The 1023237-nt window shown below is 31.9% G+C and overlaps 8 protein-coding genes and 1 non-coding gene across 16 annotated transcripts in view; 2 read left to right on the top strand and 7 right to left on the bottom strand.

The window, feature by feature from the left end:
- Positions 1-13491, top strand: part of Oseg2 (intraflagellar transport protein Oseg2) — a 118371-nt gene extending 104880 nt beyond the window's left edge. Inside the window, exons 29-30 of the mRNA XM_075369696.1 lie at positions 9649-9873; positions 13174-13491. Coding sequence (XP_075225811.1) covers positions 9649-9873; positions 13174-13467 — 519 coding nt within the window. The 3' untranslated portion in view covers positions 13468-13491. The remainder of the gene's footprint in view (positions 1-9648; positions 9874-13173) is intronic.
- Positions 13492-55648: 42157 nt separating this feature from the next.
- On the bottom strand, positions 55649-385923 carry Syn1 (Syntrophin-like 1). Of its 2 annotated transcripts, none has more exons than XM_075369801.1 (7): positions 384846-385923; positions 174996-175211; positions 86200-86414; positions 67605-67765; positions 64748-64926; positions 60830-61020; positions 55649-55858 (listed from the first exon to the last, which is right to left on the bottom strand). In XM_075369801.1, the coding sequence occupies exons 1-7, from the start codon at positions 385330-385332 to the stop codon at positions 55766-55768; spliced, it is 1542 nt and encodes a 513-aa protein (XP_075225916.1). In that variant the 5' UTR covers positions 385333-385923; the 3' UTR covers positions 55649-55765. The 2 variants fall into 2 exon arrangements, with proteins under 2 accessions (XP_075225916.1, XP_075225917.1); XM_075369802.1 differs by having other exon boundaries at positions 174996-175187.
- An 8689-nt stretch (positions 385924-394612) lies between these two features.
- On the bottom strand, positions 394613-523773 carry Sec71 (ADP ribosylation factor guanine nucleotide exchange factor Sec71). Its single transcript, XM_075368854.1, has 30 exons — positions 523460-523773; positions 499449-499624; positions 497894-498040; positions 495646-495825; positions 494841-495006; positions 491551-491678; positions 488920-489062; positions 486576-486810; positions 483299-483468; positions 466894-467072; positions 460135-460330; positions 453545-453704; positions 451040-451197; positions 445198-445436; positions 443366-443517; positions 440859-440987; positions 440547-440676; positions 437740-437916; positions 432906-433033; positions 431207-431502; positions 430018-430190; positions 425381-425541; positions 424184-424444; positions 423911-424046; positions 417206-417384; positions 416734-416817; positions 413643-413774; positions 409520-409700; positions 404318-404574; positions 394613-401432 (listed from the first exon to the last, which is right to left on the bottom strand). The coding sequence occupies exons 1-30, from the start codon at positions 523581-523583 to the stop codon at positions 401268-401270; spliced, it is 5142 nt and encodes a 1713-aa protein (XP_075224969.1). The 5' UTR covers positions 523584-523773; the 3' UTR covers positions 394613-401267.
- Positions 523774-524838: 1065 nt separating this feature from the next.
- LOC142326383 (E3 ubiquitin-protein ligase MARCHF6) lies at positions 524839-552780 on the top strand. Of its 7 annotated transcripts, none has more exons than XM_075368850.1 (8): positions 524839-524990; positions 530431-530831; positions 538916-539161; positions 541956-542271; positions 542438-542565; positions 545299-545574; positions 546708-547052; positions 548806-552780. In XM_075368850.1, exons 2-8 carry the CDS (start codon positions 530442-530444, stop codon positions 549784-549786), a joined length of 2682 nt encoding a protein of 893 aa, XP_075224965.1. In that variant the 5' UTR covers positions 524839-524990; positions 530431-530441; the 3' UTR covers positions 549787-552780. The 7 variants fall into 7 exon arrangements, with proteins under 7 accessions (XP_075224965.1, XP_075224968.1, XP_075224962.1 ...); XM_075368853.1 differs by lacking the exon at positions 524839-524990 and adding an exon at positions 525136-525470 and having other exon boundaries at positions 530431-530822; XM_075368847.1 differs by lacking the exon at positions 524839-524990 and adding an exon at positions 525136-525470.
- A 7985-nt stretch (positions 552781-560765) lies between these two features.
- On the bottom strand, positions 560766-666463 carry LOC142326962 (DIS3-like exonuclease 2). Its single transcript, XM_075369695.1, has 15 exons — positions 666376-666463; positions 632886-633108; positions 628614-628713; positions 622848-622898; positions 618970-619080; positions 617280-617330; positions 614852-615063; positions 602198-602371; positions 599120-599312; positions 593176-593349; positions 584359-584606; positions 580298-580556; positions 577173-577351; positions 571244-571436; positions 560766-566301 (listed from the first exon to the last, which is right to left on the bottom strand). Exons 1-15 carry the CDS (start codon positions 666461-666463, stop codon positions 566122-566124), a joined length of 2436 nt encoding a protein of 811 aa, XP_075225810.1. The 3' UTR covers positions 560766-566121.
- Positions 666464-682099: 15636 nt separating this feature from the next.
- LOC142327035 (uncharacterized) lies at positions 682100-685528 on the bottom strand. The gene is made up of 2 exons (XM_075369800.1): positions 685353-685528; positions 682100-683620 (listed from the first exon to the last, which is right to left on the bottom strand). Exons 1-2 carry the CDS (start codon positions 685432-685434, stop codon positions 682311-682313), a joined length of 1392 nt encoding a protein of 463 aa, XP_075225915.1. The 5' UTR covers positions 685435-685528; the 3' UTR covers positions 682100-682310.
- Positions 685529-698904: 13376 nt separating this feature from the next.
- ND-B14.5B (NADH dehydrogenase (ubiquinone) B14.5 B subunit) lies at positions 698905-706489 on the bottom strand. The gene is made up of 3 exons (XM_075368846.1): positions 706093-706489; positions 704233-704376; positions 698905-699075 (listed from the first exon to the last, which is right to left on the bottom strand). The coding sequence occupies exons 1-3, from the start codon at positions 706247-706249 to the stop codon at positions 699026-699028; spliced, it is 351 nt and encodes a 116-aa protein (XP_075224961.1). The 5' UTR covers positions 706250-706489; the 3' UTR covers positions 698905-699025.
- Positions 706490-713692: 7203 nt separating this feature from the next.
- LOC142326381 (ATP-binding cassette sub-family G member 1-like) lies at positions 713693-852189 on the bottom strand. Its single transcript, XM_075368845.1, has 11 exons — positions 852053-852189; positions 751579-751702; positions 745251-745440; positions 736043-736188; positions 732548-732786; positions 731499-731660; positions 729944-730119; positions 725015-725183; positions 722665-722765; positions 717904-718059; positions 713693-716819 (listed from the first exon to the last, which is right to left on the bottom strand). Exons 1-11 carry the CDS (start codon positions 852120-852122, stop codon positions 716466-716468), a joined length of 1887 nt encoding a protein of 628 aa, XP_075224960.1. The 5' UTR covers positions 852123-852189; the 3' UTR covers positions 713693-716465.
- Positions 852190-866357: 14168 nt separating this feature from the next.
- Positions 866358-866438, bottom strand: LOC142327155 (small nucleolar RNA R12). Its single transcript, XR_012756941.1, has one exon. It is a non-coding gene; the product is annotated as a small nucleolar RNA R12 (small nucleolar RNA).
- Between the last annotated feature and the right edge of the window lie 156799 nt (positions 866439-1023237).

Below are 1023237 nucleotides of genomic sequence, written 5' to 3'. Positions count from 1 at the left end.
AACCTCATCTTTGGACATACCCCTATATCTAAATGTTCTTCCTTTAATTTATAAATCAATGGGTATAACCTTCGTTAATATACACAACGCGTCGTATGACACTGTTCTGTATCCTGCGGCTACACGCAGTAAAGCAAGCCTGTGTACTCTTTTTAATTTTGTTTTGTTTCTCTGAATATTCATTGTATCTCCCCATATCGGGGCCGCATATAAAATTGCTGACGTGGTAGCCGCAGTTATCAGTCTCCTTATTACCATTTTCGGTGTACCATGGTTCTGGAAAAGAGTCCTCAATGCCTTAATCAAAGGAGTGACCTTCTTACAAATCATCTCTACGTGTTTGCTAAATCTTAGGCTTTTATCCAAAAGAACCCCTAAATACTTTGCTTCTTTGACCTCCTTAATTCTCTCTCCTCTAATGTTTATATTGAGGTTTCTAATAGGTCTTCTACCTGAAAACATCAAACAACAGGATTTGTTAGGGGATGTCTGTAGCATGCTTTCTACCAGCCATTCATCAATTATTCGTAACGCCTGATTTCCTTTATCCTCTAGTTATTAACTTCTCTGTCTTCCACTAGGATAACAATGTCATCAGCATATCCAACAACAAAAACCCCCTTGGGATAATCCAATCTAAAAATTTTGTCATAAAAAATATTCCACAGTATAGGCCCAAGGACTGATCCTTGTGGAACTCCTCCAAATATCTCAAATGTGGATTTTCCTTCTAACGTTTTAACCTCAATGAATCTATGGTAAAGGTATTGATTAATCTGGTTGACTAGATAATCACTTATATTCATGGCTTGTAATGCTGCGATAATGGCTTTCCAAGGAACAGATCCAAAAGCATTTTTTATATCCCAACATTATAATAAGTGGGATTTTCCTAGTTCTCCACGTGTCGTTTCTACTATTTAATGCCCAGGTCTTAACTTTGTCGATCGCGTTTATCGTAGACCGGCCTTTTCTAAAACCATATTGCTCCTCATGTAAACAATCTTTTTCCTCGATTTCTTCTCTGAGTCGGGTTTCTAGTAGTCTTTCGACTACCTTACCCATGTTATTTATTAGTGTGATTGGTCTGTATCCTACATGTTCTTGATTTGGTCCTATTTTAGGAATGAAAACAGTTCTGGTTTCTTTCCAACTATTGGGAAAGTTACGGTTTTGTAAGCCATAACTTGCAACATCCACTAATTCCCAGGGTATGGTCCTGGCAAGGTCTTTAATGATGGCGGCAGGTATGCCATCCGGTCCTGGACTTTTTTATTTTTTAATTTCATGATGGCTTCCAAAACCTCCTTTTGAGTGAACCTGCCAACCTGACACTCAATTACCTCTCTATTGAGATCTTCTATTCTGAGAAATAGCAATTTAACCTGTCGTGCCAACATTTCAGCACTCAATGTCGGCACGTATCTTCCCAGGCGTTTGGTCACTATCCTAAATGCCTTTCCCCAGGGATCTACGTTAAGCTCTTCACACAACTCCAGCCATTTCTTTTTTTTAGCTTGTTTGATAAGGAAGTTGAGTATTTTCCTAGCTTGTCTGTATTGCTCTATCGCAAGACGACCTTCTTCTTCCATTCTATTTCTAGCGCGTAATCTCCGAGCTACTCTTTTGTATCGTTGCATGATTTTTCTCTGCTCTTCTATCTCTGCGGACCACCAATAAACCGGGTGATATTTATTGTTACTCGGCGGTATTTTAGCTATCTCCTCTTTAATTATATCCTGGAACGCCTCAGGAGTAATTTGTGGACAATTTTTGATTCTGTTTGCTGCGTTGTTGGTAACGCGGTGAATCTGTTGTTCTGTCATTCTACTGAAGATGTTTAACTGTCTTCTTCCTGGTGGGTACTCTCTAAGGGTGACTAAAATGGCCCTATGGTCACTAGCAGTTTCTTCGTTAAGGACCTCAAAGTCAATTGAGTCAGTACGGATCCTACTGTCGATTATAACCAAATCAATGTTCGAATTATGTCCTCTTGCGCTATAAGTGGCAGTCCCGTCGTTAACACAATTCGCGCCATTAGCTTCAAGCAGTTCCTCTAGTATTCTTCCTCTAATATTCATGTAGGCCGCACCAGCTAGCGCTGTCTTACAATTGAAATCGCCTAGGACAAGCGTTCTCTTACAGGAGCGCGTCATGACTTGCTGTAAGTCAAAAAGTCTATTTTTAAAGGCTTCCGTAGTACAATTAGGACTAATGTAAATTCCTATTATTATTATATTGCTTAACTCTACGGCTACAATATCATCACCCCTATGATACAGGTCGTAGTCCACATTGCCTGCAATCCTCCTGATGGCCACATCCCCATTCCTGTCAGTCACCCATTGTCCCCTGGCCGCTAAGTACACATTTGGTTCCGTGGCCACCAAGAAGTCGGCATGGTACCTTGTTGCAATTTCTTCAGACAGATCACAAGACAAGCGACTTCTATTATTATTAATTAGGATCACTCTATTCATGACTTTTATCACAACTCGTACTGCCAGTCCTGTGCAACTTACTATTACATTCCAGGCATCGTGTTGCCTCCTTACAGTCTCTGATTTCATGGCCAGGTTTCCCACAGTTAAAGCATAGGTCCGAGCGGTCTGGACCTCGACATTCTCTTCTACTATGCCCGGTACCCCAGCAGCGGTAACACCTCTCGATTTCTGTCCGGGTGTATCTCCGGCAACACACCCATCCTACTCTTAGCCTTGATGCAATAAGTTTTACTGCATTCTTTTGTGTGGTAACCACCGTTCATTGTGTTTCCATACGCTTCCCTGAGGTCTGTAATCTGAAAACTTTCCCCCGTACGCAATACTTTTTCTACCGCCTCCTTGACCTCACATTCCTTGGTGTCGCACAGCATATCCTTTACATGAACCACCGTTCTGTGGTCCCCCTTTGTTCTAATATTAACTTGTAGGTCCTCTGCTCTATTTTTTAGTAGGGAGGAAAATTCCCCCGCTTTCTGCAATCCATTTATTCTGACTTCAAGCTGCTGATCTCTACCCTTCTTGATAGACAATATTTCACCAGCTTCCTCCGCCTTGACCTTCTCTTTCATTGTCTTCAGGAGGTCAGCATAAGATTTTCCCAGAGCCTTAACTATCACTGTTTTACTTTCTATAACCGGTGGGGTTCCCCTTCTCGCTGAAGCAGACCTCGACCTCGCTCTACTGTGATCTCCCAGATTAGGGAGTATCATTCTAGGTAGTGTCTTACTTTTCCTCATAAGGTATATAACAATTTTTCTAACCAGAATACCCTTATGAAGAAGAGCTTTTATGATGTGAGAGGCCATAGCCTTACCCTCGCTGGAGTCGTAAATCACCACATATTTTGTAGCATTAGTAGTAATTTTCTCTTCCTCAAGGATCGTAGATTCTTGTAACACCATTGCTCCCGGTGTAGTCCCAGCATACTGGCTGTTCGGTCTCAGTCCACTCAAGTCTACGAAGATGCAGTTATCATCTCCCGGTTTCAATGTATTTTCTTGGGTGAGTCGATTCATCACCCAAGTTGACCATCGAGTGGGCAGTCTTTCGTCTGACAAATCAACGTCCAACATATCCGACATCTCATTCCTATGATAGCCCTCAGTTTGTGTACTCTGGGAATTCGTGTCAGGTGCTTCCTCACTTATCCTTTGTAGTTCCTTGTAAATCTCTGTAAGTTCTCTCTCATGGGTCTTTATCGCTGTGGCACTTGCCTTGCCGGTCAAATGTCTTAGTTGCAACAGTGCATTTCCCAATCTATTTTTTTTTTTTGTCTTCAGTCATTTGACTGGTTTGATGCAGCTCTCCAAGATTCCCTATCTAGTGCTAGTCGTTTCATTTCAGTATACCCTCTACATCCTACATCCCCAACAATTTGTTTTACATACTCCAAACGTGGCCTGCCTACACAATTTTTCCCTTCTACCTGTCCTTCCAATATTAAAGCGACTATTCCAGGATGCCTTAGTATGTGGCCTATAAGTCTGTCTCTTCTTTTAACTATATTTTTCCAAATGCTACTTTCTTCATCTATTTGCCGCAATACCTCTTCATTTGTCACTTTATCCACCCATCTGATTTTTAACATTCTCCTATAGCACCGCATTTCAAAAGCTTCTAATCTTTTCTTCTCAGATACTCCGATTGTCCAATTTCACTTCCATATAAAGCGACACTCCAAACATACACTTTCAAAAATCTTTTCCTGACATTTAAATTCATTTTTGATGTAAACAAATTATATTTCTTACTGAAGGCTCGTTTAGCTTGTGCTATTCGGCATTTTATATCGCTCCTGCTTCGTCCATCTTTAGTAATTTTACTCCCAAATAACAAAATTCGTCTACCTCCATAATCTTTTCTCCTCCTATTTTCACATTCAGTGGTCCATCTTTGTTATTTCTACTACATTTCATTACTTTTGTTTTGTTCTTGTTTATTTTCATGCGATAGTTTTTGCGTAGGACTTCATCTATGCCGTTCATTGTTTCTTCTAAATCCTTTTTACTCTCGGCTAGAATTACTATATCATCAGCAAATCGTAGCATCTTTATCTTTTCACCTTGTACTGTTACTCCGAATCTAAATTGTTCTTTAACATCATTAACTGCTAGTTCCATGTAAAGATTAAAAAGTAACGGGATAGGGAAAAGTAAAGCGATAGGGAACATCCTTGTCGGACTCCCTTTCTTATTAGGGCTTCTTTCTTATGTTCTTCAATTGTTATTGTTGCTGTTTGGTTCCTGTACATGTTAGCAATTGTTCTTCTATCTCTCTATTTGAACCCTAATTTTTTTAAAATGCTGAACATTTTATTCCAGTCTACGTTATTGAAAGCCTTTTCTAGGTCTATAAACGCCAAGTATGTTGGTTTGTTTTTCTTTAATCTTCCTTCTACTATTAATCTGAGGCCTAAAATTGCTTCCCTTGTCCCTATACTTTTCCTGAAACCAAATTGGTCTTCTCCTAACACTTCTTCCACTCTCCTCTCAATTCTTCTGTATAAAATTCTAGTTAAGATTTTTGATGCATGACTAGTTAAACTAATTGTTCTATATTCTTACATTTATCTGCCCCTGCTTTCTTTGGTATCATAACTATAACACTTTTTTTGAAGTCTGACGGAAATTCCCCTTTTTCATAAATATTACACACCAGTTTGTATAATCTATCAATCGCTTCCTCACCTGCACTGCGCAGTAATTCTACAGGTATTCCATCTATTCCAGGAGCCTTTCTGCCATTTAAATCTTTTAATGCTCTCTTAAATTCAGATCTCAGTATTGTTTCTCCCATTTCATCCTCCTCAACTTCCTCTTCTTCCTCTATAACACCATTTTCTAATTCATTTCCTCCGTATAACTCTTCAATATATTCCACCCATCTATCGACTTTACCTTTCGTATTATATATTGGTGTACCATCTTTGTTTAACACATTATTACATTTTAATTTATGTACCCCAAAATTTTCCTTAACTTACCTGTATGCTCCGTCTATTTTACCAATGTTCATTTCTCTTTCCACTTCTGAACACTTTTCTTTAATCCACTCTTCTTTCACCAGTTTGCACTTCCTGTTTATAGCATTTCTTAATTGCCGATAGTTCCTTTTACTTTCTTCATCACTAGCATTCTTATATTTTCTACGTTCATCCATCAGCTGCAATATATCGTCTGAAACCCAAGGTTTTCTACCGGTTCTCTTTATTCCGCCTAAGTTTGCTTCTGCTGATTTAAGAATTTCCTTTTTAACATTCTCCCATTCTTCTTCTACATTTTCTACCTTATCTTTTTTACTCAGACCTCTTGCGATGTCCTCCTCAAAAATCTTCTTTACCTCCTCTTCCTCAAGCTTCTCTAAATTCCACCGATTCATCTGACACCTTTTCTTCAGGTTTTTAAACCCCAATCTACATTTCATTATCACCAAATTATGGTCGCTATCAATGTCTGCTCCAGGGTAAGTTTTGCAGTCAACGAGTTGATTTCTAAATCTTTGCTTAACCATGATATAATCTATCTGATACCTTGCAGTATCGCCTGGCTTTTTCCAAGTGTATATTCTTCTATTATGATTTTTAAATTGGGTGATGGCAATTACTAAATTATACTTCGTGCAAAACTCTATAAGTCGGTCCCCTCTTTCATTCCTTTTGCCCAGCTCGTATTCACCCACTATATTTCCTTCCTTGCCTTCTACAATGCTTGCATTCCAATTTCCAACTATTATTAAATTTTCATCTCCTTTTACGTGTTTAATTGCTTCATCAATCTCTTCGTATACACACTCTACCTCATCATCATCATGGGCGCTTGTAGGCATATAGACGTTAACAATCGTGTTGTCGGTTTAGGTTTTGATTTTATCCTTATTACAATGATTCTATCGCTATGCGTTTTGAAATACTCCACTCTCCTCCCTATCTTCTTGTTCATCACGAAACCTACTCCTGCCTGCCCATTATTTGACGCTGAGTTAATTACTCTAAAATCACCTGACCAAAAGTCGCCTTCCTCTTCCCACCGAACCTCACTAATTCCTACTATACCCCAATCTATAGGTGACGTCTTTTAGATTAGGAGGGGCCTCCTCTTCTTCAGACGATCCCGCTCTTGCTCTCTTGGCACCTCTACCCTCTATTGTCTTCCATTTGGCCTTGTCTTGGCTGAGTGTTGTGGTCTCCATGTCTTCTGTACCCTCAGTAACGCTCTGCCTCCTTCCAGAACTTCCCCGCGAGTGCCCAGCGACTTGGGAGTCTGTATCTTCCACGGGAAGTGAGCTACGTCTCCTCATTGTATGGATTCGGAATCAGGGGACGGTTCCGAATCCAACGACAACCCACACGGGCAGGTGCCCCCCAAATCTTTTTTTTTTGTGGGGGAGCCTCGGGGGATAAGTAAAATGTATCTGTCGAAATCTGAGGTCAAAAAATTTGGGAATCTGAGGTCAAAAAATCTTTGGGTTCGGAAAGAAGTTAAGGAATTTTTCTTCTATTGTATAAACTGTAGGAGATATAGAGGAAAAGGAATTGCCCGTATAAAGTGCTTCCAAACACCTAGAAAAATTCTGACAGTATACTATAAAGTTTGTGAAAATTCTCCAAGTCCTTGTTTACTAGCTTGCCAATGACATAACGAGCAAGACAAAGCTTGTCGTTCAACTTATAAAATTTTCACTCTATATAAGCTAATATGTAGACTAAAATATGTAGACTGTAAAATATATAGACTTGAAACACTAAAAAACACTTATTTAGAATATTTTTTAACTCACTCTACAAGTATGAATTGACTTTTTATTACTCTTACCAGCAATTCCACGGTCCTTCGCTGTTATCCAAAAATTCGACAGCACTGTAAAATCACTTCACTACTCTCAAAACTTTGTTTTTTAGGTAAAAAGTCTAATAACTTAATTAATCCGTGACCAAAACTCAAAATATTTCACACATATGTCCATACCACTAAAGCCATATAACCATACCACTAAAGATTCCAATGTCCAAATCCAATAAAATATCCAAAAATACCAGTCAAAAAGCATAAAAATGCAGAGCTAAGAACACACGTCTGTACTCAGTGCCGTCTAGAACTCGACTAAAGTAGACATACTGCTATCATATATTTATTTGATGTTGAGAATAATCTGTTGTTAATAATTAAGATCATATTTGTTCTATAATCACATCAGTAGGTAAAGAGATATACTGTACATAGAAATATGGAATAAAAAAAAAGACAATATAAATGGGAAAGTATTATACAAAGAGGAAAAGATACTTAGAAGATGGAAGAAGTATGGAGGAATAATACCACTCCAACATAAAGTGAAACAATCTCTTTATAGAAGATCAGGTTGAAATAAAAAATAAATATGACAAAGAACGTCCTAAAATCAGAAGTTCATAAGGAATAAAAGAGTTAAGAATGGAAAATCTGTGGGATTGGGAGAGATTCTGATGAAACTGTTGCATCTTAATGAAGAAGGAATAGGATTACAGGTTGTAAAGCTGTGGAATGTGATCTACAGCAGGTGGATATAGCCAGAAGAGTCTCTTAAAAATGATTGAAATTCCAATCACCATAAAGCATGTGGAATAAAATGTTAAGATTACAGAAAAGTTTAATTTCACATTCATCAAAGATTCCTCTGAGAATTTTGAAGACTAAGAAAAAAGGAGCAAATTTTTACAGAAGGATAATACAGATTTAGGAAGGGGAAAGGCACAAGGGATGCAATTGGGCTGAGAGCTATCTGAGAGAAGTATATGGAAAAAGGTAAGGAATAAGTGTGTGCACTTGTGCATGCACATGCACATGTGTGTTTGTGTGTGTTATGGACATCCAAGAAAGCATTCATTTGTGTCAAATAGGATAAACTAATGAGAATACTAAAAAGTTTGATAGAGGACTGGAAAGTAGATTATTAATTACATAATTCTACCAGTCAGAAACAAGTTACAAAAGTACAGGATGCAAACGAGTGTGTTTTGAGTTAGGAAAGCGAGTAGTCTGAGGATGCTGCTTATCCTCGACATTGTTTAGTATTAATAAACCTAAGAAAATAAGGGATCAGAATAGAAGGAAAGAAAATAAATTCCTGTACTTTACATGATTAAGCACACTTTATTCAATAATTATTCCAAAATTAGAAGACATTGTGGCACAGGGTGAGAACACAGAATGGAAAGGAGTGCTGAAAAGAAAAATAATGAGAATATATCTACAGAAGATATCTTCACGAGAAGGAAAAATTAAACATGTAAAACAGTAAAGGGATGATCAGATTGCAAAAAATGAAAATGAAATGAAATTTAGAATAGCAACAGCTAAGGAAGCATTTATTCATACAATTATATGCAAGATAAAATTACTCTTGGAGGAAGATTGTAGTGAAGTAATGTATTTGAAATCTTTTTTTATAAGAATGTGAAAAAAGATATATTAAAAATGCAAAAAAGAAAGTCTGATGGGATTTGAAATGTAGATAATATGTTTTTAAGATTTATAAACAAACTGGAGAAGATTAAATGGGCAGAGACAGAGGAAAAAATGATGTAATGAGGAAAATGAACAAGAATGGAGAAAAACCCAGAATAGTAAAGCCATTCAGTTGGAATAAACATGAAAGAAAAGGGATATACCAAAACAGACACAGAAGGATCAGTAGATGAAGAAGGAAAAGGGGCTAGAATAGATTAAAAATTATAGTTGTTTTAAAAGGAAATTAGAGCTATCAAGAATAACTTAAATGTTCGCCAGGAATTAGAGCAGAATGGACTTGGTGCAAGGGACTGCCTCTAGCAGATCTTATGATAAACAAATGAAATATCTGATTTAAGATGTTATTGTTGTCAGTTAAATGAGGTTTAGTGAGCTTCTCAAGATTGTTCCTTGTGGTAGAGTAACATTTTACCTGTGTCAAAACCATAAGAAAAATTGGAACCAGTAATGTGAAGCAACAAATTGTACTTCTTTCTGTTATGAAATAATGTATTATATTCACTATCTCTGTTTAGTAGAGGAAGTTCACACAACTAGTAGAAAATAAATTTACTTTGATTGTTAATAAACCAAACATAAGGTATCAATGTCTACTAAAGTATTACTTTAATTACTTTTTTTGATAATTCTAATTTCAGAATGTTGGCCGGGAAAGTGAAGCATTTGTATTCCTTAATCATTATTTAGATATAGTAGAAGCAATGGAAGAAGACAGTCCTGATTTATTAGATCATGCTGATTTCACTGCAACAGATTTTCCATCTGATGTACCACTACCACCTTCACCATACCTTGAGTCAAAAGAACATGAAGAGGTTAAAGAATGGGTATTAGCAGTATCAATGGATCAAAATATTGAGCAGGTGAAGATTAAATTTAATAATTGTAATTAAGCCTTATTAATTAAATTCTTTTTCACTTTATATCCTACAACAGAGATGTTTATCAATATGTAATGATATTATGTATAAATTTGATATTTTATAAACAGATATAAATTTACCTGAAGTATAAATCAAGACTAATAATTGAACAGCAAGTAGAGAAATTAAATAAAACTTATTAACCGAGAAACATCTTTTGATCTTGTGTTAATGAGTAGTAATAATCTAACATTAATCTAATAATAATAATAATAATAACAGCAATGAAAAATTTTATTCACCAAAATCTACTGGTGACAAACTGAATTTTTCTATATTGATTTCCCTCAAGAAAAACATAATATTTTGAAACAATTTAAGTCACAAGGGAGGAACTGAATCAAGTACTTATGAAGTATATGAAATGAATGACACAAGCCAAAAATTGCATTCTTTTTGAAGTGTAAGGCAAATGCATTGTAACTGAACCTGCTCCATACATGCACCATAACTGCATTTATGCAACTTCAATATTTTATTTTATAATTCCCATCTAATAAAATTTTTCATTATAAAGCTCAATATAGATTACCTTCTCTAAATATGGAAGCAGAGCTTGAAATTTACCAGTTGATCAGAAGAAATGAATTTACAGACAAAAAAATTTCAATGTGTCATGCTATCAGCAGTCATGTCTGTTTTGTATTATTCTATAAAACCTACTTTTGATGTCTGTTATAATGAAGGAAGTGAAAATAAGTTGCCAAATGGTTTCTTTGAGCTACGGCACTTATCAAGGTCCTGCTTCTGATTTTAAGTACATGGCTGTATAATGCACAAAACATATAAAGTTTTAAATGCTACGTAAGATACATTTAAACATCTGATAAGATATCAAAACGATGGTGAAACAGTCATAATATGGAGTAATGTATGACAATGCTGGATTTGAGTATATTGTACAGCGTGTATCACAAAGTTCTTTCAGGACTTTCATAAAATATTCAACTCGTGAAAATAATGGAAAAAGTTCATATAAACATACTTCCTAAAATGCTTCATTTGCAAGTTATGACTAGTGAAAGATTTCACTCAAGATTTCAGCTTCCCTGGTGAAATGAGGTAGTACTGAAAATAATGATTTCTTATGGTTTTTGACCTGAAAGATCTAATAAGGTAGGTCCCAGGACCGTAGCTGCTGATTTTTTGAGAAATCTGGGGTGAAAACCAATAAATTGGGGATAAAAACCCCTATTTATTATGTTATACATAAAATAACATCCTTTGTTAAAAGGATAATAAACTCATAAAACTTTAGACAAAACTTGTAGAGAATTTAAATCTGAACAAAATGTTGTAAGTTGAATAAAACAAAGAAAAGTTAGAAAAATTCAAATTTTATTTAGAAACAGTACACTAGATCAAAGTACATTATGTGTACCAGTTTATAATAAATGTTTCAAAAATCAGCTCGCCATTTTCAACACATTTTTTGGCATGCTTCTGTACTGATTTTCTAACTCTTTTTAGTTCTTCAGGGCAGTCCTTAAGTTGCTCAGCTGTATCCATAGTGCACACAATTAATTCCTCATGAGAATATATGTTTGTTTTGTATATAATATTTTTCATCTATTTCCAGACCAAAAATCTAAAGGTGTTAGATCAGGCGATCTTGGTAGCCAGGAATGTATGTGAACCTCCACGACTGATCTAATTCTCAGGGAAATGGCACAAAATAAGTTGGGAGGCACACCATCCTGCTGGAAGTATACTTTGCATCTTGGCGCTAGAGGAACATCTTCAAGCAGGCCATTCTTCTTAAAGAAACTGCAAGTAGACCTTAGCATTTAAGTGACCAGGTAATATGAATGGTCCAAACAGCTGACTGTGAAGAAGGCCGCACCATACATTGACACTAAAACGGTGTTGAAAATTGCCTTCCACCAAATCATGAGGATTTATGTCTGCCCATGTATGCTATTGCGTAAGTTGTTGATGCCATCTTGAGTGAAATTTGCCTCATCGTTAAACAAAACATACTTGTAGAGTTGTCGATTTGTATTGCATCAGTCACAGAACTCCAAGCGAAGCGGACTGTCTCATGAGTATAGATGTTGAACTGGCTGTTTATGATAAGAATAAAACTTGTTTTAAGTGTCTTACTAATCATTGAATGTGAAACTCCGATCTGCTTACAAAAATGTCATGCACTGACAATTTTTGTAAAATTGAGCAGCAGCTTGTTGTACAGATCATTCGCATTCTTCTACTGCAGCAGCTGTAGAATTACCATTATGCACCACAAAATGAATACTGTATCAGCATATTCCTCTGTTGTAAATAAATACAGCATTACTTCAGTGGCAAACCGATCATGTTCAAACAAAAAATCACAGAAAATCTTCACTAACAACAGCACAGTACCCAATATACTTAATGTACCTTACAGAATGATTTAAATATTAATACAATATTGTGCATTGTTGATCAGCTGTTGTTATTTTATTGCTAACTTTGAAATAATAATTATTAAACATTTATTATATTTCTGTCATTGATAAACAAATTATCTAGATAATTGCATTTATTTATTTTTATTTTACAATTGAATAATTTTCAGTTTAAAAAAAAAAATGTTTAACAGTAGATTTTGTTTTTACAAATTTTTCACATCACCAAAAATGAATTTGATTTTTGGTTACATAAAATAAGTAATTTTCAGACAAATGTAGTAATTTACTATATGTAGATAAAATTTGAATTTTTATAACTTTTCTTCATTTCATTCAATTAATCTTAAACCAATTTGTTCAAAATTGTATTCTCTAGAAGTTTTGTTTAACAGTTTTATGTATTATTTTATTATTTTGTAGTAACTGTTTTATGTGTTTATTACCCGTTTAACAAAGTTATTATACATCAAACATAAAAAAAAGTTTTTTACTCCAATTTATTGGTTTTCACTCCAGATTTCTCAAAAACTACTGCAGATACGGTTCTGGAACCTTTCTTATTAGTTTTCTGAGGTCAAAAACCTTAAGAAATCACTAATTCTGCCCCTTAATTAACATCCTAAAGATTTCAGTATGACCTCATCTAACAGGGGCAGCTGAAATACGAGCGAAACCTTTCACTAGCAATCAAAGCATTTTAGGAGATATGTTATATGAACTTTTTCCATTATTTTAAGAAGTAGAATAAGTTATGAAAGTAGTGGAAGACTTTGTGATACTCTGTATATTACATTAAAATTAAAATAAACATTCACAAAATAATAAATATATTTAACTTTGTTTTTAGGTCTTGCCACTGGATGACAGGAATTTATATGAGTCATCATTAAACAATTTAGAAAGTGCTGCATCTGGTGCCCCAGCATGTGTAGTAACGGGATATCCAGTGTTAGGAGTTTTACCAGGAGGAAGCAGTTCTACTATTGTACAGTTTAAAAGACCAGGATGTTATGCAAATAAGGAAGATTGGAACAAACTTACAATGGCTGCAAAAATGGCACCAACAAATACTGCATTAACAAATGTAATAAAATTTATTGGAGAATGGTGTGGTAGTGCTCCAAATTTTTCTTTTCTTTAAAATTTTGAATTTGGATAATAAATAAATATTATAATACACTGAATCCTCAATCGTTTTCAGAACGCTACTTTAATTTATCAGCATTTATTATTTTTACTAAAAGATTGTAATAATAAAAAAATAAATCCATACGACAATAAAATAAAATTTGCTATTTTAAACAGAATTAATAAATATTGAAGATGATGGAAATGCCATCTGTAATATAAAAACAAATGTATTACTGAATACAAGATTAGTAAAAAATTATAAAAAACCTGAACTTTAAATTATTAAAATATAACTTTGAATTATAAAAAATTCTCTTTTGAGGATAAGTTATTTTATATATAAAAAGTTTTTTATATATGTAGAGCTTTTTTATTGCTAGAATTGATGCGGATACACAGACTGAGTAAAATATCTTTGTAAGAGAATTCTGAAGGAATGACAACTGATGATCTGAAGACACTGAGAGAGATTTTGGAAACTACTAGCAGCATGAATTGTCAATAATACATAATTAAAAAGCAGGTTAAGATCAAAATAAAAAAACCCCAACAGAAAATCTTAACAGATTACACTATAGAGACAGAGAATTAATTATACTGGATAACAAAAGGTGGAAGAAAAACTTTTGGAAAAATTTCAGATCAAAGAAGAATTATTTTGAATTATGGCGAATGTCAGAACCAAAATAAAAATATAATTGGAAGTTGACTTCATATGCTCGAGTTTAAATTAGGTGTAATAAATTCTAGTTTTTAAAGATTAATTTATATTTTATTAATTGTTATAATTTATTAAAAATTAATTGTTCATTAATTGTCTTAATTATTAAAATAAAATAAAACATTTTATTATATATTGCATGTACATTGCTTTGGGTTTCCATAGCCTACTCTGAATAAAATGGATTCCATATCTAATCATCACTGTTTTACATCATCATCATCATAATCTTCTCTTACTCAGAGATTATCTTCCAGTGAATCTAGGGAGGGAAATGATATATATTTTTAATATAATTTTAACAATCTCTCTACTTTCACTTTGTTGCAAGTTTGGTCAGTGTGGGTATTAGTTTAAACTAATGAATTATGCCTAAAGAATTAGGCACAAATGACATCTATTAAAAGTTTTTCTCCCACATAGAAGGCATATAAACTCAGAGAGAAAAATGTAACCTCAGCATTTAAAGAGCACCTTTCTAACCTGCATTACAAACATATTAATATATTACAGTAACTGGAGTTTTACATTAAAATTGACTAAACACACTTTTTACCACGTCATTACATCATTTATTTCAAATTTTAATACCATACTCATATTTCTAACTGTTTTACTATAAGTGCACCAACATTTTATGGAAATACTATTAAGTTATTTTTGCACATAAGTAATAACCATAGGTATTCATTTCTGTTTGTCTGCCATTCAGAAAAGAGTTGAATTGAGCTATTAGTAAATGAATGAAATGTGCTACCAGTAAATTTACTTCTTTAAACTACAATTCAGATTGTAATGAAATTGTAGGGCTATGAATATGGTACATTTAAAAAAAAAATTATACTTAAAAGTAGCTTTGTTAGTAGAATTTATGATGGTACATTGAAAGAAAGTTATTAGAAATGGTGAAAACAAATAATACCAGGTGTGTAAATATGAAACCGGAATTTTTGTATAGAAAATACACATTTGTTGTATGAAAATGATAAAAAATATTTTATTAGAAATATTGTCCATCGTAGCTATACATTTTTTCCATCTCTCTGACAATTTATGAATGCCACGCCAAAAAAAACTGTTGCTCTTTTGAGACAAACCAGTCATAGAGCCATTTTCATAAGAAGTGAAGCGCTGCTCGGCCAGTGCATGTCCCATCGATGCAAAAGGTGGATGGAGCCAAGTCTGGTGAGTAAGCTGCTGCATTCATTTCCCGACTGAATGCCTCAATCGTTTTGTTGTGTGTGATTGTGCATTATCATGAAGCAAAATCACTTTGTGTTGCCTTATTTGAATTCTGGTTGTTTTTCATGCAATGCTTGATTCTAATCAATCATTTGCTGTCAGTAGCACTCAGTCACCAGGTTTTAACAGCTCATAATAGATCACCTATCTGATCCCACCTAACTCAGAGCCTTCTTTCTATAGCGATTTGGCCTTGAAATCAATGTTGATGGTTCGCCTGGAGTTACTCATGATCTTTTACAGGATTCTCAAAATATATCCACTTTTCATCACCTGTCACAATTCAATGAAGAAGTGACTTTCTTTTGTACCTGGTGAGCAACAAGTGGTGTTTCGGTTTTCTTGCTGTCTTTCATTCAATTCATGTGGAACTCATTTCCCACCTTCTGGATCTTTCCCATAGCTTTCAAATGTATGGAGACGGCTTCAACATTTAATTGATCCGTTAGTTGTTGTGTTTGAGCATCACCTTATCCAACAATGCTTGCAATTTGCTGTCTTTTTCGGTGGTCTTCCCCATTCTTCATTTCTCACATCAAAATCACAACTTTTGAATTTTGTAAACCACTCAAAGCACTGTGATTTACCAAGAGCATAGTCACTGTAAGATTCAACAAGCATTCGATGTGTTTCTGCAGCAGTTTTCTTTAAATGGTAACAGAAAATCAATGCTGTCCGCAAATCTTAGTTTGTTGGTACAAAATTCGACATGTTCAACGCTAACTAAAACTATGCTGTTGTATGAAACTTGTATTGTTGTGAGTTGAAAATCTTTGTCAGCTGTCAAAGGAAGAAAATGGAATTAATGATGCAGTTTGACAGTAACTACATTGACAGCTAGAGCCATCTATGGGCAGATTCCGGTTTCATATTTACACACCTGGTAATTTAAAACAAAATTAAATATTTTGAAATCTAGAAGATTCTGATCTTCCAGAAAAGGCTGATCTGTTTTTTTTTAGTATTTTTACATTTTCTCACAAAATAAATTTGTACAAAATTATTTTAGGACCAAACTTTCATTTGATAAATATGTAAATCTTAATGCAATTATAAATTTTCCTATTTTTGCTATATAAATTAACTGAAAGCTAAATTTGGCTAAAAGTAGTATAGACTTATGTCTAACAGCAGGATTGTGCAATAAGTTGACTGTTTTTTAAACTGAAAAAAATGAGTTCAGTTGAGCATAGACCCCAAAATGTTAACATTAATGCACTGCATGGCAGCTCGATTAAAATATTGGTTCAGACTGAGATAAACCACTGCTAATGCCATTAAATGAACTAAAGCACTGAAAATTCTCTGGTTACATAAGCAATCTTAAGTATATTGAATCAAGTACCAGAGCTTCAGTAAAAAGAAGTGATGTAACAACCAATCAAGGCATTGAACAAAAATCTTTGAAGTGTTTTAGATAGAATCATTAAAGTGAATATACATGTCAGGGTGATGGAAAAATTGATATAGAAGAAGGCTGATTGAAGTAAGATTGACTAGGTCAAATCACTTCATTCCTATTAGCTGCTTACCATCTTCTACAAAAAATAAAAATGGTTAAAAGCATTTATTTCCAGCAGGGCCTTGGAGAGAAATCCCAGGCCCTGGGGACAAAACAATACGGGCCCTACCACCACTAGTGTAGGTTTTGTAATTAAATTTGAACCTTCATAATATTTTAATGACAGACTTATTTGGTAAATGATTCAAAAACAAAAAATGAAAAACACAAATAACTTTATAATAATCAAATTTTAATTAAATTAATTCTCACATCACTACAATATTTTTATCTCCAAAATCTCAAAGACCATTATCAGTATTTAAGTAAAATGTTCTTAGAACATTTACGTTAATTTTCTTGCGTTTTCTTGGCAAACGTGTCAAAAGTTCATTAAAGTTAAGTTACCTGGCTAGAAAAGGTTCCATGACAAGTCCCCAAACTCTATAATTTATCTTGAGTTGAATGTGGAAGTTGTTCACTTTTGAAACCTTGCTGAAGGACCTTTCTGGCAATGTGCATAACAGCCTAAAAGCAACAATACATATGTTTAGAAAAATGCTTCTGACTTTCTGTTTTTCCAAGTGTTTAAAACATTTGTAGGAGAAAAATCATTTTTTAAGTTAGCAGGCTGAATCAATTTCAAGTGGATAAGTTCATCTATCATAACAAAGTATTCATGATTTTGTTTGTTTTTGAATCAATTCTTCTTTTGAGAGAGTTGGAAATTTCCATAAAAAACTGAAGATTTTGTTAATATTTCAGGTAGCTGTATCACATGTTATATTTGCAGTCACACTGTCTAGCAAAACATAAAACTAAAACACCCTCTGTTTGAAACATTCTTTAGGACTGGAGTAATCTACTTCAGTTGACACATCAGATAGTTTTTCCTGATGTTACATTTTTCAGGACAGATTGTTGCCATGTTGATACTAATCATTCTTGTAAAATTCTTGTTGCATTTTTTATAAAATATTTTCCTAGCTGCTTCTTAAATGTTACAGATCATCCGATAAGTTGCCTTTATTTATATAATCAACTTATACCAAATTGATGCCATAACCACACACTGGCTAGAAAATGGCTTTATACATTCAATTCTCAAAAACCATCTTGTGTAGGATATGTTATGGAGTGTGCAACCTATGTGTTTTTGCAGGACTTCACATCACTGAGGGCTGGAACTAAATATATTGTAGCATTTTTTAACATTTCAAATAAAAAATTGCCTGAGGACAGCAATCCTCAGCTTGTACACCACACAGATTCAAACTATGGCAAGCGCAAGCTGAAAAAAGAGACAGAGGACTGTCCAAAAGTTGACTTTGTACTCCTTTATACTGTCTACTCATATTACTGTCATTGTCATAGCTTTGACCATGGCAATCACTTAATGGAATATGATCTTTGGCAGATTATATTAAATCAGTACTGCTATTGCTTCTTCAGTCTTTTTGCAGTTAACAAAGGCAAGAAATTGTTCAAGAATTTCAAAGACACTACTTTTATCCTTAGCAAATAAATTGAGGTATTGCAAAATAAAACCTGTCTGTTTTATGTGTAACGAGTCTGGTGTTGCACACACAATGATAGAGTAATATTTACCATTTTCTCTTTCTTTTAGAATAGCTTGTATGATATGGTCAGAACAACATTGAATAAACTCATTTTGGCCATCAGACAGATAATGTACTTGAAGTTGGTTGTGAGCTGATTGAGACTTTTGACTTAGGTAGGTGATCCTTTAGCAATGGATTGTAACTATTTAACTCCAAAATTCCCAGAAAGTTACCATTTCATGGGTTTGAAGTTGCTATCTCCTATAAACATCAGACCTTGTCTTCCTAAGAACGTCATAACATCTAATATCGGGTGTAAAATTAGCTTCACCCATAATATTTTCACACATGTCTACAGTTGTTTAAATGTGAAGGCGTACCTCAAAGCTATGCTATTTCAGATAACACATTTTATGGTTAGCACCATTCTCATAAGGTGTTATTCTATCATACAGTTTTTTCCACTTATTAACTACATACCTCCAAGGAGCAAGTACCTCCAGTACTTGCCAACATTGTTGTGCTTGATAATGAAAGTTTACTAAACAACCTATAAGGAGAACAAAACAGATTATTTTTATGCTGGCTCCATGCAAGCCAATCCCAGTTTATTGTTTCATTATTTTTAAGTGCACAATGCCAGCACTGAATAAGGAAAAGCATGACCGTCTTCATTTGAAGGAAAGTTAGATGGGTAAGGAGATGCACCGCAGAGTACTGCTTGATTTATTTCATCGTGATTTACAGTTAGTTTTTCAAATTGGCCTATATCAAAATCACAAAATTTAAATTGATCTGGTTTTATGCCTGCAAAATTTGTCCTGAGCTTACTTCACTTAAAACTATCTCTCCATTGTTAGGGTCAGTAAAGGTTTCACTACTTGTAAACATAAAACAACTAGATCCTAATTTATTTTGGATGTTTGATTGCAATTGGGTCTGGTCTGGCTGTGCTTTTCCAGATGTTGAATTTGGATTAAAATTAACATCAGTGTTTTGAGTTCTTGTATAACTGAGATTACAAACTTTCATAATCTTTGTAAAAAACCCTACATTTTCAAATACAATCTGTCCCTTTTTTGTCTGAATTTATATGCAGCAATATGAAATATTCAAATTAGCATAAGCAACCTATCAAATTGAAAAAAAATGCTGTGGGTGGAGTGGAAAATTTTGGCAACAAGTGATCAGTACATACAGTAGTGCAGAACCTACCGTCAGCACCTCAAGTGGTATATTACTCTTATCACACATTAGTGTCGTATGCTTCAAGGCTAAGGGAATGTTTCTCAAGTGTTAAGAATAAAAAAATTAGAGGCCAACATCTGAGTCCTCAAATTAGTAATACTTATGCGTTAACTCAGTATTGTTATTAAATTCTCGTAATTGAGTAAATCTTTCCCTCTTTGGATGAATCTTCACAAATTTTATTTTTTTGAAGATGACATCTTGCAGGTGAGCTCCATCTCTACATAGACATTCCTGCATTTTATTGTGAAAATACACAGTTAGACTCAACATTTCAAAAGAATTTCTGCAATTACTGTTTGGATATTGGCTTTTAGTTCTTTTGTCGACCTGCTAAGCAAAGTGTATAGTAGTCAACCGGCTACTAAACTACTAAAGTGTATAATAGCAGACTGGGTGCTACACACTTTGCTTCTCAGACGATTCCATAAGAAGAAATTGGACATCAGGAGACCTGGGAGGCCATGGAATGTCACAATTTTTCAAAATTGTATGGTTGCCAAACATTTGGAATACAACAGCCATCTACGTTCATGCTATGTATGATTTTGATACATCTTGCTCAAATCAAGTGATGTCTTAATAATTTGTGGAAATGTCTGTAGTTTTTGTGTAAAAAAGTTTTTCGGCATGGTGATGTATTGATCTGATTACGGAGGCCATACTCATTTTCAAAAAAATAAGGGCCTATTATGCCATATGATGACATGCACACCATCAGTAGCAGTTCATGGTACAGGCTGTGTAGACTTATCTTATGCCCAAAAATGAGAATTTTATTTAACAAATCTATTACAGTGGAAATTCTAAATCCAAAATCCACAGTTTGTTAACAAAGTCAGTGCCCTTGTTTATTTTTACAACCATTTGTTCACACAACTGATGGTAAAGTCCTGCAAAAGTATTCTTTGAACACTGGAACTATGCGACTGCATGACAATGAATTGAACAGTGTGGTCTACTTCAGACAGCAGTTTGAATGGTCTTGTTATTGTCTGCCATGCAAAGAGTCAGCACACACCCTGGAGGTTTCTTTTTCATTGCTGAAGCTGTTTCCTGAAAATTACATATCCAGGTGTTAATTGCATGTGCTGATGGTACATGATCATGGTGTCCCAAATTAAGTCATTAAGTGCCATGCAGTGTTTTTTTGTCTTCCATATGAATGCCATTTACATCGACTGCATATACATCCATTATCTGTTCATTATTTTGTTAAAATTTTAATATTTAAGTAATTTTTAACTAAAATTATTAAAAAATTAAATTTTTAGTATAGGTATGATGTGTTGCAGAATAGCATCATTGGTCCGATTATTATTTTCTGCTTTTACCACATTCATTCTTTGCGTTAGAGCTAATGAAAGATTACACTAACTCTGGTACTACCTTGTTTACAGACAATTATTACATGTCACTGGTACTGGCCACAATAATGCTGCAAAAACAAACTCATTTGGTCGGAACACTGCAAAAACAGAAAGGGACTTTCAGCAGACCTTTCCAAAAAAATTCAAAAAAGGTGAAATGGTCGCACTTGAAAATGAAGATGGAATCAATGTTTGAAAGTAGTTGGACAAATGGGAAGTGTACATGATTTGTACAAAGCATACTTTATTGCTTCAAAAAGCAGGTGGGACCAGAATGTATTAAAACCTCTGGTAGTAAGTGAATACAATAAAATGAAAATGGGCATCGATGTTGTAGATCAGATGATTTCTTATAATTGTGCGGTATGAAAAAATATCAGTTGGTACTACAAAATCGCTGAAGACTTTCTTCTTGGCACTGCAATAATAAACGCTTGACTAACCTACAAAAACAACCAAGGAACTAATTAATGTATGTCAAGCACATCTTTTAAGGAAAAACTTGTTCATGATCTAGAAATATCAGAAGAACCAGTAGTAAGAGTACTGAAGAGAAAATCACAACATATTTTAATGGAAACTGAAGAATTTATGGGCGCTGTAAAAAACAAAAGACGTATAAGGAAAAATTGTAAGATCTGCTACAGTAAGGCCAAAAAAGAAAGTTATACAAAGCTAACAATTCTAAAAAAAATTTCAACTTTCTGCACACAATGTCCAAATAAGCCATGGCTATTAAAAGCGTGTTTAAAAGGAAAAACATGAGTGATATTAGAAAATCATAATTTTTTATAATTTCAACGTCTGTATTTAAATTATTTTTTTTTTTAACCATAACAATTACTAAAATTTTATGAGTACTAAATTTTTTAAATGTGTAGTTTATTTCTTTTAAGTTTTTTCTGTAATAACAATTTTTTTAAATTATAATAATTGTTTATTATTGTTAATTTATTAATATAAAAATTAATTTACATCTTTTTATGTATACATTTGAAATAAGTAAATTAAAAAACTTATTTTATAAAAAAAAATGATGAAAACATTAACAACAGATCAAACAGATTGGTAAAAATAAGATAAAAATAATATCAAATATCTCAAGAAACACGAGTCATGGAATGAATTGGTAACTGTAGTACATAGCTGTTCATTCTCTTCTGCTAGATATTCTCTACCAAAATGTATCAAAAGATTGCTTCGGAAGCAATACCAATCGTTGCTATGGAAACCGGTAATTTTGGAAGTATTGGTCCAACAGGTTACTTTATTAAACTTTCCACACAATGGTCTGATCGGTCCGAAAAGGCAGTTAATGTGTTAAACTGACAATGAAATTCTCTAAGCAAAGCCTCCACAATCATTACTTTTATAAAAAAACTTTGATGGCAAAAGCACATTGCTCACTCTCTCGACATAATAAATAAATGGCAAGATGGCATGAGCTGGAGTCTGTAAGTTATTCTATGCTGACTTGCCCAGGGCTAACAACACAAATTTAAAAATTTACGGTTTCCCTGAATCATCTGTATAAATTCCTCATGAATAATTTCTCTTCAACCACCATTCTAATTTACCCTTTCTGTGTGAACCTTTTTCTTAGAGCTGAAAATAATTATTAAACTGAGATAACAGAAAGCACAAAACATAACAAAAAAAAGAATTTTCTTAATGTTAAAGAATAATCAAAATAAACAATAAAATAACAGAAGAAAAATTATGAACAATTTTAATGTGTTAGTTGCTTTATTAAAAACATTTGTTTTTATTCATTTTACACTTTATTGCTGTGACAGAAGTCTTAACACAATGGCTAGGATTCATTTTCTTAATTCTACATAAAGTTTTTTTTTAAATTTATCTGCAATTATTCAATAATGTAAAGCCCTGAATGAAAATTACATTTTTTGAATACCACACAATCCCTAAACCAGATTCTTAAAAATATACCATCGAAATTGTTATAATTAATATAATAAATATATATTTTTATACATTCTATACAGATATATATCCATATAATAATATATAGATATACTCTATGTATTATATAATACATTAATAGCGCATCTGTGATAACAAACGAGCAACAGTAAAATATTGAGCCTTCTTGGTAACTATAATAATGATACATAATTACATATTCAATCATTCTTAGATATTAGTATTATTACAACTATTAAAAAATATAACATAAACAACCGGAAGAGGTAAAAAATGTCCTGATTATGTAATACATAAGCATCACGGTCATAATATTTGCCTACATACAATTGGCATCACAGTCTACTACGAGTGAGAATAATTACTAATTTCATACATATTATAATTAAATTGAATGTTTGAATAAATGTGTAAAAACTTGAATTATTCAGATTAACAATAATCTAAATGTGAAACGTTCATAAACATTCACTAATATGCTGCTGATGAGGCAATGTTATTTGAAAAATATTATACAAGCACTAACTAAACATTAGCATCAACTGGAAACACATTAATTTAATTTTTAATAAATTTTTTTTCGTAAAACAAGATAGTGTAAATTGTATTAATTTCCATACTTTAACATCATTACCGACAAGTTTTTTTCTTATAAAACTGTATACTTTATAAAATTAAGCAGCATGTTAACATGTGTACTTTATAAAAGTATGAGTATTATTTTATTGTTTTACCACTGATGTTAATTGTAACAGATGAGATAAAAAGATAAGAAAATAAAATAAAAAACAACATTTTGCAATTATTGACCTTATGAAAAACTGACCGATTCTGATACTAATCTGTGAAGTAATGTACAAATTTTTTTTTAGTCAACAAAAATTGTTGGGTTGATTTCTTACACCACTGATACATTTAGATGTAGATTTCTAATTTCTAATTTACTAAGACCAAATTTTGAAAAATTGAAATGTTAATCAACTTTTTTTCAAAGAAGTTGCTTAATAATTAAATACAAATTTGAATGGTTTTTACATAAAACACTGATTTTATATTAGTATAAATAACAAGCATACTTCCCAAAGAACAATTACACTTGTACTTTCCAGTTATGATAGGTTTTGACTTGTATAACATTTTTATAACTATTTGTTCATTAGGTCTATTTTGTTGGTTTAAATCTTTAAATCTGTTTTCATACAGAACACTGTATCTCACTTAATTCATTATAAGAAGACAGCTTTTAGCTTATACTGTTTAAACAATATAAAGGTGATTGTTAAATGAAAGAAAAAAGTTGTAGGATAAAATGCAGAGATTATATCCTAAAAACAGATCACTGAAATATTCGTATCTGTGATTCTACAGATGTTACCTTGCATTTCTCAGAATAGTTCAATGATGATAAACACACTAAAAGTGTTAAAGCATTCTTTAAGTTTACACTGATTAATACCAGTAAAATAACTACACAATTTTTATAAAAATAATTTAAATAATAAATTTAAATCTAATACTGAGTCGGTAACTTATATCTACTAAAGAAGAAATTTCAAGTTTGAGGTAATAAAAAATTAATTTAGGTAACAAAGATTGAGTTGTAATAAAGTTATATGATGTTATTTGCAGTAGAAGAGATTTTGAACCTGCCCTTAATCAATAACCACTTTAGCATACAGACTTACTATGTAGCACTGCAAAGGAAACAAAAGTACCTGTGACCAGAGGCCAATCCACATGGAACTCCCCCATCAGATTACATCAAGGATGTATTCGGTCAACAGATCCCAACATCACATGTACCTAAAGGTCTTCAGTATGATCTGACAGTAGATTCAACATCTCACCTACATCCACAGAATCAAAGATTGTGAATAAGGAATCCAAGGATAAAAAAACAGGATGAGGGGTGAGGATCAATGATCTATTCACAAGAACTGCAATACAAAGCAAACACCCCTGTAAAAGTCCTGTATCAGATGGATGCGGCCATCCTGCTCACAATCTTTTGAGAATCTTGCAATTATACCCAAATTATAGCAGCATGTTAATTATTAACAATTTTGCATCAATGGGCTTAAATTCGTGCTATAACAAAATTTTTTTTCTGAAGTTAAAAAGAGACCTTTTTTTCAGAAATATGGTACACTGAACTATAAACTATTTAGTCAGACCAAATGCAGACAGCTTCCTGAAAATGCATTAAATGTTGCAATCTACATCATAAATTAAAAAGAATTACAATATTTGATAGAAAAATCACAAGACAAACGGCAAATTATTATTTCAGTAGAAGGAATTGTTAACAACATGAACTCAGTTGCAATGTATTCATAGAGATCAGAATCAACAGTATAGACATAAAAAGAAAACATACGTTATGAAAGGACAAAAGGAGACAGATCATGCAGTGCAAGTAGTAGATGATGACACATAATATGAGAGCAAGTCAAAAATTATCTACACTCTCACTATAATTCACTTTCAAGGTTGTCATACCATTTTCTGTATATGCATGCTTAGAGTTCAACTGTGGTCACTTGTGCGAAATTTGAACTGGATCGCGTCATTTGCCTTCTGGCTAATATAGTGAAATACTTCTGCCTGGTAGCAATTTGCACCAAGGAGAAACAAAGAGCAGCGAGTCAATTTCTCTGTTCAGAGGGTGTGAAAGTGGTTGAAATTCATTGTAGTCTTTTACCACAATACAGGGATAGTACTTTATTATATAAAATGTTTTTTCATGGATCAAAGAGTGGCCAGACAAGTGTGAAGCATGAAGAGGGAACAGAACGTCTGTCAAGCTCCTACAGACGACAAGATTCAGCAAACTCGAGAAATGATTCTGGAGAATTAAAGCCATCAATAAGAATTACCATCGACGGGGTAGTGTAGTCTTTGTACATCAGTCATGGTTCTTTCCATCAAATCATCCTCAACACACTTTGCTTCTGTAAAGTTCTGTCAAAGAAAGTGTTGTTGCATGTCAAAACATGTTGCACACAGCTCACCTCATCATTCAAACCATCAAGTTGAATTTTGAGGTATTGGAAAACCTCCGTAACTAGAAGTTGGATCTTGCTCCCTTTGACTTTCATTTGTTTGGACCACTCAAGGATGCTTTGAGAGGTCATTGATTTTCCATAGACATGGCGTGTAGAAGCAGTAGAAAAGTGGTCTTACAACAACCAAAAACCTCCTTCTTTGAAGGAATACGCAAGTTTGTGGACCACTGGACCAAGTGCATTGACAAGGGTGGTGAATTTGTAAAAAATTAATCTACATGTTCAACCACTAACTTTGTGTAAATACATTTAACAATGAAAAGAGTAAATAATTTTTGACTCGCTCTCATACATAAAAATTACATGATGTGTTTAATAAACCAACTGTGTTTTGTATTGTGCAGTAAGTAAATAAGACAAGTTTTTATTGTATGATCATAAAAATAATAAATAAAAAACTACATAATTTACAGAATTAATATTTTCTTACTAATAATATCTCTAACTTGAACTGTTCAAATTATTATTACAAATCATCATTCGCTTAGATATAAGGTAAGTCTTCTTTAGGTAAACTGAAAAGCGTAACCAGTTTCATTAATTAATTAAACCAGGACATTATTACCACTCAGAGAACATGCAAAGAGATGTAAATTACAAGATACATATGTAAAAATAGTTAATATTAATAATAACATAAAGTAAATTTATCACCCTTTACGGTAAATTAAATATCAACAAACAAAAATAATTATTTTGCAATTGTTTCTACATTTAATACTGATTAGATTGAAATTGCATTAACACATATACTTTAAAACAGTAATAGAGATGAAATACAGCAAACATAATTCGATTATGAAAATACAGGAATAAAAATTTCTACGATATTCAATTATAATTTAAATAAACTGAATTAAAAACAACTTAAAGTGAACATTTTTAATATGAAATATAACAATTAATAATATCACTTAATTATTTGCTTAATTAAAATTTTTTTATTTTCAAAATTTCATTCAAAGATTAATTTTTGTCATACAAGAAAGTGCAATAAATGAATTATCATGATTTCATAATTCTTGGCTTAATAACTTAGTACTGTCTCGGGTTTATACAACAGCTGTAATTCTAAAAAGATTTACTCCAAGTCACTGCATTACAGTATATAATTTAAACTAAACAATGGAAACTTAATTTTAGCAATTACTCATAAAAGTATTTTCAGTAGTGATTAATAAACAGGTTGGAGCAGAGGAAATGCATGTTTTTTAAACCGCTAGTACTCAGTGGTGAGTGGGGGTATTGACTTTCAGTAACCTTTAGCAGGCAGCTTAGCTACGCAGTTTCAGTCGCTATGGAGCGTAGAACATCGTGTGTTTGCTGTTGAGCTCTTTTTTATAAACAATGAATCTGAGGTCACAGTTCAATGTCTTTTTCATCAACAAAATTTTAATGTCGAACATCGAGATGCAGTTTCAGATTGAAATACCATACTCTGATGGGTTGAGGCATTTAGAAGTAATCTGTGATGAAGAAAAAACCACCTGGTCTTTCCTGTTCAGTCTGAACTTCAGAAAAGTAGACAGAATGGGAAGAGCAGTTCTTGCTAGTTCAGAACGATCTGCTATGCAACAGGCTGTAGTGCTGGGTATGTCGTGCATTTTAATAATGGCTTATCACATCTTACATGGTGATCTCAAATTTGACCCGTACAAAATAATGATGGTTCAACAGCTAACTGAAAGGGATTTTGTGCAACACAAAGAATTTTGCGGTATAATTAATGCCATTATCATGGAAGATGCAAATGCCCTAATAATTAATTATGAGTGACAAAGCTCATTCCCATCTGGATGGCTATGTTAATGTACAGAACTGTCTGTACTGGTGCCAGAGAACCCATGTGAACTACACCAAAAACTTCTCCACAGTTCAGAAATAACAGTGTGGTGTGGTATCTCCAAGATAGGAATTATTGGTCCTTACTTTTTTGAAGAGGGAGAACTGCAGTTATAGTGATATCAGCGCAATGCATCGACATGTTAAACAACTTCCTCTACGTCCAGAACTGGAAAGGCATCGAGTTAACACAAGAGAAATGTGATACCAGCAGGATGCTGCCACAGCTCACATGGCTAGAGCATTGATTGAAGCGGTTCAACAAGCATGTCTTGCACTTGTCATTTCACAATTTGGTGATGTTTCTTAGCCCCCCATACTCTCCCGATCTATTGATTGATGACTTCTTTTTGTGGGGCTACTTGAAATTAAGGGTGTACATGAACAGGCCACACACAATCGAAGACCTAAAACTTTCCATTCATCAAGAAAGAAATTGAAGCTGTGTTGAATGAGATGTTGGAGAAAGCCGTGCACAGCATTGAGGAGAGGCTCCAAATATGCAACAAAGAACATCATTTTACTGACATTATTTTCTGAACCTAATTAAGCTATGTTGATTTCAAAAAATAAAAATAATTATTATTTAATGTAAAATTTTTTTTCTATAAAAGAAAAACAACCAAAGTTATTTAGTAGTGAAAAACATGCATTTCCTCTGCTCCATCCTTTATTACAGAGAAAGATCCATTTAATAAACATTTTGTTTATCATATTTATAAATTTTAATTTAAAAAAATTGCATTATTAAAAATATAATTATTATGTTACTGATGTAATAATAGATCAAATTTATAAAATTCTTCATCAAAAATAGTAAAATTGTATTTATACATTTTATCGATGTTAACTATGGGTACATTTATAAAATAAATTTCTAATGTGTAATTCTTCATTTGCAAAGAAATATTTTATTTTATTTCTAAGATCCTTGAATCAATTTAAAACTAACTGAAAGTTGGTAAAGTCATTCCATGTGAATTCTTTGCTTCAAATTTTTCAGTTTGTAGCAATTGCCAAGTACAGAGTTTCTGTTTTAGAAAAGTACTTCTTTCCTTAACATTTAAACTTTTCAAGACAAACCAACATGTAATGATTTTGTTCAGTGAACTAACTCTGAAATTAAGTGGTCTTGCTTTAGTTTTTTAATTAAGAATAGAATAAAAAATTAAAAAATATTTATACATTTTAAAAATCTGAATTTTTAAAAAAATTTTCAACTGTTTTTTTGTTTAATATAAGTTTACATAGTTTTCATTTTAGTTTTATTTAAATCTATAAAAATATTTAATAAATTAACTTTTTCTATTATTTCTGAATGCTGCCCAGGTGTTTCTTTAATTTTGTTTTCAATTAATTTGTTTTTTCAATATATTTCTCTTTTAATTAAAAATTCAACTATTTTAAAACAATTTTTTTTAAATTGTACATTAGCTACAGAAAATTACTTTGTTTCAATTATTACCAACGTAAGGTGATTATTTATAAATTTCTACAGAGAATCTTAAATAATAATATCTTAAACCCCTACCAACATGTTAGATGAAGTGCAATTTTACAACCACTCCCTCCATTTTATCCAGTAATTAATGGAAGGTCCCCAAAATCCATTAACCATTTTTTTTTTTTAATTTTCCATTAAAGTCAGGGCTTTTCAAAACTCTCTATGTAATTTATACTGGATCTATAACTCAATTGCAATAAAGTATACCTTGTACAAGCCAAACTGGCACTCAGAAATATGGGACTCTACTTTTCATCAACAGATTTATGACATTTCATCAACAGATTCTAAAAGACATTATTTTAAATTATACAAACAACATATGACATTTGACACAACAAATACACATTGTGAAACAACATATGAACAGACATTAAAAGAACAAATGCTTTTACTTCAACTTGCAAAAGAATAAAACCCAAAAAACATTATGATCCCAGACAGTTTTGATTGTGACACAAGGTATTAAATTTTTACTTAACTGAAGCCTGTTCGCCTTCTCAACGAAATATACAACTAAATTACACACACGATGGTGTGTTTAATGCAGGAAAGTACAGCTTAAAGGTATTTCTATTATATAAGGACTTCAAATTGAAGACAATTAGAAATAAAAAGTAAATTCTTATTGAAAGACCATTATAAGCAATTTGTTTATTTAAAGTAGCAAATTATCAGAATGAACATTAATTTGTCTATGTATATGAGACATATATCTCTCACTGTTAACAGAAAAGTTGGTAACCTTCAAATGTGCTCTTGTTAAAAGTTTTGCTACTCCAGTTTCCAAAGAAATTGAAGAAAAAATGCTGTTGGTGAGATGGATTTCAATCCTAACTGTCTCAAAGTACGGAAAGAAAATTCTACTTCTTCAAGTGATTATCATTCATAAATGATAATTACAATATGATTTCGAGATCTGTATGATGACCTATATTTTACATCGATAGAAATCTATAGACCCTGTGTATTTGAGATAAAATATATTTTGCTTGTATCAGTATATATTTTATTTTGAACTGTGTGTACTTGTATGTGTGGACCTGTGCCAGTTCAGCCTTTAGTACAAAGAACATAATTCACTTTGTGAAAGTGAACATTTTTCACCTTTAACTCAGGTTTCTTTTATTACCATGAATAAGGGAAAACATTTTCCATCAAAATAAGCATTACGGAAATTAAATTCCAAAAACAGAATCAATGAATGATTGGGGTTCTCATCGGAGAACCCATTCAATGAATATGGATTTGTCCATTGGCATTTCAACTTTCTTTAAACCGTCTCATTTCCAGGAGATGTTATCACAAGAGATGCCTTACCCTTGACCAACAAAAAGTTTTACATGAACAGTGAAATAAAAAACAATATTCATAAATGGTATAAATTTCTAATATAGCATTTAATTAAGTCACTGATATGTTAAACGGTTATTCATAGCACAATCATAACTACGGTAAATGAATTGTAGGATAAGATTGGAATTAAATGGTTTTTGTTAATACAATTTTATTTTTAACTTATATAAAACAATATCAATTTTTATTTTTTAATAACAAACAGATTATTTTTAAGGAAATGAATCCGACAATTTTTAAGCAATTAATTAATCATAAATTATTTAAGTATACAGTAATTATAATAATGATTTTAGATTAGGAAAAATAAATAAATTATATAAAAACATAGCATATTAAAAAATAATACTGCAGCTTGAAACTTGAAATTAGCCAAATAATATCTTAAATTGTATTTAATACTTTCAAGTACAAAATATATGTTAAAAAAAATTTTATCATGTAAAATTATAAACAGATATTATTACCTAATGATTTTATGGAATTACGTATCATACAATTTAAGTAAATAGGAAAATAACATTCTTTACTTAACAATTCATATATTAGAAAAAAATTAATTATATTATTATACTATCACAAATGTTATAACTATTATATATGTAATTACTAATGGAATGCTTAGAAGGAAAATACAAAAAATATAATTTATGTAATACTGATAAATAATTAGAAACATTAAATAAACATAAATGGATACTAAAAGATCAATGAGAAGAAAATCTGCTGTAATCTGCATAATCTTGATTCTATTGAAACCTTTTAAATAACAGATAAATTACCAACTTAATTCTTTTTAATTATATTAAGACATTTTCTAGAAACATAAAAATAATTCAATTATACCTCATTAATGTTCTAGAAAATACAATTTTTCAAAAACTCACTACAGTACATATCAAATGAGTTGGCAGAAAATTGTTGATTTACCATGAATTTGGTACATAGACTAAATTAATATAAAACCATCCCAATTACACTTTTCTGTAATATTTATAAGTACCTTAACATGACCACTTAAAAAAAAAACACAATCTTTATTTGTGAACATTGGCGTACTATGTTCTTAGATATTCTCAGCAACTGGTTCTAAAGAAACTTGATAATTCCTAGAGATTCATTTTAAATTCATCATACTTAAAATATTAAAAGTAATGATCAACTGATCAATGATTTTTACGATGAATTGACTGTAATTTTTGAATACTGATTCTCTGACTATTCAAAAAATATATTACTACCTGAATTCCAGAGATTAGTATTATTAATTGCCACATGTGTTTTAAAGCATTACAACCAGCATGCAAATAAACTTTTTATTAAGTGGTAGACTTCAACTACGTTTCATAAACTGACTGACCTTGCCTCTTGTGTGTGCGTTCCATTCATAAAGAATATTCCTAAAACATTTTTACCTTAATTAAAGCCCCTGTCCAACACTATACCATACATAACATCACTTTTAAACAATAAAGATGACCATGAATTTATCTTCTTATAAAACAAATTTATCGCTTGATTTGAATAAAACAAAAAATGTACCATATCAATCAGGCATGTGATTTCACATTTCATAATAATAAAAACTAAATTTTACAGAATAATAAGTCTGAAACTTATGGGTGGATCTATTTAAATCTAAAAAAAATGTCTGCTTTAGTTAAAAGAAACCTGATTAAAACTACTCAAAATTACAGAGATATTATGAATTGGAAACAATTAAAACAAATAAATTAAAAGTAATTAGTTTATAAAATTAACAATTAAATCAATTATAAAATACAGTAGGGTCAAGATAATGCAAATATAAGTACTTAGTTTTCCACTGTGGCACATAATGTATAAGGTTGTAAACATTTTATACTTTACACGTAATACAACATAATGTTATTATTTATGGAAGACTAAATAATTAAAAAAAAAAATAAAATAGTGTTTAGTAGATCATTAATCAGAAACATTTTACTCAGAAGAAAGCCGAAATTCAAATTCTATCCTTCTATAGTGAAAGACCGAATTAGTCTTCTGATGTAGAATTAATAATTCTAATTAAAAAAAACTTAAATCTGAGGCTTTTACTGCTGTTATTTTATTTGTAACTATAAACATATGAACTCAACTGATAAATTACATTCCAGAACCAGCTACTTTTTACTTTTACTTTCAAAATAATAATTTCTTCACTACTAACTTATAAATGACACAACAGATAGTTATATAATTATTAAAAAAAAAAAAATCTAATTTAACTGGTGTTATGTAATCAATAAAAATTGAATCAAGATTGAAAATAAATTATTAAAATTTATATATATATACATGGATGTAATGGAATATTATGCATATTTAAATAATGTTAATGTTTCTATTTACTTTACAATGTTCAGTTCCTAGTGATTAAATATTATGTGTTAAAAAGATTTTTCCTTATTTGCTCTGTTAAGCCATAATTTTATTTAAAAAAATAAGTGATAAATAAATATGAGGTGTACTAAGTACATAGTAATTAATTACGATAGAAATAACCATTTAGGCCGCGTAAGCATTTGGTAACATAATTACATCAAAAAGATAAACTAACTCACAGTTAATAAGTGTGCCTATAACGTTTTAATAAAACATAGCATTATAAATCCTGCACTTTATTTTTTAAATTTGGGTTAATTAATTTCTACCTAAAGTGAAGATCTAAACAAATTGTTTATATAATTCAATTCCGGTTCTGCATGTCAAGTAATGAGAGAAAGGTGATTGTTTTCTTTAAGTAAACCTAGCCCACTCTTGGATCGCTCTCTAATTTCCAGAAAAAAATTTTTTGCAGCTTACATAAGCTGTTAACACAATATAGTTGATCAGTTACAAACTGCCATCATCCTAAGCAAAAATACTCATCTCTTGGGGAGTTGTGGATGGAAAATATGCTTTCCAGCAAGGTAGAGGCTTTAACTATCATCAGGTTCATTGACTAATACTGTGATTCCTTTGAGAGTAAGGATGTCTAAATTATTTTATTAAGAAGAAATGTTTATATAATTTTCATTAATCGAAATCAATTTGTTATCCGATTTTTTTATCTACAGAATCCAGTAGAAGGTAAATAAGAATAGATGAAGTAATTAAATATTACTGATTTTTTTATAATCTAAACACTTTTTGTAAATTTAACCTTTTCAATTTAGATAGGGGAATCTTACAGTAACAAAAATTTATTTTTTCTTTAAAAGTAATAGAGAAAACTACAAAAGATATCAATGGGTCACACTAGCCCACATGTTCAAGTCCCATCTTCTTATATAAATAGTAATAAGTTTCAAAAGCATTACCGCATTGATCATAATTCTGTAAATAAAAAACGATATTGGCATTAGGAGTACTTTAACCCTAGTAGTATAGAACAGGAACTCAAGAGCAAGAGTTTAGGTGAGATTCATAATTTGCATGTAATATATATATATACACACCCTATTTACTCAATTCTAAGACACATTATTTTTTCGATATGATCGTTCATAGAAGTGGGCTGGATAGGTTAAATTTGAAGTAATACCCAAGGTAGTGGGTAATAATCTACTTCAATGTATGGATAGGATATCAAAAAGTAAAATATCAATATTGATATTAAAAATTACCACAATATCAACACTGGGCTAATATATCGACAGTGCCAATATTTGTTGTTATACTGTGTTATGTGGTCTTTCCTTGTAAACTTGTTATTTTACTTTCTACTCTCTTAGTCTAGCACAGTTCGTTGTGGAGTGAAGTTTAGTTTTCCATTAATTCAATTGTTAATACGGCAACAAAAAGGTTGCATTAAAACGGAAAGTTATTGTATTTGTGGAAAATAATAACAATAGAGCTGCCAGCTGTCATTTTGATATTAATAAAGCTAATATATGGCATTGGAGAAAAGACCGTCAAGCAATATTTTCATGCAAAGCATCGACCAAGTGTTTTACTGGACCTAAAGGAGGAAGATTTCCCCAAATTGATGATGCTGAAATTGATTTCATAAAAGAAAAGCATGCAAAAGGACTACTAATAACCAGCCAGATGATGCAATTAAAATCTTTGGATATCGCCAAGGCCACTGGTGTGGAATTTAATGTAAGTCGAGGCTGGTGTGAGAGGTTAATGCGTCACAATGGATATTCATTATGACATCAGGATTATTTAAGAAAATAATATTAATCTGGTTAATGAGTTAAAACCTCCCACTAACACCATTGGGGAAAATTAAAAAGGTTAGTCCAGCAACAGTGCCAAAGTGGGCATGAACACCATGGAAATAAGTCCCAGAAAAGTTAGTCCAACATTCGTTTAAAAAATGTTGTATTTCAAATACCGTTTGATGAGTCAGAGGATGACATATTTTGGGAAGATGATGCAAATAAAAATTGCACTGATTCAGATTCAAAGAGCAGAAATAAAAGTGAATACGAAAGTGACTGTTCAGATACAGATAGTTATATAGGTACTTAATAAATATAGGTTTTTTTCTACTCTAATAAACTTAATTTCAAATATATTGTTATAAAATTATGTAGTTTATATTTTTTCTTTTAATTAGAGATCTTTTTACTTTCTTACTTACTTAGCTTATTGCTATAGCAGAGCTGTAGCTAGGTAAGTTATGATAATCAGTCCAATTTGGGCATATGCAGTTTTCACCAGATCTTTATGTTTTGACACCTAAGGAACCCAAAAAACCAGATGGAAATTCTCTGGATCTTCGTATATACATGCGTTTGTGTTCGGAGTGTTGGCCTCTAAATCACTTTATATCTCTAGAACTACTAGACTGATTTTGACCAAACTTGGTCAGATTACTTTAATACATGGGGCACTAAGTAAATTAAATTAAATTTACATAAATTTTCAACTTAAAAGGGTGAGGCTGTAGAGCACGATCACCCTCAGTATCTCAAGATTTGGCCTAAGTAAGATTTTATTTTTTTGGCACTTTTGTTAACAATTAAAAATAATAATATTTCCAAAAGAACAATTTTTGTAAAATCACACCCTCACCCCAAACAATGCTGTAAATAAACTAGTAGTACTGATGTACAGCTGCTGTAGTCGTCTTTTTTCTTTTTCTGTTCAGCCTTCAGCAGCACCTGTGTTGTAATGTCACAGGTGAGCAGTAGAATTAAATAAATGAATAATGCTTGAAGTTTTAAAAGTATTTAAAGTGGCTGCTAGTACCGCCACACTAGTGCAAATGAAATATGGTATGCGTACATGCTTTGGTTAGAATTATTGAACTAGACAAAAAAATAAGTAAAATTATAAATATTTTAAATTAAGTTGTGTGTGTATGTGTGTAAGCCGTGCATCAAAAGAGAGCCGCATGGCAGGAAAGTCCTATAACTGTTTTTGGCAGTGCACCCTAGAATCAAGTAAATATGGTGTATTATAAGAGTGGTTAAAATATAAACGAGTTTGTGTATCCCACTTCTTTGGAAAAAAATAACACCAACAAAAGTTTAGTTTCCATTATCATAACAAATTCAAAGTACTCACAATAGCCCTGTTATTCTCAGTAAGGTCTATTTTTAGAAATAATACCAATATACGGTCAAACAGTAAATGTAGAGTGTCAACTAACAAGGAAAAAGTGAAATTATATCAACTGCGCTTTCAATTGACTAAAGCGACTTAATTTAGTAATGTATTTACAAAAATTAGCTGTTTATATTTAAAAAAAATATTTTTATATAAATGAACAGCATATGCATAACTGCTATTTACAAACAAAGAGAGAAAGAACACAATGATTCCCCCCTCCAACTAGAGGCTTATAGAGAAAAGAATGTTTATTGAATTTTTTTTTTTTTGAGAATCTAACTGTTTATAACATTTTATGGAATGTATATTTATTATCTTACATCTACTGCTTCACAATATTTTTTTAATATTTCAAATAGAAATTAAATAAAATGATGATATAGGTTTCTTAATCTATCACAAAAACCTATAATAACAAATTAATTATGTAAATAACACCCTGAAAATTATCTAAGTATCGCACAAAGACCCTGATAGATCATTCAAAAGCTACATTCACAATCTGCAGCCGAAACATATTGCTTTGTTAATAAATAAAACAAACAATTTTTTTATTTTTTTTATAATAAATAATGTAAGGAAGTTATACATATCTAAACAGCAACATAAAAAAAAGTTGATATGGTCTACTAAAAAAATGAAAAACAACAGAATCAAAAAACTCACAATCATTCTGACATAGTTAACTCTCTATAATATACCATTAATCTAGTCATATACACCAAAATCTTGTATAACTACATTTCATTACACGTATAAAAAATATACAGATATTAAGACAAATATAAATAGATAAATAAAGCATAAGTAGGCATTAAATCATAAGAATAAAAGTACAACTCATAAAATTTTTCACACTCAGCCCAGTTAGCACGTTATGAACTGATAAAACTCATAAAAATTATGAACTTTCTCTAAAATTGTGCTTTTCAAAGGTTTTTACCCCTTAACTATTTAAATATAATATTATGTATGTTTTTTTATTGAACATAAATAAACATTTTCAAAATAGAATTACAAGATATTTAAAACAAATTTACATTTCGTAATATTTTCTTTTAAATTTTCAAATGTAAGAAAGATATTCAAAAAAAAATATTTTCATCCCATAAAAATCCATTTAAATAACTTTGTTTACATAAAAATATTTTTACAACATACAGTGAATAAAAAATTAGCTTTTCTCTAACTTCATTCGATTATGAATCACATATTTTATAAAATACAGAAATTTAAAATAGTATTTAGCAAAAATTCTTTAAATGTAATGTTTCATTAGTGTTTCCCTGGTTATAAAATTATACGATAAACACACCATCATAAAAATTGAAATGATCAGTGATACTTTAAATGATTCTTTGCTCTAGGTTGGCATTAACTTAGCTTAAAAAAGAAAAGTCTGACATTTAACACATATTGTTCCTAAATCCAGAAAGGCTCAATGTAGTATCGTGAGAAAAGATCTAAAAACAATGGTTCAACAAACCAGATAAATAGATCATTTTGATATGAAAAGAAGAAAAGAAGAGCAAATAAAATTCACACAGAAAGAAATATGGGTATCTGGGATTATCCATGAATGAAGCTGTGGTAAAAGAGAATATTGAAGAAGCGTAAGTCACATTTACAAGGATGACTGAACCATTATGTGTAGCATTAATTACAAATATGCTGCACTGCAGTTCAGAGAACTTTCACAAACTGTTGCAACTGCATCATGCACTATCTAAATTGTGCAATCATACTAAATGAACTCCAATGATATCGAAAGAAAGATAAATTCAATATATTTATACAGAGGTTATATATTCTGACATAATGATGAAGACAGTCATTTAAGCAAGTTGCTTTTTAGATGACACAATATTTCATATTGGTGCTTAGGTGAACTGAAATTTTTATACAGGGACCAGAGAATCCCACAATTGTGTTTGAGAGCAAGAAGGTCATCTCAAACATTTGCTGCAATTAAATGTATGATACAGCCATTTTTTTTATCAAATATAACATCAGAAGTAGTGATATTGACTATTTAGATATAATCCAGTTGTTTATTATACATCAATCAGATGATGAGTAATTTTTCAACATGTAACTTACACACTGGCAACTGGATCTTTTTTAGTCTATAATACGTTAGATGGAATATTACTCCAACAAAAAACAGTTTTAGTAGATAATTTAATCAGGAAGAGGTACCAATAATCTAATTCTATTAAAAATATAAAAAAACGTTCATTTACTGTTCACAAAACTGGCATAAAACCTACTGAAGTTAAATTGATTATCTTAGTTAAATATTTTCAAATTAAAATGGAAGCCTCACTGGAAGTATATGAGGAAACATCTTTGCTTGCAAGATTTTCTTGGGAAGTACACCTGCAAGTACAGCAGGCAGGATGAATAAGCAGTTGTGCACTTTAATGTGTAGTTTTCTTGAAGACGAGAGTGTAAAATGTTCAACGATCAGATAAACCACCTTAATGGACATTCGACAAATTGAGAATTACTAACAAAATGAAGAAGAGAAATCTCTAGGAAGGTGAATTGCAGTCGAACATCACAAATTTGAAGAGTCTCTATAAATTATACTGATCAGCAAATTATCTAATTTAAAAAAAGAGTGTTTGTGGGAATATATTAAAATAATGCATTTTAAAATTAAATAAATTTATAACAATTCGTGCACAACAATAAAAAACATAGAAGATTATTTCGTACACAGATGAAGATAAATTTCATATAAAATTAAAGAATTTTAAATAGAGATAACTTAAATTATTGATATGAATAATTTTAATAATTACAGATAACAACAAATAAATCCACACTAGCAAAAAATATTCACAAACTATTTACCATTACATGTCAGTAATTTTGATGAAACAGGCCTATCAATATCTAATCTCTTATAAAACGTTAAATTTTAATAGTTAATGAAAGCTTTTCGTATTAAATGGATTATAGTAAATTTGGAACTTCTGTACCAATACAGGAAAATATTTACAACTAGTAATATAATATTTATTCTAAAACAATTTTTGTCTTGCTGACCTAACTAATTAAAACTTCAGAAGCATTTTATTTACTGCTGTAGTCATCGTCTGTTTGTAAAAGAAAACATACAGGCTTTATTTAGGTTTTTTACACGCTTTAATTGCTTGAAATGCATTAAAATTGCATTTCAGTTGAATTAATTGAAAACTTACTTTTTGGCTGACTACTCAGCAATTTCATTATTTAGTAACTTAATTTAACTGAATTATTTTGAAAAATTAAACTTCATGTAGGTAAATCTTCAGTTTTTTTAATTATGTTACAAGTTATCCATTAGTAATTTTTCTTGGTTATTCCCAAAAGATTTTTAGCATCAGTATATTCTATAAACAGGATTTTGATGTTAAAATAAGGTTTATTCATTAATTTTTTAAAATCTACTATGTTCAGTTATACTTATAGTATTGGATAAAACTCCTATAAGCACTAATTTACTGTATATCTGAGTATGTTTTTAGCAATTGCACATTAAAAACACTAGGAATGTTGAACTCACTTGAGGGGTAATGGTGGCTTGTTATAACTATAACCAATGCCTGAGTAAGCTAGGAACCATCCCAAATTACAAATTTTTGAAATTGCTTAATGACAGTAACAATGAATGTGTTTATTGCACACTATGTTCTGGAGAATTTTCTATTGCACATAAAGGAAAGGGTGATATTGAAGAACATGTGAAAACGGCTAAACATAGGAGTGCTATTAATGCTACTGTTTCAGCAAACATAAGAGATATTTTTAAAGCTAAAGATGGGAATAACAATAACAGTGATCTGAAGTGTGCTGCTAAAGAAGCAACATTTTCATATACACTGCTAAACACAAACTCAGTTTCAAAACATCAAACTGCACATCTAAACTGGTTAAAAAGTTATATGACCCAAAATTTTCATCTGCTAGAACCAAAACAAAGGCAATTATTGTAAACGTTATTTCACCATTTATATTTGATAATGTGTTGCGTTCTTTGGAAAACATTAATTATGTAACAATAATGACGAATAGCTCAAACAGAAGTGAAGTAAAACTTGTTTCGATTGTTGTAAGATATTTCAGTCAGGAGGAAGTAATTCAAATTAAACTTTTAAATTTTGATGAAGTGTACGGTGAAACTGCTCAAATTTTGACTCTGTATCTTTTGCAGTGTGTGAAAAAATACATGACTGTATCTTTTGCAGTATGTGAAAAAAATACATGACTGTATCTTTTGTAGTATGTGAAAAAATACAAACTTGAAAACAAACTAGTTTGTTATACGGCTGATAACACTAACAGAATTTTGGTGGTGTGAAGGGAAAAAGGAATGAAATGTGTTCAGAAAGGTCCAAGTGATTTAGACAGACCTATTTAGGAATTGGTTGTTCAGCCCACATTGTGCACAATTCACTACAACCAGCATCTCATTCTCTACCCCAGGACATAAAAGTTACTGTTACAAAAATTGATAAATATTTTCACATATATACAGTAAGAGTAAGGAAACTTAGAGTGCTGTGAATTTGTAGAAACATATTACAAAAAAGTACTATCTCATAGCAGCACAAGGTTCCTTAATTTGTTACCTCCAATAAAAAGAATCCTTTCCATTTTGATGGCCTAAAATCATACTTCTTATGTTGTGACAAATGCCCAAAATTATTATTCGTTTTTTTTGTTGAAAATCTAGAAAGTGAACTGTTTTTGAAATTTTTACATGGTACTCTACAGTTGTTTAATACTGTTTATGTAGATGGAAGCTAATTCTATCACAGCAACAACAGCATTTCAGACATATTCTGAATTAATTTGTCAATTTCAGGAAAGAAAAGCCCACACATTTATACCATCTTCTGTTAAAGAATTGCTGTGCACTCTAAAAGAAAATAATGATGTTCAGGAACAAAAATTCTTCTCAAGCATGGGCAATTTTTATAATTCTAGTATCCAATACTTAAGTTGTGGAGAACCAGTTTTGATAAAGTTAGTAAGTTTCAGTGGATAAATTTACAAACTGAAATTGCCTGGTCTGATTTAGAAGAGAGTGTACAAGTTGTTAATGAAATTATAAAAGATTCCATAAATACTGATTACTGATGACCTATTTGATGAACGTACATTGTTGAACCAGGTAATTCAAAACCAAAGGCTAGGTGTGGTTCAAGTTCTGAAAAAGTACCATGTGCTATTGAAGGAAGAGAAGTGGAAAGAAATTTTTAAGGTGTTTCAAAAGACTGATATTTCATGTTGCAATATTTCTAAAATGGTTGAGTTTGTAATGTCTTTGTCTGGGACATCTGCTCCAGTTGACAGAGTTTTTTCAATTACGAGGAACATCTGATCTGCAGAAGGGGTAAACTTTCAGTACTTACTGTTAAACATCTGCTAAATGTTAAAATTAATTAAGAACTTTCTTATTGTGAATTTTATGATGTAATTAAAACAAACAAACCATTTCAGAAAAAAGTCATGTCTAGTGAAAAATACAGTTGAATAAATAAAGTTTAATATTTCAGTAAACTGTTAAGGGGCCTATTTCATTCCTTAATGTCCAGCTGTTTGGGGTTGTGAATGACACATGATTGATTTAACAGTGATTATTTGACAGTTGTCTTCATTTAAAAGTTATCATTAATAAAAAAAAAGTGGCTAAAGTTTTTTAACATGTTTGAATTCTTTCATGTTCACATTTATAACTTTTAATTCTGTATTATTTTTAAAGGTTGTAGTTTTGCATACTGCATTCTATATACAATAAATAAGGTACAAGACCATATTTAGAATAAAATTAGATTGTATTTCAAAGGGCCTATTTTTAGATGATCAGTGATAGATGTTAATACTTCCTAGGTGAATTCTACACAAAATCTAATGGTACATATACTTTGGGAAAACAATATCAATAGCGTATATAGACAGTGAAAAGAAATAAATAAATTAAAAATTTGTATAAAAGATAAAATACTAACAAAAGTATCTAGTTACAAATTCTTTACTTAGGTTCCGTTAATGAGTTTGAATAAATAATGAATTTTTTTAAATTTGATATTTTTATAACAAAACAATTAATAGGTTATTTATTACAAATAGAGGGTTTAATTTAGCTCTGCCTATTAATCCATACAATAAAACATAGTTGCCATATCTTTGGTAACATGAATTACGTACATCAATGTCATCTTGATCTGGTTAAAGTGTGAATATATCCTTCTTCTTAAATTTTTTTTCCTTTTATATTTATGAATTTAAAAAAGGGCTTTCTCTTTATATTTTATATTTATGGAGGCAACATTTATTGAATAAATGAATATTTAAACTAAAAATAATAGTGAACACATAATAAATCATTTAAACAATCTTTTAAGTTATAAACAGATAATAACTTTGTGTTGTTATTAATTTGTAAAAAATAAACATAAAATGAAGAAATTTTTGCTTCAATTTAAAAATATTACCAAATCTATCATTACAAAGTTACAATTACATTAATTTTAAATATCTATTTTTTTTTTTTTTGTTCCTGATGTTTCTCTTAAATCAACCTTTAACGTAAAAGACTCATTAGAAAAGAAGCAGTGACTCTCCATTAACTTTTTATAATTTTCAAATCCAGCAAGCCTTTTAAACAAAATGGCTTATAAATGTGAATTTCAGCCCTTTTTAATTTAATATTAAAAGCTCCATAAATCAAATATAAAATCAACATTCTTCATTTTTGCAAATGGGTTGTAACTCTAAATATCATCTAATCTCAACTTGTGTAGTTGATTTTAGGTTATTTATTTTCTGATTTATCATTCTAATAGCAAAAATTAATTGAAGGAAGATAAATCTTTGTAGGCAACCCTGGAATGAGATATAAAGGGAGCCAACAATGGTAAGATGAGATAAGCATCTAAATGATGCAAAACATCACCAGGTCACAAAAACAGAATATCAAAAAGGTTAGGATGTTTTCAGTCAAAATTTGATAGAGATCTAGAATATGAATCTGTAGATCTTCTGGAAATTTTTTATCTGGAATGGCTTTCTATCTGAAAGTGTTCACAGGGTAGAAGTAGGTTTCTGTCTTTACAAAATGTAATCCAGGCAACTGAAGGTATGTCTACCTGAAAACCTGAATCTATGTCTACAGGAGGGCAAGGGAGTTTTAATTGATCCATGGTTAATATATTTTTTCAACATATGAAGAAGTACTGAAAATTTTAAATACATTTCCCACAAAACATTTAAATATTGATGAATCAGGATCAGCAATGTCTAAAAAATTGCAAAAGTATTTCTTTACATAGGTAAAGAAAATGTATTACACAGGTAATACATTTACCTGTTATTTATTTATTTTGTGTATGGCACTTATACATAACAACAATTACAGTCAATATTATAAACAAAGATTTAACAAACTAATACATGCTATCGATTCTGGAGTCGCCATCAGGAAATCTTCAGGATTCCCTTCATAAGCTGTCCTAGGGCAAACTTCTGTGATGCGTCTGATAGTTTGATTTTCACCACACTTACAAAGGGGTGTCGGTGTTTTACCCCATTTATACAGGAAATAGGCGCATTTACCTGTATTGTACAGGTATAAATGAAGTATGCAGGTATTGCAAATGTATTTCTTTACATTTTGTTTTTAAAAAACAAAATGGATTATTCATGTTTTTCAAAAGTTAATGATTAACTAGCACAGAAATAGATGTTACAATAGTTATTATATAAACTCCAGAAAACTGGAAAAAAGAACTCATTGATGGGTCACCTGTAGAGATTTTTGGTGTGGCTCAAGATAAAGGATGACTACGAAGATTTATTTGCAATGGCTGAAACACTTTGTTAGTCTTCTAAACTCATCACCAGAAAATAAGATTTTGCTTATTTCAGACAGGTACTCATGCCACAAGAATGTTGAATTTAGTGTCTGATTCTTTCAATGATTAATCAATGATATACACAACAGGCTTAGCAAATTTGAGAAAAAGATTGGGAAATTGGCCCTCTTCCTTCTATTTAAATCACAGATAAAACAAAAAATAAAAGAAAAGAAGACAATGACCAATCGTATTAAATACCGCTTCTTATTTGAAAGAACCAAAACAAAAATGTAAAAGGAAAACTTTTTGAGAAAAGTGAAGAGCACCCATAAAACCCAGGGAAATTTTCTTGAAAAAAAAAACACCTGTATATGAAAGAACATTTTCTTGACAATGCTCCAGAGTAGTTAACATTACCTGTGCTTGTATTGAAGTAGTAAATGAGGATTAAACACCTATGAAAACTGGTTAATGTCATTAATGTGTAAAATGTAGATGCATAAAGAATATGCTAGGATCTCAGTTATAATTAAATTTGCACTTACATTTTACTACAACTGGGTTTATTTTATATGATAATAGATTGTTTTAATGAAATTTTAAGGACATATGCATTTTTATAATCTTAAAGACTTTTTGGATTCTGATATACAGCCAATATTTTTAATGATAATTTTAGTAGTTAACTTTGTTGATAATGCAATTAGTATTTTTTAAGTTTTTCAAATGTTTCTTTTCAATTTAAAACATCTATAAATTTTTTAATAGTAGAATTGACATATAATAAATTTGTTAATATAATTTTAAAATAAATGGCAACATTTATCTTTAAATAATAATTAGCTTTTAAAATGTTCTAAATGCCTATGGAATTTTACATTGATTTAATACACAAGTGTAAAATATAGTAGGACAAAAAAAAAAAAAAAATATGCAATACTGAAAAGAAATTTTGAAACTTTAAATTGAATAAAATTATACGTAAATACAAAGCCATACATCAAAATCCATGTGAGGATAAAAATGGTATGCCATTTAAAACAACTACCCTACTTTATTAGACTAATAAATAAAAATTAATAAAATAATAATAGTAATATGTTCAACAAACTATATATATATATTTTTTTTTTTTTGAAAATTCAAAAAATTCATTAACATATTGACCATTGTGATAATATAATTTAATATTAAATGAAATTTAAACTACCAAAACACATTAAATAAATAAGTTAAATGATAGAACAAAGGAAAATAGCAGGGCTGTTTTTTTTTCAATATCCGATTGTGGATCAAGTAAACAAGAGATAGGCGGGGAGTCAGGTCTGCACGTTGTGCAATTGTGCTGCCCTCTCCCCACCACAATCTCTGCCATTGCCGGCTCCATTGCATCAGTCTGAGCCAAGCTATGGGCAATTGAGCATGGTTGCTATGATCAATGCTCCCCCCAAGTGTGAATTGTGAAGTGTGACATGTTTTCTGCAAGCAGAAGGATGTAGTGCTGCTGAAATCCATCGCAGAATGCGCCTAGTGTACGGTGAAAACTTTATGAGTGATGGTAGTATATGGGAATGGTGTAGGAGATTAGTGATGGTAGTGTACAGGAATGGTGTAGTAGGGCAAATGGATGTCCATGATGAAGGTGGGCAAAGACATAAGTCTGTTTCTACTGTACATCTGGTTGAGCGTGTTGATATTTTGCCTGGTGACAAACAGAAGTTTACAATAAGTGAACTTTCTGTAGAAATTTCCAGGTCTTCTCTGTACACAACTGTGACTAAAGACCTAGTATACCAGAAACTATATGCACGGTAAAATGTTGAGCGACAATCACAAAACATAGCAGCATCAGCCTTAATGTTTCTCACATGTTGTTATAACGAGGGGAAAGAATTTTTAGTCTATTGTTACTAGCAATGAGACTTGAATCCGGACAATCCAGAAACCAAAGAACAGTCTAAGCAATAAATACACACTTCTTCTCCAAACAAGCTGAAAAAATTCAAACAGACACTGAGAAATAGGACAGTAAGGCTACAATTTTTTGGGACTATAAAGGTGTCTTGTTGGTGGACTTTGTGAAACAGAGGACAACAATAACAAAGGAAGTTTATTGTGAATCTTTACATTACCTCCACAGAGCGACCCAGAACAAACAGAGGACAACAATAACAAAGGAAGTTTATTGTGAATCTTTACATTACCTCCACAGAGCGACCCAGAACAAACAGGCATGCTCGTCCGGCATGGTTTTGATCCACGACAGTGCATGAACACACTGTGCCGACATGATGCAAGACCTTCTCGAACAATTCAAGCGGGAAGTTTTCGGCCAACCACTATATAGTCCAGACCTAGCACCTAGTGATTTTCACCTCTTTCAAAAATTGAAGGCAAGATTGGGCGAACAACACTTCGCCACCAACGAAGAACTTCAGGAGGCTGTCAAGACGTACCTTACCTCACTGGGGGTAAACTTCTTTGAAGAAGGCATCGGCGGAAAGCTGGTGTCATAATACAAGTGCCTCAATAGTTGGTGATTATATAGAAAAATAAGTTAGATATTACTACTACTACTCAACTTTTAGTAATAAACTCATTTTATTATGTCAATGTATCTTTTTTTATAGCCCATAGAAGGTTAAAAAAAACAGCCCTCTGTATGATGTTTTAAATATTGTATCAATCCAGTTCTGGACAACAGAATTTGTATAGTCATCCATAATAAATAACAAAATTTTCAAAAATAATTCTGATAAATTAACAAATCATATATAAATATGTTGTAATATAATTATAGAATTTGATAGCAACTGAAAGTGTGGGATCCTGCAAAAGTCGATTCTTGGAATTAATATGGTAAATTTAACTTACCTAATTACTGTTTTGGTGGTTTATATTTCATTAAAAAAGATTAAATTAGTATTTTACAGTTTCTACTTCTCATATGCACAAGCTTAACTCTATCATGGCTACAGTTGCTTTGTATGAAAAATTTTCATAATGTGACTTGTTTCACATAAATATTTCATTTGTTCATCTGTGTTATTAGTACAATATCTGCATGCAATATCTGAAAATTTCATTAGTTACATCATTAAAATACTAATTGATTACAAATACATACAGTTTATTTTACTTTATTTTGAAAATAAATAATTTTTATCTTATAGTAAAATTAACTATTTTTTTTTGCAATAATTTTTTTAATAAAATATATTTCACTTTATACAGCTTTATGTTTCTTATTAATTTAAATACAAACTCTAATGCTCCTTATCTAAAAAAAACATATATAAATAAATCTTGAAAACTAATTCTTTTATGATTATAAAATATAATTAGAAATTTCTGTAACGGTTTCTAAGAAAATATGAAATACTGTATGTTATATTTATTTATATGATGAGCATATACTTTTATTAAATTTCTATCAAGAGGCCACTGATGTGATAACTGATAAATAGCAATCAGTAGGTGTTACACTAGACAGGTTATGAGGATTCTGCTAATCTTTTCACACAATATAATTAAAAAGGTTATTAAATAGAAAAAAAAGGTTGTTAAGATAGAAAGACCTAGGTACCAGGGACCTTACAGTGGTTCTGGAGGCTACATAGAAGAAAAAAAGGTACCAGGGACATCTCTCAAATGTATTTTTCCAATTATATTAATTTACATAAAATGATAATTATTTTACTGAACTTAATCATTTTAAGATTCATATTATTCCTCTTATTGTTAAATTATATTAATATAAATCATGTAGTACAGAATATTGAGATTAGATATACCTTACCTTAATTTTACCATAAAGTACTTTTGGAGGATTCCACATCCTCAGTCATGATTGAAATAATCTAGTTAAACTGTATAATAACTAAAAAAATAAAAACTAAAACAATGAAAACTGCATATTAATTAATTGTACGAGTGCTATCTATTGTAGTTTTTATAAGTCAATCTCTCTCAAACAATGTCTGATGGTTTATCAAATTGAAAACTTGTTTGAATTTATAACTGTAATATTTTTCTAATATATTTAATTTTATATCATCTTTATTAATTTCTAAATTAATAAGAAATTACAATAAAATAAATGTCACTATCTTTATTAATATATATGATATAAAATTAAATGCATTAGAAGAATATTACAGTTATAAATACAGACAAGTTTTCAATTTGATAAACCATCAGACATTGTTTAAGAGAGATAGACTTATAATAACTGCAACAGATAGCAGCACTCGTTAGTAAATTAATATACAATTTACATTCTTTTAGGTATTTTTATTTTTAATTTTTATTATGCAGTTTAACTAAATTATTTTAATCCTGACTAAGGTGAAGGATCCAATGAAAATACTTTCTTGGTAAATTTAAGGTAATATATGTCTTATCTCAATATTCTGTACTACATGGTTTATATTAATAAAATTAAAAATACAAAATGATAATATATTTTTTAAATAATAATTATATACAAAAAATATTAATTTATATTAATTTACATATTTTATACATAATCAATTATTAGGTTATTTCCTCAGTATCATAATTAAAAATTAAATGTATATATATAAATATAATTTAAGCACTAATAAAATAATATGATATGCGCTAATCTCTTTAAATCAAAATAAATAAATATAAACAAAGACCTTTTGAGTTAAAATAGTTTATCAAACACACTAATGCTACAGATATAACAAAATGGAATGTATCCAACACATAAATATATATTTAAAATAAGTATTAAGGTTAATTTAGTAAAATATTTTATAAGAAATTTGATATATATGTTTACTTACTTTCCTTAGCATGTGTTAGCAGTAATAGAAGTAGTGGTAACATTTACTGTATTTTATAATAATATTAAATGAAATATTTAAATAGTAAAAAATATTATTCTAAATTTAACTGTGTTTCACAATAATTATAATATTTTACGATACAATAATAATTAATTAATTGACAATTTTATTAAAATACTAATATTACTGAATTATAGCTTATTTATTAATTGTAGATGGTATTTTATTATTCTGTATGAAGTAACAAAACAATTGAATAAATTTATACAGATTAATCACCGAATAAAAATTTAAGTAAAAAAAAGGGTTAATACCAATGAATCAAAAACAACTAAGGATTAATCAAAATATATGTATGAAAATAATGTTTTCAAAATATTAACTGCATATATATAATCGAAAATCACAAAATTTATCATGAATAATCTCATAGTCATTATAAAAAATTTCTGTTAAGAGACAGTCATATAAAAGGTTGATTATGATTAAAATCATAAAACTTAGCTGCCATAACCAACATCAGAAAATATACAAAGTAATTACTATTTTTTATACATATATAAACAATAGGTTAATAGAAAACTACTGTAGTTTAATCCTTCCATTATATATTTATATTCTTGTTTCTCTCCCTAAAATTCAGATTAAAAAAAAATCACCAGTCTCTTTCATCGTTTTAAGTTATTACCTAAGTGAACCTTTTGGGAGCGGGATCAAACATTTGTTGTCAGAGGTAAAAGTTCTTGTTGATTATAAACTGCTTCCAATAGACTTGTATCTGTCTATATTTCACGTTTCCTTTATTTTCATCAAAAAATTATAAACAGAGCGTGTTTTAATATCTAATAAAATTAGCTTTTCAAATATACAAAAGACAAAAATAAAATAGTAAACATAATCAGTTAGACCTTGATGAAAAATAAATGTACGGAAAGACCAAAATGTTCCATGCATTCTATATAAAATATAAACATACTTTACATCATCCCTTTACATCTATAGCATCTTCCTTTTAATAATTATGCATTATAATCTAAAAGCTGCATTCTTTTTAAATATATATGCGAATCAAAAAGAAAATACACTTTTTTGACGTTCAAAATATTCTGGAATAGTTGTGATTTAATTAGATAATCCAAAAAGTAAAACTACACTTGGTTAGTCTATATTAAACTATAAAACCAATTTTATTAACCCTTTGCCAGTCAAATATGCGTTCTCTGGGCTGCACTTTTTATAAGTATTAAAGTTTCAAATAATCTGATGGCGATATCTTCTAGGCAAGCTAGGTATTCTCATTTGAGTGTATTTGCAACAAGTTTGGCTTTTATCTTGTAAGTAGATATGTACTCCAAGAGAGAGAGTGTTGAATATGTCACTTCTTTGTACTGTGGACCTAATACTGCCATGCATCTTATAATGTAAGCAAATTTATTCATCCTTAATTTATTTAAAAACTTAAAGTGTTTTTGCAGTATTACACTAATAGTATTCTTTCAAAAATTTTCAACTAATATTGCTTTAGAAAATTCAAATTTCTTCATTTTCTATTTCATTTGTTCTTTCTGTTACAGGAAGAGAAATTACAGATCCAGAGGACATTTATTCCTCCTGAGAGAACTTTCAGATGAATAAAACACTACCAACATTTCAGATTGTGATATTGACGATCAAAATGATGTAGATTTCAAAATTGAAGCTATTGAATTGGAAAACCACTAAAGTGATTCAGAGCAATCCCAGGATGAAAATGAGAAAAACGATGAGTATATAGACATTGAAGGAACAGATTGTAGATTCTATCTTGGAAAAGACTTAGAAACATTACGGATGAAATTATTAATTAATAATCCTCTATCATTACCGGCTAAAAAAAAATCCAAAAATATTATCAAAGCATTTCCTCACCCAAAAAGAAATGCATGAATTACTCCTACAGAATTAGATGCTTTCTTACATTTTATCACTCCAAATACGATTGATAATATTGTTGTAAACACAAACAAGTATACTGATAAAAAATAAACTGACTGATAATTATTTAGGACTAGAGACTAAATATACATCTCTATCAGAAATTATAGCATTATTTGGTAGACTTTTTCTAATCGCAGTGAAGAAAGGTAATCAAACAGATGCTACAGAGCTTTGACACTGGAATGACACATTTTGGAAATAATTTTAGCTATAAGAGATTTATTTTTCTACACAGATGCATAAGATTTAATGACATAACGACAAGGCAAGAATATGAGAAGGTAGACAAACCTGCAGTAATAAGAGACTTTCATAGATCGTTTGTTTCTAATTACAAAAATAATTATAATCCCATAAATTCATTACAATAAACAAAATGCTTGTCGCATTTCATGGTAGGTGTGGCTTTATTCCGTACATATCTAACAGGCCAGCAAAATATGGTCTGAAATTATAGGCCATGTATGACAGCAGAACCTTTTATATTTGTAACATAGAAATATATCGTGGAAAATATGTAGACGGTTCATTTTTTAACATCAAATAAGCCAGTTGATATAACTAAGAGAATGGTTGAACCAATTCCTTCATCCAACAGAAATTTAACCACAGACAATCGGTATAGTAGATATGCTGCAGCTTGCTATTTATTTGAAAATAAGTTAACCTTTCTTGGTAGATTAAGAAAGAATAAAGTGTAAATACCCCCAGAATTTCAAGTAGATGAATCTAGACCAATATGATCTAGTTTGGCTCCCAATATGACATAACTCTTATTTCTTATATAACTAAGAAAAAGACGACAATTATATTATTATCCACACTGCATGACAAGATCAACGGTGATTGATGAAATCAAACAAACCTTTAATTATTATGGATTATAAATGAACAAAGGGGGGGTCAATACGGTTGACAGATGTGTTCAATCTACAGTACATCAAGGAGAACTAGGTGCTGGCCTATGATTATTTTTTTCCGGGAACTAGATATATGTGGAATTAATGCCCAAAGAATTTTTTCCTGCAATAACCCACAGCAGATTTGCAGATGAAATAAATATTTAACTAATATATCAATGCAAATGATGGCAGAAAACCTAAAAGTCAGAGGTCAAATTTTGATTCTTCCGAAGGATATTTTAATTTTTTGCCAAAATTCAAAGCTCTACCGAAAGCAGAAACAGAAACTGTGCAAATGAATTTTTTACTTCTGTAAGAAAAATAAAAATAAAAAAAACAAGTATAACATGCCACAACTGCAAAAGTAATGTCTGCTGGAATCATAGCCTCCATGAAGTGACTTGTAATCCATTCCATCACAGCAAGAAACAAATGAAGATGGAATGAATTTTTAAATTTATATGTGTAACTTATTTGTCAGAAAATTGAACATTAAAAATTTTCCAATCTGCACCAGAAAGAATCAGGTAGTAGCATTCTAAACACTAAAATAAGGAGAAATGCAAATGGCTCAAGCCATATTTAATAAATTGGTTCATGTAGGTCATAAAAATTAACAAAGACAAGTGTAATTTCCTATTGAATGTGTAATTGAACGCCAATAGCCTTAAACAGTAGTAATATTCTTACCGATCAACACTACCTGAAATAAGGAACAAATAATTAATGCTAGAAGTGATAGGAGTTGATTTTAATAGTTTTGACTAGTTACTAAAACAATTTTTTAAATTTTTTCATGATTTAACTTTACCACCATAAAATTTTTCTCACGCATAAGTGCAGTTTTATCACTTCAGAATAGATTGCAAGAACAATTAAAATATGTAGGTACATCTTTATCTTCACAATCTTATTTTTATTGTTTTCCATCAGCTTATGCTTTCATAGATTACTTACTGTTTTGCTCACTGATTAGTTATTTAAAATATATTTAAGAGTTTACCCATATTTTTATAATTTACTTACAAGACATCCTTATAATAATATAGATAGATTACAATACTTCTGATTCGTAAGGTAAAAAGCTTTTTGATTACTTTACTTTGAGTATTATTATTCTTAATTTAATGTGGGTTCAAAGTAATATAAAAATTCAAGAAAACAATACTTATAGAGAAAGATATAGCTGAACGAATGATTTTTTCTAAATCTTCTTTCACATGTAACTTCAGGAAATGAATTACCAGTTTATTGTTTGATTTTATGGAAGGATCCAAACACCGGCTAAACTTTACAGATGAATGAAATGGTATACCAATACTACCTAAAATAAGTTTTCTCAGGGCTATTTGAAGGCTTAAGAATCAAAAACCAGCTTAGCCTCCTGAAGAAAGGTTATCTCAAAATAAGTTTAACTCTAATTTTAATAATAAAATGGATACATAACAGTTAGTAAGGTTTGGTTAAACAGATTGCAGGTCTATGCCCAGTGACCCAGTGTGGAGGTGACAGAAGAAGCAGTAGTTAGTCAATAAATTAATAAAAATCTTTCTACTTTAGACATTTTGCGTTAATAAAGAGCAAAAAAGAAAGAAAATAGATTTAAATTACACCACAGTAAAGAGCAGAGCATTTTTACACAAAAGGGTGACAAAATTTTTATAAAAATCATCCATTTTAAATGTTATACTATATATAAACCAGTAATTGACAGGTAAATCTTCAAAAACTAAACTTTATGAAAATGAGTTGTAAGACCAAGATAAAAACATCCAAATGATATTAATATCTTTATTCTTTATAATATTTCAGAAATTCCTTATCCGATAAAATATATAGTAGAAAAATAAGAAAATTCTTGGACATTTTTAATGCATATACTTAGCACTACTATGAAAAGAAAAAAAATTGCCACCCTTCAATCCTCTTAAAAGAGGCTAGGGATATAATCTTATCAAATCTATTAAGCGAGCAGGTTATGATGTATTATCAACAAAAAACTGTTGTTTTAATATTTTTAAAAAACAATTACTTGAGGGATAGAGTAAAAACTTATGAAAAAATTGCATCAGTATAAAATTCATATCATATAAAGAAAACAAGCAGGAGTATGTTGTTTTCAAGAGATAGGTCTTCAGTTGTACTTATGTTTTAATAGGAAAAAATAATATAATACTGTACTGTATAAGATTTCCTCGAGATTTCAAAAACAATTTGCATACTCCAATTTTATACCAGGAGGTAAGCTTTACGTAAAATTCTTTTTTCTAAATTATAAGTGACAACTTTAAATTCAGTTTGATTTAGTTACAATTAATCGTTTAAAATCTACAATCAATAATATACTTGAAAAATGATTTTGATATGTTTGTAATCAATAAATTTATAAAACTGACGATAATATAAACAAAAAATGTACTCGACAGTATATTTTGGTTATGTTACAATTATATTATTTTCCAATTAATTATATACAAAACAATTTTAAATTGTATTTGATGTAATCAATTTCTTAAAATATAAATTTATTTATAAAATGTACTGCAAATTAACCCTTTTGGGTCGTGGTTTGTTTTATTCAATTTTTGATAATCACGTCTATAACCGTGTTTAATTTATAGGTTTGCTACAAATTGAATATTTTTAATACCTTATAACATTTAACATGGTTTATACCACTAATTTTTTCTTCTTATTTTGCTTTTTTTACAATATGGCACAAAACAACATTAGGCTTTTTTAACATAAACTGTTTCATTCTAAAAGTTTCATCACTTTTTATTAAATTTTCTGTTTTGTTTCTTTTAACCTTGTATGACAAACAAAACTTTTAACTTTAATGCTCAGCGAGCTTTAATTTATTTATAACATTAACGGTTTAAACATTTTACATAATTAGATTTTATGTTCATTTTCTTTAAAATATTCTCAGTTTCTTGAATATAGATGGACAATAGAAAGACAATAATAAAAATTAATTTTTTTAATTTAATTGAAATTTTACAGTTACATATTTTTGTTTAAAACGTAATCAATCATCAATCAACATTAATCCAAAACAAAAACATTTAATACAAAAATGTAATTATTTTTGGAGTTAACAAAAATTATTACAAAGTTTGTGCCAGAATTATAAAACGCAAAAGTTTCATCGTCCCAAAAAAGTTAAAAAGAAACATAATAAATTGGTTTGGTTAAATGTACAAAAGTTTTTGAGTGAGTTAATTACATTTTTACAAATTATAACAACAAACACCAATCATTGTTGTTAATAAATATTAATAATATATATGAATAATTAGTTATAGGAATTTTATATTTTAAAGGCTGACATACTGCACAACATAATTATTCCAAAATTGTACATGAAAAGTACTAACGAGAAATATATAATTTATTAAATATAAAATGTTTATAATAGTAGATTATCCTAAGTCAAAAATTAAACATAGATGGAAATCTTCTTTTTAAATAACACAATAATAATATATTCTTAACATTTAGTAAGAAAACCTTTTAAAAATTCTGAGATAAAAAAAGGGTAAGCAGCAGCAAATAGATAATATGTATATGAAATATTAAAAAGAATTACCATACCATTCACATACATGAATAAAAAAACCATTTTTTAAACATTAAAGAAGGAAGCTCAGATAAAAATAAACTATATTGTTTTCTTTTAATCTTAAATTTGAAAGAAAATAATTATTATAATACCAGGCATTCACTCAATTTAATCAAACAATAATTTATTATAATAAAAATTCATAAATTTGTGCTAAGTTTATTGATTTTTCATTTACAAGTCACAAAAATTGTTCGTGTAAAAATTGAATAACCTATGCAAATAATCCCAGTCGATGAATTTTAGCAGATAGGAAATTATGAAGAATAAATACCAACGGTTTTGGACAGCATTCCAAGTCTAACTCCTGTAAGGAAGAAAAATAAATTAACGACAAATGATTATCAAACAATTTCTTACTTATAATAATTATTTAAAACACATCCACTGAATCTTACATTTATAATGGTAACTGAATAATCTAATATATATTAACAGCGATTCTATAATTACATGAAAACTTTCAGTTCTTGTAAACGGTTTAATAATAAATTTTGTACATTAAATGACATAACAAAACGGTTGTAGATGGCTTGACACGAGATAAAAGTAACCCTAAAGCTGGAATACAACCTCCAAGAATAACAACATCTGATGCCGACCTTACTTGAAAGATTACACTTTCTTTTGCTAAATAGACTGATATACATCACAATTACCCGTTCCGTCCGGTTTCTCTAGTTTACACAGAGATCCAATGCCGACTCAAGAAGATCAAGCTGACTGATGGTCTCCGTGCACATCAACTCGTACTTTGAGCGATCATAAAGAACACGGTAAGCATCATCCAGTTGTCCGCACTGAGGATACATCCAAGAATCAACCAGGCTGAATATCTGCAGTCTGTCCCTGAAAGCACCGTGGCCAAAAAGAAATTCCATCACATATTTATTAGGGTGTACCCAAGAGGTGTGTAGCAAATTTGGAAAGAGATCGTGCGTAAAACGCCCACCCTTCGTCTCATCCCATTTAGCCTGCCACAAGGCATTGCCATATTGTTCAATCTCTCAAATTTTATCTGAAGTCAACTCACCAAACTTCTTAGCAACATAATGCAGTTGCTTCTCAGATGCGATCAAATCTATCTGCTTCACATCTGCGATCACCAAGATTGCCTCCTCAGAAATAGTACAGTAACCACCCGTTACCGTTAACAAAGTAAAGCGTTGAACCCTCAATAATATGTCCTGATAGCTTTTATATTTTAGCCTATTCATCCAAACAGGTGCCGCATATAGCATAATAGCCTTGCAGACTAAAACCTTAAGCCATACCCACGGGTGGTATGCGGTCTCTCCAGCTTCATTATCATCAAGCAGTAAATCATCAAGTAATTGTGTAGAATTTCAGACTTGTCTGAAACTACAAACCTGGTCGAGAGAGTAGACAGAAAGCACTTCGTCTTTTGTGTCCCAAGACCCTATATACCGTGGCCCAGGGATCCTTGTTTGCCTGCTCATGAATAAAGGAAAACCAGGAATCCCTCTTTGCAGTCTGAACTGTATGATAATGAGATATCTATATTCAGCTCAAGGACTGCTCACCATTCCAGATCACCCTCATGCTGAGACACTCTTTGTAAACGGTAGACAGCTCTATTTAAGGCTGACAACTCCTTACTCCACCACGATGCAAACCTCTCTCGACCTGAACTACAGGGAATTGAACACTCAGAAGCACCAATAAAAGCCGCTGATACAAACCCTCTACCAGGTCCTTCAGATGCAAAACAACCATATTCCAATCCAAAAGGAAAATTAAGATTCTGGTTGAAAGAAAGTTAACAGATTTCCTCCAGTCAGTATACCTGTACAAGAAATGACTCTGCTGAACCGGAATGTTACATCGGTAGCACTCTCTTAAGCCACCAACAATCTCACAGACAATCAATCGATGAACACTTGAGGAATCATCAACTACCTTCCATTTACAAACATTGGCAGGAATAGATCTATCAACGGTAACATCGATATTCATTCCACCAAACAACTGACGCCCATCTACCATACCTGCGTAGGTGGGCAACTCACCGGTACATTATATACCTGTAGACCATACTGGGCTAAAAAGCCCTTTATTAATTCACTGGCATTATCAGTGGAACTGTTGTGCCACATTTGTGACTTAGCATTAACATCTGCACCAATAAGGATTGGACTAGAACCAGAGAATCGTAGGATTTTATCTCAGACCTCAAGATGACGATCAGCAGGATCTCTATACTGGAAATATGAGCTAGCAACATACAGATGCAATTTCTGAACATCCACATGTACAACAACATGATGAATATTTGAGAGCTGCCGAATGAAAACACAATCAAGTTCCTTTCTGCACATAACAGCGGACATGCTATTTGAACCGCAATAGAATTTTCTTACAAAAAAAAACTGGCAGATCACTGGACAAAAACAACATCTAACCTTTTACATAACACAATCTCACCAAGCTCAATATGAACTACGTAAGCACCCTGTACATTTAATTGACCAACTCTAACCATTTAACGATAGATAATTGTAATAAATATTGAGAATTCTCAGATAACACCCACGATCTTTGCTGTTTACAGTGAGTGCCTGTGATCCTTCCACAGACATTTACAATTAACACAAGTTGGACCCTCTGACTTCTTTGGACACTCCTCACGGTTGTGTCTCTTTTCTCTATAATGAGCACAGAGTACAGGATGATTGTAGAACTTAGTCCTCTGACCATTTCTGTAGCACTTAAAACATCATTGTACATCTAAATCAGAGGTTCCCAAACTTATTTTTCTCATAGACCACTTTCAAAATTCTGCTGGTTACGGTGGACCCCCTGCAGTTACATTTCTACCATATTTCCTCCAATTTCGCTTACGAATTGTGAACCCCCATTATTTTGTCACGCCAACATAGACCCCGTCTCCCGTGGACCCCTGGGGGTCCACCTGGACCACTTTGGGAATCAATGATCTAAATACTCCTTGACCTTACAAGAAGAGAAGTCGACAAACAATCTGCCGTCTGCAGTGAAGATGACAAAAAGTTTAGAACTTACCTCAAAAATACCGTGGTAGCACTCTGTCTTGTGACTACCTATTTAAACAGTAATTGACATTCGGAATTTAATGTAGCCTTGTCCATCAGAGTATTTTGCTCCCTAATGAGAGCCATCAACTCTTCCTCAGACAACCATCGATCTATGTCATCAACTATTACTTTTGGATACCTCTTGCCTTTAGGGTCGACTTTCATGTCAAATTTTCTGATTCTGAGGTTGTCTGAGATGACCTGTCCTTGTCATTAGCACTGATGACTAACCCCTTTTTCGTTTCTGTAATGCTCTGAATTTTCAGGTTCTGCCTCTTTTGTCTAAGGATGATATGAAACTTGTCCTTCATCTCTTTGCTTGTTTTTGAAGCTGACCCCTCCTTTAGGTTGACAAACACAACCTCTGGCTGTTTCTGGGGCAGACTGGTCTCCTGCTTTTCTTTTAGCACCTCAGCATACTGTTTACACTGAAGCAATCCCTGCTGCAAGTCTGAAGTAGGGGCAGGAACCATCTCTCGTACCACTACTTCTTTTGCCAGCCAACATATACAGGGATATATTCATATCCCTTCACCAAGGCTTCAACTACAGGTTTTAGTTCCTTAATGTTGGGAATAACCTTACTCTGCAAAGAGGCCGATGAATTTTTAGAGTCGCTGAAAAATTGGAGAAGAATGTCACACTTTTCCTGAAAGGCCCGCGTAAGCAGGACCAAATCTCCAACACTTCCATCCAACACCTTTACTAAACTCTTCAATGATTAATTGATCCCTGTCTTTAATGCCCCACGAGGTACCTGAAGTACCCACTCATGACTCTTCCTCCCCAGAAGAACAAGATTTGTAATGCCTAACCTCAATCGCTTCCAACGCCGTTTGATCTGCTTGGACTTGCCCCTTCTTCCCATAGTTTCAAACATTTCTGAAATCTCTGAAATTGAATTATCTGAAATGGATGAACCCACAAATACACACTAATGTTATAAAAAAATAACAATCAATGGAGAAAAACAAAGTATGTTAACAAAATAAAGTCGGCCAATAACAAACAAGTAAGCACAAAAAGCACCCGATGGGAAACAGTGTAAATGAAGTCGTTGCCTAGTGGTTCCTAATAAACAAAACAAGAAAACAAAATAAATTAATAACTTAAATACAACTAAAAAATAAACTATCTTAGTCATTCCAAGTCACCACATATAAATAGATAAATATATCACTTATCTAGCACAAAGTCTAGATAGCCATAAGGTTACCTAAACAACTAAAATTACACAAATAAATATTATATTACCTTAAACACTTAAAATCAAAACAAAAACAAAAAAAAAAAAATTAATCCATTATGAAAGTATCAAATAAAGATACTTTTGAATTCAACTGAAAAAAAACGTAATTGTAAATAAATTTGTCAGAGCCTACACAATCCAATCATCCTAGCCTACGTTGCATGTTGAAGTACCCCCCGCAGTGTCAGGTCGGCATTGGTTGTCTCTGCCAGTGCGGTCAAGGCAATTCTCCCTGAGTAATCTGATGCTGGACCTGTTGATCAGCCTGGCGGCCACGGTGCTTGGAGCCTGGCAAGCTGGGGAAGATAGCACCTGCGCCTACTCAGCGGTTCACAGGTTACCTCAGCAGCCCGGCAAGGCCTGGTGCTCCGTTGGGAATGTTGGCATCTGCCAGGAGGTCCTATGTTGAGCCAGCCAGGGAAATTCTTCCATCTTCTTCTCCAGGTGGTGGTCAGCGACAAATTAATTTTCACAGTAATGACACTGTCTTATATAAATGGCAAAGCGTGATGGGGGTTGAGCCAATGTGGTGGGGTATTATGTTGCACGATCAGCTGGCTTGGTGGAGAATGGTGCTTGTGCAGGTGCATAAATATACTGTACTCCCATTGACATTTGAATGGCCAGCATTGTGCTCGCCAATATGAAGCTCAGTGTGTATGCGGCAACAAAATACAAAAAAATTATAGTTTCAAAATAAATAGATAAATAGACAAACAACCATCTGGGTAGGTTTGTTTACAAACTGTTAGACAATACAGGATTGTGTTTCTTTTTTTGTACTCTTATTATGGGAGCTAAAAGCAGCAAATATATTTTCTAACAGTTAAATGGTTGTAATTCTTGTGTTTTTTCATAAAGAAAGTTTTTACTTTCTGTAAAAGTTTCTTGAACATAATCTTAATGATGTAAAAAACTAAATTTCATACAAAAACAAATTTATACCATCACTTACTATCTCTCCTTCATCTCCACCAAAATCCAACCAAAGGATTCTGGTACCATCATCGGCTGATGTTCTCAATCGTTCAAACGGAAAACTCCACAGGGTCTTTGGTTCTCTATTTGTGCCAGGTGCTTCTAAAAGACTAAATCCATCTTCAAAATGTAGAATAAGCTGACAGGGTTGACCTTGCCATATACATCCTATTAAATAAAATCAGATTGGATTAGAATTCAATACAAAAATTTCATAGTTTTTTTTTTAAATTCAAATCAGGTGAAAACATTTTTAATGATGAATTTCAACAAATAGCATAATGCTTTTGTTGATAAATGAATGCAGTCTGAAAATGCAACAACAGGCTTACCATTCTAGAATTTCAGAAAACAAAGCATATAAATTGAACTTGAATCCTTCTAACAAAAAATTCAATATTTAACTAACGCTCAATGTATAGTGAACTTAAATTGTGGTTTTACTATGCAATTTTTAAAAATATGCTTTACAATAGCCGTAAAATATAATTTTGAACTATCCTGATCCACCCATATCAGAGGCAGACTTTTTGAGAGTTGATCTTGCAGAACCCTTCATTTCGTTTTTCTTGGAGAGCTACCATGGCAGTTGAATAAGCTGCTGTCCTGTCAATCTGTGGCTCATACTCCACAACTTCTAATAGACAATAGGACAGCAGATTATTCTAGGCCCCTGGTAAAGTTTTGTAACATATAAATATCATATAACATAACAAACAAGCATACTTCTAATATTAAATGTTAGTATATAACAGAGCATACAAACTCTTTATGTACATTTTATAAGTAAAATGCAAAAAAAAAACTAGTATGCAAGTGTTTGTGTGTTTGAAAGCTTACATACATGATGCACGTTATATAGTTCACCATACGATCCTCTCATCTGATGCCCAACTTACAACAAACATAAGATGTGAGACTCAATAAATTATGATAAGATGTCCATTATTATAGTTTAAGAATTGAAATTTTAAAATGATGAATTATGATTTAGAATAGAATTAAATTTTTATTTTCACTAATTTTTAGTTTCTTACTATTTATATTATAATTAAGACTGTGTTATTTTCAAAAATGTGTTATGTGTTGTATTTAAAGATTCCAGATATGTATATCACTTTAATCTGAGTGATGTTAGGTTCAATTATAAATTAATTAAAAAATTACTGAAAAAGATTACAGAATCAATTACAAATTACTGAAAAAAGCTATTAAGTTTATCTTAAAGACTAGGAATTAAGAATTTATTTTCAATACAATTAAATTATTTAATATTTAAAATTCAACATCTTTTTTGAATATGTGAGTTTTGCTTCATCTAAAAGTTGGCAGTAATACGCATAATTCACTGTACGACATTCATGGAGAAAATCAACATGCAGAACTCCTTTTAAAATCAAAAAATACTGTGGCCAGAACCTTTCCGGCTGAGAGTTGAGTTCCACATTTCATCACAGGTCATATAATTCGATGTAAAAAAAATTCTCCTTCAGCTTGGTAACAACTCAACAACCGTTGGCACAACTCTAGCCGATAGAGCTTCTGACCTTCGATGAGAAGATGAGGGACCCATTGTGCTGCTGCTTTTTTAAATTCAAGCTTGCCAGTAATGATTACCTGAGCACTACCACAGCTTATTCCGATCTCAGAAGTAACTTCTGCAATTGGTAATTGACGGTCATCCTCGATAAAGCAACAAACCACGAGAACATTTTCAGCAGTAGCACTTGTCCATGGATGATATTGGTGACCTTCATTTTCAACTAGTTCCCATCCTTCCGAAAACTGCTTATTTTAATCATACACTTAAGCATTTTTTAGTGTTGTTCCCGAACAGTGCCTGAAGTGTTATCAAAATTTTGGATGATTTCACACCCTCTGTCATGAGAAATTTAATAATAATACTTTGTGCAATGCGCATTGATATCTCCTGCTTTGACATTGTGATACTGACTAGAAAAAAGTAGTGAGCTGGCTTTCTATGAATGAGATCCTCTCCACGCATCCCTACGTACAATACTGAGAAGCCATGACTCTCTCCATTAGTGGTGCATCAACGACAACAAAAATTCTGGTTTATATTTGATTCATCCTTGTAGAATGCATATAAAGTAAAAATTGCTTAAATAATTATATTTAAAAATTCTTCTTTTACAGTCTTTTTTATTAATTTAGTCTTTATAAATGATAAGACAACTTTATGATAATACTGGAATGTAATGTAATATTGCAACAAATGCATGGAATAAATCCATCACATACAGTAGTAATCTATCCTCACTCTTTACAGGAAAATCTTTCACTAATCTACCCATATAAAGGACTTAAATCTTTTGCTCAACTGACAATTCATTTCCTCAAGAGATTTTCTTAAACTATTGAACACAGTATTTTTAGTTCAAATTGATTTTAATATATACTTTAAAAATATAAAGTATAGAAACTAAAAGCATGTTTGATTTGATCCTTTACAATTTTTTTTTTTGTCAGAACTATATTATACAATTAACCTTAAAAATAGGCTTGAGAAGAGCATGCTTAGAGTTGCAAATTACAAAGAACACTTTACTTGAATGAGAATAATTACAGAAATTTATTAATAGAGAATTTTATAAATGGTTCTAAAAATCACAAAAGTCATTGGTGAATAACAGAATAGGACATAATACCGATCTATCACTGAATTAATGAGTCAAAAAAAGAAATCAAAGTTGTTCTGTGATAATTATATACACTAGTTAAGGACAACAACACAAACATTTTCAGATGAAAGCAGTTCAACATGTAGCTCATTTTATAAAATCAATATGAAACAGAATTATTACAGTATTTTTTTGTTTATTTATTTTACTTTAATGATAATTTGTAAATTTATCACAACGGAACTTAAAAATGGTTCATTTTATCTAAAGTAATGTAAGGCGTGATACAAAAAAATTCTCTCAAAGTAATAGTGATCTTTGAAAGTCAGTATGACTACAGTCTCATTCTGTACATCGGGTCCTGTACTTAATTATTGTTCATGCATATGAGTATATTTACAATTTCACTACACACCACAAATAAGAGATACCCTTGAAATCTCTGTTAATCTTGGGAAATCTGTGTTGGACACCTTGAAATTATAAAAAAAGGCCAACGAAATGAAATAATGAGCAAACAAAGATCTTTTGAGTGGTACTCATGTTGGTAAGATGGACAGAACATTACTAGAAGATGAAGAGAGGTCAGTCAGGACTGTCTTAAGCATACAATTCCCCAAAAAATGAAAAAAATTAAGCAGGTAATGTGTAAGGATTGTTGGATCTTCATAAAAGAACTTTACTATAATATTCTGAGGCATCTCAATGTGATAATTTGAGATAAACAATTTGATCTATAGTGTGAGTGCTATCAGATGTAACAAAAAGACTGTTATTACACAAGAGATTCAGTGCTGATTCACAAAAGGTGTTTGATATATTTAAAGAAAAGTACGTCGTTAAGGAAGATCTGATAATTCTAAGAGTAGGAAAAGGACTAGGAGCAATGTACAACTGCACAAGTATATTAATTCAAAGTGATGGTAACCAAATTTAAAGTAAGGTTTTTTAAAAACCTTTCAAAACTTTATGATCACATCTCATAAATAGTATGAACAACAGTGGCATCGAATGTTAGCAAAGAAATTTTTAATATGTAGCGTGTATGTAAATACAGAGACAGACTATCAGTTTGAAGACATATATGTTTATTATTTTCCATATTTTGGTTAGTTTATGTTAACTGATCACCTTAAAAACATTTATCCACTCATAAATTATTTTGGTTTTGTACATATTGCAATACTTGATTTAAAATTATAATACTTGCATTAAAATTTATAATTTTTTAAATTGTAATAATAATTACTTACTGCATGCCAGCTCTCTCTGTTGTTGAACACTATTATGACAACCCTGTACTAACATGCGAGCCCAATTTGCCAAATCTCTATGTGTTTCTGCACGTAAATGATGTGTAATAACACCTTCTGATGTACCACAACGTACACTGAACACTATAACATCCGTCTGTCGGCTTGAACTTACTAATCTGATAAACAAAGAAAATTTAAATACTTATTTACCATTACCGATTAAAAAAAGCAATGAAATTCAATACTTACAAACAATGTTACAAATTTATTCTACTCTATCACTGGTTAAGCTAAGAATAAAACTTCTACAAAATAATCTCAAAAGTACAAAAAAAAAGCTCTTATCAACAGTTTCATGCAGAAAGATTAGGTAATAAGATTGACTTATTACCTATCTTTTTTCTTTCCTTTACTTTCAAGGAAGAATTTACAAACCATTTAGAAATAACAAAAGCAATTAAAATAAGATGAAATCACATCAATCTAAAATAAGATTATTTTCTTACAAAAAAAAATCTTATAAACTCTTCTTGATTTGGAGGGGCATTGTTATAATATTTTAAATAAAGTTTCTTATGTAAAAAATATCTCGAATAAATAAAAGTTCAAAACATTTTATTCAGATGAAGTATTCATTATAAAATTGTTCTATAATGTACATCTTTCTTAATTACATCAAAACAAAATTTTGACATATAATCACAAGCATTTGATTAAATATTACATAAAAATAAAAATTTTATTACATAAAATATTTTAAAATACATCTAAAATTCTTAAATAAAAACAAACAACCTTGTGTAGTTCTTTTTTATTAAGTGCAATTCTTAAATTCCACTTCAACTGCTTTTACATACCCAATTCAACTCTATATTCTACTGAATACATGATTAAATGAAAAAAATTAAGCAACAGATCTCCAAAAAAATTACATAAAAAACAGCAAAGTAAAGGAAAAAACTATTATTCTTTTGGAGCAATTTTTATGGGAAAGTTGCTGCTCTTTAAGATTCCAAATTGCCATTTATTCCATTTATACTCTACGTAATTCCCCACCGAGTAGAAACGATGTATCGAATGTATTTATTCATTACAGAAGGCTTAAATTAATTAGTTGTTTTACACTATCTTCTCAGTATTTTTATGGCTGTGACCTGTGTAAAGTACTTAAGGAACAAAACTCAAAGCTGCTTTCACTGAGGATAGTAATGTAGCTACACAGTGGTAAAAAGAGTAAAAGTGTAATTTGTAAAGCTGAATACTCCTGCATTTTCTGAGAGTTATGTATAGTGATTTGCAGTGTTTGGCTTATACGAGGCATGTTTCTAAAGTAAGATCCGTTCTGAAATAAAAAGCATAACTGAAAAAATGAACAAACTTTATTAATCATGCATTAAAGCTATATTTATTTATTTACTCTTTCTTACATAGCTGCCTTTAACTTCAACATATTTTTCATAGTGTTTCACTAGCTTCTTAATTCCCTCTTCAAGAAATTCCACCACCAGTGAATTAAACCCATTTACTAGTGATGATGTTTTTCAATTCATCATCATTACCAAATTTTTGTGATCCAACCCACTGTTTAAGAGGAAAAAAGGAAATAAATGCTGGGAGCTAAGTCAGGGCTACAGGATGGAACCCTATGAGTATATCAGGTCACTTACAACTTTTTGGTTAATTTACATACGCTCTTTAAGTAGGTTAAAATGTGGGCATACCACCAATAAATTAAGGTTTTTTTATGTAATTGAAAAAAATTTATTAAAAGAAGTATAAGAAGGTACATTCAAAGGCATATAAAAAAAACCTGTATATTTGTATTCTAGTCTTATGATGAAAATTGGCCGAGGTAAAATTTTTTAGCAAGCGCTAATTTTGTGATCTATATATATAAAACATATAGTGAGCTCAACTTGGAAATTTTCTGTTGTAGTAGTTCAATGAATCCAGATGCATTTTGCAGGAAGTTAATTCTCTTTTTATTTTTTATATAACAAATTACTCTGTACTGTGAAAACCAATCGAGATGTGACCTGAGACCCAAATAAATCCATCCATGTTGATGAAAATTAAAAAAATATTTTAATAAAAGTTATAATTAAAAATAATAATTATTTAGATTGTGTGATAAAAGTAAAAGACTTTTTTACCAGTAATGAATTATGAATGGGATAATGAATTTAACAATGTAAATATCATTTTTATGAAACATTCCCCTCTCCACTGAAGAAAAGCAATTATATATACGCTTATTTCTTCACAGAAAGAGGTACATTAATTTGTCACATTACATCATTTATCCTAGTCTTTTTTTGAAATTATTATGCATGTAAAAAAGTATCTATAATATAAGAGACACTGATCACAGTTGCTTTCTGATTAAATAATATTGTTCACTTATCAGAAAAGCCTTGTAGCAAACGGAGTGAAGTTATCAGTTTAGAACTAAATATTACCCATATTTTGGTAGGCTTGGAGTGTGAATAAGTAACAGTATATTTGGCTTCATGAATAAAGTAACAAGAACAATTTCATTTCTCAATTTCAATTTCATTTGTGAGTAAGACTTGTGTGGACTTTAAAATGGTAGTGTCTTCAGGAATGTTATATTCTGTCAGACAGCCTATTACTGTAAGGTTACAGCATGCAGTACATACATTAAAAATTAATCACTTGCAAAATTTTCTATGAAAAATATATTATTTTACACTAAAAAAGTACCTGTTTAAATCTAATTTTTTAAATAAATTAAAAAAATAAATATTACCTAAAACTGAATATAAAAAAAAGTATGAAAATGAAATTCTTTCAACGATTAAAATAAAATTGACATATATGCTAATTTCCAGACCTAGTAGAAATTAAAGGACAAGTTTCCAAAGGTGTACTCCAAGCTTCTGGACTCCATGGAGCTGATTCATAAAGCCTTAACTCACGTTGGGTAACAACACCAAAAACAGGTTGCCATCTTTCTAATTCTTCACTACTTTCAGAACTAGCCCTTCCATTTAGCTGTAAGCAAATAAAAAAAAGAAGAAAACCAAAATTATTAATACAGTGATAGTGCATTACAAAAACAAATTCCCTCTACATGTGTGTATGTGTGTGTTCTGTTCATACGTGTATACATACATATTCATGTAACTAGCAGATAAAAGTGTAATTGTTATTTTACAATCATTCTATCATTTAATTCGTTTTATTTTTGAGATATCATTGATAAACCATCAATTTAAACATACTTTTAAAACAATTAAAACAGACTAAAAAAAATATTAAAAAATAAAAAATATTGTTCAATTCTTATTTAAATTTTTACGTTTCCAATTCAGCACCAAATTAAACAAACTACTACCAACAACTTATTAACTTTTAATTTGATGTTGGTTTTAATATATGGAAATGTAAACAAAAACTAAAAATACTATCTTTTTCATCGTTTACATTCTAAAAACTAATTTTACTTTTTTAAATTTTATTTTATTTAAAATAATTTATAACAATTATTTATTTAATAAATGGGTATGTGAGTAAGGCTAAAAAAAACTCTTTACATATGAGAATAGTTGTTCAGAAGAGCCTAAAAGGCAATAACCCTGCATATGATAAAAATATAGATAGAATGCAGGGAAAACCATGAATAGATGTGTAATGAGCGGAAGCTAAGGCTCCCTCAAATACAGGAATATATATTATTTTTTACCTTGGATCATACTTGTTCTTTTACATAAAACAAAAACTCAAGTTTTTTTTTCCAAACCCCTTTTTAAATTATTTAATCTAGGATATGATAACACAAATTATTCCAATTAATTGCCTCAAAGTTTTGCAAGAAAATATTTTGAATACCAGAATGATAGCAAGTTAAATATTATTACAATAAAATAATTCCAATATTAAGTAATGGTGACAACAAAAAAAATTCAAATCATTTACATGGATTGTATAATTTTTTGTTTAAAAAATTATTTTAAGTAAACTAAAAGAAAGTAACTAAAAAACCACAAGAAATATTTCATTTAAAAAAATCATCAAAATTGGTGTACTTAATAATAGGAAGTAAAGATTGATCCCAACAAATTACACACAAAAAAATATTTAAAAAAATTTATTTGGGTTAAATTAAGTCAGCGTTTTTAAAAACATTGAAATAAAAATTCTTCCTTTGTAATCCCTTCTACAAATATGTTTTATTTATATGTAGCATTACCTGCTCTGGTCGTTAGCTAAGAATAAATTATTAAACTACATACATACAAAAATAAAACTGTAGCATCATTTAACAACAGCAATCCCAGTTTTAATGCGGCAACTTTGATGATTAAGATTTTATTTTTATTTCACACATTTCAGTTTCCAGGATATTACTTCTTACAATTTTCCAGGTTTTTTTTTTAGAATTAGATCTTACATAATCAGTTCATACCCTTATCAGGACTACAAATATATTCTGCCAAACTTTTCCATACGTGGAAACAAATAAGTTTAATTCAAACTAACACATGATTTTTGGAGAACCTCTAAAAGTAGAACAATTATTTCAAACAAAATAACAATATTCTATATATATATATATATATATATATATATATATATATATATATATAGATCAAATTAAATTATTCATCTAATAACAAACAATGAACTGATTTGGTTATCTCTTGATGTTTTAATGGAATATTAATTTACTTTCAACAAAGTAGAATTATATTTCATCAATAAGAAAAATATTTCAGTAGATGTAAATTTGCTCACACTGTTACTTAATAAATACACTTGAATATTGCAGTAAAAAATTAAAAAAAAAACATTTATCATGGTTATTTAGGAAATAATAGAAAAAAAATTACTCACAATAACAGAAATGCAGTGCTTTTATATGAGTTGTCCACCGGGCAACTTAAGTATAACAAATTAAACCGATATACATTATCTTTATGTGCCAAGAAGAGTAATCTCTGCTGGGGCTGCTTACAAAGGGAGGAGGAGGTTACAGTGTCTGTAAACGAGACAGGGTAGTGAGGTTTACAGGGAATGGTGACAGGGGGTGGAAAAGGGGAAGACAGAGGGGTAGAAACAATTACACTAATCCTCTTAGCTATGTTGCAAAACTCTCTTATGTAATTTACTCTTTCCGAGGTTATCCTTCGTATTACTTCATTCCATCCTGTTCATCACGTTACTCATTCCTGTTTTTAACGGTTCATTCTCCCCGATTTTACTTTCTTATCCTACTCTTTTAATAACACATCATATCGTATCTCATATTACCACAAAAACAGTGTCTACACTTAATTAAATAACTCCACTGAAAACAAATTTTGTCAAATAAATTAATTATTATAAATTAACATCAATATCCTCTAATGCAGAAATCCTATTATAACATAGATATTGTATTGTACATAAATATTGTATTCTTAAACAATTTAAATCTTAAATTTATGTTATAAGACTTTTCAATCGCTAATTATTGTTTTATTCAAATAATGCCTAATATAAAAAAAGGATGTTAATCTTATTTTATTTCGATAATTTTTACAATCACGCTTATGTTGATTGGTTTAACTGACTCAAACTTTAACCCTGACATCAACAGCTGTAAAACAACACTAATTTGTAAATTCAAATTCTATTAGACTTAAAAAAATACTAGATAATAAAAAAACAATACTAATTAAACTTCATCATATTTTAACTTTTTGAAAAAGGTACTTATTAAAAGAAACAACTAACCATACATTCAAACATTGTATAAATATATTGATATAAATTTGTCATAGAACTAATTTATTTGTGTCTTATGACATGTTTTACAAAGTTCTTATCAACAGGTGTAATTTTTATTAGTTCATTGTTGTAGATTTTGCTGATAAATTAAAAATAATGAAATAAATGAAAAAATCACAAATTTACACACTTTACAAATACTATCCAAAAAAATTCTTAAAGTAAGAGCTACTTGGTGGACTGTTTCATGGTTATTTATAGACTGCCAGTCAAAATTTATTTCAGGAGGGGTTAAATTTTTGTCTATTTATAGATTGTAATTGGAAATAAAAGAACAATGTTATATTTTCCGGATGTTAATGTTTGTATGTGCATGTATGTATGTTTGGTGTTGGCCTCTAAATCACCTAATATCTCCAGAACTACCAGACGGATTTTGACCAAACTTGGTCAGATTAATTCTATATGGGCAATGATGCCATTAAATTTTCAACTAAAAGTCAAGGGGGTAAAGCTATAGAGCTGGGTCACCCTCAGTATCTTGGGATTTCACCTAATTAAGGTCATATTTTTCTGCTGCAGCAGAAAATATCACCTTCCACTACAAAATGAAAAATATTTTTCATATGCTATGTTAAAATATTTTAGCAGTCATCTGCTATGTTGCAATGTCGACAGGTGAGCAGTAGAATTAAACAAATAAATAATATTTAACGTTTAAAAAGTAATTCGATCTGGCTGGATCTCAAAGTCAATCAGCCAGATGATTTGGTTGGTACCTTGTGCGTTAAGGCTACACCACTCTGCCTTCATACAAATGAAATTTGTTCTATGTACGTTGTGAAATTACATTAGCTTAATTAGTGCTCTATCTTGCTAGTACCCCCACACCTGCGCGAATTAAATACAGTATGCACTCGCACGTGCATTAGTAAGAATCACATGAAAAAAACATCTCTTCCACTACAAAAACAATTATAACCGAGATGACAATTAACCATATCACATGGAAAAAGCCAGGCGATACTGCAAGGTATCAGATAGATTATATCATGGTTAAGCAAAGATTTAGAAATCAACTCGTTGACTGCAAAACTTACCCTGGAGCAGACATTGATAGCGACCATAATTTGGTGATAATGAAATGTAGATTGGGGTTTAAAAACCTGAAGAAAAGTTGTCAGATGAATCGGTGGAATTTAGAGAAGCTTGAGGAAGAGGAGGTAAAGAAGATTTTTGAGGAGGACATCGCAAGAGGTCTGAGTAAAAAAGATAAGGTAGAAAATGTAGAAGAAGAATGGGAGAATGTTAAAAAGGAAATTCTTAAATCAGCAGAAGCAAACTTAGGTGGAATAAAGATAACTGGTAGAAAACCTTGGGTTTCAGACGATATATTGCAGCTGATGGATGAACGTAGAAAATATAAGAATGCTAATGATGAAGAAAGTAAAAGGAACTATCGGCAATTAAGAAATGCTATAAACAGGAAGTGCAAACTGGCGAAAGAAGAGTGGATTAAAGAAAAGTGTTCAGAAGTGGAAAGAGAAATGAACATCGGTAAAATAGACGGAGCATACAGGAAAGTTGAGGAAAATTTTGGGGTACATAAATTAAAATCTAATAATGTGTTAAATAAAGATGGTACACCAATATATAATACGAAAGGTAAAGTCGATAGATGGGTGGAATATATTGAAGAGTTATACAGAGGAAATGAATTAGAAAATGGTGTTATAGAAGAAGAAGAGGAGGATGAAATGGGAGAAACAATACTGAGATCTGAATTTAAGAGAGCATTAAAAGATTTAAATGGCAGAAAGGCTCCTGCAATAGACGGAATACCTGTAGAATTACTGCGCAGTGCAGGTGAGGAAGCGATTGGTAGATTATACAAACTGGTGTGTAATATTTATGAAAAAGGGGAATTTCCGTCAGACTTCAAAAAAAGTGTTATAGTTATGATACCAAAGAAAGCAGGGGCAGATAAATGTAAGAATATAGAACAATTAGTTTAACTAGTCATGCATCAAAAATCTTAACTAGAATTTTATACAGAAGAATTGAGAGGAGAGTGGAAGAAGTGTTAGGAGAAGACCAATTTGGTTTCAGGAAAAGTATAGGGACAAGGGAAGCAATTTTAGGCCTCAGATTAATAGTAGAAGGAAGATTAAAAAAAAACAAACCGACATACTTGGCGTTTATAGACCTAGAAAAGGCTTTCGATAACGTAGACTGGAATAAAATGTTCAGCATTTTAAAAAAATTAGGGTTCAAATACAGAGATAGAAGAACAATTGCTAACATGTACAGGAACCAAACAGCAACAATAACAATTGAAGAACATAAGAAAGAAGCCCTAATAAGAAAGGGAGTCCGACAAGGATGTTCACTATCTCCGTTACTTTTTAATCTTTACATGGAACCAGCAGTTAATGATGTTAAAGAACAATTTAGATTCCGAGTAACAGTACAAGGTGAAAAGATAAAGATGCTACGATTTGCTGATGATATAGTAATTCTAGCCGAGAGTAAAAAGGATTTAGAAGAAACAATGAACGGCATAGATGAAGTCCTACGCAAGAACTATCGCATGAAAATAAACAAGAACAAAACAAAAGTAATGAAATGTAGTAGAAATAACAAAGATGGACCACTGAATGTGAAAATAGGAGGAGAAAAGATTATGGTGGTAGAAGAATTTTGTTATTTGGGAAGTAAAATTACTAAAGATGGACGAAGCAGGAGCGATATAAAATGTCGAATAGCACAAGCTAAACGAGCCTTCAGTAAGAAATATAATTTGTTTACATCAAAAATTAATTTAAATGTCAGGAAAAGATTTTTGAAAGTGTATGTTTGGAGTGTCGCTTTATATGGAAGTGAAACTTGGACAATCGGAGTATCTGAGAAGAAAAGATTAGAAGCTTTTGAAATGTGGTGCTATAGGAGAATGTTAAAAATCAGATGGGTGGATAAAGTGACAAATGAAGAGGTATTGCGGCAAATAGAAGAAGAAAGAAGCATTTGGAAAAATATAGTTAAAAGAAGAGACAGACTTATAGGCCACATACTAAGGCATCCTGGAATAGTCGCTTTAATATTGGAAGGACAGGTAGAAGGGAAAAATTGTGTAGGCAGGCCACGTTTGGAGTATGTAAAACAAATTGTTGGGGATGTAGGATGTAGAGGGTATACTGAAATGAAACGACTAGCACTAGATAGGGAATCTTGGAGAGCTGCATCAAACCAGTCAAATGACTGAAGACAAAAAAAAAAAAAAAAGTAACATCATTGTAAAAAGTATAAGATCGGTCTTGCACTAACCTGTTATGTGAATTCATCTTTTAGAATTATACGTTTAGTCATAAGCGTTACAAAAAAACTATTTAAAATGAATGTGTGGGTGGGGTGAAGTAAAATTGTTTTTTTTTATTTATGATCTTTAATATTATAATTGTGTCAATTTATATCTAGACATTAACGTAAAACCAAACAAATTATTTGAAAAAATATATGGCTTTATAAGAGGAGTAAATAAAGGATAAAAACTAAAAATTTTGTAATATTTTTACCTTCATAATGTTCTTTCTACAAGAAGAAATCTTTCATGATACAAAATTTTCTATTTGCGGCCAGTTTTGCAAGGATCTTTTCATTGATTTCAACTTGTTACATTTGATTTCCTCTGGTAGCATGCAGTACAACTTGCAATCATTATAATATGTAATATTTCCTCATATAGACAGACAAAAGTTCCCACACTGTATTTTGTATAGTTCAAGAATATATGTATGGACCTTTTCAACAGACCTTAAAAAAGCTAGAGTGGTATTTTCACATCACATGATTATCAATTATTTGGTCTAATATTTTGTTTAGTCTACTGGTTGAAGAAGAAATACAGAGTAAGACAGAGATAAGAGAGTGAGGAAGGTAAAGTTATGCAGTTCTGTTTTTTTTTTTAAATAATACAATCACAAAGTCAAAGTAACGCAAATACTGCTACTTTTTAACCAGACAGCAAAGCCTTCAAAGAAACAAAGGATGAAAAAATTCATGGCACTCAACAATTAGAATCAGCAAAGTTTATAAAGAAACATACACATTCAAACTAAAATTCACAGAAACCCTTTGCTAATGACAGCAGAGTTTACAGTACCCGATAAACTTAATGTACCTTACAGAATGATTTAAACACAGTAATTTAGATTTAAATGCAGTATTGCGCATTGTTGAACAGCTGTTGTTATTTTATTGCCCGATTTGAGATAACAATCTTCCGAATATTTTACTATATTTGTCATTAATAAAAAAATTATTATCTAAGTAATTATTATTTTACAAATTTTATATAATTTCCACTTTTTTTTTTAATTTTTTAACAGTAAATTTTGTTTTTACAAATTTTTATAAAACCAAAAAAGAAATTGGTGTTTGTTTACATTAAGTACTTTTCTGACAAATGTACTGTTTCTAGAAATAATTCATATTTTTCTAACTTTTTTAAATTTTATTCACCTTATCTTACACTGTTTTGTTCAAATTAAATTTAAAAGTTTATGTGTTTATTATCCGTTTAACAAAGTTATTGTAATCAAATACAAAAACAGGGATTTTTACTCCAATTTATTGGTTTTCAACCCAGATTTCTCAAAAACTACTGCAGAAACAGTTCTGGTACTTATTTTATTCAGTTTTTCAGTCAAAAACCATAAGAAATCTCTAATTCTGCCTCTCAGTCACTAGCTGTATATGTATTGTCACTAGCTGTATATATAGATTATGAAAGTCCTAAGAGAACTTTGTGACACACATCATATATAAACATCATAATAAATATCGTTATCAACAGCGGTTTATAAGTTTATATATAATATAATAATAAAAGGAAATTTGTAAAATAAAAATAAGAAACATTTTGGAATACATGAGCATGTATTTGAATATAGAAACATTAAAAAAAAAATTTAATTAAAGAAAGTTAGAAAACAGTGAAATGACAAAGGATTTTATGGTGAAATTACCAAAGGGATCAAATATTGAATGATTTATTATTTTGCTACATGGTAATTCGTATCCGACAAATATAAGACAAAGGTTTACTGTGGTGACAACAACATAACGGAACAATATAAAGTGTTGACAACAATATAACATAAAATGAACTAGATTTTAAAGGTGTTATTCTATACACAAAGTTATTAAAATTATTATTATAATATTTTATTGTACATTTTGAATGGTGTAGACTACTACAGCCCTTAACCACTAATAAACGGTAACAGTATGTAGTAAACTGCACCTGCTACTGAAAACTTAGGTGACGTACAAAAACCAGTTCATTAAACATGGCTTTCACCATTTCACCTTATTTTACAGCCTTCTACTTCAAACAAGATAATTCAGGACGATTTAGATTTCTAATTCTCGACATTTCAACGGCCAATCCAGATGTTGAGGAAAGATTCTGCTTACGATTGTTAAAATGAGTAATTTGAATTTTTGAGGGAATTTATAAATCTTATTTTCAAAGTTTTCAACAGTAATTTTATAAAAGCATTTTTTAGTAAATATTTTTTAAATCAACAAACTCATGTATGTAGTAAAATAAAAGGAAGATATCCACTCATTCTTAGTTTTGATGACTAATGCATTTTGGAGTACCTCTCTCATCATTTTTTACTTTCCCAACTGTAGTGATATATGCTGCTACACCTATAATGGGAAAATATATAGATTGGTAAAAAAAAAATCTTAAAAAATTGAACATTTTAAGTTTCATACCTGTAAAATATTTTTGTCCATCCTATTGCATTTAAAATTTAAAAATATTAATTTTTTAATAGTCCTTACTCTTCAGTACGTCTTGAAAAAAAAATCAGCCAAAAAGTTTTACCCTTTCCTAGAAAATTACAAACTTTGTTTATTTATAATTATGGCAGTATCTTTGAATTTTTAGACGATTTTAAAAAGTTACTTTTTTAAATTTATTACGACAACATTGTGGACTATTTTCATGGGAATATTACATGGGACTATTTTCTTAAAAATTCATCTTACTTGAATGCCTAGGTTTTCCCCTTGAGTATAATATTTTTGAGAGCCCCAAAAATAATTGAATTAAAAGCAGCAATTCTATTATAAAGATACAAGTAGGGCTTAATGTAATTAAGGTTTTGTAAAAAATGAATTGAATATACTTGACCAGCGTAATTGAGAAAATATACAATTCATTCACGGATTTTTTTTTTAATAAAAGCATGGTATTATATCATATAAAATGTTTAAAAAACTTTTTTTGAAGCCCATTTTTAAAAATCTTTGCTTATTATCTTCATATGTAATTTAATTTATATAAGATTATAACAAAAAGGTTGAGTAAAATATTAAGATAAATGAATCCAATATAACTTGAGTTAACAGAATTTTGTTTTTTAGGTAGCAAAATTAAGAAGGACAGATGAAATAAAAAAGACATCAAATGCAGAGTTAGAAGTCTAGGAAAGCTTTTATTATGAAAAAGTTTTGTGCCAAATTTTATTTCAATTTCTTGTTTGAAATTGAAGTTAGATTCATTTGGGTCAAACACAATAAATTTGTAGATTATAAAAATAATTCTTTCAAATATTTAACTAAAGGAAGCATTTACAATATTAAACATAAACATTCAGGAAGCTAAGAAAACAAATACTAGTAGGATTTGAAAACTGATATAACAGAAGATGTTAAAATTAGAAGGACTGTACAAAATTAGATTGCAGAGGAAGGAGAAAGAGTGAAAAAGAGAAGACAATACCAGTGTCAATGTATTAAGGCATCTACAATTATTGTAAATTTGTTTACAGAAGGAAATGTAGAGTTAAAAAAAAAATAGTAATAAATGAAAACTAGTATAATACATAAAACAAATAACTAAGGAAATAGCTATCAAGCCAAGTGATTGGCACAGAATAGAAAGCAATAGAATTGCACATTAATCCAGTCAAAAAACTGAAGACAAAAACCAAGCCAGAACCATCTGAATAGAAAATAGGGCAATTAATAATTTTCAAAACATTGCATTAATTTTAATAAAAAAAAAAAATCTTTTAGATAATAATAATAAAAATTCATGATCCCAGTTGACTTAACATGAAAGTATTAAAAATCAAGATTTTTCTCCAACACTATTGAAAAATGTAATTAATGATGATGAAATAATTAAAATATTAATTTCAGTAAGTACACAGTGAGCAAAATCATTATGAAAAGAAATTTCATGCAACAGAAGGCCAAAGGTAAAGATGATGATAATGAAGCTGTAAAAGAATAGAGTTTGGGGGGATGAAATCATGTATTACAGTTGTTATTAATGGAGTGGCTAAAATTTACATCTATGAGGTTTTTTAATGTACTGTGTGAAACAGAATCAGAGGAAGCGGGGAAGCGACTGAGTCAGAGAATATGGAAGTGGGCTCTTCTCATTATTTTAAACACACACAAATGAAAATGCTGTGATATCCAAACTATACAAGCCACACCATTTTTGAAATTGAAATTCTACACAAACGGGTATTGTGTAGGATTTCAATTTATAGTATAATGTAAAATATGTAATAATATATGTTTAAAAATTCACACAAAAAATTTCAAAAATTAATAAAAACAAACTTCTACTGCCTGAACTTGAGGAAAAATTACCTTTATTTAAATTAATTTTTGACTAGTTAATAAAAATTTATTCAAGATTTCTAATATCATATTGTAACAAATATTTAGCTCCTACCCCAAAATAAAGATACAAAAATCTAAGAAAAATAAATAAGTTTAGATTTTAGATTGTAAATAATTTCAATAATATCCTTAACATTTTATTAATTTTTAGTGCGGTAGTACGCACTGCCGGAGATTTTTATCCTCTTTTTAAATGAATCTGATCAGTTGATTAAGGTTTCAGGAGGTAACAAACACTCTGACAGCATTTTCTAGTACACAATGACTTAAGGAGGATGAGGAGGCTAGTTTAATCTGACAATACTTCGGCTACTAGCTTGGCTCTTAATACACACCTTTATACAGATGACAGGTACCTAGAAGGTCTGACATCTCAATCCTCATAGGGGAAGACACCCGCCTTGTGATGATTCTGGTCGCCACACCATCCATCCCATTCCTAGCCCTGATGGGCTTTAATGGGAGTCGTCATCAGACCCTCTAACTGATTACACCTCACAGTAATAAGCCAGGCCTTGGTTGGGAAGCCACCGATGTAAATGCCTTCATAGATATTTATATTAATGATTTTTTAATTCAGCTTTTGCCTTTGCTGCAGGCCTCTTCCAGACATCTTGACTGTGCTACATTGTTGCCCTTTGAACTAGCTAATCAAGTTCGCGGACGCACAAACCATGCGCCTAGTTCTACATTTTAGTTAGCTACTCGTGATTGTAAATGTCTTATATTATATGAGTCTATTTGGTAGATATAATGCATACCACCAGCAATGTTGATCGCAACAATGGAATTCACTCCTATTTCCCTTAATGTTGTCAGCTCTTTCTGATCTAAGCCTTCAATTAGATTAGAAGGTCTGACAGGCAACGTTATCATTCTATTAAGAAGCGACTACTTTGTACGCTGCTAGAAGGTGCCAGTATAGTACCGTACAAGGAACTGGGACAGCAGCTGGTATGATTCCCACAGTACCTATCTGAGGAATTAGAAGGGAAAAGTACAGAAAAAAAAAAATTAACTCGAAGAGGGATATCTCTGGTCAAAGTGGTTTCCATATGTATATATATAATGGATAAACACTTTCTCCTTTTAGCCTTTTCATATAATCTTTATAATAAGTTAAACAACTTATTTTTAACTGGTCACACTATTTAGAATTCTGCGCCTACCAAAATTAGTTCAAACTGTCAACCAAGAATTCAACAGGATTTCCATTTTTGTACATACATATGCACGTATGCGATCAGTTAGTCAGCTGTATTCGTTTAAATTAAGAGAAGTTGCAAAATCATTCCAAATTATGCAATAACATTTGGTCATATTATCCGATCGCAATACAAAATTAGAAAGAATTACTGTTGTATTGATTTTAACATTTCAATGTTTATATATTAGATAATACACGACCAAAAAAATTCTTAACACAAGCAATCACCGATGTAATCGCCTCACATAAAAATCGTATATAAAAATAATTTTTTACAGAAGACTTTTATTTAAAACGGACAAAAAGATAGAAAATCATTTTTTTCAGCCATCAAAATAATGCTGATTATGGGATTAAAAATAAAAGAATTATGAACAGCGGAAAAAGCTTTAACATTTGTTGAATCATTAGGGCCAAGCATAATGATGAATGCTCAATGCATTTACGTTTAGTCACTGAAGACAAACATTATTTTGAAGGCTTAAATAAAATTATTTTTTACTTTTTATTACAACAAAGCATTATTAAAAAACTATCTGGACTCTATAAAACCTATTTTACTACAATTTCAATTATTACTGATTGCCACACCAATATCAGTAATGAATTCATAAACAAAATTTTAAGTCAGTTAGATAAAGGGAAACAGTTAAACAATTTATTCCAGAAGGACATCCTGACCACGCAGGGGAAGACACCCACCATGTGACAGTTGTAGTCACCACAACACCCCCTCCGTGTCTTTACAGGAGGTCATCTTCAAAACATCAGCACAAGGCATCTCTCAGTCTTGTTCTTGCCTTAGTCAAAAAAAAATTTCACGTTAGTCTCAAACTAGACTGAGTAAACAAAATATGGAAAGAAACTGAAATCCACTACCTACCCAAAGGCAAAAGAGTGAGTTCAACATGCAATTACAAAAAACAAACCAAGAACTTAAAACTTACCAATTATAAAACAAACAAAAGAACACGGGAAGGCCCAAGTGGCATCCCAAATGCCCTCAGCAAGCCTTTTTTTTTTGCTAAATAGTGTATAAAATTCTCAACTATTATCCGATAATGTGAGTTTGATTAAATGTTTAATATATATATATATATATTAAACATATATCTCTCTTTTTTTTCTTAATGTTGTAGCATTTTTCCCTGAATATTTTAATGTTTAAAGTTTATTTTATTTCATTTTGTATTAGAAATAACTCCTAATGCAAAAAATAACTGCCTGACAGTTTCTGCGCGGAATGTAGACTCTAGGATGCATCAGTCAAATTTCAAAATGCAAAATGAAACTAGCAAATAAAGTCTAAAACACAATAAGTTTAATATGAATAATTAAATATACTCAGTATACCTCCATAAATAAATGGAGTGCATATCCTTAATCATTTATTTCTATAGTTTTTTCTTATCAGTTTAACTGATAACAATACATGACCAAAAAACAACATAAAGTTTAATAAACTTTGGGAACATGTTTTTAGTATCAGAACAGATATAAAGAAATATAAAAATTCACGTTTGATATTAATTATTATTTTATGATTAATACAGATTAAATAAAGTATGGGATTAAAGATTAGAGCAACTTAAAATTAAAAAAAAATCCTAAGAATTACTTTTTTTTTTAGTTTTGTATAAAATAAAAATCTGATGTGGACACGACATGACTTCCTTGTACGCCTATTAAATTACATATATACATTTTCAAAAGTACATAAAACTTTATTTCACTAATAAATTATGATTTTTTTTTTCATTTTTTTTTTTATTTTTATTATTACTGAATTATTATTTATTGTAAAATTTTTTTTACAATCAGAGGTTAATAATTATTAATAAATCAATATATTTAAATTTAAAAAAAAAGAAATGCAATCTGATTCAAACCAATGTGCCTTCCCCTTGTAAGATCCAAATTTATCATTAAATATTTCATATTAATTAAAATATTTCATTAATTAAAATTTTATTTGGCTATAACTCTAGAACCAATGAAAATAAGTACCACTATGATATATTGTTGAAAAGCTCACAATGAGGGCTTATTACTGCATTTAATAAAAAATATAATCATATCAGAAGCTACAAAAGATGTCATCAAAAAGAAGTGGGTATTCAGATAATATTTTAATAAAAGATGGATAAGCGAGTTAAACTGGTTCTAATCTTGACTTACCTAACTACACATTTATCTACCATCTACCTGATTTTATTTATTTACCCATTACAAATTTTTTTTTCATCAGTTTATTTAATAAAATCTTTTTCAGTAATTATAAAGTGGTTACAGTTATCAATGACCCTGATACAGTCATGTAATTTACAACTGGTGCAAGAGATCTGATTATAGAATGAAATTACATAATAAAAGCCCCAAATAACCACAGATTCTTTAAATATAAAGGCTACTATATTGACTGCTCGGCATAGTAAAATTAAACACGCTTACATCTGTGGTTCAATGTTACTAATTATTTTATTTTCAAGGATAAAGATATTAACAAAATAAGGGTAGTAAAGTTAAACTATGCTGAACAACTTGCAAACTTCTTGATATAATAGAACATTACTTTTTCTGAAAAATAAAAAGTATTTATATAGTTTTCATCGACTCCAGAAGTCTACTATTGAAACTTATAAAAATCACTGCTAACTTTATAATTAGTTACAGGATGCAGGAGAATTAAAGTAGTTTGTTGTGCATCGCAGAAATAAAGTGCCATTACTATAAATCAACGATCTATTTGTTTTATTTTCATCATAGAATACTATAAAAATGTATACATCTAAATGCTTACATTTCCATAATATTCAAGGTCATATATTATTCATAATTAAATTTTATCTTTTTGTCTGTGTTACTTCTGCTTATAATGAATACAAAGATAGCTTAAATGATCTGGCCAAAGTCATCATATGTAATTAGAAGGTCCAGCACAAATAAAATGTGCAAATACATTTACAAATTCAAGCGCATGAAGGCACACACACACACACACACATATACACATACACATACACACACACAATACCTGTTTGTTAAAAAACATATAAACATGTAAGTATGTATATGTGTTTGTAGATAAAAAGCACGTAATGAAACAATTACTACCAACAACTTAAGAACAACTAGGAAAAGAAAAATGAGGGGAAAGGAGCACGAGGGGGAAGTAGTGAGGGCATCTGTAGCAGTGATGGTATGTTGTAGCGAGAACTAGTGTAATTCAGAGGACTTGAGCAATTTTCATTAAACAGAGAACAACAGTATTCAACTTAAGTTCCCATTCTATAAGTGGCAAACTTGAAAGTTGTGTGTGTTTGTGAGTACATTATAATAGTTACTTCAGCTTTTGCTAGCCATTTTCAGACACAATATAGAATTTTTCCACCCAGACAAATGAAAAACAAATAAAAATGATATTTTTTTCATTAATGTCTAAAGACAAGGTGAATAAATCTAAAATTATATAAAGGTTTTATTTTTACTCATATAAATGTTTGCATTAAAACAGCACTGATTTACATCAGTGCTGTTATTGATGTTGTCATTAAACAACATACAGCTGTTATTAGGCAGTTATACTACAAAAAAATATTAAAATTACAGTGTTACTGCCAGTGGGATGATGAGTAATAAAAATAACTTTTTACTTGTCAATAATCAGATTTTGTTTGTCATGATTTAGTTACTTCTCTTATTATTCTTTTACTTGATTTAAAAATTAATTTTTTTTTTCTAAAAATACAGACTTCTCCATTTATAATATGATGGATCAGTATTCAAAATAAATTACATATTTATTTTGAATAAATATGTAATTTATTAATGTAATTTGTTAATAAGACATAAAAAAAGATTTTATAATTCACAAAACAAATTATAACTACCCCACCATATTTTTGCATTATAAATCAGTTCTGGTTTTATCAATAATTTAAATAAAAGATTTTATGAGACTGTGAAATATTTACCTTTCTCATATTGCTGCACTATAAGGGAGAATTTGAACATCCAGCTAATCACTCAATCAAACTGTATTTAGCTTTACTAATTTTTCTGTATCTAATTGATAATGACTTTTCACCAATTGCAAGCACACTCAAATTTCAATTTTTGTAATTTTAAAAAATATTTTTTAACATTTTCAACTTATAGATTTATTTCTATAATTATGTAGCAGAGTTCTTTGTAAATGTTTTTATTATACACAAACTCTATTATACATGAAGTTTAAATAGAATTAAAATAACTGATCGTAGAATTATCTAGTCACAAAGAATCTTTAATGACAATTATGTTTTCCTTTGCAATGATGTCTCTTACTGATAGTCCCACAGCCATCAAATTAATACGATACACACACCACTTCCAGGCAATATCTTATGTGGACACAACTGTCGTCAAATATACAGGTTGGGCGGGAAATTTCTTTACTCTAGTGATTAAATTATTAGGGTAGGTGCAGCTTACCTTCTATGGATCTAAAACATCTGTGTGGGTTCTACCATGTTCAAAGCACAGCTGTATGTGCCTCCATGTCTGATTGTTCATCCACAACAGCATATCAGGGATGATCATTTAATATGCTGACTGAACAGCTCCTTGGAGCTGCTCGTTGATGTAATTACGTTTTCAGATCTCTTCTTTTACAAAGCTCCAGAGTACATTATCAGGTGTGGTGAGGTCAGGGGTTATTGCTCACTAAGGTGATGGAGCCGTTAACTCTTCTGACCCACATCTAATCCAGCAATTCAGAAAAACTTCATCGAGTGTTTGTGGACATTTAAAGCAAAATGCGCTGGAGCACTGTCTTGGAGAAACATAATGATGTCAGTCATCCACTTTGCCATTAACTCTGGAAGTTAATTCATTGATCATTCTCAGACAACTTTGTTGATTAACTGCACCGTCAAGAAAATATGATTCAAGGAAATGTTCAGCTGTCATCTCAGTGCAACTCATAACATGAAGTGGATGGTGTCTGATCTAAAAAAAGTGAGGATTGTCTTTCACCCAGAAAAAACATTTTGGTCACAAGAGCTTCAATAAACCACACATTTGTCTGAAAACATAACATTTGTTTTATCATTTGCTCTCGGAAAACGTTCAAGCAATAACTGTCATGCATAAACACATCAATCAGAGTCACTGTCACTCAACTCATTAACTGTGGCTAGATGAAAACATTTAACTTTCAAGTCCTTTTGCATATGTCAGTATGCAAAATATCTACCTTGTATTATTGATCTTGGAACGCCTTATTCTGCAGAACATTTGCGTGTTGATTTCATCAGTGATTGTTGAATCAATGCCTCCAGAGTAGCATACTCTCAACTTGAGAGCTCAGTATCCCACTGCGTGGCACATCAAGAACACTTCTTGTTGCAAAGGCCTTCTTTCTTCTCCTATGTCAGTAAAGTTTGCCGTGATGGTGACGATTTTCCAAAACGCACTAAGAAGCTATTCATAACGTTTTTCCATGTTTTACCAGTGTATGTATGTTCGTCGAACTGCACACAAACTCTTTGACAAACATTCCTCAACAGTAAACGCACTTGTATCCACCATCATTCCACACTCGACTATACTAAGGTCATCCCACCATGAAGGAACAAACCAGATGATCCCCACCATGGCTTATTCTCTCCACTTTTCCAGCAGCAGTGAGTGAATCAGCTGCAGTAGAGCCTCATTAAGCTGGATTTATTACACTGTAAAGGGACTTCCTGGCCACATAGTACTACTACCCCACCTTACTTGATACTGAGATTTACCAAAATATCAAGTTTATCAGACTCTACTGTATTTCAAACAGGAAATACGAAAGAAACTATGAGAATGCTGGCAATAATCATCACATAAAGTTTTTTTATAAAATTAATTCTTAATTAGGAAAATATTACGCTTGCCTTAGTTAACAGTAAACTCTCATTAAACAAATTTCACTGTATACCTCTTAGTAATTAGTGGAATGAATTCTTGTAACGACTTACAAATTCTTGAAAATAAACATTTTTGTGTACTGTTAATCTTAATGTAACAAATATGACATGATTAAAATTTTAAGCTAAAAAACTTTTCTAAGCAATTACAAGAACACAGAGACTGAAAACATATTTATTTTGCTGACCTCCGTGGTGGTCTCAGCCTTTTATCCGGGATCCCAGATTTGAATCCCAATCAGGTATGGCATTTTTCACATGCTATAAAACATCCATTTCATATACCCACTCCAAGCTTTGAAATTATACAGTGAATTATTGATCGAAAAAGCAAAACAAAAAAATTAATCGTATAAATCCATTTCATTAGTGCCCCCCTCCCACACACACACACAGAGAGTGTGAGAGTGAGTGAGAGATGGGGGGGGGCAAAGTCATGTAAAGTAAAAGATAAATAAAAACATTTTTACATAAAATAAATTGCTTATTTAAAAATAACAATTAGTTCACAAAAATGAAATTAGTACTTAAAAAAACTAGTACAAACAATCAAATGTAATTTACTACAACTGATAAAACCTGATACTCCAATTAGGACTATTAAAAAAATTTAAACTTGCTGCTTAATCATTACTGAACTATGTAATAGAAGCTCAGAGACATTGATTATATATACAAGCCGTCTTTTAAGATGGCTTGCCTATAAAATGAATATGAACATTTTTTTTGAATTTTGGATTATAAATTTCAGTTTTTACTTAGCTAGATAGCCAATTTGTTTTTTTTTATTTTGCCTGGAAAATAAAAAAATATAAAATTTACAAAATAACAAAAATTCAGGTTTCTTTTACCTCGACATGTGGCCTTCGAGCTAACCACCCAATATGATGTAACTGTCCTATTAGATTTGCCAATAAACGGTTTGCTTCGTGAAGCGCTTTCATTGTTAATACATGCAGTGCTGAATGTAATGTATTAAACCAAACACCTGCTTCTGTTGAATCGCTCGCTCTTAAAATACAACTATGAACACCATCTGGAGAATGAAGTTCTATGGTGCGATTTTCTGTAATCAGAATATAAATAACTATCACCAAAAAGATTAAATAAAAAAAAAAAAACCTAGATTCTTAAAATACAAACAACATGTAATGTAACCCCCATGTTGCAAACCATATTTACTATGTTATATATAATTTGGTAAAAATTACAATGAAAAAATAAGTTGTTTATTCTGAAAGAAAAGAAAGACTATATGATTTCTGGTAATTATTTATAGATCAGAAATGATATAGAGGCTTGTGATCAGTGTTCCCTCTAATTTTTAGTGACCTGAGTACATATTTTTTTTTTTGTGTGTGCAGTTTATCAAAAATAAAAAATATTTGTGTAGCAATTAAAAGGATTTAAAAAAAAATTATAAGAGTAATCTAATATTACTGCACAACAAATATCTTGCCTTAAGTGGTAATTGCCTTAAAAAAGTAAGATAAGTTATCTTGATAAGTGGTAATCAACCACTTATCGCACAGCTCTGTAACATTCACAGGTAAATTAAATATAATTTAAAATTACAATTATATTTAAAAACAGCATTAGGTAAGTGGTTATGAAATTCAAATAAAAAAATTTCTAAATTTTACTGACTTACCTTATACAAACATAATCTGGTTCTAACTTTTTTCGACTGCAGGTAATTAACTCACAATTGTTTATTATTAATATTATTCTACATTTTTAAAAAATAATAAAAACATAAATAATTAGATAATTAAAAATATATTATTTTTCGGAAATCTTTCTTCTAAATTTTTGCATAGTAAATTAATAAATTTCAACATATCGCTTGTATTTACTACAATATTCTGGTCAGTAACTTTATGAAGAAGTGTGCTCATTTACTGCTCCAGACAATGTTGCCAATAAGATATTGTTCTTTTATTTCACTTATTTTTGCACAAGCAAATTGAAAAATATCGAGTGGTGTTAGCTCTTGGCGCTGAAATTTTGACATAATGCACCAAAATCTTGTAAAATTGTATTTAAAATTTCTAAATTACTTTGAAATTCAATATTTTGTAATTTCTTAAAACAGAATTTTGAAATTACATCATCATTATCTTCATTAAAGTAGTCGATTGATGCTTCATAATTTCTACTTATTGCCTTTACAGCAAAATGGTTTGATAACCACCTCACCTTGTTGAAAGCTACAGTTCATTTTCAGAAGCATCAATAATATTTTTAAATTTACTTCTCTTCGTTGTATATCTTGAGAATAGAGTATAAATAGTTCTTACCAGAGTTTCAATATCTTTTGTCACTAACTTCTATCCAAGTGTCAGAAAATTACAAATCTTCATGACCTCACACACAATATTATTGAACCAAATGCGGTACACTGTTCTAATTTAGCTGCTACACTGATTCTTTTCCCAACATCACGAAAGCTCCATCATATGTAAACATAACAAGTTTTTGTAAATCAATCTGGTTGTCTACATAAAATTGTAAAATTGCAGAACAACTGAAGAGGAATCGCAGGTCTGTAACTGGGTTAGTCCACCAAAAACAGTTTTATATAGATTTTCTAAATTTAAAATATAAAATTTAACATTTCATTGTAGAAATATCTGTACTTATCAATAATTAAGATATTATAATTATAATTTAAGATATTAAAAAGCGTCATTTTAATATCATTTATTGCCTCTTTTTTATTACTGTATTAACTACTAAAAATGAAAAGGTATAACTTTTACTCTGCCAACTTTCTGGTATTATGACGTATTTTGCCATGTGGTTATTTATCTCTTGAACCAAAAGCAAAGAAATATTCATTTTTATTGCTAATAGTAAATTATCAATTAAAATTTTTACTTCTTAAGGATTTGATATCTTTTTCATGTAGTCTTCTGGTGTTTCATTTAATAAATTTACTAAATCAATTGCTGATAATAAGACATTTTTACTTCTTAATTTTTGTCCCCTTTCTAAGTGGAATTTATTAATTAAACTGTGTTTTAAAAAATCCAATTTCCAAATACTGTCCCACATTTTTCCAGTTACAAAATCCACCTTATAATAATATAAAGGTGGATGTGCTTGCCCACATCCACCTTGTCCATCACGACAATAAAAATAAATTATACCATTTTATTGATGAAACGTAAATATTTCTTTTAACTTAATTGATATTTTATTATGACTTTTCGGAAAATCATTTTCCACAAATTCACTAGGCCATTCAACTTTAAATTCATTAACGGTTGTTTTTCTTTTTAAACTTCTTTCCATTATTAATGTGATATTTAGGGTTTTGGTAATTTAATTTATTAACAGACTTAGACTTAAACTTTGAACCCACAGGTTATTATTAAATAAACATTCAATATTATAAAACAACTCATTTATTGCATCAGTTATTTTAATGAAATTATTTCACCAAAACACTGATAAAATTAATATTTAATAAAAAAAGTCGATATCCCATAATTATAATTTTAACACAAATAAGACGTTGGCTTAAACAGTGATACAATCTTATCCACACATGATGCCATAAGCGTGACAGAGACTCCCAGAACTAGCAGCGCAGCTGTCAAATGAGCATCTCTATTCCACGGCCTCACCAGTCACCAATTATTGCAATCTACACATACTTTATAGCTGGTGATTAATTTGAACTTAAAATCAACACATCAATTTTTAATTTTTGAAGCACGTGCATGCAAAACGTTTTTGTGCGTGCAAATATATTTATGTGTACTATGTTTAAAATCTATATATGCGCACACACGGTCACAACTAAGAGGGAACAATGCTTGTGATAAATTTTATTCAAATTGGCATACATTAATTGTTACTTACAAGATGAAAAAACTACTTTGATACTCATGAAAATTTAATTACATAAAAAATTTTGACTCAAAACTTGTTCAATAATTACTTCTCTTTAAACGTTGAATGACTTAAGTAAAATGAAGTTTTTAATTCTACCAGTAAGTATTTGTTCATCCGTATTTAAGTCTTATTTTTCATTTAACAGATGGATTCTGATGTTCTGTTTTTTTTTTTTTACTGTTTATAGGGTGTTATACTGTGGAAGTCAAGTTTTTCCCATATGGTGTAAGTGAAAGATTTTTTTTTCCAAAAGATAAAAAAATAAATCTACTCAAACGATAAAATTAGATAAAATTAATCTACCCAAACGATTCACGATATTTTACTTTTTTTATCACATGCTTAATGAACGATTACTGTACCACAATTATTATTGGTATCCAATGTCAATAAATTATTTAAATTACTTTCGCATAACAATTTTTTTAAAAATGATTTTGAAAACACAAGGTAATAAATAGCGTTATATGTATTCCTATACTCACAGCGGCCGAACTTAAATTTGAAGAACTTTTATTACACAAACGATGTTTTGTATATGCCTATTAAAATGTTAAATAAAATTTAACCTAAAGATTATAGAATGAAATAAACATTTCTAAACAATAAAACATGAAATAATTTTTACCTTTGTATAAATAAAAATTGGGGTGACTAATTGTTTGTAAATGTGTAGTTTCCAGGAGTTAAATGAATACCCAAATTAATTTTCTATCCATTAAATTTTAATTTATTTTAAATAATGTTTTCATATTTAACTTCTATACCGTAAATTAAAATCCAAGAATAAGATTAGAATGCCGACAAAAGTGTCTAAATAAAATTGAAAATATAAATACCTAAAAAGTAACCGATTCTGAATATAGGTTCTGCAGGATCATAGAAAATTTATTACAACAACTGGTTAAAAAATTACGAAGAAATAATCCAATCGTTTTTATATCGATTACACGAGCCTGCAAAATTTGGATGTGGAATGTTTTTTAACTTTTGATAATTGATTTCTGTGCATTTTTTAGCACTGGATCCGAAAATAACCTTCATTTTTTCCATCACCTCAGTAGTTTTTGCAAATCGCAAATTTAAAAATTTGTAAAAAGTTGAAAAATTGAGAAAATTTGATCTATAAAATATACATAAAATGTTTTTTTTTTAAATATATAAATATAACATATTCCTTTTTTGGCTTATACTATGCATTCTTATAGCTAAACAATTGAATGGTCTGAAGAGGACGATTGGGGGGGGGGGATTGAAGTGACGAGTCAGTGGGGGAATTGGCCGACAAGTTATGACAAGACTTAACAAAAAGTAACATGTTTATTGGCAGCTATCTGCGCCATTCATGCACCGTGCAACTTCTATCAGTTTCCGGGCAATGATAACGCGCAGGCGTTTTACGCCCCCCCAAAAAAAACCAAAAAAAAAACATACTATCAGTGCTGTTTCAACCATCAGCAGCGTGTGTAAGTCGAGTTTTTCCGTCCTCTGTGATCAAACGTGATTTATTCGGTGGAAAATATATTTTCAGGCGTAAAGCAAACTTTCCGTTTTTAAAATGACTGCGAGAGGCTGCAAAAATTGTACAGATTCTTTTTGTTACATTTGTGGTGAGTTAATGGCGAAAAGGCAAAAAAGAAATATAACAAGTTTCGTTTGAACACATGTGTTGAAAATTCTTTCAACACATGTGTTGACTTAGACGGTGCTCGATGGATAAACAAGAAGTATTCAAATTTGGAGTTAAAATGGTGCGGCGAGAGCCACGAAATCACACCAATGATTAATACTTTTGTTCGACTACTGTTCACGTTTTCAATTTAAAGAATAAAAAGAGAAACGTACATTCAAATATGCAATCCACTTTACGCCCGACTTCTCATAGTCCAGACGTACCAGTGCCAATTTCACCAAAACGTTTACCTGAAATAGACGGTTCCACAAGTAAAAAAAGATAACATCGAGCAGTACGAACGCGGAAGTAGCTGCGCACCAGAGCTTTATTTAGTCTGAACTAAACGATTTGATTCAAAACTTACAAGTGACCACAGAAAATTCAGAACTGCTTGGTTTGAACCTTAAAGAGAAGAATCTGCTAGCAGCAGGCATCTCATTTTTCTGGTTCAGGTACAGAAAAAAGGATTTTCTTCCATATTTTTCGGAAGAAGAAGAATTATTCTTCTGCACTGATGCACGTGGACTTTTAACTCGATTTAACATTCCGTACGAAAGTAACGATTGGAGACTCTTCATAGATTCGTCCAAAAGAAGCCTCAAAGTTGTCCTTCTTCACAATGGGAATACGTATCCGTCGGACATTCCCGTCCATTCAAAAGAGGGTTACGATAATTTGGAATTCATTCTCGATAAAATTAAATACGATAACCGTAAGTCATAAGCTAATCGTAAGATTACATACGGCGATCTCAAAATAATATCGATGCTTCTACGACAGCAAGGAGGATACATAAAGTTTCCTTGTTTTTTGTGTGAATGGGATAGCAGGGACAGAGAAAACCATTGGATACGGAAAGATTTCCCAAAGAAAGCTTCATTAGAATCCGGAACCAAAAATGTGCTCCGAAAAGCTCTCATAGATCCGAATAAACTTCTCTTTCCTCCTCTGCATATCAAGTTAGGCTCGATGAAGCAATCTGTCAAAGCCTTACCGATAGAAGGTAAATGTTTTAAATACATCTGTCTTTAATAGTCCTGGCATTAAAAAAACAAATGAAAGTTGCAGAAAGAGAAGCCTGGGGAGCCTTTAAAGACATAGTAACCAAGTTTCCGTGCGATAAGAAGAATCCGAACTTCAAATAAATCGTCGAGAACATGCCGCAGAAGTATAAAAATTTAGGCTGTTCCACGAGCTTGAAGGTTCATTTCTTAAATTCACATGCGGATTATTTTCCTGAAAATCTGGTTGCCGTTAACGAAGAGATGGGCGAGTGATATCATCAGTATATGAAAGAAATGGTGAAGAGGTATCAAGGAAAATAAACAAATAGATGATGGCAGACGACTATTGCTGGATGTTACACCGAGATGAACCCTATACATAACAAAGAAGAATAGAGTATAAGCCGTCCAAAGAAACTTAGATACACGGAATAAAATTTTAAGTATTTTACATACTTCGTCATTAAGGGTTGGTAAAGAGGGGGAGTGGTTTCCAAAGGAATGAGTACCTCGTAAAAATTAATTAAATAAATAAAAATAAATTAATTTAAAAGTGCACTACAATAGAAATCAGACTTATTTTGTGGCAATTTTCGTTAGAAAAGGGGGTCAATATCCCCCCTCATGCCATCCTCTCCAGACCACTCAATTTTTTAACTATAAGAATACTTAGTATAAGCCAAAAAAGCGAATACATTATATTATTAAAAAAATACATCATAAAAAAACGTTTTATATCTATATTATTGTATCACATTTTCACAATTTTTCAACTTTTTACAAATTTTGAAATTCGCGATTTGAGAAAACTCCTGTCGTGATGGGGGAAAAATGAAGGTTATTTTCGGATTCAGCGTTAAAAAATACATAAGAATCAATTATAAAAAACTAAAAAACACAACCGTCGCAGGCTTGTATTATCGATGACGGTTATATTAATTTTAATCAAAACGTGGCTAGGTGTGCCGGCCACGTTTTACATCCTTTTATACCTGATGGTGATGACAATAAAATAAATAAATCTCATTGTGACCTACGTTACAATCTAATAATCAAACGGCAATTTTAATAAGTACGTTATCACGATAGAAACGGATTATATTAGAATTTCAGAACACGTGTCTTAATTAATTTTTAAAACGCCATCGAGTAGAATATTGTTATAATCGCATTAGGTTAATGTCTCTGAACAAGAAGATCTATTTTATCATAAAATGTTTAGATCGCTACAAATTACAAATCAAAAGAGAGAAAGAACGATGAAGAGAGATCTCAAACACGATATTTGATGAGATTAAAGCCGACTTTGCGTAACAAATTGTAATATACCTATAATTTATTTACTAAAGTAAAATAATTGTAACCGAGTTTATTATCTTAGCAAAACCGAACTAATTATACTTTTCTATAAAATGATGAATACTTTGCGTAAAATACTATAACGATAAAACAATTCAACTCTCGGTCTACGTACGATAGACAATCAGAAAACATAACACAGAAAAATTAGAAGCATTATTGCATATTGTTAATGTAAAACCTTTTGTGATTTTAGGGCGTGGAAGGAAATGTGATTACTTTTCTTTTTCTCTTTTTTTTCTTTTTAGCCTCCGGAACCACCTACGGTGGTTATACATAAAATATACATAAGTACGTTGAGATGGAACCTATAAAATTAGAGTATGATTTAACCGATCTCTATCTACTTTTTTTTAGATTTTTCAATTAATATAGTACAAAACAGTTTGTTTTTGTAATCTTCTGAAACTAATCGGTTAATCATAAAAAGCTCGCTGAACTCTGTAGTAAAATACCATTTAATCATATCTACACATCCAACGACCCGATCTTGCTAAAAACGTTTTAATAAACTCAAGCGATGAAATTATAACCGTCAGAATAAAAAGCAAAAGTAAACCTAGGAAGTTTTGGGCAAGCAAAAATCTTATTCGTTCAAGAAAAATTGTATACAAAATGGAAAAATAAGCTTAATAATAATAAACTGAGAGATGAATACCGACATGTATAAAATTAAACTATATTAAACTACTTAGAATTACTAGATTTAATTATGAAAAAAATAAATTAAGATACTAAATAAATCTCATAAATATAGATCCAGGAATTAGAAACTCATAAAAATATTTGTTTAGAGTGTAGTATTTATAGTAGTGAATCGAGGACAATAGAAAAATAATGGCAATAGAAAAGGAAAATATTAAACGGATCTTTAGAATGCGGTGTTAACATAAACACGGTGAAAATTAAACGAGTCAATTAAATACAAAACGAAGAGATCTTAAGACGAATAAGAGAGGAGAGAAACCGTGGCAGAATCTTATAAAAACAAATTAGTTTGTCGCTTCATATTATTAAGACATCCAGATTTGTTAATCTGTTGGGTAACGTAGTACAATCGTTAACGTGTAGAAGGAAAAACCGTACAGGAAAACAAAGATTGTAATTATAAAGAAGATAACTAAGGAGTAAGTAGGATGTTGTAATTATGTTGAAGATGTTCAGGAACAAATAAAATAATAGAAAATAATGAATAATAACAAACACGACTGAAAAAAAAAGACGATCGTATTTCTTTTTATTATACGACTACAGAATAATATATAGGAATCGCTAAATTTTAAAGGAATGAAAAAGGTATAAAAGAGTAGTATATAAACACGCAGTAAAAGCTATTACTAATATCTGCTAACAGGCATTTATATCTGAGAGCAAACGCTCTGATAATAGAAAATGTTTACTACAAGAAAAGAATATGTAAACGTTTTATTCGGTTATAGAATTACGGATTGGAAATAGATACATGCGCAAAGTGAGAATGCGAGAGAGAAAGTCAAATGAGAGGAGAGAAAATACCGTATGGACTTGTTAACAGCTGCCAAGCAAAATACAATGCGCTGTACCTACTAAGCGATGACCGTAAAACAAACAGATACGGTTAGCTAACTATCACTGATAACATTATTGTTGGAAGTTACTTTTAGTAATGAATTATTGTTTTAATTAAAGAGCGACGGTTAGATTTTAAAAACACATCCAAAATCAAGAGAAAGATTGCAGAATTAAAACCAACTCCATACATTTTTCACATCCATGGAGTATCAAGCAGGCTGATGTTTAAAAAACTTTTATTTTTTTTAAAATAAACAATACTCATGATTTTACCTCTGGAAAGCTTTTTCAAATCTGTTTTCACTTTGATAAATACCTCACCTCTACGTGTAAACGTCTGTTTATATTACTATTCGGTACGAAATTAAAACCCCACACTTTATACATACGATATTATATTTTGAATACAAAACTACACTTGTTATCCTAATTATTCCAAGCTTATCAGTAACGTTGGTCGCACCGTCTGTAACTTCACAAAATAATAATTTTCATAAGAATAAGGTAACAAACAATTCAGACAACAGGTCTTAATCGTACAAGTGAAGCTGATGTACCGATACAAAATGACATTTTTACGATAGATCCGGTCATTTCACATATACACAAGTCTACTTCGATTCTGAGCAACCCTCAATACTTGACGCTATCTCTTAGGTTCCTAGTCGTTTATTAATCTAAGGAAATGATAGAACCAACAACATTACGAAAGCTTGCTTGTAACCGAACTTCGCAAAGTTCGGTTACAACAAAGTTCGGTTTCGCAAAGTGTGCGATTTGATTTTTTGATTTGCACGCTAGCTGAGACGTCGGTTGAGAACAGCATACCAGAGAAAGTTTTTTTTTTAAAGGGGTGAAAAACTGCTTTCGCGTTATCATTGCCTGGCTGCCCCAGCAAGTGACTGGCGCAGCTGGCTGTTGTGGAAAATAAGCTGCATCGCATTAAAAATACCAGAAATTGTCAGGGTGAGAAAGGTGTCGAAGTAATTTTTTGCTCCTTGCATTTAAGAGATAAGAGAATGCATAGATTTGTGACGCACCAATATGTCGCCCAGATAACTGCCACATAATATTTTGGCATATTTTTCTTAAATATTTATGCTGAAATATTATGAAAAAAATAAAACTAAAATGCAGAATAAGCTGTGGTCAAAGACGCAATCAAAATAGAGCGATCGCTTATTTTTTTTTAGACTTAAACTCTGATCTGAAATTCAGTTTATTTCAGCTGTATGTTTTTTTTTTTGAAATGGAAGGAAGCCTAAACATAGATATTACTTTCAGTTTTTATACTTACATTATTGCTCTTTTTTTTGTTTCAGCCACTTTGGACTACGTTATTTCAATCGATTCATTTTCAGTGCATTTTTTATCCACATATCCATCATTTTCTGGTGTTCTTCTTTTTCTTTCTTCTGTCCAGATGTACTTCTTCCTCCGTTGTTCTTGTTTATGCTAGAAGCCTATGATGTTCTGCAATTTCTGTCTTAGTGGTGAACGTTCTTTAATGTCTTGTCAAAGAAAAAACGTATTTTCAGATTTTTTAAATATAAAGTAAATAGCCTGTTGTGTTTAATTCTTGTAGGTGACTGTAGAAGAAACCCACCGGGTTGGTCTAGTGGTTAACGCGTCTTCCCAAATCAGCTGATTTGGAAGTCGAGGGTTCCAGCGTTCAAGTCCTAGTAAAGCCAGTTATTTTTACACGGATTTGAATACTAGATCGTGGATACCGGTGTTCTTTGGCGGTTGGGTTTCAATTAACCACACATCTCAGGAACGGTCGAACTGAGAATGTACAAGACTACACTTCATTTACACTCATACATATCATCCTCATTCATCCAATGAAGAATTATCTAAACGGTAGTTACCGGAGGCTAAACAGGAAAAAGAAAGAAGAAAGCGACTGTAGAAGGCAATTTTTCTTTTTCTGATTACATATGATATTTTTCCGATATTCATGTATAATTCATAATTGTCTCTTCTTCTAAATCTTCGACTGGTTCTAGGACCTTTCTGTGTATTCTTCATTCTTTTGTTTGTAGTTCATAAATTAGAAGTTTCTAATTATACGTCAAGACACTCGGCCGCATATACAGCTTCTGTACAAATGACTATAGCGTAGTGTCTTAAGTTTAATGTTAATCGATATTGAATCTTTACAGTAAGTATTCTTAGTTAATCGATAGGCTAGTTCTATTTTATTTATTCTTGACGCGACAGCTTCATTTTCAGAGATGTGGTCTTCAACTATCTCCCCTAGGTATTTGAATTCTTTGGTTATGTATTTATTTTAACGGTTTTTTTACACCTCTTAGAATTTCTTTCTTCACTGGATTTTCCAAGTGAAGGATCTTTTATCACTCTTGTTACTATTTTTTGATTAGGAAGGTTCCTTTACATTTATTCAGTGTTGTTTCTTTTGCGATCTGGTTGCTCGTTACAATATGTTTTTTTGTATTAAACTGCAGTTTCCTTTTAGGTGTTTCTTCAAAATCTACGCTATTATATAAATAGGAAGAGGAGTTTTGTTTGTTCGGGATAAATAAAAAAATACTCGATCAATCGCAACCAAATTTTTACCCGTGTTTGTTGACATAACCGAGTAAGTTTTTAGGATATATTTCATCTCGAAAAATCTTCATGTAATAATTATTATATTCTACAATATTATCTTTATATCCTAAAACGTGCCAAGTTCAACTGAAATTTGAACTTGCATACAGAAATTCGCCCCGGCCAAAAAAAGTGAAAACATCCCCACATGTTCGAAAGGTTACGCCGAGTCTGTTATTTTCGAGTCTGAGGGAGTTGTTTACAGTGAATTTACGCTCCGAGCAACAACAATCGATGCCGAATCTTAATGTGAGACTTTCAAAAAATTTCGTAAAACCATTAAAGATCGAAGACCCGTAAGAATGAGCGACGGGGTCGTTTTTCTTCACAACGCTACTCCTCGTTCAGTTTATGTGACAAAGGAGTAACTGCAAAGACTCAAGCGGAAAGTACGGTCTCATCCGCCTTACAGCCCTGACCTAGCACCCCACAACTACCACCTGTTTTGTCCTCTCAACCGAGACCTGGGAGGGGAGCGTTTAGCTAACGATGAACTGAAGGAAACGGTCGTTAAACGGTTGAAAAATCGGACGAAATTTTTATGAGAATGAAATTGAAAAACTTGTCGCAAGGTATGAAAAGCGTTTAGAAAAACTCGGTAATTATGTGAAAAATAGATATAAGTAGTTTTTTGTTCGATAAAAAAAATTGTCTTATAAATATGTGTTCGTTTCTTAGAGGGGAGTAACTAACTTTCTGATCGTTCCTCGTAAAATGAAATTGAAGAAATTCGTATGACTAAATTTATAAATTTGTATGTGTATATGTCTTCTGTGTGTGTGAGTCCATCCCCCTTAGTTTACAGGCACCCGAATGTACCGATCACTAGTGAAAAATCCCGATTCGTTAGTGTTTCACCACACGACTCGAGGTGGTCAGGTGTATACTTGTTAATAATAAATAAGACCGCTCGAGTACGGTCAAAGTCCCGTGTGTTTACGATTGAAAATAAATCGATTAACGAAGTGGGTTGCTAGGTCGATTCCTTTTTTTCTAAAGGGATCCCACTTTAATACGAGATATATTGTTTTTATCCTACAACGAATTCTACAGAATGAATTCAGTAAGATACGAAACGCTATTAAGAATATTATATAAAAATAAATTGCGATACATTTTGTTCATCACATCTCTTTCGTTGATACCTAATATATAAACGGTTTACAAAAAAATATTAGCTCAGCGTAAATATGTTCAGGCATAGAGTTGTATGTAGAAAATAATGTCTTATATTGAAATATAAAAAAAACTTAATGTAGTAGGAAAATGATCGAACGAAACTTAAACTTTAACAGAATGCGTTTTGATTTCATTTTTTTGCCCAGAGCTGAAGATAGAATTGTCCATAGAGTTCCACGTGGATAAAGTCACACTTACTCCTAAATAATCTTTTTTGTAAAAAAAAAAAAAATAGAACGATCACTAATCTACATATATAAAAAAGGAGTTGATATATTTGAAAAGCAAGATTAAGAACCCCATAGGTATACAAAAAAATCCAATTCGGCAAAAACTTAGTATTTATTGCAAGGGTCGTTTTTATGTTTTTCTTTTACACTCTCTAATATCCGGTTGCCCGGTGATCCGGACATTATCTTATTCCGAAATTCAGTTATAACTACGAGACGGTATGACAGATTTTAAAAATTCAAACGGCGTATTTTTACCATGTTGGGTGCTAATGTTCGCATAAAAAGTATGTACGTTGGATCATCCTGTTATCCAGTTATTCGGTTGTCCGTTATTTTTCTGAACTTTACTTATACCTTCGGAACGGTACGACCAATTTTAAAAATTTAAACAGCGAATTTCATAGCGGTACCAAGGCGATTATGAGATAGAAATAAGAAATCGAGGTGAATAATTAAAGTACCGGAAAAACAAATAGTATAAATTTTTAATTACAGTAATTTTTCGTAATACGAAGTTAATGTGAGGTACGCAAAAATGAGTCGTCTGGAAAAAATTTTCTAGACTATTAAAAAAAACAAAAAAACGCACATTTGGTTGTACCTCATGGGTTTTGTGGAAAACATTACAATTACTTTGTAAAATTTTAGTGACTTTTATAACTAAAGTTGAAGTTAAGTATTTTTACACGATTACGATGAATAAATCAGTTTAAAAAACTAAACCTCATTTTACGCCCCAAAGAGCAGAGCGAAGCGATGCCTGGCTGAGCAGCTAGTAATATAAATAAAAGCACGCATCAAAACAATAATTTTTACATAAAAAAAAATTGTAAACAGTATATATTATCTGGAGTGTTATATCATATAACACAATGAAGTATGTCATTTCATAATTTGCAAATTTGGCAGAGTATATCGTCAATTGATAGCATTAATATAAATGTTTATTACTTAATAATTTACAACGTGAATTAATACACCGATTATTAATCGGTGAGTAGCGTGCATGATACAGTCAAATATATAATAAAAGACCTAGAACAAATACGATACTGATAATTAAATTTAATTAACATGACAGTCCACTATTCTTCTCTAGAGTAAATCAATGAAATAACTTGTTTTAATAAATAATGTAAACGCTTTAAAATCTATTTTACTAAAATTATCAATCTGTAACTACTGATAAACCATTAATAAATTAAATTTTTAAAAAATCAATAAAATTATCACATTATACTAAAAGAGAAGCACCGTCACGTCATTGTTATAGTTTTTACTTGTATCATACCAGGGCTATAAATCCCGTTTCAGTAAAACAGTTTGCATAATCTGACTTCAACGTATCCGTTTTTAAAACACTGCTGCTCAGGTAATCCCGACAGTCAACATGAACATATTAAGAGCGGTGAAAAGCTTAAATTCTAACCGGATTCAGACTTAGGCCTAACAGCAACACAGAACTATCATAGTACAAAACAGTTGACAATGTTAAACCTTCAATGCCAATCCTAAACGATACCAACCGTAACCGATGGGATGAACGACTGACACGCATAGTAATCAATAATCTCAAAAAACTAAAAAATTATTTATAATATTTGAAAATTTAAATAAGGATTATTTAATATATATATATATATATATATATATATATATATATATATATCCTACTTTCAATTTTTATTATAATATAGAAATCCTTTCCAGTAATCGAACCCGATTGCAGCCAATATGCTAACTACAATGCCGATTAACCAGCCGGTTGAGAAATGGAGCCGGCCATTTACAGGGAAATTGAAAAAGAAAAAGCTATATAATGAAAATCACAAAATAATTCGGTTATACGGCTTAAGAAAATACCTAAATGTAAATGAAGAAATTGGGCAAATTTCTGGGCAAGAAAATACCTAGTGTAAGCACCTAACTATTCCCTATCTACCTAGTGTAGCAGAGAGAACTGACAAGGTTAAGATCAGGGGGTGTGTCTTTTTTAGGACTTTGTTGTACTGTAACCGACAACTAGTTGCACGATTAACTATCGACACAAAGTTTAGCTGAACTGTTAAATCAGACACTGTAAACAAAGAATAATAGTGGATTTATGCCTTTTACTTCCTTGTATAAAGTAACACAAATATTGTGATAGCGAAAAATTTCGGTTTTCAGATTTCGACGGAAATATCCATTTTGACCATTCCTGAATCCATTTTGCCTAGTTTCGGCGTGACGTCTGTAGGCACTTTATGTAAGTATGTACGTATCTCGCATAATTCAAAAACGATTAGCCGTAGAATGTTGAAATTTTGAATTAAGGACTGTTTTAACATCTAGTTGTGCACATCCCCCTTTTGATTGCAAAAGTGTACAACTAAGCCCAAAACCCCAAAAAATTTGATTCTGGACTTTTTCTTAACTTCAGTAATAAGCCCTGATTGAGAGCTTTTCAAGATTTCATCTCCTTTTTTATTTTTTTAAAATTAAATATATTGATTTATTAACCCGTGATTGTAAAAAGATTTTTACAATAAATAAATATTCAATAATAACAATAAAAAAAAGAGAAGTTATTAGTGAAATAAAATTTTATGTACTTTTAAATATGTATATATGTAATTTAATAGGCATTATTTACGCCATTGCGTAAAGTTGCGTTTATTCCAATAAATTCAAGGTTATGGTCGAGTCTTGTAGTTAACATGCTTGGTAAATTTATTTTGCATTTTTGTAAGGCTTATCATACGTATATTTTTAAAGTAGGTTGTTTGGGTTTGTTTTCGATTTAGGGATATTTCTCTCAGGCTCCAGCTTGACTGGCATCATCATATTGGTGTCAGCTTATTTCTATCACGCATTATTTCATTGCTGTTTAGTCTTAAGTGTTTTTTATTCTCAACCAATTTCAATATTGTCATAGTTCCTAGAAGTCTATTTCTCTTTGTCTGCCCTGATGTCATTTCTTCAACTTGTGCGTATTCAGAAATTTATTTTATCAGCCTTACGTAATTCTTTAGTGGTCTGCTTGCTTGTAAATTATTTTGTTATGAATTCCCGAATTCCGCACGTTTTCTCTAATCGTTCTCATACTAACACTAAGACACTACTCTTGTTGTCAACACACACACACACTCTTCTGTCCATTGCTTTGTTCGCTTCCCCTACTTCTCACCACGCCAGCTTTATTCATTCCAGTTCAGTTTTTCATGTTGTTTGGATGTACCGGCTGGTCCCCGGCACCCAGTTGCAGTTCTCTCTCGTATAATGTGTTAAGTACTTTCATCGCATTCATACTCACATAAACGTTGTGGTATTTCTCTGTCGAAATATTCTCTAGTTCTACTCGTCAGTGGTTCGTGACTTCACCGATCTCTATGTTTTGTTTTGTCTCGTTTCTTTGTTAAGTTAATCTTCAAATTCAGTATATTACGTCTCTCTTGAAAGTGTTTCAATCGCTACAAACTGCCGATTCTATCGACGCCGAATCTTCTCCAGCTGCTGATTACATTTTTCATCGATGCAATTTCTCTCCAAACTCGTTGCTACATATCTGAGGTGGTACGTAATTATTCAACTTCTAATCACAAATTGTTACCTCTGTTATTTTTGATTCGCCATTACAGACTACACCAAGGATAAACAGTATGTATATGTGCACTTTAATTTCACGAGTTCCTTTTTACCAATATTCGTGTGTTATTAAGGGATGTTCAAATCCTTCATTATTATTTACAGTAAACAGTTACGCTATTAGTAAAATTTGTGAAACGTTCAGTTAATCGTACATTATGCTTTTCAATTTCAAGTTTGTTTAAAAAAACATTTATTCACTTAAGTGCAGTCACGACAGGTGGCTTATATAAGGTTATGTTATTGTTCATGTGCAACATATTTTACGTGCTTACTTTGTTACAATTTGTTATTATTGTAATTAACTCTATCATTTAATCTTGTAACTTGTTAATCGCCGAGATTAATTCTTATATATTCATGAAACGAATTCATATTACTTCTTCTTATATTAATCTAAAGAAAATTACTCCTGATGTGAATTTACGTTTTTGGACTTTGTAATTTCATGTTTTCAAGAAAACTTATTTTCTAAAATGAACTTATTTATGTTCACTTATTTCAATTTGATTATTGTAATTAACTTTTTTTATACTGGAATATTATCGTGGCCTTTTTTCTATACTAAACTAGAATTACATGTTTTAATTATTTAATGCTAAGTATGATGATGTTCATAATTCAGAAAAGGCCAGTGCCAATGATACGTACGAATTACTGTAGTTTATTTTTCTAGGTTAATGACATTTGTTCATTGCTGATTTTTATTATTACAGAATATGTCAGTAATGCAATAGTTTTCCAGTCATACTATGTTTATTGATGTTACGTTTTTTTAAGTATATAATTGTAAATAAGGTGTTTTATGTTCTCTTGTTTTCAGGCTTTGTTAAATTGTAATTTTCAAAATGTGTATTTGAAAAATGTATATTCATGTATTTTCTCATTTAATATCATTATTCATATGTTGATTCAGCTGACATTTCTTATATAGAATTAAGTTATGTTTATTTCATAATTTCTTTTAATTTTTTAAGGTTATGATTTAACATAAGTTCTTTTGTTTTTTTCTAATTAAAGTCCAATTTCTTTTGGCAAATAAATACGAGCTGTGTGTTCTTTTATTTTTGTTAACTTTACCCAACAGGCATTATTACATATGTTTTTATGTAACAGTTGGTGAAACGTCTGATTATTTAATAATTGCTGAAAATTATAATTTAGAATCGTATTATTTTTGGATTTTCTTAGCAAATTCTTATAAAAATTGTGTATTTATTTTTAAAAAAATATTTTATTTAATTATTTGACTGACAGAAAAATAAAATACATTTCTGAAACGTATTCAATTTAAAGTGATCGTTGAAAATATTTTTTCACTTGTGCGTAGTATGCACAAGATTTCTGGTGTATCGTATAAATAAAAGTTATAATAATTAAACTACTCCGTTTAGTGAACTCCTGTATACCGGTTACAAAGATTAATTTTGACCTTGCGGTGCAAAATAATCAGTTTTTATTATTGTATTATTTGGCAAACGATTTATTTAAAGAGTAATCAAGGGACTTGTACTCTAACCTAATATTTCAGATAAGATTGCCGAATTAATAATCGTATAAATATTTGATGTTAATAAAAACCAATATTTTAGCAATTATATAAGTCTCACAAAATTTATTAATCAAACGCAATATTGTCGACTTATTAGGAACTGAAAAATTGGAAAATTTCATCCGAAACTCGTCTTTCACTCGTTTGTAAGAATTACATGCGCAATAAGTTTCAATAACAAACACACGTTCGTCCTTGAAAAACGATATAGTTAACGCAATAGAAACGAATTTATACTGGTATAGCGCGCTAGCGCATAAGAAGGGCATTTCAACTGTTGCAAACTGCTAATCTTGAGTACAGTATCATCAACTGACACGTAGGAAAAAATAAAATTGACCTATGCGTGACTTCTAACTTCTTAATCTTAAGGTTGCGTCCTTTTTGAAACATCCGTTAGTCTATTTTGCAGCTAATTTAAAAATTACACACATGGGCGCACATACACACAAGATGTGCGTGTTTTCTCAAACAAATTAACGATTAATTTTATAAAATCTTGGGAATTGTTTACAAAAAAATTCATACGAATATTTACATGAAAAGAAAGATCGGAACATAATATAAAGTAATAAAGCTATACTGTAACATTTTTAGTATACAGACGTAAACTTTTAATATATATAAATAAAAAAAAACCTAAGTTACAGCAATATAACAATTTATTAAAGATACATATAAAATCAGCCAAAGTTGCAAAACGTCAAAAAATTAAAAATTGTACTGAGAAGAAATATCCCATATAAAGAGAAAGCAAAAAGATTATTCATTAAGAGAGATTCAAAAAGGAGAACTAACACAATCCGATAAACATACCCTCGTAATATATTCTCGTAATAAAAAAGTTATTTTATTTAAGAACTAAAACAGTATTAAAGAGAAAACCAACAAAAATTAAATATAGTTATTAAAGTATTCAATATTAAAATAATGAAAACAAAGCGATGTAACTAGACATAGTACGAAATCGTTTTTGTTCATTATGGCTTTCTTAAAACTTTAATAAAATGCAAATCTTGCTCATTCATTTTCTTTCTTCTAACCCTTAGTCAACACACTCTTTCTGTATCGCTCTGTTTCTAACTCCCTCCCCATTACTTTTCCTGCACAACATTTTCTACCTAGAAAAATTTATTAGTTAAAAAATATATCGAATCGCAGTCGTTCTACGCGTTGCCTTTAAAACCTTTTTTTTATTTTTAACGATAAAATTATTTAACAAAAAATCTTTAAGACGTACAGCATATTAATATCATTGAAATTAATAACAAAAGAAAATAAATAAAATATAACCAACTTTTTAAAAAAAAATCAATCGCTCTTTACCAGAGTTGAAAAATAATTAAAAAAAAAATAGAAGGAGGTAAGGAGAGTATCCTCTATTCAACCAGGCGCAACGTACTAACAACAGTATATTGTAAATATTTCAATAAACATTTTAATTCGGTTTGTTATTTTTTTACGAATTATATCGCTGTTCAAAATCTATTTGTTTTTTAAACATTTAGACAGATTGAAAACATTCAACAGAGTTAAACGGCGTTTTCTGAAGAATTTATGAGGGCTAATAGGTATCCGCTTCATCAGTACCACCGATGACACAACTGAATAAGAAGCTGGATAATTAGTTTCGAAAAGAGCTGTATTCTGGTGAGGGGTTAATATTTTAAGAATAAAAGTTATTTGAAGAGTTATCACACTTAGTTATGTATCAAAGGTTTTCATTTTTAAAATATTAATTCGTACGAATAGTCAATAAAGCCTCCTCTATGAATCATGAGACCTTGCCGTTGGTGAGGGGGCTTGAGTGCTCAGGGATACAGAGTAGCTGGACCGAAGGTGCAACCATATCGGAGAGGTATCTGTTGAGAGCCAGACTAAGGAATGATTCCTGAAAGAGGGCAGCAGCTCTTTCAGTAGTTGTTAGGGGCGTGAGTCAGGACGATTTAAACAGCCGTATCAACATCACTCAGTCCTCTGAGTACTGCGCAGCTGAAAGCAATGGAAAACTACAGCTGCTTTTTTTCCAAGAAAATGTGGCTCTCTGCATTTTCACATAGCAATAATGGAGGCGCCTTCCTTGGTAAAATATTCCGGAGGTAAAATAGTCCCCCGTTCGGATCTCCGGGTGGGGACTACTAAGGAAGGGGTCACCAGAAAATTAAAAAATAACATTCTACGAGTCGGAGCGTGGAATGTTAGAAGCTTAAAAAAGGTTGGTAGGCTAGAAAATCTAAAAAGGGAAATGGGTAGGACAAATGTGGATATAGTAGGAATTAGTGAGGTGAGGTGGGAAGAGGAAGGCGACTTTTGGTCAGGTGATTTTAGAGTAATTAACTCAGCGTCAAATAATGGGCAGGCAGGAGTAGGTTACGTGATGAACAAGAAGATAGGGAGGAGAGTGGAGTATTTCAAAACGCATAGCGATAGAATCATTGTAATAAGGATAAAATCAAAACCTAAACCGACAACGATTGTTAACGTCTATATGCCTACAAGCGCCCATGATGATGATGAGGTAGAGTGTGTATACGAAGAGATTGATGAAGCAATTAAACACGTAAAAGGAGATGAAAATTTAATAATAGTTGGAGATTGGAATGCAAGCATTGGAGAAAGCAAGGAAGGAAATATAGTGGGTGAATACGGGCTGGGCAAAAGGAATGAAAGAGGGGACCGACTTATAGAGTTTTGCACGAAGTATAATTTAGTAATTGCCAACATCCAATTTAAAAATCATAATAGAAGAATATACACTTGGAAAAAGCCAGGCGATACTGCAAGGTATCAGATAGATTATATCATGGTTAAGCAAAGATTTAGAAATCAACTCGTTGACTGCAAAACTTACCCTGGAGCAGACATTGATAGCGACCATAATTTGGTGATAATGAAATGTAGATTGGAGTTTAAAAACCTGAAGAAAAGGTGTCAGATGAATCGGTGGAATTTAGAGAAGCTTGAGGAAGAGGAGGTAAAGAAGATTTTTGAGAAGGACATCGCAAGAGGTCTGAGTAAAAAAGATAAGGTAGAAAATGTAGAAGAAGAATGGGAGAATGTTAAAAAGGAAATTCTTAAATCAGCAGAAGCAAACTTAGGCGGAATAAAGAGAACCGGTAGAAAACCTTGGGTTTCAGACGCTATATTGCAGCTGATGGATGAACGTAGAAAATATAAGAATGCTAGTGATGAAGAAAGTAAAAGGAACTATCGGCAATTAAGAAATGCTATAAACAGGAAGTGCAAACTGGTGAAAGAAGAGTGGATTAAAGAAAAGTGTTCAGAAGTGGAAAGAGAAATGAACATTGGTAAAATAGACGGAGCATACAGGAAAGTTAAGGAAAATTTTGGGGTACATAAATTAAAATGTAATAATGTGTTAAACAAAGATGGTACACCAATATATAATACGAAAGGTAAAGTCGATAGATGGGTGGAATATATTGAAGAGTTATACGGAGGAAATGAATTAGAAAATGGTGTTATAGAGGAGGAAGTTGAGGAGGATGAAATGGGAGAAACAATACTGAGATCTGAATTTAAGAGAGCATTAAAAGATTTAAATGGCAGAAAGGCTCCTGGAATAGACGGAATACCTGTAGAATTACTGCGCAGTGCAGGTGAGGAAGCGATTAATAGATTATACAAACTGGTGTGTAATATTTATGAAAATGGGGAATTTCCATCAGACTTCAAAAAAAGTGTTATAGTTATGATACCAAAGAAAGCAGGGGCAGATAAATGTGAAGAATACAGAACCATTAGTTTAACTAGTCATGCATCAAAAATCTTAACTAGAATTTTATACAGAAGAATTGAGAGGAGAGTGGAAGAAGTGTTAGGAGAAGACCAATTTGGTTTCAGGAAAAGTATAGGGACAAGAGAAGCAATTTTAGGCCTCAGATTAATAGTAGAAGGAAGATTAAAGAAAAACAAACCAACATACTTGGCGTTTATAGACCTAGAAAAGGCTTTCGATAACGTAGACTGGAATAAAATGTTAAGCATTTTAAAAAAATTAGGGTTCAAATGCAGAGATAGAAGAACAATTGCTAACATGTACAGGAACCAAACAGCAACAATAACAATTGAAGAACATAAGAAAGAAGCCCTAATAAGAAAGGGAGTCCGACAAGGATGTTCCCTATCTCCGTTACTTTTTAATCTTTACATGGAACTAGCAGTTAATGATGTTAAAGAACAATTTAGATTCGGAGTAACAGTACAAGGTGAAAAGATAAAGATGCTACGATTTGCTGATGATATAGTAATTCTAGCCGAGAGTAAAAAGGATTTAGAAGAAACAATGAACGGCATAGATGAAGTCCTACGCAAAAACTATGGCATGAAAATAAACAAGAACAAAACAAAAGTAATGAAATGTAGTAGAAATAACAAAGATGGACCACTGAATGTGAAAATAGGAGGAGAAAAGATTATGGAGGTAGAAGAATTTTGTTATTTGGGAAGTAAAATTACTAAAGATGGACGAAGCAGGAGCGATATAAAATGCCGAATAGCACAAGCTAAACGAGCCTTCAGTAAGAAATATAATTTGTTTACATCAAAAATGAATTTAAATGTCAGGAAAAGATTTTTGAAAGTGTATGTTTGGAGTGTCGCTTTATATGGAAGTGAAACTTGGACAATCGGAGTAAGTGAGAAGAAAAGATTAGAAGCTTTTGAAATATGGTGCTATAGGAGAATGTTAAAAATCTAATTGGTGGATAAAGTGACAAATGAAGAGGTATTGCGGCAAATAGATGAAGAAAGAAGCATTTGGAAAAATATAGTTAAAAGAAGAGACAGACTTATAGGCCACATACTAAGGCATCCTGGAATAGTCGCTTTAATATTGGAAGGACAGGTAGAAGGGAAAAATTGTGTAGGCAGGCCACGTTTGGAGTATGTAAAACAAATTGTTGGGGATGTAGGATGTAGAGGGTATAATGAAATGAAACGACTAGCACTAGATACGGAATCTTGGAGAGCTGCATCAAACCAGTCAAATGACTGAAGACAAAAAAAAAAAATGTCAATAAAGTAACAATGATAGTGTTCAGCATACATTGATCAGTGTTAAAAATTAGTTGCAGTTTATATATATATATATATATATATATAAATACACCGTATATATGTACACACAACACACATACAAACATCTGTGTGTGTTTTAAGTACAAATAGATATTTAATAGCTCTCTACTGCATGTTACTAATGAACCATATGAAACGAATTAGAAAGCCGATCTACGTGCGAAGTGGTAGCGTCTCGACCTTTCATCCGGAGTTCTGGGTTCGAATCCCGGTCAAGCATGGCGTTTTTCAAACGCTAAAAAATGTCACTTCCATATCCCGAGGATAAGCGTTAAGCTTATGCGGCTTAATCATCGAACAACAAAAAGGATCGGCTAACGATAATTTTTATATAGGCTTCGATGCTGAAAGTTCTGGAAAATTCGAGCGAACAATATCCTAAACGTTTTAGAACAATCAGCTAGTACACCGATCGGCTTTACGATCTACGAGAGGGTACTGTTGTTTAATCAACGAGCTCCTGGTGTGTCTGCGCAGTATGCGGCCGCAACCGTTCATTAAAACCCGTGTCATAATACTGTTAATGAAAATCAGCGAAATTCTTACAACAGCTAGTGACCGTGGCGCCCTGGCCATTTTAACGGCACTAGTTATAGATGCGGGTGCTGCATTTCTTCTCTTCAAACAAAATACCTCCAAAATAACCCTGATCTACACTTAAAAACACCATAAATTGACCGGGAATTGAACCCGAGACTTCAATTTACTAGTCCGTTATGTTGCCGAATGAACCGTAGATACGATCGAAGACACGACCCGACCCGAAGTGAAGTTTTAATAACTACACAAAGAAATCGCCTATTTTTGTTTTTTTGTTTTTTTTATTCCTTTTATCAAACAACATCGACTATGATTTTCAGCGATACCACCGATAGAAGCTATTAGAACCCTCCATTCAAGCGTAAAGCGTACCGAACCAAGATATATAAGCGACGAATTCCTTTCTCCTTCAATTAAAACACACACAAAGTATGAAACTAAAAATACACATATATAGTATAAATATATATATAAAATGTATTATATATTTAATTATCTAATATACGAAAATATAAACACAATTATATAGAGCTCCTTAAAAATATATGCGCTCTAAAACATAAAAAAATAAATTGGAATACAAATTGAGAAACGTATGCAGTAATTTGAGAGAACAATCGAAACACTCACAGTACAGCAATTAAATCGCTCTCGGCTCGTTTTTTCTACAACATAGTTTGTTCTACAACAAATTTACTTTAAGTATAAGATAGTATAAAAAATACTACGCATTATCGTAAAAAAAAAACCTAAGTAACCGTTCAACAAGTTTTAAAACCATCGCTCGATTACTAGTCGAATGAATAAAACTAGTAGGCTGTAATAAACGAGACCAGAGTCTATAAAATATTTGCAGTTACTCGATTTAAATTTAATTCACACGGTACACGGAAACGAAATAAAAATATTCAATTTACGACACATTTTATATTTCATATGAATCCGATCGGAATCATAAAAGAGAAAATTCTCTATTTCTTTATCACTTCTTTTTTTATTTTCCCATATACGCATACATTTTTCGTACATATAAATAGCGATACGTGAAAGCGAGTAGCTTATATTTATTACTATTAAACCGTAAATTTAAATCTCTTTCTAATTAATAAAAAAAAGAAAAATACATTTATTTTAACTTTACAATAAATAATTTAATGAAATAACATACGTTTCAATATTAAAAATGATATAAATTAAACTCTTATGTACTTTGTAAAAAGTCAGAATAACAACATAAAACAGTATAAAATACAGTACACATATTCAAACGAGGATTAAAAGCGAATAATTTATACCACGGATTTAAATTACTCTATACGACGGAAATGAATCTTGTGCAAATATTGCACGAACGGATTCCGCTGAAGATATTTGTATCGCTATAGTATGCGTCACGAAAGAAAAACCTGGTCTTTAAATCATTATAGCCGTTTACTTTAAAAAAGAAGTGTTTTATTCGTTTCTGCGTTGTTATTACTAAGAGTTATTTATTTGAAGAAAATCTGAAGGATGATAAAGCATATTTTCGCATGTTATCCATTTTAACTTTCTTTAACAGCGATAACAGACGTAAAGTATACTTAAGAACCGATTTTTACGTATCATTATATATGTATTTTTTAACGTTCCGTCGATTTCATAAAGGTTATAAAAAACTATACAGTTGGCTCTCGATCCGCTATTCTTTAGTCCGACACCTCCAGTAATCCGGTAATTTTTTTTTTCACCCCATCACAACTGATAAAACAGAGAGACGCCACGGCCGAGCGGAGAATATGATGTTTCAAGTGAGTAGGCCGTGGTTAGTCTCTAATAAACTACATTACAGCACTTCTGATTGTCACCGACGTCATTAGCTGTGTCTGCAGTTGAGCGCGTGACGCCGCCGGTGGCGACATGCACAGTACCGGTTCTACAGACGGCATTAAACTTCTTACAGTATCTTACTCCACGTTTCAGAACCGCACGATCGTGTGCCGCGTTTAGTTATCGTATTCGTTTTAACGCGTCTAGTCTTCCGTATCTTTAAAAGCATCCGAACTTCGTTGTGTTTAGTTTTGATTTATGACTTGTAAAAAAATTCGGGTCAAAGTAGAAGAATTTGTAAAAGATAATGTAAGCGGTAAAAGTAATCGGAAAACATTAAAATCTAGAACGATCCCGTAAATGGAAGACGCTTGGTTTACCCAGTAACGTTCCAAACGTACTCCTCTTTCTGGTGAAATCATCAAAGAAAATGCTAAGCTTTCCTATAAAGAAATGATGAGGAAAGAAGATTTCCGCGCAAGTGACATGCGATTCGACGAATTCAAGAAGCGTTACGGAATCCGCTTACTAACCACCGCAGGTGAAAACCTTTCTTGCGGTTTTACGTTTTCTTGTAATTTTACTTCTTAGGGCTCTTAAAAACGTAAGACTTCCTGTAAAATACAGAAATCAAAGCGAGCGTGGATGACAAGGAAAGTATTTTCCGTACGGTTTAATGAGCAGTTCGTGTCACCGGTAAAAAAATTCCTTAACAAAAGATAGGTACCAGAAAAAATAACTTTTAGACAACCGTACGGGGCGCTCCGATGAGGAAGACTTCGAAAGTAAAGAAGGGTTAATCCTTGTCTTTCTTCTTCCGCCAAATGTTACGGCTATCATTCTGCGGATAGATCAAAATGTAAAAGGTAACAGATTAGAAAAAGAGTCTAATGTATAGTGTAACGAGTAAATCAGAAAATACGCGTATTTTACAACGTTTAAAAGAAATAAATCTTAAAGACTTCGTGTTTGATCTCGCACAAGCCCGGAAAAAGTTTACTGCCAAAGCAATACTGTTTTCTTGTTAAGATATGTGGCCAACAACGTCTACATTTACATGAAAAATGCATACATATTTATAGGAAAAACGGAAAAACAGTGAAAAATGAACACTTACCAACGACAATCGAAAGCAGTGATTTCAGTCCTGATGCTGAAATAAACGACATTAGGGAATCGGTAGCCCGACTGTGCAGTTAGGACGACTCAGAAGATATGACATAAGACGACGTAAACGAATGGCTGATCGGAATCGAAGATGAAAATTATCAATTGATGACCGATCGGGAGATAATTGAAGATGTGCTGGACCAGGACGAAGACGATAATGACTGCGAAAACGTGATACCTACGCCATCGATTATTACCGTAGGTCACGAAAGTGCTTTGAGTGCGTTTAACGTTTATATCAAGTGGACCGAAGAAAATTAAGTGGCAGCTGCCGATAATTTAACATAAAAAGGTTTGCGATAAAATAATTTTAAACTCTCCGTTATAGCAAATAAGAGGTTATCGGGCAGTATTTTTATGTTATGTAGTTAATTGTATTATTGATATTTTCTTAATTAATTATATCAGTCATTCAAATTAATAAATGCGTATGAAAGTACGTAACGTTTTCTGTCGGTTGTTACATTGAAATTACGGTAATTCCAGTAATCCGACACCAGGACTCCCCAATATGTGTCGTATCCAGAGCCTACTGTAAAACTATTAAAAAACTCTCACTTCAATTCCCTATAAAGAAAAGAAATATGTTTTATTTGCGCTGAAACACAGTGTGTTTTAACACGCATAAAATTCAACGATTACAGTACAACACGGACACGTAAAATATAATTAAGGAGTCGTACATAAGAGAGTAACCAAGATTTCTTGGAAGCACTGTGAAGCGCCTGTATTCATTTTTTAACCGGCTGACAAAATTCTTACCCGTTTTAATGGAAATTTTTCTTTTTTTCCGTACTTTTTCCACGTAACTGTCACTCAAACTTACGAAACTATTTAATATCAACCGATAACCCGATAGCGAAGAAGTCGACGTTTCCTCGCTATTAAACATCCCACGGACTATCGATCGACAGTCTATAACCACCCGCCTTTTAGATAATCTCTGAAAAACGGATGGTTAGAGGAACGAAAAACTTACCGACATCGACAATTTTTCTTTAAATAAATTGCAAATCACAACAACAATGTTGTAAAGAGAAATGTAATAAGGTGTAAAACTGGAACTATTTCTATAGATTCGACGGGCAAAATTGATATGCCGAGCGTAATATGTTGATACGTAATTCAGTTTCATATCCGCACAATTTCCGATTAAACAAATAAAAAGGGCGAACGAAACCGCTTATCGCACGTCGTGAGATCGTGTAATAATAAAAATACCGTCGATAAAAATTGGAAAACGATTATATTTCACAAAAAAAAAGAATCTATAAATAAAATTCAGCGGTATGTCAGTAATAAATACACGTACCGAATAAATAACAAACGGTCAGAAATAATAACTTTGTTTAAAACGACGCCGTTAAGTCGTAATAAAGCTTTTACAGTGAGTATTATTACCAGAAAAAGATTCTTATTCCGTTACAAAAGCAAATCCTCGGCGCGAGTATTACGTGTACTATAAAAAAGGTACACGACGTTTTATCCTAAGAATTTTATGCACCTCGAGCATAAAAATAAAAATAAAATATAATAACGTTATATACAATCGTGTCGTATCCCTTATACGGCTCATTAAATTTTTACTCGGCTCGAGTCGCGACTAAAATATTTTTGTACGACTACTTGAAATTTTAAATCTATTACACGGTAGATGAAAAGAGCACCTATTAAATGTTCTTCGTCTGTTAATTCTTTAACGCATGAGAGCGAACCCGAGCGACGATAAATGAAGGAAAGAAAACGTAACAGCACGATTACTTGGCACCAGGCAAACCGAGATAAATACAGAATGTATAATATATAATAAAACGGTTGGAATATACTAACAAAAACCACCGTACGTATTTTATTTACCCATTATTTTAGATAAATGATTTAATTAATGTTTTAAATAGATCGTTAACTTTATACTTAATAAACTAAGAATAATCATTTTTTTACCGATCTAATCGAAATTGGAGGAAATTAAAAAACTAAGATGAATTAAACGTATAGAAGTACGGAGAATCGTGTACGCTAAGCGAATGCAAAAGGGAAAAAATGAGGAAAGGGGAAAAAAAAGAATAAGAACACGAAAACCCAAACCGAAACGATAAAAAAAATTCAATCGATAAAAATAAGACTCTTTAGGTAACCTTTTGTTGTATTTGTTTAAACGAAGAAATCTTCCGCTTTATCACTTGTAACGTTGAACACATTTCTAGATTTGTAGATTTCTACTAAAAAAAAAAAAAAAATATTTCGAACTATATCACTCAACTTTTTAAGGAGTTTACCTCCTCTCCCAGCGGTTGCCGACCGACTTAATTTATCTATAGTCTGCTTTTATCAAAAACTATTCGAGTTACGAAATTTTAATTTGCTATTATTCTACGTACTGAATACGTTAAAAAAGGGGTTTTCTAATAACCCTTCGAATATAAAAAAAATTCTTATCAAATATTTTTAGAGGCTTCTTTTTTAATTTAAAAAACCTTTTTTCCCTATTAATACCAAATTCATTTGAAAAAAAAATGAAAACACAGTTGTAGGACTTTCCCGACTTTCACAGTCGTAAGACTTACTGCGAAACAACTGCGGTTGTTTCTGACGCACGGATTTCATATACGTACACGCAGAACTTAATTTAAATTATTTATCATTTTATTTAAATATAATATTTTTTCGCTTATTTAATTCAATAGTTCTAACTAAAGCGCGCGCGCGCATACCGTATTTAATTTACGGGGGTGTGACGGTGCTAACGGCGACAGCCGACACTAACTAAACTACTGTAATTTCACAACTTACATAGGAAAGATTTCGCTTGTACGGTCGGCAGACTGCTGTAGCCCCTAGGCAAAACGTACCAGTTACCGAGTCGACCGAACGATCGAGTTTGAGACCCAGCCAGACCGAGATACTTTCTTACACTTTAAATATTACGCATTTATTTTATTATACCGCTCACCTGTGACGTCACAACATAGCAGACGACTACAAAAGCATCATTTTTTAGGGTGGGGATGCGATTTTGTAAAATATTTTTGCAAATATTATTTTTTAATCGTTAACAAATATGCCTAAGAAAAATATGACCTTAATTAGACGAAATATGGAGAAACTGAGAGCGACCTTGATTTAAACCCTCAACCGCTTGACCTTTTAAGCTGAAAATATAACGGATCACTACCCCATATATATATATATATATATATATATAAATAATCCGACCGAGTTTGGTCAAAATCGGCCCAGTAGTTCTGGAGATATAAGGTAATTTAAAGGCCAACACCGAACACGTACACATATATATGAACATTAACATCCGGAAAATTTCCATCCGATTTTTTTGGTTCCTTAAGTATGATGAAAACGAGAAGGTCGGGTGAAATTCGCATACCCCCAACCCTATTACAATACTTTCCTTTCTAGAGTTATAGCGCTATCTAGACGGGAAAATAAAAATATATAATTGGCTAGAAGACTAATTCTCTTCAAATTTTTCAAGTTAACAATAATTTAAAAAAAAAATCCCTCCCATTTATCATAATAAAAAACGTATACCAAATTACGTCGATAATCGTGAAAAATAAAAATTAATGATAATAATTGTAATAAATAAATAGAACAACAAAATCCAAATTTTTATAGCGTTTTTAGCGTACCGAACAAAAATAAAAGCGGATATCAAAAAGGTATTTAAAAAAACGTTTATCAAACTTTTTTTAATATACTTTTTGTAATTTAACATTTTTTATACCGGTACGTATATATTTCAGCAACCTGCATGCAATTTATATAAAATTATTTTTAAATAATAATTTCTTTCGGCTTAGATATTTAAAAACCGCTACACGAATGAATACATACACTCGCACAAACGGCCTCTCGACGTAATACCCGAGGGAGGTTCCGGATATCACAGAACTGTTTTTGTTTAATAACCGCTTCAAAGAAAGATCTATTTTTAATGAACCCGATATAAAAGAGGTATTCCTCTTACATTTTACGAGTTACACTTCAAAAAAATTGTTTTTCTCTAATTCTACACAGAAATTTAAAACCGAGACGAAACTTTCCCGCTCTTTCGTGAACGTTAACATCACGCGGTACATAAAGGTACGAAAATGTAATAAACAAATCGAACTATTTTTAAAAATTCGAACGCGTAAATATTTATAAAAGTTACAACTTTTTAAGTAGAAAAACGAATAGCGATGATTACAGAAAAGATTAAATTACTAGTCGTAGTTAAAGATAAAAAGAGAATAATAACAACGATAAAACAAAGGAGATAAATTATCAAAGGATAATAATCAGGAAGCGATAAAGTGAAACGAAGGGAGAAAAGAGAAGGTCGACGTAGAAAGAAAGTGTCGGTTACTATTGAACAGCATGCGATGCTAAGAGCGATGCTGATTTCATGCAGCAGAATATAAACCGGATTTAATTCGTGGAATGCTCAGCATTTTTATTGTTTAATCACTGTAACGGTTGATGCTCTGCTCCGCACTCTACGTTTCACGCACCCCGCACCCGCACATGAAACACTTGGCACGGCTTTGACCCGCACTCCCCCTTAACAAAAAAAGCCTCTAACCTTACCCTTTTCAAACTCATAACAGCACCTCTTGAAAATCACCCTTCCTCGTTACAGTACCGACCGCTCTCCACGGTCGTACCCGTACTTCACAAACGGCGATACCGCATCCGACCAAGAAATGACATAAATTCAAAGAATTTCATTCGCTTACACGCACTGAACATTTTTCAACGAGAGGTCTAAAATTTTACAATAATAATTATTATTATTACTTCGTTTATTTATGTAATTTAACCCGCAGAGTATTATATTAATGAATACGATATAATCCCGGTCTACGCGATTTCAACTTTTACAACCAAGAAGTAAAATTAACGCCAAAATTCTACACGATTAACTAAAAAAATAACATTATATAATCGATCGTTTTTTCTAAAAAGAAGTTATACATTTATCCAAAAAAATCATAATGAAATTGTAAACCGTACGGTAAGTCTCGCAGATATTTCTTCCACCAAAAAAACAAAACTTTCTGTAATATAAATAAAACTTATTAACAAAACGATATTGATATCAAAAAAGATAAGATACTACACATTTCTATTATCAAAATCTGTTATTAATTTAGAATTATCTTTAAAAAAAATACAGGTTAAATACATTTAACAGAGAATAGATATACAATAATATAAAGTAAAAAATGTTTAAGGCGTTCCATATAATAAGCAAAAACAATAAAAACTTGTTACAAAACTCTTACCGGCCCGACTTCATTTATATGTAATATATATTACATTTACAGAAATAATACAATTCTTATGATTATTCGTCGTTTATTAATGAAATTAAGCTGGTAAGAGTTTGACACAAAATGTTATTATTATTTTTTTGCTTATTCTATGGAACGTTTAAACATCTCTATTATTGTATATCTATTACTTATATTTATCATGTATTTTTTTTTTTAACAAAATTCTACATTAATAACAGATTTTGATAATAAAAATGTAGTGTCCTACATTTTTGATATCAGTATCGTTTAGCTAAAAACAGTTTTATTTATATTACAGAAATTTTTGATTTTTGAGCGAAAGAAATGATATTTGCGAGACTCTTACCGTACGGTTTACAATTTCGTTGTAATTTTTCTTTAATATTACTGCGTTTTGTTACATTATCCTTTTATTTTTTTATGAATTACTGATTGTTATCATATGGATTTATTATTAAAAATTATTGTCTTAGAACAAACAAATTCAATTTCACGGCCAATTTTTTGTCGATAGTCATATCATTCACTTCATACCATATTTTTCTTTTTTTAATAAAACTAGTAAACCTTTACGAATCGAAAATCCGTAAAGTAATATTACACTTATTACTTATTACACTTATTACGAAGTGTAACCGATTATCGATTTTTATCGTTAAATTCGAATTTAGCAAACGAGTTTATTTCTGTTTTATTTATTCCTTTTTTAATAAAACTAGTATAATCTCTTGTAAACTAATACTTTTATTTGTTTTTTTAAAGAACTGATAGGAATTAAAAAAATTGTTTCATCTTCGGTACTTTCATTTACCATTAAAACAAGCTGTAGTATATTTTCTATTAAATTTTATTATTTCAAGTTTTTGTACGCTACCTAGTACTATCAAGTACTGCTATCTAGCGGCGCCATTCGTAAAGGTACATTAAAAAATGAGTAAAATGACATATTCGAGACCCGCAATTCTTCAAATGGAAAAAAGACGTTGTCTAACAAAATTCGAGCTATTTTTTGAAAGTATTCTTTATTACTAATCTAATCGAACTAAAATATTATGTTTTCAAGCTTATTTTTTTCCCCATTTTTATTTCACTGTTAAGTTAGGTCATGTTCAGAACTCCGTCGCCTCTTACCGACGGAGTTCTAACGAACTCGGTGACTAAAAGAAAACGGTCTACTGAACGATCACTGAACGGTATTACGTAGTCGTTTAAGAAACTACAGCACATCTCTAAATTATGACCGCTCATTACAACCGATTTTTTAATTTATTAAAAACAAGAGATCGAAGGCGCAAAAATAAGGGATATTTATCGTCATATATCTACCGTTACTTAACAATAGTAATACAAAACGTCGTTTTAATCATCTCCCTTCGATTAAAACTCGCCTCTTCCTTTTAACTATTTCACCTGCACCACAATTTATGCCCCTTCACGGTACTTTTTTAACATGAATACACTATTTCAAAGAGCACTTAAGATATTTTTAAATATTCCACTTTCTTATGTCGCCTGACCGACCCGCTCGGCGAACCTTTTTCTTACACTATTTATTAGTAGAAAATACCTTGACAAGCTGCTGAATCGTGTTGTATAGCGAATAGTTGTTATTTATTTATTTTTAATTACTTTACGTTTCTCGTTGTTATTAACTTTTGTTGAATATTTATCGACATCGTTAAATTAATTTATACGACTTCGTTCAGGCACATTAATTAGTAGCGATGAAATGCTAAAAAAATGCATCTTTTTACGAAAATCCAATAAAGGGACCTTGGAAAAAAGCATTAATTAAAAAAAAGATCAGATACAAAATGAAATGAAGTAACCTCCAAACGACCCAGAGACCAACCCCGCTTTTGTAATTAATCTCACCCTTTCCTTATCCTTTATTCCGCCTTCCTTGAAGAAGCGACATGGTAATCGGATCGACCGCCCTGATTCTATCTGTCTCGCCGTGTTTAAAAACTTTCTGCTACCCGCTAATAAGCCACTTTTTCACCGGGGTTCGGTAGAGTGACGACTGTAGAGCCGTCCAAGGATTCTGTTTTCGTACGACTGACAGTAGCACAGAAACCAAACTGATGACTAAAGCGTCTACCCGGTAAAGCTGTACGTGTGATGTTATTAACCGATCTATTAAAATTACAGAAACAAAGTAAACAATGTAAAACAAATAAGAAGTGACGGCTATATCGATAAGAACGCGTGAAAATCGTACATCTAAAGTTAAAAAAAGAATTTAATAAAACAGATAAAATCTCTCTCTTTTTTTCCTGTTTAGCCTCCGGTAACTACCGTTCAGATAATTCTTCAGAGAATGAATGAGGATGATATGTATGAGTGTAAATGAAGTGTAGTCTTGTACATTCTCAGTTCGACCGTTCCTGAGATGTGTGGTTAAGTGAAACCCAATCACCAAAGAACACCGGTATACACGATCTAATATTCAAATCCTTGTAAAAATAACTGGCTTTACTAGGACTTGAACGCTGTAACTCTCGACTTCAAAATCAGCTGATTTGGGAAGACGCGGTAACCACTAGACCAACCCGGCGGGTTGAAACAGATAAACTGCCGAACGCAATCGGCTCGTATGTCATTTGTTTACGTACTATGTTTACGTTTTTGGATGTTTTTTGCACGGGTTGGATTTGCGTTTTGTGCTAATAATTTAGGATGTGACGTCACAAAATAGCAGACGATTACAATTTTTTGGAGTACGGGTGCAATTTTGAAAATATTGTTATCTTTTAATCGTTGATAAATGCGCCTAAGAAAAATATGACCTTAATTAGGCGTAATATCGAGATACTGAGAATGACCTTGCTCTACAGCCTCATCTCCTACCTTTTTAAATTTAAACTTTAATGACATCAATGCTCCATATATAGAAGTAATCTGACGAAGTTTGGTAAAAATCTGCCCGGCAGTTCTGACAATATAAGGTGATTTAGTGGATAACACCGAACACACACATACATACGAATATTAACATCCGGAAAATTTCCATCCGGTTTATTGGGTTCTATTGGTGACAAAATGTCAAGATCCGGTGAAAACCGCAAACGTTCAAATTGTACAGATTACTTTCCTGTTCTAGAGATAGAGCCCTGCTATAACGCTATCATTGGGAAAATAAAAACTAGAAATGTCTGCATCCCGTTCAAGGTATACGAAAGTACGCCCTTAAATAATTTTCTTTGAATTACTATTTAATTTGTCGTTATTAGTTTACTTCACGTGCTTATATTTTAGAAAATTAATGAACTTTAATAGCATTTTTATTTTATAAACGAATGTGTATTTTGTGATGTTACTCCGATCAAGATTTTACCACAGCTTCCCACGAGAAATTTCGGTACAGTTCCTTTATCCTTATTCCGTGAGGTAGCGCCGCTCTTAACAGTGTATTAAGATATACTGCTCAAAATACGAGTAAAAGATTTATTTATTTATTTATTTGCATTTATATGGTTTCCACGTCAGAATTCAGCAAACCGTAAAAGAAGCACAGCGCCATATATCAACGAAACGAAAAAAATATAGTATAAATTCAGCCGAGACATAAATTAACACGCCCGAGTCGATCGATATCATAATAATTTGTCTTCCTCGGCTCCAGCTTCTCAGTAAATACATCATATGTGATCTCCTATTATATTACATTTTATCATTAGTTACCGAGTATCTAGGCGTTTTTTTAATTTTAAAAACTTTTATAAATAATCGTAAAAAAATGTAAAATGCCGTAATTCTAAATTTCAAGTTCCGATCAGAATACCTCGGCTTCCGAGATACATACGAAGGGGACAAGGGCGTAAATTTCAAGAATAACAGATATCATACGATTTGTGATATTACGTCAAAAAATGCATTTGTAAATTTACAAGGTGACGGTTTGATACGCACCGATTACGAGTATAAATCCTGCCTGAACGAAGGCGAAAACGATTCTAAATCCTTCGTCAAACGGAAGATTATAGAAAAGGCTATAAAACTATAACAGGAGGGAAACAAAATCGGAGTCTGTTTCACTGTTTATAGCTAAACAAATCTCGTCTTGTGCAAAACGCAAGACATCTTATCATCTTGTCTTGTGTTCTGCTAAAAAAATCTTGTGCAAATTAATGTGAACAATAATATATTTTTAAAATAATTAAATTTACTACATATAAAGCATGTACAGTGTTTATTACAGTATTTTTTAATATTTAATATGTCTTCCTAGCTTTTTAATAACCGTTTCAATTCTTTTAGGCATTGAATCTATAAGATTTTTACATATTTCTTTAATTTCTTGATCGGGAAACCACATATTTATCACAGCACAAATCATCTTCTCTTTGGTAGTGCATCCATTTTACTCAGTATTTTCTTCACAATTCCCACAAACTTTCAGTCGGGTTCAGATCTGGTGAATTTCCAGGCCGGTGCAAACAATGAATCCGTTTTTGAAACGCGAAAAGCTTAACGTTCTTTGATGAGTGTCAAACTTGATGAAAAACAGTGTTTTCAACTTTAAGTAAATCTGCAAGTTTTTGAAGTTCGGTACATCACATTATTTTCCCATAAAGAGATGTACTTTTCATTGTTTATCGTCGAAGTTTTAAATCCAAAGTAGTCGAAGCATCCCAGAAACATGTTCTTTAAAGGTCGCTTTACAACTTGTTTGATTTGTTTTGGCAAAACCCGCTCATCATCGCCCCTTCACACATGTATAACGCTTACGCCCTCAACTAGAAAACGACTATCGTCAGAGAAAAGGACTTTTCTCCGAGTCTCAGCACTCCGGTTTTTGTATTTTTTTACAAGCCGTTTTTTTACAAGCCTTTTCTTGTTCATGGCGTCAGTAAGTCATTGTTTTCTTATAGGCCTTGATGCCTTGCGACCGCTTTCCACAAGTCTTCTGCGTACAGTAGAATCCTGAATTTTCCCACCGGCTGATTCTAAGTCTTTTCGTAACTCATAACTACTTTTCTGAGGATTAATTTTACATATTCTAAGTAACATAGCATCTTCTTTTCAGATGGTTTTACATTTTCTTCCACAGCGACCTTTTCGTAGGGGTAAAACCCGTCTCAAGATTTTGTCAAGCTACTACTAGACAAACCTTACACTCTGCTGCTATCTATCTTTGAGTCATATATGAGTATGCCTTCTTCGAGTGTTATTACCTCACTTGTTTTCTTAGGAGTTAAATCCACATTGATAATTTACTAAATTTGTTAACGAAATCACAAGAAGTACAGTTGCACTAGAAGAAACCAAAATAAAATAAGTAAGCGATACACAAAATATCTCCAAAGATATTTTTAGGCAATACTTGAAATGGAGAAAACAGCTGAACTACATCAGGAATCAGTCACACAACATAACAGCTAACTAAAAATTACCCCTTGTTCACATTAATTTATTATCGTTCTGCTGGAACAAGAAGAGCGATACTTTTTGAGGCCGGAACAAGCGAATCGCCTCTTCTACGAAGGACAACAACGATTATAACGTAACGTTTTCGTTAACGGAGTTATAAAATTGTTAAAATTACTACAGTCTATTTAAATAAATTGAATAGAAAATAATTTCAAATATTCAAATATTTTTTGTTACCGATCATTTATAGATGTTATACCTTCCTTTCTTTGGTCGTTAACCGTTCAATAAATGAACGCAGCGAAGAGATCCAAACCGGGCGAAGATGTTTAATAAAGTTATAGTTTCCCGCGCATTACAATTATTATTATGTTTATCTCTCTTCTAAACAGTAAGATATTTGATTACTAATTTCACGACGTAGCGGACACTTACTAAATGTATTCGACCAAAAATTTCATATTCCACTGTATTTTATTACAGACTGTATTGAGTTATTATTTCTTGCTAAGTCGGCTACGACTTCCCAACGTAAATTAAAAGCGTAAAATAATACAATTAACAATGGAAGTGAAGTATTTGTACGTAAATAAGGTAAGAGTTAAAACAGTATTTAAGTAAATTAATACAATAACTACCCGAAGGGTTTAGAATTATTAATAGATACCTTAATGCGTAATAATACAGACTTAAGAACTGTAAAATAAATTACGGTACGTATTACCATATGAAAAAATGTCTACGAAGAACCGTGTATCTTACCAAATCCTAGATACAAAATATTGAGATTTATTTAACATTAAAATTATTTCATCTCTTATTTGTATTTATTACTTAGAATAAAACAATTTTTTTGAGGAAAATATAAATTACAAGCAAACGTATACCCTTTTTTGCAATTTCTTCCGAAGTTCAATTTTAAAGGTAACATCGTTAAGAAATTAAGTAGAAAATTATCGTTTAATTATATTCAGCAGGAAAAATTAATCTGTTAAAATAGATTAATTTTAACCCGCACCCCAAACAATGATGCTTTTGTAGTCGTCTGTTATGTTGTGACGTCACAGGTGAGCGGTGGAATCAAATGAGTTTAAAAAACGTAACTCGGTCTGGCCGGGTCTCGAACTCGATCGCCCGGTCGACTCGGTACCTGGTGCATTAAGCCTCACGACTACACCAGTCTGCACCGTCAAACCAAATATGTTCTATGTAAGTTGTGAAATTATATCAGTTTAATTAATGCCGACCGTCGCCGCTAATACCACCATAAACACGGTATGCGCGTGCGCTTTAGTTAGAATCATTGAATTAAATTACGAATTTAGCTGCGTTCCGGGAAAGTCCTGCAGCTGTTCGTCAGCTTCTTTATTTATATATTTTTGTTTTACAAATGTTTCTGAAGTGATATCTTTGGTTTTATATTCTTATTAATTTTCTTCAAAAAGTGTTAAGATATTTTTATAGTGTAATAAATATATAAATTCATTTTGTTTTTTATTAATGTGTAGGCTTATAAATCTTTCTTGTTTTATATTATCTAGCGACAAAGATATGAATCTTAAAATTACGTTAACGGAAAAACGTGAATATAATTGATTACTTATTTATGCTAATTCTTTGTTTTTATTCAAATAAATGTTAACGACGATAATAATTCAGAATTTTTAATAACATAAATATATTATTAACCGTCAGATGTGTCTTCTTCTTGATTTTTTTTTTTGAAAAAGCGACTAGCAGAAGCCAGGCTCGTGCGGTAGTGGCGTAGTTCAGCAGAATGAATTAGAAAAAAAATTGTAAAAACACTAAAACAAGAAAGTCGGAACGTAGACAGAAGAGAAAAAGAAAAAAAGAAAGAAATCCAAAAATCCTAAAGTCTTCGTACTTAAACAAAATTTACTAGGTAAAATAATCCAATTTAAAGTAAAAGTCTTTTTTAATCCCCTCCTAAATAGTCTTTATTTCGTTAACCGATTATTGAAAAAATTACTAGGGATTAAATTTATTAATTTACTAACGAAGTAAACTATTTAAAAAAAAAAGAAAAACGATCAGAATTTTGTTTAACACGTACATTATATTCAATAATAAAATAATTTTTTCCCCGAGTGAAGCTGAAATTGAAAGTAAATTTGTAATATTTTATCGATTACGTTTCTCGGGAGACAAACACCACAGGAGGGTAGAGAGAGGTAAGCAGAAAGAGAGAGAAAATCTACAGGTTGCCGGTACTAAATTTGCAATTAATGATAGAAACGTGTTTCGAACTCCATTAGTAACGCTTCTATAAAAATCCTATTAAATTATCCGTTTAATAGAAGTTTCTGCCGTTAGAAACTGCTAGAAGCGCATCCCTCAAATTAAGTTCAACTACGATAAAATTCGTAATTTTTTGAAACTATTTATTTAAATTAAATATTGGTTCACGAATAAAAAAATATCAATTAGCAGAAAAATAAATACGTTGCCAAAAGTGAAGATGTTAAAATTTGGTAAATATTAATTATTAATTTGCGTCGTAAAATATTTCAACCGACTTAACACACGCAAACGTACGCTTATAACACGACAAGTTTGATCACGTGTAAATGATTTTAAAAACGAGCAAGAAACTGAAAATATATTTTTAAAAATGCAACAAGTTTTAAGGACTTTTATTTGAAAGTCCTTTTTAATTAAAACGGCACACGGGGAGATACGCGCAGGAAAAAATCGGATACGAATCACAGCCCGAGAACAATACAAGCGATAATATTATCCGCATAAGTTCTGAAGACTACAAAAATAAAACGGAGCGTAAAGTAACGTTATTTTTTCTAAAACAAAAAATTGAACCCCCAAAAAAAAAATACGTAATTTAACTAATAAATAAGATGTTGTTAAATATACACGAAGAGTCTCCCTAAACACGAATTCAAATTTTTTTAATTAAACTTTTTTATTTTTAACGCTTAAAATTCCCGCAATAATAACTAAAAATAATAAATAGTAAATAAATAAAAGATATAGAAGACAAGAGATTAACATAACTGCCGAAGAAAAAACATTGCCGACAAACATTTTGTTCTGGTTACGTTCCATCGCTATTTTGTATTACACTAGCAAATACGCCGTTTCAGTTTTGAAAATCGGAAGATCGGTTGCGAAGATAAAACGTTTCCGAATAATCGTGACTAGTAGTTAGACCGAGAGAGTACCTGATGCGTGCAAAAGTTAGCCTTCAACTTACTAACAAATATCCCGTTTGAAATGTGAAAATCGGACGATTGTTTGCAGAGATACTATAAAAGCACCTCATTGCACCTTCCAAATTAGCACCCCAGAGGCGACCCGTTTGGTACCAGTTGAAGGCGATGATCGGTTTAGCCTCGCACGAGGTGCTCGCATCCCCTCACCACTCTAGCCTCACACACAGTGGCCATAGGAAGCCCATTATTATTAAAAAGATATCATTTAAATTTATTTAATATTTTATTTTAACGTAAATTTAATTCATTCTATTATTTTTGTAATAGTATTCATTCATTCTATTGATTTTAAACATACTGTTCAAACCCAGCTCACGCAGTGATGGAGGTTCAAAGTTCATTAATTCAATTCATTAAAGTACATTAAATCCCCACTACTACATATTTTATATATATATATATATATATATATATATATACACACACACGCGAGGTGTAAAACCTACGACACTCCCGAAAATGTAAGGAAGGATTCCAACGCAGGTGACTGATCTAAATCGGTTCGGTCGTTGAGCCGCTGCAGTTGAACACACACAAATCCATACATAAACCCTAAAAACTTTGCACACCCTTTCGGACAGTCGTGTAAATAATAAAGAAAATGATAAAAATCAAACAAAAGAAAGGGATTATTAATATTTGGCAATAAAATTGTGGCGCAGAGCGGATCAATGGTGGTGCGCTGGACGGCTGCACACAGCTCCCCCCACGAGTCTCTACCGCTAGAAGCAGTCCGTTGTCAATTAATTTACTGATTATTTAATTTATATAATTTCTAATTGTAGATTATTTTAATTAATATTTTATAACTGTATTTTTATTTACTATTATTTATTAATAAAAGAAAGAGATAATTACTTAATGTTCAGCAGTAATAAGATGAAGCAACACCGACAAATAAGAGCAAGAATAAAGAAAATGCTTACATGATCGAACATACTACCCTTCAAAAAATCATAAAATAGTTTCTTAAATGTTTATAAACAATAAATAACAACAGTGATAATAATTATAAAATACATTTTTAAATTTTATTGCAGTAATTCATTCGTTCAATATCGTAGCAGATCTTTAAACGCAACTATTTTAAACATAATTAAATCGTTACTGAAAATAGTATCGATTATCCATTTATAATCGTATATATGATTTTTTGTGGCCTTTTAGTTACAATAAATTGTTATAGTTACAGTAAAACATAACAGTAACGTAAGGATTCCAAAGTGAGATCATACATCTAAATCGGTTCGGCCGCTGAGCTGCTACATGTAAAAAAACACACATCCACCCTAAAAACATTACACTCCTTTTTGGGTAGTCGTTTAATTAATATAGTAGTCAAGATATCTTTATAGCGTATGACAGTAAAGTAGCCCATCAAAATCTTTATCAGGAGATCCCTACAAAGAAAACAAAAGAAGGGGAAGTCAAGAGAGTAAACAAATAGCGTAAGGGGTAATTTTGAACAAGCAGTTAACAGAATGAGATATACATCCGAGAAATTTTAATACTGCAATCATAAGCGGTTCAAACCTTTTATCGCTTCTAACATAAATTAGAAAAACAACAAATAAAATAAACTTCAAAAAAAATCGTACGTTTCATATGTCCTCTCCATATTTCGAATTTTAGATGACGAAGCCAAATTAAAAAAAAAAATCAACTACTTAATAATCCTTAATTTAGCATCAACTTCTTAAAACGTTTTTACTTCCTTATACGACGTAAAGAAAGTATTGTGATCGCGAAAAATTTAGGTTTTCAGATTTCAACGGAAATAATCATTTTGACCATCCCTGAATTCATTTTGACTAGTTTCGGCGTGACATCTGTACGTACGAGATACAGGGTGTATCTCGCATAACTCAAAAACGATTAGCCGTAGGATACTGAAATTTTGGATTTAGGACTGTTGTAAAATCTATTTGTGTACCTCCCCTTTTGATTGCGATCGACTAGGTCAAAAGCGTCCAAAAAAAGCCCAAAATCCAAAAAAAATTGTTTTTTGATTTTTCTTAACTGCGCTAATAAATAAGCCCTCATTGAGAGCTTTTCAACAATATAATAAGTGGTACTTATTTCCATCGGTTCCAGAGTAATAGCTAAAAAAAATGTAATTAATGAAATATTTGGATCTTACAAGGGGAAGATACGTCGGTACGAATCCGACTTCATATGTATATATATATTTTATTTTAACTTTTTTCCTAATTTAAATATTTTGATTTATTAATAATTATTAACCTCTGATTGTAAAAAAAATACAATAAATAATAATTCAATAATAACAATACAAAAACAAAATGAAAAAATGTCAGAAGTTATTAATGAAATACAATTTTATGTACTTTTCATTAAAAAAAATTATGAATGTGTAATTTAATAGGCGTGCAAGGAAGTCATGTGGCGTCCACTTCAAATTTTTTACTATTTTATTTTTATTTTTTTGTTTGCCAAAGCAACTCAACACACTCATTAACTTTATTTATATACAATCGTTTACGTTTTGCATTTTGTTCAATACTAGTTACAGATTTTATTTATAAATATTTAATTATTTTTAATAAAATGCATATTTTTTATAACCGTTTTTATATATAATATCCTTCCGGAATTTGACAACATACGAGCATATATAGAGTGTCTTACGAAGAAACAGAAAATATTTTCTAATACAGCATTTTTCTGACACGTTTCGGACTTTTGTTTTCGGTAGAGTCAAATTTCTTAAACTCTTCGCGTTGAATTGACGTTATTCTCATAATTAAATTCTCTACAAATTTTATTTATTTACCGGGCGTTTATCGAAGTTATTCTGAGCCGAACGTGAAAAATTGTGTTTTGCGGCAAAACGTTTTAGCATTTTATAATAATTTCCTAAAAGTAATTTACTAGAAAAACGATCCTCGTACCTGTGTTTTTTTTTCAAATTTTCAGTCAAAAACCAGGCGAAATTATTATATTTATACTTAATTTAAGTTCCTAGAATTTCAGAACCTCTTTATTTTACTCTTGGAACAGAAATAAGGTCGAAATTTTGCGCTAGGTACAACTGGAAAACGAAGCGTTACGAAATTTTTTTTCATATTTATAACATTTTTCCCCGTTTTTTCCTGAGACTCGCCACATAAAATTTTGGTTTTTAAATTTCAATAAAGTAGCGTCTATCGTCTGCCGAACTGTTAAATTCAGATCACTGAAGACAAGCGTAACTCATAATTTCTGGCGATTTGATAAATCGTACCGTATTTCACAAAACTGACTACAAAAAAAATACATAGGATCACGGGGTCACAAACACGATACTCTCCGAGCGCATTCGGGTAAAAAGAATCATTAAAATGGAAATTTTCTTAAGAATAACAAAAAATAAATAAATAAATGAAATTTTTTTTTAAACGCATAATTATTATGAATGATAATTTAGTACGGTTTAAATTTCAATGTAAGAATAATACAATACCGGATTACAATCAAGGCAAACGGGCGATGAAGAACAATAAAGAAAGATTCTAATTTTTCAAAACCGAAATGAGGTTAATGAACGTTAATAAATGTTTAAAACACGAATAACACCGATTAGTGTTTTGTACAATAGAATAAAACGAGAAAAGTAACAGCAAAGGATTATAAGTTTGGATTAAAAGGGAGGTAGTTTAGTTTGTTTTGTTTTTTGTTCGGCATCGCGTTGTATTGTTGTACTCGTAGTCAGTTGTCTATGTTACTCAATCGATACGCATTATTCTGAACTCGCGTGCCAACAGATGCTTACCCGGTTACCTGAACTCTGCTCGTTAAAGCATACCGATATATTCTCTTTTTTTACCCCGTTTCAACCTTTCCGTAAACAAAATCACCCGATAAACCGTCCGCTTCTTAGACTCCCCTAACAGTTCAACCCCTTCACGACCATCTTCCAGATAATAATCCTACAAAATATTAATCTTCTATAATAATGCCTTCTTAATTTACTGAAGAATTTAAAAAACAGAAACGATAAACGCAGTACCTAAAATTGTTATACGCTACATGTCATACACCGGATATATTTTACTAATAAACCAGAAATAAAGTACGTCACACGGAAAAAAAAAACGGGCTCCAAAAGACTGTCGGAAATTATTTTCACTAAAATACAAAATGCCGAAGCGTTCGCACGCGTATTCCTTTTTGCAAATTTCTACTTTCATTTTTTAACGACTGCTTTAAAAATCAGTCTCGTACACGTTAAAAGATTACTTACGTAGATTAAAAAAAAAGAAAAGGATTTTATTTATCCGTATTCTACAGCGGAAGTAAATTTCGACATTCGACAATTCGTGACGGAGCGGTATCGTCTCGGTCTTTCATCCGAAGAGTTCGAATCCCTGTCAGGCACGTCATTTTTCATATTCCACAAAATTTCCCCCACTCGTTTCAAGCTTAGATCATACGCGGCGAATCGATCGTTAAAAAACCGCAGCACAACTTTATTCTCAGCTAGCACCGGTCAGGCTGATATATAAACTTCTGCTGAAATGGATTTACGCGGAAAGTAATAGAAACAATACGAAGGGAATTTAATTTTATAAGTAGAAACAGGAAAGCTTCGACCGTTACCGGCTCAAGACACACTATGCCCTGTTGACCCCTGCGATAAACCCTATGAATAAACTTTACCCTGCGATAAACTTTACGATTTTTATGTTTGACACAAAAATGACTACTTTTCTGGGTTAGCAAATCGATTAAAAAAAATCCCCCGACTCGATATATTCAGCGGTTAAAGATTTAAGTAAGGCTTCCCGGTCGTTCGGTAAGTTAAGAAAACTTCTGAAATATACTTAAGAAAAGGTCTCGAACAGTACAAAGACCCGTAGAACTACTACTTTAATCTTCTTTTTTTTACTCGTGTAATTTTAAGATACGGAATATTAATTCAAACATTAAATGTAAAGAAATAATTAACCGAACACGAAAAACCAAACACATTAGCGATACGGAGAATGTATTTTTCTAAAATTCATAGAATCATCCAGTCACTTCATATAGAATTGATCAGCCGTAAAAAATAATCGCTGTTAAATATTTCGTATTTTATTCTACTTAATAATTGCCTGTAATCTTTATTTACATCTTACTTCTAATAAATCTGTCTTTAATTTACACAAAACTGAGAAGTTTGGGTGTTAATTTTTATTACGATATTTCATTCGTTAAATCGAATTAGAACATTATTTGACATAATGATTTACGTTATTTATATATTTATCAACGGCACACCCCGATTCACAAAATATGTATTATAACAATACAAAGCAACAATAATAGCAATAAGAAAAGCAAACGCACAAAAAAACACGGATGAGATATAGTAAATAAATCAGAAAAAATAATAAATTCACAAAGACAAGACATAGTAAGACATTACAAGGATTTAATTTTTTTAGGTGATAGACACTGTTATAAAAGACATCATGGAGCGGAAATACCAAGCTTGTGAGGTCGCGAAATAGTATTATGCAGCTCGTAACTGGTAGAACATACAAGACGGCTGAAACTCGTGTGTGATGATCGAATCCGGTACGGAATTATGAAATCAAGAAGCTTCAATAGTTCAGGACAGTCCACATCGCCGCCAAGAACTTTACGGAGAAATATAATATCATGCAACTGTCCTCTCCTAAGCAACGGTTCAAACCCCAAGATCTCCTCCACGACAATCAACGCCATAGAACGGTAATCAAAGCAAAACCTGACTTAAGTGACCAAATCACTTAATTCAAATCATAAATGATTATCTATACTATTATATAAAGACGAGAGGGGTTTTTGTTTGTTCGGGATAAACAAAAAAACTACTCGATCAATCGCAACCAAATTTTTACCCTTTTTTTTCTTAGCATAACTGAGAAGGTTTTTAGATATATTTCATCTCGAATATATATATATAATTTTATATATATAGTAGTGGTGATTTTCCTGTTAAAACAAAAACTTTAATGAACTGAATTATAGGCTAAGCAATAGAGCAGAAAAAACGCATTCTGTGACAAAATTGTTAGGAGTATACAGACAGTGCCATCACATGGAAGGGGATTCGTTGTTTATTTTTATGATCCTACCCGAAAATATTGTGTTTTTTTGTTTACTAACAATTTTTGTGAAAAAAAATGGCGTTTTTTTTAGTCTTTGCTTGTATAAGCGAAACTAATGAAGCAATCTGAATGTTGTAAAAGGGTGAATTGTAGAGAATAAAAATGCGCACAAAATGCGACGGGAGCGCATATGTGTTGTAATAGAAGCCGTGCAGTCTGTTTTCTGAAACAGAAAGCGGAGCAACCATAGGTTTTGCCAAAACAAATCAAACAAGTTGTAAAGCGACCTTTAAAGAACATGTTTCTGGGATGCTTCGACTACTTTGGATTTAAAACTTCAGTAACCTTCGACGATAAACAATGAAAAGTACAACTCGTTATGGGAAAATAATGTGATGTATCGAACTTCAAAAACTTGTAGATTTACTTAAAGTCGAAAACACTGTTTTCGACTTTCATCAAGTTTGACACTCATCAAAGAACGTTAAGCTTTTCGCGTCTCAAAAACGGATTCAGTGTTTTGACCGGCCTGGAAATTCACCAGATCTGAACCCGATTGAGAGTTTGTGGGCAACTGTGAAGAAAATACTGAGAAAAATAGGCTGGACTACCAAAGAGAAGATGATTTGTGCTGTGATAAAGGTGTGGTTTCCCGATCAAGAAATTAAAGAAATGTGTAAAACATTTATAGATTCAATGCCTAAAAGAATTGAAATGGTTATTAAAGAGCGAGGAAGGGAAATTAAATAGTAAAAAATACTATAATAAACACTGTACATCCTTCATATGTAATAAATCTTATTACTTTTGAAAATATACTCTCGTTCACACTAGTGTGCAGTCTTGTGTACATCGATTATGCACGGTCGAGAAATTGCGAACTACATTTGCGTCCGACTAACTTCCGGGAGTCGATAGTTATAGCCGCTAAGTCACAACATAAAGGAAAGAGATTTTCGCTGCACGGGTGAACGTAAAAGATATTTTTAAAATTAAAAGACAATTTTGTGGAAAAATTGCACTTATACGTGGATTGTGAAACCGATCCTAACAAAATATTTTTATAGAATTATATAGATATAAATGTACGATTACAAACCGTATAAAAAATTAATGTAATAGCACGCTAAAGTAACTAGAGAAACTGTAAATTTAAATATTACACTATACACTCTAACCGGGAACTCGTAAATTTTCACTATTAATTACGAACATATACATCCGAAATGCATACGAAAAAAATTTACAGCCACATATAAAATATATACAAATAATAGGTCACATCGGAGATTTAAAAAATACAAGCAAACTTCAGTTAACATCGGTTATTAAATAATAAACAAATAAAGCGAACGAACAGATACACACTCGTACGTAAACCAAAAACACATAAATACTACCGATAGGGGAAAAAATGAGACGACAAACCTTAAAAACATTTATTTCTACGCACAGAGATATTCTACAAAATCTAAAGCCGGCTGGAATCCTTTTAAAAAGGAAATAGCTGTATAAAATATATATTTATATGAAATCGACAAACAATGCATCCAGTGGAACCGAATTGGAAACGCATAATCAAAGCTTGTACCAGGGAAAACGAAATCGATGTACTCGTATATTTCCAATAAAATGAGATTATAAACCGAAAGTATTTTACGTACAAAACAATGAAAATAAAATAAAATAAACTCCGCATTAAATTCCGAATTAGTATAAAATTCTTGACAAATACTAAACGAGTAATTAAACTAACACAGACCTCTAGCGATAAAAAAACAAAAACACCTAAATAGTATAATAATATAATTTATCGAATCAAAGTACAGATGGGACCAATTAATAATTTCTTTCAAAATAAATAAAAATTTATACAAATTTTCATAAGATCTTATTACATCGTTTCCAATTGTTTTAAACTTTAATAACTCGCTTCAATTACAAAAAACTTAATACTTTTTTGAATACTTTTAATCCGACAAAAAAAAATGTCTGACAATATATCTTACCGACTAATAACTAATAATGACTCGTTCAACTCGCCTAATTTTCGAGCGTTTTCCGTAAACTTTTTGTCGGCAGCCAACAATTTTTTAAGTAATTATTTCGGTCAGAAAAATTCAATTTTAAACCGGTATGGTTGTGTTGATAAAATAAAACTGAAAATTTACATAGTAATTTAAACGAAGGGGTTACTACTACACGATGAGAACAAAAAAAGTATTTGACATAGAAAACTGTTTATAAATAACTGCTGAACGGTGAAAAAGTACTGTAACGATCGCTGAATAAACCGGCAACATATCTGCTACCGTGAATTGTTTGCTAACCGTGACTCGGAACGTAGCTTTAGCTGCGTTCCGAGAAAGACCTACAACTGTGATTTGTTTCTGATGCACGGCTTATACACACAATTTAAACTATTTATCGTGTGGTGATACTAGCGGCGACGGTCTGCACTAACTAAACTAATATAATTTCACAACTTACATACAACAAATTCCTCCCGTACGGTCGGCAAACTGGTGTAGCCGCGAGGCTTAGCGCACCAGGTACCGAGTCAATCGATCGAATTCGAGATCCGGCCAGACCGAGTTAATTTTTACACTTAAGTATTATTCCTTTAATTCTACCGCTCATCTGTGACGTTAAAACATAGCAGACAACTACAACAGCCCGACTGGCAGTTCTAGTGGTTAACTCGACATCGCAAATCAGCTGATTTCGAAGTCGAGAGTTCTAAGATCCAAATCCTAGTAAAGGTGGTTATTTTTAAACGCATTTGAATACTAGATCGTGGATACCGGTGTTCTTTGGCGATTGGGTTTCAATTATCCACGCTCCTCAGGAGTAGTCGAACTGAGACCGTACAAGATTACACTTCATTCACATTCATACATATCACCCTCATTCATCATTTGAAGTAATACCTTAAGGTTATTCCGAAGGCTAAACAGAAGAAGATGGTAGACGATTACAACAACATTTCTTGGGATGGGGGTGCGTTGCAAAAACGTTTTTTTGCAAATACAGCTATTTTTTAATACAGTTATTTTATTTTTTATGTTGAAAATATAATGGCATCAATGCCCATATATAGAGGTAATCTGACCGAGTTTCGTCAAACTCCGTCCAGTAACTCTGGATATATAAGGTGATTTAGAGGCCAACACCGGACACACACGAACATTAACATCCGGTAAATTTCCATCCTGTTTTTTGGTACCTTCGGTGTTAAAACGTCAAGATCCGGGAAAACTATATGTGCCCAAATCGGACCGAATACAATACTTTACCTTCTAGAGGTACAGCGCCGTCTAGACGGGAAAGCAAAAATTATTTTTAAAATATCACTTTTTGAATTTTCACATTATCGGTTACCGTTTAAAAAATAATAATCGGAGGAATAGAATAATGATCATATCGTATCGACTCTTCTTTCTTCGACAGTCCGTAAAATGGACGTACACAATTACAAAATCTATTTATTAAATCTCTTCTCAAGAACTTTTAAATGTACTCCCGTTTCATGAGTTTTTGATTCTTCGGTTTTTTATTTTTATAAATTGAATTCTTGTATCGAGTACATCTCAATATAAATCGCGCCACTGAAACGACGGATAAATAAAGTTAAATACGTATTTCACGATAATTCCAACCGTTCCAAAATAAATGGAGGCTACACAAAATAAATATTATGTCTAAGCAGTTTCCTTATTTGTATAAAAAATTGTAATTTCTTCATTACATAAGTAAGATTAACCGTTCATATTTTAAATAAAGTATCATAAAATGCATTTCTTTACAATTTTACAGAAATAAATAAAAATCTTTTTAAAAAACTATCGTCGCGTAAGCGGGAAGATGCTTGAAAAGTCTATCCTTCCGGGGATCCTCTAATCAAAGCTCGCATCGATCGGCAAAATAACGCCGAGTCCGAAGAAAAAAATAACTAAAAAGATAAAGTTGACAAACAAAACTAGTTATACAAATATGAATTCTTTCAAGTAATTAAGTACTAAGCGACTTTCAAAATACGAAATATTTTACTCCTAAGGGCCTTTCCGAGTTAATTATAGCACCTCTTCAAGGGATTTGCCGGATGCGTTGGTTTTAATGGCTTCCTTCTTACGAAGATAGGAAAAAATCTTACATATTTTTTAGAAGAAAAATATATTCGGTCTCTGCTGCTTTCGGTTATTTACTATAAACTTTTGTCAAAATTTGTGCCTTTGTAAATTTAACATCGCTCAAATATTTTGAGATCATGATTTTTACGTGCTATTTCAAAAATTTGATTCGCATGTTACGATTAATGTCTGTCAACTGCGTCCTAATACTATGAGATTATATGTAAAATTAGATGCTACTACCAAAACGCCTAATGCGTAATGCGTATCTGTACGCGAAAGTTCGTCTATAAGCCCGACGTAGTATTCACTACGATCACTAAGATTTTAATTTGTATACTCTCGGGTCGACATGCTTATTAATGTATGTGTATTTTTTAATATTCTGTGCGTTCCTGGGGTTTTTTTTTGTGAAAGCGGCACAAAAATCTTCTGAAATTTTTTAGGTAACTTTGTATAACTATCGGCTAATATATGTTAATATTAAGTATTTTCTGGAATTAGATGTCCTTTTTCAAATTGTTTTTCTTGTATTATAAGTAGTGCGGGTAACGAAGGAGCTGCTAATTAGCTACGAAAGGTAGTTAATTCGGAAACGGACCGTGTTATTAAGTTTCGTCGTACTGTTCAACAAATAGTATTGTTGGCACAAGGAAACGGAAAATTTAAAAGTCTCTCACAAAAAAAAATTAATTTATAAGTTTTATTTTCGAAAACAACAAAAAGTAAATTACACACAATGAAGTGTCCCGACACAAAAAAAATCTCAACTTCTAAAAACAGTGTCCATTCGAACGTATGCGTTCCTAAAAGCGAGTGCTGAGATTTTGCACGGGACTTTCCGCGGGAATACTCTGACGGTTTCAGTATCTGTACGTTATTAATCCTAAAAGGATTATAAAAAATATACAAGTCACCGCCCACTAGATTCAAACGCTGTTGCGTAAGAAATAAGTGTAAAAAGTTATCAATCTTTAAACATCACGGACTAATAATATTTTAGCAGTAAGAACTCCCAAAAATTCACTTGTAACTCCCGTAAGTTCCAATACGAACTTACATAATTTCCCCTAAGTTCAATCGGCAGTTTACAATAACTAATTCTTAATTAAGGTGAAAATTGCACACAATAGATGATATTAGTATGTTACTTTATTTATATAACATAATTTGTTTTAAGTTACGTATCTTTTTCTTTTCTAAACACGCGGTTTATATTTTATTTCCTCAACGGAAAAGATCCAAAAAGAGAAGAATAAATGCTTAAATGCAACGGACAGACAGCGTACAAAACGAAGACTTACGTACAAAGAAAAAATTATATGAAAAAAATCTTTTAACCTCCGGGTCCGCAGTCAAGCAATTCTTTCCGCAGATGAGATGAGTGTTTTGTAGCGTGTGAAAAATGCCAGGACTGACCGGAATTCGAACCCAGGACCTCCGGGTGAAAGGCCGAGACGCTACCACTCGCGCCACGGAGGCCGGCATATGAAAAAAGTCTACAAGAAACTAGTATACCACAAAAATAAGAGAAAAACACCGTAAACTAAACCTAAAAACTAATTTATAATGTATTACTAAAATAAATAAAAAGTAGTCGACCTTCTTTGGAAACAAAAATGTAAAAAAAAAAGATTGTATAGTAACTCGTAGTAACTTTACTTATTCAGCATACCGAGAACGTACACGTTCAGTCAGTCAAACATATATATACATAGCCGCGTGCACACATTCATTTCTTTTATCTTAAAAGAAATACGTTTTTTTTTTGTTTAACTACTGTAAAGGTGATATTACAAAATGAGGAACAGAACCGTACAACCTGCTTATATTCAAACCGTTATTATATCTAAAGTATCATCGGCTGATATAAGGGGTGTCGAGGGTGAAGTGGCTTATTTCAAAATGTTGCCGGCAGCGGATGCGCTATTGAGGCGGTTGGGACGTGCAGCGGAGAAATCTACGTAAAGGGTCTCTCTCACTCTCACTCTCTCTCTCACTCTCTCTCTCTCTCTCTCTCTCACTCTCTCTCTCTCTCTCTCTCTCTCTCTCTCTCTCTCTCTCTCTCTCTCTCTCTCTCTCTCTCTCTCTCCATCTGTGTGTGTATAAGTGTGAGAGAGATAATGAAACAGAGGGAGAGAATTCGGTCGGGAGAACGAATTAAAACAAAACGATCCGAGCAACGGTACAACCGGTGAACGACAAACGATGAGCTGCTGCTATGATAGGTAGCGCGAGTAGAAGGAAGGTACAGCGGGGTAGGTAAGGTAAGATAGAATGAATCGGTAGCGGGAGGGAGGGAAGATGAATGAATGGATGAGATGGCAGCAAACGGGATGCTTCGGGGGAGGTCGCAGGTTGTAAGCACGAGTGCGAGAGCGAGTAGCATACTTTGCTTGCATTCTAATTTCTTTAGTACTGCAACTACACTCTGTATAATCCTTGACTGAGCGCGGTTAAGGTTATATGAAACACCTATATGGAAATTCTTCGTATTTTTTTGAAAAAAAAAAAAATATATATATTAATTGCATTAAAATAGTTTACAATAAATAATGAGATCGATTTATCTAACACAATATATTTAAAAAAATTTCAGATACTTCTATTCTACATAAAGAGTCCTATATTTTATCTAAACTAAAAAGGACGATTTACTGGCTGAAAAATTAGATTAATGCTTTTTTTTAATTATAGAAATATGTAGCGATTACAATCGAAATCACAGCACTCAAAATCACGCACGCATTATCATTATTTTTTATCGAACGTTATGAAATCACACGTAGCAACGATCCCATCTGTTCTTGTTATTGATTGATTAGAGCTACGCGAATGACTTATGACCTTACTGCATATCAATTAACCGAATAACTTTGCTTCAAAAGCGGTAAAAAATTACAGATCAAAATGTCGCATCGATTTGTTAGGCTCATATGATACGGCAAAAACACGAAATTAATAAAATGAAACCTTTGAATTTTTTGAATTCGACATTAACTTTCGGTACGAGATAAGATTTGCCGTCAACAGTAGTTCTGTATTTTAAGGGGAAAACCCCTTTTTTCTATAACCGCTCAAACTAAAACTGACGAAGCGATCGATGAAAAAACAAGGGCGATTAGAATTTTCGGTCACATTTACATAGTTTCGACTTTGTCTTCTTTTCGCAAAAGGCTTTCGTAATTTTGTTCTATTATCGCCTTTCTTCCGTTAATTTATTCAGGTTTATACCCTTCTTTTTCTTTTTCTCTGGAAACTTAGAATCTCCAATCACTTTTCTAAATTTATCCTAAGAAATGTTTAATGTTTTTAGATCTGTTTCCATTTATTTAAATCTGTCGGTGTTGATGGCTCTGTTTATGTAGAAATTAAATATTTGTTTTGTCAATCTTTCGTTGTTCGTTCTGAATCTTACCGAGACCGTAAAAATGTAACCTTCTTTTCCGGATTAAGTCTCTTATTTTTTCAGTATGTTGATAGATTTCTGTTCACTTTTCATCTTGTAAATTCATCATCATATAATGGTCCATAAATTTTTCTTGCTATCCTTTTTGTTATTTCTCGTTTTGAAAAAACTGCAGAAATTCTGCCTCATACAGTGCTTCTGGTAAGACTGCAGTTTTGTAGCGCCTCAATTTGGAATTATATGACAGGGATTTTCTACTGTAATTATTATTCGTGAGATAATACGTGTTTTCTATTTTTTGTACTCAACTGTTGATCCCGTTTTTTTTTCTCAGTTATATACGATTTTATGATTTCTCCCAAATATTTAAATTTTTGAACTCTACTTATTTGTTTGTCGTCAAAAATGTGACGGGTTCCAGTTTTGTTCTCTTCGTCATCGGAAGACCGAGTTTTTTCATAAGAAATTTGAAGATCAATTTTGCTTGCGCATTCGCTTAGTTTTTGAATTTTGATTTTAGCCTCGTCTATATCTCTTGCGAAAATTGCAATATCGTCTGCGAAGGCCAGAATGTTTGTATTTATGAATTCAGTTTTATCGCCCGCTTTTATGTTTTCGTGCACGTTTAACTTCTTAAGTTCTTCCTCACTCTCTTACAACCTTTTCAAGGGTACAATTAAATAGGATCGGAAACAGTTCATCGTCATACCTTACTCCAGTTTTAATTTCGAACGGTTCTGTTAGTTCTACGAATTTCACTTTTAATTTTATATTTGGTAATGTTTCTTGAATTATGTTGTCTTGGGATCTATTTTAAATTCTGCGGATGAAGTCATAGGCTTTCTTAAAATCCATACAAATTGTAACTAAGTTTGAGTTTTTAATTTTCTAGTACAGCATATTTATTATACTAACTCGATATCGCCGATATCAACAATATCAAGTTATAGATTTCTGAATGTTTAACGCGATATACTTTATAAACAAATTATAAAATAATTAATTAATAGGTCGGTAATATTTCATTAAATATTACATCTATTTCAAAACGGTCGCAAACATCTTACGAACATGACGTTACGGTCTTATTGACGTAAAATTTTATTTTATTCTTGACGACCGACTATTATGAACGTAACAATTTTAATTTAAATACAATATACATTTGAATTTGAATTAACATCTTTTGAGAAATCCCTGATGATGGAGTAACGGCTCCAAAAGTACTCGGATATATACTTTTAAAATTGTTGGCGAGTGGAACTTTAAACTTTAATTTATACAATTAAAGCATATTTGTTTTAAATTAAAGATCTGTTCTGCACAACTTCTTCCAGGTCTAAGTCCAACTTGATATTCTCGGATTTTTTTTTCTATTATCGGTTGTATTTTACTTGACTATATTACGGGCAAAACTTTGTATAGGACTGACAACAGTGAAATTCCTCTATAGTTGTTGATGTTTGTTTAATTTCCTTTTTTGTGGAGGGGATGTATTAAAACGTTTCTGGAAAAAATATATTAAATCTTCTGGAATTCTTTCTGTTTCCCAGATCTCTTTAAAGGTTCTTTCCGATTTTTCGGTCGGTTCATCGCCGGGATATTTCGGCGTTCCTGCAACTATACTGTCTTCTGCATCTATATTGTCTTATTATTTTTAAGTGATTTTATTATTTCTTTTATTTCCTCTGCGTTTGGTGGCTGTGAAATTTGGGAGTTTCGATTATTTTTCTGGATGTTAAAGGTTTCGTTAAAATCCGGGTAATTAAGCAGGCTTTCAAAATTGTATCAGAATATTTTGACTGTTCATTATTAGGTCCCCTTTTTACGTGCTTTTCTTTAACTCGCCTTAGTTCTACGGTTCACGCTTCCACGGTTTCGATATGTTTCGGTATATTTTAGATATTAACTTTTTTTTTACATTATACAACAGTATATTCAATATAAATAGATTCTATAACAATCATACTAAAAACATTGTATTATATAATATGTAACATTTAAATATAATTAATTAATTAAATAAACTTTTAAAAACCAAACACCAGAGACAATCGCAATTTTACGCCACCATAATGTATTTATGTTTATACAATTTATACATTATACCTCGTATACATTTTACATTTATACATTCAGAAGACCAGGGTCAATTTTAGAGTGCAGTTTTTAGTGCAATGCGATATGAATTAAAATTAAGCTACTCAAATGTGATTTTAATTACCTGATATTTAAGTATATAAATGAAATTTACTGCGACAAAAAAAAAAATTAATTTTTTTTTTTAAACATGCTTTTCTGTATTGCTAAAATATAATATTTTGAAAAGTAAATGGCTACTGAAAAATTAAGTTTAACATACGAAATAGTTCAATTCAATTCGAGGAAAAAATTATCCAAACAACGGATAACCCGGTAAACATAAATAGAAGATAATTTTGATTTCAACAAAATACTTAAATTCTTTAAATACGACAAAGGTTTTGATATAAACTAATATAATTTCGTAACTGACATACGACAAATTTTGCTCGTTCGGTCGGCAGACTGGTGAAGCCAGTCGACCAGGCGATCGAGTACGAAACCCGGCCAGACCGAGTTGCTTTATTCCACTTTAAATATTATTAATTTAATTAATTCTACCGCTCACCTGTGACGTCAAAACACAGCAGAAGACTACAATAGCATTTTTTGGGGGTGGAGGTACGATTTTTTAAAAATCTTTTTTTGTAAATATCGTTACTTTTAAGTGTTAATATCCGGTGAAAACCGCAACCGCCCAAATTGGACCGATTACAATACTTTCCCTTGTAGAGATATAGCCTTACTGTGGCGCTATTTAAACGGAAAAGTAAAAACAGGAACCGAATGAAAGATCCTTTAGCTCTACCCGTCGAATAAGCGACGATCTACCATTAAAAGCTTAAAAAATTAGTAACCAATTTTGAGAAAAATGTCACCGGTAACAAAGAAACTGCTCCAGTGGCGTTCTGTTAAGAAAAACATGCAAAATTATAATCTAAACCACATCTACGTGCAATATATTATTAAAATTTTGACCGCTTCTTAATAAAAGATAATCATTTGACAATCGACTGATTTTTTTTTGTCTTTGACTTTAAAGATTGGATTGCAAAATACAGATTACGATATATTTAACCGATTTATTCCTTATACTATTTTAGTGAAGATGATTACGACGCCGTTGAGCAGGAGGTAGGGTGAGTAGGAACGGGTGAAGACTTGTAAAACCGTTAAGTTAAAATACTTCAGTTAAAAACTAAGCTGTTCTAAATAAATTATTCTGGCGGTTAATAAATAAATAATTTTACTAAAATATTCAATATTACATAAAATATTATTAACGAGAATAAATAACGATTTAAACAACAAAACGGTGCTACGTCGATATAATTTAATATACGGCGACGAATACACCGTAGCAATTTATAAATTAACGCGCACAAAAACCTTATTTCGGTTATAAATAACAATATGTCGTCGAAGCATTCATCCGTAAACAGGTACATCGTGCTTCATTTAAATTTAATTTTCCGTACTAACACCATCCAAAAGTAATCAGATTAATATAGATAAGCCGATCCGGTAAAAGTTCATTAAAGTTACTAAAAATCGCTACAAAAACGGTATATAATTTGTTAATTATACATTTAATATTTTCAATAATACAGTATTTATTTATTTTTTTTTTGTCTTCAGTCGTTTGACTGGTTTGATGCAGCTCTCCAAGATTCCTTATCTAGTGCTAGTCGTTTCATTTCGGTATACCCGCTACATCCTACATCCCTAACAATTTGTTTTACATATTCCAAACGTGGCCTGCCTACACAATTTTTCCCTTCTACCTGTCCTTCCAACATAAAAGCGACTATTCCAGGATGCCTTAGTATGTGGCCTATAAGTCTGTCTCTTCTTTTAAATATATTTTTCCAAATGCTTCTTTCTTCATCTATTTGCCGCAATACCTCTCTTCATTTGCCACTTTATCCACACATCTGATTTTTAACATTCTCCTATAGCACCACATTTCAAAAGCTTCTAATCTTTTCTTCTCAGATACTCCGATCGTCCAAGTTTCACTTCCATATAAAGCGACACTCCAAACATACACTTTCAATGTATGTATAAATAAATAAATAAATATTTATTTATTGTTAATAAAATACCACTTATCGCCATACAAAGAAATAAACATTAGATCCTCCACAACCATTTGAACACAAAAAAGAGAAAAATATATAAATTTAAAAATTCAACTAATATTATAAATCCGACCGATTGATTATTTCTACAAAAAACATCACTAAAAAAAAAACAAACAAAATTGTACTTCAAGTAGAAGGCATTTAGTATTCTTTTAAAACGTACACTGTTATTACAAATATTCTATTTTAAAATAAGTGGTAGGGGCAGATAAAGCTTAACTCGATGCGCATTTTGATTTTTAAACAGTCATCACCAGTAGACGAAGGAAAAATAGTAAAATACAAAAACAAAATTTGAAATAAATTAAAATTTAAAATTAACTACAATTATTTTTTTCTTTTAAGTACCGGTAATTTTGTACTATTTAATGTAGCCGATCGATTTTTTTTCTGGGCAAAAACGCTTTCGCGTCATCATCGCCCGGACATATATTTCTTGTAATAAAAAAAGGATATATCGCATTATATATCTAAATTAAAAAAATACAATTAGCATCTGTTTTACGGCAAGCGGCAATAACTGAAACACACGCTAAAGAAATTCAAATATTCGAACATAAACCGACGGCCCGAAGAAGTCGTAAAACATAACATAGCAACATTTCATTATACCTGAGAAAAGTTGGCATGTTAGCCCCTAGGCTAAATTTGCGACGCGACGCCGCATAACAGATATAAACCACAAGGATGTGGTTAGTCGGCAGTCGCAGCGAGCACAAACCGGTGCATCTGTTTGAGTCATCAGATATCCGCGAGTGATCTTAGCGTGCCCTAACGGCAAATAATAACCTCCTCTCGACGGTTATTTCTGCACGAGGAGCTCCACGGTAATACAGTGTTCTCGACTGGATGAAGTTTATCGTTCACGGTAGCATTCCATTCGCTTTGCCGCTCATCATGAACTGTCCCTCTTCAGGAAACAGACAAGATCGTTTGAAGCTATGCGATTGGTGAAATAGTAATATACGGCAAAGGAGGCTCGTTCCGAGCCTCCTTTGCCGTACTATCAGCGCGCTTATTGGCTGAAATCCCAGTAAAGCTGGGGATCCAGGAGAGGCTTACTGTCGCATTACGGTGGTTGATTGACGAAATAAAACGTTGAATCTCACAGACGACAGGGTGTCTAATATTATATTTATATATTATATATAAGGCCTTATTAATAACAAAGAGCTCGGCGATGATAATGCTGACGATGCTGGGGAGACCAAACATTGGTGTTCTGTTGCCGACCACAAAAGTACAACCTACAGAATTAACGTTTTTAGAGTCGTCCTTATAAACTGTAGCATCAGGATTCACTATTTATAATATTATAAAATTTGTTTCGCAATATACTCGGAATTGTGTTCGGTTTACTGACCAAGATCAAAGCATCAATTAACGAGAGAAGGCCGCCAAGGGGGTAGGGCACATGCAGCAACACTAAGGACTGCAGGTAGTTGTAAAACAGCTGAGAAAAGGCGGTGAGCTCTGAGGCCTAGCGAAGCAACAGATCTCGGCTGTTCTTGTTATCGAATCAGATATCGGTTAGAGAACACCGCATCAAAGGTCGGATTATTTCGTTGTGCTTTAATACGAGCTACGCAAGTGCAGTTCATTTGATTCAGTCTACTTGAAAGTGATGGCTCACCGTTTTCGACCAGTACACTTACCGCAGGGCTTGAACTGAATGCATCTGTAGCAAGAACGATGGACTCCATCTAGCAATCTAAGAGCGGTGGACCGAGCGGAAAAATAAGCCACAGAGCCGTAGTCCAAGCGTTAACGGACTACAGCTCGGTAGAAGCGCAACTTGGATACTCGATCGGCTCCCGATAGAGCATCAGATAAAACTGGCGACATATCCGATATTTTTAAAACGTTTACCTTCAGCTCATTTGAACGTGTTACTCACGTTAGTCGTCGATCAAACCACATTCCTAAAAATCTAACCCGTGTGCATGCTTCAACCGGTTGACCGTGTAAAAACACTTGAGGGTCGATGTCAGTAATCCATTTTTAAAGATAATAACGTCGAGCTAGACGGAAGAGAGATAACATCTCAGCCTTTCGTCTTGAAAGTCCCGGTTTAGAATACCGGTCAGGCATCGCATTTTCCGTACGCTACAAAATTTCCATCCGTTTTTTCACGCATAAGCTTAGACTTTATACGAAGAATTATTCGTTAAAAAATATGTAATCCGGTGGGTACTGATGACGACCGTTTAACGATAAAAATCCGCATTTGATTTTAGATATTTATTTAGTACATTTCGATTGTAAATTGCCGAAGAATTTTCCTTTAAACACAGGCAACAGACCCAACTTTACCGCATAAGTTAATGATTTAAACGAAGGGGTTATAATTTTTATCGACGGCTCTCGATAAAATTAACATTATATAGCGATTCATGCGACGTAAACCGTTCATGAAGTTCACTGAATGCAGCATTTTCGTAAATGAAAAGACGGCACACGTTATCCTTGAATAACTTATAGGTTACAGGTTAAATATGGGACGTAGAGTTGGTCGCTGTCGTTGTTAATTAAACGGTACGGAGTAACCCGTCCGAAATCATTAAATCGTCCGGTTCTACAGGCCTCAGATTCGATTCGATGTCGACTTATACTGTGCGGTCGATATGCAAACTTATCGCGGAAGAAATTTATATTAGTTTACGCACCGATGACTCTTTTTTAAGATAATTATAATAAAAAAGTTAAATCGAAAAATAATAGGTCACAACGTTAAGTAAAAACCGTTAAAAAATTTAATTAATCGATACCATTAAAGGTTAACAGGAAGGTAAAACGTGATTGCAGGAAGTAAACGCTGTACTGAACGACTAGATGATGAACATCCTGTTTTTAGCGATACGTGACAAACCGATTTAAATTAACAACCGACCACAAAGCTGTTTATGGTAGAACAGATTTAATTAACCGTATAAATAAATAATGTACGACTGAGTCACCAGCAGCTCCGTATGAAATAAACGCGGCATCATTGTTGTCTTCTGATTTATAAGTTATTACTAGTACAATATAAGATATCGATAGTATTATATTAAATTTAACAGATTGAGCGCTAAAATGAATTTGAATAAGGTGAATTTGGTTCTGAAGGCAAATAAATAGGAATGTAGCTAATAAAATTTTAAATGATTGTTATGAGCCGACACTCATCTGATTCTTTAGAAGAATCAGATGCCTGATCGTTACCTTTGATTAGTCAAAAGTAACGAAAACGAGTAACAAGCAAAGATAGTGTTTAAAATTTATGGAAACGAACGGGATTATTTTCCAAATACAGTATATAATATTTTTATCGCTTACATATTCAAAATACGTTCTAACGGAGAAAATAAAGAAAAACTCTCACATAATATAGGTCGGGAAACCTTCTATTAATGAATAATTTCGACCTGATTTACGTTCCTTCCTACAGTAAAATGAGACTACACTGAAATTCTTGGAAAACAAATTACGGAGCAAAATTAGCGATTTTTTTTTATGTTCCTCGGACTGTTTTTTTTTTGTGGGCGCAAAACGAAGTGTCGTCATCAACGTTCGGACACATAATGTATTAATATTATATTAATAAACTACACTCACAATAAAATTACCGTCTGAAATTCGGCAAACGGCATAATCAGCTGAAACATACCGTATTAAAATTCAAATATTTGAACGTAAACAGGTGCCCTAAGAAATCGTAAAACACAAGATAACATCATTTCATTATCCCCAGGCACATTTCGCATGTTAGCCCTTAATTTAAACTTGCAACGGGATGTCACATAAAAGACATGATCTACAAGTTACAGTTATTCGGCAATCTCAGCGAGTACAAACGGGTGCATCTGTTTCAGTCATCGGATATCCACGAACGAGTCTAGTTCCTATTCGCAAACGTCAAATAATACCCTCCTCCCGACGGTTATTCATGGAAGAGAAGATCCACGGTGACACAGTTTTCTTACATGGACGAAGTTTATTGTCGACGGTAGCATTCCATTCGCTTTGCCGCTCATCATAAACCTCCCCTCTTGAGAAAACAGACAAAATCGTTCGTAACAACGCGATTAGCGAAAAAAGGCTGAAAACAAGCCTCTTTTGACGCTCTATCAGCGCGCTCATCGCCTGAAATTGCAATACGGTTGGGGATCCAGCTGAAGCTCACAGTTGTATTACGTCGAGTCATTCAAGAAATAACACTCTAGATCTCACAGACATAGGGTGTCATGGGGTACATGTCACCGATCGCCTGTAAGGCAGTCGTAGAATCTGAACAGACAAGTACGTGTCGAAATGTTGGACTAATAATGTGTTCCTCGGACTGAGAATTATAGCTCCCACGACTGTATCTCAAGTAGTTTCTGAGAAAACAGTTGTAAATCCCCCAAAATTTTTCGTTTTCGTCTTCAGTCTGATTTGTTTTAAATCGATCGAATTCACTTTTCGATTTAATTTTTTTAATTTTTACAACAAGCACACAAAATTACCAATTTTGCCGTGTGTATTGAAAGACTTTTATCATAATATCGGACCGAAATCATAATAAGCCGTAATCGAAAAAAAAACTTTCTCGTTTAAACGACCTTTTTTTTTAAATTTAATCGGTAGAAGTTATCCGAAATTAATCTCCATAACTTCTCGCGCTATCCGAACATCGGTTGAACTAAATAAAAGTCTATCTGATATCCCGATATCCCGTACAATACGGGATCGGCATGAGACAGACTCGAATTACTTCGATAAACCTGACATGTTTATACGTGAAATTTTGATCGGCAAAAAATAATCTTTTGTCGAACAGACTGCCGTTAACCGTTTAATAATAATTTATCGCAAAGGAAAAGTTGAAAATAGTAGTCCGCCGTTATACAAATGGAAGTAACCGATTATACCGAAGATAGATGGGATTTTTCAAATCGGCAAATAAGCGGTAAGACGCTTAATCGCTATTAACCGACACGAAAACGGTTTTGAGATCGATCAAAAATACGTAGGAATCAAATCTAATAATTCCTTAATAGAAATGGATTAAGAAGGCGACCTTTGTGGCAATACGTTCGTTTACGAATACCTTCCGAATATTCGATCAGGAAAACCTCTGCGATGATATTCTCATTTTGGCTGCTCTGCAGACAGCGGTTCGCGGCGAGTCAGAGGTATCTTTATTTCAAAAACACGTTCGAATTACGAATGCGGTATAATTAGCCCTTTTGTTCTATTAACGCACCAAAAATATGTAGCGCTCCGCACCATAACGTCACACATAGCGGCCGACGATCAAATATCGTCTACGAGTTGTCGATTTCTTCAAAGATCTTCACGCCCTCCTAGGGAAACTAAACGCTAAAGAGATATCGCCTAATAATTATTTTAAGTAGAATTTGTTCCGTATTCGGTAAGTTAAGTCTGACAAAAAGTTTAGTTACTTCTTTCTTTCGTTTGTCGGTAATAAAATGTTATATTTATCAGGATCGCCCAAAAAACTTCCTTTACAGTAAAAAGTCGCATTATACATTGTTTTATGTAGATCAGATCTGTATTATTCTAAGTAACTATCCCCATAACAATAGAAAGTCCCAATTTATATCTGTATAATAATACTATTAATAATCTATAAAAATGCAAAATATATTAAACTAAATATACGCGTTTATATTGAAACGGTATCATTATAAAATAATACCTCGGTTATTTTAATAAATTGTACATAAAATATGGAACTGTCACGAAACGCTCTGAAAACCGCTCATATTTAACCGTACAGAATAGTGTTAGCACAAAAACGTACCGACTATCGCTTACAAACATATATTGTAATTGATGCCGACTAAAATATGCATTCTGCCATCGGCACTGACACTTAATCCGTTTAAAACAAGTAAACACATCCAAACGTTATCGTACAAAAAAAGAAGATATATTAACTTGTCTTATTAAAAGTAAAACGATAAAATAAAATAAAATTACTTAACACAAAAAAAAAAGAAATAAGCTATTAAAATAAACGTTTCAGTCTACGCCGTGCTTCGTAAGATACCTTTCTTTTAAACATATATTATTATTTAAACATATAACATTATTTTTTTATTATTAACTGTATTTTATTGTAATCATTTACCGTTTCGTTCAGAAAAATAATCTCTATTTCTCAGGCGGTAAAGGTAACGGCTGAAAAATATGAGGTTTCTGTTTGTAATCCCGATACCGATTCGGTAACTCGTTACACGTACGTTTATTTAACTTACGTTTCATCGATCGACTGAAAGTATTCTTCAATAATTAACGAGACAAATTGATGTAGAGAAAAAATGTTCATTCCATGACAAAGGAACTTTTTGAGGGTCAAGTCGGCAACCTTGGGAACACATTTAATCAGCTGTTCGATCATAATTAATCTAAACATACCCTCTTTCGTTGAATTCAGAATGTCAGCTTCGCTTGAAATATGCTTGCCGGAAGAGCAACGCTCAGCGATAAGATTTTTGCTATCAGAAGGTGTGAAACCGGCAGAAATTTATTCAAGAATGTTGAAACGGTACGGTGAAAAGCGTTTAAACACTAACGTGTATAAGCGGTCGGAACTTTTTAGTTCGGACAGAACAAGTGTGAACGATCTCCACGGTTCTGAAAGACCGGTTGAAGTTTCGACTACCGCGCTGTAAAATCGCATAAATGATCTTATTCGCGAAGACAGGCGAGTCAAAATTTTACAAATCGCGAGTTTATGTACTATTAGCGTTGGAAACGCGCATTCAATCGTTCATGACGTGAATTATCGCAAAAAGTGTTCGAGATGGCTTCCAAGACGGTCGACTCGATCTCATAAAGACCCCCGAATTTGCAATTGTTGTGAGCTCAAAGAACGGTTTGAAGCGGAAGCTAATAACTTTCTAGATCGTAAACCTATGACGAACCGTGGAAACGCCGTTTCGAGCCCGAATCCAAACGGCAAAGTCTGTAATGGAAACATCAGGATTCGCCACCAAAAAAAATTCAAAACTCACGCGTTAGTCGGTAAAGTGATGTTGACGGTCTTCTGGAACTCGCAAGAACCAATTTTTAGCGACTATTTAGAAGAACAACGTACCGTGAACAGCGAGTACTACTCTAACACGCTCCGACAGGAAGTGAAACCCGCGATAAATCGAAAACGTCAGGGCGCTCTTTCAAAAGGTATGATTTTCTTGCTTGACAACGCGCGCGCCCACATCGCTCAGAGAACGGAAGAAATGCTCGAGAAGTCCGGTCGGGAGGTGTTGCCATATCCTCCTTACAGCCCAGACCTCGCTCCGTTTTATTTTAACTTGTTCGGCCCGCTCAAAGACTTTTTACGCGGCAAGAAGTTCGGCGACAATGAAGCGGTAAATGAATGTTTCAAACAGCAAGGTAAAAGACTTCTACGCTGCAATAATCAGATAGCTCACAGAACGTTGGGACAAGTGTGTAAATGTTGCTGCAGACTATGTTAGTTTTTATGTAAGTTTATGTTAGTATTTATGTTGCTATTAGTATGTAGGTTTCATTGTCATTGAATAAATCGTTTTTTCTCTACATCACAAAGGTAGAGATCACACTACAAGATGTTACACTACATGCAGATGTTGCGTAACGCATCGTGTTATACCCAGCGTTCGTATAACACTTCATATAAGCGTTATACAAAATATATAACATATATTTTGTAATAAAGACTTATTACTATTATAAAAATTAGCCCCGTGAAACATTTTGCGTTTGTCGATCGTTTGTAAGCCTAAGAGCTGCAAAATCCTAGCGATAAATCACAAGGTTAAAATTATTCGTCGAACCGACGCCACCAACCCGATTGCGGTGTAAACATTGCACAGCGCTTAAACTGCTCGATGAAGTGCGCGTACTAGACAAACGATCAGTATCGGTGAGATGGCCACGTATTCGTACCGTCAGCAGCGGCTAACGACGAACATTTCTCCTGATAAGATTAACCTCGGTCTTCAGATTACGCTACCTACAAAAAGGTGTATCAGTACCGTTTCCGACTTCACCGGTTACTCGTTATTCGTGAAAAGGATAACAAAGTTATCGCTTTAGCAATTTTGTAGAACATTAAAAATTATCTAGATGGCAGGCGCAATTCAAAATTAGACCGGATTACTCGTCAATTCGTCTAATAGTAAGGAAGCTTACTATTAGACGTTGTAAAATCTTTAAAAAATCGGAAAACTCGTTTCGCTCGGTCGATTACAACAACACTAACTTTAACAAAAGACAATAGAGACAAAACTAATTACAAACAAAGATTTTTATTAAATGAAATTTTTTAAACGGGAAAGTCGTGTACAAAGCGCGATCGTTTTTCATCAGAACAAGTCAAGAATCCCAAAGGGGACTTTTATATTTATAGAGAATATCGAAAGAAAAGAGTAATCTACAATTGCGTGAAAGTAAAAAAAAAGAAAAAAAAACAATAAAAATGACATTTCCCCACACCAGACAAAACAAAGACACACACGCGCGCGCGCAGAAAGACTAGCGATAGAGATGCTATTTGCTACCGAAAATTTATTAGTCACAACAAGTAACGCAACCCTCCCGCTCGCTAAATTACACATGCTGGAAAAAAGCGATCGGACAAGCAGAAGAGAAACCGCAAATACTCCAGGGATTACAAACGATATGTTCTCGGTACTAAAACAGGGCCAGGCTAGTAACGGCTTTTGTTTTACAGGACAAATACTGTTCGCAAGGCGCACAGGAAAACAATAGCTTAGCGCGACATCGAAGCTGTAAATAGTCTAACGTAATGACGTAAAACGATACTTTCTTAAAAGGAATAACAGATAATTATTTGACCGGAAAACAAAGAGTATAAATTTTAAAATAAATCGATGACGATAATAATAGGTTATAACAAGCGATCCGTAAACATCGGTTTATAACCGAAAAAATAAAAACGAACTACGAATTAAAATTAGAGAAAAAATATTAAAGACGTAATAACATCTTACGCGCAGGGAAAAGAACATTCTTTGAAGCAAATAGGACGCCGAACATTAACTAAAACAAGCCGACTACAGAATCCCGCATTACAGAAATCTTTACTTCGTTTAGGTCAACTTATCTGTTGAAGGAAAAAAATAATTATTCAAATAATGAAACAAGAAAATCGTATGACTTCTGACGGTAGAATACACAGAGGTTAGACGCAATGTTTTGATGCACTTTTCAGGAAGATTCATCTTTTTTTTAAATTTAATAATCTCAATATTCAAACCGAATAAACGATTAATTAATTTATAATTAGCGTCACCAGAGAAACATAAGGCTCATGTTGAATATTTAACGATATTTTAAACGACTCAAAAGGAGCCCATTTGTAAAGCCGGTTACCTGCGACCCGGTAAAAGGCAAGTCGGCTCTATATCTGTTAAGCTCCCAAAGCAGACAACAGCGACGGCCGAACGATCGTGGAGCCTGAAAGCCGACGAGGTCGGCTTCAAACTGTTCTTTTCAGAACCGTCTGGTTGGTCGCTTTTCGGCGGCCGACGTCCTGCGGGTCGAGCTTCTTCAAAAATTTCGTCCTTCCACCATGTCGACCGGACCTTTCTGTCGATGACACTACGACGCAGACGTGCGTGAAACGATGAAGATTCTTAATCGGCCGAGTCGAAGAACGATAGTTGACGCGATGCCGCGGCGCGAATCGTCACACACCATCCCAATATATTCCTTTAATTTCTAGCTTTTTCCAGCGCCGTTTTAAAATTATTTATAACTTTATTTTCTAGTAAATGAATTAAAATCTATTACCTGCCCGATGAAAAACGAGCACATTAATAAGTTAAAAGACGGACGATCCGGTAATTCAGTACTTAATCCGGTAAACTATTTTCATTTTCAAACGAATCAAAAAGATACGTCTCGTTAAAACTACTAGGAATATAATATTATTCTATTTGTTATATAAAAAAGCGGAAGAAAAAAGTCATTATTCGTATATCATGAATCGTCGGTTGTTTTTGGTAATCCTCGTCACCGCTACACACCTTTAACAGCACTCACGATGCAATATTACCGGTTAATGGCCGGTTTTAATACCTTTTCCCTAATAGAAGCGTAAATTATTAGCTTACTGTAAAATTAACAATCGGTGGATTAGCCGGAAATAAAATACGCATTACATATATCTGAACTGCGTTGATATACAAGAATTATATCGTGTAAATTGATTACGTTTTTTATGTAGCTTGTATGAAAAATCAATACTGTAATTACTTCTTTTTTTTTTTAAATCTGTGAACGAAAAACTATCTCTCTGTTTCATCTGATTGTAAAAATGTTTTTATTGTAACACATTTGTGAAGAGTTACAACGAATTTATCAAGCGATATCGAATTAATATTTAACAAAAAAGGTTTCCTAAATAAATAAATCGTAATCGAAATAACATTTATTACGCTTTAAAAAGATCAGAGAGGAATTGTGGCACTGAAAAGTACGTTTAAACAAACATAAACTAATATTACGTTTGACATTAACGCTTGAAAAATTGTATAAAATTGTTTCTAAGAATTGGAAGTTTTGTAAAATAACCGAAAATTATTTTTAATAAAAATTAATTAAACGACTTACGAAATCATGAAGTATCACAGAATAACAAAAATATACTTGAACGATATAAGCTAAGCGTCCAAACAAAAAACACGTTAAAAAATTTACGAATTTTTATTACGTATGTAGTAACTCGCCGGTAACGTTATATATAACGAAACGAAAATATTTCATCTCTATCATTTACAACAAACGTGATGTTTATTTCAGTATATTATAGCGGTATGAAGTAGGAGAAAATAGGAAATGTTACTTTTCTTTTCAAAACAAAAACGGCATTCCTTTTCTGAAGGAAAAAAGTCCCTATTAATCAGATTTAACTCGTACCGATCCTCGAGTAAAACGTCAACTCGGTTTTTTCTCTCTCTAAAACACGCGCGTGCTCACGTCAGCATTAAGAAAAGTAGGTCCGCTTGATGTAATAATACATACTTAGCTCGATATGAGTACCGTGTTATAAAAAAAAATCGATATATATGATGAGAAACTTAACCTACGAAAATAATTCCAATTTGCTCTTACCGCGTTTAACGCAGCCTAATATATTTCAATTTTTCATTACAAATAAATCATACTGTGACGTAATAAGCTTAAGTAATGTTAGTTTTTACATATAATGTATTTTTTTATTAATTTAAATAAATAATAAGAACGTAAATTTAATTTCGATTGTATTTTAAAAAGGAAAAATCGATAAAAATTATAAATCGATATGATTAACCTTAGGTCCATTCCAGTTACTTGGAAATAGTGTAATAAACGCTCTCTCGTTGGACCGTTGTGTCTTTGAGCTAACTGAAAAATAATTAAGTATATTATGGATTATGGAGTGAAGAATAAAAAAAAAGTTGCGTTTGTGTTCGTGAATCCTGCAGCGGATTCTCCCTTGCATCGGAGCCGATTCAAAACGCGGCCACATCTATATACAAAACTATAATCATTACTCATCGTATAATTAAATTAATTTGTCATACATATAGTATTCATGTCATCAAATGTTTACGTAATGTTACGTCTTCCAGTACTATTAAAACCTTTGATCTTTTCATACGATCACTTTTTTGCTCTCGTGTTCAAGTTTTGTATTTCTGTTATATATTTACTCTAAAATTATTTACAGGTAATATAATGCAGTTTTTTAAGTTTACTGGAAAGTGAGTGTAGCGTAGTCTGTACAACATGAGTTTTGACACCACGTCTGATACCGATTCATCTGATAATAGTGCACGATTACAGATATCCCCTACGAGAAACTGGCCGCGAAAAAAGTCCGTATGTCGTGCGGAAAAACAGCATCATTTCAAATTCTACCAAAAGCGATCTTTTGGTATCTAACGGCGTTTATTTTGGAAGTCTTTAATAAACCGCTAACGTAAATGGAAGTAGCACTGCTTCAGTGTACAACGTGATTACTAATAGGTGAATATACTAACGAAATACGCTTTCCTAAAAAAAAAAACAAAACCCCGCAGACCAATCGAAGAAAAAGTAGAAAGTTTCGATAAAAACGCGATTCGCAAATAGTACACGAACTTTATTTATTGAGGAACGGTTTAACGATGCGTTACCTCCTCAGGAAAATAATTCGATTATCGTTTTAGACAACGTCCGTTATCGATCGTGTAAAATAGAAAGAATTCCAGCCGCTTCTTGGAAAAAGAATGATATCAAAATGAAGCTTAGTTCAAAAGGAGTGACTTTTAAAGCGGATGAACTTAAGGTTTGATTATTCCAAAGGGTCTTGCGCGTTAAAAGTAATTTTAATGTGCGTAAAATCGACGAGTTAACAAGATCCCGTGGCGAAACCGTGTTTCTATTACCTCCCTATCGTTGGGCACTCGACTCGATCGAGATAATTTGGGAGCAAATCAGAAGTTACGTAGCTTCAGAGAATACCGCTTTTAAAATATCTGATGTTAAAAATTTATGCTTAAAAACCAACGATAAAACATGCCAGCAGGAATGGAAAAACGTATAAAACATGTAATGGATACTGTTAACAAATTATTGGGAATCGGATAATAGAATAAGAAACAAAATTGAGCCTCCCGTTGTATCTCTTAATACCGACAGTAGTACAGATTTCTCGCAATCGCATGACTAAAACCGAATTGAAATTATTTGTTTATTATCGTAGAAATTTAATCTACGATTTAGTGAAATTTTACCGTTTGTGGACAATTGACCGTTTCATAACAAAAAACTGAAATAAAATGTCTTAATTTATTTAAATTTAAAATATATATAATAATTTAAAACATAATAGCCGTGATTACTGAATTATTAACGTCGCGTAGTTTCTTTTATACACATCAGGATTTACAGGAGATGCTTATGAATCGGCCGCCTGAACACAACACTCGTACGCGCGGTTTGTTTACTTGAACTCCAAGCTAACTGAATACAATGTAGTTAAAACTTCGTTATAATTAAACAGTTGTACATTTTCTCTTAACGGTAACGTTTCTTAGCAGATATCAGAGTACTAAACAACTGTCGAGAACAGCACACTAAATAAAATTTCACATATTACACCGCAATATACTACTGTGTATATATATATATATATAAAGAATATATACATTTTTTCTTTCATGAAGTTGCGAATAAAAAAGCTATTTATACTTGACGTTTTATTTATTTTAAACAAGGTTAAGGATTAAATTAAAAATAATCGCAAAAGGAAGAAATTTAAAATACGCTTTACGAATGTCTAGGAGATAATATAAAAAATGTTTGCTCTCCGACTCGGAAAGAAGTAAGAAAGAGAAAATGAATACGGAAAATTGCGAGAAGCAATTGCGAACAAAATTCCTAGAAACCGGTAGATTACACGACTATCAGTCGTGTAAAATTAAAGATTATTTAAATGTCAGTCGATGTTTTCTATGTCAGGGCCTTGTTCATTAAGCCGGGGTTTGCAAGGAGAAGGACCTTTGTTCCTTCTGCGGCAAGGACGGGAATCTGGCGAAGAACTGTCAGGTTAGAAAAAAACGGTAGTCTGGTAGTCTCTCTACTTGCATAAACTGTACTCGAGCCAGGAAGCCGGCGAATCACGATTGCCGTTCCAAACAATGTCCCGCGCACAAAAGTGCGAGGGAACTTTTGAGCGGCAGAATAGATATTTAGGCGGTTAGTAGTAGGGTTAACTGTTTTCCTGGCTTCCGGATGACATATGTAATGTGGCCATAAAGATGACCTCTGGTATAGCTCCTAAGGACTAGGTACAAAGGAGATGACGTCACGGTCGGACCCGTCACATGGTGGGTGTCTTCTCCTCGGAGTCAAGATAATTAACGCTAGCAACCGTCGGCTCGGCGAAGAAGAATAGTCCGATCGCTTCTTAAGCAATCGACGTATAACAAATTAATTTTCGAGCTGTAACGTTGTGTTTATCGAAAGGAATGAGAGTTCTCGCTACCCCAAATCCGACAATTATGACGGTTAACGCGATCACAGACACGAAAGGTAGTTTCGGCAGCGAAGATTACGTTTTATAAAAACGCATTATCTTCGTTCACTTTATCGAGAATGTCCACGGCAAAATTGTGTAGGCGAGGTTTACCGTCATATTCGATCGCACGCACCGACTGAATTCTGTACTTGTGAGGTTTTAGGCGCCCGGGTAAAACCAACACAACCCACCGGGTTGGTCTAGTGGTGAACGCGTCTTCCCAAATCAGCTGATCTGGAAGTCAAGAGTTACAGCGTTCAAGTCCTAGTAAAGCCAGTTATTTTTACATTGATTTGAATACTAGATCGTGGATACCGGTGTTCTTTGGTGGTTGGGTTTCAATTAATCACACATCTCAGGTATGGTCAAACTGAGAATGTACAAGATTACACTTCATTCACAACATCCTCATTCATCCTCTGAAGTATTAACTAAACGGTAGTTACCGGAGGCTAAACAGGAAAAAGAAAAGGGTAAAAACTTCACAATCGTCGATCGCGGTATTCCCGATTCTAAACTCGCATGACGAATCTATTTACCCGGGTACCTACACTGATGTTTGAAAATAATGAACGAGTGATGTAACACTTTCTTTATTTTTTATTAATCCCTAAAATGGGCTAAATAATTTACGTTCACCTCTATTATTATTATTTACGATCAGCGGAAAGGCCTGTCGTTAGAAACTATTTTTTAATTTATAATTTACATAACTTTTGACAACATTTAATAAGGGATCAAAAATACTGACAATAAGAAAAATAAATTGATATTTTAAGACAATATATATATATGGCTTAGATTAGATCTTTCAAGTAAACGGAGAAAAATCTGTAACTAAGTATAACAATTTGCTAATTTGAAAGCCGTTATAACAAAACACCAAAACTCAGCGCAAACAAGCGGTAATAAATAAAGTCATTACACTTAGTAATTTTTCTTTTTACACAACTTAACTCCCAAAGATTTTTCAATTTAAAAAGGAAAATAATGTATAGGATAAATAAAAGGAGGGTGGTTTGCAATTAGTGTTAAGTAATAGCTTTTACTTTTAAATAATTGTTGCTTTGTTTTTTATCCCTTTGAAGGTTTTATCCGCCTTTTAATTCTATTAGTAATATATAGATACATTACAGAATACCGACCGAAAAAGATTCTTTTTTAATGCGTGTAGATACTTTTTTCGACCCAGATGGACAAAATAAAAGGACAAAGGCAGTGTACATTTAAAAAAGGAGAAAAAAGAATATTAGGGCGTTGTTATTCAAACGTAGCCGGGCAGCCGGTAGTGTACTCTTTTCGGTCGGTCCGTACGCTTAAACCGGGTTCATTAAGTAGGTTGAAAACATACTCCCACATTCTATTACCTTTATTTTCTCTTCTTTCTCCGGTACGTTTTATCGCCTTTTTACTTTAATTTACCTTGAGCCGTATACATACAGATAACAACTGTTCGCTAATGGAGGCCGAATTCTTATTTTAAATAATCCTTTGATAAACGGTCGTACATTAATCAAATGTAACGACTCAGATTTACTTTATGCAGTACAAAATGCATTAATGTAAACTAAGATTCTGACAATTTTTTCTAAAAATAGACATGTACTTTAAAAATTACCGTTTCTTAAAACTGAGAAATTAAAAAATAAAATATGTAACGGTACCGAGATAAAAATATAATAAAAAATACAATATAAATAACGATACAAATATATAAAGTTTAGTAAATCTCAAACCGAGAAAATTTTTAACCGATTAAAAAGATAATTTCTCAAAAATTACTGATGAAAAAAGCTTATAACTACGTTGTTTCTGAGGCACAGCTCACACAATCAACTTAATTTAAAAATATTTTATCGTTTATTTAAATCAATGATTCTAAATAAAGCGCGCGTACATTACCGTATTTAATTCGCGCGGATGTGGCGATACTTACGGCGACGGTCAGCACTAACTAAAATAATGTAATTTCACAACTTACATACAACCCATTTCGCTCGTAAGGTCGGAAAACTGGTGTAACCGCGAAAATTTAATGGCATCAATGCCCCAAAATATATAGAATATAACCAAGTTTGGTCAAACTCGGTCCGGTAGTTCTAGAGATATAAGGTGATTTAAAGGCCGAACCCGAACACACACACACACACACACACACACACACACACACACGTCAATACGAACATTAACATCCGGAAAATTTCAATCCGCTTTTTTGGGTTCCTTAGGTGTCAAAACGTCAACATCAGGTGAAAACCGTATACGCCGAAACTTTACCGATTACAATCCTTTCCCTTCTAGAGTATAGCGCTAACGAGACGGGAAAGTAAAAAGCTGTTAATACTAACTAATCTTAAAAAAACATTTTTCATTATTACTAATAATACAATTTTCATTAATTGATACAATTTACAGGTAAGCGGTATTACAACAAAACACAGGATAAACATTTATAATATTTACCGGTATACACCTGTACCGATAAAAACACGCAGGTATAACACGCTGGAATTTGTGAATACCTCGCGTAGCGTACTCCTCCGGAATCGATTCGTTAAAGTAATATTTACGCCATCATTCCACCCTCAGTAATTTGAAAGCGGGTAGCAACCGTATACAAATACAGAACCGAGAAATTTATTTCAACGACACTTATACAAAAAATAAAATAATCAGGATTAAAACCGTTACGTATATATTTTTTGAATCGCTGAATTAACTAAAATCATGCTTAGAATAAACTATTCTATATGATGTACTGAATTCACTATAATCTGTTAACACTTACTAATTTATACATCGCGTATCAGTCAAGATAAAAGAAATAGTCTTTTTTCCTTTCAATCATTCGGTGCGGTAAAAATAAATTACTTGATCGTTACTCTAATCGCGGCAAGAACTTTATTTAGAAATCAAAAGATATCGTATTTAAATTGTACAGTTGTTTCTGATAGGACTGTTATTAATGGCACCCGCATTTAAGAAGTTAAAAAACTATCGACTTCAGTATGCGGTCGAATTAAGTACATCTGGTCTATATAATGTTCATTAAATGTCTGTTGTTTTGTCAAATTCAGTGAGTTCGTAAAATTCTCTTAAATAAAATTGGCTTTCATCGGATAATTGTAAAATTTGCGCGTATAGAGATAAATATCTACTACGCGTCATGTTTATTTGTCATCCTTTATTGCGATTATATTTCTTCTTTTTAACGGTGAATGAATGCGGATTCGGGTAAACCGCTAGAGCATTTAATGTTATCACAGCAGTATTCCTGGATATGTATTCCAGAATAGTAGTGTTTGTAAATGTAGATTTTGTTAATCGGAAGTACGGTTTTTGTTAATGATTTTTTAAAACGGAAGGTAATGTTGTTTCCTGTCGGTTGAAACGCGTAACCTTTGTATATGTTTATGAGCATTTCTGAGATTTTGTTCTATTTTTAATGTAAAACGCATTTTATAAGCGCGGTTAGGGATAGACCTCAACACTTAATTACGAGGAGTTTTGCAAGAGTTATTAAACGAAAATAATATACAAACAAATGGAGAAATATATCCGTTAAAAAGAAAAAGAAATTCTAAAGGTTAAATTTGCTACGTTGAAAAATTCTAATACGATATACTGTAACAGAAAAGCGATAGCAGGAACCTCGAATATAGCCGACCGTGAAAAATGCCGATCGATAAGTCGCCTGGCGGGACGGCAGAGACCAGGCCGATCTATCCTAATAGATCGACTCTGGAAAAAGTAGTTTTATCTGCGAATTCCTAGAGGCGAAAACAACGATAACCGGATCGACGAAAGGATCTTAACCCCGAGCCGATTCTTAAAGAATCTGTATCGATTAGCCATCAAGCGTTTTGGCTCCGAGTCCGCCAGAATGTTGGACCTAGGCCTATAAGCGATAAATTCGCGTTCTTGTGCGTCGAACGCCTTCTACATTTTCTTCTTCTTCCCGTGAAGTCATCGGAAATCTGCGACTTTGGCGGAGAATTCCAAAGGCGGAACGCTTTGGCATTCAAGTACTGCTCATTATATTTACCATAATGTACCGATTAACAAGGCCGAGTGGACGTACGGTTCAGACTACCGTGCCCCGCTTACGTTCATTCTGATCGGTTGCCGTGGCTCGATTCAAAACAGACATCGATCGAAGTAATGAATATTCCGACTGATTGCTACGTACCGGCGGGTAGCGCAAAAATTTAACGATATCGAAGCCTTCATAATGTTCTTAAGGAACTACGAAAAACCCGCCTTAATCTTTTGCCGCGCGAATTATACCCGTTCTAATAATAAATTTGCACATTTTAATTTTTTCAGCAAATATTTTGGTTGTTCCTCAAATTCCAAATCGATTCTCCTCAAATTTATTCTCGCCCTTTTTACCATGTTTAAATCTGGTTCGGTATTATCCAAACAGCCCGACTGACTCCTAATGTATACTATTACTGGTGGTACGACGGTTAAAAAAGAAATATAGTTCTTTTTTTTTTACGTCAACACCGAACTCAATTTTTTAAAGATATATTCGTAAATAGATTTTCACCTAATAAACAAAAATAAATATAATAATAATAATAGGTGCACGACGTCTTTAGAGCTACAGGCCGTTAAAAACTCCTCTAATTCAAATTCTCCATCTGAGTCTAAAGGGGAAAATAATTTCCTATACTGAAAACGTAAACCCGCCACTCGAACTCTTTTTATAAATTTAAAAAAAAATAATTTTTATTACTTATATTTATTGTTTTGGTTCCTATTATTTACATTTATACCGACAATAGAAGAAATCGAAAACGATCGACTAAATCTGCGGTGCAATCGGAAATCATATTTGTACCAATAATTACATTACACAGTCGATCGGTCAAGCGACCGCAACATTTGCTTCTCTGCAGTGGTGCAGGCGGAAACAAAGGGACATGTCGCTGAAAATCCGAGTTCGTATTTTCCGAACCCTGATCCTGCCGATTTTATTGTACGAACCAGAAACGTGATCACTACTAAAGACAGACCTCAGCAAACAAGTCTTCCATACGCGATGCCTACCCCGGATCATCGGGTCTCGCTTCGCGATCGCATCCGAAATATGGATATCCGCCACGTTAACTATCCACGTTAGGATATCCGTTACGTAACTCCTCTGGCATGAACGATTCTCCCGTTGGAAAATCCAACGAACAGTTCCAAACAAAACGTGGATCAAGCGGATCGAAGATAACATAAAAAACCGCAGGCAAAACCTTAATGAAGCAAGGATAACGACCACGGATCCACGTGCGTGGAAGCGTCTTGTTAATGAAATCAGATGACCGCTGGCACCCACAGCAGCGTACGGCTTAGGAGCCGATCCAATCCAAACGCCAGCTAGGGATCAAATAATAATTCCGCTACTACAAATTTTCAATACAACCGACAGAATAGAGTGAGGATAATATCATATTATTTTAGAAAAATAAAAAAATTTTTTTCATCATCATTTAACATCTTAAAGAAAGTAATTTCATCCTATTATAAATACTACTTACAACTACATTTAAACGATCAAAACTTAATTATATTAATTTATTATTAAAAAGTGACTCGAGATCTTTCGAATTATTTGAAAACCATCATCAGGAGATAAAATATTATGATTAAGTTAAAGAATTAAAAAATGTCAAAGGTTAAAATACTTTTACAGGCATGATGTTTATCATTCTAAGAGTATACTTCTACTGAGTATTCTCTTAGAAAGCATACAGTCATGACTATATGTATTTTACCCTTTGATATTATTTTAATTTTTTAACTTAATTATAATATTTTATCTCCTGATGACGGATTTCAAATAAACCGAAAGATCTCGGGTCACACTTAATTTGCTGGTAGGGTGGATTTTCATTTTTTACTAATTTATTAAATACATCAGCGGTAATCATGTTTCAGAAATATATTAATTTAATTACACAATTAAAGAGCAATAATAATAATAAGCGAACTAGAAAAATAATCTTTATTTAATGTTTCTGTATTGACTGAAGGCTTCTATTAAACGGCTGCAGTTACTTTATAACTTGATTTACGAACTTTATCACAGAAAGTTTAAATAGCTAGTAGCGGAGCGCTCCTTTTACGCAACTTTTCTGACAATTATACTGCTATGTAACTTAACCTAAGTGCAACAGTACGAGGACTCGCTGTAAGCTACATACGCCGCAGAAGAATACCATTCCCGTCTATTGTACAATTCTATTGGTCGGTGTGGAAAATCTCACTCAGTTTCTAACTTCTCTTGTACAGTTAACTCTTTAAAAGCATTTCTACAAATTTCATCTTCTACGCACACCCGCGCACACACTCACAAAGAGATACGAGAGTTTTTTCTTTTAAATTTTAATTATATCTAACATTTAATTAGCATTTCACCGAGAAGACAAATTATAATTAATAATAATTTCTTTAACTGTTAATTCATTTTAACTGACTAGCTCGTTATACGCGGTTCCCACCGAATTTTAAAATTCGTTTTTCCCGACTTTTACAGATTTTTCCTGACCAGTTTAGTAAAACTTTCCTCACTCTCATAATGTTACGCAACTGCCGTTTACTCTGTAAAATATATACAATTTTATTTTTTTGCAGCCTCTACCATCCCCATAGCAGTCCAACACACGGCTTTTTTAAAATTATTTATTACATTCATTTTAAAGTTTATATTTTAATGATTTTTTTTACTAAATTTAAAATTTGACTATTTTTTTGTGATAAATTGTTTCAATAAATTTACATTGCACGGTATAAAAAAGTAAAATATTTAAAAAGTTTCTTGCGTATAAATTAACATCACGGTAAATAAAGTAACCCAGATAAGAAATAAGAACTAACGAAAGCAATTTTTAAAGATAATTGGCTCGCACCTACGATTGCTTAAAGATTTTTCAAAAAAAGTAGCCTACAATATTTTGCAAAGTAAATAAAAAACTATATTTAATAACTTGGTTTCCATAAAAATGCCAATAAACACAGATTTCGATTTAACAAAGAATATAAGTACGATAATAAATTAAAGTAAACTAAAAACACTGCGATTAAAAGTAATATGAAGATAAGAAAACCGGAACACAACATCGTTTTTTGTACAAAAAAATAAACATTACTAACATTTATTTGAAAAATATTTTGTCATTATTATTCTAAGGTATACCAAAAAAAAAAAATAATAAAAATCCCTTTCGGCACGCCGGAAGGCGGAGGTAGATTACACCAGTGCTAAGTAGTAGATAAAAAATATTTCAATCTTAAAATTAAGAAAACCTTCAAATTTACTCAATACGACAATGGTTGTATGGAAAAATAGTTTCATATGTTTAGCATACGACAATCCCATCTTCATACAATTCCAGAAAACTTTTGGTCATCCCTTGCCGTAAGAGTTGGTCATATCAAAAATTATTTCAGGCAAAGGTTTTAGGCAATGTTTATAGGACTAACGACCACTTTAAACCGATTCGATACTGAGCCTATTAAGGGAGGGGTATGATCGTTTTGTCTTCAAATCCCATTTTTTCCAACCCCTGGGCCAATGGTTGGTGATATCAAAAAGCATTACGTTTATAAATTTTAGGTCCTTATCTAAAGAATAGTAGGAACTTTAAACGAACTCGATATTTTACTTAACAAGAAAGTTATAGCGAAACTTTGTTTTTTCTAAAAACCCCCACGGTCCGATTTTGCCCATTAACGAACTCGCACGAGATTTTGGGTCGATATATTTTATGTATCGATTTGAAAGTGATTGGCGGAAAATTACGGCAGTTATCGTATGTCCACAAGAAAGTAAAATATAAATGTATATATAAACTTTATATAAATTTATATAAATAAATTACTCGAAGAAGAATCATGTGGTACCCATTACAATAGATAGCTTTCTTATGAAATCTACCTAAAACATTAGCTTGCCCAAAAATATAATGAAATAAACTATTTTGCAATTTGGGGGTTTTACCCATTTATAACCCCTTAAAATTTGATAATTCCCTCTGTTTGAAAATAGATTTTTTACATAAAAATAAAAACAATAATTTATTTTTAATTATTAAACATCTTTACTAATTTTGGATAAAAGTCCATTTTCAAGTCATTTAAATAAAAAGTGATGCGTTGATATTAAAGTGTAAGCTGCCCTATCATATTCATATTGTATTATAATATAATATAATATTAAATCTAAACTTGTTTTCATATTATAATTTATTATAAGCATGTATTACACGTATATTATATGTATTTCTTTTATAAATTTTATTTTTATAAGATAGGCATTTTTAATATTAATACGTTCTATTAAATGAAGTGTTTTATCTCTTTAATTTTTAAATAGCAAACATAATAATATTTATTATTACTTTAGACCGGAACACAAGTTTATAATTCTATTTTGTAATATGTCGATAGAATATAAACAACAACAAATATATATATATATATATATATATATATATATATGTGTGTGTGTGTGTGTGTGTGTGTGTAACCGTTTGTTTCAGGGTTATTTTTTTTTCTGTTTAGCCTCCGGAACTACCGTAAGGTATTACATCAAAGGATCAATGAGAATGATATGTATGCATGTAAACGAAGTGTATTCTTGTACACTCTAAGGTCGACAATTCCTGACATGTGCGGTTAATTGAATCCCAACCACCAACGAACACTGGTATACACTATTTAGTATTCAAATCCGTAAAAATGTTATTTTAGTCTTTGCTAGGATCTGAACCTTAGAACTCTCGACTTCGAAATCAGCTGATTTGCGTTGACGACTTAACAACTAGACAAACCCGGTGGGTTTAAAATTAAGTCTGCTAATCTTCAAGATCTTCGAAATCGAATTGTTACAGTAGTGAATTCAATAACCAGGGACCAGGTACCAACCCACCGGCTTGGTCTAGTGGTGAACGCGTCTTCCCAAATCAGCTGATTTGGAAGCCGAGAGTTCCAGCGTTGACGTCCTAGTAAAGCCGGTTATTTTCACACGGATTTGAATACTAGATCGTGGATACCGGTGTTCTTTGGTGATTGGGTTTCAATTAACCGCACATCTCAGGAACGGTCGAACTGAGAATGTACAAGACTACACTTCATTTACACTCATACATATCATCCTCATTCATCCTCTGAAGTATTATCTAAACGGTAGTTACCGGAGGCTAAACAGGAAAAAGAGAGGGACCAGTTACCAATAAAAATAATTTGGGGCCAATTAAAATAATTAATTGTTATCTGTAAATCTTGATTTTTACATCCTTGTACGAAAAGTAAAGGAAATATTGTGATCGCGAGAATTTCGGTTTTCAGATTTCAGCAGAATTTTCCATTTGACCATCCCTGAATCCATTTTGACTATTTTCGGCGTCTGTGTGTACGTATGTATCTCGCATAACTCAAAACCAATTAGGCGCAGAATGTTGAAATTTTGGATTTACAACTGGTGTAACATCTAATTGAGCACTTCCCGTTTTGATTGCAATCGACTCGACCAAAATGTCCAAAAATCCCCAAAATCCAAAACATTTGGATTTTGGAGTTTTTCTTAACTGCAGTAATAAGCCCGCACTGAGAGCTTTTAAACGATATATCATAAAGTGGTACTTATTTTTACTGGTTCCAGATTTAGAGCCAAAGAAAATTTTAATTAATAAAATAACTGGCTCTTACAAGAGGAAGGTACATCGGTTTGAGTCCGACTTCATTTCCATTTTTTTTTTTTTAAATGAAAAACAAAATTTTATTTCACTAATAACTTCTGATTTTTTCCATGCTTTTATTTATTGTAGTATTGTAGAGACCACAGCAAACAAGCCCTGTCATCTGGTCCCCGGAGACCGATCCAACGGTCAGGGAGAATTTCATTCAACCTATCGCGTACGGCGTTGCCAAGTAAAGTCCTGTGGTTCGTATTGCAGTCGAGAAAAGAGCCGCAGTTGTAACATACGAAGATAGTTCATTCCAGACACAAAATGAACGACCCGTAAACTTGCCGTCGGGATACGACACAAGAAATATTCTGTTCTGTGGAGTCTCGTTCAGACTGCAATATTTCGAGAGGATTTTGTGATCCTCAGATACGCACATTTACTTTTGATTACTTAAGTGATATTTCTTTCCATTAACGAAATGAGTTTACTTTTCCATTAACACGAAATGTTGATTCGACACGATAAGGAAAGTCTTCATCGTCACGGTGCATCATTTCGTTTTCGAAGCTAGCACGCAAACCATAATGTGCAGGCTTTAGAGCTTATGCACAGTTAAAACTGTTGCTAAAACCATTTTTTTTTTGGGGGGGCGAAAAACATTTTTACGTTATCATCGCCAGAAAAACAAAAACATTAATATAGAAACAAAATTAAAAAAATACACTAGAAATTTAAAAACAAAATTAAAACTTAAATCAAAATACAAAGACAAAATAAAAAACTTAAAACTAAAACAAAACAGGAATAACAAAAAAAAATGTAAAATGAAATTCATAACGGTATAAAAATAAAATATAAAAATAAAGCCCCACTACTAAACAGTATCTAAAATACAAACACTTCAAAGAAATAAAAACAACCGGCCCAAAAAGTCTTTGTCATTGTCCAAGATTCGACGAATGTTCCTGGGCAATTTAAATTTGCGACGTAAGGCCGCATAACGCACGCAATCCACAAAGATGTGGCGCACAGTCAAGCGGCAGTCGCATCGTATGCATACTGGTACGTTTACTGCTAACATCAGATACCCGTGAGTAGCTCTCGTATGACCTATCCGGAATCGGCAGAGGACGACTTCCTCGCGACAAATTTCGTGTATGAAGAATCCCATGGCAACACAGAACCTTCAATGTGCCGGAGTTTGGTATCTACTGCAGCCGTCCAGTCATCCCGCCACTTGGCGCGAAGACGAGTTTCACATAGCCAATAAAGTCGGATGCAGTAACACGAATAGTGAAGGGCGGTTGACTACTTGCGTCTTTAGCAGACGGTAGGATGTCTGGAAAAATTTTTTAAGGCTTGGAGAATACTATAAGAGTCGCTACAAATAAGAATACGACGGTACTGATATTGAAAGCCTTATTTATAGCGTATACTTCAGCAGTAAAAACACTGGTAACACCAGGTAGACCAAACATATAGATTCAAATCAGTTGCTAAAACTGATTTGCTCTTTCATTTCGTGTATAATTAATCAATGTAAGTGAAACTTGAGAAATATTACATAACTTTAAAACCCCGATATTCATTTTGAAACGCACGGTGTAATAAATTTCAATCGTATTAGGGCTTTTTAGGTTTTTATGATTTTGCAGTCGGATTCCAATCGTTCGGGGGAAGGGCCAAATCTAAAAGTATATACTCTAAAATAGAGTTTCCCTTGCGGTCGGATATAAATTTTAAAACGAGTGAAAAATTTTGGTTTCTTACTTTGTGTTAATCGGCACAGTAACTGTTAAAGCCGAGTGGCAGAGCCGCTGTCGGCGTGGAAGTGACCGCTACCGAAGACATGGTAGTCCATGCAACCGTGAGGTGTGGCACTGTCTTGTCGAGAGCGGTCTTCGCGTGTAACAAAGTAAATGTCACGCGGGATTCTGAGATGGAGATGGGTAGGAGTAAGAGGTCTGTCCTCTACACCCTTGTGGAACAGATTGGAGTCCATTTTTCTTAAATCGGTTAATTGGCGGATTTTGTACAGGGTGATGGAATGTAGGTCTGAATTTCGTCGTTACGTATAACAACATTTTGAACGGTGCGAGTTTGGCATTGCATTTGATTCGTTACTTAGTCGATATTTGAGGCAATAACGGTTACAAGCGTTTATAATGTAATCGGGCTAGGCGCGGGGTTCGTGCTTCCGCGAACTCGGTTAGCTAGCTCAAAGGGTGATGATCTGATTGGAAATACGAAGATATCCGAAAAAAGCCTAAAGGGAAGGCGTTGGCCGAATTATTTGTTTTTACTGATGTAAATGTCTACCGAGACGTTGGCATCGTGGCATTCCGACTGAGGCCTGGCTGGTGACTGTACGATTTAATCAAGTAGAAAGTCAGAAGACGACCTCCGGTAAAGCCCTTCAGAGATAGGAACGAAGAGGGTGGTGTGGCGAACGGAATCGCCACAAGGTGGGTGTCTTCCCCTACGGGTTGGCATGATATAGTTTTTATTCGATCGTCGTTTCGGTAATTTTTTGTGTATGCATCAAAAATAATGTCGTTCATAGAAAATATAAATGAATTTTGCCAAACGACAGAGAAGAATAATAGGCATACCACTGCAGTCTATGATTTATTCCGCGTGAAATTTTCTATTTTTCCGCTACCCCCCAAATCTGAAAATACTGTAAGCGTTATAGATGTTTCGCAATCGCATAAGCGTTAAACTAGTCGTACTTTAAAAGACGAACCACTTGTTGCGAAGATATCAGTAGAGCACTGAAACGCCGAATAGGCTGAAAATACCCGAAACAAGTTTACAAGAGAAAAAACAAGAAAATGAAACTTATATGTAATCGGCCGCTACTTTATGAAAATAATGAAGATTACCGTAACAGAAATGTGAAATTAAAATTAAAAAAAAAATCGTTGCGAAGCAAATTTCTCCGTCTCAGCGATTCGGTCCGATGAATGCTTCAAATTGTACGGCATCATAAACCGTCCGAAGTTGTATTTGTTGTCCGATGAAAATCTTCGCCGTAACTAAGGAGAAGAAATTTAATCTACTTTGAGATCGATGTTTGATTCAAATGCTCGGAAGGAAGATCAATGCGGAAGATTTCTTCTGATCGGATAGACCGTCAAGCGGACACCGCGTTCGTGTTATTGGACGCCTTGAAAATTTTACCGTTCTGGAGAGTGGTTAAACACACGGTATTTTCTTAAAATTTAAACGCAAACCGTACCGCCTAGAGCTGTCGACTGAAACTCGGCTAATTTTATAAATCGGTACAAATATTTACGGGACAAGATATATAATTTAGCGGGGTAAACCCGATACCGATACCGATAAACAATGGCATAAGGATGGCAGATTGAACACTTCAATAAATCCCATAGTAATTAGTTATTGAAAAAACTGACTTTTAGCCCGCCGGTTTATTTTTGTTAGCTTTAAAAGAAAATTAATTATTTATATTTAAATAATATAAATGAAGAAATTATGAATGGAATCTCAGTATTTATGTTTAATTTATTTTGATTTTTAAATGATAGTGTGGTTTTAAACTTTTATTTCGTTTCTACTCTTAATATACATTCAAGAGTAATCGTTTAACTGAAGTAATGTTTCATTTCATATGCAAGTTGTTCACTCTTTATTAGTAAAAATGCTTTATTTTATTAAAAAATGTACTTTATATCTTATTTGAGAAACAAAGGAAGAATGATCGGTAAAGACTCCCTTCAGTTAACCGATTTTCAATCGTTTTTTTTTTTTTTTAATTTTCAGCTTCTCTATTTTTTCTTTTTTTTTTAAATGTGAATTTATTTAGCTCTATTTACGATTTATTTGTATTTAATTATAATTGTATATTTATATTCGCCTTTATATTTTACAACTTTCTTTGCTTTTGCAAATTTAATTTTATGCTCCTTTAAACAAGTCAATATTAGCTTCAACGAGGCGACCAGAAGTAAGTGCATACAATTTAAGAAAATCCTGCCCTACGAAACGACACTTGTATATGTGTTTGTGTGTGCGTCCTCCTTAGCTTAGCACCGGAATGAACCGATCAATCGCGGAAAAACCCGATTCGTTAGTATATATCTCGTGGTGGCCAGGTGTATTATTGTTACATTACTATAAATCAATATAATGTATAAATATCTACATATATATATATATATATTGAAGTTTTGGGGAAATTAAGAATTTTTTAACCGAATCCGAATTTTTGGTCGAAAATCGCAAATATCTCGAAACGGTCGGTCCTAGCGCTCTGAAAAAATTTGTTTGACACCCCATAGACAATGACCCCGACCGTATCAGTGGTACCCGTCAAATGATAATATTTTCAAGTGCCCCCTGGGCACCGTTCTTAAATTAGGGAGGGGATGCGAAGGGATGCTACCGTAATATCTCAGCGACAGCTCGTCCGATTTTCACGGTTCAAAAGGCGTATGTATCAGTAGGTCGAGCGGTAACGTTTAACGCATCGGGTACACTCTTGATCGATACTCTTTAGGCCATTCATCACGCATATGAAAAAATCGGCAAAAATGTTTAATCTGAAGCCATGACTGTAAATTTGATGTAACTTTCATTACATCAATTTTCATCATTCAAAAAAAATATTTTTAGACAAGAGGTAATCGATTTTGGACACCTAATAATCCCACTCCGAGATTCCGCCTACCAGGGCGACCCGCCCCAAGAGCCTAGTACATAAAATAAAAAATAAAAAACAATATATTATCGTTACAATCGGTTGAGGAATGACTATTTGAACGTGAAATCGACCTTTTCGGTCTTAGTTTCTCGGTGCTATTTTCGTCGACGATTAGACACGTCGATGAAATGTCACCCTATTATTAAATAATGTCACCCCAATCTATAATCTCAGCAAACCTTTATTTATTTCAGATCACTTAAATATAAGTTACAAAAAGAACTGAGTCTTCAAAAAAAGTTTAAAGCCGAAAAAATTGAATTTTTAAGTACTTCATAAAGAGCAAAATTTACGACAACACAGGAAGAAAAGTACGTGAGAGATAAATAAATAAAAATTTTCGTAACTATCACGATTTTGAACCATACGTTCTATCAGAATGTCGAGTTTAATAACCAAAGTGTTGGTTGCGATCTAGTTTACTGACGGTCCGAAATATTACGTAAGATCCGTCTTAATGTCTAAAAATAGGCTAAGGATATTTTTTTTAATATTACTTTTCAGTTAAAACGTGGGTATTGCTTATTTTTTAATAAAATGTATACTTTTTTCTGTAAATCAGTTTTATCTTACCGAAGTTTAAAATTAAAAACTTGGAAAATCTCTTTTTCATTAATTATCACTTGTAATCTTTCCTTTCGATCGATTTGTTTTTGATCTCCACAATACGAGGTCTGTTCAGAAAATAAACGAACTTTATTTTTTAAATCTTTATTATTAATTTTACAGATTATCGGTCCTTGACCCCTTCAAAGTACTCCCCTTCCCTAATCACACAGTTTTCCCAGCGGCGCTTCCACTTCGCGAAGCAGTCCTGGATAGTTTCACTTGAAATGGCCTTTAAGGTCCGGGACGAGTTTGCTTTAATGTCATCAATAGTCTTAAAACGGCGTCCTTACATCATCGATTTTAATTTCAGAAATAAAAAAAAATCGCATGGAGACAGGTCTGGGGAGCAGCGAGGCTGAGGGAACACAGTCATCTGAGTTTTGGCACAAAACTGACGAATTGGCTAAGCTGAAAGTGCAGGCGCATCGTCGTGATGAAAAAACCATTAATTGTGTCTCGACACAATTCTGGTCTCATTTTGCGCATTTTTTCACCCGTAACTGTTAAAAAACCCTGGACAGTACGCACGGCTCACTGTTTCTCCTTAAGACAAGAATTCAAAATGCACAATTTCATTAAAATCTAAAAATCACACAGTATCACTTTGATATCGGATCGAGACTGTCGCGCTTTCTTGGGGCGCGGAGATCCACTGTGATCATTGAACTTTTGTCGCGATGTTGTAGCCGTAAACTCATATTTCGTCTCCCGTTACGATCCTTTGCACGAATGTTTTATCGTCATCGCCTTGTTCAAGAAGTTGCCGACAAACGTCCACTCGATGTTCTTTCTGCTATTCGGTTATCGAACCAGGAAAAAACTTTGCTGCGACTCGACGCGTTCAATTTTTCGGTCAAAATGTCACGGCATGATCCGATTAAGAAGTTAACCTCTTCTGCATGTTCTCAGTCAATCGGGGATTGTTGATCCGCACCAGATTGATTTTCTGAACGCGGGTGTCATCAGTTGAAGTCGAACGCCTTCCTGGTCGAGGGTCATCTCCGATTGACTGACGACCATTTTAAAGTTTTGAAAACCATTCGTAACATTGCATACAACCCAAAGCATCGTCTCCGTGAGCCTGTCTCAGAAGTTGAAACGTTTCTGTGAAAGTTTTCCCCGGTTTCACGCAAAACTTTACATTGTTTGTATCGTTGCTCACGAAAATCATACGTTACAAAAATCGTTACTAACGCTTAAACACGTAGCAGTCAAATAACAATAACACGAAAACTAAACGAGATATCAACAATCCAAGAACATGCGGTTACAGAAGAGGTTATGCGGAACACAATGCTGCCGACCGCATATCACTAAATATCTCCGTTGGCGCGAAATTAAAAACCTTCGGTTATTTTCTGAACAGACCTCGTACTCCGCCCTCTTAAAGGAAATCCGTAAAACTATATATTTTTATATAGTTATAGTTATAATTAAACGGTATAAAATACCTAAATACAAAATATCTAAAATAACAAATAGATAAACTAAGACGTACTCTTACCGGGATCGAGATGAGCCAAATTTCTTGCGAGATGACAGAGTTGGAGGGGCAGGTATCTGGTGTCGGCACGGGGCGGGCTGGGTCCAGGACTCGGGGGCGAAGGCGATAGGAATCCTCGTTGCAATTCCCAGCCCACCTCCGAAATGATGCTCGCCTTCCTGAAGTAGGGCCGTACCTCGCGCAGGTATTTGACTGTAACATACAAGGAGGTCACCACTAGGCCCGGCGGCACAGCGACACATGCAACAGACAACAACAGCGCAGGCCAGCGATAACAACACCGACTGACAACAGCCAACATAATTTGCTGCTGTCACCCGCTAGCTCGTATAGCTCAGCCCATCTGCATGCAACAGTAACAATTAACATATATATATATATATAGGCGCTACAAACAATTTACGCTAGTAAGAAAAGACTAAGTAATAAACAAACTAAGAATCCAATAACAGATAAAAATAAAAAAAGAAGATAACTTTAAATAAAATGAAAAAAAAAACAACACACATATCGAAGTAATTTACCGGAAGGAGAGGCTACGTGCCGAAGTTAAAGTACTAATCCGAAAGTAAAAAGATAAAGAAGCAAAAGAACAGAATACGTAATTACGGTTAGAAATACATTCATTCAAAAGGGATGAACGCTAAAAAATGTCAAACATCTACGTTAATAAATAAACCGTTAACAAATTATATTCGATCTAATAAATTCGCGTAAGCGTTGCCTTAAGAGTTTATACGGCAGGGATCTTAAGCTGAAAATGAAAATCGTTTCAATTTTTAAAACAAAAAACAAACCACGAATTTTTCAGCAAACGTTATACATTTAAACCGTCCGGACAGTTACGAACTGAACTAGTCAGACTATATCTATCGATAAGTTATGTAATTTTAATAACACCTTTCATAATAATTATAAAGAATTTAAATTAGTTTCATTTTATTCCTCGATAGCTTTTATATTTATTTATAAAATTTGTCTTTTAAAAACTAAAAGAAAAGTAAAATTACTTAAAGAGCTGTCCTTTTTTTTGAGTAATTTTTAACCGAATACAATTTTATGCCGTCCTTGTAAAACGTGCAAAAGTAATTAGAAAAAAAAAACTTGCTGACTAATTAACAGCTAACTTTTTTTTTAAAGAGACTATCTTTTTGACAATTTGTTTTCAAGATGTTGGGTATAAGTAATATCTGTTTCAGATAGGGATGGTTATGTTTAAACATTAAAAGTGAAACACTCAAAAACAGTTTACAAGAAATCTTACGTAAATTAAAAATTAGATCTCCATTACGATTATTAAATTAATCGATCACATTCTGAGGAAAAGTACACAACAAAAAAAAAAATGATCGCATTAAATAAAAGCTTATGAGGTGAATTAATCACTTACAAAATAAACACTTTAAAAATTCAGTAAAAAAACGCAGTTTGAAAAATTAATATTTATTCTTCTTCTTTTTTTAGAGGTTTTTTTCATTTATGGATTTTATTTTAATAAGTTCTTTATTGAGTTTTCTATTTACACTTCCTGATGATATTGTTTAATAATCGAAAAGAAAATTTCGTTTTAAAAAAAGTAAAATTTTTTTCGAGTAAACCGTTTTTGTTGATTTCCAAATTATTTTAATAATCGTTTAGCATAGTTCTTTCTTCATACTGAAACAAGTTTTAAATCTGTTAAAAATTTAAAAAAACTACTCCCCAAAAAAGAAACTAAAATAGAGTTTGCTACCTACCGGTCAAAATCGGAAACTTCTGGGCACGGTTTTCGAAATTCGCATTTGATCTTGAAATGAGGGCATTTTGAGCGTTAGCCGGGCCGGTGACAAACAATCCTTTTCAGTATAGAACAATTACTAAGGTAGGGAAATTAAACAGCATGAGGATGACAATTTTGTGTATAGTATAACTTCAGTACCGCAAACTATGTGCGAGATGGGTTCCCAAGATGCTGTCTGACCATCACAAAACAATGAGAATGGACGCCTCCCTAACGTTTCTCCAGCGTTACCAGAATGAGGAGAAGATTTTTTGAACAAAATTGTCACAGGGGACGAGACATGGGTCCATTAAGAAACTGAAGAAACAAAGAACAATCCAAGCAGTGGATGCATTCTCATTCTCCCAGTAAACCAAAGAAGTTCAAGCGAACCTTCTCCAACAGAAAGCGTATGGCTACTGTGTTCTGGGACCGGAATGGAGTTCTATTGGTGGAATTCATGGAACGTGGCACGACCATCACTGCAGCCTCATACTGCGTGACTCTTCAACGTCTACGAAGGGTGAATAAGAATAAGCGGAGAGGAATGTTGTCATCAAGCATTGTCTTTCTCCATGACAATGCTCGACCGCACACGGCAGCTGTAACAAAAAAAAAGCTCATGCAGCGTTTTCGTTGGGAAGTGTTTTATCACCCACCATACAGACCGGACTTGGCTCCACCCGATTTTCACCTCTTTGCTCACATGAAACGCCGGGTAGGAGGACAACATTTTGGCACAGACATCGAGCTGTAGACCGGCGTACAAACATGGCTGAAAACCCAGGCGGCTCCGTTCTATGACGAGGGTATTGGAAAGTTAGTATCACGCTACGACAAATGTCTAAATCGGAGTGGCGACTATGTAAAGAAATAACGTAACTATGTAAGTACTTGTTACAAATAAAAAATGTTTTATTTTCACTGTGGTTTTAATCCCATCGGACCTTGAAAAAAAATAACCCTCGTATATATAGACTATGACAATTCTGATAATGTAAGGATTCCAACGCGGGGTCATACATCTAAATCAGTTCAGACGTTGACATGCTACGGTGGAACAAACAAACATAGATACACAAACACCCTAAATACATTACACTCCTTTTCGAACAGTCGTGTAAAAACAGATTTACAAGTAAATTTTTTCATCTTTACGACTAAAATTAAACCGGTTTTAAGATATGTTCTGGGTACACAAAAACCCATAACCTTTATAGAACACATAAAGATAGGTTCTAGGTAATAAGGTAAATCACATCCCTTATTCTAAATAAAACGGTTCCCGTAGATCGTTGAACGTGAACGAAACCGGGTGCAGTTTGTTCACCGCATGCTGTCGACAAATATTACTATCTAATGAACTTTGGCGTTAAAAAAATACACCAGACAATTAACTTAATAAATAAACGTTCTTTATTTCAATTATTATTAGTATTATTTATTATTAAACAATAGTATAAGAAATTTTTATAAACATTTATAACAGCGTGTAAAACACATCAACCTTGCGAATATAAAAGCAAAGATGTATTTAATGGAAAAAATGTTTTTATTTAAAAATATAATTACATTTTTTTAAATTACTATTTAAAAAAAAAAAAGAAGTAATTACGAAAAGATGAACGAGTAGAAAATAAAATTTTAAACGAAATGCCATTAAATAACAGAAAAGAGGAAAAGCACTCAACATTCATTATAATACAATTAACGTAAAAATGCTTAATTATAACACATTTTAAGATTTTGTTATTTATAACGGCTTTCAAACAAAAATAAACTAAAAAAAGAAGATAAACGACAAAAGAAAAACAAGTAATCACTCTAAAATGTTTTTTAACATTATGAAACCAGAAGTCTGAACGATATTAATCAAAAAAATTATCTGAAAAAAATGTTTATTTATTTAAAAAAAAATAAAACTGTAAAAATATGTAATTTCGTTAGAAATTAATCTATCATTAAAATACAATGATCAAAGCACACTTTAAAAATATACATATATATATATATATATATATATATATATATATATATATATATATATATATATATAAATAATTCAATAAACAAACGATTGAGAACGAATAAACTGTTCTTTTGTTACGGATGATTTATATTTTATAATTTTTTTTTTTAAATAAAAAAAGAAGATTCATTTAAGCAGTTTTAAATGAGCATATAATAATAAAATAAAAAAATACTATTTTCTCTCTTTTTAAATTGTATTTTTTTTTTTAATTTTCTTTTTCAATCAGAACTTTTTTTTCTAAATGACTTCATTTAATTCTATTTCATAGGATACTCTTTTAGTCTAAATGAAAAAAATATATAAAAAATATAAAAATCGATACTACAAATCTAATTTCAGTAACACCGTTAAAATGAAGAAAAAGAATTCAATCTCTACTATTCCTAAGAGGTAAATCAAATTATTTAATCTTACTCTAAGAGCTGAACTAAATTCGGTAACTCAATCGGTAAATAAACTGACCGAAACAAAGAAAGAACCGGGTTTAATTCCTAGGTTGAGCTTCGTATTTTTTTTTTTATTAATTAATTCAAATTTAACTTCATTAACTAAGCGAAGAAAAGCAATCATCTATTAATGTGCAGTAATATATATATATAGGTTTACTAAAAAAAAGGAGGAATACGCGATGCAAGTGAAAATAATTCCTCGTACCTTCTACAAAGGAAGAGCGACTCGATTCAACCCTACAAAAATTTTTACAAATAGACACCATCTTGTGAAATTAATGTGAACAAGAGGTCAATTTTAGTTAGTTATGTGGTATCACTGATTTCAGATGTTTGTTTTGAGAGACTATGTTTATCGCTTACCTATTTTATTTTAGTTTCTTCTAGTGTAAGTGATCTTGTGATTTCATTAATTTTAGAAAAGTAGCGGTATGGATTTTTAACGCCTAAGAAAGTAAGTGAGATACTAACATTCCATGAGCAACTCAGAGATAGCGGCACAGTTTAAGGTTATTTTAGGTGTAGTTGATAAGATAATTAGACAAAATCTTGAGAAAGGTACAATTTGTGAAATAAAACGTAAAACCACCTTCAAAGATGTTGTACGTTCTTTGTTACGTAGAATAAGTAAAATTAATTCTCAGAAAAATAGTTTTTAGTTACAAAAAAAATCCCTTTCGGCACGCCGGAAGGCGAGGTAGATTTCACCGGTGCTAAGTAGGGCATAAAAACATTTCCACCTTACAGTTAAAATACTTCAAATTTACTCAATACAATGGTTGCACGTGAAAAAAAGTTTCACATGTTTAGCATACGACCAGCCCTTTAGTACCCAGCTTTAGTACCCATTTCTGGGACGATGAACAGTGAAAAGAACATCCTGTTATTGGAAAATAGGGCTATACCAGAACTTCAGACGCTTGCAAATTTATTTGAGTCGAAAACTCTGTTTTTCAACAAGTTTTGGCCCCCTGCCACTCATCAAAGTTAAGCGTTTCACGTCACAAAAATGGATTCGGTGTTTGGACCGCCTGAAAATTCACCAGACCTGAACCCGGTTAAAAATTTTTGGGCAATCGTGAAGAAAATATGAGAAAAATGTGCTGTACTACCAAAGAGAAGATGATTTGTGTTGTAAAAAGGTTGAGGTTTCACGATTTAAAAAATTATAGATTTAATGCCTAAAAGAACTGAAATTATTAAAGAGCAAGGAGGACATATTAAATACTGTAATAAACATTGTACATTCTTTATATGTAATAAATTTGATTACTTTTGAAAATATACTCTCGTTCACATTCATTTGTACAAGCTGCAACGTACTTATATTCGAGACTTGCTTGGGGGATCAAATGGACCGATTTAATGGATTCTTCTTCAATTTTGTAGAGGAAGTCCTCTTTCTTGTGATTTCGGTGTAAATTTTTACCAAATAATGTAAATGTTAAGACGGAATAAAATATTAAGTTGTCTAAATAGAACGTTTAAAGCTAGTTTTTATTTACTTATAATTAACCTTTATCTTTATTTCAGTCTAATATTCAAAATATTTTCACGGGAAAGTAAAATGTAGAAAAAAGTAATAATAATAATTTAAAAAACAACTTCAACAACTAATATACCCGTAATTCTATCGCACCGTTAGTAATTCTCTTTAGGTTATTTCTCTGCATTGATTTTGTTATTTTTTTTTTTAAATGTAAGTTTTTCGTCATTCGGGTTCCTTGCTAGCGGCTCTTTTCATATACGAATAATTTTTTTGTTGAACTAATCATAATTAAAATAAAAATAACAAATTCTAATTAATATAAACACCTGAAATGTACAATTGTAAACAAAATTATAAAAAATCTGAACTTTGGAAACCCTACATATTTCGGTGCAGTTCTTAAGAAAAAGACAGTATTTTATTTTTAAAAAGAACACACCGTTACCAAATTTATAATTAATTTCTATTAACTATAAGCACGAGATTGTAGTACAAAGTCGTTACATAAGATTACTTGAATCGTCAGTATTTAATACATATAAGGAAGTCCAAAATACTTTCAGTGACCTAACCTAAATCCGTACGCTTTTTCTTTCGGGTTGGAAATTAACTTTTGAAAACAACCGCATTCCATAAAAATAACGGTTGTTTACATCGATCTATTTAATTTTGTTGTAAAACGCAATAAAACATTTTTTTAAATATGTTAAAAAGGGCGCTTAAAAAGATTAATATTATATAACAAAATACCAACCATTTTTTTTTTTAATAAAATAAACCTTTTTTACAATTGGACACTAATTTTTTGACTTTATAATTTTTTTTTTACACGTTATACATGTTAAATACTACAACTATAACCGTTGTAGGTTAGCTCGCCTAAGTCATAAAGCGTTCACAAAAATTTCATTAAAAATAAATAACCAAGCATCTCGAGAGATTGCTTTTTTTTTCGTCTTCAGTCATTTGACTGGTTTGATGCAGCACTCCAAGATTCCCTTTCTAGTGCTAGTCGTTTCATTTCAGTATACCCTCTACATCCTACATCCCTAACAATTTGTTTTGCATATTCCAAACGTGGCCTGCCTCACAATTTTTTCGTTCTACCTGTCCTTCCAATATTAAAGCGACTATTCCAGGATGCCTTAGAACGTGGCCTATAAGTCTGTCTCTTCTTTTAACTATATTTTTCCAAATGCTTCTTTCTTCATCTATTTGCCGCAATACCTCTTCATTTGTCACTTTATCGAGCGATTGCTATAAGCAAAAATAGCGATTTGTATAGAGATCGTTTATTTATAGTGTTTGTCGTAATTAGTGTTGCTTATTCCCGTAATAATCTTGTTAAGTGTTTGATACTGTTTTCACCTACGTTCTTCCGCATTTCGGTCACGATTGAATCTTCTCGAAAGCTTTATTATTTTTCACATCATTAATAATTTGCTTAATTTCTTCTCGATCCGGTGACATCGAGTTTGAGTGTCCGTTCTGGTAATATTTCTGAGAATCTCTCCTTCGGTTCCTCACGATTAAGTCGCCAAGTATTTGGCCAAAATCTGGCAATTTTCCCAATCGTTGATCGCAAGTTCACCATTCTTCCTGGTGGTATCAAAGACTTAGGGGTATATATTTTGTAAAATTTTTCTTAAATAATTTTAGTATTCTTTAACGTTATTCTTTTGAAACTTTATTTATCTCGCCTAAAAGTTCCATCTAAAACTCCTTTTTCGCTTTTCTTATCGTTCAGAAAGTCGCTTTCCTTTGTTGCTAGAATTTCATGAGGTTTACTTCAGTTTTCTTTGCGGACCAATTTTTCAACATAATCTATCTGCTACAGCATCACACAGCTTATTCCACCAAATATGTTTCTTCTTCTTCTTCTACTCCGATGAATATGCTACAGCTTGTGCTTCTTCAACAAGTTTTAGATCGACTTTTCGCCACTTTTATGTTTTAAGGTCCTTAAGTTTCGCTTGAATTCCTGTTTCTTATCATATAATTTCTGATTATCTATTCTTTGGATTTTGTCTCAGTCACCATTCTTCTGTTTTTGATTAAAAGTCTCATTTTGATTTCGGTGAAATAACGATCAGAATCAAAACAGAGTCTTTTTATCTCTTTAACTTTGATCATTTTCCTTAAACTCCTTTTCGAAACGGCTACGTAATCTACTTGGAATTTACAAATTCTTTCGCAGACAGACCTGCATGTTTTCATCTTCCAAGGGAATCGTTTAAAATACGTTCACATAATTTTGAGATCTTCACACTAGTATAAGAATATTATTTCTGTTGAATTTTCGTAAAATTAAACTGAACGAGAACAAATAAGCTGTTTAAAAATTGAGAACGAAAATGATGATATGTACAGATTAAATAAAATATGCTTTTAAAATCTTTATCAGATATAAAAAAAAAAATAATGGAAATAAAACAAGAACTCCACATTTTTAATTAATAAAATAAAATGAAATGCCAAAAAAAAACTACATAATAGAAAGAGAAACATAAAAAGTCAGCAATCTTGATAAACGTTACAAAGTTGTAAATTTTAAAACAAAACATTAATTAAAACACAAAAACTTTATATGTATTTCATTTACCAAAAATACACGGACCTATAAAACAATATTTCATAATTACTTACATTTCATTTACTTAAAATTAATTTTATATTCAAAAATTTTTTTTTTATTAATCGTATAAAAAAGGCACGGCTAAATTCTATATATATATATATATATATATATATATATATTTATAAGTAAATTATAATTCTTGAACTCCCGATATGAATCTTAAAATAAGCACAGTTGCTTCTTTTCCATTATTCAGCTCAATACTCAGCAGCAGTAGCATTAGGTAATACACAAACAGCGAACTCTGCATTAGCTTTTACATACAAATTTTATGAATTTCTCATTCTATCCGGATAAGTATTACCTACTACTCTTCCTTAGTCCTTACTCATTTTATAACACATACGCGCGCACAAAAGGAGGAAAAAGGAAAATAAAATATCATCTTCCGTAAATTCGTAACAGAAAATTAATTATTAATTAAATAATAATTTACTTCCTAGCATTTATAATTCGTAACTTCGAATTTATTCTGTTTTTTGACTGTCGTGTCCTGTCATCCGGTTCTAAAACATTCATACTTTTGTTTAATAAATTTTATTCGTGTTATTTTAGAACGTCTCGGCTTCTCTCTACGAGTCTAGACGTTAAACGTCCTTAAGTTTTATCAGAAACTGAGCTGCCCTATTAGGGAAAGAATATACGAACGGTTTATATACAGGTTGCCAAAACTATATCGATGACTTTTTATTATCGCAGCTAAAAACATTTTCTTTCCAAAATAATTACATGAGGTTATAAGAAGGAGGTCCTGGGTTCGAGTCCCGGTCGGGCGTGGCATTTTTCATACGCAACAAAAATTTCATATTCCGTACACAAGTACAGGCTGCTGTGTAATTCATAAAAAAAGGAAATTACGTTGTTTTAATCACTAATGATAAGTAAATACGGTTTTGTTTTCTGTTTCCAAATAAATGTATGGATGTGAAAAAGCCGACTAACAAAACAGCTGTTAAGTAAATTAAACTTATTTATAGAGTTGACGGTAGTAGTAAAATACCATCTTAAATTAAATAACCGTTGGAGAACCTTTTTACAAGATGTCTTTCAAATCTACTCAGATATTTTTATTTAATTACTTATTACTAGATGTTTTCTTACATAAACCCCTTATATTTACGTAATTAAAACTTCTAGTCTATTTATGAATGTATTAAATTTGTATTAAAAACTCGATTAGATATAACGTCTAATGTTACTACCGTGTACTTCAAAATGAACATCGGGGTTTTAAACGTACGTAATATTTCTCAAGTTTCACGTACATCGATTAATTATACGTGAAATGAAAGAGGCAACTCATTTTTAACCGTGCACAAGCTCTAAAGCCTACAGATTATGTTTGCGGGCAAGCTTCACAAATGAAACGATACACCGCGAGGATGAAAACTTTCTTTATCGTATCGTATTCAGAGACGAATTAACACTTCATGTTAATGAAAAAGGAAGCACTCATAATGTGCGTATCCGGAGATCACAAAATCCTCACGAAATATTACAGCGTGAACGTGACTCCCCAATTATGAATGTATTTTTGTTCCGTATCCCGACGGAAGTTTACGGGTCGTTCTTTTTCACGGAAACAAGTGTGACTGGAATGAACTACACCTTGATATGCTAAAACTATGGTTCTTTCCTCGACCGTAATACGAACCGTACAACTTTATTTGATAATAAATTATGTTGGTGCGCTTCCTCACTGGCCTAACGCGGTACCCAATCGGTTGAATGAATTTCTCCCCGACCGCTGGATCGGACGCCGGGAGCCAGATGACAGGACCCCACGTTCGCCCCATCTGACCGTGTGCGATTTTTTTCTTTGGGGGTTTATAAAGGATCAAGTATATGTGCTACCGTTACCTGCTGACTTATCCGACACGAGACAGAGGATTGAAGCAGCGGTCGCATCAATTACTCCAGACTTGCTGATTAAAGTACGGGATGTGTGTGCAGTGTGACGAATGGTGATCGCATCGAATATCTACAGGAAAAATCAGTTTAAGTAAAACTTATTAGATATTACATAACTTTAAAGCCCTGATATTCATTTTGAAATACACGGTATTATGAAGTAATAGCAAGTTGATATTCACTAATCGGCATATCAATTAAATAAAATATAAAAATGTTACACGGTATAAAGGGATCTTTAATGAAACACGAAGATATTATTTATTAAACCGATTGCATTATGATGTGTAATGTCGATTAAGAATTGAAGTAAAATCCGCTCTGCATTTCCATTTGTTTTCTCAAAAAAATCAAACGAACAAGTGCTGCCCCTGAATACCCATACGTTTTCAGAACTAGAATATCAATAGAAATTTCGTTCATACAAGTTGTGAACGACGGAAGAATACTCCTCGTTTTTCATTTCATTCGGTCGCATTCAATGGCATCGACCGTTTGACATAACCGCTAAGTGTATTCTGTTATTGATGCTATTGCAAAAGGTCATAGTTTTTACCAACAATATCAAATCATTTTCACACCGTTTCTTCATTCAAAGCAAACTTTTTTCTTTATTAGCAAACAGTACCTTGATCTGAAAAGTACTGAATTTTTACAGCGATTTTGTAAATATTCCGTTTAAATTTTATAGGCATTTTCATATCGCACACCACACCAAATAAGAATCCTCCATTTTAAACCGGCCGGTCGCGATTATATCGTTTTTCGTTTCTTTCGGTTGTAACCCGTGTAAAGTTCCATCGAACAAGAGTCACTGATTAAGAGTTTTTTTCTCCGAGAATGATAATCATTATTCCGATACTCGAAACGGAGTGAAACCATCACTTGTAGAGTTGAATATCCCATGTACGAGTATTTCAATGGGATTGCCGTACTGAATTTCAACAATATATTCAGCCCAGTCAAAACAAGGAACCATCTGATTGCTCATTTTCCTTAATAAGCACGGCATAGCATGCTTATTATTCTTAAAAATCTCTATGAATCGTCTCTATGATCGTCTATAAAGCACTGGTTTTTAACACAGGTAAAAACATTTCACGGTCACTAAACTGACTCTGATCAATCACTATTAGTAATAATAATACTTCGACTACAAAAAAATCATTACGGAGAGTATACTGAATAAATTTCACGTGTCAAAACGTTTCGTTTCTTTTTCTTCATCATCATCATTATCATTATTATTATTATTATTATTATTATTATTATTATTGTTATTATTTTTATCGAAAATCTGAGTCATATGAAACATTAAAATGAGATATAAATATAGAAACAAACTTTGGAACTGTTGCTAGACATTTTACATACCTGAACAGAGGATGTACGCATACATTTACATAAAAAAAAATTATTTCTCTCTCACTTCTATAACCAGACCTCTCTCGACATCAACCTCTATTTTCTCTCGCGACTACTAACAACAACAAAAAAAAAATACGCAATATTTATATTTATGTTGTAGCAATTAACAGCTTTTAAGCAAAAAGGCTATTAAAAATTCTTGTTTTAAAAAGCTTCGAATGAAATACTGCATTTCGATTGTTTATGTCTGCCATTAATGCTGTGCGGTACACGTAAAAAAAAAATAATTTTTGTTATTTATTTTTTTAAATTTATAATGATAAACAAAAAATCAAATAAAAGTAAAATATAGTCCAGCCCGGTATAAAACGGAAAACTCTATAAACGGTTTCCAAATCTTAAATTTATTCTAATAAAATTTCTAAATTCAAGAAAAAGTATCAAAATTTTTCATTTTGGATTTGCGTCAATTATGCAAATTTTTCATGCAACTTTTAGAACGGGTCTATAACTGAATATATCGTGTAAAACGTTTACCCTGAAATTAATACAAAACAAGCGATTTTTTAACAACTCCCACCATATTCAAAGACAAACACCGACAAATTCATTGGTTAGATAAATTTTTAAAAGAATTCATAAATAAATAGAATCCTGTTCTGTTCAAGAGGTATTTTATTTCAAAAATTGAATAAATGGAGCCGTAGACATAAAACCAAAATATGTATTTATGTTTTAAAGGAGACAGAACAAGAATCAGTTCTTATTTTAATTTCAAAAAAGTAAAATTTAACGAAAAAAGACAAAATATCAACAAATTTGAATCGTCGTTATAATGATCAAATAAAACTAAAACTCTACGAATTACTCTACGGATATCGACTAGATTTATTGTATTATTATTTTCATTTTTACCGAGTAAGTGAAGTAAAAATACGTCTCTTTTACAAATTAATCCAACGATCAGATAAATCTCGTTTAACAATTATTTTTTCATAAAATCAATTAGGTGCGTATATACAAGTTACTTAAAAAAAGTTAATTATTACCGCTTAATGTTATATAACAGAACTTCACGAATCAAAGAAAAACTAGAATATTTAAAATAAAATTAAAAATGAACAAGCAAATAGGTAAAACCCGACTGAAAGTGTTTTAAAATAAAAAGTACAATTTTTCAATTCATTAAATTTTAAAAGTTTTGAAACCGACGCTAAATTATTTATTAATCTTCTTAGAGATAAAATATTATCGATACTATTACATAAAAAGGAAGAGGGTTTTTGTTTGTTCGGGATAAACAAAAAAACTACTCGATCAATCGCAACCAAATTTTTACCCATGTTTCTTGGCATAACTGAAAAGGTTTTTAGATATTTTAACTCGAAAAAAAGGTATATATATATATATATATATATATATATATATATAGATACCTTATATATGTATATTTTGTGCAGATTTTCCGGTTGAAGCACAAACTCTAATGAACTGAATTAATGAACTGTGAGTCTCTTATCACTGTATGAGCTAATTTACCGAGGGCTTAAAGAATGGGCTTCCAGTGGGGACTGCGTGTGAGGCTAGATCAGTAAGGTGATGCGAGCATCTCGAGGGAGGCTGGAACAATCATCATCATCAACCGGTAACAAACGGGGAGCCCCTGGGACGATATTTTGCGAGGTGCAATCGGGTGCTCTTATAATATCTGCGCAAACAATCGTCCGATTTTCAAAATTCGAACGGGGTATTTGTAAGTTGGTTGAAGGCTAACTTTTACACGCATCAGGTACAATCTCCATCAAACAGATCACGGTTATTAGGAGACGTGTGTATATATATATATATATGATGTTTATTATCGCATCACATGAGAAACGGTCGACCAATTATTTTCAGGAACATTCGTGCCCAAGGGAATTTTTTAAGCCATCGACTGTGGCCCTAGCTCCCTTAAAGGTCAAGATATTAAAAATATTCATTATTTATTCGCCCCTGAGGAGGATGAAGTCGAGAATTAAAGACACTCATTAAGGAAGAAATAGATTAATCCTTTTACATCATTGCTATATTTCTGCCGCCGTGGAAAAGAACAAAGTTATGAATTTTTCGTCGTCAAAGTTGTGTGTACTTTAGTTATCACAGCTACCACTATTCTATATTTTGTAATTTAGTTTCTTTTTCGGTTTTCTATAAAGCCTGAATACTCTAACTGTTATTTATCAGTATTATTCTCACAACCGTGAGAATAACGCACAGTGCGGGGATCTATTGGGTGGAAGCCTCTGGGTAGATGAGAATGGCGACCAAAACGAGCTCTGCGGGTGTTCAGGGCACCGGCCCCCCGGGAAAATTGAGATCGGCAAGAGAATCATGTCTGCCATCACGGAGTAGACCCCGAAAAGCCCCTGAGTTGGCTCCGGGATTCGCTTGGGCTACCTGAGCCCAAGGGTCCAGGTTCTGGATAGACGAGCCGGTTAGTTATTAATAAAATTACTAGATTATTTTTCCTAATTTCTGTAATCCTTTTTAAAATGATGCCAACTGAAAAATAAAATATAAAAATGGTTTTTTAGTCAGTTTTATTTTTTTATGTAAAAAATTAAAAATAATTTATTTTAAAAGAAACATTAGAAATCGTCTAAATGTTTGCGAAACAAAACGTAAAAAAACACAAGGGTTTAAGTCTATCTACAACTTACACGTTCTCCTTTCATTTTAAATCGGTTAAAAACTTATTTTACGGACCAAACGTAAGGATAAACTTACATAAATTTACTTTTTTTTAAAAGGGCATAATTAAAATTAAATAAAGTATCGTTTTCACATATTAGATGCTTAAAATTTAGATTTACCGACTCAAAACTAAGAAATTAAATAATCGTTTGAATTTTTTAGAATTAAGAAAGTAATATACGATTTACCACGCACTAACTTAAAATCTGAAGCGATGTAATCACCAGTACCAGTGTTAATTCCGATAAAATTTTATATACCGACCCTACGGGTAAAACATACAATATTGACTAACAAGAATTCACACAAAATCTAATTCAAATCTGATGGAAATTGGTTAACCATTTATCTTAAGATTATTAATATTTATTAAAAAAGAAAAAAAAACTGCGTATAAAAAAAAGTAAAATGACGTAAGTATATAGCGATGATAACTTAGATTGAAAAGGGAACTTCTTACACAATCATTTACGAAAAGAAGCTATCAATAAATTCTATTTTGTCAAAGGTTTTATTGTTATCAACAATAGGAAAAGCACTTAAGAAAGGAAGGGACCGTCCGAAACTATCGATCGCATTTAGGAACGCTTTTCAATTTCATTGTACTTTACCCTTCTTAATCCGATTGCATTTCTCCGTTTTCATTTCATTTTGTTAAATCGGGGAACTTCAAAAAGCAAAATAGTTAGCCGAAGAGGCGCTTTCTCGTACACTGAACTTACGTTAACAGCGGGAAAAAATACTTCCAATAAGCATGCATTTCAAAAATTGAATTTAAAAAAATAATACAGCAAATTTTTCATTTTGTAAAAAATAATATATAGATGCGACAAACAATTAAGCGCTAACGTTCACCGACACGTGTTTTTTCTCCTTTCACACCCCGGTTATCGTATTTAGGGATCCAACTGGAAAACAATTTTTAATTAAAAACTGACGTTTTTCATATTTTATCAAAGATTTTGATAATTTTAATAAGATTTTTGTAAAGTAAATTACAAAAATCGTTCGATACAATTACGAAACGAGATATCGAATACGTAACGATACTGTGTCTTTTATAAAAGTTAATTGTTCATAAATTTTACAGCAAATTTACTTCATATTTAAAAAATATTACGTTTAAGCATCTTATAAGATTCAACAGTATTTATTAATAAACATTCAGTGACCTCAGTTTTGCTGAGGCCTGACGATAGCGGCTCACGCGCTACGGATGATGTGCAAATTGAACAAGTGCAAGAATTCAAATATTTGGACTCACCGGTCCAGCAGAACAAAGTAGCGACTACGGCGGAAATCCACAGTCGAATCGGTCAAGCGACCGATTCTTCCGTCTGATTCAAAGAATCTTACGTACCGGCGGGTAAAACAAAAATTTGACGATGTCGAACCCTTAATAATATTTTTACGAAAAACCCGCCTTAATCTTTCGCAGCGCGAATTATATCCTTTTTAATAATAAGCATGCACATTCTAATTTCCCACTCAAATATTTAGGTTATTTCTCAAATTCCAAATCGATTTACTCTCACCTTTTAACGATGTACTCTTTAAATCTCGGTTCAGTGTTATCCAAACAGGCCGACCGATATCTTCTGTATACTAATACTGGTGGTACGTCGGCTCAAAAAGAAATACATTTTACTTTTTCATACGTCAACACCGATCTAATTTCTTTAAAAATATATTCGTAAATACATTTTCACAATATAATTAAACAAAAATAAATGTATAATAATAACAATACGTGTACATTTTTAGAGCTAGAGGCCGTAAAAATATCGTTTTATTAAAAGAATGAACAAAATATTTACAATCTGCAAATAAATGTAAATAAAAGGAATAAAAACCCGCTTGCGGTAATCGTTATATTTCCCGCAAATTATTAAAATTAAGTATATAATTTTACTCGCTCTCCATCTGAGTCTAAAGGGGAAAAGAATTTCCTACACTGAAATCGTAAACACTCCACTCCACTCAACAGTTTTCGTAAATTAAAAAAAAATAATTTTTATTATTTATATTTATTGTCTTGGTTGCTATTATTTACATTTACATCGATAATAGAAGAAATTTAAAACAATCGACTAAATCTGCGGTGCAATCGAAAACCATCTTTGTACAATTAATTCCATTAGACAGTCAAATCGGTCAAGCGACCGCAGCATTTGCTTCCCTGAAGTGGTGCTTGTGAAAACAAAGAGACATCTCTCTGAAGACCCGAGTTTGTCTTTTCCGAACCCTGATCATGCCGATTTTATTGTACGGAGCAGAAACGTGGACACTACTTAAGCCACATCTGAGCAAACAAGTGTTCCAAATGCGATATTACGCCCAGATCATCCTGGTCTCGTTGCGCTATCGCATCCGAAATGAGGATATCCGTCATCGCTGCGAACAACAGCCAACAATCAAGGAACAAATTCAAAAACGAAGACCGCGATGGTTCGGCCGTGTCGTGGAACGAGTGGAAACCGACTACCATACAAACTCCTCTGACACGAACGATCCGCCCGTTGGAGATTCCAACGAACAGCTCCAAACAAAACTTGGATCAAGCAGATCGAAGATGACATAAAAAACCGTAGGCTAAACTTTAATGAGGCCGGGACAACGGCCATGGAACGCCGTGCATGGTAGCGTCTTGTTAATGAAATCTGACAACCACTGACACCCACAGCAATGTACTGGCTTAGGAGTCGACCAAACTCAAACGTCAACTAGGGATCAAAAAGAAGAAGAAAAAAAGAATTTACAGTAAAAAATTTTGCGTATTATCGATCGTTAAATAAATTTGACATCTTTGCTTACGAATTACAATGTAAATAATTCATCGTAAAATAAAAAATCTTATTATTACATATAATATGTAATAACAAGCCGAGAGGTAATTTCCAAATTAAAAATCTCTACTTGAAAATATGTGGCTTTACTTCTGCTTTCCAAATGTTTATCGGTATAAGAGATAAAGAATATAAATAAGTAGTTATCATTTTTTTATAAATGTTACGTTAATAACGCAGTATGCAATAATACATCGTTTATTTTTATACTGTATTTTTAATATTATACTAAAGGTACTGAAGAGTGCGGGTCCAGGAATATGTAGACATTTACTAACTAGTCTACATGTGTCTGCGCGCACGGGCAGATCCTACAAGAATTCAATCATGCATGAAACAGATACCTATTACACAAGTATCAAAATTATCTACGTAACCCCTTATGAGCAATACAATGTAACTGATACTGCATCGTGATTTCCTATCGATCTATGGCGTAGCTATTATTTTAAATACATATTTTTTCTTAAATTTCAGGAAAGATTATTTAAATAAATAATTAAAACAGAATATATTAAAAATGTCATCATTTATTCGGATAAATGTTTTACGATTTTTTGTTTTGTCATTCATTGTTTATAGATCGTATTAATTATCACCTCCAACACCGATATGATTTATTCAAAACAAAAACTAAGGTGTTCCAGCCGTATATCAGCTTAATAAAAAGTAAATACAAGTTACGTATTGATAGTTTTCAGTAAATGATGAAACAAATTTTATATACGAATAAGAAGAAAGTTCTGCGATAAAAATCATTTCAATTCTTTGGAAACGCGGAAGCAAACTCAGAATAAATAAGCGGTAAATTAACGTTAACAAAATGAAAAATGTATTAAAGTTATCTATTTTAATTAAAAATTCCAATATATTTTTTTATTAGTAGTACAAGGAAATAAAATAAAATAAAATTTTACGGATTTTTATAGCTGATGATGCGAAAAATGAAGCGGGAGATGTAATTTGTCTAAATTATTTTTAGATTTAGTAGTAGAGAAATTGCAAATGACTGCAAAACACAGGGGTGTATTCTATTGTGCCGACTAAGCAGCTTCTACATACGTATTTACGTACTTTCACTTGACACCAATTTTCTTTTTTCAAAACATAAGTAGCGTAATTAATTATTTTTGTATTTTTTAAAACGCGGAAGATTTGAAATTATAAATTCTGAAATGTGTAATATTCATGTGTACTAAACCCTTGTCAAGGCAGATAAATTTATTATTAATAATTATTTTCCGTAGTAATAATTAATTATTGTTACACAAATAATTTAATTATTTTTCGTTTAATAATTATTTACAGTTTAACGATATCGTTAATTTTTAGAGTACGTAATTATGTTTTTTTTAACAGCTGAACCTCCTAAATTACTCGTTACCGCAAAGTAGAATTTTTTGCGTTTAAATATCTTCGTTACCACAAAGATATTTTTGCATTTAAATGTATACTATTGGAACGGGAATAATATTTTACACAAATTTTAGAAATTGCAATCTATACGAGTTTTTAAAGACAACCCGTACGAAAAGTGAACTAGTAACGCAACAACTTATTTTTTTCTAAAAACTCTGAAATTCCCAAGCGATACTCGTAAAGCAATTGTGAACATGAATATATTAAAAAGAAATCTGACAACACAGTCGCGGGTAGCTTCTGATGCACGGCTTACACACACATACAAACAAAAAACTTATTTTAAATATTTATCGATTTATTTAAATATAATATTTTTCGTTTATTTAAGTTAATGATAATAACTAAAGCGCGTGCACGTACCGTATTTAATTCACGCGGATGTGGCGGTACTAGCGGCGACGGTCGGCACTAACTAATATAATTTCACAACTTACATACAAAACAAATTTCACTTATACAGTCGGCAAACTGGTGTAGCCGCGAGGCTTAAAGCAGTAGGTACCGTGTCAAGCGGGCGATGAAATTCGATACCCGGCCAAACAGAGTTTCTATTTTACACTTTAAATAGTATTCATTTATTTAATTCTACCGCTCACTTGTGACGTCACAACACAACATGTGTTTCGCCCAGAAATAAAACAACATAGCAGACGACTTCAACTGCATTTTTTGGGATGGGGGTGCGATTTTGCAAGTTTGTTTTGCAAATATCGCTATTTCTTAATTATTAACAAATGCGCCTAAGAAAAATATGACCTCAATTAGGGGAAATCTCGAGATGCTGACGGTGATCTTGCTCTTCAGCGAGAAGAGCAAGATCCCCCTTCACCTTTTAAGTTGAAAATTTAACGGCGTCAATGCTCCATATATACAATTAATGTGACCGAGCTTGGATAAATCGGTGCAGTAGTTCTACAGATGTAAAGTCATTTAAAGGCCGAAACCGATAACACACGCGTACATACAAACATTAACATCCGGAAAATTTCCCACCGGTTTTATGGGTTACTTAGGTACCTAATCGTCAAGATCCGATTTTGAAAACCGCATATATCAAAACTGGACCGATTACAATCCTTTTCCTTCTAGAGGTACAGCGTTATCTACACGGGAAAGTGACAATTAAGGTTTAAAAACGAATTTATTTGTTCATTAAACGTCCGCAAGTTTTTGTATTTTTCCTATAAAAGGCGGAACGGAAATTGTAGTTTGATCGTATACGTTCTTTCCTTTTAAAAGACAATTATATAATTCGGTTTAAACTTTACGCCGTGTAACTTATAATCAATAAATACAAAGTTCACAAACTACAACTATCCTTCCCCTGATCTGATAATACGATAACACAAGTAAAACGAAATCTAGTAAAACAAAATAAAACAGTTAAAGCGTAAATAACGCGAGGTAAAAAATAAATAAATGAATTTTTTGTAAACAGCACCTTTTATTCACGATACTGATAAAATCTGTAATCTACTTTTTTATCTAAATTTTATTTAAATTACTGTATGTACATAAAAAGAATATAACATCTAAAGTAATGTTAATTTTTATTGTACGATTTAAACAAAAAACTATAAAAAAATCATTCTATTATTTTTATTTATGCAAAAACATGCAGATGGACGATGCAGGTACAGCTAAACGGTTTTATAAAAAAAAAAAAAAATAGGCAGAAATAAAAGAAAAACAGGTAAAACAAGAAAGCAAATAGATTAATTAATTACATACAATAACCAAAAATTACTAACTAATAATAACATTAATAGAATCTAAAATTACCAAGCATACTAAATACATAATAATATGTACACATACAAATACGTGCAATATCTTAACGCACATTAACGGTAACATTACAATGAAGTCGATCGACTTGACCGTAAAACTTAGCAAAATAAAAAACTGAATTTTGTGGATTTACTTAGTAACAGAATTAGAGAAAATTTCATCTACTCAAGAACTATTATCAGTTTTTACGGACGGGATTTGTAATCTCGTATGTATCAATTTTACGAAATATTAGATATTATAAATACAGGGGGGGGGGAGAATGAATGGAGATTCAAATTGCAGATCTATTAAGTATAAAAGGGTGACAAAATAAATACGTTTGTGAAGAATAGATTTTAATTATCATATTTAATATTTTTTAGAAAAACATTTTTTTTTTCACAAAAACGTTTTTTTCGTTTTTTTGGCGTATAAAATGAAAACGATAAATGACAATAAATTCAATACAAAAGTAGTCGAAAATTCAAAAATCTATAAAATGAGACCTTATGGGTCTCATTGATGCATTTCCCGCCGAAAAAATTCGAAAAAACTGTTAATTTTGCGAAAATTTCCAACTCGGTTGTTTCTGCGTTTGAAGCATCGGCCTTCGGTGAAAGTATAGGTAATGTCTTATAGAATACGCGTACAGAAGCCGGATTCTATTGGAGGCATACTTTGCGCACAATAAACATTCTAAATATTCATGCCTTTTCTAGCAGCACGATGTCGTTTAACCTCGTACGATCGCTTAAATAAAAACTTAAAGACGGATTCTAAAACTAGAAAAGATAAACGACAATTCATTAATCTCACTTCCGTTCGTTTAAATGCCGTTGAATTGTTTACGTTTAAGATACACCCAAAGCTCGAGTGTTATATGCGTGCGCGCCGCGCGGCCATGCGAGGCGGTGTTAGCGGGGTACACGGCAGGGGTATACATAACGCTGCCGTATTATTACTTGTTGTCAATAATATTATTTTCAAAAATCATTACAGCAGTGCAGCAACATCCTCCCTTTCTTAAGTCAAACCGGAAATCCGCCCTTCTGGCGACAGAGTGTTTTACTCATAAACTACCCGATTATTGACCTACATATAATCTTGAACATTTATATTACGTTTTAAATTAATAAATGATTTTTAAAGCGTTAAAATAAAAAAGGAAAAGAACTCAGTAGATCTACTAAAAATCGTAAAATGTAGCCGGCTAACCTTCACAACGGTTAACGTATTTCAAACACGTCGCGTTTATTTTGACTTTATAATGACAATCGTCAAATGTAAGCGAACAATACTGGATCCGAGACTTTTTTCTCGTAGTTTGGGTTTGATTCCCGAAACCAAATTCACGTAATTTCGACATTTAATACGGCCCCTAACGTTATCCACTGAATCCGCCACAATTATTTTTGTTTATTCATTATTTTTCATCGGGTCAGAAATTAACAACAAAATTTCAATTTATTCAAAATTTCAAACAGAACAGAGTATTTTTTAAAAAAAAAAAAGAAACTGAATGATTAATTTAACGATAAATCTTAATTTCACTAAAATTGAAACATCAAACCTCATCAATTTAACCGTAAGAGATGTGAATAAATAACTAGGGAATATCTGGGCAACATAAAAGAAGTCCAGTAATTAAGAACAAAATATTTCTCAAAATTAACTGAATAATAATGATAGGAAACATTTTACTTATAAAAAATGCTGTGTCCCCGTGCCAAGTCGATTTAACTTCAGTAATAAACGAGATGATTTTTGATATAATAAATAATAGCACTACAGCAACCGTATAACTACTTATCTAACCTAGATAGAACTGAAGGAATAAACAACACGCTTTATTATATAATTACATAAATGTTTTCAACAATTACAATATTAAGTAATTTTAAACTACTAATGTAAACTACGCTATTTTTTAACAATATTAATTTTATAATAGTACAACAAAGTGAATTTTACAAAAACATTACGTTACAATGGTTTTTCAATTAATTAATTAAAATAATTTAAAAAAGTATACATAATTATAATTTTCTTGTTTTTCCCACAAAAAAAGTACGGTGCGTGGGTTTGTTTGTTGTACGCGCTCACATTTTTATTCTAGTTGTTATTGGCGCAGAGCGGACCAACGGTGATGATCCGGGCGGGTGCGTGCTGCGCACGAAAGATTCATTCGCTCCAACGATTTAATTAAAATTACATTTGGTTTTGGGGATACAAAAGGGATAAGAGGGTCTTAAAAAATCACAACTAAAAATGTTCAGGAATTTGAAGCTGTTCGTTGTAAACGTTTTTGTTGGTTAGTACGCTAAATTCAAGGGGGCGTTATTTAGTTACAGTTAGCAAAAACATTTAACAACGCATGTTTAATGAAACGTAAACCACGTTACGCATTCGCGGCAGGCTGTTGGGTCATTTTTTTCCCTAGTTTTAAGATAAATCATGGTGCGTGATTTTGTTTGCTGTATTTGCTCACTTTTTTATTTTGAATAAAACACAAATTTTAACGAATTGATTTAAGGAACTGTAAGCGGTTTTCTGTATCACTGTGCAAGCCGGATTTGAACCGAACGATTAGAACCGATCAAACGAATAATAATACAAAAGTAACGGAAATAAATTTACTTTAAATAAAATAAAATTAAATAAAAATCTGTTTAATAATAAAGGGTTTCCCGTGGGGACTGCGTATGAGGCTACAGCGGTGAGGTGATGCGAGCACATCGTGCGAGGCTAGACCGATCATCACCATCGACCGGTAACACAGTGCCCCTGGGGCGCTGTTTTGGTAGATGCAATGGGGTGCTCTAATAATATCTCTATAAACGATCGTCCAATTTTCATAATTAAAACGGATTATTTGTTAGTAGGTTGAACGCTAACCTTTGCACGCATCAGGTACACTCTCGACCTAACGGTTATTAATCACAATTATTCGGAAATCTTATTACACCTCCGCAATTGATCTTCCGATTTTAATTTATTAAGTTATCTGTATATTTTCATTTTTGTTAATGACATTAAAAAAATCGCACGTGTTGTTGACATATTTTTTGATCAAAGCCGCGCTATATAATTTTGAAATATTGTAATACCCTGCAGTAATATTTTTAGAATGTATGAATGTATATGTTTGTTCCACGGTAGCAGGTCAAACACTATATACAAAATTGTCATCCGCACGGTCTTTAATTATGCTATATTAAAGTGCAATTATTTTTTTTGGCAGTCATGTTTTTTTAATTTTATCTCTTGTAGCAAAAATGTTTCAAAAAATAAAAATTGTAGCGCAAACAGAGACTTATATGATTCTGTTTGAAATTTTAAAGCGATTCTTTTCCTCTCTCGATTGAGATTTTAACACGATAATCTCATCGTCATGTAATTAGAATTTTTCGCATTTTATTATTATAATTTTTTTTCTTGAACATTTAAAAATGTAGAGGTTTTTGAAACTTTTCGTTGTAAATGTTTATGTTTTTTTTTTGGTACGCTAAATTCATCAACGTTATTTAGTTACAGTTGGCAAAAACATTTAACAAAATCACGTGTAATGAAACATAACCGCGTAACATTTACACGGCGGGCTACGTTTTTTTGTCTAGTTAAAATATTAAAAATGTCGACGTATATAAACTGTTGACATATTTAAAACATCCTATACTTACCGTGCTAAGAGATAAAGATACAATTGTATTTTTTATCCCACCGCGGTGGATATAGGATGTTTTTAAAAATTTGACAACGGTTTATGCACGCTGACATTTTAACATTTTTTGACTACATATAATTTTAAAAGTAATATTTTTTATTTTCATATTTTAATTATGTGCGTTTTATAAATTAAGTATGCTGATGATAGATCTGATGCTCTGACAGTACTTCAGAAAAACAGGTAACCTTTTATGAACTTTCTATGGTGGTATATATGTTTACGAACATATTGCTGAAATTCCATTAATAATTCTAAATTTTATTTAAACTAAACTCTATGTAATTTAAATAACAGGCAATTAGATAGCGGTTGGATACAGTAAGATAGTAAATAGGAAATACCTAGTACAAAATACAAAAAAAAAAAATTTATATTATTAAGATTACTATTAAAGAAGCGTTAAAATTAATACGGCGACTGAAATAGTATAAATAATGTAGTTCAACACAATATAAAATTATTTACTTTACATAATCCGATGCGTTGTTTAGAACTTTCGATATGGATGAAAACATATCAAATTTACAGGATTATAACAGCGATATAACACGGGATACAGAACGATTCATATAAATGCGGCCCACCTCCCAACTAGTTTTGTAGGCGTTGATACAACGGAAGAATAATAATGCACCACATTGAAATATAATCTTTTAATCTCATTTATTTACACATCAATTGATACACGATTATCATTAAAAAAAAACTGGGCATGTAAAAAAAATATTTAATTCTCCATCCGAAGTGGTTTTCTTATATAATCAATAAATTTCAATATACGAGACCTTCGTCGATCAGCAAATGTTCGACCTATATTCAATTTCTGCGCATACATGATGTAAAAATATCTTCTTACGGTTGTAATCGCTTTTTTAATTCTTCCCTTTAAGCGATTAAAATAATTTAGTAAGTTTTGCGAGTAAACTACGTTCTTTTAATGCATCTCAAAAAAGATGGCCAGATTATATAACCTTCAAGGTGTATCTATCTAGCTGCAAATCTATCATTCGAAACCGACCGACGTACACGTAAAAGTGTCGGTGCATCAAGTTGTACAAAATCAGTTCGACATACATTTTCGAGTCCATCCGACTTAGGAAAGCGACAGTCATTTAACATATAAAGATAAAGATTCCCGTTAAGTCTTTTCAAAAAAGAAAAAAGGCCCGATTACACGATTTTTCATTAACTACACCAAACGTTAACTTTATATTTGTCGTAACTTCCCAAAATATTACAAGTTTTTCAGAACCCTATATTCGTGAACGTTAACGCATCCATTAAGCAGAAAAGTAACCTCAATATTAAAATTACATCGTTTAAAACCGATTTTCTTTTACTTATTGCGTGTAGAATAGCGAATCGGAAACTTTTTTTGGATCAGATGTTTTTATTTTTTGTATTAGATGAATTCTGTATGGATTGCATCGTATCCATCTGTATGGATACGATGCAAACTTCATAAATTTTTGATTTTTGAATTTTTAACTCAAGGCGTCGACGAACGGTAGATTTACTAGGACTTCTGACGGCAGATCATCGAATTCGTTTGACAATTTATTCTGATACCGGTGATCTTCCAGGAGATTTCTGTTTGAGAACAAACCGTGTTTCTTTGAACCCGTCGAACCGGTTTCGAATGTCGTTTTAATGCCACGGCTTCTTTTCATATTTACGTCGAGCTAATATTATTGACTATCAATTCGGCACGCCAAAAAATATGCCGTTCTTTTTCTACAAAAGAAAACGGATCTGCTAGCATATTACGTAAAGAAACACACCTCAGCAACAATTCACAGACCGATGCGACGGTTAAAATTTTTCGGGTGGAGGCTTTCATTGCTACCGACATAATTTCTCAAAATGCCTCGATCTGATCTAATGAAACATCACCTTTCTTTCACGATGACCCTATGTGATTTATCTCTTAATTATTAAAACCGACATTTAAAGGGAGTTTCTTGAGTCTCCATATCTCTGCCGCACGATCTATCGAACTGAAATATACGAAACGCAGTTAGGAATAATCTAAAAAACCTACTTAGCACATGAAATTTTGTTTTTTGTTTGTCTAAAAACGCGAGTACTATTATGGCTTTTTCCTGTTTAGCCTCCGGGAATTACCGTTCAGGTATTACTTCAGAGGATGATACGTACGAGTGTAAATGAAGTGCAGGCTTGTACAGTCTCAGTTCGACCGTTCCTGAGATGTGTGGTCAGTTGAATCCCAGCCATCAAAGAACACCGGTATCCACGATCTAGTATTCACATTCGTGTAAAAGCAACTGCCTTTAGTAGGACTTGAACGCTGGAACTTTCGACTTCCAAATCAGCCGATCTGGGAAGACGCGTTCACCACTAGACCAACCCGGTGAGAACATATTATGTACTGCGACTTTTAATTATCTGTATAGATAAAAATCATTTTTAAACTACAAATTTTCGATAAAAGAAAAGCTATGTGATTTTTGTACCCAACGATATCTACATGATACACGATAATTAAAGTTTTGCATATAAATTGGTAACAGGTGTTTTATTTTCTTATTATCAGCGCCTCATACAAAAACGGTGTTAAAGGTATGGTTTCCGTCCGTCCCTATCACAATATCAGCCCGATATATCTATTTGTGATCGTACAGGAAACGCATAAACTGCTAAATCGGTTTGATAAAACTTTCAGAATAAGATATGTAACTAGACAAAAAGATGTAGTAACTGTACGACTGAAATTCAGCTTTCTGACTTTTCTTCACTTGAAGTCACCGACAGTAGATCGGATCCTTAATCAAGATAAAAGATTATTTTTAGTTAATTCAGGATATATACCAAAGAAAAAAAATATTATTTTTTTAACCGTTTTACTCGCACACGGTGAATTTTAACAAAAGAGTTTATAAAGAAAAAAATAATATTCGAAACAATATCCTAGTTTTCTTTTTCATTTCTATTTCAACAGGGAGGGTAATTCCAACATCCTTTTGGAAAACCTTTTTTTGTATGTACAAGAATTAAAGATGGAATTTTTTTTTAATTTCAAGCGATACAATTAAAGTAAATAGAGAATTTTTCAAATATTTTTTTAAATTTTCAAACGGATTTTCTTTCCCTGTCTTTGCGAGAAGACTTTTACTTCGTTGTGCAAAGTAAAGGTGGTACTGTGATCGCGAAAAATTTCGGTTTACAGATTTCAACGGAAATAATCATTTTAACCATGCCTGAATCTATTTTGACTAGTTTCGGGGTGACGTGACGTCTGTATGAACGTATGTATATCCCATAACTAAAAAACGATTAGCCGTAGAATGTTAAAAATTTTGGATTAAGGACTATTGTAACATCCAGTTATGCACATTCCCTTTTGAATGCAATCGACTGGACCAAAAGTGTCAAAAAAAAAGTCCAATTCAACGATATATCATAAGTGATACTTATTTTCATTGGTTCCACAGTTATAGCCAAATAGAATTTTAATTAATGAAATATTTGGATCGTACAAGGGAAAGGCATATCGGTTCGAATCCGACATTTCCTTTTTTTAAATTTAAATATATTGATTTATTAAATTACCTCTGTAAAAAATGTGTACATGTACTTTAATAGGTGTACAAGGAAGTTATGTGGTATCCACATCATTTCTTTTTGTCATTTAATCGCTGGAATGTGAATTTGTTTAAATAATAAAACTTTTTAATAAAATTTAAAATAATATAATTTTAAACAATTTTCGTACGAAACATTTTACGTTTTAAACTGATAATTTAGGATCCCTTAATGAATAAAAGATAAAATCTGGTAACCGGAAAACCCGAGATAATTCAATATTTTATACCGTAAAAAGTCAGAAAAAGATATAAACTCGTTCAAAAGAAAAATAATTTACATTTAAGACAGGGTTCCCTAAATTTAAATCTCGTCAAAAAACCTTTAAATTATATTAATTAAACAATAGCAACTCAGTTAAAACCCATCACACATCCGACCGACACAAAAACGCGAAGCAGTACACCGTTTTCTGTTCACAACTACCGGATTTATCTATCGAACGTTATTTATGCATCGTGGACAGCATCCGTGTATATTATCGCATAAGTAACGATATTACAAGGCATTAGCCTCAAATCTTCTTAATGTGCTAGTGTACGGCGTGCCTACATCGTAAAATTCACACTTCTGGACAAGTTTATATAGTAAAATTAAGTGTAGTACCTTTAAAATATTGTTAAAATCTATAAAATATAATACGTAAATCCGCTTGATTATTATTATTATTTACAATTAATAATCGAATATAATCTTTCCGGAATATTTAATAGAAAATTAGTTAAATCCTAGATATAAAACGTAATTTATCTATCCTTATAGAGACTATTTAAAAAAAACTGATATTACGACACAACAAATAAAATTAAAACCGGTACAATAAAACTATCAAGCGTAAGACAAAATACACGAATGAAAATTACACGACCGACTGCATTTATTAAAATAAAAAACCGGCCCGCAAAACTTCAAGTACATATATAAATTATTAAATATTAGGCTCGACCGCTAGGCTTATCCGTAGAAAAGGAGCGACTCGTAACCTTGGGATCGAAAAAGTGAAATTATCCGGAAAGAAAGTAATAAAAAAATAATTCAGAACCTTCCTCGCCGAAGGTACTCTATGACGATTCAGAGAACTGTATTTCGATAACGATACTAGAATTTTCTTCGGAGTGTCCGTTCCTGTCCTTATCTGTAACCGTAAAGTTCGTCAAATTTATCCCGGCACAACTGCCGAGCGAACAGGGAAGGAACACGATCGGTGACGTAATCGATGACGTAATACGATTATACTTAAGAGCTTTAACTGAAGGGGATTTATGCAATCTCTCGTCCGCCTTACCGCACTTCAGTTCCCGCCTTTCTCCTGGACGGTATTATCTGATCGTACCCTTTACATTGTCGCAACGCTATCCGCTAGACATTAACAAGATCTACAGTACGATCGTAATTCGATTTAGTTTTTGACGTAATTATTTCGTTTTACCTGCGTATATTATTGAATACACGCAGTTAAAATATCGTTTTATGAATTTTGTTTTTTTTTTAAATTATTTCAGCAGTTAGCGTTTTTGTTTTTAAAACGAATGTTTAATAGGTACAGAAAGAATAATCTGTCTGTTTTTCATCTGTTTTGCATCAATAAAAACCGATTTTTAAAAGTTATTTTTTTCTTTTTATCGGGTGTATTTAAATAAATTTTCACAAAATTAAATTCTCTACAAGTTTTTTCCTTAAATATTTTGCATTTATTAGTACAGACCTAATAAAAACTTGTTTTTCGAAACTGAATTTTGCGTTTTACGTCGGATATCTTAAAACTATTGAAGTTACAGTACCGGGACCTGTTATATCCTATTTCCCAGAGTTCAAATTATATAAGAAACCAACAGCTATACTCCTTAATTTGGGTCCCATAAATGACAGTAGGGCTTCTTTTTATAAGAAGGGCTGAAATCCGAGCGAAAGTATTCGCTAGCGGTAACTCGAAAACAAAGCGTTTCCAGAGTTACTTTTATTTGAACTTTTATCATTAGTTTCACCAGTAGAACATGTCCTGAAGGTTTCTCCGTGGGACGTGTGTGGGTATATAATTCCGGTTTTCATCTTAAAATATCTTATTATTAAAGTATTATTTCCACCTCAAAAATAAATAAAAAATTATATATAATTTTATGTATATATATATATATATATATATATATATACAGGGTGTCCCATATAAAACGCAACCCATCAATCACTCATCCATGAAATTTCAAAAGTCAAGCTTACTCCCTAACTCGTTACTGAAATGGACTCGTCCAACATCTGAACATCGCGGCGACGCAGTAGAACACTACCGATAGTAACAACAATGCAATCATAACGTTCAGTGTATTGCTAGAGACAAGATGGTGTTTTCGCTAGATGAACGTGTTTTCATTGGCGATTCGTACTTCAGTATGAAATCAGCGGTTGCAATGCAATATCTGTTTCGCCATAAGTACCCAGATAAACCGGCTCCTAACAAAACATCAGTATTAAGGTTAGTCGCAAAATTTAGAGAGACCGGTTCTGTTAATAACAAGGAACACAAAAGATCTGCGTCAGTGTTGAATACAGATATAGTCGCTGAAATCAAATACCTATTACGCCTCGCCAAATAAATCAATCAGACGTTTGTCTGCTGAAATTAATTTGTCTAAATCGACTGTTCATCGGGCGACCAAACGATTACAATTACGACCTTATCGCAGTTTATCGACTTCTTGAGCCCGACAAAGTAAAACGGCTACAATATTGTCAACGGTTCCTTCGATTTCTACGCGAGGGAATTAATGTTATGGATTCGTTATTTTTCACAGATGAAGCACGGTTTCATTCCGATGGCTCGTAAACAGCCAAAACAGTAGAATTTGGAGCGCTGAAAATCCCCACGTTTATCACGAAAAACAATTACACCCGCAGAAGTCGGACGTGTGGTGCGCGATATCGCGGAAGAAAATAATAGGTCCTATTTTTTTCGAGTACACCATTAATGCAGAACGATATCAGGATATTTTATTACGGTTTTCGCACTCTTGGAAGAGGAAGGCTGCCGGCTACAACATGACGGTGCGACATCGCACTACGCGGGTTCAACTTCTGATTTCGTCGAGGAATTCTTTGGTAATCGTGTTATCGATCGAGGCTTGTGGCCACCAAGATCTCCAGATCTGACTGCGGCGGATTTTTTTCTACGGGGTTACCTCAAAGAAAAAGCCTACAGCGACAAACCACGAACACTTGAACGATTGAAAGTCGATATCGAACAAGCTGTATTAAATATCCGGCCACAAACTTTGAAAAAAGTTGCAAGAAACGCTGTAAAAAGAATTGAAGCTTGTATTCAAGACGATGGCGGTCACTTCCAACATTTACTCTAAATGTAAGATAATGGATGGTAATAATAAAAATTACATTTACATTTACACATGCCTTTTTATTATTTCAATACCTACCAATATGAGGTTGGGTTGCGTTTTATATGGGACACTCTGTATATATATATATATATATGATTAACCATCGAAACTTCAAATACATGGTTGTTTTTATAAGAATAAGACTTATTTTCGCTCCTTTCAAATTCCAGTGAAGAAAAAAAAATACCGGTAACTAACAGTGGATTTAATGCACAAAGAAAAACAAACGACACGACCGAAGATAGATAGAGAGGAGGGTAATGTAACTACAAGTATCAGAAGTAAATGTAATGTTTTTACAGTAACTGTAATCCGATCGATTTTAAAATCAATAACGGCATTCTCAACTCGTGTATTCTACTGATCTCAGTTAAACGACTTTTTATCGATACAAACACGTTTCTTATGCGAATGTGTACGTGTGCTACAAGTACGTAAGCTAACAAAGTTTTTAACGGAAAGTTTTCTTAGCAAAAGACGGCACGAAAAGAAAAGAAAGATGAAAAGCGGAAACATCTTCGATATCTTCTTTAAAATCACTACGGCCTGTACTGCAGCTACGATTTAATCGAACGGTTCAACAGATAAGCTTGTTGATGTACGACAAACCGAGAAGAAACTTTCCTTTTTCTCAAAAGATTACCCTTTTAGGCAACAAACAACGCTATTTCTCTTTCGGCTACGATTTAAGAATTTAGAAAATTAAAGTACATTTTAGTTCCCTCGACGGCTTTTAAGACTAACCCGCCTTTTAAATTCATTTGCCGTCTACATTCTCACCCGATCTCTTTAATAATAATAATTTTAAAAATCGACTAGTAGGAAGTATGAAATCACTTAAAATGTACTTTTAAAAATAGTCATTCTAATCGTTTTCTGAAATTAATAACAACAAACGATACTGTGTAAAGCTACTTTGATCTTTTGTCGCGTAATAGGATCGCTTTTTTAAGTCGGCAGTAAAATCTTAACTATTGAAATATATCAAAACAATAAGACACAGTAATAAAAATAAAAGAATTAAAAATAAGCGAAACGTTAAACGACAGATGTACTGCCTATTTTTAAAGCCGAATAAATAAAGAAAAACGTAATACCGTAGATTCAAAAGACAAGCTAACTACAGTACGAATACTGCCGGTACTATAAGACTGCACAGACAGACACGCTATCAGTCTGTTCTATTACTGTAATCAGACCGTATTAGTAGATTCGGTGGAGAAAAAGACAGTTTGAAGCTGTTTAAAAGAAAAAAACCGTTAAGAATAATATTTGGGAATTCTAAAGGAGGTTCAAAAAATGATGAAATGAACATTCTAAATGGCGATAAGCGTATATTTAATCTTTAAAGAAGGTAAGAGATATACCGGGGAAAAATCTAACACTTTTGTAGGACTTTCCCGTCACACAGCTAAAGCCGCGTTCCAGAAAAGTCCTACAACTGTGGGTTGCTTCTGATGCAAGGGTTACACGCACAACTTAATTTAAAATACTTACCGTTTTATTTAAATATAGTATTTTTATGTTTATTTAATTCAACGATTCTACTAATTAAGCGCGCGCGCATACCGTATTTAATTCAAGCAGATGTAGCGGTACTAACGGCGACGGTCGCACTGGCTTTTTTTTTCTCCTGTTTAGCCTCCGGCAACTACCGTTTACATAATTCTTCAGAGGATGAATGAGGATGATATGTATGAGTGTAAATAAAGTGTTAGTCTTGTACATTCTCAGTTCGGCCGTTCCTGAGATGTGTGGTTAATTGAAACCCGACCACCAAAGAACACCGGTATTCACGATCTAATGTTCAAATCTGTATAAAAATAACTGGCTTTACAAGGACTTGAACGCTGAAACTCTAAACTTCCAAATCAGCTGATTTGGGAAGAGGCGTTCACCACTAGACCAACCCGGTGGGCTGACGGTCGCACTTACTAAACTAATATAATTTCACAGCTAGAACAAATTTCGCTTGTACGGTCGGAAAACTTGTGTAGCCGCGAGGATTAACGCACCAGACACCGAATCGACCGAGCGATCGAGTTCAACAAACGGTAAGAACGAGTTAATTTTTTACACATTAAATATTATTCGTTTATTTAATTATACCGCTCACCTGTGACGTTACAACATAGCAGACGATTGCAACAACATTTTTTTTGGGTGGAGGGCAAGTTTGCAAAAATTTTGTTTTGCAATATTGTTATTTTTTAATCGTTAACAAATGTTCCTAAGAAAAATATGACCTTAATTAAGGGAAATCTCGATATACTGCGGGCGATTTTGCTCTACACCCTCTCTCCGTTGACCTTTTATGTCGAAAATATAATGACATGCATTAGCCATATATATAGAAGTAATCTGACGGAGTTTAGTAGGATTTAACGCTTTTTTACAGCGTAAAAAAAAGGCGGTCAAAATCGGTCCAGCGGTTCTGGATATTTAGAGGCCGACACCGAACGCACACAGTGCATACGAACATTAAAATTCGGAATAATTTTACCTTGTTTTTGGGTTCCTTAGTGTCAAAACGTCAAGATCCGGTGAGAAACACTATGCCCAAATTGGACCGATTGCAATACTTTTCCAGTTACAGCTGTAGCGCTATCTAGACAAGAAAGTAAAATAAACGGCTATGATGCGATATAATTAATATTTAAAGTAGGTAGGTCGGTCCACTGCGAAAAAGTACATGAATATTTGTAAAGTATTCTTTAAAAATAAAGTAATAAACACAACTGGAACATAAATGATGGAGCTGCTTATGGAGTTGTGTTTATGCAAGCGTTGTACAAATTAGTCGAACTATGATCGAACGATGAGAGGAAAGGAACAAGAGAATTGCGGGACGCCACCTCCCGTCCTCCCTACAAGAATGTTTTGTTCCACGTTGCAAGGTTTCCGCCCGTAACAAACAGCGTTGGATTAATTACCCTGCTCGAGTAAATCGTGTATTTCGTAACTACATTTATCATACACAGACTGTACGTAAAACAAACACTAGTCTACAATGAAAAATAGTTTGGCCGTGTAATTTATCCGACTCTTCTATTAAATTACTTTATACTTTGTACAGTTTGTAGAACGAATCTGATTATAATCTGTTTATTATTTTTTCATGACCTTTAACGGTTTTTTATTTCACAGTTTTTACAGTTTCCATCTAACGAATCGGATTTTACTTATATATATATATATATATATATATAAAAGATATAATATTTAAGGTATGGAAACAGATTTATAATGCATATCTGACAGATATTTGGAGGCAGAAAGAAATGGGGTTTTACGTAGTTAAAACAAATCTGCATTGTGGTGGGTTATTAATTTTTTTCCGTCATATTGAACAAAACTTAATTTTTTTAAATAGTAAGGTGGACGTATAACAGATGATTTCGGTTTACAATTTTACAACAAAAACAATGATGAAACCCGTTTTTCTGTTAATGCCTTCGTTGTCGAGTTACAAGCATTCAAAGTTGAATGACGGAAAAATCGTGTCAACAATAAAACGATGTAAGACGCGCTGCATGAACAATTTTATTGCATTTTACAATCATAATGCACACAATAACGAACTTTGAACAGCGCTAAAATATTGATGATAATAATAACCGATAACTAATAATTAACAACAAATTAAACGGCTGTGTAAACTGATATCATTTTCTAAATAAAAATTAACTTCCAGTGTTAATATCAGGTGATATTTGTTACTTAACGTAAATCAAACAAATACTTAGTTATAATAATTACTTAAAAAAATATATTACAAATTTAGTTAGCATACCTGATGCAAGAACTTTCGGAAGATGATTTCGACCACCGTGTTGAGGATTCTGATATTATAATTCAAAAATTAGACGTATCGAATGTTTCTAATTCAATAATATTTACCGGCAAAACGACGTTTATGTTAAATGGCCACGTGAATAAGCAAAACTGTCGACATTGGAGCGATAACAATCCAAGTTAGATGTTGGAAGCTCATACACAGAAAGCGAACGTTTGGCGCGAATCGTCGATCATTGTACTGAACGGCCTTATATTCTAAACGATAATCTTACAAAAGTTGCTTACTGCTACTCGTTAGCCCGTAGAAGTTTACCAAATATCCGGGAAAATATTGGACAAGAATTAAATAATAACGTATGATTTCAGCAAGACGGGACACCACCTCATTATTATCTAAGGGCACGGCAAATTTTAAATAACATTTTCCAAATCACTGGATAGGTCATAGAGGAGCCGTAGAATGACCTGCCAGGTCTCCAGACCTGTCACCTATGGATTACTTTTTTAGGAGTTCCCTGAAACATAATGTTTAAAAAACAAAACATCCAGACGTTGAGAAGAAAAAAGAATTCACGAATCTGCTCGTGTACCGCCGTACATGATACAAGTTACAAACGGATATTACATGAGGTTAACGCACTGCCAAGCTGTAGAGAGAAAGCAATTTGAATATTTATTGTAGAACAGTATGCTTTCAAAATTTATTTCGTAAGTAATTTATGATGGAAAACATTTATTTAAAAGTAAATAATATCGGCTCATATAGTCAATGAAATTGTTCATGCAGCGCCTTTTACCTCATTTTATTGATAACACTATTTTTACGTCAATGGAATTTTGAATGCTTATAACTCTATAACGAAGGCATTAACAAACAAACGGGTTTCAACATCGTTTTTCTTGTAAAAATTTAAATCGATATTACGTGTCACATGTCACTTATATGGCGAATCCAAGATGACAGGCAAAAATTAAAACCTACCATATCGTAATGCAGGTTTTTTAATTTTATTTATGTAGAACCCCATTTCTTTCTGCCTATAAACACCTCTCGATATGCAGTATAAAGCTGTTTCCATACTTAAATATCACCCGGTATAATGAAAAATAATAATTTGCGTAAATTTACTCTGAGGTCAAAGCTTCACTGCTACAAAAGTTAACGGTTAATTTTTGTATTTCCTCAGATAGGCGATTTTACTGTAACAAATGACTTAAGTCTGCGATGCGATCGATCAAGAATTTCACGGAAATAACACATAAAATCGGCAATACTTTTCAAAAAATTAAGCAGAAATAACATCCCTTTCGTTTAAAAATAAGGTTTTTCAAAATTTTCTCGTACACGATGGATTCGAACAAAGAGGTTCGTGTTTAAGTGTTTCTTTTTAATTTTTAACTAGTGCAAACCGAAAAAAATTACGTATACAGATCTTCATGTCATCTTCCTTATAGTGTTTTTCTACCCTCGTTACTTTCAGAGAAAGCAAAATTATATGAATCTCCTCTTGTATCAGATCGTTGACACGTATAACAGCCGTTAGAAAGATATAAATATTGTAATATATTGTATTATTGTAAATAATAACAGTTGACGTAGCCGTTTAATTTGTTGTCGTCTTCTTAATTATTAGTTATCGTTTATTATCAATATTATAACGGTGTTTAAAGTTCTTTACTATATCCATTATGAATGTAAAATGCGATAAAATTGTACATGCGGTGCATTTCACCTCGTTTTATTGGTAACACGATTTTTCCGTCACTGCAATTTCGAATGCTTATTACTTGATAACAAAGGCATTAACAGAAAAACAGGTTTCACCACTGTTTTTCTTGTAAAATTTTAAATCGAAAGCACGTGTCATATGTCCACCTTCCTATTTAAAAAAAAATGTTTGATTCAATATGGCGGACTAAAATTTAATCCCCGACATAATGCAAATATTTTTTTTAACTATGTAGTACCCTATTTCTTTCAACCTTCAAATACCTCTCAGATATACAGTATAAAGCTGTTAAGTACTTAAATATCATAGGGTATATTACAAAATCTTTACTAAAGGGTTTTTACTTTAAACTTTTACTTTTTTTTCCCCCTACATCCCTGGGCCGGACATCCAATTAAGTATACTCGACCCAGGGACGTGTCTTTTGACTCTAAGGAGGTCTTCCCGCCCACCGGTTTTTCACCCGGCTCGGCAGGTCAACCTGCCGAGCGGTACTAGATCTTTTCATGCCTGCCTCTAATTCCCGCCGACGAGGGCAGAGCCCGGCTATGCCGTTCCCCACCCCCGCCGACAGAAACCGGGTCTCGGTCTTTATGCTATTTGCCTCTAACCGGCGCGACCAGCACAAGGGGCGCACGCACCCCCAGAACCAGCCGCACCGGCCGGGTCTAGGTCTTTTAATTTTATCACCGCGAGATCTTCCCGGAGTCCCCGTCCCCTCACCGAAACCTGCACGCCAGGGCATACAGGCTCTCAGAGACGGAGCTGTCCACCTGTCCCTATTTACGATTGAACCTAACGATTCCTTCGTCGCACCTCCTCTTCCTTAGTGCGAAGAACCGTACCGGCGAAATTGTTTAAAACGTTCCAGTTCTGCTCGCTTCTTAGCGACCACTCTACAAACTTAACCAGACCACTCTTAAACTTTTACTTACTAATCTTTAGGTTAACCCTATTATTAGTTATTGTTATTTTTTTATTAAGAGAAAGTACGAACTTACGTAACTTTTTTTAATAATGCTCGATTAACCAAAATCGTACGGATATGTTACACGTTTTAGATCTTCGGATATTAAATTTTATTACAACAAATTCCAGAGCCAGATAATTAAAGTAACATTGTAAATGATAAAATATAAAGAAGTCTCTAGAATAAAGTTTCAACATCAACACTAAAAAAATTAAATATATCAAAACTTATTTCTCATATTTATTCTTCAATAAGTATTTTGAAAGAATGTAAAAAATTTATTACCAAAGGCATTTTTTTTTTAAATCAATATGCGGTTTACCTTACCTACCTCTAATAAGACTAACAAGCAAAATAACTTTGTTATAAAAGACCGTTAAAATCCACCGTCGTATCCGTGAATCGGATAAAATCAAATCAAGGAAAATATATTCTTGTGTAGGGATCGAGGCGAACGGTTTTTATTTCCCTCGGACACTTCTCCGCTTCTAACAATTCCGGTGAATGAACGAGGATGATTTTCTTTACGGAAATCTTTAGGTAAATTTGAGGGAATTTATTTGTCCAAATCAACGAAAATTCCTTGACCGTTAAACAATCTACTTCCAGCCTGGAAAAATACGAGTAATATATACCGACCTCCGGAAAAACGTCGGCCGCAGTACTAAGCCCGACGAATACAAAAGTGAAAGTCGAAATAGGCCTCAGCGAATTAGAAAAACGAGCTGAAGAATTTTGCTAGAAAAGTACATATTCAAAACAAAATGAATCTCAAAACCGGTACTGGAGTCATTTAAACCAGAAAAGAGAAAAAAAATTGCGTGGAATTTATCGACTTGATAGTTGTAGACGCTTATAAAACCAGAACGTTGCCCTTTTATAAAATCAGAGTGAATACGGAACCGGTCAAGAACCGGCTAGAGTCAGGGTAAAACTAAAGCGAATTGGAAAAAAGTTAAAAAAACTGTTCAAGACGATAAAAAATTAAAAGCTGAAACGATGAGACAGTAATACAACGATTTCCTAAATAACAACCTTAAAGGAAACTAAGCCAGAGGAACGTAATTCCGTAGTTAGTTATTCGACAAATATTTTAGACAAAAGCAAAAGGATAATCGTATAATTATTATTTCGAACTGAATATCACGAGACAGATTTATTACCTTTAATCGTTGAAGCGAATGAAGCAAGTCGAACTAAAATTACAATCTACGAAAAAGAATTATCGGAAAACATACAACGGAACTATAATATCATCCGCCTAAAATTATACGTTGTACGCACATTTATTATTTTATTCCTAGCATGTACGTCACGATCTGTACAACTACACTATATTCAATTAACTTGTAGAGTGAAAAATAAATAAACGTTTCGTTTGTGCGAGTTTTTCATGATTCTGCCAAGTCACGTCCCTTGCATCAATGTCGATTCACAACGCGGCCTTATCTTCATACAACATCAGTGACCGTAAAACTATAATCATATAGTCGTCATATATTCAAATGTTTATATAATGTTATGTCTTCTCAGGTACGATCTTTTCATACGATCACTATTTTGTTCTCGTGCTCGATTTTCCTGTTTCTCTTACTTTTACTCTAACGTTATTTAAAGTTAACGTAATACAATTTTTTTTAAGTTGAACCTGAGTGTAGCGTATTCCTAGATTTGTGTCAGTACGACTTGAGTTATACTGTTATTTTGACACTGTGCTGATACCGACTCGGCTGATAATCGTGCACGGTTATTGATATGCCCTCTGAAAAAAAGGCCGCGAAAAGAGCCCTTAAGTCGTGCGGTAAAACACATAATTTTAAACGGTTACAAAAGCGAGTTACAAAGTAATCCAACGGCGTTGATTTCGGATGTCGTTAATAAAATTACTAACGTAAGTGGAAGTTGTGCTGTTTCAGCGTGCAAAATGATTTGAGGGTATTAATCTACTACGAATTACGGTTTCCTAAGAAAAATATCCCGCAGGTCGACTACAAAAAAGTTAAGGATTTCGATAAAAATGCGATTCGTAAAGAAGTACAAGAATCTTATTTTCGAAACCGATTATTTACAACAGACAAAATGTTACGAGTTATAAACGACGATAACGATCTACCGGATTTCCGATTCCGAAAAATAACTTTGTATAAATCCTCAAAAAGTATGAATTTTAAATACGAAAAACGGAGCCGGAAAAGTACTTTAACTGACAGGGATGATATCATTAAACGGCGAAGACAATATCTCACTGAAATAAAATGAGGCAAGAAGGCCGTAGAATATAATACGGATGAAACTTGGGTCTACAAAGACCGCACGAAAAGTTTCGTTTGGAAAGATAAAGCTCTGAACTCGTCAAAGCAAGCCTTTCTGTGTGGCTTACCAACCGTTAATAACTCTGTATCGAGTAAAGATAGGCGTCCCATAATTACGCATATCGGAAGTGATAGCGGGGGGGGGGGTTGTCGATGATGATCTCTGGATTTCTTCATCTAAATCTTCAGGAGACTTCAAAACGCGATGAACTCTTTTGAGAAACGATTTAGCGACACGTTATCTCTTCTGAAAAATAATTCGATTATTGTCTTAGACAACGCCCCTTATCATTCATGTAAAAAGGAAAACTTCCAGCCGCGTCTTGGAAAAATAACGACAGCAAAATGCGGCTTAATTCAAAAGATGTAATTTTTGAAGCGGATGAACTTAAAGTCCGATTATTGCAAACGGTTTCGCGTATTAAAAGTAATTTTAAAGCGTATAAAATCGACGAGTCAGCAAGATCCAGCGGTAAAACCGTGCTTCGATTACCTCCCTTTCATTGTGTACTACACCCAAATGTGTTAATTTTGGACAAATTAAAACGTATGTAGCGTCACAAAATACTACTTTTAAAATATTTGATGTCAATAATTTCTGCTTAAAAGCCGATCGATAAAACGGGCCAGCAGGAATGGAAAACTGTATAAAACATGTAACGGATACTGCTGAACCAAATTAATGTGAACTGAATAACAATAGAATACAAAATTCAGCCTCTGATTTTACCTCTTAATACTGTTAGCATTACGAATTTCTCGTGATCAGATGATGTAAACCGAATTAAATTTTTTATTTATTTATTATTTTAAAAATTTAATCTAAAATATTACCAAACTTTACTGTTAGTGTACAATAGACAATTTCCTAACTATAAAAAAAACCAAGGAAACTACGTAACAACAATAAACAATTTTATTGATCGTTTAACATGTCTTAATTTATTTAAATTTAAAATACACGTATAATTTTTGTAAAATATAATATCGCGTGGTTACTGAATATTAACTTCGAATAGTTTCTTTTATGTGCGTCAGGATTTACAGGAGATGCTAGTGAATCGTCCGCCTGAAAACTCGTACGCGCAGTTTGTTTATTTCAACTCTATAAGCTAACTGAATTATATATGATGAACAATAAGCATCCCCCATGGCCCAATTAGACGAGGATGTTATGACCTGTAAGTGAGGTGTAATCTAATACAGACTCAGACCGACCATTGAGGTGCGGTTAATACATTAAGAGTAAATTAATTTCTTTTTTCTTCTTAATAATAAAGGATATTGATTATAGCCTTTCGTATTAAAATTAACTGCGGATGAATTTGACTTCCGTTCGAACCGTTATTTGTCGGAAACACCAACGTTACGGGGTCCTGTAACCCTGAAAAAATCTTGAAGTATTTCTTGGGATAAATTTGTTTTTTATTCTGACGTCTCTCACCGAGTACACAGTCGCGTATTCACTTCACACGATTTCCTTATCCTTAATTCTTTTTCCACAGAGTTTCTAAATGGATTTTAGTAAGATGAATATGTAAAGCCGAGCTAAGAACGTACACGTCCTGGGTCTACCGATGGAACCTGCTGAGGGGAAAAAATCTGAGGAAAAGACTGCGGTGCTACTCGGGTAAAACCGGACCTCCTATTCTTCGTAATAAAACATTTAATTAACAATATATACAAGAAAAGGACGGCTGAACAAGTTACACTAGGCAACAAATTGATGTCCTTGACGGAATAAATTTTAATTTATTGACAAGTCATATATTTTAGTGTGTGGACGGGGTGCGCCTACCCATTTCAGTAATGTATGACAAGTGAACGGTGGAACACGCAAGCGAGTGGTGTAGGGCAGCACGCTTATTCCGCTCACGCAGTTAGGTAAGCTCTAGGAGCTAATTAGGATATTGGTCGCTAAACCCTGTTGAGGCACAGTAGCCGTTTGCGGTACGGACATTCGATCTTATGCTTTAGGGCGACCGAATGGGGTGGTGATGGGAGAAATACCAGACAAACCGAGTTACACTAGGATAAGACGACAAAGGGATGTAGCGATGGAGAAGAACGGCTCGGCGGAGAGCGACGATGTAGAAAGACCTACGCTATTAACAGCTATATCGTTAATCAGATATACAATAGCGTTCCAGGAAGTCTACGAAACAAGGGGGTTAACGAGAGAAATTACAGTAAAAACACAGACCTCAACAAAAAATGTACGAATGTCGTTTAATTTTCAGCGGGTAAAAGCTCGCCCACGAAGTCACGTACATTTTTTTAAACGGTATCCTATGTATTTTAGCGAATTAATCCCCTTTTACACAAACAATTAGTAATGTAAAGGAGAGAAGCGAATCGGATTTAAAAGAGGTTTACGACTAAAAGGGGGTAAAGGGAACGAAACGACCGGAATAAAACTCTGAAATTTACGATAAAATTAGGATATTTTAATAGATTAATTAAAGTTTTATCGCTTCATAAATGGTAAAAGCACGAAAGATACTCGTTTATTAAAACGATCATATAAGCCGGCGAGTAAGTTTACACGTTTTCATAAAATAGGATGAAGTTAATAATTGAATTGTAAAGTTCAAGAACGGAGAGTAGTAAAATTAATTAAAAAAAAGGGGGGAAGGTAAAATGTGAATATAAGTCGACTAAAAGTAAAACGCATAATTAAAGCGACACATTAAATTTGTTTTTAAACAGACTGTACGATAAAGTTTCACTGAAGTTAGAAATTTCACAAATATAATATTATTAACATTATGTTTGAAAAATTTAGCGAAACGGAATAAAAATGTTATTACCGTCTTAATAAAAGCGAACAATTTTGTTTAATTATAACTCCAAAAAGAAACCGTTTTAAAGCGTGAGAATTAAGCTAGAAATATATCCATTATACTATCGAGGGGCAAGTGAAGCGTTTAGTAACAGCGTTTGTACTTTTAATAAATTACGAGAATTAACGTTAAACGGAAAAAATAAAATTGAAACCTGAAATAAAATACGTCAGGATTCTTCGAATCAAAGCCTGCATTAAAAAAAAAAATCGTGATTCTTAAAAACTGAATCCTTACAATAACAAGATTTTCCTTCAAGATGAAAAAAACAATTTAAAGTATAAAAGTTTTTCAGTAGCTTACAAACATTTAAATGAAATAAACAAAATTACTACCGAAAACAGAATTGAACCTATCGTTCTATCTCTTAATACTGACAGCACTACGGGTTTCACGCAATCAGATTACGAAAACTGAATTGAATTTATTATTTATTAATTATCATAGAAATTTAATCTAAGATATTGAACTTTTATTGTTTGTGGATAATTGACGATTTTATAACACTAAAAAGTAACTCAAACAATTAAAAATTTTAATTTAAAATATATGTATAATTTTTGTAAAATATAACATCGCGTAGTTTCTTTTATATCCATCAAGATTTACAGGAGATTGTGAATCGGCCGGCTGAACACTCGTACGTCTATTTATTTGAACTCTATAAGCTAACCGAATAAGATGACGAGTTATATATTTAGGTATACGTTATTTTGTTTATTTTTACTCCTCGGACCTCCAAAATCACCGATTTTCAAGAAATTCAATTCCGACTAGATTCGACTAAAACAAGATGGCATACGATAGACCGCCGTTTCGATTCTTCAAATCGAAACCAAAACACGATTAAGTCGATAATGTTTAATCGATGACAAAGAAAATTATGGTAACTTTTTAATTCTTTTCCTATATCATTACTACAAGATAAATCTCGGTCAAATTACAACCAAAGATTTTTAAAAAAGATCATGTTTACGAGGGAAAAAATGAATCGTACCCGTAAGAAATATAAAGACGGATAGATAAGTAAAGCAAAAAATGAATGTACCCCTTCCGCGGGAGAAAAATCCAGTAATTACGCAATCCTCCAGTCACAAGAAAGAAGCCTGAACTATATCCAGATCTGTTACCTTAAGATAAAAGGATGAACGTAGAACCTGCACTATAACAACCGGTTAAAAAACAGTACTCTACCTCTTACGTTTAGTTCGTTCATCGATAAACCGTATTTATATTTGCCTTATGACAATTTGTAAACTCAACTGGTAACGATCGAGCCTCTAAATATTTCTAGATACTTATCAATACTACAGATTAGACGTTTGTATATTTTTATGGTTTTAGAGTTTTTCTGCTAATAAACAGACGAATAAAATTATAGAACGGACCAGAACTAACTTCGACAAAATTATTTTACCTCTCTCAAAATAGGAAAATACTTCCTAAAAGATCTTTCGAGTAAAATGGAAGCTAAAATAAATTGGGGTTTTTTTTTTGATGCGGTCATAAAAAATAAGTATTAATGATATGAAAGGAAAGAATCAATTAAAAAGAATATTTGCAACCGATGAATCGATTCGAAGAATATTTTAGTTTTCAATATATTAGTTACCACAATTTGTTGCGATGAGTTTGTCTGAAACATTGAATTGTAATGATATAATTTCATGAGAATTATTATTAACTAAATGTAATTCTAGCCGAGAGTAAAAAAAATTTAGAAAAAACAATGAACGGCATGGATGAAGTCCTAGGCAAGAACTATCGCATCAAAATAAACAAGAACAAAACGAAAGTAATGAAATATAGCAGAAATAAAAAAGATGGACCACTGCATGTGAAAATAGGAGGAGAAAAGATTATGGAGGTAGAAGAATTTTGTTTCCTGGGAAGTAGAATTACTAAAGATGGACGAAGCAGGAGCGATATAAAATGCCGAACAGCACAAGCAAAACGAACTTTCAGTCAGAAATATAATTTTTTTACATCAAAAATTAATTTAAACGTCAGGAAAACATTTTTGAAAGTATATTTATCGAGAGTATTTTATATGGAAGTGAAACTTGGACGATCGGAATACCTAAGAAAAAAAGATTAGAAGCTTTTGAAATACGGTGTTGCAAGAGAATGTTAAAAATCAGACGGGTGGATAAAATGACAAATGAAGAGGTGTTACGGCAAATCGATGAAGAAAGCAGCATTTGGAATAATATAGTTAAAAGAAGAGACAGACTTATAGGCCGCATATTAAGGCATCCTGGAATAGTCGCTTTAATATTGGAAGGACAGGTAGAAGTAAAAAATTGTGTAGACAAGCAACGTTTGGAATATGTAAAACAAATTGTTAGGGATGTAGGATGTAGGGGGTATAGAGAAATAAAACGAGTAGCACTAGATAGCGAATCTTGGAGAGTTGCATCAAACCACTCAAATGACTGAAGACAAAAAAAAATAATTAACTATATAAAATTAAGTGATTATTATTCGGTGTTATAATTATTAGATATTGCTAATATTAATTATTTAGAGAAAAAAAAGATTAATTCTTTTTAAACAGATGGTTTTTTATGGTTGTTAAAGAAACTTATTTTGTATGATATTTACATTTTTTTTTTTTTTTTTTTATAAACAGAACGTACATACGTACACCCACGCGTGTGTAAATTATGAATATATAATGGATAATAATATAATGAATATTACTTACTCATATTACACTTACATGTAAACATAACCTTATTTTACTTTCTCTCTAGATTACAGATGTTAAATTTACCTGTAGTAAATTTATGCAGGCATAATTAGTTGTTAATCGCATGCGACTTGAGTTTTTTTCCCCCCAAGTTTTTCTTCTTTTCTTAATAATTTTATAAGTAAAGAACTGTTTTTCTGACAGCAATCTCAAACGTACATTTTCCTATGGAGAAACCTAACTTTTCTTTAAATAATTGTTCGCAGATTGCATTATCTTATGTTGTAAATATGTTTTTTTTTTGTTTTTTTTTTTTATGGTTTTATCGATAATAAATTATTGTTATTATTAATTACGGTACAGTAATCTATTTTTTTCCACTTCGAAGTCGATCATTCTTAAGATATAAGTAAAATAAAATCATAAATTTTAAGTACCATATTGTACCGGAAAATGTACATTTAAACTTATCAAAACAAATAAAACTTTTACATCAATTTAAAACCTCGTTCTGTGTACAATGGACCTCGTTTGTTTTGTACCAAATTTAACAAAGTGAGCTCAACAACAATCTCGTAGTTGAGTGTCGTTGAATGAATTTTAATTAAACGAAAGTTATGATAAACAGAAAAATAAAATTATCGATTCAAATCGATCGCAAAGGTTCAGCTAGTGTCTCAAATAGCCATACCTTGATAATATATTAACATTTCTTTCCAAAACAAGAACGTACCGACCGACGACTATCGAGAACGTTCTGGACTGAATTCCCATCTCTCGCTGTACTTTCTTTTTATAGAATTTTTCAATTTTTAATAACAATAAATGCGATCAATCTATATGAAATTTAACGTTTATTATTTAGTATGTACAAAGGACTCCCGTCAAGCGGTTACTTAATGAAAGACGACTTAACCGTTAGCGCACTTGCCAAAACCTGGTTGCCGTTTTGAAACGGAAAACGTTTCGTCTAATAGCAAAGAACCTTAGTGCAAATTTTCATAAAAATCGGGAAAACCGTCGGGCCGTAACCGTATCACAAACGCACAACCGAAACTACAAAACGTCGAGTTCTATAAAACACGACTTCACTTCCTTTTATATATTAAAAATTAAAAAAAGGATATTTTTGAGGAAAAATATTTTCTCATCGATTGTAAAGAGCACCGCCGGTGTTATAAAATTTCATATGTACAAGTATTAACTTTCAGATCAAACGATCAAAAGAACAAAGATTAACGGATTTAAAGAATAAGACGAAAGAATCGTATTAAAAGATACAACGAGAGCGGATAAAAATAATAATAGAAAAAGGAAAAAAAAAAGTGGGAAACTAGCAGATGAGATAGGAATAGAATGGAATAAGTATCGATCGAATGAGCCGAGCGAGTTTGGAAAGCATCGCAGGTGTCGTCGCATTTGTATTCAAGACGCATCATTTAAACTTCACCAGGAGCAGAAGCAGCAAGTCTTATCGCATCTTGTACAGCCGGCTATCTCATTAACTAGAACTTGATATCTCGACAACAGATCATGCTCTCACCTGTTGACCCTTTTTGACCTGTAATTCAAAATTCTTTCTCCCCCTTGTCCGAAGAAACGAACCGGGTATAAAATTTCTTCGCTCTAAACTTCATTCTGATATTCTTATCGTCGAGCTTACATGACTGTTTTAGCGTTACCGAATCGGGTACCGGTAATACGATTTCAGTTAAAACGACGTAATATATGTCTACTAAATAAAGAAGAAATAACCTATTTTCAGTTTATTTTTTCCTTATTTCGTATCACAGGTCGAGCAGATGATAATAGAATTCCATAAAGACCATCCTATTTCGCTTAGTACTAAAATCGGTTTTATTCTATTATCATTTCTATACGAATACATATCCTGTTAAATCCTTTTTAACCTTCCCCGTCCACAATTTTTTGAACCTACCTCAAATAACAGGAACCCTCAACGGTAACCTCTGATACTTCTACATTCCTCGCGGGATATTTCGTTTTCTTTCTTAAAGAATTCAAGAACCGGAGTTTTTAAGTAACTATTTTAAATCCCGTAATAATATCCTTCGTTTTTTCTATCTTAAAGAGAAACCTTTTTGTAACCGTATCTGTTATCATTTCAAGGCTTTTTCTGCCATTTTTGAAGTACAAACCGGTTCGGTTCGCTAATTTTTTTTGTGGAAAAGGGGCTCTTTCTTGGTAGTCGTCTTTTGTGTTTCTTTACTATTTTTAGGAATTCCCTTAAGGTGTTATTTAGGAAATCTTAATACGTTTTAACAAACACTACGGTATCGGTTTAATCTTTCATTTCTCTATCGAGATGAACGGTGATCTTTTTTCCACGCGCTTCAGCCACCATCGGTTTTCCAGTCGATCCAGAGCTTTTGTTATCCATCTCGATATCTAATCTCTAAATCTATTACTTTCGACCTTTCCGAGGCACCTAAAATCACTCCCTATATCTACATAACTCCACCTAAACGTTCCACAATTTTTTTCGTAGTTTCGATACTCATGTTAGTCAGTAAATATATTTATTTTGTTTTGGATCGCTCGATTAACCGATGAACTTTTCTTAAAATTCTATTTTCCCGCCTAGCAGAGCTACAGCTCAAGATGGGATAGTATTGTGTTCGGTCCGATTTAGGCGTATACGGTTTTCACAGGATCTTGACGTTCTCATACCTAAGGAACCGAAAACACCGGATGTTAATGTTCGTATATACGAGTGTGTGTTAAGTGTTGGATTCTAAATCACGTTATATTTCCGGTTCTACTGGATCGATTTCGACAAAATTCCGTCAAATTACTTCAATATATGGGGCAATGATGTCATTAAATTTTTCAACTTGAAAGGTCAAAAGGGTGAGGCTGTAGAGCAAGGTCACCCTGATTATCTCGAAATTTCGTCTAATTAAGGTGATATTTTTCTTAGGCACATTTTTCTTAACGATTAAAAAATAACAATATTTGCAAAAAAAGGTTTCCAAAATCACACCCTCAACCCAAAAAACGATGTTGTAATGCTGTCTGCTATGTTGTGACGTCACAGATGAGGGTAGAATTAAATAACATTAATAATATTTAAAGTGTAAAAAAGTAACTCGGTCTGGCCGAGTCTCGAACGCGATCACCCGGTCGACTCGGTACCTCGTGCGTTACGCCTTCCGGCTACACCAGTCTGCCGAACGTACAAGCGAATTTATTGTTTGTAAGTTGTAAAATTACATTGATTTCGTTGGTGCCGACCGTCGCTGCTACTACCGCCACACCCGCGCTAATTAAATACGGATGCGTGCGGGCACTTTAGTTAGAATTATTGAATTAAATAAATGAAAAAATATTACATTTAAACAAAACTATAAATATTTTTAATTAAGTTGTGAATGTAAGCCGTGCATCAGAAACAATTGTGTTGTCGGCTACATGTTGTTGTTATTATATTAACAAAGCGTTCATTTAACGCACAATAAAAGTACCATCAGCGAAATACTTATTAACATACCCGAGAAAATTTACCACTACTCACACGTACATTGAAATTAGATAACGTAAAAAACGATTAGTAAATAAACGTACAAGTTAGTTAGGTTAAAATTTTATCACGGTTTTCTTGGCATAAGAACACAGCAAATCAGCAAAGGATCCCGAGCAGTAACGATTTCAACAAATCTATAAATAAAATTACAAAATTAACTGAAGATCAAACACAGGAGGGTTTATCAGAATTAGCTTTTTTAATAGTTATACTCGTACGTTAAAGTATACAATTTTGAAGGCAGGAATAATGATTTAGTTTAATGATATTATACTAAAGGTAGAAAATTGAACACGATTGTTAACAAAACACAGTTGCTTTAATTTTTTGTTCTTGTAAAAAACAAAAAATAAGTTTACTTATAAATATGAAATAAATCATAAAAACATAAGAAATTATTAAAATACATGTACGAATATAAAATCTGGTGGTCAATAAACAAGCTAACTAAGAATGCCGGTGATTTTATTATGTAATGAAAGCTTAATTCACAGTATAATAAAACTAAAGAAAAACAAGATTTACTACTGAAAGAACCGTTTTAATTACAATGTAAATCAAAATAAGTCGTAAACGCTGATAAACAAGAAAAAAGTTTCAGTAAAACACATTTTGTAAACGTCTGCCAGTCACGCATCCCGCTTGTTGGAGATACTAAAGCGTGACAGGCACGATCAACATGTGTCAACATTTATCTGACGACTTTTTTCCGCGACTATGTTTTCCCTCTCTACAAAATACACTGCAGCTTTAGGTTTTTTCTCGACCTACGAACATACCGCCGATTTTTATAAAAGTTAAAAATAAAAAAATTTTAAGATTTCTATTCCGAAAAAAAAAACCACCCGCCACGGCTATAAAACCACAAAAAAGACTGCTGAATCTATCAAATTTTTTGATGCATCAAAGAACCGCCGTATATATTAAAAACATACTGAAAAAATTACTTCGTAAAAAAATTAACTTACGAATTTATAATGAAACTTTAGGCGTCCAAAAATGTTATTTTGTAAGGAATACTGCGAACAATATCACCCCTCTATTGCGAATAATATGACTGCGGTTAATATTTCATATTTTGTCATTAATTCATTATCAAAAGTAATTATTTTTGTATTATTATTACATTTACGCATTCTGGACCTTAATATGAAAAACACAAATACTTTTCTACTTACCGAATGTAGAAAATAATAATAAACATCTAGCTGCACGATTCGAATGTTAAACTATCGCGTGTATGAAGGTAATTAACGGAAATAAATACGACAAAATTAAAACAAATAATAAATATAGGCCGGCAAAGGTCGCATATCTCGCCCGACTTCGACCTTGACAACCTTTATTTCAAATACACCGTTGGATTTTTAAATATTGGTTTTATTATTTTTATTTAAATTCGATCAAATAAATTACTAAATAGAAATAGGAAACAATTTTGGAAAAACATTTACTACTAATTTTAGAATTCGCTTTCTTCAGTCTTCCTAAAAACGGTCGAATGTACCATGTTATCTTTTGTAATAATTAGCAATCTGTTGTACGTTTCCCTTATAAGGAAACGCTTAAATTAATTGTCGCTCGTTTTATATAGAAAATATCTTTAATGATCCGCATACCGCCTTCCCCGCTTGTTTGTAGGGTGCAGACTGAAAATTATGTGAAATTATTGATACCGCAAAATCTACAGGTAAATCTATAAGTATTCTTCACGGCTAAGTCATAATATTATAACAATAACTGAAACTTTAGGAACAAAAAGTAAAGTAACTTTATAAAATACGAAACGGCCGTCGTTCAAGTACAGAGATTTAAGTTACGCAAAAAAAAGTCTTTAATGTTAAACCGATCAATTTATCATTACTGTGTACTACTATTTTTCAGTTCTCGTTAAGAAAATACAAATGAAATATAATAACGTCGTAAAAACCAGCGAAAAAATTTTCAAACACCAAAAAGAAAATATCTAAGAAAAAATGGAGGCTGAAACTTTATATCGCTAAAGTTTACAAGCTTTTTACAAAATGAAAAAATTACCAGATAAAGTTTTGTTATTTATATTTCTTCCCTCGAATAGAGGTTACACCGATGTTATAATGGTTTAACTTTATTTGAAAAAAGATACAACGTACAACTTACGAATACTGAATAATTTAAAAAGAGAAAAATACATAGAACAAACGTACTTTTAAAAACTATTGAATTCTAAATAACACTGATTAACAGTTATATGTATATATTTATTATATATATATGTCATACACACATAGAACTAACAGTATATATGCGATAAATATCGATCAACCGTCATTCGAGTAATTGTTTCTGTCGACCATTAGATGCAGAAGTTATATAAACTCACGCACGCAACAGTAAATAGCCAGCCATTCTGTATTTTTTAATACTGATCAAACAAAGCGTACCCAGCATGAAAAAAGTTAAAAAAAAGAACATAAACATCCAATTTTCCAATAAAAATTATTTTTAAAAAACGACAAAAAATCCAGAATTGAGCCCAGATAAACAAATTCCTGGTCGTTAAAATATTTAAACGGAAGGCAAAATCGATGATTATATTTTTGGTGAAAAAAACATACATCGGATGGCGAAACTACAGGATCATCGAAAAAGATTACAGCAATTTAAAAAAATCTTATCTCAGAAACTACTAGAGATAATCAAAACAATTTTTTAATACTTTCGAATGTTTCATTCAATATGAGCTCGGTCGGTCGTTCTGCAAACATCCAGCCGATAATAGGCTTCTGCCCAGGTCTGCTGGATCATCGCAAGCGTAACTACGGTAATAGCAGCGGTGATCAGTTGTCTTAATTGAGGTACGTTCCTGATTTTTTTTACTGTAGACAATGTTTTTATCGTATGCCCAAACAAATACGTCTACGGGCATCAAATCTGGGCTTCTGGAGACCAAAGCACAGGACCGGCCCTATCCAACGATTAGGGAATCTTTCACTGAGAGCGCGTCGAACGCCTACACTTAAGTGTGGGACGGGACCATTTTTTTTTTTCTATACTATAGAGATGGAGAAATTCCATTTACGGACGCCTAAGTAGCGTCAGGCTCGCTAACAGGTGCCCAAGATGTTATGAAAATGCGTATGTAAACCTGCACACTACCGACTAAACCTCCACCTCTGGCTACCGCTAGTGAAGCATATCTTCAGGATGGGAGGGGGCAGCCCCATCTTGTTGAAACATTACACCGACGTCATTTTCTTGTTCAATTTCGTCAAAACGTACACTTTTAGCACGTCTAATTAAATATTCCCAATGATAGGGGGTTTATCAAAAAAAGAATGAGCCGATCACAAGATCGGATATCAAATAGCAAAACATGTTTATTTCTGGGGAATCTCTGACATACTTAATAATTTCGTCGGGTTTCTGAGAACCCCAATTTTGCTAAACATTTAATACAACGAATCACTGCAGCTACTTCCACGGTTTTCCCTGCGATGATCCAGCGGACCTGGGCAGAAGCCGATTATCGGCTGGATGTTACGGAGCTCGTATTGAAAGATTCTAAGGCATGTAAAAAAACGTTTTGAGTTTGTAAATTAAAAAAAAATACTCGTTTGATTGTCTCTAGTAATTTCTAGATTTTTTTAACTGCTACAACCTTTTACGATGACTTTGTATAACGAAAACAAACTCAAAAGAAAATAACCGTAAAATTTATTATAAATACGGAGGTCAAAATAAAGGAAAGAGGTTATCGCCAGCAGAATTACAAATATTTTTCATCAAAGCGAATCTGAAAATAATGTTGCAAAAGGTCGACGATTAATGAGGTGAACGAGATAAAGCAAACATCATCAAAGTATTATATTACGATTACATACGATATATTCGTAAATATTTTTTTAATTACATCGACACTAAAAAAAAAATAACCTAATTAAAAATATTTTCGTATACCATTTGAACGTAACGTATAATTGAGTACGGCGAAAATCAGGTCGTGTAACTAAAAGCTTGTAACTACTAAAAGCAATAAAAACACACAGGTAGACTTACTCTAAACTAGAATCAAATGTTCAAACCCACCGGGTTGGTCTAGTGGTTAACGCGTCTTCCCAAATCAGCTGATTTGGAAGTCGAGAGTTACAGCGTTCAAGTCCTAGTAAATCCAGTTATTTTTACACGGATTTGAATACTAGATCGTGGATACCGGTGTTCTTTGGCGGTTGGGTTTTCAATTAACCACACATCTCAGGAACGGTCGAACTGAGAATGTACAAGACTACACTTCATTTACACTCATACATAACATCCTCTGAAGAATTATCTAAACGGTAGTTACCGGAGGCTAAACAGGAAAAAGAAAGAATTAAATGTTCAAAAATTAATAATCATTTCTACGTTATAGTTATAATAGAAGAAAATCTTTTAATAATAATACCGTTTAAAAAATCTAAACTTTCATAAAAATAATCAAAGTATACGCGGAATCCAATTAGAAACACATGCTCGGTATAATTAAAATTTTTGTTAAATGATAAATGTGTAAAACGTACGCGATGCTATTTTAAATCCTCTATTTTATCGACCGTTTGGCGGTTTGAACCTTACCTCGATGAATTATTACTGAACACACACGTTTGCAAATTCACAAATGCAGAGGACCGCACGTACGCCTGGACACGGACATGTGTAAAACTGCTTTTCATTTTCCTTTTTATCCTTTCTCTCTCGAGCGTTTATCTTCATATTTTATCACCGGATGAAAAACACGACGTCGGTCGGGTTATCAATTCTTAACTACTGTTAACTATAAGTTTTTTCAAGAGATAGAATACGCTCAACATCTAATTTTTACAGTTTCCTTATACAAACATTTGTACGTAACGTTTTTAAAATAAAATCATCATCCAAAAAAAAAATTGATTTCAAAAATGAATTTAAAATAGAATTGAATATTTTTATTTTTCCTTTTTTACTGCTAATACTGATTTTAAAAATCGATGCCGCAGTAAAAACAATACCACCAGCAACTTATAATCTTTATTCTTACATCGACTTCAAAAATCGAACTTTATAGAACTGTAAACGATTATTTTTAACGTATTATTTATTTAAAATGTTTAGTTCGTTTCTTTTTAATCTAAAACATAAATATGTTTACATAAAAACAACACGAATAAAGGTGAAAACCTACAGATTTAAAAATAAAATAAAGAGTGCAGATAAACGATTACCGAACGCAACTTATCAGCGATCGGAAAAAGTGTATATTTCGGTTATTATCTTTACCTTCCAGTTTTCAAACTAATTCACTTGAATTTTACGAGAAAATACTACACTTGTTTAGCTGAATATCGATTCCGATTCCGCACCGAATTATGTATTTATCACGACCGAATAACAGCAAATCGCTTCGCTTTTCATTAGCCCCAATAATTTTTGTAAGGAATGCTTGACATTCCCGAGTATTTTATGCGATTTTCACGAAAGACTGATATCGCATATCGCGTACCATAATATCGCTAACGTTCCTTATAGAATAAAAATCGTTATTTTAGGGCGGTGGTGCATTTTTATTCGGAAAATTATTTTTTAATTTATATCTAAATATCATTATTAAATGGCTACAAAAAAGGATGTTCTCAATTTGAATCGATATTTTTATCTTCAGTTTTATTATTCACCGAACAAACAGATTTCGATTTCGATTTTGTGGAAACGTTTTACAACGAGAAGTAACCGTTTCTACATCAAAGATTTGAAGGTATTTTTAGTAGTTTTGTTATACTTACCGATCGGTATCTCTCTTTTTCTGCTTAGCCTCCAGAACCACCGTAAGGTATCACTTCAAATAATAAATGAAAATGACATGTATGAATGTAAATGAAGTGTAGCCTTGAACAGTCTCAGGTCGACCGTTTCTAGTAGACAGTTACTTTTATGAAGATTTGAATACTAGATCGTGGATACCGATGTTCTTTGGTGGTTGGGTTACAAATTACCCAGACATCTCAGAAATTGTCGAACTGAGACTGTCCAAGACTAAACTTGTACATTTACACTTACACATATCATCCTCATTCAACCTCTGAAGTAATACCTTACAGTAATTCCGGAGGCTGAACAGAAAAAAGAAAGGTCGACCGTTCCTGACATGTGTCGTTAATTGAAACCTAACCACCAAAGAACATCGGTGTCCATGATCTAGTATTAACCGTAAAAAGGCCTTTACTAGGATTTGAACCTTAGAACTCTCGACTTCGACCGGATAGTTGTAAAGTAATGATATATACCGTAATGTCGTTCTTCTGATATTCCAAATACGTTAAAAATAAAATTCAAGAAAATTAATTGGAAAACTTAAGGTGCTTTTTTTTATTATTTGAGCGGTCCAGGGAAATTACAACGGTCTTAAATCGCGTTCAGTAGCAGACACTACGTTGTTCCTCAGCTACACTTTTCTAATTTCACAAACTGCACGTTTCTCGCAGTCCTATCAACAATATTGTAACGTTTATAAAATCGTAATAAAAATCAGAAAATGATTGTTCAATTATTCATCTAACTTCGAATATTTAAGTCGGTGCTCTGACGAAATTAAGGGTTAGAAAATCAAGGAAGGTACGTTTTAATTCGGCGCCGATTTAAAATAGAATAACTGAAAAAGTATTATTTTCTGAGTCGTGTTGATTTTTACAAGTCGGTTTTTGAAGAACAATTTATCTCGGCTTCCGTATAAGTATTATTTCTTTTTGTAAATTTTATTTTCTTTTTGTAAACATTTTTCTCCCCGATACAAAAGTAAGGTTCGTTGGTTTGTTTGCTATTTGCGCCCACATTTTTATTTTGAATGAAGCGTAACCATCTAGCGGAAAAAATTGAACTAACTGTTTTGTGTACTCTAAACAGTAAGTTGTTTATATTAACGTTTATTATACTTATTATATTTTTACATTTTGATAAAATAAATTATTGTAGACATAAGTTTTTGAAATACTATATAAAAATAAGTAGGTACAGAAGTAAATATATAAGTTTAATGAATATTAAATAAAACGTCAAGGGTCCTGGATCCGAGCCCCCTGCCTAGACGGTCGAGCGAGCGAAGCGAGTCCTGACCGGCTAGTATCAACTAAAACTAACGCCGGAAATAAAATCTCTGTTTAGAAGTTTAAAACGCCTTCTATAATTTGCGGCACAAATTTCATTCGTTTGTTTAAGAGCAAATCGATTGTTTAACAGTAGCAAATAGGTTGCCAACATCTGAACTTCTAAGGTTCTGAAGTTCAAATCCTAATAAAAGTTAGTTGTTGTTATACGGATTTGAATACTAGTCAGTGGATACTGGTGTACTGAATCTGTATATGACTATACCTCATTTACACCTTACACGCATCATCCTCATCTCATTGGGTCGTGGGGTGGGGGTTGCTTATTGTTCACTAGTTGAACAGATTGCAACGTACACATCAGGGGGAAAAACAAATTTTTATGAATATTTTCAAAGTACAACAGCGTTTGAAAAAGTAAATAAAATAAAACCGGTTAATTTAATATTAGAAAAATAAGCGGATTTTATTATCGAACTAAGAAAAAATAAATAAAAGAAAAGCGAATCGTTTATAACAGAATACGTCTACCGTTTAGAAAGTACAACTCAAGCGATTCCGACCGATACTAAAAATTATAAAGAAATAAGAAACCGTTAGAGAAATATTTTTTAAACCCTTATCGATTTAAATTAACAACTATAACTCGCATCTTGAGTATACTTTTTCTTAAATACCCCGCACGAACGCATACATTCACAAAATCAACGAATAGTTTGTAACATTAGCATAAAAACGTGAGCAGACGGCTAATAGAAGACTCAAATAACGACAACTTCATAACTATAATACCACCATTACAAATTAACCACATCAAAATTGGTTTAAAATTGTACAGTTGAGTGCGCGTTTTAAATGTGTGTGTGTATGTTTTAGTGAGCGCGCGTCTGAGTGAGAGTATGAAAAAGATAAAAACGTCGGTGTATGCTACCGACGTTTACGACTAGTGCTTTTTATACAGAGCAGGAAGAGCATTTTAAAAGGTTATCACGACCCCTGTAAGCTAACAACGCAGTAAAATATATTTCTTTGAAAGGCTATTTTTACTGCAGAATTACAAAAAAAATAAAAAATAAAATAAAGGACATTTATAAGTTCTCTTTCATATAAAAGAGCATATTTCGAACTTGAATGTGCCATTTTACTAGTGAAAAAAAATTTCACGAAAATAAAATGAACTAATGACGCCCGACATGAAAGCTTAATTATAATAATATACTTTTTTAATAGTTGTAATTTTTATTAATTAAAGCTATAATATTAAAATCAGATAAATTGTTATAACGCACAGTATTTCAAGAACCAACACGCATTCGGGTGCTAAAATATCATAAAACTGTGAAATTAAAAACAAACCCTTGATCTATTTTACTGAAATATTTTATTTACTATTACTAAACTTTTCACAAACATACAATATACATATATCTTTTTCTTTATGTGCGTATTGTAAATACCTGAATAATAAATAAACATATATTAATTTATCTTTATTATAAAAAAAAGCATGGTGCGTTGGTTTGTTTGATTTATGTCGCTCATATTTTAATTTTGAAAACCAACCACTACATCGTATACAGTAAATAGAAGAGGCATGACACTATTTGCAGGAGTTTACTTATCTTTTTTTTTTAACTACTAATTGTATTTTTTACATTTTGTTAAAAAAACTATTTTAGAAATAAGTTTTTAAAATTTTATAAAAATAAATAAGTATAGAAACACTATGCTTCTTGATACGAACGATATATATAATATACACATACAATATGTAAACGTATTAATCCTTTTACTTCATTATATTTCTGTCACCATGGCAACAGAAATATAATTAATTAAAATTACTAATCTTTTTTCTTTAATGAATATCTGTAATTCTTTATGTTCTCACATACTTGAGGATAAAAACACGTCGAGGGTTCAGGGGGCTCCGTCCCCTGGCTAGACAATCGGGCGAACGAAGCGAGCCCTGACCGGATAGTTAAGTTAAAAAAATCAAAATAAAATAACACGATTTTCAATGATGGAAATCTATTCTGTCAAGATTTGTTTTCGAGTACCACGAATCCAAGAATTAACATCGTACTTAACCGTTTAAATGATTTCATAAATTTGAATCCACCATTTTTACATCAAGAAATTCGATTTTTTAGATCTTACGACCAACGTATAAACAAATCACAACTGACATTCAGTTACTTACCGAATAATTAATCAGCTGATGACGCCGACCACCGCTATCGCTGTTTTGTGCAAACTGAAGCCCGAGAAGTTCGATGGAATAATCTATCCTTATCGAGGATATTTTCTTAACTATGCGTACGACTAAAATTCTATCCGGCGATCTATTCCCGACAGTTTTTTCTTTCAAAACAAGCTAAAAAAAAGCGGTAATTTTTTTTTATAAAGGCGCTAATATTTCAGATATTGCGATTCCTTTGACCTATAATAATAATAATTCACGATATCCTGCTCTTTACGCGTTCTATTCACCACGATAGTGTCGGGTCCCAGCTAATTGTCCTATATAAATACTCCGGTAAGCCCGCGTCTCGAGCCGGTATACTTTTACGAAAATCGTAACTCGAATTCGACGTTTCTATTGCATAAAAGCGTACCGGGAACCGTAAAGGCTTAGTATACAAATTTTTCGCTCGAGAATTAAATTTTGGAGTCGGCTAACACGATATCGTGGCGCTATAAGGCTTCCCGGGCTCTAGAAATACTTCACGTCCGTTGGATATTTACCGCTCTTGTTTTACGAAAAACTAAGAATACATTAACCGTTTTCGCATAAGAACCGTACGATAAAAAATAAGGGATACTTCAAGATTTAATAGAGTAAATATTACAAATCGAAGTTGAGTGAACGTATCGTCATTAAATTACGCGATCACCGTATCAATTTCTATAAAAGAAAAAACCTCGGGAAAACCATAAAAGACCTAACGGTAGCCGATGTACGTATAGATAAGGTGTAGCCATATTTACAATCTAACCTCGAGGTAAACGCACATATATCGAACACATTAGCGACAGACTGTAATATCGCTCCAATCGTACGGTTTGAATTACAATAGAGTTTATATTTGAACTATTTTAATTTTTAAACGGCACGGAACGTACAGAAGTTTTAATTTTTTAGTACGGTTAAACCTATTACACCGTTATGTTACAAACAAGTTACACAGATGTAATGATTTCGGCGACTCTGATCGTTTAAGAGGAGCTTCTGGTGATGTTTTTCTGTTTACATTAGTGAAGTTTAAATTTTTTCGATAAAAACAATAAAAAAAAATTATCCTTTTTAGAAAAAAGTAATAATTGAAAAACAACGTACGTAAAATGCAAATATGTGTTTTTCTAAATAAAATATCGAGAATAAAACAATAGAAGTAATAAAATGAAAGAGGAATTTAAATATCAAAACAACCAAGACTAACTTAAAATTTATGAACAATAACACAGTAAAGTTGAGTACGATAATAATTATGATGGCATTAATTAAGATCCGATAAGGAATTTAACCGCCATGTAATGTTAAACAACAACTGCGATTACGTATTTTTTATTATCATCATGTCGTTTTCGTCTAACATTCGTACATCAGTAATAAAGATAAGTACTCGTTTGTAATACCGACTGATCATTAATTACACAGCGTTTAAATAACTGAAATACACTAGTTTAAAGCAGTTACGAATAAATAACGTGTAATTTTCAAGTAGAAAATTACATCGTACATTATAAATTTAGAACTTTACACTGTGCGTAAAAAAATTATTTATCGAAATAAAAGTCAAAACGTTTGACGATTAATGCTATTACGTTATTCGATATTTCTAACGATTAGCTTATTTTGAACGATCGATAATGCAAAGGTAAAAAAAAATTGTTATTACACAGGTAGCGTTACATCTTTTTGCCGACGAGTAAAAAGTTTAACGATTCACTTTTCAGCAAGGATAAAAATCTACGATCGTCTTATTTTGTTCAATCATTTTCTGTTAATCTACACGATTTTATTTCAGTACTGTACTCTCTTAAAAAAATGAAGGGCGACTAAAGAAACGCACGCTTTTTTCATTAATTTTTATACCGTGTGAATTAAGAAATAAAAAATCTAAAAATACTACCTTTAACCGTCAAACGTACATTGTCATTTATAATTTTTCACCAGCAATTCGAGCGTGAGCATTTTCAGGTTATTAGTAATTTCTCAAAGAATAGCTAATTAATTCAATATCGGTAATAAAAAACGGAATTTGTTTCGATATGCTGAATAAGGAAAATAGTTATAAAAATTAATAATATTAATACGAAGGGAATAAAGAGATACTGAAAAAAAAAAATTAATAACGGTTAACAACATTAACCGGTACAGATAGGAAAAGAATAATCCGTATATGAATTATATAGACTGAATTACAAAATACGGCGCTTAAAAAAATGTCCAAGACCTAAATAATACTCTTGCGAGAGTTATTGGAAATATCTTCGTAATCTAACGAAATTGTGATTCACATTTTTCTCTACAATAAAAAAGGATGGCGCGTTATTTGTTTGTTCCGTGCGCTCACATTTTTATTTTAGCTGCTACTGGCGCAGAGTGGACACGTGGTGCGCCGGGTGGCTGCGCACAGATCACTGTCTCCCGCTCCCTTTTGAACAAAACCGCTTCGTGTATTAAAAAATCATTACTCAAGAAAGAGCAAAATGTGACAGGCTACAAGCAGTCCGTTGTCAATTAATTTACAGATTATTTCATTTCTAAATTTGTATTATTTTTATTTATATTTGTATTTTTATTTATGTATTATTTTTAATTTTATTTATGTAATTTTGTATAATTTATTATTTTATTTATAAAGTATGAATTAGAATTTATTACGTAATTGTTATTTATTTATTTATAATTTTTAAATTTCAATCAAAGGTTAACAATTCTTATTAATATTTAAATTAATTATTTATATAATTATTATTCAATCTTATTAATAAAAGAAAAGGGTTATTTGTTAATATTTAGCAGTAAAAAAGGTTTGTAAAAGCAGTAAAAAAGTGGCACCTCTTCAAGAGATGCCACTTAAAAAAGAAGAAGAAGAAAAAACAGTAAAAAAGAATTCTTTATTTAATGAACTATTTAAAAATACGTTAACAACGAACTGTGGGAAAGAAAGACTAAAAGAGCACAGTGAGCGGGAGAGAGTCGAGGATCCAGGGGGCGGAGCCCTAACCGGCTAGTATTCATAAATATTAATTTTTCCGCTACGTGATTAAATTTATTTTCTTTAACAGAAATTCGTCGAGCAAAATTATATTAGCAACTATAAAAATTACCCCGTTAATCTGCTTTCATGAAAACGCACAAGCGTATCAATATTACAATTATATTACAAAATTAAGAAAAGTTTTTCGCCAAAATCATTTTCTAACCGCAAAATTTTCTAATTTTTTTTTATTATTATTTTAAGTTTAAAGAAAAGATTTCAGAAATATATCGGTTTCCTAATACACATCTGTGTAATAGGACGCATGAAGTACTTTTTATAAATACACTATTATATTTTTGTGAGATTAAGGCTAAAGAAAGGGACAGAAATAAAATACTGCAAATACGGAAACAGTCGATGTCATTGAAGATCAAGCGGGATGGATGAAAATTACGGACGTTCTAAAATAAAAAAAAAAGATGTGGAAGTCGCAAAATTAGATTAACACGGAGGCGAGCAGGAAAAGTAACCGGTAACGATCATCGAGGAAGGAATGTTTATTAAGTTCTAAATTAGAAGAAAAATATAAGCGAAACAAAACGGATCAATTTTACGAACTATATGAAAAGATAATGAAGACGCGAGGTAAAATATCACGACGGCAAAAAAGATGAACAAAATAGTTAAAGAAATTTACAAAAAGAAATATCGATTTCATAAAGCGAATTCGGATATAATAGAAAAAAGGAACTTTCTTAACTGAATCTTTTCAGGGTTTTGAAAATCACTAATCGGAATACCTTACAAGAATAATTTAACGTAACGAAAGGAAATATTGAGCACGAAAGACGGGTATAGAGAGTTAACAAGCGATCTACCGGGTCAAGTTAACGCGAAGGTGAGGAGCGGAGTGGAAATTATAGGTGTGAACGGTAAGCGAGGTGGATGAGGGAAGTGCGAGGTTCTTCTAATATTGCAGCAAGAAACGAACGATAGGTGGCGGCTACCGGTCGTCAGAACTCACATATTCCCTCTTCACGTTCACTCTCTCGCTCTCGCGCTATACGTGCGCGCGCACGAGTTTCGGTATGAGGCTGCATCATCGTTTTGCACGGGGCCTTATAATAACGACGGCGCGGAATAACTTTTTCCATTACACACCGATGCAGCTTCACGGTACGGAGTAAAATAGATAAGATATCAAGAAAGACGGGCGGTGAGAAAAGGGATATACCCTAACGTTCCGGTAGAAGGGTAACCTGTTGTGACATAATACCCTCTCTCTCTCCGCCTTACCGCACGTACACGTAACATGAACGTACCGAATATTGTACACACAAGTACGTATTACCATAATATAGTATAGTACTATACTATACTAGAGTATACTACACGTACTGTGTTTGCATCTTTCGATATATAACAGGTGTATTGATTCGCAGATAACAACCCGTATAACTCAGAAACGGTATTAGTAGAGGTTTACCGGTTACAATGTAATATTTTCGGTAAACTAGTAAAATAATAATAATAATAGCAATAGTTTCAGATAAAATTTAGCGATAGTAAGATAAATATTTCAGCGATCTTACTTCGAGATCGAAAAATAATGCCGTACAATGGAAAAATAGTTTTTTAGGAGTAGCCGTACTTAAAAATAGCGAAACAGAATCTTTAAAACTTATTGACGATGATGTTATAAGAGACAGACGCTTAATTGCAGAAAAATGTAATAATTGCATTTTAAATATAGCGGATTAGATTAAGAAAGAAATAGAAACAAGAGGCGTGCAATCTGATAACAAATTTAAAAAGTATTTTTTTTCTCTGAGGAATTAAACAAGTCATTTTATAGGAACCCTACAAGTAAATAGGAATTAATTAGTTTCATTAAAAGCACAAAATATAAGAAGTCAACGGGAGTAGATGGAATAGGGATTAATATAATAAAAGAAATTATGATACTGTTATTAATATTTTAATTCGCTTGTCTGATTTGATTATGAGCAAAAGTAAATCTTCCTCTACATTTAAAAAATGTGTTGTGCCTAATTTAAGAGCGGCGATAAACAAAATATTAATAATTAATATCATTATTACCTGTAGCCTCAAAAATTCTAGAAAAAATTATAAAATTTAGGTTAATTTTTATATCGGGTTAATTTTTTTCAGAAAAAATACTGAAGATGCCCTTTTGAATTTTATTACTGAAATAGTAAAAGATAAAAACAAAAGTCATAAAGTAGCGAGTTTTTTTTTGAATTTGATAAAAGCGTTCGACGTTGTCGATCGCAATATTTTGCCTGACAAACTACGGAAAATCGGAATTAGTGGTCGATGCAATAAACGGTTTGAGACGTATTTCAACGGAAGATGTCAGCGGGTCAAATCAGGAAAAGAAATGAGTTCTAAAGGTAATATTATGTACGGGATCCAGCAGGGTTCTGTACTCGGAACTATTTTATTTATTATATACAAAAATGATTTACGTAGTGAAAAATTTAACGGTAGAGCGACAATATCTGCAGATGACACAACATTAGAATACGAAGAAAAAAGATATACGAAATAAGGAAAAGTATTGAAGAAAACCTTATCAGAATTAGGTGGTGGTTAATAAAAAACGGCTTAAGTTTAAATGTGACAAAGACAAATTAAATAATTTTTCAATTAAAATATCTGCTAGAAATGTTATACTGCAATACAAATATAAATTGTACTTGCCAAACTATACCGTTTTAAGTATCTAGGAGTAATTTTAGATGTGTATCTGTCTAGGAAATAACATAAAAATAAAATAAAAAAAGAAATCGGATTAAGTACATAGGAAATTTTATTTCTTAAAGAACTTTTGTACAACAAGGTTACGGAAGATGTTGATCATTCCAGGATAGAATCTACATTAATGTAGAGTATAACTTGTCGGGGAGGTAAATTGCCCTTAAGATATTTGTATATTTTTAGTCCTACAATTTTTTTTAATAAAAGGTGTAATATATATAGAGTAACGCACAATTATATCAAGAGTAATTTAAATAGGAACGATAACTTTTGTGTTAGATATGCCGAAATTAGCACACCGGGTCGATCTAGTGGTTAACTCGTCATCGCAAATCGGCTGTATCGAAGCCGAGAATTCTAAGCTTCAAAATCCTAGTTACTTTTATACGATTTGAATACTAGATCGTGGATACCGGTGTTTTTTGGCGGTCGGGTTTCAATTAACCACACGTACAAGACTACACTTCGTTTACATTCATTCATATCATCCTCACTCATCCTCTGAAGTAATTAATACCTTACGGTAGTTCCGGAGGCTAAAAAGAAAAAAAGAGAGAGCCTTGCCAAAATTGGATCTGTAATGATATTTTTATTCATTTGTGCTCAGTAGACGTACAATTTGTTACCTAATAATTAAAATAAACGAATCAAGAAACTTTAGACAATAAAATAATCTTTTATTAACGGTTCAATAGATGAAATTGAAAAATTATTCTAATCTAATTACTGGAAGAAATGTTAAAAGAAATTACTATTTTACGGTTACAATGTTTATAGATTGTTGTTTTAAATTGCTGGCGGTGTACTTCAGAATTTTTGTATCAATTTATAAAATGTTATTGATACGGTAACCTTCGACACTGATTTGTGTATAAAGGGTACCTAAATTTTCATACAAGTTAGTAATATGTAATTATAGTGTTATTGTTTGTAATTGTGTATGAAAATAATAAATAAAATAAAATAAATTATTATTATTATTACTAAACTAAACCTAGTAAATTTAATCTTACAAGTATAAGTTAAATTTAAAAATTCTCCTTCAGTGGTTTATATATCGAGTGGTTAAAACTATTCTATTGTTTTCGTAAATTATATAAAAAAATTATACTTTAATTAAACACCCGGTCGATTAAGATCCTCTATTAATATAGACAAGAGATTAAAAATTAACAGACATCAAATACCAAGACCCTTTTCAGAGGTTTTAAACAAATAAAGACAAAATCTTAATTATCCAACCCCTAAATTATTCCTTAATTTAGGGGTTCCTAAATTCCTAAATTATGGAATAATTTACCATCAGATGAAATAAACTATAATATCTAATTTTCAAACGTAACTAAGGAAACTATATTTTTAAATCAAGGGTAATTTAAGGTCTGATGTACACGATAAGAAATTTATTTTATACGTGAAAAAGTATACCGATTAGTTTGTACCGTCTGTCAAAAAATACAAGATAATTTTAATTCCTAATACATAACACGTCGGTTCAAACAATTCGAAGAAACTGGATCGGTTAAGAAACAGAAATCAACCGGACGAAACGGTTGAACTAATTAGACGATCGGCAATTAGAAGTCCTGGGAAGTCCACGCCCCGTCGAAGCGTCGAATTAGGTATTCCAAAATCAACAGTTCACAAAGTTTTTCATAAAAAAACTGAAATTACGCGCTTATAAAATCCAGATACTGCAGGAATTGAAACCCGATGATGGTGTAAAACGTTACAATTTCGCTGTTGAAATGTCGGACATAATAAGTGAAAACGAATCATTTTTAGACGATATAACTTTTACAGACGAAGCTACATTCCATATGAATGGATGTGTTAACAGACACCATTCACGAATATGGGGCTCTGAAAACCCACACGCAATTATTGTGGAGCAACGCGATTCGCCTAGTTAATATTTGGTGTGGTGTGACGAAAAATCGTGTAATCGTGCCTTTCTTCTTTGCTGAATAAACAATTAATGGAGTCGTGTATCTTGACGTGTTAACCGATTATTGCTTTCCTCAGCCGGATGAACTCGAAAACATTCATCGACTTCATTTCTAACAAGATGGTGTTCCCCCGCACTTCAATGCATCGGTCACGGGCGCTTTGAACGAAAAATTTGGAGATCGATGGATAGGCCGGCAAGGACCCGTACTTTGGCCTCCAAGGAGTCCAGACCTTGCGATTTTTTCTTGTGGGGGTATATCAAAAGCGTTGTTTATACACAAACAATTCGCGACCTAAACCGCTTATAAAACAGGATTAATGAAGCGATGACAACCATTAACGAAGAAATGTTAACTAATGTTTGGAGAGAAATTGAGTATCGTTTGGACATTTGTCGACCGACTATGGGCGCACATAACATATACTGTAAGTAATTCTGTTTTAATTTAAAACATGTTCAAAACCGCACCATTATTTTATGATAACCCGGTATATAAGCATTCTGCCTTCTCGATACAGACGTAATCTATTCTTGCGTTGTGTAATACATATCTTAAATATGTTTTTTTTCTCCCACCTCCTCTCCCAGGCCGGATCTACGTAAAGCATAAACACAATCCTGGGGGAGTGTTCATTACTGTAACGAGTCTACCCGCCTACAGGGTAAGTCCGGCACGACAGGGAGGCCCGCCGGTAGGATCTTAATTTCCTTGCCGTGTCTCTAACCCCCAGTGCAAAGCCACCAGGTCCGACAAAGTCCGTGGCCGGCGACCCCGCTCTGGGAGCCGGGACTCGGTATTAAATATGTTTCTTTAATTAGATTTAACGGGATAGACGACCCGACTTTTGACTAAAAAAAAAAGTTCATATACCGATTCTTTAAAATCCGCTTTTTAATGGGATATATTTATTTTTTTTATTTTTTAACTGTAAATATTAAACGAAAAAATAATTTTTTAGGTCTTTGCTACGTGAAATTTCTTCTTTTTAAACAAAAAATTTGTCGATTTCTAAAAATTTATTTCTCGAGTTTCAAAAGCGGTAAGCATTTAGGATAAATTTTAAAACTTATTTTGTCTTCTTTTAGTACAACCTTTTCCACCTAATAGTAACAGTACACTTTGGGAATAAAGTTATTTGTTAGTGCCGTGCACTTTTGTTTATCGTGTAATATTTTGATAAATACTTGTAGATTTTTCGATTTTTTGGATCTGTGTAGTTAATTATTTACATTGTATCATTAATTAATGTTTTTTTTTTATTTCACTTTTTGTAGTTATTTGGGATAAAACACTGTTAAATTGTGAACGTAGTATTTAGGCTAAGTATTGGTAATAGGTACACACATAGGCTTTTCTGTTTTTTTTTTGTTTTTTTTATTAGTTTATTAGGGTATAAAGTAAATTATAATAAGGGACCGACAAAACGACTTGTGTCACAAAAAAATAATGTAAAAAGATGAAAATAAAAAATTCAAATTATCATTTGCGAAGCTGAAATTTGAACCTACTCCCCCACCCGCAATATTCACCAGATTTGGCGCTGAGTTTTTCAATTCTTCCCGTAATTAAAGAGAGATATTACGGGTATTACACCACGGATGATGTACTGAAGGACGTAATAAAGTCGTGAATCAAGATAAATCTGCCGGCACTCCTCGTTAACCGAATGATAAAACCGGTTCACCGTCGGCAGAAATTTGTAGCTGTAGATGGGAAATGTACGGAAAAATAAATGTAAGCTTTTGCAACAAATAAAATATTCTTTTACGTCATATTTGTTTCGTCTGATTATCTCTTTTCATTTGCGAGTTACCAGCAATTATGCGTTAAATTTTAGCTACCCTTCCCCGTATAATTTCGTAGAAAATTGAGCTTTAGTACGATGAAAATATATATTAACCTACTTACAATTTTAATGTTTTAAGTTGATCGGATTGCGGGGTGAGATACTCAACATTATTTCTCAAAAATTTCGTCTTATCTCGAAAATCCATTGAACTGAAACTTGGCAAATATTTAATTTTATTATATATAAATGTATATAAGCAGGAATATATATATACATATCCCAGCGTCTGATTTTCAACGTCATCGGACATCATGGGATCCGTACTGTTACTTTCCCGTCCAGATAACTCCATATAGCAGAGCAATAGAGCTCTTAGATAGAGCTAAAAGCAGAAAGTATTGTAATCGGTCCGATTTGGGCATATACAGTTTTCACCGGATCTTGACGTTTTGACACTAAAGGAAACCAACCGGACTGAACTTTTCCGGATGCTAATGTTTGTATGTACGTGTGCGAGTTCGGTGTCGGCCTCTAAATCACAGTATATCTCCAGAACTATTGGACCGATTTTGACCAAATTTCGTCAGATTACTTCTTTATACGGATGCCGTGAAAATTTTCAACTTAAAAGGTCACGGAGGTGAGTCTGTAGAGCAAGGTCACCATCAGTATCTCGAGATTTCGCCTAAGTAAGGTCGTATTTTTCTTAGGCACATTTGTTAACGATTAAAAAATAACAATATTTGCAAAAAAAACTTCTGCAAAATCGCACCCCTACCCCAATAAATGCTGTTGTCATAAGCTGCTATGTTCTGACGTCACAGGTGAGCGGTAGAACTAAATAAATGAATAATATTTAAAGTGTAAAAAAGTAACTCGGTCCGGCTGGGTCTCGAACTCGGTACCTGATGCGTTAAGCATCGCAACTACACCAGTCTGCGGTCCATACAAACGAAATTTGTTCTATGTAGGTTGTGAAATTACGTTAATTTAGTTAGCTCCGATCGTCACCGCTGGTACCGCCACAACCGCGCCAATTAAAAACGGTATGCGCGCGCGCTTTAGTTAGAATCACTGAATCAAATAAAGGAAAACATATTATACAGTCTCTAATTCTCTATCTCTAATAGAAGAATTAGAGAGTATCTTTATACTCTCTAATTCGAATCTCAAGGGACCAAAATTTTTTTCGATTTAGGCAGTTTTCTATTTAGAGAGGTAAAAAAATGAAACTCAAAAATCGTACCGAAAAATTTCACAACTTAATAAAAATTTATGTTATCTATAATATAATGTACTACAGTATTAAATTAAATTACGTTAGAAAAGAAAAAAATGTGTATAGGGTTATGTAAAAATTTAAAAAAAAATTAATACAAAACGATACCTTTAATTATTTCATGAAAAAAGAAACACTAGCACTTTCACCGCTAACTTTATAGCACGTAATACCGCGCCTTTTTTTGGAATTTTCTTAACTATCCGTAGCTCGCTTTAAATTCTTTATGCCCCAACGCATCTGCAAACATCTGTGCTTTTTTTTTGATGATCGGACCCCCTAAACTGACAGTATTATCTCTACATTGTTTAAACCCCGTTCATCAATATCGGCGAATTCTACCCCCAATAAAAATTTATCTTAAGTTATAGATAAAAATAAAACTTCATAAAACTATAATAAAAGTTATTTTCATATTGAATAATAATAATAAAAACTTTCCAAATAAGACATGCGAGTAAACTTATGATTTATAGATAGATAAAATTATTATTATTATTATTATTATTGCTACTAACTATTACTATTACTAACATTATAATTCATAACTGCTTAGTTTATTACGTTTGCTCTTCACGATTTATATTCATTCATTTTTCACGTAATACTATTTTCCAATAGCTTTTCCAACTTTATCGATTTGCAAAAGAATATAAAGAAAAAGTGTTATAAAAGACGACCAAACTTTTCTCAACAAAAAGTTGGCTAAACTTTTTTTTATACATAGTACTGGTTTTCAATATAAAATGAACTAATATATATACGCGCTTACACACATACACACACACGCGCGTCCAGTTTTATTTTTATTAAATCTCATCGTGAAGGGAAAGAGTATCTTTAGTAAAATAAAAAATTAATAATTTTTTTAAAATAATAATAATTAAAATAATAAAATAACAAATAATTTTTGTTTGTTTTCAAAAGTTAATTATAATGGAAAAAAATTATAGTTTTTTCCATAATATTTCTTATAATAGAAATATTTTTGTAACATAATTATTAGACGATAAAATTCATCATACAGTCGAGAAAATAAAGAAACTACCAGACAATTGCCGGGGAAAAAATTACTGCAAATCGTAATATGTTAATAATTTATACTAGGATAATCACGTCATTTAGTTAATAGTACAGTATTAATAAATACAATTTAAGTTAATTATTGTTTACTTTTAATTTATTACAAAATAATTAAAATATAGTATTAGATAACGTACAAGGCCAAACTACGTTTCCATTAATTACCGTTCTAGATGTCATATGTTCAACAACAACAAAAAATGGTTCAAGTAAGAAAAAAGAAAAGCATTTTATTCTAGAACTACTATTCCGCATTCGCATCAAATATTAAAAAAAGAAAGTCATCCAAACCAAATTTTACTTTGCCGCAGTCAGTGAAATTCCGACAGCGATAAGTTTTTAAAACGTAATACCAGTTGTAATTCTGAGAGCTCGGAGGAACCCGTCGATCAACACAAACCGCTAGACGAAGCGCATAAATGAAACGACAGTAAAAATGAATGTTAATCGCTATCTCAGATTCGTTATTCTGGATACGGCTATAGAATATCTCTTGTTAAAACGTATACAAAAATTTAAGTCGCGATAATATTTGTGCATATTGCGTAGCGCGAATGTTAACTGAAGATCACACAAACAAAAGGGAAATGGGGTCAAGGTTGGAATTTTTGACGCGTTTTACAAAAGGTAACTTTCTCGTTTTGATTGTGACCGATGATGAAAAATTAATATCGTACTATACCATTACAGAGACGAAACCTGTTACAAAGAAAAAAAAAGAGAAAAAACTCCTGAAGGCTCCTGCAGTATTTTGGGATGATTTGATTCCATGACTTCGTGCTACAAAAAAAAAAAGATTACAGGCGACTGTAAAACATTCTTGCTGAGCCATACTATTAAAAAAAAAAATTGGCAACGGAAACGGCTGACAAAGAGCATTGTATTGTTGCAATTATTATTCGCTTTCGTACAGATGTGTGCCGCTTCGGTTTTTAAAGATTCGGATAGAAAGTTTTACTACTTTTTCCTGCTATATAATCCGGACTTCAGTACGTGCAAAACGGTAAAGGAATTCTCGGATGGTAAACGATTAGAGAGTAACGACAAACAGAAAGAAATTGCTTCGCTTTGGCCGAATAAGAGATCTGACTACTCGCATCGTCTAGAGACGTGACTCGCATAGTTAAATGACACGTTGAAGAAAACATCTAGACGATCGCATTGACATCGGCAACGTCAAGCGACAGGTTGCTGAATTTTATGAACTGCTGACACGCGAACGGTAATCGACGTTAAAGAGAGCGATGAAGACTTCAGAGAAGAAATAAGTGAACTGTAGTGTAATATATAATGGAAGAACTTCGGTGGGCCTTTCTCCGATAATGAATATTGAATAACGGTTCCCTAGGAGTCGAGGCAACCAAAGATGCTGTTTTATTCGGTGTAAATTCACCGTTACTTAAAACTATGGAACCAGAGTCTGAATGATTTTCCATCTAATTATGAGAAAAGAAAAGATATGACGACGATATTATGAAACCGTCGGATCGCTATGAGAAACACCTCGATATTGGCCGGATTTCGTAGAGAAAAAGTCTACATATTCAGATTTACAAAAAGATGTTTAATTTTAATATTTTCATATTAAAAGTTTCTACATAGTCGATACGGTTTAGGGGGGTATAGCTCAGTGGTAGAACATTCGACTGCAGTCGATAGGACTTTTAAGAAGATAGAATTAATTTTTGCAAATCCTGATCACCACAGGAAAAAAATTAACTGGATAAAATTTCGACATAAAACATGTTCCCCAGAATTTCCCTTACGACTATTAATAAAGAACATATAGTAAAATTGATTTTAAAATCGACAACAGCTACACGAAAAAAATTAAAGCTTTCAACTCCAGCATTAGTGACCGCGAAACATGAAAAAGCAACACATCTCTAGTTATATTTTTAAAATAAACAGACTAACGTAATCTAAATTGAATAGCTATATTTTAACATCGCTTGATTCTGAACACTACTTTTTATTAACTGGATTTTTAATTTTGAAAGATATCCTACGAGTAGTATTTTCTCGTGCGCGCGCGCTGAAAAGGGAGAAAGTAGTGCATCTTATGCGAGATAATGCAGTCAGTATTTTTCTTTATTATTTCAAAGTATTTATTTTCTGTAGTCAAATTAAAGAGTAGCTTATTAATAAAATTTTATTAAAACGTTATTAAAAAAACACGTTTCACCTATTAAATTCAAATTACGTACACTTATTTGATGCATTAAGAAATCTTTCTGCGGGAATTCGCGAATAATTATAGCTAAATTACAGAAACTGAAGAGCGAATTTTAAACGTGGTAAAACAAGTGATTCCTAATAAGGCATCTATTTGATATATCTTTCCCCCACTCCTTCTCGATTTTTCTCCTGATAGTATTATTTAGGTTTAGCATAGTGGCTCAACGTCAAAAAAAAAACGTTTTTTTTAATCTTTAGAAACTACTTTGTCATTTGTACTTTTTAATTATCGGTTTTTAATTAATTGAGAATATTACAATTCAATCATACACCTATTTATATAATTTAGATGATAATTTTCCCGTAGGTTCACAAAAAAAAAAAAAAATTCTAATAATAATAAAACTGCAGTTTAAACATAATTATAAGTACACCGACTCGACCGAATCCAACTGCCGTTATCATGAATACCTTCTAACTTTGCAACTAAAGTCTTTAGACCTTAACTCCGCTACGTAACAGTACGAAAAAAGAAGAAAAATAGACAAAAAGTTTCCCGAGTTCCTCAGTTACTGCACATCTCTCCGGTAATTATTTCTAAGATGGAGAAAAAAAGAAAGAACGATCATGCGAGAAAAAGAGAAGAGAAGAATGTAGCGAAGAAAAAGCAAAAGGAAAGATTTAATGAACTGAAGAAACGGGAGTCGGTGGTTTTTCCCTCTCCTCCGCACTCATTCGTTCCATCTATTCTCCGACTCGCTCTTAAGCTTACTAACAGAGCTACTATTAAATTAATGGCCACTTCATCTCGTCTAGACAAGACTTAGTCTCTATTCGCCATCCCATCGTAATCTGAGCTGCCGAATTTATTTATGGTTATAAAACTCGATGAGGTAATTCAAAACGAAATAGATATCTTTTAACTTTTAAATGTCTTCCTTCACGAGAAAAATACTAGATACTTCTTCAAATAACGTATAAAAAACGAGCGCTTCGAGTATTAAATAACATTAAAACGTTACTTTTCGTACGATTGTTTATCGTTGAAAAAAGCTTCATTAAAAGCCTGCCGATGAAAGAAGACGATAAAAAATATTTAACTAAATAATTCTTACTCTAGTGTACTTTAGCCGTATCGAAAAATTATATGAAATGCGTTAAATGAATCACGCTTAAAACACTGACCGATAGGAAAATGACTCTCTAAACACCAAACAAAATCTGGTTTTTATGACGTAAGCATGTCATAAATAGATAAATGTGAAATTTTAAGCAGTTTTTTTTAATCGCCAACGGCATTCGCCAAAAATAATGCGTAACAATAAAGCGTAGGATTTCTTACCGAATACCAGGATAGTTTTAACCGGTCTATTGGTAAAATGAGATATTTTTCGGGGAAAAAATCCTTTTTTTTATTTTCAATAGGAAATTTTCGGATGATCTTTTAAGTTAGAGGTTTTACCTATACCCTGGAACTTAAAATGAAGGCAAATTATAATAATTCCAAAAGCCGTGCATTTTATCAAATCTTTTGACTAAGAGCGTTTAAAAACTTACGAAAAACCCGCGATGACGGTATCGTGGAGTCACTGCACGAATAAAATCTGCCAAGATAGAATTATGTTTAGGGACTGTCTATTTTCATTTTTTCTTTCGGGATCTGTATATGAAATACCTATTTTTAACCTTAACCCACCTTAAACCGATTCGATGCTGTGCCTATTAAGGTAGGTATGGTTTTTTGTCTTCGAAAACCAATTTTTCCACCCCCTGGGCCAATGGTTGTTATATCAAAAAACTTTACTTAGATGAATTTTAGGCCCTTATCATAAGAATAGTAGGAACTTTAAACGAATTCGATATTTTACTTAAAAAGATTATATAATTTTTTTTCGAAAAAACCGCCCCATTTCCACCCACATGGTCCGATTTTGGCTGTTAACGAACTCGACCGAGATTTTTAGTCGAGTTATTTTTAGGGAACAATTTGAAAGGTACTGACGCAAAATTACGGTAGTTGTGCCTACAACAAAGTTAAATATAACGATATATACGTAAATGTATATATAAACCGAGCTGACGGTGGTTTTGGGGTCTGGTGGTGTGAAACGCGAAGATATGCCGAAATTTTTCGGAAGTCGAATCATAATAACCATTACAATAGGTGGTAGTAGCTTTCTTATAAAATCTATCTAAAATATACTCGAAGTCATTTTCTTCTTTTATTACTATGTAGTATAATCTTGCTAGTGTACCACATACGTTTTTCATTTTTTGAAAAAAATGTTAAAATTGTAAACAATTTTAAAGAGTTTAAAATAGTGTTTGGATACTTCTTAATTATCGTAAGATTTTGGCACGCATTTTTTTTTTTTATTATAATGAGGAAAAGAGGTCGCTAGTATCAAAAATACGAAATTAACAATTAAAAAGTAATTTTTTTTTAATTTGTACGGATTATAGCGCTTTATTTAACCTAAACATCATCGTTGAGAATTCTCAGTATGAGTGTTGAGTAACATAAATAAATATTGTTATTTTAGAAATATTTTAATATTAATATAAATATATTGTTGTAATATAACAGAAATTATATTTTAACAACTGCTACGTCAGAGAATAAATAAATACATATTTACTTATATATATTTTTTTTTTGTCTTCAGTCATTTGACTGGTTTGATGCAGCTCTCCAAGATTCCCTATCTAGTGCTAGTCGTTTCATTTCGGTATACCCCCTACATCCTACATCCCTAACAATTTGTTTTACATATTCCAAACGTGGCCTGCCTACACAATTTTTTCTTTCTACCTGTCCTTCCAATATTAAAGCGACTATTCCAGGATGCCTTAGTATGTGGCCTATAAGTCTGTCTCTTCTTTTAACTATATTTTTCCAAATGCTTCTTTCTTCATCTATTTGCCGCAATACCTCTTCATTTGTCACTTTATCCACCGTCTGATTGTTAACATTCTCCTATAGCACCGCATTTCAAAAGCTTCTAATCTTTTCTTCTCAGATACTCCGATCGTCCAAGTTTCACTTCCATATAAAGAGACACTCCAAACATACACTTTCAAAAATCTTTTCCTGACATTTAAATTAATTTTTGATATATATATATATATATACACACACACAAATTTAAAGTTCCCTTTACATTTTTTCGGAGCTGCGTGCACAAAATTCACTTGTAACCAAACAAATTTATTTAAAATCAATTTGTGCAGTACATTTTATCGTTATCACATGCAATTATACAATGTATTTACGTACGTTTACATAATTATTTAAACGAAAACGATTAGGTAACTTATTTTATATCGGATTAATATTTTTCTTAACTTTTTGTCTACTGTCTTTCATAGAAATTCATTATTTGTAAACGTCATTTGTATTTACTTCTTGACCGTTCGCTAAACGTAATTTAATTCTCATAAGGTCACCCAAGAGTTCATTTTCGAGTCTGTTTCGGTAACAGAGTAGAATGTTTTTATTGTGAATAGTAGTTAGAAACTCCCGTAAGAAAGTCACGGTGTAAGCTACTCCGTAGTCTCAACTAAACGTGCCATCGAGTATACTTTACAGATTTACAATAGTCGATTGTAGATGCGCGGGAAACAAATTTCTCTGCAATTTTTATTGCAATACCTCTAAAATCATAGCGCGGCCGCGGTACCGCGTCGCTTAGAGGGAACTACGGTCAGAGATCGATGTAAATAAATAAATACGGTATCGAAACGTATGAAAAAAGAAGAAAAGATTAGATTTTTAAAAAAGGTATCATCAAAGGATGCTGGATTTTAGGTAGAACGACTTAATGAAACTATATTAAGGCACAAAAAACGAGAGAGAAATCTGTGTCCGAAATCGTGAAAAGAGATAAATTACTACAGCAGATAATCATATTAATATTAGTATAATATTAATTAGTATTAGTATAGTGGACAAATTATCTATTAATTAAGACATCCAGTTTTAGTTAATTAAATAGTTATGGACTGTGTGAATATAAACACGGCAAAAGGACAGAAATAAAAATCTGTAAATTGATTGATGACAAAAGAAAAAGAACATAATCGTTAAACGATTCATAAATTTACGTATTTATTAAACGAATAACAAGTAAAATTTACGTGAATACATTCGATTTGAAATCCAAACTAACACATCGATAGAAAATAAAAAATGTAATTTTTCCCGTTAAAATAGAATTTCTTTAGCGACGGTTTTCACTAATGTCATAACTACACGACAGTTTGGAAAAGAACTAATCACCTCGATAAAAGAGATTACATCGATCGAAAATAAAATTATAATTTTACCTTTATAAAGACTTAAGATACTTCGATAATTGAAAATCGATACCTAATTTTGAATACCTTTCCGATACGTCAAACTACCCTTTCCAGTCTTACTTACGGGTAGCATACCTTACACGTACTGTAGCTTCGTATAATTTAAATCACGAATCGAAACTAGATACTGCACGTAGAAGCAGATTCAGTAAGAATAAATTATTTAAATCGCGGTATTACAAAATCTATCGACAGTAAAAGGTTTTTAATACATAATCTGTCCTGGTACTGCAGGATAAAAAATTATTTTTTCAGTTTTTAGCGACAAGCACATACTAGAGGATACCGGTTTAAATCCGTTGAAAATATAATTTTTTTCTTTAAATTTAACGAATTTTTACACAAAATATTTATAAAAAGCAGAACGAAAAATTCCATATCCAAGACGTCTATAACTGAAATAAATCATCCGACAAGGATTAGAAGAAGGAAAAAAAGAAATTAAAAATGTACATACAGAATATAAAATATAATTAAAAAACATAAATATAAAATAAAAGTAATACCACCACTTATCTTGCAGAAATTCCGAATTGGCAAATGCACAAAAGGGGCTAGGCAATAAATTCAAACGGCCTACCTATACAGTAGCAGGTACAGGTAACGGAAAACTTAACCGAAGATCTATCTACGCGCTCGCCTCCGGCAATAAACTTCCCAAAAGATAATTCAACACTAATAAAAATAAAATTGGCTTCAACGTGACAGTATATTACATTTAAAGTTCGAACGATGAAATAAGAACACTCATATTTAATTAATTTTAAGGAACAAAGGGTGTGCGCGCGTACGCACATACAAACTACTACAATTCTGCGCTCGACAAATTCTGTTAGAAAAATTTGAATCACAAAAACGTGTTTGCGAAATACAAATCTGCAAAATTAAAATCCTATCTGCCATTTTCAATTCATGTTCTGCGTAAACGATTTGAAAATATTTCAAATAGTTTTGACGTTATAATCGATCATAATATTAAACAGTAGTATCGTAATTAAATACAGCCGGACCCCACCCTCATATTTAATCTTGTACGCCTATTAAATTACATTACACATTTTTAAAAGTACATAAAATTTTATTTCACCAATAACTTCTGATCTTTTTCATATTTTTTTTTTTTAATTGCTATTATTGAATTACTATTTATTATATTTTTTTTTTACAATCAGAGGATAATAATTATTAATAAATCAATATATTTAAATTAAAAAAGGAGCTAAATCTAAATTCGAACCGATGTGCCTTCCCCTTCTAAGATCCAAACATTTTATTAATTAAACTTTCATTTGGCTATATCTCTGGAACCAATGAAAATAATTACCACTTACACATCGTTGAAAAGCTGTCAATGAGGGCTTATTACTGCAGTTAAGAAGAAAAAGTCCAAAATTCAAATTGTTTTTGATTTTGGGCTTTTTTGATCCAGTCAGTTGCAATCAGAAGGGGAAGTGCACAACTAGATGTTATAACAGCAGTCCTAAATCCAAAATTTCAAAATCCTACGGCCAATCTTCTTTGAGTTTTGCGAGATACATACATACGTACGTACGTAACTACAGTCGTCACGCCGAAAGTAGTCAAGAGGATTCACGGATGGTAAAAATGGATATTTCCGTTAAAATCTTACAACCGAAATTTTTTGCGATCACAATATTTCCTTTACTTCGTACAAGGAAGTAAAAAACAAGTATTTTAAAAAAAATATCTCTTTTTTTTTAGATGCACTCATGTTTTTTAAGTAACGGCCTTTTTGATATAAAAATTGAAAAAATTATTATAACAAAAACTTACATATATGTATATGTATTATATACTTTTTTTTCTGCGTATTCGTCATTCACTGCAGTACACTTCTGTTATCGGCTTATCGGTTTCATTATTCTGTTAGTGATGATTTGTCCCACCTTTGATTTCCTCATCGTCTTCCAACATCTGCGATGCAAGCCATCATTTTAAATGGAGAAAAAGGTAATAATGAATCGGTGAAAGATCCGGACTGTAAGACCGATGTACGAAGATTTCTCAACGAATAGTCGCAGCCGTTCAGCCCTTTCGTTTGCCGTTAGGTTGGTTAGCTTCCCGCGCCTTTTGTTTTGAATCGAACGTGTAAGCGTTCCACAGTACGTATCGGCATTAACAGTTATTTCCAATTCAAGAAATTCAATCGACAATATCCCTTCGCCGTCTCAAAAAACAGCAGCCGTAAGCTTTTTTATTGAACTTTATCGCTTAAACGTTTCGGGATCGGGGATGATGAATGCCGCCATCGCATCGATTGCCGCTTTGTCTCGACATTTGAATAAGATATCCGCGTTTCATCACCGGTCGCAATAAGTTTCCATAAATTAACACCTTCCGTTTTCGTAGCGTCTCAAAAATGTGTCAGTTGCCGCAAGGCGTTTTTCTTCGTACGTTTCTTCAACATTTTTGTTACCTGTCTGTAACACAATTTTCTGTAACCCAGTTTTTCAGGGAAAATGTCGTAAATTACCGATCCCGAAACAAGATGAAATTCGATCGATAACTGAGAAGCCTTCTGTTTCCACGGATTTTTGCATTCACGGTTTCAGTCGATTCATCTGTGGTAACGGTCGGGCGACCGCTACGTTCTTCGTCGTGAACGTTCGTTCTTCCGCCGCGAAACAAACGACACCGTCGACTACTTTGCCTTCGCACGTAACACGGGATCTGTTAAGTCGACAATTCCTCTATGAATATTAACAGCAGATTGTTTTCGCCAATACATAACGAATTACCGATCGCATTTCACAACTCGCGGGATTGTTTATTGTAGCACTCATTTCATCCAGGGTATACGCAGCGACTAACGCGAATAACGTTAACCTATTGTTGCAAACAGATGATGATTGATATAAATAAACGTCCTACATTAGCGCCATCAATTCCCACCGCATATAATGGCGGCAAATTCAAACGGTCCTTATTTTTAAAAAAACACGCGTTATATATATATACTACAATTTAATTCTTTTTGCATAGTAGAAAAGCGTTTGTACCGATTTCAGGTCTGAAGAATTCTGCATAATACATGTGGGCTTTTCTTTATGTGATTGCGTATTAATTTTCTCTTCCGATAGATATATTCTTGTAATTCGTAAAATTACTTAATTTAAAAAAAAATTAAAATTTTTGCATTAGTGATGTTTTGTTCACTTATTCCTTCAATATCCATCTTAATGTTGAATCTTTGACTACGTCTATTAGTTTTCGGTATTTGTTAGCGAAAACTAATACCTGTTTCGTTTTTGTTTTCATTTTGTTGATGGTTACATCATAATAATTTATAAAAGATACTATTAGATACATGTAACACTTAACATTTATTTAAAGAGTAATAAAGGGACTTTTACTCTAACTTAATGTTTCAGGTAAGACTGTTGAATTAATAATTGTGTAAATATTTGATGTTAATAAAAGTAATATTTTAGCGATTGTGTAACTGTCCACTTTTATTAAAGAACTGGAGGATCGTATCTCACTTTCAAACGACACAAGTTTAAATGAAGGGAAGCAGAAATGTGAATATGTAATTTAATAGGCATACAAGGAAGTCATGTGGGGTCGTCAGATTTTTTTTGTCTTCAGTCATTTGACTGGTTTGATGCAGCTCTCCAAGATCCCCTATCTAGTGCCAGTCGTTCCATTTCGGTACTCCCTACCACCTACATATACATCCCCCTACATCCTATATCCCTAAAAATTTGTTTTACATATTCCAAACGTCGCCTGCCTGCAAAAGTTTTCCCAATTTTTGTATACAAGTATATAAAAATATTCTGTACAGCTACCAATCACAACACATACAACCTATTAATATGTTTAAAAAATGTTGTTTGTTCATTTCGTAACACGTTTAAGTAAGCTTTTTTTATCGAATTTAACATTTCAGTATATTCTATTATATCGTACAAACGCGCTAACATGAATTTTTTTATCGTTATATGTATAATTTAAATCTTCCACTTTACGTTCTGTTTTTATTTCTGAGCGAATGCAGGCAGGCTTTCGTTTATCGAACGATCTCGTTTACGCGGTTTTAATATTATTAATTTATTTTTGTCTAATTTCATCGAAAACAATAACGGAAAGAAACAAAACGTAGAAAAATAATTTTTGCTGTAAGTCTACAAACAAGAAATTAAATTTTACAACGTAAAGGAGATGGCAACAAAACACACATTTAATTTGAAAAAAAAAATTAATTTGAAAAATATTACAATTTATTTGTTTAAAAAAATAATATTCTCTAGGTTACTCGTAATAATTTTAAAGAATACAAATGTATTAAAAGAATAAAACGATTTTTTATGCGATTCCAGAAATTTATATAGCAGATATAAAATCAATATTTAATCTGTCGGTTTCAATAAAACATAGCACGAATACATTTATGCGATACAATTTTGCAAACGGTGTTTATTTAGCCCGTTCATCCTTTAAAAGAAATAACTCCAAAATGTAATTAAGTAAATAAATATTGTATCTGCAAAGTAACGTTTATATCGGAGAAAATATATTTATTTATTTTCAATAGCGATCCAGACGGTCTGAAAAGAAAAATAATAAAATTAAATCAAATCAGAGAAACAGCGAAGATAAAAAGATATCTGAATCGTCTTTTGAAATAAATCTATACCCTCGCTCGGACGATAAAATTCAAAATCGTTAACGTAACAATAATATGACGGTAACATAAAAATTGTACATGAAAAACAACCTTTTTTTATATTTCAAAATTAAAGTTCCAGTTTTTGAACTCGAGAAAAACTAAACAAAAAAGAATGATTACTAGGTATTACATAACTTATATATTACATAAACTTTTCAACAGTAAATCCAAAAACGCATTATTTAGCTCCTATGTATATCAGTCCGAACGTTGAGTTATTTACGCAACTATACTTTGTAATTTTTCAGGCAGGCAAACTTCTGCAGGCAGGCAACGTTTGGAATATGAAAACAAATTTTTAAGGATATAGGATGTACGGGGATTTATATGTAGTTGGTAGGGGGTATCGAAATGGAACGACTGGCACTAGATAGGGGATCTTGGAGAGGTGCATCAAACCAGTCAAATGACTGAAGACAAAAAAAATCTGACGACCCCACATGACTTCCTTGTATGCCTATTAAATTACATAAACGCGTCTTTGCTGCGCTTCATTTAAACTTATTTCATTTGAAAGTGAGATACGATCCTCCAGTTCTTTAATAAAAGTGGACAGTTACACAATCGCTAAAATATTACTTTTATTAACATCAAATATTTACACAATTATTAATTCAACAGTCTTACCTGAAACATTAAGTTAGAGTAAAAGTCCCTTTATTACTCTTTAAATAAATGTGTTATATGTATCTAATAGTATCTTTTATAAATTATTATGAAGTAGTAACCATCAACAAAATGAAAACAAAAACGAAACAGGAGTAATTTATATATATTTTTTTTTTTTTACTGGTTATTATACAACATAATAATGCAGTAATTAATTTTTGATACTAGTAATATCTGCATAAAAAAACCCGTAATTAATTCTTAAATATTTCAAATATACAAATTTCAATCGTTGCTGTGGTTTTTATTAATTTCATACTTACAGAAGAGTTGTACTCTTCTGAAGATGCTGAACTGTCATTTTGACAAACATCATGATAAATTTGGTACTGTGTCTTCTTTATATGAGAGACATTAAAAGGACACAAAATATTGAATTCAAAAATAAATTTTTTGGAGTCAATAGCCCTTTCACATTTTCATGAGATGCATTGGGAAAAACTAGTGACTCGTAGCCGCATTACACACACACACACGCGCGCGCGCGAGTATACAACATTCTCAAATGACTTTTACGAAGAATTATTTTTTAGATATATTTTCTTCTGTTTAAAAAAAAAATGTCTTAAACAGTAATTTAATTAAGCAAAAGATTTTATTTACTAGTATGAAAACAAAATTATATTTGCATATGTAGCTATTTCATATGTAGCCGCTTATTCTCGTATTAGCAATTAAAAAAAAAAAAATCACTAACCATTTTTTATTTGTATCGTAATCTTCGTATTTTTTAAAGACTGTCTCAATAAACGGTTTTAACATTTTTTTCTAAGTAATAACATCTTTTTATCGCCAAAACGGAAATAAAAACAATTTCTTATTGATATTACTAAAACCGTATATAACTAAAATCAATAGCGTTCAAGGTCCCAGGGCTCATAAAATACAATAATTTCTAAGGAAATGAAAACCGTTCCCTTTTTATACCGCACTGATATCGAGCCGAGTAAAAGTCAAACTAAAATATTATTCTTTTTAATTTTGACAATTATCGGGAATGAACGGTAATCTACGATCACAATCCTCTATAAAAAAATATATATATAAACTACACAGAGATAAAAGAAAATTACTGTTAAAAATTACAAGTAATAATAATGAATGTAATGATATTAAACGGATTTCCCGGAAAATTATGAGAGAAAGAAGCTGGACACAGCGCCAATAGAATTCCCTTCGATTGCAAGATACTTTTTAAATTTAATAACAAATCAATCGGTCGACGACGAGGACCCGTCTAATGGTCGCTCGGTTTTTCGCGTCTCATACTTATGTTTTTTTTCCTACGGGATCAAACCTGTGGTTTACCGAGACGCGTAAAAGAACAACGAAACGCAATAATATTTCTAAGGAAATGCTTTAACGTGTTCGGTAAGTGTTGCACGTTTCGGTTCAAACGTTTCCAAATCGAATAAATTGAAAAGTGTTATTCGCTTTAAGGCGAACACTTTTAACGTACGACGTAAAATAATAATTAATATTTTTCTGTGTAAAACATTTTATAATAAAATATACGTCTTTACGGTCTTCGGGATTATCTATTATCTCGATATGTAGCGTGACTTTCGGTTCACTGTATGAACAAATTGAAAAGGTAAACGTTAAAAACCGTTCTAAACGTTAAGCCCTAGTTTTTCTTCGGCCCGACGGTTAACGATATAAACCTAGACGGTTTCATTTTTGCGAAATAACACCACGTTATAAGTAAATTCCCTATTTTGTACACCACTCTTTATACAATAAAAAATCGATCCGGTGAACGGTACCCCTCTTTTCTAATATTCCACTTTAATAAGAAACCGCTTAACGTCAACGAATAACAGCAGCTAGCCGTTATTTTCTTTTCGCAAAATAATTTTTTAAAAAGACGTTAAATAATTCGTATCCTGTTCTTTAACTCGACTGGAATTTTAACATATTTTTTGAACAACAAATTTACTATAAGTACGTAGTTTATTAATCGGCGTCAAGTAAACTAATACGTGACTCTATAGTTTTGACACCTTTTTTTCAGTTCTAAATACTTTTAAATAAAATACAAAATTTCATTATCTGAAAACCGCATTAAACATTTCTCGTTTCGAATTTAATGCGGCACCTAATTTTCAACATATCTCCGATTAACATACGACTCGATAAGTTCTACTTCTTGCTTTGTGCAAAATAAATTCGCCGATTAATAATAATACTATTTCGTAAATTAATATCCGTAGGTAAAATATAAATTAATAAAATTCTAATACGTTCCTCTGTACAATAGCGGTACGACTAAAGCCCGAGTCGGCCGGTTTTTCAGGCTTAAATTTAATAATTTTTTCCAAGAATTATTAGAAAAAAAAATTTCACCACGAACCGCGAAAAAATACTTAATGAACAAAAGCCGCCTATTTATATATTCGGAAAGAAGATTTCAACAACGTGAAGGTCTAGGGTGCAAACCGATTCGTATGTAATATGTATGTGTCTTTCTAGAAATAGAAATAATGAGAAAATAAGGAAACAGATAAACAGAGAAAGAAAACACCTTGCGAGTGCAAGGCGTTTTACTTTTCATTTTAAGAGAATTTTATTTTTTCTCTGGAATTCAACAACACCATTTTATATACGCATATAAAACCCTTTCGGTTTTCAACAACACGAAAAGAAAGGTAATTCCTTTTCGTAGCACCACTGCATATGATGTGTTGAATTTACGTGCGCTATGCTGAAACGGGATTGATTTTCAGTTCGTAGATGTTATGTTATACCTACAGAATTAAATCAAAACTATATGAAAAAATTGGAAAATTTTCTGCAGACTTATAAACTTAAAAAGTTTTTTTTTTAATTACAATCATACTACTTCGGTTTATTTAAAACTTAGCTGTATAAAAAATAATAACGTTATTAACTTATTTTTCGACGAAATATCGATATCAAATAGAATATTTAAATAATAGTTGTCGATACAAGTAATTATAAATCGGCTTAAAAATAGCTTTCCTTATAGAAGGAAAAAAGCAAAACAAAATAAGCGTAAAAATAAGTCTAAAACGTTTTTTATTTTCTTTACGGAAAGAAGTCCAAATAATAACCGATAATTAATAATAAGTTTTTAAATACAAAAAGAATTAAAGAATTCACACTTAAATTTACAGTTTAGTAATAATAAAAAGAAACCGCAAAGTACAGGCATTAAGGACGCTAAAATTATTAAAAAAATATATTTTCTTTGCTGTCTGACAACAGAAATCAGTAGCTCAACAAATATGGTTATTTACACATTGTTTTGTCCTGCCGAGCGAAACATTCTCTTTTCTTACGATAATCAACTTTCATTTTTTCTTAAAAAACAAAAACTTACCCGATTTTTACGCGTGAAAAGAAAAAAAGGTAATTCTGAGTAATTATTTATTTCACAAACTTCAATTTTTTTCTTTCTTTAATATATCATAGTAGATACGCTTAGGATCGGGAAAACACAAGATCTAAATGCCGGAAAGCAGGTTTGAATCGCGTGCAAGGTGCAATGTTTGGGTGACAAGTCTGCACCCCGTTATCAGTACTCCAGTCGATTAGATATCAGTTTTGTGAGTTATGGCGACCTGTTCAGATGCTAATCCGTTATGTCGAAAAAAGTTAGGCGAAAATCAGAATTAGGGTTAAAGCTAAGGTTAATTTTTTGTGGAGAGGGGAATTTAAACGTTTTTTAAATTAACCTTAATGATCGTCAGAGCCGAACTCCGAGTCGGCCGTTGAAGATGGCCTTACTGACGGCCGCTCTTCGTAAGGTGATTATCCGTCGTACACACGACTAATATCACGGAACGTGTGGAGTAATCTATCACTGTAATGACTACATTTCCGTTTAGACATAAATTCAGACTAGCGTCCTACTAGACGGTGTTAAGTATTTCCTAACCTCACTCTAAATGTAATCTTCACCTAACCACCCTCCACAGTACGGATTAGGATCTGAACAGGTCGAACTCACAAAACTGATATCTAGAGACCGGATTAAATGCAACAAAAAGTTTGGAATATGCATGAAAAATGCTTAAAACATGCACAAAAAATGTCTAAATATAAAACTTTAATAATAAAAAAAAGTAATTTTTACTTTTTTTTATTTCAAAATCAGCAAACAATTAGTAAGTAGTCGAATAAAATATCGATAAATTCGATAATTAAAAATTAGTTAACATTTTGTTACTTTCGAAACGTAAACAATCATGTACCGATCCAAAGAGTGGATTTCAAAAATTCTTAATAGTGTAAGGCTGAGAACACCAACACACACAGCTGTTTTGACCGAAGCGTTCATCGAATTGATAACAAAAGTCGAGGCATCATTCACTTGTTCTCTATCACAATGAAACTGTGGACGTGTTTACCAATACATATACGTACAGCGATGAGCGCCGTCTAGCGGTTTTCTAACAGATCGTCGAGTGGGTGGAGAAGATGCTTCCCCAAGTCTGTTGTTAGTACTTTTTAACCGATTACTGTCTGCATAGTCGTCGTACAGTGTTTAGTTATAAACAACTACCAACTGTTCTAAGGCTATTTTTATTATTTCGGTCTTTCTTTGTATTATATTTTTACACCTTTTATTGTTTTGTGTTATTTCTTTTGTTGATATTTTTTACCTAAAATGGAGAAAATGTTTTGTTAATTTAATTAAATTACAATAATGAAAATCGATGAAATAACAGAAAAAGATTAAAAAATAAATTTACAATAATGTTAACAAAAGTATAGTCGCTTCTGCATTGTCGCACATTTTTAATAATGTTTCCCGAAGTTCAGCACACTTCTTTCCTTCCACAATTAGACCGGCATAGTAACGCGACACAAATCCTAATTTTAAAGGATAAATTTGCCATTACTGTTAAAGAAAGACTCGAAAAACGTTTCGGGCAAACAGCTGGCTGTGTGTTTATCCTTTAAAGATAATAATGAAATCAAAAGTTTTTTTTAAAAACGTTATTCATTACTTTTCTTTACAAACTTTTTTTTTATAACGTATCAGAATTCTATGTATATCAGAAATGCATCGAGGAGTATAACTAAAATATAACAATACGATACTAAGAAACGATGACAAAAAATTAAATACCTTCAAATCGTTTACTAAGAAAAAGCAATATTTCGTTTAAACAATAATTTTTTCCTAAAATTATGTTGAAAAATTTACAACGGGACCACCGGACAAAATTAATTTAAAAAAAATTGAATTTGGTCTTTTTCATTAATTGTATTTATTTATTAACATCGATCAAAATAGCAAATGAAAAACACTACACGTTGTATTAATCATCTGAATATAACTAAATACGAGTATATTGAAATCTCTGCAATATCTTTACTTATCTTCCTACTAAGGCAGTATAACACTAAAATCGTCTTGTACTTTTATCGTAAAAAAAAAATCAATAATTCAAAAACTGCCCTCAAGTATGATTAAACATAAAACCAATTCAACATTCATTCTGGGTTTATATTTTAAAATGCAAAGTGTAAAAATTAGTTATTCGGAAGTAATAATTTTCTGTTCCGTTAGAGCGGAGAGAAAACGCGCGAGTAGAATCGGCAAACTCTAGACGTCGGTGTCGCTTGATCTTCGATTGTGTCGTTCAAACGTAAGATTCGTAGCATGCACTTTCATTCGTAGAGTCGGCTGTCGACACTCGATGCCTCGCATATTCTCTACCTTGTACTTTAGTTACAAACTTGCCGAGTCGATACCGATTATGCCGATACGGTAAATACGAAATTATGCCTGACGTCACGGCGTATTAGAAGAAAACCGAAACCCACCGGGTTGGTCTAGTGGTGAACGCGTCTTCCCAAATCAGCTGATTTGGAAAGTCGAGAGTTCCAGCGTTGAAGTCCTAGTAAAGCCAGTTATTTTTACACGGATTTGAATACTAGATCGTGGATAGCGGTGTTCTTTGGCGGTTGGGTTTCAATTAACCACACATCTCAGGAACGGTCGAACTGAGAATGTACAAGACTACACTTCATTTACACTCATTACATATCATCCTCTGAAGAATTATCTAAACGGTAGTTACCGGAGGCTAAACAGGAAAAAAAGAGTTAAGAAAACCGAGTAAAGTTGGATTTCAAAAAATTAATAAAGGAATTAATTTCTCAATCTTTTTCAACGAATCGACTGATCAATACGAGTCACGTATACTAACAATAAGACATATAGAACGGGCCAGAAGTTGCTACCCATTGTAAACATTACGACAAATTGTTTGTGATCTTCCCATCGATTTTAAATTACCACCTTTTGTTCTCATCAGACAGTTACTGACACAAACACCAGAGTTCACTGCTATTCGATCAAATATCAGTCGTATATAACTGTTAACTTCGATGGACATTGTTGATTCTAACCTGTTGTGAAGATGTTTACTGATGAAGAGAGAATTTCTGCTTTAAAAACCCGGTACGAAAATAGTTATAATTTAAAAATAAACGAGTAAATGATCATTTCAACACCGTTCTACCGACACGGAAGGATGTCTGGAATTTATAAAAATTTTTTGAGAGAAATGCATCTGCAGCGGAATAACCTAGGTCAGGTAGACCATCGTTAAGCGTTCAAAAAGTTTAAAAGTTTTACAAGCGGTTATCCAGAGTCCTAAAAAGTATACTCGTAGGTTGATCTCTCGAACAGAATATTTTTCTGTTTGGAGAATTTTACATAAAGCTAAATTCAAACATTACATACCTGGTCTCATACATGGCCTACTGGACGACGATCCCGATCGTAGGCTTCAATTTTGGGAGACAATGTAAAATGAAGGAAGAGAGGATGATAACGAGTTGTTTTCTACGGTAATTTGGAGTGGTGATGGAATTTTCAAATTAACAGACCACGGCAACGGCAACACACAATACCTATAGGTATTCAGGGAACTGTAGAATTATTTTTGAGGGGCAGCTAAATCGACCTGGTTTTACAGTTTGTGGTGGTACACTCGTGTCGTGGAGTAATTCGGCCTTAGGTTTTTGATGGAATAGCACTGGACAGAAGTACCTGGCAATGTTGGCAACCTATCCCGTTCCGGGGCTATAAATGAACTACGACGACTTCAATTTACATCGCTTTGAAAGTGATGGAGTTCCAATCCGTTACGCAACACCTGTGCGAAACTACGCGTTACGTTCCACTTTACCGTCGGGTGCTGCTACCTAGCGAGGTCTAGAGTCTCCACGGCAAGCTTGTTTAGGCGATCTGATCACGCCATGTCCTTCGTCATAATGCCGCAGAGAGTGGTAATTATGAGGTAGCGACTTACTTTTTCGGCGCTCGAATCTGATCCAAGGCGGTCATACTCTTAGTCCGGATGGATTCCGTTCTTTGTTCGGATGAACGTTAGCTTTAATGTTCTATTTAATTTTATATTTTTTTATTTTTATATGTCAAGTTATACGTTATGTTACAATTCATTTCATTAACCGTCAAGACGACAATTCATTAAACCATTATTCAACAAGCAACAAGGCTCTTCATTCATCACCTATGAACAGTCCAACCTCGCTCTATAATCTACCACAAAGTGTTAACGGTCTTCAAATGAGATCGTTCATAACACTACGTTATGAACGATCGCAAAGGCAAAAGTTATGAACGATCAACGTGGCAAAGTTATTGGACGGCGAGGGACAATAGAAATACCAACCAGATCTCCAGACCTTACACACAAGGATTTTAGGTAGATTTCATAAGAATCATGAGTACCACGATTCGACTTGCGGAAAATTTCGACATATCTTTGCGTTTCACATCCCCCAGACTCCAAAACCACCGTCAGCTCAAAAGTTTGTGTATATATAATTCACGTTCTTGTGGACGTGGCAACTACTGTAATTTTGCGCCAGCCACTTTCAAATTGTTCCTTAAAAATAACTCGTCCCAAAATCTCGGTCGAGTTCGTTAACGGCCAAAATCAGACATGGGGGTTGAAATGGTATGTGGCTTTTTCGAAAGAAAAAACAAAATATCACTATATCTTTCAAATTAAATTCTACTATTCTTTGTATAACGCTTAAAACTTATCTAAGTAAAGTTTATTATACAACCAATCATTGGCCCAGGGGGTAGAAAAAAGGGGTTTCGAAGACAAAAAATCAAACCTCCCTTATTAGGCACAGTATGGGTTTAAAGTGGTCGTTAGTGCTCTAAACATTACCTAAAACGTTTTTAGGTAAAACATTTACCTAAAACAATTTTTGATATGACCAACCCTTACGGCAAGGGATGACCAAAATGTTGCTAGAATTCTAAGAAGATGGGGCTTGTATGCTAAACACGAAAACTTTTATTTCACATACAACCATTGTCGTATTGAGTAAATTTGAAGTTTTTCTTAACTTAAAGGTGAAAATATTTTTTATCTCCTACTTAGCATCGGTGAAATCTACCTCCGCCTTCCGGCGTGCCGAAAGGGATTTTTTCTTTTTGGGAAATTGTTAAAGGTAACGTCTACGGTACAAAACCATAAACAATCGAGGACTCGAAAGATGCTATTCAGAACGCTTTTGAAGAAATAGATTACAATGCAAGACTGTACAAACAAATACGCTTAAGCGTCTCAGGTCGTCTGTACAAATGTATCGACAAAGATCTAAAACAATTCGAGAAATAGTGTTATAAATAATCATGCAGCTTCGATAAAATGTTACTTATGAATTCAATCTGTTTTTATTTTGTATTCACCTTTACGGTCGGTAGTGACTTTTGGCCCACCGGGTATGTATGTAAATACAGCGTAGAAAAAGAGAAAACGAGATAAATTACATTTACGAATACTTACTTTTCTGAAAATTGAAACGGTAAAAATAAAAATGGCCTGAAACCGATAATAATTAGTACTTTTTATAACGGATACTGCCCAGCTAGCGATCTATTTCCCTTAACAATGAAATTAGTATAGTATAGAACATAATATGCATGGATAAAATAAAAGTAAACGTAAAATTTAACAAAACGGGGTTAAATTTACTACTTCTTTTATCGTTAATTAATAAACCAGTCGTTTAGATTGCGATCTTAAATTTAACGAACGGAATACAAAAGGAGCAATGATAATAAACAAAATTAGAATTCTTCTAGAAAATACTAATAAAGAAGTGTTCGTATGAAGCTAAGTATTTTCTATCAGATCATCAAAATTCTAATATTACTCGTCTAACCCGTAAGCGATTTGCTTAGAAACGGTTATAGCAGTAGACGGAGAAAGATACGAAATAATAATAACACAATAACAGGAAGAAAGTAGAAAAGGAATGAAAAGAAAGGCCGGAGATAAGACGATGACGACAGGGAAGAAATAAAAGAACTAAGAAAAGGGAACAAGAGGTTGTTTAAGAGGTCGTCAAGTGCGGTTTAGATACCTACTCGGATAAAGTAAAAAAAAAAACTGAAGAACGACGAACAAATCCCGGTCCTCGATTTTTTCTCCTCCTTCCGCCGTATTTAATTATACTATTAACTTACAGTTTTTAAACATCCTTATCAGTATTAATAAAATAATACGAAAGAAACCCTAAAACAAAGAAGAAGGAATTAAGCGGATTTAAATCGATACAAGGAAAAACGTTTTAGTCGTTAAAAAACTTATAACCGAAGAAAAGAATATTAACACGACAAAAAACAGATTATAAATAGATTACACTTAAATTCAAATCGACATTATTCATCCATACCGAAATCACATATTCAAAAATTCCGAAACCTAAAGACTTTTTTTATTAGAAAATATTAAAAGCTTTAATACAATAAGTTTTCTTTACGGGCACTGATGGGAAACGGAATTCTTCTGAATAGTCGTCAGTCGCATAGCCAAATCCGTTGCCACTAAACTGTAGAAATACCGAGTTCACAGTAAATCTAAAAGCCCCGACGACTACCCCGCTAGTATCCTTGAGTACGGGATTAATGATCGTCCCGTTCAGGCCGTGGGTATCATCATCCCGCGTACAATGGCCGAGTAGATCCGGATATTACTAACCAGAAAGGAAGCGACATGTTACCGATTGATAAAGCTGTATTCACTAGATCAACATCAACCCAATAAATTGTTTTTCAACCGGATTCTAAGAATAACCTTAGGCATTTTATTGATATTTTTTTTTTTTGGGAATGGATTATATTATTTCCTTTTCCTACATATACAATTATTCATAACTCCATGAAAACTGAAATAGTAACCGCCAACAAATTATGAAACAAAAATTAAACTGTAGTAAATTAGACGACGGTAAACTCTTACAATCGCTGTTAAGGAAAGCAAAGCGATGCGGTCGCCATGATATCTGCTAGTAGTCGTTAATAGCCAAAAATGAAGTTGAATTGAGGTAATAAAAGATTTAGTGATTTATAATATGCAAAACCCGGTTCTGTTATGGTAACGCGGCGACAATTTCGAACAGAATTCCAGAAAGATTAACCAACGTAAAACGTCAAGTACGAGTAGTATGCAACATTTTAGGATGAAATTACTTTTTTATCGCTCCTCGCCGGGACGTCCAAACGGATTAATCTTGTTACAGACAAACCGGTACACGTATACCCTGCGAGTCTATTACACGTACAAGCTTACAACTCGGCATCGAATAGGCGAATTTTTCGCGAATGAATAAATGTTAAAGTTTCGAATAGAGCAGGCTCAAAGTGTTGATAATAAGCAAGTGTTTCTCTTTGGTTTTATCAAAATTCTGGAATAGTCTAGGGTTAACGTTTTAGCACGAAGCAACTTTTTACGCGTATGGAGATATGAACCGCCAGAATGTGGAAATACGGGAGACCAGAAATCCAGGCGCGATTGCCGTGTGTAACTCGCACAGTCGAACGTGTTTTGTTTCCAAAGACGGGCCACCTCTCAACTACGTCAAAGGGATAACTTATTTGAACAAATGCGAAAACCGGCTTAATAAAGAAAGGGATGATTACTTCTAACGACGATGCAGCTATCCGTCAAAATCGAAACGAAATGCGTTACTCGATGAAAGCTTGGACTTGAGATGTTAAAACGATAGAAGCCTCTATCACCCGCTATTGTTTCTTGGGAGGATTACTGTAACGGTTAATACTGTTGTTCTTCTCCTCTTTGAAACCGAATCACCTCTCCTTTAACACTAATCCACCGTCATATTTTGACGAGCGTGAAGAAGTAAAAAACTGAGAACTTACCTTTATTGTAATATAGGGTCTACGTAAAAGAATGGTGGAGTTTCTGTAATCCAGATCAAAGCAGTAGACCCACCACGTTGGCGTAGTGGTGAACGCGTCTTCGCAGATCAACTGATTTCGAAGTAGAGAGTTCCAACGTAAAAATCCTAGTAAATGTTGTTACTTTTATACGGATTTGAATACTAGATACCGGTGTTCTTTGGTGGTTGGGTTTCAATTAACCACACATCTCAGATATGGTCGGCCTGAGAACGTACAAGACTACACTTCATTTACACTCGTACATATTTTCATTCATTCTCTGAAGCAATATCTGACGGCGATTCCTGAAGGTTAAATCAAAAAAAGTCAAGGCAGTAGGGAAAATTTGAGAAGTTATTTTGGTAGCCCTGATAGCCTCCAACACAAAAGTTTGTGTAACAGCAGTTCAAACCACCACAACAGTATTAGTATTGCTGCTGAAGTGTGTTTACTTCGTTACTATGTTCACTGATCAAGAAAAAGCAAAGAGTGTTTTCTAGCAGGCCGAGTTAATTCCGTAATTTTAGTTCAACGTGCATTTAGAAGTGAATATGGAAAAGAGCCATCACATTAAATTAATATACGACATTCATTCAAACAAAGAATGAAGTTCGAAGAAAATGGACATGTTCTTAAGGAAAAATCAAGCGGCAGACCACGAGTATCAGACGAAACTATCGAACGAATTAGACTATCTGCGATCTGAAGTCCTAACAAATCCATTTCTCGTCGAAGCTTCGAGTTAAATATTCCGAAAACAATTCAGAAGTTTTACACAAAAGACTGAAATTACACGCATATAAAATCCAGCTACTGCAGGAATAAAAACCTGATGATGGAGAAAAGACGTTTTAATTTCGCCGTTGAAAGTTTTAAAAAAATTAATGAAAAAGAATCATTTTTAGACGATATAATTTTTACGGATGAAGCTACATTCCGTATTAATGGATGGTGTTAAAATACACGATTCACGAATATGGGGATCTGAAAACCCACATGTCATTTTTGAGAGCGACACGCCTAAATGTTGGTTTGAAAAATGTATAATCGGAAAGACTACTAATGGAAATGTTTATCTCGATGTGGTGTTATAAAATAACCGCTTTCCTCGACCGGATGAACTCGAAAACCCTACAACAAATTCATTTCCAACAAGATGGCGTACCCCTGCACTTTAAACATTCGTCAGCCGGGCTTTGAACGGAAAATTTGGACATCGATGGATAGTCCGGCAAGGGCCTATGGCCTATAATATACGACCTATATATAGGAAAAATGAAGCGATTGTAATCCAAACAGAAGATATGTTAATTCAGGAGCGGGCAGAAACCGAGTACCGATTGGACATTTGCCGAGCGATTAATGGTGCATATATAAAATTTATTAGTTATATTAAAAAAAACTCTTTGAGATGAAAAATTGGATAAATAAACAACTATATTCTTGTTTTCAATTAATCCATATTCAAATCCCCACCATTCTTTTATGAAGATCCTGTATAACGCAATCTAGAATCTGTTGCATAATTTGATAATAGTAAATATTTTTTTATTTTCCAAATACTTAATCCAGTTTTACTGTATTTTCAACGATCTATTTTCATTCAAAGTCCAAAAACTGATTTAGTTTTATTTTTTTATTCATTTTTTTATTAAAAGGCAGACAATCGGTTTCGGTTATTACTCTAGTGGTGAAGATTTGCTATTAATAATCTACAGTAAGATCTAAGGATTTACGCTACCAGATTTACGGTACGGGGACACAAGTCTTGGCATCGGAACTCGAAAGAACGGTTTGATTCTAGGTCGAGGCGAAAACTAAAAAATGAATCAAAAGTAGTATCGTCTTTGTAATCGTCGATCTTCTTTACGAAGAAGGTAAAAGGAAAGATAACAATAAATAGTAATGAATAATCACTTTCTACTGCTACATAAATCTTTTAACTTTACGTTGAAATTACACATAAGAATCCCTAAAAGTTATTAACTACTCGTGAACTTAAAAAAAAGGTAAACGTCATTAAAAATATATTTTTTTTTAGCATAGGTGCAGAAAAACTGATGCTTCTAAACGAAAAAAGAAAAATCGTATTAATTTTCCTATTGTCACGAGCTTTGCTGATTTCATTATAAGGTCGGGACGACGAATTCCGAGATAGAATTAATTGTTTATCGATTAACATTAAAAGGACATCCGTAGATTTGGTTAAATTTCAATCAAATAATACTTTCCGATCGAATCCTAATAAAACAGTGAATTTATTTATTTATACATCCTGCTTTTCATTAAGGGCGCTTGGGAATTTCCAATAACAAAATAGGAATAGCAAAAATATCAATAGCTTATATATAGTTTAAAACTAATACAAACAGAATTTTGCCGATTAAATACATTTTTATAACACGATTTTTTAACGACAGAATTTAATTCATGAATCAAATGAATTAATTAATATATTAAAACTGTTTTTAATTAAGTTTCGACTTCAAAGACTACAAATTTAGAAACATCAGAAAAAAACATTATTATTTTTTTTAAAATCTTTTTAAGCGTGTTCAACTCGTTAACGTCGACAAACCGAAGGAGATGTTAAGATTTTATTAATAATACATACCCACTAATCTCGCTTTTCTTCGACGAAATGAAAAGCTAAAGAATAAAAATCTTAACCGATCTATGAAATTACTTTTCTGAATTTCCAATTAATCAAGATAACCATTCTTTCGTCAAAAATATAGAATTACGCTGATATTGTTAAAAAAATATTTACCTACGTATAAGCCAAACCCAAATATTATTTTAATTATCTTAGACGGGTTACTGACTTCGGAATGTAATTACCGATATTAAAATAATTTTAAAATAAAATTAATTTAAAAAAATTTAACTAATTAATTTAAAAAATCTGAAAACGCTTGGTTTTCGTCTACCTGCTTTTTATGTATTATTAGCAAAAATGTATAATCCAATAAGGGACTGATTCCGATTAAAATTCTATATACAAATTTAAATCGACATTTATACTGAAATAAATAAATATATCTTATACGTTTAAGTTTTTAGAATTTAAAACGCCTTCTATTTACCACGGTAACTAAATCAAATTATATTTATTCCGTAAAAAAAAATCTGATGTACTGCATTTTTAACACAACGATAATTCGGTTATTTAAACTGATCGAGTTAAAGCGAAAGAATCTATAAATTGTCGATCTTCTGATCGCAATTAATTATTCCAAACGATTAGGAAGCCCGTCTTTAACGGATTATCACCGCAGCAACGTATCGTTTTGTACGGTCTACGGTCGTCTTGAGTATACGTCTAATATAACCCACGTGAAACCACTTTGACGTTAAATTATGATGTTTAATGTTTATCGATACACTCGCCTTCAACAAATCGTATATGTACAGATGACGGGGTAACCGAATCCCCGTAAAAAACTATCGTGAAAATATTATAATAGCGGGAAACGATCTAGTTTCAAAACGAATGAAAACGAAAAAAATTTAAACCGGTTTTTGTTTCCTATACGACGAAAAATAAAAAATCTAATTTATTAATAAACGAACGAAAAACGTTTCGAGCCGTAATAAAAACCCGTATTTATTACGGTCGTAAGTACATAAGAGTACATTCAACAAACCGTGACGAATAAATAGGGAACAAACTTTTCAGAATACATCCGATACCGTTTTCAAAAATACGTTTATAAAAAACTTTATTTTATTTTAACGCTCTAAATCGCTTTTTGAAATCATATTTTTTATCGTGTTATTACACTGTATATTACGCATTTAAAAGCGCAATTATTACGGTAATAATAACGACAATAAAAATAAAAGTAAAACAATTATATATATATATATAGAGAGAGAGAGAGAGAGAGAGAGAGGTATTCCATGGCGAGATATTAAAAAAATATGAGTAAAAAGAAACCGTCAGATAAAAAAAAAGTTCTGGGAAAATGTAGGGCCTGGTGAAACCGTTAAAAAAGGGAAGGAAGAAAATATTACACCGATTAAATGAGAATATTAGAATATCAAAAAATAGGTCAACGAGTGCTAGATTTTAAAGCGAATGAGTAAACGTGTTTGTAAGCACGACAAAGAGAGAAAGATGTACCGAATCGACCCTAAGGGGGCTACCAGATATGAATAAGCCCTTATCCCATTGTTCTCCGACAAGCTGTTGAGAGAGAGTAAAGTTATTATTAAATTTTACCTCGATATAGGCAGGAGAACACCAACGTCGACGACACGCAGATGATATCGTAAAAATGTTAAAAAAATTAATTCCCTATACGACGACCGACTCTGTTCAACAATGCAATATTAATATTTTTAAACTGCGGCGGAGCCGTACAACCGACCCGAATAATCCCCTACATTATTTTTAAAAAATGCGATTTTTTTTTTAACAAGTATTCATTTTCTTTAACTAGTAAATCATCGTACGGTACAATAAAGGGAATACTTATTAATAGGTGTATAAAATTATACGGCTTTTAATTGATAATTTATCGCTGCAAAAAGAACAATTAAAAACTTTAGAAAAATTGGTAGATTCAGGCATTTTTATGCGATGATATTAACGGTTTTTTTTATAACAAATATATATATATATTACGAACAACTTTTAAAAGCTAATATTATTTTATTATCTGCTTTTGAAACGGGTAATGTAATACTGCTAATAATAGCCGTCCCAAGACTGTAGTAAACTTTAAAATCCATTATTACTGAAAAGTAAACTTTATTATACATCAAGTCACTTACAAAAATAGTATTCTCACCTAACTTGTTAAGTGCCATTTTTTAAAAGCGTATAATGATTAAAAAAAAGAATAAAAATATTTTCACTAGCTTAAGTTAAAAAAAAAGTTTATAACTGAAATAGGGTCTCTGGTAAATAAAGAAAGAAACAAAATTAAAAAACCGTACAAAAAAGTAGAAAGACCGACTCAATTTTTTTTAGAATTTAAAATTAGAGTGAAGAAAAACATAAAGAGATTTAAAAAAACGTGTAAAGCGGGGATGAATAGGCTTAAAGTCCTTTCCTAAAGGAAAAGATGTCAATTTGTCAAATACTATAACATTCTTAACAGGAAAACCGTCTGTAAAATAAATTAAAAAAATAAGAAAAAATACTGTTCGATTCTCTAAATTTCGGATTTTTTAAGTTGACGATAAAAACAACGATCGACAACTTACTGATCCTTAATTTTGTACAGCAAAAAAGGGGCGAAATTTTAAGAAGAAATAAGAAATTCATGAAAATAACAATCACGAAGAAATCCGTTTTTAAGAGACGTAAAAGGGGAAAAACTTTCACTTTGATTACAAAAGAAAAAAGACTGCAGAGAAACAACGTTAAATAATTAATTATCGACTTAGGATAAGGCCGTTTGGAATTTGGGAATATTTTCGCGTATTCGCGGCTCGACCAGCATATTGAGAGACTAACAATTGAAAATGTTTATATAAATACAATTTATTAGTTTAAGGATATAGAAAATAAGACGATTCAATAATAATAAATTACATACAAAATAGTATTTTTAATAAGGACTGGTTTTATTTAAAGATAAAAACCAGCATACAGTCAAACTGACTAAAGATATTATAACGAACGCTAATATTACATTAAAAAGATAAGACTATCTTGTTGAATAACTAAAGTTATTCGATTCCATTCTCTACATATACCTTTTCTGTTTATAAGTAAAACTACCGTCATTTTATGAATGAATTTAATACTGTCATTTTCACAATTGTCTAACAATAACAAACCGGACAACTTCCTGTACTCTATCCATTATTTATACTGGAATGCTTGTGGCGTCACCTTATTCGTTGTTACCACACGCCGTCTCACAATCGCTGCGAACACGACCTGCAATACTATCTTATATTCGCTTCTTACTCATCGTCCCACCGGTCTAAGAAGTGTTTATATACCCTGTTCAAGCGTGAGAATTCTCACCGTCCCTTACATTTTCCAATGAATTCTTATTACGATCCGGTAACCCTTCTCGTCGAATAACAGCTGTTGGAAGTGTACCATCGACGGTATTACAAAGAACTATTGTTAAACGGACCTGTTAGCCTGAGAAAAGGATCGCTTTTAGTACCTTCTAGATTTTTTTAATAAATATTTTCTCATCCTTTCTTCTTAATCGGAAGGAATCCGTTTCTCAGATCCGTTATACTAGTCTTGTTGCAACATATCTACATATATTATGTTATATTTTATTCAATGTTTTATTACTAATCTTCTTTAAGTTTTCTCGTAATACAAGAACCGTACATCGGAATACGGCAGGCTATATCCAGATCGGTTACGATCCTACAAGTTTATTCCTTCCTCCATCCTTTCCAGTCCTACATCCTTTACTTCTGCGGGCTCGGATAAGTATTACGGGAATCGTCTCAGCCGCACCCTAACTCCAATAATATTACTGCGGTTCCTTTTACCGACCGATTAAATAAAAAGACTCATTAAATGACGATACTGCATGTAGAATTTCCGTAGGAAGGTTTCTTATTCGACGGTTAGAAATAAAACGACAAACCGAAGGTCGAATTCCCTATCGGGAAAATCTGGGCCCTTTTACGTTTCCTAAAATCTTCAATATTTAGGGCGAATGAGCGCCAAAGACGTAACGTTTTCAAATGTTTATCTAAACTAGACGGTATTAAGAGCTATGAATGCTACCCGTCAATAACTATGCCGGCGAACAAAATGATTATATAGCGTCATTATAAACCGATCAGTTCATACATAGATGAATTAACAAACGGCGAATTATTCCGCTCACGACATTCGGCGAATGAAAACAAGTTCATTAAACGACTACGAAACGCGTAAACGACTATATCATGTAATAAAGTTGTAAGTTACAGTAGAAAAAGACCGATTGTTTTGCCTATAATTTTACTAAAATTAAAAATTACTAAAAAACTAAATTTTATCGCAAGGATATGCGATAATAATGAACACAAAAACTCACAATTGTATTCTGTTTGCGCAGCTACTTGAATAGTTTTTATTGCAAAAAGTAAATGTAATTCAATACTATTAACAAACTACTTTTTTTCTAACAGCGTAGCTTCAGCGATTAACGAACCACTACTGGCGTAACAGTATTAAATGGTATGAAATTAAGAAATACTATAAAGACAATAAAAAGTTGACGCTAGAAACTGACACCATGTAAAACTATTAGAATATATAACTTTTAGACTTACACTCTTAATATATATATACAAACATATTAATTAAATACTCAAATTATCCTGTAGATTAAAGGAATTTTCTTTATTATAGTTGTTGTGAACAAAAAAGGAAGAGTACTGTAATTTAATAGCAGGAAACTATTTACCAACATTTAAGTTATAAAGCAAAGTTTATGTAATTTATGAAAAGTTATACTGTACTGTTAAGTTATGCAATTTTGCATCGCACTGTTTAAGGTTAAAACAGCGCTTCAAATTTTTGTAGAACGCACAAGTAATTAACAGCGTTCAATCGTCCCATGGATTCAAGGAAATATAATACGACGAAGTAAATTGTACATTTGAAAGCTATTAATGCAATAGGGGAGCCGACTTTTAAAAAAAGAAATGAAAAATTAAGATTTCAGCAGATCATTTTAAATGCACTAACCTAAATAAAAATTAAAAACAATATCAAAACTGAACATCCGTCCGTAGATCAGATGAGAAACAGATATTTAAGAATAAAAAAAAAATTATTACGTAAATCTCATCGAAACCTTTATACAATATACTGGTATTACAGAGGAAAACAAGACGCCAAGAAAACTACTTCCATGACAATGAAAGAACCGATTCTTTGATTTCAGAGTTATAAATGTACAGCTTCAAAAAACAAGCAAGTCCAAAACCTAAAACCTACTTAGACATTTACTTGAAACAAGAATCATTACAACAAATGCAAAATTAAAAAACGCCGACTAACACAGCTGTAGGACTTGTCACGCAGCTAAAGCTGCTTTCCAGCAAAGTACTACAACTGCGGGTTGTTTCTGATGCACGGCTTACAACACACACGCGCGAGCGCGCGCACACACACACAACTTAATATTTATCATTTTACTTAAATATAATATTTTTTCGTTTATTTAATTCAACGATTGTAATTAAAGTGCGCGCGGATACCGTATTTAATTCGCCCGGGTGTGGCGATACTAGCGGCGACGGTCGGCACTAACTGAGTTAATGCAATTTCACAATTTACATACAACAAATTTCGCTTGTACGGTCGGCAGACCGGTGTAACCACGAGGCTTAATGCATCAGATACAGAGTCAAACGGGCGATCGGTTTCGAGATGCAGCCATACCGGGTTACTTTTTACACTTCAATATTATTTACTTATTTAAGTCTACCGTTCACCTGTTACATCACAACATAGCAGACGAATACAACAGCTGCACGTCAGTGCAATCAACCTTTGAAACATTAACTAAAAGGAATAATTAACTAAAGGAATAATTTGTTTGGCAAACTCGTAGAATTTCAAATTTCCCGGTCCAAGAGGGAAAAGAAAGTTTTCCACAGAAAAAAAGGGAAATTACAATACAGCGGCTGCGACACTAGCGCTCCTTGTGGTGACATGGGGTAACATTCACCGCAGTATGCCCACTTAGTCACTTGTTTAGAGCATTTTTGGGGGGATGGGGTGCGGCGATTTTGCAAAAACCTTTTTTTCAATTATTGTTATCTTTTAATTGGTAATAAATACGCCCAAGAAAAATATGACCTTAATTAGGAGAAATCTTGATATACTGAGGGTGACCTTGCTCTACAGACTCACCCCCATGACGTTTTAAGTTGAAAATTCAATGGCATCAATGTCTCATATAAAGAAGTAATCTGACCAAGTTTGATCAAAATCGGTTCAGTAGTTCTGCAGATATAAGGTGATTTTGAGGTCAATACCGGACATACATATACGAACATTAACATCCGAAAAATTTCCATCCGGTTTTTGAGTTTTTTGTGTTCCTTAGGAGTGAAAACGTCAAGATCCGGTGAAAAGCGCATATGCCCATACCGGACCGATTACAATACTTTTCCTAAAAGAACTATAGCGTTATCTAGACGAGAAAGTAAAAATTAATTCAAGCAAAACAAATGAAAAGTGAAAAAACAAAATTATTTTAAATTGGTAACGAAAAAACTTCTGATGATAATTTTAATCCGTAAATGACAGTCAATATTTACCCATAAAAAGGGTAAATAAGAGTTCGGGACATATTTAACAACATACTTTATTTGAATTAATAAATAATACGTTTGCTGTGCCACTATATAATAATAAAAGTTGTTTCATGTAAACGGTAAAAATTTGTACGGTAGTTTAGCTTACTTACTTTAAATCGAAATAGAAATATAATAATAAAAAAGGCCCTTGGTCACAGTAGAATGCAATTTACGGTACATGTGGTCTAAGCCGTATCGTGTAGTCGATGTTACGTGTCGACAGGAGAAATAGTTTCCTATTGCCGGTAATAACAGTGATTTCCGCTATCGGCTGGTTTTTTTTTCACTTTATATCCCCATATAATAAAGAAATAATAATAAATCTATAAAATTATAAAACTAAACGTGCAAATTTACCGATTCATTTTGCAATAATCAGTTAACCGTAAAATAAACGGTAAAAATAAAATTAAAAAGATAAATTGTAAATTACATATCGACTGTTTAAGTAGACGTTAAATCGTTTTCGAAAACTTTATTGCAGTATAAAGTTAAAAAAAAGTTCAGACGCATAAAAAAATGTCAACTTTAAAATTCAACTTTTTGAAGATGACGCTAAGTTAAAAATAACTTCCGAATGCGGTGCCGACTTAAAAAGAATCGAAAGATTATTTTTAAAGAAGGTTTCATCTTTTACTTAAAGCACGACTAGGGTTACAAATAATGTTGCCCGTACAACAAACTTCGTTCGAAGAACCGCAATGAGAGAGCAATGCATTGATAAAAATACGAAAATTAATTTCATATTTTCTATACAGAACTGTCGTAAAGACAGTATTGTAAAGTACAAACTAAGTTTCTGGAGAGTGGAATTTTTTTCTTTAATTATGCAGTCACCTACGTTGCCATTACCGTCACAAGTTCTTCAAATTTATTTTAGATCTACTTTTTACATTTACGACAGGTTAATAAAAATGTTCAAAATCATTTTCTTGAACTCTTACCCGAAAATAGTAGTTTTAATATAAGAACGACATCGCTCAGGTTAGTATAAGGAATGATAACGTAAAAGAGATTCAAAAAGATTCTGTATTATACATACTTTATGTAAAATATCCGGAGTGATTCAAAATTACACGGAAATCTCTCGGTAGCTGATTCTGTAGCTAAAAATAGGAAAAACTCTTGATATAAACGTAGGCCCGAAAACGCTTCGTAAGCGAGTTGAGGCTAGCAAAAGATTTTGCCCGGATTTCCATTCTTCCGCGGAAATGAAGACTGCCTGAAATTCTCGGAAGTTAAATCAAGCGGCCAATTTAGTTGTTTCTTACGGTTTTTGACCTAAAAATATTTTAAAAAATGAGTCCCAGAACTGTACCTTTATTATTTTTAGATACTTGACGTAAAACAAAAAATGGTAGTAAAAAATTAACACGTTTTTGAGTTTAACGTAAGTGTTAAATGTTTAATTAATCTGTATATATTTTTTTCAGTTAGAAATGTAGAAAAATTAAATTCTGAAAAGATTACTGTAAATTACTTAAAAAAACTGAATACAGGATATTGAAATTTATTAAAAAACAAAACAGATAAATACGTCTGTTACGAAAATTTACTATTCGATTTCTTGTAAAGCACGATTCATCAGTTACCAGAATACGATGAAGGAAATTGTATCTTCGTACCCGTTTTCTAGTTAACCGTGGGCAGAATATCTTCCGTTTATTATGATCTTGCGATAATGTCTCGTAGCCGTGTTACACGGAACGGGTACAACTGTGCTTCATGAAGTACCCGCCAAACGCTTGATTGAGAAATATTTATATGCCGATACCAGTCTGGTGTTTGCAGTCGTCGACAATTGTACAGAATTTATTATTGCTTTTTTATTATTATAGTTTCTCGCGCTTTGTTTACGACAAGTTTCTACTCGTTTTAGTTTAAAACTGGCCGGTTTCTCTAAGTCATCTCTCCACAGCTTCAAACGTTTAACGATTAGGTGTGCTCTTCGATGCAGATAAGTATCACGATATTCACGATGAATTGCAGCCAAACCATTCTTGTTCACGTTACGGTAAATATCACGTACTCTCTTCAAATGAATACATGTTTGTATTGTCTTCAGTTACGTATTAAAGAAAATCTCACTAAATTTTGTAAATACTATTTTCTGAATCGTACACAGAATCTCACAGAAACCTCAATACAATACAAAAACCACTATCAAGATCATTCAAACACAGTTTCAAGAAGTTAATTGTTGACGGCTGATATCGCCAACTACGAAAACAAATTAATTCATTCTGATAAAAAGGAATAAATAAATGATCAACTGTTACTTCCAACCTATGGACAAAATTAGTTTAATTTTTTCTCTCAGTTCAGTCTGTTTTGTTTTTTAATAAAGTTAAATTTCAATATCCTGTTTCAATTTTTCGTTTAAGTAATTTACTTGAATCTTTTCAGAATTAAATTTTCTACATTTCTAATCGAAAAAAAAAAGTACAACTTAATTAACCATTTAACAAAGTTTACTTACGTTAAACCCAAAAACGGGTTATTTTTTACCTACAATTTTTATGTTTTAACAACATAATCAGATATCTATAAAACTAATGGAGGTACAGTTCTAGAACCCATTTTCTAACATTTTCAGGTCAAAAACCATAAGAAACAACTAAATTCGCCGCTTAATTTACCTTCCCAGAATTTCAGGAAGTCTTCATTTTCCCGGAGGAATGGAAATCCGGACAAAATATTTTGCTAGCCGCAACTCACTAACGAAGCGTTTTCGGGCCTACGTTTATATCAACGTTTTTTCTTATTTTTAGCTATAAAAATCACTCAAGCTATCAGACACTCAAATAATCAATTGAAACTCAGAGAATTAGCTCCCGAGAGATTGCCGTATGGAACCTGTATACAAAGAAAGAACGGAAATTTAAAAAAAAAACCTCTATTTAATTCACCTGACATAATTATCTAATAGGTACTTATTTAGACATTAGATCTACGTAATTTTTAATTACTTAACAGTACAATGAATCCGTACTTACTGCAGGAACTCTCTATGTTAAACAAAAAAAAGAATCATCTTTATACATCTAAATCGGATCATTTTCGTAAAGAATAATTCTTGAACGTACGCTACGGATGAAAATGTATAGTTTTATATGAAGTTCAGACCTTCTTCATCACAATATTTTTTTTGTTTTACAGATTTAACTATTCAGAAAACTTACGATTTAATACTTAAGATTTTTTCGCCTTTTTTAAATTATAATTACGTTGAATTTTTGCTGGGGAAAAAAATTTTAAAAAAAGAAGCGTAATATTGTTGCACACGACTCTTCTAAATTATTCAGTTATTGATATAAAATATTAACAGAAGCCTCGTAATATGGCGCAATGGGAAACGTACAACGTTGAAAATGTGGGAAAAAGTTTTTGTTAACCGGAGGACTAAGAAAGCAATCCGTTACTCACAAGTTGCTGAATCAAACTTGCACTACAAAATGAGGGAAATATAAACATACACATCTCCCTCTAACATGAATACAGTGCTTATTTTTGCTTGCTTTTTCATAAAATAAATCAAGTCAGACGTAATGGACCAATGTGTTTGTGTTTATTTATAAACATTAAAAAATTAAAGCACTTAAAAGACCGAAAAAATAAAAAAATTTATTTGAACTTTGTGAAGTAACACACACACAAATAAATTTTTTTTTATGAAGACTTCAAAAATCGAAATTTAAAGAAGAAAAAATAATAAATACATACAAATTAAACGTTAAAATGGGTTTTAATGCGTTTTTTATTATTATACAGTGATTTACCAGGATGTGCAGATATACTTTGCCAACTCATCCTACATGTAAAAATAAAGAAAAAAGTACATAAATATCGTCCAAAAACTCTTCGTTAACGAGTTACGGCTTCTGAAAATTTTCAGTTCCTCAGCGAACGAGTTCGAGAACTGCAATTTCAGTAGTTTTTTAGAAAACCGCCGAAAAACACCCATTTTTTAGTATGACTTATAATAACTTTGTTAAATTGCCAATAAACAGATACAACTCTTTTAGTGAAACTTGTAGGAGATTTAATTCTAAACAGAATAGTATAAAGTAAACGGAAAGCGAGCGATCGACTTTTATTTATAACCGTACGAAACCAAATTTAACTGGAAAATGACTTATGACGTCTTGTATTGATACCGGGACTACACTAACAGCAACAGTAACGCTTTTATCGACATTAACATCATACTGGAGAGGACTGTCATAAGGGATACGATTACTGCTAGAAAGAGATCCTGTTTTCCGTATTATACGGAATGCCGCACTAATAGTTCTTAGATTTAGTATCCTGTTATCCTGTTTTAAGATAATGTTGTCGATATTCTTCAACAGCGGCCGTAGCACTGCCTTCACACACACACACCATAAATAAATACCGTATCGACATATTCTTCATTCGAAAATAAGTACGGCATCATTACTTCAATAACAGACCACATTCAAGACGTATTATGCAGTACAGCTGTCTACTTGTACTAATAGAAAAATTACACTAATGAATTGAAAATCGACTGTAATCTAACAAAACAACACAATTACAATTCAAAAAAAAACTAGATCGTTGGACAGCTGTTACTGTTTTACCAAGTTATGAAATAAAGATTTCTCTTAAAAAAATTATACCTCATTTTAATTTGATTAAACCAAAAATCATAGTTTTTTAATAGAACTTAAATACGCCGCACGATCGTTGATACAGTACTATCCTGTATAAAAACATTTATTTTAAAACTTCTTTTATTAATTTCAAGTACCAAAAATCTGTTTTTTTATCATTTTTCCTCTTTTTAAAAATAAATCGGTTATCGGAAAAAATAATGGTACAGTTAAATTTAGCTTTGTATTTCTCTAAATAAAAATACATTTTATTTAACTGTTATGTGCTTTCCGTTTACTTTATTTATACTATTCTGTTTCCGCTTGAATTTCCTACAAGTTTTATTAAAACGTTTTAACTAGGTAAAAAAGTGCGTTTTCGCCGGTTTTCAAAAAAAACTACCGAAGTTAAAGTTGTCGGACTCATTTTTTTCAATCTGTCGCATCGAATTTCATACAAAACCGTCAAATTAGATTACATTTTTGCGTCCCAAGAATTTCTGTACGGCTTCACTTCACTGGAGAAACTGAAATCTGGGCGAAATTTTTCGCCAGACGTAACTCATTAACGAAGCGTTTCCGGACCTATGTTTATGCACTTTTTTCTTTATTTTTATACGTAGAATGAGCTGCCAAAGTATCTGCATATCCTAATAAATCGCTGCATATCTATCATCTCATTTTTTTTCACCTTCATATAAAAATGATCCACGTGTTAAAAATAAGCAATTCCCAAGAAATTCATAAGACAAGAAACCACGTCTTATTAAAAAAACAAAACGTAGTAGCAGTTAAAAAACATGACGAGACTACTACCAAATGGGAGATCTATGGAACGCAAAAATATAACGGATAATATTTTTTCATTTCTTTTTAATCTGAACTTTTTTAAAATCATCCAAAAATGAAAGATACTACAGAGTAATTCAAGGGAACCGGATGTTTTTGAAGTGGGTTGAACTCTGGCGTTCGTGGTGGGAGGGGCACGTGGCTGGTGTCTGACGTTTCCTTTGTTCATAGCATTTACATTTTAGTCGTTAAGATGCGAGTCGTGGACGCTAGACCAACGCCTGTACGCATATGACATTTTGGTGCGAAATGACGAATCCGTAACTGCTGTTCAGCGAGATTTCCGCCGTCAGTTTAATATCCATCGTAATGCAAGTGTCCCTTCTCGTAACACAATATTGCGACGGGTAAACAACCTTCGAACAAGCGGTTCAATATTGAAGAAAAAACCACCGGGTCCCCGACGAACTGCTAGCGCACTCCGGAGAACATCGAACGACTAAGGGAAGCCATCGTCAGAAGCCCACGCCGCTCTATTCAGAGGCATTCAGCAGCGCTTCAAATGAGCACAAGTACGGTAAGAAAAATTCTGCATACAGACCTGCATTTCCATCCTTACAAGATAGCCGTCGTGCAGCAGTTAAACGAGCAAGATTTCACGCAGCGATTACAATTTTGTCGACAAATGCTTACCGTTTTTCAAGAAAATGAAAATTTGTTATTGTTAATGAGTGACGAAGCCCATTTTCATCCGAATGGCTTCGTCAACAAACAGAATTGCCGATATTGGGCAGAAAGAAACCCGCATCAGCTTCACGAGAGACCACTTCATAGGCCAAAGGTGACTGTCTGGTGTGCAATAGGAAAGGTCGGTGTAATTGGACCGTACTTTTTTGAAGAAAATGACGCTGCCGTAATTGTAACAGCTGATCGTTACATTGCGATGTTGAATACGTATTTCATCCCTGAGTTACGAAACAGGGAATCGATTTTCAAAATGCGTTATTCCAGCAGGATGGAGCTACAGCGCACACAGCGAGGGCAACGATGGCTGTTCTCCGTAACTTGTTTCCGGGACGGATCGTTTCCAGATTCGGCGACATTCCTCGGCCCCCCGACTTGAGTAGTTGTGATTTTTTTCTGTGGGGGTTTCTGAAATCGCGTGTGTACGGCAATAAACCGCGTAAATTGGAGGACCTAAAGATCGCAATTCGTCATCACGTCACCCAGATTGATGTAGACAAGCTGCAAAGAATTGAGGCCGGTTACCGTGAAAGGCTACAACAATGTATTGCCAAAATGGACATCACTTGCCGGACATAATTTTTCGTTCATCAGTAAGTAACAAATGCTTTGATTTAACAAGTGTTTCAGTACCTATAAAACTTTTTTAAAGTAAATATTCAATTTTTTATGATTATTTTAAAAACATCCTGTTCCCATGAATGACCCTGTAGATAGTTGTTTGTTTTTAATCTGTTATTTAATTTCAATAAAAATGTCTAAATTTAAAGAATAAAATATAATTTTTCAGTAAAATCCAGTTTTTAAGGCTATTTTTATTGTTTATTTTATTTCAAAGTCGATTGAAAAAAAAAACACAAGGTATCCTCAATGACAGTGTACTAAATTTGTTTTTATGCAAGCAATGTACAGAAAGTAAAATGGGGGAAAAGAATAAATCATTAACGGACAGGAAAACTAATAAAAATAAAAGTTTATGAAAGCTTTAATGTCAAAGATAACATTAAATAAAACAGAGAAACACATACGATGAAAAATGTAAAAGTATCACAGATTTTTTTTTTTAGAACAAAGTTCAGACGTCCCTACCGGTTTGGGACATCCGCGAAAGGTTCGGCAAGAAAATCGATCGCAAATAATCGTCGAATAAAAAATATTTATTTCTATTTTTGTCTTTTATTTCGAAACCGAACAATTTAAAAGAACAAATTAATTCAAAATACGTTATTACGTAACACTACCCGAAAATCCGATATTCGCCTGTAGAACATCACGTTAAAGTTTTGTTCTAATTCAATATTACAATGTACAGAAAGATATTTCAAAGAGATGACAAAACCAGACGATAAAACAAACAAGTCTCAGGCGAGCAGCATTACCGATATACCTATCTATTTAAAACAAGAATCTACCGATAACGACCTACCAAACGATTCTAATATTTATACGATACATTGCAAGCACAGGAAAACAAACAAAAAAAATAATACAATAATTTGCGAGTTAGCTCCTTTTAAAAACCATTCGATATTAATATTATTTTACGATATATATCTTCATATATTTTATTGTTTGTTTAAACAAAAATTAACGAAATATAATCCACCAAGTCTTCAGTTGGAAGATGCGAACGATAAGAAAGTACACAACACAGGTAACAGTAAAATCTTAGTGAAATATTTACAAAATTTATTAAATTGTGAAAAACTAAAACAAACTTTTAATTTCAAAATTACCAACTTAATATGGAAAATTCCACACCTCCGGATTCGGATAAAATTCAAAGCTTAATTAAAGAATTTAATAATAATAAAGTTTCCGAGGAAAGTTTAATTATAGCAGAAATCAATGCAAGTCAAAATTTTAGCGAAATGAGAAATAACGATAAAATTCCCGAAGATTGGAAGACTCCGCTCATCAATCCGCTTCATAAAAAAGGATCCAAAACAGATCCGAATAACTGTAGGGCAATTTCGCTTTTGTTAGTTACGCGCAAAGTTTTATTTAAAGAAGCTCTTCTTAATCGTGCCGTGTCCAGGATCGGGTGAATTTAGGAAAAACAGATCTTGCGCAAAGCATATTTTTAATCTCAAAAATATTGTGGAATATTGTAAATGTCAATATAGCACGTACAACTTTTATCGATTTTCAAAACGCATACGATTCGGTAGACAGAACATCACTTTTTTCAACATTTAACAGAATAAGGTTTAGATAACAAAACGGAAAAAATTAAAGCAACATTAACTAACAACACGTACTCTAAAATAGAATTTCTGGGAGAATAATCTGATAGAAACCGGTGTAAGACGAGACTTTCTGCACTGGTTTTTAACTGTGCTCTTGAAAAGGTAGTAATAGAAAGGAACAAAAATTTAGACAAAAATATTGGAATAAGACTGAGAACTAAAGGACCAAATATTAACTGTTTAGCTTTCGCATTATTAACTAAAAACTGGAATGAAGCAGAACAAGAAGTTAAAGAATCAGAAAAACAAAAGCTGCTTAAACGGGATTAAATATAGCGTTTGAGGAAACTAATATTTTGACTAATTATAAGAACCGCCCGAATTTCCTTAGTGTAATAAAAAAAATAGAGAAAACGGATAATTTCAAATATCTAGGAGAACGGATCGGTTGGAACTTTTTAGAGAGAAAAGCGTTAACAGTTACAGCTAATAAAACAGAATTAGCTTTCTAACGAAAAACATACCTACCAAACAGTCTTTATCATGGAACTCAAAATTTCTACACAATAAAACTGTAATAAAGCCGTAAGAACTCTATGCGGCAGAAACCGTAAGACTGTGCAATAGAAGTCTACTAGAAAATCTAGAAAAAAAGAAAGTAAGATTATTATAAGAAAAATTTGAGGTCATTATTTTCAAAATAATCAGGTAAAAATAATTCCAAATAAGAAACTTTATAATTAAATTGAAAAACTGTCAGATACGATAAGGAACAGACTCCCGATTATTTAGAATGAATAACAGTAGATCGACTAAATAAATTTTTGTTTCTTCAAAATAAAAAAAAAGAAGGCGTACGGTTCACCCAAGTCCAAGAAGACCTAAAAGAACTTAAGAAATTATAAGAAAAAGAGAAATTTTAAAGAGCATATTAAAAGGATGAGAATAAAAGATTACAAGAAGCGCCAAAACGCAAGAACAGACCTGAACTTTCTGAAGAACAAATAAAAGAGATATCAGAAAGTGGTACCGGACACACAAAAAATAGAAAGAAAGGAAACAACCGCAAATAAATAAATGATTTAACGTGGTTCAAGGATGAACTATTCAGAAAAAACTTCACATTAGAAAACATATCGATTAAATTTTTAATATACAGAGTAAAAGTGTGAGAACCGAATAAACACTTTAATCCTACTGGATTTTACAGATTTAACTTTCCAACCGTTAAAACCGTCTGCCGTAAATAAATTATAACACATCTCTCAATAAATATTCCAATTATAACGAAAACGTAAAAATTCATTCGTATGTTTTTTATCCGAATATCGCAAATGTTATCCGTTATTAATTAAATCGAATACCAACGATAAAAACTTCCATTCGTTACAATAGTCTTGTTCTATCCAGCGAATAAAAATTATCGACAACGAGAAGGATTTAAGCCTGAGAACGATTAATAAAAACAACCTACTGCATAAAACATAATATTTTGTCCAGGATAGCCAAAACTGTTCCTATCGAAACTTACTCGATCTTTGCGTTTGCGCACGTCTGTTTATAACCCTAAATTTCAATAAATGGTAATTCGAAAACCATCAAAATGTTTGATTTCGACAACGATTAGTAATTATTTTATCCTCGCTTTTTTCCTTAAAACAAATCAGCGACACGCTTTTCCCGCAAAGTTTTTCTGTTTAAATCTAACCGCATTCCAGACTGCTGATTGTCTTATCCGCTACTTATACCTCCTCGTACCGTACCACAATTAGGAGTTCAATTCCCAATTTACCGCTTACTCCTTAATATCACTCTCTCTCTCTCTCTCTCTCTCTCCCTCTCTCTTTCTCTCTAATATATAAGAAAGACGAAGTTTTTTTTTAGAAGGATCTCTGATATAAAGAAACAGATTAGTGTAAAGAAAGAAAGACAAAATTTGTTTTTTATCAATAGTTAAATTCTTTCCAAATAATTCTTTATTCACATATCGTATAGAACCGAAGTTTTTCTTAAATAACCGGTTAGCTTTCTAGGTTCTTCAAGAGAAAAAGTATTATTTTTATTAAAAAGACATGTTTATCATTTATATAGTTTCCGTAAACCACAAAACAATCTCTACGAAAAACGTTAGAAGAGGCACGGTTTCTGATAAGGTACCGTTCAGTGTACCTGTAAATAAATCATTCCGATGATTGCTAATTACCTTAGAAGAGTACGAAGTCTATTCAGAAAATAACCGAACGTTTTTAATTAAGCGCCAACGGAGATATTGAGTAACGTGCTATTGGCAGCATTATGTTCCGCACAACCTCCTCTGTAACGACATGTTCTTGGATTATTAATATCTCGTTTAGTTTTCGTGTTATTGTTATTTGAGTGCAACTCGTGTTAATAGCGATTGTTGTACTGTGCGATTTTCGAGAGCAACGATACAACGTAAATTTTTGCGTGAAATCGGGGAAAACTTTCAACGTTTCAACTTTTGAAACAAGTTTACGAAGATTATGCTCTGGTGGTAAGCAATGTTACGACAGTTTTTCACGATTTAAAAGCGGTCGTCAGTCAATCGAAGATGATCCTCGACCAGGAAGACCTTCGACTTCAACCGACGACACCCGCGTTCAGAAAATTAACGATCTGGTGCGTGCAAATCGCCCCGTAGACTGTCAGGAAACTTGAAGAAGAGGTTAGCATCTCGATCGGATCGTGCTGTGACATTTTGATTGAAAAATTGAACGTGCATCGAGTTGCAGCAAAGTATGTTCCTCGTTTGATGACCGAACAGCAGGAAGAACATCGAATGGACGTACAACTTCTTGAAATATCCGATGACGATGAAACATTTACGCAAAAGAATCATAACGAAAGAAGAAGCCGGATTTATACGGCTACGACATCGAAACAAAAGTTCAATCTTCACAATGGATCGGCAAAGGATCTCCGCGCCCCAAGAAAGCACGTCAGTCATGATCCGATGTCAAAGTGATGTTTTCTGTTTTTTCTACTGTAACGGAATTTTGCATTTTGAATTCTACCTCGAGGTGAAACAGTAATTTAAAGAGGAAAACGATTTTTGGTCAAGTGATTTTAAAATAATTAGCTCAGCGTCAAATATAAGGCAAGCAGGAGTAGGTTTCGTAACGAACAAGACGACAGGGAAAGGAGTATTTCAAAAAGCTTAACGATAGAACCATTGTAATACGGATAAAATCAAAACTTAAACCGACAATGATTGTTAACATCTATATGCCTATGCGCCCATGATGAAGATGAGGTAGTGTGTGTATATGAAGAAATTAACGAAGCAATTAAACACATCAAAGGGGATGGAAATGTAATAATAGGTGGAGATTGGAATGCAAGCATGGAAAAGGCAAGGAAGGAAATATAATGGGTGAATACGAGCTGGGAAAAAGGGATGAAAGAGGGGACTTAAAGAGTTATAGAGTTTTGCACGAAGTATAATTTAGTAATTGCCAACAATGAGTTTAAAAATCATAGAAGAATATACACATGGAAAAACTCAGGTGATAATGGAATGATCAGAGAGATTATATTATGGTTAAACAAAGATTTAGAAATCAACTCGTCAACTGCCAAGCATATCCTGGAGCAGACATCGATAGCGACCATAATTTAGTGATAGTGAAATGTAGATTGGGGTTTAAAAACTTGAAGAAAAGGTATCAGATGAATCGGTGGAATTTAGAGAAACTTGAGGAAGGAAGTAAAAGATTTTTGAAGAGGACATCACACGAGATCTGAGTAAAAACGATAAGGTAGAAAATATAGAAGAATAATGGAAGTGTTAAAAAGGAAATTCTTAAATCAGCAGAAGCGAACTTAGGCGGAACAAAGAGAAGTGGTAGAAAACCTTGGGTTTCAGACGATATACTGCAGCTGATGGATGAACGTAGAAAATATAAGAATGCTAGTGATGAAGAAAGTAAAAGGAACTATCGGCAATTAAGAAATGCTATAAACAGGAAGTGCAAATTAGCGAAAGAAGACCAGATTAAAGAAGTGTTCAGAAGTGCAAAGAGAAATGATCATTGCTAAAGTAGACGGAGCAGACAGGAAATTTAAGGAGAATTTTTGTGGTGCATAAATTAAAATCCAATAATGTGTTAAATAAAGATGGTAAACCAATTTATAATACGAAAGAAAACGTCTGTAGGTGGGTTGAATATATTAAAGAGTTATACTGAGGAGATGAATTAAAAACTGGTGTTATAGAGGAAAAAGTGGGAGTCGAAGAGGATGAAAAGGGAGAAATAATAGTGAGATCAGAATTTAATAGAACATTAAAAGATTTTAATAGCATAAAAGCTCCTGGGATAGACGGGATACCTGCAGAATTACTGCGCAGTGCAGGTGAGGAAGCTATAGATAGATCATACAAACTGGTATGTAATATTTACGTAAAAGGGGAGGTTCCGTCAAACTTCAAAAAGAGTGTTATTGTCTTGATACCAAAGAAAGCAGGAAGAAGTAACGGAAAGGAAGAAAACAGCAGAAATAATTAGATGGGCCATTGAACATAAAAATAGGAAGATAATGGAGGCAGAAGAATTCTTTTATTTGGGACGTAGAATTAATAGAGATGGACGAAGCAGGAGCGATATAAAATGCCGAATAGCACAAGCGAAACGAACTTTCAGTCAGAAATATAATATGTTTACATCAAATATTAATTTAAACGTCAGGAAAATATTTTTTAAAGTATATGTTTGGATCGTGGCTTATATGGAAGTTAAACTTGGACGATAGGAGTACCTGAGGAAAACAAATTAGAAACTTTTGAAATGTGGTGCTGTAGGAGAATGTTAAAAATCAGACGGGTGGATAAAGTGACAAATGAAGAGGTATTGCGGCAAATAGATGAAGAAAGAAGCATTTGGAAAAATATAGTTAAAAGAAGAGACAGACTTATAGGCCACATACTAAGGCATCCTGGAACAGTCCCTTTAATATTGGAAGAACAGGTAGATGGAAAAAATTGTGCAGGCAGGCAACGTTTGGAATATGTAAAACAAATTGTTACGGATGTAGGCTGTAGGAGGTATACCGAAATGAAACGACTGACACTAGATAGGGAGTCTTGGAGAGATGCTTCAAACCAGTCAAATGATTGAAGACAAAAAAAATCTGAAAAGTAATGAAATAATAAATAAATAGAAATTCCAGAATTAATAAAGTAAACGAGAAATATGAGTTTAAAAAAATAACTAAACTAAAAACAAATAAATGACAGACAAACGTACACTTGACAAAGTAAAATCATGAACCCGATAACACGATGAAAAAATAATAGCGACAAGTAGAAAACTTCTGAGTGCGTTCTACGAGTAGCGATGATAGATATGAAAGTAGGTGGACGGATAGAAGATGCGAGGAATGAATTGCAACCGTGCGTGCGCGTGAATGTATGCGACCAGAATATGAAATACGATGGGGTGTGAAGGGCGGTACAATGATAATATTTACAATCCGTGACGAGCACTTATATAATCTATCGTCATCCAACGTTAATGTTTATCTTACAGTTCCGTTAACACCGATTAAGAAAACATCACTAATGGACCGACATACCCTACGTTTATTGTAAATTTTAAATCAATTTACCGATAGTTTATAGTAGCAGATTACTCCATTAGTACAATGTTGTACAAGTATTAATAAAATTTAACGCGTCCGTATGCTAGCGATCGTACATTTTTGTAATCGAATTATATCGCCATTAATTACAGACGAACCTAAAAAACGATGAATATAGATTTTAATTCAAATTAAAAATTATTTTATTATACATAATATAAACCGCTTACCAATATATTATTCGTTTCCTTCAAGCGCTTTCGGCTATTCTGCCATCTTCAGGAGGGATTATAATTTATAATTGAAATATATAAAAGTTTAAAACTCGCATATTTACATAACAATCGATCGTCATTTTGTAAAAGTTAAGTCTTAAGTCGAAGTAACTACGTCCGTATTGTAATAGTATCGCAACTGTTATATATGTAAGGAACAATTGTGAGGAACAGTCCATGAAATTATGCGATCCCCAAACAAAGATCACACAGTTGTCACAGACTGTCGGGCAGTGTGTGAGGAGGCTGCGACCTGTTGAAAACAGGTTTGCTGACGATCAAAATTTGGAAGAGAATGGAGCTTAGCAGCAAAAAATATCTCTAGCGTATCGACATAACGTTGAGATGTTGAGACGACAGCAGAGCCCCCTTCATCTTCAAAGTAAGGGCCTACTCCGCGACACGAAACCGCTCACCATACAGTAAGTTTAGCGCTGCGTAACGGACCGACATTGAATTCAAAATTTCCCGTTTCTATGCGCCACGCCGGTATATCGGATTCAGGTAGGTTACAGATGCAATGGAAGGAGATCAACTTAACAGCCGGGTAGATGTTCGGCATTACCGTTCCGTTAAAGTATTTGTTAAAAACAGTTCGTCGTTTCTCAGCTACTCGTAACTGAGAAATTAAAATTAAGTGTATATTATTTTCGTAAATTTGATTTCAATGTTTTTACAAATATAATTAATAAATTTAACCGTTGAGCTTTTTTTCATAATTTTAATTAAATTTGACGGTGTGATTTTTTTCGTGGAATGAAGTAATTTTGGGTCTGATGAACAATCGCGTTTCACAAAATGTATATACGCCTAATTTTCAAAAATTACACTCTGTTTTTCTATTAAAATTGAATCCTACGTTATTGTAATATCGGTGGTTTGGCGACATTCAAAATTAGCGACTAATGTTTTTCAAATAATATACATTAAAATTTACATTAAGCGGTTTGTAAATATTCTACTCGTAATTAATATTTTATTGTAAACGTATTAAGAAGGGTTTCTCATCGGGATCAGTTATAAATTTATTTAATACTATAAACGTTTATCTCTTATGGATATCGACATATTTAAAAAAAAAAGAAAGAAAAAAGGCAACAAAAAACACCAATATTCACATGGAAATAATGGTAAGAGTCATAAGCCAATAATATTAATAAACACCAGGCAGCTTACGTATTTAATTAACGGATTAGTGGAGTCCGCTCTGCTAATTCGCCTGCTTTATTTCAGCCTTTTCTTTAAATACGGCGATATTCTTAATGAGGGTAAACATTTTACGATTTAACTTTTTATAAGTTATAACTAAACGAGCATGAAGTACGCGTTTGAAATAAATTTAAAATAAAAAAAAAATTTATCTTAACTACAGAATATATATTTAAATAAATTTTTTGTATCTCTAAAAATGAGATTCGGCAGTAAATGCTGCAGACAACGCGATAATCTGCTGCGCTCTGTACCGTATTCAGTTCTACACTTACTAGAAAAAAGCGGGGTTTTGGCGATGCCGGAATGTGCGCTCTCTTAAGAAACTTTTTTTAACCTAGTACTCGTACGTGTTCAAAGTTCAGATTGAGGATTTTTTTTAATGAATAGGGGATTTTTTTCTTTTTTTAATACGCTTCTACCGTATTACGATACGATACTCGAGTGAAATGCTCGAGTAAAATTGCTACGCCGGTATTATTCTTTGTTCTGTTACAGAAACGGCTTGGAGCGCTTATATAACTTGAATCGACTTAGCGAAGGAAGGAAGGGAGGTCGCATTCAGGCCGTCTTGAAGTTTTCTGATGGTCTTTTTATCCTTACCGTACTCTATGTTCTCATATACTATTCGCTATAAAATCTCGCAACGATTTAATGAATCGACTTTTCATCGCTACACTCGTTAAAGAATTATTTAAAAAAAATAATTATACGGTTTTCAACTCGTTTATATTTACCGACGCGTTACTTTTGCTAGCAACTAGTTATTTATTCGTTTAAAATCAATAAGGACATTACGTTTAATTTTACTAAAGCAGATAACAGAACTGTTTTTCGCCCGACACAGTTCAGTACTTGGACTTAGATAAAGAGGGTTAGCGTGCTTCCTTTACCTAAAAGACCTTCCGATCGATTTACTTAAAATTAAACTAAAAGAATTCGCTTTGTAGACGAGTTTTTAATTAATCGGTGTTTGAATGAACGTTACACTGGTGTTGTTTTATCTTCGCCGATGAGTTTGAAGATTAGTAACTCGCATCATAATTCCGGTAATAAATCCAGAGTTCCTATTTAAATTTCCTTATATATTTTTTCGTAGTAACTGTAGATTCTTAGGAAATTAAAATAAGAAGATTTACCCCCGTACGATTACGTAAATAAGTTTATCCTACACAATTAGGTAGAAGAGGTTTACAGTTGCAGAGTAGGTTTTTTAAAAAAAAAAAAAAAGTTAAATAATCCTACTTTTTTATTGTCTAATGTAATGTATTCTTCGAAATTACGTCTGTGTGAAACTTGCAAAATTTTTATTTAAAAAATATAACCTTTTTACAATCTGTAACTGCCTAATAAATAATAATCTCATTGTTTTCACCGTATTTGGATGTTTCAGAACCAATGTTTTTCCAATTATAGACAGATTTCCAAGCAGTAGCTATTTTATTTAAATTTAAGTGTACAGGCTGATATGTAAATATAATTTCAATATAGAAAAACAGATAACACTTTTACCTCGTGAAAAATATGGAACTTGTCGGGATTCAAACGCGAGTGCTACTCGGACACGCTACCGTTGATCCACGAAGTTCTGATAAATCGAGTCGATAAACGCGCATAATAATGAAAAACAAGTGTTATTACGTTATGGATGTTCCAAAATTAATATGTGATTAAATATTTCCCGCCTAGTAACTTAAGTTCTACAGTAACTTTCAAGGAAAATTATTTTATTTTAGGCTTTGTTTCCTGAGCGGTGTTCTATAATAACCTTGTAGTCTCGGTTATTATTATTGTTATTACTATTATTATTATTATTATTATTATTATTATTATTATTATTATTATTACTATTACTTTTTCCTCTCCGCAAAAGTTAAGTTATTAAACAATTTTTTTTTTTCAGGTACTAGGCCGTCTTTGTAGTAACGGTTAATATTAATTCATTTTTCGGTAAATTATAAAGCTGACGTTTCTGATGCACAGCTTACACACACAACTTAATTAAAACAATTTTATTTAAATGTAATATTTTTTTTCCTTCACATAATTCACTGATACTAACTAAAGCGCGCGCGTAAACCGTATTTAATTCGCTCAGGTGTAACGGTACTATCGACGAAAGTCAGCATAACTAAACAAATGTAATTTCACATCTTACATATTACAAATTTCGCTTGAAATTTCAAGTCGATTCCATTAGTCCAGATAAGACGGTTTAGTACGGGACGAATTCTACGGTTGGATATGTGCCGCGTGATAAAAGGTGTTCACACTTGTAGGGAAAAAATTAAAGTTATGCTTTGATTTTATTTTTGGATTCATTACTGTTCAAAGTTAACAGATATTAAATAGCTTTAAAATGCCGTAACTCTTTTTTGTACGTACGGGCGCGCGCGCACTTACAATTTCTGAAAATTCAGATATTTCATTAGCATACTTACCAGTATGGCAATATATGTCAAAATAATAATTGTAAAAACAAACACCAAACACAGTAATAGAGAAAAAAATTACAAATACTAACTTTCGCGGAATCCCGCATCACCAGTTGGTAAATAATTCTATAATTATATGAAAAAATAAAAACGAAGATATTTATGAATAAAATAGAAATGTAGATTTTAAATCTTCATTTAATTTTTTTCTCTATATCTGTATGGTGTTTATTTTTTACATTATATAAATATATATATATATTAAAACATAAAAATAGTCGGCAATTGGTTTTTGACTTTTTCAATTCAATCACTTTAAACTTTATTAGTATTTTTATGATGAAATAATTCCTTTTTACTGAAAAACAATAACCAAAATTGTTTATTCTTTTTTTCCACTTTTCAAACTTTCTGACATATAGCGTTATAATATAACACTATATACCAGGGAAGTAATAAATATACTTCTATCCTAATCTATATATATATATAGATTAGGTTAGATATATATATATATATATATATATATATATATATATATATATATATATATATACTAATATTCTATCCATATACATTAGCAACCACATAGCGGTTAGGGTATGTTTAACGGGTCAGGACAAGCGATGCGAGCCCTTCCCGTCTAGCCAAAGATCTGCCCCTTGCACGCCGCCGCTGTGTTCATTTAACTCATCTTGTGAAAATAATAATGATAAAGAAAAATTAAAGCTTGTTCGATCTATAAAAACTATCACTGTATTGTAATTTCACAAGAGCAACAGTTTGTTCGGTACAGGACCGAAACATTTAGTGATCAAATCTCGATTTGAAAACAGTCGGCCTCCATCTTAAAAATATTAGTTATAACTGTTTACTCGTACTTTGTACAGGTAGAAGGATATTTTTTCCGATTCTTAGCGTTACCCGACCAACACCACTTAGATGTGACCCTACTTCCCGTTTTCATTTTTTTTATTTTATCTTTTTTAGTCAAGTAATAAGTGGCAGGTGTAACCAATCGCGTCGCACATACAGTAAAAGTCGCAGAGGCTGTGTTGGTTGAGCCGCCGCGCCGTACACCGTTGCACCCCTTAAAAAAATCGAAATTCAAAAAACCCGAAAACGGTTTTTACATATTCGTCTAAAGAGTATTTGCAAGCCCCAATCTAGTGAATAACTCGTTTAGTATAGACCGGGGGAAATGGGGAAAATTTGCAACCATCGTTCAATTTTTTTTTTACTTTTTTTCACCTCTTTCGAGGTAAAATTTTCAAGGAAAAATCTAGAAACTGATTTTTAGATATTCAGATGAAAATTACACGCACAAAAAAATCAAGTTGACATCATTTGTTGACCAGAAATTATGAAAAATAGACGGGTTTAAAAAAAATGCAAAATCCATTTTAAACCTTTAAACTCGGAATTTCAAAAAATCTAGAAATTAGTTTTTATATATTCACATGAAGATTACACACACCAAAAATGAAGTTGATATCATCATCTGTTACCGAGAAATTAAAAAAAAACTAGTAAACTTCATTGTTACTCCATTTTAACCGTTTAAAGTCGGAATTACACCGTCAGAACGTGTATAAAATTGTCATTAATTTATCTTCAGTAGTTTTTGCCGGACGTTGATAAATCGGTCAGAGCAAGATATTTTATAGGTACAGATATAAAGAAGGATGTTTGCGTGTCCGTTTGTCTTTTATACGGATCTACAGTTTTATTCCGATCGTGATAAAATTTTTTACACTTCCAAACAAGTCAAAAATTGTTATTTATTCACTTCATTTTGAAAAAAAAACTATCCCTCCTTTTTTTAACTCGTTCAGTGTAACCCCCTAACCGGCTTTAAATTTTGCGATTAAGTTTACAAAAATACGGTAAGAAAGTAAAGTCGTTACTATGGAAATCGATGATAGTTGAAAAAATTATATTCGAATATTAAGACAACTAACTAGAAGTGGAACAACAGTAATATCGGGAAAACAATTACGTCGGAAAACGGGCATAGGAGAAGAGCGAGCCGCCGCACAAGCTGATATTAAAAAAATGATCGCCTATCGTTCTATTACGTAACAACGATCCGCCTCAACTTTGCAACGGAACAAGACTCGTCGTAAAGAATCTGTTCCCTACGTAATAGAAGCGATCATCACGGAGAATGCCGCAGGAGAAGAATTTATTTATCTCTCGCATTCCGTCGACACCCGGTGACACAAATACGCCTTTCGAGTTTAAACAATCGCATTTCCCATCCGGCTTGCATTCGCAATGAATATCGACTAGGGACAGTGGCGATCGCTTTGCGCGGCAAGGGTTAATCCATGATTTTCGCAAGAACAATTACACGTAGCTTGCTCAAAAGTCTGCACGCCCAATAATTTTATTTGTCTGTACTCCGGACGGATAAACGAAAAACACAGTGTACCACCAAGCTTTACAGTAAAATCTTTCAAGTAGAAAAATAATACTTTTTAAAATCGGTTCACGGTTTATGTAATTACCATTTTTTCCTAAGAACGATGTAGAGTATCCTAATTAATATACTCCCTATTGCTGACGTTAAAAATTTAGCTAAATTTAACACGAGAACTGCTAAGAAAATTTAATTCGCTTTGTTTAAAATTACACGATCTAAATTCAAAGTAATTTACGTTATCTTAAAGTAACAATATACATAATGAGTTTTACGTTTAAAAAGTAATAAATTTAATTAATTTGATTCCGTTAAGGGTAAAGAGAGAAGCGAGTGATAAAAGAACGAGTGCATAGAGCGGTGCGGCAGAGAAACCAATCAGGTCGTCTCTTCCATTTAACCTCAGTTAAGATTAATCGAATATGGCAGTAGGCCATATATATAAGCAACGCAGAGAAGCAAGCCAGATTCTCACATCGTTAATGAAACATAATAAATCAAAACAGATAAATTAACAAAGTTACTGGTTGCACATCGGTTATTCTGGATAAAAAATCCATAAATTATTACAGCTACTCCATTTTATCCATCAAAATTAAACGTTAAAATGAAATGAAATAAACCCTTATCGGTAAGCTAAATTTAAAGAACACGCTCGATACAAACAGTAAAGTACAAAGTCAGTTAAAATTCATTCCGATACCCGTGAGGGCAATAAATTCACGTAATTTTCAAACGGATAATATTCCGAGTAAACTTTTAGGCGATGAGACCTGACTTAATTTTATATTTTTAAAAAAAATTTAGAACAACATATAACAAAAATTAGATTTAATCTACATATTAAAAACAAATTTTTATCTTCTACATTAAAATTCAAACCCGGTTACGAATAACGGACGATTAATGACCGGAAAAAAGAACCCGATTATAGGAGATTTTACGAGAAAATTTGAAAAAACTCGATTACAATACCAGTAACCGTTTGTTCAGGGAAAAAAGCTTACTTCACAGTTGTAAAAGTTTCCCGTCACGCGGCTGAAGCCGGATTCCTGGGAAGTCCTATGACTACGGGTTGTTTCTGATCCTCGATTTACACAACAACTTAATTTACAATATTTGTTATTTTATTTAAATATAATTATTTTTCCGTTTATTTAATTCAATGACTAACTAAAGCGCGCGCGTAAACCGTATTTAATTCACGCAGGTGCAGTGGTACTAGCGCTGACGGGAGGCGCTACGAAAACTAATGTAATTTTACAACTTTCATGTAATAAATTTCGCTTGTACGGTCAGCAGACTGGTTAGTCGCGAGGCTTAAGGCACCAGGTACCGAGTCGACCGAGATCGATCGAGTTCGAGACCCGGCCATACCGAGATACTTTTTAGCGCTTAAATATTACTCATTTATTTAATTCTACCGCTCACCTGTAACATCACAACATAGCAGTAGTTTTAACCATTTTTTCGGGTGGGGGTGCGATTTTGTAAAAAATATTTTTTGCAAATATTGGTTGTTATTTTCTAATTAACAAATGTACCTAAGAAAAATATGACCTTAATTAGGCGAAATCTGGAGGTAATGAGATTAACCTTGCTCTACAGCCTCACCCTCTTTTGACCTGTTAAGTTGAAAATTTAATGTCATCAACGCTCCTACGTAGAAGTAATCTAACCGACTTCGGTCCAGCACTTCTGGAGGTATAATGAGTGATTTAGAGGCCAACACCGAACGCACACACGTTCATACGAACATTACCAACCGGTTTTTTTGGTTTTTTGGATTCGTTAGCTGTCAATATCCGGTGAAAACCGCATATGCCAAAATTAGATCGATTACAATACTTCCCCTTCTATCTAGGCGGGAAAGTAAAACTAAGATACGGTTTTACTTCGACCCGTAAATCCGGGTCGTTATGGAACAACGAAAATGGTTTAAACGATACCGATTATCAAAAATAATTTCAAAGAGAATTTGAAATTCTTTTTAATGAACTTAACCCCTTCAACCGACTTTAAAACAAACATTACCTTTTCGTTTGACTCTGAAACCGATTCACCTCCGCTTTCTCTTTTGCGGTGATATATTAAATGTTTTCCAAGTACTTTCGTCATATAACTTGTCAAGAAGTTGGTGTTCATCGTCAGACCGATAAAGAATCCGCGGTAGTAAGTGAGGGTCGATATCTTTTAATAGAAATCTAAAAGGCGGTCAAAATAAGTTTCGACAAGGGTTTTAGCGACTTTATAAAAACTAAGTTCTTAATTCCCTCCGTATATTCTACGCTTATCTTTAGTTCATTTATTCCTTTTTATCAAATGAACCGATTTCGGCGATTCTATTTTTATATTTTACAGGGAGTACCCCTCTAATAAATAAGAATGGCGGTCTCGTTGTAAAATTTATTTAGATATCTAAAGCGGGAGACTTTTGATACTAAACATTACGTAGCTTCTAAGGACGGTTTGATATATTTTATGATTTGCCGTTATTGTTTGGCATCGCTTTGTCTTATAAAGAAATAATGCACAACAGAATTTAATTATCATACTCAAAGCGGTTTCGCGAGAGAACTCAAGAGAAACGGTTAAAGCAATTATATACATAAACGGAAAATAAGAATAATTTAAAAATAACAATAATAAGACTTTACAATTACTTTTTATTGGAAGAGAAATAAAATAAGATCTTTTTATCTTCTTTGTTGAAGAAACGCTTTTATATTTACCAACCGAGAAGACGTCTTATGTCACGACTTAAAGTGTGGAAGATGATTATTTAATTACTTTTATTTTTTATAGTACAGTGTTATAATTTTGTTTAACATTATTAAGGAGAAATATATTTTTGGTTATTGATTTTTTAATTTAATATATTTCGTTTACCTTAACCGGTAAATATATTTTTATTATCGCTATTATACGCAATTGTCCGCGAAGAAACAGAGAAACTTTCAGGGCATGTTCTACTGGTGAAAATAATGAAAAACGTTTATAAGACAAAGGTCTTTAAACGCTTTGTTTTCGAGTTACGGCTAGCGAAATATTTCGCCAGGATTTCAGCTCTTCTAATAAAAAGAAGCCCTACTGTAATTTTTGGGATCCAAATTAAAGAGTAGAGTTGGTGGTTTCTTATGCAATTTAAGCTGGAAAATCCCAGAAATGTAACTCCAGTAGTTTTTAAGATATCCGACGTTAAACACAAAATTCGGTATCGAAAAACAAGGTTTTTTTAGGTTTGCAGTACAATAGCATAAGTTTAAGTAACAAAACTTGTAGAGAATTAAATTCTGAAAAGATCTGTAAATTCAGCTAATAAAAACTTTTAAAGATCTATTTTTTATCGAAGCAAAACAGACGAAAAGTAGACAGAAAATCGGCAGCCTCTTTTAAAAACAGGACCTTTTTCTTTAAAAAGAAAAACTATTTGGAAAATGTTGAAATATATAACATTTTTTTTGTTCTATTCGAATCAATTTTCACCTCAATGCTTTGAGCATCAGAATGACGGTTTTTTATTTTTTATTACTTTTACGACCATAATGGAACACTTAAGTTCATTTTTTTTGCAAGTTCTTTCTTTTCTTGCTGATTTGTTGTTTTTCAGCTTTTCTTTTTTGCCAGTAATTTCTAAGGATTTCAGATCTTCTTGCCCTTTCTTGTTCAGAGTACACCCGGCTTATTGTTTTCTTGGGTTTTGATAGGAATCTTATTTCTTTATTTGTTAATTACTCCGGTTTTCGTTTTTAGGTTTTCACGGGTTACGTCTAATTCCTCCATGTCTTTCTGTACTTCGTATAACCGGTTCGGTCTGCTTTTCTTGTTCCAGAAAAGTTCGATTATCCGTCTGATAAGTCTGGTCTCTTCCATTCTGAAAATATGTCCTAGAAAGGAAATTCTCTTCTTTCTAAATTTATTAGTTATCGGGATGATCGTTTTGTAAATCTCTTCGTTTGGAATAATTCTCCAGAATATATGTGTATATATATGAATATATGTGTAATATATGTGTGTATATATATATATATATATATATATATATATATCGGAGAGGCGAGGAGATTTGTCAGGGATTCAACGTTTTGTGTTTCACTCACTTTTATTATTACAAGTGGAGAATATATAAGACTATAATAAAGCTCAACCAATAAAAATGAGTAGACAACTCGTACAATGAAACAATTTCAAATGATAACTATCACCCATCAATAACTCAGCAGTACACGAATCATAATGTAAGATTAATTTAATTTAGAACTCAAACAATACTAAAACAACTTGCGATAGACCGAGGCTCAGGGAAATAACTAATTCGCGACCACCAGGACGTCCGTTCGATCTGGGTTCCAAAGCAAGACTACCCTTTCACCATATTCTCAAATAATATACCTACTGCATATTTCCTTTTCCTTATTAATTTTATGATACCCCTATCGTCCTGGGATCCCGACTACGTTGACAACCATGTGCCTACCTAGGCCTAAGCCTACCGCAATAAAACAATTTAAACCTTATTTTACAAAACATTACAAGTAATAGTACATTTCTTAAAACTACTAAAAATACAGATATTCTAAAGAATATTCTCATCGTTTTGTCGGAAGATACTCCACTGTACTTTATTCTCCGACATATATATATATATATATATATATATATATATATATATATACTTTTTTTTTCATTGACATGACTTTGTATTGAATTTTTATATTGTAATATATATAAAATAAAATACCTTCAAAAAAATATCTTTAAGTCTGTGTACCCGAATTTTTTTTAAATTGCAACTTTTTTTTGTTACAACTAGGAAAATATACAGAGAAACTAGTATTGAATTCCTTACTCCACGATGTAAAAAAAAATTTATAAATCATTAAAATCATTCCCCATTGCAATTCATCGACTGTAACTCGATAAGATATCTATTAAAAAAAATAAATATTTAACGAACACGATAATCGCTCGATTTAAACTCTTCATAAAAATAGACTGACCTTTGAAATTTATTTGAAATCCGCTTAATTTATAGGAGATCTTTACAACCTAGTAGTTTGTCAGCAAAACAGTTTAAATACCGTTAACAAATACAAAGTTACCCGAACTGTTTTCACAATAGAACAGACAGAAATACTCTAAAACTATACGCTCCCACTTCCTATTAACAAATTCAGTAACCGTGTAACTTTACATAAAAACAGAAGATGTTTTTCAACAGAACAGCCTGAACGCTTATTATTCAAGTGATAAGCGTGCATTATTTGAATTATATTTTTGTAATAGAAAGTAATTTACGTGTACCCTAAAGTATTATGCGTATAAAATTAAAATTAACAACCACACAAAAGAGGAAAAAAACACTAATCAAACAGCCGATAAAGGATGAAAAGCGCACCACAAAAAATTTTTACGCAACTCGAACCGAATTTGCAGATAATAAGTACGAAACCAAATTAATTGAGATTCAAAAAAATACGGTCGATCATCAATAATCATTACTTTAAATTCTACTATTAATACCGATAAATAATAGCGCTGTAGGTTTAACGAAAATCCTCTTTTATTGAAATAACATTACAATGAAACATGTTTAAATTGAAATGATAGGGACAGATACATACATTTCTCTTTTTAATAAAAAAAACTATAAGTTACAGAGCGTAGCGTAAATTAAAAATTTACTATTACACGAATGATTTATTTATACTTCTAGGATTTACTTTGTTCATTTTGCGATTCGTTTTTATTTATAAGTATTTTTTTTTTGCACGGTTACACATAGTTTTATTAAAAAAAAAAAATTATTCTCGTTAATTTATCTTCGCGGTCGAACGTTTCATTTACCGAGTTACCGTTTAAATACCGACGAGCATGGATCAACAACATCCATACGGATAGGGATCAAAATCTGAAACGGTATGTTTAATACACACCGTATAAAAAAAAAATAACCGTTCCATTACTAATGGAAATATCAAGGAAGGAATACCTTGGAGTTGGAAAAAACTAAGATCGTAAGAACACCACAAAATGTAAAAATATAAACAAAAGAAGAGATCTTTACATTCCATAGTAATGCATAAAAATAATTATTTTATGAAATAAATATTGATCTAATTACGCAAAAAAAAAAACTAGATAAAATAGATACAGTAAAATAACAATTTAAATGGTGTTAATAATAAATACGGTTCTTCATAAAAGAACGGTGGGGGTTTCTGCAACGATTATTATTGGCGTCGGCCTCCGTTGTACTAGTAGTAGCGTCTCGGTCTTTCAACCAGAGGTCCCGGGTTCGAATCCCTGTTAGGCATGGCATTTTCACACTCGCTACAAATCATTCCATCTCATCCTCTGAAGCAATACCTAACACGGTGGACCCGTAGGTTAAACAAAAAAAAACAAATTATTATTGGTACTTCGCAAATCAGCTGATTCAAGTCGAGAGTTCCAGCGTTCAAGTCCTAGTAAAGGCAGTTACTTTTATACGGATTTGAATACTAGATCGTGGATACCGGTGTTCTATGGTGGTTGGGTTTCAACTAATCATCACACCTCAGGAATAGTCGAACAGAGACTGTACAAGAATATACTTAATTTAAACTCATATATATTAGCCTAAACGCTAAATATTAAGAGAAAAAAAAACAGAAAAACGATCCTTCCGGTAAGAATCGGGAACAAAATAACTGATCTTTATGTATTTATACGAAGTACATATCTAATAATCCGTAAGTAAGTTACAACGCATGTCCGACTGGAAAAGAAGTAATAAATAGGTAAAAGAATTACTCGGTGCGAAAAACCTAATTATAATAAAACAGATACGAAGAATTTAAAAGCGTATCACAATGAAAACGTTAAAAACTTTCGTTACACATCTCTGCTTCATAGCTATCGACAAAGTTTCATTATCGAACAAAGGAAAACGAAGGCCGCATCACAATTCAATAGATCCAGCCGAGCTTAACGGTTAAAAATTTCAGGTCAAAGCCTCTTTACAGTAATAGTTTAGATAAATTAAATCGCATTGTAGAAATAGAATCTGTAATTTAAGTTCCTTAAACCTTTAAGGTTTAATTTGTCTAGCGAAACGAAGGCTCCACCCGTGCTCTTGAGAGAATCAAATGTAAGGTAGGTTAATTTTAGAGTAGCTTATAATGGCATTCAAGAGGAAGTAAGATATGTATTACGCCTGAATTTTTTTTAACCTAATTTTTTTTCTAACTACATCTCTGTCTGGGCACTCGTAGCCTACAAAAAATAAACAATTTTTATAACATTTATTGATAGAAATGTAACAAAATATCGACCTCCCTCTCACTCACTCTCTCTCCCTCTGGATATATATATATATATATATATATATATATATATATATATATATATGCGTGTGTGAGTGTGTGTGTGTGTGTGTATTTGTGTTTGTGTATGTGTATGTGTGAAGAGAATAAACAAAATGGAAAAATAATATAAAGTATCAGCTGAATTATTTAAAACGTACATCGATCAAAAGTCAGTACAAAGGTTCCCGTCATTAAATATGACATTCAAATGACTCTCCCTATATTGCTTTGAAAAAAATAAAAACCACAAAAGGGAATAAAATATTAACGAAACGTTCTCTGATTAGAACATTCGTAGTAATAAACCATACATGCAACCGTTCGACCGATCTAACAGAAGAAAAAAAATAAATGGTACTGCAGTATTAGTTTCATCGACAAATGTAAACGAAACGAATCTTATCGGCTCTTGGTCGCGAATAAATCCTACATTCCCTGGAAATCTACAAAGAAGAAGTTGACGGTTATTTAAGGCAGTAAAAAAGTCTTTAAAGTTTAAAAAAAGTCACTGAAAGTTATCTTAATTAAATAGTAGTAAAGATTAATTTAAAAATCGGTTGAAAAAAGATACCCAGAAGCGTGAAACCTGGCGTGTAAGTTCCTCTTAGGTGTACGCTACCGGTAAAAACTTATTTTACCACGGTCATCCCTAAGGTAAGAAAAGGAGGTAAGGCATGAAAACCGTGCCTTGAAGAATAATGAGATGTTTTAAGAGACATTAATGTCCCTTAAAAACCACCCGTAACACGGGTTAAACGGTTTTAAAATTGAATTTTCGCATCGATGAATTTCACACCTGTTGCGATAGAAGCTTGCAATAGATCAAAGATCGCAACCCCGACGACTCCTTTCATTCAGTGAAATACACTAGGATTTCTCTCAAAATAATCACTAAAACGAAGAAACCGAATTTAAGGTGGATATAATGATTTCCATACATTTTGCTATAGAACTGCGCGATCGCGCTCACACACACACACACACACACACACACACACACACACACACACACACACACACACACAGAGAGAGAGAGAGAGAGAGAGAGAGAGAGAGAGAGAGAGAGATATATCTGTGTGTGTGTGTGTGTGTGTGTGTGTGTGTGTGTGTGTGTGTGTGTGTGTGTGTGTGTGTGTGTGTGTGTGTGTGTGTGTGTAATATATTCGAAATCCAAAGTACAACTTCGGAAACTGATTCTTTAGATTATTCACCTCGATTTCTGCTCCACTAGTGATCTTATATAATGTTTAACCTGGAAATTAGAAAAAAGTCCCCCTATGACTAGATTCAATAGTTTGTGAGAAACCGGAGAGAAACACTATTATTTAAATTTATTTTTAAAAGAAAATGCATAACTGAAAATCCAATTAAAATTACGATCGACTACTGTCAATCGTTTATACAAAGGTTACAGTAACCTTCAAGATAATTAGTTATAGAATATACGTATTTAAGAAACGTAGTACTGTAGTAGTTAGTAATATAATTGTATAAATAAACAAGACCAATTCGAATAATATTTATCTATGAGGCAATAGATTCAAATTTTTAGTACATAAATTTACTTTCCCGTCTAGATAGCGTTATAGCTCTAAAAGGGAAAGTGTTGTAATTTGGGTATATGCGGTTTTCAATGGATCTTCTCGCGGTTGAAAGAGGTGAGACAGCTGCAAAAATAATATATGAAGTTATGAATTTGCCATCGCCGCTAACCCTATTTTCTTTGCCCGAATCCAATGTTTTTTTTTTTTGCACGAACTAATGGCGACGTGTCGATTTCATCTGTGGACATTGGTTAACTGTTAAATGTTAATGCTCTTACCAAATTCTGTAAGTATCCAAATAGAACTAAAAATGACTGACATCTGAATGACTGTCAGGCTAGTTACATCGGTTCCAGTGGATGTATCGAAACGGGTAATCTCAGATATAAATGGTACTTGGGAGATGATGATACCAGAGCGATCCATTAATTAATAAAGGCAAAACCGTATGAAGATGAGATAAACATGAATAGTTTGGACATGCTCACAAGCGAATGGAGACAGGTTTCGGAAACTCAAACAGGACAAAACTAAACTCTCAAACGGTAAATCTATATCTCGTAAAGACTGTTTGACACGTGCCGGAATACAGAAATTAGTTATTCTGCGGGTTAGTTATTAAGCGAAATTTGATCGATGAAGCTGCAACGAGGAAAGCAATTTTGGCACTTTTTATCTTGTTGTATCAATAATCACCCGATGCATCTGTATCGCCCTGCAGTTGAAGACGCGGTGTTATTTACAGACAGTTCCAATTATAGTTAAGAAAAAATACGACCGCAAGGATAATTTTCAATTTTCTGTTGTTGTTACGCACAAAACGAAACCGATTCTTGAAGATCTTTGTGCTCCCGAATCGCTCAAAATTTTCTCAAGGGAAAGACAAAATTTAAACAAGTTGTTTAATAACATCATACGGTTGCGATCGCCAGAGATATTGTGCAAAAGAACACTTTATGTTACGGTTTATACGATGCGGCGATAGATTTAACGATAGCAATAAAATTGAGGAAACTGGGACTAAAACCGGGAAAAAATATTGTACTTGCCATGAAACGGTTATTAAGGTAGAAAAGGCATTTCTGATTTATAAAAATTCTGATTTATAAAAATATTCTGATTTATAAAAACAAAATTCAACACGCCCGTGCACTAAGAGAAGGTTGAAGGATTTATACAATGAAGCAGAATATTAAAATACATCGACATTATTTAAGTACTATTCCAACAATCTTACACTAATACTGTATTTATTATACCCAAAAATGAAAATAGAATTCCCGTAAATTGAATTATTTTCATTTTGATGTCGCGTAGCTTAGCAACCGTTCAAGACAATAACTTGAAATTTTCAGTGTATTCATCTTACTACTAGTTTCCTTCAAGGGTATTTTGCAAAAATTTTTAATTATTTTTATGCATTTTTTCTAGGTTAAAAAAACAACATTGAAAAAAATTATATAAATTAAATACAAACATACAGAATTTAAAAAGACATGTAGAGCACTAAAGAAGGAATGAATCTTTCAAAAAAAAAAAATCAAAGCTGCACCTTTATAGTTGTAGAGTAATATGAAAAACTTAACATTATATAACATAGAGAATGGGACAGTTTTTAATTAAGAGTGACAGAAATTTTATAACTTTTTATACGCAAAAAGAGTACACCTATAGGCTTTTAAAATTTAATAACAGCCGTCTACGGGAAAAAATATTTCAGCGTATCTTTATTAAATTATGTCGATAACGCTGTAAAATGAGTAAATAAAATATTTATTACGAAATAACAGGATGATATTTTACGGTGTAATTAGCATGACAGGAAATGAACACAGAAGCTTCAAGAATACTTAATTTTTTTTTCTTAAAAATATCACGTACCCGGTGAGTTTATTTACAGGACTAAGATGAAGAATTTCACGCAATTTTGAAGTAACAAGGAAAAATTACATGTTGTCCTTATCGCGTAAATTTTACTTAACTCTATTAAGTAAAAGAAATATTTTAGAAAGTCGAGGAAAAATTTTCAAATTATGTCAAAAGAAGGGAAAGAAAAGTGAAAACAATATTCTCGTGAAGTTTTATAATGAATCCATCAAAATGACAGCTTCAAAACCGTTGTCAATTCATCAAGAAATTAGCCGTCGCTGATAACCGACAGAAGACTATTATGATCACGCAGATAGAATGTCGGAAAAATAAAAGGATTTGATCGACAGGTAAAAAAAAAATTATTCGTCGGTCGAATTCTAGTTGTATATTTCAATTCACGATAAGAATTTTAAGAAAAATTTATCGTAAGTTTTTAAAAATAATAACAATAACGCACGCGTAAGAAATTCGTGAAACCGCAACAGGCCGAAAGTCGAATGATTATAAAAAGAATTATTCGTACTTCACCGAAGCAGCCGCGATAGAGACTCGATGTGTAACGCTAATATAAAAGCACCTCGACTGCGTAAAGAAGGATAAGAATTTTTATGAATCTAACGGGCGTTTCAGAAAGGACGCAGCAACCCCTTTGTTTGACGACGTGAATTTATTACAAAAATATTAATGTTAATAAAATACATAAACAACAATATTCAAATTACCTTTAATAACTTTACAACTGATGTTCAAAAAGACTTCCTATTATCCCGATGCAGGTTTCTTCACGTTTCTCATTTGCACCCGCTTTTCGTAACGTTTCAAATCTCACTTTCAATGTTAGCCTTCAAATTCGTCAAGTGTATGAGGATTGTCTTAAAAAAATACCGCCGAAGGAAAAAAGTCTGCTGGCGTAAGATCTCGGGATCTAGAAGGCCACAATCCTTTTGATATCAAACGATGACCAAAAATTACTGTAACATATCCACCGTTTCATTAGCAGTACGGCGCATTGCGTTATTCTGCTGGAATCGACATTCTCGTTCGTGAAAATCTAACATGGCGATAACTGTTCGATTAAGTTGCAATAAACCACAGCATCTAAAGATTTGCCAAAAAATAAAGTCCCTATTGCACGACGCCGCGAGATCGCATACTAAACACCAATTTTACGTGCGTGTAATGGTCGTTCACGAAACACGTGAGGATTTTCAGTGCTTCATATTCGGCAGTTTTGGCTGTTAATGTAGCCGAGTGAAACCGAGCCTCGTCGCTGAAATAAACACGATCCAAAATTTCAATACCGTTGTCATCAACAAGAGAACGAAACCGACGACATGTAAACGTTTTTCGCTGTCTACATATTTCAGTTCTTGAACTACATCGATTCGGTAAGCATGCGATTGTAATTTTTTAATAGCCCTGGAAGCTGTAGATAATGAAAGCCCGGCCTGTGAAGACAACTTTCTCAGCGATTTTCTGAGTGAGCGAGTCAAACGATCTTTCATATCTTCCAGAACTTCTATCGCTAACGGTGACGGTCGACCTGGGCTTTTCCGATTATGTACACTCCCAGTCTCACAAAATGTATTAATCAAACGCGATATTGTCGCCGATTAGGAACTGAAGAATCGGGAAATTTTATCCGAAACTCGTCTTTCTCTCTTCGTAAGATTTATACGCGCAATAAGTCTCAATAATAAACACGGGTTCGTCCTTGGTAAACGACATAGTTAACACAATAGAGACGAATTTACACCGGTATAGCACTAGCGCATAAGGACATTGTAACTGTTACAAGCTGCTAACCTTGAGTACAGTGTTGCCGACTGACATAAAGGAAAAATAAGATTTACCTATGCGTGACTTCTACCTTCTTAATCTTAGGGTTGCGTCCTTTTTGAAACACCCGTTAGAAAAATGATATTCCACAAACCATCTCATGACCATCTGTGTATTACTTTTACTTATTTATGCGCATACAAATAACGTGTGTAAACTATTAAATTAGGAAGAGAATAGAGTAGAATTTGTAGGAGAGGAGAGTAAGGAAAGAAACTATTTTCTTAAACTACGTTAAGTAAATACCTCTTGAGGTAAAAACATTATGAAAGAAGTTTCGAATTAGTACCGTATGAAGGGAAAAACTGTATTTTATCTGAAGAGGGTGAGAAGGGGTCCTGCTTTGCAGAAGAAAGCCTCGCCGTCAGTTTGTAGAATCCAAAATAATAAAATTGTTACAGTAATAGAATGCCGTTACGTTAGCGGCACACGGAGACTCGAGTTTTCCGATAAAAGTTTTGATCGTACACCACCGGTGTACGCAGCGATGTGCGGGACAAGATGCGGAATAACTACGAGAAATAAGAGTACGAGATAGAAATCACGGGGTGAAAATAGGAAAAAAAGAAGAATCCATGCCTACCGTACGGTTCCGTTGCCAATAAAGGGAAGCGAGAGGGGAATACCGGATGTTGTGTGCTTGCGTGCGTGTTTACGCACGGAGTGAGGGAACGGATCGTATATTAAAGGACATTTTTAAGGAGTTGACATTTTAGGATGCTCTTGCCGAATGAAATGGAGCGACTTTAACGTTGTTAGTACTCGAAGTCGGTGAAGCTAAACAATAGAATCGACTCCTCTTTCTCGTTCAATCCCTCCTCCGCTCGCTAACCTTAGTTTCCCCTATTTTCTAGCTCGTGACTACTGCCTTCCTGTTTTCGGTTTGTTTGCCTATTTGTCCGGGTGCATGCATTCAACGTCGGTTTACGCTCGTTTGTTTGTTTCAACAAACATCAGCGAGACAAATTTATTTGTTTTAAAAACTTAACGTATCGGAGGAAACGTGTACGAAAAACAGGGAGAAGAGAAAAAAAGCGAAACGTTTTAAAAGACAGGATCCGTACTTTCTCCACAAATATTACACAATAGTATATACAATGAGAGCACAACAATGAAGAATGTTTAAAAGTAAAAACTGAAAAATACATAACAAAATTTGTTTAGTGTTACTATTTCAGTCGCTATGAAATCCGGCAGCACCGTGATTCAAACCCGTTTTGTTGATTACAATTTTTTTACTGGATTTCACTTTCTGCGATAACAATAGGTTAAGACGTAAGGTTCATAAAAAAAAAAAAAAAAATATTACTGAACATACTTAATATATATTTATTTATAACTTTTTATCGTATAATTTCCATTTTTACTACTTGTAAATTAAATCGACAACATTGAACAACACTTCAAAAATTGTTTTCAGAAAATACAATTAAAAAAATAAAATCTGCGCTTAAAATATTATTTTTGGGTTGACAATGAAAGAAAAAATAGTAATATTTTTTTTCATTTACCGATTCTTTAAAATATGATTTTTAATGGTATATTTTTTTTCTGTATCTTAACTCAAAATATTAATAAAAAAAATATTTTACAAATACAAAGTTGTCGATTTTTAAAACTTTATTTCTCGAGTTTCAATAATGATAAGCAGTTTATTTGGAACTCAGTTTAAAGCTTATTTTGTCTTCTTTTGATACAATTTTTTTCGCTTGATAGTAACACTACACTTTGAGCAAGTTATTTGCGTCGCGCGCTTTTGTTTACTGTATAATATTTTGACAAATACTTTTTTGATTTTTCGATTATTTGGATTTGTGACGTAAATTATTTACATTGTATCATTAATTATTGTTTTTATTTCGCTTTGTGGTTATTTGAGATAATAAAATATTGCTCACATGTGATTGTAGTATTTAGGATATGTTATAGGTACAGACATCGTATGAGATCGACAAAACAACGTGAAATTGTAAGAGTACGAAAATCAAAAATTCAAATTATCAACGAAAACATCCGGCCAAAAATCTAGTTGCCCTGATAGCTCCTCAGATTCAAGATAATGAATCGAAGGTTGGCCCTTCTTATGTAAGAACAGGTGACATTAGCGTAAAAAATGTTAGTTAACGGATGTCTAATTTTCAAAAGTCAGAATTTCAGTAATTCATGCTGACCAGACCTGAATTTATCAATTAATTACGTACTAAAAGTTATTTTTACATTTTCCAGAATTTTAAAACTCAAACATTGTAACTAAAATTGATGGATATGATATTTTGATGCATCTTTTTTAAATTGCACATAAATTCTTGATCTGTGATGAGTAGAGAGATTATCTTAAAATAATTCATATGAAATTAAAATAAAAAAATTAAATATTAGGAAAAGTTATCTTTTTGCAATTTTTCGCAAAAACGTTTTTTCTGGTATAGTGAAAACTGACAAACAAACACTGTCTCTACAAATCACAGAGCAAAACTTTCTATTCATTTTGGTTAAAGAATTGGTTTCTAGGATAAATCATATCTGAGATAAAGCTTTTTTCGTAAATGACGATTACTTACCCCCACCATCAATTTTAGGTGTTATAAATCAAATACGGATATGATATTTTTTAGCGTAATTTCCATTTTGATACTAGTTCACTTTCATACTAGAACAGCAAAATAATCCCAAAAACTAAAAAAAAAAAAAATTTGGGTTGACTACCCCGTTAATCTATTTTAAATATTAAAATAAAAATTAATAATGATTGAAAATAGTAATAATAAACGACCATAAACGTTCCACAATTGCAACACATAATTCATGTGAAGTCTGAAACGATTACGATGATAGAAATTGGGTTTTTTTTCATAATTTTATAAAATTACGTTACAACGTATACAAAGAAAAGTAAAGAAAATTTTGGATGCCGCAGACAGACCGATGAAATCAGGTTAACTGGCACCGGCATCCAGTATATGAGACGACGCGACGCTCCGGCCGGCGCCGCCTATTGACCCGTGCAAATTGCACCTAACATAGCTTTGATCAAGGCGTCTCTATTCCCCCACCCGTTCGACTACATTTTTCCTCTCTTCCTTTAATAATACGACAAAAAATAATACGTAAAGTAAATTAAATCTTTAGCAGTACGGATTTATCGATCAAACGACAAGAAGATAAACAGCATCTCTCTGAAATATAATAATAAAATTTGACGATAAAAATGATACCCTTTAATTAGACAACCGTCTGATGATAAGACAGAATAAACAGCTTAATTGATCTTTGCAAAATCTTCCAACGCACAAATAATAATAATAATAATAATAAAATATCTTATAAATATATTTAATTTTAAAATTCTTAGTACTAAAAAAATACTGGTCTCGTTCGTAAAAAAACCTTTAAGCGTGGCGGTTTCCGGTTCAAATTTTCCACAAAAAAAATCGTATCAAATTATATAAATAATAAAATAAATACCCAAACAAACGAGTAAGTTACTCGCGAAAATGAAAATCGAGAAACTAATATACGGTGTCGGTTTATCAAACTGTAAACGAAGAAAAAACTTTTCCTTACAACTCCAACGGCAACTACCTTATATGAACGAAAGTAATTAAACTACGAAATTTTCCAACATTTATTTATTAACTTTGGAGCTTGCAACCTGGAATCCGAATTACAGCTACCCGTTTTTTAATCATCGATAACAAAACGAATTTTTATTTTATACATAAATCGCCAACTCCTCTGGGATTCAAATCGAAGACTTTCAAAACAGCGTTTATTTCAGAGTTAAGCGTTGAATAAAAAAATATTACAAGATCTCTACCGCGAAAAATTGTTACGGTTCCATCCTTATACATTCAGGCGTTATTGCTAAAATGTTTTTTACTACGCATTAAAGCAGCGAGAAAAGAAAAGTCGATTTTTATGTATCGTGAAACTGGCGACAACGTTTTCTATAGAAATCTCCTTAACTCTAGAATATGAAATGACATGTAAACCGAACCGATCGATAAGATTGTGACCCTATTTTAATATTTAAGAATGACAGATTCAGAAAAAAAAATACTGTACCGACATGATAAAAGATGTTTCAAAGATACAAAATAATCAAACCTAAGAGAAATTGTACTTTTAAAACTAAGAAAAAAAGTTCAAGATAAATAAGATGTACAAGTATTCCGATATTATAAAGAATTAAATTACTACGTCACTTTTCGAAGACTTCATGAGAGCAAGAGAATCATCATTTGAACTTCGACTTTCAAATTAATATTTTTACTTTCCCGTCTTGATAGCGCTATAGCTTTGATTTGTGGATATGCGGTTTCACCGAATCTTGACATTTTAACATCTAAGAAACCGAAAAAACCGGATTGAAATATTCCGGATGTTAATGTTCGAATGTACGTGCGTGTGTTCGGTGTCGGCCACTAAATAACCTTATATCTCCAGAACTGCTGGACCGATTTTTACCAAACTTGGTCAGACTACTTCTACATATGAGGCACTAATACTATTAAATTTTCAATTTAAAAGGTCAAGGAGATGAGGCTGTAGAACAAGGTCACCCTCAGTATCTCGAAATTTCGTCTAATTAAAATCATATATTTTTCTTATCCGCATTTGTAAACAACATTTGCAAATCGCACCCTAACCCCAAAAAATTCTGTTGTAATCGTCTATGTTGTAACGTCACAGGTGACGGGAGAATTGAATAAATGAATAACATTTAAGTGTAAAAAGGAACTCGGTCTGCCGGGATCGCGAACTCGATCGCCCGGTCAATTCGGTATCTGGTGCGTTAAGCCACACGGCTACACCGGTCTGCCGACCGTACAAGCGAAATTTGTTCTACGTAAGTTATGAAATTACATTAGTTTAGTTAGTGCCGACCGTTGCCGCTAGTACCGCCACAACTGAGCGAATTAAATACGGTATGCGCGCGCGCGCTTTAGTTAGAATCGTTGAATTAAATAAACAAAAAAATATTATATTTAAATAAAATTATAAATATCTTAAAGAAAGTTGTGTGTGACGGAAAGTCCTACTTTTTTTTCCTTTCACGTAACTATTATATATTTTTTCCTTTCACGATATATTCTGAATATGAGCCAAATCGGTCCATAAATACAGCTTTTCTAAATATCTCAACCCCAGTGCCACCTAGCGGGCCCACTTCTCGCAAAAACAATTATTTTCACGTAACTAATATATATTCTGAATAAGAGCCAATCGGAACATAAATGCATTTTTTTCAAATATCTCAACCCCCAAGCGCCATCTAGCGGGTCAATTTTTTGCAGAAGTATTTTTTTCCATGAAGTAACACATATTCTGAATATGAGTTTCATCGTAATCGGATGAATGATAGAGGAACGCATACGGGACAAACAAACATTCGTTTATACATATATAAATATAAGCTTAAAGGATGGAATAATTTTACGACTTTACTACTGTACAAATTAATGTGAATAAAAAAGGTACGAAAAAATCCCTACCCGTTCAAAATAATAAATCAAGAATTGAAATAAGACCACAAAAAAATTTACTAATGAGCTATCTGAATCGGTATTTACAATAAAAGAATAGTTTGCTAGTTACACCGTATTAATATTGAACATTATTACTACTACCGTTCGCTTTTTTATATTCGTATAAAAACAGAACGGCGTAGTTTAAATACAGCTAAAATAAAAGCAACTGTGGAATAACTGACCCGAAATTTATACAAACATGGACGTTCACTGCACGTGAACCAGTAGAATATAAAAAAGAAAAAAAAATTACGTTTTAAAATTGTCATTTTCGAGTAAGTAATGGAAAGGTATATTTAAGTAACAGTAATTCAAATAACGAATATGAAATTCTCGTATAAAATATTATCAAATACAGGTGTCCTGTAAAGTTTGTAGTTACTCAAGGACGGCAGATCAATAAAGCGATACAAAATAACCGAGACTAACAGCTATCATAAGAATCAATCGATCGCTTATGAATTTTACACAAAAAAAGTGTATTTTATCTTGTACGAATTTGTGAAATTGAAATTTCATAAATAGTTCTTTCCAAAAGAAATCTGCAGCCCTTTCTTCTTTCGTTACGGAAAGACTAAGGATGACGTAACGATTTCATTTTCTTCACTTTGTTGTTTCTTTATCTTTATCCTTTCGCTACGCCTCCGGACCACTTTGTTCTGTTCCCTTATTATTCCTATATTGGAATCCTTCTATTTTTCACACGTTCCTACGAAAAATATCTTTTTTTATTATTTCATCCTTTTTTATGGCGTGTATCTAGATCTTTTTTGATTTCTTGGATCCGGCTTATTGCTAGGTAATTTCTTTCCCCGAAGGTACTTGAGGGAGGATCTATTTCGTTAACGTATTATCATTCATTCTGTATAAGTACTCGAAGAAAATCAATCTTCTTTTTCTCCGATATTTTTATATGCTTCACCGTTACTTCTTATTTTCCAGCATTCATTGGTTTTTAGTGGACATTGGGTTCACAGACAATACCTTTTAGTTTTACTTGTAACCCTTTTATTGTTATTACTACTATTCTATCCATCTGTTACCGCTACCAATAAATGCTAAACCGATAGAAAATAAAAATTAAAGCGCTCTTGAATATTAAAAAATTAGCTTTGGAAAGAGTGGATTATAACGATTTTTTTAGGTCTAACATTAAGAAATATTCAAACGACAAAATATTTTCAAAGAATTAAAAAATTAGCGAGAAAAAGTAAGTGATCATTAAATTCAATATTCTTTGCGAAATCAACCAAGATATAAATATATGTATACTTTTTTTTTGTGTAGCTAACGGATAGAAAACAAATTCCTAAAAGAAGAAAACCAGAAATAGCAAAAAATATTTTAATCCTATAAGTATTAATAGCAAGAATCTACCGGACAACATAACATCACCGGAAAAAAGACGGAAAGAAAAAGGAAAGAGCCGATCTATCGACAAAGAGGAACCGCGTAAGGAGACAAAACCATCCAAAACAGGTAAATGGGTGTTCATCCCGTTCGCAATTACTCGGAAAAAGCGACGGTTTATCTGTGCCCAGAAAGGGAACGGAACCGAAGTTTTTCCACGAAGAAAGAAAATCCTCGCCCGTTCGCAAAACTGTAATTACCCAAATTACTTTAAAGAAACCGGTAAAATTTCCCGGCCGCCTACTAAATTATCGGTTTTAGCGTGAAGAAAAAATGTTAAATACAGCGGTTGAAGTACAGTTAACTGCTAAATTTTAAACGTTTAAAATTATGTAATACATTATATACAATCAAGTTACGATAGACGAAACTAATTTTTATAAGAGAATGGTCTCCTTTAAGCTATATAATAAATTTCTGAAAAACAATCGCAGCGTTTGACGTTTTGTTACTTATTATTTGATTCGAAGAAATTTATATGTATGTACATTTATAAAGCGGACAATAATACATTTCCCCCGTTATACCTTCCAAAAGTTTCCGTGCAACCGTTTGTTTATTCGTATAACTCGGCCGTAAAGAGGTTTTTCTGTTCACATTTACGTTCACCGAATCGATTTCTGTGAGATCGTAGCAGTGTTGTAAGCAAACGAACGCTAAACAAGCTGTCTTAATCGTTCCAACGAACGTTAAAGTAGAACTTATGAAACTTTTTTTTTTTGAAAATATTTCTAAACTCCAGACCAAAGGATGGGGACTCCATGGCCAAAGGTGGTCCATCCTGTTTATACGCAGCCTGACTATATTCATCGGTTTTCGGGAAAGAAAGCATCTGAAGCCTATTCGGGAAGTCTACAACCGCGATGGTTTTTTCCAGAAAAAAATGATAATAACCGACTTTACATGTGATGGAATCAACCGACTTTATTTACAGAAATTTTTAACGATGGCTACGAAATTATAAAATAAAGGGTAATATCCCTAATGAATATCAGAATCGACACGATGAATAAACATATAAATCGCAAACCAAAATTATTTTTAACCGTAAAAAATATACGAGACAGATAAAGAAAGAAAATAGAAAACGTGTAATATAACGTGGAAAAATTAATAAATAATAAAACCTATTTGTTATCGACAACGATCAACTTAATAAAAAAATTTAAGCATCAATAGGAATCAATTATGTTAAAAACAAACTTCAAAATATGAAACGATGAATTACGATGTTGTTCATAAAGTCTATCAAAGCACCTTAATAGTACAGGCAATTTGTCATCAAAATAGGCTGTATTTGAAAATCCTTACCTACCGGATTGATCTTTTGTCCATGCGTTAGGGGTGATGAGGGAAGCTTAACTCCAGATTTTTAACATCCCCCTCCCATAGATTTTTGAAAAACTCGAAATACTCAAAAAGTTTTTGAAATGCTTTTTTCTCTGAATCTATGCATTTTAAAGAAACGTTTTTCAAACAAAAAATGAAGAGGACATTCTCCTCTACAACTAATGTGTTTGAAGTTATGCAGTACAATTTGAAATTGAAATACTAGGTGGTGCTGAAGTTGTAAAAAACCTTGTAAACGATTAGACCGCTTTCGAACACGTGCCCAATTCACAACATTTTCACACGTTCACAAGCTACAGCTCCAAAACGGTAAGTCGAACAAGAAAATTGTGTAAATAAAAGTCGTCTGTTTTTTTGAGATTAACAACTTTTCCAAAAGCAATACAGACGAAAAACAATTTTTTTCCGGTGAAAACCCCGAAAAAACTCGTTTTTTACAACTTCAGCGCCACCTAATATTTCAATTTCAAATTGTACGGCATAACTTCAAACACATTAATTGTAGAGGAGAATGTCCTCTACATTTTTTGTTTGAAAAACGTTTCTTTAAAATGCATAGATTCAGAGAAAAAAGCATTTCAAAAACTTTTTGAGTTTTTCAAAAATCTATGGGAGGGGGATGTTAAAAATCTGGAGTTAAGTTTTGCTCATCACCCCTAACATATGGAAAAAACATCAATCAGTAGGTAAGGATTTTCAAATAAAAATACAAATTGATAGTACTATAAAATATCAATTATCTAAACTAAACAACATAAAATACCACAAATAATATACATAAATATATAAAATATATATGTATTACATAAATAAAATAACATGTCCTGACTGATTCATCAACGCCCAGCAAAAACTACTGAAAATAAACTCATGAAAATTTATATACACGTTCTTCTTACGGTGTAAGTGCATACTAAGAAAGGAGTTTTTGAAATACCGAGTATACGAAGTTAAAATGAATTTTGAATTTTTTCGAAACCCGGCTACTTTTTTGAATTTCTTGGTAGCAAATGAAAAGATCAACTTGAATTTTGGGTGTGTAATTTTCATTTAAATCTCTAAAAACAAATTTCTAGATTTTTCGAAATTCGATCTTGAAAGAGGTGAAGAAAGGTAAAAAAAAATGCTGAAAAATTATCGCAAATTTTCCTAATTTTCGACTATACTAAACGAGATATGGATATATTAAACATGACTACAAATACTCTTCAGATAAATATCTAAAAACCGTTTTCAAGTGGTTTTGAATTTCGATTTTTTAAGGGGTGCGATGGTGAACGTCGCGACGGCTCAACCAACATAGCACTGTTACTGTAAGTGCGACGCGTCTGGCTGCACCTGCTTCCGGTTACTCGAATAAAAACATAAAATAAAAATAATTAATAAATGAGAAACGAAGTACGGTCACCTCCTAGCGGTGTTTGTCGGGTAACGCTAAGAACCGGACAAAATACACTTTAATCTGTACAAAGTACGGGTAACCAGTTAAAACTAATATTTTTAAAATTCAGGACGACAGTCTTGAAACCCGCATTCTTAGATCACTCGAAGTTTCGGATGCTGTACTGACAAAACTGTTGCTCTGAAGAAATTTCAATACACTAATATTTTTTATAGATTGAACAGGCTTTAATTTTTATTATTATTATTCTCACAAACATGAGTTTGATGAACACAGGGGGGCCAGAAGGCCCCCCTGTGTGCTAGCCCCATCTGGGGCTGCCCATCTGGGGGGCTGCCATCTAGCCCCCCTGGCTAGATAGGAAGGGCGAGTGAAGCGAGTCCTGATCGGCTAAATATACCCTGACCGAGACCGAAACCGCATAACGCGGGCGAATTCGCGACAGGTCCGCTCATATGTTTATGTATAACAAAAAAAAAAAGATATATATAAAATATATGTATATTAGGTACTCAATAAATATATATACATATATGTATACTGAGCACCCGAAGTTACCAATTAACACACTAAACAACAATATAAAATTCCACACAAAAAAAGAATTATATATATAAAAGAAACTGTTATCGCACTACTGATGTAGTGTGTGACCCATCAAAAATTGTTGTAAAAAATTTAATTAAGAATTGGGCAGTAGTAGAAGTAATAATAAAAAACTACCACTATTATGAGTAAAACTATCAAAAGTTTGCTAATCAACTTATGTTTTGCTATTGAATAATTAGTTTCATAATAACGGTAAATAATCTAGGACGGTCACATTTCAATCGGTTTTCTATTAACAGTTTAATTTCATTAGTAAAATTTTCTTTAAAGATTGAAGAAAAACGTAAGAAATGTGCCTTTAGGTATCTTTATTTATACTCGACTGGACGCCACGAGAAACATTTTTAAAAAATTCTTAAGTTCAGTTAAATCTCAAATTATTATTCTTTCTCATCGTCCCACCACGACCGGATGTTTCTCGATGAAAGGTTTCCAAGTTTTCGATCATTTTTTGAAATAATTTGATGAATATTTTTCAAAACTAAAAAGAAACTGGATATTCGTTTTGAAAATGATGAGAACACGATCGACCGTCATACGGTAAAATAGAAATCCACAACAGCAGCTGCGCTAATCTACAAGACGTTGCCGTTACACATTATTTTGTCGTCCTTTTCGTAGCTGCTAAAGTAGCGGTAATTTAAAAATTATTCAATAAGGATTCATAGCAGTCTTAAAAGTAGGTACTTTTAATCTAATCAGTCCGACTTATAAAACGGGTTTTTTTTATATTTATATTAATTTAAGCACTAAAAGGAATATTTTTCTTTAATTTTTTGAAGAAAAACTCTAATAAAATGAAATTCAACAAGTTAATACAAAAATGACAAGCAATAAAACCACAATCGATATATTAACGATGTTATAGAAGGATTATTATTAAAATATAATTAAGAATAAAATATAGGCCAAAAAACAACACCATTATAGGATACGCTAACTATCAAACTCGACAGATGTAAACAACGCTTCAATATATCTCTAATATAATATGAGGCAGCTAGAGTTAATTATAGTGCGTACATTATATTTAAATTAGCGTAGAGTACACATTTGACATTTAACGGAATTACAATCATCGACACCCCGACAGGATCATCGTAACACCAGATTAAACTCAAGGTAAAAGCTTCGTATGTATGCATTATTACCGTAAAGATTTAGTCAAACTGAAAGCTGAATTTTTCAAAAATCGTTCCTATCAATTCTTTAAAAAAAATGTTATTACATGCATTGTATCGAATATTAAAATTTTTACAGATTTTTAGCACAAGCAAGTAGTTTTTAAAAAGTTATCTTTAAAGCGTATAAAGGTAGGCTAAAATTCAGTTTACCCAATAGGTAATTAAAAAAAAATAACAAAGTAAGATAAAAGAGGCAGTTTATTACATGAAGTAATGAAAGCGTCTTTTACATGCATTATTCCATAAGAGTTTTATCCCTATTTATAAAATCAAATGCGTTTCTGATCGACAGTCATAGGCGTTTTAGGTAGTTTGGGAAAATATAAACTTTGACGATCCCCGAAAGTAAAATCGGCACATGAACGCGGTTGCCCTTTGTTTCTCAGCGTTCTATCGTTCGGAAAAAATTTGTCGAGGGAATATTTATATTGAGGAACACGACGAACAGATCGTAACTTTGGTCTCGGATCAGCACACCTCGGTGCCAAACATAGAATAAAGTCAACCGACGTCAAACGCAGGGTCGTTTAGTATCTCGAGGTACGAATCGCACGTTTTACTTCCCCGAAGAAATAAGGTCAGATGTACTTTTTTACGATTCCTCGCCGAATATTAACTCCGAGTACGTTAAATTCTTTTTCCGCAATTACACAAGGATTTTCTTCTAACCGATACATACAATTACGAAGGATTACTAGCCCGTTCGATTTGAAGCACCGTTCATCAGATCGTATCGTTTCTGATGAGGATCTTTATGACGATTAGTAAATTCCTCAAAAAATTCCGCCATTTCGTTTATCTATCGCAAAGTAATCGAAATATACGAATAATGTCAGGAAATAATATTTCCAATTAATTCCTAAAAAATGTTTCGTAAACCTGATTCTGGGTATTTCCAGCTTAACCCACCGGGTTGGTCTAGTGGTTAACGCGTCTTCCCAAATTAGCTGATTTGGAAGTCGAGAGTTCCAGCGTTCAAGTCCTAGTAAAGCCAGTTATTTTTACACGGATTTGAATACTAGATCGTGGATACCGGTGTTCTTTGGTTGTCGGGTTTCAATTAACCACACATCTCAGGAACGGTCGAACTGAGAACGTACAAGACTACACTTCATTTACACTCATACATATCATCCTCATTCATCCTCTGAAGAATTATCTAAACGGTAGTTACCGGAGGCTAAACAGGAAAAAGAAAGAAAAGGGTATTTCCAGCTTAACGAAAGGCTTTACGAATGTCTCCGCAGCAAGTCGTTTGTTTCCTCAACTTGAACAAGTTCTCGCCCAACTCGATCGCAGAGCACCATCTCCACGCTTCTAAAATTTTCAAATTTTACGCCGGTCTTAAAAATGTGGGGTCGGGTCGAGAGTAAAGAACTATGAAATTTCGTATGAAATCCTTCACAGAAGCAAGGAGTTAACTCATTATTACTCCGCCTACACTGAAGCCCAGGAAAACGTTTTTTTTTTATACTTAAACGCCACTGTTCTTAACACGTATGCAAAAACGATACGCGTACGGACGTCTCGCTGAAAACTTCAGTATTCAGACGAAGGTACGGTCAGAATAATCCGAAACCCTTTTAGCTTTTAGAAAATTTACCGTTTAAAGGAAAATTAAATTTTTTATACGACGATTTAAGATTTACTTAGAGCGGTCAAACCTTAATCCAAACTAATGCATACGGAACGATAGATATACAAATATCTTTATAGACAAAATTTAAGCGAACTGATATAATCTAGCACCGTTTTCACTTAAATTACGAAAGCTTAGCAAACCCTCGCCCACAAAAAATTACTGAAAACGTTAATTTAATTAGAAACATAGTATAACATATTTTTATACTATAAACAAATAAATTAAAAAATCATCAATAATTATTACTATTATTACATGTAAAAACCGACTGCAAATACTTTTAAAAAATGCATAAATACGATATTTTTCATTTCCACACATCAGAAACCAGTAAATACTAAGCAACGATTTTAATCCTCGGTTACGTAAAGAAAGGCATATTCCGCGTAAAGAACGTATCATACCGTATTTTATACGGTTCTAGAGAAACATACGGCATTACTCAGCTAATTATTTTATTAACATCATATTTCTCGACAAAAAATTAAAATCATCCGATGTGCTTATCACGTATAACATAAAAATACACACTGTGCATAAAACTTTCACCGTTTTAAAACAAGTAAAATAAAATAATATTTAAAAAGATAGTCGTATATCGCAATAATTTGTTTCACTGGAGAAAAGGGAATTTAACCTAGTCGATAAAAAAATAAAAAAAATAATGAAAAACGATCATGACTAGATACTAAAATTTTTCAATACGACTTTTAAAAAACAGAAAATATTCTAACTTCTTTTTTTTAATTAACAAAACTGTATCTTTTCTCCAGGGATGGTAGAAAGAAAACATTTACGATAAATAGAAATTTGCATTCAAAAGAACCGTTATCCTTTTTCAAACGGCTATGTTCGTAACTCCCTCTTCGTCGATAACGTACGTAGTGTTTTTTACCCGTTCTTTTTACTCCTAATTTATTAAAAGACGAGTTACATTCCAATTTTACCGAGGAATTATTTTACGATACATCAATGAGAGAATAAAGTATATTTAAAATTAACAAAAAAAAAAATTCAAGTTAGGGATAATTCAAAGGTGAAAAGTTTTGAATCGCTAAGAAATTGAACCGACAGGAGAATCGGGAGAAAAAGCAAGTACTTCTTACCCGATTCTATTACGAAGATTAGAAAATAATTATTATTGGTATTTTAAGAGGGTTACTGGCTTCGGCAAATTTTTTAATTACTTTTAATCACAATTAATATTTTTTAGTTATCGTTCACCGTTAATAAATCGATTCCGTAACAGATTTAAACAAAACGTAAAAATTACATTTTTTTTTACGAAGAAACAGATATTTTTTCTGTTTAGTCTCCGGAACCACCGTAAGGTATTACTTCAGACGATGAATGAATGATATGTACACATGTATATGAAGTGTAGTCTTGTATACTCTTAGGTCGACCGTTTCTGAGATGTGCGGTTAATTGAAAACCCCACCGCCAAGGAACACCGGTACCCACGATCTAGTATTCAAATCCGTATAAAAGTTCATTCAAAAGCCTTTACTAGGATTTGAACCTTAGAACTCTCGACTTCGAAATCAGCGATTTGCGATGACGATTTCACTACTACACCGACCCGGTGGGTTAGAAACAGATTATTAGCGCATCAAAAGCAAACACGGACAACTGAAAACCTAAATTCTCTATAAAACCAGTTTTAACCGACAATTAAAGGTGTAATTTTAACTGAAATATATTTTATTAAAAAATACAGGAGGCAAATGAAGATCGCCTTTACTAGGATTTGAACCTAAGATCACTATCCGGTAAAAGAATAAAAATTAAAATTTTTAATAGATTTTAAAAAGTTATAATTTATTTCTTACAGCACAATATTATCACTTTTCGCCGTAATTTTGCGTAAAGAACACGATAGACTAGCATTTAATGAAATTTTACACGGAAATTACACAACAGGGGCATCATCGCAATCAACAGGGGCGTTATCGGGGCGTCATCGTATAGCACAAGCAAGTCGTGGGCTAATAGGATGCGCTCCTTATACAAACGACAAACGATGACTGCTTGACGGTAGTACAGAATATTTTACAACTATATCGGCATATCATCGAGAACATATCAGCAAAACAAGTTATTAAAATCGATTACGATCGGTAACTTACGAACGAATCACATCGTTTGTCAAATGTTTATCTTACGTTACAAGCTATTTGAAAACTTAAGTCGATTTATCGCTCGGAATAACGACATAGATAGAAATTTAGCAACGAAACTCGTTTCTTCCGATGCATGTTAACTATTAATACGGTGAGTAATTACATTCAAATTTATAGTTTTGAATAGTAAACAGTGCTTTGAAACGGATCGAATAAATCGCGATACACGACGATGGAATACGTACGTATAAAAATAATGAATAATAATGTATCTACAAAAAGAATACGTATCTATAACGGAAGACAGAACCGTAACGACGGCTTAATATATCGTGAATTTAAAAAGAAAAATAACTGAAACATTTCCATCAAACTGAAAGTTCGCTCTTAAATATTTGTATTACTCTTAACTGATTATGATATTCGTGTAAAAAACATGACGAGCACAATCGTAACGCAGATCAATAGTTTGGTGCGCAAAGCTTAGTTAACAGAATTAAGTTATACCACACTGTATTTATGACTGCTGTAAAGGTTAATCTATCCTTTTCATTCTCACAAAGCCGTTTCTCTATTCGTCAGTCACCCGCATAGCTCAGGCGGTAATGTAACGCATCGTACTTGCGAAATACCTCTGTTGCTGATTTCGGTTATAACAGCGCACGCAACAGAGGCAGGATTGCGTGCAGAGACGGAACGCAATGATAGCGGGTGATTTATCGTATCCCCTATTAATCGCACAGCCTGGACAACGGTCCCTTCCTGCCGGGTCTTTCTTATTATCGTATCGGTTATACGACGGTTTCGTTTACGGACGGAATTGCGGACGGCGTTCCGATCCTTTCAAACCGAAGTAAAAAACTTTATTTGGGCTGACCTCGGGAGATTAGCGACGTACGTGCTCCCGGTACGATTCCCCTTCAGAATGCGCCTGACGGGGCCCTAATCGTCGGAGGATGCGATACGCATCCTTCGATTATTTTGTCTCGGCCGGATCAAGGGTGGGCCGTGTTGTAATTCTCAGCCGCTTCTTCTTCCGTTTTCGTCGTTATCTTCCAGCGCGGCGGTCTTCCTCGTGCTCTCGAAAAAGTAAAAGGATGTTAGGCGGCTTACGCGTTCGCAAGGGGAAAGCGATCGCCTTATGTCGTTTATGAAGAAAAGTAAGAACAACAACAGTCCATTTCTTCAAGACGTACGAGCGTCACGGAAAGGTTTCTGAATATCAAGAAACCACCGTAGATTTTAAAATTGTAAATAATAGTATAAAATATTTTATTAATAATCCAAAAACTTTTTCTGTAAAATAAAAAATAAAATTTTAGTATCGCGTGTTGGATTTAACATCGTATTCAGCGTCTAAATGATTCAGCAATTTAATAAAGTATATCGATAAATAAGCACTTTTTACGTCGTTAAATATAATTATTATATTAATTTTACGGTATTCTGCTCGTATATCACACCGACCTTCAAACTATATACCATACCACACCAAACTTCAAACGATCCCTCCTTTAGGTTCACGCTTGCATAATTTAACATTACTGTAACACATCTGGCAACATTGTTATTCGTAAAAGCAACCTTTTTTGTTAAGTTTTTTACATATTAAATGAACCCGTAATGATATTTACATTATTTTATGTAACGGCATAAGATTAACACGGTCTTTATTACAAAAATCCTAGTTAAAAAATGTTGTATCGACGCATACATAAAACGTAGTTAAGACTTTGTACAAAATAAATCGGCGGATTTTACATCGAATGAGTTTCTGCAATTACTAGCGGATTTGACGTATCCTTTATTTCTTCTTCTTTTATTTTAAACGGGTAAAAACAAAGCAGGCGATAATGATAATTACAAAGAATAGTATATAGAGTGAAAAATCACAGTTCATTAATACAAATCGAACATTTTTTCGAATGAAAAATAAATATATAGACGAAAAGGAAAATCTAAATATCGTTCGGTGAAAAGGAGAACAATATACCGTCGTTATACAAGCGTATAATCGAATTAAGGACGCTTATTACAGATTTAAAAACGACTCGAATCGACTAGAAATTTGTTAATTAAATTAAAAAATAAACCTCTACTCGATAAACGGAATATCACATCGTTCATACCGATGTAATCAAACCTTCGATGTTTAAAATCGCAAACATTTACAAGAGTAAAAATATTCTATTTAATAAATAAAAAAACACTCGGAAAAAAAAAGCAGAAAAACAGTAAACCGAGAACCTACTATGAACGAATAAACCTTGTAAATAACCATTAAAAAATAAACGAACTCGTTTAAGCGGTTTGACATGTCAAGTAAACAAAAACATAACGTAAACATAAACATAACGTCGGACATTATAAATAACACTTTCTGCCCGTATAATAAAAAAATGACAGTATTTTAAAATACAGTAATTTCCTTCTTACATTCATCGTTTTAGTTCTACCTTAAACAACCGTTCGGTCTATATAAATTACAAAACGCATACGAATTAGCTAACTATATCGAACTGAAACGTTTGTCTAAGTAAATATTTTAAATTCAAAGGTCGGTATCGCTTTATTTATCGATCAAACGACAACACTGAAAGGCGTAATTAAATAATTCGTACTTTCTACTACAACTGTAACGAAGTAAATAAAAATATCGCATATAGTAAGCTAATACAAAAAGTCGAGCGGTATATATTCGTTAGCATCGTTTCAATGCGACTGTATAACTTCAAAAAGCGAAATAATTATTATTTATTCAAAATAATTTCTCGTAAAAAGAAATACAAACATCATATTCTAGAGAACGACTGAAATCACGAATACATTAGAATTAAATAAAGAGTAATCGATAGCATTAGTTCTCCCTAACCCTATTCTTAGTTTCATTTGTACGTAGGTATCTGACGTGCCGTGTCGTAGCGAGCCGCTTCTATCAAACGGGCGACATTTATTTTTGATCTTAGTAAACTTTAAATAAATTAAGAAAAAAGATTTAATAAAATACTTCGAAACAATAAATTAATATTATAAACCACTCTAGAGAGCTAAAAATAATTCATTTTTTAATTCTACAGCTCACCGGTAACGTCAAAACGCAGCAGTAGTTTAGATAATTTTTGGGATAGAGGTGCGATTTTGCAAAAACATTTTTTGCAAATATTGTTATTTTTTTTAATTTTTAACAATTATGCCTAAGAAAAATATATCCTTAATTAGGCGAAATCTCAAGATACTGAGGGTGACCTTACTCTACCCCTTGACCTTTTAAGTTGAAAATGTAATGGCATCATTGCCTCATATTTAGAAGTAATCTGACCAATTTGGTAAAAATCGGTCCAGTAGTTACGGAAATAAGGCGATTTAGAGGCCAACACCGAACACACACACTTGCATACGAAGATTAACATCCGGAAAATTTACATCCGGTGTTTTGGGTTCCTTAGGTGTGAAAACGTCAAGATCCGGTGAAATCCGCATATGCCCAAATTGGATCGATTACAATACTTTCACTTCTAGAGCTGTAGCTCTGTTATAGCGCTATCTAGACGGGAAAGTAAAATGAATCCTAAATCTGCAATCGGGTTCTTCATTAATTCCAGAAAGAAAAATCAATTATTATATTATATATTTCAGTATCGGACGATGTTGCATCGATCGGTTAATTGAACGGATCCAGGAACTATAAGAAAGCCTAACCTACTCTGATGAAAATTTTTAGTTTCTGCACGGAAATCAAGGGTTACGAGCACTAAAATCAAGAGAACATCACCGATGACTAAATGTGCTACCACCCCGGGTTAAAATCCCCTGACAGTAATGTGGACATAATAAGCGAGCACTTCATAGCGGTGGTCGAGAAGTTCGACTCTAACCCAGCGAAGCTGTCAGTCTCGTACAGCTTTCCTTCTTTAATACAATTCTCGTAGAATACATCTATTCCTTCTCGTTTAAACCGTCTTTCCGCCGGCTGAAGTTCTAAACATCTGGCCCAGATTTATAAGCGATCTGATCTGCGAAGCACGATCGGCACGTGTGGCCGATTATTCCGGTCCGTCCGATTTCCATAACTACTCGATACGCGCTCATCTTATCGTTGTTTACAATATTAACAAAATAAGTAAAACTTTATAAATCGCGCTAGCCAAATTTTATATAAATACGATCGATGGAATACGATATTTCAAAAGCTTTCGGATATCTTGTGTAAATTTATCGCATTGAAATATACAGTTTGACGCGTCCCTTACTTGTGTGATCGGTGAAATTAACTTCATACGATTCCGAACGTGTAAACCAAGATACATCGTTTACCTGATAAACGATACCGAGAAGCCGATGGAGTTACGTAACTGTTCCGGCTTGACCTCAAAACCGTCGTCGACGTGCTCCTATTACGAACGGGCGAGCGTAGCCATCATACTTTCTCGACAAAAATTATAAAACGATGAAATTTTAGTAAACGGCTTATATTTTAAACCCGACAACATTTTTTTAAAACTAGAATTAGTTTAAAACAAAATTAAGAAAGTAATAAAGGATTAATCGAGACCTAATGCGACGAACGTAAATCTTAACTAGCGTTAATCTTCTATAGATATATTAATAATTTACGTTATTTAAACACGCTTCTTTATTTGTACAAAACTAAGCGATATTTATTTTTATATCAAGATGTGTAATTATTAAAAATGAAAATCGTACGGTTATTTATAGCCAAACTATCTAAACAGTTTGAGGCGGGCGCAAAGTAAGATCAACCGGCGAGCCGAGAAGCGGAGACCCGTTAGAGTAAAGGACACTGCCATGGGCTGTGTAATACTTAACTGCAGGATCCGGCCCAGGGGAGAAGGTAAAAAAAAAAATTATCTAAATAACCAACCGGCTTGGTCTCGTGGTGAACACGTCTTCGCAAATCAGTTGAGTTCTAAGTCGAGAGTTCCAACGTCCAAATCCTAGTTACTTTTATACAGATTTGAACACTAGATCCTAGATATCGGTGTTCTTTGGCGGTTGGGTTTCAATTAACCACACATCTCAGAAACGGTCGACCTGAGACTGTACAAGACTACACTGCACTTACGCTCACACATATCACCTTTTGAAGTAATACGTAAGGGTGATTTCCGGAGGCTAAACAGGAAAAACATTATCTAAATATCTGCCTCCGTGACGCACACGCTACATAACTGTCCTTTAATCTCATCCTCTGAAGAGATACCTTACGGTGGTCTAGGAGCCCAAAAAAATAGTCCGCAGTCTTTTGAAAGATTTTACATAATTTTTTTATTATTTTTATGTAATTTACTTATTTGATATAGCGTAACGTTGATAAGACATAGTTTGAACGACACATCGTGGTTTTTAATTCGAAAAGCCTCCGGGTATCGAACTCGTGGGACAACTGAGAAGATAGTACACCGTTTTATAACATCGATTAACGAATCGCGTTAATGTAAGCGTGAACGATCATCTTCCTGGTAACTGATTTTTCGACGGTAATGTTACCAAAAATATAATGCGATACAAGGCGACACCTGTAGACGTAAACTTGGAAAAATACACGTTAAATCAGAAAATTTAAAAGGTAACCGCTAGGAAGATTGTTTTTAAGAGCACAAATTAAAGTTACCGACAGGATCGATATAAAAACGGTAAAAAATGAACACATAAAGCGAGAAAAAAAATAATAAAATAGAGAAATTTTACGCGGAGACATTTAACTATGAATTTAGTAACCGTACGCGCATCAGTGGCGGTGTATTAAAAAAAAAATTACGATTTGAAACAGCTCAATCGGCCCGTTGAACGAAGACACACAAATTACATCATGTATAAAAAGAGGGTGTGGCAGATATTTTACCGATCTGAAGCGTTTGTGTGTGTGCGTGCGTTTATATGCGGATAAAAAAACCATTCCTTCCCCTAAAAGGTGAATCACTGACAAGACCGAACACGATTGGACTTCCGTATTTTTTTTCCTTTTTTTACACGAGAAAGCTTGACCCCGAGGGAAAATTTCCTTCACGGTTCGTGATTTTATTATTCTTTACTCAAGAAGATTGTATAAAGGGAGAAGGTAGCGGAAGACTATCGTGTTCAACGATTGGTCGAATAAAATGCTACTTTATAGATTTCCATATCCGACGTATCGTGAGCGCAAAATAAAATACCGAAGGTCACCGACACCCCGTATACATTTTTAGTATTTATAAAAAGAAAGTATCGACTCTATTCTCTACCAAATCCGTAAAAATAAATCAACACAGAAATTCTATGCATTCCTTGTCTGTGCTTCTTCACACATATTTTATATATAAAAAAAAATATATTAATAATAATAAGAAAGTAAAACCTACTTCAAACACCCGTACAAAAATTTTAAAACATTTTCCTTTTTGACTTTTTGAAGAACAGGCCCAAATTAAAAATCGGTTGGTATCGGCTGTTAGCGATTCGGTTAAAAACTATGAACTACCACTTAATTTTGTCCTATAAACAGCAGTACCATTTTAATGAACTATAGCTAATGCGACAGTTGCACGCTTCAGAGTCCCATCTTTTAGCTACGATGCGACAATCGCAGCGGCATCCGGATCGCGTAACCGATCGGCGTACGCCTTAATCGTTAAAAACATTCCGGCTCTAATACGTTTCGAATTATTCAGAAAATTTAGTCGCTACGTTAAACCCTTAGCACATTATCTTATATACGTACCTAATAGAGATTATAAACTATGTATTCCATAGATTACTATCTATTCTAGAGATATTAAATTATACCTATTATATTCGTTCAAAGACTATCTATTCTATAGACATTCAACATTATTTCTGAAAAACATTTGCCTCGTATCTCTAGAAATCAATTAAAAAATTGTTGAAATTTGGTCACAAATGTTTTGGTATATATATACAATATACCAAGCTTCTGCCTGATTTTCGACACTGTCGGACAAGAGGGAATCACAGTGACATTATTTTTAAGTAAACTATAATTCGCTAGATCTTGTTGAGAATAACAGTGCACCAAATCGGACCGAGTAATTGAATTACTCCAATAAATAAAATTTTAAGTCCCAAAAACAAGCCGGCTGAACGGGTTGTTAACTTAAAATACACTCGTATATTCTTTAGAACAATAATTTTCCAAATCGAAAATCCAAATATATCTAACATCAATGTAAAATTTAAAAGAAATGGATCTAACGAGACCCGAATTATTAAGAATTTAAACGTTTACTTTCCCGTCTAGATAGCGCAACAGCAGAGCTATATCTCTGGAAAGGAAAGTATTGTAATCGGTCCGATTTGGACATATGCGATTTTCACCAGATCTTGACGTTTTCACACCAAAAGGAACCCAAAAAACCGGATGAAAATTTTCCGGATATTAATGTTGGTATGTATGTATGTATGTATGTGTGTTCGGTATCAGCTTCTAAATCACCTTATATCTCCAGAACTACTGGACTGATATTGACAAAACTCTGATTACTTCTATGTATGGGGCATTGATGCCATTAAATTTTCAACTTAAAAGATCAAGGAGGTGAGGCTGTAGAACAAGGTCACCATCGTATCTCGAGATTTCGCCTTATTAGTCATATTTTTATTAGGGACATTTGTTAAAAATTAAAAAATAACAATATCTGCAAAAAGTAATTTTTGTAAAATTGCACCTTCACCCTGAAAAATGCACTAAACTATTGCTATGTTGTGACGTCACAGGTGAGCGGTAGAATTAAATAAATGATTTAATATTTAAAGTGTAAAAGATGGCTCGTCTGGCTGGGTCTCGAATTCCATCGCCCGGTTAACTCGGTACCATGTGCGTTAAGTCTCTCGGCTACACCAGCCTACCGACCGTACAAGCGAAATTTGTTCTACGTAAGCTGTGAAAATCCTTTGGCCTCTTTAAAACAAAGATCCGACAAAATGACCGGGGAAAATTATGAAATCAATCCGCCGACTTTTTTTATATATATATATAACTTGAGTGGCATATGTAAAATTAACAGCACAGACTGCGATGCCATATAAATAGGAAAGACTGACAGATTCAAGGTGAGATTCTCAGAACATGTAAAGGCTTTAAGAGTAATGAGAAATCTTTTTCAAATACGACGGATCATTTGATCGCGAATGGGCACAAATTACAAACTTCCAATAATTGGAAGTTTTTAACTTTAAAAACAAGCTGAAGTATTTGGAAAGAATTACATTTATAGACAAGGATTTTACCTTGGTGAACCACTAAGTACATTTCGAACATAATGATCTATTAAGTTTCAACATCTGATTGACAGTTTTAATTGATCTTAGCCTTAGTAACCAAATATTTCGTTATTTTATTGATTATAGTGTCTTATTGACTGATGATGGACCTGAGTAGTCTGAAAAGGCCTAATTGAGTGAAAGAAAAGGATTTTTTTACACTCCACTTGAATGTGTTCTTTCTTATAAATGTGCGTGCGTATCTGTGTGTGTGTGTGTGTGTATATATATATATATATACGGAGTTTACGGAAAGTAATAATATTTTCCAATTTATTTAACACAGCTCTTAATTCTGTAGTTAATAATACAAATATATAAAAATGTATTATGGTAATGATATGGAGTATAATAAGGAAAATTTGTATATAATGATAATTTCCCTGATTTTCGATAACGTTGAGCCAAACCTATGTACCTTTGGGCTTTTGATTTTCTACAAAAAAAAAACACGACTAATTTTTTTGCTTATAAAACCGAGCAAATAAGTGTACAGAAACAAAAAGATGAATAACTTTAACGACTCTGGATAGGATGGTTTTCGTAAAATTTTATTCAAAGGAAAAAGTGGTTAAATCGCTCGGAATACTCGTCGTCGCAAATCGCTTGTTTAAAAGCTGATTTTCGATGCCGAAAATTGTTAGGTTCAAATCCTAGTAAAGTTAGTCGCTTTTATACGGATTTGAATACTAAACAGTGGATGCCGGTGTAATTTAGCGTCGCGGTTCAATTAACCACACGACTCAGGAACGGTTGGCCTGAGTCTACATTCACGTGTCAAACGTATCATCCTCATCTCATCGGTTATGGTTCACTAGTGGAACAGATTGTAACGTATACATTAGGAAAATGGAATTCTTATTGATGGGGTTCATTTCACAGCTTAATTGTGTCACAGTCGCAAAAGTAAAACTATAAATTTATATACGGCAAAATTAAAAAAAAAAAACAAAAAAATTAAAACTGTTAATCTTTTATTTTATTTATTAGATTCTGTAAAAAATAAAAACAACAGAAAATCAGATACTTACGTATTACCGCCACCGCAGCTACAGCTTTATTTAAAACAAAGTAGTCAATCGGATTTCGGTGGAAAATGGCCCGATATAGAGCTTAACATAGATTCAAAACAGTCTCTTTATTAATTTTAATAAATGGTTATTTTATAAAAATAATTTAACCAAACTTAACCTACGCTCGCTAACCTTGACTAATTAACAGGACGGTTTTGATTATTTAAATAATAAATAATTGCAATAATTACTGAATTTATTAAATAAATACTCAAAAGATTACGGTGTTAATTATTCAAGGTTAGCGAGCGTACGTTAAGATTGGTTAAAATATATTTATAAAATAAATAAATATAAATAACCATTTATTAAAATTAATACAGAGACTGTTCATTTTCCACCGAAATCCGATTGACTACTTTGTTTTTAAATAAAGCTGTAGCTGCGGTGGCGGTAATACATAAGTACCGAAAATCATTTTCAAGGCGTAAAGCTGAACAAAGGTGTAACGCTGAATATGTAAGAGATGAGCTGTTAATCACGAAATCTTATCATCGTCAGTACTATTTCTCGTTATCTTGTATTTCAGCAAGAACAAATGGTTAGTAAGCAACTCATCGGTAGACATTTCATTATTCGCAAAATACTTACTAAGCTTTGAATTACAAGCTTACCGTTTTAATGTTTCCCAGAAGAAAATGTATTAGGTACAAAATTTTTTTTCCTTTTAAATTCAGTGTTGTACATGAAAAAATAGTTAAAAAGATACACTTATAAGATAGTTTATAGAATTTATTTGTACGCCAACGTGTAAGGTACAACACGGTGCAATAATCTACATTGTAATACGCGAACGAATTATTTGAATAGAAAATTCTTGTTCTAGATTGAAGTCCTAATTCTTGTTTATTTAATAGAATTATACAATATAAATTCTATATTTTGTCAAAACGTGTTTTGATTGTCTATTTGTATGCTAAAATCGGTCGATGGGAAATAGAAAGGCACTACACATGACATTAATATTAATATTTATGATACGTTGAAAATAAATTACAAGCTAATTCGTTGCTTTCAAAATCAAACGCGAATGACAAATAATCAGCGTTTATATACAAAACCTATCTCAAAGGATACATACGCGTAAGCGGTTTGTCCTTCAGTTTTCCCGGTTAAAAAACAGGATAACATTTAAGAGAGAACTGAACAAGTGTAGCGAGCATTCCCGATTTGTCGACAGGATTTATTTTTCAAACCCTCCCTACACTTAAAAAAAAAAAAAATAAATAAAAAAAATTGAAACAATCTGGTAACTATTACATTTTAACAACGTCAGTAAAATTAATGAAAATAGATGACATATTATTCCGATCCAGTAAACACAAAAGAAAAAACCATAAAAATCGGCTCGAAACTGCCTATGCGTTGATCTTCCCTAAACCTGTGAGCGGGGATTTATTTCATCACCCGTTAAAAATACTACAAATATAAAAAAAAACACGATTTTTGTTAACGATTCCTTTTTGACGTGTTATTTAACGGATCGATAAGTATAAAGAAACTATTGTTGTTTATTTTCATAAATAAACAGAAAAAAAGATTTTAATATCGATGAATAGACGAAAAATAAATGTCATTTACTTAAATTTTCTCAGAATTAAATTCCCTACAAGGTTGAATAGAAACTTTTATTTATCGGTAAATTAACAAAATTATTTTATTCCAAACCTAAATAAGTGTATTTGCTGACAAAACGTTTTCGTGTTTTACCCCGTTTTGCTTAAAACCTCAGCGAAATAGAAGTCTGGAACCGCTTTTATTCAATTTCTTAGATCAAAAACCACGCGGAAGCAGCAAATTTACCCCTCGACACGATCTGTACCCAAGAATTTAAGTACGGTATAATTTCACAGAGGGAGCAGAAAGCAGGGCTAAATGTTTCGCGAGCAGAAGCTCGCTAATGAACCGTTTTCTGACCTACATTTACGAGGGTAAGTCGATTATTATCCCCAATGTAGTTAAACATTTTATTGCAATACAAATAGGAAACTTATGCGTACATCATTTTTCAACATTTTTCAACACAAAGTGCATTTCAACGCACTTCATCCATCTTTGCGCAACCTTCCTGCTGCCCTCATAAAAGAAGGCTTTCGGTTGATCTGCGAGCCAGGGAATGCACCGCTTCTTTCACTGTTTCGTCCGAGGTAAACCGACGGCCCCTAAATGCCTCTTTGAGTGGACCAAACAAGCGGTAGTCAGAAGGGGCAAGATCAGAACTATACGGAGGACGAGCCGGTACTTCAAAGTTGAATTTCTGGAGCGTTTCAGCAGTGTGGGCAGGAGTATGTGGACGGCCATTGTCGTGCAATAACACAACACCTTTCGACAGCAGTCCTCGGCGTTTGCTTCGAATTGCAGGCTTCAGCTTGGCGGTAAGCATCTCACTGCAACGCACACTGTTACTGTCGTGTCCCTTTCCTTATAATGTTCCAGTACCGGGTCTTGTGAGCCCCAAAAAACCGTAAGTATCAGTTTCGCTGCGGACGGTTGGGTCTTGAATTTTTTTTTGCAGGGCGAATTTGGATGTTTCCATTCCATACTCTGCCGTTTACTCTCCGGCTCGTAATGATGGATCCGTGTTTCATCACCAGTGATGATTCTGTCTATTTATCCCGTTCGTTACCATAGCGATGCAAATGATTTTGGCAGATGTCCAAACGCGTTTGTTTATAGGACTGTGTGAGTCGTTTTGGGACCCATCTTGCACAGACTTTATGAAACCCAAGTCGGTTGTGAATGATTTCGTAGGCAGAACCGTGACTAACTTGCAGACGATGTGCTGCTTCATCGATAGTTACTCGTCTGTCTAAGAAAACTATGTCACGTGCACGCTCAATGTTTTCCTCGCTTGTGGCGGTAAACGGTCGTCCGGCTCCTTCATCGTGCCTAACACTTGTGCGACCGTTTTTGAATTTTTCAATCCGTTCGTAGACACTCCGTTGCGGCAACACAACGTTCCTGTACTGTACCGGAAGTCTTCGATGAATTTCGGCCCCTGATACATCTTCCGACCACAAAAAACGGATCGCTGAACGTTGCTCTTCTTTGGTGCAAACAGAAAGCAGAGCAGTTACGGTTAACAGCAGGGCAGCGATAATCGAACTAACGTAGCAGCATCAAACCTGCACAGACATAACAACAATTAAACCACGTATGCGTCATCTACGCAACACGACAGTTCTACCAACATAAACAAAAATATAACTAAATTGCGGATAATAATTGACTTACCCTCGTATATGAACGTTTTTTCTTATTTTTGGCTATAGAATGATCTCTTTCGGAGATCATTCCATCGCCATCCAATTTGGAATAAGTGTACTTAAAATGGCGGTCTAGATATAAATTTTCTCATTCAGCGTATCAAAATGAACAAAGAATATCCTATGAAAAAATGTCGATTTCCCCTTCATTTACTCCTGTCCGCCATTTTATGTTTATTAATGAAACATTTATTACTCAAGATCGGAATGAAGGATAACAATAACAACTGATACACATATTTATACCGACGTTGTCTAATAAACAGAGTTATAGTATAAACAAGTTCACAAATTTCAAAATGGCGGCCATGTCAATTTTTCAACCTTTATAACTCGGTAATCCTATCGTTTATCATACTACGTTTTAATGAAAAAATGATAGCCATTTTATCGTAAATAAAATGACACTTTAATTCTGAAAATCTGTCGAAAAATAACCAACTTATGATATAAAATGGATGCCATCATTTTCTGGCAGATTTCATATCCTCCTCTATAAATCAGATATACTTGATTTATTAGGCTATTAATTTATTTAATATTAATCCTGTTACTAATTATTTTTCATAAAGAGAATTTTATTACAAAGTGAACGATAACTCACCTTTTAATATACGATCAATAATAACTAAGATACGACCGATTTTTCTACAAAATTGTAAATTACCCCGGTTCTCAATATCGAATTCCTAAACCTGAATATCCAGAACGAATTTAATCAAATAAATAATATTCCAGGAATTTTTGAGCGAGTATAACTGTCTCTCAGAAGAGCAGAGATTTGTGTAATTTCTAACGGTGGTCACTGAACATCTACTCCGATCGGCATTAAAACGCTATTTTAAATATAAAAGGGTGTTCCAAAACGAACTGATATAAATTTGCGCTATTTTTTCGCGGTAAAACCAGAATAGACTTTTATATGCTGTTATCGGTAAACACTGAAGTTCTTTCTTTTTCCTGTTTAGCCTCCGGTAACTACCGTTTAGATAATACTTCAGAGGATGATATGTATGATTGTAAATGAAGTGTAGTCTTGTACATTCTCAGTTCGACCGTTCCTGAGATGTGTGGTTAATTGAAACCCAACCGCCAAAGAACACCGGTATCCACGATCTAGCATTCAAATCCGTGTAAAAATAACCGGCTTTACTAGGACTTGAACGCTGGTACTCTCGACTTCCAAATCAGCTGATTTGGGAAGACGCGTTAACCACTAGACCAACCCGGTGAGTTAAACACTGAAGTTAAATTATAGAAAAGTACACGCCTGAACAACGCGTAGAAATTGTAAATAAAACAATATAACGAGTCGTTAACGGTCAGCCGATAAGCACTACTGAACGGACGTGAAAAATGCACAAAAGAAAGACTAGATGCGTTTGAAGTACGGAGATCGCAAAGATTAAGCGGACAGACAGAATGAAAAATAACGAAATAACGGGGAAACTTATACAGAACGAAAAATTAATCAGAAGAATTCAGAATAAGAAAGTAAAAGGCTAAAATGTATTATGAGCGGACAAAGAACGATTAAGACTGCGGTAGAAGATACAAAATAAAGGTGCAACAAAATAAATATTACAAATCCTAAGGAAAATGCGACCTATTAATTACTATTAAATTCTTAAATGTATCGGTAAAAATAGAAAAGAACGGAGACAATCACGGTTCAAAGGACCTACCTGACGATGATGAAAACAGACAAAGCCCAGATTCGCCTGATGATCTCAATACAAAAGTCAAAAGTTATCTTTTGACTTTTACTGTATAAAGCGAAATTTTTAAACGTTTCTTTAAGGATTGTAAACAACTCGTATGAATCCTTAGGAACGTATCGTTTTATTTTTCTTTGGATATAATGTAAACGATAGGAGTCTTTAATACGCATCAGGATTATTGCAATAATAAATGAAATAGCGCCGAAAAAATCTAATACGTAATAACAGTAATAAAAATAAATATATAATTGAAATACTACGGTTTCGAATCGTTTGTATTTTAAATTCTGTTACAGAACATTTTTAGTTATTAGTTTGAATTGTAAATAGTATTCTTAAAAGTTTTTAAATAGGGTTTTATACTTGGATCGCTTACAAAATGAATGATTTGTTTAAAGTAACAAAAATGATCGACATTCTCTATGGAAATAGTTACAAATATCTTGGCAGATTGTATTACACTATCTGAAATAAATTTAACCGACATGCCAAGTTCTTAACACTTATTACTATAATAATAATAACAACACTAATATAAATATATATATTTCGACCTTGTACCTTTACCGTAACGTAGTTTCAGCGTTCAAATTCTTGTATAGAAAATAACAAAATACATAGTTAAGGAAATTTATTTACTAATAACTAATTTAAAAATTTTAACAAACCGATGTAGCGTTTCTTTTTATTTTTTCTTTCTTGTAACCTTAACGGTTTTAATCTATTAGTTCCGGGTCTTTTGTACGACATTATTTTTACTTGCGGGGGATGAAAGGTCACGTTCTGTTGTAGACAGACGGTTCTTAGATTGATGATGCTATTTAGGCATTCCTTTGAGGCAGGAATCTGGAGAAACTTATTTAATATTAGCCGGGTGCAAATATTGATTTTCAAGCGGCTAAAATGTTAGCGGGATATACTACTTAGTAAAACAACGGTGTGAAAATTTAATGCGCGTTAGAAATATTTTTTTTTACATTTCAGATATTTTTCCGTTATTTTAACAATAAATGCGTATCAATTCTCACATATATCAGTCTTATTTTATTTATAGCGCATTAATTAAAAAAGTATTCGTCTCTTCCACCGTCCTTAGTATTAGAATAAAAGTTTTTGTATTAATAAAAAGTACCCGCGATAAAATATTTATTTCTTAAAACGCGATACACCAAAATATTATTTATATAAACGAATAAAAATATATTAAAAAAAGATGACATTATCAAGTCAGATCTAACATTGTAAAAACATTTATACTATTAGCAGCGATTTATTGGTGATTTCACATCATACGACGTTATTACATCAAATTATTCGTGAAATAATATTAGTTTTATTCATAAAAAATGTACATACTTAAAAGATTCTACTAATTTAATTACACGAAATTTCCACGAAAGCGATATGTTGAACGTATTAACCGTGTTCTATCTATAGTTGTTTAACCTTTCGTTATATATATATATATATATATATATATATCCTACTTTGTATCAGCGTACGCTGCTTCGCAATAGACAATTTCGTGCCTTACAATATCTATTACATTTTTATTAAACACAGTGAAGCATGTAGAACATCTCAGTTGTACACACGTTGAGATCCGTGTTATATTTCAGTCTAAACAAAATATAACAGAGTTACATTCGCTAATATTAATGATGTTTAATATAATCAATTTCTGTGATAAAAAATTGAAGGAGTACGTTTTAAAAACCAATATCTACTGGATTCTACTGCGTAATGAACATGATGAATTTAAACAATATAATCGGCAACGGGGACATAACACGAGTAAATATTTCATCCCTTACTTTGCTCAATAGGCCTGGCATGGAATCCGGTTATATTTGATAAAACAATATTAATTTGATACCGATTTGCGACTCATATAAAGTCGTCTCAAATCGTGACTATTACTGGATCTAACCAACACTCACTCTCTCTCTCTCTCTCACACACCCACACACACAAAATATGTAAATTTAACTTCAAAATTTTATTATTAAAACAAAAAATATTTAACCGTTTAAGTAATAAAGTTTGGACTGTTAATACTGACTTACACTTTAAGTTCCATAGTTACTTATTTATTGCCACAGATTTGAAATCTTAGCAATAAAAGATATTTTATTGTATAATACTACCCCATCTAGCCAGAACCTGGACACTCTGGGCTCACGTCAACCCACCCAAATCCCGGAGCCGTCGAAGGGGCTTCTCAGGGCCTCCCGGTGCCTAACCAGTGGCCGCAGAGCTCGCTTCGCTCGCAATTCCCAATCGTCAGGGGGACCGGCGCTCTGGACAACCGCAATGCTCGTTTCAGTCCCCATTCCCGTCTACACAGAAAGCTCCACCCCTGGAACCCCACATTGTACATTATCTTCACGGTTGTAAAAATAATATTGATAAATAATATAGTATTCGGGCTTTAAAGAAACCTGAAAAAGAAACTAAATTACGAAAACCAGAATAGCGCTAACTAAAGTACAGAGATCTATTTTTTCAAAGACGGCAGAAATATAATGATGAAGTAAAAGGATTAATCTACTTTTTCCTTAATGAATCTCTTTAATTCATAACTTCACCCCCAAGTTGGCTAGGGCCTCGGTCAACGGCTTAAAACTTTCCCTGGAATATAACGAATGTATCCTGCAAATTTAAAAGTAATCGGTCGGTTGGTTGTTGCGTGAAGCGGTAATAAACAGACAAACTACATAAATATACATTTCCCAATAACCGTAATCTGTTAGTTCGAGGTGTATCTGATGTATGCAAAAGTTAACTTCAACCTATAAACAACAAATAACCCGTTTAAATTTTGAAAATCGGACGATTGTTCACAGAGATATTACAAGAGCACCCGTTTGTTACCATTAGATACTGATGATCGGTGTAAACTCCCACGAGGTGCTCGCATTCCTCACCGCTCCAGGCTCACCCACAGTCCCAAAGGGAAGCCCTTTATTGTTAAAAAGGAATTTTTTTTAATTTATTCAACGTAATGCAAATATAATTCTATTATTTTTGAAATATTATTCATTCCGTTGATTCGAATCATTCACTTCAAACCCAGTTAACAGTTCATTAATACAATATATTAGATAGCGCTTCACCCGGCAAATCTCCACTACTAGATACATATTTTTAGAAATTTTTCGAAATGAAATACATCCAAAAACCTTCTCGGCTATGCCAAGAAATATGGGTAAAAATTTGGTTGCGATCGATCGAGTAGTTATTTTTTATCCCGAACAAGCATAACCCCTACTTTCTCTTTAATAGTATAGATAGAAAAAAGAGAAAAGCCCCGCTAGAAAAGCAAAAAGCTTGAGCTCTAGTACCGAGTTCGAATGTGTGGTATTAAATCAACATAAAAAACAAAATTTAGGAGACTGCGAGAACGGGCGAAAATGTGGCGCAGGCGCTCAACAAAATCATAAGGAATAAGGGCGGTCGTCAGACGGTGAAGAGGAAACTATTGGCCAGTGTGCACTCTTCGGTGGTTTATGTGGAGTTCCTGGATGGCCGGGAGCGTTGTCGAACGCCAGGAACGTGAGAGTCGTTTGGTTATGCGACAACGTAGACTAAACATACGCATCATCGCTGGGTATCGTACGATCAGCGCCGAGATGGCAACGGTTATAGCTGGAGTGCCGCCCGTAGACTTACAAGCGCAAATGAGAGCTTCAACAGCGGCCGGACGGGACAGAAAGGAAGCAAGTGACGGTCTGTACATGGCTTGGCGTGACAGGTGGCGGGATTCGGACAAAGGACTATGGGCTCATCAGCGACGTCAAGAATCGGGTGAAACAAAAGCACGGTAACACAGGCTACGAATTCACCCGGTTCTTGTCTGAATATGGATGTTTCCGGGACTCTCTGTAAGGACGGGCAGATGCCGTACAAGTCGCAGTCATGATTGCGGCGGACTGGATACAGCAGAACATCTGGTGTTCTTTCGTCCTAGATGGCGCGAATTAAGAGTAGCGCTCGAGGATCAAGGTGTGAAGGGGCCAACAATACAATCGAGGTGATGCTCAGCAACAGCGACAAATGGGAATATATCTCGACTACGATCACATCAATGATAGAAGAGAAGGCCGATGAAGAGAGGCTGAGCAGATGCGGATCGATAGAGACATGGAGTTCGATGACGGGTGATCAAGGGGGACCAGCTTCTGGGGCTGGGTGGCGCGGGCTCCTCGGAGTCATCGCTCGTCGATCGCCCCTTGGGGACGCCTTCAGGTCATCCGGATTCGGATAGAAGAGTGCCTGAGTGATCATGCAGGTGCTGTACATACCATATGGCTTAGATCCAGCCCCTGCATGATAAAAGGGGAGGTTTTTTAGCGGGTGAGAGCCCCGCACTGCCGTCAGTGCGGGCCTGATAGCGGCTGGCAGATCTTTTTCCTCCCCCTACGGAAAAAAAAAAACATAAAAATAACAAACGTTAGTAGAAAAACCAAAAAAAAACCCAATAAAGTAATAGAAATAACTACCCGGTAAGTTAGGATTAACAGAAAAATTATAACGTGAAAAAAATTTGTTTTTCAGTCAAATCTTTTATTATGGTATTTTTTTTAAGTACCATATTAACAGAGGATTCAAAAAGCGAAAAAGAAATAAAAACAAGAACAACGGTTAAGGTTCCATGCAACAAAAAGAAACAGTTGTTTTATACCAAAACTTGAAGAAGCGGCTTGTGATATGTTACGTTTGGAATGCAGTACAGAATGGATGTGAAAAAAGAAACAAAAGAAAAAGACAATGAAACGCACAAAAAGAAAACGTACAAAAGAAAGACTAGATAAAATATCTAGTCCCCCGTTTATTGTTGTTATTAATATTAATTTTACATTAAAGGGCATTTTAAATACGGAGATCGCAAAGATTAGACGGACAGAAAAACTGAAATATAACGAAATAGTGGGGAAACTTATTGAGAATAAAAAATTTTGCTTTTTAATAACGTATTAGCGCTGCGGTATATAAATCATAAAATAAGAATTTTTAAGGTTTCAAAATTAGAACAAATTTTTTATCTCTACATCGTTAGGGCACATACGAAAAAATTACCATTACGTCGTTCAAAAAATATGTATATCGGTTTTTAAAATCCATTTCTGGAAACAAAAAAGACAAAACTTTTAACAGAAAAATCATCGCAATTCTTTCTTTTAATTTTAAGAGAAGAAGATTTACGATAAGAGCGATAACTGTTTTTGTTTAGTCATCGGGGATGGCAGTAAATCCATCTGCCGATATTTTCTGTTTTTGAACTCCGATTTCTTTACTTCAAAAGGTTTAATTTATTTGGAGGGGAGGCTACGCCTTAATCGTTTTAAATTACTTCTGAATAAATATAATTTTTATTTAAAAATCGTACTCAAAATTATTTTATTTATTTTTATCAATATTTCTAGGCGTTTTAATGAAATTAAAGAATTTTTTAAACTTATAGCTTAAACTTAACAATTTTTTACGCTTAGTTTTACGGAACCGAACGTTCTAATTTAATACTCGAAATTATTAGTTTCAAAAAATGTCACTTTTTGTAAAGAAAAATACCATCGAATGTTATGAAATCGTAATATCGATGTACTCGCACAATTTTGACAACAGTTGGATAATAATAATTACACGGTGGAAATTAGTACTGTAATTATGGGAATTTACAGGATTACAAACATACCTACATAGCACCCAAAACATACGATACTCCTTTATGTGCAGTCGGGTTAAAGATTAAATATACTAATATAAATATATAATAATCATACTAAGTATAATAAATATTTATATACTAACGTACTAAATAGATATATTTCAATAAGTTTCTAAACACCCTGACTCAAACGATTGCATATTCCAAACGGTTAAAAATAATTAGCTACAGAACGCACTTCGTTTATTCAAAAAATATACGGCACAAACGTTTTTATAACGATTATTTACTTTTTAATTCGCTTAGAAATTAAGGTCGACGCCTAATTGCAGTCCTTTTTTGTTTTTACTATAAGCGTAACGAATGTATTTTTTTTAATATGACGTTAAAAATTACGGCAATATTAATTCAATATAGATATAACCATTCTATACGGTTAAAAGAACGGTACGAGATTCTGATTTTACTCGACGATTGTTCGACGCTTCATCTGCTCGTTACGTAATTACCGACCGAAAGTGTCTTCGGATTATTATGAAATTTTATTATTAGACGAAACGTCGTTATATATAAAAAATTTCCCGTTTCAAAATGGAGGTCGGTACGGCTTTGCGCTGACTGTTAGCCCTCATTTACCGAGTCGCCGGTCGATCTTTGTACCTACTACTTTGTAAATATTAGCGTCGTTTGTATTTATTAAAGAAATAAAAAATTTGTAATTAAAACGATTCAGAAGAAAAGACACTGGGATAAAGTAGAATTACTCCACGGTCGGGTGAATGATGTCCGTTGTCCCTGGGAACGCTTAACGATATCGCCGAACACAATAAGATTGCATTTCTATATATTCGTGGTAGATTAAGGTCGAAGATTCCGATTGTACTTTATTTATTCGGTTTCGACATAGAGTAGATTAGTTTAATCCGGTGCAAAACGATCGAAGTCTACCGTTCACAAAACCACTCGGGTTATGAAAAAACGTTCCACCAGAATGAATTTTGCATAGTGCCTCGACGATCAGATATGAAAAATGTTTTGAAAATACAATATATCGATTAAACCGTCTATTTAATGGCATATTATAATCGATATTTTATTTTAAGTACTAACAAAAAATTATTATTATTTACGAAAATTAAAACCAAATATTTTAAGAGAATCGGAATAATTTTCTAAATAAACCCCGATATATTAATATGACAGTGGGAAATTAAAACCCTAGAGGAATTGCTACAAGTCGGTTCAATTACTTACGTATCGAAATTTTTTGGGTACGCCATAAAGAATTAAGAATGAAATCTCCTAATTATTATTTTCAATAAATATTACACGAAAAACATAAAATAATGGCCCGGCCCGTTCGTCGGTCGTCTTACCTTTTTGGAAGTATTCGTGTTTAAAAAAAAATACACGAGTAATTTAAAAAGTATTTATTTATTTTCAGACCGCAAAATTAATTAAACCGTTATTAACATTTGTATAGTTTTAGTACGCAAAAAGGCTAACGTACAACATCTTTGTCCCTTCTCGTATATAACAACTACAAGGGGAATTAGTCCGTACAGAAATTTGTTAAGAGACAACAATAAAAACATAGGTGAAGGAGAGAGATACTAACAAATACCGCAAATACCCGCATAACTATAATATACTACCTCGACGGCGCAAAGGAAGGAAAGCGTGCGAAAGAGAGAGATCAGGAGATGTCCTTTACCGCCCTCCCGCGACTCGAACTACCGGTCGACAGACGCACACCGAGGTTTCGTAACGGTAAAAAACGTATTAGGAAGGTTATAAATTGTCAAGGCTTTGTATCCCCTGGAAATAAGCCGCAGCTTTTTATAGCCGGGATCTCTCTCCGCGGACGGACCAGGAAGTTCATAATCGGCGTCCGGAGGGGCGATACACAATTCCTCCCTGTATTCCACAACAACCCGTTTCCTATTCTCTCCGTAAAACCACCCCTTCGTATCTCTGATTTAGGTCTTCGGAACGCCGACCGGTACTACGCGTACGAAATCGAAATACACAAAACACGCTCTTACGTCGTGTACACGTGCACGCGAATATATAATTGCTAAATGTAAATACTATATAACGCATTCGTTCGTTTCCTGGGGCTTTAGCCGAGCAAACGTTCACTCCCCTAACTCGTACCGATATTTCACACGCGAATATACGCTTCAAAGCGATAAAATTTCGGTTTAATCAAACACGTTTTGTTTTCTCTATTCGCCGGCAATATGTAAAGTAAATTTTTCCTCCGTTTAATCTGACAAACTTCCAAGAAAATAACGAGAAAGAAAGACTTTTTAAAGGTAAATCATAAGCTCGTAAAAATTTACTAAGTTATGTGTACATAAAAAGAACGTTAAATAAATAATTCGTAATAAACAACACTACATAATACAGTATTGATTTTTTTTTAAATACTAATTTAAAATTAAAATTTCTTTAAACACGACAAATCTGTTTAATAATACCCAAATATTTAAGAAGGGATATTATTTATATATGAATTCGGTACTGTTTATTACACAACTCGATCTTTAAGTAATAAAAAAATCTGATGTGGACACACTACATTACTTCCTTGTACGCCTATTAAATTACATATACACATTTTTAAAAGTAGATAAAATTTTATTTCACTAATAACTTCTGATTTTTTTTACTTGCTTTATTTTAAACTCGCATGTTTTTTTTCAATTTTCATTTTTTTCAGTAATTTTGTTTTCCATATTTTTTTCTCAAATCTTGCATCTTTAATTTAACATACTTCCTGACATTGCCCCGCTGATGAAATTTTGCACAGTTACTAAGGTCGGGTGACAATACGATATTCTACCGTTACATTTGCAAACGTTGCCCCGTACGGATGGTAAATTAAGGGTGGGAATTAAGAGTGCGGATGTAAAGAATCTTTTGAAATCCAAATTAACCTGCAAATTATCATGATAATTTGATTATCATGATAATTTGATTAAAGTACGACTAAACAGCATAAAGCAAGTTTTTAAATATTTTTATATTACTTCATTTTTTTATTGTTAATACTGAATTCTTATTTATTGTATTTTTTTTTTACAATCAGAAGTTAATAATTATTAATAAATCAATATATTTAAAATAAAATAAAAAAATCGGATTTGAACCGATGTGCCTTCCCGTTGTAAGATCCAAAAATTTCATTAATTAAAAATTTTATTTGGTTATAACTCTGGAACCGATGAAAATAAGTTTTATTTTCATACTTGTGATATATCGTTGAAAAACTCTCGATTAGGGCTTATTACTGCAGTTAAGAAAAAGTCCAAAATCCAAATTGTTTTGGATTTTGGGCTTTTTTGGACGCTTTTAGTTTAGCCGATTGCAATCAAAAGGGGAGGTCCACAACTAGATGTTACAATGGATTTAAAATCTAAAATTGCAACCTTCTTCGGCTAATCGTTTTTGAGTTATGCAAAGTAGATACGTACATACGTCACGCCGAAACTAGTCAAAATGGATTTACGGATAGTTAAAACGGGTACTTCCGTTGAAATCTGAAAACCGAAATTTTTCGCGATTACATTACTTCCTTGTACAAAAAAGTAAAAAATTGTACGTGTAATGTTCGAGTCCCGTAACAATATTTGCGCATTTTTTTTAACCAGGAAGAAGATATTCAATTCGATACGGAGTATTCTTTTATTTACGTTCGAAGTATTAACTCTCCCTAAAGACTATCTCCATTACTTATTTATTTTTTACTTGTAGATAGCAAGTTCCTCTGGCGATCCACTTATAAAATTGCTCCGCATAATTCAACTAGAAAAATGTGTTTAGTTTTATTACAAACATTTACTTCGTTGGATATTTGAAGCTATTTTTCATTCGTTTATTCTCAGTATTATATCGTTGCAGCGTAACGATATAACTACGGTATAATATATAACAATACATAATGTCTAGCATATCCTGACCTCGTAGGGGAAGACACCCGCCACATGACGGATCCAATCGCCACACACCCCCTCCGTATCTAGCCATTAGGGGCTTTACCGGAGGTCATCTTTAAGGCCTCACGACGTATTTCATCTTGCCTTTGTCAGGATGCCGCATGCGACATTCCCATCGGTGTATTGCGCTTAAAGGATCCTACAAACACTATAAAAGTATTAAACAAGACCGTCCTATTGAGCTGATACTATCTACCCGAACGGCAGAATGACTTCCAACAGCTGACGCTGAGCAAACAAAACAAAACAAACCAGCAAACGACTATTAATAAAAAAAACAAAACGCTAACCGAAACCTATAATAATTCAAAACGTAAATGAGAAACTGTAAACAAATATACAAAACCAGAATATAACCAAAAATTTAACCGTCTCATCAGAAAACTCAAGAAAACAGTAAGAGAAAAGAATCTAAAGAGACAACACCGAATGAAACCCGCTAAACCAAAATTAAATAGGAAGTAAACAAACAAAACAAAACGCTAACCTAAAACCTGTAACAAATTCTAACGTGAAAATAAAACTATTAACAAAACCGAAATATAACAAAAAACTTAGCCAACGACATCAAACCACTAAAGGGACAACAAAACTATAACGTTACCTAAAACAAATTAAAACCTACAAAACCAAAGCGAAATATAAACCTAAGCAAACAACACAACTTGCAACTAAATTCAAATAATGTATTTGTAGATCTGACTGATCAATATATCCCGCGCTCGCTTGTAGACAGGACAATACTACCATCATGTCCAGTCGACTTCCTAAATTTGGAGCAGTTTGCACACATAGGAGACCATCCTAGTTTCTTACTGAAAAAATACCTTGCATGCAACAATGCGAACAAATTTACTTTTCTTTAAAACATTTTAAAATCGTTATTTTTACACTTTAAATAATACTATTCATTTATTTAATGCAACCGCTCGCCTGTGACGACACAACATACCAAAATACTACATAGATATACGTCAGTGCTACCGACCCTTGAAATATTAACTAAATAAAATAAAATAAAATAAAATATTTAAAGTGTAGAAAAGAATTTGTCGGCAACCTGTGGAATTTCAAAAGTTCCGGTCCTAAAGGACGAGGGAAACGGGAATTTTCCACAGGGAGAAAGGGAAATTCAAATATGGCGGACTGGGACACTAGCGCTCCTTATGTTGACACGGGGGTACTATTGATGCAGTATGCCAACTTAGCCGCTATTTTAAAGCATTTTTTGGCGGTAGGAGTGCGATTTTGCAAAAAAAACCTTTTTGCAAATTTTGTTTTTTTTTTTACTTGCTACCAAATGTACCTACGAAAATACGACCTTAATTAGGCGAAATCTCGAGATACTGAATTATACCACGCTCTACAGCCTCACCCCCTTGACCTTTTAAATTGAAAATTTAACGGCATATATGCCCAATATATAGATATAGAAGTAATCTGAAAGAGTTTGGTCAAAATCGGTTCAGTGGTTCTGGAGATATGAGGTGATTTAGAGGCCAAGACCGAACACATACACGTATATACGAACATTAACATCCGGAAAATTTCCATCCGGTTTTTTGGGTTCCTTAGGTGTCAAAACGTCAAGATTCGGTAAAATCCGCATATGCTCAAACCGCATATGATTACAATACTTTCCCTTCTAGGACTGTAGCGCTATCTACACGGGAAAGTCTCAACCTCGTGAATATAAATGTTTAACGGGTGCTTCTTTCAAAAACCCATAACGTTACTACTATTACTACTACATCTTTTTCTAACAAAAAATATTTTTAAAAGAAAAGGTAAAAAATAATATTTTATTTTTTTTATTAAGAAACTAGCGCGTACACAATCCAACATAATTATTGTGAATTATTCCATTAAGTAAAAAAAACATGGTGAACGTAACTGTAGAACGATCCGAAAAAATTATTTACAATTAAATATAAGAAAGTGCTACTCCATTATAAGACATTTACATAGTAATAAAAAACCTTAAGTTAACATCAGCAAACTATTATATTAACAATTACTTCAGCAAATTTCACTCGTTTGTAATTAAAAATGATTAATTAAAATATAATCGAAACGTTAATTTTTAGCGACCTAAGTAAAAATTAAAAAAAAAGCGCTTAATAAGGTACGAGAAACAATAAATTATTAAATTTAATAACCGACGCTAAAATAACAAATAGGTAATTTTCAATAAATTCACGACACTAACAATAAGTCGGTTTGTAATGATCGACTTCCAACTCGCCAGTCGACAACTAAAATAGACAACTTTCTTGTCGGTTCGTCTAATTGTGGTACGTTGAACGGTACAGCATTCTCCTAATTCTAGGCTATGTTTATTCACATCCGGTTCCGCTAACAGTTAACAAGTATCGATATTGTTACCGTTACAGTAGTAATGTAATTCGATATTAAATCTGCAGCTTTACAAATTTATCGAGAAAGTAATCAACAGCTTATAAAGTTTTAATGCATGTTTTACCGTTTTAGCTACAAGCCGACATTGTACGGTATTCTTTGATTATTTAAAAACTCTCATATTAATCTAAACCGGGGCTTTTATCGGTCTGACCTCTTTTAAATAAAATTGTCGCATTCCATAAGTAAATAATAATAAAATATATATTTTAGTAATAAAATGTCCGACCGTGTAAAAGTTACAAGCGCATACAATTAATGTATAAAATTTTAAACGGTGAAACAACTGACGATCGAGGAATCTCAAACCGTCCTCAAATTAAAATTAGAAATCTGAATTACGGTTCGACCGGTATTTCTTTAACATTTTTGAAAAAATACGATATTCTTTCCCGAGATATAAGAATTTTTTTTTAATTTTAGAATAATTATTTCTAAAAAAAGGAATACACTTAAAAATCGATTTAAAAAAACCACTCGTATGACAGTGATAAGATGTAAAAATGGATTTTTACTTTCCCGTCTAGATAGCGCTCGCTGTAGCTCTAGAAGGGAAAGTATTGTTAATCGGTTCAATTTGGGCAAACGCGGTAATCATCGAATCTTGACGTTTTCACACCCGAGGAACCCAAAAACACCGGACGGAAATTTTCCGGATGTTAATGTTCGTATGTGTTCGGTGTTGGCCTCTAAATCACCTTATATCTCCGGAATTACCGGACCGATTTTGACCAAACTTGGTTAGATTACTTCTATATAAGGGGTACTGATGTCATTAAATTTTCAAACGTAAAATTTCCAGCGAAGTTTGTACTATGTAAGTTGTGAAATTACATTAGTTTAGTTGGCGCCGACAGTCACCGCTAGTACCGCCACACCGACGCGAATTAAATCCGGTATGCGCGCGCGCTTTAGTTAGAATCGTTGTATTAAATAAAAGAAAAACTATTACGTTTAAATAAAATGATAAATATTTTAAATTAAGTTGTGTGTGTAAGCCGTGCATCAGAAACAAACCACAGTTGCATATAGGACTGCATACAGCCGTCACGCGGTTCTAGCCGCGTGATGGGAAAGTTCTACAACTGTATTGTCAGCTAATATTTTGTAGCTCTTAACCGCGATAATTTTTAAAAACTTCGGCAATAGAGGGGAAAAATTTATCGATTTAAACGGTTGAAGTCTTCGGCTTTTACAAAAATAAATCAAGAATCAATAACTTAGTTATTTCATATCAAAAAATTAATTAAATAACCGAACTAAAAGGTAAAATTTGGAAATTTATTTAATTATTTTTTTTATTTCGACTTTTTAAAATAGATGCGCCATAATTAAAATTAGTGAACTGTTCGTAGCGGTGGGTTAACTTAACGCCTACTTCAAAAAGTGGAAATGTTTTTTCCAAAAATGACGAATTTAAATATAATTGTTTTTCTTATATTTTCATAAAGTGTGTTTTGATACATTTGTAAGTTCATTTTCCATTTTTTTTTTTTTAAATATGATCAGGCTTACAAAAATAAAACAATAGTAATGCCGTTTGAAAAAGGTTCGTAATAAATCTGCGTTTGATAAAATTAATAAATGGAATCGCAGTGAGAAGATGTAAAAAAATTCGTCGTTGAGTACGATGTAAGGATCTCTTGATAAGGAAAAATGAATCGCTTTTATTCCAAAATTTTCAACATTTTTTGGCATAAAAAATGTTAGAACAATCAGAACGTCATCAGACTACATATCATTACGCTATAAATTCGATGACGATAAACAAATTTTAAAAAAATTCCAAATCGTTTACGCAGATATTTTTCATTAAATAAATTAAGCCGTCTGAAAGATTCTGCTTACGCGGAAATACCAAAAAAACCATCGTTATCTTCCGTTTGGGAAAGAGAAATCGTAAAATGAAAGAAAATATTACAGATCAATATAAAAAAACGTAAACATTTTTTTTTTTATCTTTATAAATTTTTTTTTGAAACGTACAAATTTTACAAACTATAATAAAAAGACGAAACTCATTACAACAGAGTTATAAAACAAACTGTTATTTGGTAACATTTGCGGGATGTAAATGAAAATTACAGAGTACCTGGACCGGAAATAAGAAAAGGAGCTCGCAGTTAAAGCTAGATTAATTAAACATTAACCGTCTGTTGAATCTTGTACGATTATGCTGCTTAACACTCGAGCCTAAGCAGATTCAACTACAGCTTGCACATTGTCATACCCGCGTTCTTAATTAACGTCAAAATAATAAACCGTACAAATTACAAATACGTTATACGTACGAACAGAAAAATAAGACGACTGTACACAATTTCCGTTCTTTAGAATAATATATTTAAGCGGATTTCAACAGACAAAACAAGAACAACTCTGAAAATCTCCCGCGGGTAAACTAAATCTAGTCTACCCTAATTTTCAATTATTTTTTTTAAGAAATCAAATCGGAACAGGATATTTTTAACGTTTCTCAAATTTGACGTTTTAACATTTACTAAATTTTCAGAAGGAACTATTTTCGCATAAGACGAAAAAAGGGGTGAAAAGAATAGTAAATGGAGCGAGACGATTCTACATCGATTTTGTAGAAGTGACTGGAACAGAAAAAAGGTCCGGTTTTCCAAATTACAAGGAATATCAGCAGGTTCATAAGAATTTCCTTATGACAAGTAATGAGGACTGCTACACGCGCAGTGTTTATTTATTTGTCTAAATTATTAAATTTAGAATTAGCTTACCTTTCAATGAAAATCACGTCGCTGCCACCGAAACCGATACGACGGCTGAAAACAAATCCGCAATAACCGATGTTATAAAATAATGACACCGGCTATATAGGCGACTAATCAAATTCCTACGGGTTGAAATTTATATTCTTATATAGGCTTACGACAATGACTTGGAAAAATAGATTTAAATTTCCAGTAACAAACCGTGCAGAATTAATGTTTATCGTACCGTAATTTCATATAACAAAAAATAGTCCAGAAAAAGTTACTGTGGAAGGTAAAGAACGCACGACCACGGTAAATATAACCGCATTTAAAATGACCGGTTCCCGTAGATCGTCGCAGCCTTTTTACAGGCAAAATTCACATATTTCGCACTCTTTCGCGAACGTCATTAATGATTCTTTATTGTATATACCTTCAGATTTGCAAGATGTGGCAAAATACATTAAATTTATAGATCAAGCAGCTGGCTTGGTGATAAATGTATCTATATGTACGTCATTCATAAGAATAAAAAGTAAACAATCTACAACCTTTATCACCTATCATCCCGCTTTCGATGAAAATACTGATGCCCGATTTTTTTTTCAAAATATTGTAAAAAATGTAAGTGATCAAAACTGTTAACCTAGTGGTTACAAGATAATAAAAACATGTTTGTATTTTATTTCAACATCAAATACAAAAATATTGTGAGAAAAGGACGTATCCCGAGAACGGTTGGATTATTACAATTACTAATTCAACAATCTTTTATGAAATATTAGTAAAGAGAAAAAGTCCCTTTATTACTCGTATTACTAGATCAGTATATTCGTATCTTCGTGAGTTGCTGATTAACAATTTCAGATTTCTAGTATGTCGTATAAATAAAAGTTAGTAACAATTAAACTATTACGTTTACTGTATACCGGTTACAAATGTTAACTTCGACCTTACAGTGTAATATATTCAGCTTTTATTATTGGATTATTTGGTGAATAATCAAAAATGAAAAAGAAACAATAATACAGGAAAAAGAAAGATAACACAAAGAAATATTTCTCAAAAAAAACGACAAGATTAATATGAAGTGGAAGAAAATGTTAAAACCAAAGAAAGAATAAAAAAAATTAAGAGAAGATGATAAATATAAAGAGGAAGAAAACGTTAAGACCAAGAAAAAAAAAAGATTAACAGAGGATGATGAATATAAACAGAGAAAAAATTTTAAAACTAGAGAACGTGTACAGAAATTAAGGTCAGAAGAATTATATCCAGCCAAAGAGCGATTAAATTATTGGCTACAAAAAGCAAATTAACGAAATTGTGATTAACTCAGACTTAGAGAGAATATTGTCGGACAATATTAGAGGAGTAATGAACTAAAGGAAGAGAATTTTTTGCAATTTATTAAAGATCGGGCATGCATGTCCCAGTGTATATGTTGTTCTTGTGACGGTGTATTTTTCAGTCACTCAGCAGCTAACTTTAATGTAGATAAAATTAAACAAAAATTCCAAAAATAATACGATTCTAAATTATAATTTTCAATTAATATTAAATAATCAGATGTTTCACCAAATCTATTACATCTACACATGTAGTAATGCCTATTAAATTAAATATACACAATTTTAAAAGGACATAAAATTTTGTTTTACAAATAACTTCTGATTTTTTACATTCTTTTTATTATTTTTATTGAATAATTACTATTTATTGTAAAACTTTTTTTTACAATCACGGGTTCATAATTATTAATAAATCAACATATTTAAATTAAAAAAAAAAAGTAAAAAAATAAATTAAAAAAGTAGATGAAGTCTGATTCGAACCGATGTTGTGCCTTCCCTTGTAAGATCCAAATACTTCATTAATAAAAATTTTATTAGGTTAAAACTCTGGAACCAAAGAACATAAGTACCACTTATGATACATCGTTGAAAAGCCCTCAATGAGGACTTATTACCGCAGTTAAGAAAAAGTCCAAAATCCAAATTTGTTTAATTTTGGGCTTTTTTGGATACTTTTGATTCAATCGATTGCAATCCAAAAGAGTGGTGCACAATTAGATGTTACAACAGTCCTAAATCCAAAATTTCAACATCCTACGGCTAATCGTTTTTTAGTTATGCGAGGTACATACGTACCTCTAGAACCTCTTCTATACGTACGTATAGAAGTCACGCCGCAACTAGTCAAAATGGACTTAGGGATGGTCAAAATGGATATTTCTATTGAAATCTGAAAACCGAAATTTAATTTTTTTCTGTTATTTTTTATAACGTTGGTTTAGATTTCGGATAATAATACAAATAACTCCACCTAAAACTTCTTTATATTAACACGGTACAGGAAAACACGCACATGCAAAAGAACCTGGAAAATGATAAAATATTATTTCGTTAAAATAATAATAATTCAACGGTATAACAAGTACAAGACTAATTTCATTAATTTATTATTTCTTTTTTTTTACATAGTAATGCAACGTAATAAATGTTCAAAGAAAAAATTAAGTAAAAATGAACGACAGGAAAATATTACCGTCAAATTAAGTTTATTCCACGTTAATCTCGCTTCACAAGAATAGCTAAATTACACGGAAGAAAAAGGTTTTTATGAAAAAAAAATAATAATAAAGAAAAGAGGAAAAGAGAAAGAAAGTAAAATAACGACGAGCTGTAACTGCAAGAGAAGAAACCGAGCGGTTTAATCAGTAAAGAAATACATACAGTAATATTTTACGCGAATGAAATAAATAAATAACCAAAAATACGTCTGCGATGTGCAATAATTTCTTGTAGTAAAAGTGGCAGAAGCCAATACACCGACAGTTCTCTAAGTATTAAGTTTTACATACTCCAAACTTTTACCACTTTTTAAAGAAAAAAAGGACTTTACTACCTAATAAAAAGAAATATTAACAAAAAATGTTGAGAAAGAAAAAAGAAAAAGAACCAATTAATTAATAATAAAAACAATTATAAAAATTAAAAAAACACGATTGCCAAAAAATAAAAAAAATAAATAAACCGAACAAAAAAAAAAGAAAAAAGGTAATGTAAGGTATGTAAATAAAGGACTTAACATTCTTATGCAGTATTTAATGAAATAAAATAATGGGTGACCGATCAACTTTCATACAGTTTTAATTTGTTTAAATATATTTTTCATGTTGTAAAAACAGCAGGCATTTACGGTCGTCTAAGTTCTCACCAGAATATTTTTGTCCTTCAACGAAAATATTTAAATGCAGTCGGGGGGCTCTTAAATATAAAATAATTACTATTCAGAGCTCTTTAATATAGGACAATTACTAATCGGAGCCCCCCGACTTTATTTTTATATCTTGTTTTATTATTTTTTTTTTTATTTCGATTTATTGTCGTTTTTTTGTTCAATTTATTTTTACCTTTTTTATTTATTTTTTAGCAGTCATGTATTTTTAATTTTTATAATTATTTTTATTATTTAATTCTTTTTAGTGATAATCCGGAAAAATTCACGATTCGAAAACTTATGGATATAACGTATTTAACGTACCGAACCAAATGAGGAAACCGTAAACATTTCAACTTATTTATTTAATCGGCGTATACCGATCTAAACTTACAGAATTCTCAAACGATTCAGTTCCTTAAGACTTTTTATCGTGCGGATCATACAGCAATTTTCTGGGATCCAACATCTAACGGAAAAACTTTCCGACCGTCACGCACGACTCAGTACTACGTAGGCCTGGCCCTTGGCAAAAATATGAGCGCTCAGATCTACGGAAGCTCTGTCCAGGGTATTCCCTTGTAATTTATGCACCGTCACTGCCCATTACAATATTAGTGAAGGCATACGCCGTTCCACTTTGCAGTTTGAACAGGGCATCCCCCTCAAATTTGACGACAGCGAGTTAAACCCTAAATCCGATGCCAACAGCATTACCTCAAATCGTCCTGTAATGAAACTCTACAAAGACCGATTGTGGAAGCTCGTCGGGCTCAAGCTGGTCTCGGCGTAGCACAGGTCACTCGATTTTTTGAGTAAATCCTTAATTTTTGTTCCGGTTTGGTTCAATTGTATTCTGTATTATAACGGCAAATACCTCGGTTCAATTTTAAAAATCGAAGATATAACAACAAGTCCGAATAACCGTGACCTGTTAGAACGAGAGTGTACGTGATGCCTGCAAAACTTAGTCTTCAATCTACTAACAAATACCTCGTTAGAATTTGAACATCGAACGATGGTTTGCAGAGATATTATAAAAGCACCTAATTGCAACTCCCAAAACAGCGCCCCAGGGGCATCCCGTTTGTTACAGTTGGTGATGCTTGCTCTAGCCTTGTTGGAGGTGCTCACATCACCTCACCACTCTAGCCCCAAACGCAGTCACCACGGGAAGCACATTATTATTAAACAAATATTTTTAAATTTATTTATTATTTTGTTTTATTTAACGTAAATTTAATTCTATTATTTTTGTAATATTATTTATTCGATTCACTCAGTTCAAACCCAGTTCACAGTTCATTAATTCAATTCATTAAAGTTCTTTCTTCAACCGGCAAATCTCCACTACTACATTTACATATATATATATAATTTATAAAGCCTATGACACTGGGAGTGATACAGGCTTTATAAGGGGGGGGGGTATAACCCCGTGTTGATTCCAACGCGGGGTCACACATCAAAATCGGTTTAGTCGTTGAGCTGCTACGGTGGAACAAACAAACAAACATACATACATACGTTCTATATCTCGTACATACTTACACCCTAAATACATTACACTCCTTTTTGGGCAGTCGTGTAAAAATAAAAACAATAACATTTTAGAAAAAAAGGGAGAAATAATACAAAAAAAAAAATAAAACACTAAAATGTAAAATCAATGATAACACCCCATAATATACAGTGGTGGGTCAAATTATTTTAAAAAACTATGTTATTCCGATTAATGAAATAGTTTTTTGTATCGCATGCAGATTAAAAATACAAAGACGATACAAAGAATATCGATAGAGAAAAATATTTTATAAAGGTAAAGAAAAAATCAAAATTATGTAGTCGGTTACTAAAAATCATATCTCGGTTTCGAATCCTAGTCAGGGCTTAACATTTTCTTCATATCCCATAAAAATTTCCACATCGTATTCCCACGCACATCCTTCAAATTTATATAACAAATTAATCCGTTCCAAAAATTTAAGTCAATTTTCAAAAAGATATGGCAATAAAAAAACGTTCTAAAAACTGATTAAAACGTGGAAAATCATGTGAAATTTACGTATAAAATTAAAAAAATGGCCAATTTAATAAGCCCGATAAAAAAATCAAATCGCTGAGTCTCTTAAAAACGCAAACCGTTTAAAAAGATAACTAGATCAAATAATTTCGATTAATGATTATTTTAAATACAACTGCTAAGCTAGTTTTGAATATAACAGAACTGATCGACGGTCCAAAATTCCTATCCTGCCGATTACATATAGATTTCTAGTTTCCGTTTACATGTTTACGAAAAGAATCTTAAACGTTCATTATAATATCGGACGCAAAGAAATCAAAAAAAGTTTCTGCAAAATTAAACATTTTTAACAGGATGCATTAATAAAAAAACAAAATTCTATTTAATTTTCTTTTCTAATCGCGTAAATCATTATAATCGGCACTTTTAGGTGTAACATCTCCACGCCGTATAATCGCATTAATTTACAGATACGAACGTGAAGATTACAGTATTAAACGGAATAGATACCAAATTTAACATAAAATGCATGTATCAAAAGTCATAAGTAATAGAATTATACTGCGTTAATTGCCAAAATCAAACGCTTTAAACGATATGAAAAAGTACGAGTCGCTACCGATAACGGAAGTCATTCTTAAGGTAAAAAAAGATAGATAAATTAAAATGAAATTTTTAAAACAAAGGTTTTCTTTTAAAACGATATTGCTCTAAAAAGCAGAAAATAATTTTTCAGCGATTATAAGATAATCAAAATAATTTTCAACATTTGTAAAAAGAAACCCACTGTGCGCTCATAAAATATTACATAAACCATTTTAATTTACGATCACATTTTTACCTTTATTAATTCTCCCAGAACACTTATTCGAATTCTTCAGTAATATTTTATGAGCGCACAATGGTTTTCTTTTTACAAATGTTGAAAATTATTTTGGTTATCTTATAATCACTGAAAAATTATTTTCTACTGTTTAGTAGAATTTCGTTTTAAAAGAAAACCATTGTTTTAAAACCTCTTCTTAAATCCATTTATTTATTACTTTTTAGTCTCCCGCCCGCACTTGATCGTTCACATGCCATCAATTCATTACACTGGTTTATAATTTTTTCTCATGCTATCTAACTCTTTTACTTTACTTTTAGCGCTGCGTAAAAAATAAAGTAAAAATCAACTCTCGCCCGCTTCGCCTTTGCACTTTCATTCGTTCAATTTCGTGGAATTTTTGATGCGCTTTCTCCAACCCTTTTACGTTAGATAAGTTACAGTAACAAATCGTTAACGATAGATTATAGTAACACATCCATTTTGTTATCGTAACAAAATCGTTCCGCTGACACAACAAACCTTCGTTACCGAAACCATATGATTTGTTATCCGTAAGTAAACAAAAAAATATGTTTTCACAATGTCCGCCATATTGGATTTAGAACGATATTAAATACTCTGTATTATATTTTCATCTGAACCAAAGCTGTGTGCAAAATTTCAGTTTGATTGGATAACGGGAAGCGTGTCAAATTTCAATTACTAAAATTGATCTAAACAGGATTTCGAAAGTAAGAATTCAAAAAGCATCTTCCTTTTAAGCGGTGGCAGGCTTATTAGAAAACCCACCGGGTCGGTCTAGTGGTGAACTCGTCATCGCAAATCAGCCGATTTTGAAGTCGACAGTTCTAAGGTTCAAATTTTAGTAAAGGTTTATACGTATCTGAATATCAGATCGTAGATACCGCTGCTCTTTGGTGGTTGGGTTTCAATTAACCACACGTATCGGGAATAGCTGATCTGAGACTGTTCAAGACTACACTACATTTACATTCATACATATCATCCTCATTCACCCTCTGAAATAATACCTTACGGTGGTTCCTGAAGCTAAAAAAAAGGAGCGAAAGACTTTTTAAGAAAAAAAGAAGTGAATTAGTTTCCCTTTACCCTCTTCGCCGATCTGAATAAGGTGGCGCATATCATATCGCGCCAATTCATTCTGTTCGACACAAGGAACGACTGTGTAATTAATACAATTACTCTAAAAGAAAGTAACTGGATTAGTAATCGATTCACTTCAGCTACTTTGCGAGCATAATAACGGTAAGAAAGACACTATACATCGACGAATTAATGTACCCCTTTGTAAGAAACGATGCGATTAAAAACTGTCTGCTCGATTAGGGTAAATAATAATTAAATGAATTCATATTTATAACGCGAATTAACTAACAAACGGAGTTTTAAAATAGACCGTTTTTTAAAACTACGTTAAAAACCAGACGTTAAGATTTTTGAAGTAAACTAACACTGACTTCAAGGTCCAAAAGTTAATCGTGATATCATTTATTTATAGTAGCAATTTGTACAGATTTAAAACTCGAGTTTAATGTTTCTATAACAAATAGGTTAAGAAATATACATCAAACTAATGAGGTTATTAAAAGAAAACACATTTTCTGTTAATTTAAAGTTTTAAGTTTTCTCTCGTTCTTTTTTTTTTAATTTAATACATCGAAAAAAGTCTTTTTTGTTTATCGCTTTCAAGAATATAATATTCCCTGAAAATCTTTCAGTTAAAATTTTTCCCGAAATCAATTTTCTGTTCTAAAAGCGGTAGATCCCCTCGAGCACCGTCGATGTAAAAAGTTCGTTTAGATTAAAATTTTAGATTTAATCTAATATTATTTACACTACTCGAGTAAAGTAACGGATGCTGCTATTTAAGCCCTACTCGATTATCGATATCAGAATATCACGCTCAAAAAAATATTGCAAATAGTATATTTTTATTTTAAACGACGCAATATTTTTTTCTATATCGTCAAGCAATTTTTATAGTAGATAACATTATTTCTGATCTCAAAAAGAATAGTTTTGGAATAAAACATGCATTAGTCTAATTTCACGAAACACAAACGTGTTTTCAACGTATTCAACGATAAAAACGTATTCTCATCTTCACCGTTATTAAATTATTTAGAAAGAAAGTAGCTTTTTACAGCCGTTTACAAATTCGGTAGCCGTAATATTATATGTATCTCAACAGGTTTTGTTGAGTCTTTGTTATCTGAAAAGAAAAGATTAGAAGCTTTTGAAACGCGGTGCTATAGGAGAATGTTAAAAATCAGACGGGTGGATAAAGTGACAAATGAAGAGGTATTGCGGCAAATAGATGAAGAAAGAAGCATTTGGAAAAATATAGTTAAAAGAAGAGACAGACTTATAGGCCACACACTAAGGCATCCTGGAATAGTCGCTTTAATATTGGAAGGACAGGTAGAAGTAAAAAATTGTGTAGGCAGGCCACGTTTGGAATATGTAAAACAAATTGTTAGGGATGTAGGATGTAGAGGGTATACTAAAATGAAACGACTAGCACTAGATAGGGAATCTTGGAGAGCTGCATCAAACCAGTCAAATGACTGAAGACAAAAAAAAAACAATCGATCTTATCGCCGTTTCCTTTAAACAGGAAACGACGGGAAAGGAAAGGTCAACCGAAGGCCGACAAAAAGAATCGGATGTTACATTCAAAATTTTTAAAAAATCCGAAAACTAATTTAAAGAAAAACTTACAAACAGTAAAGCCAAAGATCGGGATAAACTGAAAGTTAAACTAACAGAAACAACGAAAAAGGAACAGAAAACACAGATGGTGGAACGACACGTATGAAGAAGCTATAAGTGAAAAGTTAGAAAAGATCGTACTCTTGAAAAAATAACGAAAACCGTCTAAGATTTAGTTCAAACCGCAAGCAACGATCCAAAATTATCGGAACAATTAAAAGAATATACGAGAAGAATCGACTTGAACAAATGGAGATGATGTCATGAAAAACAACACAATGGATTTCTACAAAGCGATCGAGGAAAAATTTACCGAATATACACTTCCCGGTCTTTCCTACGCAGATGAAATATTAGCCGTAACGACGAAGAAGATTACAAAGTTCTAGCAAGAAGATTCGAAAAATTATTAAACTGCCAAAAATCCGAGGAAAGTTCCGATTTCAAAATCTAAAATCATGAATCGAAAACTCCCGACTACCTAATGAAACGGAATAGACATCATCCAGAAATTAAAAAAAAAAAAACGCAGCAGTTGAATTGATCGCAGCAGAATTATGGAAAGAATAAGGAAATTGTTATTAAACAACGAGAAGGACGTATTAAGTATTACAAAATATTGTACTTTGTTTATATGTAATAAATTTGATTATTTTTGAAAATATACTCTCGATCACATTAATTTGCATAAAAATAAACAATAAAGTTAAATTATTTTACACAAACGGCCGGCTGTTCTACAGATATCTCTTTTCATAATTAAACGTCATTAAAATTAATTCTAGTACTTATAGAAGATTTTAAAGGAAGTAAAAACGTTGAAAATAGTGACACGGCTTTAAAAGTATACGCAAAATAATTTACCAAATATAAACAAATAATTTAAAGTAACGGATAAAATCAAAAGAATAAATGCGGTTAAAATACCACAGAATATCAAAATGTAATAAAATATAAATAAGCGGATCTGATAATTCATTCGCATTTTAACTGTCGTTTTTACACAGCTCAACAATGCGACGAACCCTCCCCCCTTACCAATTCTTTCGGTTATTTATGCGCTTACTGTATTGCAGTACGTGAAAATTGAATGATGAAAATCCGATAAAACAGAACGGGCTTAAAAAATTAAAAACAAAAAAAAGCGATAACCATTTAACTTATACAAATAAAATAGGCTATACCGATACAAAACCTCTCGTTAATAATAACAATAATTCTAACAAATATTTTTAACAAAAAAAATTGTTCAACAGAAGTAAGAACTAAAACGATAATAATTATTGCCGAGTATTATAACATCCGATTAAAAAACACACCATATTAATATAAAATACTCCTTTTAATCAAAATAAAATTATTCAAAAGAAAAGTAAATAAATCTATAACAAAAACCATACATTTAATTCAATTTAAATTGGGTTCATAAAAATCTATTAAATTCGATTATTGTTCATTAAAAAAATAAAATTTGGTTAAGCTACATTCTTAAGGTCGTTACACTGTACGAATGCGTTAAAATAAAAATTTCTCATCGATTAATTTTACAGGAATAATGAATATAAAATTTCAATCGTTCTGACTTCCACATAGAAAAACAAGAAAAAAAGGAAATTTACTACCGCTAAAACTGAAAGTTTTTTCTTCTTTTATTTCACAAGCAAATCGACTTGTTGCACATTAAGATCACAGGACCGTATATTAAAGAGATTCATTTTCTCGTTTAAATTTAGAGAGATCTTTTTAACAACGAATCTGTTATCTCAACGCAGAACCTTATTTTATTCTTTTTACGAATACACCGGACTAGGAAAGAGCGCGATAAGAAATAACAAATAAATAAAATTAACTGAAATTTTCCAAAAAAAAAAAAATATATGTTCATTAAACAGATTTTATTACGTTAATTTTCTGTGAAAAAATGAAATTATGGTAAATCAAAAAGAAATTTTGAATCGGTTTCGCTTTTTACTTAACTCGATATAGGTTATCCGACCGAAACCATAACTTTTTCAGCGAAGTTCAGAACGTTTACAGTTTTTATTAATTGCGGTTATTAGGATATTTCCGACAAGAAAATGTATATTTTATTTCTTTAAATATCTCCATAATAGTTGTAGCTATGAAAAAATGACCGGGTAATAGAATTAGTATAATATTAGCTGCAGGGCGTGCCTATGACACGCCTCCGCAGCTAGATTCTCCGGGCGGGTAGCGTCTCGGAATGCTATTATTCGATGTCAAAAATTGATTACCTTTTGTGTAAATATGTTTTTTTTTTTTTTTAAATGATGACGATTGATCAAGGAAAAGCGAAAAAATATCAGCAAATCTTTCCAATTAAATTTGGTTTAGATCGGTTTAGGCATCATTTAAATATATTCCATACTCTCAACATTTTCATCAAGATCCGTAATATCCATACGCAGATTCACTCAATACGACAGCTGAAAGCTTAAATATAAATTAAATTAATTTATATATTATATTTAATTACGAAACAAATTTTCATAATAAGAAACTATCCTTCCGACAAAATATCAATTGATTCTGATGACCAAAAATGTCGAATAATGTGGCGCCTTGGTTCAAAACCTCGGTTAGATTTAATCGTTCTAAATATTTTATTATTCGCTGGTTGATTGAAATAAATAAAAGTCTTTATTTCGTTTATAATATAAATTATTTTTATTATGATCTTTGAACGTGTAACATCATTGCATTAATTAATTAATTAAACTCGTACATTCGTAATAAACACACGGTGTGTCTTTGAAGGATGGAACAAGACTGACCAAAAATACGGCATTAAATAAATTCATTTAATAAGAGTAACAAAAAAAGTGAAAATTTACAGAGTAAAAAATAATGAAAATTTTTATTTTCACAAATAAAAAAAGAGGAAATGAAGCCCGAGTCTTAACATATTTATGTTAAGAAATATATATTATTAACATATGTTTCGCTTATATTTCGATATAAAACATAAGTATACACTTGCGTCGGGATTTTACGCTAGTGATCGATATTTTCCGTTGCTAACCTAAGGGGGACACAGACACATACGAATGCTTTAGTAGTATAGGATAATAAGAAAAATTAGTTATCAAGTAATAAACAATTCTCTTTTTATTAGTCGACCGTTAAAAAATAAGATTCTAAACCTGCATTTTCACACAAGCTACAAATCATTCATCTCATCCACTGAAGCAATTCCTAACGGTGGCCCCGGAGGTTAAAAAAAACGTAAATATTAGATCGGTCGGTTTTAATTTCATTTCTAGATTTACATTTACTTATTCTTTCTCCGGCAGCTAGGCCTACTGCCCGATTACATCAGTAGTACACAAATGTCTGTTTCACCACAACACTGACCTTTGATATCGTGACGTCACAGAGGACAACCTCACTCCCGAACCCTCCATGCACCAACAAAATTGAAGTGTTTGTCACGTGACGCTGCGCCGCCCTTCAAGTCATCTTTTTCTCGCCCCCACCTTCTTGAATTATGCTTAGTAAGTGTTTGCGCGCGCGCGCGCGCGTGTGGATCGATGGTCAAGGAAGAAGGAATTGCTTCTTACTAGTTTCTTATCGGCTGATGAATTTTCTAGACTAAACGGTTTTATATAAATACCTGCCGATTCCCACAGCCTTTATACCTCATTCCAAGTAGTCAGTATCGCTACAGGAATCCGTACTGCCACTCTTTCCGACGCAATATTTACGTTATCAATCAAATGGGTGATAATACTTACGCAATTTAAAATCGCGCAATAACGTACTCGCTTATAAGATATCGATTAAATTAGTCGCCACACAAATTAAGTCTATAATTACGCAATTTAAATAATAATTCACTCGCCTAATATATTTACAAAACAAGTTATCGATTGTGAATTGGGAATAAAATTAATATTCCGTAGTTAGAATTAAAATCGACTGTTTAAATAACATCGCTATCATGAAAATGAACTTTTTTGTTTAAGTTCTGTTTCCGTCTAGTTTTGTTGGTTCAATGATGTTACGGTGACTGCCAGAATAGCCGCATCGCCGACAATACGTACTGACGATGGAGAGGATATTTACCCCGAATAATTTATTTTAAACTGGTGAAAATTGTTATAGTGACGGTCAGTCTTATTTTGTTCTTTGATGAAGATGGCGGCAAAACGTGAAACTCTATTTCAAGACCTGCTAGAGTATTTGGAATACATTTCAACTAAATCAATCAGTACATTTCTGTCAGAAGATGAGAAGGAAATTCATATAAGAGATTGTATGACGTGCACGGTTAATGATGATTCAGACGAGTGACCCTGCCAAACCGTTTAGCATTTGAATATTATCAGATACAATCATGCGGGAATTGAGGTTTTCTCGAATGCTGATTAGGCGGAGGCGATTTCTGAAAAAGTAGTACAGTAAATCAAAATCACTGACGGACTATGAGAGACTGAGCCAGTCGTGAAGTTGAGATTCTAAGAAATGTATATGTCTATTTGGATCACTTATGTCTTACCGGGTGTTCAATCTCTTCAACAGAAGAATTTTCGTCCATTTTACCTTCTACTTTCTAAAGCGGAATAACTGAGTAGTTTGATGCGATAACGGAAACATTTATTTTAGCATTACCGTTCCGAACGCACGCGCAACACTTTGATCGAATGCTTGAAATGTTTAAGAACTGGATAGTTTCCGATCACGATCTTAAGTCTTTTTAACAGAAAATTAAAAATCTCAATATTAGAATAAAAGAAGCGAAAGAAACGTTCCTTTAATATCGGGAATTTCCTTTTTTAAAAGGTTTACAAAACTGTAACTCAATAATCATAGAGCAGACTCCGTTCACTAGTCGTTAACTAACGTGTAGTTTCACTTCTCAGTTATGACTCTTTCATCGCGCTACTGAATAAGGAATTCACCTCTAACGTTCCACAATGGCATACACGTTTGATACGTGCGATGACAATCGCGTATACAAATTTATTAGAGGTTACATCAAGATATGACTCCGTATACGTAAAAATGGAATCGAACTGATGTAGGAAGAATACCAAAACTGTCTAACGCTGACGAATTGGAAAGTTTGTTTCAAGAACGTGACCAATTGCAAGATTAATTCCAAGAAATACGACGCTTATCATATCCGGCTGTGGTAAGTGGAGGGAAATCGTTTTCAAATACTACGAATGTGGTAAATTTTATCATTCTGTTGAGTAGCATCAATCAGATCTTCCAGCGCGGTTCTATGGACCCGTAGAAAAATGACCGCTTTTCCGAGTACTGACAAAGGATGGAAAATAGAAAGAGATCAAAAGACTGGAGAAGGAAGTGGTGGTGGAGGTGGTGGTGATGGATGGTCGTAGAAGTATTACTCGCGCATGATGTACGTACGAGGGGCAAGGAATTCCCTGTCCCGAAAACCTCGTACTCTCCATAAAAAAGATAGATTACATCATTCTGATCATACCGCACTTTGCCATATCGCGCTACTGTTACCGAGATAAAGCGTTTTGAAATTTCGTTTTTTTAAATGGTGGAGAAGTGGAACAAAAATGGTGGTAATAGCGGGGACAAGATGGCGGAGGGGCGGAGCCACCGCCACGTGACATACTGCATTCTTATTGGTTTGTGATTGTAATAAGGGGTTACTTTAACCTAAAGGAATGACCTTGACCTCTGTGACGTCACGAGTTCAAAGGTCAAGGTTTTGCTGAAACAGAAATTTCTATATTACTTATGTTTACTTAATCTTTTTAATAAAAAAATTTTGATGTAATTAAAATAAATTTAAATTGAAACAAATAGTATTTAAACTGAAAAAAAAATCTAAATACATAACGTAACATAACAAACATATACTACATATGTATATATGCGGATTTGAGGAAAAATTGAAAAATAATCAAATTATTCAGCATTTTCGTGATACTCCCATAGTATTACGGTCAAAAAATCCTTCATACAAATATAACTGCCGAAGTCGGCCGACGTAATCAGAAAATCAATAACCGAAAAAATATTAAACTTCTGAAAAACACTATCCAAATTTTATCAGCCTTACGAATTCATCATTTTGAATTTTATAATTCAAAACAGGATAGGGATATTGCTTTACCCTAAATTTAAAAATATTTCATCGTGAATTTTATAACGTACTTTCGAATTTTTCTGAAGATTTTCGTATGATTGAAAATAACCCCCTTTTATATTTCTGTCATAATCAAAAAAAGGTCGCTAAAAGTTTTTAACAAATTCACAAAAACGGAAATGTCTGAAATTATGGATTTTTTTATGTTTAATAAAGGTGGCAACAAACTGTAAGGGACCCCCTGGTCCCTTACAGTTTTGGGAGTACGGGGGGGGGGGTTAAAAATGTAACTTTTAAGCGTTTAAAAAACGCCTATAACCTTTCTTCCACTTATCTTCCATTAGTTTTATCACAATAATACAGTAAAAACCTGTAAAACTTTATGGAGCTGGATTAAATGTAGGTAATTTATTATTTATAAAAATAACATTTTTTTCCTAAGACAGCTGTTATGCCTGAGGGATTCTGGGAATGTCGACAGGCGAACACGCTCATAAATCTTATATAAAATCTATAATACAACCCCTCGTCTCCTGTTCCGGAAAGAAAATGTAACATTTTTTAAATCCACATCTCCCTTAAATCAACAACAAAGGCGTGTCAAACCCAATTCTGTCGCAAAGCCAATTTGATGTCACAGCAACAATGAGGTGTCGCTTATATTTCAGATGTATTGAATTCAACGCCAAACGCAGGTAAGTAATATAAAAAAAAAAACCTTTAGGAGTATAATATCTCTGATATAGAATATTTCTTTTTACTATTCAGACTTATAGCGACAAAAATATTAAGGTTACCGTATCATATGATTACACAGACACAAATTTGTATACATATATATACTGGCTGATGATACAGCTCATCAGCTGCTTACTTATTTCTAATAGTTTATCGAATTTTTATCCTAAAACACGTTAATTTTGAATTTTTTTTATTGCAGTATATTGTTTTATTATCAACGATGCAATTACGTTCGGTCACGCCCTACCTATAGCTCCGCTTCTCTTCAAGGAGATACTGACCGGTTTCAAAACGCTGCAAACAGAAGCGAACAGAGAAAAGTAAGATGACAAATCACTGTTCTGTTATACGCAGGCCACCGATCAAAAGATAGAGTACACGATTTTACTTTTTACGAGCCGTCAGCATTACGAATAAGTCCGATAGTAGACGAAAATTTATATTAAGATTTAAAATATTACCTGCCGTATTACTTACCGCATTTAAACACATGAAAATAAGAAAACGCTACTGTTTAAAGTAATCTCATTACTGTTTTTCATTATCGGGAAAATATACGGGAAAAAATGTTTTTGAAATAAAAGTGTTTGACAAACCCGACCTCGAGTATTAAACAGAGCCAAGAAGAATAAAATAAGTTTCGTAATTAATAATAAGAAAGTTAATCACCCTCGTCTATATTAATTAACAACGTGCTGTTCGTAACTCACAACAGACACAAACTACCGGTAAATTATTATCGCTCGTAGTTTTAATACCGTACTATTATTAACATTATTCTCCGAATAGAATGCGGCACCGTCCTACAACAACGATAACGCTAGCAAGAAAGCTAGAACTATATTCCCATCTCAAAATACGAAGAAAGGATCATGCAACGTAGAGGTTCCGGGTTCCTCACATCCCTACGGATCTATACGATATCATACATCATCCCTTATCTCGACTCATACGTGTCAAAACACAACAAAACGTAACCGTACACACGTGAACGAGTACACGTGCACAAAATTCTTGCATCCTCTCTATTATTTATGGATGAATCATACACTGCTGTCAACATTTTTCTCTTATTCTTTTTTTTTCATTTTTTACGTATAAAATATTGCCAACACTAACATAATAATAGTTTATCTGAGATATAACAGAGATAATTTCATTTTGATGTACATATTTTTTCACTAATGTACAGAAAAAAGTATCAGTGTTTCTTGCAAATATCGAGACTTTTCATACCAAGATTTAAAATAAGATTTGATATAAAGATATTTTTCATACCTTATTACAATAAAATAATTATTTGACATGCGAATACTGAAAACGATCAGCGGTATTATAGTAATAATAAATGATCAGCAAAAAACTAATATCAGATAGAATCGAATTCGATATTAGCAGACGATTAATTTGTAAATATATACGGTGAGATACTCAACATAGGTTGCGTTGTCATTTTTGCTGTCGAATTTAAAGCAAAAACCAGTTTCAAAATAACGAAAAAAAATTTTGTTCTTATTTTATTTTCCTAATAATTTAAGTAATTATATATCTCCAATAAAATTTTACTTTAAAAATCCAACCATTTTTCAAACGTTTAGCGTACGTTTTACACTTTAACTAGCACAGCCATAACGAAAGCGCAGCTATTAATTTCAAAACTACCTAAAAACCACTCTTTTTTACATTCTTATCATCAAAATCGGGCGTTTTTCAAGCAACAAGTATTGAAAAACAGTTTCTTCAAGTGACAGTTATTCCAGAAAAGATTTTTTTTAATTAAAAAAAATCGGTACCTTCGTACTTTGTAACAAGAAAATGTGAACGGTGAAAAAAATCATTATAACAACGGGAACGAAGTTTTAATCGGAAAAATCTTTAAAAAAATCGTTATATCTAACACAGCAACGGAGAGGAAACGATAACAATCAAATAATATTACATCCTACAAGTTATTATCGCGAGCTGGTGCTTATAAAGCAAAGCTCCGACTATACATTTTCTTACACAAGTTAATCTGCTTCAATTGCACTGGCGCAAGATGTTACACAAGATTTTGATTTACAAAATAAAATAGTCCACGACGTTTTTCCTTTATTAATGACAACGAAAATCAGCCAAGCCGAATCGAAGTATTAATTTTATATACACGAATAATTTAACGACAGAAAATTTAAAAGTATTTTTTTTTTTTAATTTTATAAAATTTTAATACGTTTACAACGAAGCGTGTACACAGGGTGAGCAACGTACAACCTTAACCGTAATGAAACCGCCACCCAAAACTATTTATTAAAGACTCTCACACAACTAGCGCGACTAGTGGATATATATGTTTTACTATTGATGCTGCTGCCGTTTGTCAAGCGATTACGTGTCAGTGCATTATACGTTTTGTTGCAGTGCACTATTGCTAGTGCAGATGTGTTTGTGTAAAACGCCTTATTCAATCCAGGACAGAATATTATAGTCGAGGCCTATATTCGTCCTAGATCGATTGAAGAATCGCGTCAAATATTCGTAGAAAAATCTTCGAATGCCTGTATCCCAGCGAAGAGTAGCACAAACGATTTAATTAAAAAATGATGTACAATAGGTTTGGTTCCGGATGCAAAACGAAATAGGCAACCTTCCGTTAGGACTCCAGAGGCCGTTGCCAATACTGAAAGAATTACTGCCAGTCCAAAAAAATCACTACGCAAGTTATCGATTCTGCAGCGGTTACGATAAGGGGTTTGGTTTTATGCTGATCACCCAGTATTTTCTCCCCTAGTTTTTGTTTCTCCAATCGATTTTCACCAAATTATTTCTTTATATTTTTAAAAATTCCAAAATTTCAAATCAAATTCTAAAGAACGGCTCGTAGAAAACGTATTATAATGAAAACGATTAATTTTTGCACAAATTTTTAGTATAACGGTCAGTACTTTATTTACACATCAGAATAACCAAACGAGTAATTCTCATGCGCGTCAATAAACTACTGATACCTGTACTAAAAATTTATAAAATTTTAACATATAAAATTTATTCATTTATAATGTTTTAAGTTTTCGGCTACATTTTTAAAAACGCCGAATTTTTACTACAATTTTTAAAAAAATTCACGTAAATATATATTTTTATTTATTTGTAAATATATATTATATTAAATGTGCAAATTATTAAACACTAAATTAATATTACATATACATTTTTGTGTGTGTGTGTGTGCGCGCGCGCTGCGTGTGGTATTTTTCAGGGGTGAATTATAATTTGTCAGTCAGTCTATTTAGGCAATTAATTTAAAAAAAGAGCTCTTAAAAAGGAAAATATAAATCAATCCTAAGACATGTTAGTCTTCATTCTTAACTATTAGTAATACTATTTTGATTACAATTAATCCAATGATGATGATAATAATAATAATGGTTAATTTACAAGATAAATTTATCTTTAAAAGAAAAAATGTTCCACCTTCTCGAGACTTCTTTTCTATTTAAATGTAAAAGTAAAATTATTTTTTTTTTAACTATTTTTTATAATAACAAGGAATGGAATTTGATAAAGAGTCAACAGGGGTGTTCTTACGGTCAGTCCTAATTTATTGTTCTGTTTAAGTGGTTAATATATATATATACACACACACAAGGGATGTTTAAACGTCAGTATCTCCATGTAAATTCAAATTTTCTAATACAGGACATTCTTTTTGTAGTTGGTAATAATCAGCTGATATATTTAGAGTTCATTTCATTTTTTCTATTGTAATCAGGATAATTGATGTTTTAATTCGTAAAACAAGAACCTGTGTTTAAGCAAGCTGCCGTCCATCGATCAAGAAGATTTACAGTAATTAGTTATATTTCAGAAAACGAATAACTTGTGATGGAGATATTAATAATAATAATAATAATAAAACAATTATAAAAATTAAAAAATACGACTGCCATAAAATTAAAAACATAAAAAGAAAACAAGGTATGGAAATAAAAGATTAAACATGGTCGTGCAATATTTAATTAAATAAAATAACAGGTGACCGATCAAATTTCAAACAGTTTTAATTTGTTCAAATATAAATATTTATTCAATGTTGTAGAAACAACAGACATTTACGGTTGTCTAATGATTAAGTTCTCACCAGGACATAACATCGATAAAAAAATTTTGTCTTTCAATGAAAATATTTCAATGCAGTCGGCGGGCTCTGAATTGTAATCGTCCTACATTAACGAGCTCTGTATAGTAATTATTCTACATTAAAGGTTATATATACAGCCTATGACACTTCCGTTAACTTAAGAAATCCAAACCGGGGTTATACACCTAAATCGGTTCGGTCGTTGAGCTGCTACGATGGAACAAACACGCATACATTTACACACCCTAAATACATTGTGTAATAAAGAGACCTCAAACGTCAATCGCAAACATTTCCGTCCAACAGAAAATACAAAGAACAAGTTTACCGAAGATTCTAAAGAAACTTAAGTTTAAGTGCTAGACCAAGATTTCTCGCGATTTGTGAAGATGATTTTGACAGAAGGTGAAATTTTGTAAGTAATTTAATACTCGCTGAGAAGCAGTTATTAATTTTTCTAGCTCGTCGGTAGGGTCCGATGAAGCAAAGCACGCTTCAAATATTTTAAGCGGCGTAATAAACCGTCAAAATAATGTTTATCGGTCTGATGAAAATCGTCGCGTAACTATGGAGAAGGAACTTAAACGTACCTGGATTTCATGTTTGTCGCACGATCATAAAAAAGGGTAAATTTCGGGACCTTATTTCTTCGACTAAAGAGTAAAATCCTGTATCGTTATTACGTTAATAACGTTATTTCGCGTTAAATATAGGCCGTCCCTATGTTCGGAAGAAAAACATTCCGTAATGATCTTCAAATCAGAGACAATCGATTAAACTCAGAACTGTCCGAGCAACGATCGAACGTCCACCGCAGCGATGCGATTTGACGCCTTGCCGATACACGGTATTTTCTTTAAGTTCAAACGATCTTAAATACCCGAAAACACAATCGATTTTTATAAATCGGAAAGATGTGCGATACAGAAGTTGAACCCCTCCCACGGACACGTTAAAGCGGAAAGACGACACTCGGGATCTTTTTATGGTGCGTATTATAAATATATTTATATATATTTTACGTGTAGATTTATAAATATATTTTATTAAATAAATATAATAATTAAAAAATAGCCGTCTTTTACAGACGAGCAAGGGCTTTCAAAAAAAAAAAACACCTTAGAAGACTTTTTTTTAACTAGCCATTTTTAAGAAAGGTTTACCTTCGATTATCCGGAAAGGATAAGGTGTTATCTTAACCTGGTGTTAACCTTAGAAAGAGGTGTTAATCTTAGAAAAACCCTCTACGAGCGATGTGTAATTTTCACGATTCTCGTTCCATAAATCAAGCTAAATACAGCCTAAAGTATACTATAAATTTCCAAATTAATAACCGAAAACAGATATTTAACGCTTCGCGTAATGACAACCGAATGAATAAATCGTTATTTTTCAGTACAAGGAAAATCTTTCGCCTAAACGCGAACGATATTATAGTATAAGTAGCGAATATAAAACAATTATCGGTGATATTAATGAAAACCTTTTACCCTAAGGGCAGGAAAACTCTTATAAATTCTAGCACATTATCTTCAACGAAAGAATCATTTATTTACGAAATTGAAGTTTTTTAACGTCGTGAAACACAGTATTAATTTTTTTTTAAATCGTGAAGATGGTCTACCGTTACTTCGTAAATCCGTTAAAAAAGAATACAAATATCACAAAAAAATAATTCAAATTTAATAATTCGATTCGGTAATGTTATTTTTATTAGAACGAAGATATATATATATATGCAGTAAAACTTACCAAAATCATCGAGGAAAGTAACAAACGGACACCACACAAAACTTTCTAAGTTACACGTTTTTACGTACAAACTGTATTGATTAAATTTAAAAATCATTCAAATCTTTTTTTTCTTCATTCCATCAGAATACGTCAAAACTTAATTGCGCATGCAAACTAATTAGCCTTAAAATAATCGTTTAATTTTGTTTAATTCTTGCACCTGTAATCGTCAAAACGGTTTTGTACTTTTATTAAAGTACTCCACAAATTCATCATTTACATTATTAGTCTCGCTTAACTTCGTTAATTTTTTGGCATTTTTTTTACATTCTTTGGCGTCAATCATCGATACGACTGGGAGAATAGCAGATTCATCTTCGTTTTCAGTTACAGCTTCGCTATCGCCTGCACGACTACTAGTTCCTCGTTACCTCAGTAATAATGTCTTCATCAGTCGGAATTTCTGCAGAATGTACGTCATCTGCTGTTGCGTATTCATCTATTGAGTATTCTCGAAAGGCTGATTTTTTTTTTGTCGAGTTAAGAGTTTGAATCCAATCTGAGAGCGGTATATCGTCTTCATCGTGGTAATGATTTCCGTCGAAATATTGCGAGGAATAAGACCGAATTTTTTAAAACCGTTTCGAATTGTAGCTTGTGAAACGTTACACCAAGCTCGCTTCGTAAATCCAACAGCGACTAAAACCGTCATTTGGAAGTGGAGTTTATGGAGTACGTTTTTTTAAAAGTACACCGTACAGTTTTTTTTAGCAAGAAACACTAAAATGAAAACGCATTCAATGACACGACTACAGTATTACTGTACTGTATTTGGCTACCGGGTATCCGATCGATCACTTTAACGCAATACTGTTTGTTTAACCGAATCTACGGTACAGTATTGAATTTTTACACTGAAAATTTTGACTACTGAATTTACCAGCGGTGGTACGACATGTAAAAGTTTTCTTAAAACAAGCCCCTCTTCAGACTTTCACTTAAATCGTTAAAAATGTGTTACAGAGTTTGATGAACCTATTTGGGTAGTTTTGACGGATCGTTGTTTGGCCCCGGTCTTTCCTGGAACTTCGCAAACAAAAAAACCCGAGTGATTAAAATAACTACCGGCCTTTGTAATACCGCACTGGGTCTTGTATTGCACGTGCTGTACAACGTCCTGTTACAAATCTTTCGTTCATCCTTCAGACTCGACCTGAACAAGCCTAAGATGAAATGTCACAATCTTTACGTATAAATCGTAAATGAAGAATGCAATTTCCCTTACGTCGAGATTATTTGGTTGTTATTATCTTTTTTTGAATTACAGTATTTTAAAAAATGAAAATGCGCGTAATAACCAACTTTATGATACGTCGATGCCTCGCTAAAAGCACGTTAATTTATCATTAATTAGAAAGAAAACCTAACAAATCCCGGAATTTTTCTCGTTACAACCAAGCGAAATTTGCTCGTTCTAGTTACAAGCGACCTCGTTATTCGCGGTTTCCACTGTATGTATTTATATATATATATATATATATATATATATATATACAAATATATTTGTATATATATATATATATATATATATATATACAAATATATTTGTATATATATATATATATATATACAAATATATTTGTATATTTCGTACTTATATTTTTGTATTTTTCTTAATTGTTCGACCTTAAAATTACATAACGTTACGTAAATACAATGCATTATTACGTAGATTTAATTAAGCAAAATTAAAGCATTTCAACAGCGCATAACAAAGCCGAGGGAATAAAGTAAAAAGAAATACCCGAAGGGACTTGTTTAATTTTAAATGAAAAAAATTAATAAAAATAAAATAAAAACCATTTTAACAGCTATCTCCTTCATTGCTGCATTTTTACCGTAATGCAAATTAAATATTTTACAATTATTATTCGAATATGTAACATGATCTAAGTAATCTCGTGAAAACCATTGTAACGATTGCACTTATTTTATTAAATATTAAAATGTAATGATTAATGATTATTATGTAAAATAATATAATTGTTAGAGAGAATAAATAATAGCATTAAGAACATCAAATAAATTACAAACGAAATATAGAGTGTAAAACTATATTAAAATACATAACTACTTAATATACGGCACGTTAATAATACTGAACGAAGATAAACTACAGAGATTTTAATACAAAAAAATCATGCTCAATTCTAGTTTATTTCTAATATCAAGACACAACTAAATCTAAAGCGTTGGCACACACCACAAAAAAACTATTTATTTACAAAGATAAGGGGAGAAAAAGGTCATCAAAAAATTGCATTATCTTCTTATTAAAACTTTATTATCGTAAAAAATTTTATCTTTACGTCAGACTAAAAAAATATAACGTTTCTTATACAGAAATACATTTAGATAAATTTTTAATTACCTCGTCGTTCATTCCACGGAATCAAAAATATTTTTGTTTTCTTTTCATAGTCTCCCATTAAAAGATCGCGTGACTGTTAATTCTGGCACTTATCAAAGTACGATATAGAACCAAAATTAATATTCAAGAGGCCTACTGATAATACGACAGATTTATAAGGTATCATATAAAACGAATGAAATCCTTTGATCGTAATTTTTTTCAGAATCGATAAGAAAAAAGGTATCAGATATAATAGGATATAATAAAAATAAATTAATTTAAAAAATCTGTTCTATTCATACGGTATTCTGGAAGTCTCCAGATATCTCGTGGTCTAGTGGTGAACTCGATTCGATCAATGAAACAATCAGTTGATTTTGAAGTCGAGAGTTCTAAGACTCAATCCTGGTAAAGGCAGTTACTTCTATACGGATTTGAATAGTAGATCGTGGATACCGGTGTTCTTTCGGGCTTCAATTAACCACACGTCTCAGGAACGGTTGACCTGAGACTAGGTTGACAAGACTACACTTCATTTACGTTCATCCTCTGAATTAATACCTTACGGTGGTTTCGGAGGCTAAAAAGAAAAGAGATATCTCCTACAGCTTCATCCGTTTACAATCCGTAGGCGACTGTGTTCCTGGTTCGTGTAACTCGTTACATCCACCGACACTGGATGTGACTGTGCAACGTGTTTAACTGTTAGTGGCGATTCTTTTAATGCGCTATTTTCGAGAGCAACGATACAACGTAAACTTTTGCGTGAAACCGGGCAAAACTTTTAACGTTTCAATTTTTGAAACTAGCTTACGAAGATGATGCTCTGGATCGTACGCAATGTTACGAATGGTTTTTACGATTTAAAAGCGGTCGTCAGTCGATCGAAGATGACCCTCGACCAGGAAAGCCTTAGACTTCAACTGATGACACCCGCGTTCAGGAAATCAACGAACTGGTGCGTGCAAATCGCCCCCGTTGACTGTCAAGGAACTTGCAGAAGTTAGTATCTGGATCGGATCGTGCCGTGACATTTTGAGTGATACACCGAAAGTGCAACGAGTTGCGGCAAAGTTTATTCCCCGTTTGATGACCGAACAGCAAAAAGAACGAGTGGACGTTTGTCGGCGACTTCTTGAACACGCCGATGACGATGAAACATTCACGCAAGGATCGTAACGGGAGACGAAAGTCGAGTTTACGGCTAAGATATCGAGACAAAAGTCAATCGTCACAACGGATCGGCAAAGGATCTCCACGCCCCATGAAAGCGCTTCAGTCTCGATCCGATATCAAGATGATGTTCTCTGTGTTTTTTTCGATTTTAAAAGGAATCTTACATGTTGAATTCTTGCCTCGAGGAAAAACGGTGAACCGTACGTACTGTCGAGGAGTTTCTCAACGGTTACGTGAAAAATCCGGATAAAGAGACCGGAGTTATGGCGAGACAACTTATGGTTCCTCCACCACGACAGTGCGCCGCACACTCGGTCAACTCGTCGGATTTGAGCCAAAAAGCAGATGAGTGTCCTCCCTCAGCCTCCCTACTCGCCAGACTTGGGTCCTTACGAATTTTTTTCGAAATTAAAATCGCTAATGAAAGGACGCCGTTTTGAGACTATTGATGACTGAATAAAGATTAAAAAAGTAGAGTTCGGTTATATTCTGAACAGACCTCATAAGTTGAAAATATTTTAAATTCATAAAGTTAGCTACTGCAACTTAAACCGGATCGACTATCGTTAAATTTTCAAGATTAGCTTCGCGAATTATCAATAAGTATGAACGGATAGTTTGTAAAAAACTGTATAATAGCTGAAATACTGCCAAAATGTCTTGCAGTACTGAAGAGGAAGACTACGCGAAGGAACATATAATCACTTACATCTTTCAACAAGCGCCTTTTTTTTCTTTTTTTTAATACAGAAAGAGAAAGATTTCGTGGATCGACCAACAGATACCGTGGTATTATAATACAATTTATTTTGTCGGAAAATTCATTTTAAATTGAAAAATAAATGTGACTTACAGGTAATATTTTTTTAAACAAATAAATAAAGAAATTTAGATGACCTTCTCCTCCCTCACACCTAGATAGCATTTCAAACATTAAAAGTACAGAAGAGGCTAATACATTAACGGTGTTGAACTATACAATAAGGTTTTCATAATTAAAAATATTAAAAAATCTTGCGATTAAGTCGTGTAATTCAAGTTATTACATACGACACTTTATGTTGTAAAAATGTGTATATTAATACCAACGCTAGAGCGTGAAGTTAATAACATATAATTACACGTAGATAGCAGAACTTGTTAAGTATTAAGAAAAAAAATACATCCGACCTTGAAAATACTTATAAAATTAACTATCGAATTGAATAAATAAGTAAGACGCGAATTAATAAGGAAAAACTTTTTAAAAGATGCAACCTTTGAAGCATTCTGTGACAAAAAACTTATTACACGATAAAAATTCTCAATATAAAATTATAATTATAAACAATTACAACCCAGAACTTGTTCGTTTGAAATATATGAATGACATTTTACTAAAATATTATTTTAAAAAAGCTAAAAACAAAAAATTCACTTAACGACCAAATAAATTAAACGATCAAAATTATTTGATGCGATCAGCACTCTCTTATGTTACCAAATAAAAGTCAAGAAAAAAATTCAGTACTGACGAATTTGAATTCAGTTGGAAAAAGAATTGCAATATATTAGTGCTTATACAATTTTGTCTTCCGAGCCCATATAAAAAAAAATTTTGAAACGAAAACCTAAAAAATTCTAAAATAATTGTACGCATAATTTTAGTACTTAGTGTCATACTACGTTCATTCTTTATTTATTCAACAAAATATTAATAATAATAAAATAAAAAACCTATACTTTTTTATATAATTAACTCTGCAAAAAAATGAAAATTAAAATCAACCAAACAGTTTTACGGTTCTGGAAATCAGAAATGAAGCGCTAACCATCAAGTCTAACCTCAGGGGATAAATGACAAAACACAAAGAAGCGCTGATGTAAAAAAAATAATTATTTAATGTTCAGTAATCGAAGATAATTTAATTTTACATAAAATAAAAATTGTCTTTTTAAAATGAAAAAATGCGAATGAAAATTCCATATATTTAAAATCAAATTGATATTTTCTAACTAAATACATACTGGGGCAAAGGAATTTTATAAAAATTAATTAGACAGAAACTCGATAAAGAAATTATTTAGCATTCTTAAAATGAGAAACATCGTAAATGAAATAAAACTACATCAATGTAGTTTTATTTCATATATATATGGCTTCTTATTCAAAGGATTTATACTATAATCAGACTGCAAAAGAGGGTGATTAAACATATCAGAGCATTATTACTGAAGAATAAGGCAAAAATTGTATAACAAATACATTCATTTTTAAATGATCACCAATATTTTTTATTTATGTAAATTACAGGCAGAAAAAACAAGTTCATTCGTATAAGACCATGAAGAATCATCGATCGATAGAGCTGTATTAACTAACATAAAATGCAAAGGATTAAGTAACAGCTTCCATACTGATCTCCAGATTACACGGAGGAACAATATGCTTCTTATCCAAGATGTTCTAGGTTCAGATACCGATCGTGATTAACATTTTACACGTGTTATGAAATTCATTATTTAAATTACTATTAGAAAAAAGTGAACTTTAGTAGACTATTATTGCTAATTTGAATAAATAAGTTTGTAACTATAATTTTTTTTTTAATTATAAAATAGAACCAAACTTTTCAGCCTGTAACCTTTCTTATTAAGAGATCAATATTTTCTTAACTCAAAAAATGTACAATCAACTTCCTTGAACTCACTACCCGCGTGATAAATAAAAGTCTACGGTTCTAGAAATTAAATGAAAAAGAAAATGATTGCAATCATATCAAACTTAACGAAACCCTATTTAAAAATTCATTCGATTCTCTCAAAAACTTCAGGGGTGTAAATATCACAAGTCCACTCTGATTCTCGACATGACAAAGGATATTAAATTACACCTACAACATTACTAAACAGTTTAAGGTTAAAATGCAAGTTTTAAGCTAGCTTACAACATACATATATACTATATGTATCATACATATATTACTATGAATGAAATCAATAGCTGTGGAATGAGATCTATTATGCTCGCAAACAATTACAAATCGATACAAATGAGGAAACATCCGATTTAAATGTCACCCAAAGAAGAAAATATGATGAATTCATAAAACTAACAATAAAATTTGTAAGAATTTGATGAAAACCAACCTACAGAGCAATAAAGTACAGCACATACATTAATATGACATCTGCTGCAACAAGAACAGCTACTTATAGTTTTTAACAGAGCCCGATATAATTCACTATGAAACAACAAAAACTTAAAATACTCAGACTAATTTATCTCAAAAATTTAATTCAACAGATCAGTTATGCAAAAAAAAAATTAATAGTTAAAACATACGTAACATTGAGCAAAGGATAACAACAATAAATCAATCTAATGACTGTGCAAAGAAAACAAGAAAAATTAAAAGAAATAAATGAAAAAATCTCCACTCAAATACATAAATATCTAATCCTAGTGTAAACAGACTGATTCTACTTTTTAAAGATCCAAACCGATGATAGTTATTCATTAAAACGGTAAATTGTCAAATCAATGATCCTATTAATAAATAATTCAAAACATTATTTTTAATCCTAATTTTGATAATAGTGAGCGATTACTTGATCAACACAAATTTTTTTCATACTGACATACGATTACGTTATCGATAGAAAACATGAAGAATAATATAAATTAAATACCGAAAATGCAAAACAAACCATAAACTAACCTTACTTGTCATCAGAGTCAACCGCTGAAAATGACTGGATGGCACTCACCGTAAGATTATTCTTCATTGTACACGTGACTAATAGCACAGTATATATGGTATATTGTTCTATCAGTCTCTCTGTAGTAACTATATTTCCGTTTAAATATAAATTTGGCCAAATATCCAATAAAATGGTGTTAAGTTACACCATACCTACACGGTGTGAAGAATAGGTGGTGCAGACTCTCTCCGTAGTGACTGTATTTTCATTTAAATATATATTTGCTTAAATATCCTATAAAATGGAGTTTAGTACTGCCAAATCTTATGAGATTTACCCCTAACCTCTCTTCACAGTGCTCTAATCATATCCTTAACCCTACCTCTCTCCACCAAACTGGTTAGCATTTGAACAGACCACAATAACTCACAAAACTGATTGCTAATTGACTACAGTACTGCTAACACGGTGCGAGCTTTGACTTGCACAGGTCATCCACTCTCCAAAATTTACATCTTTTATTTTCTCCTGATCCTAAGCATATTTACTATGGTACACTATATTATAGTAGGATAAAAATTGAGATTGATCAAATAATTGCTCCGAATTACCCTTATCTTTTATTTCAAATTAACTTAAATTATTTTGTTTCTGAAGTAAGACTAATAATATTACTGACATAATGTACTTGGATGTGTAACATACATCATAAATAAAAGGTTTTTGTGGTTTATTAAACTAGCTTCTCAAACACTGATATTCTTTCAAAGCGTCAAACCATATCAAAGTCCACCAGGATAGGTTTACAAAAAGATTTCTTACAAAATTTCTATAAAGATTTAACAAACAAGTTTCTGGATAAAGTAATTGACGTAATAAATTTTATCTAGTAAGATTAAAACAATTGACAATCTGGAATAATTTTCATATCTATACCAGAGTATTGTATTTGGGTAAAGGGGAGAACCTTAACGTTATGATACATTTTATCTAACAGAGTCAAATAAAATCAGTTTAATAGTTTTAATAGTCTTGTCTTATTCAAAACTACAAACACTAGTACACAGTTCTGCTATCTATGAGCAAGACAGAATATAAAATTGAAGAGAAGAAAAATGAAATTCAAATTTAAAACTTCTCTAATAAAATTTCTAATTTCCTCTAGATTTAGGATGACTTACCTTCTAATTCAACCACTTTTCCTGCACGTTTAAGTGCTTTAACTGCTTCGTCATGAGTGGCATCCCGAAGATCTTCTCCATTAACTGACAATATTGCATCACCAACATATAATTGTTCTGTCTGATCAGCAGCCATACCTTTAAATATTTTAGATATGAGTATTGGCATTTTATTTTCTTTACCACCTTTAATTGATATACCTAGACCATTATTATCAGATTTAACTACACGAACCAATCTCTTCTGATTAGCAACCGATTCTGGAACATCAGCACTGTCCATCAAACCTCCAGATGAATCAACTGTGTTGTTATTATTGTTATTATTAAGTGTACCATTAAGTGCAGTAGAATTTTCATAGCTCTCATCCAGACTTATGCTTAAGTAATCATCTTCTAATGTAACAAAAACTCTATACCACTGACCCCGAACATGAGTTTCTAACAAACCGGACCGTCCGTAACCTACACCTGCAATTTCAACCATGATTTAAATATTTTTATTGCAATATACCGGTAATTTAATTGAAAAAATAGATTTTTCACTAATTCAATAATATATTAATTTAATTCACATTAAAAAATAACAGCAATATGTTCATCAAGATACTTTAACTTTATAACATCTTGCATCAAACATACAATAATCTTTCGTCATAATTTGGAAGTTAATAGTTCTCAAATTGTGACCTGTTGCATTCAATTTTACGATTCAAAATTTTTAATTCACAATTACGACACGCATTTTATCTCTAACTTAGGCGATACGGTCTTACAAATATCGATTACAGAAGTATATAAAGTAAACAACTACGGTGATACACATTTGAATGAACGGACGGTGTTTTGACAGCTAGCCTACAGATGTACAAGAAACTTTCTCTTAAAACACAACAGTTAATAAAAGTTGATTCCAATTGACAACATTCACACTGAATAACATAACATTTACACTAGACTTATGAAGAGGTAAAAAATTAATAAATAACGTATTTTTTTAAATTATTTATAACGTCACAAGCGTACACGACTGAAAACATCAGACGAAGCATCACAACAAAACATACGCAACGCCATTTGCAAACTACATCCAGCGGCAGACTGTCACTGCCTTCCTATGCTTTCTGTATTTATAGTTCGTGACTCTTTCGAAAGACTCCCTAAAATAAAAATAAAAGACCAGATAAAACGAACAGAGAAACAAACAGTGCACATAATAAGTGCAAAAAAACTATGTTAAACGTCTCTTCTAAATTATTAAACTAACAAAACTCGGTAAATAATACAACAAACTTGAGCTTGCAAAGCCTACTGAACGTTAATTACAACAGTTTACATTCATACGAAATCTATTTCAGTATTTGATACTTTTATTTCGAATTTATCTGATGAATGACAATCAATTTTTATGAAATTCTGTGTTTTGACGATTCCTTTCTTTATCAGTACCCGAAGGTACAAAACACCCGCCCCTTTCAATTGTCTTTTTAACAGGTAATTTTATTAATATTGATTTAGAAATGATAAAATTTTATTTTATTTTTTATTACCTTAATTAGTGATACATTTCCAATTGAAAATAATTTTATTAATTGTATTTAACCCAAAGAAAGAGTAATGAAATAAAGATTTAATTTATAAAGTTCTGAGTACAAATAATAAATAGCCAAACTTGGCATTTTTTATACATTACTAAATTCATCTCGTCACAAAAAAATAATTTATCAATTGAGGCTGATGTTCAGTTATAGTCCTTGTAGTTAATAAAATACTGAATATTGATGTACTATGATTATTAATTTCTGAATGACCTACAAAATTAATATAGGTATTCAGTACAATGTGTAAATATAGTTCCAATTATTCACATTAAAATATTTTTTTGTATATATATATATATATATATATATATATGTGTGTGTGTGTGTGTGTGTGTATGTTAATGTATAAAAGTAAAGCAAACTTGTTATGTACAGCGCACTTCAGAACTTTAAATTTATTTTATAAATAGGAAATGTGTTACCAATTTATCCACACTTATATTACTGGTTTCTGAGTCAAATAATGACATAGCTGTTTCATCTGTTCTCATTATAAAAAAATTATCTCTCTTCAATGTAGAGTGGCAAGTTTCATTAATTCAACATGATTTTAACCTCCTTTATTAGTTGCAAACTAATTCAGATGAAAAAGGCTTGCATTGTAACTTTAAATTCATTTACATGTATTATGTAAATCTTTCTTTGTAACATTTGTCAATACCTATTGCTGTTTGTACATTACATCGTTCAGTGTCATAAGTTACAGTAAATGTTTTACTGAATAGATTATTATTTATATGGACTACTGTTAATATTTATGGTAATTAATTTACACAGTATTGCTGATATGTTATAAACAATTAATATAATCCACCTTTTACCAGCACACAATAACTTATATTTTAAAAATAGTTATATTTCCCTTATACCTTTAAAGGATACTTATATTTTTTTTTAAATTTTACTGGATTTAAATAACTCGTATAAAGTAATCTCATGTATGTCAATGTCCTCATATAAATCATTGTAAAAAAATGTAGAACCCTTGAATTTAAGCTTAATATTTACGCAACTCCAAGAAGAAAAAAATTGACATTAGATTTTTAATGAAACTGGAAATTATTCAAAGTTAAAATAGTAGATTAATAAATTTAAAGTTATTATACAGGTTCTATAGAAAAAAAGAATCAATTAAAAAACACCAGTTTACAAAAAGTAAAATATTTAGACATTAGAAAAAATTGGAACTATAACCCAGGTGTATCAAATAAGTCCATAATCACTCGGTCAATTGCAGCATTTAGTAAAAATTGTTTAGCCTAGAGAGAAAAATATTTTATATTTATATTAGTAGGGCTGTGCTCCCTAGCCGTCTGCGGTCTCAGACATCTGGTTTGCAAGCAAAAATAACAGTAATGTAAGGAAATAACTTTATATAATTATTTACAAGAAAAAAAACTATTTTTAATTACAATACGGACTGTTTCTGTTTTTTTTTTAAATTTGTAGCCCATTTTTAACTAGTGTTTAATGTAAATGAGTGTAATGCATCTTCTTTATTCTGAAATTTAAACACGAGATTTATCTATCAGCATTCTGTGGTATTCATTTGCTTCAGGTAGATATTTCATTGCATGACTATCAGGATGAACTGCATAGTTCATCCTGGTAGCATTTTTGGTTATAAATTTGATAACTCATCTAGTTCTACATCGCCTAACCACTAAATTTTAATTTGCAGATTGATAAACTAAAGCATAGTATTTCATTGTTTTCTAAGAAAGGATGAATATAACTAAATCATTGACGAATGATTAAACACTTTATTTAATTTACAAGATAATTACACATTATATAAATCATTTCAAGAATCATTGATATGCTAATTTTTAAATAAAAATGTAATTGGTTGTATTCGTGTGGATCAAGAAAAACCTTCAATAAAAGCAGCATTACAAACTATATAACTAATAACCACTTGGCTGCTCGCAAAGACTTGTTACAAGCCGAGGCCATTGCATGTGTTATCCAGTGTCTGGTGCGGGTTAGGTGGTCGAGACCACAGTGTAACATCTGTGGCGACTTACCGGGCGTTCCTGGATGCTCTGTTTCCAGATGCTCCGTAGGGTGAAGCGGAAATCGGCGTTAGGGCGGGTGAAACACCATTCCCTGGTGTTCGGACCGTGAAACCCGATGATATAGACCGAGTGGTTTCTCGAATGGCACTGAAGAAGGCACCGGGGATTGACCAACTTGACCCGGATATTTTTCACCATCTATTGCCTGTCATAAGAGAGCCGCTTGGCAGACTGTTCACGGAATGCCTAAGCTGGGGCTGCTTTCCCGCTTGCTGGAACATGCCTTTGGTGAAGGTACTCCTGAAACCTGGAAAGGATCCTGGTGAAGTCGGCAGTTATCGACCCATCAGCCTCTTGCCAGTTCTCGGCAAGTTGCTTGAAAGGCTGGTTGTGGAACGGCTCGAGAAAAGCATCGATATGAGCTGTATTCTAAATCGAGGCCAATATAGCTTCATGAAAGGGGTTGGCACCGAGGATTGCATCTTAAATGCTCTAACCGAGGTGGAAAGCGCCGACTGCAAATATGTTTTGGCTATTTTTATTGATATAGAGGGGCAGGATTTCCTTCCTTGTGTTGGAGTTCTGTCCTCTATGCTTTGGAGCGCCGCAATGTTCCCGGAGCCCTGCAGGCCGTGGTACGAGACTACTTGTCTAACCGTACGGCGCTGTTTAAAGATGCACACCTAGTTGTGGAAAAATCCGTCACCAGGGGAAGTCCGCAGGGTTCCATTCTCGGTCCCCTGCTGTTCAATGGATTTCTGGGTTTGACATTCCCAGAAGGGGTCACGGGCCAGGCTTTCGCCGATGACTGTGTCCTTTTAGTTCGTGGCAATTCACGACCACAGCTAGAAAGTAGAGCGCAGGCGGCTTTGTCAACCACCGAGGGCTGGATGGACATGCAAAATTTAAAGATTTCTGTGCCCAAGATGAAGTTTATGCTTCTGAAGGGCGCAGACAAATTATCATGCAGTCGAAACCCCCACATTAAATATAAAGGCTGTGTAATCAGCCGAGTAAGGGTTCATAACCCTTACTTACCCTTTGTGAATGTGCTCACAAAACACCTAGGTGTTTTGTTTGATGATAAGTTGCTTTTTAGCAACCACATAAGGCAAGTTGCGGTGGACGCTGTCTCTGTGATGCACAAACTCAGAAGGATCGCTTGGAAAGATTACAGGCTGTCAGGTCACCAAATGTACTTGGTGTACCGAGGTGTCTTCGAGAGTATGATCGCATATGCGGCGCCAGTCTGGGCGCACAGGTTGTATAGAAACAGAGCACTGCCTCAAAATTTAAGGAGTGCTCAGTGCAGAGCCTTAATAGTATGCACTGGCGTTTTTTAAAACAACCTCCTACGAGGCTACCACCATATTGGGAAAGGCTCTCCCAATCGATTTAGTGGTGAAAGTTCAAGCAGCCATGTGGAAGTTGCGAAGAGGTCGGGAAACCGAGGCATTTGGGATGCGGTTTTGAGCCAGGCTAGAATCGGAGCGGAAGGGCTATCACAATGCACCGGGTCCAAATTTCGTACAGTTGCCCATTTCCCGCCTGCAGAAGAGGCTATGGAGCCTCACGATGGAGGCATGGCAGCATGAATGGCACACCACGAATAAGGGAAGATCTCTGTATAGATTTATACAGGATCTGGGGGGATGGTATGCCTCGAATTCATTTTTAAGGGCGGCGGGTGCACAAGTGCTCACAAACCATGTGAATTTGATGCAATATCTGTTCAGGTTTCGCCTAGCGACTGATGAGTTGTGTGTCTGCGGGGAGTTCCAGTCGAACGAACATCTGTTCGACTGCCCTGCTCTTGGGGGGCCACCCTGGAACTTAGAGGTCAGGGGGAAAACTGGCCGCTCATAAACGGCAAGTCAATGTGGCTAGTGCCGCATTGTCGGACCGTGTGGGAGATCCTTGATGAGGTTGCGATGTTCAATCGCCATCATTAGATTGTTTAATTTAAATTGGATTTTACTGATTCTTAATAGCTGGCTTTGATTCTTTACAAGTCTTTGTAAGAAGACTTACAAAGACTTCTCTGTAAGTCTTTCTCTTACAGAGAAAGACTTCCCACAGTCTTTCTCTGTAAGACTGTGGGAAGTCTTACAGAGAAAGACTTCCCACAGTAGCTGTGGGAAGTCTTTCTCTGAAATAATCGCTGGCCACCAGCCAGTAAAAGCTCAAAGCGCTTTAAATGGTGGACAGGCACTAGCTGGCTGACAGCGACCGAGGCGTGGCGGTTTAAATTGCCGTCTTTTAATAAATAACTAGATAGTTTTAATTTGTAACAAGGGGTGCGCCTCTCCGATTTAGTTTTAATGTGGACAAGTGAGCGGTAGGGACACTTAAGCGGGTGCTGTACGGCACCCTGCTTAATCCGCTCACGCAAGTTAGGAGCATATAGGAAAACGAGATCGCAAATCTGTTTCAGAGGCACAGTAGCCGTTTTTTTGTACGGACATTTAGTCTATGCTCTAGGGTGACCGAATGGGGTGGGGTGGCGGGAGAGATGCCAGCTAACCAACTAATAACCACAGAGAACTGATAATAAGCCATATGTTTGTAATAATTCTGTGAAATGATTCAAATGTGATAATAAATTGGTGCAGAACATAATTTTTAACATGTTAATTGGTAAATATATTTGTCATTTAAATGCACATTATACAAAGTATGCAATATGAAAATTTAATTTATTAATAGGCAATTATTTAAAAATTCAACAAAATTATACTTTGTAAAAGGAAATTTTTAATTTATCAATCATTTTAAATTAATTTGACATTATACTTTATATATGGTTGGTTTAATTAAAAATAAAACTTAATTCAAGATTCTATTCTTCATAGGCTTCAGCTTACAAGAAAGAGGAGCTGACGACATTATGCTGCATAACACAGCACAATGTTCTATACTAGGGGTTTTAGTAGAGACAGCATTTGTAAATATAAACAAAAGGAAATTTTAGAATATTTAATTTACTATTTGAACTATATTTATTTACCAGTACCAGTCAGCACACTATTTTATTCTGAATAATCAAGACTGTTTGAAATACCTATTTCATTCATGATATGCTTGATTTAATTGTGTTTATTTAAAATGTTTTTATGGACATTTGTTGGGCTAAAGTTTGTAATCCTGTCATTTACAGGCAAGGTTTGCTTTTTGATTTGTTTTAATGAGATGATTAGCAAAAGTGATTCAGCACTTGAGTGAAATGTTTTTGTGCATTTTGAATTATGTGAAAACTTGTATCCTCTTACTTGTATTCCTATATGTAGTTTGACAGTCTGAGCAGCCAAGTTTGTAAAAACCAAATAAGTCAAAATTTGTTGGACTAATTTTGTCTAAAATGTCCATTTTGTTTTATTTGCGATTCTTTATCAACAATACAGTCTGTTTTTTTAATGTGTATCCTATTTTTCACTACAATGTTTAATGTAAATGATTGTAATGAATCTAGATCTTGTTTTGTTCGTTAATTTAACCACAACTATTTGTCAGCATTCTGTGGTAATCATTTACTTTAAGCACATATTTTATTTTGCAGTTCATCCTGTTAGTCTTTTTGGAAAGTGTTTGTAAGTATGGCTTTTAGACTGGTTACAAATTAAATCATTCTATGAAAACAAATAAGCTTTCAAACGTTTTATGTAACGAGCAACAAAAATGCTATTATTTTCAAACGAGATACTACTCATGTGACTAGCAATAACAAAGAAGCAGATTGTAGTGATTTTATCCATATTTAAAGTTAGATATTAACCAAATTCATTCAGTGTTTCAAAAACTTAATTTCCTGATCTGACATGAAGAGACCTTTAGCAAAGAGGTGCTCTAAATATCGCAACAGTGTTGTTATTTTCACATTAAAAAAAAACCCAATACAATTTTGAGACACAATGCCTGTGCTGCTAAATACAACCAGTAAGTCTCTGTTATATGTTGTTATCAACAATCTTCTGATACTGATAATCATAATTTTTATTATTAAGTTCCTCAAACCAAGTTGGTAAATAAATATGATAGGTTAAAATAAATGAAAATAATATTAATGTAAAAATAAACTATGCATATTTGTTTATACTGTGTAGTGGATGTTGGCATCATAATTTTTTTATTAAGCTGACTGGACAACGAATAAGACATAGACCATCAAGAACTTGCATTTATCCTTACACACCTTCCCAACTCACCGATTTTCCTTCCTATGTAATTTATCAAAATAGCCATCCACACAATCCATAATTAAAAGGAAAAAGCTGATGACAACACAGTTGTAGAACTTTCCCGTCATGCGGCTAAAGCTGCATTGCAGGAAACTCCTACAACTGTAGGTTGTTTCTGTGGCACAGCTTACACACATAACTTAAAATATTTATCATTTTATTTAAAAATATTATTTTTTCATTCATTTAATTCAATAATTCTAACTAAAGTGTGCGTCCACATATAGTATTTAATTTGCACAGGTGGCAGTGGTTGGCACTAACTAAACTAATGTAATTTCGCAACTTATATTGAACAAATTTTGCTTGTACAGTCGGTAGATTGGTGTAGATGCAAGGCTTAATGCACCAGCTATTGAGTTGACTAGGCGATTGAGTTTGAGATCTAACCAGGCCGAGTTACTTTTTTACACTTTAATTAATTTATTTAATTCTGACATTCACCCATGACATCACAACATAGAAGATGACTGCAAAAGCTGTACATCAGTGCTACCAACCTCTGAAATATTAACTAAATAAAATAATTAATATTTAAAGTGTAAAAAATAATTTGGTTGGCAACCCAGTGGAATTTAAAATTTCTTGGTCTAAGAGGATGAGGGATAGGGAAAAAGCAAAGGGAGAGGATGAGGGAATTCTCACAGGGAAATTCCACAATGGCAAACTGTGACACTGGCACTCCTTGTGGTGTCAGGGGGTACACTATTGATTCAGTATGCCCACTTAGCCACTAGCTTGGAGCATTTGTTGCAATGGGGGTGCGATTTTGGAAAGGTTTTTGCAGATATTTTTTATAGCTAACAAATGTGCTTAAGAAAAATATGACCTTAACTAGGCAAAGTTTCGAGATACTGAAAGTGACCTTGCTCTACAACCTCGCCCCTTTGACCTTTTAAATTGAAAATTTAATGCCATCAATGCCCCATATAAAGAAAAAATCTGGCCAATTTTGGTGAAAATCGGTCCAGGAGTTCTGGAGGTATAAGGTGATTTAGATGCCAACACTGAACACACACTTTCATATGCATGTACATATGAATGTTAACATCCGGAAAATTTCCATCTGGTTTTTTGGGTTCCTTTTCACATCAAAAATCAAAATCTAGTGAAAACAGCATATGCCCAAATTGGACCAATTACAATACTTTCCCTTCTAAAACTATAGTGATATCCAACAGGAAAGTAAAAGTCTTATTAGATCCACTTCATGGTCTTCGACTCTTTTACTTTGTACTCTGTATCATTCATCTATAGTTTGTCTGTTTGAGATTCCCAAATGAGTGCAAAATACTTTGGTCTATTTTCTTTGCCAGGATTTCATTTTAGTCTCCTTTTGTTTCTTGAAAGATTCAATCTTTATCTTCTTATAACATTTAATTTCCGCTGCTTGTGATTCATTAAATTACACATAAAACTTGGGCACGGTAGATTAAAAACTTTATAAAAAATGAATAATCTGTCAGGAATTTAACAAGGTTTTTATGTGATTTTGAAAGTTGGACTTAAATAATAAAATTAAAAAATACCTTATATAACTTTTACTTTTTTAAAATTTTATTTATAGGTCTCAGTAATACTATCTAAATATATGTCACAATATCAATCGATATAAATGTAAAATAATAATCACATGGAATAATTTTTACTGCATGTAAGTACTTTATCAATATTCTATTAACGCATCAGTTAAAAATACAAACATAATGGCACTTATAATGTTTGCATTAAAATAGTAATAATAGTTAACCTCAGTTTTTAAACTGTAACTAATTATAATATGATGATACTCGCTTATTAATAAACATTTACAATAAATTGTAACAAAAAAAAAAAACTGAATATTTGCTTTTTATATTATATTTAATAACATAACCACTATATATATATATATATATATATATATATATATATATATATTTTTTTTTTACGTCCTTTAACCTGTATATATATATATATTAACTACATGCTAAATGATAACAATATCTCAGAAATTTAAATAAATGAATAATCATAAATATAATACCTATCAGATAAATCACTAATGAGCAGTTACAACAAAATAATTTACTTACTACAAAAAAAACAAAAAACAACCATTTACTAAATATAATTATATATATTACACTTGAAATATTACATTGACTACAAAAATAGTAATTACACAATTTTTTATAACAATAAAAATATAATATAAATTAAAACTAATACTATAAAATTAATTAAACATACAATTAAAAGAAAAAAAATAATACTCTGAAATTGCAAGTTAACAATAATTCAATACAGTGTTTGTTTCCAGTGCACAATAAAACACCTTCACCTTGATTTGTTAAAAAAAAAATCCCTATTGTATGTGTATGAGAAAAAATACATTTCTCTATGTCAAAATTACTCTGTAAAATTGTACGTAACCCTTTTCTTGAACATAGAACATTTGTCTACTCAAAATTAGACAAGTTTTCCCTATATAGTTTTACATATTATTTTACTATTTTTATGGAAAATCTTAACAGTAAATGAGGTAAAAATTAAAATTAGAAGCTCAATTAAACACACCTCCACAGGTCTATGTAAATATATAATTTTGGGCCAAGTATTTAACATAATTTATATATTTAATTTTTTAAAGTATTCTTTAGTAAAAAATACACTTGAGATGTATTTGCTTTTGGAGACCACTGTTAGAAATTGTACAGGCAACAATGAACTTATGTAAAATATATTTTAGAATAAAAGTAGACATAAAATTGGCTGATGTTAAAAGCAATAGACTAATTTGAAAGACATAATGAATACTGGAATTATTCAAATATAAAATGGAAACATAATTAACGGCTTGTAATTTAGAAAAAAAAAATTTTCAAGTATAACAAGTTCTACTCTATTTACTCTTTTACATTACTTTCTTATAACAATTACAATAACGTTTTCTTTGTTTTTTTAAAAAATTAATCATTCTTATAAAAAAAATTAGATATTTATAAAAGAGAAGGTTTAATTAATAGAAACTTCTGTGATGTAATGACAGTCAGCCATTTATTTAGTCAGTATTGGGTTCAATCTTACAGGGGTTGTATGCATCCGATGCTAAAACAATTTCATATTAACAAAAAAAAAATTTTTTTTAATTAAAAAAAAAAGTTTATGTATGAATTATAACATAACAGAAAAGTACAAGGCTGTTCCTGGTTTTAATATTAACATTAAACACTATTAACAAACCTAAGAACAGAAATTAATTAATTTCATAATACACGCAGACTTAAGTCTAGTTATAACACTTCAATAACATTTTTAACTTTATTCACCATTTTAACCCCAGAACCAACAGTTGAAAAATTGACTCTTTGTTCACATGTATTGATAGCAGTTATCAGAAAATCTTAGTGTAGAAATTTACTAAATCTTATTACTTATAATTCTGGTTACATATTTTCAAATCTAATTAATATTAGTTTTTTATTTATGACATTTTAATTCACGATATAAAAATAATTCAAAGAAACAGTTTTTTAAAAATATCTGTTGATGAATTTTTTCTTTCTTTACATACAGTATTCATTTTTGTTGAAAATTTATTATATTTTTCTGATGAATTATTTTGAAATAGAAGAATCGTTCAATGATTCAGAATAAATAAATTTCTTTTTCTTTATGTACAAATTATGTATATGTTAAGTGTATTTTTAAGCGATTGTGCCTTGTTAGGGGAAAATTAGTTTAATTAAAATATATATATGGTGTGTGGTGGTAAAGGAAAATTGTGCCAAATCATTTCAGAGAGCATATTTCTACTTTTACACATTTAATATTCGGATTTTTTCCTTTTCTTTATGAAATTTTAGAAAACAAATATCTGTAAATACTTGATCTCTATAGAAAAAATGTTTCGCCTAAAAAGACTTTCTTTGACAAATAACAGGTTATTAATTTCTGAGTAAATTGGCACATATTTGTGAAATATTTTAGTACCTGCCAGTTTTAGGGATAAGCTAAGTCGGTTCATAATAAATAAGAGTTTATACTTATCTGAGATTAATAGATTACGCTACTCTTTTGAATACACACTCAAATAAAAAAAATATATACAGAGTCAATAAATATTATTTCTACTTTGTTCATGTATGAATCAATGGAGGCCTGCTTAATAATTATGTTTGGATTAAAAACATTCAATTAAATGAATGTTGTAAATTTTGATATGTAAAAAACAAAAATTAAACTATTTTCCAAATTTCATCAGGGGTCTATAAATACCTTTCTCTTAAGGAGGCTACCTTGTCAACGGATAGAAAATTATAAAATATAGAATGTTATAAACCTTTTCCTATTTCCTATTAATTTGGGATCCAAATTGGGACGAGTGAAATAAAATTTCTTAATCCTTTTTATTACAGTTATAGGGGAACTGGATCCAAATAAGCCAATAAGTGAAAAATTAATGCATTTACATTTAAAAATAATACCTCTGATTACACAATAAAAAACAGAAAACTAATGATGAAATCTGTTTGATTGAAGGAAAAATAGTTTTTTTTTTTTACTTTGAAGAAGTAATCCTATTTACTACGTGACAAAACAGTATTTTCTTAAACTAAATTTAAATACAAATGCAAGTAGATAAAAACGGAGTTTGGAAGTATACAAAAAAAAAAAAAAAAATATAATAATAACAATTATTAATAAAATAATATTAATAACACAAAAGTAACTTCAATGTAAATAGTTAAAAACTGATGGTAAAACAATATTTCAACAATAAATCCATAACAATATAAAATCTAAATAAAACTACAAATAGCTACGCAAGAGTACATCCATTATCCAAACAATAATACTTTAAACAATATTATATTTTTAATAATTATGCAACAATTATATATTTATAAAAATTTCTATAATAACAATGCTAATCAAAAAAAAAGAAAGTAATTAACAGAATTTACTAACAAAAAATAAAATAAAAATTATTTTATTTAACACTATTTTATTCAAAACTTTTCTAAGTAAATTTAATTTGCTATGATCATATTTATAACTAATATGTTTTTGAATTAAATTTCAGATGTTGTATTTATTATCTGGGATATCTACATTAAGATTAGGAACCTACAACTAATAGGTTCATAAACTATCATTAGTCACTGTTCCAAATCACTGCATACATACTGGACAGATAGATTAACAACTGATTGGGCATCTTCTGTGAGACTGATCTTTCTCTTCCTTCATATCCTTCACACTTTCTAATTAGAAGTAAAATTTCAATTCTGTTAGCTGCCACCCTGTCTCTATTTGTGATGTAATTTTGACATCTTCTAATAACTGTTGAGGCAATTGCTCACCAGTTATGGTTACAAAGGGGGTGGTGACTACCTATAGGCCTGTTAGGAAACACTGTATTTCCTGTCTAGAAGAGCACATAAAACCAAACTAGCAGTTAGATACTTATCAGCAAAGCTAGGTCTCCTACTATTTTTAAAATGTAAATTTAAACACAAATCATTACATAAGGATACATATGGACATACTTTTAATTTTTTTTCAGATAAAATAGAAAGTTTATTAATTAAATCTTCTAAAACTAAAAAATGACCAAGAAAAAATGTTTTGAGAAAAATATATACTCTCTAATACTGTATAATAATAATTATTTTTATTCCATTTCATTTGCAAAAAATAAAATTACCTTTAATATTTTCTTAATTGTTTCTTGTGTCATATTTTTATAATTAACATGGGGTTCAGTAATGCAGTGTTGTATGGCAGAAATAATACCGATGCCATGATAACAAAATATTATTTTTTAGCCCGTACGTGGGGAGGGGGGTTTAAACAAGATAGTGTAAGAAATAAATTGGATTATAAAACTCACAACTATTCATAGTTACATATGATTAATCTCATGTTGATGTCTTTTTTTAGTATTAAATATTTTAAGTGTACAGGAAAATGAAATTTCAGTTTTGTCTAAAAAAAAAAAAAATTTGACAAAATTATTTTCCTGGTCATTCTAGACACATCAACCATTGATGGACACCAAATAGTATGCTTACTACAACCTAAACTGTTTGATGGTACAAGAAGGAAATTTTTTTTGTTTTTTTTTATGTTAATTTAAAAAGTTTTAATGTTCAGTAGTAAGCTCTATAACAAGAAAATTAACATGTTTTGTAACCTCATTTACATAAAAATTTAGTTCCATGAAAATGTTATTTTTTTAAACCTGTATATAAAACCTGTGTTGCGTGGAACTATAATTGAAAGGTTTGATACATTAAATAAAATTATTCTTTAAACTTTCATGAATTAGATTATATATTTTTTTCATGAATTAAATATATTGATTTTAATATCAATATATTTAATTCATGAAACTTACTTATTATTGGTAGGTAACCAGTTGTGGCCGGTAATTGGTGAAAGTGGTCGGGGTTATTGGTGATTTTGTAACTTTTCAAAAAAAAAAAAAAAAATCAATAACCCAATTTCAAGCAATAATAAACTATATAAAAATAAAATTTTCAAATTATATTATGAAATTTCTTTATAATTGAACAGTTGATTTACTGCAAAATTTAAAAAATTTTAACTGGTCAGAAATTCATACATTCACCCTACAGAAAAAAATTCAACGAGTGAATTACAAAAACCATAAAAAATTTGCAATAAGTTTATCTGAACATAAAATTTGTGTATAATACATTAAACAACAATTGCAATTATTCATCTGAACATGTTTGCAATTGATTAATCGGTATTACCTGATCGAGGTTTTAATAATAGAGAACATTTTTTACTAGACTAGTGTGTACTGGTAACACGTATGTGGAAAAGGTAAAAAAGGACTGTCTACAAGAATATTCTTAATACAGTAAAATCATGAAAGCTGCTTCAGGTTTGTAGAACAGCTGACAGTGTTAATAGGATTAACTGTAAAAGAAATTGGTACAAAACATATTATTAATACATAGAGGTACAAGACTTTCAACCATGAGTTAATGTAATTTATAAAATGTAAAATAATAATCGTTACAAATGTCTTTTGATTGATACAATATGCGAGAACCTCAAGTATTATTTTGGCTTTTATTATCAGTGATTTTTAAGTATTTGTAACATTATTTTAGGATAAAAAAAATCTATTTTGGTAACGTACATTATCTTTTACGATAAAATGGAAAATATAATGAATATACAAAGGTAGTTAAGACAAACTTAATTTATAAAAGATGTATGAAATTAATTACATAGGGTACCTATTGATAATGTCAATGATAAAAAAAATCCAATAATAATTAATGAGTACAAAAACGATATAAGTATTCTTTCTATTCTAGTTTGATGTACCTAATTTTCGTTCTTACTCAGCCCAAAGTCAATAATTCACTATTTAATTTGCTTAATAATAATGATTTTAGCTAGGACTGCTAAACTCACTTTTCAAAATATGTGTAAGTGGTAAACACAAACACGTTAGTCGATGACTAACATATTTATGGGAAAATGTGAAATTCATCATACATCACTGCGCAATGAAAAATGAATTACGGCTTATAGGTACAAGCGGATTCTGAGCTATCATTAACTATTAACTACAGATCTATCTTAAGGAATCTTGCCCCTCCAGTTTTTAAATTTATATAGACAGATGCTTATTATTAAATATTTTGTCTATATTTAATTCTTTCAAAGGATAGATTTTCAATATTCAAAGGATAGATTTTCAATACAGAGTTGTAAATAAAATAGTAAAGAATATTTCTACTAATTTAAAATGTCCTGTTAGTAAAACAAAATTAAATCACTATTAAGGATTTTTAATACTGTATTTGACTTAAAGTATAACAAATTATACAATTTAAACAAAAAAAAACTTTAATACATAAATACATATTTATAGATTTTTTTTCATAAAACTTCTTTAAGAGATCAATTGAAATATTAAAAAGTAAATCTGTAAAACCAAAATTAATTAATGAAGTATCGTGTAAATAAATTTAATTTTTCTAGATAAGGATTTCAAATAAATGATATACAATAACAAAAAGCAAAATAATTGTAAATTACAGTATGTATAATTGTATTTTTGTTGAAAAAAAAAATTACTAAATATGATTCTCAAAAATTAAGCTACAATTAATATTTATGACGTTATGTAACCTTATACTGCTGATTAAAGTTAACTGGTGTTCTTTTATAAATAGAAGAATTATAGTGTACTTATTAATGAATCGATTAACTAATTATCATAATCGTGTACTAATTAGAAGGCTACTATAATTATTAATTCAGGGATAAACAATTATTAATGACAAATAAATCAATAAAACAAATTTCTCTTAAAAACTACAAATTCATCATATGTCATACCATCTCTACTGATTAAAATAATTCTTATAAATATTCTTCAAATATAAAATAATAATTATTATCATCATAATTATAAGTATGACTAACGTGTAAAAATAAATTCTTTTTTTTAACCTATTTTTATTCCATCCTTCACTTACATCCTTCCATTTTTATGTTTTTTAAAAATATTATTCTTTTTTCCATATATGACTAGTGTACAGTAGTAGATACTTGCTGCTGCAACGGTTTAGAAATATTAAAAACTGGTCCGATCCTCAAGAAAAATCTTCTAAGTACAGATCTTAATTCAGGTTTTAAATCAAAACACATTAATTCACATAATAAAGGATAATAACTGGCTGCATGCGCTGCAAACTGAAAAAGAAAAACTCATTATCATTAAAATAAAACCAAATTATGTTCATAAATTAATTACAACGAAAATAAAAAAACCACCTTTTTAACTATATAATATACTTTCACTTTAAGGAAGTATGCAACATATTTATTAGTATTCTGAAATTTACTGTAACAGTTTAAATGTAAAATTGTAACATAAATTACTGTTACTGCTATATTCTAAATGTATAAAGTTAAATAGACGATAAACAAACTGAGGATTGCTGAAAATTATGTAAGTAGTTTCTAACTGTAATATTGGTGGTAGCAAGATCAGACTTCAGTCTTAGTTGGCATTAGGTAGCCGATGCATAGTGTACAGCTTAAAAATAGTGTTCATAGAGTTCAGTTTAAAATTGATGATCATACTTGAAAAGTGTAAATTAGAAGGTTGACAGACATGCAGTTATTCTTTAGCAGAAGAAAGAACAGTATATTGTAGGCAAGCAGGCATAAGGATTTCGTGTAAAGAATATCTGTATGAAAATGTTTCCTGCTAGTGGTAGGATGTAGTTGTAAAGTGATACACAATGGGGGTCAACTAATTTTATCGAGGATGTTTGTAAAACAGTCAATAAAGAACAACGTAGTTGTTCTGTTCAAACTGTGACAGAGCCAATAGTGCGGCAGGTAAAGATGATTTGAGCTGAGAGGTGAGTAATGGTAATGATAAGACGGCATAGCGGCTTCAAAAAAGTGTTTTCATAATTTCAACAACATAAAGCATAATTATTTGAATTTCTGATGTCAGTACGCAGTGGGTGTCTGGATAACAGATTAGGAATACAGACAAATTTGAGACTGCACTTGAAACATCTTTCTCGGTATGCTGATGAAAAAGAAGAAATTAACAGGATTATTACTGGGGAACAGAGGCATCCTATCCCCGTAGGGGAAGACTAGTGACGTCCCGGTCGCCACCCCCCCATTCCTAGCCCTGTTGGGCTTTAACAGGAGGGGGAACAGATGACAGTGCATATCTACCATTCCAAAGTAAATATTTAACAAAATTATAACATCTTTTGTCACTAGAAAAAAATTTAAGGGGACACTCACAGCCGGTAAAGCTGTAGTTGATGTTTTGATATTCCCGATGAGTGCTGCTAGTCTGCTTCCTAGGAATAAAAAGATAATGTTGCCTCATTATTAGAAAGAAAATTAGAATGCAAAACTTTATCTAATATTCACTTCATCTATGACTCATTTTTAGACCACAGACAGCTCACACACTAGATACTGGAAGAATCATCTCATCTTGGTGTCCTCAGCATAGAAAAGCTATTAAAATCTGACTTGCACTGAAAAATAATTAATGGTGATGGGGGATCAAGGAAAAGGAAAAAAGTACGATCTAGCTGTTGGAATAGATTTAGGTATTTACTGTTCTACTTGTAACCCGTGCTGTATCCTATTGTGAAATTCTATTGATGGTTTAGACAATTTGAAGAAAATGAAAAGGTTTACTGAGTAGAGGAGGATTACTTCATTGTGTCAGCCATAGACACAACTGATTAACTCAGGAGAATATTGATGAATTAATGATGAGAAAATGATATCAATGTCAGTGGAAGTTAAATTGAAAAAAAAAAAAAATGGTTTTCAACAAAATATCTCACAGAGTATTTGTTTTTAATCATCATATATATGCATTTACTGACTTTCCTTGTATGCTGAACAGCAACCGAACAGATCAAGCAAGATCAAACTGTATCCTTGTAACAAAATATAAGTCCTTATAATTAACAAATATAAGCTGTTATAAACAAGGCTTTAGCACGGCCATATTAATTTGGTCAGATATGCATTTAAACCTTGTCAACATGTACACTCTACTGAATAACTTCAACTACGACAAGGCATTTTCAACATATTTAGAAAAAGAAGTCAATCTAATCATTCTTAAATCTAACTTGTTTAAATAAAACAAATTATGAGATATTAGGTGTAATGGTAAAATTTACATGATAATTTCAAACCATTTTGTTTTAATTATAAATTTTTTAAAAAATATTCTGCTGAAAAGAATACAAGAAATCTTGACATTATTTCTTTTAAAGTTCACATAAAAGCTACTCATTAAAGTTTTAATTACAAGTTTATATAAACTTTTAATTGTGCATTATAACTGACAACGTATAATAATGGATTTCTTAGCTAAATTATATTAAATTTGGTATGCTGCATTTAACAGAGAATATTTTTGCAAAATATTATTTTAAATGATGATACTATGGAAGTTGTAGCTATTAGAAACTGAGTAATGTATATACTTGTGGATGAAACTGCATCCAAGTGTATTGTCTACACTACTAACTAATTTAGTATGTAAATTTCAAGAAAATTCTTTTTAATTGTAAAAACGTAACTATTTAATAAAAAAACAAGATATGTATTTTTGATGGAAAATAAGTGATATGTAGGTATTAAAAGCATTACTTTAGAACCTGCTTCAATCGTTTTGTATGTCATTAACATTAATAATATTTTTTTCAATCAATGACTTTATTCAATATGTGTACATTATTTTAAATACTTGTAAAAATAAATCTATCGACCAAATTATTAATAATTATAAAAAAAAAAATTACATCGACAGGAATAAAAAATTCAAATAAACGTTAGCTATACCAAACATTACACTGTTTAACACTGTGTGAGAATTCAATATTTAATTTTTTCCAAAATATAATTTTTTAACTTCACTTCATATACTAAACATAGATGACCTAACTTTTTCCTTCCCTCAAAAAACTGAATTACTTCACTATAGCGATATTTTAATTGTTTTAGATTCTTAAAAAAAATACAGACATAAAACTTATTAACATACAAGTATCAAAGTTAGAATGCAAAAAGTATACCTTGTCATCAGGCATTTTAAGTATACGTGTCAATACAAGCAGCAACAAGCATGTCCAAGCTTCACGATGAGCTTCAGACTGAAGATTAAGAAAATAGCTTAGAGCTTCACGACAGATATCCAAAAGTCGAGATTGGACTGTTGGCCATGAATTACTGTGCGATTCATCACTTGCCATTTTAAAAAGTATTCTTAATACACAAGCAAGACTCTGTGTTTCTTGTTGTAAGAGATTTGGCTTCGCTGATCCTTTGAAACCTAGAATAGAATAAAATATTTAAAAACTGAAATGTATTTAAAAACTACATTTCATTAAACACAATGAGAAATGTATTAAAATATAATATTTGTATATTTTTTCAAGATGTAATACAATTTCAACCGAATAAATGATACCAGTTATATAACTCTTATTTTAAAAGAATTTAAAAATTTCAGAAAAAAGACATGGAACCAGGAAACTAAGTATAATAATTTTCCATATAACAATTTTTTTTATTAAAATACCAAAATTATTTCAACAAGTTTAGTAAAGAATAACAAGTAATCTTATTTGAACAAAACTGTTATTAGGATAATCATTGTTATTATATTTTCTATGTTGCGACTATTTTCTATGTTGGGTATTTTCTATAATGTAACACCATTATAATTTCTATGTTGTGTACAGTTTATCTTTCTTAGCTTCATTCTTTTATTACATGTTGATGCGTTTCAGAATACCTCCATAGTCAAAACTAATTGTACTTGTACTTTTAAATTTCTGTTAGTCTTTATGTAACATTTAGTCAATGCCCCTCCCTATATTTGATGTCATGCTTTTCTGGCTTCTTCTTGTTTGATATTAACGGTTGGTTATACTTATCTCTTAATTTTATTTAATTTAAATTTAATTTTATTTCTTGCTTTCAGTAAATTAAGGTTCTTGATAAGGACATCCACTTGATTGTTGATCTATTCATTTATGATTGTTTTATTGTTACTTTTTAACTTCCACTTTTATTCTATATTTTTCCCTCTATGAATCATGAGACCTTGCCGATTGTAAGGTGCAACCACATTGGAGAGGTACCTGTTGAGAGCCAGACTAAGGAATGATTCCTGAAAGAGGGCAGCAGCTCTTTCAGTAGTTGTTAAGGGCATAGGTTAGAACAACTTAAATGGTCATATCAACATCACTCAATCCTCTGAGTACTGCACAGCTGAAAGCCATAGCAAAACTATTTTTTCCAAGAAAATGTAGCTCTCTGCATTTTTCATATAACAAAGCTGGAGGCGCCTTCATTGATAAAATATTCGAGGTAAACTAGTCCACCGTTTAGATCTCCAGTGGGGACTACTAAGGAAGGGGTCATCAGAAAATTAAAATGAGATGGAGTGTGGAATGTTAGAACTCTAAAAAAGGTTGGTAGGTTAGAAAATTTAAAGAGGGAAATAGATAGGTTAATTGTAGATGTAGTAGGAATTAGTGAGGTTCGGTGGGAATAGGAAAATTGACTTTTGGTCAGATGATTTTAGAATAATTAACTCAGCTTCAAATAATGAGCAGGCAGGAGTAGATTTTGTAATGAACAAGAAAATAGGGAAGAGTATACAGTATTTCAAAATACATAGCGATAGAATCACTGTAATAAGGATAAAATTGAAACCTAAACCGACAATGATTGTTAACTTCTATAAGCCTACAAGCGCCCATGATGATGATGAAGTAGTGTGTATACGAAGAAATTGATGAAGCAATTAAACACATAAAAGGGGATGAAAATTTAATAATAGTTGGAGATTGGAACACAAGCATTGGAGAAGGCAAGGAAGGAAATATAGTGGGTGAATATGGGCTGGGCAAAAGGAATGAAAGAGGAGACCAACTAACAGAGTTTTGCATGAAGTATAATTTAGTAATTGCTAATACCCAGTTTAAAAATCATAACAGAAGAATATACATATGGAAAAAGCCAGGTAATACTGCAAGGTATTAGATTTACATCATGGTTAAGCAAAGATTTAGACATCAACTCATTGACTGCAAAACTTACCCTGGAACAGATATTGATAACCACCATAATTTAATGATAATGAAATGTAGATTGGGATTTAAAAACCTGAAACAAAGGTGTTAGATGATATGATGGAATTTAGAGAAGCTTAAGGAAGAGAAGGTAAAAAAGATTTTTGAGGAGGACATCGCAAGAGGTCCGAGTAAAAAAAGATAAGGTAGAAAATGTAGAAGAATGAGAGAATGTTAAAAAGGAAATTCTTAAATCAGCAGAAACGAACTTAGGCGGAATAAAGAGAACTGATAGAAAACCTTGGATATTAGAAGATACATTGCAGCTGATGGATGAGCGTAGAAAATATAAGAATGCTAGTGATGAAGAAGGTAAAAGGAACTATTGACAATTAAGAAATACTATAAACAGGAAGTGCAAACTAGCGAAAGAAGAGTAGATTAAAGAAAAGTGTTCAGAAGTGGAAAGAGAAGTGAAGATTGGTAAAATAGACAAAGTATATAGGAAAGTTAAGGAAAATTTTGTGGAAGATAAATTAAAATCTAATAATGTGTTAAACAAAGATGGTACGCTGATTTATAATATGAAAGGAAGTCGATAGGTGGGTGGAATATATTGAAGAGTTATGCGGAGGAAATTATTTAGAAAATGGTGTTATATAGGAAGAAGAAGTTGAAGAGGATGAAAGGGGAGAAACAATACTGAGATCTGAATTTAAGAAAGCATTAAATGATTTGAATGGCAGTAAGGCTCCTGAAATAGACAGAATACTTGTAGAATTACTGTGCAGTGCAGGTGAGGAAGTGATTGATACATTGAACAAACTGGTGTGTAATATTTATGAAAAAGGGGAAGTTCCATCAGACATCAAAAAGAATATTATAGTAATGATACCAAAGAAAGCAGGAGCAGATAAATATGAAGAATACAGAACAATTAGCTTAACTAGCCATGCATCAAAAATCTTAACTAGAATTCTCTACAGAAGAATTGAGAGAAAAGTGGAAGAGAAGTGTTAGGAGAAGACCAATTTGCTTTCAGGAAAAATATAGGGACAAGAGAAGCAATTTTAGGGCTCAGATTAATAGCAGAAGAAAGATTAAAGAAAAACAAACCAACATACTTGGCATTTATAGACCTAGAAAAGGCATTCAATAACGTAGACTGGAATAAAATGTTCAGATTTTAACAAAATTAGGGTTCAAATACAGAGATAGAAGAACAATTGCTAATATTTACAGGAACTAAATAGCAACAGTAATAATTGAAGAACATAAGAAAGAAGCCGTAATAAGAAAGGGAGTCCGACAAGGATGTTCCTTATCGCCGTTACGTTTTAATCTTTACATAGAACTAGCAGTTAATGATGTTAAAGAACAATTTAGATCCGGAGTAACAGAACAAGGTGAAAAGATAAAGATGCTATGATTTGCTGATGATATAGTAATTCTAGCTGAGAGTAAAAAGGATTTAGAAGGAAGAATGAACGACATGGATGAAGTCCTACGCAAGAACTACCACATGAAAATAAACAAGAACAAAACGAAAGTAATGAAATATATTAGAAATAACCAAGATGAACCACTGAATGTAATAATAGGAAGAGAAAAGATTATAGAGGTAGAAGAATTTTGTTATTTGTAGAATTACTAAAGATGGACGAGGCAGGAGCAATATAAAATGCCGAATAGCACAAGCTAAACGAGCCTTCAGTCAGAAATATAATTTGTTCATATCAAAAATTAATTTAAATGTCAGGAAAAGATTTTTGAAAGTATATGTTTGGCGCGTCGCTTTATATGGAAGTGAAACTTGGACGATCGGAGTATCTGCGAAGAAAAGATTAGAAGCTTTTGAAATGCGGTGCTATAGGAGAATGTTAAAAATCAGACGGGTGGATAAAGTGACAAATGAAGAGGTATTGCGGCAAATAGATGAAGAAAGAAGCATTTGGAAAAATATAGTTAAAAGAAGAGACAGACTTATAGGCCAGATACTTAGGCATCCTGGAATAGTCGCTTTAATATTGGAAGGACAGGTAGAAGGAAAAAATTGTGCAGGCAGACAACATTTGGAATATGTAAAAAAATTGTTAAAGTATAGGATGTAAGAGGTATACCGAAATGAAATGACTAGGCACTAGATAGGGAATCTTGAATGGCTGCATCAAACCAGTCAAACGACTGAAGAAAAAAAAATACACTATATTTAATAAAGAATTGTTTTATCAGGTAAGTTTCCTTCCCAGTAAATGTTAATTTACTTCTTTTAAAGTTTCTTTACTGTTTGTTGCTTTAATTTTGTTTGTTTTAAAGGAAAAAAAATAAATGAAAATTTACTGGAATTAGATTTTTTTTTTTATTAATAAGTACTAGTTATTTTGGTTTGACTAGAAAATTATAACCATTTAAAAAACGATTTAAATGATAACTGAACTGTTTTCTATGTAAGGGTGAAGGTCTCACAAATTGAAAAATAACTACATAAAACTTCTTTTGATTTATTTTAACAATAAATCAAAATTACACATAAGACTTTAAATGAAATTAACATAATGTTAAATACCTTCAACAACTGCCATTTAGATTGAATTCATATAAAACTAATTGTAACAAGAAGGTAACTCTCTCTGGTTTAACATAATTTTTAACTAAACTTAATCTTAACTGAGTCAATTGTACCTGAACTTTAGGAGAATCTTCATGATTTTATAACGAAAAAATCATTTATATTAAGGACAGTCAACACATAATGTCTACTGAATTAAATACAGCTTATATACACTATCCAAATATAAAGTAAAAGGCAAACAGAGGATGTAATTAATTCACGTAGTAAATAAGAACACCAGTAGGTTGAATTCTCAACAGCAGCAATAAGCGACAAAAGAAACTGTATGTTCATCCTTCCTGCCAGATTCAAGTTGCAGAGACTGGTAAAATGCTACACAAATTTTAAGTTGACTTTGTTAACCTAATAAAATATAACTAATGTAAAGAACAGAGATATCAGAGGCAAAATCTTACAAAAAAACCTGAATTTTGATTTAGCTACAAAACCATGATAGACACAAAAAAATGTTGCAAAGCAAGTAAAAAAACATCCTGTTAAAAAATGTGTACATAATACAATTGCAATACTTAAATTAAATGGCAGTTAATTTTAATGCAATTATATCATACTAAATACAATACCTGCTTTCCAAAGAAGATTTCTACGTTCATGATTAGAATTAAAGGCTTTAGCAAATCGATGTGACTGTAATAAACAATCAGTAAGTAAAAGAAGATGTTTACAGCTTAGATTTCTATACATTCCCTGTTCTTCACGCTGTTGTTCAGACAAACTCTTATCTTCTCTGTGCAATAGATCAGCCTGAATAAACGGAAGAAAAGGCAAATTTATAAAATATTGTTATTGGAAATGATACCAGTCCAACCAAATTACACTTGGAGAAAAAAAAAATTGTTACCTGGACTTTTATAAGTGGAAATGGTAAAAGGGTGAAAAAAATTTTCCAGTACAAAAGTTGTAGATCACGCAAAAATCTACAATTTTTGTAGAGGTCATTTTTTAATATAACCTCAAAATTTCGAAGAAAAATGCAAAAAATCTTTTTTTTCTCATTTTTTATTTTTCATTTCCACAAAAAATAATTTAATTTTGACGAACTTGGTGGAAGTATAACTTTCTGTGTCGTAAATAACCACAAATTATTTTGACGTCAGCTTTTGCCGGAAATCGCAATAATACCATTTTTCATGTAATTATTTTCAAACTGATTTTCTTGGAATAAAAAAATAATTTAGCTACCCTACTGCTATACTTTGAATAACATCATATTAAAACAAAACAATTATCAACAAAGCCAAAAGATTAGAATGAGCCATATAAACAGAAATATCTTTCAAATATACTGAAACAGAAAAGTAAGAGATCGGTGTAACAACAATTAAGAAATTCAAATTATCACTAATTATTGGAATCTATCGAGATTACATTTCAAGTATAATAAATGATCAGTAGGAGGCTTGTCATATCAGATGTATTATGTTATTCAATTGAGCACATTGCAGTATTAGTTTTGAATAAACATATTTTATTTCATAATATACTAGCTGACCAAGCAAAGCTTCGCTGTTGCTGGATTTGTATATATATATATATATATATATATATATATATACACATATAGATTAAATTATCACAATTGAAAGTTTGATAAAACATTAAAAAACTGAACATTACAGGACTTCACACAATTTAACCTTCAACTTTTATCCTATTTCTTTCTCCCTTTTCCAATTTTCCACTTCCCTTCTTTCCCCTTTCCCATTTTCCCTGTGCATAAATTGGTCCAGTAGTTTTTTAGTCTACAGCTGACACACATACAAACATTATAAATTATATATATATATATACACAGAAGAAGAAAGTCTGTATGTATATCTGTTTATTTGTTTTGTAAATACCTTGACACTGACGCCACCTAGCGGTTATAGTTTTTGCAAAAATGTTTCTTTTCATGTAACTGATATATATTCTAAATATGATCCAAATTGGACCACAAATACAATTTTTCAAAATATCTCAACCCCAGTGTCACCTAGCGGGTTCAAACTAATTGAGAAATTTCACAGGCATCCTCACAACTCAACAAAGTTTCATCACAATCAGATGAATGGCATAGGAATGCATACAGTACAAACAAACATTCATTTTTATATATATAAGATTTCTAGAATGTTACATAATTATTTTATGAATGTAGTTAATTCAATTTTATGTTTCTTTAATTGCTTCAATTACTTATTGCGAATAAAATGTTATTACTTAAGAAACAAGTAAAACAGAAATAAACACACAATAAATTATGATGAAAGTATTATTTAAAAGATGTTCCTTCAAGTTTTACAGAGAATGTTCATGCAACAGGACAAAGTCTTTTTTATGAAGCTACTAAAAATTATAACACAGATTGGACAAAATGTATCGCAGTAGGTAGTTATGGTGTAAAGGTGATAACAGAAAATAACAGTAGATTTCTGAAAAATTAAAAGATTGTATTATACCAAAGACAGAATGGATGCACTGCTCCTTCACAGATCTGCTCTTGCCACAAAAAATATGCTGCAAAATCTCAAATTCTTTGAAAAATGGTTAATTTTATTAAAAGTCAGCCATTACAGAATAGGCTCTTTGCTAAACCATGCAATGAAATGGGTGAAAAGAAAAAAATCTCTTTTATCCATAAAGAAGTCACATGGGAAAGTGTTAACCCAGTTATTAGAATTGTGAGATAAATTAATAATATTTTTCCAGAATAAATTAATGCCATTCTCAATGTTTTTTACATAATGAGTATATGTTGCTGATGGCTTACTTAGCCGATGTATTTTTGCACTTAGTATGACTTGAATGATAATTTACAAGGACATGATAAAAACATTGTATTAATATAGAGAAAGTTCACGCTTTCATTAAGAAGCTTGATATCTGCATTATCCACCTTTAAATTAAAAATTTTGATGTTTCCATTCACTTCTGATTATATTGAGAAAAATTTGGATGAAGAAGACGCTATTATTCACCAGTTCAGAGAGTATGAAAATGAAATTTGCTTGAGGTAAAAATTTAGTTGGCAGAGTATCCTGGAAGATAAAAATGATTTCTCAAAGAGATGGGTACTAAATCCAGCTGCATAGTTACCAGTTGAGATTTATGACCAGCTCATCGAAATGTCTATAGATAAAATGTTACAATTACAATTCACATCTGAAAATTTAGATACGTTTTGGCTTGCTCATCAAAGTGAATATGAAAATTTGGTCAGAAACATTGAAAATATTAATCCCTTTTGCCACATCCTACCTCTGTGAAAAGGGTTTTTCATCTATGTTTGCGATAAAATCTAAATATAGGATTCATCTTTTATCAGCATGAAAACAATTGGCTTTTGTGTGTGCTTTTAGTATAGATTTACATATGGAGAAACTTTTAAATGAAAAACAAATGGAACCATTAATTTATTTTCTTAAATAAATTAAATACATTCTTAAATTTAATAAATGTAAGTAAAATGTTTATAATAAAAGATTTTTTATCATAAAATGATTTCACTAGAACCTTAGAACTCTCGATTTTGAAATCAGCGATGATAAGTTGATTTTGAATTGCAATGATAAGTTCAGCACTAGACCAACCTGGTGAGGTATTTCTCAACTCCTGTTATAACTTGCTCAGAAAATTCTCAACTTGATCAACCAGATGATGAGGTCTCCTGCAAATGCACGCGAGCTTTCTTTCTGATCTGCAGACATTTTTGGAACAATGTGTCAACAAATGTAATGCATATTCAAATCAGAGAAAATTATGCATGGAAAAATTATGACAACTTTTTACTATAACCAAACTATCAAGGAAATGGTGTCAGTACACCATTTCCTTGATAGTTTTTCTTCTAGAACTCACAACATTTTCAACAAGCTCAATATTTTCTTTATTTGTTCTTGTGTGAAACCGTAAGTGTTACAGGAAGGCGTGGGGATCATGCTTACTCAAATCGGTTAATCTGATAGTTGAGGATATTAAATTATGGTAGGTGGTTTTGGTTGGAAGAGGCCATACAAAGGCAATAGAAAGTTGTGTAAATACACTGATGGAAATGTCTGCCGAGGTATTTGCATCGGTGGCATCCTGATAGAGGCCAAACTGATGACTGTAATGTGTTATCAGGTTTAGAGGGTCTAAAAGACAACCTCTGGTAAAGCCCATTAGGGGTGGGACAGAGGGGTGGTATGGTGACTGTGATCATCACAAGATGGGTGCCTTCCCCTATGGGGGTACGGATGCTCAACTACTGGCATTTTTCACTGCAACAAACATGATACAAATCAAACAGCTTTAGTATTGCTGTAAGTGAAACAGGAAACATGTGGTTCGGCTGTGTTGTGAAATCAAGAATGCTGCCAGTATAAAAAAAACCACAAATTCCCTTATTATGATTGCTATTTTAAAATGTATAAAACTATTCTGGAAACCTTTTGAACTTAACTTTTTTTAATTATTAGCCTCATATAAATTTACAACATGCAGTGAAACTGCGCCTTCAATTTTATTTAATTTTAGTGATCAACAGAAAGTGGTTCATTAAATATAACCTTGGAAATTAGCATTTTACTCCTTACTTTGCACTCTTTAATTTCCAAGACTTACTTCCCAAGATGTTTCAGGGGCTGGAGAATCATGAGGTTATAGGGGATGCAGTTTACAAACTTATTAGTCAGTTGTAGATTTTAAGTAATTTCCTATTGTTACCTGTGCTAATGCTAAGTTCTCCTGATCTTCTTTCCTTGATGTTGCAGGATAGAAAACAATATTGTCAATCGTTTGTATTAACTCTAATTGTACAACACACTTGATCAATAAACCAGAAAATACTGAACTTATCTGAAAAACAAAAAAAATACAATGAAAATATACGAAACTATAAATGTAATTTTCATGCTGCTAATTTATCTAATTTAATAAAAAAACAGAAGTTTACAACTGACATTAAATAATTAGTCCTTTATAACAATTAAAACAGAAAATCTGATCTGGTACAAACAAAATATAGACTTAAATTTTTGGTTAATCTCTCTCATTCTATATATTTTTTCATCTCTGTAAATTAATACTTAATGAGTTGCATTTTTTAAATAATGACATCCATCCATCTAATACGAAGAGTATTTCAAGTATAAACAAACATGTACCTCAGATCTTACAGCTCCATGAATGTAGTAAAAAGTGTACTTTTCTCTTTGCGATTTACAGTTATTTTATTTTGTTAATGCAAAATTGTTAAATATTTGTTTAAAAATAAACAAATATTCTTTACTACTATTAAAGAATTATTATAAAGGACATATTATTTCCTGTATGAATTCAAACAGAAACAGAATTCATTGATTTATTATAGTAATGTTACCATTCTGAATTTCTGAATTGATTTTTATTTTTGAACATGTAGTTTCTATAAAGCAGTTTTATTGTTTGTCATAAATAATAAATACTAAGGAATACTAAACATAATTTGAAGTACACATTGAAGGATGAACTCTTTCTATTTTGAAGTATCTTTAATTTTTTACCATTAATGTGTTTTATGCAAATTAATTACTTACACAAGTATTTCACTTGTGTAAAAACTCATGTTACAATTAATAAGGAATTTTAAATGTAATAACACATTCAGGATCACCATTCACTAATATTCTAATCACATTTTTTTTTCTAATACAAATGAGACTATCATCAATTAACATTCATGAAATTGATCTTGCTCAGATACTTCTGTACTTATATATTTGGCAAGGAAAGGTACCAAACAATATTCACACATCACTTTATCTGATGTGCATCAAATGAACCAAGATGTATTTTCTTAGTAAATTCTTTCTCATAGAAAACAAACATCTCTAGACATTAAAGGGTTGTAGAACCAGAAAAAAAAACAAATAAAAATTTCAGCACAGGAGGTAGAGAGGATACATATATTAAAAATGCTAAGCAATGTGTGTGTTAGTTAATGCAGTGGTACCCAAAATTTACACCTTGGACTTCCTCATATAGGCAAAATATTACACTATTTTCTTCAATTTCAATTCAATGTCATAGGATGCTACACAGTTGGTGTAAACCACTTTATTGTGGGTTGTGAAGTTTGATTCTTTGCCTGGTGGCTGTTGCATTGTCACTTATGCCAATGACGGGCTGCTGCTGGTCGAAAGATGTTCATGGAATGAGATTGAAATCTGCACCTCTTGGGCGTGCAGGATACTTGAGCTGTGGGGCCATAAACATAAGATGGCATTCAGCCTGGATAAAATCAAGATGATGCCGTTGAAGGGCCATTTGGGTACGATGCAGTAGGTCCATGTTTCAACATCAGGCTATCGAATTTGATATGTTCAGGTTCAGAAGTACCTTGGGGTGCTCTTTGACAAAGAGGAGTAAATGCTACTTTGTTTTAAGGAGCGGTTACAGTACCTTCTTTGGTATTCAATGTGTGGTTAATATTGGGTCTGAATTTTAAGACTATGACTATCATCTATAAGGGTGTGTGTGAGGCATTGTGTTGTATGCCACACCTGTTTGGGCGGATAGGCTAAAATTTAAAACTTTTATGGACATTTTATAAAGGGCTCAGCATCTTTTGTTGTTAACAGTGACAGGTAGTTACCATACAATTTCTTGTGAGGCTGTCCTGGTGATTGCTGGAGTAAAGCCTACTGATGTTCTTGCGCTTGAGCATCAACGCTATTTTGCAAAGAAGTTGGGTCAACTAATTTCTGCTAGAATTAGGATTGAGAATGATGGATTTCAACTATGGTAAACAAGGTGGGATGAGATGGCTGTCACATGCATGGTCTTTTTCCTGATGTGAGAAGTATGCAAGGCACCTCATGGGTGTTTTCTAAAGAGTATATAACTCAAGTTTCTTTTGAGTCATGGTGCTTTTAGGGATAGGTTGGCTCATTTCAGCCTGGCTGACTCGGATCTGTGTCTGTGGTGTGGCATATTAAGACGATGCGTTTCATGTTTTATAAGTCTGTCATTGGTATGATGAAACACGATTAGAGGTAGTGAAGTAGCTCTGGGATACTGGGTCCACTTTAGATTTAAATGTTAAATGGAAAAGCTGGGTCGAATAGTCAATTGTGGAGAACATCATGAAATATTTGGTTCTTCAATGAGTTACAAAGGGCATATAGGATGGGGAGTTCAGGTTACCCGGGTGGTTAGGGACTGCTTGGGCGTTCTCTTGTTGCCAAGATAGGTGCTCTGTAGTAGTTTGTTTTTGCGGTTATTTCGTGGGTAGGGCTATAGCTCAAAATTTAAATATTTTCTACTCAGTTCTGTTCATTTGAGCAGTTTTTTTAATTTAGTTTTGTGTTTATTGACAGTACGTTCTTACACCAATGGAAATGCCATTCGTGACACTTACATTGGTGACATCCTGACGGAAGTCAAGCTGTTAACTGAGAGATGTTATTCAATCTGTGGGTTAAGAAGATGATCTCCGGTAAAGCCTATCAGAGCTAAGAATGGAGGGGGTGGCATGGCGACCGGAATTGTCACGTAGCAGGATCTTCCCCTTCGGGGTGAGGATGATACCTCAAGTGATTTATGCTGTTCCAACAAAATATCTTAAATTACACATTAAATTCACCCCGTCTGAACCTACATGATTTTCAATGTCTATTTAAAGATTTTGGTGCTAATATTACAGCAATACATTCAACTTAGGATTTAAGAGCTATACACAAGATTTATAAATATGTACACGTATTGAAATATGAAGTAATGGTTTTATTGTAAAATAAATATTACAAAAAGACACAAAATAAAGCTATAAGAATACCTTTGTATTTGAAACATCATCATTTGAATTAACACTGAAGGAACTACTTGATCTCTTCAGTATTCCCGGTCTAGTCCCATCAACCTAAAATAATAGATTTTTATCAACTGCTTTGAATTTTTATTTATCAAAAGTGACAAATAATAAATAAATATAAAAACATAGATTACAAAACCATTCACATATATATTAAATCTGGTATAGGCGAATAAAGCAACTTTTACTCTTTTTCATAATTAATAACTATTATCTGTTGTCATTCTTCATCCAAAAAAGTTACATCAAAACAAAGGAAGTTTATAGATTGAACAATTTTTTAAGTTTTACAATAACAATATGTCTAGAAAAATAATACAGAGTAAACCAACAAAGCTAGCATTTATAGTTAGTTTTTAATTACTGCATTGACAACCTTTTATAATTATAATAAATTTAAAATACTTATAGAGTTACACTAATCCACATATCTGACCTCGGGCTGTGTTGAATTTTGCAATGATCCGCTGAGAAGTTCACAAGGTATTGTACATCTAAACATGTCTAACATACATTGGCACGTCTTATCCCAAGTATCTTCATCAAATTTATGTCCATTACTTATAACTAAATTTTCTAAACAATTTGTTCCAGATCTGGCTAACTGTTCGTTCGCTGAAAATATATAATAACTTAAATTAATACAATAATATTAAGATTTTTACAGGAATAACAAAGTAATGATTACCATAAAAACTATTACCACTGATATTAATGAACTAGTAGGAGTAAACACCGGTTGACACATCAAAGTTTGAAATTTTTTTTAATGCGCAAATTTTAATTTCTTTATCTACTCAAAAAGAGAATTTTACTCATATTTTTAACATAGTGTACATTCTGTTTTATCAGTTATCAATATCAATAAAGGAACTTCAAAATGGTACTTTTTAAAACAGAATTTATCAGGCGAGAGAAGTCATTTTAACTTCAGTGATGAATTTACATGATATACATGTAGTTACACAAACAAATAGGTGCTTTGACACAATATCTTGAATTATACTGTGATTGTTTTAAAATATTTAAAATACATATCCGAGATACAGTTAGAATATTTGGAAAATAAGATACATTTCTAACAATTATAAATAATTAAAAAAATCAACATTATTGCTAATCTAAGGATAGAGTGACATTTTTCAATCGGTAAGTTCTGTTAATCTCCTGTTTAGTGGTTAGTTTATTACTTATGATAAATATGAAAATGTAAGTATTTGTATTGTGATAAAATAGAAAAGAACTTGATTCAAATTATTAAAAACAATTATTTTTATTCTATCATGTAAAAATATTCTACAACAATCAAAATTTTGTGATCCACATGATTTGTATAATTAAAGACTATTTGTTGTCTATATCAACCATAAAAAATGTTACAGATATAAAAAAAAATTGATGAAAGAAACAAAAATAAAACATGAAAGAAGCATATTTGAATGTTTTGACTGTGAATTGAAAATTTACCTGAATGTCATCATATAATCCTAGTGTAATTCTTCTATGTTTAGTATTTCAGCACATATATAATCAATCTTTTATGTTACAATTTACAAAGATTAAATTAAATGATTATGTATATTATCAACTGTTTACTCCAGAAATACAAACCCCGGAACCCTACTATTAAAGAATGAAAATAAACTGGCCCATATCAAGAAAGACAATGCAGAAATCCTAAACCTCAACACCAACACTCACATCAACCCTCCTACAATAAAAGAAGTCTACCAAGCACTGGATGAGATGAAAAATTACAAAAGTAGCAGGAAAAGATCAGACTTTTGTAAAGATCTGGAAACATGCAGGAAGATCAGCAAAATTGTTGTTTATCAACAGCTCATCAACATCTGGATCGCAGAACTACCACAACATTGGACAGCCCTCATCCATCCACTACACAAGCAGACAAAACAGACCCTAACAATTACAGGAGAATCTCACTCCTACACACAACATAGAAAATTCTTTGAAGAATCCTCAACAGGATCGGTTCACAACTTGAGAAAGAACTGGGAGAATACCAGGGAGGTTACGGAGGAGCTGTCCAGACCAGATCATGATACCGGATCGTGGATACCGGTGTTCTTTGGTGGTTGGGTTTCAATTAACCACACATCTCAGGTACGGTCGAACTGAGAATGTACAAGAGTACACTTCATTTACACTCATACATATCATCCTCATTCATCCTCTGAAGAATTATCTAAACGGTAGTTACCGGAGGCTAAACAGGAAAAAGAAAGAAAAGACCAGATCATGAGTTTCAAGCTAAAAATGGATTACAACAGGAAAAGAAACAGAGGCCTAGTGATAACATTTGCACATTTCAAGAAAGCTTATGACTGCACCCACAGAGACTCCCTACTAAAAACATAACATAACATGGACTATATAACAAATTAATAAACATGATAAAACTGACCCTCACAAATACAAGTTAAAGGTAAAATTCAGAGGTGAGCTCTCGGAACCATTTGAGGCCAAAACAGGACTATGCCAAGGCGATGGGCTCTCACTATTGATCTGTGCTCTGGAAATGGTAATGAGGGAATGGTTCAAAAAATACCCCAAAATTAAAAATAGGCTGAAAAATAAAAAAAACTGTCTTTGTTTTGCCGAATAGGCACTGCTACCAAATGACATCAACAAAGCTAAATCACATATATTAGAGCTTCAAAACATTGTGAATAAAATTGGCCTCAAAATATCATTTGAAAAATCAGAAATTATGTTCCAAAAACCAACACGATTAAAAACAGTAATAAAATCAAAATAGGAACCTGATTTAAATACCTTGAAGAAATAATAAAAAAACCCTCAATCCAACTAAGAAAAAACCGAACTAGCTAAAGCTCAAAAATTAACCTGGACACTTAAAATAAATATGTCTATCAATAAACGCAAAAATAAGACATTTCAACATTCTTATGAAACCATAAGCCACTTTTGCAGCAGAAACCTTCTTTGACCTGAATGAACAATCAAGGACAAACTCCAGAAAATCAAAAGAAGAATTGGAAGAACCTGCATCAATAAAAAGCACAAGAAAGACGGGCAGTGGTGGATTATGCCCAACAAAGTCATGTACAAAGTGTTGAAACCCATCACTGATACCATGTTTAAGAGGAGACTAGGATTCTTCTGACATATCATGAGGATGCAAGATTCAAGACTCTGAAATGACACTAGTTTATTTTATTTTATTTTTTTTTGTCTTCAGTCATTTGACTGGTTTGATGCAGCTCTCCAAGATTCCCTATCTAGTGCTAGTTGTTTCATTTCAGTATACACTCTACATCCTACATCCCTAACAATTTGTTTTACATATTCCAAACGTTGCCTGCCTGCACAATTTTTTCCATCTACCTGTCCTTCCAATATTAAAGCGACTATTCCAGGATGCCTTAGTATGTGGCCTATAAGTCTGTCTCTTCTTTTAACTATATTTTTCCAAATGCTTCTTTCTTCATCTATTTGCCGCAATACCTCTTCATTTGTCACTTTATCCACCCGTCTGATTTTTAACATTCTCCTACAGCACCACATTTCAAAAGTTTCTAATTTTTTTTCTCAGGTACTCCTATCGTCCAAGTTTAACTTTCATATAAGCCACGATCCAAACATATACTTTAAAAAATATTTTCCTGACGTTTAAATTAATATTTGATGTAAACATATTATATTTCTGACTGAAAGTTCGTTTCGCTTGTGCTATTCGGCATTTTATATCGCTCCTGCTTCTTCCATCTTTAGTAATTCTACTTCCCAAATAACAAAATTCTTCTACCTCCATAATCTTTTCTCCTCCTATTTTCACATTCAGTGGTCCATCTTTGTTATTTCTACTACATTTCATTACTTTTGTTTTGTTCTTGTTTATTTTCATGCGATAGTTCTTGCGTAGGACTTCATCTATGCCGTTCATTGTTTCTTCTAAATCCTTTTTACTCTCGGCTAGAATTACTATATCATCAGCAAATCGTAGCATCTTTATCTTTTCACCTTGTACTGTTACTCTGAATCTAAATTGTTCTTTAACATCATTAACTGCTAGTTCCATGTAAAGATTAAAAAGTAACGGAGATAGGGAACATCCTTGTCGGACTCCCTTTCTTATTACGGCTTCTTTCTTATGTTCTTCAATTGTTACTGTTGCTGTTTGGTTCCTGTACATGTTAGCAATTGTTCTTCTATCTCTGTATTTGAACCGTAATTTTTTTAAAATGCTGAACATTTTATTCCAGTCTACGTTATCGAATGCCTTTTCTAGGTCTATAAACGCCAAGTATGTTGGTTTGTTTTTCTTTAATCTTCCTTCTACTATTAATCTGAGGCCTAAAATTGCTTCCCTTGTCCCTATACTTTTCCTGAAACCAAATTGGTCTTCTCCTAACACTTCCTCCACTCTCCTCTCAATTCTTCTGTATAGAATTCTAGTTAAGATTTTTGATGCACGACTAGTTAAACTAATTGTTCTGTATTCTTCACATTTATCTGCCCCTGCTTTTTTTGGTATCATTACTATAACACTTTTTTTGAAGTCTGATGGAAATTCCCCTTTTTCATAAATATTACACACCAGTTTGTATAATCTATCAATCGCTTCCTCACCTGCGCTGCGCAGTAATTCTACAGGTATTCCGTCTATTGCAGGAGCCTTTCTGCCATTTAAATCTTTTAATGCTCTCTTAAATTCAGATCTCAGTATTGTTTCTCCCATTTCAACCTCCTCTTCTTCTTCTATAACACCATTTTCTAATTCATTTCCTCCGTATAACTCTTCAATATATTCCACCCATCTATCGACTTTACCTTTCGTATTATCATCTTTGTTTAACACATTATTAGATTTTAATTTATGTACCCCAAAATTTTTCTTAACTTTCCTGTATGCTCCGTCTATTTTACCAATGTTCATTTCTCTTTCCACTTCTGAACACTTTTCTTTAATCCACTCTTTTTTCGCCAGTTTGCACTTCCTGTTTATAGCATTTCTTAATTGCCGATAGTTCCTTTTACTTTCTTCATCACTAGCATTCTTATATTTTCTACGTTCATCCATCAGCTGCAAAATATCGTCTGAAACCCTTTAACATTTAACATTAATAATAAAAGTAACGGAGACAGGGAACATCCTTGTCGGATTCCCTCTCTTATTACGGCTTCTTTCTTATGTTCTTCAATTATTACTGTTGCTGTTTGGTTCCTGTACATGTTAGCAATTGTTCTTCTATCTCTGTATTTGAACCCTAATTTTTTTAAAATGCTGAACATTTTATTCCAGTCTACGTTATCGAATGCCTTTTCTAGGTCTATAAACGCTAAGTATGTCGGTTTGTTTTTCTTTAATCTTCCTTCTACTATTAATCTGAGGCCTAAAATTGCTTCCCTTGTCCCTATACTTTTCCTAAAACCAAATTGGTCTTCTCGTAACACTTCTTCCACTCTCCTCTCAATTCTTCTGTATAGAATTCTAGTTAAGATTTTTGATGCATGACTAGTTAAACTAATTGTTCTGTATTCTTCACATTTATCTGCCCCTGCTTTCTTTGGTATCATGACTATAACACATTTTTTTGAAGTCTGACAGAAATTCCCCTTTTTCATAAATATTACACACCAGTTAGTATAATCTATCAATCGCTTCTTCACCTGCACTGTGCAGTAATTCTACAGGTATTCCGTCTATTCCAGGAGCCTTTCTGCCATTTAAATCTTTTAATGCTCTCTTAAATTCAGATTATTGTTTCTCCCATTTCATCCTCCTCAACTTCCTCTTTTTCCTCTGACTAGTACAGCACAATATTGACTTGGAAAATACCAAGAGAGGATGCAGATGGATCAGAGAAATAAGATTGAAGAAAATTGGCCTTACACCAGAAGACATTCCACATAATATAATATTAAACAAGAAAATAAAGAACAAAAACACTTGCTTCACATTGGAAAAAACCCACAAAACAAACATTTTCAACACTAGAAAGGACACAAAAATTGAAATGTATGAAAATGTAGTGGGAGGACCGCAAGGCCCGAACAGTCCCATTGAAGACGCTTGGATAATGGACTGACTAAAGTGATCCTATGCGGTAATAAAATATAACAACAATTTAGTTTGATTTTTTACATATAAAAACAATTGTTAAAAAACTTGTTTTCAACTACACTCTTATAACATAGACCAATTTAATAAAACTTTTTTTTGAACTTAATCATTATTTTACTTTCAGACGACAAACCGAAACAAACCTTATTAAAATCTTTTTAAAAACCTACTTCAAAATGTTTTCAGTCTCTTTGTTATCACCCTAAGCAACTGATGCTGTTGTTACTACTAGAGAAATAGGAAAAACTTGGTAGATATCTATTAACAATATGGATGAAAAATGCATGGGCTTTATAAAATGTTCACCTAATGTATTAATATGATTTTAATATATTTCATAATATTCAAGAACATCTTGTTTTGGAATATATAAACATACAAAATATATAATTATATGCTAAATGAATGGATACAATTAAAATCCAACATGCTTTCTGACTGCATTAAAAATGTGTCAGCCTATTTAAAAAAAAAAAAAAAATCACTGGCAGAATTAACTGATGCTAGTGTGAAAACAGCAGTATCAATACTTGAGGATGCTCATAAATAAGACTGAAAATGTTCTGAATTAAATCCTTAATCATATATTTACAGAAATTTATACACTTAAATTAATGCCTTCACTGACCAGTGTAGGCAATTAATAAATAAATTATAGAAAAAAATTATACAATTATAATAACAAGCATTGAAAACAATGATGATTGTTCTGAAATTATATATTATAATGTATTACTAACATTTTATGGAAAAATCTGTGAAAAAAATTAAGAACTGAAGTCATCTGGAGGTGGATTTAATACAGAATAAAAAGAAATGTATTAATAGTTTTGATATCGTTATAAAAGATATTCAACAAATTAAAATATACCTGCATCCACAGATAGACAAGAATTTATTATGCGGTTAAAAAAGCCTAAGCATTCAAGCCAAGGTAAATAGGTTAATAGTAAATGTAATAGCAGTAACTAGGTAGGTAACAATTTCCTAAATAAATCCAAATAGAGGGTAAAATAATATAGTAAAGCTTACCCTGCTGGACACACCACTGTAACTGTGTATATAATTCTTGGAGAAGAAGTGGACCCAAAACATCAAAATACTGACTGAAAACATCAACTATTGCGTAAAGAGCGTGATTACATGTTGTAGTCATCCATTCGGCTTTCTGTTAAAATAATTAATAAAAAAGTACATTTTATGAAAGTTACAAGATAGAAGGCTGAAAAACAAAACAATTTATCGCTCAGTACATGTAATAAGTAAATATTTTAATTTTAACAAAATTATAAAAACATAAAATACCTCTGTGTAATGCTCTGGTAACTTCATATTGTCAAAGATACGGAAAAGTACTTGGAAAAGATCACGCCACCAATGTTGTTTAAAGGCATCTCCATGTGTTTTAACTATTTCAAATAAAACCGTGAGTGCTCTTGTTCTAACATCTAACTTGCATCGACTGACAATACATGATAACTCAAACAATAAAGGAAACCAACCACGAACCCAAGACCTGTCTTCTTCATTTATGTTAGCATCTTCCATACAATGTTCATTGAACAACTGTAAAAAAAAAAACACTATCTAAAAAATTAGTTAAATTACATTACATTACTTAAACAAGCCATAAAATACTGTTTAAAATTTTTAGATTTTACATGTCATTACCTTTTTTCAAAACAAGTATAATTACACAAAATCACAATTCTTAATCAGAAAATTTTGAATCTTTTTCTTCTGTCTGTTAACAAAAATTTACCACAGGAATCTTGAGGTTATAAGGATGTGGTAAGATTAAATTTGTAGCATATGAGAAACATCTAGTCCAACCAAAAACTAAATCCAAAACCTTCTAAAGAAAAGGCAGAGTAGCTGCCACTCTACTAAGGTAAACAGTGAATTTCCAATATCAATGCAGCTTCTTAAAAGTTAAAGCAAATTTTATAAGAACTTACTACGGAAGACTACTTTCACTGCAATCAAGAGTTAATTTTAAAGTAAAATCCCATAAAATACTAACAACAGTTAAATAAATAAGAGGATTTTTAAAGATTATGTAGAGTGCATATTTTGCACAAATATAGAGGAAATTGCATTGCTAGGCCTTTCATATTCAAAAGGTCTAGGCTGAAATAGTGAGGATTAAATAATATTTGTAATAATGACTGAAAATTTGAAATTTAAAAAAAACGATGGGATGTCATTACTGAAAAGAGGTTGGTTGTTTGCAGCAGTGACAAATAAAAGTGGGTAGTGCACGTGTGAAAATCATTTCTCAAAATAGTTTTTCTTGGATGAATATGCATAACGTCTTAAAAGGAAAAATAAAAAAACCTAATTGATACTCTGAATAAAGTAATGATTAAAAAAAAAAATAACATAAAATTTAACTAATGTCATTAATAAAGATACTGCCTATGGATCTATGATTAGAAACCAGCTGATCAAATCAAAGTAAAAATATGTAATTACTATAAAGACAAAAAAAGAATCCTTTACCTGGGGTTTTCCATGGACACAATCTGCACATGTTCTTATTAGTCTAATTGCTTCCATGCTAGTATCTGGAAAACTTGCATTGCATGCAAATTCTGAAAGGCATTTTACTGCATCTTGAAATGAATCTATCATTATTGCAAAATGTTGAGCGTACAGATGATCTAAAATTCACAATCACAAAATAAAAAAATTACATTAGCTAAAGCAATAGCAATAGCTATGTACACATAAGATTAAAGGAAAATCAGAATAATTAATACAAATATCTACTATCATGTAAAAGGAGAGATTGTATAGAATCCCCATTCCCAAAAGCATTTCAACATAAAATACACACGAAAGGTAACAAAAAAATAGGTGTGCTAATACAAAAACAGTAATTAAACATTAACTTTGTACACCGTAACATAAGGATCAAGATAATAATAATAACATAGGTTGATTGCCAAAGGGCTCCATGAAAAAAAGCTAACAGCATTTCAACTTTTGGGATATAAAACGCTATTAAATAATAATGTTAATTACAAAATAAAATAACCTCATTCATAATTTTTCACAGTAAAAAAAAAAGTAATTTATAACTGTAAAATGCAAGCGAATTCTTTTATTAATTAGTCTCTTTACCGCTTTTAAAAAATACTCCTGCAAACGTTAAGTAACATATGTGTGTAACTTACACTGCATTATTTAACATAATGCACTGTTTTTCATAAAAGTGGGGTACGTAGGACATTGATTACATCTCTACCAAACTTTCTTATGGCTATGATATATATTAATCGGTGAAGTTTTAAATGGCGATGGCAGCTTTGATTATAAAGTTACTTCTCTGAGAATAATGATACCTACAATTTACCCACACTGTGTGTGATTAATGGAGTAAGGGTGTTGCTTTCACGGTTGAATATCATCTGCATTTCAGAAGACTTGGCTATTTATTAAGCAACAGTATACTCAGTTCGAGTAGTAGTTCAACAGTCACAGGGAGCGGTCACATTTTTTAGTGCTGAGTATTGGGTATTTTGTTTTCTAGTTACTATTTGCCTAAACGTTTTTTTGTATTTATTATTAAAGTAGATAGCGTGATAAACGATAATATTTTACAAGTTTAAGACCGATTAATTAAAAAGTAATTACACAGCATTTGGAATACTGAAATAGAAGAGGTTAAATAAGAATCCTTGTTAGAGTAGCCGAAGTGGTCGGGGATTGAGTATTAGTGTAAAAAGAGAAACCTACTACCTAAGAGGCTGAAGAAATACAAAATAAGCAAATAAGTTGATATCCTCAAATAATATATCTCTTTTATTCTAAAGGTTTCATTACAGACTAAAAATAATTTTTTTATTTAAATTATTTAAAGTTCACTAGGTACAATGTTACACAATACGATAATACAAATATAATAAAAAGTTAAAAATATAGATACAATAAATCATTTTTAATAATACACATCAAGTCTACTCTCAAGAGTAAATACTTCAGCCAAAAGCAAGAGTAATGATAAACATGGAGGAATCAAACAATAAATGTAATCAAAATCATAATTTATATCTAAAACATTATTACTTAAATACCACTCAAAAGTAGTGGGTATTTCAAAAAGGACGCAACCCCTTTGTTTGACAATGCGAATTTATTACAAAAATATTAATGTTAATAAAATACTTATACAACAACATTCCAAGGAAGGAAAACATCTTGCACAACCTACTCCGTGAATACAATGAAAATGAAATTTTTTAAAGCTGATGAGACCAGACTATTTTTTAAACGCCTTCCAAACCAAATGTTAGCTTTTAACAATGAAAAATGTTTTGGTAGAAAGTACAGAAAAAAGAGGGTTACTGTAATGATTGCTGCCGACATGACTGGTACTGAGAAGCTCAAACTTCTAGTAATCGGAAAGTCTCAGCAACCTCATTGTTTTAAAGGCATGAAATCACTAGAGACAAATTACGATTACAACAGAAAAACTTGGATGAAAACTGAGATATATACAAAAGGTTAACAAAACTTGATGAGATGTCAAGACAAAAACGTAAAATTCTTTTACTTATTGATAACTGTCCAGCCCGTCCACACCATGCAAATGTAAACATGAAATTTGTAACTGTTGCTTGTTTTCTGTTTAAAAGAATGTATTACTGAAATATCTAAAGCACAATCTCATGATGTAACCCCCAAAACGATTTCAAAATGTTTTATAAAAGCCGCGTTATAAGTACGAACAACCACCAGTAACAATAATTTTACAACTGAAGATGTAAATGAATTCAAAATTCCAGAATTTCTTAGATAACTGGGGTAAATTGCAAAGTAACAAGGAATTAGAACTGCAATTAGATGAATACATAATGATTGATAATGGAATAGTGGTAGTAGAATCTCCTAACAATGAGGAAATAATCAAAGACGTAGTTGCAAAAAAAACTAGTGGACCTACAAATTGAAGATGGCTTAGACGAAACGGATGGTGTAATGACCATTAAGCCTACAAATGATATTGTGATCGTTCAATATAAGAAGTGGCCTTCATTAATTTGAAAATGTAACGGATATTATGTTTAATTGCCTGAATAATTTATAATCTTTTTTTGAAAATAAAATTATCATCAGAAAGAAACAGTTCAAATAAAAATTTCAGGCTTCTTTTTAGCAAGTTGTTTAACAGACTTTTAAACATACTATACTCATTAATTTAACGTTTTATTAATTTTTTACTTTTTTTATTTTATTGTCAATAAAAAAACTATTGGATTAATATAATATACAATTTTTGTTAAAAAAATTAAGACAATTACAGAACAGTATTTAAATATATAACTTATAACTTAGTTTTTATGTACAGTATATATTTTTCGAAAAATTTTTTATATAAATAAAATAACAGACTACTACAGTATTACAATTGTAATATTCTATTTTACAAATTTTCCATTTAGCAACTTTTTTGCAGGTCCCGTGGTACTTCGTTTTACAAATGTTTAAATGTATATTGTTTTTTTAAAAGAACAGTTAGTAACTTCATTTATGAGATTCTAAATCAACTTACTCGATTGCCTTAAGCATTTATAATTTTTTTTAGAATAATAATTATTTTTAAACCATCTAATCAAAGTGTTTAAAATATTTCTGTAGATTTTATATTCATTAACTATGGCGATATAAAAAGGTTGCCTTTTAACTTCATTATACATTTTTTCTATATTTCTAATAGATGCTAAAATACCTTGAGATCTCTGTGGCTTTAATTTAATAAAATTACGACAACTTTGGAATAAGTGTACCATTTTTGGATGAATTGTGTTATCAGGTCATAATTGTTAGGTTAGGGATAATTAAGTTATAACATACAACAAATGTATACATGTTTACTATAAAGTACAATATATAGAATCAAGTAAAATGTTGATTTTACTGAAAATATAACAAATACATTTACTGATACTGATAAATATAACAAATACATTTACATCTCCAAACTTTATATTACCACATTTGATCAAGAAATATCAGTAGCAGAAATAATTGCTCAGACCAGCTCATGCTCCATAGAAAAATTAACGTTAACTGATTTCTAGCAGAGGAAAATGTTGGAGCTTGTACCTGTAAAGGAACTTTCAAAAACGGAGTGGCAAGAAATGAAATGGTGGTTATATGCTAAAAATGATTGTAACAGGTGGGGATAAACTGCTGAGACAGTAACAAATTGTTACAAAAAACTAGATCTCTTTTTTTAATTATTATATACATAAATAAAATTGAAAGAAATAGTTAACAAATACTGATACAAGCTTCAAAATCAATTTTATTTATTTTTTCTTCAGTAGATGCTGATAAAAGTCTTTCCTATAATTCAATTTTCAATATTAATAAAAGTATGATTGAATCAACATCAGAACATTAAACTGATACAGACAACTACGTTAATTATAATTTGAACTATTTCAAAGGCTACACCATTTGTATTACTTGAGTGTTTTGAGAGGTATATTACAAAGTGATGATACTGGACAAATCACTTTACAAAGTGATTTGTCCAGTATCATTACTGGTTATCATTACTTATTATCAGTATGGACAAATCACTTTACAAAGTGATTTGTCCAGTATGTAACAAAGAAATTATCTTTTGTTAAACTGCAGATGAACTAAACATAGAGCACAACAATCTACATAGTATATTTATATTTATGTTCAAAAGAACAAAATAAAAATTTCTGTTCTACAGTAAACCAACCATAAAAATTAAACCTTTCTTTCTTTTGCTGTAAACCTACAAGCTCTATTTCAAATTTAATCAAGCTGTACTACTACACTGATTAAAATATTAACCACATGAATTTATTGAATATTATTGCAATAATAATAACCAGCAATATAGCATTTTAAATAAATCTAAAAACTTAATACATAAGATAGCTTTAAGCAGGTTGTAAAATTTATTGATGGTAAAAATAAAATACACTCAAGATGATACATTAGAATTGGAAATTAAATCAAATTACAACTGCAAGGAAAACACTACAATAGTTTAACACCAAGTAATTAAAAGCAAGCCTATGAAAATGTCAGGAATTAAAAATATTAAGTTAAACAGCAGGGAAGTGGAATATAAACAACACTTCACTTACTAATTATGTGCCCAGTCGTTTGAAATGCCATTTCAACAATATTTTCATCTTGATCGGAAGCTGCTAGATGAAAAACACTAAAAATATTTTTCCAACCAGATCTGATATTTCTCGCCTGCGAGTTCACCATCTGGGCAATACACCTTACAACCATATCACGGATTGTCAGAGAGCTATAAAATACAAAATGACAGAAAAACAGGATTATTTACAGATCAAATAAATTTTATATCTTTTATGTCTTTAATTATCTGCTACAGAAAATAAATCTTATTAACAAACAACATAAGCCATCCATCATTAATAAATATTAATCTCCTGATAAGTAAAAGCATTGCTGAAGGAAAAATTTCATAGTGGATTGGTGAGTTATAACCAAATATTATTAATGATGAGGGAAAAGTAAACAATCATTCTGTTTAAGAAAAAGGTTATCACCTTATATTTATGAAAGCAAAAACCAATAACAGAAAACATCAGGTTAGCAATCCCCCAAAAACTTTCAAGACAGTCATTTTTAGATTTATTTCAGTAAATTTTAAACATACAATAATTTCCAGGAAAAATTTCTAGTTTAATTCATTACTTAGTTTCATTAGAATGATTTAAATCATGTCCTGATTTAATCACAGTATTACCTAAGACTGCCTCTCGCTTACAAAAGGTGCATATAATAATATAGCCTGCTTGGGAATAGTTTTTTATTATTCATTTCCCTAAAGTGTTCCTCCTGTTTTTCTCAAAACTAACATTTTATCCATAACACTAAGAATGCCCGAGTCACTACAAATCTCTTCATTCCAATTACTCTAACCATACTAGGGTTGCAAATAATATTTTTATTCATCCCAAAATAAGACACTCCTACCTTCAGCAGTCTAGAAACCCTGCTTATACTTCATTTTTCCAGTAACCTCACTGATGATCATGTTCTACACTTAATTAGACCTTTATTCCCTTTCATGTTCCTTTTTTCCAAACATGGAGAGCTGTTAACCAATGGAAAAAATCTGCATGTTTGGAGGAAGAGAGATGGCAGTCCCTAATACCTAACTTTACTGGTATAATGCCTGAAGCATAAGAATTATACTTCATTTACCAATGGCAAATCTCATAACATTGTAAAAACAATGAAATTATAAATTTCATTGTATGTATATATAGTATGTATATATACATACAAACTTACCTATTTTTTTTCATGATATGTTCAAATGGCCGAAGAAAATCTTTTTGAAATCTGAAATTAGCAAATTCACCCTTCTCAATAAATTTCATTGAAAGTTGTCTTAATGAGTCTAGCGCAAAGAAAGAAATATCTTCACTAGGATTACAGCCGACTCGATTGAAGTGTTCCCCGAGGACCTGCCAAATACGGGACCACTGTAGTCGAATTCTTCCCATATTATAATATGAAATTTCAACAATTTTTTGAAGACTGAACATTCTTGGATGATTTGGATGTGCTAATTCATCGACGGATACCTGAAATATATTATTAATATTAGATTATTAGATCTTGAGTACACACAGAACAAGTTGTTAAGATAAAAATGAAACATCATTTAATATACAAAAGCAAACAAAGATTACTACAACCACTTCCTCAACTGATTAGGAAGTAGTTAATCAATAACAAAGATGGAAGTATAATAATTCTATTTAATACACAACTTCAACAATAATATTTTAAACTCCTTACTTTTTTTTATCCATTGAGAATCAAGCCACTTTACACAATTTTAATGGTGAACTATTGTAAAAAATTAGGACCTCTTATATTACATAATCTAATCATAAATCATATTCGTTACTGTCAAGATTATTTATTTTGTCATACTCCTCACAGATAACAACAATATTATTAATGATAATCTTTGGGCCAACTATTCATATTTATAAAATGAGAAAAAAGTATAAAAAGAATTCTAACTTATACCACAAAATGTCTCAAGACCAACCTAAATATACTAATTAAATGTATAACAACATACACAGTTACATAAAATGAAGGAAGATCTCTTTACTCATTATTATATATATATATATATATATATATATTTCAGTTCTCTTGATAATTTAAAATTTTAAAATCTGTTTTTTAATTTTTTTGTTTGTTTCATAAACATACTTACCTGTTCTTTTTAAATGTTACTTTTCTTCACTAATGAAAAAATAAACTACAGAAACAACTAAAATGAAATTAAATATTAACAAAAGAAGAATTACTTAAAATGCCTTCATAACACTTTGCTCACACATTCATTAGATAAATGAATGCTAAAATGTATCAACTTAAATAGTAGGTTAAAATAACAGAAATATCAAATTATAATAATCAAACTGATCACGAAAATGTCTCTGCTCTATACAGGAGTTATAAATTTTTCTGTTAATTTATGTTATTCTAATTGTTATATCTGTTCAGTGGTCTTAATATAATTATTGTATAACTGAACACAAGTGTGAAGTTGCAGATGTAAAGCACCCTCTACTAGCAGCACACTTTATCAAGAACATAAGTTATAATATTTCTTAGTATGAAATTATCATTCCAATTATTATTATTATTATATTAATCCATTCAGAAGACTGCCTCTGAGATGGTGGGTAAAAAAAGCTTAACTGCAAAAAAAAGAAAAATTTCAGAACCGTATCTAATATTCCAAGTTATAAATACATACGTTTTACAATCCTAAGATATAATCACATCAGTTTAGAAATAAGAGCTGAAGTTAGTTTTACTACATAAAAGAAAAAACTTACTTTTTTCAGAACAGAACATTATAAACTAAAAACATCAAGTATACCTAATACTAAATATCAAGTATACCTTTAAAATTAAATAATTTATAAATATGAGTGTGTGATAATAAAAATTTGTTTACCTGACAAAGAGCTCGAACAAAATCAACAATTGCATCACCATCTAATCGAGTTGAGCCAGTAAAAACTCTATCTACAGCAACAACAACACTTTGTGAACTAGTTTCACCAATTGACTCTTTAACGCTTGCTGCAAAGAAGAATAATTATTTATAAAACCTAAATAATAAAATAAAATAAATATAAAATGTTTTAAATATTATAAATATTAGTATATACTTTGATCTGGCATTAAGTGTAACCTGATTTTGATAAGAATTATAAATGAAAAATAACAAATTTGACAGATAAGCTGAATTAAAATTACAAAATTACTGTTACAATTGCAGGGTTAAGTACATTTACCCTATTACAAATACACACATTAAACATTTTCAAAATGTAACCATTGTATGCATTTTTCTTAAACCAAAAGTACCACTGTTCAATTTTTATTTTATTTCTTATATATTATATTATGTTTAAAGAGTTTTTATACAGAATGTATCACAAGGTTCTTCTGGAACTTTCATAACCTTTTCTAAAAGTGAAAATAATAGAGAAAGTTCATATAAACATCTCCTAAAATGCTTCATTTGCTAGTTGTATGGCTACTGAAAGATTTCACTTGGATTTCAGCTACACCATTGTTGAAAAGAGGTCAGGTCATATTGAAATTTTTTGGATTTTAATTAAGGGGCAAAATTAGTGATTTCTTCTCGTTTTTGATGTGAAAAATAGAATAAAATAGGTTCCAGAACCATATCTGCAGTAGTTTTTGAGGTATCTAAATCAATAGTTTTTGAAAACCAATAAATTAACATAAAAAACCCTGTTTTTCATGTTTACGTACAATAACTTTGTTAAATTGATAATTAACACACAAAACTTGTAGAAAATTTAATTCTGGGCAAAATGGTGTAAGATAAGTTGAATAAAACAAAGAAGAGTTAGAAAAAATTCAAATTTTATCTACAATTGTACATTAATATATTTGTCATAAAGTAATTATTTAATGTAAAAAAAAAAATATATTTTTGGTGATGTGAAAAATCTGTTAAAACAAAATGTACTGTTGAAAAATTAAAAAAAAGGTAATTACACAATAGCTGTAAAATAAACATATATAGATAAAAATTACTTGGATATAATTTTTTTATTAATTACAGAAATACCATAAATTATTTGAAAAATTATTATTTCAAAGTTGGCAATAAAATAACAGCTGATCAACAATGCACAATACTGTATTACTGTTTAAATCATTTTGTAAGGTACATTAAGTATGTTGGATACTGTGAACTGTACTGTTGTTAGTGATTTTTTCTGTGAACAGTTTGCGATTGAAGTAATGCTGTACTTATTTACAATTGAGTAATACACTTATATGATATTCATTATGGGTGTATGTAATACATTTTCCTAATCACAGGATTCCAGATCCCAAAACAATTAGCACAACTTTTTGCAATCTTCAAGAAACAGGTTCAATAGCTAGCATTCATACAGCTACAAATGATCTGTCCAACATGATGCTGTTATTGATGAAATTATTACCGTTGCAGTTCAGGTGTCAGCACATGACATCTTTCTAAGTGAATCAGAGTTTCGTATTTAATGATTTGGAGGTCACAAAAATCAAAACAAGTTTTATCCTTATCATAAATAGCCAGTTCAAAATCAAACCCAGGAGACGGACTGTTTTGCTTGGAGTTCTGCAACTGGTGGAATACAAACTGACAACTTCATATGTTTTGTTTACTGACAAGACAAATTTCACTCAAGATGCTGTCAACTTACACAATGAGCATAATGGGCAGAGGTAAATCCTCATGAAACGATGGAAGGTAATTTTCAACACGGATTTAATGTCAATGTACGGTACGACCTTCTACACAATCAGCTGTATGCAGTGTTCATATTACCTGGCTGCTTAAATACTGAGGTCTACTTGCACATTTTTTAATAAGAATTGCTGCAGCTGCTTGAAGATGTTCTCTAGCGCAGAGATGCAAAGTAAACTTCCAGCATGATACACTTGTGCATGATCACTTCTCTTGTGCTGTTTCCACTCACTTACATCACTTCCCTGAGAAATGGATTGGTCATGAAGATCCACATTCCTGGCTACCGGCCTGCCTAATCTAACAACTTTAGATTTTTGCATCTGGGCATGGATGAAAAATATTACACGTAAAACAGAAATACATTCTCATGAGGAATTAATTACTCACATTATGGATACATCTGAGCAACTTAAGAAAGCCTTGCTAACTAAAAAGAGCAACAAAAGAAGTACAGAAGCATGCCAAGAAATGTGTTTTAAAATGGCAGGCTCATTTTTGAACATTTATTATAAAGGTGGTACGTATGATGATGCAGTTTGGTGTAGTGTGCTGTTCTAAATAAAATCCAAATTTTTCTAATCATTCTTTGTTTTATTCAACTTATCTTACACCACTTTGTTCAGAATTAATTTCTCTACAAGTTTTGCTTAAATGTTTTATGTATTTATTACTCATTTAACAAAGTTATTGCATGTCAAATGTAAAAAACAGGGTTTTCTATCCTAATTTATTATTATTTTTTGTGTACCAGGTTACAGAGTAACAGCACAGTGACAATGATGTCAACAGTACTCTACAGAGATGCCAAGGCAACTGTGCGCAGTCTGGCGTGAAAGTATAAATGTACCGGTAAATGTGTAGTCTTGAACAAACTCAGGTCAACCACTCCTGAGACATGTTTTAACTGAAACCCAACCACCAAAGAACAACGGTATCCACAGAAAACCAATAAATTGGCTTTCATCCCAGATTTCTCAAAAAATATTACAGATAAAGTTCTGGGCACTATTTTATTCCATTTTTCAGGTCAAAAATCATAATAAATCACTAATTCTGCCCCTTAATTAACATCCTAAAAATTTCAGTATGACCTCATTTCACCAGGTAGCTGAAAGTGAAATCTATTACTATTTGTAATTCGTAAAAAAAGCACTTCAGGACATATGTTTATATACACTTTTTCCACTATTTTCCCACGTAGAATATATTATGAAAGTTCTAGGAGAACTTTGTGATACACCCGGTATATAATATTCTTTTAGTGTTATGAGAAATGCAATTTTTTTTAAGTTGAAAGTTTACGCATATAGTAGTGAAGTAGTTATAGTGTTACTGAAAAATTTGTTTACATTAGAAAATAAATGAAAGTTATTTTTGAAAAATGTCTTGTTCAAAACCATTTAACAGAAAGTACACTTAAACTTAACGAATAGTTTTTTGCTATAAAATAATATTTTTTTTTGGGTCAAGGTGTGAAATTACATTGGAGACGTCACACTAAGTTTAGTTACTATTGAGAAAGAGTAAAAATTCTATTTTTCATCAATTATCCACCTACCAAAAACAAATGATCAGGTAATACATGCTACATAGAAAGAGGTAAGGGAATAAATGTATACTTTATAGATATGGGAAAAGCATTTGTTCTTGTCAAATGGGATAAAGTAATGGAGTTATTAAGAAGCTAAAAAGCAAAGGTAAAAAAATAAAGAATAGTATCTGAATCAGAAAACAGATGGAAATAAATAATGCTCAAACTGAGAACAGTTTGACTAACGAAGAGGGGTAAGGCAAAGGTGATGCCTATTACTTAATTAAATAATATGTATGTTGAAGATATGCCCAAAAAAGCTCTAAAAGATGAAGGAATCAGTGTAAAAGGTATAAAATTTACACATAACATGGTGTTTTTAGGGATGACACACAGGATATTCAACATGTGATTTTAAAATTGGAAGACACTATGATAAAACATGGAATAAAAATTAATGGTAAAAATAAATAAAAAATCAGAACAAATAAAACAGTACAGATACTTAGATACCACATTAACAGAAGATTGCAAAAGTGAAAATGAATTTGAAACAAGAATAGCCATGACTTAAGGAAGCATTTAATAGAAAGGAACAGTTAGTTATTATTACATAGCAAGATGGAATTAGACTTGAAAAAGTAATGAGGAAAGTTAATGAGAATAATTCTGAATATAAAACTAACTGGCTGAGACATATCATCAGAGAAGGATTGATTAAAATAGTAAACGGTGCAAAGAATGAAAATTATAGAAAATCTAAAAAGGAAATTAGAACTATAAGGATCTTAAAAGTTTGGCTGGAAGTAGAGTAGAAAGGAGACAGATATGGTGCAAGGGACTTGCCTCAAGGCAGATAATCTCATGATAATGAAGATAATGTACTATCCACAGAAATGGGCAACAAAGAATCCTTAACATTCAGTAAACCACAATTAGATATTAATGAAAAATCTACTTCTTAGATCCAATAATAATAGTAACAACAATTATATGAAAATATGCAACTAAATATTACTACTCTCTTCATAAACACTGAGATTTACAATCTTAAAATGTTATGCATTTTAGGTATTCATCAGCATAAATAAATCTACCGTAGATAAATTAATTACATAAAGAAAAAAAATTACTATATTAAATGTTTAAAGACTTATTGTAAATTATGAATATTTTTTTGAAGCAGTTACTGTTATTCTCTTTTAAATGAAAGTTATATACAGAAATGTATATTTACTCTACCATGTGCAGAAACAGAAAATGATTTAAAATTTGTACAATATCAGAAAGTAATGATGTTATTTTAGTAAAATAACAATGGCAAAATTATTGTCAATCAACACAACAAGTATCAATTAAATCGGCTACTTAGTTTGGTTGATAACCTGACACCTCACAACATTTTGACATAAATGCAAAATTCAAGTAGTATTCCTTACATTAGCTACTTATTTTAAAATAATAACTTTTTATACTTACGATCAAGAGAGCTGATATTTAACTTGAGAGAATCGGCTGATGGAAAAGAAGAATGTGTTTTACTAGAACTATGGGCCGAGATAAACTGTGGCCGTACACCTGTACCTACCATCTGAGCTAACTCAAGTTGTGAGATACATTTAATAATGTCCAACCAAGAGGTTCCAAGATAATTACCTATTTAAAAAAAAATACACACATCTACTAGAAAACAAGCATGAAATCAAATATGATGAGTATATAAAAAAAATTAAAACTAGCTCAATAAAATTATCTAAAAATACTTTTTCTTATAATCCTGACAATTATTATCTTTTAATAAACTTTTATTGTTTATGTTATTTAAATCAATTCAGCAATGAACTTAGTGAACAGTTGTTCTACACTGTAGGGTACAAATATGACTTAAATGCATTACATTCATTTTCACACTGTTCTGAGCGATGATAACGCAAAAGTTTTTTGTCCCCCAAAAATAAAATTTCCATAGATGTTTAAACACTACAAAAATTAAAAATTTCAAAATATTTTATGATTAAATCCTACTCCGTTCCTAACTAATTTTCAGTAGCAAACAAATTGCGACAATGAAGACATATAATTAAAAGTACAATAACTTTTTGGTTTCTTTAGGTTTGATATGGGCAGTCATGCAAACAGAGCAAAAGAAATAAAAATGGGTGCAAAGATTTACAGGAGATTCTCTCATAACTGAGGTTGTTTTAACAAATTCCCAATCATTAAATTTATAACTGTTCAATGATCAGATATGGAAAATAATAATAAATAATAATATTGTCCAAGTTACAATTATTACTATTATCTGCATTTAAACATTACTTATCAATAAATGATATCCTCAAGATATTCTGCATACACAACTATAATTTAATTTAAAGGATTATTCAATTAATGCCTTAGTTTCTGTTTGAATTTTTTTATATTGTATAAAATTTTATTTCAAAAAATGGGTAAGAGAACAAATAAACAGTTCTTTCATTTTAGAAAAACATTTGGATTCAGACTTGCATATCTGGCTTCGACTTGAACCTTACAGTCAGCTAAAAGAGAGCTACTGTAATTATTTGTGGTCAGAAAAATTTCAATTTAAAAGTGTAAAATATCTCACGAACTTTCAAAATATGAACAACTTCCTATTTTTTGAAGGACAATGATTGAAGACAATGAATGCCAATAAAGTCATTTACTTAACTTGTAACAAAATATTTCAAAGATTTAGCCATTTTTTTTACCATAAATGAAAATAATGAATTTCAGAAAATTACTTGGAAAATCCAGGAATAAAAAATAGCATTCTAATTATCTAAGAAAAGATATTTCTTTTATCCGCCGACTGATTAATTAGGAACAGTGATACAGGCTAGCTTTACATGCGGGTCCTTAGTGACTAATTTGACTTTTTATGCTACTACAGAACAGGAAACAGAATCCTTGGAGTTTCATACAGAGACATGGGGTTACTAAGCCATTAAGTTACAGTAAAGAAGCAGATGTTCTGCTAGCTACCAGAAGACCAATTTGATGCTTCATATGGAACCAAGATTGACCTACTTCCACTTGACCCTTACCTAAGAAAGAAGAAATAAAAGATAAGGAATGGTAAGGGAAAATCAACCCACACAGGAATGCTGTGATCAGGTACTTGACAAATAACTACATCCTGCAGTATAATATATGCACTACTATAAATTCATTTCATGTTCATTACAACTTCATTTCATGTTAAGGATCATTAAATTAATCCCATGATACCTTGAAAACAGTTTGCTGCCATGCTAGTCATCTGTAAAGAAATGAGCAGTAACTGCTAGAGAAGAATAGTGATAAATATGTCTTCAGACTTTTCCAGGAACCGTCTCACTCAAAATGTTAACACAAATAACCTGTATGTTGAGATCCATGTTAGATTAAATCAGACTTTTTTTTAATACAATTCAATTTAAGTTCTTAATCCTTAATGATGACTTTACGCTAAATTTTCCTGTAATCGTAAAAATACAAAAGTATAGGGATTGATATTTTATAGAATTTCTAATAACACATTGCATTAGAAGAAAGTCTTGCCTGGATGTACAAAATACTTTGTCCACAATTATTAGCTGAATCTACAACATTTAATAACAAATGCTGTGGCATTTGTAATTAAATTCCTTTAAATTCTGTCAGACTTTTTTTAAGAAAAACTGCTTGAAGAGTAAAAAAAAGTTGTGTTTTCAGTACTTACGTATTAACGCCACCACAGCTACAGTTTTATTTAAAAACAAAGTAGTAAATCGGATTTCGGTGGAAAATGAATAGTCTCTTTATTAATTTTAATAAATGATTATTTATATTTATTTATTTTATAAATATAATTTAACCAAACTTAACCTACGCTCGCTTCGCTTGCTAACCTTGACTAATTAACACCATAATTTTTTGAGTATTAATTTAATAAATTCAGTAATTATTGCAATTACTTATTATTTAAATAATCAAAACACTCCTGTTATTAGTCAAGGTTAGCGAGCGTAGGTTAAGTTTGGTTATATATTTATAAAATAAATAAATATTAACCATTTATTTAAAATTAATAAAGAGACTGTTTTGAATCTATGTTAAACTCTATCCGATTGACTACTTTGTTTTTAAATAAAGCTGTAGCTGTGGTGGCGTTAATATGTAAGTACCGTGTATTCTATAAACATATATTAACAGATCAAATATTAATTAATGCAACTAATACTACTAAGAACATTCAGATTCAATACAAAACAATTTTTAAATAATTATATAATATCTCTCACCATCTGTATGTGCCACTGTTATTAATGTCTTGATTGTATCAATATTTTTGGCTTTCATTTCTGTTATTGGAGAATTTGCTGTCAACAGAGTAAATCTTGCTAATGCTTGTACATACGCATCACGCTCCAACTGTTAACAATTAAATAATTTGAGATTAATTACTCTTCACGTAGTTCCCAAAAATTCAAATCGATTGGACATAATAAGATTTTAAAAAACCCATAAACCTTTAAAATGATCTAAAAATATTTAATTTACTTATTTATTTATAAAAAGAAAAATGATTTTTTTAAAAATATAAATTTAATTACCGTCATATGAAAGATGCAAGCAATACGTATTGCACAACGAATACCGTCAAGACATAAGGAAGCGATCTCTGCATCATCACAGTCTTGTAAACCAACACTAAAAGCTGCTAAGAAAGATGTCCAAGCCAACTGGAAACAAATAATTTTAACAAATAAAATATCTTTTTATGAAAAAGATGTAACTACTTATTTACTTACTTACTTGTACGCTATAACTATAAAAATAAATATTTATTTTTATTAAACTGATGATAATATAAAATTATATTAACAAAAATATGATTGCAATTTCATTTTTTTTTATCAGCAAGAGAAAATGGCTACTGATTAGAATGATCACTGTCAAACACATCCTAATGATTCTGTAATACTTGGAACATGACAGTGAATAATACTCTGAAATCTGAAAATTGTGAAAACGATACATTCTAACATCTGAAGCCATATAAAATAAATCAGTTCCCCTAAAGATCATTGAAGTTAAACATCATGGAATAAAGTTTCACTGCATAAAATTTGTTAGTTTTGATGATTGTAACAATCTGTCACTAAATTAAAAAAAATTCAAATTATAGTTATGCTTAATATGTGTGTACATATATATAATTTTTTTAATAAATCTAGAGAGCAAAATTTTCTAATTCACCAAGAAACAGAATCATTGTAATTTCTATTTTTAAATAACCCAAGAGATAATGGCAGAAAAATTGGAAAAACCTTAGGCTTTAGAATTTGTTAATTATTTTGTCAATTGTAGATTATATTTATGTTTTTAATGAAAAACAAATCTTAAAATGACAGAACTATTCATTAGGTACATTTTATACTGTGAATAAAATCATGTGGGATTGGGCTTAAAAATCTTAAAAATTCAAATAAATGGAACACAAATAAGTTATATGAAAAGAAGAGTAAATATATAAAAATTTTGAGCTTCAAGCGGGAATGCCTCTATTTGGGAAAATCAATCATTTAGTCCACATATAGAGTACACACACACACACACACACACACACACAGTTGATTTCCAGCCACCAGCAAACTGAATATTCATTCCTTTCCAAAAAATTGTTAAACGGAACAAATGATGGTACAAATAGTCTAAAAAATGTACTTGTGTTCTGTTATTCATTAAGGTTAAATGTAATACTTGATTGGTAAACTGCTGTATTAGGTCTGAGTAATTATTCCATAATATTATCTAGAAATCTCCATCAGCTATTATCTACCACAGCTTTCTTGATTTGAGGTTAGTAGGCAACTACATTCTTTTTTAGTACAGTAAGCATACCTGTTCTTTCTTGTATTTCTACATCACCAGGCCAGGATGAATTTAATTTGAATCTAACAATAAAAAGGAGGCCGGGAGACAATGCACAGAAACCATTAATGCTAAAATGGTTCAGTCAGGCCTTATGATATCTAATAGGACCATGGAAATACAAGTGCTGTTCCTTTGCATCACTATAATATACACTGCATCAACTGATACTTATGACATACATTTCCATTATTTTATGAGTGGCAGCTTTTTAAATTTCCTTTTCTTGTATTTATTGTTTTAATTTTCAAAAAGTATCAAATTTTTTGTAATGCATATAAAAAAAAGATAATTTTTACACAATAAAATATGAAAAAGATTAACTGTTAAGAGAACTGCAAATCTCGTTATAATTTTTTAGAATAAAATATTATTTAGCATAACATACGTATCTTTTTCAAATACATGATCAGGTGAAACTTATAAGCTAGTTGAAGTCATAACTTGTTTATTAATGTATCATTTATATGCAAAAAAAGACATCTGAGCTAAATTAACTAAGTATCCGATAGTTATGTTTGATGAACATCTGGTTTATTTTTTATGATTCATAACATTTTTTTGTTAAGTTTTGCTTTTAATAAATAAAAATTGACTTTTTTCTTGTTTTTCATAAACTTTATTACTTAAATTTTCCTAGAATTAAATTCTCTACAAGTTTTTATAATTAATCATTTAACAAAGTTATTGTACTTCAAACCTGAAAAACATGTTTGTTGTCACTTAATTTTTCTGTTCTACATTTGATATCAAGAAAACTACAGGAGATACAGTTCTAGGATGTTTTATTTGATTTTCAGGTCAAAAAACACCTTAAAAATTTCAGTGAAAATGCTCGTCAGCTAGTCTTTGACTAGCTGTAAGTTGATAACAAAGAGTTTTTGTACATGTTTGTATGAACTTTTTTGCTTATTTCAAGCTCCTGAATTAACCTGTATACTATGTGGTATAGATTTTCCCGTAATAAAATACTCAAAATCATTTTTTTCAAATGTTTAGTATGCAGTCTGGATGTATAGATGTCATATACGTACTCCTTTTTTTAAATTTCCCATAATAATTCAATTTACAAAGTAAAACAAGAAAGCAAATTGTTTCATGTAACATATTACAAAATAAATCTAATATATAATGTAACAGAGGAATACATTAACACCTTTAATTTTTACACAATAAATAAGCATACCTTAAACATGGGTCGAACATGTTCTAGATGTTTTGCAGAGGTGAATGGAGCTTGTACATGGCTAACTGATTCCATTAGGTTCTTTGCTGCCGTTGATATCACTTCCATTTCCATATTCCATAATAATCTTCGTTTTTTCTCACTAGATATTACTAAAAAAAAAAAAATAAATAAAAAAAAAATATAAATATATATTTATAAATACCATTCGTAATTCTTGCGAACACTTACCTACATGTAAGTATTTTCAGATCAAACTACATATAATTAAAATATGAATATTAAAAATATCCTTTTAACTATACATAGTAAAAAAAATAGTTGACTACATATAATTTAGTTTTAATTATATGTGGTCAAAAGATATTAAAAATGTCAGCATGTATATACTGTTGTCATATTTAAATCATCCTATCCCCACCATGGTAAGATACAGATACAGTTGTTGGATTCTATATTATACCATGGTGGATATAGGATGTTTTCAAATATAACAACAGTAAATATATGCTGACATTTTTAATAATTTTTTCACTATATATAATTTTAGAAGTAATATTTTCAATGATGTCTGAAAGCAATACAGACAAATAGGTAAAGATTCTTATATTTTATGAACTATACCTGGTGGTAGAAATATTATTATCATTATTATATAATAATAATTTGATACAGTGGGTATAACGTTCAGTAATATATACGTATATATTTATTTATAAGGGAAATGAAATTTGCTAAATTTAATTCATAAAATATCAATGCTGAAAATACTAAATACAGTATACTTAAATTTATTTATTTAATAAATTAAATTCCATAAAAACAAGTGCTCACAACTTAAACAAGTCATTTACAAAAGTACACTTTCACACAGCTAATAATTTTACCTAAAAGTACATTTTTAATGTTGCATTTTTCTATGCAACAAGGTAAAAATTTAAAAGTAAGGGCTAGAAAATAAATAAACTTAAGAAATCTAAAATCACTTTATAACCATGTTCACATTATTTTATATAATATTTTGGATATATTCAAATAACTACCAAAGTGAAACAGGTGGTTTTGTAACATTTTAAATGACTATTATATAAAATCAGAAATTGATCATCAGCTTAAACACACTACTAGCATACAAATAAGCAGTCATAAATTCTAAAACAAAAAAAAAATCTATTTTTAGTCAAATAGTAAACAAACAGCTACATAAATCAAGTATACTATCTACAAAGTAAATCAGTGTACTACCTACATACAACCATTAGTTTAACTAATGGTAAAAAATTAAAAAACGAATGTAACTTGCATATTTTGATCAGCGCCTTTCATGTCAGGTTATTGTAAATAACCTGACACGAATAGCAAAGCATTCTGTGTCAGGGTTACTAGGGAAAGCAAGTAGTAAAGTAATCTCTTGTTGCCTTTTTATACTTATCATATCAATATACCATCACAAATCCAGATAACATTCAGCCCTACAAATGACAACTTTCTTCTGTTCACCATGGGAATCGGTTGAATAATGAACATTATTAAAAATAAATCTGATTGAGAATTCACTAGTATAGGAAAGAATTGAACACAATATAAAGCAACAAATTTATACTTTGCTAATTTGCTTATTCCAGATATAAACACTAGTCTTAGTCAACAATCGTTCTGTAAGAATCAATAAGATTTATTTTATACTTATATTGTACAGAGTTTAGTTAAAATGTGATCCCAAATAATGAATAGAGAAAGTTCTTGTGTTTATTTTTATTAAATTCCAACATAAAAGATAATATAATAAAATATTAATACATATATTTCTTATTAATTTAAATAGTATTTACCTTGTTTTCCAGGTTTACTAGTCGCTTTCATTTTTATTTCATGACCGGCTATTTCATCATATATCTGAGATAAATACTCTTCAGGTAAATCCTGATTATCAGATATACCTCTATTCAGTCTAATATACTGCTCTTTTGTCATTTTGTTCTTGACCTGAGGTGAATGCAAATCTGTAGTTAGCATTATCACAGAATATGCTAAAACATAGGCAGTATCTGCACTTGCAAACAATCTGTTACTGAAACACAAAATTACATAATATATATATTATCTAAATTTGTTCAAATAAAACATCAAAGAAAATCTCGGACCACACAAAACTTTTAATATGCATATAGTTATCGAATTGGAATGTAGAGTTACTAAAATAAGATTAACAACAAAAAAAGAAAAATCAACTAAGCAAATAACCATAGAGAAGAATAATACTGTCTGTTACAGACAAGTTCTACAGTAAATTTATAACAGTACACAAAATATAGTTAAAACATCAGAACAATTCTGAATTTCATATAACACTGTATCTCTTTACTTATGACTGCTTAACCCCATAACAGTGGAAAATCGTATTATTATGTCCTTTTGTTCTCACTAAATCTGTTATTTTGTTGTATTTTTTTACATTTTTTTTTTATCTGTGCAATGAAATATAACTAAAAAAACATATTTAAGGACCTATTTTGGTATTTTTTTTCTTATCATACAATGTAAAACATATTTAAAAGTTTTTAATTATATCACTATCGTTTGCATGTGATGAACACACCATTTTGTACAAATAAATATCACTTAGAATACCTGACTGTCATATTAACAATACTGTAAAACATAAGTAAGTTATTAAACACATAAAAAATTACTAAAATTAGGTTATAGTAAATAACTCTGTCATTATTTATGTATGATCACATCCACAGATACAAACAATTTGAAATAATAAAATTATTGAAAATTACAGAAAATAATATAAAATTATAAAACGATAAAAGAAAACAATAAATAACACAAAGAAATAATAAAACTAACACATATGCAATTTAAGGAATGATCAGAACAACAAAAACAAATGCATGGTAACAGCTGTTCAGAAGGATATGAAACAAGACATAAAGAACTGAGAACCGATAGGTTACTAGTGCTTCACTGGTAAGTTAGAGTAAAATTGGAACTAAACACACATTGCATTAATTCATCAAAAAACAGGTCAATTCATAATGACAAATTATTTCATCAGAGACCACTTTTCAAAAAAAAAGTGGATAAGTTATTTCATCAAGGACAATTTTTATCAAGGTAGTTAATGACGAGTTTTGTCAAAACCTGGTGAGGAGTTAAGGAACCAAGACTGGCATAAACACTGGTTTGAGCAATGAAATTTAATTTGCAATTCAGTAAAGAGATGTAGGACCTTTCACACAATCTTCGTTTAATATCCATCACTCATTTAACTTTTACTTAGTGGAATAATGGGGAATTTTTTACCCCTTTTCATTAACTATTCTGGTTGCAAGTATAATTCTTTAGTCTAGTAAATTAATTAAGAATAAAACGGCTATAGAAAATAATTCAAGACAAAATCTGTACTTATTAACATTCAATATATAATCTCACTTCTACAGACATATTAAGCTCATAAGATGGGGTTCAACTGTACTTTATTTCAATATTAAACCAAGCCTTTATTTTAAAACTTTCTTAAATCCTTTTTTCACAAACTCTTGTTATCACTTCTGTGTATGTTCCTACTAGGTCCTCTATGCTGGGACTTGAAGATTCAGAGCATTCTTGATATGATTCGCTAATTAGTCCGAGTTTGGATTATAAGTATCTATTAAAAATCATTTATAGAGCAATAATTCTATTTTAACATCTAACATTAAAGCAGTTGTTATCTAATGTACATGAACCAGCATTTACTATTTATTAGAATTTGTTGGTTTTTAAAAGAAAATTATGCAATTTGAAAACAGGTTTTAAATTTATACAAAACACTTATATATTATACATTATAATGATTTTAATGTAAACAAAAAGTACACAGCAAGTTGTATAAACCGGAGAAAGGTCTGGCAACACTATTGCCTTAGTGGAGTATGACTGCATAAGAACACGTGATATACTGACTAGACATTTATGTGCATTGTGGACTGTCCGATCGGTGCATGCGGTGGGTCCAATGGGCCAGTCTTTATCAGACTGCAGGAGTGTATTACTTGTTTTTTTTCAGTGTCAATGCAAACAAATTTGTGTTGAGATTATTTAGATTAAATTCAGAACCAATTTCCAAGTTTTATTATTTTATGGCACAAACTACAGTGTTTATTCATCTGATATTATTGTAATTTTTATAGTGTTAAAAATATCGATTTGTAAGTATTTTCATTTATTTATTTTTTTTAATCCAAAATGTCAGATGTTTGGAATTATTTTAAAAAGGTTGTAAAAGATAAGGCGCATGGTAATTATTGTAATAAAATGTTAACTTGCAAAGGATCATCCATGGGCAGCCTCCACAATCATTTAAAAATAGTCCAAGAAAAAATTAAAACAAAAAATAATCTGATGTTGGTTCGAGTTCACAAAAAGAAATCCAGCATCTTTAACTTCTTGAAAAGCAGTAGTTTAAAAGAAATTGTATCATAACTTGCTGCCTTGGATGGATTATCCGTTAATATCATTATAACAAGCTTGTTCATATGAGAATCATTACAACAATGAGGCTATTTCTTATCACAAAACAACTCGAGTAATGAATCTCATTTATTCATTTTACGAAACTATATATGAATTAGATTGTATGTAGAATGATGGGAAAAAGTTTTCTATAACTCTAGGTGAATGGACTAGCAAGAGAAATCGCAGATATTTGAATATCAACGTACATTGTTTTAAAAAAAATTTAATTTAGCATTAGCTCTGATAGCTAAGTTCTTGTGATGCTAATACAACATTAAAACTAGTTTCTGAGAAGCTAAAAATTTTTCATATGGACATAACAACTGATATAGTTGCATCAACAAATAAATGATGGGGCTGCTGTTATGAAAAGGCTTGGTCAAATATCAGTTACTGACATATTATATAAAAATAAAAATCCTGTTGAAACAAGATGTAAATGCTGCAAGTGAAGACTCTGTAAAAAATGAGCCTGAGGACGACTATGAGGAGTTAGACCATGTTGACATGGTAATAGATTACCTATTCCTTTATTAGATAGTTACCAAAAACTTATTTCTCAAATAAGAAAACTTGGCAAATATTTTAGAAAATCCCCTGTCAGAAATAGCATTCTTCAGAATTATGTGAAACAGAAATACGGAAAAGAATTAAATCTAATTTTTGACTGTCAAACGAGAGTGGAATAGTTAAGAGGCTATGTTTGTATACTTAAAAAAATGTGTTGTTTTAACTCTGAATGACTTTAATGCTTCTCACACGTGGAATGAAAATGAAGAATACTGCAAAATTGTAGAGCTTCTTAAAGTTTTAGGACTAATAAGATTAGCAGCCGAAGCCTTAGGCAGACAAGACGTATTTAATAACAAGTGAAGGCATATTTGAATTTCTGTTTGGTGAATTAAAAGATTTGAAAACTGAAATTAGATGCAAGTTATTACACGCTGTAAAAAAACGAACTGAAGAAAGAAGAGCATGGGATTAGTGACACTTCTCTATTTACAAAATTCACAGGACAAAATCTTCTAGTAAATTTCTTCCATTAGCTACAAAAACTGACATTAATAAGTTATCCGGACAGATATTATTAAGTTTATATAAAGATTATTCTACAGAAGATGAGACGACTACAATGTTAAAAAAAAAGACAAAGAAAATCAAGACGATGAAAAATGCTATGGAGATAGCAGTAAATAAATATCTGAAAAAACCTGAAGAAGTGACTTCCTCTAGTCCTCAAACATTAAAGGAGTTTTTGGTCTTAGAGGCTACAAATAGAAAAACAAAAAATTTAGATTTATATTTAATGCTTTAAAGAAAATTAAGCCCAGTTTAGTAACAAGTAAGAGATTTTTTTTTCTATTTCTGGTAATTTTATGTCCAAAATAAGGACATGACTAAGCAATAAATCCATTGATGTTCTTTGCTTTTTGAAGCCATATTTTATTAAATAAACAAAGAAGTAAAATAATAATTTACATAAATATAAAATATTTGTAAATTTCTGTGATTTTTCAAGGGAATTATTTTGTTTATTTAATAATTTTATGTATGTACGTATATGTTTTCCTTTTTTGTATTCTTGAATTATTATAAATTAAAAAAAAAACTTCTATTTTTTAAGTTGTAAATATGTCTTGTTTTTTATACGTCAAAATTTGAAACTGGTTTCATGGAAAAGTGAAAATTCAAAAACCAGTTTTTTAAAGTTGGTTTTGCATAAATCCTACTATTAATGTTCTGCCAGACACATTCATAAGCAGAAAGTCACTAAAAATGTTATTAGGCAATGGTAGGAGTACTTCATCAAATTTAATTAAAATTTTCAGAGATAGTTACAATAATTGTACTGATCATCAGATATAAAAAATATACTCAAAATAATAAAAAAAAAAATCTATTGTTTTTAAAGAAAAAAAATTACTACTTAGTAAGTGATAATTAACTATTCTTACATTATTAAATTTCTCAGAAATAGTGAAATAAAATTTTCTATTTCTATTTTTGAAATTTCTTTTTAATGTTAAGAAGTAACCAGAACTGTTAAAAGATTTTTAGGAAACAAAAAGAAGAATAATATATAGACAATTTAATTGAATTGTACTAATCTGTGTATGTTTTACTGTACAAATTTTATTTTGCATATGCTTATGATTTTTATGTACATAAATATATAACATATGTAAATTTACACTCATATAAATAATAATTACACTATCAGTTGTCAAAAAAAAGTTTACATAAAACAATAATGAAATATTTTAATAACTAATTGCAATTTATGGAATATTACTCTTGTGGTTCAGTTTTTAGATTAAAACATCAGTAATCTAAAAAAATATGGAAAAACAGAAGGGTATGTGTGCTTTTTCTATACACAGTATTGTAACTTCTGTCAGATAAATAAATATAAATAATACAACTTCGTAAAAAAATAAAGGATTTTATCTGTGCGATTAAAATATATTAAACTACAAATAAACATCTGATCTTTTAATGAATTTGTAAATTTATGTTTAATTACTTAAGTATTGTTGTCTCAACTGAATCCTCTTTTGCATTTTCCAAAAACCTTTATGCCAAAAATGCACACAGGGTTGTGATACGTCATCTCTGAATTGGTCTTGTAATCTCCACATAATTTCCACCAGTCAGACCAGCTCCTATATCACGCATTTATTTCTAATCCATTGCACAAGAATATATTTACCATCTTGCTCATGCTGTTGTAGACTGTTCTACTGACTCGGTCGACACTCTAAGCCTAGCCTAGTGATTCCCTCCTAATATATCCACTAACATACCTCAAAATTACATTGCCCTAATCCAATTTCCAGGGGCTTCAGAATGAATTCTCATTTATATTTGATCCACCCATATAGGAAAGAGTATAACAAAACATTATTAGACTGTAATAAGATACCTACAGGTAGAATAACTTTTTCATAGAGTACATTTTCGTAAGAAAATGATCAGTAAATTAAATTTTTAAAAAGCATGTTCAGGTATTAATAGATTTAAGAAATTGATTTATATGCTTCCCAATGATCGTACAAAGGATAAAGAAAGATTCTACTTTTGATAAAAAAAAGATTCAAAGAATCACACTGAAATGCATTAAAAAACCTTCTCCTAAACATAAAATAAACAACTCTAGAAACATACTTAGGATTGCATTCACAATATCGACTAGCAAATTTTTCCATAAGCCTATCAATTTTCTGTGCTTCTCCAGGAAGTCGAAATCCTTCTAAGAAATATCGTAATGCTGAGACCAAATCACGACCGGCAAACTGAATCTGATCAACGTATGCGTACATAACCTAAAACAAAGTTAACTAGAATTATTTGTGAAATCATTTACACTATTGTTTTAAATAAAACAAATTAACTTCATTTTCATTTTTTATTATTTTATTTTCCAGATGACACAATTTTTGTTATTTTTTAAAAATAATATTTTACTTTGCAATTCTAATATAATAATTTTAATTAGAATTTTTAACAAAAAAGTAGTATATAATTATGCTCAGATTAATAGTGAAGGAAGATTAAAGAAAAACAAACCAACATACTTGGTATTTATGGACTAGAAAAGGATAAAGCAGACTGGAATAAAATGTTCAGCATTTTAAAAAAAACTAGGGTTAAAGTACAGAGATAGAAGAACACTGCTAACATTTACAGGAACCAAACAACAACAGTAATAATTGAAGAACATAAGCAAGAAGCCGTAATAAAAAAGGGAGTCCAACAAGGATGTTCCCCTATCCCCATTACTTTTTAATCTTTACATAGAACTAGCAGTTAATGCTGTAAAAGAACAATTTAGATCTGGAGTAACAGTACAAGGTGAAAAGATAAAGATGCTACGATCTGCTGATGATACAGTAATTCTAGCCGAGAGTAAAAAGGATTTAGAAGAAACAATGAATGGCATGGATGAAGTCTTATGGAAGAACTACCGCATGAAAATAAACAAGAAAACAAAAGTAATGAAATGTAGTAGAAATAATGTAGAAGGACCGCTGAATATAAAAATAGAAACAGAAAATATTAGAGGTAGAAGAATTTTGTTATTTGGGAAGTAGGATTAGTAAAGATGGATGAAGCAGGAGTGATATAAAATGTTGAATAAAACAGGCGAAATGAGCCTTCAGTCAGAAATATAATTTGTTTACATCAAAAATTAATTTAAATGTTAGGAAAACATTTTTGATAGAATATGTTTGGACGATCGGAGTACCTGAGAAGAAAAGATTAGATTAATTGAAATATGGTACTACAGGAGAATGCTAAAAATCTGATGGATGGATAAAGTGATAAATGAAGAGGTGTTGCAGCAAATTGATGAAGAAAGAAGTATTTGGAAAAATAATAGTTAAAAGAAGAGACAAACTTATAGGCTACATATTAAGGCATCCTGGAATAGTCTTTAATATTGGAGGAACAGGTAGATGGGAAAAATTGTGCGGACAGGCAATGTTTGGAATATGTAAAACAAATTGTTAGGGATGTAGGTAATATACCGAAATGAAATGACTGGTACTAGATAGGGAATCTTGGAGAGCTGTATCAAACCAGTCAAATGACTGACGACAAAAAAAAAGTATACAATACATATTAAAAATGGCTTTGCATAATTACTCATTACTCATAGTATTTAAAAAAAAAAAATTATACAATATTTTTTAAATATTCCTTTTCCGGTAAAGCTCATCAGGGCTAGGGACAGAGGGGCAGGTGTGGCAATCAGAATCGCCACAAGGTGAGTGCTTTCCCCTACGGGAGTCGGGATGTTCTTTGTCGGATGACAGAACCGAGATGCTGTTACAGAAGAAACCACAGCTTTAGGAAAATGGCAATTGGAAAATTCATCACAGCAATGCTACAGCCCATGCATCATAATTTATCCACAGATTCTTGCCAAAGCACGGGATTGAACAATTTCAGAAGGCTTTTAATATAATTATATGATTACTGAATATTACTTATATAGTTACTCACTGAGGTTTTTGGTTCTTTTCTAAGCATAAAATTCTACTTAATTAAAGAGTTACGAAGACAAAGAATAAAAGAAGACTAATGGTACTCAGTAAAAATTACTTTGAAAAATAGTTCAAACAATAAAAACATTACTGGGATAAGTGTGATATTTGATGAAGCCTTCTTTGAAGGCTACAAGTCATTGAACTAAACAGCTTAAATATGTTTGTTTTTATGAATACTTTTTGATCACACCTTGTTCAGTATTTAGAAAAATGAAAACAAAATATGTTTTGTACAGAAGTACAAGTTCTGTAAAACACATCTGAGGAACGTACTGTATATCAAAACATCTGTCATTATTTAAATAAATTAGTAAATATCAAAAGAACATATTTTGTTTTCATTTTTCCAATTTGTGATTATGGATTTTCATCAAGTAAAGGCAACATCCAACGATTATTTTTATAATAATAATCAGGTGGGAACTATTACTGAATATCACCAATTAGTTATAGTAGACTGAACTGCAGTGTCATTAAAATGGCATCAATGTTTTAACCACCAATGAGCTTTAATGAAAAATAAAGATTGTGGCTTTTTAATTTCAATGAAAAAAAATACTACTGAATTATTACATTACAGAGTGTATTTTATTATTAAAAAAAACCCATCTTATCTTACTTCTTTACTAAAATCTTCATTCTCTCCAAGGAAATCACCAATACCAGTCTTATCAAGTCTTTCATCAGAATGCAGCCATTCAGCCACTTCTCCAGCCGTACTACCTAATAAGCCTTGTTCTTGTAGAAAAGTTATACCCTTTTTGGGTTTCCTATTAAACCTGCAACAAACAATAAAAATTAATACTTATACAGTTAAACTAATATAAATTAAAAATTACATCACTCATAGAGAGCTAAGGCAAAATGGAGTAATATGTTCTGGTGCAATTATTAAGTGCTACTTTTCTGATTATGGTTTGAAGCAAATTTGCATTTAATTTATAGCAACAAGGTCAACTGGGTATTCAATGACATCAATAAATACAGGCAAAAAAATATATGCTTTACATAAAAAATTTGGAAAAAGAAGAATAACTGCATTTAATACATGATATTCTGTAATGAAGTTGTTAAAATTCAATTTATTCTAATTTAAGACTCTTAAGTATTTTCCAGGTGATTCAAAAAAAGATTTAACAACTTTAAAAGCATAAAAATCTATTGAAATAACATACAGATTCAGCTGAGGTCTCATTTCATAGAAAAACACATTAAGTTTGTTATCCAACATTCACTCTGGTTCAATATGGCTCCAATTTGTTATGCAACATACATCCCAACTGAAGTCGATTTCGTAACAGATTGTAGCCAGCAAGTCAGATAGTAGCTCTGCAGCTGCGGTGTTAATTGGAAGTCTTAGCTTGACAAGATCGTCAGGCAAAAGTGGTCCATAAACCCGACTTTTAATGAAACCCCACTAGAAAAAACCTAGCGGGGTAAAATCTGGAGAGTGAGGTGGCCATGGAATTGGACCTTCACAACTAATACACTGACCTGGGAATCAAGTATCAAGAAAATCGAGGACTTCTAGATGGTAGTGAGGTGTGCCCCATCTCGTTGATAGTAATGGGGTCCATCTTGGTCATCATTGTCTAATTGAGAAATTAAAAAATTTTGAAGCATGTCAATATAAATCAAACCATTTACAGTTGCCTCCTGGAAGAACAGGCTGTACAATCTTTGTTTGCTTATGGCGCAAAAAACATTCACCTTAGGGACTATCACAAAAATGCTGCAAACTTTCATGAGGGCTTTCGCTACCCCTCATTCAGCAATTATGGGTGTTCACCTCGCTGCTGATGTGAAACATTAACTCATCACTAAAAATTACATGTCTAAAAATGTACTGTTGTCTGCATTTCTGTCAATCATTTTCACACAAAACTGGAACTGAGAACTTGTTGTCATTTGTTGAATCCCAGTTAGGTTTTTATGGTTTCAAATGCGATCATTTATGTAATACGTGCCAAACAGTCACTTGCGGAATGTCAGTCTCATGTGATGCATGTTGAGTTGATTTCTTCAAACTACATGCAAAGCTTTCTCTGAATTGTTCTACAGCAGCTTCAGGGACGCGTGGATGTCCTGGTGATTTTGTATGTTTAACAGAACAACCTGTCTCGATGAAGGTTTAGTGCCAAGAGTAAATAAATTGTAAGCTTACTAGGAGGCTTATTACTATACTCTCTATGAAAATTCGTTAAACTGCAGCTGCTGATTGCAAATCGTGTAACCAAAACACACAGTGAGCACGTTCCGCACCAGTAAATGTAACCATTTTTAACAACACTGATAACAGCAGTGGTGGCCGAATTCAGTACCGATGAACTAGTTGAATCAAAACTTGATGTGTTTTGCTATGAAACGAGACCTCAATCAAATCTTTAAGTTATCTAAATAAATTTTTATATGCTTTTAAAGTTGTGAAGCCCTTTTTGAATCAACTGGTATATTTTTAGCAACTAAATAATTAAAAAGAAAGTTCTGCAAAAGTGTAGAGGAGCCATGATTCAAAGCTAAAAAAAATTTAATTAGAAATATGTAATAGTTTCAATTTTTTATAAATGCAATCTAAACTTACAGTCATTGACAATGTGGATAGCTTTACTAATAATAGACACGGAAAATAGCTTGGTTTTCTAAGGACAAATTCAGTAAGCAACTTGAAAACTTTTCTAAGGCTGAAAACGAAAAAAATTACATGCTATTATGTTTTACTAGATAATGTCAAAAGCAGAATTCAACATCAAATCCCTCTTGTGTAAATCCAGAAAAATTAAGAAAGAAGGGTTCATAAAAGATATAAAAAATATCTGAATACAGTTTCATTTTTACAAAGAATTAGTTTTTTCCCTTAAAAATTGTACTATGTATTTGTCATAACTATAACTGTTTAACATGTCATAAAGCATTAAAAAAAAAAAAAGAAAGTCTTCTTCAAGAATGACACTAGGCATTTTAACTAAAGTGAGAAATGGTTTCCTGTTACTTTATACCCACTCATGTGGGTTGCATACTGACATGTCAGTGAAAGACTTCATAATTCAGCCTTACAAAAGAGACACCTTCGTTCTGTTTACCAAAGAGACTGGCTGTAAAATAAACATGATTACTATAAGAGAAAGACAATCTGATCGTATAAACATATGTACACTGATATAAAATGCACTGTTGCTAGTCAAATTGAATGAAGTTATTATAGAATTATTTTATAAGCATTCATATTTTATGATTAATATTTTTGTGATAAAATAGCATATAAAATTACCGTACTGCTCAACGAAGTAGAATGTGTGTGTGTGTGTGTGTGGCTTACTGGTTTGGATGTACTTTTTTATTTGATCAAATTAAACATAACAATAAAATAAAACTGTTCAGCCATCAGTAGTATAAAATGTGCTAATTTATCAATCATATTATTGTTATTATTATATTCGTAATTGTGATACAGATTTTGGTGTTTTCTTTGATATAAAACTTAATGAATATGTTTTCCACCTAACATCAAAGGCAAGGAAAAACCTAACACTACTTTTGTGTTAGTTGATTCTTTTGTAATCGATTATCAGTTAGTTCTGCATTTGTGTAAGGCAATAGTTAGGCCAGAACTTGATTACTTTGTTCTAGTATGAAACTAAAATACTGACTACAATTGTTATTAATTTGAGTGCAGTTCAAACATGTCTCTCCTTTTTTTTGATTTATACAGTTTTTTTTTTTTTTTTGCTAACACATCTTCTAATTATAAAGCTTAGTCTAGTTTCTCGATCATAGTTCTCTGATCGATCAGTGTTTGTTTCAAGGTATTATATTTGCTTATGTTAACAAAAGTGATGTCATATTAATATCACTCTTCAGTGATATTTCTAATATTACCTTCTGAATGCTCTACGTTGGATTTATGAAAGATCTTCTTTCTCTTTGGATATAGCAGGCAGTTTCTTCGGTTCTTTGGGAAGGTAGAGAGGATTAATCTTTGTCTTCCATAGATGTTGTCTTGCCATCAATTATAAATAGAATTTTAATTTAAATAAGATCTTTATATAATGTAGCTTATTTCAGTAATCGACCAAGGTCTTAATCATGTTATTTTATTATGTTATTTTTTTCAGTGCCTATAATCATATTATTTTATGTCATTATTTTTTAATTTCCATGATTATTGTTTATATTTCTGAATACTTTTATTATTATAGAACGATATTTTATTATGGAATGTATTTATTTTTTATGGAACATATTAAGGTTAACACTATTCTGTTGCATTTCTCCCAGGTTAGATCATACCAGCTTCTCAAAATTTAATTTTCAGTGGATGGTTATAAAGAGATATGGAGGCTATCAAATTATAATTACCATCATAATTTGACTGACAACAAAATGTAAAATACATACAGACTTTCTTAAATAAAATTGATTTATTTTTATTAAAGCAGCATTTATGCGTTATCAAATATTATACACCTTCTACCACAGTTTAAAGCAATTAATTTTTTTCTTCATATGGCTAAGCAAAATTAGTAGTACAAAAGTTTTACCGTATCGGTAAACTGAATTACACTCATATTGAAATCGGTATGTTTTGATTGTTTATGTTTAGATTAACAAGTAGAATATTATTTTGCTTCTAATAAGTAAGAAGATGATGATAATTTATTTCTAAAGTATGCATACTATTTTAACTATCTGTTGTATATTTATTGTTTATAACTTGTTCTCTCGCATTGGAGTTATTCTGACTCTATTAATGCTTGTAAAATCTAATTTTAAATGTTCTGTTTATTCTGCCGATGTTATGTTATTGCAGTCACTTCATGTAATCTCATACATTCCATGTGTGTTTATTCTATCAATGTTCCATTACTGCAATCACTTCATGTAATCTCATATATTCTGTGTAAAGTCATATTTATTGCTGTTAAAAATTCTTTATATTTATAAATATGGCTGTTTGTTTTATAAATAGATTTGAATTGTTATTGTCAAATATAATTTTATCTATATTGTTATAAATATTCAAAAGCATATACAAAATTCAGACTAATTCACCAAAGTACAGAACTAATAAGAGCTCTTAACTTATCTTATTATTTTTCATTTATTTTTTCTCTCTTCTTTACATATCAATAGCACTTTTGAGGGAATTCCTCATCATTAGTTGATTAAAATTAAAAACCAATTACACGTTAAAACATTCAAAATTTTTTATTATTAAACATGTTTGTGGCCAGCCACTAAATACAGCACTCTGTAGTGGCTGGCCACAAACATGAATAAAAAAAAAGATTTTTAATCTTTTCAATGTATAATTAGTTTTTAATTTTAATCATCAAATCTGTTTTTAATTTTAATCTGATGAGGAATTCCCTCAAACACTATTGATATGTAAAAAAAGAGAACAAAGTAAAGAAAAATAATAAAGAGCTCTTAGTGATTCTGTACTTTGGTGGATTAGGCTGAATCTTGTTTATGCTTTTGAATTAATTAATAAAGAGGAAGATGACAAAAAAAGGAATTAATGATATATATATTAATTTATTTAGGTTAAAATTTTTACAGTCATTTTTTTCTCTATGTATATAAATATCTATATATACAAACAATATAATATTCTTTCAGCTTCCACAAAGCACAGCAACCTGCTTAAAAACCTGATAATCATATAATAAAATATTAAAAATTTTATAATAATGAAAAAGTAAAAAATAAATATGATTATTCCAGTATTTATAAAATTAAATGCAACAATTGCAAAAAGATATATATTGGTAAAATGAATAGATCATTTAAAGATAAATTTAATGAATATTTTAGATCATTTAAAAATAGAAAGATGGTTTCTCAGATGTTGTTTAGAAAATAATTTGGAAATAGTTGAAAAAGTAAATATTGAAGATGAAAATAGTAATAAATAATTGGAAATTTTTGAAAAATTGTAGATATAGATATAAATGTGAATTCAGCTTTATAAATCTGCAAACAGAATTTGATGGTGACATTCTTATTAAAATTATTTTAAGTTTGTATACAAAGATAAGATAAGATATAATAAATTAACAGTTACTGTAAATACATTTCCATTCTTGACTGAACAAATATTTTTTCTAAATTTATTTTAAATATTTTTTAATGTTTTAGATGTATTTAATTTTAAACAAACAATTTTAAAAAATGTAAAAAGCTAATAGATTTATTGTGTAAATTGTAAACAGTTTAAGAATTTATATAAGATATCACTGAGAATGGGCTTAGGGCCAAAAGCATTTTGACGAAGTAAAAAAATTAAAGGTAAGAGTGTTTCTCTATTTCTGTGCTATGCGGAGGCTGAAGAATATTATATATACATATAAAAAATTCATTAATTTTTTATATATGTATTTTTTAAATACAGATTCATGGTCTAAAGAAATAGCGAAACATTCAATATATCGTCATATTGTTTTTTAAAATATTACTGATGTTAGCCCTAATTTAAACTTCCAACACAATGCTGCAAAACAGATGCAGTCCATTAGGATGTTGTATGGTTAGTCACACAAACAGATGCATCGTTCTGTGATATGAGATATCCATGAATAAGTTTAGTGTGTCCTATTTGTAAACAGGAAATAATAACCTACTCTCAATACTTATTCCTGCATGTAGTGTTCTTAATTGGGCAAATTTTATTGTTGACAGAATTTCATTCACTTTGCCACTCATCACAAACCATCCTCTTCAGAAAACAGAAAAGATTGTTTGAAACAACGCGATTAAAGGTGCAACAAGCCTCTTTTGCCAAGCAATCAGCATGCTCATAGCCTGAAATTCCAATAAGGAAGGGGATCCAACAGAAGCAGACACTTGTGTTGTGCTGAGTCATCCCAAAAATAAGACCGAATCTCATACACAACCCTGTTGTCTGTCTTAAAACATTATATAAAATGATAACGATAAGGATGTCAATGATCAATGAGAATAATATGTGTGGATGAAGTAATGGCATACAATTATGAACAAAGAACCATAATGAAAACGTTTACATTTAAGATGGGAAACTGATATAAAAATGAGTCTGAAAAAGTTCAAGAAGCATTAGGTAATTTGGAGACCCTTTCATCTAGTAATTTTTAATGAGTAATAATTTAACTAACTATTACTCATATTTATTAAAAAGCAATTCTAATTAATTACAAAAAATGTTACTGGATTAATTTTTAATATACTTACATATCAATTCCTGTTTCCCAAACTTCTTTCTGATGTTTTAGAACTTGTAACTGCTGTGGTGTATCAGGAGCTTCTTTATTTCCTGAACTACCAGAATTAAGAGACGTGGCACTACCATATGAATGCAGACTATCACGAGGGGTAGAAGGGGGTGCCAATTCACTTGTTTCTGCATCTCGCACATTACGTTCAGCACCTCAACATGAAACTTGTTGTTAAAATAACATAAAATAAATTATTCATATTAATTACTTAATTTTCATTAGATGAATTAGTCATGTGTTCTACAAGCGATTCACATAAATCTTACTATTTTCTTTATAAATTCAATATGCAGCAGTTGATTTGTAACCGTTTCATTTATATGCCAAAAAATTGTGCATACATCAGCTGTTGCTCTTATTGTTTAAAACAATGTCTAAATTATTATTATTTCAGCAGTATCATCACTGTGATTCAAGATGTATTACACAGTAGAACAAAATCTGCTCATTGTAAAACATTGCTAGATAACAAATTCAATCTAGTGATATAAAAGGCATATCCAAATGCAATTTGGTATTATGCCAGATAGGAACACAGTACTGATGTTGGTTTCAAGTTGAAAACAACTAGTAATCTTCTGTGAAGCCAGAAAACATCATCTCTGTTCTAATTGCTAGAGGTTACTACTTGCGCTTAGGTGACACTGCTGTGGTCACTAAGTCATTAAGGTATCTGTCTCAGAGGAGTGGACTCTTGTAATTGATGTGTAAACGAGGTGTAAAGAGAGCTAAGATAAAGCCATATAGGATAATGGTTGTTCATGAATTGTTGGGAACCAATACAGCTATTAGGATCCAATATTATTATTGATTCCAGGTGACCAGTGTTGTGAATCCTGGAATACTACTCATTACTTAGTTCTATTTGTCTGGCATGTCAGTTTGTAGAACACATGGATTTGGGATGAACAATGACTGCACATTCCCTTCATGAAGAGGCTAGAGAGCATCAGGAGGGAGAATAGCAGGTACATTTATGTGAAGGAACTGTGATCACTACAGAGCAGAAACTCATTTTGATGGAATTTGTTGAACTGGTGAAACTGAACTACATTAAGATATTTTCAACAGGAGTGAGCTGTATGACATATGTTATGGGAGTTTATGACTTTGAAAGTTTCTTTCATTACTACATCATCTTCAGGAGTCTGTGGCTACTGAGATCATCTGTTTAGCCCAACCAGATTCTTTCTTTTTGGAGTTATCTGAAGGCTAGAGTGTATGCTACACAACTGCAGACATTAAATACTTTTGAAACATAAAATTGACATTTAATTACCTTACCAATGGAATTGGTAAGGTGGAACTCCATTCAATGGCCAGGAACATGGAACTTGTTCAGATGTCTTGAGGTGGGTAGAGGACATTTTTGGCATTGAAGTAAAGTAATTTCCCAGAGGTACAGTACATTTCAAAACTACTTAAACATTTGTAACACCATTACTGTTAAAAGAAACACATAAAGGAAATCGCTTCATAAGAATCACCTGGTATTTATGTAAATATTACACAGGCAGACAATTAGTTTTGCATCAAATGAAAACACAAGGACAGTTCATAAAGTAATCTCCATTTGGCTGTAAATAAAAACCTGCATAGATAAAAATACTTTATTATATAAAACTTAAACTGCAGCTTTTAACTATTTTGAACATAGTCAGCATTTAAATTTAAGCATTTGTCATAGCATTTCACTAATTTACAAGTACCTTCTTCATAAAATTCAGTCGCCTGGGTACATAGCCAACCTTTCATGGCATTTTGAAGTTCTTTGTCATCATAAAAGTGCTGCAGTGTAAGCCATTTCTTTGTGTGAATGAAGAGATGAAAATCAATAGGCGCCAAGTCTGAGCTGTAAGGAAGATAATAAAAAATGTTCCATTGAAATTGATTCAGAAGTTTTTGAGTACTTCGAGCGTTGTCATACAAAAAAACAACACCTGATGACTGCATACCACGATGTTTATTCTGAATGGCTTGCCTAAGTTTCTCCAAGTTTCACAGTAGACTGTTGAAGTACTCATAACTGTTGTATCACGTTCCATAAAATCAACTAGAAGGGTATTCCATTTTAATTCAACAAATTTTCAAAAGTTTTATTGCATCACTATTTTTTGATTTTCAAGATATTTTGTATATAACTACCCACCTTGTAGTGTCCAAAAAATATTTTTTTATATTTTACAAAAAATTTTTTTCTTGAGTGAATTCACCAACAGATAAAAACAGCCGTTTTTGTCACTTTTTCCAAAGCTGCAGCATTCTTACTTTACATCATACAGAGGTCAAAAAGGGCGTTTTGAAAAGAGTAAAGATGGAACTTCATCTTAGTGTACTCAAAATTCATTTTGTTACATAACCAAATCTTATAATGTTTACTAAAACTAGATTTACAAATTGTGGTTTTTTCAAATTTTGGGCCCAAAATAAATAATGAAGGGCTTCAGGTAACAGGCCTGTTTTTTACCTTTTAACTCTTAGGTACTAGTAGTACTTATAAAAAAAATTGGACTGTTACTGAGTTTCCTTCATTAAAAAAATGGTCACCAAATCGTAAGATTTTGAAAATGTCTCACTTTTGGGGCCCAAAAACTACATGTGGGACAGATGACAAAAATCTGAAATTTTTACAGCAGTAAGAACTTTTTATGTACTTTATAACCATATAAAATTTATTTTGTTACTCAAAGGGTTGATGAGTAATGAAGCCTCAAAACTGCCAAAAAAACTGTTCCTTTTAACTGTGAACAATATATATCCATAAAATTCACAGCATGTATTTTTTTAGATAATAATGTAGGCCTACTATACAAAATATTTTGATGTCTATAATAAATAGATTTGTTTGTTACTTAAAGTAAGACTCATACACAGAAACAAATGTTTGAATACGAAAGTGAATAGACATGCATGGACATGAATGTGTATAATCCTGAAAACATTATAGAAGGCTCAATTATTGTTTTGATTTCAATGTGATATGTTGTATTGTTGCTAGTGTTAATACTGTGGTTAGGTAATGTACATTTGTTTATAAAGTAATTTTATTAGCAGTGAACTTCTTTTTTATGCGACATCTTTTATTTTTAATTTTATTAATTAGAAAAATTCTTATTTTAGCTGTAGAGAAACTGGGATTAGACAAAGTGAGGCGCAATTGGTAGTTTTATAATTTATACTACGTGTATTGTTAATGTAAGAACCCTTGCATTTTATAACAACGGATTATTGAGTGTTCAATTGAGATTCACACTGAAATAGTACGTCACAAATTGACTTACAATAGATCTTCAGTATTGCATGATATTTTAGAGTTTACTGAACAGCATATAACATTGATCTTTAAGAAGTGTATATACTGAAACAAAAAATATCTGTACTTTTCATAAAAACAAATATTAAGATAAATATTTTCATATTAATGGGAAAAGTTGCTCTGACCCATTCTGCTATCACACTAAACCAGTTATGAAATCTGAGAAATATTTTTGACACTTTCAACAAGCAATCCAAATTTAAAATTAATTTCAGGCAGAGCACTGTTTACAAAATGCTTAAACAAAAAAAAAAAAACACAAGATCATACAGAAAGCAAACTGGAATGTCAAGATATGATTGAGCCTCAGTGTGTTTTACAGTCGAGTCGGTGAATAAAGCTTGTTCAGCAGTTGGCATTTCCCTCATTAAGGTTAAAAGATTATCAAGCAGTGCCAAGGAACCAATTCTAAAAAACAGTTATAAAAATAGCTGAGTCAAGTTACCAGTAAATTAAACGATTTCTTTGATTTAAATATTTCTACAGAAGAAACCAATTTAGTACCATAAAATTATGCAGATTTAGGTAAGGAATATGAAGAATTAATCATTAAAATAGAGGATAAAATGAAAACAGTTACATCAATCCAGGAAAAAATTAATATTTTTAATTTATTACAAAGCAGCTGGAGCATTCAAAAATTCAAAATGAGTTTAGTGTTAGTCAGCAATTAGCTCGTCAATCCAACAATTAGTTAAAACAAGGGGAATTTTCCCACAAATTGGCAAAAAAGAAACCCAGTCACGTAATTGATGAAAATGTTATTAAATGTGTCCAAGATTTTTACCAGAATGATGAGCAAAGACGAATGATGCCAGGCAAGAAGCACTTTTGATGGCTTCATTACTCGTCAACTTTGAGTAAAAAAATAAATTTTATATGGTTTTAAAGCAAAACCTGTAAAAAATTTCAGATTTTTGTCACCTGTCCCACATGTGGTTTTTGGGCCCCAAAAGTGAGACATTTTCAAAATCTTACGATTTGGTAGCCATTTTTTTTAATGAAAACACTTGGTAACAGTCCAATTTTTTTTTATAAGTACTACTACTACTACCTAAGGTAAAAAACAGGCCTGTTACATGAAGCCCTTCATTATTTATTTTAAGCCCAAAATTTGAAAAAACAACACTTTGTAAATGTAATTTCAGTAAACATTGCAAGATTTGGTTATGTAATAAAATGAATTTTGATTACACTAAAATAAGAGTTCCATCTTTACTCTTTGCAATAAGCCCTTTTTGACCACTGTATGATGTAAAATAATGCTGTAGCTCATGGAAAAAGTGACAAAAACGGCTGTTTTCATCTGTTGGTGAATTAGAATATAGTCATTCACTCAAGAAAAAAATTTTTTTTCACTCAAGTTAGAAAATAGTCTTACGCAAGAAATTTTTTTTAAAAATATAAAATAATATTATTTGGCCACTACAAGGTGGGTAGTCACCAAGGTGGGTATATACCAAATATCATGAAAATCAAAAATAGTGATGTACTGATTATTTGTTGAATTGAAATGGAATATCCCTAGAAGAACTCCCTTGGCATTCCAAGGAACTGTAGCCAAAACCTTCCTCGCTGACAAAGTTTGGTGAGCTTTCTTTGGCTTGTGTGGAGATTTGGTATGGTCCTAGTCCATTGACTGTTGTTTTATTTCAGCATTCACGTTGGCCACTCAAGTTTCATCCCCTGTCACAATTCTCTTCAAAAAACCTTCCATCCATATCATAGCGTGAAAGGAAGTGTACAGCAAAGCTCATTCGTTTGGTTTGATGGATCTCTGTGAGCACTTTTGAAACCCACCGCCGAGCACAGAATTTCTGGTAGCCTAATTTATCAGTGAAAATCTTGTACAAAACTGTATGAGAAATTTGTTCAGAAAGTTCAGAGATGGTGAATCTTCAATTTTGATGCATTTTTTCGTCAATTTCACTGACAAGATCATCATTCACAACAGAAGGCCTACCACTCTTCTCTTTTTCATGGACGTTTGTCCTTCCATTTTTAAAAAAATCAGACCTGGTGCTACACCACACCTACATCACTCATAATGTTTGGGCCATACACAGTACACAACTGACAATGTATGTCTGCTGCCAAAATATTTTGTGTCCAAAGAAATCTTATGACAGCACGCACCTCACATTTCACAGCATTTTCAATTGCAGTGCTCATGTTTTTGGGTTACTACAAGCGAATGGCTAAAGTACACGACTCACACTACCACAGATGGAAGTGCACTAATTCAGAGAGTATGCCAATGTGTCAATGGCGCACGACTAACAGTATATACTACTATTACTACTACTACTACATCTAGCACTATGCTACAACAGAGGTTACTTTCCAAACCGTCCTAGTAGAAAGTAGAATTTCTTTTCATTAACATAAAGTATACAGAATTCAGTTTTAATTACAGGCAAACAAAAAACATTTAGATAATTGTGATAAAAATATTTGTAAGCATACATGTATAAGATATGAGTCATGTAAGATATTATATAATTAACAGTTACCGATATTGGCAACCTGTTTTTAAAGATTTGATAGGGAGATATCTTGCATTACAGTTTTAAATTGTAGTTTCAGCTTTATTACACGTAATAAGCAATTGGGAGTAAAATAAGAGAATGGTAAAGTAATAGCAGGAGTGAGCCACTCAAAAAGCATTAACAACCAGAATAAGACAACATAGTTAAGTATGGTGAAAGCCTTTCACTGCATCCTTTGGCATTTTTTAGTCGCTAAAGATCAACACAATCATTCCCGCTTCAAATAACAAACTAACATTGTCAAGGTAAATGATCTGAAGATTATTTGTTAAATAATTCAATACATCACTCAATTTTGTTTGATTGATTTGTATGACAACCGCAGACTCCAAATATCTGTAGCAGCTTTGTTGAATGGGACCCTAAGGATACTGCATCCATTGTATATATAGTGAGTGTAGCCTACTATATCTCTGGATTGCTAGATCAGGAATCTGTAACTAAGAACATTAAGTAAACTGATCCAGTCAGTTTACTTAATGTTCAAATTTCAACCTCCCATACTAAAGACTGAGCATTAAACTCTCTGTGCCCCATTGATACGTACCTATACTGCTGTTTGGAGTTTTGTAGCGACTGTTTATAAAACAACTGGGAAGGCAAACCAGGCAGATGGTCGTGAATATGGCATACTATGCTACTCAGCTTAAATAGGAAAATTTAGTATAATTTTTACTTTTCATAAGATTATGTTAACAGGTTCCAATAATGTACTTACAACAAATTGCAGCTGGAGAGAAAAATAAGAACATGGAAAAGCTACTGCAGGTGGTACATTTCATGACATGAAAAAAATGAATTTATTTAAATAAATATAATTAAATACATTAAAATATATAAAGAACTTTACCAAGATTAGTTTGTGAATTAGGATTAACATAAAGATCTCGACTCCATTCAACCATACACTTCAAAATTGATACAAGGCAATCTAAACCACGAATTCTCATAGATTTTTCTTGATTTGGGGTTGCTCCTAATTCTAGAGCCTGTCGACCTTGCGCTATTTTGGATAAATCATTTATTAGCCTGTAAAATAAAATCAACAAAAAATGTAACCATATAACAATGAAAAATAAGGTAATGGTTGTTGCTTTGTATGTTAAACTGCAGCTTTTCAAAAAACAAAAAAGAAATAAGCATCATTAAAATGATATTAAAGGTAAATGGTAATATTTTAATAAAGAGTGATTAATGCATCCTAAGATAATTAACTAAAAACAAACTCATTATCTGAACAAACCACTTTATTTTTTTAAGACTTATTAAAAATGTAATGCATATACACAGAATTCTACTACTAATGCTGCTAATTCAACAAGCTTATATAAAGAGTTTAATAGATTGAAATGCAGAGATCAAATGGAAGGCATGAGCATCTTAATTGTGCTGGAAATGTCTATTGCAGATTATTGGAACTATTCTCTGTATGTCTGTGCACATCGCAGAGTATTTGGAAATTAAAAAAAAAAAAAAAAATTGTTATTAGTACTAATGTTTTTATTATTTTTTATATTTAATGTAAGTGGGTGCCGACAGTGAACTGATTGCAGTAAGAAGTTACTAATTAATTAAAAAGTCATATGCAAGAAAAACAATTATTTGTCAACAAATTTGTGTTCTAACAAATAAACAAAATCATTACACAAATGTTATTCCCTACAAGAACAGAAAAGGTCCTCTGAATCAGCATCTGTTGTAAGTGAAGAGCAACTTAAAATTTTTTTAACAGAATTTGAAAAGAATACAGACAGTAAACTTTTGAAATTAGTGAGGAAAGCTGACATGTTTTCTACAGCAGTTGATAAGGTAACTGAGAAAAATAAGGTATTAAAATGTGAAATTACATTTAGGCAGTAACGTTTTGTTGAGAAGTGCCATGGAGTTAAGAGATCAGAGGCAAGAGAAAGACATTTGCTTGGTATTTAAGGAGATGGACTATGAAATAACAAAGACAAGAATATGTGCCGTAAAAAGGTTTTGAGAGGCTGAAAGGGTGTGTTGAATGAGCATATGTTAAGTATAAATTAAAAAAGAGGGCTTCCCTCATAGTACATCTGTCATATGATATCCTGAAAAATGGAAAAGAGTTAAATGAACTAACTTTTTCATTCATATGGATTTTTCCACGGAATCAAGAGGAAAGAGGGTGAAGTAATTTGTTATGAGAAAGGTTACTGCAGCCGGATATTTGTATCATAGTTATTTACAGTAGTATTGTGATGAAAGGGATGGAAAAACAAGGTGAACATACAATTTGAAAATGAAAAGCATGGTGGAGAAATTATGTATTATCTACGGTCGGATGAAGGAAGTATCAGTGAATTTAGAAGGAATGGATTTATGTAGAGTATGACACTCTGGATAGGAGAATAATAATGAAAGAATCTGATTTTGTTTTGAAGAAAACATGAAAAAATAAAACCATAGGAAAATAGGATTCCTGCAGAGTTTTACAAGACGGTACCCATCAAGTAAAAAGAGTTATGTTAAAAATGTTTTCCTTACTGTGTCAATTCACTTTATGGATTCAATTACTTTCCTGCTCCACAAAAAAAATAATATCTCAGAAACTTCTAATTACAAGGGAGTATCGTACATGGACTCTGTTGCCAAGATATTAATTGGAATTTTGGTTGAAAAATTAATAAAAATGGGAAAATGAAAAAGGGATAGTTATAGAGAACCAGATGGGTTTTCAACCTGGTTAATTGTTGGGTTTTAATGTACATGGCTGAGCCACGGACAATATTTTTATACTGTATAAAATAATTATTTAAGTGTGAAAAGAAAGCTTTTTGAAAGTAGCCCTTGATTTTGCAGATAGGAATGTTAATTCTGTTTAATTAATTTGTAAATGTTTGTTCTAAAAGGACTCTAATATCTCTGATATTTGTTCCAGTAGTTTTTAAACTGAAAGTGGGTTAAAACAGAGGTGCCCTGCATCACAGGCTCTCTTTTTTGAATGATTTATAGGATTTTTTAAAGGGGAATAATGATTAGTAAGTAATATAAAAAATGAATGTGCTTCTGCACACAGATGATGTGATTTTCTGAGGATGACATGATGGTATTACAGTGATAGATAATTTATAATTATATTGCAAAAAATTGAATCACTGCAATATAAAATGAAAAATAGAGAATTGGAAATGAAAATATAGAGACAGCAAATGAACATAAACATCTAGGTGTGACATTTATCACACTTATCATTCAGATTACTATTTTAAGTAGAATAATTGTTGATGAGTATGGAGATAGTTAACTCTGTGTAGGATAATTTAATTGCAAATGACAGATTAACTCTCTCTATTAAGTGATATGTTTTTAAAGCAGTCAGTAGATCAACTGTTATATATCCAGTGCAAGAAAGGGCTTATCAAGAGGAAGAGGAATTGGAAATTTTTCTTTAATTTAAAAATTATTCAGTTTCTTGGGAACTCCCCAATAAATTCATATTATATTTAAGAAATGACACGGAGATTACGTGGTTTTACATAGTATGGGTCCACTTCAATTATGTTTGGAGTGTGCTCAATCTTTCTGAAACTAAGTGTTCACCTGATAAATCCAAAGCTTTATATGAATCAGAAGTGGTGCTGGTATAAAGAATGGTTAAACCTTTGTCGGGAGCAAAATGTTGAGTGGACTGGCACGATAAATCAGGGGATGTATGGAGAATTAGGAGGGATTATTTAATCCATAACATAATAGAAAATGTTCATGAAAAATAGTTAAACTGGATGAGCAGATGTCAATTTCATGGAATATTTGTAGCATTACATAATGGAATACATGAATAATAATTTTAAATATACTATATTAATATTATACTTAAAACAGGGGACTCTGTCATTAATATCACTAAAATATAGGGCAGGTTGGGAAGAGTGTTTATAGATGCTCAATGTGTAATAGTTATGAAAGGGAAGAATGCTTTTCAATTTTTGGTCTGTTGTTTGATATTAAACAATTAAATTATAATGGTTTAATGGAGGGAGAGATGATAATAGTACTGATGAATAATTATTTGATGGATAGGAATTGGAAGTCACTAATTGTGTTCAGCAGCATTAAAATTCAGAACTGGCTTAATTTACCTTTAATAGCAAAGATTATATAATTTACTTTTGCAATTTTTTTACAAGTATGGCTGCCATACGTTTGTAATTCTTATATTTTTTTAGTTTTTTGCATTTTACATATTTTCTCCTTTTTTATTTTATTAAATTAAAAAAAAAAGTACAATATCTGCCATGTAATGGCGAACTTGGATGATCAGCCAGTGGATCACTACTATACTATTCTTCTCTGAAAAATTGGTACACTATGACTAGTGATATCTTAGTGGCATAAATATGATGCAACTGTTGTTTACAAAGCAATGTATTTTTGTGTGTTTACAGTATTAAGATTTTCTTTTGGTTTATTCTGGTGAAAAACGCTTTGGCGTTTTCATCACCCGGGCACGACATGTTTGTTATATTAAACAAACATAAATCACTTTTTATGTCTCAATTTAAATACTAAAATTTCAAATAGTATTAAGAAAGTGTCATCATGTTTCAAATAGAAAACAATATTTTTTTTAAAAGGAACAAAAATTCAAAAATATTTAGTCAATGATTATAACGAAATCATTAAATAAAGGAAATTCCTCCCTTTTCTTTTGCTTTTCCATGTATATAAAGTTCAATTCTGTGGTTCTGCCTCTCGGTATGGTTCTTTTGGTGTGTGTCATGTATTCTGTTACAGTGGTGAACAGTGGTTAATGTACGATATAAAATTTAATGTAACAAATAAAGTACCATGATAAAAGTTCTTATTGTGGTTTACGGTTCAAACTTTTTAAAATATTTCATTCATGTGCAAATAGTTATGGCTGAATTTAAGTCTGTTGTGAAAGATAAAAATCTTCGAAGACAGGCCTACGAAAATGTAAACTATGAGTATGATTTCATGAAGAAAGAATCTTTAGCTATAGGAAAATTAAAAAATGACAAGCATTTAATTACTATACAGAAGTGTGAAGAGAGAACAGCAGTGGCCTGTGGCATTTCCAGGACTCGGGTTCAAAGACTAATAGAAGGAAAAACACAACTTTTTCGATCCGAGGAGCCAGAATGTTTGTTCATTATTCTGAAACGAAGAGCTCTAAGCCAGTTACGGGATTAGATGATTTTTATAAAGGTGTGGTTAGGTGAACTGTGAATGAATTTCACTCAAAGAAAAGAGAACTGCCAACAGTTAAACTCTGTAAAGAATTGAAAATTAAAATTTATTTCAATGGCACTGAAACTAGTTTCAGTGCCATAGTTGTTTTGAAGAAAACATGAAAAAATAAAACCATAGGAAAATAGGATTCCTGCAGAGTTTTACAAGACGGTACCCATCAAGTAAAAAGAGTTATGTTAAAAATGTTTTCCTTACTGTGTCAATTCACTTTATGGATTCAATTACTTTCCTGCTCCACAAAAAAAATAATATCTCAGAAACTTCTAATTACAAGGGAGTATCGTACATGGACTCTGTTGCCAAGATATTAATTGGAATTTTGGTTGAAAAATTAATAAAAATGGGAAAATGAAAAAGGGATAGTTATAGAGAACCAGATGGGTTTTCAACCTGGTTAATTGTTGGGTTTTAATGTACATGGCTGAGCCACGGACAATATTTTTATACTGTATAAAATAATTATTTAAGTGTGAAAAGAAAGCTTTTTGAAAGTAGCCCTTGATTTTGCAGATAGGAATGTTAATTCTGTTTAATTAATTTGTAAATGTTTGTTCTAAAAGGACTCTAATATCTCTGATATTTGTTCCAGTAGTTTTTAAACTGAAAGTGGGTTAAAACAGAGGTGCCCTGCATCACAGGCTCTCTTTTTTGAATGATTTATAGGATTTTTTAAAGGGGAATAATGATTAGTAAGTAATATAAAAAATGAATGTGCTTCTGCACACAGATGATGTGATTTTCTGAGGATGACATGATGGTATTACAGTGATAGATAATTTATAATTATATTGCAAAAAATTGAATCACTGCAATATAAAATGAAAAATAGAGAATTGGAAATGAAAATATAGAGACAGCAAATGAACATAAACATCTAGGTGTGACATTTATCACACTTATCATTCAGATTACTATTTTAAGTAGAATAATTGTTGATGAGTATGGAGATAGTTAACTCTGTGTAGGATAATTTAATTGCAAATGACAGATTAACTCTCTCTATTAAGTGATATGTTTTTAAAGCAGTCAGTAGATCAACTGTTATATATCCAGTGCAAGAAAGGGCTTATCAAGAGGAAGAGGAATTGGAAATTTTTCTTTAATTTAAAAATTATTCAGTTTCTTGGGAACTCCCTAATAAATTCATATTATATTTAAGAAATGACACGGAGATTACGTGGTTTTACATAGTATGGGTCCACTTCAATTATGTTTGGAGTGTGCTCAATCTTTCTGAAACTAAGTGTTCACCTGATAAATCCAAAGCTTTATATGAATCAGAAGTGGTGCTGGTATAAAGAATGGTTAAACCTTTGTCGGGAGCAAAATGTTGAGTGGACTGGCACGATAAATCAGGGGATGTATGGAGAATTAGGAGGGATTATTTAATCCATAACATAATAGAAAATGTTCATGAAAAATAGTTAAACTGGATGAGCAGATGTCAATTTCATGGAATATTTGTAGCATTACATAATGGAATACATGAATAATAATTTTAAATATACTATATTAATATTATACTTAAAACAGGGGACTCTGTCATTAATATCACTAAAATATAGGGCAGGTTGGGAAGAGTGTTTATAGATGCTCAATGTGTAATAGTTATGAAAGGGAAGAATGCTTTTCAATTTTTGGTCTGTTGTTTGATATTAAACAATTAAATTATAATGGTTTAATGGAGGGAGAGATGATAATAGTACTGATGAATAATTATTTGATGGATAGGAATTGGAAGTCACTAATTGTGTTCAGCAGCATTAAAATTCAGAACTGGCTTAATTTACCTTTAATAGCAAAGATTATATAATTTACTTTTGCAATTTTTTTACAAGTATGGCTGCCATACGTTTGTAATTCTTATATTTTTTTAGTTTTTTGCATTTTACATATTTTCTCCTTTTTTATTTTATTAAATTAAAAAAAAAAGTACAATATCTGCCATGTAATGGCGAACTTGGATGATCAGCCAGTGGATCACTACTATACTATTCTTCTCTGAAAAATTGGTACACTATGACTAGTCATATCTTAGTGGCATAAACATGATGCAACTGTTGTTTACAAAGCAATGTATTTTTGTGTGTTTACAGTATTAAGATTTTCTTTTGGTTTATTCTGGTGAAAAACGCTTTGGCGTTTTCATCACCCGGGCACGACATGTTTGTTATATTAAACAAACATAAATCACTTTTTATGTCTCAATTTAAATACTAAAATTTCAAATAGTATTAAGAAAGTGTCATCATGTTTCAAATAGAAAACAATATTTTTTTTAAAAGGAACAAAAATTCAAAAATATTTAGTCAATGATTATAACGAAATCATTAAATAAAGGAAATTCCTCCCTTTTCTTTTGCTTTTCCATGTATATAAAGTTCAATTCTGTGGTTCTGCCTCTCGGTATGGTTCTTTTGGTGTGTGTCATGTATTCTGTTACAGTGGTGAACAGTGGTTAATGTACGATATAAAATTTAATGTAACAAATAAAGTACCATGATAAAAGTTCTTATTGTGGTTTACGGTTCAAACTTTTTAAAATATTTCATTCATGTGCAAATAGTTATGGCTGAATTTAAGTCTGTTGTGAAAGATAAAAATCTTCGAAGACAGGCCTACGAAAATGTAAACTATGAGTATGATTTCATGAAGAAAGAATCTTTAGCTATAGGAAAATTAAAAAATGACAAGCATTTAATTACTATACAGAAGTGTGAAGAGAGAACAGCAGTGGCCTGTGGCATTTCCAGGACTCGGGTTCAAAGACTAATAGAAGGAAAAACACAACTTTTTCGATCCGAGGAGCCAGAATGTTTGTTCATTATTCTGAAACGAAGAGCTCTAAGCCAGTTACTGGATTAGATGATTTTTATAAAGGTGTGGTTAGGTGAACTGTGAATGAATTTCACTCAAAGAAAAGAGAACTGCCAACAGTTAAACTCTGTAAAGAATTGAAAATTAAAATTTATTTCAATGGCACTGAAACTAGTTTAAGAAGAATTTTGAAAGAATTAGGTTTAAGGTGATGCAAAATAAAAAAAGGAAAATTTTAGTTGAAAAACATGATGTTATGCAAAAAAGGATTTCATATTTACAGACAATCAGTGATTTTAGAAAATGTAACCACGTGATTGTATACTTAGATAAATCCTTTGTTTTAACATCTCATTCAACGACAAAATTATGGATTGACAATAGCATAGTGCAGGATTTCATTTACCAATAATTAAAGGTGAATGCTTAATTATAATTCAAAGATGAAATGGGCTTTATTCCAAATGCAATGTTAACTTGGACAGCCAATTAGAAAGTGGTGATTATCATGTTAGCTTGAATAATACAAATTAATTGAAACGGGCTGAAGAAGAATTAATTCCTAACCTTCCTCCTTCTGTAGTACTTATTGACAATGCTCCATATCATAATACCCTTTCTGAAAAACTTCCAGTGTCATCATGCAATACAAGGCTGTTTGACTACAGAAACATCATAATACATTTTCATCTCAAATGCTTATATCACAATCGTATGAACTAATTAAGTCGAACAAAAATAACAGAAAACAATATTGATTTGACAAATTGTTGGAAAGAAGTGGACATCAAGTTCTGCAGCTTCCACCTTACCATCTTGATATAAATTCATTTGAGATGGTATGGTCAGAGGTAAAATGATGTGTTGTGAGCCACAACATAATGTTTAAGATGTTAGAACTGCAGCAACTGTGTGAAGATAAAATGAATTCAATGAGCAACAAACACTGGAAACCTTACTGAGGAAAGGTTAAAAAAAATCAAAGGTGAATATTGGAGCCAAGAATCATTAATAGATTCTCTGATAGAATGTCTTTCATTGTCTCTTGTAAAAGGCAGTGATAATAGTGACACTGAAGATGACAGTGAGGAGAGCTGAGTAACTAAATGGATAATTCATTTCCCAGCAAGCAATTAAAATTACAGTAATAACAATCTATCGCAATATTAACAGTGTAATAAATAATATTTTGTCATCCGTTATTACATTTTACAATGTACAGTACAGAATTAGTCTACTGTATTTAATTTCAAAATTTCTATATTCATTTGTTAAAAATATAACAATTATTTGTTAAGGGGGTTAGGGTTACTAAGAGCGAGGAATATGTTTTTAAATTGGGTAGTAATTGTCGTCAGTCAAAGCTCAAGCTCACTGTAACTTGGCGGCGACTATATATATATAAAGAAAATATAAGGAAGGTTGCAAATAAATTAAATATCAGAAGGAAATCAATCTACCAAATCACTGACAAATGAAATAAAATGAGTAAAAAAGTATATATTCATAATATGGTTATAAACCAGTCATTTTAATTAACATTTTTGAATAGTAGTTACACTAAAATTGCTTATAAAAACTTTTAGTGTTTTGATTGAAAGTATAAAATTTTATTAAATGTAGTACATCATTAATTTATATTAAATTCTATTAACTAAGTTTAAAATCTGTTTATTATGACTTGCCATTTCTTTATCTAACTTAATTTAATTTTGATTAGCAAGAATTGGGGACCAAGAAGAGAGAAACAGCAAGAAATAAGGGAACTGGTCAAAGATGAGATATTTAACTCTATGTTCACCAAAGCAGAACTCACATTCAGAAGTGTTTACAGACACTAATGAAAATTTTCTGGATGTCAATAATTCACAAACTTAACAGGATATTTTAAATAAATGGATAAATTCATTCAGAGCTATGGGCTGCAATATGTCAATTTCATTTCCTGCATTCACATTTGAATTTCTTCTCACCAAACCTTGGGGCAGTAAATGATGGACACAGTGAACATTTCCACAAAGATACTACAGTGTTGGAAAACCATTACAAAGGCAAATGGAGTGTTAGTAAGCTAGCTTACTGATCGAATTCAGTTCAAGATGTACATGAGCCTACCTAGAAAAAGAGAGTGTCTGCTTAAAGGTTTTAATGTAAGTATAGTATGAAATTCCGTAACAGTAAATTACTGTTTCAACTTGACTGACGGCTTCAGCTAGTCAACTATGAATAGAGACTGGAAACATATTATCCTTTAATAAAAATATATTATTTTTAAAGAATTTAATATTTTTAAATAAATAAATTTCAGTACAATGTTTTAATGAATCTGTGAGTATGTAAAGCCATTTAAATTTTTATTCTAACAAATGATTTCCCATCAAACAATTTGGAACAGGGAGAAATTCATTGTCACATATTATCCTGTCAACATATTATCCTTTAATAAAAATATATTATTTTTAAAGAATTTAATATTTTTAAATAAATAAATTTCAGTACAATGTTTTAATGAATCTGTGAGTATGTAAAGCCATTTAAATTTTTATTCTAACAAATGATTTCCCATCAAACAATTTGGAACAGGGAGAAATTCATTGTCACTGTTGAGGAATCCCGAAAACTATAAGATAAAAGTACATTTCTAGGTATGAAATGAATAAGGTTCCTCCATGCCTATTCACAAAAGAATGATAAATATAGACTTGGTTCAAGGAATAAGTTTAAGGAGAAAAAATATTAACGAGCAGTGAACAGAAATTATGCATGTAACCCATATTATTAAGATAATTATAAAAACGTGCTTTTAGATTTAAAACGAGAAAATTAACATTTCAAGTAGTTAAAAGCGATACTGAAAAAACTAAATTATTTTTATACTACTGTTTTTGTTATTCACGCACTCACATGGAAAAAGATTAATAATTTTTGACAGACTTAAATAGACCAAAGATTAGCAAATATACATAGAAGCAGATGTTTTATTTCAAACATTCAAAATTAAAGATGGCCAAGAACATAAAAATAAAACTACATTAAAGCACACAGAAAATCTAGAATAAAAAACAAATTGGTAAAACAATATCTTTCTGATTTAACAAATTATATTTTTAAAATGAACAAAGACATATACAGAAGAAAACAAGAGTCAAGAGATAAATAATAACAGGAAGTTAATTTTATAAAATTAATGCATTAACTGAATATTCTCAAAAACAAAGTTAGATGATCTAAACATTTTAATTTGGTATTATTAAAATTTTTTAACCTTTTAGACACAAATTTAAAAACATTTAAACATGCATTACACTCGCAAGAGTAAAAATAAAATGTTTAAATGTGGTTAAGTGAAGAATAGAAAAAAACAGCCGATCACAGGAAAATACTTCATGCAAATTTTTATTACATTCGGCTCTCGATAATCCAACATTCTTTAGTAAGACACCTCCAGTAATTACACTTTTTTGTCTAACTGCTGATCAGGTAAAAATAGAAAACTTGTAAAAGATAATTTCAGTGGTAAAAGTGATTGGAAAACATTAAAATCTGGTATGTTCCCATTAATGGAAGATTATGTTTGATTTATCTCGGAACTTTCCACTGTCCTCTTTCTGGTGAAATCATTAAAGGAAAAGCTAACCTTTTCTAAAAAGAAATGATGAAGAATAAACATTTCCACACAAGACATGGGTGGCTAGACAAATTCAAGAAGTGCTATGGAATCCATTTACTAACCAGCACAGTGAGAAACTTTCTTGTGATTTTACTGCCATTGAGCCATATAAAGAAAAATTTATAGACAGTCCAAGAGTTGAGTCTTGGTCCTGACCAGGTTTATAATGCTAATGAGAGTGGGTTATTTTAGAAGCTGCTACCAAAAAAAACATTTGTCAATTGTGGTGAAAAGAGCGCTCCAGGTCTCAAAATATAAAAAAACAGAATTACGTTTATGTCTTGTTCAAACACGAATGGTACCTATAAACTTGAATTGTTTGTTATAGGCAAGTCCAAAATTCTTAGGGCTTTTAAAAACGTAAGACTTCCTGTTAAATACAATAATCAGAGCTGAGCATGGATGACAAGGGAAGTATTTTTTGATGGTTTAATGAGAAGCGTTCATATCATCAGTAAAGTATTCCTTAAACAAAGACAGTTACCACAAAAAACTTTGTTACTTTTAGAAAACTGAAGACACACAGATGAGGAAGACTTAATAAACATAAGTTAATTCATGTGTAATTTCTTCGCCAAATGTTAGTTATTATTCAGCCAATAGATTAAAATGTAATCCAGATGGTTAAAACAAATTACAAAAAAAAAAATCTACTGTATAGTGTAATGAGTAAATCAGAAATATGCCTATTTAAGAATGTTTAAAAGAAATGATCTTAAGACATCATGTTTGACCTTGCCAAGCATGGGAAAAGAATCCTGCCAAAACAATAATGTGCTCTTGGAGAAATTTACAACCAACTCATCTTCTATCACATTTTTATGAAAAAAGCAAAAAAAAACCAGCGAAAAATGAAGAAATACCGACAACATCCAAAAGTAGTGATTTCAGTCCTGATGCTGAAATAAACATTAGGGAGTTGCTATCCTAACTGTGCAGTCAGGACAACTCACAAGGTCCGACAAGTTGAGGTAAATGAATGGTTGACCGGAATTGAAGATGAAAATTATCAATTGATGTCCGACAGGAAATAAATGAAATGCTGCTTCAGGACGAAGACAATGATAGCAAAAACGTAACACCTTTGCCATCAATATTGCAGGTCACTAAAGTCCTTGAGTACTTTTAATGTGTGTATCAAATGGGCTGAAGATAATGAAGTGGTAGCTGCCGATATTTTAACATCAAAACATTTACGAGAAAATAATTTTAAACTGTCCATTAAAGTAAAAAGAACAAGAGACTGTTGACGTATTTTTCTGTTAAGTAATTAGTTGTATTACTGTTATTTTCTTAATCAAATTACATCAGTTATTCAAAGTAATAAATGCATATGAAAACACATAACATTTTCTCTTGGCTATTCTATTGAAATTAGAGTAATTTCAGTAATCTGACTCCAGGCCTGCACGATATGTGTTGGATTAATGAGAGCCTACTACTGTAATATAAAAATACTGAGAAAATATAGTTTAAAATTATGAGATCCAAAGACAACCACATTTTTTTAGAGTAGAATATAAAGATGCATAAATAAGAACTTTATATTAAAAATTGTAATTTTAATTAAAAAAGTTAAATAAATAAATACAGTAAATATCATTTATAGTGACCTCCAAGGAACAGACGATTTTACGTCATCATAACCAATAGTTACAATAACCGAAGTTTAGGTAGCTTAATGATACTACTTTAATATGCCATCTATACAGGTATTGTAATATAGTAAAATAACAATCATTAAAAATAATAATTTATTTCCTTAATTTTTTTTTTTTTTGTCTTCAGTCATTTGACTGGTTTGATGCAGCTCTCCAAGATTCCCTATCTAGTGCTAGTCGTTTCATTTCAGTATACCCTCTACATCCTACATCCCCAACAATTTGTTTTACATACTCCAAACGTGGCCTGCCTACACAATTTTTCCCTTCTACCTGTCCTTCCAATATTAAAGCGACTATTCCAGGATGCCTTAGTATGTGGTCTATAAGCCTGTCTCTTCTTTTAACTATATTTTTCCAAATGCTTCTTTCTTCATCTATTTGCCGCAATACCTCTTCATTTGTCACTTTATCCACCCGTCTGATTTTTAACATTCTCCTATAGCACCGCATTTCAAAAGCTTCTAATCTTTTCTTCTCAGATACTCCGATCGTCCAAGTTTCACTTCCATATAAAGCGACACTCCAAACATCAATTTCAAAAATCTTTTCCTGACATTTAAATTAATTTTTGATGTAAACAAATTATATTTCTTACTGAAGGCTCGTTTAGCTTGTGCTAGTCGGCATTTTATATCGCTCCTGCTTCGTCCATCTTTAGTAATTCTACTTCCCAAATAACAAAATTCTTCTACCTCCATAATCTTTTCTCCTCCTATTTTCACATTCAGTGGTCCATCTTTGTTATTTCTACTACATTTCATTACTTTTGTTTTGTTCTTGATTATTTTCATGCGATAGTTCTTGCGTAGGACTTCATCTATGCCGTTCATTGTTTCTTCTAAATCCTTTTTACTCTCGGCTAGAATTACTATATCATCAGCAAATCGTAGCATCTTTATCTTTTCACCTTGTACTGTTACTCCGAATCTAAATTGTTCTTTAACATCATTAACTGCTAGTTCCATGTAAAGATTAAAAAGTAACGGAGATAGGGAACATCCTTGTCGGACTCCCTTTCTTATTAGGGCTTCTTTCTTATGTTCTTCAATTGTTATTGTTGCTGTTTGGTTCCTGTACATGTTAGCGATTGTTCTTCTATCTCTGTATTTGAACCCTAATTTTTTTAAAATGCTGAACATTTTATTCCAGTCTACGTTATCGAAAGCCTTTTCTAGGTCTATAAACGCCAAGTATGTTGGTTTGTTTTTCTTTAATCTTCCTTCTACTATTAATCTGAGGCCTAAAATTGCTTCCCTTGTCCCTATACTTTTCCTGAAACCAAATTGGTCTTCTCCTAACACTTCTTCCACTCTCCTCTCAATTCTTCTGTATAAAATTCTAGTTAAGATTTTTGATGCACGACTAGTTAAACTAATTGTTCTGTATTCTTCACATTTATATGCCCCTGCTTTCTTTGGTATCATAACTATAACACTTTTTTTGAAGTCTGATGGAAATTCCCCATTTTCATAAATATTACACACCAGTTTGTATAATCTATCAATCGCTTCCTCACCTGCACTGCGCAGTAATTCTACACGTATTCCGTCTATTCCAGGAGCCTTTCTGCCATTTCCTTAATAAAATAATATAAAAACACAAAAATATGTAATAACAAATACGGTAGAGTAAAATTAAAAAAAATTACTTTTAATGCAAAAAGTCGGTAATTTTACTTTGTTTCGAACATTTCGTGTTGTAAAACAGTTTTTGAAGGTTCTTTTCTGAATCAAAACAAACATGCTTTGTTTCTTCATTAGCAATTTCTGTAAAACTCAGAAATCAACAAACGGTTTTTACTGCCGCTAAAACTTCTGGAAGATTTGGCTGGTTGATGTCTTCATCGTTGTCACTATAATTACCTTCGTTGTCATTACCTATGTCCCCATCTATTTCTGCTAGTACTGAAGCCACTACATTACCATCTGTTAAAGTTTCATGCGCTTCTAAATCTTTGTTAACCTCTTGATAATCTTCAAACAATGCATTTGACAACAACTGGTTTTGCACACTATTGCCCCATTCCACCAATGATTCTTCTTTGCATGCGACATCAGTAACTTCGCCAGCCTGCGGTAAAAATCCTGCACGTCAAAAGCAATTTTTTACAGTCAGCGGAGAAACCTCATTCTATGATCTTTCTAACAAAATTATAGCATTCTGAATAGTTATTTGTTTCATTTTTTTTTGATTTAAATCCTGTTATTTGTAAAATTTAGGTGTTTTTCTAGTGGACTTTTACAGACTTGATCATACCTTGATCTAAGGGCTGTAAAACTGCTGTTGTTTTCAGTGGTAAGAACACTAACTTTATACGCAAAGAATTTTCAATGTTAGAATGAGCCAGACAGTTGTCAATGAGCAGCAGTATTTTGTCATTTTCAATCTTTAATTCATGGTTCCAATTTTGTAATCAAAACATAAATGTATCACTTGTCATCCAAGCTTTCTTATTACTTTCATACATAACAGGAAGCGATCGGGGTTTAGCACTTTTCCCTATAACCAGAAGTTTTTTTGTCAGTTCCAGTCATATTTGTAGCATTTAGTACTTTTAGTCTTTCTTTTGATAATTTTCCCCCTGATCACGTTTCGCCTTTAAACCAAAAGGTTCTTTCTGGCGTCAGTTTAAAAAAAAGACCAGATTCATCAGCATTATAGATTTTTTCATCCGAATAGCCCTCTATTAATTTTGGCCAAATGGTTTCTAGCCATTTTTCTGACACACCTGTTGTAGCTGTTGTGGCCTCACCGCTTTTTCTCCCCATCACAATATCGTGACGCTGATGGATCTATTGTATCCAAGCTCAAGTTATTTCATGTAGTTTACCAAATTTTTCAGAAAAATCTTTCGCCTTAGTTTGCAATGTAGAGATACATTGCAAACTGCTAATAGAGACATCAATAGTCCTCTGGTACTTAAACCATTTTAACAGCGCTTGGTTTATATCATTATGTTGAATAGGCCGTAATTTTTTTGATTTCATAGAATTTGTTTCAACATTTTTTAAAATTTTTCACGGTTCTTCTATATCACCAATATTCTCGAATGACCTATGCCTAATTCTTGGGCAATGTTCTTATTAGTTTCACCCTCCTGTAACCACCAGAAAATGTGCGCCTTTTCCTCTATCGTGAACGTTTTTCACGAAGTCTTATTAAATGAATTACACAGGAATACATAAAATAAATATTATTTTATGTATTCCTAAACGATTATTTTATGTATTCCGAATGATATGATACGCTTACAGCAAAAGATAAATAAAAACTGAATGTGACTGCTTCAGTTTCTTTCTGGTATAGGAAGAAGATAAGAAAAATAAGTACTATAATACATATGCAGATAAAAAGGAAAAGATGACTCATTTTGACCATCAAATATTTCTGTAGCTACAATGCACATATACTACGTTACTGATAAGTCACTTCTGTCCATTATTATACGCGATAAAATGTTGCATTGCAGTAGAAAATGTAAGTCTTAATAAATGACATGCCACTACAACCGATGTAATTATAAACAATATACATACTGTATTTATGTATTAACAGCATACTAAACCAACCAAGAGTCAAGTTTTTGGTCACTATACCCAACATGTTATTATGTCCGATGCCACTATAAATGATACTTACTGAACTAAGATAGAATTAAATTAATATAAAATAAATATACATATTTATAAAAAAAGAAGCAAATACAATGACAAGAGAAGAAATTTACAGTTTAATTTAAAAGATACTCTTAATATTCAATATCTTTTAAAATGGCAGATAAGGGTTAAATGGGAAAAACAATTAAAAAAACCTACAATGATTTGGTTTTTTTTTTAATAATATATAACTTACCCTGGATGACTCACCTTTCGAAGAGATTTGCTGCTGATAAATCACAATCATAATTAACATAAATATCAACAACACTTTGAGCATCAGCACATATCCTAGTTAAAGCCTGTATAACCATCCATTTATGTTCAAATGAAGAATTTGATGTTTCTAAAATATTTAAAAATATTTCCTTAAAAAATACCTGAAAAGACAATTTAAAAAATGATTAAATTTAACTTTACATACACAATACTTGGTAACAAGTTACAAACTATTAAGAGTAATATGAAACAAAACTTTTGTTAATAAGTAAACAAGAAACTGAAGAAGTTTAAAGCAGAATTTTAAAACAAACTATACATTTATACAATTAACAAGTAATAAATTAAAAGAAAGCATTAAAATTAGTTTAAAATGATATGAATGAACAACTAAAATTCAGAAAATGATTCATAATTGTGTAATGTAATTTGCGATTTAAAAAATGTCATACATAGGTGTTTTTTGATTTCATAAATATAAGAAATTTATTTTTTACTGTAGTATTTTTGTATCATTAATGAAGAGGGATATTTAATAGTTTTTAAATGAATGTGAGATTACAAATTTTTAAAATAGCTGATGTTTTAAATTCCTCTTAATGTGCAGCAACTGGTATAGCAATATACAATGGACTTCAATAATTAAAGAGACAAAAAATGATTAATTCAATGATATTAAAACTTACACTACTTTTTAACATACTCTCCAGCAATATTTATTTAGATACTTGTCCCACCATTCTGTAAGCTTTCTGATTCCTGCAGCTTAGATGTCTTTCCCTTGCTGTTTGAACTATTCATATACCGCTTTTTGATCGCTTCATTGTCTCTGAACTTTTTGCTATGTAAAATGTTTTTGAGCAGGCTGAACAAGTGAAAATCAGACAGGGCAAGGTCTGGGCTGTAAGGAGGATATAGCACCTCCCAACCCAATTTAACTTCTTGAGCATTTCTCCCATTCTCTGAATGATGTGGGGGCGCACATTGTCATGCAAGAGAATCACACCTTCTGAGAGAGCACCCTTTCTGTTGGAGCATGATAGAATAGTACTCACTGTTCATGTAAATTGTTATTATTGTTAAGTAGTCACTAAAAAGTGGGTCTTGCAAGTCCCAGAAGACCGTCAACATCACTTCATCGGCTGCACGGGAGTTTTGAATTTTTAGGTAGCAAATCCAGTTGTTTCTTGGTGGTAAACGCTTTTTATACTTTTGCCATCAACAGAAGAGGTTATGTTTAGATTAATTATGATCGAACAGCTGATTAAATGTGTTTTCAAGGTTGCCAACATGACCCTCAAAAAGTTTCATTGTAATTGAATGGACTGTTGTTTTTTTCTCATCAATTTGTCTCATTTATTGAATGTCCCTCATACATACATACATATACATATCAGAGGGACATTCAGTTAACGAGAAAAATTGATGTAGAGAAAAACCAGTTCATTCAATGACAATGAAATTTTTTGTCCAACTTTTTGAGTGAAGGGACTTTTTGAGGGAAGGATACTTTTGTTATATTTATAACTATTTGTACAAATCTATAAATGTACATTAATTTTTGATAAATGTTACATTTATTTTTGTGAAAGTACTTATTGATTAAAGCTTATGTTTTACGTTATTGAACGCAATCCAAAAACTTCTGACAAAAAAATATTTTTAAATTATATTTCTTGTAATACTGAACATAGTTTATTTATTTATTATTATTTCTCCTCTACTCTTTTTTATATAATTTCATAGCTACGTTGTATTTTCATACAAAAAAATTCTTATATCAACTTAATTGTTAATTGTACTTAAAAACAAGTAACATTATTAAAGTTTCTAATAAATCTAGTCCTGACAATTTGTTGTTACAGTTTCTTTTAAAGGTGAAGATAAATTAGGTACTCCTGAGAAAAAAACCTGTATGGGAGTAACCATCACATTATTTTTATTGCATTAAATGAATAAAAAAATATATAATATAAACGGCACTGTGCTGCCTATGACAAAAGGAAATGAAATCATATTCTTATTTATTATTTACAATAAGAATTAACAACCAACTTATGCCAATAAACCTTGATACCATCAGAATTGTATGACAATAGAAGAAGTTTAGAGTATTTTAACACTCAAAATACCAACATGAATTTCATTTCATTTATTTGAATATAAAATATTCATTTTTTTTTTTTTTTTTTTTTTTTTTTTTTTTTTTTATATGAGAACAGTTTTCTACAGACAAAAAGGTTACCCATGGCTTCACCTTTATCTGCAATCATGTCTGAAATTTTCTTACATTTTGGAAACATCATAATTAAAGATATTCTGAACAAGCATCAAATATTGTTTTAGTCATATACAATCAAACTACAAATGACAAACATATGATGTTTTTAAATATACTTAACTATAATAATGACAAAATTCACATTTGTAATGGAAATTAACAGGAAAGTACACTTTTTGGACATTGAAATTGAAATAAATGAAAATAAAATTATAGAAACATCCAATTATAGGAAATCAACCATGCCATAAAAAATTAGCATGTATAAAAATTTAATTTTTAGAGCATTGCAAAACACAAAAATAACCCAGATAAACTCATAAACAAAATAAATATGATAAAACAAATAGCACTTTCCAATGGCTTTGATAATCGAATTGTTGTAATAATTTATAAAAAATACAACCACACATCAAAATAGTTTTACAATGTTACAGCAGAATAACAATAAAGAACTTACTAATAACTATTTCATACAATACACATTAACTGGATCCCACTTTGAAGATTTCAAGAAGTTTTTACTTTACAATAAATTTCATTGTAAAGAATTTATTTCTTTAAAGAATTAATATGCAAGTATAACACTGTAATGACAGCAAGTTACTTTTAAAATTTTGATTCTTTGTGTGCTACTTAAAAGTATCATTTGCTTTATAAATATTAATTTAAAACCCAGCACATTACTAAAATGTATTATGTATTAAGATGTATGTATCTGTAAAATGCCTCTTCAATAAAATGATTGACAAAATAATTAAATTAGGATGCTGATAGAAAATTTCTGTCAATTTTCTGTAAAATCTTTCTTTAATAACAGAAAGAATGTTACAATATGTAAATTTACAAAAGATGAGGGCAAAAATATTAAATTAAGAGAAAGTAAATGAAGAAAGTAAACAAATAAAATAAATTTTTAAATAAACTTAATTTTTACACAAGAAAAAGAAACAAAATATTTTTTCTATAGTAAATAACATCACTTACTTCTATCTGCATTTTTAGGTGCATTTTAAAACGTGATAATAAAGCAAGAAATATAGCTAACGAAAGTTCAAAAACTTCTGGGACGGAAGAGACACCATTTTTAGAGAGAGCAACACAAAGATACTGTTTTATAGCTGTAACAAACATTGCATTTGCTCGAAACACAGGACCGGCAGACTGCAATATTGACAATAAAAGATGTAATGAAAGTATCTTGGAACGAAGTTCATGAGACCTGTAAAATAATTAAAATATAAACATGTTTTTAGGAAAATCAATCACTCATATTTCTATATGTATAAAAAACAAAATTAAACAGATTTAGGTTATTCATGAAGTAACAAGCTTCACTTAAATTCATACACATACATTATCCACAACAAAATGATTATTGTTATTAATCAAATTCACCGTCGTGGATGCAAAGATGCACAACAAAGATGTTTTTAGGTGTGCCATGGAATGCCTTGACAAACTTAACAATTATCTCAAACTTTAGCAAAATCTAAGAATAATGTTGTTGCATCAGTTCCTTTCAGGTAAAGTATGAAATTATTCAGAATTAAAAGAGTACAATTTTCTCCTGTTTTAAACGTATGCTACGATAATAATCACAGAAGCGATCATATTCTGTTCTTGAAAGAGTAATAAAAAAAAAAAAATGATGTACTCAATTTATTATATCATTGAAAGCGTGTATACTGAAGTTTTAGTGTTCTCTTTTTTTTTCTTCAAAAAAAATCATGAAAATATGAAAGATTCTAACTGTACGTAAAATAATTATATAAATAAAAATAATAATAAGCTATTAAAATTAAAGTAAAATTACAGTTTACCGATATAAAAAAAAAAAAACCAGTAAAACCAATCATATAATTTATTGTAGTTACTACACTCACTGATATTTAAATTCTTTTTTTGATGAAATAAATATTGAAAAAATAGTAACAGAAACTAATAATTACTGTAAAACAGTTTTTAAGTTAAAAGATTAGTAAAAGCTTGATTTAAAAAAAATATAAAAAAATATTTGATTTTTAAAAGAATCAATCACTTTAAAAAATTTTTGATTAATAAAAGCTTGATTTTTAAAAGTTATACATTATACATTTTTTGGCTGGAATAGAGCGAAATCTGTCTTACTTATATTGAAATGGGTTTATTTTTATGTGAATAGGTTAAAACTGTGTTGGCTGAAAAGTGAAGGCCATAATAAAACTTGCATGCAAATCTTTTTAATGCTGATATTATCAGTTAATTATCCATTATTAATCGGAGCTGTGACTGTGTTAACCAAAATAAGATATGCTACAGACATATCTACATGAAAAAGGTATCTGATTTTAATTTAATAACAAATGATAATGGTATGTTATTACCGTTAGTTAACATAAGGAGTTTGAAACAAAATACTGTTAAATTAGAAGTGCTTTAGATCAACTTATTTTAAAGCTAAATATTACGTATTTGTACTGAAGGTAGGTTAAGCAAGAAAAATATTTTATTGTTATTAATGGTTATACTTTACATACGAATAAAAAAAAATTAAACAAAGCAGCTAGGATTGTAATTTTTATTGATTTCAACAAGGAAAATAAAGTAACAAAAATAATTTAGGACCAATTGATTTACTTACTATACTATACCATACATATACATTACTTACTACTTTAGTACGTATTCATTACTTATTATACTTGCTACACATATTTTTGCAAAAAATAAAAATATATTTTGTAAAATAAAAATATATAGGAAGTAATTTTGATGAATCATGGACAGACAACGCTTTTATTACAAGCTCTTTTAATATAACATTTATAAGACTCAATTATCAGATTACTGATAACTTAATTTATTTTTAAATATTAATACTGAAATAATATCTGAAACTTTTAATGACTGTTTTACTTACGTTGATTTCAAAAAATTGCTATTAAGTGAAACTTCAGCTTGGGAAGATATATATTTTGTAGATAATGTAAATGAAGCGATGCAATTATTAATTGAATTAGTACATGAATTAACTGCTAAAACTAGGAAAGTTAAAGAAATTACATAGTACAGGTTCTAAAAAAGCCATGGGTTACACAATATTTACTATATATGATTAATAAAAAGTAATGGTTATATAAAAAATATTAATTTCTCTGAAAACTAAATACCAAATCCATACTAAACTACTAATCGAGGTATTGAAAGAGGCAAAAATGAATCTGAATGAAATAAAGTTATAATAATTAACGTTATCAAAATGATCGATTCTTTTAATCTCATATTTTCAATAAAATACTATTAATGGCTAAATAAACATTGAAAAACAACAACATAAAAAATTATTTACTTTGGATCAGGTTGTCCTTCAGGTAAAGGTTTCATTGACAATTTACAAAGTGCTCTGAACACCAGAAATGCATCTTTTTGTAGTATATGTGTAAATTGTGCAGTAACCTTATTATCACACTCATTACCAACATCCATACTTTCCTACAAAAAAGAAAAAAAAATTTATACAAATCATACATGAAACAATTTTATTAACAACCAATAATTTGCATTAGCAACAGCTTATTTAAATATAAACAGCAAACACTTAATGAGTTTAACATAAAAAATAAACTGCACTTGAGCAAATTAATTGTTTTCTTACTCAATATTTAATTGTTATAGCCGTTACAATTATAATACAATCACGGCTATCGTATTTTTAACTAATTATAAAAGAATTAAACTTAGATTATTTCCCAATTTAATCTATAAAGCTAGGCATTTGTCTGATCATTTCCCGAAACAATACTTTAATAGAAAAAACTTTTTCTTTATATCAAAGCATACCTAAAGATTCACGTGGTCATTGCTTTATAAATGCTCTCTTCACTGAAACTGTATGATTAATCCAAGGAGATGAAAATCACATGTCGACAAAACTAGATTATAAACCAACCGGTTGCAGAAGACTTCCAATTCTGTTGGAAGTTATGCCATAGCAGGAAGTTATGATCATACTTTCTATCCAAATATGATTTCTTCACTTTATCAATACATTTTCTTTACATTTCATCCGTTACATAACCCCTGGCTAAATTTGGGCACTTGTCCCATTTTCATGTTTTCTTATTCCAGTAATAAAGAATTTTTCACCTGCTGTCCCATTCTTGAGCTGCTTATTGTTACCGAAGTTGATGCGACATAAAACGTCTTTGAAAGGACAAAATAAAAAAATAAAAATCACAGTGCGAGATCGGTACTGTAAGATGGATGTGGTAACATCTCCTGATCCGACTTTTAAACTGCATGATAATAGGCAATTATCATGCAGAAGAATTATGACTTTTGAGAGAGAACTGAATGTTTTCTCCTTATTGCAGGTTTTATTTTCTTGTGAGTCACTGTTGGTTATATGTTGTACTTCCAAAGGATCGCAATAAATTAGGTCTTTACAGTCCCAAAATAACACATTAGCATTACTTTACTGGCTGATGCATAGGATTTTTAATTTCTTTCCTTTTTATAACAAATAATATTTTTAAGCTGGAGGCCGACTATTTTGAAAACTGCATTCTTCACCTCATCCAAGTTCTGGGTCCTGTTCTGACCAAATTATTGCACTGAAGATATTACAATACACTGATATTTTTTATAAGCTGAAGAGGCTTTAATCTTTAATTATCATTATTATTCTCACAAGCATGAGTTTAATGAACACAGAGGGTGATCTGGCTAGATAAGAAGGATGAGCAAAGTGAGCCATGACCTGCTAAATATACCCTGACCGTGACAGGAAATGAAAGTATCAGCAAGCACCATATGGTGAACATACAATGGGAATGCTAGTTCATTTATATAACTGAAAGGTTGTTTCCTTTTGTAAATATTAAAAAGTCAATAATTTTTGCTTAAAGTGAATTTATTTTGGTTATCTTACCTGTTAATTTTCTATTAGCTATTATTAAGGTGTATAGTAAAATTGGAATTGTATTCCGTTATTTATAATTAAGTTATTTTCTACATTATAAGATATTTAAAATAAAATAAATAATATTTCTAAGAATTTTTTATGTGTGCTATCTCTCAAAATCCTTGTTGAAGCACAAACATGCAGAAATACTTTAAAATAAATAACCTTCAAGAAAATTGTATATTTAAATACACTAAATTGTGGCTATTGATGAGACAGCACTTTTAAAGGATAGGTCCAATGCATTTGAGAATTATGTCTTATCAGATGCGTATGGTAAGAAGCAGATGAACTCGTTGCAGAAGTGGGTGAAGATGGTTATGTTAAACTATCTTTAAAAATCTAGTTAACAATTAAAAAACCTATCAAAAAATAAATATAATTCTCAAAAATCTGATTAACCACTCTGCTTTCAATTTTTATGAACTTCTACTAGAATTTTTAATAAAAAATTTGCCTAATTATACAAAGTTAATTTAGATACGCAAATTTCATATATTATGATTATTGCTGTGAGTATTTTAAATGAACTATACATCCAGTTTTTATCAATATCTTCCAAACAAGAACAATGGTTTTAACAAAAATTTAACTCCAAAAGGTTGACAAAAAAAAAAATGTTAAAAAGCTAAAAAAAGTTAAGCTTAAAAAGTTAAAAAGCTTAACAGAACTCAGAAATAATTATCCAAAGCTTATCCATTCTGTTCAAAACTTAACTAAATATTTCAGTAGAAAATATTATGTACTTTTCCAAACAACTTTGTTGTCAAAAAGATGGGGAAATGTAACTTTAAAAAATACTTTGTGGTGTTTTTAATGGCTATAAATTAATAACCTGAACTTGTAACCTTTTAAAATTTTTCAAAAGATAGTAATTCTTAAATTTCTTTGGAAACATTTAATAAAAAGAAAAAAACACGCTTAAATGGATATGCAAAATAAAAATAAATATTTATGATAAAAGAAGCAAAAAAATTGTAAGATATAACCTAAATAAAATTAGTACTATTTATTTACCTGTGAAGGAATTCGTGTAAGTGAATTAGTTTGACTGTTAGGAGTTTCATTATTCTGAACATCATTACAAGTAGAATCACCGCTCTCAGAAAGTACAGTAGGTAGTGGTGAAGGATCATTATCACAACCTGTAAAAAAAAAAATACTTATGGAAGGTATATACTGATTAACAGAAAATTAAAACAGTGATCGGTTACAATTATTCAAGACATAACCCAATCTTAAATAAATGTAATACAATTGTAGTCTGACCTGGGAATTCTGCGATAGATAATGTGACACTCTGACAGGAGAAAGACCAGCCAGTAAGTACGCTATGTTCAAATCTATTATGTGAATGATCTATCATTATAATCCTAGTTAATATATAATTTATAGTCTGAATTTAATAAACTTCAGTTTAAAAATATACCTAATTACACAATCTTCCCACCATCATTCTTTACATACTCCTCTTATTACTGTCTTGCCGATCTCCGTAGCAAAGTGGTAGTGTCTCTGCCTTTCATCCAGAGATCCCAGGTTCAAATTCAGGTCAAGCATAGTATTTTTTGCACGCTACAAAATTCATTTATCATCTATCGGTAACTGTACACAGACGTAAGCTTGTTATATTGTTCTCTTTAGTGGTTCCTGAAGAACATGTTTAGGTGTTCCCCCTCCTGTTCTAGCTTCTGCTTCACCAGCACCAATTTTTTTCTAATCACAATTTAACACTTTGTTCTGACGTTAACATCCTAACGCTTGTTTTAACACTTTCACTGCCAGAAACATCATTTGATGTCATTTCAAATCCTTCAGACTGCCAAAACAATTGACAACATCTTTTTTAAGTTTATTAAATTCACTGTAGCTTCTACAAATGGTTCTTTTGCTTGCATAATTGATCTATGATGCTTTTCTATGATGCATATTGATTTATGATTTTTTTTGTATAAAACAAAAATGCACTGCACCGATGACGATCAATAAAAATTGATTACAATAATCAAATTCAACTTTCTGCGCTTTATGTTTATTTTGCCATTTCACTACCAAGTGCTTATTATTAATAATTTGAAATGTAAATTGACTGCTGATGTTTGGTTAAATCAAATCATTCAACGAGAATTGATGTTTATATAAATTTTTAGTAATAATCCCAAGAAAGATCGTAATTACACTATGGATGAACCTGAGGAACTTTCAGGTTACTGATGGATGATAATGAATTCTGCAGCATGTGAAAAAATGTCATGTCTGACTGGGACTCGTACCTGGAAGCAATAACGTTTAGTTTAATTTTTTTGTCTCAAATCTCTCATCACAATGTTCTATTTACTATATTTTATTTTTTATAATTAACTGAACTTGTGCTTCATTTTTGTTTTCTTATTTATATTATGAAAATAAATTTTTATTAACTTTTCATTTCATATTATTTTAAAAGTTTAAGGCTTACAGTATTTATAATTAACAATAATGCTTATTTATTACAGAAAATATTTTCATTTAAGTATTCATATAACCAACTTCTTACTTTTTCAATAACACCAGATAACAAAAAAAAAGCATACCTATTAAATACAACTATCTGAAAAAGTATACATCAAATTAACGAATAAATAACAAGCCTTCTAGTAGGATAGGGTCAGTACCTTGATTCTTATTGGGTAGTTATTAGTTAGTCGATAATATTTTTGTAAAAATAGTAAAAACCCAGGAATTCCACAGGATAAATTTTTTTAAATTTTAATCCTTTTGCTTTTCTACTAGGTTTACTTTAAATAATACAACAATCACCGATTAATACGGCTACTTATACGCTTCACATTTTTAAACGCAACCTAGTATCTGACACGCAAGTAATTTTAGTATATTCTTCAAACTAATAAACTAAATAAATAAAAAAATTTTTGTTTAAATTTTTCTGGATGAAAAATGAATTCTAATCAGCTTAGTAAGATTCTATCAATCACCTTGATTATTATTTCTAATATCATTTACCTGATTGTAAATACAATATCACAAACTCATCATTCCTTTTTCTCCCATTATAATTAATTATCTTCTGTTATATTATACCTGGGTAGCTTTCATAAATAAATCCTATTCTTTCATCACGGTATTTTCTACAGGGCAACACACATGTGTAACTGATATTTTCTCAGGGGACGACTTGAGTCTATACTTATGATTCTCCATTCTACAGCCTTCCATTCTCTACTCAATATATCAACACTCTCATTTTATTGTTCTACCTTCTGACATGCCTAAATATTTCAAGATAAATGCTTCCTGATATTTTCTAAACCTATCTCAACAACTCCTCTTTTTTTATTTCAATAATTCTCAACCCGCTCGGTTTATCCTTGTTCAATTCTTCTATAGTTTCCATCTCCTACCCTGTGAAGTCCTCCGATTACAGTTGTTTCCAAATTTCATATTTCTTTTTAAAAATGTTTCGATTCTTGAAATCTAGTCCTTTTTGAAGTAAACTTTTTCACCTGAATCCTACAACAAAAAAAAAAGCCTGTGCAGAAGATTAACCCAAGAACAGGGATATTAATAAAAGACAGTCTCCTTTATGGTTTCTTACAACCTTTATTCAGGAGGATTACTCCTATTTCTTATTTCATGATCTCCAATGTTAAATCGCTATCTCCTAAGAAGTTAGAGACTAAATAAGACTATCGGGTTATTGAATTCTGCTCACTATCAAAATTGATTCAAAGCAGAAGGATGATTCCAATAAGTCGCCTATAGAACAGAAGAAGTAAATAACAATTCTGGTTACTTTATATATATAATTATTATTAATCGATTTCACTTGTGCATAAGTATATATGATGATCTCAATGAGACTCGATCTCTCAAGGGGTTTGTAGTGTCCTTTTAATAATGAGCAGCTGCTTCTTCACAAGACAACAGCTCTGATTAAAGGACTGTCCCAAGACTTGCTAGATTAGGGGCTGAGTACAGCTGAACTTTCTAAATTCCATAATAAAAATACACGAGACGTGGCATTTCTGTAAATCTAAAAAGATAAACAGAGATTATTTGAATAACTCTCTTTAAATTAATAAAATTTTAAGAAAAAACCTAAGCAACAAAATGATAATGTAATTTCTTGTTATTTATATAACTAATTTTTTTATTTTAATTTTTAGTTACAGCTTTTGCCTTATCGGCTATAACAGAAGGCAGAAACAAATTCTAAATTTATTTATTATTTTTAATAAATGATAAGAAATTTGATAAATAAATAAGTGAATATATTATAAAAATAAATGTAATAGAAACAAACAAACCTAAAACTACATTATCGATTAAACTGTCAACAATTCCTTGGACTAGTTCTTTGCTAGATATTTCTGAATCATCAACTACTTCTGTATTGTCCCTTTCTCTTAACAGTGAAGATGACAATGATGGAGTATCACGTTCTTCTTCCTTCTGCCGGGACATTTCATCAGCCTGAAAATGCATTACAACAAAACATGTAATAAAATACAGTGTAGTTATATACAGTTGGTAATCATAATAATACATTCAATAATTTAATGTAAAAATATTAAATTAATTGCCAAACAACATAAATGTGATTATTGAAAATCTTTTTATACACTTTTACCTCAGGAAATCCAAAAACCTAATGAGTCTGATTTTTTATTAACTTACATTTAATCCTTTTAGGGTTAAAATTTTAACCTTAAGAATTTTGGTCTAGTGATTATAGATGATGATGATGATGATCTTAAAAACTTAATAATTTGGATAATTACAGCTAAACAGAAAAAAATTATTGCTGAGTTTTTTAAACCTTACTTGTATTCTCTACATTCCCTGCAGAAGTGAAAGTAATCATTCTTTTTTGAATTTCTCAAAAATTGGTTGAATTATCTTGAAAACAATCGATATCATTTTATAAATCTACTTAAAAATAATTTACTTTCTATTATTATAGTTTCCTCAGAAAGATTTTATTCTGTTACAACAAAAACCTATCGAGCAAGTTTAGCATTGAAGGGTCTCATCTCGTCGACCCCCCTTTTGGCACACTTGAAATTCATCACTCTTAAAAAAATTACCGTGATTATTAAAAATAAAACTTACAGCCTGGCTTTCCATGCGAGCAAATATAACATTTAACATTTGGGTAAGAGTTGCTCTAGCAGTAGTTTGATTAATAAGATTTTTACTGGCGAGATAAATATTATAAACCGTTCTAACAGCCAACAGAACTGTACCTTCATGAACTTCTACATGTTGGCTAGTCACAACTGTCAGTAATGCCTGAAAAAAAAAATACATTACGGATATGAAAATTATAAGTAACAAAATGTTTTATAATATTTTATTATAAAAAATTACGTTAAGATATTTTTTATGTATTTATTTATTTATTTTTTTACATTTGAACTAGCAAATAAATATCTATAGCATAATTTAAACATAAAAATGATTGACAAATTGAAATTTTCACTAGCGAAGTAATGGGGTTACACAAACAAGTATTAATTAATAAGTTGGAATAGAAAATAAAAAAATGTAAGTTCTTAAAATATGATTAAAAAAAAAAGTAAAATTTCATCTAATACTTTACATTCCTAAAATTGACTTGAAAAGGCAATGCACACCTAAAAATAATAAAACAAAAAAAAATTTATAGGCACCATGTGGTCTTATACCCCCATAATGGTATAGGACTCTTCTTTGCAGGCCTACCCACTAAAACCCTCCCCACTACAACATGGGATGTCGGGCGGGCCCACCGTATGGTATTATCACAGCACCCATGTGCTTGACTCCATCCACACCTCCATTACTGACCCTTGCCTTGAACTTACTGGGACCCTGCAATTTTTTTATCTCTGCTTCAAGGGAGACTCGGATGTAGTTATTTACCACCCCAGGACATCTACTGCCAACTTGCTTCACATGACGAACTAACATCACGGACAAAGCGTGTCATGATTATTCAGTCTGTGAATAGTCCTGATGATATTCCTAGGGGTAAGCAAGCGAAATTGTCTCCCGCATGCTTCCCTAAGCTGCAGGAACCGATCCCAACGAACACCACGTGTTCTGTGTTCTCCTCCTCCCTGCAATAATCGCATTCTGAGGAGGGTCTCAGTGTCCTCGTGCACAAGTATGCCTTGAAACGACCAACCAATGTAATAAGGAACTGGGTAACTCATACCACAATTCCCCATCTTTCTAACACAGCCACCTCTGGAGGACCAGAATCAGTCTACAGGTCCACCTGCCTTTAGTCGACTGATCTGAACTATCCTGCCACCTGGATAAGCGATGCCTCTGAATCCACCTTATCCACTCCCCTGTACATCTCCTCCCTCTTCTGAACAAGGAGATCCTGGGCTGCAAGTTTGGCCACCTACACCAGTGGCATTGCCTGAAACGGTCCTACATCCACAGCATATCCAAAGGGAAACAGACCTGTGCAACTGATTAAGAATCGCACGGGTTTTACAGCGCGTCAGACCAGACTGATGCTCCTCACAGTATTCTCGAAAACACCACCTGAGACAAGAAACTACGCTTCAATGTGCAGGGACCCCTGATGTTTGTCATTATCTGATTAATGGCAGCAGCTGTTTTCTTGGCTTTGACTGAAACTTCTATACATGCCTCTGGAAAGCGGCATTCTTTATCCATACTCTGAAGTATTTCACTGTAGGTATAGGGTGGACTACTGCGGAACCAACCGTAAATGAAATTGTCGTCAGCTTACACCTATCTGAGACTACAACTGCTTGGGTCTTCTCCAGCGAAAGCTGAAGCAATCTCCTGCAGGCACGAAACAATACTGTTTATTGCCTCTTTCCCAGTGTGCATCGCTGGCCATTCCAACTTCACTGTCACCAATGACAGACTTACAGATTTAAAAAATTAAAAAATGAAATTTCAAATTAAATGATAATATTGTAAAGCACGTGTAAACAACTGAATGCACATGTCCAGAATGTAAACCCATTACATAACAATATTGTTACTGCTATAAAATTAGCAAATTGGAGGCTCAACAGCCAGAATATGAAACAACTGTGAAGGTGTAATATGTGAAGGATTGAGAAATACTGTGAAGGATTAAGAATATTCCTCAGAGCAATATTCTTAATCTGACAATTTAAGATGCAACAAAAACTGACTATAAGATGATTACTAATGATAAAAAAAGTTATAATTATTATAATAACCTCATAATAAACAAAAATATTCAAAAGGATATTAATTTCATTTTGCATAATTATACCGTAAGAGTAAAAAAATTAACAAATAAAATCTGAAAACTAAAAACTGCAATTAGTAATATTATGTAGCAAATAAAACATGTATATACCTTTATTATTTGCAGTTGAACATTTTCATCTGTTTGAGGCCCAGTAAAACAATTACAGATAGTTTCAACAATTCTATCGATTAACAACTTCCCAGGGCTTCCCGAATCAGCAACGTTACCTATTAAATGGCCATATGCTATCAATTTCTGTAACAAAACAAATCAATTAATAAATATAAACTTTTTTAATAAAATACTGGGAATTCAGTCAAAAGAGCAAATGAATATAGGATTCTGGATTCAATAAATGACCTGGGCTCTTTTTCATCGATCACAACATTATTTCAACCTACACGCACATGCAAAAATTTATGAAAAAAAATTATTAAAAGAAAACAATTGATCCAAAAAATATGGAGTTTTTCATAAGTTAGAAAATATTGCGAAGGATGTTAAGGAAAAAACACAAGGTCCTAAAAAAAAAACGGAAATTGCATGAATTGCAATGATAAACTTCAGTTTTGTCTGATCTGTTTTATAAAGTTTTACAATTAAAGAAGAATTCATAATGATTATCGACATGACTGAATAATTTATCTGTACATGATTAATTTTTTAAAACTGTAGTTTCAATTTTTGTTTTAAGTGTAGAAAAAATATGATATTTTATTGAGTTTCTATTTAGGAACACTTTTATGTTAACACTCATTTGTTTCAAATAATTGACTGTTAAGTTATTAATTATCACTATTTTTATAACTTTTATTCTAAGCAATAAACTGCAATTTTGGTTAAAAATATAGTTTTATTTTATTTTCATGTAAAAAAGATATTAAACAATTCCCCCACGATTCATAACGTGCACTACAGATATCAAAACCAGGGTAGTTCAATAGAATCATAAAATAGCGCTATCGAATTGTTCTGAGGACAGTACAGGTAATATGAACAAATAATGATCCGCAGTCCATACAGATCTAACCAACAGTATGACCTTTACAACATCTAAAGCCTGGCAAGAGATGACTGCTATTTTTAGAATGTCTATTTTTCTGAATAATTAGTATTTCATATCAGGGAGCCAACAATCCATTTGATTTTGGCCTCAAAATACATTCAAAGAATAATAAATAGGGTTTTCTTATATTTCAGATACAGAGAATGACAATGGAGCAATTAAACATCATGGAAGGAAGTTGCTTACAAATATTGTAAATGATTTTGTATTTAGGCTAGTGCCAGATTATAAAAGAAAAAATGTAATATTTAGGTCTAACTAAATTAAACATTGCACACAATCCTAAATATAAATACACCTTAATTTTTTATCAGATTTCCATTTAATGTCCAGTTTGCTTGTTTATTACCAGTTACATAGTAGAACAGTACCAGTGACATTGTAGCAACAGTATTCTACGGAAATGCCACACAATCTCCAGTGTACAATAAAAAAAAAATTAAAGATATAAAATAATTATGATAGCATCTGAATATAGTCGTCACCTTTAATGTAGTAACTACTACTCTTGTGACTGTTCTGAATCTTGTTCAAATATCTTTCATTCTATAACTTTAAATATATATTTAAAAACAATATTTATAGTGACTGACAAACCTGCAAGCAATCTAGAGCTGTAACAACTATCCTGGAAGTTTTGCTCTGACATGCCAGTTCAAATGGTAAAAAGTACTTCTCTGCACTAACAACACTGTTGCTGTTATCCTTAGGTAAAGGGAGAGCAGAAGAAGCTTCCTGCAGATCCCCATCTTTTAATTCATTCTTAATTTCTTCTGGAAAACAAAAATAAACAAAAGTTCATAAAACTGACATTACTCGAATTTTAAGAGCTGCTTGATAGTAACATTTAAAAAATATATTAAAAAAATTGATGTTAAACTAGCTTTATTGTTTAACAATGTAATGCTATTAAATTTTTGTCAGCAAAATGAGTTTCACCACAGCTATTCACAAAAATACGCTAAAATATGTGATAAATATTAAAAATTAAAAAACAAGACTGCCAAAAAAACAACATAGCTCTATAATATAGGATAAAGAACACATTAAGACGTGTGCAGGTGACAATTTTGTATATTGTACTTATATACAGTGTATTTTTTTCTATCTTTTTTAAATTTATTTAAACATATATACAACCTATGACACTCCTGTTTGTTCCCTGTGTGGTGGAACAAACATACACACATACGAGATCTGTAAATAAATTAATGAGAATAGTTTTTTTTTGCAGCCAAAGTGGCAACACTACAATCAAATTTTGTGTTAAACTCTGTGAGAATGATACTGAAACTTTTTCAAAATCGAAAAGGGTGTATGGAGATGACGCTCTGTTATGAGTCTTTAGATGGTGTAAAGCATTTTCAGATGACTGGGAATCAGTTGTGGATGATCCACGCTGTGGAAGACCATTATGTCAAAGTTGAGTGAATACAGAGACTTGATTAGCAAATCAAAAATCAAAACCATGCTAATTTGTTTCTTCGATAGTAATGGGATTGTTCATAAGAAGTTTTTGCCTACAGGGCAGACTGTAAATCAATATGATTATCGAGAAATTCTTGAAAGACTGTGGAAAAGAGTTGCCGGCGTGAGGCCAGCCATCTATGACAACTGGATGCTGCATCATGACAATGCACCATGTTACACTGCACTCTCAATTAATGAGTTTTTGGCAAAGAAAAACATTCCTGTAGTTCCTCAACTACCTTATTCATCTGACTTGAGTCCCTGCGACTTTTTCCTCTTCCCAACTTAAAAAAACCACCTCAAAGAACACCACTTTGGAGCAGTAGAAAACGTAAAAAAAAAACGTAACTGACCATCTGAAGGATATTCTGGTTTCTGAGTTCCAACACTGCTATGAAGAGTGAGGAAAACCGATTGAAGCATTGTGTGGCTTCCCAAGGGAACTATTTCAAAGGTGATATAGAGTCCATGTATAATTGGATTGTAAATAACATTTTTTTTTGAACCAGTCTCATTACTTTATTTACAGACCTCATACACACACCCTAAATACATTACAATCCTTTTTGGGCAGTTGTGTAATAATATAAAAGTTTTATACAAACCTACAAAATCTTTACAAGAGGGCACAATATTTGAAAGTATTAATAATGAAGGCTGACCTGGAAATCAGTTTAATTGTCTGCTTCAAATATGCGATAGCATGCTGAATAAATTCGCAGTATTCAGTATGAGATCTAGATATACGAGTAAAATACTATTGTTAAAATTTTAAAGTACAGAAAGGCATTTGCAATATGGTGGAAGAGGAGCCTAAGATGCTAATATTGGCTGTTGGGTTACGAGTCAAAGAAGTTGCAAATCTACAAAGTTCTAAAAAATCATTACTTAGCACACATAGTGACTCAAAATTAAACAAAAACTGTTACTTGTGATAAAATTTTGGAGGACAATTTTGATAATGAATTAAAACTGTAAAGTTTTGAATGGAAGTACGTAGAGCCACCACCAAGAAAGATATTCACAGTAAAATTCTTACAACTATGTTTTGAGACATAGGAGGATCGAGTAAACACTCGACAGGGTATATTAACTTACTGTTATTAAAGTTAATATTTCATCGATTTGAAAGGAAGGTAAGATTCTACAGTGTTGTGTACATCTGATTTCTTTTACAATGTTGTGTTTTGGACGTTGTTAGTAGTAAAAAAATGATGAATGTCTGTTGACTTATAGAAGAAACCTGAACTGACAAACCAAACAGAAATAGAGAAGCTTTAAGAAATGCTTTCCATGCGACAGATAATCCTAATTTTTCACCACATGATTTTCATTTCTATGGCCCCTTCAAATAAATTCTGTATGAAAGTATTTGCAAAACAATGAGAAAGTACAAATCATCTGCAGAACTTACTGCTGTAATGTGAATAACTAACAAAAGAGAAATATCTCAGAAATACCTAAAAATAATCACTTTTTTTATTTTCTGCACCAAACATTACCTGATATATCGATGCTGGTAACAGGTGTGATGTCAAAATACTAACACATCATTTAAACAAAACACAAACATACAATATAAAATAACATCAAGTAATAACGTTATTTTATTGTTCTTACCTTTTTACAAATTAGTGCTTATAAATAACTAAATCATTCTTATTATTTATTAATCATGTGATTTTTCAGAACACAGGCAGCAATGGGATTATCGTATGGAGAGGTGCATATGATAACGTTTTACAGCCTTTGTTAAATCGACAAAATGCTATGTTTAGTATAAATTTTACTAAAATTTATAGCATCCACATCAAGCAATAACAATAATAATAGTCTACCTTCTTTAAATATTAAAAAATTATTCGGGCTTGAATCACTGACCTACTATTATTCTGAATCGAAAGACAAACTACAAAAGTCACACAACTAGAAGTAAAATAATTTCCCTTCTAATAATAAATAAAAGTCTTTATAAAAAAAGTAGCACAATAAAAGCTATAAGAGTGTTCAACTGAATTCCATAAAATGGTAAAAAATGAATTTAAGAACTAAAACTATAAGAAATAACACCAAAGGATAGATCACCAATTCGGTTCATTAAATATCACAATAAGAAATGATATATGTAATACAATTCTGAAAGATTCTATTTTGTCTACTACGTGATAGGTTTTCTTTTAAGTGTTTTTATTATTGTAATCCTCAGCCCCTGTGAACAGGCATCTACATATTCCTTTACAGGGATTTTACGCATATGTTGCAAAAATTTGAGAATGAATAAATAAATAGATTAATTAAAAATTCTAAATATTAGATTCAAGAAATTTACGTTGTGGAATTCGTAATAAATGATCGATTAATAATAAATATAATTACGTTTACATATATTTTTAATTACACTTATATTGTAATAAAAATGTATGTATAATACAATATATATGTATAAATTATATGTAATTTATAATGTAAGATTAAATTAATTATATTATCATTTAATATAAGATCAATTTATTTTTACTTATTAGTACTTGCATCCCATGAGAATAAATTTTTTAGTGTTTAAAAAAATAATAACCAAGCAGAAGTATAAGGAGACGGCTATATATTTTTTAAAAATTTTGTTACACAGTAAAAGAGCCATATTTTATTCAAATGTTTTAATAATTTCAATTAAAAACTTTTTTTAACTTTAAATTGGAATAATTGTTTACACAGTTTATGAAAACAAAATTCACACTTAAGATTTCACTCTTTAAAAATATCTCTAAGTAAGTTTTGTAACCAACAAAAAGATCAATAAATGAATTTCTCCTCCAAATCACAAAATTTTACAGTAAGAAGTTTAATATATAATTTTATTGATATATATATATGTATGTAACCTATGCTTAATATTTCACTTGAAAATATTTTATCTTACTTTAATAATTTTAACAAAAAATAAACTCTTCTGAAAATTACCAAAATGACAACTTTACATGAAAGTGTAAATTTCTAATAAATTCGGTTTACTTAAAATTTGTTATTTTGGTGAAAAACTGTCCAAAAGTCTGTATACTTTACAGACACAGGGTGCGGCAGAACCGACTAAGCGGTTAGGAGGGGCCAATGCTTGGGCGGTGGTGCGGCTAGGCAGGTGCATGTGGTATCCCTGTTCCGTCCGTTGACTCAATTTCAGTACCCGGCATAGTTAGGGCCGGAGCACATCGTGGCTTTGCCGTGCGCGCGTATTTTGAAAACAACCGATCTGTGAATCACGACGTAAAGAGCTTTTCGGCGACGGTTCAACATCCCAGGTAACAATGCCGATCCTAATGCAAACACAATTCGTTCCGAGTTAGGCGGTCGAAGGAAACTTGTAGCACACTAATAAGAGGTACACATGGTCGACGCAGGTCAATCAGAACACCAGAATCTGTGTTAACTGGTGAGAGCAGCGATCGCCAAGGCGTTGTGATCGGAGGCATGCTATTGCCTTAGGAATGTCAGGCGGTATTTTGAAGAGGATTCTGCATTTCGACTTGAATTCTCAACCCTTCAAAATAATGATGTCTCAAGAATTGAGCGGCAGATTTCGCCAAACTTCAAAATCTGTGTGAGCAAATACTTGCACAAGATCACTTCCGAGGCAGCTTTCTTCAGTAGCGACGAGGCACATGTTCACTTCGGTGGGGCTGTGAATAAGCAAAATTTCCGCAACGGGTTGAAAATAACCCCTGGATTAATCACGTAAGACCGCTATATTCCCGTAAACTAACGGTGTGGGGTGCCGTATCACAATTTTGCGTGATACACCAGTACTTCTTTGAGGAAAACGGCCTGAATGACCGTGAATTCCAAACCATGTCTCAAAGCTGTGACATTTTCTTCGGCCCAGATCGAAAGAAACTGTTGAGGAGGAAACGGGGTCCTGTTGTGGTTCCAACAGGACGGGGCTACAGCTCGCACAACCTGAAATTCACTCGATGTTTTGAGAGAAATTTCTTCCGGACGTCGTCTGGTCTCTCCGATGGGTGATGCGGTGGCCTGCGCGGTCAACCGATTTCAGCATTTGTGAATTCTTTCTTTGGGGATATCTGAAGGAAAAGGCGTTTAAATGATGCCCTTACACCCTATCGGTGCTAAGGGGACGGATTATTAACGCCGAAGTTATCGCCCCGCGATTTGTGTGGACGAGCTGTACAAAGCTTCAGAGATCGTCTCCAACAATGTTGCTGCTGACGACCGCCATCTTGAGGCCGTACAACTAATTTAGAAAATAATTTTTTTCTCTGTATACCCCCGTTACTTTTCTATAAGTCCTCAAAACTGTTTAATCGGTTCTGCCGCACTCTGAATAAGAAGAAACATTAAATTAAGTTTTCATGAAAAGAATTCAAAATTTAAAAATCTATAAATAGTAAAAATTACAGAATTATTAATTTAATTCATTACACGACAACGAAAAGGAATTGAAAAAAGGAAAAACGAGTGCGATTAAAAAAAACCATTTACGGTTTAAACTTATATCGTTGTCATTCCAGTGAAATAATTAAAGCAAAAATCCAGCAAAATAAAACATAACGGTCAGTAAAGCTTTTTTAATAAATAATGTAGGATTTTCAAATTAACTAAAGAAAAATTAATCGATTAAATAAATACTTACTGAATAAATTCTCATAAGTAATTAGATGGGATAAATTATCTCAGTTGGTAATAATTTTGTTCATACAAAACAAAAATATTTGTTCAATAGACAAAAACAAAAAACCTAGTTTTAAGTACGTTTATAATTAACTACCTTTTCAACTTTTTAACAAAAGTGTAAAAAGGTTTAAATACTTCCTTAATGTCACAAATATACTGCAAAAAAACATTAATAAAAATGATAATACTCTCTAGTCGTAGAAATAAACATTTCGTTCAACAAACTGGAAAAGATTAAGCAGAGCGACTATTTACAAACTGAACGCAAAACAAGAAGAAAATGTTTGCAAGCAGGTATTTATTACCTGCAGAATCAACATACGTTAAGAATGTTACATAATCAAGGCTCATAATGACAATATACCAGTATAATAATTATTCAACATCAGCAGATTACAATCCACACATTAACAAACGTGTGTGATCACTGTAAAATAATAATAAGAAAGAAACATTTTTTTTTTTTAATTTTTATTACGACCTCAGAAATGCCACAAACATATTTCAATGAGGAAAATGAGATGAATGAAAAGATAAAATATCTGACCGTTGGAAGTAATCGCACCGAATCGATTACTCCCAACGGTTTGGAAGGCAGCGTGCTGAACAGTATATCAACCGGCCGACTATCTATTAATCACTTATATAAACGCCAAAACAAAATTCAGGAATACCTCATCGCTTAGTTATTATCTTTTCACGATATTCTTACATTTCATCCATTTGTGAAGTTAAAATAATTAATTATTCGCATCGGTGCGATTGAATTTTTTTTTAATAACCATCAAGCAGAGAGATAACTAAATAGATTTCAACAAAACTTATGCGATTTTAATACTTACTGAAAACTCTGTTTTACCTTACCTAAAAAATCTATAGTCGGCACCACTTATTGATTCAAGTAACTGACATTTACTCATTCAAATTAATTTTACCTTAATAATTTAAGGGACAAATATTATCGCGTAAAATCTATAACTCATTTACAGAGAACTCTATTAAATGAAATAATTCGTGCAAATATTTTGAGGACAAACTCACTGGACGACACGTACCTTTTGCGGTTTGTTAATTTTAACAAACTAGTATGGAACTTAGTACCGAAAAATTTTTTTTGATTATTTAAAACCTTACAAAAACTTATAAAAAACAAAAACAAAATATGCATGCAAAGCACTTGAAAAATAGCTCTCGATAAACATAATTTTACAATTTATAATAAATTAAAGGGACAGTCTATTAGTACACAGACGGTGGGGAAAAAAAGTTATAAAAACAATGCATCGTCTGATTTACATTAATTGAAATACGCACAATGTTCAATGAACATCGAATAAAATTTCACGTACAGATTTAAAAATACTATTTGAATATAATTTACATTTTTCATTTTTGGATGTATACAAGCATACGTGCACAGAAACATACACAAAGAGCAAGAGCAAGAGCGAGAGAGAGAGAGAGAGAGAGAGAGAGAGAGAGAGAGAGAGAGAGAGAGAACCCGATCAAAAATATTTTTTACACGATCGGCAACAAAAGGTTAACAAGTTTGATAAACGACAGGCTTTATCCAGCGCTCTCTCAAACGGGGCAAAACATTCATCGAAGGCGGCTGTAATACTGTGTCGCCGAATTAAAGCTTGGAGTTCGCGAATTCTTCTTTTTTTTTCAATTACATAACCAACATAACAGCTCATATTCAATTAAAGCTGTCGATCCTTGCTCGTTCAATAATGGAGTCCGGTGTCAAAAAAGTACTTTTTTTTTGGAGCTGCCGCTCGTGCTATAAAGACCGACTGTAAAAACCTGATCGGTTTCTACCACCGCAAACAGATAGTAGCCGAATATTCAGAGAAGAATAAGTAAATACAACGATCTATTACATCGGCAACTAGAGGTTTGACACGTCTGGTACTTTCGCAAGTCTCTGTATCGGCCGGTGCGGATTAAAAAAAACATTTTCCCACGGTTCTAAATAACAGGCGGTATTTGATGAATCGAGCTTTTTATCTGGTTTATCTTCTCAGACATTTGTCTGGGAAATACGGAGTTGCTTTTTCATCTCCATTAATAATTCGTTCTTTATAATCTAAAATTTGAATTAAAATTAAATCTTAAAAAATTTTTTATCTTAAGATTAATAAAACGACTTAATAAATACGTCTACTCCTTGTTCATCTCTTTACAGTCTTATATATAACTTAGAGTAGTGCGGAGTAAATTTAACACAGTACATATACATTATACATATTGTATAATGTAAACAAATAACCTTTGCAGGGACAACTAAAAGCGGATCGGTTTCCAAGAGATTAGTACATTCTTTTGAAGTCTTTTTAATGGATAACCTCAAGATTTCAAAACCAGAACTAAACAGTAAAGTAGAAAAAAAAGGGCAACTAAGATAAAACAGGAAGGCTAGGCTGAGAAAGTTAAAAACTGCAAACAGTAGGTCTGAAAGGAAACGCAAACGACAAAGATCACAACAGAATATTTAAAATCCCCTTTTGAAGACCAGCCTTAGGTAGTCAATGCCTCAAAAAGTGCAAAAAATCGAGTAAATTCCTGCCGTATTGTACATATGGATATGGTATTACATAATATGTCTTTTAAATACATGCCACAGGTGTTTTCTACCTCACGGCTACGTAATACTAATAGAAAATTAATAACAAATATTTATCTTGAATAACAGTAGTCGAAATTTAAAATGGTCGCTTTAAATATTTTCCATTTAATCAAACGATAATAGTTATTAGCACCGATTAAAGGATAATTCGTTTTAATTTAACGAGACCGTTCATAATTTAATTTAAAAAAAAAGGTCAATATTTATACATACGTATACGTAAAAAGAAAAGTTAACTTACGGTACTTAGGTTTTGTTAACGTACAGAACAGTGACAACTCAACAGAAATAACAACAAAGCAAATACATCTAACCGTATTTTATCAGAGTCTGAAAATTACGTTAAATTGTAAAACCTCGTAATAAAATTTTAATTATAAACGATTAGAAAATAAAATTTAGAAAAATACACAATATTACACTCGAATAATTTTAATGACAAGAACATATAATTCCTAATCTCACCTTGAAATTTCTGAAAACGTAGAATTTCATCGTTTTCACAATCACCAGACGAAATAATTAGTTTTTTGCAATCGGTTTTTTCATCGATATTCCGTGAAAAACAAAATAAATATTCGGTGAATTTATCGCATACAGATACCGTCATGTTACACTTAAACATATATTACAAACATTCTATTAAATAAATAAATAATATAATATGTTACCCGAATAAACGAATAAAAACCCGACTACTTGATATACTATATTGTAAATTTTAATTGAAAAAATATATATATAAGTGTGTGTGTAAAAAAAAACTCGACAAAATAAAAACTGAAAACTATTCAATTATAACAAACGATTAGAATAAAACAGCGTAAATTTTACTTATGAATGCAACATCACGCACATGTTGTATACAAAAATGTATGCATAACATATTATCCGATACACGTTTATAATATGGTAACTAAAGTCAGATGTTTAAACAATTGCGAATAATCATATACAGCAAAAACAATACATTATAAAAAAAAATATTATTAAATCTTATTTTTTGGGTTATTACTTAGTTTATATTATATTAAAATATTTAAAGCGCCTAAATAAATTAATACAAAACATTTTGTAATTCCGCTGAAATAAATTAAAAATATAACGATAGGTAAAGTAATAAAAATAAATTCTTTTAATAATTAAATACTAGTTAACATATAAACAGAGAATTTGTTTGCAATAATTACCGGTAAATAAAATATACCAATTATTCGATGCATTTCTTTCGACGGTATTTAATCTTTTTTATAAATGTTTTTCTTCAAATTTACAATTCCTGCACATCCAAACGCTATGATTCTTATAAATTTTAAAACGTTGCGTAAATATTTAAAGAACAAGGAAAAATCACACAATTATACGTTCAATCGATACACTTCAGCCAACTACCAATAAAAAAAAAACAACTTGTTTTTATAACTTTTGTTCCCCACCGCCTGTATACTAATGGACCTGTCCCTTTAATTTATTATAAATTGAAAAATTATATTTATCGAGATAGCTATTTTTCAGATGCGGATGGAAGAAAGCAAGCGACATTAACGTATTTAATAACTGCAAATATCAATAATAGAATAACAAAAACGTATTTTTTAAGATTTTATTTGTTTTTAACGCTAAATACAAGTAAAGCGAAGGGATACATTTCTTTTAGTTTCAATCGGTATCGATAGCACGACACCCAAATTGATATTTTCCATGTTCTTTGATACGGACGGGAGAGGTTAGAATTCGCGTATTTGTAGGCAAAGATTCGACGCGAACGGTACAATTACGTAGAATCACATGTTCGGTTGTAGTTCATGAAAAACGACTAAATGACACGCTATTAAATTTTACCTCGTTCTTCTTTAAACATTATTATTTCCACAGAAACCAGATTTTAGTGACGATTAGATACCATCACTGTTTCTCCGTATCTTTTTAATAAGTCTTTACCTTTTTTTTTTTTTTTTTTTTTTTTTTTTTTATAACCGACATAAAATAAAAATGAGTATTGAGAAAGGTACAGTGTAACTTCTGTACAGCAGTAAAAGGATGATTTCAAAAACAAAATCTTTTTTGCTTTAAAAACGGCAAAACATTTAACGATTGTTTAAATTATTCCTGCGCGATAACAAGACAAACAAAGGCCAACACGTGCAGAAATTTGTATATTTTAGTATTTTTAATGTCAACGGAACTCAAATTCATCAAGAAAAAGATATTTGGAGGTTATTTTTTATGGACGGCCCCTCGGTTACATAACAGGTGGGAAAGAAAAATAATAAGTTAATAATTATAAAAATTACATTTATTTTATTTATAAGAGATGTGAAAAATAACACTAACAGAGTCGAATCTATATAAAAATGCTATTTTTTTAATAAAAATTATATTATCACATCTTATTAAGTGTAAACAGGTCACATAAACTAAAACTTCTATGAAGTGTTTGATTAGTAGATTAGATAAAAAAAAATTACACCGAAAAATCAATGATTTATCAGCTCAAAGGTGACTATGTATTTATTTTCTTGTACGCGTTAGGTTGTCAAACAAAATATACTACTGCATTATCATTTATCATTATCGCGCCATAAATACAAACGCATAATAAATTAAAGTATTTTAACTTTTTTTGTAAACAATCGCACGGTGAAAGTACATCAAAACACTCGATACGAACAGATTTTCAACAGGAACTTATAACTAAGGAGAACCATAAGAAACTGTACTTTTTCGTTTTAGTGCTCAGGAATACAGAGTAGCTGGACCGAAGGTGCAACCATATCGGATAGGTATCTGTTGAGAGCCAGACTAAGGAATGATTCCTGAAAGAGGGCAGCAGCTCTTTCAGTAGTTGTTAGGGGCGTGAGTCAGAATAACTTAAACGGCCGTATCAACATCACTCAGTCCTCTGAGTACTGCGCAGCTGAAAGCAATGGAAAACTACAGCTGCTTTTTTTCCAAGAAAATGTGGCTCTCTGCATTTTCATATAGCAATGATGGAGGCGCCTTCCTTGGTAAAATATTCCGGAGGTAAACTAGTCCCCCGTTCGGATCTCCAGGTGGGGACTACTAAGGAAGGGGTCACCAGAAAATTAAAAAATAACATTCTACGAGTCGGAGCGTGGAATGTTAGAAGTTTAAAAAAGGTTGGTAGGCTAGAAAATTTTAAAAGGGAAATGGATAGGATAAATGTGGATGTAATAGGAATTAGTGAGGTTCGGTGGGAAGAGGAAGGCGACTTTTGGTCAGGTGATTTTAGAATAATTAACTCAGCTTCAAATAAAGGGCAGGCAGGAGTAGGTTTCATACTGAACAAGAAGATAGGGAAGAGAGTAGAGTATTTCAAAACGCATAGCGATAGAATCATTGTAATAAGGATAAAATCAAAACCTAAACCGACAACGATTGTTAACGTCTATATGTCTACAAGCGTCCATGATGATGATGAGGTAGAGTGTGTATACGAAGAGACTGATGAAGCAATTAAACACGTAAAAGGAGATGAAAATTTAATAATAGTTGGAGATTGGAATGCAAGCACTGGAAAAGGCAAGGAAGGAAATATAGTGGGTGAATACGGGCTGGCCAAAAGGAATGAAAGAGGGGACCGACTTATAGAGTTTTGCACGAAGTATAATTTAGTAATTGCCAACACCCAATTTAAAAATCATAATAGAAGAATATACACTTGGAAAAAGTCAGGCGATACTGCAAGGTATCAGATAGATTTTATCATGGTTAAGCAAAGATTTAGAAATCAACTCGTTGACTGCAAAACTTACCCTGGAGCAGACATTGATAGCGACCATAATTTGGTGATAATGAAATCTAGATTGGGGTTTAAAAACCTGAAGAAAAGGTGTCAGATGAATCGGTGGAATTTAGAGAAGCTTGAGGAAGAGGAGGTAAAGAAGATTTTTGAGGAGGACATCGCAAGAGGTCTGAGTAAAAACAAATAACGTAGAAAATGTAGAAGAAGAATGGCAGAATGTTAAAAAGGAAATTCTTAAATCAGCAGAAGCAAACTTAGGCGGAATAAAGAGAACTGGTAGAAAACCTTGGGTTTCAGACGATATATTGCAGCTGATGGATGAACGTAGAAAATATAAGAATGCTAGTGATGAAGAAAGTAAAAGGAACCATCGGCAATTAAGAAATGCTATAAACAGGAAGTGTAAACTGGCGAAAGAAGAGTGGATTAAAGAAAAGTGTTCAGAAGTGGAAAGAGAAATGAACATCGGTAAAAAGACGGAGCATAAGGAAAGTTAAGGAAAATGTTGGGGTACGTAAATTAAAATCTAATAATGTGTTAAACAAAGATGGTACACCAATATATAATACGAAAGTTAAAGTCGATAAATGGGTGGAATATATTGAAGAGTTATACGGAGGAAATGAATTAGAAAATGGTGTTATAGAGGAAGAAGAGGAGGATGAAATGGGAGAAACAATACCTAAGATCTGAATTTAAGAGAGCATTAAAAGATTTAAATGGCAGAAAGGCTCCTGGAATAGACTGTAGAATTACAGCGCAGTGCAGGTGAGGAAGCGATTGATAGATTATACAAACTGGTGTGTAATATTTATGAAAAAGGGGAATTTCCGTCAGACTTCAAAAAAAGTGTTATAGTCATGATATCAAAGAAAGCAGGTGCAGATAAATGTGAAGAATACAGAACAATTAGTTTAACTAGTCATGCATCAAAAATCTTAACTAGAATTCTATACAGAAGAATTGAGAGGAGAGTGGAAGAAGTGTTAGGAGAAGACCAATTTGGTTTCAGGAAAAGTATAGGGACAAGGGAAGCAATTTTAGGCCTCAGATTAATAGTAGAAGGAAGATTAATGAAAAACAAACCAACATACTTGGCGTTTATAGACCTAGAAAAGGCATTCGATAACGTAGACTGGAATAAAATGTTCAGCATTTTAAAAAAATTACGGTTCAAATACAGAGATAGAAGAACAATTGCTAACATGTACAGGAACCAAACAGCAACAGTAATAATCGAAGAACATAAGAAAGAAGCCGTAATAAGAAAGGGAGTCCGACAAGGATGTTCCCTATCTCCGTTACTTTTTAATCTTTACATGGAACTAGCAGTTAATGATGTTAAAGAACAATTTAGATTCAGAGTAACAGTAGAAGGTGAAAAGATAAAGATGCTACGATTTGCTGATGATACAGTAATTCTAGCCGAGAGTAAAAAGGATTTAGAAGAAACAATGAACGGCATAGATGAAGTCCTACGCAAGAACTATCGCATGAAAATAATCAAGAACAAAACAAAAGTAATGAAATGTAGTAGAAATAACAAAGATGGACCACTGAATGTGAAAATAGGAGGAGAAAAGATTATGGAGGTAGAAGAATTTTGTTATTTGGGAAGTAGAATTACTAAAGATGGACGAAGCAGGAGCGATATAAAATGCCGACTAGCACAAGCGAAACGAGCCTTCAGTAAGAAATATAATTTGTTTACATCAAAAATTAATTTAAATGTCAGGAAAAGATTTTTGAAATTGATGTTTGGAGTGTCGCTTTATATGGAAGTGAAACTTGGACGATCGGAGTATCTGAGAAGAAAAGATTAGAAGCTTTTGAAATGCGGTGCTATAGGAGAATGTTAAAAATCAGACGGGTGGATAAAGTGACAAATGAAGAGGTATTGCGGCAAATAGATGAAGAAAGAAGCATTTGGAAAAATATAGTTAAAAGAAGAGACAGGCTTATAGACCACATACTAAGGCATCCTGGAATAGTCGCTTTAATATTGGAAGGACAAGTAGAAGGAAAAAATTGTGTAGCAGGCCACGTTTGGAATATGTAAAACAAATTGTTAGGGATGTAGGATGTAGAGGGTATACTGAAATGAAACGACTAGCCCTAGATAGTGAATCTTGGAGAGCTGCATCAAACCAGTCAAATGACTGAAGACAAAAAAAAATGAGTAAAATATTAGAGAAAAACAGCAACATGCTGTTTTATACCGGTCATTTTAAACGTATTAACATATTTTACATGCTAATATATTAGTCAAGGTTAGCGAGCGAAGCGAGTACAGGTTAATGTCAAGTGAAGCGATAACGGATTGGAAAATGTACCCGAGAGAGGCGTGTGTGCTGATCATTTATTAAAAAGACGGTTGAAATAGATGAGTCTTCATTTTCAAAAAGAAAGTACAATAGAGGCAGAATTCTTCCAAATCAGTCGGTATTTGCAGAGAAATTATAAGTACGATCTTTTTTTTTCTGTTTAGCCTTCGGGAATTACCGTTCAGGTATTATTTCAGAGGATTATGTGGGAGTGTAGTCTTGTACAGTCTCAGGTCGACCATTTCCGAGATGTGTGGCTAGTTAAAACAAACTTAACCTACACTCGCTAGCCTTGACTAATTAACGACAATGTTTCGATTATTTAAATAATAAATAATCGCAGTAATTAATGAATTTATAAAAATACTACTGTTAATTAGTCAACATCTGCAAGCGGGCGAGCGCAGTTTAAGTTTAGTTAGATTACATAATTATATGCAGCAACGCTTATATTTTTAATATGTAAAATCCGTTAATACGGAGAACGTTTAAAATGACCGATATAAAACATCATGTTAGTGTGTTTTCTCTTATTTTTTATTCATAAATTGTCATGAAACGTGCTATATTAAGTAATTTTTATGTGAAAAAAGGCAAAAAAGCGGGGGATAAAACGAAAAAGTACCAAGAAATAAAAGAAAACGCCATGCTACACACTGAAAATTGCGATTTCTCAAATAATTTAATGCCGCTAAAAATTGCTAACAATGCGCATAGAAAAAGCAATATTTCTCAGGTTACAACATTTATTTCCGATAACAGATAAGAATAAGTTCCTCTCTCTTTACGTACAAAATTCGTATAAATCTTTTTAACTTACTAACGACTAGCCTTATTGAACAAATTAGTTTGAAAGAACATAAAGAGTAACCAAAGTTTTTATAACGTGCCCGCATATTAATTTTGTCGTATACTGGAAAACGTTTCTTACAAACAGCGTTTTGTATACAACTTTCTGCACTACACAATAAAATTGAAAGTAAATATGCAGGCGCATTATAAACACTTATACGTTTATTTTGATTACTTTTTATGTTTTTTCCAACTAGTATGATAAATAAGGTTAACCATAAGTAACCTTTGTAAGCGTTTTACAAATGACGGTCGATTGTTGTTAGTCGTTTATATTCCATCGTTAATACGAGCGCTACAATTTGTGATCCTGTCGAGTGTGAAACACGAGGAATAATCCGATTTTTTACGGCAGAAAACAATTCTGCGGGTGAAATTCAAACGCAAATTTGTGATATCAAATGTTATGAGTAACGGTAAAGTAAGACAGTAGTGCCGTTCGTTTCAAGAAGGGAGAATGTTCATTAAGAACTACGTAGCAGCCGCCTGTCAGTGATGAATTGACTGAAAGAGTTAACGAAAAGATTAGAGAAAATTGGTGCTTCATCGTGCCGTAATTGTCTTTGATTTTTTACAATCTTTGATTTATAAAGTTTTAACTGAAAAACCGGGCTATAAAAAATTGTCCCGTTTGGGCGGCGAAGATATTAATAGACACAAATAAGGAAAAATGTCTTGTTGCAGCGTGTGAATTTTGTGGCGTTACAAAAATGAAGGTAAATAATTTTTTGATAGCATTGCTGCCGGAGATTAAATTCGGTTATTAGACAAAGCAGAGTCGATGTAATGGTGGCATTTATCACCTCCTAAATCGAAAAATTTCAAACGAGAACGTTCGTTAAAGAATCGGCTACTGTATTTTTGGGGCAAAAGAATATCTTCACGGTCAAATTTAGCGATCACGGAACTAATGTGAATGCCGTTATGTAATGAAATGTTAAACATGTTTGACGAGTTATTAAAAAAAAACTAACGACACGGGATGCTATCCCGTAGGATTTTGTTTTTGCACGGATGCCCGCTCATTACAGACAATAAGACAGCGAGGCGATAGGAAAATTTTCATTCCATCATCCACCCTATATCCATGAATTAGCTCCCAGAGATTATTTTCTTTTTCTTAAACGACGGCTTAAATCTCGAGGTTTTAACGATGCCGACAAACTGAAAAATGGCGTTACCGCTTGGTTCGACTCACTGGCGCCAGAATTTCTTTTAGAGGGGATGACAAACGCTAGAAAATGTGCGTTGAAGTTAAAGGCAGTCGTATAGAAATGTAGTTTTTATGCGTATATAATAAACTGATTTTATTGAAAAAAACTGCTTTAAATACACGCCTCGCAGCGGTGCATCAAGATCCACGACGAAACCGCATAGGTTAATCGGATAAATATATATAATTTTTATTCAGCGCGTGAAAAAAAGACCGTATACTGTTGAGTTTAAATAACGATCGCATAGAAAACCGATAATGTATTCGTAGGTAAACTGAAATTAGAAAGGAGACAGGACCGTGAGCTCTACAGGAACCGAGGAAAAATCAACTGTGAAAAAAATTTATTATTTAAATGTTGTTCTCATATCTTTTAAGACGTAAATAGTTTGTCTATTTTGGCCGTACCAAAATAGACAAAATTAAATCTGAATGCAAGTTAAAATTTTCATCACAACATTGCAAAACACGATATCACGATTAAAGTCAAATCAAGACGTCAAGATGATATGTAGGCGACGACCAGTAGCACCGGTATTTTTTCTGTCTTGGAAACTGTTTCCTTTTTTATCTCTTCATTCACCTTCGTTGATAGAATTGCATTTACCGCTTGTACAAATAATGTTAACAAATGTTTACCTAAAAATACGATAAAATCTAATAATAATATTAATACATATAATGTCACCGATGAAACTGATCCTAATCTTTTTAAAATATCAAATGCCGATTCCTCCTCCCTGAAAACTTTTACTCGTACTAACTTTAAGAGTTCCCATATAAATATTCAACGCCTAAGAAATAAGACCAAAGAGATATTTCTTTTCAACAAGTAACCAGGTTTTCTCATGTTTTCCAGAACACCGGCTTACCGACACGGAAGCTATTTCTGAGCTGTGTAATTTCAACCTGTGTATTTTATTTTACGTATCCTGTGTAATTCATTCGATAATGAATTCACAAAAAACATTCAAGATAGAGGAAAAGGGGCACATTATCTGGCAGTTACACAATGGCCAAATTAATAAGGGCATTAATTTTGACGATATCAGTGTTGTGGAAGAACCGTGAAAAACTAAGAAAAATGTTGAAACAAATTCTATGAAATTAAAAAAATTACGTGTTAGTCAACATTATGTAGACCAAGCGCTGTTATAACGCTTTAAATACCAGAGGACTAGTAATATCCCTATTAGAGGCTCTATATTGCAAGCTAAGGCAAAATATTTTTCTGAAAAAATCGGTAAACCACGTGAAATAACTTCAGCTTGGATACAACGGTTGCATCAGCGTCACGATATTGTGTCGAGGTGAATAAGGAGCGAGGCCACAGCATTTCCAACCATTTTGTCAGAAAAACGGCTAGAAACCATTTGGCGAAAATTAAAAGAGGGCTATTTGGACAAAAAAGTCTACAATGCTGATGAATCTGGTCTTATTTTAAACCAATACCAGACAGAAAGCTTTGGTTTAAAGGCAAAACTAGTTTGGGAGGAAAATTATCAAAAAAAGACTAACGGTACTAAATGCTACAAATATGACTGAAAAAAAATGTTGGTTATAGGAAAAAGTGCTAAACCCTGATGTTTTAAAAATTTGAAATTGCTTCCTGTTATGTATGAAAGTTTTAAGAAAGCATGGATGACAAGCGATATATCTGCATCTTGGTTATGAAAATGGGACCGTGAATTAAAGATTGAAAATGACAAATCACTGCTGCTCATTGACAACTGTCTGGCTCATCCACACGTTGAAAATCTTTCATGTATAAAGTTAGTGTTCTTACCGTCAAAAACAACAGCAGTCTTATAGTCCTTAGATCAAGTTGGTAAAAGTCCAGTGCAAAAAACACCTATGCTACAAATGATACAGGAATTAGATCAAAAAAAGAAAACCGAAGCAACTACTCTAAATGCTATAATTATGTTAGAAAGATCATGGTAGAAGATTTTTCTGCCGACTGTAAAAAATTGCTCTCGACATGCAGGATTTTTATCACAGGCTGGTGAAGTTATTGATGTTGCATGCGAAGAAGAATCTTTAGGGCACTAGTCTGCAAAACTAATCGTTATCAAATACATCGTTTAAAGATTATCAAGAATTTGACAAAGATTTAGAAATGCATGAAACTGTAACAGATGATGATATAGTAGCTTCAGTACTAGCAGAAATAGATGAGGATGTAAGTAATGACAACAGAGGTAATGATAGCGACAGCCATGAAGACATCAACCAGCCAAATCTTCCAGAGCTGCAATGAAAACCGTTTGCCAGTTTCTCAGTTTTACAGAACTTGCTAATGAAGAAACAAAAAGTGTTGGTTTTGATTTAAAAAGGACCTTCAAAAACTATATTTTTAACATGAAATGTTTGAAACAGATCAAAATAACACTTTTTACACAAAAAGTAAGTTTTACAATTTTTCTTTATCTTCTTTTACTCTACCATAATTGTATTTATTGTTGCGTATTTTTGTTTTTTTTTTAATATTATTTTATTACAAAAATAAATTATTACTATTTTACAATACCGATTTAGATGGCATATTAATTGTATTAAAGTAGTACCACTAAGCTACCTAAACATCGGTTATAATGACCTACAATCAACGGTGTCTTGGACGTCACTATAAATGATTTACTGTATTTCAATCTACCAGCAAACTAGAATCAAAAGGAATTCGGCCATTGTATCTGTATAGACAATATTTTTATAAATTTACCAAACATTAATTTTCAAACCTTTTGCAGACTACAATCTTTCAAATCATAAATGTCAAATTGCAACAGCATCATTCATTTTCATTAATTAATGAAAACATGCAACAAGAAAATGATTAATTTTATTCTTTCAAGAGGGTGATCAAAGAGGATTCATTAAAAGCATAAGTACCTTGTTGTTAGAAACAGATTTGGTAAAGTAATACCGAAATAAGCTATGATGAAAAACTTTTTACAATTTTCTTGTTGATTTTCTGAGGGCTATCTTTCTAGTTAGCTAAACCTTTCTACATAAAAAAAAAAAATAGTTGAAACAAAAAAGAAAAATCCATGAATTACTAAAAGAATTGCAAAATCTTGCTCTATGCTAATAAATCTCCATAAATGTCTAAATACAGAGCATGAAGAATGTCACAAACCTTCAGGACTACTGGTGAAAGTAAAAAAGAAAGTTCATATAAATATAAGTTCAAAAATGCTTCATTGGCGTTTATTGGCTGGTAAAAGATTTCTGCACCTTCTGCAAAATTAAGTCTGACTGTAAATCTTGGAACTTAAATTAAGGGGTTAATTTTGTGGTTTTTTAAGAATTCTGAGCAAAAATAATTTTAAAAAACAGGCCCAGACCTGTATTTTTTGTACTTTCTGAGAAATTTGGAATACAAAACAAAAGAGTGGGATCCAAAAACATACAGTTTTATGTTTGGCATAAAATAACTTGGTTAAACGGGTAATGGACACATGAAAGTTTGAAACAAAAGTGGTAGAGAATTTAATTCTGAATTAAGTGATATGAATAAAGATCACAAAAACTAAATAAAAATTTAAGAATTTCAAAGTTTATTAAAAACAAAACGTATCAAAATGTTGCAGATTTTAACTACATATTAAATTAAAAATGAATGTTCAATATTACAAAACAAAAGAACAAAAATATTTTAGAAAGATAATCAAAATTAAAAAGAAAAAATAAAACAAATAAAAAATCACACCAACAAAACAATATATCAACATCTTGTGGAAGAAGAAGAAAATGTAATTCAGCTCATTGAACACAATCTGGGTATCAGTACCAGAAGAATTTTCTAATGCAATGGTTTAACACAAAGTAAAGTACAAATACTTGAAAAAATAAACACAGTTCTTTTAGTCAAAATTTGTACAAAATTTACCTCCTACAGATCTTCCTGTACTTTTAAATGTTTGTCATTGGATTCTGGACAATGATAAAACATAGATTCTATTTTGTTACTGACGAAGCCATATTTAAGTCAAGTGAAATTTAAAAAAAACAGTCACATATGGAGTGATGTAAATGCATGGCACCAACAAAACTAGATACCAACATAAGTTATAAGTAAATGTTTGGTGCGGTATTATAGGCAACAAAATATCAGGGCCTTTTATGTTCACTGAGATTTCTCAGGTCTTCATACTTAAAACTTTTTGCAGAGTAATTTAGGAGATCTACTGGAAGATAATCCTCTGGTAACAAGATATATGATTTTCCAACATGATGGGGCAACACTGCACTTTTTCTAGCATTTAACACTTAAATATGACTTTTTTAAAGAAGTAGATTGGTAGGGTCTATTACCTGTGAGGTCACTTATCATTAATATATGAACAAACTGTAATACAAGAGAAGAGTTATTAGAATTTTCAGTCTGTACAACTAATACAAAACAACCCTGTTGAAATACAGAAAGCCACCAAAAACATTGTTTGTCAGGCAGAGAGTTGTATCCACTGAGTTGGAGCATTTGCAAGTTGATTTTATTGTTTGTGTTTGTAGTTGCTATTTTTCTACAATATTTAATTTTTTTGTTATGTAATATTGAAAATTTTGTTTCATTTAACACCTATTTAAAATCTGTCATTTTGGTTTTAATAAACTTTGATGCTTAGGTTTTATTTAGTTTCTGTGGACTTTATTCACACAATTTTACTCAAAATAAAATTCTCTTTAAGTTTTTATAAAACTTTTATGCGTTTACCCATTTAACACCAGGTATAAAATAGCGCAATCCCAATATTTTGTATTTTAACCCAGATTTCTCAAAATCTAGAAATATAGGTATGGGATTTGATTTTTTTTAATTTTCAGGTCAGATTTTTTATTAAAGTACTAAATTTACTCTTAAAATTTGGATCCAAAAATTACAGTCTGGGTTAATTTTACCAAAGGTGGTAAAACCAGGGTGAAATCTTTGGCCAGCCAACACTCACTAATGAACTGTTTTCAAACCTACATTTAAATTAACTTTTTTTAAATTATTTTCAACAGTAGAACATATCCTGAAAATTTGTTACATTCTTAGAGAATATGCCTACACAATTTGTGTTTACTTGTAGAATTATTTGAAAAATTACAAATGAATTTATGCTAAAATTATTTGAACTCTAAAAGATTATATTATGATAATTTAATATCTAATTTAAACAATAAACCTGAAACAATGTGGTCAATTATCAAAGGTAAAAGCAGATTTGAAAATAAAACAAGTTCACCAGAAATATAAAAGAACTCTACTTCCATTACCTCATCCCCTAATCAGATATCAGAGGAATTTAATAATTTCTTTTCCAGTATTTCAAACAACAATAACATTCAAGCAGTTGATGTCAACAACAACATTCAAGCAGTTCGCCTTGTTGATGAATCATAGTACTTTTATTTCCTTTGGATACCCGGACAGTTAAAACTTATTTCATTTATAAACTAAATATTCTATGGTTGTTTATGATATTCCTGCTAGTATTTTAAAAGAAGTCATAGATGCTATTGTTATCTCCTAACAAACATAATTAAAAAATTTTGTGTTCCCTAACTGCCATAAAAATTTTGTTCCCATTCTTAAGAAAGGTTATACGCTTAATTTACAATATTATGGGCCAATTTTTTTATTGCTAATTTCCTAAAGCATTTGAAAAAATGATGAAAAATCAATTTTTAAATTTCCTTGAAAAGCATAACACATTAATAAATTTTCAGCATGGTTTAAGGAAAAAATTATCTACTGATACAGTCATTGTCCAGTTTTTGTACAATAGTTTAATTTTTGTAGATAACAAAAAGATTTGATTTTCAATTTATTGTGACCTGGGTCACATTTGATTTAGTAACATACTTATAACTGATAAAACTTATTAGCTGAGATCTCAAGAGGAGTGGAGCTACATGCAATTGGTTGGTCATACATTACCAATTGTAAACAAGTTGTTGAACTTTGATAAGAATTCATGAGCAAAATGTAAGTCCTTACTTCAAGAAGTAGAATGCAGAGTATCTCGGTTAAATGTTCTTGGACTTTGCTTTTTTTTATTGTTTATTAATTGACCTGCCTTAAGATACAGGGTCATTCATTGCAACCCTTCTTGCAATCAAGAAAGACAATTATCGGAAATTAATTCAATTCTCAATTGATTATTTCAATTATCAGAAGACAATTAATTAAAAGGAATGGAAAATTTTACAAACGCAGCTCAAAAATTACTTAGTAGATGAACTATAATCATCTAAATTTAAATATATAGATAATATCATTGTATTGTGCTTCTCAGGTAAACATAATTTTGCTAATCACATGGATAGCACTCTCATTAATGATAGTATTTCTATTGCCCACAAAGTGAAATTCCTGGTTATTTCATTAGATGACAAGTTCTCATGGAATTATCAAATTGATTTCATTTGTAAAAAAGATCAAGCTGTACTGTTTGCCTATGAAAAGTCTTAAAACATTCAGCTCATCATTATTATTAAATATTTATTATGCCTACATAAATTCTCATCAAAGTATGTCATCTGCTGACCTACCTCAAGAAATTCCAAAGAGCTTTTAAGATACAAAAATGGGCTGACAGATCATTCATTATCTAGCATCCATATGTATGAATCTTATAGACCTACATCAGAAAATTAAATATGTTAACCTCTCCTTGTGTTCATATTTATGAATGTGCAATTACTCTAAAAAGAATGGTTACTTATTCTTAAAAAAACAATATTCATCTTTATCAAACCAGACAATAGGAATATTTTTATACAACTCGCAGAATACTTCATTATGGGATTTTTAATCAACTGCTTAACTATTTTAAAAATCTTCCCACAGCTTATTTAAAACACAATTAAAATTTTCCTTTATGGGAACAATATTATCTTGTTGATGAATTTTTAAATAATCCTAATTAAAAACAAAACAAAAAACTTGTTTTATCTACATTCTTTTCAACATGTGCATAAATATATGCTCAAAATAATTTTCAATACCGGCTTCTGATTTGGAAATTATTTTTTAATAATTTTTTTTATATTTAATGTATTTACATCATAATTTCATGGGTCTGTACTTAAATAATGAATATGGGCCTACTCATCTATTTTATTTTATAATTTGTTTTTATATTTATAATTTACCATATACTGATGTCATTTATATAATTTATGTAGTTAACAGAACAAAAATTTACTTATTTTATTTTGTCGTCCAGCAACTTGCACACTGGACTAGATATATATTGACTGTGTAAGGTGGTTTCTTACTCTCAAATAAAAATAAAAAAATTGAATTTTCACTCTTACAATGAAGTAGCAGTAATTTTTAAATAACTTACAGATGAGAATCTGCTCCTGCTTTCTAACACAAGATGGAATTTACCTCTTCCATTCCAGAATCTAATTCTCAATTTCAAGCTAACTAACATTAATGAAATTATATACTGTAGAAGAGATATCTAACTGCTGAATTCGAACATAACATTAATCAAATAAACAAGTTAAAACAAAAATTGCAATAATTCACTCTGAAGTATGGTAACATACACCACACTTCTAAAGAACATTTCAACATACAAAATCAAGCAAGTAACAAATTAAGTTTAAGTAAATCACTGAATAATTCAACATGTTGTGATATAAAATAAAAATAATTCAAATTTTTACCTAGTGCCACCTCACATGCCTTTTTCAATTGGGAGTGGTGAGACCTTTTCACCTCCTTATCACTCAAAATCTTTTCCAAAGCCCTTATAATAAACATTTCTTTCGTTTTTGAGCTCCTTTTCATTGTTACCACTAAATATTACATTATGTAAATAATGGTACGGAAAATCTACATAAAATACTAAATTTACATTTTTATTTTAAAACCGAATATAATTGTACAGTCTATAACGACACCATTTTGAAGGTTTAGTAGTTCCACAGCCAGTAGTATTACGTTTTACTGTTCACGGCCATTATCAGCTGACTGACAACGTACATATGTAAACACACATGAATTGTATCTCCACGACATTCTCCATGAGTCACCGCATCAATATATCAATAAACCGATCGGTTTGTTGGCAAGTGCTGCTATTACAAAGATCTTTTCTTTTTTCTATTACAAAGATCTAGGTAGTGTAGTAAAAACTGTAATATGTAGGTGTACCATCCGATAGTACTTTAGTTTTATCTAAAGAAAATGAGGACGAGTTAATTAAATTATATTTATTCGTACGTTTTGTATATATATATATTTTTATTAAACAAAAACTTTAGTTTTGTGCAATTAATTCCATAATTAACTTACTTTCTAAAAAACTGGAAAATATTTTCAAAACTTACAATCCAGTCCTCTTTTAGATTTTCGAAAGTAAATCGTTATTTATTTTATTAATTTTTATTATTTGAATTCATTTTGGTCTAAGACTACTGAGATTCTGAATTTTTCAACGACAGTCTGCTTTCGAGTACTTGGGTAAAATATCCACTTGGCCACTCATTTTGCAAAAATGAAAATTGATCTTCCAGATAAAAGTTGAGATATGATGATCTTTGTGGGTCGTTGAACCTTTCTTTACTTTTTATTATCTTAGAAATTTACGGAGCTATTAATTTCCGTTAGCGATGGGAGGCGAAGAACAGCAGTTAAGGACTTATTAACTGGATCCAACAGAATAATTACAATAAACGTAACAGTTACGATGGACCATCAGAGAATTTCTACCCTGAAAGTAAATTTATATTACCAAGGAATGTCTAACGAATTCCATGCTAAAGTGAATGTTCTGGCCAAAGGCGGTGCTCCAGCATTAGGTTTATCTTGCAGCATTTAAAGAATGTAAATTCTTTAAAATTTACATTGAAACATTTGGCAAACACTTTCGGGATACTACTTATTTATAAATATTTACTTATTTGAACAAAAATGAGAAATAAAACATCAAATTGTGATAGGAAGTAAGTTCCATCACTTTCCGCAAACAGCAGTTCTGTGATTTCTTAATATTGCAACAAATATAGCAACACCTGACATTACCGTCTTATCTACTACTCAGCTGATATTGGTAACCACGGATATGGCTTTTGGTGTTGTATGTGTAATTCTGCTTGTACGATGTGCATATTTAAGATTCAAATAAATTTTAATGTATTATTTACTTACTTTTAAAAATAAATATAATCAACAGCATTTCATTATATTCAACTGGTAATAATAATTTTTCTTTCATATAAAGTAATAATTAAAACCTAAAATTAATTGAGGGTTTTCATTTTTTTAGCCCTGTTCATTCATTTTTAATAGTAATTGTTTTATATTGTTTTTGAGTACCCATTTACCAGACGACTTCAGTCGAATTCCATCTTGAACAGTTGTGAAGTCCTTGACAGGAGGTTAAAACGTAAAAAATGATTATTTGTTATTAAAAAGATTTTTCAACTTTGACTGAACATTTTGTTTACCTTTTTAAACTTCTCAAATAGTATATAGTGTGGTGTAAGTAAAATTCTGTCATTACTTGACTTGTAAATTCGGTGTGATTTAATAACTTGCTACCTCAGGTAGAGCTCATTCGGGAGAAATCGGTAGACGTGTGTGATAATGATTATAATTACTGCGAAGATAATGGTTTTGTTTTGTTCAGAAGTTACGAATTTTCTAATTCCAGTGCAAAGTTGACAATAAACTGTAAGTTAATCTACTATATTTGCCACATTTTCAAGTAAGGAAGATGAATGAGTCGATAAGTAGGTTTATGTGATTTATATAATTAAGTTACGTTACTATTGCAGCTGCTGAGTAACAACCGAACTGGTGTTATTAACTGTTACTACCTCATAAAATGACGATGCGGATTTGTTTTCCCTGGTTTTACTTTTTTCAGTTATAGTGTAACGTGTATTTTGTATACAAAACCTTTTGTGCAAGTATTAGCCATTTGTTTTAAAACATTAATAATATTTTTCATGAAACCCTTTCTATAAATTTCATAAAAATTATTTAATTTCTGAACATTCCGGGTATTAATGAAATGCAGAATTTCTTATCAACCTGTTTTTTTCAGTTAAATATGTTTTGTAGGAATCACCATTGCTTTGTAGCAGAATATGGCCATGTCAAACCACACATAAATTTTAAATTTTCTAAATTGTTGTAAATGATTTTATTACAGTTTTTAATGTCTCAAAATTAATTTTGTTAGAGTTTTTAGTTACAGTTTTATATATGTAGTATATTTTCTTTGTCAATATTTCAAATTTATTTTCCAACTTGTCATGCTGTTGGAAAGTACTGTTAGTTTTCTCCTTACTGCAGTATAAATAGCTTATCTCTTTTTTGTTGTCACAAATTTAGTGATTATTCTGTAAGTACATATATTTTAGGTATACAGGATAAGTTAATCCTAGACAGTTAAAAAAAAATATCAATATTTGGTAGAAGTAATATTTTTTTTAGTTTGTTTACGTATGTTCTCAAGGATTTGTCAATCATATTCATTTTCCATAAATACTCTGGTAATAAATACATCTGCTGAATGAATACAGTTACTAAAAGAAAATTTCTTTGTTGGTTTACTGATTTAGCTTCCTGAGATAAAACTAATCATAATGAAGTTTTTTTGTTATAGAGTACTTTTGTACAACGTAGGATTATGTAACTTCATCATTTTAAGTTTTATTTTTATAATCATTTATGAATTATTTATTACTGTAGCATTTTACAAGTTCTCAAGAATATTGTACAATGTACCAGTTGTAAAACTTGTTTACTGAATTATTTATAGTAGAGTGAGATTAACTTGTAATGTTATAGAGACATGAAGTTTAATTGATGAAATAGCACCTGAGAGATAATTTTATTGTTAAATATTACTATTAAATTCTTATTTTTTTTGTCTCTGATTAACTTGCATTACAAATGACATAAAATAAAATTTGAGATTTTTATGTGTTACCAGTTTTAAGGTTTCTTGAATATGAAAAATTGATTATAGAAAAAGTCAACCCATTCATAAATTTAACTTTGTTATTTCATTAAAATTTGTTGTAGATTCAATATACATCTCTTTGCATTGTGATGTTTATTTTTTTAAAAAATCATGTTAATAAATTAATAAAAGATATTAGCCATAATTTAGTAAATATAAATATAATTGTTATATTATAATATTCTGTTATTAAAAGTACATTTTATTTTATCTTTAAGTTTTGACTTAATGTTTAATTTTAAAGAATTTAGTAACAAATTATAATATATGCATTTTGCTTGACCCAGGCCTTCTGAGTGAGTAGTAATTAAAACTTCTTGTCTCCATAAAAATTGCTGTGATTATTGTTGTGGTGAATCTAGTTTCATAAATCCATAATTGAGCATTTTTGTGCCCTTTGTACAGTAAGCCAGGTTGTCTTACAAAAGACTGGATTTCTGGAATGTTATTTAATATGTTTATCTTCCCATTTAACTTCAATTGTACTGCCATATATTTCATTTCTAGTTTTTATCTCTTCATTTGTTAGCCGAATCTATAAAGTTATGCACTCTTTTCAATTTCTCATATGTGAATTATTTTTTTTTAAGGTATTGTTTAAGTGAATTATTTATGTGATTTTATTTTATTATTATTTCTTTAAGATGTATATGAATAAACTGTGCACTATCATATGTTTTTTGAAAAACATTCACTGTGCAATTAAAGACACCTATTCCGAATAAGTGTCTAGGTGATTGGCATAGTGATTGTCTTTCTTAGTTTTTTTATACCATATTAGTTTGGATTATTTAGGGTATATAATTTATTTTAATCTAAAAATGTTATTTATTAGTTTTATAGTTATTTTCACTAAAAGTAATTTAACTGTTATTTATTTTTTAATTATTCTTAAATTTAATATAATACTCTTATAGTCAAGTCGGTTCAGTTTTGTTCATACGTTAGTGCATCATAATACAAGATCTAAATGTGGGAAAGTAGGTTTGGACAATGGGTTAGCATCTGAACAGCTCACAGTGACTCACAAAACTGATAACTAATCGACTAGAGTACTGATAATGTGGCATGGATTTTAACCTTGAATGTGTCACCCACTGTCTGAACTGCTTTCCAGCATTTAGATCTTGTGTTTTCCTAATCCTTAGCATATTTATTATGATATATTAAGTATGAAAAAAATTGAAACTGATCGAGTAATTGCTCAGAATTACCATCAAATGGATTTAATTGTAAATGTCGTGAAAAAGTGATGAACAAAAAAAAGAAAACTGAAAACCTAATGTTTTTATCCAACTAGTGTTAAACAATAGTGTTGAAGTTATTTGTTGTGTGTTATAGGAGATATTTTAACAGTTTGGAATATTAATGTAATTTTTCATGTAACTAAGTGTGTAGCTTTAAAGTGAAACAGTAATATTTATAAAACATGAAGTTGGAATGATTAATAAACAATTTCTTTAATTAGTGATAAAAACTCATGAAAAACCATTGAAAATGGTAGATAGCTAGAAATATATAAAAGAATGATTAAAAATGGCTTTTTTTCTTTTTTATTTAAAAATGGTTTTTGTTAAAAAAGTTAATACAAAAAATTATTTTTATTTGTGTACGGGTATTGCATAGTTTGTTGTTTGAAAAGTCATAACTTGGGAATTTTTCAAACATTTTATAAAACAAAAATTATGGTGAAGCTTGCTTGCTGTGATCGGGTGGGATAGTAAATGTATAGAAAACCTTTACTTTAAAATTTTTAACTGTGGACTTAAAGCACAAAAAATTATATGATGTTTGAGAAAAAGATGCATACTACAACAGGTAATTTTGTGGTGAAAGAATAAGGACAGGAATCATTTATTCCAAAGCAAGTACATATGTGAAGCTTTTCAAAAACATTAAAATCAAGATCCGGCTTCAATCTTAAAATGCAAATTAGATTATATGGAATCAGATATATACTTTCTAATCTGTTTTAAGTAACGTATTTAAAATAACAGATTTAGACCTAATATAAACTGTTGCACTAGAAACTGTTTAACTCCCTTCCCCCATATTGTAATTGTTCTATGACAGAACTCGATCACCTGTGATCAGTTAGTAAATATGTTCCTAAGGTACTTAACGGTTATCTGCTCGCCACATACAGTTGTAGTTTAAATCAATGTTTTAATCAAAACGTTAGTTCTTAGATGGCTCCAATTGAAATAAGAAAATAAATAAAATTATAAATATAATCTAACCGAACTTAACCTTCGCTAAGGTTAAGTTTGGTTAGATTATATTTGTAGTTTTATTTATTTATTTTCTTATTTCAATGTAGCATTTCAGTGGCGCCATCTAAGAACTAATTAACTACAGTTTGAACCCGTTGGAATGGAAAAATATGTGGCAGGGAGATAACTGATAAGTACCTAATGAGACTGGCCATTTTATACTTATCACTTGTTAATTATATGCATTATCATGATGTGTAATTTTACTCTTAATCTAACTAGTTTAATCTAACTTTTTTGTACTATAATATTGTTTTAGGTTGTATTCTACACTAAACCATCCAATAGCCTAGCTGGAAGAGATACTTGGTGGGCAGTAGGGCCTGGGCTTAAGCTTGATTTCATGTTTCTATTTTTTAATTTCATAATCTTTTTTAACCCTTTTGTTAATGAATTTTTCCAGACCATGGTGGCACTAGTCACTTTCTTTTTATTACTATGAATCAATTTTCATTTGTTAAAGATTCTCATGCAACAAACCTGTTACTGGAGATTGTTTCAATGTTTAAAAATTGTTCCTTAAATAGGTCAGGATAAACTGTCATTTTAAGTTTAATTCACAAAATAAGCATGTTTTAACTATTTAAATCGGCAAAACTAATTTAATTTCACTAAACTTTATTTAGTTTTTATATCAATAAATAAATAACTTTGATCATTGCTATACAAATTATGTATTGTTATCACAAAAAACATTAGTTTTAGAGAAAAAAGACTTAATCCTTTGTAACACATTTTAACATTGATCGTTGCAATGCCATTTTCAAACAAAAACATGTGCCACTGTGCTTTTGTCTTTTCTTGCTGCTGTACTTGAGTACTTGATTACATTTATTTCACTGGAAATCTTTAAAGAATACAACTGTCAACGGGCAGTGGGTTAAAATACTATGCAAATCAGAGGTTTGATGAAGTCTTAATTCTCTCTAGGTTTTGTTGAGTAATGCCATAAATGATTTAACTAAAAATGAAGTTATATTCAGTATATATAGTATATATTATGAAGTTATATTATTATTATTCATTTAAGCTTCAACATTGAATAGTCTTATACAGGCATGATAGGCTTGTAAAATACATTTTCAAATAAACAGTGTAGTTTCATTTAATATTCATTCTGATTTTCACAAAATATTTGTCAAATATTTTAATTTATCCAAATAAATATAAGTTCTTACAAATTAGTTTCTTTTCCCTCCCCCAGAATCACATCTAAAATGTGTATAAAAAATATTTGTTGTAAATTTCAAACATTTGTCTCCTTATTGTATTTTATTATATTTTTATATTGTATGAATATTAGTAGAATGTAAGAAATTTTTTCTCTGCATAACTATTAATTATTCAACACTTTATTATTATTCAACTGTTCATTTTTTTTTTTCAGGATAAAGAAAGATGATGGAAGATATTGGAGGTGCAGATATCTGCCGGGTATGCCGGTCAGAAGGCTCATCGGATAGACAGTTATTCCATCCATGCATATGTACTGGAAGTATTAAATGGATTCATCAGGAGTGTTTAGTACAGTGGATGAGGTACAGTCGTAAGGAGTATTGTGAATTATGTGGACATCGTTTTTCATTTACACCGATTTATTCGCCTGATATGCCTCGTCGATTACCAATTAGGGATGTTATTGGTGGTCTATTAACTAGTATTGCTACAGCAGTCAAGTATTGGCTTCATTATACATTGGTTGCACTGGCTTGGCTCGGTGTCGTACCGCTTACAGCGTGTCGTATCTATAGGTGTCTTTTTACTGGATCTGTAGACTCCGTAAGTACGGTAAGAGTCTGTCTAATTAATTTAATTTTTTTTTACGAAAATTTTTTTAGATTCAGTGATGAATATTTGTTAAAATTCGTGGAACTACAGGACAATTGTTTCATCATTACAAGCTGTCATTTATTACTAAGGGCTCATCATAGTTGTCATGAAAATTGATAAAATAATCTAGCAAGTTACTTGGTTATAATTTCTGTCAGTGATATTCATGTGTTTTTTATCATTATTTTTATCTGTTTACATGGTAGTTAATGAATACTATAAAACTGTAATAAAGCCAATTAGAATTTGTAATAGATAAATTGTGGATCATAGTTAGTCGTCAAACTGTTGTACGTATGTCTGGCTATCTTGAATATTTTTGTTGAGTTTCAATAATGCTTTATTCAACAGATATTTAACTGTTAAATACTTAATTAGACATTCCATTTGGTAACATACAGTTGTGATTTATTTGCATAATTTAATTTAATCACTTGTTAAGACTGCTATTTTGTGGTGCACCTTCAGCCACATTAAATCCAACATGATGGCATAGTTATTTTATCTGAACTTGAGTGCCCCATTTTAATGATTTACTTTAACTGTTACAATTAAATTAATAGCGATGTTCAGTTTTGGCCAGGCCTAAACTACACAAATAAAGTACGGAATTATAACAGGTTGTGTTGTCTATTAGGATACCATGAAAAAAATTCTAATATGATACAGTTTATGGAAATATTGGTTTTATTTAGGATGGAGTTATAACTACAGTATATCTACAGTCATTTCATTAATTTTCATCTGCTTCAGATTATTATGGGCTCTGTTATATTTCCATTTATTGTTATTACAAGTTATGCATGTTTAAAAAAATATACTTGTTTCAAATATTTAGTGACTTAATCTATAATCTTAATAATTGTGTTCGTCTTTTGAACAGAATTTTTTTACTATCAAAATGATTTTACTTTGATATTTCTGTAATGCGTGTATTTTTGTGTTTTAATTATAACAATTACGTTTTTTTATTGACCATCTTCAAATTTATACCTTTTGATTTCTCTCCTCTGTCAGGTTGATATGTTGAAAACTAGTACCTGTTTGTGGTTGAAAAGTTTTTTGATGTATAACATTCCAATAGGAATCTGGTTGAAAATCTTTCCCTTATTCTTGTTTTCTTCTTATAAGTTTAAGCTAAACACCTGTTCGACTTGTTCTCAAGATGTATTCTGCCTCCATTGACTGTATATTGATAATGATATAGTAATAATTACTGCATTATTGGAGTTTGTGTGGTTTGTTAGTGCAGCTGTGACTATTTATCATTTCAAGAATTATCTAGTGGATTTACAAATACCCTTCCTGAAGTCAAAGTGTTTTTACTGCGGAAAGCTGACTCTTCTAATTAAATTCAATTTAATATAGTTCTATTTTTACTGATTTTGGTTTCTGATTTTCTAAGCATCTCTTAATTAAGTAAATATGATTATTGTGAAGATTCAATTGCTGTTGCAAAAAAAAGATGTATCCAAGTTCATTGTTAAAGAATAAATTGTTAAAATTTAAGTTTATAGACTTGTTATAATTATTATTATTATTTAAGAAAAAGGGATGGAGCTTTTGTTTCATATCAGCCGTATGAGTTTTAAACAATTTGGACCCGATTTACTTAGTTTCATTCGAGTTGACATTATAGATGCTGTTGATCAAATTTTATTATTTTTAATTATATAATTTTACACTGCTCTCCTGAAAAATTTATTATCTATTTTGACTATGGTAACTATATTGTTAGTATTATCATTTAAAAATATAGTAGATTTCAAAAAGTGCAAATAATTTGTGTATTTACTTGATATAGTTTCTATTATGGTATTATTTCTGTGCAGTTCTTGTTTATTTATAAATCTTGTAACATATAAATGATAAAAGACTGTTGTAAATGAAATTTGAAATTAACTATTTATTTTTTAGGTTATTTACGTTTTATTGTTATAAAATCCCTTCTATTCGTGAAGAAAGAAAAAAACATTTATTTGATCTTTTATGTGCTCCTCCTAAGATGAATGTAGATAGCATTTCTGTTATTAATTTGAATTAGATTGTACACCTTATTCAGTTATAATTTAATCCTGATCATTGAAAATATTAAATTGTTAAATTTACCTATTACTATTATTATTCTTTTTAGACCTTTTCTGTTCTTATAACTTTTTAACCAATAATAACATTTTTTATTTTACCTTAATTTTTTTCTATTTTTTTTTTTAAACCAGTTTTTGTTTTATGAATGATGAAATTTCTTTTTTTGTTAAAAAAATTGAGATGTCTTATATACTGCAATTAAAATCCTAAGTTTTAACTTTGCCAAAAAAATAAATACAGTATTTTAAATAAATACATTTTTATTAAATTTAAATTGTTCATGGCTGTGTGCAGTTATTTTCTTATATAAAAACAATCCTTAATAGTAATATTTCTGCGCATGAAGTGATACTTGATTTGTCTGGATGGTTTAGTACAACTCATTTATTGCTTATTCAAAGTTTAATTGTACTTTTTTGGTCTGCTTTTTTTTTAAAAGAAGGTCTGTGAAAGGCAACTTAAGTAAATTTCACAGACGATTTATCAGATCTATTCAAACATTTCTTTTTTTAAATAAGATCCACAAAGAGAAACAAAATGTTTTCCTAGTGATATTTCTGTGTAATTATTATATTAAATCGATGACTGTTATAAGTATATTTCTGAATATTATATTAATCATACTAAAATGAATAGTCATCTCAAAGATAAGTTTGTGATATTTTTTTTACTGTCATGAACTACACAAATTTCAAGTAAGTCACTATACAAGTTAAACTAAACCACAGCCATCGGATATAAGTGTGGGTTCCAACAGCCAGTGTAAGCAGCAAATTTTAACTGTGTTTTAAACAGATAATGTATAATTTGTTTCGATATATTCATAGAATTTTTTTTTCTTATAAATATTTATTTAGACTCTTTAGACGAACCAGTTGTATGGTTCTAAATAATTTTTAAAAAAAACTTATTTAATGTTATGAACATATGTACATCGTGATTAAATAAAAGCAACTGCTGGTTAATTTGAGTGAAGTTGTGTCAAGTCTGGATTTTCAGTTCCTAATGTAAACCAATTGTAGTGAGTCACTGAACTAGATTATGTATTGTGGGGAACGGTTTCCTTACTGAGTTAAGGTTTTAGGAAGAATACACTGAACATTTTTCAGATATGCACGTTGCCACCTGTTTAGCTTTTAGTTTGACCCATAATAGCAAATAAGAATCCACAGTCTGTGTTAAAGTTCACCCACATTTGGAGTTATATCTTGACTCAGGCCCAACAGAAAAGTGGCTTTCTCACCACCAGAACCTGCAATATGGTACAAAAGGAGGAGTGGGTGTGGTGGCTGACACAGTCCCTCTATGGTTCCTATGGATGAAAGGTACAAAAGAGAAAGGGTAAAGGATAAGAAATATGAACCCACAGAAGGGCTGTACTCAGATCAGAATAGTTATCTTCTTTGTCCAGGATCAATAGTTTACCTATTTTGTTATTTCACTCTTATGTGTATATATATATATATATATATATATATATACACACTCATATATGTTGCTATACAACTTATTGTCACCGAATGGTTTCGATGGCACATGGCAATTACTAACCTTATGGTAGTCCTGAAAAGGGCCATTTTTGTTGTCAATTGGCTTCGACAGCTTGTTGTAATCACTAACCGTATGGTAGCCCCGAGAAGGGCTGTTGTCATTGAATGACTTTGATGGCTTGTAATTCATATCCTTGTGGTGGCCCTGAAAAGGGCCGTTTTTTGCGTTAGTTCTGGGAAGAGCTGTTGATACAGAAGCTCATCTCCTGTGAAGTCGAGGAGTTGCGGCTCATCCATTGAAATCAGACCTGGCTTTCCCTCAGCGGCAGTTGGGTCCTCACTACAGCATTGCAGTGGTGGTCCCCAGAGCCCCACAGTGTCGGGTTGGCATCGGTCGTCCTTCTCCGGTGCGGCTGAGGCAGTTCTCTCCTAGCAATCCCACACTAGGCCAGCTACTGCCGCTGAGTTTGTTGACCAGTATGATTGAAGCCCAGCAAGCTGATGTGAGAAGGTAGTGTCTGCATCCAGCAGCTCCCTCGGCAGGCCGGCCAGGCCTGGTGCTCCGGCGGGGATGTTGACATCAGCCAGGAGGTTCCACATTGAGGCGGCCAGGGTACTTCTGTCTACTTCCATCTTCTTCTTCTTCTTCTTGGTCTTCACTCTCATGCATGCTCTTTTATTGGAGCCTGAGAGTGGTGAGGCTGCAGCACCACTATGGTGGGAGAACCATGTGGTGAAAGTGATGCTTGTATTAGCACATCGTTGCTACCTTGTTCACCCGACAATATATAATTAGGCATATATGTTGTAACAATGTATATATATTTATATAATGTATAATGTATTTATTTTTATATATAATGTAATATATTTATAAAATTATATTTATATAATCTGCATTCCTTCAGAAAAAGTTTAATTACAAAAGAAATTTATATTTACTAAAAAACAGTCTAGATTATAAAGTAATGGGCTCCATGAAAATGAAATTAAAAGTAGTTAAAAATGAGTGAAGAAACTGTTTGGCATTTACTTATGTGTATATTTAAGCTAGCTTTCTTAATCTACTTTTCTTTTTTCTTGTAAAATCTAGAAATTTTTTTTCACTTTGTGTTTTAAAAAATCTGCTGAAAACCTTAAAATTTACATATAAAATGGAACATAATAGAAAAATAAATTATTTAGACATAAATATTTAAATAAACAAAAAAAATCAAATAATAACTGGAGTACATAAGAAACCTATATCAAATGAAATCATTATAAACAAGAATTCTAATCATCCTTGGTCCCAAAAATTAATATTCTTAAAAACATGATAAATAGAGCAATAAAATGCATAACGATAAACAGGAATCGTATTATAAAATAAGTAGTATAAAAAATATAGCTATAAAAAATGGATTTTGTGCGTCATTGATTGATAATAAATATAAAAAAATATAATTCTGAATTTTTCAATAACGCAAACATTACAACATTAATACCCACCTATAAATAAAAATAGTGAAAATATTTATATAAAATACTATTCTAGAAAACTTGATTGACGCATATAATGATAAAAGATAAAAACCTCGTAATCATATAATAAAACATTTAAAATATTATAATGATAAAAAAGTAAAAAAAAAAAAATATGATTCTTCTAATATTTATAAAATAAAATGCAACAGTTGCAAAAAAATATATGTTGGTAAAACGAATAGATCCTTTAAAAATAGATTTAATGAACATTTTAGATTATTAAAAAAAAAAAAATAGGTTTCTCTAATGTAGCCATCCATTTCATAAATAATAATCTTAATATAACTAGTTTAGAAAATAATTAACAAATAATCAAAAGAGTAAATATTGAACATGAAAATATTAATAAAAAATTAGAAATTTTTGAAAAATTATATATATATATATATATATATATATATATATATATATATATATAAATGTAAATTCAGCCTTATAAATCTGCAAACAGAATTTCTTTCTTACACTCTTCACTCTTATTAAAGGAACATTCTTATTAAAATTATTTAAGTTGGCATAGAAAGACAAGATATTGATAAATTAATAGTTATTGCAATACTTTTTCATTCTCTTCATTGAACAAATATTTGTTCTGAATTTTTAAATGTCTTTACATTTTTTTATCAATAAACAATTAAAAAAAATAAAAGTAAAAAGTTTTAATTTAATGTGTAAATGTAAAAAATAAGAATTATTAATAAAACATCACTGTGGGCATAGGCCCGAAAACATTTTGAACATGAGAAAGTAAAGGTAAGAGTGTTCTCTAATTCTGCACTTTATAGAGACTGAAAAAATATTATATGCAGTTATTTAACATACAGAGGAAAAAGTAAGAAAAAATCGACTATAAAAAATTTTATCTAAATAAGTTAAAAATAATTAAATAAATATGATCTGAATCTGATGTTTGAATAATTGTATACTCATATACTTTATTTATTTAAATTATATAATTAATTATTAAATATACGTAATTTCCTGCATATTAGTCTATTATCAAGCGATAAAAAAATTATGCCATTATATAGAATGTTTCACAAAAAAAAAGTAAAGTTTTAAAATATTTTCTTTTGAAAGTAAAAAAAGATCTACATAAGTGTAGGCCCAGAAAACACTGATTTCAAATTACGGTTACTGAAAAATTTCATCCTGATTTCTGCTCAAATTGTTAAATGAAGCTACATTTAAATTCTTAAGTTACAAATTATGGGCCAAAATTAATTGTTTATGTGTTTTTTGACCTGGAAAAAATGGATCTCAGAACTGTAGCTCAAGTAGTTTAAGAGAAATTTTTTATTAAATCCAAAAGCTTGGAATCAAAACACACCTTTATTTTAGTTTGATGTTTATTTACTTATAGATTGCTGATAGAGAAATAAAACTTATAACAAAGTTAATTGGAATTTAACTGTGCGAAAACTGATAGTAAAATCAACTGAAAACAAATATTTAAGAAATATGACCTTTTTCATAACAAACAAATATGAAGTAGAATGTTTTTGATATAAACATATATTTCATATACAGCACATGAGGTCTGTTCAGAAAATAACCAAACATTTTTAATTATGTGCCAAAGGAGATATTTAGTGACATGCAGTTACCAGCATTGTGTTCTGCATAACCTCCTCTATAACCACATGTTCTTGGATTGTTGCTGTCTTGTTTAGTTTTAATGTTATTGTTATTTGAGTGCAATATGTTTAAGTGTTAGTTTTGTAATGTGAGATTTTTTGATGCTTGAATTATTGTCTCAATGTTGTAGCCTAGCCTTAAACCCTGCTTTCATCTTTCATTATGATTCTTTGCATGAATGTTTCATAGTCATTGGCTTGTTCAAGTAGTTTCTGACAAACATCCAATCGATGTTCTTTCTGCTGTTCGGTCATCAAACTAAGAACAAACTTTGCTGCAACTCTTTAAATGTTTAATTTTTCAGTCAAAATGTCACGGCATGATCCATTTCAAATCCTAACCTCTTCTAAAAGTTCTCTGACAGTCGATTGGCAATTTGCATGCACTAGATTAGTGATTTTCTGTACGCGGGTGTCATCAGTTGAAATCAAAGGCTTTCTTGGTCGAGGGTCATCTTTGATGACCACTTTTAAATTGTGAAAACTATTTGTAACATTGCATATGATCCAGAGCATCATCTCTGTAAGCTTGTTTTGAAAGTTGAAACATTCTGTGAAAGTTTTACTCAGTTCATGCAAAATTTTATGTTGTATCATTTCTCCTGAAAATTGTACATTACAAAAATCACTGCTAACACTTAAACACATTGCACTCGATCAACAAAAACATGAAAACTAAACAAGATATCAACAATCCAAGAACATGTGGTTACAGAGGAGGTTATGTGAAACACAATGCTGTCAATCACATGTTACTAAATATCTTCGTGGGCGCATAATTAAAAATGTTCAGTTATTTTCTGAACAGACCTCATATTAACATATATGATTAAAATACATGAACCTCTCTCATTTGTTTTATGTGAAAAAATTAATTATTTTAAATTTAAGTTGTTAACATATTCTAAATATACTATTCAGAATATAACCAAAATGGTACAGCTGTGCTTAATGTGGACACCTATGTACATATTATATTAGTTGGCAGAAATTTCATTTGTTACTGTACTCTGGCACACATGTGTATAAATTTCATCATCTCGGCCATAACATTCTAGTTCTCTTATAAAAAAAATAATGTTAGATCGGATAAAAAACAATATTATTGATGTTTATAATTTTTTTTTTTTTTACTATGTAATAAAGTTTTAACTTATAAGTTGTATATTTGTAGTTTAAATATATAATATTTTACAATAGTTGAATTAAAAGTATAACGTGAAGTTATTTTACTGGAATAGATGTAATATCTTTTTGTTTTTAAATTATATATTAGTAATTTCTTTAAATTATTTTTCAGATACTTACACTTCCTTTAGATATGCTATCAACGGAGAACATTGCTTCAGATATATTTCAAGGTTGTTTTGTCGTCACTTGCACATTGTTTGCATTTATTGGCCTAATTTGGCTTCGTGAACAAATACTACACGGAGGAGGTCCAGATTGGTTGGAGGGTGAAGATCCTGTTCCGCCTCCTCCTCCTCCTCCTGCTCTGCTAATTCTTGAAAATAATAATGTAAATGAGCCAGCTGAGCAAAATGAGGTGAGGTATTTAGTTTAATATCTACTTATTCATTTCAAGTGGTAAACACACATTCAATTTTTTTTTTGTAGATGATTAATTTGCTTTAAAATCTTAAAGTATATGAACAGGAATATAAAATGGAATTTTAGTAACATATGAAAAATATTAACCCTGACTGGGATTCAAACCTAGTACTTTTTTTATTTATTCCACGTTAAATTTTGAAACTATACTGTTAACAGAATGTGTTTCAGTTTTATTGTGATCGTCTACTTAGGGATCAAGTTTAACATAAGTCTGTATTGATGTTATTGTCAACCAAAGTCTTTCACTTGATTTAAAAAAAGTAAAACTCAAAAATATTTCTCTCGTTAATATATCCTTAATTTTAGTATTTTGAATCCTTTCACTGTACTTAAAAATATTATAGGAAGACTTAGAAAGATATAGCGTATTTTTATCATTGTACCAAAGATTTTTAAATAAAAAAAAAATAATAATAAAATTAAGTAAAAATTTCATCCAATTTTACATGTACTGCAAAAATTTCTTATCAACTGCTGGAGCAGGTTTGTAATTTGAGTAGGGGGGTTACATTCCATAATAAAATTTTAAAAAAAATTTATTTAAATTGAATGCAACTTAGTTTAGTAAGTTTTTAATACAGATGTTCAATTTAAAAAGAGGCCCCATCACTTACTTTAGTTTATAAATAATATTTTATTGTCAAACGCTTGCATAATAATTTACAGACGGTGTTGAATGTTGAAAATATCCATCCACTTCTATGAACTTGTTAACATGTTTGACCATGTTCCTGGCTTCTCTTGTTAACTGAACCCTGACTATTTTCCGAATGGCGTTAGTAATGTTTGTCTTCAATTTCTGCTTGATGTGTGGGTTGCTCCTATAAACAGTTGCTTCTTAAGCAATCCCTCAGACTTGTCAGATCAGGGGATCTTGGTGACCACAATCCCTTAGAAATAATTCTTACATGGAAAAAATCCTGTGGTAGAGCAAGCCATTGTAGAGCAAGCTGTATGGCAAGTGGGGGCTGTCCTGTTATAACCAGCAGTCACGCCCATCCTCTTGCAGTAAGGTTGTGAACTGTTGCATTATTTCTTGCTAGATTGCAGCATCCAGAGTTTTATCAAAAAACAAGGGTCCTGTTATTGGTCACCTTGAAACTGCACACCATATGCTTATTTTTTGTGCTTTTAGTAGAAATTAAAGAAAAATGTATGAGTTTTCAGTGCCCAGGGTCTGGTAGTTCCGACAACAATTAACATACCCAACAAGGTGAAATCAAGCTTTGTGAAAAACACTTGATCTAAATAAAATGCCACTGTTGCCACTAATGAAGTTCTTGAACCATTGACAGTGGTGAGCCCAATTTTTAGCATAATCAGCATTAGTTAGCTCATGGAAAACCTGCATTCGATATGGATAACATTTCAGCATCCATCTCACTGATTATTAACTAGCCTGAATAATACTTTTCACTGGTGCTTACTTTTCAGATTTCTCTCTGAATTTTCACCAACACACAACATGAGATTTCTCTAAATAAGTTTCCATCACGAATACATGTTCCCTTATTCAAAAGCCATTACTGGACATAGACTGGCAGTACTCAAATTTGCAGGCAATAATTAGTTCTACCCACTTCAGCTCCAGTTGTACTAACATCTTCCACATTATTTTAGCTATCTCACTCCAATACACGCATTTTAACAAAAATATGCATTTAGGATAAAATACTGAGTGATGGGAAAACATTTTGTATTTGAACACGTGATATTTTTTGTTTTATCATTTTTTGTCTTTGTATTCATAAAAACTAATTGTAAAATTAACAAATTTTTATACCTACATTTTAAAAAAACCTCATTTTCATAAAGAAAAATTAAATATAATTAGGTGTTTATTATCATTCAGTTGATCAGTGAATTTATGTAACTTAAGATTGTTTTACTGTAGTCAAAACCAATCATCTTGTCCTAGCTTTTCACTGAATGCAATAGTCAAATAATACATAAATATATTCTTTTTAATGTATTCAGATTTAAAGTCTTTGTGTTTAAAATAGTAGCAAGTTTTTCATTTTGATTTTAAGTTACACTATACTTTAAAAAAATATAATATAGAAAAATAATATGTCTTATATTTAAAAAAAGATAATCTAGTCTATAAAATGGAAATCTATCACTAATTCATCGTATTGTCTCCTGAACTGATGGTCCTAGGAAATGGAAATTGTACAAGGGGTTTTTCTTAGGTTTTTTGACACCACTAAGAGATATCTTTTTAAAAATTCAATCTCCAAAGGGTTGAAATATGTTGACCAATTGATGTTATTATCTAGACTCTTACACAGTAAGAATTAAAAATTTTGCACCTGTACAACTATTGACTTAACTTTTTTACTATATTATTCGAAGTTAACTGTTTGGTGGTTATTTTATCATTTAATTTTTATATGGTTCATTATTTCAGTAGAAATGATTTGAATGTAGATAAAACAAAACAATTAATATAACAAAATAACTGTTATGCCAACCTAGAATCTCAGCATTTTGTGCAGAGATCCCACCTTGAATCCCGATCAGTCACGGTATCTTTTCACGTGCTACCGATTTCCACAGAGATAATGACCATAGCTATTGAAGTCCACTCTTTCATAAAGAAAATGTATGGTTAGATCTTTAGTTCGTTTTTTATAATTAGTAATATTATTGAAAATATAGAAGTATTTTAGCAGTTACATATTATAAATTGTGGTACCTAATATCAATCAATATTATTGTTTTAGCCCATCCAAGAAGCTGCCGTTGGTGGAGAAGAGATGCCCCCTCCAGGATTGGATGCAGATGGTGTGGGTGCAGGAGCTGGAGGGGGCGATGAAGGCAATTGGAACCCTATTGAATGGGACAGAGCTGCTGAAGAATTGACATGGGAAAGATTGCTTGGTCTTGATGGATCACTTGTCTTCTTAGAACATGTATTTTGGGTCGTGTCGCTAAACACATTATTCATTCTTGTATTTGCATTTTGCCCATATCATATGGGACATTTTGCTGTAGTTAGCCTAGGCCTGAGAGAACATGCAGCTGCATCTCACTTTGAAGGTGTGTTGTCACTAAGTATAATATGTTTATAAAATTTTGTTTCATTAATTTCAAGGGATTGATCATAACCTGCTTTAATTTTTATCCAGATGCTTAGAATCTTTTCCACTGTACGTGAATTAAATGTCTTCTTGTGAATTACATTTTTTTTTTTGTTTCATTTCAGGCTTGGTCACTACATTATGTGGTTATTGTGCGATTGGACTTGCTCTATTAGTACTGCATTCTTTAGCAGAATTATTCAAGTTAACAAAACCACAACGCCTTTTAGGCCTGTGCTATGTTGTTGTTAAGGTTAGTATTATTGAGTTTAGTAAGTAGCTATTCAGTTTAAATTATTTTTCCATTCTAAAGTCGATGTAGATATTAGCGCTCACTCTTGTACACATGCTTGCAAATAAAAGATTTTAAAGTATAAATAAGAGTTAATTTAATTAGTACAAAGGTACATAAAATATAAACAGGATTTTTTTTTTTTAATTTATTAAAAAATAAAAGGCAAATACAATTTATTTTTCTGCATAGTTTCCTGCTTTAGAAATACATTTTTCCCAACGAAGGAAGGTTTTTTATCGCAGCATCTGTAAGCTTCTATACTACACCAAATTAAAATTTTTTACAAAAATAAAAATTTTTAAAGAATTTGGTTTAAAAAAAAAAAATGAATTTACTAGTGTTGGGATTTGCGAAATAATGTACTGACTATGGTGCTTGGTAAGTTTATATCCTAAGACTGCTATCTTGAGTTTTACATAAAACCAGTTACAGTAACTCAGTACATCAAAAAATGTTACTAACAGCAATGAATAATTATACGTTATTTATTCATTATGAAACAAATTACTTATATATAAAAAGAGCATATAAAACAAACTCTTTTGCTTAGTGGATGTTTAACTCAGAACATCCCATTATTAATCTACTTGAACTTTGATATTTGCATAACAGAGTTTCACAAATCATCTTATTAATACTTATACTAATACGGAATTGGCCAATCCGAAATTAATTCTAGTTATAATTTTGAACATAATTTATCATTATTACAAGTAACATTTTTAGTAGTTCTTTAATAAATAGTCGACGGATTAGTACTATTGTAATGGATCCATTGAAGTATTTTTGCGGATAGGCCTTTAATAATAGTTTTCATACCTGTATCCAGAATAAAACATAAATTGCAAACCTCCTGAACAGTTTTCCAAACAAAGTCACTGCACTCAAGCTCACACCGATGAATCCGAACACAAACTGCATCTTTCGATGGTCTCCCATTCTAACTCCTACCACCATTCCTGAGAATTATTCAGTCTATGTGAGTGCGTGTACACACACTAATGTAACGCTTTCTGTGAGAAAGGTTTGTTCCCATTGCGAGCATGATGTCATACTATAATAAAATTTTATTTTTAGCAAGAGTGTGCGATAAGAATTCAGTCATAATAGTTTATTCTTATCTAATTATGCCATGATTATCCACAATCAGTCTTCTCTGAATAAATCCATTTAACCTCGCATTTTAAAACTGTCATTGACAAAATGACAAAATTTATAATGGTTAAACATCATAGAATGAAGCTGGTTGCGTCAGGAGCCAATTGCGCATGAATCCCTCTATGCCCTTGTCATCTTCAAATCGTTGCCCTCCTAGAGCTTCTTTAAGCAATCCAAACAAATGAAAATCACAGGATGATAGGTCTGGGCAGTAGAATGATCAAGTTGAGTCCTAGTATATTTCTTCTAGTTTTGAAACCGTTAGAGGTGCAGTATGGGGCCTGGCATTGTTGTGAGGGAGGATGGTCTCGTCTTTTGCGGCAATATGCAGTTTTCACCTCATTCAACAGCTTGCAGTAGTAAGCAGCATTGATTGTGTATCGCTCATGCAAAAAATCAATGAACAACATGCCTCACTGGTGAAAAAAAAACGGTTGAAAGAATCTTGTCTGCTGACAGTCAAGTCTTTGCTTTTACTTGGGCAGTCCCCCTTTCCATCCAGCACTCCATACTTGCTTGTTTCAACTGGGGAGTGTAGTGGTAGATCCACATTTCATCACAGAAGACAATCCGACTCAAAAATGCACACCTTTTGCAAACCTTGCTGTAAGCCTCTGACAGACTTCCAAACAATCTCAACTTCTGCTCTGCAGTCAAAAGATGAGAGACGCCATCTGGTATACACTTTACGGAACGGTAGGTTGTTTGTGATTATCACTTGACAGCTCCCGTAACTTACTCTGACTTGTTCTACAATTTCGGATACTCTCACCTGTCGATCGTCTTTAAGAATGTCTTGAACCGTGTGAATATTTTCATCTGTAATGCTGGTATGAGGGTGGTGATAGTTTCCTAATTGTCCACTTGTTTTTGCCCTTCCTTGAACTCATTATGCCAGGCAAACACATCAGTCCTTGACAATGTTTGGTCCCCAAACTGTGCTGTCAATCTCTGGAAAATTTCTGTCGCTTGAACTCCTTTATGAGCAAGAAATTTTATAATTATGTGTTGTGCAGTGGTTGTGCATGTGTTGCTCCGACATTGTGAGCGTTACTGAAGAATTGGTTGGGAGTGTGGAATGGCCAGCTCTTTCCACTCCTAATGGCCCCACCCAAGCATACTAGAAGCGCAGGCCCATTCCTACCAACCGTAGATGCTCAGGAACAAAAATCCCACTTATATTTGATTTACTCTTGTAATTCAATTTTATTTTGTTATGAAATTGTGATTTTAAAGCACGTTGCAAGAATAAGTTTAAAATTGTTATTATTATTTTCTTAATTGGATGATCAATTCACCACATTGCATGGGCAATTTGTGTTTGAAAAATCCCATCCAACGCTGGTTGGGATTGAAACCTGGCACCTTCCAGATAAAATAGGCTTTCGTTCCATTACTGAAGTCAGCAAGCAATTAGTGGTTTAAAAAATAAATTATTAGGTACAGTGTGTAAGAATACATAATTGTTAGAGGTCCTGAAAATATTAAATCGACTAGTTTTTAAGAATTTTTGTCATACATTGTTTTTTTTAGGTTTCACTATTATCAGTGGTGGAGATTGGTGTGCTACCATTAATATGTGGTTGGTGGCTGGATATTTGTTCATTGTCAATGTTTGATGCTACGTTAAGAGATAGAGAAACAAGTTTTCGTGCGGCTCCTGGTACGTCAATGTTCATTCATTGGGTCTGCGGAATGGTATATGTTTATTATTTTGCCTCCTTTATATTACTTCTGCGGGAAGTTATAAGGCCGGGTGTACTGTGGTTTTTAAGAAATTTAAATGATCCTGACTTCAGTCCGATTCAGGTAATTTTTATGTATTTAATGTTTTTGTATATTCAAATTATTAAAAATCTAATTATTACCTAATACATGAACCGTACATATTATTATTAACCATTTTAAGGATATTAATATATCTAAAAAAATTGCATCCTAACAGCAGAATATCTTGTTTTTTTTCTTTTCTTTATGTTAAGCACTTTTGTAGAGACCTCTGCTTCATCAAAATATATATAGAAGTATAAATACAAAAAAGTAATTGAAATTTTATGCTGCTTGTCATTCGTTGATAATTTTAGCTCCACAAGAGCTATCCAATGTAAAGTAGTAGTGGGATATTATGTAAACTTTTCTGTTAGTGGAGAATTCTGCTAAAACTGAATTAAATACTGCGTATAGTAAATCTCAGCTCACCTGGAATTTGCTATTATTATCTCACACTGAATGGACTTTCATTGTATTTAGTTACCTTAGTTCAGAGGTAAAACCGTTTAATTTTGATATTCTCATGTTTTGCCCTGACAAATAAAAACATTTTCTATTGGAAAATGATTAGAATTAATAAATATTATAATAATTTTTACTATTTTCAACTTTGTGCAGAAAATAACATGAAATCACTTCCTCCAAACTCTCCTAGATATAAATGGTATGGAATGTTTATTGTTTTTGAGAATGGTAATGACCTTTTCACAATTCATTGTTTTTTGTCAGATTACTTATACTTTCAGATAAGGAACTCTACAGACATCATAAAAACAGCAAGTAACACTTTTAATAGAAATATATAGTCTATTCTTCATCCTCTTGCACAATAAAGTAGATCATATAGCAATTCTGCAAACTCTGTGGAAATTTGCTTTGATAGTTATCAAAGTCCTCGATTCAATTTATATTTGAGATCTTTGTTTGACTGAGCTTTCTTTTCAGAGCCGCTAGTCTTAATGGTTTGTAAGCTTATAATAAAACAATTCAAGTTGTTTAGCTGTTAATAAGCGTACTAAAATTATAAAGTAACTGATCATTTGTAGAGAGTGATTACTTACTTGAATTGTCAGGTTATGAATCTGTTTACGCTTTGCAGTTGATTAGCGGGTTCCGTTCATCAACCGCAGTTTTTTTTTGTTGTTTATGCTACTGGTAATTTTTTTTTCCAGGAAATGATTCATTTACCAATAATAAGACATGTAAGACGATTATTAGCATCAGCAGTAATATTTGGTTCAGCAGTACTACTGATGTTATGGCTACCTGTACGTTTACTGAGAACTTTGTGGCCTACATTCTTACCTTACACTGTAGCACTTCATGCTGAAGCCCAAGTTAATGAATTGTCATTGGAATTATTACTTCTGCAAGTTATCTTACCTACATTACTCGAACAGAGTCACACTCGTACTTGGCTGAAGGCTGTTGTCAGGGCATGGTGTCGAGCTGTCTCTTGGATTCTTGATCTGAAGTCGTATTTACTCGGTGATGAAACAGAAGTTACAGCACCCCAGGTAAATCTTTTTATGCTTATTTTAAATGGTAAATGCAGTCTGAAAATTAATTAAAGCATCTACAGATTAAAATTTATTTTTTATCATTAAACTTGTTTAAAATGTAGTTTAAGGAATAAGAAAAATTTGGAATAAATTTCTAATCTTTTGCTCGAAGCAAAGTTTAACAGAAATAAATCTTTGTAATTGTTCGTTAAGAAAATATAGAACGTACGCGAATGTTGTATCAGTAACTTCGAACAAATGTTGTGCTTGTAAAAACATTCCATAACAACATTAAGCGATTTCCATTTACTGATATAAGTCATGAAACTGACATGATTACTGATTCCAGTCATGAAATCAATTTCCAGACATTAGAAGAAAATCATATTTACAAACTTAAAAACTTTATACAACATTGCAAGGTTAACGTTAAAAGGACAACATTCAAATATGTTGAAAATTATGAAAAGTAAAGAAAAACAATTTAATAAATGAACAAAGACAATTCGACTATGTCTTACATGAAAGTTTTTCTGACTTAAAGTAAACCCAGCAGTAACATAACTGATACCAGAGTGGAAAAAGCAACACCTGTCACTGACAGTGCCAATAAACATGACTGAAATTGTTATGACAATTTTTTAAAAATTGTTACTTTAAGATAGATTTGCTTTAGACCATAAAAAATTAATTACGTACAAAATTTGCCATCAATTTTCAAAAACAAAATAATTAAAATTAATTAATCTTATTTACCTGACTTAGGACTTCCTCTATGCCTTAGATATTTAAAAATATTTTAATACATATTTTTTTTTAATTCATGTGAGCAAAACTTTTTTTTCTCAGTTATGAAGCTGGTAATGTTGACTTATCTATTTATAATGAATGCTGTGCTATGACTGCATCAAGGATGAAACGCAAACAGCCATGTGTTTTCTTTTTTGAGGGAGAGTTACTTTCCACTATGTTTGGTTTCAGAGTGATCTACAGTTGTTCTTTGTGACTCTCATTTATGATACTTCATTTTCTCGATTTGTAACAAATTGTATTTGTGTGTGCCTGTAATTGATGCACGGAACAGAAAATACAGACAGCTTCTATTAAATTTTTCTGTGATTAAATCAATTTTAATTTGGCCGATTATTATCTTGAATCATTTGGTTAACGACTTTGAAATTATATTGGCTTTTAAAGTGGAAGACATGTTTGAATGCTCCTCATCATGTTAAGAAATTAGTTAATTTAATAATCGGTTCACTTTTAATTTATTCTGCGGGATATCTAGAAACAAACCAATTCTTGATTTTGCTCTCCACAATACTCCCTCCGGTTGAAGAAAACAAATCACTCTTGTATTTCCTGCTCAATGGAGAAAGTTAACAGAGTATGCGGTACCAAAGTTAAACAATTAAACAACATTTTGATTATAATTAGACCCTGTTAGTTTATACATAATATCAGAGAAATCATTTTTAATTGCTTTATAATTGGGAATGCAAAAAAAATCCTTTTACCATTCATTTTCCCTCATAATAATCAAAACAGTGTAATAACATGATTAAATTAAGAAATAAAAATTAAGTAGTATAAACATTAATCATTATTTAACACTGTTAATGTGATTACTACTTTTCTTCATCCATTAAGAGTTGTTGTCAGCACTTATTGATCAGGAATGTGAGCAGTTTATGTTTTAAAGAGTAAAAGTAAGTATCATCTGAATTAGGAAATACTGTTTTTTTCTGAAGTGAAATTATTTTTGCAGGTAGAGGTAGGAAATGACAATGCAGCTGGTGGTGATTTAGGTGCTGCTCATCAAGCATTATTACATCGTGCCGGACCAACAGGATTTCAGCCATACACACGGCCCCATCTGTTTCCCGCAAGGATAGCAGGATTACTCATATTCGTCTGCATATCGTTGGTTACTGCTAGTTTAATCACTCTTACAGTTCCTGTATGGTTGGGTAGAAAGGTTATGGCATTATGGCCGGTAGGCCCTCCCGGACCCGGTTCAGCACCTCCATCCGCTCCTGTTCATGAACTATACACTGCTTCGTGCGGTACATATTTATGTTGGTTAGCAGCAAGAGCTGTTGCTTTATTGTTAAGCTGGCTTCCCCAAGGAAGAGCCGCTGTAACTGAACGTTTGTGGAAATGGTGTATCGTCGGAGCTAAATCTGCTGTTGCATTTTCAGTACTTCTCGGTTTAATACCCCTGCTTTTCGGTTTGTTGTTAGAGTTAGTCGTAGTGGTACCGTTACGGGTTCCATTAGATCAAACACCGGTGTTATGGGTCTGGCAGGATTGGGCTTTAGGAGTACTTTACACTAAAATCGCTTGCGCTATCACTATGATGGGCCCCGATTGCGCTCTTAGGAGAGCGATCGAAAGAGCATACAGGAACGGCATACGAGCGATGGATCTCGGTTTGATTTTGTATGAACTGTCCGCCCCTGTAATAGCTTGCCTAAGTCTTGCTCTTGCTGTACCCTATGCAGTCACGCACACATTTATACCGTTTGTTGTTACAAGTCCCCACATGAGAAACGTAGTAGGACGGAGAATTTATCCATTCTTATTGTTAATTTCATTGATAATTGGTATCATCACGTTCCAAATCCATCAATTCGCTAAACTATATGAGCACATAAAGAACGACAAGTACCTTGTCGGAAGGAGACTTGTTAATTATCATCATAAATCGACATCAACAATCTCATCATCAACAATCCAGAATAATTAATTATATAATATGCACTGTAAATACCATTAAATAGTTTCATTATTTCGAACAACAGTATGTTATTAATAAAAAACGGACACCTCTTACAATATTTATATTATTTTATTTGTAAATAATATTTCTCCTTTTATTTTTAAGCATTATCGGTTTAATTATTATTCAGATTAATTATGTAATAATGGTTTTACATTATTGAATAATTTACCTGTTTGTAAAAAGTATTAAAGAAGCGGTTACAAAAATAAATAATAGCTTTTTTTTAATATATTCTACTATTTGTTAGAAATTAATGAATTTCAGATGTGATAAAATAGAGGTGTTTAACTTATTTTTAATTTCTGTAAATTTTTTTTGAGAAAATTGTTTGAAAAGGTGTAAAAAGTTTTATTTTCTGAATCATTACTAATTTATTGTTATAACAATAATAGTAGTCCTTATTAATATGAATAAATAATATTTATAAAATGTGTTTTAAAGCTATTTAATATTTAATCATCTGTATTATTATTGTCATTTTTTTCATGCAGGTCTAGGATTTAATATTTATTTGTGTAAACGGTGACAACATACATATACTTATATAAATTACATTATTAAATGTGAAATAATTAACATATAATTAAATTATTTATATCAATCATGTCATTTGTAGTTATTTACTTTTTTGTGATTAATTTAATTGTAATAGTATTATTGTACAATGAATATATGATAATCACTTATTTTGGGGTTCCCATAAGAATCCCAAATTCTAGTATTATATTACTGTCAAAAAACTAAAAGTTAATAATATAACTATAGACTTTTACTTATAATGTAAAAGCCTTGATTTTCAAGTAGAGTTATATTTGTTTTGAATTTTTAAACTGTATTATTTTTTTAAATTAATATTTGCTTATAATTAAAGTATAACTATGTGTGTCATTCGTTGTATTATTAATTAAAATTATTATTACAATAATAACTATGTATAGAAATCATTAGGAAGAATATAAAATTATTTTTTTTTTTAATATATACAACTTTGCTTTTTTTTTATTAATTAAAAGAGGTTATGTTTACTTATTGCATTTAAAAAGAAAAAGTTATAGCTGCTTCTGATAGTTTTTATAAATTAATTTAAGAATTTTTTGCAAAAAAATACACAGTGAGACCTGTTTACAATACTAGTCATCTGGTTTTAAAAAAAAACTAAATAAATAAAATACTGGTAACTTAATTATTTTCTAGAAAAATCTTTGTTTTTATCATCTTTATAAATTTCTTCCATTTTCTCTCAACAAGTATGAAAATTTACGTACCTTTTGAGAAAGGAATATACTGTTTGAGATTTGAAAGAAAGAAAAAAAAATTTGATAAATTGTTACGTGCTGATAAATCTAATCTCTGTTTAATTGATTATTTACAAAACTGAAGCTTTTCACTTATGATATTTTTTACTTCATTACTTCTATAATTAAAACATTTGAAAAAAATTATCTAACAAAGAAAAAAGGAACTGCTGTTCAGTATTTTTATTCACATAAAATGTAATGACTACCTATTATAGGAACAATAAGATCAAAATAATCACTTAATTATTGCACACAATTAAACAGTGATGTTGAGAATCTGTGATAAACACTGAAATCATAACCATAAATTGCTTCAAAAATTTAGTCGAGAATTAATTGAATTTGATTCCACAGCAAAAAGCTTTACTGAATCAACGGGATGACTTATTTTCCCCATTGATTATGGTCATTGCAAAAGAACCATGACTTCATTTTATGAACCATAGTCTATTCAGTGATAGTAGAGAAATATTTTCTAATATCCCTTTGTGGACTTAAGCCTACCGTCTTTGTTCAATTGTTGTTTGCTGCTGCCATAAAATTGCTTTTATAAGTACAGATATTCACAAAACAGTAATTAAATTATATTTTTGTTTGATTCAAAAAATTACACTTCCATGCTGTGTGAAATTAATTAGTTTTTTTTAAATTATTTTATTTTTCTGTTTTGAGTTTTTTAATAGCAGTAAGGTATAAAATTTTCTCTCTATACCTAAAAATATAGCGCATGAAATAAATTCTGATTACTTTTGCATAAGATGATGTTTATATTCCACTGTGAAAAATGTAGACATTTTTTGTTTACTTTGTTTTTATGCTTAAAATGAATGACTTAAAAATGAAATAAAAGATATGGTTTAATAATTTAAGACATGTAAAACCAGTTGATCTGATGAGATTAACTACTAAAACATGTTTCACTTGTGTATAAAAATATTTTTATTTATCCGCTTGAGTAATCAGTCAAATTAATTTCATGATTACTTACAATATTAAAAGTATATTTTTAATATATATTTAATTTAATATATTTACTGAAAGATAATAAACAGATTTGTTTTTTAGATTAAAAAAAACTATATTGCACATCTATTTTATTTAATTTCATCAATATTTTTATTTTTTACCAAATAATGGTATTTGTTACACAAATAGTATATCTTTCTCGATTATCATGGAAGTAAATTACACATTGTTAAACTGAACTTTTTTTAATAAAACTTCCTGGTTAACACATGTATAGTATAATAATAATATGATAATGTATTAAAACTGCAAACTTTGTCTTTATGCATAAACTAAATTTATAATTTAAAATTTTATATTCCATTTTTTGGAATAATCTGCAACGTTTTAATGAAATTCAGAAATATTTATAATTCTTTTTTTGTTATAAACATTTAATAGTATTACAACTGCTGATCATGTTTAAAGTTTATATATAAATTTTTGTGTACTTTTTCAAAAAAGATTTAATACTAACTTAATAAATTATTATAATTAAAAAGGTAGGTATTGATTTTTGTGAGCATTGTTTATTATAAATATTTAGCTAATTTAATTATTGTAAAATGAACCCACTATTTCTAAAATGGAAAAAATGTAATGAAGTCTTTTTTTAAGATAAAATGAGAGGAATATATTATTTTTTTAAAATTAATTGTTGTATCTTTATTTATAATAAATATTCATTTATATATACACACACACCACACATACTAACCAGTCAAGGTTTGCTTCGCTCACCCTACTGTCTACCTAGAACCGTCTGGACCCCTGTTATGTTCGTTATCCTCATGGTTGTGAGAATATTAAATATTTTACAGATATTAATCAAAGAAAAAAACTAGTCAATTTACTTCATTTTTCTGTTGCCATGATGACAGAAATACAATGAAGTAAAAGGATTAATTTTTCTTTTCTTTAAAGAATATGTTAACTCCCAAGCAGGCTAGGGGGCCTTGATCTACAAGCTGTGGCTAGAAAAAAAACTGGACTGATCAAGCTACAGACAAACAGTGCGTATGTGAAGGTCAAAAGTCATGTGACATCCCCCTATCTCCAATCCTGCTACCAAGTCGACTGTGGACCCCTTAATCAGTCCATGACCTTCATTCAAATCAGATCTTGTATCTGCAGGCTGTTAGAAAAATGTTAAGCGTTTTAAAATAACAACACGTTAATGTGAAATTTCTTGTGAAACTCTGAAAATCCGCCTCAGAAACTCATTCTTTGTTAAAAGTGTACAGTGATAAATGTTTATTACACACTCACATTATTGAATGGTTTAAACAGTTAAGAAGAGATTTAAGATGGCCCACATCAAAGACGACATGTTTTTTGACATCCATGGCGTTGTGTATGTAAATTGGGTACCTGAAGGTCAAACTGTGAATCAGCAGTACTTTCTTGAGGTCCTAACTACTCTTCATGAACAAGTAAGAAGAAAGCGACCGGTGAATTGGGATCCCTGTATTGGAACATTTACCTTATACCTGACCTTGCCCCATGTGACTTTTTTCTAATCCTCAAGGTGAAATAAGCACTGAAAGGAACGAGATTTGAGATAGTTGAAGCTGTGAAATACAAAGCAGGAGACCTAAACATGATCGTGGAGGGGAGTATATTAAAGGGGCGAAGGGGTTAATGTTAAAATTGTGAAGAATAAAAAAATAAAGGTTTTAGGATCTACAGGCATTTCCATTCCTTTATTTTATAGTAATAGTACCTGTAGCTCTTCCAGCTGTGGATCAGTTTATTTATTGAATATTGCAATGTGTATGCAGTGCTGTCACCATAACATAAGAAAAGAATGATGTTGAAGCCATTTTGTCAAAGTACAATACACATATAGTATATCTTTTATTTTCAGTTATCATGGAGGTTTTCATGTTATTGTGATGAATATTATTATTCTGAACATATCATAGTTAAACTTCAGTAATGTAACCATTTCTTTTACCTCTGGCACCACCGTTAGGTATTACTTAAGAGCTTGAAATGAATGACAATTTTTGTAGTGTGTGGAAATACCATGCCTGACCGGGATTCAAACCCGGAACCTCCAGATGAAAGGCCAAGATGCTACCACTCGTGCCACAGAGGCTGACAGTAATGTAACGTAAATATATTTATACAAGTATTAGTAGATTAGTTCACTAAGAAACCTAAATATACTTATACAAGTATAGTAGATAACATGCAGACGCTAATGTTGATGCATTAAATATTTGCTACATGTTTTGAGACTTGTAGTCCTAACTTAGCCTTATCTCTGAAATGTCTATATTAATGACCAACTGCCTCTGAAGGTTTTAATAGAAACATAATAAAATATCTGTCCATTTGAAGTAGTAACTAAATATTTTGAAGACTTTTTTATAGCGTGTATCCCAATTTCCAATAGAGTAAAATTTATAGCCTGTATGTAACAGTTATTTGAAGTTAAGTATAATTATATTATACATTTAACATTTAGAAAGTTAGAAAATGTTTAGACTAATATCTTGTGGTAAAAATTATTGTGTTAACAATTTCAGCGCGTTGTAGAAAGTGCTGGTGATTTCTGTACAAATTGCTCTTTGCTGTTTTAATTTTTTCATTTATTTTTTCTGCATGTAAAAACTATTATTTATTTTTTTTACCTACTACATTTATTTTTTCTATAAAAACTATTAACTGTTTCATATTTAATTAAAAATTACTTCTGTGATACGCTTCCAGACAGACCTAGTCGCATGTGGTTTTCTATAAAAACTATCATTAGTGATGTATCTGTTATTGTGCATAATTTTTTTTAAATATTTAAAGCAATTTTACTGTATATATGAGTTAATTTGAAATAAAAAAAATCCTGAAATTCAGAGATTAATTTAAATTTTGTTTCAAATGCAGCATAAATATCATCTATGTACTCAGCCAAACTCGTGAGAAATTTTTAAGCTTTAATTTATAGGTTACTCTTGTAAAAATGATTAGCTAGGAATCTAGCAGGGGTACCCATGACTGCAATATCAAATTTATTGAACAAATACATTTTTGGCATTGAATATATTATATTAAAAATCTTGTGAAAGTTTTCTGTCAGGTGTAGATTAATAGTCTGAATTGGAAATAGTTTGAACTTTGTTTAGAGTAACTGTTCATTTTAATTTGGATTGCTAAAAATAATATTCATGACGCATAAGTTTTTTTTATATACTGGTGGAAAATTTTTTTTAGTATTTTTTAAGTATCGTTTAACTGTTAATAATTTTAATTTCATTTAATTGTATCATTAATACTTGTAATTTTTATTTTAATCGCCTCAGGAGATTTTCTCATAAACTACGCACAATACAAGAAAATGATTAAACAAAAGTTACTCAGATTGACGGACACCTCATAGTGACCTTGACCTGATTTAAAGGTTAATATTATTTTTTCAAAGGGAAGAACCTACTTTTGATTCAAAAGTATTAATTTTCCAATGAAAAGAGCATTGAAAATTTTACATTGGAATATGTGGTCACATGTATGACCTTGGATTTCTTTTAGGGTATTTCATTTTAATTGCACCAGGTGATTTTCTCATAAACTACACAAAATACAAAAAAATTTATCTAAACAAAAGTTAATCAGATTTGAGGGGGACAGCACTTTTGGTGATTTTTTTCAAGGTTAACATTTTTCAAATGGAATGACCTGTTTTTGACCCCATAAATGAAACTAGCAGAAAATTTTACATTCGAATATGAGGTCACAGATTTGACCTAAGAATTTTTTAGAAGGTCATATGGATAACCTAACCATCAGAGATAGTGTTATATGAGTTACACATTTTTGAAGTCATACAATATTCCTGTAATATTTATATTCTAGGCCATTTATCTCCCAAACAGTGGGAAAGAGCATAAAAATGACTTTACAGAAGTTATGGGGATATCAAATTGTGACGTTGAGATCGTAAATTTTGGAGGTGATTGGGGTTTTTCGAATGGAATTACCTTTTTTGATAGCACCAATGGAAAGAGAAAAAATGTCACATCTACATACTTGAATGTAAACATGATGTTTTATGATTGTTTCATTTTTAAGTTTCTTGAAGTTAATGGTTTAGGAGTTCACATGTGGTATCTAATAACACAATTTGCTGGTTCAAGACAGTACCACATACCAACCAATCTTCTCATAACTCTGAAACCAGTGACTGTAAATAAATATCTGCGAAAAGAATACAACACTATCTTTGATGGTTAGCAATATGATCTTCAAAAAAAAATTTCCAAGGTCATATGTGTGATCACATATTCCAATGTAAAATTTTCTGTACTTTTCATTGGTGGGGTCAAAAATAGGTCAGGTCAGGTGGGATGACCTGACCTATTAACAACATGGTTACCATGTTTCAACATGGTTACAATGTTGAAACAAGGTAACCATGAAGTGTCCCCCTCATATCTGAGTAACTTTTGTTTAGGTAATTTTTTTTGTATTGTGTGTCGTTTACAAGAAAATTGCCTGGGGCAGTTAAAATGAAACGCCTAGTACAGATCAACATTCTGTACTAGGTGGTTTATTTAATAGAATTTAAATATAATTAAACAGTACAGAGGAATAATATGAATGCAGGGATTCTACAGCAGCTACTTTGCTGCATAATTTATGACTATTTATTATTTCAGCATTCTGTGTCTGCATAGTTTTGGTTAATGTTATTTATAAATTTTGTAGTTTTTAAATGATATCTAATATTTTTATTTTCACAAAATGTTGATTTTATCTTTAATTAATTGTCACATATTGGATATGAATCATTTTAAACTAAGATACTGGTACTAAAGCTAATAACTTTGTTGTCAAAAATTTATAATTATATTTAAGAAAAATTATTAACTATTGATTTTTTTCATAATAAGCAAAGAAAATTACTGTTACTATTATAATAAAATAATTAATTTTTTATTATCGATTGAATATACAGTCATATAATCATATTACTCTGAGAAAGCAAACTGACTTCTTTATAATGGAATTACATAGTTGTAGAAGAATAAATTTATTTTTAGGCAGTACTTTTGACCAACAATATCTAGTTTTGTTAGTTACTAGCTAAAACAGTGATATAAATCATCACTTTTCTGAGCTATATAATATTAAAAAAAATTTTCTTTCATTCAAACATATTTGAAAAGAATGTAGTTTTTATATTGTAAAACATGATGTCTGTTGATATTTACATTGAAGGTTCTTCAACTTATCAGTCAACAATACATCTCTGTTTTGACAAGGTCTAATGAAGTATTCTATTTAATTAGTTTAGCTTCCATATTTGAAAATTTTGTTTTATTCATAATTTTAAGATAAAATGTGTAGGTAACAATTAACAAGTCTGCCTGGTTAGATAAGCAGCCAATTACCTTAATGGGAAGTATATTAAAGATTGTTCTAGCCAACTTCAAAAGCATTAATTAATATTTAACTTGTTATACAGAATTGTTTTCATAACATGGAATTATCCTCCTATACATTTTTTCTCATGTAGAATGACTGCAATGAAGTTTTGTCATTTTTGCAGAATCAATCTTAGAAAATTAATAGGTTTATGTAAGATGCTTTCATAATAACATACCTTCCATTCACAACCGCTTCAAATTCATGAAAAGATGCAATCAAATTTTTTGTACTGTGAAATATGTATTTACAATTTTAATCCTTTTTGACTATTTTTACAGAGGGGGTTCCTGCATTCTGGGTTTTTTTGTGTCACAAACAGTGGTAGGTAGCAAATGTCATGGGGATTAAAATAAACATAATTGAATATCATTTATCAGTATTATTAAAAATAAAATCCATCAATTTTTTTTTTTAATTATAGGAATTGTCAAGAGCATTTTTATAAAAACAGTAATTTCACTAAGGACACATCTTTCTTTCTTTCTTTTTCCTGTTTAGCCTCCGCTAACTACTGTTTAGGTAATACTTCAGAAGATGAATGAGGACGATATGTATGAGTGTAGTCTTGTACATTCTCAGTTCGACCATTCCTGAGATGTGTGGTTAATTGATACTCAACCACCAAAGAACACCGGTATCCACGATCTAGTATTCAAATCTATGTAAAAACAGCTGGCTTTACTAGGACTTGAACGCTGGAACTCTCGACTTCCAAATCAGCTGATTTGGGAAGACGCGTTCGCCACTAGACCAAACCGGTGGGTTACTAAGGACACATCTAAATTTACAAATATGTATGCATATCGCCTCTAGTGTAAAATATTCAAAGTTCAGTGTGAAGATTTTTTTATTATTAATCTTGAGCGCTAAAGTGGTCAGTTTTATTTCTTATGTAACCAATTTATTCCTAATCTAGCAAGATTTATCCTTGTTAAAAAATTTAACAGCTACAGAAATACTTTTTTCCTTATCAACACACTTGCAGTCACATACTTCCTTTGACTCAGCAGCAAGTACCTTTGAAGAATTCTCACAGTACTTTGAATTTTTTATTTTCAAAATGGCAGTTATAAAATTTGCTACATATTTTTAAGATAACAGTTTCATAAGATTGCATTTCATTAAAAATTACTTTAACTTGTAGCATCTGATGAAATTTCATTTTTTTAACACTTCAATTGTTTTTGGTGTAGGCGACTGGAAGACTTGTATCTTAAAATACACACACAGAAAGAAATCACATGCACTCAAAATCAGGTACCACCCAGGACACATATTCACATTCCAAGAGACTATGACTGGGGAAGAAATCCTTCAAAATTTTCAGACACCCTAGCAGTATGACCTACTATGGGATAATGGGAATCTTTTTTTTCCAGAAGAGAGAATCTTAACCAGATGTCACCTGCTCTTCCACACAGGCGGCAGTATTAGGCTCACATCAACTAAAAGCTCTTCTCCTTGCTGATTTCACCTAGGAACTGGACCCACCTAAGTATTACGCAGTTCCTGGGGAGTATTTGGCAGCGATATAACACAGACTATGGAGTTCTACACGTATCATTATCTGGAGCCCACCCACACCGAAATGTGGATGAATGCCTCCTCTACACACAGACTGTCCAGCAGCCTATGTCTTTGTTTCCTTCTTCCTGATAATCTCCCTAATCATATTAGATAATGTTTCCAGTTTTCTGCTGCTGTCAGCATCTTGGGTATGATACACACTTGTAGGAGATCTTTGTACAACATCGTTCTCTTATGTCCTTCCATCCGCCACACTGAAAGATCGCATGCTGAGATTGTCAATCTCACTGCAGTATGGACAAGGTCATCTTCTGCATGACCTCTTGGAAAGAGGTAAGACCTGAAGGATTCATATAGTCAGGAATTGGGTGAGCTTATAATTACAGAAACCCTGTCATACCCACGGTGCAACTTCTTTAATTAACTGGTAGTCCACCTTTCATTTTTGGATATCTCCCACCTCAACTGCCATTATTCAGTAGGACATCTTATTTCTTCTCCCTCTCCTTATCATTCTGTATATAATCTTACCAAGAGCTCTAATGTTGGTGTTCCAGCAACAACAAAGGGTGCTTCAGATGTCCTGTAACCAGAGTGTACACGAAGTAATATCTCTCCTCTGTATATCATCGATAATCTTTTGAACTAAAAGGCCCTGATCCAGACCGGAGCACCATACAACATGAGTGTACCACGTGCATGTACAGTTTCCTCTTTGAAGTCCTGGGCCCAGCGATGATCGCAAGAAGACAGCTTAATGCATTAATGAGTCTCTCAACCTTCTTCGTAACCTCCCGTACATGACAGGAAAATGACCGCTTGCAGTCTAACCATATGCCCAGGTCAGGTATTTTAATTCTGGACTAGAAATGATTGTAGCATCCTCTACTTCAAATTGGATTGGATGCAGCCTCCTTCTACCCGCCATAATGATAGCCTTTGCTTTTTGACCAGCCATCTCTTACAAGTTCAGTAGCGACATAACCTTTCATTTCTACTCCGCTTCAGTTTTCAGTACAATTAATACTAGGTCATCTATGAAGGCAATAGGAATCACTCCATTCGGATACTAGTCTAATTTTGCTAATGGTAACATACTGCTCGTTAGTTATAATAGATACTGCACTATCATCTTGTCTCTGTAGACAGACTTTCATCCAGTGTTTGAATTAGTACAGTAATGGAAATTTTGTTATTTATGTAACTAAAAAATAATCCTTATTATTCATTCACAAGTTGTTACCAAGCTCTTCATTTCTCAATAAAACCTTATTCGGCTTGCACGATCAATCAGTTTCCTTTGGAGCATGGATAATTTGAATTTTGTAACCATGATAATAAAGATCTTGGTGTAAAATCTACTGAATAGAAGAGAGTGAAAATCAGAGTTAATAACCTATGCTAATAAGGTGATTTGCAAGAACTTCCGTTTGTTTTGTCACTCTTTTTATACGGGTAACTTTACCTATTACATTTAGGTAAAAAAAAATGTAATAGGTAAAGTATTTTTCACCTGTAAGGTGAAAGAATTTTTACCTTCATTTGATAGGTATATTTATAGGCATTAAAACATAAGAGCAGGACCTAGGATAAGGAAAACCAAAATTCACGAGGACTTCAATTAGAGGAAGTGAAAGTAAATATATAGTTTACTTGGAGAAGAAAGTTAAAATAACTGAAGAAATTGCCTTATTTTATTACAAAATAGTACAAAAATATAAAATTAAATAACTTTTATATAATAGAATCATAGTTATATAACAATCTAAAAACTAGGCAGTTAAAATAAATTAATGTTATTTTTAAATTATTTACATATTTTTTTTAAATGGAAGGTAAACATTAAGGATATAAAGAATAAATGAAATGGTGCAATTTTTTTATTGCATAATTTATACTAAACAGCAAACTGGCAATTAACATTAATAAATTCTTTCTAAACCTATAATATTTTATTAAACAATGAACTCTTTTTTTCTACTTTTTTATTATTAATGAGATTACATGAATATTCCAAGTAAAGTTATACATACAAAAGAATGTAAAAGTCTTTTCTTATAAAAAAAAGGTATAGAATCTTAAAATTACTATTAATTCTGGTCCTTTTAATTTATTTTTAGATTTTAATCCTTTGCCAAATTCTGCTATCAGGCTATAAACCCAGTAACTGTTTGAAATAAACAAAAAGAAAGGTAACCATTGGGAGTAATTAAAATACAATTAACTGTACAGAATGGCTGCAGCTCAATGACTAAAGTATAAATGAAAGATATGAATTTAAATTCACTTTTAGAACTCTATGGGAGTAGTTTTACTTAAGGCTTTTTGAAGGTTACTATTAGCACCATCTTCGGTGCAGTGTACAGTAATATTCAGGAAACCTTTGTATATAATTAAATAATTTATTCAGTTGTGTTTGTTTAATATAATGGTTTTGTCAAATTCAGGGCCAATATTTCCAGGAAAAAAGGTTACACTGTCGCTTTCAAAGCAGCAAACATAACACAAAAACCTAGAGATATAGAAATTATACTGTAATGATTACAATAATATTACATTATTTACAGATAGATCAGATGTAACATTCACCTACTTATAGAAGGATATATAGTCATTAGCCAGAAATACAGAACTAATTTTTTTAATTGATTCATAGATAGAGAATAAAATTGTATATACAATGTTTGTACTGTGCAAAAAGAAAACTTACAAACCAGTTGAACAATATAAATATGAAACAAACTAAACCTACAAAAAAACCTTAAATGAATGGACACAACATTGATCTAATTACATATGTCAGAGGTTTCCTTGCTTTTAAAAGATATGCCAATAACTACAGTGCAATTGGTTGATTCACTAAAGAAAGAATTTCCACTAAATTAAGAAAAGAAATTAGTTCTGAAAGAAATACTTCCACGTAATCTGAAAGCAACTTGTTTCTAATTTTTATGTTTTTAAACTGTTTTTAGATTTCTTTCAGACAATTTTTAACAAATCTGAAAATAAGGTACATAAGAGATAAAATAATCTAAAAATTAATTTCTTTCCTATTTTCACAATTTTTTTTCATATTTGTTAAAATTTCAGGAATTTGCAACCCGTTGATTTTAAATATAAAATAATGATGTAATAAGAAACTCATGACATTTTATAAAAAAAAAACTAATGCAAAAACACACGCATATATTTATACTTAAGAATGTGGGCTATTAGAAAAAAATAAGATATTTATTATCCTTCAAATTGAAAATATTTTCACGTTATTATACTTCAATCACACTTTTAATAAATAACTTACTCATACTTATCTATCTGAAGGATTTTTTATACTAATTTACTTTAAAAAACTTGTTTTTTATCTTTGGTTAAACGATTCAAATATTCATGTGCGCCTTTAAATTAACACTTTCTAAATTATTTTTTACACTGATTTTATTCACTTAATATTTTTATACAATTATCTTATTTAGTATTTAGAAAGTGATGTATTAATTATTACTTTTATGCATCAGTGATGGACTAATTAAATTTTAAACATTTACAAACCTTGATCTGTCCAGGAAAATGCTTAGGCAGTTTCTATTTTTTCAATTATTATTTGGCAATTTGTCCTCCAGAATTAGGAAAATCCTTCCAAAGAGAAAGCTGTTAAATAAATCTCAACAAAGTATTCTTACTGATAAATGCAAGCGTTCTAATACAATTAGAGCAGCAAAAGAACAAAAAAATCTTTAACTAGATTTAAATTGAAGGTACAGACAAATCGCAGAATAGCTAATCAATAGTGACAATAATGTATTCTATAATATTATTATATATTTATTCTATAAATTATAAATTTCTTTTCACGGAACAGAATACTTTATACAAGGGGTGGTTGAAATGTAATGCACACTGGAATGTAATGGGAGAAAAAATATTGGACAAAGCAACAGGTGTTGCCATCTTTTCTTTCTTTTTCCTGTTTAGGCTCCGGTAACTACCGTTTAGATAATTCTTCAGAGGATGAATGAGGATGATATGTATGAGTGTAAATGAAGTGTAGTCTTGTACATTCTCAGTTCGACCATTCCTGAGATGTGTGGTTAATTGAAGCCCAACCACCAAAGAACACCGGTATCCACGATCTAGTATTCAAATCCGTGTAAAAATAACTGGCTTTACTAGGACTTGAACGCTGTAACTCTTGACTTCCAAATCAGCTGATTTGGAAAGACGCGTTAACCACTAGACCAACCCGGTGGGTTAGGTGTTGCCATCTTATAATTTCACTACCTTACATTCCACAACTGTTGACCCATTTTCTCTCAACTTTTGTTATGAAATTGAGAATGCCATTATGACAGTGATTCTAAAACAATTTGCAGCAACTGAATTTTTTAACAGAGGGAAAAGTGAATGCTAGTACTATAAATAAGTGAGCAATAAAAATTACCTTTCAAATAATACTTCAGAGGATGAATGAGAATGATATGTATGAGTGTAAATGAAGTGTATCCTTGTACAGTCTCAGTTTGACCATTCCTGAGATGTGTGGTTAATTGATACTCAACCACCAAAGAACACCGGTATCCACGATCTAGTATTCAAATCTATGTAAAAACAGCTGGCTTTACTAGGACTTGAACGCTGGAACTCTCGACTTCCAAATCAGCTGATTTGGGAAGACGCGTTCGCCACTAAACCAACCCGGTGGGTTAGAAATCTGAACCTATTCCACATCTTCCATACTCAACAGATATGGCGCCAAAGAATTTTCATTTCTCTCCACATTTAAAAAGAAATATTTAGAGTTTTTTTACCATTGATAATGAAATGAATGCAATAAGCTCACTGATCAGGAAAAGACAGTTGCCATCTTTCATTGACAGAATGAAAAAATCGATTCACTATTGTGAAAAATGTGTAACTGAAAATGTGAAAAAATAAATGGTTGTTCTTGCAAGAAATAAAATTTACTTTTATGCCATATTTGAGCATGGTTCCCACAACCAGGAAATGTCAGGTAAAGTAAGGAATTTTTAGAAAAATCAGGAAAAGTTGCAAAAAATTTCAGAGAATTGCATTTTCAGAGGTGGCTTTTACATTAACATTAATTAAATAATGTAAATACATTTACATTAATCTCTTCTTGTGGAAAATTTGTACAGAGACAATAATTTACCAATGAAAAGTTTCTATGCAATTGCAGATGCTGGGTCAAAGATGATGTTTTCATTAGCAAAAAAATGTTCACTGCAGTAAAAAGCTCTAGAAGATGATATGAAGAATGTCTTGTAGAAAAGGAAAAACTTTTCTCAAGAAAACAAAGTAGAGCTTTGTAAAGGAAAATGCAAGCAGCAATTAAAACAACTGGACGAAGAAGGAAAAAACTGAGAGCTACAATCTTGGCAGAAGAAGAACAGATAGCCACCAAAATTAAACTTTCAGAAAAGGGCAAACCATTAGAAACACAAAGATTTGAAGAAAAGTTGCTCTATGTTAAGTACGTACATATAAATGTGTATGTAATGAAATCTCATATTTTTATTACTTTTTTTTTAATTTTTTGGTGTATGTCAGAATAATAATGACAAAATATTTTTCAAATAAATGTTAATAATGTTTGTTTTCTGTACAAAATAAGGTGTTTGTTCTAGTTTTCTTATTTGTAATACTTTTAGTCACAGTGATTTCAGCTCCCCTTTAAGCTGTGATCATAGATATTCTTTGTTAAATTGAAATTTGTGATTCTTAGCAATTTTATGCAAACCACGTTACTAAATATTGTTTTTTGTATATTTTACAAAATAATGGACTACTTTTTGTGAAAAATTTTTAAGCAATCTTAGGTGCGAACCAATTATTTTTAAAAATTGCTTTAGTTAGTTTTTTATTTCTTATACATTACATGTTAAAAATCAGGTGGGTGGATAAAGTGACAAATGAAGAGGTGTTGCGACGGCAAATTGATGAAGAAAGAAGCATTTGAAAAAATATAGCTAAAAGAAAAGACAGAGACTTACAGGCCACAGCACATCTTAAGGCATCCTGGAATAGTCGCTTTGATATTGGAGGGACAGGTGGATGAAAAAAATTGTGTAGGCAGGCAATTTTTGGAATACGTAAAACGAATTGTTAGGGGGGTATATGAAAATGAAATGACTAGAACTAGATAGGGAATCTTGGAGAGCTGCATTAAACAAGTCAAATGACTGAAGACAAAAAAAAAATCTGTATTACTTTTTGTTACCACAATGTTCATTTTTATGTAAGAAACTTATTGAATATTGGTTTTTTTGTAGTTTGCAATGTAATTTACTAAAAAAATTTATTACAAAAAATAACCTAATTTTAAATGCATATTATAAAAAAATGATTCAAAAATAAACTTTAAAAATGAATGTAATAATAAAAAATATAAAAAGTTGTGACTTGGCAGCTACGGGGATGATGGAGGCTGCAAAAAAATAAAATATGTATATATTTTGTAAACAACAGTAGCATAACATTATGAACCAGAAAACATTTAATAAATTGGTCAAAAAAAGTCAGGAAAAGCAAATCTTAAAATTTGGTGGGAACACTGCTGTATCAATTGATTATTTCTCTTCAATCACGAGTTATGAGTGATTGTGCATTACATTTTAGCCATCTCTCATTGTAGTATCTTTAAAAATTAAATATAGATTAATGAAAACTGTCCACTGTTTTCATTATAAAGGCCAAATGTGAAACTGAAGGAATTAGCAAAAAAGAGAACTTTAAGCAACCCTATTTAACACACAGGCAGACATGATTTTTCTTTTCTTTTAATAGTTTAAAAACTATATGTCCACAATTTAACTAAACCACAATAAACTAAATTAATATACAAATAAGTATTATAATTAATACTAAGGAAGTATTATTGATTTGATATAAAATAATACATTAAAATGGATGCGCACAAATATTGGTTGTATGGAATAAAGGAATAATCATTAAAAAATGTCAGGATAGAAGACAAGAATATAAAACATGTTCATAATATCAACATCTAAGATAATATAAGATCTTATACTGTCGGAGGGATAAGCTTTCCTTCAAGCGTATGAAAATTTCCTAAAAGAACTTCGATAAACAATTCAGTAAAAATTGAAATTTTTTGAACGGTGCCATCTTGCCATAATAAATTCATACCAATAATTTGATGATAGTCATTATAATTTAACGTAATGGATAATCCATTCAAAATCTGTAACATTAAACAATGAATATTAAAGATATTATAAAGCTATAACAAAATTATTTTTCATTAAGTTTTGATAAAGAAAAGTTTGGATCTTTTCATTCACAGTCAGGATTACATTACATAAAATGTAAATAAACCAAATCAACCGGGTTGAATTTATAAAGCAAAAAAAAAAAAAAAAAAATACAATTAAGCAAATATCTTTTGATAAAATAATATAAGATGTAGAATTCTTGCACATCAGGGATAAATATAATTGGTTACAAAATACCGCAAATGGAGATATAGATATGTATACTTTGAGTCATTTAAATAGCAAAACATTAAAATAAAAAAGAGATGAAATTAAAAAAAAGTAAATTATTAATTTGAGCTGGAGAGTACACTATTTAAATTGTATTACACATAATTCTAAGTAAATCCTAGAACTGTTTAAAATGAAACATATGTTCAACCTATTAAACTATTTTCTCTATTTAATTTTAGTAAAAACCATTTTACATGAAATCTCATTAGAAATTCACATTTCATTAAACTCTTCAGAACTAGATCATTTGAATACGGTCACGTGCAGAAAAAACTGCTCAATTATTAAACTAGGGCTTTTTCAGTCTTCTTAAAAGTCTTTCAAGGACTGTAATTGCCATTCACTCCAAATAAAAATTTTAAATGAGTTTTAAAATAGCAATTAATATGAACATCAAGTAACCGCATAAGATGTCATTCCACCAGAAATACAACCTTGCTCTCTTTTATCTTCTTGAAGCCTTTACTTTACATCACATGTTGACAGAAACTGTCCATTACTAAGATGAACACTGAAATGTTAAAATGTTTTTCAATTTTAAAAAATACTCAAACACACATTTAGTCTGATACCAACATGTCCATCCATCCTCTCTCTTGGCATCTAACAATTACATTGACTTTTTATTTTTAATTTCTCAACTTCCAGAAGGGTTTTTCATTTAAATATAATAAATGGTGAAACTTGATTAACATTTATAAGTATTGTCAACAGTACATCACTGTTTGTAACTGCAAGTATGTATGAAAAGTTTTCACTCTTGACTCCATTAATTATTGAAAATATGCCGGCTTGTTGAAGTAAACTGGGTTTGGTTGGCATTTTTTATAGCAGAAAATAACGGATATAAAAAATAAATGATCAGAAAGATGAATAAAAAAAGAAATAAATTAAAAGAAATTAAAACAACAAACAATAAAGACATTTTAAATAGAGTAAATTAACATTTACTGGGAAAGAAATTTACCCAATTAAATAATTCTTTAATATAATATAAAAATGGCTGTAAATACAAATAATACACTAAAAAAGGTTTTTAATAGCAATATAGAAGAAAAAGATACATACAAAATGGTATATACAAAATAAGATGTAAATGCAATACAACATACACTGGACAAACAGGAAGAAAATTAAAATTAAGATATAATGACAGATAACACATGAGATCTTTTAAAAATCAAAAAAATAATTCTAATTATGCAGTGCATTTAATAAAACAAGGGTGTATCCCAATGAAAATGGAAGAATCCTCAAAATTAATTCACAAATGTGTTAACGGAAGAGGAATGAACATTTTAGAAAACTTTAAATTAAAAAGTAACAATAAAAGGATAATAAATAAACAGATCAATAATCAAGTAAATGCCCTTTACAAGAACCTCAATTTATTGAAAGCAGGAAATAGATAAATAAAATTAAAAGATAAGTATAACTATTAGTAACATGTAAACAAGAAAAAGGCCAGATAAGTCATGACATCAAATATATGGAGGGGCATCCACTAAATGCTATATAGATTAACAGAAAATCTAAAGCATCAGTACAATAAGTTTTGACAACACAGTGGTTCCAAATGTGTCAAGAAGAGATAAAAGAATGAAGCTAATAAAGGTAAGCATGACTAAAGATAGAAACTATAGTGATCTTAACAGAAATGATAATAATAAATATTATCTTAACAATAACAATTTCATCTATATAGTTTCTCTACGGGTAAAATCTGCAACTGAGTATATAGAAAATACAGCTGAGTGGTTAGGAAGTGTCAGATGATACAACAGACAATACCTAAACTTAGCATCTACTACACTACATGGAAGCGTTGTAGAGACTAAGGATGATGGGATTGAAATCATTTATGAAAAGAGGTGAACAATGGTTTTCAGTAAGAAAACTGAAGATGGCTGATGACTGTGAAAGATTCTCTGTACTATTATGCAAGATTTTGAAACTCATTTTTAAAAAATATATAAAAGCGATTTAAATCAGTAATTACTTACTGAATCAGTATTATTTCTCTCCTAGCCATAATTGATTTATTATGTTGTTAAGTATTTTGAATTAATATAACTAATTATGAGTGAAAACACATAAGGATAGCTACAAAATGTCATTTTTTATATTGTGCATTTAAAAAGAATCATTAAATTTTTATAGCCTCGCATAACATTTACATTATAAATTTGTCAGCTTTTTAAGTACATCTCATTACATGAAGTGTTTATCTAAAGTAACTCTACTGGTTACAGAAAATCTAATTTAAATATTATTAAATAAAAAACAAGTTATTCATAACAAATTTTAACAAAATCAAACATATAAATAAAGTTTTAATATGTTAAGTATCCCTTTTTCTCAAACAGCTTTTAATAGAACATGGGGTTAACTTGTTCAAATTTAAAACGTGCAAGACATCAAGTTTAATTATCTTTGCTGCGTTATTTTTTCTTCATCTTTCTCATTTATTACTTGGATTATATTTTTCAAATATCCTTTTTGCGAAATGATTTTATTTTGATTTAGTTTTTAGAAATACAGCTTATATTTACAGCAGGCATTGTCGCCAAATATCATCGGTATACCCAGTAAAATAATAAATACTTTATCACTTTCTCATTTTGTAAAATTAGCTTCTCAAAAAAATTAGGATTCAGTAAACAAAAATAATATTCCAATAATAGTATTTTTTATGTTATGTTATCATACAAACGTATATGTGTTTTCCCAACAATTCAATAAAGTGGTTAATTATCTTAAAATAAACTCTATTACAAAACTAAGAAATGCAAACTTAATAGCAAAATAACAAGTCAACTTAACAAAATTATTACATGTTTACTCATGCAGTAAATCCTTGATTTTATATGAATTCACGTTAACTTGGTTGTTTCATAGATCTACTAATTCCCAACTAAGAGGATTAAAATGACTAAATGTTGATATATTTTATATAGACAATGTTATATGGTTGGTTATTAATTGATTTTTTTTTTGACTGCTGTGAAAATTATAATTTTAATGTTAACTGGTGATAATAATTTATTCTTTCGCTAACCTGTAGTTTCTAAAAAAAATTACTAACTACTGCCTTCTTGATCACTGGAAATCTTATAAGAAATTGTGGATGGCTGGTTGTTTGTTTAAAGACCGCTTACTACTACGTTATTCTGAGAAGTGGAAGAATATTATAATCAACAAAACTTTGTTTAGAATCTTGATAATTTAAGAACATATTCTTAATCATCTGAATCACTTAAATTCCTAAATTCTACTGTTAAATTTATCTTTATATAACCCATAAAACCACAATAATATGATTATTAGATTAAGGCATAACAACTATATTTAAAAAATAACCATAAAACATACTATAACAGAATATTTGATCAACTGAAGGAAAATAGACACAATGTTATAAGAATTTAGTTGAATTACAGTATTGATATGATTCAGTGAATAAAAAAATTTGAAAAACAAACTGATGAACATTGAATGCAAAAGAAAAATAAGAAAGTGTTTCTAATAATGGAAAACTTGAAATTACATTGATTGGACAACAAATAGAAGGTGAAGAATTTACTGTATTAACTGCTTCTGATGTTGATCTTTTACAATCGTACAATATTGAGTTGACATAGTGGAATTAGAAGAAATTGAACTCGAAAAAAATAGTTTATTGGGAAGAAGCTAATTTATTCATTACAGAATATACAAAACTGGTTTCATCAAAACCACGCATCTGGAAAATTTTAGAGTGACTCAGTTTCTAAACCGATAAGAAGTCTAGTGCAGTGATTATGTAGAGTAGATTCATAAAGTATTAAGCAAGATTTTATGAATTTTTTTTATTTTTGTAATTTAAGTAACCAATTTGTCATTGCTGAGTTAAGCTCTCTCTTATAATTTACATATAATTCTTTATAAATTATTAAATAAAAGCAATTATAAATAATAGCTTTTTTTTGTCTTCATTTGTTAGACTGGTTTGATGGAACTCTCTGATATTCCCTATCTAGTGCCAGTCATTCATTAATAATAAAATATATGACAATATAGTATTGAAAACCTAATTTTATGTAGTTACATTGCTCCATTTTTGCATAAAAATAAGTGGAAGGTAATTTGTTATTTTCCTGACTGGATAAATGGAAAAATTGCTGTAATTGATGAAAAATGTAATCAATTTTACTATTTATTCATTACAAATCATATCCCAGCAATTCCTTCATCTGTAGAATTTTAAAATTTGTAGTATGGCCTGACAATTTCTATCAAAAAAAATGTCAACAGAAGACTTAAAACCAATATACTGGTAAACCGAAAAGCTTATTGATATTCAAGTCAGCCATTGTGGCAAGAATTTAAAGAAGACAACTGATTAACTGAATGAAGGATAATCTGTGCATATGTAAGTATAAATATAAGATGATTTTACTCCATAGTGGTACAGAAAAGATCATTTAAAAGGAATTCTTTTAGCATATAAGATTACAACCATTCCTTAATAAAATATATAACTGAAATTTAACAAAATCAAAATACAACTAAATGCCAATCCAAGCAGGTAATCTTAAACAAATATACGTTGCATGCACAGACATCAATATAATATGCAGCTTTAAAAATTGTACTAACATCAGTGAAAACCTGAACATGGAATCCATATTCAAGTGAAACAACTGTGAAATTATACTGATGAATTTCAATTACTGCACATCTTAATATTAATGACCCATGATTTTTTATATACAACTGCAAAAAGAATTTTTCCATGGTAGTTTCCAGACATGAAGCATTATTGGATGATTTGTTTAAAGTTTTAGCCAGTCTGTAATAAAAAAAAAAAAAAATTAATAAATAAAAAATAACTGAACTACTTAAGCGTTAAGAAGTATTTTAAAAGTTGACTATTTTAAATTTACTACCAATTTATACTTGGGGTAAAAGCAGTGAATTTATGGCATACTTACCTATATCAATAACCTAGATTAAGGGTTTGCTAGTGCAGCTTTATTTTTGTTAGATGCTCTATGCAGTCAATTCATAATGAGCAATAAAATAATTAATAATTCCAAGTGTGAAGTTAAACCTGTTATTTGGTTCCTGATAGAAAAACAATTCTACTACTAAAATTCACTAGAAAATTTGTGATATTTATAAGCCAAATGTTATGAGCGACAGTAAAATAAAACAATAATGTCATTTGTTATTAGAAGAATTAATGATATTTTATAATGAAAATTGTAGCAATAACCTTGTAGTTATAACAGATGAATCGGTATAAAACATTTGATATTGCATCCTAAAGTTGGATCAAAGTAGCAGTCAATGGGATAGTGAGAATCAACATTTTTTGATGCCAAATTAATTAAGATTAATTATTATTAAATTTCCTGTCACTGGATTTCTTTTCATCAAACCTTGGAGCAGTAAATTATAGGTGTACATTTCCACCGAGCAATTTCAGTGATGGAAAATCATTACAAAGGTAAATTGAATGTTAACATGTCAGTAGATTACTGCTGGACATTAATTCAGGATGTTCGTGAGACTAACTACAAAAAAAGAGCATAAAGTATGAAGTTTTAATGTAAATATAAGATACCATTTATCACTTTAATACAAAATTTTAAAAACACTTTTTATGTTTAATTTTCTTTAAATTAAGACTGATAAAAACTGTATATATACAGATGTTAAACCTGCACTAAAATCAATATAGAAAGAAGTTTTACACACAGAGAAATATAAGAAAAATGATATCTGCTGATGTTTTTATCAACTACTTCAGTGAACTGTTCTATCCTAGTGAAGGTCAGCAATTCATCATAACATTGCACACAGTATACTGTGAAGACAAACCTGAATGTCTGTAAAACAAACTTATAATTAATTTCTGAAGTCCACAGTAAAAGAAAAGGGAATCAGAATAATTTAGTTATATACAACAGTTTTAATTTGTATTTATTACATTTTGTTTTATACCTGAAAAAGATTACAAACAAATCTTTAATAATTATAGTAAACTGAACAAATATAAAATATTTGATATTAGATGGCAAAGCCAAAACCCTAATGTTGCTTCAATGAAGACAAAGAATTATTGTAACAAAGATCATTATGAGACACAAAAGTTTTTACAAAAAAGAGGCTCCTGATTGAAGGGTATTCATGAGTGGTACATCAATGAGAGAAAATGTAAAAATATTTTAGTACATAATACTGGATTTAATATTTTTGAAAAATTCTTAATTAAAATTCTACTTTATATTTTCAAAAGTTGGTTTTAAATTAAAATATATTGTTTTAGGTAAGGTTGGATAATCTGATATTTATTTTCTGTAAATGTAACTTATTAATTAATCAAAATTATTTAAATTACTATAATAAATATTAATCAGATCTTTGAAATACAGATAAAAATGATAAAAATTTAACGTTTTTTAAAGCAGATAATAAATAACAAATTTTACATCCAAAAAATGTTTTCCAATTTATTTTTGAGTATTGAAGGACTAAATCACTAAACAAAATTTTTAACTTTGTAGACATATCATAAATCATAGATTGATGTAATTAAAAAGGATCAAATTTAACTGCCCAAATCAAAAAACGTTTTGAAAAGTAAGCACAAATAAAAATTAACTAGCATTATGTTTAATATCTCTGTTTATAAATAAAATTAAAGACAAAAAATGTGAATATCAGTGTAATTACCAATCTCTAAAAAAAAAAATTATTAAACATTTTATTAATTTATCAGAGAAGAAAACAACAAGAAGTTGGGTAAGTTTTATTTTAAGTTATTAATAAGTTAAGTTGGGTAAGTTGAGTTTTATCATGTAGTTGCTACAGTTTCAATATTTTACAAACTTGAACAAGTTAACCACTTTAAACATCTTTTGTAGTTATCATAACTTTTGTTTGAATTTAAAAAAAGTTTACTGATTGAACCGATCTAATAATATTAATTGTCATTATTGATAATACTGGTCTTCAGAAGTTTTATTACAAGTAATTTTGGCTAATTCTTTTGTGATTTTTGACAGTGAATCGAAATATGACCTCAAAATTTATCCTAAGGGCTTCATTTTTTTGTAATTGTCACTTGTAAAAAATGAAAATTACTAAAACGATTTAGTTTCTCTTTTAAGACTAAACAGTAGTAAAGATTTGTTGCGAGTCAATGTTCAAATTAATAATAGAATATGAATATCTTTGGAGTGGAATAATTTCAAGGAATGTCAGGTGTAACTAGTATAGCATTACATTGTAGAATCACATCGATACTATCTATTCACTATGACTTATTCCTTCTAGGAAAAATAAATTTAACACAGTCATACGATTTAACTTGTAGCTTTAACTAATGACATCATAATTGATATAGTCAATTCAATAATTATTTTTTCTGTGGAAACCGCAGACCAAAGAATCAGTTTTGTATTGGCTTTCATGAAAGTTCTTTCACAAGTTTGGTCTTTTGATTTATTCCTACTTTTTCTGATACAGACATGTATTGTTTCTGCAAAAATGTTTAATTTTTATGAAAACTCCCCATATATATCATCCTAACAATTTTTACTGTGTGTGTGCATGCACGTGCAGGTGGAGAATTAACTTTTAAAATCAAAGAAGAAATATTATTCCTTTTAAAAAATCATATGAACTCTATTTTTAATCTAAAATAAGAGATCAGGAAAATCTTGGGCCCTCATATCTGCTGTGTAACTTTATCCTTGTGTAACTTTACTCAGCAGCTGGCTAAGAGGACAGCGGCAACAAATTCCTTTTGCTGTTCTTATGATATGAAGAGAACTTAAGGACCACAGAGAGCTAGCTACTTTTGTATCAAAAAATTCAAAGGTAGCAGAAGTTAATTCAAGAAATCTGTCACATATTCTAGTCTTCCTTTAGCTGTAAGACCTATTCCACATGCAGTGAACTGATAAATGTTCAGGTTTCTCCAGAAACACGGAGTTTAGAAAGAAATATTGATGAAGAAAGTAATGGTGATTTAGAAAGTAATGAAGAAGACAAAGATCGAGATTTCCAAGGCAAGAACATCAACCTCACAAAATTACTCAAACAGAACTCAACTGTATGGTTTGCGATCTTAATTTGTCTAAAATACAGTCAAAGTTACTGGCTTCAAGGTTAAAAGGCTGGAACCTCCTTGAAAACAGCATTTAAATATTTTTCTCTGTTAGGCAGCAAAAATTTTAGCACCTGTTCTTGTTAAAAGATAATATAGTGTACTGTAATGATGTAAATTCTTTATTGGACAGCAACACAATCCTACAGAAGACAGATTTTTTTGTAGATTCCTTCAAAAATGAGTTTAAACACCATTCTCCTTCACAATGGAAATGAGAAACCATCAATTCTTCTTATGCAGTATAAATGAAGGAGATATATAACAATAAGAAAAGTATTTATTATAGGAACATATGTGGAGACTTAAAGGCGAGTCATTTTATTGGGACTGCAGGTCAGTTATACTAGGCAGTGTTGTTTCTTATGCAAGTAGGACAGTAGAAACAGAAAAAGGTCATTCCAGAGACTGAATAAGGAGAAAACTAAAGAAAAGCATATATTACGTAAGGCAGTATGATACTATACAATTCTTTAAAATATCAGGTTTTCTAAACCGCTATTTATAAAAAAAATCTGCCATTTTATTTATTTTTTGACCCTTTTAGTAATAAATATACATTACCTGTTTTGTATATATATATATTTTACACTTAATACAAACATTTTATACTTAATATACATCTATATTAAGAATATTTCTTAATTGTTTTATACATCTGTAATCTTGTGTAAGTTATAAGTGCATAGTTTCATTATAACTTTTTTATTACAAAAGATCAATTTCTTTAATTTAACTTTCATTCTTTATGGAACTATTCTAAATTATGAACAAAAAACCATACGTCCAATATTATATGTTGTGAAGCCAGTGGGGGAGCAATGGCCTCCCTCACAAAGGCCTTGCATTTTGAAAACCCAGTTGAAAAGAATTGAAACATTTTATCAACAAAATAACCAGTTGCAACTCAGTAATTAACGTGAATATATCTTTTTTCTTAATAGGCAATTAAGAGAGACTAATATTGCTCTAATGCATAAATCATAATAACATGCAAACTGATATAGATTACGTTATCAATCAGTACGCTAAGATTCGTAATCATTGAGTTGGATTTATTCTGTAAATAAATTATTATACAAAATAAAATGTGAAAAATTTTGGATTGTAATGTATTAATTAATTGTATATATTGAAATCAATGAACAAATAAAATCAACTCAATTTAAATCTTCATCTTATTATCTTTTATCCCTTCTTATGTTATTATATAATTTTGATTAATTGCATGGCAGTTTTGATTAAAATTATTAGGACTAAACAATCTAAGTTTAAAACTTAGCTTCTGGATTCTCCATGAGGGTCACTTCGAATAACTTACAGCTTAATTTTTATAAATTGAAATAAAATTGAAGAAACTTAACACTCTTTTTGGTTTTCCAGAAACCGCCCCTTTTTGCCTCTTTTACAGCAATAAAAATTATTGGTTAAATAATTTTTCATAATTAAAAATAGTTCAGAACATACAGTATGTATCCAATAAAAGTGTAAGAAATACTATATACCCAACCCAATTAGAAGGAAATAGGAAAATGTGACCTCTTGCCTCCAATGACCCCTCGCTAAATTCAGTTGCTGGATCCGCTCCTGTGTGAAGCGAGATGTAAGGATTTGCTCGATGAATTATTCGTCACATAAGCTTGAAACTTGTACATGGAAATATAGAATGGAAATTGTGCAGCGTATGAAAAATGTCATGCCTGGCTAGATTTTAAACCTTAGACCTTCAAAATGAAAGGCTGAGGCAATTTTCTTTACTGCAGGTTGATTGTATGGATAGTATGTGATGTGGTGGAGTATATGTCTCGATTTACTTTTAACATTAATAATGAGGATTTTAAATAATATTTAAGAATTTATTTTAAAATAAAAAATTACAATTTACATTTCAAACTGAAGAAAACTGATCTATGATTTTTTTCTGGAAACAAACATTATGCTTAATAGAAAGTAATAACTGATAATACCACAATAAGAATAGTATTATTAAACGCAGAGTTTGAAAATGAATTAAAGATCAAAAAGACATACCTCAGTCGGTGTGTTTTCTGTTTAATTAATAACTCTACTTTGGAGATTTAATGTATCGCAAATTTGTACAAATCCGAAGTCAATTAGATATTGTGATATTATTTTTTTATAAACTTAGCAGTTGAGAGAATACATGCGAAAAAGAGGGATGAAAGCTGGAATCTTGTTTGTTTTTCCTGCAACTTAGGTAACAAATAATTGCTTGTGATGAGAAAAGACAGCCATTAAAAGAATACAGAAATATCTGAGAAGAAATATGAAAAAATAAAAAATCACTAATAAAAATACGCGTACTTTCTGTTATACTTTTTCTCAGGACTTAAAAACAATATAAGGTATTATTAAAATAAATATGATATTTAATAAGGTAATACATACGACATTACATATTGATGAGACCAATCAGGTTTTTCAGTGTATCCAATACTAGCAGCCAAAAGACGATGATTAACTATATCTGCATATCTTCTAATAGGTGATGTAAAATGAGTGTATAGAGGAACATTCAAAGCATAATGATGCAGGCTGTTGTCGTTTACAGAACAATATTTAGCTCCCTGTTAAGAAAAAAGAACACAGAAACTAAAATAGAATGCTAAAAAAATGTAGGCTTATTGTGTAAACTTAAGACATAGGTAAAAAAATGCAGTAAAAATTTGTAACAGAAAGAAACATGGAAATTAATTTAGATACTATGACCTTTATTATTAAAATTTCACCCAGTAATGTCTAAATCTATAGAGATCATACACATCATATTTCTATAAAAAAGTTAATTTATAACAAAATAAAATTATCTTACAATAAACCCTTCTCTTTATAAATCAGTACATTCATATGTATGTAATTATATTCTCTTAAAGCTCAAGCACTAATGAACTGACTTGAGTTGTTCTTTTACAGATATTTTATGTATAAATTTATCCATAATTCCATTAGTGAATGAGGAGTAAGGTTTAAACAGACAGAGGTTGTTTTCAGGTATTTTGTTTTTAAGAGATTAATGTTTTTTGTAGCGTACACTATCTATGAGGGGCGTTCAGGTCAATACAGGACTATTAAGTTTTAATAAACATAGAGCACACTTATGATAGTAAAAAATATGTTTATTTCTCTATGTAATCCTTTGCAACATTTATCCCACCGTTTCACTAGTGCTTGTCTACTTGCAGTATAGAAAGATTTGTCATTACTTTGAAACCAAGATAGGACTGACTGCTTCATCGCATCGTTACTGTTGAAATGCTGGCCTCCATGAACAATTTCAAGGGCCTGAACAGGTGAAAATTACTGGAAGTGAGATCTGGACTATACAAGGGTGTAACTCCTAGTCAAAATCTTGTAATGTGCATGTCGTATATTGGGCTGTATGAGGTTGTGCATTGTCCTGCATAAACAGAACACATTTAGTGATTGCACCAGGTCATTTTTTCTTGAGAGCAATGTGTACATCTTGAAGAACTTTGCAGTAGTACTCGCTGTTATTACTGACTCCACTGGGTAGGACGATGCGAATGATGCCATTTTTATCCCAAAAAAACAGGCCGTAACTTTGGTGGCTCCAAACCACCTCGACTGGGATCTTCACTCATTGATGTACAGCCTTCTTTAAAATGTTTGCACCACTCAAATGTTTTACTGCGACTAAGAGTCTTATCACCATACTGTACAAAGAGTCATGAATAAATTTCACCAAGATTTACACCTTCATTCATGAGAAATTTCATTACAATGCGCTGTCCCACCTATCCATTTACTCCATTGGATGCCATGTTCTTTATGACTGGCTGTTGTTGTTGTCTAACATCGATTCATGCCAGTGTGCCATGCGGTAATAGTTGAAATTACTTTATTCAACATAAAAATGAACGGCATTAAAGTACTTTACAACTATTATTTGATATTACAAAGTTTTTATTAGGCCAGCTTAAATAATGCATTTCATCCTATTAATTTAATACCATACATTAGAATAATGAGAGCAATATCATGTTTATTTCTGTCAGAATATCGATACCATTTGTGTAAAATTATTCTGTCATAACTTTCTCTCATCCCATGTAGAGTAAATTCATCCATAACATCAGTATAACTTTATTTATCTGACTAGATCACATATTTAGACTTATTTAAACACTATTCTGCTGGGTTTCTTTGATGTTTTATAACATTAAATGAAATATGAAGCATCACTTCTTGCCACAGACCAAATAGCTGTCCAAACAGTGAGTGGGAGCAGGTGAAAAATTGTGCCAAAGTAAAATGTAAATGCTCTATCTGATAGAAAAGTCATGGTTATGGTTTTTTGGGATTAATGTAGTGCGATGCTCATAAACTACCAATAAAAAGACCCACTGCTGAGGAATATTATGTCTCACTACTGGATCGATTGAAGAATGTTCTATTCAGGCTAAACATCTACATCTGGCCAAAAGAGAGCTCTTTCATCATGACAATGTGCCTCGCTGCACACATGTCTTGGGTTGATGCTGGAAAACTCCATGACCATGCTTTGAAGTGCTTCCACATGGGCTGTATTTGGCTATCAGTGATTTTTTCCTTTTCCCATTCCTGAAGAAATGGATTGCTGGACAAAAGATTCACTCTGAATGATGAGGTCAAATCTGAGTCAACCGTTTATTTTGCAGAGTTGAACAAATTTTATTACACTGAGAGTATTTACAAGTCGGAAAGTCTGTAAAATCTATTGAATTGCAAGGTTACTGCGTTGAAAAAAGATTTCTTAAAAATTCTGAGTTTTCTTTGTCCAATTTTCTCTTAATTCTGACATAGGATTCCCTGTGGCAGAACTTTCTGAACAGACCGCATAATATTTATTGTGAATAATTATAACTAAATGATGTGGAATTACCAAACAATGGTTAAAAAGAAAAATTGACAACAATGTGAATTCACAGCAGACGGTAACTAAAGTATGACCCCAGAAAGAGTGGTTTATAGAACCATATAAGTATCTGTGAAAAATCCTGAACCATTGTGTATAAAAGAATGAAAAATATCATCCCAGTAAGGTTGATATATTTGTAGATTTGTTTTCCTTCCCAGATTTTAACTAGCAATTTTTAGTTGTTTCATTTCAGCAAAGTTTTTTCTATTTGGTTAAATGTAGGTATATATCTTGGAATATATTTAATTTGAAAATCAACATTTTTGAATTGAGCCTACAAGATTTTTTTTTCTATTACTGTAATACTTACTGATACTCTTCATCATAGTCATTACTACTTTGATTCAACAATTAAACATTTTACATCTGTTGTTTATATGAGTAATGACTCATCTGAACTGAATTAGCCAAGTGAAGAAAGACTCCACAGCATGCAGATTCATAATATTACTTAAAAGTAATTTTCCTCTACTTTTATGAAACCAGATTTAAAGTTTATAAATTCTATCCCTTTTTTTGTTACAAATTTAGGAGAAAAAATAAATTTTTATTATCAAAGGCTAAGTTAAAATAATAAAAATGTCATTTAACTTACCGTCATTTTTAAAATAATGAGTTTAGACAAAACCAAAATCATGATTTCATTTTTCTTATACTTCAATAACGATTTGCATAAACTTCTACAAGAATTAATATCGATATCAACTCCACAACTGAATAATAATGTCTTTAATTCACTCATTAAATTTACATTTGGATGACTATGTTTTCTGAAGAGAGAAATTTCTGGATAAACATCAAACAATTGACTGGCTACTGTTTTATTTGCCAATAACATAAATTCCTCGATCATCCTAAAAGTTATAAGATGTTCAATTTAAAATAAAAGTAAAACCTTTAAAAAATTAAACGAAAATTTGAGACTAAACTGAATAGTAAATTACTTTTAATAACAAGTGTAATAATTCAGTTTTAATATATGTAAGAGCTACTGACCACAGGGTGCACATATAAGATCACAGAAAGAATCATTAGCAGTTAAAATATTTCATAATTATATAAATATTTCAGAGCACTCTGTTGCTATAATGTTTAAAAGGCTCAATATTATTAAACTGACAACCCTAAATCAACTAAATAATTCATGTCTAATAAAGCACTGTGACAAGATTATTAATCGATAATATAGCAAATTTTTTAAATTTGCAATATTTAATATATATATATCAGCAGTATTATACTAGCTATGGCACGCCTTCGCAGCTAGGCCCTCTGGGCCAGTTGCCCTGGTGGGCGGCATCTCAGAATGTGATTATTAGGTGTCCAAAATTGATTGCCTCTTATGTAAAAAATTTTTTTCTGAATGATGAAAATTGTTATAATGAAAGTTACATTAGAAATTGATACTAATGAATTGGGATTTTCTGCTAGTGATCAGTACATTCCGGTGCCTACTTTTTGCTTATAGTTCATTATTTTATTAAAAAAAAAACAATCACATAAATAAATTAAAAATATGTAAAAAAAATGTTTAAAACACCACTCTTAAATTAAATGCACTAAAAGGTGAAAAATTATTTTAGGACGGTATCTTAGAATGAATTTGACAACAAGCTTTGATGGTGTAAAGATACGTGAAAGTCATTGGTTCAAATTAAAAATTTGATGTTTTTGGCAATTTTTTCTTAAGCGTATTTGGTCCCCACCTTTTATGACATTTATCACACAAGAAAAATATGGCAAAAACATAAATTTTTAATTTGAAGCTGACTTTCACATAATCTTACATATCACCATCAAAGCTTGTTGTCAAATCCATTCTGAGATACTGTCCCTGTATCATTAAATTGTAAAAGATTTAATTTCCGGATAACCAAGATCCGATCGATCAAGAGTTTACCCGATGCGTTAAACAGTTAGCGCTCGACTTGTTGATACATACACCGTTTGAATCCTGAAAATCGGAAGAGCGGTTGCCGAGATATTACGGTGGAACCCCATTGCAACCCCTCCCCAATTTATGAACGGGGCCCCGGGAATACTTGAAAATATTATCATCCGACGGGTACCACTGGGAGCGGAAGGGATAACGTCGCAGGGGATCGAGCTAGTTTTTCAGAGCGCTAGGACCAACCGTTTTCGAGATACTTACGATTTTCATCCGAAAATTCGGATCCGGCTAAAAAGTACTAAATTTCCACAAAACTTTGATATACAGGTGTTCCTAAAATGGTGGGCTGGCTATACTTATTCGGATTCTACTTGTAGAATTAAAACATTTAAATTTTGAAGGTTAAGACAATCTCTCAGAAAAAGACTGGAGGCTTGTGTAATTTCTAATGGTGGACACTTTCAATATCTCTGATAACTTTTAACAATTGTTAACTGTTTAAGTACACATAATGTTCTACAATAATTAATGTAAGATTATCGCAGATAGTCGTTTTATTTTTTTAATTATTAGGTCTATTATTGTGAAAAAATTATTACTTAATTTGATACTAATTTACAATAATTAGTTTACATAATATAATTTGTTTACATCAAAAATTAATTTAATTTAAATGTCAGGAAAAGATTTTTGAAAGTATGTTTGGAGTGTTGCTTTATATGGAAGTGAAACTTGGACGTTCCAAGTACCTGAGAAGAAAATATTAGAAGCTTTTGAAATGTGGTGCTACAGGAGAATGTTAAAAATCAGATGGGTGGATAAAGTGACAAATGAAGAGGTGTTGCGGCATATCGATGAAGAAAGAATCATTTGGAAAAGTATAGTTAAAAGAAGAGATAGACTTATAAGCTACATATTAAGCCATCCCAGAATAGTCGCTTTAATATTAGGTCATGTAGAAGGAAAAAATTGTGCAGGCATGCAACGTTTGGAATATGTAAAACAAACTGTTAGGGATGTAGGATGTAGGATGTAGGTGGTATACAGAAATGAAACGACTAGCACTAGATAGGGAATCTTGGAGAGCTGCATCAAACTAGTCAAGTGACTGAAGACAAAAGAAAAAAAAATTTACAATACTAGAATTAACAATTAATATTTAATCGAATTGAAGGTAAGTGAAATTGGAGGACAGGAAAACAGACACAAAATTACATCAATTTTCTGGTATAACTCAGCTATTTGTTAACCAATTTTAAAAAATAGAATGCAATTTTATTCAAAATAAAAGGCTTCATATTTTAGCAAAACATAAATTTTGATAAAGGTAATATTTACAGAGATATAGTGGACTGAAAAATAAACATGGCTGCCATTTCGTAGTTTGCGAAGGTATTTAATTCCTGATTTTTTACTAATTTTAAAATTTTATTACCATGACGCTTAACCAAATATTAATGTGATTCCTCTAACCGAACTTAAGATATAAATTTTTATATAAAAATAACAAAATGGCGGACAGTGGGAGAACGCAGGAGAAATTATCATTTTCCCTATGGATATTTTATATTTAATTTTACAAGTAGAATCTGAAAAAGTATAGCCAGCTCACCAATTTAGAAACACTCTGTATATATGGTACATCAATATATAACAAGTATTCACCTGAACACCACGAGTCATGTACTAACAAATTGGGATTTTCTGCTAGTGATCGGTACATTCTGGTGCTAAGCAACGGGGGACGCACACAGACACACATATAAATGCCATTTAGTAGGGTAGGATCCGCACTATTTTATACTGCTCACTCAAATACATATTGTATTATATTATTTTTTCTCTTTTTTTTTCCACAATTTGTATTTATACAATTCAAATTAACTTCAAATGCCAACATGAAATTAATGTGAAAATTTTAATAAAAGTAAGCTTAAATATTTCATGCACAATCAATTTAATTCTTAGGTCCAGATAATGAATGTCCCTTTTTCAATTAAATAATTCGTATCACTGATAGCTGGCTGCTACGTCTTCATCATGAACATTTGTTCACCCTTCTCAAAATGAGTAGCACCATCTTATTTCTGGGTCACTCATAACATATGGCCTGTGAATTAAACCACAGAGTTGTTTTCTTCCATCAATAATCAGATTATTCGTTGTACTTCGCACTTGGCAGCATAATTAATTATAGGACTCTTTATAAATGGATGAATATAAACAACTAATAACAAAATGATTTAACTATTGACTGAAATAACAGCTACACAAGCGCCATCTGTTTACATCACGTATATAAGCAACAAATTCAAAACAGTCCTTACTTTAAAAACACATCTCGTATTTATGCAGAATTAAAGTTAGAACTGTCCAAAGTAAGTTTTTTTTTGTAGAAGTACTACTCTACATAATGTAATTTATGATTTTCTTTAAAATTCTTGGCTGATAAGTGTTAATCAATGTAAAATTGATAATAAATTATTTTTATGTATACTTTTTATAGCTGCTATAATGTAATAGAGGAAAATGAAGAGATCAGTATCTCATAATTTTAAATCTAGCACACCTGACCGCTATTCTTGACTTTATATAACTGCTAAAAACTCATATATGAGATTTCATCACAAATTTTTACAAGAAAAAACATGATTTTTTTTCACTAACTCGCAAGTCTTTTGCATGTGGATAAATATAATTAAATCTAAATAAGTGGATAAATATAATTAGGTCTAAATAATCTACACATAAAAAAGATAACTTACTTAAGAACATCATTTTTTACAAAAGCTTTTAATGATTTAGGATGTTTAGTAATAGGATCAAAAGAATATTGAAGCTCAACTTTAGAACTACATAAAAATCCTTTTTCTGATCTTTTTAATTCCAATTTATTTGATATCCGATATAAAGTTTTAATATTCTTTATGCAGTCACTTATCTTAAATTCACCAAATATTTCTTTAGAATTTTCTTGATTTTGAAGATTACCCTTATCTTCTTGTAAAATTTCCTGTTATAAAAAAAGCAATTCTAATGTTAAAATAGTAAAAAGTGGTTTTACAGGAAATAACCTGATTCAAGGAATTTGACTGGAGTTATAAAATTGAAGCTAAAGAAGGTTAAAAAAAAGACAAACAAAAATATAACAGCATTTGGCTTGTTATAAACAAGAAGACCAGAGAAATCGACAATAGTTCAGTATTGCCTGGAAACTGGTTACAAAATTAGTTTGTAGATGATAATTTTTTTTAAAATCTACCTAACAAACAAAAACTACATGGGAAATTTATTTTATCTACAGAGATGTAGAAACTTCATTGCTGATCAACAGTAGGGGCCAATATACGTACAACAGAATTTTGAATTTATTTTAATCTTTTTTTAAAAAATTTCAATCAGAACATTAAATTGTTATCCTGTCCCTTAAATTTTCTTCAAGGTAAGGAATATCTCTTTGAATGGATTAAAGTTCATATTTTTATGTTTACTGATAATAAATTTTTATCTATCCAATCTTCATAAGAGATATCCATTAGGTCATGGTGGGAAATCTGAGTTGAAGGTTTCAGTGATATACATGTTTTTTTTAAATGAATATATGCTTTCTACTGAGATTAACCAAATTACATAGTTGTTTCAATTTTTTACTATTATTTTAAAATCATCACTACAAAATGTGACTGGAAAGTTTTAAGACAGAAACTCCCACTGCTCAATAGGAGGAAGTAGGTTTGCCTGTGAGTGTGGAAGGGAAGCGTGTTTTGCCTTTTAAACATCCTGAAAGATCACAGTGATAACTGTGTTCAGAGAGTGGCATCTTGGTGAGTGAAGACATGTCTTCAGTTCTTGGCAGATAATCGATTTCACAAAATGGATGCAAAAACGGAACAGCAAGTTTGTGTCAAATTTTGTTTGAAAACCAGGAAATCAGTTTTGGAGACTTATGAACGCTTAAAAACAGTTTTCAGGGATAAATGTCTGAACTGGTCAAATGGTTTTATCTTGTTCAGCAGGTTCAAAGGTGGCTGTGATGACCCTGGTCTGGCTGGTCTTCCACCTCAATAACCAATGAAAACATAGTGAAAGTTCACGATTTAGTGCACTCTGATTGTAAAAATACAATTAAGGAAATGGCTGATGAACAGAATTTAAGTTTCTTTGTAGTTTGGTCAATTTTAACTGAAGATCTAAACATGTATACAGCGTCCATGAAATTCATTTTGAAATTGTTGTTAGACCAGCAGAAACATCGATTTGAAGTGTCCCAAGAACTGATCAGTAGAGATGAAACTGACCCAGACTTGTTAAATAGGGTAATTACAGGAAACAAATCATGGGTTTTTATTTGTATAACCAAGAAACAAAGGCACAATCACCACAATGGAAGAGTCCAAATTTGCCACCACCAAAAAAAGCATGACAAAGTTGGACAAATGTGAAGACAATATGGGTGGTTTTCTTTGATTCTACACGTAGCATGCATCACGAATTTATCCCTAGGATGCAAACAGTCAACCAGGAATACTATAAAAGTGTCCTTCAGCCTTTCTGTGAAAATGTACAGAAGAAAAGCATTGCACTGTGATGAGACAAGAATTGGATCCTCTACCACAATAATGCACCAGCTCATCGTGCATTCTCGATTGCGGAATTTTTGGTCAAATTTCTGTGCTTTCACAAACCCCCTGATTTAGCCCCTGCTGACTTCTACCTGTTTTCTAAATTAAAATTTTTGCTGAAAGGGAACGAATTTGATTCGGTTGAAGATATCCAAGCAAATATGAGAGGGTTCTTAACACCCTTAAGATAGAAAATTTCCAGGAATGCTTCCAAAAGTGGAAACACTATTGGAGCCATTGTGTTCATCAGAAGGAGATCCATTACAATAGCTAGAAAGTACTGCCCTTTTTGAAATTACAAGCCAGTCTTAAAAACTTTCCAATCACATCTCATATAAATAACTTGTTTCGTACGTATTACTTGTCAATTATTTCTTTTATTTTCATTTATCTATTAACTTAAACAAGGCTCAGCTGATAAATTTTGCACATATATGCATAGCATGGGAATGAAAAGAGATATTGGAATGAAATAAAAAATGAATAAAAGTATAATATCTTAGCTACAAAATGCAGTATTTATTTTTCAATATAATCCCTGTTTACATTGCTACACTTTTCCCGTGTGACAAATTTTTGCATAACATCATTGAAAAATTCTAGCAGTCTTTCTCAGATCCAAGTGGCCACAGCTTATTTCACCTCATTGTCAGTGGTGTATTACGTTGGAGATACCTCTAGAGATGAGGGAAGAAGTGGAAGTCGCACAGAGCCTGTTAGGGGACTTGAGAGAATATATTTCTTTCTGGATCTCCATATTAACTGGATGATCCGCAAGGAGTGGTCTATAGTGGTGGGTTTTCTTCGCGCCCTTGCGGTGTGTAGGTCTGCAGAGCGAGTTTAGTCGAGGTATTTCATCATGGCAGGTTCCCGGGTGGCTAGGGTTCCAGCCTAGGCATTGGATTGGTTGGAGGTAGGCGCATTGGCATCGTTCCATGGCTATATTGGTATTGTTTATGATTCAATTTGGGGCTCCTGCCGGCGAGGTATGGTTGCCCGTGGTATGGCCCGAGGTATGGAGCACACCCCTGGTTGCACCCAGTCAACCATGGGCCACCGAACCAGGAGCGTGCTCCCGGTCGCATGCCGGTCCTTCGTTCTGCTGGTGGCGGTCCTGATTGTGACTTGGTAATGCCGCGCAAGACTCCATGATGGGACCGGGTGGTGGTGTGAGGTTTGTCCCCCGGCTCCTCCGCGGACCGGAATGTGGTTACGTACCCCTTATTATGTGACTTAATCTGGTCGACTTATTTGGGTGCAGGTGTGAATTTATATGTTGCACAAAACATAATTTTGATTGGTATGAGTGAAGCACTAATTTAACTTTCAACTCATTCGTTTTCTGAGGCCACAGTCACGAATGGTAATATCAAATTTGGAGAAGGTGCGGGTCCGCGCCGCAGTTTCGGTTAGTTAGTTTCAGGGAATCGTGTTAGGTTGTATGTGATGTCTGTTTGAGGCCTACGTGAAGGCAAAACTTGATTTGTATTTTACTGATGCAAACGTCTGCCGAGGCATTTATATCGGTGGCACCCAATCAAGGCCTGGCTGATGACTGAGATATAATCAGTTGAAGGGTCTAAAGATGACGATGAAGCCCCTCAGGGCTCGGAACGGAGGAGGGGGTGTGGCGACCGGTAAACATCATAAGGTACCCACCTTGTGTGTTCCCCCTGCAGAATAGGCTGAAACTTCTGCTTGCAGAGAGCCATCAGAGAGTTTGCACAGTAACCATCGTGCACAGATTATACAGTAAACCAATTGATCGATAATAGGCCTACTTGTTCTTTAGATATGGCTAACTGAACAGTGATGAGTTACTGGGCAATTTGCTGGTCACTTTGAAGCAAATCATCCATCTGCTTTTAATGTTTCTCGTCGGTCACAGAAACTGGTTGTCCACTGCGAGGTACTCGACTCCATTTTAACTGCTACTGAATACAAACCGGTAGACGGATTTCAACGTATTGTTGAAATCCGTCAGGTTTTCAGAAGAAATTCAGGTTTGTAGAGGAGGATTTTAGCTATCACGTGCTGCCACACCCAACTCAATAGTACCTTTTGTCTCCGTGTAGCACACTAGTGTGCAAAATTTATCAGCCAAGCTTCGTATAATCTTTTCCTTAGTGTCTACTGATTATTGTTAACCAAGTGGTCATTTAGTTTTAGATGTTAACTAATATTTTTGTAAACAGTTTTTGAATGTAATTCTGTTATCCAGTATTGCTGTATACATTGCTGGCTTGATTTTTGTAACTATGTGTATTATGAACATCATTTATAAGACATTTTTATTAATATGCTGTAATACACAATTTTAACTTAACCTTTGAGAATGGAAGGGGTAAAACAATCATTTGGCAGTTATACAACTCTCTCTACTTTTCTTCCATTACATGCAATACTAACATTTTAATTACATAAATAAAATTATTGCATATACTTAAAATAATTGCAGGTGAATGACTTTGAGGTATAAAGAATGGTGTATATTTGATGAGATGGCAGGTGTTTATAAATCTTAAATATTTGTTTTACTAGAACTATAAACTCCCTCTATGAATCATGAGACCTTGCCAATGGTGAGGGGACTTGAGTGCTCAGTGATACAGAGTAGCTGGACCGAAGATGCAACCATATCAGAGAGGCAGACGAGGGAATGATTCCTGAAAGAGGGCAGCAGCTTTTTCAGTAGTTGTTAAGGGCATAGATCAGGAGGCCTTAACCGTATCATGCAGTACTCAGAGGATTGAGTATCTTCTGAGTACTGCACAGCTGAAAGCAATGGAAAACTACAGCTGTTTTTTTTTTCAAGATAATGTAGCTCTCTGCATTTTCATGTAACAAAGACGAATTTGCCTTTCTTGGTAAAATATTCCAGAGGTAAACTAGTCCCCTGTTCAGATCTCCGGATGGGAAGGAAGGGGTCACCAGAAAATTAAAAAATAGCATTCCACGAGACAGAGCATGGAATGTTAGAAGTTTATCAGTGGTATGTTTTAAGTTTATAAGTAGGAATTAGTGAGGTTCGGTGGGAAGAGGAAAATGACTTTTGGTCAGGCGAGTTTAGAATAATTAACTCAGAATCAAATAAAGGGCAGGCAGGAGCAGGTTTTGAAATGAACAAGAAGAAAGGGAAGTGAATAGAATATACCAAAAATCTTAACGACAAATCATTGTAATCAGGATAATATCAAAACCTAAGCCGACAATGATTGTTAATATCCATATGCCTACAAGTACCCACGATGATGATGAGGTAGTGTATACGAAGAAATTGACAAAAGAATTGCACATAAAAGGATAAAATTTAATTATAGTTGGAGATTGAAATGCAAACACTGGAAAAGGTAAGGAAGGAAATATTGTGGGTGAATACAGGCTGGGCAAAAGGAATGAAAGAGAGGACCGAATTATTGAGTCTTGCACAAAGTATAATTTAGTAATTGCCAACACCCAGTTTAAATATCAGAATTGAAGAATATACATATGGAAAAGCCAGGTGATACCACAAAATATCAGATAGATTATATCATGGTTAAACAAATATTTAGAAATCAAATCGTTGACTACAAAGCTTATACTACAGCAGACATTGATAGTGACCATAATTTAATGATAATGAAATGTAGATTGGGGTTTACAACCCTGAAGGAACGGTGTCACATGAATTGGTGGAATTTAGAGAAGCTACAGGAAGAGGAGGTAAAGAAGATTTTTGAGGAGGATATTGCAAGAGGTCGGAGTAAAAAGATAAAGTAGAAAATGTAAAAGAAGAATGGGAGAATGTTAAAAAGGAAATTCTTAATTAGCAGAAGTGAACTTAGGTGGAACAAAGTGAACTGGTAGAAAACCGTGGATATTAAAGGATATACTGCACCTGATGGATGAGCATAGAAAATATAAGAATGCTAGTTATGAAGAAGGTAAAAGGAACTATTGACAATTAAGAAATACTATAAACAGGAAGTGTAAACTAGCAAAAGAAGAATAGATTAAAGAAAAGTGTTCAGAAGTGGAAAGTGGATCATTGGTAAAATAGACAAAGTATACAGGAAAGTTAAGGAAAATTTTGTGGAAGATAAATTAAAATTTAATAATGTGTTAAACAGAGATGGTACACCGATTTATAATACGAAAGGAAAGGTCGATAGGTGAGTGGAATATACTGAAGAGTTATACGGAGGAAATGAATTAGAAATTGGTGTTATAGAGGAAGAAGAGGAAGTCGAAGAGGATGAAAGAAGAGAAGCAATACTGAGCTCTGAATGTAAGAGAGCATTAAAAGATTTGAAAGGAAGAAAGGCTCCTGTAATAGACGGAATACCTGCAGAATTACTGCGCAGTACTGGTGAGGAAGTGATAGATTATACAAACTGGTGTGTAATATTTACGAAAAAGGGGAAGTTCCGTCAGACTTTAAAAAGGAGTGTTATTGTCGTGATACCAAACAAAGCAGGAGCAGATAAATGTGAAGAATACAGAACAAGTAGCTTAACTACTCATGCATCAAAAATCTTAACTACTAGAATTCTGTACAAAATTGAGAGGAGAGTGGAAGAAGTATTAGGAGAAGACCAATTGGTTTCAGGAAAAGTATAGGGACAAGAGAAGCAATTTTAAAGCTCAGATTAATAGTAGAAAAAAGATTAAAGAAAAACAAACCAACATAGATGACATTTATAGACAGGAAAGGCATTTGATAACGTAGACTGAATAAAATGTTCAGCACTTATAAAAATTAGGGTTCTAATATAGAGATAGAAGAACAATTGCTAACATTTACAGGAACCAAACTGCAACAGTAATAATTAAAGAACATAAGAACTAGCAGTTAATGATGTTAAGAACAATTTAGATCCAAAGTAACAGTGCAAGGTGAAAAGATAAAGATGCTACTATTTGTTGATGATATAGTAATTCTTGCTGAGTAAAAAAAATTTAGAAGAAACAGTGAATGGCATGAAGTCCTACACAAGAACTACTGCATGAAAATAAACAAGAACAAAACGAAAGTAATAAAATGTAGTAGAAATAATGTAGAAGGACCGGTGAAAAGATTACAGAGCTAGAAGAATTTTGTTATTTGGGAAGTAGAATTACTAAAGATGGACAAAGCAGGAGTGATGTAAAATGCCTATTCACCGGGTTGTTCTAGTGGTGAACGCATCTTCGCAAATCAGCTGATTTGGAAGTCATGAGTTCCAGCATTCAATTCCTAGTAAAGGCAGTTACTTTTATACAGATTTGAGTACTAGAACGTTCTAGTATTCACATACCGGTGAATAGCAATACCAGTACTGGTGGTTACCGGTGTTCTTTGCTGGTTTGGTTTCAATTAACCACACAACTCAGAAATGATCAACCTGAGACTACAAGACTACACCTCACTCACACTGATATATTTCATCCTCATTCATTCTCTGATCAGTAATTCCCGTCGGATAAGTAGTGAAAAGGAAATAAGATGCCGTATAGCACAGGCAAAACAAGCTTCAGTCAGAAATATAATTTGCTCACATCAAAAATGAATTTAAATACCAGGAAAAAACTTTTGAAAGTATGTTTGGAGTGTAGCTTTATATGGAAGTGAAACTTGGGTAATTGGAATACTTGAAAAGAAAAGATTAGAAGCTTTTGAAATGTGGTGCTATAGGAGAATGTTAAAAATCAGATGGATGGATAAAGTGACAAATGAAGAAGTATTGTGGAAACTTGAAGTAAGAAGCATTTGGATAAATATAGTTAAAAGAAAAGACAGACTTACAGGCCACATATTAAGGCATCCTGGAATAATCGCTTTAATATTGGAAGGACATATAGATAGAAAAAATTGTGCAGGCAGGCAATGTTTTGGAATATATAAAACAAATTGTTAGAGATGTAGGATGTAGGTGGTATACCGAAATAAACGACTGGTACTAGATAAGGGATCTTGGAGTTACATCAGACCAGTCAAATGACTGAAGAGAAAAAACGAACTATAAAAATATGTAAATTAGAATATTTTGATCACGAACAGACTTCTGTGAGTAATTTTGCAAGGAAAGATCAAAGAAAAATAAACCATTTTTGGATGATGAAGATCATTTTGCAAAACCTCAGAGAATGATTAATTACATTAAACTAGTTATTTAGAGATACAAATAGTCATGACCATACAGCCAACTTTCATTTGAGTGTAGAACAATAAAGGATATTTTTTCACAATTTCAACTGTTACACCTTTAATGCTTTAGATATTAATGTTAATCAATATATATTAATGAAATAATCGATATATAATAATGGATATTAATGTTAACTGTCCATTAATGCTTTAGAAACATTTTAGATATAAGGATTTTGGAGGTTACTCTGGACAGTGATACATTACAATATCTAAATATATTAAATAAATTCATTGTAATTCAACTGAACTTTAATTGGACTTTCCGATTAATTTTAAGTCAAATTTAATACTTAATTTTTAAATTAAACTTTTCCCTAGCATCAACTTTTTTATATCATCAATATGATCTCTAAAACATAATTTCAAATTCAAGTAATTATTAGCAGAAATTTCATTTCCATATTGACACAAATTCATAAATAAAATTTACTTGAACTTTACATTTACTAAATTTCTGAAAAAACTATTCACCAAAATTGTTATTTTTTGGGCAAGAAAGTTTCTGATCATTTTGGTTTTCTTTATATATCACTATCAATTACGTAAATGTTTTAGATGAAATTTGAGGATATAAACATAAATGATTTTATGTTACTTGATCAAAAATTTAATTTCTTTGTATAAAAAAGGGTGTGTAAGTAATTACCTGAACTGAGCTCAAACAACTAGTAAGATTACTAATAAATACTTTCATATTAACTGAACTTCAACAATAAAAAAAGTCGAAATTAATCTATAAGCCACATAAAGAAGCTGATTTTATAAAAAAAGATTTACTTATAACAAACCTGTACGTCTTCATAGGCTAACTTGACACATGAATTAATGATGCAACGAGCAAAACGATTAGATATTATATTTCCATCAGCATCAATTTCCCAGAACACTGAAATTACCAATTTATCTTCACCAGGTGTTAAAGAAATTAGATCCACTAACTCATCAGGTAGTAAATGATAGGTCTAAAAAAAAGTTTTATTTGATTTAAGAGTACAAATAACAAATGAAATAAAACAGATATTGCAATAAATAAAATAACACAAACTAAGTTGTTTGAAACTTATCAATATGATGCACAGTAATTTCAATTATCATATTTTACGGTCGGTTGATTTAAGACAATATAACAAAAAGGTTTTGGAAAGCTACTAAAAATGTTAAGAATTTGTCTATTTCTTAACTTAAAATCCTTTCTTCATCCTTACTGATCACATGTCAGTCACCATTTAAACTTCTAATAACTGCCACCTGCCCAATCCAGTACAGAAAAAATTCAAGAAAGTCCATTCCTTTCGAGGAAAGTTCATTCCACACATTTCGTTCATGGGGTCAAAGACTAAAAATTATTCCGTCCATTGAACTTATCCCAGAATATTGTCCGGCTAGTTTTAGGAGAAAAATCTATTTCAATTAACTGGGAAGCTACCTCAGAGGTGGGTTTCTTATCCTGAGCTGCCCTTCTTGGAGAGGGTTATCTTGCAAGATGGTAAGATGCGGAGAACATTTGATTTTACTGTTCTCTCTGAATAGTGCCTCTTTGCATTGAATTTCAGGGGGCGTTATGTTATACAGCACTGGAAACCATGGAAGAGATGTCGCCATGAGGGTGCCATTACTTGTCCTCATGACCCTATTCAGCTGGACATTGACCTCTCTAAGATGGACACTATCTAGCCACACAGGAGCACAGTATTCAGCAAAGGAATAAACCAAGGACAAACCTGTGGTATGCAGGACTTTAGCATGACACTCCAAATTGATCCAGCAAGATGCTGCACATATTGGACTTGACTCTTATCTTTGCTGTAGTTTTTTTGAAGGTGATCTCTGAATGTAAGAGCATGATCTACAGTAACTCTCAGTTACTGTGGGTGTTTGTTATGTTTAAATCTTACACCATCTTAACACATATTATGTTTGGCTAGTCAATTGCTAAGTGAAAGCAGGCTACTTCTATCCTTGTTGGGTTGGGTTTACACTTCAAGGTTATAAAATAGTTTTAAAAACAGCAAGATCGTTGATGAGTGTGATTTCAGTTTTTTGGATGTTCTTGTTTTGATAAGCTAAAGCAATATAATCGACATAGATAAACTTCCTGCATGGATAATGGGGATGTCGGCCGTATACACCTTGAACAAAATGGGTGTGAGAACAATCTTTCCTTACAAACCAGGAAGATCTTGATTAACCTGTTGCTTGGCCCTGGCACAGATTACAAGTTGAAGAAGGAAGGAACTCAGAATAAGATCGTAGAATTTAAGAAAGAGGCCTTTTCTCCAGATTGTATCATAAGCGGCTGTGAGGTCAATGAACACTGATGAGGTTTTCTTTTTCATGTCAAAACCATTCTCAATAAAATACATAAGAGCTAGAACCTGGTCACAGCAGCTTCATTCAGACCTGAAGCCAGCTTGTTCAGCTGGTATACTGGCATCTAGAACAAGTAAAATTCTGTCAAGATAGCATTCTCTTGAGAAACTAATAATAAACACTTAAGAGGGCTATTGGACGATAGATTTCCAAATGATCTTGTTCTTTACTTAGCTTCGGAATAGCTAGTATCTTAGTTGTTTTAAAAGTTTTAGGCAACCTGCTTCTAAGGCAGATTAAAAACTGCTAGAAGCCATGTTTTTACCTTGACACCAATTTGTTTAGGAAACTCCAGGAAGATATTGTCTAATCTGGCTGCTTTCCTAGTTGGTAGAGTGATGATTGCCACTTCTGGTTCCTCAAGGTAAATTCTCTGGAGACTTCCAGAAGTGCTTGATGAAATTTATTCAGGTCGTTCAGCCTGTAAAAATGTGTTTGTCAGAAGGAAGATGGGCGACTTTTTATTTTTTTATAAAAAAAAATAGTGGAGGAACCCTACCATTATGGGCACCTGAGAGTGTCGGGCTCACTAACAGGTTCTACAAGACGTTATTAAATGCATATGTGTTCCTGCATACTACTGACTAAACCTGCACCCCTGGCTACCCACCCTTCCTGGTACAGCTGGTGTGCATTACTTCAGGAAAGGAGGAATATGCCCTCACACACATTCAACACCACAGTCAACAGACATGGATCTCATACCCACAAGATACTAAACATCAGACTGAATCTTAGAAAAACATCATCACTCAGAAAACACACCTCATACCGCACAATCCACACATCACATCAAAGCCACTCACATCCAATCACATAAACAAATACATCACAGACAATTGAACACTATAATATACTTACCTCACGGGTCACCATCGGATGCGGGAGCAGAGTGCTCACGACCTAATCGCACCCTGACGATCCCCACATGTACAGGGAACCCCCTAGCCTCTCAGCCGCACGCCTGTCCGCCCTCGCACTCTCCAACGACCACTTCTTCTAACCCTAAGAGATTCCTCCAAGACATACAGCTCCTCCATGATCTTCCTAGAAAACCTTGCTACAGCCATCCAGTTTTCCGTGCTATCCAACATGATCTGCTACAGTTTCACTGGCAGGAACATTTCCCTTTTATCTATGGTGTCCAATATTTCCCTTCTCGCATTCTCAAATTCGGAGGTTGCGAAAGAAGACATGATATGCTGTCTCTTCTTCGTCTACACACACCGGACAACTAGCGAAGTGATCTAGCTTAAAACTAAAAAGGTATTCTCTGAAACCCCTCATAGCCTGCTAGAAAATGTGTGAAGACAGTATCCAGCAGCCATGGGCTCTCTCGCACCAAGTTCTCAGGTCCCAATTAGGCGATGTCTCCATTACTAGTGTTCCACCGCATCTGCCATTCTCTCTTCATTTCTTCCATAATGGAGCTAGCCACTCTTCTTTATTCCACAATTGTTGACACCCGTTGTTTTCTAATCTTCTTTCTGCGGATGATTTCCAGATCGACAGGTAATATTCCCGCCAACACTTCGACTGCCTCTTGAGAAATCGTGCGATATGCAGCTGTAACATGGAGGCAGCTCCTTCTGTGTATTGATTCAAGAACACCCCTGTATATGCTGTATCTAATGAAACCTCCCCATATCTCGGCACCGTAAAGTAACGTGAGTATATCACTCCAGACAGCAACCTCCTCCTCCGCGCTATCCAACATGATCTGCTACAGTTCCACTGGCAGGAACATTTCCCTTTTATCTATGGTGTCCAATATTTCCCATGGGAGAAATATTTCCTGTGGGGAACCGAGGTCCCCCACAGTTCGACAGTAATCTGGTATACAGATGCATGACCTTTTCAGCCTTCAAAGCAGGCCTCCAAGACGTTGGGGCTGAAACATATTCTGGCGTTCATCCATATTCCAAGATATTTTATTGCAGTCCTTGAAACTATCCTTTAGTCCTCAAGCACCATCTTCAATGTTGGCGTTTTCAGTTGGTTGCTGTAATCATAAAAATATCCGTCTTATCTGGAGCCATAGTTAACCCGACTCTGGCCATCCAGGTTTTGATTATTGTGTATGAGCCTTGTATCTGAGCGATGGGATCATGTCCAAAGCAGATCTTCCTCTCTGAAAACCGAATTGTTTATTCAAAAGTCCCCCTGCATCCTCAATAACTCTGGTCAGCTTCTGCAGCAGCATGCGCTGGAGTATCTTTGGCATGATGTCGATCATCGCCAGTGTCTATAAGAGGACAGAAGCATTGGTTCTCTTCTTGGCTAGGGACCCACGACCAGGCGCTGTGCGTCCACCTCTGAGGGAACACCCCCTCATTTAAACAATTATTGTATACCTTCAAAAAGGCATCAGGGTCCGCTCCAACAGCCAACTTAAATGCCAAATTTGGCAAAAGGTCTGGTCCCAGCGCCTTATCCAGATGCATCCTTTTCACTGCTGCTGTAATCTCTCTCTGGTGAAAAGTGGAGGGGAATTCACATTGTCCTCAACTTCTGCAACGACCCCATCCCCATTAGTCCCTCAATTATGTTTTGAACCTCTCCAATGTCCAATGATAAGGCGACTCTAGCTCTTAGAGCCCTTTTAATGACAATTTTAAATGGATTCCCCAATGGGCCTGTATCAATTTCTGAGATGAATTGCTTCCAAGATGGTCTTGAGGCATCTTGAAAGGGCCCAAGATGCCAAGGGTCTCTAATAAGATTATTGAGCTCGCTCCTGCACCTCCTGCATCGGGCCATGTATAACTGTCCTTGTGAGTAGACGCGTACACTGCGCAAGCCTCCTAGCCCTAAGACACTCCCTGGGTTTCCAAGCGATGTCTTCTGTCCACCAATAAACTGAGGAATGATTCTTCCAACAATACTGCGAGGGAGAAGAGCAGCATATGCTGCTTCCAAACAGTTGACCAGACATGTGACCCCATCATCTGCTGGAGTTAACCTTGCGTATCCCACTGAAATTTAGTATCACCGCAGATTCTCTCGGTTCCATACCGTTTGTACTCCAGCCACAGGGAACCGGTCTCCCAGCCCGTGAAGAACCTCCATCTATAATCCTCATGATGATGGCCTGGTGATCACTCACTAGGTGGTCTTCACTCACCCACCAGTCCCGAATCTGTGCCGCCAAAGCCAGCATAGCAAAAGAAAGATCAACAATGGACCCAGTGGTCCGTCCACCTCCTGAACGTTAATGTGTCTCCAAGTTGAAGCATTCTATATCCAGTAATGCGAGGCCTCAGTCAGATATCAACACTATTTTTGAAGAGGATTTTGTTTGAACATTCACACTTTGACTTCTTAGGCCTCAACATTAAAATGACATATATTTAGAACACAACCAATATTCTTGTACTGGCCCTTCTTTGATGTTGAGTGCTAGCTAATCATAGCTAGTCTAGCTGCCAAAGTTGTATGCATTTAGAATCACCCAGTGGACATGTGGCACATTAAGGTCTGATCCAAGTGCGCACAACTTCATCACCCCATAATATCAACACACCAAACTGTTCTTTCAGCTTCAAGTTTATTTGTTGGGGAATAATATAACAAGATATGAGAATCCTTATCCTCTTATGAGTACAAAGGGGCAATGGTATACAAGTATTTTGATTAGCCACATACTATCAACAACTAGGATTTAGCAGGAACACCATCAGGAAGACATAGCCAACTATAACATATAATACGTCAGATAATTTACACAATGCATCCGTTCTTGGGAAGTCTTAAAATGTTTCAGTAAATGCAAAATCTATTATCTGGCAGGAGAAATGAATTAATTCAATATTAGGGAGAAAAAAACAATTTCTTTTTCAAAATCCGTAGCTAATGTAATCGCAACAATGGTTGTTTGATCTCTACGCAACAGTAGTAAACACAATTTTTCATCACCTGTAACTGACAACAAAACTAGAATAGCTAGTTGCATTTTCTTAAGTTTTCTTTTGAGTCTTGCCAGGACTTTATTTTTTTATTACAAATGTTTATTAAATCACAGTACCTCTATTTTTTCATAGACACTGAAACATCAACTAAGAATTTATCTCAGATGATTATAAATCATAATAGATTATTCTGCATGTTTCTGAACAACTGAATTTTAGAAATTACAAACTAATAATAATAACTACAAAAATTTATCAGAATATTCTCAACTATCATTGTAGAAAAATTATCACTTAAGGTAACTATCATCTTTCTTTTTAAAGGTAGCCATATTAAAGACATTAATGAAATTTATTGTTATAATTAACTTTCTTAAAAATTAGTTTACAAATATCAACAAAAAAAATCATCAATTTTTAAGTAGTTTATAAAATATTTTCCGTATATAATTACCTCATGTTTAAGATAAATACTGGTTCCGTTCATTTTTAAAACATCATCAAACGGTGTTTTGGGTTCAATAAAGTAGCTCACATCTGCAATATGGACACCGATTTCATAATTACCATTACTTAATTCTTTAACTGAAAGAGCATCATCTAAATCAGAAGTCAATGTAGAATCAATAGTAAATATACACACGTTCCTGAAATTACATAAATTATTAATATAAAATGACTGAGAGAGCATGTTTAATTTTTTTAATAATAACTCTTCTTATTTTTTATAAAACATAAACAAAATATGAGAGATATCTCTACAGTAAAGACCGCTGGGAACCCACCGGGTTGGTCTAGTGGTGAACGCATCTTCCCAAATCAGCTGATTTGGAAGTCAATAGTTCCAGCGTTCAAGTCCTAGTAAAGCCAGTTATTTGGGTTGGGTTTCAACTAACCACACATCTCAGGAAAGGTCGAACTGAGAATGTACAAGAATACACTTCATTTACACTCATACATATCCTCATTCCTCCTCTGAAGTATTATCTGAACGGTAGTTACCAGAGATTAAAGAGGAGAAAGAAATGTTCATGATCATTTAGAAAGGTTTGTGCACGTGGGGTGCCGCACGTCTTAACGGAACGTCCCAAAAATTCTGAATGGGATGTGATTTGGCATTTTTGATGCACTACACAGAAAAAGGCGATGTTCCGTAATTCAACCTGACGATGAAACATGGATTACGTATTACATCCCTGGGAGAAAACGGCAGTCAAGTGAATGGCGTCATCCTCAATCACCAACCAGACCGACAAAGGTCAAGCCACAGCCATTTGGACGCATTTGGATGGCCACAGTCTTTTGGGATCTGTTTGGAATACTGCTGATTGATTTCATGTCACATGGAACGACTATAAATGCAGAAGCCTACTGCGAAACTCTACGTAAGTTACGGTGTGCCATTCAAAATTGACGATGTGGGGAGCTGACCGATGGCGTCGTCCTGATGCACGATAATGCACATCCACATGTTGATGTGATTTACCGAGAACATTTGGATGGGATATTTACGATCACTCACATGTAGTCCGGACTTAGCTCCTTCTAATTACCATTTGTTTGGGAAATGGAAGAAATTTTTGAGTGATAAGCAATTCGCGGATGGCGATGAACTTAAAAATGCTGTTAATCAGTGGCTAAATGGACTGGCAGCAGAAGAATACAAGGGTATATTGAAGCTGGTGTATCGCTACGAAAAATGTCTTAATTCATGTGGCAATTATATAGATAAGTAGTATAGGGTGTGTAGTTTAAGATAAATAAAAAATAATTATAAAGTTTTTAAAAAATAAATTTTTTTACAATGAAACGGTATTTACTTTAGAGAAAACCTCTCGTAAAGTACAAACAATAAACAAAATTTGGTAAGAAACATATTAGAGCCTATCTGCTATTAATAGAATTGGACTGTACTTAATACTGCAATTGATGGTTCTCAATTTAACCAATATGCATATATCGGTTTTATGCTCAAGCCTTACTCTTCACCAATTTAACTGATTTTATTTATTTATTTTTTGTTGTAGTTAGAGGAAGCTCCTCTGGTGATACCTTTATGAAGTGGTAGTGTCTTTCTTTCATCCTTTACTCAGAAGGGTCTGGGTTCAAATTCTGGTCAGGATTGACAAATTTAACTGGTTACAAAGACTTTTTGTCATTTTTTGTAGTCATTTGTGTTAGGTATTTGAATTAAAATAGCTTGGATATATTCAATGTCATAATGATATTTTCACATGAAAATTTAAGAGAATTGATTGGAGAACTTTAGAGTAAAGTAATAAAATAGTTTACTCAAAGTTTTAGATCTCAAAAATAACATATATTAAAAAAATGAAAAAAAAAATCTGTTCCATGTGATTTTCTATAAATTTAAATAATACACTTCTTGCTGTGTAAAAGAGAGTAGGCTTTGATTTAATTTTGACATCTGGACATTGTGCTGGTTTATTGATTATCTGGACACTGTGCTGTTTGTCGTATATTGTGTTGTAGTTTAGCACATTTAGTTTAAATATCACTTTTTTCATTAACAGGTTGTATTTAATGTTAATTAGACAAGGTTGGCAAATGAAGCAAGTGTTTGGTTTCATTAAATTATGTTGAAAGGTGGAGACCACCTCGACGGGTGGTCTTCTTGAGGAGCCAAAACAGGAACAGGGAGGGGCAGTCTACTGCCATGACACTTGGGAGTGACTGAGGTAATGCCTAATGGCAGTTCCGGTTACTCCTGGGGTGTTTAAGAAAGAAAGAAAAAAAAAGGTTATGTTGATAAAACCTACCAGGTTGGTCTAGTGCCTAAACCGGGTTGTGTCTTGTCATTGCAAATCAGCTGATTTTGAAGTCAAGAATTTTAAGTTCAAATCATAGTAAAGTCAGTAACTTTTATATGGATTTGAATACTAGATCATGGATACCAGTGTTCTTTATTGGTTGGGTTTCACTTAACCACATATCTCAGGAATGGTTGACCTGAGACTTTACAAGATTACACTTCGTTTACTCTCATACATATCATCCTCATTCATCCTCTGAAGTAATACCTTACGGTGGTTCCGGTGGTTCAGTAATATGTACTGTTTGTACAACATTAACTTAACTTAGAGCTCACTAACCTTGTCTAATTCCTTTATCCTTGTCTAATTAACATTAAATAATTTTAAAAATCCGGGTTTTTTAAAGTTATATCAATTTGTAATTGCAGTTTTTGACAAAATATAAGGGTGAAAAAATTGAAAAATATGTGGCTTACAGACAACCAAAAAGTAACCAATATTAATATTATGTAAAAAGTTTCCTTAACCGATAGATCATTTTAATATATAGAAACATTATATTTTTATTAACTATTTGCTTAATACATATGAAAGATATACTCACACTCTCTTCTAAATCAAGCTTTTAATATTCCCTTTGATCTTTTAACACAAAAGCCAACTAAGGACTGCCTTTGATCTCTAACTAAAAACAACTGGGAATTTTTTCAAATTAACTTTACGATTAACTTCAGAATTAAAAAATGTGTAAATTTTACCTTAAATCTTCACGGCTTGTATATTCTTCAGAAGGAATTTTAAATGTAGAAGGATCTGGATAATATTTGTTAAAATCACAAGGGTAAGGTATGCGCTCGCAACCACATAATATAAACGCAGCTCTTGTCTCTGCTTCAACTTCACCAATTTTACCCAAACATTCAAGAATTTCCCTAAAGAATAAGAAAAAAATCAAAACTCAATCCCTCAAAAAGCAAGTAAATTTCAAGATTATGCATTTACTCATTCCAGATATGTTAAATAAATAAATCTTTCAACACATACTTCAATACCTGTAGAATTGTGTCCTACTTTTTTCACATTTTTGCATCAGGTTAACTCAAACCATTGAGAAATAACAAACAGCACACTCACTATTATGATTCAATCAGTACTTTCCATTATTTATTACAGTACACTGTACTATAACAGATAAGAAGGTAAAAATAATACACAGGAGAACATAGTACAATTTCATAATGGTAGTTCTGTTTCCTATATGTATAACAAAATACTTGCCAACATAAATGCATAATTCAAAATCTTGTAACAATATTGTTAGACTCGATGAATCTTAAAACATAAAACCCCAAGGGAACCTTTTTCCTAACAGCATTACTTTTTCTGCTACATAGAAGCAGGAAAGTAAAATTATGGATAAATCTGCAAAGAATTGTCTAGGAAGATAGCATGCTCATTGTTATTTAACTAACTGGACAATAAATTACATAGGAAATGAAAAGAAAAAAAACAAATGCATATATATACTTATCAACTTCTTTTTCTTTCATGCAAGAAGTTAATAAATAAACTCATTTAAATTGAATTATTTGGTTCACCATTTTAAAATGAAAATTAATAACTTAACCTTGACTGATACTAATTTAATATAGTATAATTATGGTAAGAACATCATGAAACATGTAAATAAAATAGCCTACTGTATACATATAATATAATCTATATATAATTGATAATCATAGCAATTACGAGTATAATCATTTTTAACGGACTTCAAAAAAGGAGGTTATCAATTCGACTGTATTTTTTTTTGTATGTTATCCAATATCTACGACATTAGTAAACCAATTTTTATAACTTTTTTTTTAATCTAAAGAGTATACTTTTGGAATGATCCCATATAAATTTTAACCAAATACAATGAAAATCTTTGGAAAAATACCAAAAAAACTAAATGGCTCAACACCCTTAGCCGCTGACTACTTGCACCAGTACCAAGTTGCTTTGTTCCCCATATGACTAGGATATTAATAACAGTCAATATTATCGTTGTTTAGTCTTCAAGGAAATATTCACGGCATTTCTTTCTCTATTCTTCTTTCTTAAACAATCATTCCTTTTTTTCCTTGGCTACTTTCCTCTAAACTTCATATAATATGTTTGCATGAAATAAATAATATAAATATTATGCAATTAATATAATAAATATTATATTAGTATGTATAATATAAATATTTATATTATGCAATAGTAAATTTTAATTTTTGCAATATTAAATAAATAGTCGTACAACAAGCTCCCAACTGACATCACCCTGTATGAAGTGAGTTAAATGTTATAATTTTACAATAAATAATATTCTACCATTATTATAAAAATTATTTTTAACAGGGTACTCGCAAACCTCGTCCAAATGTCTGAAACCTATAAATTGGATAGATTAAACAACCTCATTTTTTCTTTCACAGTTTTCTCATGTGGTTTATTTAATAACTTACATGGGTGCAAATCACACAAAGCGACGATGCCCTCTAAAATTTTAACTCGACTAAGTGTGACATAAATCTGCCCCTTGGCAAAATTTTTCTTGCCGAGGTCTATTACTGCTCTGTCAAGAGATGTACCTTGCAGTTTGTGAACGGTTACAGCCCGGCTTAATATTAGAGGTAGCATTCTGCGCTTGACATCTCCATATCCCTTTGTCGCTTGGAATGTTGTACAAACTGGTGAAATGGCTATGCAACCGTCAACATATTTCATTCTAAGACTGATATTCATGTAATCAGATTTTGTGAGTACAGCTTTCAGTAACTCTCCTTCCTCGTACATCAAGTCGAAGCGGTGAGAATATTGCGCTTGCATTTTGTTTGACAAATGTTTGTGTATTTTTAATTGACATGGTGACCGTGGCACTCTAGATCTCATTCTGTAAAAATCAACTGTTGTAGATTCTTAATTGTGAGCGTCCTATGTTCTCATTGTTGAGAAGTCTGAAAATATTCATGGGATTTCTTTTTCTATTTTTCCTTAAATGATCATTCCTTTCTTAGCAACTAAACATAGCTGTCTCATTTGAGCAGCGCATTTAGGTCTACCCATATTTTAATTATACACATATATATATATATATTAACTAAGCAAAATCAAGACTTTTGTTATTGTATTTGTCCATATCCCCCTCTGTACTATTGTCAAAGACAATATGTTGATATATATATATCTATATATATGATATGTCAAAGACAAAAGTATAAAACAGTTTACCACCAAGAGTACAGAGTTTAATAATGCTTCTTACCTTATGCTTATTGTTATTTCATAAAAGCTCTTTCGAGGGTTTCTCTCATTTTCAGTTAATACAACTTTTTCTTTTTAAAAAATCATACAAACTTAAAACATTAAAATTGTAAACATATAAAAATATGTAGACATAAAAATTTAAAAAAAATTGTTATGTGGCTAGCCACACATACAGTACATATTTATGTTACTGTTATATTTTGTCTACTTTGTACTCAAAGTAGAGTACTCATACACTACTGTACTTTAGTCTGATATATATATATATATGTGTGTGTATATGTATATATTTCTAAAATCAATCCTTTCAAGACCCATATAACCTCTGCAATAATAATTTAAAAGTATAATATAAATCAACTTAATCTACCCAAGAACAGAAACAAGAAAACTCTTACCTTTTATTACTTTTATCTTTATTTTCTTTACAATTTTTATGATAGTACTTTCGCAGGATCCTGCATTATCAGTCATATATAAAATTTGTATACAATTAGATGTAAACACAAAAGATTAAAATTACATATATATACAAAGACAAATGAAGTAATAAGTAAAATAATGTAAAAACAAATAAATAACCTGAATGTGGCTAGCCAAACACTAATACTCTGCTATTTAAATAAATCAAACTTTCATGTATTATAAAGTAAGGTGTTGCTACCTATTGCAGCTTTTATGAGTATATCTCCTTCAAAATCTATCTGTAGGTTGATTAAGTTGAATCTTTGCTTACATTTATAATATATATATATATATATATAATATTTTCCTAAAAAATGTAAACATTTCCAAATTTGTATTGACATCAGAAATAGAATGTTTATAAGGTGATCATCAACTTTAGAAAAGCCTAATAATTTTATTGGTTAAAGAATCATTTTTCCATAGTAGTAAAAATAAACCTAAACTTATCATATTTAATGCTGTTTATTTACTTTTTGTATGTGTTGAAAATATTAAATTATCTCATTGGCCAGAATTCCAGCTGATGAAATGAGCGATACATTCAGAAAATTTGACTAACCGGAATTCTGAGTAGCCAAACACTACATATGTAGTTAGTCAAAAAGGTAATAAAGAATCATTAACGCTGAAAATGTTGACGTTAAAGATTGTTGTTAAAAATTTACATTCATCATTTAATGTGTGCTACTTTATTGTATTTCAACTGTATGTAAAAAATAAATTATTATCAAACTTCATCAATGGTTCAAAACCGATTTTATAATTTATTTATTATAATAGTAATTATGTATTAAAATGATCTCATGTTTATGAATTGCAGATATTTTAGAAAGATATGATGATTCTACAAACAATACATCCGAATATCTTACATTGTTATATTCAAAATTACAAGAAACTGTAAACATTATTGATTATAAATTTAAAAGTAAAAATAAAACTTTAAATAAAAATTATATTGAACATATGAAAAAATTGTCGTAAGTTAAATATATGTAATTCGCAATTTAAAAACGCAGCATCAAATATATTGCTTATGAATTGGTATATCAAAAAGAAAATTTAGAAAACAAAAGAAATCCTCTTTTATCAAAAGAAGTTCGTTTATGTTCAACATAAATCAAATTGATTGTACTTATGAAATGGTAGTTGAATTGTATAAAAATTTAAAACAATAATAACATTTTTTATAATAAATATTCTTTATATATTAGATTGCAAACAATTATATTTATATCTCCACATTTGTATAAAGAAATTTACAAAGAATGTCTAAATAACAAAACAATAAAGTTTATCTGAAAGACAGTTACGAATTATGACATGTTTATATTTAAACGTTTTATTAGGTTTAGATTTCAAAAGTGTAATGTTGTATATTACACACCAGATGGAAACTGGGGTGGTGCCTGTTGTAATAAAGCATTTATTGACTGAAATTTGTAAGCAAATTTCTAAAATAGTTTTTTCTAAAATATATAGAGAATATTTTTTTATCTCTAATTCATCTGTTAAACGATAAAGATTGCAAACCGCTAGTAGACAAAATTTTACACGTACATATTATAATATAAAATATAAAAAAACATACAAGCAATATATTGAATGATAGTACAAATCCCAATGATATTTCATTATTTGCAAAGGCAGCAATCAATATGGATACAATTGACGTTTATTTGTCAAAATATCAATTATTTTATCATATAAAACAAAATAGTATTTTTAAATTTAGTCGTATATAAGAATCAAAACGATAATAATATTATTGTTTTCAATTTATTAGCGTTAAATCAAATTCCCTTACATGAATATAATTGGAATGAAAGACTTCAAGTATATCATAGCTATCGTAAAAGTTTGTCTTCCGTACTACAGTATTACAGTAAAATGTACATCATTTTTAGATGTGCAATTAAATCGTTTTTATTCAAATAATAGCATATATTTGTTTTTATATAAAAACAAAAGGTTTATATGGTAGGTTTTTAAAAAAAATTAATAAATACAAATCAGTAGATAAATAGAAATATAATCTCTAAAAACACAGAAAAGTCGAAATAAAGGACACTAGAAAACAAATTATGTTACAAAAAACTTGTAATGAAAAACAAATTTTGTGAAGACATTATAATACTATCAATACTGGATAGTTTATTGTTTACAGATTCTAACAATTAGACTGTACTTAAACATATTTTAACATCAATTCACTGTAACTAATAATGTATTTGAATAAAAATAAATTTTATATATTTATATAATCTTTACAAAATCAGATTTGAATGAAATTAATCAATCTAAAGGTCTTTATATTCGTAAATAAAGTTATTGATGTTCCATATTTAGATAATGTATTAAATGTAGATTTATAACATAATTACACTATGATTGAAAAAAAAAAGATCTACTTGAAATAACAAAAAGTTTTATATTTTCCGTGGTGACTTTTTTAAATAGGCACTTTTTTTGTTTACTTGGGCTGAGTACTTCGAACCGACATGAAGACATGAAAACATATCTAATATAAATAAAGTGAACGATTGTAATGATCATATTTTTAACATTCATTACACGTAAAAAATAACGTACAACTTATGTAATACAATTTTCACTCTACAGTCATGTACCTGGTGTAGCCGAGAGGATTAAGGCGACAAACAGCTATATCCCCCCGTCAAATTTTTCGAAAGTCAGCCAGTTGTTTTTTTTTTTTCATTCTTTAATGTATGCGAAATGAAGATAAGTAATAGTTTCTTTTAAACGTACATACTGGTAATAATTTTAGTTGTTTCATGTTTATTATCATCTTTAACCTCATAAAAAGTCGATCCTCAAATCTGAGGGTTGGCTTTATTAATGTATAATTCAATTAATTCTTTTCTTTATTAGGATACCATGTTTTAAATTGTTTCCCACCATTTTGACATAATTTTTTAGTGTTTTAGTGTATATTTATATCAATAATTAACTTAAAATTGGTGAAAATACCATGTGAATAGATGTTATCTTTTATTTTTTCCTTACATCAATTAATATGCTACTGCGCATGCGCAGAAAAACTCTAATTTACATTATATAGAGATTAAAGATCAATGTTATTGTAATATCTATCTAAACCAATATATAAAAAAAACTAATTATGAATTATTAACAGCTGCTATAGGGAATCCCCTGACGTCACAGACAATCTATAGTATGTTAATACTGTAAAATAAATTTATAACCAACTATGAATTGTGATGTAAAAGCTGTTGTATCAATAAATTTACTATATTTTGCAGCTTTATATGAAATTATTTTAGTCTCACAAATGTGAAGGAACATATACAATAAAAGTATCATTAACCAGAAAAATGATGTTAACCTCGTTTTCGTTGAAAGTAATGATGACTGATTGATGTAGAACATCATCATAGTTTTTCTTAAATTTTCAAAATAAAGGAACAGTAGATTTACTGAAAAATTGATAGTGAAAACTGACATATTTGAATTTCGCTCACGCTAGTATCTTGAGAACGGTTGGAACTAGATGTATGGGACTAGGACCTATCATTCCGGATGATTGCAAAGTACCCTCTCGATTAAGCCTTTCAAAATCGCGTTAAAAATGGCCTAGGACACATTGTTGTCGAGATATGCCCTTTTTTTATTTAATAAAAGATATGTCTGAAAAATCACGTTTCTTATGTAAAATATAAATAAAATAACATCAGCTGTCAATAATTAGCTGTCAACTATAAAAAATTAAAAATTGACAACACCCACTTTCTCTGAAAATAATGATGACCTACATCATCATAAATTAATTACGGCATCTGCAGTTAAAATTTATGTTTTACTATGAATTTTTCATTAAATCAACTGTTTCAAAAATAAATTTACACATATTCATCATTGAAAGTAGCCGTTCTTTAATGTATTCAAATAAACCCGTGAAGAGACCCTCAGGTTCAACCGCCAATTTCTTTGTTGTAATTTTAGAGGCAGCTCAAACCTGTGTTTTACTATGTATTTTGCAATAAATCCACTCTTTCAGCTTGTAAATTTAACTAGAAACAGTGGGAAACATACCCTCAGATTAAACCGATTGTTGGTTCTTTATTGTATTTTATTTCTCAAACACATGTTTTACTATGAATTTTTCAGTAAATCCACTCTTGCACCATGTAAATTCAACTGCAAACCCACATTCATCATTGAAATCGTTCAACAAACGAAAAAATCAAATAAAGAACCAACAAAGAAAATGGCAGTTGTATATGAGGTTTTTATACTACTAACGCAATAGACTTCATTCATAAACTGTTAGCGTAGACAACAAAAGGGATTTGCAAGTGAATTTTATAAGTTTGTTTGTTAATACAAGGCTAGTGGTTAAAAATGGTTACAACCAGTGGTTTGTTTAGTTAATGGGTCTGAATACTAGTTTTCTGTTTATATACCTGGAATAAATTCCGAACGATTATTTATTTTGAACTCTATCTTATGTGTAATCTGTATTTTCCTATTTTCTATTGACATACTATCACTATTGAATGTGTAATATTTTGATTGCTATCTTTGTTGATTACGTTATGTATTTTGTCTGTTTTTATGTCATTCTTCTGTTTTGATTATGTTATCTTATTCAGGTACTTTGTTGTTATTGACATGTAATAATATTATTATCATTCACTACTATTATTATTATTATAGTAGTTATATTATTATTGTAGTTGTTATTACTATATTAACATTTGTGTTCATTAATTGTTTTATTATTGTCACTTATTATTATTATCATCATTATTGTGTTTATCAACTCTGTTATCATTATTAATTTGCCTGGTTGTAATTTGAACATTTTAAACCAATAAACTGTAATTATATATAAACATTCTAAATTGTCAACAACCTTTCAATATCCTGAGCACGGACACATGAAGAAAAAAAAAAAAATTTTTATTTATAATTTTATATATATATATATACAGGTAAAACTAATAGGTCTTTTAAACTAGATTTTTAGAACACATTAGAAATAATAAAAATTGTAAATTGGATATATCTAATGTTACTGACCACCTTATTAATAACAAACATATAGTATCTGATATTTGGACAAATTTGGATATAGTGGAAATCAAGAAATTTAATTAATAATAATAAATAATAATTATTAATTATTTAATTAATAATAATAGTAAAAATTTGGACATTTTGGAGAGATTTTTTATATATAAATACAACAGAATTTCCAATTTGATCAACTTTCAGATAGATATTAATACGACACTCACATGGCACCATGTTTTTAGATAAAAATAGATATAATAATATATATATATATATATATATAATTAATTCAAATCCACTCAGTAATACAATAATGGCTGGCCAGGTTACATAATATAAATTTTCTATTTATTTTATTTTATTTTTACATTTTTTAATGAGGTCATATTTATATACATGTAGTTATTTTATTTAATTGACTTCATATGTTTTTGTATATATGACTATAATTTTAATAATTGTGATCTTTTAATTTTAATTTAAAAAAATTAATGTTAGATTTGTAATTTTATATAAATATATCTTATATACAACTGATGATGCGCGATTCTGCGAAAATGCTTTTGAAATAAAAAAAGATAATAATAATAAGTGTCATTCATTTAATTTGTAATTCTGGTTGTTCAAGTTGGTTTTTTATTATAAAAATATAATATATATATTTATATATGGAGGTACTAGATACTACATAATTACAAATAATTATTTATAAGTTTGTGCCAGCCAACATGTTAAAAACTATTACCTATATAATACAAATCCTTCTCCTAACTATGCAAAATTGGTTAAGAAGTTTTATTACAATAAAATGAGATGTACAAGAATATAATACAACAATAACATGTGACATAAAAAATACGATGTAGAATAATTTATACATACTTAGGTACATAAATTATCACCAAGTACGTATACCTTAGCAAATTTAAGATGATGTATGATCGTGAGATGCTCTCTTATATGATCTGAGATCCCATTTTACATGTAAGAATCCTGTTTAGCCACCTAGTGGTTGGTTGAGGTACTAACTTTATGTTTTTAATTTGAGTTGGCTGGCACCAACTTAAAAAATCATACAAATAGTTATTTTTTGTAAATACTTTTACTTTAATAATAAACAAAAATATAATTAAATGGTAACTTTTTAGTACTCTTATTTTTGAAGTCAGTTCTTATTTTTATTTTTTTTAAATTATTTAAATTATGATATAAAATTTGTATGAATATGCAAAGGTTAACAGACCAATCTATTACTCATACAATTATTACATTACAGGCAGAGATTTATATAAAAATGTGGAAAAAACTCAATAAATTTTCTTGCTTTAGGCTCAAACAGAGGAATTAGAGAAAAATTAAAAAAAAAAAAAAAATGAAATTATATATTATCATAATGTATTATATTATAATTTATTTATCAGCAAAAATTTCTGCATTCCATTCATACAAGTGGAGCTAAAAGAGTAGTAAATGCTACAAGACTGTTTAATAGTAAATGCTTTGGTATTGCCAGAGATGGCCTGTAGATTTCAAATAATTTCTAAGCATACTATGATGTGCAGTTAAGAAACTGATCACATTCCTAAAGTTGTGAATGAGATTTTGACAGCAAACCTCACATAAAATCTAGTTGTAGCCAAGCTCTTGTTGTTTTATGGTTGATGTAAAAGCAGAAGTACAATCCATTCCGAGTCATCAGAATTGGATCGTGCAAATGAATTTGAAATACTTATCAAATGATCATGTACAAGAGTCGTTCAATAATAATTAAAGAAACAGATGGCAACAGCAGAAAAATTATTTAATAGAATAAATTGAAATTGTCTGATGTTCAAGTTAGCACTACCGATACAAAACATATCAGCTGTTTGAAAAAAAATGTCCAATATTATAATGATTATTATAATAATTTCTTTGCTTATTTTAAAATGTTGGCTTTCCTTGAAATCTGTGTTGTAAAAGAATAGCGTGCTGTAATAAGAGTTTTATTTTCTGAAATGTAAAACTGGACAAAATTCACTAGTGAATGTTAAAACAATATATTAAAAGGTGTATTAACTGTGCATATTTTTACGAGTGAACTGAATCGAGCAAAACAAGTTCACAGAACTTCATCATAATGATAACCGATGGAAGTTAGACTGAGATTTTCAAAATCACATTAATATTATTCACAATATTATTATATTATTCACAAGAACAAATTCATAAAAATTTGGGAGATTGCTAAAATTAATATTATGAGAATTGGCACTCTCATTTGCATTATCCAAGCTGAATTACCACTAAACATGTTCATGGTGGATTCAGAGGCAGTTTACTCAAATTCACATACATCTGAATTCATATTTGTACAGAAGAGCTTACACAACAGTTTTTAGCAGAAGATGCTTTTTTAGATTGCAAAATAACTTATGATAAATGTGGATTCATCATTTTAAGCTGAAATTCAAATATCAGAATTTGGAATGGAAACATCAGGATTGTCCCACCAAGAAAAAATTCAAATCCTATGCGTAAAGTGATGCAAAGGTGTTTTTAAGTTATAAAGGCACATCTTACTACAATTATTTGGAAGAACTACATATACTGTAGTCCAGTACTGCATAGCAAGCACATTGAATCACGAACAGGCCTGTAAGCTCACTCTAATGAACGTTAGTTTAATGAAAACAGGTAAAGTGAATAAAGTGTTTGCCAGGAGAAGTGAATAACAGTTGTTTTATCGATATTAAATAAACTATAAGTTAATTGCTAAGACTGAACAATTTTAAAAATGAAATAAATTTTATGAAAATACTATAATATTAAACAGCAGAATAAAAGGGTCATAAAACTGTCAAATCTTGTGATAAAATGATATACAGTATTCACTGGTGTCAAGTGAAATATCCTGCAGTCTAAGCCAATGCGTTGAAAAAAATATTAAGAAAAAACAGTGTTTTTTTTAAATGCAAAAAATCAAAGATTTAGCAGCGATGTAATGGAAAAGTGGTCATGAACATTAACAGATTAATAATTCAACCTGTTTTTTCTAACAGTTTGGACAAACAGTTGCTTTTTCCAACGAAAAGTTTGTTTTCATTTGGCAAAAACAACCAAAATGCCCAACTCTAAAGAAGAAGACAGAAAATGAACAGAATTCACTGTTTCTCAGTCAATTTACTGGTGCAAAACTTGGAGTTAATTTGTAAACTTTACACACAAAAAAAAAATGACAGCTTACTTAACCTCTATTCTGTATTTCTGATTTTGCATTAAAGATTGTTTAGTTTTTAAAGTTTAGATACATATTTATGGAGATTTGCATTAACAGAGATGAAAAGAAATTTCTTGGACAGAACTATGCATCGTTCTGGAGGATTTACTTCAGGTTTTTCAAGAAGTGGAAACACTATCAAGTAAGGAGTGTACTAGAAGGAAGATACGAGCAGGAAGTTATATGTATCCCCCCAAAAAAAACTTAAAGACATTTTTAAACATTATGTACAGACCTTGTAGCCAATGTTGATTTTTTGATGTAACTAGCTCCATACATATGAAGAGTCAATCAAATACGAGGTGTGGCTATTAAATAACAAGAGTAATGCTGCTACAGAAGAACTCTGCATGCGCCAAATTTGTATCACCAACAGCTGTGTAGCATGAAGCCTTCTCTTTCAATTGTTGCCATTCCAGTTTCTGTAGACATATTAGTCTGGCCTCTGTTTGGATAGCATCTGTTTTTTTGTTTTGCCAAAAAAATAAGTGTTTTATTAGAGCAAAGAATTGTCGTGAAATTACATATGAAACTTGGAAAACCACTACTGAAACTTATCTTTTATTAAAAAAAGTATATGGCAATGAATATTTACATGGGTGCGGGTTTTTAAGTGGCTTAAGGGTTTCCAAAATGGCCGAGAAGATGTTGTGTACATGATTGTGTACCTTCACTGGGTTCCTAAAGGTCAAACTATTAATCAACATTATTGCCTTGAGGTCCTTGCTCAACTCTGTAAAAAAATAAGAAAAAACAACCCGAATTGTGGAAGAACAAGTCATGGGTTCTTCATCAGGACAAAGCACCGGCTCACACTGCATGGTCTGTCAAAACATTTCTAGCCAAGCATAACTTCCCAGTGTTAGACCATCTACCTTATTTGCCTGACCTGGCAACATGTGACTTTTATCTGTTCCTCAAGGTCAAATCTGCATTAAAAGGAAAAAGATTTCAGAACGTTGAAGCTGTGAAGCACGTGTCATGAAAGAGCTCACAGAACAAGACTTCCAACACTGTTTTGAACAATGGAAAATTCACAGAGCATTGTAGGGATAGAGGAGGGGTGCATATTGAAGTGGATAATAACTAAATACATATAAATTTAAAATGAAATATTTCATAGCATTAGTCTTGTTATTTAATAGCCACTCCTTGTATGTGTTTCATTTGATTCTTACTTGAAATTAGCTGCTTCATAAAAGAATATAAGCTCAGTATCAGTTCTGCAGCTGGTTACTCCTGTATGAAGTGAACCTAAGGTGTTAATGGAACCCCAATGGTCAAGGTACCCCTGAAATTTGGACACAATAAAAAAATTTATACTTGCCCTTCAGCACATTTTAAGCTTTCCCAACTATTTATATGAACTTTATACAATAAGTCCTTTTCAACAGAACCAATTTTTTGAATATACTCATCAGTTACTATAATATATGGCATTTCCTGATCACGAGAAATTAGTGTAGCATTATTTTTATTTACATGCGACAAAACTGCAACAGTAACTCTACGACGATTAATCTTCTTAATAAATACAACCTGAAAACAGAAATCCCTCTAAGTAATCTAAAGAAAAACTTAATACAGTAATATGACATTATGTTTCAAGTGATTGCATAATAATTACACTGTATAACTAAATATTTTATAAAAAAATCTATTTGTGTAATTACAAAATAGCATTATTTTACAATGTGTTGGAGTAACACCAAAACATTTGAGTTCTGTGCAAGATTATCTTGATAATGACTGTAATCAGAGGAAATCCCTTATGGGTTAAACACCCCTTCTTCTTTCCACCCAATTTTATTATCCTTTCTTTACTCCTATTTTTAAGAATGCCATAAGAATTAGGTCATTTAGTGTTTACAAGGTACTAAGTGGTCCGACTCGGGATAATCTGCAGCATCAACTAGCACCTTCTAGTTACTTATAAGGCAGTTGATTTTTAATTAGGAATCAGCAGGACAGCAATCTCTTTGTATTGGTAAAACTGTCCGAGGTCTCTAATTTATTTGGGAATTGCACAAAAATTGAAATTAATGCAGAGATGCCTATTACATAAAAGCAAGTATTCAATTACAAATAAAATCTAATCTAACACAAAAATAGCTACAACACTATGATGACGATAAAAAACCTTACAAGAAGCAATTTTACAATGAAATAAATCTTTATTTTGATTGGAACATAACAATACGTTATATAAAAAATATAATAGAGAATTATTAAAAAAAATTGATATATTTAATTAATAACCACATTAATTATTTAAATAAAAACAGATGAAATATTGTTACCAAAAATACACTGAATTCCAAAAATTACTACTGTTTTAAAAAAAAAATCATCAATAGACTGATATTGTTTCTGTAAAAGAAAATCTTTTACGTGTATTTTAAAGAAATTGGTGGAAAGATTTTTCAAATCTTCGGCAATTTATTAAAAATTGTAATGGAATCATACACTCAATTTCCTAAATGTTGATCTAAACAACTCACATTTATGAGTGCCAGATAATGATCTGACAGCCCATTTTTGTATTTTAAAAACTTATTCTAACTTTTGAAAGGATCCCCAAGAGATGATATTATACTTTATACAGGAATATATGTAGATACTTATTTAATAAACACTTAATAAGAATGACAAGCTTTGAGTTTTATTAAGGTAAAGATCAATCTGATCATACCATGAAAATATGTTATCTAATAAAACACCCAGAAATTTTGCTTTGTGGGCAACGAAAATACTATCGTTATAATTAATGGAAATTTGAAACACATGATCAATAATGATAAGTCTATCTGAGAAGCACAATGCAACAAATTTATTTATTAATTTTCTTTAGTCACTGTAGGGCGAGGTCAAATTACAGCTATCAGCTTCCTCCTACTTTTTACCATCCTGAATAAAGGATTTTTAAATGTGTGAAAAATATCAAGCTTGACTGGAGTTTACTTGGATTCAATCTTCCAAATGAAAGACAAAGGCACTATCCACAGGTGCCTTTATGACTGTTGGTAAATAGGCAATTTACCAACATAGGCAATGGGTTGCAAGGCATGCAACCCGTCTAGCAAATGTTTTACAGAGATTCAGTTTGTAATGAATAAGAGTGAACTCTATCACTGTTTGCATTAAAATTTTCAGCAATTCTTTCTACCACAACTGTCTCCTTGAAGTAATGCATCATGGAATTCTACAGCTGAGTTTATAACCCCAATCAATTATGATTACACTTATTTACCTCATTCTAAAGTTCAACCCACCTGTAAAAATTTATATGATTCATACAACTTTGTATTTCAACTTTGTTGAAATACAAATTTAGTAGTACATTTCAAATGATTTTTACAACCTCCTAAAAAAAATAAAATGAATGACAGCCATTTTAAATTGATGACAGGATTACCAATTTTTTTACAGATCTTGGGCCTTAATCCGATCAGTTTTAAAACTACAGAGAGACCAGTAGCAAACTAAATAAAAAGAAATGAAACAACCTGCTAAATAAATTCAAATTACTTAAGCTATGACAAAAAAGGTTTCTCATAAAAGCATAAAAACCATGGGGGGGATATATAATGCTGGAAAAAGTACAATAGGGATTTGCTAAATATTGTACCTTAAAAGTTTTCTATTTTAAGACATTTTCATCCATTTTATTAAGGTTTTTTCTATTGCATTCTATTTTAAGACAGTTTTCATCATGCATCAATCCCAATAAAATATAATTATATATTTTTAATTACCTCTCCAAAATAGACATATCTAATCTTATTTTTATTATCAGTCTCAGGATTCTGTAATCACAAACAAATAAATTATAAATGCATACCAGACATTTTTACATTTACAATTAAAAGTAATGAATACTAATAAAAATAAATGATACAATAAAAAAATGATCACAAATTCAATCAAAAGTTACAAAAATATTTTGATGGCAGCTGATTCAGTAACTAATTCAACAAATATACACACGTAACACATATACATACAATTAGCATACAATCCACATATTGTACGTGTATGCATTTACAAATATAATGTTTTTAGCAAAAAAAAAAATCTATTCAAACGATATAAAAATTATAAGAAAGAAAAAAATACATTCCATCCAAGCCTTATGAACATACTTCAATTTAATTATTAAAAGAAAAGCAATGAAATGTTCATGTTGTAGGCCAAAATTTAACTTGTAACTTAAGGCTATGTATCAAGTAGTTTTCCCTTTGTAATTTTATGCAACATTATCTGCTACAATTACTAGCCACTACAATGTGTGCCAACAGCACACAATGAAACTATATCCGATGTCATTAACCTTTCTCTAGAAGACTATGTTTCATATGCTCATTAGAATGGCAGCTATTGATTTTTCCAAGTTTTTTTCTCAAATGGTACTGCCAGAAATATTCCAGTCACTTGACAAATAACCAAATAATTTCATTACTCTTTCAAATTAGATTGTCATGGGTTTGGTATTGATTAAAAGCTCATGTTCTACTATTTCTTTTAAATCAATAATTTTGCAATTTGCCACAGTAGTGAGAAATCAGCTCACTACTGATGATCAGCTCACAAAAACTAAAAATTTATTTTTAGTTTTGTAATTACACTGCAAATTTTTTATCCATTTATTTAATAAATACCTGTTATAAAACTAGCAGACAAATAAAAACAACATTAAAAATTCTGCTTTTGTATAATCTGAAAATATTTTGGATGAATTGGGGAAAAATAAATAAAAAAAAGCTCAGTAATTTTCTACACATCTTTCCGAATAAAATGATGGATATTTAAAATTTAATTATTAAAATAATATTTGCAAAATGCATTGAACACCACCATAGAAATAACTGATCATTAATTCACGGGTAAAGAAGACTTATGAACTAAAAATACTATGTTAGTTAATTAAATATATTTTCATAATAATTTAATATAGATTAAACCAGGTTTTCAGGATTAAATCCTCGATGAAATGTACAGATTGAAATTTTGACTACGTAACATATATATATAGCTAGCTTACATGTATATATCAGTGTTTGGGGCTAATGCAATTTTACTTTTGTAAATAATTATGTTTTTAATAGCCCATGGCAAGAGTTATATAGTATATATAAAAAATGGTAGTATTTCTAATCGAACTTAAATTTGATATTTGAAATTAAGTACTGATAAATATTTTTTTATTTTATTTTTATGAAGAAATATTACACCATTTCAGCATACCATTGTCAGTTTTGTGTTAGAAGAAAATGTTAGCAAATTATTCCACTCATAAACCTATGCAGATTAAAAAGAATTACGCATAGATGTAGTGAGAATGATTAAGGTTTTTTCAGCAGATCACATATTACGCAAAAACAACTAAGATTTTAAAAGCCTGGAGAATAAAACTTAAATAACTAAGGAAATATTATGCATACATACATTTGATTTAACAACATTTTCTTCAAGGATCTTTACTACAACTACATCACCATCTAAAGCTCGATTTCTTGAATAAAGATCTTTTAAGAAAATTTTTTTTTTTTCTTTTTTCTGAAAAAGAAAAATTATTTTCTTTAGTTTTTTTTTTTTGTAAACTAAAATCTTTTTATAAAATGTTAACTTTACTTAACTAATAACCTTAAAATATGTTACTTAATAAATAAAAAAAGCATATAAATAAGAAAAAATAACTAAATTAATTAATTAATGTGAAAATATAATGTACTTAAAACTCAGAAAAATGTAATTAAAATCTTTAAACTAGATTTTAATTGTTAAAAAATTACTGACCATAGGTAGAGGAATTTAGATACACTACCAAACTAACTGAAAGAAAGATAGTAATTTACAGAAGAAAATTGCGTACAGAAGTAGATGTCAACAACGAGATTGAATGTTTTATATGGTCAAAAATCGACCACATATGAAATGAATATGTGGTCAAAAAGAATAAAGTGCAAAAAGACACCATGATGAAATTATATAAAGTAATGACTATATTAGCTGGCTTTTACAGAAGTCGAAATGTGATACTGACTGCCAGGAATAGAAACCCACTTTAAATTGTGGGGATCCTATGTTCAGTTCTAAGTGTATTGAAGAGAAACAGATTAAAAAATGAGGAATAAGAGGCCAATCAAATGTAAGAAATGAGAAAATTACGACTTATGTGAATAGTATAGTGGCTGCAATATGTTTACTGAATGCAGGATGAAAGATTACCAAAAATGATAATAGAATAAACTTCTAATGAAATATGGTGAATAAAAAGGTCTTTAAAATGTTTGTCTGATCAATTAATTGAATGATGAAACTCCAACAGGCCAGAAGGAGACTGAGCAAAAGACACCTAACAAAAAATTTACTTTTAAAGTTCATCAAAGTAGTAAATTCATTGTACTACAGTAATGATCAGACGCGGTTACAACCAAAAAGTAAGATGAAAGAAACGGTAGTTAACAGCTACTCTTAAAAAATTCTGTGTAAACCGATTTAATGAATAATTGATACTGAACTGATATTTATTTATACACGTGTACCTAGAAACTATCAAATAGTGCAAATAATTTTCAAATTGTTCCTCAGATTTTTCTACCACAATTCATAATTACATTAAATAATCTTTAGGTTGTAACTACACCTCAAATCTTTTTATGCAGATGCATTCGGTGTATTTCTGAACTACAGCATACCTGACATATATCCATTTATCTTTTTACCTATTATTTTAAATGATAGATGTTTTTAAAGGAAATAAAATTTTTTTAAGTGTATTTATTTAATTTACTATGTGTTAAAGTTGTTTGATTTTTTATTTACTTAGAAAAAATGTTTTTTTTTCTTTTGCAATTCTCACTCGTAGAAATAGAAACATTTTTTACTATCATGAATAAAAAATACACATAAATAAAACAAATATTTGTCATTTAAAAGCTCCATGGCTGTAAATCAATATTTCTTATCACGATTTAATAGTAATCTAAACAAAATGATATACATAAAAATGGAATAATTGTTTCTTTTTTTGTGATAAATTAAGAAGTGTTTAATCAGTAATATAAATTATTTCACAATCCTATACATTCAATCACTCAATGTGGTGTATTTATTTATATAAATATTAATATAATAATATTTATATAGTATTATTTAATATACAAATATAATCGTGCAATGTATATTTTTTTATTGTAATAATTTTTCTATGTTCTAAAAACAACTGCAATATAAACTAATAATAAAAACAACTGTAATATAAGCTAATAATAAAAATAACTGTAATATAAGCTAATAATATTGTCTAAATTAAAATTCAAAATGTACCATTTTACTGAATTCATTCTTTATAACTTTCATAATATTATAACAATTTTATTTTTATCAAATCAGATAATTCAGCAAAATATAATCATTATATTTGTTCTGTGTTTTAAAATAAACTATAGGGGAAATATTACATTTTAAGATACACAGCAAGTGTACAATATAATTGGTTAGCTTAGCATTTCTCCTGCCACCACCCCATTTGGTCTCCCTAAAGCATAAGACCGAATGTCTGTGCCATAAATGGCTACTGAACCTCAAATCAGTTTAGCGATCAGTGTCCTAACTAGCTCCTAGAGCTAACCTAAAAGCATGAGTGGAATAAGCGAGGTATCACATACCACTTGCTTGCGTGTTCCACCACCCACTTGTCATATATCACTAAAATGGGTAGGCGCACCCCATCAACTACTAAGACATATATGACTATCAATAATTAAATTTATCTCATCAAAGACAGCAATTCGCTGCCACACCTAGGTCGCTGAATGTCAACAAAAACCTGTCCACCATTAGAGCGCTTGGAGCCTTAATCTGGCTGGTAGCCAGCCATATCTCTTGGTTAGCTTCTTACAGCAGTGTGGTAGGATTCTTTTCCCTTAGGCAATCTACTGATGTCAGTTGAACAAAGCAACCGCATCAAGGAACTCCCACATGGTCCGACAATGTGGCTCTTGCCACATTGACTCACCCCGCTTGTGAGTGGCCAATTTTCCCCTTGACCTCTAAGTTCCAGAGTAGCCTGAGTTCTGCCCCCTCCAACAGCCAGGCAGTCGAACATCATGTGTTCGTTCGACTTGACCTTCCAGTAGATGCACAGCTCATCAGCTGCCAGGCAGAACCAAAATAAATATTGGTTTAAATTTACGAGGTTGGAGAGTACTTGGGCTCCCGTTGCCCTGAAAAACGAAGGAGAGGCATACCATCCCCAAATCCTGTATAAACTTTTACAAGGATCTTCCCTTAGTTGTGGCTTGCCATTCTTGCTGCCATGCTTGCATTGCGAGGCTGCAAAGCCTCCTCTGCAGGTGGGAGATGGGTAACTGTTTGAAATTTAGAACTGGTGCATTGAGATCACTGTACCACTCCAGTACAAGCCCGGCTTGAAACTGTCTTCTAAATACCTCAGCCTCCCAGCCTCTTCGCAATTTCCACATGACCACCCAAACTTTCACCACTAAATCGTTTGGGAGAGCCTTTCACAATACGGTGGTAGCCTCGTAGGAGATTGTTTTAAAAACACCAGTGCATACAATTAAAGCTCTGTGCTGGGCACTCCTTAAATTTTGAATAAGTACTTGATTTCTTTACAACCTATACGCCCAAACGGACATCGTATAAGAGGTCATACTTTCAAAATTTCAAAGACACCTCAGTACACCATGTACAAATGATGGCCCAACAGCCTGTAATCCTTTCAAGCAATCCTTGTAAGCTTGTGCATACAGAGGCAGCGTCCACCACTACTTGCCTAATCTGATAGCTAAACAACAACTTCTCATCAAACAAAACACCTAGGTACTTATGAACTTGAACTTGGCTGATTACACAGCCTTTATACTTGTATAATAGTACACAATATAAGATAAATTCATTCCAATATTTCTGTTAAACTTACTTCAATCGATAAAATCATACATTTTGAATTTTGCACTTATTATCAATAACAGCATAGATTTCTCTAATTTTTGGATGAAAACTTCAATATTCATTTAAATTAACTAAATTTATTATACCTTCATGTTTTATATTATTATTTTATTATATTTTATTTTACTATTATTCCTTTATGTTTTATATGCTGCAGTTAAGCATACAATTTTTGATCTGTTATATACAAGCAATCATAGAATTATTATTATTATAAGAGAAATTGTCTGTACAGTAAAAATGCTATTCACATTACCTATTTCAGTAAAAAAAATCAATAAACAGAAGGCTAAATAGAAAAAGAAAGAGTAAAAAATTCAATAATTTTCTGCAACTTCACTGACCGTTATAACATACGCCAGACTATTATTCTTTCTATTGATCCGGAAATATCCCTAAAACAAATACAATTTGATAAATTTAAAAATAAACTTATATCTTATCCATATAAATGAAATATATACAGCTATTAATAAGTATAAATGCATCTGGAAGGCGATAAAAGTATTACCATATAAAATAACCAATAATTCAATGTTTTTGAATGCTTATTTATTACAAGCAGGCTTCTTTACACAATTATGTTACAAAAAGAAGTAAACTATAAAATACAAAAGAGACATAACTCTTAGAATGAGATTATAAAAACTTATGCACACAAGGTAAATTAAAAACCATCTATTTGTAAGATGGGAACAATGTAATCAGTTAGCTGCACATCAAGCACTCTACATATCCTTATTATGCACTAGTGTCATATCCATATCTTTCCTTTGTGCTGTAAAGTATCATATATAGACTTATTTTGTATACGTGAAGGTTTAGTTTTGGTTAAAATTTCCCAACTGCAATTCCCAGTAAATCAACAACATTACACATAAATTTTATGAAACCAGGAGAGCATATATAATCAAAAGTGTTGAGGATGGTGCTGCTTTCAAATTTGAGTAATACTGATATTTTTGAAAACAAGAAAAGCATTTAGTTTTCTCAACCACAAAAATTATCAGAAAATTATCCTTTTTTGTTGAAAATACTATGTGATGTGCTGGATCATATCCATTTTACTAATGTGCCTATGTTTCACCTATATGTGCACAATATTAATGTAAACAATCAACAATCAAAACAGTTGATATACAAGAAATGAAATTTCTTATTATTTATGAACAATCATTGCACACGTACAAGCAGATACCTGCTGAACTGCAAGTGTACCTGCCAATCTAACCTATACCTTTAGTGTATTACAAATTTTAATATCGACAGGTTAACATCAACAATAATAGTCATACTACCAGTAGTTAAATATTAATTATAACTAACTGAACATAATTCACAAATTTACACAGTTGGTGAGTCCATTTCTTGTTAATATAAGCAAACAGTTAAAGATTATAAAGTATTATTTTAAAAGTAAAATAATCAATAAAAGCAATGCAGTCTCATTTAAATGTGTAAGAAGTGCTGGAAGCAGACAAGAGTTATATGATGGGTTCTTGAATACTTCCTGATCAAACTTCTGAAGCAGCTCTTGAGTTATTGCAGACAAGTTTAATCAGGAAAAAACAATGCTGTTTGATAAAAGGCTGCATAATTTGTTTTTACTAAATGGAGCCTGTTAAGTATTTCATGTAAGGCTGTGAGATTATTCTTAAACTGAATGAATAAGAGGGCCTTTTTTGTCTCAGAAAACACAAGCCGTCACTTTTTGTGTGCTTAGTTTGCTCAACTTTCTTTGGTGTTAAAGGATTTCCTCGACTGTACACTTTTACTGGTGGTATTTATTGCAGTAATTTTATGACATATAGTTTCTTAACACCAGTAAGTATCAGTATGATTAAGAAACATATGCCCTCTGATTTACATCAACTGAGAAATGTTAAGGCTGCTCTCACTGGCTTTTTCTATTCTTTTTCAAACAGCCGTTATGAGGAATCCATCCAGTAGAATTTTTTTGTATCTAAAATCAACAATTTTGTGTTCAAGAGCTCTCCAAATGAACTTTGTAATCAATCAATAGTGAATCTTTATGAGTTTTACAGACAGTTTTTTATAACATTTGTTTCCCATACTTCATTAATTCATAATTCTGCATACAATTTTCTTATTTTCCAATGAACTTTTACTTTTTACCTTTTTAAAGGTTTTTGATTGTAAACACCACATTACCCTTAGATTTTCACATCTGGAAGGATATTTTTTGTGACACATTTTAAATGATCAGGAAAACTTGCTGCTAACCGTCTCAAAAGGACTTTAGCAAAGATCTTGGTGGTATGGATTTTCTACCATTTAAGGTCATCAAATGCAATCCTAAAATGTTTTTCTAGCATAATTAACTTAAAGCATAGAAACTACATCAAATTCTGTAAAACATATGAAAATGGCAAAAAGTAATAAATAGCCTAAGGAAAATATCTAATACAGTAGAATTTTAATCTATATCTCAAAATAGTAATTGTAGCAGACTACATTTTTGAACAGACTAGCAGCAGTTGAGTACATTACTGCTGACTGTTGGAAGAATAACTTAAAAATAAGTGAACTAAAAATTTTAAGAAATATCTCTTGGATGTTTTCTAATTGAAAAAATGAGTAACTATACTTACCTCCCTTGCATGAGTATAATGCAGCAAGAGCCTATGTCCCAGCACCTTGTGGATTATTTCTTACACAATTTTAAACAAGATATATTATATAATTATTATTTTGCAGTTAAAAAAAAAAACTGCATTAAATTCAATAATTTTGAAACACCAACATGATAGTTATTCCAAGAGTTTTTGACCTGTTTCTATTTGAAACAAGTTTTCAAAGTTTTAATCATAAAATGAAAAAAGTTAAAGGCTCATTTATATGAGAGTTCTATAAGTAGTTATATCCCAATAATATTTTGTATGTATATTTGTTCTTTTTTCTCATTTACTGAGAAAATGTTAAAAAAAGTAATATCTAAAAAATAATTTAGCAATGATTTTATGAGTTTTATTTTTTAGTCACAATTAGTTCTTTGAATTGTATTTGCATAATTTTTTGAGTATTTTAGAAGTAAAAAATAGTTTTTTTACTATTGTATATTAAAAGATTGTAAGTTTTAATGGTTTGCATTGACATAATCTTTTATAAGTAACATAATGCTGGCTACAATTTTTCCAATATATAAACACGTATGCCTATTCCTCACTCTATTTTGTCCATTGTTTCAGATGGAAATGTATGTTATTTATGACAGATTGCAAGTGGAAATCCAGGTACTACATACCAGGTATTTGTATTTTATTATTTAAAAAAAATTAGTCACATTTACTGTGTTTTTAAATGTTGTTCTTATCATGTATCTTATCAATGTTATTCATGTTGTTCTTATCCATTCAATGATTATACCTTCACGTAACTAGATATCTAAGAAATTAAGTTATTATATAAATTTGCATTCAGATAAATAAGTAAAAATAAATTTACAGTGGCATAATTGATTTTATGGTTTATTTAATACCATTTACAGAAGAGAATGGTAATCATGCTGTTGTTAAAGAATATTCTTTAAAGGATATTTTTGTTGTGTGAAATCAGAATGATGCTTAGAGGAAATTGTGAAACGTTTAATCAATATTTACTTTTTAGAATACATAAAATTTTTAATTTTATATACAGCCTTCATAAAAATAGTTGATTTAATTCCCCACATTATTTTTGTACATTCACTTTTTATAAACCTTAGTAAAAAAAAAGAAGTATATACACTGCACTAATGAATACCATATTTGAATTTCATATCATAGCTATTCTAATTTATTTATCAAAAACAGTGACTTCTTATAATCAGTAATCATTTATACATCATTTTAAAATGTTGTATGCCTGATTTAGTTAAAATAAAGAAAAAAAAATGAATGACCTAAGCAATTAGTAATTATAAAAAATTACATTGTATATAACAATTAACAATTTAATTTACTAACAAATAATATAACTATAAAAATAATATACCCAGCAGTATGTCATGATAAATCAAGATATAGTAATGCTAAACAATTATTGAAATACAATGGGAAAATAAGAAAACAAAATTTTTTACGTAAAATTTACTATCTAAAATGGGATAAAGTTTAGACAGTAAACTTGAGTATTTTTTTTACTATGTTTACAAGAAAAAGGTTAATATTTTTTTTGTATTTTGTTAGATAACGTAAATTTTAACCATTGTTGTAGATAGATTTCAATCTCTGTGGCAGAATGGTAGCATCTTGGCCTTTCGTCCAGAGGTCCTGGGTTTGAATTCCAGTCAGACTTGCCAGTTTTCACACACTAACACCTTATAAATTTATATTACCGATTTTATAATCATAAAACAATCATCATAAGTAGACTACTGCAATTGTGTACAAGTGTGTGTGTGTGTGTGTGTGTGTGTGTGTGTGTGTGTGTGTGTGTGTGTGTGTGTGTGTGTGTGTGTGTGTGTGTGTGTGTGTGTGTGTGTGTGTGTGTGTGTGTGTGTGTGAGTCTACACACACACATTTATAAAAAAAATTTTAAAAAATCCCTTCAGCATCCTGGAAGGCGAAGGTAGATTCACCGATGCTAATAAGGGGATAAAAAATATTTTCAACTTAAAGTTAAGAAAAATTTCAAATTTACTCAATATGGCAATGGTTGCATGTGAAAAAGGTTTCACATGTTTATCACAGGACAAACCCCATCTTCTTACAATTCCAGCAACATTTTGATCATCCCTTGCTGTAAGGGTTGGTCATATCAAAAATTGTTTCACATAAAAGTTTTAGGTAATGTTTAGAGAAATAACAACCACTTTACACAGATTCGATACTGTGCCTATTAAGGAAGGTATGATTTTTTTTGTCTTAGAAACCCCATTTTTTCCACCCCCTGGGTCAATGGTTGGAGATATCAAAAAACTTTACTTAGATAAGTTTTAGGCCCTTATCCAAAATTTAAACAAATTCAATATTTTATTTAATAACAGAGTTATAGCGATATTTGGTTTTTTCAAAAAAGTCCCCTGCCATTTCCATCCCATAGTCTGATTTTGCCCATTAATGAACTCAACCAAGATTTTGGGTCATTATATTTTATGTATCAATTTGAAAGTGATTGGTGCAAAATTACGGCAGTTATCTTGTCCACAAGAAAGTTAAATATATATATATAAACTTTTGAACTGATGGTGGTTTTGGGGTCTGCAGGATGTCACACAAGAACATATGTCAAAATTTTCCAGAAGTCGAATCGGGTACCCATTACAGTAGGTAGCTTTTTATGAAATCCACCTAATAATGAAATGTAAATTGTCAAATAAACAAAACTCATGAAACACTAAAAAAACTGATATTTCTAACAGCATTTTTTAGAAAAAGTCAAAAATATGTATACAGAAAAAACCGTGCTTTAGACAACCCCAATAGAAACTCCAAATTTAGCATAAAAATATCTAAACCACTGAAACTTCTAACACAGATAACTCATCATGATCTAATACATGCCTCTGTTGGATAGGAATTTACCTGAAGAAATTCAGAAATTGGATAAACTTTATACAATCAAACCTTGCCAATAATATAATATAAGGCAGGAGGAAGTAACCATATAAAAAAAAACTTTCACAAAAGATTTTTAATAAATTTATATCTCTAAAAAGCTAATAAACATCAGCTCCCTATTAAACAATTATGTTTCTTCATCATTATTGAAAGTAAATTCTCAACTGTCTAACTTCTATTTATTATGTATATTAATATTTTGTTTTTAATTTATAAATTAATATTCATTAATATTTTAATTTATGTATATATTTTTCTATAATGTCTGCTGGCAATAGTCTGTTTAATATAACCAAAGAGCCATTTAGTTTTAAGCGTCATATTTTTATAAATGATTTTCAAACATTTCCTTGTATCGGTGATTTAGTTTTTGATAATACTTGTTTAATGATGCATGATGTCTACATACAAACTCATATATTGTAAACTTTTACTTGTAAAAACATCATTCTCTTTTTTCTTAAGGAACAAAGGACAATAAATAAAAATTAACTTTTATACCTTGACTTATTTAGTGAAACAGAAAAGCAGTACTTTATAATATCATACCTCAAATAAAGTTTTATTTTCTAAACCGGCTTTCACTTCTTCTTCAGTCAAATAATTATTAAAGTTTATTTTCTTTTTTGATTCTTCTTCAACCAAAACTCTACAACAGAACAAACCAAACAGTTTAATTATGCAGACATCAATCAGTATACTGAATTTCTTTTTTTTAATTCTTGTTAAAATTCTAAATAAGATAAAATTATACAACCATCATTATAAAAGTTACTGGTTTTCAAATTTCTGGCCTCTGTGGCACAAGGGGTAGTGTCTTGGTCTTTCATTCGGAGGTTCTGGGCTTTAATCCCAGTCAGGCATGGCATTTTTCATTCTCTACAAAATTCCACTCCCATTTACTATTCACAAGCTTCAAGCTTATGTGGCGATAACATCAAGAAAAAAGTAACTGTAAGAGAGCATAAGCCTGTTGTTACTATGTAAATAAATAAATAAATTTTTACATTTACAGTGAGTGCAAACTGAAGCTGTATATATAAACATTTTAAGAGAAATGAATAAACTAATTAACTGAGAATAAACCTTAAGAATCATTTTATTAGTAATATGCTAAAGGTATGTTCAGTTAAATTAAGATTACTTAATCCTGCAGTAATGGAGCTACAGTCCAGAGAGCACGCACATTAGCTTTGCATTAACTCATTGAATGATTAACTTCTTGACAGAAGGCAGGCACTTGTTACACATTTCAATAAACAGTAATGAGTGTGCACAGAAAATAGTACTTTAAATGCTACCCTAGTTATTTAGCATTGCTTATGAGTAAATTGGAATAATTTATCATCACTCACTATAACTTTACAAATCTGCACAAAATACTTGAATATATTCATCTTACAGGGATATTACTGCATTTTATATCTTTCTACCCGGGTATAACACAATTTCAAGATAGAATATTCCTACCGTACCTGTCAATCTCACCAAGGCAGAAAGTACATGATGTGCAAAAGGTTACCATCAGAATTTTCTCTTTCACAGTGTTGTAATGTATACTAAACTATTACTGTACTGAGCAGAATGAAGAAGCTACTTTTTACATTACCTACAAATTTGCTTATATATTTGACTGAATGTTAGTGCATATGTTTAATTTCCTGAGCTAAAAATGTTCTGGTGAAACTTTTTTTTTTGTCAAGATGTTTGTGTAACTGTTTTTAATCAGTCTATATAAGCAACCATGTTAATGTTAATTTAATACCAAAGCGAGTAAATTATATTTTGTAGTGTTCAATGATCATATATTGTGGGTAAGAGATTGGCTCACATTTTTTTACAAAAAATGAGAAATGCTTTAATGTGATGTAATGTTACAGAATTTTTGGATAATATATAAGTATAAGTGAAGTGTAGTCTTGTACAGTCTCAGGTCAACCATTTCTGAGATGTGTGGTTAACTGAAACCCAACCACCAATGAACACCAGTATCTTCGATCTAGTATTCAAATCCATATAAAAGTAACTGCCTTTACTAGGATTTGAATGTTAGAACTCTCTTCAAAATCAGCTGATTTATGAAGATGCATTCACCACTAGACCAAACTAGTGAGTTAACCGACAGACCTAATAAACTATAAAAACTGGACTTCGTTCTAGCAAACGAACAATGAAATACATTTTGTATATAAAGTAACAAAAAAAAAATTATTTATTTACATAAAAATTACTTCATGAAAAATCAGCCAAATTTTTGTCCACCAGTAACTCACAAAAAAAGCTTGTAATAATATTTATTTTTAACGTACAAGCAAAATAGTCATATGTAATCACTCAGAAATAAACAGAGAACATCATGGCGTGAAAATCAAAAACCAATTTTTTTCAACTTTTGCCCTGTCATGCTCCCATTAAAAGAATAAAAATTAAAAGAATTACATAGTATTATTTGATCTTTTCGTGTGTAGTCTGAAGTCATTTAAATTTTTTAAACACTTTATTCTATACAACTATACAGCAATATTACTCAAACTTATTTTTCTTATTGTAATTTGTTTACGGACTTTTTATTCTGTTGCCACATACATGCCGAGCTTCATATCGGTGAGCACAACGCAAGTCACTCAGATGTCGGCAAAGTACAAGTATAATACATACGTGTCTGGGCAAGCGAAACACCCCACCAAGCTAGCTGAACACGCAACTCTTCCACCACAGTGGCCCCACCACTCACAGACGCCTATAAAAGAGCGAACGAAAGAAATAACTTTTAATTCGTTGTCGACCACCACCTGGAGAAGCAGAAGAAAAAGATGGAAAAAGAAAGAAGTTCCCTGGCCGACCCCCTTTACGGAGGAAATTCCAAATGCTGAACAAGCTTTATTCATCGACTCGACTAATAACACATTGAGGCTCAAATATATCTTGACATTCCGGTTTGCTTTCTGTGTCATCTTTTGGTTTTTGTATTTTGTTTAAAAAATTTTGTACAAAGTGCTCTGCCAGGAATTAATTTTAAATTTGGATTGCTTGTTGAAAGTGTAAAAAATATTTCTCGAAGAGATTTCTTAACTGGTTTAGCGTAACAGCTAAATGGGTCAGAGCAACTTTTCCCATTAATATGAAAATATTTATCTTAATATTCGGTTTTATGAAAAGTACAGATATTTTTTGTTTTAGTATAACCACTTCTTAAAGATCAATGTTATTTGCTGTTCAGTAAACTCTAAAATATCGTACAATATTGAAGATCTATTGTAAGTCAATTTGTGACATACTGTTTCAGTGTGATTGCCAATTGAACACTCCATAATCCGTTTTTATAAAATGCAAGGATTCTTACAATAACAATACAATTAGTATAAATTATAAAACTCCAATTGCACCTCACTTTGTCTTATCCCAGTTTCTCTACAGTTAAAATTAAAAATAAAAGATATTGCATAAAAGAGAAGTTCACTGCTAATAAAATTACTTTATAAACAAGGGTACATTACTTAACCACACTATTAACCTAGCAACAAAGCAACATATCACATTGAAATCAAAACAGAAACTGAGTCTCCTACAATGTTACATTCAGGATTACACAATCATTTATGATTTCGTGTTTAAACATGTAAGGCGATGTGAGTCATACTTTAAGTAACAAACTTTCTAGAATATAAGCTACCTCATTACAGACATATTAAAATATTTTGTTTAGTAGGCCTGCATTATTATCTGAAAAAATACGTGCTGTGAATTTTTTGATAATTGTTCACCATTACAAAGAACGGTGTTTTTAGCGATTTAGATGACTTCATTATTGCTCAACCCCACTGAGTAACAAAATAAATTTTATATGGTTTTAAAGTACATAGAAAGTACTAACTGCTGTAACAATTCCAGACTTTTGTCACCTGTCTCACATGTGGTTTTTGGGCACCAAAAATGAGCCATTTTAAAAATCTTGCAATTTGGCGGTCTTTTTTTTAATGTAGGATACTCGGTAACAGTTCAATTTTTTTATAAGTACTGCTAGTACCTAAGAGTTAAAAGGCAAAGAAAGGCCTGTTACCCTAAGCCTTAAAAATTTATTTTAGACCCAATTTTCGAAAAAACAACAATCTGTAAACGTAACTTCAATAAACATTACAACATTTGCTTATGTAACAAAATGAATTTTGGGTACACTACGATGAAGTCCCATCATTACTCTTTCCAAAAAGCCTTTTGGAAAAACTCTTTTGACCCTCTGTACGATGCAAAATAACAATTCTAAGCTCATGGAAGAAGTGATGAAAATGGCTGTTTTTACCTGTTGGTGAGTTAGAAAATAGTCTATTATTCGGGAAAAAGATTTTTTTTACATATAAAAATACATTTTTTGGCCTTTACAAGATGGTTAGTTGAAAATCAAAACTAGTGACGCAATAAAATTTTGGAAAATTTGTTGAATTAAAATGGAATATCCCTATAAAGCTAAACTTCAAAAAAATTTACTTCACCATATAATGAACAGTATTTATATACCTCAATACAGGAAGCATTATAATATTATTGTTAATAACTCTTGCTTAGAGTAATTACTAATAATTAAAGTAATTAGAGTAATAATTACTAACTATAATAAGTAATTAGTAGTTAGAGTAATTACTCTACGCAAGTCTTTATTAGAAAATTCACCTCAAACTAAGGTTAATTAATCACATATTTTTTTTTTAAGTACTGCATAATGAATATATTTTTAAATTCAAAATCATTCAACTTTCGATTAACAATTTAATAGATAAGTTCCAATTAATAAATAATAAAAAAAAATTAACTCAATAGATTTACCTTGGTTTACTACTGCTCACTTCATTTACATTTAACGGTAATGTATGTTCACTGACTTCACATGTTAGTACAGACTTTTCTGTACGTCTTTCAACTGTATCCAATTTTGATTCTTCAAAATGTTTTTCAATTGCACTCAGTAAAGACTTCTGAGCAGACAACATTCTACTAGTTTTTATTAAACTAATGGTATTATCTAATGCAACAGGTGTTATAACATATGCTGGAAAAAAAATAATAATTTTTGATTAATTTTCTGTCTTTTTTCATATAATTTACTTTTCTTTAAAATCAATTTTCATAACTTTTCATTTGCTTACAATTAAAGACATACGTTATTTTTACCTAATAAATAAATAACTTGAGATTCACCAGAAATTTTAAGTAAATTATTTTGGACCGATGATTGGTATTCGATTTTCTTCTACAGCTCTCTTCACTTACTCCAATGTATAAAGCTAATGAATCTCTCACTTGATACCCGATTAATGTAATAATAGATGTCTCTTCCATTAAAAATGTTTGTTCATAACATGCATGGAATATCTTTTGTATTAGGTACCACGTGGAAGATTCTTTTGCTTTATTTGCCAAAGAAAGTGAAATGAACAGTGGCTGTTCAATATAGTCATCTATGTAAAATAACCGAGTCTATGTAATAGCATTTTCAAAACTACCATAATTTATAAACTAATAACTAAAATTTAATTTCCATATATTTCATGAAAAATAATCCATAATGAAGTACATATGTAAGATTTCAAGGGGGGGGGGGGCTGCAGTTCACATACGCGCCTGTACACACTAAACCCCCCTTCCTGAAGCCAGCCTACAGCTGTTGAGCGTGCGGCACCCTACTACGCACCAGTAAGCTATATAGCAGTAGTGCGGTTAAGATGAAAGCACGAGAATGTGAAAGGCTGGATGAGGGTAATGATAAACTAGGCCAGGAGCCTGTAAACCCAACCCACCGGGTCGGTCTAGTGGTGAACGCGTCTTCCCAAATCAGCTGATTTGGAAGTCGAGAGTTCCAGTGTTCAAGTCCTAGTAAAGTCAGTTATTTTTACACGGATTTGAATACTAGATCGTGGATACCGGTGTTCTTTGGCGGTTGGGTTTCAATTAATTACACATCTCAGGAATAGTCGAACTGAGACTATACAAGACTACACTTCATTTACACTCATACATATCATCCAATGAAGTTAATACCTTACGATGGTTCAGGAGACTAAACAGAAAAAAAAAAAAGGAGCCTCTATATCGGGTGATATAACAGGGAACCACAGAACATATTGTGGCCCTTAAAAAGGCTAACAAAAGTGATTTTTGTGTACGTTTCAAATTTTTATGAAACTTGGCCCTTACATTAGTGCGGGCACACCATAAGCCGAAATACACCAGCGGCTCGGCTTTGTTCGCGTCTAAAGTGCTGTTTTTTCACTTGGAAGCGCGATTTTTAATATATTTACCAAAATTAATTAATAAATAACTTGGATGAAATGTCACCTCAAATAGGTTAAAGTATAGAATTGAAGTCGGAATCTGACTTTGATTTTGAAAAAATAATTAATTCGCCCCAACCGTGGCCCTGAAAACGGCCATTAAAAAGTAACATTCCTAAACAAGATACAGCATTCTTTCACTCTTGAAAGAATGAGAACCCCATTCTTTCAAGAAATGGGTTTCGTCATTAAATAAATCTTCCCTCTAATATATGACGGCATGCTTTTCTGTTTCTGTCTGTTTCAGATTTGTTACAGGTAATACAGATCAACGACGGCGGCCTCGCGCCCCCCCAAACCCTTCCTACATACACGTGTGTCTGAATGAATTTAAAATTAATAATTTTTCTTCGAAATAGTCTTCCTTGGAACGTCTTACTTCATGAAACAAATAAAATACGGTAATCGCCGCCTGCTCCATAACATCTGTGAATGCGAATTTTTTATATAAAAAATTGTGAGAACCCAACCATCCTATTTCCTAATGTAAGAAGACGAAGAAGATTGCCAAAGGAGACAGCGAATGTAGTGAAAGAGAAAGCCCAGCAGCCGCCCGACGGAAGAAAGAAGAGGCTTGCAATTTTCCCCCTGTTACCCTTTTCAGGGATACAGGACAATACAAAGTCTACGGTATGAAAATTATTTACAGCCGCTTTACGGAAATACAGGCTACAGAAGAAACGAAGAAAGAAGAATAAAAATCGCCAACACGGACCGGAATCCGCCCCGACCGAGCCCATCCGAGATGTAGTAACAAAAACAGCCCGAGGGAAGAAAGTCATCTAATTCACTTCACCAGACACCCGTCATATTTTCCTATAATTGTAATACTTACAATTATATCCCAGCCAGCACATGCGATTCCCTCCGGAAAGGGAAGAGCATTGCCTCCTTCAAACTTAGGGTCCCTGAAAGGCGCATTCCTGCTAGACCGGAAGACGCTAGCACCGAAAGGACTTCAGAGGACGGAAGTGGAATCACGCCGGGAGAACGAAGTTCTGTATCCGCCTAGTATCTAGCCTAGGATTTGAGTCTGTGATTTTAATCTGGTGCTTTACTAACATATGGAACCGTTTGCCCCTGAACATAAAAATGTGATTCAGAAAACATAACATTTTTACAGATTTCTTTGATCAAGCTAGCAAGTGCTTTGGCTCACTAAGAGCCCGTTGCTGCACATTACTGGTGTTAAAAAATGGTTTTTAACTGGCCGATGCCATTCCATCCAGCTTCAAGTCGACATCTTAACAGTTGTCACATGTAAATTAGTTCACTGTCTGCTAATTCTGATTTAAGTAAACAGCAGATAATTGTGGATCAAGTTTACTTTGTCTTATTAATAACTAACTGATCCTGTGTTAGAACAGTTTTTCTTTTACGGTCACATTTGCCTTTCCTTTGAGGTGAAAAGAAACCGGTTTCTTTAAATTGTTTTAAAATAGCATTCACTGTCCCTAGTAGAACACTCTCCTCAAAAGCTATCTGTCATTGTGTTACAACGGTATTCCCAGAAAGAGAAAAAATCTTCAAACGCTTTCTTGGAGTCATGTCCATTATTATATATAAAAAACATACTGAACAAAAAAAATACAAAAACATGATTTTGTAATAAAAAATGAAATAAAGTTTTACAATACATATTTATAACATTAAAATTGCAAAATAACCACAATAACCTCATATTACACAGACATATTTTAAACTTTATTTAGAAAAAAAATTACCTGTACTATTAGTGAATATCTAGTAATCAATATGTCCTACATTATTCTTAATCACTGGGTGCAGTCAAGCAGTGTAGCCACAGTATAGAAATAAAGAAAAATTTCCTGTGTTCGGATTAATTTGCACGCTACTCTAAGTGTTGTAGAACCATTTACATAATCTAACTGTTCATAAAAACAGTAATTTTTTATTTCAATATTATTCACCCTGCATCCTATTCCAGTTGAATTCTTCATTGTGGTCATCGTTGTGCTGTTTAGTGCCGATTATGTACTGAACTGCAAAATGGCAGAATGGAGTTAGGTTGATGAGTTCTATATAACTGATATGTACAGCGAGAAAATAGATTCTGAAAACTTCAGAGCATCCCAAAAACTTGTGTTTCTTCTACATATACCATTGGCCTATTAAGTTTATTATGTATTCTAGGCCCTGGCTTTTCACCCGCATGAAATTCTTAAAACTTCCATCAATTCAGAATTCCCCAGCTAATAAATCATGCTTATCATGATGTAAACCACACGTGAGATCACTAGCACTGAATTTATTTCTTGCTTGTAGAGATAACCTTTCTTTTTCCTGTTTAGCCTCCGGTAACTACCGTTTAGATAATACTTCAGAGGATGAATGAGGATGATATGTATGAGTGTAAATGAAGTGTAGTCTTGTACATTCTCAGTTCAACCAATCCTGAGAAGTGTGGTTAATTGAAACCCAACCGCCAAAGAACACCGGTATCCACGATCTAGCATTCAAATCCATGTAAAAATAATTGTAGAGATAACCTAACTCAAAACTATCTTTTACCTCAGGTTTATTTTTGAACAGCACAATGCAGAAGGAAATTTCAAGGAAAACTTCCTCTTCACTCTCATAATCAGACTAAATGATGAGGAACTAGAAATGAATCTTTTAAAACTTGTTACAAGATGTTCTGAGGCTATTTCAGTTGTTTTAAAACAAAATATTAAACAAAAAGCTTTAAAATATATTTTAAAACAAATGTTTACTAAAATATGTTTTGATTTATCTTACACCATAAAAGATATATTTCATCACAAAAAAAAAATAGAACTTTTAAAAAATATTAACCATCAGGCCCAGTTCCAGTTAGTTAGTCATAACCACAAATTTCTAGGGTGCTTTAGGAATAAAATAAAAATATAATTTAGCAGTAGAAAATGAAGTAACAAACATGGCATCATTAATCAGTAATACTGTTCTCTCTAAAGGAACAGTAACTCTGTTCCCAACAAATGAAAATTTGTTTGGGTATTTTTCTGAAGAATGATTGATAATTATATTTTACCTTCATAATAATTCATTAGTTAATTTTTTATTTAATACGAAATAGTTCTTAATTATTAATAATTATATATGAGATAAGAAAGTAATTACAACATGTGAAATCATTTTCATCAATTACTGATATCGACATGCCTAAAGTGCAGAGTATTCCTAGTTCCTATTTGGCCCTCATGTATCGGTGTTCCCACAGAATTGATGCTTACTGACTGGTAGCTGTTATACTATACTACCTGTTACACTTTAAAACTCTGATGAGTTTTTCACAAAACAGAATCTGCTTTAGTTTTTTCAGTTCTCTGCAGAAATTGTTACTGCGAATAGATATTAGATGTAATGTTAATTACAATACTACTAGTAGTATTATTATTACAGTTGTACTTGACTATTGTTACCCTTGTACCAGTAATTTTACATTCTGTAAAATAGGTTGGGTAATAGATAAAGAAAATATATTACCCAACATTTAAAAATAATAAACGTACAAATCTGGACAAAATTTATTATTTAAAAAAAAAATTAAATTAAAATAATATGTTCTCTAAACAGGTCTATTTTTTATATTATAAACATAATCTATACAATGTAGAATCTACTATCATATACACCCACATACCACGTTCACTACTTTGTCCGATATAACGGTTGTAAAAATAGCCTACGCGTCGTACATGATTTCACATTGCTGATGATGATGTATAGTAATCATTAAACTAATGTACATTGATCAATCCGTACAGAATTGTAATATAATGAAATTTTCAAAGATATAAATTTACGAAAAATTAACAATTATTCTAGATCAATTCGGAAATGCGGAGTAAACATCGGTGACTTCGACAACTGAAAGTGCAGGTTTAAAAAAATTAATTGTTCGATATGATCAAATTGGGAATGTTCGTATACGAACTGTCAGTCACGACAAACACTGTTGCTCAGCGACACCGACAATACTTCGGACGGAAAAAAATTACCTCTGTAAGTAATTTCTAAAAGAAAACTTCAACTTCTAATGGTGAAAAATTTCGAAATAATTTTATCTTACGAACACGTAGAAACGGAACGGATGAATGAAAAATAAATCAGTACCGGACCATATTGAATTCGTCTGAGATCGTTGACCAGGTGCTTCATTCTACACTTGAAATTTGGCTCAAATCTATACTATTACATTAAGATGAAGAGGGTTTGGATAAACAAAAAAAACCACTCGATCAATCGCAGCCAAATTTTTACCATGTTTCTTGGGGTTCCTGAGAAGGTTTTTACACACACACACACGCACACACAAACAAACACATATATGTAGTAGTGAAGATTTTCCGGTTGAAGCAAAAACTTTAATGAATTGAATTAAACTGTGAGTCTCTACACTGTGTGAGCTGGGTTTGAACTGAATGATTCGAATCAATCGAATGAATAATATTACAAAAATAATAGAATTAAGTTTACGTTAAATAAAATAATATTAAATAAATTTTTAAAAAATTCTATTTAACAATAATAGGTTTTTCTGGGAAGCCCATTCTAGCTCAGCGTGTGAGGCTAGAATAGGTACGCACGCGTACACCTCGTATTTCTACATAGTGAGCCCCGATGCCTTAAATTTTGTAGTTAATCAGACAAAGGGATGGAATGGTATTTACCTCACTTTAAAATTTCAACCTTTTATTTGGCCATCGTAGAAACTTGAAACTCAGACAGCGGTAATATGAGTTGTTTAAGTACTGAAAATTTTAAGTCGATCGGACTTAGGCGTAGGGGTATAATTAGATTTAGAGTTATATACTTCCAAAACGGACTACTAAAAATTCATGAAACTTGGAAAAAATACATCTATATAAATTCTAACGTCCGTTCGAATTTATAACCCAGATTAATTTCTCTTATATATTTTTTTCATATCTTTATCTAAAATCGATTTCGTAATGATAATGTCAGTAAATACATTTTGCATTTTAAAATTGATAAGATCAATTTTAAGTAATAATAATGTCTCTAAATTTAAAGAAACCCTCTGGCGTATTAGAAATAAAAATCAAATTGTAAAAAGTAGATAATCAAATCGTTTAAGTATAAACATTATACATTACATCATAACGTAACACTTACTCTAAGGCAATACATTTTAAACAAATTTGATCGTATCTTAACTAATAAATTTATGTTTATTTTTTTCTATTTAACAGAAGTTATTCTTTATTCAGTCTATATATTCGCTGCAGAAACGGATTGAATGGTAAGTAGCAAAATATATATATATATATATATATATTTGTGTGTGTGCGTGTGTGTTTGTGTGTATCCTATGATACTCCCGGTAACGTAAGGATTCCAAACAAATATACATACGTACACCCTAAATACAGCACACTTCTTTTTGGACAGTCGTGTAAAAAAGAGAATGCTGTTTACATTTGCGGTGAAAGCTGGGTTAGATTGATTTATTCACACATTCATTTTTTACTTTAAATTACAAAATTAAAAAATGTATAATTTTATATATTTGAAAAGAGTTTTGTAAGCGTTAAACCACATTTTATTCATAATTTAAGTATTTAAAAAAACGGAAATGAGAAAGGGATAAACAGATAAAAGTCTATAGATAGTGCCAATTCGTACGGCTAGTGACCTACAACAACCACTCTAGCGGAATGACTGTATCACTACCCCTCCCACAGAAAGTGTTTAATCAGTTACACATAAACGAGTCATATGGCGCAAACAGTAGTTATCAGTAGGCTGATACGTAGCCTTCTTTGTGTTCAGAAATTATTCATAAAAAAGAAATGATTACATGCGTTTATAAATATTATTATTATTGAAGTGTAATTTCATTATTAATATACAAGTCCTAATATTGTACGAACACATTTCTTCAATTCATCATTATTGTTCGCTGTGTTCACATCACAGACAGACATACTTCGGGGTTACGATTTTTTAATAGTGAAGCGTATATAAAGCATTTTTGTTAACAATACGTAAATTACTTGTACTTGTTAGTTTTATCTATTATTTTTATATTAATCTAATGTTAGTTTTAGTTTGTTAAATTAAGTCTAGACTCGGGGGAAGAAAAATTGTACTTCGTCAATCTCGCGAAGTTGTGGCTAATGTCGTGAAATTTATGACCGAAAGGGCAAAAATGGAGTATTTATTATCGATCCTAAAAAAATAATAGAAAGATTTAGTGTCGCGACGGGAGTTTCGAAAAAATCTATCTATAACTTAAATTAAAGCAGAGACAAAATTTATGACTGAAAATTCGTCAACGACTTTTTCTTCACCCCAAATAAAAATCTGATGTGGACAACACATGACTTCCTTATACGCCTGTTAAATTACATTTACAATTTTTTTTTTAAAATGAAAAGAACATAAAATTTTAATTCATTATAATATTTTTAATGATTTAATTATTCATCGTAAATTTTTTTTTACAATGAGAGGTTAATAATTATTAATAAATCAATATATTTAAATTAAAAAAAAAAAAAAAGTTAAAAGAGATGAAGTCTGATTCGAAACGATGTGTCTTCCCCTAAGATCCAAATATTTAATTAATTAAAATGTTATTTGCCTATAACTTTGGAACCGATGAAAATAAGTACCACTTATGATAGATCGTTTAAAAGCTCCCAGTGAGGGTTTATTACTGCAGTTAATATAAAGTCCAAAATCCAAATTCTTTTGGATGGTTTTTTTGGGCACTTTTGGTTCGGTCGATTGCTAATAAAAGGGGAGGTGCACAACTGGATGTTACAGCAGTCCTAAATCCAAAATTTCAACATCCTACGGCCAATCGTTTTTGAGTTATGCGAGATACATACGTATAGACGTCACGCCGGAACTATTCAAAATGGATTCAGGGGATGGTAAAAATGAATATTTTCGTTAAAATCTGGAAACCGAAATTTTTCGCGATCGCAATACGTCTTCCTTTACTTCGTACAATGAAGTAAAAATAAGAAAAGACCGTGTCTTATTTCTGGGTTAGACGATTTTGACTTGTGCGCTTTCAACGTATAACAATCTTTACATTCAAGAAAAATGTCTTCCGACCGTACAAAAATTATTAAAAAAATTAAAAAATGATAATGTGTTCGAAGGTTTCGCTACATCATTAAGACGTATTTGAAAAAGATCGGCTTCAAATGGGCTAAAATTTCGACAGATAGATCGGTATCAGTGGAAAGGTATGGCATCCAATACAAATGCTATAAGTATCTGAAAAAAATTAGTGAATTCAGAGAACACAATCGTTCAGTTGTGTTTCTCGATGAAACGTTCATACACATTACTCGTTTACAAAATAAAGGATGGAATTAAAAAAAACAGCCTAAAGAATCTTAGAGAAAACCGGTTGGCAAAGGATCAAGAACGATTATTTTGTACGCCGGTGGAGATATGGAATTCATACCACAATGCCTTCCTACGTAGAAATCCACGACAGCAACAGGTGAGACTATCATCACTTAATGAATTTTTCAAAATGGCTTAAAGAGAAATCGCTTCCAAATTTGCCACCTAATCTAGTAATTGTGCTAGATAATGCTCCTTATCGCACGTTAAAGAGAACAAACCCCCTAATTCGAAATAATAAAAACAAATCTATATGCATAACTAGCTCACAGGGCAAGTCACACGGCATTCCTTCCGTGATACCAAACTAAAAGTAGGATTTTATGAAATAGATAAAGAATAATAGACGTCATTTGAAGTTTTTTCAGTAGACAAAATAATTAAAAACGCTGGCAATGATATTTTACGACTTCCCCGTACCATCTCGAGCTGAACCCGATAGAATTGATTTGCACAGACGTCAAAAATCGAGTTGCTGCTCAAAATACTACATTTATCCACAAAGATGATACTCTGAAAAACAAATTTACATCAACGGGTATAAAACACTGGGAGAAAACATCAAACGCTGCTTGAAAATAGAAAAAATTACCGGGATATGCAAGGTCTACTGGAGGAGGATATCGAATCGTTCATTATTAACTTAAGCTATGATACCAGCAGCGACAGCATGATTTCTTTAGAAATTGAAAGCACTGATGAAAACGAAGGTGGAAACAGCGAAGAAACCGTCAGCGGTATGGAGTTAATGTAATTGTTCGGTTAACTACAACAAAGGGGTAAGTATTTATAATTTCAATATTAAATCAAATAAGAAAAAAATTATTTATATCCTATTCAGTAAAGTTATAGAATTCAAGTAAACAAACTGTGCGTATGAGTGTTCAGGCGGCCGATTCAAAAAGTATCTCCTGTAAATCCTGATGCATATAAAAGAAATTACGCGACGTTAATATTCAGTAACCACGCGTGTATATATATATATATATATATACACTAATTATAATATTTCAGTATTTCTAATTATTATATATATATACTAGCTCTACCCGCCACGCTTCGCTGTGGCACATTGTGGTTGCATGGATGAGAAATGAGAAACAAAACAAAGCATACGTTTCATAGAAGTTTAATTTTGCAATACTTGTGGATATACAATATTTTTTGTTTTTCCACTGTCTGCGTAGATATAAAGTCTATCTGGTTTGCCGACTCGGGAACACGCAACATACAGTTGCCCATGTGAGAAGCAATCCGCATCTAAATCTAAACCACACAATTGAGCTTTATTGATTGTGATTGCAAATGCCAATCGAATTGGGAATTGCAATCTTTTAAATTAAAATGGTGTATCGGTCGGGATTATGGGTATTCGAGGAATGAGGACATCTTCACCTTTGAAAGGCCCCGTTAAAATCGTTGCTTCCACTACGTTATTCATCAATTTCTTCTTAACTGCAAGTCGCGTCCCGTTGCAGAGTTTTGGCTGATTAATATTCCGCAACAGGATAATTGACATTTTTTGATCGAACCGTTGGTAGAATCAATCTAATGAGGAATGTTTTCCCAGTTCCTCCTGGCGCATCCAAGAAGAAGGTCCCCCCAACTCCGTCATTTATCATTTGCATTATGCGATCATAAATGCCTATCTGTTCACGCGTTAATTTGGGAATGTTTGATTGGACATACGACTGAAGATCACCAATGTTGTAACTCTGTTCACGGCGTAAATCCACATCAAATGAAGCAATCGCAGCTCGGGTGGGTGATGGCTTTCCCAATTGACTAAGAACTTTATTTGCAATAGCTAAGCACTTGATAAATATCTTCAATATTTATCAATGCTTCGTTGTAAATACCTTCTGTAAATTCCATGGTCATATTGGTATTTTCTAGGCGTACTCTATGCAAAATATCCTCAGCCATATGCGATCGATATCTTTCCATAACTCTGTGGGAGATGAAGGAAAGCAAGCAGCCAATATAATTGCGAATAATGCGCGAATTTGGTTTGGATGTGCAGTGTTGCACGCGTAATTAATACATATATCCCACTGTTGATCGTTTTCTAATAAATTCAGAGCTTGGTGAAAGGCGCAGCTCAATCACGACACGATCACACAAAAGTACCTCGATTAAAGTGAATATTTAATTCAGATTGTATAATAATCTGAATCGGATGCAAGTGGATACGTTGTTTTTTTTTGTTAATAAACAATCTAATTGGGAACAGGTATTGTTTCACATGTGACTGCGGTTGTCGTTAGCTAGTATGGCGAGTGTTCCCCTCGCTTCCGGCAGATGGCGCGGTCACTGGTACATAGCTGACCGTTAAAAAAACTGTTTTCTCGCGGTCGCGGGTATGTGACTGATGCGAAAATAGATAAAAACAATCTTTGATGCGGGTTATATATCGTGCTAAAATTTGAGCTCAATCGGTGCAGAAAATTTTGAGTTTTTGAAGCGTACACAAACGAACTTAACATTTTTATATATATAGATTTGTGGGTTGCGAAAAAAAGCCCATAAATCGTACGAAAAAACACATCATTTTAAATTACAAAAGCAGAGTAATGCTTACAAATTACAGAATAATCAAACGGCCTTGATTTCAGATGTTAATAAACTGCTAACGTAAGTAGAAGTTGTGCTGCTTCAGTGTACAACGTGATTCTCGAATATGAATCTACTTATGAATTTGGGTCTCCTAAGAAAACAAAATCCCGCAGGTCAATTGAGAAAAAGGTGAGATTTTGATAAAAACCCGATTCGTAAAAAAATTACGAATTTGAATTATTTAGAAATAATTCAGCGGTGTATTATGTCCTTTGGAAGAGAATTCGGTTATTGTCTTCGACAACGCTTCTTATCATTAAACGAAAAGAATTCCAGCCGTGTTATAGAAAAACAATGATATCAAAATGCGGCTTAGTTCAAAAGGAATAATTTTTGAAGAGGTTTGCAATGTTCAATCATTGCAAAGGGTTTCGCGTATTAAAAGTAATTACAGTCCGTATAAAATTGGTTTGACACACAACGCCATATTGGTAAGTCGTATTTTTATTCGGCTCCTAACGAGTATGTTTGCCGGCCTCCGTGGCGCGAGTGGTAACGTCTCGGACTTTAATCCGGTGGTTCCGAGTTGGAATCCCGGTCAGGCATGGCATTTTCATACGCTATAAATCATTCATATCATCATCTGAAACAATGCATAACGATGGTTTCGGAGGTTAAAAAAAAAACAAAAAAATAAATAATACTAAGTTGTGTGGTTTCAGTGTTACTATTTGTGAATTTTGTTCTTTGCTTTTACACAGCAAAGAACGCTAAATGACCAAAAACGATTGTTTGGTCATATATAAATAAAAAAATAACCTAACAAAGGATTTTTTGGTCATTATGTAGGGATATTATTTTCTGTGTATTTGGTTATTTCGACTTTTTTTGTTTGAATAGTCTTAAGTCTATCTGGGCTATAACAAAGTTGGGTGTTTTAATTTATTTACTGTAAGTCATCCTTCTTGGTGGCTTTTCTTTTTGTTTTGGTGTTTTTTGTTTTTTTTTTTAATAAAATACAATGTTTTAGCTGTTAAATATAATTCAAAGAAATTTGTTACTTAATCAGTTGTGATTTTGTTTACATTGGCAACGGCCATACGGGCTCTTTGTGATTGGTCGTTGTGTTTGACAGCGGCCATCTTGCATTGATCTGATTGGTTTTCCTTTGTTTACATTTCCATCTGATTTATTAGCCTCTTATTTATTAAAAAACTGTACAAATTAAAAATAGATAGATAGATTTATTAAAAATAGATGAAAACAATCTTTGATGCGGGTTATATATCGTGCTAGAATTTGAGCTCAATCGGTGCAGAACATTTTGAGTTTTTGAAGCCTTTCTTTTTCCTGTTTAGCCTCCGGTAACTACCGTTTAGATAATTCTTCAGAGGATGAATGAGGATGATATATATGAGTGTAAATGAAGTGTAGTCTTGTACATTCTCAGTTCGACCATTCCTGAGATGTGTGGTTAATTTTGAAACCCAATCACCAAAGAACACCGGTATCCACGATCTAGTATTCAAATCCGTGTAAAAATAACTGGCTTTACTAGGACTTGAACGCTGTAACTCTCGACTTTCAAATCAGCTGATTTGGGAAGACGCGTTAACCACTAGACCAACCCGTTGGGTTGAGTTTTTGAAGCCGTACACAAACGAACTTAACATTTTTATATATATAGATATAGATATATATAGATTATATATTTTATATATATATATAGATATAAACTAAAGAAGTTAGAAAATTATCCAAATTAATAGAAAATTTTCTAATACAATTCATAAGGTCAACATCCAAACAAACAAAATAAGAAAAAGGTGAAAGTAGAAAACCTCGACGTTTCGTCCAAGATGTAGGACTTTATCAATACAAATCACAAAATCATGAATTGCATTAGAAAATTTTCTATTAATCTGGATAATTTTCTAACTTATTTAGTTTTTTTTTATATTTGTCTAACCAAAGAATAGAGTTTAGTTATTATTATATATATATATTTATAACAATAAATTTAAATAAATTAAGACATTTTATTTGAGTTTTTTACGAGTTAATGGAATCGTTAATTGTCTACCTACAAACAGTAAAATTTCACTATCTTAGATTAAATTTCTATGACAATAAACAAATAATAAATTCGATTCGGTTTTCGTCATCTGATTTCGAGAAATTCGTAGCGCTGTCAGTATTAAGAGATACAACGAGAGGCTCAGTTTTGTTTTCTGTTGTAATATCCAATTGCCAATAATTTGATTCAACAGTATCCGTTACATGTTTAATGCAGTTTTCCCATTCCTGCTGGCCTGTTTTATCGATGGCTTTTGATCATAAATTATTAACATCAGATATTTTAAAAGCAGTATTTTCTGACGCTACATAACTTTTGATTTTTCTCCAAATTAACTCGATCGGGTCGAGTAAACAATGATAGAGAGGAAACAGAAGCACGGTTTTGTCATTGGATCTTGTTAATTCACCAATTTTATACGCATTAAAATTACTTTTAATACGCGAAATCCTGTGCAACAATCGGGCCTTAAGTTCATCCTCTTCAAAAATCATTCCTTTCGAATTAAGCCGAATTTTGATATCATTATTTTTCCCAGACGCGGCTGGAATTTTTTCCTTTTTATACAAACGATTGGGCGTTGTCTAAGACAATAATCGAATTATCTTCCAGAGCAGCTAACAAAAAACTAAACCGTTTCTCAATAAATAAAATTCGTCTACTCATTTACGAATCGCGTTTTTATCGAAATCGTCAACATTTTCTTCAGTTGACCTGCGGGCTTTTATTTTCTTAGGAGACCGTAATTCATTAGTAGATTTATACTCGCGAATCACGTTATACACTGAAGCAGCACAATTTCCTCTATGTTATCAGTTTTATTAACGACATCCGAAATCAACGCCGTCGGATTACTCTATAATTCGCTTTTTTAAGTATTTAAAACTACGTGTTTTCCGCACGACTTAAGGGCTTTTATTGCGGTATTTTTTTTCGGAGGGGATATCAGTAATCGTGCACTATTATCAGTTGAATCCGTATCAGACACGGTCTCAAAATAACGATTTTGCACAGTTATTAAGGTCGGATGACACTACAATATTCCACCATTACTTTTGCAAAAATCCCGCCGTACGGGAGTAAATTAAGGGTGCGGGTGTAAAAAATTGCAAAATTTGTAAAACGGCTATGCGGGATTTTTGGGGTCGCAGATGACAAACCCGAAAGCGACAAAAAATATTCGTTAATTTTATTTAAATAATCAAAAACTTCACTATTTCGTTACTTTGTATAAGTTTGATTAAAAATTTGTTTGATATTTTATATATTTCATTGCATGATGTTGCCTTTTGAAATCCTAATTACCCTACTAATTAAACTCATGCAATGTCAGATAATAATTTGATTAAAGTAAAGACTAAAAGCAAGTTTAAAAAAAAAAAGTAATATTATTTATTTTAAGTTTTGTTCCTTACGGAAACATTTTTAAAATTCAAAACAGTAATTTAAATAAATTTTAAATAGTTTATAAAAAAATATTTACGATCCTCCCAAGTCCAAAAAGATCTATTTTTGCCAGACGAATGTTTGTGTGTATGTATGCGCAAGTCTGTATTTGGTCTTACAATTCGACCCCGTTGACGATTTTCTTCAAACTTGGTCGACAGATACTACCTTCGGAGGAGGGACGTATTAAACTCTACAAAAATTTGGAAAATGGGTAAGGGTTTTTGACTTAAATAAAATTCCAAACCTTTACTAGGGTTCTATTATAAAAGATTTTCTTACAATAATTGGATTATTTTTATCAAGATCACAAATCATCAAATATTTTTATTTAATATTAACTGCCCTCCACAAAAAACGGCTTTACATTTTTTTAGCTATATCGTACTTAGAAAATTAATTAATGGGAATTTTTTACATCGACAAACTTTTTGCCCATCCACTCCAATGCCCTTTGCTAATTTTTTTTTTTAATCTTTTGATAGCTCTTACTCTTTGGCATTTCTTGAAAAAATAGCCAAATATTTTCTTCCTTTCCAAGAAAATAACCGTTTTGTGTATTTAAAATTACGGCTGTCTTAGTATTTTTAAAAACAATTTAAAAATCTTATTATCACCACTTAGGGTTAGTTTCTTAAAAATTAATTTTACACGAATCCTTTCCTTAGAGTACGGGAACCCCCAACATGGAAACAAATTTTGTTAGACGATTTCAAATTTTTAATGATCAAAAAATATTTTGTTAAACAATAAACTCACTGAAATAACTTAGAACTCCTCCTCTAATGGTGGGAAACTCCCAAATATTTTTAAAAAATCAAACTTTTTTTTTAAATTTTGACGATTATTTAAAATCCAATTTTAGTGAATAACTTAAAAAAGCCCCTTGAAGCACAGCCTCTAAATTCTCAAAGGAATTATATTATCATAAAGATACAAATAAAGTTAAAAATTGTTGAATCGAAAAAATTAATCGCGTAACTTGACCGGCTATGTAATTCATTGTCGGATTTTTTAAATACACTTTAAAAGTGCACAGCTATAAATTGTCCGCCTACAGTAGTTATTTTACATTAAAAAATAAATAAACCGAATAAACAGACCTGCCGAGGACTTACTATTATTGTTGGATTTTTTAGAATGTCGTGTAGATACGTCACTTATATTGAAAGATACAAAAACATCAGTAGAATATCCACGTAACATGTAACATAATATAAGAATGATAGTGATGAAGAAAGTAAAAGGAACTATCGACAATTAAGAAATGCTGTAAACAGGAAGTGCAAACTAGCGAAAGAAGAGTGGATTAAAGAAAAGTGTTCAGAAGTGGAAAGAGAAATGAACATTGGTAAAATAAACGGAGCATACAGGAAAGTTAAGGAAAATTTTGGGGTACATAAATTAAAATCTAATAATGTGTCAAACAAAGATGGTACACCAATATATAATACGAAAGGTAAAGTCAATAGATGGGTGGAATATATTGAAGAGTTATACGGAGGAAATGAATTAGAAAATGGTGTTATAGAGGAAAAAGAGGAGGATGAAATGGGAGAAACAATACCTAAGATCTGAATTTAAGAGAGCATTAAAAGATTTAAATGGCAGAAAGGCTCCTGGAATAGACGGAATACCTGTAGAATTATTGCGCAGTGCAGGTGAGGAAGCGATTGATAGATTATTTAAACTGGTGTGTAATATTTATGAGAAACGGGAAGTCCCGTCAGACTTCAAACAAAGTGTTATAGTTATAATACCAAAGAAAGCAGGGGTAGATAAATGCGAAGAATACAGAACAATTAGTTTAACTAGTCATGCATCAAAAATCTTAACTAGAATTCTATACAGAAGAATTGAGAGGAGAGTGGAAGAAGTGTTAGGAGAAGACCAATTTGGTTTCAGGAAAAGTATAGGGACAAAGGAAGCAATTTTAGGCCTCAGATTAATAGTAGAAGGAAGATTAAAGAAAACCAAACCGACATACTTGGCGTTTATATATACCTAGAAAAGGCATTCGATAACGTAGACTGGAATAAAATGTTCAGCATTTTAAAAAAAATAGGGTTCAAATGCAGAGATAGAAGATCAATTGCTAACATGTACAGGAACTAAACAGCAACAGTAATAATTGAAGAACATAAGAAAGAAGCCGTAATAAGAAAGAGAGTCCGACAAGGATGTTCCCTATCTCCGTTACTTTTTAAACTTTACATGGAACTAACAATTAATGATGTTAAAGAACAATTTAGATTCTGAGTAACAGTACAAGGTGAAAAGATAAAGATGCTACGATTTGCTGATGATATAGTAATTCTAGCCGAGATTAAAAAGGATTTAGAAGAAACAATGAACGGTATAGATGAAGTCCTACGCAAGAACTATCGCGTGAAAATAAACCAGAACAAAACAAAAGTAATGAAATGTATTAGAAATAACAAAGATGGACCACTGAATGTGAAAATAGGAGGAGAAAAGATTATGGAGGTAGAAGAATTTTGTTATTTGGGAAGTAGAATTACTAAAGATGGACGAAGCAGGAGAGATATAAAATGCCGAAAGCACAAGCGAAACGAGCCTTCAGTCAGAAATATAATTTGTTTACATCAAAAATTAATTTAAATGTCAGGAAAAAATTTTTCAAAATAATGTTTGAAGTGTCGCTTTATATGGAAGTGAAGCTTAGTCAATCGGAGTAAGTGAGAAGAAAAGATTAGAAGCTTTTGAAATGTGGTGCTATAGGAGAATGTTAAAAATCTAATTGGTGGATAAAGTGACAAATGAAGAGGTATTGCGACAAATAGATGAAGAAAGAAGCATTTGGAAAAATATAGTTAAAAGAAGAGACAGACTTACAGGCCACATACTAAGGCATCCTGGAATAGTCGCTTTAATATTGGAAGGACAGGTAGAAGGAAAAAATTGTGTAGGCAGGCCACGTTTGGAATATGTAAAACAAATTGTTAGGGATGTAGGATGTAGGGGGTATACCGAAATGAAACGACTAGCACTAGATAGGGAATCTTGGAGAGCTGCATCAAACCAGTCAAATGACTGAAGACAAAAAAAAAAGTAACATTCAAAAAACTTCTTGTAATTCCAACATATTCCTTGCATTCCTGCTCGTCCCAGGATATATATCAGATTAGTTTTAATGTTCCAGTAATTTTTCAAGTCCTGTACGGTTATTTGAACAGAAATTTTTTTTTTTCAATCTCTTCTGACTTGTAAAATTTCTAACTAGTCTCATCGATAATCATTGCTATCGTGGAACTCAGCTTATTAGCTGAGTTGCTATTAACTCAGTTAATAGCAACAAACCGTTCGTTCAACTTCTGCAAGAACAATTTTAAGTATATATTTTTTTGTTTTTCAATTCGCAACGATGATCTCTACAGAGGAGCGAAAGCACCTCTACTTTTTATCCGGAAGGTTCTAGGTTGAAATCCCGGTCAAACTTGACATTGTTTCATAACCGCAAAATTAATTTCTCATCCAAAATTAAAAATGGAAATTGTAGCCGGGTATTCCCCTGTAATTATGAATAAAAAATTAATAAACAAACGACGATTTCTTAATTTATAAAGACATCATAAAAAAAAATTATCGAATATAATTTATATCTCTAAAGTATGGGATAAGAAATGCGACCTACCCTTCAAACGTAATAATCAACACTCACTTAATAGGCGGTTTTACCGTTTCAAGGTATTACACAATTTAATTCAATCGATACATCAACGATAAAGAAAAATGCATTATTACTTTTCTTCACTGTTTATTTTTTATAGGCGCTTTGCTTCCTGTCTTGAAGTTGACGGTTCCCAGGCTCGACTGTATAAGTTATATTAAATTAAAATATACCTAATGCGCTGTTAATTAATTGAAACCACTCCTCACCCCTTATTCTGTTGTTGAATTATAACTAATCCCGGTTTGTCAGTCCAACAACGCGAATAAACCACAAACGTACTCGTACTTGCTACGCGAACAAGAGATGCAGCTGCCTAAAAGGATGAAAAAACGTTTCCTAGTATCCTAAAAACAATTTCACGCGTTTAAAGCGACTCGGCGCTTAACGTGTTGAAGGTCAAATCTTTTGATGAAATTTTATTTTCCATCTCGAAATGTAAACGATATTGTAACAATGTTTTGTGTATAGTCACACGTTTAGAACGTTCCAAGCGATACATTTTTTTTTTACATTTGAACTTTACAGTAAATTTATAACGACTTCGAACAGGATAAATTTTAACACTCGTTCTAATAGATAACATCACATCAGGTCAAAACAGTAATACAACAGAAAATTAGAAAAACTTTATAATTTATACAGGTTTACATAATAATGTTTTGTATTATATACGTACTTATACATCTAATAAAACGTATCGAGCGGTTCAGAAAATCAGTCACACATTGCTTACGGACGGGTTTGTATTAAATTATTTCAGGAAGTAGACATTTTAACAAAAAAATGTAATCAATACAATTTTTTTTTGATACAATATGTGAATTTAATGTTAGTAAATAAAACGGCTATTCATTTTTTGAATGAAAATGTAACAAGTCGCTAACTTTTTAACTTGTTTTAAGAGAAAGAAATCGCTTTTATTTTTTTTCTTTCTTATTATAAATATTATCGCAGTTTAGATTCATTAAAATCTATTAAACAAATTATAAATTACACGATAACTTGTGTCTGTCAAGTACTCTACAGAGAACAAATCTTTAATTTTTTTTATAAAAAACCATAATTAAATTTAAAAGTGAATCGGTCATTTAGATTTAGGAAAGGGCGCCTTGGCATCATTTCTAATTTTTCAGGAGACGCGTAAAACTGTTTTGTAAAGAAATTAGTAGAAGTTATTAGCGAAATAAAATTTTACGTTCTATTAAAAATGCGTATATGTAATTTAATAGGCGTACAAGGAAGTGTTGTGGTGCCATATCAGATTTTTACTATAAGTTAACTACTACGTTCATTATAGAAAGTCCTCATTTCCTGGAGTCGAGTCACTTCTAAAACGAATGCGATGTTCAAACGGTTTTATCTTTCATCGAGCCATTTCTTTACAGAATATATATCTACTCTATGTAAATAAATATATACAATTCATATATTTGTTTATAAATATATAAACAAATATATAAATCTACACTTGTCATCAAGCCGATTGTAGAAATAAATATTTACAATCTCAGATGTCGAGATAAAATAAATTGTTGACCTGTTATTTCAATCTATTGATAAATAGTAAAATCATTATTTTGGTACTGTATTTTTAAATACAAATTCTAAATAATTTAAATAAAACTGATTTCTCTAATTCTATTATTACTTGATCGCGTACTATTCGTTAAGAGTTTAAAAATTTGGAATCGTAAAAGAAGAATTTTAAGATCGGAGGATAAGCAACATAAACGTAAAAAATATTCCAAAAAGTGTCATCTTCAACTAGCAGTCTGAAATATAATAATAAAAAATGCGACAATAAATTTATCATTAAAAATATACATTCAAAATATACGAGGGTAAGTCAATTGTTATCCGCAATTTAGTTATATTTTTTTTATGTTGGTAGTACTGTCGTGGTGCGTAGATGACGCGTGCGTAGTTTAATTGTTTTGTTATGTCTGTGCAGGTTTGATGCTGCTAGGTTAGTTCCATTATCGCTGCCCTGCCGTTAACCGTGGCTGCTCCGCTTTCTGCTTGCCCCAAAGAACAGAAACGTTCAGCGATCCGTTTTTCGTGGTCGGAAGGTATATCAGGGGCCGAAATTCACTGAAGACTTTCGGTAGAGTACGGGAACAGTGTGTTGCCGCAACGGAGTATCTACGAATGGATTGAAAAATTCAAAAATGGTCGCACAAGTGTTACGCACGACGAAGGAGCCGGACGACGTTTACCGGCACAAATGAGGAAAACATTGAGCGTGCACGTGACATGATTTTCTTAGACAGACGAGTAATTATCGATGAAGCGGCACATCGTCTGCAAATTAGTCACGGTTCTGCCTACAAAATCATCCACAACAGACTTGGGTTTCATAAAGTCTGTGCAAGATGGGTCCCAAAACGACTCGCACAGTCTCATAAACAAACGCGCTTGGACATCTGCCAAAAACATTTGGATCGCTATGGTAACGAACTGGACATCTTCTTTCTTAGACAGAATCATCACCGGTGACGAAACACGGATCCATCATTACGAGCCGGAGAGAAAACGGCAGAGTATGGAATGGAAACATCCAAATACGCAAAAAAAGTTCAAGACCCAACCGTCCGGTAGAAAACCGATGCTTACGGTTTTTTGGGACTCAGAAGGCCCAGTACTGGAACATTATGAGGAAAGAGGCACGATAATAAACAGTGCGCGTTACAATGAGATGCTTACCGCCAAGCTGAAGCCTGAAGTTTGAAGCAAACTCCGAGGACTGCTGTCGAAAGGTGTTGTGTTGCACGACAGCGCCCGTCCACATACTGCTGCCCACACTGCTGAAACGCTCCAGAAACTCAACTCTGAAGTACCGGCTCGTACTCCGTATAGTCCTGATCTTGCCCCTTCTGACTACCGCTTGTTTGGTCAACTCAAAGAGGCATTAAGGAGCCGTCGGTTTACCTCGGACGAAAGAAGCGGTGCATTCCTGGCTCGATGGATGTGACTTGTGATGTGTAGCGACGTGTGTAGTTTGTGGTTGCTGTTATGTTGTGTTGCGTGTGTGGTGCGCTTTTGTCTTATGTGATCTTGTTCGTGTGACTCTGCGTAGCGTTTTATTATGTATGTGGGCGTATTACCCCCTTCCTGATGTTATCTTGGGGAAACCGGAATTTAATCATTTAAAAATAAGTTTTCCTAGATTGAGTGATGATAAGCTGAAGCAGGATACATTTATCAGTTGAGTGGGAGTTCTTGTTGTGAGAGAAACTTCTCTTTATCATCCGGGGTTTTGTGGTTTTTTTTTCTACTGCACTGGACGTTTAGCAAGTACGGTGGTTATATTTTGGATTACGGACAACCTTTTTTTTTATAGCTGTTTTTTTTTTGTTGTTGTTGTATAGCTTTATTGTTAGTAGGCAATAAGGTTTGAACTTGTTTGGTGCTAGTGTATATATATGTGTGTGTGTGTTTAGTTGCGCACGTGTTATACTGTGAACAATTAGAATTTTATTTCTAAGAATTGGAATTCGTTATCTTTCTTGATAACATTGAACATTAAGTTGATAACATTGTGTAGTTGAGGTAATTTAATTTTAATTTGATTACTGATAAACATAATTTTTGTTTCCTAACATTCGATACATGATTTTAATCTGTTTTTTGATACTAAAAAGGAATATTAACTCAGAATATTTCTATCACCCATCATTTTTGAAAAATATTTAAATTTTAATTGAAGAATTTTTTTTTCATTTTTCAACTATAGTTAGCATTTTAAGTTCCTATATTGTTTATTGTTAGGTCATTTTTTATTGTTTGATTTTGTAAACATAATTTGTAAGCCATAAATAAACAATACTAGACAAAGAATTAAATCACATCATACTCACATATTATGATATCGTATCTAATATTGAAGAGTGAGCCTTCGTGGACAAGACTAATCATGTCTGTGCAGGTCAAAACACGTAGCTGAAAACAGCTGTGTTTTTGTATTTAGTACTGGATTTAGGAATGAATTAATTTTGTTCAGTTTACTGGTGTCTTAAGTTTGTTAACAGTGCAGTGTCATAATACCTCGAAGTTATGTAAATTATGTGGATGCCTTTTGTTATGTATGTGGTGAGTTTACTGTAAAATCAAATAGAAAAAACATCATACCTTTCATTAAAAAAGCATATCATTTGTATTTTCAGTGTAAAATTGATGATCAGGATAAGACGTGGGCTCCTCCTATAGTATGCACTAATTGTTCTGTATATTTAAGAAGATGGCTGAAAAGTACACGGAATGCTTTGCCATTTGGTGTACCTATGGTTTGACGTGAACCAAAGGATCATGAAACAGATTTTTACTTTTGCTTAACAAGTGTGTCTGGAATTTCTAAAAAATCTAAACATACTGTAAAATATCCGTCATTGTAATCTGTAATCAGGCCTGTACCTCACAGTGAAATTATTCCAGTTCCTGAGCCACCTGTGAATGTACGTTTCGAAAGCAGCTATGAAGAATCAGGCAGTACTGAAGAAAACAACAATGATTTTGATTATCTTCCAATAAGCCACATTTTATATCACAAGGTGAATTAAATGACTCGGTTAGGGATTTAAATTTATAAAAAAATTAAGCTGGGCTGTTAGGATCAAGACTGCAAGGTTGTTGGAATTTACTTACAAAAATTTCGGGCTTTCGAAGCCGACAAATCTCAGTACTTTATTGATGAAAATAATTTGGTTTATTGCACAAATATTGATGACCTTATGTTGAACTTAGGACAAGTTCGTAAACCTGCGGACCGGCGCCTTTTCATAGATTTGTTCAAGTGTAGTTTAAAAGTGGTTCTACTACACAACATTAACAAATATCCTTCGATACCGATCGCTTATGGTATTTATTTGAAAGAGATATACGTGATGAAAGACGTTCTTGAAAAAATAAATTATAAAAAAACATAACTGGAACATATGTGATGATTTCAAAGTTAAAGCTATTTTGTTAGGTATGCAATCAGTTTGTACAAGTGCATGTGTTTTCTTTGCGAATGGGACAGCCAAGCTAGGGGATAAATATTATGTTACCAAAAAGTGGAAGAAACGAGACAACTTAACTCCAAATGGGAAAAATATTATTCACGATCTCTTAGTTGAACCCAAAAAAATATTTTTACCTCTTCATAGGAGAGGACTAATGAAAAGGTTTGTAAGCAATGAAGAAGGATAGTCCCGAATTTTTGCACATCAGGCAGAAATTTCCGAATGTAAGGGAAGGAAAAATTAAAGGAGGAATATTTGTAGGTCCTCAAATAAGAGAGTTAGTCAAAGATGATGTATTTAATTCGATGTTAAATAATGTAGAAAGTGAAGCTTGGGCTTCATTTAAAGATGTTTGCAAACTTTTTCTCGGCAAAAAATAATCCGACAATTACCACAATATTGTTAATCAACTTCTTACTTTATACAGAACTATGAGATGTATTACGTCTTTGAAAATACATTTCCTCCACTCACATCTGGATTTTTTCACGGACAACCTCGGAGACGTAAGTGACGGTGAACGTTTCCACAGTCAAAACATTTCGGTGATGAAAGCCGCTATAAAGAGAAATGGAATACTAACATGCTAACCGATTACTGTTGGACATTAATTCGGGTTGTGCACGAGGCTATTTATTAAAGAAAAGCATCAACGAAATCATTCTAACACTGGTATGGACGTGCAAAATTGTAAATTTTACAATTTTAATTATATTTTCCCTTAATTTTTTTTGAAGCGTAATTTACGTGTATTTAAAACTAAGGGTGACAGAAAAATTGTATTTACAGATCTGTAATGTATGCAAAAAAGCAATTCAAGAAATGGTATACAGTTAGAGAAACATTAAAAATTAATTTTTATCTATCAGTGTAATTTTTTTAAATATTAATTTCACAGTGATTATGCATTTATTGGTAAATACATACCGTATTTATTGGTAAATACCCGTATCTAAAAAACGTGACGTATTATACAAATTGTGATAGCAGTTTTGTATTCAGCAACCCTTCCTTTTTTCCTGTTTAGCCTCCGGGAATCACAGTCAGATATTACTTCAGCGGATGAATGAGGATGATGTGTATGAATGTAAATGAAGTGTAGTCTTGTACGGCCTCAGGTCGACCGTTCCTGAAATGTGTGGTTAATTGAAACGCAACCGCAAAAGAACACCGGCATCCACGACCCAGTATTCAAATCCATATAAAATTAACTGCCTTTACTAGGACTTGAACGCTGGAACTCTCAATTTCGAAATCAGCGTTCACCATTAGACCGACCCGGCGGGTTGAATTCAGCACCCCAAAATTAGTTAATAACACCTTAATTTGGATTTATTGAGAAACTGTCAATTTTGTCTTGTTACTTCAGCTTAATGGAGATACTGATGATTAGATTTTTACCTGTATCAAGATGACGCTAAAAGCCCTGCTAAAACAAATTGTCTCAATACCTAAATTCGGTATCGTACTCTTGACTTCAAGTCAAGATGGTGAAGTGATAATGCACCGGATGCATCAATCAGATCTAACGCAAAATAAATCTTTTATTCAAAAGGATTTATGAGGATGCTGTTTTTTGTGCTTCTGCTTCCAGCTGCAGCGATATAAATCAACTGTGTGACGTTTTCAAACGCGATAAAATGCATCATCTAATTAATAGGGGTGATTAATAAATGACCTGATTAATAAAGATGGAATCACCGTTACAGCAAACATCCACTTGAAGGATGGAGATGTAGGCTATAAACCTTACACTTGTTCAGAGTAAGGTTTGTGAGTCGAGTTCGGGTATTTGAAGTGAGTGGTAGTGGTGTTCTGCGCTCTGGATTTTCTATCTGTTTTTTGGGGTTTTTTTGTTGGTATTTTTACGGATTGTGGGACTAGAATCTGACGGTTCGATTATTTTGCAAGTGAAATTAAGTTTTTTCGAGTTTTGGACGCTGGACTGATTTTTTTATTTAAATTGTTAGATATCGACCTTATTGCTATAGGCAATAGGGTTTTTAATTGCCTGTGTCTAAGTGATTACGTCGGTACTTTATTAGTAATATATTGTGAACTGATAGTGGCTATTATACTGATGGCTGTTAACAAACTTTAGTAATTAATTAATTTTAATTCGATTTCTTATCTTATTGTGTTTGATAAGATAGATTGCTGTAGGTTAACTCTTTAAGCTATTGTCTAATTTACATTTGTAGTTTATAGAATCCTTTCTGTGTATAATTTAAGTATATATAGAGTGCGCCAATAGGTCGGGTGCATCTGGCTTACTACTATGGAGGAATCTTCAAAGAAAGAATCCGAGAGTACGATGGAGCCTGAGTCCGGTCAGGCTACTACCAGTGTGACAATGGAGGCTGACCGAACGGAAGGCCTTCCCCCTAGGCCTGCTACGGGCGGTAGGAAGAGGACAAAAAGATTGAAAGCGAGGCAATCCTCTACGGAGGAGGAGGTGCCCCTTGGATTAGAGGTTTTTGTTAGCAGATTCGAACGGCTGGCGAAAGATCTCAGAAAGAATATCGATAAGAACGTAAAGAAGAGTACAAAGGAGCTAAAAAATGAACTTAGCTTAGCGGTGATAGATCTGAGGAGGATTATTACCGGTACTTCTTTTACCATTAGCAAGAAACTGACTGCAGAGATGGCGAGCAGACACGGGTTGCTACGGGCTGTCCCGTTGAGAATGCTCTGGATAACGGGGCGCCGGCGTCCCAGATGGTCGATTTTATCAAAAAAGGCTGGCCAAAGAAAGCCTTCAGAAGTACCCGTGTTGGGATCCCGGCAAAAATTGAGGGGAAGCTCAATAAGGTTGCGATTATTGATATGCACGCATCGACAGAACTTAGGTCGATGGACACACTGATTGCCAGACACCCGCAGGTGGCCTGGCTGTTGAGTAAATCCAAAATAAAAGCTGGGAATGTCGTGTCGACTGCTTTGGAGACGAGACTGATAGGGGAAATTGAAGCTGGGGAAGCCCCGGTCTCCAACATGTTCCACGTGGCTTATGTGGACTGGGATGATGGCGCAGGTATTACTGGAAGTTTTTACAAAAATCAGAGAGAACAGTGTAGGCCGTTTCGGACCGCTACAAGCGGAGATATACGGACAGGATACCGCTACCTTGGTCGGGAAGATCCTTGAATGTGAAGGGAGAGCGACCGGCGGTCGCTTCTATATTACTGCGCCGGTAGATAAACTGGTCGCCAGGCCATTTTCATGAGCGTTACAGATGGATGTTCTCCGGGGCTGGGAGGCCGATTCCCGTGGCTGGAGTACGAGGGGGTATGGGCCCGAAAGAATTTGCGGAGACACTGGATTTCGGTGCGGTACGCGAGGTTACTGCGGCAGATGACGGGGCCGTATGCCTGCTCGACTGCTTGGAAACAAAATGTGCTACTCTTCACCCCCACAGGTGTTGTTGGAAGAATCGTTCCTCAGTGTATTGGTGGACAGAAGATATCGCACGGAAACGCAGGAAGTGCCTTCGGGCTAGGAAGCTCGCGCAGCGTACGCGTCTCTACTGACTACGACAGTTATACATGGCCCGATATAGGAGGTGCCGGAGCGAGCTCAATAATCTTATTAGAGACTCTAAAAGAGCATCTTGGAAGCAATTCATCTCAGAAATTGATACAGACCTATGGGGGAATCCATTTAAAATTGTCGTTAAAAGGGCACCACTAAAAGCTAGTCACTTATCGGACACAGCAAAAGTTCAAAACATAATTGAGGGACTATTCCCTCATATGGATGGGGTTGTTGCGAAAGTTGAGGACGATGTGAATTCCCCTCCACTTTCACCAGAGAGGAGATTACAGAACCAGTGAAACGGATGCTCTGGAAGGCGCCGGGACCAGACCTTTTTCCAAATTTGGCTGTTAAGGTGGCTGTTGGGGCGGAAACTGATGCCTTTTCGAAGGTATACCATAATTTAGATGAGGGGTGTTCCCTCAAATGTGGTGACGGCAGCGCCTGGTCTTGGTTCCCAAGCCGGGGAGAGACTCAGTGCTTCCGTCCTCTTATAGACCGCTGGTGATGATAGTCACCATGCCAAAAATACTCAAGTGCATGCTGCTGCAGAGCCTGACCAGAATTATTGACAAAGCAGGAGAACTTTCGGATAAACAATTCGGTTTTCGCAGAGGAAAATCTTTGGACGCGGTATCGGAAGTTGTTGGTATGGCAAGGAAAATCATTGAAGAGAGGAAGACCTGCGTGCTCGTGGCGCTTGACGTTTGCAATGCATTTAACTATGTGACCCATGACGCCATTAGGACTGCGCTGGAGAATATGAGAGCCCCCCATATCTGAGAAAGATAATAGGATAATTCTCTCCTATCTCAGTGAGCGTAAATTGATCTACGAAGTGAAGGACGGAGCGGTCGAACGGTGCATAGATAGATGAGTTCTACAAGGGTTGATCCTTGGGCCGGCCCTTTGAAATATAGTGTATGATGACGTATTTCGAACTCCTGTATCGCCAGGCGTCACTCTCGTAGGTTACACAGACGACTTGGCCCTCGTGGCGTCGAGTATCCTGACAGAGTTCACCGCTTAGATACAAAGCTCATACACAACAATCAAAACCTGGATGGCCGAAGTAGAGTTAATTATGGCTTCAGATAAGCCTGAGATTGTTGTGATTACAACAACCAAGCAAAGGCCAGCAATGAAGATGCTGAGGGCCAAAGGATAGTTTCAAGGACTGCGGTTTAATATCTTGGAATATGGAATAAGGATGAATGCCAGGGTATGTTTCGGCACCCACGTGTTGGAGGCCTGCTCGAAGGCTGAAAAGGATATGCGTCTGGTTGCCAGATTACTGCCGAACTGTAGGGGACCGAGGCAGCAGTCTGGAGTGATATACTCCATGTTACCGAGATATGGGGAGGGGTCATTAGATATGGCGTAGACAGAATGCTCTCGAATCAATACACAGAAGGAGCTGCCTCCATATTACAACTGCATATCACACGGTTTCTCGAGAGGCAGTCGAAGTGTTGGTGAGAATATTGCCTGTCGATCTGGAGATCACCCGCAGGAAGGTGAAAGAGCAACGAGCGTCAACACCTGCGAAAAAATGGAGAGTGGCTAGATTCATTATGGAAGAAACGAGAAGAGAATGGCAGATGCGGTGAGACACTAGTGATAGAGGCCGATGGACACACCGCATAATTGGGACCTGAGAAGTTGGTGAGAGAAAACCCATGGCTCACTGGATTACTGTCTTACACAGTTTCTAGCGGGCCATGGGGGGTTCAGATTTAAACTAGATCACTCCGCTAGTTGTCCGGTGTGTGTAGACGAGGAAGAGACAGCATATCACGTCTTCTTTCGCTGTCCCCGATTTGAGGATGCGAGGAGGGAAATATTGGACACCACAGATAAAAGGGAAATGTTTCTCCCAGAGGAACTGCAGCAATCATGTTGGAAAGTACGGAAAACTGGACAGCTGCAGCAAGGGTTGTTAGGAAGATCATGGTGGAGTTGTACGTCTAGGAGAAGTCTTGCAGGGTTAGAAGGGGTCATCGAAAGATGCAGTGGTGGTCAGGCGTGCGGCTGAGAGCCTAGGGGGTTCTCCGTATGCGTGGGGATCACTTGGGTGCAATGAAGTTGTGGGTACTCCGCGCTACCTTGTCCGATGGTGACCCATGAGCTAAGTAAACTAGTGTTCAATTGTCTGTGATGTGTTTATGTGATTGGCTTTAATGTGATGTGTGGAGTGTGAGGGATGGGGTATGTTTTCTGAGTGACGATTGGATGTTGTGGAGTGTGTGGTGAGATTTAGTCTATGTTTGGTATCTTGTGAGTATCTAGGACCGTGTCTGTTGATTGTGGTGTTTGAATGTGTGTGAGGCATATTCCCCCCTCCTGGAGTAATGCACACCAGCTGTACCAGGAAGGGTGGGTAGCCAAGGGTGGCGGTTTAGTTGGTAGTGCGCAGGAACACATATGCATTTAATAACATCTTGCGGAAGATGTTAGTGAGCCTGACTCTACCCAGGCACCCATAAATGGGGTTCCTCCACCTCTTTAGAAAAAAAGAGTATGTTTGTAGTCTACCTCTACATTAAAAGAAAGTGAAAAGGTAGGCCAACTTCCTACATAAACAAAAACTTGAAGAGTTTACATTCAATTTAGTAAAACATATGAAAGATTTTTCATAATTTGTTAAAAGTAAATATTTAAATTTTTCAGTAATCCAATATAAAACCCAGGAATAAGATTAAAACTATCACTAATTATTTGTGTTTAAAATACTTCTAATGGATTCTTTAATTTTATTTATTTAAGAGTAAAATAATTTATTGCTTATCTTCAAACAATTTCTTATCTGAAGCATCTACTTCCAAGTACATTTTGCAAGACAGATACATTTTAAACAATTATTACTTTTCTTATTATTGTTAATATAATAGAAATATTGTAAACTTTTCTTCTTATCATAATGGATAATGGATACTAGTTTTAACACAATGTAATTATTACTTTTCAATTATTGTCAATATATCAATAATCAAATTTTGTTTCTTATTGTATTGGACATTTGATACTAGTTTTAACGCAATTGATATTAAGTGTTTAATAGATTAGCAGAGGGGAATGATTCCATGTTCTAATAAAAGTTAAATACTACTGTATTGTCACTAAGAATTTGTTATTGAAATATGCCCTTAGACTTGATGATGCAATATGTAATATACATAATAATTTAACTCTAAATTGTTTTTTTAATGTAGCTGTTTTGGAACTTCTTAAATGCCAGTACAGATATGTACATAAATAAATAAATATACTGACTAGATGGTATTTATAATAACAGCCTACTTATTATAAATAGCTGTAAGCATTTAAATACTTGCATCATTTTTTGGTTTATATAACAAGACTGAAAGTCTAAGGTGGCGCCGATAGGATGATTAGTTTCAGGCATTTGTTTTAGATAAAAGTTTAAGAAAATAAAACCAATGAATTTTGGACAACTTGAATCACTTTACAGCAACTTTAAATTCTATAAAAGATGAAAAATTTTCTTCATATTTTACTTGCTAGAGCATGTGAAGTTTGTAAAAACTTTGAAAAAAAAAACTGCAATACCAATACAAAATAGATCAAAAACAGCGAGTGCAAATAGTAATAATTACTGGTTCTAAATAATTATTTTCTTTAAAAATAATAAAACTAACTTTCGGCTGATAAAAGTAATGAAACTTATTTTTGGCAAATAATAGTATAGTAATAGTAAATATACTTGTAATGAATTATGTCAACTGGTTACTCATATAAAATAACTTGAAAGCTCATACAGACACTAATTAAATAACGTAAAAAGTTACAATAAAAAAAATGTGCACATTAATAAATATATAATGAACAACACTTTCCACTTTATGTAACATACGATGACTGACTCATTGTTATGTTATTCTGAGCAAACTGCTTGTTACTTATCACAAAAATGATAACAATAAGTAGATTATGATAAATATATATTTAAGTTTAATAATTTTACTAGAAAATCCATTAACAAAATACACAAAAAGAAATTTATAAAAAAATTTGGGAAGGCAAAACAATCTTACTCTGGAGTAACATACAAGACAGATGAGGAGAATATAAAGTTTCCACACTGCTCTCCTGAAGATAAAAAGAAATCTTAAAATATAACCTCATCATCACAACTATAACAAGGAAATTGGCCTTTGTACTCAAAAATGCTAAAGATAAGATAAATCTAATTAATTTGAGACTGCAAAAATTTACAAATTAAATTAATTGATTTTATAATTCTGATTCTTTAGAGAGAACAATAAGAAAAATAAAAATTACAATAAACGAGCATTTGTGTCTTAAATACAACTTATTAGACTCTTAAATACCTACTTAAATAGTCATCTTGGAAGTTAAATTTCATCTTTAAAGTTATAACTTACAAACCACAATACTGACGGAAAAAATTAAGTTTTATATAATATTAAATAATTTCTTTCTGCATTATCTTCTCTTTAACAGTAAGTGGAGGTTCCAAGTTACAACAGAAATACTTCTTTCCTGCACAACCCCTTTTCATCCTATTGTTAAATAGAATTATGTCTTCTTAAATTACACTTCTTGTGTAGACAAATATGCCCTATCTTTGATGAGAACTGAAACAGCAGTTTTTTGTAAAATGGTTGCCATATTAAAACATTAGACTTTTTTTTTATTATTAAAGACAGATAAAACTGTTCTTAAAACTTACACAACTTTTTTAAAAAAACGGGTAAAAAATTATTCTTTTTGGGCATGATTTGCAGTAACTCTCAACGGTTTTCAACAAATTAGCAAGCAAATTAATAATTTCTAGCAAAACTAGCTCTCACCTGGCAGCACTCACAAAAATCTGATTTTGGCTTCAAACATGATATTTTGAATTTGAATTGTACCACTTCGCACCTGCTGGTGCTCAAAAAAATCAAACTTTGACTTTCTAACATCATGTCACCCTTCAAGTTACAAAATGAAAACATTGAAAACGAAGAACCCAGTTTTTAGGCTCTAACTCAGGTTAATAAGCTTGGAAACCAATAGGGCTGGCTCTATTTCAAATAGGTTTACATCACCCCACCATTTTGTCAAAATCAATTAAGCAGCAAAAAAATCTTATACATACATATGTACTCAAACATTGCAGAACTGTATTAGAAAACTCCAAACATGATGAGACTCCAACTTTAAAAAAAAGTTAGCCTCCCTTCCCCCAACACCTCCTTATAAAATCTAACCGGGCACAATGACAATTTATACAGATTGTCTGGAAATTCGCTAAAAATTTTAAATTCCAATTGATGTTTCTATTTCAGCATGCAAATGAAGTGTACTCTAATACTAGATTTAAAATTTATCTCGTCAAGATAAGGAAATCACTTTTGATTCTGATTTTAAAAGCACATATCAAAACATTACTACTGAATTAAGGATTAGCTTATGATCTAAAATAGGATCAGAAAAGAATTAATACATTTAATATTTAACGTAACTGTTATGAAAATACCATACTATAACTAAAAGTTTCTATTTATCTGCAGTTACTTAATAAATTTTTTCTACATATTCCTATTAAACTATATTAAAAATGACACCACATAATGTTTTCCTATTCCAACTGCTCATAAATTAAATTATACTATCTTATCAAAACTAAAAAGCACAAATACACATAAATACTGATGAAACGTATGTTAATGTATGAAAGTCTAGTTTCAAAAATTGCGAACATAATTAACAGCGTAAATCTGATACAGTTTAAAGATTTTCTTGAAGGAGTGCAGAGTCCTTAAAAAATTATCGGTGCTTAAGAGAAGCAAATAAATTCTAAGCTGTCGTTCTTATATACGATACAACAAGACAAAAGTAAAACAATCAAGTGTAGTTTTACCGATGTAAAACTACACTTAATATACACTTGGTGATAAAGAATACCCTAAAAGATTTTCCTATCCGCATAGGAATTCAGAGGCTAGATATCCAGCAATTGGTAAACTGAATATACTTTCAAAATATTAGTTATTGCCTTTAATTTTTTTAAAAGGAATTTAACCTAAAATCAAATAAATGAATCGAATGTAAAAATACTCCCGCCGCTACGTGTCTTACGTAATACTGCGTAAAATTAAAGCGAAAAAATAACATATTTATTCAGTAGTATATTAAATAAAATGTTCTTTGCGGGTTTTTTTTTTTGACAGAAATAAGTCATTCCACTTCTAAAAATTACCAATAAGTTACTAAAAATCTAACAAAAAACGTAACGTTAAAAGTTATGTCTTACCGACAGCCAACACGCTCACACCACGTCCAACCCACCTTACGTTTAATCTCGCTCTGGTAATGCGCACACATAATTCTGTCTGAATCATATCAACACTACTGCTCTCTTCGTTATTTATTAGTAAACTTCCTGAAGGAGTGCGCAAATAAATTCTGTATTTTAAATTACTTCTAATTCTATTTTAAAATAAAGTAGGTCATACTTTATTTTTTAAATTATCTAAAACACCCTGATGTAATTTTTGACTTTACAAAAAATTGTAACTATACAATAAAACTCTTAAACTTGCACTTAATGTAGCTGTATTGTGTCGGTTTTCATTCATTTAAAAAGTAATGTTATAATAAATTTATAAATAAACACATTATTTGGGTCATAAATTATAGATCTCCTGAAATCCCTCCAAAAATTCTTTAAAGAAAAAAATTTATCGTTATTAAGTAAAAAAAAGAAACAATAATTTTTCAAAATACAGTTTGGATTTCATTACTTCTGTACAATAATATTCAATATTCTAATACAACTGTGATAAGTTTTTGCAGTTTGATGGAACTGGGTGTTTGAGAAAATGAATAAAAATTTTGAAAATAATGTAAAAATAAATTGAAATACTGAAATGTACTCTAAACAGAATGAGTAAAGTTTTCAGTTTTTGTTAAAACATCAGAAATGCAAGTTTTATGACATCACAACTCCTCAGTTATTCAAGCTGAGCGAAATTAATTTGTGTTTTTACTAATAACTTGCTTGACTAAATTAATTCAATTACAGACACTTAGTTTAAAGATTACTTTATTAAAATAGCTCTAAGTTGCACAATAGTCAAATGTGTGGATAATTTAGATTTAATACATTCTTTAACACGCTGGCTACTAGTAAGTAGACAGAGCAGTTCGTTAGGTACTGTGAGGATTGCCTGCTCTAATCAGGTTTCATAACTTCTGTATCATGAGGAATTCCTCATACATTCCTCATGCATAGTTTTTTTAATACAGAATCACATGAGAGTGGTTCACAGAAACATGTTTTAATCTGTCTTGCAATATACAGAAATTTCAATTTTAATGTTGTTGCAAATGTTTGCCATCTATCACCTTCTTTTACTTGCTTTATTTTAACTCACAATGTTTTTTCAATATTTTTTAGTTTTATTTTTTTCATGTTTGCCATCAAATCTTGCATACTTAATTTAACATACTTCCTGATATTGCCTATTGATGAAATTTCGTACAGTTACTAAGGTCAGGTGACAATACAATATTTCACCATTTCTTTTGCAAACATCCCTCGTACAGGGGTAAATTTGTAAAATGTATATAAGCGACAAAAAAAAGTTTTGTTAATTTACAATTGTATTTCAATAATCAAAAACTTTACTATTTCACTACTTTGTATAGTAAATGTTTGATTAAAATGTGTTTGATATTTTATAAATAAATTAGAAATTTCAATATATGATGTTATCTTTTTGAAAATCAAAATTAATCTACTAATTAACCTCATGCAGTGTATGATAATAATTTGATTAATGTATGACTAAACAGAATAAAGCAAGTTTTTAAACATTCTGTAATATTATTCAGAACAAACTACTTGTTTTCCACCGATCTATATAACTGGATAGGGGATCCCATGTATTGGAATTGATAAAATTTGAAGCATAAACTAGTGCCACTAAATGAGTGGTAGAACTAAATAAAATGAAACGGCGGATACACAGAGGTTAGTGTTAGAGTAGGGATAAAACCACGTTTTAAACCAATGCAGTAGAAATGTTCTGATTTTGAACACTGATCTCTATATAACTATACATCTTATCTCTATACAAATTTTCTACAACTGTCTGTAAATTTCTGCTTGTGTTGCAAAAATGACTTTTCTTTTGGCTATCTGACTGTTTACGCCATTCTGGCATAAAGTTTTTCCGTTATTTCTACGAATTCACAGCTAGGGTAGGTCCCGTTGCTTTGTTACAAGGAATGTTTGAATTCCACTTGGTTTCGTATTGCTGGGTCCGTAAAGTCCACCTGTCTCTATTATTGTTATTGTATTCGAACCTCCCACCGTCATCCTCAGCGACCGCGCCTATTATTCTATCGAGCTATTTCTGACTACCCTTTTCAAACACCCGTTATCTTTTCGTCCTCTTACTAATATACACACACACACTCTCCTGTCCAGTACCTGGATCTGGTTACCCCCGCCTTTTTTCGCCATCTTTTCGACAGAGTACCTCCAACATCTCACCACTGCAGTCGCCTCGGGCAATACTCTCCTGCAAAATCTGTGTTAACATTCACGCTCAAGCAGAATTTCAAACTCATCACAACACATTTGAGATTCCGCGCCTCACTCTACCACTAAACCACATCACGCCGCTGTATTCCTGATTCACCGTGCGGACTACGCCCAGGACTACAGAGGTATTCTTCCGTACTTGCTGTTACGAGGTCATCTCTGGCAAATATTTGGTTGCTACAGGCAAGTTCAGTTTTTCTTTACTCATTACGTTAAACCTTTATGTCATCATTCAAATTTGTGGAACATTCCGTTCATCCTACCTATGCCGTTCAAGTTTCAATTTCACTTTAGTACAGTCACGACAGGTCACTTACAGAAGGCTGTCAATTCAGCTGCAACCCATTTCATGTGCTCAATTAAGTTCAGTGTGATTATATTGTAATTAATTCTTTTGTACTGTAATATTATTGTGTATTTTTCTATGTCAAACTAAAATTACATTTTTACATTATTTAACGTTAAGTTTGTGGTTCATAATTCAGGAAAGGCCAATGCCAATCAAGATTTAATTTAATTTGTTTTTCTAAGTATATAATTGTAAACCTCATTTTAATAATATTATTACTGATATGCTGATTTCAGTTGATATTTCTTATGTGAAATTAAGTTATGTTTATTTCATAATTTCATTTAATTTAAGGTTATGCTTTAACATAAGTTCAGTTGTTTTACATAATTAAAAGTCCAATTTCTTTTGGCAAATACTAGCTGTGTGTTTTTTTTATTTTTTAACTTTACCCAACATAGCTAGTTGTTTTTGGTCCTCCGGGTGCCGGATATCATTCCGGATTTACAGTTCATACTACATTTCTTAAAGTAAATTTTTGTTATAAAATCTCTTTCAAACATTTTTGATCTAAACTCTTTCTATTATAAATACTTTAAATTGTTCTTTCAAATTTAGAATATCTTATATTGTATTGTTTTTAAGCATGTTACTGAAAGTAATGATGTCATGAAAGTAGTAAACAACTACTAATTACAGTAATTATATAATTAATTATTGCTTGTGATAATTTAATATAACGATTATCGTATGTATTAATTCTCTGATAAAAAATTCTTTCTGACTTTATATTATTGTTGTATAATTAAGTTGTTATTTTTAAGAGTGGTATTTCATATTGTATCTAATCTTACTATTTAAATATTTATTGTAAACTTAATGCACAACATGACTCGTGCTCAGGCCACCATCATTTCAGCTAACGCTGCGCTGTTAGCCAAAGCGCAGCTTCGTGTTAACAAACTCAGGAGAATCGTCAACTTTCACGGAATTTCCGTATCTAGTAAACAATTTGATGATATCAAAGCCCTCGATCAACAGGTTTATGGCATCCTCGATGAAATTCTTATTAATAACTCAGAAATAAAAAACCAGTCAGAAATTTGTGATATAAATTTAATCAGCACCGAATGGGATTCATTGTTTTGTCCCATTAAACGTGTAGAATCAGAAACTCCCGATTTAAAACAGAATATCAAACCAGTCTTTCATTCCTTATTAGAGACTCCGAAATTCAAAATTCCCATTTTTTCTGGAAATTTCCACGACTGGATAAATTTTCACAATCTGTTCAAAGGTTCCGTCCATGAAAATTCTCAGTTATCTTCTGAACAAAAACTGCAAATTCTAAGGACACATTTATCTGGTAATGCGCTCCTATTAATTGAATCTCTGCCAATTTCTGCGGAAAATTATCAAGTCGCGTATGACATTTTGATTTCTAGATATGACAACAACCACTTAATTCGCGTTGGTGGACGTCAACAGTCGTCACTGGCCTATGATTCAAAACATCAGCTGTTACTGCCCAAAACTTCCAATTTATCCAAACTTCTCATCAGAAAACATCATCTCGATGGCATGCACTGTGGTCCTCGACACACCCAAGCACTCGTCGCGCAACGTTTTTGGGTCATATCTGCACACACTGTAATTCGTCAAGCCATTAAAAACTGTTTGACTTTTCAACGCTTCAGACCCTTCTCAACCCAACCAATCATGGCTGATCTTCCTGCTGATCGTGTCATTCCTCAACGGGCCTTCTCTGCTGTAGGCACTGACTTTGCCGGACCCTTCCTCTATAAATCTTCTAATTTACGAAACGGCAAAATCCAAAAGGGATATTTGCGTATCTTTATATGTTTGTCCACCAAAGCTGTGCATTTGGAATTTGTTTCTGATCTATCCACTCAAGCCTTCCTCGCATCCTTCCAACGCTTTAGGCCGACCTCATACAGTGTACTCGGACAATGGTACAAATTTCGTCGGCGCTTCGAAGCATTTAAGGGAAGTTTCGAATCTCCTTGCCAATTCCCAAGATCAAATCTCAACCAATCTGTCGTCCCAAGGCGTCACTTGGCATTTTAATCCACCTTATGCTCCCAACTTCGGTGGTCTGTGGGAAGCCGCTGTCAAGTCAGCCAAAACGTTACTACATCGAACCGTCGGTGACGCCCCCTTCACCTTTGAAGAATTTTGCACAATTTTCGCCCGTATTGAGGCAATTATGAATAGCCGACCTCTAACTTCTCTTTCATCGGACCCTGCTGAAGAATCCTGCACGCTTTCCCCTGGACACTTCCTTATCGGATCTCCAATCCTTGGACTTCCCGAAAAACCCATTGGTGTCATCTCGGAAACATTTCCTGGTAAGGATGGTATCTTCCGTGTCATCCGTATCAAACTCTCTTCTGGTTTCATCACTCCTCCTGGAAACAAGATTCCTCCTCTGGTCTTCTCTTCATGATTCTGCTCGCTCGCCCCCCAGTATGTTTACGCCATTCTGGCATAAAGTTTTTCCGTTATTTCTACGAATTCACAGCTAGGGTAGGTCCCGTTGCTTTGTTACAAGGAATGTTTGAATTCCACTTGGTTTCGTATTGCTGGGTCCGTAAAGTCCACCTGTCTCTATTATTGTTATTGTATTCGAACCTCCCACCGTCATCCTCAGCGACCGCGCCTATTATTCTATCGAGCTATTTCTGACTACCCTTTTCAAACACCCGTTATCTTTTCGTCCTCTTACTAATATACACACACACACTCTCCTGTCCAGTACCTGGATCTGGTTACCCCCGCCTTTTTTCGCCATCTTTTCGACAGAGTACCTCCAACATCTCACCACTGCAGTCGCCTCGGGCAATACTCTCCTGCAAAATCTGTGTTAACATTCACGCTCAAGCAGAATTTCAAACTCATCACAACACATTTGAGATTCCGCGCCTCACTCTACCACTAAACCACATCACGCCGCTGTATTCCTGATTCACCGTGCGGACTACGCCCAGGACTACAGAGGTATTCTTCCGTACTTGCTGTTACGAGGTCATCTCTGGCAAATATTTGGTTGCTACAGGCAAGTTCAGTTTTTCTTTACTCATTACGTTAAACCTTTATGTCATCATTCAAATTTGTGGAACATTCCGTTCATCCTACCTATGCCGTTCAAGTTTCAATTTCACTTTAGTACAGTCACGACAGGTCACTTACAGAAGGCTGTCAATTCAGCTGCAACCCATTTCATGTGCTCAATTAAGTTCAGTGTGATTATATTGTAATTAATTCTTTTGTACTGTAATATTATTGTGTATTTTTCTATGTCAAACTAAAATTACATTTTTACATTATTTAACGTTAAGTTTGTGGTTCATAATTCAGGAAAGGCCAATGCCAATCAAGATTTAATTTAATTTGTTTTTCTAAGTATATAATTGTAAACCTCATTTTAATAATATTATTACTGATATGCTGATTTCAGTTGATATTTCTTATGTGAAATTAAGTTATGTTTATTTCATAATTTCATTTAATTTAAGGTTATGCTTTAACATAAGTTCAGTTGTTTTACATAATTAAAAGTCCAATTTCTTTTGGCAAATACTAGCTGTGTGTTTTTTTTATTTTTTAACTTTACCCAACACTGACTTCAGTAAATTAACACCCCTACGATCACAATTACAGTTGCACAAGTATACAATGGTTTTATTTTGTTTCCAGCCGCTCATTCTGCAGCGCTGGAGTATGTTTCAATATTGAACACTTAATTATATTCTATGCCATAAGGATCTCCTATCCAGTTATAAAGAGATCAGTGTTGTTTTCTAATAAATATTCAGAATATTCATCAACTTTGTTGGGTAATGTTGTTCTTTAGAGTTTATTTTGTGCTATTTTTTGTATAGTTTTATGTTGAGTATTTCTAATGTAGTAAATAATAACAGCTAGTATTAGGCTAATTTAGCATTTGTCAAACCATAATATACCTTAAACCTTAAATAGATTTTTTTTTTTTTGTCTTCAGTCATTTGACTGGTTTGATGCAGCTCTCCAAGATTCCCTATCTAGTGCTAGTCGTTTCATTTCAGTATACCCTCTACATCCTACATCCCTAACAATTTGTTTTACATATTCCAAACGTGGCCTGCCTACACAATTTTTCCCTTCTACCTGTCCTTCCAAAATTAAAGCGACTATTCCAGGATGCCTTAGTATGTGGCCTATAAATCTGTCTCTTCTTTTAACTATATTTTTCCAAATGCTTCTTTCTTCATCTATTTGCCGCAATACCTCCTCATTTGTCACTTTATCCACCCGTCTGATTTTTAACATTCTCCTATAGCACCACATTTCAAAAGCTTCTAACCTTTTCTTCTCAGATACTCCGATTGTCCATGTTTCACTTTCATATAAAGCGACACTCCAAACATACACTTTCAAAAATCTTTTCCTCACATTTAAATTAATTTTTGATGTAAACAACTTATATTTCTTACTGAAGGCTCGTTTAGCTTGTGCTATTCAGCATTTTATATCGCTCCTGCTTCGTCCATCTTTAGTAATTCTACTTCCCGAATAACAAAATTCTTCTACCTCCATAATCTTTTCTCCTCCTATTTTCACATTCAGCGGTCCATCTTTGTTATTTCTACTACATTTCATTACTTTTGTTTTGTTCTTGTTTATTTTCATGCGATAGTTCTTGCGTAGGACTTCATCTATGCCGTTCATTGTTTCTTCTAAATCCTTTTTATTCTTGGCTAGAATTACTATATCATCAGCAAATCGTAGCATCTTTATCTTTTCACCTTGTACTGTTACTCCGAATCTAAATTGTTCTTTAACATCATTAACTGCTAGTTCCATGTAAAGATTAAAAAGTAACGGAGATAGAGAACATCCTTGTCGGACTCCCTTTCTTATTATGGCTTCTTTCTTATGTTCTTCAATTGCTACTGTTGCTGTTTGGTTCCTGTACATGTTAGCAATTGTTCTTCTATCTCTGTATTTGAACCCTAATTTTTTTAAAATGCTGAACATTTTATTCCAGTCTACGTTATCGAATGCCTTTTCTAGGTCTATAAACGCCAAGTATGTCGGTTTGTTTTTCTTTAATCTTCCTTCTACTATTAATCTAAGGCCTAAAATTGCTTCCCTTGTCCCTATACTTTTCCTGAAACCAAATTGGTCTTCTCCTAACACTTCCTCCACTCTCCTCTCAATTCTTCTGTATAGAATTCTAGTTAAGATTTTTGATGCATGACTAGTTAAACTAATTGTTCTGTATTCTTCACATTTATCTGCCCCTGATTTCTTTGGTATCATTACTATAACACTTTTTTTGAAGTCTGACGGAAATTCCCCTTTTTCATAAATATTACACACCAGTTTGTATAATCTATCAATCGCCTCCTCCCCTGCACTGCGCAGTAATTCTACAGGTATTCCGTCTATTCCAGGAGCCTTTCTGCCATTTAAATCTTTTAATGCTCTCTTAAATTCAGATCTCAGTATTGTTTCTCCCATTTCATCCTCCTCAACTTCCTCTTCTTCCTCTATAAAACCATTTTCTAATTCATTTCCTCCGTATAACTCTTCAATATATTCCACCCATCTATCGACTTTACCTTTCGTATTATATATAGGTGTACCATCTTTGTTTAACACATTATTAGATTTTAATTTATGTACCCCAAAATTTTCCTTAACTTTCCTGTATGCTACGTCTATTTTACCAATGTTCATTTCTCTTTCCACTTCTGAACACTTTTCTTTAATCCACTCTTCTTTCGCCAGTTTGCACTTCCTGTTTATAGCATTTCTTAATTGCCGATAGTTCCTTTTACTTTCTTCATCACTAGCATTCTTATATTTTCTACGTTCATCCATCAGCTGCAATATATCGTCTGAAACCCAAGGTTTTCTACCAGTTCTCTTTATTCCGCCTAAGTTCGCTTCTGCTGATTTAAGAATTTCCTTTTTAACATTCTCCCATTCTTCTTCTACATTTTCTATCTTATCTTTTTTACTCAGACCTCTAGCGATGTCCTCCTCAAAAATCTTCTTTACCTCCTCTTCCTCAAGCTTCTCTAAATTCCACCGATTCATCTGACACCTTTTCTTCAGGTTTTTAAACCCCAATCTACATTTCATTATCACCAAATTATGGTCGCTATCAATGTCTGCTCCAGGGTAAGTTTTGCAGTCCACGAGTTGATTTCTAAATCTTTGCTTAACCATGATATAATCTATCTGATACCTTGCAGTATCGCCTGGCTTTTTCCAAGTGTATATTCTTCTATTATGATTTTTAAATTGGGTGTTGGCAATTACTAAATTATACTTCGTGCAAAACTCTATAAGTCGGTCCCCTCTTTCATTCCTTTTGCCCAGCCCGTATTCACCCACTATATTTCCTTCCTTGCCTTTTCCAATGCTTGCATTCCAATCTCCAACTATTATTAAATTTTCATCTCCTTTTACGTGTTTAATTGCTTCATCAATCTCTTCGTATACACATTCTACCTCATCATCATCATGGGCGCTTGTAGGCATATAGACGTTAACAATCGTTGTCGGTTTAGGTTTTGAATTTATCCTTATTACAATGACTCTATCGCTATGCGTCTTGAAATACTCCACTCTCCTCCCTATTTTCTTGTTCATCACGAAACCTACTCCTGCCTGCCCATTATTTGACGCTAAGTTAATTACTCTAAAGTCACCCGACCAAAAGTCGCCTTCCTCTTCCCACCGAACCTCACTAATTCCTACTATATCCACGTTTACCCTATCCATTTCCCTTTTTAAATTCTCTAGCCTACCAACCTTTTTTAAGCTTCTAACATTCCACGCTCCGACTCGTAGAATGTTATTTTTAACTTTTCTGGTGACCCCTTCCTTAGTAGTCCCCACCCGGAGATCCGAACGGGGGACTATTTTACCTCCGGAATATTTTACCAAGGAAGGCGCCTCCATTATTGCTTTTGAAAATGCAGAGCCACATTTTCTTGGAAAAAAAAACAGCTGTAGTTTTCCATTGCTTTCAGCTGCGCAGTACTCAGAGGACTGAGTGATGTTGATACGGCCGTTTAAGTCGTCCTGACTCACGCCCCTAACAACTACTGAAAGAGCTGCTGCCCTCTTTCAGGAATCATTCCTTAGTCTGGCTCTCAACAGATACCTCTCCGATATGGTTGCACCTTCGGTCCAGCTATTCTGTATCCCTGAGCACTCAAGCCCCCTCACCAACGGCAAGGTCTCATGATTTATATAGGAGGTTAAATAGATTTAATTAACCTTAAAGAAATTGACAATTTAGTGATGAAAGTGATACTTGTTCAAGTTTTAGGTTAGTGTTCTGATATATACTTTAATATGATAATACATGTTCTACAAGTAAGGGGTATTTATTAACTGTTTTTTATATTATTGAACAATTTTTTTTTAAAATATGGATCTTAAACTAAGTTGTAGTAGTTACAAGCAGTAAACGACCAAGTAAGATATTATCATTTAATGAATTCTTACATGCTTTTCAAGAGATTGATGATGAAGGGAATTTATTTTCTGTATCTGGCTCAGAATTCCAGGCAGATGAAGAAAATTTATTATCAAACTCTTCATTAGAATATGATAATAATAACAGTTTACACGACACTACTCTTCCACAACCTCACTCACAGATATTTCCAGATGAATGGCAGGAAGTTGAAGCTGGTAAATTACCTTTACATATAACTTTTACAGGCAGGGAAAATTATAATTATGATAAAAGTTATCGACATAATAAAGAAAATTTGTTGATAGTTCAAATTTATAAGCAATTTTTTACTACTCGAATATTAAAAATTTTACTTGTAGAAACCAATAAAAATGCACTAAATTATTTACAGAATATTATATACACTCATTCTCAGTTGAAGTGGAATAACTAACACATGTGAAGAAGAAATTTGGAAGGAAATTCTTTGCAATTATCATATATATTGGGCTAGTTAAATATTCCAAGATATCTGATTATTTGTCTACCAATATTCTATATAAAAACTGTGTCATACCAGAGGTAAAGAGTCACAACAGGTTTCAATCGATTCTGACATTTGTTAATTTTATAGAAAACAGACCAGCAACTGATGATAGGTTGTACAATTACGCAATCTGTTTGATATCATTCATGAAAGGTTTGCTAGTGAGTACACCCCAGGAGAGATAGATGCTGTTCGATGAGATTATGATCCCTTTCAGAAGAAGTTTACTGTTTTTGCAATATTTACCAAACAAGTCTCATAAATATGGAATTAAGATGTGTAAATTGAATTTAGTTGAGGTGTGGCAGAAATTTTTGTACTTCAACTAATAGAAGAATTTTTGTTTGAAGGTCGCACCATAATTTGTGACAATTACTATACGCCTGTGCCATTAGCAATTCATTGTTCCAAATGAATACTCATTTGCTAGACATACTTCAAAGCAACTGAAAACTTTTACCTACTGAATTAATAGAGCAAAAAATAAAAAAAGGACAGATAGTTGAGAAACAAAATTCAAGTGGAACTGTAGTTGCAAAATAGCAGGATAGGTGTGATTTGGCTTGTCTGGCATTTCTCTCACCACCACCCCATTTGGTTGTCCTAAGCATAAGACCAAATGTCCATGCCACAAACAGCTATTGTGCTTCAAAACGGTTTAGCAACCAATAACCTAATTAGCTCCTAGAGTTTACCTAACTGTGCGAGCAGAATAAGCATGGTGCCCTACACCATTCGCTTGTGTGTCCCACTGCTCACTTGTCATATATTACTAAAATGAGTAGGTGCATCCCATCTACATACTAAAATATGACTTGTCAATAAATTAAAATTTATTCCATCAAGGACAGCAATTCACTGCCATGCCTAGGTCACTTAATGCAGGCAAGTGCCTGTTCACCAGACTGTAGGTTCACAGCAGTAGGAGTTTTATATCTCTTAAATTACTGATGCCGGTTGAACAAGTAACAACAGCATCAAGGAACTCACACACGGTCCAACAATGCGGCTCACGCCACACTGACTCATTGCTTATGAGTAACCAATTTTCCCCTTGATCTCTACGTTCCAGGATGGCCTGAGTTCTGCCCCCTCCCCCCCAAGAGCTGAGCAGGCAAACATCAAGTGTTTGTTCAACTGAACCTCCCTGTAGACGCACAGCTCATCAGCTGCCAGGCGGAACCGAAACATTTACTGGTTCAAATTCGTGTGGAGGGAGAGCACTTGGACTTCCAAGTGGTTTTTAAGGACCATTGTCCTTAAAAACAAACTAGAGGCGTACCATTCCCCAAGTCCTGTATAAAGCTTTTCCTAAGCTTGTGTATCACAGAGACGGCATTCGCTGCAACTTGCCTAATGTGGTTGCTAAACAGCAACTTCTCATCAAACATCAGGATAGGCATGATGTCCATTTCCTTACCACAAAACACACATTAGAAATGAAATCAACTGGTAAAAGTAATAGATCCGGAGAACCTGTCACAAACTTGCATCATAATACACTACAATAAAGGTAGGTATCAAATGACTAATTACTTTTCACTACTCCATAAAACAATTAGGCGTTACCATAAGGTGGCATTTGAAGTATTGTTAAATATTTCTATTGTAAATACATGATTAATTTATAACCATTTTCAAGGAAAACAAAAATCTATTGCTGAATTTAATGCAGAATTAGTCCTACATATTATGGAAATTGATCAAAATGGAGATCCAACTAATAAAATAAATATGATAAGAGTTGATGAGAAACATCCTCATAAAATCAGAAAAGGACAAAAGAAGTCGTATTATGATAAGGTGTGTATACTGTTATACAGGCATCGCTAGAAAAGAAAGAGAGATAGATCACAAAACAGTCAAATATGTCTCAACCAAGTGCAAAATCTGTAAAAAATTTATGTGTTTAACACAATTCATGTGCAAAAAATTTAAGTGCAAAGACTCATTAAAAATATTTATAATGAAACTATCTATAAAAGTAAAATATTGTTATAATTGCTTAAAAAAAACATTGCATAATTTTTTACCTTCTTGTTCAATTTGTTTATAATATCTTTTTAATGAGGACCATCAGCACTCCTCATGGTATACAAAAAATAACTCTTTACTGGTGTACCGTGAGAAATGCCATCTAGGTCACATCTTTTTTCATTGTGCTTAATATTTTTTTACCTTTCACATGTTGTCATTAATAAAATAAAGTTTTCTTATCAATTTTCAACAGTTATTAGGTTTGGTACCTGACTAATGTTGCTATGAAATTCATTGGGAACCAGTGAATAAGAGTTGAGGATTGCAGGCAATCAAAAAACCAGTTTACCTTGAAAAATACTGTATCAACAAAAGATAAGCTTTTCTATTTATGATTAATTAAATAAAGTAATCACATATGTATTAAATATTTTTTTTGTTCTATTCTTAATTTTTATATTGCAATTTATTCAACTTGTGAACAATAAGCAATCCCTTTGCCCAAAGAAGTGAGGATGATATTTATAATATATAAATGAGGTGGGAGCCTTTTACGGGCTCAAGTCAACCATTCCAGAAATGTGTATATAATTGAACCTCAACCACCAAATTACATTGATATCCACTGTCTAGTATTAAATTCCATATAAAAGTAACTTACTTTTATTTACTAGGATTTGAACCTCAGATCCTTTGATCAGCTGATGACAACTTTACTACTAGGCCAATTTGATGGATTATTAAAAATAGTAAATAATAATACATCATTATTATTATATATTATATATATATATATATTACTGTAAATTTATATATATATAATATTTCTGAAAATTCAAATAATTCATCAACATACTAACCACTGTGCCAATCAACCTCAAAAAAATAACCATCAAACACAGTAACAGAAAACCTAAAAAACTAATACCAAAAGTCGACTTTTGTGGGATTCTGCATCATCAGTCAAAATTCTATAATTACATACAAAAAAAAAAGTAAATAAATAAAAACTTACAAATTTAGGGTTGTTAGGGTTATTTTCTATATTTTTAAGTTTTTTTATTCATTTTTTGTTTGATGTAATTGTAGAATTTTGTACTGACTGATGATGCGGAATCCCACAAAAGTCAACTTTTGATATTAGTTTTTTAGGTTTTCTGTTACTGTGTTTGGTGGTTATTTTGTTATTTGAGATATATAATATTACATAAATTAATACCAACAAAAATTCCCTAATAGAAGAACCCCAAGTCTGAAAACCTTTGCTTCACCATTTACTGTACAACTGTTTCTTTTCGGTCATGTTTGTATTCTGTTAAATGCCAAGAACAACATCGTGCTGATGAAGAGCAAAATGTAATTTAACAAATTCAGTGCAACCTGGGGCTCAGTACTAAACAAATTTCAAATCACACTGGTTTGTCGCACACTGCAGTACGGTGAATACTTCGTAAAGGAAATCTCTACCAAGATTTTCCTATACCATTTGTAGGAGATTCACTACTTTATCTTTTTTATTTAGTTCATCCTCCGGGACCACCTTTAGGTACTGCTTCGGAGGACGAGATGAATGATTTGTAGCATGAGTGAAAACGCCATACCTGACCAAGATTCGTACCCAGGACCTCCAGATCACTACTTCTGTCTGGAAACTTTCTGATGCACTACCAAAATTTCTGCCAGTGGATTAAGACAATCATCACAAAGTAAATTCTATTTTATTTACTGATGAGGCAATTTTTTCAAGAGAATTAGTCACCTCTTTATAAGGTGTTCCACTATTAATGAACCAAGAAATGATTTTTAAATATTGACCTCTTCCTCATTTTTTGTCAAGATGTTAGGAATTATTTGAATTAAGATTTATAAACAACTGAACTGAGCGCGACAATTTAATTAATTGGCCTCCTACAACAAATGACCTCACACCAACAGACTATTCTTGTGGTGTCACATGAAATAGTTACTAGATGAACAAAAAGTAACAAGAAATAAAGAATTAGTGATAAGAATTTTCAGTGAAGTCGAAATTACTACTAATCTTAAAGAGCCACCAAAGAAGTTAAACCAACTGGATTACTGTGTAAACAGTGAAATATGTAACTTGAACAACAGTTATTGAAATGGAAAGTTTGTGATATGTTTTTATTTTTAAAAATTGATTTTGTTCCTAGATATTTTTCAATAGATAATCAATTATTCTTTCTGTTTAAAATTATGACTCTATTTTTATGCCATGTTACAATCAATTTATTTTTAATAAGTCAAATTTTTTAAACTTTTTTCCTGTTAAGTTGACATTGTTTTTTATAAATTTTTTAAAATGGCATTCTAAAACAAATTTTTATTTGTTTTCTGGCAATTTAAATGAGTTATTAAAAAATTGTTTTGCAACCACAATATTTTGTATTTTACAATAATTTTCACAGAATTGGTGTAGATGAGTTCTGCAAAAAATAAAATGACTGTAAAATAATATTGGTTTGAATAATTTGGATGACTACATTTCAAAATTTGTTTAATGTTTGAGTTAAAATTAAACTGTAGTCAGATATCTTCTTAATAAAACTACTCATTCTTCCTTCCTTTGCTATAATTTGCAGCTATGTTGTATAGTTTTACCATTTAAAATGAATTAAAATCTTAAAAAAGTAAATATAGCCTGTTCTTCAAGTCTCCTATTTATTTTTAACAAAATATGTTACATCACCTGAAGTGATTGTAAGTAAAGCATTTGATTTCATTATCAGACAAACATTTGATTTCAAGCTTATTATTTTTTAATTAAATCTTTTTTTTTTAATTGTCACATTAGTCTGAGTCGTACGTATTACTTATATTTGTTTTGACTCTGACAATCTAAATTTTAAGGTTAACTCTTTAATTAACGTAAGTATCAGTTTATTATAAAACTTTATATTTACAGCAGGAATAACAAATACAATAAAAATATTAAAATTAAAACAAAATATATAAACATACAAAAACTTCCTTCAAAAAAAGGAACTTTTTTAGAAGAAAATTATTTAGAGAAAAATAAAATTTTAACATGCGATTCTGGTGTAAACTAATTCTATTAATTATCTAAGTACACCCTTATCAATAGTAAAAACATTTTTTATTGTCCTGTCAAAATTGTAACTTCTTTTTAAATAATTTAAGAATTTCAAAAAAAGATGGAATAAATTATTTTTATACTTTATCAAGGTTTTTCTCAGAAATCTTTCCTAAAATGATTGTACCTTTTTAATGGGCTATATATTACTTATATTAATTTATTTATGTTTGTTTCTATTTGCTTTGATTCCTGTTATGTAGCACACTTTAGCTTTTATTAACAGGAATTACTTATCAATAAGGTGCTTTTTCATTACGTTATTTGAAAAATATTTATTGTATTTTATGCGATTGTGAAAAGAATGTTTTGGAAAATCTGGCTCAATGCCGTTATCATCATTTTGATCATTATACTTTCTATTCAATTTTGTGTTCAGATACTTACTTTTAATTCTTTGCCATAGTGCTGTTTTATTTCTGTAATTTTCATCCCTTTTTCTGTTTAAAAATAAAAAATCATCTAAATTATGCTGCTTCTCAGAAGTTGTTTTATGTTTTATAGTTTTAATCAACTTACAAGCTTTTTTAGGTTGTAAAACATTACTGAATTTTACATTTCGGTAACCATATTTGTCTCTAAAATAAGGACTAATCACATCAAACGTACTTTCTGTAGAACATGTTTTATTAGCTCCACAACAAGTTAAACAAATTGTTACACTTGTTAACTTAAAATCAGATTTATCATCAATATCTTTATCATTCATAATTGTGTTATCATTTATATCTAATGAATTGCTGCTTTCAGGAGGATTCAGTTCGGTGGAAGAAGTGGATGTTTTATTTGCTCCTCCGCATGTTGAGCATATAGGTCTGGTAAAATCTAAGTCTAAGTTCTCTTTTTGAGTTTTCTTAAGCCCATCATTTTTTTTTAAAGATTTTGTTGCATAAGCAGAAAACTCTTCTGTTTCTAGCTCTTCAGCACTACTTACATTATCATTACAAGTAAAACATAATGGAATTTTTAATAATCTTTCTGTTATCGAATTAAATTTACTTAGCATTTCTTTATTGTGTAATTTATGATCATGCACATCAAATATCTTTGGATCATCATTGTTAAATGTTTTATTATTATCATGAGAATCCTGCATTTGTTTCTTTATCTTTTGGATGTTATATAATTTATCGAGTAAATTTTTTTTGCTGAAATTTAAACTGTTTTGCACAGGTTGTATGTCGTATAAAATTTGGGAATTATTTGCAGATGAACATACATTTTGAACTGATTTTGAATAAACTGAAACTTCAGTAGGATATTCTGTATTCCCAGACGTCGCTTCAATAAGTTTTAAGTATTCTTTGGCTGCAGTTTTTGAAGGTTGCTTTTCTGATGGTTTCATCACATGCTTCATTTGTTTACCTGATTTTGAGTTATTAATTGATTCTAATTGATCATTTTTAATTTGTATAGAATTATTAGTAAATAATGTCAAATTTACGACCGTTATATTCCAGATGTCTCTTTTAGACTTCACTTTTGATAGTAGTTTCTCAGTATTTTCTAAAAACTTTACATTTGTACCACAATTATCAGCTAAACAAAAAAAAAAAATTAAGAAGAAATCAGGAAAAAATTTCTTACAGTTAGATGTTTAATACAGATTTTATTGAAAAATTTTAAAAATATTATGTAACATGCAATAATCTACAAACGCTTAAAATTTTAGTTTCTACTAACAGGAAATTGCTGGCATTGATCTTCTGTACTATATCAAAAAATGAATAAGTACAGCATTGCCTTCAATCAAAGAATTTACTGAACGACTTCATTTCTAAAAAGCTGTAGTTTTCTGGCGCAGGATAACTTCTATAATAAAAAAAAAAATTCTCAATATACTTCAAATGTGTTTTAAAGTATCAACATAATCCATCGTTACATAACTGAAAGGGGGCAAACAAGTAATCTGTTGCCTAATACCATCTGTATTAGTATTTTTATGGCTGCAATGCATACAGTGCACACTTAGGTATATGTTGACCAGAGTAAGGGTTGCTTTCTTTGAGAATAAATGTTTGCTTTGTAGCCAGTCAACATGGTGAACAGAGCTAAATGGTGTGGTGTTGCTCATGGGCTTGGCATGCTGATACTTAACAATGTATTTGGCTCTGTGAAAAAGGCAATGAGAAAACCCTTTTCATGGTTTCACTGGTGATAAGATGAAGGTGGGAATGCTGTGGTAAATAATTAAGTTTAATTACTTGTATTTATGTACATTACATTTTTTTTTACATGAGTCTTGTTTCAAGATGACTTTTTAGTGGTTTTCGAAAATAAACTAATGTGTGTGCTTGTGTATATATATATATATATATTATATTTATATATAAATTTTAAATACCTTTAAAAAATTAAAAAAAAGCATTATATACAAATACTATAAACAAGATTGTTACCCTCACGTTCTTTAATTATCCTTTATTAAAAAACAATGTTTTTTTCAGTTTTTTAATTTTTTAATATTTATCTCTTGTTTTCATCTTAATTTTTATGACATTTTTATCTTTATTTTCTTACATCCTCAATTATTTTTTCATTAATCATATTTGGCATTAAGATTCATAATTGTATATATTCAAGCAAATCAAAAACTGGTCTTTCCAATGATTAAAATTCATCTTTGTAACAAATCAGAGGCTGATAATTTTAAATTGTTCTCTTTAGAGGGCAAAATTTTAAGTATTTATCCCAGATTTGTTTTACATTGACTGGGAAAAGAAATTATATTCACATAGAAAAACTTTTCATCAAAGCAGAGGGGTAAATAATTTACTCACTGTATATGCAAATAAGAGGTGTTATAGAATACATTATTACTGGGAAGCACTGTGTAGGTGCTGATCTTTCAAGTACAATTTATAAATTACATTCATGAATTTTTTAATAATTTTTTTCAAGTCTGATTGGGTCGGTCTATAATATCAGATAAATCACTTCATTTTAACATGTAAAAACAGTAACTGTATTTTATATCTAACATTTGAATACAGTTACTATCTATCACTATCATTCAAAAAAATAAATAAAATGAACAACCACGACTGAGCTTTTGGTATGAAATCCATGCGACTAGCAACCAATTTTTAACAAAGGGTATTCAGTAAGATTACAAGACTTTTAAATTCTCTTTATATAATTCTTATTCAATATTTCTATTAAAAAAATTATGTTCAAAATGAACAATCATTATAATCTAAAGAGAACAGTAAAGCAATAAAATGTTAGGTTATCACAATAAAAGCAAAATTAAAATAATCATTAGACACACCTTTTGTTATAACATACAGTTCACAAAGAGATATCTGAATACACGTAAATAAAATAAAATTAATAAATTTTGATTTAATCATTAAAATAAATTAAACAATGCGCATTATTTTAAATAAAATATACTATTAGATCATAAATGCATTACTATTACATTTTTGTATCACATAAACAAACTATATACAGACTTCATGCTTATTCATTTTTAAACACATGAGAATATTGAAAGTAAAAAAAAAATATTGTTGAGCAGCTGTTTAAACGAAAGAAACTTGCAGTTTGCTAGTCTATTCAAACTTTATGTTTTGCCAAACACACTGAAGTTCTTTTTTGTTTAAACTATTCATTTTGTTTAAAATGTTTAATAGTTTTTTTTTTTTTTGTTTTCTAAGCTCATAGATCATAAAACATTTTTAAACAAAAGATTTCATTTTAGTTTATATTTTGAAGATAAAGATTCATGCCGTTTTGTTTTTTTGCAAAAGGCCTTTTTTTTTTAATGGCAGAGTTTTTCATAGAAAAAACTTTGCCATTATAAAAAAAAAGGCCTTTATATGTTAATATATGTATGCCATACCACATATTTTTAATGTGTAAAAAACTGAATTTAGATTGTTTGTGTTTGGTTCTGAAAAAAAAAAATCAAAATTCAGAGAACTGAAAAAGTACAATTTTTATACTTTTTAAAATCATTTAAATAATTTTTTTAATCTTATTTCCACCCAAACCCAAAATTGCTTAATTAAAATTAAAATTTGTTTAACTTAAAAGAAATGCGATATCAAATAACCTGTTGTAAAGTTAAAAAAAATAAAATTATAATAAATTTTCCTCTTCCTGCTTTAATAAAGACTGCTTATTTACATAAATGGACAGAAGTTATAGGCAATGAATGAATAAAAAAATAGAGGGGTAGCAATATGGCACAGAGTATGTTATATAATGTAAGACTGATTATCTTGAAGTTTTAATCTTCCAATTATCCAATTATTAGAAAATTAAAACTAAGTTTTTTCTAAAAGTAAAAACTAAAGATACTATTATCATTATCCAGATATGTTTTGTAGTCAATTAAAATATTTTTTTTTTGTTATCACAGATCGTTGGGAGTGGGATGGGCAAACAATTTTTATAATGGTTTGAAGGCCTATTGATGTAACGTAGATGTTAATGTAGGTACAGACTCCATTATTACCTTTTTTGAGGCAAAATATAGCTAAAGAAAGAAAAATCAACAGACATTTTTGCATGGTAGAGGTGAATATTAAATAAATTTTTTTGCATCTGTGATCAAGATAAAAAAAAATTCAGCTTTTGTAAGAAACATGTTTTGTGTAAGTGCTCCAGTAAAGATTTTAAATTCTATTTCAGCCAAAACTTACCAACCCTTTTTCCAATCTTTGCAAAAATTTAATACATTCTTTCTCCTGAAGGTAGTACCTGTAAACAGAGTTTGGAGAAATCATTCGACGGGGTCCAGAGTTATAATATCAAATACTGGCCAATATACGTACATGAAAACATCTGACTGACAAAAACAAATTTTTTGGATTTGGAGCAATGGAATAAACAATTTTTTTTCATAGATCTATAATTTATTTAAATCTTTTGTTAATTTTTTTTTATATGTCTCCTTGAGGCACAAAAACGTTTTTAAAACCAATTTTTTATTAGATTTTTTTTTTACCACTGATGTATATAATTTCCTGTTGTAGCTACAGCTACTATAGCAGCATATATCGCTATAACTGAGAAATTAAAAACTTGGTTTTGTGTGAAAACAGAACTTGTCAAAATTTAGCTAAATTTTCCAGCAATCATTACTAAATGACATCAATATCGTTTTTGTAGAAAAAGATGGTCTTGTTCAGCAATGTCAGGAACTTAAAAATCAAAAATGATTACAAGGGTGATTATCAAAGTACAATGTTTTTTATATTTTACATAAAGAAAACAAGCCAGATTCACAATAATGAAATTTAATAAGCAAATAATACAAATATTTAAGGAACTGAATGTAATTCTAAAATCTATATTTGATTCCTAAACCTATTTGACTAGGAACCCAACATCAAATGCGATCTTTAATAATAATTATGTAAACAAGTTTATTATATAAGTATAAATAAATCAATCATCATGAAAAATTAGTGACTGAGAACTACTACATAATTTCTGATGACAGGATTCTCTAGACCAACAATGATCCAACAACATTAATATATGCAGTCTTATATTTTTTGCCTTTTTTTATCAATTTGACTTATTTTTCTACAGTATTTTTAGTGAATCAATGTATTTTTATCTTTAATAATTATTTATATATTTTATATCAACATTAATTTTTAAACAGGTGATCTTTTTCTTTTTTCCTCAGTATCAGTTTTGAATAAAAATTTCATAAGTAATTTACAGTGATTCAATTTTATTTCTAACCTATATGCTTATGTTAAGTTCATAACATAAGCATGTTCGAAGATTACGCTCTTACAGCGAATATTATGCAAGCAGATTATATATTTTTTACTTTTTGGGGGTTGTGAAGCTAAAAAGATTGAGAATCACTGATCTGGACTAAAAACACACACATACGTATGTGTGCTGTACTTCTTTATCGCAGGACTGACTACCAATTTTTTTCAAATATATATATATGAGGCATTGATCACATTGACTTTGTTCAATATTCATTTAGGAGTTGAGGGATATCGTGTAAAACTAATTACTTTGATTTTCTTCAGAGGCATTCTAGAGAAAACTTTAATAAAGCAAATTTATCTATAATGCAAAACAATCTATCGATTGGTTCTTTGAGATTTTTCGAGATGAAATTCATCTAAAAACCTCAGTTATGCTAAGAAACATGAGTAAAAATTTTATTGCGGTTGATCGGGTTGTTTATTCTGAACAAAAATAAAACCCTCTTCCTCTTTTTACAATAGTATAGATTACTGACTAAATTATGATAATTAAATACAAAAATGGAAAAATGTTTGATAAAATATATATTTATAGGCCTATACATATACATATACATATATACTAGTGGACCTGACAGACGTTGTCCTATTCAAACGTAAATCCAAAAATTAGAAAAAATTTCAAATAAACTATAAATTGTTTGAACCGTTTTGATGAAAAAATATGTAAAAAAAAAATTATTTTTAAAATATCTGAAGCCACCACGCGTACAGTTATCACAACTCGACCTATGAGATCTTTCAGCGTTCTATCGAGAGCTTCAAGGGAATGCTTGTGACCCATAGTCGCATTCATCCCAGATAATAATTTTGCATTTTCTCAAAACTTTCGTAACCATGTGATAGCTTAATTAATCAATTAATAAAAAAATTAAAGCACTGTCAAAAAAAAAGCAACGTAGTTAAAATTTTAGTAGAAATTTTTATCATTTTTCTCATTCTTTATTTTAACATCTATGTTAACAAATTTTAGATAATTGTAAATTAAAAACAATTTTAGAAAATTTTTTATAAAATTAATCAGCAATTATAACATCAATTTTTTAAATATACTTTAAACTATAATTATTATAAGTAACTTATATTTTAATTTCATAAATATTATAATTTATTTTACAAACCTACATTTTTATTTTCAAACAGCCGTTCAATACTTCATAAGTTGCATAGAATCAAATGAGAACTGTTAATTTAAATTTGTAAGTTAAGTTGATTGTTATTGAATGCACGTGTACACAACATTAAAATTCATGAAAAATCATGTTAAATACTCACTTTAATACTGCACCTTAGAAATTTGTACAATGTATATTTTTTAATTACACTTTAAAACGTTATTTCAACAAATAATAATATAATATTCTCAATAAGCCCGCAATTCTAAACGCGATCGCAGCGCTACCTATCGGATCCAATTGTGAATCTAAACCATTCTCGAATCAACTTAATCACACACAAATTTCATCAAAATCAGTCCAGCCGTTTAGGAGGAGTTCAGTCACATACACACGGACAGAAGAAATATATATATAAGGATATAAGATATATAGGCCTAAATATAAACGTACCATATTTAAGGCATTCTGCTACTTACCATTCGGCCCGTTATTGCAGCCAATATATAGACTGAATGAAGTAAAACTTCTGTTAAATAGAAAAAAAATTAACATACTTTTTTTGGCTTTTTTATGATACGATCAAATTTATTTAAATGTATTGCCTTAGTGTAAATGTTAATTGTAATGTATATTGTTTATACTTTTACGATTTGATTATCTACTTTTTACAATTTGATTTTTATTTCTAATACGCCCGAGGGTTTTCTTTTTTAAATATTACAGATATTATTTTTACTTAAAATTGATCGAATCAATTTTAAAATGCAAAATGTATTTATTGACATTAGCATTACGTAATCAATTTTAAAGAAAGATATGAAAAAAATTTAAGAAATTAATCTGGGTCTCGTTTTACCCGTTTTTCTCGATGAAGAAAAAAAATCATTAAAGTTAATATTCCTTTATATGATTTCCTTATATGAAAACATTTAAACTTCGCCTTTTAATGTACTAATATTTGAAGGAAACTAATCAAATTTAAAAACTGTTACCGCTTGTCCATCTAAAACTTAATAAATTAAAATCTCTTGCACAGAAATGATTTAGTGCTTAATGGTTAATCCGGATTATAAGTATATATCAAAATCCAAAAAAATAATCATTTTGAATACAGCCGTACCTTCTTGTCGAATCGGGGCCAAAATTTCTAAATTCTAACGGACGTTAGAATTTACGTAGATGTATTTTTTCCAAGTTTCATGAATTCTTAGTAGTCCGTTTTGTAAATATATAACTGTAATTATACCCCTACGCCTAAGTCCGATCGACTTAACATTTTCAGTACTTAAACAACTCATATTACCGCTGTCTGAATTTCAAGTTTCTACGATGGCCAAAGAAAAGGTTGGAATTTTAAAGTGAGGTAAATTTAACATGAGGTTATTTAACGTAAATTTAATTCTATTATTTTTGTGATATTATTCATTCAGTTCAAACCCGGCTCACACAGTGTAGAGACTCACAGTTCATTAAAGTTTGTGCTTCAACCGGCAAATCTCCATCACTGGAGATATATATATATACACTGTAAATATATATATACAGATATATATTTTTTTGAGATGTAGTATATCTACAAGCCTTCTCAGTTATGCCAAGAAACATGGGTAAAAATTTGGTTGCGATTGATCAAGTAGTTTTTTGTTTATCCCAAACAAACAAAAACCCTCTTCCTTTTTATGTAATAGTATAGATCTGACAGGCTCGTTATAGCGTATATTAGTTTTATTATTTAGTATTTTAAATAACAATAAAATTAATTTAAAATGTTTAATTCTTGTTGTTTTTTAAGTTGAGTTTATTGCTTCTTTTTCATTTCTCTTTGTACCCAATGTCATTTGCAAAACTAACATAATTATTTAATGAAAAAATATATAGCTATTTTAGAATTACAGAAATATAGATAAACTTTTCAGTTAAACACAATTACCATCTCCTACCAAAGTTGGAAACAAATAAATGTAATGTTAATAATAAATATAAAACCTAATAAAAGTTTAAGTTTGTTTTCAAACAGACCATCATAATAATTAAGCTATTTTTTTTTCATAATTAATGTACAGCCTTAAGAAAAGAGCTTATCTACAGGTTAACCCACAAATGATTAACCAATCTTAGGTTAACAATGACTGTTTAACTCAAGTCTGGTTTAAAAATATAAAAAATATTGAATAGCAAAAAATCATACCTTTAAAAAATTACTTTCAAATTTTTTTTAAACAGAAGTATATAAAAATAAAAGTATTTTAATGGATAATAATTTTTCCATCCTTAATTAATTACTGTATTCCTAAATTATTTTTTATTATTCAACAGGCTCATTGATGTCATATACATGCAGGAAGGATGTATATACAGTGATACTATGACTGCAATGGTATTATCTAAGGTAACAATAGACTGAAAGAAACCAGAATTGTTATGAATGTTGCTACCATACACTTCTCAAAACAGTCATAATGAAACCTTTCTTGTCCAGACTAAAGTGAGTATTTCTATGACAGACAGACTGCATATTAATTATGCAGTCTCTTGTGCATTACAAAGTGTAGTTAATTCTATTATATAAAGATGTACTTATGAACTACCTGAAAATATACATTAAGTCATACAACTCTGTATATTTTTGTTATATTGTACAACTGTAAATGTTTTCAATAAATACACTGATTGTATTAGTATTTTACATTGACTAATTCTAAGAGTTTTTACACACTAGGCAATGCAAAGTCGATTGATATTTCTTAAGAATGATGTTTGTTCCGTTCCATGTTGAGCAGGTTGGTGCTGCACTCTAGCATCTACTAGTGCTGGTCAGTGGGTTAGTCTTGTACGACCATTCGAGTGCCGAATCCCACTCAGTGCAGTCATGGTTGTTTAGTCTAAGGTGACCATTTGAGAGCCGGATCCCACAAAGTGGGATCATGTAACATTTCATTCATAGTCTAATGCGACTAGTTTGATTTACTATACATAAGTCTAATGTGGCTTATAGTGTTCATTGATAATGTTCAATGGTATTATTCTGACTAATGTGTCATTTATTCATCAGTCTGATGTGACTTGTATTTCTCAATATTTAAAAAATGTCTAATGTAACAGATTAAATTTAATTATTCAAGAAGAATATGTTTTAGCTTATTTCATCATCTCAACCATTATTTCAAAATAGAGTCCATACTTGCTCTAACTTAACAATGTTGATTAACAGAACATTCTTTCATTGATAATGGCAAATCTTTAAATAGAAAACCCTAACTTTCTAACTATTATTCTACTATGACATCCAGATGCTATCAAGTATAGTTCATCTACTCAGTTGACAAATATACTTAATTTTTAAGTTTCATTAGTGAATGTATGCAATACTATTTTATTGCAAACTAAAATTACTATTTCATAGCAAAAATTAATCAAATGGAGGATCTATCTGACAAATGCATCTTCTTGCGTAACAAAAGTACTGTAAAATCATTCACAGTCTCCAAAATGTATAAAAATCTCTAAATTGCAAAATTTTGAAATTTGTTTGGTTTAGAAACCTTCCTCTTAATCCACAACAAAGAACAAACAGGAAAAAATCACTAGAAATAAAAAATTTAAAAATACATTTAAACTCTTCGAATCAACATCTGTGAAGCTTAGTGCAGTTAAATGTAGTATTTGTTCTTTGCAACCCTATTTAATCTTTTTTATACAGTCAAATTAAGTGATCAATGATTACTCACTAGTATAAGTGCAAATAAAATAAACAACACTTTCTTGACTTTGATTATAGTTTAAATAATTTACTAAAAAAATCTAGTGTGTTAGCAAGTTACTATTAGTCAAGAAGGATGATTTTACAAAAAAATGTTTAAATTCTACAGTCCATGTGCACCCAGAAAATGTCAGATTATAGCTTTAAAATATTTAGCAAAATAAATTCACTTTTTTGGTTGTAAAAAAAAATCTGTATAATTTTTCTGTACGTGGAATGTGTCCACAAAGAGAGTTTTATAGGATAAAAGGTTTTTCTGAAACTAATGTTAAATTTTTTTAAGCAATATAATTTTGATTAATCATTCTAAAAGGCCTTCCAAATACCTGACATTCTTTGAACTGCTTGAAAATAGACCCAGCCATTATAATTTTTTTAAGTGAAGAAATACGTTGTTTTGTTAAACTTAGTTTTAAGTATATAATAAGTTTTCTACCTCTATGAATCATGAGACCTTGCCGATGGTGAGGGGGCTTGAGTGCTATGATACAGAGTAGCTGGACCGAAGGTGCAACAATATCAGAGAGGTATCTGTTGAGAGCCAGACTAAGGAATGAATCCTGAAAGAGGGGAGCAGCTCCTTCAGTAGTTGTTAAAGGCACAGGACAGGATGACTTAAATGGCCATATCAACATCACTCAATCCTCTTGAATACTGCACAGCTGAAAGCAATGGAAAACTACAGCTGCTTTTTTTTCAAGAAAATGTAGCTCTCTGCATTTTCATATAACAAAGATGGAGGCGCCTTCCTTGGTAAAATATTCCAGAGGTAAACTAGACCAACATTTGGATCTCCGGGTGGGGACTACTAAGGAAGGGGTCACCAGAAAATTAAAAAATAACATTCGACAAGTTGGAGCAAGGAATGTTAGAAATCTAAAAAAAGTTGGTAGGTTAGAAAATTTAAAGAGGGAAATGGATAGGATAAATGTAGATGTAGTAGGAATTAGCGAGATTCAGTGGGAAGAAGAATTAAGTTATTAAGAATTAAGATAGAATAATTAACTCAGCTTCAAATAATGGGCAGGCAGGAGTAGGTTTCATAATGAACAAGAAGATATAGAAGAGAGTAGAGTATTTCAAAACGCATAGTGATAGAATAATTGTAATAAGGATAAAATCAAAGCCTAAACCAACGATTGTTAACATCTATATGCCTACAAGCGCTCATGATGATGAGGAAAAATAATTGATGAAGCAATTAAACACATAAAAGGAGATGAAAATTTAATAATAGTTGGAGATTGGAATGCAAGCATTGGAAAAGGCAAAGAAGGAAATACAGTGGGTGAATACAGGCTGGGCAAAAAGAATGAATTCGGTCAGAGTTTTGCATGAAGTATAATTTAGTAATTGCCAACAACTACTTTAAAAATCAAAATAAAAGAACACATACACATGGAAAAAATCAGGTGATACTGCTAAGGTATCAGATAGATTATATCATGATTAAGCAAAGATTTAGAAATCAATTCATTGACTGCAAAGCTTACCCTGGAGCAGACATTGATAGCGACCATAATTTATTAATAATGAAATGTAGATTGGTGTTTAAAAACCTGAAGAAAAGGTGTCAGACGAATAGGTGGAATTTAAAGAAACTTGAGGAAATGGAGATAAAGAACATTGAGGAGGATATCGCAAGAGGTCTGAGTAAAAAAGATAAGGTAGAAAATGTAGATGAAGAATGGGAGAATGTTAAAAAGGAAATTCTTAAATCAGCAGAAGCAAACTTAGGCGGAATAAAGAGAACTGGTAGAAAACCTTGGGTTTCAGACGATATATTGCAGCTGATGGATGAACGTAGAAAATATAAGAATGCTAGTGATGAAGAAAGTAAAAGGAACTATCGGCAATTAAGAAATGCTATAAACAGGAAGTGCAAACTGGCGAAAGAAGAGTGGATTAAAGAAAAGTGTTCAGAAGTGGAAAGAGAAATGAACATTGGTAAAACAGACGGAGCATACAGGAAAGTTAAGGAAAATTTTGGGGTACATAAATTAAAATCTAATGTGTTAAACAAAGATGGTACACCAATATATAATGCGAAAGGTAAAGTCGATAGATGGGTGGAATATATTGAAGAGTTATACGGAGGAAATGAATTAGAAAATGGTGTTATAGAGGAAGAAGAGGAAGTTGAGGAGGATGAAATGGGAGAAACAATACTGAGATCTGAATTTAAGAGAGCATTAAAAGATTTGAAAGGCAGAAAGGCTCCTGGAATAGGAGCCTTTCTGCCATTCCTTAACTCATTCCTAAAGAGTTAATCTATTTAAGTAAAGCAGCAATAAATGTCTACAACAGACCACCTAACAATAATTACTGTAGCTTGTTTTAAATAACTACTTAATTATCTACCTCTTACAAACACATAGCAAAAACTATTTTATAATATGAGAAACAATCATTGTATATAATACAACGACCCGTTTCTATAGTGCATACACTACAGAAAGGGATTCATTAACCTGCTGCTTTATTCTTTCAGTTCATCTTTCTAATGGTTGTGTTGCATGTTAAGCAACTTTAGTACAATTGGCACCTTATGACTGTTAACTTTCTCTGTGTATAATGATGTTTACTAAACAGCCAGTTCCTAGTAAAATAACAGTCAGTAATGAAATAAAGTTATCACCTTACTTCTTTTAGTGTGCATCCAGCATCAGGTAACACCAATGGCTTGATGTCCACAGTATGCCACAGCAGCAAGTACCCAAAATTATTTATTTTTAGAATTGTTAAGGTCCCCTCTTCTGTAATGCGATCTCTGAGAGTTTCACATGCACTGTTTGCTGCAGAGCACCTGAGAGAATGCACTCTAGCGATTTATCACCAAAGCCTCTGCAGTCTGAGGAATCATATAAGTTGAATCAGCAGAGATACTGTCCAGTAAAAATGTAACCAATGCAAGCTGTTGCTGCAAATGTAGCAGTTGCTGTCGGGAAATTCCGGTTTAGTGTCAGATCAATAGGATGAACTTGTACGGTTGAACATCACATGCAGTTCAATCAGCTTGGCATACTGAAATGCAACTGTATATCTGGCTCAGTAAAAAGGGCAACAGGAAACCACTTAACCTTTACTTTCACTAATAATCCTGGCATGGGATCTTGTTATTTTTAAAGAAGGCTCTATGTCACTCTTTGGACGTGACATATGACTCGTGTAATTTATCTTAAATAATTACAGTTATGACTCTTAATATATCTATACTATTATATAAAGAGGAACAGGGTTTTTGTTTGTTTGGGATAAACAAAAAACTACTTGATCAATCATAACCAAATTTTTACCAATATTTCTTGGCATAACTGGGAGATTTTTAGACATATTTTATCTCAAAAAAAATATACACATATGTAATAGTGAAGATTTGCCGGTTGAAGCACAAACTTTAATGAAGTGGATTACTGAGCTGTGAGTCTTATCACTGTGTGAGCTGGGTTTGAACTGAATGATTTGAAAATATTCAGTATTTCTTCATCCCCCAAGAAGGGTGAAGTTGTGAATTAAAGATATTCATTAAAGAAATAAAAGGATTAATCCTTTTACTTTATTGTCATATTTCTGCCATCAAAGCAAAGAAACATTATGAATTTATCATCAAAGGTGCCTGTACTTTAGTTACCATAATTACTATTAAATTTAGTTTCTTTTTCAAGTTTCTATAAAGCCTGAATACTATAATTATTATTTATCAGTATTATTCTCACAACCATGAGGATAATGTATAGTGTAAGGGTTCCAAGGAATGGGAATGGCAACCAGAGCGAGCTCTGCAGGTGTCCATGGCGCCGGTCTCCCTGGCAGATTGGGAATGGCAAGCAAAGTGAGCTCTGTGGCCATGGACTAGACACCTTGGCCCTGAGGAGCCCCTGAATTGGCTTCAGGATTTGCCTGGGCTGACCTGAGCCCTGAGGGTCCAGGTTTTGGCAGACAGGTCGACTAGTATAAACACACAAGCAATATAATGTAATGTAAATATATTTTATACATATCATATTTGAAAATTCAAATAATTCAACATACTGACCACTGGGCTAATTAGACTCATAAAATACCAACTTAACTATCAAAACACAATAACAAGGAAACCTAAAAAAAAAAACTAATACCAATAGTCAAATTTCGCAGGATCCTGCACCATTGGTCAGCACACAATTCTATAATTAGGTCAAACAAATAAAAACTTAAAAATTTATAAAACATTAACAAACTAATAACCACAAAATTTGTAATAACAGAACTCCCCTGCCATTATTGGAATCAGTTTTTGTGGTTATTAGCGACTGTATGTTTTCTAAATTTTTATTTATTTAATGTAATTATAGAATTGTATATTGGTATTAAACATTTTTTTTTTGCTATTTGTGTTACTGTGGTTTTGTTATTTTTTGAGAAAAATGTAACACGTAATTCTAAATTCTATTAATATAAACCACCTAGTATAGAATACTGAGATCAGTCATATGTTACCTTAATCTTAATTTAATCTTAATCAATTTTCTTTATTAATTTAATATATGTCTTATCTCAATATTCTGTACTAGATGATTTATATTAACAGAAATTAAATATAATTTAACAGTACAGAGGATATAAATCTTAAAAAGATTAATTTCAGTAATATATAATATGTATTTCAGTATATACGAGGTACTACGCAAAAGTTCGGGGAATTTTAATTTCGTGCACGAACCATTGCTGATACAACCTGCTGCCACCAGATGTGGCTAATAGTACTCTTTGTGAATCAGTTCCAACAGCTGAGATCGTGAGAGGTTGCATTATTGACTTTCATGGGGTTGTGTAACGTTGTATTTTACTGCTTCGGTGAAGTTCTAAATGGCAGATTTTAAAGAGCAAAGAACCTGCATCAAATTTTGCTTCATGCTTAAAAAAACTGGTGCAGAAACCCATCGCATGCTTGTGGAAGCATTTGGTGACAATGCGTAAAAGTAAAACTTTTTTGTGATACAAACGATTCAAATATGGATGAATGACAGTCAATGACGATGAGCGTTGAGGAAGACCATCAAGTGCAACACCGGAAAACATTGTGAAAGTGCGACAGGCTATTGTTGCAGATCGTAAACAAACAATCCATGATGTTTGTGCAATCATACAAATGTCATATGGGTCCGTGCAACGCATCTTGTCGGACAATTTGATCATGAGACGCATTGCTGCAAAATTCGTACAGAGACTGTTGAACAGCGATCAGAAACAAAATCGCGTAGTTGTCTGTAGTGAATTGAAAAATTCTGCAAGAGATGATCCTAACTTCATCTCCAACATCATAACCGGTGATGAGACATGGGTGTACGGGTATGACCCTGAAACTAAGTTGCAGTCGTCGCCAAGTTCACTGCGGCCAAATAAGCACGCCAAGTTCGCATCAACGTGAAGTCCATGATGATTGTTTTTTTGACATCAAAGGCATTATCCATAAGGAATTTGTTCCTCTTGGTCAAACTGTCAATGGGATGTTCTATTGTAAAATTTTGAAGCGGTTACGTAAAAGCATTAGGCGCAAACGTTCAGATCTGTGGGATAACAACAGCTGGGTTTTGCACCATGACAATGCGCCCGCACAAACATCACTAGCCGTTTGGAATTTCTTGGCTTCCAAAAAGACGGTAGTGATTCCCCCACCCACCCTATTTGCCTGACCTTGCCCCGTGCGACTTTTTTCTCTTTCCAAAAATAAAATTTCAATTGAAAGGCCATCGTTTTAACACAATTGAGGAGATTCAGGAAGAAACGCAGAATGTGCTTTGGACACTTATACCTGCAAACTTCCAGGGATGCATGGAATCATGGAAAAAACGCACTGTATCAATGCCCAAGGGGATTACTTTGAAGGAGAAAGTAGAAATTATAAGTTATGGTAAGCTATTTTATTTTTATGGTAAAATTCCCCGAACTTTTGGGTAGCACCTCGTGTATATATATATATATATATATATATAGTGAGAGAGAGGGAGGGAGATGACAGAACTGAATTGTATTGTATATTTATCTTCTTCGTTTGGACATTATCTATAATGATAACTTACTTAAAACGAATCAATACTACTGACATTACTTTTAAAAATACTAAATTCATTTTCAATCTTCAGCAGTAAATTCATCTTAAATTAACTAAATTCAAAAAAGCTTAAAAATCCTACAATGGAATAAAGAACATACTTATCGAAAAAAAACTAATGAACTTGAAATTTTATTTCATACTGAACAGCTATATACAATTTCTGAATATTCAAAAAAATAATTTTACACAATTAAAAACTAAAAACCCGAAAAATTAAGATTAACGAACTGGATGCCACGGTTCAAAAACATCTTTCAAGTACCTGCGTTCTGAAAAAAAAAGAAAGAAAAATTTTTAATTAATAGGAATATCAAGAAAGTACATATGGGAAATTTACCAACAATTCAAATGAATAAAAAAAATTTACTTAAATTATGATTAATAGGAATAAAGCGGGCACATGGCATGCTGCGAAAATGTTACATGATTTGTTTCTTTACACATGATTTTGTTAAATGTTTTTGCCAACTGTAACTAAATAATGTTCATGAATTTAGCATGCTAACAAAAAAACTTCTATAATGAAAAACTTCAAAATCCTAAACATTTTTAGCCATTTCTGGAGTGGTGATTTTTTTAACATAGCTCTAACCATAATGTTTTCCTTTTTTATCTACAAAACAAATTTTAGATAAATCGTTCGTATCAAGAAGTATAAATCATTCAAATGAATGAACTGTTTGTGTGGTGTACACAGCCGCCCGGCAAACCACCATTGGCCCACTCTGCGCCAATAGCAGCTAGAATAAAAATGTGAGTATGTACAACAAACAAACCCACACACCATCCTTTTTTACTGGAAAGAAATCTAGATTTGTTACTTTAACTTTATTGCAATTTAAGACAGTTCCTTATTACAATCACAAATTGTTTCAAAATCAGCATAGTATTTTAAACATTTGACAATAGCCAGGCCCAGTAAAGGAAATCTATTAACAATAGTGAGAATATTTATACGAATTTGAGGAACCTCTAGCTTCAATTTTTTAATTGTGCATGATGCTTCCAGAGAAAATCAAAATTGTATAGGCAATCTGATTAATAGTGGGATGTTCACATTTCAGGAGATAACAGACATGGTCAGGAAACAAATCCCTCAAAATCTTCACGGGTGTCTACCCAAAACTTACAGTCTAAAGTTGGTGAAAAAAAATGATTAGTCAATTTTTTTTGTAGGATGATGGGAAGATATATATGCAAAAAAACCTTGAAACTTAATGCAATAGATCCCCACTATAACAACCGAATTGTTTAAATTAAACACTTTTAGTCATATGTTGCTGCAAGCATCAGATTTGATTCCTAGAAAAATCTCATATTTTTTCATCTGTAATTTTAATCATTTAATTTTCCTTTTTAAAAATGCATGTAAAAACATAATTTGTTCATAGTAAATAAAAAGTCTTTAATTCAGGAAGATCCTCCTTCACTGAATTTTTTTTTTGAACGTAAATTACATTACAAAATATAAGAGGTACATGGGTTTTTTTTTTACAACATTAAAAACTACATGTATTTTGTCTATATATATATATATTTGAAGCCAAACATTTCTAGTAGAGGTGCTTTATAAATAATGAATATGAAACAAATGTGTATTTGCCTTCATTTATTACTTTAGCTAATATGTTAGAATAATCTTCAGACAATGAAAAATTTGAATCTGGAATTTCATGAAGCATTTTAATATGTTTTTTTTCTAAATCAATTAAATCATTTTTCGATTTCAATTTGGTTCTGCTTTAATATCTTAAATATTGATGACAGTACCTATACAGATTATAGTGCCTGGTTAAGAGACGTACTACCAGATACAAACTGGTTGTATCTGGTAGTTAACAGTTCTATTAAAATTCTTTTCTTTCTTTTTTTGTTAAAATTTTATCAGTTACTTTCTTCACGTAAACACACAATTAGTTTCTTTAATAGGACTGAAGTAGTACTTCTTACCTCTTTTTAAAATTTGTTCTGTTTTTTACATCTTGTAGCTATTTCATTTAATAGATCCTTTTAGTTTTGAAAATGTGTTTTTCTTCTAGAGTAATAATTTTTAATGAATTTTTTGAAAATAATATTTTCTTTGTTTTACTGCAATTTTGGTAACGTAATTACGTTACCAAAATCTTACATGCCTATAAGATAAATTTACTAATTTAATTATCCTAGTGCTTTTAATATTAAATCAAACTTAACAATAGAGTTAGCTTAAAAATAAAAATAATAACTAACTACATGCTGTATGATAATATGCAATAGCATAACAAAAATCTTCAGTTGAAATACACCAGGGTTACATATGGTTTAAAAAACAAGCTTTTTAGAAATCTTAAATCTCCATTTCAATACTTTAATCATGTTAAAACATAAACACTTTCAAAGTGTAAAAAACAATCAAAGTATTAAAGCAGTGTTGAATGGTTATTTTATCTGGATGGTACAGGGCAAGTTTTGGGTCTAATAAAAACAATATGTTGCAGTAACACTCACTACAAGGACATATAGTAATTAATAAATACCCTTTTTCAGTTTATGATCCACTAATCACCTATAATTTAATAAATTAAAATGATTTTATACCGATCAGTAACATTTTGTATTATTTGTACAGTGAGGTCACCAAACCTATCAAATTTCTTTCTCTGGGGGATCCAAACACATTTCTGGAGCTAATAAAGTCAAATCCTGATAAAAAAGATAGTTGACCTTTTACACAACAGACTTAGCAAGAATATTCAATGAGACTGATGTCGTATTCAAGGTGTTGTTTTGTGGTGTGTATACATATTTTGTGATGTTCAACTTGAAGTTGATATTAACTGCAAAATCTGAAAATCACACAACAATGGAGAAATGCTTGAAACTTTTCTAATTTAAAATGGACAAAAAAAATTATTTCACTGGGAAGTTATCTATTTGCAAAGAAATGGTTTATATCATAACTCAGAATAAGTAAAATATTAATTTCAGCAGACAATTAACTTTTCATAATAAGTTTGTCATTACAAAACTTACGAGGGATGTTCAATAATTAAAGAGACAAGTTTATACAGAGAAAAAACAGTTCATTCAATGACAATGAAACTTTGTAAGGATCAACTTGGCAACCTTGGGAACACATTTAATCAGCCATTCGATCATAATTAATCTAAACACAAGCTCTTTTGTTGATTTCAGAATGTCAGCTCAACTTGAAACATGCATGCCAGACCAGCAACGTTCAGTGATAAGATTTTTGCTATCAGAAGGTGTAAAACTGATGGAAATTTATTCAAGAATGTTGAAACAGTATGGTAAAAAATGTTTAAATTGCAGTTAACGTGTATAAGTGGATGGAACAGTTTAATTTGGGCAGAACAAATATGACTGATCTCCATTGTTATGGAAGACCAGTTGAAGTTTTGACTAATATGCTGCAAAATCCCATAAATGATCTTATTTGCGAAAACAGGCAAGTCAAAATTTCCTGAACTGCTAATATGTGTAATATAAGTGTAGGAACCGTGCATTCAATTCATGATTAGCTAAATTATCGCAAAACGTGTTCAAGATGGGTTTCAAGATAGTTGACCTAAGTCTATAAACACACCCAGATTACCATTTCTTCTGAGCTCAAAGAAGCGGAAGGTAATATCTTTCTGGATCATATAATACCCTCAGTTGAAACAAGGATACACCATTTCAAGCCCAAATCCAAATGGCAAGATCTTGAGTGGAAACATCTGGATTCACCCACCCAAAAAATTCAAAACTCATGCGTCAGCCAGTAAAGTGATGTTGACGATCTTCTGGGGATTGCAAGGCCTAGTTTTTAGTGACAATTCAGAAGAACAACATAACTTTAACAGTGAGTACTATTCTAACATGATTCAACAGAAAGTGAGACCCGTGAGAAAAGGAGAAAACATCAGAGCACTCTCTCAAAAATGTGATCTCTTGCATGACAACGTGTGCCCCCACCATCGCTTACAGAATGGGAGAAATGCTTGAGAAGTTGGGTTGGGAAGTGTTGCTACATCCTTCCTGCAGCCCAGACCTCACCCCATCCAATTTTCATTTGTTCAGCCCACTCAAAGACTTTTTACATGGCAAGAAGCTCGACAACAAACAAAGCGGTAACGAATGGTTCAAACAACAGGGTAAAACCTTCTATACTGTAGGAATGAGAAAGCTCACAAAACAGTGGGACAAGTGTCTAAATGTTGCTGAAGAGTATGTTGAAGAGCAGTGTAAGTTTCATTATCATGGAATAAGTTGTTTTTTCTCTACATCAATTTGTCTCATTAATTACTGAACGTCCCTTGTATCTTTAAATATTACATTTCACTGATTTATGATGTTATAAAAAAATTAAAATCATTCTAAATTTTTTGTATCATTTTCTGCATAATATCAACAGTAGTCAATAACCATGAATTAGACGAATAATATTTACATTCTTTTATATTTACATATAAAACCAAAGTACAAGTTAATCCAACTTGAAGCCCTAGATAATCACATTAATCTCCTTTTGCAGGGTGGTCCCTACTTTAAATCGAAAATTACAGTTTTCAACTTGACTCCATTTTACAGTAAATTCGATTTAAAAATTTTTGAATGGTTCAAGTAGCTTATTTGTATATATGCTGTCATAGCAGTGATAGTAGCCAAGTTGTGATTGTTCTAGCTTCATAATCATTAGGTCTGGGCTTCGAGTCTCTGTCTTTCTTTTAACTTTTATTTTCTTCTTACATACAGGACTAACATAGATGATTTTTTTTTAATTAATAAATTTAGTAAAATTTATTTATTTTAATTTTTTTCAAGTTTTATAAAACTAAATTTGTTTGTCGTTTATTTGTTAAAATTTCATTCCCTATATGACACCTGTTCCCATATATTGATAAAGATTGTTAGATTAATGACTGGTATAATCAAATAGAATAACATTAAATTCATATAATACTTTCAGATTCTTATTAATGCTATATAATAAAAGATCATCTGTGTTTGTGAATAAGCAAGAAAAAGAACAGAGTTAAAAAAAGACGACATGAAGACTTAAATCCTTTTCTTGGGTTAAAGTCTTCATGTTAAGTTATGAGGCTGGAATGCTCACCACTTTACTGCTACCATTGCTGGGACTGTACAAATATAAATAAGCCTACGTGAATCATTAAAAAATCATCAAAAGAAGTCTACTCAAAACTGGAGCAGAGTTGGAAGCTACGAATTTGGATTTAAAGTAAGGACTCCCCCTATTAACAAACAATAAACATTAATAAACATTACAATAATAAACAACATTACAATAATTAGCTAAATAAGGAATTTAAGTAAATGTAGTTTTACTGTACTTTCAATAAACAGTTGAAAAGTTAAACAATTACAAATCAATTAATGAAGACTGAAATAAATACAGTTTATGAATGAAAGAGGCAGAATACCAGGAGTAGGAAAGTCTTCAGGATGTAATTCAATGTAATTGCGAAATATAGCATCTCTCTCAGCAAAATAAGCTTCACGTCTATCGGTTAAAAATTTTCCAGCAACTGCAGCAAGTATTGTCCATATAGCATGTCGATGAATGCCTATAAAATTAATAAGAAAATTTATTAGTATTTGAATTCACACACCGCGTATGTTACAACCATAACTCACTAAATTCTTACTACAGATTCATCCAAAATTCTGTATAAAAAGAGAATTAATTTATTAAAGGAGAAAGAGATACTCGATAAACAAAAGAACTCCACACAGCTTATGAGAAATCGGTAAAATGACATATGGAAAAAATGCCAAGTCTAAATAGGATTAGCTATATATCAGCCAGCATTTCTTTTAACATAGTTACTAATTCCAATATTCAAGAATAACACCACTGAGATTCCAAATAATTTTGGTGTATTATATGCTTGAAGCATGCTTGCAACTGAGAGAATGGACTACTGACAAATGTATGAATGATATAATTATTTATAACTATTCCTATTGAAATATTCTGTCATTGTAATTGTTTGTAGTTTTGAAATTTACTACAATAAGACGGAAGTAACTGAGAAGTTAGTAATAAATAGCTGGCTATGATAAAACTATGGGCTTCCATCATTTTTTTTTATGAAAGGCTCAGGCAATAGTTTTTTTGAACGACTAACTAAAATATGCTGTAGTAATGAAGTTTATTTATACAAAGGTCTCCTTTTTATTTCTTACAAAATTTGAATGGAATTAAAAATTATTATTATCAAGGTAGATGTCAGTGGATTAAGAAATCCCTTGACAAATCACTTTGGGCTTCACTACAATTATTTCAACAATTAGATATGAAACTTTATAAAAATCATTAAATATGGTAGTAGTTTCACGCTTCTTAATTCATCATTTTTTAATTTTCCTTAATTCACCACAAAACACTATTATCATTGCAGATATGCAAGCATACAAAAAATAAACCCTTATAAAGCAGAACGTGTTATTATGACACTGATAGCATCTGTAAAATTAATAAACAGTTTACTGAATTCAATATTTCCAGACATAAATATGGGTTAATAAAAGGCAAACTAAAGGACTATCCTATAGTACTTAAAAAATAAATAAAATCATATTGTCAAGCATGACATTACAATTTAAATAATATAATTTTTTATAAAAATAAAATGTTAAGTCAATATTTGTCAATCAAAACGGACATCCTGTAATAAAGAATGGACAAAATACAAACAGCCTATTCATTTATGTTCAATAATAGATTCCTTATGACATTTTACAATGTTATGGATGACAAAAACAGAAAAAAACATATAAGTTTAATTATCCACTCACAGAATATAAATAACAAAAGTATAATCTGAAGTCTATGCTTAATATATGATCAATTTTGAAATTACACAGCTCTTCTGAATTTTTCAAAATTTAAACCCAGGGAATTTAAAGAAGCACTGAAAGTTATAAAAATTAACCCAACATGCAATAATTTATAATGAATGGCATACACAAAAATATTCATTTAATTAAACAAAATAGTTATGTAAATCTGCAAGATTTTCTACACGGAAAGGTTACATAAGTAACATCGACATGGAATCAACAGTACAAAATCGTCGAAGCTCAATCTGTTTTACGAGAGCTAAATTAATACTGCTCTTCTGTATATTAAAAGGATTAGTATTCTAATAAATCTTACAGACTATCTATAACCTGTAAATTTAAATTAAAAAATACGGCTGCAAGATAAATTGAAGCCAAAAACTGATTTTAAAAATTGAATTATCCGAGTTTAAATTAGAAAAATTAAATAATCATACCGCTATAAAATGGCTTTCCGTAGTTCACATTGAGACCAGAAACAATACCGAAGGCAACTGACCCTAGAATAATTGGGCCGTATTTATCGCGTAAAAAAGTTTTCTGGTGATATTCATCAGGTATTAACAAAGTTCTAGGATCATTTGGAGCTGCCATTTTCACCGATGACTTTTTCAATAACCTCTAACTTATCGTTGAAAAAAATCACCTAAAACGTTAGCCGAGATTAGAGCGTGCTATCAACGTTAGAGACAGTATCATTTATTCCTTTTATACGAAAATGATATTTAATAATTCTTACAACAACAAAGTAAAAAATACAAGAAATAACACCAAGAACCAAAAGCTTGACCTACAATAATGGCCACCTAATAGCAATTTGTCTGCAGTTGGTATCATCGAAATTCTTAATATCGATTGTGGTCATTTGTTGATAGGTAGAGAAATCGAGAAATGTGCCTTTTTTTGTGTGGTCCTTTTTTTAACCACTAGGGGACGAGCAATGTGACACATTGAACGCTAATTAAAATTGGTTTTTCAAATTAAAAAAAAAAAAACAAACAAAAATGAATACAGAAAATTAAAAGGGCATTCAATATTCTATCAGAAATAAAAAAAACTACCGGGGCAGTTGACTGTATTTCGGATTGTTTGTTAACGTAACTGGCGCAAACTTTCTAATACGACTTGATTCTGTTTGTATTTTTTTAACTATAATTGGCGGTTAGTTTTTGAAGTTGAAAAAAAAGCTTTGTTTTTCAAATGTAAGTATAGATATAATACAAATTAATTTTTTTGTTTAGTATTAGACACAGTACTTTTAACTTGCATCCTTTCAAGATACGAATTAAAAATAAATGTCAAGAGACATTTAAAATAAAAATTAGGTTCATATGAAAGTTTTTACTTTATAGTACTCTATAATTTAAGTCGACTACTTAAGATGAAATACTAGATTATTAAAATCTATAAGATTTCTATTTTATTGCTGTTTGTGTAGATGAAACTTGAAATGGATTTAATGTTGAAGAGAAATGCTTTTATGCGTTCTTTGTATTTTTATATAAACTCAAAATAATTCTTACAAACAAGTAACAATGTTCTTAGGTAAACAAAATCTTTTTTCTTACTGTGTTTATAAAGTGATAGAATGTTGGCAGTGCCCACACTCCATTGCCATTGTTCTATAAAATCATAGCTGTATATCTTTCCTCATAAGATTCTTCAAAGCTCTATGAATCATCCCACTCACAAACTGAAATCGATTAATCTTACAGATTGATATATTGTTGCCGAACGGCTTTGACTGCACGTGGCACTTACTAACCTTATGGTAGCCCTGAGAAGGGCTGTTGTCGTCAAATGGCTCCAACGGTTCGTAATACCGGGGTTTTATATGGTAGTTTAAAATACTAAAAAAAAATTTTCATCAAAATGTTTTTTTGCTGCATTTTTTCTCTGAAATTTCCTGAAAATGTTGATTTTTTTCTAAGTTATCTCTAAGTAAATGTAAAGTTTTAAAATTGTGTGGCATGCAATAAAAAAAATTCCTGCGTTTTTACAATGTGAAAAACGTTTGATACATAAAAGGTTACGTTTAAAGAATTTAAAAGATGAAAAACAATTGCAGGAAGAAGTGTAACATATGGAGCAGGGTTAGTTCTGATTCAGAGTGAATTTTAATGTTTAATTACCTTTTATTTAGTAAATTTATTTCATTGTTTTTCTGCAAATTTTTTTTTTTCATGTTTTCATATGGTAGATCAAGCATATTTTTGGTTCTATACTGGGTAGAAACATAATTTTTTTCCAAATAAATATCTTTATTTGATTTATGTTCTAATAGAACTATATATAGTGTTTTCGTTATAAGGTATTTAAAAAAAAAAATTGTTACATCAATAAACTTGACTTTTCATCAAAATTAAATAGTTTCTTAGAAACAGTTTATTTTAATCCGTTCTTGGAGTTCATTAAACCAAGTTAGGTCTTTTAAATAACACTAGTTTTGCTGTTATAGGTTAAGTACTAATGAAATAGTATTTTCTCTAGCAAATCACTGTTTTTACCACTTGCATCCCTATGTCAGGGGTTGTAAGTAACTATTGGAGTTGAAAATTATGCTATATATTACTCATTACTATTGTAAACTTATGAGAAAAAATTTTAACCATTAAGTCTTATATTTAAAAAATAGCTTTTAACGTGCACTCTCCCCCTTAAACAGTTCTCTTAATAATAATTAGAGCAGCGAAAAAGCTGGATCGGGTATATCAAAAGCCCTTTGCAGTCTGACATAGTGTTTTCTGAGGATGAAACTGTTGTACATATTTTCTAAAATGTTCATTTGCTCAGTAGTTGAATGATTCTGTCGAAATCCTGCTTAATGTGAACATCAAAACTTTTGCTAACATCCATATGAGTCTATTATTTTATCATTTTTCAAAGATTTTTCAAGTACCACACATCAAGGTTGTACGTCGCAGACTCCTTCCTTTTGCTAGATTACTTGCAATTTTACTGTCTCAGTAAAAAACCACTTTTTTGGATTCTAATGAATAATATTTAACAGATTATTATCTTGCTTTATGTCATATTTTAATCCAGATTTAATCATGTTATCTTATCCAGATTTAGTTAATTTGGTATAGAGGGTAAATAACAAAGAAAAAGAAAAAAAATTGAATATGTAGAACAAATAACTGAGAATATAAGTTATAGTAAATATGTTATGATTCACACATCAGTAAGGAATGGAAAAGAGCATTAAAACAGTTAAAAAAAACCTGTAATAATTTTATCTTCCATTAATCTAACTGATTTTGTCCTAATCTTCTATCCACATCCAAGTGTATTTTATTTCGTGAAAAAAGAATGTTTGTTATAACTGTTGTATACGGTGTAAAAAAAAGAATATTGGGATTTTAAAGCTATTTAATTTCTCTTAACTTTGACTTACAGTAATGAAACACAAATAGAATGAAATGAAAGAGTAACTCTTACGATTTTTCTCTACAAGAGTTCAATGTGGGGTTTTTTACATGGCACACATCCAACCAAGAGGAAAGTTTGTCCTATTCTTTAAACATTATACTTGGAGTAATGAAATGACAGCTGCTTCAATCCTGTGCATCAATGCATGAAAGAACAATAGATAGCATAGATGCATAGGCAAGAATCTTTATAAAACCCTAAAGGAAAAAATCATATTTCAGATCAGTTGACCTTGGGGCCAATGCAAACAACTGTCATTGGGTCCATACTGACCGATCCAGTGGTCAGGGTAAATATCATTCAACTGACTACCCTGAGAGTTATGCCAGTGAGAAGGTGCACCATCTTCTTGCTAAATAAAATTCTCTAGCCCATCTTACAGTTGAGAAAAAATCCATGTATGCAGCAGATCCGAATAAGCACCTTTTGTAATGGCCCATAAACTTGCCATTGGGATATTGCACAGAAAACATTAAATTTTGGGGTCATTTTTGAATTATAATAGTTCATGGGGATTTTCTGACGCCCAGATATGGACATTATGTTTGTTAACTTTTCCACTAACATAAAATGTTGACTCATCTCTAAACACAATACGATTAAGAAAGTTGTCATTTTCATGCTGCAACATTTTGATGCAATTGCCAACCTCACAATTACATTGCAGCCGTTAGGTTTCAAAGCTTTTAATAGATGTACAGTATGGATGTGCATTACGAAGGAGTTTTCTTAAAACGTTCCATTACTGTCATCACTGGCATTGCTTGTTTGCGGTTGACCTTTTTCACAGATTTTTTAGGACTACATATGCGAGACTCCCTGACACAATCATTTTCTTCAGATATCCTCAGTCATTCTGTACTCGTCCCTTTACACAGACATCTGATCATTTCAAACTGATCACTATCGATGAATGTTACTGTCAATTAAAGTTTCTTTGGAACATATGTTGAACTGTAACTGCAAATTCACATTTAGCAAACTGCTGAACAAAGAAGGCTTTCTGATCAGTAGTTGCCATCTTTGATAATAGCACTGCCAAGCAAAAAGGTTGAGAATCAATCTCTGACCACAGGTACACCTAAAACTGTCCTTTTGTTATTTGATTTTACAAAACTGTACACCTCATGCAAGAGTTGTTATAACAAATTAAAACTGACATTCTTTTTTGTACACCTGATATATATATTATATACATATATCATATTTTATGACTGCAAAATAATTTTTATTACTAATTAATATTTTGCACAGAATTCCAATATTGTATGCTTAAAAATATTGTTAAAAATGACAATATTCCAATTATTTTCCAAAATTACTATCTTTTCAAAAAATATTGTGTCTGATTATTTTTATGTTCTTACTACATCTTTAATAAATGATTACATTCTGCGAATAAGTTGTAGTATCTAAGTCTTTCTTGCAGAAGGTCCTTTGTTTACATCTCACTGAGGCTTGGCATTTATACGCTACAAAACTGAATCCAACTTGATTACAATTAATTATTCTCTCACTGTTTTGTTTATGATAAAATATCTCATGTTTCATCTTCTTATTGGGTCCCCGCTGTAAGTTGACGATTGCAGCTGTGATGGTGAGTAGACTGCATGGGCGATTGAAGAGCTGTTATGCATGTGTTCCATAAACATTATTATTACAAATATAATTATGAAATCATATTTACAATGACATAATCATCTAATTACTGTATTTATATCTGCATTTAAAGTTATGTGTAAACTATGATTCATGTTATCCAGAACATATTAGAATAGATGTGTAGGCCTTTGGAAACAACTATAACAATAAATAATAAATATTTATAGTATCCTTTTAGGTGATAGTAGGATCACAATATTCTGAACTGTAACCAGGCAAGTTCGATAGATTTATTTTTTTAATTTAAATTTATAAGCGACATCTTTTAATGAATAACTTTTTTCTGTTTGTAAAGTATATTATGTATGAACTATTTTAACAGATTAGTTTCTTTTTGTTATAGGGTAAAGTTCAAATAATGTTAGTGTATTCATGTGAAACAAAGTAATCTATTTTAGTGACTTTTGTTGTTCACAATGAATCCTCTAATAAAAAGCAAAGTAAAAAATAAAAAAATTGCATGGACAGAGCAAAGAAATTGTACATAACATGTTACAATTTATGGGAGAAGACACTAAACTCAACAAATCTAAGAAATCAGACAGTTTTCTTACTTCCTTGCAACAAGTTCAGCTTCGTTGTAGTAAAGCTGTTGTTGTACATGTTAGTGCAATAACATGAATAAAAAGGGAAGCTGAAGGCATGTTCTCAAATGAAAATGATGAGTCAAGTTTCTGTAAGCCAGATAAAAATCAAAAGAGATAAAAACCTGTTACAATGATTGACAATTATGATTCCTCAGCTATCAGAGGAATTGTTCACAATTTTTACTTGACAGATAAAGCAGTACCTACTGTCAAAAAATTAAAAAATAAACTTCAAAATGATGTGGATTGGCAAGGAGGAGAAATAAGTTTTAAGGACTATATTACACGATTAAGGATTTAAGTGGGCAAGAACAACAAATAACCAAAAATTGTTGACAGAAACAATACTGCTATGAAGAGAATTTTTTATTTGAAAGCCATTAAGAAATTTCAGGAAGAAAATAGACTAATCATGTATTTAGATGAAAGTTATGTTTTAACTTTGCATTCATCTACTAAATCATAGGAAAACGGCAGCAGTGAAGGACTTCATCCACCAGCTTCCAAAGGTGAAAGGATCATCATAATTCATGCAGGAGGAAAAGATGTGTTTGTACCAAACACCTTACTAACATACACCGCTAGCTCAAAAACAGGTGAATATCATGATAATATAAACTATAGGAAATTCGAACAATGGGTTTCTGAGAACTTTCAGGAAAATGGAAACCAAATTTTGTAATAGTTCTCAATAACGGGTCATGTCATTGTTGCAAAGCGGAAAAAATTCCAAATATGGCAACTATTAAAGCAGAAATGCAAGAGTGGCTAAAGAGACAGAATATTTCTTTGATAAACCTATGATTCAAAGAGAATTACTTCAGTTAGTTCAAGCATCAAATCCAGTTGTAACTTATTCTTTAGCATTTCAAATGTGGAAGGTCATATGGTTCATAAAACTGCCCCCATATCACTCAGATTTAAATCCATTTTTGAATGATAAAAGAGTGGGTAGCAGATCAAAACTTATACTTTAAAGTAGCAGATATTATTGCTCTTGTTGACAAAAAGTTTCTGCTATTGATAGTTATAGTTTCTTGAGTACAAGATTGTATAAGTTTCTTCTAGTACGTGGTTAAAATGTTATATGGTTAGAAAATTATTGAAATTGAAAATGACTACTGGCATAAAGAATGTGCCATGGTTACTGAAGTTGAAAAACTAATCATAGCCTAAATGGTGAAACTTCTACTGATGAAACAGCAAGCAATACTAAAGATGAGATTCCATTGGAGATACTATCTGGAGTTAAGAAATGGATTCATAAAGTTTTTTAATTCAAATATTAATGAAATATTTAACCTGTACAGGTATCTAAATTAGATTATTTGAATAATTAAAAAATTGTAATAATTAAATAACACCATTCCACCGTTATTTAATATGCTACAATTTGTATTTGTAATATAATACAAATTACAATTACATTTTAATTAATTTTGATTTTTTTTCAATAGTAAAATTACCTCTTATATAGTGTATCATGGATTATAATTTATAACATAAATGTTTGCGGTTTAGTTTCATTTCCATTTATAACTGTGATACATGTTGCACTTGTGACAATGCGGGATGATAGTAGAATGTACATTATACTGCCCCTTGCATGGTAGGCTGCAATTGTCAAGTTACCTGTACTCATTATTATTCCTATGCCTGTTTTCATGTTATGATTTTCTGTTAATAATAATAATATAAAAAATAAACCTGCTCATAATTCTTCATTATGTCACTAATTCATCTAAAAAGTTAACTTTTCTTTCCTTTAACATTTTAAATCAGAAAAAAACATTTCCAAGGATTACAGATGTAGTTATCTATGGTTGCAACCACACAGTACACAAAGCTTGGCATGCGCTGAACTTTACAAGTTTCTATTTTTAAAGCTGTAGAAACTATTTCATCAATTAATCAGCTGATATCATTAAAGATTACTGAAAAAGGGAACTGCCATTTTTTAATGAATCATCCTAGAGTTCAGAATTAAAACTTTTTATTCCCTTTTATGATAGTATCTATCTGCTTCTTAGCGATACAACAAAAAACAGCTGAGCTGTTACACAGTAACAGCTGTAGGGGACTTAAGTAACTCATGACAATCTGCTCTTCAGCAAGAGCTGTCCTTCTTATCTATTGTCTTCTCTAGCTTTTTGAAATAAAGATAACTAGTAAAGTATGAGTTAGGTACACAAAAGGACATATTGGATAGTTTTTCTGATGTATTGTCTGTCCATACTTTACCTTATCTGCTACTACAACTAATTTTTATATGAAGAATAAAAGTTGTAAGATGAATTTAAATTGTATTTAAAAAAAATATTGAATTTAAATTTGACAGTATTAAAGGAAAAACGAATTAAAAAAAAAATCTTTATTACATAACAATATATAATAAGTATTACAATCTACGTAAAATATTGGCTAAAGAAGCTATACAATATAAAAATATAACTTATTATTAATATAAATACAAACTATATATGTTTTAAATGTCCTCCCACCTGAGTATTTGGATGTTAAGAGACATGATTTTTTGAATAGTATATTTTTCATGTTCGGTTAATAAGTAACAGACAGGATGGAATCAGTTTCCCTACAGACCAGGCCAGCTGTAGATTGATATTTTAAAATTCTGTATATATTGAGAATCAAACTTACAAATTTGTTGTAATAACCATTAATGTAAAAAAATATTTTTCGCTAAGTAATATTTACTTATAAAATTATTTATGTAAGAACTGATACTAATCTACTGATTTCTATTTTTAGTATCATTTGGATTTGAATTTGCAAGTACTTATAGTTTAAAAATAAGTTAAAAAAAAAAAAAAAGTTAAAATGTTATTTCTTAATTGAATTTTATGTTTATAACATCTGTATTCTTTATGAAATTTGTAAGGAACATGAATATCATAAGATGTTTTCTGCCTATAAAATGATGACTTACACAGCCCTTAAAGAGGAATGAAAATTTCATAATTAAGCAGTTAATAAAATTGTTTATTTTTTTATTATTTATTAATTGTTTATAAAATATAGTGTAAAAATAACTTTAAAGTTACAAAATCCAACAAAAAAAAAAAATAAAATAAATAAATTTGTTCTTTTAAAGTACTTTTTTATTTGTCAAAAAATGTGAATAAGATTTAATAATATTTACCAAAACTTAATTCCTATCTGCTAAGACCAGGGTTCAGAGGAATTCAGAATGATCAATGTGCATACATTTTATTAGCTGTATGTACAAATTGTTTTATCTGATTAACCATACAATTTAGGTACAGGTAGAGCAGGGAGTATTCTTACATCTATTTATGATTATCATCATGCAGGTAGCACCATAACCAATCAAATAATTTTTTTCTTTGCAAAAATTTTAATAACCAATCTTAGATAGTTGGGTTATGAAGCAAAAAACTGTATAAAATTTGAATTAACAAATCAGATATTTTACTGTTGAGCAATCTTAATTGTTTAAATATTTTTTACACTATACTAGCTGGACAGGGACTTCACTAGCTAACAGGACTTCACTAACCCGACCGTCTAGCCAGGAGGCTCCACCCCCTGGATCCCTGATGCATTATTATCCTCATGGTTGTAAGAATATTAAATATTTTAGAGATAATCATTAAAAAAAAATTAACTATTAGAATTAAACTTCGATGTACATTATTTTGTTTTTTATTACACAGAAAATTAGTTATCATTTAAAATTCTGATTTTGATCTTTACTTATCATGAATCTACGATCCGTAGTTTTATTGATATAAAAACTAATATTAGTTTTAAAGATATAATGTAAAAGGCGTTAGTTTTCAGAATAAAAATGTGTCACATACAGCAAACAAACCGAAGGAGCATACTTCTTGATCATAAGATATTGTACATTACTACCTTTTAGAGTTATCTAAAATTGATCTAAATCAAAAGTATTACAAATTTAAATTATTGAATTTGTAAATATTAATTTTACTTAATATTAGTGTTTAAAATTTATATCTTTCATTAATTTAACTATATACATATTTTTATAATACCATAACAGTAATAGTAAATTTCACATATGGGAAGAAAAAGAAATAATAATATGACATTAGAATCAAAATATATAAGTCTGTAAATTAAATCCTTATGGGTAATACAAGTTTTTTTTTTTTGTAAGCTAATGCAGTAACTAAAAATGTTCTAGGCAAGCAACCTGTAATAAGAACCATTACTGGAATTGAATTGGGATAACCATTCTAAAAAGTGCTTCTTATGTTTTAACTATGTCTTACAAAAATATTTTATAAAAAAAACAGAAACCAAATATTATAATACTACAAAATGATTTTTTTATAATTAAATATATAATAATCTTAATAATATAAAATTTTTTTTAATATTGAAGTGGATCATACTAGTCTGTAGTATGAAAAGAAATAGATAAAATGAATAAAAAGATTGCCATAAAATATATTAGTTGTGTAAATACAAGGAAAATTCTGATCACCTGCAGAACAAGATTATCAAGAGATTATAACAAGATTACCTTGTTATATTCTCCACATAACAGTAGGATTTGATTAACCGCTAGGAAAATTGCACGTTAACAAATAATAGGAAATATCAAAAACCTTTATAATTAAGTTAGGAAACTGAATAATTTTGTAAATAGTATCAGATTGTAAAAAATACTTAAGTTTGTTCTAATGAAGGAATGACCAGAACATAATTTTATTTATGTAGACATATTAATTATAAAATTATATTCACCAGTCTGTTAATCAAGAGCAAATATTAAGATTAAAAGAACAGATGATTTAAGAAACTGCACCATCAGGCAGAGCTCAAAAGGCAAAAAGCATCGACTGTGTTGAAATGGAAGCGAAATGGATTTGCTTTAGATCAGTACACAAAAATTGTACATTACAGAGTACAAAAACATAAAAAAGGAACTTACACCTATAAGTCTCTCCCTTGAAAAACCATATATCTCATTATTAGTTAAGGGAATGGTGAGAAAAACCTACATTCTCTTTAAGATAAATCTTTGTGATCGCTTTAACCATATTCTATGCTGGAAAATGAGCAGCATATTTATATATAAACTTAAAAAATATATTTGTATAATTTGTACAGATTTTCTATGAGTTTTTAATGATAGATGCCACTTTATATTTCATTGTATAAAAAAGTATTATCTGCAATGAAATAGTAATTAAAATAAGTGTTGTGGCATTGAACCAGTAATCGCCTTTATCCATTCCCAATTCTTGTAGAAATTTACGAGGTTGCTTGTAATGACAATACGCTTTGGAACAATGTAAAACATTTCGTCCTGATCCGTACAGGGCGAGAACATAGCCTTCTAAACAATATCTGAATATACTAATATAAGATAACCAACTAAGGTATGGTGAAAGATCACTCAAGTGGATGAAAAATCCAGAGATAAGAAACGTAGGCATCGTACAAGTTGCTGCAAGGAAAAGCGCCAACTGCAATTAAAACAAATTACACAATAATTAGCGATGAATATTAACTAAGCAAGTGATAAATTAATCTGTAATTAAGAATTACAATGTTTGATAAATAAATTTATTTTTTTGGGAAGGAGTTTTGACACCCATTCTTAGTAGTCTTTCCACACTTCTGGTAGAATTTTTTTTCTGTATGGTGATAGATGCTCTTTCCACCTTAGCCAACATACAGTAGTGTTAACAATAGATTACTTATTTACACTAAATGCCTTTTCTTGAATACAGGGTCTCTGATATGGGGACTCTTTCTTGAATATAATGGCCCCTGATAAAGGAATATGTTGTCCATATTTTTGTGTCAAACGAAAAGAAAAACAATCATTCAGGCTCACATTTTCTGCCTTTCTGGCAACAAGGCACAGCCAGAAATAATTACAAATATTTTATGAAAATAGAGGCTATTTCCATAAAATCTCTGTATAGACAATTTTAGCACAATATCACCAATTTCTTTTACTTTTCATCCGTTCAGCAAGCTATAAAAATTTCTCGTAAGCAGTAATAGTTTTAAGGTTCTAAAGCAACTACTGATTAAAAAAAATTAGTCTATAACATTTTCTGTGCGATGACAACCTTCCTTTTAATTGGTATTTCAAAATATTTCACAATAAAAATAAAATTTATCTCAAACAGAAGAATGTATAGTATACGACTAAACAAGTCACTAATTGACAGGCCTGCTTGGAGATGAGCATAATGTATTATTGTACACTTTTGATGACTAATGCAGTTTCTGTTGCAGGCATAAAAGTATTAAAAATGTTGCCATAGTTTACACGATGCTTGAAAGAAAATAAATATTTTTAAATCCTTTGCAATTTTGATGAGTGAAATGCAATACTACATGGTTAATTATGTAAACAGTTAGTTATTGCACATAATATTTCACACTATGGCACCAAATATTTAATGAAGCCACAAAAAATTTTTAAATAGTTATTATTTTTATAAAAACAATTTCAAATTAAGTGGATTTTTAAATTAAAACAATTACAATAAATCTGTTTTTATTGACAGAATAAAAAATTACCAAATATCTTACCTGTGTGCCAAATGCAGTACCCATAATACAACCGAATGTTTGTGCAATTATTGATAAACTTATACCGATCAGCCAGATTTTAAAAAATCGATTCCATTCTAATGGTTGACCAGTAAGATAATATGATATCATTAAAAATATCGTTGGACATAAAATCTGAAAGACAAATTTCACTAATGTTAAAATAAAAATATTTATAAAGATTCCCAGCAAATTAAAAAATGCTAATGTTAGAATTTTTCTGTATATTTATTTTTACTAACATCTGAAAATTCAAATGTTTTACTCAAAAAGCAGTTAATTTCTATTTCTCAACAACTCTTTCTCAACAATTTTTACTTTTCCATCTAGATACCACTATAGCTCTAGAAGGGAAAGTATTGTAATTGGTCCAATTTGGACATACTTAATTTTCACCACATCTTGACAATCTATCACCTAAGCAACTCAAAAAACCAGATGGAAATTTTCCAGATGTTAATGTTCGTATATACATGTGTGCGTGTGTGCTTGGTTTTTGCCTCTAAATGATCTTATATCTCCAAAACTACTGGCCCAATTTTGACCAGACTAGGTCAGATTATCAGATTACTTCTATAAATAGGACACAAATGCCATTAAATTTTCAACTTAAAAGTTCATGAGAGTGAGGCTGTAGAGCAAGATCACCCTCAGTATCTCGAGATTTTGTCTAATTAGTCATATTTTTCTTAGACACATTTGTTAATAATCAAAAAATAACATTTTCAAAAAGGATCTTTGCGAAATTGTACCCCCAACCACACCCCAAAAAATGTTCTAAACTACTGCTATGTTGTGTTGTCATACGTGAGTAGTAGAATTAAATAAATGAGTAATATTTAAAAAGTGAAGAAAAGTAACTTGGTCTGGCTGGGTCTTTAACACCATCTCCTGGTCAACCTGGTGCATTAAGCCTCACAGCTACACCAGTCTGCTGACTGTACAAGCGAAATTTGTTCTAAGTGAGTTGTGATTTTACATTAGTTTAGTTAGTCTGACCATCACCACTAGTACAGTCACAGTCGTGGAAATTAAATATGGTATGCATGCGCGCTTTAGTTAGAATCTTGAATTAAATAAACAAAAAAATATTATATTTGAATAAAATGATAAATATTTTAAATTAAGTTGTGTGTGTAAGCCATGTATCAGAAAAAACTGTGTTGTCAGCTTTTTTCTTTGTTTTGATTCACTATAAATGAACTACACTATTCAATATTTTATTATTGAAGTGAGATTTGTATATTTATTTCGATACCTTTATTTACTTCATTTTACAATTAGTCTTGTTTGTTATCTAATGAACACAAATTTAAAATATTTCACTGTCTTCTGCAGATACTTCTTTTTGTAGGTTGTTTCTTATTATAACAAATAAAGTTGAAGATTCTTTGATCATTAAAAATAATCCAAAATCACCTACAACTTGCTTTTTGAATAACAGAATTTACTTCTGAATAATACAGAATTTAATTCTGAATCTATAAAAAGCAAGAGATTCTTTAGGTTTATTTGTTGGAACTTACTTTAGTGAAATGAGTATATCTATCTGTGCAATTTCCACGAAAAAAGAACCTTTAGTAGAAATAAATAGTCTCTTATAGTTATTTTTTATTGAATTATAAATGTATTTTTATCATGCTGATATACAACTTTTTTTATACTTCATAATCATCCAGTGTTTTTATGTACCCCACTGTTTCTCCATCCATTTCTGTCTGAAGTATTCTTCTTTGTCCTCTTCACCTCAAATAGTAATCTAGGCTTTTATTGCATAGAGATTTCCTAGGCTTCCACTGCCTTTGTTATCCCTTCTTTTATTACCATTGAGCTCTTCCAGTCCTCTTGTCACCTTAGTCGCCAAATATCTGTAATTATTTATTTTTCTATTCTTCCATCTCTTATCCTTAACACTAAATCCTCTTTGTTATTTATTTCCACTACTTTAGTTTTTTCTATATTAATTTTCATTCATCCAGGGCTCTAACAATGATAATAGAGCATGAGTACCATCAGCTGGAATTATTTTATGGTTATCATGCAGTATTTTATTAATACTACTCACCATATTCATGTAGTTTTTTCTTATTGTAATTTCAGAGTTGTAGTCCTGGCTTCATTCTTATTCTGTTTCATTATTTTATAGTAAAATAAATATAATTTTATACTATAATAAATATAGTAAAATGAATAAATATAAATATAGTATAATAAACATAAATATATGATTCTAAAACAATTTACAGCAACTGAATTTTTTAACAGGAGGAAAAGTGAATGCTAGTACTGTAAGTGAACGATACAATTTTGTGCATCAGAAGGTGGAAAAACAAATATTGAGGATGAACCTCACAGTGATCGATCAGATTTTGTGACTGATAAAAAGCACTATAAAGAGGTGGAAATACCTCCACCATTTGGTGCTTCTGTACACTTTTATTAAAGGTATGTGTCATGTTCAACAATTCCTGGAGCTGATATTTCTGCAACACGATAATGTTTGACCATAAATGTTACACGCAACCGCTGAGGCTCTTGTGAAGTAGACATCTGAACCTATTCCACATCTTCCATACTCAACAGATGTGGCACCAAAGAATTTTCACTTCTTTCCACAATTAAAAGGAATATTTAGAGTATTTTTTTACCGTGGATTATGAAATGAACGCAATAAGGTTGTTGATCAAGAAAAGACAGAATGAGAAAATCATTGACAGAATGGGAAAATCAGTTCACTAGTTGTGAAAAATGTGTAAATGTAAATGTGAAAAAATAAATTTTTTTTTGTAAGAAATAAAATGTACTTTCATGCCATATTTATTTATGGTTCCCACAGGCAGAAAATGTCAGGAAAAGTAAGGAATTTTTAGAAAAATGAGGCAAAGTTACAAAAAATTTCATAGAATTGCATTTTCAGAGGTAGCTTTTACATTAATAAACCTCTTCTTGTGGAAAATTTGTACAGAGACAATAATTTATCAATGAAAAGTTTCTGTGTAATTGTAGATGATGGGGCAAAGAGGGTGTTTTCATTATCAAAAAAAATGCTCACTGCAGTAAGAAGCTCTAGAAGAAGATATGAAGAATGTCTTGTAGAAAAGAAAAAACTTCTCACAAGAAAACAAAGTAGAGCCTTGAAAAGGAAAATGGAAGCAGAAATTAAAAAAAACTAACTGGAGGAAGAAGGAAAAAATTGAGAGTTACAATCTTGGCAGAAGAAGAACAGATAGCCACCAAAATTAAACTTTGAGAAACGGGCAAACCATTAGGAACATAAAGATACTGAAGAAAAGTTACCCTATGTTAAGTACATACATATATATGTGTATGTAATGAAATCTCATATTTTTATTATTTTATTTTTTATTTTTTGGTGTACATTAGAATAATAATGACAAAATATTTTTCAGGTAAATGTTAATAATATTTGTTTTCTGTACAAAACAAGGTGTACTGTTCTAGTTTTCTTATTTGTACTATTTATAGTCATAGTGATTTTAGTTTTCCTTTAAGCTGTGATAATACATATTGTTTGTTAAAATTTGAATTTGTGTTTTCTTAGCATTCTTATGCAAACCACATCATTAAATATTGTTTTTTATATATTTAACAAAATAATGTAGGCTAGTTTTTATGAAAAATGTTTAAGCAATCTAGGTACAAACCAATTATTTTTAAAAATGGCTTTAGTTAGTTTTTTAAATCCTTTGTGTTACATGTAAAAAATTAGATGTGTGATAAATGATGAAGTGTTGCGGCAATTGATGAAGAAAGAACTATTTGGAAAATTATAGCTAAAAGAAGAGAGACATACATATTATAAGAGGCATCTGGGAAAAGTAGCTTTGATATTGGAGGGACAGGTAGATGGGGAAACTTGTGCAGGCAGGCAACGTTTGGAATATGTAAAACAAATTGTTAGGAATGTAGAGGGTATATCAAAATGAAATGATTGGCGGTAGACAGGGAATCTTGGAGAACTGCATCAAACCAGTCGAGTGACTGAAGACAAAAAAAAAAATCTAAAAAATTACTTAAGGATCAAACTTGTAATTAAAATTTATAACACTTTAAAATTATTATAAATGCCTTACTTTTGAATGTCACAGTTATTGTTCTTCCAATGAATATATTGGAGCTAATTACCTTAATCTGAGAACTTCTCATTGGAGAAATGAAAAGTGAAGTAGCATTACCAACAGCCCAAGTGCTATCCGCATTTCATTAGATTGGTGTTACTTAGCTCTAAAAAGGACTCGGTGATTTAAAATGAGTTGTTTGTAACTTTTAATAATTTTTAATTTAATGTGTATATATTATTTAATTTTTCTTTGGGTGTTTTTTCTGGGCGAAAATGCTTTGGTGTTATCATCCGGTATTATTTAATAGTATTAAATATATATATTATACACCAATCATACATTTGTTTTTAAGGTCACTTTGATATGTATATATATATATAACATATTTAGTTTTGGTTAAAAACATTATTATATATGAGGAATATTGGATATATACAAAATATATTTTCTTAACATGTTGGAAGCATACAGGAATTTAGGAACTCAAAAAATTAATTGTAAATGGAAGGAAATAACGATGGACATAGTGCAAGGGACCTGCCTTGGTTCAGACATTCTTATGATGATGAAAATATTAAATCTAATGTTTATTTTTTCTATAAGACATCTTCAAGACTACTTTTAAAGTTTAATTAAAAGAAAAAATACAATTACTTACATGTAGTGGAATATCTGCCACTGTTTTAGCTACCTGATAAACGCCAAGAGGATACCAATTATTGAAATGTTCTCTGACAATGGCTGATGATTCTGCTGGAACTGAAATACATGACAGAAGATGTAATTTAAAATTGGAAAATTGAATGAAAATTGTTTTGCTATATCAATATTATGCTGTAATAACATATGTTTATATTCACTCAATTCTAATACAAGAGATCATTAATATAATTATATATATTTTATTCTTGACAGGTTTTATATCCCAATAAGCTAATATAATTTATGTCAGACGTATTTTTTCACCAAATACAGCACAGTTGAAAGCGAGACACTTGTAAATAACTAGTAGTAGTAAATAAGTACAAACTTATTTACTATATGCGTAACTGTATGTGAATTTATATATATATATATATACACACAGAGTATTTTGGGATGTATTTGCTGAACTTCAGGTACTGATTCTCGACACCATTTCCTGATTTTCAACAAAAAATTATTTCTCTCCTACTTTAATTAAATTTGGCAAATCTAAGATTAGTGTTTGATCTATTCATTGTGAGAACATATTTGTTTTAAAATAAGTGAAATAATACCACCAATTGAAACACAAAACATTACTTTATTGAACAAAAAATGCGTACACTGACTGTAGACACCATTTGAAGAACTTGACAGCCTGGCTCGCACTGAAACTAGTGCCGGCTCCCCACTCTACCACACACACACACACACATACATACATACACACACACACACACACACACACACACACAACAGCAATACAAAACACAAATGACATGTAAACACTAACAATTAGTGTCTTATTCTAAAAAACAGAACATTTTAAAAACGTCACTCAAAAATTTCAAAATGGTGGCCATCTTTTTAATAGTAAATTAATAAAATTTATCACCCTGCATTATGGTGTGCAAGCGTACTGTCAGGTTAATGTTTGCGATAACTCGATTGTTTGTCAACAGATTTTTACAAATAAGGTGTTATTTTGTTCAAAATAAGATGCTTAATAAATTTTGTAATAAGTAAAAATTTGATCAAACAAATAATTTCAAAGATATTGAACATTAAAAAATTAAGATGGTCACCATTTTGAAATTTTTGAAGGCAACATTTTCAAAATCTTTTATTTTGTAGAATAAGAAACTAGTATTAGATTTACCAAATTTAATTGAAGTAGGTTTACCCGTTCTGAGAAATAATTTTTTTGTTGAAAATCACAAAATGGCGCCCAGAAGGAAAACAAAGCAAAATAGGACTTATATAGATTTGAACTTTTTTGCTTACTTTGGTGTCCTGAATCAGTTGCTAAAGTTTGGTGAATACATCTCGGAACACTCTGTATATACTATTTATTATATATTTTAAATTCTATTTAAACCACTTAGTACAGAATATTGAGATAAGGCATATCTTACCTTAATTTTACCATGAAATTACTTTGGCTATTACTGAGGATCCCACAGTCATAATTGAAATATTTAATTAAATATTGATTAATAATAACATTACTTATTAAATATTACTGCAAAAGTACTTTTAATAGTAAATTTAATAGTAATTAGGTCTTATATCAATATTCTGTACTAGGTGGTTTAAATAGAATTTAAACTATATAATAAATAGAATTTATTATTTATTTATTGTAAATATATAATTATATTATAAAAATAATTTATTAAAAATAAACTGAGCAAAGATAAGGATTTTATATACAACCTCACTTGAGAAAGTGGAAAAAATTAGTCTGAGAACCGTACCAAACTCCAGCAGTTTCTGAAAAACTTGTAAAAAAACACCCAAAAATTGGAGTCAAAAAGCACGCTTCATTTAGATTTTGACATAATTTATTTGTGAAATTGGCAATAACCAAATAAAACTTCAAGAAAAAGTTTATTGAGCAATTTAATTCTGTATAAGACTAATCAAATGTCAATAAAAACCTAATAAAACTTTTTTAATTCTATAAAAAAATTCTGAAAATCTTGCACTACAAGTGAGTAAAAAGTTGTTTTTCCTGAACTGTATTTAATTTTTTATTTGTTGTTTAGTGCATTGTTTAACCATTACACGTTAATCTACCTAATAATAATAGTATATGTTCCACTTCAAAACATGCCACAACTTTTTAATGTTAATGTTATAGTATTTTCAGTTCACTAACCTACAGGTAGGTTATAAAGAGATGAGTAGAAATTATATATATATATAAATAAATTTCTAGATAAAAATTCAAATTTAAATATAACTCATTTTTAAAATTAGCTTAATTTAATGGAATAATGATGTTTTTAAAGTATATTTTTAAATTCAGTCCTGGTACTTACATGTCATTACTGTATGAAGTGCTGTTCCGTAAAATATAAATATTATCATAAAAAACAGGCATGAGAGATTACTAAAAACCTTTGCTCCATCACTCCCAAAATTATAATAAACTGCTCCTAATGAAAGTCCTACAACTATATGTGTTACTATCTTCAAAAATGCCAATTTCTGAAAGTAATAAAATCTATGTAACCAATTAAATATTTTAGACACCTTAATTTTACAAAAATCATGCGCAATCTGTGCAAGAAGACTGATGCATTGTTTGAAAATTTGTAATTTATAATAAGAAGTTACATATTCTACCTTGCCCCGACTCAACCAATCTTCATGAAATTTTCAATGCACAACTTCAGATACACTACCATAACTAGAGACTGGATTATATGTATTTGCATATTAAACCCATTCTCACTGGTTATTGCATATTTTTTCTTAAAATTTAGTGATATTTTCACTATATTTTGGTAGGGTACCCAGTTAAGAAATGAAATCTTATATTGCAGCCAGCCAAACCTATTAGCCGCACAGCTCTTAGAGCACACTTTGCAGCTGTGTGTCCATTGTTTTGATAGGATAATATTATGAGGTCAACTAAAACACTCACGTGAGACATGGACAAAAGATAACGTTCTGCATCGAGCTCGCCTACTGCAGCATTCCTCCCACTAGGCAATTAAATTACGCATGTTATTGTTGACGTGCTCATTGCATCAGTTTAGTTTTTTATTTATTTTTGCAAAGTTTAATGTGTACAATGCCTGCTGAAAAAAGTGTCTCTTCGTGGATAGCCAACTATCCTGGAACATACAACGAAAATGTTTTATATTGTCAGTTAGCAAGAAAAATATTTCATGCACAAAAAATTTTCTAAAAAAGGACCACCATGTCAAGATATGTCTTCATATCGCAGGATTGTAAAAGGAAGGCTCAGGACTTACAGCAGCAAGTAGCAGTGATTTCACTTACAAGGGAAACAGAACAACCACTTTAGCATGGATTTATGTGAAGCATTACTTACAAGTAATATTCCTCTTCACAAACTTACTAATCCAATCTTCAGAGAATTTCTGCGAAAATATTGCTTGAATCAAAATATATCAGATGAATCATATGCATAAAAATTACATACAAACAATTTACCTACATGTTCTGGACGAAATACGCAATGAACTCAAGAATAGCATTATTTGGATTTCAACTGACAATATTGCAGACAGTCAAGGATAACATTATTTGGATTTCAACTAACAAAACTACCGAATGTTGTGGTCATTAACACTGTGAATTTAACTGTCAGTGCATTAAAACTAGAGCTTTCTTCTTCCTATTTGGTGGTCTGCAAAGACCTTGAAGAGACAAACCATTCTATGATCACCAGATTTGTGAATGAAGGTATTAAAAGAATATTTCCTGAATATACTGTAGGTGAAGGAGTGTTTATATTTCTCTCATATGCTGCTCCCTACATGATCAAGACAGCCAAAGCCCTCCAAGTATTTTATCCCAATTTGAATCATGTGACGTGCTTTTCTCATGGAATATAGCGACTTGCTGAAGAAGTACAATCCACGTTTAGGAATGTAAATAAACTGATTTCATCAACAAAGGAAGTGTTTCTTAGGACACCTGCTCGCAATAAGGCCTATAAAGAAAAACTGCCAAATGTGCCTTTTTATCTTCCAAACCAGTGGTAACTCGATGGAGAACATGGATTGAAGCTGTACTATTTTACAATGAACATTTTGAGGCCATCAAAGGTGTAGTAAATGACTTCAATAGTGCAGAGGCTATGGCAGTTTATCAATTCAAAGAAGCGTTTAACGATTCTAGTATAAAAAAAACATAGCTGCAATTAGCACTCATTTTTCCAACATACCTGGGTATTAAAGAGCTTGAAACTCAAGATTCGGCATTGACTGAATCTATTCAGTTAATGAATAAAATCCACCAAATCTACTCCGCATTGCAAGAGGTACTCCCTTAAAGAAAAATTTGAAAACATTTTGAATAATAACCCAGTCTTTGAACATTTGTGTCAAAGTGATAGTTTTATTAATGGGATGGGTGAACTTTTGCCAGAAAAGCTAATGTAGCACCAAAATTCAAATACTGCTCAGTTACCTTGTGGATGTGGAACGATCCTTTTCCACTTATAAAAATATTTTGAATGGTAGAAGACATAATCTTACTACCAAACATTTGGAACAGTACCTGATTGTTTACATTTACAAAAGTATCAAAATGTTAAATAAATGTTAATTATCAAATTTATTGATGTTATTCAACTACTTACTAATTGTGTGGCAATTTTGAAATAAAAAAAAAACTAAAAATTACTATTTTTTGATTATTTAAAGTTGCATATTTTGACAATTTTCATGCATATTTCAAGCTTTTTATGTTGCATATAATCCGGTCTCTAACCATAACACATCTAAATTTCATGAAATTGATTCTATAGTTTTGGAGATTTTTGAGCCACAAAATTTTATACATAGGCCTATAAATAAAATAAATTGTATACATATATATATATATATATCAACATATGAGGAATAAGTGAATAGCATTTTCATACTCCTTATATCTCAAAATGTAAAGAAAATTCATTTTAACTCTCATTCCAACCATGCAACCGAAAGTACTTTTCTTTATTAAGAACAAAAAAAATTAAATTAAAAAATAATCAATAATATTTCCTCAAAAAAGAATGGTTTTTCAGTAATAAGAGTAGAATCCCAAAAATGAAAATTAAAGAAGAAAATCTACCAGAGTCCAAAAATTTGAATATTTAGGGGAAATAATTACTTTGAATGTTTTAGAAAAAAAAGGAATAAAAAACAGCATACAAAAAATTAAGTTCATCATAGAAAAAACATTTACAATAAATAATCCATATCTAGAAACGCAAAATTAAAATGCTATAAAATATTAGTTTTACCAGATGGGTTTTATAGTGTTTTAGTAAAAGTTGAAAAAAAAAAATGTTTAAGTAAAATCCGCAACCCAAAACTCAAAAGTAATATTTATAAATTAAAAGTCAGTAAAACCAGACAAAATTTATCAAACTTTTGAAAAAATACATCATACAATGAGAAAAAGAAGTCTCAAATTTTATGGTACTTATATAGAATGAATAAAATATTATGATTAATGAATATTTAACTTTTTTGAAAAAAGTAAAACCAAAATAAGTTGGTTCAGAGAGGTTGCAAAATATCTAAAATTGATAAATATTTCCAAATAAAGTGAAAAGGAAACTGCAGATTAACCAAGAAAGGAGAGAAGAGTTGAGGAAAAGAAAGAAGAAATTTTTTTTAAATTCTATTTTTGAATTGTAATAAGTATGATTCTCGTTAAATTTTTTACGTTTGAGTTATGGAGAGTATAACTGATAGCTTGAATTGTGGTATCCAAGACACAGTGTTTAAAAAAAATCTTAAACCAATTACAAGGTCTGTTCATAAAATAACTGAACATTTTTAAGTACGCACAAACAGAGATATTTAGTGACATGCAGCTGGCAGCATTGTGTTCCACACAACCTCCTCTGTAACCACATGTTCTTGGACTGTCGATATCTTGCTCAGTTTTCATGTTACTGTTATCTGACTACAATGTGTTCCAAGTGTTAGTAGTGATTATTGTGATGTGAAATTTTCAGGAGCAGTGATAAACATAAAATTTTGCATTAAAGTGAGGAAAACTTGCACAGAAATGTTTCAACTTTTTAAAAAAGCTTACGGAGATGATGCTCTGGATCATACGCAATATTACAGATGGTTTTCACCATCAAAACCTTTGATAGTTTTCAACCACCAAAGTGGTTGTCAGTCGATCGTAGATGACCCTTTACCATGTCGAAGGCCTTTAACTACTTAAAAATAATGTCATCTATAGTCTCAAAACGGTTTTGAGACTTTAAAGCAAATTATTTCACGGACCTTAAAGGCCATTTCAAATGAAGCTATCCAGGACTGCTTCCTGAAGTGGAAACATGGATGAGAAAAGTGTGTGAATAGGGGAGGCGAGCACTTTGAAGGTGAAAAGGGCCAGTAACCTGTAAAATTAATAACAAAGATTAAAAAAATAAAGTTTGGTTATTTTCTGAACAGACTTCATATACATCCCAACCCCGTAGGGGAAGACACCTGCCTAGTGACGTTTCACATCCCCCCTGTACCTTGCCCTGATGGGCTTTAACGGGAGTCATCTATCACCCTTTGACTTTTTACATTTCATAGTAATAAGCCTGGCCTTGTTGGGATACCACTGATGTAAATGCCTCGGTAGACATTTACATCGGTGATTCATTAACTCAGCTTTTGCCTTCGCTGTAGACCTCATCTGGGCATCTTGAGTGTCCTATATCGTTTCCCTCTGAACTAGCTAACTGGGTACGCGGAATCACAAACCCAGACCTCATATACAGTACACTGTATTGAAAGGTAAATGTGATAAAAACTTTTCATATTTCTGAACTGTCTTATACGCGTCTGAGTGAGAATAAAATCTAGCCAAGATTTATACAGCCAGTTAAACAAAATTTTACCTTAGCTAAGATCTACATAGTCATGCATACATTTTCTTTTTTATTTTAACATTTACTTAAAATTAAGTGTATTGAAATCAATTGAAAAATTCTATAGTGTTTTGTTGGTTTCATCAGCTTTTATTGTTACTGTTTTCAGTACTCCCCTTATTTCTGAAAATAACCTGTAACATAATTTAGTTCAATATTATAAAATTATTTATAGATACTTGTATGTATAGTAGATCCATGATTTGACACTGAATGTCCTTTGAATTTAAAAAAAATTTCATTCCATTCATTTAATTCTTTAATCTTTTGAAACTTTTAGAAGGATCCTTTCCATTGAAAATAAAATAAATAATAATAATAAACCAACTGAATCAATACTCACTAAATCTCTTAAATTACATATCACAGATCTTTTCAAAAGTATTTTAAACTGTGTACACTTCGATACAGGATATTTAGTTTTCTTCTTTTTTTTAACATTTGTTTTTATCGAAACATGATCATCAACATTTAGTTTTACCGATACAAAACCATCATTACCGTTCTTAAGCATTGCATCTGAAATAAGTAATTTCAAATAATTATTAATAACAAAATGTAATAATCTTAGTTAAAAATTACTCTACAGCAGATATTGTAATTACTAAGCTATCTTCTGAAATTCTATTGTTGAATTAAACTGCTGTAAGAATATAATTTGTAAATTTATTTTATCTTCAATATTTATAATTTACAATTATTTTGTTTAGAATAGGATAAAAAAAATATTGACTGCATAGCATATTACTTGTTAAGTTGTGGTTGTTTTTAGATTTTGATGCAGCAATTACGTGTAAAGTAAAATTCAAAAAGTAATGTCAAAATTAAAAAAAACTATTTAGATTTCAAAGTTAAACAAATAATAACAGGTAAAATTAAAAACAGTAGGAAACAAATAACGTTAAAATTTACATGATAAAATGATTATGAATAAAATTTATGCACTCTAGAGTAGAATAAATTAATGCAAAGAATAAATATAATGATAATTTCAGATATTTACAGAATATTAAAGCTTAATTGAAAGGATAATTAAAATACTAAAGGTTTTTCTTTTTAGATAATTAATTCACCATGTATGCTAAAAAGCTTGTGGAATATGAAATTGAAATTTTGTAACATACAAACAGTATCATGTTTGACTAGGATTTGGACCTGGAACCTTCTGGATGAAAGGCTGAGATGCTATGAAGGCTAGATTCTAAATTCTAATAGCAAGATTATAATAGAAAACAATAAAATAAAGAATAAAGATACAACTCAATTTATTAATAAAGCGATTAACATACTTTACTCATGTTCTTTAATTCATCTTATGATTAGAAAGAATTAATGTACATTTTTTGTTAACATTTCATACCTAAAACCATAAAATGCTACGAATACCTGACCGCGATTCAAACCCAGGACCTCCGGATGAAAGGCCGAGACACTACCACTCGTGCCACAGACCAGCAAGATCTACATATTATAATTAATTAAGTACAAAAGATTATTGTAACCCTTTATTATTATAAAGATTACGATTTTATATTTTCTTCGCTTAAGAAAAGTGAGCAGTTTTTAATCAATACATTCATGATTTTTCAAACTTGGAAGGTTATAAATACCGATTGGTGGGGGGAAACTGACATATTTAGTCTGGATAGTAACATGTACCACTAAATCGATGGCTTAAGTAAAACATTACTAATAAAAATACATTCTGAAAGGACTGTAATGCCTCGGAGCATTCCTTGCAACTCAGAGGTTGGCAAAATCAGTAAAAATCAGCCGGGTATATTTTTTACAACTGTTGATAAAATATTTTGTTAAAAGAAAGGCTGATAAATCTCAATTTTAAATCTTAAAATATATGCACTAAAATGCATTTATAAATAATTCTTTTAGAAACTTACTTTGTTCAGATTCTGCTTCTTCAGTTTGTTCAACTTGTTTTTTAAAATTATTTTCATTATCATCTTGATAAAAATGTCCAAGTCTGTCTTGATGTTTCTTTGTTGCAAGATTAACTAACTGATTGACATAATCACCTCGTTCTCTGCAAGCTACTTCCAAAGCTTTAGTTAAAAAAAAAAGAAAAAATGTATTAAATTCATATAAAATTATAAGATGTAATTTCATGTAACTAGAGTTTCTTAACTATTCTGGAAAAACAATTTCATATTTTATCTAATACTTAACCAACAATTTATGCAATATACAAGGTCTGTTCAGAAAATAACAAAATATTTTTAATTATGCAACAACGAAGATATTCAGTGACGTGCAGTTGTTCCACATAAACTCTTCTGTAACCACATTTTCTTGGATTGTTATTATGTTGTTTAGTTTTAGTGTTCCTGTTATTTGAGTACAACATATTTAATTGTTAGTAGCAATTTTTGTAATGTGCGATTTTTTGATGATTGAGCTTTTGACTCGATGTTGCCCTAAACCCAGCTTTCAGCTCCCGTTATGATCCTTCAGATGAATGTTTCATTCTCATCGGTTTGTTTAAACACTAAATATTTCCGTTGGTGCGTTATTAAAAATGTCTTTCATTTTCTGAACAGACCTTGTAGAATATGCCCATCAGATTTTTATGGTATAAGAAAAAAAATCAACAACTGTCTATTCTATAGTAGGATAACTGTTATAGCAAAAATGTTATATTCCCATTAAGAAGCAAATGATGCTAAACAGCAATGCAAATAATGATCAAGGTGCTGTAAAAACTATAGTTAATGACTGAACTTCTTTGTTATTTGACAGTTATCAAACAAGTTTATCCTTTTAACACTTATTTAAAATTTAAAAAAAAGGTGATATCAATAGGAAATCAGTTTTACAGATAATTTTGCCAGTAGATTAAGTTATTTAAGTTAAAAATGATTGAATATTACGGTCAAAATTAAATAAATATTCTGTTTGATGTCAGTTATGAAAGTGATCCAGTTATACTGACCAAAATCTGATCTGTTGTAGTACTGTGGACAGTTAATACCCATTGTATTAAATGTAGGTATCAGGTCATTTAATGGTCCATTGTAAAGGCACCTTCCTTCTGTAATAATAAAAACATCATCGATTAACTCTAGAAGACGAGAACTCGGTTGATGAATGACAATAATAACTGTGCGGCCTTCTTCAGCAAGACGTTTTAAATGTGTTACTACTTGTAATGATGCTACACTATCCAGCCCGCTGTAAAGTAAAAAAAAAGAACAAAGTGTATAATAAAGTGAATATTTTAAAAGTTTTACAATATTGTTTTGTATACATACATAATATTTGTGTTAAGTTTATAATAGGTATTTAAATTCTCTTAACTCCATATTAAATTATAAAAATAATTTAATAACTGTTTTATGTCTAAAAATTGTTGTTTTTTTTGGAGCATTGTCTACTAGGACCATTAACCGTGTGAATTATTATATATTTTATTCACACTAGCTGTTATTCCTCCTCACAGAAAATCTATTGGACTCTGATTTCTTTTGTCAGAGTTATCAATTTATTTTAAACATTTACGGGTTCAATAGTGTACTATTTATTATTTCTTTTATTTCTATTCAAACCGGTTTCAGGTGTGAGCTGGATTTTACTTATGTGTACGCAATGTATATATATTCAACATTAGTGAAATTTGCTGTAAATAGATATGCGATGTTATCGTGATATTTGCTATATTATTTAAAATCAGTTTTTCAATTCTATCATTACGTTAAAATAAAATAAATCTACAAGTAATACAACACTTACCAGTGGTTGCTTGCATATAGGCACTGTGGAACTGCAGCATCTCCTACTTCCACTTGATATTATCAATAACATTTAATATAATGAGTCCTTTTTTCTTTAATTCCTTTTTATAGTTGTACAATACATAATCCTTAAGCTGAATGTCAGTAGCCATTCCCGTCAATGAAAAAGATACAAAAATCATTGTATGGAACTGTGTGCTTCACAGTTCCAGTGGATGGTGTTTGGTGTTGTGTACATGCGCACATAGTAAGCTGCACACGAGGCTGCGAGGGAGAGAGAGCAGCACTATCACTCCTGCAGTGCCGACCCTGGTGTGCTGGTGGAAGGTAATTTTTTTAACTACATGTGTGTACAGAATGTTTCTTATTCATTCCCCTTTCTAGTTTAGTCAATGGAAGGAATATGAGAGCGGTTTAATTTTTTTTCAGTAGTGATCAGAAAATGGCAGAAAGCAAGAGCTCTTTGATCGCCAACCAAATCTGTCCAAAATCACGCTGGAAGGGCGAAAGAGAATGTAATTAGTAAAAACTAATTATATATTTATTTCTGTGTACACAGAAATTTAGATTAAGCACCACTGGATTTTAGTGTTTTTAAGCGGACACTTTACTAAGTTATTATCTAATAATACTAAAATATATATATCTGCATTGACATTTTATTATTTATTCGATTTAACTGAATACCTTATACCATATTCTTGATTGTGATAAAGTGTAGAATTTGATTATTATCCTACTTCCAGCTATTCTATTTGATTCATTTTTTTTCGGTTCTATTATTTTACAGAAAACGTTAACCATGGCCTAGAAAAAATTTTCTGGAGCAGCACCCCCCACTAATTTTATCTACGAGCCGCCACTGACAGTTACATAACACAAAACACACGCAAGGATACGCGGAAAATTGGACTATCTACAAGTAGGTGCGGCGAAATATCAGTGAATTTCCAAGACAAATATTATGAATTAATAGAACATCATAAGAAACAGTAAATAAGTTATTACAATGTAAGAGGTATGAGAAAGAATAATTTTAACAATTAATATATATATAAATTGTTTAAAACAGTAAGTTATATAAAGTCTAATTTATTGCATGCGTTATTTACGTTCAAATTAATTTTTTAAATAAAATGACACTAATTTCTTAATTTTACGTAAAAGTATCTTTCAGTTACTTGTCATAATAATTATAATTAATAAACAGTAATTAGTTATTTACCGCTAATATCAGATCTGTTTTTGGAGACAAAAAGCTATTGTTTCAGTGGGCGACAAACTTAAAATGTATTATTAAATTATAAATTAAGTTAAATTAACTACTAATACAAAAGTCCTACTTCCACAAACGGCTGTAAAGCTAGTAGAAATCAATTTATCGGTCGACCGGAAGAAGTCTTACCGCATTTTGAAAAGAATATTTTTTAACAAACGTACAACTCATTTGTGAAGTAATAGTTATGAATTAAAAACTCGACTTGAAAGCGCTGCGTTATTTATTTATTTAACATTCACCATCGGTTAAGAGATAAATAAATTAAGTTTACATTCGTCGTTATTTGTTTTAAAGTATTCCTTAATGGCAATTTGGAAACAGAAGTGAAATTTAAAATTATTTTATTTTTATTCAAGGTCAGAATCGCCTACATTCTTTATAAATAAATCAGAATGTATCTTTGTTCCGGCGACCACTTAAAAGTCAGAAAATACTAGGCCGATCCGAGTGATTCTTTTAGTTTTGCATTAATTGATCTTTAACTAAGTTTTTAGGTGTAAATTAATTCAGATAGCTCCAAAGCTAGGCGAGCAGTAAGGCTTAAACGTGAAAACAAGATGTATTTCTACAGTATTTTTTCACTTATTTCAAAATAATATTTTGAATCGCCGATTAAGTCACATTCTGTAAGAACAGTTTTGTGATTTTCACAAATGAAATTTAAACTGAATTCTATTTTGATGTTTCATGTTACACCCTCGGGTAGGCCGTTACAAAAAGTTAGTTTGTTAGAAACGCACTTAAATCTGTTTGCGATTTTCATATGGAATAGGTAATGCGACGGCATAATTTTTCGGTTATATTAAGTAAAAGATTGTATTTAAGATAGCGTTTTGTATCTGTGAATTTCTTTCTGTCGATGAATATGAAAGGACACTGTTTCCAGATGATCAGAGATTAAAAGAGGTTGTGCCAAGGGATCTGCAAGCTATTCTGTGAAATAAATTTCAACAGCGGAAACAAATTCCGGGATAAGTGTATAAACACTACTTCAAAAGGGGATTAAATCGTGTAACAAATAGAAAAATTTGAAAAAAATGTTGGTTTATTTTTGGACAAATCTTGCACGTTTTTATAAATACTTACAATGACGTCCATCGTATCCATTATTACATATCTTTTTAGTTCATAAGCATCTAAACAGGGATTCATCTGAAAGTTCATGAAATTGTTCTGATCATCTTCATATCTTGATTAAATTAATTTTCTTTGAATTTCTGCCCGATTCAGTCTTAATCTTCTATATATGCTTAACTTTCAAGATTAAGACGGATGAAATTTGTACCAAAAATGCATTTGCTTCCAACACACTTGCATAAAAGTTCCATATTGTCAGATCAGTAAAAAGTTCACCTTTTTTTATCAGCATATCTTACAATAATTATAAATACTTTTTTAATAGAAAAAAATAAAGTACCTTGTTGGTTCATCGAAAAACATTATAGGCGGGTTTGTAACTAATTCCACACCTATTGATAATCGTTTTTTTTCACCTCCAGACAATCTACTAACTCTTGTGTCAAGAACTTTATTTAAACCAAGAACATTAGCGATGTCTTCTATCTTGAAAAAAAAAATAAAACAACTTCTTATTTTTTCAATCTAGGTTAGCATTTATTAAAATTTATGTTATGTAATATGAGAAAAACTACTGTCAGTAAAATGTGATAAAAATGTTTTATATGAATAATATAGAATTAAAAATAATCAATAGTTTATATTTTAATATATAACTTGAGATTACAAACTTTCCTAATGGAAACTCTTTTGATACATATTTAATTGTAAATATACTCGTGTAAATAAATAAATATTTTCTTTTAAAAGGTTGATAAAAAGCAAAATGATCTGCAGAAGTTGAACAACCATCTTACATATAAAGAGTTTAGAAGATAGAATCCCATTTAATGATTTCATTGTACACGTATAAAAAACTACAGTAATCGTCATGCTTTGTAACCATAGAATCGTAACGTGTAGTTTGGCAGACTAATTCCCCCTCGTAAAAATATGTTTCATTTCGGAAGGCATGAGATTTATTACTTTACCTCCCTAATAGCTTCCTTTCAAAACGTTCCGTAAGTATCGGGACCTTGACAACAAAGCGATAACTATACCTGTTCTTTGACAGCGAGTTTGCCGTAGTCTCGCAGACGAAACGTTGTAATTTATGTTAGTGTTTTCTTTCCGAACGTAAGGTTGGAAATATACCGATTTATAAGCTGGTAGTGTAGTATCTTTTTTAAACTGTAAATAAGCGTATATAATATACTTTTTCTTAATTTATAATGTAATTATTTGCTTCGTATCAATATGAAATACATTATGACGCATTTTTTATTAAGTACGAGCGATTTACTAAATACTAGTTTTGAAACGACGTTTTATCGTAACTTGATATAGATTGTTTGACAATGATAAAATTCTAAGAGAAAACGACGATGAAAGCGATGTTGAAGACGGCGATGATGTAGCTTTACGTGAAACTAATTAAGAAGCGGATGACGGTGGTGCTGACCCAAACTATACCGAAAGCGATGAAACCGTCGATGACCGATCTGTTCTTCGATGCTCCATCGCACAGTAACGTTGTTTTTCCCTCAAAAACCGATTTGAAAGGGAAAAATGGTCACAGACGGTCATCAAAGGATAAAGAAAATGTGCGAATAAGAAAAGCTGCGAGAAACATCATTCGCTTCACCCTGAAACCGCTCAACAAAGTTGGAATGCAATTAAATCCGTCCTTCAAATACTAAATAATAATAAACAAAACTTGAGAAAATTAGAACCGAGATTTAAAACTAACCCTTTTAAAAAAACAAGCCCGATTAGAATGATCCAGCAGCAAGGGACTCTGTCCAGGTTCTGCGATGGAGTAGGGAGTAATAAACTCCCTCCAACTTTGCATTCCATTCCATTCCTCAACAAAGCAGCACGAATTGAAACACCGTTAGAGAAGTTATTATTTATAACGGATTCGGTCTTAGAAAAAAATTACAAAATTCACTAATGAAACGATTTTAATAAAATCTGCTTCGTATAAAACAAAGGATGTCGCTATAAAAATAACTAATATAATCGAAATAAAAACACTTATCGGGTTATTAGTTCTTACAGCGGCTCACAAAACGATCATCTGAACAGTGAAGAGTTGATCTATACATCCTTCAGCGATAAGAAAAATAGTTTCATCTTTTATCGAATCGTTTACATTTCGATTCAAAAGACACAAGGCCAGAAAGAAAACAGAACGATAAATTCACTCGTACAAGGGAAATACGGGATGAATTTATTATTTTATGTAAAAGTAATTATATACTTGGAACTTGCTTAACAGTCGACGATCGATCGCTTGGCTTTAGAGGTCGTTGTCTGTTTAAAATGTATTTGCCGTCAAAACCAAATAAATTTGATATTAAGATATTCACGGTTCGCGATGTTAAAACAAAATAACTTATCGACGCGTTACCTTATCTCGCGAAAGGTATGTTCACTGAAAACTTAACTGCTGCTACGTATTTTGTCAATGAAAATCGGCTGCTTCGCGTATTTTACGGGACAATAAATAGCGTTTCGGTTAATTCCTATCTAATATAAACGTGTCCTACCGAGAAATTAAAAACGAAAGAAAGCCTAAATCGAGAAGAAATTTTGTTAAAGAAATCGGCACGGAACCAACACGCTGATTCATGCAAGAGACAAATCTACCTGATTTATCAAAAACGTTAAAACACTACGTCGATAAAATCGCTGGATGTAGCCACGTTAATGTGGAACAAATTCTAGGATCTTCAACAAGAAAAATCTGCGCTTATTGTCGTACAAAAAAAAGGAAGGATGACTTGTATTGCATGCAGAAAATTCAGAAAGCATATGTGTAAGGAACACCGAGCGATGCGATGCGTTGACTGTACCAAACAATGAAATTATTGTAAAAAAATAAATAAAATTTTAATCGAACACATTTTAAGTTTGTAAACGATTACTATTATATAATACATTAATCGATGTTTAAATATTCTCAATTTATTGACTTTTATATCCGTTACCCACAGAGTAGTCTGACAGACTGCGCGATGTGTTTCTAGGGTTAAAAGAGATGTTTTATGTATGATTCAGTAAAAAATAAAAAAATAATGAAAGAAATCCACTTTTATATGATTAATTAAAAATGAAGTATTTAACTCAAACAGAACAAAGTTTTACAGCTTATACTTCTAAAAGTGTACGTTTTAAAAATGTATATTATATATATTTACATTCGCAGAGATCTCTGCTTCTTTGGAATGGAATTTTTTTATATAATAAAATAATTAAATTGTAGAAGTAGCAAGTTGATATTAAAAAAATTACGAATCATCCGTTTCAGCTGCGACACCTTAATTCTTTGCAATATTAGCCTTTCAAGTTACACTTCTGTAAAGCTTTTGATCTCCGATAATTTATTTTCTGGCCTGGTCATTGTTATTTATACTCATAGGCATAATGTTTACGAATGAAATGACATTTTATCACGATCCCTGAGATAGTGAACATCTATCTCTGTACTTTTAAAATTTAATTTATTATATCGAAAAAAATCCAATCCGAAATACTCGACAGACGCACAAAAATGAAAAACTAACTTAATATATTAGTATATTCAGCTGCTAAGATGCGATTGTATTATTCAATAAAATTCCCGAATATATTGAAATATGCTTTCACAAAATCGTTTCCAAAACTACCGTGCAGTTTCTTCATCGCTGTACAAATTAAATCGATTTTTATATAAAATAAATTTATTATTTTATTTATTTATACAACGATGCGACCCTGAATAACCGATGGATGATAATGAGATTTTTAGAACGTGAAAAATGCTACGCCTCACCAGAACTTGAACCAGGGCCTTTGCATGAAAGGCAGTGATGATCTGCAGACGGCAGCTAAGTTTATTGTATAAAAAGATGAATCCTTTAATTATAGATATTATTTATGAATAAAATTAATCGAGAGATCTACGATCAATTTACGAAGGAGAGAAAAAATATCCAGCTTTAACGTATATCTTTACCAGAAAAATAAACTATTGTTAGACTGAAAGACTATCAAGATATGTAAATTCATATAATTATAACTACGCGCTGAAAGACGAACTGAGTTAATCGATGAATAATTCATTCCTGCTAAGACACCTTAATTCTTTCTAATATTAGTTTTTACAAATCATATAGTAAGCTTTTATTCTCTGATAAAAGTCCATAAAATTCTTGTTCTTCTCATGTTCATTATTATTTCGATGAGTAGGCCATCATACGAGGTCTGTTCAGAAAATAACCGACATTTTTAATTACGCGGCAACAGAGATATTTAGTGACGTGCAGTTGGCAGCATTGTGTTCCGTATAACCTTCTCTGTAACCGCATGTTCTTAGATTGTTGATATCTCGTTTAGTTGTGGTATTATCGTTAATTCAGTGCAGCGCCTCTAAGTTTTAAGTTTAATTTTTAAATACTCTTATAAATATCACTTTTTTCTTTAAAGTTTTCTAAAACTCTTTTAAGTTGGTAAACCTTTGATTTGACAGTTTCTCATTCCATAATCTTAAAGTGTTATGATCCAATTTAGATGTTGAAAATTGGACTACGATAAATTCATGTGTTGACAGGAAGTTGCATTGATTCGAGTGAATTGACGTACGAGGTATCTCATTAACAGATTTTGATAAATAATCTACCGATTCTCTTTTTATAGAATCTACTTTACGATGCAATCAGCATTATGAGACGCAATTAAAAATCTGTAGTAAAATCGTGACTTTAACAATTCTGGAGCTATAATACCATTTTCATTTGTTACTGGCAGATTCTTAATGATCGATAATGTTTCATCCTTAAGATGAATGAGGTAAATAATGTAATTTTTGGATATTAGATAAACCATTTATCTCTATTATGTACTAAATCGATAAATATATTAAAATAGTGCTGCCGCTGTAACATTAGTAGCGATTTTCGGAAGCAACGATAGATACAACGTAAAATATTGTTTGAAACCGGAGGAAACTTGCACAGGAACGTTTTAACTTTTGAAACAAGCTTACGGAGATTATGCTTCGGGTCGTACGCAATGTTACGAATGGTTTTCACGATTTAAAAGCGGTCGTCAGTCGATGGAAGATGACTTCCTCGACCGGGAAGGCCTTCGACTTACAACCGATGAAATATTCTCCACATTCAGATAATCAACGATCTGGTGCGCGCTAATCGCCGATCGACTGTCAGAAAACTCGCAGAAGTTAACATCTCGTTCGGATCGTGCCGTGACATTTTGACTGAAAAATTGAACGTAAATCGAGTCGTAGCAAAATCTGTTCCTCTTGACGACCGAACGGCAGATAGAACAGGAGTGGACGTTTGTCGGCGACTTCTTGAACAAGCCGATAATGATGAAAGGTTCATAACTGGAAACGAAAACCTTTTCGGCTACGACATCGAGACAAAAGTTCAATCGTCACAACGGATCATCAAAGGATCTCCGCGCCCCGAGAATGCGCGTCGAACTCGATTCAATGTCAAAGTGGTGCTCTTTGTATTTTCGATTTTAATAGAATCGTGCGTTTTGAATTCGGGCCTCGAGGTGAAACGGTGAACAGTGCGTTCACTTTTCCTTCGCCACGACGATGCGCCCGCTCGCTCGGCTTTGTCGATTCGTCAGTTTTGTGCAAAAATCAGATAAATGTCCTCTCTCGGGCTCTCTACTCGTCAGATCATGTTCCTTACAATTTTTTCTTATTTTCGAAATTAAAATCGGCGGTGAAAGGATGGTGTTTTGAGACTATCGACGACATTAAAGAGAATTCATCACGGACCTTAAAGGGTATTTCAAATAAAGCTATCCACGACTGCTACGCGAAGTGTTAACACCGCTGGGAAAAGTGTGTGTATAGTGGAGGGGTGTGTGTGAAGGGGACGGACATGGACCAATAATCTGTAAAATTAATAATAAAAATTAAAAAAAAAAAAAAAAATTAAATTCGATTATTTTCTGAACAGACCTCGTATTTCTGACTAAAATAGGATTTGCCCGATTCATACAGTGCTTTTAAAGCTATATTGTTATACACTTGTACAATACAATTCTATCATTTTCCTTTCCATTTTCATCTATTTGTATCTACAAGAGAAGAAAGTTCACCCGTTATCTTTATTCTCTTATTCAAGCAAAAACTTTTTTTCACGATCTGAAACCATATGAACATGAGGAATAAGTAATTGTTTCTATCGGATTATAACATAAATAAACATAATTAGCAGCAATAATACTGTTTATCAGATCAATTCCGTTTACCTCAATCGTCTTATTTTCAAACAAACCGATAGGATACTATTTATAGAGCACAGTCATTCATTTTTCTCGTCATTTAAATATAAGGTTATAATTATATAAAGTTTTAACATTTTGACCGCTGATGATGTCACTATGATTAGTTATTTTTATATAGCTCGAAACAAGGAATTCTACAAACTCAAACGTCTCATTAAAAGCGGCATAAAAAAAATATATCTAATCGTACGATTTATTTTTTTAATAAAGATAAAATCTTCGTTCGATGATGATTAATTTTTAATACTTTACTTCAGTTTAATTAATATTTTTTCATACGTAAACATGTTTTAGATTTATTACGTTATAAATGACTCGGTACGTCCCAATTATCGGTCGTACCCACATATATAAAAAAATGAGGCTATATAACACCGGTCCGAAGAATTCTTGCGACATTTTATTGGTGTTTGGGTTTAAAAAAGTTGACAAATGCTGACGTAGAGTAATATTTTGTACGGTAAATAAAACGCAAATCGGGGCTGTTAATTATAATGAACCTCCGCCATTTTAGTTTGAGAAAATAATAATAATGGAAATTGGATAACTTTTTTCAGCCATCGTTCTTTTGAACGGTTTGATGCTATCCACAGTTTTTTTTCTTTTCTGTGATTTTTAACGTACATACTATATTCTGTATCGTCAGTTGTCTGTTTTATATATTCACTCTTTGTCATCCTCTTCGCTTTTAATTCTCTACACATCCCTCTGCTTACCAAATTAAATTGAAGTACCTAACTTACGACTAACAAACCTTGCTTATTTCTATAAAATGTTCTGGACAAATTTTTGTCCTCCCAAATTTGTATTAAATCTCTTAGTTTTAAACTCTATTAATTCAGTTAATTTTCAACATCTTCTTTTTTACATTTCAAAAGGTTAATTCTTTTCCTTTCTACTTTTCCTACTGCCCGTATCTCATTACCCTAAAGCAATAACCACAAATATTTTTAAGTTTCTTTCTCATTCCTAGATGTTTATATGATATATGCTAACAGACAAATATTCTGCTTTAAAGCTCTTCTTTTTTGTGACGGTCTGGTTTTGATTTCTACTTAACTCTGTTAACTAAACAGATACAACAGTAAAGGTGTTAAAAGAAAAATGTTCCCGATTGAAGATCTCTGTTCATTTATTATGTTATAGAAAATTCAGTCAGAAGTGAATTTTAAATGTTAAAGGTGTAGATAAAATTTTATTTATCTACATGGGATATATAGAAAGTAGAGTTCCAAAGCTAGAAAATATTTTTATTTTTATTATAAATATCCCTTAAATGAATCTTAGATGACCTTAATGTATTTTTTGATCCGAGGAATGAGTTTTTTGAATAGAGCATCACAGCCCTCTTGCCCACTCTCTTTATTACATAATCACTGCACCTTAAATCTTATTGTCATCATAAAAGGTTTTATTAGCCATATGATCAGTTAACTTTTTAAATAATTTATAGTCGCTTTGTGTGAAGCAAGCTTCACACAAAGCTGTATAAAGAATGGGCTAAAACTTCTCATATGAAAATTTGCAAAAAATTTATGTGATCAAAACACATGTTTAAACGTGCATAATCGTGCTCTAGGCAAACTTCTCAAGTTGATGTGCCTTGTTATTTGTTTTAAATCCCGTCATGTAGGTTTTTAAATCACTGATAAAACTAATTTATCAATTAAATGTCTACTAAAAAAGATCTTTTCCTCAATTTTCTGAATAACTTCAGTCAGATCATAGCATTCCACTATCGTAATGAATATGAGGTTTATCAAAAAATATGTGGAATTTTAGTTTTTCTCAAAAAATCTTTATTTATTCATCAATATTGATTTTGCCACCTTCAAAGTATCCTTTTCAGGTATAATGCCTTTGTACCAGTGCTTTTTCCAATCTTTGAAGCACCTCTGAAATGCAATTTTCGGTATGGCATTTAGCCCCTTCAACGATTCTCTTTATCTCTTCAGTGTTGGTAAAACGTCATCCTTTCATGTTCTTGTCAGCTTGGGAAATAGGAAGAAGTCACAGGGTGTCACGTCTGGAAAATATGGAGGCTGAGGCATCATAGTGATATTGTTTTTGGCCATAAATTCACAAACAAGCAATGAAGTGTGAGCAGGTACATTATCGTGGTACAATTGCCATGAATTTTTTTGTTACAAATTGTGCGTTTTCTTCAGATTGTTTTACGCAAATGATGTACAACTTCCAGGTAGTACTCCTGATTTGCTGTATGACCTGGTGGCAAGAAATCATCATACAGTAAGTCATCGAAATTGAACACATAAGAACCTTCACATTCGATTGAATTTGACGAGCTATTTCTGATCTTGACTCTTCAGGAAGCTTCCATTGGGATGATTGGATCTTAGTTTCAATGCTATACCCGTACATCCATGTTTCATCACCAGTTATGACCCATTTCAGCAGTTCTGGATTGTTGTTCACCTCATTCAGTAACACTTAAATGCAATGTTCATTTGATTCCCCTTTTGGTCAAAATTCAACATTTTTGGAACAAATTTCGCTGCCATATGTTTCATACCTAAAACATCTAAAATAGCTTGGCATAAGCCAAATCGTATGCCAACATTATCACCAACCTATATGATAACGATTCAGTGCATGTCCATAATCATTTTCTTCCCTTTTTTGACGTCATCGATTGTTGATATGCTGGGATGTCCAAGACACTCATCATCTTCAACATATTTATAGTCCTCTTGGAACTTGTAAATGTTTCTTTTATTCATACAAGAATCACCAAAAACAACATTCAACATTCCCAATGCGGTGCTGCACTTTATTCCATTCTTAAAGCAAAATTTAATGCAAACTCTTTGTTCCATTTAAAATCGCTGACCATACGAAAAGACAAGTAGCCTTTCCGAAAGCCAACAATAAACTAAGCTACCAATGTAGTAAATAAATGTTAGGGACAAGTGTACCGACACAACAGAAAAAAATAGTGACAATTGGAGTTATATAGCATGGAAAATTAAAAAGTTCTGCATATTATTTTTATCAAATCTTGTATCATCTCTTCTTACTTTAAATTCATGACATCCATTTTGTAATTTTATAAAATCTTTGCCATAAATAAGAAGTTGATGATTAATTTCAAAAATCCTGAATTTATTTCATTTGTTGAAGGACATGAATGTTGTTATATTGTTTAACTACTATTTTTGTCGAATGAAAACTATTCATAATTTTTGAAGGATGCACTATAAGAGAAAAAAAGTTTAATATAAGTTATAAAAACTCACCATATAATTCCGTTCATTCTTTTTTACTTTATCGCCAACTTTTATGTGAGCAGCAATATCTAAAGTTTCTCTTACAGTCAGAACAGAAAACATTGAAAATTCTTGTGTTATATAACATGATAATTGTCTAAATGTTTGAGGATTTCTTTCAACACAGTTTACTTTCACAGATCCTCGAACAGCAACCGATCTGAAACAATCCAAACTTAAGATCAGCATTAGAAATAATTTTTTTTTTAGTCATAAAACCTCAATATTTTAGATAGCACAGTGTTAAGTTAATTCGAAAGGTGTTTTTTATCAATATGAGGGCGATTTAAAGATAATACAATAAAAAAATTTATTGTTTAACACATATACAGTTTAACTCTGTAGCAAATGTGGAGCATATTGTAATTCTTACGTAAGAAGGTGTGATGTGTAGAGTTAAACTGTTCAGTTAATACCTTTCTCGCATTCAATTAGCATAAATATGTTTTTTTTTGTTGCAGAGGTGTACAGTAAAATTTACTATTTCATTGCCTGAGCATCAATAAGAATGTTTTTTGTATTTGTAGTATGGTTTTTTATTGTCTGGATGGTATTTTTTATTGACGCAACTTATCCAGTAAATGTGCTTATTTTTTAATAAATTTACCTATTTCTACCATAAAATGACAACAAAGGTATAAATTTGTGAATAATGTTTGCATTGTTTTTTTAATTAAAGGAATAAATTATTCAAATTTGATATATTTTTAATAGAATAAACAATAATTTAATAATTCATCAATGGAATAAATAAGAAATTTTCATAAAATAATTTATTTAATTTCATACAATTTAGAAAATATAGTAGGAATAAAGTTGATGGACCACTGAATATAAAAGTAAGATGAGAAAAGACTATGGAGATAGAAGAATTTTGTTATTTGGGAAGTAGAATTACCAAAGATGAAGCAGGAGCAATATAAAATGAATGTTAAAAATCAAATGGGTGGATAAAGAAACAACTGAAGAGGTTTTGCGGCAAATTGATGAAGAAAGAAGTTTGGAAAAATATAGCTAAAGAAGAGACAAGATATACATACAGGCCACATTAAGACATCCTGGAATAGATGCTTTGATTTTGGAGGGACAGGTAGATGGGAAACATTGTGCAGGTAGGCAATGTTTAGAATATGTAAATCAAATTGTTAGGGATGTAGGATGTATTGGGGTATACCAAAATGGAACGACTGGCACTAGATAGGGAATCTTGGAAAGCAGTATCAAACCAGTCAAATGACTGAAGGCAAAAAAAAGCAATTTAGAACTGGAGTAGAACAATTTAAAGTAATCTGGAGTTACTGGTTTACTAATACCTGTTTTATATTTTGTTAACAAATGAATAATATTTGTTAATATTAATAATATTTTTGTTAATAAAATAATATTTTTATTAATATGAATAATAAAATACTAGTCTTTGAGTATGCCATCCCAGACACAAATAAAATTTTCTAATGTAAAATAATTATAAAGGGAATATTTTTGGTTTAATGTATGTTAACATTATTATTATTTTTAGTACTTAATAACAATCTACAGTTTGATTGATTTATAAATTTTATTATTTTTTATTATAAATCCTTAATTACTCTACTTTTATAAATTTTAAACTGCCATTTTTAAACTGAATGTACCACTGCCTTACTCCACCTTCACTCATTATCCCATCTTCTTACACCTCATAAAGTTGCTGATGAATTTCAATTGGTTTGAGGTTTTTTGTCAGTAAAAACCTAATCACTAAACGCACCTCACAACTTGCAAGATTTTCTATTGAAGCACACATTTCATAATCACAAAGAACAAAATAGAAAAATCACAGTCCACATGCTATGACAGCTTGACACATACTGAATGTAGAAACATTTTGACGCCGCGATGGCGGCTCTATCCCCATCCATTTCCACGCTAGGCACAAACGTAAGTTACTTTCCGGACTGCCCTCATAATTTATGGGTTTTATAATAAATTTGTGTAAAATTATATGTAATTAGAATTAATGATTGATTTGCCACACATGATTTTTTGTAGTTTAAAGAAAAACATAAATATAACTAATATCAAATACTTAAAATGTGATTAAATACTGTGGAAAATAAGTATATAAAATATGGATATCACCACGGGTGTGACATTATGAGAAAGCTTTAAAATGTTTTGTTAAAATCAGTAGTTTACAGATATGTATATACTAAAACTGTGTGAAGTAATGTTAATTCTAAAGTAACAAGAAAAATAATAATTGATCAGTACCAACTATCTGTAATAATAAAATTAATACATTTTATGTATTATTACAGATGTTATCAGGAATTATCAGGAGTATCACTTGTTTTATCATCAGTGGTTAAATTCATGATTCAAACCGGAGTAAAAATAAATAAATTACTTTTGTTTATAATCAAATATGTTTGTTACTACTACCGTTTGATTCTTAGGTACTAATAAATGGCAGAGCTCAGAAGGGTTTGATCAATCTTAATAACTGCAGTCAAACTGATCAATAAACTGTCAAGAAGCATTATAAAATCTAAAAATATTAATTCTTACAAATAAAAAAAAAATTATATACTTTTCTTTACATTAAAGTTATGTCAGATAAAATGGAAAGATATAACAAAGTATTTAAAGAAAATGTTCGTTGATTAAAGTGATGTCAATATATTCTGTTAAATTTTCTGTAATAATGGTAATAATCAACAATTTCTTATTTATTATGTTGTGTGTAAGATATGAAAATAATTTATATAAAATTTTGTTCAATAACCCAAACTAAATGTAAATTAACTTTCATTTGTATTATATTTAGTAACTAATATTCTATATTATGCTCTCACCAGTGTTATTCTTATTTAATTAATTAAAAACAAAAAAATATTTTAATGGTTTGTTTCACAACAAAAGGAGTACAGCTTCAACATGTTATTTATTGATCCCTGTTTTTCTTACTGCTGTGATTTTTGTCTTTTTTAGTTATGAAAAAGCGGGCATCAACAGCTATAATCATTAGCCCAGTGGAAAACGGTAGCGCATTAAGTACCTCACTGGAATTTGAACCCAGGACCTCAACATGAAATGCTGAGATGCTACCTACTCAGCCACAGAGGTTGACAATAAGATTAAATTATTTCAATTATTGCCATGATACTTAAATACAAGAGGAATTAATCATAGTTCCTTTTTCTGAAAGGAATAATGTCTAATATATAGCTAGTCCCTGTGGTGAACAGAGTGAAGATATCACTTTTAGAACTGAATATCACCTTTATTTTAGTTTGGTATACTGATATGATGCACTATGTTAGGGCTGTATGTAATAAGATGAGAAACTACTTCACTTTTCGGTATCCAAACAGCCCGGTATGGAATAAACATTAGATTTTAGAACAGCTACATCATCATTTTTGGAAGTCACCCATTTTGTTGTAGGTCACCTACAACAGTCATGCTTATGGTCCTTAACATATGTACATTTAAACCATAATACATGTTCAAAACCATTGAAACTTACCCATTTATTTAAAAATATTATATATTTATTTTAAGTTTGTTTCAAATAGTTATTATTAATAGTAGCTTACATTAGTAACAAAATAAAAGTAATGTAATAGTATAGTATTATTACTAAGTAAATCATCGCCATCGCCATTTTCATCAACATCATCATCATCATTATATTATTATTATTACTTAGAATGTTTGCTTATCATATAAAACTACTTTATTTTTCACAAAATAATTTACTATAGATTTTTTTTTCAGACAAATATACTAATTTTTATTTATGCCCTTTCAAGGGATCAATACCTTATTATATACTTCTTTTTAAATAAAAAAGCATAATATTATAAAAAAAAAGTTGTAATTACAACTTGTGTTTTTCTACGCTACATCAACCACGCTTCCTGTAACCGGTGTAACATTAAATGTGTAATGTTTAACTAATTATCTTGCAAGTGAATTGGTGCATGTATATCAGAGAATTCTGTGTATATACTATTAATATGAAGTAATTTATCAATTTATTTGATAAAATAGAGAATTAACTAAACTTAATATAATAAAAGATTTAAGAAATTTGCTGGAATTCCGCCTTTTGTTGAATGCATTACTAATAATGTTACGTAAGGTTAATTTATTTATCGGTATTATATGGAATTTTAATGATGTTAAAAGGACCACTATGATAACTCTGTAACCTGTGTTCCTTGCAGCCATCCGGGCTTTTTCATTCCCCAAATCTATGTATCATATATCTTATCTATCATATGTTGAAAACAGACAAAAAGTGGTACATCTAAGCACGTTTCTTGTACTAGTTTATGTTAGAAATTCTTTTCATCCTTTGCAATCACTATAGATATCAATGTGATTGTTATCTTTGTACTTGTATTTCTTGGAGGTTTTTTGACCAGTTTTTTACATGAATGCAAATTAGCTCAACAGACTGGAACTCTGCCCTCATAAAAATGGTAGCATGAAACATCTATTAAAACAAATTTTAGGCATCCTAAAATTTATTTAGGATAACATTTAGTTAAGAGTAATAATAATAGAAAAAAATAAAAACCACCGGCTTAGTTTTAATATAAAAAGATGCTCTAATTCTTCTTTATTTGGTTTTACAGTTTTAATTAAAACATCAGTAAATTAGGCTTGGTTGAAGATTACATCGCCTTATAGCATTTCTGTACATAAGATTAGAACAATATAGCTCAGGTTAGATTTACTAGCCGTGACCACATATATTTTCCACACAAGGGAAACATACATATCATTTGAACTATTCCATTCAATTTACGTACAATCTGCAATTCAGAGCCTTTTATTTTTACTCTCCATTATTATGCACATTCAAAAGTCAATAAATAAGACAGTGGAAATAGTTATTGATCTTACTGAACTGTTTACTATCAGCAAGAATGCGATTAAAGTTAAAGAGATACCTTTAAATTACACTATTATTATCACTGAATAATAAGAGTTGTCATTTAGTAACTATTACCATTATTATATTAATTTGATTGAGTAAGCAGTTGAAACTATATTATCCTACTTATTACAGCTAAATTTATTTGCTATTGTTTTTTAATAATTAAATGAAAGCTAAATAATCTGCATAACCATGATTAAGAGATCTCAAGTTATATCTTAAGTTTTATCTTAATTCTTAAATTCTAGTTTTTGTCACTAAATTTAATCATAACATTAACATTATTATTAATTAACATTATTCTAATTTGATTGAACTCTGAATGGTTGAAATTATATTACGGTTTAGTATTATTATCTTGTTTAACCAGATGGTTGCAATTTATTTTGTTATATAATTTTATAATGATGGTTTTCTCTTTTTGTAAAATGAAGACAATTTTATTTTGTAAGACTATATTGTATTGAACAGATGTTTAATTTGATTTGTTGTGTTTTTGTTTTCTGTATTGAATGTAGGAGAATTATTAGTATAGGTTTTGTTTGATTAGTTATTTTGTTTTATTGTTAATAGTTTATTGTTCGAAGTATATTGGTGGTTTGTTCGGTTTATTAATGTGATTTTATGTTATATGTTTTTGAGTTTCAGGTTAGTGTTTTGTAATTGTTTTATAATGTACTGCTATTAATGTTTTATGTTTTAGATTTTTGTGTTAAGTTCTTGTTTCTGTTCATAATTTTCTATGTTTTGTGTTTTAGATTTCTATGTTTAGCGTTCGGTGTTGCGGGCTGGATTCACTCATTCTTCCATTGGCTAGGACGTAGTCAGCTCAATTGGTATGGTCCTGTTTAAAACTTGAAGGGTAATGCCTATTGGATCCATTTAGGTTTAATACACCGATGGAGATGTCACATGTGGCATTTGCAATGGCATCTTGACTAAGATCAACTGCAAGATGTGTTGAGGCTTGTTGAAGATGACCTCCAGTAAAGCTCCTAAGAGCTAGGTATGGAGGAAGTGGGGTGATGACTAGATCTGTCATGTGGCGGGTATCTTCCACTTCGGGGTCAAGATGTTAGTATGTATATTTAAAATATTGTTGTAGTTGAATGTTATATTTGACTGGGCAATGAATTGTTCAGTTATTTCTCACCCTTTTATCTTTCTCCTTAACCTCTTATTGATCCATCAACTGATTTCTATTTTTAAATTTAAAATCATGATACAAATTTAAGCCATTATTTCTATTTATAAACAAATATTTATCTTAATATTCTTTAGGTTGAATTTTGTGTACATTAAGATTTTTCTGTTCTCTTGAAATTGTACTAAAAGTTATGGTTATGTAATAATATTATTGTTTACCTTAATCCTGATAAAATGTTTAGAAGAGTTGTTTTCCCAGCACCAGACGGTCCAAGTATTGCAGATAGATAACCTGGCCTGAATCTTCCACTTATTCCGTTCAGTATCGCTTTTTTTTCTTTACCTGATAAGAAAAAATTAATGCAACTGTAAAATTTGAGAAAAAACAAATAATTTTTGAATAAAATAATGTTCAATATATTTTTGTTTGTAATGTTTTTATACCTAGATTCATAAGCACATTTTTATATGCGTTTAGAAATTTTTTTTATGCTACTTTATAAGTATCCATATTTTGTGTTGTGTAATTGAAGTCAATTTTGGTGGTGGGTTTTGAAGTCAGAAATATGTGAATCTATGATAAGAACAAAAAGTGTATTATACTTTAACTGTGTCTGCTTATTTAGGATAAAACACATCAACCATATATCATTAAAAACAAATGCTTTGTTATAATTTTCACATTTTTGTTATAATTGATGTCACTGTTAAGCCCACTGAGATGACAATTCAGTTGTTTTATGCGACACAAGGTTAAATAAATACTTTATTCTTATCATAACGGCACTCCACTGATCTCCATAGCCGAGTGTAGCATCCCCGCCTTTCATCCAAAGGTTCCAAGTTTGAATCTCGATCTGCATGGCATGGCATTTTTCAGATGCTAAAAAATTCATTATCGTCCGACATTAACTATTACTAGGCATTGGCATTCTGTTGTCTTATAAATAAATTATATAATTGTACACTAAATAAATCGTGTAAAGAATTGAGGTTTGCGTTTTACAAATAATAAAAAGACTGAACTACTTCAGCATTTGCCTTTCAGGATCAAGGGAAAATGTATAAAAATCTTGATCGGTTTAGCAATACAGAATTATAAATAAAGATGTAGTCGCAATTTACGTAACTTATTTAGTGCTTATAATCAATATAAAAGAATAATTTATCTAATAAAAATATTAATTTTATGTAAGAGTAATGATGCAATTAAATGGAAAAAATAAATAAAGTCAACAGCCAATAAAAAATTTTAAAGGTATAATTTTGCTATTTGAATATGTATTAAATATAAGTACATATTTAACAACATATGCAAAATTTTCAAATATACCTGGTAATAGCTCTTGTTTAAAAATTGATCAATACATTGTTTTTGTCAAAGCAAATCTCTCCTTCTTTTATCTTCAGTCATTTGACTGGTTTGATGCAGCTCTCCAAGAAAAGAAAGCAAATCATACATCATAATTTATTAAAGATAAAACAACAATCTTTCTCAAAGAAAAAAACATGCTATGTAATCTGAAAATAGTTATGCTGTCTGATTTCATACAAGTTATTGTTTTTTAATAAACAAAATAAACAATTATTGTATAATATAAATTGAAAAACCAAAAATCTTAAGAAAATATCAGAGTAAGTGGTGCCCCCGTCCCACATTTAAGGTGATATTTTTACATCACATTATGTGGGTGAAAATATCTTAACTTAAGTTGAATCATGAGAAAAAGACAAGTGACATCTATTATCAGTTACAATTTCTCTAATGTATCATGTAAAATGTATATTTACTTTTAGAATCTTTTATATTATTGGGAAATTATTTTACTAATCCAATCAGGATTTATGATGAATTAATATATGCATTACTATTTCTTTTGAAATAATTTTTAAATTATATTGTTTAACGTAAATACTGCCCTTTTTTTTATAATCACTGTTCTTTTTTACGGCTACAGATTTCACATCTGCAACAGGTTCATATGCATTTATAAGGAATTATTAGTAAACCTATTTGTTAGTAAAATTACCACATAATCTTATTTTTTGTTTTAGTAAAATCTATTAGCATTTTTTTTGAATAGTTTCAATTTATAATGTCACCCTGTTCACTGAAATAAATAGCTATATAATCATTACTACTCTCGCAAAAAGCAACTTTAACTTTTAAATTTTACTATAAACACTGAGCATTCCATTTAACTTTTAAAGCAATTTATGTAAATACATCTGCTATTAAATTATTATTTAAAAGCTGAGAAAGTGAAAAGAGAGTCAAATGTTTTGTCTTTGACAGTACTTATATGCATGCATTTGCCTGCATATGTACATTTTATTTTAGGCACACATAATAATCTTACCACATAATCTTATATTTAATAAAATTATAATTATATATATGAAATTTTTGACTGTAAGCAAAAGTACCCGACTGAGATTCATGCTTAGAACCTTCCATACTATCACTCTGCCTAGGAGATAATACTAATTTTTTTTATATGCTAAAATATTTTTTTAACACCTTAATGCAAGTTGGTTGAATATTAAATTAATCAGGGAAGAAGGTACTTTAATAGAGAATATCTAGTTTATGTAATTTATAACTCTGTTGTTTGCTGTTATAATTATCCAAGGTTATTCTTTTATTTTTTAGTTCTGTACAAAATATGAGTTTTGTTTTAATAATAGCAACTCATATAATTTGAACAAGGTCAATAAACAATGTCAAACTAAAATTTTAAGCGTTTTTATGACTCGCTTATGTAAATGAAATTATACTTTTTAAATGGGTGTAAAGTACTCAGATTGAATTGATTTTGATTATAAATAAATAAAAAATAGGGACATTTAATAACAGCATACTTTAATTTTTGTCAAGAAAATATTATTATTATTTATAAATTACATTTTAATTTTATAATCTTTTTAATTTTAATCTTAAGTCTACATTTTATATTTTGCATTTCCAAAAAAAGATCACTATTTTATAAATATTCACGAATATATATATTTAAGTGCAGTCTATAAAGATAAAATTTCATTCATACTTTAAACAGTGATATCAATTAGGAGATTTGCATTAGCAACTAAAAAAAATATTTTTACATTTGTCTTCCTTGTTTACAGTTTTTACTTTCCCAGCAGTAAAATATATAACATACAAAATATTAATAAAAAAAAATTAATATCTGCCTAATTTTTCTAGTTTTTAACACACAAGACTCTAATAATACAACATTTTTAATCAAATAATGAGGATGATATGTGTGAATGTAAATGAAGTGTAGTCTTGTACAGTCTCAGGTCGATCATTCCTGAGATGTGTGGTTAATTGAAACCTAACCACCAAAGAAAACCGGTATCCACAATCTAGTACTCAAATCCGTAAAAGTATTTGAACATTGGAAATGTCAACTTTGAAATTAGCTGATTTGCAAAGAAGCGTTCACCTCTATACCAACCTGGTGGGTTGTACAATGGGTTATTTTGTTTCTTGTTTAGCCTCCGGGAATTACCATTCAGGTATTACTTCAGAGGATGATATGCAGTGTAAATGAAGTGTATTTTGTACAGTCTCAGTTCAACCATTTCTGAGGTGTGCGGTTAATTGAAACCCAAATACCAAAAAAACACCGGTATCCACAATGTAGTACTCAAATCTGTATAAAAGTAACTGCCTTTACTAGGACTTGAATGCTGGAACTTTTGACTTCAAATCAACTGATTTGGGAAAACGCATTCACCACTAGACCAACCCGGTGGGTATATTGGTATCTATCTAAACCTCAAAAATTACACTTGATTTTTGTATTGGTCAAAATATTTTAGATCCTTTTCTCTAGAGTGCAATGATTTGAAGTATTCTATATATATATATATATATATATATATGAGATATCACCAGGGCTGTTAGCCATTTCAAATTTGGTATAAATCTCTCCTTAACTCACCTTTCATAAGTTTAAAAAAAATTATATCATTTTTTAACCAGCTTTCCCTACTAATGGGGGGGGGGGGGGGTCTTTACATCTCATGTAAATAATGCTGCTAATTTTATAATTTTATTCTCGTTCATTTACCTTTTTCTCGGTCCCTGTAACAGATAGAGCCGTAGGTTTTTTTTTATTGTTTTTATTGTACTTTTCTCTATCTACTTAAGCAGAATTAGTTTTAATAAAACCTCACTACTTTTATCTGACAAATGTGGTTTCCTAGAAACAGCATTTAAAGTTAGACTAATTATTCAGAACGAAGTTCTTTTCTTGGTAGTTCACTTATTTAAAACAATCATCCTGAACCATTTGTTTCTTGCTTCTATCTATAATAACATAAGTAGTAGAATACTGACAGTTATTACCTTCATTACTAAAAGAACTTACTAAAGACTTTAATTTAAAGTTAGACGATGAAATTCCAGAATTATTCGTGTCAGTCACATTATCACTTTCATCATCAGTCAAATTCTGTTCTGTTGTAGCATTTGAAACTAAACTGTAATTAATATTTTTATTTTGGTTTCCAAGAAATTTCTATTTCTTAATTAGTTTTCAACTCCTACCCATCAATTACACAATTAGTCAAGTGGTTCATGATATTCAAAATATAACTTACAAATATAATAACTCAACCCTACTAAACACCCATGAAAAACATAATTTTACAATCAAAACAAATGAATCACTGTCAACTAAAAACTAAAATTAAAAACTATAAAATTCAATACAAAAGCTAATTGCATTTTTACTAGTAAACATGTAATAATAAGTGACAAAGCGCATAAAAATAATTCTACAATTGAAAACTGAAATTCAAGAGAATGACATATCATTTACTTAAAAAATTAATAATATTTCTAGTCGACATAGACCTAATATTGGTGGCATTAGAAAGAAAAAATTATTGTAAGGTTAAAAACCAAAATAATTTTTTTAATATTTTCCATTACAGTCCCAGTCCCACCTTAAATAAAACCAAATTTGAATTTTTTACCGGCATGGATTATTATTCTTATATTTCTTATCAATGAAGTGTTATCAGAGTGAAAGTAATTTTCAGCAACTCTCATAATGGTAGAGGATAAAAAAACAAAACAAAAAATTTTGTTCAAATCGTTCAAAATATCATTTGATCATTTCTAAATATTATATAATATCTCAAGATATAGATTTAAAATTTGCATGAAATTATGTAACTTCTTACCGGTTTAATAAATAAATCAAAATCATATGTGATTTTTTATTTAGCTAAGAAAGTAAGAAAGGTTTTAAATGTAAACATTTTTGACTTATTCCTAACATTACGACTTTAATTTTTTATGATCTACTTTAGACTTTTACTAACATATAAGAAAGTTACCTAAATCGACCTAGAAGAATCCATATCAAATTTCTTTAGAAAGATAATAGGAAAATTTTTAAAGTCCCCAGTAAAGTAGGAACTTTATAAAAAAACCCTTTGAAAGATAATTTCCATATAATTTAAAAAGAACTAGTGTTAAATTTGTAACAATTTAAAATTTTAAGCTACATGTAGTTGTCAACAAATTTCAGCAATGGGGAGCAAACCACATTTTTCCTTGTATATGATTTTTTTTATCTGGATGAAAAGAGATAACACATTAATTACTACATGATATCTGTTTCTTTTTTAATCTTCCTGTTTTTTTTTTTTAATCTTCCTGTTGTAATTAAATTAAAGCTTTCTTTTGCCACTGTTTTAGTCTATGTTCTCTGTAAATGCTCAAATTGCTTTAGTCTATCCAGCTGAATTCTCTGTACTACTTTACATCCTACATCTGTTATAGCACTCAATGGCATCTTATGAGTCATATGATGACAAAAATCAAATCCCTTTCCCGCTATAACCTTTCTTTTATTTCTCCAAATGGTATTCCATATTTTCTCTTATTCTCTTTGATATTTTTCAATGCATGGATATCAATATACTCCTGCTCTAGTTCTCAGAGAGTTCTCAAAGTTTTCTCATTAAAGATGTGTAAAAGAGTCAGTCATCTTTCACATATTTGTAGTTCACATGAATAAATTAGCTCATATACATAGATTGTTAGTTTACTGATCTATGAAAAAAAGAAAACTTGTTTGAATTTTATCAACACTATAATTACTTAGATATTCAAAGATATTTGATGTTTGAACATGTATAGCTAAAAACAACAACCATGCATTTAAAAATCTAGTTGCAATGTATTACAATTTTGAATAAAATAAAAAAAAACCTGTTATTGAAGTTTTTTTTTTTTTTAATTCTATGTCAACTTTTTTTTTACTTTTTACATTTTTTTTTACATTTTTCTTCATACTTAAATTTTTTTTAACCTTGAATTAAAAGTTAAAATATTTACAATCCCTTATTATTATTTTTTTTTATATATTCATAATTAAATACATTTATTTAAGACAATGGCTCATTTACTTTAAATGATGATTAATATTACATATTTATGCTTCGTCATATTTATAAAATTACATGTAATTTATGAATCTTTTGTACTTGAGAGATAAGAAATAAAAATCTTTTGTAGATGAAACTTGCAAAAAAAAAGTAGTTTTACTACAAACATACTATACAATTATGAAACCATTTCTACAGCTTGTACATCTATTTAAATTCAACCAGAAGTAATAGTTTTGATGTCTGTGTAATTTAGAGCGAAAATACAATCTTTATTTTTATATTCATATAAAATATCATTTTCTTGACACGCTTAATGATTTTTGGTTGTTTGTTGAAGGTTAAATAAGTAGATTTTTAAGATTATAAAACTTTATTCTTGAAAAAATGATTTATCCAAATTACAGTTTTATAGGATTTGATTGGATATTATTATCGATTCGTTGTTTTCTCAATGAAAGATATTATTAATACACCTAGCTAAAAATAAATGAGTTATACCTTGATGGAAAATGATTATCTCCTGAATGTTTCAAAAAAATAATTATTATTTTAGAATTCTAATTTATGAACTTATATTAAAATATAAAGTTTGAGATTGTAACTGCGATTAAGATAATTTTTTCCTTAAACCAAGGACACTTTCCGGTTAATAAAGAATTATATCCTACCCAACTAAAGGGCAATTGTATGTATGTGTCTGTGCGTGCGTCCCCCTTACCTGAGAACACACTTACATGATCAAACATACTGCCCATCAAAAAATCATATGATTTTTTTTTTTCTTAAATGTTTATAAACAATAAGTAAGAAGCAACACCAACAACTAAGAACAAAGAGAAAAAACATGCTTACATGATTGAACATACTGTCTGTTTATAAACAATAAATAACAACAGTAATAATGATTAAAAAATAAATTAATAGATTTTACTACCGTAATTCATTCATTCAGTATCGTAGCAAATCTTAGAACACAACTATTTTCGATAAAAATAAATCGATACTGAAAATCCTATCGATTATTATTAAGTTACTTTGGTTTTAGAAAGCGCGATGATGGTAGCCCACCCTAAAACTTATTCCCTAATAAGGAAGGTTACTTTACTAAACGATAACGAACCGTTTTTTCGTTTTTCTTTGATCAATTTTCATCATTAAAAAAAAAACATTTTTACACAAGAGGCAATTCATTTTGGATACGTAATAATAGCATTCCAAAACACCATTCGCCAGGGGAAGCTGCCCACAGGGCCTAGCTGTGCAGGGCACGCCTCCACAGCTAGTTATAATTATAAAGTGTAATTATAAAAAGTTTTTACCGATAGCAACTAATCAAAATTGAAAGATTTTCTATAACAACTCTAAATTTAATATTGTTATGGACATTAAAAAAACAAATAAAAACTAGAAGCTAAAAGGGAATCTAACTTGAGATCAATTAAATGATAAGCCAACATGTTTATTTTTACTCACTATATTCTTTTCTTTTAAAATTGTTAAGAGAATGATATATGTCAAATAAAAATGTTTCATAACCAAATTACACATATGTACATATAAAAACAAAACAAATGCAGGTACTTTACTAATTTGATAAATGATTTTGCAGGGTTACTGTAGATTAAACACAGACTGATAATTTCAATAGAAATTTGAAAAATGAAATGAAATTGCAGGACGATTAAGGAATGATGCTATGAAATCAAATATTTAAAAAAAAGCTGAGGCTATAATATTTAAATATAGGAGTGATACTTTACAGGTAATTTTCTAGCTTTAATTTGATTTATATATTAACTTGTTGAATTTTCTCCATTTCTGGGCATTCAGATTAAAATGAAGCTTAGGTAGATCTTAAATGTTCAAAATCTTTCCTTTCTTTTTCTGTTTAGCCTCTGGAACCACATAAGGTATTGCTTCAGAGGATGAATGAGGGTGATATGTATGAGTGTAAATGAAGTGTAGTACAGTCTCAGGACGATCATTCCTGAGAAGTACGGTTCATTGAAACCCAACCACCGAAGAACACCGGTATCCATGATCTAGAATTCAAATCTGTATAAAAGTAACTGCCATTACTAAGATTTGAACCTTAGAACTCTCGACTTCGACATCAGCTGATTTGCGAAGATGCGTTCACCACTAGACCAACCCAGTGGGTTCAGCTGTTCAAAGCCTGCGCAAATTATTCTTTCTTTTTCTTTTTAGCCTCTGAAACAACCAAATGGTAAGGTTCAGAGGATGAATGAGGATGTATGTATATATATGTAAAACAGATTCTTTTACTCTAATTTATTGGTTTTCACTACAGATTCCTCAAAAATCACTGCAGATACGATTCTGGGAAATATTTTATTCGATTTTCCAGGTCAATAACATAAGTAATCACTAACTTTACTCCTTAATTGACGTCCTAAAAAAATCAGTACAACCTCATTTCACCGGGGTAGCTGAAATCCGAGCAAAATCTTTCACTAACCATAATTCACGAACTGTCACCACAACAAGCATCAGTGTCACAGTCCGCCATATTGGAATTTCCTTTTTCCCTTTGAGAAATTCCCTTTTCCATCGTCCTGTTGGACCGGGAAATTTGAAATTCCACAGGGTTGCCGACCAAATTATTTTTATAATTTAAAAATTAATTATTTAATTTAGTTAATATTTCAAAGGATGATACACTGATGTACAGCTGTTGTAGTCTATGTTGCGACGTCACAGATGAGCGTTAGAATTAAATAAATTAATAACATTTAAAGGCCGGCCTCCTTGGCGCGAATGGTAGCGTATCGGTCTTTCACCCGGAGGTCCTGGGTTCGAATCCCGGTCAGGCATGAAATTTTTCACACACGTACAAAACATTCATCTCATCCTCTGCGGAATAAATTGCTTGACTGCGGACCCGGAGGTAAAACAAACAAAAAAAATTTTAAAGAGTAAAAAAGTAACTCAGTCTGGCCGGGTCTCGAACTCGATCGCCTGGTTGACTCGGTACCTGGTGCGTTAAGCCGTGCGACTATCCAAGCGTTAACGTCGAACTTTTTTAAAACTTCTGGGAAAGCAGAAGCAGCTGGGCGGTTAAGGGGATGGTTAACGCAGTGGCAACTGAAGAGAACCGTTCCGATTCTGATGCTAGAATAGTAGAAGAGATATTTGGTACCTCTGTAGGTCTGGGAACCAAAACTTACCGCCCATGAAGGCCAAAATGGCTGAGGCTGCAGCTGCAGCATTGCAAAAGTTGGAATCTCAATTAGCTTCCACTGACATAGTGTCTAATGAGGTTGTAAGTGAACAACTGGGAATGTTCAATGACCGGTGAGTTGAGATCGAAGAATTTGTCGACAATTTTATAAAAGTTAAAGAAAGAAGTGTAATATTCATACAGTCGCGTACGCGTAAGCTTAAATTTTTACATTTATCGACAGTTAAGAGGAACGACCGACTTCAGGGATTATTGAGGGCTTCAGGGCCGGGATAGGTGAACGAGTATCTGCTTCACCGCCACCTGTGAAGAAGCTTGACTCTGAAGTTGTAAAGTCTAGGCCTAAAATACTATTAATCGATAAACCTCCAGGTGTTACTACCTTGGCATTTAAAGGCCAAGTAATAAAGAACTTAGAGGCCAGGAAGGAAGGCTTGCGCATTCTCAGTTTGAAGGAAAATGTGAAAAGTGTCAGGATTGTGGCGGACATAACAGTGGCCACTAAGGTCCTGAGACCCCGTATGATTCTTTACGAGTTCCGCGAGATTTGGGAGAGCAAGAGTTCGTCGATGCGGTTCGGACTCAGAATACAAAATATTCGGAGGATGATTTTATAAAACTGTTTCATGTATTTTTTCGAGCAGGGAATTCGGGCAGCAGTAATGCGCATTACATAGTTGAATGTGACAAGCTGTTACGTGCTGTTTTCTCCGGAAAGGTAGGTTATTTGTGGATTACGGGTCTTGCAAGATTAAGAATTATATTAGAGTAAGTCCGGTGCTTTCGGCGCTCCGGATTAGGGCATACGGCCAAAGCATGTAAGGGCGAGGAGCTGTGTTCCTACTAAAGGACTGTCCAATTAAGAAAGCAGCTGGTCTTCTTAATTGTGTTAACTGTTCTCGTGTTCGGAGTGTCTCATGACTAAGTCAGATGAATGTCCCGCATATAGGCGTGCGCGGGAAGTGTTGTGTAACAAGACTGATACCTAGATCTCGGTGATTATACTGGCAGTTCGAAGTTCTACGTTTATATTCTATTAATATTTATGTTTCGTTAGGTTTCTATGTTTTTGTTTTTGTTAATGTGTGTTATCGTAGTGCTCGTGTTGTTTCTGTTCGTGTTGTCTGTCCTTGTTTCTTGCTTCGGGATTTTCCTAGTTTTGGTATTTTTATGGGTGTTGAATACTGTAGTATGAATACTTTTATAATTTTGTTATTTTGTTGTAGTTTTTATCTGTGGCTACTTGTCTTCTTGTTAGGGTTTAGTTACTTTTGTTACTGCGTTTGTGTTTTGTTGTTTTTTATTTCGTATTTAGTTGTGTTATTGTTGTCTTTGAATGCGTTGACTGTTCTTGTTTTCTCATCAGTGTCTTCTAATCGTAGGTTTTACGTCTTTTGATTAATTACTTTGTTGTTTTGATTAGTGTTTAATTATTGCGGTTTCATGCGCATCTAGTTCTCGGTGGTATGCGTTGAGCTCATTCTCCTCTCGGGTAGATAGAGCAGTTCGATCGGTGCGGTCTCGTTTGAGATTGATAAATCTATCAGTTTAGGGTTACTGTCCACGTTAGGTGGCGTACACTGACGTGAACTTGCGGCATTCGCATCGGTGGCATCTTGACAGCGGTCAGACCGAAATATATCTTGAGGCTATTGGAAATCCGGCCCTAAGGGCTAGGTACGGAGGGGGTGACGTGGCGGTCAGACCCATCACATGGCGGGTGTCCCCCTCGGTATCAAGAAGACTATGATTATTTATTTATCGTCGAAGATAAATTTAACGAACAGATTACGTGTGTACCTTGTAGGAGATAACACTCGCTAACAAATCGGACACAAGCTGATATCTGTGATATATGTGCATAGCTTCCTGTAAGCTGCGTGGATGCGCGGCCGCGCAATGATTTTAGAGGTATTGTAATAAACTGCAAAGAGAAATTTATTCCCCGCGCATCTATCATCACGTATTGTAAATATGCAAAGTATACTCGATGACGCGTTTAGTCGAGACAGAGGAGTAGCATACAACGTGACTTAGGAAATATTTAGGATTAGATGATGCGTGAAAAAATGCTTCTATTATGCAGGATAATAAAAATCCTGCATAATTTGATTTACGCATTGTTTCACCGATCTAGCATCAAAATGAAAAACTTTGTAGAATTAGCTAACTTTGAAGAATGTTGCATCGTTTAACCATTAAATGAAGTTAGATGGTTATCCAGGTATTTCGCAGTTTGTAATTTAATAAAAAAAATTACGATACAGTACATTAATTGAGTATCGTAAGTCAGATAGAAGAATGCGACGACCACAATTGGAAATATTGTGAAATTGTGAAAAATTTCTGACTAATTCACAATATCGGGTAGCAATAATTGCTCTGAAAGATTTATTGGACGAGCTTATTTCCTTGTGCAATTGTCTACAAAAAAGTAATTTAACAATTATTGATGCTCATCGGCAAGTAAAAATTAAACTTAATAGACTAAAAACCAAACATTTGGGATACAAAATCTTCTGGAGTGACACTGCAAGAGGACTTGATTGATTGATACATTAACCTTTGTCCAAACTAACACAAAATTTTCTAACCTTTTCTTTCAATATAAGATTATGGGAACTTTTCAAGCATCCAGCCCAGACTGTGAACGTGGATTTTCTATTATGAATTCCATAAAAACAAAATCGAAGATGAACACTTCGGTGATCTTAAGATAATTAAATTACATTTAGCCGACGGTCAAGAAGTAAATAATAATGAAGTTTACAAAGAATGGATTTCTATGAAGGACAGAAGACAAAAAGTTAAGAAAAATGTTAATCTAAAATAAAAAAAAGTTACCTAACCGTTTTCGTTTAAATGTTATACATATATGAATGTATTGTATATAACTGATACATGCGTGTATAACATTACAAAATTTCGCACAAATTGATTTTTGAATAACTTCTATTGCCACAACTGAGTTTTGAGCGCGCAACTCTGAAAAAAAAAAATAATGGGAACTTAGTAGATATGCTATATAGAACGAGGATAAAATTTATTTTTTGTTATCACTTAAAAACATGACGTATAAATGACAACAAACACGCGCGTGAGTGTGCTATGCGTTGGTATGAATGCAGCAGACAGCGTATTAAGAGGGAAAAATGTAAATAAAATAGTTTGTGCTATAAACTGCATTAAGTATAGTATGTAGGAAGCGCTCGTAAAAAATATATGCCATATATTATTCTCGTATTACCTTGACATCGCTTCACTCTATCCAAGGTCATCAACCACCGGTTTACCCATTTTACAGATAAAAATTACTCGACTGAATTTACAATATAAGTGTTTAATGAAGTCGTGAAAAATAAAGTTGCTTAGCTCTTTTAATAATCCAGAATTATACTATGAAAAATTTCGTGGTAACGATAACTAACGATTTAAATAGCCTTCGGATTATAACTATTATAATTAATGAGTATTTGTTACGTTAAACGAAGAAATTACGATAGTGAATTTATGTTTGTGAACTTAGCATATTTTGTTCTCAGCTCCACCCCCCCTCCAACAGTTCTATAGTCTTAGATAAAAGAAGCGATAAGCTATTTTAGTGTAAAAAAAAAGCCTACTATTTGCAACTAAGTAACTGCTAAGCAACTATTTGGTAAAAGACAGGATTTCACTGGATGCATTGTTAATTTTATACTTCTATTAAAAAACAAACATTTGTATTACCTATAAAAACTATTTAAAAAAACTTAATAGTCACGGCTTCGTTCCCGAAGTTTGAAGCTTAATTTATAATGAAGGTAAAAAAAGGAAGGCGGTATTATTTTATTATCGCGTAATTTTTCCGTTAATCAAAGCGATTTAAAATTTCGCCTTTAAAAACGAAAAAAATTCGAGTAATATTTTTATGACTTTTCAACTAAACACGACATCACGCCATTACAGTAAGAGCGAAAAAATTGTAAAACTGCCCTATTTAATTCCTAACAACTACTATTCTTTTTTCACTATCTTCACCAAATTTTTACTTTCTCTTCTAGATACCGCTATAGCTCGAGAACACAAAGCATTGTAATCTATCTAATTTCGGCTTATTTGGTTTTCACCGACCTTGACGTTCTGATACTTAAGGAACCCAAAAAACCGGATGGAAATTTTCCGAATGTTAATGTTCGTGTGTGTGTGTGTGTGTGTTTTCGGTGCTTGCCACTAAATCATCTTATATCTCCTGAACTACTCGACCGATTTTGAAAAAAATTGGTCAGATTACTTACATACACGGGCATTGATGACATAAAATTTTCAACTTAAAAGATCAAGGGGGTGAAGTTGTAAAGCATTCGTTCTCAAAGTGAGCGATAACGCCTCCTTGTTGGTGTTGCAGGTCTTCGAGGGGGGGGGGATCAATACAAGGTCCACAGAAAATTGGGTGCGTTCAGGCGGTCTAGAAAGGTGATGGCTGATAAAAAAAAGGCAAAAATTATGTTTCCCTGTTATTTCAAACTAAAATTAAAAACCTACTGTACTAGTATAAGAAATTAAAGGGACACCTATATTTTATGATAAAAAATGATTGCATTCAAACTACTTTAACTTTGCAACCAAGAGGCTTAAAGAGACGAATAAAAAAAAAAAATAATAAAGCTGGAATACTCTACTTTTTGACAGTATACTTCAGATTTCAAAAATAATCAAATTAAAAAAAAAATCAATAAGCAATTTTAAATATTTGAAAATGTTTCTTCGTATTTGATCAAACGCATGGGGGAAACGAATTTTTTTCAGAATACTGCATTAAAATCGTTTAAAAGCTTAAGAATTTACCTTTAATTTCTTTTTTTTTGTATTTCTCTACGATTTTTCTGGACCGAAATATTTCATATTAAAGAGAAAAGACCACTTCTGTCTTTAATGCCGCATATCTCCCGATCTAAGCAAAGTATTGATACAAATAAATATGGAAATTTAAAGGTTTTGATGTAGCTTTAATGACAAATTGTGAGGTTTTAATGTAGCGTTACAGTTTTTGGCTTTTGTTCATTTTGTCCCGAGATATTGAAATCAATAAAGATTGAGACTGCAACATGTATCACCCGTTATCAGATTAACCCAAGATCATCAATTGTATCAATACGTCGCTTAGACGGGAGATATGCAGCAGTGGCATTTTCTCTTCAAAGTGGAATATTTCGGCTCAGAAAAATCGTAGATATACAAAAAAAAAGAAGAAATTAAAGCTTAAGTCTTATAAGCTTTCAAACGATTTTAATGCAGTTTACTGAAAAAAATTCGTTTCCCCCCATGCGCTCGACCAAACACGAAGGAAAACTCAAATTTTTAAAACTTTTCTTCATATTGATTTGTTTTTTAATTGGTGATTTTTAAAATCTGAAGTGCACTGTGAAAAAGTAGGTATTCACGCTTTAATTTTTTTTTTATTCGTCTCTCTAAGCTCCTTGGTTTCAAAGTTAAAACAGCTTGAATACAATCATTTTTTATCATAATAAATCGGTATCCCATCAATTTTTTGTACCAGTGTATAATGTAGCAGTAGTACGAAGTAAAAAAATAAAAACTATTTATATTCTTTGTTACACAGCCACTTCACTAACGCAAGTTCGAATCTTTGTTTTGTGTGCATCACCAAATGTGTCGTTTTGACGACTATTTATAAAAATATGTCTAAACAAATGAGTATGTATTATACTCGTATAAAAAGCATTATTATTCGATTTTCATCGAAGAAATGAAGAAAAAGCGGCAGGAAATAGATATACAACGCTAAATAAAATTGAAGTAGAAAAAATAAACAAATATATTTTTAATTTTTGAACACGAATTAAAACAAAGCAGTTATCGGATATTATATGTTTTTATACCAAATTACAGCTTACGTCACCCTGTTTAGAATTCAGTTTAGTTTATGAATCGTGTTGCATTTGTCGAAAATATATTAAATATGTCGTCAATTCTTAAGTCGATCTTTATATGACAGGTCTGTACGAGTTCGGATTTGAATACTAGATCGTGGATACCGGTAGTTTGTTTTCAATTAACCACACATCTCAGGAATGGTCGAACCGAGACTGTAAAAGACTCCACCTCTCATTTACACTCATACACATCATCCTCTGAAGTAATACATGAACGGTAATTCCCAGAGGCTAAACGGGAAAAAGAAAGAAAAGGTCTTTACGAGAAACAATGCGATTTGTTCAATCCTGCATAAATTAACAGGATTATCGGTGCTTGTTCTAATTTTCTCAGTACGAAATCTGTCACATGTGGTAAACGAGTAATTGCATGTTTATTCCTGTCGATGCGTGTTGAATTTCAAATCTATATAAACGTAGTAATTGTTTCTTTTACTCGTATTTTTATTAACATTTTCCTGTGCAATCGGTAACAGGTTTTTTTTTAAAGTCAATCATTTACTCAAGTATTTTATGTCAGAAGCAAAAAAGAAGAAACGGCAGTAGAGTGCAGAGTATATTAAATAATATTATAATAACCTTTATTTAAAAAAATAAACAGATTACAATGAAAAAAAATTATTTACAGTTATAAACTCTTAATACATAAGCTTAGTAGTGATACAACCAAACAATATAAAATAGAAGTAAAATAATAAAAGTAAATAATTATTACATAATCTTGTGGAACTAGCTACCCCCGTTATACATGATTATTCACGGGAACCGGATGTTTTTGAAGCGGGTTGTACTCTGGCGTTCGTGGTCGGTGGGGCACGTGGCTGGTGTCTGACGTTTCCTTTGTTCATAGCATTTACATTTTAGTCGTTGAGATGGAGCCGTGGACGCTAGACCAACGCCTGTACGCGTATGACAGTTTTGTGCGAAATGACGAATCCGTAACTGCTGTTCAGCGAGATTTCCGCCGTCAGTTTAATATCCATCGTAATGCAAGTGTCCCTTCTCGTAACACAATATCGCGACGGGTAAACAACCTTCGAACAAGCGGTTCAATATTGAAGAAAAAACCACCGGGTCCCCGACGAACTGCTAGCACTCCGGAAAACATCGAACGAGTAAGGGAAGCCCACGCCGCTCCATTCAGAGGCATTCAGCAGCGCTTCAAATGAGCACAAGTACGGTAAGACGAATTCCGCATACAGACCTGCATTTCCATCCTTACAAGATAGCCATCGTGCAGCAGTTAAACGAGCAAGATTTCACGCAGCGATTACAATTTTGTCGACAAATGCTTACAGTTTTTGAACAAAATGAAAATTTGTAATCGTTAATGAGTGACGAACCCCATTTTCATCTGAACGGCTTCGTCAGCAAACAGAATTGCCGGTATTGGGCAGAAAGAAACCCACATCGGCTTTACGAGAGACCACTTCATAGCCCAAAGGTGACTGTCTGGTGTGCAGTAGGAAAGGTCGGTGTTATTGGACCATATTTTTTTGAAGAAAATGATGCTGCCGTAACTGTAATAGCCGATCGCTACATTGCGATGTTGAATACGTTTTTCATCCCCGAGTTACGAAACCGGGGAATCGATTTTCAAAATGCGTTATTCCAGCAGGATGGGGCTACAGCGCACACAGCGAGGGCAACGATGGTTGTTCTCCGTAACTTGTTTCCGGGACGGATCGTTTCTAGATTCGGCGATATTCCTTGGCCCCCTCGGTCCCCCGACTTGAGTAGTTGTGATTTTTTCTGTGGGGGTTTCTGAAATCGCGTGTGTACGGCAACAAACCGCGTACATTGTTGGACCTAAAAATCGCAATTCGTCATCACGTCACCCAGATTGATGTAGACATGTTGCAAAGAATTGAGTCCAGTTACCGTGAAAGGCTACAACAATGTATTGCCCAAAATGGACATCACTTGGCGGACATAATTTTTCGTTCACGAGTAAGTAACAAATGCTTTGATTTAACAAGTGTTTCAGTACCAATAAAACTTTTTTAAAGTAAATATTCAATTTTTTATTTTTATTTTAAAAACATCCGGTTCCCGTGAATGACCCTATATATACATACACAGAATTTTTCAGGAAGTTTCTGCCGTACATTATACACGTATGTCTGCCATAAAAATAACGAAATCAATGTAAATATATACCTGGAAATGCTTAGTTTTCGAGTTTACGGTTAGCGAAAGATTACGTCCGTACTTATCCTATAAGTGTAAAATAATTATATACGAAAGCTCTACACACAAGCAAAATCAGTTGTTTTATATTCAATTGTACATGAGAAATCGAAAAAAATTCAAAGGGTCCTAAAACTGTTCCTATAATTGGTTCTCAGAAAATTGTTGTAAAATCAACAAAATTGATGTCAAAAAGCACGCTTTTAAGATTTGGGGTAAACATCCTCGCCGATAACCAAATGAAACAGAGACAAAATTTATAAAGAATTTTATTCTGAGAAAATTGATGCGGTTAAAGTCAATAAAAACCGAAAAAAATATTTTTATTGAAAACCAAACAACAGAAAAATTCTGAAAATCTCACGATACAAATGAGTAAAAAAAAAACTATCTTTTAGTACACTGTATTTGATTTTATATTTATGTTTTATACATTTGTCGCCGAATATATGATACATGACTTTATATTTTTTACTTATAAAAAACATATTTAAAAAGAATTCAATATTTAATTTGTAACAATTTTGAAATTCTAACGAAATCTACAATCTTTTTAATTCAAACACAAAACTTGAATGGGATTCTACCTTAAAAAATATAACGGTAACAAAAGTCTTAAAAATTTTAATTTAATTAAAAGGTTCACGACACTTTTCGACCGAAATATACATTTAGACATTATTTACTAGTTGTAGTTAAAAGAGATAAACAGACACAAGCGACGTAGATCCAGACGTGGAAGCGACGTTTATCCAGACGTGGACGCAATATTAGTTCAGTTAACTTAGCTAAAGAGAAACTATCTTTCGCTGAATAGCGCAGTCGATTTTACTCGACGTTTACGATTTTACAGGCTGTGTCTTGCTGTAGTGTAAATATCTTTCTTTCTTTTCCTGTTTAACCGACGGGAATTACCGTTCAGGTATTACTTCAGAGGATGGACGAGGACGCTTTGATGAGTGTATATGAAGTGTAGTTTTGTGAAGTCCCAGTTCGACCATCCCCGAGATGTACGGTTAACTGAAACCCAACCACCAAAGAACACTGGTATCCACGATCTAGTATTCAAATCAGTATAAAAATAACTGCCTTTACTAGACTTGAACGCTGGAACTCTCGACTTCCAAATCAGCTGATTTGGGAAGACGCGTTCAACACTAGGTCAACCCAGGGGGAAGTGTAAATATCTGAAGGCGGAGCCGTAGTACGCTATGGCATCCCTCCCCTCCGCTGCTTTTAACATCACTCAGCGACTTCTCCTCAATTAGTGCCGAACTAGTATATTCCAAAAGCACTTCGAATTACTTGCTATGGTATTTATTATGACGTCACTATTATAATAATTTGTTATTACTAATAAAATTATTTATCCCTAATATTTTGTTCAAGATGTATATGAAACTAATTATTTATTTATTATTTCTTGAAAGAATGTTTTTTGCAAGTACGTTAAACTAAGCTTTTGCTATAAACAAACAGTAACACAAAAGTGAATGAAACGAATTGTTTATTTATTGTAGGCTATATTGATATGATTTTGTTTGCGTGGCGTAGTTTATGTATGAAAATTATTTCTAAATGGCACGTACGCACAAATAACTAATAATACTCTTTGTGTTTTGTAGACCTAAAAAAAACTACAAAAAAAAATTAAATTGTACAAAAATAAATAAAGTGTAAAAGAAACGTGAGTAGAAGTAATATTATTATAATCATTGTTTTTTCTTTTGTCTTCACACATTTGACTGGTTTGATGCAGCTCTCAAAGATTCGCTATCTAGGGCTAGTCGTTTCATTTCGGTATACACCCTTTTCTTTTTTTTTCTGTTTAGCCTCCGGTAACTACCGTTTAGATAATACTTCAGAGGATGAATGAGGATGATATGTGTGAGTGTGAATGAAGTGTAGTCTTGTACATTCTCAGTTCGACCATACCTGAGTTGTATGGTTAATTGAAACCCAACCACCAAAGAACACCGATATCCACGATCTAGTATTCAAGTCCGTGTAAAAATAGCTGGCTTTACTAGGACTTGAACTGGAACTCTCGACTTCCAAATCAGCTGATTTGGGAAGACGCGTTCACCACTAGACCAATCCGGTGGGTTTCAGTATACACCCTACATCCCACATCCCTAACAATTTGTTTTACATACACCAAACGTTGCCTGCCTGCACAATTTTTCCCTTCTACCTGTCCCTCCATTATTAAAGCGACTATTCCAGGATGCCTTAATATGTGGACTTAATATATGTCTGTCTCTTCTTTTAACTATATTTTTCCAAATGCTTCTTTCTTCATCAATTTGCCGCAACACCTCTTCATTTATTACTTTATCCACCCATCTGATTTTTCACATTGTCCTATAGCATCCCATTTCAAAAGCTTCTAATCTTTTCTTCTCGGTTACTCTGATAACATCAAAAATATTTTGATGTAAACAAATTATATTTCTGATTGAAAGCTCGTTCCGCTAGTGCTATTCGACATTTTATATCGCTTCTGCTTCGTCCATCTTTAGTAATTCTATTTCCCAAATAACAAAATTCTTCTACCTCCATAATCTTTTCTCTTCCTATTTTTACATTCAGTGACCCATCTTCAATATTTCTACTACATTTCATTACTTTTGTTTTGTTCTTGTTTATTTTCATGCGGTAATTCTTGCGTAGGACTTCATCCATGCCGTTCATTGTTTATTCTAAATCTTTTTTACTCTCAGGTAGAATTACATCACCAGCAAATCGTATCACCTTTATCTTTTCACCTTCTACTCTTAATCCAAATCTAAATTGTTTTTGAGCATCGTTAACTGATAGTTCTATGTACAGATTAAAAAGTAACGGGGATAGAGAACCTCCTTGTCGGACTCCCTTTTTTATTACGGCTTCTTTCTTATGTTCTTCAATTATTACTGTTGCTGTTTGGTTCCTGTAAATCATTGTTAAATTTATAAAATAAAATAAAAATTAATAAGGAATACTAGATATTAAATCCCAACGAATTTAATATAATAAGTAAAATTAATTTAATAATTAGTTAATTACTAAAACGTTAATTCGTACTATATGTTATAAACGTAAAACACAAAATGATGTCGTACAAAATAATTTATATATAGCTCAAATAAATAAATACAATAGAATAAATAAACAACAGATGTAATAAATAATTAACGATTAAAGGACAAATTTAAGTAAATAAATAATATATATTTATTTATAATAAATATAATAAATAAATAAATAGAATAAACAATAATAAAAAAAATTAAAATAATAATAAACACAAGTCTGTATCATTTTGGACGTCTTACTTTTTTTTTGACAAGCAGCAGCACGTGTTGCTTCCTTTGCCGAGTTACAGGAGTGTGATAGAGAAAGCAAGTAGGGGCAGCTTGTAGGGGAAACCCGCCCCGCCTTTAGATGTTACGTAGACTATAATTTTTCTGATGCTTTATGTGATTATTTTATAAGGACATTACACGGTTATGTACGAGACAAATTTTAAAACAATACAGCGATAAATTCCCGATCGTCAAAAATTAAATCGATATAACTAATACGTACGGTGATAAAGATTGCGTAATAAGTTATCCAATCAAAACTGACAGAATAGTATTCCGCTCCAGTTGGTTTTTCTACGGTAAAATTACATCTAAGAAATTTTTAATAAGTATACAATCGTAAAGTATAAAATAAAAAGGGGATCGTAAAAGATTGTATTCGGCAAGGTGAAGGTTTGTTTATTGAACGGGATGACTGATTATAATTATTAAGTTTTATAATCTCTTTTAGAGATACCGCCGCATGTAGCATTTACTACGGCGCTTACTACACAGATTCCCACGTCTGCCCCAGACGTTCATGGTCGCTCACACTTTTTCACTCCGAACGAGTTTAATATATACGTCGTAAACTTCACAAGAGGGTATGAAAGTCAGAAGAAGATGAAAGATTTAATTACGGTACGGTTGTTAATAAAGTAATCATAAAACTACTAATTACATTATTTTATTTTTTATTTATTTTATATTGTTTTCTATTTCTAACGCGTTACGTAATTTATTTTTAATAAATCGTTATTATACTGGAGATTCATTTATTAAGCACTTAGGTCAGCTTGTAGACAAGAATATTTTTATTAAACGTTTATGATAAACGTCTTTAAAATAAAGAAGACAAAGATCCTTCTGTTTTGTCCGAATTACTATTACTTTAAAGCGCATTCAAAAAGGTAAAATTACTCCAGAATAGATTTTTTCCAAAATATTATGAAGCGCTGTCAGATATAGATTCCACCTGTTTTTTTTTTTGTTCATAAGGTTTATAAACAAAGTGCCTTTTCCTGCTGTCTGTTTATCCAAACGTACGGGGGACACAGTTCATTCTCGGGAATCTACATCCTCGGTTTTGTGGTTCGTAAATATTTATTGTTATTTTAATCTTCCTTTAGAGTCTTTTTACCTCCTGCTTTTCTTTCTAGCAAATCCTAACACCTTAAGATATGTCTGTTAATATCGAGTAGGCTCTCGATGGTATCCGTCATTCGACGATTGTTATACAGGGTGATTCAGAAGGATAGGGCAATACTTTGACGACTCATTCTGGAGGCTAACAATAAGAAAAAAATTCATATAAACATAGGTCCGAAAACGCTTCGTTAGCGAGTTATACAGAGTGAAAGATTTCGTCCGAGTTTCAGTTTCTCCGGGTAAATTAAGGCTTTCTGAAATTCTGGGAAGGTCAATTAAGGGGCAAATTCAATTGTTTCTTATGGTTTTTGAGCTGGGAAATCGAAAGAAATAGGTCCCAGAACTGTATCTCTCTTAGTTTCTAAGATATCCTATGTAAAACGCCAAAAATAGGGTCACAAAACACATTTTTTTTGCGTTTGACGTACAATAACGTTGTTAAATTGGTAAAAAAACATACATTTTTTTAACATAAATTGTATCCTTTGTAACTGGATTATTGTATGATCAAGCCTAACCGTCTATCGATTTCAATAATTTTTTATTGTTTTATGAAAAAAGTAAAGTAAGTAGTTCGCTCTGGTGGTCCCCAAGTAAATTTCTTTTACATAATTTCATAGTAATAGTTAAAAAAAAAACTATATCGTCTGCAGAGACGATTCGAAGATATTTTTCTTTTTTTTGTCGCCATCTTTGTATCGGATTTTTATTGTGTAATGATATATCATCGTAATATTCAAAATATTTTCACACGAAAATTCAGTAAGAGAAAAATTCATAACGATACGTCTAGTCCAAATGAAATATAGGGTACAAAAACTTTTTTCGATGTGTTTCAAATTATTAAGAGATGTTTCTAGAAGTAGAAATCAGCCGAATAATATCCGCACCAAAGCGATTCATTTAAGTAACAGTTTATTGTTGCTGCTTTCATAGATTTTATACTTAGTTCTGTCTAGACCGATACAGCGATTTCTACAATTGCGCTTTTTATCACTAAATAATTCTGCGAGTAGTATTTAATAGTATGCTATCTAATTATGAATATACGGAATGACGGTGGTCTATTGGCTGCAATTTACATTATTTCTAGCAAAGAGAAAAAAGAAGAAAGCGTAAAAGTTTGGACGGTAACAAATCTTTTGGAGAGAAATCATCACGGAATCTCACAATGCGTTGATTTCTTGAAGAAAGATAACCTATTATCAGGGAATTTTAAGGATAGACATTAGAAACTGTATCCTATAAGTGGACCGTTGTTATATCTTCATCGGCGATCAAGAGAAGATTAATATTTTCACGTACCTATTTCGAATTTCAAGATAAGTGATTTCCTCAGTTTTACTAGCGGTCTGAATTCCTCAGGTCTGAATCCCTCAGCTGGCTCCGGGATTCGCCTGGGCTGTTCTGAGCTCCGACGGTCCAGGTTCTAGCTAGACGGGCCGGCTAGTTTTTATATAATTCAATTAAATTTATTATATTTTCACCGATTCAGATGACATTATTGAAATCTCAATGTTTTAGGTGCAATCAGAACGACTTCAGCGGGAATAGCGTACAATCTGCGAGCTTTAATTAACAACTAAAAACAAAATGTCACGCAATGAATCGACAGAAATCCATTAATAACAACAATATTTACTAACGTTCCTGTAATTCCTTTGATCTTTAACGTTTCCTTTAGAAACAGCAACTGAGAGCAAGTTTTGTTTCAGTTACCTAATTAAACGATAAAGAATGGTTAGAAACATAAATGAATATGTTCACGCAACAACCGACATCAAGAAAAAAGTTGCCGAGTTTCTTTTTGTGTAGACGTATATTAAGCATTATATATGGATATCGGAAAAAGGACCGACTGTTAACCGAGCATAGTTTCCTTTCTTTTTCTTACTTTTTAAAAAACACAGATTTACGCCTTCTCGTTTCTTGTAAATTAATTATTTCACACGACCGGCAAATTTTATTTTGTTACCATACACATCCGCATTTTAAAATAAAACTAAAACGATAGAAAAAAATAATAAAACAGATCTTAGAATAACTTTTATTTTAAATTTCGAGCTTTTGAAATCGGCGCCAAATTTAATCATAGTAAGTTGTTTAATTTTAATTTGGTGTACAGTTTACAAAATCAAAATTTACAATAAAAATGGTTAATTTAAAAACACTTTTTTTTTCTAATTTGTTTGTATTGAATGAATATGAATGAATAAACCTGTATTTTCCTTGTACAAAAAAAGAATTACAATATATAATTAACAAACATAAGATAACGTGTGCGCAGGTGTGAGAATTTATATAATATTTATAAAAAATAAAACTATTTTTAAAATAAATAATAGCAACTAAATGTTCGTACATAATTGTTAAAGATCGAGATCAAATAAAATTAACATTTACCTTAGAAAAACAACGAAAGAAAAAAATTGACATAATACTAGAACAAATGAACACCCGCACCCATGCATTAAAATTAAACATTGTAGATTTAAGAAGATACAATATGAAGATAATGTAAAAATATTTATATTGTTGTACATTTTTATGCTTAATATATTGTATAAATTATTGTATAGAATGAATACTGTTACATCTGTTACGCTATTTGTATCTGTAACGTTATTTTGTAACAATATAAAATAATACTAAATAATTTTAGTATTAATATTGCGACTATAATTATAATTATAAATTTACCTTTAATAAGTTTGCCTTCCTTAGTATGGATTAGCTCCGTTATAAAATGTTATATTAAAAAAAAAACCAAAACGTTATTAAGATAGATTACAAAATTAGCTAATTACGTAGCAATCAGACAGAATGGCAAAAACATGTTTAGAATAGCGATTCGTACACATTATTTTCTTCATCTACTCGTCTATTTCTTTAAGGAATTTTTTGTTCGCTTTCCTATACATGAACTTAGCAAAAATGAGATTTATTAATTTAGCAGAAATATATATGAAATGTCTTCTGGAGACAGATAAGTCATTTCGGGACATTATAAAGGTGATATTACGTGGCCTCACATTATACGATGAATCACCGCGGTATTGAAGAAGTTTATATTTTTGTTAATATATAAAACAACGCTTTTGACGTAGAGCCGTCTCATTGTTAAATTCCCAAAATAGGACAGCCGTAGGGTAAATAAAGTCTGGGTCTATTTATGATTGTTTTATGAAGGGTTTTTGAAGCACATTCGCGTTATTAAAGTGCACATTTCTTGCCCCACCTCATGAACTTATTCAATATTGGAATACTGATTTAACATTCTTTTAAAATATTATTTTACAAATATTTTGACTCAACCTTTATTAATCGGTTAAGATCGTCTAGTAAAATCAAATTAAAAAAAAAATTATTTTGTAATTTTCTTATACATTTATCGCTGCTATAAAGCGTAACACTCTCCGTAAAAAGAATTATTTCTTCCAAAAAATCTGTTTAAAATCGTAAATCTAACTTAGTTATTTAGCAGACTTTTTGTACGAAACCTTTCTTTATTTGGTATAGCCTTCTTTTGTTGTCTTCATTATTGCGCTTAGATATGTAATTTTAGTGGTTAATAAGTACCGCCTTAATATCCGGTATATCAAGTTTTAGTTTTATATCAGTATTTAACCTGTTTTTCTCTTTTTTTGTTCGTATCATTTTACAAACGATACGAAAATTTAATTTTTTTTTATTATTATGTTTATTTTAAAATAAAATATTTCTCCTAGCTAGTTCACGTCATTCATTATTTCCTCTAACTCTATATTACTTTTAAATGAATATCTTCCTTTCTCTTCGTAAACTGTAATTTTGTTGTTAAATTTGTCCTTCAATTATTGCTTCTTGTGAATAAAACGTGAAAATAATAACGATAATGTCCTTGTTTCGTTATTTTTAAACCGGAGTTTTCCTTCTCGATCTTATACTTACTGATTATCGAAAAAGTTCGAAATAACTTTTCTTTCTTTATGAATTCAAATAGATTTTCCATAAAATTAAAAAAAATTATTTCGTTTCGCATAATCAAACGACTTTTCAAAATCTATGATCTATGTTATCGCCGTTTATACCGCTGAAGAAGCGCACAATCTTGTCGCAAATAAAATTTTTTGGTCCATCTTGCAGTCGAAAAAACAAACGTATACGCATCGTATCGAAAAAAGCGACTTTTGTTAGTTTAAATCGGCGGGAAAAAACGGCCCCTTAAACTTTCCGTCGGGATGTTGCATGGAAAAATTTAATTTTGCGAGTCCCTTTCGCACTGTGAAAGTTTTTAAGAATTTTTTAACCACAGATACGGACGTTTTGCGCGTTGACTTTTCCACGAATACGATCAACAAATTCCTCGTCTTAACGCTACATTTCGATCACCGTGTCGACACGCACAGCCTAGTCGATAAGCTTCAAAACCTGTAACAGCTATAAACGGTACGGGCGCAAAAGTAAATCTTTTCTTAAAATATTCCACAACTTCATTACCGGCATCGCTATTTCGCGATCGGCCGTCTTGACAAATATTTTAGGATTACGCAGGAAAGATCCCTGACACGTTCATCATTTTCTTTAAGCACCTTCGATCGACCCTATTCTTCCATTTTACGCAGAAATCCGGTGTTTCAAAAACGATTATGCCATCGACGAATGTTATTGTCATTCAGACGGTCACAGACAAAACTTTATATGGAACGCACGTTGAAGTAAATACATATTCACGTTTAGCAAACTTTCTTTTTCCTGTTTAACCTCCGGTAACTACCTTAATACTTCAGAGGATGAATGAGGATGATATATATGACTGTAAATGAAGTGTAGTCTTCTTGTACAGTCTCAGGTCGACCATTCCTGAGATGTGTGGTTAATTGAAATCTGACCACCAAAAAACACCGGTTTCCACGATCTAGTATTCAAATCCGTGTAAAAATAACTAACTTTATAAGGCCTTGAACGCTAGAACCCTCGACTTCCAAATCAGCTGATTTGGGAAGACGCGATCACCAGTAGACCATCGCGTTTGGGACGTTTAGCAAACTGAAAAACACTGAAGGCTTTAAGTTCAGGAGTCGCCGACTATGGCAGTGGCGCTGTCAAGCGGAAAGCTAGGTAATCGATCTACTTTCTTTTTCCTCTTTAGCCTCCGGTAACTACCGTTTAGATAATACTTCAGAGGATGAATGAGGATGATATGTATGAGTGTGAATGAAGTGTAGTCTTGTACATTCTCAGTTTGACCATACCTGAGATGTGTGGTTAATTGAAACCCAACCACCAAAGAACACCGGTATCCACGATCTAGTATTCAACTCCGTGTAAAAATAGCTTTACTAGGACTTGAACGCTGTAACTTTCGACTTCCAAATCAGCTGATTTGGGAAGACGCGTTCACCACTAGACCGATCCGGTGGGTTAGGTAATCGATCTACTGCCGTGCGCGCAACTACGACTGTCCTTTTCGCTCTTCGATTTTAGCATTAAATCAATACTGTGCACTCATGCAAGGGATATAATAAATTAAAATCTCGATTTATTTTTTGTACATCCGCCATGCCAGGCCCTCCGAATTGTAGATTCGGAGGGCCGAATCAAGTAACACTGAAGATCTTGCTAAACAGGTCGAATTTCTCTTAGAGTAATGCTGTTTATCGTAAAACACTTAGCCGACTATTCGGACTGGTTTCTGATGAACTTCATTCACTCGTAGAGAAATTTAACGGGTGCAACTTCGCTTGAACCTCAGATTTGATATTACTTAATAAGTAATTAAGTATTGCCTTAATTAAGTAATTAATTCACTAAATTTTAGCAAATTTAGCGATGAAATAACCTAATATGTTCATTAATTGTGGTTTAAACTAAAAGATCTACATGATAGAGGTTATATGGATTATTCAATTTTTATTTCAACAAATAAATCTAAATTAGACTATGATAATTTTTACATGAAATTTATAATAATAAAAAAAGGCGCACGCCACTGTTCCCGGTTAAATATTAATTTCGTGGTCTCAGGTCAATTGCTACAATTGGTAGTAATTGTCCGTCTACAACTTTAATAAGCACGTCGGTTATTATTCATATAATTAGGATCCATGTAACGCTATTAGTATGAATTTCTAAAACACCGATATCTTATACGCATGAAAACGTCCACGTCTACGACGAGTAATAATTGAAAAGAAAAGTTCGCGTGAATTAACAATATTAATCGATTTAAGTGTGATCTAGATAATTAATTGCTATTTACATGTTTTAAGTAAGAAGATTTTTTAGAAACGTATTAATTTGTTATCCTTGAAAAATATATGTCGTTAAGAGACGACTCGTTCATTAATTACATAAATACCAGAAGAGGGTTTAATAACATTTTATATGACGGAAGAAGGGTATATATAACATATATATTAATTTACACCCATCCTTTTGGCATTTTATGCGTCTGTGATTCAATTATAAACCAAACACGTTTTCAGTTTTTTATGAAATTTTGGAGTAGTTCACCCTTGATGTTAAAGAGGGAAATTACAAACGCCAAGCGACCTTTTACACAAAAAATACTTCGTTTTAAATTGCAGCTATTGCAGGATTATTTATTCGAATTACATTCTGCGGCCGACTTACAGTGCAACGAATTAAATTTCTTCAAAAGTGACTACTTAAATGGTAATTCTCTATCTTTAATTTTTGGCCGCTTTGTATGCAAAACAGATAATTTGAGATCGTTAGGTTGAGTCGGGTACTCTTCGTACAAGTTTAATAAATGCCATGTCTGACGCGGATTTGAACTCGGAGGTCCCGGGTTTCATCCCCTACAGAATTCCATTTACAAATTCCACACATACGCTTCAAGCTTATGTGGCGATATCATCAAAAAAAAAAAAAATATATATATATATATATATACATACATAAATTTTTTTATTATAAATTATAATATTATTAATTATTAATAAATTAATTAATTACTTATTAATTATTAAATTATTAATTATTTTTTATATTATTATTAATTAACCTTATAGTATAGTGCATTTAAAAATTTAAGAATAGGAAATTGCACAAAAATATTAAAAAAATAATAAAATAACGGATGAAATACGATGGAAGTATTTCCTCGACATTTATCAGTAATAAATATCCGGTGTCCCTGAAAAACAATATGAAAAACGTTTACAGTAAGATTATTTTTAGTTCTGGATGAACCTTCCGCAATCGATTACAATCGAGAATTCTGATTTATACTTAATTTTAATATCGTTTTCGTAGAGCGAAATCGATTAAATTCAGTACAAAATGCCCAATGTAGGTCATTTGTCAACAGAAATACCTAGTGTTATTCATCCAAGGATAATGATTCACGGTAAAGATTTGTAGATTAATGACGTTTTTTTTGTTGCTATCGAACAAAAATAAAACGACAAAAAAGGTTTATAGAAAATGAAAAAAAAAATTATAAAAAAAAGGAAGTATAATTAAAAATCAAACTCATTTAAATCAAATCGTTAACATTTAATTGGATATTTCCTACATAAAAATCAACTTATTCAACTTCTTTTTTTATTACATTTGCTGTAATGACTATGTATACATATATATATATACATAAATGTAAAACAAAGTATTCTGACTGGCTGACTCATTAACGCACAGACCAACTAAGAAAAGATTTTAAAAAATGTCGCCTATTAGGGGGTGAAAGGAAGACAAATGTTCTTATGAATTTATATCTTAGGAGCCGAATGTATCACAATCGTGACAATCGGTATTTAGACTTTTCTTTTAAAAACAAACTGACACGTGCTTCACAGTTTTACACAAATCCAAACCACTAAATCTCTGTAACGGCATTAAATTGCGAGTAAGTCTTCCACAGAATGCCATCAAGTCTACAGTGCTAATCGATCGGGGCTAAGGAGAGTCGGTACCATCAGAATACGGTTTCCCCTAAAGTCATGTTTTACCATATCTATCAAGAAGTCCTAGGGGCAGACACTAAAGGTGGCGGCAATAATGTAAGGAAAGATTTCTTCTCTCCTGAACAGTTTTGCAGATTGAGCTCGCTTAACCTTCGGTCATTCTATGACTTAAAGGAAAATCCGCTAATGTAAATTACGTAGAAGTTCTCAGATAAAGTTTTTGTAGCGTTTTATACGCGTCTAAAAGTACACATTGTCCGCAATGAGTCGGTCAACTCATTGAAGTCGGCAGTGTACGAACATTCCAAAAATAAAGGCAGAAAGATGAAATTTCAGAAAACCATAATAGACAAACTTGCCGATTTTGCCACTAAAACATCAACCTTTAAATTACGGTAGGATTTTAACGAAAAATGTAATGTTTGTTTGAAAACTTATTCTAGGCACAAAGACAAAATCGGACGCGAACGAAGCCGCGGATCGGATTATTTTTATTTAGAAAAAAAGAGATATATTTAAGGATTCCCACTTTTTATGGTTTAAAAATAATCAAGTAATAGTAGGGCTCAGGAGAATTTTTATATAAACAGAAAGTTACTGAATAAACATATTACAGTGATTTTTTCTATTTTCATTTTCCCTAACTTATTTAACAGCGAAAATTAAAAAAATCTGATTCCTTGTACGCTTATTAAATTACATATACACAATTTTTTTTTTAAATGAAAGCGTACATAAATTTTATTTCATTAAAAACTTCATATTTGTTTTATTGTTATTGTTGAATTATTATTTATCGTAATTTTTTTTTACAATCAGAGGTTAATAATCATTAATAAATCGATATATTTAAATTAAAAAAAAAAAAAAAATCTGATATAAACATCATATGACTTCCATATGCGCCTGTTAAATTACATATACACATTTTTTGCTGCACTCATTTAAACTTATTTCATTTGAAAGTGAAATATGATCTTCCAATTCTTTAATTAAGTGGACAGTTACTCAATTGCTAAAATATTAGTTATTAACATCAATTTTTTTTTTTTGTCTTCAGTCATTTGATTGGTTTGATGCAGCTCTCCAAGATTCTCTATCTAGTGCTAGTCGTTTCATTTCAGTATACCCTCTACATCCTACATCCCTAACAATTTGTTTTATATATTCCAAACGTGGCCTGCCTACACAATTTTTTCCTTCTACCTGTCCTTCCAATATTAAAGCGACTATTCCAGGATGCCTTAGTATGTGGCCTATAAGTCTGTCTCTTCTTTTAACTATATTTTTCCAAATGCTTCTTTCTTCATCTATTTTCCGCAATACCTCTTCATTTGTCACTATCCACCCATCTGATTTTTAACATTCTCCTATAGCACCGCATTTCAAAAGCTTCTAATCTTTTCTTCTCAGATACTCCGATCGTCCAAGTTTCACTTCCATATAAAGAGACACTCCAAACATACACTTTCAAAAATCTTTTCCTGACATTTAAATTAATTTTTGATGTAAACAAATTATATTTCTTACTGAAGGCTTGTTTAGCTTGTGCTAGTCGGCATTTTATATCGCTCCTGCTTCGTGCATCTGTAGTAATTCTACTTCCCAAATAACAAAATTCTTCTACCTCCATAACCTTTTCTCCTCCTATTTTCACATTCAGCGGTCCATCTTTGTTATTTCTACTACATTTCATTACTTTTGTTTTGTCCTTGTTTATTTTCATGCTATAGTTCTTGCGTAGGACTTCATCTATGGCGTTCATTGTTTCTTCTAAATCCTTTTTACTCTCGGCTAGAATTACTATATCATCAGCAAATCGTAGCGTCTTTATCTGTTCACCTTGTACTGTTACTCCGAATCTAAATTGTTCTTTAACATCATTAACTGCTAGTTCCATGTAAAGATTGAAAAGTAACGGAGATAGGGAACATCCTTGTCGGACTCCCTTTCTTATTACGGCTTCTTTCTTATGTTCTTCAATTGTTAGTGTTGCTGTTTGGTTCCAGTACATGTTAGGAATTGTTCTTCTATCTCTGTATTTGAATCCTTATTTTTTTAAAATGCTGAACATTTTATTCCAGTCTACGTTATCGAATGCCTTTTCTAGATCTATAAACGCCCAGTATGTCGGTTTGTTTTTCGTTAATCTTCCTTCTACTATTAATCTGAGGCCTAAAATTGCTTCCCTTATCCCTATACTTTTCCTGAAACCAAATTGGTCTTCTCCTAACACTTCTTCCACTCTCCTCTCAATTCATCTGTATAGAATTCTAGTTAAGATTTTGACGCATGACTAGTTAAACTAATTGTTCTGTATTCTTCACATTTATCTGCCCCTGCTTTCTTTGGTATCATGACTACAACACTTTTTTTAAAGTCTGACGGAAATTCCCCTTTTTCATAAATATTACACACCAGTTTGTATAATCTATCAATCGCTTCCTCGCCTGCACTGCGCAGTAATTCTACAGGTATTCCGTCTATTCCAGGAGCCTTTCAACTAACATCAAATATTTATACAATTATTAATACAACAATCTTTCCAGATATATTAGGATAGAGTAAAAATCCCTTTATTACTCTAAATAAATGTATGCGTTATATCTATATAATACTATATTTTTTAAAATTATTATGATGCAACAATCAACAAAATGAAAACAAAAACGAATAATCAGATGTTGCACCAAATCTGATGTGGACACCACATTACTTACTTGTACGCCTGTTAAATTACATATACACTTTTTTTTTTTTTAAATGAAAAGTACATAAAAGTACAAATTATTCCATTAATTTCTGATAATTTTTCTTTTTTTATTGTTATTAATTGAATTTTTTTTATTATAAAGATTTTTTCGTAGGTTAATAATTTATTAATAAATCAATAAATATAAAATAAAAAAAAAGTTAAAAAAAAGAGTCGAAGTCTGATTGGAACCGATATGCCTTCATTTTATAAGATCCAAATATTTTATTAATTAAAACTTCATTTGTATATAACTCTGGAACCAATGAAAATAAGTACCAATTATGACGACGATACATCGTTGAAAAGTTCTCAATGAGGGCTTATAACCGCAGTTAAGAAAAAGTCCAAAATCAAATTTTTTTTTTGATTTTGAGCTTTTTTGGACACTTTTGGTTCAGTCGATTGCAATCAAAAGGGGACATGTAGATGTTACAGCAGTCCTAAATTCAAAATTTCAACATCCTACGGCTAATCGTTTTTGAGTTAACATACGTACAGACGTCACACCGAAACTGGTGAAAATGGATTCAGGGATGATCAAAATTGATATTTCCGATGAAATCTGAAAACCGAAATTTTTCGCGATCACAAAACTTCGTTTACTTCGTACAAGGAAGTAAAAAAGTAGATTTCCCTAATTTTTATTTCCAGAAATAGTGGAAAAAAATATTATTTAGAACATTTTTACAACTAAACTGATTCATAAGGGCAGTTTAATAAAATTTGATAAAATCTCGTGGGAATTTCCGTCAGACTTCAAAAAAAGTGTTATAGTAATGATACCAAAGAAATCAGGGGCAGATAAGTGTGAAGAATACAGAACAATTAGTTTAACTAGTCATGCATCAAAAATCTTAACTAGAATTCTATACAGAAGAATTGAGAGGAGAGTGGAGGAAGTGTTAGGAGAAGACCAATTTGGTTTCAGGAAAAGTATAGGGACAAGGGAAGCAATTTTAGGCCTTAGATTAATAGTAGAAGGAAGATTAAAGAAAAACAAACCGACATACTTGGCGTTTATAGACCTAGAAAAGGCATTCGATAACGTAGACTGGAATAAAATGTTCAGCATTTTAAAAAAATTAGGGTTCAAATACAGAGATAGAAGAACAATTTTGCTAACATGTGCAGGAACCAAACAGCAACAGTAACAATTGAACATAAGAAAGAAGCCGTAATAAGAAAGGGAGTCCGACAAGGATGTTCCCTATCTCCATTACTTTTTAATCTTTACATGGAACAAGCAGTTAATGATGTTAAAGAACAATTTAGATTCGGAGTAACAGTACAAGGTGAAAAGATAAAGATGCTACGATTTGCTGATGATATAGTAATTCTAGCCGAGAATAAAAAGGATTTAGAAGAAACCATGAACGGCATAGATGAAGTCCTACGCAAGAACTATCGCATGAAAATAAACAAGAACAAAACAAAAGTAATGAAATGTAGTAGAAATAACAAAGATGGACCGCTGAATGTGAAAATAGGAGGAGAAAAGATTATGGAGGTAGAAGAATTTTGTTATTTGGGAAGTAGAATTACTAAAGATGGACGAAGCAGGAGCGATATAAAATGCTGAATAGCACAAGCTAAACGAGCCTTCAGTAAGAAATATAAGTTGTTTACATCAAAAATTAATTTAAATGTGAGGAAAAGATTTTTGAAAGTGTATGTTTGGAGTGTCGCTTTATATGAAAGTGAAACATGGACAATCGGAGTATCTGAGAAGAAAAGGTTAGAAGCTTTTGAAATGTGGTGCTATAGGAGAATGTTAAAAATCAGACGGGTGGATAAAGTGACAAATGAGGAGGTATTGCGGCAAATAGATGAAGAAAGAAGCATTTGGAAAAATATAGTTAAAAGAAGAGACAGATTTATAGGCCACATACTAAGGCATCCTGGAATAGTCGCTTTAATTTTGGAAGGACAGGTAGAAGGGAAAAATTGTGTAGGCAGGCCACGTTTGGAATATGTAAAACAAATTGTTAGGGATGTAGGATGTAGAGGGTATACTGAAATGAAACGACTAGCACTAGATAGGGAATCTTGGAGAGCTGCATCAAACCAGTCAAATGACTGAAGACAAAAAAAAAAAAAAAATCTCATGACAGAATGAGGAAACTTTAAAACACTTCAATTTTATGCTTTATACGTACAATATTGACGGCCGGAGCTGATAATAAATTATCATGCAATCTGCTTACCAAGCTTAGTTTTAGCAAACTTTCATCCGGTTAGCGAATCATTCATATACAACTACTGTACACTATGCGAGCTGAAGGTTTTCCGGTCATCGTTAACCGAACTGTCGGCTGCCTTGGGCGGGACGGGCGGGCAGGGCTTGTATACTATCTAATAATGACATCATCCGATTACTAATATGACACATTTGTACAGTCTTCGTAAAAGAACGGTCGGGTTTTGAACATGGATTAAATGAAACAAAAATAGATACAGTTGATGTTTATCGAATTTGTCGTCTCAAACAGTTTCTTTTAAATAACTAATAAATTTTAATATTCGCTCGGCAAATGTCCAATCGACACTCAATTTCTGCCCGTATCCGAATTAGTATTCTTCTGTTACGGTTACAATCGCTTCATTAATCCTTCCATTTAAGTGACGTAGACCGCGTATTTTTTTTGCGAATAAATAATATTTTTACATAGCCCCATAAGAAAAAATAGCAAGGTGTTATTGCTGGACTTCTTGGAGGCCAGGGTATAGTTCCTTGCCGACCTATCTATCGTGTTTAATTTTCCGTTTAAAGCCTGGCTGACGAATCCATTAAAGCGCGGAGGTACGCCATCTTGTTGGCAATGAATTCGTTATATGTTTTCGAGTTCATCCAGTAGAAAAAAACAGTAATTTGTTTAACACATAGAGATAAATTTTCCATTAATAGTCTTTTCAGCGAAGAAAAAAGGCCCGATTAAACGATTTTTCATCATACCACATCAGACATTAACTAGGCTTGTCGCGTCGTTTCTCAAAAATTACATGTGGTTTCACGTCCCCATATTCGTGAATCGTGTCTGTTAACGCACCCATTAATATGGAATGTAACTTTATCCGTAAAAATTATATCGTCTAAAAATGATTCTTTTTCATAAATTTTGTGGAAAATTTAAACAGAAAAATCGTAAAGTTTTTTCTCAATCGTCAGATTTGAATTCCTTCAGTAGCTGGATTTTACATGATTGTCATTTCAGTCTTTTGTGTAAAACTTTGTGAATTGTTGTTTTCGTAATATCTAACTCGAGGCTTCGATGAGAAATGGATTTGTTAGGACTTCTGATCGCAGATTGTCTAATTCGTTCGACAGTTTCGTCTTAAACGGGTGGTCTGCCAGTTCATTTTTCCTTGAGAACAGTTCCACGAACCGACGTCGTACATTATTTTCATGTGGTGGCTTTTTTCCATATTCAGATCGATCTAAAATTACGGACTTTACTTCCGCCTCCCACAAAAGACAGTTTTATTTTTCTTGAACAGTTAACATAGTGTCGCGTGTTCGCAGTTCGATCAGGTTATTGAGAGTTTGACAATTAAAAATATTAATATAATTAAAATTTATTAGTTTAGGAACTTAAATAAAATATGATAAATCAATAACAATAATATTGATAATAGTAATAATAATAATGAGAGCAGTAATCAGGATATCTTGATCGTGGAGCATCGGTACCAACGAAGATGGGGTCCTGGAACGATGGGCGACTATTGTTGTTGTTTTTGTTTAGAGAAACTGATCGAACATCGTACAAGCGAAAAAATTTGTTAAAGTATTTAAAAAATTAAAGGCAAGACGATTCCATTGATTTAGACATTTAGAAACGGTAATTTAAAAATTTGTATCAATGTATTTCAATTTATCTGTGTTTGAATAAATAAAAATTTAGTTGTTTTAAATAAATCTTAAATGAATATACAGAGTGATTCAAAGAAACGGGAAATTTAAAAAAAAAGTTGTGTTGGTAGCCGTGGGCGATTGGTACCACTTGATAAGTGGCGCCAGCTTCTCTAACCTAACCTGCCATTTAGTTATCATGGATCCTTGGAGTGGTGCGCAACGTGCATTTGCTATCAAAGCGTTTTACAAAAACAATGACAGTGTGGAGGGAGCGCGTAGAGAATTTCGCCGTCATTTTAATCTGGGACGGCACGACCGTGTTCCATCAGCACTTACAATTAACAAATGGATATCTAATTTCGAGGAAACCGGTTCGGCAATGAAAAAGAAACCTCCAGGCCGTGAGCGAACCGTCCGTACACCACAGAATGTTCAAGCTTTACAAGATGGTGTCACACGAAGTCCACATCGGTCAATCCGTCGTCTCTCAGCATCTTTACAATTGCATAGTTCAAGCATTCGAAGAATGTTAGCGAAGGACTTGCAGTTCCATCCGTACAAGTTGCAGATCGTTCAGGAACTGAAACCGAACGATGCAGTTGGGCGAGCACAATTCTGTAACGTAATGCTTCAGAAGATAAATGATAACGAAGAGTTTGTGCACGAACTGTGGATGTCAGACGAAGCGCATTTCCACCTCAGTGGATTTGTTAACGAGCAAAAAAATTTCAGATACCGGGCACAAGAAAATCCTACGCAGCTACACCGGCGTCCGTTGCACAGCCAGAAAGTGACCGTGTGGTGTGCTATGTCATCTTACGGTGTTATAGGCCCTTATTTGTTTGAGGATGACAACGGTCTTGCGATAACAGTGACGTCGGCTCGTTACGTAGCCGTGCTTGAAACCTTTGTTGTGAACAACAAAAGAGATTTCCACCGATTCTTAACACAGTCTGGTTTCAACAAGACGGAGCAACGTCACATACTGGACGAATATCGATGGCAGCTGTACGCCGATTGTTTGGACAACGTGTCATTTCACGAAACGGTGACATTAGATGGCCTCCCAGATCGCCTGATCTCTCAGCTTGCGATTACTTTTTGTGGGGTTACCTTAAAAGCAAAGTGTTCCACAGTAGACCTGCTACAACGGAAGAACTGAAGGCAAAGATCCGAGAAGCAATTGCGGAAATTCCAGTTGAGATGTTACGTCAAACAATGTTACGTGAACAATTTAACGAAGAGACTTCGTTGAGTGTTTACGTAGAAGAGGAGGTCACCTGCAAGATGTCATCTTTAAAAAATAAACTAAAATGTATGTATACTAAGATGGCAACATTTGTACAATTACATGAAATAAAATTCATTTACTAAAAAAATTTTTCATTAACGTTATTTAATTTTTAAAATTTCCCGTTTCTTTGAATCACCTGTATATAAATAATAATTCTGTTAAATATTGATTTCAAAGTGATAATACATTTATTGGTAAATAAATCGTATGTATCTAAAAAAAAACCGTGACGTAATACAGAAATTATGATAACAGTTTTGAATTCAGCATCCCAAAATTATTTAAAATCACCGTTTTCGATTCGACATACACGAAAAACATTTTTATTTGTCTAGTGATAACCAAAGGACGAAAAACTCATTTTATACCTCTACTCACAAAAGAACGCGTGACACACTTCTCATGTCACGTTTTGAAAAATATTCAATGTTACCAACGGCGTAACAATAATTTTCCTAGATATTCCTGCTGTATATTTTCAAATTCTAGATGGCGCGACTTCTGGACCGACTGCTAGGAATGGTAAAGCTTATACAGTACAAGATCGCTCAGATAAACGGGTATAAACGAAGCAAAATGAAGAAAATTAAAACAGAAGTTACGTTAAGTAGGAAAAGAATTAAGTTAAATAGAATGAAAATTAATTTCTTTCCTACTTATGACCTCGATTAAACGCTAACCGACACATTTTATATTATGAGTTACGTCATATGCAATAAATATTACAGAGCGATGCGAGATAACAGAAAGCTTAACCCGGGTCAAGATTATATTTATTCTCTTATGAAAAATAATAGTTCTTTTTACTATTACTTACTTTTTACTAACATTGAAATAAATAAAATTAATGAAAAAGGAATTTTTTATTAAATTCAAGATTCATTCTTATCAAAGTACTTAAAAACAGCTCTTGTTATAGACTAACATTGTAGTAATAAAGTTTATAACTACATATTTTAATAGATTTACGCCACGAAAAATGTAAATTTAATTTTTTTTACTGAAACTAAACTCTGTTAATAACCTAACGTTGTACAGTACTAACAAAGCAAGCGTACATTAAATGTCTTTCAAAAAAATCCTGGCATTCTGTTGATGCACTCGGAATTTACATAGAAATTAAAGTTTAAATATTTCGGCGATAAAAGTTGAAAATCAAGATAATTTTTACTGTAATGATCTTTAAAGAAATTATCCTGCCAAAATGTTTTAGAGCAATTCTTTTTCTATACGAGTATTCTAGTAACCTGCCTATGATAATAAATTAGTGTGTCTGAGTGTTTTTACTATATTTACGATAAAATTTATTCTTGAATTAATAATAAAAGTTTCAAGTCTATAGGATTAAACGATAAAAAGTTATAAGTATTTATAGATTTCCTACATTTAGGAATTACTTATTTCTAGGCCTGTATTAAGGGTTGAAAGATATTCCACCCTGATAAAACAATCCTTTAGTGAGAAAAAAAATTTATTCAGAAGAAATCAACGATGTTACTGAACTTTACCGATAATCGGTGGAGTTTAAAATTAAACTGCGAAATGTACTTTCTTATTAAAAAAAAATTTAGATTAATTCTTTACAACCAGAAAATTATGGAAAAAATTTACAGAAATTCAACTTCGACTAAAGTACTTCCGCTATGATATATATGAAATAATATAACTAGTTGGTCAGTATTCGCTTCGTTCGCCCGACCGTATATCTAGGGGGCTCCAGTCCCCTAGACCCGTGACGCGTTCGTTATCCTTACGGTTGTTAGAATATTAAATATTTTACAGATATTCATTAAAAAAAGAATTAGTCGTTTTACTTCATTATATTTCTGTTGCCACGGTGACAGAAACATAATAAGTAAAAGGATTAATTCTTTAAGTAATATCTTCAATTCACAACTTCATCCCTACGGTACCTAGAACCTTGATCTATGACTTAAAACACTTCCCTGGAATAACACGATATCCTGAAAATTTGAAAGCAATCTACTATTTCTTTTTGCACCTCAAAAACAAAACTAAGAAGATGCTAAAACACAATATATATATATATATATATATATATATATATATATATATATACTAGCAAATTTACTGCACATAATATTACACTGAATATATACAGATATTTACAAACATACATAACAGAACCTTTTGTACTTTTGAATTCAGAGCATCTCAAACCGTTGAAAAATACAAAATTCAGGAGAAAAGACTATTTCTAGATTAAATAATGTACCGCCAAAAAAAACAAGACTTAAAAAAATAATTACATCATTTTAAAACCTAATAAAAAAATAATATTTTTCAATTCGTATTAAAATTTAAGCGCCAAATTAAAAATCAAACAACCCGCCCTAAAAATGGCGATGACTTCAATACAATGAGATTTAAAGAATTGAAATAGGTAAGTATGTATATACTTATTTTTTACTTTTTAGACTGTTTTATTCTTAATCTTTAAACCTTATTCTATTAAAAAGATTTTCAGTTACGTCCTTATTTACGTACAAATAATGGTACAGAATTAAAAAAAAAGAAGCAGTTAGCTGGAAAGGTAAAACGAAAGGAATCTGCTTCTTACGGAACCACCGTAAGGTGTTAATTTCAAAGGATGAACGAGGATGATATGTATGAATGTAAATGAAATGTAGTCTTATACAGTGTCAGGTCGACCGTTTCTGAGATGTGTTTTTAATTGAAACCCAACTATCAAAGAACACGGATATCCACGATGTACTATTCAAGTCCGTATAAAAGTAATTCCAAACAGGTCGGTTGGTATAAAAACAAAATAGCTACGGTTAAGTTGTTACTAAATAATTTTAACATACGATATTGTCTATACCGGAAATGGACATACGGGCTTCCTGTGTGCTCGAGTTTTTTACAAGTGTTTTAAATAGTTATGTAGCTAGTGTTACTGATTACGTAAGATCCTTAATACAGTACTAGTTTATTATTTTAAATCTATAACACCAAGTTGTCTACATTAGCTTTCTTTTTTTGTTTCAACTAAAACTATTTTCAAGTTTTCCTAAAGAATTTTACAACGAATGAATTTATTTAATTTAGTTTTAAATTACATCCTTATTAAATAACTTTAAATTTCTTTAAACTTATAAATCTTCTTTTAATATTTTAAGAACTGTTGAATAATCTTCACAAATTTATTTTTTAATATTCTAATCCATTTTTCAAATTCTTCTTCCCCGATCTTGATGCATTTCAGAATATTTTTATGAAAAATTACATAAACTTTAGTAAAAAAAACACAAAAATATAGATATATAAATAAAAAAACCGTTCTCAGAAAAAAAGTACTAAGATTATTTCTTCATTAAATTACACATTTTTTAAATTGATATTCGAATTAAAAATAAACTACCGACAACTTAACAATCCTTAATTTGATGTCGACTTAAAAATTTTAATTTGTAGAATTGACTAGTATTATTATAATTTGTTACTTTTTCACGAGTGCTTCGTCAAATTTATAATTTTCTTTTTTTAAGTTGTTTTATTTGAAGAAAGTTTTATTTCTATTCAGAATACGGGTAGATCTTCGGTTTAATATCCGCAAAAATTTACTAGGATAATTTGCAAGTGCCGCTTTAATGTCCTGTACGTCCTGCTTCGTTAAAACTGACTGTTAGGCAAGTTTCTGGTCTAACAACGAACCTGTTTCTCGAAATTTTTTTTATTTACTTCTGAATAGCACTTTTAACTGGTGGTTCCTACTCAAATTTCTCCCTGAACTTCCGCCGACACACAACATGAGATTCGTCTCTAAATAGGTTGCCATCACGGATACACGTTCTTCAACCATCAACCGCATTTTAACAAATAACACTCGTTAGGCTACCTTGTTCAAGAGCCACCACTAAGACTGTCAATATTCAAATGTGCTGGCAATAAATACCTCCCCACTCGTTCCATCAACACCAAAAGGCGAGAAACCAGTATTTTGACTATAAAAAAACAAAAAAACAATGGAATACAGAGGAACAACGTTAAATGTGTACTACTAAAAACGAGTTATGGTATATACGCTTGTTTTTCCAACTACGTAATTTTTTACAATTGTTTCGTGAAAATAATTTGAATATTAGAACGACTTAAGGGTACATCAAATATATATATCATTACGATATAACAATTTAATAATAAGTAATAATCAACAAACAAAAAATATCTTTGCGATCTTGTAATAGTTTTGTTTAAAAAAGCTTCCATCGAGAATATCTGAAATAAATTTGTAACGGAAACCGGAAATACCGTAAGATTTCCTCTACAATTCAAAAAAGAATCATTAAAATCGGTGGGGTTGCTAAGGGTTAAACATATTCAACCGGGCCAGGAGGAGGACCTACCGGCGTAATAGAGGACGGGACGCTGTACGCTCCGAGGATTTACGACGAGAGTATCTAACGGCCAGGGCGGCTCAGATATGCCATTAAACAGGCCAAGAGGAGGTGTTGGAGAGAACTGTGTCGACAGTGTTAACGGAGACCCGTGGGGCCGGGGATACCGGGTTGCGACTGGGAGGTCTGGCCAATCGCTGCCGGTTCTGACAGAGAAGCAGGTGCGGGCCAGTATGAGTGCGCTGTTCCCGAACGGTGAAGACCTCCTGCGGGAAGAGATAGTGGTTGACGACATTCCGCCCTTTCGGCTTGAGGAGCTAGCCGAGAGGTAGTTTGGCGAACTGGGATTCTGACCGACACAATTCCTGACCGGTCATGGGGTCTTTCGTTCATACCTGTGCGGACGAAGAAGAGCTGAAGACCCCTTCTTCAACCTACTGTTGGGAGTTAGATACGCCGGAACACGCGATATTCCAGTGCCGTCGCAGGACGAGGAACGCCGCGACTGTACTGCCGTAACTGGGCATCTCGAGTTGGGGACCATCGTTGGAACGATGTTACGAAATTCGGTGGACTTAGAAACTGTGACGGGGTTTGTGTCGGGATTACTGCAACTAAAATATCGGGAAGCGTGGGGGGTGAGGGGCAGCTCCGTACGGAGCTGCCATTCGCCCGTGCCTGCACGGGTGGAAGGTGGTGAGGAAGTGCGGGGATTCTCGAACCTCTGAGCTAAAAGACCGAGTCCCGGCGAGGCCGTCCCTCCGGGGGTGTCCTCGTTAGAGGCGAAGCACAAAGGACGGAGTCCCGGGCTGGGTGATGGAGAACGAACGGCATAGCCGGGTCTGGAATTTCCCTCGTCTGGCGACTAGAGCCAAAGGCACCTCCCGGAACCGTGTTCATGCTTAATTGGGGGTCGCTTTCCGGGAGGCAGGGTAAAAACATGTTCAACCGATTATCGTATTCGAGCTGACTTGGCGACCGGTTCCTAGTTTTGAAATCGGTTAATAAAATAAATTTTCTTTTAAGTATACTAATTTACGTATCGATAAGAAACTACCTTTTTTATAAATTTCATCGATTCGGTTAAAATTCAATTTTTTAGTTATGGTCTTAATTAAATGATTTCTAATTAACTAAATTATTTCTCTTGTAATAATTTCACATAAAAATATTAATTATCTGTATTTATTTAAAAACAGTGGCGTAATTCTTGATTACGCCATAACATAAATACATTAAAATTCATTCTTTCATCGTTACTGATTATTTCATTAGTTATAAATAATTTTTTTAGTCTTGAAAAATTTTATCTATCAACCGCCATATTTTTTTAACTATCCAGTTTATTATTTAACTACTTTTTAGTTTATTTTTTAACTACGCTCGCCACTTTTTCACATACAAATTATTTAATATAGCATGTTTTATAATAATTGAGGAATAAAACATTAGAGGAAACACACTAATTTGCTGTTTTATACCGGTCATTTTAAACGTATTAACATATTAGTCAAGGTTGCAGATTAAGTACGGTTAGATTATATTTATAATTACAAGCAATAATGCTTATATTTTTAAAATATAAAATATGTTAATACGGAGAATGTTTAAATTACCGGTATAAAACAACCTGTTAGTGTAACCCACCGGGTATGTTTAGTGGTGAACGCGTCTTCTCAAATCAGCTGGTTTCGAAGTCGAGAATTCTAAAGTTCAACCTAGTAAAGGCAGTTACTTTTATAAGGATTTGAATACTACTTATGTAAGCTGCTTCTGCTGGATCCCCAGCCATATTGGCTAGGGATACAGCAGAAGCTTACAGTTATATTACGGTGATACGATGACGAAATAACTCACTGAATCTCACAGATAACAGGGTATCTGGAGGACACATCATTTAACCGCCTGTAAGGCAGTCATGAAATCTGAACAAACAAGAACATGTCGAAATTTTGGGCTAATTATATATAAGGCCTTATTAATGGCATACAGCTCCGCAACGAAAATACTGGTGATGCTGGGGAGGCCAAAGATGTGTGTCCTGTTGCCAACCACAAAAGCACAACCAACAGAATTAACGTTTCTAGAGTCGTCCGTATAAAATATAAAATCAGAATTCATGGATTTGTGTTCTTTTTATGATACTGACAGAGATCAAAGCAGTAATTAACGAAAGAAGGCCGTCAAGGTTGCTAATAACATGGAACATCAATAAGAATATTGATAATTTATATTTAGAGCTGAGAAAAGGCGGTGAGCTCTGAAGCCTAATGGAGCAGTGGGTCTCGGTTTTTTTTGGTATTGAATCAGATATTGGTTAGAGAACACCGCCACAAAGGTCGGTTGATTTCGTTGGGCTTTAATACGAACTACGTAAGTGCAGATCATTTGATTCCGACTATTCGAAAGGTACGACTCCACCACTTTCCATCAGTTGACATACCGCAGGGCTTGAACGAAATGCACGTGTATCAAAATGGATGAATGGATGAATGGACGAATGAGAACTGCATGTATCGTTCTAAGAGCGGTGGACCGAACGGTCGAATAAACGACCGAACGGATTTTCGCACGAATTTTATTCTACCATTTACTTATTCGAAATTTTGCATCGATCTATATAGTTTCCCTTTATAGCCATGACGGTACATCAGCGATAGAGGTATAGTCGGTAAAATGAAAAAGCTAATGAAAAATAAAAGTAAAAAGAAAACTGTGGAAAATTAAGCAGTATAATAGCTTAAAAATACGTATATATATATATATATATATATATATACGTATTTTAACATACGAAGCCGCTAGTATATATATATATACTCGATTCGACTCGACAGACCTAGTCCTGACGCGAAATTATTCTGTAATAAATGCACACACATAAATATAAGTAACTTAATTAAGTTAAAATTGGCAGGAATGTGTTCTAAATTTCATTAATATTACTATTAGTAGGAATATTATAAGTTTGTGATTGTTGTATTATTTTAATGGGTTTATTGATTAATTATGTGTAGTATGGTTAATATTTATTTAACTAAATATTGAGATGTCCGATGAAAATTGAATTAAAAAATCGAAACGTCGTAAAATTAATAATTAGTGTAATTAATAAATTTTCATCCACATTACTACTAATTTTCACTTAACATCATTCTAAAAAAGTACCTGCTACATATTTTTTTTTTAATTTAATAATTTTGATGTTTCATAGCCATGTAACAGCTTAATTAATCAATTAATAAAAAAATTAAAGCGCTGTAAAAAAGCAACGTAGTTAAAATTTTAGTAGAAATTTTTATAATTTTTCTCATTCTTTATTTTAACATCTATTTTACCAAATTTTAGATAATTGTAAATTAAAAATAATTTTAGAAAACTTTTTATAAAATTAATCAGCTAAAACATTATAAATTCAATTTTTTAAATATACTTTAAACTATATTATAAGTAACTTATATTTTTATTTTATAAATGTTATATTTTATTTTACAAACTTAAATTTTTGTTTTCAAAGAGCCGTTCGATACTTCATAAGTCGTATAGAATCAAATGAGAAATGACAATTTAAATTTGTAGGTTATGTTGATTGTTATTGAATGCACGTGTATACATCATTAAAATTCATGAAAAATCATGTAAAATACTCATTTCAATACTGCACCTTACAAATTTTCACAATGTAAATTTTTTAATTAAACTTTAAAACGTTATTTCAATAAATAATAATATAATATAATATTCTCAATAAGCGCGCAATTCTAGCAGACTCGGCAATGCTTCGCTATTGCTAGATCTGAGTTTACATACAGATTAAATGACAACAATTGAAAGTTTCATAAAACCTTAAAAAACTGAACATTAGCAATTTAACAAAATTTAACCTTTCACTTTATAAAAGTCAGAATGTAAATAAATCCAAATGGCAAAACAACAGCACTACCTATCGGATTTAATTCAGACCACTCTCTAATCACAGTATTCGGTGGAAAATAATTTTTTAACGAAAAGTGTTGTGGCTGCAAAATCATTACAATTAATACTGAACATTAAGAAACTTACAAATCATTACGGAACCTTATAAAATTTCACCTTTAACTTTATAAAATTCAGAATGTAAATAAATCAAATTGTCAGAGAATAGTTTGAATTAAATCCTATCAGATTTAATTCAAACTATTCTCTAAATACAAATTTTAATGTAAGAACAACACTAAGTTACGACGCAAGTAACTGATATGCGAAAAAGCAACAAAATTAAAAAAATTCCTAGAATCCGATCGCAGCACCTACTACCGGGTTTGACTGATAAACCAAAAATTAAAAAAGAAAACTTCTAAAACGCGAACGCAGCTCTGCCTACCGGACCCAATTGTGAACCTTAACCATCCCAAGATCAACAACAAATAAATAAATTTATAAAACATCTTCTCTTCAATACTGTACCATACAAATTTGCACAATGTATATTTTTTAATTACACTTTAAAACGTTATTTCAATAAATAATAATATTTCTTAATACGCGCACAATTCTAAACGCGATCGCAGTGCTGCCTACTTGTTACTTAATCAGTTGTGATTTTGTTTACATTGGCAACGGCCATACGAGCTCTTTGTGATTGGTCGTTGTGTTTGACAGCGGCCATTTTGAATTGATCTGATTGGTTTTCATTTGTTTACATTTCCACCTGATTTATTAGCCTCTTATTTATTAAAAAACTGTTTTTCGCGATTTTTTGTAACACAATAATAACACAAAATTACGAAATATTTTCTCAATTTGATCGCAGCACCAACTGTCGGGACAAACTAAACTTAAAATAGAATATTATTGAATATTCGATACTGCGATGGTAGTGCAGTCTGCCGGATCCAATGTAAAACAATCCAAAATCAACAACTACTTATAAATAAAAAATTAATTAAAAAAACATTTTCCAGTGGACCAAATTGTGAATCTAAATCATTCTCAAATCCCCTTAAACACACACACAAAATTTCATCAAAATCAGTCCAGCCGTTTAGGAGGAGTTCACTTTCATACACACGCACACAAGAAATATATATATAAACAATTTATTTAATATTACTAAAGATGATGAAATATTGCAAAAATACAGACAGTATCTTAGATTTACTGTTTATAATGTAGGTTGTCTTAATGCAAGGTCAGCCAGAATTAGACGGCCTTAAGAGATGATTATACTGTTTTTAAGTGTTAACTAAAATTAAAGTTTGGTTTTTAACTACTCTTCATCGACATTAACGTAGAATAATAATAATAAATTTAATATTAAATTGCAGTAGAGCCTTCTGCAAAATATTATAAATAATCTTAGAGCGGAAAGATTGTAAAAATTAATCGTACGTTTTCTGAAATTTATTTTTTATTGATTGCATCTTACAATGTATTACAGTATAATTACGATAATGTGTAATGTGTAAGCTCGTCTAATACATCCTTTAGAGAAAATATTGTTACTCGATATTGTGAATAAGTCACAATTTTTTCACAATATTTACAAATGGGGTCATCGCATTCTGCTATATGACTTCTACGATACTCAATGTATTGTAATTTTTTTACTAAAGGACCGACTGCGAAATACCTAGATAACTACGTAACTTCATTTAACGGTTTAAATTACATAACACGAGCTAATTCTTCAAAATTTCTCTTTTTGATGCTAGATCGGTGAAATATTGTGTACACAGTTCTAATCAAATTTTCTATATCCTGCGCAATAGATTTTTCATTATTAATTTTTCCAAGCATCATCTAATTCTAGATATTCCCAACGCGCTACACAGTGTTGTTCAGTTAAATATGATATTTCTCTTATCACAATTGCCGCTACCCCATTTTTTTCCGAGCATAACACTGGCTCCGTCACCGGTAAACATTACAATTTTTTGTGCGATGAATAGAATGTTTTTATTGTGAATAGTAGTTATAAACTCCTGTAAGAAAATTACGGTGTAAGATATATTAGTAGTTTCGATTGAACGTGTCGTCGACTATACCTTACAAATTTACAATAGCTGAATGTTAATGCGCGGGAAATAAATTTCTCTATGCAATTATTGCAATATATCAAAATCATTGCGCGGCTACGCCCTTACAGGGAACTGCGATCTTAACAGATTACAAATACGCTATAGAATTTTTAAATATTATTGACTCAATTATGCAATATTTACAAATAATATACCAAAAGGGTCAGCAAAAACATTTGGGTCCCTTTTGACCGCCTCGCTAAAAATTTACTTTATATGACACTTTTAATCACAGTCACGACTTGAAATTTCATACGACTGCTAGAATCAATCCGAATTAAACATAAGTCTGAACTATTAAAGTTTGGATTAAAGAATGTATTTCTTCCTCGCATATTTAAATATAAACCGTGTCATTCTCAATTTATATTTAAAAACCACGATAATGATTTTGACTTAATCATTAAAGCGTAACTATGAACAAAAAAAAAATTAATTGTACTAATATGTATTCATACATATCTCGGTTGTAATATAAAAGTAAAACGATGATAAATTAACGTTTGTTGACTTTTGGACCAAATAATTTGAATACAGTTGTTTTTATAGTTTTCTTTAGAAACTAGTTTTATTTGGATAAATATTTAAATTCCTTTAGGAGAATTGCGATTAAATATTTTACTATAAATTTAAGCATTAAATCATGAAAATCGCACGCAACATGACAACTGCACTTCCGGAAAAATCGATAAAACTTCTTCTTCTTAAAAGAGATAACGTTTCTAGAAAATATAGAAAAAGAATAAAATATGATATAAACGGTTTGATATTTCAGTTACAGTTATTTGAGCAAAATAATAACGGGAAAAAATGTTAACATAACTATGCAATAGTGTTTGTTGTTTCTTTAAACGATTTCGTTATTTTATGAAAAACAAAATTAAAACGAACGAATTTTTTTTAAATCAATTGTTTGTTCAGGATAGAGTCCTTGATGTAAATTATAGTGAAAATTTTTCATTTGCATTACCAGAGAAAGCGATAAAATTTGTATCCTTGAATACGCTTTAATTCTACGAATTTACAAATTTATAATGAACTATTGTCACATGAAATCCGTATATAATATAATTAACAGTAGAATACCGGTATGCAGTAGGGTAACACCGATTTGCTCTCCCAAATTTACGATTAAGACCAATTTTTTTTCAACTCGCTAGGGTTACCTTATTACAGTTAAAAAAATTACGGTATAAAATTAACACTATTAAATAAAAAACTCATTAATTAATATGCAAATTTTACGTTAGTCGATTTTTACAATAACCAAAATTTCCATAAAACTGGGATTTATTTCGGAGTCTTGGAAAATTACTAAAAGAAGTGTAATTTGTTCCGAATTTTAAATACGATCACATATTTAAAGTACGATGTTATCGTTTTACGAATGACATATATTTTATTTATTTTTATTGTATTTGTATTTTACAAGGTGTTAAGTAACCAGACTACCGGATAAGCGTTTTAACCGATAGGTAATTATTATTAATTCTGATTACTATTATAATTTATTTACTTTATACTTACTTTTATACTAAACTTATTCCTCACAAAAATGTTAATATAATAAAGCCTACAAAAACAATAATATCCCAAACATTAACTACCATATTATTAAAAATAATTTAACAGGTATAATATAACTTGAACAAAACCTTAGCACTCCGAAACATTAAGAAAATTGCTTATCGTATTCTGTCTGTATCCGACAAACACAGGAATCCCTCTATTATATCCCAGAAGTTGGCGTTGACGACGAATCATCTCTAACATTAATTATTAGTTCGTCGACCACAACATCGAGAAAATTATCTAAGTCCCACATTTTCTTTTCTTCTCCTGTAACAAGCTTCACGCACCGTTTCCGCTTATCAGTTGATAGCTCGTTAACGCCTTTTTCTAGCAGGATTTTAACATCTTTCATTTTATATGTATTATTATTTCGGGCAACATAACCTTTTACTTGGCTCTACACTAACTTAATTGGATTAAGGTTACAGTAATAACAGGGAACCTTAACACCGTATGACCTTTCGTTTTACCCAAATCATCGAGCAAAATTTATTAAATGAGTCATGATTGTGTTTTCCACGTTCAAGGAGTTCTGCTTTTAAACTGTTTTCTCCAACGTGGATTTGTTTGATCGCAGCCGTAAAGTAATTTCTTGTTTCCTCTATGAACAGTTAGGAATATTTTCCAGTTCTTCCAGTTTTACACTACGGTACGGAACATTGTCTATTACAACAAGACTATTTTCGGGTAATAATGACAATACTTTTTCAAACCTCTTCCTAAAATATCTCTGTTCATGTCATGGTGGTAATCTCCAGATTTGTTGAATTCAAAAACGAGTAATCCCCCCTGTAAAAATCCATTTTTATCGCCAATATTTACCAAAATTAATCGCATATTTATTTTTTGGAGGTTGCAGGCCTTAATCCTAACAGAAATGCTGTTTTTACCGATGTAACCGTCATATCATATCAAAATCTTTAAGTGGTGTGGCCTTCATTTACTCGCGTCTCATCCAAATAAAATATATTTCTATCAGTTTTTCTATAATTTGCTTCTTTTTTTTAAAAATAATTATGCGGCCAAATTATGATCTCTCGAACAGCAATTACAATTATTTCTTTTAATAAATTAAAAATTCATCGACCACAGTAATTTTTATAAATTGTTGCGTCCAATCTTTGGTAAACTCTTGTCACAGCCAACAATTTTTTTAAGGTTATTTCATTTCGAAAAAAGAAATTATGCACAGTCAATCTTATTACATTTTTGTCAAATTCATCCTGTTTTCCTAGCACAAGTTTTTCACGTTTTCTATTTTTAACAGGAGTTTCTACCCATCCTTTCCTATTTATTTCGGTCCGTAATCTATTAATATTACTAACCGACACATTAGTTAATTCAAAAGCACGTTTCACTATTTCCTTTTTTTAACCAACGTCAGATTTTTCTCCAGCAGTTGATTGAATACTTTTAACTTTTTTTTCCGCCACTTGGCAAATCTTTCCCTTTTCTGTGCTTATTAAAAGACCTGAATTATCAGCCATATCAATAAACTATTTGAATACACACACATGCAGGCTAATCACACTATCAAATCTCACAATAATCAGTAATAATCGCACAGTAAAATAAATCGCACAATAACCGAATATACTCGCACACTCACGGCTACCAAAAAAATTACTGAAACACAGAACTACAATTAAAATTAAAAATATCTAGTATGGAATAAGAGAATTTATAGTCCAATTTTGAACGGTGTTTGTTTATAAACGTCCGTAGTTACAACATGCGCGCGTGTATTTTTTTTGTTTTTTTTGTATCTCTACTCCCCTGGGCCGGACCGACTTGATGGTATTACGCCACCAAGGGGAGTGTCCGTTACTCTAATAGGCCCTCCCCGCCTACCGGCATGGCAGGTCAGGCCTACCGGTGGCTCTTTTAAGATTTTTTATTCTCTATTATGTACTCTATGGAACCATCATACCTGCATGTCGTGATGTGACCCCCGGATCTTTTATAATACGCTCTTGTCCCTACAGCACACCCCAAGGAGTCCTCAGCGGATCACTGAAACAAGCACACCTAAGCATGCTGGCTCTCACCGCTGAGGCTGTCCACCCGACCTAACATACTAGAAACCCATACTTTTTTCACCTTCATTCTTCTGTTTTAGTACTGTCTTTATATAATCAGCGACCTTCCTCCAGTTCTCCTTACTGCTAAGCATGAAATCCACGGTCTCCTTCGGCGTTTTTCCATGAATTCCCGCGTCGTGTTCTTAGCCTTATCCATTTATTACATACTAAACACGTATGCTCAGAATCATCGTCCAGTTCGCAGTACATGCACGTGGGTTCATTCCTTCTTCCCACCTTATGGAGATAACCATTGAAACACCCATGTCCCGTCAGGAACTGGGTGATCCAATAGTCAGTCTCTCCATGCCGCCTGTTAATCCATCCTGTTAATTCTGGAATTAAAGTTCTTGTCCATCCAGCCTCCGCCCATCTCTCCTGCCAGATTCTATGTATGTTTTCCCTGACTTCATTTTCTGCTCTCCCTAAAAACCTGTCAGTTCTATATCTGGAGATAAGGTAAATCGGTAACATTCCCGAGAGCACACAGAGGGCCTCGTAAGAAACAGTTCTATAGGCAGATACTACTCCCAGTAGTATCCCCCTGTGTGCTCTCTACAACCTGTCTCTGTTTCTGCTAATAGTGAGAGCACAACTTCATGCCGGCACGGCATACATCATTGTTGACACTACGTTTGTCGCTAAAACTATTCTTTTTGATGCCCGAGGAGCGCTCTGCTTTGACAAAATTATATTTAGCCATTTAGTCAGTTTCTCCGCACTCTGACAGACACTTAGTAACTGCTCAGTAAATCTGCAGTTTTTCTGTAAGATGACTCCAAGATATTTTAATACTGTTACTTCCTCAATATTATAGTCTCCAATTCGTATATCTACCGGCTCCAATACACGTTTTCCAGTGAAGCGCGCGTATATTAGTGTCCTGTATATACACGTACTACCACCTGGCAGTTTATTTATTTCATATCTCCTTCTAAAAACGAACAGAGAACTCACGTGTCAGATTGTTTCCTATTTATTAAAATTCTTAAAAGCGTACTTTATTATTTCATACGCTACTAGAGAATCAGTTTAATTTTACACAATATACAGTTGTTATTTGTGATTTATTGTATAGCATGTTACACGTAATATAAAATTATAATCTTATTTTACAATCTACGAGTTACAATTTAAATTATTATTTTTTTTTATACGTATATGACCTTGATTTATAACAAAAAAAGTTAATATGTTAAGAAAATTGATCTTAAAAAAGTTGATGTTTGTTTTTTTTTTTTAAATAATACTATAACAATTAAAAAAATTGGAAAAAATCCTTTGTTAAAATGCGGTATCACATGTCACTTAACGGAAAGGATCGAATTTATTTATTATTAACTAAATGACATACAGTAAGCAATATGCTGTTCTAACCCGACTTGGTCATTAAATACAGATAAACTGAAGGTTTCTGGGTTCGATTCCTGAAAAAAAGATTTCTTTGATACAAAGAAGTTTTGAGGTTAGCTGCTAAATTTAGAGAGACAGGTTCTGTTAATAACAAGAAACACAAAACATCGTTGACAGCGCTGTATGCAACACAGTCGCTGAAATCGAAGACCGATTAACTGCCTCGCCAAAAAAATCAATCAGACGCTTGCCAGTTGAAATTAATTGACCAAAATCAACCGTTCACCGGGCGAAAAAAAATTAAACATACGACTATGTCGAATTAAAACAGCTCAAAGACTTCTTCATCCAGACAAAGAAAAACGACTAGAATATTGTCACGGTTTCGTCGATTTTTACGTGAAGGTATTCATTCATGTTATGGACTCGATTTTTTTCGCAGACGAGCTGTGATTTCATCTGCACGATTACATAAACAGCTATAACAGTCGGATTCGAGGTGCTGAAAATCCTCACGCGTACCACGGTAATCGTTTGCTCCCGCAGAAGATGGGTTTACGGTCTGCGATATACGAAAAAAAATTATCGATCCTCTTTTCTAGGCGTACACCATTACTGCAGAACGGTATCAGAATATTTTATTGAGATTCACTGGTTCTTGGATCGATACTGCAGTTCTATCACGACGGTGCAATATCGCGCTATGTACATTCAACTTCTGATTTTGTTAACGAATTTCTTGAAGATCATCGCGTCATTGGTCGTTGTTTATGGCCACCACCATCTCCAGATTTGACAGCGCCAGATTTTTTCTTTACGGTTACCTAAAAAAAAATTTCAGCAACAACCACGAACACCTGAACTGAAGGTCAATATCGAACAAGTTGTTTTAAAGCTCTGTTTTTTGTTTAAGGCTCAGTTGCCGTTTGTGGCACAGACATTCGGTCTTACGCTTTAGGGCGACCGAATGGGGTGGTAGCGGAAGAAATGCCAAGCAAACCAAGCTGTTTTAAAATGAAAATGGTGGATTCATGAAGATGGTGGCCACTTACAGAATTTACTCTAGAATTTAAGGTATTGCAAAGTTTGGAAATAAAATATTTAGTTTAACAACTTACAAATGCCTTTTTATTTAAATACACCTACTGACATAGATGGTTGCGTTTTATACGGGATACAAATGGATAGACACAACTGACAAATAGTGGATCGTATCATTTATTAACTTTTATTACAGAAATTATTAAACAATATTCTATACTGTTTATTATTTCTATACTGTCATATATCGAAAAAGTTTTTGAACGGTATGTCTCCATGCATGTTACTAAGTTGATGATAACCTTGATAACAAATTAATCAGTGAAACTCAATATGGTTTCAGAAAGGGGATTGGGATTAATGATGCTATAAATGATTTATCTGATTTTGTCAATATTAATTTAAATAAATGTAACCGTGTAATCTTACTTTTTTTAGATTTTCGAAAAGCCTTTGATACGTTAGACCATCATAAACTTCTAGATGCCCTAAATAAGCTAGGGTTTAATGGCCCTTTTAATGATACGCTACAAAACTACTTAAGTAATAGAAAACTTATTGTTAAAATTAAAGATAAATATAGTGATAGATACGAAACGGATAGTAGCGTGCCTCAAGGGTCTATCTTGGGCCCAACACTTTTTAATCTGTACGTTAACGATATGTCTAACGCGATCTCTAATTCACGTCTTTTTCAATACGCCGATGACAGTGTTTTGGCACTTGGACATAAGCGATTGGAAAAAGCAGAGTTTTTAATGCAAGAAGATTTTAATAATCTATTAAAGCGGCTTCATGACAAAGGCCTAGTTATTAACGTTAAAAAACTGTTGTTTTACATATACGATCTCCTTATCTTCGATCCCAAAGAACAATAAAAATTATTTGTCATACATGTGACTATAAAAAATTGCCACATAAACTGTAATTGTGAACATCTCCAGAATGCTGAGAAATACAAATATTTGGGCGTACATTTTGACTCTTTTTTTAGATGGGATCACCACATAAAACATATATGTAACAATTTAAGGGTGGTTGCTATGAAATTCCACCAGATCTCACCCCTATTACCAATTCACTGTAAACGCTTACTCTATTCATCCTTGTTTGAATCTGTTATTCGATACGGCTTGACAGCAAGGGGATCAGCCGCAGAATATCTCATAAATAAAATAAATTAAATACAAAATAGGGTCCTCAAAGATATTGCTCGTTATGATTATGATAACAGTTACGACACCGATTTAAATAATCTTACAAGGTTTCTGTCGGCTAGAGGTCTATTTAAATTCTTAATTGTTTTTAAGAACTTTTACAACAGTGAATACAGAGTAAATGTAGAAAGTGAAACACAATTTGAGAGCAATTAGCTTTATTACGGATAGATATAATAATACTTATGGTTAACGATTAAAGGAATATCTTGTTCCTGCATTACTTAATTCTTTTCCGAATCACCTCAATAATGTAAAAAATAAAAAAAAATGATTTAAAAAACTTCTCATTGAGTGGGCATTAACTATAACGTAATTAGGTACTAACAGGATACCCACCGGGTTGGTCTAGTGGTGAACGCGTCTTCTCAAATCAGCTGATTTGGAAGTCGAGAGTTACAGCGTTCAAGTCCTAGTAAAGCCAGTTATTTTTACACGGACTTGAATACTAGATCGTGTATACCGGTGTTCTTTGGTGGTTGGGTTTTAATTAACCATACATCTCAGGAATGGTCGAACTGAGAATGTACAAGACTGCACTTCATTTACGCTCATACATATCATCCTCTGAAGAATTATCTAAACGGTAGTTACCGGAGGCTAAACAGGAAAAGAAAGGTACTACTAACACGATTCATGTTAGATTTGTACTGGCAGTCCAGACAATTATAACATGATTATAGTTATTATTTTAGCGTTAATAATTATTATAAATCAATAAATAATGTATTGTTGAATGGTTAAAGCTTAGTTGTTTATTTTCTTTATGTAATTGTTGCAACAAGATATTGTGTTATTAGTTGTTGTAATTAAGTATAGTTTTGTTTCTTAAATATAGTTTTAGTTACTAAACCTAATACATAATAAATATTTAAGAAATAATTGTTCATTAGTTTTTTAAAAATATAGTTTAATTTTGTTAAATTAATTTGTATAATTGTACTACTATTATAACTATTAGAAAAAAAAAACTAATAATATCTTTAGTTGTTACATAAAAATTGGTTATTACATTAACCACTTAATAATGTAATAATAATTCTTTAGTATATCTGTCGACGACTTGGTCTGACGGATGATCATGTAAGTTTTAAATTGTAAATAAAAATAAATAAATACGATGAATCATATCATTTACAGATAATAAATTTATAAATATTAATTAGAAATTATGTTATGGGTTAATTTAGACAAATTTACTCGATTGTTTAAGAATTATACATTTGAATGGAAAACTTAATAATATACAAATTTATATTACTATTTTTTTACTCTGAATAATAAAGTTAAAACCGTACGGTTACATCCTTCTTTAAAAATTAGGTAAATCTTAAACCGTTTCGGTTTTACAGACTCTTACATACGGGAGTAACTGTAATAACCAAAGTAAATACAGGATTCTAATATGTTTAAAAAGAAACTTCCTTTCTTTATTGTAGATAATTTTACGTAATAATAATTTCACATAATAATAATTTCACATAATAAATTAAAAAATTTGGATTCTAGATAATTATTATTATAAACATTTTGATGTATTCTTTTTCTCACTCCGTGCACCGATCGTTAAACATTGGTACTGAACCCGAATATCATTCCTACTACCGGCTCTACTATAAAATATCACGAGTACTTTATATAGTGTTCATAAAGTCGTCTTAGGGGCAAAATCTGCAGTACAGTAAATAAATGAAATAGTTCTCTAGCTGATTTATTACAGATTATTCGTATAATACATTTCGAACCAAAATTAAGATTTATACTGACCGAATCTAAGCTCTAACTGGTTTGCAGAATGCAGCGTATCCCATACTGTAATTGGGAAGTGCGTTTATATTATTAATATTTTACTAGAGGTATCTTTGTGTAGACGAAGTTACTACTGATTTAACTAAAATGCACCGCTACATGTGCTGTTGATTTGAAGTAAACTAATGTTTGTAATATGAATACTATTAGTATCGGTAATACGTCACGCACACGTAACGTATTACCGCAAACGTCCGATTACAGTATTAACATCAACCGTCTTTATACAGCAACTACTCGCAGCTTTTACCCGGATGGTACCTCGATCCCGTACTGAAATCTCTCGAGTGGATCGACTAACTATCTAAAATATTATTCTAACTTAACATGTATCTTTAATGTAGAATAATTACTATTCAGAGCTCTTTAATATAGAACGATCGGCGCCTCCCCCCCTCAATGCATTGAAATATATTTGTTGAAGTACAAAATTTTCTTAACGGTGTACGACCTAGTGAGAACTTAATCAGACAACCGTAAATGTATATTATTTCTATAGCATGAAAAATATATTTAAACAAAATAAATCCGTCTGAAAGTTGATCGGTCACCCATTAGTTTATTTAATTAAACATCGCATATCGATGTTTAGTCCTTTATTTCCATACCTTGTTTTCTTCTTTTTTTTTTAGTTTGCTTATTGTGGTTGATTTGAATTTTTGCATACTTATTTCATTTTTTCTGCTTAATTTATGTAAATTTAGTCTAAATATTCATCAAAACACAACACTATCGATTTTTTTTTTAATCGAACCGTCAGAAATCGTGAAAAACGTTTTATCTATCGATAAAATGTTGCCCGTACATAAAAATTCAGCCGGTTTGCAATTTTTTTTTTTTTAGTAAAGTCAGTCATTTTTCACGGATTTGAATACTAGATCGTGGATACCGGTGTTCTTTGGCGGTTGGGTTTCAATTAACCACTCATCTCAGGAACGGTCGAGCTGAGAATGTACAAGACTACACTTCATTTACACTCATACATATCATCCTCAATCATCCTCTGAAATATTATCTGAAAGTTAATTACCGGAGGCTAAACAGGAAAAAGAAAGAGAAAGGTCTGCAATTTTTGAAAATTAAACGTTTGGGGATTACAGTTTAATACGAATTGAATATTCCAAATGAAAAACCACTGAAAAAATCACATACGCCCTATTTAAAAATTTATTACAATTAAGACTCGTTATGTACAAGATGTAACAACTAAATATTTTTAAATTGCAAAAATCATACTTAAAAAAAATCTAACGAATAAAAGATATCGCAAGATTAAAAATTTTTCTGAGAACTACATCTTTGTACGCTAAATCATATATGAACTTAAGCTGAAATCCGATAATATTAAAGAACAAATTTTTATTGCTACGTGCTGCAAATTTGAATTATACGAAACTGTATACAATTATTATTCTTAATCTATTTTAAAGGTTTATATATTTTAATGAATTTTTATCACAGCAAATTATGTACGTAACATTATAAGTGAAACCAATTTCTTCAGTGAAAAACGAGCTTAAAATGAATAAATACGTTTTTATGTTGATTACGGCTTACCTTTCTTAGCTTCATTCTTTTATTACTTGTACGAATACAATTAGTTTTGACAATGGAGTGGTTCCGAAACGTGTCAACAAGTAATAAAAGAATGAAGCTAAAAGAGGTAGGCCGTATTCATCATAAAAACTATAGTGATTTTAGTAGAAAAGATAATAATATCTTAGTACGAGAATAAATAAGTATTTGTATATACGTAAAATAAAATCCATGATTAACAAAACTACAAATGATAAGACATTTAGAGAAGGCCTTTTAATAATTTCCGGTTTGGAGTACTCGAGTGATTAGAAATCGTACGGTTTCCTTCTTTCATAATAAGATATATACATATTTAAAATTGATATTGTAACAAGGCCGGTATAATGGACCTGAGTTAACAGATCCCTACCGGTTAAAAAAAAAGCGGTAGAAAATATAAACGGGAGGATTCCAGAAAGGGGCTAAAAGGAACTTGTTTAGTAAAGGTAACAGATCCGTTTAACAATCGTCCTTTGTAATACTACCCACTGATACACCTAAACAAATGTTGTTCCGCGAGAAGAGTTACCGGATCCAGGTTTAAATTTCATGGGAAAATGTGAGGGCGGACGATATTGTCACGTTTCGAGTCGGGTCCGATCCTGCAGGTAAAGAGGATAGGAATATAAATACTCTGGGGAAGACCAGTTGACAGTCAGTTATGCGAGATGTTAGTCTGAGAGGAGAGTGCGAAATCACTCGAAGAGATGAAGTCTGCGAGAGAGCGCTACGATAGAGTACTAAGCGACGAGTTCTTACGCGAGTTTGAAGCGAGAGAATTCTGCAGTGAATGGGCGTATTTCTAATGAATTAAGTTCGACACGATTAAGGTGACGTCACAAGTAATTCCAGTACATGAAAACAAGAAGTGGTTCGGTGAGTTACTGAGACTATAAGTGAAAGAGATAATGTACAAAATTTCATTCGTATTGTTAAGTTAGTTTTATTTGTGAACAGCAAGGGTATTTGCAGTGAAATAACTTAATACGTATCTATTGTACTATTTTTGTTAATGCAAGACAACTGGTTAAAAGTGTTACGACTAGCGGTCATGCTAATGTCTTTTGTCGATGGGACTGAATTCTACTTTTCAATAGTAAACTACCTGTAAATAAATCCTGACAATTACTTTAAATTCGGTTTGTTTTACAATCACTATCTACTATATTACTATTGTTGTGGTTGGGATTACTCTGATTATTTATTATTTACATTTATTAATATTGTTTGCTGTTGTCATTATTATTCTGATTATTATTGTGAGTTACTACTGTCGTTTATTATTATTACTATTGTCCTTCTTATTATTGATTTACTTACTTCTTAGTATTGTTTTACTTACGTTCTTAAAATAATAAACTGTAATTAAATAAACATCTTCAATTGTCAATTTCTCAATATACAGATCGAGCCGCGAACATGCGACAATAATCTTAACATAATTTCCCAAAGAGACTGTAAATTTTTGATTTGTCGTAGTCATTTTTTTGAAGCGAAGTTTCTTAACACAGGATTCGCAATGTGGAGTCAACTGAGAAATGGCCAGCGTCACGCGCCGTTTTCTTCCCCACTATGCCTACCGCATGCTGTATATAGGTACCAACACGAGTGTTCGGTAAGCGCGCTCTCTCACTCTCTAAAAATTTCATTGTTAGTTCATATTTCTTATTAATAAAAATTTTTATCAATTGTGTGTGTATATTGCCTAAACATTATTTTATACCATTAATAATTCATATAATATTGTGTAACAAGCTTCGCTTCTGTCGTGTGTCAAGCACCGACGAACTCGTTTAAATTTCTTTTTTTGGAATGTGCGGGCATCAACAGCCCGGTGGAAATTGGTAGCGTATGAAAAGATCCCGTGCCCCGAATTCGAAACCGGGACACGAACTCCTCAGCCACGGAGGTCGGCAGTCAAAACATTTGTTAATTAATTAATTTACATATATTAAATATAAACATTTTTAATTGATTGACGTACAAAAAAAATGTTAAAGTAGTTGCTTAAAAGATAATCAATATTAATGTAATTATTTAAATAAGTAAAAGTGTTATTTTGATTTAAAACATTGACAGTTCAAGGGGTAGAAACGTTTTTAAATAAATACCACTATATATATTGTATTGGATAAATTATAATTTTGTTATTCAGAAAGCGATTAAGGAAAACTGAATAATGTATTAGTCGGTTATTTTTCTTAAATTGTTATAAAATCTACCGGAATTACAAATAATAATGAATATTCATTCCATTATATTCGTCCGTTTCGAATCAATTTAGTACGATATCGCTGATTTCATTGTGAAAATGGTTACAATATCGAGCAAATTATTTTAATTGAATCCCATTTAACTGCATTAATATTTAATTTGAGATATTTGAATGCTTGTAAAAAAAAAATGATGAGACTTTTCTTTTGTCACCACACAAAAAATTAATGGATTCAATTCAAAACCTGTCAAGTGTCAGCAAAGTAAATTTAATAAACCGATGTAGTTTTTCAATATAAAAGTTCTCCAAAAAAAAAGAGAAGAAAATAGATCTAAGTTAGTAATTATTTTCCGTTTCATTATCTCACAAAATGCCAATAATTAGCAATTTGTCATGCAGAGAATGATTATTCCTGTTCCATTAATTGAACCTACCGTTCAACGACAATAACGTTAACTCATCGGTGATTAACTTTACGTATTTATAAAAGTATAGTATATGTGTGGTGGGTTTATTTACTTATTAATTTTTTTTCGTAAGTTTTTCCATAATAATTAAAACAGAAACATTTATTTAAAAAAAGTTGGTTTTAGTTTTTTTTTTTTTTTAATAAAAGAGAAATAAAACAATAATGTAAATAATCGATTTGTTATACAGGCTTTTTATTTAAAATGAATATACCATAGAAGCATAAATCTTGTGCGCGAGTGTATGATAAATAGAACTGGTAGGTTAACATAAATATTGAGTTGACTGGGATTCGAATCCAGAACCTTCCAGATGAAAGACGAAGACGCCGAGATTAAATTGATGAAAGACGACGAGACGCCATTAACACCGAGATTAAAAAATAGTAGGGGCTATATATACAGCCCCTTAAATCATTTACTTTCTCGTCTAGACAGCGCTATAGCAGAGCTACAACTCTACATGGCAAAGTATTATAATCGGTCCGATTTGGGTGGCACAAGCGGTTTTCACCGGATCTTTACGTTTTCATATATAAGGAATCCAAACAACCGGATGAAAATTTTCCGGATTTTAATGTTTGTATGTAAGTGTGTGTTCCGGTGTTGGCCTCTAAGTAACCTTATATCGGCAGAACTACTCGACCGATTTTGACCAAACTCGGTCGAGTTAGTTCTATACACGGGGCATTAATGAGAATAAATTTTCAATTTAAAAAGTCAAGGGGATGAGGCTGTAGAGCAAGGTTACCCTCAGTATCTCGAGATTTTGGAAAATTAAGGTCGTACTTTTCCTAGGCGCATTTGTTAACGATTAAAAAATAACAATATATGTAAATAAAAATATCTTGCTAAAAACAAACCAAAAGTGCTATAATTCAGTAGCTAAGTGGGCATACTGCGTCAATAGTACCTTTGATCACCACAAGGAGCGCTAGTATCGCAGACAGCCATCTTGAAGTTTCCCTTTTTCCCTATGGAAGATTCCCTTTTCAGTTGTCCTCTTGGACCGGTAAATTTGAAATTCTCAGAGTTGCCAAAGAATTATTTTGTATACTTTAAACATCAATTATTTATTTTATTTAGTTAATATTTCAAAGGTTGGTAGCAGTGACGTAAAGCTGTTGTAGTCGCCTGCTATGTTGTGGCGTCACAGGTGAGCGGTAAAATTAAATAAATGAATAATATTTAAAGTGAAAAAAATAATTCGGTGTGGCCGGGTCTCAAACTCGATCGCCCGGTCGATTCGGTACCTGATGCGTTAAGCCTCGCGGCTACACCGGTTCTATGTATGTTCTATGTAAATTATGAAATTACATAGTTTAGTTAATGCCGACCGTCGTCGCTAGTACTGCGACACCCGCGCGAAATAAATACGGTATACGCACGCGCGCGATTTAGTTAGAATCATTGAATTAAATGAACGAAAAATATTAAATTTAAATAAAATAATAATTATTTTAAATTTTGTTGTGTACGTAAGCCGTGCATCAGAAACAACATACAGTTGTGTGTTTTTTTAATCAGCGTGAGGTATTGATAACACTCTCTTTCAAGAGTAATATTTTTATTTTTATTTAACCACTTCCATGTTCCTCTTGATTAATTAGATTATATGAAAAAAAAAAAATCAAACGAACCAGCGGTTTAACGCAGTTTCTGCGACTCAAATCGATTTAATAACCCTTCATATCAGTAAAACTAGTTATTCGGTTATTATTCAAACACGATTCCTTTTCTATAGTCGGTAGGCCTATGGAGTTTTTATAAAAAGCAAGTGCTTTTAGAGAAAATATTTACTCTGAAATTTAAAAATATCGTTTAAATTATATAATTTATAAAATGTTTTATATTTAAACCGTTCAAAACGTTTGAAATAAAGAAAAAAACCTTACGCTATTCTAGTTTCTTCCTTGGATTAATAGAAAACTTTAATACAATTTTGTTTACGCTAATTTATAGTGACTTATATTATCGCGGTCTGATACAAACGATATACTATTCAGCATAGTACGGGTATACTTTAAACAGTGCGTTCGAAAAGTAACCGACTATACACCTGTGATGCGCTGTACAACGCGTACGTGACATCGAGTTAATCTTACAGTAGTTGTTGTAACGTGAACATTCAAATACATTTGTACGCGTTTATCCTCGTTTTCGGCGGTGTATCTGGAAATCTAATAAAAAACTTACCGTGCTTACAGAAGACGTATTCAACGAGAAAAATTCGGTGTTCTAAATTTAATAACGTTCAGAGCGCATACGGAAAGACACCATCCCAAATCAAACTGCATACAGCGCAGGATTACCGACTTTTATAGAAAACATTATTTGCAACGCACAGAATACAATCCTATATAGATATATAATGTGTATAATTGCCGATCGAAAGTACTGCACCTCATTTATGTATTATAAATGTACATGCCATAAAGGCCTTATATTTTGTAATTTATTTTTCAGTAATAATATGATTAACACATTTTTTTTACATAAAGTAGTAATTTATTAGACGGTTTAGTAATTTTACAAATAAAAAAATAACAAGCTCGTCGGCTGAAGTATTCTGTGTAGGCGAAAATTATTCTGCTATTTTCTTTAATATAAGTAAATATCGATTACTTAAAAAAATAGTGTACAAAGTATTTTTACAGCCGAGGAACGCGATTATAAACATTTGGAAACGTTACGATCTTTCAAGTTAATAAAAATCGGTCAACAGATATCATATTTACTAGTACTAAAGAAAAATATGACACCTCGTTTCTGTATTCTGAAAATTCGTTCAGACCTTTTGAAATAACCAAAACAGTTAATGTAATTTTAGATAGAAGAATATAAAGGTGTAATAGTAATTACGCAGTTAACTATGGATTGATACGTATAAAGAAATCCGATATCGCTAGATCTAATCGCAGACGAAATTAATTTATTTTGATCATTTAATTACTAAATAAACCTACTATCCGGCCCGTCTAGCCAGAACTCGGACCACCGGGGTTCAGGTCAGCCCGCGTGAATCTCGGAGCCGACTCAGGGGTTCCTCGGGGCCTCCCGGGGCAAAGGGGCCCCGTGGTCGCAGAGTTCGCTCCGCTCACCATTCACGATTTGCCAGGGGGGACCAGCGCCATGGACACCCGCAGAGGTTGCTTTAGTCGCCATTCTCATCTCCCCTGAGAGCTCCACCTCCTGGAACCCCGCAATGTACGTCATCCTCACGATTGTGAGAATAATACTGATAATTATATTATTCAGGCTTTATAGAAATCTGACAAAGAAACTAAATTACAAAAGATAGAATAATAGTAACTACGGTAACTAGTTACACACATCTTTGACGACGAAAAATTCATAACTTATTTCTTTGCCGGAGTAACAGAAATATAATTATGAAGTAAAGTGATTAATCTATTTTTTCCTTAATAAATATCTTTAATTAACAATTTCAGCCTCCTTGGGGGCAAAGAAATAATGAATATGTTTAATATCTTAATCTTCAAGGGAACTAGGGCCTTAGTTGATGGCTTGAAACTTTCCCTGAGATAACACGAATGTATCCTGCAAATTTGAAAAAAATATCTTGCAAATAGGTCAGTTGGTTCTCGCGTGATGCGATAACAAACAAACTTTATATATATATATATATACATTTCCGAATAACCGTGATCTGTTAGATCGAATGTACCTGATGAGTGCAAAAGTTAGCCTTCAACCTACAAACAAATACGCAGTTTGAATTTTGAAAATCGGACGATTTCTTGCAGAAATATTATAAGGGCACCCCATTGCATCTCTCAAAACAGCTCCCTAGGGGCATCCGTTTAGTGACCGGTTGATGGTGATGATCGGTGGTGATGGTGATGATGGTGGTGACCCTTCCTCTCTGACAAACTAAACGCTAAACGTTAAACGCTTCACTAAATACATGCTGCAACATAACTCATATTTTGATAAATAAGTTACATTAATTAAGTTAAAAATTCCAACGGCGACTGAGATTCGGACCCGGGACCTTCCGGAAGATTCCATTTAGGAGATCAGTCGGCAAACGGTTTAGTTGATGTTTGTTGAAGAATTAAATAACATTATATTTTCTGTTCTTATAAACATAAAAGGATTACATAAATGTAGGTCGATTACGTAAATGTTGCTATAAGCAACATTGTTGTATTTATGTGGACGTCTCTTACTTTTATTATTAGAACCTTAAATATAATCGAGTTAATTACAAGTTTTACATTTTTTTTTTATCTTCAGTCATTTGACTGGTTTGATGCAGCTCTCCGAGATTCCCTATCTAGTGCTAGTCGTTTCATTTCAGTATACCCTCTACATCCTACATCCCTTACAATTTGTTTTACGTATTCCAAACGTGGCCTGCCTACACAATTTTTCCCTTTTACCTGTCCTTCCAATATTAAAGCGACTATTCCAGGATGCCTTAGTATGTAGCCTATAAGTCTGTCTCTTCTTTTAACTATATTTTTCCAAATGCTTCTTTCTTCATCTATTTGCCGCAATACCTCTTTATTTGTCACTTTATCCGCCCATCTGATTTTTAACATTCTGCTATAGCACCACATTTAAAAAGTTTTACATATTCATTTTTTTACCCTTTAATGCTGTATTTCATTTTATAAATAAGTTTATCACGTTTTATCATATTAAAAACTGATCGATCAGTGGATATAGTTGTTAGCATGTTGGCTGCTAAATATACCGGTCTCGGGTTTGATTCTGGGCAAAAATTTCACTTTTTTTAATAACTCATTAATTTCATCGACCATATTCTTCGCTCGTTAAAATACGCGTGTAGGGTATTATGAGGTCAAATTGTAAATAAAACTGGAAAATGTTATCTTATTATGTAAAATTAGAATCTTTTTTTTTGTAAATTACTTTACAAAACGGATAAACTTTATCGTAATATTTTTATTTAATTTATTAAAATTTAAGGTGATTAATTATTATTTTAAATAAAATGTAATAAATATAAAATAATCGACAAATCTTGATTTAATTTAATTATATCGAACGTCTATATAAGAAATGTCTTTATAAGAAAACGTCTATATTAACGTGTTACTCGCACAGCAATACTCATACGTACGCACACACACATGTACACATGTTTACGGTTGTATTTGAATTGTACAACGCTTGTTCAGTACTGTCTGACGGTAGCCAATCAGAGCGAAGTAAGCCACCTGCGTTTGTAAAACCCCCGTCCCTCCCTACCTTCGTCGCATTAGTTAGACTGACAGAAGTTTTTACTTATGCCTCATCCCAAAAAAATTAAATAAAAAAAGATTTACCTCTAAAATTCCTCTTAGCTAAAGTCCTCTGTCACCGTATAAACTATACAATTTTATAAATTATGTTATTATATTATTTTATCATTAACTCTTGAATTATTTATTTATTTTTTTTAATTTATTTTATTAAAGCATTTGTTACTATAAGAAATTTGTTTTATTAAATTTATTTATTATTAAACATTTCGCTTTAATCAACTGATTTTTTTAAAAATCTAGCACAAATGAAGTATTACAATAAATAAAAATACCTTCAAAACTAGAATGATCTAATATACCGGTGATACAGATGGGGTTGAAGCTTTCTATTATTTAATCAAATCTAATATTCAATCTTGTGTAATGTCTTTATCAGTAATGCAAGATTTCGCACGCGCACACAGACCGCGCGCAAATGAAATCTGTTACTCCATAATTACAATTTTTGCTTTTTAATTTTTATTAAAATACCAGTAGACCCGGTAATGCTTCGCTATTCCTATATATATATATATATATATATATATATATATAGAGAGAGAGAGAGAGAGAATTTGATACACAATTGAAAATGTGATAAAAAAATTAAAAATCTGAACTTGACAAATTTTACCTTTCACTTATTCTCCTTCCCCTTTTCCCTTTCTAACTTCTCCCTTTCACCCTTCCCCTCTCCCAGTTTCCTTTTTACCCTTTTCCGTTTTCCCCTTTTCTTTTTCCCCTTTTTCCCGCGCGTAAATCGGTCCATTAGTTTTTTGGTCTTTAGCGAACACACATACGAACAAGCCTTTTATATATATATATATATATATATATATATATATATATATATATATAGAATAAAAAAGTTAATTTGTATATTTGTTTGTTTGTTTCGTAAATATGTCGACACCGGCCCCACCTAGCGGGTACAGTTTTTAAAAAATATTTCTTTTCACGTAACTAATATTCATATTCTGAATACGAACCAAATTGGTCCATAAATATAATTTTTCTAAATATCTCGAACAAAGCGCTACCTAGCGGGTCCAAACTAATTCAGAAACCTTCCCTGGAATGCGTCCAACCGTTCCCTAAAGTTTCATGCTATCGGATGAACGGTTTAGAAAGGCTTAAGAGACATACAGACAGATAAACATTCATTTTTATATATATATATATGTAGACTACTTACTTAATAAATTTCTTAACAAATGTTACAACCCTCAATATCGATGAACTGAAGGCGAACGTTCGACAGAAATCAATGCCGTTGACAACAATGTGCAAAACGTTGCTGTCAAAGTTCTTGCGACACCTGACGCAAATTCAGGTGACACTCACCTGAATTTGGCATACCTCATTTGGCATACCTCACCGCTCTAACCTCACGCACAGTCCCCACGGAAAGCCCGATATGTTCGACAGAAGTTTTTAAATTTATTTTAAATTATTTTATTTTATTTAACGTAAATTTAATTCTATTATTTTTGTAATATTATTCATTCGATTGATTCGAATCATTCAGTTAAAACCCAGTTTAAACAGTTGGTTAATTCAATTCATTACAGTTTGTGCTTCAACCGGCATATCTCCACTGCTAACATATATGTGTGTATAAATATATATATATATTTTTTTTTTCGACATAAAATATATCTAAAAGCCTTCTCAGTTATGCAAAGAAACACGGGTAAAAACTCTGTTGCCATTGATCGAGTAGTTTTTTGTTTATCCCGAACAAACAAAAACTGTCTTCCTCCTTATATAATCATATAGATAGATTCATTTTTAAATTATACGCAAAATAAATATTACTGTCGTTAACGGGCGTACTATTCACAAAATTTGTAGTGCTGTTCTAAATTTGCTAATTTATAGATAAGTAATGTTTAAGAAATGAAAACGGTAATTTCAAAAAAAAAAATCTTATAAATTTGCAGTAGGATTACGATCACCGGGTAGAAAGCTTCTTCATGAAATGTCTTCTAGAAAGCTTTCTTCTAGAAATGTCTTCTTCAAGAAAAATGATAAAAATATGTATATATAAAGCTAAACCTTAGACGTTGTCCGATCTTCTATGTGCAAATTATACGGATAGTACAGTCAATTTGTATTTTTATTTGAAAATCCTTACCTACCAATTGATGTTTTTTCCATATGTTAGGGGTGATGAGGGAAGCTTAACTCCAGATTTTTAACATCCCCCTCCCTTAGTTTTTTGAAAAACTCAAAAAGTTTTTGAAATGCGTTTTTCTCTGAATCTATGCATTTTAGAGAAAAGTTTTACAAACAAAAAATTTAGAGGACATTCTCCTCTACAATTAATGTCTTTGAAGTTATGCCGTATAATTTGAAATTGAAAAACTAGGTGGCGCTGAAGTTTTAAAAAACGTGTTTTTTCGGTTTTTTCACCGGAAAAAATTGTTTTTCGTCTGCAATTATATTGCATTTGGAGAAGTTGTTAATCTCAAAAAAACAGACGACTTTTATTTAAACAATTTTCTTGAACAACTTACCGTTTTGAAGCTGTAGCTTGTGAAAGTGTGAGAATGTTGTGAATTGGGGACGTGTTCGAAACCGGTCTAATCGCTGAAAAATGCCGATCTCCCCGGCTACAGTAACAATAGGATCGCTGCCTTGCCACTGTACCGCTATAACACTTACAAGAAAATTGTATGAATAAAAGTTGTCTGTGTTTTTGAGATTAACAACTTTTCCAAATGCAATACAGACGAAAAACAATTTTTTTCGGTGAAAAGACCGAAAAAAACACGTTTACAACTTTAGCGCCACCTAGTATTTCAATTTCAAATTATAATACATAACTTCAAAGACATTAATTGTAGAGGAGAATCTCCTCTACATTTTTTGTTTGAAAAACCTTTCTCTAAAATGCATAGATTCAGAGAAAAACGCATTTCAAAAATTTTTTTTTTCAAAAATCTATAGGAGGGAGGATGTTAAAAATCTGGGTTAAGCTTCCCTCATCAACCGTAACGCACGGACAAAAGATCAATCGGTAGCTAAGGATTTTCAAATACAGCCTAATTTGATGACAAATTGCCTGTACTAGAATATGATATTAATATGAACAACCACGACGACGATAATATAAAGATTTTATGCTAATAAAAAAACGATACGTCAAAAACCGTCTTCTGAATTGATTGTCCCTAGTTGACCTTCAACAATAGACAAGAAAAGGGCGATGGACCTGGAGCAACGTGAGTGAATGAATAATATGTTGTTTATATAGTATAAAACATCACCGTTATTAAAACAATAGGTTTCCCCACTCCCAACCTCTCTTTCTTTGCATTAACCCTGTTGTCCTACAATCTCGAAACTTGATTGTAAGATGACACTTTATATCCTTTTCAATATCTATCCTTCTGGGTATTACAGTGAAGCGAATAACACGTTTTTAAAAAAAAAAAAAATACATAATAATTAATTAGCCCGTCACAACGCATTTCAGATGAATTATTTATTTGCTTAAATAAATTAATATATAAATTTATATATGTATATATATATATTTCTTCAAATTTAAATAAAAAACGGGAAAAGTGTTTTGTTTTATTTACACAATTTAAACCGTTGATTCTCAAACTTTTCCGCCCACCACTCGCATTGAGAATCAAAAATTTTCTACGCCTCCCAAAATTTTAAAATTACCAATAATAATTGCAATTACTGTTTTTAAGATGCGCTCTTAAAAACGGCGATTGCAATTATTGTTTTTAAACGTGGCATATCCTATTTCTGAGTTGAAACTTACATTTTACTTTATATTTTAGTTTGAAATATCAGGAAAACATAATTTTTGTCTTTTTTTTTTCAATCATCGCCTTCCTAGACCGCCTGAACGCCCCCAATTTTTTGTGGGCCTTCTACCGCCTCCCGGAAGGCCTCCAGCGCCCACAAGGGAGCGTTATCGCCCACTTTGAGAACTGATAGATTTAAACTGTATTATTTTTTAAAAATGAAGTCGTACAGTATAGAACCTTTTTTTTAATTTTTTGACAACAGATAACCATTTTTTTCACATCCTTTTTAGAAGGATTTTATTATGCGATAGCAAAGTTTTTTACAGATTTTTTTTTACACAAACCAATCTACTTTAAGAGGTTACGTGTAAATAAAAGCTCCAAGAGATATTTAAATCCAGCGAATACAGCGCACTTCGAAATGCTTCCATATAGGTCGAAAAATTGATGGATAAACACCCACGACATATATGCAGATTCATTTTTTTTTTTTTTTTTAACCTCCGGATCCACCGTTAGGCATTCTTCAGAGGATGAGATGAATGATTTGTAGCGTATGAAAATGCCATGCCTGACCGGGATTCGAACCCGGGACCTCCGGATGAAAGGCCGAGACGCTACCACTCGCGCCACGGAGGCCGGCAAATATGCAGATTCATTATCGCGATGAAACAGTACTTTCTTTTTTGGTCAGATATGGGACGTTTAGCCTGAATAGCACTCTTCAATCGGTCTAATAGTGAAGCTCTCCGATGATGGTCCTGTCTTTTGCCAAGTAGTTTATGAGCATCACACCACAAAAATTCCTAAAAACCCGTAACCATAACCTTTCCTATAGATGGAACCTTTACCGCTTTCTTTTACGCATTTTCACCTGCACCCACCTTCAGTTTAATCTCCGGCGTATATCGGTGAATCCTTGTTTTATATACTGTTATAAAACGGTAAAAAACTAAGAACTAAGTTGAATCGCGTTAGATAAGTCTAAGCATCCTCGAGATGTGTTTAGTAGAATGACGTTTTGGTAGACTGTTAAAAAACGCGGCATCCATCGAGCGAAAGCTTTTTCATACCCAAAAAAAAAATCGTGTAAATGTAACGGACAAGATCTATCTAGATGTTTTCGATGTCAGCAAGCTCGTATATTTCCATTCGGTGATCATGTAATACGGCATTATGAATTTTTTTGACGATTATGTCTGCCCGGTTTTTGTCTGTTCAAAGACCGGTCGGCATCATCTGAAATGGATCTATGACTACTTGTAAACTCAGCAGGCAGCCCACTTGTATACCGTCGTAAAAGAAGGAGAAGAATCCTTTTAAACTTCTCCCATCACAATGATCCGCGCTTGATGGGAAAGCGCTCCGCGTAAATATGTTGGTATCTGATTGCCTCCCTTCATAGTCTTATGCTACCCTCTAGTGAAAAAATTTCAAAAAATTACAGTATATTAAAGAGATTTAACAGATTCTGACAAAAAAAAAACAAAAAAAAAACGTTATGATTGGATACTTTTTATGCCTGTACAAAAAAAAATTGAAACAGTAAAAAGATTACGATTATTTAATTGCAGAATTTTTTTGCGCATTTCTACCGCGATTTTATTAGCGAAATTTTTTTTTTGCTTTGTGTTTATGAAACATAGTTTGCTGATTTTAAAAATAATACTTTCAAGCAAATCGGTTGAAAATTGGACAAAATATGATGAAACACCCGTGTCATAAATCACAGATTAGTAACATATGTTAGTATAAATGAAAGTAGATTCAGAAAACTACATTTTATAAAATTTCTCCACCACTGAAATGGCTATTCAGATTGACAAAAAACAATTGTTACTGTATACTGTTATTCATTACGAATCGTTATGTGATACATGTTTACGATATCATTTGTCAGAAAGATATTTATAGACCTCAAGTAAAAGTGGCGTATTTATGACCTAAAATTCCTTTTTTTTGTGTGTGCCGTATATAACATCGATATGTTGCTGGTAAGATAAGCTATTTTTGTAAATCATAAATAAATCATAATCGTCATAGCGATTATAATAAATACACACACACACACACACACACACACACACACACACACACACACACGCACACACACATACAAGCACATTTCTGAGAAAGAAATGGTCATACTCTTTGTAATCTAAATAAAACATTTTATATCGTATAAACGTCGTTCAAATTGTGTTAAATATATTATTGTGTTGAAACATTTCTGTATAACGGTTGAAATGGCATTCCGAACGCCCTCACGCAGCTCCTGGACGTTTGCTACTTCTGTAATATACACCCAACTTTTGACATAACCCCAGAAGAAGAAGTCTAGTGGGGTTATGTCTAGAGATCTGGATGGCCAGGGAATTGAACCACAAAGAAACGTCTCATTCATCCAGTCTTTCTCTTACCTCAAGGATCCAGTACGGGGGAGCCCCATATTGCTGGAAGAGGATGATAGGATGCCTACGCTCAATTTGTGGAAACGCAACCTGCTCCAACAAGTCAAGATTCCTGGTAGGTGGTTCGGAAGAGATGGTTCAATTCCCTGGCCACTCAGATCTCCAGATATAACCCCTCTAGGCTTCTTCTGGGGTTATGCCAATGACGGGGTGTGTACACCAAAAGTAGAAAACATCCAGGAGCTGCGCGAGAGCGTTCGGAATGCCATTTTAACAATCACACCAGAAATGCATTAATGAACATGGTAAGAAATCGCCTATCGGCTGGATATTCTTCGTGCGACTGGTGGGGCACGTGTGGAAGTGATGTACTGTAATGTGTTTTTTTCTTATGAGATAAAGGCACGCGAAAAGCGATTTTAGGACTACGCCTTATTATCGAAAAAAATCGAGAAACAACCGAGACGGATACATCGCTTTTGTTGACATGGAAAAAAACGTTCGATAGAGTGAATCGGAAGTTATTATGCACGGCATCGAAAGAGCCTGGTACGTAGAGAAAGAAGGTTAATTCAGAAACTTTATGCCGATGAGCCGGCGGTGGTGAGGTGCGGTAAAGATCGAGAGGAGGCAAGCATAAATCAAGGGATACGGTAAGGATGAAAACTCTCACCGGTTTTATTCAACGGTTGCATCTAGAGATGCCCCGAAGAAGCGAGAAAAAAGAAGGAAACGTTTATAGGTGTAAGTATACGCGGATTAAAGGTTGATACCGTACGGTTTGCAGATCGATATAGTTACGCTTGAAGAAAACGAGTACGATTTATTAGCCGTGCTCGAGGAGTTAGAACGGGAATTCGGCTTTAAGTGTAATTTTAAAGTAAATAAAGGAAAGACAAAATTCACGGAAACAAACAAATATAGAACTCGAGCAAACTTGAGCGTAGACTGCTCGGTACTATTAGATGGAAGATCAATGATGGAAATCGTGAGCCGCATCGACCGAGCAAAGACAACATTCAATAAAAAGTACAAACTTTTCACGGCAAGGAATTGTAATATTAATAATACTCAGGAGAAAGTGCTGAAAACGTTTGTGTGGAATGTGCTCCTCTACGGTAGAGAAACTTTGACATTAGGAGACCAGAGAAAAAGAAGATCGATTACGCCGTTACCTTGAATTATGGTGATACCTTAGTACGATGTAACCTACTTGGATTGATGAGGTAATTAGTTCAAATTATCTTGTCGCTTCAAGGTTAAATTTTATCTAGAATGGGTTTTTTAACACGTGAAATCAAATTTATTTCTTGTTTATTCTTGTAAGAATCCTGGGACTCTACTTTTTTTCATAATATAGATTATTGTGACATGTACGTATTATGTTGTTCAGTTCAGATTTGGAACGCGTTCGTTCATAATGTAGGATCTCAACAGTCATTTATCAATTTAAGTATGATATAATACCAATGTATAGTCGATCTATATTATAATTAAAATGCCTGTGTTAAATTAATTCATAAAGGAAATCACAGGGCATACGCTTTCAAAACATAAATATCTACATATTTATGTGTTGTGGAAGTAAATATCGATCGACCTTAAAATATTTTCCCATTACATCCGTTTAAAGAACCTGCATTCGTGCGATGAATTAGCCACGCAAATAAGCACGGCAACATTTGTATACGGTTAGAGAAAACACGGTTGTCGGAAACGATTAGGAAAAGAAATCCCGTACGAATAGGACATATTCTAAGACACGACACCTCAGTTGTCCGTCATCGAAGGGAAAATGCTACGGGTAGACCTAAGATTGAATGTATATTCCGTAGAAAATATACGGAGAGCTATTGCCGCCAACCGATCTACCGATCGATAACTACAAAAGAAAAAAATGGATGTTTACGGATGTTAATTCTCTTACAAATAGATATATCAATGTTTTGACCGATCATCCGCAGAAAAAAGTAAAAATTTAAGATGCCTACAGTGCATAAAAGCAGAAATTGAAAAATCACATGTGTAGAAGATGATGTTACTTAAAATTTATTAATCTTAAAGGAACTTATTTTGATTCGCCGGTCTTCAAAAATACGGTTTCGGTTTGAATTTTTTTTTCTTCGTAGGGAACTTCGACGATTATAAAGAGAAGAAAAGTTAAAGAATTAAATACCAAGAGTTTAAATTTATTTCTAGTTAAGTTCTTTAATGTACATTTTATTATTTTTACTTTCCCGTCTAGATATCGTTATAGCAGAGCTATAGCTCTAGAAGGGAAAGTATTATAATCGGTCAAATTTGGGCATATGCCGTTTTCACCGGATCTTGACGTTTTCACACCTAAGGAACCGAAAAAACCGGATGGGAATTTTCCGGATGTAAGTGTTCGTATGTAAGTGCGTTAGTTCGGTGTCGGCCTCTAAATCACCTTGAATCTTCAGAACTACTGGACCTTTTTTCTTCTTTTTTCCTGTTTAGCCTCCGGGAATCACAGACAGGTGTTACTTCAGAGGATGATATATATGAGTGTAAGTGAAGTGTGTAGTCTTGTACCGTCTCAGGTCGGCCATTTCACTTCATACACTTCATCTACACTCATACATATCATCCTCATTCATCTTCTGAAGTATTATCTGAACGGTAGTTACCGGAGGCTAAACAGGAAAAGAAAGAAGTAGAACTAGTGTCGGGTAGAACCTACTACCCGACTCAAAACTGACTCCGGTTACATTACTTCTACATATGTGGCATTGATTCCATTAAATCTTCAATTTAAAAGGTTAATGGGATGAGGCTGTAGAGCAAGGTCATCCTCAGTGTTTCGAGATTTCGCCTAATTAAGGTCATATTATTTTTACATATTTGTTAACGATTAAAAAATAATAATATTTGAAAAAACCGTTTTGAAAAATCGCACCCACATCCCAAAAGATGCTCTCAACTACTATGTTGTGACGTCACAGCTGAGCGGTAGAATTAAATAATATTTAAAAATGTAAAAAAAGCAATTCGGTCTGGCCGGGTCTCGAACTCGATCGCCCTGTCGATTCGGTACCCGGTGCGTTAAGCCACGCGGCTACACCGGTCTGCCGACCGTACAAGCGAAATTTGTTCAGTGTAAGTTTGGAAATTAGACTAATTTGGTTAGTGCCGACCGTCGCCGCAAGTACCACACACCCGCGCGAATTAAATACAGTATGCACGTGCGCTTTAGTTGAACTGAATTAAATAGACGAAAATATATTACATTTAAATAAAATTATATATATATTTTTAATTAATTTTTCTGTGTATAAGCCACGCATCAGAAACAATCCACAGTCGTAGACTTTCCAGGAATGCGACTTTAGCCGTGTCAAGGAAAAGTCCCCTAACAGCTGTGCTGTTAGCTTTTTCAGGTAGCAGTCTTTGCTTAGTGGATTTTTGTAGCTTAATAATGATATAATAAGCCAGATAATTTTGACATTCAATTTGTTTTAGTAGTTGTTTTACAGACTTCTTAAAGTCGAAATTTAAATAACAATCGATATGTTTTTATTTCTATTTAAGTTTTTTAATGTCCATTTTAATTTATTATTTTTTATCATACAGTAATTAAAAAGACTGTGTAACATTCATTTCTAAGGCCGTCTTACTGTTAATAATTCTCATTTTTAAAGCATTATATGTTAAAAATTTTCATTTTTTTCTAAAGAAAGAAACAATTCTATACTTGTTTAGTGAACCTTATTTTTATTGATGTAAAAATATATACTGCATTATATATATATATATTATTAACTGAAATTTTAGATAAAAGTTACAAAGTCATGAATATTAAACTCGTAATTGAAAAAGTTTAAAAAGTTCTCATCTTAAACCGATTTAATAAAATAATCATTTTTAATGCGATCCGTATATATAAATATTTTATGTAAAATAAAATATTCAAGCCCCACTCTATAAAGGTGAGTCGATTTCTATGATTACTCTGCTGCGGGAGAAGTTCGTTTTTCTCTAATTAATGGACTACCATTAATGGAAGTGCTAATGGTGGTTCCATTATAAGGGTTTTTTTTATACCAGATAACTTAAAAAGGAAATTTTTTTACATTGAAAATTTATCATATAATGGACGATATGAATGTTTGTAAAGAGTGCATTTTTTTACGAAGCGTATCTACATTTTTAAGTCAACTTTATTTATTTCTTTCGAAAAAAAACTATAATTTAACATTCAATCTTTTATTAATGAAATAAGAAATACGTATTGCATTTAAATTGATTCTTTTTAAACCTTTGTAAAAAAATGTTTATTTTAAAATATAAAAAGGTTGTACAGGATAGTTGTCATTTAATATCATGTATTATTCTAGTACGTCACGATATCTTAGTACGTGTGTTTTTAAGCCGTCTTCTAAAATTAGTTAACCCAGCCACACCCAAAATTTACATAATATAAACGTTAAAAATAAATAAATTTGTACGATTTCAGTAAATACAGTTTTCATAATTTCTTTCGATTACAGAAACACGGATACAGCTGACGGTATCGTAGAGCTTCTTGCCGTAGAAAAAATTGTGTAACAAGATTTAAAAATATTTCTTTTGTCTTTTTTCCTTTATCACACGCGTCGTTGAAGAAAAATTATCTTTATTTAAAGGTTTCACTTTCACTGAAAGCGTCGCGTAAGTTAATTGTTAGAAATAAAATAAATCTACTTGAATAATCTATATTTATGTATAAGCTTAGCCGATAACTATACGACAATCTATCGGAAGATGATTTATAGCCAAAAATAAGAAAATGTTCATGAAACATAGGTCAGAAAACGGTTCGCTAGAGAAACATTCCTTCCTTCTGCTCTCTCTGTGAAATGAAACCGTACAAAAATTCTTGGGGTACAACTCGAAAGGTAAATTTGGTACTTCATTATGGGTTTTGATCTAAGAAATTGAATAAAAGCGGTCCCAGAACTTCAACTAGCTTAGGTTTTAAGAAGAACGGGGTGAAACACGAAAAGGTTTCGAAAATACACCTTTTTTTAGTTTGTGAATAAAATAATTTTGTTAATTTACCGATAAAGAAATAAAACTTTCTAGTTGACTTTGAAGAGAATTTAATTTAGAGAAAATTAATGTTAATAACGTCTGTCAAAAATTAAATACAAATTTGAGAAGTTCAACTTTAATTAGGAACAAAACACAAAGCGGATCGGAAAAGTGATACGACCTTAAACATAACAATTACATAAAAATGTAGAAATTATAAAAATAAATTTGAAAGACATCCTTCTAAAACAAACTAATTTTTTTAATTTTTTCATACGTTCGCGATAACAACTGATCAACAATTAATTTTATTGTCTAACATTTGAATATTACTTTAAGCGGTGTTTGCTGTTCGGTCAGTCATTCGCAACGGATTATCCCACAAATTTGTTTTCATTTGGAAAGTTGGTGGACATGTTAATTTATCGTAAAGTGAATAAAAATTGATCGGCTACTGTGCGTGGATACCGGGAAAAATTATTCAGTTCGAAAAATACCGGATCGTAAAACGTTGGAGAGACGAGTTCGAGAAACAGGTATGCTCTAACCACGATTCAATGCCTGTCATGAACGTTTTGCGGTAAATGCCAACGCTGAAGAAGCAACACTGAACGCCGTACAAGTATCTCCCACCTCGAGCATTAGAATGTTGCCGCCGCCGTTTTCATGTTTCGCAATTAAGTGTGTGGCGAACTTTACGCGAGCAATAATTAAACCCGTTCCATACTACCCGTGTACAAAAGTTATTTTCACCTGATTTTCATGAAAGGATGAAATTCTGCGGATGGTTAATTAGAAAATGTGAACGTCACCCCGATTTCATAATTAATATTTTAATTACTGATGATGAATCCTGTTTTACAAGAAAATAGCATTTTAAATCGTCGAAAAACTCACACTTGGACCGAAGAAAATCCCCATGGGACTGCCACAAGTCATTTCCAATGTACTTTTTCGTTTAATGCGGTGTGGTCTTCTTAGTGACAATCTCAGAGGCTCTTATTTCTTACCGTCAAGGTACAATGGCATTGCATTTTTTGAAAACAAATTTGATGGATCTCTTGGAAGATATTCGACTTGCGGATGGGGTTTTTCAACCATGGCGCACCTGAACGATTAGATCCCCCTCAAGAAATTATTTTATTAAAAGGAGAATAAGTCCGAGAAGTCAAATTTTCTTAAATCTCATTTAGAAGAATTAATATATATTTTTTTTTAATGATTTCAGCCGAACTAAAGTGTTATACACACATACACATGAAAAACTGGATAATCAGTGATTTTTTATTTTTGTGTAAAAGAAAAAACTGCTATTTTTGTACGATCGATAATAAATTTGTAAATTCTCTAGAGATAAATTTCATAAAAAACGTACGATAAAAAGTTATATACAATTCAGTATTACGTTTAGAAGAACGTTTAAAGAGGTATCGTGCTTTAAACAAACTACTGTAGCACAGCATAACTAGTCACGCTATATCTTTCGATGATAGTGAAGCTTAATTAACTCCATTTATAAGGAGAAAAAAAAAAACAAAACAAATTGATATTATTTTTAATCCTTAATCCCTTCCCATCAAACGATCCGATTTCATTTTATTACCAAATTTCTTTTCAGAAAAATAAAAACTAAAAAACGATCCTCTCGAGTAGTTATTATCTACGGCTCGATTTAACGTTTGTGTGACATGAATAAATCTTAATAAGAATAATAAGCTGTAATTATATACATTAAACAAAACGTTTTAAATACTATCACGTGTTCGCGGTTCGACAAGGATATAACTTAATAACGTAAAAATTTCTTATTAATACAATTTACTCTCTCAAATACGTAAAATAAATAATAACACTAATAAATATATAAAATAATAATTAATTCAAACTAAAAACAGAATTTATTTAAGGATATAAAATTATAACTACCAAAATACTGTTCGATGTACTTTATAATGTCTTATAGATACCGATATCGTATTAACAATCAGAAAACAATAGAAAAATCTAAAATTCTTTTATTGCTTACAAAAGAACTACCCTACACTTTATGAATGAATAGAACTGTCGACTTCCCCTCTTATTCATCGATAACTTACCTAACAACTTCTTGTTTTCAACAGCTCTCAGAAACGGAATAGCCATGACGCACTTTTCATTAGTTGTTATCGAACGCTTACTGTTATCGCTTTTATCGTACGCTACATCGAACTCGAGCAAAACTACAGACTCTGTCCGCCGGTCCCAGGTATCATTTATATCTCCTGGCCTTCAGAACCGGTATCCGACCTTCCTTTTGATTGTACAAAAACTTTTCATTGCTTGACAATTTTGACAAGGACAATTGCTTGAAAAAGGCGTGGGCAATTAACATTATCCGCGCCTTTACGTTTTTCCTATAAATGTTCTTTTCTAAAAAATAATCACTTTGTAGTCCCTCCTAGATTCTTCTTTCCGGAAGAAACCCCTTTCGTTATACTAGCTCCGTTACAATATTCTTGTCTACGCTAAAGCGATTATAAAGTATTACCGCGCTTCTCATTCCCGGTCAATACGTTTCTTCTATCGCAGCAGGTAGAATGGGTTATCATTATAACGCACGAAACAGGGACAATATAACAAAATTTATTATTGGATTACTACTTTTTATCGAAATTTCTCCGATAAAATTACTAAATTATTTAACGATTTACGGCATTCCTGGATATTTAAATTAAATTAAAAAACCCGCTAAACTTTCTCGGCTTCGCCTTAATATTACTTTTCCGTCTAGATAGCGCTAGAGCAGAGCTGTAGCTCTAGAAAGGAAAGTATTGTAATCGGTCCGATTTGGACATATGCAGTTTTCACCGGATCTTGACGTTTCCACACCTAAACAACCCAAAAAAAAAGGATGAAAATTTTCCGGATGTTAATGTTAATGTAGATATGTACGTGTGTGTGTTCGGTGTTGGCATGTAAATTACCTTATATTTCCAGAACTACTGACCGATTTTGACCAAACTTGGTGGATTACTTCTGTTCATGGAGCACTGATGCCATTAAATTTTCAACTTAAAAGGTCAAGGGGATGAGGCTATAGAGCAAGGTCACCGTCAGTATCTCGAGATTTGACCTAATTAGGGGTCATATTTTTTTAGGCACATTTGTTAAAAATTAAAAAATAACAATATTTGCAAAAAATGTTTTGCAAAATCGCACCCCCATCCCAGAAAATGCTCTGAAGTACTGCTATGTTGTGACATCACAGCTGAGCGGTAGAATAATTTTTCTCGATAAGTAGGCTCAATTTGGTACAGTATTATTAAATAAGGATAAAAATATTACAATTTAATAAAAAAAAGAAAAAAATATGGATACTGGTAACCTTTGTTCGATAGGATCGAAATTCAGTCCAAATCTGTGATGTAATTATACAGCCAAACATTTTTAACAATTTTTAACTTTTTTATTTTCGGTTTTTCAAATCATGAAGCAAAAACTGTTTAGATATAAGGTTGAAATATCTCCCCACCCCTAAATCATATTCATTTAAAAGTTTGAAATAAATACGTTCATCTTACTAGCCCAATTTTCTACGACCGCTATAAAATAATTCAAAATGGAAAAACTACCTGTCCTCTTTTTTTAATTTTTTCCAAAATTGAATTCCATCAATTCTCCATATATAGAAAATATTTTAACCACTTTCGAAGCAATTATGTTAAGTCAGCCCGAGATTAATCATATTAATCAAAATACAGACCAAGACAGGGACGCGCGTGTTTGTGTGTGTGTATATATATATATATATCACTCACTAATCTAACGTGTAGTGTTAAGTGTAATGTAAGATATTAAATGTGTCGTGTTAGGCGGAGCTGGCAATTTATGCCGCGCATGCGCGGGTGATTGGTGGCGGAACGAACCAGTCATATTAGCCAGTGCAGCAGAAGACAGTAGAGTAGCAACAATGGCTGAGGTTCGCTTATCGTTTGTTGAACGAAGTACATACTGGAAAAACGAGAACATTCACGCGGCAACGGCAACGGCAGTAGCAGAGAGGGTTTGGAACAAAGAAAGATCCGGCCGACCGCGAACAAGTCCGGCGTACATTGCTACGGTGTTGCAACATTTTACCCGATCACCGCAAAAATCAGTAAACCAGGGAGCGCGCGTAAGTGGGGTGAGCCGGTCAAGTGCAAGACGCATTCTGAAGAGTGGAAAGTGTACATTCCAAGATTGTTACACGCGATGAATGAGGACGACCCAGATCATAGGATGGAGTACTGTGAATAGTTGGCGAAGATGAGGAATTTGTAGGGAAGTTTGTTTGGACTGACGAAGCGCAATTCACACTTAACGGTACTGTGAACCGCCACAATTGTATCTACTGGGCTCCTGAAAATCCTCACGCTCATGTGGACAGGACAGTGAATCTACCGGGGGTTGATGTGTGGTGTAGTTTATCAGTGCGTGGTTTGATTGGTCCCTTCTTCTTCGACGGTACGGTAACTGGTGAGATCTATCAGACAAGGATTTTCCCTGCCATCTGAAACCTGTATAGTGATAAAAGGTTTTACGTGCAACTGACGTCAAGAATGACGTGCATCGACAAAAACCAGCAACAATCGACGAGCTACGTGAAAACGTAATAATGTGCTGCCGTTACGCCAGATACACTAAAAGCTGAAATTTGGTGCGCCGTTCGGCGCCATGGACGTTGTGTATAAAAGGTGCTGGTGGTTATTTCGAACAAATTCCATAACCCTCTCTCAGTGCCAAAAATTGTCACATCAAATTTGTCATGAAATAAGGACTAGCAAACAGCGAGTACATTTTTTTGGATCCATCTGTATGTATATATATATATGTATATCACGGAAACTTCTATAATTTGTTTTTGGACTAAGGGGATCTTGAGTTACAAAAACAAAAGATGCCCAACATTTTGGACGATTTTTATACCTTCCCTTTAAAGGTGTATTGCTGCAGCAGAATAGAGCTATAGAAAGCGAAGTAAAAAGTGAACTGAACCAGAATAATTACTTATTTAGAGTGCGCGACCTACTTAGCACTTAAATAATTTGTTATTCAGCTCAGCATTTTAAATTACAAAAATTTTAAATGTTATTTAATTCCTAGTTTATATTATATAACTGTATATATTAGAGTTTTTTTTACATATATACGTTTTTTTGGATATCACTTAATCGACTGATTTAATGCTTTTCTTCAACACTTTCTGTTGTATGCAATATTTTATTCTCAACATGTTTACTGTATTCTGTACCGTCAATTACGTGTTCTATATATTCCATTATTTGTCTTACTCTGCACTTTTTGCCTTCGATGTGCCCCTCTACCACCAGATTATTTACACCTACAGTATTTGTTTTAATGCCTCACCCTACAACCTCTTTCTTTTTCTCTTTAGCCACCGGAACCACCACAAGGTATTACTTCAGAAGATGAATGAGGATGGTATGTACGAATGGGAATGAAGTGTAGTCTTGTACAGTCTCAGATCGAATATTCTTGAGATATGTGGTTAATTGAAACCCTACCACCAAAGAACACCTGTATCCACGATCTAGTATTCAAATCCGCATAAAAGTAAACGTCTTTACTAGGACTTGAACGCTGGAACTATCGACTTCCAATTCAACTGATTTGGGAAGACGCGTTCACCACCAACCCGGTGGGTTTATCACCTCTAACCTTGTTAGTTGTTTTATAACATCCTGGACAAATTTCTCTCTTCTCCTGTTTACCTCTTCAATCCTTTTATTTCGAATTTTCTCAACCTGTTTAATTTTCAACAGCTTATTGTAAAATCATATCTTTAAGGCTTCTATTTTTTTACTTCCTTGTACGAAGTAAAGGAAGTATTTGATCGGGAAAATGTCAGATTTCAACGAAAATATCCATTTTGACTAGTTTCGGCATGACGTCTGTACGTACACATGTATCTCGGTTAAATAAAAAACGATTAGCCGTAGGATGTTGAAATTTTGGATTTAGAACTATTGTAACATCTAGTTGTGCACATCCCCTTTTGATTGCAATCGACTGGACCAAAAGTATCCAAAATCCAAAATAATTTGGATTTTTTATTTTTTCTTAAGTGCAGTAATAAGCCCTCATTGACAGCTTTTCAACGATTTATGTATATAAGTGGTACTTATTTACATTCATTGCAGTTATAGCCAAATAAAATTTTAACGAAATATTGGATCATACAAGGGGAAGGCACATCGGTCCGAATCAGACTACATATTCTTTTTTTTTAATTTAAATATATTGATTTATTAATAATTATTAACCTCTGATTGTAAAACATTTTTAGATAAATAATAATTCAATAACAATAAAAACAAATACGAAAAAAATCAGAAGTTATTAATGAAATAAAATGTTATGCACTTCTCATTTAAAAAAAAATGTTACGTGTAATTTAATAGACGTACAAGTAAGTCATGTGGTGTCCAGATAAGATTTTTTCCTTTCTGTTTTTTCTATTTTCCTTACTTCATTGAAACATATCGGTGTACACTTTATAACAATATTCTAAAGAATTTCTTTCTAATTCTTACATCTACATTTAATAACATTTAGTTTCTGCACAAAAGCATTCCTTGCTTTAATCAATCTGCTTTGATGTCTGTATTATTTTGCCCGTTCTTGTAATTTTACAGCAATAAATTGCAAAGTATTAATAATAATATATAAATATACATATACGTACGTATATATTAATATGATGTGTGTAAACGAAATACAGAGTTATCATAAAAGAATGGTGCGGTTTCAGTAATTCATAGGAAGATTGTAGGGAAATTTCTAGGTATTTTATTGGTATCCCTGAAAGTTTGTTTATCAGCTGTTGTAACCACAACGTCAGTTCTTGTAATTGTTGTTGCGGTGAGTTTAGTGAGTTATTATGTTCTCGGATAAAGACAAAGCAAAGTGTGTTTTATTGATACCTGAATTAAAATCCGTAATTTTAGTTTAACGTGCGTTTCGACGTGAATTCGGAAGAGGTCCACTACACAAAAATAACATAACACTTTGGTTCAAACAATTCGAAGAAACTGGATCAGTTAAGAAACAGAAATCAACCGTCAGACCAAGTGTACCAGACGAAACGGTTGAACTAATTAGACGATCGGCAATTAGAAGTCCTGGGAAGTCCATCTCCCGTCGAATTAGGTATTCCAAAATCAACAGTTCACAAAGGTTTACATAAAAAACTGAAATTATACACTTATAAAATCCAGATACTGCAGGAATTGAAACCCTTTGATGGTGTAAAACGTTACAATTTAGCTGTTGAAATGTTGTACAGAATAAGTGAAAACGAATCATTTTTAGGTGATATAATTTCTACAGACGAAGCTACATTCCATTTGAATGGATGTGTTAACAGATACAATTCACGAATATGGGGCTCTGAAAACCCACACGCAATTATTGAGAAACAACGCGATTCGCCTAAAGTTAATGTTTGGTGTGGTGCGAGAAATATCGTGTAATAGGGGCTTTCTTCTTTGCTGAAAAAAACAATTAATGGAGTTGTGTATCTTGACGTGTTAACCGATTATTGCTTTCCTCAGCCGGATGAACTCGAAAACATTCATCAACTTCATTTCCAACAAAATGGTGCTCCCCCGCACTTCAATGCATCGGTCACGGACACTTTGAACGTAAAATTTGGAGATCGATGGATAGGCCGGCAAGGACCCATACTTTGGCCTCCAAGGGGTCCAGACCTGACACCTTGCGATTTTTCTTGTGGGGGTACATCAAAAGCGTTATTTGTACACAAAAAATTCGCGACCTAAACCGCTTAAAAAACAGGATTAATGAAGCGATGCCAATCATTAACGAAGAAATGTTAACCAATGTTTGGAGAGAAGTTGAGTATCGTTTGGACATTTGTCGGGCGACTAAGGGCGCACATATTGAAATTTATTAATTATGTAAAAAAATGTTTGAGACGACAAATTTGAAAAATATAAAACATAAACTGTAAGTAATTCCGTTTTAATTTAAACCATGTTCAAAACCGCACCATTCTTTTATGATAACCCTGTATTATAACTATTTACTCGTAAATAAAGCGATAAGCGACAAATAAGTAAATATTTATTTTCAAATACAAAACCTCGTTACGACATAATTAAACTATTCTCCAATAATAGAAAACAAAATAAGTGTTAAACAAAAAAATCGGACATCGGACAAGGATATGTCTCATGTTGATTAAGGTCTGAAGTACAAACTACACAAATTTAAATTTATACATTCGATAATAATTTTTATTTAATCAAATTATGCACATATATGCATTAAAATATATTACAATCATTATATACATATTTTACACTTACAAGCAATAATTCGTCACCTAGATTACAATTCATCACATCACATTCATCGAGCTAGTAGAGGGCGCAGTCGTAGACAAAAGAGGACGGTGCGTACTGAAGTACTAAACATACGCTTTCGTTTCGAGTAGATCGATATATCGAGAAAATACTGCGTCGATACGTGTTGAATTTCGTGTTAATATCATATTAAAAGTACGCCACCGAAGAAATTCGTCGAACCTTTCGTCGTCCGTAACATTTGTTCTGGATGGTGTATCTCGAAGAAACTGCTGGAACTCTTCGCTGCTGCGTAGAACATTGTCTCGCCTATGTTTGCGGGACTCCCGCATCAACTCGGCTTTCGATTTAGGGGCCATAGTTTTAGATTAAACTATCCTATAATAAAACAGAAGTTTTGAGGCGCAAAAGAAAAGATAAGCGATAAAAAATTATTTTTGATTTGATTCTATTAAATTTAACAAAGTTCAACTTTATTTATACTTATAATTTACTTATTTAATAATCGTTATATATTTGAGTTTGACGCAAACTTACTTCAGCGGCGCTATTCTAACCTATTTGTTTTAAAAGAACAATTAAAACAGAAATTTTGGGTTGCAGAATAAAAGATAAGCGATAAAAATATTACTGATTTGATTTTACTCTATTTGTATAATAAAGTTTAACCTCAATTGATATTTTTAATTAACATTATTTGATTATCATTATTTATTCAAGTTTTACACATACTTACATCGGTGGCACTATACCAACCTAATTGTTTTATACGAAAGAATAAGAGAGATTGCGCGCTGCGCGTGCCCACTTATACTCCCACTGTACCAAGCCTCTGAAACTCATGATGAGTCATGGTATCGCTCGGTGTGGCACACAAATTTTTTCTAAGACCCCAGCCATAAGACATATCCATGTCAAAAAATATTATTGATTTAATCGGGGAAAACCAATCATTTATTAAGAATAATTTTTAAATAATCACTTGTTCTACGATTTTATATTGAGTCGCAGGAAAGCAACCACACTTCTTTCCATTTTTTTAATAATCACCAGGCTTTTGTGAAGTGATACAGCGCACCATTAATCGAGCCGTTTGGATTAATGGCTGAGTCGTTAAAGGTTTCGTTATGCTGTACTAAAAAGAGATGGCGTTATAGAGGTAAAATTGCTTTTGCTATTCGTAAACACTGCGTTACGTCTCGATCATTATTACACACCGATTGCCAAATATGGGAATAAATAAAATTATCGTTCATAATTTAAAATACATTTATATATTTATGCTAGTGATGTTTCCAAAAATAAATAAATAAAAATAAAAATAGAGTAATAAATAATTACATTTAAAATGACCGGGTAATATTGAGACAATTCGTAAAAAAAAAAATGAACCAGTATTACAACTCAGAATTTATAAATCTCTTTTATCGAGCAGTTTGGGGATGGATTGCTGGACCAGCAACTGTCTTGTCGGAGTACGCTCACGTCCACTATGCCGAGATTACTTTACACATCTACGGTAGAGGTACTCCTCATTTATGAGTTTACACTTTTTAAACTTCCACGAATGGATTTGTCACGAGAAGATATTGCATCGGTGACCGCTCATACGATCAATTTTAATTCCTCAAACAGCTAGTGTGAAAGTCGGCATTGACGTTATAATAATAGTCAAATAAAAAATGTTAGGTGACATACATACGGGGATATTCAAAAAGGAGCAGATTTTAAATATTTATTCCTAATAAACGATAATAGAGACGCATAGGTATATCATCGAATACAGCCAAGTTCAAAGTATCAAGTTTTAGTTCCACTCGATGCCTACAGCGGCGCTGTGGTTTGTTTACGAGAAAATGGCGACGCTACAGGAAAAGTCGTTTTGCGTGCTGCATTATGCCGAGTGAATCGGTCGCTTCAGTGCGGCGTGCGTTTCATTTAAGCCCGATAAAGAGCCGCTTCGCCTAAACAGATTTACTATCCGTATAAGAAATTCGTAGACGGTCGCATACGCAAAGGGAAAAGCACCGGTCGTCCTCGCACGTCAGATGAAAATGTCAAGCGTATCCGAACCGCTTTCAAAAAAAAGACCTAGGAAATCCATAAGCAGAGGTAGCAGAGAACTTGGAATTCCGCAATCGACAGTATGACGTGCGCTTAAAGAACGCCTGCATCTGAAGCCGTATAAGTTGCGCTCCACCTCACGTCCACCATGAGGTACAAAAGTATCTGAACGACACAATTTCAGGACGGATCGGAAGAGTTAGACAACACGATTTTCTTAAGTGGCCTCCAAGGTCACCAGATCTTACCCCTTGCGAATTTTATCTGTGGAGGTACATAAAAGACAGCCTGTACGTACTGCCTACGGCTGCTACTCTTCAAGATCTGCGAAATCGAATCGTTACAACAGTGAATGCAATAGCCTGGGACCAGTTAACTCACGTGTGGCGAGAAATGAATTACCTGTTCGACGTTTGTCGCATAACTAATGTTGGTCACGTTGAATGTATAAAATAAAACTTTGAATTTTCGTCTATTCAGCGATATACGTCTCTACCTACTGTCGTTCGTTAGAAATAAATATTTAAAATCTGCTCCTTCTTTTTGAATAACTGAATATGTTTTGAAATAAACGGGGGGAAAAATTATTTACATTTTAGGGAAAGTTCATCGCAGGATTAAATTTACAAAATTTAACTTTTCCATAGAATCTTAACTATACAGTACATTAGCATTTTAAATACTACGTCCGATTTTTTATAGCATTCTATATAATATAAAAATCAAACAAACCACTTCATTACGTTGCAATTAAACCGATCGCATAATTATTTTTTTAACAGTAAGTAATCGATAACTTTATTCTTTTTACAAAAAGATGAAGATGATTTAACTGAGAATCGTAAAATACAAAAGTAGAATTGTAAATATCATATTTTACGTAACAATTTACATTTTTATTACGTATACTTTTAAAATTTAAGCTATTATTTTAGCATAAATGAATAGAAAGATAACGAATAATTTTGTCATTTCATGTCGCTTTGACGCTTTCTAACATCTGTCATTCATATTAGTTCAAACTCTCGTCATATACTTTACTTTTACATAAGGAATCGATTTAAAGGCGTAGAGCGATCAGTATAAAAAAAAATACCATTTTTAAAAGTTTAAGTTAAGTACTGAAGAATCTCATTTGGTGATTTTTTTTTTTACGAATAAACTTATGTGCTAAAGAATTTTAAATTCAGTCGTTTTTATTTAAAAAAAAATTAAAAAAGTATTATATTAAGTACTTTTAAATGTAACGTTAAATCGTTATTAGATTAGACAAACTTATGTAGAAAAAGGTTTTTAGATAACGATAAAGACATCCTGTCTTTCTACGTATCAACTCACGTGCGTATAAAGGAAGTCCTGAAACAATATAACTAATTGTAATTTACTGTAAGTCTTATCGTGTAAACTGTAATCATTATGTTAGTCATATTAACGGCACAAGCCTGTTATATTAATAATATAACCTTTGTACAAATATCTTCTTGTTAATTCAAAACACGATGTATGCTATAGATGCAACTAATATGTGCATTCGTTTAACGATGATAATAATACGGATAGGACACGCGGATTGTAATTATTCATCTACGATTTATGATTTCATCTATAAGGATTTTACGATCGTTACCAGATACAAATAATACGAACCGGTTTTAGCGGATGTTATGAGTTAATATGAACTTATCGGTTAACAAGATAATTAAGCATAAAGACTCGGTAGCAACTAAATTATCGTCAAAGTTTAGAACGCTTCAGTTGACGCATAGGATGAGGAGGGTTTGGATTAGCAGTGTCGATACTACTTCAGACATCCTATACTGTATTCAGTTCTTATAAGAGTGAAGAATAAACGAATGTTCCGTTTGAGCTGGTGATGATTCTGCTGGGTAGGTCCCTTGTATCAAACCCACCGGGTTGGTCTAGTGGTTAACGCGTCTTCCCAAATCAGCTGATTTGGAAAGTCGTGAGTTAAAGCGTTCAAGTCCTATAAAGCCAGTTATTTTTACAAGGATTTGAATATTATATCGTGGATACCGGTGTTCTTTGGCGGTTGGGTTTCAATTAACCACACATCTCAGGAACGGTCGAACTGAGACTGTACAAGACTACACTTCATTTACACTCATACATATCATCCTCATTCATCCTCTGAAGAATTATCTGAACGGTAGTTACCGGAGGCTAAACAGGAAAAAAGAGAGAGGTCCGTTGTATCAGTGCCGATTCACAACGCGGTCATATCTATATACAACACTAGTCACCGTATAAATCATATAGAAGTCAAACTTTTATAAAATGTTATGTCTTCTCGATTCTATTAAAACCTTTCATCTCTTCGTATGATCACTCTTGTTCTCGTGCTCGATCTTTTGTTTCTGTTACTTATTATTTATTTACTCTACTTTTATTTAAAGTTATTATAATACAATTTGTTTAAGGTTTCTGGATCACGAATGTAGTGTATTCCTAGATTTGTGTCAGTACGACTTGAGTTATACCGTTACTTTCACACCGTGTATGATACCGTTTCAGCTGATAATAGTGCACGATTAATATCCAATCCGAACAAAAGGCTGCGAAAAAAGCCCTTAAGTGGTGCGGAAAAACACATCATTACTGATGTGTTTTTCCGCAATGCTTACAAAAGCAAATTACAGCGTAATCCGATGGCGTTGATTTCGAATGTCGTTAATAAACTGCCGACGTAAGTGGAAGTTGTGCTGCTTCAGTGTACAATGTAATTCGGGAGTATAAATCTATTAACGAATTACGGTTTCCTAAAAAACAAAATCTCGCAAGTCAAAAAATTTACGATTTCGATAAAAAAAAGAATCGTAATCGTTATTTATTGAAAAATGGTTTAGCGATATGTTAACCTTCTCTGGAAGATAATTCGGTTATTGTCTTACATAAAACTAGTTGCCATTCGTGTAAAAAGGAAAGAATCCAAGCCGCGTATTGGAAAAAGAATATCAAAATGCGGGTTAGTTAAACAAGAGTTATTTTTGAAGAAGATGAGTTTAAGGTCCGATTATTGCAAACGGTTTCGCGCATTAAAAGTAATTTATTGTGTATGAAATCGATGAGTTTACAAAATCAAATGGCAAAACCGTTCTTCGATTACCTCCCTGTTGTTGTGTACTCAACCCGATCGAGTTATCTGGGGAAAAATCAAAAGTTATATATCGTCAGAAAATAGTGCTTTTAAAATATCTTATGTTAAAAATTTATGCTTAAAAGCCATCCATAAAGCAGGCCAGCAGGAATGGAAAAACCGTATAAAACATGAAACGGATACTATTGAAACAAATGATTGGGAATCGGATAATATAGAAGAAAACAAATTCTCCACAATGTCTCTTAATTCTGAAAGCACTTCGGATTTCTCGCAATCAGATGACGAAAACTGAATTGAATTTATTATTTGTTTATTATCGTAGAAATTTAATCTGAGACATTACTGAAATTTTACTGTTTGTGGACAATTGACGATTTCATAACAAAAACTCAAATAAAATGTCTTAATTTACTTAAATTTAATATATAACATTAAATATTATAATATTTAATGTATATTATTATATATTATTTAATATTGTTATATTAATATTATATTATCCGGAGTAACAGTACAAGGTAAAAATATAAAGATACTACGATTTGCTGATGATATAGTAATTCTAGCCGAGAGTAAAACACATTTAGAAGAAACAATGAAGGGGATGTCCTACACAAGAACTACCGCATGAAAATAAACAAGAACAAAACGAAAGTATGAACTGTAGTAGAAATAACGAAGGTGGACCACTGAAAATAGGAAGAGAAAAGATTATGGAGGTAAAAGAATTTTGTTATTTGGGAAGTAGAATTACTAAAGATGGACGAAGCAAGAGCGATGTAAAATGCCGAATAGCACAGGCGAAACGAGGTTTCAGTCAGAAATATAATTTGTTTACATAAAAAATTAATTTAAACGTCAGGAAAAGATTTTTGAATGTATATGTTTAGAGCGTTGCTTTATATGGAAGTGAAACTTGGACGATCGGAGTAACCGAGAAGAAAAGATTAGAAGCTTTTGAAATGCGGTGCTATAGGAGAATGTTAAAAATCAGATGGATGTATAAAGTGAGAAATGAAGAACTGTTGCGGCAAATCGATGAAGAAAGAAGCATTTGGAAAAATATAGTTAAAAGAAGAAACATACTAAGGCATCCTGGAATAGTCGCTTTAATATTGGAGGGACAGGTAGAAGGGAAAAATTGTGCATGCAGGCAACATTTGGAATATGAAAAACAAAGGATGTAAGGGGTATATCAAAATGAAACGTCTGGCACTTGATAGGGAATCTTGTAGAACTGCATCAAACCAGTCAAATGGCTGAAGACAAAAAAAAGTTATATTATTTAATATATATATATATATATATATATCTGCATCAGGATTTACAGGAGATGCTTGTGAATCGGCCGTCTCAACACTAGTACGCGCAGTCAGTTTATTTGAACTCTATAAGATATAGGTAGAACTACTGTGCCCTTTAGTATTTACGCTTTCTGAACTTTGACAGGTAATACTTTTATAAGCTAAAATAAAAGTGGGTTGATGATATCCGACCGGTATGATTTTTAATTAAATAGTACGGGTTAATCAAACGACCCACAATACTCGTGGAGATAAAATAGAAATACGGACGTATGTTATACTTTACATTTACCGGTTAGCGACCGATCAGAGTGCCTGAATTTGTCACAGTTTTTGCTACGGGTTACAATGATTTTTGTGTACGTCAATTACGAAAATTATTGAAGTCAGTTAATTTCATCGTTATCGTACACATTGCTCTTTTTTATTTTTTTTTCGTACGATACGGAACAGGAATCGATCAATTATTTTGTTAATCTTGGCTTAGTACATCTTGGCTGGTTAAATATAACATAAAACGGCCGGTATTCGACGAGGATTAAACCGAGCTTCGAGTTGTTAACTCATAAATATTAGACGCTGTAAAAGAAGAAAAATAGAAAGGGGAAAAAATTATACGAATGACAGTTTCTGTAATAAACTTTACGTTGCGAGGTAAAAGTATATTGTACTGTAATATTTATAAATCTGTATAAATAAAATAACGTATAATAAAAACGTTTGGAAACTTTCTTTTATTATTCAATCTGATTTGTTTCACTCTTTTTTCTTCATTACGATATTCAGCGTTGTGACATGACGGTATGAGAAAATGTAAACATCACGATCGTACTAACCGGTAAACGTACATGTTTTCCGTAAGTTACGACAGGAATGAAATTCGTATTTTGAATTTTTAAAAAAATGTATAAGTAGAAGGAAAAATTAAACCTAAAAATTTAATGTTTAAAATCGAGAAATGAGTCTAAGGAAGAGTTTTTTTAATCTCAATATCATAAAAAAAGTTTCTTAATTTATATAGGTTTTAAAGTAATTCATTAAACTAAATAAAAAATTAAAAAAACAACTGGAATGTTCGTTTACAAGCTAACATATCGATAGATAATTTTTTTTTCGTATCGATTTACTCGTATTAAGATTATATCAGGAATTATCAAGGGAAACCGTGGGATCAGAACAGTATCAAAAAAAGCGTTCGTTCATAACCGGGAAAGTTATGCAATTTTTTTTTAGCCCGCCAAAAATTATTTTAAAATAATTTGAAACAGATTCCTTCTGAAATATTTATCAAAATAAGAGATTAGCATCGTTAAACCGTATTTTTACCGATCATAAACTATTCGATTACAATAGAATTTATAAATAATAAGATTAATAAAATTCAAATATTTGAAATGTTTTGCGTACAGGGAAATTTTTTTAAAATAAAACAACGTTATATGAAATTTAATATTACATTTTTTAATTCAAATTATACATTACGATAAATTTGATTAATCCGGTGATTATGCATAATTACCGGCTCATTTGATTAATATCAAATGAACCGGTTATATCCGGTTATTTGATTGTTGGAATATTTAATAAATATATAGCGATTTATTAAATATACCGGTCATTTTACAAATTCTCCACATTAACATATCTTACATATTAAAATAACAACTCGACTAAAAGCAATAATTACTGAATTTATTTTTTTTCTTTCCCGTTTAGTTTCCGGGTATCACCGTAAGATATTACTTCAGAGGATGGTATGTATAAGTGTAAGTGAAGTGTAGTCTTGTACAGTCTGAAGTCGACCGTTTCTGAGATGTGTGATTAATCGAAACGCGACCACCAATGAACACCGGTATCCACGATCTAGTAATCAAATCCGTATAAAAGTAACTGCCTTTACTATGACTTGATCGCTGGAACTTTCGACTTCAAAATCGGCTGATTTGCGAAGATGCGTTTACCACTACACAACCCGGTGGGCTGAATTTATTATTTAAATAATCAAAGCATTACTGCAACAGGAACCTGTTGACGAGCTCGACACTGCTCAGGCGCCCGTAAATGGAGATCCTCTACCTCTTAAAAAAAAAAAATTACTATATCATCAGAATATCGTAGCATCTTTATCTTTTCACCTTATACTGATACTCCGGATCTTAATTGTTTTTTAACCTCATGCTAATTCTATGTAAAGATTAAAAAGTAACGGGGATAGGAAACATCCTTGTCGGACTCCCTTTTTTATTACGACTTCTTTCGTAGGTTCTTCAATTATTACTGTTGCAGTTTGGTTCATGTAAATGTTAGCAACTTTTCTTATATCTTTATACTAGAACCCTACATTTTTTAAAATGCTGAATATTTTATTCCAGTTTACGTTAACAAAATGCCTTTTCTAAGTTTATAAATGCCATGTATGTTGTTTTGTTTTACCTTAATGTTCCTTCTACTATTAATCTGAGTGCTGAAACTGCTTCCCTTGCTATTATACTTTTTCTGAAGCCAAACTGGTCTAATACTTCTTCTACTCTCCTCTAAATTCCTCTGTACAGAATTCTAGTTAAGATATTTGATGCATAGCTAGTTAAGCTAATTGTTGTTTATTCTTCACATTTGTTTGCTCCTGCTTTCTTAGATATCATGACAATAACACTTTTTTTGAAGTCTGATGGAACTTCCCCTTTTTCATAAATATTACACACCAGTTTTTATAATCTATCTATCGCTTTCTCAACTGCATTGCGCAGTAATTCTGCAAGTATTCCGTCTATTACTGGAGCCTTTCTGCCATTCAAATCGTTTAATGCTCTATTAAATTCAGATCTCAGTACTGTACTTCCCTTTCACCCTCTTTGATTTCCTCTATAACACCAGTTTCTAATTCACTTCCTCCTAAAAACTCTTAAGTATATTCCACCCACCTATCGACCTTTTCTTTTGTATTATAAATCGGTGTACCATCTTTACTTAATACATTATTAGATTTTAATTTATATACCACAAAATTCTCCTTAACTTTCCTGTATGCTCCGTCTATTTTACCAATGATCATTTCTCTTTCCAAGTTTCTTTAATCCACTCTTCTTTCGCTAATTTGCACTTCCTGTTAATAGTATTTCTTAACTGTCGATAGTTCCTTTTAACTTCTTCATCACTAGCATTCTTACACTTTCTACGCTCATCCTTGTTATCCAATGTTTTCTACCAGTTCTCTTTGTTTCGCCTAAGTTCGCTTCTGCTGATTGATTTAAGAATTTCCTTTTTAACATTCTCCCATTCTTCTTCAAAAATTTTGTCAACCTCATTTTCCTCAAGTTTTTCTAAATTCTACAGATTCATCTGACACCTTTTCTTCAGGTTTTTAAACCCTAATCTACATTTCATTATCACTAAATTATGGTCGCTATCGATGTCTTCTCCAGGGTAAGCTTTGCAGTCGATGAGTTGCATTTCTAAACCTCTATTAACCCGTGGTATAATCTATCTGATACCTTGCAGTAGCACCTGGCTTTTTCCACACGTATATTCTTCTATTATGATTTTTAAACTGGGTGTTGGCAATTACTAAATTATATTTCGTGCGAAACTCGATAAGTCGGTCCCCTCTTTCATTCCTTTTACCCGGTCGTATTCACTCACAATATTTCCTTACTTGGCTTTACCGATGCTTGCAGTCCCATCTCTTATTATTAAATTTTCATCCCCTTTTACGTGTTTATATGCTTCGTCAATTTCTTCGTATACACCCTTTACCTCATCATCATCGTGGGCACTTATAGGCATACAGACGTTAACAATCGTTGTCGGCTTAGGTTTTGATTTTATCCTTACTTATTATATTATTAATTAATTACGCAGTTAATTCTGTAATTGTTATATTATAAGCGTCAAAAGTAGTGTCGTAATTATTGATCAATTTAGACATTTCTGAAATCTTTTGAAAACTATTAATATATTATTTCATTACTCTGGTAAACATAGAAAAAAGTCAATAAAAGGTAAAAATTTCTAATTTTTTTAAATTTGATAAAATGATTACATTTCCATACATTAACCGACAGAGATTAAAACGTAAAACTATCTATATTAATAAGAAGAAAGTCTTTTCATGTATTTTACTTTTTGTTTTGCTATATTATGAATAATGTTTATCAGGTACAGAATAATAAAAGTTTTCTTTCAATTTTTTCGTCAGTTTTGCTCCAAAAAAACCTGTTTTTAAAAGTTTTTATTTAATTTTTATAGGTTGTATTTACATTAATTTTCTCCGAATTAAATTTTCTACAAGTTTTGTTTCTAATTCTTCCGCATTTATTAGTAATTTAGCAAATTTATTGTACTATAAACCCAAAAAAACTTGTTTTTCAACACCGAAATTTATGTTTTATGTGGGATATCTTAAAAGATACTGGAGTTACAGTTCTGGTACCTGGTTTCTCCTATTTTCCAGCTCAATTGCATAAGAAGTAACCGACTTTACTCCTTAATTTGGGTCCCGAAAATTACAGTAGAGTTTCTTTTTATTAGAAGAGCTGAAATCCGGGCGAAATCTTTCGCTAGTCGTAACTCGAAAACAAAGCGTTTCCAGACGTATGTTTATATGAACCTATTTTATTATTTTCACCAGTAGATCACGTCCTGAAAGTTTCTTCGTTTCTTCATGGAACACCTGTATGTATACAAAATCACTCGTGTGTGTCTGCATGCGTGTAAAACTAATTAAAGTTGAGCTTCTCAAATCTGGGTTTAATAGACGTTATTTACATTATTTTTCTCAGAATTAAATTCTCTACAAAATTACTAGAAATTTTTATTTGTTTATCGTTGAATTAACAATGTTATTTTATTTCAAACCTAAAAAGTGTATTTTCCGACAAAACGTTCTCGCGTTTTACTCCGTTTTTCTTAAAACCTAAGTGAGACAGAGAGGTCTGGGACCACTTTTATTCAATTGCTTAAATAAAAAAAAAAACAATAAGGTTGTACCAAATCTACCCCGAGAATTTTAATCCGATTTAACTTCACTAAGGGAACAGAAAATTGGGATAAACATTTCCGAGCCAAAACTTGCTAAAGAACTGTTTTCTGAACTATGTTTATGTGACCTCTTTTTCTTATTTTTGGCTATAAAATTATCTCCTGAGAAATTGCCGTGCAATTTGAAATTACTCTGTATATGCACCGGGTGTTATCAAAATATGGCAACCCTTCAATAACTTTTTCACAGTTAAATTGTTGAGGCTATCAGGGATATTAACTCAAAAATTTAAAATTGAAAAGGTTAGGTTTTGACATCATTTCAAGGGATTGTAAAAATAAAATTTTAACGTAAAAAACTTCAGATTATGACAACTCTAACCAAAAAGCCATTTAATTAACATTTTTACAGTTAGTTTCAAAAGTGACTTACATAAAAAAGAATTAATGGTTTCACAAGCGATATATGTAAAATAATAGTATATATAGTAAGTATTTTCAGACCTAAAAGATTGGTAACAAAGATTTTTTTAAACTTTTTTCCTCGTATAAAATAATAGAAAAAATCCAAAACATGATTAGTATTTGTTAAATTCAATTCCTGTTTTAAGCAACAACTTAATAACCGCCTAATAATAGCTGCTGATGAGAGATGAATATTTTTAACGCGTATAAACGAAAAAGCCTGACTAGGATTCGAGCCCGGGACCTACCAAATGAAAGAAAGCGATGCTATCACTCTGCCACGAAGTGGTGACTCTGTTATTATTATAATATAATTTATTGATGTAAATCTGAAAAACTTTATAATATATATACAGTTTTTAAGGAAGTGTAATAACACATCAGAATTAAAAAAAAAATATTATTGGATAAAATTAATGTGCAATTATTATAATAATTTTTTTTGAATGGAGTGCATTCCGAACGAGTACAATAAAAATATTTTTCATCTTATGAGATTGCTTCTAATAAATATTTTAAATCCAGTGTGATTTAGTTTTTCAAGCAAGTCAGTCGGCAAAATTTATTTAAAAATTGTTTCAACCAGGCTATTCTTGAATTATTTATCAAAATACAAACATAATTTTCCAATGAAACGTTAAGATGTTATGATAAAAATCACAAACATTTTAAATAACGCATAGACAAGTCATATAGAAGTAAAAGAATGTAATCAACGGAATAAGGTTTGCCCAACTGGCCGCTGTGTAGATTGAATTGTGTAGGGTATAGCAATCCGTTAATCATGATAGACTGGTCAAACTTGTCTTAGATTTTTTACTTACTCTTGAACGCACTTCTTTTTTGAATAAAAGTTTTTCATTCTCGGTATTTTTATTTAATGATCGATCACAAATCACGTAAAATATTTAAGTCGTTGTAAACAATCATATTAAAAAAATAATATGTAGAACGTTTGTACATCAGTTCAGAAAATTGTCGTATCATTATTTATTTTTATTTTTCATTATTTATTAAATTACATTCTTATTATTTATTTTTCTTTTAAATTACATGAAATATTAAGTTTCATTTTTGGTCATCCGTTTTTATTTGTTCTGAAACAAATTAATTTTCACCACTGTTTGATCCAACATGTTTTCTTTATTTTGATTCTTGGTATTATATAGGATTATTTAGTAATCCGATTTGGCCGTCGACTATGTGTTTATGCCGCGACTTTTTAACAAACTTTTTCTCCCGAAAAACGCCACTAAAAAACCTACTCAAAACGCAACAAAATTTTTTCAGATTTACATCGGTAAATTATATTATTATTGTTGTTATTATTATTATAATAATAAGAGGGGTCCGCTTCGTGGCAGAATGATAGCGTCCCTTTGTTTTATCTGATAGGTCCTAGGTCCGAATCCCGGACAGGCTATTTTTCGTTTTCACACGCTAAAAATATTCATCTCTCATCAGCTGCTGTAATTGGGCGATTAGTCTGTAGCTGCTTAAAAGAGGTAATGAATTAAACAAATAGTAATCGTGTTTTAGATTTTTTCTGTTATTTTATACTATGAAAAGTTTAAAAAAATCTTTGTTACTAATTTTTTTAGGTTTAAATGTACTATGAGGTACAATTTCATTAGAACCGTTTAAAATAGTACAATACACAAAACAAGCGACCGATTATACAAGGCAATTAATTGGTATTATAGTGAAATATTAAGAAAATATTTTATACATTAAAATCTAAATTAAATTCCACATTTTATTTTTTCTGGATGACGTTTATAAATCGGTAACTATTAGAATAAAAGTATTTTATTTATCGCTCCGTTTAATAGAATCTGACAAGACAAAAATTTACAGGAAATATTATTTCAGACAAAACGTAAATAAATGATTAACAACTTTTTCTTAATGAGGAATTAAATTTAGTTCGGCGTTTGTTTTTAAACAATACGTGTTATTTTTTGTTAATTTAAAAAAAATGCAATACAGTAAAAACACAAGTATATATTAAGTTATAAAAGATAAACAAAAAAAAATCTCGGTATTTCAAGCGCTTATCAGTCTTAATAAAAATTCAAACGATACACGGGTTAAAGTATTTAATAAACGTAATAAAAAATAGGTACCTGATGTAGTCACAGAATACACGAGGTCTTCAAATTCCAACGAGTATTTATCTGTAGCTTGAGAGCCCATCTCTACCGAGAACAAATACGACACAACGACGACAGCTGACTGACTGAGTTAAGTGCATGAGTGGGGGAATCGTTTGGTTGGTTGCAGGTCTATTTTAGCGCATCGATTTATGTCTGTGTAGTGGGGATATAAACATACACAGTGACATTGTATCTTACCGTTCGCGCGACGTACGCAACCTTGAAATTGCCCGCGAACACGTCTTCTACGCATTGACATAAATAAAACATCGTGCTTTTTGATTCATATTCCTTAATTGAGTCGGTTACTTAAGAGACGACTTAAGTCATTAACATTAACCTTAAAACGTCAAAAACTTCTGTAATTTTTCCAACTAATAAATGAAGATGTGTTTTAATGATTTTTTAAAATTGGATCTTTTAAATTAAATTTTTTTTTGCAAAATTTTGGTAGGAACTTACTGCAATAATTTTTTTTTAAGGAAGTATTGTGACATTGAAAAATTTTGGCTTTCAGATTTCAATGGAAATATCCATTTTGACCATCCGTGAATCCATTTTGGCTAGTTTCGGCATGATGTCTGTACGTATGCATCTCGCATAACTAAAAAACGATTAGCGGTAGGATGTTGAAATTTTAGATGTAGGACTTTTGTAACATCTAGTTGTGCACCTCCTCTTTTCATTGCAATCGACTGGACCAAAGGTGTCAAAGAGCACAAAATCCTCGAAAATGTAGATTTTGTTCTTTTTCTTAACTGCAGTAATTAGCCCTCATTGAGAGCTTTTTAACAATATGTCATAAGTGTTACTTATTTTCATCGGTTCCAGAGTTATAGCCAAAAAAAGTTTAATTAATGAAATATTTGAATCGTACAAGTGGCACATTGGTGAATCAGATTTCATTTCCTTTTTTTTAATTGATTTTTTTTTAACTTTTTTATTTTTATTTAAATATATTGATTTATTAATAATTATTAACCTGTGATTGTAAAAAAAGTTTTACAATAAATAATTATTCAATAACATAAAAATAAATGAAACAAAAATCAGAAGTTATTAGTAAAATAACATTTTATGTGCTTTTAAAAATGTGTATATGTAATTTTATAGGCGTACAAGGAAGTCATGTGGTTTCCACATCAGATTTTTTAATACAATTAAATATCTACAATCTGTTCTCTCGGAACAATGAATAAATACATTTTACTCGTTGGAGAGAAAGCCAAAAGCAATTAATTCCTATATATTCTATTTATTTTGATCGACAGTGTTACAGCTACTGATGGATAAAAATGATAAGTATGTTTTTGTAGCCCATGAAAAAACCATAAGTGACTGGGACTCGAAACTGGCACCAGATCTGCTTTCCAGATGAAAGCAGAGTTGCTATCATTCTGCCATAGAGATTGGTATTATTGAATTAATTCACTTTATTTTTGCAACAGGTATAACATTTTTTTTTTTTGGGCACAGCAGAGGTTTGTTATTAGCCCCTAAAATCAATGATTTTACAATATATAAGCTAATTTTTAACACACGCACTATGTATAGCGATATACAAACTAAATAACAGAAAAAAAATTAACAAAGTAAAAACTGCACAATAACACAGGAAAAATAGGAAAAGTAAAATCACAATATAAAATAATAAGAAAATATATTGTAATAAGTATAAGATAATTGAATATTGATGTCCGGCTTTAAGAAAGAGCAAGATATTCAATAACATCCTCGGATTGTTTCTAGAATATCTTGGATGGTATCTCCTAACTTAAATTTCTGATGCAACGCTGCATAACACATCATTTCACAAGGCTGTGGTGTATCATTAGATGCCAGTTGCAGAGAACACAAACGAGAGCATCGGTCTGATTCATTAGGTGTCTAGTGCAAATGAATGAAATTTTATGCCCTATTTGCAAATGGAAAATAATAACCTCCTCCTGACGGTTAATTGAAGAGCTCTATGGCTGCACAGTATCCTTGATATACTGGAATTTGTTACTGTAGCAGTCCAGTCACTTTGTCACCTTCCATGAAGAGTTTGTTTAATAGAATTAATAAAATCGGTAGAAGTAACACGAGTGGTGAAAGTTGGTTGGTTACATGCATCTTTAGCAGTGAAATCTTCATGTTGATTACGCAGGATTCCCAATGGCTAGGGATCCAGCAGAAATTCACTTGTGTGTTGTGATGGTTCAACACAGTGATTGGATTATGAATTTCAGTGATGATAGGATGTCTAGAATACAAACCTTTTAAAGCTTGGAGTGCACTATACGAGTCGCTACGAATAAGGATATAACAGTAATTTGGATGAGTGATATTAAACGATAGAGGTATAACATAACATAAGTATAACAAAATACGTATACATAACCGAACATGTAAAAAGCAACTTATGTGAATTTATTAAAAACAATTGCTGCCCAGACATGAGTTATTTCATATATAAATCAACTTTTAAATATATTTTTATACATTAGATTTATTGAACTTGTTTTGTTTCTTATCAAAAAGTTGTACCTTTTATTTTGGTTTTAAAAAATGGAAAAAAATGGTATTAAAAAAGAAATGAAAAAATGAAAATGACTTAATTTTTTTCTTAAATAACTGATTCAATTTCAATGAAACATAATTTATGAAGTAAAAATAATATAATTGTATTAAACTAAACTCTAAATACATATTTTAATAATGAAATAAAATAAAATAATCTACTACTGACCTTTTGCCATAAAACTGTACTGTAATACTATGTTTGTTATTTAACTGCCCTTTCATATGTCTCTCCATTCATTTTCATCTCATTTAATCTTAATATCATAACATTTATTACATTTTATTCCTTAATTATTATTTGTTCTATAAGTATTTTTGTCTTTCTTTACAGTTTTTACCCTCTTATCCTAATTTAATTTTTATGCATTCAGAGAAATGCTGTGCCAGCTTGGTCATCTCTTTATGAGATTATAACATAAACTTGTTTCTTGGCTAGTTTGTCTCAAAACTATTTCATTTTAAACTCTATCAATCCAAGTAATATTTTTAATTCTCTTGTCATGCAATATTTCAAAGCCTTTATTTTGTTTCTTAGAGGATTTATTACTGTCATTGCTTTCCTTCGATCAACGTTGAATTCTATATAAATTTTGTAAAAATGCTTAATTCTGTCATTAACTTCTATTCTGTATAATGTAGAATAACCCATAAAATTGATTTTATATTTTAAATTCAAGTCCTTTCTTTCATGGTATTTTGTAATTTTTTCAATGTAACTTAACTGAAAATTTTCTTAATAAAAAAATTATGTGTCTACCTAATATATTTGAAAACATTTTTTCATTTTATTGCCATTTGTATTGCATACTAATTTTTACTGCAAATTGTTTTTTTTTTTTTTTTTTTTTAATGAACATTATTTTTGTACCTCCATTTTAATTTTAAATAGAAATTTGTAAAACAAAATAAACTTAAAAAACAACACTTAAATAATTCAAAACTGAATTGTTCTCCCTTATACATATGTATTTATAGTATTACTTTTTCATTTCTTTAATTTTGACTTCATGAACTGGTGCTTAATAAGTTGTTGGTAGTTCAGTTTTAATTTGGTGATGAGTTCAAAAATAGAAAATAAAGAAAAGTTATAAACTAGTATTTTTTAAAGCAGGTTCATTTTTTTAAAGTTTACTGTTTACTTATTATTTATTTTCAAAAATCATTAAAGTACTGATAAATATTTATTAATTACAGAAAAAAAGATCTATGAAAACAAAGGTACGATTTAAAAAAAATATATGTATTTATACAAATGATTTCACATTTTGCTGATTAGTAACTAGGGATAGATAGATCAGTAACTAGGGTGTAAGTTAATTGACAATAGTAATGATTTAATGTTGTTAAATCCTCATTGTTATGTTAGTAGCGGTATTTTTTAAGCATAAATAAAATGAATAAGGAAGCAATAAAATACTACGTGCAGTACGTTAATAACGGTTTGTATTCATTATTGCATATAATGTAAACAAGATAAATAAGAACACAAGTATGAAAAACTACGTATAATACGGGTTTTTTTTTATAGTAATAGTGAAAAACAGCATAACGTGTTACTATTCATTCTTTTTTTTAAAGGTGAATCTATTTATTTAGGTTTTACTCTGTAGATAGCATTACAAAGTTATATACCGTTGCTTACGTTCGTTGCTCTATCAACAGATGGTGCGCACATCGTGGCAGTTGTAGAAATGAATTTTTGAAGGTGTATTACGTTGTAGTTTTCTAATTTATTGTGTTATTAATACTAATCATGGATTCACTATTTCGTGGATAAAAGATTGGTTGATTAAAATACTTCATTAATTTTACATATAAAATTAATTCTATCAAAGGTAAGCTCAAGTTTCCAAATATTATTGAGCTACAATTAAGAATTAGTAACACTTCATTTGGATTCATGCAAGAATCCTGTAATTACCGTTAATTCTTTTCAAATTATGTAAGTGTAGTGGTCGTTATTGGCGTATTCATTATTTTACTAAAAATAAAATTCCTTTTGACAATTGTTGTATTAGTTTTAGAACTGAAAGATTATACACTATCTAGTAATTTTTCAATCAGGTATCTCAGAGGTTATCATTTTTTTTTAAATCCCTCCATTCTCTGAAACTTATAATTTTATTGGGTGTTCAAAATTTTAATTTCTTCAGTAGATTTTTGTATTATCAATTTGCCTACTTACTTAATGACTGTTACCATATAATATAAACTACAAAAATATTGATTAAAAAATTTAAAACAAAATTTAGGCTCCGTCAAATGAAGGTAAAATAAATATTAAAAATCACTAATGCATTTTAATTTATTATTATTCCACATTTTCATATTACCAATTCATTTACTAAAAATGACTTTTTCTGATAGAAATGAAGCCAGATTCTGCTGATAGGTACCTTGGATTGGATTTTGCTTAAGAGTTTACAGTTTACATTTTGAATATCTGATATTTTTGAATAGTTTTCTTATTATGTCAGTACAGTCCAGCCCAGAAATGTATGAAATTAACTTACCTTCAAAAGCTACTTGTTGGATTGTTCATGCATAAACATTTTGAAAGAAGCATTTTTTTTTTGTGCTTGTTTGCAAATCTGCATTATTCATAATATTAAAAAAAATTCTAGCTACTTTCTACCAGGCTTCATTGGTTGAATGAATTTTGCCTATGTTCTAAATTTATATGAATTGTGTGGTGTATATATTTATTTATTTATTTTCGATTGTAATTTCCCATCGCAGTATGGGAAGAAGGTCAGTGTTTTAAATTAAAATACCTTTTAACAGAAATTTATACTGATTCTTTGAAAATTTAAAATTAATTTGTAACTTTTTTATATCATTAATTCACTAGATGGGCTTGTTTTCTCGGTCTTTAAATAAGCTCAAGCTGTACTTTCTACATTATTTAACATCGAGTTAATTACATCATCTTTGACCAAATATTCCTTCTTTAATTTTTCCTTCGCTTACATTTGGAAATTTCTGCCGGATGTACAAAAATCTGGGACTATCCTTCTTCATTGCTTTTACAAAATGTTACATTAGTCCTAGCTTGATATGGAGAGGGGGTTAAATATATTTTTGGGTTCAGCTAAGGGCTCATCAATGATATTTTTCACATTTGGAGTTAAGTTGTCTCGTTTCTTTCACTTTTTGATAACATAATGTTTAACCCTAGCTCGGTTGTCCCATTCACAAAAAAAAAACACATGTACTTAGTATGGCCTAACTGCATCAACAAAGTAGCTATAACTTTCAAATCACTGCATATGTCCCAGCTATGTTTTATTTTTTCAAGAACGTCTTTCATCACATCGTATGTCTCTTTCAAATTAATACAATAAGTGATTGGTATCAAAGGATATTTGTTACCGTTGTGTAGTAGAACCGCTTTTAAACTATACTTTGATGAATCTATGAAAAGGTGCCAATCCTCAGGTTTATGAACTTGTTCTAAGTACAACATAAGCTCATCAATATTTGTGCAATAAACCAAATCATTTTCATCAATAGAGTACTAAGAACTTCTTTTTGTTAGCTTCGAAAGCTCAAAATTTTTGTATTTCTTTAAAAGTAAATTACAACCTTGCAGTCTTGATTCTAAGAGTTCAGCTTTAATGTTTTGATAAATTTAAATCCCTAACTGAGTAATTTAATTCACCTTGTCATATAAGATGTGGCTTATTGGAAGATTATTTAAAATCAAAATTATTGTTGTCTTCTTCAGTACTGCCTGATTCTTCTTCATTGCTGCTTTCGAAACATACATTCACAGGTGGCTCAGGAACTGGAATAATTTCACTGTGAGGTACAGGCCTGATTGCAGATTGCAACGAGGTTATTTTACAGTATGTTTACATTTTTTTAGAAATTCCAGACACACTTGTTAAAAAAAAGTAACAATCGGTTACATGATCCTTTGGTTCACGCCAAATCATAGGTACACCAAATGGTAAAGCCTTCCATGTACCTTCATCCATTCTCATAAATATACAGAACAATTAGTGCATACCATATGAGGATACCACGTCTTATCCTGATCACCAATTTTACACTGAAAGTACAAATGATGTGCTTTTTTAATTAAAGGTGTATGTTTTTTGTATTTGATTTTACGGTAAATTCACCACCAACATAACAAAAGGCATCCACATCATTTATACAATTTTGAGGCATTTGATACTGCACTGTTAACAAACTTAAGACTGAACAAAATTAATTCATTGCTAAACCCAGTGCTCAATACAAACAACACAGCTATGTTTTCAACTACATGTTTCAGACATGATTAGTCTTGTCCATGAAGGCTCACTCTTCAGTATTAGAATGATTTCATAATATGTGACTATGATATGATTTAATTCTTTGTCTAGTATTGTTTATTTATTAGCTTACAAGTTATATTAACAAAGTTAAATAAAAAATGAGGTAACAAAATACATTCATTACAGGAGCTTAAAATTCTAACTATATGTTGAAAAATGAAAAAAATCCTTTAATTAAAATTTTAAAAAATTTCAAAAATGGTGTGATAGAAAGATTCTAAGTTCATATTTGTTTTCAGCATCAAAAAATAGATTAAAATCATGTATCACATGTTAGGAAACAAAAACTATATGTATTAGTGTAATTGTTTTATTTTTACTTTTATATATAGAAGCTATATAGCAGCTATAGCTTCTATTGTAAATTCAGTTTACAATATTGTAAACTGGGTTTCTATAATGTATTAGTTCATCTGATTAAGAGTAAACATACAAAATATGATATTAGGACAAATTTTAAAATACTGGAAATTAAAAAATAAAATATGAACACAAATAGTAAGGGATTAGACATTTTAGGAAGATATTAATTATATATATATATATAAACAAAAAAATAAATTTAAATGATAAACCTTCAGACAGAATATGAGGATGACAGTATTTTGAAAGCTACAGTAGTTGTCACCACCATCTATTTTGATAGTGATGTATAATTTAATATATTTTGATCAGTATAGTAAAATAAGTTCAGTTAAATGGACAACATGCATAATTGCTTTACTTAAAATTATTTTTATTTGATTTTATATAAATATATATTTTTTTATAAACTTTTAAAATAAATTGGATTTGCTATTCACTAAACAGCCCGTTACAACCTGTTTTTTAATGTTTTTAGAATCCATCTCAGGCAAACAGTATACTTTTGCTAGTAAAATATAAAAAATAATAAAGTAAAAAATTAGTAGATTATTTTAAATGGAAAAACAGAACTCATTGAGTCACGTAAAATACTGTGTATAACTGATATAGAAATTAATGAATCAGACTAAATTAGTGTTAAAATGATGAAGAATTATTCATTTTCAAATCAGTGGAAATTTTACTTCTAAAGAACACTTTGGAGGCAACTAGCACCACATTCTAGAGTAGTACTGTTTGTTAACGATGCTTTTCTTAAAAAGTTTTTGTACATAATTGATTAATTTATTTGACATACAACGTATCTGTTGATTTTTCATAAATTGATTTAGTGTTTTTATAAATCTTATATTATTTAAGAGTGTTGAGATCTTGGTTTTCATCTGCTAATAGTAAACTTTACATGTTGTTAACGTTTTTAAAGAATGCTCTCTTTCTGTGGGTAGAGTTTTTTCTGTTTTTGTTGACGTACCTTTACTTGTTCCTTGCATCTAGATTGAATATGCGCCTTATCTGAATGTAGTATTCAGTGCAAAAACTGCAGTTTAGTTTGTCTACGTTTAGGTTGAGTATTTATCACTATGTGTTTTGTAGCATATTTGATCATGTGCATTTTATTTGTTTTGAAAGTGTCACAATAATCTTTCCCAATGACAATTTTATATTGGTGTGTACCAAAGAGTTTCCTAACCTTATAGTAATAGGCACTATTAACAAATTGATTTTGGTAGTGGTGCTGAAGAAGTTGCATTTAATTAGATCTGAAAAGTTTTTTGTAAAAACAGTTTTATTAATTTATAAGTGAGTGCTAATGATTTTTAATAATTGTAAAATATTTTCTTGTTTTGTCATGGTGTTCAATGAATCACATAAACAATATAAATTAGCTATCTTTCAAAAGAAGGCAACTAGTTAGAATTTTTCTGCTGATTTATCCTGCTTGTCATAACAGCCACATCTTTACGGCAGGCTTATTTCTAAGATAGCCTTCTATGTTGTCTCAAACCTGAACTTAGCACTCTGTATGTTTAACTGACAACAAACATGTATATAATAGCAAAACAAATACATATATTTCTTCTTTTCTGTCTGGTCTCTTTTGACAAATTTTTGCCATTTTCAGCTTCATCCTGTTAGGGTATACTTTTTAAATCTTCTGAATTAAAGTCTTTATGTGCTTTGTTTAAAATATGTGCTTCCTTTATAGGTATATATATATTTTTTTTTTATTTGAAATATTGACGCACATATAAATATATAAAGAAGGCTGGTTAATGTATTTGCATGTGTATCCTATTTGTGTAAGGTGGCTTTTAAAGGCTGATTTGGTTGCCTTCCCCACTGAGTTGAAGTAGTGTAAGTAATGTATTGTTTCACTACAGAAAGGTGTACATTAATTTGCTCTTTTACGTTGTGTGTTCCTGTCTTTTTCTTATGGCTGTGAGCACAGTCTCTCTTATACTCAAAAAGCACTTGAGTTCAGGAGGTACCAGTCAAAAGTTGCTTTCTGTAAGATTAATAATATTCATTACAGAGCCAGTCCCTTTAGTGAACAAAGAGAAGGTGTCATTTATAGGGCCAAATTTTACCTGTATTCAGTAGGCTAGGCTTGATGAAATGAAACTGTATCTGCTGCTAAGTGAAGAAGCGAATGGGGAACTACTTCATTTCTTAATTTCTGTAGTAAGCGTGACAGATATATTATTTTTGAGATTGGATGTTGTTTCTGGGAGGGACTTATAACTTCTCAAGTTGTTATTATGATTTCTCAATAATTACACTGGTCAACATAAAATTTGGAACTGAAAAGGGAGTAGGTGTTCTATATAGTATTTTATATGCTGAATCTGAATATGTATTCCAAAACAAGCCATTACGTAACGTTCTTAAGTTACAACCCCTTAAATTTATTTGTTCCATCATTCGTGGAACAAACAATAAAAATAAGTTAGTACATTTGAATGTTTGATTATTCAAATCTGATTTATATTGTAATGCATGTTGTAGACTTATATTTGATACATAACAGTTGAATGATGTCATTTCATTTCAAGCCAGACATGTACATCCATGTCAGTGAGTCAAGTAATGAGTATTCAACGTGATGAAATTCTCTTCAGTATGAGTTCAGCTCTTGGTATGAATTGCTGTGTTGTTTAGTTTAGTGGTTTCATCATACACATATTAGAAAGATTGCTTCATAAGTGATGCCATAAATTTAGTGAATGTTTTTTATGACAAGAACAACTTCTGGTATTTTTTTATTGAACATCAAGACTTGTTGAGTTATGTGTGTTTCGTGGTGTGTTTTATTGCATCCCATGGTGAAACAGTTTTATGAAGAATTTAAGTAATTAAGTATTTTTAAATTAAAACTTAATTATTTTTATATTTAAGTAACTATTTCTGTAATATTTCAGTTTACTTTCACTCATTAAAACATTTTGAATTTTTTAATGAATAAAAATCGTGCTTGTAAAAATTCTCTAAATATTTTTTGTTACGGTTGCGGAGAATTCACGAAAAGTCAACGAAAACCAGTATCAGATCTCAAAACTGCTTACAAACATTATTTTGACTGACCCTTGGGAGACCAAGATTAATCTGAGGCTCCACATGTAGCATGCATGTGCTATATTAAACTAACTTAAAAGAAAGTATGGTGGTTAAAAGAAAGAAGAGCATTTGCCATTTGGCATACGTACGATTTGGCAAGAGCCTACTAACCATTATGATAACTGCTATTTTTGCTTAACAAATGTTACTGGTTTAAATTCAAACAATAAAAGGTGTATTGCAACTCAAATGTTCATTCAGCTATGAGACGAGTACTTCATGGTGTTGATCTACCGATTCTGATCGCTCCAACTTCTTGGAAATAAATTTCTGATTCCCCAGAATGCTCAACCGATGAATCCTTAACTTCAGTAGATATTAATTGCATTCCAGAAGAATCAAATACTGAACCTCACCTCATCACACAAGCAGAACTGAGGAATCTAATTGTTGACTTGTATTTGTCAAAACAACATGTGGAACTCCTAGGTTCACGTCTTAAAGAATGGAATTTATTAAACAAGGATACTAAAATTTCAGTACGTGGAAATTGAATTAAAATTTACAGAAATACTTTAGAAGAGGTGGCTTAATTTGTTCCTACTGTGATGTTAGGGGGCTAATGTCTGAACTGGACTTTGAATATGTTATTTATGATTGGCGTTTATTTAAAGATTTATCAAAAAGAAGCTTAAAGGCAGTGTTGCAACAACACTGGCCTTTTTACCCTTTAAAGGCCTTTAGACTTTTAAAGGATGCGAGGAGGAAACAGAACACCTAAAACGTCCTTGCTAAGGTGAAGAACTGGACCGAAGAGTGAAGGGGTGAGGGGCAGCCCCATGTGGAGCTTCGTTTGTTCCCTGTTTAATGTGGATGGGGTGATGGTGATAATGCAGGGAACTCTGGATCCCCCAAGCTCAGGGGCAACTCTCAGGGCTGAGTAATGCTTAATTGTAGATCCGGTCCCATGGTGGGGGGGGGGGGGATTGGTGAGGTGGTTAGGTCTAATCGGTAGGGCACAGGTACAGATACGCACTTTAATAACATCTAGTGGAACCTGTTGCAAGTCTGGGTGCCCCTTCAAGGCATACGCAATTGGTATTCCCTCGTCATAATAAAAAAAAAGTATTAATTATTACTATAAGATTAATGTGAGCATAAACATGATATCTTCTTTCATTGTAGTTTATTTTGTTGAACAGTTACAAAATTTACACGGTTTTTAGATTTTTATATTTTGTGCATTTAAAGTAATGGAGAAAGTTTGGTAATTTAGATTCCTATTTAATAATGAATATTTACTCATAAAATTTATTTCATTATCAGTCACTTGACAAATTTAATGAACTTTTTCATTCCTTTCTGTTCCAGATGATTCTTTTTTAATTATTTGCTTTGTGTTTGAATCTTTGTCTCCTGACAGTGTTTACTAATTACATTTTTTTCCAATGTTAAATTAATTAACCCTGGATGTTTTAATACATGACCTACCAGACGTTTGTAAAAATTTGTCACAGGTTTTTTTTCTGATTTCTCACAAAAAAACTCTTCATTTCAAACTAAATTGACCTTCCTGTTAAAAAATGTTTTCTATAACATCACAAAATTATCTGTCCTGTTTTACCTAATTTAAGTGTCTGCAAGAATTCATTTTCGTGCTATTTTTAACTTTAGAGTACATAGCTGGATCAAATTTTTTGCTAGTCAGAACTTGAAATTAAAGTGTTTCTGGAAATACATTTTATATGAATTTTCTGCTTCAATGTGCTTCATGAGAGGAGGTAAAACTACATGACTATTCTCTTTGTATAGATTTAGTTAATGTTTTTTTTTTAAAAAGTAATTAAATAGTTTTGCTAATTTTTAATGAAATAAAAATGTTGAAAAAAAAACTTTGTTGCAATAATTTTTTATTTGAGTGTTTGTCATTTACAGATTCTTATAGCTTAAAGGGAAAGGGAGGTAAGATGTTTATTGGATGTATAAAGTATCATTTTGACTATTAATTGTAATTATTATTTGCTGAAATGAAATTTTACTTTTATGATACTGCCTTTAAAATAATTAATACTTTCGTATGTAAGTTTGTTAGATGTTGTACATGTTTACTGCAGGGTATAAATTAAACTAATTAAACAAACAAATAATTGAATCTCAGTTGTTGGAAACAGTGAATTGTCATAAAATACAGTAGAAAATTATATGTTAGAATTTATTTCATTTTAATTAATACTATATACTTAACTTAAACAATTCTATGAAGTTCTAAAGCGAGAGGAAGTAAGACTGAACAACAACCGGGAGGGAACTAAATACTGTGTAGAAAATGATGGTAAGAAACTTGAGGAAAACTATAAAATTAGAGGGTAGGAATTTGTAGTCAGACAGATGACACTACTGATTGTAGATCGATCACATAATGAGCCAATTAGGGCATGTTTATTTGTACAAATGAACAAAATCTAATTAAACCTTCTCTGATTCTCTGTCTTTGCTACCTTTTCTTTTCTTTTACTCCTTATACTCTCACTTTATCAATTTCTTAATCTTAAGTAATTTAACTTTAATCTATAATTTTAGTGAACATTTGCTGGTCTAGTTAGTTGCCTGTTGTCGGTTTATATGTCATCACCATTATTTTTGTAGGAACTGGAATCGCTGAGTAAATTTTAATTATACTTTATTAGTGATAAACATTGTACAGCAAATCTCATTTAAACATAAAAATGAGATTCATATTTTTACAATTAATCAAATAAAAATTTGATTTAATTTTATTCTTTTGCTGAACTCCATAGGCTTTCTTCCTATGCAACTGTTTAATATTTTCACAATCAGATGGAAGATTAAACACTGAAAATTGTTTTATCTATAATAAATTAAAAAATTAGTAAATTTATAAATAATGGTATTTTACTTTCCAAAGGTACATAAATTTTATGCTTTACCCCTTTACACTTGTATCTAATTCTTTCTTATAGCTGTAATACATGTGAAGTGAGGTACAAGAATGGCTAGTAAGAGTTACTCTTTCTGATAGTAATAATGTTCACTGTTGAACATCTCAGACTTCTGCCCAGTTCGCTGGATCATCGCAGGCATAACTGTGGCAGTAGCATAGGTATACAGGTGATGTATCTTAAATGATCATCGATGATGATGGTGATCGTTATCTTAAATGTTTTGGCATAATGTAAGATATGGTGATCTCAGCTACCCAATAAAATTATTGAGTATATCAGAGATTTCCCAAAAATAAACATGTGGTGTGGTTGGTTGTCCGATTGTGTGATTGGCTCATTCTTTTTTTATGAGCCTACTATTTCAGGGAACGTTTATTTAGACGTGCTACAACTGTACGTTTTCCTGCAACTTGACCAAATTGAACAAGAATGCAGAGTTGCTGTAATGTTTCAACAAGGTGGTGCAACACCCCACTTACATATTCAACATGCTCTCAATAAAAGATTCCCTAATCGTTGGATTGGTAGGGGGGGTCCTGTTTTCTGGCTTCTGAGAAGTCCAGATTTGATACCCCTATTTTCATTGGGGATATGCTAAAAATATTGTCTACAATGAAAAAATCAGGGATGTACAACATCTAAGACAATGGATTACTGCTGGTATTAGCACAGTTATGCCTGTGATGATCCAGCGGACCTGGGCAGAAGTCAGTTATCAGCTGGACGTTTGCAGAGTGACCAACGTAGCTCATGTTGAAACATTCAAGGTAAATAAAAAAAGTTTTTGAGTTAGTGAATTTTTAAAAAAAATATTTGTTTGATTATCTCTCTAGTAATTTCTGAGATACAATTTTTTTAAATTGCTGCAACCTTTTTTGATGACCCTGTATTTCTAAAGAATGATGTCATTCTTTATTAATCATAAAACCTCCTCAGTTCAACTTTGAAATGAGAATAAACATTACACAGGCCAAAAAAAAAAAAAAAAATAATAATTTGGAACTGAGTTAAAAGTAGGTGAATTAAAATGTATTTTTTATGCTGAAACTTAAAATGAAATCTGTTTTTCTTCTTCACCCTCAGATTTTCAGTTATGACCCTTCAAAATATTGAGAAATTTCTTAAATAATAGAATACAAAAAATAATAATAGTTACAATTAAAATTCCTACATTTATTTTGCAGACATTTACATTTATCTTAATTTCTATTTTCTTTTTGTGTTCAGTGAAGTCTTCTCTTTTTATCATCCAGAAGTAGTTGCTCATCATAGATTCATCCCATGTGCTTTGATAATGTTGTTCCATCTGTAGTATATCTTGCCTTTCTCCTTGTTCATCACTGATGTCACTCGAGTTTAAATGGAGAAACTAAGTGAGAATGTAAAAAATTAATTTTCAGTGACATTCTGCAGCCTAAATTTTTATAGTTCACTAAGAGTTCATAAGCCGATCATGGTTTTCAGCTTTTTTGTTTTCAAGAAAACCAGTAATGATATCATTGAATGACTTCTATGCTGCTAGTTCTTAAGGATTCAGTTGCTGTGAAATATTTTCACGAATTAATTTTCTTATTTGTGGCTTGATGAATATTCTCTCTTTAAATTTGGCTTCACTGAATTGTGAAAAAACTCTGCTAAATATTTAAAGTTGTTTTCATCTTTATCTAATCCTTTTGCAAAATTCTTCATCATGCCTAGTTTTATAATGTAGATTTAGATTTGCAGTAGTTTTAGCCGTAAAGTTTTATTTGTCTAATTTTTATTGTTAAGATTTACACTAGTTTTGTAGTGTAGAGATGGTAAAATAATACGATTTGCTTCAACAAGGGGAATATTGACAAAATTCTCCTTTCCTGGGGGTAAGCTGATTTCTTTTTGACCAGTTTTTAACTGCATAGTGATTATCTGTAGTCTGACTACCCCACAAACACAAGAAACACATATATTTGTAAAGCCACGCTGGAGATCAAGAAGAAAACTCTCCAGGTTGGTCTAGTGGTGAACTCGTAATTGCAAATCAGCTGATTTGCAAAGTCGTGGAGCTCTAAGGTTCAAATCCTAGAAAAGGCAGTTACTTCTATTTGGATATGAGCCTAGATCGTGGCTACCGATGTTCTTTGATGATTGGGTTTCAATTAACCACACAACTTAGGAATGGTTGACCTGAGACTTGTGAAGACTATACTTCATTTACATTCATACATATCAACCTCATTCATCCTCTGAAGTAATACCTTACCATGGTTCTGAGGCTAAACAGAAAAAAAAAGAGATCGAAAAGAAGCCCTATCCCTTTCAGGTCGCAATGATTTGCCATGTGTGTTCATCATATTTAATAGCTTTTAAAATTTTTGACATGCTTTCATATGTTTGATTCCTACATGTGTTATCGGTAGAGAAGAAAATTTATTTGAGTTATGTTACATAACTCAAATAAGTTTAAAGTCAAAGAAGACTTTATACCTTTGGGCCTTTAAAGGGTAAGAAGGCCAGAGTTGTTGCAATACTGCCTTTAAGCTTCTTTTTGATGAGTCTTTAAATAAATGCCGGTCTTGAATAACATATTCAATGTCCAGTTCAGACATTAGCCCCATAATGTCATGGTAGGAATAAATTTAACCACCTCTTCTAAAATATTTCTGTAGATTTTCAATTCGATTTCTACATACTGAAAGTTTAGTATTCTTGTTTAATAAATTCCATTCTTTAAGAAACGAACCTAGGATTTCTGCATGTTGTTTCTACAAATACAAGTCACCAAGTAGATTGTTCAGTTCTGCTTGTGTGATGTGGTGAGGTTCAATATTTGATTCTTCTGGTATGTAATTAATATCTATTGAAGTTGAGAATTCATCGGCTGAGCCTTCTGGGGAATTAGAAATTTTTTCCAAGAAGTTGGAGACACTCATAGCTGAATGAACATTTGGGTATGCGATACTCCTTTTATTGTAGGAATTTAAACCAATAACATTTGTTAAGCAAAAATAGCAGTTATCATAATGGTCAGTAGGTTCTCGCCAAATCATACGCCAAAAGGCAAATGCTCTTCTTCTTTTTAACCCCTGGGATAGTTTAACATAGCACTTGTTCTGTGCTATATGTGAAGTCCAGGATTAATGGTGGTCTCCCAAGGGACAGTAAAAATAATGTTTGTGAGCATTTTTCAGCAGATTTGTTACTAGTTTTCATTGACTTCTCTGCAAATGTAACAAAAAATATTTAGAGAATTTTTAAAAGCGTGATTTTTATTTATTGTAAAATTCAAAATGTTTTAATGAATGAAAGTAAACTGAAATAGTTTTAATTATAAAACTACAAAGAACTTGGGTGTAACATGTCACTCAAAATCCATTTCTTGCATTCAAATCTGGATTTTTTCCCTAACATTCTCAGCACTATCAGTAATGAACATGCTGAATGCTTTCACCAGGAGATATCTACAATGGAAACACGATGCCAGGGAAAATGGAGCCCAAAAATGTTAGATGACTACTGTTGGAATTTAAAGAGGGATCTACCTTTAGCAAATTACAGCGGTAAATCCAAAAGAAATAGATTTTAGGTGAGTACAAAATGCGTGTAATGTGTTGTCATATTATGTTCGTCATTCATTTTTTGTTTCAAATGGAATTTCAGTTACAAAAAAACTGAGCCCATTAGAAAAAATCTATTAATATATATGAAATCAGCATAAAAAATACTATAAGAATCAGCCATTCACTCTTATTTAACAAACTTTTTTTTTTTGTCTTCAGTCATTTGACTGGTTTGATGCAGCTCTCCAAGATTCCCTATCTAGTGCTAGTCTTTTTTTGCTCCAATTTCAGTATACCCTCTACTTCCTACATCCCTAATAATTTGTTTTACATATTCCAAACGTGGCCTGCCTACACAATTTTTTCCTTCTACCTGTCCTTCCAATATTAAAGCGACTATTCCAGGATGCCTTAGTATGTGGCCTATAAGTCTGTCTCTTCTTTTAACTATATTTTTCCAAATGCTTCTTTCTTCATCTATTTGCCGCAATACCTCTTCATTTGTCACTTTATCCACCCATCTGATTTTTAACATTCTCCTATAGCACCACATTTCAAAAGCTTCTAATCTTTTCTTCTCAGATACTCCGATCGTCCAAGTTTCACTTCCTTATAAAGCGACACTCCAAACATATACTTTCAAAAATCTTTTCCTGACGTTTAAATTAATTTTTTATGTAAACAAATTATATTTCTGACTGAAACCTCGTTTCGCCTGTGCTATTCGGCAATTTATATCGCTCCTGCTTCGTCCATCTTTAGTAATTCTACTTCCCAAATAACAAAATTCTTCCTACCTCCATAATCTTTTCTCCTCCTATTTTCACATTCAGTGCTCCATCTTTGTTATTTCTACTACATTTCATTACTTTGGTTTTGTTCTTGTTTATTTTCATGTGATAGTTCTTGTTCCAGTTTACGTTATCAAATGCCTTTTCTAAGTCTATAAATGCTATGCATGTTGGTTTGCTTTTCTTTAATCTTCCTTCTACTATTAATCTGAGGCCTAAAATTGCTTCCCTTGTCCCTATACTTTTCCTGAAACCAAATTGGTTTTCTCCTAACACTTCTTTCACTCTCCTCTCAATTCTTCTGTATAGAATTCTAGTTAAGATTTTTGATGCATGACTAGTTAAACTAATTGTTCTGTATTCTTCACATTTATCTGCCCCTGCTTTCTTTGGTATCATGACTATAACACTTTTTTTGAAGTCTGACGGAAATTCCCCTTTTTCATAAATATTACACACCAGTTTGTATAATCTATCAATCGGTTCCTCACCTGCACTGCGCAGTAATTCTACAGGTATTCCGTCTATTCCAGGAGCCTTTCTGCCATTTAAATCTTTTAATGCTCTCTTAAATTCAGATCTCAGTATTGTTTCTCCCATTTCATCCTCCTCAACTTCCTCTTCTTTCTCTATAACACCATTTTCTAATTCACTTCCTCTGTATAACTCCTCAATATATTCCACCCATCTATTGACTTTACCTTTCGTATTATATATTGGTGTACCATCTTTGTTTAACACATTAGATTTTAATTTATGTACCCCAAAATTTTCCTTAACTTTCCTGTATGCTCCGTCTATTTTACCAATGTTCATTTCTCTTTCCACTTCTGAACACTTTTCTTCAGGTTTTAAACCCCAATCTACATTTCATTATCACCAAATTATGGTCGCTATCAATGTCTGCTCCAGGGTAAGTTTTGCAGTCAACGAGTTGATTTCTAAATCTTTGCTTAACCATGATATAATCTATCTGATACCTTGCAGTATCGCCTGGCTTTTTCCAAGTATATATTCTTCTATTATGATTTTTAAATTGGGTGTTGGAAATTACTAAATTATACTTCGTAAGTCATTTAACAAACAAAAAATTAAATTTTGTTGATCAGTATAATTAAAATGGCTTTATCTCAGTCTAATGAGACTGTCCCTGAATCGGTTAGTTGTTCTCTACTCTCTTCATTTTCCATATTTACTGATTTCAACTTCCTTGTACATTTACCAAACAGGTTGTATCTGTTTCTTAGTACCTCTTTATTTGAACAACTGATATTCTGATAGCTGACGACAGCTACCTTTGTTAATGGTATTTTAATAATATACATACTCTGTTCCATGCTTACGGTTTGAGAAAAAATCTAATCTAGTGCCTGAGAAGTAGTTTGGCTGAAACTGAGCCAATTATGCTTTTTTTGTCCTAGTTATGTTTATTCGAGCAAAAATATATTAAATTTTAATAATATATTAAAATCATTAAATTTAAAATTTGTTCACTCTATGAAAAGTTTTCTGATATACTCCTACTATTTATTTTGGAGAAATATACTCTCCACTGGATTTGTACATCCTCAGTGTTATACAGTATTTATGGATTTAAGTGGAGAAGTGAATTATTAGTTATAGTTAGATGAGTTTTTGACTTTGTGAATTGTTATGAAAAAATTTAAGAAATAATTGACATTTTATAGATCACATCAGAAACAAGTGGATAAAAAAATTAAAATTCTAGAATTCTTCTATTCTGTGGATAAAAAAAACACAATTTGTGTGGATGATCCAAGGAAACCTTCTATAAAATCATGATTAGGACAGCATCACTAATTACAATTCATTGTAAAATAAAAAGCAGATGTTATAAAATCTGTATTAATTATTTAAAGTTTATACAAATGAAATAATAATCGCAATTCAGAAGGAGTTAATGACAATTAATTGAGCGCATTTAAGTACATATTATATATAGGCATGGAAAATTTGGTTTTTATATTTTTTATGTGCTGTTATTTAATAATTCATCTACAGAGTAATATTGTCTCTGTAAAAGTAAATCTTTTGTAGTATAAGTATATCGATAGAAAGATTTTTTAAATGGATTAGTAATTTATTAAAATTGACAATCAAAGCATAACATAACACTTTCTTGTAATCCAATTAATATTACTTTATTAAATATAATGTTATAATATTATATTATTTTGTTAAATGAAAATAAAAAGTACTTCAGATTAATTCAATTTTGAATATCAAATAACAACAATAGCAAGGAACAATGAATCTTATAACTGAATATAAAAGAGGTTTTAAATTCTTATAAAAAAAAAAACAGACTATTCTAATAAAAACATATCAAAAAAACTTCCATTAAAGATTTGGGTTTCAAAGAATTAAAAATCTTAAATTTGAAAAAATGAATTTTTTAATGAAATAATTAAAGCAAAAATTTTATAATTAAATAATACAAAAACTAAAGAAACATAAGAATTACACAAAATAACTTATTCACTTTCAATGATGAAAGACATGAATAGTTAAAACAAATTCTTGTGTTAAATTATTCTATAATTAATAATTTAATATTCCATAATTAATTTCTTAAATTAATTTCGAATAATAACCTGATATAGTACGTTTACCTGATATAGTAAGTTTTAATATTGCGAATATTGTATAATTATATAGTAATATTATACAGTAGGTTTTAATTATACAAATGTATAAATTCATTTGCAGTTTAAAAAACATCCTATGATTAAAGATTCTATGATACTATACTTTGCAAATTACAGTAAACCTTTGAAACCTGAACACATTCAAGAAAATTTTAAAACAACCTCTGAAACAAACGTTTTGGGTTTTTTCATGACAATTGGCACCGGCACTGGAAGCTTAGTTCCTGTTCAAGGTATGATGAATTTAACCGAGTAAATAGAAATATTAAGGCGTAGGATTGTTCTGTTCATGAAAACTTTTGACTTACCCCTTGCCACAATTCAAAATCGATGAAGACTTTCACACTGGAAAATTAATGCATTCGATCAGCCTGGAAATTCACCTGACTTAACCCATTGAGAGCTTGTGGAATATTTTGAAGAGACATTAGGTGAGATGGATTATACGAAAAAAGAACGCATGATAACTAACTCTATAAAAGTGTGGTTCCACACGATGATGTAGTGAAGAATATGTGCGCTAATCTAGTGGAGTTGATACCAGAATGTCTTCAAGAGGTCTTTTCTGCTAAAGGACATACTTAATAATAATACATGTATTTATCAGTGTACAGTATATAAAGGCATAGAATGAATAGAAAAATAGGTTTTTTTGAAGAAAAGAGTTGTTTTTTAGTTTGTTCCAATTAATTTTTTGCACAGTATGGTATATGCGTTATGACGTAGAAGTAAATAATTTAACATATATATTATTAAAAAATATATATTTATTCAATTTATATTATATTTAAGCGTTTGGAAATCCACAAATAATATATAATCTATTATCATTAAATATGCAATAAAAAATTGCCAAGTAGCCGATAAAAAATAGGTAAATATGTTTTACAAAGGTTCATACAGATTTGTGAGCAGCTGAGCGATACCAAACGATGTTCATTACTTAAAAATAGGTTAAGGTGTTTGTGCTGTTGTTTGGATGATATTATTTAAAAAGGAAAAAATTTAGAATAAAACAGATTTTAATTAAATTGCCTTCTCTTCACTGTTCCGTGTCTTGTTTTGTTTTAATTTTTGTTTCAGAGTAATCTCATTATAGTCAAAAGAATCAAAAATTTGTTTACTGAAGTATTCCTATGGTATGAGCTATGCAAAGCTGCATTTATAAGAAGGATATTCCACATACGATAAAGCAGCTGTGCATAACAACTAAAATTTTATGGAGGAGAACACTGTTGTGTTCCTACAATAATTAAATCTATATAAAGTAAAATAATTTTACAAATACAACAAAGTATGTAAATATGAAGCCGAGTAATATTAATTTTTGTAAATTCAGACTTAAAAACCTAATTAAATTCTATTATAATCGGTCACTCTTTAAGTTTAATTTTACTTCAATTCAGAACTCTTTAACTCTTCTATTGATTGTGACTTTAATTAAATTTCAGCAGCTTTCACTTTGTTGTGTAACAGGGATGGGGATAGATTTAATTGAGGTCGGGGAAAATCTAAGAGAATGAACGTGAAGTACAGATTTTAAAGCGGGCAACTTAATAAGTAGGCATCACTTTGACAGAACTATTCTGTCATCATTACTAAGACACAATTACCACAGTTTTAGTGATAACTAATATTAGAATTTCTCATTTTATTTTACCGTACTATAAGAATTTAGGGTGTATCAATATATAAATAAATTATTACATAGTTCCATTCAAGCTTATAGCGTGTTAAAAATTAACAGTTGAACTGCATTTGCGTTTCTGTTTTTTACCTGGAAGGCTCTGGGTTCGATTTCTGGTTAGGAATAGCATTTTTAACCCGCTAAAAAATATTTACTTCATTTTCTTTAGTAGGTTACCAAACATGGCATCTGATTGTAAAAATCCTGCCCATCATTCCCAGAAAAATGGGAATAGTAAAAATGAAGGTTTTATACGCAATCTAATCTATATTTTTTTAATAATTAATATTAAATTAACCGGTGGCAGTTTGAAGAGGAATGATATTAATTCAAAAATCTTTAAGATGCTTTAGACCATTTTCCCAAGTTATCAATTTTTTTTTTACTTGTACGAAGTAAAGGAAGTATTGTAATCGCTAAAAATTTCAGTTTTCAGATTTCCACGGAAATATCCATTTTACCTAGAATTTACATTTACATTTTACCTGAATCCATTTTGCCTAGATTCAACGTGACATATGTATCTCGCATAACTCAAAAACGATTAGCTGTAGAATGTTGACATTTTGTATTTAGGACTGTAGTAACATCTAGTTGTGGGTTTCCCCTTTTGATTGCAATCGACAAAAAGTGTGCGTACAGTCAAACCTCTAAATAAAGTGGGCTTTCAGTTTTGAAACATTTGGATTTTGAACTTTTTCTTAACTGCAGTAATAAGCCCTAAGAGATTTTCAACGGTATATCATAAGTGGTACTTATTTTCATCGGTTCTAGAGTTTAGTCAAATAAAATTTTAATTGATGAAATATTTGGATTTTACAAGGGGAAGGCACATCGGTTCGAATGAGAATTCATCTTCTTTTCTTTTTTTAAAATTTAATTATATTGATTTATTAATAATTATTAACCTCTGATTGTAAAATAAAATTTAAATACTTATTCAATAACAATAAAAAAAAAAAAAAAAAAAAAAATGAAAAAATCAGAAGTTATTAGCGAGATATTTTTTATGTAATTTTCATTTTAATTAAAAATTTTTACAATCGGAAGTTAATAATTTTTATTATTAACATAAATAAAAAGGTCGAACCGATGTGTGCATGGTTACGAATCCGACGTTCTCACTTACACCATACACATATCTACTTCAGCGACGTGAAACAAAATTAACATATAAACTAATATAAAATGCTAAGGAAATTTTTAGGGCCATTTTTCTTGAGCATAATTGAATATTGCGTGTTAGTATTCTGTGATGAAAACACACACGTAAACAGTGTACTATTCACACACGCAATATGGTTTAAATCGGTGTCCCGGAGCCCGCGCCTTCCACTTGTTAGCTGCAGTGATATGGATCTTAGGTGCCTTATATTGATTTAACTTTTTATAGAAAAAGGTCACTGTAGTTATTTTCTTTCAGAATTAGAAATAATTTGCTTACGAAAAACAGTTTTTTAAAAACTTAAGCGTGATCTTAGCTTATTAGAATAATTTTATTTCCAAAGCCTTTCTTGTTTTACCTTTTACAAATTCTCAAAAACGATGAAATCGTTTTCACAGAGTACACATCAGCGATCGTCAGTGTCCAAATTGTCTTCTGTATCTACATCAGATTTGACAATGATTCAGCGTCTTCAAAGCGTATATCCTGATGGTGGAACAAACATTTCTCATTATTCTGTAATTTTACCTAAAAGTTTGAATGTCATTCCTTTGAGACCAAAGTATAGACGAGATGTGAGACCTACTGAAACTTCACAAACTGTAGTAACAAGGGTTATAAATTCAGAATAAATATACAGACAAAACCCCTACAACACCATACTCATTTTAAACCCACTAAAATATGATAAAAATGTAAACTAAAAATTTTGTAACCTTTTCCCGTTTTATTTTTATTTTCATTGAATTTAATGAAAAAAAAATTTTTTTTCTTTATATTGTATATATATATATATATAATGATGATGAAATATGATATGCGTGAATAAGTAACACTTACTTGATTCACCATTTCTTCTGTATAAATACATACTTTTTGTGTATTTAAGCATTTGCTTCAGTCTACTTGATAATAAATATCGCTATAAAATTTACTAACCTGCTCCTGTTTCGTTTTTGTTTTCATTTTGTTGATGGTTACATCATAATAATTTAGAAAACATAGTAATAGATAAATATAACACATTTATTTAAAGAGTAATAAAGGGACTTTTACTCTATCCTAATATTTCAGGTAAGATTGTTGCGTTAATAATTGTATAAATATTTGATGTTAATAAAAACTAATATTTTAGCAGTTGTGTAACTGTCCACTTTTATTAAAGAATTGGAGGTTCGTATCTCACTTTCAAATGAAATAAGTTTATTTCAGTAACCGTTCTCGACGATTATTTCTGTGTGAGGGGCTCCACGGTTACACAGTGTTCTTGATCGGGCGAAGTTTATTCCTGATGGTAGCATTCCATTCACTTTCCCACTCATCATGAACCACCCTCTTCAGGAAACAGACAAGATCGTTCGAAGCAACGCGATCGGTGGAAAGAGGCTGAAAACAAGCCTCTTTTGCCTTACCGTTTCATTGCCTGAAATTCCTATATCGCTGGGGATCGAGCAGAAGCTCACGGTTGTATTACGTCGAGTCATTTGCGAAATAACACACTTAATTTAATAGAAAACAGGATACCTGGAGTACACGTCACTAATCGCCTGTAAGTATATGTCGAAATGTTGGGCTAATTGTATAAGCCCTTATTAATAGCATACAGCCCAGCAGCGAAAATACTGACGATGCTGGGAAGGCCAGACATATAAGTTCTGTTACAGACTACAAAAGCACAACCAACAGATTTAACGTTTTTACAGCCGTCCGTATAAACTGTAGCATCAGGACTCACGCTATTTATGATATAAAATTTGTTTCGTATGATCGCCTGACTTATGTTCTTTTTATGATACCGACAAAGTCCAAAGCAGTAATTAACGAAAGAAGGCCGTAGAGGGTGGTTAATAACATGGAGCAACATCCCAACCCCGTAGGGGAAGACACCCAGCTTGTGACGTTACCGGTCGCCACATCACCCCCTCCGTTCCGAGCCCTGAGAGGCTTTACCGGAGATCGTCTTTAGACCCTCTAACTGATTACATCTCACAGTCATCAGCCATGCCTCGGTCGGGATGCCTCGGTAGACATTTCCAACAGTAAAATACAGTTAAAATTTTGCCTTCATGTAGGCATCAAACGGACATCTTAACATCCAACCTAACATGATTTCCTCAAACTAAAAAACTAACCGAGACCGCGGAAGCGTGGACCCCGCGCCTAATCTAAATTTGACAACCGTCCGCTACTGTGAAAGCCTCAGAAAACGAACGAGTTGTAAGTCAAATCAGTGCTACACTCATACCAATCAAAACTATGTTTTACGCAACGTAGAAATTCAGACCTACACCCAATAAGGTCACCTAACAATGGGAAAGCAACCTTATTCCGGTCCGCGCAGGAGCCGGGTTCAAACCCTGTACTCCAACCGGTCCCATCATGGAGTCTCGCGTGGCATTAGCAAGTTACAGTCAGGGACCGCCACCGGTGGGACGAAGCCACGCCCCCAGTTGCACGCGTCACCATAACCCGGCAGCGAGGCATCCCCGCCAGCAGGAGCCACAAATCGAATCACAAACGATACCAATATAATCGTGACACGATGCCAATGCGTCTACCTCCAACCAATCCAATGCCTAGGCCGGAATCCTAGCTCCCCGGGATCATACCATGATCAAATACCTCGATTAAACTCCCTCTGCAGACCTGCACATCGCAAGGGCACGAAGAAAACCAGCAACTATACACCACTCCTCGCGGATCATCCAGTTAATACGGAGATCCAGAAAGGAATGCATTCTCTCAAGTTCCCTAACAGCTGGTGAACGATGGACCTCATATCGGGGACAGACATAGAGGACGTGGTCCACTGTATCATCAGTTCCACAATCCAGGCATGACTCGAATTCACCAAACGAAATCTAGCTAAACTCATCCAAAAGGCACCATGCCCGGAGAGAAACTGTGTGATATACCGATTGGGGGAAATTCATCTAATCGCACCTAAATCAGACACTATAGGAAATACCACAACGACCTGTGGGGGATTTATCCCACCTGACCTGCCAAGACACAAGGCCTCGCGGTCTTCAATCTCCTGCTTTCGTTCTGACGTCAGTAAGTTATTTACCTTGGAAATGTAGCGTTCCTTACGCTCATTAGCCAAGATATATATTGGTTTGTGTCCGACTACAACACAGACTGCGAGACTGTTTTATAACCACCGATAACAGCCAGCAAGAGGAGTTGCTGTGCCCGCAGCAAGATGTCCTCGTAACACCTAAAAGCCAAGCGGTGAGCCGAGACAGGTGCAGCATATAGCATAATAGCCTCACTATGGCACCTTTGTAAAGGATACGCATAGTACGGTAATTCAATCCCCCATCGGGATGAATGATTCTACGGATTCCGTAAAAAGCATCAGCGACCTTTTTTGCTACATATTGTAGATGTTCCTTGAACCGAAAATTCTCATCAAGGACAACACCCAGGTACTTTTAGCCGTAACGTACCGAATGTTGGATGATTTCGTTGCGCTTTAATGTGAGCCACATAGGAACATATCATTTGCTTTCGTCTATTCCAAAGAGATGGCTTACCATTGTCCACCAGCAGATTTATTACGGGGCTTGAGCAAGACGTCCCTGTAGCAAGACGCATAAATAAATGGTAGACTGCATCGAGCATCTTTAGAGCGGTGGCCCGTGCCGACGAATAAGCTGCGCAGCTGTAGTCTAAGCGGGAACGGACCAGAACTAGAAGAAGAGCAACATACATATACGACTGACTCCCCAAAGGGTATTAGGTGAATTTTCAGCCTGTCTAATATTTTTAGACATTTTACCTTCACTTCCTTCAAATGTGTGTTACCCATGTTAGTCGTTGGTCAAACCACATTCCTAGAAATCTAATCCGCGAGCATGTCCGAGACATGCTCGCGGATTAGACTGGTTCATCATGTAAATACAGTTGAGGGTCAATATGTTCCCTCAACTGAGAAAAGCAAGTACTTCTTTTCTCCAAGGAAAACGTGAACCAGTAGATTTACACCATGATTCTAACCTGATTATTGTGTTCTGAAGCAGCCTCTCACTTGTAGCTAACATTCTACATGCTATGTAAATAGAAAAATCATCTAGAAATAAAGAACACATAACTTTTTACATAAAAGTTTTCGCATGCAGTTTGTTATACTATTTATGGCTAGGTAAACAAAATAACACTAGGACACTTCCCTGAGGTACTCCATTTTCTAATGTGAAACTTTCAGGTACTTCATTCCAGCTTGAACTTGGAAGGACCTACTGTTGAGGAAACCTCTGATAAATGGGAGGCGATTACCTTATGTGCACCATTCATAAAGTATATTTATATTTAGGATTATTCTCCTCCATACCGTATCATATGTCTTTTGTGAATTGGAAAATGCAGCAATCAGGCATTGCCGAAATAAAAAGTTGTTTTGAATAGCAGGTTCCAGGGTAACTATGATATCAATAGATGTTTTATCCTGGCGGAAATCGCATTGTTCTGGGGCAATTAGAACGTTTCTCTCAAGGGACCACACTGACGACGGTTTGCCATTCGTTCCATCACCTTGCGCAGAGTATTGGTCAAGGAGAAAGGACAATAAGTTGTAGAGCATGGTTTATCTTTACCAGATTTCAGTATGGGGATCACCAGTGCCTCTGACTAAGAATCTGGAAACACCTTGTCAGAGAACATTCTATTATAGATACACAAAAGATGTCATGGTGCAGTTCGGGAAGATATGACAACATACTGAGCCTGATATATGCTTCCAAGCTCAACATGTCAGACGTCAAAATGCTTCTGTTTCTTCAGAAGTTTTCTATACTGTGGCTATTATCCAGTCATCTGGGTATCCGAACTTCCAGGATCTAGTGTCAGGAATGTCGGAGATATAGAAATTGATATATACAATGGGGCCAGAACGGACTCCTGAGGCAGCCCGTTATTTAGTATTTTTGAGCAGCTCTTGTGACTACCAATAACTTGAAATGTCTTGCCAGCGAGCATGTTGTCAACGAGTCGTAAGATCTTCCTACATGGAATTACTTTTATAAGTTTATATAGAAGACCATGTCTCCAGACAATGTCATAAGCTGCAGAGAAGTCTATAAACGTAGCTGATATTTTCAGATTTTTTTTTTGGAAACTTGCTTCTATATAAGCTGTCACTAACATTATCTGGTCTGTGCAACTTCTTTTTGGTCAGAAGCCAGCCTGCTCAATAGGAATCCTCTCAAATATTTTGCTCCCAATTCTGTTATATAAGAGTCGTTCAAGGAGCTTTTATAGCTCTCAATAGAGCTATTGGGCGATAGTTTTTTGGGTCATCATTCGGCTTACCTGGTCTTAGAATAGCAATGAAATTTGACTTTTCCATTGACACTTGGAATTCTTCCTCTCTTGATGATGTCTGTGAAGAACTGGGCCAGTCAGCTTTTTGTGTATTTACTGCAGTTTAAGAGAAACTCTGAGTGTATCCCATCAGGTCCTGGTGCCCTGCCTGCTTTCACATCTTTAAGGGTTTTTATTACTTCATCAGTACTAAATGAACAGGAGAATTCAGTTTGTTCCTGGCCAGAGATTTTCAGTGCTTTAATTTTGTGTTTCATGTGTGTTGAATGAGCTCTATCCTGTGGGACTCTAAATGAGTACATGACACGGGCTGTAATCTTGTCTGGGCGAAGGAGGTGTATTGCTATTTTTAGGGTTATTGCCAATTTCTTTAATAGTGACCAAGCTTCTCTGCTGGATTTTTTAAAGTCCAGATTAGCAACTGTTTCTGCCCACTTCTCTCATTGCACTGCATTTAATTTGTGCAACAGGTCATCAACTATTTCTCTGTTGCCTTTCTCGAGGAATTCCTTGTATTGTTCTTCATATTTCTCATTCCACTCTGGTATATATTCTTTATGGAATCCTCTGGGATGGTCTTTTTTGCTGTTTCAGTTATTACTCCTACGAATCTTCGGTAGTTTTTGATTGCAGGTGGGATCCATGCTATTTATTTATCAAGTCTGTTGGAAAAACTTTCCCAATCTGCCCTTTTAAAGTTCCATCTTGGATGAGAGAAGGATCTGATTAGGAGGATGCTTATACCTATCTCTATAATTGCTGGTTGATGTTGACTGTGAGGGAAAATTGTTAGAATTCTGTGGATGATTTGTAAAGGTATATTATCATCACTTGTGCTCATAAAGCATGGTCAGGGTTATATTCTTGGTTCTAAGCTGCTGATTTAAAAGAGCCCTGTGTTCTTTAGCATTATATACCAGATAAATGTTATCATTTGCTCGGTTCATTAATGTGTCACCATTGATGTTGTCTCTATATTTACATAGTGTATGATTATTAAAATAACCAACATACACAGCTGGATGGGGCAAAGGAGGCAGTGTTTCGGATGACTAAGCGATAGCAGGAGGGTTATATACATTACTAGTGGTTATCTCTCCTACCTTAATGACAACTTCATGGATGTTCTTCGATATCTTAGACAGAAGAACATCATCAACAGATGAGTGAATGTAAGTGGCAATTCCATAGGCATGATGATGTATGGATCCCAATAAATTATATCCTGGTATCCTACCTGTTTTAGCAAGCTGTTCTTCATTCTCAGTGTGGGTTTTCTGTATGGTTATGACATCCTTATTTACCAAAATTCTATGCAGGACTTGGCATTTGGCCTTGCTTATTCCTTCTATAAATTGGCAGATCTTTAAGCATGTTCCAGGATTCATTGTCAGTAGGTCCTGAGAAGATCTATTTGAATTAACTGTTGCGCTAGGCATAATGTGCTTTAACCAGGGCATCAAAAGATTGTCTGGCTGCCAAGGTTGTTAGCTCTTTAGCATTACCCAGGATGCACCACGTGGAGGCGAGCTAACATTGGATCCTGCATTACCAGTTACACTATTCCCTTCAATAGAATTTTTATCCTCACCAGACAGTGCTGAGTGAGGTCCTGCTGACCTAGAAGCAATACTGAGTATTTCATGTTTTCTCAAATAATGAAGTTATGTTATTTAGATCCTATTTCAGTATGTACAAGTCCTAATAAATTAATATAACTTTCATGACTGTTAATTAATATAAATCATTCATGAACAGGTAAATTAGATTCTTTTAGAAGAATCATAATGAAGTCTATAATACTGATAAATTTTATAAATATGAGTTAATTTATTTCATTGTAACTTGGCAAGTTGTTACAGTAATTTATCTATAATTAAAATATATCTATGTATACATTGTAAAACATTAATGGGCATTTGTTATGAAAGACGAGATAGTATTTTATACTATCATTTTTAAATTGAACACAAAATAATATATAAGTACCAGATAAAACACAGACAAAAGTTTTTTAAACGCAGGACTGTGTGACAACTTTTGGTCATGCAAAAAATATTACTAGATGAACATAATGAATAGTCTAATGTTTTGCGTTCTTTAAAAGAACAAAAAAAAAAACATATTAAGTTTCATTAAAATTATTTTATGTTCTTACATTCTTATGGTAACCAGAAAGTTATTAAAAATTTATAATTGGGGTTTATTCTAGTTATTAGATGAAATTGCTTGAATAAATTTTTTTTTAACTAAAATATTTCTCCCTTGTAACAGTTAAAAATTTTAAACTCTAAAATCATGTAGGTAATATAAATCTTTTTTTGCTTGCAGTTAAACAAAACATCTGTAATGTAATTTGGCCTAGGTCATCTTCTGTCAATCTTATAAGAGAGCGAGATAATGTGGTTGGAGACAGAAACTAACTTGGTAAGAATAAAACCAGCATTTTGTAAAGCCAGTAAAGGCAAAATATCATTCTTATTTATTTATTACATCTGTTTCTACTTTTAATTCTATCACATAGCATATTCCATTAATTTCCTGATAGATTTCTAAAACCTCCTTTGAAACATGTAATCCACTATTTTGCTTAAATGGCCGATCTTTGCTTCTCAGAATGTAACACTCATATGAATAGATATGATATTATTACAATGCAATAAGCGTTCAGTTGAGAAACACTTTTACAATTGATTAATTGATAGTCAATTGTAGAGCAATAGAAGTAAGAAATAATAAGATAGCAAGAAAAAATATATAAACAGATAAATATGAAAAAAGGTTTTTTAGAAGCAGAACTGTGTGACAACTTTAGATCCTACCAGTAAAAATATTATCTACCAAAAATAATACATAACCTACTGTTCTGAGTATAAAAAAAAATATGCCAAATTTCATTCAAAATGTTTTTTGTGGTTCTTGCATTCTTATGGTAATCAGAAGTTTTCGGAATTGATTAATGGGGGATTTATTCTAGCAGTTAGGTGAAATTGCTCATTAAAATTTTTCTTTAATTAAATTAATTTTTCCTTTTTAACAGTTAAAAACTTTACACTAAAGTCAATTTATAAAAAAAAATAATTTTTGTTTAGTTATGATTGCTGTAATACTATTAATATGGATACACATCATTCACTTGTCTTGGTACTCAAACTCTTGATACTCACTTGGTAATACATTTTACGTATTTTACATTTTTAGTAATTTCTTTGTAAGTATGAGACCATCATCTTTGAAGTTCAGAATATCTTGGTTTTCTACATTTTCTACTGCAAATGTGGGTCCCTTTTTCTTAGCTTACTGAGCAGTTTAGTACACACGATCGCAACTATGAAATTTCTTTTGATTGTTTTGTTTTTTTTGGCAGTGGAGGGTGTTACTTTCATTTAGTGTGATATAAATTATAATAATAAAAATTGTACTTTACTATATTGTATTTGAACCTTTTACTCTTCCATGAGAGCCATCTAATAATTAAATTTCACTATCATTATTATAAATTTTATTATTAATTGTTCAAAAGTTGAACTTATTTCTTTTCATAATCTTCCATTTAACTAATGCAATTGTATCATATTTTAACCAAGCCCTATTTCTGATTGTAAAGAAGTCATGTAGACATGTTTCTGGTCTAACACCAAACCTGTTTCCCAAAATGTTTTAACTAACTTTTGAGTAACAATTTTCACTGGTGCTTCCTTTATTTAATTTCTCCCTGAACTTTTGCCAACACACAGCATGAGATTTTGTTTTTAAATAAGTTTCCATCACAAATACATGTTCTTCAACAGTCAACTGCATCTTAACAAACAACACATTATTATGCAACCTTGTTCAAAAGCCAGTGCTCAACACAGACTAGCAATATCCAAATGTGTAGAAAGTAAACAGTTCACCCTATTTCAACTCCAGTTGTACTAACATCTTCCACATTATATTATCCATTTCATCATACCAATATATGCATTTAAACAAAAATATGCATTTAGTATAAACTACAGAGCGATGGGCTTGTTTTAAGTTGATCAACATGGAGTATATATATATACTTTTTTCTTGGCATTACAGAGGATGATTATTTAATAAGTAATTATAAAAAAACCTTAGTTTTTGTTTCTAAATAAAATTTTGTACTTCTTTTTGAGCAACTTTTTTTCCTATTTATTTTAATAACAATTTGCATAGCTCTCTGTATTTAATAAATTATATTCTTATATTTATAAATTATACTCTTACATTTTATAATTATACTCTTATATTTTATAATTATCCTCTTACATTTTATAATTATGTGTTTGTCTTTTGTAATTTTGTGTTTTGCGGAAAATTTGTTTGTACTTTTCTTTTTTTTTTTTTTTTTTTTGTCTTCAGTCATTTGACTGGTTTGATGCAGCTCTCCAAGATTCCCTATCTAGTGCTAGTCGTTTCATTTCAGTATACCCTCTACATCCTACATCCCCAACAATTTGTTTTACATACTCCAAACGTGGCCTGCCTACACAATTTTTCCCTTCTACCTGTCCTTCCAATATTAAAGCGACTATTCCAGGATGCCTTAGAATGTGGCCTATAAGTCTGTCTCTTCTTTTAACTATATTCTTCCAAATGCTTCTTTCTTCATCTATTTGCCGCAATACCTCTTCATTTGTCACTTTATCCACCCATCTGATTTTTAACATTCTCCTATAGCACCACATTTCAAAAGCTTCTAATCTTTTCTTCTCAGATACTCCGATTGTCCAAGTTTCACTTCCATATAAAGCGACACTCCAAACATACACTTTCAAAAATCTTTTCCTGAGATTTAAATTAATTTTTGATGTAAACAAATTATATTTCTTACTGAAGGCTCGTTTAGCTTGTGCTATTCGGCATTTTATATCGCTCCTGCTTCGTCCATCTTTAGTAATTTTACTTCCCAAATAACAAAATTCTTCTACCTCCATAGTCTTTTCTCCTCCTATTTTCACATTCAGTGGTCCATCTTTGTTATTTCTACTACATTTCATTACTTTTGTTTTGTTCTTGTTTATTTTCATGCGATAGTTCTTGCGTAGGACTTCATCTATGCCGTTCATTGTTTCTTCTAAATCCTTTTTACTCTCGGCTAGAATTACTATATCAGCAGCAAATCGTAGCATCTTTATCTTTTCACCTTGTACTGTTACTCCGAATCTAAATTGTTCTTTAACATCATTAACTGCTAGTTCCATGTAAAGATTAAAAAGTAACGGAGATAGGGAACATCCTTGTCGGACTCCCTTTCTTATTAGGGCTTCTTTCTTATGTTCTTCAATTGTTATTGTTGCTGTTTGGTTCCTGTACATGTTAGCAATTGTTCTTCTATCTCTGTATTTGAACCCTAATTTTTTTAAAATGCTGAACATTTTATTCCAATCTACGTTATCGAAAGCCTTTTCTAGGTCTATAAACGCCAAGTATGTTGGTTTGTTTTTCTTTAATCTTCCTTCTACTATTAATCTGAGGCCTAAAATTGCTTCCCTTGTCCCTATACTTTTCCTGAAACCAAATTGGTCTTCTCCTAACACTTCTTCCACTCTCCTCTCAATTCTTCTGTATAAAATTCTAGTTAAGATTTTTGATGCATGACTAGTTAAACTAATTGTTCTGTATTCTTCACATTTATCTGCCCCTGCTTTCTTTGGTATCATAACTATAACACTTTTTTTGAAGTCTGACGGAAATTCCCCTTTTTCATAAATATTACACACCAGTTACAACCAGTTACACACCAGTTACTTTTCTTTATTTAATACTAATAATATATAAAATTTTCTAATTAACAATTTTTACTTTTCATTTTCATTTAACTTAATCTGGTAGAATGTGGAAAGGTTTCATTACAAGTTAACTGTAAAATTACTATGATTACACACTGTTTATTACGTTATTATTTTAGTTTACTCACATTGTATATTTTATCATCATAAAAAGTTTATCATTAAATAAACTTTAATTACTTTTTATTAATTATAAAATTTTGATTTTACCATCATAAAAGTTTATGATTAAATAAACTTTAATTTACTTTTTATTAATTATAAAATTTATTTTTTCATTAAAATTATAAAATAGTAACATATTTTATCATTAAAAAAAAGAAATATCTTTTCTTTATTCAAAAATGTATTAATAATCATTTATTTTACAATTTAATATGAATATTTACCATCTTATTTATAACTATTGTTAGTATAAGATTAATTATTTTAATAAGTTTAATAAGATTAATTATTGTTTGTATAAGTTTAATTTGTATATGAAAAGGCAAGTATATGGAGGAAATATGTGGTTTTAACACAAGACTGGATCTTTATTCAATAAACTTGGCTTTTAAAATGTTCAGAATTTTGCCATGCAGATGGCTAGTGCTATTATGGTTTTGATAGTGCAGCTGGTTGAGAAATGGTCAGTTAAATTCTGAAAAAAGGTTACCGTTAATCTATAACTATTCTTTCTATGTGTTTTAAGGCAGAATAATCTCAAAAAAAAAAAATGTTGTTATAGATGGAGGGCTCTTGTTTTATGATCAAATTCTATCTTCATTGGAGTTGAACTCAGAATCACAATATAGAAATTAGCAATTAATCTCTTTAGACCACGGGGTTAGTTGTTAAAAGGACCTATAGACTGATCTCGACCTCTAGAGATGACTGGATTGCAAGCGCAGGAAACTGGGGTATAAATTGATACAGTTCCTGACCAGTCGTGGTTGCTTTAAAGCATTTTAGTGCACATAGGCATTGAGACCCTCTGCAGAATGTGATTATTATGAAAGGGAGGATATCACAGAACACACAGTGTTTGGAGTGTGACCAGTTTTTGCAACACAAAAAAGCAAGCTTACTCCAGATAACATCATGGGTACTATGCTGCAGACTGAATGGGTGTGGCACACACCATCAGAAATATTTCAGAATTATCCACACATAGATGACAGAAGAAGTACAGGATTGAATTCCCCCTGAATTTTTCTTGGGGTTGTGTTCATATTCAAAGCAGGTCCCGTCCCAAGGAGAAGTAATTGACAAAACAAAAATACAAAGTTAAATAGTAATTTTATATGTTTCTTTTTAATTTGGTTACATAATTGTTTACTTATATATTAATAAATATAAACTACTGTTTGCTACTTTGTTTATCTACACATATAAAATATAGATAAATAGAAAGTAATTACGACGAATAGATATGAATTGCATATACGATTTCAGTTTACCAAAGTGTTTATTATCGACGAATAATAATACTATGATAAATTTGAAATTACACTGTCATTTCTACACGGTTTATCTTTTATCTCATACACACATCAAAATTCATTACATTGTATTTATGTATTTTGATATAGTTGAATGTTTATTATTTTGATTGATAGCCTGCAGTCAGTTTTATTGAGCATTTCCAAATGACTGGTCATATTTTCAATTATTATTATTATTATTATGATATTTTGTTAAAATAAATTTTCATTTTGTCTTATTTTGATAATTTTATCTAAATGGAAATGGTTGATTGTAATTATTATCCGAGATGTTGTATAGGATGATTATAATAATAATTAGATTGTTATATTTATGTAAGCAACACTTTGGTATTTATTGAATATTTTCTTTAATCACTAATTTGATGTTTTTAGGTTTAAATTGTTTATTTTTTAATAATTAAATATAAAAATGTTTTTTTCTTTATATGAACATCATGATAAATTATGTAGAAATATTATGAAATAATATAGACGAATATTATAATTGATTTACGACCAAAGAGTTAAAAATCTGTTCACTTGAGAACAGTGAGGTTCTATCCAACATTTAAAAACTGTTTTAAAAGTTCTGATCTTTAAAAATATTATTTTATTTCAAGGAGGTTGTACATGTAGATAAAGTAAAGATATGCTGCATACTTCTTTTGCAGCATTGAGATAAAAGGTATTAACAAAATTAAAGTTCTTTGAAGCAGAATGAAAATTGTGTTCCAAATAATTAACATTTACTAATCATCTTCAAGCAGGCAAAATGCTTCTAGAAAAGAATTGTTAGAAACTAGAAAATTTTCTTGAAAAGTGATAAATCAATAAATTAAGAATTTACTTTTTTTTATTATAGGTAATTCAATTTTTAAATGACTGTGTAGTTTTTGTCGTATATGTTTATTTAGGAAATAATAAATGATAAGTTGATTAGATCAAATTTGTTTGTGAACTCTGAAGCAGAGAAATATTATAATTGTCAAATATCAGTAAATACTTATAACACCATTTTAAAATTAAATAACACTTTGTTTTATCTTTTTGAATGTAAAAAGGGAAACGGTTAAGAAATTAATTATATGTTAAATGCTAAATTTTGTTGACAGATGATACATATGATGCAAGTATAGAAGGTGTTACAACAGCAATTGTTTGGGACTACTTGTAATGTAATCTCTGGAAAATACAATTGTGGTAATACACATACACACACTTTTACATTATGTTCTATGGTATGTATATATATTTTATTTTTTTAAATAGTTGGTGTTTAAATGTTATTTGACGCTCACTGTTTTTTTTCTGTTAAATGATTAAAAATAAGTCCATTTATTGTATGCGTTAACATTTTTACATTATTTGGTTCTGAACTGGGTGCCTCTTTATACAGCCACCATGGTCTTTAGCCTTTCCAATGTGTGTCTGTTGTGTTTGTAAAGATATCTATCTACAACAAGCCTAACTTTTATTTTTTATTAGAAAAAGTTTTATAAAATATTGTTTTTATAATAAAAAAAATGTTCTGGGAAGTTCAACTAACATTATAGATGGTAATCCCACCATTATGATGAGAATGGTAAAAAGGTACTGTAGGAACTTTCTCTTAAATTGGGTTCATGTCTTGAGATTACAGATAGGTAGATTTTTGATAAACTGAATCCTAATATTCAATCGAGCAGATAAGTGTTAGATTGTTTTTTATTTCTTGTAATCATATTCACTGCTTCAATTTCATCGATCTGGAAATTGGAGAATATTTTCCTTCATAAATGAAGGAAAATTGTGAAAAATGCAAAGTGAAAAAATAAAAACATTGTTCTACAGCAAGTTATGGAGAGCTGTTTTATGAATTTATTTGCTGTAAATTTGCAGGAAAAAAGCTTACCTGATGCCATTTTAGAAAAAAATAATGGAATTTTACTCTACTTTTTTTATTAATGTGATGTATTTAATACGTGTGAACATATTTATTTTTTATTTGAAAAAATTAAATGAGGTAATCTGTTAATGTTATAATGCATAAACAATTTTTTGTTACATCTCTTTTTGGATAAATTTTAAAGCACTTGAAAAGATTTTAACAAAAATGCCAAGAAAAAAATGTAGCATACAATGAATTTATAAATTACTATTTGCAGTCAAATTTTCTTCTAAATCTCTTAAAAGCTGAGTTTCTGGACGTTAGAGAATACTTACAGTTAATGCGTGATGCAGCTTCACTGCACTTTATTTGATATTTAAGACTACTGAATAACAAATTAGGTGAAAGCTGAATTGTGTGAGGAAGGCCAGTAACAATGCCAACTTTTTTTGTCTGATTTTAACTCATTGATTTTTATTTATCAGGTTGCTTGAAAACGATAGTAGATGTAAGACCTCTTCATAGTGAAACAACACTACAGTAATGTGTTTTTCATGCCCGTAAGATATTTGAAATTAACCAAATGTTTGAAAGGTGGAACTATGAGATTCCATGAACAGACATGTTCATAATGTATTTTATGAAATGATGGGCACCAGTGGTAGCTCATATATAGGCGCTGTGGAACTACAGCACCCGCTATTTCCACTTGATATTATCAGTAACATTTAATTCTTTTTTCTTTAATCTTTTCTTTATACTTATATAATATATAATCCATAATCTTAATGTCAGTAGCCATCCCCAAGTTTATGAAAAAGATACAAAAATCTTTGTATGGAACTGTGCACTTCACAGTTCCAGCGGCATGGTGTTTGGCTGTTGTGGGCATGCGCACATAGGAAGCTGCATGCAAGACTGTGAGGGAGAGAGAGAGAGCACTGTCGCTTCTGCAGTGCCGACTCTGGTGTGCTGGTGAAAGGTAGTTTTTTTTTTTACCAACGTGTGGTACTTAAAAACCATGTATTCTTGAATATGATAAAGTGCAGAATTAGATTATTATCCTGCTTCCAGCTATTCTATTTGCTTCATTTTTTTCTTTGGTTCTTTTATTTTACATAAAACTTTAACCATGGCCTTGAAAAGGCTCAGAAAAAATTTTCTGAGCAGCACCCGTACTAATTTTTAGTTACAAGCCGCCACTGGTTGGTGCTTTGATAAACCATTACCTATTATAAAATCGTTTTACCTATTATAAAATTCGTATTCGTTAAAAATGTACATCTCGCATAACGAGATGTACATTTTATTAGTTATACTGTTTGTGTTACTTGTTATTTATTATTATTATATTATTAAAATAGATGTTTACCGTTAACTGCCTGTATGTATATATATGTGTATTTCTTTATATGAAATATTATTTTAATTTTCTATAATTTTATAATTAATTTCAATTGTTGTGTAGTTAGCGCATTTTAATTCTACATGATATAATAAGTGATTTTTTGGAGCAAACTGTGTTAAATTACCTTATTTTCTCAAAAAGTCAGAAATACTACTACTAATTACACAAAAAAATTAACTAAAATATGGAACAATGTTTTTATGAGTATTACTAATGATAAATAATACTATTCAGGATTTTCATGAATGTCCTTATTTACTGTTGGCGACTTAAATAGTTTTTTATAAAACAACTGTGCATCTTCATCCAATGGAATGTAGTTTATTCATTTTTTAATGTCTTTTATCTTATTTTCGTTAACTGGAACTTTTTCTTGTGGATAACAATTTTGCAAATTTTTTAATGTTGTGTGACTAGACGAGCTGCAGGTTGCTTAAGTTGAAAAGTGTGTGACAATATTTTTATCATTAGATGTGCTTTGACAATTCCAATTTTTACGGATAAATAACTAAATTCTTTAAAATTGGTCAATGTTAAAAACTGTTTTTCATTTCTCAGGACAGAAGCAGCATACGTCTCCACTGAAAACGCATTTAGTTATGGCCACCAATGATTAGAATCCAGTATTTCATCACATTCTAAAATTACAATGTGAATTTTATTTTATATATTTGCAATAATGCTAGCGTATTCTTTAAGCATATATATCCGATCAGTATTTTATAGATTACCAATCGGTAGTGATTACCAATCAGTATTTTACCGATCTATCTGATCGGTAGATTACCGATCAGTATATTTATAGAAGACCAAATGTCATATCACAATCTAAAAAAAATTGGCCATGAGCAAGAAATTGATCTAATGTGTTGGTCAGTCTCCTAGATTCTGTTAGGCCCATACAAAATCAGATTACCATTTTGTCCTGAGCATGCATCTGAGAACAGGAGCAAAGTTTTGATAGTATCAGGCAAACGTTTTTGAATGCAATGATATAAAAAAGTACATACTTCATCTGCACCTTTTTTCGCATGTCCTTCGGTGTAAAGATACATTACAGAAGTGTTATCTTTCAAATTTGTTATGGAAAATGTAAACTCTGACAACTGTTTTAAATAAAAAGTTTCCTGTACTGGAATTTTTGGCAGCGAGAGATTTTGTATGAAATCGAATACAACACCCCCACCACATGGTTTCATTAGTTTCACATAATTTTTTTGCTGATTTAAGTTCTGTGGAGAATCGTTTACTTCTACGTTGATGAAACATTATTTCACTTTCTGTAGCATATTTAACCGATTCACAGAGATGTGAGGTGTTTTTAATTTAGTTTGTAACTCCTCACCCACCGGGTTGGTCTAGTGGTTAACGCGTCTTCCCAAATCAGCTGATTTGGAAGTCGAAAGTTACAGCGTTCAAGTCCTAGTAAAGCCAGATTTTTTACATGGATTTGAATACTAGATCGTGGATACCGGTGTTCTTTGGTGGTTGGGTTTCAATTAACCACACATCTCAGGAACGGTCGAACTGAGAACGTACAAGACTAACACTTCATTTACACTCATACATATCATCCTCATTCATCCTCTGAAGAATTATCTAAACGGTAGTTACCGGAGGCTAAACAGGAAAAAGAAGAAGAAGAAGAAGTTTGTAACTCCTCACACTTATAGCAGACATCATCTGTGGTCTTCCAAAATTTAATTTAAAATTTGCATTAAAATATGATAAGTAGAAGTTATACTTAACAGTAGTGTCAGAATTTTCAGTTTTAAAAAATTGATACATTTTTTTAACATTTAAACTGGAATGAAGGTATTGAAGGTAATTTCATTTCTTTTTTTTTGAAACCCTGGCTACCAGTTGGTGATTTACGTTGTATTAATAAAGAGTTTAAAAATTTGTTTGGGTAACACATTTAAGTTTAAGGAAACCTTTTCTACAAACTTTAATTTGCTGCTGGTTTAATAAAACAAAGTATTTGAAACTGGCTTTCTTTTGTTTTATCACTTCCTGACTATGCTTACCCTCAAAGCTTTAAATTAGGAGCTGAAGATGAATATTTTGTTTATTTTTACTTTTAAGAGCATTAAATTTATTTAGAATATCAATCTGATCATATTCAGAAAATCTAGTGTAATACTAAATGTTTACAGTCACAAACTGGAATAATTATAAATTTTTTTGGAACAGATTTACCTGAACTGTTAGTGTATGCTTGCGCTTTCAATATGTTTTCTTTGTGTTTATTACATTTCCATTCTTTAGGGTTCCTTTCTTTTTTTACCTTTAACAAAGGCAGATTCTTCAAAATCTGAATTCTTATTTGGTTACTTACTCGTAAAAAAAAAAATTATTTGTATAAACGATAAAAATAACGTCACAACATTTGTTACTAGCTACAAAACTACACAGCAGTAAACAAACAGCTGTTATAATATCATAATGAATGTAGTGGGACAGCACGTTCTACGGGTATTAAAAGGAACTAAGTTTAGTAATTAAGTCTTTTCTCCACCGACTGATAAAAGAATGATATTAATTTTTCTGTTGCAAATAACCATAGTTAGTTCATTTCATTACCAATCGGTACGTCTTACATTAAACTATACAGAACATGCCTTAACCCATTTTTTGAAAAAATTGTTAGTGCCTTTTAGTTCTAGCCGATTCATATATTAAATATCAAATTTCACCTGCCGATTTGAAGCAGTGTATAAGTATACAATGCATCATTTCACAATATATAGGGGTACACTAATTTGTTACTTTACAGTGTTCTATTTTCTTTTATCTGCGATGAAGTACAAGAGTCCTCAGTCAGTATTACTTTTTGTGAAATTAATGATGTTCGCCATACAGCTTATCTCTGTGGTGAACAGAATGAAAATGTCCATTGTAGAGCTGAACTTCTGCATTTCAGTGGGCTTGACATGATGATGTGCACCATTATCTTCGGCTAAGTTTAGAAGGTAATGGGAAACCACTTTACTCCTCACTTACTTTAGTAATGCTTCTATAAGATTGTTGCTCGTTTGAGAAAGGTTATACCAGTTTCAAGAGTAATTTGTCGTATCATATCCTAAGATACTTCATATTCATATGTAAATTTATAATCCTTTTTAAAGAATGAACTCTTTATTGAAGGTAAATATAATCTGGGTAAATATAATCATATTTAATTCACGATTAAATATAATCTTTAATCGTGAATATAATTTGAGGTTATATTCACGTATTGTTTAAAGCGAAAAAAAACTTTGAATTTTTTATATCCATCAAGCAAATCTACGCTTCAAAATATTGAAAGGTTTAAAACATTTGTCTCCAATATACTTAAATTGAAAGTATCTTTTGTTTCTTAAGAAGCTTCACCTTGAGAGAAAGCTGAGACATATGTAAAGTTTTTTAACTTCACCTTTTAACACGGTAATACATTTTAAAACTTTCCTATTTTTAAAAACTTTAATTACCTTATTTTAATAATAACTTTCCCTTTGATTCTGTACTAAGCAAAAGACGTAAAAAAGTTAAATCTATACCTATCTAAGCCAGGTCTACATCATTTCTCTTCCATAGATTAAAATATTTTTTAAGGGTCGATTGAATTTTCAAACATGTACTATTTTTATTGGTTTGTTTTATAATTATTATTTTTATTAAACAAATTCCTTCTAACTTTTGTTCATATTTTCAAAGACTCTGGTAATTCCAAATATAATCGTCGTAATGATTTGTTCAGCCGATATAATTCAGGCAATTGTTTTGAATGATGTCACATCTGATTGTTTGCTATCATATGGACTGTACTGCTCCCATCGACGATAAACTGCACACCGATCCAAACAGTATTATCAATTCCATCCATCTACCTAGCGCTATGTAATGTTTGTACTTATATGTACACGATGTAATTCCTTCACTTCTACAGAGTACGTATGCAATATTCAAATAGAAAACTAATCGACATCACTGTTTACATAAAATTGTTGGCTGCTGTAAAATTTAAGTAAACTGTAGAAAAAAGTTGTTAAATTCATGCTACACTTATTACTATCTGCAAAACCAATTTGTTTCTTTTGTATATATCGCTATTATTATTATTCTTTACGATTAAACTAATTTCTTCTCAGTAAATATAAAGATTTTAAACAAACATTGACAGTATCATTTTCATCACAAGCGGTAAAAAATTAGATTATGTAGGTCACTATTTGTTTTTAAAATAAAGAAAAAAGTCTAGTCGAATATTTTCAATTACACTTTACCTCCACCGAATCTCAATTATAAGATAAAATTTTTTCCGTTAGCGTTAATTAATTGCTGATCTCCATTGTGGAGTGGTAGCGCCTCATCCTTTCATTCTGAGGTTTGAATGCCAGTCGGGCATTTTCATAGCTACAAAATTGCACTTCCACATTCAAATAAACAGGGTTACGTGTGGAATTAGTTCATCAAGCAAAAAGAAAAAAAAATTATTAATTTCTAAAGTGATAAAATAACATTTATGTTAAATGCGAGATCTTTTTTGACTTAAGAGTGTAAACTGGTAAATAAGGGATAATATTTTCTTCTTAATTCCTTAAGCTTTTTATTAAAAAAAATAACTGTAGTGCTGCTTTTCAAACAGGCAAGTGTCGCATTCTTAAGCTTATTCTTTTATTACTTTAATCAGATATTATCTTTCATTTCTCAAACAACTGAACGGTTTAAACATTTCCAAAACTTTCAAATTTTTAAATAGGGTCTCATTAAACCCTCATTTTTAAAAAAGTTTCACGCAGTATACATAAACTTTAATTTATAATTTTAAACACTTAAATTAAAAAAAAAATTGATATTTGAAGTACGGTTCCCCTTAGATTTTGGGGCTTAAAAATTTATTTATAGGAGTAATTATTCATTTCGATAAGCTGGCCCGATTTAGTCACAGTGTTATTCAACAAAAAAGAAAATATTTTACTTAAAAAATATTTGTGCCTTTTTACTTTCCTGTCTAGATAGCGCTGTAGCTCTAGAAAGGAAATTATTGTAATCGGTCCAATTTGGGCGTATGCGGATTTTACCGGATATTGACGTTTTGGCACCTAAGGAACCCAAAAAAACCGGATGGAAATTTTTCGGATATTAATGTTCGTATGTACGTGTGAGTGTACGGTGTCGGCCTCTAAATCACCTTTTATATCCATAACTACTGGACCGATTTTGATCAAACTTGGTCAGATTACTTCTATAAATGGGGCATTGATGCCATTAGATGTGCAAGGTGAAGGTGGTGAGGCTGTAGAGCAAGGAAAAAATATCGAAATCAAATATCTCGATATTTTTTCTAATTAAGGTCATATTTTTCTAAGGCGCATTTTTTAACGATTAAAAAATAGCAATATTTGCAAAAAAAGTTTTTTGTACAATCGCACCCCCACCCAAAGAAATATTGTAGTCGTCTGCTAGGTTGCGATGTCACTGGTGAGCGGTAGAATTAAATAAATGAATAGTAACTAAAGTGTAAAAAAGTAATTTTGTCTGACCGGGTCTCGAAATTGATCGCCCGGTCAAGTCGGTAGCTGGTGCGTTAAGCCTGGCGGCTTCATCAGTCTTCCAACCATACAAGAGAAATTTTTTCTGTGCAGGTTGTGAAATTACATTAGTTTAGTAAGTGCCAACCGTCGCCGCTAATACCACCACAATGCCGCGAATTAAATACGGTATGCGCACGCGCTTTAGTTAGAATCACTGAATTAAATAACCGAAAAAATATTTTATTTAAATAAAACGATTTTTTTTAAATAATTTGCGCGTGTAAGCCGCGCATCAGAAACAATCTACAGTTGTCAGCTTTTTTTTTTGGTTAACGGTTTTCGGGATACGAGACAAAAACTTTAGAAATAGTGTTGAATATCCCTCTCCTCCTCTAAATCCGTTCGATTTAAACCTTTTGAATTTTTTATAATTTAGTAAGAAGTTTCATCGACCCGAAGTTCAAATTTTTACGACCACTATACAAAAAGTAAAACCGTAAAAAAAAGGTCGTGTGCACTTATGTACGCACTTAAGAAGTTTTATTTCTTTTGCGAGAATAAAAAAATAATTTTTTTACCCGTTCCAACAAATTTGAACTGAGTCAAACGATGGATAGACGTTGTAAACGATCGTTGTCGTACAACAAAGTTCATCGAATATATTTCGATTAGTTTAGTTCCATTAATTCTTCGGATGACGATTGAATAGGCGAGGGTTATGATATGATACAAAGAGTTTTATTTTATAATAGTGTATTTTATAAAAAAAATTGTTTTTGGTAAATTTAAAATTATTTATGCAAAATCAAGAATTCATCTGATGTGTGCTATTTTCTGTCATTAAAATATTTAATTTTACTCATAAAAATAATACTTACATAAATATAACCTCAAATTTTTATACACAATTTTCACAAAAAAAAAATATACACAGCAATATAAATAACGTTTTATGAATATGAACAACAATATTCACAATTTAAAATATCCGTCTTCAGAAATCCGTGTATATAAATATATATATATATTTATTGCAACTCAATATCTGTTATGTTTACAACAGGTGCTAATCACTTAATCGCATTGAACGACTGACTGAATTAGATACTACACGCATGTGCGTGCAAACTGATCCGCTTGGGCCCGCGCAAATCTTCGTGGTGTTAGATCGGCGCGCGCGACTTCCGTAACTTGCTGAAAATACACCGATCGGTTTCTCCTAACGCGCTAAAAGAAGTATAAATTCAAAAACAGCTAAACTGTTTCGTCCTTCTTAAATATTGTCCAAAATAACGTCAGTGACCCTTATATGAAAAAGTTTTGAGCCGTCTTCGAAGAATTTATTTCGAGCCGGTGTTGAATATTCAGATACTGATACAAATACAGACAAATATACATACGCATGTACATATAGTTCTGAAAATCCATAACATTATTTTTTTATGTATTTTTTTTGATTAAGGCGATCGGGAAACCTCGATATTTGCAAAAACTCCGATATCCAAAATTTTGGCTGATCGCTAAACTATCCCTTTATACTAGGTATGTTACTGCAGGCATCAATAGAGCCGCAGGAAAGTAAAAAAAAAAAAAATTATGAATATAGTTTAATTTTATGAATCTAGGATCCAGTACTACAAAACGTGAATGAGATAATTAGGTGTTTAGGTTAAATAAAAATTTTGAATTAGGCAACTCTAACGGTGTATTCAATGTCTGGAAATTCTGATCTCTTGGTTTACGCGACGAAAAAAGCCGCTGTATCCTAAAATCACATAACTAAGATAATACATTAACACCAATTTGGGGATCAGGTTTTATTACAACTAACCCTACAATACTGTGATTTTCATTAGAAAAAATAAGTTATTACAATCCAACATTTATTATTTCGTTGTTAAAATATTTATTATATTTAAAATTTCTACATATCCCGCTTTATTTCTTTATAATTCATTTCATCATTTTATTCGCAATAAATTAATTTTTTTTCCTAGTAAATTTTATAAATTTAATCTGTAATTAATTATAGGCCCAAATAAAATTGTTTTTATCTGGAACTCGTACAAAACGTTATTCGACGATTTGTTTTGAGATTTACGAATATAGTTAATATATATATTCAAAATTCAGTATTTTTACTATTTTTCTTTTACCATCTGTACTGAGAAAATAATATTCAAATTTTTGAAGTATTCAGATGTTACGCGATAAAAAGCTAAGGTAATTATTTTGATCGGTTAAAAAACTTATATTCTGTTTAGAAATGACCGAAGGTCGAGCGGGTGTACTGCTTCGTCTAGGAGATTATGTCGGCCGATTGTTGAAATGTATTTCAACCAAATCGATGAGCGGATAGAAAAATAGTCGTTTAGGTAAAAGTTAACGTACAAAAACTGACGTACGATAATGTCAAGTAAGAGATTAATAGCCGAAAGGACCGTGTTAGCAAGCAAGAGCGATGTATAATCCTGCCGTTCCGACGACTAACGATAGAAAGACAGAATACCCTTGTCTAATAATAACCCGCCTAGTAACACGTTTCAGGCTAAAAAAACGGGTACAATTTATCATACGTGGGTAATAAAATTTGATTCTTAATTTAATAAAACCGTTATTTTTTTAAATAAATAATCGTCGCATCTATTTTCATTTTAATCACGGTGAAGTTGTTTAAAATATACGAGGGCTAATTGTAAACTGATCTACGGTCGAGTAATAAAAATAAACAATATAGATCGAAAAAATTTCTACATTCAGAAGTTAATACGTACTTATACCGGGCGATTCAAAAAGGATTTCGTAATTTTAAAACTAGATAAAAATTTATCGAGATAACTTACAGATTCTGTTGAGGTTCATTTCATAGAAAAATACATCGAGTTTGTCACCCGACATTCACTTCGGTTCGATATGGCTTGTTTGTAATGCGACAGACATGTTTCTCACCTGAAGTCGATTTCATTCCAGACTGTAGCCAGCAAATCGGGCGTTACCTCTGCAGGTGCGGCATTAATTCCAAGTCTTAGCTCGACAAGATCGGCAGGCAAAGGCGGTAAATAAATCCCATCTTTAATGAAACCCACAAAAAAAATTTAGCGGGGTTAAATCTGGGAAGCGAAGCGGCCGTGCAGTTGAACCTTCACGACCAGCTTCCATCGATCTGAGAATCGAGTAGACAGAAAATCTCGGACTTCTAGGCGGTAGTGAGGTGGTGTCCTGTTTTGCTGGTAGTAATGTCGTCCATCTTGGTCTTCATCGTGTAACTAAGGAATTAGAAGATTTTGAAGCGCGTCCATATAAGCGATACCGTTTACGGTGGCCTCCTGGAAGAAGAACAGGCGCTGTTTTGTCCGGAATACGAACAACCTATCTCGACGAAGGTTTGGTGCCAAGAGTAAATAGTACGCCTACTAGTAGGCTTCGTATCGTACTCTACGAAAATTACGTTCGACTTCAGCCGCTGACTGCAAACCGTGAAACAAAGACGCACTGCGAACACGTTCCGCATCGGTAAATTTATCCGTTTTTAACAACGCTGAAAAACCGAATTAGGTATTAATGAACTACGTAAGTCAAAACTTGATGTGTTTTGCTATGAAATGAGACCTCAACCGAATCTGTAAGTTATCTAAATAAATTTTTTTATGCTTTTAAATTCGTGAAGTCCTCTTTGAATCACCCGGTATTACTTCTTGACAAATTCCCCGCCCGATTTCAAGTTCTAGTCGTATCGTCACACCGGATTTTTTACTACTCTCTTTATCGACTCCATTGATGAATTCAACATGGCTTTTGAATTGTCGAAATGCAATCGATTCTTCAGTTTTGGGCTTAAGTTGTACAAAAAATGTACAACTTATTTTTTGTTTATTATCTCTTTACGAACTGATATTTCCTGTCGTCATTGCGTAAAAAGTAAAATTTCAAAGCGTTTCGTTTGACGTATTCTTCTACGTCGTTCAAGAGTCATCAGAGAATAAAAATTAAGTTTTATATTCACATATTTTAAAATATTTGTAACGTTTTACTTATTCCAGATATTAAGATGAACTCTTTGTCTTATATTTTTTGTTTTTAATAAAATATAGATGTATATTATTTTCCCGTGTAGATAGCGATATAGCTCTAGAAGGGAGAGCATTGTAATCGGTTCGATTTGGGCTTTCACCGGATCTTGACGTTTTCATACCTATGCGCTCCAAAAATCCAAAAAAAATCGGATGGAAATTTTCCGGATGTTAATGTTCGCATGTACGTGTTGTGTGCTTGGTGTCGGCCTCTAAATCACCTTATATCTCGAGAGTTACCGGACCGATTTTGACCAAACTTAGTCGCATTACTTCTATGTATGGGGCATTGATGCCGATAAATTTTCAACTTAAACGTCAAGGGGATGAGGCTGTGCAGCAAGGTAGGTAGTAGATAACTTGCCTAATTAAGTTCATATTTTTCTTAGGCGTATTTGTTAACGATTAAAAAATAACAGTAGTTAAAAAAATGTTTTTGCAAAGTCGAATCCCCATCCCGAAAAATTCTCTAAACTAGCGGCTAAGCGGACATACTTCGTCAATAGTACCCCCTGTCACCACAAGACGCGCTAGTGTCACAGTCCGCCATCTTGGAATTTCCCTTTTTCTCTGTGGGAGATTCCATTTTCCATTTTCCTCTTGGACCGGGAAATTTTAAATTCTACAGGGGTTGCCAACCAGGTTTTATTTTACACTTTAAATATTAATTATTTATTTATTTAATTTAATTTAGTTAATATTTCAAAGGTTTTTAGCACTGAGGTACAGCTGTTGTAGTTGTCTACTATGTTGTGACATCATAGGTGAGTGGTAGAATTGAATAAATTAATCAAATAAAGTGTAAAAATGTAACTCGGTCTGGCCGGGTCTCGAGCTCGATCGCCCGGTCGACTCGGTACCTGGTGCGTTAAGTCTCGCTGATAGACCAGTCTGCCGTCCGTACAAGCAAAATTTGTTTTATATAAGTTGTGAAATTACATTATTTTAGTTAATTCCAACCGTCACCGCTAGTACCGCTACAACAGCGCGAATTAAATACGGTATGCGCGCGCTCTCTAGTTAGAATCATTGAATTACATAAACGAAAAAATATTATATTTAAATAAAATGATAAATACTTTAAGTTGTGTGTGTAAGCCGTGCATCAGAAACAAAAACAGTTCTAGGACTTTCCCGGAACGCGGCTTTAGCCGTGTGACGGGAAAGTCCTACTACTGTGTAGTCAAATTTTTTTTTTGTTGTAAATAAAATATAAGTACTGTTGGTTTTATGAAATATTTATTTCTATATTACTCACAATATGTACAGGTTGTAAACGACAAAAGATTGAATCGTAAAATTCAAGATTTAGATCTCCCAAGTAAGCTGTCATAATATCAGTCAACTTCGAAAATTTGCCGTTTAGTGGCTGTAGAATGCTAATTCTTTGTAAAGGACGACTTAGTTATTAAATCACGTTAGAAAAACGGCTGCGTGAAATCCGATGTAGGGATGAAATTTGGTATTATTTTAAAATTTCATAGGACCGAATCATTATGCGACCTTGACGTTCACCTTGTTAGCAGACGGGTAAAGTTTCAAAGAAAATCTTGAGATCGAGTACAACGAGAACGTCAGTGCCGTCGAATTATCATGAAAATTTGTATTCGGAGTTCACAGTATTCTATTAGATATCGTATCATATCTTAGCGGTTTACGCTAAATTTTGTTTAAGAATTGCAATTTTCATACTTTCCATATATAGCAGTCCAGAAATTAAAATAAATCGACTTAAATAATAAGAATGATTTTTAATAAACTATTTTTGTGTAAAATGGTCGATGAGTAACGTTACTCGAAAATATTTAGCTTTCTCGTGAAGTATAACTCCATTTCAATAGGATATTTTACAAACAAATTGATATCACAGGTTTGAGAAATATCTTCACCGCTTCTTCTAAAAAGAAAAGACTAAACTGCGTCATTAAAGGGAAATCACTGGACCGTAACTTTTGAGGATAATAATTTTTACGGGTAACTTACATCTGACAGTTGTGAACGAGTCAAATGCTAGATAGAAGGATGCTCGTGTGGGAAGAAGATTAATGATCGCATTACGGGAGCTGTTTCAGAATTTATCATTTCTAAAGGTGGTATTAGTATTTTATAGGTTGTTAGATTATGAAATTGTGTTAATATTTTATTGGAATTTTTAATAATATAAGTGTTTGCTTATAATTCACTCTGTAACAAGGTGAGTTAGTATATAATTTTTCTTGGTTTAAAGGGTACAAACAAAGGTATTGAATTATAATTTGTTATATCTAGCGACTATAGGTGTTATAAATGGCCGTATTTTACGTCATGTGTTACTAAATAATTTTTAATCGTAATTCTTGGAAAACTTTAGTTTCGCATGTGCTGAAACTTCACTTATTTTTTATCGAAAAAATTTTGTTAAAATATTGAGAAAATTAACTCGTATTAAAATAATATCCTTCCTTTGTAAACTCAACGTTCTAAAAATCTTATAGCAAAGGTTTAAAATTTCTCTGTATTCGTTTGGATCCTTAGATCGGTTTATTCGTATGAAAAAACTGTCGCTAAAGCAAATTCTAGTTTGTATTATCAAGGAAGAAATATTACTTCTTACATTTAACCGATCAGGTCCTTCTTTAAGAAAAATGCGTCTGAATTTTGCATAGCGTAAGAGGCAAGCAAAGAAATAATAGTTAACTTTATGTATTTTCAGATACCTTTTATTTTTAAACCGAAGTATAAAAATATACAATTAAATTTCCAAGTGAATGTCCAAAAATAAAACATTTTAACAATGCGCACCCGTGCGTGTATGTGTGTGCGCGTGCAAAAAGAGATCATTTAAATTAATCGTAGATTCTTAATGTGCTTAAATTATTTTTAACTTCTTTCAGTCGAAAATCGAAGGTAATTGTACCTTCCTTATTGATATACGTCTATAATTTTTGAATGTCATTGCAGTCTGATTATATATTTCATATAATTGCGAATTTTATTTAACTGAATTACTTATAATTTAGATAGTACATCGCTCATGTCAGTACGTGTACGCTTTTTCCTTATATTTGGTGTTTTAAATTAATTGAAATTTAATTACCCTGCACTCATAATAACAATTACCGACAAATAATTTTGATTAAATCACAGCCTATTTAAAAGATTCGTAATCATAAATAAGGTAAAATATGTTTCTTTTCTTTTTCCTGTTTAGCCTCCGGTAATTACTGTTACCGGAGATAATATTTCAGAGGATGAATGAGGATGATATTTATGTTTGTAAATGAAGTGTAGTCTTGTACAGTCTCAGTTCGGCCGTTCCTGAGATGTGTGGTTAATTGAAAAACCCACCCACCAAAGAACACCGGTATCCACGATCTAGTATTCAAATCTCTGTAAAAATAATAATTGGCTTTACTAGGACTTGAACGCTGGAATTCTCGACTTCCAAATCAGCTGATTTGGGGAAGACGCGTTCACCACTAGATCAACCTGGTGGGTTAAGCTAAGATACGTTTACTAGTGTTTTAACAAAACTGCTTCTCTTGATTAATTTTTCTTCACTTATTTTATTATTTACGGTTTTTGATTTTTTCTTTTTTTTTACAGTTTTTGTCGATAACGAAATTCTTCGATGTATAACTTAAATAAGTTATTTATTTAAAAAAAAAAATTCTGGCTATTAAACATTCGTTACTAAAATTTGATATCTGAAAATAATTTTTCTGATCGTGACAAAATATAATATAAAACCTATTAAGCTTAGAAAATATGTTCGGGGATTATAATAGAACCAAAACATAGTGGCAATATATAACATGCACTGTTAAGCCGGGTATTTGCTCGCATAAACGTATTCGACTCGTTAAATGTAATCGTCAGTGTCGGACCTGTAACGCCTTTATACAAAGTAGGCTACGAAAAAGTGTCCCCTCCAGAATATGGAATATTGGATAGAACATTAATATCGTAAGATCGCGCACAGGATATCGGCATGGAAAACTGGAACAAAGGAAACAGATTCCTACGTAAGACATCTCCTCCCTCTCTTCGTAAAATCGTTCCTCCCTCTCTTCCACTCATTCCGTGATCTGACGTTACATAGGTTACTATAGACGCTGGTGGGGCTACATTTTCCGTGGCCCACCTGTATGTAATACAAGAAATATATATATATATTCTTTTTTTTTCTGAAGTTACTGTTCAGGTAAGTTATTCTGTTTTAAGAGATGTCGCCCGCTTGACGTCAGATGGTTTAGTGGATGGACTAAATGAATTTGGAAATGTTTTTATACGGGTTTTTAAAAAGTTTCAACAAATATGACATTATTACATTTGTAAGTGTAAAATATACTATTATGTGTAGTAATTTACTTTCTTTATTTTAAAATAAATATTTAAATTATACTTTCTTTTTTTTTTTTTTTTTTGTTTAACCTCCGGTTAGGTATTATTTCAGAGGATGAAATGAATGATTTTTAGCGTGCGTGAAAATGCCATGTCTGACTGGGATTCGAACCCGGGACCTCCGGATGAAAGGGCGAGACGCTACCACTCGCGCCACGGAGGTCGGCATTAAATTATACCTAAAAATAAATGATTGGCCAATAAGAATTCAGTAAAAATATTTATTTATTGCTGTTAATAATTTTTTTCAGTACATTTTTACCTCGTTTAATGAGTAGATACGTTCCACGAAATTAAACTAACCGTTAAACGAAATTTCGTTATCAGTGGTCGGGGTAGGGATAAGTTCCTTGATAAATAAAGTACATATATTTATTTTCCTAATGCGTACCTTGCAATATGTTCAACTAGTAATAAATAAGCAACCCTCCACGGTCCGATGAGATGAGGATAATATGTATGACATGTAGTTGAGGTGAAGTCTTGTATAGACTCGGCCGACCGTTCCTAAGATGTGTTGTTAATTGAACTCAGACTACCAAAGTATACGAATTTATTGTAATCGATATCAAAAATTAATGTATTAATTGCATCACGAATTAAATAATAATCATGTTTAGGAAGAAATGTAAATTATTATAAAAGTCGGTTATTACAATCACAACTTTTGAAAATATGAATCTAAAGTAGATTGTTTACGTTCCTTTTTTCTTTCTTTTAATAATTGCTTTTATTCAGTTATTTGCGTTTAATGTTGATGTTTTTACTATAACAATTCTTCTTACATCTACGTCATCTTCGTAAAAAAAAGTTAACGTTTTACCTACATCTTCAAATATCTTTTCTCGTTAATACCTTTTTCAGTAAGAACTTCGTCTACCGGACAAATTTCGTAATTTTTTTTTGAATTTGTTTTTCGCAAGATTTTCTAAATTTTCAACTTTTGAGTGACATTAATTTGCGTTTCTAAATACAAATAAAGTTCTAATACGTTTAATTATATTCAAGTTTATATTTTCAACTAATAAATATTATGTTTGTATATAAAAGTTCATCGGTCTAATGTGCTTTATCTTCATCCTTTTTTCCTCATAATTTGTTTATTTACATTCGGTTCCGAGTAAGGAACCGCAAGTAAATCGTATTACAAAAAGCACATGATGAGGGGTTTCCAACAAATCACCTCAATAAATTGCGCATAAACGTAAATTTATTAATAACGTACGTACATGCATATATGCATTTTATATACAGGGTTATCATAAAAGAATGGTGCGGTTTTGAACATGGTTTAAATTAAAACAGAATTACTTACAGTTTATGTTTTTTATTTTTCAGATTTGTCGTCTCAAACATTTTTTTACATAATTAATAAATTTCAATATGTGCGCCCTTAGTCGCCCGACAAATGTCCAAACGATACTCAACTTTTCTCCAAACATTAGAACATTTCTTCGTTAATGGTTGTCATTGAAGCATTAATGGTTCATTAATCCTGTTTTTTTAAGCGGTTTAGGTCGCGAATTTTTTGTGTATAAACAACGCTTTTGATGTACCCCCACAAGAAAAAAATCGCAAGGTGTCAGGTCTGGAATCCTTACAGGCCAAAGAACGGGTCCTTGCCGGCCTATCCATCGATCTCCAAATTTTTCGTTCAAAGCGTCCCTGAGCAATGCATTGAAGTGCGGGGGACCACCATCTTGTTGGAAATGAAGTCGATGACTGTTTTCGAGTTCATCCGGCTGAGGAAAGCAATAATCGGTTAACACGTCAAGATACACAACTCCATTAATTGTTTTTTCAGCAAAGAAGAAAGCCCCTATTACACGATATTTCATCGCACCACACCAAACATTAACTTTAGGCGGATCGTGTTGTTTCTCAATAATTGCGTGTGGGTTTTCAGAGCCCCATATTCGTGAATTGTGTCTGTTACCACATCCATTCACATGGAATTGGCTTCGTCTGTAAAAATTATACCGTTTAAAAATGATTCGTTTTCACTTATTCTGTCCGACATTTCAACAGCGAAATCGTAACGTTTTACACCATCATCGGGTTTCAATTCCTGCAGTATCTGGATTTTATAAGCGTGTAATTTCACTTTTTTATGTAAAACTTTGTCAACTGTTGATTTTGGAATACCTAATTCGACGCTTCGACGGTGGATGGACTTCCCAGGACTTCTAATTGCCGATCGTCTAATTAGTTCAACCGTTTCGTCTGGTACACTTAGTCTGCCGGTTGATTTCTGTTTCTTAACCGATCCAGTTTCTTCGAATTGTTTGAACCAACTTGTTATGTTATTTTTGTGCGGCGGATCCCTTCCGAATTCACGTCGAAACGCACGTTGAACTAAAATTACGGATTTTAATTCAGCCATCAATAAAATACACTTTGCTTTGTCTTTATCCGAGAACATAGTAACTCGCTAAACTCACCGCAAAACAATACAAGAACTGACGTTGTGGTTACAACTGCTGATAAACAAACTTTTGGGTTGGAAGCTTTCAGGGATACCAATATAACATCTACAAATTTCTCTACAATCTTCCTATGAATTACTGAAACCGCAACATTCTTTTATGATAACTCTGTATATAAACACAATTGCACTGAGTAAGACCATATAAGTAAAAGAGTTCGTTAGGGTCTAATGAAAAAGAAACAAAAAAAATGTTTAACATCATTAAACAGTAGACAAAGACGAACTAGCAAGTATATAAAAAGGATCATAGAGATAAATGGAAAGAGGAGATAGGCTTCTTATCAAGGTATAGAAAGATGCTCATCACATATTTCACATCGAACCAGCTTAAGAATCGCTCAGATTTCTCCAAGTCTAGAAAATGAAGGGGTTCAGTCGCCGGACATCCTCGCTGTCGTAGGTCATATGATTGTTATCTAAACGCCTCTTATAATTGAACCGAACCGTTTGACCTCTTCGCGAACAGAAGGTAAATCTAGGTAGTGGTGAGTTTTTTTTTCGTTCCGTGTGAATCAGTGCCTCTGCAATGGATTTCTCCAACTTATTCTGGAAACGTTGTATAATTTCAATGTTACTCTTGCTCCTCGTAGCCCTAAGTCTATGCCATACGCCCAAATCGGTTTTTAAATCGCCTTGTATATTAAACGTTTTTTGAACAGCGACAAATGTGAATTCCTGTTTAACAAACAAATACATTTTCTTATACACAGTTACCTTTTTTCTTTCACGGTACTTTCAAGTCAAACGAAATCAAGGTGGAGTCCGAGGTATCTTACGCGGTCAGAGTGTGGGATGAAAATGGCATCTAGGTGGACCCGGGGACAGTCACCTTTTCATTTACCGTTTCGAAACGTTTTCATAAAATAAAATTAAAAAAAAAACCAAAAAGGATTGTAAATTATGAAATTCTTTATATCGAGGTTTCGTGATTACAGGCAATGTTAAACGAGAGGTATTTATTTACAGTACAAATTAAAATCGGTATGTTTTTTCTTGGTGCTCAGTGACGGTATCAATTTAAAAATATAATTTTTTTTACGACAAACCGAAACAAATTTTATTGTATTAAAACGTTTTTTTTAAAACCTAATTCAATACATTTTCAATCATCTTTTGTCATCCCCTTTACTATGCACTGGGTCAACTGATGTTACTGCTGGAGGTGTTTTTTTAATTTCACAGATGCATATTTAGAATGCGGTCGAAAATTGTGTTGGATTTGAATTGTATCTGCTTGTTTACCATGTCGTTTTATATTTATATATTTTAAAATACGCTAGTACGTTAAGGTCGGTTTATTTTTGACGGTTTAAAAAAAACCCTTAAAACAGGCACATTGCACAGACAACTGAAAATATATTGAATTAAATTTGAAAAACATTTTATGATAAAATTTGATTCGTCCTGTTTTTTTTAATGTTTATATTTAAAAAAATAGATTTTATTTTCAGTAGTCATTAGTAGAATCATTATAATTAAATCTTCTGCGGATAATAGTGTTTTCCGACGTCAGGTTATGTAATCTTCAACATTTATTCGCGTATAAGATGAAATTGTAAACGTTTAAGAAAAAATTCGAACCAGAAGTTTAAACGCAGCATTATATTTTGGATTTAAATATAATTTCAGTTGATATGATCTATTTTTAATAAAATCTCTGTTATCGTTAAATACATAAAACTACATTATACAAAGCGTCCTGGGAGGTGTTGGCCGACCTTAAGGGACATTAATAAAATGTTAAACCTTTTTTTTTGTGAACAAAATAATACTTCGTTTGTTCAAATCGGTCTATAGGGAACCGGAATATTGGCGAAATTGTTAAAGTGGAACGCAAAAATTATGCAGTCTTTATAGTTAGTCAATTAGTTTATAGTTAATTATGTTAGTCTTTATAGTTTAGTTTTCTGACGACTTTGTGCAATGTGATGACAGAAAACAATAATTAATTACTTTTTAGGGTGTTTTTCAGTTCTTGTTAATTGTTTAAAACACAATTAAAAATAATCGTTGTTTATTTCGGCAGCAATTATTTTTAATTAATGATCCTTGTTATTGGTAATAGAATTAAACACAAAATTTTTAATTAATTTTGGCATAAAATTGTCATATAATTTTTAAGACTTCAAAAGTTTTGGTCATATCTCGGCTGTCTACAGACCGATTCAAACAAATGAGATATAATTTTATTCATAATAAAAGCCTTAATGTTTCATTTAATAAAAAACAATCTCTTAAAACTAATAATTACGAAGAAGGTAGTAAGTATGGCGGCCATTTAAGTTCTTTAATCGATCAAAGAACTTAAATTAAAAAAGTTAAATGCCATACTGGAAGTTTTGAGAATAAAATTTTCTAACTTTTTATTTTGTACAAAATGTTGTCGGGCACACAATCACTAGATTTATTTAAAACCCGTTTCTTAAAATAGATTTTTACTGAAAAAATGCAAAATTGTGAGTTGAGTGAAAATTTAGTGAGATAAGGCATCTTGCCAATTAAACGTAGTTGCTTATCTTAATGTCCTAAATCGGCCCATTAAGTTTGGCCGATACCCTCTTAACGCTCTTTGTAATTCATAGGGATGTTATTAATTTAGATTTTCTACCGATTTAGTGTAGGCGATTAACTATTGATCCGTTCATGAGAAATAACTGATGTACGATACTTTTAAAATACAGTATAAAAACAAGTTGGAAGTAAATTTTACTGTGTTACATTAGGTGGAGTTTTACCTTTTGGATAGTTAGAGTTCAGTTTCTTCGTTCTTAAAAAATCATTCGGTCTTGTTTGAGACTTGATTAGATGTGTTTTGTTTGGAGTTTATGTTAGTTAGTAGGAAATCGATGGGAATGACGCTTGTGGCTTTCGCATCGGTGGCATTCTGGCTGAGGCTTGACAGAAAGATGTCACTGCCGAGGTTCTGAAGATGACCTCCGTAAAGCCCATAAAGGCTTGATGGTGGGGGACGGGTGGCGTGGCGACCGAAACCGTCACATGGAAGGTGTCTTCCCCTCTGGGGTCAGGTATTTGTAGTCTAAATCGTGGTGGTTTAGACATAATTCTGCCACCATGTCGCAATTTATTTGTTTTTATTTCGTTTGAAATACTCGGATAGATTTTTCAATATACGCATCTAGTTCATAACATTTTAACCGCTTCTGATAGTGTTCGTCAAGGGCACTAGACGACAGTCCGGTACGGTATGCGCGCAGCATCATACAATCTAAATTGCTATAGAGTGGCATAAAAAGGTTGTAAACGGATTTTCATGTAAATTTATGTTCTGTGAATTAGTTAAGGTCCCGATTTTCCGGGCGGAAGTAAGTGTTTATGATGGCATGATGTTTTAAGAAGTGGAGGTTTTCGTCAGAGAATTGATAATTGTTCTCACGAAGGAAATTGTCTCACCGTGATTATTTTCTTTTTTAGGCGAAAAACACTTTCGTGTTATCATTGCCCGGATTAAAATAATAATAATAAGAGGTTTCTTCTAGGACATTAAAATATTAGCTAAATATGGTTAAAACTACGATAAAAACTAATATAATAAGAATAAAATTGAAACGGGAAAAGAAACGCAACAAATTGGATGATACATGAAACTTTAATAACAAAATAATATAATCATTTTAACGGATTAATTTTTATTAAGTATATTAATTCTTTTTAGAAGTAAAAAGACCCGGTCTAGTATATTCTTGTCATTTCCTAGGACGTGCCGCATGTCTCTCGGCAATCTAAATTTGCGACGTAAGGCTGCATAACATATGCAGTCCACAAGGATGTGGTGCACAGTCAAGCGGCATTGGAATCGGACGAATAGTGGTGCATTCTCCGCTGACATCAGGTGTCCGTGAGTAGCTACGATATGTCATAATCGCAATCGACCAGGATCACTTTCTTTCGGCGAATATTTCTGCGTGAAAAGTCCCATGGTAACACCACGGGACATCATGGAGTCCACTCACCTTGTCACCGTATTCGAAGTGTACGTTTAACGGAATCGATGACATCTGTAGTTGTAACTCGAGTGGAGAAATACGCTCGTCTACATGCATCTTTAGCGGCGGAATTTCCACGTTCATAACCCTCGATTACCACACGGCTAGAAATCCAGCAGAAATTCACTTGTTTGTTGTGACGATTCGATTCAGTATTGTATATTTCGATGATAATAGGACGTCTGGAATACAAATCCTCGAAAGCTTAGAGAGTACTATACGAATCGCTACAGATAAGGATGGCGGCTGCGATAGAGATATCGCATACAATAGAATGCTGGCCGAACGGCAACGTAGATGGGACATCTCTGACACGGGAAAATAGACTTACGAGTTTATAAGGAACATCAAGCCGTGGTTCGGGAGGAAGACTGGGGAACTGAGCTTTTGGCTTTTGCAGTTTCTTATGGGCTGTGGCTGTTTCAGCCTGCATCGGAGGAGACGTGTAGAAGACGACAGTTGTTCCTATTGCCTACCGGTGGAATTGCCAGCACACGTTAAGTTCCACTGTTCCAGACGGGAAGCCCAATAGTAGATCGTGGATACCGGTGTTCTTTGGCGGTTGGGTTTCAATTAACCACACATCTCAGGAACGGTCGAACTGAGAATGTACAAGACTTGCACTTCATTTACACTCATACATATCATCCTCATTCATCCTCTGAAGTATTATCTAAACGGTAGTTACCGGAGGTTAAACCGGAAAAAGAAAGGAAAGACGGGAAGCCCAAAGATAGCACTTTTATAGAATTACTGTGCCCTTAGACACCCGCATTATTATTAAAATGCTTAAGTCGAACGAGGCGTTTAATAGTATTAAACATTTTGTTCATGAAATATTACGATATAAGGACCGAGAAGCGTGCGTCACGTGATTTGATTTTTAGTACAGCACTGGTCGTCAAGAGCCGAAGTTGCCGTCTACCAAGAAGATGCCTTGAAGACCTCATGAAGATCTGGGCATCGATGAACGGCATTGTGGGGCCGATTAACCCGGGGTATAGATCAGCATGACTGCGGAACCGTCATCTGTCCGCACAAGCGCGGGTGGACGGCGGTAATGACGCTTCCGGGACACCAGATACCCCGTGTGCGACATCCCTCCGTAGAACCGTCACTCTTTTGGTGGCATTTGAAGCGGACGGGACTGGTGGAACATATTTTAGTGTGGTTTTGGCTTCGTGATTTTTTTGTCACTTTTACTTAATATTATCGCAAATTTTCATGTTTTTAACAACCGGTTAAGTATCTTATGTATAAAACATTCTTAATTATTTGTCGTAACGAAACATCTATCTAATAAAATTACTTAATCGGTTTAGATATCATTCCTAAGTTAAACAATAAAATGTAAAAAATGTCAAGTTCGATTTATTTAGAACGTTAGCGGGTGCAGCCCCTTGATCGGTGGGAGTAGTCTTCAATATCAAACAGGCTATAATACGATATCCAAATAATAATGAAGCAAATTAAGCCTTTTCACAAGGTTCTGGTGCTTTCATACCGACCGGAAGTTGAAGTAGACACTGCTGTGAATATACACGAAGCAAATAGTTTAGAAATCGCTCATGCGGATAATCAGCGTGATACCTTGAGTGTTTTATGTAAACTTCAGGTAGTTATAAAATAGATTTTGTACAGCGTATTTTATAAACGATTAATTATGATTTTATTGTTTTTAATTGTATAAATTGCTCTTAGGTGAACACGTGAAGTACGATAGACAACTATCAACGTACGACAGAGTAATTAATATTTGCGTTCTCTCACATAACAGCATTTCTAGTAGTGCTAGAAAATAGGTTACGATATAATAATCATTGTAGTTAAAGTGTAACTCATCCGATATAGTTTGCTGATTATGAAGAGGAAGCGGTTTTCTGTGTAATAAGTTTACGTACGGTACGTTTATAGATCGTAGAGTGACTGAGCGAACTTTTAACCGAATCGCGTTAAGCATCACAGAATCAACTAATTACCGTCGCCATGGTAACGCGTATGGTATCTTCAGTCGGATGATTATGCTTGTTAAATCCATTTTGAAGTAGATTCACTCTTATTAAATGCGTTTCATAAAATCTCTTGCAGAGGCTAGTATTTTACATAACATTATTTGACGTCCAGTAAAATAAATATTTACATTTAAATAGACATAACCTCGGTTAGGAGATCAACAATAATCTTTTTAGCCGCTATACTGTGTTATTTTTATACACTATCGAAGAAATTAACGTCGATAAAAATGATCGAATAGTTGCCGGTTAATTTCTTGTCGATAAAATATCGTGTAAAATTTACCACTACTATAATAACCAAGTGTTTACTCGTTAACTGTCGCTTATCATGTACCGTCGAATAAAACTTTAACACTCAAACATGCGATAGAGGCATATATTATTAGAAGTTGTAATACAGGATTACTGGATTAAACTCATATATATTTCAGATGGACAGAACGTTTTATAGCAACATATAAAAAAAACTATCATAATAGAAACGATTATATAAATTAAAAAGACACGACTGCCAAAAAATAAAACAATACAAATTTATTAAGTAAATAAATTTAACTAAAAAACGACAATAAATCGAACTAAAAAAAGAAAACATGTATGAAAATAAAGGGCTAAACATCGTTATGCAATATTTAATTAACTAAAATAATGGTGCCTCTGAATAGTAAAGAGAACCCCAAGGGTGTATTTTTTCCTATGGTAAAGAGCTCTGAATAGTAATTATTCTATATTAGAGCCTCCCAGACTGCATTTAAATATTTTCGTTGAAGGACAAAATTTTTTTTATCGATGTAAGACTTGATGAGAACTTAATCATTAGACAACCTTAATTCCCTCCTATTTCTACGACATGAAAAATATTTTTAAACAAATTAAAACTGTTTGGAAGCTGATCGGTCACCCATTATTTTATTTTATTTAGTACTGTATTATCTCCTTACCTTGTTTTTTTTTTTTTAGTTAGATTTTTTTATATTGATTTTAAAAATTTTTTAAATATTTTTTGGTAGTCGTGTTTTTTAATTTGTATAATCGTTTTTAATATTTAATATTTTTTAATAATCATCGAGAAAAATTCACGGTTCGAAAACTTTGGATATAACTTATTTAACGTACTGAGCCAAATTAAAAAAATGTAAACATTTCAATCTGTTTACTTAATTGACGTAAACCAAGCCGGTCTCGGCCTAGTGCAGGGCACTCGATGTTTCTCAGTAAATAGTTAAATTTTGTTCTGACTTGATTCCATCGTGATTTTGTATATAACAATTACCCCGTTTGAATTTTGAAAATAGGACGATTGTTTGCAGAGATATTATAAGAGCACCACATTGCACCTCCCAAAACAGCGCCCCAGGGGCATCCCGTTTGCTACCGGTTGATGGTGGTGATTGATCTAGCCTCGCATGAGACTGCTCCCTCACCTCATATTCAGACCCCACGGGAAGCTCATTATTATTAAACAGGAATTTTTTTAATTTATTTAATATTATTTTACGTAACGTAAATTTTGTTCTGTTATTTTTTTAATATATTCGTTTGATTGATTTAAATCATTGAGTTCAAACCCAACTAACTAAAACAATGATAGAGGTTCACACAATTCATTAAAGTTTGTGACAAATCTCCACTAATAAATATATTCATATATATATACAGCCTATGATACTCCCGGTAATGTAAGGATTCAACGCGTGGTCATACGTTTCCGCCGTTTAACTGTTATGGTAGAACACACACACACACACATACACACAAAATACATTACAATCACTTTTTGGCAGTCGTGTAAAAATATAGCACCGAACCGAATTTTAACAACAGGTTAATCTGGAAAGATTTCTTCTGAAGGAATGTAAGATGTTGGAAAAATTTGATAATACAAGCACCTGGAAAGTCTAGTAAGTCCTACTCTTTGTAAATAAAGTAGATCATTGGAAAAGACAGAAAGGACTTAGTTTAGAAGGAATCAGTTTTTAAAGGAACACCATCTTAACTTTACAAAAAAAATGTGGCTTTGAGATATTCTATAATTTTTTTTATATTCTTTTATACTGTACGATACTGGACTTAATTTAATGCCCTAATGAAAAATTTGAGTCTTTTGAAAAGTGGATTTTTATATACGTTCTGAAAATACTGTGGAAAGTTCATGTTGCAAACAATGAAAAATTGAGAAGAATGGTTAATGATTGTCAGAACGATCAAGAAAAGCGAATGAGAATTAGTTATTCAGAACAATACGAGTTATTAGTTTGAATATTTTAAGAGAATTTAGAAGATGGATTGCAGGAAATCATCTGTTATTAACGATATTTCATAACACCGGTTATCAGATATCGTATACATATCTTACTAAACATATGATAAAACCCAATTCATTGATATCTGAAATCCAGGGTCCGTTAAAACGCTATACTGCTAAAGTAACAGAGATTCCTAGCATCAAAATCTTTTCAGAGAACGGGCTAAAAAGAATCTGCGCCAAGAAGATTGAAGCAAACGAAGGTTATTACCGTGGAAATTACCGGTTTATTTCACAAGGCGACCCGAAGATCTTTGGAGAAAAATCAGAACACAGCCGTTATTTCGTATAATTCAGTAGTTATGATTTACCGGCTAGAATTAAAATTTGTTATATTTAAATACACGGAGTTCTTATGTTATTTCACGTGAATCCGAGTCTAGCTCGTTGAACTTTCAGATCGCAGTGTCATGAATACTAAACTATAACTAGAAGCTCAGCAGCTCTTTGCAGACCAGAAGGCTATGCTAAAGTAAAATTTTAATATTACCGCAAAACCCATCGGAGTTTAAACAATCCGGATGCCCTTCCTCATAAAGAATTGTTTAAGCTCCGGTTTTTATTTTCTTAAAAACAGCAGCGATAGTCAAGGGGTTTGTGGTACGTATTAGTGTAATTTATTATCAGGTATCCTTGCGTCCCATTTCAGGCCAAAGAAAAATTTCTTGATTTTGAAACTTACGCGCTTAGTTTAATTACACGAATGTTTGATAAATCGGGAAAGCAATCGATAAAGTCAAGATAATAATGGGGGAAAGGTCAACGACCTGTGAGGGGTTAGAACGTTGTATTCTGGGAGCGGAAATAATAATTTTGTAAAAATTTGAACATTTGTTTCAATCGCTCTTTCTATTTTCTTGTGATTATTATTTAAATTATTAAGTAATCTTCTCTGAAGAAGCAGAATGCTTTGAAAAGTGCTCAACGGAAATTAGAGAATTTAATTAATTTTAAATTATATATTTTTGCTAATTGTGATCGAGCTAATATATTTGTCCTTGACTCCGGAGGGAAGACACCCGCCACGTGACCGATCCGGCCATCACGCCAACCCCTCCTAGCCCTTAGGGGCTTTACCGGAGGTCATCTTGAAAAGCCTCAAGACATATTTCAGTCTAGCTACTATCAAGATGCCACCGATGCAAATGCCACAAGCGTCATTCTCAACGGTGTACCACGCCTAACGCGGTTCCAAACAACAATGTTCTTAATAGATCCTAAACAGGACCATCCGATTGAGCCGACCTACAATCCTAACCAAGCGAGGGTGAGTCCAGCAAAACAGGCTCTAACTATTTCAAGAACTGAAAACATAAAACAAATAATAAACAACAAATATAAAATTATAAACTAAACAAAACGCAAAACACCTAACTCAAACTAAAACACGAAACGCAGAAAAATTAAGGTAAAGAGTAAAATAAACAAACCTAAAATACACCTGAAACAAACATAAAACAAATAAAGATAAAACAAACCTAACTAAACGCTAAAGAAAACACACAAATTCTAAACGCTAATCCGAAAAAACAAAACCCTGTTAAACACAAAACATAAAACAAGCAACAAACAATAGATATAATACTTTAATTTAAGCAAAAATAAAGCGCCAGACACTAACACAAAACACAGAAATAAAAACCGAGCCAGTATTAACACAATAAAACACACGCCTAAAACCATACTAAAATAAACCTGAAACAAACTAGAACTAACCAGAACACAACAAACTTATCAATAACGCATCAAAAGATCAACTCCTACTTCTTTGATCTGTTTAAACTCTAACAAATCAAAACGCATAACACAGTACCGAACTAAACATTAACGTTAAATCACAACAATCAAGAGAATAATAATTTGTGATCACTTAGGATAAATATATAATTTAAATCTTATTTTCTGTTAATATGATGATGATATTTCTATAAACCAACTAGCCGGCCCGTCTAGCTAGAACTGGACCGTCGGGGCTCAGGTCAGCCCAGGCAAATCCCAGAGCCAACTCAGGGGCCTTTCCCATGGCCGCAGAACTCGCTTCGCTCGCCATTCTCAATTTGCCAGGGGACCGACGCCCTGGACACTAGCAGAGCTTGCTTAGGTCGTCATACCCATCTACCCAGAGGGTTTGAACCCCTGGACCCCGTACTCTACGTTATCCCCGTAGTTTAGAGAATAATACTGATAAAAAATAATTATGGTATTCAGGCTTTGTAGAAACCTGAAAAAAGAGACTAAATTACAAAACGTAAAATAATAGTAACTACGGTAAATAAAGTACACACACCTTTAATGACGAAGAATTCATAACTTATTTCTTTGCCGTGGTGGCAGTAAAAGGATTAATCTTTTTTTTTCCTTAATGAGTATCTTTAATTCACAACTTCACCCTCCTTGGGGGCGAACAAATAATGAATATTTTTAATATCTTAACCTTCAAGGGAGGTTAAGGCCAGGGCCTCGGCCGATGTCCTGGGATGACACGAATGTATCCTGAAAATTTGAAAGTAATCGGTTGGTCGGTTCTCGACTGATGCGATAACAAATTAACAGACAAACTTTATATATATATATATATATATATATATATATATATATATATATATATATATATATGGATATATTTCCGAATAACCGTGACCTTTTAGATCGAACATATACCTGATGCGTGCGAAAGTTAGCCATCAACCTACTAACATATAACCCGTTTGAATTTTGAAAATCAAAAGTTGTTTGCAAGATATTATAAGAGAACCCCATTGCACCTCCCAAAACAGCGCTCCAGTGGCATCCCGTTTGTTTCCAGTTGATGTGATGATCGGTGTAGACTCCCACCAGGTGCTCGCATACCTCAAAACTCTAGCCTCACACGCAGTCCCCACGGGAAGCCCTGTTAAAAATTTTTTTAAATTTATTTAATATTATTTTATTTAACGTAAATTTAATTCTATTGTTTTTGTAATACATATTACTCATTCGACTGATTTGAATCATTCAGTTCAAACCCAGCTCAGGCACTTAAAGACAATTCACAGTTAATTAATTTAATTCATTAAAGTTTGTGATTCAACTGGGAAATCTCCACTACTCTGTATATATATTTGTTTTTTTTCGAGATGAAATATATCTAAAAACTTTCTCAGTTATGCCAAGAAACATGGGTAAAAATTTGGTTACGATTTATGTGTAGTTTTTTGTTTATCCCGAACAAACAAAAACCCTCTTCCTCTTTTTGTAATAGTGTAGATACAGATATCAGTAACGTGTTATAAAGTTTACTCATCATTCAGTAATTTTTTTTTATATTCTGAATTACTTCAATAGTAGGGGAGCAAAAATTAATGATTTTTCGTTATTTGATAATGCTTCTTTTAAATTTTTTTAGTTTTCCTAAAAGATTGTTGGTTCTGTTCTGGATAACCTATATATGAATAAATACATTATTGTAATAATATAGCTACGTATTTTGAGGTAAATTAAGATATTTTTGTTTAAAAAAAAATTATTAGATGAGAATTGAAGCTAATAATAGACATATATTTAATTTAACTGATGTTTTTGTACAAATAAAAAAAATAAAAATAGAAATTGTTTTATTGAAAGAATAAGTAGAGCGTAATTAGCTTATAGCGTGTTAAAGTGTTATCAAGGGATATCCAATGTTATAGTTTTGGTAATGGTTTAGCCACATGTTCAGATGATATTACAGCCTGGTTATTATTTAAATCGAGTTAAATTTATAGTATCAAACAGTTTACGCGTATAATTTTAATATGTAATGTAGTTTATCTAATCTAAATTTTTAATTTTTTTAATTTTGTTAGACAATAATCCAATATAACTAAGTTAGTTTTTGTGTATTATTACATCGCTGCAGATTTCCCAGTTGATTTTGTCAGTAATAGGGAACGGTGAAATTTTTTTTAACTATAGAATTTTTATCTTGTTTTATTTCGACCTAATTTGAAAAGGTAGAAAGGAATGAGGTTTTAGAAAGGTAAATTGAAAATTGTTTTCTAGTTCTATTTCTATTGATCCGGTTGCGGTTAGCATGCGTGCGGTTTAAGTACGAGTCCCCACAATAAGTGCATAAACATTTTTACAAGAAAAAAAGATTTTAGTATCTAAACGATTTACTGATGCTGTGTTTGAGAAATTTTTAAACATTTCCTTAACTTATTTAATATTTTAATTACTTTCTAATGATAATTATTAAATTCTTTCATAAATTTTATCATACATTATGTTAAATTTACTGTTCAAAATCAAAATTAAAACAAAAAACTCTGTCCCAGTTTGTGCGTCAGGATGAATTTCCGGTTTTAGTTAAGAAAGAAAGAAAGAATATATTGATGATCACTGCTATATTGATATTTACAAACATAACATTGCTTTTGGTCTGTTTTTTTTTTGTATTTCATGTTAGTATCACGTGATCAAATCGATTAAAACTTCAAAACTGATTTTTTGGATACCAAACCGTTTATTTCATACTAGATAATGTTTTGGATTATTGCGAAAGTAAAGTACCATAGCAAAACTAAGTTTTTTTTATTGATTTTTCGTAAAAAAAGTACGGTATTACTTTCAGTCGCACGATGGAAATGGTGGGAGTGAAAATGAATTTTCTTTACGTTTTCAGGTATCAGGAGTACGAAAATACGTATCGTTCACTTAAATAGGGGTTGGATCTTCTCCGTTATCTGCCACCGTTGAATTAAATCATGAAATTAAACTAATACTTTGTCCAAGCAAACCATGCTGCAGTTGCAGCGGTTCTTTCTTCACGTGTTTGAATGCATATTAAATGTTTGTCGTTTAATATTTCTAACTTTGTAGGTTCTTTCTTAATAAAATCGTATACATTATTAACTATTTCAGGAGCTAGACTACGGAAATTTTTATTCTTTTCTAAACATCACGTAAGATAAACATTTTAAATATGTTCAGGGCTTTAATGAGCGCCCAAAATCCGCCACCATCCACCCACCTTCCGTTCACTAACTGCCACAACCCCCCACTATCCACCATAAAATTATATTTAGGTAAATTTAACTTCTACCATTGCAAAAAAAAAAATCACTTACAAAAAATGCAAAAAACATACGTTTTAATAGTTATAAAACGTTAAATAACACGCCACACATTACAAAAAGAAACAGCTATACCATTCCTAACGGGACACTCTAAGCGTTGAACTAATTCAGTTTATTTAACGTGAAAAGTAAAGTGAAAAAGTATTGAATATTAGTCAACAATACGATACAAAAATTACTCAACTATTTTACGAATACGTATAAAATGACTAAGCTATGAATAAATTATAATTTGTAGGGTATGTTTATTAATATAAACATCGGCAATATTAATGTCCATTACAAGTACAAATAAATATAACTCAAGTGAAATATTTTGATAATCTTATTCATATAAAGTGTTCATTCATTTTATTACCCTTGAATGGGGGAAAGTAACAGTAATCTATTAATACAAGTATAAACTATTCGTTTTTGTACTGTACACAATGAGAAATATTTATAAGTACGCTAAATATTTGTAAAGAAATTATCGTCTAAAATTAAACAAAATGATAATAAATTTTAATTTTGGAAAAGAATTTTTACAATTTTTGAAAATAGTTAAAAATTCTGTATTGCAGAATACTCGGTTTATGAATGAGCCTAATGTCATGAGAAAAGAGTAACGTAATGAATGACCTGCAGAGGGACTGTCTGCCTCGTGCAAGCAAGCTTTCATTTTCATCGTATGAACTGTGTGTACATACATATGTATATAAATATCATCAGGCGCCCGCCCGTAAGGATTTCAAAATTCTTCTGAAGTCCGCTAAAAAAGCCCGTGAAAAGCTAAAAAAACTTTGTATTTTTTACTTTTTCGGCTACAGCTTGTCGCCGAGTGGCTTCGATGGCACGTGACATCTTAGAACCTGAAGATAGTCTTGTAAAGAGCTGTTCGAGGTTTTTGAAGCGGTGGTCCTGAAAAGGGCTGTTTGTGTATTTTGCGAGGTACTTCTGAGAAGGGCTGTTGGGTCCGGAAGCTGGTCTCCGGCGATGTCGACTCCGCTGTCGTTGGGAAGTTCCGGTTCGTCCGTGGAATCGGACCGAGCTTCCTCTCAGCGGCAGTCGGGTACCCGCTACATCGTGGCGATGGTGTCCCCTAGAGCTCCGCAGTGTCGGGTCGGCTTCGGTCGTCTTTCGCAGGCGCGGCAGAGGCGGTTCTCCCCGACTGATCTCGCGCTGAACCTGCTGGGTTCCTGCTGGTGGGCCCGCCGGCAAGGCCGCTTGAAGCCCGGAAAGTTTGGGCGGGAAGATAGCGTCCCCCTTCCCAGCGGCTCCGTTTGGCGGGCCGGCCAGGCCTTCTGCTCCGGCGGGGGTAATGGCATCTGCCGGGAGGTCCCAAGTTGGACCTGCCACGGATCTTTTTCTTTCTTCTTCCATCTGCTTCTTCTTCTCCAGGTGGTAGTCGGCGATGGAATAACTCTCGCTGTGCCGTGCCCTTGTTATACTCGCCTGCAAACGGTGGGGTAGATACGACTGATTTTTTTTAAATTTACCATTACAAAAATTGTATTCGATGAATTAAATCAGAAGCCTCTAAAATCATTTATTTTTCAATTGAAGATTACCGGTTTCATTGGAAATATTTAATAAATAAAAATCGTGTTAAGAAAGTCTTTTTTTATTTTTTAATGCTTTTATTTATAGTCGCAAACAATTATAGTCATTAGCGACTACAGTAACACTATCATGTAGTATTGTATAAAACAACAAAAATCATCGACAAAAATAAACAATAAAGAAAGAAATAGGAACAATAAATAACAAATATAGACAAGCGACAACAATAAATACAAAATAAAATACATAAATCAGACAAAAATCACTAAATCTTATTCTTAATTCCACTGTAGGAGAGCAACCGCAACAGACGTTTTATACCTTCGTTCTGGTTTAATAGAAATTTCATATCCGAATCCAGGTTTAAGGTTTGTCGGATGTTCCAAAGATGGTTAAAAAAGTTGTTTCTATGGAAATATATACTATTCTTGAACGAACAATTTTTTTTTATGAAAACGAAATTTTTTTAAGTTAATTATTAGCAAAAATGTATTTAATGATTTCAATGAAGGGCTTTTTAAAAAGATTGGAATCATATATGTTTAACAATGAATTTCCCTTGAAAATACCGCACTTCTACTGTAATAACTGTGTCTAATGAATTGTCGTTTTTTTTTTTTTGTATGTTCGATGAATATTATACCTTTAATAAAAATTAAATATTTTTCACAGGTTTTTAAAAAATGTATTAATACCTTTTTTAGTTAATAAAAAAAAAAAAAAAAATATTTATATATTTTTATAGAAATATATATTTAATATATTTTTTTTAATACTTACAAAATAATTTATATATAAAATATTTTCGGTCAAAATAAATATATTTCCATAGAAACAATTTTTATAAAAAGGTGTGTTCATCTGCATTTTGATTAATATCTCCGGACTGTCTCAATATAAATTCTTTGAAAGTGGCTCCAAAATTTCTATACATGGACCATTGCTGGGAATAAATATTGAAGAAAATGAAAACAGGGGGAAGGGTGTAGTTGTCGCTTTTTAACTTTTTTATATCGGTCGTAGAAAATTGAGGTTTAGTACGATAAGAATATTTAGCTAGTGCTTTGGTACGATTGTTTCTAAACAGTTTTTGCCTCGTCAAAAACACATTGACTGAGAAAGTTGAATTTTGGCATAAATATTTTTACTATATATATATATATATATATGTATATATTGTTACCACATATATACCTAATTTAATATCGGCAGTCGACATCGGTAGCAGCTAAGATGTGAGCGGGAGCACAGTGTACACTGTGTTTATTTCCCACCATAGCGGCGTGCGGCCCCACCACTCTCAGGCTCCAATAAAAGAGCGTGCACGAGAGTGAATTTTTAATTCATTGTCGACCACCACCTGGAGAAGCCCAAGAAGATGAAGAAGTTCCCTTGCCGCCTCAACGTGGGACCTCCCGGCGGATGCCATCATCCCCGCCGGAGCAGCAGGCCTGGCCGGCCCACCGAGGGGGGCCGTTGAACGCAGAGGGTACCTTCTCGTTCACCTCGCCGGGCTTAAATCGCCCTGGCCGGCGGACTCAGCAGCAGGAGCCGACCTAGCGTAAGATCGCTCGGGGAGAATCGCCTCGGCCGCGCCGGCGAAAGACGACAGACGCTGCGGCGCTCTGGGGGCCACCACTGCCACATTGTAGCGGGGACCTAACTGCCGCTGAGGGGAAACCCGGTTTGATTTCAATGGACGAGTCGCAACTCCCCGACATCAGCCGAGTCGACATCGCCGGAGACCAGCTTCCGGACCCAACAGCTTTTGTCAGAGTTAACACCAAAAAACGGCCCTTTTCAGGGCTACCACAAGGTTATAAGTTACAACGAGCCGTCGAAGCCAATCGACGACAACAAAAGCCCTTCTCAAGGCTACTATACGGTTAAGTGCCACGTGCCGTCGTAGCCATTCGGGGACAATATACGTATGTATATTCCAATATCCCAGCTTTGGATTAATTTTTGAGAGAATCATGGAAGCAAATCACGATACCCATTTTTTTAGTAAATTATATTTATTTTTGTCGAATAACAGTTATATCAGATTGGGCCCACTTAATGAAATAAATAAGTCTGCAATAAGTAAAGTTTTAAGCCGCGATAAAACTAGGGGCTGATTGGGTTCTATACTTAAAATATTAACTCAAGGATCCAACTTAATTAAAAATTGTTTGATTTTTTATATTTTTTGATACTTTACTTGTTTTTCAAGTCGTGGCTGTAATAATAAATATTATATGAGGTACTAAAATACCAAATTCTTTTAGTTATGACTTCTAAAAGCCATCACCTTAACTGTTTACATCTTATTTTCGGACAAACTTTATCAGTATCAATGCCTTTTATCAGTATTTAAATTACGAATTGATGCGCACGAAGACCATTTGTGGGCTGGATATTATCGGGTCGGCAGTTGATCTGTGTCAACTGGATGAGTCAGGCCGAATGGATGACAGTAGAAAATTTTATCATTTACTTGACAAAACAGAGAATTGCCGAAGGGATCTAGGGGTCCGCCTGGGTTTTCCTGTTTTGTTTTTATTATGTTTGTGTTGTTTGATTTGTCGGTTGATAGTTATTGTTATTTTTGCGCTAGCTATCTTACTGTTTTGATTTATTTTATGTTCTTGTCATTAGCGTTATGTTATGATATTTATTGTTATCATTTGTCTGTTGTGCGTCAAGTCAATTAATCCGTTCTGAGTAGGTAGTTTCAGATCCTTTACATGTTAGTTGTTCGTTCTTGTCTGAAACACTTGAGATATGTTTTGTTCATTAGAGTTCTTAGTTAGTAGTTCACCGATGTGAATGTTGCTTGCGGCATTCGCGTCGGTGGCATCCTGGCAAAGGTTAAGACTGGAAGATGTTATTAGCGAAGTATTGAAGTTCATCTCCGGCAAAGCCCGTAAGGGCTAGGTACGGAGGAACTAGCGCGGAGACCGTAACCGTCACATGGCGGGTGTTTTCCCCCCTACGGGATCAGGATGTTCACATCTCGAAAGATTTTGAAGGAAAATTAAAAAAACAGGGAAGCTTATTTTTTGTTTGCGATATTCATATAGAAAGTAACATGCCATTTGAATGTAGTAATTTAAATCTATGCCTGTCGGCTAAAGTGAACAAATAGAAACGGCGATCATTTTACATTTTAAAAACGAAACTTTACTTGTACGCGTAGAACTAATAATCATAAAAAAGTATCGAATTAAGTTTTTAAGCTTTAATACGTGTGGTTTGCTTTCGATCGAAATACTTAATCGATTCAGTCGCGCCTTCTGAAGATTAAATTGATGTCGTATCAACATTAATGACATTAATCTTATGTTCTTCAATTATTACTGTTGCTGTTTGGTTCCTGTAAATATTAGCAATCGTTCTTCTATCTCTGTATTTGAACTCTAATTTTTTAAAATGCTGATCATTTTATTCCAGCCTATGTTATCGAATGCCTTTTCTATGTCTATAAATGCCAAGTGCCAAGTTTATTATTAATATATGTACATACCCACACTCTAATACATTAATTCCTTGTTGGGCAGTCGTGTAAAAAGGTGCTTTTTTCAAAACCATAAACAAACAGACTACACAACGCGACGTAAAATTACATCACACTTAATGAATCGACCTAGGATTGTACAAATTAAAATCGGATGACCTCAGTAATTATCGATAATACCTCGGTGTTACGGTCTTGGCAAACCGTATGATGAACGTATAGTATGATATAAAATATCGGAATTTTAGTACTCGATAAATAAATACTCAAATTCAGTATCAGAACCGATATTTTACATCTTAGAGATATGCGTGCCATTAGATCAGGATATTTTCTAAATTTTTTTTGGAAAACTAATTTTAATGGTACATAATTTATGTTAGAATAAAGGTCAGTAATATAGAATAAAAAAGTTACAGTAGTAAAAGTATCTTTTAGTAATTTATAAAAAGCTTTTAGTCCATATTAGATATTTATTAGTTTTTTATTTATTCTACACTTCTTTGTATAAAAATACGATAACGATGAATAAAATTCAACGTTTTACTCTTCCTATAACACAGGTATAATATATTATATTAATAAAAACTTTTGCTTTTCCCGTAAAGGCTTGACATAAACTTTATTGTTATGCAATAGATTTACTTGTGTAATATGTAGCTCGCTTATAAGTTATTTATCAGAATTTATTATTATTTGTTTTGTTACAGTATAAATTAAAATATTTGAGTGACATCAGCAAAATTATGATATTTTTCATATTTTGCTACTTTTATTGTTGAATAAGAGAAAAATAATTTTTAGATTCTTTTTATTCTGTAATTATTTTTTTTCATTAAGAGGTTATTTTAAGCTTTTTGTAGATTAAATATCTATGTTATCGTATAGAAAACACTGTGCAAGGTACTGTACAGTGTACAGTGTACACTGTACACTTGGATAAACACCTGAACTGAAGTCTTACATTACGCTAGTTCCCCGTCGTAGGTTCGCCCGCTCTATATTATGGTTACTTGCGTTTTCCAACGGCCAATATTTTTGCTTTACATTTTTCAGTCAAGTAACCGGAGACAGTTGCAGCCAATCAGACTTACAGTAACGCTGGCAACGGCTGTGTCGGTTGAACTACAGCTTCGTATACCTCACACCCCTTAAAAAGTCGGAGTTCAAAAACTAAAATGGTTTATAGATATTTATCTGAAGAGTATTTGAAACCCCAAATCTACTGAATATCTCGTTTAGTATAGTCGAAATTGGGAAAATTTACAATATTGTTCAAATGTTTTTTTACCATCTTCCCCTCCTTTCAAGGTCGAATTTAAAAATCTAGAAATTGGTTTATTCACATGAAGATTACACTCTCCAAAAATCAGGTTGATTTCTTCATTTGTTTCCTAAAAATTAAAAAAATTCATTTTAATCCTTGGTACTCGGAATTTCAAAAAATCTAGAAATTAATTTTTAGATACTCACATGAAAACTATACACACAAAAAATCAAGCTCATACCTTCATTTGTTACTCAGAACCTAAAGAAAATTAGAAATTTCATTGTTACTCCATTTCAGCCCTTTTTGAATCTGGATTTTAAAAAACCCTTTCTTAGTGTGCAGTTTTTTTTTTTATCTTCTCTACTCCCCTGAGCCGGACCGACTTGATGGTATTACGCCACCCAGGGGAGTGTCCGTTAATCTAATAGGTCCTCCCCACCTACCGGCTATATACCGGCATGGCAGGTCAGGCCTACCGGTTGGCTCTTTTGAGATTTTTTTCCCTTTTTTAACTTTCTCCTTTACAACAACACGCTATACACCTATGTGTCGTGATGTGCTGTTTGGATCTTTTTCGTTTACTTTTTAAACCTGATATATTTTTAAGAAAACCTAACAGTCAACCCAAGGAGTACTCAGCGGCTCATCGAAACCAGCACATCTCAGCATGCTGGCTCTCACCGCTGAGGCTGTCCACCCAAACTACAATCTAAAAACCCATATTCCTTTCATCTATAATAATTTTGTTTAAGGACTGACCTTATGAACTCTACACCCTTTCTCCAATTCTCTACCCTACTGAGCATATGATCTATTATCTCTCTCGGAGTCATTCCGTCAATACCAGCATTGTATCTTAGCATTTGCCATTTTTGGCAATTCAGGAAAGTATGCTCTACATCGTCACGTTCGTTACAATACATGCACGTTGGTTGATCTCTTTTGCCAACTTTGTGGAGGTATTCGTTAAAGCACCCATGGCCAGTTAAAAACTGTGTGACGTAGTAATCTATTTCTCCGTGGCGTCTGTCTATCCATCTGACTATATAAGGGATCAAGGATCTGGTCCATCTGGCTACCCCAGCCTGCAGCCATCTTTCCTGCCATATATTATTAATATCTTGTCTGACTTCATTATCCACACGTCCTAAATACCTCTCAACCCTGTGTCTAGCAATGAGATCAATAGGGGGCACACCAGAAAGCACACAGAGGGCCTCATACGAGACCGTTCTGTAAGCGGATGCTACTCCAAGCAATACCCTCTTGTGTATTTTTTTTAATCTGTCCTTGTTCCTGTTAATAGTCATAGCGGGCCACCGTGCAGGAACCGCATACAAAATCGATGAGACTACGGTTGTCGCAAGTAGTCTCCTTTTCGATACCCTAGGAGCTCTGTGCTTTGACATAATAACGTTCAAGCTTTTAATCGTTTTCTCTGCGCTATGACAGACGTTCAACACATGTTCAGTGAAACGAAATTTCTTTGCAGAGTAACTCCCAAGTATCTCAATACCTGAACTTCAGCAATGTTATTACCTTCTATATATATATCCACTGGTTCCAACACCCTTCTACCGGTAAATTTGATATATTTGCACTTATCCACCGAGAGCTGTAGTCCTCTTGAATGCAGCCATCTACCGGCTATTTCGAGTGCTGAATATGCCTTATCCTTTACCTCATCAATTGTTCTGGCCTGAATGAGTACTGCCAAGTGGTCAGCGTATGCCAAAATCTGAACCCCTTCATGGTATGTCTGCTGGAGGACTCCATCAAAGGCCAGGACCCATAACAGTGGACCGAGCACTGAGCCTTGTGGCACACCACCGCACATGCTAAAAAGAACCTCTTCTTCTTGTTCACTGACTGCACACCTTCGATCTCTGAGATACTCCTCTACTTGTCTCCGCTAGTATGGACTAATTCCTTTCTCTACCAGTGCTGTATTTATATGTTTCCATGCGATGGATCCAAACACATTCTTCACATCGAGAGAAACAAGTAGATGAATATTTCTCGTCCGCCAAGTGCCGCTCCTAACTTCAGCCCAGTTCACTACTCTGTTGATAGTATGTACGGTGGATCTACCTTTCCAAAACTCATATTGATTTGCACTAATTCCAGCACCCTCCTCAACCTCCTGTACAAATCGGCCAGCCAACATTTTTTCGACAACCTTCCCCATCGTGTTGAGATGGCTCAAAGGTCTGAAGGTCGGTTGTCCCCCATTACCTATGTTCTTGGGCAAGAAGAGCCTCCTTCCAACACTCCGGGAAAGTTTCATTAATCAGCCCGTGGCTGGCCACCTCAAGCATTTCCCATGGCGCTTTTTTAATAAGGCTCTTGATGATTGCCGCTGGAATCTTTTTTTAACGGCCAACATACCCCCAGCACATTGCAGCTCACTTAAGGCAAATCGTCTACTGTCACACTCAGTAGGGATACTCTCCTCAACCGTCATTCGAGGAAGTGTGCAGTTACACTGTAAGAACATGTACAGAAATTTTCATCAATTTATCTTGAGTAGTTTTGCTTGGAGTTGATTATGAATCGCTCACGATGTGTTGTCTTCAATTGCAATAAGACTTCTATTGAAAATATCTCTACGGAAAAATATTTTGGGAGCGGCTTGCTGTAAGAAAGAGGCATGACAACTTAGAGAGCCGAATGAGAAGTGTAACACCGTAACGGATTACTTATTATTTACCTGTTTTAAAAAATAATTTTTCATTTTTAGATAACATTTCCGAAAAACCGTCATCTTTTAGATCGAGAGTGTACCTGATGCATGTAAAAGTTAGCCTTCAACCTACTAACAAATACCCCGTTTGAATTTTGAAAATCGGACGATTCTTTGCAGAGATATTATGAGAGCATCCCATTGCACCTTCCAAAACAGCGCCCCAAGAGCATCCCGTCGGTTACAAGTCGATGGTGATGATCGATCTAGCCTCTCACGAAGTGTTCGCGTACCTCACCACTCTAGCCTCATACGCAGTTCTCACGGGAAGCCCGTTATTGTTAAACAGTGATTTTAAAGTTTTTTTTAATAGTATTTTATTTAACGTAAATTTAATTCTGTTATTTTTATAATTTTATTCATTCTCTTGATTTGAATCATTCAGTTCAAACCCGGCTCGCACTATAATAGAGACTCACTGTTCACGGTTCATTGATTCAATTCATTAAAGTTTGCGCTTCAATCGGCAAATCACCATTACTAGAAATTTTTTCCGAGATCTTTCGAGATGAAAATATCTAAAAACCTTCTCAGTTAAGCCAAGAAACACGGGTAAAAATTTGGTTGCGATCGATCGAGTATTTTGTTTTTGTTTATCCCGAAAAAACAAAACCCCTTTTCCTCTTTATATATAGCATAGATTTAAAAAAAAACTCGACTTAAAATTAAAACAGTGTTTAAGGCATTTTTATTTTCTTAAAAAAAAATGCAGAATTTTAATCTGAAAATCGACCCTAAAGTCCCTTTGAACCTATGGGATCCGATTTTGGAGTATTGTCAGTAATTCAAATATAGGAATTTACTAAAGTGTCTGCCAAAATTATTATGTACTATATCCAAACTCCTTGGTACGTAAAAAATATTTCCATAGAGATTTCAACCTTTCGATTTCGACTATTAAATTGGAAATTAATTGTTAATTTATCGCGTTCGGAAGCGCACACTATTTTCGTGTTATCGATTTACTGAATAAAATAGTGCAACAATTAAACGATTCAAACGAAAACATCCTTAACACCTCTTCTAAAATTTTTCAGAACACTTCTCTTCTATATGTTTCATTTCATCATCTTCGGAAGGCCTCAAAAACCCTGATACCATATCTAGATCCGGTCCATATCATCTGCGTCCAGGGGATAAACGCTTCTCATTTGTGTTAAAAGAAGAAGAAATTATATTTCATTAACTCTCATGTAAGGACACCCATTCTGTAAAATTTTGACTACTCCGTTTTCTCGTTATTCAGTGACCGTAGAGAACGCAAATATATTTGCAACATTAAAAAATCTAATGAAAAATAAGAATCATTCGATTATTCAAAATTACTGTTATTTAACGTAATTTAAATTTATTATGATTTTAAATAATCTGGTCGAATTACAAATAATTCGCTTTTCTTATCGAGCAAAAGTTTGATAAATTTGGGATTTTGTAATTAAACGTTTTTTGTGTTATAATTATTCATGCGTGAACTGCACCTAAAAGAGGTTTTCAGATGTAAGAGGAAAAGAAGCGATTATTGATTACAGTAAACAATAAGGTTAATTTTTCAGAAAGTAGTTATAATATTCTGTTTCATGTGCACATTTTATCTGTAGAAATAAGTGATTTTCGAACAGTTTTTTTAACTACTTAAATATATTTTTTAGCGTGTTCGAAAACGAGGAATGACTTGAGATTTAAAATAACTAAAGTGATTTTATAAACACGTGAACATATATATACACATGCACTCACACACAAACACAATTTACTAACATTTAATTTGGCGCGACTTAAAAAAGTATAAAATAAAAAAAATATATATAAAATTATTCTTTAGTCCGTTTTAGTTTTTATTAATTTCTTTTCTATTGCAATCGTCTAGCTTTACTCTTATTTAAATTCTATGGCTTACAAAAACGCAGTCCGTATTAAATAAAAAGGAATTATCCAAAAAGTGAAAAAAACCTTTTAGAATCTTTTTTACAATTTCACATTTAGGGTGCAAATTTTTTTCCAATCTTTAATTTTTATGAGAAAATAGTTTGAATATCAGGTTGACATCTGATTTCGCAATAACATTGTTATAGGGCTTGTAATTAAAAAAAAAATTATTACCTGGAAGAAATAGGGACGACGAGAAATGAGTCTTCTTCTTAAAAATGACATCAAAATCAATCCATTTGGTGAAGAGCAAAGCACTTGTGTACATACAAAAAAAAAACTACCATAGAAATCGAATTGAGAGTCCTTCCTGTTTTTGAAGCCCGTAAATAAAAAAATTTTTTCTTTTTTATTAAAATGTAAAAATCTAAATTATCTAGATAGCTTATTAAAAATCTGTTTAAAATCTATTTATCTATTTTGTCTATTAAATCTAGACTAACTCTTACTCCCACAGAAATCAACGAAAACTAATCTGTTTTACTTTTCCGTCTAGGTAGCTAGCTCTACAAGGGAAAGTATTGTAATCGATTCAATTTGGGCATATGCGGTTTTCACCGGATCTTGACGTTTTGACACCTAAGGAACTCAAAAAACCGGATGGAAATTTTCCGGATGTTAATGTTCGTGTGTACGTGTGTTCCGTGTCGACCTCTAAATCGCCTTATATCTCCAGAACTACCGGACCAATTTTGACCAAACTTGGTCAAATTACTTGTATATATGGCACTGATGCCATTAAACTTTCAATTTAAAAGGGCAAAGAAATGAGGTTGTAGAGCAAGGCCGCTCTCAGTATCTCGATATTTCGCCTAATTAAGGCCATATTTTTCTTAAGCGCATTTGTTACGATTAAAAAATAATTGCTAAAAATATTTTGCAAAATCGTACCCCCACCCCACAAAATGCTGCTGCAATCGTCTGCTATGTTGTGACGTCAAAGGTGAGCGGTAGAATTATATAAATGTATAATATTTACCGTGTAAAAAAGTAATTCGGTCTGGCCGGGTTTCGAACTCGATCGCCTGGTCGACTCGATACTTAGTACGTTAAGCTCCGCGGCTACACCAGTCTGTCGACCGTACGAGCAAATGTTTTTACGTGTAAGTTGTGAGATTATATTAGTTTATTTGGTGCCGACCGTCGCCGCTAGTACCGCCACACCCACGCGAATTAAATACGCTTTACGCGCGCGTTTTAGTTAGAATCATTCAATTAAATAAACGAAAATATATTACACTTTAAAAAAAGATAAACATTTTAAATGAAGTTGTCTGTGTAAGCCGTGCATCAGAATCAACTGTATTGTCAGCTTTTTTTTGATTATGTGTAATGTTAAAAGATTTTTAAATTCTCGATTTCCCAGATCCATTGATAATTATCCGATGCGGCACTTCATTTACGGTTGAAAAACTACTTATAGCCATTATAGAACTTGAAACAAATTTATTTTCTCTAAAAGAGAACACAGCTCTACAGTTTATAGCGTCATGGAGTGTAAGTTAAACTTCAAAGCTGTCAGGTGATAATCGTATACGTTAGGAAGTGAAGAATCCGGTACAGTGCTTTTATACTATATATTTTATTGAAGTTATCTTCCTTTCTTTTTAAAGAAATGAAAGCTTTGACCGTTTTAATAATATAGAATTAAAATTGTCGTAGAAATTATTGAACAAATCAAATCTACAGATAACATTTTTCAAAATTGTATTTTAATTAATTATTTATAAATAAATTAAGCGAGTGCGTGCTAAAATAATTAATTCACCATTTCCGTTACGGCTACCTAATCTTGACAAAGTTTCTTCACCTTAGAACTTCCTTAGGTTTAAGGAACAGTCTTGCAAAGTTTCGTTCGACTCCATTCAGCCGTTCCATTATTATTGTCTAACGAACTTACCAACTAATGCAGATGCCGATATGATAAAGTTGTTACGGAGCGCTTGCTGTGTTCTATTTGAGAAAGCATGAAGATATTTTAATATAGATGAATCTCGTGATATTGTTATCGGTTAAAGCTTCTGTATCGTGTAAGATTTTTTTATCGTATTTATTCACAACTAACTAAATAAATTTCATCTCGCTTAGATTATTAAAATTAAGATTTTTCCTAAAAAAAAGTCGTTTTACGGTTCTTACGTTCCGCTTTTGCCGTCGGGTGCTGCTACCTAGCGAGGGCTAGAGCTCTCCGTCAAGCTACGGTTATATGATGTCCTACGTCATAATACCGCAAGGAGTGGTCATTATGATGTAGCGAGTTTTATTCGTTCGGCGCCAGAATCTGACTCAGAGCGGTTGTGTTGTACATTCAGTCACGCATACTAATGTTCGGATGATCGTTTATTTTATTTGTGTACTTATAAGTTATTAAGTTCAATTATATGTGTTACTTTATATGTTAGATGTTCGGTCATACGTTATCGAAATGTCAAGACGACAAGAAATTAAATAATAATTCTATAAGCAACAAGGCGTTGTTTCAGTCATCACCTAATGCACCTACAGTTCATACTCGCTCTAAAACCTACCACAAAGGTTTTACGGTTCTCCACATCGAAAAGGACATAACAACGTTAAATTAATAATTTTTTATTATATTGTCAACGCTTAACTTTTAAAATTGAACTAAAAAACAAATTATTAACGAAAGGTTAGATAAGAATTATCAAAATTAATTAAGAATTAACGAAATTTCCCAAACAAAAATTCCAGATTTTACCACCTATTTTTAATAATATTTTGGACTAAAAGAATTGTTAGGAGAGGGCGTGCTTAAATGTATCTTTACGTAACGCTAAGCAGAACGATAATACGGTATATCGACAAGCGACCGTAATACATAACGGTGGGATTTATCGGATAATGTATCTTCCGCTAGAATGTGACATTAACCTGCCAAATATTGAATGATACCCGCATTCCGTGCTGTAATAAATGTGACGTATAAGCAGTTAGTTACTTTAGTAGGTCGCCAGAAATTGTTTTGTTACTTACAAGTTACCATGATACAAGACAAGTATCATTTCGTGAAAACAAGGGATTTTTATGGAAGGCCGTACTCGGTACGGTACTTGTCATAGTTCTCAGGCACGGCCAGCCTTCCTGTAATGCAGACACTGATTCCATTCGAATTACTGCACCGGGCGTAACAGTTTTGTTAAGTGCGAGAAAAATCCTTCTTTTTAACAAACTAGGTTGACGTTGAGCTTTGTCTATGACAGACCGATCACGCAAATTAGAAATCGCCAAGAATTTAATAACGCAATCTTCCTGCCCATCTTAAGCGAAAAAGCGATTTTTATTTCTACGAGTCTATATCTGAAATGGATTACATATAGACGTTTTTATATCTTCCCGTGCTATTAGTGGCTAACAGGAATCCTGAGAATTTTGTATGCGGATCAGCGTGCCTCCAACCCCCCCCTAGGTGGAGGTACAAAGTGTATCTATACACTATTTGTATGCGTAGAAACCAATCTTTTTACAATATACGCAAACAACTTTTGTAGAAAATATAAAATCATTGTTTCGTAAAAATATAATTTTTTTAATTACCGATAAACTTTATGTTGAAACGGAATTTGAGCGAGAAAATAATTTGAAAGATACATCTTAATTCACACATCGAGAGCGAAACAATTTTTTATCGAATTATACAACATAAATGTCTTTTAAATAAATCTAAATGAAGAAGTTAAAAAAAGGCATTATCTACCAAAAGAGGGGAACACCGTTCATTCGATAAAAAAATTTACGTAAAAAAGCAGTTAAAAATTTTTTCTTTTAATTTTTTAAATTTATCTTTTTAATGTTATTTTTTAGCAAGAAAGTGGAGTTTACTACTTCCACCGGGAGAGAAGAAAAACTCCTACAGATGTTTTTCAGATTTTTTATAGACTACAAAAAAAGCGCTCCAAAACACATCGTAATGAAATAAAACTCATGAATTGATTGTTTTGAAAGAAATGAGAGTTTCAAAATTAAGCTTTTAATTTTATATAAATAAAAATAAATTTTCATTTATATAAAATTATAAGGAAAGCAGAGAAGAAACTGAATGCAGAGAATGGCGTTAGCGTTCAACTTTAACACGAAATCTGTATAATAAAAAAATCGTTTCGCGTAATCGTAAACTCCGACATTACAAACCAGTTATTTTTTTGTAGGCGTTATACGGTGTCGAGGTTTGAGAAATTTTTCGAAAAAGAGATTTTTAAAATAGAAAAAAAACCTTCAGATATACGGACCCGATTATACCAGGACGGAATTTATAAACTAAACAGTGAAAAAGGTATTTATAAAAATAACAGAAAAAAGACACCATCCGAAGAAGAAGATTACAGTTTTACGGGAAGTTATACAGAACGAGCGAAAACACATTAAAAAACTAATATTTAACTTTCATAACAGAAGAGCTATTAAACTAGCCGATTTAAAGAAGTAGAAAACTATTTTAAAACTTTCAAAATCTCTATAGAAACCGTTCTCTGTTTAAACAGAGATCGATTTAGAAAATGAATCGAAGAATAATAGGAAAAAATTGGACCGGGTAAGAAAAATAACACGAGTGAAAAAATAAGGAAATATTGGGAAAACAAAGAGGTTCCAAACTATTATGGAATCGTGATTCCTAGTGGTCCCGGACGAAAAAAAAATGGTATCTGATAATTTCAACGATAGAATTCAATAGAAATATTATAATTTATGGAAAATTTCGTCAGTTGTGGTTTAGAGAAAGGTAATATGTTGCATTAAAAAAATATTAAAAATATTTAACTACTAAAATAGCAGTGTATTAAGAAATAATATAATTAAAATATAAATATAATTTGTTTACATCAAAAATTAATTTAAATGTCAGGAAAAGATTTTTGAAAGTGTATGTTTGGAGTGTCGCTTTATATGGAAGTGAAACTTGGACGATCGGAGTATCTGAGAAGAAAAGATTAGAAGCTTTTGAAATGCGGTGCTATAGGAGAATGTTAAAAATCAGAAGGGTGGATAAAGTGACAAATGAAGAGGTGTTGCGGCAAATAGATGAAGAAAGAAGCATTTGGAAAAATATAGTTAAAAGAAGAGACAGACTTATAGGCCACATACTAAGGCATCCTGTAATAGTCGCTTTAATATTGGAAGGACAGGTAGAAGGAAAAAATTGTGTAGGCAGGCCACGTTTGGAATATGTAAAACAAATTGTTAGGGATGTAGGATGTAGAGGGTATACTGAAATGAAACGACTAGCACTACATAGGGAATCTTGGAGAGCTGCATCAAACCAGTCAAATGACTGAAGACAAAAAAAAAATAATTAAAATAATAAATTTTAATTTTTTTGATCGATTTAAACATATTTATTTGAAAGAATTTGTATAAAAATAAATTATAAAAACGAAAAAAAATTGTTTGAAGATAAAGTTCTTGTAATACTAGAAAAATTTATGCCGGATGTGGTTGATCAGAAATAACTGTTAAAATAGTAAAAACCAATCGGATTTGGTATATGTAAAACCGGTGGGGGAATATGGTGTAGTAATTAAGTTTGAAGAGGTGGCAGCACTGCGATGCTTAAAGCGACGCCAGTCGCGGCGCGTTTCTGTTAGCGTCTAGACGTCTTTGAATTCAACTCGCCGAACAGCTCGTTTTGAATTCGACTAGAATTCATCCGTAAACGATCGACTGGGCATTAAATTTTCGTCGATCGACTGGCAGATTGCTACGTTCTTTTATGTAAATTGAGAAAATTTATAAGGTATTTATTTATTTTTTAATTTACGTGTTTATTTATTATAATTATTTTATTGAACTCTGAGCGCGTGAGTTAACTACAGTTTAATTTTGTTTTATAAAAATTAATTTTAAAATAATAAATTGCAGATTTTACGCTTCTAAATTTTTCTGGAATAGATAATAATTAAGTAGATTAATTCATTTTCAAAATTTTTTATAAAGATTTTGGATTATTTACAATCGCTAAACCCGGTTAATAAATAAATATGTACAACATTAATTATCAAATTATGGTTTTGTAAAAGTATTACACAACATTCCGACTTACTTTTCAGTAAAAAATTTATCAAAATATATATTGGTGAAAACAGTATGAATAAGTTAATAAATTAGAAGTTAGATTTTCTAAATAAAATGTTATCAACTTTTACAAAATAAGAAGTTTAATTATTTTTAAAGTCAATCTTTAAAGTCAATTTTATTATTAATAAATTAACCGTACTACCGTTTTTTAATATATTTTTATAAAATTAGTAATATTTTAATTATAAAGATATATATCATTTACAGAAAACTTTGTACAAATACAATTTCTTCATATAGAATTTCTTCATATATGTGTGTATGTGCTACCGTTTTTAAGAGTTAGCAATACATTCAAATACGGTAATTTTATTAAATCTAAGCCTAACAAGCTTATAATTAGGCTTTATAAGCCTAACAGACTTATAAAGCGAAAACACTTATTTTATAAACTCTATCTAACATATACAGTTACTAAATTATAATAAGTAGATATATCTCCGGTTGGATTTGAACTTATGTCGTTCAGAATACGAATTTTTCACCTAATTATGAAATATAAATTTATATGCAAGAAATATATACTTATCATTTATTATTAATAACTGAAATTCGCCCGTAATACGTGTAAATATAGGGATTTCTCATTTGCGTTGTACAATTCAAAAATAAATCGGTGTAATGTGTAATGACCTGCTCGGAAATAGGTAAAAATTATTTTTATAATTCACGTCGCTTAATAAAATTATGACGTAATTTTACTCATCTAAATTAAGAATACATTTAATCCTAAACGTTATATTAAAAATTAATTAATATTTTATCGTTTATACACAAATACATGCCGATAAATATTTATTTCACAGTCCGTTAATTACGTCTTTCGTCTAGTTACGAACTCAGAACTACACTTTAAGCGTTTTATTGTTGCGTTCAGTATTTTTAAACGATGCAAGACTATTGTTACATGATGAAAAATAACCGTTAATTAATTATTTACAGAACAAAGCAATAATGTTAACATAAGTCGATATACTAAGATAGATCCGTGAGACGTGTCGATCGTCATTGTCTCCTAATATTAATAGTGTCCGATATAGTTTTATGTCGAATTCAAAATTATTTAACGCAGATTCGATATAAACTGGCAAACACGACCTGAAATATTTATTTTTTATTTCGTTTCAAAGTCTGGAGGTTCATCATTAAATAAATTTGTGATATTCATTTTTCAATATATAAACATTACACCGGCTTTCACGTCTTCCTAAGCGTGTTGAATTATTATTAAATGCTAATTTTATTATAATTTTACATAAGCCTATAGTTTGAGAAAATTTTAATATCGCATGTAATTGGAGTGTACGGTCCTTATTTAACGCTTATCTCTATTCGGTTTTCATCGTAAAAAATTAAATAAATAATTTTGAACTCCTGACTTTTTTCATAGATAAATATACATATTAAAAAAACAGTAAGTTCGCTGGCTTTCAAAATTAATACCGTAAAATATATAATATTTCTTTAAATACATTCAACTTATTTTTTATAAAATTTTTTCGTATCGATAACGGACTTTAGGGCTACGATACCTTCACTTATTGGCATTATTTCTTTTCTTCCCGGTACTTTCTCATTTTTCATGAATGCGAATGTTCTTCTCGCCTTTTCCGGGTCCATTTTGTTTTTTTCTGGAATCCTTAACACGTTTTAAAGTTTTTGTCTGAATGTGTTTTTATTTGTGATTACGCGCATTTATATCTTTGATTATTTAATAGATCTTATTTGACCTGTTTGAACCGCTTGGTAATTTTGCTTGGTCTTTCTGTTTTTTACTCGGTCAAAAATTCCCTTAGTCGTTCAGTTTTATTCCCTTCTCATGACTAATCCTTAAAAGGAAAGTTTGCACTTCCTAATCGCGTCTGACAGTTTTTGTACCTTCCGAAAACGTTCGTAGTTTGTTACTCAACTATATTCTGCTTTTCTGGATCGTAATATTTTCCTCATTATTTTTTAGTTAATTTTTATTTTCCCCAGTTCTAGGTTGTGCATTCGGTCGCCCCGCATATATTTCTTTGGACCATACCGCTGTTGTATAAAATTTCAGATTCCCCGTTCTTGAAATGCGTTCATTTTATATATATTCTTGCCGATTCCATAAACCTTTGAAAGTTCTGCGATCCAGATTTTATTAGATGTTAAGCTACATTACTTCTATAAGGTACTTGGGTACTTGAAGAGATCGTATCTCTTGATTTTTACGGTATCTTGTTCTAATGTGTTTGGTTTGCATTTTTTATGCGTTATGAACGCTGTTTTTTTATTTTTTTGTATTTTTGGAAAAGATATAGATTTTATCGGTTATAAATACTGTTTTGTTTGTATAAAAAATATAATGCGTGAAAGGTTACTCGATGAAGAAGAACTAAGTTAAGGGTATATAACTCGTAGTAAAATAATTGTTATTAATTTTGTTTCTTTTTGTACAGAAAAAAAGAATTAAGAATATTAATTTTTTTAGATTTTTAGAGTTAACAGTAGAAAAAATACAAAAGATTTTTAATATATTTCTGCTCTAGTATTCTCTAAATTTGAAGTAAATCGGTAATCTGTTGTGTACATATAATTTTTAAAAACGGTTTCAGTTTTTTTTTGTTGATTTCATACGGTTAAATGTATTATGAAAAAAATAAAAGATATCATTTCTGTAGAATTTTTCTATATTTTCTGCAAACTGCAAAGCATTTATGCCGCATATAATAATGACAAAATACAGTTGTAATTAAATATCAAATTAAAAGTCTGTAGATCGAAAGTTTAGACTAAAAGTTTGTAACAGGAGAGACGGTCGTAAGCAAGCGCGTAAGTGTTATTACAACATTTTTACAAACATTGTAAAATGAGCTCGGATTAGGGGCTTTTCATGCACTGCATAAGCATTTTTTTTTGTTTTTAGAATTTTACTTTTGTTGGAAAATACAACTCTCTCTATTCGAAAGTCTGCGAATTTTAGCTACAAATATTAAAATTTCCTTATTAATATTATAGATTTATTTTTGTGTTATTATTATCTCACAAGATTATCTTACAACAACCGATAAAAGAATTTACAAACAGAATGACTTTTCTAAATTAAATAACTAAATAATTTATTGTTAAAATCCCGCTACGATATTTTAAATGAAGGCGGTAAGTAAAATTAAGTTTAAAAATATTTACCTATAAATTTGTTTTTTAATCATTTTTTTATAATCGCATCGACTATAAGAGTCATTAACGACTTAAATAAAGCTAAACTTTCATTAGTAATTAGGCAAGAAACACCGAACACGGGATAAAAATATCGAGATACGAATATGACCGGTAGATTGTTTTCTCTGCGCACAGTACTCCATAAGGGATTTCAAGAAAGAGATCATCTAAATTGAGAATTAAGAATAGCTCTGAATTCAGCTTTGAGTACATGCTTCGGCGGTATACTAATGTCAACCGGGAGTCGAACGTCCCTCTAACCTTGAGCGAATTACTGGATATACTTGCAAATTTAAATTCTTCTAGCTCTGGGCCAGATGGAATATCGCAGCTCCCGGACGAAGGTCTCTCCACCAAATCTTACACCTACAAATATTGTGTAAAAAATTACTATTTTTATTATTGTATTATTTATTATTATAAAAAAAGTTAAATTACATTAAAATCACATATATAGTATAATATTGAAAATTTCATACTGATTTTCCTGTAAAAATTAATATACTTTAATATAAATTATTTTTCTTAATTATATAATTTATAAATTATAACTAACTTGATTATTATAAAAAGTAATATTAAGAACTTAAAAAGCTGTGCCAAACGGTTATCGAGACTATTGAAATTTTCGTAAATCTTAAATTAATTCTGATAGTAATGATATTATTATCATCTATTCCTTATAGTTTTTAATTAACTAATTCCTCAGTACTATATTCTAGTCGAAATGGTTTTTTTTTTTTTAACTGATGATAAATTCATCACAGCAGATTAAAAAGAAACTTGCATATTTGGGTTTAGATATTAAGTAAAACTTTTTTTGTAAACGGTTTTTTGTTTTTCAATAAATTTATAAAAATATATATTTGAATAAAAAAAAATTTTTAAACGAAAAAATTGTAATTGAACTGACAGAAAACTTATATATATTTATATATAAAACCCAATTTTTTGAGATCTTTCGTACAAATGAACAAATGAGAATGTCAGTTAAAACTAATGGTGATTTTATTTTCTTATTTAAAGAATGTGGTGGGGGTTAAGACGTCAATACCCATATAACTCAGTTAAAAAAATAAATAAAAAATAACAAAAAATAAATAAATTGTCTATCTGTAAATGTATAAAGTTATAAAAATTAATTCTAGAGTGAAGAAAAGACTGTTGTTTTCATATCTCCATACTTATAATTATTAATTATTTCATTTGGGTGTCAAGATGATGAACGGTTTGAGGTTTGAGTTTCTAGAACGCACCAGAAAACAGTTTCTGTTGTTACGATATACATTAAATATTTATCGGCAGTAAGCCCTTTCTGAACATAAGCATTTGAGTAGTCGCCCTTATCCAGCATCAAAGAAAATACGGAAAGCCCAGAAGTTTGCTCTCCCTAAGATGATTACGTAATTCTTGAACGGTTCGTTATAAGTGATTAATCATTTATCGCTTAGTTTTCTTCCGATAAAGTTTTTTTCTGTATCAATAATAATTAAAAAAAAAGAAGCTGACAACACAGTTGTAGGACTTCCTCGGAACGCGGCATTAACCGCGTGACGGGCCAAGTCCTAAAACTGTGGGTTGTTTCTGATGCACGGTTTACACACGCGAATTAAATTAAAATATTTATCATTTTATTTAAATATAATATTTTTCGTTTATTTAATTCAATGATTCTAACTATAGCGCCAGCACATACCGTATTTAATTCACGCGGGTGGCGGAACTAGCGGTGGCGGTCGACACTAACTAAACTAATTTCACCACATACATAGAACAGATTTCGCTTGTACGGTCGGCAGACCGATGTAGCCGCGAGGCTTAACGCACTAAGTACCGAGTCGACTGGGCGATTGAATTCAAGGCTCGGCCAGATCGAGTTACATTTTACACTTTAAATATTATTCAGTTATTTAACTCTACCGCTCGTCTATGACGTCACAACATAACAGACGACTACAACAGCATGTTTTGGGGTAGGGGTGCGATTTTGCAAAAGTTTTTTTTGCAAGTATTGTTATTTTTTAATTTTTAACAAATGCGCCTAAGAAAAATACGATCTTAAGTACACAAAATCTCGTGATACTGAGGGTGACTTTGCTCTACACCCTCACCCCCTTGATCTTTTAAGTTGAAAATTTAATGGCATCAATGCCCTATATATAGAAGTAATCTAATCTAGCTTGGTGAAAATCGGTTCTGCAGTCATGGAGATATAACGTGATTTAGAGGCCGACACCGAACACACACAAGCGCGCGCGCATACGAACGTTAACATCCGGAAAATTTACATCTGGTTTTTTGGTTTCCTTAGGTGTCAAAACGTCAAGATGTGATGAAAACCGTGTATGTCCAAATTGGACCGATTACAATACTTTCCCTTCTAGAGCTATAGCTCTGGTATCGCGTTATCTAAACGGGAAAGTAAAAATGTATTTTTTGAAAATGTTTTTTCCAAAAGATAATTTCCAAAATTAATTTTAAATAAAGGCAGAGATTACATTTTGAGTCTATACTTCTGACTCGATGTCTGAGATATTAGTTGTTACACTGGAAGTATGGAGTTTGTGAATTTATTATCATAATTTTGTTTCTTTATTATTGTTTAGCCAGTTGCCGTTTTTAATAAAATGCCCAACCATATGATAAATCTTAATTTATTTAGAAAAAAAAAACTGATGTGGGCACCACATGACTTTCTTGTACGCCTATTTAATTACATATAAACATTTTTTTTTTTTTTTAATGAAAAGTACATACAATTTTATTTCATTAATAATTCCTGATATTTTTTGGTTTAGTTGTTATTAAATTATTATTTATCGTAAAAATGTTTTTACGATGAGGTTAATTATTAATAAATCAATAAATTTAAATTAAAAAAAAAATTAAAACAAAAAGAGATGAAATCTGATTTTAACCGATGTGCTTTCCCCTTGTAAAATTCAAATATTTCATTAATTAAAATTTTATTTGGCTGTAACTCTGGAACCAATGAAAATAAGTACCGCTTATGACCGTATCGTTGAAAACCTCTCAGTGAGGACTTATTATATTACTGCAGTTAAGAATAAGTTCAAAATCTAAATTTGTTTAAATTTTGGCCTTTTTTGGTTCAGTCGATTGCAATCAAAAAGGGTTGTGGACAACTAGGTGTTACAGCAGTCCTAAATAAAAAATTTCTACGTCCTACGGCTAATCGTTTTTGAGTTATGCGAGATAAATACACACGTACGCACGTACAGACGTCACGTCGAAACTAGCCAAAATGATTTCAGGGACGGTCAGAATGGATATTTCCATTAAAATCTGAAAACCGAAATTTTTCGCGTACACAATACTCCATTTACTTCGTACAAGGAAGTAATACAATTAAAAACTATCTTTACGAGAACAACACTATTCTGTGGATTAATTTTGAAATAATGCTAATTTAAAACCTCAAAAAAAACTCGCTTTATTTACATCCAGTTCAAAGTGTATTTAAATATGAACTGAAAATAATTTTCAGTAGCGACTTTTGAATTGTGAATTATTTTACTAAATTTTGATATAAATTTTTTTAATTAAATCCTTTTTTGTTTAGCGTTATTAATGGTTTTTTTCTTTTTTTTGTTTAGTAAATTTACTTTAATTTTTTATATTTTATGTAAATATTTTTACATTATTTCACGTAGTTGTATTATTAAATAATTAATTAATACGGACTTTAAATACATTTACTTTTCATCCTATAATTTATTTTTATATTTATAATTTATCTTATATTGTTTATTTATTTACACATTTCCCTTACAAAAATAAAATAAAGTTCTTTATTTTACCTTTTTTTGGGGTAAGTAGGATTTCTTTCTTGGATTTAAAAAGTTCAGAGTTTGAATCCCGGTCAGAGACGGTTTTTTTACAGCGTAAAAATAAAAATTCAAGACCGTATTTCCAAATAACTTAAGGTTTAAGCTTTTATTAAAAGAATATTTTATTCGGTTTTCGATATTTTATTCACAACTCGATCGGTTTTCAAGATACAACATAGAAAGGAAATGCAAATTGTAGGGAAATAATCAACCTAAACATCTTTTTTTATACGTATTTTGCTTTTTATTACACCCTTAACTTCTAAATTAATTGCAAAAAAAGAACAAAAAAAACACTCTTTCCGCAGCTATAAAAAAATTGAATACTTAAAAACATTACAACGTAGTTATGTGTTTTCGTATACGGAAAAAAAAATTGCAGGAAATTTGGAAGTTTTTATGTTATTTTAAACTAAGATTAACAATTTTAATAGATTAGCAACAACCTCTTTCCGCTACTCCTACTATCTCAACCTAACCGTACGTTGGATCCCGCTATTCCGTGGAGCTCCAGAATTTTAAGAAGTAAAATAACGCACGTCATCGACAAAATATCAATGGAGCTTAATTATTTCTTTACTCGGAGTCTATTTTCACATTTTATGTATGTTTGAACCGCAAAAAAATATAGTAACATTAAGAAATTATAATCTTTTTCAGATAATTAGTTCATCCTAAAACGCCTATGCGGTTGTAAAATTTGGAGTGCATAAAATATGTCGAATGTGATCCGGGATTTGAACCCGATATCTTCCGCTTAAAAGATAAAGAAGTTACTTCTCTACGATTAATGTAATATAAGAAATCCATTGATTCGGTTAGGTTTAAATAAGAATAATTTAAAATTATTTAATACGGGATTAAATAGGTATTAAATGTAGCGCCGCAGCTTACGTATTTTGTGCATATTATCTAATTCAATTTAAGTAATGGTTTCGTGACTTTTATAAAAATGCTCGCAAGTTATTAATTTGCATTATCTTCTGGAATATCTTTTTCCACCCTTATTTATGTGCTCTTTCTCTTCAAAATTACCTACAGCCGTACGACCTGAATGAGGAAAATATAGAGTACGGTATATAAAATAACGTTTAAATTGTTACCCCCAAATGTACTCTGGGATTTGTTTTGCGTTAATATTTTGTCGCATATTTCTGCTAGGTTACTAAGGATTATTATTATTACATTTTTTTTTAATATTCAAAATATTTAAATCGTTATAAGATTTTTTCTTATTTTTCTCTTTACGGTCACACCTAGACGATACGTATCTTAAATAAGTACTTGACCTCTTTTATTTTATAATTATTCGTTTGTTTAGTGACGCCACTCCGATCAAAGTTTTACACGGTTTCCCTTGATCCATCCAGTAAATGCCAGGACAGTTCTTTACCTTGGAGTAGCATACCTAAAAAATCGTGATGTAATCTATACTATATATTACTGTGGACGGTTCAAAATAAAATATTTAATTATTTAGTTTTTATGTAAATTGGTAAAATTAAATGATATTGTTTTCTTTAATAATTTGTTTAAATCTTTATTAAATGCGAATAATGTTTGTAAATGAAAGGGCAGGCATCAAGGATACGGTCATTAGCCCGGTGGGACTCGGTAGCGTACGAAAAGATGTCGTGTTTGACCGGGATTCGAACCCGGGACCTCCGCACGAAATGCCGAGGCGCTACCTACTCGGCCACGAAGGTCGGCATTGCTTTGTTTTACACGACTGCCCAAAAAGGACTGTAATGTAATTAGGGTGTATGTTCGTATGTATGTACGTATGTTCCACCGTAGAGAGGCTGAATGGCTGAACCGATTTAGATGTATGACCCCGCGTACGAATCCTTACGTTACCGGGCGTGTAGTAGGCTATATAAATATGTATATGCGCATGTTTACTTGTAACTCAAAGATCACTATATATATATATATATATATATATATATATATATATATATATATATATATATACACGATTCTAAATCTATTATCGATAGTGTTATCAGTATCGATTTATTTGTTCGAAAATGGTTGGGTTTTAAAATCTGCTACGATACTGAATGAATGAATGAATTACGGTAGTAAATTTTATTAAACCATATCCCGTTTTAAATAAAAAATTAAAATTAGATTTGAAATGAAAAAAGATGTAATCGTTTCTTTCCTTTTGAAGAACATAGTTTGATTATCCTGGTCGCGTTATATTCAATTCATCGTCGATAACTTACTATCTCGCACAATAACGCTAAAAAAAAAAGAGTGGTCTCGAATTTTATCGGTCGCTCCTTTCTTTTGATAAATCAAATTGCATGAAATTTGATTTCAATACTCGTACTTTTCTTCAAAGAAATGCTGAAAGAAAACTAAAGAAAACATCCTACTGCGACTAATTTAATAGTTTTAAAATTGTACTCGATTTTAGGTCAGTTTAGAACGCAAAAAAAGACTTTAAAAGTACAGTCATAAAAATTTCTCAATTACTAATACTATTTTTTACTTCTGCCGATAAATTTAGTCATTTTGAACCAAAGGTTTTCTGTTTATCGCTTAAAATGCTATTTTAGTAAGGGTTTTTAAAAAAAAAAATGGAACAAAACAAATCGGATGTTCGTTCTGCTATACTGAATAAAGACTCTAGCTTGTCTTTATTCACTGTTGTTTTTGATATTGATCAAACACAACTGTTAATATGTCGCCGATTGAGTGGTGTTTCAAAATGAAAATGAGATTAAATCGTTACCGACCATGGTAACGATGTTGTTATTAAAATGACTCATGGATCCGTGCTTCTCTATATCAGTTCACGTTGTTATAGATAGATTTATAATGGGGTTTTATAATAGAAATATTTTTGAATAATTTTTATAATGCTTTTTAAAAATTTTAGTCCATTACAAACGACGAAAATAGTAAATACAGGATGAAGTTTTTTTACGGGTTTTTTCGAGTAAGAGAGCACGATAATAAATGTAACTGTGCTTTAGAAAAATGAACACGGAGTACGCATTGTTGAATTTTCAGTAAAAAAAAGTGAAAATATTATTTAGATTATTTCTCTTTTATTTTCATAAATATCAAATCACATATTTCGATAGAAATATAGATTTAAATAGCTAATAAAATGGGCTGCATATTAAGTATTATTACAAAGGTAGCTAATAGAAATATTAGCAACCTTTTTGTAGGTACTGGAGACACTGTTATGTATTGTTGTTACTTTATACAAAAACAACATTGTTATCTTCTGTAGCAGATAACGTACAGAATCTTTCATTTCAAATACCATTTCGATTGTGTGAGAATAATGGTAATTTTTAATTACTGTTCAGATTTCTTTTTCATTAATTAAAACCAACGCGTTAGGGGTTTTAATTTTTAAAAGCATCATCAATTTCTGACTAAAATATTTATAACTTAATAAACGGCCGGTAAATCGTAATTGTACTGATCCAAAATCAATGAAATTTGCTGAAAAATGAAAAAAATTTACTTTTAAGCCTATTTTAAAACTTTTTTCTACAGTTTTCATACTCGCGTTAAGTTAAATTAAAAATCAATCAAAGAGGTGTAGTTTTTTCACGACTGCCCAAAAAGAGTGTAATGTATTTAGGCGTATGTGCGCATTTATGTTTGTTCCACTGTAGCGGTTCAAGACTGAATCGATTTAGATGTATCCTTACATTACCGGGCGTGTCATAGGCTTTATGCGCGCGCACACACACACACACACACACACACACACACACACACACACACACACAGCACACATAAGTTTCAATAAATTTAAACATTTAAAAAAAAAAATTATACTTTATACAAATAAAGCAGGGAAATCAAAACGTCGAACGAAATTAACAATGTCATTTCCAAGATACAGGCGACGGAAAGTTTATAGTACGCGGGCATTTTAACCGAATCATATTGGCATGAAGCCTTTACGGATCTAATGGCAACTGTCCGAAATGTCGGGCCTCCGCACTTCTACATTACACTGCCGTGTAATGATCTACACTGACTGGACATACTTTTTTTTGGCAGACGTGTTAATTTTGTTTAGTTTTTAACAGATTTAAAATTTGTTTTTAGATTTTCATAGTTTTTTTTGAAGACAAATATTGGTAATAAAATGAAATTTTATAGGTTAATAGAAGAATGAAAGATACGGAATAAATAAGTCAAGAATAGGTTTTTTTACTGTTATTGGAAGCGAGTTATAAAGGTTCAAAATCTTCGGAAAATAGAAATATGATATTAATAAAAAAGTAATATTCAAAATTTAAAAATATCATTTTCTAATGAATTTATTTTGTAGGAAATTTTATTCTTTGTAGAAATTGAATTCGGGTTGTAAATTTCATAAATAAATCTGATGTGAACACCGCATCTGTTATACGCCTATTAAATTACACATACACATTTTTTTTAAAATGAAAAGTGCATAATACTATTTTATTTCATTAATAACTTCCGATATTTTTTTTTGTTGTTATTATTGTATTATTATTTTTTGTAAACTTTTTTTACAAAGACAGGTTAATAATTATTAATAAATCAACATATTTAAATAAAAAAAAAAGGTAAAAACTGGAGATGAAGCCTGATTCGAACTGATGTGTCTTCCTCTTAAAATTCAAATATTTCATTAATTAAATTTCATCTGGCTGTAACTCTCGAGCCAATGAAAATAAGTTCCAGTATGATACTGGCACTCAATGAACGCTCTCAATGAGGGATTACTATTGCAGTTAAGAAAAAGTAAAAATACCAAATGTTTTGGATTTTGAGCTTTTTTAGCTGTATATCTTGCTGCGCAACGAGCACGGGTTAATAATACTACTCGATTAAAGACAGTATATATTCGGTACGACTGTTGTTTATTCTAATCAATAAAGAAATTCACTTCTTGTATTTATTAGTTACTTATTTAATGAGTTTATATATTATTTAATAATTTATTTCTTTATTAGATACTGAAATAGATATGTTATGCGATATCATGCAGACTAATCGCTGATACTGATTACTGTTTAGCCCGAAATGTGTTTATTTGTAGTTTTATAACTGTATAAAATATCCAAGCCAAACACGCACAAGATTGATGTCTACTGTTTATGCTATGCTCTTCGCCCTTTGTTCTGGGAGGTACGGATAAAGAGTGGGGTGCGTGCACACCACTCTTCAGGCCATTCATCACGCATATGAAAAGATTGGAAAAAACATCACATTTTTAATTTGAAGATATGACTCATAGTTTTACATAACACCAACAAAGCTTGTCGTCAAATCCATTTTGAGATACCGTCCTAAAATTATTTTTTACCTTTTAGTGAGTTTAATTTAAGAGTGGTGTTTAAAAATCTTTTTGACATATTTTTTTATTTTCTACTTTCTGGTACATTTAATATAAGAGTGGTTTTTAAAAAAAAATTGTTATATATTTTTTATTTTCTACTTTTTAGTCTTCATAAGTTTATACTTTACAGCTACGCTAGCGCACAGGTTTCAGCGTATTTAGCGAAAGATCGGATCGGCACGTTTTACGGTGGGTGAGTACAATCAAAACATGTAGTTAATTAATTTAATTTCCGGATAACCAAGATCCGGTCGATCAAAAACGTATCCGATGCGTAAAACAGTTAGCGCTCGACCTGCTGATATATACGCCGTTTGAATCGTGGAAATCGAACGAGCAATTGCCGAGATATTACGGTGGCACCCCATCGTACAATCTCCCCAATTTCAGAACGGCGCACCTGCGGCATTTGAAAATACTATAATCCGACGGGTATCACTGGGAGCGGATGGTGTTGTCTTGTAGGGGGGTGCGATCGACCGTTTTCGAGATATTTGTGATTTACGCCCGAAAATTCGGATCCGGATAAAATGTACTAAATTTTCCCAAAACTTTGGTCGTGAATGTTAGATCCAAACTTACCGAATCAGGCTAGGTTATTTTTCACTAAGAAAATTTCTTTCACTATGAAAATATGCATTAAAACGAGGTTGCATAAGTTTAGGGGGCATTTTTTTCACTTAACAATTTAGCAACTTAGGGGCGACTTAGCGATTTGAAAATGTTACTAAAAAATGTAACATCAGGTAAAAATGTCATCAGGAGCCGACGTGTATGCAAAATTTCAGAGCGAATGGCTAAGCGAAAGTCCTTCAAAACTTGACGAAAATGTTCCGTACTGTGAATCTCACGAACATAATCCAAGAGCGAGTTAATATATTGAATATAAATATATTTTTTTTGTCTTCAGTCATTTGACTGGTTTGATGCAGGTCTCCAAGATTCCCTAGCTAGTGCTAGTAGTTTCATTTGGGTAACCCCCTACATCCTACATCCCTAACAATTTGTTTTACATACTCCAAATGTTGCCTGCCTGCACAATTTTTTCCTTCGTCCTGTCCCTCCAATATCAAAGCGACTATTCCAGGATGACTTAATGTGGGCTATAAGTCTGTCTCTTCTTTAACTATATGCTTCTTTCTTCATCTATTTGCCATAACACCTCTTCATTTGTCACTTTTTCCATCCATCTGATTTTTAACATTGTTCTATAGCACCGCATTTCAAAAGCTACTAATCTTTTCTTCTCAGGTACTCCGATCGTCCAAGTTTCACTTCCATATAAAGCTACGCTCCAAACATATACTTTCAAAAATCTTTTCCTGACGTTTAAATTAATTTTTTATGTAAACAAATTATATTTCTGACTAAAAGCTCGTTTCGCCTGTGCTATAAGGCATTTTGTATCGCTCCTGCTTCGTCCATCTTTAATAATTCTATTTCCCAAATAACAAAAATCTTATACCTCTATAATTTTTTCTCTTCCTATTCTTACATTCAGTGGTCCATCTTCGTTATTTCTACTACATTTCATTACTTTTGTTTTGTTCTTGTTTATTTTCATGCGATAGTTCTTGCGTAAGACTTCATCTATGCCGTTCATTGTTTCTTCTAAATTCTTTTTACTCAGCTAGAATTACTATATCATCAGCAAATCTTAGCATCTTTATCTCTTCACCTTGTTCTGTTACTCCGGATCTAAATTGTTCTTTAACGTCATTAACTGCTATTTCTATGTAAAGATTAAAAAGTAACGGGGGTAGGGAACATCCTTGTCGGACTCCCTGTTTTATTACGGCTTCTTCCTTATGTTCTTCAATTATTACTGTTGCTGTTTGGTTCCTGTAAATGTTAGCAATTGTTCTTCTATCTCTGTATTGGAATCCTAGTTTTTTAAAAATGCTGAACATTTTATTCCAGTCTACGATATCCAATGTCTTTTCTAGGTCTATACATGCCAAGTACGTCGTTTTGTCTTTCTTTAATCTTCCTTCTACTATTAATCCGAGCATTAAAATTGCTTTTCTTGTCCCTATAATTTTCCTGAAACCAAATTGGTCTTCTTCTAGCACTTTTTCCACTCTCCTCTCAATTCTTGTGTACAGAATTCTAGTTAAGATTTTTGATGCATGGTTATTTAAGCTAATTGTTCTGTATTCTTCACATTTATCTGCTTCTGCTTTCTTTGGTATCATAACTATAACAGTTTTTCTGAAGTCTGTCGGAACTTCCCCATTTTCGTAAATATTACACACCAGTTTGTATAATCTATCAATCGCTTCCTCACCTACACTGCGCAGTAATTCTACAGGTATTCCGTCTATTCCAGGAGCCTTTCTGCCATTCAAATCTTTTAATGCTCTCTTAAATTAGATCTCAGTATTATTTCTCCCCTTTCATCCTCTTCGTCTTCCTATATAACACCATTTTCTAATTCATTTCCTCCGTATAACTCTTCAGTATATTCCAACCACCTATCGACTTTGCCTTTCGTATTGTAACTTCTACTAAAATTGAAAAACCTCATACACCACAAGGAAAAGACGAATTGCCTTTTACTACGGGTTTATTTAGAATGAATAATAATAGATTGACTAAACTAACTTGCTTATGGGGGACGACCTAGCACTGTTAGTGTCAGAACGTGAAAAGAAGACGTCGAATACAGAGGGAATAGAGCTATTAAACATGTGAGCAGATGGCTCCAATCCAAAGGGCTCAGTCTCGAACCTAAGAAAACTCAGCTTCTTACGATGATAGGGAAACGTAAAATCAGACCCATACGTGTCAGAGTGGACGGTTATCAGGTCGCAACGATGCCATGCATCAAATATCTGGGCATTTGGTTCCAACAATCAGGGAAATTTAACAAACACTTGGAGATGGTCACGTTTTGGCAGAGAAAACCATAAACTCTTTAGACGCTTAATGGCAAACACATGGGGGCCAAAGGCCACGAAAAAAAGACTGAATCTCACTGCAGTGATGTCCATCATATTGTACGCCACTTCGGCTTTTAACACTAAGAAGAACAAAATGCTAAGAAATTCAAAATTCTAAGAACTAAAACACTTATAGAACTAAATCTTATAGAACTGTTTCTACAGCCACTGCAAGGGTATTGGCGGGGTACCACCCATTCACCTGCAGCGAGTCAACGAAGGCATGAACAAGGAAGACGCTACTGGATTGTTATATCAACAATGGCAGGAAGAGTGGAACACGACCCGTACAAGTTCCTGGACGGGAAGATTAATCCACAGATTGAGGCAATGGCTGGAGAGCAAACGTGGGGAGGAGGGATACTACATCTCTCAGTTCCTTTCCGGCCATGGGGAATTCGGTGACTACCTGAATAGGTTTAGAAAGAGAGAATTTGCTTACTGTGTGTATTGCGGAAGTGAAGACTCTCTACAACACACGATATTTGAATGTGTCAAGTGGGAAGAACACAGAGAGAGCGCGAGTCTTGGATGTCACTCTAGATACAATAGTATCATTTATGCTTAAAGGTCAACAAGAATGGAGTATAGTTGAGAACACCCGGCCGCTGGGTGGGGCCCGGGAACAACATAGTCGGGCCTTTTCCCCCCGCCTGGCAGTTTGAGGCAGGTATAGAGGTAAATAACATAAAGTGTACAGACCGAGTCCCGGCCGCCGGGAAGGGACCCGGGAACGACGTAGTCGGGCCCCGTTCACCCCTCTCCGGTAGTGTGAGGCAGACGAATCGAAGAATCAAAAGATCCAAACCGGCGAGCCGACGTGCCGTGCCGAACATATTGCCGGTAGACGGAAAGGCTCGTTTGAGTTAAAGGATACTCTCCTGGGTTGAGCTAAACTCGACTGCAGATCCAGTCCAGGAAAGCAGAGGTAAAAAAAGATCGACTAAAAAAATTTTTAATTTCTTCTAAGTAAAGAAACTAAAGGCAAACGGTTCACACAAGTTCATTAAAACCTTAAAGAACTGAAGAAATTATAAGAAAAAGAGAAACGTAGAGAATATTAAAAGTTGAAAATAAAAGGGAAGCGCCAAAACGCAAGAACAACGGAGCTGAACTTTCTGAAGAACGAAGGAAAGCGATATCAGAAAGAATAAAGGTACTGGGCAGATAGAAAAACAGAACAAAAGAAACACCGCAAATAAATAAATATATGATCTAACGTGTTCCAAGATGAACTATTCGGAAAAAAGTTTCATGTGATAGATTTTTCTAATATAAAATAAGTCGTAATAGTATTTTTAAAGTTTAATCAGTGTGAATACTACGTTATTCATCGAATACAAGTTAAAAGTTTGATGCATTATTCGTGAAGATTCAAAATCTTTTAAATTTAAAAACAATATTCGTACTAGATTTATTTTTGACTCCCTTTAACCGATGGAGTAAATTTAACCATTTTTTCTGACAATACAGGTCTTATCAAGCAGCGTAAATTCCTGACGGCTTCCAAAAAGATTTACCTCAAAAAGAAGTCGAGTATTTAAATTCTCTAGATAACGGATTTACGAAAAATCACGTCGTAACAAAGAATAACAAATCTTAAGTTCAAAAATACTCGTACAAATCTTTTCAAATTCAGTAAGTTTTTCAACAAAATTTTTTCAAAGCTTTTTATATGAGTTTTAATAACTATTTACTTCCGTGGTAATTTTAATTTTATTTAACTACATACAGGGTGTTATTAGAGTTTGGAAACGGCTTCATATTTTAAAATTAAGGAACACTAACAGGAAGAAACATGTGCGAATCTTCAAAGTTTTAAAATTACTACTTTATGATGTGTTTTAGAAGAGAAGCCTGCATCTTCATTAATTAAACAAATTATTGATATATAAAACAATTTTGAATTTTCTGAGGGATTCAATTGTTGATAACTTTCAGCAACAATAACCAAGAAATTTCACAAAAGTTTCAAAACAAAGTTACGAGAAATATCGTTAATCTCTGCGTTTCCAAGGAACAGTAAGATCCGTTAATCACCTCGTGCTCACCATGATAGACGAGGAGATGAGACGTTATAACGCAAATTACGTACGAGAGTCCAGATCAATATCCAGATCGTTTTATTCTAAATCTGTTGAACAATACCGATTGTGTAAGAAAACTAAAGTTAATTTTTTTCTATTTTGGGATAGGGATTAAATTACAATTTTATTAATAGTTAATTTTAAAAATAAAAATGTTTTAGTTATTATTTTTTTTTTACATAAAATGTAAATATATTCTCTTTAATTTAGATTTATTTATTCTTTAGAATATACCGTCATGGACTTACCTTATTTATGTTGCTTGATTTAATTTCATGTGCCTGTTTAATTGCAAAATATAACTGCAAAAAAGTAGTTCATAACGCGTGATGTTTTTTGTTTTTCTTTTTGTTATCGGCTTTGAATTATTTCTATGAAGAATTTTAAAGAAATTAATCAAATTTATTTATTTTCAGATCATCTTTATAAATATTTTTAACTATTGTTCACGGATAATATTGGTCAGGAAGTCTGTAATATAAATATTAATCTCGCTTTTAAAACGATTGATGTTTATATTCTTTTGAGTTCGGGTAAAATACCGCTAATTTATTTCCTTTAAATTGCCATTCTTACATCCCATTCCTGTAGGGAAAGACATCCGCCTTGTGACGCTTCCGATCGCCACCCCCCTGATTGGCTTTAACGGGAATCGGCTTTCGCCCTCTAACTTTTTACATTTCGTAATACATTTACATTTACATTTACATTTAGTAATAAGCCAGGCCTCGTAGGGATGCCACCGATCTTAATGCCTTGGTACACATTTTCATCGGTGATTTTTGAAACTTAGCTTTTACCTTCGCTCCAGCCCTCATCCGGACATCTTCTCTGTCCTACATCGTTGTCCTAGCTGACCGAGTTCGCGGAAGCACGAACCCTACGCCTAGTTCTACTTATTATGAGCCAATTTCGTGTAAATGTCTCATATTCGAGGCAAATTAATAAAAAAATACCACCAAAAATGTTGTTTGCAACAACGAAATTCAGTCCTAGATCCCTTAGTGAATTCAACTTTAGTTCATACCCCTTACTTGGTTTCAGTATGGACTCCGGTCTGCTTTACCAGGGACTGGCGGACAGACCTCCAACTTCCACTCAGCTCCATCGGAGAGTCCCGTGTGACAAAAAAATTCCATGTTTACAGTACTACTCACTCAATGATCGATAGATAATGTTTTATTTGTTTGATGAAAATCAAATCATTCACGAGTTAGAAAGATAAAAAAAACCATTAAAGCCACGTTACCATTCTCTTGGTAATCGAGTAAAAATAACACAGATCAAAAAAAAAAAAAAAAAAAAAAAATATAATTTGTAACTGATATAAAAGTAGGGGAATTAGAATACATTTTTTATGCTGAATCTTAAAATGAAATCAGTTTTTCTTCATCACCCTCAGAGTTTTAGTTATGACCCTTTAAAATATCGAGAAACTTCTTAAATAAATACAAAAATAATAATTATTAAAATTAAAATTCCTACCCTTAAACATTTACGTTTATCGTAATTTCTTTTTTCTTATTTTCCTTTTGGGTCTTCTCTTTTATTATCCAGTAGCGGTCACTCATAATAGATTCATCCCATCTGCCTTGATAAACTTTGTTCCATCTGCAATATAACTTGGTGGAACCTTTGTCCTTGTTCGTCGCTGATGTCACCCGACTTTAAAGGGAAAAAGTCCAAATGAGAATGTCAAAAATGAATTTTCAATGACAATATGTATCCTAAATTTCTGTAGTTCTCTAAGAGTTCATTTATAAGTAGAACATAATTTTCAGCTTTGCTGTTTCCAAGAAAACCAGTAACGACATCTTTGAATGACTTCCATACTGCTAGTTCGTTAGGATTCAGTTTGCTGTGAAATAATTTTCAAGAATTTTTTTATTTGTGGCCCGATGAATACTTCCTTTTTAGTTTGGCTTCATATAATCGTGAAAAAACCTCAGCTAAATATTTAATGCCGTCTTCATCTTTATCTAACCCTTTTACAAAATTCTTCATCAGACCTAGTTTTATGTGTAGAGGTGGTAAAATAATACGATTTGCTTCGACAAGGGGATGTTGATAACATTTTCCTTTACTGGGGTAAACCGATTTCTTTTTGGCCAGTATTTAACTGCGTACTGTTTATCTGTAGCCCGACTATCCCACAAACACAAGAAACGCATATAGTTTTTAAAGCCATTCTGGAGACCGAGAGGATGCCTATCGCTTTCAGGTAAGCGATGATGCGCCCTGGGTGTTCATCATACTTAATAGCTTTTAAAATTTTTGGCATACTTTCATATGTTTCTTTCATTCCTACAGCATGGCTATCGGTATAGAAAAAACCTTATTAAAGTTATGCGACAACACTGCCTTTAAGCTTGTTTTTGATGAGTCTATAAACGTCGATCATAAATAACATATTCAATGTCCAATTCAGACATTAGCTCCTTAATATCACCCCAGAAACAACCATTTCTTCTAAAGTATTTCAGTAAATTTTCGTTTCGATTTCTACATACTGAAATTTTAGTATCCTTTTTAATAAGCTCCATTCTTTAAGACGTAAACCTAGGAGAACCATGTCGTTTCGACAAATACAAGTCACGAATTAGGTCGCTCACTTTTACTTGTGTGATGATGAGGTAAGGATCAGTATTTGATTCTTGTAATGTAATTAATATCTATTGAAGTTGAGAATTTATAAGTTGAGCCTTCTGGTGAATCAGAAATTTCTTTCCAAGAAGTCGGAGCGATCGGAATCGGTAAATTAACACCATGAAGTACCGGTCTCGTAGCTGAACGAGCATTTGGGTATGCGATACTGCTTCTACTGTTTGAATTGAAACCGATAACATTTGTTAAGCAAAAATAGCAGTCATCGTAACGGTTACTAGGCTCTCGCCAAATCGTAGGTACGCCAAGAGGCAAATGTTCTTTTTTTCCTTTTAACCACCGGGTTAGTTTAACGTAGAACTTGATGCATGCCACATGTGGAGCCCAGGATTTATCTTGGTCTCCCAAGGGGCAATCAGAATAATATTTTTATGTAGTTTTCAGCAAATTCGATATTGGTTTTCGTTGACTTTTCGTGGTGAATTCTCCGTAACAAAAAATATTTGGAAAATTTTTACAAGCCCTGATTTTATTCGTTGTTGAATTCACAATGTTTTGATGAATGAAAGTAAACTGAAATATTACAGAAATACTTACTTAGTTATAAAAATAATTAGGTTTTAATTTATAAATACTTCACCGTGGAGTGCAATAAAACACAGCGTGAAACACACACACAACTTAATAAATCTTGATGTTCAATAAAATAATACCAAAAGTTGTTCTGTCATAAAAATCTTTCACTAAATTTACGGCATCGGTTATGAAACAGTCTTTATGATATGCGTTTGATAAACCAGTACCGCAACTAAAGAACACAGCAAGTCATACTAAGAGCTGAACTCATACTGAAGAAAATTTCATCACGTTGAATTACACATTACCTGACTTCCTGACATGTCTACACATTTCCGGCTTGACATGAAATGACATCACTTGACTGTTATATATCAAATATAGGTTTACGGCATGAATCACAGTAAAAATCTGATGCGAATAAGGAAACTTACAGACGTATTAACTTATTCGTATCGTTTGTTTCACGAATGATGGAACAAATAAATTTAAGGGGTTGTAACTTAAAAACATTGAGTGATGGGTTGTTTAGGAATACACATTCAGTTTCAGCATATAAAATACTGTATAGAACAACCTTTTCAGTTCCAGATTTTATGTTGAACAGTGTTTTTAATATTTTTGAATTTAACATTTTTAAAATTCTTTCGCGAAAGTTTTCAGTCGTAAGAAGTTTAACGGTAATTACGTATTAACGCCACTGCAGCTACGGCTTTATTTAAAAACAAAGTAGTCAATCGGATTTCGTTGGAAAATGGGCCGAAACAGATTCAAAACAGAATATAAATGGTTATTTATATTTATTTATTTTATAAATATAATTTAACCAAACTTAACCTACGCTCGCTTCGCTCGCTAACTTTGACTAATAAACACCGTAATTTTTTGAGTATTTATTTAATAAATTCAGCAATTATTGAAATTTGATTATTTAAATAATAAATAATTGTAATTACTGAATTTATTAAATAAATACTCAAAAAATTACGGTGTTAATTAGTCAAGGTTAGCGAGCGAAGCGAACGTAGGTTAAGTTTGGTTAAATTATATCTATAAAATAAATATTTATTTATTTATGTTAAACTCTATATCGGCCCATTTTCCGCCGAAATCCGATTGACTACTTAGTTTTTAAATAAACCTGTAGCTGCGGTGGCGTTAATACGTAAGTACCTAACTGATAACCCCTTCTACCTTAAAACGTTTTCACCGTTATAGATTAAAGATTAATATTGCCTTTATCTTTCAGAGATGAGTAAGACCTACCGACGTATAAAAGAAACATTCAGTAAGTTGTAATGGGCAGTCTGAGTCAGAAGTTAAACAATTTAGATGTTTTAACGCTAAATTTACTCTGTTGGAATTGCCTAAAAGGATAACAGTTATATGTATTTTTTATTTTTTTTTTAATTTTGGGTAAAATTACATACTTTATAATATTTGATATGTTCTATTTATTAATCGATCGATATATTTTTATTTCTTTATTGAAAACACTTTTTTTTTTACATTTTTTCGTATTGTCAATCGATGATAACTGTCTTTCGTCAAACCAATACATCAAATGCAAAGGTTTGCATTTTAAGTAAAGTCTTTTGAATAGAATATTTTTTAATGTAATGCGATTTTCCAATTTATTCCGATAATTGATTGTCAAAGCTCTTTATTTGTATAAGACTTTAATTGTGTTTAAGATAAATTATTTTCTTATTTTATAATTGAAAAACATAAATTTAATCTAAAGATCCTTAAATAAGGAGAAATATTAATGTTCTAATAACGTACAGATCTTTAATACTCCAATGACTTATTAATGATTTACCATTTTAAAAATTTGTTAATGATATGTTAATTAAATAAAGGAGTTTTTCTTTATTTCTTTAAAAATTATTATCGCGAACAATGATAAATCGAGCTGTTACACTGACAGATTGCATAGCGTTTATATCGATTAAATTCATTTATTATTCTTGTATTATTGCAACTGTACAAAAAGTTAACAAATTCAGTTGTGATGTGTGGGTTTTGTTACCGATAAAATAATCTAATTACCGAATTTAAACCGATTTCTGTATTTAGTTATTAATTTATCTGATTTGAAGTTAGCCGATCTGTTTTATTTTTATATATGATTAAGCTGTTAGTATTTAATATCGTATTAGAACATGTTTTAATAAATCTATGGGAATATTCAATTTAAATACTGTTTTTTTTTTATTTTTATAAATAATCATTTTTACGTGTGGTGGTTTTTCTTATTTAAATAATCGTTCTTAATTGTAACGGAATAAATATATAGCCGTAACACTCAAAAATACTAATTCGTAAAACATTTTTTACCGGTAAAGATGGACTGAAAAAAAAACATGAAATTAATAAAGATGGAGTTTCTCTTATACGTCTAAAATTTATATAAATACAACGGTTGCCCGGTCTCTGTCCGACAATTAAGAGTACGTTTATTATTTAAAGAGAATTTTGTCCGACCGAGCGATTAATCTTCTGCCTACAGGGAGATTATCCTGTCGAATCGACATTTGATATTCGGATTTTCCCTGGTTTTGGAGGACGAGTAGAGTCCGTATCGGCCTGCGACCGCAGAGTCGGGGGAGGAAACCGGGATCTCATTATCGGGGAGGCTTTGTAATGCGAGTTGTACGTTCGGAGAGTGCGGAAGTCCCTCGTGAAGTTATGAAGTTCTATCGTTATTATTAACATTCCTCACGGGAGATTTTATAGTACCGTAAAAGCGTAATCGCAATTCGAAAATTATATTTTTTACCGGAAAAAGAGGATAAACGACATACGTATTCTTATCTTGCAGTTACATCCAGATGGCATTAAATCTTTCGCCTTGAATTTTGTTTTTATTTTTGATACTCGAATGCCATTTTATTGAATTTAAGTGACAAAAAGTGATATCGGCTTGACACGATAGGATGTCATATTTTCCAGAGCCCATCTGTCTGAATGATCACCATCAAATTTAATTTAAACTGTTGCCGCGCCAGGAGCCAGAAAAACTACAGCTGTTTCAATAAAAGCGGCGTCAAATGATTTGTCTCGATCTTGTATATGAAAGCATGGGTAAAAGATAAATTAGAAAAATAAAAATGGTGTTTAGCACCGCCTTTTATTCCGGATTAAAAAAAAAACAAAATTTATGAAGTGAGTTTTCCGTTAATAAATCTCTGTGTTCGAATCCCGGTCAGGCATTTTTTCACACGCTACTACATTAATTTGTATCGTAAAAATAAAGTAAAGGAATAGAGTAATTTCGAAGTCAAGGTTCTTAGGTTTAAATCCAAATAAAGGCGGTTACTTTTATACGGATTTGAATACTAGATCGTGGATACCGGTGTTCTGTAGCGGTTGGGTTTCAATTTGCCACACGTCTTAGGAACGGTTGACCTGAGACTGTACAAGACTACACTTCATTTATATTCATACATATCATCCTCATTCGTCCTTTGATCTTACGGTGGTTCCGGAAGCTAAACAGAAAAATAGAAAAACAGTAATCTGTTTTAACAAAGAGGTATTTTTTAACTACAAAGAAGATAAACATGATATAAATTAATATTTATATATATATAGCCAAAACTGACTGAAAAGAGGATGTATAATAAAATTGTTTATTTATATACTAGTAATGACTTACCAGAAGTCTGTAATAGTGTGTTCGAGCGCTTTCGGATTAGTAATCCATCCTCAGGAACATTGATGTATTATAATTATAATAATTTACTTCACATATCATTAATTATACTAACTTGAATTTTAAAAACAAAAATTATAAATAAAAAAATTGATCGTCAAAAGGTAAAATAATGTCAACGTTATCCGTCATCTCTTTAGGAAGGTCTCAATTGGTATGTTTAATTTAATATATATAATTAATGATATGGGAAGTAAATAATTTTAACACATCAATGTTCCTGAGGATGGATTACTAATCCGAAACCGTTCGAACATACTATTAAAGATTGTCGGTAAGTGGAAACTATTATATAAATAAATTATATATCAATAACAACGGGACATGATTAATAAAAATAATAAATTGTGTATTGAATTTTTTTCACAGTATTATCTTTAGAAAACTGATAGTTATATATATTAACTAATTTTTATTTAGTAGAAATAGTCGTGAAAAATAATTTAATTTATTCGTCGATTAATATCTTAATAAATAAATAAATATGAAACCTAATTTTAAAATTACAATATCTTCTCTAGAATATTTTTTATATTAATAATTAAATTTACGTGTAAATAATCTTGTTTTATAAATATTCTTTCTTTATTGCTGCAGAAAGATACTTGGCACTTAAAAATTTAGGTGGTAAATCTATGCCGATATATTATCTACGCTTTCAGCCGCTATATACATAGATAGTTAGGTAGCTATGTACACTAACGTTAACTTTCATTTTCCTGTTTAGCCTACGGGAATTACCGGGAATTAGGATGATATGTATGAATATAAATGAAGTGTAGTCTTGTACAGTCTCAGGTCAACCGTTCCTAAGACGTGTGGCAAATTGAAACCCAACCGCTACAGAACACCGGTATCCACGATCTAGTATTCAAATCCGTATAAAAGTAACCGCCTTTATTTGGATTTAAACCTAAGAACCTTGACTTCGAAATTACTCTATTCCTTTACTTTATTTTTACGATACAAATTAATGTAGTAGCGTGTGAAAAAATGCCTGACCGGGATTCGTATGACCGTTCTTGATATGTGTGGTTAACTGAAACTCAACCACGAAAGAACACGGTTATCCAAGATTAGTATTCAAATCCGTGTAAAAATAACTGACTTTATTAGAACGTGAACGCTGTAACTCTCGACTTCCAAATCAGCTGATTTGGAAAGACTCGTTCACCACTAGACCAACCCGGTGGGTTACACTAACGCTAACTGATGTTATTAGACCTCACCTCGCTATATACATACAATAAATTTCAAAAACGTTAGCTCTAATTTGGATTTTTTGTATAGGGTTTGCAACAGAATTTTAGTATAAATAAATAATTGGCCACAGTTTGTTACAATTAATTTTGAGAGGTGATGAAGAAGAGCTACCTTATAGGTAGAAAAAATATTCTCTCTCTTTCTAAACGGGAAAGAAAAGCCAAATTTTAATCCATAAAATTTCATTAATTTTCTCGCACAGTAACCTTTTAGACGGTATGCTCCTGAAAGGCTGCAATTTTCATAAAGAACTATAGTAATTTTCGTTTCAATAACGCATGTTGTATAAAGATTTGAACAAAACTAAGAAGAATTGTTATAAATTCTGTTTTTTCAAATCGAAAAACAAAAGTTTTTTTAAAATCTATTAACTGGAACGGCTATAAATAGGTTTCCCCGAAAGTGGATGTTTGCATCTTCTTATATATAAATGCGAAAGTTTGTTTGTTTGCAACAGCATCTCGAAAGAACCAACCGACGGTTTGCTTTCAAATTTTCAGGACACATTTGTGCTTTCTCAGGGAAAATTTTAATCTGTAGATCGAGGCCGTAGCCCTTTTTGGGGTTAAGATATTAAAGATATTCATTAAAGAAAAAAAATTAGTCCTTTTATTTCATTATTACATTTCTTTCCTTCTGGGGTTTCATAGGAGTGTTCTCCTTGGTGTCATCGCAGGATGTCGTACGGTCTCGTATGAGGCGACTTGCATCCTGTCGTCGGTTCCTCCGATCGAGCTGTTGGCCCTGGAACGCACGTTCTGTTTTGACGGTATGGACAAGGCTAAGGCCGCAGATATAATCCGTAGAAAGTGGAAGGAGAGGTGGCGATCAGGAGACCGAGTAGGCTGGCCCAAACGAATTGTCACAGATCTTCACCTTTGGCTTGACAGGCGGCACGGTGAGCTAGGTTATTACGCGACTCTATATTTTACGGGGCACAGTGCTTTTGAAAGTTAGCTGTTCCACAGAAGGTCCTCTCCCCGTTGCATTATTGTGACGGGGAGGATGACGCAGAATACACCGTATTTGTGTGTAATGAATGGCATAATCAGAGAAGAACGGCCGGGTTTAATGGGCTTCAGGTAGAGAATTTTTTGACATTTACTTTAGGGTCGGAGGCCATCTGGAGGAAGTCTGAGACCTTCGCGACCGAAGTCCTCACCATCAAGGTGGCAGAGGGTTGGTGAAGAGGGTTCTAGATGATGTCAGAGTAGGGAAGGGTGGACAGCCCCAACCGTGAGTGGTCGCATGCTCAGGTGTGCGGCCTACAATGATCGGGTGGGGGACTCCAGGGGCCAGTAGGCGGGGAAAAAGTTAAGTCCGAGACCCGGAAAGGGGGTACTGGGAACGACATGGCCGGGCCGGGGAGGCCGACCTGCCCTGCCGGATTTTTAGAACTGCCGTGCCGGTGGGTGGGAAGGCCTCCTTTGAGTTAAAGGACACACCCCCGGCCGAGTGGACTTAATTGGATGTCCGGCGGCCCGGGGATATAAAAAAAAAAAACATGAGGATAATGAATGCGTCGGGAGTCCAGAGGACGTCCATATTTTAGCTTCGACGAAGTTACAAAATTAAAAAAAGAAAATAAAAATTAAAAAAAAAAAAAAGAATTGAACCGACTAAAACAATAATCTTAAAAAAATTCACTGAAAAGGAAAAAATAATTTTTTTACTACCCCCTCAATACAGTCTTTGAAACTTATTATGTCGGCGCCAGATTCAAATAAATATCATAATCCTTACTTCGTGCACTAGTAATTTCTTAATCCGCATCTCGTGTACTGTAAATAATTTAAACCTTGGCGCCGATCTTAAAAAAATAAGTGTCAAATATTGTATTCAGGGTTTAGTGTCATTTTCAGTTCAATTTAAAAAAAACGAATTTTTTTTTTTAAAGTAGACATAAATTGTTAAAGCAATTAAAATGAATTTAAAAATCTATTATTAATTAATAAATGTGTAAATTAATATTAATCGGTAGTTTTTAATAAATGTAATGACTAGAAGTTTTCAAATCTTGTATTTCGAAATAGTTATGGAAAAAAGAAAACGGAAAAGAATCACTTGTTATAAATTTACTTAATAAATATTAATTTTTCAATATTGAAAAACGATAATATTATTTATTCTTTACTTGGACCATATCAATATTTTATTTTTATGACTCAAGTGATAGTTCTCTATTGCAACATTTTTGGTTCTTCTTTTTTTTTTAGAAACAAAAATATTAAACATAATTGAAAAGCTTCCTTTTATATAAAATATTAACCATTCTAAATTTCATTTTAATTTAAAGGAACAATCACGGTTTCTTCATTATTTATTTTTTAAACTATATTCAACTGTAGGCGGTTAAATCTTAAAAAAAAAGAAAAATTGGATATTTGTCATTAAAACAAAAAAATAATTGATGAACTGAGTAGATATTTATAAAAGAACATTAATTTTCTTGGAGTTATTTTTTATAGGATAAAAATACGGAGAAATAAATATTACCGTATGACATAAATATACCATGTGATATTACCTGTGGCAATGTAAAAAAAAAGTCTGAACTTATAAAGCAATCTGTTCCGACCGACTGATTCACCAACGTCCACCAAAACTACTGATGATAAATTGATGAAAATTTGTATGCGTGTTTTTCTTACGGTGTAAGTGCATCAAGAAAGGATTTTTGGAAATTCCGAGTTAAAAGGGTTAAAATAGAGTAATAATGAAAGTTATTATTTTTATAATTTCTCGGTAACAAATGAAGATATCAACTTGATTTTTGGTGCGTGTAATCTTCATGTGAATATCTAAAAACAAATTTCTAGATTTTTCGGAATTTGACGTTGAAAGGGATGAAGAAAGGTAAACAAAAATTTGAACAATGATGTAGATTTTCCCCATTTCCGACTATACAAAACGAGATATTCAGTAGACTGTGGATCGGAAATACCTTTTAGGTAAATATTTAAAAACCGTTTTCGAGTTTTGTGAATTTCGGTCTTTTAAGGGGTGCGGTGGTGAAAGACGCGGGGGCTTAACCAACACAGCCACTGTTACTGAATGTGCGACGCGACTGACTGCACCAGCCTTCGGTTACTTGACTAAAAAACATAAAATAAAAGTAATTAAAAGATTACAAAAAAGAGAAACGAACTGCGGCTACCTCCTGGTGATGTTTGTCGGGTAACGCTAACAACCGGGCAAAATACATTTTCATCCGTACTTCGGAAGTACGGATGAAAATGTAACCAATTATAATTAATATAACAGTGAAGCCGACTATTTTAAAATCCTCATTTTTCAGATTATTCAGATTTTCGGGTCCTGTAATGACCGAACTATTACTCTGAAGAAATTACAATACGCTGATAGTTTTTTTGAGCAGGCTTTAATTTTTATTTATTATTATTATTCTCACAAGCGTGAGTTTAATGTACACAGCGAGATCCAAGGGGCAGAACCTTCCGGTTGGATGGGAAGGGCGACCGAAGTGAGCTATAACCGGATAAATATCTTCTGACCGCGACGGGAAACGCAAGTAACTGGAAACATACAGCGCGAGCGCTATATGGTTACTTCCGCTGGTCCTACAACTGTAGGTTGTTTCTGATGCACGGACTACACACACAATTTAGAATATTTATCATTTTATTTAAATGTAATATTTTTACGTTTATTTAATTGAATTGCGTCTAACTAAAGCGCACCCGCATATCGTATTTAATTAGCGCGGGTGTGGCGGTACTACCAGCGGCGGTCGGCACTAACTGAACTAATGCAATTTACTACTTACATAGAAGAAATTTCGCTTGCACAGTCGGCGTACCGGTGTAGCTGCTAGGCTTAACGTACTAGGTACCGAGACGACCGGGCGATCGACGGCGAGACCCGGCTTGACCGAGTTATATTTTTACACTTTAAATATTATTCGCTTATTTAATTCTATCGCTCGCCTATGGCGTCACAATATAGCAGACGACCAAACAATTTTAAATAGATTATATCTTTTGTGTTTTATAAGATGAAAGATCTGCAGTTAAAGCAATATAAAGAATTCAGTCTGAATGACGCTCGGTAATTTAACCGGTAATCTATAAGTTGAAATGTTGGATTTGACGTTATATACGTATTTATAATACTTAGTACTTTAAATAATAGAGTTAAATAACTCTCGTAATTTTCTTTAAATAATTCTTATATTATTTTCAATAAGTCCTTTTCTTTTTCTAAGATCTTTTGTTTTAGATTTATTAATATATCTTTTTTAAGTATTATTAAATTTCTTTGAAAGAACTTTCTTCTTAATGAAATTAATTTATTATTGAAAAAAGAAGAACTAGCGACCCAGGAAATGAATGTGAAAAAAGGCTTAAAGAAAAGATAGAATGAACTGAGAAGAAGAAGAAGAATGAGTATAAAGATTTTCAATAAAGTTTCTGTTTCCTCTTCTTACTTATAGTCATTGTTGTTGCGAATTACGGAGATTTTTAGCTTTGTTTTTTTTTCTTTCTTAAAATATTATGTGAAATTTTACAGCTGCATTAAATACAGTAAGAAGAAAATTTTTCACGTAGGTGCTTTATTTTATTGAAAAAAATTATTCGTTATTAGATTTAAAGAACGCAGGATTTAGAAGTTTGAATATAAAATGTTTTAATAAATTAAACCGTTTAAAAAATAATAGTATAAAATGAATAAAAAATATTCTATATACTTTAAATTTCGATTTCTAGAATTGGCAGCTACATCAGGATAACGGGGAATTTAGAGTTCATAACTAGCTCGCCTAATTGACTTTCCAGGACTACCAGTTAAGCGTCACATACACGATCCACGACTCGTCACTAACTAAAACTTTTTAATGATTTCCACTTCGTGAAATCAAGCTTCCAGCCTCTCTTAAAATCTTATCCCGTCGACGATTAATCCCCCATCAAAAGTTCAATCCGCTATGCGCTTGGGCTTTTTCTTTTTCAGGTGAATCACGAAGAACTCCAGGGACAGCTAGAAGAAATCGTGTTTGGCCACACACCGCCAGACCCCCCAAACCCTCCGCGGACCATTATATTTTCTAGGACTAGACCAGCATCTGCATCAAATCAAAGTTTACATATAATAGGGGGGCGTCTTATTCAAAATTGTCACCACCCCGGCACACGGGCGCTCGAAAACAATTTACTCCTTCTGACTGAGATAGCTCTGGGGCGCAACGCCTCAGAGCAATCCATCCAACCGCATTTCCTTAATTCAAACCAAATTAAATTGAATTGAATTAAATAAATGATAAAGTGTAGGCCAAAAAATCGCCTTCGACGTCCTTTCCTTATGAGAGGACGCCCCCTTAAATGAAGGATTTCAGCCCACTCTAGGCTGAAATGGAGCGCGTCACGGAAGATATGCTTATTAGCACATCGTTCCGTCGGGCCCCTACCGACAAACCCTCCATCGGATCGGAACGCAATCCAAACTTCACAAAACGAATAAACGTCAGCCACTATTAACAACCGTCAGTCCTTTTGAATCACCCAGCAGCAAAGGACGCTAGTCCGTATACTGCGAAAAGTAGGAGGGTATTGCACCCTCCGACATCCTTGCGTTCCGTTCCGTTCCACACCATGCTTCTTGACATAAGGGAAATCGGTGATACTTAAACTTTTCCACTCATAAAACCTTTCGCGGGCAATTATTTTCATGCTGTAACACCTGCAAGTGAATTTCGGAACGTTTGTCACAGCTCGCTATTCTTCCAATTTACGTTTCAAGCGGCTTAATTATTTTTAAATAAACAAAAAGAATCATAATAATAGAAATTCTTTTCGAACAGCTAATATTTTCTATTTCAGGGGTACCAACTTGAACTCAGTTTTATTGTACTATTAAATAGTTTTCCGTTGTTGACATTTGTCTTATTCATTAGTGAAACTCTCATCTTTACTAGGTTTTGAATTTTTTTTGAATTTATTTTATCCCTTCAATTTACATTTTCAGAATTAAGATAAATTTAGTTTAAATTTTCCTGGATTGCTGTACTTTGTTATTAGAAACTAATTCTGTTCTATGTATGTTGGTAAAAAATTGCGTTGTAGTTTAAATCTGTAATTAAAAAAAAAAAAGAAAAAAAGACACATAGTACAATTATTTTCCTCGCTGACTTTTATCGATTATAATCACAGTGAATTAAACAAATTTAAATATATACTTAAAAAAAAATTATTTTTATTAAAATTAATTGTCATAATTGATAATTAGTTATTGAATATTCACGGTTGCTTTGTGTATTCCAGAGTAATTTGTGATGTAAATTTAATATGGAATCATTAATATAACCCATTTAAACCAAATGGGATAGATTAAAGTCGTGTACTGGTAAACTGCTGCGGCTGTCGAAGTGCATCTACTGTTGTGCGTGTTTGTAACTGAATATACTGTAATAAGTTTATTACTATAATAACGTGCGACTACCCTGTATTGATAGATCGGGTATTCTCTTACCCAGATAGATTTGTACGAGGTAACATCGTCACATGACCCGATGTGGACGTCGTAATGGCATTCATTAATTATATATATAATATATACAAACAACAAATGTATTTGTTTTATTATATATATATATATAATACAACAAATAGTAGTGTATGTAACGTACATATTTTGTATATTACATTCACGCTTGTATACATACAGTATACACAGATCTTTTTAAACCGCCGGATTGTGGGCCGAAACAAAATTGCCTTTAATCCTTAAATATATTTTAAAATATAAAGATAATTTTAATGAACAACAATTAAAAAAATACAAAAAACTACAGTTCTTCATTATTATATATATATACTAGCTGTACCCGCCACGCTTCGCTGTGGCACATTGTGGTTGCACGGATGAGAAATGAGAAACAAAACAAAGCATACGTTTCATAGAAGTTTAATTTTGCAATACTTGTGGATATACAATATTTTTTTGTTTTTCCACTGTCTGCGTAGATATAAAGGCTATCTGGTTTGCCGACTCGGGAACACGCACATACAGTTGTCCATGTAAGAAGCAATCCGCATCTAAATCTAAACCACACGATTATAAATATTGACCTTGAGCTTTATCGATTGTGATTGCAAATGCCAATCGAATTGGGAATTGCAATCTTTTAAATTGAAATGGTGTATCGGTCGGGATCATGGGTATTCGAGGAATGAGGACATCTTCACCTTTGAAAGGCCCCGTTAAAATCGTTGCTTCCACTACGTTATTCATCAATTTTTTAACTGCAAGTCGCGTGCCGTTGCAGAGTTTTGGCTGATTAATATTCCGCAACAGGATAATTGGCACACCTATTTTCAATTTTAATATGTGTGGTGGCATCCCTGGCAGATCGAGTGAGTTTAAAAATTCCGTTGGATAATTAACTACTTCATCTGCTTCCACAACGGTGTCTATCGTCTTATATGTAATTTCCTCACTTTGAATGCCGGATTGAATAACATTATTAAGTCGATAGAATCTTTATTCTTTGCGGCAAGGATAGCTCGTTCACCGAGCCGATAGTGATTTCTATGATTAATTTGAATATCAGGAAATACTTTTTCGATCGGTTCTTCTTTCGATGTTACTAAATTACAAAAATTATCAGGAAATGATATTCGTCTAGACGTCTCATTGACTGGCAGCTGTCCGTTTCCAATATCCAGTAACTGTCGTGAGAATACCTCAGCTGTGGATGGATCATTCTGCAACTGGACACGGATATTCGTAGTCGACTGCAATGTACGTACGTATCGCCACAGTGTTGAATATTTCAGGCAAGCATTTATTTCGTCTGCTGGTGTCGATCGAGAAATTACAGTCAATGTTTGCCTAAAATCTCCTTCGAGCAATATCAAAGCATTTCCGAACGGTTGAACGTTTCCACGCAAATCTCGTAACGATCGATCAAGAGCTTTAAGCGATTTTTTATGTGCCATCGTGCATTCATCCCAAACAATGAGTTTACATTTTTATAATACTTTTCTCATACAGGATGCTTTGGAAATATTGCACGCGGGAGTCTCGATGATTTGCATGTTTAATGGCAACTTCAGCGCTGAATGCGCAGTCCTTCCACCTGGTAACAATGTCGCAGCTATTCCAGACGAAGGAAGAGCTAAGGCTATGTCATTTTTTGATCGAACCGTTGCTAGAATCAATCTAATGAGGAATGTTTTCCCAGTTCCTCCTGGCGCATCCAAGAAGAAAGTCCCCCCAACTCCGTCATTTATCATTTGCATTATGCGATCGTAAATGCCTTTCTGTTCACGCGTTAATTTGGGAATGTTTGATCGGACATATGACTGAAGATCACCGATGTTGTAACTCTGTTCACGGAGTAAATTCACATCAAATGAAGCAATCGCAGCTCGGTTGGGTGCTGGCATTTACAATCGACTAAGAACTTTATTTGCATTAGCTAAGCACTTGTCTTCAATATTTATCAATGCTTCGTTGTAAATGCCTTCTGTAAATTCAGACAAAAGTGAATATTTAACCTAACAAAGGATTTTTTGGTCATTATGTAGGGATATTATTTCCTGTGTATTTTGTTATTTCGACTTTTTTTGTTTGCGTAGTCGTAAGTCTATCTGGGCTATAACAAAGTCGGGTGTTTTAATTTATTTACTGTAAGTCATCCTACTAGGTAGCTTTTCTTTTTGTTTCGGTGTTTTTTTTTTTTTTAATAAAATACAGATTTTTTTAGGATGTTTGTTAGGGATGTAGGATGTAGAGAGTATACTGAAATGAAACGACTGGCACTAGATAGGGAATCTTGGAGAGCTGCATCAAACCAGTCAAATGACTGAAGACAAAAAAAAAAAAACAAAAAAAAAAAACAGATGTTTTAGCTGTTAAATATAATTCAAAGAAATTTGTTACTTAATCAATTGTGATTTTGTTTACATTGGGAACGGCCATACGGGCTCTTTGTGATTGGTCGTTGTGTTTGACAGCGGCCATCTTGCATTGATATGATTGGTTTTCCATTGTTTACATTTCCAAATTAAAAATAGATGAAAACAATCTTTGATGCGGGTTATATATCGTGCTAAAATTTGAGCTCAATCGGTGCAGAAGATTTTGAGTTTTTGAAGCGTACACAAACGAACTTAACATTTTTATTATATAGATTAAATAAAGATCGATAAAATTAAATCGATTACTTTATTTCACGTCGCCAATCGTTTACATCGACACATAAATCATCGTATACATCCTTTATCACTTCGCATTCATCAATGCACTTTAATATGTACACATTACAACATTTAATTTGAAAGTAAAAAATGAAAGTATAAAAATTAAAAACTTTCAGAAATATTTTGAACTTAAAAATAAAACCAAAAAAAATATTGATTTTAAATAAGATTCTTACGTTGAATTAAATTATCCTGCTGTGACAAAGGTCGGTAAAACTCGAGGCTGATTATAAGCGTGTATGTATATGCTCACGCAAGCGCATGTTTATGTGTACTTAATATACAAATGCGAGTAAAAATCGACTTTTCTTTTTTGTTGATTATTTTCCTGTCTGTCAGGTCGTTTATCATTTTTTTCTTCTTTATAAATGCATTTATCGTTTCATTTTTTCATTCGGCTGTATAATTTTTTCGTTTAAGATGTATTGACTGTACTTGTACTAAAAAAAAATCATGTGTAGGAAAAATTTCGTAAATCATTAAAAAAAAAAAATACATTTTTTGGTAATTGTTAAAAATTCAGTTTACAACAAAATCGATCAATATTGATTAATATTGATATTATAGTAACGAAATTTTTTTTTTCTTCAGTCATTTGACTGGTTTGATGCAGCTCTCCAAGATTCAAGAACAATTTAGATTCAGAGTAACAGTACAAGGTGAAAAGGTGAAGATGCTACGATTTGCTGATGATATAGTAATTCTAGCCGAGAGTAAAAAGGATTTAGAAGAAACAATGAACGGCATAGATGAAGTCCTACGCAAGAACTATCGCATGAAAATAAACAAGAACAAAACAAAAGTAATAAAATGTAGTAGAAATAACAAAGATGGACCACTAAATGTGAAAATAGGAGGAGAAAAGATTATTTCTCCTCCTAGGAGGTAGAAGAATTTTGTTATTTGGGAAGTAGAATTACTAAAGATGAACGAAGCAGGAGGGATATAAAATGCCGAATAGCACAAGCGAAACGAGCCTTCAGTAAGAAATATAATTTGTTTACATCAAAAATTAATTTAAATGTCAGGAAAAGATTTTTGAAAGTGTATGTTTGGAGTGTCGCTTTATATGGAAGTGAAACTTGGACGATCGAAGTACCTTAGAAGAAAAGATTAGTAGCTTTTGAAATGCGGTGCTATAGGAGAATGTTAAAAATCAGATGGGTGGATAAAGTGACAAATGAAGAGGTATTGCGGCAAATCGATGAAGAAAGAAGCATTTGGAAAAATATAGTTAAAAGAAGAGACAGACTTATAGGCCACATACTAAGGCATCTTGGAATAGTCGCTTTGATATTGGAAGGACAGGTAGAAGGAAAAAATTTTGTAGGCAGGCCACGTTTGGAATATGTAAAACATATTGTTAGGGGTGTAGGATGTAGAGGGTATACTGAAATGAAACGACTAGCACTAGATAGGGAATCTTGGAGACCTGCATCAAACCAGTCAAATGACTGAAGACAAAAAAAAAAAATTATGTATAATAAGAATAAGATAGGGGATAAGACCTTTCCCTGCGGTCGGCCAAATTCAGTTAAGTGCTTTAAGCTAGTATTTTTGTGGATCGTATTTGCCATTTGTTTTTTACGAATCTTGTAAATAATTTATGAGATAAGACTAATATTCCCAGACTATTTAATTTTTGTAGCAGCTTTAAATGCGGGACGGCGTCTAAGGCTTTCGCCAGATCTAAAGAAAGTACTATAGTTTTTTTATTATACTTCAAGTTATTTTATATGGAGCCGGTAACGTAATTTATAGCATCCCAGGTGCTTTTCTTTGTTTGAAATCCATATTGATTTGCATGAATTATGTTGTTTACTTAAATATTTTGTCATTCCTGATTTGACAATTTTTTCCTAACTTTAGATAGGCTTTATCGGTAGACACATAATGAAGTGTGGGATAATTTTAGTAATTTCAAATTTATTTGGAAAACATCCTACGGCAATGTGTTTTTACCGGAATGAACATTAATAATGATACAGAAAGCAACTTTAGTATCTTTTCTATTTTAGATAATCTTTGTAGTCATAAAAAAGGCCTGCTCGGACAGTGTAAAAAAAAATTATGTAAATTTATTGTAATTGTTCAGGGAAACATGCGGTATAATTTTTATTAGTTGATTATTCCTATGCTTTTGTGAAAGGATGTGGTTACAATTTAAAAACGGTAACGTAAATCTGTAATCGTCTTTTAGAACCGTCTATTTTTGTAGTTTTGTCCACCCGATTTTAAAGTTGTTTTATTTTTATGAAAATCAATTTTATTACGTTCATTCTGAAACATGCGAATGTTAGTTTTTTCTCTTTTTTTTTTTGGTTGTTTGTGGGCGAAAAACGCATGGGCGTTATCATCGCCCGGTAGTTATTATTAAAAGGGTAATATAACTCCAAAATAATAAGCTATACAAGGTGTAAATGTAATATTAATAATATAATAAAAATCAACTAAATAACATGTTACGTGCATAACTATAGCGTACCTTCTAAAAATTTAATTTTTCCCTTTTTTTTTGTCTTCAGTCATTTGACTGGTTTGATGCAGCTCTCCAATATTCGCTATCTAGTGCTAGTCGTTTCATTTCGGTATATCCCCTACATCGTACATCGCTAACAATATGTTTTACATATTCCAAACGTTGTCTGCCTGCACAATTTTTCCTATCTACCTGACCCTCTAATGTTACAGCGACTATTCCAGGATGCCTTAATATGTGGCCTATAAGTCTGTCTTTCTTTTAACTCTATTTTTCCAAATGCTTCTTTCTTCATCGATTTGCCGCAACATCTCTTCATTTGTCACTTTCTCCATCTATCTGATTTTTAACATTCTTCTATAGCACCGCATTTCAAAAGCTACTAATCTTTTCTTCTTAGGTACTTCGATCGTTCAAGTTTCATTTCCATATACTACGTTCCAAACATATACTTTGAAAAATCTTTTCCTGACGTTTAAATTCACTTTTAATGTAAACAAATTATATTTCTGAGTGAAACCTCGTTTCGCCTGTGCTATAAGGCATTTTGTATCGCTCCTGCTTCGTCCATCTTTAGTAATTCTACTTCCCAAATAACAAAATTCTTCTACCTCCATAAACTTTTTTCTTCCTATTTTCACATTCAGTGGTCCATCTTTACATTTCATTACTTTCGTTTTGCTCTTGTTTATTTTCATGCGATAGTTCTTGCGTAGGACTTCATCTATACCGTTCATTGTTTCTTCTAAATCCTTTTTACTCTCGGCTAGAATTACTATATCATCAGCAAATCGTAGCAGCATCCTTATCTTTTCGCCTTGTACTGTTACTCCGAATCTAAATTGTTCTTTAACATCATTAACTGTTAGTTCTATGTAAAGATTAAAAAGTAACGGGGATAGGGAACATCCTTGTCGGACTCGATTTCTTATTACGGCTTCTTTCTTATATTCTTCAATTATCACTGTTGCTGTTTGGTTCCTGTAAATGTTAGCAATCGTTCCTCTATCTCTGTATTTGAACCCTAATTTTATAAAAATGTTTAACATTTTAATCCGGTCTACATTTTTCTCTATAAGACATTTACTGTACTCTCTTTTAAGAATTTTTTATCGTTGCCCAAAAAGCTGGTCAAATTTTAAAATTACGATTAATAATTTCCTACTGTTTATAAAATTTTGCTAGTACATTATTACCACTTTATACTTTATAACTTAAAAAGTCCCTTCATTCAGTATAATTTTTAATAAAAATTAAAAAAAGTAATTTAAATGGTTTTAAAACAATTGTCTTTGAATTGAGTATTGTAAACCTATTCAAAACTTTGTGTTTTTTTTTGTTTTCAATCTCCAAATGATGATATGAATTTGAGAAAAATCATTCTAGGATTTTAAATTTCTTAATTATGTTTAATAACCGTCTGATTAATTGAATATTTCGTTTCGTTTTTCGATGTCGATAAACTAAAAATATTTTGTTTTACTCTAATTGTAAATTTAATGAAAAATTGAGATATAAAACAATTTTTTTTTTGTGATGCTGTTAGTATAAAGTTTTTATTATCGCTACTTTATTATACAAGCAATTTGATAAAATCCTTTTTTACGGTTAGAGACAGCGAGTTTTGATAGGTATGAGAGTTTGTATCTGCATTTTTACGGAGAGGTAAACCACACGAGTAACCTAGGTGATAATTTTTCGTTTTATAGACCAGAATGTCGACGTTTCATAACTTTAGGGTGAGTAAAGGTAGTCGATGACGTACTGAGTAATAAAAATGTAATATACTGGTTTTTTATTTTCGAAAAGAGATTGTTTTACAAGTTATGATTTTTTGTTCTGTACAGAAATAAATGATTATCCATTTTTTAATCGTTTAAATGTTTTAAAATCGACGGCATAATATTTTTTATTATTATGATTTATTATGACGTACACCTTTAGGTTTATTTTTTGTAGTAAATTAAGTAATTTTCTTTTATTTATTTCATTTATAATGTTTTAACTTGATTTTGGGAAGATGAGTAATTTTTTCGGGCGGAATGTTTGTTTTCCTTGTTACTCATGAACGGCTGAACGGATATTCAAGAAATAAGTGTGAAGCAATTTGACTCGATCACGCATTTTATTACTCCATTCTATTATTAAAAAATAACGTAAAATGAAAACTGCAAGATAATTATAAAAGTAAAGAAGTAATGAAAATTTTAACAAAAATAATTATAGGGAGAAGTTAAAAAAAGGGAAGTAAGTCTGTCTTTCTTTTAACTATATTTTTCCAAATGCTTCTTTCTTCATCGATTTGCCGCAACACCTCTTCATTTGTCACTTTATCCATCCATCTGATTTTTAGTACTACATTTTAAAAGCTTCTAATCTTTTCTTCTAAAGTACTTCGATCGTCCAAGTTTCACTTCCATATAAAGCAACGCTCCAAACATATACTTTGAAAAATCTTTTCCTGTAGTTTAAATTAATTTTAAATGTAAACAAATTATATTTCTGACTAAAAACAAGGAAAGTAACATTTTAAGTTAATACTATATGTATTTTTTTTTAACTTTTAAAAGTCGAAAGCAAATTAATAAGGAACAACTAAGAATTTTTTAATCGTAATTTGGCGCTGACTTCGAAATTTCTTTTTTTTACTTCTGGAGCGCCGCGGTTTTTCTAAAAGTTTCGTTATAATTTTTATTTATTTTTTTTATATATCTATTTGTAATTACAATACGAAGGGCCCAGCACGCTGTCAGTACGAAAAAAAAACGCAATGGTGAGGTTTTTGTCATTTCTGCGAATTGATAAAAATAAGAAAAGGGATACAGTGAAATGAAGAAAAGGAACTACTATTAAACGTGACCTAAGTTCTCTAAATGAAAGAATATATATATATTCATTTATTCTTAATTACGTAAAGTTTTCCAAAAGATTTTTCCTGAAGTTTCACGAAAAAATAATTTGGATATCAGAGTGTCAGTAGGCCATAAAACATTCTGCTATAAGCATCCAATATTAAGCAATTGTGATAAAAAAAAAAAAAAACAAAAAAAAAAAACAGTCGTCTATGTAGGTCACATAGCTTTTCGTGAAAAACATCTATTATATAGGCTATACGGAAACATGTTGCGACGTGATCGCTGGAGTAATTTCCTCTTCATAAATCATGGAAGTCGGATTCCTCCACCGACTTCTGTAGCGATGCAGTAGCGTTTCATCCTTTTATTCGAAGATCCTGGGTTTTAATCCCACTCAGACTCTACACATCCTTGAGTTATGAATTTCCATATTATACTCCAATTTGAACATGTTTGCTTGTGTAGCAAATTAGTTATATAAATTAATAAATGAATAAAAAATAAATGGAGTCATCGAATTTTGCCAGTGCTGAAAACAGATTGATAAACAACAAAAAATCTTTTGCAGAACATCCTGAAAAATGAAAATGCGTAGGAAATTTAAAATAGATTTTAACTGAATCGTGTAAAATGTTTGGTAAATAACTTAAAATTTGTATTAAAACTAAAAAAAATACAACGTTTTAAAATATATTTTCCTACATTAAAAAGAATTGCCCGTTCAACAAAAAAGTTATCGCATTTATTTATTTGTTTTAATAAATGGCCTTCCTTTGTCCTTTTACAGCAATCCCAAATGGGATGACCTAACTACAAGTAGAAGAAGTGCAATAGAAGAGTCGTGAATAACCTTAATATGTCGCACTTATCAAACGGAACTTGTATTAGGGGGAATACAAATAAAAAAAATCACAGAAGATCTCTAACTAAATAAAACCGAACATTTAGTGCCTAATAAGTAACATTCAGCTCATATACACTTAACTAGAAATAAAATAAACTCTAATAATACCATACGAGATTAATCTGACATGTAAATTGAAAATCAAACGACTAATTGTAAATAAAAATCCAATATAAACAGTTATAAATATAAATCTTTAACATGTATGTACTTTTAAAACAACGTCGTCATGACTAGACAGGCCACAAAGAATATTACTACATGCTATCGATATTTGTAACTTAAAACCTATCGGAACAAGGAGTCCACCGCACCTAAACTGGCTACCTACCCGGTTCAATGACCAGCCAAAACGAAAGCTATCCCCCGCACGTTGCAGAAAACCCTGATAGAATCAATTAATTTATGAATAAACAGATAAAATTCTTGAAAACATGTAACTTACCGCTATAACACAACTTCCGATCTTTAAATTAAATTAAATTCATCTATGCATCTTGATATTGGTGATTGCGAAGATCGTAAAGTATATTTCAATAGGTCACGTCGTCTACTGGCAACATACGGTACTCTGTAACCCAGCAGAGTCAAATCCACCTCTACATAACCGTCGATCACCTTAAACAGAAACACAAAATCCTGAATCTTTCTTCTCCTTCAAATTCACAATCCTAAGACGTTTGCAACCATCATCATATGAATTGTTATGCGAGGCTAACCCACGGTAACGTAGATTAAACAGGAATTTTTTGTGTACCACCTCTACCTGTTTACTTAATAGTCTTAATCGCTGTTCCACACCGCTTAGCAGTAATAAAAAATCCGACTAACCAATAAATACAACATGGCGACGTATAAATACAACATGGTCTTAACATTTCTAGTCGCTCAGAAAAGTAATCCTAGGTTCCTTCTAGCCGTAGAAGTGATGATATCCGATGTTTTGAAAAATACAACTTCCAATCGAGGTAACCCCTAGATAACAAATATTATCGACACGACGAATCACCTTATCGTGTATTTTATAATTGTATTTCAAAGTCATAGTTTTTCTAGAAACTGTCTTTTCAAGATTTAACTTAATTTCATTGTCCGACGCCCATCGGTGTATTTTATCGATGTAATCGCAACACAGAAGTAAGTTTTTGCTGGGTCCCTAGCCACGTAGGGATTCCAGGTAATGAACAAGCAGATTATGCTGCCAAAGAAGCGTGTATTCAACCTCCTTTCACCACCCGAGTTACTACCTCTGATTTTATTAATCGTGTAAAACAACCGCTGAAAACAAGGTGGCAAAGTTACTGGGCGATTACCGCCGATAATAAATTCCGACGGATTAAAGATTCAGTGTTGCCATGGGACTCCTCTTGCAGAAAAGCTCGTCGTGAGGAAGTAGCCCTCTGTCGATTACGGGTAGGACATACGAGGATCACAGACGAGTACCTAATGTCAGGAGGACACCCACCCCTATGCACACGATTCAACTGCCGCATGACTGTGCACCACATTCTCGTAGACTGCATATGTTATGCGGCGTTGCGTCGTAAATTTAATCTATCCAGAAACATCCGTGGTATCTTGTACAATAATAACGAAATTTTGAACCGGATGTTTCTGTTTTTGCGTAGTACTAGGTTACTGCAAAAAAATTGATATCATATATATTTTTGTACTAGAAGAGTTTTTGATAATTTTTATCCTTTACTTTCAATTTTTTTGGTTCTATGTCTTTAATTTTATTATCCGAGAAGGGAGCCTTTTGCACAACCTATCGGAATTAGGTAAGTTTTGTATAGTTTCTTTTTTCTATTATTTTAGCTTTTATATTTTAATGACTCCGTCTGCGATATTAGTTTTGAGTTTTATTTCACTTTTTTGACTTTTGTTTTAATAAATTTTTATTATATGATTTATATTATTTTTAAACCTTATAAGTTTTATTATTTTAGAGTTATTTTATCTTTTTATTAAAGAAAATTCCGGGCGATGATAACACACAGGCGTTTTTCGCCCCAAACAAAAAAAAAACTTTATCAACGTACCGCTGAAGTATCAAATAATCAACGCAATTTTTTGTACGCAGCTGATGTCATCAGCAAATGCTATCGGTTTGGACCTTATACTCTTGCCAATATCAATGATAAACAATATAAAAAAAAATTATAGATCCAAGTTGAAATCTTGAGGAACACTAGAAGTTGTCCTTTATTGACTGGACAAAAAAGCAGACACTTTAACTTTAAAAGTCCTACCCTTTAAATAGGATTGCAACCGTTTCAACGGTACCGCTGAACCGTTTTAACCCGTATCCCCATAGCGTTTAATCTTACTAATAAGGACGTTATACGGCACTAAATCAAACGCTCTACAAAAATCAAAGTAAATCATGTCAACCTGTGTTCTATTTTCAATCTCAGGTGCTAAAAAGATCATCATATCAACAAAGTTAGTGACCGTAGATCTTGTAGCCGTAAGCTCGTCTTGCCTAAAATTCATATACTAGTTGAAAGAGAAATACAGATGCTGATGGATTACCTTCTCAAAAATTTTTCCACCATATTTATTACAAAGACGGTCTATAATTACCAATTTCTTGACTAACTCCCTTTTTTTGAATCGGCGGTACCACAGACGGTTTCCAACTTACAGGTAACCAAGTAATTATTAAGTTAAAATTGAACAACCACGTAAGGTCTGGAACAACCAACTCTGCTACACCCGTAATAATAAATGGCGGAATACCATCAACGCCAGCCGCCACATGGACTCTCAGTTCAAGGTTGCCTTTTGAACATCGTTTACTTTTACAACCGGGTTGCCAGTCACATCCACGACCTAGCTATCATCATCGTCGATAATATTCTGCCCGTTTTTTATTGAAGGCTCATAAACATATTGAAGCCCACTCAGTTCTGATACGTTCATCATAATACGGTCCTAGATCTTAATAGGACGAATTCCTCTAATTTCTTCATAAAGGAATTGTTATACTTAAAAAAAATCCCAGGTTCAACTCCAGCTTATCCTCAAACTTCTTTTTCTGTTTCATGTGTCTGTCCTCAAAAGACTCTTCACTGTTCTTTTATGCAAAGCAAACTCTTCAGAAAAGACAACTAACTGCACCCGTCCTCTTAAATATCCTGTTTGCAGCATTCTTTCGATTCAGCCATTTAACCAAATCAGTAGAAAACCAATTAGGGTATTTGCCTGTTTTAATTCTTTTCACAGGAAAATGCTCGGCAATAATACAACTTAGCGTCTCGTTGAACGTACAAACTGCCACTTCAACATCAGGAGAATTGCAAACAGGACTTCAATCCTCCTCTCTAATACTATGGAATAATACAACAGACAGCTTTAGCATATCATAATGTGGCGCGTCACGAATAACAAGAAAATACTTCTCCATCTCTATATTTACTTCAATATTAGGCAGACTGAATATAGAATGAATTTCTCGACCCTCAGGAAGATGAAGATTAGCTTAATAATATAATAATAGATATTATTAATAGTAGTAGTAATAATAATAATACGAGCAATACTATTAACATTTTTTAAGAATCTGCAGCCATTTCTGCACTAGAGAATCCCGACCTTAAAAAACAGTTATGTTTATCTTTTCATTTCAAAATGAAAATAATTATTTATTGACTTTTTCATTAGATTTATTTTTAAATTTAAAAATAACTGAAATTTAATAATAATTTAAAAATAACAGAGGAATTTAATGACTTCGTTAACATGTTTTGTTTTAATTTCGTATTTATCAATCATATAGTTTTAATAATTTCAACATCCCTAGTAGAATGGTAGCGACTCAATTTTCATCTGAAACTTACCGGGTTCGAATGATGGTCACGGTTGGGATTTTTTTGAATGCTCTAAAGTTCCGTTTTGTAATCCCACTCACAAGTTACGGGCTTTATGATGTATTAATCATCTAGAAAACAAAAATAAAGATTTGATAAAAAAATTTTCAAACTCTGTTAAACAATTGTAATATCGGAGGCCGGATTGTTTGTCTTGATCTTGTTTGTACAACACGTACAATTACAAATGATTTACATTGCATTAAACACTTTCATTTTAACAAGACCGAAGCTGGAAATTTGTTTCAGAAATTGATCGAATTTCTAAAATTTGAAGCAAAGCGTTCCGCTATTCCTTATACCGATTTGAAATAATAATTGATTCTACAGTTTGTGACTGTTTTATAAAATTTAGTTAAAAGCAAACGGTATTTTTCCAAGGTATAATAAATATGATTTTATCTCTAAAAAAAGAAAGAAAAAACTGTATTAGAAAAATACCAAGTTATACTTTATACAAACTGACTTGTCGACTTTAAGAATTAATTAATTGTAAGAAATTAAAAAATAATGTAGCAAAATTGATGCTAATAAGAATAATTATATCATTTAGCTATAAATCTAAATATTGCTAAACTTGTTCAGATAAAAATCAGACTAGGTTTTATAGATTTATGTAAATATTTAAATTCTATTTATGTTTTTTGTCTTCAGTCATTTGACTGGTTTGATGCAACTCTCCAAAATTCGCTATTTAGTGCTAGTCGTTTCATTTCGGTATACCTCCTACATCGTATATCCCTAACAATATGTTTTACATATTCCAAACGTTGCCTGCCTGCACAATTTTTCATTCTACCTGACCCTTTAATATTAAAGCGACTATTCCAGGATGCCTTAATGTGTGTCGTATAAGTCTGTCTCTTCTTTTAACTATATTTTTCCAAATGCTTCTTTCTTCATCTATTTGCCGCAACACCTCTTCATTTGTCACTTTATCCATCCATCCGATTTTTAACATTCTCCTATAGCACCGCATTTCAAAGCTTCTATTTTTTTCTTCTCAGGTACTTCGATCGTCCAAGTTTCCATACAAAGCTACGTTCCAAACATATATTTTGAAAAATGTTTTCCTGACGTTTAAATTAATTTTTGATTATAAACAAATTATATTTCTTACTGAAGGCTCGTTTGGCCCGTGCTGTTCGGCATTTTATATCGCTCCTGCTTCGTCCATCTGTAGTAATTTTACTTCCCAAACAACAAAATTCTTCTACCTCCATAATCTTTTCTATTCTTATTTTCACATTCAGTGGTCCATGTTCATTATTTCTACTACATTTCATTACTTTCGTTTTGTTCTTGTTTATTTTCATGCGGTAGATCTTGCGTAGGACTTCATCCATGCCGTTCATTGTTTCTTCTAAATTTTTTTTACTCTCGGCTAGAATTACTATTTCATCAGCAAATCGTAGCATCTTTATCTCTAAACCTTGTACTGTTACTCCGGATCTAAATTGTTCTTTAACATCATTAACTGCTAGTTCTATGTAAAGATTAAAAAGTAAGGGTGATACGGAACATCCTTGTCGGACTCCCTTTCTTATTATGGCTTTTTTCTTATGTTCTTCAATTATTACTGTTGCTGTATGGTTCTTGTAAATGTTAGCAATCGTTCTTCTATCTCTGTATTTGAACCCTAATTTTTTTAAAATGTTGAACATTTTATTCCAGTCTACGTTATCGAATGCCTTTTCTAGGTCTATAAATGCCAAGTATGTCGGTTTGTTATTTTAATCTTCCTTCTACTATTAATCTGAGACTTAAAATTGCTTCCATTGTCCCTATAATTTTCCTGAAACCAAATTGGTCTTCTCCTAACACTTCTTTCACTCTCCTCTCAATTCTTGTGTACAGAATTCTAGTTAAGATTTTTGATGCATGGCTGGTTAAGCTAATTGTTCTGTATTCTTCATATTTATCTGCTGCTGCTTTCTTTGGTATCATTACTATAACACTCTTTTTGAAGTCGATTCTATTTATATAACATTTCAAAAAAAAAAATTAAAAACTGTCTCTTTTAGTTTTTCGAACATGGCACCATTTGGTGTAATAATTATTATATATAATTTTAAGAACAGCTTACCAAATTCCAATTCTATTTCCTTGAGCGCTTTCAGCTATTCTGCCATCTTCAGGAGGAGTATGATTATATATAAAATTTACATAATTAAATTATATATATATAATAAATTGAAATTAAATTAAATAAATATATAAATTGATCGTCATTTTGTTAAAGTTCATCAAAAGTTAAAGTTTTAGGTCGTCTACATTTTTGTTTCATTTCCAACTAACTTTTCAAGAGCACAGTTTTTCTGAAAAATTATATATCTTGTGCTTTGTTTCTTTTATTATTCTTCTTACTGAATTTATTATCTAAATTCAATTTTTAAATATCAACGGTTTTCATCTCGGCTACAAACATTAATATTTATTACAATATCAGTAACGTCAAAATAAAATACATCATTAATACTTTTAATAGACTGGTATTATACCTTGGATTATGTAAAAACTGTGGAAAAATAAATAAAAAAATGTGGCTCATTCTGTTCAAGCTATACAGCGTAAAACTGCTAATGGCTTAACGAATTTTTTTGTATTGGAAACCTTTCATATGCAAATGAGAACTTTTGTCTAGCCTTTTTAACAGTTTATTATTTTTTTCGGTCTTCATACCATATCGTTAAACATCCATCCATTTTTTCCAGTGTGTTGTCTTTAATAGTGATCCCTTTTAGACTTTGTAAGTTTAAAAAGTTTGCTATTTTTTTTACATCTTCTATTAAATTAATTATATTTTTCTCTCGATGTTATTTTACTAAAGTTACCGTATTTCTTACACCTTGTTCTACGATCGACGTAAAACTTATAACATTTGTAATGACAAACTGTTATTAAAATCTAAGAATCTCCACACGCACCGTACGTACGTCAAAATATCAGTAACCAGTAATCAGTGTGACCTTTCACTATGAACTTGCGCCCGATTTTACACTTCTTATTTAAACGTAATGCGTAATCTGCGTATTTTTTTTGGAAAGATATCGGTAGTTCAAAATCATTTAAAAAAAAAATTAATTTACAGTTTAGAAGAATTTTAGTATATGTAGTATTGAAACAGTATGTTTATTAGTATATGTAGTATTTACAATCAAATATAGTGTTAGTACGGATCAAAGTATATTTTATACGGCTTACCGCATCTTTAGCTTATTATTGAATTATGAACTAACTAATTATTACATTAAAAAAATAACTTTTCTACAGTTTGTCAGTTATTGTCCTATCTTACTTAAGGTTAAAATTTTGTTTTTTTATTTTTTTAATAAAAAATAACAGGTAGTATAAAAAAAAATCTCTAGAAGTCATCACGTATTATACATTTGATTGTCATAGCGTACGGCTTTAACTATGAACAAATTAAGGTACTATTTCTAAATCCGACAGCCAATCTTTAAAATTCTTTTTTAACTTAATACTTGTAAAACAGCGTGTTTTTGAATTTCAGTAAAGTACCGTATAATCTAATCAAGCTTAACCTACGTTCGCTAACTTTGACTAGCGAGCGAAGCGGGCGTAGGTTAAGTTTACTTAGATTATATTTATAATTTCTGTGCAAATACTTCCAAATACCCACTGACTGGAAGAAAAAAAGTGGTACCGTTTACCGAAAAAGATCCAAAATTTTTATTTATTTCAAGCGCCGGGGTGAACGAAACAAATCCACCATATACATAACATCAAGAAATAAATCGTGAAATGTAGTCCTTAAACAACAAACAACAAAAAATTGGTGTATTTCATTTGAATAAATGTTAATTAGAATTGAAAAAAGTGGCTGTCGGATTCCGAAAAAGAACCAAAATTAAATATTCTTGAAAAAAGTATTTATTGGTTTTATTTTATTTTTTATGTATTACTCATATTTAATTACATAAGCGTGAATGGACCTTTTGTATAGGAATTTTTTTCCATTTATGCACGCTAAAAAAATGAAACATTTAATTAGAAAAAAAATTCAAGCAGTTCTTAACTAGCAGAAAACTGTAACCGAATAAAATCTATCGGGATGAAATTCTGTACTGATGGTTTTTGACCGAGAAAATATGAAAAGAGCCATCGCTCTTTATATAAGTTTGGTTTTAATCGCATCTAAAACCAAATCTAAGTCAATTTTGAAATAAACCGTTTAAAACTGGTCCGTTTAGTCATATCGGCCTTCATTATTACACACGTAAACAAATATTTCATTATATCTCGATTATAATATAGAAATTAATTTCAGGACCAATTTTTAAATAACTCATTTTTTAGAACAGTGTACAATATGCTGCTTCGGATTTGCCATGGTAACTGACGGTTTGCGTGAATATTTTTTATTCCCTTTTATTATTTCGGCTTAGATCGGCTAACATCTAGGTAATTTATTTATTTTACATAATTTGGTTAACAAACCGAAGGTCCCGAGTTCGAGTTTCGGCTTGGGCTTAAAATTACTTTATCACAGAGCATTTTGTATAATTATTGTTATTTCATTTAAAAGCTAATCAAAGAATCGTACGCCACAAAACAACTTTTTATCCATTAAAAAACTATCGCATTTTTAACAAACTCAGTAAGATTAAAAGATTTTCATATGCGCGGCTTTATTTAGATGCCAAATTTTTATATCAACATTTCTTTTACATACGGTCAGTGAGGAGAAAGTGAATTTGACATACATCAAACGATGTATTTAAAAAAAAAGTTGACATAAGCTAATCGGGTTGTTTCTGATGCACGGCTTACACACACAACTTAATTAAAAATATTTATAATTTTATTTAAATATTGTAGTTTTTCGTTTATTTAATTCAATCGTTCTAACTAAAGCGCGTGCGCAAACCGTATTTAATTCGCGCGGGTGTGGTGCTACTAGCGGCGACGGCCGGCATTAACTAAACTAATGTAACTTCACCACGTACATAGAACAAATTTCGCTTTTATGGTAACAGACTGGTGTAGCCTCGAGGCTTAACGCATCAGGTACCTGAGTCCACCGGGCGATCTAGTACAAGATCCGACCGACCAGACAGAGTTAATTTTTTTACAGTTTAATATTATTCATTTGTTTAATTCTACCGCTCACCTACGAGGTCACAACATAACAGCATTTTTTGGGGTGGGGGGTGCGATTTTTCAAAAAGTTTGTTTTGCAAATATTATTATTTTTGTTAACAAATGTACCTAAGAAAAATATGACCTTAGTTAGGCAAAATCTCGAGATACTGAGGATGACCTTGCTCTATAGTTCCACCCCCTTGACCTTTGAAAATCTAATGGTGAAAATAAATATAAATAAAATAAAATATTTAATTTTCAATAAAGTTGAAAATTTAATGGCATCAATGCAGCAAATATAGAAGTAATCTGACCATGTTTGGTCAAAATCGGTCCAGTAGTTCTGGAGATATGAGGCGATCTAGAGACCGACATCGAACACACACACGTATATACGAATTAATATCTGGAAAATCTCCATCCCGTTTTTTGGGTTCCTTAGGTGTGAAAACGTCAAGATGGCATATACGGTAATTATATATATGTAATAATTATATATGCCCAAATTGGACCGATTACAATACTTTCACTTTTAGAGATATAGCTCTTCTACAGCGCTACCTAGACGGGAAAGTAAAAATATATAATGAAATGAAAAATATATAATAAAATATAATTAGAAAATTTTTTTTAAATTGCCCGAAAAATTAAAAAATTAATTTTTACTTTTTGAAGTTGATTTCAAAATTTAGTTTTACTTCTTTAAAATGTCAGATACACTGCATATTAATGTTGCTTTTGTCATTTCAAATTTACACATAAAAAAAAAAATTGTGCTGTATTTAATCTAGTTTTTGTTTCATATTAGTCTGAATTATATCACAGCTTTTCAATTTCATTATTATTTTACAATCAGTAAAGCAGTTTTAAATTTTTATTGAATCTTCTATTTAAAAAGAGCTAGTTCTTATGTGTAAAATTTACGTTATTTATAATTGTTGACAAAATTCTTTCTATGAAAATCGTCCTATAATAATGTCCGGTTTAGAGAAAATTTTAGGATGAAAAGTTGAAGTTATATGATGAAAATTTCCCGGTAATGAGGTCTAGTCAACCGTATGAAGAATATGATTGATAAAATGTTTTTTGAGCTGTTACGAGTTTTTATTGTATATTTAAGGCGCTTAGATATGAAACAAGGATTACATAGTACACGTTACTCTTTCGTCCCTCGCTTAATAGAATCAAAATACAGAGTTATCATAAAAGAATGGTGCGGTTTTGAACATGGTTTAAATTAAAACAGACTTACTTACAGTTTATGTTTTTTATTTTTCAAATTTGTCGTCTCAAACATTTTTTTACATAATTAATAAATTTCAATATGTGCGCCTTTAGTCGCTCGACAAATGTCCAAACGATACTCAACTTCTCTCCAAACATTGTTAACATTTCTTCGTTAATGGTTGTCATCGCTTCATTAATCCTGTTTTTTAAGCGGTTTAGGTCGCGAATTTTTTGTGTACAAATAACGCTTTTGATGTACCCCCACAAGAAAAAATCGCAAGGTGTCAGGTCTGGACTCCTTGGAGGCCAAAGTACGGGTCCTTGCCGGCCTATCCATCGATCTCCAAATTTTTCGTTCAAAGCATCCGTGACCGATGCATTGAAGTGCGGGGGAGCACCATCTTGTTGGAAATGAAGTTGATGATTGTTTTCGAGTTCATCCGGCTGAGGAAAGCAATAATCGGTTAACACGTCACTATACACAACTCCATTAATTGTTTTTTCAGCAAAGAAGAAACGCCCTATTACACGATTTTTCATCACACCACACCAAACATCAACTAGGCGAATCGCGTTGTTTCTCAATAATTGCGTGTGGGTTTTCAGAGCCCCAGATTCGTGAATTGTGTGATGTTAACGCATCCATTCACATGGAATGTAGCTTCGTCTGTAAAAATTATATCGTCTAAAAATGATTCGTTTTCACTTATTCTGTCCGACATTTCAACAGCGAAATCGTAACGTTTTACACCATCATCGGGTTTCAATTCCTGCAGTATCTGGATTTATAAGCGTGTAATTTCAGTTTTTTACGTAAAACTTTGTGAACTGTTGATTTTGGAATACCTAATTCGACGCTTCGACGGTGGATGGACTTCCCAGGACTTCTAATTGCCGATCGTCTAATTAGTTCAACCGTTTCGTCTGGTACACGGTTGATTTCTGTTTCTTAACCGATCCAGTTTCTTCGAATCGTTTGAACCAACTTGTTATGTTATTTTTGTGCGGCGGATCTCTTCCGAATTCACGTCGAAACGGACATTGAACTAAAATTACGGAGTTTAATTGAGCCAACAATAAAACACACTTTGCTTTGTCTTTATCCACGAACATAGCTCACTAAAATCACCGCAATAACAATACAAGAACTGACGTTGTGGTTACAACTGCTGACAAACAAACTTTTGGGTTGGAGGCTTTCAGGGATATCAATATAACATCTAGAAATTTCCCTACAATCTTCAGCCGAAAAAGAATTGAATAGAATAAACTGGTACTGTCTGACGTTCAAGTTTTCATCCGTGACAAAATGTCTCCTGCTGTTCGAAAAGAAATTCCATTATTATAACCTCTTTTGTTTTTTTAAAAATGTCTACTCCGCTTGAAACGTGTACCGTGGAACCGCAGCGTGCTGTGATAAGATTTTTATTTTCTGAAGGTGTAAAACCGGTAGAAATTCACTCGTGGTTGTTAAAACGCATAGTAAAAAGTATTCTGACCGTGAAGAGTTTTATAAACGGATCGAGTAGTATAAGTAAAAAAAAAGTATGACCGATTTTTATTATAGTATAGTATAGAACGGTGGAAATTTCGACAGACGTTTTATAAAATCGCATTAATCATCGCAAAAAGTGATCGTAATGGCCATAATAAATTATATGACTGTAATGATCATAATCGCAGTATTCGCGAGGGCGTGTAAAAAAATGAGGGGAAATTTTTTAAATTTGAAGTGCAAGTATCGTCATTATCCGTTCCAATATATAAGCTGAATTACACGCAGATTGTGTTCAAGGTGGGTTCCGAGACGGTCGACTCAAAATCGCAAAGGCACTTGAATTCTCTCACTTGAATTTTTAACTATGTAGAACCGCATTCCTTTCTGCCTCCAAATACTCTCAGATATGCAGTATAAAGCTATTTCCGTCCTTAAATATCACCCGGTGATATTAACAAATAAATTTCCCTATACATTTTTTAAACTTACAGATTAAAAAAAAAAATTATGTTTTTTTCTTTAATTTGATACCGATTTTAAAAAAGAATAGATTTAAGGGGCCAGAAAACTTATTATATTTTACAGTAGTTATTTATGAAATCTCTTTTTTTAAATGCGTATTTATAATGAACATTTCAATAAAGATTGTCGTGTAGATTGTCAAATGCAGCAGTGAATTATTGGAAAAGAATTTTTTGTTTCGACTGGTGTATAAAATTCCTCTTTAATTAAGTAGAAAGGTATAAGAAAATCGACAAAGCCTTAGAATAGTATAAAGAAAACAACTGATGGTGATAAATGATTTTCTTTGTGTTTTTAAACGCCTTCTATATAATAAATTATTCCACTTCATAACGACTGAACCGTAACAAAGCACTTCCTGTAAAGTTCAGTACAAATTTTTAATTAACGTCATAATTTTTAACGGATGAACAAGCGATCAAACATACGATGAAGTATTTTAATTACAATTTTTAAAAAATTACCGATATTTTTTAAAAACAATTCAACGCTTTTTTTACGAAGTAAAACTTTCATTTATTTTGTAAATATTTCTTTATCTGATTCAGTTTGATCTTCCTGTGATTTGTTTTGACGCGTTCCTTTTTTTTATCTATTCCTTTAAACTTCAAAGGATGTAAATCCTTTTTATTTTCCGGTACATATAAATATTTATACTTACAGTTTTCCAATTTAGTCTTGAGATTCAAAATACTTGGTAATATTGCTTTTGCTCTTTCTTTGAATATTTCTTAGTAATTTTCATTCTTTATCGAAATTTATTTTCCTGAAATTTCAAATAAGTTTAATATTTGAGTTCATTTTTTTATTTACCGTTATTTACAAAGAATTGGTTTATTTATTTACAATTTTACACCTTAAATTCTTTCCTGAATTTGTAAAGGAAATACTTACATATATTTGTTTTTCAAATTATTTTCCTACTTCGTAGGTGTGATTATAAATTTAAAACGATGTTACTATTATAATAGTAATGTAGGTATTTTATTTACGGTTGTTACTACGGTAAAGTTTATTACAATCATGCAAAATAGTGTATTGTATAAAAATAATGCGAGTGAATTACTATGAAATAATGGAACCGTGCAATTTTCATGCAAACTCGTATTTTATTTTAACTTTTTCTTAACTTATCGATTTTGTGATTATTTCCAGACCACTTGTAATGAAATTTTTGTGTAAGGGTAGCTTATCATAGAAGTTGTATTTTATGTTATATGCAGTTACTTATAAAAGTTTTCTTGTACTTAGATGTAAATAACAAAAGTAACTTACAAATGCGGTAAAGGTAAACAAAGCCAATTAGGCAACCGATTACAGTAAATTCTCATGAGAAACTAACATTGCAGTAATGAAACATTCTAAATGGAATATTATATAACGATGAAGAAACATTCATTTTTACAACAACGGTAAGAGAACGTCAATGATCAACTGAGCAGCACGATTAGGTGACAATATTCTTATTTATTTACTTATTAAATTGAAACAAAACGATTTTGTGTTAAACAATTTTTTTTAAAATATAAATTTAATTTTTAAAATAAATTTTAATCAAATTAGATTAAGTTTTTATTTAACTTTATTATTTGAACTTAGTTAATTTAGTATTTTCAAAATACAAATTTTATTCCGCCGTATTTTTGGGTACAGACATCATAAATTTTTTTTATTTATATTATTTTTCTTGTCTTAAAGAGACCTTTAAAATGATCTACCATACAATTCCACATTTAAAATATTTCAGCTACAACCCCAGGGTCGTCTTCCAAGAAGAGGCTAAAATTCTATATCTCGTCAAAAGGTAAACTAGTTGACCGATACCTTATCCTGAAAGTTACAGTATTCTACAGACTGTTAAGTGATGCGACCTTATGGAAGAATGTTTCCTTCTTTTGTTGCATATTTAACCGAGGAAAAACGGGTTACAATGTGCAGCAGACAATATTCATTGTCTCCCGATACATTAGATGCGCCGGTTACGCCCGGGTCCAGAATATCTTCACAGAAAAGTTGGTGAATACACCAGACAAGTCCATCAAGCGGCTGTACGACAAGTTCCAAAAGACAGGTAATGCGGCAGATGCAGCCAAAAATGGTCGGTTGAATGCGCTAACACCAGAAAAGTTGATCCACATACAAGGTGCGCATTTTGTTAGTCCCAAGAAGTCTGTGCGACGCCTATCTAGCCAGTCCGGTCGCTTTTGGTAGTGCCCACACGGCATCGCGCAAGCGTTTAAAGATGGACCCGTACAGAATTTAGTGTTGTACACGAGTGCTGTCACTGGAAAATGTATAGTTTTCTGTCGGCGGTTTATGTCATCTATATAATGCCAGACGGGGAAGACTCGGTGATCGGTTTGGTCTGACGAGGCGTGGTTCCACCTAGATGGATACGTGAATGTAAAGGATTCACGCATTTGGTGTACGGAAAATCCACATCAGATGCACGAATCTCCTTTGCACGGACAAAAATATCTCAGTACTTTTTTTTCTAAAATAACTTATGTTAGTAGCATGTGAAATTAAATCGTTAAAATTATTTTTAAAAAATTGATTGATCTTTGTATTTATATGTACGATAAATTTTTTAACTTTTTGATTGAACACAAGAGTTAAGAAATTTCATCCGTTTCATTGTGACATATGTACACTTATACAATTTTTTTATTTGACAATGATAAACGAGGCCTATTCGTTTGCCCGTATGACATTATGGTTTAAGTAACGGTGCAGAATTTAGCCTATCTATTTAAGGTCGTACTGCACACATTTTTCAGTATTTTTATGGAATAATACAAAGCGTCGAATTTTTTTTCTGATAAAAGTATTTTGTATGATAAATCGGGTATCATCATGAAGATAGTTTTAATCAAACTTTTTATATCGAACCGCTATTTTGATTACTTTTCATAACTTGATAGAAATTATAAATTAATAATTAGCTAACTTACGATGAATTTACAATGGATTATCGTATACTACTGGTTATGAGAATATTCGCTACAGCTTAATAATAATTGTTAGAAGTGTTAATTAGCGTATTTTACGGAATCGGTTATTAATTAGAGATATCATTATCGGGTAACCGTAGTTTGCTGTGACAATATAGTAAAATTACACGAAGTAGGGCGGATCGATACGTGTTTAATAGAATACAAAACATGAATAGTTCTTCAGTTTTGTTTGACACCCTTTGTGCCTTACATTTGTACGCTATTCAAAGTTAATAATTAATAATTAACAGACTAATATTAATCTTTATCTTGGTTTATCTTAAGTGAGTTAATATTTCTAACGAAACACCCGATTTTTAATCAAACTTTCATTAGTTCATAGTTTTAGTTAGTATCTTAATGTTTTTTATGTGGTTCATTTATACTACAATTGAATACGAAGTGAAACAGAGAAAGAGAGAGAGAGAGTGATTGAGAGAGAGAGAGAGAGAGAGAGAGAGAGAGAGAGAGAGAGAGAGAGAGAGAGAGAGAGAGAGAGAGAGAGAGAGAGAGAGAGAGAGAGAGAGAGAGAGTGATTGAGAGAGAGAGAGAGAGAGAGAGAGAGAGAGAGAGAGAGAGAGAGAGAGAGAGAGAGAGAGAGAGAGAGAGAGAGAGAGAGAGAGAGAGAGAGAGAGAGAGAGAGAGAGAGAGAGAGAGAGAGAGAGAGAGAGAGAGGAGAGAGAGAGAGAGAGAGAGAGAGAGAGAGAGAGAGAGAGAGAGAAAAGAAAAACTTATATATTATCACTGGGCATCCCAACCCCGTAGGGGGAAGACACCCACCCACCTTGTGACGTTACCGGTCGGCACACCATCCCCTCCATTACGAGCCCTGAGGGGCTTTACTGAAGGTCGTCTTTAGAGCGTTACATCCCACAGTCATCAGCCAGGCCTCGGTCGGGATGCCACCGATGTAAGTGCTTCGGCAGACATTTGCATCAGTAAAAGTATGTCTTTGAAGTATAATCAAAAATATTATAAGTAACTGATACGAGATATACTCGTAATATTTTAAACTGGCACAGCCTTCCACTATATAGTCATGGACGATCATCCCCTGCGTGATTGAATAAGAAATGTAATTTTGCTTTCTTTAATGAGCCAAACATTCTATCTTAGATAGGGATATGGAAACCCGACGAAATTCGGGAGGTGTTTAATACAACAATTGAGACCATCACTGTTCACTATACAAGGTCTAGTTATACAGTAAACATCATTTCTCTCAGAGAAAGTTAGCGCCTCTTGAACTTCTGGTGCTTTATATGTGTTTCAAACATAAAAACGACCGGAATATGTAATGTAAAACAGTAAATTAATATAGTCCATCTGTTGAAAATTATTGTATAATATATATATATTTATTGTTTTTTTACTACAGACGGAAATTCATATTTGTAGTAAAATTGTGAAATTCATTCAGAAATTATAATAGCAGTTTCATATAACCATATTCCAATCCTGCTATAAGAATATATTTTTATCCGACGAACGAAATTCTGCTATCATATCAATATTTAAATCTGAAAGTTTGTTTCTTTGTTTGTTACTCGATCACGTAAAGACTACTGGACCGATTTCCATGAATATTTTTATTTTATTTTTTATAACGAAACCCGCCGGGTTGGTCTATCGGTTAAGCTCGACATCGCAAAATCAGCTGATTTTGGAAGTCGAGTGTTCTAAGGTTCGAGTCCTTGTAAAAGCAGTCGCTTTTACGTGGATTTGAATACTAAATTGTGGATACCGGTGTTCTTTGGTGGTCGGGTTTCAATTAATCTCACGTCTCAGGAGTGGTCGACCTGAGTCTGTTTCGGGATTACATGTTTACCGGTACATTTGCAACTGCACGTCTGGCAAGCCGGTACCAGTAACAAGTAGACAAGAAAATCCCTCAACCTGAACTTCAAGCGGTATCCACTATTGCCAGAACTAAAGTTCAATCAAATGACTGGCTCAAGCTATACGTCAGGTACGCGTGCAAAAGCGGTAGTTTTTAATAACAACCTATTTTATAGACGTAATAACAACGAATTTTTTAATATTAATTTAGATATCATCATTGAAAATGAAAAAAAAAGTTTGAAGTTTTTACAGTTATAAATAAAAGAGTAACGTAAGAGGATCATTAAAAAATTAGACAAATTTTTTTTGGAACTAAAAAAAATTGATGTGTTATTTTTACAACTTTTCAACATTATCTCCAGCAATATTAATACACTTTCCCTTATCTGAAACAGCTTTTTTATTCTTGCTGCAAAAAATCTTTGTCTTGATGTCAAGGCATTTATCCCGTTGTCTTTGACGTAATCATTACTATTAAAATTCTTACAAATTTAAGGTACTTATTGATCGACTGAGATAATATTTGCCGATGAAATTTTTCAGTAGTTTTTCGAGTTACCTGAGCTGGGTGAGGCCGGGCGTTATCATGAAACAGAGTGATACCTTGCGTTGAGATTTTTTTCAACACTGTTGGCTTCACTTTGTTGATAAGCAAGTCACAGTAGTATGCGCTGTTTATTGTTCGTTGATCTTTTACAAAATCGAAAAAATTTGGCCCTTTCCATCCCAAAAGATTGTCATCGTGATTTTTTTTGTGCTGATGGTGGGTTTCGAAATTTTTCTCGACAAGTGAACTCGTATACTTTGTCTTATTGATTCCTATTCATAACGGTGAATCCACGTCTCATCACATGTTAGAATACTGTGCGTAAATCATATTTTTCCAGATGATTCCGTTGTTTCAGCTCTGTAACCAAGGAACGTCTTTTCTCCTTATGTTGATCTGTCGGCTCTGTTGAACCCATCTTGTGTTTGTTTTACCGCGCTTGAGCTTTTCGGCGATAATTTTAGGAAATGTACCGAATTTTATTTGTAATTCTTCAGCTGTAACCTCAACTGTAATCCGTCAGTCTTCTTGGATGAGAAAGTCTGTGAATTTTAAATGCCCTAGTTGAAACTTCAATCGGACGTCCAGATCTGAAATTTGACCTTCTTTAAATTTTTCTTTCTCTTATAAAACTTTCTGCGTTTCATACATTCCATGGGCTTTAACGGGAGTCGTCTTTCGCTCTCTAACTTTTTACATCTCATAGTAATAAGCGTGACCTCGTTGGGATGCCACCGATGTAAATGCCTCGGTAGACATTTGCATCGGTGATTTATTAACTTAGCTTTTGCCTTCGCTGTAAGCCTCGTCCGGACATCTTGAATGTCCTACATCGTATCCCTCTCAACTAGCTAACCGAGTTCGCGGAAGCACCAACCCCGCGCCTAGTTCTACTTACTACGAGCCAATTTCGTGAACGTCTCGTAAATCGAGGCAAATTAAACACAACATACTACCAAAGATGTTGATCGCAACAACGAAATTTAGTCCAAACCCCAGACTTAGGTTAAATAAAATTATGGACTCCGGTCTGGTCCACCAGGGAGAGGCGGACAGACCTCCTACTCCCACTCGGCTTCATCGCAGAGTCCCGCATGACATTCACCTCATAAACCATCGTCGAGATGACGCTACACCTCACGGGTGTATGGTATCCTATGCCCTCGGCTGTGCAGTCGCCATCCCGCCGACAGTGTCGTTTCTAATTCTAGTCTGCCCTCGTCAAAATTGCGTTTCATACAACTTTGTCCGAATCGCGGTAAAACCCGATCGCTACACGCTGTTCAAGTAATTTGCAAACTTCAAAATGTGTCGCCAACGTAAAATAAGATTTTGAGGTTATAAAAACAAGTTTACTTAAGCAGTTGATCAAAAGTGATCGTAGGGTTACCGATATACTGTTCGAAAATTATTATAATCTTCTTACCGACTAGTTTGCCTCTAGATTCATTTCCGTCTTTAAATATAGAATGATCCTTGTAGTTTTACAATAACAAAAATAAATATAGTTTAAAGAGAGATTATCGATTTTAAAAGTTTTCAATATTCACGAATAAATTTTTTTCATCTTTTCATATTATCAAATTGTTTGTCGCATTATTAAATCAACTTTAAGATGATTGTCAGATTATTGAAACTGCATTACATTTAAATATTCGTTAACTACGAATATTTGATTTCTTAAAAGAATTGTACTCTTGTTACCCACCTCCCCCCTTTGTCTATGGTAGATTAATACTCGTTAAAGATTTAGAAGTAAAATCCAATTTACGTAATAAAGGAGTAAAATTTACGTGGAGTAAAATTATATTTTTAATTACAAAAAGATCCATAGCTCAATCGAGCTGAGTTACTCCAATTTGTTTTTGGAAAAACTTATCCTTTTAAATTTTTTTTTTTTGTTATATATTCCTTAGTTAAGAAAATTGATTTTTATTTTTGTTTTGTTAATGAAATATTTGAATTTTATTTATAAAATTTATTTAAATCAGTTCGTTTTAATTATTTTATGTAGTTCAGAAGTGTATTGAAAATCGGTAAAATTTTAAAGTTATTTCCGTCGTTGTAATCGTTTTTCAAACGGCTTCATATCCTTTGTTAACGTCATAAATAACAAATAATCGGTAATCTTTTGAAATAAATATAGTTAAAAATAGGTCATTAAATTTTTTATCTTCTTTTGTTCTTCACTATTTTTTTTTGGCCGTAACATATTACTATCTACATAATTTAAAATTCTAATTTCCGTTTAACGAGCTTACATTTTTACATTCTACTAGGAACAGTTTAAATACGGTTGAGTCGATATAAATTGAATGAGTTTAAATGGTACTCAAAAAATTACTTTATGAAGATAAAATCGGTTTTAATTACCTAAGTATATAAATATCATTAATAAATGTTCGTTTTTAAAAATTTAAATGGTTTTTTACGTAAAACATTTTACGTTTTGTTTTTTCATTAGTATGAAGAGAAAGGCGGTAAAGCCTTCTTTTAAATATATATATTCAACGTTACATTGTCCATTAGGATATATCGGTTAGCTTCCTACTAGAGCCAATAGAGCTTAGTTTTCTCCGTTTCCGGTAGATCATAGCGCCCACCCGACCTATTATAAAAATAGTTTTTGATCGTGCATTATTTAATTTTATTCAGATCGTTGCATTATTCAAATCATAATAGCTGTGAAAAAGCCGTTTTTCATGCTTTTTTTAGGACATAGAAAAAAGTAATCGTAGAATTGTTTTTCATTCATTAAAGCGTTAGTCGTTTACACTATTTCCTTGACGACGTGCGATTATTTTTATAAATTATGGCGTATTTATTTTAAATATATATGTATATTTTTAATTTAATTCAGTTTTTTTCTATTTATTTCATTTTATCTAAAACGTATAAAATTTTTACGCACATTTTTTTCCGTATTGGAGCGATCCCTTTACAACTAATTAGTTTTGTTTCCTCGTTTGCTTTGTATACAGTTTTTTTGGGAACATTATGACCTAATTATTTTTCAACATTTTTTCCAAGACGATAGACTATTTTAAACTTAAATTTAAAATTGCAGTATGTAATATACTAGAATAAATCTTTACACGTTCACTCACACTGAAAATATGGTTGGAGTGTACTGAACAGATGGAACAGATATGAGAAAAGAGAAAGAAACATTTGAAATACGAACGCGAAAGAGGTTGGAGAAGATTGAATCGATATAAAAATTATAAAATCTAATGAAGAAATTATGATGAGAAAATTAAATTAAAGCCGCGTTCCGGGAAAGTCCTACAACTGTGGGCTATTTCTGATGTACGGCTTACACACACAACTTAATTTAAAATATATATCCTCTTATTTAAATAAAATATTTTTGCGTTTATTTAATTCAACGATTCTAACTAAAGCGCGCGCACATAACGTATTTAATTTGCGCGGGTATGGCAGTACTAGCGGCGACGGTCGGCACTAACTAAATTAATGTAATTTCACAACTTACGTAGAACAAATTTCGCTTGTACTGTCGGCAGCTGGTGTTGCCGAGAGGCTTAACGCACCAGATACCGAGTCGACCGTGCGATCGAGTTCCAGACCCGGCCAGACCGAGTTACTTTTTTACATTTTAAATATCATTAATTTATTTAATTATACCGCTCACCTGTGACGTCACAACATACACCCGACTATAACAGCATTTTTTGGGTGGGGATATGATTTTACAAAAACGTTTTTGAAAATATTCCTATCTTCTAATAGTTAACAGATGTACCTAAGAAAAATATGATCTTAATTAGGCGAAATCTCGAGATCCTGATGGTGACGTTGCTCTGTAGTCTCACCCCCTTTTAAATTGAGCATTTAATGTCATCAATGCCCGATGTGTAGAAGTAATCTGACCAAGTTTATTGAAAATCGGTTCAGTAATTCTGGGAATATAAGGTGATTTAGAATCCAATACCGAACACACTCACACACACACACGCACACACACTACTCGTACTACGTACGTTAGCATCCGGAAAATTTCCTTCCAGTTTTTTGGTTTCTTAGGTGTCAAAACGTCAAGATGTGGTGAAAACCGCGTATGTCCAAATTGGACCGATTACAATACTTTCCCTTCTAGAGCCATATCTCTGCTACAGCGCTATCTAGACGGGAAAGTAAAAAAGAAAGGCCGGAAAAATTATCATCTGTCCCTTTCGGCACCGCTGTCTCCATTCACTATCATGCTCTAGCATTCTCCAGCGTCTCCTTGTAGTTTAAAATCTTCACCTAATAACTTCATCATTTTTCTTCTTCGTTTTCTTTATCTTTCTACTGACTCTTCCAATACATTTATCAATATTCTACTTCCTCTAACTACATGTTCTGACCAGTTTTTTTTTCTTTTGTGTACTTCCCGCATAAGTGGGATCCTTAAGTAATTAATCCTTTTCATTACTTTTTCATACCTCAGTTTATCTGTCACGCCTCACTTTACCTTTCATTCCTTACCTTTATCTTATTTTTTCCATCCTTCTCCACACCCACATCTCCACATTCCTTTACACATTCCAAATTCCTTTACACATTCCACATTCCACTCCGCATTCCTTTACAAGATTCATACTTAGCATTTGGTAAATATTTCCTTAACTTTAATTTGAGAGTTTCCTCATCTTATTGAAAGCTTCCTTTGCCTTCTTTCTTTCTATTATCATTGTGTTCTTCCACTCTTCTGGCATCGTAGTCCCAAATAAATAAATTTTTTACTTTAACTTTTAGTTTTTTCTTTGATCTTCCTTCATATGTCCATACCACTGAATCCTCGTTGTTGTAAAATTCCATTACTTTAGTTTTTCTTATATTTATTTTCATTTCATAACCTTTCATTCCTTCCTCTAGGGGTGTTGACAATCTTGTAACATGTGTGTGCCATCATGTTATTCTTCAATAATCTTGAAGTGTGATGACTTTATTAAGAGCCTGTTTTCCAGTCGCCTCTTTATTTCTGAAGGAAAAGCAATTAACGTTGATCAATGGAAAATCGTTATCGCTACTACGCTGCTCCCGTTTAGATGAAACCTTCAATTTTCCAAGAGATTATGGACAGGATTGCCAGCATTCTTTTTGATCGGGGTTGTTTGATTCATACCGCGGTTCGGATATGTATCTTAAGATCTACTCTTATTGCTTACTAATGATTCTTTAGTATCCCTCGTATTCGTTTGTGTGGGTGTGTCTGTGTGTAGGCGGGTCATGTTAGATCCTTATTAAGGACCTCTGATGTACACATCCGTACACATGATGTACACATCCGTGAATTTTGTGGACAGGGTATGGATTTAGACCAATCTGAGGATTCTACTTCCTTTCCGGTGGTTAAAATAATCCTAAGAGGTGAATTTCCTATTGCATAAATCCGGGTTCCTAATTTCTCTTAAACACGTAGTTGTGTACGATCAGTAAAATTGGAAATATTGAAGGAAATTTTATATATATATTTAAAATTATTAGAGCATTAAATTTATTTTTAATTTATGAGATATGTTTCTTTCGTTTCCTATCTATCTTTTATCTGTTTAGCCTCCGGAACCACCGTAAGGTATTACTTTAGAGGATGAATGAGGATGATATGTATGAATGTGAACGAAGTGTAGTGTTGTACAGTCTCAGGTCGATCACTCCTGAGAAGTGTGGTTAATTGAAAACCAAGTACTAAAGAACACCGGCATTCACGAAATAGTATTAAAATCCATATAAAAGTAACTGCCTTTACTAGGATTTGACCTTAGAATTCTCGACTTTGAAAGCGATAACGAATTAACCATAAGAGCAGCCTGTCTATTTTGATGTAAAGTAACGTTATCAGATCTTGTAGTTATGCTTTCTTTGAATTCGTACTTATAGTATAAAATAGTTTACTTTAATATTTATCCAAAAATAAAATAATTTGCTTACTTCTAATTAAAACGTCTTTAAGACGATTTTTTAATTTTTTTTTACTTCTGGGTAAAGATTGACAAAATCTGCATCTTTATATAACAAATAAAGAAACGAATTTAACTCTGAACTCCGGTGAAAATAATGATATATTTGTGTGTGTGTGTGTGTGTGTGTGTGTGTATATGTTAATATATATATATATATATATATATATATATATATATATACATGTCCCATGAAGTGGTACACGCTTTTGATTTAGTATCACTCGCCCATTGCCCTACCGATTTTATTAAACTTTTGAGACCTTTTAACGAAGATTCTAAAAACGTTCTGTGAAAATTTAAATCATCTAGGATTTATAAACACAATGACGGTTTTCAAATAAAATAATTTTCAGATAAACTACACCTTTATTCATTACAAAATAGTTGGTGAAAATGTTTAATACCAGATGATATATTGTTAGACAGCTGTTCAAACTAAATAAAAGAAGTTAATAATTAGTCATAACCATGAATAATTATAACCGTTTTTAATTATTCTTGTACTAATTATCAACTGTTGTTTTATCATCTATTGAATTGTCTGGGTGTGCGTGCTCGTTCGCTTGCGTGTGCATATTATTATTTTTTCATCATTGCTAGACGCATATTTTCCAACCCACCGGGTTGATTTAATGGTGAACGCGTCTTCCCAAATCAGCTGATTTGGAAGTCGAGAGTTCCAGCGTTCAAGTCCTAGTAAAGACAGTTACTTTTATACGGATTTGAATATTAGGTCGTGGATATCAGTGTTCTTTGGCGGTTGGGTTTCAATTAATCACACACCTCAGGAACGGTTGAACTTAGACCGTACAAGACTGCACTTCATTTACAGTCATTACATATCATCCTCTGAAGTATTATCTGAAGGGTAATTACCGGAGGCTAAACAGGAAAAAGAAAGAAAGACGCATATTTTCAACGCATTTATTATTTCTTTTCCATTTTTTCATTGTGATACCGACCTCGTGACGAGGTATACAGAAGTTACGTCGAATTATAAACGGTAAATATTTTAAACGTTTTACATACTGTTATAAGAATTTTCTAAGTACCTGTATCTGCGTATAATTTTGGTTTCTTTATTAAGTTAAAATATTTTCTTTATTCAATTATGAACGTTTTTAGCGATGTCGGAAAATCGAATGAAATATGTTATTATTGGATAAATCATTTCCAATACGGTACTATTGAATTCGTATAAATTTCAGTTGGAATTCCAGGTCGTAATTTCTAAAGAACGAATCTAAACGGACGGCAATAGAAAATATATATGATCGCGGCGAGGGCGCCAATAAAGTTAATTAATTATTGGTCAATTCTTGTGTAGTAATGGATTTCATCGATTCTTTTTATTCGTAGTTATGACGTCAAAGAGCATTAAAAAAGAGTATTATTTGGTAGATATAAATTTTTTTTTAAACAAGTAAAAGAGATAGCTCGGCTATAACAGTTTATTCAAGAATGTTCGTTTAAAGTAATCTATTCAGGTCTTTTTTACTATTTTATCTGTCACTGACAGTCATATCCAATTAAAACCATTTTATTTTTAAAAAAAAGCTTATTTAGTTTGATTCTCTGAAAAACGATTTAATTTATATTTTAAATCTTCGTTATTTCTCTATTTTTATTTTCTGTTTGGATGTTAGTGTCGTACAATTATACTATATATTAAAATTTTACGAAAGAATCTTTTCATTATAATAAGAAAATACATTACGATATAATTGCAGTAGAGTAGTCTTGCTGCCATATTTAACCATAATTTTATGTGCAAGAATGTTTACGTAAAATTTTTATACGTAAAATTTGATTCATTATATGAAAACAAAATTAAAACGCTGCATGGATGTTTATACGTTACGTCAGTGCTAATTAATGTTTTAAAATAATTGAATTATCGTTTCTTGACCAGAAAATAAAAATCTTTATTGATTGAAGGCGAACATTTATTTTATATCGTAAGAAATTTTTAAAATAAATAAGCGATTTTTCGTTGAGAGGGTATGATAATTTATTATATAGATGAAATTTGGGTTAACGGGGGACCTACGAGTATATAGGAAAAGGTATGGGTGGATAAAGAAATGAAGAACTCAAAACACGCTTTTATGAAAGGTTTGTCGACCGAGTTGTCAACTCCTGCGGGAAAAGGTAAACGATTAATAGTAACGCACGTATCAAGTAAAATTAATTTTTGGACGGTGGTTTAAAGGTATTTGAATCAAGATCTTTCCAAGGGTATCATGATGAAATGAAAAATACAATTTTACGGAGCGATTTAAATAAAATTGTTGCTGAAGTATCCGTTACTAACGGATAATGCTCCGTACCATTGGCTGAAAACTGAAAATATTCTAAACGTTTCGATATGAAAATTGGAAATTTTTGAATCGTTAAAATCGAAAAAAATCGCGTACACCGAAGAAATGTTAAAAGAAGAAGTTTTAAAAATAGTAAAATCAGTTAAACAAAAATATATTTGTTATAAAACTGATGAATTCGCAAAATGAAAATATATTGTGTTTTGTGGCGTTTTTCTTCCATATTTTGCAATTTTAACAGATAGAATTGATAGGGGCACAATTCAAATCCTAACACTGGGAGTAATAACACAACTTTTAAATTAAGTGATGTAAAATATTTATTGATAGAAGGTGTTAATAGAGTAGGTATTAGGAGTTGGATATAATTTTAAAATGTATTGATAGAGGTGTTAATGCACACAGTTTGTGTGAAAATATTATTGAAGATATTGTGATAAATTTGGGAAAGGATGAGAATAGTTCAATAGACAGCAACTTATCGGGTACCGAAGAAATACATTGAGAAAAGAAATATTTTTTTCTATTTTGCGTGATGAAATTATAATATTGCGGTAACGTACTTTCTTAAAATTTGTATTTTTAAGGTAAATATATCATTTTATCACAATTTTATAATTTTTTTATTACAAGTTATTTTTACTTCATTTTTATAAGTAAAGAGAAGTGATTTTTATCGGATGGATTGCGCTAAATTAAGTATAATTAGAATAATCATACTATGTTTTGGTTTGCTGCACGGTTTCGTGAGACTAGGTTTAATAGTGACAAACAAAATATAAACTTGTTTTTATTCAAAAAAATTTTTACATATTTTGTTTTGATAATAATCTCGTTTTAATCACGTCTATTTTAGATATTTGTTATTATTAATATTATTTTTCTTTAACCTATCCTAAAATCTATAAATTTTTATTTTAACGGTATTTAACAGTTAGATTCTACAAAGCAATTTTTTTCTTTCATTCGAAAAGTTATCCGGCTGGGTGTTACATTAATGTATTACTACAAGTTCAGGAAATTTGTTTTATATTCATTCGCATCGGGCCAACTATTGCTTCAATGATATGAACTTCCGTCTCTAATAGAAATGTTCAAGTGGAACAAAGTCTGATTTCAAGTACCTGGTTTTTGTAACTGGGCTCCAACTTCATATAAAGTAGAGATTTTTCCTCGATAAACTGAAGAAGACAATTAAATAAACGCAACTTCATGTGGAATTCCTATCCGACAAAGAGGCTTAAACCCTTTCTAATAAAAAAAAAAAATAATAACGCCATAGTTGTACCTTAACGTATGTATTTTCTTATATTTTTACTCTAAATCCTCTCAAAATACTCATTCAAATCGTTTATTGATTAGACTTTGTCTTAGTGTTCCTTTTTCAGTTATTTGATTTTTGAATAAATTGTAAACAATCATTAATTACTTTACTAAGTAATAAAAAGAATTATTAAAATTTTAATCGCTGAAAACTTAATAATATATTTTCGAATCCCATTTTATCTGAACATCTTTTTTTCTTAATAACTTTTAAAAAGGATAAGATCCTTTTCGATGGATATATTAATTTTCTGTTTACTTTTTTTTATTCGGATATGAGATATAAATATTCACCAGACGTTAAAAATTCCCATCGAACGAGATTTATTTACGTATGGATTTTGAAAATCCATACGTAACTTATCCATAACTTATTTAAAATGTTTGCATTAGTAACAATTAAATTTAAGAGACGTCAATGTGTTATCAAAAGGTGTATGTACGCCGTTGTAAATATTAATATTATATGATACAGAAATATTTATAACCCTAAATTTCAGTTTTGCTGCCGTCATATGTTAATGGTACTATCGTAACGTTTAAAGTTTCATTTAAAATTTTTTCTCAGTTTTTATACGATGATAAAAAATAGATTAATAAAAATGGAGAAAGGGTTAGAACTCTCGATTTTGAAATCAGCTGATTTGCGATGACGAGTTCACCGCTAGACCAACCCGGTGGGTTAGAATCGATTACTTTTAAATAATTAGTTGAACTCTATGAACGTACGTTCAAGGGTGGATCATTGGAATAATCGGCTGTTCGAATTGAAGATAAGATTTAAAGACGGCTGCTAACGGAAATAATTTTGTTGTTAAAAATTATGGTAATCATATTCAGGTCCTTAAATTTCTTTATTATAAACAGAGACTCCGTACTAAATACAATTCAAATTACCCCGGCTAAGAAACACTTTATTTATATTATCCTCTTTATGTATTTTAACATACAAGAACTACAAATATTGGCTCTGCTGCAGCGCTATCTAGACGGGAAAGTAAAATGTATGTTCTCTCCGGTTTTTACAACATTAATACCGTAATAAGAAAAAATCTGATGTGGGCACCACATGACTTTCTTGTACGTCTATTAAATTACATATACTTTTAAATGAAAAGTACATAAAATTTTATTTTGTTAATAACTTTTGATATTTTTTCATATATATATTTGTTTTTATTGTTATTATTGAATTATTATTTATCGTAAATATTTTTTTACGATCAGAGGTTAATAATTTTAATAAATCAATATATTTAAATTAAAAAAAAGAAGGGAAATGAAGTTTGATTCGAACCGATGTGCCTTCCCCTTATAAGAAAGAAATACTTCATTAATTAAAGTTTTATTTAGCTATAACTCTGGAACCGATGAAAATAAGTACTAATGATATTTCATTGAAAAGCTCTCAGTGAGGGTTTATTACTGCAGTTAAGAAAAAGTCCAAAATCCAATTTTTTTGGACATGGTGTACGACTTACGTAAAATCAAAAATGATTTTACATTATAGATCTATTGCTGGTACGGTAGAATAGCTATAAAGGAAAAATGTAGCCGTTTCCAAAATTTTGCGTGTCAGGGATTTGGTAAATATCGACGTTTCATGAACCCCCTTAGCCCTAAAAACACAAAAAGTTATAGAAATCTCTGGGAGATGTATATAGGTACGTGTATGTGTTGGTCTGTATTTTGATTAGTACGCCTGGACCGATTTAGATCATTAACGTAATATTTCATTGCGGTTTTATTTCCCTCTTAACATAGGTCTCAGGAGTTTTTCATTTACGCTGTGTTTTTATATCGCTGGGGTTTAGTTTTTAATTGTTAATTTCTAATATTCATTTTTTTACAATATAAATATCGCGTCTGGGCGCTAACGAAGACACTTCGTTGTGCTCCTGGAAAAAATCTATCGACCAAAAATGTTTGAATTTGGCACAGATATTTGGCTATATATTCCAGCTTCAGGTTGATTTTCAACCCCCTCGGTCAAGGGTGCATCACAGGACTTCTATTTTTAACCAACATTTTTTAGTTTTGAATAACATTGCATCAAATATGGTTGAACTATTAAAGTAAATAATTATTCCAATATAGAAACTTTTAAGCCTCAAAAAACAAGGGAGCTGAGTGGGGATCCATTTAAAATATCTTTTTTTAAACTTTAATTTTTGAAGGTTTAAAGAAAAAACTGTATCCAGTATTAATGCGTATGAGATGGGAATGTTTTAAAAAGGGTGTCTCTTGGCACTCGACTTAATAATTAAAAGAATTCTTGAATTTTTAATTATGTATGTAATATTAGCTAACATACACGCATATTATATTTTGAATAAAAATATGGTTTAAAAAATAATTTATAAACATATAAATATAATTTCGCGTTGAAGAATCGGTACTGATTTTATTTAAAATCCTAGGAACAATCCTTTCTGCCTTTCATCCAGTAGATCCTTGTTTCGAATTCCATTCAAGGTTGACATTTTTCACTTGCTACAAAAATTCATTGTTAATCGTCGACTGTATTGGCTGTAGGCGCTTGAAAAACGAAAAAGATAAATAGTTACAAACAGTGCCGATTGGGCATCAAGAGCTTTCCGACTGTAAAGCTAAGAGAAAAACCTTTCTTTGTTGAAACTTGATCATAATAGCCGTTCCCGAGGTTACCCGATATTACGCTATCCTCTTTCGGTTTGAAATAAAAAAAATTGTTGAAATATGTAACAATCTGCAGGGATAATTTCTTGTCAGATATTCTCGTTTCTCATAAGATCCAGTAACCCGTTTCTCGGCAGCCATCTTAACTTTTCCCGAGCTAGGTTCAACATTCTGAGTCAGACAACATAATAATTCTAATTACGGTTCACTTCGAAACCGTATCCTTTCGCATTTTATCGACGCATAAGTATTTTCTTAACGTACAAATAAATCTGAATTTTTTAAAATTTTAATTTCAATATCTATCGATTACATGTAGATATATTCGTATCATATCAGTCATGTAAATGAAGGAACTCGGTATATTGCTTTATCATTACGGCTTTAGGCCAAATCTCGTAAAATCCATCTATAGTACGTAGTTGCTATACAGGAAACAGGTTATAATTTTCTGCCAATTATTGAAATTTTAGTTTCTACGGTAAATTTTTGCAAATTGTTTTCTTTCTTATTGCATGTAATTAGCGGCATAAAGTATTTATTTTATTTATTTCATCGTCGTGTTTTATTTAAATTGCTGTGTTCTTCAGTTAAAATTGGCATTCGGTTTGTGTTATCGTTCTACCATTTGGCCTTTCATTTTTTATCTTTAGTAAATTTGCCTCGCTAAAATGACATACAATCTGGAAAAAAGGACTGAACTAATTTTTACATACGGAGAATAAAATAAATGTGCTAGAAGTGCCGAAGCGTTTAATGAACGCCATCCAAATATAAATTTTTCACACTATTACACTGTAAAACTTGTAAAAAAAATTTAACAGACGGGATCTGTCATAAATAAGAAACGTGCAAGGCAAAAGATTTTAGACGAATTAACTTTGGTTGAAATCTTGGGAAATGCAGTAGCAAATCCTCAGAGCTCAATTCGTAAAATATCCCGTGAAACTGGAGTCTTCTACAATTCTGTTTTCATTACAGATTAAATTTTTTCCGTTAGAATTCAACTGCAGGGCAAGAGCTGAATTAGGATGATGCTGACAGAAGAGCAATTCCGTGAAGAAATGATTCAATTAGTAGATGCCGATCCAATGTTTACGAAAATATTTGGTTTTCTGAAGAATTCAGCTTCTTTCTAAACGGCTTTGTTAATAAACATACCTGCCAATACTGGAGCGATGTAATTGTACGTGTTTTAAATGTTGCAAACACGCAGCATCCTGAAAAAATAAATGTACGGGCCGGGATTTACGGTGATAACATAATCGGTCCGGTATTTATCGATGGGAATTTGACAGGTGAAAAGTATTTGCAGTTGCCGGATGAAGTTATTCACCCGCTAATAGTCCACGCCTTGGAAAATCAGTTAGATTACTATGGAAACATGTTACTCAACGAAGACATGCTTCACTTCCAGTTCGACAATGGTTGGACCGAATGTTTCCTGGGCATTGGTTAGGTAGAAGAGAAACAGTTAAGTGGCCGGAAAGATCTGCTGATCTTAAACCACTGGACCTTTTTTTTTGTGGGATCATTTAAAATCAATAATTTATAAAGAAATTCGTGCTAACATACAAGAGTTGAAAAATCAAACATGTAGGGATGTAACTAAAGAAACCTTAATTAAAAGTAAGATGTGAATTCCAACAAACACTATTATTGTTTACAGGAAATGGGAATCATTTTGAACAAATGATTTAAACATTGATATTTTTATTTTATTGAGATCCAAAAAAATGTTTTTCATTTATTATTTCTTAAGGACTCTTATTGTTAAAAACCTTCATAACAAAATTAAGTAATGAATGATTTAAGCTTTATTCTTTGATTAAAAATTATTCATTTAAGAATTAGTTTTTATTTAATTATTTAATCATTAAGTTTGTTTGGTATTAAATTTTTCATCATGTTTCCAGCGAAGAAGTAGGTACCTTAATATTGGTTTTTGTATGTTTAACTGATGTTATAATGCTATGTTTACTGGTACGGGTTTTTCAGTGCTGGAGAAACCTAAAACCCATATTTTTAACAAGAACGGACGATTTCAGAACTAATGCTTTAGGTAACTGTTCTCAACATAACCTAAAAAAAAATACATTTTTAATCGTAACATCAATACCAGTGAATCAATTTTTATTTATACCAAATTATTTATCATTCAAAGGACCTTTCAATGACGTGTCACAAGCTACATCTTCACATTTAAAAAAATAAGTTTCAATCCTTGAAAATTTAGAAAACATTTAAGGACGAAATTTTGGGTTGGTAATTTAAAAAATAATTTTCAGTTTGACTCCACAGATTATGATTATTTCAAACGGTTTAAGAAGTAATACCACGTAATTTTATAGTTATTTTTGTTGGACTGAAATTTAAAAAAGTACTACCCCAAATGGCTTTTCGCACGTACCGAGCGAAGGGGTGGACGGATTTTAATTTTTTTTTCACCAAAATTCCTTTTTTTCGGAACCGGCGGGCCGACCTGCCATGCAGCATCTACTGCCGGCAGACGGGGAGGCCCGTTAGAGTCGCAAGGACACGCCCCTGGACTGAGTCTTGCTTGAGTGCAGATCCGATCCAGGGGTGTAGGAAAAAATAAAGATCTAGCGGGGAGGATGGGTTCCACTCCTTTGAAAATAGTTTTAAAAAGGTTTTCCCTGAGAATGATGTACTTGCTTGTAAATAGAAATACGATGGGACTGATAGCTGTTGACTAATAAATGCGGTAACTTTTCAAATGATCACCCGGTATGTATATATGAGCATATTGTATTTATACGCGTATATACATGTAAATGTATATTTACATAAAATAATGTTTGTTTAAATAAATTTAAAAAAAAATTAAACACCATTTTGCTATACACAAAATTGTCACCCGCACGCTCTCTAATTATTCTATATTAAAGAGCAATGTTTGTTTTTGGCAGACGCGTTTTTTAATTTTTAATAATATTTCTTGTTGTCGAGGTTTTTGACCTGTGGAAAAATTATTTCTTTCTTTTCAGCGCAAGTAATTTAAAAAAAATATATTTTATTTTATTTTTTTGAGTTGATATAATTGAAAAAAAAAAATTTCTATTCTTTTAAAAAATGTGGTAAGAGTGATCTTTTTAACTGTTGCGAGCTGCTAAGACAAAAAATTATTTACAACAAATAAATAAATAAAGATAAAAAATAATTAATACAGATAACTAAATAAAAATTTATCTAACGATCAGAGTAGTTTCACGTGTTAAGATCTAAAAAAAAAGAAATAATATTCTTTTATTGTTATTATTTTCTGGAATGTTTTTTCCCCTACTACATCGCCTTTCAAAACTTAGAAGGATTTTTGGCTTTCTCAAGCGGCATAAGCAATACTAATCTTTCTTAAGCCTTCTCTTCTACTACTTCTAGTCGCTTTAAGTCCTTCCTTCACAACTCAATCTACCCGACTTAACTCCGGACGTTTTAGATTTCTAGATCCAGCAGTTTATTCTTCATAACTGTCTTGATCAAAAATATTATCATTTCTTCTTAGGATGTGATGATTTTTTTTTTAATGTATTTTTTTAATATTCTTTTATCGTGTGATAAAATTATACTCCTACATCCAAATCTCTTATTTCTTCTCTACTTTTTTTAATATTTGAATTTTTCATTTTCTGTACTTATCACTTCTTTAAGCTTGCTTACGTGTTAACCGTCCAAATAAAATCTAACGTTAGTAAACATTACCGTAATAAAAAATATTTTTTATTTTAAATTCTGTGTAATTTGAAACATAAGAAAGTATTTTTTGCGACAGTTAAGTGTTTCAACGAATTTGTATGCTTTAATGATTCGAGTTCAAATAAGTAATTTAAAAAAATTATAATTTGTGACTTTTTTTTAGTATATATTACTTGTACGAATCTAGCCTTAATTTTTTAATCCATATCAAGCTTTAAATTATTCACGATTTACATATCTTTTTTTAGAAAATTATTCCGGAAATTTAATGACATTCATAATATTGTTTTAACGTTAGTAATGTAATATATTTTACAATATTTCATCCCTGTCTTAATTTTAACAACTTTATTTTCTTGCGGAAGATTTAAGAATAAAAACATAAGGATTTTTTCAAATTTTATTTACAATAGTTTACATTTTTTCAGGAACCTTATGTAAATTATATCACATTATATACAAGTTAAAAATAAAAAGGAATCCCCCATTGAAATTCATCAAAATTTATATCTAGTAATATATATAGAACTTATGGTAGAACGTGGTACAAATACAACGTAGTTTTGAAGAACGGGTACGGGTAGTATTGTTGAAACATTTACAAAAGAAAAAATTGACTAAAAAAGAAAGAATGAAAAGGAAAACAGAAATAGGGAGGAAAGGAATGAGGAATTGATTAACACACAACACTCAGTTGGTGTAATTAATGATACTATGGAGTTAGCAAGATCCAGGATGTGTAGCCGCTTTTTTTTATTTTATACCTCTTGAGAGCAACTGGTAATCGCCTAGAAGACGTTACTTCGGTCGGTCCCAAGTGACGTGGCTGAAAACTAGCCCCCCTTTGTGCAGCTTGAAGCTGATTTCCAGACGGGGTCCCTCTTGGATCATTAAGACATCACGACATCCGTTCCGGTTGCCATGGTGACTCTCCCCAAGAGGGTTACCCTTCCCTTTGCTATCACTTAGACTGGGTCCGGGTATGCACTCCACGCAAACCCCCCCTCCAAAAAATCACGCGCCCACGTCACAAACCTCGAGGGTCTTCAATGCGTCATCAGAATGTCCTGATCCAGCCATTTGCTGGACCCGAACAGTACGTGTAGCCGCTTGTCTTCTAAAATCTCCACCGTTGTCTAGGAGGTTTTTCTCCCAAGCGATTAACGTAGTCATTTTTCCGAAGTTCATATTTCAAACTGAACCGTTGTATTTCTTTCTTGACGTTCCGTAGACTCTAATATTCGTGGATTTCACTGTTTTTTTTTAGCAAACCACGGCGCTTCAGCTATACACCTCGCTAGTTTTTTCTGAAACTGCTGTTTAATTTTAACATTTGATTTGCTTGTTTTGCCCCGTAGTTGGAAGCCAAATATCCATATCGGTTTCAAAATAACTGTGTATAAAAGTAGCTTATTAGACAAAGACAAATCAGACCTTCTGCTCAGCAACCGGTACATTTCCTTGAGTTTCACACGAAGTTGTTTTCTCTTCTCCCTCGCATGAATCTTCCACGTCAAACGACGATCCAGGTGAAGACCCAGATCCTGTATACTCTTCAGTAAACGAGATTAAAATGCCATCAAAGTCGATCCGTCGGCAGTCTCCTTTCCTCATTGGGAATGTCACATGGCTCGACTTAGCTTGATTAACCCATATCTTCCGTTACCCAACCGTCTGCTGATTAGATTTAATTTTGCTTGTAAAGTAGTCGAGGCCACATTTGGGTTGTTATCAAAAGGCAGAATCAAAAGTCACCGTCGCTTCGTTTGCCGATGACACGTTTCTACGTGTCATCGGCAAACGAAGCGACGGTGACTCCATTCGCAACCGCAAGATCGGCTGTGAGGATACAGTATAAGATAAGTTCCAAAACTGAGCCTTGCGGAACTCCCTACTTAGTGTCAAAAAACGCAGATAATGCTCATATATATATTTTACCAGGAAGAAATGCTCATTCAGGTAGCTACGAAGAACAAGGTAACAAGTTTAGGAAGTTTTTTCAACTCGGTTCATTGATTAAAGTTTTGCGTGTGAGAAACTTAAATAGATCTTCATCTTAATTCTGGGTGTTGCGGGATTGAATCTCGAATCCGGGTTTGAATCGGGCAGAGCATTTTTTATAAATTATAAATTACCGTGACACAAGTCCTCTTGGTGGCCAAGGGTCAGTCAGATTTCATTCCTTTAAGTAACAGAACTAGGATAAAAGACCTAATAAAACCAAAATAATTGAAACACGTTATACATCATTTTTTTATAATACTATATTTATTACTGGTTTAACATTTAGTACGCGTTTGAAAGATAATTGCATAGGTAAGTCATCTTTATTGAGACGAAGCAGAATTTTCTAATTAGTTCAAGTTTATATCTAATTTACTTATCCGGGATAAAAGTAAGAAAAAATTAAAAGTAGGATAGAAAATAAAAAAATAAAAAATACGAAAAAAGAAGAAAAATATTACAAGATAATAATGCAATTATAAAGAACAAAACAAAAATAAGTATGGACTTGTTAAATAAATGAATTAAGGTGCACCTTTTTTTCTACTTTTAAAATAATAAAGTTTACCTCTTAAAAACTAACTACACATTTAATTTTAAAGTTATTAATACAAATAAAAATATGTACTTATAAGAACAAAAAAAAACTACGTTATGAAATAGCTGAAAAATACAGTAGAATGATGATGTGAAAAAAGTTATTAAGCAAAAGTACATAAATGTAATTAAAAAATAAAACAATTAAAAGCATTCGTTATTTAAATAAATTAAATTGTTCTCCATTTCCATCGTAAAAGAAAAGTTAATTTTTGAACATTAGAAGAGTGATTCTATATAAACCCATATATCTATGTAATGCATAAATAAATCATTTCAAAAATATCAATTTTTTAGTCATTTGACTAATTTGATGTTATTCTCCATTAATTCTCTTGTAATCTTTTAAACTGAACAAATTTACTATATATCATTTTAATGTTATCTGATTTGTAAATTAAGCTTTATCTTCTATTAAGTTTACAGGTTACAAAATTACTTAAACTTGAATGTCTGAAGTAAAATCGACTAGTATATATCGATTCTACAAAATCTTATTAAAATTTTTTTGTTCATTTATCTATGTTTCAATAGCTTTTGATTTTTTATTTTGTTAACCGACATAATTTTTAACATCCTACTATGTTACTACATTTCAAAAGTCTCGATTATTTTCGTACATAGATTACATATATTCCATCTATGTTAATTAACTCTTGTTTCTTTGTTTTTCTTCATACAAGATTAACGGTGGTAATTGAAGTAACAGAGAAATAAATTTGATATTTCTGTACAGGGTACAGGTAATTTAAACCTGAGAGTTTGATCATTAAATCTTATAAATAATTTAAGATTTTCAGGGAATATTATGGATTTCATTCTTCAACATCATTATCATTTCATTAAAACTATTATTTCTTCTTTAAGGAACGGAATGAAACTCTGGCGGTTTTGTACTGCAGTTTCACCTCATCACAAATTCATTTTGATTGTTGCTCCCCGACAGTTCATTTATTCTGTTTATGTGAAATATATTTTAATCAGGTTAAAGTACAAAATGAAATATTTTAAATCTTAATCAGTTAAAATTAATTACATTTTATTTTAAATATTTAATTAAATACCATAAATCTATCAATTAACATAATCTTTCCAACAATAAGGGAGTATTAATTTTGCCCCTGCACTATTTTCCTTAATTATTTTTACGGTTGTAAATACACTTAAAACTTAATTCTACGCACTGGAATAGTCGATCTTGCTTTGAAATTGCTTTAATCTGAAATTCAAAACTTCAAAAGAAAGCTCGTACATTAAGAACAGGCTGTTCACGCTAAAGGTATCCAAAAGTGGTCTTTACTTAGTAAAATAGTCGTGATCTCTCAATCGTAGGCTCTATTGTCAGGGAAATTTGTTCTGTATACTCTCAAGGTCAGCGGAATACGCATGCGCAGGTCATAATGCATTTGCAATCGGTAGTAGACATCGGTAGTGCGCGCTTTGGTTAGCGGAGTTTCAATCGGTTACGCCTGTCCAACAGCGTATACGAAGATTGGAATATCGATCCGTTTACATTCAAGTCTATTCGTCAGTAGGATACCGCTTTAAGAGAGACTTGAAGCTCGTTTTTACAAACGGGAATTCATTCAAAGGTTTCAGTTAGCGACGAGAGCTGTGGATCGTGTACAATAGTCGAATTTTGGGTACTGAAAACCTCTAAAGAGTAATCGAAAATCAAAGGGACACATCAAAAATCAATGTTTGGTTAGGACTGTACGAAAATGGTGACATCGGTTCGTTTTTTTTTCATGGAGTCCACTGTGACAGGACACCCGTACCTCGACATGCTTGAGAACTTTGCTGTTCCTCAGATTCCTGCAGGCTTCAGTTTTCAAAAAAAAGGAGCTCCACCGCATTTTATTCAAGATGTTACTATGTTCTAGAACAACACTTACTCCGGATGTTGGATTGGACGAGGAGGTCCAAATGCCTGGTCACCTAGATCTCTGATATCACTCCTTGGAATTTTTGCTTGGAAATCTATTAAAGTTGTGTGTACAAAAACGGTTCAAGATTTGGACGATTGAAAACAAGAATTGTTGAAGTTGTTGGTCTAATAACGCTACAGATGCTGCTAAACACCTTTGTTTTTCTTTGTCGAAGGAGGGCCCGCTTTTGTAGGCATCATGTTATCTCCTACCCCACAGTAGTGTGGATCTCTCCCTTGCGGGCCTACCCAGTATAACCTTCTACAGCACGGGATGCCGGGCACAATTTACGGTATTGTCACAGTACTCCATCTATCTTGTCTAGATCCGCGTCTCCATTGCTGGCCTCACGCCTCGAATTTGTCGGGATTCTGAGTTTTTTTTTTTTAACTTCAAGACCTGCCCTAAGGGAGACAGAGGTGGTTATTCACCCCTGGACATCTTCCGCCAACTTGGTTCGGATCTTAACTGGACAGGTGGACAACGTGTGCCACGATCATTCGGTCTGTTGCATAGTCCCAAGGATGTTCTGTGGGGTATGCATGCCGAATTTTCTTTCGCGTGCTTCGTCGCTATGCTGCAGGAATCGATCGGACATGAACACCTTGTATTCCGTGGTGTCCTTATTCCCGCAGTAATCTCAATCCACAGAGAAATATCCACGCTGAAATACTCTGTGGAGTATTTCAGCGTCCGCGCGCACAAGTATGCTTTGAAACATCCATGACCTGTAAGGATCCTGGTCAACTCGTAGCCAGGTTCCCTATCTTTTCGCTTCAGCCATCTTTGGAGGTCCGGGATCAATCTGTAGGTCTATCTGCCTTTCGTCGACCGATCCCATCTCTCTTGCCTCTTGCTGTCAAGGGATGCCTTCGCATCCGCCTTACCTATTCCCCTGTACATCTCCTCCCTCTTCCGAACGAGACGATTCAGGGGTGCAAGTCCGACCCCTATGCCGGCGACATTGCCTGAAATAATTCTGTACCCGCACCATACTAAAAGGGAGAATCCCGCTAAGAACTGAAGTGGCTCTCCAGCGCGACGTACCCGTTTGGGGCTCCGTACAGTACTTTTGAGAATACTACTTGAGACAAGACCATGCGCTTCGATGTTTGGGGGACTTCCTATGTTGGCCATTATCCGACCGATAGCGGCAGCCATTTTTTCGGTGCTGCTGTACACCTGGCAAGAGTTAAATTAGTCGTCTGCCGAGCTACAAAAGGTGAATACATTAAATCTTGAATAATCTACGTTAATATTTGGTGGGTTGCTGTATTTATTTTTTAAAAAAAGAAAAAAAAATATTAAAAATTATTAATTACACTAACAGGTTTTCTTAACCTAAGCTGTTACTTTTGGATACTTTCAGCCCGAATACTCTGTATTTTGCTGAAAGTTATTACGGTAGAGCTAACATTATTTCTTTTTTCACTGAAAAAATATCGGATCAGATAATAATTCAATCGTTTTTTACTGATCGCATAAAAGAACGATTGTTTTGTTACGTTTCTGCACGGTGTCTATCGTGTAGGAACCATAAATGAAAAGAAGGAATCTAAAAGGTATCTGCGTATCAAATAAGAAAAAAATTCCCTTTCGGCACGTCGGAAAGCGGAGGTAGACTTCATCGGTGCTAAATGGGGCATAAAAAAGATTTCCACCTTAAAGTTAAGAAAAACATCAAATTTACTTATAATACGACAACGGTTGCAGGTGAATAAAAGTTTCACATGTTTAGCATACGGCAAGCCCCATCCTACAATTCCAGCAACATGTTGGTCATCCCTTACCCTTAGGGTTGGTCATATCAAAAATTGTTTCAGACAATAGTATTAAGTAATTTTTAGAGGACTAACTACCGCTTTAAACCGATTCGATACTGGGCTTATTAAGGGAGGCATGATGTTTTTGTTTTCAAAACCTTATTTTTTCTACCCTCCGGGCCAACGGTTGGTGATATCAAAAAGTTTTACTTACATTAATTTTAGGGCCTTATTCAAAGAATTGTAGAACTTTAACCGATTCGATATTTTACTTAATAAGAAAGTTATAGAGGTATTTTTTTTTCGAAAAAGCCCCCTATTTCCACCCCCTTGATCCGATTTTGGCCGTTAACGAACTCGACCGAGATCTTGGCACTAGTTATTTTTAAGGAACAATTTGAAAGTGATTGGCGCAAAATTACGGCAGTTATCGTATCCAAAAGAAAGTGAAATATATATGTATATATACATATATATATATATAAATATGGATATAAACTTTTGAACTGACGGTGGCTTTGGGGTCTGGAGGATGTGAAACGCGAAGATTTGTCGAAATTTTCCGGAAGTCGAATCATAGTACCCGTTACAGTATACGTACTGTTGAAATCTACCTAATTATAGTTGCTATTATCCTGTTTATACTCGTTTAACACTATTTATTTTGTTCTGTATTAATTTTATTAAATTCAACTTCAATTTTATTAAAACGGTTGGATTATTGCTTATAATGTAATATTCGTAAATTATTTGAACTAATATGTTACAGAATTCAATCCAAAAAAAGTTTTATGAAATATGTATTAATCCCTTTCACAAAATGTCGCACCTGATCAAGCTTTCTATACTTAATGATTTATTCTAGTTGCGATAATTGGAACGCATATTATAATGAATTATTTATTATTTGGTCATTCTTTTTTCCACGCAGCTTTCATTTAAGCTGTTGCGGTCACTTGGGATCATTGTATTTATTTGACGTGTATCTCTGTATCTCTGTAGCTTGTGATTTTAACGTTCAGATGAATTTTATAATTATAGCGGTGAGAATTATTTTCAATATAATTAATCGCATTAACAAGAATGATATAAATATTTATATTCTAGAACCGGTATTTCCAGCATTTTATTCTAAGCGCAATTTACAATTACTGTAAGTTATATTATTTATATCTACTGGAAATGAATGTATTAACTGTGTAAATGTATCATATATTTTCTCATGTATACACCAAAGTTTTATAACTTCTAATACGATTTGTAAACTGATGGATGATGATTAATTTATTTTCATCATACTTGTAATAGGTTGATGTCAGGAAGGTCATTTGACTCATGAACTATATTAATCCAGGAAAATCTGGGAAATGAGCTTGAAAAAAAATTATTTCAGTTTGATGAGGTAGATTTAACTTATAAATATTTCTGAGAAAGTATTTCTATCGGTCAAATATTGATAATTTCAGATTTCTTTGGTTTCTCGATATTTTCAGGTCCTATAAGTTCAAACATATTAAAAACGAAGTTAAACAGTTGAATACGTTTGCATATATAAATATTATAAAATTATTTCTAATTCATATATATATATAAAAATTCGAACTTAAAGCCAAGGGGGTATTTTTTTTGGAGTAGATAAAAGAAAGGTAATTCTTTCTTAACAATAATTTTGGCCCTCAGATTCATCGTAGAATACGTAATTAAAAAGACGGAGAAAGCATTTGAAAATTTGTAATTTTAAATAAATTGAATTGTTATATAAAAAGGAAAGAATACTATTCATATTATGAACAAAAATTAAGTAGTAAATAATGACAAAAGGCAAATTCTAATTCACAAAGAAGCAACGATGTAGTAAAAAAAAATAAAAAATAAAAAAAAAAAATAGAGAAAGAACAAAACTTTGAGGTCGAGTGAGAAATTATAAATTAAGAACAAAAGATAAAAATGTTGAGATTCATCTGCGTTTTGACAAATATAAATAATGAATCGTTAGAAACTCTGAATCAAATTTTGAGCGGAAATTCGATTTGAAAATAAATATGAGTAAAACAAAATTTATGGACCGAGACAAAAAAAAAGGCAATAATAAATTAAGGATTAAAATTGGAGATCACATAAAAAGGCCAGATATATGGTATCTAAAATTATATTAGGTAGTAAAATTACAAAAAATACAAGAAGTAATGCAAATATCAAAAGCAAATTGGGACAAGCGAGGAGAGCTTTCAAACAAAAAAAAACTGATTACACAGTTGTACGACTTTCGCATCGCTGCGGGTTCTTCTGATGCGCGGCTTACACACACAACTAAAATATTTATCGTTTTATTTAATATAATATTTCTTCGTTTATTTAATTTATTGATTCTAATTAAAGCGCGCGTGCATAGCGTATATAATTCGCACGGGTGTAGCGATACTAGCGGCGACGGTCGGAACTGACTAAACTAATGTAATCTGACAACTTACATAGAACAAATTTCGCTTGTACGGTCAGCAGACTGGTATAACTGCAGCCTTAACGCACCGGGTACCGAGTGGACCTGGTGATCGAGTTCCTTTTTTTACACTTTAAATATTATACATTTGTTTAATTCTACCGCTCACCTGTGACGTCAGAACATACCAGACGACAACAGCTTTTTTTTTGGGGTGGGGGTGCGATTTGCAAACTTTTTTCAAATATTGTTATTTTTTAATCGGTAATAAAAGCGCCCAAGAAAATATGACCTTAATTAGGCGAAATCTCGAGATATTGAGGGTAACCTTGCTCTACAGCCTCTCCCCCTTGACCTTTTCAGTTGAAAATTTAATGGAGTCAGTGCTCTGATATTTAGAAGCATTCTGACTAAGTTTGTTCAAAGTCGGTCCAGTAGTTCTGGAGATACAAGGTGATCTAGAGGCTGACACTGAACACACACGTACGTACGAACATCAACATCCTGAAAATTTCCATCCCGTTTTTTTGGGTCCCTTAGGTGTGAAAACGTCCCTTTGCGGTGAAAACCGCATATGCCCAAATTGGACAAATAACAATACTTTACCTTCTAGAACTATAGCAAAGCTATAGTTCTAGAACTATTTGCTAGAACTATAGCAAAGCTATAGTTCTAGAAGATAGGCGGGAAAGTAAAAGTCTGCCAATATAAAATATCGGTCCACCGGGTTGGTCTAGTGGTGAACGCGTCTTCGCAAGTCAGTTGATTTCGAAATCGAGAGTTCCAACGTTCAAATTCTAGTAAAGGCAGTTTACGGTTTTGAATACTATATCGTGTATACCGGTATTGCTTGGTTGTTGGGTTTCAATTATCCATACATCTTAGGAACGGTCGACCTGAAACTGTACAAGACTACACTTCATTTACACTCATACACATCATCCTCATTCATCCTCTGAAGTAATACTTGACGGTGATTCCCGGAGGGTAACCAGGAAAAATAAATAAAATATCGATATAAATATTAAAAAGATATTATTAAAAATATTTATTTGGATTGTAGCCTTTAAAGGCAGTGAAACATGGACGATAAAATAAGTTGAAAGGCTACTGAAGTGTAGTGTTAAAGGAGGTTATTGGAAATCCGTTAGAAAACTTAAAACGAAGTGAGGAGAGAAATTTTTGAAATCTTCTAAAGAGATAAACTAGATCGGTAGGGCATGTATTAAGATATCCAGGTTTAGTTAAATTGGAAGATGAAGGACATGTAAAAAGTTTAAAACAGTACAGGAAGTCAAAAATTGGAATACACGAAAAAGATAATTAAGGTTATAAGATGTATTAATTATGTTTATGTTAAAATATCAACGCAGGAAGAAAATCATCATATGATGATCAAAAGCAGTCAAATTAATTATCGGTGTCTCATAAAAACTTTTAAAAATTTTACCGGTGCAATTTTGACTGTAAACAATGATATTTTTAAAAGAATTTCGATGAAATTAATAATTTAAAAACGAATAAGTTTTTAAAATTACAATTTTAAAAGTGAATTGTACGTTTCCAAAAATAATTTAAAAGAAATGTAATTAAAAAATAAAAATTCAATCAAGGTTGACAACCTTTGAGGGAAGTACCGGAGAGTAACTGTCCTGCAATTTCCTTTTATGGATGCGCGCTTTCGGTAGTCGGCCAGAAATACGGGGCTGTCCAGAAAGTAATTTAAATTTCGCTGTTCGTGAAGAACTAAGGGTAGCGGCGTCATTTTGTTGGTCGTTGCTAGCTTAACTTAATACGCGTCAAGCTGTGACACGTCTTGTTGGTTTTTTACAACTGTTTAAA

Source organism: Lycorma delicatula, chromosome 6 (assembly GCF_047948215.1).
Source record: "Lycorma delicatula isolate Av1 chromosome 6, ASM4794821v1, whole genome shotgun sequence".
NCBI lineage: Eukaryota > Metazoa > Arthropoda > Insecta > Hemiptera > Fulgoridae > Lycorma > Lycorma delicatula.
This window is presented reverse-complemented; position numbering and strand designations above follow the sequence as displayed.

Excerpts from the sequence above, each read along its gene's own strand:
- ND-B14.5B (XM_075368846.1), bottom strand. The coding sequence starts at position 706,249 with ATGGCAGCTCCAAATGATCCTAGAACTTTGTTAATACCTGATGAATAT. Across the intron at positions 704,377-706,092 it reads CGGAAAGCCATTTTATAGCG|GCATTCATCGACATGCTATA; the intron begins GTATGATTATTT and ends TTAATTTTATAG. Across the intron at positions 699,076-704,232 it reads TGAAGACTTTCCTACTCCTG|AACGCAGGTACTTGAAAGAT; the intron begins GTATTCTGCCTC and ends TTTTTTTTTCAG.
- Syn1 (XM_075369801.1), bottom strand. The coding sequence starts at position 385,332 with ATGGTTGAAATTGCAGGTGTAGGTTACGGACGGTCCGGTTTGTTAGAA. Across the intron at positions 67,766-86,199 it reads CTCGAAGGCCACATGTCGAG|CTAAATGGAAGGGCTAGTTC; the intron begins GTAAAAGAAACC and ends ATTTGCTTACAG. Across the intron at positions 64,927-67,604 it reads TGTCCTTTAATTTCTACTAG|ATTAGTAAGTTCAAGCCGAC; the intron begins GTCTGGAAATTA and ends TTTGTTTATCAG.
- LOC142326962 (XM_075369695.1), bottom strand. The coding sequence starts at position 666,463 with ATGATTCAGACAGAATTATGTGTGCGCATTACCAGAGCGAGATTAAAC. Across the intron at positions 633,109-666,375 it reads TGTGAGCGTGTTGGCTGTCG|CATATGTTATAACACCTGTT; the intron begins GTAAGACATAAC and ends TTTTTTTTCCAG. Across the intron at positions 622,899-628,613 it reads AAAATAAAACTTTATTTGAG|GGATATTTCCGGATCAATAG; the intron begins GTATGATATTAT and ends TATTTGTTTTAG.
- LOC142326381 (XM_075368845.1), bottom strand. The coding sequence starts at position 852,122 with ATGGGCTCTCAAGCTACAGATAAATACTCGTTGGAATTTGAAGACCTC. Across the intron at positions 751,703-852,052 it reads GTATTCTGTGACTACATCAG|GTAAAGAAAAAAAAGCGATA; the intron begins GTACCTATTTTT and ends TTTTCTTATCAG. Across the intron at positions 745,441-751,578 it reads AACATTTTATCAGGATTAAG|ATCGGTTGCTGTTCGAGGAT; the intron begins GTAAACAATAAT and ends GGATTGTTTCAG.
- LOC142327035 (XM_075369800.1), bottom strand. The coding sequence starts at position 685,434 with ATGATTAAATCAAAATTTATTAATTTTATTTTATTTACGTGTATTCAG. Across the intron at positions 683,621-685,352 it reads ACTGTATGTTATAACAAAAG|CTGATAATTGTGGTACAAAT; the intron begins GTGTGTCTAATG and ends TTTTTTGTTTAG.
- Sec71 (XM_075368854.1), bottom strand. The coding sequence starts at position 523,583 with ATGAAAAGGAGCTCAAAAACGAAAGAAATGTTTATTATAAGGGCTTTG. Across the intron at positions 486,811-488,919 it reads GAAGGACAACCTGATCCAAA|GTCTCATGAACTTCGTTCCA; the intron begins GTAAATAATTTT and ends ATTATTTTACAG. Across the intron at positions 401,433-404,317 it reads TTAAAATGCCTGATGACAAG|TTTGCAGCGCATGCAGCCAG; the intron begins GTATACTTTTTG and ends TTTCTTTTTCAG.
- LOC142326383 (XM_075368850.1), top strand. The coding sequence starts at position 530,442 with ATGATGGAAGATATTGGAGGTGCAGATATCTGCCGGGTATGCCGGTCA. Across the intron at positions 539,162-541,955 it reads AGCCAGCTGAGCAAAATGAG|CCCATCCAAGAAGCTGCCGT; the intron begins GTGAGGTATTTA and ends TTATTGTTTTAG. Across the intron at positions 542,272-542,437 it reads AGCTGCATCTCACTTTGAAG|GCTTGGTCACTACATTATGT; the intron begins GTGTGTTGTCAC and ends GTTTCATTTCAG.